The 1,072,928-nt window shown below is 43.2% G+C and overlaps 7 protein-coding genes, 5 long non-coding RNA genes, 2 other non-coding genes and 1 pseudogene across 45 annotated transcripts; 8 read left to right on the top strand and 7 right to left on the bottom strand.

The window, feature by feature from the left end:
- Nucleotides 1-66,290: 66,290 nt before the first annotated feature.
- XBP1 (X-box binding protein 1) lies at nt 66,291-71,162 on the top strand. Its single transcript, XM_019426550.2, is given in 6 exon segments — nt 66,291-66,584; nt 67,541-67,637; nt 68,416-68,550; nt 69,561-69,596; nt 69,599-69,706; nt 70,021-71,162. Coding segments are annotated over 6 exon segments (1,176 nt in total). The 5' UTR covers nt 66,291-66,342; the 3' UTR covers nt 70,579-71,162.
- A 2,619-nt stretch (nt 71,163-73,781) lies between these two features.
- CCDC117 (coiled-coil domain containing 117) lies at nt 73,782-86,608 on the bottom strand. Its single transcript, XM_019426551.2, has 5 exons — nt 86,283-86,608; nt 85,557-85,607; nt 80,629-80,853; nt 80,049-80,186; nt 73,782-76,764 (listed from the first exon to the last, which is right to left on the bottom strand). The coding sequence occupies exons 1-5, from the start codon at nt 86,462-86,464 to the stop codon at nt 76,527-76,529; spliced, it is 834 nt and encodes a 277-aa protein (XP_019282096.1). The 5' UTR covers nt 86,465-86,608; the 3' UTR covers nt 73,782-76,526.
- LOC128777132 (U6 spliceosomal RNA) lies at nt 82,043-82,146 on the bottom strand. The gene has a single exon (XR_008422331.1). It is a non-coding gene; the product is annotated as a U6 spliceosomal RNA (small nuclear RNA).
- A 2,421-nt stretch (nt 86,609-89,029) lies between the features above and the next one.
- HSCB (HscB mitochondrial iron-sulfur cluster cochaperone) lies at nt 89,030-117,276 on the bottom strand. 8 transcript variants are annotated; one of them, XM_053902213.1, is made up of 6 exons: nt 117,041-117,276; nt 115,228-115,324; nt 114,788-114,877; nt 114,016-114,160; nt 110,067-110,114; nt 89,030-89,092 (listed from the first exon to the last, which is right to left on the bottom strand). In XM_053902213.1, exons 1-6 carry the CDS (start codon nt 117,274-117,276, stop codon nt 89,082-89,084), a joined length of 627 nt encoding a protein of 208 aa, XP_053758188.1. In that variant the 3' UTR covers nt 89,030-89,081. The 8 variants fall into 8 exon arrangements, with proteins under 8 accessions (XP_053758188.1, XP_019282089.1, XP_019282087.1 ...); XM_019426544.2 differs by lacking the exon at nt 89,030-89,092 and adding an exon at nt 94,589-94,758; XM_019426542.2 differs by lacking the exon at nt 89,030-89,092 and adding an exon at nt 101,512-101,650.
- A 69-nt stretch (nt 117,277-117,345) lies between these two features.
- On the top strand, nt 117,346-164,405 carry CHEK2 (checkpoint kinase 2). Of its 20 annotated transcripts, none has more exons than XM_053902204.1 (17): nt 117,346-117,608; nt 117,923-118,036; nt 118,394-118,548; nt 119,757-120,087; nt 136,665-136,789; nt 136,909-137,056; nt 139,948-140,038; nt 144,787-144,895; nt 147,810-147,863; nt 152,427-152,488; nt 154,738-154,837; nt 156,146-156,232; nt 157,246-157,409; nt 157,610-157,725; nt 158,737-158,822; nt 163,275-163,355; nt 164,181-164,405. In XM_053902204.1, exons 4-17 carry the CDS (start codon nt 119,763-119,765, stop codon nt 164,268-164,270), a joined length of 1,638 nt encoding a protein of 545 aa, XP_053758179.1. In that variant the 5' UTR covers nt 117,346-117,608; nt 117,923-118,036; nt 118,394-118,548; nt 119,757-119,762; the 3' UTR covers nt 164,271-164,405. The 20 variants fall into 20 exon arrangements, with proteins under 20 accessions (XP_053758179.1, XP_053758181.1, XP_053758183.1 ...); XM_053902206.1 differs by having other exon boundaries at nt 117,965-118,036; XM_053902205.1 differs by lacking the exon at nt 117,346-117,608 and adding an exon at nt 117,615-117,831.
- Nucleotides 164,406-170,059: 5,654 nt separating this feature from the next.
- TTC28 (tetratricopeptide repeat domain 28) lies at nt 170,060-796,689 on the top strand. 4 transcript variants are annotated; one of them, XM_019426523.2, is made up of 23 exons: nt 170,060-170,271; nt 209,131-209,409; nt 488,805-488,952; nt 498,955-499,227; nt 500,190-500,320; nt 618,758-619,265; nt 681,854-683,195; nt 684,481-685,004; nt 688,554-688,663; nt 690,903-691,032; nt 693,446-693,664; nt 695,627-695,792; nt 752,771-752,911; nt 768,476-768,620; nt 778,454-778,633; nt 780,813-781,533; nt 783,640-783,764; nt 786,156-786,387; nt 786,968-787,044; nt 788,627-788,650; nt 789,372-789,501; nt 792,960-793,067; nt 794,242-796,689. In XM_019426523.2, exons 1-23 carry the CDS (start codon nt 170,170-170,172, stop codon nt 795,873-795,875), a joined length of 7,449 nt encoding a protein of 2,482 aa, XP_019282068.2. In that variant the 5' UTR covers nt 170,060-170,169; the 3' UTR covers nt 795,876-796,689. The 4 variants fall into 4 exon arrangements, with proteins under 4 accessions (XP_019282068.2, XP_053758189.1, XP_053758190.1 ...); XM_053902214.1 differs by lacking the exon at nt 788,627-788,650; XM_053902215.1 differs by lacking the exon at nt 209,131-209,409.
- LOC128777025 (40S ribosomal protein S18-like) lies at nt 181,093-184,918 on the top strand (annotated as a pseudogene).
- Nucleotides 259,896-259,968, top strand: TRNAQ-CUG (transfer RNA glutamine (anticodon CUG)). Its single transcript has one exon. It is a non-coding gene; the product is annotated as a tRNA-Gln (tRNA).
- On the bottom strand, nt 704,235-705,583 carry LOC109253542 (uncharacterized). Its single transcript, XR_002074457.2, has 2 exons — nt 705,401-705,583; nt 704,235-704,963 (listed from the first exon to the last, which is right to left on the bottom strand). It is a non-coding gene; the product is annotated as an uncharacterized LOC109253542 (long non-coding RNA).
- Nucleotides 716,677-718,814, bottom strand: LOC109253540 (uncharacterized). The gene is made up of 3 exons (XR_002074455.2): nt 718,621-718,814; nt 718,040-718,075; nt 716,677-717,345 (listed from the first exon to the last, which is right to left on the bottom strand). It is a non-coding gene; the product is annotated as an uncharacterized LOC109253540 (long non-coding RNA).
- An 11,522-nt stretch (nt 796,690-808,211) lies between the features above and the next one.
- Nucleotides 808,212-808,919, bottom strand: LOC128777026 (uncharacterized). The gene is made up of 2 exons (XR_008422174.1): nt 808,764-808,919; nt 808,212-808,729 (listed from the first exon to the last, which is right to left on the bottom strand). It is a non-coding gene; the product is annotated as an uncharacterized LOC128777026 (long non-coding RNA).
- A 51,862-nt stretch (nt 808,920-860,781) lies between these two features.
- PITPNB (phosphatidylinositol transfer protein beta) lies at nt 860,782-923,376 on the top strand. Of its 2 annotated transcripts, XM_053902218.1 has the most exons (11): nt 860,783-860,900; nt 865,630-865,660; nt 868,681-868,826; nt 879,782-879,879; nt 881,029-881,105; nt 882,711-882,794; nt 902,725-902,802; nt 916,498-916,608; nt 918,224-918,346; nt 921,657-921,742; nt 922,947-923,376. In XM_053902218.1, the coding sequence occupies exons 1-10, from the start codon at nt 860,881-860,883 to the stop codon at nt 921,702-921,704; spliced, it is 816 nt and encodes a 271-aa protein (XP_053758193.1). In that variant the 5' UTR covers nt 860,783-860,880; the 3' UTR covers nt 921,705-921,742; nt 922,947-923,376. The 2 variants fall into 2 exon arrangements, with proteins under 2 accessions (XP_053758192.1, XP_053758193.1); XM_053902217.1 differs by lacking the exon at nt 921,657-921,742 and having other exon boundaries at nt 860,782-860,900.
- Nucleotides 923,377-925,874: 2,498 nt separating this feature from the next.
- LOC128777028 (uncharacterized) lies at nt 925,875-933,576 on the top strand. Its single transcript, XR_008422175.1, has 3 exons — nt 925,875-929,228; nt 930,665-930,919; nt 932,267-933,576. It is a non-coding gene; the product is annotated as an uncharacterized LOC128777028 (long non-coding RNA).
- Nucleotides 933,577-969,426: 35,850 nt separating this feature from the next.
- MN1 (MN1 proto-oncogene, transcriptional regulator) lies at nt 969,427-1,014,388 on the top strand. 2 transcript variants are annotated; one of them, XM_053902219.1, is made up of 2 exons: nt 969,427-973,854; nt 1,014,159-1,014,388. In XM_053902219.1, exons 1-2 carry the CDS (start codon nt 970,053-970,055, stop codon nt 1,014,338-1,014,340), a joined length of 3,984 nt encoding a protein of 1,327 aa, XP_053758194.1. In that variant the 5' UTR covers nt 969,427-970,052; the 3' UTR covers nt 1,014,341-1,014,388. The 2 variants fall into 2 exon arrangements, with proteins under 2 accessions (XP_053758194.1, XP_053758195.1); XM_053902220.1 differs by lacking the exon at nt 1,014,159-1,014,388 and adding an exon at nt 976,978-977,088.
- A 39,818-nt stretch (nt 1,014,389-1,054,206) lies between these two features.
- Nucleotides 1,054,207-1,056,673, bottom strand: LOC109253533 (uncharacterized). Its single transcript, XR_002074450.2, has 3 exons — nt 1,056,202-1,056,673; nt 1,055,587-1,055,720; nt 1,054,207-1,055,025 (listed from the first exon to the last, which is right to left on the bottom strand). It is a non-coding gene; the product is annotated as an uncharacterized LOC109253533 (long non-coding RNA).
- Nucleotides 1,056,674-1,072,928: the final 16,255 nt, after the last annotated feature.

Genomic DNA, 1,072,928 nt, shown 5'->3' on the forward strand with positions numbered 1-1,072,928 from the left:
CTACAATATGTTCAGAAGTAGATATGTGACCAAAGCAAGGCCAATCAGAGTCTTCTCTGAACTTTGATCCATTGGAAACTGGGAGAGAGAAGGTCTGTCTTCTCCTATGGGATTTGAAACTGCAGGATTAGGTAAATTTAAGCTATCTGTGGGTATTTTCCCCCAACCATCTGGAAAACACTGCTGCTATAGAAGAGAAGTAGAGATAATCTGAGAGGAGACAAGCAAGAAGAGGGAAGATACTTGGTTTCATCATTGGAGCCCCTGGATCCACCCTTATAACAAAAGACTCCAGACAAATATAACAGCGAAGTCGACTAGTTCAATGACAGCTTCAGTGGCAATAGGGAATAAACAGACACATACACCATAAAACCAACTCTGAAATCTCTGAAACTCTGAAATCAAAGTAGGTCAAGAAACCCAAATTTTACTAAAAGCAATTGAGTCAAACATAATTTTATCTTGAGATCTTCAAACCTTCTCCTTCTGCCACAAATTTTGCTAATCAAGAAAAATGAGAAAGAATTCTAAAACCAAAGATTTCCAATAAAGACATGTTCAATATATTAAGTGAATGGATAGATGAATGAATGAATACTCAGACTAAAGTTCCTTATTTCAACTTGAGAACACTTAGAAGAAATAAACTCTTATTTAGAAAGCAACAAAAGTGTAATCTCCAAATATGATGTAGGATTCAGAGAGGCCTTGCATTTTATTGCCAGAAGACACCCTAGAGATTATATAACATAGTTGTTCACATGATGGCTGAGAAAATCAAGATCCCGAACCTTAGATCAATAAAAATTATCCAGCACAGCCTTCTCTAGCTTCTACGTTCTAATTTACAAGCAGGTGCTGTCTGGAACAATTAAACACTGGACACAGATGCAATGTGGAAGAAATACATCCCACAAGTTTGCTTTATTTGTTTGGGGGAAGGGGCACTGGCTTGTTGCAGTGCCACATTTTCCCACCTTAGTCAGCTAAAGCCTTGAGGCTTTTGGAAGCCACAGCCACCAGGTACCAAGAAGTTGACAATCCCTTCCCAAGAACAGCTGTGAGAGTGGCTTTACTGCTCTCCTTGTTCTGAGCATCTTCCCTGTTTCCACCTAAGAGAAAAGAGAAAAATCAAGAAACAGGAAGCAAAATGTGTACAGGGGAGTGGGAGATACACGCTTCCAGTTACAAAATGTATGGTTGTATACATGGTAGCAGATGGTCAGCTACCCTTGTGAGCATAGCATAGGATATAGAGTTGTTGAATCACTATATTGTACATCCAAAACTAATGTAACACCGTGTGTCAGCTATAGTTCAATGAAAGAAAAAGAAAAAAAGAAAGAAAGAGAGAGATGGAGGGAAGGGGGAGGAAGGAAGGAAGGGAAGAAGGAAAGGAGAAAGGAAGAAAGGGAAGAAAGAAAGAAAGAAAGAAAGAAAGAAAGAAAGAAAGAAAGAAAGAAAGGAAAGAAAGAGAGAGAGAAAGAAAGAGTAGCCCAAAATGAAGCAATTATGAGACTGAAATTTGAAAAATACCAAAGAATTGATGCAAAGTATGAACTGGGCAACTCTTTCGGAGGACAGCCAGGCAAATTCTGTCCGAATGTGGAATTCATCCATTCTTTGATTTCGGTTTTGTTTTTGTTTGTCTCTCTTTTTTTTTTTTTTCATCTGCCCTTTAGATCAAACAAGTTCACTAATATAAGCTTATTCTTCAGTTTCTTTTATACCTGCATGCAAAGATTTATTTATATGGGACCTTCATTTCATCACTGTTCACAGAAGCCACAGAGTGTTAACAACCTGCAACCCCAACAGAGGAGAAGTTATGGACAGTCATATAATAAGCCTAGATTTGCTTTAAAATAGACACAGTGGGGGGAGGGAGTATGGGTGTGTATAGAGACGAAACAGGATTAGCCAGATGTTGATAATTACTGAAGCTGGCTGTTGGATACATGGAACTCCGTCATACCACATGCCTTCTTTTGTATATGTTTGAAATTTTCCATGATAGAATGCTTAAACATTTAAATTATGATATGTTGTGGGGCACCTGGCGAGCTCAGTCAGTAGAGCACGTGACTCTCGATCTTGGGGTTGTGAGTTCAAGCCCTACGTTGGGTGTAGAGATTACTTAAAAGTAAAATCTTAAACATAAATAAATAAAGAGATGTCCATTAGCAGAATATTCTGCAACAGTTAAAAATGAAAGAGATCTCTATGTGCCAGTATAGTAAGAGGTCCAAGACCTGTTGCTATACACAAAATACAGGGTACATCACAGCATATACATAGTATTTTCCAGTTTCTCTCTGAACTCCACATGAATGGAATTAGGTTAGTCATGACACACACATCATTGGCCCACTTTCATTTAGTTGGTTAGTTAATTATTTTTAATAATATAATAACACCCATGATCCTATCATCCAAATTGAAAACTAGGACCTTGAAACTAACCCACAGGCTATTGTAAGTAAGACATGTACCGTATGTTAAGAGAAGCCCTATTCACAAGAGCAAAACTAGGAAAGAGCCCAAATGCCCATCCACAGAAGAATGAAATGAGTAACATCTGACATATCCATGCAATGAAATATTACATAAGAGTCCAAATGAGTGGACTTTAATGATTCACAACATATGGAATGTACAGAAGAAACTGTTACCAGAATTGTTTGACAATAAGAAAACTGGAAGTCTGGGCTGGGAGAGAGACTGATTGAATCTTTTCTCTCACAGCAACAGAAATTCAACTCAAACCTGCCCTAACCAAAGAAGGGGATTTAATGACTTATATAACTTCAAGGTCCAAGGATACCCAGGAGCTGGTCCAGGGGCTCCAAGGATGTTTGTTAGTGTCTCCTCTCTCCAGCTCTCCACTCCACTTGCCTCTGAGATGTCATTTTTCTTGGTTTCTACACCTTGGCCCCTCTCTTCCAGGCTCATATTATCCATCCTGCCAACACTCCCAGGGAAGAGAGCTTCTTTCCTCTCAGCTCCAACCCAAGTCATGCACTGACTCTCATTGGCCAGAATTGGTTGACACATCTCACTGAACCAATCACTTTAGCCAAGGCAATGGGATATGCTGATTAACTAGACCTGGCTCATTTGCCCTTCTCCCAAGCAGGACAGACCGGGGTCAGTCCCTCTTAACCACATGAAGAGAGATTGGCTGACTGTTTCCTTTTAGGAATGGTTGAATGGATGCTGGGCAGGCAGAACCCACCAAAGCAAAATCAGATGCAGCCGTTGCCTTCTCTTTGCCTGGCTCCCCACCCCTGGGTGGGCAGATGCTTCTCCCCCTGCTCCTGTGGCACCTTAAGCAGATCTCTTTTAGAATCTGGATCCTGTTGCCCAACATGCATCCATTTCTGTCTGTTTCCTCCTGTAAACCATTCAACTCCTTCAGGACAAGAACCATGCCTTTTGCTTTGGTAGGTAATCCCTGGCAAAACGCCTTACATACAGTTGGCACACGATAAATATTTGCTAAATGAATGAATGGCTCTTGAGTCTATGCCAAAATAAAGTCCTGACATTCAAGGTTTTTCCTGATGGGGCCCCACACCATCCTTCCTGCCCCTTCTGTACTTTCCATGGCCCATAGGTGAGCAGCCAACAGACCTTTTCCCACCTTTAAGCCTTCATCCTGCTCTTCCCCCAGCTTGACTGCCCTCCCCCTATACCCAAAGGGATCATGATGGAGGAAGCTGGAAAGTTGGCCAATCAGTTTTCTGATCACAAGACCTTGCAGTGGAGATTTCTATAACAGAAACCCTTTAGTCTGCTCAGCTTCTTGACTCCACTTTTCTTAAAACTAGCCCCCACACACCCAAGACTGTGCATGAACAAAAGGACCCTGCCACTCTCCCTTGCTGTGGTTGGTTCTCTGGCTGAAGAAGTCAGAGCCGGGTGCTAGTAACTTGATGGGTAGTGCTAAAGCCAAGAGGGCTGGGGAGGCTATTTCCTATCATGCAAAATGATAACAGCAACACCAATATTGAGCATTTATAATGCACCCAGCCTGTGCCTAGGCCTTTGTGCATGTTTTCTCCTTTGATCCCCACATGGGGACCATAGAATCCTCATTTTATAGGAGGGGAAGTGGGGAGGAAGCGGCTTGCCTGAGGTCACAGAGGTAATAAATAGTGAGGCCAGGACTGGATCCCACTCTGATGCCAGAACCCTTGCTCTTGTCCCCAAAAGAGAGGGAAGAACAAAATAAGTGGCAAGTAGAATTGGGAGACTCAGCAATCCCAGAAAGAGGAAGACAAGGGGACAGTGGCTACCTTACCCCATGATGGCTTTGCTGGTCCTGACCCCTGTTTTCTAGGAGGCCCAGCTCTACTTACTATCCTGAGGTTCCTAAACACACCCTGAATCCTAACAACTCATCCTCCTTTTTGCTGAAGCCAGCCCCCTTTGTCTTCCTCCACCACTGGTGAGCTGTGTGGCTGGACAGGTTCTCTCCCTCTCTGGGCTTGGGTTTCCTGGTCTATGAAATGTAGGCAATCCTCACACAACTCAGGGGATCAGCATGAGGATGATGAGAGATGATGCATGGGCCGTGGAGGGCACAGTGAGAGGCTGTGAGTTTTGATTACCTCCAGTTTGGAGCGGAGGGCCGATGCTGACTGTCTTTATGCATCTGTTCTCCTAGAGCCTGGCACCATGACTCACTCGTAGAAGTTTCTCAGGCCATACTTGGACTAGCCTAGGGGAACCACTCCTGATAAGCAGCACTTCTTAACTTCCATGAGGCTCCTGGTGCTGGCGATATGGCCTACACTCCTGTTTGTTTCTTCAGTGAGTTAATAATTTACCTCCGGTGTTTGATTTTGTTTAAACAGACATGACCCCATTGGTGCTCAAGGCTCTGTTCCTGCCAAAGTGGCCCAGGGATCAAAGAAGCCCAAAGACACAGAGAGCCCTCCCCCTGCCCTGTCCCAGAATTGTCCTTTAGCCTGCTGGCATCTACCCCTGCCTCGTTGCCCTCTTGACCTTCCCCACCCTGCTTTCAGCCATGCTCGGCTAGCCCTTAGCTTCTCTTTGAGATTATTCCACCTCTGTGGTCCACCGCAGCAGTCGACATGTCGACTTCCTCACTGCCCAGTGCTCCCTGAGCCTCTTTGGGGTCCCTACGGCCTCTCTCTACTGTAAATGAGGTATCTCAAGGTGTCTGGAGTGTATTCACTCATTCCACTGAGGATACTGGGAGCCCAGGGTCCCTCCAGTGTGGCCCTGTGATTTACATTTATGGCTGCTGTTTCCCCTCCTCAGCCTGGGGGAGCGAACTTGCCTCCTGGCTGGGGATTTGGACCTACCTCATCTTCTCCAGCCCTCTAGTCAAGGCTCCCTGTCCCCCAGCCTTTCCGGCTCCCTACTCCAGCTTATATTAGTGTCCTAGGGCTGCCATCACAAATCACCACAAACTCGGTGGCTTACAGTGACAGCAGTATATTCTCTCACAGTTCTGGGGACCAGAAGTCTGAAATCAGGGTGTCACCAGGACCATGCTCCCTCCAAAGACTCTAGGGGAGGATCCTTCCTTGACTCTCCCAGCTTCTGGTGGCTTCTAGGGTTCCCTGGCTTGAAGAGTTCCCTTGACTGCATCCCTCTAGTCTCTGTCTCCATCTTCGCATGGACTTCTCTTCTCTCTGTGTGTCTCTTCATCTTCAGTTTCTTATAAGGACACCTGCTATTGGATTCAAGTTCCCCTAGGTAATTCAGGATGATCTCATCTTGAGAATCTTATCTTAGTTACCTTTGCAGAGACCCTCTTCCCAATAAAAGCCCCAGAAAGAGCATAGGCAGTAATTTCTTTGACAGTGGCCATAACAACATTTTTCTAGATATGTCTCCTGAGGCCAGGGAAACTAAAGCAAAAATAAACTCTTGGGACTACATCAAAATAAAAAGCTTCTGCACAGCAAAGCTAAAAGGCAACCCACTGAATGGGAGAAGATATTTGCAAATGACATATCTGATAAAGGATTAGTATCCAAAATATATAAGAAACTTGTACAACTCAATGCCAAAAAACCCCAAATAATCCAACTAAAACGGGCAGACATTTTTCCAAAGAAGACATCCAGATGGCCAACAGACACATGGAAAGATGCTCAACATCATTCATCATCCAGAAAAGACAAATAAAACTACAACAAGATATCACCTCACACCTGTCAGAATGGCTAAAATAAAAAACACAAGAAACAACAAGTGTTGGCAAGGATGTGGAGAAAAAGGAACCCTCTTGAACTGTTGGTGGGAATACAAACTGGGCAGCCACTGTGGATAACAGTATGGAGTTTCCTCAAAAAGTTAAAAATAGAACTACCCTATGACCCAGTAATCACACTACTGGGTATTTACCCAAAGAATATGAAAACACTAATTCAAAAGGATACATGAAAAAAACAAAAGGATACCTGAACTCCTATGTTTATTGCAGCATTACTTATAATTGCCAAATTATGGAAGCAGCCCCAGTGTTCATTGATAGATAAATGGAAAAAAAAATGTGAAAGAATATATGTATATATATGGATATGGATATATATATATATATATATATATCCATATATATATGTAATTGAATATATATATATACATAATGGAACATATATATATAATGGAATATATATATAATGGAATATGAATGGAAATATATACATATATAATATGAATGGAAAAAGAAAATGTAAAAGAATATATATACATATATATAATGGAATATTACTCAGCCATTAAAAAGAGTGAAATCTTGCCATTTGCAACAACATGGATGAATCTAGAGGATATAATGCTAAGTGAAAGAAGTCAGTCAGAGAAAGATAAATACCACTGGTTTCACTCATGTGGAATCTAAGAAACAAAACAAATGAACAAAGGGAAAAAAAGAGACAAACAAAAACACAGACTCCTAACTACTGAAAAAAAACAGATGGGGTTACCAGAGAGGAGGTGGATGGGGGAGGGGTGAAATAGGTGGAGGGGATTAAGAGTACCCTTACCTTGATCTCATTGTTTTTTATGGCTGAGTAATATTCCAGTGTGTGGGTGTATCATGCCTTCTTTATCTATTCATCTATCGATGGGCAGTTCCACTGATGGATTCCATATCTTGGCTATTGTAAATAATGCTGCAATAAACAAAAGGATGCATGTAAAAAAAAAAAAAAGGGTACACTTACCTTGATGAGCACTGAGTTAAATATGGAATTGCTGAATCACTATATTACACACCTGAAACTAACATAACACTGTATGTAGGTCAACTGTACTGTAATTAAAATAAAATTTAAAAAAAACAGGTAAGATCAAATTTACAGATTCTGGGTGGATATATCTTTGGAGGAGCCACCATTCAACCCAATACAACTAGAACTGACACCAGAAGATTATGGACATGCCAAGTAGTATAGGAACAAAGCCAGTGGAGGTTGGAGGGAATAGTCTGGTTGGTTGGCGCACAGGAAGATGGTAGGAGGGAGTTTGTGCAATGCCCAGTAGAGTGAGGCAAGAAGACTCAAGCTTCCCCTTGCAGCACTGGAAAGCCACGGGAGAATTTTAAGTAGGAGAATGACATTAGTCAATGTCACTGATTGCTGAGCATCTGGTGAACAGACAACTTATTATCCAAATAGGAAAACGAGGGAGATCCCCTGCATCACCACATACCCACAAATCAATTCCAAGGAGGTCAAATTCCTGAACTTGAAAAGCAAAACTTCAAAAGTTTTTGAAGGAAATAGAGATGAATATTGTTTTGACTTTGGAGTAGGAAAAGATTTCTTAAACAAGTCATACCATAAAGGAAAAAAGAGACAAATCAAACTTTAAATCTTCTGTTTAAAAAAAAAAAAAAGACACTGGGGGCTGGGTTGGCTCATTTGGTAGAGCATGCAACTGTTGATCTCAGGGTTGTAAGTTTGAGCCCCACGTTAGATGTAGAAATTACTTAAAAATAAAATTAAAAAGGGATGCCTGGGTGGCTCAGTCAGTTAAGCATCCGACTGTACCTCAGGTCATGATCTCACAGTTTATGAGTTTGAGCCCCACATCGGACTCTGTGCTGACAGCGCGCAGAGTGCTTGGGATTCTCTCTCCCCCCTCTTTCTCTGCCCTCCCCCCTCTTCAAAACAAATAAATAAACATTAAAAAAAAAAACACATGATGAGATTCTACTTCCTACCCAATAGTCTGGCCATAACCAAAAACAACAAACCCAAAGACAGACCAACAAAAACAAAAAACATAAAATAACCAGTGCCAGTGAGGATGTAGATAAATTGGAACATTCTTGCACTGCTTGTGGTAATGTAAAATTGCAGCATGTGCACAAAAGTTTGGCAGGTACTCAAAAAGTTAAGCATAAAATCACTGTATGATCCAGCAATTCCACCTCTAGGTACATTCGCAAAAGAATTGAAAGCAGGAATTTGTACACCAACATTCACAGCAGCATTATTCACAATAAGCGAAAAGTGGATCAACCCAATGTTTATCAACAGATGAATGGAAAAACAAAATGTGGTATATCCACACAATGGAATATTGTGCAGCCTTAAAAAATTAAGTCTTGATACATGCTACAATGTGGATGAACTGTGAAAACATCATGCATAGTGAAACAAGCCAAACACAGAAAGACAAACGTTATGTTATTCCACTTGTGTGAAGTACCTAGAATAGGCACATACACAGACAGAAATTTGCAGAGACAGAAAAGTGAATGAATAGTGGTTTCCAGGGGCTGCGAAAGTCATTGCTTAACGGGGACAGGGTTTTTGGTTTGGGATGATGAAAATGTTCTGGAAGTGGATAGCGATGGTTGCTGTGCAACATTGTGAATGTACTTAATGGCACCAAATTAATTGTGTACTCAAAATGGCTAATATGGTAAATTTTATCATAAAAATTCATAAAAAAATAAAAGGATGGGAAAAAATATATACCAAGTAAATTCTAAGGAAAAAAACCTGTAGTGACTATATTAAAAAAAAAAAAAAGACACTATAGAGGGGCGCCTGGTGGCTCAGTTGGTTAAACATCCAAGTCTTTTTTTTTTTTTATGTTTATTTATTTTTGAGGGAGACAGAGCATGAGCAGGGGAAGGGCAGAGAGAGAGGGAGACACAGAATCCAAAGCAGATTCCAGGCTCTGAACTGTCAGCACAGAGCCCAATGTGGAGCTCAAATTCACAAACCGTGAGATCATGACCTGAGCTGAAGTCAGACACTTAACCGACTAAGCCACCCAGGTGACCCAAGCATCCAACTCTTGATCTCAGCTCAGGTCTTGATCTTAGGGTTAGGAGTTCAAGCCCCATGCTGGGAGTGAAGACTACTTAAAAAAAAAAAAAAAAGACACTATAACAAAGAGGCACACCTCTGAATCCAAGCTAGTTATCACCAATATTTGCTTAATAAATATTTTAGCTTAAAAAATTAACTCTTTTTTAAGATTTTTTTTTATTTTCAAGTGATCTCTACACCCAATGTGGGGCTCAAAATTAGAGCCCTGAGACCAAGAGTCACATGCCCTGCCACCTGAGCCAGTCTGGTGCCCCTGAAAAATTAAGTCTTGAAAATAAAGTTTCTGGGGGCGCCTGAGTGGCTCAGTCGGTTGAGCATCCTACTCTTGACTTCAGTTTAGGTCATGATCCCAGGGTGGTGGGATTGAGCTCTGTGTTGGGCTCTGCACTGAGTAGGGAGCCTGCTTAAGATTCTCTCTCTCTCCCTCTGCCCCTCTCCCCTACTTGCACTCACTCTAAAAAAAAAAAAAAAAAAAAAAAAAAAAAAGTTTTAATTAAAAAAAAAAAAAGAAAGTAGAGTTTCTGGTCAGGGCATGAACATTATTTACTAAACTTTTTATTGAAGGTTAATATACTTGCCAAGAGGTACAAAAATTCTAAGCGCACAGCTTGATAAAGTTTTATACAATGAACATATCTGTGGAACTAAATCAAGAAACAACATTATCCTGCCTCACCAGCAGCCCTCTTAATACTTACTCCTTGCCCTACCTTCCCTGTAGGTGTAACCAGCATCCTGACTTCGATACCCCAAAGGAGTTTTGCCTGTTTTTCAACTTTATATAAATGGAATTAGATGATATATAGTTTTTTGAGGTGGCACTTTTTTTTTTTTTTAAGTAATCTCTATATCCAATGTGGGGCTCAAACTCATGACCCGGAGATCAAGAGTCACATGCTCTACCGACTGAGCCAGCCAGGCGCCTGAGATGGTACTTTTGTGTATTTTCTAAACATTTTTTATAATTTTCAGAGAGAGAGAAGGGGGGGGAGTGGGGCAGGGGGAGAGAGAGAGAGAGAGAGAGAGAGAGAGGATAGTAAGCAGGCTCCAAGCTCAGCGCAGAGCCTGGTGTGGGGCTCCATCCCATGACCCGAGCCGAAATCAAGAGTCAGACTGAGTATGTGCTGTACCAACTGAGCCACCCAGATGCCCCTTGTGTGCCTTTTTTATCTGAGCCAATCTAGTGGGTATATGGCAGGCACGCACATTTTTAAGGCTTTTGATTCATATTGCCTCTGGAAAGTTGCCCTGATGTACATTCCTGCCAGCAATGCATAAGAGCTCCAAAATCTTTAGTTCCTTGACCGAGTGCAAGATGATAAAAACGTCCCCCATGGTCCCTATAAAATTCCATACCCTGTATCGTGCATTGCCCTTTGCAATATAATCTCATTTGACCCTCAGAACCTCAGATAGATAGAACAGGTACAATTACTCCCATTTTACAGGTGGGAGGACTGAGGTTCTGAGATGTTTAGTCACTCAGCTTGTAAAGGGTGATGCCAAGAACAGAACCCAGTTCTGATTTCTACTCCAGTAATACTATTAAGAGGACGCATTTTTCTTGCACCCATTTTTAAGTGGATAGTGGTAATATCATAGAATAGAGACATCTTCCAGGAATGGAGTCCAAGTTAATTCCAAATTTACTTGGAAGAGCCTGATCTTCATGCCTAAAGGTACCACATTCTGCACCTGGACCTGGAAATTTCAAGCTAAGATCTGAAGTTCAGGGCAAAGTTGAGTACATGCTCTCCTACCTCTTAATTGCTTTGGAACATGCCAACCAACCTCTCCACACAAGTAAAGACTTTTTGCTAAGCCAGTGGGCTACAGCATCACATTCTTCAACCCTTGCTAAGCATTATAATCACATAAAGCAAAAAAACTTTCCTGTCTCTACCCAATGTACAAAGTCATTGAAATATTGACCCAAACAACCCAGAACCAGCCTAAGTTGGTCAATGCAGAGAGGTCTCGGCTATTAAAACCCCATTACCATAAAATGCTGGCACTGGAAAGAGTTTGAGAAATATTTCAAGGTCAACAGAGAGGGAAAAAATGTTTCACCTCACAGGCCAACTCCCACCAGATGTAGTGCTGAAAAATATTCTGAGGCTGTGTCTAGACTCAGTAGGGAAAGTTTCTTAAGACTGGTGAGATACCTGCCAGATACAGGAGGTGGTGGGAAGGCATACAGGATATGCATTTGCTATGTATAGGTCTCTTTTTCTTATTTAATATGTAGAAACTGATATTTGGAGGGGAAGTCACTTATCCAAGGTCACACAAATGTGTCACTGGATGAGCATTTCAGGCTCTATGCAGTAGACCTTCCCACCACAAATGGGTCTCATCTGGACATCATAGCAAGACAGTATTACTAAACTATTCTCTCTTCCAAAGAAACATCTCCGTCCATATCTCAGTTTTCTTCCTTCTGGGTGTCTGTCATTCACAGGCAATTCATTATTCAGATGCCATCTTTCCAACCACATCCATGTTCCGTGACAGAAAAGTGATGGGTGCAAGATTTCGTGCGTGATCCAGCCCCGTTCCCTTTGATGGAAGTCTGATCTCTGACCAGCCATAGAAGGCTTGAATTTGTGGGCTTATGACCAAAGCGGAGAGCAATCATTTTTCTGCATCAACTCCTTTATCAAACAGCAGGAACTGTAATAGCAGAATGCGTGCCAATACTCTGGTTGTATTGCCCCCTGGTGGCAGAAACAAAAACAGCACTCTAGGAGACTTGTAACATTTTCCAGCTGCAAAGTGATCTCAGAGATCTTAATTCAATCAAAACCCTTTATTTCAAGTTCTTATAAGGACACTAATCCTAACAGATTAGTAAGGAAGTTCAGGAAGGAAAGGGAATCACCAGAACATATGGCAACGTAGTGATGAAGTAAAAAAAGTGGAACCAAGTCCTAAAGTTTAGCTCCTGTGCTCAGACCACTTAGCAGAATGATAAACTAAGAAATGATTTTCTTGGGGCACCTGGGTGGCTCATTCGGTTAAGTGGCCAACTTCGGCTCAGGTCACCATCTCACAGTTCATGGGTTCAAGCCCTGTGTCGGGATCTGTGCTGACAGCTCGGAGCCTAGAGTCTGCTTTGGATTCTGTGTCTCGCTCTCTCTCTGCCCCTCCCCTGTTCATGCTCTGTCTCTGTCTCTCAAAAATTAACAAAGGTTAAAAATTTTTTTAAAAAAGAAATAATTTGGGGCGCCTGGGTGGCGCAGTCGGTTAAGCGTCCGACTTCAGCCAGGTCACGATCTCGCGGTCCGTGAGTTCGAGCCCCGCGTCAGGCTGTGGGCTGATGGCTCGGAGCCTGGAGCCTGTTTCCGATTCTGTGTCTCCCTCTCTCTCTGCTCCTCCCCCGTTCATGCTCTGTCTCTCTCTGTCCCAAAAATAAATAAAAAAACGTTGAAAAAAAAAATTAAAAAAAAAAAAAAAGAAATAATTTTCTTAAAAGAAGTAATGACCCAACATAATACATGCTATAAAACACACAGCAAAATGAACATAAAAATCTTTCTTCTTCTAGAATGTAAATTCTTTGATGGCAGAAACTTTGGGTGATATACTGAATACCCTGAGGCTTAAGAAAGCACAAGGAGCAACGCACCTGGGTGGTTCAGTTAGTTAAGGGTCTGATTCTTGATTTTGGCTCAAGTCATGATCTCATGGTTGTGGGATTGAGCCCCACGTCCACATTGAGTGTGGAGTCTGGTTGTAATTCTCTGTCTCCCTCTCCCTCTGTACCTCCCCAGCTCACGTGCTCTATCTCTCAAAAAAACAAAAACAAAAAACAAACCCAAATAGTTTTATGAACATTGCTACCTGTCCTGTCTGGGAACAATAAATCTGCTGTTCTGAGATGACTTCCCTCCTACACTTTTGTTGTTAAGGTGACCTTCTTAGGAGGAGGTTGTATATGACAGCGGATTTGGTTTTTATCTGTTCATGGAAAATAAAAAGTTGGCAACTCTCAAAACCAAAACAAAACAAATACACCCTTACGGATTTAAAAAAGAAAAGAAAAAGAAAAAGAAGAAGAAGAAGAAGAAGAAGAAAAGGAAAAGGAAAAAGAAAAGGAAAAAGAAGAAGAAAAAGAAAGGGTGCCTCAGTGGCTAAGTTGGTTAAGCATCCTACTCTTGATCTCAGCTCTGGTTGTGATCTCACAGTTTATGAGTTTGAGCCCCACCACAGCCTCTGTGCTGATATCGCAGAGCCTGCTTGGGGTTCTCTCTCTTTCCCCCCTCTCTGCCTCTCTCTCTCTCTTTCTCAAAACAAATAAATAAACTTAAAAATTACTTTTAGAAAGAAAGAAAGAAAGAAAGAAAGAAAGAAAGAAAGAAAGAAAGAAAGAAAGAATAATGACCATGGTAGCCCTTATCACCTACTTCGTATTTCCATGTGCCAGACGCTGGGCTTAGTAGCACTTAGCTCATCCTTTTTTCATTTATTCAACAAACACTCATGGAGCTCCTTCTCCTTGCTGGGCACTGTCATTGGCATTGGGGTTGCCACAGTAGCCAGAACAGAACCTCTACCCTCAGGGAAACTACGTTTCAACTGGGGGAGATAAATGATAAATAAGTCAGTTGCCGAACATGTTGGTGTCACCGACTGGATATTCATGCCCCCCCCACCCCCCCAATCCATACAGTGAAGCCCTAAACCCCAGTGTGACTGTGTTCGGAGATAGAGCCTATAAGGTTAAATGAGCGAGGCCCTGATCCGATAGGATCAGTATCCTTATAAGGAGAGACACCAGAGAGCACTCACTTGATCTCTCTGCCCCCAAGTGCACAAAGAGATCATGTGAGTACACAGTCAGAAGGTGGCTGCATGAAAGCCACGGGAGAACTCTCACCAGAAATCAGATCAGCCAGAACATTGATCTTGGACTTCCCAGCCTCCAGAACTGTGAGAGAATAGATGCCTCTTGTTTAAACCTCTTATTGTGTTATGGCAGCCTGAGCTGACTGACAGCTGAGTAATAACCATAACTACTATGGAGAGAAATAAGGCAGGGCCGGGGCATCAGGACGATGGAGGGGATGTGGTCCTTCCACTTAAGTGTTGAGGAAAAGGTGCCAGTGTATAGCTCGAGGAATTTTACGTTTGTCACACCCATGTAATATCCACTCAGATCAAGATTTGAAACATTTCCAGCATGTTCTCTCATGCCCCACCCCCCCTCAGCTCTCACCTAAGGGTAGCCATTATTCTGACTTCCATCAGCATGGATTCAGTTTATCTGTTTCTAAACTTTATAGTAGTGGAATCTGATAGCATGTTGATGGACATTTGGGCTGTTTCCAGTTTGAAGCTATTATGAATGAAGCTGCAAAGAACATTCTTGAACATGTCCTTTGGTAGACGTAACATTCACTTCTGTTGGGTACATGCCAATGAGTGGAATTGCTGGGTCAGAGTATGCACATATTTCGACTTAGTAACTACTGCCAAATATTTTTTCAAAGTGGTTGTATCAATATGTGTTCCCATCAACAAATAAGAGAATTATGGTTCTTCTTCATCAACACTTTGGAAGTCAGTCTTTTTAGTTTTAGCCATTCTGGTAAGGATGCCATGGTATCCTTTTACGGTTTCTATTTACTTTTCTCTTGTGGAAAAAAAGATGTTGAGCAGCTTTTCATATTTTATTGCTCATTTCCTATAGTGTATTGGTCATCTTGATATTCTTTTCTGTGAAATATCTGTGCAGGTTCATTGCCCATGTTAAAACTGTGAATTGTCTACCCATTGAATGGGAAGAAATATGTGCAAATCATATGTAAGAGTCTAGTATCCAGAATATATAGAGAATTCCCACAACTCAATTACAAATGGGCAAAAACTTGAACGGACATTATTTCAAAGAAGATACACGCACAGCCAGCAAGCACATGAAAAGATGTTTGATGTCACTAGTGATTAGGGAAAGGCAAATCAAAACCACAGTGAGCTACCACTTCACACCCACTAGGATGGCCATTAAAACAAAGAAGGGAAAGTAGCAAGTATTGGCAAGAATGCAGAGAAGTCAGAACCCTCATACATTGTTGGTGGGAATGTATAACGGTATAGCCATTGTGGAAAACATCTTGGTGGTCCCACAATAAGTTAAATGTAGAATTAGCATGTAACCTAGCAATTCCACTCCTAGGTATTATCCTCAAAAGAACTGGGGTGGGGGGGGGGGTGGCAACTGGGTGGCCCAGTCAGTTAAGCGTCCAACCTTGGCTCAAGTCATGATCTCACAGTTTGTGAGTTCGAACCCCACGTCGGGCTCTGTGCTGACAGCTCAAAGCCTGGAGCCTGCTTTGGATTCTGTGTCTCCTTCTCTCTCTGTCCCTCCCTCACTTGTGCTCTGTCACTCTCTCTCTCTTTCTCTTAAAAATAAACATTAAAAAAAAATAACAAGAAAAGAATTGAAAACATACATCTACACTTGTATAAAAACTTGTATACAAATGTTCATAGTGACTCTATTAACAATAGTCAGAATACAGAAATAACTCAAATGTCCATCAACTGTTGAATGGAAAAACAAAATGTGGTACATCCATACGATGGAATATTATTTGGCCATAAAAAGAAATGAAGTACAACATGGATGAACCTTGAAAACATTATGTTAAATAAAAGAAGCCAGTTCCAAAAGGCCATGTATTATATGATTCCATTTATATGAAATGTCCAGAGTAGGCAAACCCATAGAGACAGCAAGTCAGTGGTTACCAGGGTGTGAGGGGAGGCGTGAACGGGGAGTGACTGCTTCATGGGTATAGAGTTTCTATTTTGGGTGATTAAAAAGTTCTGGAATTAGACAGAGGTGATGGTCGCACAACATTGTGGATGTATTTAATATCACTGAATGGCACATTTTTAAAAATTTAGAGTGGTGGTGGTGCCTGGCTGGCTCAGTTGATAGAGCATGCAAATCTTGATCTCAGGGTGGTGACTTTGAGTCCCACACTGGGGGTAGAGATTACTCTAAAAAACTAAAAAAATAAAAACTTAAAAAAACACAAAAATTTTACAATGGTAGATTTTATGTTATGTGTATTTTACCGTAATAAAAAAATGGATTGTCTTGTCATTTCTTATTGATTTGTAAGAGTGCTTTATATGGTCTGGATGTTTGGCTTTTTCCAGACACATTTCTTTCTCTCTGGGTCTTACCTTTTCACTCTCTTAATGTTCTATTTTGATGAGTGGAAGTTATTAATTTTAATGACCTCTTAATCACAAAACTTTTCTAGTTATGCTTTTCATGTCCTATTTAAGGAATCTTTGCCTACCCGGAGGTCATGAAATGTTCTCCTATTCTGGATGCTTGATTTGTTTCAGATTTAAGTCTATGATGTATTTCTAATTAATTTTTGTGTATTGGTGTGAAGTATGAGTCAAGGTTCATTTTCCTCCGTACAGAAATCAACTTTATCCAGATTGTTTACTGAAAAGACCATTGTTTCTCCCAGAGTACTGTAGTGTCACTTTTGTGATAAATCTGGTGACTGTCTATGTGGGGGTCTGTTTCTGGACCCCATGTTCCATGGGTTGGCCTATTTGCCCACCTTGTACCAGTACCACATTGTCTAATTTGCTGTAGCTTTTTAGAAAATTTCAAAATCCCGGGTGCCTGGGTGGCTCAGTCAGTTGAGCATCCAACTTCAGCTCAGGTCATGATCTCGCGGTTGACAAGTTCCAGCCCTGCGGTGGGCTCTGTGCTAACAGCTCAGAGCCTGGAGCCTGCTTCGGATTCTGTGTCTCCCTCTCTCTCTGCCCCTCCCCTGCTCATGCTCTGTCTCTCTCGGTCTCAAAAATAAATAAACATTAAAAAAAAATCTTTTAATAAAAATAAAAAATAAAAAAAAAGAACGTTGCAAAATCTGGTAGTTTCTGTCTCCCAGCTTTGTTCTTCTTTGATATTACCTTGGCTATCCTAGGTCTTTTGCATTTTCATATAAATTTTAGAGTCACTTTGCTGATACACACACACTCACACTCCCTGCCGGGATTTTGATTGGGATTATTTGGACCCTATAGATCAATTTGGGGAGAACTGACAGAGGTAATGGGCCATCTGCAATCTTTTTTTCCAGGGAAGCATGAAAATATCCTGCTTGCCATCAGGCTCAAATGCCTCCCTGCATGTCCCTCTCCATTTTCTTGTAATCTGCAAGGTTCCGTTAATGCTACTTTCTCCCAGGGATGCTTGCTTCCTCCTCTGAACTCCCACAGAAAGCTCTCCACATCTTGTGAATGTATCTCAACACAGTTCTACATAATATTAAAGTCTTTTGGGGGTGCCTAGGTGGCTCAGTCAGTTAGGCAACCAACTTTTCATTTCAGCCTAGGTCATGATCTCATGGTTCGTGAGTTCGAGCCCCACATGGAGCTTCACCCTAACAGCCTGGAGCCTGCTTGGAATTCTCTCTCCTCTCTGTCTTCCCCTCCTCCTGCTCCTGATTGTGCATGTGTGTGCTCTCTCTCTCAAAATAAATAAATAAACTTAAAAAAAATTTTTTTTAAGTCTTTTGGTTACCTGGTTGTGAGCTTCTAGAGAGCAGGGAACCATATTATTCATTTGAGACTGGGTAGGGGAACAGAATAATAAAATAGAAGAGGTATAGATCACCACATTCCAACAGAATTTCTATGATGATGGAAATGGGCTATATTTGCCCTGTCTAATACTATGGCTAGAAGCCAGGGATGGCAATTGAGTGCTTGAAATGTGATCAGTATGACAGAAGAATGGAATTTTCAATTTTCTTTCATTGTAGTTAATTGAATTTTAATAGCCATGTGTGGTTGTTGGCCACTCCACTGGACAGCACAAGAATAGACTTGGGAGGAAGGCAATTGACTCCCAGCTCTGCCACTCAGAAACCGCCATCAAGCCCTATCCATTCTACTTCCAGAAGGTGCTTCAGATACACTGCCCCCTCTCCATTCCACTGCCACTCTTGCCTAGATCACTCTGGGCCACACCTTGGCCCGGTGTGTTCTTCAGGTGCCAAACTCATGTTTGGGATCAAAAATCTGATCCTGTCCCTTCTCTACTGCCCCCCACTGGCCACAACTGCTTCTTAAACCTGGAGCTAATAACCTATTCTTGGGGCTCCCTGAGTTCTCTAGATTTCTTTAAAATTTCAAACTCACAGAAAAGTGGACAAAACAATGTATATAGCTGTCATTTAGAATCGCAACTTACCAACATTTTGCCCTATCTTTCTGTTTAATTTTTGCTGAGCTGTTTGAAAGTAAGTTGTTAATATGAAAACATTCTACTCCCATTTACTTAAAAATACATCTCTTAAGAATAAGGATGTTTTGGGGTGCCTGGGTGGTGCAGTCGGTTAAGCGACCGACTTCAGCCAGGTCACGATCTCACGGTCCGTGAGTTCAAGCCCCGCGTCAGGCTCTGGGCTTTGGCTCGGAGCCTGGAGCCTGTTTCCAATTCTGTGTCTCCCTCTCTCTCTCTGCCCCTCCCCTGTTCATGCTCTGTCTCTCTCTGTCCCAAAAATAAAAATAAAAAACGTTGAAAAAAAAAAAAATTAAAAAAAAAAAAAAAAGAATAAGGATGTTTTCTTACATAACTGCAGTATCATGTTTAAGAGCATTTTAATGCTTTGTTTTAATAATGTAAACAACTTAATATAAACACATTCTGGATCATCCAAATGACCTCTATATGTTACAGTATTGCCACTCAAATTCAGTGCCTGTATTAGTCAGGATAGGCTAGATTTTGCCGCCGTAACAAATAGTCCCCAAACTTCAATGTTTTGTAACAATCAGAGTTTACCAGTATCTCATGCTACATATCCTTTATATGCTGGCTGGTGCTTTGCTCCATGTCACTTGCCTCCAAATGCCAGGATGATACCAATGTAGCCCCTATTTGGAAAATTACTGGCTGCCATGACAGAGGGAAAGAACTCTGAAAGATCTCACACCAGCACTTAAATGCTCTGGCCCAGCTCACAACTCATTAGTCCATAGGTGCTCAGAAGACAGAGGCAGAAATATTTTTTTAAGTTTATTTATTTATTTTTGAGAGAGAGAGAGAGCATGTGCATGAGCAGGGGAGGGGCAGAGAGAGAGAGAGAGGGAGACAGAGAATCCCAAGCATGTCCACACTGTCAGCACAGAGCCCAAGGTGGGGCTTGAACTCACCAACCATGAGATCATGACCTGAGCTGAAATCGAGAGCCAAACACTTAACCAACTGGGCCACCAGGATGCCCCAGGAAATTTTTAATTGTTACTTTTTAATTTTGAGAGAGAGAGAGAGTGTGCACAAGCTGGGGAGGGGCAGAGAAAGAGGAAGAGAGAGAATCTCAAGCAGGCTCTGTGCCCAGCACAGAGCCAGACAAGGGGCTCAATCTCATGACCGGGAGATCATGACCCAGAAGCAGAAATTTTGATGAACAAAGTTAATATGCACCAAAACAGTTTTTGTTGGTGTTTGCTATCGTCGTGGAGAGGAAATAGCACTACTTTAATTGTCATGGGCTAATTAAAAAAGAACAGAGTTGCACTTAATGCTTAAAATTTGCATTTTATATAAATCAAATTTATATTCTCATCAAGTGAAATCTGGTGCCATCCCAGCATGGTATACAGTGGGGCGTTTTGGAGACCCCCTTCTCCTCTCTCTCTCCCTTCCTTCTAGAACTTATACTACCACGAATGAAAGCACACTGTCCTAAGCATTTTACACTAATTATTTCATTTCACTCTCCCTATGAGGTAGGTATTATCACCACCATTCTACTCTTGAGAAACTGAGGCTGTGCGATGTGAAGTCATCTGCCCAAAGCACACAGCTGGTAAGTGGGGGAGCCCCTGATCTACCACAGCAGGTGACTCCAGAGCCCACACTACGAAGAACAGATGTTGTAAATACTCAAATGGAGGAAAGCTGTGGGCAAACAGAGCCAGCCTGACCAAGGTCTCATAAGCAGAGCAAACTCAGAGAACTGGGCCATTGCAGTCAGCAGCATCTCCTCGCTGTGAGTGGTAATTCAGTTCCAGCAAAATAACATTGTCTGTCACATGAAATCGTGGACAACTGCACTTTTTACTTGTCAATGTGGTTCTATGGTTCTGTAAGGAGTTCATATCTAGTGTTAAGCTTCGACATTACAATAAAAGTACTTTCAGTGAATACTATGGTGGCGAGAGGGTCAGGAAGACGTTTTTCCCCTTTAGAACGGTCTACCTTCCGTTTCGAGGAAAAGCCTCCAGGATAAAGCCCAAGTTCCTAAGCAAGCCTTCAAAGACTCTTTGTGATCTGGTCCCTGTACATGCCTCCAGCCTCATCATCTCTATCTTTCCTTCTCTCCAGTCCTGTGAACCACTTGTCGCTCCCCACCTTTCTTTCTCAAGCTTTGTACAAGTTAGGAATTGGTTTGGCTCCATATAACAGAAAATCTTGGCTTAACCAAGTAGAGGTCTTATTCCTCTCATGTAACAAGAAGTCCGGAGGTGGGAAGCCTAGAGCTTGTAACGGTGGGTCCTCGATGCCAGCAGAGACCCCCACTCCATCTATTATTCCTCACCCTCAGTGTGTAGGCTGTCAACCTCGGGATCATCTCCTCCTGGTCACAAGACGGCTGTTCTGTCCCTACCACCTCCTCTACATTCCAGGCAAGAGCAAAAGACATGCCAGTTGAGTCGACCTCCTTAAAAAAATTTTATGAAAGCCCCTCTTGGGGTGCCTGAGTGGCTCAGTCGGTTAAGCGTCTGAGTTCGGCTCAGGTCATGATCTCAAGGTCCATGGGTTCGAGCCCCACATCGGGCTCTGTGCTGACAGTTCAGAGCCTGGAGCCTGCTTCAGAATCCGTGTCTCCCTCTCTCTCTCTGCCACACCCCTGCTTGCTCTCTCTCTCTCGCTCTCTCTCTCTCTCAAAAATAAACATTAAAAAATTAAAAGAAAAAAAAAAGCCCCTCTTAACATCTTCTGTTCACGTTGCATTGGCAAGATCTCTGTAATCTTTTTCCCTTGATGCCTGAAGGCTCACTTACCTGCTGGTGGTGACTATACTTCTCTCTGGTGAAGCTGAATAAATTAACAGGATTTCCATACCCTGGACAATGCCTGCTTGGCATTGGAACAAAAAGTTCCAAAAATACTAATATATCTGTTCATCTGCTCCAAGGAGCAGACACCGGGATGGGATTAGATGCGCAAGAGATTTATGGGAGAGACACCTGTGGACAATAAAGGGTCAGGGGCTAGAGAAGGCAGGGAGAGCCTTGATGCAGGTCTCACACCTGCAAAAGGGAGGGGAAGGAAAGAGAATTGGGTAAGAAGAGTCTCAGGTGCCTCTACAGTTCTAGTAGTTTCAGCTAGGCCAATCAGGGGTCCCTGAGCCAAAGTAAGCATCCCATATCTCCTAGGAATGGCACCAGTACCCACACTGTGCTCGCTCATTGGCTGGGAAGCCTCGACAAGCAAACACAGGGTGGATTCAGAGGGGCAGCACCTGGATCTGCCAGTCAAACATGCTCCCCCAGCAGAGGCTCTAAGTGGGACAGTTTAACGACTGCCATACAACATTGGATAGAAGAACCTCTAAAAACCCTCCCCCAACAATACCAACAGAAACAAGTCTGAAGATGGGCGCCTGGGTGGCTCAGTCGGTTAAGCGTCCGACTTCAGCTCAGGTCATGATCTCACAGTCCTTGGGTTCGAGCCCCACATCAGGCTCTGTGCCGACAGCTCAGAGCCTGGAGCCTGCTTCGGATTCTGTGTGTCCCTCTCTCTCTGCCCCTCCCCTGCTCACACTCTGTGTGTGTCTCTATCTCAAAAATAAACATTAAAAAATTAAAAAAAAAAAGAAGTCAGAAGTTCAAACACACATCCTGGATGTTCTGTGCTCCTCTCCCCTTCCACCATTCCCCAAGATAGAGAAAGGAGTCACAACTACTGAGGGTCAAGTATGTGTTGGAGCTGTTTTGTGTGCTTTTTGACCCCATGTAGTCATCAAAGTGATTCTGCAAAGCAAGTACTGCCTTGGTTGCAGTAGGGTGGCTAAGCCTAGACACTTAGGGGCAGGGGTAAGCTGGTATCTGGTGTTTGGGGGTTTCTGGGGTGGGAAGTGAGTGGGTTCTTCCAAAACTTACATAGTAAGAAACCGCATGAGCACAGAAAGGGATGGGGAGGTCCATATGCTGGGTCGTTGGGGGGTGGGGGAGGAGGAAAGAAAGAGAAATGCCCCCTCTACCTTTCCTGATTTGGACCCTCATCTAGGCAGGGCTGCGATCTCCCCTCCTGCCCCCCAGTGGAACTGGTCCACGTCCTTATTGTGGCCTTGGCCATATCTGTGATAATTGCTTAGGTTTATCTCCCCCCGTTTTAACTCCTTGGTCATATGCACAGGGTCCTGGTCATTATCCATTCAGCCCTGTGAGCCCTGGGGATTCGGTGGTAAAGGTGATGGACACTATCGCTGCCCTACACAAACTTCTGGTCTGGTGAGGAAGATGACAGACATGAAAGATGCAGAGATGGGTGTACAGAGTCCCATGGAGGGCATAGCAGATGAATGAAGCTGGGGTAGGGGGGAGAGGAATTATTTGAAAGCCAGTGCTAGCCGTATATCTATTACAGCATGCTCTCCCCTCTCAGCCTACCTTTTCCCAGCTCCTGTGGTCCAGGGAAGGCTCTCATTCACAAGGTTCTGTCCCTGCGCCACCACCACCCAGCTGAGCCTTGAGCATGTGGTCTAGGCTGGCCAATCAGAACACCCATCCCCATGTCCACAGGGACTGGTTTAGGCCTGGGTATGGAAGCCTAGTAGGGCCAATCAAAGTCTTCCCTGAGCTTTGATGTAAGGAAACATAGGGACTTCTCTTCCTTTAAGATCATAAGTGATAAGCTCAAGGTGAACTGGAGCTTCTTGCCATTTTCTCAGACCACATGGAAAAAGCCATCTGATTAGGCAAGAATGAGGCCGATGCACAAAGGGAAATAAATAAAGATGGGGTCAGGGGAGCCACGGTGATGTCTTTCAAGGGCCTGGAACCATTCATGCCTGAAGTCCATCTCTAGACTTTTTAGTTAATGTGAATCATTAATGGGTTGTGGGGTTTTTTTGCTTGTTTGTTTTTGTTTTGTTTTTGTTTGTTTGCTTTTGTTTACGCTAGCTTAAATGGAGTTCTGTCACTTGTTAACAAAATCATCCTGACTGATCCATTGAGCCTTTCATCCTGAATTTTTGGTGCTTAGCCCAGAGTAAGATAAATACTTGTAGATGGATAGGGGCTGTGGGCAGAGGTTGATATTGTTTTTTCTCCATCCTGTTTTCCACCTTTTGAAGACTAGTAATTGAAATGCTCTGTGAATAATTCCTAAATTCACTTTATTTTTATTTATTTTAATTTTTTTAAATGTTTATTTTTGAGAGAGAGCCACAGAGCACGAGCAGGGGAGGGGCAGAGAGAGAGAGAGGGAGACACAGAATCTGAAGCAGGACCCAGGTTCTGAGCTGTCAGCACAGAGCCTGATGCGGGGCTCAAACTCACAATCTGTGAGATCATGACCTGAGCTGACAGTCAGATGTTTAACCAACTGAGCCACCCAGGTGCCCCTCACTTTATTTTTTAAAAACATTTTATTATTTATTTCCTTACATCTCTAGTTTTACTGAAATATAATCGACAGGGGCGCCTGGGTGGCTCAGGCGGTTAAGTGTCCGACTTCAGCTCAGGTCACGATCTCGCGGTCCGTGAGTTCGAGCCCCACGTCGGGCTCTGGGCTGATGGCTCAGAGCCTGGAGCCTGCTTCCGATTCTGTGTCTCCCTCTCTCTCTGCCCCTCCCCTGTTCATGCTCTGTCTCTGTCTCAAAAATAAATAAACATTAAAAAAAATTAAAAAAAAAAAAAAAAAAAGAAATATAATCGACATATAACGTTGTGTAAGTTTAAGGTGTACAAAATGTTGATTTGATACACACTTCATTTTTGATCTTTGAAAAATGCAGCCACACAACTACGGCTTTGTGGCAGCTTGCAAGGACTTTTTCGTTAGGCACAGACGATCATCTTTAGTAACAAATGAATTGGTTTTGCTGTAAAAAAAATTTTAAAGATCCAAATGTAGCCCTAAGATCTGTAATAATAAAAAGGACCATGACTGAGCACATCTTGAGTCCAGATCTTGGTTTCTAATACCATTTTCCAAGTAAAGGAACAGGAACTCTTTGGAGAAATAGGGGATCCTAGGACTGGGGCAGGAAATATACAAGATGAGCCTGGATCATCTTGTAGTGACAGGATAAGGAAGAGCCCAGCAGCAATCATACGTTGATGGAGACATGTAAAAGGGACACAGATCAAAACGATCGAGGCTGGAACAATTTGAACAATAAAATAAATAAAGTCGTAGTGTTAGATCATAGCCCAAAGTGTAAAATATTTATTTACCCTTGAGTCAACACTGATATAGTGATTGAATAAAGAAACAAATAGGAAAGAAAAGACAAATCTCCCATGCAGTAGAGTTCTAAGTAATAGGTAGCAACTCTGTCCTCGAGGAGGGTGTAACTCCTTCTTTCTTAGGTGTGGGCTGTACATAGTGACACCCTTCCAAAGAGTAAAGTGGAAAAACAGGCAAAAAGAGAATCTTAACATTTGGGAAAGCTGACCTGTGCCACCTCAGCCAGGTAATCAAGGTCAACATCAACAGTGACATAAAAATGAATCATGTCCAGGGGCACCTGGGTGTCTCAGGTCAGTTAAGCATCCGACTTTGGCCCAGGTCATGATCCCACCCTTCCTGGGTTCAAGCCCCTTTTTGGGCTCTGTGCTGACAGCTCAGAGCCTGGAGCCTGCTTCAGACTCTCTGTCTCCCTCTCTCTCTCTGCCCCTCCCCCACTTGCACTCTGTATCTCTGTTTCTCAAAAATAAATAAATATTAAAAAAAAAAAAGATGAATCATGCCCAGGGGTACGTGGGTGGCTCAGTTGGTTGACTCCTGATCCAACATCGGATCAGGTCATGATCTAAATAAAATAAATGATTTAAAAATAAATAAAGATTTTTTTTTGCTGTTTATTTTTTTTTATTCATTTTATTTTTTAAATTTACATCCAAATTAGTTAGCATATAGTGTAACAATGATTTCAGGAGTAGATTCCTTAATATCCCTTATCCATTTAGCCCATCCCCCCCCACACCTCCTCCAGTAACCCTCTGTTTGTTCTCCATATTTATGAGTCTCTTATGCTTTGTCCCCCTCCCTGTTTTTATATTATTTTTGTTTCCCTTCCCTTATGTTCATCTGTTTTGTCTCTTAAAGTCCTCATATGAGTGAAGTCATATGATATTTGTCTTTCTCAGACTAATTTCACTTAGCATAATACCCTCCAGTTCTATCCATGTAGCTGCAAATGGCAAGATTTCATTCTTTTTGATTGCCGAGTAATACTCCATTGTGTGTGTGTGTGTGTGTGTGTGTGTGTGTGTGTGTGTGTGTATATATACCACATCTTCTTTATCCATTCATCCATTGATGGACATTTGAGCTCTTTCCATACTTTGGCTATTGTTGATAGTGCTGCTATAAACATTGCGGTGCATGTGTCCCTTCAAAACAGCACACCTGTATCCCTTGGATAAATACCTAGTATGCAATTGTTGGGTCGTAGGGTAGGTCTATTTTTAGTTTTTTGAGGAACCTCCATACTGTGTTCCAGAGTGGCTGTTCTAGCTTGCATTCCCAATAAGTAAAGATTTAAAAAAAAATTTTTTTTAAATGTTTATTCTTAAGAGAGAGAGACAGAGTGTGAGCAGGGGAGGGGCAGAGAGAGAGACACAGAATCTGAAGCAGGTTCCAGGCTCTGAGCTGTCAGCCCAGAGCCCAACGTGGGGCTCAAACACACAAACCATGAGATCATGATCTGAGCCAAAGTCAGACACCCAACCAACTGAGCCACCCAGGATCCCCTCTTTCTCTTTCTAAAACAAAAGCAAAAAACAGTCAAGGTCTTCAAAAACAAGGGGAGTCTGAGAAACTGTTCCTGTCAAGAGGGGCCCAGAGAGACTCAACAACTAACTGCACTACAGTATTGCATATGGAATCCCAGAACAGAAAAAGGACATTAGGTAGGGGTGCCTGGGTGGCTCATTCGGTTAAGCATCCGACTTGGCTTGGGTCATGATCTCACAGTTCATGAGTTCAAGCCCCATGTCGGGTTCTGTGCTGACAGCTCAGAGCCTGGAGTCTGCTTTGGATTCTGCATCTCCCTCTCTCTGCTCCTCCCCCACTCACACTCTGTCTCTCCCTTTCTCTGTTTCAAAAATAAACATTAAAAAAAATTTTTTTAATTAATTAAAAAAAAAAAAACCTATAGTCTGTGGCCACCCAGGCCAGCCCTGCTGCAGCTGAAACTTCAAGCAGGCTTTACAGGGCAGCGAGAAATAAGGCCCACATGTGACAGGTAACAAGGAGATTTGAATTTATAAGTCAGACAGACAGGCTCACATCACAATGGTTGACATACTCCCTCTTCCAGAATAAAAAGGGACACATGATCCCCAAGGTTCTAGATCCCTCTGCTGGGGAACATTCCTCATCCCCCTAGAAAAGCTGAGGCCACTGGGACTTCAGGGGCACCTCTGAGGACCGGGGCCAAGGGCACCTTCCATGTCAAATATTCCCTTCTCACTCACAGCTCTTTTGCAGCTTCTATAGAAAAGCCAAGTGAAAATGATTTCAACTGGGTCCCAGCCACCTGCTTCACCAGTTCTCAAACTTGGCCCAAACTTGGGGGGATCTGGTTCACAGTCTTGCCCATTATCGGTGGTCACGGACAATAGGGGAGGGGAAGGGTGACAATATGGCTTCAAGGGTAAGACCCACCCCCCCTCCAGGCAGAAGCCCTGTGAGTGAGACCCACAAAGTAAGTTGGAAGCTGCCATCTGATACTATCAAGACTTTTGCTTTTCATTTTATGATGCATCTGCCATACAGATACTTTTTTTTTAAGTTTATTTATTTATTTTGGGAGAGACAGAAACAGTATGAGCAGGGGAGGGGCAGAGAGGGTGGGGGAGAGAGAGAGAATCCCAAGCAGGCTCCACACTGTCAGCGCAGAGCCCGATGTGGGGCTCTCATAAACTGTGAGATCATGCCCTGAGCCCAAACCAAGAGTCAGATGCTCAACCAGCTGAGCCATCCAGGTGCCCTTAAATGTGCTTCTTACATTTTCTTCTAAAGTTCTTCTGAAGTCATCAGGTTTCATTTTTTTTTTTAAACGTTTTATTTATTTTTGAGACAGGGAGAGACAGAGCATGAACAGGGGAGGGTCAGAGAGAGGGAGACACAGAATCTGAAACAGGCTCCAGGCTCTGAGCTGTCAGCACAGAGCCCGACGCGGGGCTCGAACTCACAGACTGTGAGATCATGACCTGAGCTGAAGTCGGACGCTTAACCGACTGAGCCACCCAGGCGCCCCATCATTTTTTCATATTTAGAGGTTTGATACATCTAAAGTTCATTTATGGTCTCATGTGACATAGGGAACGACTTCCACTTTTTTTCAAAAGGTTTATGTATTTATTTTGAGAGAGAGAGTGAGAGAGGCAGAGAAAGAGGGAGAGAGAGGATCCCTGGCAGGCTCCATACACTCGGTGCAGAGACTGACACAGGGCTCAATCCCACAAACGGTGAAGTCGTGACCTGAGCCGAAACCGAGAGTCGGACACGTAACCGACTAAGCCACCCTATTTTTTTCCATACGAATAATCTGTTGTCCCAATGTCACCCCTTCACCCCTGACCTGCTGGTCTGGTGATGTCTGGGCTGAGTTGCAGTGAGCCAGGTAGAGTCAGTGGAGGCTAGAGGAGGCCACTCCCCTGGGTGTTAAATATTGGCCTTATAGCACCTTAGAAGCTGTGCCGATGAAGGAAGACACCTCTTACTTTTTTTCAGAGAGAGAGAGCATGTGCAAACAGGGGAGAGGGGCAGAGGGGGAGAGAGAGAATCTCAAGAGGCTCCACACTCAGCTTGGAGCCTGATGAGGGGCTGGATCCCACGACCCTGAGATCATGACCTGAGCCAAGATCAAGAGCCGGATGCTCAACCAGCTCAGCCACCCAGGCGCTCCATGTTTTTTTTGTTTGTTTGTTTGTTTTGAAGTTGATGTATTTATTTAAGTAATCCCGAGATCGCTCCTTCTTCCTGAGCCAGCCAGCCACCCCCTCATCTTCCGGCTTTTAGAAAAGTTGTGACTTGGGGGCGCCTGGGTGGCTCAGATGGTTATGCGTCCGACTTCATCTCAGGTCATGATCTCATGGTTTGTAGGTTTGAGCCCCGCGTCAGGCTCTGTGCGTCATGACAGTGCCTAGCCTGCTAGGGATTCTCTCTCCCTCTCTCTTTGCCCTTCCCCTTCTCTGTCCTTCTCTCTCTCTCTCTCCAAATAAATAAATAAACTTTTTTTTTTTAAGTTGCTACTTCAACCAGTGGAACGTTTCTAGGCCCTGCTCCAACCACCTCTGCCCCAGCTCTTCCCTGGCTGCCTAACAGGTATCCCCTCCCCAAATCACAGAAGGCACAGATGGGCCCTTGACAAAGGGAGACCACCCTCAGAGACTTAAATTCGGGCTCCCCAGAAGCAGAGACTGAGGCAGGTGGGGATTCTCTTGCAAGTGACTGACTGAGGGGGGCCCTCGGGAGAAACCTGTGCAGAAGTGAGGGGAAGCTGGACGGAGCCGGGGAAGGAGCCAAGCAAGTAAGAGCTTTCAGGAGAGGTCTAGCCGCAGCCTGACCCCACAGGGAGCTCTGGGGTATTTATTACACTGCGTGGTTTGTCCTGCCTTGAGGCCAGGGAACTGGGCTTTATACCCCACCCTGTTAGTCAGTCATTGGCCATGGGCCAAGCTGGCCGTCTGTGTAACCTCCCAGGCATCTCCTGGCAGGGCAGCTCCCATTAGCTAAGAGAATCTTCCAAAGAAGCCTGGAGCCCTGCGCTTTTAGCGGCCAACACCCACACCAGCTGGAAGGTAGGTGCACTGGCCTATGAAGAGGACTGGGCAGGACACCAAGAGGATCCGGCACAGAAGCCAAATCTTGCTATATGCTGCAATCCAGGGTGAATTAGAAAGAAAGAGTCTAAGCAGAGACTGAAAACACGATGACGAGAAAAAGTTAGCAAAAAAATATGTACTTGGACAGATCATCACATCAGCTCTGAGAATGATCTGTTTCACTGTTTGATGCTTGTTAACGTTTTATTGGCTTAATTATATTGTCCTTTGGCTTTATTTTTACTGATGACAAAAGAAATCTGTTTGCTGTCAATTATTCAGATGCTAAAGTGACTTATCTTCTAGAAAATAAAACTTTGCCAGGACACCTGGGTGGCTCAGTTGGTTAAGTGTCTGATCCTTGGTCTCAGCTCAGGTCTTGATCTCAGGGTCCTGAGTTCAAGCCCCATGTCAGGCCCTGTGCTAGGCGTGAAGCCGACTTAAAAAAAAAAAGCTCCCCATAATGTCATACAACTTCTTCCCACACTCCCGTCCTGATATAGCCGCTGTTTGGTTTTTTTTTTTTTCAAGATTTTATTTTGTTAAGTAATCTCTACACCCAGCATGGGGCTTGAATTTACAACCCTGAGATCAAGAGTCATAAGTTCGGGGCGCCTGGGTGGCTCAGTTGGTTGGGCGTCTGACTCTTGGTTTCACCTCAGGTCATGATCTCGTGTTTTGTGGGTTCAGGTCCCACATCAGGCTCTGTGCTGACAGCATGGAGCCTGCTTGGGATTCTGTCTCCCTCTCTCTGCCCCTCCCCCACTCACTCTCTGTCTCTCTCTCTCAAAAATAAATAAAACATTAAAAAAAAAAAAGTCACACGTTCTACCAACTGAGAACTGAGCCAGCCAGGTGCCCTTGATGACCACTGTCAAGAATTGGAAATATATTCCCTCCAGTATTATCTACAGAAATCATTGTTTGAAAAGGCCTAGAAAGCAGAGATCTCATTAAATATGATCTAAAAACTTTTAGCGAACATAGTTAATGGTAAATTTGAAAGATCTCTTTTTGGGATGGAGAACCAGACAAAGGTGTCTGCTTTCATCACAGATATTACCAATGTCCTAAAGGCCTTAGGCCATGCAAGATGGCAATAATTAAGAAAGGTTTGGAGGCACCTGGGTGGCTCAGTTGGTTGAGTGTCTGACTTCAGCTCAGGTCACGATCTCACAGTTCGTGAGTTGGAGCCCCACATCAGGCTCACTGCTGTTGGCGCTGAGGAGCCCGCTTTGGATCCTCTGTCCCCCTCTCTCTCTGACCTTCCCCTACGTGCCCTCTCTCAAAACTAAATAAAATATTTTTTTTAAAAAGGAAAGTTTGGAAAGAAAGAGGTAAAACTGCGACTGTTAATAGTGACATGATTGTGCACAGAGAAAGCCCAAATTAATCTAAAAATAAATTATGAGAATAAATTACTTTAACAAGTTTGCAAGATACAGATCAAAAACCTACTTCTATACACAGCACCAATTATAAAAAAAACACAATATACAATGGCATCAAAAATGAAAATATCTAGAAATCAATAAAAAAATTTGTGCATGGGGGCACTTGGCTGGCTCATTGTACAGCATGCAACTTTGACTTCAGGGTTGTGAGTTTGAGTCCTGCATTAGGTATAAAGATCACTTAAAAATAAAATCTTAAAGGGGCACCTGGGTGGCTCAGTCTGTTGAGCGACCGACTTTGGCTCAGATCATGGTCTCGTGGTTCAAGGGTTCGAGCCCCACATCAGACTCACTGCTATCAGTGCAGAGCCTGCTTCGGATCCTCTGTCTCCCTTCCCTCTGCCCCTCTCCTGCTTGTAATCTCTCTCTCAAAAAGAAACAAACCTTTAAAAAAAATTAAATGAAATAAAATATTTTTTAAAAATGTTGTGGGGCACCTAGGTAGCTTGGTTGGTTAAGCAAGCATTTTTGGCTTAGGTCATGATCTCGCAGTTCGTGAGTTCGAGCCCTGCATTGGGCTCTGTGCTGACAGCTCAGAGCCTGGAGCCTGCTTTAGATTCTGTGTCTCCCTCTGTCTCTGCCTCTCCCCCATTCATGCTCTGTCTCTCTCTCTCAAAAAAAAAAAAAAAAAGAATAAACATTAAAAAAATTTTTTTAGGGGTGCCTGGGTGGCTCAATCCGTTAAGTGACTGAGTTCGGCTCAGATCATGATCTCACGGCTCTTGAGTTCGAGCCCCATATCCATCTGGCTCTTTGTTGACAGCTTGGAGCTCAGAGCATGTTTCAGATTCTGTCTCCAACTCTCTCTGCTCTTCCCCCATCCACTCTCTCTCTCTCTCTGTGTGTGTCTCTCAAACATAAATAAACATTAAAACATTTTTTTATTGAAAATTTTTTTTCTAAGTCGCGTATGATCTCTATACCAAACAAAAACAAAAACAAACAAAACCCAATAAAACATTACTGAAAAGAAGTGAAGGATTTTTGAGATACTGCTCAGGCATCTCAAACCTTTTACTTAGGCCTGTTTCGGGGGTGATTTTCTGTCCCTTACCTGGACTACACCATCTTTCCATAAGCATTGAACAAATCAATAGCAATGCTCACCTATCAGGAACAGCCAAAAATACATGACATGCACACTTCCCTTTATCTTCAGAACAACTCTGTCCACTGTTACTGTCTCTGTTGTACAAGAGGAAATGGAGGGTCAGAGGGTTTAAATAAATTGCCCAAAGTCACCCAGACAGTAAATTCTAACCCAGGCCTGTCTAACTCAGGAAACACTGCTCAGAATCACCATTCAGTGGCTGGAAACTCACTCTTCAGATTTATGGTGAAGCAATCTTTTGAAGTCCGAGACTGTAGGAACATTTATAAAATGAATTTCAAAACTTCCATGAAGTAGCAAAGATTGATCTTCATGCCAGAAACCCAAGGTGTGAGTTCACCATTTGGGGGAACTATTGGCAGGAAAGGCATTCACTTGCATGTGCATTGAGGACAACTGGCCACTAGATGGCCTTGCAGCTCTTTTCAGCGCCATCACCAGGCGCCCTAGTTGGTTTGTTTCTGGAGGCCAAACCACAGGAGAGCAGAGAAATGAGAAAAATAAGCACAATGTAGGGCATTAAAAAAAAAAAAAAAAGCTTAATATACTAAATTTACAAGGTCAAGGGCGCCTGGGTGGCTCAGTTGGTTCAGTGTCTGAGTCTTGGTTTCAGCTCAGGTCATGATCCCAGGGTCAGGGGATTTGGCCCTGGAGCTCCTCACTGAGCATGGAGACTGCACGAGAGTCTCCCTCTCTCTCCCTCTGCCCCCTTCCCCGCTCTCTCTCTGTCTCTCAAATAAAAATAAAAATGAATAGGGGCGCCTGAGTGGCTTAGTCGGTTGAGCATCCAGTTTCAGCTCAGGTCATGGTTTCGAGGTTTGTGAGTTCAAGTCCCACATCGGGCTCCCTGCTGTCAGCTCAAAGCCCACGTCAGAGCCTCTGTCCCCCTCTCTCGTCCCTGCTCCTGCTTGCGCTCTCTCAAAAAGAAAAAAAAAAAAAACATTAAAAAATTAAGAATAAAAATAAAAGGCCATTCTATATTCTGAGAGTGTGTCCTTTTTATCTGAGTGGTAATAGATGGGTATTCCTATTGTGAGGGCCTCCCTGACCACCACCTTTAAAAAAAAAATCTTACTAGGGTGCCTGGGTGGCTTAGTCAGTTAAGCATCTGACTCTTGATTTCTGCTTAGGTCATGACCTCCCAGTTTGTGAGTTAAAGCCCCACATCAGACTCTGCACTAACAGTGCAGAGCCTGCTTGGGATTCTCTCTTTCTCCTTCTCTCTCTGCCATCCCCCCCCCAAATAAATAAATAAACTTTTTTTTTTTAACTTTTATTTATTTTTTTGAGACAGAGAGAGACAGAGCATGAATGGGGGAGGGTCAGAGAGAGAAGGAGACAGAATCCGAAACAGGTTCCAGGCTCTGAGCTGTCGGCACAGAGCCCGACGCGGGGCTTGAACTCACAGACCGTGAGATCATGACCTGAACCGAAGTTGGACGTTCAACTGACTGAGCCACCCAGGCGCCCCAAATAAATAAACTTTAAAAACCTCTTACTGAACTGTGAATTCTGGAAGTCTGGAATCAGTCAAGTACCAGCTTCCCATGAAAAATGGATCCAAGTCAAATATCTTAATGTGGTTTAAAGATTCCTAGCCCTCCAAGCAGCATTTCTTGAAATAAACAAGCTGCAAAAGTTAAATACAGTCATGCACATTATATTTAGAAGCTCTCTTATTTTTTATTGATAGTGACATGAAAAGATGTTGATGAAAGAGTCATGAAATTGAGGAAACTCAGAGTCAGTAGGAACTTCCCAAAGGAAATGCTGACATGAATTCTTAAATAGTTGGACCGTCAATGGGGAGTCAATTCTAGAGAAAGTAAAGCAAAAAGTCTTTTAGCCCATCGAAGGTCAAGGCACAATTGAGGGGTTGAGGAGAAGGCGCAGACCTGCTACAGGGGACTGGAGATGTTCTGAAATGGAAGGGAGGGCAAGGCGGAAGAGGAATCCTGGATGAATATAGCCTTGTTTTGCTCTTAAAGATGGTGACTCTCTGTGTCTCTGTCTGTGGCCAAAAGTGTCAGGGTCCCAAGGATGGGCATAGAAGACCATCCAGTTATAGACACAGCTCTGCTTTGTTTTGTTTTGTTCATTCAGAACTGTGAAATCTTAAACTTTCTGCTTGGATTTGCTTCTAGAAATTTCCATTTATTCCTGCTGCCGTCATGCACACCAAGCCAGCTATCTGTTGCTATTTCTCAGTGTTACTTGAAATTCTACTTCAGTGTTTCTCTTTCTTTCTTTCTTTCTTTCTTTCTTTCTAGACAGAGAGAGAGAGAGAGAGAGAGAGAGCATGCATGGGGGAAGGGCAGAGAGAGAGAGAGAGAGAGAAAGAGAGAGAGAGAGGCAGAGGATCCAAAGCAGGCTCCCCACTGAGAGCAGAAAGCCTGACATGGGGCTTGAACCTACAAACCATGAGATCATGACCTGAGCCCAAGTCAGATGCTCAACCAACTGAGCCACTCAGGCACCCCTTCAGTGTTTCTTTACCTGATAATTTCCTCAAGCCTACTATGTGCCAGTCACAGTTCTCACTGCTATACATTTTGAATCTTCACAATAGAAATCATTTCTCCCAAGTCACCGGTGAGGAGCCTGTGATTACAGACAGATGTGACAGTTCTCTCAGCATGACGTTTCTTCTTGGTCAGGCAGGTGGATCCTGGCTTCTACCCAGGCCAGGGCTCCAGGGACTGGTCTGAAGGTGGGGTTGCCTGTAGCTGTGGGGGGTGGAGTATCAGGGAATTTAGAGTCTGAGTACCAGTGAGGAAAACCAGGGGAAGTCCCAAGCGTCAAGTTCAGGAAAGTAGGTGTTGGGCAAGAGTCCTATAGGAAGCCAAGGCTGGGCACGTGAGAGCAAGCAAGATGGTCCAGCAAGTTTGGGAAGAGGTGCTGGAAAGATTCCCAGAGGTACAGGAGCTGAAGGGCAAGAGCGTTCTGGGTGTGCCACTGTGTGGCACCCAGAACCTGTAACTTCAGATGGTGAAGAAAAGAGCAAGGAAAGAGGCTAGCCCAGTGTCGGGTTTCCTGTAGGAGGCCCCAGGCATTAGACACAGCTGAGAAGGTGGAGGACAATGTCCTCTGCTGGGACAACTCTCTTCCAATTCTCCCATTGGTCTCCTCCCTCTAGGTGCTCTGAGCTCTAAAATTAACCCCATGTTTCCTGAATAGGAAATGGCCATGCAAAATAGGTTCTAGTTTCCATTTTTTAAAATACATTTAAAAACACGTGCATATAGCTTGTTTTGTTTTTAGTCGAGGCAGATTTAAAAGGCTTACAACAGGGACACCTGGGTGGCTCAGTCAGTTAAGTGTTCAACTCTTGATCTCAGCTAAGGTCTTGATCTCAGGGTCATGAGTTCAAGCCCTGCATTGGGCCCACAGTGGGCATGAAGTCTACTTAAAAAAAAATAAAGGCTTACAACAAAATCCAGGTTTGCCTATCCCATCCCTCTCCTCTTCCCAATCTTCCTCCTCAGAGGCAACTTCCTTGCTATTACATCCTGTTATATCATCTCCATTTCTTAAATAATAGCCTTACATTGCTCTATCTCAATTATCAATCTTTGACATCATTAATTGACTTGCACATGAGGAATTAATTCTCTTTTCACAACCTCTTCCACCTTCCTTCATTCTCCCAATGATTTTTATGTCATTATTTTTATTAATGGTGAGCAATGTTATGATGATGTAATTATTCACAGGTGAGATGCATAGTATATGGTAATTAAACATTTTCTTTTTTTTAAGTTTATTTATGTATTCTGAGAGAGAGAGAATGCGTGCATGTGTGTGAGTGGGAGAGGGGCAGAGAAAGAGGGAGAGAGAGAATCCCAAGCAGGCTCTCTGTTGTCAGTACAGAGCCTGATGACACAGGGCTCAATCTCATGAACCGTGACATCATGACCTGAGCTGTAATCAAGAGTCAGATGCTTAACTGACTGAGCAACCTAGTTGCCCCTAAACTTCTTCTTTTACAGCTTTTTGTTTTTCCTGTAATTAATAACTGCCTTGGTTTTTCATTGCCTTACTTTTCTATGTATCTATTGTTTTTTTGTGTTTTTCTTTTTTTAACCAAGCACTTAGTAGATTTTTTTCTTTTTCTTTTTTTTCTTTCTTTTTTTTTAGTAGATTTTTTTCTATTCCTATCCAGAGCCCTCCTGTTCCGATGCAGGCCACTTGCTCTCTTAGCCTGTGGTACCACCTTTCTCCTCAGATTCCCTTTATCCCAATCCCATCCTATGTGGGAGTCTCTGTCTCCTGGATCCCATGCCATTCTTTCTTGGGATAGTTCCTTATTCTCATAAAACACATCCAGTCTTTACTTTTCTAAACATATTCAACATACATTATTAACAGCTCAATTTAGATAAAAGTCACATTCCATAGCATTAACTGGCTTAAAGTATAAAATTATCCTCCTAACCCCTCTCACCATACCACCACCCCAGCCCCTGGCAACCACTTTTCTGTCTGTATAAATTTGCCTGTTATGGACATTTCATAATATGGAATCATAGAATATATGGCCCTTTGTGACTAACTTCTTTCACTCAGCATGAAGTTTTCAGGATTCATCCATGTTGTAGCCTGTATCAGTACTTCATTCATTAATTCATTCATTCATTTATTCATTCATTCATTTATATCATGGTAAAATACACATAGCATAAAACTTACCATATTAACCATTTTTAAGTGTATAGTTTAGTAATGTTGAGTACATTCACACTGTTGTACAAGCATCACCACTATCCATCTCTAGAATTCTTTTCATCTCATAAAACTGAAACTCTATACCCATCAAATGGCCCCCTATTCTCCCTTCCCCCAGGTCCTGGCAATCATCGTTTTACTTTCTGCCTCTATGAACTTGGCTACTCTGAGTACCTCATATCAGTGGAATAATACACTGGCTTGTGACTGGCTTATTTCACTTAGCATGATAACCTCAAGGTTCACTCTTGTTGTATCAGAATTTCTTTCATTTTAAAGACTGAAAAATATTCCATTGTATGTATACGGTACATTTTGTTTATTCATTCATCCATTGGGTTGCTTCCACCTTTTGGTTATTTGTGAATAATGTTGCTGTGAATATGGATGTACAAATATCTTGAGTCTCTGCTTTCAATTTTTATTGCCAAATAATATTCCATTGTATGGATACCATACATACATCTGGATATACCAAATTTTATACCTCCATCCATCATTTGATGGACATTGGGTTATCACAATTTTTGGCTATTATAAATAATGCAGCTATGAAAATTTGTGTACAGGGGCACCTGGCTGGCTCACTCAGGAGCATGCAACTCTTGATCCTGGAGTTGTGGGTTCAAGCCCTGTGTTGGGTGTAGAGATTACTTAAAGATAAAATCTTGAAAGAAAGAAAGAAAGAAAGAAAGAAAGAAAGAAAGAAAGAAAGAAAAGGAAAAGAAAAGGAAGGAAGGAAGGAAGGAAGGAAGAAAATTTGTGTACAAGTTTTTGTGCAGACATATTATGTTTCTTAGGTATATACCTAGGAGTGGAACTTCAAGGTCATATGGTAACTCTATGTTTCATGTTTTGAGAAACTGACAGGCTGTTTTCCAAAGCAGCTGCACTATTTTAAATACTGTACCTATTAGCAGTGGGTGAGGGTTGGTTCCAATTTCTATCCTCATCAATGCTTGTTATTATCTGTCTTTTTTATTATAGCCTCTGGGTATGAAGTGGGTACCTCATTGTGCTTTTAATTTGCATTTCCCTAATGACTAATGATGTTGAGCATCTTTTCATGTGCTTTTTGGCCATTTGTATGTCTTCTTTGGAGAAATGTTTTCCTCAGATCCTTTACTTATTTTTTATTGGGTTGTCTTTTTATTATTGAATCGTAATACTTTATGTATTCTAAATACAAGTCCATTATCAAATACAAATGTGCATTTTTCCCTCCCATTCTGTGGGAATGGCAAGACACACTTTTTTTAAAGTTTATTCATTTATTTTGAGAGAGAGAAAGATGGGGGAGGGGCAGAGAGAGCAGGCTCTGTCAGTACAGAGCCTGATATAAGGTTCCATCTCACAAACTGTGAGATTGTGACCTAAACTGAAATCAAGAGTCAGATGCTTAACTGACTGAGCCACCCCGGTGCCCTAAGATACACTTTTTGAGTCCTCAAATGTTTTTTTTTTTTTTTTTTTAAATTTTTTTTTTTCAACGTTTTTTATTTATTTTTGGGACAGAGAGAGACAGAGCATGAACGGGGAAGGGGCAGAGAGAGAGGGAGACACAGAATCGGAAACAGGCTCCAGGCTCTGAGCCATCAGCCCAGAGCCCGACGCGGGGCTCGAACTCACAGACCGCGAGATCGTGACTTGGCTGAAGTCAGACGCTTAACCGACTGCGCCACCCAGGCGCCCCAAGTCCTCAAATGTTTTAAGAAATTCTTTATTCTATCCTGACACTTGATTAGTCGGTTTGGCTGAGTCTCAAAGTTCTAGAGACTGAGAAGTCCAAGATCAAAATTTTGGCCAATTCTGTTTCTTTTCTTTTTTTTTTTTTTTAACGTTTATTTATTTTTGAGACAGAGAGAGACAGAGCATGAACAGGGGAGGGGCAGAGAGAGAGGGAGACACAGAATCTGAAACAGGCTCCAGGCTCTGAGCTGTCAGCACAGAGCCTGACGAGGGGCTCGAACTCACGGACCGTGAGATCATGACCTGAGCCGAAGTCGGATGCCCAACTGACCGAGCCACCCAGGCGCCCCGGGCCAATTCCGTTTCTGATGAGGGCTCCCTTCCTAGCTTGCATGTAGCTGCCCTCTCATTGTGTGCGCATATGACCTCTTTGTGCAGGGTGTTGGGGGCACAGAGAGAACAAGTGAGTACTCTCTGGTGCTTTTTTTTTTTTTTTTTTTTTTAGAGAGAGCACATGAGTGGGGGAGAGGGGCAGTGGGAGAGAGAGACAGAATGAGAGAGAGAGAGAGAGAGAGAGAGAGAGAGAGAATTTTAAGCAGGCTCCATGCTCAGCATGGATCTGGACTCGGGGCTCAATCCCATAACTCTGGGATCATGACCTGAACCGAAATCAAGAGTCAGATGCTCAACCAACTGAGTCACCCAGTGCCCCTGGTGTGTCTTCTTATGAAGACACTAATTCTATTGGATCAGGGCCTCACTCTTAGGTCTCACTTAATCCTTCCTCCAAATACAGCCACACTGGGGGTTAGGGCTTCAACATATAAATTTAGGGGTGGGGGTGGGGTATAAACATTCAACTCATAACAATCGTATGCCAAAAATTATTTGCTGTTTATTTGAAATTCAAATGTAACTAGACATCCTGCATTTTACCTGGCAATCCTACTCACCTGGCCATGCTTTCTGTGCACTTTCCCTGTGCCAGGCCCCGGGCATTGGTTCATTCAGTCCTCACAACAGCACTGCTAGGGAGATGCCGTCCCTGCTTTTACCTCAGGAGGAAGCCACGCCTTGAGAGGTTAGGCAACTTACCCAAAGTCACACAACCACCAAGTGGCCAAGGTGGATGGATGAGGCAAGAATCAAACCACTCCGGAAGCAAATCCAGAGCATCTGACTGCCAAGCCAAGGCTGGTAACTACTTTGTTAAAGTCTTTCTAAACACAATGTCATGCTTGAGACCAGGCTCTTTTAGCCCAAAGTGTCTGAAGTTATCAGAAATAAAACTATGGGGCCGCCTGTGTGGCTCAGTCAGTCGAGCACTGGACTTTTGATTTTGGCTCAGGTCATGATCCCAGGATCATGGGGTGGAGCCACCCATCGGGCTCTGCTCTGAGTGTGGAGCCTGCTTAAGATTCTTTCTCTCCCTCCCTCTGCCCCCTCCTCTGCCTGCGATCTCTTTCTCCCTAAATTAAAAAAAAAAATTAACTAAAAAATAAAGAAATAAAATTACGTACAAAAGCCAAAAGCCAGTGAGTGTCAGAAGACAGTTCTTCAGAGTAATACATTTTAAAAAAAATTTTTTAAGTTTATTTATTTATTTTAAGAGAGATGAGACTGCATGAGTGGGGCATGGAGAGGGAGAGAGAGAATCCCAAGCAGGCTCCACACAGCACAGAGCCGGATGTCGGGCTCAAACTCATGAATCGCGAGATCATGACCTGAGCTGAAACCAAGAGCAGGACATGTAACTGACTGAGCCACCCAGGCACCCTTGGAGCAATACATTTAAAAATGGATGAATCGGGGCGCCTGGGTGGCTCAGTCGGTTAAGTGGCCGACTTCGGCTCAGGTCATGATCTCACGGTCCATGAGTTCAAGCCTCGCGTCGGGCTCTGGGCTGACAGCTCAGAGCCTGGAGCCCGTTTCAGATTCTGTGTCTCCCTCTCTCTCTGACCCTCTCCTACTCATGCTCTGTCTCTCTCTGTCTCAAAAATAAATAAACGTTAAAAAAAAAAATTTAAAAATGAATGAATCGACTCCAGGGAAATTTGAGTCGGATATCACCGGGTCCTTGCCTTCTTTTTTTTTTTTTTTTTCTTTTCTCTAGGATATTCACCTTTCCTTTTCTTTTTCAACTTAAAATTTTTCCCATTTTATTTATTTATTTAGTTAGTTAGTTATTTATTTATTTTTAAGTTTATTTATTTATTTTGAGAGAGTGAGAGAGAGCTCGTGCACACACGCAAATAGGGGAGGAGCAGAGCAAGAGGGAGAGAGAGAGAATCCCAAGCAGGCTCTGTGTTCACAGCACCGAGCATCATGAGGAGCTCAGTCTCATGGTGGTGAGATCATGACCTGAGCTAAAATCCAGAGTCAGACACTAACTGAGCCACTCAGGTGCCCCTCCATTTTTATTTTTATTTATTTTTTTCCCATTTTTATTCTTTAAATGAGGTATAATTAACATCAACAATTCACAGATCTTTTTTTTTTTTTTAAATGTTTATTTATCTTGGAGAGAGAGACAGAGCACAAGCGGGGTAGGGGCAAAGACAGAGGGAGACACAGAAACAGAAGCAGGCTCCAGGCTCTGAGCTGTCAGCACAGAGCCTGATGCGGGGCTCAAACTCACGAACCACGAGATAATGACCTGAGCCGAAGTCGGACGCTCAACGGACTGAGCCACCCAGGTGCCCCAACAATTCACATATCTTAAAAACGATCAAATTCACAGATCTTTACATATGATTTGATACTTTGGGGCTCTGTAACCACTGCCCAAAACAAGATGTAGAGTATTTTCACCACTGCAGAAAGTCCCCTCCAACTTCTTTCCTCTCCCCTCATGGCAACCATTTTTCTGATTTCTATCACCATAGGTTAGGTTAGCCTGTTCTTGAACTTCATATAAACAGATTCATACAGGTTATACTCTTTTGTACCTGGCTCCTTTCATTTAACATAATGTTTTGTTCCTTTTTTTATTTAAATGAAATTCACATAACATAAAGTGTACAAGGCAGTGGCATTTAGTACATTCAGTGTTGTGAAACCACCACCTCTATCTAGTTCCAAAGTTCTATTTTCATTCACCCCTAGAGAAGACCCCGTTCCCCACTCAGCAGTCACCCTCTGGTTCTTCCCCACCCCCAGCACTTGGCAACCACTGATCTGCTTTCTGTCTAACCTTTACTGTCTACGGTTCATCAGTTCTCAACAGTCTGGTAAAATCCCACAGGCAGAGGGGAATTACTAACAAGGGCTCTAAAGAAAGGGAGGAAGACAGAAACAACACTAGGTAAAGTAAAATTAAGCCAGATGATCAAGCCATGATCCCTACTCTTCAGCCATGAAGCCTACTCTTCATCTTAAGCGGAAGGTCCCTGCTCAGATCAGTCTTGAAGGTTAGGCTGGCGCTATCTACGCGAGCGGTGTTTTATTTTCTGACCAATAAAGCACAATTCAGTGCCAATGTGGAAAGAGAAAAAAAGCTCCACAGCTGGCTCATTCTACAAATGGCATTGACATAAAGACCAAAGTAAATGTTAGCAACCCGCAAACAATAGCAGGTGTTTTAAATACAGGAATAGCAGCAGCACTGGGGAGAACTGTGGCCACCTGCTAAGTTGCATCTACTCAGAGTTCACTTGAAACAGTCATAATAGGGATGATTTCTGACTTGTAGGTGCATCCTATTATTGGTTTTGGGGGCGTTTGTTTACCACCATACCCTTAGGACCTACTACCTAAAGTTATGCTTGGCGCACAGTAGGTGAACAATAAGACATTTTGGAATAAATGAACGAATAAATGAATTGATTATGTGTCCTACCGACTGTAAAAATGGAATCATACAGTTGTTGCATTTTTTTTTTAACATTTATTTATTATTGAGAGACAGAGAGACACGGAGTGTGAGCAGGGTGGGAGGGTGGTAGAGAGAGGCGGAGACACAGAATCTGAAGTAGGCTCCAGACTCTGAGCTGTCAGCACAGAGCCTGATGCGGGGCTCGAACTCACAAACTGCGTGATCATGACCTGAGCCGAAGTCAGTCGCTTAACGAACTGAGCCACCCAGGCACCCCAGTTGTTGCATTGTAGACTCAGAGGAGAACTAGAGAGAAGGAAAACAAAATGAATAATCTCTCACAAGGGACTACGCAAGGTGGTTTTTATACATTATCCTATTTAATCCTGTTCTTAGCTGAAGGCACGATATAATGATCTTTGAAGCAAAATGCCCATTTGTGTCTAAAGCACAGAAAGTTTCAAAAGGCAGCGTATTTGTTTGTAAAAAAAAAAACAAAGCAAAGCAAAACAAAACAAAACAAAAACGATGGAGGGGCGCCTGGGTGGCTCAAAAGGTTAAACATCCGACTTTGGCTCATGTCATGATCTCGTGGTTTGTCAGCAGGAGCCCCACATCGGGCTCTGTGCTGACAGCTCAGAGCCTGGAGCCTGCTTTGGATCCTGTGTCTCCCTCTCTGTCTGCCCCTCCCCTGCTCGCTCGTTCTCTCTCTCTCTCTCTGAAAAATAAATAAACATTTTTAAAAAATGGAGTACAGCTTCCTGGGCAGGTTTTAGGCAAATAAGTCTTTACTGGTTACACAAGGTGGATTCATATTTTAGGAATCTCAGAGATGGTCATGAATAAGCAGCAGCAGGCAGGACACTTGGGAGGCCAACAGGCTTGGCTCTGGAGCATCAGGGATTTGCCAGTGGAGCCTGGCCAAGACAGCCTTTCTGTGCCTCAGATAAGCAACTGATTAGGGCTGTGCTCAGTGCCTGCCAAGCACTCCCCCACAAAGGGCAAATTCAATCAATAATAATGACTCAGTGTAACCAAGGGGCTCAAGGGTACACAAGCGCCTAAAATCCGGTCCCTGCTTCCTTCTCTGATAGGACAAACAACCATCCTGGTTTGCTGAGACTATCTCAGATTATCCCAAGAAACGTCCTATATCCTGGGAAACCCCTCAGTCCCGGGCACACCAGGACAGCTGGTCACCTATGAGAGGACTTGATGGGCAGAGGAAACCACATGCACAGTAATAAAGAATACTATGAGTAGCATGTGATGCTGTGTCTAATACAGTGTGTCCAACAGACATAGGCAACTGACCACATCAGTGCCTACAGCAAAAGGAAAATCCAACAATCATGATCCTTCTTTGTTTAAAAATGTGATACTTTGGGGTGCCTGGGTGGCTCAGTTGGTTGGGCATCCGATTGTTGATTTCAGCTCAGGTCATGATCGCAGGGTCGTGGGATCAAGCCCCATTGTCGGGCTCCATGCAGAGGGTGGAGCCTACTTGAGATTCTCTCTCTCTCTCTCTCTCTCTCTCTCTCCCCCCCCCACCTCGCCCCTCTCCCCAGCTTGTGCTCTATCTCTAAAAAAAAAAAAGTGATACTTTGTGGGGGTGCCTGGCTGACTCGGTAGAGCATGTGACTCTCAACTTCAGGGTCATGAGTTCAAGCCCCACATTGGGTATGAAGCCTACTTAAAGAGAAAATGTGATATTTTGTGCATTATAGTTTTTTGCATTAATTTAGATTTTTAAAAATATTGCAGCAAAATATTTTAAAATCTCAATTACTGAATTTGGGGGCACTCTCTGAAATTTTGCACCCAAGGCAAATTTTACTCTATGCCAACCTTGCAATGCAGCCCTAAATGTTAGCCCCATGTCTCCAGTATAGTCTTTGAGACCTGGGACAAATTGCTTGCATTCTCAATCTGAATGTCTTCATCTACACATAGAGGAGGGCGAACTACACAGCCACTAAGGGCCCTTCCAGGTCCAAGTTCTTTGCTTTCATGATGAGGTGTCAGGGAACTGAGAGGACCAAGGGCTAGATGAGGTTGGGGACAATCAGGGAAGTGAAAGAGAAGTAGCATTTCTGCTTGCCTACTCTCAGAGAAACAGAACTAGTAAGATATTTTTACATCTATCATAGATATGTGATATATATCATACAGCATGTGTGTGTATAGACACAATCGCATATGATATATAAATGATATATATATGATCTACATATACATGATTTTTTAACCTTTTAAAAAAATTTTAATGCTTAATTTTGAGAGAGAGAGAGAGAGAGAGAAAATGCAAGTGGGGGAGGGGCAGAGAGAGGAGGCAGAGGATCCAAAACGGGCTCTGCACTGACAGCCGGGAGCCTGATGTGGGGCTTAAACTCATGAACCATGAGATCATGACCTGAGCTGAAGTCGGATGTCCAGCCAACTGAGCCACCCAGGTGCCCCTACATACACATGATTTATCTTGAGGAATTGGCTTATACGATTGTGGGCTGACATGTTTGAAATTTTTAGGGCAGATTGGCAGGCTGGAGACTTGGTGCAGGAGCCAGCCAACACAGCAATCCATAGGTGAAATTTCTTCTTCTTCAGAGAAACCTTAGCTTTGCTCTTAAGGCCTTTCACTGATTGGATGAGACCCACTCAGGACAGTCTCCTTTACCTAAAGTCAACCGATTGAGATGTCGACCATGTCTACAAAATATTTCCACAGCAACGTCTAGATTACTCTCAATAGAATAACTGGGTCTTACAGTTTAGCCAGATCGACTCATAAGATTAACCATCACAAGAGGAGAAGATAGCTCAGAGAAGTTATGTAAATTGGGGGCACCTTGGTGGCTCAGTTGGTTGAGCGTCCACTTCAGCTCGGGTCATGATCTCGCAGTTCGTGGGTTCAAGCCCCGCGTCAGGCTCTGTGCTGACAGCTCAGAGCCTGGAGCCTGCTTCAGATTCTGTGTCTCCCTCTCTCTGCCCCTTCCCCGCTCATGCTCTGTCTCTATCTCTAAAAAATGAATAAACGTTAAAAAAACAAAAATTAAAAAAAAAAGAAGTGATGTAAATTGTCCAAGATTATCCAGCTGATTAGTGTCAAAGTTGGGACTGAAAAAGTGCTATGTGTGACCACAAAGGCCATGCCCTCCCAGGAGTCTTACTGCATCTGGGCCTCCGGAGAATTTCCTGAAGCATCAGGGCAGATTCCTAATCCCCTCATGACCCTGTTACTTCTCTGTCATAGGTATTTGTGTGTGTCTCCTCCTAGACTGGGGGTTGTTTGGGAAAAGGTCCATGTGTAAATATCTTTTTATAACCGCCAGAACTAGTAAAAAGCCCCACATCTGCCAAGCATTCTGTGAATATCCGCAGAATTAGAGAACCACTAATAGTTCCCAACATGCCGTGTTTCCTATGTGCCAGCGCTGAACTGAGACTTAACTATGAGACGTCAGCTGTAACTTCTAACTTCTCCTCCTCCTTCTAGTTTGTTCACTTTTGCTTTAATTGCATTTCTAACTCCCCACCAAAACAGAGTCTAAGGAAAGGACCCTTGTGGCCATGACAGTATATTCTAGAATTGTGCTGGGCATTCTTACATAACGTCTTGGCAACCCTATAGGGTGGGTTCTACTAGTATTCTTAGATGTATGATAGGAAGATAGGGTCCCTGAAAAGTTAAGGACTTGTCTAGAGTCACAGAGTTTGTAAGAGGTGAAGCTGATGCTTGAACCCGGGCAACTGGATTCTTCTACTCTCTACATGCCCAACCACTGTGCTGCACTGCTCCCGCCAAACTCCTGCAGCCACATTGGACCCGAGACCTCATCAGGCTGAGTTCCTCTACCTCGAGAGGAGGGACGGAGAGGCACGCGTGTTAATAATGGCAGCACCGGGGGCGCCTGGGTGGCGCAGTCGGTTAAGCGTCCGACTTCAGCCAGGTCACGATCTCGCGGTCCGTGAGTTCGAGCCCCGCGTCAGGCTCTGGGCTGATGGCTCGGAGCCTGGAGCCTGTTTCCGATTCTGTGTCTCCCTCTCTCTCTGCCCCTCCCCCGTTCATGCTCTGTCTCTCTCTGTCCCAAAAATAAAAAAACAAAAAACAAAAAAAACGTTGAAAAAAAAAAAAAATTAAAAAAAATAAATAAATAAAAAAAAATAATGGCAGCACCGGGACCAGAGCTCTGAGCTTCTGGCTTCTAGCCCAAGGGTACATTCTCTTGGTTGTCTCTCAAAGCAAGGCCGCGCTTTGGGACCTTGCAGGCCCTGCCTGGGCCTCCAGGTGCTATTTACTCAGCTAGGTGTGGGCTCTGCCTGGTTCCCAGTCTGTTTGCACAGTAAATGTCACCTAGGCCCCACCATCTACTCCCCAACCAAGGAAGGACAATGGCAAAAGAGACAGAAAGGTACATCCTTTTGCTGGTTTCAGACACCTTGGCTTCAGTTTTCAGTTTCTATCGAATAAAATGCAAATCACTGAAAGGGGAGGGGGTGGTCGCCTCAGAAGTCTCAGGGCCTATAAGCAATGAGCCTGGCCTGTGTGTAACCTCCAGGATTCCAGGCAATAGCTGAAGGCACAGGGATCTAGGCTCCAGTCCCCATTCTACCACTGACGAGTGGCATGACCTTGGGCTTGACCTCTCAACCTTCCTCCTCTGAGAAATGGAGGCAGTTCGTACCCCACAAGAATAAAAGTCAGAACGGATGCCAGGGCCTTGCACGGCATCTGGTACACACCCCGTGCTCGTCTGCTATTGTTTGCACTACTGACTTATTTCACACACCCTCGTGCCTGTTTCCTTGACAATAAAAAGGAGCTTTAGACTCAGGAGGACAAAAACAAGGCTTGATGTTCTTCGCTGCCCTGACTTCCTCCTACCAGGCTTCTTCCTGGAAAAAGGTTCCAAGAACTTTTCAAAGTAGAAAGTGAACAAACAAGGGAGATTTTAATCAGTAAAAACAGGTTCTGTCTTTCTCTGGGGAGGCGGCTGCCTGCAGCTCTAAGCAAATCCACTCAATCCCGAACGTTACCTCCCCGATCGATTTCCAACAGGAGGTTCCTGTTCTGGAACCAGGATATGCAAACAAGGGCACTTTCCAGAAGGGAGGTTTCAGGGCCTCTGGATTTCATCAGCTGCCCACTCTCCCAGGAGAGCCAGCGGGACCTGTCAAGCCAGTGGCTGAGCCCAGAAGGCAAGCAGAACGTTTCAAAGTCTATGGGGCCTCTGTCTTTTGAGTTTTTAACTGAAGTTCGATACATTTAAGAATTGCCAGGGAGGTTGGGGGCGCCTGGGTGGCTCAGTCTGTTGAGCCGTCCGACTCTTGATCTCAGCTCGGGTCACGATCTCACAGTTGTGAATTCAAGCCCATGTTGGATTCCATACCATGGAGACTACTTAAAATAAGTAAATAGGGGTGCCTGGGTGGCTCAGTCACTTGAACGACGGGCTCTTGATTTTGGCTCAGGTCATGGTCTCACAACTCCTGAGTTCAAGCCCCACATCAGGCTTGAGCTGACAGTGTGAGGCCTGCTTAGGATTCTCTCTCTCCCTCTCTCTGTTCCTCCCCACCATGTTCTCTCTCTCTCTCTCAAAATAAACAAATAAACTTAAAAAATATTTTTTAATAATAAAACTAATTAAATAATTAATTAAACCCAAGAAACGCCAAGGAAGAAATAGTGTTGATTTCTGATTGCCAAGCCACCACGTGGGATGTAGAGGAAAAAACAAAACAAAACAAAACAGGATGAAATAGAAAAGGTCAGAGCTACCTCACTGTGCAAAGTGAGGAGGCAGGATAGGTCCAGGGAGCACGGTCTTAGGAGCCCTGAGTTCCCATGCCAACTCCTGACCCCAAGAGATAGCCTCTCCCTGGGACTCCAAGGGAGAGGAACAGAAGGATGTGAGCTCAGACACCCGAAAGTCCCTTCTGGCTGCTTTAGAGAAAGAGAGCAGGAAACGGGAGAGGGAGTGACTGCAGAATTGAAAAGCCAAACAAGGGCAAAGTGGGGGTGGGGGTAAAGAAATCCTCCCCCACCTTTTCTCCCTTGTATCCTTGCTTCCAGTTTTTAGGAATAGTTGTTGGTTAAATGAGAAATATTAAGGACACCTTCAAGAGTGCTGAGGATGAGGAGAGAGGAGGAGCAAGGCGTGTCTCAGGAGGGTTAAAATAAGTACAAAGAAATTCAGAAGGATCTTCTTACCCACTTAGTTTTGAGAATATTCACAGATGTTAAAGGCTGAATATATTTTTTGTGTGTTAGTTTCAGGTCTTTTTTAGCACCAGATGAACTATCAGCGCTTCTCTATCTCAGGGGCCAGATGGCGTCTAAGCTTCTCTAGAAAAGAGAAGGGTCAAGGGTAAAAGAAAAGTTAAATCTTGTGCAAACTCCTACTCATCCTTCAAAGCCCATGAGAATATCTCCTTTATGAAGCCTTTCCTTATGGCCCTCTGCCTCAGTACCACCATAGGGCTGGGTGCAGTTATACTGCACTGGAAATTATTTATTTGTCTCTTTGCTCTTCTAGGCTCTTCTCCCTTGAGAGCAAGGGAGAGGTAGGACAGAGCCCAGGATGAATGAATGAGCTGAAATCAAGGTTTTCTGGCAGTGAATCCGATCACGATGCTGGAAATAACAGTGTACTGTGTGTGGACACCCAGTTCCTGGAAACCAAGTAAAAATCATCAAAAGCAAATGGTTGTACATTGGGTCAGGGTGGAGATGTTCAGGAGAACCTCAAGTCGATACAAAGGCAAATTGTTCTCTCTCTTCTTGCTGGTAACTGGGGGTGTGGGACACTTGGATGATCAAGATGAGAGAGTCCCTTTAGAAAACTTTGTTGTGAATCCCCCCACCCCAAAGTTTCAAGTAAAACTTAGACAATCCACTTCCTGAAAGCCCGAGATTTCTTTCTTTTTCTAATTTTTAAAAAATATTTATTTATTTATTTTTGAGAGAGAGAGAGAGAGAGAGAAAGAGAGAGAATACAAGAGGGGGAGGGGCAGAGAGAGAGGGAGACACAGAATCCAAAGCAGGCTCCAGGCTCTGAGCTGTCAGCACAGAACCCGACACAGGGCCTGAACTCAAAAACCATGAGATCATGACCTGAGCTGAAGTCAGACGCTTAACTGACTGAGCCACCCAGGCAACCCTAGCCTGAGAATTCTGAGTTTTCAAGACCCGGGTGAAACACGTCAATTGAGAAATGTTTATTCCCATCCGGAGCTGTAGCCAGGAAAGCTATCTCTGTCCTCCTTTATCTGTCCCAGAAGGTAGGAAAAAGTCAGACTCACAGACCCTTTGAGCTTTAAAGTCATCTGGTCACCTGGGAGGTGACTCTAAAAGACACCCTGCCCCCTAGTTTGCATCTGTGGGATGTCAGAGAATCTGAGTTCATTCCTTCAGCTGCTGCACCTGTCTCTGTACAGAGCTGCCCCCCTGGGTGGGCTCAGAGACCAAATCGGTGCGCCCTCCCGTCCCCTACACAGCATTGCCATGTGCCCAGGAGGCCATTTGTGGGTAGGGAGAGCTCAGGAGCAGGTGTTTGTTCCTGTTGCAACCACCTTCCTTTACATATCAAGGCAGAGCCTCCTGAAGTGAAGACAGAGTGGCTCAGGCTGGGTGAGCTGCACTTGCTCTGAAGCCTGGAACTAAACAAAAACAAGCTCCTTCCTGTGTTCCGGGCACTCTGTTGGGTTGCTTTCATGCACGCACGTTCCTGCCTCTTCAAACAACAACAAAGGAATCTTTTGAAGAGGTTCGCAGTGTACTCCAGGTCCTCCTGGAGTTAGAGCCAAGCTCTAACCTCCATTGTATCCATCACTCAGGTGCTAACCTCCATCGTACCCATAGCTCAGGTGCAGCGATGGGTCCTCTACCCCTCAGCTCCCCAAGAGGCTGCAGGTTGCCACAGGTACAGACAACGATAAGTGTTTTTGGAAAAACAGTGTAGGTCTTTTTTGCTTTTTAAGTTTATTTATTTATTTTGAGAGAGAGACAGAGACAGCATGAGTGGGGGAGGGGCAGAGAGAGAGGGAGACAGAGAATCCCAAGCAGGCTCTATGGTGCCAGCGCAGAGCCCAACCTGGGGCTTGAACTCACGAAACTGGAAGATCATGACCTGAGCTGAAACCAAGAGTCAGCCCGACGTTTTATGGACTGAGCCACCCAGGTGCCCGGAAAACATGGTAGGTCTTAAGGGCTATAATAAATTCTATAATTCCGAGAATATATGCTGGAAAATACAAGTCATTTGCAAACAGAAAATGATTGTGTCTTGTAAAACACAATGGGGTCCCACTTGAAAATCCCAACTTCTTCTTCCCCAGACCACACAGCTTTGCTTGCCTGTTCTGTGCAGAGCAGGCCCCACAAGCCACCAACCCTCAGCTATGGTGTAAGCCAAACTCAGCCCCCGGAATCTCACCATAGGTCACAGGTCCGTGTGCTCAGCAAATGTTTGCAGCCCTCTGCTGGGAATGTTATCCCAGGTCACACTAACAGGGTAGATCATTGGCAGCCTGTGGCCAGACCAGGGATCAATTGTTCTCAGGGTGGGGGAGGGAATAACTGGGGAACGCTCACCTGGTGTCCATTGCTATGACACTTTTCCTGCTTTGTAGACTCTGTCCCTGCTTACGACGGGTGACCAAATTTTATAGTTACTCATATGTTTTTAAAGACTAGACCCTCAATTGTTCTGCTTAGCCTTCTGGGACCTGTCAAACCTCTGGGCTACCAAATACCAAAAGATGGAAGAAAGGATGAGATTAATGGTAAGCTAGAGAAAATGTGAGAATGCCAGGAGGCATTAGGGTAGACGGCCCTTGATAACTATGACGCTTCACACCCATATTCATGCTTTCCCTGTGTCACCCACTGTGTTAAGTGCATTATCTTGTTCAATATTTGATTCTCAGGGGCACCTGGGCGGCTCAGTCGGTTAATCATCCGACTTCAGCTCAGGTCATGATCTCACAGTTTGTGAATTTGAGCCCCACATCGGGCTGTCTGCTATTGGCAGAGTCCACTTTGGATCCTCTGTCCCCCTCTCTCTCTCTCTCTCTCTGTCTCTCCCCAACTCGTGCTCACGCATGTGTGCTCTCTCTCTCAAAAGTAAACATTAAAAAAAATTACTTGAGTCTCATTTTACTGAGAAGGAAACTGAGGCTCAGAGAGGTTAAGTAACTTGTCCAAGGTTACCTAACTAGTATGTGTTAGAGCTGAAAACCTACACTGTGTCCATCCATGTCACAAGCCAAGGCCCACACTCCCCCCTTTCCATCCCCAGGCTGCAATGACCATTCTTACAGGGCTTAGAAATGGAAGATGGATGGCCTCTGTCTCGATGTTCTCTGAAGCAAACGTAATTCTTTTTCTTCCTCCTCTCTTAAAGCTTTTCTCTTCTCACATCCCCTTTATTCACCAAACCAGAGTTTGGTCTATATTTTACCCAACTGGCTCTTGGAACCACATAAATCTTGGCTGTTTTCATGAGAAAAAAAAAAAAGTTTATGACAGAATGAAATGGTATGGCTTGCTGTCTTTTCAATGGTACATGAATATCAAATGTACAAAGTCAGCTATAAATAAAAAAGAGGAATGGGACACCTGGGTGGCTCAGTCTGTTGAGCATCCGACTCTTGATTTCAGTTCAGGTCATGATCTCAGGGCCATGGGATCAAGCCCTGATTTAGGCTCCACACTGAATGTGGAGCCTGCTTAAAATTCTCTCTTTCTCCCTCTGCCCCTCTCCCCTACTCGTGCTCTCTCTCTAATTAATTAATTTTTAAAGATGATTTATGTATTTATGTATTTATATATTTATTTTTAGTGAATTCTGTCCCCAATGTGTGTCTCAGAATCACAACAGGAGATCAAGAGTTGTAAGCTCTACCAACTGAGCCAGCCAGGTGCCCCGGGATTATGTTGTTGTTGTTGAGAACCCCTAGGCCATTCTCCCTTTGGCTCATGTAAAAGCTCACAGCATCACCTGCAGACAAAGCCACCTGACCAAAGGGGGGTGGGGTGGGGGGAGATTCAGTCTATTATTTTGGAGTCAAAGCCTCGGGTTATGTATGTGTCTCAGAAGGTTGAACCTGAGTCAAGTCAGTTCCTCAAATAAATATCCTTTACTGAAGTTAGTCATGAAATATTTTGGAAAAACAGATATACCACACAGAAGCTAAGGAATCAAAAACAAGGCAGGATCCCGAAATGGAAAACAGATATTAAGGGAAAAACTGGTGAAGTCCAAATAAAGTCTCGAGTTTAGTTAATAGCAATGTGTGAGTGTTGGTTGCTTAACTTTGACCAATGTACCACTGGTAATGGCAGGTGATAACATTAGGGGGAACTGGTCCTGGGTGGGGAAGGGTGTATGGGAATACAGTAAAACCTTGGTTTGCGAACATAACTCGTTCTGGAAACATGCTTGTAAGCCAAAGCACTCGTATATCAAAGCAAATTTCCCCATAAGGAATGATGGAAACTCAGATGATTCGTTTCACAACCCAAAAATATTCATATAAACATGATTACAGGGACTCCTTGGTGGCTCAGTCGGTTAAGTGCCTGACTTCGGTTCAGGTCATGATCCCGAGGTTCATGAATTCGAGCCCCAGACAGGCTCTGTGCTGACAGTTCAGAGCCTGGAGCCTGCTTCAGATTCTGTGTCTCCCTCTCTCTCTCTCTCTCTCTCTGCCCCTCCCCTGCTCAAGCTTTGTCTCTCTGTCTGTCTCTCTCTCTCAAAAATAAATGAACATTAAAAAAATTATTTAAGAGGCGCCTGGGTGGCTCAGTCGCTTAAGCGTCCGACTTTGGCTCAGGTCATGATCTCGCGGTCCGTGAGTTTGAGCCCCGCGTCGGGCTCTGGGCTGATGGCTCAGAGCCCGGAGCCTGCTTCCTATTCTGTGTCTCCCTCTCTCTCTGCCCCTCCCCCATTCATGCTCTGTCTCTCTCTGTCTCAAAAATAAAACGCAAAAAAAAAAAAATTAAAAAAAATTATTTAAAAATTATTACAATACTGTAATATAATACAAAATAATAAAGAAAATACAAAAAAAAATAAAGAAAAATATATTAACCTGCACTTACCTTTGAAAACCTTCGTGGCTGGTGTGAGGGAGACAAGAGAGAGGAGGGTTATTATTGTGCAGGAAAACTTTCACTATCACTAACTGACGCTGACTACAGCACAGTATTAATAAACTCTTGTCATCTACTGCATTTAATGTACCCGGCAATAAGGCAGCAGAGGAAAGGGTCTGTACCTGCAGGCAGCCTGACCTAGAATGAAGCAAAGCATTCCTAAGCTTGCTCTTGTAGGAAAAGCAAAGGACTGTCCCTAGGTGCTTCGAAGGGACAAAAAACACACTAGTGCCAGTTGTGGGCCCCTTCCGACGTTCCGAAAAATCACTGATTTTTGCCAAACACCATGGCCTGAGACCGAGCATCTGAGCATGGAAGATGATCACCCACAATCCCCCAGAGAGAGAGAGAGAGAGAAAGAGAGAGAGAGAGAGAGAGAAGAACCATTGGCTCAGCTGTGATCATGTGATGTTCGTTATCAAGTACTACTCATATTGTAAGTCATCGCTCATTTATCAAGTTAAAAACTTATTAGAAATGTTTGCTCATTTGGTGGAGCACTCGCAGAACAAGTTACAATCCAAGGTTTTACTGTATTTTTTTTATCGTACACTGTACTGGCTTTGCAGCTTTTCTGTAAATCTAAAATGAAGCCAAAACAAAAAGTTGAATGTTTGAAACCAGGGGTGCCTGGGTGGCTCAGTCAGTTAAGTGTCTGACTTTGGCTCAGGTCATGATCTCACGGTTTGTGAGTTCAAGCCCCATGTCGGGCTCTGTGCTGACGGTTCAGAGCCTGGAGCCTGCTTCGGATTCTGTGTCTCCATCTCTCTCTGCCCCACCCCCGCTCACACTCGGTCTCTCTCTCAAAAATAAATAAACATTAAAAAAACTTAAAAATGTTTTTTTGAAACCAGTGAATTGATATTTATTCTCCCAGTACTAATGCAGGGAGCCTGCAGCACTTAAACTCCTTTCAAGTAAGATAAGACTTGCTTCTCTTGCCGCCTTTGAACCTTGGTGTCAATAGAGGTGTGGACAATGGAGTGTTTGCACTTTCTTTAAAGAGACAACACCCGATGCAGAGCCATTTACTGCTCTGGGTCAATGCCAGGTGAAAGAAGAGAGGCAAGTGATATCTTTCCACTTCTCAAACGAATCTTTTCCTTTTGTTGTTGTGTCCTTTAGCCCCTGTTTAGCTTACTGGGCAAATGAACTGCAGCGTTTTGCAGAAACCACAGGAGTATTGAATTTCTTAGAACCTTAATACACACAAATAAAAGTCAGGAAGTGTTGCAACCACTCTCCAGAAAGGGGCGGGCAGCCGCAGGATTGAAGGGAACATTCATCAACGTGACCAGGAGGATTTCCTGTCCACAGGCTCAGAGTCTCAACATGACTTAAATGGTTCACAAATGTCCTGCTTTAAAAACACACTAGTAAAATTAAAAGCACTTGGTTCACTAGTCCTACAAACCAAAAGACTTCATTCCTAGCAGGTAAGGAAGCCCTGTGCATTCAAGATTGGTTTCTTAGTTGTGACAGATGTACCACGGTCTTGTAAAATGACAACATTAGGGGAAACTGGAACTGGAGAGGGTGTACATAGCTCTTTCTGCAAGGCTAAGATGCAACTTTGATTTCATTAGGGAAACAAAAATATTATATAGGACTCTGCTCTTCAAGCTTCCCTGTATCATTAAGAGTTTTTCAGAGGCACCTGGGTGGCTCAGCTGGTTGAGTATCTGATTTTGGCTCAGGTCATGATCTCACAGTTCATGAGATCGAGCCCCACATCGATCTCTCGCTGATGTTTGCACAGAGTCCACTTCAGATCCTCTGTCCCCCTCTCTCTCTGCTCCTCCCTTGCTCATGCTGTCTCTCTCAAAAATGAATAAACATTCAAAAAAAAGTTTTCGGGGGCGCCTGGGTGGCTCAGTCAGTTAAGTGTCTGACTCTTGACTTCCATGCAGGTCATGATCTCACAGTTCATGAGATGGAGCCCCACATCGGGCTCTGCACTGGCACTGTGGAGCCTGCTTGGGATTCTCTCTCTCCATCTCTGCCCCTCCCTGCTTGTGCTTGTGCACTCTCTCTCTCAAAAATAAATAAATAAATAAATAAATAAATAAATAAATAAGTTTTTCATTTTTCCTTGTGAGAATATAAAGTTGTCTTAGAATATTTGCTTCCCTTTTCCAGTGTAGTTGGTGTTTCAAACAAGAGCAATTAGCACATTTTTGCTAGAATCTGCCTCTTGACTACAGTATGGGAGTCTATAAAACATGATGCCAAGCGAAGCAAGGGGACACATGAGTCTTTAACAATGAGTATCAAAATCATGGCATCAGAAAGCCAGAATTCCTGAATTTTATTCCCATTCTTCTCCTGAACCATTTTTTAAATGTGTATTTATTTATCTTTGAGAGAGAGAGAGAGGGAGAGAGCGTGTGAGCAGAGGAGAGGCAGAGAGAGACAGAGAATCTCAAGCAGGCTCTATGCTGACAGCGCAGAGCCCGACTCAGGGCTTGAACCCACGGAGCATGAGATCATGACCTGAGCCGAAATCAGGAGTCAGACACTTAACACCTGAGCCACCCAGGCGCCCCTGAACCATCTTTAAATCTATTGAGTCAACAAACAGGGGAATATTAAGATGAGTCAGATGCAATCCTCACCTTCAAGGAGCTTATGGCCCAATAGGGAGATCCAGGCAGGTAAATTTGAACCGTCAAGTGTCACAGGTGTTTTGCTGGGCATCTGTGGAGGACCACATGGGAACGAAGCAGGTGCAGAGTGGAGTGATTTTTGACACAAGTTTAAAGCAGTGGTTCTCGATGGGTGGGGGGCAGATCTTGGCTCTCAGTGGGCATTGGTAATGTTTGGAGACAATTTTGGTTGTCATAACTGGGTGGGGGGTGCCGCTGGCATCCAGCGGGTAGAGGTCTGAGATGCTGCTAAAATCCTATCATGCACAGGATAGTCCTCCCACCCCACCCCACAACAAAGAACTGTGTGGCCCCAAATGTCAATAATGTCGAGGTTGAGAAACTATGGTTTAAACAGGGAGAGAAACATGCGTTTGCCAAGCAAACTCAGGGGGAAAGGACATTCCAGGAAAAATGGTAGGACTGGTGTGTGGGACGGACAAATAAACTGGAAAAGTAATCTACAGCCTTAGGCTGATTATTTTGTCCTTTTGAACCCCAATTTTCCCAGCCACAAAACAGTGATGGTAAATGACTCATCTCTTTTCCTGGTATCAGAAGAAAGTGCCACTGATAAAAATTATGTCCCTGGGACCCATCTACTTCCAGTTGTCCTATTCAAGAATACTTGTTCCCCAGCAGGGCTAGTAACCCATTCACAAGAAAAATAAGGACAGTGTTTGGGAAATCTCACTTAGGGCAATGTGGTGGGAAAAGTGCCCGTATGAAGTGAGGACTGCGTTGTATGGTGTGTATCAACAACCTAGCCACCACTATTTCTCGCATGACTTGGGATTGGTAAGAGCTAGGTTCGGCTTGAGGGTCACTCCATGATGCCATCAGGAACCCAGACTCCTTCTGTCTTTCTTCTCTGTCATCCTTAGCAAGTGGCCTCCTTCCTCATATTGCAAGATGGCTGCTGACTTCTTAGTCGTTTGCCCTTTTATCGGCATTCCAGGCAAGAAGAAAGGGTTAGGAGGAAAAGGGCAACAGGCAAAATATGAAAGGAATCCCAGTTGAGTCTACATTTAACAACTTTTCTGGAATCCTCTCTGCCTAGAACTTCCACTTTCCATTAGCATAAATTGTATTATTACATGGCAATCCATAGTTTCAAGGGAATCTGGAAACTGAATGCTTTCAGCTGGACACTTTGAACAATTGTTTTTTTCTTAATAAGGAAGATTGCCTTAGTGTCTTAAAATGAGCACATTCCAGGCTTTTTGTAATGAGTCCAGTATAAACCAATCTTCTGTTGAATTCTGCGTTTAAGAAAATGGTATTATGTAGCAATCTTCCAGGGTAATATAAAAGATTTTCTATCTTTTAAAATATATTGCCAAAAAAAAAAAACCATATTGCAGACAACCTAATAGTTGAATAATCATTCAAAAAACATTTTTAAAATTTTATTTACTTGTTTATTTGAGAGAGAGAGAGCACATGAGCTAGTGAGAGGGGCAGAGGGAGTGAGAGAGAGAATCTCAAGTAGGCTCTACAATCAGTGTGGGTTTGATCCCACAAACCTGAGCTGAAATGAAGAGTTGAATGCTCAACTGACTGAGCCACCCAGGTGGCCCCCCCAAAATATTTATTGAATGCCTAGTACTCAAGACTATATTAAACATAGATGAGCAAAGGAGGTTAGCACATGGCTTCTACTTCTACTGAGCATATTGAAATCCAGTTGGAAAAAACATACAACATGATGAAAAGTTGAGTATTAATGAAAAGTTAAATAACTATCTACATTAATGACATAAGAAAATAAACAGTACATCGAGGGGTGCCTGAGTGGCTCAGTGGGTTAAGCATCTGACTTCCGCTCAGGTCATGATCTCAAGGTTTGGGAGTTTGAGCCCTGCATTGGGCTCTCCACTCTCAGTGTAGAGTCCGCTTTGGATCCTCTGTCTCCCTCTCTCTCTGCCCCTCCCCCACTCATTCCTTCCCTCCCTCCCTCCCTCCGTCTCTCTCTCTCTCTCTCTCTCTCTCTCTCAAAAATAAATAAACATTAGAAAAAAAGAAAAAGAAAACAGTACATCACTAGTGGGAATGTAAAATGGTAAAACCAGTGTGGAAAACTGGCAGTTTCTAAAAAAGTTAAACATACACCTACCACACCATCTCACAATTGCACTCCTAGGTATTTAGTCAAAAGAAATGAAAATACAAGGATTTCTTTCACACAAAGATTTGTACCCAGGGGCGCCTAGGTGGCTCAGTCAGTTAAGCGTCTGACTTCGGCTCAGGTCATGATCTCCAGGTTCGAGGGTTCCAGCCCTGCCTTGGGCTCTGTGCTGACAGCTCAGAGCCTGGATCCTGCTTCGGATTCTGTGTCTTCCTCTCTCTCTGTCCCTCCCTTGCTTATGCTCAGTCTCTCTCTCTCTCTCTCAAATAAATAAACACTAAAAAATTAAAAAAAAAAAAAGATTTGTACACAAATGCTCACCACAGCTTTATTCACAGAAGTCAAAACGTGAAAACAATTCCATTAAAAAAATTTTTTTTTAATGTTTATTCATTCTTTGAGAGAGAGAGAGCGAGCAAGCATGCCCAGGGGGAGGGGCACAGAGCCACACACAGAATCCAAAGCAGGCTCTGGGCTCTGAGCTGTCAACACAGAGCCCGACCTGAGGCTTGAACTCATGAACCATGAGATCAGGAACCACAAGTTAAACCAATGGAGCCACTCAGGCACCCCAGCAATTCCATTTCTAAACCTATAGCACAATGGTCAGTCTCATTCTTCAAGAGTAAAATGGGATCAGTCATGAGGAGGAAAGATTCAGCATAGGGAATATAGTCAATGATATTATAATAGTGATGTGTGTGACAGATGTCAGCTCTGCTTGTGGTGAGCACAGAATAACGAATGTATTGAGTTGTCAACCATTATGTTATACACCTATAACTAATGTAACATTGGGTGCCAACTACACTTTAATAATAATAAAAAGAGTAAAATGGGATCAAATTTTGGAAATGTTTCTCATTTGAATAAAAACATGTTTTTGGTTAGCGGCACCTGGGTAACTCAGTCGGTTAAGCATCTGACTCTTGATTTCAGCTGAGGTCATGGTCTCATAGTTTGTGAGATCCGACCTCATGTCGGGCTCTGAGCTGATAGTGCTGAGCTTGCTTGGGATTCTCTCTCTCCCTCTCTCTCTCTGTCCTTTCCCCACTTGTGCACGCACACTCTCTTTCTCAAAATAAATACATAAACTTAAAAAAACACAACTTGTTCTTGGTTGGGGGTGTTACATTAATTAAACAAGGGGCTATTAGACTGGGGTGGCTCTAATGCTTTAGTAGCTTATGTAAGCATGTAGGCAAACTAAAACCTAGGGCCGTAATGTCTTGATGTTAAGAAATCAAAACCTAACATTAAAAAAAAAAATTAACAAAAAGGGGGCACGCCTGGGTGGCTCAGTCAGTTAAGTGCCCGACTTCTGCTCGGGTCATGATCTTGTGGTTCAGTAGTTCAAGCTCCAGGTCAGGCTCTGTGCTGACAGCTCAGAGCCTGGAGCCTGCTTCAGATTCTGTGTCTCCCTCTCTCTCTGCCCCTCCCCTGCTTGCATTCTGTCTCTGTCCTCTCTCAAAAAAAAAAATAAATAAATAAACATTAAAAAAAATTAAAAACAAATCAAAACCTAAAGACAACAAATCACTAATAGCCTACTAAGCCTTCCCAAATAATGCAACGATTTTATTTATTTATTAAATGTTTATTTATTTTTGAGAAAAAGAGCATGAATGGAGGAGGGGCGGAGAGAGAGGAAGACCACAGAATCCAAAGCAAGCTCCAGGCTGTGCACTGTCAGCAGAGCCCGACATGGGGCTTGAATTCATGGGCTGTGAGATCACGACCTGAGCTGAAGTCGGATGCTTAACCGACTGAGCCACCCAGGCGCCCCATAATGCAACCATTTTAAACTCCGGCCAACCGAACAATTCTTGCTTTGCTTCTACCTCTTCTCCACCAAAGTCTTTCCCCAGCTCCTGTGGGTGGTATCCTCCTAACCACTTCCAGCTGGGCACTGCCCCATTCGATTTTTGCTCAAACTCTTAAAAATGTTTAATATGCCTCAGTTTATCTTTTAACGGGGAGAAAGTTCTCTGTTCGGTCAAGCTTGCTAATTGCGCTATTCCAACTTGTCTGTCTGCTCCATCCGTTGTTTCTGAGAGAGGTGTATTCGTCTCCCCTTGTGACTGCGGATCTGTCACTGTCACCATTTATTTTCAGTCTCTGTTTTGTTCATTTCAAAATGATGTTACTCTATAAAGATTTATGACTGATAACTTGTGCCTTTAATCATCATGAAATACCGTTTTTTGTCCTTTTTTAATGCCTTTGCCTTAAACTCTACTTTGTCTGATTGTTAATATTGCTACGTAGGCTTTCGTACTGTGAACATTTGTCCAATAAGCCATTTTCCATTCTTACCCTATTTGGTTTTATGTGTATCAATTGTAGACAGCATATGGTTAGATCTTGGATTTTTCACTCAAGAGAGGCTTTCTCTTTTACAAAGATAATATAATCCATTCCCATTTAATTTTTATTATTTATATACTTGGCCTTATTCCTTCCATATTATTTCCTGTTTTGTACTTACTATGTTTCTCATGTTTTCCTCTTTCCTTGTAATTTCTGGAATGATGCTTTCTTGTTCTTTGCCTCAGTTGCTCACCTGTCTTTGTCTTTCCTAATGTTTTGGTTCTGCAACAAGGGTCTTAAAACTTTTTTGTTCACCTGGTCCCTAAAATAATTTAGTAAAACTACATACCCCCCCCCCCCGTATATTTTAAATTTAACACCTAAAGTTCCTCAATCATAAGCTTAAATGTCATTTCTAACATAACTGGGAGTATTGACATTTTAAAATAAAACTTTTTCAAATCATTCTTTTAAATGTGTTCAATGAAATGTGAATACGCATTTTAAAATATGAGCCAAGGATTTGACCAAGAGTGGCTGGCTGTGGTGGAGGGTTGGTACGTTCCAGGTCTGAGGATTCAACTAACCATTGCTAATAGGGTGGTTACAAATATTCGCATACATGAGGATTTAGCAAATAAGTAACCATATTGAGATTAATGGGAGCCTGTGTCAATTAACTGAGTTAAAATTATGAAAAGAGGAAAGGCTAGAATAAACTCTTTGGTGCTGGACTGGATTGGAGTCATTGGTGTGCATTCATGAGCTTTTAATACAGATAGATGGATATAAAAATAAGTATAAATGTACATAAGTCTCTTTCTATATCTCTCTATATATGTGGATACGCATATGCATGCACAATAAATATATCTCCTAATTCTATCCACTGAGAGGACCTAGAAGCGATGATCCCCTAGAGCAGGGAGCACACCTAGTGCCCATATCTGTGTCACTAAACATCATTTTCCACTAAAAGGAGTCAGAGCTCATTGGAGAAATGGCCAATTCTAAGGTGGGGCCTGTGAAAGAATGAGTATGGAATATCTTATTTTACCAGAAAATAAAGACATGCTCAAACAGGGATTAGGACATGTCAGAGAGGACACATGTCAAAAAGAGACCCTGATACATGCTACAACACACATAGCCTTGAAGACATTATATTAAGTGAAATGAATCAGATACAAAGGGACAAATGTTGTATAATTCCACTTACACAAGGCACCTAGAAGAGGCAAATTAACAGAGACAGAAAATAGAATAGAGGGGCTAGTCTAAGAATAACTAGGGGCTGGAGGGCTGGAGAATTATTGTTTCATGGACACAGAGTTTCTGTTTGGGATGATGCAAGAGTTCTGGAGATGGATGGTGGTGGTGGTTTTACAACAATGTGAAAGTACTTAAGGCCACTGAATTGCATGCCTAAAAATGGTTACAACGGTAGATTTTATGTTATGTATATTTTACCACAACTTTAAAAGGCGGGTTCTCATTGGCTGAGCCTGAGGCAGTTTGAGAATAAAATAATGTAGTAATAGAGTCTTTTTAACCCACTGAGTAAAATAAGACTTTATGAGTGGATAATGATATAAGTAAATAAATAAGAAGAGAAAGTTCTACCTCATGGTAGAATTCCAGGTAAAAATGGAGAAGGAATGATGGAATTAGGAAATCGCTATTTGGTAATCCTTATAGTAACAATTTAGGCAAGAAGCATCAATGGATACTAAAACTGTGGGTGAAAGTCTAATAAAAAACAGGATAGGTCGATATCTTAAAATATCTTTCGATAAAATACTTATTAATAAGTGTAATACTTAATAATTAACTTCAGAGTGGAGAAACTTAACAGACATCTTAACCAATTTATAGTTATAGGTATAATCACTGGTTATGGGACAAGTCAACATCATGTACCTCCTGATATGATGCACTAAGAAGAACACAGCAACACTGTGATATTGCTGCCCTAAATGCATAAATCATGAACAAACCCAACCTGTGGCTTATCTGTACATTTCAAAAATGTCAAGGTCAGAAAAGACAAGAAAAGACCAAGGAACTGTTCCCAATGAAAGGACACTAAAGAGACATGGTCATCACGATATGCCATATTTGATCTTTGACTGGATATGGGACTTTAGAAGACATTATTGGAACAATCAGAGAAATCTGAATGGAGTGCGAGGACTAGATGGTGATGTTGCATCTATACATATGTTAATTTCCTGATTTTGATGGTTGTGCTGCAGTTATGAAGAGAATATGCCTTGGTTTTTAGGAAATATGTGCGAAGTAGTTAGGAGTAATGGGGCATCTTATCTGCAACTTATTCATAAATTGTTCAGGAAAAAAACGAATACACCCTTACATACATACATACATACAGAGAAGGGAGAGAGGGATTGATCAGGCAAACACAGTAAAAAGTCAATTGGGGAGTCTGAGTAAGGCATCTGAGTGAGAAGTATGTCAGAGCTCTTTGTTCCCTCTGTCTCTCTCTCTCTCTGCTCCTCTCCCACTTGTGCTCTCTTTCTCAAAATAAATAAATAAATATTTAAAAGAAGAAGAAAACAAAAAATCAGAACCAGTGCAGCTGGAAAGAGATTTGATACTCACTGATGACTGTCATTTCCTTTCTCAACACCATCACTAATAGTTAAACTGACCTATTTGTTTGGACCCTCAGAGACTTTTCTTTTTCTTTTCTTTTTTTTTTTTTTTTTTTTTTTTTAAGATTTTATTTTTAAGTAATCTCTGCACCCAACGTGGGGCTTGAATTATCAACCCCAACTCCGGAGATCAAGAGTCACATGTCCTACCAATGAGCCAGCCAGGTACCCCATAGACCCCCTGAGATTTTTCTACCTCAGGGAAAAGCACCGTAGGAAGATTAAACATGAGTGAGAAGAGGGTCTACCCTTCTGCAGGATGCAAGAATGGTAACTCAAAAAACAAGGTGAGGGGTGCCTGGTTGGCTCAGTAGTTACAGCATGTGACTCTTGATCTGGAGGTCACAAGTTTGACCCCCACATTGGGTGTAGAGCTTACTTAAAAAACAAAACAAAACAAGGGCGCCTGGATGGCTCAGTCGGTTGGGCGTCCAACTTTGGCTCAAGTCATGATCTCGAGGTTCACGAGTTGGAGCCCTGCATTGGGCTCTGTGCTGACAGCTCAGAGCCTGGGGCCTGTTTCAGATTCTGTGTCTCCCTCTCTCTCTGCCCCTCTCCCACTTGCACTCTGTCTCTCTCAAAAATAAACATTTAAAGACAAAACAAACCAAAAAAACAAGGTAGGAAAAAGAATCTGCTTCAGAGGTACCATTCTCAAGGATTTGGACCTTGGAAAAGAGATTTTATCCATGTACCCACATGTTGCTTGGAAAATCTTTGTATATCCTTAGGGGTACATGCACCCCAATTCTAAAATCAATATTAACACATCTACTTATTCTAATAGCATCTAGGATTAATCATTATGCATTGCTTTTCCCTGAATGAGGCAGGCAAGAACCTTAGCACACTTTCATTTCCCTTTCTTCTCTTTATCTGTGTCATCTCCCACATTGATATCATATAGACCAGTGCTATCCAACAGAAACAGTTGCAAGCCACTTGCATAATTTAAAATGTTCCAGGGGCGCCTGGGTGGCTCAGTCGGTTGAGTGTCCGACTTCAACCCAGGTCACGATCTCATGGTTCATGAGTTCGAGCCCCCTGTCGGACTCTGTGCTGACAGCTCAGAGCCTGGAGCCTGGTTTGGATTCTGTATCTCCCTCTCTTTCTGCTCCTCCCCTGCTCACACATTCTCTCTCTCCCAAAAATAAATAAAGATTAAAAAAATTTTTTTTTGATGTTCCAGTAGCCAATTTAAAAAAAGAAACAGGTGAAACCAATTTCTAAAAAGCAGTTTAACTCAAAATATCAAACATACTATCACTTCAACATATAATCAATATAAAAATTGATCAACCAGATATTTTACATTCTTTTTTTTTCATACTAAGTTTTCAAACTGAGGATGTATTTCACATTTGCAGCAAATTTTAATTCAGATTAGCAACATTTCAAGTGCTTAATAGCCACATGTGGTTAGTGGCTACCACATTAGAGCAGTTTTTGAGTTTTAGTTTCAAATTGCAACTGGGTTTTGTTTTGTTTTGTTTTGTTTTACACTGACATCTATTTAGACTTAATGACCTATGGCTTCTCATTACTGTTTCCTGCATTTCACAAAGACTAAGAACTTTGTGTTTTATATATCTCTTATCACAAGTGCCTAGTAAATGTTTTAAAATATTAATGGCACCTGATGCAAGAAACATCAGATTACTCTTACAAAGAGGATATGAAACTGTTCAAAGGTTTGGACTTCAGTGTTTGAGACTTCATGGATAGTAACCTGCATTGGGTCAAATTACTGTTTTTGAGCATGATTTTAAATGTTTATCAAAAAGATAAAAGCCTTGAAAAAGCCTTGAAAACAAAACTGGAGGAGCCAATTTCAACATTCCATTTCTACCCCATTAACCAAGACCAAAACGCACTCCATCCACCTCTTCTTCTCTGCCCTTCTCCACATGGTTACTCACGTACACCCTGCTGGACTAACAGGGGCTTCTCTGATCACCTCCCAACCCTCTTTTCCAGTTCTCTGAAGCAGTGTATGCTCAGGTCGCCCTGAGGTGCACAAGCTCAGTGTACTGTGGGAGACTCATGGCCCAGTTCTGGGAATAACAGAAATTGTGCCTCTTGAGAACGGATCTGTATATCAAAAGACTGATTTGATTTAGTTCCCTCTTCCTATCCTGTTTCCTCCCCACCAAAATATAATTGAAGAGCTAATCCGACTTAATGACACTGAAAAATTACCTAGACCCATTCTCTTTTCACTTTTTGAGTAGTGCCAGCCACCAGCTAGTTTCACTAATGTTTGCATCCCTGGAACCCATTACGGTGCTAAGCACAGGGGAAGCGGTAAGTACTTGCTAAAGTTAAGTATCACTTTGTAATTCCAGGGAAATTAACATTTTGTAATTTGCTTCAAAAGAAGTGAACAGGCCTGTGGGGAGTGATTCCACGGATTTCTCGAGTCTAATAAATTTATGTGCCTAAATTGCTCCTGAGCTGTCAGGGCAGGAGCCTCGATCCTCTCCGCGTGCCAGGGGGGATGAAGGTTGACCCCGGGACCCTCGTTTTAACACCTGAAATGAAAAAAGTATGCTCATAATAGAAAATTTAGAATTGCAAATTAAAATTGCATGTATTCCTTCCACTCGGAGATCACAAGCCTCAGTTTATGAAACCTCACCTAAGAGCCAAGCCTAGCTATAAAACGCGCTATCTCTTTCCCTAAACACTCTTTATTTCGCGGAATTCCTTGCAGGCTTTTCTCTAATCCAAGGCCCCGCTGGCGCGCTCTCCCGACTTTTCGCTCCACTTGGAGCCCGACGTGGCGCACGACATAAAATATGTTCGGGCAGAGGTGACAGCCTGCTGGTGACAAGCGGTCTTGGTATAAAATCATCAGTCTGGAAATCTCTTCGTTTGGAATTAAACACAGTTGTTCTAGGTGGAATTGCGTCAGCCTAGGGGGTAAAAACCCGTCCGACGAGGAAATTCCGCGGGGCTCCGGGCCCTTGCAGAAGAGACCTGGAATCTCCAGGCCCTCCAGGCCGCATCCCGGGGTCCTCCCGGTCCGCCCCCGCCCCCTCCTGCTTGGGCCTCGCAGCCGCCACGCTGGACGCTCAGGCCCCGCCTCCTAGGGGCCGGCCGGACCAATGGGTGCCGAGAGCGGCCACGCGTCACGCGGCGCTGGCCAATCGCGGAGGGCCACGACCGTAGAAAGTCTGGGTGCGGCAGGGCCGCCCCGAGGACGGCGGCGGCGGCGCGCACTGGCGTACACACTCTCGGGCCATGGTGGTGGTGGCATCCGCGCAGAGCCCGGCCGCCGGGGCCCCCAAAGTGCTGCTTCTGTCCGGCAAGCCCGCCGCCGCCGCTGCCGCCGCCGCCGCCGGAGCCCCGGCCGGCCGGGCTCTGCCACTTATGGTGCCGGACCAACGAGGGGCCAGCCCGGAGGCGGCGAGCGGAGGGCCACCCCAGGCGCGCAAGCGACAGCGCCTCACGCACCTGAGCCCCGAGGAGAAGGCGCTGCGGAGGTGGGCGAGGGTCGGAGCGCGGACGCTGAGGGCGAGGGGCCGGGGACTGGCCGCCTGCCGCGCTTGGGCGCCCTTGGCCTGACCGGTGCGGTGCCAGCGTGGCGTGGGGCGGGGCGGGGCAGGAAGTCGGGAGTGCGGGGCCGCCTAGGCCTTTTTTTTTTTTTTTTTTTTTTTAATCCCCCACTAGCCCAATTTTGTCTCTAATGTCAGAGATACATAGAGCTGGGTGTTCGGGCACATGGGTTCCGAGTCCTCATGCTCTGTGACCGCAGACCTGTCATTCAGTGTTTCTGAATTTGGGCAGTAGCAGGGAGTCGAGGAGCCTTTTCCTGGTTTACCTACTATTTTGGGAAGGCGCGGAGCCGAAATGACAATTGTTGGAAGGTCTGTGAGGCTCACTAGTCAAACTTAGTCTCCGCGTTCTTAAGATGGTATCTATTTCATGAGGTCTTTGGAAAGATCGGCCGAGAAATGCCACGTATTCACCTCTCCTCAAATGTTAGTTCTTCTGTGATCAGTGTGCCTTTTGTGACATAAGTGCCTCCTTGAGCAGACACGGGCCCAGGCGTCCCGGGACTGCCCAGAATATCGGCAAGGGCGAGAGGCATCTGCCTCTCCCTTATTTGAGTTCTACGAGGGAGTGAAAAAAGGGGAGGAGGAAATCTCTTATGATGCAAGATGAGTAGTATTGTGTCCAGCGTCCTTGCTGTGGCCGGGATGCGACGGGGGTGTGGATGACGCAATATGGGGGAGAATGAAGCAGTTTTTCAAGCTAGATCCATGAAAAATGCTGTATTTTTTGTTTCGTTTCATTGAGGGGAGGAGCCTGGAGTGTATTTTACCTTAGTCTACCGTATACTGTAAGCGAAAATGAAAGCAGCAGCTGGCCAAGTTTTCAAATAAAGATATAAATAAGGTTTGGGAATGACTCTGTGGTATGTCTCTTCTGTTCTCAGGAAACTGAAAAACAGAGTGGCAGCTCAGACTGCCAGAGACCGAAAGAAAGCTCGAATGAGTGAGCTGGAGCAGCAAGTGGTAGATTTGGAGGAAGAGGTAAAAATACTTAAGGTGGAACTCTTACCTTTTATTGCTCGTACATCCTTCCTTGGTGAATATTCTGATGTTTGCTGCCTATCCCAAGTTGTTTCCGTCTCTTTAGAATACAATTGGACAGTTAATTGGAAGTTAAACTAGTCTAAATTAGGGGAGCTAGGTAATTAAGTGGTTAAGTGGTGAAGCTTGAGGAGAGCAGACGTGATCACCCGCTTCGACCTGCTGGCATCCATCCATGTGAGATCTGTCTCAAAGTTGACCAGTTACAACATTACAACAACATTACGTTTATCAAGTTAGTACTAAGAAATTCCTAAAAGCAGATAGGAAATTGTTGCTTAAACCTGAGACCCTTCCTGGCTTGGCCAAAAGTCTGCTAACGTTTCCCTTCCCCTTCCATGGTCCACTGATTACCTAATCTTAAATTGTTGCCAGCAAACATATTTTGATTTTATGGTTCGCTGTTGTCACTTCTATTACTTGCTAGTTCAAGATAGGGTTTTTTTTTGCCATTATATTTAAAGTCACAAGTCACCCTTTACTGGGTCTATATTAGTAGTTAGAGGCATTGTGGTATTTGTGACCCCCACAAAATGGCACTTCTTAGATTATTTTTCATAACTATGACCTTTCCTTAGAGTACCTACTGTGAACAACTGTCTGTTTTCCAAAAGGTGAAGGAGAAGGAAAGGAAACGAGCTGTAGTGAAACTTCACCAGGTGGACCCTTAAGTGAAAGAACTGGATGTTTTAAAAGCTTCTTACAAACTTTTTCACAGAACCAGAAACTCTTGCTAGAAAATCAGCTTTTACGAGAGAAGACGCATGGCCTTGTAGTGGAGAACCAAGAGTTAAGACAGCGGTTGGGGATGGATGCCCTGGTTACTGAAGAGGAGGCAGAGACCCAGACCAAGGTGAGTTGTCTCCTATATCTGATGTCCTGTGTGAGAACTGGTTCTAAGTGACATGACCCCTTAATGACACTTAAACTCATTTTTCAACTGGGTAGTGAATAGTACTAGAGCCTAATAATTAAAATAAGTTACACAGCTCTCTAAAAGCAAGTACTAACAAATACTGATAGCCAACAGAATGTACCATGTCAGCATTAAGGAGAACTAGAGAAACAGAGCCAGTCAAATCTGACTGAACGCTACTAAAACTAGAGTGGTTTTTTGATGAATATGAATAAGTAGGGAAAGGATTCATTTTGATGGTGACACCCCTCTGATAGAAGGTGATGCATGGGTTTTAATGTATGGACCTGGCCCATTTATTGAGATCACTTAAGTGGTCTAAGATTGACAGTAGGGCCGTTCTAGTCTGTAAGAAATTGCTGTCCAGAAAGATTTGGGGCCTAAATGCACTGCAGTACTTTATTAAGGACATTATTATGGATGGGGGCCCTGGGTGGCTCAGTCGGTCAGAGTGAGTCAGAATCTTCAGCTCAGGTCAGAATCTCACAGTCTGTGGGTTCAAGCCCTGTGTGAGGCTCTGTGCTGACAGCTCAGAGCCTGGAGCCTGCTTGGGATTCTGTATCTCCCTCTGTCTGCCCCTCCCCCTGCTTGTGCTCTGTCTCGCTCTCAAAATAAAGACATAAAAAAAATAAAAAAAAAAAAAACATTATTATGGAGAACATCTCTGAAGATATTATTTAAGAATTTCAGTCCTTTGTGAATCTTTTCTTGGGGAGTGAAAATGTTTCATTGCATAGAAAATGACAATGAAGTTAGTCTTAACCTTTCCTCCTCTTCTTGTGGAGGACTCCATAAAATGGAAAGGTAACAAAGGTAAGGGAAAGGTTTCAGCTCTAAAGAATAGTTTTCTAGCTTTCTTGAAAGTAGAGAACCACAGTTGCCTGGTGAGTGTTTCCTTGAGGACTCAGCAGTTTGAGCTGTTCATCCACGGTGGTCTTTCCTCCTAGGGGAATGGAGCGAGGCCGGTGGCCGGGTCTGCTGAGTCCGCAGCACTCAGACTACGTGCACCTCTGCAGCAGGTGCAGGCCCAGTTGTCACCCCTCCAGAACATCTCCCCATGGATTCTGACGGTGTTGACTCTTCAGACTCTGAGGTAGGGGTTATTGGGATTTAGTGAAGAGGTCTATAACTTGTTAATTCCATCTGTTTGATGGCTGATATCCCTAACCAGGCAGAGGAGGGCAGGAGAAGTTGGTTTTGGTTGGGTTAGAAGTGAATATTGACGGTCTTCCCTATCTGCAGATGGTTTAGAGCACAGAGTGAAGCGTAGGTAAATGGGTCTGTGGGTCTCGGAGGTCGTCCTATTGCATGATAATTAACTTACATTGTGGGACCTAGTAGTGTTCTAAGGTAGATTCTTGGGTGCATTCTAATGATTGGATTCCATTGAATTTTTGCCTCTTGCAGTCTGATATCCTGTTGGGCATTCTGTTCAACTTGGATCCAGTCATGTTCTTCAGATGTCCTTCCCCAGAGTCTACCAGCCTGGAGGAACAACCAGAGGTCTACCCAGAAGGACCCAGTTCCTTACCGGCCTCCTCTTCTCCGTCACTGGGGACGTCATCAGCCAAGCTGGAAGCCATTAATGAACTGATTCGTTTTGACCACGTGTATACCAAGCCCCTCGTCTTAGAGATACCCTCTGAGACAGAGAGCCAAGCAAATGTGGTAGTGAAAATTGAGGAAGCACCTTTCAGCCCCTCAGAGAAAGATCACCCTGAATTCACTGTCTCAGTGAAGGAAGAACTTGTAGAAGATGACTTCATTCCAGAACTGGGCACCTCAGATCTACTTTCACCCAGCCACTGCCCGAAGCCATCTTCCTGTCTACTGGATGCTTATAGTGACTGTGGATATGAGGGCTCCCCTTCCCCCTTCAGCGACATGTCCTCTCTGCTTGGTGTAGACCATTCTTGGGAGGACACTTTTGCCAATGAACTCTTTCCCCAGCTGATTAGTGTCTAAGGAATGATCCAATGCTGTTGCCCTTTTCCTTGACTATTACACTGCCTGGAAGATAGCAGAGAAGCCTATGCTTCATTCAAAAAGCCGAAGTAGAGGGTGTACAGTCCTAGGGAATTCCTCTAAAGTATTTGTTCAAACTTTATAGGTCACCCCAAGTATTGTCTTTTGTCATCCAGCAGTCCAAGGTACTCAGATTTATTACTATAATCTAGAATCACAGCTTTTGAGGTTGTACCTTTATCTTAAGGGCAGAAGTTTGCCCTAAAATTCTCCTGTAAGGGTCACTGGACAAGTGTCTTAGACATGGAATTTATGAATGGCCCTTTATAATTTTTCTCCCTTCTTGGCATCCCAGGCTTGTCTCCGATTTTAGGTCCTTTAGTTTGCTTCTGCAAGCAGAACACCTACCTGAGGGGACTCCTTTCCCTCATGTACAGTTCAAGTAAAGATCAAGAATCTTTTGTAAAACTATGGAAATTTACTATGTAAATGCTTGATGAAATCTTTCCCTGCTAGTGTAACTTTTGGAAGGTGCTTTCTCCATTTATTTAAAACTACCTGTGCAATTAAAAAGTGCAATGCAATGTCTTTGTTCTTTGATTTCTTCTTGGGCTTTTTAAGTCTTACTGTTGTGTTTCACTGATTGCCACGATAGTAATTTATCCAACTTCAGGGAGCATAGCATGCCACTTTTTAAAGCGATGGAAAGTTTTACCCCCTTAATTACTGCCTGCTTTGATTCTTGGCTGCCATAAGTGATAGGAACCTATTCTTTGAGTAGTTACTGTATTTCTGAGCTTCTTTAGCTTTACTGGCCAATATTACAGACGTTAAGTGACCAAGCTAGAACACTTAACCATTATTTTGCTATATACCATCTTAAGAGAAAAACATGCCATTACATATCAAGATTCTCTTGGCATTTTTACAGGGATAAACGTTTTCTAGACTCAAGTTTAAGTCTGCCACTGGTTTGCCAGGTAATCCTGGACATGTAATATCACTTTCTCACCTGTAAAGGGGCATAATAGTCACTATCTAAAGGTTGCTAGAGGTGATACATTATAAGCTCTTGGTATATGTACACTTAGGCACCATCCCAAGCGCTCAAAAGTTAGCTGTTTTCCCCTAATCCACTTAGGGATTTTAATCTTACAGTATTTTATATACCCTGGAATTTGTTTCACAGAATGAACCTGTTCAAGGAAAAATCCGACACATCAACATTACCCCAAAGCTATAGAGATGATAACCTCATCCTTCATGTGCGTTTTTCCTTGGGAATCCTCTTAAAAGGTACTGAAGGGCTTCCCTCAGAAATCATTTCACCTATGCCAGCATCCTCTGCCAATATTAAGCCTACCACTGGAGAGGTCAAAGTAAAGGAGTGTAGACAAAAGGATTCAAAGAATCCCAAGCAGCAAGACAAAGCAGGCTATACTTTCAGCCAAGTATAAGGGAATATGTTTGGTGTGATTGGAGGCAAGTCCACACGACAGCCTAAAATCCCTGGTCACTAAGGCCAGAGCTCAATCCTATTATTAGCAATGCAAGCTTGCTTAGGCTCAGTTTCTGTATTATAAATGTACAACAGCCTCCAGCTGTCCCCATGATTAAAAATCTGATCACCTGATTTTCTATAACTGAAAACCTAAGTGCTGGGTGTCTATTTAGGGATTGTCTAGGCAAATGCAATTACAGATGCATTTTAGCCACTCTCCATCATAATTGCAGAAGCATCTGGAGATTGAGGCTCAAATAATTTACATTGAATGACATCACATGAAAGAGTCAGCTGTACGAACAGGGATAACACAGGACATACATAACCTGCGTTGATCTTCAGGGTTTTCATTTCCTGCACAGATGGGTGAAAATGACCCAACACTGCTCAGCCTTGACAAAACACCTGTTATTTAAGGATATCTTACTGAAACAAATTGGTCAGAAATAAAAATCAAGATCTCCTTCTGCAAAACCAAAGCAAGATTTCTATTAGATGCAGAGGGCTGTCCATAACTGAAAGTGAATCAGGCGACAAATGTCTGCACACCATTTTCCTGGGTCTTGTAACACCAATGTATATGTGCCCCCTTGCTTTTCTACTAGGTATGCTACTGGAGCAGACATAAGGTAGGAACAGAACTGTAGGCAAAAGGTAACCCTGCCTACTCCAGAAAGATTTTATCAGTTAAGTTCTAATATGCTAAGAATGAAATCTTTACCTGGGGACTTCTCAAGTTCATTAAAGGACAGGAAGACGGGCCTGTTTACCCACTAATCAGTTGTTGAAAGACAACATCCTTGTCTTGCTGGAGCTGTATGCATGCAACTGAGCTCTAAAATGCCACTGGCAGAGTATTTGGACCAGACAGATATACACAAAACTGTATTTTCTCAAGGAGTTTAGTATCACACTGACTGAACCACACTCTATCGTAGATTATTTCAATGAAATTTAAATGACATTTTAAGGTATTCTATGAGAAGACTGTAAAACCAATGGTCAAGTAGGAAGAACACTGAACCTGCTGAGTTTGATTCTAATACTAAAAGGTCATTCACTAATTAAGCTTTAGTTTCCAAATCTGTAAAATAACGAGGGTAGGTAACTTTTAGCTGTGATTTCCAAATTTTAGTGAAAAACAATATCCTGAATTTTCCACAATTGCACCCCAAACTTAACTCCGCCTGCCCACGATTCAGGGATTCAAGGTTATCAAGATTGTAAATATGCAGGCAACACTGCCACCCAGTGACCTGTCAACTCATAGGGAATGACCACTAACCAAATACCATGCAATTTTCTTATTCCCTATTTTTAAAGGTCCCCAACTTGTAAAAACAAAAATGCTGTGAAGTCCATATACTGTTTCCAACTCTATATTTAAACAGTTTTGAAGACTGTCACTACTGCCATCTGAATACTGGCAATCAGTCACGACTGCCAATCAATGCTAGTGACTGACAGCAGCAAATTGCTAAGTAGAGTGGAAAGCATTCTGTGGGTTTTAGAACGGCAAAACCTAGTTTATTTTGGAAATAGCTAATTCATTTATGAAGCTTACTTATAACCCAACACAGTCATCTCTTCAAAATAAACTTAAGCCCCTCACTAATATGAATGCTGCTTTAAATACAATTTAAAAGAAAGAGGTCGCTAATTTTGTTTACTTATGTGCAGGAATACAAATACCTCAAAATCAAAACACTTAAGAAGTTTTATTGAAAACAATAAAATACAGAAACACCAGATTCTCATTTTAAAGTTGACAGCATCTTCCAGAACCTTCCTAGTACTACACCATTCTTGTCACTATTAAATAATGAAACCAAATTTCAAATCCAAAATAATTAACGAACCTGCTTATAAATAAGCATTTCTTCTCATGGTTCTAGCCCCACACCCTAGTTTGTTTTTTTCTAAATTTTACATTTGCACCTTTTTTGAAAATGAGTTTGTTTTTTTTTTTTAACGACTGATTAATATTTTTGAGAACTGGACTTAACTTTATATTAAAAAAAAAAAACCCACACACACCTACTCAAACTCAGAGAAAATATACATTTGTTCATTAAAGCTCACCTGCTTTAGATAGTTTTTCTCTTCACACATTAGCATAATAAGCCAATGTTTGATCCATGCTTCAAAGCTGTACGAAATGAAAAGACCTGTTGATTCCCTAGGGAAACCTTAAGGCAAAAGCAAAAGCCTTACACTATAAAAGAAAAACAAAGAAAAACAAAGCAGAGGCATGGAGACTGTGGAAACGGCTCAGATGAATAAGCACCACAAGGATGAAGAAAATTTCTGTACAAACATATGCAAAAGGATAAAGTTTAAAAAGGAGCATTAAACATCCATTTTCCTGCAGAAATAATTAATCACGTCAGATAATCTGACTCCTGAAACAAGTTGTTTGGATTTTAATGAACAGATTCTTAATTCTCTCCTATAGTTACCAGTGGTATCAGAGCCTTGTTTTGGAGCTGTTCCTCCTTTTCCTCATACAGACCTTCGAGCAGAGGCTTGCCCCACAATTCCTATCGAAGACACTCTTAGTGTGTTTTGGGTCCTTCTCTGGAAAGTCGTCACCCCTTCCACCCTAACACTGGGACGAACTCCAAATTCTGGATGGTCACTTCACGTTTTTAAGTTACACCAGAACAAAATTTTTTAGCACGGCGATTTCTTTAAGGCTACAAACTTTGTAAGTTGGTCCCATTAAACAGTGACCTAAAGGCAGGAGTTTTTCAAACAGCATGAATCAAACACTTGCACATTTCAACAGAATACAGTTTACATTCATCTCTAAATCTGAGATTAAGAAACTATTAGCTGGTTTCCAACTGGTTTTAATACTGGTTTGAAGTTCGAATAATTTTACTGTGTAGACATTAAATATTGTTTAAATATTAAACATTAAATCTTTTCCTGACTGTCCAGACAGAAATAGAGAAAGCAGGAACAACAGGCAAAGGAAGAAACAGTCCAATGAACAGACTTGTTACTTCTACGCCATCTGTTACAAGGGGAGGGATTTCAGCATGGGTTTCAAAAATGCCTGGGAGCTGGTTTCTCAAAAGTCACCTCTACTTGGCATAAACCATTTTTTTTTTTTCTACATAAGATATCTGATTCCTACAAAGGAGGAAGAAACCCGGAAAACAAAACAGAACAAAAAGAACTGGGGTGGTCTCCCATTGTGTTTTAAGGGCCAGTATTACACTATTACACTCATTTAATAAGTTATAATGGAGATTCTGTAGCACTAAAGGAAGTGTTGTTTTAATCGGCACTACTGAGTCCTTGCCACACAGAAGAGCCCTTCCTGAGAAATAAAAAAACTTCAATCCTGGTTATCCCCAAAGGACACCTTGAGCCTGGTTTAGTTCCTCAAGATGAAGATGTCCTATTAGCAGGAAGCTGTTCTCTATTAACTCTGAGGTTTACTGCACCAACAGCTGAAGCACCGGGCAAAATGGCTAGTTCAGTACATCTCAATGTCACTCACCCATATGTTCTCAGTTCATTATTCTGTCACTGTTTTCTACGTTAACACTAAAATACTCGACTTGCTAACATAGGCATAACCTTTTAAAAATATCTATCAATGCTGGGCTTAGCTGACACGGCAGTTCCTTGGGATTACTTAAGGGAACTTTCTTCCGTAGCCAATTTACACATGGGTTACCTCACAATCACTTTTTAACTATCGTTCAAAGTTAATTACGTTGTAAACACTCCTGAAGTGTTGTGCAAGGGAAACCAAGGAGCAACAGTAGCACAAGGCAAAAAAGCCTTGAAGGAAAAACCTTTTCTATTTTCACTGCATTTGCAGAGGCTAAGAGGTGAGCCACAGTGCTACCAGCTATTAAATCAATATAGATACACAGAACGGACAACATCCAAGTTTCAGAGCCTCTGTTAAATCTCTTAGCAATAGGCTTAAGCTACTGCTTTTCTCCCTCCTCTTCCCAATCATACACAGTCACCATTGTAAACAGAGCTCCTATATCCATAGATGGAAGTTGTGACTCAACTGTCAGGGCACAGTCATAGTAGGAGCATCCTTCTTTCTTAATGCATCTTTTTCAGATTCAAGCATCTGCATTTTCTCTGATTATCTGAATGGTTTAGATAATGTAACAGATGACTGAAGTCACCCTTGGATACACAGCTTTTATACTTGCCTCTGCAGGCCGCAATTTCACATTCCCTTAATAAGCCCCCTGGAAAACTGCTTTTCCCTTGAGACAAGCTTCCTTGGCAAAAAGTTGGATTCAAGAAATGGCTACCCAAAATGAGAGTCCCACCCCAAATCACAGGTGGAGATATTATTACACCCGTTTTATAAAACTTTCAAGTCCCTATACTATACAAGTAGGCTCACGACTAAATACATGAGCCTTCTAAAATTTGACAACTTTAGCATAGAAACTGGTTTCTAGAGTTCCATCTCTTCTTCTGTGCAAGCGGCTGTCTCCAAACCACTGTAAACAGGCATCCCTGTTTGCCGAGGTTCCAAGAACAGTTCAGTTCTCCCAGGGAAGGCAGTGCCGGCAGCTGCATGCTTGGTTTGGCTCTCTCCTGTGTAGTTCTTAGCATTAGATGACGGCTTTGGCTTATCAGAAAGGAGTTCAGGGAGAGGTTTCCAGAGCACAAGCTCCATGGAAGGACGGCTCCTAAGACATAAAACACAGACTTTATCAAAACTTTTAGGATACGGAAATAAAGGATACATGTTGAAAAGCTAACGTTTGCTACCAAATATCTAGAGTTAAGAACTGATGGCATCAAACTAGGAGACTTATGGGGTAGGGTACCTGGATGGCTCAGTCAGTTGAGCATCCAACTTCAGCTCAGGTCATGATCTCATGGTTCTTGAGTTCGAGCCCTGCATCCGGCTCTCTGCTATCAGCACAAAGCCCACTTCAGATCCTCTCTCCCTCTCTTTGTCCCTCCCCTGCTCGTTCTCTCTTTCTCTCTCAAAAATAAGTAAGCAAACTTTATTTTTTTTCTTTTAAAATTTTATTTATTTTGAGAGAGAGTGTGAGTGAGAGGGGAAAGGGTGGGGGTGGCAGAGAGAGAGAGAGAATCCCAAGCAGGCTCTGCACTGTCAGCGCTAAGACCCATGCAGGGCTCAAACTCACAAATCGTGAGATCATGATCTGAACAGAAGTCAAGAGTCAGAGGCTTATCTGACTGAGCCACCCACGTGCCCCAAGTACATAAACTAAAAACAGAAAGAAAAAAAAAAAAAAAATAGACTTGTGATGATCCAAACAGATCTTTAGAAAGACACTCAAATACATATAATTTTACAGTTCTGCATGCATTTTTAACCAAACCAACCAGCTGTACTGATGCTGTGATTAAAACTAACACAGGGGTAACTGACTGGCTCAGTCAGGAGAGCATGTGACTCTTGATCTCAGGGTTAAGTTCAAGCCCCACACTGGGCATAGAGATTACTTAAAAAAAATTTTTTTTTTTAATGTTTGTTTATATTTGAGAGACAGAAAGAGACAGAGGGCAAGTGGGGGAAGGACAGAAAGAGAGGGAGACAATCTGAGGCAGGCTCCAGGCTCTGAGCCGTCAGCACAGAGCCCCACGTGGGGATCGAACTCACAAACCATGAGATCATGACCTGAGCCGAAGTCGGGCACTTAACCGACTGAGCCACCCAGGTGCCCCGAGATTACTTAAAATATTTAAAAATAAAAGCAATATAAACATGCAATGTGAAAAAGAGGCCCCTTATTATGCTAAGTGAAATTAGAGAAAGACAAATATATGACTTCACTCATGTGAGGACTTTAAGATACGCAACAGATGAACGTAAGGGAAGGGAAGCAAAAGCAATATAAAAACAGGGAGGGAGACAAAACATAAGAGACTCTTAAATATAGAGAATAAACAGAGGGTTGCTGGAGGGGTTGTGGGGGATGGGCTAAATGGGTAAGGGGCTTAAGGATTCTATTCCTGAAATGATTGTTGCACCATATGCTAACTTGGATGTAAACTATAAAAAATAAATTAGATTAAAAAAAGAAAAACAGAGGCCCTTGATTCAATGCCGTTATAAGTTTCCCAAATTGTGGTTAATATTAGTAGATATGAGCTACCATCTTCTACTAAACTATTATAAATTTGTTTATGTTTATTTATTTTTGAGAGAGAGAGAGAGAGAGAGAGCGAGCACAAGAGGGGGAGGGGCAGGAGAGAGGGAGACACAGAATCCGAAGCAGGCTCCAGGTTCTGAGCAGTCAGCACAGAGCCCGATGTGGGGCTCGAATCCACGATCCATGAGATCATAACCGGAGCCGAAGTCAGATAGATGCTCAACCGACTGAGCCACCCAGGTGCCCCTAAACTATAAATGAAACACTGACCAAACACATTAAAAGCATCTCTGTATACCTTTTGCTTAGTATAACTATGAAGTATAATGCTTTTTGCAATAAGTCTAAACGATTATGTTGCCAGGGCCTGCCTGCCCCTCAGTCCTCCTCCATCCAGTGATGGTTTGATGGTTTCTGGAACCTAAAGGCAAATAAAACTAAATAAACCACAATGAAGAATACTCCCAAAGGTTAGCTTCTGGAAAACTACTGAGAGCAGAAAGTGCTATTTTTTTTAGGTTGTAAGGCAAAATGACCTGTTTACTCTTGGCTATTTACCCACTCTCAGGGCTGGTTAGTTAATTATAAGCTCAAGCTAGGGGGCTAATGCAAAACCTCTGTGATCTAACATCAAGCAGCAGCTGAACCCACTGTGGCCAAAGGCAATAATGCCTCATCTGCTTGGCATCACTGGGGCTGGTGTCCTAAGAGGTTTTTTCAGATATCTGACACTTACCCTCACAAAGTATCAAATCTGTGTACGGTATTTTCCAGGCAACACCTAAATGGCACTTTGTGACTTGACTATTACTTTACACGTGGATAATGATGGCTTCAGATCTTGTAAGCTCAAGGACTATAGGAATTACAGACTAGCATTAGTTTTTACGTTAATGGCCCCAGGCTGCTTTGCTTTTTAGGTTATGTGTGCTTTCTAGTTTCCGCTCTAGTCCTCACACTGTATTGTCACTACTCACTACTATGAGTTTGTACTGCTCTCACTTGCTGTTTCTTCGTTTCTACTCTGATGCTCTAAGAATCCAGGTACCTGAGGTCAGTAAACTGGGTCTAACTTAAGAGCAAACTGGCTTAGAGCTAAAGCCCTGAGAGACTATCCACTGTGAGACAAGAACACGAGCTTTGGATTGTGGCCTTTGTGGTAACTGTTTTGGCTGATGGCAGATTTCTTCTGGTTTATTTTTAAGGTCTTTTTATTTTTATTAAAAAAATTTTTTCTTTAATGCTATTTATTTTTGAGAGAGAGAGAGAGACAGAGTGGGAAAGGGGCAGAGAGAGAGGGAGACACAGAATCCAAAACAGACTCCAGGCTCTGAGCTGTCAGCACAGAGCCTGATGCAGGGCTCATGAGTGGTGAAATCATGACCTAAGCCGAAGTCGGACACTTAACTGAGCCACCCAGGCACCTGTTTTCTAGGTCTTAATGGTGTTCCTGAACAACTGAGAGAGGCTGGTAAACAAGAGCTTTTGAAATGTGGTTCCATATCCTACGACAATACTTTAAGAGAATAGGCTATTGTCAATCCTCCCATCCTGAAGTATTAGATGGTCACCCACTTCAGAACTTCAAAAGAATCTGAGGTTAAGAAGGTATGTATACTTCAAACTTGTCCATGCACAGTATCTTGTTCACCCACAGTTAACTAAGAAAAAAGTCTGTATCCAGACTAAGCTAAATAGAAAACCTATTGTACTTTCATTGGGCTGGTGAGCAGGAGACATGGCGAGCAGGAGACAAGACTAGGATAGCACGGGCCTTGTCAGGAGACACCACCAGGTCTCCCTTCAAGATCACAATTAAAAGGAAACCAGGAACCAACACTTACATGGACTCAATCATTTTCTTTGTAAAGACTTCATCAAATTCCCTCTTCAAACCTGTTTTCATGGTGTCAGAAAGAACAAGACTGGGGAGATGGTTAATATTTCTGTCAGCTTCAACTTCTTCATCTTCATCAATTATCCTAAATAAAGGCAGCAGAAGCAGAGAAAGAAAAATTAGTCAAGCTGTTATGTACTGTGGCAATTGAACAAAATTTTAAAAATAATAATAAAAGCAACAGATGCTATAGGAAAAGATCAAGTAAAACATGAGGCTGAGTGAAGAAAGTACAGGCAGAAGAGTTACTCAGTATTTAACACAAGTTTTACATCAGATGCAATCAAATTTGAAGAACATGTCCCTGAAAACTCCCATAAACCAAAAATTAATATTCAGAAACACTAACATCCAGCAAAGTTCTATGAGAAGAACTTACTTTAACATTGAATGTGTAAACTTTGAGTTCATAGTCTGAGAGATTGAGAATCACCATTATGACCAAACTGACTAATTAGACTAGCTTAAGAGAGCAGAGATGGCACATGAGACCAACAAGAAGCCAGCAACATACACTACCCATTTACCTGTCCTCAATTTCCTGAAGCCTCCTTCGGGCAACTTCACACTGTGGTTCTCCCGTTGTCTGATCCATTTCTTCACAAATTACATCTAACATGCCAGGTGCAGAGAGGCCACTAGTACACGGATTTACTCCATGACTCTCTATATCCTGATGTGCACAAAGAATCCAGTCATTAGGACCAGCACACAGCCCTGCTTCAGTTAGCCTTTTCTTTCTTACTGGACAACTGAAAAAAAAAAAAAAAAAATCAATGAAAATTCAGAATCATATAAATAAAACATTTATCATCCCTATGTCTAATCCCTATGCCTAAACTCTTATACAAAAAACTCTAATTTTTGATAGTGTGATTGCAAGATGGAGAATTTTGCATTTTGCCATTTTGACAGCCTCCTTGAGATGTTTTCTTCTACTGCTCTCTACTGTATCAGACTGTACCTGCAAGATTTTGCTTTCTCAGATTAGAAGTAGTCAATGTGGGAACTTAAAATCATTCCTATTTGGCTCTGGGTAGGTCACGTGGAAAGTACAGAAACCAAAACCACAAGGCAGCAATTCAGCACCAGCCATATTTTGTCACAATTCTGCTTGCTCCACATGGGGAGATAGTCTACAGGTGTTCTATACTCCTGCAGGACGAAAATACATGCTTGATCAGGTATGTTCCAATAGGCTGTAGATGATTCTCTTGATCCTCTCCAGAATGTCAGAGACTATGATTTGGCTCTGAGTCTCTTTGTCATATAAGGTAGAGTTACACGTTGGGCACCAGACACCAAAGCTCCCAAGTCCTAGCTCTTATGCCATTCTCACTGGAACTTGCGGCCTCCTTACAGGAAGTTCAACAGTTCAAGCTTATGCCATGAACTAGTATTTGCATGTACTACAACATGCCCAATTTAGTTGAAAACACTCTGAAGCAGATAAAATAGACAACTGGTCCTATTCTATTTAAGTATTTAGACCAGAAGTACTTTATTGCTTGGGCATCAGCAAGTGCAGTGTCAGAAACAGAACACAGCTCTGCAACTAAAAAAAAAAAAAAAAAAAAAAAAAAAAAAATTTGTTAATGGTTACCACAGCTTCTGACTCTCTAAACTGAAGGTCAAAGGAAGTGGTATGTATTTTACAAGAAATTTCTGTTCACGGTACAACTACAAAAATCACCTTTAAAAAAAAGGATACAAAAAACAACATTAAAGTCTCTGGCAATATAAAATCTGACAATGCTCTCTTGAACCTAGACTTTTATTGGAATCAACTATTAAATGTTTTTAAAAAATGGTTTAGTTTTTTGAGGTCTTTTTTTCTTTTTAGCATAGTTGACATACAGTGTTACATTAGTTTACGGTGTACAACATAGTGATTCAACAACTCTAAATCTTATGCTATGCTCACAACTGTAGCTATAATCTGAATATATGTAACTCCACGAATCTGTGTATCATCCTTGCACAGGAGCCACGCTAATCTCTGTTATCATTCCAATTTTTAGTACACATGCTGCTGAAGTGAGCACAATAATATGTTTAGTTTATAGTTGGTTTTAACTGATAAGAAAGTATTAAAAATGTCTAGCTATACATCAAATATTTCTGTAATAGTGGATAGTTTTATGGTGTGGTGTTTTGGAAAGCAGGAGAAACTATACACACAAAACCAGCTAAGAAAAAGAATACATCTATCTGGAGAGAACAGATAATTTCCTAGCACATCCAATAATTCAACTACAAAATGCAACTGAGTGTAAGAGTTGCGTTCTGATCTCTAACCTCCAACACGATTTGGACTAAATTATCTCATGCCTTGTAGGTCCATTTGCAAGTAATTAGAGATCAATGATAATTAAGCTCCAAAGAAAATGTGATATAAAAGACTTCAAAGTACAGATAAGAGCTATGGAAGTGGCAGGTGGGCAGTACGCATTAGATATCCAAATGTCAAGTTCCTCATTCTCAGGGCCTCAATCTCTTCATCTGTAAATTAAAGATGGTTTTGTTTATTTTTTAAAGTAAGCTTTACACCCAATGTGGAGCTTGGACTGTCAACCCCATTGCATGCTCTACCAACTGAGCCAGACAGGCACCCCAAAGGTGGTTAACTTTTTAAGCCAACAGATTTTACGCTTCAAACTTTTAACACTGGGACTCTTTATTCAAGTATGTCTTATAGAGTACTCCAAAAGACAAGGGCAAAGAGGTCCCTATGTATGCGCAGCAATCCCAAGGCAATTAAGAACCTAAATCCTGTCTGGCCTGATGGTTTTTAAACTGACACAACTTTCAAATCTATTTAGCCTGTGCTTCAAAAAGTTAGAAAATCCAAAGTTTCTGCTGGCCAAAAAACAAACAAAACCTACACAAAGTTAAAAGGCAAATGACAAATTTTGGGGAAGCATAACACACATAAACAAACTACTGATTTCTTTCGTAAAGATTTCTTATGGATGAACAAGAAAAAGATCAATACGGCAATAGGAAATCTGCACAAACATGAACTGACACAATGAAACACGAATGCATTAAATGAAAAGATGTTCGACGTAACTTTAATTTACAAGATATAAGTTAAAACAGTGATCATATTTTAACTATGAAATCCTACACTTACACAATTCAATGAATAATTAGAAAATATGCATCCATAAAGATAACATTTGTAGGAGCGCCTGGGTGGTTCAGTCGGTTAAGCATCTGACTCTTGGTTTTGGCGCAGGTCATGATCTCAGTTTGTGAATTTGAGCCCCACATCAGGCTCTGTGCTGACAGTGCAGAGCCTGCTTGGGATTCTCCCTTCTCACTCTCTGCCCCTCCTCTGCTCTCTCTCAAAATAATAAGCATTAAAAAAATAATAACATGCAAGATACAGACCTCTGCAACATCCCAAAATGGTACTCTATATTCTCCATCCTACAGGTAAACACTGTATTACAGTATTTACTTCTTTTAAAAAGTACATTATCAAGCACGTAAATATGCATCCCTAAACAATGTTTAGGGCAAAACTATGCCTGGCTTTCAACCTTATACTTAGGAAATTGTACTGTATACATTCTTGGGATTTTTTTTTTTTTTGCTCATATTATGCTTATAAGACACATCCATGTTGATAAATGCAATACATTCTCTTTTGCCCCTTTGTACTGAATAGAATTCCTTTGTATGAATTTAATTTACCCATTTTACTGTTGAGGGACCTATGGGTCTTTTCCAGTTTAGAGCTATTATGAACAAGGATGCTATGAACCTTCTTGTACGTGCCTCCTGCTGCGAGTGTGTACCTACTCAAGAGTGGAACGTTTGGGTAACAGAGTAGGTATGCCTTCAACTTACTAGATAATGCCAAACTATTTCCCAAAGTGCTTGTACCAATTTACATTCTCATCTATAGTATTGCAGAGTTACCGGGTGCTCCAATATCTGGTGGTAAAGTAGATCACACTGCGGCTTTTACTAGGCATTTTCCTAAAGACTGATAAAGTTAAATGAACACCTTTCTTTTGGTTGGTCATTTCGATATCTTCTTTGAGAGATTCTTTCACTCATTTTTCTATTATACTGCCTGTCTAGGAGATGTAATTATTTACCCGGAAGTGAGGGTAAAAAAAAAAAAAGTTTGAAAACAAACAAACGGTTTGAAAATACAGTTCTGGTGACAAGATGGAGAAGCAACCATTTCCACTGTTAAAAGGAATATAAGTTGGCAACAACTCTTGTTCAAATTTAAAATGCATGCCATACCCCATCTAGAAATCCATTAACCTACTTGTACATATATACGAGGAACTTTTTTTTTTAATGTTTATTTTTTTTTTAATCTTGTTTTTATTTCTTTTTTTTTAATTTTTTTTTAACGTTTATTTATTTTTGAGACAGGGAGAGACAGAGCATGAACGGGGGAGGGGCAGAGAGAGAGGGAGACACAGAATCTGAAACAGGCTCCAGGCTCTGAGCTGTCAGCACAGAGCCCGACGCGGGGCTCGAACTCACGGACCGCGAGATCATGACCTGAGCTGAAGTCGGCCGCTTAACCGACTGAGCCACCTGGGTGCCCCTTTAATGTTTATTTTTGAGACAGAGAGAGAGAGAGACAGACAGACAGACAGAGCGAGCGCAAGCAGGGGAGGAGCAGAGAGAGAGGGAGACACAGAATCCGGCAGGCTCCAGGCTCTGAGCTGTCAGCACAGAGCCCGACGTGGGGCTTGAACTCAGCAACCGAGAGATCATGACCTGAGCCGAAGTCGGACGCTTAACCGACTGAGGCACCCAGGCGCCCCTACAAGGAACTTTAAAAAAGAAGGGCATGGTAGATTTAACCTACAGTAAAAGCAAAAGACTAGAAAGAATTTAGAAAGCCATGGACAGGAGACTGGTTAATGATCTATACCTACTTACAACAGAATTCTATTCAATGTTGCAGAAGAAATTAGGTAGAAGTCTACCTGCCCATATGCAACAAGCCACAGGATAGCAAAATGGAAAGATCCAAGTGTTACACAATGTGAAGTTACCTTCTTAGAAATGTAGAAAACCTGAGGTATATACAGTTATAAACTCGTTAAGTTTTTAGATTATCTTCCAAAGGAGAAATTGGAAACAGGTAACAGGGGTCGCATCTGTGGAGAAAAGGGGAGCATGCACTCTAACACTTCACAATTTTTACCCTTTTGCACACTTGAAATTCTTTTACTTTCTGCACGTAATAATATTTACATGGATGAAAACTCAAACATTGCTAAGGATTACGGAGAGAAGTCTCCCTCCCGCAGGCCAGCTACCCAGTTACTTTCCCTAAAAGGCGACCGACGTTAGCAGTTCCCTGTGCCTCCTTGCACAGCTACCTAATGTTTCACCTTTTCACTTTTAGGTAACTGGGAATATAAAATAGATGAAATGACCATAAAGTGAATAAATGGCACCTGAAACTTACTCATCATCCTCCTCCTCTCGCTTGTGTTTCTTTTTACAGCGAACTGAAACACTGTTGAAACAAACAAAATCAGTCAATTGAGAAATTTACTGAGCCCGGGCTTTCGGCATCCACTCTTCCTTTCCCCAGTAACCTTGCCGATGCCACAAGTACTGGCTTGTCCCCTTCCTTCCCGACTGGGATTGGATATCCAGATCACAAGGTCGGTCTGGTTGGGTGGTCCCGACCGAGTCAGAAGTTGAAATCTCAACTTCCCACTTTGTCGAGAGAGTGGGAAATGAATCCGGAGGGACCGACGTGGGGAAAACGTTTCTAGGGGCAGGCACTGTGCTAAGCACTTTGCTTCCACGGTCTCACTAGCAGGACCCATTTCTGTCCCTCTTTGCAGATGAGAGACCGAGTGTGTGTCTGAGAAGCCCTGAAAGTTAGCACCGGCGGCCGCGCCGAGGGGACGGCCGGGCTCCGGGCGGCCCGGGTTCCACCCCCGGCCCGAAGTGGACAAGCTCGGCAAAGTCGGCTCACTTTTCGGAAGCGCAGGCCTGCCGCGGTCCTCCCCGGACTCCCGGGCTGTGTGGCCCCAAGCGACTTACAGTTAACGTCCCTGGGGATCAGTTTCTCATCTGCTATGTGGGGGCTCAGGAGCCCCCCCCCCCCCCCCGCCCCGCGGAGGGTCGTGAGGATTAATGAGCCGGAGCTCCGCGCCCGCCCGCCCCGCCGGCTCCTCACCGTCCGCGCGCCGCGCTCCCGCCGGGGCTGCTCGGGGAGGCGCGGGGTCCCGGCCGCGGGGCCAGCTCGGCGCCGTCCACTCCCGGCGTGAAGGCCCGGCCGGGGAAGGCCGGCGGCGGCTGCAGGAAGTCCGGGCCGCCGCTCAGAGGGAGGCCGCTGAAGGGCCGGCCGAGCGCGGCCATGGCCGGGGAGACGAGGAGGCTGCGTCCGCGGCCCCGGCCGCCCGCGTCCCCAGGCCCGGCAGCTGCGGCCACAGCGACTGCCGAGAGGCGCCCGCCTCTGAGCCCGCTCTCGACCCCACGTCACGCCTTCTAGAACCCTCCACCCCGGGCCGCCGAGGGGCACGCCGGGATTTGTTGTGTGTGGAGAGCTGCCGTCGCGAAGGGTGCTGGGAGTTGCAGTCGAAGAGGACTACAAACAAGATGGCTGCCTCGGCTTAGCTGGCAGGGGCTGGAGGGTGGCTCTGAAGGGCCTTGAGTGGGAAACGGGTTCCAATTCTCACACCTTTGTACCTCAGTTTCCTCAATAGTAAAACCTGGTAATAATAGTACCTATCTTCTTAGCGTTGATGAGAGAATTAAGTGAATAAAAACATGTAGCCCTTGGGGTGGCTGACTGGCTCAGCGAGCTTGCAACGCTTGATCTCCAGGTCATGAGTTCGAGCCACACACTAGGCGTAAATCCTACTTTAAAAAACAAGCAAAGAATAGATCCCTTAGAACAATGCTTGGCACCAGAACAATTCTTGGCACATAGCACATATTCGTTAAATATCAGCTATTATTTCTTTCCACGTTTTAATGTAAATGAAGTTACTGTTTCCTTAGTGAGACCTGCTTGGCGGATCAGGAAAAACCTCAGGAGGCTTGTGAGAGGTACTGGCAAGTCTTCCAGCCTGTGACTGGATCCACAGACACTCTGGCCAGAGGGCCCATTAGAGTTAGTCCACCGCAACCACTGATCATACCATTTTTCCCATCTCAGAATGACAGTATCATCCAGTCTACTTGCTTAAATGCCCTTTAGCCAAAGACCACCAAGAACATACCTGTAATTGAACAAAGATAGATTTACTGATTGCTTACAGTGAGGGAGTGTCTCGGTAAGAAGGTGTTAGAAAAAGCTTCTTCTGGGGCGCCTGGGTGGCTCAGTTGGTTGAGCGGCCGACTTCAGCTCAGGTCATGATCTCACGGTCAGTGAGTTCGAGCCCCAGGTCGGGCTCTGTGCTGACAGCTCAGAGCCTGGAGCCCATTTCAGATTCTGTGTCTCCCTCTCTCTCTGCCCCTCCCCTGTTCATGCTCTGTCTCTCTCTGTCTCAAAAATAAATAAACGTTAAAAAAAAATTAAAGAAAAGAAAAAGCTTCTTCTAGGGCCACCTGGGTGGCTTGGTTGGTTTAGCGTCGACTTCCACTCAGGTCAAAGTCTCACGGTCTGCGGATTCCAGCCCGGCACTGGGCGCTTTGCTGACAGCGCAGAGCCCACATCGGAGTCTCTGTCCTCCCCCCTCTCTGTACTTCCCCTGCTTACTCGCTCTCTTTCTCTTTCTCTGAAAACATAAACATAAAAAAAAAAAAGAAAAAGAGAAGAAAAAGGAAAAGCTTCTTTTAGGATTTGGGACTGTCTTAGGTGATTTGGGGGGAAGGATCAAGGAAGCAGGGCTTTGTTCTAGAAATTATATTGTCAGAAAACAAGGATAATTCTATGATTGGGTAACTTAGTCTTTTCAAGAAGGTGGGAAGAATGAAGGCAAGCTAAACCTGGTGAGGAAGCAACAGTCCTTCATATTAGCTAGGGGGATGTTTGGCCAATTTTGTGGTTTGCATGATGTTCACATTTTTGTCTGTGTTCAGACACGATTACGAAGTGGTCTTGTTTCTATCTTGATCCGTCAAAGTCACGTCTCAGTCCTTGTTTGATGGTGATGTCCTGTGAAGTTGTTTAAAAGGAAGACACTGGGGCCCCTGGGTGGCTCAGTCAGTTGAGCGACCGACTTTGGCTCAGATCATGATCTCGGGGTTCGTGAGTTCCAACCCGGCATTGCGCTCTGTGCTGACAGCTCAGAGCCTGGAGGCTGCTTCAGATTCTGTGTCTCCCTCCCTCTGCTCCTCCCCCATTCATGCTCTGTCTCTCTCTCTCAAAAATAAACACTAAAAAAAAATTTTAAAGGAAGACACCAAAGCCTATGTGATAGATAGTACCAAGCCAGTTACAGCTGTCAGAAGATGCTTTTCTGTTTCTAACCCAAAACCTAAGCGTCATCATTGATGCCTCCTTCTTGTTCACCCCCATACTTAATCACTTAGAAATTCCTATGGGCTTTATTTGTGAAATGCTTCCAAATTCTCTTCATCTTTCTCCATTTCCCTTGCCCTCATTATAGTCTAAGGAAAAAAAAAAAGAAAAGAATGAACCTCTTTTGCCTAATGTAATATCCTAGATTAGGTTTAAGTTTTCTTTTTAAAAATTTTTTTTTTTTTAATGTTTATTTATTTTTGAGACAGAGAGAGACAGAGCATGAACGGGGGAGGGTCAGAGAGAGAGGGAGACACAGAATCCGAAACAGGCTCCAGGCTCTGAGCAGTCAGCACAGAGCCCGACGCGGGGCTTGAACTCACGGACTGCAAGATCATGACCTGAGCCGAAGTCGGCGGCTCAACCGACTGAGCCACCCAGGCGCCCCTAGGTTTAAGTTTTCTTAGTGGCATTTAGAATCCAGTTTTGCCTCCATAAGGTAACACCCTACTTACCTCAATTGGATATAAAAGATAGTCTCCTGGGTCATTTCTGCAAATGGCCACCTCATTCTTCCCCTGAAAAAATACCCTTTCAGATGATATTATATACACATGTAAATATAAATATATATTTATGAAAAGGGAGTGTTGGGGAGGAAGAATTTTCTCCTGCCCTTCAAGTCCCTCTAGCTGGACTGAATCAAATTGACATGGGACAGATTAACAAGAGAATATCAAACTTAATTTTGTGCTTAGGGGGAATCTGCATAGATAAGAAATTCCAAACATAGGCAACAAAAGGGGCTTATATGAGGTAAAGAGAGGGGTGGGGGTCAAGGACACAAAGGGGGGGGTCTCCTCAGTGGATCAGACAGTTAAGTGGTTGACTTCAGCTCATGTCATAAGCTTCCGGTGCCTGAGTTCGAGCCCCACATCAGGCTCTCTGCTGTCAGCACACAGCCTGCTTCAGATCGTCTAGCCGCCCCCCCTCTGCCCCTCCAACACTCCCCCCCTCAAAAATAAAAAAATAGGGGCACCTGGGTGGCTCAGTCAGTTAAGCATCTGACTTTGTCTCAGGTCATGAATTTGTGATTCCTAGGTTTGAGCCTGAGTGTCTGAGCTGACAGCTCAGAGCCTGGAGTCTGCTTCAGATTCTGTGTGCATCTCTCTCTCTCTGTACCTCCCCCACTCATGCGCAATCTGTCTCTCTCAAAAATAAATAAACATTTTTAAAAATTTAATAAAATAAAATAAAAATAAACAAACAAAACGAAACAAAAAGGATACAAAGTGAGAGGGAGACCATTAGCAAAAAGGTGTAGGGAGATGTTTCTGGAAAACAAAGGTTCCCTTATTATGTATGTAAGTTTCTTGGTAAAGAAGAATCTCTGTTAATGGCTCTCTTCCTGGTAAAGCAAGCAGTTTAGGGGGTGGTAAAGAGCTTTTCTTAAATCTGTTGGGTTTCACTCTCTTTTTTTAATTTTTTTTTTTTTTTAATGTTTATTTTTCACAGAGAGACAGAGCATGAGCGGGGAGGGCCAGAGAGAGAGGGAGACACAGAATCAGAAGTGGGCTCCAGGCTCTGAGCTCTGAGCTGTCAGCACAGAGCCTGACGTGGGGCTGGAACTCACAGACCGGGAGATCATGACCCGAGCCCATGTCGGACACTTAACCGACTGAGCCACCCAGACGCTCTATTTTAACTTAAAATAACGTTCACGCAAAAGTGGCTTGTTTTGTGGCATTGACCTCTACAATTGTCATACTCTAAATATCATTGTAAAACCACTGTCCACCTAATTGTATTTTTTTTTTTAACGTTTTATTTATTTTTGAGACAGAGACAGAGCACGAACGGGGGAGGGGCAGAGAGAGAGAGAGGGAGACACAGAATCGGAAGCAGGCTCCAGGCTCTGAGCCATCAGCCCAGAGCCCGACGCGGGGCTCGAACTCACGGACCGCGAGATCGTGACCTGAGCTGAAGTCGGCCACTTAACCGACTGAGCCACCCAGGCGCCCCCACCTAATTGTATTTCTTGAAAGCCCATCCAAATTCATTCTTTAGTTCACACTTCTATACTAAGTTGTATATCCCTTATCAAGCAATGTACTAGAATTAATAATTTATTAGGTTCTTCCAATTTGCAGGTCGAATATTAGGTCAAGTATTCTTCACAATAACGCCATGAGTTAGATGTTTTTATTACTCCCCATTTTACAGATAAGAACGTTGAGGCAAGTTACGGTTCCCAGTTTCCTTATGTATAAGTGAAGGAGTTCAACCCCACGTCAACCTTAGACACTGACGTAACATGCTAGGCTTTGCTCCATCTGTTTGAATTTCCCGGCAGAAAGCCCTGTGTCTCTGTGAGACACAGACTCCTTGGGACTTCAGACCCTAGAAGCAAAAGACTGAGGATTATTGTGCATCGTCTCCTACAGTAGACTGGGAAGAGCGGGTACAGAATTTGATGGTGGCTGCTGAGAGCATCTCTTCTTTTCAGTGACAATCCAGGCCTGCCTCTTTGAAGTGACTTCCAGTCAATCTCTTATGCAGTTGCTGGGTCAGACATACAGACATTTAGACAATACCCTCCTGACTCTTCTCCTGGTGACTCATCTTATCTGTCGTCTTTAAGAACAAAACCAGTATTTTCTTGTTATAAAACTAACACAGACTCTAGTAGAAAATGAGTGGAGGTGGTGATAAAAATATAGAGAGCCAAAAAATAAAAATAAAAAGCCTTAGTACCATCCCACAGGGAGCTCCATTATATGAATATCCTCCGAGTCTTTTTTTCTTTTTTAATTTTGTTGTTTTTAAATTTTATTTTAGAGAGAGAGAGATCGTGCAAGTAGGGAGAGGGGCAGAGGGAGAGAGAGAAAGAGAGAGAGAAAGAGGAGAGAGAATCCCAAGCAGACTTCACACTCAGTGCAGAGCCCAGCGTGGGGCTTGATCCCAAGACTCTGGGATCATGACCTGAGCCAAAATCAAGAGTCTGACTCTCGACTGATTCACCCAGGCCCACCTCTAGTCTTTTTTCTTATTTGCGTGCATGTGTACACAGAAGCTGTCTTGCTCATTTATAGACTCCAAACAGTTATTTCTTATTGCCCTTTCTTGAGGCATTCACAATTACCAGAACATTCCATTTACGAGACCAGTAAAACCCTGATAGCAGTGGAATGCCTAGAAGACCTCCACACCCCACACATCCCTTTCCCTGCCCTTGGTAGGCTGAACACTCCAAATCCCACCCACGATCACGTGCTCTCTGCTTGTTTTCTTACAGGTACCCCCCTGAAACTCTTTCTATAAAACTCTAGGTATCCATCTTGCAATTGGAAAGGTCAGGTGTTAAGGCTTGAGTCTTCTACCTCTGCCAAAATAAATTTCTCTCTCTTTTCCAGATCCTTGGCTTTTGAGTGATCAGCTTTCCTTGCAATGAGTTTATCAGAGTTTGTTTAGCAACAGTGTTGGCAAACCCAAGCAGCAGCTATGCTTTTGATTTGTCCAGCCCCCATGGGATATCCCGGGACAGAGCAGTTGTTTGAGCAGCTCGCCAGAGCTCACCTGTTCATTTCCTGAGTCAGTGGCTATGACAGATCATTCAGTAACATGTGCACACACATATCTGTGTGCTAGTGAATAACACACACACAAAAAGTCCACATTTTCTCATTTTACTCTCATAACAGGGCCACAGGTACACGTACGATTCTATATAAAGGTGATAAAACTAAAGCTTAGAGAGGATAAGTAATTTGTCTACCTAATTAATCACAGTAGTTAATAGAATTTAGCAAGAAACAACCTTCACAGGATATTAATACAAAAGTATTAAGCTTCATCCTTTCTGGAAGAAAAGATACCAAACCAAACTTGATGGCAATGACCCATGAGGGGTGGGGTTATCAGAACTTGCACTTTGTGGGTGTAAATTTTAAGCTTTTATTTTTTCCAAGGAATATGTGTTACTTTGTAGTCAGACAAAGGATACATGGTTTTGGTTTTTACTTAAGATTTTTTAAATGTTATTTAATTTTAAAATTTTTTTAATGTTTATTTATTTTTGAGACAGAGACAGAACACGAGCAGGGGAGGGGCAGAGAGAGAGGGAGGCACAGAATCCAAAGCAGGCTCCAGGCTCTGAGCTGTCCACACAGAGCCTGATGCAGGGCTCAAACTCATGAACTGTGAGATCATGGCTTGAGCCAAAGCCGGACACTTAACCAACTAGCCACCAAGTTGCCCCAAGGTTTTTTTTTTTCATTTTTAAGTAGTCTCTACCCAGTGTGGGGCTCAGACTCACAACCTTGAGATTAAGAGTTGCATGATTCACCCACCAAGCCAGCCAAGTACCCCAGATAAATGTTTTTGAAATAAATATGTTCAATATGACAAGTGCAATGGACTGAATGTTTGTGTTATTCCCTCCACCCCTACCCCCCCACCACCAAATTCATATGTTGAAATATGAACCCCTAATGTAGTGGCATTAGAAGTTGGGGCTTCTGGGAGGTGATTAGGTCATGAGGGTGGAGACTTCATGAATGGGATTAATACTCTTATGAAAAAAACTCCCTTGCCCCTCACATTAGGTGAGGACACAGCAAAAAGATGGCCATCTATGAACTAGGAAATGGGTCGTGTGAAAAATCAGTAATGGGAAACCACACCAAAAAATGAAGTCGGGGGGGTTTTGGCAGGGGGAGCTCTCATGCCCTACTACTTGTAGTCAGTTGCAAACCCAACAGGAAAAGCCAGACTTGATCTTGCAGGTGGATACTACTCTACTATTCCAGCCCAGGAAGAGATGCTTTCCTCATCAGGCAACAGCTCAGCCAATGAAAAGCCACCATACTTCGAACTCCCAGTTTACTCCAATGGACTTCTAGTTTGTAACAGCCTCCACGACATATCCCTTTTCTCCTTAAAAAGGGACTTTTTGTTCCCTGGACTTGCCTATGGTTTTGCTGCAGCTTTTTTCACCCAAATTGCAATTTTCTTTTATTTCTGAATAAACGCATCTTTTGGAGGTAAAATAACTGGAACTTTTTACTTTATCTTATTTTTAAAGTTTATTTATTTATTTTGAGAGAGAAAGTGTGTGTGTGAGCAGGGGAGGGGCAGAGAGAGAAGAAGAGAGACAATCCTAAGCAGGCTCTGTGCTGTCAGCATAGAGCCTGACGTGGGGCTTGAACTCACAAACCATAAGATCATGACCTGAGCTGAAACAAAGAGACACTTAACCAACTGAGCCACCCAGCCACCAAAGGGCGCCTTCTCAAAAGCAGCATTTGTTCATAAATGTTCAGATCATAAAAGTATTGATATATTTTGACTACAGGTATGAAAAAAATGTGTACAGGAGTGCTTGGGTGGCTCAGTCAGTTAAGCGTCTGACTCTTGATTTCAGCTTGGGTCATGGTCCCAGGGTCAGGGATTGAGCCCTGTGTCAGGCTCTCCTGCTTGGGATTGTCTCTCTCCCCCTCTGCCACTCTTCCTGACTTGTGTACGCTCTCTCTCTAAAGTTAAAAAATAAAAAAGTTCATATGAGGATAATAAAGGGGTATGATATGTAAATAGGAAATACTGTATTAGGTCATGGGAGTTTTTCATGATTATTTTAAATCAAATCCCAGAGTCATATTTTATCTGTGAATGTTTTAGTGTTTATCTCTAACAAATGCTTAAAAAAGAAAGAAAAGTAACCAAATGCTATTATCACACGTAACAAAAGTAATAATTCTTTAAAAACACCCATGGCACATGGGTGGCTCAGTTGGTTAAGTGTCCAACTCTTGATTTTGGTTCAGGTCATGATCTCGGAGTTGGTGAGTTCAGGCCCCACATTGGACTCTGTGATGACAGTGTGGAGCCTGCTTGAGATTCTCTCTTTCTCCCTCTCTCTCTGCCCCTCCCCTGCTCTCACTCTTTCTTTCAAAATAAATACATGAATTTTTAAAATATATATAAAAAATAAAATCACCTAATCTGTAATCACATTTTCCCAAGTGTCTCTAAATGTCTTTTTATAGATAGCATCATGATTCAACACTGCATTAGGTTTCCTTGTCTCTCGAGTCTCCTTTAGTCTAGGTCTCCTGTCCACTTTTTTCCTTGTTTATTATTAGTTGACTAACTGGGTCATCTTGACATTGGCATGGTCATGGTGAGCACTGATCGTGGTGATGAGGCATCTACACGTGGCTTCTCAGGTCAACATCAACAAGAGAGCCTGGGGCAGAAGAGAAGGGGCAAGACAGATAATATCACTTGCTTGGTAAGCACAGTCCCAGTGGGTGGCAGCTTCCTCCCATAAGCAAGTAGGACTTTGCAGAAAGCGGGATATTGGTACCACTATGACCCTGCAGGCTCCATGAACCTTGCTGGAACCGCCTAGCCAGTCTTCCTGCTCTACTCTAGCTCCTCCAGCCTGGTAGCCATAGCACAGACAGAGATACTTGTCCACTATGCAATCCTGATGTGTTCCTCCCCTGCCTTAAACCCTTCCATGACTCCCTATTACTCTCGGGTGAAGGTCTAGCTTCCTTACCAGACTCCTATTCCTTCAGGATCCCTCCCCTGCCTACCTCCCAGCTTCATCTCTTCCCACTCCTTACCTGATGTCTGCAGCCAGCAGTTTGGATTTTCCTCTGTTTTCCATTGAATTTCTCTGTTCCTCCCTCTCACCTCCAAATTTTTGCATACATTTGTCCTTTTCTCGAATAACAACTGCCATCTTTTGCATGCAAACAGACCTTTCCAGTATAGGAAGTGTTTGTGGTGTTTTTGGAGCCAGAAGGGGAGTTACTGTAGATTGCAGGCAATGACAAGCGCTCCCACTCTAAACTCTTGGAGCACCTTGTAGAATGGATTCTGGCAAGAGTAGGCTTGAAATTAGGGATTCTCACACGGCTCTTTGGAGTTAATGTCAATGAGAATACCCACGAAATTCCTTGGTTTCTTCGGTGTCCATTACCGGGGCAGAATAAATGGGCAATTAGTCTGAGAAATGAAATACCTTCCTTGTTTCCACATTGTTCCAAGAACAATGGAAGGGCTACTGTACAAATTCTTAGCTACTCATTAAACTTGGTTTTCACAGTCCTCGCGTGTGTTTTAAAAAACCCAAAACTTTATTAATGAAGTTTTACCCAGAGATGTTTTACCTGCATAATACGGTGATGTGGTCTATAATTTGTTTTTTTTTAGTTTATTTATTTTGAGAGAGAGACAGAGACAGCATGAGTGGGGAAGGGTCAGAGAAAGAGAGAGGGAGAGAGAAGAGAGAGAGAATCTCAAGCAGGCTCCATGCTGCCAGCACAGAGCCCGATGCCGGGCTCCAACCCACGAAGCCGTGAGATCACGACCTGAGCCGAAACTAAGAGTTGGATGCTTAACCAACTGAGCCATCTTGGTGCCCCTACAATTTTTTTTTAATGTTTATTTTATTTTTGAGACAGAGAGTATGAGCGGGGGAGGGGCAGAGAGAGAGACACACAGAATCTGAAGCAGGCTCCATGCTCCGAGCTATTAGCACAGAGCCTGACGCGGGGCTTGAACTCATGAACTGTGAGATCATGATCTGAGCCGAAGTTGGACATTAACCGATTGAGCCACCCAGGAGCCCCTGATGATTCATTTCTGATGATTCTTCTGCCTCCTGACTGTGACCCCGAGAAAGGACAAGATGGTGTGTTGTATTTTTTTTTTATCTGGCCACCTCTGATACATTCTACATGTGACATAACAAGTGACAGAACCAGAAGAATTCTTTGTCAAAGTAAAGCTTTACCTGCAAGTCAGGCACAGGCTCTGTCACCTGCTATTGAACACCCTAGGAGGCCTGACTGCTATCTTGACTCAGAGCAGCATCCTTCTCTTTGCTTGGTGGCAGCCACAGAGATGGGAAAAAGCCCTTCAGCAATGGAGGCGCCTTCCTCTCTGCTTTTGGATTATTTGTTATAGAATTCCCTCTGCTCTGATGCGAATGCCCTTGGCTTTTGCGCAGAAAAAAAGTTAACATAGCAGTCCTGAGATTGCGTATCCTTAGAAAGGCCTGCTGACAAGGTTGGCCCTTGGCTGGGAATTTGGATTTGGGGAGAGTGTAGTTATTCCCAGGATTGATAAGACTGGCCCACTGTACCTAAATTGTAGAAACAATGTAGTTTATGCTGACTACCTGTTTTTCCTTCTGGGAGTCTAGAATTCTGGCACATGCTAGGCAATCAGTGCTCATATGACCAGTGCTCAAGAAACAGTCCGGGTCCTGAGTCTCTAATGAGCTTCCCTTGCAGATGACATTTTCACAGAGGTTGTCATAGCTTGTTGCTGGCGGAATGAGCGTGCCCTGTGGGACTTCCTGGGAGAGGACCCCTAAAAGCCTGTGCCTGGTTGCCATTGGACTTCATCCCATGTGCCTTTTCCCTTTGTTGAGTTGGCTTTTGATCCTTTCATTGTAATACATCGTAGCCATGAGTAAGGACGATATACCAAGTCCTGTGAGATTTCCTAGAGAGTCATTCAACCAGGGGATGGGGCTTGGGGACACATGATACAGCTTCTCTCTGCCTGTCTGGACTCCACTCCCCCTCTTCCCTGAAACCTTCTTACCTGAGAGCGATCCCTCCCTATGCCCAGTGAAGCTGTATATGCAGGCCTTGGAAATAGGGACTTGGGTCAAGTCCTGCTTCTGTTTGGCATGATGTGGGCCCTGGTAAATGGCCCCTGGTGTACAAATTGTTTTATCTTCTTGGCTGGTACTTAATCTGGTGGGTTCAGCCTCCCTAAGAGCACAGGCTGAGGTAGACTTGGGTTTGAATCATGGCTCTTGACTCTTATATTCTGGGAGCTTGTTTCTTCATCTGTGAAATGAGCTGAATTGGGTGTAATTTGATGGATTCATGCAAAATATTACACATAGTAACTATGGAGCAAATAGGAACTTTTTTTTTTTTTTTTTTACTGATTTTTTAAAACTAATCTCTGAACCTAATATGGGGCTCAAACTCATGACCCCAAGATCAAGAGTCACATGCTCTACTGACTGAGCCAACCAGTCTCCCCAGCAAATGGGAACTTTTATTATTGTTTTGATTATTGGTATAATCCCCAAATAGACAAGAAGCATCTGTTTATGTATTTCTTCCAGGGCTGAACATTCTCTTGCACAAAATAGGTGCTTGAAACTCTGCTGAAGGGGTATTGTTTACTCTGATGCGAAAAGATATGACTTTGTTGCCAAATAATAAAAGTAGTCATTATAATTTTATTTTAATTAATTAATTAATTAATTGGGCGCCTGGGTGGCTCAGTCAGTTAAGCGGCCGACTTCAGCTCAGGTCACGATCTCGCGGTCCTTGAGTTCGAGCCCCCGCGTCGGGCTCTGGGCTGATGGCTCAGAGCCTGGAGCCTGCTTCCGATTCTGTGTCTCCCTCTCTCTCTGCCCCTCCCCCGTTCATGCTCTGTTTCTCTCTGTCTCAAAAATAAATAAAATGTTAAAGAACTTTTTTTTTAAATTAATTAATTAATTAATTTTTGTTTAATTTTGAGAGAAAGAGAGACAGAGTGAAAGCTGGGGAGGGCCAGAGAGAGAGGGAGACACAGAATCTAAAGCAAGCTCCAGGCTCTGAGCTGTCAGCACAGAGCCCAACATGGGGCTTGAACTCATGGACTGTGAGATCATGACCCTGAGCCAAAGTCAGTCACCTAACTGAGCCACTTAGGTGCCCCAGTAGTTATTATAATTTTAAAAGTCACATTTCAGTGCTTCCCATATGCGATGCACTGGGCTAAACAATTTGTTTAGATAATTTATTTCATTTGATCCTTACAACAATCCTGTGAAACAGGTATTATTATCACCATTTTAAAGATAGGAAATGAAGCTTAGCGTAATTGTGGACTCAAGCAAATGGGTGGCAGAGTTAGGATTCAAATCCAGGTGTATCAGACAGGTCAGATCCCATAACAAAATACCTCAGACTGGGTGACTTAAACAATAGAAGTTAATTTTCTCATGGTCTGGAGGCTGGAAATCCAAGATCAAGGTGCCAGCATGGTTAGTTTCTATTTCCGGTGAGGAGTCTGTTCCTGGCTGCCTTCTCTCTGGCTTTCTCACAAGATTTTTCCCTAGTGCATGAGTGTAGGGAGAAAGTATCTTTTCTCATAAGGACATGAATCCTGTCTGATGAGAGCCTTACCCTTATGACCTCATTTAACCTTAATGCCTTGGAGGTACCATCTCTGAGTATAGCCACACTGGGGGTTAGGGCTTCACCATGTAAATTTTTGGGGGGACCCATCCAATCCACAAGACTGGGCCTGTCTGAACAGCAGAGTTGGAGAAGAAATAATCACAAATTAATCAAAACCTCTTATTGTTCTGATAATTTTTTTCTGTATTGGGAATAATGTGGGGAGGGAGGTGAGTGCTTAATTTGTTTCACTTGGTACCTGGCTGGCTCAGTCTGAAGAGTATGTGACTCCTGATCTTGGGGTTGTGAGTTCCAGCTCCACATTGGGTGTAGAGATTACTTAAAAAAAAAAAGAGGGGTGCCTGGGTGGCTCAGTCAGTTAAGCGTCTGACTTTGGCTCAGGTCATTATCTCGTGGTCCGTGAGTTGGAGCCCCACTTCAGGCTCTGTGCTGACAGCTCAGAGCCTGGATGGAGCCTGCTTCAGGTTCTGTCTCCTTCTCTCAGCCCCTCCCCTGCTTGCACTCTGTCTCTCTCTTTCTCAAATATAAATAAACATTAAAAAAATAAAAAAATAAAAAAAACCTTTAATCCAAATAGGGCTACTAACCTTGCAGATGCCAGGAAGTATACTTCCCCAAAAGGGCTTTGTCAGGGAATACGTGCAAAGGTTCCTGGATTTAGAAGTCCCACTAAACTTAGACTTTACACTAACAGGGAAAGAATTTGAAAGAGTGAAGGAAAAACAAAAAAAAGTAATCCCAGACTCAGAAATAAATTTTTTTTTTTTTTTTTTTTTATCCCTTAAATCAGAAGTAGTTTGCCGGGAGGCATAGTGAGCTTCCTAGCTCATGGCAACAGGTAGGGGAAAAGTTTCTTTGAAATTCCTCCAAAGATGTTTATCTGATCTGCTTTTGTGGTCAGATTGTGCTGGTTCTGGTCATTGTTCTGAAGGAGGAATGAAGATTGTCTGCAGAAGTACTTCAAGCACTGCTGTCATCTCCTATTCCTTTGCAGAAGCACCCAATTTAATCAGGACATTTGCTTGCATTGTAATTGTTTACTTAAAGACTCCCTGTGTGTTTTTAGACAAATCACTCATTCTCCTCCTAAAATGTGAGAGAGTTGGTGATCGTGCTGATATTCCTAAATACCATTAAGCCAGACAGCTGCTGTGGTTAATTTGCCTTCAGAAGATCCATAAATCCTAAAATGTTAACAAACTCAGTATAACAGGATTAGGATTCATGAGATGTAAATTTCTTAGACAAGGATGAGGGAGGATGCAAAGGAGTCACAGTTTTTAAAAAAATTTTTTAAATTCTTTTAACGTTTATTTATCTTTGAGAGACAGAGCATGAGTGGGGGAGGAGCAGAGAGAGAGGGGGACACAGAATCGGAAGCAGGCTCCAGGCTCTGAGCTGTCAGCACAGAGCCTGATGCAGGGCTCCAACTCATGAATCCAAAGATCATGACCTGAGCTGAAGTCAGACATTCAACTGACTGAGCCACCCAGGTGCCCCAAAGAGCCGCAGCTTTAAGCTCTAGGAGTTAAACCTTGGTTCTCACTTTTCAATTATAAACAAGTAATTCTCTCCAAGAGTTGTCATTTCTTCAGATTCCTTCCTTCCTTCCTCCCCTCCCTTCCCCTCCTCTCCTTTCCTTTCTTTCAAGTTTATTGATTTTTTAGTAATCTCTACACCCAATGTGGGCCTCAAACTCACAACTCTTGAGATTGAGTCACATGTCCCTCCGACTGAGCCAGCCAGGCACCCATCTTGGAATTTGTTTCTATTTATTATTATTTTTATTTGAGAGAGAGAGAGAGAGAGAGAGCGCACGAGCACACCAGTGGGGGACAAGGGCAGAGGGAAAGAGAGAAAATCTTAAGCAGGCTCCAGACTTGGAGCAGAGCCCGATGTGGGGCTTGATCCCATGACCCTGGGATCACGACCTGAGCCAAAATCAAAAGTTGGATGCTTAAATGACTGACCCACCCATTCAGTTCTTGGAATTTTTTAAGCAGAATTTTCTATTTTAATCTTCCTTAATCCAGAGATTTAAAAAAAGGGGGGACATTTTTTTCCTTCTAGAAATGAATCAAGAACTTAATCTGAATTTCCAAGGATCCAAAAGAGTAAGCAGGAGTTGTTCTTTGGGTGGATTAGAGGAGTGGGGGAATAGAGAAGAGAGTGTCAACTGTCCAGAAAGAAATTAAAACTGCTCCAACCCCACCAAGGTGGAGCTGGAAATGGGGTTGGTGTTAAATACCAGACTAACTGGTAATAAATATTGTCTACATTCTGAAATGTAGGCCTGAGAGATTCTTAGGCAGCTCTGCATGGTTACCAAACTGAATGCAGTTTGTGGTAACAAGGGCACTACTAATTAGAAAGAAGATGTGGTTCTAGGGTGGACGTTGGGAAAGCCTGGACCAAATCTAGTCCCCTGCCTGTTTTGTAGGCCAAAAGCTGCAATGACAGAGTTGAGTAGTTACAACAGAGGCAGTATGGGCCACAGGGCCTGAAGTATTTGCTATCTGGCCCTTTGTAGTAAAAACTTGCCAACCCCTTCTCCAGGGCCTCGAGCTGGCCACATCCCCACTTCCTCACTTACTGGCCTAGAGGGGGAGCATGCTGTATTAAATAGCACACAAAGAATGGACCACCCAAGCTCTCGCCACAGTTTCCTCTCATGACAAACTTTGACATCCCGTGATGTTTGAGCCACGGGTTTAACTAAGATGCTATAAGCGGTCAAAGCATCTCTAGTCTCAATTAGCAGAAGCCAGAGAAGAAATATATAAGAACTTTATTTTTAAAACTTTTAAACTAGTAATCATTAGAGAGGTATCTTCTTTAACTTGATCTTTTCTTCTACATTTGAAAAGTATCTCATCTTTGTTAAAATTTCCTTGGCTTTTTCAAAATCATCTGAAATAAACAGAGACATTAATGTGAGGCTTCATTTCAAACAAGAATAAACCAACTCTGTTGACCAAGGTAGCCAGTCTGACTTACAGATAAAATTTAAAAATGAAAACTGAACTATCTGTATTTGTGTCTATGTATGTGTATATATATATATATATATACACACATATATATATACCCATATATATATACGTACATATATGTATATATATGAATGATATTTCTCTATCTCCAGATGGGATTACCAAATTAATTTATAAAATCCCTTAAAGGAGTTGTATCTTAATTGGCTTAGAAAGAAGTTCTTATGTAAACGAAGTCTTCTAAAACTTCCAGAATTATAGGAGCCAACTCAAATATTTTTCATTGCCACGTAATTTGTATAAATCTTTGGTAAATAAGACTAACTTGATATTGTTGGGTTTAATAAAATAGGCATGTTTATAGAGTTGCTAACATTAAATATAATGCAAACATACATTTTCATTCTATTTGGACTTACTGGTCAAATAACCTAATATTATACTTAACTAGATGTTTAAGATTCTAGAGATGGTAAATCTGATATTACTCAAATTAAAATCATTCTGACAAACGTTATTTATCCCAACAAAAAATATGTTTTATAATATGCTGCCTAAAAATCATGTCCAAAATCTTCCTGGCAACTTGAAATCTTAGTCTTGCTAAGTAAACTAAGTTAAATAATGGATATTCATGAAATATCTAAATAATTTCTAAATAAGATAAAGTGCTAAAACATTTACTATTTTTTAAACGTTTATTTATTGTTTAGAGAGAGAGAGAGAGAGAGAGAGCGGAGGAAGGGCAGAGAGAGGGGGACAGAAGATCCCAAGTGGACTCAGCGCTGACAGCAGAGAGCCTGATGTGTGGGGCTTGAACTCACCCTGCCTGATGGCATGGGGCTGAGATCGTGACCTGAGCTGAAGAATGATGCTTAACTGTATGAGCCACACAGGCACTACTAAAACATTTACTATTAAGCAAAAGTTTAAGTTTATATACTTTTTTTTTTTTTAAGTTAATTTATTTTAGAGAGAAAGAGGGGAGGGGCAGAATCTAAAGCAGGCTCCCTGCTGTCAGCACAGAGCCCATGCCGGGCTCAAACTCATGAAACCGAAACCGTGAGATCATGACCTGAGCTGAAATCAAGAGATGGACGCTTAACTGACTGAGCCACCCAGATACCCCGAAATTTATATATTTTTGTCTATTTATTTATTTACATATATATTTAAATGTTTATTTACTTTGAGAGAGAGAGAGAGAGTGTGTGTGAGCTGGGGTGGGGCAGAGAGAGAGAGCGGGAGAGAGAGAATTCCACGCAGGCTCCATGCTGCCAGTGCAGGGCCCAACTTGGGGCTCAATCCCATGACCTGAGTGGAAATCAAGAGTCGGATGCTTAACTGACTGAGCCACCTAGGTGTCCATTGGCTATTTATTTTTATATGGTCCAGAGAGGCCAAGGATTTTGAGTCTCTTAATAAACATGTTCTTGCCATATTAAAAAAAAAAAATGTATTACAGGAAGCATATACACCTCTGCAGTTTATGAGATGGTATAGTCATAAATTTGCTTACTACTACAGAATACTGGCATATTATAGTTCTCAATTGTCTACTTCCTAGTAAAATAAAGCTTACTAATGGTTAAAACTTATAATCAATATATAAAAAAATATGACTACAACTTCAGGGTACAAAGATTGGAAGAAACGTAGGATGTGTTTTTATATGAAAAGTACACGAAGAATGAAGAATATGTTTCTGCTAAGATAAAGGAGTAATTGTGTCCTAAAGTAGAATGTGAAGGAAGGAAGGAATACAACAAAATATGAATGGATATTGAAAGTTGTAGAGCATTTGTGGAAAAGGAATTTTATGTTGTGAGGTCAAAGCTGGTTAAGATTAAGTGGATTTATACATATTTTTGAAATGAATTTCAGTTTTTTAGTTTTATTTTTTTTTAAGATTTTATTTTTCTCAAGTAATCTCTACACCCAATGTGGGCTCAAACTCATACCCCTAAGATCAAGAGTCGCACACTCCACTGACTGAGCCAGCCAGGTGCCCCTTGAAATGAACTTCAATGTCAATAGTGCACTGATAGAAAACCAGAGTTTGGTTTTCGTTCTGTTAAAATGACAAATTTCCTTGGGTCATTGGTCTGCTCTTAATAAAAGACTGCAAAATATTTTTCTTAACCTTTTGAGTAATCTGCCTAGGAAACAAACATTGTGTGTCTTATCAAAGTAACTTCCTGTGCTTCATGTTGTCTTTATCATGTCCTTCATTGCTTCAGAGAAGAGTCTTCTCTCTATTTGGAGCTAAGGATCTTTATTTTTCATGTTACCGCTTGTATTTGCCTTTGAAATATTTTATCACCACATTGTTAAGTGGATAACTAAGTATTGTTTCACGATGACCTATGATCCTAAAATATTTAAAGCATTCGACACTTCAGACAACTTCCCAAAATCAAATTCTAAATAAAGTCTTCCTGACCTAAAACTAAGTTTGAATTTTCTGAGGGTCCCTGGAGAACCTCAAAGGATTTGTTCTCTCACCTTCTAAAAGGAGAGATGTTAAACTAATTAGGTTTATTCGATGAAATTATATTACATGGGAAGCATTGTCAAAGAAGAGATACTTAACTTTCTGGAGGTTATATTTGTATGGGTAGAATGCTATTATTTCAGAAATCTTATAAAGTTCCCAGAATTTGTCAATGCTCTATCTATAATAGGTTCTTGCATATTGTGATCAGCCTAGTTATTATTTCACAATGTGCTGACTTACAGAAACAACCACATTTCCCTGTCAACCGTAGTATTTTTACAATGATCTTTCATCAGGTCTTTAACTGTGGTCACTTTAAGTCTTCTGCTATCCACAGAGAGTTGTTGCTTTACGCTGATGCTTTCCTACAAGCTCTTGCAACCAGCTACATGGCATGGCAGACTACTGTAGTTAACAAAAAGGGCCTGTCTCAGAGACCCTCGAAAAAAGATTGTACCAGGTACTCCTGAGGTATAGCCTTCTGATGGCATTGCTTAAATAACCCTGAGACTAAAATGATAAACGAAGTTAGGATTTTCAAAACTCTAAAGAAAAAGCCATTGGGGTGGGGGTGGGGGCATTCCCGGGTGGCTCAGTTGGTTGAGTGTCTGACTCTTGATTTTGGCTCAGGTCGTGATCCCAGAGTCACGGGATCGAGCCCTGTGTTGGGCTCCATACTGATGGTGCAGCCTGCTTAAGATTCTCTCTCTCTGTCTCTCTCCCCACTTGTGCTCTCTCTCTTTAAAATAAAAGTACATACATACATACATACATACATACATACATACTAAAAAAAAAAACCCAAAAAAAGCCTATGGGTTTATGACTTAATGATCCAGGAAGTTTTAGTCTTGTTTTTAAAAAAATATTTAGGGGCTCAGTTGATTGAGCACAGATTCTTGATATTGGCTCAGGTCATGATCTCATGGTTCATGGGTTAGAACCCTGCAGTGAGCTCTGTGCTGGCAGCAAGCCTGGTTGGGATTCTCTGTGTCCCTTTCTGTCTGCTCCTTCCCTGCTTGTGTGTGTGCTCTCTCTCAAAAATAAATAAATAAATAAATAAACAAACATTTAAAAAATATTTATGTATTTATTTAAGTTTTTACTTAAATTCCAGTTAGCTAACATAACGTGTCATATTAGTCTCAGGTATACAATTTAGTGATTCAGCACTTAAATACAACACCCAATGCTCATCTCCTTAATCCCCATCACCTACTTAACCCATCCCCTCACCCGCCTTCCCTCTGGTAACCATCAGTTTGTTCTCTATAGTTAGAAGTGTGTTTCTTGGTTTGTCTTCCTCTTTTTTTCCCATATAATCATTTGTTTCATTTATTAAAAAAAAATCTTAACGTTTATTTATTTCTAAGAGAGTGCACATAACTGCCCCCTCTCCCACCACACACACACATGTGGGAGCGGTGGAGGGGCAGAGAAAGATTGGGACAGAGGATCCCAAGTGGGCTCTGCTCTTACAGCAGAGAGTCCAATGCAGGGTTCAGACTCATGAACCATGAGATCATGACCTGAGCTGAAGTCAGATGCTTAACTGACTGAGCCACCCAGGCACTTCTCATTTGTTTTGTTTCTTAAATGCAAACTGGTACAGCCACTCTGGAAAACAGGATGGAGATTCCTCAAAAAGTTAAAAATAGAACCACCTTATGACCCAGCAATTGCACACTACAAGGTATTAACCCAAAGAATACAAAAATACTAATTCGAAGGGAGACATGCGCCCTGATGTTTATAGCAGCATTGTCTACAATAGCCAAATTATGGAAACAGCCCGAGTGTCCACGACTGATGAATGGGTAAATAAGTGGTATATACATATACACAATGGGATATTTCTCAGCCATAAAAAAAGAATGAAATCTTCCCATATGCAACAACATGGATGGAACTAGAGAATATAATGCATAGCAAAATAAGTCCATCAGAGAAAGACACTATTATTTTCATGGCACTATATCTATTCGCTAGGCTCAGGAAAATAGTCAATAGAATAGAACATAATTTAAAACATTGGTTTTATGACCAAAGCTTTGATAGGAATGTCACATTTGAAAATGATGCATAAAATCAGACAGAATGGACAATTTTAAGGAGGTAAGGTTGACTTTATGGAGCCAAGCTTACAAAGCCCTCTAGGGAAAAACTGGGCTGGCACCTGGCTTATAGGGTTCCCAGCCTTACAGGTGAGTAAAGTAGGTCATTTCCCAATAGGCCCAGGAAATTTAGGATGTTTTGGGAAACCTCGAGAAAAGAGGAATTCACCCAAGTCCATAGGTAGTGCAGGTGATGTCTGACAGTGAATTCTTCACTTGAATTCCTAGCATTAAGAGGCTTTTTAAAGTCCAATCTGAGATTCCTTATAAAAGGTTCCATAAAGGAAACTTAATCTGTATGGGTGATTACCATTCTCATTTCACTCATGTTAATAATTAGGCCAACTTTAATGAAACTAAAATTATTTTGCAAACAAAACTATTCTTACTCTGATAACCTTTTTTTTTAAGTTTTTAAATTTATTTGGGGGGAGGGAGGGGCAGAGAAAGAGGGAGAGAGAGAATCCCAAGCAGTCTCCGAGCTGCCAGCACAGAGCCCAATGCGGGGGTTGAACTCACAAACCATGAGATCATGACCTGAGCTGAAATCAAGAGTCGGAGCCTTAACTGACTGAGCCACCCAGGCACCCCACTGATAACATTTGATTAAAAAGGGGGGTGACTGTAGAGAGAAATTTCATGACAGTGGAAAAGTATGTCACACCCGGAATCTATTTCTGCTCATTGTCTCTGAGGTTATTATCTTCCTGAAAACCGAACTGGATCCTTCCTGCCATCTTACACATTTTGTCAGCCCTTAGCAAATTCTTTTTTTTTTTTTTTTTTTTTTAGCCCTTAGCAAATTCTTAATCCTCCTAGTTTCCTTCAATATTTGCCTACAACTCTCCAAATTTCTGTTTCCCATTTTTCTCCTTCTCTCCTGACTTGGCATCACTGAGAACTAAAACCTGACTGCCCAGGTCCTTATTGGGACTCAGCTTGTCTTGTGGTTGCCCTTTCCTCCAGGATCTGAAAAAGCCCTGTAAGCTGATGCCAGACAACTTGATATAAACATCAAAGAACCTGTCACTACAAATCACGTGTGGGCAACCATTGCTGCCACTTGGGCTACCCAGAAAATCCACCAGAACTCCTGTGTCTTCCATGCTCTGCTCTGGGAAGTAGCCATGACTGTGACATTGATGTCTAGGCCATCACTACTGGCATTCAAACTATAAACTAAGATATCTATCAGATTGTCATTGCCATCCTCATACCACCATGTAAAGATGCTTAAGAGTTCAGAGTCTTAAGTGACTGCCCACCCTCTGGACTCAGAAACTGGCTTTATAGTCTGCTCCCACCATTAATCTTTGTTTTTCTTTTTGTTTCCATAGAGATGCTCCTCATTAAATGCCTGACTGCTCATGTCATCCAGTAAATATCTTCTCCTACCAAGTAGCAACAGATGGTTCAGCTAGACCTTAATAAACAAAGGGAGATCGAATGAGAAATGGACTTCCATTGTTCCGAGAAAGAAGAATGTCTCTTGCTGTCTCTTTCATACTGTTTGTTGCAGCCAACACTAGAAAATAGGGCCTGTCTTTTAGTGTCTGAGCCCCACTCTAATTAAGCCCCAGTTAGCAACCCAGGTCGGTTTCACATGGACCAACCCCCACTACCTTCCCATTTTTGTAATTTTCATTTCCCCAGACTCTACTGAGACAACACTCACCCCCCTCCCTACTCCCTCCTTCTCCCTTTAATTTAAAATGCTCAGTCATCTCTGTACAAATTGGAGTTCGGTTCACACCGCACTCTTTTCCCTATGGCGATAGTTATTACTGATTAAAACCTATCCTTACAACTTTAACTAGTATATGGCTTTATCTTTGACAGTATGCAAGTATCTCTTTGAGTCAATTCTTCAGGGGTAAACTCAAGAAGTGGAATTGCTGGGGGTGCCTGGGTGGCTCAGTCAGTTAAGCCTCTGACTCTCGATTTCGGCTCAGGTCGTGATCTCACAGTTGGTGAGTCTGACCCCCACATCGGGCTCTGCGCAGAGCCTTCTTTGGATTTCTCTCTCTCCCTCTCTCTCCTCCCACTCCAACAAATAAATAAACTTAAAAAAAGAAAAAAAAAGAAGTGGAATTACTGGATTGTATGGTAATTCTATTTTTAACTTTTTGAGGAAATACCGTACTGTTTTCCACGGTGGCTGCACTGTATTACATCCCCTTCACTAGTGCACAAGGGTTTCAATGTCTCTAGACCCTCACCAATACTTGTCATTTTCTGGGTTTTCTAATAGCCATCCTAATGAGTATGAGGTAGTATCTCACTGTGGTTTTGATTTCCATTTGCCTAATCATTAGTGATGCTGCACATCTTCCCATGTGCTTATTGGCCATTTGTATATCTTCTGTTCATGTTCTATTTCTTAAGCTGAGCGGTAGGGACATGGGTGTTTTTGTTTTTATTCCTTAAATTGTACTTATGTATTGTGTAGTCTTCTTAAAAATTATATTTCATAATCAAAAACATAAAAATCTGCCAACATGTGCTAGGAGATGGTGGAATACGTGAACATCTTAGCCAGTGGGCTGGGTTCATGGATTTCAGGCAGATGTATCAGGCTAGGTTCCAGACTCTTCTGCTGTTAATCTAGCTTTCTCTCACATCTTTTTAGAGACCTTCCCTCTGCCTATGCCTCAGAATGGGCTCCTACAGTCCCTGCAAACTGGGCGGCACACTGTATAAGCCTATGCCCTCAGCACTAGCTGGACAGCAATGGGCATCTGGCTCCATCAAATCCCCTCTCTCAGGAATCCAGAGATGGGTCTAGGGGACTCTAATCAGATGGTCAAAGTCTTTGTTCTTATAAGGTAATAGACCAAGGAGGACTAAAGAGTCATCCCATGGGGGAGGGCATTTTGGAGCACTGCACGCTAATGAGGAAGGTGATGGAGCTGGTTTACAGTGAGGAGAGGATGGAAAGGAATTGCCAGAGGCACCGAGTCCGTGACCACAGCTTTGGTTCCAGACTGTTTTCTGGTCCCCAGGCTTTGCCCCAGAAGAGCTCTTATCACACTATGTACTATAATCATCACAGGGACTTTCTCTTTGGATTCTGGGAGATAGTCCCAATTCATTATAATAATCTCCTTTTGATCTGGGCTAGCTTGAGTGGCCTTTTGCTTCCCACAATCAAATGATCTCTCAGGTAAAGGGTAAAAGGCCATTATTTTGTTATTTAAGGGGTGGCATAAGTCTGGGATGGAGAAAAAGACTGTTCTTGCTTCAAAATAGCTAGAAAAAGACCCAATCTCTTCAACCTGGGAACCAGGAGCAATGGGGACCAGGATGAATAGCCCATATTTGTAATTTGGGCACAGCTCTGCCACGGGCTTCTCCTCCTGGGCTTTGCAGAAGAAAGGGGTGTGCAGGCTTTGCCAAATGTTGATTGTGTAGCCTTGCCCTCAGGATCTGTCTCTGTTGGCTTCAGCCTACAACCCTCACCTTCACTTCTCCTACTTGCTAAAGGGGAATAGAAGCACTTTCATCTAATCTTTCTCTGGCATATCACTGTTTTTTGGCATACCACTTGGTTCTCTAGCAAGGCTGTGAATCCTTGAAGGGAGAAATGTAGGCTTGCCTATATTTTATAGCTCCTCATGTACCTATCCTAGGATGGATATATAATAGCTACTTATTGAATGGTTATACCTCAGTGCTTACAATCTATTTTCATATTTAAGAAAGTCAAGAAATGAAGAAAGTACCTTGTTCAAAAGCTTTGCTCACATTGTCACTCAATTCCTTCTGTTTAGCTGAAAGAGAAAATCAGTATCTTAATTTTTCTATTCAAATAGACTAATGATGTCAGGGTAACACTTTGTAGCTGGTTACAGCACAGCACAACACAACACAACACAACACAACAGGGAGCTTAGATTCCAGGGTAAGGCCTCATAAACTCTGTCTCCACATGTCCCATGAAGACAGCTCCTGTTTGGTGCAGCTGACCCTAGTTACATTATGTTTTTCTACTTACAAAAGGTCTGAGGGGTGGGGCGTCCGGGTGGCTCAGTTGGTTAAACAGCAGATTCTAGCTCAGGTCATGATCTCACGGTTTGTGAGTTCGAGCCCCACATCAGGGTCCTTGCTGTCAGCATGGAGCCCTCTTGGGATCCTCTGTCTCTCTTTCTCTGTCCCTCTCTCTCTCTCTCAAAAATAAATAAACATAAAAAAAAAAAAAAAAAAGGTCTGAAGGGCAATCACTAAGTCTTGTAAAATGGCTATAGAGTCATAAAAATAAATAAATAAAATAGACAGGACAAGGAAATGCTTTGATTATCTCCATCAAGTAGTATGAATCTTCCAGATTTCAAGCAGGAGAAAATTAGCAAGCTAGGATTGCCTAGGGCAGGGCATTACAGTGTTTCAAGCAATCTCTTGCGACTTCTACAGCCGCCCAGGAAAATGAAACATTTAGATTATGTTGTACCATAAGAGAGAAGATGCCAAAGGAGGTAGAGAAGCGGCCACCTGATGTTTCTGCTGGGTCTTCATTAGAAAATGAAGAATTTTATGTGTGTTTTCCAGATATAAATAGTATCAATCATTTATATGGTGCCTGCTTTCAAAGCATTTTCAAACATGTTATATCCGCATTGCAGGCAGTTACAGGTATTGGGAGATGGCCCTATGGTCACATGGTCGGTTGAGTGGAGGAGCTGGGAACAGACCCCAAGTATCCAGATTCTCATACAGTGGCGGGAAACTGGCAATGTGGTGTTGGCAAAAGAACACTGGCTTAGGAGTCTAGAGGCTCTGAAGTTCTGTCCCAGATCTAACTAGCCCTATGCCCTCGAATACGCACTCACTAACCTTGGGCCTTAGCAGGTGCCTATAGGGAAAGAAACTTAGGAATTAATCTAAACGAAGGTCAGTGACCTGCTCAAAACCAGACATTTACTCTAGGGCTAGAATAACCTCCACCAATGACTGAGCACCTGCTACAGGCCAGACACTGTGTTAAGCGTTTTACATGTTTTATTTCATTTACTTTAATCCTTGTAACAACCAGTACTGATGTTATCTCCATTTTACAGATAAGGAAACTGAGGCTCAGAGGGTGAAGTCACTTGCTCAAGGTCACACATAAATTCAGTGGCAGTGTTGACAGTGCACCCAAGACTCCCTTACCGTACAGCATCATAGTCCTCTGCCTTCCAAAGCTGTGCAGATGGGGCTTCTAATTGCAAGCACTGAATTCTTCTCCCAACACCACCCAGGTGTAAGGCTGTTGATACACTCCTGGCTGATAGACCTCCCCTCACCAATTGTCATTTTACTGCTTTTAAACAAGTAATTCTTTGATCATGATTCACTCAATATTTACTGAGCCCCTGTTACACGCCAATATACCCTGTGGAATAATATTCCATGGGCTGAGGATATGAGGGGACCAAAAAGCAGATACAATTTCTGCCTCTGCAGAACTTCCAGTCCAAGGAGGGAGGGAGGTTGAAATTGGTCAAATAATCTCATGTACAACAGTAAGGTTACAACTGTGATTGGTCCTACAAGGGGGGAGTGTCCACTGTCAAAAGGTATAGATAAAGAGGTTCGCTGAGGATTCTCTGAGGAAGGGATGATTGCCCCCAGATCTGGAGCAAGAAGAGTTAACTAGAAGTAGAAGAGGGTTTCAAGCAAAAGAACAGCCTGTGCAAAGGCCCTAGGGTAGAAAGGTGCTTGATACAGATGGAGAACTAGAAATAGCCTGTGTGCCTAAGGTGGAGAGGCAATTGGGAGGAAGAAGCCCCTGGAAGCCCATAAGACTTTGATCTTTAACTGGGAAGCCAGTTAAATTTTAAAGTAAGACCAAGGGTAATGTGATTAGACTTGGGTTTCAAAAGATCACACAAATCACAATGTAGGAATATATTTGATTGAGGGTACAGCTAGACCAGTCTAGAGCTACTGCAGTTGTCCCAGTGAGAATGAATGGTAGCTTGGAACAGGGTGCTGGCAGTGAAAACACAGATTTGGGTCACATTTAGAAGGTTGGCATTTCGAGATTTGGTGATGACTGTCTACGGGGGTAAGGGAGGATAAGTTGTTAAGAATGCCTCCTCAGTGTTTTGGACTTTGCAACTGGATGGTGTCATTTACTTAGGGAACATCAGCAGAGGAGTAGTTTTTTTTCAGGAGGGAGGGGAGAGGCTCATGAACTCCATTTTGGACACAATGAGTTGAAATATATAAACTCCATGAAGACACGGGCCAGCGGTGTGTTTCTTATTCACTGTGTCGTGCACAATGCTTGATACATAGTAGGCATGCCACAAACGTTTGTGAAAGTACATACGTGCATACAATCGGGAGAATTTGGAAACTTTTGTGCATGGCATGGTTAATTTTATGTGTCAACTTGGTTGGGCTATGGTCCAGTTGTCTTGTCAAATGCTAGTCTGGATGTTGCCGTGAAGGTATTTTGTAGATGTGATTAACATTTACAGCCAGTTGACTTTAAGTAAAGATTAGCTTTGATAATGTGGGCATAGAAGTCCTGCCTGAGTTTCCCAGCCTGCTGGTCTGCCCTCCATATTTTAGACTTGCTAGCTCTCACAATTATGTAAGCCAATTCCTTAAAATAGGTTTCTCTCTTTCTCTCCCTCTCTCTCTCTCTCCATGTATACATATATACTATTGGTTCTGTTTCTCTGGAGACCCCTGACTGATACACTATGCAATAAAATGGAAAGCGAAGCAATGAGATCAGAAGTCAGTTTTTCAGTCTTTGCTCTGCAAGGTGACCTTGGGCATTTCCATGAACTTTTAAGGCCTATTTATTCTTTTTTTTTTTTTTTTTTAATGTTTATTTCCTTATTTTTGAGACAACGAGAGAGAGAGCAAGTGAGCACAAGGGGGGAAGGGGCAGAGAGAGAGGGAGACACAGAATCTGAAGCAGGCTCCAGGCTTTGAGGTGTCAGTGTAGAGCCTGATGCAGGGCTCGAACCCATGAACCATGAGATTATGACCTGAGACCAAGTTGGATGTTCAACCAACTGAGCCACCCAGGCTTTTTTTTTTTTTTTTTTTTTTTTTTTTTAAGTTTTTATTCATTTATTTTACCAGGGGAAGGAGTAGAGAGAGAGGGAGAGAGAGAGAATCCCAAGCAGGTTCCACACTGTCAGTGCACAGAAAGCCCTATTTATCTTTGTCAGAGACAATAATAACATCTAAATGATGTCATGTGGGGGCGCCAGGGTGGCTCAGTCGGCTGGGCAACCAACTTCACTCAGGTCATGATCTCACAGATTGTGAGTTTGAGCCCCGCATTGGGATCTGTGCTGTCAGCTCAGAGCCTGGAGTCTGCTTGGGATTCTGTGTCTCCCTCTCTCTCTGCCCCACCCCCACTCATGTTCTATCTCTCTCCTTCAAGAGTAAATAAAAACATTTTTTTTAAATGATGTCATGGGTAGGAAGGAGGATTGCAATCTGCAAAATACTATTACATTCTTGGTTTAGGGCTGCCTTCCGGCAAGCTACGGATGTTGCAAGTCTAAACTTCAGACAAAATTGCTTTCAGTATAATCAAGAAAAAACATACTCCCTGAATCATTATGATGACCAATATGTAGTTTTCATATTCGTTCTCCACTTAACCTTGGGCATGTACTCACAACAGCAATAAAATGCATTCAGTGGTATTTTATCTTTTACCTCTGACAATAGATTCAATCTCTTTCATAGCAGCTTCACTTTGAGCTTCTGCAAGTTTTTCATTGATTTCCATTATTTCCATGAGGAATTGTTGGTCCATTGCATAATCTGTCCCTTCGGCAATCTCTACTCCATGGAGCTTTAGCTATTGGGACATGAAGCAGAGAAAGTAAGGTTAGTTGAAGAAACTGTGGCCAGAGTCATAAATCCTACTCACCCTTCAGAACAGAATACCATGCATAAAAACAAAACAAAACAAAACACGGAACTGTCTTAATAGTGAGAGTGTGAAGGTAGGGTATGAGAAAGTCACACTGACATAAGAGAGCTGGGACAGGATTCCTCTCTGCTCCCTGGAACTGTGTAACCCTGGAGGAGTCATTCCTCCACTCGGGAGACTGAACTAGGTATTTGTAAAGATTCTACTAAATCCTAAAATTCTAAGGTGCTAAACTCTTCCCTCTGCTCCTCCCCACCAAAAAACCAAACAAACAAAAACCCAAATTACTCTTCCCTAAATGCCATCACCATCCAACCCTTGAAATTTAGAGAAAATGGTAAAAAAAAAAAAAAAAAAATGCAATCAGGCAAGCAGATTTACAAGTATTCAGAGAAAACTATCTCCATTCAGTATCTTTGAGGCTAATTATTTTTGGATCCCTAGACTAACTCAGGTCTCAAGCACCCTTCTGCTGAATACAGGGGAGCAGCTGTCCCACAGCACAATGGATACCATGTAGGCAGGCATAGAAGGGTTGGGAAATCACCTTACAAGGTATAGTCCCCTGCTCAGCGGGGCCAGGAGGGTCTTATAGGCATCATTCACCAGGGTCGCATGCTTCTCTGAGAAGTCTTTTTCAGTCTGTTAGTGGAGATGAAGATAATCTTATTACCATCGGTATAGCCACATTACATTCACAAACTGTTTCATAAAATGCTGATGGGCCGGCACCTAAGGAAGTCATCAAAGTAGAACTGGTGTGGGATGAGCTGTCTTTATTTTCAACAGATGGGTTCTAACTCTTCTGGGAAGTCAGGTAAAAGCTGTGAGTGCAGGGTAGATCCAGGGCCTGGCAGTCTGGGGTCAAGCTGTCCCCGGGTGGAGCTGGCTGTTTAGCTCTGTCTCTGATAATCACATCACTGCAAAGCCACGGCTACCCACCCCACCACGCACTAGTGTTTGGGTATGATTAGGGGTGGCTAACAGGCTACCTGAGACCTCTGGCTGAAGAAATCAGGGTGGACAAGACGCTGTAGCTGCTGGTACCTATTCTGGAGCTTCGCTGTGTCCACTGCGAAGGCACGGTTGCTGTAAGGAAATTGGGAGATAAAATTCATGCCTCAAACATTTTTGTATTTTTATACTGTGGGCCTGGTTCCTGTTCTTATGGGGGAAGATGCAATAAACAAGTAGAGAGAGAGAGATAACCTTAAAAAGTGGTAGGTGCTGTGAAAGAGAAAAGGGTCGAAAAAATTAAAAAAAAAAAAAAAAAAAAAAGGAAAGAAAAGGGGTGCCTGGGTGGCTCGGTTGGTTAAGCAGCTGACTTCGGCTCAGGTCATGATCTTGCCGTCCGTGAGTTCGAGCCCCACATCGGGCTCTGTGCTGACAGCTCAGAGCCTGGAGCCTGCTTCCGATTCTGTGTGTCCCTCTCTCTCTGACCCTCCCCCGTTCATGCTCTGCCTCTCTCTGTCTCAAAAATAAATAAACGTTAAAAAAATTAAAAAAAAAAAAAAAAGAGAAAAAGGTCAGAGAAAGGGGTAGATGTGGTGGACAAAGAGATGACATTTGAGCTGAGACCTGAATAATGATGAAAAATAATCAGGGGTGCCTGGTTGGCACAGTTAGGCGACACACTCTTGGTCATTATCTCAGGCTTCATGAGTTTGAGCCCTGTGTTCTGGAAGCTGCCTGGGATCCTCTCTCTCTGCCCAGCCCAACCCCACCACATAAATAAATACACTTAAAAAAAAATAATCAAAGATGAGAGGAAAAAGTCATGCAGAGGCAGAGGGAACATGCAAAGGCCCTGAGGTGCGAACGAGATGGGCGTGTTCCAAGAACTTAAAGGATAGTGTTACTGCAGCCCATCATAAGTATGCAGTGACTGGCAGGGGCAGATCCCAGAGTTAAGGGGACCATTTCGAATCCCACCCGATCTTTTGAGAGGCCAGGTCCCTTCATCTTGGTCTCCCACTTTATTTTAACCCAGTCCCTTTCACTTTCTATTCGTGGAGTCTGCCCTGTCATAATAGTTTGGCTCGGTCCAAACTTCACCTCTCTCCAAGCTCCTCGACCATTGGAGGAAAACAGGAAAAAGTCATTTCTCAGTCTCTCTCCTTCCAAATCTCCCTTCTCTCTCAGACTCAGACCACAACGTTCAGTTTTTCGGTGCTTTTACACCCTATTTTGTTTGTTTTTCTTACTAGATTACCCATTTATTATAAAGGGATGTAACTCGGGAGCAGTCAGATGGAAGAGATGCGTAGGTGGAAAGTTCCGGGGAGCTCCCAAGCCCTCTAGGCGCACTATTCTCCCAACATCTCCATGTGTTCACAAACCTGGAAGCTCATTTACTCCCTTATTTTGCATAACACCTCAGTACCCCTTTCTGAAAATCCTCACTCCAACTTTAACCATTTTGACCCTGTCCTTCCAGTCTGCTTTCCCTGGCACTCCAGTTCATTTCCCTCAGGCCCCGCCCCTCAGCTTCTCTTCTCAGGTCCCAACCCTCCCTCCACTGAAGCCTCCTTCAGTTCCCCCAGAACTCCATCCCCGCCCTTTCAGTCCTCCCTCCATTCTGGTCTCTATCGATCAAAAGCCTATCCTTAGGCCCACCCCTCAATTTCCTCTCTCACCGGCCGCAATCCCACCCTCCCAGTCCCCGCCCCCAGTTTTCCAGGGCTCCGCCCATCGACCTAACAGGTCCCGCCTTCTCCTTCCCAAGCATGATCGGCCCTCCACGCTAGTTCGCCAGTCCCGGATGTGTCTCTCGCCCGGCGCATTTCCTGAAACCGCCTTTCGTACCAGTCCATGAGGCTGAAGTAATCTCGAGTGAGGTCAGGTGGCTGCAGCGCGCGGCACTGTGGGCAGAAGAACCCGTCTCCCCGCTTGGGGACCCCTGGGCCGCCGCAGTTCCAACACTGGGGGGAATTGTTTCCGGCCAGAGACGCAGCATTGCAGCCTAGAGGTCTCCGCCCGCGGACCCCTGCGGGCCACAGCCCCCACACCCGCAGCAAGGCGCCGGTCCTTCCGCCCCACATCTGGCCGCGGCCTGTCTCGCCACGGTCACCTGTGGAGGGAAACCGTGAGCGAGGGCCCAACCAGACTACTGCTGCTGATTGGCTGGGCAGCTAAGGGGGCGGGATAACCCGGGGGAACCTGGATTCTGGGAATCCCGCTCCTCATATTAAACTACAACTCCCAGAAAGCATTGAGGCTACGCGTAGACGACCACATCGGCTGCTCTTCATTGGTCTGGCGGCGGCGGAGGGCTGTTTTGATTGGCTGAGGGTGGAGTTCGTATGTGCTTGTTTAGCGCCACAGTGCTGGCTGCGGCTGCTGTGAGTCGTGTGGCTGCAGGTGGGCTCACGCGGTGAGTCGTAGCGGGGAACTTTCTCTTGGGTGTTTGGGGGGTTCGATTCCCGTTCTTGGGGTCTTGATGCGAGCTGAATCTCCCGAATTTTCACTTTGGTTTTTGAGCTTGGTTTGGGGGAGGAGAGGAACGCGTGGGCGACTGTCTTCCTTCGTAGATGAACTTCGAGGTGAAGTTCACTTCCCCTGTTGCTTACAAGCTGAAACTGGCCCAGACGTGCATGGTAAGAAAGAACAAAGTTGTGTTCTTCAAAATCAGAGGGAAGTTGCTTTGTAAAGATTATATAAATGTTAGTAATTATTACCATATTTTAGATTCAATTTCGAAAAAAAAACCTATTGAGAACTCACTCTTAGCTGCTAGGCGCTGCAGGAACTGGAAACACACTGACCTGTGTAAGAGGATGCCCTGCGAGTGTCCATAAGTAAGTGTGTGGGATGGCTTGGCGAGGAGAGGGTAGGAGGGCACCAGTCCACCATGGGATTCAGTTTCTCTATTTGGAAAAAAAAAAATGTGTTACACTTGTAAACCCTTTTCCGGTTGTCTGATTCTTTGGGACTGGAATTCTGTTCTCTCTCCCAATTATCAAGCATTGCTGGGGGAGGAACGTTCATGTGTCATCTCATTTAATCCTCAAGATCTATCTACTCCAGATTTGTTTGCCTCTAACCTTTCCATATACTTCCTCCTCATGGCTGAGAGTAATGTGTTTTCCGTTCGGTGGACCCTTACCAATAAGCAAGGATAGCAGCCACTACTTGACTCAGTCTTTTCCCAGTTTTCAGGGTGGAGAAGTCTCGCTCAAAAAGCTGAAAGAGGTTGCAACCTTGACCGAGGTAGTATTAGAGCTGGCGTACTCAGCTCTGGCATCACCTTACGGGTGTGGCTTAAGAAGAAGTCATCAGGATCTTTGTATTTGGAAAGCTATATAAATGTCAGTGTGAGTAATGTTTACTATGTTCTCCTGGAGGAATACCTGAGTATGGATATCTGGGGAGAAGAGAGAATGCCCCTCTCCCCTCTTTATAAAAATCACATTAGGGATTTAAAGTTAAGGATTGACTTTGTTATAATTTCTGTTATTAAGCTGTCCATCAAGTTAATTCTAAACAAGGGTGGGAACCTCTTATGGTTTCTGCAGAATTTTGTTGGGCTGGAAGGCCATTTAGGATGCTGAAAAGATGAGCATAGTAACTTAGCATCACAAAGTGCTAGGTGGAGTTGTTTAGAGCAGTCTTCTTTGTGTTCTGTCTCATTAAGTAGCCTGGCCCTTAGTTAGGAGTCAAGGAATCTAGATGAACAAACAGGATGTGGTCTGCACAGTCTTGGGGCAGGTTTGGGGGAGGAGGGGCATTAGTGACATTTTACATAAATGGTCACCTCTTGAGTGGTGCAGTGAGTTAGTATATAGTTTCTCTTTAATCATCTTCTACTCCAATCCTCACCAACATTCCCTTTCTTTCTTGTTCCAAAACATGAAATTTAAGTGTAGTGTTGATTGTATTAGTGAATACCTTTTAGGTTTCATTCCTAATTAAAAAAAAAAAAAAATTAAAAAATTGGATGAATGTAAGCTGTTATCAGTCTTCCCTCCCACCCCCAACTTAGTTAATTGCTTTTAGCTTATTTATAACCTTCAAATATTTTTTTTCTTTCTTTTCCCTGTGGTTTGTGGCTGCCCTACAAAACACTCATCTGGTGAAAGTGATCTGATGGCAACCTCAGCCCACAAGAACTATAGATCTATTTAGATCTATATTTTTGAAATATTTAATTTTTTTTTAAAGTTGATTGATTTTGAGAGAGAGAAAGAGAGTGTGAACTCATGTGTGGAGGGGGAGGGGTGGAGAGAGAGAGAGAGAGAGAGGGGGAGAGAAAGCAGAGCAGACTCTTCCATGTCAGCACAGAGCCCAATGTGGGGCTCCATCTCACAAACCGTGAGATCATGACCTAACCCGAAATCAGGGGTCGGATGCTCAACTGACTAAGCCACTCAGGCTTCCCATGGACTGTTAGAATTTTAACTCTTGCAGAACATGCATGCTCCGGATTTTTTTTTTTTCTGATGTAAATATGTCCGTCCTTCACTCTTGACCTTCAAGTCTTGTTCCTTGAAACTTATCTTATTATTGGCCACTTATTTTTGAGGTCGTAATGTCTCGGGAGACGGATGTGGAGGGTCAGCCGCCCCATGGCAGTGGTGCCTGTTCACAGTCCCAAGGCAGCTTCTCGCAGTCTCAAGGCATCTCCTCCCAGACACATGGCTCCTCCTCACATTCTCAGGGCACGTCCAGCTCTTCCACCAACACAGCACCCACATCCAGCCAGTCCTCTCATTCCAGCTCGGGGACTCTGAGCTCCTTAGACACGGTGTCCACCCAGGAACTCTGTTCGATTCCCGAGGACCAAGAACCGGAGGAGCCTGTCCCTGCCCCTTGGGCTCGACTGTGGGCTCTTCAGGATGGATTCACCAATCTTGGTAAGACCCTTGGTTATATTGTGTAATATTTTAATTGTAGAGAGTTGTAACAGAAAGCTTAAGACCATCTGGAATGATCCCGGAGTTGGAAGGTGATGAAAGTTGGAACCAAGAAAGCAGTTTTGGGGGAGTTTACTGACTCTCACTTGCTGTGGATCCCCCTTCATTCATTCTTTCAACAGGTATTATTGGGCGTCTGTAATGTTCTGTCTGAGGAGAGCAGTGGACCCTTTCCCAAGAAAAATGCTGATTCATTCAAACTTGCAGACAGTTTTGAACTCATCACAGAAACTTCACCACTTAACCCCTCCTGTGGCAGCTTTAGAACATCCCTCTTACAGTTTCAGAATATGTAAGGCTGTTTGTTGACTGTTACTTGATTTTATCTCAAAATAGTCAACCCTGCAGTTTAAATACATTCATCCTCTCTGACACTTCCTGATTCCAGTAGGAAGGCCTTGCTATGTGTGTGTTTGAAATAGCATTTTAATATTAAAAGTGAATGATTAATGTATTATTTGTACCTTATCACTCTTTATTTCATGTCCAACTTTGATGACCTGAAAAAGAAACAGTAGAAAATGGAGAAATAATATAGGAATGTTTATAGGTACAACTTTAAATTGAGAAGTAAGTATCTGAAGCTATTTTGTACTCATTTAAGCCATAGTTTTAAGATAGGGGTGGGGCTGATGTATGGTGGGTGGGAAACAGATAAGGGGAGAAAGGGTGAGTGGGCTGCATCACTTTTTTGATTTACTTATTATTTATTTATTTTTAATTAATTACTTAAATTTTTTTTTTGAATTTACACCCAAGTTAGTTAGCATATAGTGCAACAATGATTTCAGGAGTAGATTCCTTAATGCCCCTTATGCATTTAGCCCATTCCCCCCCTCCCCTACAACCCCTCCTGAAACCCTTTGTTTACTCTCTATATTTAAGAGTCCCTTATGTTTTGTCCCCCTCCCTGTTTTTATATTCTTTTTGCTTCCCTTCTGCATGTTCATCTGTTTTGTATCTTTAATTCCTCATATGAGTGAAGGCATATGATATTTGTCTTTTTTTGGCTAATTTCATTTAGCACAATACCCTCTAGTTCCATCCATGTAGTTTTAAAAGTGAGATTACATATATCTGAGGATCCTGATAGGGTGAACAGCATAAAGTATATGATGCTCCATTAGGAGCTATCATAATTAGTTATTGATTCACACCTGTTTTCTTCTAGATGTTTTATATTTTTAGACCTTACCCTGATCCATTTTGAGTTGCTTTTTGTTTATGGTATGAGGCAGAGGTCCACATTTATTCTTTTGCATGTGAGTATCCTAGTTGTTTGAGCACATCCTTTTTTCAAATTTTATTTTGTTTATTTATTTTGAGAGAGAGAGAGAGGGTGGGGTAGGGGTAGAGAGAACAGGGGAGAGAATTCCAAGCAGGTTCCACACTGTCAGCACAGAGCCTGATATGGGGCTCAAATTCATGAACCGTGAGATAATGACCTGAGCCAAGATCAAGAATCAGTTGCCCAACCGACTGAGCCACTCAGGCACCCCGTGTTTGAGCACTTTCTTGAAGAGACTATTCTTTTTCTGTTGAATGGTCTTGGCACCCTTGTCAAAAATTATTTGGCCATAAATCCGAGGGTCTATTCTGGACTTTTCAATAATATTTTATTGATCTATGTCTATTCTTTTTTTTTTTTTTTTAATTTTTTTAATGTTTACTTATTTTTGAGACAGACAGAGCATGAGCGGGGGGGGGGGGGGGCGGGGGGGGTGCAGAGAGAGAGAGACACAGAATCTGAAGCATGCTCCAGGCTCTGAGCTGTCAGCACAGAGCCTGACGTGGGGCTTGAACTCATGAACCATGAGATCATGACCTGAGCTGAAGTTAGATGCTTAACCGACTGAGCCACTCAGATGCCCCTGGTCTATGTCTATCCTTTTATGCAAGTACCACAAAAATCTTGATTACTGTTGCTTTGTAGTAAGTTGTGAAATCCAGAGTGTGAGCCCTGATTTGTTCCTCTTTTTCAAGATTGTTTTGACTATTCTGGGTCCCTTACATTTCCATATGAATTTTAGAACAAAGTTGACACTTCCTGCAAAGAAGGCAGCTTAGATTTTGATAGGGATTACACTGAATCTATAGATTAATTTGGGGATTATTGACATCTAATATTAAGTCTTCCAATCCATGAACATGGGATGTTTTTCCTTTTATTTAGGTATTCTTTAATTTCTTTCTGTGATGTTTTATAGTTTTCAGTATACAAATCTTGTACTAAAAAAGAAAGTATTCCTAAGTATTTTTAATGTTGCTTATTATATTATTATTATTATTATTATTATTATTATTATTACTAAAGTGAGCTCTGTGCCCAAAGTGGGGCTTGAACTCATGGCCCTGAGATCGAGAGTTGCATGCTCTACTGATTGAGCCAGTAGGCACCAGTGTTTACTTATTTTTATTGTGGGAAAATAGATACAACAAAAAGTTTGTCACTGTAACCATTAAGTATACAGTTTAATGGCATTAAGTACATTCACAAAATGTGCAACTATCACCATTATCTATTTATAAAATTGTTCCTCTAGGGGCGCCTGGGTGGCTCAGTCGGTTAAGCGTCTGACTTCAGCTCAGGTCATGATCTCAACATCTGTGATTTCAAGCCCTGTGCTGGGCTCTGTGCTGACAGCTCGGAGCCTGGAGCCTGCTTCAGATTCTGTGTTTCCCTCTCTCTGCCCCTCCCCCGCTCATGCTTTGTCTGTCTCACTCTCAAAAATGAATAAATGTTAAAAAAAATTTTTTTTAATTGTTCCTCTCGTAATTGTCCTCTTCCCCTCCCCTACCCAAACTTTACATATAATTGACATGTAACATTGTGTAAATTAAGGTGTACAATGTGTCAATTTGATGTAGTTACAAATTGGAAAATGATTACCACCATAGTGTTTACTAACATTTCCATCACATTCCATAATTACCATTTCTTTTTTGTGGTGAGAACATTTAAGATCTATGCTCTTAGCAGCTTTCAAGTATATAATGTAATATTATTAACTGTAATCACCATGCTGTACATTAGATCCCCAGAAGTTACTCATCTTATATTTGGAAGTGTGTACTCTGTAATGAATATCTCCCCATTTCCCCTACTCTCCAGTCCCTGGTGACCACCACTCTTGTTTATGTGAGTTTAGGTTTTTTATTTTTATTTATTTACTTAAAAATTTTTTTAGTGTTTATTTTTGAGAGGGAGAGACACATAGAGGGTGAGCAGGAGATAGGCAGAGAGAGAGGGAGACACAGAATCAGAAGCAGGTTCCAGGCTCTGAGCTGTCAGCACAGAACCCGATGTAGGGCTTGAACTCACGAGCCTTCAAGCTGTGAGATCATGACCTGAGCTGAAGTCAGCCGCTCAACCAACTGAGCCACCCAGGTGCCCCAAGATTAGGTGTTTTAGATTCTACATATAAGACACTTAAGTGAGATTATACAGTGTTTGTCTTTCTTTGACTTATTTCACTTACAATGCCTTCAAAGTCCATCCATGTTGTTGCAAATGGCAAGATTTCATACTTTTTTAATGGCTAAATAATGTTCCATTGTGTGTATTTGTGTGTGGGTATATACACTTAACCAACTGAGTCACCTGGGCGCCCCCCCCCCCCCTTTGACTGATTTTTATAGATATACAGTAAAACCTTGGTATGCGAGCCTAATTCATTCTGGAAACATGCTTGTAATCCAAAGCACTCGTATATCAAAGCAAATTTCAAGAGCCATTGGCTCAGTTGTTATCATGTGACATTTGGCGTTACATACTACTCATACACATACTACTCTTGCAAGACATCACTTGTTTATCAAGTTAAAATTTATTAGAAATGTTTGCTTGTCTTGTGGAACACTCACAGAACAAGTTACATGCAATCCAAGTTTTGCCGTACTTAATTTTACTGCTTTTGTGCTTTTTACTTTTCTTACTTTGTCTATGGTCTGCTTATGACCTTGCCTTTCTACTCAAAGTCCCTTTTAACATTTCTTGGGGGTGGTTTAATGGTCATGTATTCCTTTAACTTTTGTTTGAGAAACAATCTGTTCTATTCTGAATCCTAGACTTGTTAGAGAGAGTATTCTTTGCTGCAGGTTTTCTTGTTTCAGCACTTTGAATATGTCATATCATTCCCCTCTGGCCTGTTAGGTTTCTGGTGAAAAATCAGCTGTTAGCCATATGGGTTTCCCTTGTATGTAACTGTTTTCTTCTCTCTTACTGCTTTTAAAATTTTCTGGTTATCACTACTTCTTGTTCTTTTTTTTTTTTTTTTTAACGTTTATTTACTCATTTTGAGAGAGAAAGAGCTTGTGTGTGCAAGTGGGTGATGGGCAGAGAAAGAGGGAGAGAGAGAGAATCTCAAGTGGGTTTTGTAGTGTCAACTCACAGCTGACACGGGGCTCAATCTCATGAACCATGAGATCATGACCTGAGCTGAAATTAAGAGTCAAATTCTTAACCTACTGAGCCATCCATGTGCCCACTACTTTTTGTCCTTATAATTGCTGTGTCTTGGTGAGGAAGTCCTTGGGTTGATTTTGTTGGGGGCTCTTTGTGCCTTCTTCATCTGGGTGTCTGTTTCCTTCCCCAGATTAGGGAAGTTTTCAGCTATTAATTTTTCAAATAAATTTTCTCTCTCTTTTTCTCCCTTTTCTCTCTCTTGTCCTTCTGGGATCCCTATAATGTGAATGTTATTACACTTGACGGTCTTGCTGAGTTCCCTAAGTCTTCTTTCATTTATAATTATTATTTTTCTCTCTCCTGTGCAGCTTGATTGCTTTCCATTACACTGTCCTCCAAGTCGTTGATCCATTTTTTTTGCTTCCTCTAGTCTGCTCTTTATTCCCTCTAGTGTATTTTTAATTTCAGTTATTGAGTTCTTCATTTCTGATTGGATCTTTTCTATATTTTCCATATCTTTGTTAAGGTTCTCATGAGGTCCTCTACTCTTTGATCATTATTTTTATTATTATTTTAAGTTTATTTATTTTGAGAGAGTGTGCAAGCGGGGGAAGGACAGAGAGAGAGAGGAAGAGAGAGAATCCTAAGCAGGCTCCATGCTGTCAGCACAGAGCCCCGTGTGGGGCGCAAACTCATGAACTGTGAGATCTTGACCTGAGCTGAAATCAAGAGTCAGAGGCTTAACTGACTGAGCCACCCGAGTGCCCCAATCATTATTTTAAGTTCTCTATCAAGTATATTACTTATGTTTGTTGCAATTAGCTCTTCTGCTGTGATTTTGTCCTGTTCTTTCATTTGGAAAGTATTCATCTGTCTCCTCATTTTGTTCAACTCACTGTGTATGTTTCTATGTATTAGGAAAGTCAGCTACATCTTCTGCTCTTGAAAGTAATGGCTTTAGGAAGAAGAGGTCATGTAGTGCTCTGCAATGCAGTGTTCCTTGTTCACAGAACCTGAAGCTTCAGGGTGTCTCATATGTGTGTTTCCTGTACCCTACTGTTGTGGTTGAGCTAATTTTTCCTTCATTCCAGTCATCTGTGATGGCTGTCTTTGCCTGTTGTGGGCAGGGACCGGTCCCTGTGTTGTTAGTGGGCCAATTTGAGGCCGCCTAGGGATTCAGTTGAGTCAGACCAGGCGTTCGCCAGAAATGAGGTAGCATCAGGCTGCAGGTCACTTTCCATGTGTTGTCCCCTGAGAATCTTTCATTGGTGGGTGGGGCCTGTAGTCAGATCAGATGTTTGCTCCCAGCCCACTGCTGAGGCCCTAGTTGGACTGGTGTGTGTGGTTATTGTCTTTCCCTCCCCCTAGTGCAGGAGTCACTTTGGAGTGGCGCTGGCCCTTGTCAGGACTACTTGCACACTGCCAGGCTTGTGGCACCACTTTGAACGGGTTCCGGCCTAGGGCCTATTAGAGGGTGGCAGGTCTGCAGGGCGACATGGGTGCATGGTGTAAGCAAAGTGTGTGTAGGTCTGCTGTGGGAGGGGACCTAGAGCCTGGGCCTGGCTGGAGCAGGCGTGTCCACAGAAGAACTTGGGGCAATGTGGTGCTATTAATAACCTAGGTACCAAGTGTTGGTGCTACACAGGTTCCTGTAGCTGTAGGTGTTTTTGTGTGTAGGCCAAGGAGTCGGGGAGGGAAATGGTGCCTATCCCCTCCTCTGTTCCTGGAGAGAAGTCTCCCAAATATTCCTGCTTCTCCAGTATTTGTTCTGAGATTAGTAAAAGTCCTTCCTGTATAACCCACGTACTTTTCACATTGCTGCTTCTATGCTGTATCTCTGCCGTGGTCTTTGTTGTGCTGTTTCCTTAAGGGCAAGGACTCAGTTTCCTCTCACCCTCCCAGGGAGACTGCTGAATTTTTAAAGTTCCAGGTGCTAATCGCTGCTGATTGTAAGAACTCAAAGCAGTATGTTATAGGGATTCTTCTTCCTCATGCATGCTCCCCAGTGTGAGGGTCTGTTTCTTTCCTTTCTTTTTTTTTTTTTTTTTTTTTTGTTTCTTTCCTTTCTTTGTGTCCCTACCTCATGGACAGTCCTACAAGTTTGTTTGGCTCCCTTCTGCATCTCTGCCCTTCCTACTCTCATCGGTATGACTTCTTTTCTACATTTAGTTGCGGAGGGTCTGTTCTGCCAATCGTTGGGCTGCTTTCTGAGTTATTTACACTAATGTGGGTTATCTAGTTGTGTCTGACATGAGGTGAGCTTAGGGGACTCCCACTTCAACAGCTTCCCATGGAAGACTCTATGATTAATATTTTAAGGAACCACTAAACTGTTTTCCACAGCAGCTGCACCATTCTATATTCCTACCAGCGGTGTATGAAGGTTCCAACTTCTCTACATTTTGCCCCAACTTACTATGTGTCTTTTTAATTATAGTCATTCTAGTGTGAAATGATCTCATTGGGCTTTTTAAATTTTATTTTTGTGGGGCGCCTGGGTGGCTCAGTCAGTTAAGCGTCCGACTTCGGCTCAGGTCATGATCTCGCGGTCCGTGAGTTCGAGCCCCGCGTCGGGCTCTGTGCTGACTGCTCAGAGCCTGGAGCCTGTTTCAGATTCTGTGTCTCCCTCTCTCTCTGACCCTCCCCCGTTCATGTTCTGTCTCTCTCTGTCTCAAAAATAAATAAACGTTAAATTTTATTTTTGTTTCTAAATGTTTGTTTATCTATTTATTTTAGTTTAGCTTCTTTTTTTTTTAAAAACTTTTTTTTTTTTAAATTTACATCCAAATTAGTTAGCATATAGTGCAACAATGATTTCAGGAGTAGATTCCTTAGTGCCCCTTACCCATTTAGCCCATCCCCCCTCCCACAACCCCTCCTATAACCCTTAGTTTGTTCTCCATATTTATGAGGCTCTTCTGTTTCGTCCCCCTCCCTGTTTTTATATTATTTTTGTTTCCCTCCCTTATGTTCATGTTTTGTTTCTTAAAGTCCTCATATGAGTGAAGTCATATGATTTTTGTCTTTCTGTGACTAATTTCACTTAGCATAATACCCTCCAGTTCCATCCACATAGTTGCAAATGGCAAGATTTCATTCTTTTTGATTGCCGAGTAATACTCCATTGTATATATATACCACACTTTCTTTATCCATTCATCTATCTTTTGGGCTCTTTCCATACTTTGGCTATTGTTGCTAGTGCTGCTATAAACATGGGGGTGCACGTGTCCCTTCGAAACAGCACACCTGTATCCCTTGGATAAATGCCTAGTAGTGCAATTGCTGGGTCATAGGGTAGTTCTGTTTTTAGTTTTTTGAGGAGCCTCCATACTGTTTTCCAGAGTGACTGCACCAGCTTGCATTCCCAATGTTTGGTTATTTTTGAGAGAGAGAGAGAGGGAGAGAGAGTGTGTGTGTGCGCATGAGCGGGTGAGGGGCAGAGAGAGAGGGAGACAGAGGGTCTGAAGTGGGCTCTGCACTGCCATCACAGAGCCTAGTGCGGGGCTTGAACTCACGAACTGTGATCATGACCTGAGCTGAAGTCAGGTACTTAACCGACTGAGCTACCCAGGCACCCCTCATTGTGGTTTTGATTTGCATTTTCCTGATGACTAATGATAATTGAACATCTTTCTAGGTATTTATTGGTTATTTTATATCGTCTTTGGAGAAATTTCTATTCAGAGCCTTTGTTAATTTTTAATTGGATTTCTAATCTTTTTATAGCTGATTTAAAAAAAATTTTTTTTTAACGTTTATTTTTTTTTAATTTTTTTTTTTAACGTTTATTTTTTTTTGAGACAGAGAGAGAGAGAGCATGAACAGGGGAGGGTCAGAGAAAGAGGGAGACACAGAATCCGAAACAGGCTCCAGGCTCTGAGCTGTCAGCACAGAGCCCGACGCGGGGCTTGAAGTCACAGACCGTGAGATCATGACCTGAGCTGAAGTCGGACGCCCAACCGACTGAGCCACCCAGGCGCCCTGACGTTTATTTATTATTGAGAGACAGACACAGAGCATGAGCATGGGAAGGGTAGAGAGAGGAGGAGACATAGAATCCAAAACAGGCTCCAGTCTCTGAGCTGTCAGCACAGAGCCCGACGCAGGGCTTGAACTCACAAACTGAGATCATGACCTGAGCCAAAGTTGGTCACCCAACCAACTGAGCCACCCAGGCGCCCCTTTTTATAGCTGATTTGTAAGTGTTCTTTATATGTTCCAGATATAAATCCCTTATCAGATATATGTTTTGCAAATATTACTTCCATTCTTTGGGTTTCTTTTTTGTTATCTTTTTTTTTAAAGTTTATTTATTTATTTTGAGAGAGAGGGAGAGAGAAAACTTCAAGCAGACTCTGCACTGTCAATGCGGAGCCTTACATGGGGCTTGAACACACGAACTGAAATCATGACCTTAAACCAAGACCCGGGTGCTCAACTGACTGAGCCTCCCAGGTGCCCTTCTTTTTTGCTTTCTTGATGATGTTCTTTGATACACTAATTTCAAACTTGAATTGTGGCCAATTTCTCTCTTTTGTCACTTGTGCTTTTAGTGTCATATCTAAGAAGGCATTGCTTAACCCAAGATTACAAGGCTTCATTACTATTCTTTCTTCTTTGAGTTTTATAATTATGGTTCCTACTACAGTTAGCCTTTGATTTTGTGTAAGTTGATTTTTGTATATGGTGTGAGGTAAGGGTTCTAACTATTGTTTTGAATGTGGATATCTACTTGTCCTAGTACCATTTCTTGAACAGACTACTCTTTTCCCAGTGAACTGTTTTGGCACTCTTTTTCAAAGTTAGTTGACTATAAATGTGGTTTATTTTTGGTCCTTCATTTCTTCCCTATTCATCTGTATGTCTGTCCTTATGCTAGTACCATAACATCTTAATGATGGTAGCTTTGGAGTAAGTTTTGAAATTGCAAAACATTGGTAACTCTTTCAACTTTGTACTTCATTTTCAAGATTATTTTGGATAGTCTGTGTCTTCATATTAACATAAGAATTTTAGTTTCAGATTTGTAATTTCTGCAAAGAAGGCAGCTGGGATTTTGGCAGGGATTGTGTATGTCAGTAGTATGGGCATTTTGCTATCTTTGCAATAGTATGACTGATTTATTTATTTATTTATTTATTTAATTAAAACTTTTTTTTTTTTAATGTTTATTTTTGAGAGAGAGACAGAGTGCAAGCGAGAGAGGCAGAGAGAGAGGGAGACACAGAATCTGAAGCAGGATCCAGGCTCTGAGCTGTCAGCACAGAGTCCAACGTGGGGCTCAAGCTCATGAATCTCGAGATCATGACCTGAGGCAAAGTCAGTGCTTAACCGACTGAGCCACCTGGGTACCCCATCCATGAACATTTATAAAAGTCTTTCAAATTCTTTCTCAGCAATATTTTATAGTTTTTATAGTATTAGATTTGTACTTTTGTTAAATTCATTCCTAAGTATTTTATTCTTTTTATGCTATCATAAATGTACTTATTAGTATTTTTAAATATACATATGTTTTTTTAACTCTACATCCAACATGGAGTTTGAACTCATGATCCCAAATCTAAAGAGTCACATGCTGTACCAACTAAGCCAGTTAGGCACCCCAAAAGGAATTATTTTTAAATTTCATTTTAGGTTAGTTAGTTCATTGCTCGTGAACAAGTGGGGTTTTTGGGGTTTTTTTTTTTTTGTATATTAATCTTGTATTCTGTAATGTTGCTGAATTTGTTAATTAGATCCAATAGTTTTTAGTGGGTTCTTTAGTATTTTCTGCATAAGATTATGTTATCTGTGAATAGAGATAGATTTGCTCCTTCCCTCCTTCCTTCCTTCCTTCTTTCCTTCCTTCTTTCCTTCCTTCTTTCCTTCCTTCCTTCTTTCCTTCCTTCCTTCCTTCCTTCCTTCCTTCCTTCCTTCCTTCCTTCCTTCCTTCCCTCCAGTGCCCTGGTTTGAATCTCTAGTACGATGAATAAAAAGTAGGGGCACCCGGATTGCTCAGTTGGCTAAGTGTCTGACCCTTGATTTTAGCTCATGTCACGATCTCACAGTTCATGGGATTGAGCCCTGTGTTGGGCTCTGTGCTGACCGCGTAGATCCTGCTTGGGATTCTCTCCCTCTCTCTCTGTCTCTCCCCCAAGCTGTGTTTCAAAAATAAATAAATAGACATTTAAAAAAAACATTGTAAGAGCAGATATTCTTGTCTTATTTTGATGTTAAGGGGGAAGCTTTCACTATGCAGTTAGCCATAGGCGGTTCAATAAGTGCTTTTTCTCAGGGTGAAGAAGTTCCCTGCTATTCCTCATTTATTTTTATTGTTGTCACTATTGTTTTGAATCATGAAGGATATTGGATTTTGTCAAAGCCTTTTCTGTCTACTGAGATGGTCTTGTGGTTTTGTTCTGTATTGTATTGTGATTGCATGTTACATTAATTATTTTTCAGATGCTATCCCTAACCCAACCATGTTTTCCTGGGTTAATTCTCACTTGGTCATATCTAATCCCTTTTACATGTTGCTGGATTTGGTTTGCTGAGGCCTGTTGGTCTGTTGCTGTCTTCTGATGTCTTTGCTTTTGGCATAAGTGTATTAGTAGCCTCAGAATGAGTTGAGAAGTTTCCTTCCTCCTGTGTTTCTTGGAAGAGTTTGGGCATTGGTATTAGTTCTTTAAATGTTTGGTAGAATTTAAAATGAAGCTATCTTTTAGACTGCTTGGTTCAGTCGGTGGAACATGTTACACTTGATCTTAGGATTGTGGGTTCGAGCCCCACATTGGGTATAGAGATTGCTTAAAAATAAAATATTAAAAATAAAACCCAGCTTTTGGCTTCATTATTATTTTTTAAGATTTATTTATTTATTTTGACAGAGACAGAGATAGCATGAGTGGGGGAGGGGCAGAGAGAGAAGGAGAGAGAATCCCAGGCAGGCTCCACACTGTCCACACAGAGCCCAACGCTGGGCTTGGGCTTGAACCATGAACTGTGAGATCAGGACCTGAGCCAAAATCAAGAGTCAGACGCTCAACCAACTGAGCCACTTAGGCTCGCCTCCCCTGCCCCCCCCAACTTCTTTTCTTTTTTTTTTTTTTAATTAAAGTTTATTTATTTATTTTGAGAGAATGTGAGTGGGGAGAGGGGCAGAGAGAGAGGGAGAGAATCCAAGCAGGCTCTGCTCGGCGTGGAGCCCAACACAGGGCTCAATCTTCTGACTGTGAGATCATGACCTGAGCTGAAACCAAGAATTGGATGCTCAACTGACTGAGCCACCCAGGATCCGCAGTTTCATTGATTTTCTTAATTATCTTTGTATTTTCTATTTTTTTCTGCTCTGAATTTTTTTTTTTTTTTTTTGAGAGAGGAAGAGCATGCAAATGGGGAAAGGACAAATGGGGAAGGGGCAGAGGGAAAGAATCTTAAGCAGGTTCCAAGCTCAGCATAGAGCCTCTTGCAGGGCTCAGTCTCATGACTGTGAGATCATGACCTGAGCTGAAATGAGTTAGATGCTTAACCTACTGAGCCACCCAGGCGCCCCTCTGCTCTGATTTTTATTATTTTTTTCCCTCTGCTTGTTTTAGATTTTGCTTGCTTCTCTTTTTCAACATCTTAAGGAAGGTTAGGTTATTGACATAAAATCTTTATTTTGTAACTTAGACATTAACAACTGTAAATTTCCCTAAGAAATGTTTAAGCTGCATCCCATAAATTTTGGTATGTTGTTTTCTCATTTCATTAATTTCAAAGTATTTCTTAATTTTCCTTAATGATTGTTTTTCTTTGTCCCTTTGGTTTTTTTAGTTAATTCTGCTTAAATGGGAATTCACTAAATTTCTTTGTGTTTTTGAGCTCCAATTTCATTACATTGTTATTAGAGAACATACTTTGTGTGATTTCTGTTCTTTTATGTTCATGGAGTAGGTTTCTCGCTCTAGCTTATGTTCTATCTTGGAGAATATTTTTCATAAGCATTTGAGAAGAATGTACATTTTCTTTTTGTTGGGTGAAGTGTTGGGACTATTTTATTTAAATTTCAAAATAATCTAATGAGAGACTATTTTTATTCTTACCTCCATTTTACAGAAGAGCAAACTGAGGCTCTAAGCCTCAGTTGATTAACTTGTCTACAGTCATATAGCCCAGAGTTGGTAGAGGCAGGATTTGATCCTACAACTTTTCAACTTTAAACCTATGTCCTTAACCTGCCATTGAGAAAGAAGTGAGTATGCTGTAAGAAATGTGATGAAAGTTAGCAACCAAAGGGGAGTGTGGAGCCCAAGGGAGGCTTGTTCCTGTTTGAAATGAGCGTGAGAGAAACTGGTAGAGGAAGAGATTAAAAATGCTTGAGTAGGAAGAAAATAAGGGTGAGAGTGTAGCTTAAGGGCTGAAGCTGGGAAAGAGTGAGGGTGCTGTAGTCAGAAAGACATGGGTTCAAGTCCTAGCTCTGTCATCATCTAGCTGTGTGACCTCAGGCAAGTGATGCTACCCCTCTGAGCCTCACCATCCTCATCTGTAAAATGGGGCGGCGGGGGAGGGGATGTTAAAGCAAAGGTGAAGATGATAGGCCAAAGGTCAGAGCTGAATGGGGATCAAAGGGAGAGATGGGTTAACTTTTCCCAGATGGTTTTAATTTTTTTGTCTGTGATATAGGATCCTTTGAGAGGGAGGACAGTGAATTCGAACTTCAGAGAGGAGAGGTCTAGAATCCCTAAAAGAAAATAGCTTACCTAAATTTTCTTTTTCTTTCTTTCATTCTTTTTTTTTTTTTAACTTACCTAATTTTCAGTTCACTTGCCAAAACCAGTGTATCTGTTGCTCTCCCTACACACCTTCTCACCTGCACCCCTTCCCTACTGGGAAGATGGACCCATCCTTCCCTGGATTCATACCCCTCATTGCCTTTCTGAGAACTTCTGGTCCCCTTGCCTCCTCCCTTGTTCTCCCTGCCCTCCTCCACACTTCTGCCTGGGGGCTCTCCTGATCAGCAAAGGTCAGAACAGACCCTTTTGTAGGGGCCCACTTCTTACAGTCTCTGTCCACCATCCTTGTCCTGATGAATTCTCCATGCCCTTCCTTGTCCCAGCTGGTGCAGTAGTTCTGCATTTCTAGTAGAAATACCATGGTTCATTTATTCCTTCCCCTATTAACAGATACTTAGGTTGTTTCCAGTTTTCGTTCCTGTAAGCAAGACTCCTTGAACATCCTTGTGGTTGTCTCCTTGGTCAATTGGCAGATGTGTCTGTGGGGTAGAGACTGAGTTGAATTGCTGGGTCTTTGAGTCGGCATGGCTTTACTTTGTAATGGATGATGCCATATTGCTAAATGCCTGTATATTCTTATTTTCCTTTTATTTTTAGATTAATTATAATTCACAACACATTGCTTGCAACTGGCATTTAATACTCAGCATTGTATCTTAGATATCCTTATCTCAGAATGTAAAGATTCTCATTCCTTTTTATAGATGTAAGTTTTTTTGAAGTTATCCCTTACTAATGGAGATTTAAGATGTTTGTAATCTTTTGCTGTAAGAATAATGCTATAGTGAATAACTTTTTAGTTTTGTCCTTATATCCTTTCATAATACATATGCCTCTATCCGTAGGATAAATTCCTAGAAGTAGAATTTCTGGGCCAGTTATGTGTGTCTATGTAATTTTTAAAAATTGACGTGTGGGGTGCCTGGGTGGCTCGGTAGGGTAAGAGTCCGAGTCTTGATTTCAGCTCAGGTTATGATCTCACGGTTCGTAAGTATGTGTGCTCTCTCTCTCTCTCTCTCTCAAAATAAATAAACCTAAAAAATAAAAACCTCACAGTGAAATGCACATGACATAAAATTAACCACTTTATTGTTCTTTAATTTTTTTTGAGTCTCTTTATTTAATTAATCTTTACACCCAGTGTGGGGCTCAAACTCGTGGTCCTACAATCAAGAATTGCATGCTCTTCTGACTGAGCCAGCCAGGGGCCCCAGATTAACTATTTTAAAGTGAACAGTTCAGTGCCATCACAACCTTTGTCTAGTTCTGAAACACTTGTGTTACTCCAAAATAAAACCCTGCACCTGTTAAGCAGTCACTTCCCTTTCTTCTCTCCTCCTGCCCCTGGCAACCAGTAATCTGTATTTCATTTCTATGGATTTAAGTATTCTGGATATTTCATATAAATGTAATCATACAACTCATGGTTTTTTTGTGTCTGGCTTCTTCTAACGTTTTCAAGGTTTATACATGTCGTGGCATGTATGGGCTGTAGCATTTATTTTTTATGGCTGAATAATATTCCATGATAGGGGCACCTGGTTAACTCAGTTAGTAGAGCATGAGACTCTTGATCTCAGGGTCATGAGTTCAAGCTCCACATCAGGTGTGGAGCCTACTTAAAAAAAATGCATATATATATCTACATATATATATTCCATTATATGTAAGTACCACAATTGTTTAAAAACATTTTTTTTAATGTTTAATTTCTTTTGAGAGACAGAGACAGAGAGACAGAGGAGTGAGTGGGGGAGGGGCAGAGACACACACACACACACACACACACACACACACACACAGAATCCCAAGCAGGCTCCAAGCTGTTAGTGCAGAGCCTGACTCAGGGCCCAAACTCATGACCCGTGAGATCATGACCTGAGCCAAAATCAAGAGTCGGACACTTAACCAGTTGAGCTACCTAGGCACCCTGAAATATGAAATTGTAATGTATTATTGGTTTTTAAAATTTCTTTTTTTAAAATGTGTACATGTTTATGCATTTTTTAATTTCATTTTTAAAAAATATTTTATTTTTAAGTAATCTCTACACCTAACGTGGTGCTCGAACTCACAATCCCAAGATCAAAAGTTGCATGCTCTATGGGGTGCCTGGGTGGTTTAGTCAGTTAAGCATCCAACTTCAGCTCAGGTCATGATCTCACGGTTCATGAGTTTGAGCCCCTTGTCGGGCTCTGTGCTGACGGCTTGGAGCTTGGAGCCTGCTTCGGATCCTGTGTCTCCCTCTCTCTCTGCCCCTACTCTGCTTGCGCTCCGTCTCTTGCTCTCTCAAAAAGTAAGCATTAAAAAAGGAAAAAAAAGAGTTGCGTGCTCTACCAGGTTCCCCTGGTTTTTAAATTAAAAAAAATTTTTTTTTACCTTGGCCATTTTTTCGTATGTTTGAGCCATTTGTATTTCTGTCTCTTGTAAATTGTCTCTTCATATCTTTTACCCATTTTTTACTGGATTGTTTGTCTGTTTTTATTTGTAGGAACTTGACATACATTAGGGAAATTAGTACTTTGTGATATGAGGTGCTAACATTTTGCCTGGTCTGTCTTTATCAACATTTACTTGCCTACTACATTCATTGTCCTTGGTGCTGGAACTAAAACACAGGAGACCCAAGGCTGCCCTCCTGGAGTTTGTTCTAAAAGGGGTGTGTGGGAAGACAATATATAAATAATCAAGATAACTTCCAATTATGGTCCATACTTAGAGGGAGACAAAACGGGATGTCATTATGATAATGGATGACGAGGTAGGAGTCTGCTAATACAGAAAGCTGAGTGGAAGATGACAGTTTGAGTCCAGACACAAAGCAAGATGACTATGCAAGTAGCTGTGTTTGAACAGAGAATGCAAAGGCCACAAGGTGGGGGTTGAACCCGACATGGGGCAATGGAAGCCACCAGAGGGACTAAGTAGAGTGATCAAGGGGAGCGGTGCAAGGTGAGGCTGGGAGGGAAGCAGGGGCTGGATCCTGAGCATCTAGCCTGCTATGGGGAGGAGTGCACATTTTATAGTAAGTACGATGGGAAGCCTCAGGAGGGTCATGAGCAGGAAGTTATTTGATTTTAAGTGTTTTTTGAAATTATTAATAATTGCTTGAGAACTTTTAATGACGGCTTGTTATTTCATAGATATGTATAAGTCACGATTTATTGAACTCATTGGAAAATTGTTCTTTTCCTCCTCCCTCATTTTTATTCCTATATCATTTTGATAAAGGTATCTGTAAGCTTGATTGCTTTCTTAGGTTATTTTCCTCTAATTACATTTTACAAGCAGTTTTTAAAAGTGTTTGATGCATGAAATTCGACAGCACTCCGGTGTATACTTTTGTGTTACAGACTGTGTTAATGACAGCTACTGGTTTGGGAGAGATAGGAGCTGCGAATACTGCTTTGATGAGCCACTGCTGAAAAGAACGGATAAATACCGGACTTACAGCAAGAAACACTTTCGGATTTTCAGAGTAGGTGACAGAAATCCATATGTTTGGGAAAATTGGTAATCTAGTCCTTCACCGTGAGATATCTTAGCACTGTCACTCCCCACTGTTAAAACTTTGAAATAAAATGTTCTCTATTTTAGGAAATGGGTCCCAAAAACTCTTACATCGCATACATAGAAGATCACAGTGGGAATGGAACCTTTGTAAATAGAGAGCTTGTAGGGAAAGGAAGACGCCTTCCTTTGAGTAACAATTCTGAAATTGCACTTTCAGTGTGGAGTAATAAAGGTAACATTACTATCTTCTGGTTACTGAATCTTTGTTTTCCTCTCCTGTAAAGGGAAGATCGACATTATGCCCTTTGCCGAGTATGGTTTAGTTACGTAAAGTAAGACGGTTAGTATTCAGGATTCAACTCAGTCCTGGGTGCATCCTTAAATTAGGAAAGATTTCTATCAAGATTGAATTTCTAAAGTTTAACTGCTGTGATAAGTTTTATTTAAGGCTGTATGCTGTCAATGGGATGATATTGCTTAAGATGTTTCATTGTTCATTGATTGATCCAGTTTGTACCACATCAGTCTTAGATGTCAGTGAGTTGTTTTAGACCATTAATTCTTCTCCCTCCCTCCCTCTTTCCTTCTTCCCTTCCTTTCTCATTCTTCCCTTTCATTCCTTCCATTCATTAATTGCACATGTATTTATTGAAGTTTGTTTATATGCCAGGCATTAGGTTTTTTCTGTAAGAATCTCAGTTTAAACCTTCTTCCTTCTTGGGGCACCTGGGTGGCTCAGTCAGTTGAGTGTCAACTTTTCATTTTGTCTCAGATCATTGTCTCACAGTTCATGAGATTGAGCCCCATGAGATTCTCTCTCTCCCTTTCTCTCTGCCCCTCCCCTTTGTGCACACATGTGCTCTCTCTCTCTTTCTCTCAAAATAAATAAATAAACATTAAAAAAAAACCCCAAACTGTCTATTTTCTTAGTTACCATTTGGTGATTGTCTGAAAGTTTTGATGTTTATTGTCATCATCAGGCAGCATTTTATAAGCAGCCGTTCCTAAAACTACTAATATCACATCTAAAATGAACAGCTGTCATTCAGCACAGGAGGAATTAAAGCAACCTAAAGAGTTACATGTAATCTCACAGTGATTTTAAATCCTTGGACAAAAGGAATACTTTTGTTTCTTTGATTAAAAACAAACCCGCAGAATTTCACAAAACTATCTGAGGGTTGAATGAATGGGAAGGGAGTGTGTGTGGGTAATAACTTAAAAATAATAGATCTCCACGGGGTGCCTGGGTGGCTCAGTGGTTAAATGTCCTACTTTGACTCGGGTCATGATCTCCTGGTTTGTGCGTTCAAGCCCCACTCTGGGATCTGTGCTGACAGTGTGGAGAGCCTGCTTGGGATTCTCTCCCTCTCTCTCTGCCTCTCCCCCACTCGTGTGTGTGTGTTCTCTCCCTCTCTCAAAATAAATAAACTTAAAAAAAAAAAATAGATGCTCACAAACGCTGTCCCACAGATCCTGGTCTAGTAGGTCCAGGGATTTAAAAAATCTTGCTTAGGTGATTCTTAGGCAGTCAGTCTTCAGCCTGGCATCTGGGAACGATGGCCACGCTGGGCATCCTAAAATGCATTTTATGACAGTTTTCCCCATTTCTGACTATTTTGTTTTCAATCTGATAATTATAGTCAGGGCAGCTGCATAGGGTTTTGCTGTTTGAGAGCACCTGGTGCAGGCGACATCTGAATGCTGAAATTTGGCCTGTCTCACTTGACCAGCTGTGTGCCACCTTTTCGCAGTTGGTCCATCTACGGGGCAACTGTTCTGTTCTGAACAGATGTGTTATATGGGCTAAAGGTGGCCTTAATTGAAATAGATCAGACTGGCACTCTGCAGATGGCATTCAGTTTATTGACATTTTATTAGGCATTTGTTATTTGTACTTTAACGTCAAAATCTAGATTGCTTTGAAAAAGGTGCACTGCCTGGCCATACTGAGCCTATAATTCCATAACTGGAGGATTTGCCAGTGCTCAATAGAGCCTTCCTGGTTTAGATGGACGGCATGTTTTCCCCATTCAAGTCCTCATTGCTCCACGTTGTCCCACCCTCAACCCAGCCTTCCCTGTGTACATGACCTTGGCTTGTATGGACAACTGAATTTGTAGCCCTTGAAGTAGACCTTGACATCTGTGAGATGTAGCCCTCCAGAGCCCCTCAAATTCCCAGATTCTCAGATGCCACTGGAACATCTAGGTTCATAAATATCCATGAACACAGAGAAACTGTTGGTTTGCTGGAAGGTTTCCTTCACTATGCAAGTGTCTGTCTTGTGCAGACCAGCCTGGAATGAAGCACACTCAGGTGGCTCAGATTTGTGCCAGAGACTAGAGCTCTTGGTTACTCCAGGGAGGTCAAAACCTGTTGCCTGAAATCTGAGAAACTCAAGGGTCTTAACACATTTTACTGTTTCAAGATATTGCAGGCAGTTGCAAATTTACTATTGATTTTGTAGAATTGAAATGTCGATAATTGATTGCAGCCTTGGTTCACGTGGATGGTTAAATTTTTAAATGAGTGGGGTTATATTTTTTCTTTTTCTGGAATACAACCCAAATAATGGAGAAAAAGGGGATTTGGGGGGAAACGCTACTTATTTAACTTTACAATCAGGTTCAAGATGGTTTGCACTATAAAATGCCAGACATGTAAAGGTCTATGAATGGCAAAGAGAAATAATACTAGTGTGATGACCTATAGTCTAATTTTTTTGGGATGTTTATATGTCTAGAACATTTTTTTCTATGCTTGAACTGATTGCTTTTTGGTTCTGGGTTTCTGCTAATCTGCATGGGTGTTTTATATCAGTTGCAGTTGACTAATATTTTGAGACTGAGGAATAAGATTAGCATATATGTATGGATTTCCTGCACTAACGTGAGATGATGTTGTGTATTTCTATTGAAGAATGAGATTTGACTGTCATTGTCCATGGGTTTCTCTGGGTTTCATAACAGGGGTTAAACTGGCTAACCAATTCCTTTAGGGTTAGGTGCTAAATGTAATTGAAAACAGTTGTCTTATATTCCATATATTTACTAAATTTTAGGACCATTTTATCTTTATCGAATGAATTAATGAGACCTATTTCTGCCCTTTCCCCCTTAGTTTTTGTATTTTTTGACCTGACTGTAGATGATCAGTCAGTTTATCCTAAGGAATTAAGAGACGAATACATCATGTCAAAAACTCTCGGAAGGTAAATTGTTTTTTTTGTTGTTACAGAAATTGCAGTTCATTTTTTTTCTAAACATTTGTCATTGATTAGGTTCTTGTTCCTGGTTTATAACATTTATATTTGTAGGACACCTATTTGTGATAGGCATGTTATTCATTTACTTGACTATCATCAGTTGAAATGAAGAGTTTTCCTTATACATTTTACCTTTGATAGCTCAATAAAGTGGCTTTAAAAAAGTTGGTATTCACAGGGGCACCTGGCTTTTACTCAGAAGAGCAACTCTTAATCTCAGTTGGAAGAGCATGCGACTCTTGATCTCAGGGTTGTGAGTTCGAGCCCCATGATGGGTGTAGAGGTTACTTAAAAATGAATAAATAATAACATTTAAAAAAAAGTTGTTACTCACATACCATACAATTCACACATGGAAAGTGTACAATTTAGTGATTTTTAATTTTTTTAATGCTTATTATTTTTTATTAAAAATTTTCTTTTTAATGTTTATTTTTGAGAGAGAGAGACAGAACGTGAGTGGGTGAGGGGCAGAGAGAGAGGGAGACACAGAATCCGAAGCAGGTTCCAGGCTCTGAGCTGTCAGCACAGAGCCTGACGTGGGGCTTGAACCCACGAACAGTGAGATCATGATCTGAGCCGAAGTTGGACACTTAACTAACTGAGCAACCCAGGCACTCCTACAATTTAGTGATTTTTAACATTCACTGAGTTGTGAAACATTTTCATTACCTTCTAAAAAGAAACATTTACTGCATTTCTGCCTTCTTCAGAATTTGTGACATCTTGGGAACTGAAATGAAACTGACCACTGAATATGGCAAAGTTCTCAAAATTTTTGGTTTCAGGACCCCTTACATTCTTAAAAATTACTGAGGGCACCCAAGAGCTTTTGTGGCTGATATCTGTTGATATTTGCTATATTAGAAATTCAAATGGAGACATTTATAATATTTGTTAATGCATTAAAGAACCCAATTTAGGTTAAGATAACTGTGTTTTAAAATTTTTAAATGTTTATTTTTTTGAGAGAGAGGGAGAGAGCCAGAGACAGAGCACGAGTGGGGGAGGGGCAGAGAGCGGGAGACACAGAATCAGAAGCAGGCTGGCTGCAGGCTCTGGGCTGTCAGCACAGAGCCCGACGTGGGACTCGGATTCATGAACTGCGATATCACGACCTGAGCCAAAGTTGGAGGCTTCACTGACTAAGCCACCCAGGTGCCCCCAAATAATGTTTTTAATGCAGAATAATTGTTTAAATAAAGATCAGTGAGGGGGCGCCTGGGTGGCGCAGTCGGTTAAGCGTCCGACTTCAGCCAGGTCACGATCTCGCGGTCCGTGGGTTCGAGCCCCGCGTCGGGCTCTGGGCTGATGGCTCGGAGCCTGGAGCCTGTTTCCGATTCTGTGTCTCCCTCTCTCTGTGCCCCTCCCCCGTTCATGCTCTGTCTCTCTCTGTCCCAAAAATAAAAAAAAAAAAAAAAAAAAAAAGATCAGTGAGAAGAGAGGCGCTGTTTTCACATTTTTGCCTATCTCTTTGCTATCTGGCTTACTAGAAAATGGCTAGATCCTGGTATTTGCGTCCTTGTTCAGTCTGTTGTCACATGCCACGTAGCCTCTGGAAAACGCTGTATCCTCATGAGAGAATGAGGATGAAAAAGGCATATGATGTCTCAGTATTACTCTGCAAATAGTTTGACTTTGTGGACACCCTGAAAGCATCTTGGGGTTCCTTAGTGGTTGCCTAATCCTACTTTGAGAGCCACATCCTTAGGGACGCTTTTACCACATTGTACCATGTTCTTCACTCTCCCACCCTTCCCCCTCTCCCAAAAGCCTTTCTCTTTATTGACATTTTTGGAAACTCGGAAGTAGAAGTTAATAGAAGGAAATAATCACCCATATTCCTGCCACATAGAATCAAACAGTGTGTACTCTTTGCAGCCATCTGTGGGAGATATTTTAGTTTATGGATATTAAATTCAGTAACTCACTGTATTTTCACAATTGCATTGGTGCTTGGAAGTTTATAGCCAAATTTTGTGCGCACCCCTAAGAAATGCATGGGACTCTTATTTTTTCTAAGGGAGGATTCAACACAAATCTTCTATAAGGTGATGGAAACTTAACTCACCTGAGTCAGGTAAAAAAAGAAATTTATTGGCTCTTGTAAGCAGGAGATACATGGGCACAGCTGTTTTCAGGTATGACTGGACCAGGTGGCCTTTAGGGCTTTATGTCACTCTTTGAATTCTGATGCTCTATGTGGCTGTATGTGTGGCTGGATTTAAGGGCTCCTCCAGTGTTGCCAGGGCACTGGCTCCATGTATTGATTTAGCTACTACTGGTTGTCTTCCTATAGATTTGTTTTCTCTGTGTGGCAGGAAGAATGGCTTCCAGAAGCCCCACATTCATATCTTCTTCCTGGTAGAAACCACTGCAGAGAGAACTTTTCCCCAACATCAACATTTGATTCCAGGGGAAACGTTGATTGGCTTGATTTTGGTTACACGTCATCCCATAGTACTCTTACAGACTCTCCATTAGAGCTATATTGACTCAGGGAAGATTTCTCAGGCAAAAGGTGACTGTGATCAGAAGGGGAATTGGAAAGTGTTTTGAGCAGATTTTAAACAATAATAGTTAAACGGACCATTTTCTCACACCATATACAAAAATTAACTCAAAAGGAAAAAAACTAAATGTAAGAGATACAGCTATAAAACTGTAAAAAGAAAACAGAGGTAACTCTTCAGGACCTTAGGTTTGGCATTGGTTTCTTTTCTTTTCTTTCTTTTTTTTAATGTTTATTCATTTTTAAGAAAGAGAGAGAGAGAAAGGGAGATACAGACACCGAAGCAGGCTCCAGGTTCTGGGCTGTCCGCACAGAGCCCGATGCGGGGCCCGAACTCACCAATCGTGAGGTCATGACCTGAGTCGAAGTCGGACGCTTAACTGACTGAGCCACCCAGGTGCCCTGGCAGTAGTTTCTTAATTATGGCACCAGAAGCACGAGCAACAAAAGAAAGAAAAATAGATAATTTAGACTTCATCAAATTTAAAAACTTTAGTGCATCCAAACACTATCAAGGGAGTGAAACACAACCCATGGAATGAGAGAAAATATTTGCAGATCATTTATCTGATAAGGATCTAGTATTCAGCAAAAAGAACTCTTATAAGTCAACAACAAAAACAACCCACTTTACAAATGGGCAAAGGATTTAAATAGCCTTCTCCAAAGATCTACAAATGACCAAAAACCACATAAGAAGATGCTGGGCATCATTTATCATGAGGGAAATGCAAATCAAAACCACAAGGGTTACTGCTTCACAGCCGCTAGTATTACCATCATAAAGAAACAGAAAGTAGCAAGTGTTTGTGAGGATGTAGAGAAATGAAATCCCCTGTATACTACTGGTGGGAATGTAAAATGTTGTAGCCACTGTGGAAAATAGTTCCTTGGTTTCTCAACAAGTTAAGCATAGAATTATCCTATGACCCGTGATTCCCCTTGTAGGTATATAATTCCCGTCTCCCAGTTGACAATAGGTGTTTAAGTAAAAATTTATGCATGAATGTTCACAGCATGTATCCAAAAAGTGGAAACAACCCGAATCTCCATCCACAAATAAACAGGTAAACAAAATGTGATATATCCATACAATGGAATATTATTTAGCCACAAAAAGGAATGAAATATTGACCCATGCTACAGCATGGGCTAACCTTGAAAACATGAGTGAGAGAAGCCAGACACAAAGGGCCACATATTGTGTAATTTCATTGATACGAGATATTCAGAATAGGCAAATCTATTGAGAAAGCAGATTAGTGGTTCCCAGCAGCTGGGAGAAGGATAGAATGGGGGTGGAGTTTCCATTTGATCTCATGAAAAATTCTGGAGCTAGATGGGGGTGATGGTTACACAACATTGTGGATGTGCTTACTGCCACTGAATTGTAGATTTTAAAATGATAACAGTGGTAATTTTTATGTATACATATAATACACAATAAAAAGGGTGTCTTGACAAACCTACCTTCCCACCCCAAACTCACAATAGTTATAGTCTGCTTGGGGCATGTAATGAGTGATTGATATGTGAGTAGCCACTACCTTGGGCTGACCCAGGCTTTGGAGAACAGAGTCCATTGGGTTACCTGTATCCTGGGTATTATTCCTCTTCCATTATAGTATCCCAGTTAATTGCAAATCTTTAAGAGTTTGCTGCAATTAAGTTAATCGCATAATACTTTTGGTTGTTACTGTGATTTTATTTAGGGTGCAGTTTATGGCATCAACTATGGCACTTTGAATAAGAAAGAGCATATCAATGAAAATAATTCATTTACAGTTATCTGCTGTAACTTGGGTCAGGCACTCATTTTTGTTTAGGACTTTGTTCTCAGTGATGTTTCTCTGCCTCTAGGATAAGTAATTTCTGTCTTATTTGTTCTTAGTGTCTTTCTGAGGATTTCACATTCTGGGGTGCCATTAATACTTAAGTCTGTATCACTCAGCTCAAAAAGTAGAATTTGGAGCTGACTCAGCACTATTGGATGGTCCACATTCACTTATGCCCTTGACATTTTACATTGGTTATGTTTCATTGTGTTGTTTGAAAACAGGGACAATGGAAGTGTTGTATGTGGACAGCGGTTAACTTCTAAACTGATCTCGGCTAAAGTTAAGCCCAGATCAGGAATGATGAACCATTCTGACAATTGATCATTTTATGTTTCTCTCCGTAGTGGTGCCTGTGGTGAGGTGAAGCTAGCTTTTGAGAGGAAAACATGTAAGAAAGTAGCCATAAAAATCATCAGCAAAAGGAAGTTTGCTGTTGGCTCTGAGAGAGAGGCAGTAAGTACCTGTGTTTGTGCATGCTCAGCTATTTATTTTTATTTTTTTAATGTTTATTTTTGAGATAGAGAGAAACAGAGCTTGAGTTGGGATAGGGGCAGAGCAAGAGGGAGACACAGAATCCGAAGCAGCTCCAGGCTCCGAGCTGTCAGCACAGAGCCCGACGTGGGGCTCGAACCCACCAACTATGAGATCATGATCTGAGCCGAAGTTGGACGCTTAACCGACTGAGCCACCCAGGCTCCCTGCTCAGTTGTTTTTAACACTTCTTAACTTCCCCCAAATAATTTTAGAGTGGTGAGTTTTTTCTTTTTTTTAAGTTTTTATTTATTTATTTTGAGAAAGAGGGAGAGTGAGCAGGGGAGGGGCAGAGAGAGAGGGAAAGAGAGAGAATCCCAAGCAGGCTTTGCACGGTCTGTGCAGAGCCCAATGCCAGGCTCAAATGCACAAAACCGTGAGATCATGACATGAGCCAAAGTCAAATGCTTAACCGACTGAGCCACCTAGGTGCCCCTAGAGTGGTGATTTTCAGTGTTAGGAAGAATTCATTGTTCACATACGTGAATTTGTATTAAACAGCATTGAAATATTTTGAGTATATTCAACTAACCTAGAAAGTTACTTATCCATAATTTGGTTCCAGAAATATTTTGTTGTACATAATTTACCAGCAAGAAGTGCTTTCCCCCCCCCCCCCCCCCCAGTTGTTACAAGTTTTACAGTACATGAAAGGAAATTGGGGGGTGCCTGGGTGGCTTAGTTGTTTGAGTGTTCCTCTTGACATGATCTTACAGTTCGTGAGTTCGAGCCCCACGTGGGGCTCTGCACTGAGCACAGAACCTGCTTGGGATTCTCTCTTTCCTCTCTCTGCCCCTCCCCTGCTCATTCTCTTTCTCTCTTTCTTTCTCCCTCAGGCGCTCTCTCTCTCTCTCTCTCTCTCTCTCTCTCTCTCAAAAAAAAAATCAATAAACATTAAAAAAAAAAAAAAGGAAATTGAGGGGAAAAAACAACCTGGCTATATATCCCACCATTGTAACTCCACAGCTGTTTGCAGTTTTCTTTTTCCTTCTAGTCCTTGTTCATACAAATTTGCATTTTTAGATGGTTGAAGTCATACTGTATATACAATTTTGTGTTCTACTTTTCCACATAAGCATTAATGCATAAACTTTCCCCTAATTGATGCTTTTTGATGATGGAGCCTCTATTTCATGAACTTTATTGTAATTTATTCCCCCATTTCTCTGTTTGATCATTTAGGGTAATTTCCAATCCTTTGCTCTTCCCAATAATGGAGTTAATACCTTAGCATCTATAGATTTTTAAAAATCCTAATTATTTAACAGTCTCTATATAGTAGCCATTCATTTTATTGCATTCTGTAATATACATTTACTGTGTTGGTGAAATGGTCAAATGTATTGGTCTTTCAACACACGACCCAACAGAATAATGTAAAATGAGGTCTCTAGTCACATTTTCCTTTGTGGCCAGCTGTTTCTGGCCATTATACTTTAATGTTCTTTAAAGATCAATTCCTCCCCCCCCCCCCCCCCCCACCTCTGCCCCCAAGACAATGCCATTTTCACATGGCAAGAGGAATTTCCTTTCTGTGTTCACTTTGTTACAGATCTTTTTCCCCTGTGATTCTGGATTTGTTTCCTGTTGGGGGTGTGTGGTGGGGAAGAAAATACCTACCATTCTTGAAGACTTGGAGCAAAATTTTACCTCTTAATTTCATCTTTCAAATCAGATTGGACTCTTTTAGACCTCTCTATCATTAGAGTATGTCCTGCCATGGTAATGAGTTTAACAGCTTACAGGAAGAGGCAGACTTTTAAAATTAAACATCTGGGTTTCTTAGCCGAAGTCCATTTTACATAAATATGTAATTCTATATCCTCTTTGCTTTGGAGGGTGTAGCCCTTGAGGCTGAGTAACTCGATTCATCCTTTTGGAATTGGAACAGAGAGCAACTTCGGTCCCCTGATGCTTCCTCTCATTGGTGTCTCACTAAATATGTTAGCCTGCAGTAAATTGGAAACTGTGTCTGCTCTATTATTAGAAATGTGGCTTGACATTTTCCTTATGTAATTTAATTAAATACCTCTTGTCTGTGGTGTTTATTTGTTGTATCACTTTTATGAGTATAAACAATTGTACAGCCAGAGAGAGCTTACAACTAATATTACATTGTATGTTAGCTAACTGGAATTTCAATAAAAACTTAAAAAAAAGAGAGACAGAGACAGAGCTTACCAGGTAAGCATGAGAACAGTGGAAACACACTTGTTTCTGGCTGTGAGAACTGGAGCAAGTGGCTTCCTTTCTCTGAGCCTCAGTTACTCCATCTGTGAACTGGGGATAATTCTAGAACCCAGTTCACTTTGGGATTTTGAGACTTATTAAGTAAAATGATTCTTTTTCTTTTTTTAAATATTTTTTTAAGTTCACTTTTTTGTTTGTTTTTTTTGGGAGAGAGAGCATGAGAAGGGGAGGGGAGAGAGAAGGGGAGAGAGAAAGAGAGAGAGGGAGAGAGAAAATCCCAAGCAGGCTCTGCAGGGTCAGTGCAGAGCCCAATGTGAGGCTTAAACTCACAAACCATGAGATCATGACCTGAGCCAAAATCAAGAGTCTGATGCTTAACTGACTGAGCCACCCAGGCGACCCCCAAGATGACTCTTAAATAAAGAGGTTGGCATAGGGCCCGGTCGTTTACTGAATGCTTACTATTTGCCAAGCACTTTGCAGAGTGATTTTTAGGGGAGTTATTTAATTGATCGACCTCTAATCCTTGATGAGTAGGCGCTAAGTGTGGAACTCAGCTTTTACTCAACTAAGCTTTAACTAAGCATTTTCCAAGTGTTGACTATTATTATTATTAATAAACTTGAATGTTATTTTTTTATCAAAGGATCCGGCTCTCAATGTTGAAACAGAAATAGAAATTTTGAAAAAACTAAATCATGTAAGTATTGCTGTAAAATCTGACCCAGACTTACTTACATTCTTTCCTCTCAAAATATGGGAGTTGTATAAAGTATTTCAGTGTAATCAAGCTAGTATTAACTTGCATTCCTTAAATGTGTGTGTGTGTGTGCGTGTGTGTACGTGTATACATGTGTGGGTACACATGTATGGGTGTATGTGTTTAGCTATAATGTAGATGGGAAAAGCTTTGCCCTGAAATTTTGAGAGGACAATACTGTATAAAGATTTCATGATTAAATAACTGTGATATTTCCACTGAGTGAGTTTTTGACCAAAATGCATGGTAAATTTCCCTAATATTTTATCTCATATTGTTTATGGGAAGACAGTGCCAATTTGGTAAATTTGGCTTAATTATACCTGTTTTCAATACCTCTAAATACCTTTTGGTGGTACTGATTTCCATTTACCTCGGTGGGTGTGAATAGTTGCTATCGTTTTTGTGCCTTGTCTCACTGGAAAGTGAGTCTGTCTTTTTTTTTTTTTTTGAATGTTTATTTATTTTTGAGAGAGAGACAGAGCATGAGCATGAGCATAGTAGGGGCAGAGAGAGGGAGACACAGAATCCAAAGCAGGCTCCAGGCTCTGAGCTGTCAGCACAGAGCCGGATGCGGGGCTTGAAACCACGAACCATGAGATCGTGACCTGAGCCAAAGTCAGACATTTAACCGACTGAGCCACCCAGGTGCGCACCATTAAGTCTGTCTTTTAAGAAGTGAGAAAAGAAGCAGGCTCTGTGCTAACAGCAGAGAGCCCAATGTGGGACTGAACCCATGAACCATGAGATCATGACCTAAGCTGAAGTTGGACACTCATTGACTGAGACACCCAGGTGCCCCATGAATTAGCCTCCCCCCCACCCCAAGGGATCTGGAATCTCTTGTTAAAGAGAGGAGCCCTCTAATTTTCTGGGGTGGGGTTGCTTCAGACATACCCCTAAGATAAACAGAATCCTCAGAGTTTTTTCTGATGTCAGAGGATCCCCAAACATAACATTTATACAAATCCAATGTCCACTGCAGTCGAGAAGAATTGAGAACCCTCAAAAAAGATCTCTGGAGAGAATTTCTTGGCAATTTACAAGGGCATGTGGAAAGCTCTTGGAAATGAAACACAGGCTCATGAGTGCATTTGGGGGATAATGAGTAGAGCCTGGCGTTTGGAGCCAGGCATTGATTCAGTCTGTTGTTAAACACTTACTGTGCCAGCCTGCCTTCTAGGCCCGGGGGTGGTGAGCACAGATGGACTTGGCCATCCCTCCCCTCCTCTGGTTTCAGCCTAGTGGGGAGACAGACCAGGGTTCCCACTCCCATCTCTCTTACCTCCTGGCTCTGAGAAGGTCATTTCATTTTTCAACGCCCCTGTTTCCTTATCTCTGCAGTGGAGACAATATGGATACATACCTTAAAGGTCAGTGTAGGAATTCGATGAGATGTGCTTGCCAAGCTTTCCGCATGGAGAACACGCTTGGGGGAATGTTTTGTGGTGTGGAGAAATCACTGCCATTCCCTAAACTTTTCCCTGTGTGATCTAACTGGAAGGTTTAGGGTAGTAGCCTCCGGTTCATGAGAGACACCTTCAGCCGCGACACTCCAGCCAATGAATGACCCTAGAGACGGTGGTACCTTAGAGGATGCAGTCCTGCAGGCTCTGACTGTTGGGCACCTCCTCGTGCTCTGCCAGCTCCCAGACCAGTCCATTCCCAGGTGGGCGCTGGCCTGATGATGCCAGGCAGAACCAAGCAGCTCTCCTCTGTTCCTCTCAATTTCTGTTCCTTTTCCATGTGTGTCTTTTCTTCTTCTTCTGCTTTATTATATCGGGATATCACATGCATGTGATCTAGAGAGTCAAATATTGCTCAAAGGTTCACACATAGACTGTAGGTCTGTAGCCCCCACGGCCCCCCCCCCCACAAACATTTTAAAACTCTTGGATCTCTTTTTTGTTTGAATGAATTTATCTCCGTATTTCTACATAATATACATAAACTGTTATCTCTTGGTTTATCAATCTTATTTTTTTATGATCAAATTCTTCTTTTTAAGTTCATTAACTTATTTTGAGAGAGAGAGCGAGAGCGCATGCGTGTACAGGTAGGGGAGGGGTGGAGACGGAGGGAAAGAGAATCCCAAGCTGGCTTTGCACTGTCAGCGTGGAGCCTGACGCAGGGCTCAAACTCACGAACTGTGAGATCACGACCTGAGCTGATGTCGGACTCTTAACCGACTGAGCCACCCAGGTATCCCTATCGATTTTAGATAGCCTGTTGCCTTCCTGTGACAGCATATGAGAATCTTAGTTCCCCTTTCCATTCCTCTTAGTATAACCTTACAGTGCATATCCAGTGTCTTCATTTTTGTGGCAATACAGCTGGTCACGCAGAGCCAAATGTGCTGGGATCATAGGTAAGGAGTGGCAGAGCTGGTTTGCTCTCAGCCTCACATGGTGTGTGTGCCATGACCAACATGTGGTGGTAGAGTCTGCCTTCAGTGGTGTTTCTGTTACTGCCATTGTTCTCGTTAATCTGCGCAGCACATGAATGTCTCCTGTGTGCCAGCTGCTCTGCTGAGTGTTGGTTCTAGAAAGAGAAATAAGACTTGACTCAGCCTGTCAAGCGCCTGATGAAAGGAGACCCGTGGTGGGTGTTAGTTTCCCTTTTCTGCCCTCCTGGAGGTCGCAGTCTGATGGGGAGACAAATGTTGAAGATGCAGCATGAGGCCACATGGATGAGAACCAACGCAGGGGACTGCGGATGCATCCTGAGGGTGACATTCGAGCTGGGGCCTGATGCTTGAGACCAGGTGTGCCCAGAGGGCTGGATCACCAGGCAGGAGGGCAGCAAGCAGAGGTGTGACATTGGGAAAGAACACAGCAAGTCTGGGGCAGGCAGGGTGTTTTGTGGTCTGGAGAGGAGGATGCATGGGACCAGGAGCAGGAGATTTGGCCATGGTCGGGGGGTAGGGGCAGGACAAGGCTGGGTCTCCAGGGTTTGCTAATTCCTGCTGAAAAGTTAGGTTTCCGAAGGTTTGCTTTCCTCGTCTTACTTTCTGTCTTTCTTCTATTTCCTTCCATCTCTCCCTCCTGATTGGTCTCCTTTCCTTCCTTTAAATATGTTTAAATTATGTAACATTTGGCACATGTAAAACAATAAATTATGAAGCAAAGCAATGAAATGAACACCTAAGAACTAACCAACTTAAGAATGAAAACTTGAGGGGGTGCCTGGGTGGCTCAGTTGGTTAAGTGTCCAACTGTTCATTTTGGCTCAGGTCATGATCTCATTGTCATGGCTTCGAGCCCCACACTGGGCTCTTAGCTGGCAGTGCAGAGCCTGCTTGGGATTCTCTCCCTCTCTTTCTGCCCCCCCCCCCCCCCCGCCCCGCTTGCACTTCCTCTCTCTTTCAAAAATAATAATAATAATAAAAAAGGAATGAAAACCTGACCATGCAATTGAAGCTACTCCATACACTCTGAAGTCTTTTGTGACTTGCCTCTTCCACTCGGCATTATGTTTCCAGGATCCATTGTGCTGGGGAAGCAGTGGGGCATCTCTTCACTGCTGTTCAACAGTTCATTATGGGAAGCTATGACTTGAAAGATTTTAAAGTTTATTTATTTATTTTAAGAGAGAGTGAGCAAGCAGGGGAGGGGCAGAGAGAGAGGGAGAGAGAGAGAATCTTAAGCAGACTGCACGCTGTCAGCACAGAGCCAGATGCAGGGCTCAATCTCGTGAACCATGAGCTGAAATCAACAGTTGGATGCTTAATAGACTTAGCCACTCAGGTGCCCTGTACCACTAGGAGGACTTTAATCAGAGCATTGGGTGTGATGAAATTTGCTTTGTAGGACAGTCACTCTGGTGAGTTTTGCTACTCTTCTTACTCTAAAATCTAAAAATCATGTAACTCTCTTCCCTTTAATTTATTTTTTATTTTTTTTTAACGTTTGTTCATTTTTGATAGAACGTGAGCAGGGGAGGGGCGGAGAGAGGGGGAGACACAGAATCCAAAGCAGGCTCCAGGCTCTGAGCTGTGAGCACAGAGCCTGACGCAGGGCTCGAACTCACAAGCCGCGAGATCATGACCTGAGCTGAAGTCGGACCCTTAACCCACTGAGCCACTCAGGCGTCCCTTCCCTTTAATTTTGATAATAACTACAAGCCTCCTCTCTGCTTGGGGTGGGGTATGTCCCTGAGAGATACTTACCACATCTTTTACTTACCCAGACCACTCAACTCTACTGTCTATCTTCACATTGTAAAAACAATAGGTGTGCTTTCTAAGTATAAAATCATAATATTAGGGGTGCCTTGGTGGCTCATTTGATTAAGCGTCTGACTCTTGATTTCGGCTCAGGTCATAATCTCATGGATTTGTGAGTTTGAACCCTGCATCTGGCTCTGTGCTGACAGGCTGTTTTGCCTTTTCTGCTATATGAACTTTAGAGTGCCTTGAGGTAGGGGGGCAAATGCCTCCATTCTGCTTCTGTGGTTTTCCTCTTGGGAGTTTCTCACTACATTTCCTCTTTTTTCCCCTCTTAGCCTTGTATCATCAAGATTAAAGACTTTTTTGAGGCTGAAGATTATTATATTGTTTTGGAATTGTAAGTAATAAAGTTTTCTATTTGTTTCCATTCAAGTGCTTATAAACCACCAAAAAATCCAATGCTGGCTTGCATTTCTCATCCTGGGGACTCTCATCATATGTATGTGGTGGTGGGGCCCACAAAGTGTGCATGTGGGGTTAGTACTAAATCTAAAGTCCTCCCAATGTTTCCAAAGGCATGTGGCTTAGAGGTTCCAGGCCCTGGGTCTGAGGTCTGGGTTTGAATCCCGCTGTGCAGGTGACTGCTTGTGAGTTAGTTTACTTCATGTCCTTGACTCTTATTTATTTTCCTAGTGTTGGTGGGGGTGGGGTGCTAATAGTGATACTCCCCATATGTAGAGTCATAAGGATCAGATACTATGAAGAATGGAAAGTGCCCAGCAGAGTACCTGGCACACACAGTTGTTCAACCACAGGTGGATATTACTACTCTGAAATATCTGCCTGGGTGGATGTTTCTGCTTGGGATCACAGTGCTTAGGGGCATGGTGACACCTCGTTATCTTTTCAGTACTGGTTTACTTGCTGGGTTATTTCAGTAACCACAAAGTCCTGTCTTCTGTGGTGTGACCAGAATAATTCCCTGGCTCATTCATGGAAGGGGCCTGTCTTGATGTTCATTTCTATGTAAATATGTAGTGTTTCTGGGAGTGGCTGTTGGAGCAGACAGGCAAGGCTTTGCTCCTGAGTGGTATCCAGTGGCTAAGGAGGTTGGTTAGTAAAAGATTTTATAGTAAACATGGGAATGCAAGCTGGTGCAGCCCCTCTGGAAAACAGTATGGAGGCTCCTCAAAAAACTAAAAACAGAACTACCTTACGACCCAGCAGTTGCACTACTAGGCATTTATCCAAGGGATACAGGGGTGCTGTTTCGAAGGGACACATGCACCCCCATGTTTATAGCAGGACTATCAACAATAGCCAAAGTATGGAAAGAACCCATATGTCCCTCGATGGATGAACGGATAAAGAAGATGTGGTATATATATACAATGGAGTATTACTTGGAATCAAAAAGAATGAAATCTTGCCATTTGCAACTACGTGGATGGAAACTGGAGGTATTATGCTAAGTGAAATTAGTCAGTCAGAGAAAGACAAAAATCATGACTTCACTCACATGAGGACTTTAAGAGACAAAAACAGAGGAACATAAGAGAAGGGAAACAAAAATAATATAAAAACAGGGAGGGGGACAAAACAGAAGAGACTCATCGATATGGAGAACAAACTGAGGGTTATGGGAGGGGTTGTGGGGAAGGTGAATGGGCTAAATGGGTAAGGGGCACTAAGGAATCTACTCCTGAAATCATTGTTGCACTATATGCTAACTAATTTGGATGAAAATTAAAAAAAAAAAAAAAAAAAAGCATTCAGGGAAGGAGAAACCATAAACTTAAAAAAAAAAAGAAAAGATTTTATAGTAAACAGCCTTAATCATAGCACTGGGAGAGACTGGATGGCCCCTGTGGTGCTTGAAGGAATATCTGTTGCTGTCTGACTGGACCTAGTTAAAACAGAAGTAATACAGTAACAGTCACTGATGCTAATTACTTACTATGAGCCAATTACTGCTCCAAGCACTTTACATGGATTGACTCATGTACCCTTCATTAACAGTCATCCATGTTACTTATAGGTTACTGATGGGTTACGATCTTTAGTCCCACTTTACAGAAAAGGAAACTGAAGCTCAGAGGAATTGAATAACCCTGCCAAACAGCCACTTGTGCCAGGCGCCTTACCTCCATGAATTATCTCTTAATTTTTACCACAGCCATCAAGGTAGGGGGAGGATTGTCCCTATTTTTTTAAGAGGCAGAAACAAGCTCAGAGAGGGTGTGTAACTTGTCCAAAGCTCCAGAGCTAGGAATGGTGGGGCTAGGGTTCAGACACCCGTCTGATTGTGGGCTCCAGTTTGCCGCTCTGGCTCAGTCTCTGAATCAGCTGGGGTGCATGATGAAAACGCGGACTCTTGGGCTCCGCCTCCCGTCTGCTGAGTCAGATTCTTAAAAGCTCCTGAGTGTCTAGTGCCCACTGCCCACCCCTTCCATCTTTCCCCATTCCTTAGTTTCCAACAAGGACATCTTCATTGTGGAGAGGAGACTTCCTACCTCACTGTTTGTACACACGGGAGTCCTCGTGAGAATAAAAAGGGCAGCTCTTTGCCTGTCTGCATGAGTTTGTTTTGTTTGTGTTATTATCTTCCACCCAAGAACCACCCCCTGCTTTGCCTGTTTGTTTCAGGATGGAAGGAGGAGAGCTGTTTGACAGGGTGGTGGGGAATAAACGCCTGAAAGAAGCTACGTGCAAGCTCTATTTTTACCAGATGCTCCTGGCTGTACAGGTAAGAGAAGCCCTCAGTTCTTGGTTTTTGTTTTTTGTTTTTTTTTTTAAGTTTATTTATTTATTTTGAGAGAGAGAGGGAGCGTGAGCCAGCATACATGTGGGGGAGGGGCAGAGAGAGAGAGAAGGAGAGAGAATCCCAAGCAGGCCCCACTCTGTCAGCACAGAGCCTGACACAGGGCTGGCTGTCTCACAAAACGTGAGATCTGGGCGCCTCCGTGGCTCAGTCAGTTGAGCTTTTTCCACTTCCGCTCAGGTCATGATTTCACAGCTCATGAGTTCAAGCCCCCGTTTTGGGCTCTGTGCTGACAGCTCAGAACCTGGAGCCTGCTTTGGATTCTGGGTCTCCCTCTTTCTCTGCCCCTCCTGCACTCATGCTCTGTCTCTCTCCCTCTCTTAGAAATAAATTAGCATTAAAAATATTTTTAAAAAAATTCTCAGGAAGTGAATGACCAAGTACATAATTTTGGTGGAATTTTTATGCTTTAATAAATTCTCAAAATACTTTAATCACTCATTTACATTTTTATAAATGAAATTGACACCTTAGATTTCTGCCTATATGAAGGGATATTTACTATTTTGAAGAGTGAAATGAACGGTCTATTGTCATAAGTTGCATTTTTCATCTTTCCTACTTTTTAAATCTTTTTAAATTTACATCCAAATTAGCATATAGTGCAACAATGATTTCAGGAGTAGATTCCTTAGTGCCCCTTACCCATTTAACCCATCCCCCCCTCCCATACTCCCTCCTGTAACCCTCTGTTCTCCATATTTATGAGTCTCTTACGTTTTGGCCCTCTCCCTGTTTTTATATTATTTTTGTTTCCCTTTCCTTATGTTCATCTGTTTTGTCCCTTAAAGTCCTCATATGAGTGAAGTCATATGATATTTGTCTTTCTCTAATTTCGCTTAGCATAATACCCTCTGGTTCCATCCACATAGTTGCAAATATCATTTTTCCTACGTTTTAAAGATTTTCTTTCTTTCTTTTTTTTTTTTTTAAGATTTTCTTTTTAAGTAATCTCCACCCCTAATGTGGGGCTCAAACTGACAACCCTGAGATCAAGAGTTGCAAGATCTACTGCCTGAGCCAGCCAGGTGCCCCTAAAGATTTTCTTGAAAACAAATTTATAAACACTAAGCCCTTTACCCAGTAGTTTTCTATGATTTGGGGTAATGTGGTTGTGAGTAACCTGGCTTATGGTTTCATCCCAGCTGTAAGGGGGGTGTGTGTCTTGTATGTCTGTCTTTACTCACATATCTACTCCATAAACCTGAGGGTCATGCCTCCTTTTCTGTGTAGTACCTTCATGAAAACGGCATTATACATCGGGACTTAAAGCCAGAGAATGTTTTACTCTCATCCCCAAAAGAGGACTGTCTTATAAAGGTAAGAAAACTCTTTCTGTGGCCACCCCAAATTTCTATTCGTAAACTTTAAAGATTCATCAAGTAAAAAGTGGGAGCATAAAAAGGTAGAGAACTTGACCCTTCCACTATTAGCAATTATTTAAAAAAAATTTTTTTTTAACGTTTTATTTATTTTTGAGACAGAGAGAGACAGAGCATGAACGGGGGAGGGGCAGAGAGAGAGGGAGACACAGAATCGGAAACAGGCTCCAGGCTCCAAGCCATCAAGCCCAGAGCCTGACGCGGGGCTCGAACTCACGGACCGCGAGATCGTGACCTGAGCCGAAGTCGGACGCTCAACCGACTGAGCCACCCAGGCGCCCCAAAATTCACCTTCCTAGCAATTATTTTAGAGACCAGGTGGTATTGCTTTGATTCAGATTCTTATGGGCATTTACTGAGCTCCTCTTTATAGGAGCCACTTTTGTTCTGAGAATGGAAGGAGGGATCTAGATGGATGAGAATCACATTCCTTATCTTCTCCTGCTTTCTAAGGTGGTGCTTCCCAAGCCTGGCTTCCTATAGAATCTCCTATTAATTAAAAATAAATAAATAAATGAATGAATGAATGAATGAATAAATAAATAAATAAAAATCACGACACCCACACTGCATCTCACAATCACTGAAGGTGGCATCTGGGTGCCAAGTATTTTTTCCAAGCTCCTCAGTTATTCCAGTGTTGGGATATTGGTTGAGAAACCAGAGCCTAAAAGAAACCATGGATAACTGATTAGGACCCTAGAGTCTATGATAAGGGTCACAAACCTTTTGTAAGGTTACAGAGAACCACGGAAAAGTTGGAGAAAAAACCTTCAGCTTTCTTCGCTTGGAAATTTTAGTTTAAACAAAATTCCAGATTTTAACAGCAGGCATGGACTGTATAGGATAGGAACTGATCTAGCCTGCATAGCTTTTGGGACTGGCAGACTATGCTGATCGTTTAATTTTATTTTGCCATTAAAAATGATTCCCTTTTGTCCTTAATTTTAGATTACTGATTTTGGGCAGTCTAAGATTTTGGGGGAGACCTCTCTCATGAGAACCTTATGTGGTACCCCTACCTACCTGGCTCCTGAGGTTCTTAATTCCTTTGGGACTGCTGGATATAACCGAGCTGTGGATTGCTGGAGTTTAGGAGTTATTCTTTTTATTTGGTAAGAAAAGTTTTATTGCTTCAGAGTCTGGTTGGAAGTAGTTAGGTGAAAACAGAAACGTGCCCAGGTAGAGAGCTTGTGTTTAATTTGGGTGACTTATCTTGACCGTTGATTTAAAGAAAAATCTAATCTATAAATGTCCAAATGCCACTGAGAATGCTACTTGATTTCTTTTCCTTTCTTTCTCTACCGATGTTAAGCCTTAGTGGGTATCCACCTTTCTCTGAGCATAAGACTCAAGTGTCCTTGAAGGATCAGATCACCAGTGGAAAATTCAACTTCATTCCCGAAGTCTGGGCAGAGGTCTCAGAGAAGGGTATGGATATGAAAAGGTTAAGAATTTGTCGTTTGGTAAAATGTGTGTGCCGTGGTGGGAATTTCTTTTCAAGTTGTTATGTTTCTCCTGTTACTTCTTATTTTCTATTGTTTGTTTTGCACCTTTTGAGGGGCAGAGCAAGTTATTAAGAACATGGGCTCCTCAACCAGGCTAAGTGAGACTCATGTTTTGGGTTGGCTACTTCCTAGCTATGTGACCTTAGGCAAGATACCTAACCTCTCTGAGTCACCCTTTCCTTTATATGTAAAGCAGGTACAATAAACTTTACCTTAAGGGGTTTTTGTGAGGCTAAGTGGAACAGAAGCATGTGCCCTGTACCTATTTAAGGGTACAAAATAATAAGTAACTTTTCAGTTACAAAGTCTCCTGTGAATGAGCATGTAAGAGCTAAAGTAATTACTTTGTGTTTTAGGATGTAAAAGTGTAACTTTGTAATTCTCAAAAGGGCAAGTAGAAAACTAAAACTAAATGTGAAGTAACATAGGTGATTCTGTTAAATCTTAGAATGTGAAAGGAATAATACTGTTGCAGTAGAAAGGCAGTCTCAGCATGGTGATTGCTGTTAAGCTTTGTTTCTGCCAAGCCTCCAGTTCCAGGGAGCCTGTTGCTGGCCGAGAAACTCTCTCTGCCATTCCATGGGTCTCGGGAGAGTTGGCCGAGCATCCTGAGCGTCTTAGAACGAGGCAGAAGTTCAGATTTAATTAGTTTGAAGTTGAATCCAGCAACGAGCGAGGGAACAGGGGGCGAAGAGGTTGTGATGTGCAAGCAGGGAGAGATGGGGGGCATCGAGGTCATTCCTGGTTTTCTCAGAGAGCTCTAAATACAAAGAGGAGGACAGGGGACCCTATCCACCACACCTGTTGGCTGGCAATGACCTTAGCCCCCCTCTCTTTCTGGATGTTGGCCTGTGATTCTGGCATACTTTAATTTTGCGGATTTAATGTATCTACCATTTTTACTGTGATGTGATAAATTATCCTATTGCTTTAGCTCTGGACCTTGTCAAGAAGTTGCTAATAGTGGATCCAAAGGTGCGTTTTACGACAGAGGAGGCTTTAAGACACCCATGGCTTCAGGTGGGTATGGGGCAGTGCTCGCTAGCATGAACTATATGGGCAGCCCTCAGCTGTGCCTGAGGGATGAGGAAGAAGTTGCAAACACGTTTGCTTTGTTGAGTCTGTTTAGTGCACTTGCTTGAGATTGAGCTTTAAGTGTGTCGGGTATGTTTATGTGTGTATATGGGTCGTGAGTATAAGTGTATCTTTGGGTATAACCGTCCCAACTTAACTTGTGGTTCCTGGGGTAGACAAGCTCACTTTATGGCCTGTCCTAGGGCCACTCGGGTTCCCTGAGTGTGCAGTTTGGCTGTGGTACTTTGAGAGGTTGTTCCAGCTGTAAACCTCCACCCCCAGCTGTGTCATCCTCTTTCCTCAAACCTCTCACCCTGAACAGGTGGGGTTGGCTGCATTCCAGCTGCCTTCAACCTTAAGTCACGGGAGGAGGAGGGCAGATTCTCTGGGGGAGAATCTGGCCATTTGTTTAAGCCTAAGTAATTGGGCATACAGGGTCTTGCTTCTTTTTTTTGGGGGGGGGGGTGGAGGCCAGGACCAGAAGGAGCATCTTAAGCAGGCTCACGGGCACATGAGCCTGATGTGGGGCTCGATCTCATGACTGTGAGATCATGACCTGAGCCGAAATCAAGAGTCAGACGCTCAATAGACTGAGCCACCCAGGTGCCACTAAGGGTCCCACTTCTTATTCATGGCGAATAAACATGCCATTATTGCAAAGTTACCTGCACCTTTGAAGTCTGTATTACCTATGTGTCCCTCTAGGGGTTTGTGGCTGCTGTTAGATTATACCCTGACCTCATTCTAGCTGCCAGACTTGGAAGTCCTTTGTGGCTTTGCTGGACTAAACTTTGGTTTTAGAATTAGCTCCAGCATGGTTGGGCAGGCTTTCTGATGGATGTCAGACCTTCTGTTAAGTACGGTTCCATTCAAGCACAGACATACCCATTCTTGTTAACTTCTAGTTGGTCTGTTTCCTATTGGGATGGGGAACTTAACCAGCTAGCTTGAGCTAGAGGCTCAAGTACTGTGGGGATCACCTGGTCCAGGAACTCCTTGGGGCCATCCATTCTCAGAACTCTGCTTCTGGAACTCTGGGAAGACTGCCTCTATTCTTTTTCTGTTCCAGCCCTCCACACTTAACGTGTTGCTCCCGCTAGCTCAGGTGGAGAAAAACAAATCCTTAAAAGAAAAAAAAAAAAAAGTAGATACATTTGTTTGGGCTATTGCCCTGGAAACAGCAGTCTCCCTCCACCCCCAAGAAATCTGTCAGATAATTTAGCACTTAATAGACCACACAGATTTGAAACAGCAGGACCCTAGAGAAAAGGAATTTGGAAACAAAGGGTGCCTTTGCATGTGGGGATTTAATTTTGGTGAAAAAGAAAAACATGCCTCTTGGCTCTTTTTATGTGCCCTAATAGGGAAACTCTTGGGGCCAGATGTGGAGGTGGAGGAGCTGTGTTAATCTTGAAAAAAACAGAGCTTGCCAGTTAGGTCAGGGAACAGGGTCTGTAGCTGCCTGAAATTTACGAAGGAGCATAGCCTGTTTTTCTTGTTATGTTTGTCTCCAAAGAAAACTGTTACTAACAACTGAGGAAAAGGTGAAGTTCAGCCCTGCCATGGGGGTCTCACCTGAATATTCTTTTGTCCGCATTGTGTTTTTGCTGCAAACGGTGGAACTGGACACAGAGTGAGGACCAGAGTGCAGACGCTGCCCACATAAATCATCTGCTAGTGATAGTTTAGGTTTTATTTTGGGAAAATCCAGTATTTTTGAAGAAGCCAAATGGTTTTGTGGGTCTGGCCCTGGATGGAGTGTTTGGAATGTGAGTTCCAGTCTCTCCTGTTATTAACAGTTCAGTTTGGGGAACATCCTTTATGTCGACTTTTTGGCCTCATATTTACCTCTTGAAATAGAGAATTCCTTCCTACTTGTCTTTGAGGCATATTACAGTTTAATATTTTTGAATAGGTTGTAAAGCTCTGAAAGGAAGGCTATTTTCAGATACCCATTGCTACCTGCCGTATTTAATGAGCTCCTTTTCCATGTTATTGCTAACTGATGACTTGTTTAAACACAGGCCACAATAGGCGTGTGGTCAGTTCTGTTTGGCTGTACTGAAGAGTTGCCATTTGGGGCATGGGGTGTGGTTTCATTTCCTCATGCATTCATTCTTTCAGAGGACAGTTAATGAGTTCATGTGTCAACACTTACTGGGGATACAGAGAAGAGTAAGTTAAGTCCTGGACTTGCGGGGCTGATGGTCTGGGTGGGGGCCAACCCCGACCACAGTCACAGGCCAGCAGTGGGATACACGTGGTAACAAGGGTAGGTGCAGAGTATGGGGGATGCTCAGAATGAGACAGGGGCTTCAGGTGCTCACAGGTTCACACAATATGAAGAGCATCTAAAGGTTCAGTGGCCTGGGGATGACATGCGTGTATCAGTTTGCTGAGGCTGCTATAACAAAATAGCACAGGCTGGGTGGCTTACATGGCAGGAATTCATATCCTCACCGTTCAAGGGGCTAGAAGTCCCAGTTTCAAGATGTTGGCAGATTCGGATTCGGTTTCTCCTGAAGCCTCTCTCCTTGCCGTGCAGATGGCTGTCTTCTCTCTGTCCTCACGTGGTCTTTTCTCTGTGCTCACATCCCTGGTGTCTCTTTCTCTTCTAATGAGGACATCCTTTGTATTGGATTGCGGCCCCACCCTAACAGCCTTATTTTAACTTAATTACCTCTTTAAAGGCCCTGTCTCGGGGCGCCTGGGTGGCTCAGTCGGTTAAGCATCCAACTTCGGCTCAGGTCATGATCTCGCGGTCTGTGAGTTCAAGCCCCACATCAGGCTCTGTGCTGACCATTCAGAGCCTGGAGCCTGTTTCAGATTCTGTGTCTCCCTCTCTTTCTGACCCTCCCCCGTTCATGCTCTCTCTCTGTATCAAAAATAAATAAACGTTAAAAAAAATTAAAAAAAAAAAAAAAATAAAGGCCCTGTCTCCAAATAGTCACTGGGGGGTTAGGGCTTTCACATATGAACTAAGGGGGTGGAGGTGGACATATCTTAGTCCATAACAATGGGGAGCAGCATTTTCAGTGTTGGTTTTGTCCCTCTGACATGGAGGCACCTGTGACTTTTATGGTACCTGGCTCCTAAGGTTGCTCACAAAGTATTTGTTCACTGAGTAAATGAGAAGGTGGTTGAGGTGGATGGGCAGGAAGGCAAGGAGGGCATTGCCGGTGGAGGCTGTGAGCAGGTATAGGAGGAAATAAGGGAAGGAATTTTGAGAGTGGCATTACATAGGAGGTGAGATTCTAAGGGAGATTGTAGAGCAGAATCCGGATGAACCTGGTGCTCTCAAAATGGGCAGTGGGCGCTACATGGAGTGATGCAGAAAACAGTGTGATCGAAGCGGGTGATCCAGCTCCTCGATACACAACAGGTGTCTTAATCCCCGAGCACTGCAGTTATATACACCTCGAACGGCTGAATGTTGGAGGCCTTCACCCCTATGTCCTCTGCTCCCCGCTACCTCCACCCTGTGTTGCTCTTGGCTCAGTGTGGGGAGTGGGAATCATGGGACTTCGGAATCAGGCAGCTGTGGGTCCATATTGTGTGCACACTCCTCGTTAGTGGCTGAGCCGGGCTTCCAGCTGGCCCCATCCTAGTCCTGGATGTTCACCTTTCTGAAGGTGGGGAGAGCTGTGCCTGGTTACCTTTCAGGGTTCCCAGATGCAAATCCTTGAGCCTTGTGGAAGTGAACATTCCTGGAGGTGGGAATTACCCTCACAGACATGTGGGCAGGATTTCTGTGTGTGCACATGCACCCCTCTCCCTGCTTCTCTGTCTAGCAGCACAAAACCCCTGTAATGCTATGTATGACCTGTTCATCTGTCTTCCTTTCTCATTAGCTCTGGGATATTGTGGGCTTGAAGTCCTTCTGGTGACTTGTGTAGCCCTTGCTGGGAGAATTTTTCTGGGGTGCTGTGTTGCTTGGTTAGGGTGGCCCTAGTAAATGACCTTATTGTTGGCACAGGGAGTGGGCACCTCCTGGAAAGATTTGGGGAGCTGCAGGGAGTCAGCCCTCAGGGAACTGAGCTAGTCCCAGCCTCTGGCTTCTCGATTGCCATCTCTCAGGATCTGGGATGCTAGTCCTGAAAGTCTCTTGACTGCTAATGTCTGTGGTTGTCTCTGTACTCCTGACAGCTCTGAGGCCTGTGGGTTTGATTCAGCCAGTGTTGACTAAGCATTGACTGCTGATTAGATTCCTCTGGGAAGGCAGAGGAGAGGGGCGCGTGGTCCTTTCCCTGCTGGAGCCTTAGCAAGAGCATGCCTTTTGGTGGACTGACTGGGTGTCCTTACCCACTTTCCTCTTTCCAGGGGCATCCTAGACCTGTCTTCCTAGGAACTTTCGTTCTTTCAGACACAGCCCACTTAGGTTTTTTCATTTCTTCACAGGATGAGGACATGAAGAGAAAATTTCAGAATTTGCTTTTTGAAGAAAATAAGTCGACGACTGTACCCCAAGTCCCAGCCCAGGTATTTCGGATGATGGTCATTAAATGTAGTAGCCTCAGTTTTAAAGAACTAACGAGCAAGGGTGAGGAGCTTGAAAGGTCTCCTTAGTAGCAATTGCTTAATATTTTTTGGAATAACGTCGTAGATATTTTGTTTCCACTTGATTGGCCCTAGCACCCTTAGAAGATTTAATAATGAAGAGTGTTTAACGCATTAAACAAGCACAGCCAGGGATTGTCATTCAAGAGGTCTCCTGCAAGGCAGAATTGGAAGACTCTAGTAGGAGTTCAAATTTAAACTTGTTGAAAATTTAAAATCTGGGTGAGTGGTTGATTATTTATTGGTTACAATTTTATTTCCCCCAAAGTTGTTAGTATACTTCAATATCTATTCATTACTATCCTGCCTTCTTTTGGTGAATAACATTCCCCTTCCTAATGTCCCCTGGGTATTTTATCAATGGGAAAATAAAGACACACACAAAAAAGATGGTCTTCCCAAAAAAGAGCAAGATTTGGGGCTCCCAGCAAGAGGTTTTGTAGTCCCTTTAAACTTCATAATTTAGGAGAAGATGACAGAGAGGAGGGAGGGCGGTTATGCTGCTTAATGTCAGTATTATATCAAGTGCTCACAAGCCACAAGGGAGAGAGAAATGTCCATTTGATAAGCATGTCTGAGTCCAGGGAGGCATGGTGGGGACTCAGGTGTCCAGGGGGACGACTCCTAATTCTTGGTACTAGAAGTTGCACATGAAATGCTCCAAACTTACCAGAAGCATTAGTGGGACACTTTGATAATCTTAAAGCCGACAGTTCTCTTTGAACATTCTTCCCTTTTTATTTCCAGCCTTCCACGAGTCGAAAGCGACTTCTTGAAGGGGAAGCAGAGGACGCTGACACCACAAAGCGTCTGGCTGTGTGTGCTGCTGTGTCATGAACACTGGCTGAATGAAAGCAACCTGCCTTCTTGGACCCTGCTGCCACTTTTTTTGAAGTCTGTATTTTATAGTTTGTATCGTAATTATGGGGACGGTTCCTTTTCCACGATCATCAATACACAATTCTAAACCTAGCGGAACCTGGGCTTTGTGCTTCTGCTTGATGTTGAGCTCTTTACTTTCATTGCCTTTTTTGTGTATTTGAAGTTGCGTGCTTTTTTTCTGAAATGCTTATTTATTTTTGAGAGAGCATGAGCGAGTGTATGAGCGGGGGAGGGGCAGAGAGAGAGGAAAAGAGAGAATCCCAGGCAGGCTCCAGGCATGCTGTCAGCACAGAGCCTGACGCGGGGCCTGAACTCTCAAACCTGGGATTGTGAGCTGAGCTGAAATCAAGAGTTAGACGTTTACGGGGCGCCTGGGTAGCTCAGTCGGTTGAGCGTCTGACTTCGGCTCAGGTCATGATCTCACGGTCCGTGAGTTTGAGCCCCGCGTCGGGCTCTGTGCTGACAGCTCAGAGCCTGGAGCCTGCTTCAGATTCTGTGTCTCCCTCTCTCTCTGCCCCTCCCCTGCTCATGCTCTGTCTCTCTCTGTCTCAAAAATAAATGAAAACATTAAAAAAAAAAAATTAAAAAAAAAAAGAGTCAGACGTTTAACCGACTGAGCCACTCAGGCGCCCCTGAAATTGTGTGCTTTTTGTCTGGTGCTCTATGTTGGCTGGAACCTGTTGGGTTTCTCAGAACGTATCCCTGGTCTCAGCCTGGGTGAGCCGCATGCAAATTTGAAAAGCCCCTCAGAAAGTTGCAGGGAAAGCGGCACAGCAAGGCTGGGGTAGAGTTAGTAGAGACTGGCTGGCTGCCAGAGTCCTCATAAGATGGGAGGAACCTTGATACCATATACCGCGGGCCAGTTTTAGATTCTCATCTTGACCTTCGTGAAGATACAGGTCCATGGTCCCTGAAACTGTAGGACCAGAAAAGTTGTAAAATTTGAAATTTTTCTCATTTTAGGAAGAATACACTGACCATTATGTGTAACACTCAGCAGAGTCCTGTAACCAAACATTTAAATATTTTGCAGTTGGGGCGCCTGGGTGGCTCAGTCGGTTAAGCGGCCGACTTCGGCTCAGGTCATGATCTCATGGTCTGTGAGTTCGAGCCCCGCGTCGGGCTCTGTGCTGACAGCTCAGAGCCTGGAGCCTGTTTCAGATTCTGTGTCTCCCTCTCTCTGACCCTCCCCCGTTCATGCTCTGTCTCTCTCTGTCTCAAAAATAAATAAACGTTAAAAAATAAATAAATAAATAAATACATATTTTGCAGCAAATATGCAAAATAAAAGGGTTAGAGAAGACTTAAGTAGCTTCATGTCAATTCAGGTCAGTTTTTCCAGTGAAATGAGTTATGGATAACTCTCAGGTTTTAGAGCTGTTTGGGTTTTTTTGTTTTTGTTTTTTGTTTTTAAGTTTATTTTGAAAGAGAGCTTGTGCCAGCTGAGGAGGGGCAGAGAGAGAGGGAGACAGAGAATCCCAGGTAGGCTCCACACTGTCAGCATGGAGCCTGATGCAGGGCTTAAACCCATGAATAGCGAGATTGTGACGTGAGCGGAAACCAACAGTCATACGCTTAAGTGACTGAGCCACCCAGGTGTCTCTGAGCTGTTTGGATGTTGGAAATGTAAATAAGGCATGTGAGCATGTCTAAAGCCCCTCCCTTGGTTGGTCTATTCCAGTTCTCACAGTGATTTCTTTGGGCTAAGTCCTCTGACTGCCCTCATGTTGTAGGTGAAGAACCCAGGCTGAAGGAGGAAAGTGAATTGTCCACTGTCATACAGCAAATGGCAGAGGTGGGACTCAACCCAGATCTTTCTGATTCTAAAACTAGTATTCCTCATCTCCTCAGGCCCATATATAGTCAGACTCAGGGATATTGACTCACACTGACAAAACTCACAAGAGACTGATCTCTAAATCCTGAATGCCAGTGTATCCAATTATTATGAATGGGTACAGCCCCATGATCTGTGGAAGTTGGGACACCTTGGTGGCAAGGAACAGAAATCCATTCAAGTCACTTCATGAAAAAGGAGATTTATTTCAAAGTATAGGTGGCTGGGCCTGGGATCCATCAGGAGCCCAGGCAGTTGCAATGCCTGGCTCGTCTTGTCTCTTTCTGACTCACTGATTTTTGCTTCTGTTTTAACTTTGGCTGGTTGGTCACATTGTAGCTCACCTGCCATGCCAGGAGTTGCTTGTCTTATAACTTTGGCTAGTAGCTACATTGTAGCTCACTGGCCATGGCAAGAGTTGAATGCCTTGGTTCAGATGCCACTGATAAACCAGCCAGGGCATCAGGGGCACATAGCTGTTGCCCTGGGCAGTTGGGTAGTGGTTGGTGATTTCCATTAGAAGGGTGTACAAGCATTCTGAGGCTTGGCTGGCCTGGTGTGTGTGTGTGGGGTGGGGGTGGGGGTGGGGGTAGATGGGGATTTGAATGGTTTGCATATTTAAAGGAATGAGGCTGAGATTGCCAAGTTAGATGGGTTTTTAGCTCATTTGAATATTTAATGTGAAGGCTGTGGTTTTTTAGGGCATTTTTTCCCTCTTGGTGCAGAGTCAGCCAGCCCTTCTCCATTTCCAGAGCACTTTACATTAGCTCCCTCTGATTATACCTACCGTAGTAGCAGAATAATGTCTCCCAAAGATGACCTCATCCTAATCCCCAGAATGTACGAATCTGTTCCTTTATGTGGCAAAAGAGATTTTACAGATGTCAGTTGAGTTAAGGATCCTGAGATGGGAAGATTATCCTGTCTTTTCTGGAGGGGTCCAATGTCATCACAATGTTCTTTTACGAGGGACACAGGAGTCAGAAGAGATGAATGAGCCACTTAAAGAAGGAGGAAGGGGCCACAAGCCAAGGAATACAGGCAGCCACTAGAAGCTGGAAAAAGGCGATGAAATGGATCCTCCCTTCAGCCTCTCCTGAAGGAAACAGTCCTTTACACTTTGACTTTCACCAGTGGAAATGGTATCAGACTTCTGAACTACAGAACTAGAAGAGAATAAGTTTGTGTATGTGTGTGTGTTTAAATGTTTATTTTTGAGAGAGAGAGGGAGCGAGAGACAGACACACACAGCGTGTGAGTGGAGGGGCAGAGAGAGAGGGAGACACAGAATCTACAGCAGGCTCCAGACTCTGAGCTGTCAGCAGAGAGACCGACGCGGGGCTCGAACTCACCCACTGCAAGATCATGACCTGAGCCGAAGTTGGACGCTTAACTGACAGAGCCATCCGGTGCCCCAATTTGTGTTGTTTTAAGCTACCCAGTTTGTGGTAATTTGTTATAGAGACCACCGGAAGCTAACATTCATCAATAAGGAGATTTCTGCTGCTTTTTTGGGGCCACCACCTGGCATCCACTTCCTCTTTCTGACCTCACTCTAGTTTTCTGTGGAGGGAATTCTTTTTCCTTTTCCCATGAAGTATGGGGAGAAAGGGGGAGATGGTAAAGCTAAGGGTCTGCCTCTCTCCGTAATATGGAAGCTGATGGGGTGCCAAGGGTTTCCTTCCCTGGTGGAGCTCCTCCCACTGGCCTCCCACCTGGAGATGGGCCCAGGGCTTTGAAAGGAGCAAGTGGAGCTGGGGTGGCAACATAAATGGTAGCAGTATTGTGCGAATCTGAGCTCTCTGCGCTTCCTGACTTTGGCTTTGGAGTTGATGAGCTTTTCTTTCCTTATCTGTACAGTGAGTGCAAGAAAAGTACCAACCTCAAATGGTGTTTGTGAGGATTCGGGGGTGGGGGGTGGTCCATTTGAAGTGCCTGGCATGTGATTAGCAATCTATCCGTGTTGGCCTCCATCATTAAAGATGGGAGGGCCGCATAAGTGGCCGTGAGGGAGCCACAGAAAGTCCTTGAGCAGGGAAGTAACATAATCTGTTGGGCTTGTGGGGGGTGGGGGAGGGGGAGGGCACACAAGATGGGCAGATAATTGAGATGCCTTTGACCAAACATTTGGGAAATGTCAGGACTGGGTGGATGGTGGGAGCAGAGGTGCAGGGGCATTTCCCAGTGCCTGAAGTAACTGCCACTCCCTTGTAATGTTGCCCCACGGTGGCCCTGATGCATGCCTGGATAATGGTGCAGTAGACCGCTCTTTTTTGTGCCTGTCCTCACCTCATGTCTCTTGTGGTAACTGGCTTGCTATTTTTCTGGGAGAGGCATCCCTCCTCCCACTCATCCTCACCCCATGTCCTTCTGGAAGGGCTGACCCCATCCTCTTCCTAGAGGGGCTCAATCTAGCCAGGTTTGGCCAATCTTGGCTGTGATTGGCTCAGGTAAGGACTTGTAATCCAAATGAGTACAACGGAAGTCAGCCCTGAGACTGGCTGGGATTGTTGGCAAACAGCTCCTGCTTTCCTGGTCATGTGTGACCTTGGTGCTGCCCCGGACACTGGAGAGAGCTGTAAGAGAAAGAAATCAAGGAGGGAAGCAGAGCTGAAAGAGATTCAAGATTTAGGTCACTGCTTGATCACCTGGATCCAGCTATGCCTGAAGTGTGGTACGACCCCAGGGCTTTTAAATAGGTTTCCCTTTTTGTTCTAGTCCAGGTTGAATTATTGTTGTCACTTGTATCTGTAAAAGGTCAGACTAATAAATTCAACCATTTACAAACTCCCAAGAAACCCTTGGAGACTTTTTCTAGTAGGGAAGACATTCACTGCTGTTGTTTTTCTGCCAACTTCAGGGTTTTCAGAGAGGTTTGGGGCAGAGGATGGAAAGCGAAGATGTGGGAAGTAACAGTCCCTCCAGCCCCAAGGTTGAGTGAACCCCTCCCAGCTAATTATACCACAGAGTTTGGGAGCAGAGCCCCTTTCGTTAAACTTTTAGGAGTCTTGGAAGGATAGGGCCAGAATTGTACCAGAGAAGCCTGGAAAGCTTGGCATCATCTGAAAGGTCACGTCGACCCTGTGAGGCATTACTGCCCTTCTCCCTATTTGCTGATTTAGAAACCAAGGCCCTGTGGCTCAATCAAGTCACCTGGTAAAGGTTTCTTTTCGCGAGAGGTGGAGGCCAGACCTGAACTGAGACTTCCCTTCTCCAGAGTCCCTGGCTTTAACCAGTACACAAAAGTACTTAGGTCTTGTCACCCGACTACCAATTGGTAAGTACTAGGCTCGGTGCCGGCACCACCTGGATTGTCCCAAACATGCCTTCGTCGTTGGCCTTCCTGATTAAGGAGAAACAGGCCCCCAGAGACATTACCCGAATCACGCAAAGGATGGTGGAGACGTGGGACTCGAGCTCAGCTTCTGCCTTGAGTCTGGCTGTCCCGGGGACACGGGCATTCACTGTACCACCTAACTCTCGCGCACGTGCTTGCACACTTCCATGACCGGGATCTCATCACCTTAGTGGCGTTCTCCACCCACCTCCTCCCCCGGCATATAATAGGGCTAATTCCCTCCTGGCCCAGACCCTCGCCGCCAGCCCGGCGTGACGGGAGAGGCAGAAAGGGCAGTGCAGGGGCTGGGGGCCGGGCCGGGGGTCGTCCGCAGTGCGGCAGGCGGCGGCGCTCAGTACGGAACGGCGAGCGCTCCAGCCCGGCCGGACGGGTGCGGCGGGGGTGGGCTCGACGCCGGGAACAGCGGCCGGCTCCGGAGGGCGCAAGGCGGGGCGCGCGGGGAAGGGGCGCGGCGAGTGCGCGCTTGCGCGGTTGGGGGGACCCTCGGAGGCGCGCGGGGAGCTGGTGCGGCGCGTGCGCGCGTGCGCGGTTGTGGGGGGGGTGGTGTGGGTTGCCGCGGCGGCGCGCGGTACGGCGGGAACATGGCGCGCGGGGCCGGCGCGCGCGCCTAGCTGGCGGGACCGTTAGCTCGAGGCGGACGCGGCCCGGGCCCCGCGGGGATGGAGCAGTCGCCGCCGCCGGCTCCCGAGCCAACACCGGGGCCGACCCCGGCACGGAGCCGTAGGCGGCGGGAGCCGGAGTCGCCGCCGGCGCCGGCGCCGGTGAGTGCGTGAGGGGCGCGGGCCGGGAGACTTTCTTTGTGAAACTCCGTCGGTGCGAGCCGGGCCGGGCCTCGGCGACTGACGAGCGCCCGCGAGGCGGAACCCGTCCCGCCGTGCGGCTTCGAGTTGTCCCGCCTCGCGCCGTTCTGCGGCGGGATTCGGTCCGCCGCCTGCCCAGCTCGGTTTCGAAAGAGTGTGTATGTGCGCGCTCGCGCGCGCGGTGGGGGGGTGGGGGGGTGGGGGTGTATACAGTAGGCGCCTACTGCGCACCGCGTCTCCCCTGTTGCCTTCGCTCCCGCAGGGCGGCGGCTGCCCCCCGCCCAGGGCCCACGGGAGAGGGAGATGGCAGCCGCTCGGAGACAGGTGTCGGTGCAGCCCTGGGAGACTCAGGTGCCGACAGCCCCAGGTGGAATCACAGGGAGTAAGCGGTCCGTCCCTGGAAGCAACCAAGTCTGTCGGTGGCTCGGCGCAGCGTGATTTTGGAATGCTTGACATCCTTCCTGGCTTCATGGTGCCTTTGGGGGTATCGGTCGGGGTGAAGGATGCTGAGCAAAATGGGCTTTGGAGGTGTGGCTCTCAGAGGGCGGGACGGGATGGCCCTGAGGATTTGGCTTCCCAAACCGCCCAGGCGGAGGAAACAATCCGTAGCTTGGTAAAAATACTGGCGTCACAACTCTTCCCAGGGCCGTGGACTCAGACACTCCAAGGCAGAGGAGCAGAGTTTGAATTTTTAACACACTCCCAAGTTGTTAGGATCAGGCAGGTTCGACAGGCACTGTTTCAGAGTAAGCTTCCAGCAGCCAGGGACCTGTTGTTTGGAGCTCACCATGGCATCCTGGTACCGGCGCAGTGCTTGGCACACGGTAGATGGTCATTCATTATTTGTAGGAAGACTGAATAACTCAGAGATCTCTGTTTCCAAAATAGGAGTTCTTGAGACATTTTCAGGAGCTTTTGAGATTAATATCTCTGTCAGATTTACTGTAAAATGTGATTTTTCTCAGGTCCCAACTTCTGTGACTGTTTATGTTGTAGGCAAAATCAGAGTATACATTGCTTAGTGTAAACTATCAACTTTGTATACCCTAGCTGTGTTAAAATTAATTCTAAAACAACGCCTGAATAAAAAAAATGCGTGCTTCTTTCTCTTCATCATTTGGGAACACTAGGCTTAAAGGATTTTGTTCCTTTGAGGCAGGTAAATATTTACATTTCATCAAAGCAAATCTGAATTACTGTTTATTCAGAAAAGTTGGCTATTTGCTTAGACCTTCTGAGCATTTGTGGTTTTTATGCAACATTTTGAAAGTGAGATTAATGTTTAGTTCAGAGTTAATGCTAAAGTAGAATTGTTTGAAAGTGGTTTGATATTTCAGGGCTAGTTGTTTTTTTTTTTTTTTTTTTTGAATTTCAGTAGTTGATTTCATTTCACTCTCTTTTTTTGACTGGAAAAATATGAATATATAGGAAGACAGGACTTTAGGAGTTGAGATTGCATCTGAGGAAGGAAAATTAGGTTCTTTATTCTTTGAGTCATTTTTGCAGTTTATGTGGATTTAAAAAAATTTTTTTAATTGAGATACAATTGACATATAACATTAGTTTCAGGTGTATAACATAATGATTTAATTTTTGTATATATTGCAAAATGATCACAATAAGTCTAGTTAACATTCATCACCATACATAGTTACAATTTTTTTTCTTGTGATGAGAACTTTCAAGATCTGTCTTAGCACCTTTCAAATATATAATTCAGTATTATTAACCATAGTCACCACGCTGTACATCACATCCCCATCATTGCAATTTTTTAAGTGTGTTAAAAAGAAAAAACAAACTCAACTTTGTTGAGGTATAATTCACCTACCCTAAAATTAACATTTTCAGTGTAGATTCACTCTATGCCCAACATCACCATTATCTGCTTTTAGAGCATTTTCATCGTACTTCAAAGAAGTTTCGTGCACGTTACCATTCCTTATTCCCCTTTGACCAGCTGCTGGCATTGAGCTATTCTGGACATTTCACATGATGTGATCTTATAGTAGTCTGGCTTCTTTCACTCCGCATGGTCCTTTTGAGGTTCATCCATGTTGTAGCATGTATAAATATTTCATTCCATTTTATTACTGGATAATATTCCATTGGTGGATATACCACATTTTGTTTATCCATTTATCCATCAATAGACGTGTGGGTATTTTCCTTTTTTTTTTTTTTTTTTTTTTGGTTATTATGAATATTGCTGCTGTGAACATTTATGTATAAGTTTTAGTGTGGACATATGTTTTATTTTCTCTTGGGCATATTCTAATTGCTGGATCATATGGTAACTCTATTTTAACCTTTTGAGGAGCTGGCAGACTGTTCCTATGGCACTACTACATTGTTTTACATTCCCACCAGCAGAGTATGAGGGTTCATTTCTCTACATCCTTGCCAATACTTGTTACTGTCTCTCTCTGTATTTGTTTCTCTTTAGCCATCCTAGTAGATCTAAAATCGTAACTCCTTGGGGCGCCTGGGTGGCTTGGTCAGTTAAGCGTCCGACTTTGGCTCAGGTCATGATCTTACGGTCCGTGAGTTCGAGCCCCGTGTCGGGCTCTGTGCTGACAGCTCAGAGTCTGGAGCCTGTTTCAGATTCTGTGTCTCCCTCTCTCTCTGCCCCTCCCCTGTTCATGCTCTGTCTCTCTCTGTCTCAAAAAATAGATAAACGTTAAAAAAAAAATTTTATAAAATCGTAACTCCTTGCCATTTTGATTTACGTTTCCTTGCTGACTACTGATATTGGGGAGTTTGTGTGTGTGCTTACTGGCCATTTGTATATCTTCTTTGGAGAAATGACTATTCAGATCCTTGGTCCATTTTTTAATTGAGTTATTTGTATTGAGTTGTAGGAGTTATTTAAATATTCTGGATACTAAACCATAATCAGATATATGATTTACAAATACTTTTTCCCATTCTGTAGGTTGTCTTTTCACTTTTTTGATACTGTCTTTTGTTGAAAAACAAAGTTTTTAAGTGATGAAGTCCAATTTATTTATTTTTTCTTTTGCTGCTCATACTTCTGGTGTCATATCTAAGGATCCATTGCCAAATCCAAGGTCATGAAGATTTACCCCTGTGCTTTCTTCTAAGAGTTTATGTTTTTTTGAACCCTTATATTGAGGTTGTTGATCTATTTTGAGTTAATTTTTGTGTGTGGTGTAAGGTAATGGTCCACATTCGTTCTTTTGCATATAGTGATCCAGTTGTCCCAGGACTATATATTGAAAGGATTGCTTTTAAGCCCATTGAATGGTCTTTGTACCCTATTGAAACCCAGCTGATTATGTGTTAGGTTTTATTTTTATTATTTATTTGTTTTAAGTTTATTAATTTATTTGAGAGAGAGGGAGAGCACGAGAGAGTGGGGGAGGGGGAGAGAGAGAGAGAGAGAGAGAGAGAGAATGAATGAATATCCCAAATAGACTCCTTGTTGTCAGCAAGGAGCATGCTGCAGGACTCCATCTCGCAAACCATGAGATCGTGACCTGAGCTGAAATCCAGAGTTGATGCTTACCCGACTGAGCCACCCAGGTGTCCCTGCTAGGTTTTATTTTTGGACTCTGAATTCTATTCTATTGTCTACCCTCTACCAGTACTATACTATTTGATTATAGTAGCTCTGTAATAGGTTTTGAAATTAAATGTAAATCCTGTAACTTTGTTCTTTTTCAAGACTGTTTTGGTTTTTCTGGGTCCCTTACTTAATGGATTTTAGGATCAGTTTTTTAATTTTTGCCAAAAAATGAGCTTGGATTTTTATAGAGATTGTGTTTAATCTGTCCTTTCATTGGTGTTTTGTAGCTTTCAGGTCCAAGACTTGACCTTTTTTCAAAAATTTATTCCTTAGTATTTTATTTGATGCTACTATACATGGAACTGTTTTTAAAATTTCATATTGTTATTGTTTATCACTAGTTCATTGCTGGTATGTAGAAGAAATATAGTTGAATTTTGGATAAATCTTTTAATCTCATCATTTAGTAGTAGACTGCTCACATTTTCTAGATTTTGGCTCTGCTACTTACCAGTTGTATGTGTTTTGACAATTCTTACCTGTTACACATTTCAGTGTTCTCATTTGTGTAATGGAACAGTAATATCCATCCCAAAGAAGTGTTAAATAAGAGAAAATGTTGGTAGGTATTAAGAACAATGCCTCACATGTGGTGGGAATTTGATGTTTGTTATCTTATTCTGTTAAAATAACTCAATTTAAAATTAAGCCAAAAAACAAAAAGCAAGCAAAACACCAAACCCAAACAAACAAAACCAAAAAAGCTCCCCAAACAAACCCAAAACCGTAGACCAAAAAAAAAAAAAAAAAAAAAAAAAAAATCCCCTATAGACCCCAAAGCCACAAAGAAAAGCCACAGGCAAAAACCTCAAACCTCTTCCTGTCCCCATTACTTTTCTGTGATCTAAGACATCCCTGTGAGTACTTGAGGAGTAGTGAAAGATAGTCTCTAACACCTCACAATTGTATTGTAAAAGCAATTACCTAAATCTAGGCTACTATATAGGGTATTTGATAATGCATTATTTTGGTAAGTGTTATTAAAAATAATAAAATTGTAACTCAAAAATATTTCTTTTTACACTATAGTTCTTATTAATGTGCTGTTCTTTTATTACCTATTTCTCCTAAAAGCAGAAGTAATATATTTTTCATTGAATTTGATGGTTACAATTCTTGTTTATTTTGAGTGATTGCTGTTCTTAAAAAAAACCCTGTTAGAGCTGTGGCACCTAGGTGGTTCAGTAGGTTGAGTCCTGACTTGTGATCTTGGCTCAGGTTGTGATCTCACAGTTTCATGAGTTTGAGCCCACATCTGGCTCTGGCTCACTGACAGCGTGGAACCTGCTTGGGATTCTCTCTCTCTCTCTCTCTCTCTCTGTCTCTGCCCCTCCCCCACTGGGGCCGTGTGTGTGTGTGTGTGTGTGTGTGTGTGTGTGTGTGTCTCAAAAATAAATAAATACTTGAAAACAAAACAAAACTCTGTTAGAGCCAAACCTGATGCTTAAATTTAATATTACTTTTATTTTTGTGTTTTTTTCAGTAGCCAGAGTAGGTTGCTATTTGGGAAGAAAACAGAGACACAGTGTAATCCAAATATGATGCTGGAACATATCATATTCATTGAATGTGTATTCACTATGATCCAAAGAAAATAATTATTTACCTTGTAAATATTATTTGACAATAAAAACTTACCTCCAAATTCACAACTGTAATTAAATTTATAACCCACAAACCCACAAGGGTACCTGGGTGGCTCAGTCGGTTAAGCGGCCGACTTTGGCTCAGGTCATGATCTCGCGGTCCGTGAGTTCGAGCCCCGCGTTGGGCTCTGTGCTGACAGCTCAGAGCCTGGAGCCTGTTTCAGATTCTGTGTCTCCCTCTCTCTTACCCTCCCCCGTTCATGCTCTGTCTCTCTCTGTCTCAAAAATAGATAAACGTTAAAAAAAAAAAATTAAAAAAAAAAAAAAAGAAAATTTTAAATCAAAATTGATCTTTGTTTAAAAAAACCCTTTTATTATTATGACAGTTGTACATATACATTGCATAAAATTTAAAAAACAATTTAAAATAATTTAAAAGACAAGACAAAGAAAAAAAAATAAAGTTATAGTACTACCAATATGGGGATTACTACTATTAATACCTAAATAGGTATCTTTCTTGGGGTGCCTGGGTAGCTCTGTCAGTTAAGCCTTAGACTTTGGCTCAGGTCATGATCTGAGTTTGTGAGTTTGAGCCCCACATTGGGCTCCGTGCTGACAGCTCAGAGCCTGGAGCCTGCTTCGGATTCTGTGTCTCCCGCTCTCTCTGCCCCACCTCTGCTTGCACTCTGTCTCTCAAAAATGAGTAAATGTTAAAAAAATTTTTTAAATACATATCTTTCTCAACTTTTTTGTGCATCTTTTTATCCAACAATATTTGCATACATATACACAAATGTTTATAGGTATTTCAACTAAGACAAGATAAAAATACACAAAATAATCTTTAAAAATCAGCTTTATGGGGCCTCTGGGTGGCTCAGTCAGTTAAGCATCCGACTCTTGATTTCATGCTTAGTTCATGATCTCATGGTTCATGGGATTGAGTCCTGCCATGGGCTCCACGTTGACAGCATGGAGCCTGCTGGGATTGTCTCCCTCTTTCTCTGCCCTTCCCCTACTCACATACACACTCTCTCAAATAAGTAAACTTAAAATTTTTAATTAAATTTAAGTTAGATTAAAAATTTTAAATAAACTTTAAATATTGGCTTTATGTAGGTATAATTTGCATACAATAAAATTTACTAATTTTAAGTGTATACTTATGTGAGTTCTTTTTTTTCCCCCAAAGAATCATTCTTCATTTTTAATTCAAAATAGTAACAATGAGAATAATATAGGAGTTACACCTACACTGAGTGGACATTGAGGGACATTCATGATCAATTTGCAAATGACTTGAGTTTGTATATCCCAGATATGTTGAACTTTAATACCACCAAAGTCAGCAAACCCTTTCATTTTGCTAAGATCTAGTCCTCAGAGGTCCAAGGCAATATAGAAATTGTGACCACATATATATATATCAACATTTAGCCTTAGACCTTGCCCATACTTTTCTGTTGTAGTTGTGTGAATTCTGACAAATATATATAGTTTTGAAGTCACCACCACAGTCAGTAGAAGTAATAGACTGTTCCTTGTTATTACTGAGTACTACTCCATTTTATGTGTCCTGCAATTTGTTATCCATTCACTAGTTAATGGACATGTTTTTCCAGTTTTTGGTGATTGTGAAGAGAGCTATGAACATTCACATACAAGTCTTTGTGTGTTATATATATATATATATATATATATATATATATATATGTAAGTATTTAAGAATGGGATTGCTGGTTTGTGTGATAAACATATGTAGGTACTGTTTTGAAATGTTTTTTCTTCAGTTGATCCACCCCCCCACTTTCCATTTAAGTAGTTCCTCTTACTAAGTGCTTTCGCATTATTCAATTATTGTTTTCCCAATCTGTCCCAAAATATTCTTGAAAGATGTTGTGTCAAAATCAGTATCTAATCTAGGATCTAATCCAGAATCAGTATCTACTCATACCTTAGTTATTGTCACTTAAGTCTCTCTTAATCTCACATGGTCCCGTTTTTCATAACACTGACTCATCAAACAGACCAAAACAGTTGTCCTAAAGAATGTCCTATTTTCTGGCTTTTTCTGGTGGTTTACATGTGGTGTCATTTATCTTGTTCCTCTGTTTACTATGAACTAGGCACTATATAAAAAGACTTCATGGATACAAGTTAAATTTTTTGACTAGATCATACAATTTACCGTTGTAACATAAGGCTCGTTTTATCATTAGTATTTTCTTGCTGTTGAGAATGGGAAAGCAGTGGTGATATGGTAAAACCTTGGATTGTGAGTAATTTGTTCTGCGAGTGTTCCGCAAGATGAGCAAACATTTCTAATCAGTTTTAACTTCATAAAGAAGGGATGTCTTGCAATATGAGTAGTACGTGATGCCGAACGTCATATGACCACAACTGAGCCCAGTGGTTCTTCTCTCTTTCTGTCTCTCCCTGAGGGACTGTGGATCATCATCTTCCATGCTCAGATGCTCGGTCTCAGGCCATGGTGTTTAGCAGAAATCAGTAATTTTTCGGAACGTCGGAAGGGGCCCACAACTGGCACTAGTGTGTTTTTTGTCCCTTCGAAGCACCTAGGGACAGTCCTTTGCTTTTCCTACAAGAGCAAGCTTAGGAATGCTTTGCTTTATTCTAGGTCAGGCTGCCTGCAGGTACAGACCCTTTCCTCTGCTGCCTTATTGCCGGGTACATTAAATGCAGTAGATGACAAGAGTTTATTAATACTGTGCTGTAGTCAGCGTCAGTTAGTGATAGTGAAAGTTTTCCTGCACAATAATAACCCTCCTCTCTCTTGTCTCCCTCACACCAGCCACAAAGGTTTTCAAAGGTAAGTGCAGGTTAATTTATTTTTGTTCATATTTTCTTTATATTTTATATTATATTACAGTAGTGTAATCATTTTTATATGAATATTTTTGGGTTGTGGAACAAATCATCTTAGTTTCCATTATTTCTTATGGGGAGATTCGCTTTGATATACAAGTACTTTGGATTACAAGCATGTTTCTGGAACGGATTATGCTCGCAAACCAAGTTTTGCTGTAGTGTCTTTTTATTTTTTAACTAGTCCCTTTTACTAGAGATCAGAAGTGGTATTAGGAGGTTGATAAGGCAGTAACAGTAACTAGAGAGTAGGACAGAAAATGGGGGAGGGAAATAGATGTGACAGTGTGTCTCTAATTGCCTTATTTTTCATCTTGAGGCTATATTACCTCTAAGGGAGGATATTCCAGTCTGAAGAACGTGCATTATTTTAGTGGGTATTTATTTTTTAATTATTTTTTTTTTAGGATTTACTTATTTTTGAGAGACAGACCACGTGTGGGGGAGGGACAGAGAGAGAGGGAGACGCAGAATCCAAAGCAGGCTCCAGGCTCTGAGCTGTCAGCACAGAGCCTGGAGCAGGGCTTGAACCCACGGACCATGAGATCATGACCTGAGCCAAAGTCAGACGCTTAACTGACTGAGCCACCAAGGAGCCCGGGTATTTTCTTTTTTAATTAAGTAAGCTCTATGCCCAATGTGGGGCTTAAACTCATGACGCTGATATCAAGAGTCACATGCTCTACTGAGCTAGCCAGGTGCCCCTAACATGCATTATTTTAAATGATGAATAGAGAAAAGATAACTTCCAGCAATCTGGAATACGATTTGTTGAGATTCTGGTTGACAAATGATAATTTATAATGAGGATGTGGTACTATTTTGTGGATAAAGCGCAGAATTGCTAAGAAATAGCAGGTGTTTGGGGCGCCTGTGTGGCTCAGTGGATTAAGCGTCCGACTTCAGCTCAGGTCATGATCTCACAGCTTGTGTGTTTGAGCTCCACATTGGGCTCTGTGCTGACAGCTCAGAGCCTGTAGCCTGCTTTGGATTCTGTATCTTCCTCTTTGTACCTCCCCTGCTTACACACACTCTCTCTCTCTCAAAAAATAATAAACATTAAAAAAAAAAATAGGTGGTCTAAGTAACAGCAAACCTGGCTTTGTGTTGTAATTTTGCAAGGGTAAAAAATAGGTTAGCGTTTTTTATTTATTTATTTATTTATTTATTTATTTATTTATTTATTTATTTTAGGTTAGCGTTTTTTAATAGTAAGTAAGTTAAGGGAAGTAAGGGAAGTAAGGGAAGGCATATAATTGTATGTGGCTTCTCCTTCCATGATTATACATTTGGCATTTCTGTGCTATCATTGGGTAAGTTTACTATCGTGGAAGTTTAAAAATTGCCATGGTAATTAATGTTTTAACTTACTATAACTTAGTTCAGCAAAGGGTAGGAAAAGTTTGTCAATATTCATTGCATTTGTAGAATTGCATGAAGAATAGCACTTTGATGGTGAAAATTACTCAGATTATTGTCCTCTAATGTTAGTCATCGTAGGAATCATACGCTCCAGATGTATTCTTATTTTAAAACTACATTCCTTGGGGTGTCTTTCTCTCTGCCCCTCCCTGGCTTGCGCTCTCTCTTTCTCTCTCAAAAGTAAATAAACGTTAAAAAAAAGATAAAATAAGAATATGTCTAATCTTGACATTCCATGTCATGGAGACTTAACATTGTTAACTTAACATGGCAGTGTTTCCCCAAGTGATGTACAGAGTCAGTGCATTCCCTATCAAAATCCCATCTGCCTTTTTTTTGCAGAAATCTATAAGCTTATCCTAAAATCCAGATGGAAGTGTGGGCTACCCAGAATAGCCAAGACAATCTTGAAAAAGAACAAACTTAGAGAACTCACACTTCCCTGTTTTAAAATCTATAAAACTATAGTAATTAAGTCAGTGTGGTACTGGCATTAGAATAACATAGATCAATGTAATTGAGAGTCCATTGTGTAAATTGTGTAAATTTCCCACATTTATGGTTAGTTGATTCTCAACAATGGTGTAAAGACCATTCAGTGGGGGAAAGAAGGGTCTTTTCAACAAATGGTGTTGGACAACTAGATGTCCACATGCATGAATTTGAATCCTTGCCTCACACTATACACAAAAATAAACTCAAAATGCATCAAAGACCCACACATAAGGGCAAAAATAATGAAACTCTTACTAGAAACAAAGCAGTAGGGACTCCTGGGTGGCTCAGTTGTTTAAGCATTTGGCTTCTGCTGGGGTCATGATCTCACAGTTCCTGAGTTTGAGCCCTGCAATGGGCTCTCTGCTGTCAGCACAGAGCCTGCTTTGGATCCTCTCTCCCCGGCTTTCTCTGCCCCTCCCCCACTTGTGCTCGTGTTCTCTCTCTCGAAAATAAATAAACATTAAAAAAATTAAAAAAAGAAAACACAGGAGTAAATTTTTGTGACCTTGGGTTAGGCAGTGATTTTTACTTTATTTTTCTTGAGTAATTTCTATGCACAACATGGGGCTTGAACTCACAACCCAGAATAAACAATAGTTGCATGTTCTGCTGACTAAGCCAGCCAGGTGCCCCGTAGGCAGTGATTTCTTAAATACCAAAAAGACAAGTAACAAAAGAAAAAGTAGATAAATCGGACTTAATTAAAAATTGACACTTGTGTGTGTCAAAGGACAGCATCTAGAAAGTGAAAAGAGGCCTTCCATAGGAGGCCTACATGCTGCTGTTAGAGCCTCCATCATGTCTCTAGTGATCCCTGAGAGTTCCAGCACGTTTTGCAAGTAGTTGGTATTGATGAGCAGTGGAAAATAGACTTTGCTATCACTGCAGTTAAGGATGTGGGGTAAAGATATGTGCATGTGGTGTTGAGGAAAGCAGAGACATCCACCTTACCAAGAGGGCAAAAGACTCTTTGAGGATGAGGTGGAATGTGTGATCAGTATTATGCAGAATTCACACCAGTATAAGATCTCAGACTGGTTCTGGAACAGACAAAAGGATGTGAAGGATGGAAAATACAGCTAGGTCCTGACCAATGGTCTGGACAGAAAACTTCATGAAGACTTAGAATGAAGAAGATTTGAGCCCACAGAGGGCTGCATCATTTCTAGAGACTTCGTGTCCCAGGCCAGCATGCTAAGACCACTTAGCTAAGCATGCTAAGGCTGCTTGTGGCTGCACTGTGGGTGTGTCCAAGAAGAAGTATATCTACAGGCCTTGTCTGTTAATCTGTTAATAGTTTATGCACCGATGGCTTCCTTATTAAAAAAAAAAAAAAAGGAAAGTGAAGAAATCCCACATAATGGAAGAAAATACTTACAAATCTGTTTGTGGTAACGGACTTGTGTCAAGAATACATAAAGAACTCTGGGGCTCCTGGGTGGCTCAGTTCATTAAGCATCCACCCCTTGATTTTGGCTCAGGTCATGATCTCACGGTTCATGGGGTTGAGCCCTGTGTCCAGCTGGTGCTGACTGCACAGGGTCTGCTTGGGATTCTCTCTGTCTCTGTCCCTGTCCTGCTTGTGCGTGCCTGTGCATGCGTGTACTCTCTCAAATAACATTAAAATTAAAAATATATATATAAAGAACTCTTACAACTCATGATAAGACAATCCAATTTGAGGCGCCTGGGTGGCTCAGCTGGTTAAGCGTCCTACTTCGGCTCAGGTCATGATCTCACAGTTCATGAGTTCGAGTCTCATATCGGGCTCTGTGCTGACAGCTCAGAGCCTGGAGCCTGCTCTGGATTCTGTGTCTCCCTCTCTCTCTGCTCTTCCCCTGCTTATGCTCAGTTTCTCTCTTCTTCAAAACAAACAAACAAACAAAAACATTAAAAGACAATCCAATGAAAAAATGAACAAAGTCTTTGAATATATGTTTCTCAAAGAATATGTACAAGTGACCATAAACACACGAAAAGGTATTAGTCATCAGGGCAATAAGGTCAAAACCACAGTGAGATACCACTTCACACCTACTAGGATGCCTTAAAAGTAAAAATGATAATAAGAAGTGTTGGTGAGGATGTGGAGAAATTGGAGTCCCCTCATACATTGCTGGTGAGAATGTGAAGTGGCTCAGCCATTGAGGAAAACAGTTTGGCATTTCTTTAGAATGCTAAACATGGAGCTTGCATATGATACAGTAATTCTACTCCGATTATATATGTAGAGAGAAATGAAAAACTTTGTCTACACAAACACATGAATGTTCATGGCAGCATGGACATTTAGTTGATACAACCTGTAAGTATATCAATTAACGCTTGAGTGAATAAACAAAATGTGGTATGTTCATACAGTGGAATATTACTCAGCCATTCAAAAGGAAGAAGTATTAACACATGATATGATATAAACCTTGAAAATATTCTGAATGAAAGAAGCTAGTCACAAGAGATCACATATTGTTTGATTCCGTTTATGTGAAATATTCAGGATAGACAAATCCACAGATGCAGAAAGTGGATTAGTATTAGCCAGGGACTTGGGGAGAATGAGTGGGGAATGACTGTTAATGGGTATGGGGCTTCTTTTGTGGGTGATTGAAATATTAAAATTGTGGTAATGGTTACAAAACTCTGTGAATAAATAAAAAAACCACTGAGCTTCACAGTTTAGTAGGATAAATTTGGAGAGCCTGGGTGGCTTAGTTGGTTAAGTGTCTGACTCTTGGTTTTGGCTCAGGTCATGATCTCATGGTTTAGTGAGGTCGGGCTCTCTGCTGGCAGCGCAGAGCCTGCTTGGGATTCTCTCCCTCCCTCTCTCTCTCTCTCTCTGCCCCTCCCCTACTTGCGCTGTCTCTTTCTCTCTGAAAATAAATAAACTTTAATAGGATGAATTTTATGATATGTGAAATAGATCTTACTAGAGGTATAAAGAAAATCAACTAGAAAATGAAAAGAATGTCTGATCTTTTAAAATGCCATTAAAGATATTCTCCTAAAAAAAAAAAAAATCTTCTCCTACAGTCTTTATTTGCCCCTGTCTCATTTTTGTTTTCCCTAGTACATGATAAATGAGCAGGATTATACCTGTCATCTAAGATGATCCTGTCATCTAAAGCTGTCTTATGGAGTGACAAATGAAACCCAAAAGTAATAGTTTAAAAATAGAGTATATATGTATCAATAATTTCAAGCATATGGAAAAGTAGATTGACTCTAATAATAATGTCTATTTATTTTTGAGAGAGAGAGAGAGAGAGAGAGGGAGCGCACATGAGCAGGGGAGGGACAGAGAGAGAGGGAGTCACAGAATTCGAAGGAGGCTCCAGGCTCTGAGGTGTCAGCACAGAGCCCGACTTGGGGCTTGAACTCATGAGCTGTGAGATCATGACCTGAGACAAAATCGGACGCTTAACTGACTGAGCCACCCAGGTGCCCCAGATTGACTCTAATAATAAACCCTTACATTCTCTCATTAGTTTGATTTAGATTATTAATACTTTGTAATAGCTAGATATATTTTGGGAAATAGTTGAGATTTGTAGAATCTGTCTTTACATTATCTAAAATAAAATGTTCACTAAGCATTTATGTAGAGTACATCTGAAATAAATAGGAATGAGAGTTTCTGTGAATTAAATGTTGCATGGACATGTTACGGTGTGTGTCTGAACTTTGATATAGACAGGTCTGTAAGTGACAACATTTTTAATGGTAGTATATTGACCCTCATGTGCTTATAAGATTACTGTGCCAAGTTGTAGAACAGAGGACACTGTCAACTTCATAAGACTTTCCCTGTGACCTGTCCTCTGAGACTAGCAGCTTAGTTTCCTGATATTTTGTTAGTGCAATTTGATATTAAGGAGTACATATATTAAAAAAAGCTAAGCACTTGGGTTGGCATAGTACCTTTTATTTTGGAGTTAACTGGTTACACATCTGGGTATGTTCTCTCAGGAATTTGCATGTTTGTAACATGATTTTGGAATTCAGGCACCTTCGTAGGGCATTTGGCCTTGTGTATAGTTTCTTATCATTAGGAAAATTGTATTATAGCAGATTGCACAATTTCCTGAGAAAGTACTAAAAACACTGCCACAATTCCTTTTGTTCTGTATGTAATGTTTTTGTACTGAGTGCTGTCTTGGATCCTCATGGTTTTAGCTTATGTAGATACAGGAGTTTTGAAAGTTGTTCCACTGTCAAATAATGCTTTTGTTAAATTCAAGAGCTTCCCAATCTCCACAAAGATTTATGAAAACCATTTATAAAAATTGTTCAGGAAATTGGCCATAAATTCCAAATATATTAAAAAAATAAAATTTCCATCAGGTATATTTGGGAGAACCACGTAAATTGTAGAGTAGTTGTATGGAGGCAGTGTTCCTTTCATAAGTATAGAGTCTGTCCCTTTGTCCCTGGGAAATGGGATGCCACTGGTAAGGGGGCCGCCTCCTCGACACCCATCAAGCAATGCTTGCTCCTTGGGAACCTGGTGCTAACCCATTCAAAGATGACCTGCTTCTAGGTTGGGATTTCGTTGGTAGCAGAGCAGCTCCCTTGCTGCAATCTGTTGAAAGTCAGCCCTCCACACAGGGTTTGTTTAAAAAAAGAAAAAAAAAAGTAAAAAAAAAGTATAGAGTCTGTTGGGTTCAGATTATTGTAGCTAACATATTGTGCTCACTATGTGTCTGACACTGTTCTTAGTCCTTTTTGCATATTAACTCATTTAGTCCTCCTAACTACCTTATGAGGTAGGTACCGTTGTTATTACCATTTTACATATGAGGAAACTGAGGTACAGTGAGGTTATCAAGTAACTTGCTCAAGATCACATATTATCCTGGACTGTGATTTAGCACTGTAGCTCTAGAGTCTATATTCTTCTTTATTTTTATTTTTTACATTTATTTATTATTGAGAGAGAGAGAGAGCATGAGCACGGGAGGGGCAGGGAGGGGCAGAGAGAGAGGGAGACACAGAATCCGAAGCAGGTTCCATGCTCCGAGCTGTCAGCACAGAGCCTGATATGGGGCTCAGACTCACAAACTGTGAGATCATGACCTGAGCCGAAGTCAGACGCCCAACCGACTGAGCCACCCAGGCGCCCCTAGAGTCTATATTCTTAAACATTGTACTAGTTGGTCTTTGATTTGAATGGTCATTAAGCAAATAGGATCAATTATAACTATCTTTTGCTATTAAATGTTAGAGTTATTGCAAGACAGTAATATAGGCAATTCCTTGAATGTCTTGTTTAAAACTAGTTTTTTACTGTGAGGTTTAAGGTTATGTTGGCACAGTATTCTGGAATTCAAGTTTCTATAATGATAGAGCAAAGGGATGACTGTTTGATACTAAGTTTATTCTTGAATTTTATCATCTAGTAACTTTTTATCAGTCAAAAGTTAAAATTAACTACAATGTAAGTGGTTTAATTCTTTAAGTATTTGAGGTTACAAAACGGTTATTAAACTAATAATGTAGTACCTAAAATAAATGTTTCTTGAATGAAGCATGGGGATTAACCCAGACAAGGAAGAAAAGTATTAAATGAAATGAGGCTATAAATAAAAACGATTTTTAAGATAGTAAAGGAATGATTCTAATTTCATATATATCTCTGAAATAAAAAGAATTAGAAAATAAGACCACTGCTTTTTTTTTGTTTTTTTTGAGGTTGTCTTCATTTATTATTGGTGAGGAAAATCCTCATGAGTTAATATGCGTCCACTTTCCCCAGAGGTGTGTGCTGAGGGAGGGGGCCCTACAGCACTCCAGAGATAGCTTTTAGCAATAGTGCTTTGGCCAGGAGCTGCTGGACACATTCCCTGGGGAATAGGCAGTTGTCTCCATTGGCTTCTCCTCTCCCATTGCCAACTCAGTGGGGTGAGTGGTCATCAGTCTTTGAGGGGGGCAAGTTGGGAGAGAACAGACAGTAGTCGAGTGTGAGAGGACATGAGGGCAAGACTGGTGATGGCCACATACAGGGATGGGCCCACCATCCCCACCCCTGGGGTCCAAGTGAGGGGTCAGACTGTACAGTGTGTTAAGGAACCAGGGGAAAATGACTGCTTGTATCTTCCCTTCTTAATGTTGATGAGGAATCAGTGTTTATAGTGCAAATTAAAAATTGTTAACTAAAGACACAGCATATTAATACTGTAAATCATTTACTGATTCAGGATTTTAGCCCAAGGCTAGGTTTGAGAAATGGATGTATACAATTCTAATTTCCTGAAATAAGTTTTTATGTTATTAAAAAATAGATTCTAGAAATTCTTCACTGGAGTATTCTTCATTTGAATTTCCGGTGGCACGAAAATGTAGGTATTTACTTAATAAATATTAATCTTTGAGCTTATTATTCTTAAGATAAAGAGAGTTGAAATAGTTGAATGTCTGGAGGCAGTTTACGCTGCTACATTTTTTTATTAATTTTTTTTTAATGTTTATTTTTGAGAGAGAGAAAAGAGTGCGAGTGGGGGAGGGATAGAGAGGGGGACAGAGAATACCAGCCAGCTCTGCGTTGTCAGCGCAAAGCCAGATGTGAGGCTTGAACTCTCAAACTGTGAGACCATGACCTGAGCTGAAGTCACACACTCAACCAACTGAGCCACCCAGTTGACTCCTCCCCCCTCGCCTTTTTTTTAAGTTTATTTTATTTTGAGAGGGAGAGAGAGAGCGAGAGCGAATCTCAAGCAGGCTCCGTGCATCAGCAGTGCAGAGCCCAATGCAGGGCCCTTTATAAACAGGGCAGCAGATGTATAGACATATGATTACTCTTATACTTTGGAGTACATATTTATTTCTTATTGAGGTTGGAAGAGCTGGAATTAATTCATGTGTTTACATAGTTAAAATTTTTTAAAGTGTGCTTGTTTTCCTACCTTGTAGTAGTTTGATTGATTTTACAGAGGGAGTTGTGAAATTTGTATTGATTTGCCTGAAAAAAATTTTCTTTAAGTTTATTTATTTTGAGAGAAGAGAGAGAGAGAATGTATGCAAGTGCAAGTAGGGAAGGGGCAAAGAGAGAGAGAGGGAGAGAGAGAATCCCAAGCAGGCTCCACACTGTCAGCATGGAGCCCGATGCAGGGCTTGGTCTCACAAACTGTGAGATCATGACCTGAGCTGAAATGAAGAGTCGGTCGCAGGTGCCTCTAATTTTTTTTTTTTAATTTTGTTTCTTGTGTAGTGTTTTATTACTTTTTGTAAATAGTGGCTTAAGATGAAGCAGTATTTTAACATTGGCTTTTGTAATCCTGAATCCTCAGTCATGACACTAAAAACATATATAATTATGGTTAGCAGTACTGCAAGAAAGTAAAAAATATTTTATTAAACTTACACTTATGCAAAGTTTGTATGTAAGACATGTATTTAGTATTAAAGATCAGAGATTCTTTGTTTTATGTTCTCACCCCAGGATATTTGTGAGCTTCAGTCTATTTAAGTAACAATTTATAAAATAAATTGTATGCATCTACCATGAATTAACTTACTTCTGATTTCTGAGTGTGACAGTAGTGAAGGTGGTAGTTTTATTTCACAGTGTGGAAGATCATTTCATTGCTTAATTTTCTGTCCATTTTATCCTTTATTGCTCAGGGTACCAGGAGTTTGTTGCCAGGTTGGATGTTCTCAGCAGAGAGTCTTAAAAAATACTCCACATGTGAGAATATATCTATAGATAGATTTTCTGTCTAGCTACAAATCCAGATATGAACTTTAAAAAGCATGTAAGCAAGTTGTGTTCAACCAGTGTAACACTTCAAAGGCTGACTTCAATTTAGAGGAAGTTGTGTATCGTGGCCTTGTAGCATATATAGTGATCACAAGCATAGGATCTGAACCTTATTGTCCTGTGTATAAAGTGAGACTACTACCATTTCCTACTTCACAGTAAGGCTGTTGTAAGGATTAAATGAATTAATACATATATGCTATTTAAAACCGTTCCAGGAATGTAGTAAACGCTAAATAAATGTTTGGTGTGTTTTTTGCTGTTGCCGTTATTACTACCATCTTTCTTACTCCTCAGGGTAGTGGGAGGTCATTAAGTGTTGGATACAGATTGATATCATTGATTTTGATGCCCTGCACAAAGTTGTAGATTAAACAGTTTATGTGACCTTAGAGCAGAAAGTATTCTGCCAATTAAGTTATCTCTTAGCTCCAACTCTATCTTGTTTTTTCTGCTTTGTGAACCTGGGGCCTGGGACTCGCAAGCCACATTTCTGCATGGCCTGCCGCTCCCTGTGGCTGGCAGATTGGGGGCAGTAAAGGGCTGGAAGGGCAGGCAGGCAGGGACTGGTCTTTCTTCTTTGCTTCCTGTGGCCTTCCTCTCTGCTGTTTTTGTGAGTGACACCCTAACAACACTTCTTCATCCTGGCAGCAGCAGGACCTGCCTGTAGCTGTGACTGGATGCTGTTTGTAGTTTTTCCAACACTTGAGGACTGGTTTCATCAAGCTTTCTTCAGAGACCGCTTGCACCAGCAGCTAATGCTCCTCTTTAGAGGTCTGGGTGCCAGGCCCATGGTTTCTCTCCTTGGAATTCAGAGACACCTGCCCCAGCCGAGCAGCGCCTTCTCCTCAGAAGTCTGACTTTAAGTGCCCTGGACCCCTCCTCTAAGCTTTTGTTAGCAGAGCCCTGGGCATGATACCTGCTTTCTGCAGTTGCTACTTCTGTGATTCCTTAGAGTTCTCTTTTTGCCCCTTCAGCCATTTACCTAGAAACTTCCTACTCATTAACAAATCTTATATTAAGTTCTGTCTTAAAAAAAAAAATTTTTTTTAACGTTTATTTATTTTTGAGACAGAGAGAGACAGAGCATGAATGGGGGAGGGGCAGAGAGAGAGGGAGACACAGAATCTGAAGCAGGCTCCAGGCTCTGAGCCATCAGCCCAGAGCCCGACGCGGGGCTCGAACTCACGGACTGCGAGATCGTGACCTGAGCTGAAGTCGGACGCTTAACCGACTGAGCCACCCAGGCACCCCAAGTTCTGTCTTTTAAATAACAGGTATGATTCCTGTCTTCTGACTGATCCTGGCTGATACAGATAGAGGTGATAAGGACTAGTAGCCAACATGGGTTTGCTTAAGAACTTGTCATTACCTTTTTTTTTTTTTAAGGGTTCTAAGATGACATAGCATATCTTGATTTTCCTAAATAATTTTATAAAGTATCCCATGATAATCTTATGAACATGACTCTTGTAGATTTAAAGATAATAAACTTGTTGAATTAAGGAATCATAGAGGTGATAAAAACCTGCAGGAAGTCTGTACCAAAACACAGGACTCTATTTTTTAAATCTAGTCTCATACAATAATACTGTTTCTTAGATGAAGGCATGAGAGTTTCACAAATTTTAGATAGGTGTATACTACACTGAAAGAATTAGAATTCAAAGGGGTAGTGATACACTAGAACAGTAAAATGAAACCATGAAGGTATATATTCTGTAATCTTGAGGGCAGGGACCATGTCTGCTTTTCTTTTTTATGTCTAGTACTTAGTAAATGCCTGGCAAGAGTATGTGCTCCATAAGTGAATATGTTGATAAACCAAGGTAAAACTAATCAATTATAAGTGAGTTTTTCCATTTAGGTTCAAAAACACATGAGATGTGCCTGGGTGTTTCAGTTGGTTAAAATATCTGACTCTTTAAACAATTAAAAAACAATTTTATTTTTTAGAGAAAGAGCAGAGCATGCACACATGAGCAGGGGTGGGGCACAGGGGAGGACAGAAGATCCAAAGTGGGCTCCGTGCTGACAGCAGAGAGCCCGATGTGGGGCTCAAACTCACGAACCATGAGATCATGACCTGAGCTGAAGTTGGACACGCAACCGACTGAGCCACCCAGGCGTCCCACATCTGACTCTTGATTTCAGTTCATGAGATCAAGCCCTGAGTTGGGCTCAGAGCTGACAGCGTGGAGCCTGCTTGGGATTCTCTCTCTCCCTCTCTCTCTCTGCTCTTTCCTTGCTCACACTCTGTCTCAAATAAACATTGAAAACAATAAAAAAACAAACCTATGATAAAAACCTTACTTATCAGCATATATGGGAAGAAGTTTTGGGTTGTCTATAAGCTCCACATGAACTATCTTCAATCACTAAGTTAATGAATGCAGTCTTAGTATTCATTAATGACAATATTGTTACAGTCTTAGTATCATCATTTCCTGTTCTTCACCTAAAGATTTACTGGTCCACTGGGGATGATTGAAGTGACAAATTTGTGATAACTTGTTTTCTTGAGAAAACACTCCACAGTGAGGGAAGGGAAAGGAAATACTAGGGAGACTTTTTTTTTTTTTTTTTTTTAAAGCCACTGGGCAGTCATTCCTGTATAGTTCCGGACCATGCCTTTTAGCAGCCTCTCAGTTCTGGGAAGGCATAAGCTGGCTTAGGTGTACATAGTCCTTAATTAAGGATTTACTAGATTGCTACTTTTCAGCCCTTACAAATTACTGAGGGCACTTGGGCTTTTTTTTTTTTTTTTTTTTTTTTAATTTATATCCAAATTAGCATATAGTGCAACAGTGATTTCAGGAGTAGATTCCTTAGTGCCCCTTACGCATTTAGCCCACCCCCCCACACCCCCTCCAGTAACCCTCTGTTCTCCATATTTATGAGTCTCTTCTGTTTTGTCCCCCTCCCTGTTTTTATATTATTTTTGTTTCCCTTCCCTTATGTTCATCTGTTTTGTCTCTTAAAGCCCTCATATGAGTGAAGTCATATGATATTTGTCTTTCTCTGACTAATTTCGCTTAGCATAACACCCTCCAGTTCCATCCATGTAGTTGCAAAGAGGGCACTTGGGCTTTTAAATGGGGAAGTGGTGGGAGAGCTATACCTTATCAAATAGAAATGAACAGGCCCAACCAGCCCTTTTATAATGTACTCGTTCCTTTTCTTCTCCTCTCCCTTGCTCTTTCTCCCAAGTGAAAAGGAAATGTTGCAGGGACAGAAGTTCAGCACACAACTGTCTTAAACCACACATGCTATAAGAAGCATACAAAAGATGTGAGTTGGGTATACTGTCTGAAGGCAGAACACTTAATATGTTGTTGAGGGCAGAAAACTCAGACCAGTGTGTGGAAATTAATCAGGAGGCAGATTTAGGCTAATGAAAGTGTAACTGAACCAACATGGGTATCCTCCTTGGTGGGTCATAGAAACTATACCAGGTGAGTTGTTGCACAAAGTTTATTTGCAGCAAATAAGGAGATTACGGGAAATAGCTTCCAGAGCTGTGACTCCCAGAATGAGAGAGAAAGAGAGAGAAGGGGCTGGCAGGGGGGAGAGAGAATGGGTACCTTTTGTTTAGGATTAGGATGAATATTTAGAAGGGAAGCCTTGTCATCCTATGTAGAGGTGGGAATAAGGTCCCACATGCGCCTTAAGGAAACATGCCTATACTTACATTGTATGTTATGTAAATGAGGCTTGTACTCCTCTTTGGATGGGGATTTTAGTATAATGAGCTAAGGGTAATTGCCATTCATTCCAGGGGTCACTCGATGGCCCATCTCTGCAGGCGAACGTCAGGGGTTTAGTTCAAGCTGTCGAGGTCTGGAGGTCTAGGTGGTCTGAGCCGGTGGGAGGTCTTGTCAGGACAGTTGCTGTCACCTGAGGGGTGGTTTTGGGTTTCCTTCCCCTGAGTTAAGAGGTAAGCTGGAAAGAAGGAAAGAAGAGCTCAAGAAAAAACCGTAAGACAAAGGTTAGTGAGTACAAGCAGGTGGGCAGTAAAGATCAGGTCTTGGGATCTGGCTGGTGACAAAAGAAAAAAACCTTTCTAGACAGCAAAGAATAGGAGGTTGTATTTTCTGATGAGGGCTTGGGACAGGGTGTACCCTGAGGGCATATTCATACAATAGGGATCAAATGGGCAAATGGTAAAGATGCTGTCAATTTCCTTTTTGCAGTATTGTGATGTTTAACCTGGTGTCTCATCTGATTGAAGGACCATCCTATTGGCTGACAGCATTTTCTGAGGAAATATTTGTCTATTTCAGTTCTGGAACAAATGATAATCTCAAAGTTGTGCAATTAAATCATGGCTTAGAAGATTTTGATATGAAAAATTTCTAAGCAGACATCCACATAAACCATAGAACAAAATCTCAAGTGTTTCTATAAACTTTCAGTTCTGTGTAACATAACTCCCCTTTGAATTCTCCAGGTCAGATTACTACGAAATATTCCCTTAAGTAACTAACTAAATAAACCAAGATTACTGAGGTTTTTTTACATTTTAAATGACGTCTGGTAAAAACAATTGAATAGTTGATATCAATGGTGAGATTTTGCAGTGGTGGGGGTTCGAAGCTGACGGCCAATAAAGAATTCTTGAAGACGTCTTTGGTTGAAAAAGGTGATTTTATTAAAGCACAGGGACAGGACCTGTGGGCAGGAAGAGCTGCACTAGGGGTGTGAAGAGTGATTATATATGATGGATTTGGGGAAGTAGAGGCAAAAGGGAGGCCTCCAGGAGGACTTCCGTATGCTAAAGAGGACTCCTGAGTTACTGAGGGCTTGCTATTTATTGTCAAGCTATTTTTTCTCTAATGAGGGATTAACATTAGGACAGTAGGGGGTTCCTGGAGAAATGTTATACTCTGTATTTATCTCAAGTATTTGTCAACGGGCTGCAGGTTATAAAAAATTTAATTTTACCTGCCATTTCCTCCTTGCCTTTGTTCCCCACATCACTATGGAGGGAGGGTGATATTAAGGGCTTCTAAGAAACTGAGTCTATAGGTTTCTGGAAATGAAGCTATTGATAAGATTGCCTTTTTCTTGCAATTTACTAAGGTATTGGTAAACTGATGGAGACTCATGTTCTGTATGACTGTGATCTCTATCAGTTAACCATTTGTTTCCTTTCCTTTGTTCTTGGGCTGCTGGGAGTGCCTGAGGAATATCACACATATCCCACCTGGGGGTGGGGGGTGGGGGTTGTTAGCTTGTGCTTTGCCCTCAGCTTGCCTTATGTTCCTCATCATCAAGCTATTTCTGGTGACAATTAGCAGAATTGATTAGGCATCATAACCTTTTATTCTCCGTAGCCAGGAAACTCCCAGCAGTTCACTGTTTTGTGGACTCCAAGTGAAAGACGACTTAACTTCCGTTTTGACCTCAGACTTTCTAATTGATTAAGTTATTTGCAGCTGCATCTCTTAACTCAGGCAAAAGACCCTGAGCAAAGTATCCACTGGGGGAGGGGGGATGAAAATGATATGCCCCGATTCGAGAGACACCCCCCCCCCCCCCCCCCCCCCCCGAAAACAAACCGCCAGAGTCCAGAGCCAAAGCCAAGCGGCAAGGGTCGTTTATTGCAGGTTCGAACCCGGTCCTCCGCGCACATCGTTGCCGGTGAGGCAAGAGGCCCCGAGCAAGGATCTTACAGCTTCTTTTATAGACAGGCACAAACAAGTTAGGGATTTTTTTGAGGTTACAGAGTTGTTATAGGTTGACATTTAAATTTGAACGCTCAGCAGAACTTGATTGGTTCCCGCCTTTATTTCAAACCATTCAGCAGAACTTGATTGGTTCCCGCCTTTATGCGCCCTGGCTGGTTTCGGGAACGGCGGGGGAAGGGAAAGATCTTTTCTTTGCAGTTGTGAGTACACCTGGTAATTTTTCTCTTAGCCTCTCAAAAACTACCCCCTCAAGCAATAAGGACTGCTCTCAACCAGCAAGACCCCTCCTGATGGACATCCTTATAGTGGCCTGACCTTTACTGCCCACCTGCACACATCACCGACTTTTGTCCCACATTTTCCTTATATAAACCTGCAAGTATTTTTGGCACTTTGGAGACAGCCTTTGAGACTCTAGTCCTCCGTCTTCCCGGTGTTGGCCTCACTGGAATAAATTCCTCATTTGATTCACCACTGTTGTCTCTCCGGCTTTGGATTTTGGCAGCTGCGAGAGGCGAAACCTGGTCTGCGTGGGACACCTGGAGTCAGGTGTACTTTCATCCCAGCACCCCGGCTACACAAGGGAGGTCCATGGTTCAGTTCACAGGTACACCAAGAATTACCTGTAGACTGAGTAAACAAAATAACTTGTTTACGTGCATGCTTCTTTCCCCCCAAATTTGTATAGATACTGTTTGATTCATAAAATATACATTTATTTAAAGACAGTACTGAATTCAGAGTAGCCTTTGCTGTTTGTGTTTCTCAATTAGCTGTCTTAAAATGTACAGCTAAGAAATCAGAAAAAGGTTTTGATGTCTGAAAGGAGTCAAGAGAGGAGAAAGTATTGGCAATGATTGATCCAGATCAGATGGTGGCAAACTTTTAAAAAGGGCCTGACAGTAGATACTTAAGGTTTTATGGGCTGCAGTCTTTGTTGTGATAGTAAAGTCTGCCATTGTAACACAAAAGCAGACTTAAACAATGTATAAATAAATGGAGGTGGCTACGTTCCAAAAAAAATTTATTTCCAAGAACAGGCAGTTGAAGTTTTCTGAGCCCTGATCTAGATTTTGTGAAAGTGACTTCAAATTCTCAAAATTAACTTTAAAACAATGGAAGTGGGGGCCGCCTGGGTAGCTCAGTTGGTTAAGTGGCCGACTTCAGCTCAGGTCATGATCTTGCGGTTCGTGAGCTCAAGCCCCTCGTGGGGCTCTGTGCTGACAGCTTGGAGCCTGGATCCTGCTTCGGATTCTGTGTCTCCCTCTCTCTCTGCCTGCCGCACACCCTCTCACACTCTGTCGATCTCTCAAAATAAATAAATGTTAAAAAAAAAAAAGATGGAAGTGGACGAGGGGTTAGACTCTAATCATTTTTTATACCTTACACAACACTTGTTGATGAGGTGGACAAAGTCAAAAGAAATAGAAAAATTCAATTTCCTTATAATTTGCAGCCCATTGACAAATATCTGAAATGGGCAGAGTAGGACATTCCTCAAGGAATTCACAACTGCCTTAATGTTAATGCTTTGCTAGAGGCAAAAAACAACATTAGCTTGACAATAGCCAGACCTCCAGGATCCTACAAGTATTCTTTAACAGATGAAAATTCCTTTAGAAACTTCCTTTATGTCCTACCCCTCCCCCCATTAGAAGTATGTAATCCATCTCTCCTCACAGAGGAGCTTCTCCTGCCCATGGGTCCTGTCCCCATGCTTTAATAAAAATACCTTTTTGCACCAAATATGTCTCAAGAATTCTTTCTTGGCTGTTTACCCCTGGCTTACATCACATCAGGGTGATCAGGGACCTTTCCTGCCAACCATGACCCTTACATTGGATTAAAATATCCACTTTGTAAGTCTACTGGTAAGTGTCAAGTTTAGAATCCTGTATTTCTATCCTTTGACCTTCGTTTTATTCTCCTCTCGTTGATGTTGAATACACAGAGATTTATATTTTCATCAATTATGCATTCCTAGGTTCTGGATTGAGTCTGTTCATTTGCAGCATTCTTTCCTTCTAATTATCTCATGGTGGGCTTTTTTTGGTCATATTTATTTCAATAAAAGGTAGTTCCTTTTCCTTGATTCTAGTGCACTTCACTTTGGGACTTTCTGGTAAAATAGTGAAAGACTTGAAATGGATTTGGAAAAAGATTACTAGGTGCCTTCGGTTGAGTAGGTTGCCTGGAATGTGTGTACCTTTCTGGATTATCTGATTCTATGAAGTTTTCACCTTTCATGGTCTTTGAACTGCTTTATACTTCTGTTCATTGTCCAAACTGATAGCAATGCAAATTATTCTTGTCCATAGATATGCAAATGATTATTTCCAGGTGGAGGGGCAATTGATTTCACTTTCTTCCTCTGGAAAGGCCAGTTTGCATCTATTTGCAGAGAAATTTATTTCAGCATTTTTGATTGCCTATACATGGGGGGTACTTTGAACATTTTACTGGGTTACTCATTAATTAATGAGTTAAGTAAAGTCTTTGAAGTGTGTTCATTTCGTATTTGTATGAGAGTCGTAGTTTTACTTTTACAAGAATGGATATTATAACAGGAACAAAGGCTACTTAGTGGTTTTTATTCACTAGTTCACCTGTCATAAAATGCATTTCAAAAAAGAACATGAAAGTACTAGTAAGCTCAGAGATAAATAACACCCTCAGGAATTTTATTATTTGTCGTAATTGCTGAAAAATGGTGTGAAAATTGCTGAAAATTTAAGGGCATGATATAACGTAAATTATGCTTATATGTTAGTTTAAGTTGCATGTATTTGTAACTTGGTTGAATTTGACATTTTAATAACTAACTTTGACATGTGTGTTTTGAGTATCTGTTATTAGGATGGGCTGGAGCGGGCAAATGCTGACCCCCCAGGCATGGGATGGCTTTGCTATTTTCCACATTAGTCTTAAAAGAAGGGGCTTGGCTGTTTACCTAATAAAATGATATCAACTTATTTATAATCGTCTGAAGTTAATAGAACAGTGTAGAAACACAAAGTTATGAATATCAGATTTATGTTTGTTAAAAAACAAAATTCATCTGAGTAGATGTGAAGATCTAATGGCTTTATTCAGTGATTCTTGAATCAGGCAGATTCTGACTAGCAAGTAGAAAGGAGCTCTGGGGAGACACCGAATGGAGGGCTTTTATAGGCAGAAGGGGTCAGAAAAAGGAAGTTTCTAACAAAGAGTGGATTGTTTCAGGCAAGGTCACCTTCCTTTGGGGGAAGGGTGGGGGTGGAGGGCTGTCATGCAAATTATCTCACTAGTGCTGATCAGGTAATTCCAGACTGAGTTGTTACAGGTTACATCCCTGAGAGAGGTTGAAACTACAATTAGGTTAGATATTAGGTCTTGATTTGCTGTCATGGGGCAAGTGAACTCCATTTTGGGCCTGTTGTTCCTTTTTTGAGGGGGGAGGATGCAGGCAGGGAAGGGACAGAGAGGGAGGGAATCCCAAGCAGCCTCCTTGCTGCCAGTGCCAGCTTAGAGCCCGATGCTGAGCTGGAACTCATGAACTGCAAAATGATGACCTTGAGTTGAAATCAAGAGTCGACACTTAACCAGCTGAGCCACCCAGGCACGCCTAATCATCCCTTTTGATCAGACTCTCACATTAACTGAGAGACACGATAAAAATTTAAATCATTAATGTCACTCCCATCTATTGCTCTGAAGTTCTTGAAGTTTTTGTGGATCCTTTGTGTGGTGTTCATGACATTTGTTGCTTAATCTCATATTCACAGGGCACAACTTCAGGTTCACATTTTTTTAAAGTGGGTCATTCTCTTTGTTCCTTTTCTGATGTTCCAGTCTTAGGAAGATCATTTGCTTGGTGGTAAGTGTGAGCAAAGGCGTTTAAAGCCTTTGAGAGAATACAGCATGTTAGGGAGACTGCTATGACTATGATAAGCAGGATAATTCCCAACATCTGGAGTTCACTTACCGTGGTCCCTAAGACCCAAACAAATCAAAATCAGGTAGGTCATAGAAAGACCTCATTGGAGGGGTCACTTGAAATTTTTTTTTTTTTTTAGTATTTATTTTTGATAGAGAATGAGAGAGTGTGATCAGGAAAGGGGCAGAGAGAGAGACAGAGGGAGACACAGAATCCAAAGCAGGCTACAGGTTCCCAGCTGTTAGCACAGAGCCTGATGAGGGGCTCGAACTCACGTACCTCAAGATCATGACCTGAGCCAAAGTTGGATCTTAACCAACTGAGCCACCCAGGCGCCCTGAAGGAGTCACCTTTTTAAGCCAAGTGGCTTGCTCAGTAATCTTATGTACCTGAGTTTCAGCTTCCCCATGGGTGTTAATCCAGGTGCAGCAGGTGGTGTTGGCCAGGGAAGTAGGGCCCTGCCAAAGGAAGCAAATCTAGAATCATGAGTGCCTCCTGGTAATTCCCATTTCAGTCCGTGGTTCAGTACTGGAAAGGTGACAGCCGTGGAAGCCAGTGAAATTTTAAGGGTTTGTAGACCACACATGCCTTTTTATTCTGGTTATCCTTGCCTATGTTCCTTTCTTTGTATAGAGCTTGTACATAAAGTTCCCCAAGTTTGGGGTTGTTAACCAGAGACAGGGAAAAGACCAGAGTGGGGTGGGGGGGAGTGTCTCTAGCATCATGGATAGATCAGAGATCTTGATGAAAAATCCAGCAGTTGAAAGTTTGTTACTCTTAACAATGGTCTGGGATACATGAATGATGGCATTGTGTTTCCAGGCCAGTGCTGAGTAAAGGAAAGAAAGAAGAGGATTTCATGTTTAGTTAAAGTATGTAGTCTTTTTTTTTTTTTTTTAATTTTTTAAAAATGTTTTTATTTATTTTTGAAGGAGAGAGAGACAGAGCATGAGGGGGGAGGAGCAGAGTGAGAGGGAGACAGAATTTGAAGCAGGCTCCAGGCTCTAAGCTGTCAGCACAGAGCCTGATGCGGGGCTTGAACTCACGAACTGTGAGATCATGACCTGAGCTGAAGTCGGACACTTAACTGACTGAGCCACCCCGGCGCCCGAGAGAGTATGTAGTCTTGATGTGTGGCATTGGGAGCAGTTTATCTTGAGGTCAGCTCCTGCTCTTTTTAGTTAATTTGATTTTGAGGTGTCCAGCTGGTGTATAGGACCAGATGTCAGGTGGAAACTTACTCAGCTGTGAGGTATATACCCAAGATTCAAGGATATATCCCAGAGACCCGAGTCTCTGAGGTTTGGCTGCCGACTGGGTAGTGAGGAAACCCTGGTATAGTCCTTTCCAGGGAGATTTGTGGGAAGTCTTTGTTCTTAAGGAGACTAAATTAGAAGGTGGGAGAAAACTGGAAATGTTAATTTGGAGAGTTGTAGACAGATATTTGAGGAAACTTAGAATTCAGGATCTAATCCAGTCACATGTATATAACGAAACCTCAAAGGCAGTTGACAGGATTAGAGGCTAATATAGGCAAAGGTACACAAACATAATTTTTCTCTCTACAGTTACCCCCATTTTTTTCTTCTACAAAAGATGATTATAGTAAAACTAATTTGTTTGCATCTAACTTGGCTTGATTACTTACATAAATGTAGCAAGAATAGTGATGGACCATATAAGCTCTTTTTAAGGCTGTTTGGCTGAAACTTTTTATCTCGGGTGGGATTCTTAAAAGCCTCTGAGGCTAGGAAGCCAAGCCAAGCCAAGGACTGACCATCAGATTTTGCTTGCAGTACTTTTCCAGTCAAAGCCTTGGCAACGTTTCCAATTGTGTCCTGTTATATGGAGAACATATTCTTAATGAACTTATGTAAATAACTGGGGGCACCTGGGTGGCTTAGTCGGTTGAGCGCCTGACTTCAGCTCAGGTCATGATCTCACAGTTTGTGAGTTCTAGTCCCTTATCAAGCTCTGTGTTGGCAGCTCAGAGCCTGGAGCCTGCTTTTGATTCTGTGTCTCCCTCTCTGTCTCCTTCAAAAATAAATAAACATTAAAAGAAAAAAAAAAAAAAACAGCTAAAGTGCTATGAAGATAATACCTCAGGAGTTTCTGAATTCTGGATGGATCAAATGGGGAGAAAAAGTAAGTCTTTTATCTTTGTTTACAATGGGCTACATTACCAAATTGTAAGTCATAGGTAGCTTAAGAGAAAAAGTATATTTAAAGCTGGGAAAAACCCAAAACATTAAAAAGCCAGCAATGTTTCAGACAAAAAGTCATACAAATTTATAATATTCCTCCTTAGTTAATTCAGTCCCATATAATTAGTACTTTTTTTGCTTGAATCCAGTTTAGTTTATGATTTTAAAGCTTTCAGAACTCTGTACTTGTCAAAATCCTATCCATGAATCTTCTCCTTTTTTTTTTTAAGTTTATTTGAGACAGAGAGGAAGAGAGAGAGAGAGAGAGAGAGAGAGAGAGAGAGAGAGAATGCATGTGAGCAGGGGAGGGGCAGAGAGAGAAGGAGAGAGAAAGAATCACAAGCAGGCCCCATACTGTCAGTGCGGAGCCCCGATGCCTGGCTTGAACTTACAAACCATGAGGTCATAACCTGAACTGAAATCAAGAGTTGGACACCCAACGGACTGAGCCACCCAGGCACCCCTCCATTAATCTTCTTGACAATGAAACACTTTTGCAAAACATTTGAGTACAACAATAACTCTGTAAATGATAAAAGATTTTAAATCCCCATTGTTAAAGATCTGATGAGAGAGTTCATTACAGTGGAAACAACAAGGAAATTTGGTTATTTCTGTGATACACAACATTTAAAAATAACTGGAATTATGACTGATAACATTATATACCAGGGCATATCAGATTTCTAAGAACTTCATACAATTTCGAGCATACTTATAAGGTATACATATACAAAGATAACAGAAAGAAAGCTTAGTATTATTTTTTGATAATGCTTCCAATATAATGTAACATCAAATAGCCCTAATTATTTTAACATTTCCTTTTTTAGAAGGAGAGAGAGAATAAATCTTTTGAGATATTCCAGAGACCCTCTGAAAAATCCCAAAGTTAAAAGAACTCCATTTAGGATTTGGTTTGGGGAAGTTTGTCAAAAATATCAAAGGTTTTAAAATACTTGGTCAGGTAGGTTGTTGTGAAACAACAGTTACCCATCTAAGCATAGTGACATAAAAGACTTGCAGGCAAATACAGAAAGTTACCTCATTGTAAAGAAACCCAACTAACAAAACCCAAAAAACCATAGCTCTTTTAACAGAGAGGATTTAGGGGCACCTGAGTGGCTCAGTTGATTAAGTGTCTGGCTTTGGCTCAGGTCATGATCCCATGGTTTGTGGGTTCGAGCCCCGCATCGTGCTCTGTGCTGACAGCACAGAGCCTGGAGCCTGATTCAGATTGTGTGTCTCCCTCTCTCTCTATTGCTCCCCCACTCGTGCTCTTTGCCTCTCTCTCAAAAATAAACATTTTTAAAAAATTAAAAAAAAATAGAGAAGATTCAGCTTTCTTGAGTAATTAAACACCTGATAAAGTCAACACAGGAAATTATTTTGCCAGGACACACAATCTTTGTTTTCTCTGAAGATTACGTTAAGAGGTGAAGAAAAATCTTTCATACTCTCTTAGCAAGAACAGACCAAGAGTCCAAGAAAACTTTGTCCTTTTAACAGAGAGACAGCCAAATTCTAATTTTGCACCAACTTACTTTTTATATTAAAGCTTATTTGCTTGGGGTGCCTGAGTGGCTCAGTCAGTTGGACATCCAATGTTGATTTCTCCTCAGGTCATGGTCCCAGGGTTGTGGGATTGAGTGCTGTGTTGGGCTCCTCGCTGAGCGAGCATCTTGCTTAAGATTGTTACTCTCTCTCCCTCTGCCTCTCTCCCCCTCTTGTGCTCTGTCTCTGTCTCTGTCTCTCAAAGAAAAAAAATAAAAAATATATTAAAAAGTTCATTTGCTTAATTAAATTTATTCTAATCTTAGCCAGTCATAACCAGCTTAAAATTCTTCTCTGAAGATTCCTTTTCTGCAAAACTTAGTGGCTTTAATTGCATATGTTAAAATTTAAAGCCTTCAAAAAGCCTGAATTTTTACTGAAAATAGAGAAGTAAACAGTTATGAACTATTAGCATTTTGTGGGTTGAATGAAGTTCTTAACAGTTGGTTCAATATTCTGTGCGTTGTGTTTCAAATTATACTTTTTATAATTTCTAGAAAACATGCTTTCTCATAATGACTTTCTCGGTCTGACATAAAACATGTTTTGTTATTGATCTCCATTTATTAATTACCTCCTGTATTTTGTGTTATCTATCCATCTATCTTAAACTTCACAAGTAATTATAGTTAGAATAATAGTATTTATTTATATTTATTTATAACTATTATTATTTTTATTCCTTTCTTACTACATTTCTGTTTTCCTTCAATATTTCTTTTAGTGAAGGCCTATTGTTGATGCATTCCTTTGGTTTTGGTTTGTTTGTACAAATATTTATTTTACCTTTTGAAAAATTTTGATACATTAGCATACCATAAAATTCACCATTTAAAAGCATACAATTCAGTGTTTTTTTAGTATATTCACAACCATCACCACTAATTCCAGAACATTTCCATCACCTTCAAAAAAAGCCCTCATTGGGTCACCCATTTTCCCCTACCTCTAGCCCCCTGGCAACAAGTAATTTGCTTTCTGTCTCAATGGGCATGCCTTTCATGGACATTTGATATAAATGGAATCATACAAAGCGTGGCCTTGTGTCTGGCTTCTTTCCCTTAACATAGTGTTTTAAAGATTCATCCATGTGCTCATGTGTGTCAGTAGTTTATTGCTTTTCATTGTTCCATTGTATGGCTATGCCACATTTTGTTTATTCATTCATCAGTTGATGGACATTTGAGTTGTTGGCTTTTATAAATAATGCTTCTGTAAATATTTGTGTACAAGTCGTATGGAACACAACAATTCATTTGGGTAAATCCTTTGGAGTGGAATTGCTGGGTCATATGATAACTCCATGTTTAACTTTTTGAGGATGTGACAAACCGTTTTCCAGAGTAACTTTACCATTTAAAATTCTACCAGCATTGTATGATGGCTCCTGTTTCAACTTCATTTTTGAACAATATTTTCTCTGGGTATAGACTTTTAGATTAGCTATTTCATCTTCCCTCATTTCTGTTAAGCTTTGAAGATAATGTGTCTTTTCCTGTCCTCTATCTGTTTTAATATTTTCTCTTTGTTTTTGGTTTTTAGGAGTTTGACCATGATGTGTGTAGGTCTAGTTTTTTTGTTATTTTGGGGTTGAATGAAGTTCTTAACATTTGGTTCAGTATTCTATGCGTTGTGTTTCATCGGTTTTAGAAAATTCTTGGTCATGAGGTATTCAAATATTGCTTCTACTTCCTTCTCTTTCTTCTGAGATTTCACTGCAGGTGTGTTAGACTTCTTAGGCATGTTTCTTATTTATGTCTCTTGTGTACCTATTTTCTCCCCCACCCCTTTCTTTTTGGGTGTATTTCATTTTGGGTATTTTCTATGGACTTTTCTTCCAGTTTATTAATCCTGCCATTTGTTATGTCACATCTTGTAAACCCATCCACAAAGTTGCTAATTTGAGGTATTATATAGTTTAGTTTTGGGATGTACATTGAATTCTTTATTATAAGGTCACTTCTCCAGTGAGATCTTGTCTTAACCTATTTTGTTTTTGAAATATACAACTAATATGTGTTATCCATATGGGACTTCGGTGTAAATTCAAAAAAGGTCCTACTCCCTAGGCATAAGAATAACTTGGTGAGTGGAGAATAACTTTGTAAGACTTAAAAAGTGGTAGCCCCTTTCCTGTAGGCCATGCAGCTCTGGGCCAGGGGACAAAGGCTGGTTTTGTATCTCCCTTTTGTCTTCTCATCCAGACATACTTAGAAAGTGAACAGATTCTACAACTATATATATATATATATATATATATATATATATATATATATATGCCCTAATATATAATAGTAAGCTATGCTCTGTTTTCAGAGTTTTTTTTTTCATATTTTGAAAAAAGCTAATATATGCATATAGTAAAATATCAGATAGTATAAAGTGGAAATGTTGGGTACCTTCCTAATGCTTTCCAGTCCTGAAATAATTTTCTATTGAGGCAGTTACTCTACTGGTTTATGTATTGTTTCTGGCATAATTAGTCCATATATATTTAAGCATGTAACTGTGTGTATGTTTATGTATTATTTCCTCCCCCCACCCCTTTTTTCATGGGATATAACATATTCTGTATCGCTGTTCTGCAACTTGATTCTTTTCTGTTTTTCCATATCAGTATGTAAAACCTGCCTCATTCTTTTGGCTGGATTTGTAGTGTCAATTATTGATCTGATTATTTTGATGTAATGAAAACTGTTTTTCTGTTGTCTAACATTTAGGTTATTTCTAACCTCATGCTAATACAAATGATGCTGTTATGAATATCTTGCATATGTGACTTTGCTTACATAGGTAAATGTGTCTTCAGGATAAATGACCAGAAGTGGAAAAAATTTCTAGAATTCAAAGGATACGTACCTTTTGTAACTATTCCTTAGTTCTATAATGAAATCATATCATTTACCACTTCCATCAACAATGTATGAATGTAACTTTTTCTTTATTCCCCTTACTATGAAAATGTACTGATAATTTTTTTCCATTAGTATGAGAGAAGAAAAATAATATCTCAGGGTTTAATTTTCTTTTAAAATAACTGAAGTCATGGGGTGCCTGGCTGGCTCTGTTGGTTGAGCACATGACTCTTGATCTCAGGTTCGAGAGTTTAAGCTCCATGTTGGACCTGGAGCTTACTTTAAAAGAAAAAACAAAAAAACTGAAGTCACACATTAAAAAACATGTGCTTAAAAGCCATGTGGATCTCCTTTCTTACTGCCTGTGCATATTCTTTGTCCATTGGATTTTTTATTTGTAGATTTTTATATAGTAAGAAAATTAGCTTTTTATTATATGTTGCAAAGAGTTTTAAAATTGATTTGTTACTCATATTTTCACTTTTTTTAAATTTATTTTTTCTTAGATATTTAAAGCTTTTATGTTGTCAGATTTATGTCTTTTATGTCTTTAGGTTGTGTTATAATTAGAAAGGCCTTCCTTAGCTTAGATGATAAAAAATTCTTCTATATTTCATTTTAATAATTTAATAGTTTATTTTAAACATTTAATTCTTTGATTCATGTATCATTTTTTGATATAAAGGATGAGAAGTATTTTTCTGTATCATTTGAATGCTCAAAATTTATAACTGGTCTGGAACTATTACAGTTTAGTAATTGTATGTGGCTGAGTATTCTGAGCCTATTTCATTTATGTTATTGCCACTATCATTTCAAGATGAGTTTGTCAGAGGATCATTGAAAAATATCGACCATGTTAATATTTGTTGACATCCTTAAACTGTAAATACTGGAAATATATGAGAAAAGAAAGAATATTATAATCAGTTAATCTAACTAAATTAGTGATTCAGAAGTTTATTTTAGTTTAGTTTATTTTTTTGAGAGAGAAAGAGCACAAGTGAGTGAGGGGCAGAGAGACAGAATCCCAGAAGGGATAGAGAGAGAGAGAGAGAGAGAGAGAGAGAGAAATAAGTGGGGTTCACCCAAAGTGGGATCATGTTTTTACCTGAAGTGGGGCTTGAGCTCACCTGATGAGAGACTTGAACTCACGAACTGTGAGATCATGACCTGAGCCAAAGTCAGATGCTTAACGACTGAGCCACCTAGGAGCCCTGAAATTTCATTTTATTTTTTAAAATCTCCATGGTACTATCCACTCTGTTTCTGAATTTAATATGGCCAGTTTTTCCAAGTACTGTATATATAATCTGAAATACATGCAGGGGCCTTTTTTCCCCCCTCTCTGTCATGCCAAGGTTATTAATAGCAGAGAAGATAAAGAGGAACTAGGTAGATTATATTCCTTTCTTTAACCATACACAAAATGCTATTTATTAGCCTCCTAAGGATAACACCATAACTAGCTTATTAGAAACAGGCATAGTTTGACAGTTTAGAAGCTTCTGTGGACACTTATTAGAGTGCTTTTTTCTTTTAAATTTATGGACACGTGGTGGTGGTGATTTAGTATTTATTTATAATCTAGTATTTATAATCTGTCTGCACTAGCACTTTTCCATGGTGTTTTACTTTGCTCTCAGAGGCTTTATTTAGTAGTTTATACCAGAGGGTTTTTGTTTGTTTGTTTTTTAAGTAGGCTCTACACCCAACATGGGGCTTGAACTCATGACTCTGAGATCAAGGGTCACATACTCTACCAACTGGGCCAGCTAGGCACTCTAGTTTATAACAGAGTTTTAGCAACTTCCTGTCTGGGAACATACTCTACCAAAAAGATCCTTTGATCTCATATGTATGGTATCTCCTGTCTGAGATTCACAGTGTGTAAAATAAAAGCTCTGAGGTCTTCCACTAAAGCAGAAACTCGTTTTCCTTGTTCCTCCAAGTATCCTGAGGACCTAGGGTTCTTAGGGGTGCATAATTTGGGAAATGTTACTTTATATTACTGTATATGGAGGTAGTGGAATGCAGAACTTTTCTTAATTTGATTCTTATTTGTGTTGGCATTGAACCAAATTATTACTCTGAGAAGTAGGGAGGGGATGCTCTAATAGTAGGATCATGTCTTTTTCACTTTTAAGCTACATTTGAAGCTAACCATTTTACTGTTAAAGGCTGTTATTTATATTTTTATGTCATACCCTTGAGTTTTCAAATATAGAATTGGTTTTCATAACTTATGGCTAGTACTGCCCTTATTTTGGACTCCTGATGACTATATTTTCCAAAATGAAATCAGTTTTATACATTGTCAGTATCTCAATACATTGGTTTGATGATGTGGATAAAAAAATTAAGAATCAAGACTCTTTAAAGGAAAATCCTTGTTTGGTAAATGTTACGTAGTCCGTTAATTTTCAAACAGTATGTTTCATGATCATAATTTAAAACAGCAACAACAGACTAACCAGAATACAATCTTGGTTTGTCACTTCCAGTATGAGGAAGTTGAGAGATATAACTTGAACACTGATATTGGACATTTCTAGAATATATTTTATTATTCTTATTTTTTTAATTTTATTTTATTTTGAGAGAGAGAATGCACAGAGAGAGAGAGAGGGAGAGAGAATCACAAGCAGGCTCTGCATTGCCAGCACAGAGCCCAATGCAGAGCTCGAATTCTCGAACTGTGAGATCAGGACCTGAGCCGGAAACCAAGAGTCGGACACACAACTAAATGAGCCACCCAGGCGCCCCAAGAATATTTTTAATGTTTCAAATTGTCATGGAAATCTAGTTCATGATATTCCTGTAAACAGGAAAAATAGTAATTGTCTGTGTGAAGATTAGCTCTGCTTTTTTCCTCCTTTCTGTGGAATTTGTCCTTTGTCCTCTGTGAAGAGTCTGGTACTTTTTAAGTATTGGTTGTGTTACATCTCAGATCTGTCCTCTTTTTTTTTTTTTTTTTTTTTTAAGATTTATTTATTTAAGTAATCTCTATACCCAACATGGGACTCGAACTCATAACCCTGAGATTAAGAGTCACATGCTCTACCACTTGAGCCAGCCAGGCACCCCTGTGTTCTTTTGAATGGAGGGACTTAGTCTTAAAGAAAGACATGAGGAAGAAAATTATACTTTACACTTTTTGTTTTAATTGTACTCAGGGCAAGTCTGCTTAGAATTGCAAACTGTCTCTCTGGATACTGATGTCTTAAGTTTCTTCTCTTGACACTCTGATGCAGTTCCTAATTTTCCTATTTTAAAAATAAGTAACGTTTGACTCATTCACCACTCCCTTTGGTTTTAAGGTCAGTGTTATTAAGTCATAGGAAACTTAATGATTTGGAAGAAATCAACATAAAAAACGGGTCTTAAATTGCCAAGATACAGTTTACGGCAGGTATTTTGTTTTTCTTTTTGGTGATTTACAAAAACTGGTGTTTGTCTTTGAAATTCCATGGTAGAAGCCCAATTACCAAATTTGTCAGTCTAAAAGATTCATTGATACATTAAAATTTATGTTTTTAAATTTTTTAAATTTTTAAATTTTAGAACTCACATATACTTACTGTATAACATTTGGATAAAAAGGTAACTCTGGGGTGCCTGGGTGGCTCAGTTGGTTGAGTGCCTGACTTCGGCTCAGGTCATGATCTCGCGGTCTGTGAGTTCAAGCCCCGCGTCGGGCTCTGTGCTGACAGCTCAGAGCCTGGATCCTCTTTCAGATCCTGTGTCTCCTTCTCTGTCTGCCCCCACCCCTCCTCTCTCTCTCTCTCTCTCAAAAATAAATAAACATTAAAAAAATAAAAAAAAATAAAGATAACCCATAATTTTATATCCAGAGATAACTTAGCATAGTTATTATTTTGATCGTTTATTTCATTTTCTGAGTGCAACTATCTTAATATAGTTTAGATCATGTTTTCTGTATTGACTTGTATTTGTATTTTTTCCCTTAATATAAATAACTTTATGCACGTGTGTATGTAATCTCTATACCCAACATGTGGCTTTAACTCAGGTCCCAAGATCAAGAGTCTCATGCTCTACTGAGTGAGCCAGCCAGGCACCCTCACTTAGTAGAACTGTAAATTGCCAGGAAAAAGTCTAAGTATTCTTTTGCATTCACTCATTCATTCATTCATTCATTCATTCGTTTATTCAGTCATTCTGTCAATCCAAAAAGTATGAATATAAATATGCATGTTTTTTAAAGTTTGTTTTGAGAGAGAGAGGCAGAGAGAGAGGGAGAGAGAGAATTCCAAGCAAGTTCCTCCGTGAGTGCAGAGCCTGATGTAGGACTCCATTTCACGAACCACAAGAACACAACATGAGCAGAGATCAAGATTAGGATGCTTAACCAACAGAGCCACTCAAGTACCCCTAAATATGTATGTTTATAACTATATGTATATATATAAAACAGATACATATATATATATATATATGTATATATATATATATATATATATATATATATATATATATGCATTCAAAGTACTATGTTGGCTGCTTCTTTGAAAGGTTATTAACTTTCAGGCTACAAAAGTTTACTATATAAAGCAGACCATGAAGAATGTCTCTGTTCTTTTATTTATTTATTTTTACTTTTGAGAGAGCACAGGCAGGGAAGGGGCAGAGAGAGAGGGGGACAGAAGATCTGAAGAAGGCTCTGCGCTGACAGCAAGAGCCTGAGTAAGGGACTTGAACTCACGAACCGTGAGATCATGACCTGAGCCGACGTCAGACGCTCAACCAACTGGACACCCAGGCACCCCAGAATGTCCCTCTTCTCTTGAAATTCAGACAAAGAAACCCTCTGGATTATCTGACAAAGTTTCTTTGTTTGTAGATTCCTCTCTTTGGTGCTAAGACTATTGGTCGGAGAAGTCCTGATGGACCAGTGTTGAGCAAAGCTGAATTTGTTGAGAAAGTTCGTCAGAGTAACCAGGCCTGTCATGATGGAGATTTTCATACAGCTATTGTTCTGTACAATGAAGCCCTGGCTGTTGACCCTCAGAACTGCATCTTATACAGCAATAGATCTGCAGCCTATATGAAAATCCAGCAGTATGACAAGGCACTGGACGATGCAATCAAAGCTCGACTTCTCAATCCCAAATGGCCAAAGGTAGAAATTTCATTTACTTTCACAGAATCTTTTGTGCTGATTTCTTATTTTAATGTATCATTTCATTGAATTTGCAGTTGTTAATATTTTGATACTCTGTACTTCAGCAAAATGTTGAATGGCCTCATTGAGCTGGTATGCTAGTGAATGGCTTCCTTTTTTATGCTTTGTAATAGTGCTCTCCATGTTCAAGTTTAATTCTTTTCCTGTATGTTTGAAATTTGAAATTTTTTTCTACTCAGCTTCTTGATAGGATACATTTTAGTCATTTATATAGGTTTCCACGTCTCCTTTTTACACAGATGTTTTAGATGGAGATGGTTTTTTTCTTTGAATTTAAAAGAATTAATTTTATTCTGTCAATCGTTGCTTGTTTTCAGAATGGTATTTAACCAGAAAAACTTTTTTTCCTAATACATCATTTTAATTATCTATGTTCCCTTGGATAGTTTTAGGTTTGAATGATCTTTGTTTTGTATATACTTTATTTTCAGTGTGCCTGTTTGCTGTCTAACCCCCATTAAGATGTACTGAAGTGTTTGAGATCCTTTTTATTGAGCCACGAAACCATTTGATACCATTTTTGGCTTTCTGTTGCATTAACAAAGGTTCATGGATATTTGCTAGAGATTTAAAAAATATTCTTACTGTCTTATTAATGCTATAGTTACATTAATTTATACTTTAACTGTGGTAGGTACTTTTTGCCTCGTTCAGTGGAATTTCCAGTATTGCTGCTGCCTCATGAATTGTTTAGTATTGTGTAATTCCCTAACAGAGTTGTTTTGTAACTATAATTACTGCAAATTAAACAAAATCTATTTTAAAAAATTGTTATAGGACACCACTTGGGGGTTAGAATGTTGTTTTCAAAGGACAGACCCAGGTTCAAATTCCTTCTCTTTTGTTAATGGCTCTCTTTTGTCTGGCTTTTGGTAAATTTCTTAACTTCTCTAGGGTTAAGATAAATGGAATAATAATACCTATCTTGTGAGGCCATTTAAGAGTCAGAGATAATTTGTTACTTGTACATAGTATGCATTTGATAGATAATAGCTATGATTGTGACATTTTTATCGAAGGTACAAGTAAGTAGGTTATTCTAGCAAAGCTTGGCATGTGTCTTCTCTTTCTCTTTCCCTTTTTCTTTTAAACCTGTGGTTGATTGCAATGAGCCTGATAAATAGCTTAATTCTCAAATTAAGTATTTCCATTCTTTCCTTTTTTGGATCCACTTATTTTATGTCCTTCCTATATTTGTGAACATTTTAAAACTTTCATCTTTTTCCTTTTTTCTGTCATTCTACTTTCTTTTGTCACCCTCTTGCGATTTAGCACACACACACACAAAATAGCTGAAAAAGGTGCACTTTTATGATTATAGATAAAAAAAATCAACCTTTCAAGGTAATCTTACCAAGTTTTAGTCTCTGATGTTTTTCCCCTTATGATAAGTGAAGTTGTTCTATGTTTACCACTTGCATTAATATTTCAGCTCCATATTTGGCTTCAAGGAAAACTAATTTAGGAATATCTAGAATTATGTAACATGTAAATTAGTTTTTATTATTGAAATCATGAAAGGGTTTTCATATACAATGTGATTCATAATAAAATTAATTTATAAAGAAATTTCCACTACTGTATAAATTCTTTCCATTTCATAAAAACTTTATTTTATACTTAGTTTTCTAGGAATATACTTACAATATAAAAGAAGGTTAAGTTGTACTGTTTTGTTGTAAAGATATGTCTGTTGAAATTTTATCAATTTTTTTTTCCTTTGCTGAAAAGACTATCTTTTCCCCATTGAATTATCTTTAGTGCCTTTGTCACAAATCATTTGAGCATAAAAGTGTGGGGCTATTATTGGTCTTTCTATTTTGGCTTTTCTAACTTTCTCATTAAAATCTTTTTGCCTTTTGAAGTCTTTTTCTGAAATGTCATTATTGTCTAGTTTGATTAGGGAAAACATTAATTCTAATTTCTATTTATGGTAATTAAAAAAAGTGTTTTAAAAATGTTTATTTATTTTTGAGAGAGAGAGAGAGACAGAGTGCGAACAGGGGAGGGTCAGAGAGAGAGGGAGACACAGAATCTGAAGCAGGCTCCAGGCTCTGAGCTGTCAGCACAGAGCCTGATGCGGGGTTCAAACTCACGAACAGTGAGATCGTGACCTGAGCTGAAAGTCAGACACTTAACCAACTGAGGCACCCAGGCATCCCTCTATGGTAATTTTTTATGTAAATATCTCAGGGCTCCAGCGATTGGATAGAGTCTTTTATTTGTGTCTATTTTGTCTGAATGAGAAATGATTTTGGTGTGTTATGGGCTGCAAAAGAGGTTATGAAAGCCTCTAAAAAGAATAAGCTCAGTGTTATTACCAAATTATGATAGTTATCTCCAACTGCCTCTTAGCTATTGTCTGTTTATGTTCATTCTTTTGTGTCCTGTTTAAGAAATATTTATCTTACTCGGGGTTATAAAGTTTTTGTTAGGTTTTCTTCTAGAATTTTTATAGTTCTTACCTTTCGGTCTTTGATTCATTTCAAGTAAATTTTGCGGTATGTTGTGAGATAGGGGTCAAGATGTATTATTATTTTTTCAATATAGATAACCATGTTCCAGCAACATTTGTTGAAAAGACTATCCTTTCCCCATTGAATGATCTTTGGTGCCTTTGTCACAAATCATTTGACCCCATAAAGTATGGTGCTATTATTGGTCTTTATTTTGTTCCATTGACCTATCTATCCTATGCCCTAAATGCACTGTCTTGATTACTGTAGCTTTATTTATTTATTTATTTATTTTTAACGTTTTTATTTATTTTTGAGACAGAGAGAGACAGAGCATGAATGGGGGAGGGTCAGAGAGAGGGAGACACAGAATCTGAAGCAGGCTCCAGGCTCTGAGCTGTCAGCACAGAGCCTGACGCGGGGCTTGAACTCATGGACCGCGAGATCATGACCTGAGCTGAAGTCGGCCGCTTAACCGACTGAGCCACCCAGGCGCCCCTACTGTAGCTTTATTGTAAGTCTTGACATCAGATATTGTGAGTTTTCCATCTTTTTTTTTTTTTTTAATGTTTATTTATTTTGAGAGAGAGAGAGAGAGAGAATGCATGTTTGAGTTGGGGAGGGGTAGAGAGGGAGGAAGAATCCCAAGCAGGTTACTTGCTGTCAGCTTGGAGCCCAACGCGGGACTTGATCTCACGAACTGAGATCATGACTTGAGCCAAAATCAAGAGTTGGACATTTAACTGACTGAGCCATCCAGGCTCCCCTGAGTCTTTCATCTTTATTCTTCTTTTCCTAGGTTGTTTTTGATATTATCAGTCTTTGTATTTTTATATAAGCTATGAAACCATCTTATCAATTTTTTCAAAAAGGCTCCTGGGAAATTAATGGGGTTGCATTGAACTTTTAGAGCAGTTTGGAAAGAATTGCCACCTTAACTTTATTCAGTTTTCTAATCATGAACATGGTATCTGTCCCCATTTATTTAGTCCTTCTTTCATTTTCCTTTGTAACCTTTTGTAGTTTCTAGTGTTCAGTCTTGTACATATTTTATTAAATTTATTCCTAAGTATTTTGCTTTTTGATGCTATTATAAATCGATTTAAAAATTTTTATTTTCTATTTCTTCATTGCTAGTATATGGAAATGGAATGGATTTTTGTACTTGGTATCATGTGACCCAGTTAAATTCACTATCAAGTTCTAGTGGGGTTTTTTGCAGATGCCTTAGGATTTTTTCTGCACATGATCATATAACCTGTAAGTAATGACAGGTCTTTTTTTCTTTTGCATATGCTTTTTATTTCTTTCTCTTGATCCATTGTACCTGTTAGGATATCCAGTCTAATTCTGAATAGAAATGGTGACAGCAAACTTCCTTATTCATTCTTGATCTTAGTGGGAAGGCATTGAGCTTTTCTTTGTTGAGAATGATGTCCTTAATCTGGTGGAGGATGTTCCCTTCAATTTCTGTTATGACTGAGTGTTGAATTTTGTCATTTTTTCTTCATTAATTGAAATTATAATTTTTTTCTCATTTAGTCTGTTAATATCATAAATTAAATTGATTCTGTTTTGGAATGTTAGGCCAAGCTTACCTTCCATGGGATAAATACCACTTAGTTATTATGTCTTAATCCCTTTTATGTATTGTTGGATATGATTTGCTATAATTTTGTTAAGAGTTTTTGCATCTTAGTGAAAGATATTGATCTGTTTTCTTTTCTGATGATGTCTTTGATTTTGGTATCAGAGTGATACTGGCTTCATACAATGAAGTGTTCTCTCTTCTTGTATTTTTTGAAAGAGTTTTTGTTGGATTGGCATTGTTTGTTTCTTAAATATTTGGTAGAATTCACCAATTAAGCCATAATTGCATGTAGTTTTCTTTATGAGAAGTTTTTATTTTTTTTTATATTTTAAAGTTTATTTATTTATTTTGAAGGGGAGGGAGGGGTAGAGAAAGGAAGAGAAAGAATCCCGAGCAGGCTGCACGCTGCCAGCACAGAGCCTGATGCCAGTCTTGACCCCATGAACCTCAAGATAATACCTGAGCCGAGATCAAGAGTTAGACGCTGAACTGACTGAGCCACCCAGACGCTTCTGTGGGAAAGTTTTAATTATGAATTCAATTTCTCTGATTGATATAAGACCATTCAAGTTTTCTGTTTCTTCTTAGTTTGGTATTTTGTTTGTTTCACTTAATTTTTACATTTAATTTGGGTTGCAAATTTATTGCTGTAAATTTGTTGATAACATTCCCTTACTATCCTTTTAATTTCTGTAGGATCTTTAATGATGTCCTTTCTTTCATTCCTGTTATTAATTTGATATTAATTAATTTCTCTGTCTTATCTCATTAGTCTGCTTAGGGATTTATCAATATTATTCATCTTTCCAGACAATCAGGTATTAATTTCATTGATTTTGAATATTATTGTACATTTTCTCTTCCATCAATTTCTGTTCTTTATTTCCTTCTTTATAATTATTTTACATTTAATTTGCTCTCTCTTCCTTTTTCTTTTTTTTTTTTTTAATATTTATTTTTGAGAGAGACAGAGTGTGAGTGGGGGAGGGGCAGAGAGAGGGAGATACAGAATCTGAAACAGGCTCCAGGCTCTGAGCTGTCAGCACAGAGCCTGACATGGGGCTCAAACCCACAAACAGTGAGATCATGACCTGAGGTGAAGTTGGACACTTATGATTGAGCCACCCAGGCGCCCCTTCTTTTTTTTTCTTAAGATGAGAACTTAGGCCATTGATCTTAAATATTCTTTTTTTTTTTTTTTTTTAATTTATTTATTTACTTTGAGAGAGAGACAGAGTGAGTGGAGGAGGGGCAGGGAGAAAGAGAGAATCCCAAGCAGGCTCCGTGCTGCCAGTGCAGAGCCCGATGTGGGGCTCAACTCATGAACCATGAGATCATGACCTGAACTGGAACCAAGAATTGAAGACTTAACTGCCTGAGCCACCCAGGCAACCCTTAAATCTTTTTTTTTTTTTTAACTTTAATTTAATTTTTTTGTGGGGAGGGGCAAAGGGAGAGGGAGAGAGAGAATCTTCAGCAGGCTCTGCACCCAGCACAGATCCTGATGCAGGGTTTGATCTTACGACTGTGATATCTTGACCTGAGCGAGTTGGATGCTTAACCAACTGAGCTACCCAGGTGCCTTTTCTTCTTTTTTTAAGAAATATAAGCACTTAAAGCCAAAATTTTCTTTGCTAGTACTGCTTTTGCTGCATCCTACAAATTTTGATGTCATATTTTGTCATTCTGTTTAGAATAGTTTTGAATTTTCCTTGGCGGTACTTACTTGATCCATGGGTTATTTTAGAAGTATATTGTCAAATTTCCTAATATTTCTTATTTTTAAAGTTATCTTATTGTTGATATCTAACTTAATCCCATTGTGGATAAAGAACACAATTGACATGATATTAATTTTTTAAAATTTACTGGGGCTTGTTTTATGGCCCATCATGTTTTATCCTGGTGAAACCTGCTATGAGTGCCTGAAAGGAATATGTATTCTGTAGTTGTTAGGTGTAGTTCTATAGATATCAGTTAACTCAAGGTGATTGATACTGTTTATGTCTTCTAGGTCTTTGATGACTTATTATTTTTTGGTCTAATTATTCCATCAATTGTTAGAATAGAGAAGTTAAAATCCACGACTAAGATTTTGGAATTGGCTCTTTTTTTTTAATATTGTGAATTTTTGCTTCATGATTTTTAAAGCTCTGTTATTAACATATACCACTTTATTATTATTTTGTGTTCTTGATGAATTGATCCTTTTATCATTGTGCTAGGTCCCTTTTTATCTTTGGTAGTAATTATTGTCGTAAGGTATATCTGCTTGATTCTAATATAGCCACTTCAGTTTTTTTATTCTTACTCTTTGCATTATGTATCTTTTCTATCCATATATTTTCAGCTTCTCTGGGTCTTTACATTTCATATTCATCTTTTTTTGACAATATATATTATTTCTTTTTTTAAAAAAAGTTTATTTTTGAGAGAGAGAGACAGAAAGAGTGAGCGAGCTCAGAGAGGAGCAGACGTAGAGGGAGACAGAGAATCCCAAGCATTCTCCATGCTGTCAGCACAGGGCCTGATGCAGGACTCAATCTCATGAACAGAGAGTTCATATCATGAGTGGAAATCAAGAGTTGGATGCTCAACTGACTGAACCACCCAGGCACTCCTGTTTCTTGCTTTTTAAATCAATTTTTTCAGTCTCTGCCTTTTAATTGGAATCTGTGTTTATTAACATTTAATGTAATTATTGATGTTGATTTTTTTTTTTTTCTGTACCATTTTATTTGTATTCTCTGTTTTTTCCTGTTACTCTTTTCCTGATGTTTATTGGTTTATTTAACTACTTTTTGAGTTGATTTGTTCTTTTCTTTTGAGAGTTTTTCATTGTTTTTGATTGTTATTGATGTTGTTTGGCAGGTTGTTATTATTTTGATTGTTATTTTTTTAGAGACAGAGAGAGGGAGAGGGTACAGGGGCAGAGGAAGATAGAGAATCTTAAGTAGGCTCCACACTCAGATTGTGGGCTCAATCCCACAACCCTGGTATCATGATCCAAGCCAAAATCAAGAGTCAGACACTCAACTGACTGAGCCACCCAGGGGCCCCTGGCAGGTTATTATCTTGGTTAGAATAGAATTGCATACTTTGTTTCTTGAATTGCAGCTCTAGTTTCAGTACAGATATTTTGTCTTTATTTGAGCTACTCAAGGATTAGCCAAAGATGTGGGTAGACAGAATTTTAGTATCCCTTTTCTGGTTCTTGTCCTTCTGGGATTCTTTTCCTCTTTGGCCACAGGCAGTGGTTTCCTGTGCTTCAGTATTCTGATTTCCCCAGCCAGAATGACAGTGCTCCAGTCACCCTGGTCACCACTCTGATTGGGAACTCACTTAACAGCTCTCTTTCTCCAGAATCTTTTGGCTTCTATTCACTCTCCAGTGCTTTCAGGTAGGTTATTTTTGTGTTGTATCTAGATTTTGTAGTTGTTTTCTTTGTGGGAGTGGGTTCACTAGGATCTTGCTCAGTACTTAGTGGAAACAGAAGTGATGTCTTCTCAGTGATCTAAGGTTCCTCATTTTCAGTGGATCCCAACAAAGTCATCTTGCTTCCTTAGGCCCAGTAGCTTTCTTGATGTTTTGAGTTCTCTTTTTAGGGTCATTGTTCCTAGTTACTCATCTTATTCATTTACAATATTTATTTCTGTTTCCTTTTTCATTCATTCATTATATTGGTGAATAGCCCTTCTGCATTCTGTATTCCTTATATATCTTATGCAGTGTATTTCCACAGTCAGTATTATAGTCTAGGTTATTATAGTTTCATTCTTACTTTGTTGTGAGTTAAAAAAAAGTTTTTTTAAATGTTTTTATTTATTTATTTATTTATTTAATTTTTTTTTCAACGTTTTTTATTTATTTTTGGGACAGAGAGAGACAGAGCATGAACGGGGGAGGGGCAGAGAGAGAGGGAGACACAGAATCGGAAACAGGCTCCAGGCTCCGAGCCATCAGCCCAGAGCCTGACGCGGGGCTCGAACTCACAGACCGCGAGATCGTGACCTGGCTGAAGTCGGGCGCTTAACCGACTGCGCCACCCAGGCGCCCCTGTTTTTATTTATTTTTGAGACAGAGAGAGACAGAGCATGAGCAGGGGAGGGGCAGAGCGAGAGGGAGACACAGAATCCAAAGCAGACTCCAGGCTCTGAGCTGTCAGCACAGAGCCTGACGCGGGGCTCAAACTCACGGACTGTGAGATCATGACCTGAGCTTAATTCAGACGCTTAACCGACTGAGCCACCCAGGCGCCCCTGTCGTGAATTTTTTTATTGTAACAATATTCTAATGAAAAACTTTCTGTTGTTTCGTGTTTCCAAGTAACCTGATATTCAAGACTCTGCACAAATGGTTATATTTCCCCCTTTATTACCTGCTGCTGGGATGACAAACCTGCTCTTTTTATTGATTGTGTCTTTTCCTTTTTTTTCTTCCTTCCTGTTTATGCCAAACTGTGCCTGGAGTTTTGTTCCTTGCTTCCGCTCATTTTGCTAATTTCAATTAATTATTTATATTGTTATATATATATATATATATATATATATATATATACACACACACACACATATACACACACATACATAAAAATGTATGTTACTTAAGTGTATCTGAGTCTTTAGCTTGAAAGTGCCTGGAAAGCTTGTCTTCTACTATAGCCCAGACATTGCAGAGAGAGAGAGGGACAGAGGATCTGAAGCAGGCTCTGTGTTGAAAGCACAGACCCTGATGCAGGGCTTGAACTCGTGAACTGTGAGATCATGACTTGAGCCGAACTTGGACGCTTAACTGACTGAGCCACCCAGCCATCCATCCTTAAAATTTTCTTTTCACTTTAGTGTCTAAGTCAAAGAGAAAAGAGATATAATTGTGCATTTCCGTCTTGAAGACTTCTAAGGAAGTAGATGTCACAGACCATAAGCTTTGACAATATAAGTTTTCTTTTTTTTTAATTAGCTAATTTTCTCAATAGATTTAGTTCACTTTTTAATCAGTTGTGGAAGGGATCTAACATTTCTTTCAAATCTCCCACCTTAAAACCTTTCATGTATTTAGTGAGTTAGCATAGTATAATGTAAATAGGATGTACAGGCAGTCTTCCTACCTACTACTTTGCATGGTAGGACAGTACCATAGAGGCAACTGTACAAGCTGAAAAATCTTACATGAACTTTGCAATGATTTCAACTGTTCTGTGGCCTTTTTAAAATTTTTTAAATTTTTTACTTAAAAAATTTTTGATGTTTATTTATTTTTGAGAGAGAGAGAGAAAAATTGTGCCTGCACGCACACGCACACAAGCTCACACACACACATATGCACGTGCAAGGGGGAGGGGCAGAGAGAGAGGGAGACACAGAATTGAAAGTAGGCTTCAGGCTCTGGGTGGTCAGCACAGAGTCCAGTGTGGGGCTCGAACTCATGAATGACAAAATCATGACCCGAGCCAAAGTTGGACACTTAACTGAGAGCCATCCAGGTGCCCCAAGAATGGAAAAACTATTAAAACAGATATTTAGTACATTGTGCTTTAAAATGTTAGAAACATTGAGAATTTGTTTTATTTTTTTGTAAAAAACTTCTCTGTAGTTATTTGAATTGTTCTTGTTGCTTTCTTCTCATCGTATAAATTACAGTACAGAGTATCTTTTCTGTGCCTTGGTGAATTGTCATACTACTTTCTAGTTTGGGTCAGCTTATAAAATGTTAATCTTCAGTGTGAAATATCTCTGAGCATTCCTGCAGTTACAGTAATTTTGCCAGAATAATGTTCTCTGGAACATTTTAGCCTTTTGGTCACAACCACTTTCCTCATTTACGTTGACAAGTTCATTCTCAAAGTTCTTCTAACTGGACCTCTTCAACAGTGGCTCTGTCAACATTCCCATCGTCCACTATTTCTTCTATAACTCTCTTTGTGTTTGAGCTGAATTTTATCTTCAGCATTATCACTCTTTATTTCTTTGCTGCATTCATCTTTGTTCCTCAATTCTCCTTTTCCAAAACCCATTTTTATAAAATGTCCACACGGGTTTGTCACTGGAAGATAAAGGGGCAACACAACCACCTTTTTGCTGTTTCTGTGTGAGCTGAATAACAGATGTATGCAGTGACCAATCATCACAGAGTTTGAAACGAGTGATGTGATTGGTCATTAATCATGATGCATAACTCTTAATTATATAGCAATTGTGGACTGAAAAACCAGCAGTGGAATTTGTACTTTATGCATTTACTCACAGTTAATATACCATGGTAATTGAAATTTGAATTGTGGTATTAGGGAATTGGTGTAATTTAACTATGGTAACTGAAATCCTCGTATATTGAAACAACATACATGTGAAGCAAGAACTGCTGGGTTTTTGGAGTTGGATCTAAGTTATTTCGTCCTTACACGTTGCTTCACTTTCATATGCCTCAGTTTTCCCATTTGTACTTTGGGTTAATATCACAAACTTGAAAGGGTTGTATTGAGGATTAAATAAAATAATGGTAGGCACTTAGCAGAGCATTTTTCACATATAGTTTTTTTTAATATATTATGATTATTAATGGTGATCACCCTCATGGTGATATTTGTATTTAGACACACATAATTTTTTTCAAACTATCCAATAATTTTTTGACCATTTCTCTTCACTTTATAATAATCTCAGTAATTTTCTGAATCTTTCCAATTTCTACTGATCATTTTTCAAAAAGTGTGATGACAAAATGGGTAAAATATTCCATTAAGATATATCTGTTGCAGAGGGAAGGGGAGGAATTATTTTTTGCCACTTATAGAGGACATATACTCTTTTGAATAACTTATCAGATCCTACTGGTCTTTTTAAAGTATGCTATATTTCATTTATTTGATTTCAGTAAATATCTATTAGGCATTTACTATAAATGCAAGCATCGTTCTGCTTTTTCCTCTGATAATGGTATTCAGTTGATTTGTCTCCTTTTTTAAAATTTAGCATATTCATCTTTTTTCATTGTTTTGGTATTTTGCTTCTTTTCCATGATTAAAAAAAAATGCATCATTGAACTGTACTTGTATCCACTGGTTTTTGCTTTGTAACAAATCACTCCAAAACAGTGACTTAAAATAACAACCATTTATTTTGCTCAGGATTCTTTCTGTATGCCAGCTGAGTGACTTTTCTAGTCTGGGCTGACTCAGCTGATTTCTGCTGGACTTGCTCATGTGTTCAAGTTCAACTAGAGGTTTGCCTGATGGTTGGATCATTGAAGATAGTCTTACTCACATTTCTGACAATTGCTATGCTGTTGGCAACAGCAGCTGGAGAACAACAGTAACTGGGCCTTGTGCCTCTCATCATTTTCCCGAGCTTCTTCCCATGGCAATTGTAGGATTCCCCCAACTACAGGAGAGTGGAAGCAGCAATGTGCAAGCATTTTCTGACGACTCTCTTTCTACCAAATATGCTATTATCCTCTGGGGCAGAGTAGGTCACATGGCCAAGCCCAGAACCATGTAGGATGGGATTACCCAAGGGCATATATATAGAAAGGGAAGAATCTACAGCCATCCTTGTAAGTTTCCCCAGTATTCTTTGTCAGTCAGATTATACACTTAGTGTGGTACATATTCACGTACCCCCCTTCCTAGAACATAACCCTCTTTAGTTGTTTGTATTTTGTTTTAACTTTTTACCCTAGATCTTTCTGGTCTGGAATTTTCTTGAATCACATCTTTTCAGACAAGTCTATTGTGAAGTAGTTTATATCATTTCAGTGTGAATTATGAGTTATAAAAAATAGTTATATTCTTTAAGGGTACCGTAGGAAAAGAAAACCAAAGGAATGGTAGATTTTCATATGGTGTAACTATATAAAAACTATATAAGGGAAAGTTCCACAGCAGGACTTTCCCATTAATTGTAAAGCATACCACGAATACCTTGTCTTTCTGTATGAATTTAAAGCTCTTTCATATTTTCATTTTTTGATTATAATTGATGAGAGAATCCTATTATCAAGTATAATTCTTAATGAGAGAATATTATACATTGTCAGGTATTATACCTGATGACAGTTATATGTAAAAAAAAAATGTGAATATCTTGGCCCCATGTTTCCTTTTGGTTTACCTATATTATAATAGTAACAAAATATAATAGCTTTTGTTGAATGGTTATTTACCAAAAGATTGTCTGAATCTTTTTATTTGTGTATCAATTTTATACTCACAATCTTAGAAGTTAGATATAATTATTAGCCCAACTTTACAATAGTGAACATTTACAGTTAGTGAGAGATTAAATAACTTGTCTAGTACATCCAACTAGTAAAAGAGTTGGACTTTAACCCAGGTCTGTCCTATCTGAGTCTAAAGAATTTTTCCTTTATCCGTATACTGTACTACTTGCCTAAACAAAAGAGTTCATCAGTTAAGAGATTTTAAGAGTTCAGAATTCTCTTTTAAGTTTTAACACTGTTATGTTCATAAGATGTTGAGGATACTATTCAATTTCACTTTCCTATAATATAAACCAGACTCTGACAGTGCAGTTTTTTTTGCCTTTTACTTGTCATTACAAGTAAACAAAGTGTTTTAAATGCATTGAATTTTAAAAAGAAGTTTGTAAATGTATTGGAGCTTAATAACAGAAATGCATAAAATAATGTTTTTAAGCTATATATATATATATATATATTTTTTTTTTAAAAGTCCAGCATGGAACACATCCAGCATGGAACCCAACACAGGACTTGAACTCATGACCCTGAGATCAAGACCTGAGCTGAGATCAAGAACCACACTTAACTGACTGAGCCACCTAGGCACCCCTAAGTTAGATAATCTTAATAGTATGCATTCATTATATACTTTTGAGACCATATATGTTTTTTATAATTAACTTTTTTTTTTTTTTTTTAGCAAGAATTAAGTATATTTATTGAATAGTTCTGTGATGCTAGGCAGTGTTCTAAACCAAGAATACGGCAGAACAAAGTTACAACTAATGTTTCAGTGGAGAGAAGCAGAAAATAAAGTAATATATGAAAAGATTTTAAAACAATAAGCACTCTGAAGATAATTTCAAACAGAGTAAAAGAATTGAGAGTACTGAGAAAAGAGGATGACAGAGTTACGGAAGAGTTTGTGGGAAGAGATGATTCAGATGAGACCTGAGAGAACCAGATGTGGGCAAAGTGCATTGTAGGCATAATAAACAGCTAATGTGAACTTGGCTAATTGAAGAAAATAGCACAAAGGCCAGTGGAACATAGTGAGTGAAATGGAGGTGGTAGGATAAGGTTGTTGAGGTGGGCTGTGGCCAGGTCATGCGGGGCCTTTTAAGCTATTATAAGGAGGTAATGTTTTATTCAGATACTTGATGGATGTCACGTGTGTGTGTGTGTGTGTGTGTGTGTGTGTGTGTGTGTGTATTATATATGTTTATATATAATATATATAAAATACAATATATTATATAATATGTATTATGTATGTATTTATTTTGAGAGTGAGAGAGCAAGAAGAGGAGGAGCAAAGAGAGAAGGGAGAGAGAGAGAATCCCAGGCAGTCTCCACACTGTCAGCACAGAGCTGGATGTGGGGCTCAAACTCATGAACAGCCAGGTCATAACCTGAGTTGAAACCAAGAGTCAGAGGCTTAACTGACTGAGCCACCCAGGTGCCTCAGATCTAAGGTAGACAGATGACATACTTAATTTATGGTCATTCTAGTTAAAGATTAAACATATGTTTAATTTCCTCATATTTGTGACTTTCCAAATTTCCTTCTATTATTGATTCCAAATTTCATTCTATTATGTATGATTGGAGAACATACTTTGTATCATACCAATCTTTTAAAATTTATTTAGGATTGGTTATAGGTTTAGGTTATGGCCTTACATATTATCTGTATTCAAGAATATTTCATGTGCCCTTGAGAAAAATGTGTATTCTGCTGTTGTTGGGTAGGGTGGTCTGTAGATGTTCATTAGGTCTAGTTAGTTTATAGTGTTGTTCAAGTCTTCTGTTTCTTTGTTGATGGATGATCTTATTCATTATTGAAAGTGGGATATGAAGTCTCCAATTATGGTTGAATTTTCTATTTTTCCATTTAATTCTATCAGTTTTTGCTTCATGTATTTTGGGGGCTTTGTTGTTGGGTATTTGTCACAGACTTTGAGTCTGGAGTTCTCTCTTGTCCAGCAAGAGAGTGGATGCAGAATTGAATATGAGAGAGGCTAATGTCTGGGAGGAGACAAGAGCCCCAAGTAAGGGTCCTTGCTCTGTATTAGGATCAGAAGGCTTACAAACGTCATGGGCATGCAGAAAGAGACAATAAAACAGTGATCATTAACTCGTGTGTGAGAGAAAGGGGGTTTTGAAGATATGCAGTGTTAGGGGTAAGAGTCAATACAAATGAAAATCATTTGTAAGGGGTTAAGAGTCAATTTGTTAGGGGTAAGAGTCAATACAAATGAAAGTGCTGAGCAGAGGGCCGATTACTGCAGGCAGCAGGCACCGTGTCTGTTTATCTTAACTTTTCTAGGCTAAGACAGATAGAATATGCTACCACAGGGTTAACAAGGCATTTTTCTTGCTAATTAGCTCTGGGTGTTTTCACCCTGTTGCTGCAGCTTTCCAATTGTACCTGTTCTCGGATGCTTTCTTCCTGTGGAAGCAGCTTTCTGCTCTGCACTTTGTTCTATGCTGGGGGCACTCTCACCCTGTGGTGGCTTTCCACCCTAAACCTTGTTAACCGATTGGTGCAAGCTCAGAGAATTCTTAAACTTATTCCCCACAGATATTTATATTTTTATGATTATTATATCTTCCTGGGAGATTGATCCTTTTATCATTATAGAATATTCTTCCTTGTCTTTAGTAACAATTTTGGTTTTAAAATCTATTTTGTTGATATTGATATAGCCACTCCATCTCTCATTTGGTTACTGCTTGCATGATGTATCTTTTTCCATACTTTCCCTTTCAACCTATTTGTGTCTTTGAAACTAAAGTGAGTGTCTTCTAAAACTTTTTTTTAAGGTTTATTTATTTTTGAGAGAAAGAGACAGAGCATGAGCAGGGGAGGGGCAGAGAGAGAGGGAGACACAGAATCTGAAGCAGGCTCCAGGCTCTGAGCTGTCAGCACAGAGTCTGATGCAGGGCTTGTCAGCACAGAGTCTGATGCAGGGCTTGAACCCATGGATCATGAGATCATGACCTGAGCCAAATTCAGACATTTTAACCGACTGAGCCACCCAGACGCCCCATAAAGTGAGTGTCGTCTAGACAGCATATAGTTACATCATTTTTAAAATACTTTTTTAAAAAGCTTATTTACTTATTTTGAGAGAGTGTGAGCAGGGCAGGGGAAGAGAGAGAGAGGGAGAGAGAATCCCAAGCAGACCTTTCAGTGTCATTGTGGAGCCCAATGCAGGGCTTGAACCTACAGATTGTGAGATTATGACCTGAGCTGACCAGAAGTCAGAAGCTTAACTGACTCAGCCACCAGGCGCTCCCATTGTTTTTTAAATCCATTTTTCTAGTCTGCATCCTTTGATTGTAGTGTCTCAATATAACTCCATTTATATTTAATGCCTTTTTGTTACTTATTTTTTTATATGTCTTTTTTTCTATATGTCTTTGTTAATTTGTTTTCTATATACCTTTTTCTTATTCTTTTATGTTAAATATTTTGTAGTGTACCATTTACATTCCCTTGTTTCTTTTACTATATATTTTCTTGGTGGTTACCCTAGAGATTGTAATTAGCAGTAAAATATGTGTCAACTTAATTTTATTTTTGTATATTTATTATTTTATTAAAGTTTTATTTATTTAAGTAATCTTTACACCCCCTGTGGGGCTCAAACTCATGACCCTGATGTCAAGAGTGGCACATGCTTTTGAGTCCACCAGATGCTCCTCGACTTGATTTAACAGTGTACAAAAACTTTGGTCCAGTATATCTGTATTCCCTTTTCTTTTGTTGTGTTAGTGTCATACAAACTGTATCTTTCTATATTGCAAGGTAATCAGCATAGTCTTATATGCCACTGTCTTTTAAATCATAGTAGTTCTGTCTTTTTATTGATATTCTCTATTTGATGAGACATTGTCCTTTAGTTGTTTAGGCATGGTTTTCTTTACTACTTTGAACATGTTTATAATGGCTGATTTAAAGTCTTTGCCTAGTAAGTTCAATGTTAGTATTTCTTCAGGAACAGTTTCTATTGCCTGCTGTTTTTGCAGTGTTTGGGCCATGCTCATCTGTTTTTTTCTATGTCTCATCATTTTTTGTTGAAAACTGGACATTTTAAGTAATATGATGTGTCAGCTCTGAAAATCAGATTCTTCCCCTCCCATCCCCCCACTGGGTTTACTGTTGCTTTTGTTGTTGCCTTTTTGAGTTAGTTACCTCTCTGGACTAATTTTTTAAAGTCTATATTCTTTGTCATGTGCATCCACTGAAATCTGTGCTTGGATAACTTAGTGGTCAGCTTTGATGGGACAGAGATTCTATAAATGTCCCCCCCGCCCCCCCCCCCCAGCCAATGCCTCCCCCGCCCTCAATGAATGCCTTGAATGAATAAGTCTTCTAGCCTTTGTTAAAGAGTTCCCTGTGTATGTTGGGCATATCTTCAGTACTCTGGCAGTTTACAACCTTGTCTTAGCTTTTACTTCCTGTTGGTTTGAACCTCAAGTTCAGCCAGAGGTAAGAGATTAGGGTGTTCTTGAGTTTTTCTTGGGCAGGTGTATAGCCCTATACGTTCCTACATTCACAAGAATATTCTAGAGTGTTTCAAAGCCCTCTATGAACATCTAATTTCCCAGATTTTTCTTTTAATTTTTTCGTTTGCCTGTTTTTTTAAGTTTTGTTTGTTTGTTTATTTATTTACTTATTTAGAGAGAAAGAGAGAGGAAGGGAGGGGCAGAGAGAGGGGGCGACAGAGAGAATCCCAAGCAGGCTCGCAGTGTCAGCAAGGAGCCCGATTTGGGGCTCAAACCCATGAACCATGAGATCATGACCTGAGCTGAGATCAAGAGTTGGATGCTTAACTGACTGACACACCTAGGTACCCTAAAAAGGAATACTTTTTATATGTTAGATTTGCAGTGTGTTTATTTTTCTCTGTTAATTTATATACCTAATTATTATTTTTTAAAGTTTTTTAAATATTTATTTTGAGAGAGAATGTACTCGTGTGCAAGTGGGGGTGGGGAAGAGAGAGAGGGAGAGAGAGAATCCCAGGCTCTGTGCTCACAAACGGTGAGATTATGACCTGAGCCAAAATCAGGAGTTGGATGCTTAACTGACGGAGCCACCCAGGTGCCCTATACTGAATTATTTTTAACAGGTATATAATATTGCAATTTAATATTTTTGACTTTATTTAAGAAAAAAATGGTAATCTTTAACAAGAGATGAGGCAAAAGTAGTTTGCAAGGTTTTTTTCTTGGGTACATTTATGAAGGCAAAAGTAGTCTTTGTTTCTTTGTTATTCAAGAAAGATTTCAAACAGACTACAGAGAAAAGTACATTTTCTAGTTGCCACCATGTGACTGGTAGCTTTTTCCCCTTGGTGTTGAAGTGAGCCTTTCTTAAAGCTCACTCGTCATTGTTTACTTATTTATGCATTTATTTTTTATTTTACTATTGTTGATTGGAGATGAAAAACCAGTTTTTCACTGAGAGGCATTTTTCTCATAAATTTCAGCCTGAAGTAGTGCTGATCCACAGCATCTTATTGGGAACCAGGCTTTTGTGGGATAGAACCAACTACTTTAAGGTGCATGCTTTGTCCTTGGGAAATTATTCAGGAAGTCTGACAAGAAGGGAAGTCTTGCTGTAAAGGAAATTCAGGAAATAGGAGCTCAGTTATTTAAATTCTCAGATTTGTTTATCATAATTCATTTTTAAGAATGTTTTAATGACAAAGTTATAAACATGATAAGTATGATAAGTAACAAATTTCCTTCCAGCTCCCAGATGGTATGTATTTACCACTAAGGAATGTGAATGCATTGTTTTAAATGAAGTGAAAGTTTTCTTGTCATTTATACTTGACAGTTGATTAAACTGTAGATAAACACTTTGTGGGTGATATTATTTAAAATGTATTAGAACACCCAGCCTTTTAAAGGTTTCTATTTGTCTTGGTTCCTGTAATAAAAGCTTGGTAGCATTTTTCATGTTAACGAAGAGAGTAAACTATCCCAGGGATTTTCATAGTCATTTCATAAAAGCATGTTTCAGTAACTCTCAAAAAAAAAAAAAAAATTCAGATTAGAAGTTATGAAAGCAACTCCAGAAACAACGTCAAAGAAAGTTTTTCCAAAAAATATACATACTTTAAAAAATGTTTATTTATTTATTTTGAGAGAAAGAGAGTGTGTGCATGTGTGTGTGTGCAAGTGCAAGCAGGGGAGGGGCAGAGACAGAGGGGGAGAGAGAATCCCATGCAGGCTCTGCGCTGTCAGCATAGAGCCTGATGTGGGGATTGGTCCCACAAACTGTGAGATCATGACCTGAGCTGAAATCAAGAGTTGGTTTCTTGACCAACTGAGCTACCCAGGCACTCTCCCAAAATAGTTTTAAATGATAAGATTGGTAGATGACCCATATATGTAAATAAGATTTATCTTTTTTTGGAAATTGAAGTATTACTACTACCAAAATTAGAATGTTTTTTATATTTGTGTTACTATAGAAACACTGGAAGTCATTGAATAAATCTGGTTATTGATTAGATTTAGTAATTTTTTTCTTGAGATTAATTACATAGTTGCATTTTTAAAAAAGTTTATTTAGTTTGAGAGAGAGACAGCGTGAGTAGGGGTGGGGCAGAGAGAGAGGGAGAGAGAGAATCCCAAGCAGGCTCTGCACTGCCAACACAGAGCCCAAGAATGCAGGGTTCAAACTCACTGAACCCAGAACTGCGAGGTCATGACCTGAGCTGAAACCAAGAGTTGGACGCTCAACCGACTGAGACACCCGGGTGCCCCATACAGTTGCAGTTTTGGAGAGGGCTATGAAAAGCTTTATTTTTACAATATATTTTAAAAGGCACTTGTAGGTAACTTTATAGAATATTTCTGTTGTTGTGTTAATTTGCATTCTCTGGAAGGAGTATCTTGTAACTTAATTTAAGGGAAATATTTTTTCTTGCCAATTGAAGTCCAGTGAGGCTTTTAAGAACTGCAGTTATTATTGCCTCATGGGTTTATTAGTTTAGACAATTTTTGAGATATAATATATTGTCAAAACATTTATTTTAATTTTTAACTTTTAATTTTGAAATAATGTCATGTGTTTATTAGTTTAGATTCTTCTTTTTAAATATGCTACACTCCACTGTTAGAGCAACTATAAATTTTATTTACTTATGTTTTTATATTTTAATTTTGGAATAATGTGAAACATATAGAAAAGTTGTGACATGAGTTCGAAGTACTTTTTAAAAAAATGTTTATTTTGAGAGAGAGAGAGAGAGAGAGAGAGGGAGAAAAGAGAAAAGAATCCCAAGCAGGGTTTGTGCTGTCAGCAAAGAGCCTGACGTGGGGCTCTATCCCATGAGCTTTGAGATGATGACCTGAACCAAAACCAAGAGTCATACACTCCAGGTGCCCCTAGGTCAAAGTACTTTTGTATATATCCTTCCTCTGGATCCTCCAGTTATTAACATTTTATCATATTTGGCTTATATTTTCCCTTACCTATTATTGTTATTTTCTCAACCATTTGAGAGTAAGTTGTAGATATGATGTCCCATCATCCCTAAATCCTTAGGTATATATCGAGAGCACGCTGATATATAACAGTAATAAAACCATTAAAATCAAGACATTAACATTGATGCAACACTGCTATGCAATCCATAGACCCTATTAAAATTTCAGCGATTGCCCAGGATTATACTTTATAGATGCTCTTTCTTTTCTGGCTCTGGATGATGAACCTGGCAAGAAATATATTAGGAGTTTAGTTCAGATAAACTCTAGTATCAGGTCTGTACCACCTGCTCACGTTATGAGTAGTTTATTTGATTGACTAGATTTTGACCATTAGTGGGTTCCTGATTGTTATTTCCTTGGTTTGTGCCCTGACCTTTGATCACTAAAATAATATATTTTTAATCCTAAAAGCTGGACTGGCAGCTTTTACCTAGCCTGAGGCTCACTGCTACCGGTCTGGACTTTTTGCCTGACTCTTAATCCTGGCAGCCAGTTCATCTCTCATTTTTTTATCTTTAGCATAGTTATATAAAAATAAAATATTTTTGTGCCTGTTCAGTATCATGCCAGGCCCTCTGTTGGGTGCCTCTTCTCTTCTCTGTAGGAGTTAGGCACAATATAAAACTATTGGCATTTAGAATAATTCCATGTGTCACACACAGTCAATTATTATTACTGTATAAAGCTGAATAGAGCTACTTACCTGGAACTCTGTGTGTGGGTATTATATTCTCCTGTGAATCTTGGGGCAGGGAGAATGTGCTCTGGAATTACTTTGGATTATGCTCCTGCCTATAGGCTCCATCTGACTTCAGCTCAGGTAGTGATCTTACGTTGGGGAGTCCCAGTCCTGCATCTGGTGATCTCACCTGCTTCTGGTGAACAGGAGCCTTGCTTTAGGTGAGCCCAGCTTCCTCTCTCTCTCTCTCTCTCTCTCTCTCTCTCTCTCTCTCTCTCTGCCCCTCAGTCACTTGTGCCCTATTTCTCTCTCTCTCTCTCTTTCTCTAAAAACAAAACAAAACAAAAACAAAAACAAACAAAAACCTCCTCAGGTAGTTTGTTATTTCACGAGGGAATGAATTAATGAAATCATAGCCTACCGTTTGGGATTGGTCGGCGACTCTTGGAATAGTTATTGTAGACAGAATATTCAGTGCTTGAGAATTAAATAGTGAATATTAGTATGATACACATTTGCATCAATTTCTAAAAGTCAGAGGTCTATTTCCTATGGTAAGTTTATTATGGTTCTAATAATACAGTGAGTAATTTTCAGTGTAATTGGCCTCTTGTGCATGCATAAAGTCTTTTATACATCCATATGATCTTGCATTAAAAGCTGCACATTTTTGAGTAAAATTCAACTTGCCTTTGGTTTTATGAATCTTCTAGACTTGTGCGCCCTCTTGTGTCTAACTTACAGTTAACACTGTTCTATATTTTGTGGCTTTCAGGAGTTCGATGTATCGTGTTAATATATGTGCATTTTTTGAAGAGATTAAAGATTTACAAGTAAAATAAATATTCAATGCATTTTACCCAATCTTGTTATTGTAAGAGGAAAGAATGTTGTTTCCTGGTTTTGTTCCTTACATTAACTTTCACACACTTGACATCAAATTTTATTATATTTAATTAATGCATTTATTGAAGGATATGTCCTTGATCATAAATTATTTTGAAAAAGGCTTAGAAGGTTTCATTATACTATTATTTTTACATGAAGGTTTTGTGACTGTTGTCAGCTATGTTGGGTGGTCAAGCTAGTAATAGTAAGTGTTTGGCATATTGTAGACCTTCAGTAAATATTTGTTGAGAGGAAGAATGGAAGTATCATAACCAAAGACTTGTATTTTCTTATTGACTGGGAGAATTGAAATTAGTTGGATAATTGCTAAATTTTGCTATATTCTGAAGGATAATTTGTTACTCTGGTTACAAAGACACCTGGAAAACAAGTGACTTTTGATTTTTGGGACCATATTTAATTGAAGTAGCACCTTTATACCTCATGATATTTATGATCATATTAAAATCTCCATGTATATGGGCCACTGAGTGTGGGTGGCTCAGTCGGTTGAGTGTCCAACTTCGGCTGAGGCCATGATCTCACAGTTCTTGAGTTCAAGCCCCGCGTTGGGCTCTGTGCTGTCAGTGAGGAGCGTGCTTGGGATCCTCTGTCGGCCCCTAACCAGCCCCTCCTCAAAAATAAATAAACATTAAAATATTTAAAGTCTCAATGTATAGCCCTCTTCTGATCACCATGGAGCTAGAGCTCCCTTTATCTGGAGCCATCATGGACTGAATTGCTTTGATTTTGTGGATCCCTTTGGAATCAGATCAACTTTGGTGTGGGTTTATGAGCCATTGTATCAAGTGATAATAGAAGATTAGCAAATAGTGTCATAAACAAATCATTCCTGGGTAGGTGATGGGTATTGAAGAGAGCATCTTTTGGGATGAGCACTGGGTGTTGTATGGAAACCAATCTGACAATAAATTCATATACTAAAAAAAAAATACAGATGGAAAAAAAACCAAATCATTCCTTTTAAATGGGGGTGGAATTAAAAAGGTGATTATGAAGAGTTTGTTATCAAAGTTTCAGAATTTGAGATTGCCTTGCCTTCCTACTAGATAATAATAAAACCCTCTTACATTTGATTTGTGTAGGCAATTATAGGTTAAATTGGTACAATTTAGAGATGGAGATAAAAGACTTTGTATGGCTTTCTTGATTATATTCTTAAATTTAATATATTAAAATTTAAAGAGTGAGATGTAGGATTCTTCCTGTAAATCCCACATAGCTTTATAAATATATGGTGTCACAGAGAAATAGATATGTTCTTGATTTTAGTGTTAATTTGTCCTGTACAGAATCATGCCTGTGCTTGTGCCCTTGAAATTTTCATTCAACAAGGAATTCACTCATAGTTTTGCAATTTACCAAATCACTAAATCAAAAAGAAATTACTTTTGGAAAATTTACTTACATATAGTGTATTTTTCTAAAGATTTGCTGCTCTGTGTCGTGAATAACCACACCCATAATCCTGCCTCTTTTTGTTCGTATTATATGTAGTATGTAGATTGATATTTTGATCTTCTTTTAACTTTCATCTCACAATTAACAGATTTAAGAGAGCTCATTTTCTGTGCACCAAATTGAGGAAATTTTGCTCTCTCTATATATTTAGGGTACTGTATACATTATTTGACAAATTTTTAGTAAATAGTAATTGCATGCATAATACCATGTCAACCATTCCATGGTTATAAGCAATACATTTTTTGATTTACCTTTAGACAATTTGTATATATGTAGAAGTATTTACACCTTTCAAATTACATTTCCATTTATTATTACAGCTTTTTCCTTGTTTCAACCCTATCAGGTCAGCATGGCAGGCATTTTATTTTATTTTAATTTAAAAACATTTTTAATATAATTTTTCAATGTTTATTCATTTTTGAGCGAGAGAGACAGACAGAGTGTGAGTGGGGCAGGAGCATAGAGAGAGGCAGACACAGAATCTGAAGCAGACTCCAGGCTCTGAGCTGTCAGCAAAGAGCCTGACACAGGGCTCAAACTCACAGGCCGTGAGATCATGACCTGAGCCGAAGTTGGATGTCTAACCGACTGAGCCACCCAGGTGCCCCAGCATGGCTGGCTTTTTAATCCCAGTTTCACAGAGATTGTGACTTGACTCGATGAATTGGTGTATGTGGAATTTCCTTGTAACATATAAAAGGATTAAAAATGTAAGGGAATTTTATTATCTATTAGGCTATTCTCAAATTTTAGTCTTTTTTATTTTAAGTCCAATATTCATTTTCCCTCTGTATGTACTGTGTTTTTCCATACAGAGCACATCATATTGGCCTGTTGCCATACTGCTCGTGGCCAGTAATTCTGCTTCTCTTTAATAGTTTTGTTAATTGGAAATAGTGTCATGTACCTTGCAATATAATTCTCAGGCTCTTCTTTTGTGTTCCTGTCCACATAATGGAGGCAGTTTTAACCCTTCCACTATCCACATTTTGGTTTAAGAAACAGGGATAAAATTGTGTTTAAACAAAAACTAACTAAAATACCAATATCAAAAGCTTGTACACAGGGGCACCTGACTGGCTCAGTCAGGAGAGCATGCAACTCTTGATCTCAGGGTCATGAGTTCAAGCCCCATGTTGGGTATAGAGATTAGTTAAAAATAATATCTTAAAAAAAAGTTTGTACACATAGTTTCTTTTAGAGTGGCTTGGGTACTGTTACAACGTGATCTTAGCAGTGAGAGTGGCATAGAAACACAAAGTGGAAAGGTGGTTGCCAGTGACTAGAGGGAGGGGGAAAAGGAGTTGTTCAGTGGGTATGGAATTTTAGTTTTGCAAGATGAAAAACGTTCTGGGGATTCATTGTACAACAATGCAAATACACTCAATGCTACTGAGCTGTACACTTAAAAATAGCTAAAATGGTATTTTTATATGTTGTGGGTTTTTTTAACCACGTTTAAAAAACACATTAAAAAGGGTAAAAAGTACACAAAGTTTAATATATCACATGTTCAGGAACCTCCTAACTAGAAGGAGCTAATGATAATATACTCTGCAGGGATTTATTTGTGAAGTTAAATTTAACTGGATCTTGGTGGGATAGCCTGGTATTAGCCTTGAGGCTTCTGCAGCACCTCTGTCATTTCAGGTGAAATATAAACTAGCCCTTAATTTTTAAGCCTTTTCTGTATTTTGTTCAGTTCATATGGTGAGAACTGTTCTTCTAAGTGTATGTTACCTTTTCCATTCTGGTTTCTTGGGTAAGAGGAAGAGATTTATCATGTTTAATGACACTTCCATTCTTTCACTCAGGAACCTCCTCTCCAGATGTCTGTCTGGCACTCATCATGAGCTATTTGGAGCTATCTTAGGTTTTGCAAAATTAATAAGCAATTAGCATGGGATCCTACTATAGTCACATCTATAATGTACAGCGGTTTATGCAGGAGCTCTTCAGTTCCTTCCAATAATGACTGTCAAAATCTCATTATTCTAACTTCTATTAAAATATTAGTAGACACTGCTGTTTTATCCTTTAGTCTGAAGATTTAATTATAAAATAACTTTTCACTAAAAAGTAATTTATTAAAACAGAAAGGCTCCCTAACCAATAGCACAGTAATTTTCCTTTCTCAGCATTAATTTTCCTTTTAGTGGTACCTAATACTCAAGTGCAGCAATTCAAATGGGCAGATACATGTGATGGAGTCTTAAATAACTTCTCATCTCACTTAGAATACAATTCTTGTCATGGCCACAAAAAAACCTTTGTTTGGCTCCTACCACCTCTCTGATTCATCTTCTGTCCCTCACTCATTGGCCCACTTTAACCACAGTCTTTTAAAAAATTTTCCTGTCCTCGGGGTGCCTGGGTGACTTAGTTGGTTAAGTGTAGACTTCGGCTCAGGTCATGATCTCACAGTTTGTGCGTTTGAGCCCCACATTGGGCTCTGTGCTGACAGCTTGCTTCAGATTCTGTCTCCCTCTCTCTCTGTTCCTCCCTTGCTCACACTCTATCTCTCTCAAAAATAAAATAAAACATAAATTTTTTTTTCCGGTTCCTTGAATATTTGTGTTTTTTTGCCTTTTTGGACCTTTTGCATTTGCCACTTGAAATTGTCTTTTCCCCATATAGTTATGGCTGATTCTTTCTTTCTTTCTTTCTTTCTTTCTTTCTTTCTTTCTTTCTTTCTTTCTTTCTTTCTTTCAATATTATGTTGAGAGAAAGAGAGAGTGAGTAGGTGTGAGAGCTGGGGAGAGGGAGAGAGAGAATTCCAAGCAAGTTCCACACTGTCAGCGCAAAGCCCAGTGTGGGGCTTGATCCCACCAACCATGAGACCATGACCTGAGCTGAAATCAAGAGTCGGATGCTTAACCGACTGAGCCACCCAGGTGCCGCTGGTTGTTTCTTACATTCAAATATCAGCTTGAATATTACTACCTAATCTAATGTAACTACTTATCTGTCTGTGGTCACATTGCCCTCATTAATTTTCTCTATAGCTCTTACTACCTGATAGTTTTTTTTGTTTGTTTGTTTGTTTTGTCACCTGCCTTTGTCTCCTAGCCTGTATTCCCCATGAGAGTAGGGGGCTTGGCTCTCTCTCTTTAAAAAAAAAAAAAAAAAAAAATTATTGTTTAATTTAAATCCAAGTTAGTTAACATATAGTGTAATAATGATTTCAGGAATAGAATTCAGTGATTCATCACTAACATATAACACCCAGTGCTCATCCCAACAAGTGCCCTCCTTAATGCCCATTGCCCATTTAGCCCATCCTCCCACACAACATCCCACCAGCAACACTCAGTTTGTTCTCTGTATTTTTTTTTTTTTTACCACTGTACCCCCATGTCCAGAACAGCATCTGACTATAACAGCATTAACTATAGTTAATGCTTAATAGTTGGACAGATGGCTGAATGATTCATTGTTGTCCCTTGTTATATGATTGACACTAGGCAAAGTCTTGTGGAGGTACAGAGTTTAGTCACAAAGACTGGCAATTCAATATCTATAATGCAAAAGTATTAATCCTTATAATAGACGGATCTATAAAATGCTAAGGGACCACTGATAAAAGAGTAACTAATTTCTCCTAGAGGTAGGTCATGGGTTATTAGAGATGAGTTAATGTATTAGTGCTTCATATTTCACATTAGACTATTCTGTGGCACTTTGCTGATTACTTACTGATTAGTTCTTGAATTTCTAATACTTCACTTAACCTTGCTATTTACTTTTCTGTAAAAAAGATAGTGATGATATTGACCTCAAGAATGTTACAAAGATTAATCGTTTAATGTTGGTTAAGTGCTTTGAAAATGCAAAATGCTGTATAAGCCCTGATGTTCTTAATCATATTAACAACCACTTTCTATAATTAAGTTTTATTGTGTACTTTATTCCCACTTATTCAGATAGAAATAAATATGATACCGTACTTAAAAAAAAAGAGATTATTTAGGACAGGCCTGTTTGTTATTTGACGTATTTTTGCATTGTGTTTTTAGTAGAAAATAATATCTATATTTTCTGTTTACACCAGTGGTTTCTCAGAAGAGTAGTAATGTGCTGTAGCCCCCAGGAGGCAGTACTATACTAAGAAGATTTTGTGCTTAGGCAAGCTAAAGAGCAGTGTGAACTGTTAGTGATTAGTGACTTGATTTAACATGCAGAGACTCCCCTTCTTATTGATCAGATAGTGAAGGTTTTAACAGATATTTTAATATTCCTTTTCCCATAGTATTGTGTTATCTTGTGTTTAAGAGTTTTACCTTCCTCAGAGAGTGGATCCTGTCTATTACAGTACTTGGAGTATAAAGATATCTAGGGATTGTTATATTCATAGGGGTACCTCATTTTATACTATATTATACTATCCTATTCTATCTAGTTGAGTCTTGAACGACGACGCAGGGGTTAAAGTTGCTGACCACTGTGCAGTTGAAAATGGATGTATAACTTTTGACCCCCCAGAATTTAACTGCTAATAGCCTACTGTTGACTGGAAGCCTTACCAGTAACGTAAACAGTTGACTGACACATATTTTGTATATTATATATATTATATATTGTATTTTTACAATAAAGGAAGTTAGAGAAAAGAAAATGTTATTAAGAAAATCATCAGGAAGAGAAAATACATTTATAGTACTGTAAAAAATCCATGTAGTTCAAAACCACATTTTTGAAGGTTCAACTGTGTTATAGACTTTTTTCTAAAAGTTATGAATAGATTGGAATTTCAATACATTGAATCTTTAAATTTATTTTGGCATTGAGTTTCAACTTTTTTTTCTGCCATAAATTACTAAGGGATAAGATACACTTAATACTCTTAGTTAACAGTGGCTTATAGCTTGAGTGATTCTCAACTTATGGCATTTTTTTCCCCCACGTCGTAGAGGCCTTCATGTTTTAGTATCTCCTTAAAGAGTCCTACTTCAGAAAGTTAGCGTTAACCATCTTCAGAGAATTAGAGTTAGCGACTATCAAAAAGAATATTATTCTTAGGGGCACCTGGCTGGCTTAGTTGGTAGAGCATGAGACTTTTGATCTCAGGGTTGTAGTTTTGAGCCCCACACTAGGTGTAGAGATTACTTAAAAATAAAAAAAAAAGATTATTATTTTTAGTATTTTATTCTTGTATCCCACTTAAGGGTTTTTTGTATTATAACAGTGTTTTCTAAATGCAAACATTTTAAAGATTTTTTTTTCTTTTTTTTAACAGTGAAGCAGTTGGGCATTTACAGGTTCTTCTTGGGAGCCCTTCTGTGTGCTCTCATAATGTCCTACCCTTATCCCTACCCTAAGTACTGACTTATCACGCTGTATTATAATTTTTAGTTTTATCTGTATTCCTAGACTGTGAGCTTCTTGAGGGCTGGGACATTGTCTTCTTCATTTATATCCTCCAGGGACAGTTTGGTGCCTGACACATAGTAAAGTACTCAATAAATATAGTAAAGGAATACTGAGTTTGTTAGACTTGAGATATTTTAAATAAAGATAATTAGTGCAGAAACAAAAAGATGCCATTTACAAAGGTTTTCTGTTGTAGAGGGTGTTTGAGAGTTGTTTTTACACAATGCAATGTATCAGTAAAATTTTAGGAAATTCTCATTGGGAATACTGGTTTCAGAGCTTCCTTAAAGTACCAATGGACACTTAAAAACTGGTTTTATTCCTTTGTGACAAAGATCTGGATGCTGACAGGTTAGATAATATTTTTAGAAGGTGGTTTGGCACATTTTTTCTTTTCTTTTTCTTTTCTTTTCTTTTCTTTTCTTTTCTTTTCTTTTCTTTTCTTTTCTTTTCTTTTCTTTTCTTTTCTTTTCTTTTCTTTCTCATAACTGTGAGAGTGCAAGTGGGGAGGGACAGAGAAAGGAGAGAGAGAATCTTTTTTTTTTTTTTAATGTTTATTTATTTATTTTGAGACAGAGTTAGAAAGCAAGAAGTGGAGGGGCAGAGAGGGAGACAGAATCCCAGGCAGGCTCCACACTGTCAGTGTGGAACTCCACGCAGAGCTCAAACTCACAAACCGTGAGGTCATGACCGGAGCCAAAATCTAGAGTTGGACGCTTAACTGAGCCACCCAGGACCCCATATTGTTTAATTAATTACTGTTTTTTGGAAGTTATGTGTTGTTGATGAGAACTAGCATTTTAACTAATTTCAGAATAGGCGTTGAGACTTGATTTTGATGTTTTTGTATTAACCACCCCCCCCTTTTTTCCCCCCAAACACTCTGTGACATTATATACTTTATGGAGACGTGAAGGTATGAAACTCCTCATCTTCCTCCCTGTTATTCTACCCTTATACTTCCATGAGTATTTTCCTGATACTAATTTTAGAGTCAGCACATACATAGTTTAGGTCATGCTGTCAACCTAGGTAACTTAAGCAGATTGGCAGTGTAAGGTACCAGTTCAGAGATAGGGTCTTTGGCTAAAGCTTGATTGACTGCATTTTCACCTGCCTATGCATCCTCATTACTATAATCTGTACTAAAAACTGCATAGCTTTATGTTACATAGGCTGTTTTTTGTACTCTTTGTCTTCTGTCATCTAGAACACAAGGAAATGCTTTTAAAAATATTTGAGCTTCAGCATAAGACTTCCCATTACTATTATTTTAATTTGTTTGGGGCTCACTAACAGGTAAGTGCAAGGAATATATTTTCCTCCATTGTAATTTATAAGAATTGAGAAAGAACAATATCCTTTTTTGAAAATGTTTACTTATTTGAGAGAGAGCGAATGAATGGGGGAGAGGGCAGAGAGAATGGGGGAGAGAGAGAATCCCAGGCAGGCTCCATGCTCAGTGCAGAGCCTGTCTTGGGGCTTGATCCCACGACTGTGAGATCATGACCTGAGCTGAAATCAAGAGCCGGCCACTCAACCGGCTGAGCCACCCAGGCACCCCAAAACTATTCAGTTTTAATTTTTTTTAATGTTTATTCATTTTTGACAGACAGAGAGAGACAGAGCATGAGCGGGGGAGGGGCAGAGAGAGAGGCAGACACAGAATCCGAAACAGGCTCCAGGCTCTGAGCTGTCAGTACAGAGCCCAACACGGGGCTTGAACTCACAAGCCACGAGATCATGACCTGAGCTGGAGTCAGACGCTTAACTGACTGAGCCTCCCAGGTGCCCCTTGTCTTTGTATCATTTAAAAGTAGTTGTTAAATATAACAAGGAATGAATGAGAAAAATTCTTCCAAACTAGAGAAGGCTTGACCAATAGATCTTTTCTCTGGGAGTACAAAACCTCATTCCTGAGAAGTCATTCTTCCCTTCCTATACCACTTCTCCTTACAGTTCAGACGTTTGAGCAGGGACCATGGACAGAAAAAACTTCTGGGTCCATGGGGCCCATAGGGGCATAAAACAATAATTATGTGGGCATATAACTTTTAAGTAATTATTTCATATTTTAATAGGTGTATATGCTTATAGTATGAAATTCAAGAAGGTTCAAAAGGGTGTATAGTAAAAAATAAGTTTTCTTTCCATTCCTGTCCTCTGGCAATTCAGTTTCCCTCCCCAAAGGCAACTGCTGTTTATGAAGTTGTTTCTATCCTTCCCAGGGTATTTGACAAATGTATAAATCTCTACATCCACATAAGGTTAGATAGATCTATCTGTCTGTCTATCTATCTATCTATCTATCTATCTATATACCTAGTCTATATCCATGTCGTTGTTAAGTTTGCAATTGGTAAGGAAAATGGGCTATGTTAGGAATGATCTGAGAATTAGGGCTTACATGAATCTTGGAAGAGCTGGCAGAGTGAATGTCAGAGGAGTCACCTTGGGAAGTCAGGAAGGCTTCTTCTGCTGGAAGGTCAGGAAAGCAGACACTGAAGACCTCCAGAGTTCTCAAAAGCTGATTGGGAAACTGCTGCAATTATCAATCATCTTTGAGGATGCTTCTCTCGTGTGTCTTGGGCTGCAACAATAAAGCAAGTGATTCTCAAGCAAAAGCTGCCGTGCTCCAAAGCTGCTATGAATCTAACATCTGCCTCCATCCACCCACAGTGAGTAATGGCTTCTCCTCTTTCCAGATTTCACTTGCATTCCTTTCACCTGCAAAATCTGACCCAGATCTATATGGGGAAGGGGTTTCTGGGAAATATAGAGGTGTCTTAAAATAGTAGAGGGTTGTGCTAAGTAACCCAGACAGTGGTCAATAGATGCCGACCTGGAAAAACTGCTGTGTTCCAAATGGGATTGTGAGTCTTACCTGTACTTTAAGAAAGGATTCAGAGATTTTTGATAAAAGGTAATAGGTTATACACAACAGAAAAGACCACAAAAAAAGGAGAATTGAACGAGTGCAGTATCCTGAAAGCAAATGATGGAAAAAGTTTCCTTAAGAATCAAGCAGGTTGTAAAGACTGTCATGAAGCAAAAGGGAGGAGGAAAAAGAAATATACTGAGTTTGAAATTGACAAATGGTCATTAGTGAGACTCATTACTTTTTGTGAATTATCCAGAGCAAAGATGACTTTATAACTGGTCGATAGCATCATCATAACCAACCACATAAGTGAAGAAAAGTTTATCAAATCAACTTTGCCCACTTTATCATCTTCTAATCATAATTTCATATCTTCTAATCATATCTAATCATATCTTCCTTTTCTGCTATATTATTTATATTATTAAACATAAATACCCAAATGGAATGTAATATTCCTATAGTTGTCAGGGTAAAATAGTGTATACCTAGTAATTACCTGTTAGCTCATTTACATAAGTTATCTTCACTGGAGTTAAGAAAAATCTTTGAGTCATATTGTTTGTGGTTCATTATCATGAACCAGGCACCATAATAAAAAGTATACAGACCAATATGAATTCATGGTTTTTATATCATACTATATTTATATAAGATGTAACCATTGGAGGGAACATAGTAAAGGCTGCATGAGTCTGTATTATTTTTACAACTTTTCTGATTCTGTGATTATTTCAAAAATTTAAAAAAGTACATGGACTTGGAATTGAATCTAGGAATCTCTACTTACTAGCTGAGTCACCTTGGAAAGTTCACCTAACTTCTGTTAGCCTCAGTTACCACATCTACAAAATGGGGTTGATAATACACCTATATAAGATCAAATTAGAGTTTTTCTGAAAACAGTTTGTAGACAGCAGAACTCTATGTGAATCTTACTTAAAATTGTATACTTTTTGCAATTAATATTTTTACTTATTAGGGGCCATCTTGCTCTTTTTTTTTTTTTTTTATGGACCATTTCACAAATTTATTAAAATCACTTTGAAGCTTTAAATTTTAATTCCACTTTCTAAAATTATAATTCTTTTTAAAAAATTTATTTAAGTTTATTTTTTAGTTTGAGAGAGCAAGCAGGGGAGAGGCAGAGAGAAAGGGGGAGAGAGAGAATCACAAGCAGGTTTCACACTGTCAGCATAGGGCCTGCCTGACACAAGGCTAGAATTCATGAGCCATGAGATCATGACCGGAGCCAAAATGAAGAGTCACATACTTAACTGACTGAGCCATCTAGGTGCCCTGAAAATTATGATTCTTTTAAACTTGGTTTTACTTGCAAACAACGAGTGTACTCTCAATACTATGTGTATGCAAAATTTTGCAGTCAGGTATGGTCCCTTTTGGATTAAAATCATATTTTTATTTTCTTAAGAACAACAGCTTGAAACTGTCACATGCAAAGGTGTGCCATTAATTGCAGGGCCACAGTACTGGCCCTACAAATAATGTGAGGGTAGAATGAACAAAAAGAATCATGGCTCACGGCTCTTAGCAGTTGTGGTCTATTACATTCCTTAGCCACTGGCAGGCCATTGACTTAAGATTTTTGGGAATTTGATTCTGCAAGTGTTAATTGGGTATCTATTATATGCTGGATAATATAAGCACTTGGGATATATCTTTGAACCAAAAGAAAAAGTTGCCATCAGCTCAGACGTAGCTTTCTAATGGGACAGGAGAGAAATAAACAATAATCAAAGTAAATATATGGTACATTAGAAAGTGGTAAGTGCTGTGGAAAAAAAGGAACGTAACGGGTGGGAGTGAGGGTGGGTTTTATACAAAAGGTAGTATTTGAGCAATGAGTTGAAGGAAGTGAGGAAGTTAACCATGAAGGTATCTGGAGGAAAAGTAGAGGGAACAGCTAAAGCAAAAGCTCTTAGGAGGGTACTTGGCACACCTGAAAAAAAGAATTTCATGTCGCTAGAGTGAATGAGCGAAGGGGAAATTAACAGGACATTAGGGGGACCAGATCATGTAGGTCATTGTAAGCCATTGTAAGAACTTGAGCTTTTACTGGGGATATGTGGAGCCATTAGAGGGTTTTAAGCAGAGAAGTGATAATCTAACTTACCTTTTAAGAGGATTACTCTGGCTGCTGTATTAAGAATGGGTTTTGGGGCCTCAGAATAAGAGCACAGAGACCTGTTACGAGGCCACTGCGGTAATCCATGTGAGAGATGGTGGTGGTAGAGGAGGGGTAGTGAGAAGTGGTCAGGTTTTGGATATCTTTTGAAATAGTGCCAACCATATTTTGTGGCAGTTTGGAGGAAGTCCGAGAGGATTCCTAGGTGTTTTGCCTGAGCAAGTAGAAGGATTAGATTGCCATCACCTGCAATGGAGAAGTTTGTGGTTGGAGTTGGATTGGGAAAAAGATCAGGGGTTTAGTTTTGGACATACTGAATTTGAGATACCTAAAAGATATCCAAGTGAAGCGTTGAGTAGGCAGTTAAATATGTAAGTCCAGAGTTTGACAGAAGTGGGAGCCGGAGATATATATTTGTATTTAAAACGGTGATACCAGATGGAATTACTGAGGAGAGTTAAATGGAAAAGAGAAGTGGTCTAAGGACGGAGTCTGGAGGTGCTCTTCCATTCAGAGGTCAGGGAGAAGACAGACAACAAGCAAAAGAGAGTGCTGAGTGATGCAGAAAGAAATGAGAGAAAGTGGCATCTTGGAAGCATTGTTGGGCTGGTTATCATTGAACACGGGCATGATCAAGTTACATGAAAATGTGTATGATATCAAAAGATGCTGTGTGATTATCACTCCTAAAGATAGTGGGTTTAGTTTAAAGTGGGTGTGGAAGTTTATGATAGCATATAGAAAACATTCTAGAAAAAATTTTTTGAAAAAATTACAATTTCTGTAATTGTCTTGCAAAGGTTCATTGATCTTGCTAATTCATTGCATAAGCAAATATTTTGCATCATTGCTGGGAATTTTGAAAGTTCTTGCAGATTTATTCTAATTTTTCATGGGGAAGATTACTGAGACCCCATATAAGATTTAGAAATTGGAATATGCCCATGAGATCAAATAGGAAGTTATAGGAACCTTTTTGAGTTCATTGTTATTTTTATAATTCAGCTGGAGATAATTGAAGGAAGTTGCCAAAACCCCCATAGGCTCTATAAAACTGGACTTATATATAACAGTCCCTTTAGAAAAAGTGTTGTGAAGAATGTACAAGATTATTTAGATAAATTGGAGGTTGGAAAATAGGGGGCTGGTAGTTTTATCTTTTAGGAGTTAGGAATGCTTGAGGTAAGAATTGGAAGGTCTCAGTTAAGAATATCTCAGTGCTGCTTTATTTTTCTTAAGTGGTAAAAGAGAAATGAGCTAAGAAGGCTTGAGCATAATATGTATATAAGTGAAGGATGATGCTCAATGAAAGATGTGTAGTTTTTTTTCTCTAGGATCTGAAAATGTGAGATGATTTTTAGAAATACACCTCATAAGTTATTTTTACATTAGAGTCATTTACTTAAGGATTGTAGTCTTTAGAACAGAATAACCAATCAAAAGGCAGTTTCGTAATATAAATGAACAAGTTTTCAAGAGCTCCAGGAGCAGCATGCAGACCCTGGGTTTAGTTATTCATAGTCAGTTTAGAAAATTACAAGTAAAAGTGCAGAAGTCCACCCAAAATTGAAGCCCTGTCTGTGGTTCTGGGATTGAAGTTTGGCTTACTACTTTGTCTGCTAATGGCAGTTGAGGGTCTTCAAGTTCAAAAATGTATTTCATTTTTTGTACTGTTGTGCTAATGTCAGATCTGCTGGTTGTGCTAGATGCTAGGGAAGCAAAGAGAAATGAACTTGGATCCTGCTTTGAAGGAACTAAGAATCAAGTTGGGAAGATAGACCTAAAGCTATGCCTTTTCCATTTCAACTATTGTAATTTTTAGACAGGCTTTTCTGGGGATGCCTGGGTGGCTCAGTCAGTTTAGTGTCCAATTCTTGGTTTTGGCTCAGGTCATGATCCCAGGGTTGTGTGATGGAGCCCTGTGTTGGGCTCTGTGCTCAGCGTGGAGCCTGCTTGATATTCATTCTCTCTCTCTCTCTCTCTCTCTCTCTCTCTCTCTCTCTCTCTCTCTCCCCGCCCCCCCTCTGTCCTCCTCTGCCCCTCTTTCCTGCTCATGCGCTCTCTTTCTTTAAAAAAAAAAAAAAAAAAAAAGGATGCTTTAAGGAAAAAGGCTTTTCCCACTATTCTACCATGTTAATCTCAGTGATTTTAAATTCCCTATATGTTAGTTCCAATATCTGGGCTGATTCTATTGATTGCAGTGTCTCCTGACAGTATGTTATCTTTTCTTGCTTCTTTGTGTGTTTCATGTTTTGATTGAAAGCGGACATCTTTGTGTAGAAGTCACTATTATTTATGCCTGGAAATGGTCATTCTTCTTCTTTTGCTTGGCCTTTGTTGTAGGAATTGTGTTAGGTTGGACAGAAGCTGAGCTGAGTTTGGGTTTCCTTAGTCTTCCAAGGGCTTCAGATTCATCTAGTGTTTTATCTTGTGCCCAGGCGAGGGTTGGTTTACCAGAGACTTTTCCTCAAAATCTGATCCACCCTCAGCTTCCCTCTGAATCTGCACTTCAGAGAGGGCTTTTTTCCACATTCCTGCCTTTCCCCCAGCAGTGGATCTGCTATTATTTGTTACTCAGTGCCTCCTAACCTGGTACTGGGGGTGGGGGACGGGTGTTTTCTGTTGTCCTGGTTCAGCCTCAGCCTTAGGCAGTTCCTGGGTTGGGGTCCTATTAGTGTTCCTGACTCCAGTTCTCTCAGAGGTGGAGATTTCCCTGTCTCTTCCCCTGCCTTGTGTGTTTTTCTGATCCCTTCTCCCAGTCAGGTTTTGGCTTTTGTTCTGTGGGGTAGAACGATCCAGAAGGGGCTTGAGGCATTCCTTGGAACAGTTGCTGCTTCCCTTTCCTGGGCCTGCAGCTCAAAGGAGGCCTTCTTTGGTTTCTTACTTTGCCCCCTCACTTTCTCCCCAGCACCCGGTAAGGTCTCTAGAGAAGAATCTGTGAGTAGGTGCAGGCTCCTCTTGTTCTGTGGCTCCCAGGGGTTTTCCACTCTCATGCTAGCCCACATTTAGCTTTTAGCAGTTAAAAAATTCAGCTGAATTTTTTTCTACAGGTGTAGAGCACCTTGGTATGTGCCCAAGTAAGCGTTTGCCTCCTTTTTCTCTTTGGAGTCATCTGTCTTTCCTTAGATTTCAGGGTAGTTGGTTGTCCTACAACCTTAGCTCTCTAAGTTATAGTCTCCAGAAAAATTATATTTGTTTAGATTACCCACTTTTTTCTTATTGGACAAGTGGGAGCAACTCTGTTTCAAGCATTATACATCCTAAATGGAAGCCAGGACTTATTTATGATGTTTAAAAAATTTTAACTTTGTTTTTATCATAGCCAAGCTTAAATGATATATAAAGATAAATGGGTTATAGTTATTAATGCCAGAAAGCATAGTGCTTCATTACTGAAGTTTATAGCTTTATACATATTTTAACTTATATTATGCTCTTAGTAACATCATGTTTTTATAAGTATATATTTTTTCTGCTTTAAGGAAAATCATTGATACTTTAGAAATTAAAAAAATAATTAATGTTTATTTAATTTAGGAAGACCATTTTACAGTTCACAATTCAAGGTCTGAATAGGTCTGGGGGCATCTGGGTGTCTTGGTTAGGTGTCTGACTCTTGATTTTGGCTCAGGTCATGATCTCACCGTTGGTTGCTAGGTTTGAGCCCCATGTCAGGCTCTGCACTGATAGTGCCAAACCTGCTTCCAATTCTGTCTTCCTCTCTCTGCCCCTCCTCCACTCGCATCTCTCTCTCACCCTCTCCCTCCCTCCTTCCCTCCCTCTCTCTCTCTCTCAAAAATAAATAAACATTAAGACAAAATTTTGGGGGGGCACCTGGGTAGCTCAGTTGATTGGGCATTTGACTTCGACTCAGGTCATGTTCTCACAGTTTGTGGTTTCAAGCCCCGCGTCGGGCTCTGTGCTGACAGCTCAGAGCCTGGAGCCTGCTTCAGATTCTGTCTCTCTCTTTCTCTCTCTGCCCCTTCTCCACTTGTGCTCTGTCTCTGTAAAAAAATAAATAAACGTTAAAAACTTAAAAAAAAATTTTTTTTTTGGGGTCTCAGGCCCATTCCTCCCTTTCTCTCCATCATGGCTAGGTCAGACCATCCTCTTTAAACTTTTGCTCTCATCTTCTCACGCAAGGTCTTGCCTTCTGCTTCACAGGGAAAATAAAGATCATCAGGTTTTAATTTCAGCTGTTTCCTGTCATCCCGAAACCCCTTGTAGTATAAACATGCACACATTCACACTTACTGGATTTCTGTTTCCATCTCAGAGGAACGGATTTTCCTGTTCTCATCCGAGGTTAATATCTCTTGTCTAGACTCTATTTCTCCCTATCTTCTCCAGAGCCTTGCTCATTAATTACTCTATCACTCTTTCCTATCTTTAATCTTTCCACAGATCCGTCCTGCATTTCTGCTTGACCTTTAAGAGAATGAAGTTTGGCCTGAAAAAGACTCTAGTTTTATAATCCCAGACCTACCAGAGTGTCCCTGAGAAAGTCAGCCCCTCTGAGGCTTCATTTCTCAATTTCTGTAAGAGGAGGTTTATTGCAGGTTTGAAGATTAAGCAAAGGAAATGGAGTAACCAATGTGAAGCTCCTTCTTTAAAATTCTGGCACACGAGAGGTTCTTCATGATGTTTGTTCCCTACTTCCTCTTTCTTCCTTCAAAGCCAGACTCCTTGAAAGAGTGGTCTGAATTTGCAATCTCTGTTTCCACTGAAGTTTATAACCCTGCTTCTCCACTCTAAATTCTCATTCTGAGATTACCAGAGACCTTGTAATTGCCAAATCCGATGAGTACTTTACAGACCTTTAGCATTTTCTTTCCCTTCCCAGCCTCTAAAATCATACTCCCAAAAAGCAGCCAGAAAACACTTTCTAAAATGTTAAGTCCAACCTTAGAGTAACTCTCCCATCATCTACAGGATAAAATAAATGATTTCCGGTAGGAAAAGAAGCAGTCTTGCTCTAGATTTGTGCTGTCTCTGGTAGGTTACTAGTCCTATGCAGCTATTTAAATTTATATTTAGTTGCAGTTGAATAAAATATAAGAAGTCAGTTCCTCAGTCACACTAGCCACATTTCACGTGTTCAGTAGCCACATATGATTCATAGCTACCACAGGCAGCTCAGATACAGAATATTCTCATTATCACATAAAGTTCTTTTGGACAGTGCTCATCTAAATTCAGATTTTTTTTTTGAGAGAGGGAGACAGATTGGCATTATACCAGACCTGGTGAGGTTGGCCAAGAGGTGATGATGCTCGAGAGCTCATATTGTTAACCTGCAGAGTCAGGGTTCTCAGGGAGAAGCTGGAGCTGCCTTGAAATGAGGAGTACTTTATTTTTTTAAGAATGTTTTTATTCATTTACTTTGAGAGATAGAAACAGAGAGAGCATGTACATGACTGGAGGAGGGGGAAGGAGATAGAGAATCCCAAGCAGGCTCCGTGCCACCAATGCAGAGTCCAGTGCAGAGCTTGAACCAGCAAACCGTGAGATCATGACCTGAGCCGAAATCAAGTCAGACGCCCAACTGACTGAACCATGCAGGCGCCCCTGAGGACTACTTTCAAAGATTCGCAGGAGTGATGATGGTGTCGGGAGGGGCAGGAGCTTCTGTCATTATATTGATATCAATAACTTCTGTCATTATATTGAACTACGAGGAATAAAAAGAATCTCATTGATTAAATGATACTTTTTTGCATCAGGTTGAGCATTTATCTCAAAAAAAGTACTTTTATTATTATAAGAAAATAATAAGTTGATTGAGAAATAGTTTCTTGGGATTTTAACCTTTTGGTAAATGTTACCTTAGACCTGATATTAATCTGTCTCCTTTTTTGGCTTATAGGAAAATTTTGCAAGTATAAATGCTTTTGCCAAGCTGAAAGAGATAATTTTGCTCTTATATTCTGTAAATCGTCATCATTAGTCTTTAGATTTATTTTCTGTTCAGCTTATAGTTAAGAATGCTGTGACTGTTTTACTCCCATCTGTGTAAGTTATTAGTGCTGTGATGTTTTTAAGCTCCTGGATATTAATGTTTTAAGTTCCCAAACTTCTACAAGACAGGGTCCATACTGAAGGAGGCAGCTGTAAAATGCAGATGCTGACAAGCAGAAAAACAAAGAGATTTTCACAAGGAATTGTGGGTATTTAATGTAACTCTTTAGTTCACAGTTCAGTAAAACCATGTTGTTTCCATAGTACTACATTGTGTATTAACCTCCTGCCTTACTGCACAGCCAATTTTAAGAAAGAAAGATGTGTTACATTTGTCATCCGCTTCCTATCCTGCATTTGAACATTGGATCCTCAGAAAGCAGGCATTCTACTGTCCCAGCACAATGTAATCTACTTAAAGTAGTTTGTCCACATTTATATCTTTTACTCACGAGGAAACTTCAATTTGTATTTTGTCGTGCTTGTGAAAGTGAAAACGAATCACAGATTATAAGTGAAGCTGACTTTTTATTTACACTTGCTCCATTTCCTCATAAAGTTCTTTTAAAAAATGATGTTGTAAGATGAGAATACTGCAGTGCTTCAGAGGAAGAAAGGGAGAAGTGGTTGTACTGTGAGGGTGGATAAAGGGGCAGGCATTGAGATCACTAGGCAACAGGCTGTGAGAAATGTAGCATTTCTCATTTGTGTTGTCATGTAACTATGGAAGAACTACCATAGCGCCTAACCTGGTATTTCTTTTTAATCAAGTCCAGCTGTTGGTCATGTGACCACACTCCTTCCTTTGGGTATTTAGGGTGTGTTTTCTCCTTTCTTACGGTGTCTTACACGGCTACTTACGTATCACCTGGAATGTACTCATGTGCTCTAGGAGCCCCTGTTAAACTTGTCTTTACTTACACTGATTCTTTATGAATCACAAGCAAAATGCTCACCCCAAGTTACATATAAAAACTTCAGAACAAAGAATGTGACTTGACCACATAAGTATTCTTTTAAATTTTTTTTTTTTTTTTTTATGAATAGAGCTCTTGTTTTTAATTTGATGAGCAGGGAACTTTCCAACTCCAACCCTCTCTTTACAATCTGTCTTTAATTTGTAAAAAAGATGCATTCCAATTTTTTAGACATAAAACTTTAATGGACTTTTTTGGATTTGCTAGTTCTCTAGTCATGATGGGTTATCCTGAAATTCAACATATACCATTTCATGGATTTCAATCTCCTTTTCTCATTTGCACATTTACTACTCTGATATTAAAAAATAATTAGATGTCATCTCACCTTAGTCCTCCTTAAATAATGCACAGTTGCAACTGTTAGACTGTTTTTATAGAATGTTGTTACCAACCAGGTATTCCCTGAAAGAAATATGGAGCATTTTCAACATCTTGGATCATTTGGCTCATTTTATTTATCCTCTGTGAGACATAATCTGTGTGTATTTTTAAGGCTGCTTGGTGTTTAACCATGGAACTTTTTTATCATAGCTTCTTGGTGGCACTAAGAAGCATTTTCCCCTTTGTTTTCTGGGATCTTCTTCTCCCCATCACTCCTTAATGTTATAGCAAATATTTTTAAGACAGTCTAAGTCTCAATACTAGATGAGCTTGGTCATCAATCACCCATTCTTAGCTGAGAAAAATAGATGGTAATTATAGGCATGAATATTTGCTTATAATAATAATAATAATAATAATAATAATAATAATATTGCTTTGTTTAAAAAAAATGAAACAGATATTATTTTGAGATAAAAACATCGTGTTTGCCAAAACATTCTAAATAAGACACTCTTTCAAATACACTTGACTCTCTTTTAGGCCTTATCTCAGGTACTTGAGATGCCACATACATCAGTGTGTTGTTTGTGTTACATGATCTACTAATAAGATCATGCCAGGTAACATGGATACGTAGGAAAATAACTATGTGGCAAAGGAAGAAATGTTCTTGTGGTGATATCTATAGATAAAATCACTGAATTCTGTTTGTTAGTGGTATCTTGCTCTTACTTGTTGAAATTTCAGATTGTATGCATGTGTCTGATAATTACTCATGATTATTAGTTTCTTTAAATACTTTTTTTAGACCTATCTCCATGAAATCACAACATACTACATATTTATTGTTTGGAATTTCCTGATATTACTTAATTTGCTAGCAGATTGCTATTTTGTGACATTCTAAGGTATATCCGTTATCTCAAGGATGATGTAAAACTATTAAAGTAAAACTTACTATTTATTTAACATAAATATATTTTTAAGGAAGAGCGCTATTGCAAAATCAAACAATGATAGTATGAGAATATTTGGTCTAAACAAATACTAATTTTCACTAGTCCTAGAAGATACACAGTTGACCCTTGAACAACACAGAGGTTAGGGGCACCGACCCCCCCCCCCCCCCCCCCCCAGCGCAGTTGAAAATTCCATATAACTTTTCACTCCCCAAAGAGTTAACTACTAATAATCTACTGCCAACTGGAAGCTATACTGATAACATAAACAGTTAATTAACATATATTTTGTTTGCTATTTGTAGTATATACTGTATTCTTACAATAAAGTAAACTAGAGAAAAGAAAATGTTACTAAGAAAATGTAAGTATTTACAGTACTGTATTATATTTACTGGAAGAAATATGCGTATAAGTGGACTCATGCAGTTCAAAACCATGTTGTTCAGGAGTTAACTATAGTTTGAAACCCCTGGGATTTTAGCTTCCTGAGACAGCCTTTGTAAAACCCAACGAGCCAGTTCTTTTCTCCCAAAATATCATATTTTATAGATTACTTTAGGAATTAATACCAGATTTATCAAAGAAAAGCAGGTAAAAATAATTTTGATTCTGTATTCAGTGTGAAGAATATTTTATTCTACATCTTATATAGTGTTTAGCATTACTGGTGTTTGGTAAATATTTTTTTAGTAAATGCTTAAACATAGCCATGTTTGAAATTTGTGTAAAAATGGTATTAGTTCTAAGGAGATGGGTGAATTCAAGGGACTCCTGAATAAATTGAATATGTCATAAAGGGAATCTCTGTAGAGAGGTAAAGAGATAGAGTAGTCTCCCTTTATCCACAGGGATACATTCCAAGACTCCCAGTAGATGCCTAAAACTGTGGATAGTAACAAACTTTATACATATTTTTTTCCTGTACATACATACATACCTATGATAAAGTTTAACTTATAAAATTGGTGCAGTAAGAGATTACCAATAACTAATAATAAAATAGAACAATTATAATAATATACTGCAATAAAAGTCTTATGAATGTGGTCTCTCTCAAAATATCTTAGTGTACTCTTTTTTTTTGTGATGATATGAGATGATAAATGCCTATGTGATGAGATGAAACGAGGTGAATGATGTAGGCATTGTGACTTATCATTAGGCTGCTGTGGACCTTCTGATGATGTGTTGGAAGGAATATTATTTGCTTCTGGACCGCAGTTGACTGCGGACAACTGAAATAGTGGAAAGTGAAACCGATGATAAGGCTTTGTGGTGCAAGATGGCCACAGTTTGTTAAAGAACATATTGGTAGTTATTCGGTGGGGGTGAGGGACAGGGAAATGAATGAAGGTGGCCAAAAGGTACAAACTTCCAGTTATAAGAACTAAGTTCTGGAAATTTAATGCACAGCATGGTGACTGCTGTATGGTATATTTGAAGGTTGCCAAGAAAGTAGATCTTTAAAGTTCTATTTACGAGAAAAAGCAATGTTAACTGTGAGGTGATGGGTATTAACTTATTGTGATAATCATTTTGCAATATATGCATATCTCAAATCATTATATACCTTAAACCTATGTAATGTTATATGTCAACTATATCTCAATAAAGCTGGTGGAAAAAGTAGAAACATTTCACTGAGGAAAAAAATAAAAAGATGGTATGGTTCTTTAACAACATTTGGAGAAGAATCACATTAAAAGACATAGCACTGTAATGAGGAAATCAGGAAGGTACACTTACCCTTCCAACCTATATAATTACCTATTATTTGGTGGAGTAGGAGTATTAAGTAAAAAACTACCTACAGGCTGGACAGAGTATCTATTCCCTGTGTTTTCTTATTACCCTATGTGTAGCCTTATTGCTTTTTGTCATACAGTACATTGAAATTATCTGTTTGCCTGGATATATATTTTAAAGAAATAACATGAAATACAAAGATAATTCAAAAAAATAATGAAAAACCGAAGACAACCCGAAAGCCCTATATTAGGTAGATGGTCATATAAATTTCAGTTTATCTATTTGAGGCAATGTGCTATGTTGGCCTGTCATCAGGCTGGTAGCCAATTGGCCACAACAGTTCCCAGATATGAGAACCTCCAGAGAGTGAAGAAGAGCTCTCTCTTCCTGTTTCTCCTTTAGGAGTGTGCACATCTTTCCCAGAAGTTCCCAGCTGACTTCCCTTTCTTTCTCATAGCCTCGAATTGGGTTTCATGCCCAGGCATTGGCAAGGGTGATAGGATTTATGGTGACGAGGATTCAGTGACAATTACTAGTACAAGATGTTCAAAGTGGTTCTATTTTTGTAGTGGGAATAATAGAAGTATTTTATTACCTCATTTTTACTTTGAGTTTATAAGGTTTAAATACTGAAAGAATACTGCTTTAATCATCAGGATAAAATAGATATTAATTAAAATATTTTTCTGTTTGTGTATCTTTGTCCTCAGGCCATTCGAGGGCAGGGCTGTGGGCTATGACTTCTTTGTCATGGTATCCCCAGTGCTTAATCCATGCCTGGTGCATAATAAGTTCTCAGTAGTTGCTGAACTGAGTCAAGTATTTAATTAAAGTTAAAAAGAAACAAGCAATAAAGTAAAATTTTATTACTTTTAGGTACAGTTAACATTATGAACTACACTGTATTTAAATGCTAATATGTGAAATAATTAATGAAAAAGTTACTCACAATAGGCTGACATTAATGCAATGCATTTTTCTCAATTTTTAATGTTCCTCTTTTTTTATAGGATTAATTTTTCTTTACTTTTTATGAAATATTACATAACTATACATAAAATGTGTATGTGTACCTTTAAAAATAATTATAACGTGAACAGTTCTATAACTACCTTCAAAAAGAAATAGAACATTACCAGTAACTGGGGCGCCTGGGTGGCTCAGTCGGTTGGGCATCTGGCTTCAGCTTGGGTTGTGATCTCGTGGTTTGCCAAGTTCGAGCCATGCATTGGGCTCTGTGCTGGTGGCTCAGAGCTTGGGGCTGCTTCAGATTTTGTGTTTCCCTCTCTCTCTGTCCCTCCCCTGCTCATGCTCATGCTCTGTCTCTCTCTCAAAAATAAATAAACATTAAAAAAAAAAAACAAAACCAACATGACCAGTACCTTACATACTGCCTTACCTTACATGCTGCTTCCTGCGTATGTCACTCTCCCAATATGGTAAACAGTGTTCTGGTTTTTATGATAAATCATTCTCTTAATACAATACCTAGAGTTTTTTGTTCTTGAAATTTTTTATAAATAGAATGATCTTTTAAGTATTCTTCTGTGATCTATTTCTTTAGGTCATTGCCATGTTTTCATATTCATCAATTTTGATGAATATAGTCAATGCTTGTTCATTTTTACCTCTTTATAGAATTCCATTGGCATAAACACACTACAATTTATTTATGTATTTCACTATTCGTATTTGCAAGTTTTCCCTATTATGAACATTCTGAATATTGCTATGAACAATTCTTTGTAAGAGAGTTCCTCTTACAGTTAAATTGCTGGGTTGCAGAGCATACATATTTTCACCTTTAATACATAATACAAAATTGGTTTTCAAAGTTTTGTTCCAATGTACCCTGCCACCAGCAGGATAAATTTGAGAGTTCTTATTGCTCCATATTCTTGCCAATACTTGGCTAACACAGTTTAAATTGTTTGCCAATTGGATAAGTTGTAATGCACTTTTAACTACTTAAATAACTAAAACTTATGGCTGATTCTTGATTTGAAAGCATAGTAAATTAATCTCTAATTTCTAAACATGTTCTTAAAAAGAATGTATCTTTTCTGAATTATTGTAAATTCTGAATTCATGGTATCTAAATTGCTAAGGGAATGTAATAGAGAATTTGCATAGTTTCATGTTAAATTCATTTATCCAGATTATTTCCTTCAATTAGAACAGATATACAGGGCTCTAGTTATGATACAGAAATTTGAGTCAGGGAGAAGAGGTGGTGCCAGAGATTTATTCTGCATAGTTTTATTTTGCTTAATCTGGCTAATGTCCAAAATTGCATGTAGCCTCATATACTTTGCTTTGGGTAACAGGCATAAACATATATTTATGAGCATAGACCTATTCAGGACATACGCTTTCCTCAAATGTTCATGCATATCATAATTTTGTATGTTGAACTTTATTTTATTTTATTTATTTATTTATTTATTTATTTAAAAATTTTTTTTTAACGTTTATTTATTTTTGAGACAGAGAGAGACAGAGCACGAACGGGGGAGGGTCAGAGAGAGAGGGAGACACAGAATCTGAAACAGGTTCCAGGCTCTGAGCAGTCAGCACAGAGCCCGACGCGGGGCTCGAACTCACATACCGCGAGATCGTGACCTGAGCCGAAGTCGGACGCTTAACCGACTGAGCCACCCAGGCGCCCCAAACTTTATTTTATTTTAAAGTTTGTTATTTTCAGAAAGAGTGAGTGAGTAAGCGTGAGCAGGTGAGGGGCAGAGTGAAAAGTTGAGAGAATCCCAAACAGGCTCTGCGCTGACATTGGACACCACCCAGGCGCCCCATGTATGTTGTACTTGAAAGATCAAATTAAGAGTAGTCTAAATCTTACCTATATAGACAGGAAAAAAAGGGCCAGCTTTAAAATTTCCTGATTAGTTTCTTAAATTTAATTTTAATTTTTATCAAAGTTATATATCTTTTTTATTTATTTTACTTAGTTTTTAAAGTTTATTTATTTTTGAGAGAGAGTGAAAGAGTGTGCGAGCAGGAGAGGGGCAGAGGGAGAGAGAGAATTGTAAGCAGGCTCCATGCTGTCAGCACAGAACCCCACGTGGGGCTCAAATTCATGAACCATGAGATCATGATCTGAGCTGAAATCTAGAGTCTGACGCTTCACTGACTGAGCGACTCAGATGCCCCCATATAACTCTTTTAAAGGCCTGAGGAACTCCTACGCTCCCCTGCAATATCTTGCCGCTCCTTACCCTCCCTCAACCATCTAGCTTCCTTCTCTTTAAAGGCAACAAAGTTCAACTCTTAGCAGTTTGTTTTGTCATTTACCTCCTGTATGCTTTTGCTTTTACCTTTTGTTTTTTAAAGAGGAGGAGAGTGTACATGTAGGGGAGGGGCAGAGTGAGAGGGAGAGAGAGTATCTCAAGCAGGCTCTACACCCACTGTGGAGCCCTACATGGGGCTCCAAGAGTCTGACGCTTAACCGACTGAGCCACCCAGAGCCCCTACCTTTTCTTTTCTTTTTGGTTGCAGTTAATATATATAACATAAAATTTACTATTTTAACCATTTTTAAGTGTACAATTTAGTGGCATTAAGTACATTCTCATTGCCACACAGCCATCATCACTTCTGCTGTGAATTCTTAATTTTAAAGTATTATCTATTGTCCCACATGAAAGATGAGGATTCAACTCTTTTTCCCCCTCTCTCACTTATATACACACTTCCTGTACTCTCATTCTCCCAGTGTAATTATATCCAAAATTTGTGTGGATTAGAATTGATTATTTGTATTGGTATTACTCTGAACAGGTAATTCACAGCTGAATTATTTGCCTGCTCTTGAGTCATTGATAATTTTCCCCCAGTTTTTCCTATGTATGTATTACTTATCCATTACCAAACTACCCCCTAATTCTCTGAATGTCTTCTCATTGCATTTAGACACACTGAGTGTTCCATCAACCTCCTCTTCTGGAGGATGGCTCTGCTGACTGGTTTCGGTTAGGACCGGTTGCTCTTTCCCCAAATGTGCAGTTGTCATTTTTGGATCTCCCTTCTCCATCCGCCTGAAAATTCCCTTTGCTTGAGTTAAATATGGAATTGATTCCATATCTTCTTCACTTGTCATTCATTCCCTCCTTTTGGTGGTATACTTTGGTCAGTAGCTTCCTGAGAGTGAGCGGATGGGAGGTAAGTTGGCTGAGACACTGCAGGTTTGAAGAATACCTGTTTCTTTTGACTTACACTTGATATTTTGACTGCTTATAGAATTCTAGGTTAGAAGTTATTTTTCCTCAGGTTTTGCTTGTCGTTTGCCTTGTCGTTCCACCAGACTTTCTCAATCTGAAGACCTTCTGAATCCTTCTTTGTGTCAAACCTGTTTATTCCATATGGAAGTTTTAAAGCATTTTCTTTTTAATCATAGTATTATGAAATTTCTTTTTTTTTTTAATTTGAGAGAGAGAGAGAGAGAGAGAGAGTGTGCATGTGAACGAGGGAGAGGGGCAGAGAGGCAGAGAGAATCTTAAGCAGGCTCTCGACTCAGCATGGAGCCTGACATGGGGCTTGATCCCACAACCCTGGCATCATGACCTGAGCCAAAAACAAGAGTCAGCTGCCTAACCAACTGAGCCATGCAGGGGTCCCCATATTATGAAATTTTTTGGTGATATTTTTTATTTGAAGAATACTAGTTTGGGTGTATATTATTTGATAATCTCTTTTAATTTGGAAATTTATGTCATCAATTCTGTTTTCTTTATTATTGATTTACACCTTTAACATCTTGTTACATTTTCTTTCTGGCACTTCTCTTTTACAGATATTGTAATTCCTAGACTCTCTAGTTTTACTATCTTTTCTGTGATTTTTGTCTTTTTGTTCTGCTTTGTAGGATATTTTCTGTTTTATCTTTTAATTCTTATGCTGAGATTTTTGTTTCTGTTATCTTATTTCTAATTTCTAAGAACTTTTCCTTTGCTTTTTTTTTTTTTTAACTACCTTGTCTTGTTTCATGGAGTAGTGTCTTACCTGAGGATGTTTATGATAGTAATTTTGAATTTTGATTTGTTTTTACAAAATGGAAACAAAAGAAAAGGAAATGAAAAAAGGAAAATGAAATAAAAATTACTAAACATTGTTAGCAAGTTTGAAAATTTTGCATCTTACTCAAAGAAACTATAGCTTCTTTATTTTTTGTAATGATTCTATTCTTCCTTACAAGTCTCTCACCCAGTTGGGTAGTGTTAGGCAAGGGAACACAGCGTTACACAGCTTGAACTTGCTCATTAATGTCACTTCCATTAGCTAATTCAGCTTCTCTTAGGTATATGCTCAGTCTTTCAGATTATTCCCACTGCTTGCCCCTGCTGTACATCAAGATGCTGTTTAAGTGCTATGGGGGTGGGTTCAGGTGATTTTGTGAAGGTGGTAGAGAGTATCTTGAAATTCTGTACTGGTCATTGGTCTTCATTGGTATCCATTGTGGGTTGCTTCTCCAATCTTGTCTTGGACTTACTTGATTGCTTAGATCCTTTTGGATTGATACTTCCAGAGCTTATGAAGCTTCTGGATCCTCTTTATATATGTAGGTCATAGGAATCAGGAGTGTTGCCTCAAGCTCATTTATTTGCTTCTTTCCTCTGCTAAGATTCTCTTGTTCCTCCTTCCAGACCATATTGCCCCAGGAGCATCCTGCATGATGGTCTTTTCTCAGGGCTTCATGTGGGGAGCTAGGCAAAAGCCTTGTGCTATATTCGATTTTTCCCTTGTTTACATACTAGGCATAGAGGGGGTGGGCTTTCTCTTTCCTCCTAACATTTGGAAGGTCCTTTATTTCATTGCTGTTTCTTTTCTGAAGTGTAGTATGTGTCCTACCCCCTTGACTGGAGCTACAATGGCAGGTATAGGGAGAGAAATTTGCCAGTAAGGGAGAATCCAAAAATATCATCCCAATTATATTAATTAATCATTTCATTATATATCAGGAAAAATTTTGTCATCTCCTTTTAACATGATTTCAGCACTACTGAACTTTTTCCATCTGTAATAGTAAATATACTTTTCCAACTCTGAATCAGTCATTCTCAGTCATGATTTGTGAGATGTAGTCTCAAAACCGAATTTGAAATTAGTAAGCAGTTAGTAAGAGCTATTTTTATATTCTTATGGCATTTCCAGAAGTTGGCTGGGATGTGCAGATTCCATTTTAGCTGCTTTTCATTTGGAAACTCTTGGATCAGATCCAGTTCTTTGAAAGATGGATTATGTGAATATATGTGTTTTAAGAATATATCAAAATGTGTAATCAGGGAATTCCTTTTGATAGTGTTACTAGCCACTCCAGGCACCATATCTTATTAAATTCAACCAGGTATCCTAAAATGTCCTTTTTGGTACATTTGGAGCAATTTAATTTTTTGTGGATATTTTGGTAAATTAAAATTGTTCTTAATTCTCTTTTTCTAGAGACAGAGCATAGGCCTGTATTACCCAGATATATTGTTTCTCTTGTCTTCCCAGCTGAAGTGAGTGATAGTTGTTCTCTGCTGTGGATTGTTAAATTGTCAGCCTGGAGAACTGTACTATATATGGATGATCCTCGCAGAATGTAGCAGGGATTTTCACCTTTGGTGGAGATGGGTCATATTTCTCTTTTGAGAGCCTAATGAAGGCTATTGATCACTTCCCTTCCTGTACCTTCACCCCAAAATAGTACGTCAACACATTTGTTTCCACTTTAGTGTTTTGCATTGGAATAAATATAATTTGTAGACCAGTGAGTGGTTCTCAAGATTGATAGCAGAGGTGGGGCAAGGTGAGATGAGCACAGGGAGAGAGGGATCAGAATGATTTGAAATATTTTGAAGTTTATATATGTTCTCTTATTTTCTTTGAAGTATTCTCATATTCCTTGAAGTATGACTAGCTCTTTGAAAATTCACTGCTAGAGTGAGCCACTTTATGCATTGTGTAGTGTTGTTCAGATATTTAGAGTATTGGGTGGAAAACGTATGGAGAGACTATCTCAGACAAAAATGAAACAATTGTGTGTAAAGCATTATGGTAATATCATTTTAATGTAAAAACTAAAAACTTAGTGGTTACTTCCTTAAAAAATTAAAGTAAAACCAAATTTGGCAAATAAAAGAATTAAGTCTGAATAGACCATTAAATCTATTTTGTGGAGTACTCCTTGAAGTGGCATCTTGTAAGTTCTTTGACATTAATTTGGTTTCAGCTTTAGAGCGGTGCCTGGCTGGCTCAGTTGGTAGGGCATGTGACTCTGGATCACAGGGTTGTGAGTTCAAGCCCCACATTGGGCATGGAGCTTACTGAATAAATGAGTGAATGAATAAAAATAAAGATACTGCATCTGATTTCAACCTTAGAGTTTAAAAAAATTACTTCAAAAATTTTACACTTAAAGGAGGTGAAATTGACATTAAATAGAAGTAACCATTTTAAAGTAAACCATTCAGTGGGATTTAGTACATTTGAAATATTGTGCATCCACCACCTGTCTTTAGTTTTTCCAAAACATTTTCATCACCCCAAAAGGAAACTCCATACTTCGTAAGCAGTTGTTCCCCATATCTCCTTCCCCTTGCCCCCTGCCAGCCACCAATGTGCATCCTGATGGTGGATTTACCTATTATGTAAATTTCACATAGCTAGAATCATACAATATGTGATCTTTTGTGTGTGGTTTCTTTCACTTAGCATAATGTGTTTGAGATTCATCTACTTTGTAGTATTTATCAGTACCACATTCCTTTTTAGTCCTGGATACTATTTCATTGTGTATATACATTATAATTTGTTTATCCATTGACAGACTTTTGGGCTAGTTACACCTTTTGCTTATTGTGAATATTGGTGCTATGAACTTGTGTGTACATGCATTTGTTTGAGTGCTGTTTTCACTTTTTTTTTAAGTAAGCTCTGTGCCCAACGTGGGGCTTGAACTGACAACCCCGAGATCAAGATCGCATGCTCCACTGACTGAGCCAGTCAGGTGTCCCTGTTTTCACTTTTTTAAGAGTATATATCTAGACATGGAATTGCTGGGTAAAAGACGAAAACTATCATTTCCTTTTACACTTAACACTTTTATACTACCCCTGACACCAAATGTGTGGATTCTTCACCACAAGCAATTTTCTTATTCTCTGTGGACACCAACTGGATCTCTTACAGTTTAATTCAGTTCTGACCCTAACTACCTGGAGTTGACATAGATTCCACAGTTAAGGGTTCAGTCCCATGAGACTGCTCCCCCACTTCAGATATTAATTCCAAGTCCTAGGTTGTCACTTGAACTTCTGACCAAATGGCTATAAATTGGGGATTCTCACAAACCCCTCTTGGGTTTGTTAATTTGCTGGAACAGCTCACGGAACTCAGGAAAGTGCTTTACTTACTGGTACTCATTTATTATAAAGGATGCAACTCAGGAACAGCCAAATGGAAAAGCATAGGGCAAAATCTGTGGGAAGGGGCATGGAGCTTCCATGGCCTTTCTGAGCATGCCACTCTCCCAGCACCTCAATGTGTTTACCAACCCAGAAGCTCTCTGAACCCCTTCAGTTAAGGTTTTTTATGGAGGTTCAATTATGTAGACATGATTGATTAAGACATTGGCCATTGGTGATTGAAGTAAGTCTTCAGCCCTTCTAGTCTCAGAAGTTGGGGGTGGAGCTGAAAGTTCCAACCTTCTAATCACATGGTTGGTTCCTGTGGCAAGCGATCCCCATCCTCCAAGAGCTACCTCATTAGCACAAATTCAGATATAGATGAAAGGGGCTTATTATGAATAACAAAAGACTCTCCTCACTCCTGTCACTCAGGAAATTCCAAGAGTGCTAGGACCTCTGTGCCAGGCCCTGGGGATGAGGACCAAATATGTATTCCTTATATCACAACATCACATGGGTCACGTAGTAATCCTACATGTAACTTTTAGAGAAACTGCCAAACTGTTTTCCACAGCCATTCGACTATTTTACATTCCTACTAGCAGTTTATAAGGGCTCCAATTTCCCTACAACCTCACTTGTTATTTCTATTTTTTAAAATTATAGCTATCCTAGTGAATGTAAATTGGTACCTCCTTGTGGTTCTCATTTGGATTTCCCTAGTGACTCATGATGTTGCGCATCTTTTCATGTGCTTATTGGTCATTTGTATATCTTCTTTGCATCAATCTTTGGTTTTGATGGTAAGAATTGTTAAACACCTTGATTTACAAAGGTGTTTATAGTAGTCGCAAAGCACATCATTTCAACTCATAATTTCTTTGACAGGAATTACTTGCCTCATATCAAAGAATCCCAGAAATTTTCAAGACTTGATTTCTATATATGTTATATTGTTTGCTCTGCCCTTTAGCATGGTCACAGCATTATTGACAGTGTCATTAGTAAGAAATGGATAACAAATATACATATCCCATTTAAGGTCTTTGAGCAAAAGAATTCTTTTAAAATATTTCTATAGATTTCTATTATTTTTTTGATTGACTCTTTTTGTTCATTAATAGGTGTTTTTTTTTTTTTTAGAGGGAGCAAGTGGGGGAGAGGGGAAGCAGGAGGGGAGAGAGAGAGAGAGAGAGACAGAGACAGAGACAGAGAATGAATCTTAAGCAAGCTCCATGCTCAGTGTAGAGCCCGATGCAGGTCTCAATCCCATGCCCTGGGATCATGACCTGAGCTGAAATCAAGAGTCAGACATGCAACCAACTGAGCTACCCGGTACCCCAGTATGTATTCATTTTATTTTTATTATTGAAATCTAGTTGACATATAATGTTATATTAGTTTCTTTTCTTGAAACACCTTAACAGCCTTCCTCTGATGGAGTGATTGGCTTTAATGTCAGAGGACTTCTTTTGGGCTTTTGGTAATCTTTGACACTAAGCTTGGTGTGCTGGTTGGTCAACTATTGTTTCTCAAGCTCCAAACCTACCTTGTTATACACTGTGATCTTGGGGATGGGACTCTGCAAACTACTTTTTTTTTTTTTTTTCTTTTTTGCCAGCTGCTCTCTTCTTCTAGTGCAAAGTGCTAGAAGGAGACTGGAAGTCAGGAAGTAGGAGAATTTATATGCTTATTCTTGTTTGCTTGCATTTTTCAGTGTCACTCTAACAATGATATTTACCCTGGCAGTGGCAGTTGGTTTGAGTCTCTAGTTTTTACACCATCCTTGAAACCAACTTTATGTTGCCCTTTCAGAGATAAGTCTTCAAAATTAAATCTTCATGACAGTGTCCCTCAAGCTCATCTTTACATGTCATAAATGTAAAATAACTTATTTTGCTCAAACACATATATTTTACAATGTCTATAATGAAGATACAAATACAAAGTAGTTGTTCCTATGTCTGTCTTCTATGAAGTCATTTTTAATTAACTTCAATAAAGGTGGCTTATTCTCTTCTGCACATATTACATGATTCATTTTCCATTACAAGGTTTTTGCCTTTATTTATTTATTTATTTATTTATTTATTTATTTATTTATTTATGAATGAGAGAGTGAGCACACGAGCAGGGGAGAAGGCAGAGGGAGAGACAGAGAAGCTTAAGCAGATTCTATGCTCAGCACAGAGCCTGATGTGGGGCTTGATCCCACAACCGTGGGATTGAGACCTGAGCCGAAATCAAGAGTTAAAACACTCAAGTGACTGAGCCACCCAAGTGCCCTGCCTCATTATTTATTTTTACTAAAAGTACTTAATTACCATGCTTACTCAGTATTTTAAAGGTGGTCTAAGCATCTATTTCACCTTTTTGTGTGAGTGTACATTTTAATGATTCATTCTGGCATTCCATAAATACTTGAGCATCCCATATGTGCCAGATGTTCTGTTCGATATTAGAAATATAATGATACACAATTCAGACATGCTCTCAAAGAATACTTTATTTTGACAGGGCATATAACTATTGAGTAATTACAAAGCTAATACTTCCTGATAGGGAAAAAACAGGATAGTATAAGAGCACACGGCAGGGATTAAGCATGGTTCACCTAGTTGGGTGATTCAGGGACAGCATCTCTTAAGTGATATTAAGTCTCATTTAAGATGAGACTTAAACAATGATTAGAGGTTAGCTGGATGTGAGAGAGAGAGAGGATATGGAAGAGCATTCCAGGTTCAGCATTGAGAGAGTGGTTCCAGTTGAGACAGGAACTGTATCATAGTGGGTTTTATAATTTATGTTAAATAGATTGGAGTTTATCTAAAAGCCAATGGGAAACCATTGAGGGTTTTTTCCTAGCAGAGGAATAACATTATATTCATTAATTACATAGAGCATGTCAGATGCTCTTCTAAGCCTGGGGATACAAAGGTAACATGGCAAAGTTCCTGCCTCCTGGAATTTGCATTCTGTTGCAGGCAACAGATGGACACACAAATATACAGTATAATTTCAGTATAATTGATAAATGCTATAGAAGAAACGAAGTAAGGTAAGGAGATAGAAAATGAAGGAGAGGAAGTAATTTTAGGTGGAGTGATCAGGGAAGTTCACCCTGAGGAGATCATCCAAGAAGATTTCTCTGAGTAGACATTTGAGCAGAGACCAGAATGAAGTAAGAAAGTGAGTCCTATGAAGATCTGTGGAAAGACTTCCAGGAAGAGAAAACAGATTGTGAAAAGTATCTGGTTTGGAATGAGCTTCATATGTTGGAGGAATTACAAGAAGTTTATGAATGAGAAGACAGGTATGGAATGAGGTCAGAGAGATAGGTACAGCCCGAGTCCTTGCTTAATAGGACCCTGTAAGCCATAATAAGAAGTTGGATTATATTTTAAATGTGAATGAAAGCAATTGCAAAGTTTTGAGGGGAGCAATGTGACTTAAGTTTTGAAAAGATCACTCTGGCTTCTCATAGAGGATAGAGTATAAAGGGGTGAGGTTAGAAGCAGGAAGTTCAGTTAGGAGGCTTGTTGCCACCATCTAGGAAGAAAATAATGATGACTTGGACCAGGGTATTAGCTGTTGAAGTGGTGAGAATAGTTGAATTTAGGATATATTTGGCAGATACAGTCAATAGGATTTGCTGAAGAATTTGAATGTGGATTGTAAGAGAAAGAGAGGATGACTGTTAGATCCTTGACCTGTGAACTGAGTGAGTGCTGAAGCTACTTCTGAGATGGGAAAGATTGAAGGAAAAGTAGACGTTTTTTGGAAGGGAGTAGTATAAAACCCAGAGTATTTTTAAAAATTCTGTTTAAATTTGAGATTCCTCTTAGGTATCCAAGTGGCGATGACAAGTAGGTATTTTGGCCCATGGGAGAGAATCAGTGCTCAGGCTGTAAATTTGGTGTTCATTAGCACATAGATGGTAATTGAAGTTATAATAAAACTCGATGAGATCCTTAGAAAAAAATATAAATACACACACACACACACACACACACACACACACACACACACACACACATATACACATACATACACACATACAGAAGAGAGAAGACCCCTATGGCACTTTGACATTTAAGATTTGGGAAGAGGTGGACAGATGAGCAAAGGAGCCTGAGGAAGAGCAGCCAATGTAGTAAGAGAAAAAACTGGAGAATATGATATCCTGGAAGTTAAGTGAAAGAGGGACTGATCTATTATGTCAAATACTGAGATATGTTCTGAAGAAAGGCCACTTTGATATAGTATGGATGGTGGACTACAGAAAGGCAACATTAGAATTGGGGAAATAGAATGTTGTTGCAGCTACACAGAAGAGAATTGACAAATAGTGCCTTATGCTGGGACATTGGCAGTAGGGATGGAGAGTTGTAGGCAAATTCAGGAGGCAGAATAAACAGACTTGATAGTTGGGTATGGGGTGAGTGTTATGGGTTTTAGGTATAATATTTGAAAAGATTGAACTTTAAAAACTAAAGTATTTAGGGGCACCTGGCTGTCTCAGTTGGCAGAGCATGTGATCCTTGATCTTACAGGTTGTGATTTGAGCCCCATGTTGGGTGTAGAGATTACTTAAAAAAAAACTTGGGGTGCCTGGGTGGCTCAGTCAGTTAAGCGTCTGACTTGGGCTCAGGTCATGATCTCATGGTTTGTGGGTTCAAGCCCCACATCGTGCTCTGTGCTGACAGCTCAGAGCCTGGAGCCTGTTTCAGATTCTGTGTCTCCCCCTCTCTCTGTCCCTCCCCGACTTGTGTGTGTGTTCTCTCTCTCAAAAATAAATAAACATTTAAAAAATTAAAAAATAACCTTTAAAACACAAGTATTTAAGCAAGCAAACAAAAAGCTAAAGTTATTGCAGCTGGAGTATATTTTGATACATTAGAAGCTGAGGTTTTAGTATTATTTGAACTGGTCAATTACACAAGTTTGGCTAAATCAAACTACAGTTGGCCCTTGAACAGCATGGGTGCTGGGGCACTGACCTCCCCCCACCAACCCTGTGCAGTTGAAAATTCATGTATAATTTTTGACTCCCCCTCGCCCCCCAACTTAGCTCTAATAGTCTACTGTTGACTGGAAGTCTTACTGACAACATATGCAGTTGACTAACACATATTTTGTATGTTATATGTATTATATACTATATTCTTACAATAAGGTAAGTTAGAGAAAATGTTATTAAGAAAATTATAAGGTAGAGAAAATACATTTATAGTACTATACAGTAGTGAAAAAAATTATGTATTAAGTGGGCCCATGTGTTTCAAACTTGTGTTGTTCAAGGGCATCTGTATTTAATGACAATTTAGCCAATATTTTGGATTAGGGCATATCAGTTAACCTTTGCAGAAAAAGTATTCCTAAGCATGTTGATTAGGTAGAGATTGCTATAGGCATTATCAACTCATGTAAACCATTTTTTAAGCAATCAATTTTGAGCAGGCCCTCTACATAGCAACTCTTTTTAGGTTCACTATGCAGTTGGAAATAAACTGAAATTCCTCAGGGAATTCTGTTATTCAGACTTGGCAGTATTTCTGACATGCTGTGTCCTCGTTACATGTTAATGTCTACATTAATGACATCCACATTAATGAGGTGCTATATGATTAAAATACTGAAATATTTTTGGGTTTTGGTGATAATCTACATCTTACTATGCAAATGAACTCTAAATGATGAATTGTTTATGATCAATATTAAAATGAATCCATGGTAGTTTCTCTGGAATTGTTTGTCTGGTAAAAGGTGAATGGATAAGAAAAGGACTTGAGAACTTTCACTTCTGAAAGAATACTAGATAAGTTAGGTTAAAGGGACCTTTTGCTGCAAGCCATTGAATAATGCGTTGCTGGGCTTACAGAAATTAAGGGAAATGTGACATCTTTCAAATGGAAAGCAAAACAAAACAACAAAAACAACACCCCAACTAAAAACTGTGAACTGAAACAGGAACAGTAAATGATAAACATACTTGAAATGTTAACTCTGCAAGTAAATGCCTATATCAGCACAGTGGTTAAGAGTCCAAGCTTTAGGCTGATGACAAAGTAAGAAAGCTGAATGTGAGATTCTAGCTTTAAGCCAAGTATCATAGAAGGGAGCTAAAATGAGATTGGTAGAGCCCCATGGTTCCTGGCAGAAGCAAATATAAATTCTCTATGAAGGAAAAGATTCTTGAGTTGCCCCCGCCGCCCAGGATTCTCTCAGATTAAGATCAAGTACTATGAAGGTCATAATCAAAGATCACCAACCATGCAAGGAGACAAGGTATTGTTCAGGAGTTTGCTGAAAATACAACAGATTTAGACCTCCGAGGACTTCAGATATTGGAAGGATCAGGTGTAGAATATTAAATAACAATGCATAAAATATGTAAAGAAAAGCTTTATCAAATATGACTAGGAGAAAAACCAGTTAGAATATCTAGAAGTGAAAAATGTTGTTGGAATAAAAACTTCTTTGTGGCTTGGTTAAACAGCAAATTACACACAGCTAAAGAGAGAACTAATGAACTGGAAGATGGATTTGAAGAAATCACAGAATGCAGCACAGAGGCAGAAAAATGGATTATATGATAGGTTAAGAGAAATGGAATAAAAAGGTATAATGTAGGTCTAATATCAGAATTTCAGAAAGTGAGACTAGAAAATGCAGGAGAGACAATATTTGAAGAGTTATTGGGTGAGAATTTTCAAGAATTGTTGACTTGAATGTATAGTTATAGGACACACAATATATACAAAGCAGAATAAATAAAATAAATTCATACCTAAACACGTAGGAGGTAAAAACTATATCTCATAGGCAGCTTCCAAGATGGTCCACAATAATTCATTCTGTCTTTTATCATTCACACTCTTATGTAGTTCTCTCCCACACTTAACAGGGCTGACCTTCATAATAAATAGGATATTGTGCAAATGAAGAAGTATGACTTCTAAAGGCTAAGTCATGGAAGAAATTGTGGCTTCTACCTTGCCCATTCTTGGATCACTCATTCTGTATGAAGCCGGCCACCATATCATGAAGACATTCAAGCAGCCCAGGGAAAGGCTCAAATGTCAAAAAGTTGAGGCCTCCTGCCAACAATTAGCATCAGTTTTGGTCAAGCCTTCAGATGATTGTTTTTTAACTGGAAATTTCCAAGACTACTGTATATTGTATCAGATTTACATCGGTGAAGGGCAGGTTGTGAAATGTGAGTTAGAATGAATATTTTTACCATTTCCTTCCACTTAGGTAGCATAAATGTCCAGATATCCCTATATTTCACCAGTGGCTCAGGTAGCCATAACATTCTATATTAGCAGATTATGCTTCTAATTGGCCAATAAAAATGTAGAACATCTGATCTATTTTAAGCGAATGACTACTGAATACACCCAGGGTTGTCCTTTGAAATAACTCAAAATAACTTCATTGGGATTGTTCCACTAGTTTTTTATTTTTATTTTTTTAGTGCTGGGAGTGGTAGGTAAACTTCTGTCAAGATTCATCAAATGCTTTGCTGAAGTGCAAGTCCATTAAATCATTCCATTGATGTTATTCTACAATAAAATAGAACTTATGGAACATGAATACCTTTTAATGTTTCATTCTTCTCTTTTCATAGTTTTATATAGAGCAAAATAATTTTAGAGACCATTTTTTTTTTTTTTTTTAATTTTTTTTTTTCAACGTTTCTTATTTATTTTTGGGACAGAGAGAGACAGAGCGTGAACGGGGGAGGGGCAGAGAGAGAGGGAGACACAGAATCGGAAACAGGCTCCAGGCTCCGAGCCATCAGCCCAGAGCCTGACGCGGGGCTCGAACTCACGGACCGCGAGATCGTGACCTGGCTGAAGTCCGACGCTTAACCGACTGCGCCACCCAGGCGCCCCTTAGAGACCATTTTTTATGTTAGCTTTGCCACCATGCAAAGGGGAAAGGTGAACTCCTGATAGAAGCAGGGCATGGAAGCTTGATTAATCATTAGCAATGTTGGTTACAGCTGATTCCTGGACACTAGTTATTTGAATAGATGTGTAGAAATCATGTGATTGATGAAATGACTAAAACCATCTTGTCTTTAAAATATTATAGCTTGAATAAGGAATAATGAAACCATACTAATGTAGATAAACCTTACTGACATTTTACACTTTTGAGGGGAAATGAGGTTTTAAGCTGCTTTGACTAAAATTTCAAAATGAATTATAGTCACAATTCTGGCATTATGACTCTCTGGCCCTAAGAAATTCTTTAAAAGAATTTACTGTCTGCTCCTGCAAAATGTCAATAATATCATTTACCTCATTTTTTTTTTTCAGGAATATAGTGAAGAGTCACTCTTTATAAATGGAAAAATGTTATCTGTTAAATTGTTGTATCTCATCACTACAAAATATCATTTCACTGAACAACTATACAGAAGATGGTTATCCTTGATCTTAAGAATTTGTCACAATTCTCAATGCACTAAAATTTTTGGGAAATTAAAGTGCAGATCTTATTTGTGAGAAGAAGTAATTTTAAAACTTCAGCTTATGAAATATAGAAATGTGGAGATTTGGTGTATGATGTAATTATGTTGTGTTTTATAAAACTAGTGATCTCTGATATTTAGATTGAGGAAAAAGGTTAAAGGCCATGATTTCTACAGTTATTTTTCTCTTCCTGTTAGCAAATAAAGCACAGTTTTTGTTTTATAGATTTGTCAAATGTAATAGGCATATAACATAGCTCTTCATTTGAACAGGTATCTGAACTATAAGATACAGTTGTGTATTTTTAGATTTAGTGATGTTCTTGTTCATCACTAAACAGATATTTGGCAAATATTTGATGACTTATTAACATACTAGGCACTGTGATGAAGACAAAAGAATTAAGATACACTTGAAAATAAGAAGGGTAGACTCTAAATCCTTGGAGAATAGGGCTGTTTGTTTTTATTTTTGTCTTCCTGGTACCTAGCAGAGGGCCCAGCAACAGTAAACATTTACTGAAGGGTAGTTGAGTGAATGGGAAGGACTTGGTGGTTGCCCTCAGGAAATTTAGAGCCCTCAGGTATCATAAGATGCAGAAAACCAGACTGAACAATAGACAATAATCAATAATTATGTGCTAAATAATTAGAATATAGAGGCATTACCATTTGGAGGAAACATTAAAACAATTTTCAAGCATGATATTTGGAGTGCTAATTATCAGAATTTATAGTTGAAAGGTCAGTTGAAGTGTTCTTGAAGAAAGTGGGACTTAAATCTTAAAGGATTGTTAGGAATTGGATGTGAATATGGGCAGCATTATAGGTGAGGAGAACATCATGGCTGATAGGGAAATGAGAAAAGACGTTTATGGGCCTATAAAAAAATAACCTATTGGAAAACGTTAAACTGTAATAAGGTGGTATTGGTAAGTGGTGTTTTGAGCAAAGAATTTAGATTCCGAATTGTAGTTTTGCCATTTACAGTCAAAACTGATCTGCTCTTAGCTATATCCGTCTGCCAGTAGCCTGCCTCACCCACAGCCTCTCAGCTAGTTGGTTAGATGGTTCGATAGAGGTATAGGCGGCAAGATATGGTACCGTTAGTGTCAGTAAAGCTGCCCACTGTGAAAACTGGCAAACCAGCATCACTTCAAGATTTATGACTAATATTTCATGATGACTTAAAAAAATATAATTTTAAATGGTGTGGGATAGGCCGAGCTTGCCTGATTATTCAGAGGTTACCACTGTGGTATGATATCAGACTTTAAGGTCTCTTTGCTCACCACACGCCCTATTTCCTCAACACCTTGAGGTGCCAGAATCAATTGATTATTTTTTTTGCCCACCAATAAAACACATATCTTTGGAGAAGGGACCATGCTCAGCTTACAGTGAATTTATTTTTCAGTCTTTTCCTAGATTAGTATTTAATAGAAAGGTGGTAGAAAGAATATAAACTCTTTGAATGCTGGTGAAGTATGAAAAATGGTAAGGGAGCACCACAAGGTAAAGGACAAATGGCAGAAAAGAGGCTTGAAGAACCAATGACAGATTTTCTCCCCATTGCAGTTTTTTATTTTATATTTTAAAAGTTTATTTATTTATTTTTGGGAGTGAGAGAGACAGAGCATGTGAGCAGGGGAAGGGCAGAGAAGGAAAGAGAGAAAATCCCAGGCAGCCTTCATGCTGACGGTGCGCAGGTCTCAAACTCACGAGCCGCGAGATAATGGTCTGAGCTGAAACCAAGAGTTGGACACTTAACCGATTGAGCCATCCAGGTGCCCCATATCCACATTTCGTTTTTTAATTAATTAATTATTTATTAATGTCTACTTATTTTTGAGAGAGAGAGAGTGCAAGTGGGGAAGGGGCAGACAGAGAGGGAGACACAGAATCCAGAGCAGGCTCCAGGCTCTGAGCTGTCAGCACAGAGCCCAGTGTGGGGCTCACACCTACAACCCATGAGATCATGACCTGAGCTGAAGTCAGACGCTTAATCTACTGATGCTTAACCAGGTGCCCCCACGTTATGGTTTTTTAAAAAAATGTTTCTTTCTTTATTTTGAGAGAGAGCGAGTGTGCTCGTAAGTATGCACAAGTGAGCAGGGGAGGGGCAGAGAGAGAGAGAGAGAGAGAGAGAGAGAGAGAGAGAGAGAGAGAGAGGAAGAGAGAGAATCCCAAGCACAGTGCAGAGCCCAGTGCATGGCTCGATATCACAAACCATAAGATCTTGACCGGAATGGGGAGCAAGAGTCGGTGACTGAGCCGACTGAGCTGGTGACTGACTGAGCCACCTAGTCACCCCCCACATTGCAGTTTTGCTCAGAGCTTCACCTGGAGAGAATTATAGGTTGGTATAATGTTATCATGGGTCTTTGTAGTGTAACAGTCAGGATTGAATTTAGTTACTGGATGGAGCTGTACAATATAGACTGGTAATGAGAAGAACTGAGTTCTCTCTCTGCCCTTGCCTGTTAATTAGTTATACGCTTTTTGAATAAAATTGTTCATTTTCCTTATTGCAGAAACCAGATTATGAGAACCGAGTGAAGTAATCTTTGAGTTTTCTTTCAGTTCTAAAATTTATGAATCTCTGTGGGCAATAGAACAATATAGCTGGGAGTGAAATTCATAGATATATATACAATAAAATACCTAACAATTGCAATATGGTTAAAAATACTCAGTTGGGGGATATGTTTATGTTCCTAACAGAATGAAGCTAACAATTGTTCACAAGGTATATACTTTCACTTTTATGAGCCAGAAGTATCTTTTTGTCGTACTGCTCAGTTCTTGATTAGCTTTACTTATATTTATATTTTTATTATATATTATATTCAAAAGTAATACAATTTGTATGAGCTGTCCAAGTGCAAGCATTGTTGATTGATTTTAGCCTCTCAATATTTATTGATCTAGTACAAGAAGAGTTAGTCTGAACTATCTATCCAAATTCTGAACATTAGGATATAGTAACAGTTTAATACTAAATACACCTTCTAACAGATACCTACTTATCAGATTACTCTAGTTTGGTAGAGCCTCCAGAATGTTGGTCCATGGTAGAATAGATGTGGGATGCCCAGTCTAGCTTTAGATGCCTCTGGTCGAATCTCTAGGAAGATATTTTGGATGGAGATTGATAACTGAAAGCACAAAACCGAGTTTACTAATTCTTTGTATTGGAGTCTGCCTGTGCCCTGTCCCAGAACAGAGTTGAATCCTTAGGCTTGCTTTAGGGACTGTGTTATCCTTCCAAGATGATTGGGGACTAGGCTAGATCCCTTATGGTGACCATAAATTGTACTCCTCTCCCTTAGTATAAGTCAGTGTCAAAGACGTGGTTGTTGAGGTGGGGGAAGAAAATCAAATGTCACTTGATAGAGCTTTTGTCCTTTGTTAGACAACATTTAAGTAATAATAAAAAGACTGGTTCATTAGAATTATGTAACATAAAATAATTTAAAAGAGAGCAGCAGTGTTGGGTGATTAGAAAGAAATTAGAGAGCTACAGTTTTCATACATAGTATTCTATTTTTTTTTATTTTTTATGTTTTATTTATGTTTACATATGTTTTTTTATGTAATAAATTATGTTTTATTTATTTTTGAGACAGAGAGAGACAGAGCATGAGTAGGGGAGGGGCAGAGAGAGAGGGAGACACAGAATCGGAAGCAGGCGCCAGGTTCCGAGCTGTCAGCACAGAGCCCGATGCGGGGCTCGAACTCACAGATTGTAAGATCATGACCTGAGCCGAAGTCGGACGCTTAACTGACTGAGCCACCCAGGCGCCCCATACATAGTATTCTTGATGGAGTGATTGTAGTGGGTAAAAAAACTATAAAGATGTCTTCACTTTAAACACTGGCTAAAGATTAAGTAATTTTAACTATCCATTGTTAAAACACATATCTTTAGAGAATGGTCCTTGTTAAGCTAACTATGAATGATTTTTCTTAATCTTTCCCTAAGAACAGGATTTAGTAGGAGAGATGGGTAGAAAGAACATAAACTCTGGTTTTGCACAGTTTAATTTTTTTTTTTTTTTGGGCTATTGAGAATTAAGTGATACATGTCTCTAGAATTATCTTATTATACTCTTTTTACATTTATTTATTTTTGAGAAACAGAGTGAGACAAAGCGTGAGTGAGGGAGGGGCAGAGAGTGAAGGAGACACAGAATCTGAAGCAGGCTCCAGGCTCTAAGCAAGCTGTCAGCACAGAGCCTGATGCAGGGCTCCAACCTACAAACTGTGAGATCATGACCTGAGGCTGAAGTCAGACGCTCAACTGACTGAGCCACCCAGGTGCCCCAAGAATTATCTTATTATACTCTTTAAAAAAAGTAATCTTCACACCCAACATAGGGCTCGAACTCAAGACCCTGAGATCAAGAGTCACATGTTCTTCTGACTGAGACAGCTAGATGCCCCTTATTCTATTTTTCTTTAACATGCCTCAGCCTTAAAATGACCTTAAGAATATTGCATTATATCGTAAGAGTCTGACTGTGGAAGGAATCCAGCCATATTACAGTGAGTAAATTTTTCATGACTGCAGCCCATAGATGTTAAATAAAAAATGATAGCTTCTTGGATTTGATTGCAGTATAAAGTTGTGACTTAGAATACGAGATTCATAGACTAGAGGTGGAAAGACAACAGACAGGACACTTAGTATGAGAGGCAGGAAGTATTTTGCATACTTTATAAAACAGATGAGAATCTTGAGTGGAGTTTTACATCATTTATTAACGGTAGAACCACTTAGTTGAAATAAATTAAGTGTAGAGGCTTCTACTATTTCTCCTTCATTTATTCAGCTGGTATATAGGAGGATGATGGTGATTAAATGAATCTTTGGCTGCATTTGTGCTGGGAAAAATTTATTTGGCAGTCCCAGTCACCGGACAGCACAGCCATAGAAGGTTGTAGCATAACTGAAACACACACACACACACACACACACACACACACACACACACACACACACGGGGTGGGGGGGGAGGGGGAGAAAATGCCCGTCCCCAGATAAGTGCCAAAGTGTGTGTACCATTTTATATTCCCACTAGCAATGTAGAGTTCCAGTTACTTGACATACTTGTCAACACCTGGTGTGCTCAGTCTTTTTAATTTTAGCTATTTGGATGCGTGTATTATGATACTTCATTGTGGTTGTCCTGTGTTTTAGCCTGATTCCTAACATTTGGCACTTTTTCATGTGCTTACTGACCATTCAAATATCTTTTATAAAGTGTCTTTTCAGTTTGTGTGTTTTTAAAAAAAGTTTACATTTATTTTAGAAAGAGATTGGAAGAGAGAGAGTGTGTGCGTGTGTGGAGGGGAAAGGGCAGAGGGAGAGAGAGAGTGGATCTTAAGCAGGCCTCACGCTCAGCACAGAGCCCAATGCGGGGCTTGATCCCATGACCCTGGGATTATGACCTGAGCTGAAATCATGAATTGGACTCTCAACAGACTGAGCTACCTAGGTGCTCTAGTTTGTGTTTTTAATGGGTTGTTTATAGTTTATACTATTGGTTAGTAGGAATTCTCAATATTTTCTGGAATCTTTTCTTGGATGTATATTGTGAATATTTATTCCTGGTCTGAAACTTACTTTTTCATTTTTTTAATTGAGATATAATTGACATACATAACACTAATTATGTTAGTTGTTAGATGTACAATATAATGATCTGACATTTGTATAGACTGCAAAATGATCACCACAACACCTCTAGTTAACATCCATCACCACATATAGCTACAGACTCTTTTCCTTATGATGAGAGCTTTTAAGATTACTCTTATAGCAACTTTCAAATATACAGTTCAGTATTATTAGCTATAGTCACCACGCTGTGCATTATATCTCCATGACTTACTTATTTTATAACTGATGTTTGTGCCTTTTAACCACCTTCACTCATTTTGCCCCTGACCCCCTCCATTCTCTGCCTCTGGCAACCATCATTTTGTTCTCTGTATCTATGAGTTCTTTTTTTAGATTCCACACGTAAGTGAGATCATAAGTGTTTGTCTTTCTCTGTCTGAATTATTTCACTTAGCATAGTGCCCTCAAGGTCCATCCATGTTGTTGCAATGGTAAGATTTTATTCATTTTTGTAGCTGAATATTTTCCATTGTATATATATACTGCATTTTCTTTGTCCATTCATCCATTGATAGACACTTAGGTTGCTTCCATGTCTTGGCTATTGCATAATCCTGCAGTAAACATGGGTGTACATATATCTTTCAAGTTAATGTTTTCATTTCCTTCACTGAGGAACCTTCATACTGTTTTCCATATACCAATTTACATTTCCATCATCTGTGTACAAAGATTCCTCTTTTTCCACATCCTTGCCAAGTTTTCTCTTGTCTTTTTGATAATAGACATTCTAACAGGTGGTGAGGTGATATTTCATTGTGATTTTGAGTTGCATTTTCTGATGATTAGGGATGTTGACTACATTTTCATGTACCTGTTTGTCATCTGTATGGGGAAATGTCTATTTAGGTCCTCTGTCATTTTTTAATTGGATTTTTAAACATATTTTAGATATATTAACCCCTTGTCAGATACATAATTTGCAAATATTTTCTCCCATTTGGTGGGTTGCCTTTTAATTTTGTTGATTGTTTCCTTTGCTGTGTAGCTTTTTAGTTTGATACAATCCCACTTGTTTAATTTTTGCTTTTGTTGTCTTTGCTTTTGGTGTCAAATTCAAAAATTCCTCACCAAGACTAGTGTCAGGAAACTTATTTCCTGTGTTTTCTTTTAGGGGTCTTACGGTTTCAGGTCTTCTTTTCTTCTTCTTCTTCTTTTTTTAAAGTTTATTTATTTTTGAGAGACAGTGAGAGAGCACAGAAAGGGTAGAGAGAGAGAGAGAGAGGGAGGGAGTGAATCCCAACCAGGCTCTGCACTGTCAGCATAGAGCTCGATGCAGGGCTTGAACCCACGAACTGTGAGATCATGACCTGAGCTGAAATCAGGAGTCAGACACTCAACCGATTGAGACACCCAGGTGCCCCTCAGGCCTTATTTTCAAGCATTTATTTCGAGTTGATTTTTTTGTTTCATTCTTTTGCATGTGTGACTGTCCAGTTTTCCCAACATCATTTATTGACGAAACTGTTCTTTCCCCATCATATGGTCTTGGCTTCTTTGTTGTAAGTTGTATGTGGATATGACCATGTATGTGTGCGTTTATTTCTAGGCTCTTTATTCTGTTCCATTGACCTATGTGTCTGTTTTTATACCAACACCATACTGTTTTGATTACTTTAGCTTTTCAATATACTGTGAAATCAGGAAGCATGATACCTCTAGCTCTGTTCTTCTTTCTCAAGATTCCTTGGTTATTTGGGGTCTTTGGTGGTTCCATATCAATTTTAGGATTGTTTGTTCTATTCCTGTGAAAAATGCCATTGGAATTTCGATAGGAATTGCATTGAATCTGTAGATTGCTTTAACAGTATTCTTCCAATCCATGAATATGGAATATCTTTCCATTTGCTTGTGTTATCTTCAGTGTTACTTTTTAATTTTCTTAACAGTTTATAGAAGAAAAATTTTATCATTTTGGCAAGATCTAATATATCAACATTTTCTTTTATGGAGTATGCTTTATGTGTACTGTCCATAAAACCTTTTCCCACCCCAAAGATTTTCTCATACGTTTTCTTCTGTAAGTGTCATGTTTTTCACTTTTACATTTAAGTCTATACCTGCCTCAGGTTAATTTTTGTGTATGGCACAAGGTAATATTGACATTCATTTAATTCTCCATTGATCCTTTGACACCTTTGTCAGCAGTCAGTTGACCATATACATAAGGTCTATATCTGAATTTTCTACCATGTTCTACTGATACATCTATCCTTTTTAAAAAGGTATTTATTTTTGAGAGAGAGCTTGCAAAAGTGGGGGGAGGGGCAGAGAGAAAGAGGAGAGAGAGAATCCCAAGCTAAGAGCACAGAGCCTGACACAGTTTATTTCATAAACTGTGAGATCATGACCTGTGTTGAAATCAAGAGTCTGACGCTTAACCTATAGAGCCACCCAAGCGTCCCTATATTGTATCGATCCTTGCGCAAATACCACAGTTTGGATTACTGTAAGTTTATAATATGCCTTGAAATCAGGTAGAGTAAGCCCTCCAACTTTGTTGTCTTCCACAATTGCTCTAGCTAGCCTAGGGTCTTTGCATTTCCGTATAAAATTTAAAATCAGCTTACCACTTTTACAAAAAAAGTTTATTGTAGTTTTTATTGTGATTGCATTGAATCTATAATGTGGATACCAAATGACCTCTTAAGAATATTGAGTCTTTCAATCCAGAAATTTGGTATAGCTCTCTATTTCATTTTATTTAATTTCTCTCAGGAGTGTAATTTTTCTTATATATGTTTTGTTAAATTTATCTTTAACTGTTCAATGTTTTTGGATGACGTAAATGATATTGTCTAAAAGTATTTTTATTTGAAATTAGGAATTGAAATTTCAAATAACAATTGTCTGTTGCTAGTATAGGAAATACAGTTGACTTTTATTTATTGACCTTCTATCCTTTGACCTTTCTAAATTCACTTATTTAAGGTTTTTGTTTATTTGTAGATTCCTTAGGCTTTTTGTTGCCTTATTGCACTGGCCAGAATCTGCAGTTCATTGTTTAAGAGAGGTGGTGATAATGTATATCCCCATCTTAGGGAGAAAATACAGTCATTCATATCCAATATGATGTTAGCTGTAGATTTTCTTTTTTTTAAAAAAAGTTTATTTATTTTGAGAGGGAGAGAGAGAGACAGAGAGAGAGAAAGAGCGCATGCACAAGTGAGCACAGAAGGAGCAGAGAGAAAGGGAGAGAGAGAATCCCAAGCAGGCTCTGAACTGTCAGTACAGAAGCCCCAATGCAGGGCTCAAACTCACAAACCATGAGATCATGACCTGAGCTGAGACCAAGAGTCAGGTGCTTAACCGACTGAGCTACCCAGGCACCCCAGTTATAGATTTTCTTGTAGAAGCTCATATGGTATTGAGAAAGTTCCCTTCTAGTTATTTGTTGAAGGTTTTTAAAAAAAGTTATAAATGGATCTTGAATGCTGTCAATTGTTTTTTTACATCTATTGAATTGATCACATGGTTCTCTTTTTTAATCTCATATGGCAGAATTACATAATGAATTACATTAATTCATTTCCATATGTTAAACCGATCAGGTGGGATGTGTTCTAGGAATGCAAGATTTGTTTAACATTTGAAAATAAATCTCACTTGGTCATGGTGTATTACTGTTTTTTTAGATACTATTAAATTTGATTTCCTAAAATTTTGTTCAGAATTTTTCATCTTTGTTTATGAGAGATATTGGTTTGTAGTTTTCTTGTAATATTTTTGTCTGCTTCCAGTATCAGTGTAATGTTGGCTTTATCAGCAGTGTGAAAGTGTTTTATCTATCTTTCCTGAAAATGTTTGCACAGAATTGGCATTTCCCTATTTACGTATTGATAGAATTAACCAGTAAAGTTTTCTGGGCCTGGAGCTTTCTTCATGGGATGGCTTTTAGATTATAAATTCAACTGTCTTACTAGATATAGGGCTTTTCAGATTTTCTGTTTTTTGAACCAGTTCTGGTAATCATGTTTCTCAAAATGAAATTTGTCCTTTTCCTTTAAGATTTTTAACTTATTGGCGTAATACTGTTCATAGTATTCCTGTAATAGCCTTTTAATGTCTATAAAATCTATAGTAATATCCCCTTTGCCATTCCTGATATTGGTAATTTATGCCTTCTCTCTTTTTTTTCTTAATGACTAACTAGCATTTTAACACTTTTATTAATTTTTCAGAAAACAGCTTTTGGTGCAATTGATTGTCTTTATGTATTTAAAAAATTTTATTGATATTTGTTCTCTTTTAAGTTTATGTATTTATTTTGAGAGAGCATGAGTAGGGGAGGGAGAGAGAGAGAGAATCCTAAGCCGACTCCACACCATCAGCATAGAGCCTTACATGGAACTCGATCTCACCGATGTGGGGCTCCAACTCATGAATCGTGAGATTGTGAGTTGAGCCGAAATCAAGAGTTAGATGCTTTCTTTCTTTTTTTTTTTTAAGAGTTGGATGCTTACCCGACTGAGCCAACCAGGCACCATGATAGTTGTTCTTATTTTTATTATTCCTTCATTCTTATTTTGAGTTTACTTTGCTCTTACTCTTCTTTCATTGATTTTGGACTTGACTTCTCTACTGTAACCACTTGAAGATATATGTTTCCCTCCAAGCACTGCTCTAGGTATATTCTACAAATTTTTAAATGTTGTGTGATTATTTTCAACCACTTCAAAAATATTTCTGTCCTTTGACCCTGAAGAGTGTTTTAATTAAAATTGCGGGATTTCTGTGATAGCTTTTTGTTATTGATGTCTAATGTAATATTTTTAATAAATTTATTTATTTTTATGGGGAGCCTGGGTGGCTCAGTAGGTTGGGCATCTGACTTTAGCTCAGGTCATGATCTCATGGTTTGTGGGTTTGAGCCCTGCATTGAGCTGACAGTTTGGCCAGGAGCCTGCTTCGTTTCTCTGTCTCCCTCTGTCTCTCTGCCCCTCCCCATCCTGTGCTCGCTTGTGCTCTCTCTCAAAAATAAATAAATATTTAAAAATAAATAAATAAATAAGACATTTTATTGTTTTAATAAATTTTGTTTTGAGCATATAGTTTGGGGCATTTAGTACATTCACATTTCTGTGGAACCCTCACCACCATCAACTCCGCAAGTTTTTTCCATCTTACAAAATAGAAACTTTGTATCCATTAAATAATAATTCCCATTCCAGAATGTATATTCTGTTTATATATAATATTTAAAAATGTAGTTTTAAACACTTGAATGTAGTTATAGTATTGTTTTAAATTTCATTGTCTGCTAATTTTATAATTTCTGTCATTTTGGGTTATGTTTATTGATTGTTTTTTTCCTGGTTATGTTTCACATTCTCCTTACTTTTTAACATTTCTGACATTTTTTTTGTTTTTATTTTTCTTTATTTTATTATTTTTTTATTTGTCAGTATATGAAGTTTATTGTCAAATTGGTTTCCATTCAACACCCAGTGCTCATCCCAAAAGGTGCCCTCCTCAATACCCATCACCCACCCTCCTCTTCCTCCCACCCCCCATCAACCCTCAGTTTGTTCTCAGTTTTTAAGAGTCTCTTATGCTTTGGCTCTCTTCCACTCTAACCTCTTTTTTTTTTTTTTTTCCTTCCCCTCCCCCATGGGTTTCCGTTAAGTTTCTCAGGACCCACATAAGAGTGAAACCATATGGTATCTTTCTTTCTCTGTATGGCTTATTTCACTTAGCATCACACTCTCCAGTTCCATCCATGTTGCTACAAAGGGCCATCTTTCATTCTTTCTCATTGCCACGTAGTACTCCATTGTGTACATAAACCACCATTTCTTTATCCATTCATCAGTTGATGGACATTTAGGCTCTTTCCATAATTTGGCTATTGTTGAGAGTGCTGCTATAAACATTGGGGTACAAGTGCCCCTATGCATCAGTACTCCTGTATCCCTTGGGGAAATTCCTAGCAGTGCTATTGCTGGGTCACAGGGTAGGTCTATTTTTAATTTTTGAGGAACCTCCACACTGCTTTCCAGAGTGGCTGCACCAATTTGCATTCCCACCAACAGTGCAAGAGGGTTCCAGTTTCTCCACATCCTCTCCAGCATCTATAGTCTCCTGATTTGTTCATTTTCATTTCTGACATTTTTGATTGAATTATGGGCATTGGTAATGTTTTCCTGTGTGTGTTTGGATTTTGTTGTCTTCCTTTAAAAAGTGTTTGGCTGTGTTCTAGTAGGTAGTTATTTACAGATCTGTGTAGCTTCCTCCTCTTTGGGAGTCCGCTTTTCACCTTCAACTGCTTTAGTCTTGAACCTTGACCTCTGACTCCTACTCAGCCAGACCTTTGTGCCTTGTTTTGGATTTCTCTCTGTGCTCCAGAATATTCCTAAGAGGCAGAAGGTCCTAGAAGGCAGAAAGTAGGGCCCACCATAGGGCTTGTCTCGGTTGTTCCCCTTCTTTCAGGCATCACAGTTTTGTGTTGCCTGTTGTTCAGTGCCTAAAAACAGTTGGTTCACATATTTTGTTCAGTTTTCTAGTTGTGGCAGAGCATAAATGTGGTCTCTATTACCTTATTGTGGCTGGAAGTCACCACTGGTTTTAATGTAGTTCATAACACTTTTGAGAATGTGGTAAAGAACATACAAGTCTGTCAGAGATTCATTTTGAATGAAAGTCTGTGAAGGTAGTCTGATCTTTTCTTATTGCCTTTTAACTAGTCTCCCCTTGTTTTATGGTAATGTTAGGAGAGTGGAATGATACAACCTGACATATGGAATGGAGATTGGATTTGGAAAGATTCATTCTCATTTTGCCATTGATTTGTGGTATATGTCTTTAGACATACTGAAACTAGTAAAATTTCCATTTTTTTCCTGTATAAAATGAAGGAAGCCTATTAGACTGACCTAAGATCTTAAGTTTTTCAGTTGCAAAATTCTGTCATTTTATATTATATCTATAAATGTCACTGCAGGTTGAATTCCAAGTTTTGAAGCCAGTTAAACTGTTTAAAAATGAAGGATCTGGCTTCTGGCTCTGGCAAAGTTTGTTCCTTATTTGATCTAGTTAAATAACAAATCAAGGATGAATATGGTTTTAGAGTATCGGATATCATAGTACAAAGGGCATTCATTCATAAATGTTGCACATTCTAACTATCTGGTAAAATGCTATTTTGATATCTGTGAGTTTGCATAGTATCTCGTTTAGAAACAGCCTCCTGCACAGAGAGGCACAACTGCATAAATGGATATTAGTTCTTAATTTCTGTTAAAGTTTATCACCCAAATCCTTTAAAAATTAACTATTTTAATTATGTAAAACGTGCACATAGTTCTAAGTATGAAATGAGCTAAAGATTATCTATAGAAATATGTCTATCACCTTATTACCCCACCCCAAATTTGATGAATCTAGTTTCTGTCTCCAGAGCCCCTTTCTAGAAGTAATACTCCTTACCAGTTTCTTGTTTGTACTAGCACAAATAGCCTATGCATATAAAAGTATACCTCTATATGTATTAAAATTATATGCATATGCACATGCTATTACCTACATTGTTGTGTCCCATGTTTTTATTCTTTCTGTATTTAAAAATTTTTTCTATATCTGTTTATAGAGAACTACTTTTCAGCTGCTTTTTTTAAATGTTTGTTTATTTTTGAGGGAAAGAGAGAGAGAGAGAGAGTGTAAGCTCCGGGGAGGGGAGAGAGAGGGAGGGAGAGAATCCCAAGCAGGCTCCACACTGTCAGCATGAGCCCGACTTAGGGCTGGAACTCACAAACCATGAGATCATGACCTGAGTTGAAATCAAGAGTTAATGTTTAACCCTAAGCCACCCAGGCTCCCCTCAGTGGCTTTATATTGAACACCTGGATGTATTATAATTTAACAATCCTCCATTAATGGATTATTTTCAAGCTCTTGCTATTATATACAGGGCTATAATGGATAATTTACTTGTAACTTTTATATTTATCTTAGATTATTATTTGCCTTTTGACTTTATTTATGCTGGGTTTTTGTTTGTTATTTATTTTTTACCACATAAAAATTTCAATTTTTATGTATTTTTATCTTTTAATATTTTATGTTTCTGGGTCTTTTAACCATTCCTTAAAAGACCTTCCTTACTGTAAGATTTCTAAAATGCTCATTTTAATATTTAAATCTCTAATTAATCCACAATTCATTTTGGTATGAGAGTATTCTTTTTTTTTTCAAGGTGACTACCCATCTATCTTTTTCCCACTGATACACAATTTCATCGTTATCATGTTCTAAATTTTTATGTATATTTGACTTGTCTCTGGATTCTCTTTTCTTTTTTGTGTGTCTGTATGTTCATATAACAATGCTTTTAATTATCGTAGCATTATAATATAAAATGAAAGTGTAATGTCTGAGTTGGATTGGTATTCCTTATTACTTATTGTTTTGAATATCTTCCCAGTTTTACTCACATTTTTTTTGTTCTCTTTAGAATCAAGTTGCCTAATTAAAAATTCTGTTGGTATTTTTTGAGATTGCATTACATTTATAAAACAATAAAATTATAGATAAAAAATTGATACCTTTGGGGCGCCTGGGTGGCTTGGTCGGTTAAGCGTCCGACTTCGGCTCAGGTCATGATCTCACGGTCCGTGGGTTTGAACCCCACATTGGGCTCTGTGCTGACAGCTCAGAGCCTGGAGCCTGTTTCAGATTCTGTGTCTCCCTCTCTCTGTGACCTCCCCCGTTCATGCTCTGTCTCGGTCTCAAAAATAAATAAACGTTAAAAAAAAAAATTAAAAAAAAAAATTGATACCTTTATGTCGTTGAGTCTTTCTGTCCATTATAGACCATCATGTTTATTTTGTCCTTAGTAGTTTTAAAAGATTTTATCATGTAGATCTTGTCCTTTTCTTGTTAACTTGATTCTTAGGTCATTCATCTTTCTTTGTTACTCCTGTAAATGGAATAATTTCACTCCTTATATCTTTAATTTAGATTACTGCTTATATATTTGAAAACCATTAATTTTTATATTAATTTTATTGGTTTTTTAAAAAATAGTTTTTCTAGTTAATTTCTTTGCATTTTCCAGTAATTTAACCTTATTATTTGCAATATAGCTTTACTTTCTTCTTCCCAAGTTTAAACTTTTATTCTCTTACCTAATTACATGAACTGTTACTTTTAGAACAGTGTTGACTTTGTAGTTCTGAGGTTTCCTCATTAAATAAGATGCTGGTTTTTATGTTGGGCTATCTATATATACATATATCTCTATGATGGTGAGGAAGTAGCTCTGTCCTTTTAATTTATTGAAATTAAAAAAATATAAGCTTCCATCCTTTTTTATTGATTACATGTTATTGGTATTTTTAAACTTATGTGTCTCCTTGCTTATTTATGTGTTTCACTTTGATTTCTATGTATACTTCAGATGTATTCAAGCTATTCTCTTTAAAGTAGTCTGTTTGAAAATGAAACCAAAAAAATCAAAGCATAAAGTGTATTTCAGAAATTGAAAAGCAAATAAAATTTACAATATCACCAGTAAAGTGTAAATCAAAATATTTTTGCATGTTAAAATATTACAGAATTATGACATGTGAACTTTATTCCATTTTAAGTCCTACATTGACTTTTTTGGGGGGGAAAGAGAGAAAGAGGGAGGGAGGGAGATAGCACGCACAGTCTTGCTGGGGCAGGGCAGAGGGAGAGAGAGAATCTTAAGCAGGCTTTATGCCCAGTGCGGAACCCAATGTGGGGCTTGATCTCACAACTGAGATCATGACCTGAGCCGAAACTAAGAGCTGGACACCTAACCAACTGAGCCACCCAATCGCCTCACCTATATTGACTTTTTAAGCAAACTTCCTTACAATGCTTAATATGCTACTCTAGGGATTATAATATTTATCCTTAATAATCTACTGAGAGGTAATATGGTACCAACTCACATAAAAAGTGAGAACTTTATCACAGTATAATTCTGTTTATTATGTCCCTGTTTTTTGTGATATTTGTGATATTGCACCATACAGTATAAACCCTACAATATAATGTTTTGACTTTTGCTTTAAACAGCCATGTGTCCTTTAGAAATTAAGAGAAGAAAAGATATGTTTATTTATTTATTTATTTATTTATTTATTTATTTATTTATTTTGAGAGAGAGAGAGAGAGAGAGAGGGCATAAGTGAGCAAGGGGCAGAGAAAGGGAGGGAGGGAAAAGATATGTTTTTTCTTTTCTTTTCTTTTTTTTTTTGAGAGAGAGAGGGCATAAGTGAGCAAGGGGCAGAGAAAGGGAGGGAGGGAAAGAGCGAGAGAGAGAGGGAGGGAGGGAGGGAATCCCATGAAGGGCAGAGAGAGAGAAGCCGGGGTCACTCAAAGCAGGGCTCATGTTCACCCAAAGTGGGACTTGAGCTCTCCCATTGAGGGGCTTGTATTCATCCAAAGCGGGGCTCATGTTTACCTGAAGTGGGGCTCGAGCTCACCCAAACTGGGGCTTGAGCTCACAAACCATGAGATCATGACCTGAGCTGAAGTCAGATGCTTAACCAGTTGAGCCACCCAGGTGCCCAAAAAAAGGTATGTTTTTCATATTGACTCACACATTTACCATATTTTCTGCTTTTCATTCTTTCCAAAAAATCTGAGTTTTCTTGTGGTATCAATTCAGCTTGAAAATTTTTCTTTAGAATTTTCATAGGGATGGCTTGTAGACCTCAGTTTTTACTTTTCCAGAAATTATTTTGCCTTAATTTTTGAAGAATTCTAGATGGACAGTTTTTCTTTCAACATTTAAAGATATTGTCTTCTAGTCTCATTTCTTTATTTTTTAAAAATGTTTTATTTATTTTGAGAGAGAGAGTGCACGTGTACAAGCGTGTGCACTCATGAGCAGGGAAGTGGCAGAGAGAAGGAGAGAGAGAATTCCAAGTAGGCCCTGCGCTCTCAGCACAGAGCCTGATGTGGAGCTAGATCCCAGTTATCATGAGATCATGGCCTGAGCCTAAATCAACAATCGAATGCCCAACTGACTGAGCCACCCAGGTGCCCCTGGCCTCATTTCTTTAAAAAAAATTTTTTTAACTGAAGTGTAGTTGGCATGGAATATTACATTAGTTTCAGGTATGAAACAATGATTTGACAATAGCCTTATTATTTCTTATATGTAATCTTCCTATTTCAAGTTTCAATATCCCATTCTTTCCCAATCACTGTCCTAAATTTCAGATGAAACACTCGTTGAGACTATGAATTTAACTGTTGTTGTCATTCAGCAACCCGAACAATTAAATTGGGTGTTTGATTTTAGCAAGATCTGCCCTGTGTCTATAAGAAATAAAATATTTTTTTAGGGCTGTCATGGAAGCTCAGACCATGACTTGAGCTGAGAGTCAACAGACTTGAGTTTGTCATTTTTCTCTCTGTAAGCACTGAAGTGCACTTAACAAGAATTCATCCCACATCACAGTCCTTACAGTCACCAAAATTGTGGAATACACCAAGGCAGCTGCTTCAGTTGTTACTTTATTATAAACAACTACAGGTGATATTTTGATCAACTGTGATGTTACTGCATGCCATGGGTTATTAGCATCTCATTTCCCATTGGCAAGGAGCTCATTCTTCCTTTAAACCCAAGGACCCAAACAGAGCAATCCCAGAATCCCATAGTTGGAAGTCTCTTTCGACCACATCCTGTAATAATCCGGTATCAGTCTGGGTCCAAGGAGGAGACAGTGATTTAAACATGGGAAGTTTAGTGTAAAGAATTATTAAGCTGTGATAATAGTGTGTCTATAAGAGTTAGGAGGATTCTCTAGAGTACCCTAATGTTTAGGGAGAGTACCCAAGAAAGGACAAACCTGGAAGGGTGTCCCTTCCTCAGGACTGGGGACCTTGTTGGACAAGGTGTAGTTGTAGCCTATTGGATGGTAGAGGTTTCTGGTTTGCCTGGCCCAAAGCTGGTCTGCAACTTAGAAACAAGCACTAAGCAACTCTTGGGCATAGATAAGCCTTACACTGGTCACCTGAGTCTGGTGACCAGTCCCATGGGAATGCAGATGAACTGTGGTACCAGTCATGCAAGAAGCCTGGAGTACATGGTGTCCACATTGGTTGGGATATGGCATTGGGAGGGTTGTAGGAACCTCCAGGGGAAGGAGCAAGCAGCAGTTGAGGCATCATTGTGGGCAGGAGGCCTAGAGTGTGCAGCATCTATGTGGAGAGGGCTGCAGAAAAGTAATCACCAGGATGAGTCAGGAGCTATGAATTTGCTAAGGGACTGTATGTTCTTAACACTTGGCTGGGTCAGAGCACCACCAGATGTCCTGAGACCACTGATCCCCAATGCAGCAGTAAACAAACCAATCAGGAGAACTCCTTCTTCTACATTGGTCCTCTGGTGCCCTCTACCAAGAAAGCTCAATATCAGGTTGACTGTAAGGGAGACTTCCATCCATTATTGCAGAGCAGGCATTGAAGGGTGAGTTTGAGGCTGAGAGACAATAAGTTAATAACAGACAGATTCATTGTCTAATTCTCAGGTCAGTAAGACACTTTGTGTTTGAGTCTGAGCTGACCCGCACTGTGTGGTTGGGAGTGTTCTTAGACAGAAAGCCATATATATATACATACATATATATATACATACATATATATATATACGTATATATATATATATATATATATATATACACGTATGTATATATACACACACACATATATATACATACATATATATATACACACATATATATATGTGTATATATATATGTATGTATATATATGTGTATATATATGTATGTATATATATGTGTATATATATATGTATGTGTATATATATATGTATGTATATACACATGTACAATTCTTGCCAACTGCAGTCCTCTTCTTTCAAGGGTTGACTCCTTTCCACCTTCTGCCTGATCCTGGTGGTTATTTTCCTTTAATAGTTATTTTTTACAATTTGTTCATCATTTGTGACATTTATTTGGGAGGGACTCTATTAACCCCTCTGCCATTATTGGAGGTGGAACCTGCATATTTTTACAGAAAGAAAAATTTAAAAAAAAAAAAAAAATTTTTTTTTTCAACATTTTTTATTTATTTTTGGGACAGAGAGAGACAGAGCATGAATGGGGGAGGGGCAGAGAGAGAGGCAGACACAGAATCAGAAACAGGCTCCAGGCTCCGAGCCATCAGCCCAGAGCCTGACGCGGGGCTCGAACTCACGGACCGCGAGATCGTGACCTGGCTGAAGTCGGACGCTTAACCGACTGCGCCACCCAGGCGCCCCTACAGAAAGAAAAATTTAAAGCTGTGAAAGATAATTTGGTAGCGTAATTATATCCAGCATATATTGAACATTTACCGTGAATGAAATGAAATATGTTATTTTATTTCAACCACAATATTAGGTAGTTGTTATCTCTAGTAGTTAAAAAAAATTTTTTTTTCATGTTTTATTTTTGACAGAGAGAGACACAGGGCATGAGCGAGGGAGGGGCAGAGAGGGGGGGTACCCAGAATCCAAAACAGGCTCCAGGCTCTGAGCTGTCAGTACAGAGCCTGACGCGGGGCTTGAATCCACAGACCGCGAGATCATGACCTGAGCTGAATTCAGATACTTCCAGCCAGTCAGACTGAAGTTGGACTGAGCCACCCGGACACCCCTCTAGTAGTTTTTCAGATCAAGGATAGTGAAGCTCAGAGAGGTCCTTATTTTACTAAGATCATACGGCACAGCTAGTATTTGAGTGCAGATATTTCACAGTGCATGTCCCATACTTACAGATGTATGAATAAGCACAAATTTGTTCATAGTGTTGGTATAAGAAGTCAAAAAAGTGTCCTGTAGTGTCTGGCTTGTTCATTAGAATGGCAGCCTCTTAAGTGCAAAAATGGTGTGCCCTCTCTTCTTGTTCGATGAATTCTTATGTTACAGGGAGCATAGCAGATTCTCAGTAGGTGTTTGCTAAATTGGATTTCAATCTAGAAAGCCATGCAAATATTTCTAAGTATTGTACTATGTACTTATAAGTAAAAAATACTGTTAGGTTTATAATAGGTCAGTTAATTCTTCTTAAAAATGTATTTTGTTGGTTTACAGATTTATTTTCATGTTCCTGTGTGTTTTTTTTTTTTTTTTTTTTTTTAAATTTTTTTTCAACGTTTTTTATTTATTTGTGGGACAGAGAGAGACAGAGCATGAACGGGGGAGGGGCAGAGAGAGAGGGAGACACAGAATCGGAAACAGGCTCCAGGCTCCGAGCCATCAGCCCAGAGCCTGACGCGGGGCTCGAACTCACGGACCGGACCGCGAGATCGTGACCTGGCTGAAGTCGGACGCTTAACCGACTGCGCCACCCAGGCGCCCCATGTTCCTGTGTTTTTAAATTAATATTTAGGATATAAGAATGAATTTGTTACATTCATGACACCTGCACAGACTTCATTTGTAGTATTTATGTCCTTCTTGTTGGAAACCTCATGGAATATAGATAATCAGAATTTAAATAAAATTATTTATAAAAGGAGAAATGTTGTCTCAGTTTAAAAATTTTTTCCTTTCCCCAGAGTGATCCTACTTTTAATCTAAGTTCACCTGAAAAATATGTGAATGAATTTCTGCCTGAACGATTTGTGTTAGAGAGTAACTAAATAAAAACAAAATTTTGGATGAAAAGATTTTTTTAAAGGCCAGAAGGTTTAGCTGTGACCATTTTAAAGATATATTAAGTATAAAGAAAAGTTACAAGTAATTTAAGTGCTCACCAGTAAGTCCAATAAACATTTTTTCCATCTGATATGCCCTGAACAACTTTTCATTGTTATAGAAAGTTTTGAGAAATGTGACTTGGAATAATTAAATACTGTTTTATTATATGCAGATATTATAATTTTGTTATGATTTATTTAACTATTTTTCTATCTGGGGTCCTGCAGATAGCTTCTAATTTTCAACATTAAAATAATACATGCCCATGATTATTCCTTAGTATAAATTCCCTCAATTATAATTACAATTAGAACGTGCTCTGATTTTTGTGGCCAATGATATATAATTCCAAATTGCCTTCCAAAAAGGTTTTATTAATTTATATATTCATCAGAGGCATATGAGAGTGCTTATTTTCATTGTGCCTTTGCCAGTGCTGCAAGTTATAATTAAAAAAAAAAAAACTTTGTATTTTTTGTAGGTAAAGAATGGTTTCTTTGTCAATTTACATTTCTTTGATTCCTAGTAAGGGTAACATTTTGCATATATTTACTGGCTACTGTTAATTTTTTGAGGGTAAATTACTTATTCATGTTCATTCATCACCCCTCAAAAATGACTTTTTAAAATTTCAAACAGACTGTGTTAAAAATAGTTTTAATAAGGGGGAATTTTGATAAAACTGTGAATTATTCAGGATCTGTTTTTTCACACTATTCCTCCTCCAGGTTTTCTTACTAACTATTATTTTGCCTTCATGTAGATTTGAAGACAGCAAAGGAAAAGTAGGGGAAAAGGTAAAAGAAGGAGGGAACACATATGAGATAATCAATGTAAAGTTCTTGGCATTTATTAAGTACCTCATAAAAATCCTTAGTATTGCCACTGCTATTGTTATTATCATTAAAATATACTTGTTTTCTATTGAATTTATTTAGGTTCCTACTTTTTAAGATTTTAGCTATTTGGGTTCTGGCAGATCAGGCTTCAGTTCACTGTTTTACTACTTACAGATGTGACTCTGAACAAATTACCTAATCTATCTGAGCCTCAGTTTCTGCCTCTGTAAAATGGAAATAAAATGTTTATCTCATAGGTTTCCTGTGAGGGTTAAATGTGGAAATGAATGTAATGTTTAGCTCAGTGCCAGCACATAGTAAGTGATCAGTCATTGCTCGTATTTGAAGATATATTCCTTTTTGTTTTTAAAGTTTATTTATTTTGAGAAGAGAGAGAGTGAGAGAGGGAGAGGGAGAGAGAGAGAGAGAGAGAGAGAGAGAGAATATGAACCCACGCTGAGCGGGAGAGAGAGAGAGAGAGAATCCCAAGCACGTGCTGCAGAGCCCCATGTGGGGCTCGACTTGGGGCTTGATCTAAAAAAACTGAGATCATGACCTGAGCTGAGATCAAGAGTGGGACATTTAACTGGCTGAGTCACCCAGGCACACCTAAAAAGATACCCTTGACTTGACAGGTTAAATCTCACCAATTATATATTTTCTTATTAAAAGGGTCTTTGTGAAAATTATGCTTCCACCAAAGAAGTAACTTTAGTAGAGGGGATTTTGGACAGTATGGCAGGTGGTAGGGGAAAGCTTTTTGAGTAAGAAGCATCTTTTGGGAGCATAAGCAAGCCTAAGGGAAGTAATTATATTTTTGAAAAGGAAGGAAAATTCACTAATACAGAGAAAAATTTTGTATGAACAATCAGCTGTTCCCAAGCTTGAAGCTCTCACCTTCATAGCTGCCCTGTTGTGATGTATTTTGAAGGTGCAAACAAGTACTCAGCAATGACTGCATAGATTGATAGGAGAGGACAAAAAACTATTAAATAATGGCATCATTAGCTTTTTATTTTCCTAAAGCAGGTCCTTTAGGGAAGTGACTTACTAATGAAGCTAGAATGGCTGATTTATCTTAATCTAGGTTCCGATATAATAGGTTATGATTAGTCTCCATAGTTCCCTGCCACATAGTATTGCAGGCTTGAAAGTTTTTATTGATAGAGGTTTCCAAAAGGCATAGGGAGACTGCCATATAAATAATATTTGGCTGGTTAATTCCACTTCTCCTGAGACTCAACAGACTTCAGGCCTTGGTAAATTATAAGGAACGGAAACAAATGAAAAATGGAGGGGCAAAATCATCATTATCTCATTCCTTGTTAAATAATTATTAATATGGTCTTCTGAGTAATTTGCATTTTATGGCTTTCAGTTAAAGGCAACTTGTCCAATTTTGTGATTTTGTTTGGCTTAAAAACTTACACTTTATCTTGTTCCTTAGATTTCCAATTTGCTTATCTTCATCACCAGCCTTTTTAATTCTCTACTTTTCTGATGAGAAAATTATAAAAATTTAAAAACCATTGTTCTCTTTTCCCTCATGTTACCTAAATTATTACTTAACCGAGGATAATTTGCTTAAGTGCTTCTTAAAGTTTTCTATCAGTGTATCCCTAAAGACAGAGTTTATTACTGCTTCTTGTGAAGTTTGTCCAGAGCTGGCTGATGAGAGTGGGTGAACTCTTTTTTAAACTTAGTGATTCGTATGAATTTTGCATTTTACTTCATAACATGTTGTATTTAATAATAGATGATTCAGGTTACTTTCCAGTGAGCAACATTGATACTGCAAGAAGATGCGCCATGTTTTTCTGTGGTTTGGTTTTCTTCTCCACCACTGCCTCTTTGCCAAGTGGTTTTCATAATAGTTTGTGAAGCACAGAGTGTTGTTTCTGTCTTCTGGGTAAAACATAAATTAGATGGAGGGCCTACTGGAAGGTTATGGAGTATACTTTTTGCAAGGGCTTCAACTAGGACTCGCCTTAGATCATATTCAGGCTAGTTAACCTTTTTTTGTGCCTCCCTTAGGTTTCTGAAAAGAGTAGTCATTTCAACAATAGGCTTGGCATTGAACCGTGGGTCTGCTATTTTCTTTGCTCGCTGAGTGACCATGAGTAAATCATCTAATCTTTCTGAGGGTCTGTGTCCTTGCTTATAAAATAGGAGTAATGATGCAGCAGACTCATTGGGCTATTTCGAGGCCCGATGAGACAGTACATGGAAAGTGCCGAGCACGTAGAAGACTTGCGGATACTGCCTTTCCTGCCTTGTCCCCACTGTCCTGCCTTCCCTTTGAGAGCCTGAGAGAGCAGGGCTCATTGAAGGGCCTGAAGGGCGGATCTCTGTGGCTTCCTCGGCCGAGTGTTGTTGATCTGTGCTGTCTGGAAGAGTGTCTTAAGGGATCAGCCTAGCCCCATCCCGGTGATGGTGGCAGTGATGATTCAGGTTGTGTAATGTTTCCTTTGGAATGGGCTCACACCTTTTTTGGGGGCTCACACCCTTTTAACTGAAAAATTTCTGTTAGTAATAGGGAACGCTTGGATAACCTGGCTTCCAATAGCATGGAGCCAACCAAAGGGTGGATAAAAACACACCAAGATTCAACTACGAGGTCTCTTGGTAAACGCAGTGGGAAGGCCTCAGTGTTTCCAAATTGTCTCCTCTTTGGATTTCAGAATTGCCAATCCTCATTAGGGTTATAGTGTAAATCTGTTACGAGGTTAACTGAATTATTTATTTTAAAATTAATACCCTGGGGGCGCCTGGGTGGCGCAGTCGGTTAAGCGTCCAACTTCAGCCAGGTCACGATCTCGCGGTCCGTGAGTTCGAGCCCCGCGTCAGGCTCTGGGCTGATGGCTCGGAGCCTGGAGCCTGTTTCCGATTCTGTGTCTCCCTCTCTCTCTGCCCCTCCCCCGTTCATGCTCTGTCTCTCTCTGTCCCAAAAATAAATAAAAAACGTTGAAAAAAAATTTAATAAAATTAATACCCTGAATACGTGAGAACAGGGATCTTTGGGCTCCTTTTAATGACACTTAGCAGCTTCATATGCTTTTGAAATTTTACCTGCTTTGCCTTTTTAGGCACTGGTGATATAGCAGTGAAAAAATAGACTTAGAATCTGTGATTACAGAATTTTCATATTTATATACTAGCTGAGAAGACAGACAATAAGTAAAATAATATATGTTGTGATAAATACTAAGAGGTAAATGCACAGTATTAGGGAATAATAGGAGAGAGCTGATTTAGATAGGGAAACATTCCTAAGAAGATGACTTTTAATATGAGACCTGGAAACTAAGAAGCATTTAGCTTTGTGAGGAGTCTGGAGCGTGAATTCTTTGAGGTAAGAGAGATACTTTGTGTTCTGTGTGTGTGCTGACAGAGGGGCTCCAGGATGCAGTACAGTGCTTGAGGTACAGAGTGGTTGGAGATGAGATTGGGCAGGTGGGCAGGGGCCAGAACATGTAGAAGCTTTATTTTTAGAGCTGTAAGAAGCCATTTGATGGGTTTAATTAGAGAAGTGGCATGAGCTGAATTGCATTTTAAGAAGGTCACTCTGGGAGCTGGGAGGAGAATAGATTATAGGGGGGACAAAAGTGAAAATGGGGAGATAGGAGTCTACTCTGGTGTCTAGGTGAAATGTGGTGATATCTTGGACTTTGGTAGTAGCATTTGGAAAGAAGTGAGCATATAGGAGATAAATTTTGGAGATAGCACTGATGGGACTTGCTAATGAAATGTGGTACAGGGCAAAGAAAGAGTCAAAGATGACACCTGTCGGGATGGCTAAAACCAGAAACGCAAGAAACAGCAAGTGTTGGCAAGGATGTTGAGGAAAAGGAACCTTTGTGCACTGTTGGTGGGAATGCACACTGTGCAGCCACTGTGGAAAACAATATAGAGGTTCCTCAAAAAATTAAAAATAGAACTCCCTGACTAGCAATTGCACTATTGGGTATTAACCCAAAGAATACAAAAACGCTAATTTGAAGGGATACATGCACCCCTATGTTTATAGCAGTGTTATTTATAACATCCAAGATATAGAAGCAGCCCGTTATATATGTATGTATCTGTGTGTGTGTGTGTGTGTGTGTGTGTGTGTGTGTGTGTGTAGTATATATACATGCAATGGAATATTATGCAGCCATAAAAAGGAATGAAATCTTGCCATTTGCAACAACATGGGTAGAGCTAGAGACTATAATGCTAAGCGAAATAAACTGGTCAGAGAAAGACAAATACTGTATGATTTCACTAATATGTAGAGTTTAAGAAAGAAAACAAATGAACAAAGGGGAAAAAAGGAGATCTTAAGTATAGAGAACAAACTGATGGTTACCAGGGGGGAAGTGGTTGGGGGATGGGTGAAATAGGTGATGGGGATTAAGGAGGGCACTTATCATGATGAGCACTGAGTAATGTATAAGAATATAGAACTGTTGGGTCCCTATATTGTACACCTGAAACTGATTTAACACTGCATGTTAACTTGGCTGGAGTTAAAAAACAAAACTTGATAATATTAAAAAAAATACATATATGCTGAAAGAAATTCACAGATCGAAGGAAAAGTAGTCAATACCACATGGCAATAATAATAAAAAAAAGAAGGCAAAGATGTCTTTGAGGTTTCTGTTTTTTTTTGTTTTGTTTTGTTTTGTTTTTTAACTGTATGGAGGGACAGACTAGTGCAGGAGAGGAATGAAATCAAGAGTTCTGTTTAGGACATGTTAAATTTGAGACACCTTGGATAAACTTAAGGGGAGATACCAAATAGGCAGTTCGATATTAGAATCTGCAGCTCAGAGCGGAGGTCAGGGCTAGAGATAAAAATTAGGGATCACTGGCACGTAAATGGCATTTAAAGCCATGGAATAGTATGGGCTCACTATGGATCATGTGTAGTTTAAGTAAGAGAAGAGGGCTTTGTACTGAATCCTGTGAATCTCTTGCATTTAGAGCTTGAGCTGGACAGTCAGTAAAGGAGACTGAAAGGGAAATGCCAGGGCAAGAGAAGCAACAGTGGAAGAGCACAGTGTCATTGAAGCTGAGAAAGACTGCTGTTTCAGTGAAGAGTCACAGTCAAATGTGCCAAAGGCAAGTGAGAGGTTGAGTGAGATGAGTTCAGAGAAGTGACCATTGCATTTGCCAATGTGAAGATATTGTTGGCTTTGGTAGGTGGTGTCAGTGGAGTGGTCCTGCCAGACACTATATTCTTATGAGAGGAAGAGTGAGGGGGGTTTTGAGAACGTTGGGGGTTAGCCAGATTGGGGGGCAGTATCTTGGAGGAAGCATAGCTGTGAATGGAAGCAGAGAAATGGGGTGACATCTAGTAGTTTACATGCCTAAGTGTTGTACGTGACTTTATCCCAAACCTGTGAAGCAGGCATTGAAGGGCACATTTTCTAAAGCTAAAGCTAAACCTCAAGCTAAGAGTGAGCTATATGTAGGACTTGAACTTCAGTTTTACCCTTGTTTGTGAGAACATGACAAATCTTTTCTGCAATCTTTTCTGCAATCTTTTCTGTTGAGGTTACTCAAATTTTATTATTAACCAAGGAGATATAATGCTTTGTTATTTTAAACCCAAATGGATATTCAGTTCCTCAGTTCTCTTGTGGATTTTCTGTCTGCTCTCTCTGTCAGCAATTAAAAGAAGTATTTGAAGTTTTCACAGTAAGTGTGGGTTTGTCTGACTTGCCTCTGTTTTGTATATATTTCGATATATTTTTGGATTGTATTAGCTAGCTTTTGCAGCATGAAACAAAAGCCTTAGAAATCTGTGCAGCATATAAAAGTAAGCATATATATTTTTTTTTGCTCATGGGCCTGGGGGTGACTTTGAAGCTCTGCTTTGGACTGCAGGTTGAGTTTGGTTCCACTCCTGGTGTCATTGTTTTGTAGCTCCTGCTGATGGAGTAAGACTATTTGGGACATTCTCTTCTTGTGGTAGATCAACAGGCACAAGATTCAATCTAAACTGCGTAGCACATTTAAGACCTCTCGTGTCATGCTCACTGAGAATCTATTGGCTAATGGAAGTAACATGGCCAAGCCCAACATTAGAAAGAGGAGGGGAGAATACCTTTAGTGAGATGCAGAAAGAAGTGTATGTTTATAATAACCCAGTGTATCATGTGAAAGTATATAGTTTTTTTTAGTTTTTTTTTTTTAATGTTTATTTATTTTTGAGAGAGACAGAGACAGAGCATAAGCAGGGGAGGAGCAGAGAGAGAGGGAGACACAGAATCTGAAGCAGGCTTTAGGCTCCAAGCTGTCAGCACAGAGCCCAGGGTGGGGCTCGAACCCACAAACGGTGAGATCATGACCTGAGCCGAAGTTGGACACCCAACATACTGAGCCACCCAGGTGCCCTCAAAGTATATGGATTTAAAATTGTGATATCGTATTGCTGGATTAACTTTTAATATTATTGCTATCAAATGTCTCTATCTGTGGTAATGTTACTTTTGTTAAAGTCTGATATTCATGTTGCTAAACCAGCCTTCTTATGATACTGTTTATGTGTTGTATCTTTTTCTATCCTTATACTTTTGATCTTTCTGTATCTTTATATTTAAAGTGTGTCTCTTGTAGGTCACATATTGGGTTTTGTTCCATTTATTTCCAGCAACAGGTTTATTGAGATATAATCCACATACCATTATGTATATTTTTTTAAAGTATATAATTCAGTAGCTTTTAGTATATTCACATAGTTATGCATGCATCACTACTGTCTAATTTCAAGGACATTTTTAGCATTGCAAAAATAAATCTTATACCCATTAGCAATCACTACCCACTTTCCCTATCCCCCTCAACCTCCCAGCCTCTGGCAATTACTAATCTACTTTCTTTGTGGATTTTCCTATTATGGACATTTCTTATAAATAGAATCCTCCAGGAGTGTTTAGTTGTCTCAGTTGGTAGAGCATGTGACTCTTGGTCTTGGGGTTGTGAGTTAGAGCCCCATATTGGGTGTAGAGATTACTTAAATCTTTTTTGAAAAATGTTAATTTATTTTGAGGGGAAGGATGGGCAGAGAGAGGGAGAGAATCCCAAGAAGGCTGTATGCTTAGCAAGGAGCCCAACACAGGCTCAATCCCATGACCATGAAATCATGATCTGATATGAAGAGTCAGATGCTTAATTGACTGAGCCACTCAGACAACCCCAAATAAAATCTAAAAAAAAAAAAAAAAAAAAAAAAAAAAAGAATTATACAATATCTGGTCTTTTGTGCCTGGTTTCACTCATTTAGATAGTTTACTAGGCTCACGTATATGATAGCATGTATTAATACTTCGTTCTTTTAAAAATTTTTTTCTCCTGCTTGGCCTCAATTCATTATTTTCTATTGGCCATCTTCTAGTTTAACAGTAATCTGCTGTTAAATTCATCTACTGAATAGGGGCACCTGGGTGGCTCAGTCGGATAAGCGTCCGACTTCAGCTCAGGTCACGATCTTGCGGCCAGTGAGTTCGAGCCCTGCGTCGGGCTCTGTGCTGACAGCTCAGAGTCTGGAGCCTGTTTCAGATTCTGTGTCTCCCTCTCTCTCTGACCCACCCTGTTCATGCTCTATCTCTCTCTGTCTCAAAAATAAATAAACGTTAAAAAATTTTTTTTTTTAAAATTCATCTACTGAATCCAAATTTCAGATGTTTTCTGTTTGATTAATTTTATATTTTTGGTATATTTTAATTCTCAGCTGAAACTCTCAGTCTTTTTTCAGTATTTTCCATTTGTTTCTCCATTTTCTTAAACATATTAATCATGGTACTTTAAAAGTTTTTGATTACTAACTCTATTTTCTGAATTATCTGTGATTTTATTATTTTTTAATTTTTGATTTTTTTTTTTAATTTTTATGTTTTGAGAGAGAGCCCAAGTTGTGGAGGGGCAGGGGGAGAAAGAATCTTAAGCAGGCTCCATGCTCAGCACACAGAGCCCGACAGGACCATGAGATCATGACCTGAACTGAAATTAAGAGTCGGTTGCTTAACCAAATGAGCTGCCCAGGTGCCTCTATTTTCTGAATCACCTGTGATTTTCTTGTTTGTGTTTTCTCTTGGTTGTCTGCCTTGTCTTTCCTGGCATATCTGGTGAATTTTGATAGAAAGGTAGACACTGTGTGTAGAGATGATGTTTTCTTCTGGAGAGGTTCTATTTCCTCTGCTAGGCAGATAGAGTGGGATTGCTTACTTTAGTCCAATCAGATTGAGCTAAAACTAGCCTTCTGGAACTTCCAACTGAGAGCTCTTTGTGTTCACCAGAGCTTCTTGGTCTGATAGGTGCTGAACTCTAATTCTTGTCTTTTTTCCTGCTTTTTGAAAGTTTTCTGCTTAGCCTTTTGTCCTGCGCTATTTGGCATGTGTCTTAAGGAGAAAGCTGGCTGTATGTCAGGTTTAGTTCTCTACCTCGTTCTCCTCTCTGAGATCTTGGCCCTTCAAGTTTCTAATTTTGTTTTACTAGCCCTAGGAGACAAGCAAACGCTTTGCTTGTTTCTGTTTTCCAGAAGCAACCTTCTGTCTGGAGGGAAGCCTAAATGGATTCTCAGTCTCTTGACCTTTGCCCAGAATTAGTGATGCCTCTGGGGAAAGAGGGGCAGCAGATTATCTGCTCACCTTTCTATTCTTGTCTCCTCTCTGGAATCTTGGATTCTCTAGTCCTAGTTGCTTTATCAGCTCTCCGATGTCAAACACTTTTAAAAATGTATATTATTTGGGGATGGCTGGCTGGCTTAGTTGGAGGAGCATGTGACTCTTGATCTCAGGGTCTTGAGTTTGAGCCTCATGTTGGATGTAGAGATTACTTAAATAAATAAACTTAAAGCAATATTTAAGGGGCGCCTGGGCGGCTGAGTTGGTTAAGTGTCTGACTTGGACTCAGGTCACGATCTCATGGTTCATGAGTTCGAGCCCTGCATTGGGCTCTGTGCTGACAGCTCAGAGCCTAGAGCCTGCTTCAGATTCTGTGTTTCCCCTCTCTCTCTGCCCTCCCCTGTTTGCTCTCTCTCTCTCTCTCTCAAATATAAATAAACATGAAAAAAAAAATTTAAAAATATTTGAGGGGTGCTGGGTGGCTCAGTCAGTGAAGTGTCTGACTGACTCTCGGTTTTGGCTCAGGTCATGACCTTGGGGTTTGTGAGTTCAAGCCTCTCACTGGGCTCTGCACTGGCAGTGTGGAGCCTGCTTGGGTTTCTTTATCTCTCCCTCTCTCTCTGCCCCTCCTCTGCTCATGCTCTCTCTCTCTCTCAAAATAAATAGGTAAACTTGAAAATATTTTTAAAAATTGGATTTTTGGGAATACTTTTGATGGAAGAGTTGGTCTGTAACAAACTACTTCATTGTACCTGAAATCAGTGTTTTGACCTAGCTGAGTAATCTTGCTGCTTTTGTTAATGAGTGCGTTGAGCAGTGTTGCTTAGAGAAACGTACTAACTTTTATAGTTTATTCATATCTATTCATATCTATGCATATCTATACCAGTTATTCATTGTAAGTAGGTAAAATTTTGATATGAATTACTTCACACCTTGGAGTTAGAGATTTATAAGATGTGCATATGAGACACTAGTTTGTGAAAAGTTTTTTTTGTTTTTTTTTTTTTAATTTTTTTTTAACATTTATTCATTTTTGAGACAGAGAGAGACAGAGCATGAATGGGGGAGGGTCAGAGAGAGGGAGACACAGAATCTGAAACAGGCTCCAGGCTCGGAGCCGTCAGCCCAGAGCCCGACGCGGGGCTCGAACCCACGGACCGCGAGATCATGACCTGAGCTGAAGTCGGACGTCCAACCGACTGAGCCACCCAGGTGCCCCGTGAAAAGTTTTTATATAATTATAAAACACTTTGAAAGATTTACATTCATTTGGTCCTTTCAACTTTGTGAAGATAAACGTTACTGTCTTTAATTTTCCAATTAAGAGCTGAACTTGAAAAGACTATGACTTGCCTTCTGTCTTCTATTTGTTGCTTTTGAGTAGAATTGGGTCTCAAACCCAGGTCTGCAAGCCAATATATTTTTCCTACCTTCCCCCATTTGGAACTCTAGAAATTGGTTCTCGTGTAAATCAATTTGTCTCATTGCCTAATAAAGTATTGTAACTATCAAGTAGTGTATAGCTTACAGGCATACTCACAGGATACACTTTCTCTTTTTCTCTTTAATCTGTCCTAAGGAGAACATAGGCTCACAAATAGTTTTGGGTTTTGCTTTACCTGTCAACACTCGAAGGTGATAAATTTTACTTCTGTCTTGTCTGTTTTTCTTCATCCTCTAGTTTGGTAAAATGACCAAAGCAAAACTGAAGTGACAGAAGAGAAATTAGGCCTATTAAATACTCCATTGAGAGAAGAGTTGTTTTCTTCTATTCCTAACAGACCCAGATCACTGTAAGGATCCCTGGTTGTTAAAATATTTTGGTCAGCTTCTACCTCTGCCGTTACCAATGGTTTGCTTCTGTTGCACTTTCCTCTTCCCTCTCTGGTTCACTATCTTTGATTTGCTACTTCTCAGGAGACTAGATTACCAGGGGTGTTCAAATTCTCCTAAAAAATAAGAATATCATTTTAGGACATTAGAGGGTAGGTAGCTGGGCTGGCTTTTTAAAATTTAATGGGTAATGAAGTTGAGGTCCAGAGAAATTAAGTGCTTTGCCTAAATACATAGCCAGTTAGTTAACAGGACAAGAAGAACTGAATCTTCTTTTCTACAGACTATAGCCCGGTCTGTAATTTTTCCATCGTTTTTATTTTTTAGGCCCCGAGGCTAGCAGCCTCTAGTGGGTTAAATCACATCATTCCTGAATGTTTAGAGACCTTTTACTTGTTTCCTAATTGATAGATGAAGTCTGTCAGACATTTTACTTCAGCATCAGTTCGGTTTGTTTCTGTGTTAAGTGTTTAGACTTGTTTAATCTTACATACTAATATGTCTGTCATCTGCGATCGTAGAACAGTTATCTGTTAATATAAACCAACCACTTAACATCTCAATTCACTGAAATCTATGCTGAAGCTCCATAGCAGTCTTCATTTTCATGAATCTGAAATTTCCATGCTGAAGCCAGAAAAAGCCAATGATTGGAATATTTGAAGATTTCTGCTAAAAATTGCTGAGCATAATATATCTACTGTTTATTGTCAACTTCTTGATCTTTGCCCGGCTTTAGCAATGCCCACAGAGAAAGAGAGACAGCAGAATATTTGTTATTTATAGTAGATACATTATAGATGCTTAATAAATGTTTGAAAATCCTCTGTCTAAAAACTTCAGAGAAGTTGCTCAGTAGTCATTTTGAATGAGTTCACATTTGATATATTGTGAAGCATTGAAGCAGTGTTGGGGAAGTAGAGTTGCAAGAATTTTCTTCCCAGTTTTAATTAGAATAGTCAGACTGTTGCTTTAATATGTACTTAACAAGTATTTTTAAGAAATTTAAATGACCTTATGAAGTTTTTTCAGTTGGATGAACTGTGGGACTCTAAGTTAACCTGGCTATTGGGAAAGGAAGATCTTGAATTCTTGAAGTCTGATGGTTGAGACCTTATATAGTTTAGGGGTACACAAGAGTTTTCTTACCACAAAGATAGCCTTGCCATTGGCTTGCATGCTGGACCTGAGTGGAAGTTCACTAGCTATGATTCTGTCTCCACTAGCTCTACCTAGAGTTCTCTGTCTGTATTCCTTTTTGGGCTGGAGGAAAGTGGTTCGGGGGAAGTGAGAGGGTAGGTACTTGACTATCTTTGGTGGAAATTTTTCTTTTTCTCTTTAGATTGGTAATTTTGTTGGGTATGCCATGTCATTACTGAAGCTCTACTTTGGGCAAAAGCTGATTGGAAGATATTCTTTAGCCACTTCTTTACACTTGATTGTTTTAATTAGGGCTCATTAATTTTTACCTTTGGGGAGGCAGTTTTATCTCTTGGTTTTAGGGGACTGTTGTCCTCAACACTGGACAACAAATAGAATGACAGAACTTTAGAAATGAACTATGTCTGGGCATCCAGTACATACTGGGAGTTGGGGAGTAGTTTGAGTTACATATATTTTGACTGAACAGTTAGTATTTATTTGATCTTAGTTAATAGATTTATCTTTACCTGGCTGTCAAAGAATGCTGGAAGATTTCTGCTTTTATTTTTTTACTTCCATATTACAGAAACTGTAGTTCTTGTCTCAATCTTTTCTACTAACTAGTCCTTAGAGAATTGGACCTTTATACTTTTATAGTCAGTCTCTTTAAATTTGGTCAGTTTGGTGTAGAGGAAAGCTTTAGAGTCAGAAACACTTGGTTTGAAAACCTAGCTCTACCACTTACTAACTGCAACCCTGGGCAAGGTATCGTTTCGGAACCCAAGTTCCTCAGCTACAAAATGGGTTGTAGTGAGTATTATCTACTTGTTACAGAGCAGTGAGTTGTACTGAATATTATTGATGACATATGAAAACTATTGTTATCCTGGAGAATGGCATGTATTTTACATTTTAATCATTGATTTTTCAGAGCCACTGTTGTCTTACATTTCTAAATAGATTTTGGTTTTGAAATGCTTAAATAATTCTTAAGAAGCATCACGATGTCTAGTAGACATGATCATGCTTCAGAAAATTCATAGCATTGTCATATTTGCTTACTATTTACGTAAAAACGTGGATAAAATAATCTCTTTTCCAAGTCACATGAATTCACTGAAAATTTTCTTATAAATAGAAATATGTTACCATCCATTTTTATAAAAAATATATAATAAGTTTGTTATATAATACCTGACTTGGGGCGCCTGAGTGGCTCAGTTGGTTAAGCATCCGACTCGATTTCGGCTCAGGTCATGATCTCACAGTTTGTGAGATTGAGCCCGATATCGGGTTCTGTGCCGACAGCGCCGAGCCTGCTTGGGATTTTCTCTCTCCCTCTACCCTGGTCTCTCTCTCTCTCCCTCTCTCTCTCAAAATAAATAAATAAACATTAAAAAAAAACAACCCGGACATATTTTGTAATTTGCAAGATTTGATGCCCCACTGCATGTACACATGGATAGTGACTAACCTGTGTCCCAGCCTCCTGTGAAGAGGGCTCAGTGAAGAGGTGCTGAGGCCCTTCAACAAAGAGTGCTCTCCTCTAAACTCTATTGCATTGCTCAAAGCTTAGGTTTCTTGACATTTGCCTTAAAACCCTGAAAAGTTTGTGCTAAGGGCTCTGCTATTTACTAAACTATCTTAGTAACCAGCATGCTATGAAGCAAGACCCCACCTGAAATCTTTCAGCAATATCTTTTGACTTTACTTTTCCTGCACTTACATGTATAGCTGATTATTACAGAACAATGGAAAACAAAAATTTTATGTGAGTACTGTTGCTTTTTCCTCCAATTCTTTTACTGGCTTCAGAATAATTAAGGGCCTTTAATACCTCTTTGAAAATAATTACCAAGGTTTCTAAGTATCTTGAAAGATCATATAATCCATTATACAATCATTTAAAAATCTTTTAAGTGGATGTTTAAATTAGAAAATCAGAATGTTATTGAAAGCTTTTCTCTGATAGAAAAGCTGCTTTGATTTTCATTTCATCATCATTAATTAAAAATTTCAGTTACACGGATTATGATTTACAACTCGCCTAGTAATTTTCATCTGTCTTCGTAATAAAAATTCACTCTGTAATCTCTTGCATAAAAAGACAGTAAACAGCACCTGCTAGAGCACTGTAGCACCAAGAGCCATCGAGTCTGCATTCGCTTCACTATGCAAAACAACAGTGAAAGAGTTAATAAAAGCTGAATACATTACAAGATTACAAAGGTTTTTATTTATTAGGGGACAGGGAGGGTATGGAGTATATGGGATGAAACATTAATAACCTCTTCATTCTGCCGGACTGACCTGTTGCTTTGGAACTACTCTTTTAGCCCCACAGGGACTGTGAAACTGTGTTTTGGTGGTCTATAGGAGAGGTTCGACTTGGCAAACGTAGTGGTGAATGATGTCATTGAATGCATACCATATGTATTGAGAGTCAGTGAATGCTATTCTCACTGCCGTGCACAGGCATATGTAAGTGTTGGAATGGAAAAATCATTTTTATGAAAATACAGAGAAGTAAAACAAGAATGTTCTGTCCTGAGCCTGATCAAATCACCAGTAGCTGCCAAGTACGAATACTCCATGTAAGGTTTTCTCTTCTTAATTCTCCAGCTTCCGGCCTTTTGTTGGCTCTCAAAGTAGTCCATTCTGAAGGCCTTATTCAGCATGTTCTTTCTATTGATATGATATGAACACCAAATGAAAGTTCCATTTTCTCCATTAAAGTAGAGCTGGGAGAGTATTTTAGCGTGCGTGGTCTACAGCAGATGGAAATGATTAATTGATTCAGCTAACTTGCCAAATTGTTCTCCTTTTCCCAGTAGAGCTGGGTTATCTGAGAGATTCGTGGTGCTAATCATTGTTCCACTCATTAATATATCAGAAAGGATATAATTGTTGTGTTTTAATTATTCTCATTACTATTATTTAAGACGTTATGCACTAATGGTACATAATGGATATGTCAAATAAATAAAGCAATTGATTCCTGTTAGGAATTTATAGCCCATAAGATCGAAGAATACGTGGAAATGCAAAAATGTGAATACCCAGTTATTTCATTCTTAATTTTTTATTAGCGAGTCACGGTGTCCTTAGTAAAAGTCCAATGTGATTTTCCTTAAGCCTGAATATACGTGATCTTAAAATCTTCAACTCTTGTTTTATACCTAAAGACCATTTCATGTAACAAACGGTGTGATTTTAATTTTATGAAAACAAAAGCCATATTTGCACATTTGGGCATTAGATCTTATAGTAAATACAGAAAACATAAAAAAGTATATAATAGAATTTTAATAAAATAATAAAATATGTAACAAAACTTTAACATTTTGATCTATTTCCTTCTAGATTTCTTTTTGTATATGTACACATGCTTGTATACATGAACACATATGTGCGTGTATATACACATAAGTGTATATTTTAATTTTTATAAAATTCAGAAACCCTTTGAAATTAATATTTTCTTGACTATTTTTGCTTAATAGTATATCATGAGATTTTCTCATGCCATTAAAATGTTTTTAGAAATCTTGTTTTTAGAAAGAAATCAGTTTCTGTTTTAAAAAGGAAATGCTGCCTTTTGGACTAGAGTCAATGCGCCCTTCCATTTCAGCTCCCAAAATTTGAACCAAGGGAGCAGTGGGTGGGATTAAATAGTGAGGTGGCTGAAGCTATTACTTTACACATTAACTCTCACACTGAATCTTTTCATTTTGTATCAGGGCATGACTACTATAGATAAAATACAGAAGCTAATATCTTCCTGACTTTGCATCAGAAATTCAAAGTATGGACTGGTTAATAATCACCACTTAGTGTGTAGTTCAAAGCATGAGTACTAAAGAAAAAAATTCCAGGTGAAAATATTGAAAAAAGCAGCATAGTATGCAAAATTTATATGGAAAATTACTCTTTTTCAGGTAAAAAGTTCTATTATGGAAAATTTCAAACATATGCAGATATAGGGAGCAAAGTATAATGAATCTGTATAAAAATTTAAAAATTATCAGCTAATAGACAATCTTATTTCACCTTTATTTTTTTTTTTAAATTTTTTTTTTTAACGTTTATTTTATTTTTGAGACAGAGAGAGACAGAGCATGAACAGGGGAGGGGCAGAGAGAGAGGGAGACACAGAATCGGAAGCAGGCTCCAGGCTCTGAGCCATCAGCCCAGAGCCCGACGCGGGGCTCGAACTCACGGACCGCGAGATCGTGACCTGAGCTGAAGTCAGACGCTTAACCGACTGAGCCACCCAGGCGCCCCTCTTATTTCAGCTTTATATCACCCTAGCCTTCTCACTGGATTTTCTTTTTCTTTTTTTAAAAATGTATTTATTTTGAGAGAGAGGGAGAGAGAGAGAGCACACATGCAAGCAAGCGTGAGAGCACACACACACACAATCAGGGGGAGGCAGAGAGAGAGGGAGAGAATCCCAAACAGGTTCTGTGCTCTGAGCACACAGCCCCACGTGGGCTTGATCTCATGAACTGTGAGATCATGACCTGAGCCGAAATCAAGAGTTGGAGGCTTAACTGACTGAGACACCCAGGCACACCCCCATATGTGTGTAATGTCTGTCTGTATGCTAGGAAAGCATTTTTTGTTAAGAGCATGTCTCCCTTCAGAGTTGGGAGTGGACAACCCTAGAGGGTGACTGTTATAAAGTATGAGTCAGGTGTCAGAAACAATGTTATGATGGAGAGAAACTTTAAAATCCATTAACAAATATTCACTGAATGCTTACTATACTGAAACACTGCTCTAGGTGCTGAGAGTACAGATTTTTTTTTTTTTTTTTTTTTTAAAGTAAGCTCTATATCCAGTGTGGGGTTTGAACTCATGACCCTGAGATCAAGAGTTGCATACTCTACCAACTGAGTCAGCCAGGCACTCCTGAAGATACAGATTTAAAAGATATCGACTATGACATCAAAGAACTCACTTTCTAGGAGAAGATACAGATAAACACCACATAATTATAATATAGTGTAGCAAGTATTGAATTTATACACACACATACGTGTGTGTGTGTGTGTATAGGTATGTATAGTATCCTGTATATGTGTGTGTGAGAGACACATGTGCATACATATATATACATGTATACGTACATACAGGCATATATACACATTCATATATGTATAGGATACTATAGGAATATCTAGAAGTATATAACCAAAGATATAAAATTACATATGATTAATGATTACCCTTTGTGCATCTAGCTTTTAGTTGTTTACATACAATTTTTTAAATCCTTTCATGAAGACAGTTACCAGAAAAAAGATACCAAAAGGGGTTAATGAACAGTTGGTTTTTATTTACTGCACAGGTGACAGGGAAAATGGTTTTTTTCCTTTGCCATATTCATGATGAGATTACTGTAGAACACAGGAAAAGAAATGTATGTTGTTTTAATGCCAGGTTTATATTAAAGATCAAAATCCATAAATGTAACAAATATAACAAATTATTGATTTACATGAATCTATTGACTCAAGTATAGTTGTGAGTGAATTGGAGAAGCTCATCTTTCCACTATTGATCCACACTTTAACTGGTGTATTTGCTCATAAGGCTGGCTCCACAGAAAATTCTTCTTTCTGAAGCATGAATTACAGTGGGCCTGCCAGGCTTTCATGTGAGATGGACAGTTATTATGAAACTGGCAATTGTTACACAGTGCTTGGACTCTGTCACAAGCTGCTACTGACTGGAACTGATGACTGCTTATTAATTTTTGTCAGACAGTTCCATTTTGTATTAGCATCTTGATAATCTATGAGATGTTTTAAAAGACTTTAGCTAATACTATTAAGATATAGCCAAAGACAACATTAGCTATAGTCCAGTATGAAGTATCATTGTTGAGAATAATAATAGATTAACATTCTGACACAACATTTTAAGGTTTGGTTTTCCATAAATCCCAACAATTCAGGAAGATAGCCTTTTCGTTATCATCACTTCATAGATATGGAAACTGAAGCCCAGTGATATTAAGTGGCCTTTTCAAATTTACTTAGTAATTTGTAAAGCTAGGGTTCAAACTCATTTATTTATCAACAGATACTCATTTTGAGTCTGCTTGTAAAAGGCACTGGGAATAAAGTTGTGAAAACTCGTGGCACTTACATCCTAAGGGAGAGCCAGATATTAAAGCAATCAATCATGGAATTAATTATTTAATTGCAATTGTGATTAATGGTGTGAAGGAGTACAATGCAAAATGAGAGTGTACAATGCAAAATGAGAGCATACAACCAGGAAGACCTGACCTACTCTGGAATTCCCTGGGGAAATACTTCATCTGAATTCTGAAGAAAGGGGAGGAGGTGGGGGGAGTGTTCCAGGTAGAGGGAGCAGCATGGACGGGAGAGGAAGAATGTTGTTATATTTAGAAACTGAAATTAGGCAAGTGTGTTTGGAGCACAAAGAATGAGAGAAAAGATGTCTAAAGAGGTAGCTGGGATTAGGGTCCAAATCTAATGCTTTTTAGCAAAAACTTCAACACAGCTTTGTGTCTACTATCCATGAGGCAATGTGTGATGCAGTATGAAGGAATACAAACTTCTGGTCTAAATACAAACTTCTGGTCTAAATTTAAAAATGCAAAAAAAAAAAAAAAAAAAAAAAAAGAAGCTGCCAGAAGCCAGCCCTGGACTTTTATGGGTACATTTATGGTGTTATCATAGGGTATTATATGGTCAATTTTTATTAATAACATATATAACCCAAACTAGGATACATTTGCTTTTATGCTTACTTTAAAGGATTACTCCCTTTCCTCTGGCTTTTGAAGAATTGAGGATGATCTGTGTTATCCACAACTTCTGCCACGGCAGCCTTAGTGACACAATCTTGTAGGGAGCTCTTTAGAAGGAACTCTGGGTGCTGCCTTTACATTTTCCTTTGTAATTTCTTTAGAAAGGAGCCTGCATTGATTCTCATTGTGGTGCCAGTAAGTAAGTGATACTTAGGGATACTGAAATCAGTTGACAAACATTTTCCGGGCTGCACCTCTCTCAGGTGCAGGAATAATGGGGGTTAGGCTACAGTTGACAGATGCTGGTGCTACAGTGCAGAAACAGCAGCTCTTCTCTGACTGATTGTTACAGACCATCGCCAAAAATAGTAATTCTGTTCTGTTACATTTGGGAAATATGTATGAGAGTACTATATTAACTATGTAAGCCTTAAAAAGATTTGGTGAAAAAACATAATGCTTTTATAGATACTAAAGAAAGCTTTTAGTAACAATCAGTCCTTTAACTTAAAACATCAGAACATACTATGAATTTCAAAACTTAATGGCATTTAAAAAATTCATTGCGTGAAAAGAGAATAGATATAAAAAAGTGAACAGGTAAGTGATGATTTTAAAAAAGGATATTTTTTAACATTGCATAGATTATGTAAAAAAGCCAAAAGATAGCATATTGAAAACTGTTAACTCGTCTTACCTATTTGCATTATCATGAAAATAAGTTTTGAAATTTACTTGGGAAAGAACTCAGTAAGATTCTAATTCTTGATTGATTGCTTGCTTGATTGATTGGTTGTAGGCTCCATACCCAGCATGGACCCCAAAAGGGGGCTTGAACTTATGACCCTGAGATCAAGACCTGAGCTGATATCAAAAAGTTGGACGCTTAACTGAGTGAGCCACCCAGGCACCCCTGTAATTCATTAAAAAAAAAAATCTGGATCAATAGATAGATTTATTAAAAATAGTCAAAAGATTTATTCAGACTTATATAAAAGTTGTTCTTGAAGGAGATCTTGTTAAGTAGAATAGGAGGGGTTCTTGGCTGGCTTAGTCAAGCCAGAGCATGTGACTCTTGACTTCAGGGTCATGAGTTTGAGCCCCGTGTTGGGTGTGGAACCTACTTAAAAAAAAAGTAGAATAGGAATAAATATCATATATTTCAAACTGACTTTATCAGATCTGTAGTATAGCTGTTCTGAGATTCAAAATGTGAAGTGTTGGGGCACCTGGGTGGCTCAGTCAGTTAAGCATCCAACTTTGGTTCAGGTCATGATCTCACAGTTCATAGGTTCAAGCTCCACATTGGGCTCTGTGCTGACAGCTCAGATTCTGTGTCTCCCTGTCTCTCTGCCCCTCCTCCACTTGCTCTCTGTCTCTCTCTTTCTTTAAAACATAAATAAACATTTATTTATTTATATATGAAGTGTCTATATAGGAATGTACAACATAAGGTATATGTGTTTTGAAGTAATGTTCTAATCATATTTATTTTGTATCCCTTATTACATCAAATAGAGCATCCTGCAATTAAAAAAATTTCATGTTCTCCTCTCTATTCCCACTGCCGTGGTTGTAGTTATGACCCACATTAACTTAAAACTCCATTTTGTTTATATATAATATAGACAGAGAAAAGTGCAAAATCATGAATGTACAAGAGTGAACATACCCATATAACCACCACTCAAATTGAAGAAATGGAATATTACCAATGTTATAGAAGCATTTATTTTGCCCCCTCCCAATCATTACTTCGTCACCCAACTCTGAAGATAACTACTGTTCTGATACCTTACATGATAGATTTAGACCTTTCTTTATTATTATTTTTATTTTTAAAAGATTTTTGATTTATTTATTTTTTTAAGTAATCTCTCTGCCCAGTGTGGGGTTGGAACTTACAACCCAAGATCAACAGTCACATAGTCCACAGCCCATAGAGCCAGCCAGGCACCTGACCCTCCTTTAAATGGAATCCAGCAATACATGTTCTTTGGTGGCTTCTGTGTGTTTGCCTCCTTTAGCTTCACAGAATGTTTATGAGGTTAACTTATACTACATAGGTCAGTTTGTTACATATGAACAAACTGTAGTCACTTTTAATGCTGTATATACAAAAGTGTACTTTTCCATTCTATTGTTGTTGGATATTTGGATTGTTTCTAGGTTTCGGTTATTATGAATAATGATGCTGTGATCATTTTTGGGTATATCTTTGAATGCATATGTGTACGCATTTCCACTGGCTGTACCTGGGAATGTAATTAGTGGGTCATAGGGTAAGTGTGTGTTCAACTTCATAGGTAATGCCACACAGTTGTGCGAATTTGAACTCCCACAAGCAGTTTATGAGACTTCAAGATTTTCCACATCCTTGCTGACATTTGTTATTTTCAGTCTATTTAATTTTAGTCATTCTTGTGATTGTGTAGTGATATCTCATTATGGCTTTCATTTATGTTTCTTTCATGATTAGTGAAGTCGAACATGTTTTGTTTACTGGCCATTTGGGTGTCCTAATTTGTGAAGTGCCTATTGAAGTCTCCTGTTGATTTTTTTTTTTTTTTGTCTTTTTCGTACTGATTTGTGGTAAAAGCTCTTTATATAATCTGGATACAAACTCTTGGTTAAGATATGCATTGCACATATTTTCTTCTACTCTGATTTGCCATTCTATTTTTCTAATGATAGCTTTTGATAAACAAAAGTTCTTAATTTTGATGTAGTCTGATGTACCATTCTTTTTCCTTATGACAGTGTTTTTATATCTTTGTTTACCTTCATCAGGGTCATGAAGATGTACTCTTATGTTATATTCTAGAAGATTTATTATTTTACATTTAGATTTATAATTCACCTGAGTTGAATTTATGTAAATGGTTAGAGGTGGGGATAAAGTTTTATGTTCTTCCCAGGGTGGATAGTATGCACATTTAAACAATATGAAGTTTTTCAATCCATGAATGTGGGATGGCTTTAATATATATTTGTATCATCTTCAATTTCTTTCAGCAATATTTTAGTTTTCATTGTGTAAGTCTTTTGCCTCCTTATTTAAATTACTCCTAAATATATATTTTCTGATGCTAAATGGGATGTATATGGGATTCTTTTTTTTTTAAATGCTTATTTATTTTGAGAGAGAGAGAGCATGTGTGAGTGTGCGTGGGGGAAGGTAGAGAGGAAGAGAGAGAATCCCAAATAGGCTCTGTGCTGTCAGTGCAGAGCCCAATGTGCAGCTCAACCCCATGAACCATGAGATCACAACCCTGAGTGGAAACCAAGAGCCGGATGGATGCTCAATTGACTGAGCCACCCAGGTGCCCCTCTTTTTTTTTTCTTTTTATTTTTACTTGGATTGTTCATTGTTAGTGTATAGAAACACATTGATTTTTGTGTGTTGATTTTGTATCCTGCAACTTTGCCGAATTCATTTATTCTAACATTTTTTTTTGTAGGAGGAATCTGTAGGGTTTTCTATATTTAAGAAATATCATGTTATTGTAATTTTACATCTTCCTTCCCAATTTGAATCCATTTTATTCCTTTTTCTTGCCTTATTGCTCTGGCAAGGACTTCAAGGACCATGTTGAGTAGAGGTGGCAAGAGTGGGGAACTTTGCCTTGTTCCTGATCTTAGCAGGAAAGCTTTCAATTTTTATCATTGAGTGTGATGTTAATTGTGGGCTTTTCAGATATAGCTTTTATATTGTTGAGGTAGTTTCCTTCTACTCCTAGTTTGTTGAGTGTTTTTTATCATGAAAGGGTGTTGAATTTTGTCAAATGTTTTTTCTTTAAAAAAATTTTAAAATGTTTATTTATTTTTGAGAGAGAGAGGGAGAGACAGAACATGAGCTGGGGAGGGGCAGAGAGAGAGAGGGAGACATAGAATTGGAGCTGGCTCCAGGCTCTGAGCTGTCAGCACAGAGCCGATGCGGGGCACAAACCCATGAACTGCGAGATCATGACCTGAGCCAAATTCAGATGCTTAACTGACTGAGCCACCCAGGTGCCCCTATTGGGAAGTTTTTATTGCCAGTTCAATCTCCTTACTAGTTATAGTTTTGTTCATACTTTTTCTTTGTAATTCAGTCTTAATACGTTGTATGTTTCTAGGAATTTATTCATTCTTTTAGGTTATCCAATTTGTTAGCATATAACTATTCATAGTAGTTTATTATAATCCTTTTATTCTGCAGCATCCATTGTAATGTCTTCTCTTTCATTTCTGGTTGTAGTTATTTGAATCTTCTCTCTTTTTTTTCTTATCTAAGAAAAAAGGGTTTGTCAATTTTGTTGATCTTTTGACTCATTGAATTGACTCATTGACTCATTGAATTTTGCTATTATTTTTATCTATTTCATTTCTTTTCCCTTTAATCTTTACATCTTTTTTATTTCCTTCTGCGAACATTGGGTTTAGTTTGTCCTTTTTTTTTCCCCCTCTAATTCCTTGAGCTGTAAAGTTAGGTTATTTATTTGAGAACTTTCTTACTTTTATTTTTAAAAAATATTTATTTGTTTATTTATTTATTTAGAGAGAGAACATGGGGGAGGGCCAGAAGGAGAGGGAGAGAGAGAATACCAAGCAAGCTCCATGATATCAGTGCACAGTCTCATGTGGGCATGATCTCACTAACCATGAGATTGTGACCTGAGCTGAAATCAAGAGTTGGATGCTCTACTGACTGAGTCACCCAGGTGCTGAAGAGACTTTACTTATTTTTAAATTTAAATATTTATGGCAGTAAACCTCCCTCTTAGTACTACTTTCGCTACATCCCATAAGTTTTGGTAGGTTGTATTTTCACTTTTATTTTTCTAATTTGGGCACCTGGGTGGCTCAGTCATTAAGCATCTGACTTTGGCTCAGGTCATGATCTCATGATTTGTGAGTTGGAGTCCACATTGGATGAGCTTGAGCACTGCCTTGGGTGAAGACGATTCCCGCTTTAGTTAGCTTGAACCCCTCCTGGGATTCTTTGTCTCTCTCTCTGCCTCTTGCTCACTTGTGCTCCCGAAAAGATATTTTCTAATTTCCCTGATGATTTCTCCTTTGACCTCTTGCTATTGTTTTTAATTTTAGCCATTCTTTTGGATGTCTAATGGTGTTTTATTGTGGTTTTAAATTTCCATTTCTTTGATGAATTATGCATCTTTTTCTGTGCTTATTGGTTATTAGTATATCTACTCTTATTATTTTTTTTAATGTTTATTCTCTTTTGAGAGAGAGAGAGAGAGAGAGAGAGAGAGAGAGAGAGAGATACAGAGAACAAGTGGGAGAGGGGCAGAGAGAGGAGGAGATAACAGAATCCAAAGCAGGCTCCAGACTCTGAGCTGTCAGCACAGAGCCTTATGCAGGGCTCAAACCCATGAACTGTGAGATCATGATCTGAGCTGAAGTTGGATGCTTAACCAACTAAGCCACCCAGGTGCCCTGGTATATCTACTCTTGTAAAGTATCTGTTCAAATTTCTTGGCCAACTTTTAATTGGGTTGTTTTCTTCTTGTTATTGAGTTAAATATATATTCTGGATCAAATCCTTCTTCAGTCATATGCATTGAGAATATTTTCTCCTAGTCTAATTTGCATTTTGATTTTCTTAATGGCATCTTTCAAAGATCAGAAGTTTAAAATTTTGGTGAAGTCAAATTTATCACATATTTCTTTTAATGATTTCATGCTTTTTGTGTCATGTCTAGGAAATCTTTGTATACTTAAAGATGGTGAATATCTTCTAGAGTTTTATAGTTTTAGCTCTTACATCTGGTCTGTGGTCAACTTTGAGTTAATTTTTGTGTATGGTGTGAGTTAAGGTTTTGAGATGCACTTTTTTTTTCTATATAGATACCAAGTTGTTAAAGTACCATTAACTGAAAAACCATCTTTTTCACAATTGACTTAACTTGCTAATTTTGTTGAAAATGGGTTGGCTTTATATACACTTGAGTCTGTTTCAGAATTCTTTATTCTGTTCCTTTGATTTATACATGTATCATGACAATATCATCACACTGTCTTGATTACGGTCTCTTTACAGTTAGTTTGGAAGTGAGGTAGTGAGTCCTCCAATGTTGTTCTTTTTAAAAACTATTTGGCTATTCTAGGTCCTTTGCATTTCTACATAAATTTTTGAATCAGCCTATCAGGTTCTACCAAAACTAGCTAGCATTTTGATTATATTACATTGACTCTATAGATAAATTTGGTAAGGACTGACATCTTAATAGTGAATCTTCCAATCCATGAACATGATACAGGTCTTCCTTAATTTTTCATCAGCATGGCATTCCAGACCCTTCATGACCTGACTGCTACTAAAATTTTCAGCCCCAATTCTTGCACTCCTTGTCTCTAATTTGTTTTTCCATGTACTCTGAACTATTCACAGTTTCCTTCACATACTATATCATTTCCTGCTTTGAGATTCAGGTGATTTCCTCACCTGAAACATCTTACATATCTACATTTTCATATGATTAACAACAGGCCCAGAGTCAGAGAGCCTGGGTTTGAATCCATCTAAAGATTTTAATATAGTTCCTATCTCATGTTAGTTGCTCAATAAATGTTAGCTTTTATGATGCTTATATTTCATGTATTCACTAGACTGTGAACTCCTTGAGAAAAATGGTCATTTTTATTTCTTTATTGGTACATCTAGTGCCTAATATGCTTGGCATGTAGTATTCTGTAAGTTTTATTTTTTACCAGTTTTTGCAGAAGTCTAGAAATAGACACCGAGAAATATTTTCTGAAATGTGCAAATTTCACACCAGGAAGAAATATTCCTCTGGCCTCTGAAATTTTATCAGATAAGATACCTTGGTTTTCAGTATGGTACTGGCAGAAAAACAGACACATAGATCAACGGAACAGAATAGAGAGCCCAGAAATAAATCTATGCTTATATGGTCAATTAATCTATGACAGGGGAGGCAAGAATATGCAATGGAGGAAAGATTTTTCAACAAGTGGTTCTCGGAAAACTGGACAGCTACATGCAAAAGAATGAAACTGGACCACTTTCTTATATCATACACAAAAATAGGCTCACTTTGGATTAAAGACCTAAATGTGAGATCTGAAACCATAAAACTCCTAGAGGGAAACATAGGCAGTAATTTCTTTGACATTGGCCATAGAAACTATTCTTTAGATATGTCTTCTAAGGCAAGGGAAACAAAGGCAAAATTAAACTATTGGGATACACCAAGAACCTTTTGCACAGTGAAAGAAATTATCAACAAAATGACAAGGCAACCTACTGAATGGGAGAAAATATTTGCAAATAATATATTTAATAGGGGATTAGTGTCTAAAATTTGTAAAGAATTTATACAACTCAACACAAAACCCCCCAAATAATCCAATTGAAAATGAGCAGAGGACCCTAATAGACATTTTTTGAAAGAAGATACAGAAAAGGGCCAACAAACACACGAAAAGATGCTCCACATCACTAAATGTCAGGGAAATGCAAATTGAAACCACAATGAGATAACACCTTACGCTTGTCAGAATGTCTAGAATTAAAAAGATGAGAAATAACAAGTGTTGATGAGGATGTAGAGGCACAGGAACCTTGGTGCAGCTTTGGTGGGAATGTGAACTGGTGCAGCCACGGTGGAAACCAGTGTGGAGTTACCTCAAAAAATTAAAAATAGCATTACCATATGATGCAGTGATTCCACTACTAGGTATCTAACCAAAGAACATAAAAACACCAAGTCAACAAGATATATTCACCTGTATGTTTATTGTAGCATTATTTACAGTAGCTAAGATATGGAAGCAACCCTAGTGTTCATCAATAGATGAATGGATAAAAAAGATGTGATATCTATATCTATATATCTGTATCTGTATCTATATCTGTATCTGTATCTGTATCTATATCTATATCTATATCTATCTATATCTATATCATCTATATCTATAAAATGTGATATTAGTCAGCCATAAAAAGAATGACAATGAGATCTTGCTGTCTGCAACAACATGGGGATCTAAGAGGGTATAATGCTGAGTGAAATAAGTCAGAGAAAGACAAATACCGTATGATTTCATTCATATGTGGAATTTAAGAAACAAAACAACAAACAAAAAACAAGAGGCAATACAGAGAACAAACTTATGGCTGCCAGAGAGGATGTCGGTGGGAGGGTGGGTGAAATAGATAAAAAGGGGGCGCCTGGGTGGCTCAGTCAGTTGAGCGGCCAACTTCGGCTCAGGTCATGATCTCACAGTCTGTGAGTTCGAGCCCCGCGTCGGGCTCTGGGCTGATGGCTCAGAGCCTGGAGCCTGTTTCCGATTCTGTGTCTCCCTCTCTCTCTGCCCCTCCCCCATTCATGCTCTGTCTCTCTCTGTCTCAAAAATAAATAAACATTTAAAAAAAAAATTTTTAAAGATAAAAAGAGGGGCGCCTGGGTGGCTCAGTCGGTTAAGCGTCCGACTTCAGCTTAGGTCACGATCTCACAGTCTGTGGGTTCGAGCCCCGCGTCGGGCTCTGGGCTGATGGCTCAGAGCCTGGAGCCTGCTTCCAATTCTGTGTCTCCCTCTCTCTGCCCCTCCCCCGTTCATGCTCTGTCTCTCTCTGTCTCAAAAATAAATAAATGTTAAAAAAAAATTTAAGAAATAGATAAAAGGGATTAAGAGTACACTTACTGTGATGTAATGTATAGAATTGTTGAATCATATATTGTACACCGGAAACTAATATAACACTGTATGTTATTTATACTTAAAAAAAAGGGGGCACCCTGTTTTTCAAGCTTGTAACCAAAATAAAGGCAAGTATAGTGGAGTGGTGGATGTGATTTTTATTCCAGCCACAAAGTGCAGTACCTCAAGTGATCTGTTTCTAGTTTTTCTTCTTCTTGTCTCATTTTGTGAAATTGTTATCTAAATCTTTATTTTATTCTTTGTACAGCTTTATGAAACTCAAGTTGTCAGGAATCATGTGGAAGATTGTTACTGCTAACAAATAGAAATTATTACGGCTAATGAAAATTATGGGATTATTGTGATAAGAAATTGTCTATTATAAATGTTGAGGTTTCTGCATATTGTAGACTTTAATGTAATTAACTGTGTCCTAGCAAGATTATATATTAATCAAAGGATAAAACTAATCTGAATATTAAGGGCCAATTGGACCTACATTAGAGTACTTCTGCTATGGCCATTTTGTAATCATCTTCTGTTTGTAATGATGGATCCTTCTGTAAGAAAAATATTTTTGAAAGATTAGTACATGTCTCTGACATTACCTCTGAATTCTTAACTTCCTGTTTTATGAGCGAGCTTGAGAAAGCCATATAGACATAATGATTAAAATAAATTATCTGAGCCACACTGACCGTGGAATTCTAACAGCAAAACATGTGCATGGATGATTCCAGACAAGTGCGGGAGCTGTCAGCTCATGGAAGTCTTTTAGGTTAAGGCAGTGATGATTCCTTCTTGGAGGCTTCCCTCACTTTTGCAGGCTCTCCAAAGGATTTAACATTAGCACATCAATTGAACAAATATTTATTCAGTACTTTATATTGTTTGGAAGGATGTTAGAATTAAAGTACAGTATTATTTTTTATTAGCTTCATTGAGATATAATTAACAAAATTATAAGATATTTGAAGATACATCATAGTGATTTGATATACATTGTGAATGGGTTCCCTCCATTTAGTTAATATATTTATCACTTCATGTATTTGTTTGTTTTTGGTGTGAATGTTTACATTTTACTCTCAGCTAATTTTAGTTATATAATACGATGGTATCAACCAAGGTCTTTTTCATCTTATAGCTGGGAGTTTGCACCCTTTTACCATCTCTCCCTATTTTACCATCCCCTAGCCTCGGCAACCACTGTTTTACTCTCTGTTTCTTTGAGTTTGACTTTTTTTTTTTTTTTTCAATTTTATATATGTAAGTGATACTATGCAGTATTTGTCTTTCTTTGGCTTATTTTGTTTAGCATGATGCTCTCAGGGTTTATCCATTATGTCACAAATGGCAGGATATTCCATTGTATGTATGTGTGTGTGTGTGTATATATATATATATATATATATATATATATATATATATATATATATCATATCATTGTTTATCCACTCATCCCTTGATGGAAATTTAGTTTTGTTTTCATATTTTGGCTGTTGTGAATAATGCTCCAGTGAACATGGGAACGGAGATGTCTCTTCAATATCCTGTGTTCATTCCTTTGGATATCTACCCAGAAATGGGATTGCTGGAGCATATGGTAGTTGAATTTTTAATTAAAAAAAATTTTTTTTAAATATTAAAAATTTTTTTTTAATCTTTACTCACTTTTGAGAGACAGAGAGAGACAGAGCATGAGCGGGGGACGGGCAGAGAGAGAGGGGGACACAGAATCTAAAGCAGGCTTCTGGCTCTGAGCTGTCAGCAGGGTGGGGCTTGAACCCACAAACTGTGAGATCATGACCTGAGCCGAAGTCGGACGCTCAACCGACTGAGCCACCCAGGTGCCCCGGAGTTTTAATTTTTTGAGGACCCTCCATACTGTTTTCCATTGTGGCTGCACCAATTTACATTTCCACCAGTAGCACACAAGGGTTCCCTATTTCACATCCTCATCAATACTAGATGTTATCTGTTGTCTTTTTGATGATAACCATTCGAACAGGTATGAGGTGATATCTCATGGTTTAGATTTTTATTTTCCTCTTTAGTGATTTTCAACACCTTTTCATGTACCTGTTGGCCCTCTATATGTCATTTTTGGAAAAATGTTTAGTTAGTCTGAAGATGTCATTTTTGGAAAAATGTCTATTAGTCTGAAGATTTAAATTGGATTGTTCTTTGCTTGTTCTTTGAGTTGTAGGAGTTCTTTATATATTTTGGATATTAACCCATGATTTGCAAATAAAGTCTCCTATTCTGTAGGTTGCCTTCTCATTTTGTTGATGGTTTTCTTTTCTTTGAAGAAGAATTTTAGTTTGATGCAGTCCCTAAGGGGTGTGTGTGTGTGTGTGTGTATTTCCAGTTCCAACAATATGTGTACCTCATTTTTTCCAGCTTTATACATATAACGTTGTGTAACTTTAAAGAGCACAATGTGATGATTTGATATACACATATATTGTGAAATGATAAGATGTATTTTCAAAAATTATAGTGTTGGGCCCACTGGGATGGCTAAAATGAAAAACAAAAGGCAGTGACAAATATTCATGAGAATGTGGATAAACTAGAACCCTCATACACTGCTGGTGGGTGTATAAAATGGTACCACTTTGGAAAATTGGCAGCTTCTCAAAACATTAGAGAGTTACCATATGACTCAGTGATTCTACTCCTAGTGATACATCAAGGGAATTGAAAACATGTTCACACAAAAACTTTTACAAGAATGTTTGTAGCAGCATGATTCATAATATTCAAAAATTAGAAACAACCCAAATGTACATCAACTATTGATTGGGTGGAGAAAATGTGATATAGCCATACAATAGAATATTATTCAACCATAAAAAGGAATAAAGTATTGATACATGCTACAACGTGAATGAACCTTGAAAATGTAAGTTGTAAGTGAAAGAAACAAGATCATATATTGTATAATTTCAGTTATATGAAATTATCACAGTAGGCAAATCAGTAGAGACAGACAGTAAATTACTGGTTTCCAGGACCTAGGAGGAAGCAGAAATGGGGAGTGACTGCTAATGGATATGAAGTTTCTTTTTGGAATGATGAAAATGTTCTAAAGTTGACCGTGGTGATGGATTATACTGAAACCACTGAATTGTATACTTTAATGAATTTTATGGCATGTGAATTATATCTCAATAAAGTTGTTATTTAAAAAATCATGATGCTGCTATTAGATATTTATCCAAAGGGTACAGTTGTGCTATTTCCAAGGGGCACGTACACCCCAATATTTATAGCAGCAGTATCAATAATAGCCAAAGTGTGGAAAGAGTCCAAATGTCCATTGACAGATGAATGGATAAAGAAGATGTATATGTGTGTGTGTGTGTGTGTATACATTTATATATATACATATATACACACACATATATATACACACACACGCACATACATACATACATACATACATACATACAAACAATGCAGTATTACTTGGCAATCAAAATGAATGAAATCTTGCTGTTTGAAACAGCCTGGATGGAACTAGAGTGTATTCTGTTAAGTGAAAGTAGTCAGAGAAAGACAGATATCATATGACTTCACTTATATGTGGAATTTAAGATACAAATGATATGAACATAAGGGAAGGGAAGCAAAAATAATATAACAACAGGGAGGGGACAAACCATAAGAGACTATTAAATACAGAGAACAAACTGAGGGTTGCTGGAGGGGTTGTGTGTGGGGGGATGGGCTAAATGGGCAAGGGACATTAAGGAAGACACTTGTTGGGATGACCACTGGGTGTTATATGTAGGGGATGAATCACTGGATTCTACTCCTGAAATCATTACTGCACTATATACTAACTAACTTGGATGTAAATTAAAAAAAATAAAATAAAGTTAAAAAAACTAAAAGATTTCTATAAAAAACAAATCATGGTGCTGGAGTTTACCTAATAGGCTAATTTAGAATTGAAATCTTATGTTGTCTTAACCCGTGTATGCTGTCTCCTTAACTATAGTTTAAGTTTTTTCAGGACAGGAGCCATGAATTTGTGCATCTTTATTTTTAAGGGCCTAGCAATTTCTCTCTGTGTTATATTCTCTCTCTCTCTCTCTCTCTCTCTCTCTCTCTCTCTGTGTATACACACAAACACACACATATATACACACATATACATCATATCTATGTGTGATTTTATTTGAGTCTTCTCTGAGTTTTTCTCAGAGTTTTTTCTCTTGAGTTTTTCTTAGTCTAGCTAAGGTTTGTCAGTTGTGTTGATTTTTTCAAAAAACAACTCTTAGCTTTGTCTTTCTGTTGCTTTTCTGTTCTGTTTCATTTATTCATGCTCTGACCTTTATTTGTTTCCTTCTGCTAACTTTGGACTTAGTTTTTCTTTTTTAAGTTTGCTGACCTGTAAAATTAAGTTATTCATTTGAGGTCCCTTCCCTTAATGTAAGTATTTATTAAACTTTCCTCTTAGAACTGTTTTTAGCAGCATCCCATAGATTTTTGTATGTTGTATTTCCATTTTCTTTTCATTCAAAACATTTTCAACTGTTGGATCTGGCAGCATGGAACTTAATGGCTGTGACACAAGGAGATTGGGGGTGGTGAATATATATTATGAATTAAGTCCCCTAAATCTTCCTGGGTGTGTGAAATTTATATTAATATGTTCAGACACATGAGACATTCTAACAATTTTCTATTGTTGAAGAAATCTCTCTGGAGCCTTCCAAACTGTTTCAGTTGGTACTAGTTCCTCTACAGCTGTTGTTACACTCATCATTTACTATAACTGAGGGATACCTCTTATCCCTCTCTTATGTTTGATTCATTATTTTTTGGATCCCATGTCATCTTCCCATCGTTATTGTTTTAGAGGTACACATTCTTTAGCTGTTGTGTGAGAAATGAAACCAGTGAAGACAAATGTTGAAACCTTGCATGTGTTGCTAGCCATGTCTTTATTTTACTCTCACAAGAGATGAATAGTTTGGCTGGTTATAGTAATGTAGATTAGGAATTATTTCCCCTCTGAGTTTTGAAGTAATTGATTACTCAGCCATTGTTCTCTTTTTGCTGCTGAAAATTCTGATGCAATTTAAAATCTTAATTTTTTATATGAAAACTTTTTTAGCTCTGGAAGCTTATAGAATCTTCTTTGTATTTAGTGTGTTCTTTTTTTTTTAAGTTTATTTATTTTGAGAGAGAGAGAGAGAGAGCGCGAGCGAGCACAAGCAGGGGTGGGGCAGAGAGAGGGGGGGAGAGAGTATCCTAAGCAGACTTCGCACTGTCGGGGCAGAGCCCGACTTGGGGCTTGAACTCACGAACTGTGAGATCATGACCCTAGCTGAAATCAAGAGTCAGATGCTTAACGGGCTGAACCACCCCAGGCACACCCTGTCTTTTATGTGTTCTAAGCAGTTTGTTTTCTTAAATTGTGCAGGACACTTAATGGCCAGCTCCCAATACTAAAAACTCATGTACTTTAATTCTGGGAAATTTCTTTAATTTCTTTAATTTCATTTTCATAGTTTTCTGTCTCATTTCTTAAACTACTTCTATTCTGATATCTAATCTCTTAGCCAGTCTTTTTTTTTTTGTTACTTAATGTTTATTTTAGAGACAGAGGGAGAAAGAGTGTGAGTGGGGGAGGGGCAGAGAGAGAGAGGGAGACACAGAATCTGAAACAGGCTCCAGGCTCTGAGCCTTCAGCACAGAGCCCGACGCAGGGCTTGAACCCGTGAACTGTGAGATCATGACCTGAGCCGAAGTTGGACGCCAAACCGACTGAGCCTCCCAGGCACCCCTAATCTCTTAGCTAATCTAATATTTCCTTTTCCCTCTTGTTTTCCATCTCTCTTGTTCCTAAATCTGTTTTCTGCAATATTTCTTCAGCTCTATAATCTTAACTCTTCTGTTTAGTTTTTAAATTTCTCTTATTTATTTCTAAGAACTTTGTTTTCTGATTTTTCCTTTTTTCTAGCTTTCCATTCTTGTTTTATATATGCAATGTTTTCTCATTTCTCAAAGGGTATAATAGTTGTCTTGAAATTTTCTTCTTTAGGCTATTTCTTCCAAGTTTCCCCTCCCTCCCTTTCCCCCTCTTCCTTCGGTATTTTAAATTTTTATCTTTTATATTCAAATGCTTTTCTCAAATGTTAGATGGTCTTTGAATTTTGTGCACTATTTAAGAGTACATGCTGGTATTGGTTGACTGGCTGGGCTGTGTCTTTGGGAGGAACTCCTGATGTCAGTCTTTTTATGCCTTTTCTCTTAGGATTGTGAGATTCTGTAATGAAGACTGTTTCAGTTTCTGGCCTGAAGTGTAGTCGTCTTACTGCCAATGCTCTTGAGGTCAACTTGAAGGAGGTTAGAGGAGAATCTCAACATTCATTAAATAAACTTTAATTTTTCCTTTTTTTAAGTTTAATTATTTTTTTTAATCTCTACACCCGCTGTGGGACTGGACCTCACAACCCTGAGATTGAGAGTTGCACACTTTTCCACCTGAGCCAGCCAGGTACCTCAAATTAATTCTCATTTCATGCAGTATCCTACACTTGATTGTGCCTGGTGCCCCTTATACCAGAGACCCAATGTTTTAACCTCTCTAGAGGACAAATCTATGCCATCTTCTGCTGGGATGGGGGAAACAGCTCTTACATAGTTTGAAAATAGATATCTGGGTGACTGGGGAGGTCTAACTGCTTTATAAACTTTTTATTATGAAAACTTTAGGTATATACAAGTAGAGAGAGAGCAGTTCCTATGTACAATTACTAAATCCTGGCCAATCCTTTTTTATCTGTTATTTTGAAGCAGTCTTGGACATTATTATTTCATTTAAAAATATTTCAATATGTATTTCTAAAGGCAAAAGATATTTTTAAAAAATGAGGAACATAACCACACAGTCATTACACATAAATATAATTAACAGTAATTTCTCATTATCTTCAGATAGTTTAATCAGTGTTCAGATTTCCCTCATTGTTTCATTAATGGTTCCCATTTTCATCCCATAGCATATTTGACTCATGATCTAAATTAAGATCTACATATTGCTTGCTATGTCTTGTAAATTTCTTAATCTCTCCGCCCCTCCCCCCCCTTCAAATGTTCTTACTCTCTCACTCGCTGGCTTTCTTGCTCTCTTGCTTTCTCTATCCTCTTGAAAATTACTTGAAGAAACAGAGTCAATCATCATATTGTTTTTCAATCTGGACTTTGCTGATTATATCCTTGTGTTATCTTTAACATGTTATGGTGTCTCTTCCGTTTCCTAAAAACTATAACCTAATAGTTTGATTTAGATGCTTTGTTAGACTCACTTGCAGTTTTGTGTGCGTGTGTGTGTGTGTGCACGTGTAGGGGGGCAAGACCACTTCGGAAGTGTTGTTGCATACCTCTGTCATGAGGCACTAATGTCTTGTTTTCTCATTTGTGCTGTTAGCAGCCACTGATGATCATTGCCTGGACCCTTACATTAATTTGGGGTTGCAAAATGAAGATATTCTAGTTTTGTTCCATCTGCATTTATTAGGTAGAAACTTCTATAAACCTATCCCCTGCACCTCCCCAGTCAGCTGTTTGGTTACCTGTGTTGTGGTTCCTGTAGAGAAGAAGGATGAGCGCTTCTTTCCCTCATTTTCCTATTTTCACAGTAATGAATCGGTTCCTTTACATTCTCCAAAGACTAGTGAATTGTTGTTGTTATTATTATTTCTTCTCCTCCTTCTTTCTCCTCCTCCTACTGTTCTTCCCCTTACTCTTCCTTCTCCTTTTCCTCTTGTTTTATAAGGTAGAAAATCTTGCGGCTTTTATCCCTGAGTGAGAACTGTGAAGAGCAGAGTAGTGGACATAGAGGGAGAGCCATGAAAGCAACCTTGTTCTTTAAAGCCACAGTGATTTAGTTACTCAGAAAAACAAGGTACTGTTTCCCCTATTTAGGCAGTTAAGAGCAAAAAGTTATAGATGACTGATTAAAAAAAATCATGGCTATTTTAAAATCAAGCTTCAGTTCATGAAGGGTGAAATTTTAAAGTACTCTCAGGGTGAGATTTTGGAGGAATATGTTCCTCACATGCTTGACAGATACAGTGGTATCATAGGAAACAGAAATCTTTGACTTCTGACCTTCTGGAAGTGTAAATATCTTTTAATGTAGAGATAAAATATAGTTTTTTTTTAAAAAAGCAATATGCTTTATTTCTGTTTCCTATGATACCACTGTATCTGTCATTTTATTCTAGTTGTTGTTCTTATGATTTTATATAGTTAATAAAAGACATTCAAAGCCTATTTGAAGCGTGTTAATCTCCTAGTTTTTATTAAAATCTATGTATACATTTGCACAGAGAAAGAAGTCTAAGATGGAGGGGTGTGTGTTTATGTTTATTTATAGATCAAAGCCTTAACCATTATTATCTCTGGGTGGTAGGATTTCAAGTGATTAAAAAAATGCTTCTTTATAATATTTTTATAATATCCAGCTTAAAAAAATAAGAAAAATTTATTAATTTTATAATTATAAACATGATAAGGTATTTTAATTTTGGAAAATAATGTCTTATGTGTTATAAAAGCTAGGGTTTGCTTTAAAATTTTACCTTTTACTGGGGCTGAGGAAAAAAAGTTTATGTCCAGAGGAAAAGGAAATTTATAACAAATCTTTCCTAAAGTCTTACCTCTGTGGTGAAAGTACATAAAAATTGAAGACTAAATTTCTCAACTAAATGTTGAGCGAGAGTCATTTGGCTACAGAAGATCACATAGTAAACTCAAAGTTTTGAACATTTAACAGTAAATATGAAACATTTAAATGAATATTTGCCTGACGTGTGTACTTTATTAGGGGAATTGACATTTACAAAGGTAAGAGTCAGGTAATTTATATATATGATGTTGTCATGATCTTCTCACCATGGCCCCACAGTGCTGGTGTATCCTTCATCTTGTATGTTTGTGAAAATGGAGACTTGAGGTAGTAAATAAATGGGGCAAAGGCATTTAACTGGGAAGTGGAAGACTGAGAATTTAAACCCAGTTCTGAAGGATTTGGCTTTGCCGTGTCCACTGTGGCCTCCCACCATGAGTGGGACCTTCCTGCTGTTGGTCTTATTTGATTTTGCTCTGTATTTCTGCCATTTTCATTTGGCACTTGGTTGTTTCACCAAAGGAAGATATTGGAAAACACACATAAAAGTTGATTAGTTGTAATTCTCCTAAGATTTGAGAGATCCTTTCCCCTCCTTTTTTTGGCAGACTGCAAATGGTTAAACTTGATGAAATACTAATGAAGAATTACAGAGTTATTTGTTTGACTTTGCCACTTGGGACACTTGGCAAATGAGACAATTCATCTCAGTGTGCAGCTAGTCTCATTTCTTAAAGAAAATTAATTAATGCACTTTGTCTTCCTCCCATATCTCTGATTATAGTCCTTTTATTATACCTTCACTTTCCTGCTTTACTTTTCTTCCCTGGAAATACCTGTTTTTCAAGGCTTTCTTGTTTCTTTCCACCTGATAAGTAAAAGCAATTTTCCTCAGTATGAGTCTGTATTTGTAATTTTACTATACTTAAGACAAAGACATTTGTGCAATATCCATAGGAAGAAAATGGCATGCTAAAGAACTTCAAAGGTGTCCACCTCTCTTTTAAAGTGATTTAACCAATTTTAGGGGCGCCTGGGTGGCGCAGTCGGTTAAGCGTCCGACTTCAGCCAGGTCACGATCTCGCGGTCCGTGGGTTCGAGCCCCGCGTCAGGCTCTGGGCTGATGGCTCGGAGCCTGGAGCCTGTTTCCGATTCTGTGTCTCCCTCTCTCTCTGCCCCTCCCCCGTTCATGCTCTGTCTCTCTCTGTCCCAAAAATAAATAAAAAACGTTGAAAAAAATTTAAAAAAAAAAAAAAAAAAAAAAAAAAAAAAAAAAAAAAAAAAAAAAAAAAAAAAAATAAAGTGATTTAACCAATTTTAGAATTGTCTTTATTACTCTTTGTCTTTTTTTGGCAAGATGGGTTAGTGTTGTGTATATTTTACCACAGTTGTCATCCAGCACAACAGCTCATTACTCACATTTATTAACAATGTAATTTTGCTCTTAATACCTTTACATTTTCAAAATAATAATACCTATGATATGGGGGACATAATTTAGTGGTTTTTGAAGAACAGGGAGTTGTTTTCTATAATTTTAACAGTTACAACCAGAAATGCAATTTCTTTTCAGAAAATGGCTTGAGCAGTTTATCACTCAGTCTCTTTGAATATATCTTTTCTCTATTTTCACAGTGGACTTCTCATTTTAAAGGTAGAATGACTACATGCTCATTTTCTTTCTCTTTTGATACTCATCTGAAAAACTGGGATTTCAGAAAATCTAGCATTTAAATCACTTTTAACATTTTTTTTCACCCCACAGACCCAGCAAGGAAACAATTTGAAAAAAAATCGGATTGTTATCAATCATCTCCCATACCAGTGCTGTATAAAAAATTTTTAATCATGCTGGTGAGAACATGGAGAATTGGCATGAATATATTTAAAGTCGACCAAATGAGAAAAGATATAGGAAAGAAAAGGTGGAAGTGAAGTCAATTAGGAATTAAGCAAGGACTTTGAGTTAAGATAGCAGTTTATATTTTTATATTAAAATTAAATAAAGGCTGTAGAAAAGCCACTGTTACAGATTATTCTGGTTTTCAGATTATTTTATAATATATATAGGATATTGACTTACATATAACTAAAAATGAAATGGAATCGAATGGCTTGATTCAGTTATGATATGATACCATTTAACAGTGGAAGGACTTTAGTTTTCCTAAGATTTGGAAGTCTTTCTAATTTTCTCATCAGACTAGGTTTTAGAATTATTGAATCATCTCATTCACTCACAACCTTTTAAAAAAATGTTGACTCTATGTAGATTACAGAAATGCTGTTCCATTATTTGCCTCTATGATCACTGATATCTGGCAGTTGAAGGAATGGTAACCTTTAAAATGAAATAACCCTGTCATAATATCATGGCAGAAAACTGACAGCATAGTAAAAATATACTGGACTTTGAGGGGTATTCTAGGGGGAGCAATTTACAGATATTTTTATTAGGGAGATTTACAGATGCTATGCTATTCAGTGTACTTAGTGTCAAGCCAAGGAGACAGATCAGACACATAAATCATGTTTGAGGATTCTAAGATAGCCCAGAAGAGTGTGGATTTCAGAGAATAGTTGAAAGGTTGGTCTGCTATTCTTTTCTCTTAACCTTTTGCTTACTTACTCCTCTTGTTGTATATACTTTCATTGGATTATTTCAGTGAAAATGTACATCGTCTTGTCATTCAAGGTTCTTTTGGGGATGGCGTTATGGAGGGTTTTCCTTTCTGGCCCAGGCTATCGTGAGTTAGGATCCATGCAGTGATCTTTGGTAGAGGACCTGGAGAAGCAGAGGAAGAGAATAATTATAGACTTAAATTTAAGGCATGACTATAGGGAACATTTTTGAGGTTGTCCACTCCTGAAGCTTCCAGGGAGGGATCAGAGGAGTTCCAGATATTAAGCATGGCAAACCATGGGTTTTGCCTCTTTTTACAAGTAGGTTTGGCATTCTGAAGTGCTGGAATCTTAAAACTTTAAATAGAACAGTTGGGTGATGACTGTACCAGAGCTTTTGAAGAGCAAGGACAAAAGGCTATTGCTTATCAGTCTTTATAGAGTTGAATGATATGTTATGAAAAAATAGAACCTCTTATTAACTTTTCACCAACCCTGTTGTGAAGTGGTATATTTCATATCACTTTTCGTATGTGTAGCCAAACATTTCAGAATTTTTTCCACTTCTGCAGTACCCTGTTAAATTTCACAATGGATCATATACTTAATAGTAAGCTATAAACCCAATTTCTCCCTCCAGTGATTATGAGTTAAGTTTATGCTATACAGTTCTTTCACTGCTCACAGATTCTTCTGGCATTGCCTGGGACCTCATAGCAGAGAAAACTATTCTATAAGGTTACCTGTTCTGACATAAAGTAACAATTAGGTGAGACTATCTCAAAACTGTGAGCTAAATAAACTTTTGTCTTACTTAAATTTGGAAGAACCACACGTTCTCTGAAAAGACCTAAGGCCTAAGTTTCTTAGAATATTCATGTAGCTGATACCAGTACTTATGAGGAGAAATGTCTAGGTTCAAATTTTAGCTCTGCTACTTACCAGTTGTGTTATGTTGGGCAAGTTATTTCAGCTCTTTATTTAAAAATTGTTTTTATTTATTTTTATCTTATTTTTATTTACTTATTAAAAATTTTTTAATGTTTATTTATTTTTGAGAGAGAGAGAGAACGTGAGCGGGGTAAGAGCAGAGAGGGGGAGACACAGAATCTGAAGCAGGCTCCAGGCTCCAGGCTCCGAGCTGTCAGCACAGCTGACACCAGGGCTGGAACTCCTGAACCGTGAGATCATACTCTGAGCCGAAGTTGGATGCTCAAGCAACTGAGCCACCCTGGTACCCCCCAGCTCTTTTTGTTTAGACCCTACATCTGGAAAATGTGGATAATGATATTGCTTACCTCATAGAGTTGTTAAGAGTATCAAATGAGATAATACATAAAGCATTTGGAGCAGAGCCTGGTGTATACTACTCAATAAATGTTAATATAAATGTATATAATTAAGAATATTGTAAGTATATAGTTAAGGATATTCTAAACACTTTAGAACATAATTTCCTTCATTGTTTCAATCATTATTTTTTGAACATGTCCAGTGTACAAGGTACTGACTGTAGAAATTCTTTGGAAATGGAAAGGTGAGTTAGACACACATTCTGCATTAGTTGGTAGAGGATAGTTTAATAATTTTTAACTATATATTGGGGTGCCTCAGTGGCTCAGTCACTTAAACGTCTGACTTCGGCGCAGGTCATGATCTCGCAGTTTGTGGGTTCGAGCCCTGCATCAGGCTCTGTGCTTGTCAGCATGGAGCCTGCTTTGAATCCTCTGTCCCACTCTCTCTGCCCCTCCCCTGCTTGCTTGCGTGCTTTCTCTCTCAAAAATAAATAAATGTTAAAAATACAATAATTTTAACTTTTAAAAATACTTTTTAGGTTTATTTGTTCATTTATTCATTTAAAATTTATCAAGTGTCTTCTATGTGGCAGGGATTTTTTTTTTTTTTTGTATTTGGGATACAACAATAAACAAAAACCAGATTTCTGCTATCAAATAACTTACATGTTTGTGAGAGGAATCTAGTGATAAATACACTAGAAAAATCATTCCAGATAATGATAATGCTTTAAGAAAATAAAATGTTTGATGAGATAGAGAGTGATATGGTCTCAGTGAGGAGATAACATTTTCAACTGAGGCACGAATGACAAGATGGAGCTAGCTACATACAGATTTGGGGACAAAGTTTCCTGATAGAGAAGACAACAAATGCAAAGACTGTGAGAGAAATGAACTTGGTATCCTTGAGGTCCAGGAAGATCAGCGTGCAGGAACAAGGAGAGTGAAGAGTTGTGATAGGCAACTGTGTCAGGGAGTTTGGCAGAGACCTGGTTATGAGGCTTTGCAGTAGGCTTTGGTAAGACGTATGGATTTCATGTTAGTGCAGCGGTAAGCCACTAAAGAGTTTTAAGCCTCAAAGTGCCGTCATCTGATCAGTGATTTAAAAAGATCACTGTGGTCGCTGTGCAGATTATGGGAGGTCAGGAAAGGAGATCAGTTAGGAGGCAAGTCTTAGGGCAGTAGTTTGAGTGTGTGCCAGTGCTGACTTGAACTAGGCAAGGAGCAGAAGAGAAGGAGAGACAAGGACGTTGGTTGTAGAGCTGACAGGACTAGGTGGTAGGATGGATATAGGGAGGAGAGAAAGGTAAGAATCAAGGATGAATTATAAGTTTTAACCTGGAGTGATCAATTGGATAGAGGTACTGTTTATAGTAAAGGAAGACTGGAAGAGGTATAGATATGGCAAGGAAACTACAAAATTATGTCTTGTCCTTGTTAAAGTTGAGATGCTCTGAAACATGTAGCTGGAAATGTTTGAGAGGTAGTTGGACATAGGAGTCTGTACCTTAGTAGGGAGGTTAAGGCTCAGGATTAATGTGGGAGTCATAAGCACTCTAATGACAGTAGTCAGTGAAATCACCCGGTGGGGGACAGAGTGTGGGTGGAAAATATGTTAAGAACTAGCATTCTACAATGGAGAATTTTATTCTAAAAGATATGTTGTCTGTGAAAAAAGGAAAGTCAAATAAGTAGTTAATAAGGGAGTTTGAGTTTAGATTGAAGAAATAGAAGAGGCAAATTTTAGATGAAAAAACTTAAGAAAGTTGATTTGATTTTAGCCAGGATATTGGATTTTGTTTACAACCTGAGTTCATTTATATAAATGAAATATTGTGAACTTAAGTGAAAACTTAAGTTTTATCTATCTTTTGTTAAGGTCTTTCACTATAATAGTGTACTTGGAATCATTCAATCCTATCTGAGTTAGAATCCCACTTTTACTGTGTATATCTTTAACATATACTTTATCAGTCTTAGTTTCTCATGTGTAAAATGGGATTTCTCTCTCTATATATTCATATGCATGTATATGTTATATGTAATGTATGTATGTATATTTGCTTAACTATACCAGACATGTATTAGGCACTCAGAAGACAGTTTTATGATATTCTGTGCTGAGCTAAAATTCTTTCTGTACATTACTACCCTTCAATATATGTTACGTTGATCCTAGAATTCCTTGGCAGTGTAGATGGTGATCCTGATTTGGGGTATAACCTTCTGATTTCTCACTTCATCTGTATAAACGGGGGCTATTTTGTAAAGTAGGATTATGGATAGCCATCTTTTCACTCAACTAAATTGACTTAAAGATAGCCAAGGCACTATGTTATTATAGTGTTATGTTTGGGTTTCTTTACCTACCTCTTAGTGACTTCTAGATGTACTATTCAAAACCTATCTCTTCAAATTTAGACCAGAAGGAAACTTGGACATTATTTCTGCCCTCTCCCCACCACACTTTCTGAAAATTGAAATCCGGAAAAGGTAACTGACTTTCCCAAGGTAGTGGAGCAGGAAGTGGGGTTTCTAACCCTTAGCCAAGTGTATTTGCCCCACATTTGGGGTTTAATATTTTATCTGAGTTCATAATTTGCTAGTTACCTTCTTTTGGGAAATGGATGGTTTGAGATTATAGAGTCTTGACATTACATAACATTTTATTTGGTGATTACCTCTAAACTGTAACCATATCAGAAATGTAGGTTTGTTGCCACAGGGCATACAGAATTCACCAGGTGGGTTTTATTTTGTGTTGAACAAAATAAGTAGTAAGAATCTTTATATAGAGTTACCAGTCTGAATTAACATTCAGAAAAAAGTCACAAAGGGAAGATTATTCTAGCCAAAAAGATGAAGGTACTTTGAAAAAATGTCATATAAGCAATCACATTTCATAAAAAATAATGTTTCACTGACTATTGAGGTGTCTAAAAGTATTTAATGATCTTGTTTCATGTCGTTTGTGTATCAGAGAGGTCTTTCTTGATCACTCTGCATGAAATAGTACCCTTTCATAACTCTCTGTATCCTACTCTGCTTAATTTTTTTCGTATCACTTACCACCAGCTGATATGATCTTTTACACACACACACACACACATATATACACACTATATATGTGTATATATATATATATATATATATACACACACACATACACACATGCATATATTTACATATATAATTAGTAATTAACTAGTTTATGGTGTTTTTTTCACACTAGACTGTAAATGTCATGAGAACAGGGACTTTAGCATATGGTTGATGCTTAGAAATGCTTGTTGAGGGGCTCCTGGGTAGCTCAGTGGGTTGAGCGTCTGACTCTTGGTGTCGGCTCAGGTCATGATCTCGTGGTTGGTAAGATCAAGCCCCACATTGGGCTCTGTGCTGAAGGCATGGAGCCTGCTTGAGATTCTCACTATCCCTCTCTCCCTGCCCCTCCCCCACTTGCACGTGTGCTCACTCTTTCTTTCAAAATAAATAAACATTTTAAAAAGAGAAATGCTTGTTGGGCTGTGGAAACCAGTTTGACAGTTTCTCAAAAAGTTAAATGTAGAATTACCCCGTGACCCTGAAATTTCACTCCTAGGTATACACCCAAAAGAATTGAAAACAAGTACTCAAATAAATGCATATACATCCATGTTTATAACAGCACTGTTACAGAAGCCAGCACATCCATCAATGAATAAATGGATAAACAAATTGTGGTATATGCATACAATAAAATATTATTTAGCTATAAAAAGAATGGCAATCTGATAAATACTACCACATGAATGCGCCTTAACAACATTCTGCTAAGTGAGAAAAGCTAGACACAGAAGGTCACATATTATATGATATTTATATGAAATGTCCAGAATAGACAAATTCATGGAGACAATACAGAATGATGGTTTTTAGGGGCCAACAGACAGGGGCCAATTGGGGAGAAAATGCTTAATGGATGTGGGGTTTTACTTTGGAGTGATGGAAGTGTTTTGGACCCAGATAGAGGTGGTGGTTGTACAGCATTCTAAATGTACTAGATGCCACTGAATTGTTCACTTTAAAATGGTTAATTTTGGGGCTCCTGGGTGACTCAGTCAGTTAAGCGTGCATCTCTTGGTTTCGGCTCAGGTCATGACTTCAGTGGTTTGTGAGTTTGAGCCCTGAGTCAGGCGCTGTGCTATGTATGGAGCCTGCTTGAGATTCTCTCTCTGTCTCTCTCTGTCTCTCTCAAAATAAATAAACATAAAATGGTTGATTTTGTGTTATATGAATTTTACTTCAATAAATTATTTTTTAAAATGCTTGCTTGCTGAACAATGAGTGTGGTCTGTTTTGAGTGTTTGCTGTGTATAGGATACTGTGTAAGACTTCCAATTACTAGCTCTGGGATCTGAGCAAAATGGGAGAGTGGGAACAAGCAATGATGAAACTAAAATTCTACTGAAGTTTTGATTCATATGGGAGAAGGAAAAGACTTGAGTGACATGGAGCACATACAGAAATAGTTCCTAAAACCCATGTAATATGAGGGACAGAGCAGCATAAGTAAGATTGCTGGTGCATACAGAATCTCCGTGACTGTGCTGCTCACTTGTCAAGTTCAGAGATGCTCATTCTTTGGCTCTTTCCTTCCCAGGAGACTGACTGCCTGTGTGACAGAGCTCATTTTACCTACCCTTCCTTACTTTATCCTTACTGTGGATCTTATATTACAGCTGAAATATTTCCAGCTTGGAGGTGAATGGAAGCATTGCAGCCCAAAACCATCCTTTAATTGGCTAGAAGTATCACTGTTGAGTGACATGATCTTTCTTCCAAGGGGAATGAAGGAGAAATTAAAATTCTGTCTCAACATTTGAATCCAGTCATTTTACCCCAGCAGCTAGGGAAGCTTGCTCTTCTTCAAAATAGAACAAATTCCCTATACCCATACTTTCACTAAGTTTCATTCTGTAGCTTTGTTGGGCTCCACAGTGATTGTCACATGCAGACTTTCTGCATTTTGCTAATCAGAATCCAGATAAATTTGGATTATTGTAAGTTATAACCAAGTGTCCAGACTTGGTGTTTTCAGAACTAAAGTACAGCCTTGTAGGTATGTTCTTTAGTTGGAAAGTACTTTTTCCCCTCACTTTACCCATGTTTCCTTTCCTGTTTGTATTCCCATGTGTTTAATTATTGGCAATGGTTGCCCTATTATAGGCATCTCTCAAAATGGGGGAACATATAAGCAGTAAGCGCAGAGTTATTCTAAAATGTAGATTGTAACTGCTTTTCTATGGAAATTAATAATGAGCAACTAAAATTTCTGTGGTATGTCACCTGTCATATAAATGACAGAAATAGAAGTTAAAAAGAAACATTTCATTCTTTTAAAAGCACCTATCTTGAAATAGTTAGATTCTTATGTTGGGTAAATTTTATAGATGTAATATAATATATAACAAAGAATAGAATAACAGAGTAGCACAGTGGTTAAGGGCACAGGCTTTTGGAAACAGACCTGAACTTGCATGCCTTCTCTGCTATCTGCTGGCTGTGTGACCTTGACCTTGGAGAAACTATCTAACCTCAGTAATCCTCAGCTGATCCATTTACGGAATGAGGATGATCAACCTATCTGGTATGTACAGCCATGAAAAAATGGGGTCTGCCCTGTAATAAGGGGTGATTATTCTTTTAAATTAATGAATTTGAAAATACAGTAAGAAAATCAGCAAGGTAACTTCTCTTTTTTTGTAGCTGTGAACACTTGACTCTATTTTCTCTTTCTTGGTTCGTTTTCTTCCCTAGCTATTCTTGCCATTGTTTCATTTGATAGGGAATGGGCTTAAAAGCATTGAAAAACATTAAAAGTAGGCTAAGTGACAAATGCAATGCCCCTTCTTCCTCCAGAACCTCAGATTTTGACTTGGTTCTTATGTATGTATGCAAATGAAACACTGAAGAACTGTAGAAAGGACCTAAATAAAACATCGGTTTACCAGTCATCAGATTGTTAGTATGCTGGAGAAATGTGCCAGACTGCTTTTGACAGAACCAGAATGAAAGGCTTTTTAAACGGCATGCCAAATACTAATTAATTTTCTGAGCATTTCAAGATTCCTACTGAGCTTATATTCCTAAGTCTTTCTGTGGAGTCTGTGACCTGGTATTATTGCCAGAAAGTTGATGGTGAGGTCACAAGTGTAAGATTTTAATTTTATAGCAAGATAGTTGGCGTAAAACCTTAGGCTCTATGCAGAGTTTAGTTACATGAGAAACAAGTGTCTGAAAAACAAGAGAAAGAAAATTGTTGGATATGTTTGCAAGAATTTTCCCAACTCATTAAACAAATGCTTTTAGAATGAATGCTTGTGGCAGCACTCTTGTTTCTCATATATAGCCTTTGTGAGATTGCTGTGGTAATCATTGTGACTGACAGTTCACATCTGGAGACTTGTAAAATCTGCATATTGATAACCCCCATTTGGCTTTGCCTCGTCTTCTGTAATACGAGCTTGCTGTTTGCCTTTTTCTCTCCCTCAGGAGGGAGATGCTCAATGTGATAGGTAAAAACCATATCTTTTTATAGTTTTATTTTTCATTTCTTATATTATTCAGTAAATATTTAAAAAAACAAAAGAGTTCCTTTTAACAGAAGCTTGGAGGGGAAGGGAAGAAAGGATAAGATGAGGGACTGGAATGGATATGGCAGAAAAGGAGAAAGGGAAGAGATAAGTTGAGAATGGATGGCAGAATAGTAAGGATGAAGAGGCTAGGGGCACTGGATATACGAGTGGGGGGAGATGATTATTTTGAGGTTAGTGTCAGAATTTACACACTTGTCATTTTAAGCTTTGAGATTTATGATTATCACCTGTTACCTACTGTCCTTTGAAAAAGTTTATTAAGTAATTTTGATTCACTGACTTGAATACTTAATTCATTAGAGGTTTAATTCTGAAAGGGGAAATCAGAGCAGCCTACTAGAATAGAAATTCTCTTCAATTCAACAAGGAGTCAGTGGTGTAAAATCATATTAAGGTCAGATTTGTCATCCTCCTGTGATTAGATAGGTCTTTATAGTCCCGAAGCAAAAAATATTTACTACCTTTAGCAGGAAAGTTTATGGTGAGGATATCTGTGCGTTAGCACTCAACGTCCCCCTAATGGGGTTGTACTCCCCCCTGATATAAACCCTGGAAATGCAGTGGTTATTATGGAAAAACCATCCTGCTTGTAGTTCATAACCTAAGCTAATATGACTCTCCTCATTCCGTCTACTGCTTGTATATTATCAAGAGAGACCATTGATTCGATCAGCTTGCTACTCTGCATTTACTACCCCATGTGGTTTTAGCTCTATAAAGACATCTCGGAAGTATTTCTTCTCCCTTGTAGTTAGCCCACGTACACTGCCTCAACTTAAGCATTTGAAAGTCAGTTCAGGCAGCTGTGGTTTGATTTCTTTCCTTTTTTTTTTTTTTTTTTTAATTTTTGAGCACCTATGAGTCAAACGTGTGCTAGATGCTGGAAAATCAGAAGTGAACAAGATAGGAAGTTACCTGCCTCCTAGAGTTTACATTTGGGAGTGTGGAGGTGGTGAAACAGAAAATAACAAATAAATGAACAAGATGATTTTAGACGATCAAAGTACAGAGAAGACAGTCATCAGGTGTGCTACAGAGTGACTTGGAGAGGGTCTACTTTAGACAGGGTAGTTAAAGAAGCCCTCTCTGGGACCGTAACGTTTTAACTGAGACCTCGGTGAGCTGTGGCAGAAGTACTAGCAAGTGCAAAGACCCTGGGATTGGTTAGCTTAGATTGGAAAAAAAAAAGCGCCACTTTTTATAATGGAAAGATTCAAACATACAAAAAAGTACAGTGTAATGATGTACTCATCATCAGTTTCAGTGATGAACCTTCTCACCCCACCTTATTATTTGACATCATATTATTTTCTAGACCTCATGTTGTTCTTTCTAAGAATATTTCAGTGTGTATCTAAAAGATAAGGGCTCTTTTTAAAAAATGACCAGAATATGATTATAACTAGAAAAAAATTAACAGTGTTTTAAAAAATATCATCAAATATCTGGTCAGCATTTAACTTGCATTTGTCTCATAAATGCTTCACCAGTTATCTGTTGTCACAGTTATGCAGTATAACAACCATAAGACCTCAGAGGTTTACTAGAGAGTAAACAAGAGTCTGTGGATCAGCTGGATGGTTCTGTTGCTCCAGGCTGGGCTGGAAGGACTTACTCGTGTATCTGTGGCCAGCTTTGGGTGGACTAGGTGATTTTGTTGATCTTGGTCGGGATTTTCAAATATTGAGGGTCTTGACTGGGCACCTTGATTCTGCCCCACGTATCTTTTCTTCCATTTGGCAGTCTTGGGCGTGTTTTCATGATGAAAACACAGGAGCAAGAGCAAAGCTCAGTTGTTCAAGAGAGAAGGTACAAGTGAATGAATGTTTTTCAAGCCTCTGCTTGCCTCACCTTTGCTAATGTGCCACTGAGCAGAAACCAAGTCAGAGTGGGAGGGGGCGATAAGGATGCAGGAGCAAGGGGGTGAATTCACGAAAGCCTTTCATTGAGTTTATTAATGCCATCAGTGTAGCATAAATGCTGTAAATAATTTTCTTTTACATTTTGTATCAGTCAGAATCCAAGTCAAGTTCATACATTGTGATTACTGCTTTTTCTTGGTTCTTCTCCCTTCTCTTTTTCACCTTGTATTTTATTTTTTAAAAGAGAATTTGGAATTTTTAATAAACATTGGGAAGGCCAATATTATTGGAATGTAGTAACAAGGGATAGAAAAATAGGCAAGGTTTAGAGGAAATAGGCTAATTCATTCATTGCCCTGTAGATTATGGGAAGGAGCTTGAGTTTTAATCTAAGAGCAGTTGGGAAACTATGCTGGATTTGGAGCTGGGGGATGACATCGTCTGATTCATGTTTTGTTTTTGATAAATCCAAGGTACATTTAAGTTTTTTTAAATGTTTCTTTATTTTTGAGAGGGAGAGAGAGAGACAGAGTGTGAGCAGGTGAGGGGAGACAGAGAGGGAGACACAGAATCCAAAGCCGGGTCCAGGCTCTGAGTTGTCAGCACAGAGATTATGACCTGAGCCAAAGTCGGAAGCTCAACTGACTGAGCCACCCAAGTACCCCAATCCAAGCTACATTTAAACGTAGTAAAATTTGGTGATGAGTTTTGACAAATGTGTGCACTCATGCACCCACTATACCAATCAAGATATTGAACATCTACCATCTACATTAGAAGTCACAGATTGGTTGTACATGTTACAGAACTTCCTATCAGTGGAGCTGTTCTGACAGAATATTTTGTATCTGGCTCCTTTCACTCAACATAATGTCTGTAACATTCACCCTTATTGTCTCAGGCATTAGCAATTCATTTATTTTCGCTGCTAGGTAACGTATACTGGTTTGGCTGTACTAAAATTTCTTTATTCATCTGTTGATGGACATCTGAGTGGTTTCCAGCTTTTTGACTATTATGAATAAAATTGCTATGAATATTTTTATGTAAACAAGTCTTTTGTGAATTTTTTTCCATTTTTCTTGAGCAAATACTGAGAGTGGAATTGTTGAATCATATGGTTTAGTGTATTTCAATTTTATTGAAATTGCTTTTTAAAATTGTACCATTACAACTAGTAATCAAGGAAATGCAAATTAAGACGAAGTGAAATACTACGTTCTCCTAATAGATTTATAGAAGTGCCATTATAGGGGCACCTGACTAGCTCAGTTCGTAGAGCTTGTGACTCTTGATCTCAGAGTTATGAGTTCAAATCCCATGTTGGGTGTAGAGATTACTTGAAAATAAAAATCTTAAAAAAAAAAAAAAAAAGAAGTGCCATTATAGAAGTGCCATAGTGGGAATGATAACTGGTATAATTGATTTTGAAACAATTTGGCAATATTTTGAAAGTTGAGTTTTAAACTTTATACTCTACAGCCTAGCAGGTTTCACTCCTAGATAGACAAACTCTTGTACAAGCATGCCATGAGTACAAGTACTACCCATGTCCATGGACGGGACAAAGGATAAATTGTGCATATTCATGCATTATAGTATTACATATTAGGGAAAATGAGTGAACTACAATTGTATGCATCATTGATAAAGTTAATAAGCAAACAAAACTGAATAATATTTTGTTCAGGCATAATGTGATAAAACTATGTCAAAAAAGGCAAGAAGGTGATAAACACTACATTAAGAGTATTTCCTCAGGCAGGAGGCAGGTGGAAAGAGTGGCAGAGGTAGATGCAAGTTGTTGGTAATGTTCTGGTCTTGGATTGGTTTATAACTTAAATGTAATCTTTAATATATCTCTTGTTATATCAAATATTATATTTGAAGAGATCATACAAATTAAATAATTACTCTGGCTTTTATGTAGAACTATGGATTATAATGAGGCAAAATAGGGACTGATTTCATTGACAGCAGATTTTGTTGCAACTATTATAGGAAAAAACTAGTTCATGCCTTCTCCTTGGAAGGGAGGACTGTTTTTGACAGAAGCAGACAGACTTGGCGGACCCATCCCATACACTATGGTTCTTGGGTTAGTGATTCCCCATTCATATGTCTTCAGTATGTGGGTCCAAATTCCCGTTAAGTGGGCATTTAGAAACTTGGGTAACAACTTACTTCAGGTACATTTATAGCATTAATTCCTCATTTATTAATTCATTCGGGGTCTGAGTGGCATCTTCTTCATTACAACATTTATGTTATCACTTGGAATATAAATAAGAATAAACCTTTATTGATGGATTGATGAGTGAAACCTGAATCTTCACATATACAAAAGCCAACCAAAAAAGGTAGTGCATATTTTGCTTTGTAATTTGAGCCTCCCTTTCTCCTTTTCCTTCTCTCTTGTTTTATCTCTGCAGTATAGCTGTTGTCCAAGGATTTCCCTTTATCATCATTGGGGGAATCTATCTGCTGCTCACCTTTTGGATCTTCTTTTCCATGAATGTTGATTCTCTCATTTTGGTAGAGCATGCTCTCCAGTTCTTTCCTAAGAAAAGAAGCATAAGAGATATATTTTATTCTCACAATTAATTCTAGCTTAGAAATTATTTTCAGAATTCTTAAGGCACTGATTCATCATTTTCTAGTTTTCATTGTGGCAACTGAGGAGTCCAGTACTATTCTGATTCCTGATTCTTGGTAGGAAAGCTGTTTTTCTGCTCCTCTCTCTTTACAAGCTTCTAAGATCTTTTCTTTATCCCTAGTGTTCTGTAGTTTCACAACAATGTACCTTAACATGGATGTTTTGATTCTCTGTTTTCAGGTAAATGTTTTACAGAACTTATAGGCATAGAATTTTATAGTTTACTCCTTTTGTCTACTCTCTCTTCCTAGAATTTTTATTACTGGGATTTTCAACCTTATGGACCCGTCATTTAATTTTCTTACAGTTTTTGTCTCCTAATTTCATTGCTTTGCCATTTTGCTCTACTTTCTGGGACATCTCCTCTACCCTGTGTTTCAAATCTTCTTTTGAGTAATTTCTTTAATTTCAAAAATTTCTTTTTGGGGTGCCTGGTTGGCTCAGTCGTTCAAGCCCCCTGTTGGGTATGGAGCCTTTTTAAAAAATCTGTTAAAAATTCCTTTTTAGGGGCACCTCAGTGGCTCAGTCGGTTAAGCATCCAACTTCAGCTCAGGTTGTGGTCTCATTGTTCGTGAGTTTGAGCCCCATATCAGGCTCTTTGCTGTCTGCGCAGAGCCTAATTTGGATCCTCTGTCCCTCTTTCTATCCCCCCCCTACTCGCGCTCTGTCTCTCTGTCTCTCTCTGTCTCAAAAATAAATAAACATTTTTTAAAAAATTCTTTAAAAAATTGAGATATAATCCACATACCATAAAGTCCACCATTAAAAAAATATATCCAATGCATTGGTTTTCAGTTTACTCATAAGGCTGTGCTACCATCACCATAATATAATTCCAGAACATTTTCATCATTCCAAAAATCCCTACTTATTAATTATTCTCTTTTCTCCTTATTCTCCAACCCCTGGCAAAACCAAATCTACTTTCTGCTTCTTTGGATTTGCCTATCTGGACATTTCATATAAATGGAATCATATAACACATTGCCTTTTATTTCTGGCTTCATTTAGCATAGTGCTTTCCAGGTCAGTTTGTGTTGTAGTATGTATGTCCCCTTTGCCCCCTCCCCAATTTTTTAAATTTTTTTTTAATAATTTTTTTTAATGTTTATTTTTGAGAGAGAGAAAGAGACAGAACATGAGCGGGGGAGGGGCAGAGAGAGAGGGAGACATAGAATCTGAAGCAGGTTCCAGACTCTGAGCTGTCAGCACAGAACCCAATGCGGAGTTTGAACTCATGAACTGTGAGATCATGACCTGGGTCGAAGTTGGCCGCTTAACCGACTGAGCCACCCAGGCACCCGCCAATGTTCTTTTTTAGTACACTCTGTTCTTGTTTCATTCAGGCAGTATTTTCTCTTACTATCGTTGAGGTTATTGATAAATTTTTGAAATTTTTACCTGTGTACATATTCTCTATTTTTTCCCACCTTATTTTTTTCTGTTGGTTTTGGTGTCTGCTTTTTATATTAGATGTTTTCTAGAATATGTCTACCATCCTATTTTCTGCTTAGATTTAAGAGTGAGGTATGGTAAAACTTAATGGACTCTCTAAGCAAAGGGTAAGACTTATTTTCTGTGCTTTTCATCAGATGGTGATCTGGCTGAGCTATAGAATTCCTTTGGGTCTTTTTTAACCCCTTTTGGGTATAGATAGATTCTCCAGCAACAACTCTTCCGTTTTCCTGCCTGAAGATTTATGTTTGGCTGCCTGTCAGTGTTCTGAGAGCCAAATATGTCAGTCTTTAATTCATCCACCTGTTTTCACCCTGGAACCCTGCAACCATGACTATTACCTGTCAGCCCAGAGACCCTTGCTTTCTTTTCTCCAGGCTTCTGCCAGAAGAGGGAGGAGCAAGTGTAACTGCTTCTTAAACAGATTTTCAACTCATCTTCCTGTTGCTAGCCTGCCTTCTCAGCTTCCAGAGGTAGGGGGTGCTGCCACTTCCTGAGCCTGATGGGCTCCCTGCAGTCTAAATTGGGTCGCTTCACAGTGTTCCTCACTGGCTTAAGTTTTGGTTCTGCTAAGTCAGTTCCACTTGTCCATGTGCTTTCTAGCTTTAAAACTTTACTGGTTTTGCTTCTTCTCCTGATATTTTTTTCATTGAGTTTATGCCATTTATAAAAACCTTGTATTGTCATTTTAGTGGCATTTTGGAAGACAAGAGACCTAAATGCATGTGTTTAATTCACCATGTTCAGCCACTAGCAATTATCTTAACAGGGTATTAACAAAATTGTATTAACTTGCCAGGGCTGCCAGAACAAAGTACCACAGACTGGATGGCATACACAATGGAAATTTATTTTCTCACGGTTCTAGAGTCTGGAAGTCTGAGATCAAGGTGTCAGCAGGGTTGATTTCTTCTGAGATTTCTCTCCTTGGCGTGTAGATGGCTGCCTTCTTCTTCTGCCTGCGCATGGTCTTTCCTGTGTGCGTATCTGTGTCCTAATCTCTTGTTCTTAAAAGAACACTAGCATGTTGGATCAAGGCCCACCCATATGACCTTATTTTACCTTAATTACCCTTTAAACATACTGTCTCCAAATACAGTCACATTCTGAGATACTAGGGCTTGGGATTCAACTTATGAATTCAGCCCATGACAAGAATATTTTTGACACGTATCAAATGAATTGATTTTATTATTTTTAGCCATATACCATTTTATTTTCATTTCATTATAAAGATATCTTTTCTGTTTATAGGAAAAATTATGGGTCACTTTTTATTTTTTGAGTTATACTATCCTCAAATACAATGAGATGGGTAATATTTTAGTTAAGGTTCTTTTGCCATTCTTTTGCAAGACTTAGAAACTCACCCAAAGCTTAAGTAGAGTGTTGCTGTTGAGAGGTCTAAAGCCATTCTGATTCCAAATACTTTCTTCATGATACTTTAGTATCTTCCTTTCTCTAGAAGCTCATAAGATTTTCAGTGTTCTCAAATTTCTTGATATGATGCCTTGATGTGAGTGTATTTTTCTTCATTGTATTGGGCACTTTGTGGGATTTTTCAATCTGGAAATTAATATCCTTTGAAATTTTCCTTTTTTAAATTATAGTTGACATACAACATTACATTAGTTTCAGGTATACAACATAGTGTTTCAACAAGTTTGCATTTTCTGTTATGCTCACCACCTTTGGAATTTTCTTGAATCATTTCTTTGATGATTTTCTCCCTGTGTTTTTCTTTATTGGCTTTTGCCAGAATATTTGTTATGCATATGTTGGCTCTTCTGGGTTGATCTTTGAATTTTTTTCCCTGTCTTTTCTCTCTTGATTTCAAATCCTTTTCCTTCTTTCTTTTTATCTTTCTGTCTTCCTAGTGCATCCTTAATTTTCATCATATATTTAATTTCCAAGAGTTCTTTTTGATACTCTGAAGTGTTGTGTTGATGTTGTTTTTGTTTTAAAGTAACCTGTTCTTATTGCATGCTTGCAGTTTCCCTGTTTATGTATTTGAGGATACACACACAAGTATACATTTACAAATGTATAATGGTCAAAGTGTAATTTACAAGTGCAAAAGTATACAAAACAAGATGTGTAATTTATCACTGAGCAAACACTTGGGAAACTACCACCCAGGACATATAATAGATTGCAGTTCTCCTATTTTACTTCCCATCTCCCACAAGAATTGTTTCTTCACTGCTAGAGGCTCATAATCTTCACTGGTTAAAGAATAACTATACGACAGTCTTTACTACTATTCTTTGTAAAGAGAATAGCAGCTATTTAACCAAAGAAATGTCATTGTATTAAAAAGAGAGTGATAGGGACATCAGGAAGAAAATCATCCAGGATCAAGCATTGGAATGTGAGAGGTAGATATGATATTTGATATAAATTAGTAAAGAAATGATAGATATAAGTAGATGCTCTTTTGTGTTTCTTAGTTGGTTAGAGTATGATTTTATATTTGGGGCTTTAATTTAGCTGTACAAGAAAAACAGAATCTTTGAAGAAAGGTTTTTGATGTTAACTTGTGTCATTTATCAACCAATCATACATCATTTATTAAGCACTGAAGATTCAAAGATACATTGAGCACAGTCACTGCCCTCCAGAAGCTCAAAGATGCTTTCTGACTTCAAATGGACCTTTCTTTAACAGGTAGATCCTGGTAAAGGTCAGAACATGAAGCATTAAGTTTTTGTCTGAGCAAAAGAGATGTATCTGAGACTGGCCTGGCAAGAGATTGGAATATTATGTTAATGATCTCAGTGTTCTTTCTCATCTCATACAGAATTGCACTTCACTGATTCCAAGGTTCAGTGGATTAGAGTAAAATCTTAAACCCAGGAAGATTAATTCAAATCCTGTATTAACCTATTTGATCATTTCACAGTATTAGTGGATAATTTGTAATTAGTGACAAGCATTTAGAGTTCACGAATAATCCTGTTTGGGTGATTGCTCCCTTGCTCTGACCTTCCATACTCTCTGTTGTTTCCAAGTGATAAATGGACACTTTAGCTCTTGATTGTTCATGACATTCTGCTTTTTCTTCACCAAATGATACAATATCTTTCCAATTTATGTTAAGGATGCATCCCCATCCGTGCACCGCCCCCTTCCCCCCCCCCCCCATCATTTTGTTTTGTCACAGATTCCTTTCTACGTTAGTATATCTTTATTTCCCATGATTTTAGCCTTAGTATTTAAAACTGGATTAGGTTTGTGCTATGTTAGGATTTTGTTTTTCTGCATCACCAATCAAACAGTTCCTAATGACATCTTGCCTTTTAATGTGAATTGAAGATTGAGGTACTAGGAATTCCAGCACTATAATGGTCTGCCCCATTAAGGTACTACAAGAAAGGAGAATACTCTTTGGAAAGAGAGCTGTGCATACATTCCATTAAAAAGATAAATAACAGACGGACAAACTAATAATTATTCATTAAAAAAGTACAACTTCTAAGCTTTGAAACATGAAAAGATTTAGTGAACCTATTTGTTTCTCCTTGTTGAAAATGGAAAACTGCTTCTCTTATTTTGAGATCTAGTGATTCATATTGGGAGGATATGATTTCTGTAATAAGCTTTTAAAATAGGTGTGATTTGTATAGCACATTATGGTTTCTCTGTTGATCCTTAAATCTGTAGTCCTTAGGCTGATATGTGGGCAAAGTCTGCTCATTTCACCTCTGGGTTTTGTATCTAATTTTGTTTGGGTACCTACTTCTCATCGACTGTACTCTGACTGTACTCTTCCTGCTAAAACGTCCTCCTTTTTCTTTGCAAGCATGTGGGGTTTTGCTGCACTAGCAACTGGTTCTCTGATTCTACAGACCCCATGTGGGGGTCCTACAATTCATTTCCGTTATGACACTAAGTAACTAGAGTTAGCACAAACTACTGGTTAAATAAGAGCTACATCCCACAAAACTGCCCCACTTTAGACACCAGTTACAAGTCCCAGTTTGCCACCTGTACATCTGACCAACTGACTATAAATCAGGGGTTACTATGACTCCTCCTTAGGTTCAATAATTTGCTGTAACAGCTGACACGACTCAGGGAAACATTTTATGGAAGCGATGAATAGGCCAAAGTATGGGGGCAGGGGCACAGAGCTTCCATATCCTCTTTGGGTGCACCACACTCTCAGCACCTTGAGGTGTTCACCAACTCAGAAGCCTCTTAGAACCTCATCACTTGGGGCTTATAGGGAGGTTTCATTATGTAGGTGTAATTGATTAAATCATTGGTCCTTGATGATTAACTCAGCTTCCAGTTCCTTTCCCCTCTCCAGAGGTCAGAGGGTGGGGCTGAAATTTCCAAATCTCTAAGCATGTCTTAATCTTTCTGGATACTAGCCCTCATCAACCAGTCATCTCATTAGCATACCAAAGACAAATACCGCTCCAGAGATGCCAAGGATCTTAGGAGCTGTGTGCCAAGACCCCAGGACAAAGACCAAATATGTTTTTCTTACTGTATCACAACCACCTTACTGAATTTTCCTTTTTTAGTTGCTATTTTAGGTTCCAGTCTCTTCCAATGTCCTTCTTGCAAATATACCTTTTCTTTGTCCTATTTTTAGGGCCAAATATAATAATACTTTGTTACATTATTTTGTTGACAAATCCATAGTGATGTGTTCGGTTGATGCATTTATATTGGGAAATTCCACTTTCAGGTAGAAATAGAGTTTCATTTTAAGGCAAGACATTCTAGAGATAATATTTATTAACTACAGAGTGACTACTGTGGTAGAAATTTGGGGCACTGTTTTTGACCTTGTGGCAAGTACATTTTTATCTAGAGACCATGCATTATGGTTCTTTTCCAATTATACGACATAGCTTCTTTTTAAAAATTTATTTATTTAAATTCAAGTTAGTTAACATACAATGTAGTGTTGATTTCAGGAGTAGAACCCAGTGATTCATTACTTACATATGACACCCAGTATTCATCCCAACAAGTGACCTCCATTTTTTCTTTCTTAAATGTTTATTTATTTTTGAGAGACAGAGTGAGAGCAGGGGAGGGGCAGAGAGAGAGGGAGACACAGAATTTGAAGCAGGCTGCAGGCTCTGGGCTGTCAGCGCAGAGCCTGACATGGGGCTCAAACCCACGAACTGTGAGATCATGACCTGAGCCGAAGTCGGCCACTTAACCGACTGAGCCACCCAGGCGCCCCCCCAATAAGTGCCCTCCTTAATGCCCATCACCCATTTAGCCCATCCTCCCACCCACCTCCTCTCAGCAACCCTCAGTTTGTTCTCTGTATTTAAGAGTTTCTTAGGTTTGCCTCCCTCTCTGTTGTTATCTTATTTTTCCTTCCCTTCCCCTATGTTCATATGTTGTGTTTCTTAAATTCCACGTAAGAGTAAAATCAAAGATATTTGTCTTTCTCTGACTGACTTATTTAGCTTAGCATAATGCATTCTAGTTCCATCCACGTTGTAGCAAATGGCAAAATTTCAGTCTTTTTGATCGCTGAGTAAGTTTTCCATTGTATATATATATATCATATATATATATATATATATATGTCTCATATATATATATATGATATATATATACATACACCAGTCAATGGACATTTGGGCCTTTTCCATACTTTGGCTATTGGTTGATAGCACCACTCACTATAAACATTGGGGTGCCTATGCCCCTTTGAATCAGCATTTTTGTATCCTTTGGATAACTACCTAGTAGTGCAGTTGCTGAGTCGTAAGGTAGTTCTATTTTTAATTTTTTGAGGAAACTCCATACTATTTTCCAGAGTGGCTGCACCAGTTTGCACTCCCAGCAACAGTGCAAAAGGGTTCCCCTTTTTTCGCATCCTTGTCAACAACTGTTGTTTCCTGAGTTGTTAAATTTAGCCATTCTCACAGGTGTGAAATAGTATCTCATTGTCATTTTGATTTGTATTTCTCTCATGATGAGTGATGTTGAGCATCTTTTCATGTGTCTACTAGCCATCTGGATGTCTTCTTTGGAAAAGTGTCTATTCATGTCTTTTGTCCATTTATTCACTGGAGTATTTGTTTTTTGGGTGTTGAGTTTGATAAGTTCTTTATAGATTTTGGATACTAACCCTTTATCTGATATGTCATTTGCAAATATCTTCTCCCATTCCATTAGTTGCCTTTTAATTTTGTTGATTGTTTCCTTCACCGTGCAGAAGCTTTTTATCTTTTTTTTTTTTAATTTTTTTTAATGTTTATTTATTTTTGAGACAGAGAGAGACAGAGCATGAACGGGGGAGGGTCAGAGAGAGGGAGACACAGAATCCGAAACAGGCTCCAGGCTGTGAGCTGTCGGCACAGAGCCCGACGTGGGGCTCGAACTCACCGACCACGAGATTATGACCTGAGCTGAAGTCGGCCGCTTAACCGACTGAGCCACCCAGGCGCCCCCAGAAGCTTTTTATCTTAATGAGGTTCCAGTAATTCATTTTTGCTTTTTATTTCCCTTGCCTCTGCAGACATGTCTAGTAAGAAGTTGCTGTGGCTGAGGTTAAAGAAGTTACTGCCTGTTTTCTCCTGTAGGAATTTGATCATTTCCTGTCTCATATTTAGGTCTTTCATCCATTTTGAATTTATTTTTGTATATAGTGTAAGAAAGTGGTCCAGTTTCACTCTTCTGAATGTCGGTGTCCAGTTTTCCCAGCACCATTTGCTGAAGAGACTGCCTTTTTTTCCATTGGATACTCTTTCCTGTGTTGTTGAAGATTAGTTGGCCATACATTTGTGAGTCCATTTCTGTGTTTTCTATTCTGTTCTGTTGACCTGAGTGTCTGTTTTTGTGCCAGTACCATACTGTCCTGATGATTACAGCTTTGTAATACATCTTGAAGTCTGGAATTGTAATGCCTCTAGCTTTGGTTTTCTTTTTCAACATTACTTTGGATATTTGGGGTCTTTTCTGATTCTACATAAATTTTAGGATTGTTTGTTCTAGCTCTGCAAATAATACTGGTGTTATTTTGATAGGGATTGTGTTGAATGTGTAGATTGCTTTGGGTAGTATTGACATTTTAACAATATTTGTTCTTTCAATCCATGGGCAATAGTTTTCCCATTTCTTTGTGTCATCTTCAGTTTCTTTCATAAGCTTTCTATAGTTTTCAGTGTAAAGATCTTTGACCTCTTTGGTTAGGTTTATTCCTAGGTATCTTATGGTTTTTGGTGCAGTTATAAACGGGATTGATTCCTTGTTTCTCTTTCTGCTGCTTCATTATTGGTGTATAGGAATGCACTGCCTATCTTCTTATACTTCATTTTATTGGACTTGCTTTACATTTTACCTGATACTCTGGTTGGTGTGAGTAAAATGTTGATATGATATAACAAAATACTGGTATCTTGTGGAACCTAATGGCAAGATGTGCAAGCCAGCACTTGAAGGAATGGAAAAAAAAAAGCAGTTAGGAACTCAGGCAACCACTTTCTCAATGTCTCTCTGTAGGGCCACCTGGTCTCTGTATTAGTTTCCTGTTACCACTGGAAACAAATTACCATGCAGTTAGTGGCTTAAATAATAAATTTATTCTCTTTAAGTTATGGAGGCTCAGAAGTCAGAAATCAGTTTCAGGGGGCCCAAATCAAGGTGTTGTCAGGGCCATGTTTTCCCAGAAGCTGTAGGAGAGAATCTGTGTTCTTTGTCTTTTCCATCTTCTAGAGCTACATTTCTCACATCCCTTAGCTCATGTCCCCTCTTCCATCTTGTTTCATCATTACATTGCCTTCTTCTGTAGTAACGTCTCCCTGTGCCTCTTTCTCTCTCTGTTTTTTTATTACATTTTTTTTATTAGAGATAGAGAGAGAGGGAGGGAGGAGAATACATGTGAGTGGGGGAGAGGGGTAGTGGGAAAGAGAGAGAGAATCTTAAGCAGGCTCCATGCTCAGTGTGGAGCCTGATGAGGGGCTCCATCCCATGACCCTGGGATCATGACCTGAGCTGAAATCAAAAGCTGGACGCTCAACTGATTGAGCCACCCAGGCGCCCCATGCCTGTGCCTTTCTCTTATGAGGACACTTGTAATTATATTTAGGGCTTACCTTGATAATCCCCATCTCAAGATCCTTCACTAGATTACATCTGCAAACTATTTTTTGCTATATAAGGTAACATTCACTAGTTCTAGGGATTAGGACCTGGATATATTTGGGAGCAATTATTCAGTTTACCAGTCTCTTATTGCTGTACCTCTGTCTGCAGCTCTTCATGCTTCTTTTTCTGAAGACCAGCTTTCTCTGTTTTGCAATATAGGTACCAAGCATACCTAACCCACAAAGGCAGCTTTACGTCCTGGGTTCACAAGAGAATAGTCCAAGCTAATGGGATTGTAGATAATAGAATTGAGTGTCAGTTCCAGATTCCTATTTGAAGCCCTAACTTGGCAAGACGTCCAACCCTAGTCCATCTTCCTGGGGCGGGAAGCAGATTCACGTGGAACAAACATGGTTTCAAACTCTCAGTCATATTGAGGAGGTGCAGTTCTCAGAGAAAGAAGGGTAAGTAGGAGACCTAAACTGAGGTTGTTAATTTAGTCATAACCAGAGACAGAATAAATACATGTTCTTAAAAATCATAATTGGAATGCTTTGGTTGTAATGAGAAGGATGGCTCTACCACGAAATCATTGAAACTGAATGATAATTATCCCTTTGCTCTCAAAGCCAAATGAGAGCCAGTTCTACAATTGGGGCCCTCAACACAGCAGCATAAGAGGCAAACTCTTACATGTGTGATAGAAGGAGAGGAAGAAAGAAATGACAGTCCAAGTTTAGAGGAGGGATAGGACACATAGACTGAGAATTAGATAGTTCCCCTGAGATTGTTGATTTAAATAGCTTTTTCCAGTCAAATAAATAGATTTTGTGGATCTTGGGGTTGCAACCTGGGCAATAGGTGCAGCTCTGATTTACATCGTGAACCTGAAGATCCCCTCCCTTAACTGCTCCCACCATTTGTAGACTGGCTGTGGATTTGCCATGGGGGTCCATTCAGCTTCTTCTCAGAGAGAATTGTGTCTGTGGCTCCAAAATCATGCCTGCATTCTTTGGGGATGTTTTCCTTTTGGACACACAATTATATTTGCATAGCATCCTTACTTTGTATTTTATTTCTTTAAAATAAAACAGATCTTTTCTGGGATCTTACAGATTTCTTTTATTGTCAGAGACAAAAAAAATTCTAAGCTTGTGAATGCTTGAGGCATGCCTTTCTTTGATATATGCTTGTCATGTATAATTCCTAATATGACAATTCCATATGGAAGACTAGTTGATGATCCATTAATTGATGGCACTTGAGATAGAAGAAAATGACCATATTCAACAGTATATTGTTAGTCTAGAAACAAATTGCCACCACAGCTGCCTTACTGAATAGGCTCACATGATGTGTCTGGTTGGAGCTAGATGCCAACAGATCAATAAGTACAGAGTTATTATAATAATTGAAAATCAGTATTAAAATTTAACAAATAAAAGTCTTGGCTTTGTAATTTTTATTGAATTTTCAAGAATTCTAGTTATTAGGATGGATTATTCTTTAAAAGATGGAATAGGATTTATAACTAGTAAAACATAACAATTCCTATTTCTTGGTAAGGATGCTAATTTTTCACAAATAGAATAAAGTACCCATTTTCAAAATTGTCTGATGAATACGTTCTAAGTTAAAGTAATAGTTGTCTCTTCACATCCCTCTACTATATTACTTAGAAAGTTCAGTAGATACTGGCCTAGGTATAGTGGATGTGAGAATGCTGATTATGGGACATGGGGAAATAAGAATAAAGGGGTTATGCTAGGAAACTAATGAAGAGTGAGGGGTGGTTGCTGCCAAAGCCTGGGCACCCAGGCTTCTTAAAGTGCAGAAGATTTGGGTGCTGACCCACGAGTACATGCAGAGTGCTGGTCTCTAAAACCATCTGGCTTAATGCATTTATATGAGCAAATTAGAGATGTAAATGTGGCCATGCAGGATTAATCACGCACTGTGCTGCTCTTTGATAGTCTTAGTGCCAAGTCACATTTCACATTCTTGGTACGCTATGATTTCTTTAGATTTATTACTTTTGTTTGGTATACCATCTTTTATACAGCATTCATGCTGTATAGTGGAATTTTTGATGTCTGTACCTGTAACACAGAAGAGGGAATCTCAAGGGGAAAGAAGAAACAGCATCAAATCATCGTGGTTTTTTTTTTTTTTTTTTTCATTGCTCAAAGGCTACCCAAAATCCTTAGTAAATTTACTGTTGCCTCTAGGTTATGAATCTCTTGGTATTCTCAGTATAACCTTATAATTTCTGCCATTTTTTCATCCACCCCCCCAGCTTTATTGAGATATAGTTGACATAGAACATTGGGTAAGACACTTATAGATTGCAAATGATTACCACCATAGTGTTAGCAAACATCTCTATCATGTCACATAATAACCATCTCTCTCTCTCTTTCTCTCTCTCTCTCTCTGTTTTTGTAGTGAGAACATTCAAGATCTACTCTCTCAGCAACTTTCAAGTGTACAATGCACTATTATTAACTGTAATCCCCATACTGTACATTAGATCTCAAGAACTTACTCATATTATGACTGGAATTTTGTACTCTACGTATTTCTAGTTGATGTTCTTCATGCTAAGAACTGAGAGACTTTGAGTGAGAAATTGTAAATTGACTTGCCTGAGGTCACAATCTTAAGTTCTGGTGCTCAAAAACAGTGAAATGTGATCATCACTGTGGCAGAAATTGCTCACTGTTCCCCAGTATTCACTTCCTTTTCTTCTGTTAGCAATAAACTCTGCAATGATTAACTGGACTTTTGGCCACCCAGAATAGAGATCTCCATAGAGATTTCCCACCTTCACAGCTAGGGTGTACTCATAAAATGAAATTCTGGCAGGTGGGATATAATGAGAAGTGTCATGTACAATTTCTAGGACATATCTTTATAGGGAGGGATATGCTTTTCTTTGTGTTTCTCCTTCCTGTTGGCTGAAATGTGGATATGATGGCTGGTGCTTAAGGAGCTAGCTGGACTGTAGTGGAAAGCTGTGTGTTGAAGATGGGGATAGACAAGAGAAGGGAGTGGACCCTTGATGGTATATCAGCGTTAGGCTTCTGATCACTGAACTTTGTTTATATCAGAGAAAATTAAACTTGCCTCTTAGTTAACCCACTGTTATTTTGAGCTATCTGGTACCTACAGCTAAATCTAACCTTGAGTAAAATAATCATCCCAAGATAGGACTTATTTTGTGTCTGTAATAAAGTTGGGGAATTGACCATCTCTAGAATTTAGATATATATTAAAAAAAAAAATTAAAATCTGGGTACCTGGATGGCTCAGTCTTTTAAGTGTCCGACTCCTGATTTTGGCTCAGATCATGATCTCACGGTTTGTGAGATCAAACCCTACTCTGTCAGCATGGAGCCTACCTGGGATTCTCTCCATCTCTCTATCCCCCCAGCCCCCCCTGCTCATGCGAGCCCTCTCTCAAAATAAATAAATAAACTTAAAAAAATATTTAAGGAAAATTAAAATCTGGCTTCTGGTTTTTATCTCAATATCTGTGTCCAACCTATTATATTCCTGCAACTTTTCTACACGTAGAGTTTACCTTAATAATTGTGTTTAAGGAAGACAACTAAAGAAAATAGTTTTCTTCCAAATGAGAGAAATTACCTAACTCCATAACCAGTTTTATAGTTCTGCTGATTGTATATGATCACTGGACACAGAGGTGCAGAAATGCAGTAAGAAACTGAAGTTTTGGGGGAGTCTATAAAATGGAAAGCATCTGGTGTTAAGTCTATAAAAGACCACAGTATCAGGTCAGGTTCTTTTGTGAGTTGAAATGTGGCTTAATATAAATGGCTTCCAAGTGGTATTGCTTCCTCCTTTTCTGGAAGAGGATATTAAAGCAGTGAAGACTGCTGTAGTTCAGTTAGGTGGATATAAAAATCCTGGGAGGGTCAATACTGGCAAGTATCATCTTTTCTCGTGTTGAAAATGAAGTGATAACAGGGGAGATAGTAGAAAAAGCGGAGATATCCTACAAGTCCTGATACTGAGAGAGAAAGAGGAGATTTCATTTTAAATTTTGTTCTAAAGAAGATACAAGTCTGAGACATTTTTCTCTTCTGAAATGAGCAAATGAAGACCAAAGGAATCTTATCACATTATAATTTAGTCTTTTTCATAGATAGGAAAAGCCTTTCGTAAAGAAAATTGAAAAGTAAGCATCATCGAGAGATTATAAAAGATATGCGTGTAATCAGGAAAACGAAGGTGCCGATATGGTAAATTAACATCTGGCTTCTTCACCAATTCTATGGAGTGCAAACATGACATGTTTTTCCTTTTTTCTACAATCACTTCTTTCAACCACGCTCTGCCAAATCCCTCTTTCTTGGCAGTTTCCAGATTCCATAACTTTCTGTGTGCTTTTGGGTATTAAAAAATTCATTCTGGTCCATTTTAAAACTCCAGTATTACATACGGTTTAAAGTTCTTCCCTTCTCCTTTCTCTGAGGCCAGTGGCCCAGGCTTCATCTGGAAAACTTCTTCCCCATGTCTTCTGGGTCTCTAGGATTTCCATTGTATTAGAAGGAACAAGTTGGAAAGGGTTAAATGTTTCTCTCACTTTATTGGTCAGTTGTAGCTCACTCACTGTTGATGGTTGCAGTTTCTCTGGTCAACATTGGTAGGTGTCCAGAATGCTGGTTCTCTTACGGAGTCACATGTATGAATATTTTGGAGGACCCTTCAGGAACTTCTCCAATGCAGTTTCTTAATATGAGAGACTAAGTTCCACTTCTGTGTCTTCCAGCCTGTCAGCCTCCACCTCTAGTGGTACGCTCAGAAGCTTCCTGCTGCTGGAATGTCCTTGCCACTAGGCAGTCCGCTGGGGTGGGATACCAGTAAGATGTCCCAAGCTATCTTGAGTGGTGTCTATATTTTGGAAATTCTTGCATCTTTGCCATGCCAGTCATGGGAGTTTAAGGTATTCCACTGTTGCCCCCTCTCTGCTAGTTCTTTCAGATTATCAGGCCTGATCAATTATTCGTTGCCCAAGCCAGTTGTTCTTCTTTGTTTTTTTATTTTGTTTTTTAAAATTTACATCCAAATTAGTTAGCATGTAGTGCAACAATGATTTCAGGAGTAGATTCCTTAGTGCCCCTTGCCCGTTTAGCCCATCCCCCCTCCCACAACCCCTCCAGCAACCCTCAGTTTGTTCTCCATATTTATGAGTCTCTTCTGTTTTTTCCTCCTCCCTGTTTTTATATTATTTTTGTTTCCCTTCCCTTATGTTCATCTGTTTTGTCTCTTAAAGTCCTCATATGAGTAAAGTCATATGATTTTTGTCTTTCTGTGACTGACTAATTTCACTTAGCATAATACCCTCTAGTTCCATTCACATAGTTGCAAATGGCAAGATTCATTCTTTTTGATTGCCGACTAATACTCCATTGTATATATATATATATATATACAATTTTATATATACAAATATTGTATATATATATATATATACACACACCACATTTTCTTTATCCATTCATCCATTGAGGGACATTTGGGATCTTTCCATACTTTGGCTATTGTTGATAGTCTAAGCCAGTTGTTCTTAAAAAGTGGTACCTAAACCAGCAACATCAGCATCACCTGGAAATTTATTAGTCATGTAAATTCTTGGGTCTGATGGGGCCCACAAATATGTGTTCTAAAATGCCTGAGCAGCTGGTCTAACTGATCTTCCAAATGGGGAATGAGATGCCAGTCTTCTCTTACCACAGGTACTCTCAATCTTTATGATTAATTTTCTTGGAAGCCCCCAGCTCTACTTGGACTAGGTTTAGGGGGAATGCCATGTGACTCCCCAAGTATTCTCTTGGAATTTCTAATGTTGTTGTATAGACTGGAAAGCTAGGGGCGAGGAAAGCAACAGTGTGAGGAGTATTATTTGGGAGTATTCGCTTATGCTATATTATGCTGGGGTAACAACGCCCAAATCTCAGTGGCTTACAAGTACAAAGGTTTAGTTCTCACTCACGTTGCATATTCTACATTGGCTACAGGTCAATTGCCTGCTCCACAACTTTTTTCTTCCAGGACCCAGACTGGGCTCAGCCCTATATGAGACATGCCGGTCTCATAGCAGAAGAAAAAGAGATGTGATGGAACTATGTGATAGATCTTAAAATTCTGTTCTGATGTGGTATATGCCATTTCTCTCATTCTGTTGGCCAAAGCTAGTGATATGGCCAAGCCTGACATCACTAAAGCAGGGATTTTACTCATCTCAAAGGGAGGGATTCTGGATGTGAGGGTGATCTGGCTGTGACATCTGTCACCCCATTGATTGCTGGGGTTGATTTGGCTGATCTGGCTGGCTGGGCAGTGTCCCCTTCTTCCCTCAGTACTCCATGTATGTCCCTCCTGAAGCTGCAAGCTCAGTTGAAGAAGACAACCTTCTCCCAAAGAGGAGGACCATTCTTTGATTCAAGGGTATATGTCAGGGTGTGCTCCCCTACTAGAATCTCCAAACCATCTCTCAGAAGGAAGGATTCTTTTAATTTTTTTATGGTTTATTTATTTTTGAGGGAGAGAGAGAGAGAGAGAGCGAGAGAGAGAGAGAGAGCACATGCATGCATGAGTGGAGGAGAGGCAGAGAGAGGGAGATACAGAATCCAAAGCAGGCTTCTGGTTCTGAGCTGTCAGCACAGAGCCCGACGCAGGGGTCAAACTCACGAACCATCAGATCATGACCTGAGCTGAAATCGGACACTTAACTGACTGAGCTACCCAGGTGCCCCTAAGTACAACTATAATATGGGTTTAGAGAAGAGAAGATACGAGATAAGTTAGCTGGCAAATGATGGCTGTGATGGGGGTGGCAGGACACGAGAAGGGAGAGAATTCCAGGTTATGCCATGGTCTGGATCAGTGTGAGCATAACTGGTAGAAAGGGCAGAGAAGAGACCACTGTTTATAGACTAAGGTAGCCTGATTTAGAGTTAGGGAGGTTAGGGTTGGCAAGAGAGAATAAGCCCAGATTATAGATGACCTTATTAAAAACCAAGGGAAAAATTGGATTTGATATTGTAGGTAGCAGGGTATTTTTAAGATAGACTCAATAGAACCATAAGGTCCAATGGAAAGAGGGGGCTAGATTGAGAATTTATAGTGCTATTTCTGCCACTCATTAGCCATTTATCTTTGGATAGGTCAATGATCATTCATTTATTCAACAAAGTAAGCAATTAAGTATCATTGTTTACTAGGCACTATTGCAGGTACTAGAGATATAAAGATGAAATGACAGAAATTCTGCTTGTAACCAAGTTTTAGGCAATTGGAAGATAACTATAGAAATGCAGTAATGACAGTAGGCAAGGAGGCACAACGGGGAACAAGCATGGAGTGTGCCAGATGTTCTTTAAGAGGCAGACCGTAGGTAATCAGATCCTATGGTTAAGTTACTGTGTTTTGAATATAATGTAGCCATTTAAAATTAGAGGAGGTACCTCAGGAAATGTCCTAGATATTCTTTTTTTTAAGTTTATTTTATGTATTTTGAGAGAAAGAGAGAGAGAATGTGTGTGTGCGCACGCATGTGTGAGTGGGGGAGGGGCAGAGAGAGAGGGAGAGAGAGAGAATGCCAAGCAGGCACCACACTGTCAGCCTAGAGGCTGACTCAGGGCTCAGACTCACAAACTGTGAGATGATGACCTGAACTGAAATCAAGAGTCGGTCACTTAACCGACTGAGCCACCCAGGTGCCCCTGTCCTAGATATTCTTTTGGGTGGAAAAGCAAGTTGCAAATCCATACGTGAAGTATTCTGTCATGTGAGTTGGAAAAAATGTTTCTATATGCATACAAGAATTTAGCAGTGATAGAAAGGGTGAGTTTAAATTTTTATTTTATACCTTTCTGTTTGCAATTTTATCACAATACATTTTTAACTTTTTTTTTAAAAGTAGGCTCCACGCCCAGCATGGAGCCCAATGTGGGGCTGGAACTCACGACCCTGAGATCCAGACCTGAGCTGAGATCAAGAGTCAGATGCTTAACTGACTGAGCCACCCAGGTGCCCTGAATTTTAACTTTTAAATTAAAATTAGTTAAATAAAAAAATATTTCACTGTAACTAACCTTTATCTTACCCATGACTTTATCTCTGTATTCAAACATCCTGTTACTAATGCCAACATGTTAATATACTTCAACTCTGACCTGGCTTTTTTCATTTGTTCTTTCATCCCGATAACAGTAGTTGGCTTTACAGTCTCATCAAATAGTTATTCTCTTCCTATAGATTCTGAGGTTCACTTCTATTATTTGTATTTATTTTCAATTTTTTTATGGTGGCAAAATGTACATGTCATCACAGCATCTTAAGCATTTAAAAATGTATATTTGTTTGTATTGAACCCTTTTTCTCAATGAACATGTTCCTCCACCTCCTCATTTTTCCTCCCAGCACAAGCAACATTTCCCAAAATGACTGCCATAGTGATAGTTACAGCCACACCTGGAGTATTTGAGAATAGAGGAGAATCTAAAAGTTTTTTTTTAATGTTTATTTATTTTTGAGAGAGAGAAAGGGGGGGCAGAGAGAGAGGGAGACATAGTATCTGAAGCAGCAGGGAGACATGGTATTTAAGGTGTCAGCATAGAGTCTGACATGGGGCTCGAACCCACAAATGGTGAGATCATGACCTGAGCTGAAGTCAGATGCTTAACTGACTGAGCCACCCAGGTGCCCTGAGTGAGAATAGAGGACAATCTAGATAAGAAGGTGCATACCAAATATCAGAGCCAGATAGTAGGTCAGGTGTCAAGGTCTTCTTGAGGGCAAGAGCCAGGCATTGGTTCAGATTTATGGGTATTCAGAGATAAAGAAGAAAACCATTTGGGTAAGGGCACCAAGGAGTCAAGCCTCAGGTTTGGAGACTTAGGACAAGGGCAAGGCAATTGCATAATATGGAGCAGTAGCAGTAAAAAAAAAAAAAAAAAAAAAAAAAAAAGAAGGGAGACTGCTAATACATACTTCCAGCAAAACGCTGGATCTGGTCTTGGAGCATGGATGGGCCTGACCTGGATGAAGGAAGCAAGTGGCGCTTTGACCCTGTTTTGAGAGAAAGGTTATAGAACAGGGCAGTTTCTGTCAGGTTCTATCCACCTTCTTTAGGCTGTTGGGAAAAAAATAGTATCTTGGAGTAGGAATATAAAACTCCCAAATGAAACTATTCACCACTCCCATCCCCTCTGTCAGAACACACGTAGACACCCATACACACACACACCTGCAGGTAGGAGACCTTCTGGGCTTTGGATGTTGTGTTCAGTATCTTTTACTGGGGTACATGAGACATTAATGATCTGATAAAACCAGAGTACGTTGTTACTATGCTGGTAAACATTTTAATGCTATCTTTCAGAAACTGACTTTAAAAAAAGATTAAGCCTCTTATTCAGGAACATATCTTTTGATGTTTTTGTCTTTACCAAAATCCTGGTTTGTATTAGAACTATTTCGGGGGAGATTATCACGAAAGTTATTGAAAACCAGGCTTAGATACATCTGGAATTTTTCAAACTGTCTCACCCATTTAAGAGTGGTTTTTAGAATTAAATTTGAAATAAAGTCCATACTACCTTCAAGCTAAAATCTACTTTCATAGGTGTGGTATTTCTGTTTGGATGAATTTGTTACTTTGTTTAATTTATTTAGTTTTCTATCTCTAGAAATCCTTAGACACTGCTTTCTTATTCATTTAAATGTGCTTTATTATTGTTTTGAATTATACTCTAAGTTTTTTGAGGTAAAATGTTAAAACATATTTTTGTATAAAATTAAAACAAATAGTTGCTGCAAATATATTTTATACTAGAAAAATCCAAGTAAGTTGACTAAGATACTAGAAAAAATAACAGTTCAAGATAATAAGTAGGATTCCACCTAAATTAGAAAGTTTAGTGGGGAAAAAAGGCACATTTATCAGAGAAAAAATTATTTAGGAACAATATGAATAAGAACTATGTATGATTTTATATAACAAAAATGGTTAAAAATATCAACTAAATTTTTCCTGAAATTTGACATGGTTAATTTGAAATTTGTGTGGAAGAATGAATAGGTTAGAATATCAAAGATTATTTTAATTATTTTTTCAAAAATAAAGCTAATAAAAGGGGATTAATCCTATAATATAATAAATCATATTTTTAAAAAAGCAATAGTAAGGGGTATCTGGGTGGCTCAGTTGGTTAAGCACCTGACTCTTGATTTCTGCTCAGATCATGATCTTATGGTTAGTGAGATCAAGTCCCACATTGGGCCCTGGGCTCACAGAAGGGAGCCTGTTTAGGATTCTTTTTCTTCCTGTTTCTGTCCCTCCCCTACGCTTGTTCTCTCTTTCTCTCAAAATAAGTAAATAAATATTAAAAAAAAAAGCAGTAATGAAAACAGTATGATACTATTTGATTTGACTATTACAACAATTTAAAATTTATATACAGAAGAATAGCTCTAAGAAGCTAGAAATTTCTATGTACAACATGAGTTTTGGATTTTCAGACATGCAAATTGTGACTTATTTGTCATTAAGATCCGACCATGCTTCAGGAAGCAGATTTTTTGTTTTGTCTTTAGGTTTAAAGTTGGAACAGATTTTGACACTTACAATAGGCACTGTGTTTTAGGATTGGAATCTTAAAATTTTATCTTTGAAGTGGTGGGGATTATAAGAAACAACCTTTCCACCTACTTTTTTGTGGGGTTGAGAAAAGGTTTGTGCAAAGGTTGTTTTTTGTAAGAGTTTGTAGTCATGGATGAGATATGTTAGGCTAGTATATGTTGTTATAAAGACAAAGATTAGTTTCAACTTTATTTGGTCTTAGTAGCTTTGTTGTGTTTCAGTGGCTCTAACGTGTCTAAACAAGACACCATATACAGCCATGGCATTCTTGGCAGAATGCTGTGGAATAGTGACATATTTTATTACATCTTTCAAACGCACTATAGACAGTGATAATTACAAAATGATTCTGTGAGGGACGCCTGGGTGGCTCAGTCGGTTGAGCGTCTGACTTCGGCTCAGGTCATGATCTCGTGGCTCGTGAATTCGAGCCCCGCGTCAGGCTCTGTGTTGACAGCTCAGAGCCTGGGGTCTGCTTCGGATTCTGTGTCCCTTTCTCTCTCTGCTCCTCCCTCGCTCATGCTCGCTCTCTCTCTCTCTCTTTCTCTCTCAAGAATGAATAAAACATTGAAAAAAATAAAAAAAACATAAAACAATGATTCTGTGATACATACTTATAACAGATTTCTATCATCAGCACATATCTGTGAATAAAGTAGCCCATTCAACTAAGAATGTTGATTTGTTTTCTCAAGTTTTCATGCTAACAGTCATTTGCTAATTGTTTATTTTTGTTGTCTCGTGCTAGAAGACAAATTGATAGCTCATGCCAAAGACTTAAAATATTTGTGAGAGAAGTTTTAAGTACAGAGAATTATGTATTAACTTCCTTGTGAATTGGAGAAAGCTGACCACATTTATAACAGCTTTTTTTAAATAACAGCTTTATTGCAATATAATTCACCTACCATAAAATTCACCCTTTTAAGAAAGTGTACAATTCAGCGTGTTTTTCCCCCCATATATTCACAAAGTTGTGCAACTCCTATCCAATTCCAGAACATTTTGGTCTCACCTAAAAGAAACCCTGTACCTGTTAGCAGCCACCCCTCATTTCTTCCAGCCCTAAGACCCTAGCAGTTACTAATCTGCTTTCTGTCTCTGTAGATTTTCCTGTTCTGGACATTTCACATAAATGTAATCATATAATCAAATGTAATCGTACAAATGTGGTCACTCTTATTTTTAGCGGCAGAATATCTGAATCCAAGTCTAGAAACATCAGCATTCTTACCAAAGTGTATTTGAGCAAAACTTCAGTTTTATTGCTAGACTGGATTCCACATCCCAGGAAGTGGGGTGACTCATGAAAGTGTGCATTTGATGGTGAGTGCATCAACCCAATGGAGGGAACATTTCAAGGAGATGCTCTTTTGTTTAGAATTATTGGTGTTACAAGAGGGAGGAATGCTTAGAAGAAATGTGAACAAGGCAACCATTTAAAATATTAAATGAAAAAAAAAAAAAAAAACAATTGGGGCACCTGGGTGGCTCTGTTGGTTAAGCGTCTGACTCTTGTTTCGCCTCAGGTCATGATCTCCCCGGTTTCTGAGATTGACCACCCTTCGGGCTGTGCCCTGACAGGGCAGAGCCTGTTCGGGATTTTCTCTCTCTGCCCCTCTCCTGCTTGCATTCCCCCTCTCTCTCAAAAATAAATAAACTTTAAAAAAGGAAAATAATTACAAATAATATTTGTACATTTTATTTACATCTTTAGCCCTATTTTTGTAGTGTTTTGCTATTCGATTTTTGCCATTTATAGTATAGACCAAACTCCAGCTGCTAACATGGGAAGTTATCTTTTGCATTGTGTTCTATACGCAGATGACTGCCAGGGATTATGTTCCATGGTGTAATTGATAAGAGTTTTTGTAGGGATTGGATCTTCGGAATTACTTACCATGCAGGTCAGTTAGTAGTTGTCTTACATGTACATTCAGAAGAATGGAAAATTCTTTAGGACCTTAATTCCTGTTGCTTAATTTGGCAGAGTGTCCACTGTCTGACCCATTCATATACTTTTGAAATCAGAAGAAAAAGCCCTCTCATGTTTTTATGGGTGGCCAGATAGACAGCACTTAAAAAAATTAGCATATGAATGTTTTGACTATCTTACTTAAGACAGCCTGTCAGTTTGGCAGCTCTGAGCCTGTTATTTCTGTGTCTTCTCTTTTTTCATTTTCATGTTTTGACAAATGAGATTGTACTTTTGACAAGTGATTTGTACTTCATCTAAGGATTTCAGAGTGTTTTTAATTTATTTATTAAACTATCTAAAGATCGTTTTATCCATCCATTTTGGGTAATGTAAGATTTTCCCTAATACAAATGAAAATAGAAAGTGATAGTACTGGAATTCCTTGAATACAAAACATTATTGGACAAAAATTATTTTTAAGAATAATTATTGCTTATTTTCAGAAGCTTGTATTTCTTTTCATTGAACATCTTTAAATTTAGGCCAGATGTTTTACAAATATCCCTTGATAAATGAATAAATTCCTTGCTGAAAATTTTACTGGAAAGAAAACTCTATGTGTTTAATCTTATCCTGTAACTGACATTAAATTCACTCATTCATTCAACAGTTATTTAATGAGTACCTAGCATGTGCTGGGAACTGTTCTAAATATTGGACTCAGTAGTGCTGAACAACCACTCCATAGACCTTATGATCTGTTGGGTGACACACAGATCAAATGAATAAAGAATACAATTACAAATTATAACGTGTGCTTTGAAGAGAACAAAGTAATAAACTAATGAACGTGAGAAGGAGAATTAAATTTGGTGAGGAGACTTGAGGACTTGCTATTTGAAAAGAGACTTGCCTATTGTGAAGGAAATACCTATTCTGGAGGAAGAGAATTCCAGGCAGATATAGCTACAACCATCAAGGTCATGAAAGAAGCATATGAAGGCAGGTCTGGCTACAGCACAGTGAAGGGAAAGCATGCTAAGGGATGATGGTAAAAGGTAGAAGTTAGATCATGTAGGGCCTTGTAGGCCATGGTAAAGTCTTCATATTTTATTCTTTGTGCAAAGGGAGGCCTTGAGTGTTTTTTTCTTTTTTAAAGATTTTATATTTAAGTAATCTCTGCATCCAACGTGGGACTCAAACTCAAAACCCCCAAATCAAGAGTTGCATGCTCAGCCACGCACCCCCTTAAGTGAATTTTAAACAGGAGAAATGCATAATCTAGTTTACATTGTAGAAAGATCATTCTGGCTACATGGAGAGACTAAATCACAGGAAGCAAAGTGGAATCTATTGTAGTGGTCCAGTTGATATTAATGGCATAAAGAAGAAGGCGTAGAGGTGATGAGAAGTGGTAGAATATGGATTAGATTTTCTAGGTAGAGATTTGAGGACTTGCTAGTTAGATGTTGAGGGCAAGGCAAGGAGAGCAATCCAAGCAACTGTAAAGTTATCTGGATGATTAGAGATGCTGTTAGTTGAAATAAAATAAGACCAAAGAAGGACCAGATTTGTGGTGGAAAGTCGAGAGTTTGGTTTTGGCTACGCAAGTCTGAGATTTCTGCTAGACTTCTTAGTGAAGATGCTGCGTGGGCAGTTATTTATACAAGTCTGGAGCTCAGGAAAGAGGTAGTAGGTATTTGAGGCATCAGTGTGGGTGCCATCAATTCAGAGATGGTATTTAGAGGCTTGGGAGTGGCTGAGATATCTGAGGGAGTAATTACAGGCAGAAAAGAGGGCAGAAGACTGGGCCTTAAGGCTTTCCAACATATATACATGTCTCTTCATGCAAGAAGAATTTGTGTTTCAATATAAGCAAAATCAAATGTCTCTGTGTGAGTCAGCTGGGGTTCTTAGTTGCAAGTAACAGAAAACAGTTGGGACTGCTTCAATCAAAGGGTACCTAGGTCTCAGTCATAATGGTGCCACAGCAACCTTGGGTGCCAGAGCTGGAACCACCACTGCCTGAGCTGGAAGATAGAGACCGTGATGAGCTCTGCTTGGCACTGAAGATCGTAGTAACTGGATGTTGCTGTGGCTGCTGCCAGAGTAAATTCTCTCCATCACTGTTCTTTGTGAAACTTGCTTCACATTCAAAGTTCTGGCAAAGAATTGAGCCTAGGTGTGTGTCTTCATCCTAGCTATCAGATGGTGGCGTAATTACCCCCAGTTGGTTTCCAGGATGAGAAATACTCCCTGTGTTCATCAAGACTTAGCTAATGAGGAAATTCCCCCCAGACCAGATGGGAGTTCAGATTTGGGGCAGTTCAACAACCACCATAAAAAAAGTGTCAGTTTTGTGAATGTAATCTGTTTGGTTGCTTATAAATTTATAATATAGAGTTAAACAAGTCATTAGAGGGCCTCCAAATGGACCTCAAGAATAATATTTCTACTCAATTTCTTTTCTCATAGTCTATTTCCTGCCCTAGGATTGAAAAGAGATTCACTTCCCTATTTTTTTTTAACCATAGCCAGAGAAGTATAGCTTCTTTTAGCTAAAAACACTCAAGTAAATAAGGCGCAAGTTCAAGCATCTTTTTAAAGTAAAATTTGACATATTAACACACACACACACACACACACACACACACACAAAATTACTACTGTGGCACACTCAGGATTTCTTTAGGAAGGTTAATAAATTCAAAGGTGCATATTCTGACCCAAATATCTGACCACTGAATCTACTTCAGATAAATTCTATATATTCTATTCTATTTTGTTTTAAAGTTTATTTATTTTGAGAGAGAGAGCAGGACAGGGGCAGAGAGAGGGAGAGAAAGAGAATCCCAAGCAGGCTCCACACAGTCAGTGCAGAGCCCGATGCAGGGCTCACAAACTGTGAGATCGTGACCTCAGCTGAAGTTGGACGCTGAACCTACTGAGCCACCCAGGTGCCCCAAATTCTGTAAATTTTAGCTGAAGATAACATATGCTGAAATTTCTCCCAGACTGATACATTATATAACAGCAAAATTACACATGCTCTGAGGCTATGGCTCTCTGGTACAGAGAAAGAACACGACTAAAGTCCCAATAAGTTCATTGATCTTATTTATATGAGAAAATTTATAATACAGTCATAGCATTCTTAGCATAGAAGACTAATTGTTTGCCAAAGAGATATCAGAGCATTTCCAGATTAGCACCATGTTCGTTGGTAAGTGTTATGGGAAAATGAATGCTGGGCTTTCTCAGTGAGTGCTCGATTTTGTTGTCTTCCTTCAAAGAGTGTCAGACTTTGTTCTGGCAGATAGTTAAGTTACTTGTAGATTGAATTTGCCTCTTTCAAGATTTGTTTTGAAGTGTTGTTGAGGTGAATTTAGAGTATACAATTGACTCTTGAACAATGTGGGGGTTGGGGTGTCAACCCCCCTCTTCCTTGCAAGGTCAAAAATCCACATATAACTTTTGACTCCCCAAAAACTTAACTGCTTATAGCCTCTGTTGACCAGAAGCCATAGTGAGAAGATAAATAGTTAATTAACTCATATTTTGTTTGCTATATGTATTGTATACTGTGTTCTTATAATTAAGCTGGAGGAAAGGACATGTTGTTAAAGAAATCATAAGGAAGATGGGGCACCTGGTTAGCTCAGTCGGTTGAGTGTCCAACTCTTGATTTTGGCTCAGTTCACGATCTCACGATTCATGAGACTGAGCACCGAGTCTGGCTCTGTGCTAACAGTGCGGAGCCAGCTTGGGATTCTCTCTCCCTCTCGCTCTGCCTTCCACGCTCATGCGTGCTCTCTCTCTCTCAAAATAAATAAATAAACTTAACAACAAAAGAAAATCATAAGGAAGAGAAAGTAAGTTTACAGTACTGTACTGTATTTATTGAAAAAAATCTTTGTGTAAGTGAACCCATGCAGTTCAAATCTGTATAGATCAAGGGTCCACTGTACTTTAGGCTAGTTTACCCTTCTGTAAAGACATGACTTTTCTGAGATCTTTCCTGAATGTCCTGGGTGTTCCCCCTATTCTGGCTGTTGGAACATAAAAGTCTTGCAGCCCTGGTGAGCTCTGGCAGTTGTTCAGCTTATGGCTTCCCTTTGCCTAGCCTGTGGTGTTTCACCCTATACTGGGCACCTTTGTATTCAGGCAAAACTTAAGGAGCCCCTGAGTGTTGATTTCTGGAACACCTTGTCCCTGTAACCTCCTTAGAGTTCATCTTCTCCATTTTGCTACCCTGAATGTTCCAGATATTTTGTTCTCAAATTATGATCTCCTCAACTCAGCAAGCCCATTGTGCTCTGCTTGTGATCCCCTTCCTGCTCTGTGGTCCAGAAAGTGCCTCTAGGCAGAAAGCCAGGGTGATCTGATCATAGGGCTCACATCATTTGTTTTGCTTCTCTCAATGTTCATAGTACTGTGCTGCCTGCTGTCTGAAACGGTATGGAAACAGTATTTTTCCTATATTGTATCCAATATTCTACTTATGTCAGGAGAGTAAACTTGGTCCCAGTTGCTCTCTTGTGAACAGAAGCAGAAGTCCTGTTAGAAAAACGATTATAGGGGCACCTGGGTGGCTCAGCTGGTTAAGCATCTGACTCTTGATTTCGACTCAGGTCATGATCTCATGGTTTGTGAGGTCGAGCCCCATGTTGGGCTCCGTGCTGACAGTGTGGAGCCTGCTTGGGATTCTCTCTCCCTCTCTCTCTCTCTGCCCCTCCCCCTCTCGTGTGCGTGTGTGTGTGCACTCTACCTCTCAGGATAAATAAAACATTAAAAAAATAATTATACCACTGAAACACATGAACATTAGTTCTGGCAGTTTGTTGGTCTTAAAATAACACCAGGGCAAAATCCATGGTGTGATGAAGAAAGAAAAAAAAAATCAGATTAGCACAGTAAAACAACTACAACAATATTAAACATATAGCATTATGTATGGAACGTATTATATATGTTAAATATATGTAACTTAATCCTCCCAACAACCACGTTTATGTAAGGGCTATTATTACCTACATTTTATAGAATTGGAGATTAAGGTATGGAAAAAAGAAGTAATCAAAGTCATACAGCTAGTATATGGTGGATCTAAGGTTTGAATCAGGCAGTATTGGCCAATAAAAATTACTGTCTCAGATCTCCCACCTGTCTCCACTGGACAGTCTGGTATTTAAGACTATAGCATTGCTCCAAATTCAATTCTGTGTTCTCTCTCTCTCTCTCTCTCTCTCTCATCTTCTTGCTTCGAACTCCAACCCTGAGGGGATCTTTTAACTGAAAACTTTTTAATACCATCATTATGTGAATGACCCCCAAATCTATAGCTATAGATATGTTTCCTTGAGAAAGAGAACACCTCTTTCTACCTACCTACTCCACATTCCTGTGTATCTCTTATCAGTACTCTGACTTGGTCTCGAATTGAATTTAGTACCTACTTGTTCTTTCTGTGATCCCTACCTCAGTTAGTGGGCTGTGTCTTTTCTTAAAGGATGATGAAATATTTTGAGATCCTGTTCTATCAGGTATATAGGACCTGTTTTACTTATGAAATGTCTCTTAAGATCCTTTTTCTGTTTCTGCTGTCTTAATTCAAGGCCTCTTCCTCTGTTATTGAGCAATTGCGACAGAAACTTACTTGGTCTTCCTGTTTTTATTCTCCTGTTCTTTCTGTCACTCACAGTACTTCCTTTCAGAGTTAGCATAAAAATCAAGTGAATTTGCCAATACCTTGATTAAAACCCTCTGCTGCTCATCATTGTGTTCTAAGTCAGGAGTTAGGAACAAGGCTTTAGAATGTGAGTTAAATTTCCTTTTGACACTTTCTAGCCGTAATACTTTGGGAATTTACTTAACCCATTAATCTTAATTTCCTCTTCTGTAAAATGGGCAAGATAATAGTTCCTCCTCATGAAAGTGTTAGGAAGAATCAATGAAATAAAAAATATATGAAATACTTCAATACTTTGTACATACTCAATAAATAAAAGTTATTACTGTGAAGATAATATCATTGACAGCCTTCTCACCTTGACTCCACCACACCTTGCCTTGTGTTACAGGTTTCAGATCTAGTGGATGCTTTGCTAATGTGGCCCACACTTTCCACACTTCCATGTTTTGGCTCATGTTTGGCTCCATTTCTTCAGTCTGGAACAGTCCTCCCCGAGCCTCTTCTCTGCTTGTTGAAAGGATATTGTCCCACCTTACCTGCAAAACCTTTCTCATTTGCCACTGTCAGAATTAATTACCCTTTAGGGCTTCCCTAGTCTTAATGAGAGAATATACCATTATAGTTAGTTCATTCTTCTAGCTCTTAGCTTGTGCCAAGAGTTGGGGTCTAAAGAGTCAGAAAAATAGCAAGATGCGTAAGTGTTAGTTGCTATTGTTATTTTTATTAGTCGTCTGCTTGTCCTGTTCTTCAGACTGCTGTCTTCTCAAGGGCAAAAATCACGTGATGCATTTTTGTCTCCTCCCACACTGTAGTACAGTCCCTTGTTTATAATGAGTTCTTGAGTCGGTGTGTGTTGGAATTAAAGGATTGGACTTTTTTCCTCTGACGCTGCCTGAGAGTGGAAGGAAGTGAGATGGCTAAGGTTAGAGGTGATCCTTTCTGGATCAGTTTCCCTCCTGAGGAACGGGAACAGAGTCCTGCATCAGCTTGGCTGTGGTAGCAGAATTCTTACTGTAACAACTTATTTTAGTTTTCTTTTTTTTTAGCAAAGCAAGGCCTTTACATTCTGAAAGCAAACAAATGTGTGAAATATCACTAATGAGGCAAAATTTTTTTTGATCTCAAATACACTTCTCCCTTTGTTCCTTTACTTTCCTACCACCTCTTTAGTTACTTGATACTTGAAAATAATTTGATCTTTAGGAAAATTAGTATATTTTCTAAATACTGTTTTACATTGAGTTGAATATTCTACTTATAAACACAATAAATGTAAATAAATATGAGGCTGGCTTTTTCAGGCATTTACCCTGTGATCAAAGATAGACATCTCATTCCTTAGGAAATCTCAAGAAAATTTACAACAATGAAAAAAGGTATGTTTTCTTCATTCATTTCCTCTTTCTTGCTTTTGTTCAGATTTGAATAGACAAGTAGTTATTGAGGAAAATACAATTTAAAAAGCTGTTTTACAATATCTGCTTTTAGAGAAATGATTTACGAAGTGCTATGTTAAAAAATAAGGCAGTTGTAAAAATGCCTTTTAGTAGCTGTGGATCTGAGAAACTGTGTTCTTGCTGTTTGATATTGGATCTTTGAAACAAGAAGCTAAATTACAACATTTTGAACTGTGTTAGCTTGGTGGTTTTCTATAAATAGTTACTGATGGAGAAAGTGTATTGGTATAATAGTAATTTTATAAATATTTCAGATATAATTACTGATTCAATTTGGATTAAGCAAAATAAAGACATAAAATAAATAAGGTGATTTAAGATTGTATTGGTATTTAAAGGCTTCTAGGTAATGGTCCTCTATCGTGTGGTACCTGTTAAATGAAACCTGAAATACTCCCCAGACAGCAGGGGAAGAAATGCCATACAAATAAGTGATCCAAAGGACATACACCTAAATGATTGAAAATGAGTTTAAAACCTTGTATCACTTGGGAGTTTTATTTATTTTTTTTTACTTTTTAAAAGTTTATTTACACTGGAGAGAGAGAGAATGCAAGTGGGGAGGGTAGAGAGAGAAGAGAGAGAATCCCAAGCAGGTTCTGTGCTGCCAGAGCAGAGCCTTGATAAAGGACTCGAACTCACAAACTGCGAGATCATGACCTGAGCTGAAATCAAGAGTTGGATGCTTAGCTAACTGAGCCACCCAGGTACCCTTCACTTTAGAGTTTTGGATTGAGTCTGACTTTTCATAGAAACATACATATATTTTCTCTTTTTTTTTTCTGATAACAGTCCACTGTTTTCAGAGCCCCCTTCCCCATTTTAAATAACTTTGTCTTTTTTTAACCCCAACATGGTCTGAGTATGGGAGATTACTCTTCAGCCCACAGACCATGCATGGTGTGCATATGGCTTCACAGACGACTTTCAGAACAGCCCCTGGGTTTAGGAACCATGTAGGTCCCTTAATTTACATATGGGAAAGTGAAGCCTTGAGTGGCTTAAGTCAGCAGTCACAAATTATGACATGCAGATGGAATTTAGACCTACAGGCATGTTTTGTTTGGCCTCTTAGGATGCTTTAAAATTTTTGAGCAAACGGTTAAAAATCAGGAAATTTTTAGCTTCTCATGAAAATTTGGAGTATCTGGCACTGTTAGACTGATATTCCTGCATGATATCAATTGATGAAAGTTATGTCTCAGCTTCGTCTTTTACATTATTTATGTATCCTCAAGGTTTACCATATTCACAATTCTCTTTTGTCTTATCCCTGACTATGTTTTACTTAGTCATGTCACCTGCCTTGCCCTTTTGAAAATTTTTGTTATATCAGTAAGTCAGAGGCAGAGTAGAAAATAGAAACTTTTTCCTTGACCCCCTAAGCAATTGTAGGTTCCCACTTTCATCACTGAGGCATTGATTTATAAGCCTTGGGTTCTAGCCCTTCCATTGCCATCGGCTTGCTGTGTGGCATTGAACAAGTTTCTTAACCCCTCTGAAATTTAGTTTTGATATCTGTCAAATGGTCAGAGTAATAAGCATTTAAATAGTTTACATAGTTTTAAAAAATCTAAAGGTTTATATAAAAAACAGCCTTATAATTAATATTTTGGTTTAATATTTTGTTCTGTATTACATTGCTTAAAAATGCTGCTTTACCCAAAAAATACAAAAGCACTAATTCAAAGGGATACATGCACCCCTATGTTGACAGCAGCATTATGTGCAATCGCCAAATTATGGAAGCAAAGTGTCCATGGATAGATGAATGGATAAAGGAGATGTGGTATACATACCATAATGGAATATTATTCAGTCATAAAAAGAATGAAATCTTGCCATTTGCAATGATGTGGATGGAGCTAGAGAGTATAATGCTAACCAAAATGAGTTAGTCAGAGAAAGACAAATGCAATATGATTTCACTCATCTGTGGAATTTAAGAAACAAAACAAATGAACAAAGGGGAAATAAAAAGAGACTTAATTGTAGAGAACAAACTGATGGTTACCAGAGGGGAGGCGGATGGGGGAAAATAGGTGATGGTTAGGGAGTGCCCTTGTTGTGATGAGCACTGGGTGATGTATGGAAGTGTTGAATCACTGTATTATGCGCCTGAAGTTAATGGGACACTGTGTGCTAACTGTACTGGAATTAAAAAAAGTAGAACTAGGTGACTGGGAAATTAATAGCAATGTCCTGTAGACAATTTAAATATATGTACTAAAAATGTAAAAATAAAAGAGTGCTGCTTCAATTAATGCCCTTTTCCTACTGTGAACACCTTCAGTGCATTCTATAGGATAAAGTCCAAATTTCTCTGCCTTACAACATCCCCTACCATTTGGTTGCAGAATACCTTACCAAAGTACCTTTTACTTTGTATAGAACGGAACTGACTTTCACTCATTCACCGTTTAACACCTACCCCCACACCCACCTGTCCCCACTCGTTCTTTTTTCCATTAAATATTGAGCACTTCTGCTGTGCCAGGTACAACTTGGGGCACAGAAGACTACAAAAACTGAACAAGACAAAGACTCTGCTTCTAACGTTCTCATACTTAAGCCTTATATTTTAGGCAGGTCAGTATTGTGTATCTTGAATACATCTTATATATGCTTGTCTCTTTTGTTCATACTCTTCTCCTTTTCTCTTTCTTTCATTCAACAAATATTTAATGATCGCTTATTGTGTCAGGTATTTTTCACTGGGTGTTGGTATTATAGCAGAGCATAGTCCCCGCTCCCTTGGAATTTATGTTCTTGTGAGATGAATAAGACATTAAGCAAACAAATAAAATATATGTCATAAGGGCTATGAAGTAAATTGTAGCAGAATAAGGAAGATAGAACGTAGTGGCGTGTGGGCCATGGTGCTATTATTTTGGAAGGAATGGTGAGAGACAGCCTTTCTAATATGGTAATTTGAACAAAGTCCTGAAGGAACCAAGGGAGAGAAACAAGAGGCTATCTGGAGGAAGAGTGATTCAGACAGAGGGTGCAACAAGTATATGTCCCAAGGGTGCGCCCTTGGGACAGTGAGGTGGTCAATAGAGCAGGAGAGCGGTAAGAGATGAGTTCTGAAAGGTAGAAGGGTCCAGATCCTGAAGATCAATTACTGACCACGGTAAGCACCTTGGCTTTGGCTCTAGAATGAGTTGTATCTCCTCTGAATGTTTACTTCACATTCCTTTGTGAAACCTTCCTTGACCATCCCTGTTGACAGTGATTTCTGCCTCTAACTCCTGGCACAACTGCTGACCATGTCCTTTGTTGTTTAACCGACTAAGGCAATGCCTGGTTGTCTTCTTATGTGTCCTCTGTTTTGTCCTAACTTCTTTGTAACTTCCTCTAGCATAGGGACTCGTCATTACACCTTTCTGTCCTAAATTTTGCTTTGTATCTAGTGTATGTTTGTACCTAGTGTATGTTTGTTTGGTGAGGCTCTTGCTTCAGAGATCAGCAATAGGAGTTTGAAAGTGATGTCTAAGAAAGAAGGGAAAAGACTTGGTGGTTAAATATAAGGAATGATGTCAAGGTTTTGTTATCCTGGGATGATAACAGTGCTATGGACAGATGAAGGAAAGCTAGGAAGAGAAACTGATTTTGGGGTAGATAGATGAATTTGGTTTGCAATTTACTGACCTTTGCATGCTAGCAGGATAACCACATTAAGCTGTGTGGAATGATTTGGGTATGTCAGAACATATACAGAGTATTGGTGTTATTTGCTGGTATTATTTGACTGCTGACTACTGTATGTAGTTTCAAGAGCAGGGACAGCCTCCTACTCATATTTCTAGTGCCTGGAACAAGGGCTGGCAAATAATAGGTGCTTAGGTCATAGGCACTTAATATAGTTCTACTGAGATGAGAGGTAGCTGTGATGCACATTGTCAATAGCTCATGGGCCCTGGAATCACATTATTGTGGGTCTGAATACCAGCCCCACCACCTTTCGTGCGTTGTGGTCTTGGTTGAGCACGTGACCCCTCTGAATCTCAGTGTCCTCATTTGGAAAATGGAACGATAAGACCTTCCCTGCAGGGCTTCAGGTAATGAATGTAGGCATAGATCCTGGCACGGAGTAGTGGTTTAAGATACAATACCTATTCATTCAGCTGTAATTGTTAATATTATTATTATAAAAAAGGTAATGCTTTCACTATTGAATTTCAGACTCTTAGGCTTAGAAAAGATCTCAAAAGTAACCTGTTTCTGGTAACTGTTTTGTGTATTTTAGTAACATTTATAATCAGATATGGTTAGTGTCCAATCTGCATAGAATCACCTACATCAGCCAATCCTGCCAATGCATATAGAACTCGGAGACTAATAAGTTAAACGTTGCTGGAACTTGGACTCATAGTACATCAGTTACTGTTATTATGTACATTAGTATTCTAGAAGCTTACACCAGCCATTATATTCCCATCTATCAGAATAGCCTCATGGTGGGATAGGACTTGATAGACATGTTGGATGACAAATAATAGTGGAATTACATAGTATCTTGCGTTTGGAGATGTATCTCCTTAAATAGGATGGAATCATTTTACAGAAGATGAATGAAATCAGTGCTAGATTTAGAGAAGCAGAGTTTTTTCTTGATTAATTTTTTTTATTTTTTAACATACCTGAAATCTTTTTTCTTCAGATCACACATTGAGATTTTGTAGCTTTTTGGACTAGAGTCCTTTTCTATTCCTTTTTTGTTTTCTCTTGATGTAACTCACAAATTGAAATACATCTTTTGAAATGGTTTCCTGATTTTGTAGGTCTCTTCTGGCTCTGATTCCTTGGGAGCTGCTGGGTGCCTCTCAAACTGTATGCTTACTTTTTGCTTTGGAGCAGATGTCGTGGCACTAAGACCCAGAAACCGTTTGCTCTGTGTGGCTGGAGCTGGGCAGGCTGTGCTCACACTGAAGGGAAGGAAGTCATTAGTGCAGACTGAGCTGTGGAGTTGGGTTCTTGCAGGATTTCCTTCCAGCCTTTCCCCACTAAGGTTCTTGGGAATTAAAAAAAAAAATCTAAACACACAAACCAAGTTTTCCTATTTACAGTGTTCAGGGAAGGTAGGCATTTCGGGAAAGGCAGATCCTTTCCCCAAGTTAGCCAAGAAGGAAGAAAAAGCAGCGTAAAGAAGCTCTGATTACAGATCTTTGGAATTTTCTTTGCTAAATTTTACAAACGAGAAATACACCCAGAATTTTGGGAGTTGCTCCAGGCTGCGCGTGAGGGTTTGATTGCTTGTCTAATCTTTTTTTTTGAGAAGAGGAGAATTCGCCAAAAGGGGTTTGGATGGCAGGAGCCCGGCTCCGTTTCTGCAGCAGCTCTCGTCCTGAGTCTGTTCTCTGAGGGAGGGTCTCTGCAGCCGGCTTGGAGACCCCCTGCCGCAGGCTCCTTTTGCAGGCGCTTGGCTGGGGGGGGGGAAAAATGCCCCGCTCTGGCAGGAGTACGCTGGTTGCTGCTGGGACTTCCTAGCCCGGTGGGAAGTGTGTTCGTGGTGTGGGGATACTTTTCATTGAACTGAAGGCGAAAAGACTGGACTCTCCTGGGCTTTTTCCCTTCGCAGTGAATATGGGGAAGAATTAGGGGGTGGGAGGGAGGCAGCATGACTTGCAGTCGCGGCTGCCCTGCATCTGCCCCCAGCCCCCAGCCAGCATCTTGATGTTCCACGTATCGGCTGTACAAATATGATGAAATGGCAGCCCCGGAAGAAGGTAAGTGTCCTGGAGCGGGGACGGGGCCCTGATGCCCGACCCAGGGAAGGGTGACTGGGGGCGGTTGCCCTCGGGTCCCTCCATCCCTTCTGTAGTTTGCTGGGCTGGCCGGTCCAAGCATCTCAGTCCCTTTAGGGACTCGGCGCCAGTCCCCCAGGGACGAGTTACTAAGTCTAGCCTGCGTCCACTGCCCTCTTAAGTTTTTCCTTCTTGGTGTGCCTGGAGTCTCAGGGGTGACAGCTCAGAAACACCCGGTTGCTTTAGAAGCCCCGTGAAGCCAGCGACACGATTACCTTTGCGAGGACCCAGCCAAGAGCTGCCAGAGTCCAAGGACTCGGTGGCGCCCTGTCTCTGGGGGTGCCATTTGGGGCCGCACCCTCCCCCCACCCCATACATTCCAGCGTCCCTGCAGGTGGGTGTTGCAGCACCTACTTCCCCAAGGGGTTAATAGGTTGCGAGCCTCTGGCAGCTGCTTCCCAAGGGCCCCGCTGGGGGGCGAACATCCCCAGCACAACCGCCCAGCAGCTGGTTCCCGGGCAGCCCGGCCGCGGGGCCTCCTGCCCCGGCGCCTGGGGCCGGCCCGGGCCTTCTGCCTGCGGGGCTCCCGGGCTGCCGCGTGGGCCCGCGCGAGTGCGCGCGCCGGCCATTGTGCACGGGTGTGTGTCTGTGCGTGTCAGCGTGCACGGGCGTGTGTGCATCGATCGTGGGGAAGAGGGGGAGGGGGCACTTTGCTTTTTGCGAGATTATTTCCTAATATGGCTCCTTTGTTGAGAACTCAAGAAAAAAAAAATCCAGTGGTTCTATCAAAATAAATTGCTATTGGTCCCAGAAATAACGTTTCTAAATGTGGGACTGGTCCCTACCCCAGGACGCTCAGGGAGAAAGACAGCTTTCTTTAAGTTGTTGGCGGCTGTAGGTTTGGCTAGGGTTCCCTTTTGCTAACTTGTCTGGCGCTGTTAGGTGAACCCAGTGGTTCACTGCATAGCAGGACCTCCCCCCCAAATACCTCGTTTGGCCATGGTTTTTATTGACATTCTTCTAAAGGAAAGCACAGCGAACTGAATGTGCTGTGCCCCTCCCCAGCCTTGACCTGTCTCGGTTAGCAGCTGGATGGTGTTTTACTTGAACTAGCCAAACTGACTCCTTCTTTGTGGCATGATGTGCGATACCGTGTTTTATACCAGAGTTGAGATAGAAATCATGTGGGAGATGATTCTCTGATATTGTGCGTTTGCTATATTGCTAGAGAATGTAACAAACCATGCTTTAGTATAGCCTGGTAAATTGAAAGGTTTTCTTTGATATGTAATTAATGCAATTTTGATCTCTGACACTAAGTCATTTCTACCTCCTCCTGAAGTCAGAATCTCTCATATATTAGTTCTCTCGTAGAGCCTCTTTCAGTGAGATTGGTTTCATTTACTTTAGTTAAAAGAGATCCACGTTATCACCTCCTTCTAATCCCCAATCAAATTCAGAGTCAGGTTGAGGAAAACCATAGAAGAAACCATATAATTAAGCAATTTAAACAGACACTGTGTATTCCGAAAGTGCTCCCCCATTTCTTCTATATTTGTAAATTGCATATTTATGAGTACTTTTAAGACGTCTGCAAACTATACATTCATAAATGTCTGTTTTTTCTATTTTACCCAATATGCAGTAACTCATGCAGTTATGTCTGTGGAAACCCCTCTGGGTACTGGTATTGCTTGAACCACGGAAGTATTATTCTTGGCAGTCAGGTGGATTTCTGGACTCTGGAAGATTCTGTTTCAAGTGTTAGGATTCACTCTGCAGTATTTACTCACTCTATGATGCTTAAATGGCTATAACAGAAGGTTGTGTTTATCCACTGTATTCATAATCCCAAACCATCATGTTATAAAGATCCAGATATAATTCTGCAGAGTTCATAGAAGATTAAAAAATAAGCTGAGCCATCAAATACTGTGTGATTTTTTGGTGGTGGCTTGAGAACAATTCTTGATGTTTCTGCATTGGAAATGGAAGCTTCTTTGGACAATACTCAGTATTCAAAACCGGTAGGGCAACAGTAAGTCTTTATAAAAATTAGGTTTATTTTCTTATTCTTTCAAGAATACTCTCATGATCAGATCATTGCCATGGTTTCTGGCTGGGTCTGCTAACACATTTGTAGTAGAATAGTCACATGCCATGTGTTTTGCCAAACTGTTTCATAAAAATCCTTTACGCTACAGATGAAAAGTGATACTGCATTGATGTGATTTTAACAAAGCTGGGAAGATCATCTATAGAATGCTGGCTGCCCCAAATGGCATTTGTCTATAGCTGGGCTTTATGACTAGGATTGGTTGGTAACTTGCTGTCCTGGTGTCCTGTCAGCTACCAGTCCTGGCTTTTATCAATTCTGGGATAACTCTAAGAGAATGACCATAGCTTCTAGGCTGCTTTGTCTCTGAGAATACAGCTGGGATACCTGATGGAGGGGAGCTCCTTAGTCCTCTTTCTTTACTTGCTGAGTTAAACTGAATACTAAAATTCAAGATGTGTGCTCCAATATTCAATTAGGGTCTCCTAAACTTTTCACAAAGAAACCACCAAAATGTGATTAATCACGTTGCACCCTCACAACCAGTGAGGAACTTAGGACCCAGTCTTCCAGAGCATAGGGGACCTCCTACCAAGAGCCCTGTAATTCTCCCTAAAAAGTAAGATTCTGTGCAACTGTGATTGCATCATGGTAAGAATGACATTTAATATCATGCTGCCATTTTTTTCATGCCAGTAGGCATCTCTACTTGTTCTCATATCCATTCATTTAATTCTTTTTCAGTGAGGTGGCAGGTGTTCTATGTTGCATTTTACAGAGAAGGAAACAGGTTTAGAGAGATGCAATGACTTAGCCAGAGTCACATAGCATGGCAGGATTGGACCAGCCCTGTTTACTTCAAGATGTGTGTTCTTCACCACTGTACTTGGGAGTTTATCCAGGAAAGATAAAGGCTGATTGCTGAGGTGATCTCAGTATATAAGAAGGTTAGCCATAGCTCTCCTCCCTCATTTCTGGATACTGGCACCAAGATGCTCTTCTTCCCTCTCCTTCTTGAAGAGACACAGTGATTTTATCTACCTCTGAATTCTTGGAGCATTTAGAATCTATGCTCTTCTAGGCTGTCTTTTATTGATACCAATCTTTTTTTTTAATTAAAATTTTAAAGTTTATTTATTTATTTTGAGAGAGACAGAGACAGCATGAGTGAGGAAGGAGCAGAAAGAGAGAGAGGGGAGAGAGAGAATCTGAAGCAGTTTCCGTGATGCCAGTACAGAATCCATCTTGGGGCTCGAACTCATGAAACCATGAGATAGCAATCTTTTTAAAAAAATCTCTTTTCGTATCCAGCCTCTCAATTACACTTCAAATTCCTTGAGTTTGGGAACCATATCTCATACCTCTTTTTTTGGTGTCAAGGATAATATAGTTGCTCAATAAATATTGATGTAAAAGTGAAAAAGAACTATTACTTTGTAAAACTTGCATCTTTAGACTTTCTTATTCTAAGAGGTAGTAGTAAGTTTACATGTAAGAAAAGATATAAAATATTTCAATTGATTCATAGATACTAGACTGTAGTGGATTATTAAAGAGCACCAGAATATTTTGACACTTGATTCTGGTCTTTTGTAGAGAATGTTAGGAAGGGAGGGGACAGCCACACTTCCCACAGAATATCCATGGCATTCATTGTTAAAATGACATACTACCAGGAGCCATGGACCAGACTCCTGATTCAGTGTCATGATCCTTTTATTAATGTAACCTTATTGGCCTGGCAAAATATACTTTCCCCTGTGAGGCTATCGTACCACACATTATTTTTATCTTGTACTTGCAGAAATGATAGTAATTAAAATGCTCATTGCATAGAAACATGTTTGTTTACAATTCTGAAGTGATTCCTGCTCTTTAAAATCCAAGGATTAGTATCAGATAACACTGTGTAAATAAGACTGCAGTCAAAACCTGCAGGAAAGCTGCTGCTGATTGGATTTTTTCATTGCTTATCTAATGTTATTTTACTGTTCACACATAATAAAAGATCATTAATAGGAATATGTCACATAAGTGACATTAATTATGTCATTTGAGAATCATATGATGTATTTATCTTGTTATACTTGTCACATTAATACAATGTGAATCTGGCTTCTTAAATGACTTCTCTCATAGCACTTCATTTAAAAAGCTTGTTTGGAAGCTCACTTGTAAGGATTCCATCCTGTAAATCTGTGTCTTGGAATAGCTTATTCCTTTTACAGAAGGGTGTATTTCAAATCCCTGTACTTTCTCTATGATAAAGTATTTTGTTTCTGGATTTGAAAGTGAAAAGTCTCATATTAAAAAAAAATTCTTTTTAATGTTTATTTATATTAGAGACAGAAAGAGAGAGAATGAGGCAATGCATGAACGAGGGAGGGGCAGAGAGAGAGGGAGACACAGAATCCGAAGCAGGCTCCAGGCTCCGAGCTGTTAGCACGGAGCCCGATGCCGGGCTCGAACTCAGGAGCTGTGAGATCCTGGCCTGAGCCAAAGGCAGACGCTTAATCGACTGAGCCACCCAGGTGCCCCCCCCCCCCCCCTTAATGTAACAGTATGAAATTAGACTTAAAAATAATCAAACATTGTGGACAAAAGTACGTGTAAAGAGAAGTCTCACAAATCTCATGATAAAGGTCTTTCTGCAAATCCATTGTATACACCATTCCCAGGTCAGTGCAACCTAGAGACCGAGGTTTTTGTTCTGGCACTTCCCATGACTTGTGTCCTTGGGCATGTCATTTAATCTTTCACATGTGACCCCCCACTGTTATAGGTTAGCACCTCATTATCACTTGCTGGATGTCTTGCAAATGGCATCCTAATGATTTTTCTTTTCCTGGTCTCTTTTTTTTGCCTCTGGTTTTTCCTTCTTACTCCTCTTAGAGTTATTGTTAGCCCCCACACATGTGCACATTATTCACCTCCTTAAAACCCTGCTGTGTCTCTCCATTGTTTAGTAGAGGTCTTCCAAGTGGGTAAACACACCTTGGGTTAGGGGATGTGGAAGAAAATAACTGGGTTATGAGGAAAATACGAAAACTTCTGTTTTTATGGGTTTTTTTAATTTAAAAGAATAAGAAACAAATCAAGTTTTGCTGATCTTCCAGTATGGCTTGCCACTTGTGTGCTCACTGGTTCAGAGGCCGCCAGGGATCCTTAGTGGTGCCCCCTCACTGTTCCTGTCAGTCGTTTGTTGACCTTCAGTGTGCTGTGGTCGACTAGTTTCCATCATGAAAGATTGTGCCTTAAGTGACTAATTTTATTAGAAGAAGAAGAAGAAGAAGAAGAAAGGAAATTGTAGTGTGGACTGTATAGAGATGAAGAGGATGGGCTCTGCAGCTAGACGGCGTGGCTTTGAATTGACTGCCTCGCTCAGCCGCTTTGTAGCTGTGTAGCCATTCCTTAACCTCTCTAGACCTCAGATGTCTCATCTACTGAAGGCGAATGGCACTTAGCTCCTAGTATGACTATGAGGATATGGTGTAAAATGCGTACGAGGAGCGCCTCGCACCTAAAATGTGCTTACTGCATTTTTGCCTGTTGGTGTGACTGTATCCTACAATGCAGCTGGCCGTGGCTCATCAGGGCATGGCTGCCGTGCATTTGCGTTTACTCCTTCTTTGCCTCCAATCTCTTCTCCTTGTAGTACTCTCCTTAATTTACCTTCCTTTCGTCACTGGTCATGACTCTGAGAGCTAACTCAGTCTTCTTCTCCTTCGTGAATTCTTCTGTCATTGCTGGGCATAGCTGGCAACACTCTCCTTTGACTGTACTTGTATGGGCTACAGTCATAGCCCTGCACTGTAGCTGTCAGTGTGTCCGTCTCTACCAGTGGAATGTTACAGGGTCATAACTGAATGAGTGAATGTTTGAAAAAATGTAATGCATCTATCGAACGAGGTGGTCAGTGATCTTCAACCAGTTGGTTGACTTTGCCAGTTATTGAAGATGCCTAACATGCAAGTTTATATCTGCCCATTTCTCACCCTCTTAGAACACCATATTGACTCCGAGGGAGGGTGATTCATTGAAGGGGTGATCTTAACTATGCACCCATTAAAAATGAAGTCACAGGGGTGCCTGGGTGGCTCAGTTGGTTAAGTAAGCGTCTGACTCTTGATTTCTGCTCAGGTCCTGATCTCATGTTTTGTGAGATGGAGCCCTGCAGCGGCCTCTGCACTGACAGCATGGAGCCTCCTTGGGATTGTCTCTCTCCCTCTTTCTTTCTGCCCCTCCCCCACTCATTCTCTCTCTCAAAATAAATAAACATTAAAAGAAAAAGAAAAAGAAAGTCACGGTTATGAGGTAGTGGCTGCACAATATTGTGAATGTACTGTGTGCAACTGCATTGTACTCTTTAAAATGGCTAATTTTGTGGGGCGCCTGGGTGGCTCAGTTGGTTGAGCATCTGACTCTTTTTTTTTTAATGTTCATTTATTTCGAGAGAGAGAGAGAGAGGGAGAATGAGTGAGCATGAGTAGGGGAGGGGCAGAGACAGAGGGAGACACAGAATCTGAAGCAGGCTCCAGGCTCTGAGCTGTCAGCACAGAGCCCAACACAGGGCTCGAACTCACGAACCTGAGATCATGACCTGAGCCGAAGTCAGGTGCTTAACCGACTGAACCACCCAGGCCCCCCCCACCACCTTTTTTTTTTAGTGTTTATTTGACAGTCTAACTCTTGATTTCAGCTCAGGTCATGATTCCAGGGTTGTGGGATAGAGCCCTGCATCAGGCTCAACACTGAGCATGGAACCTGTTTGAGATTCTCTCTCTCTCTCCCTCTGCCACTCTCCCCTGCTCATGCTCATGCTCATGCTCTGTCTCTGTCTCTGTCTTTGTCTCTCTCTAAAATAAAAAAAAAACCTCTTTAAAATGGTTAATTTTGTATTATATACATTTCGCCCCAATTGAAAAAAAGGGGAGAGAAAGTTAACAGTTATTTGTGACACATCACCTGACATCAGTACAGCAACACCGTGGTTGTAAACCCCCAGAGTAAATCTTTGTTCCCTTTAGCCTTAAATATTTTTGATTCTGTAAGATTGGTAAGGAATGGTCATCTATAGAAAGCTACTTCCGGGAACATTCGCGAAGCTGGGAACGGTGGATAGACTTGATAAGAAGTGAAGGAAGTCAGTGAGGAGAAAATCTGATTTGGCACCTTTAGTGTTCAGGAGCTAGCCAGTAAACATTGCCAGTGTGAGAGGCTACAGAGTTTAATTGGCCCAACCTCAAAAAGGCGCCAGCAGCCACCTTCACTTTGCTAGTCAGTTACAGTGATGACACACTGCGCAAAACACAGCGGGAGCAAGAGAAAACCTGAAGTCCTGGCTGGCCCCGCCAGCTTTAGCTTCCACGGTGAATTCATTGAATCATTAATAACAATGTATGTCTCTGCTTTAGGAGTTTGCTTTTATTGATGTGTTAAAACCATGTAGTTTTATGGAAAGCTATAAAAATTACATCATTTAACAGACATTTTCAGGATTTATATGAATCTTTTGTCCTGAACTTTTTTGTTGTCTCTCCGCCCCCCGCAGTCCCCCAACCCGCCTTTTAGGTTTTTGTAGCTAAGAGGAGTATTCTCATATGATTGAGCCCTTTGTTATTTATTGTGTTAGGGTATTCTGTCTTTGTGATTTTGAGTATTCTATGCTTTTAGCATATATTTTAAGAAAAAAACAAAATTGTGTCATTTGGCTTATACCTTCTGTGTAATAAATTTAGCATTTTTAGAAAAGATACATGAAATAAGCTTGATGACAGTTATCAAAGCTGCACATAAGCTTTTGCTGGTAGATGTCCCTCAGTTTGGATTCTTAAAGGACTGAAATTTCTCAGGGTTCTGTCTGATTATGTAAGCAACTGTCCATTCTTGAATGCACCCATATTGCTAGCATTATTTAATTTGTGGGAGATAATATTTTGTATTTATATCATGTCAGGGGATTCATACTTGTAGAGGCACACATATGGAGGCAATTCTGAGTTAGAGAGCAGTTGACATTTGGAATAGGGTCAACGTGGAGATGGGAGCCAGGAGGTCATTGTGGGAACTCCTTGTGTTTGGACACATACTCTCCCAAAATGCAGTACGTGTAGACTTGAACCTAGAAAGATGCTAGCTGGGCACAGGGAAGGAAGAAACTCATAAGGAAACTTTTTTGCACATCCTAGGATAACTTTGTTATATCCTATATTGGCATAACAACACTGGCAAGATTAGAAATAGCTTTTTTCCCCCCATTGATAAATTATTCCTTATTCTAGTTTGTCCAATATAGGTGTTCCTTGTTTTGAGGAAAATCAAAATACAATATTTTGAATCTGAAAGCAGACTGAATCCCAACTTACTTTATATAACTAAAAACCTTGAGTGTCCATGGGGCGCCTGGGTGGCTCAGTTGGTTGTGCGTCTGACTCTTGATTTCAACTCAGGTCATGATCTCACGGTTTATGGGATTGAGCCCCACGTTGGGCTCTGCACTGACAGTATGGAGCCTGCTTGGGATTCTCTCTGCCCAACCCCCCCCCCCCCCCCGACCCTCCTCTCCTCGTGCTCTCTCTCTCTCTGTCTCTTAAAATAAATAAACATTAAAACACACACACACACACACACACACACACACACACACACACACAAACACACACCCTTAAGTGTTCATTATATTTATTTGGATCATACTTAACTGCTCTGACAATTAGTTGTGAAGCATATTTTATTTTTTAAATATTTATAAATGAACATAACAGGTATGCATGCACACATTTCAGTATTATGTTCAACTGTGGTGTCTATGAAAAACTATAGTGCTTAAGCCCAGACCTATCGGATATTTTTGGAGCTGTGTGTGTTTGTGGAGTTGAGATTTTCAGGCATAAATAAGATTGTTGTTTTTGAGGAGTAGAAAGAAAATGTCATAGGGGGTGACTGTGGACTCATTTTCATTTTGGTTGGATTTTGGGTCTTTATTACTTAATAATTAGCTTTTTCTGATAGAGGGTAGGCTTGAGATAGAAAAGATAAAATGCAAACCACTTTGTTTTATTATTAATAATTTTGGAAAAGATTTTAGGTTGAACTGTGAAATTGTTGATGTTTGACCATCTTTTACCTACAAAAATAGAAATTTATTATGGTTTAATTAATATTTGGGGGGTTAGGGATGGTGGTGATAAATATTGAAATTAAGACTAAAATGTGTTTGGGGGATTAATTATGAATTAATTTCAAAGTCACTATGGTTTCTTTGGAAAATCACTACACTAATATTTAATTTATCCATGGTGTTCTTGTGAATTTCTTGTTAATTCAAACTTAATTCATCAACTGCCAACCCTTGTTAAATTTCAAACATTTTTTTTGATGTGAAATTTTCTAAAATGTATTACACATTTCCTGCCTTCTTAAAGAGAAGGTACTAAACGTGAATCAAACTTCTGATTGATGGGGCACCTGGGTGGTTCATTCAGTCAAGCATCTGACTCTTGATTTCAGCTTGGGTCATTATCTCATGGTTTGTGGGTTCGGGCCCCACATCGGGCTCTGTGCTGACAGTGTGGAGCCTACTTGGGATCCTCTCTCTCTTGCTCTCTCTCTGTTCCTCCCCCACTTGGGCATACTCTCTCTCTCTCTCTCTCTCTCTCTCTCTCTCAAAATAAATAAATAAACTTAAAAAAATTATAAACTTCTGATTGCTTAGGATATTATCACAAACATGAGTTATCCTACTTTGCTATAGTATAGCAATACTATAGGAGTTTTTAAGGAATGTAGAGTTATTTGTTCTTATACCGAATGACCCTAGATTGTTCCTTGATTCTTTAAAAATACTTTTATGTCTTCTTTGTAGAGTTTTTTTCTTTCTCTCCATGTTGCCCACAGTAATGCTGCTGTCATGTGCCTACCTTCTGCGGTTTGTTGTGTGTATCTGTTTCCTGTCTGTGGTGGGTAGGAAACCCAGCTAACTGAGTCTTAGCTTGTGATTAAGACGAAAGTAAGTACTCAGAACGAGGGTTTCTCTTACAAGTATGTGAACTTTAGAGTGTGAACTGTGGCTTTCTATTTTGACAGCATAGAGGTTTTTTGTTTTTTGCTTTTTTAATACTTTCTGGTTTTAGGCTAGGTTTTAGGTTGTTGAGGTGGTTAAATAAGTGACCTTTTGATAAGTGAGATATTTATTATGCTGTTGATTACCAAGAGTTAGATATATATGAGGAGGCATGATCACAGGGTTTAAAAATGAAAACATTTGAATTGATTTGATAAATACCACTGTCGTTTTTCTTTTCTTTGTCTTTGCTTTGGTGTGTCTGGCTTGGCATTTTTAAAAATAACTTGTTCATATATATACACAGAAGGAACCAACAGCAGTAGTTTATGTGAAGGGGAGAATTGCATATCCTAGGGAATGTATGTGATTGCCTTTGAGAAGAAATGACCAAAGGATGTGGGATTTATTTAAATAGTAATTAGTTACACATTAATTAACTAAAACATTATTTTTTTATTGACACAAGTATTACTTATTTTAAACAACATTTTTGGTTTTAGCCTAGGCTCTTGCTAGACAGTATTTATGATACTGAGACTAAAACATTTTTCGGAATGAAAGGACCTTAAGGAGCGCTTCGTGTTCCAGATGAGGAAGCAGAGTCCCAACAGTAGGGTAAACTGGCACCTTTGTTTTCTTTTTTTTAATTTTTTTAAATGTTTATTCATTTTTGAGAGACAGAGTGTAAACAGGGGAGGGGCAGAGAGAGAAGAATCTGAAGCAGGCTCCAGGCCCTGAGCTGTCAGCCCAGAGCCACCAGCACAGAGCCAGATGCAGGGCTCGAAGCCACAAACGACAAGATCATGACCTGAGCTGAAGTCAGATGCCTAACCGGCTGAGTGCCCCAGGTGCCCCAACTGGCACCTTTAGAATCACATAGCTTTTCAGGCCCCAGCTCTGAGTATTCCAAGTGGAGGCCATATCCACTGGGCTGTACTCCTTGTACTTCCCTAGGAATTTGGGCTTCCCTAGGGTTGGGCTTGTTTATAAAAAAAGACACGAGAAATTTGCTTTGCTTTCAGCTACATCTTCTGTGACTTATTTTCCTAAAATTCCTTTGTGCTCACCCTTTAAAAATCCATAGTAAAATGAATATATGAAAACAAATAGTAGCATTTGTTTGCTCTTAGTTTTGCCGTTACTTAGCAAGACATTCAGATACGGAATCTGTATAACCTCTTATCATAGCTGGTAGGGAGGCATTCATGAACCATCAGGACCTTAGTCACTGAGAGGCCTCACTTGAGGTGGAGGATGGGGTTACTTTGATGGGGACCACGAGTAGCCGAGAAGCAGCAATCAGGGGTGTGGGAGTGCAGAAACACTGACTCCATCTCTGGCGCTGCAGCTTGTCCCTGCCCATGCAACGACCTGCCTCTGTGGTACGCGTTCCAGGCCCCTGGAGGGTAACGGGTGCCTTGACCAGAATGCAGGAAGTCTTGTTCAGATCCTACCTTAAAGGATCCACTTTAGATAACTAGTAGTGAGCCTCTGGTGCACAGATGGTGCCCCTTTGGAGAACTACCCCAGGACCTCACCACTGTCTCCCTACCTTTATAAAAGCTGTGGCTTGAGCTCCAAACAGGGCAGAGAATAGAGGTGGAGGATGGGGCAGAGAATGGTTGCCTACAACCTGGATCATCCATCTGCCAGATACCCCTGTCAGGAAGTTACCCTGAATAAAACTCTTTGTAAACATATGGGGTGTAAACATATTGCTCTGTTTTTTGGTCTTAAAGTGCCTTCTCGGTCTGGGGAATACTTTATCAGTATCCTCCACCTTCTAAGAAGGGGTCTGTGATATGGGGAGAGAGGAAAAACAGTTGAGAGTGGAAATAGAGGATGTGGGTGACAAACTTCACATACTTCATATGGGAGGATGAGTTCTGGGTCAAAGTAGTTGATGCAAAAGAACCAAGAGTCAGGGAAGAAAAAATCATGACTATTAGCAATAAAGATGAAATAACCTATCTGAAAAGTAAATGGTTTATGTAGGTTTACACAAATGTGAAATAGACCTCACTGGTAAGTAAATCATACCAGGATGTCCTTGTCTCTGTTCTAATTATTTCTCATTATAGCTATGGTTCTTGAGAAATTTTAATGAACCATATAAATGCTATCCCATTTATAGTGGTCACGAAACAAACAATTTAGAAGAACTGGGTTATTATGAAAACCAGTATTTTCAGTAAATAATTGTAACTGTGGGTAAATCGTCTGTGTTAATTTGAACAGAACTCTCTTTTATTTTTTAAAGTGAATATATACTGTATCTTTGAATTGCACCATACTGGATTAAGAGTGAATGAGAATGTCAAATTTCTAAAGCCAATTTTTAACTTATAAATTTATATAATTTAAATTTAAATTATAAATCTATAGGCTATTCTGCTGACATTTAGAAGCTGATTAAAAGAGGATAAAAATGTGGAGAAAGTGTATAGGTTTATCTCTTAAAAATTTAAACAGAAAAATTCTAACTTTAAGAGATACCAGTTAAAGGAAAGATCTTCAACTATAGGTCACTGACTGTGTTACTACATATGCAAGTATAATTAACACTTATATTGACCAAATAAACCAGGGAAGTTAATAGGCACAGAGGTTATAATCTCATCATGGGTGAGTTTTAAACACTAATATAAAATTGTACAGTTTTTGGATAAATAGAACCAGATATTTGTTGAGAGTTTAAAATGTGTATAATTTCTTAATGGATTCTGTAGCCATTTTAGAGACTGTTTCCATGAAACATGCTCTTATAAGTTTTTATTTTGAGTTTATTTATTTTTGAGAGAGAGAGAGAGAAAGTGCCCATCTGCACAAATGGGGGAAGGGCAGGCAGAGAGAGGGAGAGAGACAGAATCTCAAGCAGGCTCCACACTGACAGTTCGAGACCTGCGATGTGGGGCTCAAACTCAGGAACTATGAGAACATGACCTGAGCTGAAGTCGGATGCTTAACCAACTAAGCCACCAGACATCCCAACAATACATCCTTTTAAATGGGAATAATTTTAAAAATCAATTTTCTTTTAAATGATCAAATTACTGAACATTTACTAAAGCTGTTGAGGATGCAAATATGAAGAAGACACATTTTCTCTAGAAGGGAGGATGAGGCCAGTGCTCAAATAACTGAAATGGGAGGTGGCATATGTTAAGTATCACTGGAAAGAGTCCATAAAAGGAGAAGTCACAGCTGACTTGGTAGAAGAAAGGGAAGAGTTTGGAGTTTGCAACAAGAATTCATAGACCAAGAGAGTCCACGTGGTGGAGAGGCATTTCAACTAGACTTGGTGGGCTGATTTTTACCAGACGGAGATGAGGAAGGCCATTCCAGGCAGTGAGAACAGCGTAGGGAAAGGCAAGCTTTGAGCATGTTTTTACAACATGGTAAGGAATCCCACTTTGGCTGGAGGATAAGCTTCAAATGCCAGCTGAAATCCGGACAGTAATTGGCCCCAAAGATGGTGAAATTAGGTTTTCCCATGCTTATTCTCCTCTTAATGCTTGATGAGTAACTGGTTTTTCTCACACTTTCTTATTAAAGGAAAATGAAAAACTGAGTAGGTTGCAAATGATGGGATTTTATTTGGCTCTGCAAGGATTTTTATAAATACTACAGCAGCTGTTTATATGTTTTTCATGATTGCCTTATGCATATCAGAATGAGTCTCTTCATTGTTTCTGTGTAAGTCCACATTTGACTCAAGTTTATCTTTGAATGTTTGCCATTCTCATTTTGTTTGTACTCTCTTGGGTAGTATTAGTTACCTGATGATAGGAATATCATAAATTTGGAATTCCAAGGCCTTCCAACTTCAGAATGTCATCTCTTTACTACACATACTATGTAGTACTGTTAAACAATCAGTTTGAGGTCTGTAGCACAATTCACAAAGCAACAATCTCTCCTGTATTTCCAAATAAAGTACTTGAAGGGAATGATATTTGCAGAATGTGCTATAGTGGTAAATTTAGAGAGTACAAGATAATTACTTGTAATTATGGCAATTTCTGTAAGGGAAATCATCTTAATTTGTTCCTACTAAGAAATAGAATTGCTCTTCTCATAGCATTTGAATCTTTTTAGGAGATTAATGCTGTGTGCCTTCATTACTTTGAATGGACATTACAGCTTTTCACTACATCTGAAATTACCCTTTTAGTTCATGCTTCTGTTTGAATTTCTGTTAAATGCAGTCTTCACTTAAAAAAAAAATCATATTCCAGAGCTCTTGTTGGAGAGAAGTTACATGTCCATCCTAAGCAAATTGTAAAAGAATTGTATGTCTCTACTAGGAGAATAAACTCCCCAAGAAGCCATAGTCTGGGTAGTGAAAAGAGTCTTTAACTAGAACTTGGAGCATTCACCTGTCATGTTATTCCCTGGAGATTTTAAAATTTAGGTGGATGGCCTTTAGGCTGATGGGTAATTATGATGACTTAAAAGGAGTGCTGTGTCTTTGGGCATTTTTATGAAGACAACATTCTGACTACTTTTTTATTTTTAAGTAGTTAATTATACCATCTGGGAAAGGTAACTTGTATGTAGTTAAGACAGAAAATTGGATTGGGAAGAATGGATTTATACTAGACTATAATTAATTGGAATGTTGAAAAAGAAATGATGGACATATGTCTCCATAGGTGACAAAGGTGCTAAGTATGGAAAACTAACTCATTGTTAGGCATAGACTGTCTACAAAAATAAGTGATTTCAGTCTTCAGAGCTGCTGGGGTGGCTTAGACAATTCTGAGTTTTCAATTAGCACCCGTTTCTTCACATTATACATGAATTTCTTTTGGCTGCAGTGAGTTGAGAATGGTGCATTGGTGCTGAAATTTCTTTTTCCCCTGATGCCAGGTACAATACTTAGCAGCAGTCAGAAGCCATGCTTGAGTATAGTATAGCAGGTTTTAGGTAGGATCAGGTGGAGCTAGTGAGTGGCCAAAGCCACAAGTGATTCAAGAGCTCTTTGATTTTGGAATGTCCTGCCCTTTCTACTAAGACCTAAGCTTGTCGTCAAACTAGGGTTAATTGATTGAATAATTACTTCAATATGCACTTATTGAGGGCCCATTATGTGCCAGAGGCTGGCTGTTTATTTCATAATGAGGAGGAAAAATGAGTAATGCTCAATGGTAACTCCATTATCTCAAACTTTGGGATAGTTCAGTTTAATCTTATGAATGTTTGCTAAGTAAGTTAGTAATTACTGAATTTGAGAGAACCAACTAATTTACTAAGTATAAGCACACTAATAATTTATGAAGTGTTAGATGTTGGGAGTACAGAATCAGATATAATATGATCCCCATTCTCAAGAAGCTTACAGTCTAGACAGGAAGTCAGAGGAGAAAATAAATTATTACAATACAATATGATAACAACGGTACCACATATGGGGTGCTATGGGAACATTGAAAAGCAGTAGAAAAGAGGAGGAGGAGGTGATGTGAGCTAAGCATTGAATTATGTGTAGAAGTTGTCTAAGTTAATAACCAGTGTGTATATCTAGAATAAAGACTTTCTCAACACTTATTCTTTCATTTTTATTACAGTGATTTTCAAAAGTAAACTAATTTTAAAGGGTTCACCACATTCTGAGTTCATTTATTATTTCCATGTTATATCATAGTTTGATTTCCTTTTAATACTTTGAAGATAAACGTGCATTTCCTACATATCCACCTCCAATCATACTAGTTTTCGCAGTTGGATTCTTAATCAAATGAGTGCTACCTTGAGCTTGCTTCCTTGCTTCCTTGCTTCCTTCCTCCTTGTGACATAATGTCTTCCTTAAAAAAATACTTTAATATACAGACCTTTTGAAATGTGTTATATGTATATTAATTTTTTCCCTTAATTTCTAATTTAAGAAAGCAGTTCTCAAAGTGTATTCCATTAGAGTCACTGAGGAGGAAAAAATTCTATGGTTGAATAAATTTGGAAGAGGTGTATACACGGTCTTCCTTTTGGAGATTTGATTTGGCATAGTGTGAGGGTTGTGTGAAGTCCTACAATTAAGAAAGAAAGAAAAGAAAGGAAGAAAGAAAGAAGAGACTTCTTCATCTTTATTCAACGAAATATTTCCTAAATAAGGCCGCTTTAAAAAAAATTTTTTTTAATGTTTATTTATTTTTGAGAGAGACAGAGACATGATGTGAGTGGGTTAGGGGCGGAGAGAGAGGGAGACACAGAATCCGAAGTAGGCTCCAGGCTCTGAGCTGTCAGCACAGAGCCCCACATGGGGCTCGAACTCACGAGCTGTGAGATCATGACCTGAGCTGAAGTCGGTCGCTCAATCGACTAAGCCACCCAGGCACCCCTTATTTTAACTTTTTAAAAATTTATTAAAAAAAATTTTTTTAGTAGATACATAATGTTGCATTAGTTTCAGGTGTAGAGCATAGTGGTTTGACAGATTTATGCATTACACTGTGCTCACCACAAGTGTAGCTGTCATCTGTCATGCTATTATAATTTCATTGACTATATTCCTTATGCTGTAACGTTAATTCTGTGGCTTATTTATTCCATAGCTAGAAGCCTATATCTCCCACTTCTCTTCACCCATTTTGCCCATCTCCCATCCTCTCCCTTCTGGCAACCATCAGTTTGTTCTCTGTATTTATAGGTCTGATTCTGCTTTTTGTTGTATTCACATGTTTTGTTTTTTAGATTCTACATATGAATGAATTCATATGGTCTTTGTCTTTCTTTGTTTGACTTAGTTCACTTAGCATAATACCTTCTAGGTCCATCCATGTTTTTGCAAATGGCATAATCTCAATCTTTTTTATGGCTGTGTGATATTCCACTGTGTATATACACCACATCTTCGTTACTCATTTTTCTACTGATGGACAGTTAAGTTGCTTCTATATCTTGGCTGTTGTAAATAATGCAATAAATGTAGGGGTACATATATCTTTTTGAATTCGTGTTTTCATTTTCTTTGGGTAAATATCCAGTAGTGGAATTATTCGGTCATATAGTAATTCTATTTTTAATTTTTTTTAAAATATATTTTTTTAATATTTATTTTTGAGAGCAAGAGAGAGACAGAGTGTGAGTGGGGCAGGGGCAGAAAGAGGGAGACACAGAATCCAAAGCAGGCTCCAGGCTCTGAGCTGTCCACACAGAGCCCGATGCAGGGCTCGAACTCACGAACTGTGAGATCATGACCTGAGCCGAAGTCAGTTACCCACCTGACTGAGCCACCCAGGTGCCCCTCTATTTTTAATTTTTTGAGGAACCTCCATACTGGTTTCTATAGTGGCTGTACCAATTTTCATCCTAACATTGTATGAGGGTTCCTTTTTCTCTACATTCTTGCCAACACTTGTTATTTCTTGTCTTTTTTATTTTAGCCATTATGACAGGTGTAAGGTGATATCATGTTTTTGATTTGCATTTTCCTGATGATTAGTGATGTTTAGCATCTTTTCATGTGTTGGCCATCTGTGTGTCTTCTTTGCAAAAATGTCTCTTCAGGTCCTCTGCCCATTTTTTTTTTTTTTTTTTTTTTTTTATTTATTTTTGGGACAGAGAGAGACAGAGCATGAACGGGGGAGGGGCAGAGAGAGAAGGAGACACAGAGTCGGAAAGAGGCTCCAGTCTCCGAGCTGTCAGCCCAGAGCCTGACGCGGGGCTCGAACTCACGGACCGCGAGATCGTGACCTGGCTGAAGTCGGACGCTTAACCGACTGCGCCACCCAGGCGCCCCTCTGCCCATTTTTTAATTGGATTGTTTGTTTGTTTGTTTTGGTGTTGAATTGTGTAAGTTCTTTATATTTTTTTGGATATTAACCCCCTGTCAGATATATATTTGCAAATATCTTCTTCAGTTCTATAAGTTGTCTTTTTGTTTTGTTGGCAGTTTCTTCTGCTGTGCAAAGGCTTTTTATTTTGACGTAGTCCCAATAGTTTAATTTTGCTTTTGTTTCCTTTGCCTTAGAAGACATGTCTAGAAATGTGTTGCAATGGCCAGTGCAGAGAAATTACTGCCTGTGATCTCTTCTAGGATTTTTATGGTTTTAGATCTCATATATAGGTCTTTAATCCACTTTGAGTTAATTTTTGTTTATGGTGTTAGAAAGTGGTCCAGTTTCATTCTTTTGCATGTAGCTGTCTAGTTGTCCAAGCATTATTTATTAAAGGGACTGTTTTGGGAATTGCTTCCTTTCTTAATCTGTCTTTGTTTTTGGATTAGATGAAAGAATTCATATACATTATCAATATGGAAATATTCTTTTCTTAAGGACTGAAATTAATTACAAGGAAATAACAAGAAAGAAGGTAAGAGAAGGAAATAAAACGAGAAGACTATAGGAGTAGAGAGATGTGATAGAAGAATAATGGTAACAGCATAAAGGTTAAAAAAATTCTTGTAAAGGCTACAAAATGTTATTAAAATGTGACATAGTGAAATCCATTTATCAGGTTCCTGGATTTAACATTTCCCTAGAGATATGAAAATATTGCTAAGTGCCAAAGTATTTTTCTCACATTTAATTTTTACAGTGCTTAAGACATTTCCCTACTGTTTTTCCTGAAAAATATTATGAAGGTTTCACTTTGTTATTAAAGGACTAAAATTTTTAACAATATCAAGTTAGATAAGAGAGCTGAATTACTTTGGTGAATTTCACAATTGGGAAAACATGTCCCTTCCTGACTTTTTTTTTAAATTAAAAAAAAATTTTTTTAAGTTTATTTTTATTTTGAGCGGGACAGACACAGTGTGAGTGGGGAAGGGGCAGAGAGAAGGGGGGAGACAGAATCCCAACAGGCTCTGGGCTGCCAGTGCAGAGGCCGATGAGGGGCTTGAACTCACAAAACCGTGAGATCATGACCTGAGCTGAAACCGAGTTGGATGCTTAACTGACTGAGCCACCCAGGCACCCTTTCTTTTCCTTCCTGACTCTTTAAGGACAGGTAAGTTTGAGGTGGTATGGAAAGAATCTCTGAGTGTGATGCTGCCTATGATGGTATGAACTGTAGTAGTTAAATCTCTGATACTGTATGAATTGTTTGGTTGTCTGGTTACTTCTTCTTGTTTTTTTTTTCAATGGGGTGCTATTATTCTTTTGGAGCTTTACTGCATTATCTGAACTTGATTAGCAGAAGGTCAGAGAGGGCCATTGAGTTTGTCTACTCTTGCCAGATAGCTTAGATGAGAACAGGAATTGAGTGGGTGGAGCATGTTTTAAGTCTTGTCAAAATATTCCGGTTAGCTCTTGCACGATGCATAACCAAATGGTCCCCTTCCATCAAAGTAGCCTTAGGAAGTACAAAATAAGAAACCTGAGAAATTGTAGAGGCTGTTTGGGGTTAAAATGTGACTATTTTTTTTCACTTAAATTTTAGATAACATACAGTGGTTTCAGGAGTAGAATTGACTGATTCATCACTTACATACTACACCCAGTGCTCATCGTAACAAGTGCCCTCCTTAATACCCATCACCCATCTGGCCCACCCCTTATCCACTTCCTTATCCCCTTATCCACTTCCTCCATAAACCCTCCATTTGTTCTCTATTGTTAAGAGTCTCTTGTGGTTTGTTTCCCTCTCTTATATTTTCCCCTCCCTTCCCATATGTTCATCCGTTTTGTTTCTTAAATTCCACAAGTGTGTGAAATCATATGGTATTTGTTTCTCTCTCTGACTGACTTATTTCAGTGAACGTAGTACATTTTAGCTCCATCCATGTCATTGCAAATGGCAAGATTTTTTTCTTTTTGATGGCTAAGTAATATTCCAATGTATGTATGTCTGTATACACACACACACACACACACACACACACACACACCACATCTTTATACAGAATGTAACTATTTTAGAAATGAGAGAGACCTCATGCAATTCCTGGGGCAACCCAACTAACTTTATGCAGATGGATTCAGAAAACCAAAGGAAGGTTTTGTCGTTGTTTTTCTCCACTCCCACTAGGTTGGGTCATTCACTGAACAGATATTGAGCAAGTGCTTATGAATTCTGATGAGGCAAACAACACACCTCTTGGTTCCAGTGAGATGGTGACAACAACATCTAAGTGGTGGACCCCAGGGAAAGTGAGACTGAGGAGATACTGTTGGGCTTTGTTAGTGAGGAAGATTTTCCCTTACTCTGCCTCCAAAGTCCCACATTCCATCTCAACTTGATCAAACTGAACTCCTCCTTCAGGGCCTCTCAAGACCTCTTTCTGTGAGGCTCTCTGAGATTCACCAGTTGGAATTGATCCATTCTTTCACTGCACTATTTTCCCTTATTATTAGAATAATATTCGCAGTTTGGTCAATTGATCAATGAATTGATTGATTAATTCATTCATTCAACATGTGTTTGTTAAACACAATATATCGGCCATTCAACATATCAGGGAAGGGGATGATGAGTAAGACTCTATCCCTGTCTTCAGTGAACTAATTGTGCATTGCCGTTGCTTGTCTATATCGCTTTCTCCCACTAGATCTTAAGCCCCTAAGAGTAATGATGGCTCTTGCTCATCTTCCATGTGCCCAGCATAGTGCCTGACTATGCAAGGCCTCCAGCAAGTGCCTTTGAATATATTGAATTTGTTTTTGTTTCTGTTACACAGAACTGAAAATTCATGGATATTACTCCCTTATAGTTGAAATTTGTATAATAGGCTTATATTGGAGGAAACCAGAGTTCTGACAGCTTATATTAAGTGACACATCCAGCTGTATTTAGTAAGTCTATAATAGATGAATTCATATTTGATACTTTTTATGTTAGTTTACAAGCCACTGAACTATTGTGCCTTACTTTAGCTTATTTTAAATAAATCAAATAACTGAAGAACTAATGTTTTTGAAATATAATTTGTAGTAGAAACAAAGGGTCGGATCTTTGTTTATATGCACAATGATTTAGTAAGCAATAGAGTCAGATGTCAAAAGGCTTTTAGGTCACTGGTTGAGTAGCATTGTGGTTTATTATTTACCTTTTGCCTACCACAAATGTTCTTCTAATCCAAGAACCCAGAGTAAATGTTTGCTGAGAGTCTCTGCAATGCCTAAACAATGAAATATTCACATGCTTTAGTGGTAGCAAAATTGAATGGCAAACAGCTGCCAAGCAGCCATTCCTTACTGATCTAATCCAGGAGGTTTGTGAAAGGGGAACATATGGATAGGGGCTAACTGGAAATTAGCAAAGATCTAAATGTTTGACTAAATGTGGTTATAGTTTGGTATGGTAAAGCCCAGAGGTGAGAAATGACCTCATATCAAAGCCAAGTGGTGAGAAAGAACTTTACTGGAAACAGCTATGGCACAAACACAGAATCAGATATGAGATGCTCTTTCCTGGGGCTATATTCAAAGGAAGTTGTTATCAGACTTATACTATGGCCTGAATAAGGAAATAAGACTTTAAAATGACCTAAAGAGGCACGATTTCTGCCAGGGTGGAGTTGGGAAGCATCTATTAGTGTTTAAGTATAATGCAGTGTTCCTATGAAAGTATATACTACAAATATGGGACCACTGAGAAAGGAGCACTGTGGGAAATACAGATGGTTTCCCAACACTTGGCAGAAGGTTTTTGTTTCAGGCAGAAACACCTATACGTCACCATAGGCAAAGGCAGGATGATGTGAAACATTACAACACATTTGTTTATTTACTTATTTGTTTATTGTGGGAGTGTAAAGTGTGATGGGCAAGTAATTTGTAAGAGCCTGATTTTCTGTATTCCTTGATATAAATAGCATGAAAAAATGATAACTAAGCAGGAAAATACATTTCTTAGTCATATTTTCTAATGTTTAATGCAGATCTGTTAAGTCAATGCAAGGACAACCTTTTATTGCATGTTTTCACTTGCAGTTATATTATTAGGTATCTTCCCAAGTTATTTCATAAAGGTTAATTTTACACGAGTTAAATAGACCAAACAACTTGGCATTTCCAGATGGAATATTCAACATCCAAATTTAAATTGCTCTAGTGATCCCAAAGAGTGATCTAGAAATTTGTGACCTTGATGAAGCCCACAGTGGCCCCTGTGTCACCTGTGAGTTGCTTAGCTAATGAGTGAGCATGGCTGGCTACCCAGCAACCTCATGTTGAACCTTGTTATGAATACACCCACATTTGGATTACTGCTAGTGTCCTCTGCCTCCTCCCTGCTGTGCGGTGTCCTCCACCCTCCTCTTCATCACGATGGCCTCTGTTGTCTGCAGGGGCCGTCATCAGCACTTGGAAGCATTGCTCTGGTTTTGTGCAGACAGGTAAGGTTAATGTAGCTATTGTAATGATGTAACTTAATGGACTTTAGAGTTTATTTGCACGGCAGGATTTATTTTAATGGCCTCATAAATTATTGAAGTCCGATATTTATAGAACCATTGAGGGTCTGAAAAGTGTTGTCTGAAATTTTCAGTCATATCTTAGTGACTTGTGTGGGGGAGTTGGAATGATCCAGAGATCTTTAGGAATATCAAGGATCTGTAGCAGTCTTCAGGTTTTTGAGTGTTCATCTGGAATCTTTCTCATGTCAGATACATGGTCTGGAAGGGCTGGATTTCCTTCATGAAAAAAACTGACCTGTGCTTTCAGTATTTTGAGTGAAGAAGTAGGTGGCTGGAAACAGTAAACTGCAGTTTATTATTCATTGTTAGGAGTCGTTAATGTTAAAAACACATTTAAAAATATATACAATTGATTTTTAAAATAAAAATTGGACTTTTAGTGGTTATGAAATAAGGGCTTTCTGAGTTTTAAAATGCTTTTAAGCTTCTTCTAGAGGCACAGATAAAACTTATTTAATGTTATTGAATGGCAAAAGGTGCAGACTAGTAGAATTTAGAGATATATGAGGTTTTAGAACACAAATGAAAAAATGTGAGTGTTTGTAGTGTTGAGTTACATGGTTCCAAAAAGGCTTTTGACCATTGACCTCTGAAGCCCGTCCATATGTTTGCCTATTTGTGTATAGAACCCCTCTCTGACTGCTCATCAAAGCCGTTTAGCAGGGAGGCCATTCAGGTATAAAGTGAGAGGAAGGCCTCTTTCTTTTCATGTTTTTGAGCTTTATATTATTATTATTGTGTTGAGTATAACATTCTGTGCTTTGTGGACTTACCAGAGATACATCTATTCATTTATTCCTTTCCTCTTTAAAAATTCCAGTGATCATTTTTAAGAGAAATAGAACTGAAGATCATGACCTCCCCACTGAATCTGTTTAAAGTGTATATATTAGACCACATTTCTTGCTGTTTTTTCTTGACTATGAACTTATTATTATTTTTTAAAAATAAAATTATTTTAATAATAATTAATAATTATTAATAATAATCAAGAGAGTGAGTGATCTGGGGAGAGGCAGAGGGAAGTGGGAGACACAGAATCCAAAGCAGGCTCCAGGCTCCAGGCTGTCAGCACAAAGCTAGACACAGGGCTTGAACCCACAAACCATGAGATCATGACCTGAGCCTAAGTCAGACGCTTAACTGACTGAGCCACCCAGGTGCCCCGACTATGAACTTATTATAGCTCTTCTTGATTTGAGATAGCACTATAGGCATTTTGGTAAATGCCTTAAACAATTATATAATTTCATCAGTTCTTGTGTAAATGATATTCTTCTTCAAGTAGATAATCATCCATAAAATGGTAATTATTGCTAATGTATATGGAAAAAACATTCCAACTTCATTAGTCATCAGAGAAGTATGAGGCACCTCTCTTGGACTCCTATTTTTTTCGATGATGTGCTTATTTGTAGTTTTCTTCAAAAAATGCCAGTAAATTACTATGTAAAATGGAATCAAAATTCTTTTTAAAGGTCTCGCTCTATTATTTGTATTTTCCTAGATTGAGATGAACCAATTTTCCAGGGTTGAAGCTTTGTTTAATTTTGAAAGTTAAGGTATCTTTTATTTTTATTTATTTATTTATTTTTACATTTATTTATTTTTGAGAAAGAGAGTGAGACAAAGCGTGAGTGGGGGAGGGGCAGAGAGAGAAGGAGACACAGAATCTGAAGCAGGCTCCAGGCTCTGAGCAAGAGGTCAGCACAGAGCCTGACGTGGGGCTCGAACCCACGAATTGTGAGATCACGACCTGAGTCGAAGTCAGATGGACGCTCAACCGACTGAGCCACCCAGGCGCCCCTCAGGGTATCTTTTAGGCATACTTTTGGATATGTGTGTATAAGGAAGGAACAGAATAGGATATGCCAAGCTCCTTTTCTGTAGTTAGGTGATAAGGAACAAAAGCAAGGAAGAAAGTGGAAAGAAATAGCTAAAAATACATGGGAGCACAATAGATGTATAGCATCTTTACAGACTGCTTGTCAGGTACACCAGATACGTTATGGCTCTTTCTTGAACACTTGGTCGTTGGTTAATAACAGCACTAGCCTCTGCAGGTTGCAGCTCTGTAGCAGAGTAAAGTCTTTCTTGTGCCATTTTAATGGTATAGAACTTTTTATTTGGTCAGTCATAAATATGGTGTATAGTTGTGGGATGAAATATGGCGTTATGCATTTGAACATACATCAATTAATAAAAAATATAGCAAAAAGAATGAAGACCTCGCTGTCTTCTCCAGGTGTGTCTCAGCTAACCTTATGTCTGAATGTTGTATTTCTTGGTTTTTTTGACTATGAAAACAGAATTAGAGTTGCTTTCTGTCAACTGCTTGGGGAGAAAAAAGAGATAGCCAGAAGGTCAAAGATTCAAGGCATGTGCTCTCTCTCTCTCTCAGTCTCTGTACTTTTAAGTGTGGTTTTGAGAATTACTACAGCTGCAGAGACAAGAAACTACCAGGAAAGTACTTAACTTTCACCTAGGTTTGTATTTAGTAATTTCTAATTGGTATCAAATTTAGAAAAATAAAATTAGTTTTTCAAATACATACACTTGAGCTTTTGTATTATACTCATGCCATTTTTAAAAATTGCAATCCTGGGGCACCTGGGTGGCTCAGTTGGTAAATTGGCTGACTTCGGCTCAGGTCATGATCTCACGGTCCGTGAGTTCGAGCCCCGCGTCGGGCTCTGTGCTGACAGCTCAGAGCCTGGAGCCTGTTTCAGATTCTGTGTCTCCCTCTCTCTGACCCTCCCTCATTCATGCTCTGTCTCTCTCTGTCTCAAAAATAAATAAACGTTAAAAAAAATTGCAATCCTACTTATTAATAGTGAATTAAAAATAGATTTTTAATATGGGGGGAGAGAAATCAGCATGTTTATTACTCAACATGAGCAGTTAGTCATCCAGCCAAAACCTTTCATCTGTCTTCTTTTACAATTAAAACAAAATCTATTAGTTCTGTCAATCAGCAGTCATCTGGGGTGATGACAAGGGCTGTACAAACACCAGTAGCAGCTGCCAAAGAATCAAAGATGAAACTTTTCAAAATCAAGCTTACCTTATATGAAATAAATCAGCCTTTCATGATAAGCTGGGTAACTCAATTGCTTAACTTCTGATAAATATATAAATGAGTATCTTGTAATATGGATTTGGGAACATTTTCCTTTTACTTATAATTATCTGTAGTTCTTTTCCTTAGAAATGCACTGAATCTCAGACTCATTTTAGAGCTGCTACTGGGAAAATGGCATTCTAAGCTATCTGTATATGTATAATACTTGGAAGAAGCGAAACAGAGAAACTGCAATTTTATACTTAATGGACTGAGATTTTATTTAAAGTGAGAGAAACAGGTGTTGTGTTTTGTCATGGTCAGTTTGCTTATGATTGAGGGCTCTAGTTTAACCAGAATGCTGACATTCCATTGTTTTCTTATTCAGTTGGTTGCTTGGTATTTAACATCCATGTTTTCAGCAAGGGTCCTAAGTCAGCTGTGTTTCTTAATAATGCTCTGAGAAGAAAAGACTAAAGTTCTCTTCTGGTTTGTGAGTTTTAGTTCAATTAATAAAGTATGTGTGGAATATCTGCTTTGAGCAAAGAATTATATGCTCGAGTAGGTATAGAGGTTCTCAGTAGGTGTATCTCAATAGGTGAGGTTGCATCTGTTAAAGCAGTTAACTTCTTGTCAGGGTGACTAATGCAAACAAGCTAGTGTGATATAAGAAAGATTATAAGAAACCTGTTATCAGGTAGTGTGGAACATGGGGAGGGAACAAGTTCTGCCAGGGATCACAGAGAAGGCTTCTTGGAAGAAATAGCATTTTCATTTGTCATGAAAGATGGATGGAATTTCCACAAGTGAATATGGGGGATGAAGGTACTTTAAGAAACGATGTTCGTTTTTCCAAGTAATGAGTTTGAAAGGGGGAAATGTTGATACAATGAGTAATTGTGGCTTTGTAGTTATATAGAATTCTTAGTTATGATTCCATGTTTATTTAATAAGGGTTATTTAGCTTTTTGGTTCTTTAAGAGAGACCAAATATCCAGTGGAAGGGTGATTCTTAAATCTGGCTGGTCATTATAATTATCTAGGCCTAAGAGTCTTAAAAGGTGCATGTTTTTGGACTCTGCTCTTAGTTTGTCTCAGTACATCTTGGGTAGGGTTCAAGTTCAAGATTTTAAGTTCTCTGTGATTCTGTCCAGCCAGCTTTGGAAGATAGATTTCCTCACGAGCTTTTTTTTTTAATTGCTCACTAAGAATATAACTTTCCTCCTGTCATTCCTAAGTTCTCAAATCAAAAGAAAACAAATAGACATGTTTTATTTCAGTCTATGCTTACTTATTTGATGCTTGAAATTTCACCGTTCAAGTGGAATGGGAATTTGTTCTTAGCTATAGGCACATAAGTGCTCAATAAATATTTGTTGAATCAGTAAAATGTACTAAAAATAAAAAGTTTTAAGGTCGTATTGGAGAGTACCCCACAGTAAATTCCTCTAAGGGACTCAATTTTTTTTTTTTTTTTTTTTTTTTGTCTATTCTCTCTGTTTTTGACCACAGTATGTAATGCACTTAGATTTTTGGAAAAACCCTACAGGTTCCTTGTGGCTCATGCTTTGAGCATCACTGATAGCTAAGTTCCTATAACATTATGAGGGGCGGCTAAATAAAGAAAGTCCTATTGCTGAAAATTTCTGTGATGTTCAGGCTCTTTTGTAGCCTGTATTTTTGCTTGCTTCTTCACTCAACCAAAAATCTGTTTTCTCTAGATTCTGAAAAGGGAATGTGTGCTGATGAGTATTTTGAAGTTCTAAGCAGTTCAACTGCTGTCATTGAGGGTTGAACTGTGCAGTATTATTTGATTTGTTATAGCTTCTTTATTCTACTCGCTCAGCATTTTCCTGGCAGTTAATTACACAGTGGCTTTAGGGTGCATTCCATAAGATGCTGAAGACACAGCTTCGCTGAAGTCTGACACACTTTCCTCCTTGGTTACATAGCTAATGGCCACTCTGGGATAATTAGTGAGAAGAAACTCCAATGGCCCAATTACTGTCTTCTCAAGGTTTTCCTTCTTAATTCTTCTTTACTCAAATCTTAAGAGATAGCCTCGATTGTGGATTATACCTGCGTGCTGTTTAAAACTGGATTTTCTTAGCTGCAGTCAGACAAAAGGGAAAAGATCTGTATTTTAGTGTGTTGGGAGTACTGTTAGAAGTTGCTTATATTTTAAAGAAACGATAGAGTACTATCATTTGGAGCGCAAATAGCTAATATTTTCAAAGCCACAGTAATTCCTGGCTTAAGAATCATACCAACTGTCCTCATGCATGCAGTGAGAGATCTTGAGGTTTCAGACTCAGAGCTGTTGGGTTTCCATAGCTTTGCCTGATATGTAGATTAGTAATCAAACGTTGTGCCATTTTTCTGTCAGGCAGCTTGACTTGGGGTATTGTAACTTACTAATGTAATGAAAATGCATGTGCATATGCCTTGGTAATAAAACTATGTGAACATGTCTACCACAGTGTTTGGTAGGTAGATAGAATCTAAATCTTGTAAATTCCTGAGTCATCTAAGTCAGCCATATGTCGTCTGCCTTTTTAGAATTTCTTTCCAACATAGAACACAGTGAGTTCTTTCTTTTTCCTAGGGTTCATGTCAACATAAGGTACTTCTTCTTGCAATTGTGAAGCAAATGTGTTTCTGAACTTTGTGCACACTGGGGAAAAACTGACTATGTTAAAAGAAATTCGCTTTGAAAAATTGCTTTTTGGAAAGTTATTAATATTATGGCTATGCTATGGATGTGCCATTTTCTATGAATGTGTTCTTTATATAGGGAGAGGGTGCTCAGCGAATATTGGTTGATCGAATTGATGTAATGACATTTTATCATAGGGGTTCTAAATCTTTCCTTTCACTGCAGTCTTCCTGTTTGGTTCGAATGTTCCCAGCTATCTTTGTGGAGCATGTTACCATCTCAGCCAGCCTTTTGTTTCGATGTTGTGCACTGTGCTTTCCCAAATGGCTCATAAGGATTGGTACTAGTAACTTAAAGCCTCGGAGCAAGGAAACTGAGCCAGGCCATGTTGCTGGAGCTCACCTAACTTGTGTTTTATCAAAAAGCAGTAAGATTGATGAATGTAAGAAAAGAATATTCTAGGAGTGTAACAACAACAGCAGCAGCAGCAAATTCCATTTTGTAGCTTGGCAAATCTTCCTCTGGTTTGTCTCCAGCAAAGTAAAAGTTGTTTGGGTGTAGAGGTTTGGGACCTTGTATTCAGTAAGAAATGGCCACAGGATGTCTAAATACTTTCTCTTACTTCAAATTGATACACGGAGGGGCACTGCCTGCTGCGACTGTTTGGAATTCTGTAGGAAACTGTGACTCTGTCAGTATATTTTCCTCTAATATCCTCTCAACTGATAAATGTCTTTGCTAAGAGGAAGTCTTTCAAAGGGTAGAGTTAAAACAACTGATCCATAGAATATTAGGATCTAGTAGGCTGAAATTAATGGAACTAGAGTTGGAGAATAAGACTGCTGAGTGTACTCCTTAGAACCACTGAGAGTGTTGGGGGTACCTGGGGGGCTCAGTCAGTTAAGCTTCCAACTTTTGCTCAGGTCATGGTCTCATGGTTTGTGGGTTCAAAGCCCCACGTTGGGCTCTGTGCTAACAGCTTGGAGCATGGAGTCTGCTTCAGATTCTCTCTCTCTCTCTCTCTCTCTCTCTCTCTCTCTCTCTCTCTGCCCCTTCCCCATTGCTCTCTCTCCCTCTCAAAATAAATAAATCAACATAAAGGAAAAAAAAAAGCCCCGCCGAGAATGGCTTCTCCAATGTGGTTTCTCAAGTTCTGTATACTTGCGCAAATTAAAATCAGGCAATTTATGTAGAGTCTTCTTTCATACAGAAATATTCAGGAAAACTCAAATTTTCATCTTGAAATGTTGGAACTTCTTTATGTTTTTTTAATGTTTATTTATTTTTGAGAGAGAGAGCCGTGCGCATGTGCGCACACCACACACACACACACACACACACACACACACACACAGGAGAAGGGCAGAGAGGGACAGGGACAGAGGATCCAAAGTGGTGCTGACAGTATAGAGCCCATATGGGGCTCGAATTCACAAACTGAGATCCTGACCTGAGCCGAAGTCAGATGCTTAACTGACTGAGCCACACAGGTACCCTGAAATGTTGGAACTTCTTTAAAAGAAAGCTTTTATGTCCTTACTCAAAGACTTTTCCAGAAAATTTGTGCCCTTTGTAAATATATACATTCTTAAACTTTTTATTGAAGTTTGCAAAGTGTGGGAAATGTATGCGTTTGGCATTTTAAAGATTTTTTTGGAAATTATTTTGGCTCTTTTAATAAGTTGCATCATTATTTGGATTTTGCCCCGTTTAGAGGCTGAACTGCCTGGTAAAGCACTGAAGGAAGATTTACAACTGTAGGAGCCTAAGCTTTTTCTTCCAGTGATGTTATCCCTTTCCTTTCATTGAGATGTAAGTCAGAAAATTGAGGTTTGCTGGCATTTCGTCTGTGTCCTAGCTGTGTAATCACAGGCACATTATGTACCAATGCAGAGCCTCAGGCTTCATATCTGTAAAACTGGATAAGGAACCTCGCCTGCCTCAGAGACTGTTATGAGGGTCTCAAGGGATAATATATGTGAAAGCAATTGGGAAACTGTAAAGCAATACATTATTATAATTTCTGTGAAAGGGAGTTTCAAATCATATTTACCTTGTGGTCACTATGGTCTATTATAAGTAAATCTCTGTTTAAACTACTCTCTATTAATTTCTAAATGGGATTTCCCCGTAGTTCTCGACTCACATTGAACATATGTTTCATTCTGATTCAATAAAATGATAAATTTTTTCCTTAAATCCGTACCATGTATATTATTTTTTTCTAGTAACAATGATAATGCTTATCTGTATGACTCCAAAAGATAAGCTCCACTTTTCTGTAATTATTTCTTTGCTTAAAAATTTTCTTATTTATCTCAAGGGAATTTCATCTATCCGATATTATCCTATTTTTCTCTTGTCATTTAAGGAATGTGTTAATTACACTCAGACCCGATACCAACCCTGGCAAGTGCAGCAGGCCCTCCTCCCATTTGACATATTTTCCTTTATCATTTTCCTATGTGATCTCAGAGCCACTTTTCAATCCATCTGGCAGTGTTCATATTAGGCCAATTTTAATTAAGCTTGTGAATTATACTCTGAGACCCCGTCTAAGTTACTTTACTGGAATACAGTTTTCGATCATTGGTTTTGCCATAATTCAACATATTATGCCATTAAAATATTAAAAGTAAATCGATCAAGTCTGTCCAGTCTGATTACATGTTTTTAAAAGTTGTAAATATTGTACTGATTATTGCCTGTTACACCATTTATTTTTTTATTAAAAACATTTTTTTTAACCTTCATTTATTATTGAGAGACAGAGAGACACAGAGCATGAGCAAGGGAGGGGCAGAGAAAGAGGGAGAGACAGAATCCGAAGCAGGCTCCAGGCTCTGAGCTGTCCACACAGAGCCTGACATGTCCGCACAGAGCCTGACACGGGGCTCGAACTCACAGACTGCGAGATTATGACCTGAGCCGAAGTCAGATGCTTCACCAACTGAGCCATCCACGCGCCCCTTACTCCATTTATTTCAAAGGAAGGTATTTCTTGAAGTTTCTGTACAAAATGGGAAATTGGGGGCACCTGGGTGGCTTGGTCAGTTAAGCCTCCGACTTGGGCTCAGGTCATGATCTCACAGTCCAAGAGTTTGAGCCCCGCGTCGGGCTCTGTGCCGACAGCTCAGAGCCTGAAGCCTGCTTTGGATTCTGTGTCTCCCTCTTTCTCTCTCTGCCCCTCCCCCACTCATGTTCTGTCTCTCTGTCTCTCTGTCTCAAAAATAAATAAACACTAAAAAAAAAAACCAGCAAAATAGGAAATTGAACGATACAGAGTGGGAATTTATTGGACAATTAGCAGGATTTTACTCCACTTTTGGTGCTTAGGTCCTTGCATGTTCACTTCTCCTCCCTCAGGGGACAGGCTTACGTCCTCGTCCTGTCCTCTCTTCAGTTCTTCCCCCTTTCCCCACTAATGTGAATATTTGGACAGATAACCTTGGCTCTTGAGACACTTGTTCCTTTTCCATCCTGTTTGTCTACACTGCCCCTGCCTCTCCGAAGCACTTGCCTCTGGGTGGTTTGTCTCCATCAAGAATGCTTTTCCCACCATAGGCTAGCTCTGCTGCAGTTTTCAACTCGGAACTAACTTCTCAGTCCTGAGACAGTTTAGTCTGACAAGACCTATCTTCTCAGAACATAACACATTGGGCTCTCCCCACACTCTCCATCACCTTACATTATTTTAGAGGGGTGCTGTTAGCATTGCACATGTTTCAGATACTGCTTCCTGCAGGCACTCCCCAGTTCCTGTCTGATCAGCTTCAGATTTAATGTTGATCGCTAGAGAACTATGCCGTGTCTGTGCAGGGTGCTTGTTTCTGAAAGGTCATTTCCTGGTGTGAATTCTAACCAAAGGAGTTCAAGCCAGAGGACAGTCGTCTTTCTTTTGTGCACTTGTTTTACTTAGGAGAGGAATGAAGTCTCCATTCAGATGTGTTGCACAGAACAAAAATATTAGACGATGAGGTGACATGTTACTAATAGAAATAGGTAAATCAAAATATTTAAGCTCATCTAAGCTTTGACATGTGTCTAGGTTTCATGGTGAATTAAATAGAGAATTGTTTCTGAGTTTGATTTAGTAGTTTATTCTTCTCATTATTTATAGTATCCCCTTCACAACCTAAGGTGACACAGCTTTTTAAAAAATGTTCATTTATTTATTTTGAGAGAGAGGGAGAGAGAGGGAGAATCCCAAGCAGGCTCCGTGCTATTAGCACAGAGCCTACTGTGGGGCTCGATCCCATGAACTGCGAGATCACGACCTGAGCTGAAATCAAGAGTCAGACACTTAACTGAGTGAGCCACAGGTTCCCCAAGATGACACAAGCTTTGCACCTCTCTGCTGCTTTTTTATGTCATTTGGCTATTCTTGGACTTTGCTTTTGAGCAACCCAAAGCAAATAGTTTTCCCCATTTGTTCTGCTGTTCATATCATCATAAGTGATAGGGACCACATATCATGGGAATGGTAGGGGAAGCTACCCAGTTTTTTTTTGAACCCTCACTTTGAAATTTCTGAAAACATAGATTTGTTTCTTTACCATCCTAAATGATGTTGACAAGGCATTTTGAAGTATAAGGCATTCCTTCTGCATTATACATTTAAAGTAAGTTTTCCTATAACAAAATTGAGTGTAACCCCTGCGGCTGCCTTCTAGGCTGCTTCCAGTATCAGTGTAAGTACTGGAGTTCATTAATAGCATTTAAGCTTTTATCTCCCACTATTTCATGAAAATAAAATGCAGCTCACATTGTTTTTCAATAATACATCAGATGCTTAAAAATAGTCTGATCTTAAAGCAGTCAATTAAGCATGTTGGTGCCTGGATTCTTCCTAGAAGCTCACCTGAATGCGCTCCTAGACATTAGAGATCTAAATAATGCAGCAAGTGAGATGATTTTTTAAAAAGCTGACAACCAAGGGTTTAGATAAAATATTTTAAATGGAGAACGTTTGCCTACAACTGTTTTGCATTCCTGTCTACTCGCAGCCCACCTGCCCCAGTCCCTGCCCATTCTGTCACCAAGCATCAACCTTCCTAAACACAGAAAGAGAAAAGATTATAAGAAAACACAGTATGTGTGAAAACTATGAAGTCAACAAGCTGAGTGACAAACTTGAACCCCGAGAGCAGAGCAGGCATTAAAGGAGTAAATTTTGTCAGGTGGAGGATGGATCCGGGAAGGGTGGATCTGGTGTAGAATTGTGAAACACATGGCCTGCCTGGTAGGTGGAGGTCACTGTGGTGGGATCTTAATGAGTTTGGTGGCAGATCGGAGGGAGGGAGGGCAGGGGAAGATAGATGGGGTCATGTTGTGAAGTCTGTATGCTAAGATTAGGAGCTTTAGTTTTGGTAGGAGGCAGCGAAATCCAAGATACGTTTTCCAAACTTGGGAAAGAACCATGGTCATCTTTTCTGTGTCTGTCACGGTCTGCCTCAGACTGCATGGTGCAAGATGAACTGGAAAGGAGTAGCTGTGGAGAAGGGGTAGCAAGAAGACAGGCTAACTCCCGAGGTATCTTGCAGTAGTTCTTGGCCAAGGAGTAACAGAGCTGGACTACCATGTTGGTTCTGACCATCCGGCACAGCCTTCACTCATCTCCTATGTGACAAATCTTCCGATGCCTGAAGGCAGTCTTTGGTCTTATTAAGACATATTGTTGTCGGAACTTATGAAATCCCAGCTTCCCTCTCCAACTAGAACAGGGTGAAGGGGCCAGTAGTGACTTGTCAACCTACTTGTGAACTTGCCTTCTCTCTTCTCATAACTTTTATGTCACTGTACTGTTCTTATTACTTTGAAATTCCACTGCTTTAAAATATTTGATTTTGAAACAACATTGATGTGGGGGTGGTCTTGATTTTAGAAAACTCTGGCAAGGTCTAGAACTTTTAGAGAACAGGATCCGGAAGACTCGTGTGTTTGGATTCTGTTTGCCAGATCTCAGATTGGCAACAAAGGACTTTGAGTTTGGTTGTTTCTCATATCTCTTATAAAGAACATGTAAATGATTTGAGCATTACATTTGTTTCTGCTTGTGTACTGCTCGCCAACAGTAGACGTTGTAGCTGTAGTTCTTACAGTGATTAGGACTGTTCTTTTTTTAAGGTACCACTTTTCACCACCTTTATGACTATGGAGAGCAGGACTATGGAGTGAAGGCCACTAAACTGACATTATAACCGTTGCCGTGAAACTGGTACTTTCCTGCTGGCATCATTTAATCTGGTGCCTTTTTGGAAAGGTTGTAGTTCTCATTTAGTTGTCAAGGAACACGGTTCTATCTTGTAAGTGCTGCTTTCTGATGACTTCTTACAGCAGGGACCCTGTCCTTTGGAGAACCTCTTTTTGAGGTTCTGAGGATGGACAAAGATGACCTTCTGAACCCATTTTCCTTTCAACACTGTGTTTGGGGAATGGACTATTAGAAAAGGCTCGCTTTTAGATTACTAAATATGATAAACATGGCTGAACTGTGAGTGGTAATGCCTTCCCTTAAGAGTTGAATAACTCTGCAGTTGCTGTCCTGGCTCTGGATAGCTAGGGTCTGCACGTGTGGCTGTCACTGACTCTGCAGCTGGACTTGAGAGAAATTGTAAGGGTGACCAAGCATCATAAAAATATAATGCTGCTTTTATCTGAAACCTGTTGGAAGAATTTGATCAGGAGTTTTGCTGAATATGTTTAAAAAATTAACACCTTCTGAACAGATTTTCATTAGAATATTTAAAAATTTACCTGTAGGGGCTCCTGGGTGGCTTAGTTGGTGAAGCGTCCGACTTAGGGTAATGATCTCATGGTCTGCAGGTTTGCGCCTTGTTGGGCTCTGTGCTGACAGCTTGGAGCCTGGAACCTGCTTCGCATTCTGTGTCTCCCTCTTTCTCTGCCCCTCCCTCACTTGCACTCTGTCTCTCTCACACAAAAATAAATAAACGTTAAAAAAAAAATTAAAACAAAATTTACCTGTAAAGCAAGAGAATCTAGTTCATCACTTTTTTTCTTACAAACATGAAAATAATTGAGCAAAAATCAAGTCTTAGCCATAGCGTACCCAAATCATTGTTTTAGAGAGAGCTTATCTAGAGAGGTTATCTTTGTGTTTTGTTTTATCTGTGTCCAAGGTGAAGAGAGTTTTTAATGAAAAAGATTGTATATTGAAGTTTGTATCATTAAAGATGGAATTCTTTTCTTTGAAAAGATTGAGAAAGGATTCTACCCTCTATATTCACTGTATTTGCTGCTTCACCAAATTACTACTTTTCTCTATTTCTAGACATTTTATCTTTTTATCCTCCTAAGTGTACCTAAGCTCTTCATTCAAACACTTGACTGATTTTATCTCACTACATACCAGTTTTGTTATCATATTGCTTTCGCCTTTCTCAGGCTCCTCACAGCCTCCTTGGCTTTCTCTCTCTTTGATCTCGTTCTTTCTGAATCCCAGACATCATCTGGTGATTACGAAGGTCTGTGCTTACAAGTCATAATTTCCTCTTTTCTCTCACATTAATACAATCTATGTTACTTCTCACTCTAAAATGTTTATTAGGGTTCCATAATTTATTTTTATTCATTATTTACCATGTTTATGATGAAGCATAAGTAACTTTGAGATGAGTATAGATTAGCTGGGTATACTCAGAATCAGCACCACAGCCAAAATAGTGGACGACAGGGGTGGCTTTTAGACTATTTCAAATGAGAAGTGACAGAAGGAAGTGGGTTTATTTAGTAGCAGGAAGGGGCCTATTGTACTACCGTCAAGTATTTGAAGGATTATCACATGGAAGAAGAATGAGCTATGTTCCACATTGTCTTAAAAAGTGTGCTAGGGGTACATTTTATGGTATATTAATTACATCTTTAAAAAAATAGTGCAAAGACCAGTTGGTGGAAATGACAGGAACATGTCTTGGCTTATTTGTTTCATATAAAGGATAACTTTCGGAAGTTAAAATGCTCTCGAGGTATGAAATTCTCTCCCTCTGAAAGCAGTGAGTTTTCTGTTACTGGAGATGCTCAGTTATGTGCTATAGGGCTGCTGTTGGTGGGATTTAGGCATTAGGTAGGAGACTGAGCTGGATGACCTCTACACTGTTTCTTTGATTCTGAAAGATGTACTTTCTCAGCTCTTTAATAATATAGGAGTCAGTAAACAATAGACATGATTATGAGAGTGACCTCTCTTTTAGTTTTAAGGTTAGAGCCATATTATTTAACAATTGTTATTTTTCTTCCCATGATTATCACCAATTTTTCACAGCAGGAGAAGGGTGGAGTGAAACTCCCACATCTTGAAGGCGGATATTGTATAACGTTGCAAGGAGGATAGGGAAGCAATGATAAGAGTCATAAATTGCAGCTGGAAGCTTGGAACTGATTCCTTCACCCTGCGGTAGCTCAGAAAGGATTCGGCTCCAAGTTTAATGAATAATGAAACATGATCTGAAGAAATTCTGTGCAAGAAATACTTTGTTGCCTGGTTCTTAAGTGACTTGTAGTGACTGTATCTTCTGTTAATGAGAAGCAGTTCTCCTTCACCATCTCTCTCAGAGTTTGAGGTGATCAGGATTTGCTTGAAGAGTTCATTTTAATTACAGGTTAATTTCATACATGTTGGTGGTTGCAGAGCAGATGCAGAAAAGCCCTGGCTTTAAGACTGAGCTTTTAAAATAAAAGTTGGGGGGCGCCTGGTTGGCTCAGGTGGTGAAGCGTCTGACTTTGGCTCAGGTCATGATCTTGTGGTTCATGAGTTCGAGCCCTGCATTGGGTTCTCTGCTGTCTGCACAGAGCCCCCTTCAGATCCTCCGTTCCCTTCTCTCTCTGCCCCTCTCCTGCGCGTGAGTATGTGCTCTCACTCCCTCTCAAAAAGAAGTAAACACTAAAAAAATAAAAGCTGGGACATTTTTCTCAAAGTATTTGCTAATTGTATTATGAAATGAAACATTACCTTGAGAATCATGGAATCTTTTTTTAAAAAAATTTTAATGTTTATTTATTTTTGAGAGAGAGAGAGAGAGAGAGAGAGAGCAAGTGAGCATGAGTAGGGGAGGGGCAGAGAGAGAGGGAGACACAGAATCTGAAGCAGGCTCCAGGCTCTGAGCTGTCAGCACAGAGCCCGACATGAGGCTCGAATTCATGGACTGTGAGATCATGACCTGAGCAGAAGTTGGATGCTTAACCGACTGAGCCACCCAGGCACCCCAGAATCTTCTTGGTAGAAAGTACCTTAGATGACACTTGATCCAATCACCTTGTTCTTTCTAAAGAACTCAGGCAACTCATTGGTAAATGGGACTGGCAAGTTGTGTGTTTGCCACATTCAGTAGTGATATTTTAGAAACTTTATTGTTTTTTTCAATCCTTTGCAACTTTTAGGAAGCCTGCTTGCTTTTTTTTTTTTTTAAGTTTATTTATTTTTGAGAGAGAGAGAGAGAGGGAGCACAAGTCAGGGAGGGGCAGAGAGAGAGAGGGAGACACAGAATCCCAAGCAGGTTCCATGCTCTGAGCTGTCAGCTCAGAACCCAACGTAGGGTGGGAACTCACGAACCACAAGATCATGACCTGAGCCAAAGTCAGATGCTTAACTGACTGAGCCACCCAGGTGCCCTCCGCTTACTTGCATCTTATTAATTAAGTCTACTTTGAAAAATGTGTTTACAAAACAGGAGAAACTATAGCTGAGTTTATAGTAATTCTTCCCATGCAACCAGAATATAAGACATTACTAAAAATTCACAAACATCTTTTCTGGAGTATTATCATTGAACAGAACCAGCCTCTACTTGTCATCCTGATAGTTAATTGAAACCCCGTGGCCTTAACTTCTGTATCAAACTCACTTCCCTTAGTCAAAATGTTGACTCTGTGACGTTCAGTTCCGTTTCTTGGGTTGTATACTTGGCATTGTGCCAGATCCAATAGAATGAGTGTTTGGTCATTAAGCACCAATGGAAGAGATTGGCTGTGTGAGAACTAGAAAAATGGAGGAGATAAGAGATTTGTCACTAGGGTAATTCAGTCCTTGTTGTATTTACTATATGTGCAAATAGCAGTGTATATTATACTGCAGAAATACCCAGAGTAAAGACGTTATTATACCTTGTAACAGCTGTAAATTTTTTTTCTTTCTTGTAAAAGAAGATTGGAGCTCAAAAATTTAATCAGTGAAGCAGGTAAACGGATTACTAGGCTCTACTTCCCTTGACCCTCAGCCTTATGGAGAATCAAAAGACATTCTGTTTTATCCAAACACCAAAACCTTATATAAAATGCTGAGAGAAAGAGAGAGAGAGAGAGAGAGAGGACTTGTATGTACATAACTTTTTTCATATTTCCAAACCTTAGAGCCCGGGGAGCCTGGGGCAGGCTAGATAGGCATACCAGGAAAAGACCTTTGTTGTTCATCACACACTTGGAGAACTACTAGGCCCCAGCATACCATAAACCTTGGAAATGAGCATTGCTGTACTTGTGTTTGCTTTTCTCCCTCCTATTTTCTCCAGAAGTATTTTTATCCTAGGTCTAGGAAAAGACAAGACACGTTAGAAGAGAACTCTATTACTTTTCTTCTGAATTAGGCTAGAAAATAAGTGCAAATGAATGGATTTTTAATAGTGTGCCATTTTTGATGGATTTATTCTCAATAGGTGGGCCGATACTCACCTATGAAGTGTCAAAAGGATAGTACTTACCCAGTTGATAAAACATAGAATATGTTAAAAACAACTAAAAGAACGTATCTCCAACTTGCTTCAGGCAGACCACATACATACCTCAGCACAGGTTAGAATTTCTAGGGCATGTGCCTCCCCAGAGGGTCAAAATTGACCCTGTAAATATTTCTGTAAATATATTAACGGCCTTTTCAAAGATTTAAAGCATTTCCATGAATTAGTAGGCTGAAAACAACCTCCTTTCCTACAGGAAGTGAAACATTAGAATGGAACTCTATTATGAGTCCTGTTTCTTGTCTAAGGGAAGCGTCCAGTAGAGGCAGAGCACAAATTCACCCAGGTTAAGCAGAGGACTAGGGTTAGACCTCGGACTCCTGATGTTCTCAGTAGATGTTATATGAGTTTGAAATTTAGAGATTTGCTTCTGAGCTAAAGCATTTCTTCCCATAACTGGATGTTTACTGGTGCCAGGTTTTGAACTTTTAATGTAGCAGATGTTGCCAAAGTTTCTGATTGTCTTTCTGGGTGTCTTTAGGATTGTTTTGCTGGATCCCAGTGGAAAATGCATTTCTAGGCCCACAAGGCTGTTCCTCTGTTACACAGCAGGGCCAGGCTCTTCCCCATCTGTCTCAATCATAGATTTCCCCCTGAAATTCAGGAAAACGTTTGCCGTGTGAAGTCATTAACAACTGTTTCAAAACAGTCTGATTTCTAACAGTTGGTGCATGTGGAGATACCTAATTGAAATAATTCCAGTCTCGTTAATAAGATAAGTGTGTTTTCTAGTTGCTGCGGGATTATTGCTATCAAATACAAATGGATGAATGAATTATGCTTGTATTCCAGTCCCTTTACCAATTTAATTGTGATTTAATAGTTTAAGGAGGGCACTTGTTGGCATGAGCACTGGGTGTTATAGGTAAGTGATGAGTCACTAAATTCTACTCCTGAAATCATTATTACACTATATGTTAACTAACTTGGATTTAAATAAAACTAAAAAATTAAGAAAATAGTTGGAGTCCTTTTTTTGTTTTCTTATATTTTCATTTCAATGAATAGAAGAGGAAACTGAGAAGTGTTATGACCAGGAACACTAACAACAAATGGAGTACCTGTAAATTCCAGAGGGTAAGATTTAGTTAGCCAGAGAAGTTCACAAATATTTAAATGCTAGTACATGGTGAAATAGCCTCTTGTCTGAACTATCTACTGTCTTTTCTACAAGTCCCTCAACTGAAATTGATTTCTTCCTTCTCTGAATTCCCAGAGTGCTTCCTCTGTATCCTCCTTCTACTTTGTGCTATAGCTATTTGTATAAACATGTATATAAATACTTTTCCTTAAAGGCAGGCTCTATGACTGACAACTCTCTGGTCTCCCGTAGAGCCTAGTGCAATGGCTTGCACATTGTGGTTCTCAGTAATGTTTGTTGACTGAATGGACAATAGAAAGAAATGACGTCTTACCATAGACTTTAATCTATTTTATATCATCATATTCCCTGTCTTGGGAAGGGATTGAAAACCTGTTTTTAGGTATATAGTGATGTTTTTATTTTAAAATCTCAAAAACACTAAGTCAAGATCATTTAAAAATTTTTAATGTTTTATTATTTTATTATTTTTGAGCAAGAGAGACAGAGTGTGAGCAGGGGAGGGGCAGAGAGAGGGGAGACACAGAATCCAAAGCAGCTTCAGGCTCTGAGCTGTCAGCACAGAGCCTGATGTGGGGCCCGAACCCACAAGCCGCGAGATCATGACCGGAGCCAAAGTCAGACGCTCAACCAGCTGAGCTAGCCAGGTGCCCCAGTCAAGATCATTTTAAAAAGCACTTTTGCATGCTGAATTTTAGAGGAGAAGAAACTGACATGATCCTCTTAGCAGAATCAACAAAACCTTGCAGACTGAATACCAAGTCTATCAAGCCTTCTTTTTTTTTTTAATTTTTTTTTTTTAACGTTTATTTATTTTTGAGACAGAGAGAGACAGAGTATGAACAGGGGAGAGGCAGAGAGAGAGGGAGACACAGAATCTGAAACAGGCTCCAGGCTCTGAGCTGTCAGCACAGAGCCCGATGCGGGGCTTGAACTATCAAGCCTTCTTTAAGAAAACTCAGTTTGAAGATAGAATTCTTCATTCATCAGTGATAACTCTGAGCTCCTGTTCTGGCAACACACACTATTAAAAGGTAAACTCACTGGCAAACAGAAAAAACCTGCCATGCATTTGAGGAAGAATTAGAAAGTAAAATATTCGATCGAGCCCTGCTTTGATCAGTCACTGCTCATTCCAGCACTTTATGAATCTGAAAATAAATGCTACAGCTGCTCTCCTACTCTTTTCTGACCCTTGGTGTGGTGATCATTCTCATTCTCATTCTCATTTCCCCAGACCCCATCTTCCTTAGAGCTCTGTCCTCCCTCGATAATTCTCATAAAACAAACATTAGGATTTTGGCAGCTAATGATAATGCCACTGTTAATGCTGCTAGTAGTAAGTCCTATAGGGACACTTGAGAAGATAGGAGAAAGGAAATCAGGGGTGAGAGGAGAGAGGTAGTAGAAAGAATGACTGGAGAGAAGGAGGAAACCAGAGGTGAGGCACTGGGGTGTGGGCTGAGTGAGAAGCTGTAGAGAGAACAGGCTGGGATGATGGGGAGGCCAGCGCCTTGGAGAGGATATCAAGCGTCTGTAGAATAGTGGTCCACATTTGCCAACAACATCATTTCCTTTTTGTGTGTTTGTGTTAAAAAAGCAATGCATATATTCTGGTTTTTTCCCCCATCTTATTTGTATTCAGGTTGTCTTTTTATTAGTGGTTGTGTGCCTTTTGCTTCTAGAGCCTGTCATTTTAGAAGCAGAGGGATCAAAAGCTAAGCCAGTCACATGAGGATGGAAGCTTGTTACTTCAGCTTTTTGGGCAGATGTTTCTTTACTTAAAAAAAATCTGTCTTTCCGATTGCCTTTCCAGCTCTGACTGACCTCCTCAGACCTGTGGTGTGAATGGCTGCAGAGATGGTTTTTATGACAAAATGAGACCCATCAGTGCTTTGAAACACACAAAACTGTTCCCCACTTTTGGCAAGAAGCCAAGTAAAACCTGTCTCGTGCTCTCCTGTAGCCTCTTACACTCTTGTTGTATGTAAAACTGAAGAAATAGGGCATTTGTGAGAGAGGATGCTATTTACGGTCAAGAGACAGCTTTGATCAGCTGCCAGGTATGTTGGGAGTCAAGGAGGCCCCTGTTTAGTGCTTTTCCTGAAGCACTTGAGGAAGGTAGGTGGAGGCAGGGCAAAATGGGCTTTCATGGAGACAGCTGACTTAGGATAGTATCTGTACAAAGGGCCTACAACAGGAGAGAACATGGACAAATGTTAGCCAAGCTTTGACTTGAGAACCTGGTGTCATGTTTAACAAGGGATCACGGTAATTGTCCACCTAATAAGTTGAACAGTCACGTGGAACCCATCTGTCCATTCATTGCCATACCCCTTTTGGACTTTAGTATCACTAATCTTATAAGGGGGTAGCAGCTTTGTTAATAACTGAATAGTCTGTGAATAAAACAAAATGTTTTGGGGCCAGTTGTTTTTCCATGTGTCAGCCTTGTAGTAGTCATGCTGGGGATTTGGCCAGTAACCATAGACAATCAGCCAGTAGCAAAGAGCAAAGATTGTAATCTGTGTTCCTTCTGGTAAGTTTGGCAGGAGTCTGTCAGTAAACTTTTGTGTATATCTCTTGGTTTGCTTAATGAACAGATTGATGCACAGTTGAGAGATATGAAATCATGGTATCTATAACCTTTGAAACTGACTACTTCCATAGGTTAAATTACCTTCCAGAGATTGGGAGATTGTATAGAAGCTGTGCAGACCTCTTACTAGTCTGTGACCTGACTAGTCCTAAATAATTAGAACATCTGAAATCTTGGTTGTAAGAGCACGAGTGGAGATAAAACTTTTGAAGTTCATTTCCAGTTTCGCAAATGGGGCTGAAACAGAAGCACAGACGAAGTGGAGGAAAATTGTCAATGCTAATGATAATAATAGGTGCCATTTACTGCGTTCCTCCTGCGTTCTGGGCACTGTGTTGACATCATTACCTACTTCACATCCTAACAATACTGCAAGAGGATTTTAGAATGGCTGCTTTACAGGGGAGGAAACTGAGTCTAAGACTGGGTCAATAACTTGCCGACAATCTTGGAATTCATAGTTAGTGATCTGGGACTTGAACCTGGATCCATCTGACACAGGTGTGCTGCATGATTTCTAGAGTCGTGTGCTTTAAGAGGAAGAAAAAAATTAGAGACAGGCTGACAAAGAAGTACTGCCAAGAGTTCTAAGTCATAGAAGCCCAGGAAGGAGAGCTTTCAACACATTATCAAAGATCACAAACCAATAACATGTGATGATCAGAATGAATTATGGAGTGAGTTACTTAACTAACACTCCAGGGTACTTTCAGGTAAAGGAGAGTATTAATAGCTCTTTTTTTTTGCATTTGCCACCACAGGATTTTTAATAATCTTCTATGCTTTACAAATGACAGTGCTTGTAGGCCCGGTGTCTCCTGTCACCACGTTAGGCATTATTCAGTGTGGACACCAGGAACTTATTTTTTCCTCCTTCATCCATCTACCACTGCTACTGAAAACAGATGTTCTCCTAAGCCTACCATCCCAACGCTTCTTGTGACAAGTTCATGTAAAGTGGTGGTATTGTGTATGCACTTCCTACTCTACCATTTCAGGGGTTAAGCTGAAGGCTTCAGTCTCCAGTGCATTAGTGTTTATAGAGAGATGTACTGTTGGGAAGCCCCCGTTTAAGAGTAACTAGTATTGAAATCAGACTTTAAATTTGGGACTGAGGGTAGAGGAACTCAACCGGTAAGCAGATGAGTGGGACATCTTGACTTTTATGTAAGAAAGGGGTCAGTTAGAAAACCCTGTGTCTGAAACATGGCAGCTGTGAATTAAATGCACAGATCTTTTCCAATAAGTTGATAAGTAGGCTTGGCATCATAGATCAGTACATTAGTTGATTTTTGTCTATGCTTTGCTGTGAGTCTAACGGTTTAGTTTGTTTAGTGGATGATTGATCTTCCTTAGGAGACTTGAGCCAATTAAGGATATTATTTGAACTGGATAAAATGATAAGTTGTCAGTGGTGGCTCTTCTTCTTGTCTTAAGGATATTTTATGATTTAAATATTCTACTTCTATGCTGATAAAGAGACTGTTAATTTGCTAATAATTATCTCGACATCAGGGATGTGTGATATGCATGTTTATTGGTCAGCACTGAGCTTGGCACATTGGGGATTTTGACAAATACTTTGGAATGAATGAAGGAGTACAAATAGATTTCTGAATTTGAATTCTCTCGGTTTCCTTTAGGAGCATTTCAAAGCTTTGGATTTTATGTTATTGTGGACATATTGCTTGAATAACCCTGTTGCTGCTAATGTAAGGCAGTGCCTTTAGTGGAAGGGTCATTTTAGCCATTAAATATTTGCTTCTCTCTTACTGGTTCCTCGACTGGCTATAATATGCTTTTGAATTTTACTTTTGTTTACCTTTCTCTCTGGCTCTCTACCAACCTAACTTTTTGTTTTCTTTTTAGACTGTAAACTATTCTGTGTTATCTTTCTTATCAGACCTCCCTGACCCCCATTTCTCCTGCCCTCACTACTTCTATCTTCTTTCTCAACTCAAATATAAACAAGAATTAAAGAAGCTGAAACATTAAAGTTTTTTTTTTAATTTTATTTTATTTTTGAGAAGAGAGAGAACATGAGCAGGGGAGGGGCAGAGAGAGAGACAGAGAGAGAGAGAGAGAGAGAGAGAGAGAGAGAGAGAGAGAATATCCCAAGCAGGCTCCGTGTTGTCAGTGTGGAGCCCTACACAGGGCTCGATCTCATGAACTGCAAGATCATGATCCGAGCCGAAATCATGAGTTGGACGTTTAACCAACTGAGCTACCCAGGTGTCCCTGGGGCATTTATTTAAAATAAGAATAAGGGGCGCCTGGTTGGCTCAGTCAGTAGAGCATGCCACCCTTGATCTCGGGGTTGTAGGTTCTAGCCCCATGTTGGGTGTAGAGATTACTTAAAAATAAAATCTTTAAAAATAAAATAAGAATAACATGTCTGCCTTTTCAGTGTTTGAATATGTATGTGTATTTTTAAAAATGTTTCAGAGTCTAGGAGTTGAAGAAATTAGATTGGATCTCAATGGATTTCTTGTGTACACACACTTATTTAAAATATAGGGACCTGAAACAGTAATACGAGAAATATATTAATATTCACTACTAATGTCACTGCTGCTTTTACCATCTGGGCTGTCCTAAATATTTTAGACAATATTTACATATTGAGTCACAAATTCATTTAGATCTTCTCCATCATTCTGGATGATAGAGCCTCTAACTTGAAAGTTCTGTTTTTTCTAGACTGAGGATGAGTTGCTTACTAACTCAGAAGTTTTTGCTTTGCATTAAGCTCTGTATGTGTATGATGATGAGATGTTTCCAAGTGTAAGGTGGTGTTGTTGTTGCTGCTGCTGCTGCTATTACTACTATATGTAACTATACGTATATTGGGGCTCAGGGGAGGAGTCCTGGCAGAAAGACTTCCCTTGGCAAAGGGAATAAGGCAGGTCATACCTGGCTTGGGAGAGATAGTTTCAAGTAAAAATTGGCTGCTGCTGATTGTAGATTTGATACTAATTTGGACAAATCAGCCGGGGTCCATGGGAGAGAACTGAATTTGGGCTGGGCATTAGATAAGATGGAAACTTACTGAGATAGAAAGGCGAAGCCTTTAAAAATCAGGCTGCAGAAGAGTATGTGGCATATAATGCTTTTTCCATGAAAATAAGCATGTAAGTATGTGTACATGGGCCAAAGGGAAAGACCTAATAAGATATACATGAAGATGTTAACAGTGCTATCTCTGGATGTTGGGAATGTGAAATGTTTATTTAAAAAAAAAAAACTTTTTTTTTTTTTTGGCTCATTGGCATTTTCTAATTTCCTACAGTGCACATCTTCTATTATTATTATAGAAGGCTGTTTGGAAAATTGGCTGTTGAAGAGAAATATCTGGTAGAATCTCCTTTCGGGTGTTGAGGAGGATGGCTGTTGGTGTGGGGCCAGGTGAGGCACGACAAGGGATCAAGTGCCTTGACGGCTTAAGTACAGCGACTTTGATAATACAAAACATCAAGAATAAAAAAAACTTCTTATCTTCTAAGTGATAGCATTTAAGATAAATTTATTAACTTTTGTGATTATGAGAAATTTGCCTTCCTAATTATGTTTCAGAATGATAATAAAATCAGTTTCTCTTATTATACACAGATTATAGTGGAAAGAGCTCACAAATGAGCTGGGTGGCTAGGGAAGCCAGCCTGAGATTTAAATTTTATAGAGATAATGCCGAGTTCATGGTATTAAGAGTTTGGCAGAAATCCCCAGGAGTTAAGAATTTTCAAACAAAGGCTGACAGGAGACAGTTGGCTGGAAAATGAAAAAGTCTGGTAGAGTTGAAGTGCATCATATATTAGGATCATCAGCAATGCAATGAATTTTCATTGCCAAATCCCTAAAGTTAGAAAATAAAAAATAAAAACAACCATTGGTTTCTTCAGTCCACGTTGACGCTTAAAAACTCACATTTAACAAAAAGTGTTTTTTTTAACATTTATTTGTTTTTGAGAGACAGAGAGAGAGAACAACTGGGCAGAGAGAGGGGAGACACAGAATCCGAAGCAGGCTCCGGGCTTGAACCCACAAACCACAAGATCATGACCTGACCCGAAGTCGGACACTCAACTGACTGTCACCCAGGCGCCCCAAAACCTCACATTATTTTTGAACCAGCTATTTATTGCAGTCCTGTTTTCTAAATTGAAATAGGAAGAGGGATATGGAAAGGATAAACTGTAAATTAGGAGAAGGAATGATGGCAAAAGGCTGGAGATACTCAGGTGGCAGGGGAGTCACATGTACCCTGAGAAAAATGTTATGAAGCTGCACCTTACTTGGGAAGTAGGTTCCAAAGTCAGTACCTAAAGTGAAAACTGGAATAGTCAAAGTGACCTTGAAAAGTCCCTCTAAAAATTCCATGTTAGAGATCAGTAAACTCAACACAGCAGATTTTTCCCCCCAGTGTTAGAGCAAAGCAACATTTCTTTTGTTGAGCCCCAGATATACTTGGCTTGCATTTATGGACATGATGTTTAGGGAAAAGTAATGCTTTATACACTAGAACCACTCTCAGCATGGCAGTGTCACACCAGGGGAGGCTCATAGAAACTGAGGCTGACTGAAGGGGGAGCATATTTACAACTTTCATCCCTTAATTTACGTCCACATTTACATTTCTTGTTCCCAGAGTTCCCTCCCCTCACCCCCCATAATCATTCTCTCTCTTTCTGTCTCCCTTCCCCCCTCTCCTTTCTTCCACATCTCCCTCCTCTGTTGTCTTTCTCTCCTGGCCCCCTCTTTCCATCTCTCCAGAGCACACATGTGGGGCAACTATAACCACTTGGGCTTCCTGGTTCTTAGGATGACCATTTTAGGCACTTACCAAATCCTCTGTGGTTTGAAATGGGATGGGGACTGGTGTTCTAGCCTCACAAGGTTTATACTGTACCTTACATAACACCTTTGTTTCTGGAGCCATTTTAGCCCTGGGGTCATCTTGTAGATGGGGTTTGAACTGGACTTTCAGAGCTTCCAGTCTGGTCTAGACACCTTTAAGATATTTAGGCTAGGATGCCTGGGTGGCTCAGTTGGTTAAACGTTTGATCTCTGCTCAGGACACGTTCTCAACACAGGTCCATGGGTTTGAGCCCTGCATCAGGCTCTGTGCTGACAGCTCAGAGTCTGGAGCCTGCTTTGGATTCTGTGTCTCCCTCTCTCTCTGCCCCCCTCCCCCCCCAATAAACATTAAAAAACAAAAGATATTAGGGCTGTGTTCACAAATTCTGAGGATGTGTGAGAGTCTAGGGATTAATTTTGAGGCTACCTGAGACTTGGGACATACCCAGGGATCTTGGACTGAAAGTGCTCTGGAGTATTAAAGGAGTCTTTTCCAAAAGGAAATTCATGTGACCTGAATTTCCTTTGTACAGTGTGAGAGACTGTGTTTTATAATACAAAGAGCCCTGAATGAAAGATGGGAAACTTGGTTCTCTAGCACGACTTACTTGCTGTGTTCTTAGGTCATCATTTCTCAGCTTTTTATGTTTGTGGCGTATTTTCTAATAGAGTTTTGGTGACATAATTGAAGGGAATAAAACAGAATAGCACTAAACAAATCAGCAACAATTCAGTAGAGTTACAATCAGGGTATCACAGACTTTTGGAGCCTGTAAAAGCATCCTTGGTTGGTATATATTTTTTGGTCACTTTTTCGGTGCTGTTTTTCTGTTAGAGCTGTTCACTGCCTGGCTGAGCTTTCTCATATAATTATGATGCAACGGTATTTGTGGTTTCATTAAATGCACTCTTTGGCATTAGCTTTGTGGTGTGGTACTTGTCTTGCCTCTTACTCATAGCACGTCTGGACTCCAAATTTGTGTTTTCATCTGTTAAGAAGGGATAATAGGAACTGTCTTACCTACCTCAGGACTGTTGTGAGGATCAATGAGCTATAAAGGGATGCACAAGTTTTATAAGACTTTTATAAGGTTATGAAGGGCTACAGAACCGTAGGTGTTTTTGGTAGATTTTTGTTTGTTCGCTTGCCTCTTTGCCTTACTAGACAGTAAGATTATTGGAACCAGGGACTAGACTTTTTTTCTTTACTTTGTTCCCAGTGTGTGGCTCGGTGTTTGGCATATAAATACTCGCCAATAAATATTCATTAAATTGAAATCTCAGATTATTTTTATTCCTAATATTGGGTTGGTTTGCCGCCCAGCCAAGCTCCTCCGTGCCAAGTGGAATGAGGAGCGCAGAGACCCAGCTGCGGATGGGTAGATCTCATCCTGTGCACAGAGGAGCAAGGTGAGTCAGTGGCGCTTTGGGTGGGTTTGGATGTGGAGCAGGGACAAAAAGACCGTCAGAGATTTAGGTGCCGTCTTTTGAGAAGCATTCTTCCTGAACAGAGTCAGCTGGATTCTCGCATGGCCGCTGTGCACAAGCAAGTGGAGAACAGCATTTTGTTTAGTCTGGTTTGAAATGTTCTGAGTGGTTTTTATTATTATAGTATGTCTATCTGAGGCTTTTGCACAGCCTTATAGATTTCATTTTCTTTAATTGGGATGGGGAGGGAGAGAGAACAGCATTTACTTGGCATTCTTGCCTTTTAGAGCTGTGGGTTATTGATTCAGGGGCCTAGAATAGTAATGCTTGGAAGTAAAGGTTCCCTTGGGAGCACCAGTGTTAAAGGGCAAAGGGAAAATGATTAGAATTTAAATCTCCAGACTCCACTGAATTTGTGGCTTCATTAAAAAAGGGGGGGAGGAGGAAATGATCTGGGCTGCTGCTGTAGGCTTTGTTTAACACTTGCATCCACAAACTGATAACTCAGAATTATGGCCTTTACAAGTTGAGCCATGTGGCCAGGTGTGAACAGCCGGACAGTGGACACAGTGCTTTTACTGCCAGACATCATTTTGGACCATGCTCAGTTAGGGCCAATCAATTCCAGAAAAATATCTCTTATTTTCTAAGGGAGAATGTAACCTTTGGCTTTGACTTTCTTTGAGCTAGTGAAATCTTTTCTGCCCATTTGTGGAACATGTAATCACCAAATTACACACATACTTTGTTCTTTGATGTGTCACTCTTTAGAAATTCTACTTCCCCCAAGTCAGGTTTTCTTTTTATTTATCCGATACCTAGTATTGCTACTTCAAATAGTACATTCGCTAGCTTGTCTGTTAGCAGAGGGGAGCAATGAGGAATAATGGGAAGAACATTAGCCTATAATGACAAATAGGTTCTGTCACCAAACAGCTGTGTGACCTTGGACATATCACTTAACTTCTCTGAGCATCAATTCCTTTGTGTTTGAAGTGGAGGACTTGGATTAATGACTTCTGGGTTTCCTTGAACTTAGAAATTTTGTCATTCAATGAAACGTAGTCTAGTTAATCTTTCAAATTTCAGCTAGTCTGAAAAATAGAAAAATTATGTCCATTATAGGAAAAATAATGTCTATTCTTTTGGGGGGGAATCTATGCTTTTCTTATAGAGAGACCCTGTAGTATTAGTGGTTAAGAGCATGGGCTCTGGAGCTAGAAGGTCTGGGATAGAATCCTTGCTCTGCAATTTCCTAGGTGATATTTGATCCTGGCTAATTATTTAATCTCTTTCTTTCAGTTTCCTCATCTATCAAATGGTGATATCAGTAATACTCACTTCCTAAGATTGGTAAGGGTTAAATTAGGCAATACTCTTATTACAGTGCCTGGTACTTAGTAAGTGTGACTATTAATTGGTTGTTTTCCTAATGAATTTGCTTCCTAATGATTCTATTTCAACAAATATTTAATGTAGCGTATATTTTCTTAGCACATCCCAATAGATGGAAAAGGCTGCCAAAATTGTTTGGAGTTTCAAGGGAATGTCATCTTGGTGCTAGGAATACAGACCACTTTATAAGAAGAAAACATTGTTAACTAAGTACAGATACTAAATTAGCATATACGGTTCAGAAATCTGCAAAAAATTCCTATGGAGGATATTTTACATCTCAAAATCTGATTTAAAATCATTTTTTTCAAGCTGTAAAGAAAAGAACTGTGGTACTCAAGAACTAGCAGACCTGTTAATTCCAGCATTGTGACCTTAGACCAGTCACTTCCACACTGTAGGATTAGATTTTCTTGTGTGAAAATGAGGTGGTTGGAATATCTGATCTTGAGGCTACTTTAAAGTTGATATTTTAGAATTCTAGAACTTAGGGCCTAAGAGTATAACTCGAAGGTGGAGGGCTCCTGAGTGACTCAGTCATTTGAGCATCCAACTCTTGATTTTGGCTCAGGTCATGAACCCAGTGTCAAGGGATCAAACCGTGTGTTGGCCTCTGTGATGAGCACGGATGGAGCCTGTTTAAGACTCTCCCTCTCCCTTGGCCCCTCTCCCCTGCTTGCACACTTTCTCTTTAAAAACAAACAAACAAACAAACAAACAAATAAATAAATAAAATTCAAAGGTGAATTTTTTTGTATGAGTTACAGTTGTATTTTTCAGACTCTAAGAAATATGAAATTTATCAGTGCCTTTCTTGATTTTGCCTGCTTTAATGAAAGATGAGCCACAGTTCATATCCAAATGGTGATTAGGCCTTGGGTACATGGTGTTTAAAAATGTTGCTTTTGTTTGAATATATTTTGTAATGTAAATAATTTGGTTGAGCAGCGTATGCCAGTGATGACATAGCCCTACAAGGACATGGGGGTTGTTTACACAAGGTTTATATAAATACACAATAACAATGAATATTGGGATTGTTGCTGTTTTATGAAGGAAAATGTTTTCTGGCACTGCAACTGCCTCCCTGAAGAATAAAGGAAAAAGGGGGGTTGATTTGCTTTATAAAAAAAAAAATGTATGGTAGATATTTGTGTGTGTTCAAAACAAATCCTGTTGCTATATCCTTGAAAATATGCGCATGCATTGTACCCATCTCTAAATTGGGTTAAAGCAGCATTGTCAGACCTGATTGGGGATATGGTACTTCTAATCTCCAAATTTTTCATCTGAAATTCAAGTCCCTGCCTGGGGACTTGAAATTCGGAATTAAAGCATGGAGACTTTTGCCTAAAATGGTATGCTGGTTATTCATCTTGTTGACAAGAAGTAGATCATTTAAGCTGGTTCACAAGGAGTCATAGTGACTGTTACAGCTCCAATGTGTTTCTGACTATCCTGAGGAGGAGAGAGACAAAATATCAAGCAACCGGGGACAATATAATATCCTGAAGGCTGCACTATTGAAATGCTGTGCGTTCTACATGCTCTAGGTTTCATGAAAACAAAGCAAGAGACCACCCTCATTAAGGAGATTGGGCAGTAGCCCAAGCAGCTGTGAAAGTGAATAGAACACAGTCCCTGTTTGTCTCGGCTTTTCCATTCATTTTGTCCAGAAGTTTAGCATCACCAAGCAGAGAGGTCACATTGATTATTGGGGTGTGCGAGTCATCCTGATACTGTTGCAGATTAGGTTTTGTTTATAACAGTAAGTTGAATCTTGCATCAGCTGAAACTGTCTAGGTAGTGATTTTGGTATGAGGAACAAAAACCTTAGCAGTGAAGGACTCCTTATGTGAGGCTGAGGGATTTTAGGAACCCCACAGTTTGGATCTGAGATTTGAGATCATGGGAGCAGCGGTAAAATACAACGTCTTTAGTTGTTTTCCAAATTAAATGCAATAAACTTGTAAGTGTTGTATCCAAGGCACTGTGCTAGTAACTTTGGATAAAAAGGCTTTTGCTATGATATGATATGATATGATATGTATACATTCTACAAAATTATACACTAAAAGTAATAAGGTTTATGGGAAAAAATAAAGGTAGGTGTAGACTACTTAAAAAAATCTATGCAACTCTGAACCACGGAACCAAAAAAACCCAATAGCCTTACAGCCCAGGCAGGCAGCTCAGCCTGAGGGGTGGTGGTGGGGGGCAGTGGGAAGTTGCCATAGATATTAAAAATGTACTAAAAAAAAAAAAGAATAAAAAATGTTGACCTGCAGAAGTGTGAGATAATGCATTTGAAAGTGGAGCCCGGAGCCCTGAGCCACTGGTGGGCATAGAAGGAGGTAAGACTAGCCGTGAGATGAGAACCAGAAATTATACCTCTCTTAGCCTTGTGTATAAGCATTCACTTTTCATTTTTCTTAAATGGAGCAAAAGGCCATGTCTGCGTAGCAGCCTAGCTGAAGCCATTTTACTTTTCCCTCTGAAGGTTACAATTCTAGTCTGCTCTTCCAGCTCCTCTTGTGTAAGAGAAAAAAAATCACATATGAACCAATACGACTTCAATATGCTATTGACATGAGCTAAGTGGTGCTATAGAAACAGGGGTTGTTGCAGAACAGACTGTAAAAGAACGAGATATAGACTCTACCTACAGGGAATTGATCATCTAGTTGAGAATATGAGAAGTAAAGTTACATGATGAAAGGTTTAAAAAGGGCTCAAGACAGTACTGCAAGAAATAACAAAGTGGCATGATTATCAAATGACTAACGTTATGGGTTGTCAGAGGGGAGGGGGCTGGAGGGTAGGTAAAATAGGTGAAGGGGATTAAAGCGTATACTCACCATGATGAGCACTGATTAATGTACAGAATTGTTGAATCACGATATTGTTGAATATAACAATGTCTGTGAACTTTACTGGAATTTAAAAAACTTAATAAAAAACATTAATGCTTCTGAGGAGTTCTACAATATTTAAGATTCTATAGCTATGAGATTGTCAGTGTTTTTTCTCCCTCATACTTCCTCTCTTTCACCCCAAGGCATATTTTAAAAAAACTCTCAGTGAAGAGTCTTTCATAGAGTCATAGAGCAGAGAGAATACTTATATCTGACTCAGTACCCATTCAAAGATAAATATTTTAGGGATGGATCTCTAGCTCTCTTTAGTAACTTGTGATTGATTGTATAGGTCAGTGAATTCAAGTCAGCAGTTTTTCTGAACACCAAGTATTGCATAGCACTGTGCTAATTGCTGAGTAAGATGTGGTCCCTGCCCATCAAGAGGGAGTGGGAACAGAGGCATAAACAAAGTAACATGAAAGTGTAGGAGAAAGAGAGATAAATGCCAACTGATAAAACTGTGGACATCTTCTAGTAAAAAATGGAATTTGAGTGGGGCTTAGAAGGGGAGCAAGATTTTGGCAGACCTACTGGAAGAGAAAAGTACTTTTGAAGCAAAGAATACACACAGGAAAATGCTGAATGTGATCAGAAATAGTGAGTAGAGTTGTGGGTGGAGTAAAGTTTGTGTGTTGGTTCATTGATGGGGGGTGTTTAGTAAAAGATAAAGTTGGAAAAGCAGAGTAGAGTCAAATTGTGGAAGCCTTTGGATACCAGACTCAAGATTTGGTTTGATTTATTCTGGAGCATCTGGGTGGCTCAGTTGGCTGAGCATCCGGCTCTTGATTTTGGCTCAGGTCATGGTACCAGGGTCGTGGAATCGAGCCCCTCTGAGAGAGATTCTCTCTCCCTCACCTCTGCTCACGTGCTCGCTCTTAAAAAAAGTTTGTTTTTTTTTTAAATTTAATTTATTCTATATATAGTTGTAAGCCAGTTAAAATTTTGAGCCAGGGAATATATGATCAGAGTTCAGAAAGGAAAGCAAACGCATGATAGTTAAGTGCCTACCATGTACACTGCTACTAACCTTATATGCTTTATATTCTTATTTATTCCTCATAATAGTCCTGAAAAGTAGGTATTCTGTGTATGGTGGTCTTACAAGGGAACTTTTCAAGACCGACCTTTTGTTCGGTCTTGAACCTAAAACTGTTTTTAAAAATAAGGTTTATAAAATTTGTAAGACTAGGTGTTATTCATGGCCTATTTAGAATGGTGATCCTAATATGTTAGAAAGAAAAAGGGTTAGGTGTGTCCATGAACGTCAGCGAACAGAAAAGCCTGGAAAGGCATGGTCGGTGGCTACCAGAGGTTCCCTCTGTGGAGGGAAGTGGGGTTGGAGGTGGTGTTACTGGGGAACTGTCACTTGTTACTTATATACTTACCTGTTATTTGAATTTTTACTACAGTGTACTCATGTGCTTAACTTTTTTAAACAATAAAGTTGAAAAAAAGAGCAGGTTTAATCTTCTCTATTTACAAGTAAGCAAACTGAAACCCTGAAATGATTTGTTGAAGTTCATATAGCTGGTAATCGACTGCTCAAGGAAAGTCCATACTTGTCTTATTTTTGAAGTCTATCATCTTTCCACTTGGCAAGTGTATTAGACAAGAGGTTGAATGCAGAAATGTAAGCCTGTTGCAGAAGACAGACAATGGGAAGCCGGTGGTAGTATAAATGGAGTGATATAAAGAAGGATTATGGATGTAGACTTGAAAGAACTTCACAGGAATGAAGGTGATAAGGGAGGGGAAGTATTGAAGATACCCATTTAACCGAGAGACAGTGTCTTCATTTGGTCACCAGATATACAATGCGTATTTATCACAAATCCAAAACTGACTTAGGCAATAGGGGGTTTAGCATTGAACAAAACAAAGTCCCTGCTTTCAAGGAGTTTATATTCTAGTATGGAGGGGGGAGAGAGAGAATATGTAAATACGTTGGGATGGGATGCAATTTTATCTTGGGTAGGATAGAGAGGCATTTCTTAAGAAGTGGTGTATGAGCAGACGCCTGGAGGAAAACCATGTGGCTCCTGGGGGGAGATAGAGTAGTTCGGGCAGAGGGCATCAAAGGTAAAGGCCCACAAGAGGAAATATGCTTGTTGCACTCAGACTAGGGAGGGGAACAGTTTGGCTGGACTGGAGAAAATGAAGGGCATAATGATAGAAGATGAGGTCAAAGAGGTTGTTGTGGAGAGGGCAGATCAGGCCAGGTTTGAAGGCCATGGTAGGGACTTTGGACTTTACTGTAATGGGAAGACATAAGAGGGCTTTGAGCAAAGTAGTGACATGGTCAGACTGTTGCTCAACAGAATGATTCTAGCTGCGGTGTGGACTGTAGGTTATATGACACAAGTGTCCGATCCATGAGATCAATTGGGAGGCTCTTGTTTTAATATAGACAAGAGAAAATGATGGCTTGGACCAAAGTGGTAGCAGTAGAGTGGTGGGAATTAGTTGGATTCTGGATATTTTTTAAAAAGTAGGATTAATTAGATTTGCTGAAGGATTTCATATGGGGTATGAGAGACATCATAGAACCAAGGTATTTGTCCTGAGCCACTGGTAGAGTGGAGTTGCTATTTATTGAGCAATGGGAAGAATGTACATAAAAGAGGTTTTAGAGGAAGGGAGTTGGAATGAAGACTTCAGTTTTTGATGCCTATTAGGTATCTAAGTGGAGATTTGACTATACATTTGGAATTGAATGGAGTTATAAATTTGAGAGTTGCAGATCACAACTGGTCAGTTACCCTGAAATCACAAACTGTAAATAGAGATAGGTGAGGAAATGTGGACAATACGAGATTCACATGTCACTACTGCAGGCAAAGGTTAAGTGTCTCAGTGTCTTTGATTTTCATCAAAGAAAGTGCATAAATAAAGCAATAAACATGATAGAAAAGATGTCTGAAAGCCAAGTATTGGGGACTGGATATTCAGAAGAGAAGATCAGAAACCAGGAAAGGAAACCAAGAAGGAATGGCCAGTGAATGAATGACTTCAACTGTTCTTTCTGCATCCATCTCTTGTCTAATGCACTTCTTAACTGGAAAGATGTTAGACTTTAGAAGAATGGAGAGAGAATGGAGTCCTTGAGTCCACATTTCAAGAGTGAGGAACTGAGTGGTCAGTTAAGATGAGACTGAGAATTTACCAATGGATTTGACAGCACAGAGATTATTGGTGATCTTGCTTAGAGAAGTTTTTGGTGGGGAAGGTTTCCAGAAAATGTGAGATGAGTTAGTGACAAAGAATAGATAACTTCCTACATTTTGAAGTTCTTTTATGAGGTATGTACACATTTGTGATGATACTGTCTTTTTAAAAATGTTTATTTATTTGGGGGGTGGGACAGAGAGAAAGAGAGGGAGAGAGAATCCCACGCGGGGCTTGATCCCACGAACCGTGAGTCAAGACGCTTAACCGACTGAGCCACCCCTGTGATCATAATGTCTTTCTGATGAATTCACCTTTTTGTAATTATGAAGTGTCCCTCTTTATCTCTGTCTCTATTCTTTGTTTTGAGGTCTACTTTTTATCTGATATTAATATGACCATTGGCTGTAGCCACTTGAAGATTGATTTGATCTAGTTTGGCTCTCATATTCACTGATAATTAAGATTTTCAGATGAGGTATTTATTTGCTCAGATATGTGGGTTTGGTCCAGTGTTGTGCATTCCAGCTGTCTTGTTCATTTCTTCATTTACTTGTGTTGGATAGCTGATGAACTTAGAAGCACTTGCCAAAGGTCGGGTCCATAGGTCATCCTGTCAAAAAATAAAATCTGATCTGTTATCTATGCTCTGAAGATGACACAGGTGAATATCATATTTTCTGTGCCTTGTTTATGTCAGAAACAGCTTTGGGGTTGAGGGACTACTCAAGTGATGATGTGGAGAAGCAGCTCAGAGCTCTTGCCAAGTCTAATAGGAAGTAATAAAATGCCTTGGTATAGTTGTCATAATTGCTACTATGATACTATAGATTAGTATATTCACTTTTGTATCTTGAGGGAGAATGCAGATGATTTACTTTAATTTGACATTTGGTTGGTTTGGATGATGGTTTGGTTTATTTCTTTTGATAGCTTGGATCATCTTAACAGTCACGTTCCTTCATGACTACTGCACCCATCCCTTAATAAAGCTCATGTTGCTAGTTACAATAGAGTAATTAAGTTCTATTGGGTCTGGGCTGCTTCCATAATGCTTATCTTTTAGTAAATTTGAATGTGGGTCTGGCTGTCTACTGTGGTCCATTTTGTTCTTTAGCCAAATAACGAGTAGGTACTTTCTCTTCCAGTGCCTCCTGCTAGTGCACGTCAGATAGGTCTTAGAGCAGTGTGGAGATTGAAGGGATACTTAGTTTTTAACCTAATCTGCTGAGGTATCAGAGGAATATGTTTTGAAATATAAATAGAACATAATTTTTAAGGAAAAAATAGTCTTTAAATCTTGCAGTTTTCTTTGGCAGAGGAACAGTATTAACATCTGGTTACCAAACTGTGGTACCCTTAAGAGAATTGGAGGTGGTCCAATTTCCAATAAAATATTGGATTAAGTGACTTCACTTGAGTTTTTATTATTTTTAAGTACATTTTTAAACCTCTGTTCTCCCTATAATTTGCAGTTTGCATTTACTTGCAAGCCGTGATTTTAGTTTACATGATGAATCACTCTCTATACCAACATTTGTAGGATACCACAAAAAGTATCGTCAGAGTGAAAATGCCAGGTTCCTAAAATGCTGCAGACAGGAAGGCACCATTTACTAATAAGGCAGCTCTGTCTTTGAATCTTTGTGTTGGAAGGGAAGGAACTGATATCATTGGGCACTGATCTTGTACCAGGAGCTTTATATATTTTATCTCTTTTAGGTTTGCAATAAGCCTTTAAAGTAGACTCATTTATTCCTCACAACAATCTGCTGAATCAAGAAGGACAGATATTATAATTTCTATGGCACTGGTTTGAAATCTTAGAGAGGTTTGTGAGTTGCCTAAGACCACATAGCTAGTCAGTGGTGGAGCTGGGACCAGACCCCAAATTCCTCATCCTTAGTCTATTCCTTCCACTGGGTCTCCTGATTTTTTTTTTTTTTTTTTTATGGTAAGAGCTGTGAGAAACTTGAGTGGTTCGTTTTTCTAGTTAGTTCAGCTTTCTCACCCAACAATCTCTCTTTAAACACTGAAAACCTAGCGCATGTGTGTGCCTAATACCAAGGTAAATAGTGTCCCACCCTGTAGTAGTTCAGAATAGGATAGGTAAGGCAGGCGTGAAACAAATGCTGGCAGTGACATTTAACAGGTGTTGGTTTCTGAGGGCCCAGAGAAGTTGTAATTCATGTCAACTTTCCCTGTGACATAGTGGAAAAGTTAGGACTAGGGCACTCATCTATAAAAATGGGTATAATAGCACATTCTCTTTAGGCTTGTTGTGAGGATTAAATGGATTATCAGATAACCCATGTATAAAGTATGTAGACCAGTACCTGGCACAGTGTAGCTGATCAATAAATTTAGCGTCAGTTTCATGCTTTTTCTACTCCATAAAACTGCCTCTCAGGAGTGGAGTGGATAAGAAGGTTGAGAATTAAATACATGTATCCCATGGACAAAAACAGTAGAGGAAAAAACGTGCTTTTTCTTATGGAAATTTAACCAACAGATTATTACTCTTTAGCAGGAGGGACTGATTATAAGTAATTGGATTTCCTACAGCATACAGAATTACACAAACCACTCCTTTTAAGCATGTTCCTTATTCTTAGCTCCTCCTGCATTTCTTATGTGCCTGGATCCCCACATTGGTTGGGTTAGTTTTGTGTCACATGTGTCACAACCTTGGGAAGGAGGCATTTTTTATTTTGATAAATGTATACCATGATTTTTGTGTTGTTCCAGCAGCATTTGATGACTTTATTCTCCTGTATACTCCTGTTTAAAACAGACAAAACAAAATTGCTTCTCTTTCCTCTAAGACCTAAAATATGCTCACTTTGGACTTTATTCATGTATATTAACAGTGGAACTTTTAACTCTTCTCAGAAGTGGTATGGTAACAATGCTTTCTTCTTTAAAAAAAAAAAAACTTTATTTTGGGATAATTTTAGACTTCATAGAAAATTTGCAGAAACAGAACAGAGAGTTCCTATATAGTCTTCACATAGCTTCCTTTAATGTGCACATTTTGATTAACCATAGTATACTTATCAAAACTAATAAATTAACATAGGTACAGTATTATTAACAAAATTACAGCCCATACAAAATTTCACCAGTTTTTCCACTAATGTCCTTCTGCTCTAGGATACAGTCAAGGATCCCACATTGCACTTAACTGTCCTGCCTCTCCTTAAGTTGCCTCTAATATGTGGCTTGCCTTCCTTGTCTTTGTCAGTCTTTCCTTTAACATTTTTTTTTTGTAGTGCAGTTCTGCTAATGATGAATTTTTTCACCTTTAAAAAATCTTTTTATTTGTTTATTTATTTATTTATTTGAGGGAGAGAGAGTGAGAGAGCCTGAGTGGGGGAGAGGGGCAGAGGGAGAGAAAGAATCTTAAGCAGGCTCGATGCTCAGCATGGAAACAGATGTGGAGCTTGATCCCATGACTCTGGGATCATGACATGAGCCAAAATCAAGAGTCAGGTGCCCAACCGACCAAGCCACCCAGACATACCTATTTCATTCATTCATTCATTCATTCATTCATTCATTCATTCATTCATCCAGTTATTCAATCATTCATTCACTCATTCAATTTATTTTCAAGTTAGTTAACATACAGTGTAGTCTTGGCTCCAGGAGTAGAATGCAGTGATTCATCTCTTACATCTGACACCCAGTGCTCATCTCGAAAAGTGCCCTCCTCAATGCCTGTCACCCATGTAACACACCCCCATCAACCCTCAGTTTGTTCTCTGTATTTAACAGTCTCTTGTGGTTTGACTCCCTCTCTGTTTTTATCTATTTTTCCTTCTCTTCCCCTATGTACATATGTTGAATTTCTCAAATTCCACGCATGAGATAAAATACGCATAAAATTTACCATCATAACCATTTTTCAGTGTATAGTTCTGTAATGTTCAGTGCATTCACATTGTTGGGCAACCAATCCCCAGAACTCTTTTCATCTTGCAAACCTGAAACTGTGTGCCTATTAACACAATAGCTCCCCATTCCTGCCTCCCCCCATTCCTTGCCAATCACCATTCTATATTGTCTCTATGAATACGACTGACTACTCTAGGTATCTATATAAGTGGAATCATACCTTATTTTTCTTTTTGTGACAGGTTTATGTCACTTAGTAAAATGTCCTCAAGGTTCATGTTTGTTATAGCAGGAACCTGTGTATGTGTGTATCAGAATTTCCTTTCTAAAGCAGAATAGTATTCCATCGTACATATGGATTTACCACATTTTGTTTATTGGTTCATCTGTCAATAGAAACTTGGGTTGCCTCCACCTTTTGGCTATCGTGGATGATGCTGGTGTACAGATACCTGTTTGAGTCCCTGCTTTCAGATTTTGGGGGTTACATACCCAGAAGTGAAATTGCTGGATCGTATGGTAATTCTTTTTTTTTTTTTTAAATTTTTTTTGAGGAACTACTATACTGTTTTCTGTGTCAGCTTTTGTATGTCTGAACATGTCTTCTTTTATTTTTTGCTGTGATGTTTGAAAGATATTTTCATGAAGTCTAGAAATTTCTTTCAGAGATTTAAAGGTGTTGCTTCACTTGTCTTTGTTGCATTGTGTACAAAAAGAAGTGTGTTGCCATTCTTCTTGTGTTAAATCTTTATTTTTTCTGGCTGCTTTTAAGATTTTTCCCTTTATTAATGCATTTAAGAAAATTGATCATGATGTGCCTTGTTTTTTTTAACGTCTATTTATTTTTGTATTTTCCTACTTATTTGCTTGCCTGATAGTTAAAAAAACCTTTTTTAATGTTTATTTATTTTTGAGAGAGAGAGAGAGAGAGAGAGAGAGAGCGAGCATGAGTGGGGGAGGGGCAGAGAGGAGGGAGACACAGAATCCAAAGCAGGCTTCAAGCTCCTAGCTGTCAGCACAGAGCCTGATGCAGGGTTAGAACCAATGAACCATGAGATCATGACCTGAGCTGAAGTTGGACACCCAACCGACTGAGCCACCCAGGCGCCCCCTGATAATTTTTGATTGGATGTCAGATATGGTGGATTTTACTTTTTCAGATTCTAGGTACTCTTGTATTTACACAATATTTTAAATTTTTGTTGTGGGGGCGCCTGGGTAGCTCAGTCAGTTAAGCGTCCAACTTCAGCTCAGGTCATGATCTCACAGTTTGTGAGTTCGAGCCCTGCATCGGGCTCTCTGCTGACAGCTCAGAGCCTGGAGCCTGCTTGGGCTTCCTCTCTCCCTCTCTCTCTGCCCCTCCCCGACTTATGCTCTGTCTCTCTGTCTCTCAAAAATAAATAAAAATGTAAAAATAAAAAATAAATTGTTGTTGTGAAGTTTTGTTGTTGTAAATTACTTGGAAATTGTTTGATCCTTTTGAGGCTTGCTTTTTAACATTTGTTAGGTAGGACAGAGCAGCCTTTAGTCCAGACTAATTTTGCCCCACTATTGGGGCAGTACCCTTTAGAATACTTCATGTCCCACAAATTGTGAGGTTTTTTTGTTTTGTTTTGTTTTTTCATTCTGGCTGGTGAGAAGAATATTCCTGGCCTTCTCTGAGGTCCAGAGAGTTGGTTCCACCGGCTTCTTTCTGGTGGTTCTTTCCCCAGCCTTGGATAATTTTCTCAAACTGATGTGCAGATCAATTTTCAGATGAAGATTGGGGTGGGAGGACCCTCTGAAGATCTCCGCAGTTTTCTCTCAGTGCAGCTCTCTCCTCTCCAGTATTCTGCACGTGAATTCTACCCACCATAGCCTTTTGAGCTCCCCATGCAGTCTTCTCAGCTAAGGGGACTGCTGGATTCTTCCATAGCCGAAAACTCGCCGTGCCGTGAGCCTGGCCAGTCATATGGCTTACATCTTCCTTCGTCCTCTCTCAGGGCTCGTTGCCCTTTGCTGCCTCTTGTCCAGTGTCTGGAAACTGTCATTTCTTGTGTATTTCCTCCCAGTTTTTCAGTTAAGTAATTAGGTAGATAAGTCTTGTCCCTATTATTCCATCTTTCCTAGAGACAGAATTTGAGCAAGTTATTTAATCTCCTATGTTCTAGTGTACTCATCTATAAAATGAAGATGATATTTATGGATTTGTGAGGATTGAATAAGATGAATCACATAAAGCACTTACTGCGGTTCCTGACCCAAACTAAGTACTCAGTGAATGTCAGTTATTACTACTGGCACCAGAGGGGTAGAGAATGGTTTGAACTAGTCTGGGGAACTAGGATCATGAGCCAGTCTTTTTTATTCAGATTCACTTTGAACTGACTTATAAGTATTAAAAAAACAAGAACTATTAGTGAAAGTGTTTTTCTCCCTCCCCACCCCCCCCCGTTTGTTTGTTTGTGTATGTATGTATGTATGTATGTATGTATTTATTTATTATCATGCCTAAAACATTATTCTTAATACCCTAATCAATGTAGAACGTAGTAACTTTCTTTGAAACCTTTTTCTGCCCTCAAAGTCAGAACAGTATCGCAATTAGGAACACAGTCTATAGAGTCAGACTTGGACTGAAATCCTTGCTTCCCCTTTTCCTAAGGTGCAACGTAGTTCTTCTGCTTGCCTATTCCTCAGTTGCCTTATTTGTAAAATGGGGCAACACCACATACGTTATATGGTTGTTGGGAGAATCAAATTAATGTACATAAAACCCTTTAGCACAATGGCTGTCACACAGCTAGGACTTAGTAAACGGTAGGTAAATGGTGGCTATTAGCTTTCCTGGTAGTAAAGTTACTGCCAGAGATCTAAAATTGAAATTATCATGTCTAACTCCAACTTTCTAGGTAGTGGTTTTCTGTTAGTGGTCTTTTCTTTCTAATATATAACTCACTTACCAGTATTTGAGTATCACTTTATAGTTTACAGAATATATTCACATACATTATCTTATTTGATGCTTATATCTATATCTCTGTTTCTCAGTGAGGAACCTGAGGCTCAGAAAAGAAGAGTGATGAACTTAGGGCCAAAAAGCTAGTAGATGACAGAGCCACAGGTAGACCAGTGACTATGCAACTCCTGTTTAAGGGTTGTTTGCACTACCCGTGCTGTTTCCTAGTGACACATTTTACTTGTGTCTAGATTTGCATACTGTATCATCTGCAGTGGACATTATCTTGTTCCAGGGAAAGGATCATGGAAAGTCTTACTGTTTTGATTTTGCTTAGTGGCCAGCATTCAATGTATAGATATTATTTGTATGATATCTATGAAAAGAACATAATTTTTCTTTCACTTTTACTTCTCCAAAATGAGTGATTATTGAGAAATTAATACATATTTGTGTAGCACACTGTTAAATGATAGTTCTGTCTTCAAAATGTAGATGTGTAACTATACTCTTGAGAGATTTTCATTTTGAAAGCGATTACCTTCTATGTAGGTACATTTATTGCATTGTCTTTTCAGGATAAAGGTCTTCTTTTTAAAAAAATTTTTTAATGTTTATTTATTTTTGAGAGAGAGAAACAGAGCATGAGGGGGGTGGAGGGTAGAGAGAGAGAGGGAGACACAGAATCTGAAACAGGCTCCAGGTTCTGAGCTGTCAGCACAGAGCCCCACACGGGGCTCCAATCCACGAGCAGTGAGATCATGACCTGAGCCGAAGTCGGACGCTGAAACGACTGAGCCACCCAGGCGCCCCAGGATAAAGCTTTTCTAGAATCACCTCATAGAGCTGTTATTTGCCAATTTCATGGAAGTTACAGTAATTCCTTTAGTAGATTCCATTTATAGATCAAATGTCTATGACTAAATATAATTACTTACAGCTAAATCTGATCAAAGCAATAAGCTCGAAATAACTTTTGTGGAATTTAAAGCAAAGAAGGGAGACAGGATGTTTCAAATGATGGACGTTTCCAATTGTTCCCTTTGAAAAATAGTCCTTATTTTGAAAATGTCTGTGTTTCTCTATGTTTGCTCTTAGAAACAAAAACAAAACAAAAAGCACTTCAACATTTATTTCACGTTTTTTGCCTGCACTATAATGTTCTTACAGGGAGAGAATTTCCTTTGGGGCAGTTAATTATATGTTAATTATTATGTCCTATTTGTGGTATTTTATCTTCTTCCCTTTACTTTCCCTAGTATTGGAATAGTTGTATTCTTTTAAAGAGCCTATTTGACCAATTTTTGTTATTTTACCTACACTGTTTATAGATTTAGGCAGAAGATTGCTGTCAATTTCAGAAGCTATTTTTGGTCCAGTTCCATAAACTTAGCATAGCTATTTGGTGGTTACTTATCTCCTTCGCTACTGGTTATATCTTTCATAATTATCTTTAAAACTAACTTTTAAAAATATTAAACAGATTACTCTAGATGATAAATCTGCAGTCAGTGGTCCCTGTTCTCGTAATTAAAATGTCTAGTAAGTGCAGATGTTAAACAGTGGTAGTTTTGAAGATGTGGTTGGAATCTCTGGACTTGAATGTTCTTCATGTTCTTCATGAATGTTCCTCTTCTGCAATGGAAGAATTCTGTCAATAGACCTACAATGCCCTAGGATGCTAAGTGTCACTATGTGAACAAAGCAGCCTGGGCATTTGGGATCCTCTTGATTTTCTCATCTTTCACAAAACATTGGATGCTTGCAAGCAATTAAACCTTTGCCTACCATATTAAGGAGGGGCTTCATAAAGTATCTGAAGGAGTTAAAATGAAAGTCAAACTCCAAGGTGGGGTGTGTGTGTGTGTGTGTGTGTGTGTGTGTGTGTAGAAATAGGAATGAACTTGCCTTATATTTTCATGTTTATGTTGAATATCTGGCACAATACCTGGCATTTAGTAGGCACTTGATCTATTTGAATAAATAAATAAGTGAAAGAATCCAGTGAATTATGTAAAGGTACTGCCCTATATGAAGTTATCAGTAGGGGTGAGCTCCCCGATATCCAGTGCCCCCCTACTCTCTTTTAACTTGCTCTCCATGCTCATCTACCCTGCTTTTGTGGTATTCTTCACCCCTTTGCTGTATATTAGAAGAAAAGGGAGAGTCAGCTAAATGCAAACTCCAGTCAGAAGCATAGACTGTTTTGGAAGGTATTAATTAGCTCACCCAAGTTTTACTGATGGGAATATTCCTACCTTAAGAAAGGCCTCAGTTCTTCTGACTGCAGTGTTTGCTCCCATATAGCACAAGTCTTGCTGCTTTTCCCACTTAGACATTTGCTAGCTAGGTCATACTGGCAGGGGCAAGGGGTCATGGCTCATTGAGAGGGTGAAGGGAAAAGGAAGGAGGAGAAGGAGAAGCTGACCATCAGCATCCCAGAGTCCCCACCCTGGCCCCTCTGTGAGGAATAGTTATTGTTTCTACCGAGTGCATAGCACGAAGAGCATAATCTTGGAAAAATAGATATCAGTGTCTTATACCTACTTTCTTCCTTTGGGAAAAAAATGATAAATAAGACAAAGCATGAACAATAGGGAGGTGGAGGAGAGGAAGTGGCAACTGGCAGAGGGTTCAGGGAATATGGCTGGGACTGTGGGGAGAGAAAAACATTGCCATGTGGGTGAGTGAAATGCTGGAGTTTCAAAGCGGGAGTAATTTTACACTGAAAATCCTATAATTATGTGCTTGGCTGTTTAATAAAAACATCCCGTAGTGAAATTACTATATGTTTACTCTGTATCTGAGATGCAGAATATCTTAAATGCATGTGTCATCATGGGATGGGTGCTACATCTTAAATTTTTTAAAAAAAGAAATTATATCTTTTTTAATAGCAGCTGCCCAGAAGTTTTCCCACTATGAACAATCAATTCAGAGTTACCTGATTAAATCTGTCATTTGTCAGTCTTGAAGGTTTCCTGTTTTCTGAACTCTTGAAACAAAATTTCTAGGGCAACAAATGGCTATTATTATTAAGTTCTCAGATGTGAACCTACCGTGGGAACAAGGGTGGTTAGGTTGGATCTGTATGTCTGCATGCAGGCTACCTGGCCAGAGATGAACGTTTATACTGGGTTTCCAAGTGATGGAACCCTGTGACTCTGCATATGGAAACAGTCATTTCACCGCTTTAATAACAGTCAAAATGACCTTGAGTAAACAGAGTTAATGGGAGTAGTGCCTGAATCACCTGGGAGATCTTCTTAAAAACACAGATTCTGATTTGGTGGATCTGGGACAAGACCTCAGTTTCTGCCTTCTAACTAATTCTCAGGTGGTGCTAATGCTTCTGGGCCAAGGACAGCGTCGAATAGCAAGAGTTCATCGTGTTGTTTCACTGTTATTCTCCGCCTTTTTTGTACTTCTGCCTTCTGATCTGTGTGTCTCGCCACCTGTGTCTTTCTCTGCTTTTGTTTTTACACATTTTCTGTCTTACCTTCTCCATGTGTTTCTGCCTTGTCTTCCTCTGCTTCTCTCTGCTTGCCCCTCCTCTGCCTTCCCCCTTTATCTCCTCTCTCTGACAACCTGCCTCTCTCTGCTTATCTCCTCCTTCAGCCCATTCCTTCTCTTTCTTTCTCTCTCATGCGTGCACACACCACACTCACAGAATTACATTGTAGGGCACAGTCATGTTCAATGAAGAATGTTGACCAGTATTTAATGATGTTGATGGCGTATTTCCCATTTTGAGCCTAAGCCAAAGCCTTCTGTCTCCCTGTTCTCAGAGATAAGAAGTAATGCCAGGGATGGGTTGTGGGGGTGCTGAATTTTTATTCACCATAGGGATGCTAGACATTAAGACATCCTAGAGGTGATCGTGGTTCCCTCAAAAGTATTAGAAAAGCACATAAATCCCCCAGGCTGGTTTGGTCATTACAGAAGCCTACGGTGGTCATTCAGAATCCAGTAATCCTAGCTGATAGCTGACTTCCTCCCGTAGTCTAATTACTACCTTTCAAGAAGTCATACTTTTTGCAGCCATATATCCATTGGCTCCCAAGATTTAGTCCAGAACAGCTATTTAGCTACTAATTTTAAACCAACTTAGTCTATAACTAGCTAGCTAGCTAGTAATTTTAGACCAATTAAACTTAAATCTTGAGCATTGAGTTCCTCATCTGTAAAATATGAGTTCAACTAGATGGTCTCCAAGGCTCCTTTCAGCTATGACATTCTGTGATTTTTAAAGTCGTTAGGTAAAGGACATTTCAAATATTGGCGGTTAGTTTGTTCAAATTCTTGTTTGGATCATTTCTTCATGAAAATGTAAATTTCTTTTTCTGTAAAAATAGGGCTTGTTATGTTCTGGGTTTAATTAAGATTAATCAATATATTTCATTCATCTCTTTATTATCTCTACTAGTGTTGGTAAGGGGTAATGTAAGCAAAAAATCATTTTTGTATACTTCATTTTTTATTTATAGAGAGAGTGCAAGTGGGGTAGAGGGATGGAGACAGAGAGAGAGAGAGAGAGAGAGAGAGAGAGAGAGAGAGAGAGACACTTAAGCAGTCTCCATGCTGAGTGCAGAGTCCAGTGCGGGGCTCAATCCCAGGAACCTGGGATCATGACCTGACCTGAAATCGGGAGTCAGACATTCAACAGACAGCCACCCAGGCACCTCCATTTTTACTTACTTTAGAATACACTGTCTAATTACAACAGAATTTTCTTCTCAAACAGTTTGCTTGGGCTGGCATTGGACATAGTTCATATTTGTGAAACTACCTGGAGCTATCACTATTGGGACATAACATCTAATACTTGATAATTTGAAGCCTAAAAGGCCCAGCTGAGTGCTTTTTACTTTTTAGTGCTGTGGACACTCTATACTTATTATCACTAACAGAAGGATAATTAGTAACTATTTTAGAAGATACTGTTGTTTTTGGAAACATATGTTGCATTTTAGTTTTGTTGAAAAAGAAATGCGGATGCAAGGTAGAATGAGTAGGGTCTTGAAAAGCTGAGCTCTTGGGGCACCTGGGTGGCTCAGTCCGTTAAGCGTCTGACTCTGGGTTTCGGCTCAGGTCAGGATCTCGCAGTTTGTGAGATCGAGCCCTGCTGCGGGTTCCATGCTCACAGCATGGAGCCTGCCTGGGATTCTCTTGCTGCCCCTCCCCCACTTTCTCAAAAACAAATAAATAAATAACTTTAAAAAAAAGCTGAGTTCTTTATGAATTTGAGTCTTTTTTTCTATAAATGGTTTGTTAGATGCAGTGGTCTGCATCTGGTTTGAATGTTCCTTGGATTCAGTATTTCAAAGTTTTATGTACTATGTATTTTCTACGAAATTACTGAATTATCAAGAAACTATAGGTGATTATTTATATTCTGCCATAAGACTTGATTTTTTTTATCATTTATAATTATAAATTCAGTGGTATTGCAGATTGGTATGTGCCATCATTGGTATCACAGGTTTGGATAGATGGGGAATATGAGATTGGACAAAATGTAGAATATTCTTTATATAAAATGTCCATTTATCCCTCAAAACAGGTGTATCTTGCTTTAAAGAAGTGCAGTATATAGAAAGCCAGAGTTTACATATGTTAACTAACTTGAATGTAAATTTAAAAAAAAGACTCTTAACTATAGAGAACAAACTGAGGGTTGATGGCGGGAGGTGGGTGGAAGATGAGCTAGATGGGAGGTGGGTACTATTTATTGTGATGAGCAATGGGTGTTGTATGTATGTGAGGAATCACTGAAAGCGATACTGCAGTGTATGTTAACTAACAAATTTAAAATTTAAAAATCTTAATAATCCCCCCTCCCCCCCCCCCCCCCAAATAAAGAGTTTAGCCGAAGAGAATTTAATGAAGGCACCATTTACAGAGGTTTGTGGACGGTTAAAGTAACTGAAAAAGGATAGTAAGGTATCAGGCACTGGTTTTCTGATGAAGCCTGAGCGCTGGCATTGAAGAAATCTATGTGCTAGAAGTTGTAATTGTGGAGGAATGAAGTCACTGAAACAGTATGTTGAAGCAGAGAGAGAGCTGAGGAGTTGTGGGAGAGGGATCAGGAATACTTTGGTACCTCTCTCCTCTTGCATTATGATCTCCCATTGGCTGAGCCCAACCTGAGGCTGGGGGTAAGAGAGCCATGGTTGTCCATAGAGGTTGGCCTCCTGGTGCATAGAGGGAGCCAACAAGGCAGGGTATGGATAAGGGAGTAGGGGACAGCAAACAATTATTAGCACAGAAAAGGTACATTTTGATTTACACATAGAATTCAGCCTTAATGTAAAATGAAGCACATCTGTGATTTCATCTCATGCTTACTGTTACATTCCTGTTAATCTTATTTATATGTATTTTTAACATCTATCATTTAAACTTTTTACAAATAATTTTTACTGTGCCTTGTGAATACTTTAAGAAGAAGGAGTTCTATATAAATGCCAAAAGCCAAAATCCACTTGTTCTGTAGATTTTATTTACTTTTGTAAATCTTTATTATACTCAAGAAAAAGAGACATGCTAGTTGGTCAAATTGACATTTTCTTCTCAAGCTGATGAAAGATACTTTAAATTAAGCATGAACGTTTGAAGAACCTGCCAGTTCATTTTTAAAACATGACCAGTTCTCTGATGTACATGGATTATATTAAGAAAGGATTCTTTCTATTTTAGCACCTGATCTTTTCATTTGAGTGATGTGTTATTAATCTAATTATAGTACTTGTTACAACTGATCACACAGAATGTAACCTTTTTCAAATATGCCTGTAGCCAACGTACCTTCACGATACAACTTGGATTGCCCTCCAGCCCCCCCCCCCCCCCCCACTTACTACCTTTCTAGAGGTTTATAAGCCTAGGTTTATTTGTAAGTCACATGTAGTACTGTGAGACCCTACCCTTTGAATGAGAAAGTTCTTTCTTAAAAACAACAAACAAAACAACAATGAAATCCTAACAACTTTTAGTAATTCACAAACAAATAAGTGCTTCAGGCTGCCCTTAAATGTAACCCTTTTGTGTTCAAGATATGAGAGTTCTCTAGCCTTGCTAGTCCCCCTTGCACTGTCTACTTAGAGGGAGCTACACACGATAAGTAATACTCCTGGCCCTGATAATGGGGCCAGTATCTTCCTGACACCCTGGTTCATTTGTAGTCCCTGATCATCATACTCTTTAGAGTATACTACTACTCTAGTATTAACTTTTCAAATCTAAACTTTTAAGAAAAGGGCTGGGTGGTTTTCTTTTGCTGTCGTTTTGGTTTTGGGGTTCGTACGTGTGTGTGTGTGTGTGTGTGTGTGTGTGTGTGTGTGTGTGTGTGTGTGTGTATTTCATGAAAGTGGTTTAGGATAGACAAAAAAGCAGTTGATACTCCTAAGTGGTGACTCCTTGAAAAGCCAGACACTCTCGTAAGTCTTTGTTTCAGATCTAACGTACACTGTCTTACCAATGTAGTTTGAGAGAGTAACTTCAAGTGTATGCACTCTTGGTGAGACATGATCTCATTCTGGACTATTGGAACTACTTCCTTCTAATATGGTTTAATTTGTTACCCTTTTTAGAGCATTTATTTTTTTAGGGCACATATGTAGGAAAGCTGAAGTATTAAAGGGTATTATTTTGTTGGTATGTTTTTATAAACTTTAAAAAAATTTTATATATTTATTTTGAGAGAGAGTAAGAACATGAGTGGGAGATGGTCAGAGAGAGAGAGAGAGAGAGAGAGAGAGAGAGAATACCAAGCCGACTCTGCTCGGTCAGCACACAGCCCAATGTGGGGTTTGATCCCATGAACCCTGAACCAAGATCAAGATCAAGAGATGGATGCTTAACCAATTGAGCCACCCAGATGCCCCTATTTTTATAAATTCTTGAAATGGGTGTTGTTAAAAATTTTAAAGTCTTCTCACTCTCTTAAATGTTTTTGCACATTCTTTCAGCACTTTTCACTGTTGTATCAGTTTAAACACGCATCTTACTAGACAGAGCATTTATATGTTGTAGTGTTCACATTCAAATGGGATTTCACAGTAGTATTACAGCATCCTGTTACCATGATGGGATGGAAACAGTCTTTGTAGTTTTTCGTCATTGTAGTAAAATTAAAAATAAGACTATTACGTATCACTAATCTTTTTTTTTTTTTCAACGTTTTTTATTTATTTTTGGGACAGAGAGAGACAGAGCATGAACGGGGGAGGGGCAGAGAGAGAGGGAGACACAGAATCGGAAACAGGCTCCAGGCTCCGAGCCATCAGCCCAGAGCCTGACGCGTGGCTCGAACTCACGGACCGCGAGATCGTGACCTGGCTGAAGTCGGACGCTTAACCGACTGCGCCACCCAGGGGCCCCTGGTATCACTAATCTTTTGCAGTCATGGAATAAATAGGTTCCAAATAAATTGTTTGGGTAGTTAGAAAACAAAAAACAAAAAACAAAAAAAAAAAAACAAGGAAAAGCAGCTGCTTTATAGATAGCAAATTGCTTCTGGAGGTACCTGAAAAGTTTAAGCTCTTCCAACTTGCATATTCCATCCTTGTGTACTTTATTCACCTTATCATATGTAACCTTGTCACAAATATGGAAAACTGTCTGAAAATGCAAAACTCAGATAGTGCCTTTTTGTATTGTCTCCCATAAGTCAGTTCTCTTGCAAAGAAGAATGAAAGCAGGGTAGAAGTGAAATGATTGTTAATACTCGAATACGACCCTTTAATGCTTTTTAAAAAAATAACTTTATTGAGATATAAGTGACACACAATAAATGGAACATACTTAAAGTGTAGTGTTGGATGAGTGTTGACGTCTGTGCATGCCCATGAAACCATCCTCAAAAGTTTCTGTGGCTGTGCCCTTGTAGTTCCTATGGGCAATGCCCTCCCCACGTGGCAACCAGTATCCTTTTTATAAATTCATCTGCATTTTCTAGATTTTTATAGAAATGGAATCATAGAGTATATATTCTTGTGTCTGCTTTCTCTCACCCGGAATAATTATCTTGAGATGGTAATTCTGTTGTTGCATAGGTCAATAGTTCATTCCTTTTTACTGAGGAGTAGTTCCCATGTATGGATATACCACAATGTTTTTATCCATTCACCTGTTAATGGACACTTGGGTGGTTTCCAGTTTTGTTTTTTTTGTTTTGTTTTGTTTTGTTTTTTTTAATATATCAGGCTTCGATAAGAATATGTGTACAAGTCTTTGGATATATATTTCATCTCCTCTTACGTACCTAGGAGTGGAATGGCTGAATCATATAGCAGGCGTATGTTCAACTGTTTAAGAAACTGCCAAGCTGTTTTCAAAGCTGGTTGCATCATTGTACATTCCCACTGTGAGTTTATGAGAGTTTTAGTTTCTCCTCATCCTCACCAACACTTGGCATGTATGGTCAGTGTTTTAATTTTGGTCACTTTAATAGGTGCATAGGAGTAGTATCTCATTATGGCTTTAATTTTCATTTCGGGAGTGCCTAATGATGTTGAACATTTTTTTTCTTGTGGTTATTTGCCATCCATACATCTTTGGTCAGCTAATTTTTAAAAATTGGGTTTTTGGTCTTCTGCTCATTGAATTTTGAGAGTTCTTTTTACCCTGAATATAAGACCTTTTTGGATATATGCTTTGGAAGTTTTCTTTCCATCACTGGTTTATCTTTTTATTCTCCTAATTGTCCTTTGAGGAGCAGCAGCTTTTAATTTTGTTGAAGTCCATTTTTTCAATTTGTCATTTTATGAATTGTGTTTTTGGTGGGTGTCATATCCAAGAAATCTGTGCTTACTCCAGAGTCACAAAGATTTTCTCCTGTTTTCTTCTAGGCATAACTATAGTTTTATGTTTTATGTTTTGGTCTAAGGTTGATTTTAATTGATTTTTGGTCTGAATTATGGATCCACATTTGAGAGGGCATGTGGATATTCAGTTGTTTCAGCATCCTTTGTTGAAAAGTCTATCCTTTCTTCACTGCCTTGCCTTTGTCCTTTGTCTAAAAACAATGAATTTTAGAAAATAAACAGGACCTTTAATAATCTGGCCCCATTTCAACTCTCCTTGTTCATCTCCTACCGTGACTAGATTCTTCCCATCTCTCCCTGTTTTACTGTGTGGAATTGCTTTCAGTTCCCCTGACTGTGTCATTGGCTTTCATGCCTCTGTGCTTTCCCACAACTTCTTCCCTCTGCCTGAGATATCCTTTTCCCAGTGAATCATCAACTCCTTTGTGAAGTCCATCCAAATGCTTCCACGAAACCTCCCATTGTCTAAGTTAACTGCTCCCTTTGTGCCACGAAAGCACTGTAGACCTCTACAGAGTACTTGCTAGTTTCTATCGTGATTGCCTGCATTACCGGTCTTTCTTAACAGACTAGACGGTACCACCATCATGACTAATTCATCTTTGTATCTCAATGGCTAGAACTTGCTAAGTAAGAAAATGTTAGAAGAATCGGTGCTTGAGAGAAGGGACAGGAAATTAGAAGTGAGTATTTTAAGAGAAAAACTCATTGAGAAGAAAATACATTGTGTTTACATTTGGTTCACCTTTGTGATCAGAACGTCAAATGGGCTATAGGAAATCTTTGATAGGACTACATATATGTCCATGGGTTTCTTTATCAACTTCAACAGGCTTCTTGGTTCAAATCTGGTATTGTGTCTTTACATAGTTAAATGCAGTTAGTAAATTATCGAGGAAAATAACAAAAGACAGTAACCAAGAAATGTATGTGGAGAATGGTATTTTCAACATATATACCTGTAAAGGAAGAGGAAAGAAATTGTTGAGTTAACAGCTGCTGAATTGTGACACATGCTTATTTATGGGGGGGGGGGAGGGGGCAGATTTACATAGTATTTAGCGCTTAACCATGTGCAAATTGGTGTTTACTGAATATACAGTTGATATGTGCCATATTTTGTCGTACTGCTTTTAAGCTACTTGTGGTGAATGACATTCAGTGCCATTGCCTTTTTGCACATAGTTTTTTTTTTTTTAACGTTTTTTTTTTTTTTTTTTTAATTTATTTTTGAGACAGGGAGAGACAGAGCATGAACAGGGGAGGGTCAGAGAGAGGGAGACACAGAATCTGAAACAGGCCCCAGGCTCTGAGCTGTCAGCACAGAGCCTGACGCGGGGCTCGAACTCACGGACCGTGAGATCATGACCTGGGCCAAAGTCGGCTGCTTAACCGACTGAGCCACCCAGGCGCCCCTTTTTGCACATAGTCTTAAAAAATTCTTTATCCTGATGAAAGAGATTTAATTAGAAATGTCCATGGGATCTAATTTTGGTACTCATTTTACACTGTGTTACTCAGTAATGTTTGGCAAGATTTCTAAAGACTAACAAATTCAAATTAAAGGAAGTGATTAGAAGCAATACACAGACAAATATGCATGTGTACATGTGTTAATGTCAACACACTGATTTCATTTTTTTCTTGTTTATGGCAATGGTCTTCACCAAACAGAACAAGATTTGTGTTCTTCTAGCATTTGCAGAAACAGTCTCCAAACAGAGGCCCCGAGCCCATTAGCACTAATGAAAAGAGTCACCCAAGGGAATAAGATGGATGTCTGGTGTTTGCATGTGGTAATTCCATGTATGTTTTCTGCTACAAATAGTGTCCCAAAGCTTGCTTCTGTGTTTTCAGGTTCCTGTGCCTTTTTTTCTGGTAGCTAAGCTGTTAGGAATGATACTTATTCTTCATTATTGTCGATCATTTCATGACCTTATTTCCTAATTTTGAGTGTCACCTAAATAAATTATCACATTAGAGTTGTTTGTGTATGCTGATGGTATTGAAAGAAAATTAGTGTTTGTCAGTTTCAGATTTGGTTTTGATGTCTTGGCAAGGATACCCTTGTACCCAACTCTGAGAATGTTGGACTTTGTTTTAAAACAAAAAATTAGGTGTGGCTCAGAGGATGTTTAGGGCAGGGACACTCCTCTGCATGATGTTATAATGGTGGATACATATTGTAATACATTGTCTAAACCCACAGAAGGTATAACACTAAGAGTGAACTTTAATGTAAACTATGTGTTTTGGGTGATAATGATGTGTTAATGTAGGTTTATCAACGGGAACAAATGTACCATTCTGGTGGGGGATATTGATAATGGAGGAAGCTATGTATGTGGGGGGGGAGGGCGGTGCATATAGGAAAGTTCTGTATCTTTCTCTCAATTTTGCTATGAAACTGAAACTGCCCCCCAAAAATAAAGTCTTGAAATAAAATACACAAGAAAATAACATTTTTAAAAGCACCTGCCTTCCCAATGTATACTTTGCCAGTGTTTCAGAAAATAATACTTTTATATAAAAATATGATCCTAATTAGTATTTGTAGCTAGCTTTATTGCAAGCTATCAAGGAAGAGGTTCCCATGATCACAATGTTCTGCCTAGGATCCCAGAGGAGTTTGCAGACTCAGTTAAGCAGGTAGGATTCTGGCACATACACTGTCTCCCTTCTGTGTTTGCATTTAGGCAGGCCCTAAAAAGTCTATTTTATATCGTGGATTTCTAGCTAAAATTTTGTTTCAAGAAAGACATTGGCTGCTTCAAGATGCTGCTGCTGCTGGCGTGGGATGGGGGGTGAGGAGGGAAGATGGAAGAAGGGAGGGAGAGGAAGAAAGGAGAGAAGGAGGAGAAGTAAATGTGTTGGATTAGGGATTAGATGTTTTAGAACAGACCTGACTTGACTAGTTCCATGTCTTCTTGGGCAAATGACTTCTGGGCTTTGATTTTCTCTTCTGTAAATGGAGGCAGAGAGGTTTAGGTAGTGATCTCAAGGTATACACTATCTCTGTAATATCCTATGCCCTGCTCAGAATAGGGGCAACCTGAGCATATGTAGATCAGAACTCTGCTCTGGCTCTGCCAGTCTCACTCTCCCAGGCCAAACGATCTCATGAAGAGCCATCAAAGCCTGACATTGGTAAGAGCCCACTCCAGTGTCTTCAGAATTTCCCCCTGTAGGCTAGCCTATTGTGATCCATAGGCATGGCTTCTCTGGTTACCAGTGAGTGTCTGCTCAACAGTTGCCTGGTGGCATGTGGGCTTACCATGAGCCATGTTCTGTTTCTTGGGATCTGCCCATACACTATCTGTTAGTTGATAGGCAGGTGAGTGCCATCAGATCCAGAAAGGATTCCACCCCTCTACATGCCCTCCTCCAGCAACATCTTAGGCACAAAGAAAAACCCTGAAGCATATTCAGAAGCATTATTCTGTAACTCCAGTAAAATGTGTCTCATATGAGAAAAAATAGATTATTGGATTCTGGCTGGCAGCTCTTTTCCTTCAATCACTAAACCAAATTTGCTTGATCAATTCAAAATCTGATTTGAGAGGCTATCACAGACAAAGGTTATTGCCTAAGTGGGTGAGGTCCATGACTACAGGCAAACAAACCATTTTTTTTTTTTTCCCAATATGATCCTGTTAGGACACCTGAGATAAGCACTGGAGATAATGGAAGACATTTCCTTTAAAAGTCTTTTAGACTCCTTTCCTTTACTTAGTGTTTAATTTTAGTCATTCTAATATGTATTCTAAAATCCAGACCATAGGCTCAAATCTGGTAGTAGTTAAGACTATGCCAAAGTGCTTCTATGCCTGGACTGGGTATTCTTACTAATACAACAATCTGATTATTAGCATTATCATTATTACTGCTTTAGGAATGGATCTCGGTGTATAGTTTCAGTCATTTTCTAGAAGGTTAGAGGAACCAGGGTACTTCTCAGGTAAGATCCCATCTCATTTTACTTGGAGAGCTGAAGACAGGAGATATGAAGACCGCATAGAAAAGGGGGCAGCAGAAGAGTAAACAGGGACAGGGCCAAGAATAAGAACCCACTGGAGGGGCGACTGAGCGGCTTAGTCAGTTGAGCATCTGACTTTGGCTTAGGGCATAATCTCACAGTCTGTGGGTTCGAGCCCTGCACCAGGCTCAGTGCTGACAGCTCAGAGATCCCTGGAGCCTGCTTCAGATTCTGTTCCCTCGCTCTCTGCCCCTCCCCCACTCGTGCGAGAGCGCGTGCGCACGTGCTCTCTCTTGCTCTCTCTCAAAAATAAATGAACATGAAAAAAAAATAAACATGAAAAAATTTTTGAGGAAGAAAAAAAAAGAGGAACCCACTGGGAACTGAATAGAAGCCACGGTGGGGAGGGTCAGGAATCACGGTGGTCCTCACTCACTCACTCACTGCCCGCGGCTTCTCCATGATAGGCCAGTGGGAACATGGGTATGTCAGGCTGGAGACAGACAATTACTTCAAAATAATAAGTTCCTTGGCATAAAATGTTTCATCTATTGAGTAGTAGGATAAATTTTGTGATATATGGGGATATTATTGGCTTAGGACAAGGCTTTCTGTCCTAATTGGAGGTGCTTTGTGGGCTCACTATTAGCATACCAGCTGATTCCTCTTGTGTTGCACTGCAAATTGCTGATTAACTGCTTTTATGTATGCAGAGCTGACAAGTTGCCTCATTTAGAAACAAACAGTAGTGCTCCAAGGAACTAGTCAGAAGTTCAAACTGACATTTAGAAATTGTAAACCTACAGACTTCATGACAAGTAATGCTGTCAGTTTAAATTATAGCTTTTCCACCTAGAGATAGGATAAAAAGAGCTAGTAATATAGCCTGTGACCAATGTATTAGAGAGAGATTCTGCTCTAGTGAGCTGAGAGATTGTGCTATTTGGATCTAACATTCAGTTGTACTTCTTTTTCCTTGGATATTTTCTGGGTGATCAGCCAGTGTGAAGGGTCACCAGTGCGAATGGTTGTAACAAATGCATATTAGTTCAACCAAAAATGCTCTCTTTGTGCTTTCAGGGGAAGTTTTTGAGTAACTGAATTAGGAAACGAATGAGTTGAGAGTTGAGTTCTCAAAATAAAGTACTTTATGTTAACATGAAGAAGATTAGCAACAATTTCACCATCTAGATAAACTGAGCTCTCTAAAGTAGCTGGAATCATGGTAAGGAAGAGTCAGGTTGAAGAAGATAACTCCCTCCTTGCTTTTCATATCTCCTAGCTAAGTACTTCCTGTCATCCCTCATGTTACTACCTATCTAGCATTTAGATGCACTTTCTCCCAACCATATCAAGGAATCAGCTCTCCTGTAGTGAAAGTATATTGTAGAACGGTTTCATCCGCTGGCTCTCTAGTCCTTTGTGGCTGGCTACTGGTGATTGATGTGTGTTTAGGGGGTCCAAGATTGGTGAGGCAAGGTGCGCATACTGGATGGAGTACATTGGGGAAAAAACTACCTTTGCAGCTGATACTGTTGTTGTTTTTTTTATAGACTACATGTTTATGTAAAGCCACTGTATTCTAGAATGTTAAAATACATCAGTTGGGTTTTCAAATCTGACTGGAATTGGCAGAAATTTGACAGAAATAATTTCCAACTAATGATGAAACCAGTGGCTCATGTAGAGAAATGGTCACTGTTCTCATCCCCTCCCATCTGCCCTTTGGTTAGGAAGCACATTACACTGGAAAGAACTTGGAGTCAGAAGGTGTGGGTTTAATACCTGCTTTTCCATGCCTCGGGCAATGCATTTCACCTTCCGAGTCAGTGTTTTATCTGTAAAGTGAGGATATCTATGCATCTCTATTTATAGGTTTATTGTGAGCCTACAATGAAATTGGAACTATTTTGTGGACTATGATGTTTTTTGCAGATGTTAGGTGGGATTATGATTATCATGTAGCATAGCGAGGGCCGGCTTCGTGGGAATGCAACCAGTGCGGTTACCTAAGATCTCATGCTCAGAAGTGGGTCCTGTGCTTGGAATTTAATGTCCTGTGATCGTTGTCTGAAATTCTGAATAATTGTATTTTGGGGGTGCCTGGGTGGCTTCCGGTCGAGCGTCTGATCAATTGGGTTTTCAAATCTCGCAATGTGAGTTCGAGCCCCACATTGGGCTCTGGGCTGACAGCTCAAAGCCTGGATCCTGCTTCAGATTCTGTGTCTCCCTCCTCTGCCCCTCCCCCACTCATGCTCTGTCTCTCTCTCAAAAATAAATAAACATGAGAAGAAATTGTATTTTGAAGTGGAAGTCCGATGGGATGATAGAGCATGCACTGTGGGCATGGAGCCTGTAGGATCCAGTGTTTGGCTACTTCTCAGCTCCCTGGGATGAATTCTTGGCTGCCCACTCTTGCTCCTGTCCAGAGACTGCTGCCACCCACCATTCCTGGCAGGAACTTGGGTATGGGCATAGGAGTGGATCCAGCGTGTACCCTGTGCACCAAGTCATTGGTGGTTCCCATCGACCTGTGAGAATCTGCATCAACCCATGAACATCCTCGTGCCCCAATGTGCAGTAGGAAATTTAAAAAATACCATAACTTGTTTAGAGAAAGACAATAGAAAAAAAGGGAAAAGCTCTTTCTCCTTCTTTTAAACAGGCCCCCGATTTTTATTTTGCGCTGGCCTCCACAAATTATGCAGTTGCCCCACAAAATATGTAACCAAGGCCCAAGTATAGTCGTTTTCAAACTCTGCCCTACAGGGCCCTAGGGATTTCTCTGAGCCCCTTCAAGGCCCCAGTGAGGATAGGTAATAGAGACTTTGACAAGAGCAGTTTGGTAAGGGTGGAGTAGGAAGTAGCCAGTTAGGAGTGTATGTAGGAGTGAGTGCAAGGTGAGCGTGTAGACAGCAATTGAAACAAACTTGTTCAAAAGACTGGCCTGGAAGAGTAGGGAAGAGAGGTAGCCTGAGGAGGAGATAAAATGGAGGGAAGGGTTCTTTGTTTTTTGTTTGTTGGTTTGTTTGTTTTAAGAGAAATGAACATGTTTGCATGTTAATAAGATGATCGAGAGGTAGAAGTTAAATATATTCATTTCCAAATATTTACTGAAAATGTATTGCATGGTTTTTGCTGTACATTCTTGAACTGAGATTTGAAAGCTTTCATTTTCCAAAGCACCGGAAGATGCTTTAGAATCTAGTCTTTATATGCAAATATGGGAGGACAGTGTGAACCCCCTTAACATGGCTCAGGGCCATCCGTATTTGGCTGTCTTTTCAGCTGTCATGGGCTAGTGCTGGAGCAGAAGGCCACACAATCCGTTCTTCTTGACTCAATAGTACAGCAGGATGATCTTCTGCCCTTGCACACTGTGTTTGGGTGTGAGATCTGTTGGGCTTTTTAATACTCAGCCATGCGACATGCTGGGGGCAGCTGTCATATTGGCTCCTTCAGGTATCTGGGATAGTTTTTGGCAGTGACTACTATTCTTTGATTCCCTAGGCAATTGGAATTAATTGGCTCCTACTTGAATGGAATATTTATCAGATTTTGAAAGTAGTGAATAGGAGTATTGTGGGTTACTATATTTTTGTTTCTTTATCTGTAAAGTGTAAATAATTCTACCTCCCCAATTGACAGGACTAAATGAGATAAAATACTTAAAATGCTTGGTACAGTGTTTGGCACATGATCTGATGCTTGACAAATATTACTTTCCTTTCTCATTCCTCTTTTTTTTTTTTTAATTAAATGTTGTGTGCATATGCCTTTCTTGGTGCAGTAGAGATGATAACAAAAATTCCAGCGTGTGCAAAATCAGTTTAAAATTTTAAATTATGTTGGATGAAATTTCTAATGAGAAAAAGCTTTCCGTGATAATTCACTTTCCAAACAGGAAAAAATACTTTTATAAATAAAAATATCTCCAATTTATTTTTTGAAAATATTTTCCCTTATAGCATGTATATAAATAAAGGCAAGTAGATTATAACCTCTGTGAATCTCCCTTACTTGTAAAGTTGGGATGATACTAATGTGTAACATGGTGTGGCTGGCCTATTGTGCTCAACAGATAATAGCAGTAATTATTATTTTGAGATTATGTGAAGAGTCTGTGTATTTATTTATGTGTATTTTAGAGAGAGAATGAGCAGGAGAGAGGGGCAGAGGGAGAGAGAGAATCTTAAGCAGGCTCCATGCTCAGCATGGAGCCCAGTGGAGGGCTCGATCCCATGACTCTGGGATCATGACCTGAGCTGAAATCAAGAGTTGGATGCCACACCATTTTACATTTCCACCTGTAATTCACCAGATCCCACTTTGTTTACATCTTCACCAACACTTTTTTTGCTCCATTTTTTGGTGCTAGCCACACTAATGATTGGGAAATGGTATCTTATTGTGGTTTTGATTTTCCTAATAACTAATGACATTGAGTATCTTCTCATGTGCTTGTTGGCCATTTTTGTATCTTTGTTGGAGAAATAACTATTCAAGTTTTTGGCCCACTTTTATATTGGGTTGATAGCTTTTTGTTATCGATGATTGTAAGAGTTCTTTACAGGGGCACCTGGGTGGCTCAGTTGGTTAAGCACTGACTTCAGCTCAGGTCATGATCTCATGGTTCAAGCCCTGTGTTGGGCTCTGTGCTAACAGCTTGGAGCCTGGAGCCAGTTTCGGATTCTGTGTTTCCCTCTCTCTCTCTCTGCTCCTCCCCGACTCGTGCTATGTCTCTCTCTCTCTCTCTCTTTCTAAAATGCAATGAACCTTAAAAAAAAATTAAAAAGAGTTTTTTACATATTCTGGGATATTAATCCCTTATCAAATATTTGATTTGTAAATATTTTCTCCCATTTTGTAGGGTGTCTTTTCACTTTTGATAGCATCCTTTGTTATATGAGAGTTTTGATAATGTTCAATTTGTCTATTTTTTTTTTCTTTTGTTGCCTGTCCTTTTGGTGTTAATAACCACAAGCACATTACCAAACACAATGTCATGAATTCTTTTAAGAGTTGTATACTTTTTAGCTCTTATGTTTAGGTCTTTGATCCATTTGAGTTAATTTTTGTATGTGGTATAAGATAAGGGTCCAGTTTTATTCTTTTGCATATGGATATACATTTTGCCTGGCATCATTTGTTGAAAAGACTGTCCTTTCCGCATTGAATGGACTTGGCACCTGTATTGAAAATCAACTGAATATATATATGAATGTTTATTTTGGGGCTCTGTATTCTATTCCATTAGCCTATGTCTGTGTTTATGCCAGTATAACACTGTTTTGATTAGTGTAGCTTTGTAATAAGTTTTGAAATCGAAATATGAGTCCTCCAAATTTGTTGTTCTTTTTCAGGATTATTTTGGCTATTTGGGAAACCTTGAGAGTACATACAAATTTTAGGATAGGTTTCTGTTCTGTCTGCCTTTTTTTTTTTTTTTTTTAATTTTTTTTTTTAACGTTTATTTATTTTTGAGACAGAGAGAGGCAGAGCATGAACAGGGGAGGGGCAGAGAGAGAGGGAGACACAGAATCTGAAGCAGGCTCCAGGCTCTGAGCTGTCAGCACAGAGCCCGACGCGGGGCTCGAACTCATGGACCGCGAGATCGTGACCTGAGCCGAAGTCGGCCGCTTAACCGACTGAGCCACCCAGGCGCCCCTGTTCTGTCTGCCTTTAATACACTCATTCATTTAAGGAATTTATTTCATTTTATTTTTTTCGAGAGAGAGCACATGTTGGAGTGGGGGAGGAGCAAAGGAGAGGTTGAGAGAGAATCTTAAGCAGGTTCCACACCCAGCTTGGCGCCCAATCTGGGACTTAGTCTCAGGACGGTGAGATTCATGACCAAAATCGAGAGTCAGTCACTTAACTGACTGAGCCGCCCAAGCACCCCTACCTTCATTCATTTAAATTTTAAAAGTAGCAGATTGAAAAAATTTTTGAGTGCTGCAAAAATTTGAGTACTTTAGAAGTTTCCTATAGTTGCCAACATGTAAGGCAATACAAAATATACTAAACTGATCAATAATTCTTTTTAAAAGATTTTTTAAAATGTTTATTTATTTTTGAGAGACAGAGAGACAGAATGCTAAGAGGGGAAGGGCAGAGGGAGAGGGAGAGGGAGACACAGAATTGAAAGCAGGATCCAGGCTCTGAGCTGTCAGTACAGAGCCCAACGGAGGGCTCATACTCTCAAACCATGAGATCATGACCTTAGCTGAAGTTAGACGCTCAACCAACTGAGCCACCCAGGCAACCCACTGGTGTATAATTCTTAAAATAAAAATCATGCTCCAAGTATGCAGTGAGACTGTTGTGTAATAAATTTGATCTTTGTAACTTTTAGAGATGCCTTATTATTTTAAAGCTGTATCACTATAGAGGCATTGTTATATAGTGAGTAAGAGTATGGTTTTTGGGATCAGACATACCTTTGTCTGAATTCAGGCTCTGGCATTCGCTACTTGTAGGACTGGGCAAGTGATTTCTGTTTGAGCCTCAGTTATCTCAACTGTAAAATGAAAATAAAAATAGGGTTGTTATGAAAATTAAATGTAATAACATATAAGGATTTCTAGTGCAAAGTCAGACACACTTTAATACTCAGTAAGATAGCTAAAAATATTTAGGCTTATGTGGTTTCTTTTTAATGGGATTATCCTTTGGGTTTATGTTCCATAATGGAAGAGTGGGCAGCTGATGATCTGTTCTGCCGGCTTCACCTCTAACAAGCTTGTATGATTGAAGATGATTCTGGGCTGGAGTTTTGTCATTTGTAAAATAAGGTCTCTCCCAGTTATAACTCCTCACTGATGTCTTTCTCTTATTTTTCTCTGTATTCTCTTCCGGAACCCTTGTTAGATGTGTTTTGAACTATCGTATTCTGTCTTCCTTGCTTCACCTTCTTTTTCCTGTATTTATCTCCTCATCTGTCGTGCATTTTGGGTGATTTCCTTGTGTTAATCTTCCTGGTCGCTAATTATCTGCTTTGTATTGTTCAGGCTACCTATTGAGGTCCTCTCTACCAAATAAGGTCCCTTCCTCCTTTTATTTCTAGAGTTTCTATTTGATTCTTTTTCAAACATGCCTTGTCATTTTTCATACTGCCCATTTTTACCCTATTACTTCTCTTACGTTGTTGGTCTTCTTCAACATTTTAAACATAGTTGTCTTAAAGTTTCTTTTAGTCTGTTGGATGATGCCTAACTCTTGTGGTGCAAATTCTGCCATCTACATCACCACTCTGGGTGGTAGGTGAGGTTTCCCCAGTCTTCATGGGCAGACCTTGGTGATTCTTGGTTTTACTCAGGTAGTTCATGTCCACTGAGCAGCATGCATGAAAAGTGCCACCCGGGCACCTCTCCCCAAGGTGGCATCACTGTGCTCTTGTAGTGGCTAAAGCCTATGACTAATTCCAGTACTCACTCTTCCTGGGAGCTATTGGCTTTAGCTCCTGCTCACCACTCTGTCTTCGTATTCTTTGTTTCTAGCACTTGGGGAGTTCCCTTCCTTAGATACAAGCTTGGACATGTAGCCTAGAATTATTTTCATAGAATCTACCCATTTTGTGTTTTCACGTTGCCTGCTGTCTTTCCAAAGGAGCCCAGTATACCATTTTTGCCATATTGGAAGCCTCTGCAGATATCTGGACATGTACATGTACATTTCTCCAATAAGTCTTTAGAATCTTTGATGAAACATTTCCTCTTTTTTCAGCTCTAGTGTAATACTTTGTATAGAGTTGGTACTCAGTAACTAGTACCAACTAGTTGAATGACTGAATGAATGTATGAGATCTAAGGCATTGGTTTCCAGTTCTGAAGTGTAGTAGACCATTGGTGAGACTTTAAAGTTTATTGTTGCTTATTGGTTTTTTGTTTTTGTTTTCTTTTTTTTAACTGCCTTTCTCTCTTTTTAGATGAACTACATACCGTATTTTAATTAAAGTGAACTGAATTAGAGGGTGGGTTGTAGAAAGAATACCCAGAAACCAAACACAGTAGAGAGTTCAAAACTGCATCAGGAATTAGTGATCCAAAGAGGGAGGTACATATCAATAAGCCACTAAAAGATATTCTTAGACAGAATCAGTGAAAAGCCCCCAGGGACTCTTCTGAAAGGAAAGAGCAGTGTTATCAGCTCCCCCTGTACCAACCATTTGTGTTTTTTCATGAAATTCACCTCCTTATCTTTATAAGCAGACTTTGATAAAAGATTGCCGACTAAGTAGTGTGTTTTTTCTTGATTTCCAAAGCTGCTTTAATTTTCTCATAAATACCAAGATAATCTCACTTAAACTAAGTGCCTCTTTGCATCTCAGGCAGAGCCTATTTTTCTGCTCTTCAGCTTGAGGAGGGTTAATATTGGCTTTGAATGAACATCTGCTGGCCCCATATTGACACAGGAATAAATTATTCAGCATGTAGTATTTGGGAATTTAAAAGCTCCATGATGAATTCTACAAAACTATATTATGTCTCTGACATTCTAGGGTTTCATTATTTTGTCTTCAATTATTCACAAAGGCTTTTCACCTCTCAGAGCATATATGGAATTCTTCAGATCAAGTGAGCCCAAGGCTGAAACGATGGAAGACTATATTAAGACATGATGTTCTCCTTTTTATTTAGGTGGTATTTTTCCTTTTAGGTGGACTAAACAACCCTTTTTCTACACATATAAAATTGAGATCTGTTTGTTATGAGAGTGAGTTCTTTTGTTTGCAGAGCACAGGTTGTTAGGATGCACTCTGTGTGCTGTGTTACCAGTCCTTTCTTAACAGCTTTGAAGAAATGTTTCTTGAAGATTATAACGGTGATTCTCAAACTTTATTTACTATAAAAATTATCTGTTCCTCTATGTTCATAGAGTGGTGCTTTAAAATCTAAAGTTGGGTAAGGGTGGGGGGTCTCCTAAATAGCTCTTGAACCATTTTTTGTTTCTCCACTATCGGTGCATTAACTCCAGCCGTCTTTGTTTCTGATGCAATTGTTGTGATGGCTTCCCACGAACTCAGGGATTCTTAAGTGTATGTGTGTGTATGTGTGTGTATGTTGGGGTGGGGGTGGGGTGGGATGGACCCCTTTAGCAGTCTGGTGGAGCCTCCTGTTACAAAAAAGACAGATTATAAAAATACAGCTTCATCCATGGAGTCCTGTACAGCTCAAAGTGTGAAATATATTCTAGTTTAACCTAATCCAGACCTCAAAAAATATTTCATCGAAGCTAAAACTTTCCATTCTTGTGATTAACCCCAAAGCAAATTTTTGGAGCCTAAGCAAAACACATTAAACCATGAAAAAAACAACTTTTTTTTTTTTTTTTTTTTTTGATGAACAGATAACTAATACTATTAGTACTTCAAAAAGCCTAGAAACTAAGAATAAAGATCCAGGTTTTCTTACAGTATAAATTCATGTACACAGTCCCTTCAGTTCTTAAGTTGCTAGTAAATCTGCTAGGTGCACAGAATGCATAATAGAAAAACAAGTTGAAATACCTATGAGACAACTGTACTTTATCTGGAATGTGCTTCATGTTTAAACTTGCCACTTAAGTACCACTCTTACAGCCTTCTTTAGTTGCTGTTTTATATACTGTGTGTGTAGGAAGGGACAAAGAAAGGTGAGAGATAATGGATCTGATTCTCTCCAGTGCTTATGTTGCTCTCTGCTAATGAGTTAGACATGAAAAAAAGTACATTTACTTACTCTTTCAACCTTCTGGGTGCATACTGGACAGGTATGCTTGTTTTGTACCTGAAGATAACATTACTGTCTCCTGTTCACTGTAACACATGCTGGGTTAGTTTTTAAAGTGTCAGGGATTCTGGGGGATTAAGGGAAGTACACTGGGATCATGTCATTCATCCACTTTCTTTTTTAAAACAACTTATTAGTGGAAAGATAATTCAGATCTTTTCTGGGTTACAGTACAAAATGATTTGTTTTCCTATTTTGCCCCCAATACATAATGGCATGAATCATCATAACTGCATATATTTGTGTCTAACTGTTTACAGAACATTTTTACTTATTTGATCTCATTTTGTCCTCATAGTAACTTGTGACACAGGTATGTCAGGGGTTATTGATCTCTGTTTCACAGAGGAGGAAACTGAGGCCCAGAGAGGTTGTGACTTGCTTGAGGTCACAGAGTAACTGGTAGCATTGCGATGGGAACTCAGGCCCCTTGGCTCCTTTCCAGTGCTCTTTTCTGTAACTCCAGGCAGAGAGCGTTTGCTCTTCACTTTCTCTGCAGTATCTTTTTGTACTGCTCAGGCAGATGGATGGGCGTTTGTTCAGTCTTGGTAATGGACATGGATTATGTCCCCATCTGCTTGGTAGAAAATCAGTCACTATGCTGAGCAATGTCCATTTAAAATATTAAATTGCATCAAAACTTATGACATTTAAAGTGCATTTACAATTTAGTTAAGATAACAATTTCATCTGTTTCTATGTAATTACAGAGGTTTTCAGTCACTTTAATTTAGCAGACTGGAAAAATATGACCTCTGGCTACATGGCCTTTTCATTTCACGAGTGTGTGTGTGTGTGTGTGTGTAACTCATGAACTTGGGGAGGTTTCATTACTTTCTGCTCTGCTTTTCCAAGGGCTCTAATTGTCTCTACTGCAACCCCCAAGCCTCTTCCTCCTGTCTGCTGACAGCAGTCAGGATTTCCATGTGACATAGAGCAGCAGATTATTGATTTTGTTTTTTGTGTCAGGGCACTGTGTGTGTCACTTGAGGTGGTCTTGTGGGCATTTAGTTCATCAGTGATTATGCACAGGGCCCACTTTAGCTTGAGCTGGGAAGGAAATGTCAAACAGGAAAGGGCCGGGATGATTCTTTTAAGAGGGAACATCAGGGAATTTATACCAGAGAGAAACACTGAGCTGTCACTTCTCCTTCAGCATTTCACTTTGATTTCCATTTGGCATGTTTAAAGAGCCTGACATTTCGTTTCTCCATGTTCACTTGAGCAGGGAGTATGGGATCAGAAGCCATCGATTGGTTGGCAGTAGTCTATAACTCTTAAATAGCATTCGATCATGAATGAAAGCTCCACATGTTTGAAAGTCAGCCCCCAAATAATTGGGTATATCTTCAGCCTGTGGACATCTGCCCTGTTTTGATTCAGACATGGGGAAGTTGGTCTAGTTCCACTGAGCTTCAGTGAAACCTCACCTCCTCTAAGGTGAGAGCAAATCCAAGGACTTTAGGAAATCTGTGTGTTTTATCTTGGGCTCAGATAACCTCAGGAGGTCTGTTGGGCTAGGCTTATACCTAGTATCTTCTTGGAGCCTCAGCGAGCCTGAGCCCCTCAGCTATAGTCCACCTTTCAAGGATAGGAGGCACATGAGAGGACTTGAGGGCCACCATGCGTGTGGACAGGGCCTGAGGGTGCAGCTACTTCTTTCATATTTTCTTTTGACAAACTGAGACCTCTCTGAGTTTTGCAGTTCTTGGTGGCTGGGAGAGTAATGGTTGTTTTCTTCTATAACTTTTATGGGGGATTTTTCTCCTACCACAGCCCTCCAGCACCAGGTGGCCTGTCTGAAGCCAAGGCACAGGTTCTAGACTAACTTGGAACACTGGAAAGGCGTGTGCCTGGCTCCTTCCTGTTTGCTTCATATTTGAGTGGCAGGCCTGTCTTTCGTTTTGATTGGTTGATACCAATCTAATAGTTCTGAAGGGAGATGTCAAAACCCCATTGCGTTAAGACCCTTTCTCAAAACGTGTGAGTTGGCATGGGTACTGTTCTTCCTGCCATCCTTCTTGGTAGGCTCACCTGCCCTGAATTGGTTAGGAGTAAATGTGTTGATCTGGGGCAGTTAGGTGCTTTATGCATGCACATTAGTGCTGAGTAATATATTGATCATTGTATCTCAAGCTACCTGTGGTGAAACTCTATTAACGAAACCCTGGGGATGAAATATGAAATTGAATATGGAATGTGCTGTAAATGGAGAACAGTGGTAAGTAAAAGGAACCGGAGGAGCATGTACAGAAGAGAAAAGGGCGGGGACTTTGAAGAGCTTTTCCTTTAAAATCTTCAGTTTGTTTCTGCCCTGAGTACCTCACTGAATATTTTTGGGTTTGGCTTTTTTTTTTTTTTGCTTGCTTGTTTCTTGATTTTCACGAGGTTTTTTTGTTTCTATTTATTTATTTATTTATTGTTGTTGTTTCCTTTTAAGTTGGTTGCTCACTTTGTTGCTGTGCTATGCAGTGTGCTTGTCCAACTCTCAGCCCCTACCCCATCTCCTTGGAACAGTGGATCAGACATTGTGTGTTTGTTTGTTTTTAATGTTTTATTTATTTTTTGAGAGCAAGAGCATGAGCGGGCGGGGGGGGGGGGGCAGAGAGAGAGGTGGGCAGAGGATCCAAAGTGGACTCTGAGCTGACCGCAGCGAGCCCAATGTGGGGCTTGAACTCAGGAACCATGAGATCATGACCCGAGCTGAAGTCGGATGCTTAACCCACTGGAGCCACCCAGGTGCCCCTGGATTGGGTGTCTTTATTTCACTGTATTCTCTCCCTACTCCCCTTCCTCTAAAATACCTGCGTTGTCTATATGTGAGAAATCTTGCACGTTTCGGAGACTGGCCATCTGTGGAGTATGTACCAAGCCCCGCTGTTAGGCCATTTTCATGGTTACTCGAGGAGGTTATATCAGCAAGTCCCACTCCTTGTCACTTGCAGGGGCTTTTGTCAGCCACCTGCCCTGACGGGTAGTAGCTTTTGGATATTTCCCTGATATTCTGTGGCCCATTGCCAACCAGTTTAAATACCATTCTCAGACTCTGGTGAGAATTTGGAGCTGGTGTTGCCCCTCCGGGCTTTTAGATCTTTCTCCAGGGAGCATGAAGTAGAGCCAGTGTTGCGAATAAGAACTGTTGTCCAACACACAGCTTCAGCCCCAGCTTTTCAAGTTGCTGTCCCTAATCCAGCATGACACATTAGAATGAAAGCAGTGTAAAACTTTTGTGCCCCATTTTGACAAGGTTGGTCATATCTGGTATAAACAGTGATAGACTGTGAACCGACATGTGAAGAGGTAGACAGACCTGGGTTCCTGTCCCAGATCTGCCACCTATTACCTCATGGCCTTGGGCAATTTATTTACCTTTCTGAACCTTAACTTCTGCTCAGGAAGTTGGGCTAATCATACCTATCTCACAGATTGTTACAGAGGTTAACTGATAACATATATATAAAAAACATCCAGGGTAGTTCGTGCCTGACATTTAATGTTTGTTTTCCTTTCTTCCACACAAACCACCCCTGCCACCAACTCCTACCCTGAAGATTTAATAAGAACGTACAGGTTTGTAAGACAGAATGAATGATTCAGTTTAGTTATATATGAAATAATTTCTTGCTGTGAATGCTGACTTTTTTTCTGAGAAAAGGTTTTAACATTGAATGAATTCTCAATTATTTTAAATACTTTAATATAATTTTGTTTGAAGTGAAATGATGGACTATGTAACTATTTAAGATCCCTTCAAGCCCTGTAGTTTTATGGCTCTTTGTAGTTTTTGAAAAACCAATATAATATGCCTTTCTGGGTTTTAGGTTCTGATTTCTATGCAGTAAAAGTCTTTGGGAAAAAAAAAAGAAGAGTGAGCTTCATAAGAAATTTTTCTTGTTTATGTAACCGGAGCATTAATGTTTTTGTGATGATGTTTTCTTTTAAAAATAAAAACAACTAAAACTGAGTTTCTTTGCCAAATGCTCAAAGTTGCTTTGCCTTGGGCTCTGTGAGCAAGCTCAGGCAGATCCATAAAAGGTCATTGCAGGCACCTCAGCTGACTCTGTGTCCTGAGCTAAGGGGAGTGGGGCTTGAGGGAAACAGGAGAGCAGGAGGGCTGGCTGGCGAAGGAGATGGTTCTGGACTCGAGGAGTCAATAGTCCCGTGTACTGTATAAGGAATTTTAGGGGGTGATTATTAGCATTTTGGCAGCAGTTATTATTTTTTTTTTTCTTTCCTGTGAGCTTTTATTTTGGGGGTCTAGCTTTGGAAGTTCTGTTAACTAGCCCTTTATTGGCTGTAGTATGACATATTCCTTTGTGGTTCCAAATATTTGTGGCTGTTGTGGGTTTTTCTTTTTAATTTCAGTTCCTGTAATATTAAGACCAGCTGGTTAAAGCTATTTATTTTGATACAGAAAGGTATTATGACTAAACCGTGCTAAATAAAACTTCAGTCGGGGAGGCGGCATACTACAATGGGAAAGAACAGAGGCTTTGAAAGTTAGATCTGAGTTTGAATCCCAGCTCATTTGGTAATAGAGTGTGTGTGACATAGGGCAATGTGCCCAGCTTCGCAGAGGCTCCTATCCCTCACTTGAAAAAATAAATGACTAATTCTTATGTTTCAGGGTGGTTGAGAGCATTAATTTATATAACATGTCCTATATGTAAGGGTCTACCCGTGTTAGTACTTTTCTTTCTTATCCTTCCTCTTCCACTCCTTATTCGTAAAAGAATTCAGCCTCTGATTTTCATAGAGCTAGAGCCTTACCAGTTCCTCTGGAGATGAAAGAAGAGAAAATCCCCCTTCCTCCTCCTAATTAAGGTTGGGGAGACTCATTTTCTCATCCCTTTGGGAAACTTCCTTATCCCAATGGTGAGCTATATCTTATTTCATGCAGATTATAGAATTAGGATGATTATAAAATAACTTTGAGATTGGCGCATAAATGGAGCGCCTGTGTGGTTGTTAATTATAATAATTCTCATTGCTAATAATTCCAGTCAGAAGAATGGATTTATTACTCTCAGTTATGTTTCTTTTAAACATTCCCTGTTTTTCAGCATGTTAGAGGCTCAGCCCTACAGTTTCCTTCATGCTTTCAGACTCTTGGGTTTGGCAGGTAGGATCATGGTTCAGTACTAGCGGCAAGGTATTTGTCATGTGTTGAGTCTTAGCCATGTTTCAAAAATATCTTGAGATCAGATTCTTTGTATCAGGAAGGAAAGCTGAAGAAATTTTGAGTTAGGTTAAGAGAACACAGTTGAATTGGCTGTTATTTTCTTGGGAATATTGCTTCGGGGGATATGTGTTTCACTCTCTCTGGTTAGTGGTTCTTCTTCAAAATGCAGCTTAAATGCACTTGTTTTGAACATGGGCTAATTTCTGAGTTATAAGACAGTGCTCTAGATTGTTAGACCAGTAATCACAGGATGGCTGTGAGTGTGGTTAGCACATTCTTTCATGGGCATAGACCAGACACCAAATGACTAGTAGAATGACTAAGGCTGTTTAAAATAACAAGTGTTATTTGTTTCTGTTGAATTCTATAATATTACTGAAAAGCAATAGTGATATATGTATATAGTGATATGTAATGATTATGTTTATGTCTGTCTATATCTATATCTGTGTCTGTGTCTCTATATCTATATCTATATCTATATCTATATCTATATCTATATCTGTATCTATCTATATCTATCTATGTCATCTGTATCTATATCTGTATATATCTATATCTATATATTTCTATCTTTGGTTGTGTTCACATATAAACAACAGCATATACTTAATGTTGAAGTAAAGAATCCTTCCCTTCATCCTTTCTATAAGCTCCCAAGGAAATTAAAAATACCAGAACACTGGATTAATCCAAGTTTTTACTGTTCATGTAATTTTTTAAATAGGTAGAAACTAGTTTTATACCAGCATTTGAAAGCTGTTGAGCAGCTGTACTGGTGCGCAGAATACAGAACTCAGTGAAAATGTCGCTGCAAACAGAATGGGCTTCAATAGATGTTTATAGACGTTTGCACATGTTCCAAATGAAATTATATTCATCTCCAGTGCCACATTCTACAAATCTCACAAAAAGGACTTACCTGTGCTCCATAAAAGTAATCCTTTGGAATTCTTGAATTAAACTGAGGACATTGTTACTCCTTTGTATAGGAAACTTCTAAAAACACACATGAGTTTCCCATCTGGGTTTTTCTATCTAATCTCTACTGCATTTTATTCTAAATTTAAACAACTTTTTGGATTCTGTATTTTGGAGATAGTTGACTATTAGGTAAGTTTATAAGTTTTGTATACATCATTTATAAGGTGTTGTATTTTTTCACTCTGTGTACATGTGTACATGTATTCCCTTCTGCCACCAACCAGAAGTTGTCAGAGTGAAAAATATTCTTTTCATTTAACTTTTTTTGTAAGAATAGCCTGGTTCTCTACTAGCAGAGGCTGATGTGAATTAAAAGGTGTTTGGAATTTCCTCTTGTGGGTCTAATAAAAATTTTAGTGTAGGTCTGAATGTGTATGTTAATTTCTCACATTTGTTTGAAAAATACTTTATAGTTTAAGCTATCCTAGTTTCTCTTATCTGTTAGTCTCCATTCTGTAATTATAATATGATCAACAATTTGCTTTACAAATTAGACATGCTGCATGGATACATTTATTTGACAAAATTATGGTGTGATTTCAGCTCTGAAATATAAATTTGATTGGATCTGTATGAAAGATGAGTTTCTAACATATGATTTTACATACATGCAGGTGTGCATATTTTTAATTTTATACACACTTTTGTGTGTATCATACATACATACATACGTACATAAAATCATGGGTCTTGTAAGTTAACTTCATCTTGCTTTGTCTACTTTTGTCTGTGAAGATTATATAACCAAATGACTATTTTAAACCAATTTAAGCCCAAAGAAAAGGTTAGAGTAATTCCAAGTTTTATAAGATAATATATGTCTTAGGTCTGAATAGAAAAATATTGACAGTATAAAAGCTAAAATCAAAGTGATCTCTGTGTGGTAGGATTAAACGATGGGCTTACTTTTTTGTGCTTTTATATTTTTCTTAAATTTTCTAGAATGAACACATATTCTTTAATGAGAATACTACAAATACTTTAAAGTAAATGTAGTTTAAATCCCTTTGAAAGAAAAACCTTAAACTTATTCTACCTTTTTGTTGAGAAATACATGATTTTACTTGATTAATAATATGAAAAATGTTTTAGTGTAACGAACTTGAGTCCAAATTGCAAACTTAACTGTAAAATAGGTAATATTACCTTTTCACGTCACCATCACATTAACATGTTAATTATGCTCTGAGAACACATTTTTTTTAACCTAGACCATATGTAGCAATTAGGAAATTTAACACAAAATAACAGTTTTTAAAAGTATGTCCTGAGTACAAATACATACCAAAATTTGCTAACATGAACATGTTTTTATGATATAGGCTGAGCTAGTTCAAAATTGAAAAAAACAAAAACAAAAACCCATAAGAATCAGGAAGTCTGACAGATTTCAAAAGAAACATGAAATGTACCCATGTTTTTATGACTTTGCAATTAATTGAGCAGCTTTTTCCCTTGCTCTACTGCTTTAATATATTGGTCTCCAAATGCCCACAATTCTTGTTTTCATTTATCTTCAATTCATCTTAATTAGCCAGTTAAACTAAGACAGTACTCTTTTGACCTTGAAGATGGATGCACCTTCGGATCGTCAGCGCGTTAGTTCTCATTGTGATCCTTGTAGGCTTTTGGAGATGCTGGATGTTGTACTCTTTGGAGACCTTAAAGTATTTTCTCTTTCTGGTCGTCTAGTTTAATTCAATATTTCAGGGTATGTTTAGTACTGGAAAAAGGCCTCTGAGCCATGAAAAATGTGGTTATTTTCAAGGGATTCATTAACCTGTAAAATGTTATTTTCTTTACTCTGGTCATTTTAGAGAGGACCTTGGATGCAGACCCTATTTATTAGAGACTCCTGAGTGCATAAATCAATTTTGACGTTTTCTTTGGTCTGATGATAATGTGACTTGTTAATAATTACTGTAGTAACTTCCAATTAATGAGAATTGTGACTTCAGATTAGGTTCCTTCTAATTAGTACTTTGTCATTTTACTTCATCAGAAAATGGTGTTTGCTGGTCTGGAATTAAGGAAAGAGTTCCATTTGGCAATAGGTGGTTCATTAACACATGGAAAAGAAATAGACTGGCTCACACCCTTCTTTGCCAATTGCAAATGTTTTGTTAAAAGGAAAAGCTTGCTTTGCTTTGTGGGGGATGGGTGTGGCAGATTTCTTACACAAAACTCTTACATTAGGTTTTCTCTTTAGGAAGAAGGTGTTTGAAAAGGAGACATTGAAATGAAACCAAGTGTGGTAATCACAAGGCTCTAAATGGTTGTGAATGTGGAAGTATTAAGGAGATATTTGGAATGCCTCAGTAGTTAGCCACTCTATAAATAAAGATCTCATTTCATAGAAGAGGTAGGGTTTTAGAATGTTACAGTTTTAAGGAACCTTAAGAGATTACTTAACCCAACCCCTCACTTTAGAAATGGTGGAATGGAGGCCCAGAGAGGGAAAGTAATTGACATTAACATAGCAGGTCAGTAACAAGGGTTGGACCAACCCAAGGTTTCTTTACTTCCTGTACAGTGTTCCAGTTTGCTACCATATATCGTTACTGTTTTAATTGCTGTGCTATCAGGAAGATTAATCTAGTCTAAATGTTTTACGGGAAATGCGATTATGATTGAACTAGAGACTAGAAAATACAGCAATTTATTTTCTTTAGGTTTGTAAAAAATTTGGTAACAGAGAACGTTAATTTCTTTCACCACAGTTAACAAAGTAAGTGATGAATAAGTATAAGGATTTTGAATTTTGGCAGGTAAATGCTTTTTAAATTAAATGTCATTTGGAATAAAGGAGACCAAATATGTAACTTAAGAGATTTTCCTAGAGGTAGGTGTAGCTACTACTAAAGGCTGGATGGAAGCAGCGAACACTCAGGTCTGAATTGAACGTTGGCAGAACGATGAACATAACCTCGTTCATTTTCACCTAGAAGTCACCCCTTGGCATCATGGGGCAAAGGGACATTCTGACCTCATCGCTTCAAGGGCTCTTTCTGCCGTTGCAACGTGAGACAAAACTAAAAGGATCAGGTTTTGAGCGGATGCTGATGTCTCCAGACTATTTTGATTTCCAGTACACTGATATCCGTATACTAAGTTCTATCTATTTATGTTGAAATCTAGAGGCCTTCACTCTCAGGGGAGGATGAGTGAGACAGCAGGAAGAGATCAACTTTCGAAGCCTCCCTTTTTGTTTTGATTACAAGGTGTTTTTACAGTTGTTACTTTTGTCCAGTCTTAAAGCAAACTATTCACATTGTTTGAAATAACCATAAGAAATTTTGAATGATTTTCAAATAGACTAAATTGAGCTCTTGTAATTTAAAATCGTTTTATTTTTGTTTGCGTTGGCTCGGCTTATTGCGCTGAAATATTTCTTCAGGAAGGACCTCTTCTGATCTGTGGTCTCACTGGCCAGTGAAATCAGTGTAAGCGCTTGAATTTCAAATGCATGTTTTTTACATTTAAATTGCTGTCCTCTGCTATAGGAAGAGCTCACGAAAACCATCTATAGTTCATAAGGCTGGACTCTTGCAGTGAAATTAGAGGCCATTAGAACTATTGGTCTTATTTCCAACTGAATTAGTTAACTGCCTGTTAAGGTTCAGAGCTTATTGACCAATAGGCATTTATTACCCTGGCCATAATGACACAATGATTTCCATTAAATTCCAGAGTTTATGGAAATAAAAAAGAGATCTTGTGAAGAAAGTGGTTAGTGGTTGCATTTAATTATTAGGATTAATTAGGCATTTAAATGTAGATATAAAGTATGTTTTAAAAACAAGTATTTCTCTTTCTTGGCTCTGAGCCAACTGTGCTGAAGGGGATGAAGATTTTGTTGTTGTTCTTGAAGTACTGCTGGTTCTCTTGTGTCACCAAGTGTATACACTGAAATTGCTGAGCCCTGTCTTTCGAGAGTACTTATCAATATTACAGGATATTTGGTCGCTTAACATTTGCCATTGATAATACTCAGGATGATTTTGAAAATGATCAACATGGTTGGTATAAGGATATTAACTGCGTTCATCTGGGAGCTTGAGAAAATGATTTGTCTTTTTTTCGAAGACTTCTAGTATGAGAGTTTCAGAACCTGTGTTTCCATCACATCTATATTTTTATTTAATTATGGTCACAATTTTATAATTAATAAGGATCCTTTACATTGGATATCAACTAAATTAGGGGCTTTGCATATCGTTTTTGAACTTGTAGTGGTTAAAAATGTATCTTAGGAGCTACTTAAAAGAACTTATTAAAAAATTAATGTATCCTGCAAGAAGGTAGAGAGAATGACAGATTATGAAGTAGAACCTAGTTTTTAAGCTTTGGGGATTCTATCCATTACATTAAAAATTGATGTAGGATCTGAATATTCATCTGTAAGATCATTTGAAATGATAAGCTGCAGAATTAGAGCTGCTTCTCTGTAGAAGACTAATTTGCAAGTGTCAGCCAACATTCCTTTCAAACAACTTGAAATGGGTTTCTTAATTTGCTTTAGAAGTGTACTTTCAGAAAGTTGATGCAACCAAGTACATTTGCATTTCCTCTGGACAGGATAAATCCACTTCATTGATATTAGTTTGGATAATTTCTCCCCAAGGGGCAGTGCATCTTTTTCAAACTCAGAGATCCAAGAGCGTTATGGGTAAAGCTTGCTAGGTTAAATTCATATCTGTCCTGGCTGGGGAGCATGCTGAGCCATATAAAAGATGTAAATATGGATTTAGTCTTTCTGGATTTCAACGTCTGAGCAAAGGAAGGAGAGAGCTGAGATTGTGAAAGACATGGAGTTCAAGGCATGAATGCGGAAGCAGCTAGGATTGCAAATTTAGGAAAAGCAGAATGAGAGAAGGCGTGCTAGTGCAATGGAATTATTAGGTTAATAAATATTTATTGATGGATAGATTATATCTCTGTGGTAGGCTGTATGTATACAGATATGAATAAAAACCCCTGCTTTGAAAGAACTCACTTTCCATTAATTCGTTCGTTCATTTGTTCGTTCATTCAGTGTCAAATAACCACCTTGGAAACGCAAAGATGAAAAGGCATTGTCTCTGTACTTCAAGAGCATTCAGTCTGTGGAACATATTCTTGACATTCCTATTTGGAGCACAGAAAAAGTGTTTCCTTGTAAATGTTTTAGCGGGAAGCTGCACGCTATAGGAATGGAGACCTGGCTTCAGAGTTAGACAGTTCTGGGTTTGAATCTGTGTTCTGTCGCTTACAAGCTATTACCTTGGACAAGTGACTTAACCTGTATTAGCCTCAGGACTCTTATCTTTATGTTTTTAAATAATTTTAAAAATTTTTTATTTATTTGAGAGAGAGCATGAGTGGGGGATGGACAGAGAAGGGGAAGAGTCAGAGAGAGAGAGAGACAGAGAGAATCCCAAGCAGGCTCTGTACTGTCAGCGTGGAGCCTGACGTGGGGCTCAAACTCATGAACTGTGAGATCATGACCTGAGCCAAAGTCAGACGCTTAACCAACTGAGCCACCCAGGACCCTTATCTTTAAAGAAAGACATAGTCTGCCTTACAGGATTATTAAGACTCAATAACATTACTTATGTGAAGGAGCTTGCCACATACTAACAAATACCAATTTCATTTTTGATCCTTACCTTAATATTGCTAGTCCTGTGGTCCAGTGACATTTTGTTTGAAGTAGATCATTGTGAACTGGCTGGGTAATATACTTTAGAGGATAATTTCTTTTTATGGTAAAAATGCTTAAAACATGCTGAGTAACTGACTCAAAAGTTAAGTTTTAGAAGACAATTCCTTTGTAAGTTGGGGAAGACCCCTATTCAGTCTTTCCATGCACTTGTTTATATGTTGCTTTGAAATAATTCCTTAATTATTTAATGTGCAGTTTTTATGTATCTCCCCAGGTTGATTATTTGCTTTCTGAAAGCTGAGATTAATGATCTCTTCTTATATACCCCTGTAGCACTGAATTCATTTATACACAGTAGGTGGAGAACACATTTTTGATAAAAGGTGATAGAGTTACAGAAAAAACCCATGAACGATTAAATTAATAAAAAATGTGAAATCATTTTGATTCTGCAGTTTGAAACTTGTCAGTGAATGATGCTAGAAAATGTTTCAGTCTAAAAGTTTCAGAGAGAGCTTAAATGATAGAGGGAACCTCCAGTGTTAGCAACTTGTAACGTTCGGGAGAGATGCAGAATCCATCGTTGTTCCAACAAAAGCTACGCGTCCGATGGCGTACCAGAGTTATGTGGTGCAAGTGACCCTACCAGGTCAAAGAAGAGCATTAATCTGGAACTGTTTAGCCAGTCCAGGCACCAGTTGACTGTGAATGTTACTGTTGGTGCACGATTACCAAGACCTAGGTTTATTAATAGAGTTATGTAGTTGTTTTGGTGGTTGTGCTTGTTTTCAGATGATTTTGTAAAATATAGATAATCCCATTGAATAGGTATTTGATATTATGTTGATCATATTTGATATGTATATTACATTTAAATGATAACCTGAATGAAATTTCTGAACATTTCTCAATCAAAATAATGTTTTAAGTTTCTAGTTATGTAGGAAGTGCTATGCTTTTCTGATGGCTCTTTTTGAAAGGGAATTCATTTGCCCCATCTCTGATGTTTCTTTTTTGGAATTGCTGCCATAATTTCAATAGGAATGCATCACCGAAAGGACTATTATGCTGATGAATGAGAGCTTCCTGTGCCTGTTGGCAGGCACTAAGTAGGCTCTAAGCAAACTGAAATTCATTGAATCTTAGCAAGGCTATTAAGAAAATAAGTGCAAATTGTCAGGAGAAGAGAGGTTTGTTCCTTAACATCATCACTTGACTCTTGGGTAAGAAATGTTAGGCAAGAAAGAGACTGTTTCAATTTGTCATCCTCCTGAGACTTCAAGATGTTATCTGTAGTGCTGAAATAAACCATTCCTTTCTATAAGCAGAGAAAATGAGAAAATGGTTTATGCCCAGATTGGTCCATTTAGTTAGGAGGACAGTCACATAAATAACTACCTAAGAAAACAAAAACAAAGAAAGAAAATGGGAAACCTGAATCCCTGGCATAAACCCTTTCAGGATTAAAGTCTCTGTAAATAGTATGTGCAAAAAAGAACTGCCTGTTCACAGGGGTAATGTGCTCAGAGGACAGCACTGTGAACTTGAACCTTTTTACCTTAGTTTTTCCAACCATAAAATAAAAGCCATTTTCTTTTCTAAGGGGAAAGCTAGATTAGCTCATGGAGTTTTTTGTTGTTTTGTTTTAATAAACAATTGACAGTTGGTTAGGTTTAGGGTATAAGCCCTGAGCCACGTTTTATGGACTTTGGTTCCAATGTCAAGTTAAGTTTTCAGAACCTTTCAAGTTCTACTAGGACCTTTCTTTTTGTATGTATCTATCACCTGTTGGCCAGTCTGAGAACTAGGTGGTAGTTTATATCCTAGAGTTTTGTTCTCAAAGCGTTTGGTATGATATTTAGGGTCGGATCCATAACACCTCTCAAAAGCTCCCTCCTATCATCTGATCTCCTTGACACTTCCCAGCTCTCTGGCTGTCCACCTCCCTTCCCATCCTCGAGCCCAAACTGGGACTTTCCCTGCTTTGCCAGGCATATCCCATCATTACTTCTATATGAGGCATCAAATAGTAAGAGGGCAGAGAGAGAGAGAGAGAGAGAGAGAGAGAGAGAACACACTGGGACTCATCCTGTACTCTTGGGACCATAGCTCTTGTGACCAGAGGAAAGGGTCCCCTTCATCAAAATTTGGGCTGCCTGTCCAGCAACTATTGCTATCCCTTGTTACTTGCCTGGAGTGTTAGACTGGGAAAGAATGGAAAGAGGATTTAAAACACAGGATTTTCTCCACTCTTACCCTCAGGAGTCCTCTTTTTTGCTTCTTTGACCAGATGGAAGAGACTTTTTTTGGAGTGTTTTCTGTTTGAATCCAATGAGTACTTCCTTATTTTGAGCTGCTTTTGAATCCAAGCCAGGTAATACCAGATGGGAAGGATAAACAAAACAAAATGGAAAACCCATTGCTGGTTTGGTACTACTTTGAATTCTGGACTCTTTCCTTAATTCATCAGCTACCGTTGACCGTTCAGAGTCCTCAGCTGTTCCATAAAGTCTTTCTAGGTTGTAGTTGTATTCAGTGGGAAATACTGGATGCCTACTCCATGTTGCCTAGAAATGGAACCCCCTTCTCTTTTGAAAAGATATAAAGTGTACAGTCACATTTTTGTGCTAGTAAGTATCAAAAGGCAGACATTTTCCTTTTTTTTTTGTTTTTCATTGTGCTATGTGCTGCCTGAACACACATGCACCAATGTGGAAAGATTATATAACGTAGGAAGGGGAAAGATAGAGGCAGCGAAGTTTGTCATTTAGAAAAACACGAGTGAAATCCTTGTGCAAGCCTTTTGAGGGCATGTATTCTTACTTTCAGCTCTGCTCTCACCCCTTGCTCATGTCACCTTCTTTATGTCCCTTTCCCGAATACCTACTCTTTCCTGGAGACTCCTCCTGTGAACTAGCAGCCGAAGCCATTGACAAAGGTTAGGTTGCCCGTAGTGTTTGCAGTGCTTCTCAAATTTCGCTTTGCCAAACATCTCAAGTCAGAAGAGAGGGGTTCTTCCAGGGATTAGGACTGTCGGCAGAGTAGAGATGGGCATTTCTTTATGTTTTCCTTTTTAAGAAATTATGTGAGTTCTTCATTTTCTTCTAGAATTTCTCATATAAAAATAATTCCCCATTGATTGTTTAAAAAAAAAAAAAGTACCACTATGTTGCAGGATGCTGATAGTGGGGGAAGTCCTGAGTGTGTCAGAACAATGCTTATATGGGAATTCTTTGTAATTTTCATTCAGTTTTGCAGTGAATCTACAACTGCTCTAAAAATAAAGGTCATTAATTTAAAAAATTCTCTCCCAGAAACTTCAAATAAATGTGACGTCTCAGGAGATGTGTTATGGCATTGTATAGCTTTGCCTTTCTCCATGGTAGAATGCTATGGACTCCCATTTAAGTTATAATTTTATGAGAAAAACAAGGGTTGATAGAAAAATTATGGAGTGAGTTACTGATGGTGGAGTTTCATGTGCTTCCAGAAACCTGAGGTAGAACTCCTGTATCCCAATACACAGCACTTATGGCAGTCATTTCTGTTAGGCTGCTTTCTGGAAGGAACGCATTCCCATTAATCTGGCATGGTTTACGTATAGCTACATTATGGTAGGTGACATGCCAACTGTTTTTTGTTTTTTTTTTTTCAATAAGTAGGTGAGAATTCAGTCTTTTTTAATTCCCACATCGTTGGCTTCACTGTTTTTCCACATCCACCATTCTCTCTGTCCACCACTATTTTCTTTCCGTTTTGCTTCTGGTCTTAGCACATTCCCCAGGAGCAGGCTGTGTGTGTGAAGGCACACAAACTCTGTGTTCCAGGATTAATTGAGAATTGGTAGGGTAGGGGCATAGAACTCATGTGAAAGCCAGATGATTTCTTGGAGAATGTTCAGGAAATTCTCTGGTTTTCTTCTTGGCATGATTTTACACCCCTCCTATGCCACACCCATAGAGTGAAGGCACAAGATATGGAAAGTTCAGAACCATTGCTCTAAGGGACCTCAGACTTCTTTCACTGTTTGTTTTTAAAGCTTAGAAGAGAAACTCCAGATGATGGTACACACGTTTTATAATCTGACATAAACATTAACATTGGGAGTCCCTCCAACACTAGAAAATGACACCTACTTAGTTATTTAACTCCTGGTTGTCATTTCATCTTTTCTTTAACTTCTTATCAGATTTCTAACTTCTTATTAAAATAGGATTTCCTCGTAATTTTTTTACCTAAACACTTGATACAATTAGTTAAAAATTAATTTTGGGAAATAGCTGATACAATATGAAACAATCAGGACTGAGAGACGATTTCCTTTAGAAATTGATATTAAATGAACCCAGAGCCGATGTTGGGGAGAAAAACAATTCACAGCTGCAGATTTGGTTAGAACATTATGTTTAGGCCATTTGGGCCTCTGACTCTGGGTTGCAAACTCAATAATGGTGTTTGCTAAAATAGCTTCCAATCTCTTGCATGTGCTTTCAGCATATAATCAGGCAGACTAGTAAAAAATAGAAGTGTAGTTTTCTGGAGAGATAGGAATGATTACTCCCAGCTGAGCAGGTAAAACATATTGCTACATGAAGAATGTGTTCTTTGCTGATTCTCAGGGTTTTCTTTATTTTTATTTTTACTTTTAATATAAAGTGTCAGCAGACAGAAGCAAGAGAAAATTCACTTGAAAATGTCAGAAAATAAAAGAAGCCTAGCAAATTGTATTGCAGGTAAAAATCCATTTCAGCCAGCAAACAAACAAGCATTGGCTGAGAAGCTTGCTGATGGCTCCTTTTGTTTCTTGATGATTTAAAGCCTCATGCTTGTAATCTAATTAACATCGAACTGAGTTGCAAGTACAGTGGCCTGTTTGGTTCAATAATAATACATTTATATGAAAGGTTAATGAAATGAATTTTTCCTCCATTCAATTCATTAAAAATTGTTCTACAATCAACGGTTGCTAATGGAATAGAGATTAAATATTCATGTTCATAAATTTTCTGTGTCATTTCTGATTTTCCTTCATTTCTGCCTCCATAGAGTGAATTTTGTGAGCATAAGAGTTCCCAGACAAAAACCTTGATTTAGAGGTTAATTGCACACCATTAATTCTTTTATCAAAGAGGTAGTGTGGAATACTGGAAAGAGAAATAGTTTGGCAGTGGGTCTGTCTCACTTTGTAACTGTGTGATTTGGGGCAAGTTTCATAACCACCAAAAGATTTGGGCAAAAGGTATTATAGGAACTTCTTGCAAGATAGCATGAGGGTTAGTGATAAACTATGGAAAGCACCTAGCCCTGTGCAGGGTACAGGATTAGCAGTTCGACAAATAACCAGAAAAACTGGGGGGAAATAAAACACCTACTTATATGCCGTAGAACTTAATGATGATTTACAGTGGTGGGACTGCTTATAGCAAGGCGGGGCTCTCATTAATTCTAAAATAGGTGTCAGGCTTGGGCCTTACACCTTGTAATTCTCATCAGTGTTATCAGTATAAAGTCTCTGGAAGACTGTTTCATGTTTCTATAGATAGATTTTTTGGTCATCTATTTTCTGCCACCTCTTTCTTCTTTTTCACCTGAGTCGATGGACCTTATTTAAACTGCATATGATGTTTTCCCAAATAATGAATCTACTAGAAAATTGAAGCTTATGCAATCAACTGCCAAAGTGTAGACGTTTTATTTTTTTGTGTGAGAGAGAATGAAAGTGAGCGAGAGGGAGTGGGAATGTACGAGGGGCAGAGGAGAGGGAGAGAGACAATCTTAAGCAGGCTGCCCATGCGGGGCTCCATCTCATGGTCTTGAGGTCATGAGATCGAGATCTGAGCCAAAATCAAGAGTTGGATGCTTAACCAACTGAGCCACCCAGGCACCCCAAAGTGTGAACATTTTTAAAAACACTTATGATTATGAAATTTCCTTCAAATGCATTTCCTACTTTACAGGCTTCTTAAACAGAAGATGCCAAGCATAACTATTTTCCTAGTGACTCAAGGTGATCATTATGATCATTTATTTTTGTTTTATGCCTAATTTTTATCAGTCCCTCACCCACTTCACCAAAGGTGATTTCTGATCAAAAGCTGGTGAATCAGGGGCGCCTGGGTGGCTCAGTTGGTTAAGCGTCTGACTTGGGCTCAGGTCATGATGTCACGGTTTGTGGGTTCTAGCCCCGTGTCAGGCTCTGTGCTGACAAAGCCTGGAGCCTCCCTTCAGATTCTGTGTCTCCCTTTCTCTCTGCCCCTCCCCTGCTCATGCTCCCTCTCTGTCTCTCAAAAATAAGTAATAAAAAAAAAGTTAAAAAAAAAAAGGTGGTGAAGCAGATGAGCCACTTGATTAAACAGCAAATACCAAATAAGAGGAAGGTTAGTGAGAAATTCAGTTCAACTTTTTAAAAAGTAGCTACTTGTGTTTTATATTTCATGTGATATCAGTCAACAGTCATTGTTACAACACTTTGAGGCCATCGTTATTATCTTCTCTGTAAGTGGAAATGAAACATGAAGTTTGGTGAAGTTAAATTAAGTGCCCTGGCTAAAGGCACACAGCTTAAAAAGTAATCAGGATAGGATTCCAGAGAGCCTAATGAGTCCTTTCTCTTCCACCACAGGTGCCTTGGGAGTAAGGCACAGAGCTCTCGTTCAGAGCTTTAGTTCAGTAGTTATTTGTCTTGTTTAATATCTCCCCTTTCTTTTTTCTTTTTATTTTAGGTAGAGCACGAGTGGGGAAAGGGACAGAGGGGGAGAGAGAGAGAATCTTAAGCAGGCAGAGCCCAATGTGAGGCTTGATTCCATGACCCAGACATGGTGATCTGAGCTGAAATCAAGAGTCGGACGCTCAACCAATAGGCGACCCAGGTGCCCCTAATAGCTCCCCTTTCAACTTTCAGTGTAGATTTGTCTCTGGAGGTCTGTTGCTAGAGGAGGACCTAATTTTAGAACTGCGTTGTCCAATGCAGTAGCTACTAGCCACTTGTAGCTATTTAAATTTAAAGTAATTGAAATGAAATAAAATTTAAACTTTAATTTCTTAGTCACTTTAGGCACGTTCCAAGTGCTCACTGGCCAAGTGTGGCTGGCTAGTGGTACCATTATTAGATAGTACAGAGAACAGTTATATTACTGCAAGAAGTTCTAGTATTCTCTCCCTTTGTCTAAGGGAAACTTACACAACAATATACATAACAAAATTAATGTGCATGTATGTATCCATATGGGTATCTATGATGTAAGATGGTGAAAACTAAGTAAGGATATGGGTCCTGTGCCTTCATTTTTATATATCACAGTTTTATGTGATATCATGTGTAATTTATATTATATAATTTTATGGTCGGTGATGTGTGCATATTTACATTTTGCTCATATGCATATCTTTTAAGTAATAGTCTTTTATTTTCCCATACAAAGCATTCCTGGAGAAGTATATGAAAGTCAAATATATAAAATATTAAGTAGGACAATACTAAACTAGAGATTGACAGGTTCAGTGAGCGGGAAGTGTTCATTCCTAGATAACTAAAAAATAAAATATCAAATCAGGCCTTTCCTTTTAAGAGTCATTTTTACATAGTCTCTGGTTTTATTCTTTGCCATCACAACAAAACCGTACTTAGTTGTACCGTGTACATCCAGGGATGTGAAAGTTTTTCTGCTTTTGGCACCCTGTAATCATTTTCATTTTTCAACCAGTTGTGTTAAATTATAGATTAATACAGCTGCCTTTTAAAAAGCTAGAATTGGCATTTCTATTTTCCTTATTTCTACTCATTTTTAAATAAAATAGTAAAGGAAAGCTCAGTAAAATAATTACACAATTTATAAACATCGTTGAAAAGGGTGGTGATGATGTAGCAGGTGGTATGATTGGCTAGAAAGTATATCACCATGTTATAGACTTATTTAATCTTGAGAAAATGTAAAAATGTTCAAATTCAAACAGTGAAAGACAGATTAGGAATATTAGAGTATATAACATGAGAAAGTACAGATTAAACTGAAGCAGAATATTTGTGAATGATTGAACTAAGTAATAGATTGTACATGTAAGCAAACACACTTAATTTTGTGTAGCATTATATATTACATGTATTTGTTCTATATTTTATGTCCTGAATATACACATGAACCTACGTGCATAGTAATTTACCTTATCACTCATTTGAGCTGTGGGAGAGTAGGATGTTATGTTATTACTGAGTTCAGTGATGCTTTAGAATTGGAAACTAGGGGTGCCTGGGTGGCTCAGTCGGTTAAGCATCTGACTTCGGCTCAGGTTGTGATCTCACAGCTCATGAGTTTGAGCCCCACGTCAGGTTCTGTGCTGACAGCTTAGAGCCTGGAGCCTGCTTTGGCTTCTCTGTCTCCCTGTCTCTCTGCCCCTCCCCTGCTCACACTCTGTCTCTCTCGCTCTCTCTCTTTCAAAAATAAATAAACATTAAAGAAAAGAAAATAAAAGAAAAAAATAGAATTGGAAACCAGAAATGGAATGTTGGAAGTAAAGGCTTACGGTCAAACTCCAGGGGTGCTTGAGGGGTGAATAACTTATTGTTTCCCATGTTTAGTTTTTGAGTATTTGTACTTTAACCCTGTTTTAGTCCATCTGGACTGCTATAACAAAATACCATAGGCTGGGTGGCTTAAACAACAAACGTTTATTGCTTGCTTGGAAGTCCAAGATCAAGGTGACGGCAGGTGTCCAGTAAGGGCCTACTTCCTGGTTAATAGCTTGCCGTTTCCTTGCTGTGTTCTTAAATGGCAGAAGGGGGTACCGAGCTCTGGGATCTCTTTTATAAGGATGCTTGCTAATCACGTTCATGGGGGGCTCCACTCACATGACCTAATCACTTCCCTAAAACTCCACCTCCAAATATCATCACCATGGGGATTAGGTTTCAACATAGCAATATGGAGGGACACAAACATTCAGTCCATTGCAAACTCTCTGAGATGAGAGGAATGGCCACATAATAAAAAAGCAAGTATCAACAGTTTTAAAAACAGGGCATAAAGACTGGTCATTAGTTACATTTTTTTCATTATTGCTAAAATATTACAAGCCCTTACTATTAGTAAGTGGTTACTGAAGGTAGTGGTCAAGATATTTAGAGCTTTTCATATTCTTCCTCTCTAGACTGTGCATCGCTTGAAGGTAGGAGCCCTGACTGCTTCTTTGTATTTGTGGTACACATCACAGTGCCTAATGCTATATATTTTTAGGGAATTTAATGGAAGGAAGGAAGCATGGAAACTTATTCTGGTAACCCAACTGTATTTTTATTATTTGTGAGATCATTTAGTGGCATGTGTGGACTGATCATTGAGGGTTCTTTGTGATGAACAACAAGAAATGAATGAGTGCCAGCACTTGAAACTCTAGGCATCCCACTTTTAGTCCCGTGTGTTCACCAACTCCCTCCAAATTTCTCTTCTTAGCTAAAGCTTCAGGTTAAAACCATTGTTCTCAGGTATAGGTGCTCTCGGTAGTGAATCCACATTGCCCTTCCTTTTCCATCTGCTGCATTGCCCTTCCTTTTCCATCTGCTGGCCAGAATGTGGTGTATGTGAGGGGGTTGTTGAGACATCAAGTGTTCGACCTGGCTTCCTGGGCCTCACCTTCCCTCGCTGCTGCCCATATACTGTCTCTACTCAATCTCAAATGATAAAAATTTGCCCCTTTCCCAGATGAAGCAGCTTCCTGTGAAATCTGTGATGGTAAGAGAAAAAGCAGTAGCAGGGACCAGTAGGGAAGAAGCAGATGGGCTACAGCAGATCACATGAGTTTTCTTGAAGCTGTGGGAAATCCTGTGGATCTCAGCACATCTTGACCTTTGCTTTGAAAAAGACTGGCATAGGATCCTGTGGGTGGCTGCTACATCTCCCAAGACCTGATAATACTAATTTGTTTTAGTCAGGTGGTTCAAATTTTGTCTGGGAGCAGTGGGTTCCCAGTTGCAGACAGTCTTTTAGGGAACAAGGAGAGAAGTGAATGAAGCATTGATAGGAATTGAATGATATTGAACAATAAAATATTTAAAATATTTACTGGACTCCCCTTATATTCTGTTGGTCTGTATATGTGTTCTTTTTGTCGTTCTTTTCTCATTAGCTAATAATCAGAATAGCTAGTTTTATTGTGTACTTACTCTGTGTCAGGCACACTGCGAAATTCTTTTTATTCAATCACAGTAACCCACAGTCTATCTTATCATCATCAAGTGAACTCCATAGTAGCATTTCTCTCACAAAAGTACAGAGAACTAATTTTTATTCAGCAGCGATTTGTACATACAATGAATATATGAACATATGTACATGCAATGAATATCTTATAGAAAAAAGTTGGGGGAGTCCAAATCTATGAGTTTGGACTAATTGTGCTTATGTCTTGACAGGGATACAACTTTTAAGCTTTTCACTGAGGAAATCTTATAAAGTTGAGTTGGGGATTCTGGAGGGGCATAAGAGAGACCTTTAAGTCTTCTCTCTTACATCTCTTTTCGAAACCTTCTAAAGAAAAGAAGCCAGGTTGTGGGCAGTATGGCCAAGTCATACTTTTTCTCATCTTATTTTTGAGTGCCCTAAGAAAACAAAACATGCATACTCTTCTTTTTTGTAACTACTGTGTAAAACTTGAGACCATAACTTACATTTAACACTGGACTTTGCTTACCTACACAGAATAGATAAATGATTTCATTGTCTGACAGGGAAATCGGCTGTTCTTTCGGTGAAGTAATGAATGATAATGTTTTGTTTTAAATATACAAGAAGTTATCAGAATTCATCAAGACTACTATAGGATTTTTGTGTGTTTTTCTCCCCCCAACTTCACTGAAATAACAGCACTATGAGTTTAAGGTATACAAAGCATGATTTGATTTACATGTATTGTAACTGTAATTGAAATGATTACCATAATAGATTTTTGTTTCTTAAACTATATACCTGAAATCAATAACCACAGAGATTTTTATCTCTTTCCATGAATAATTATAATTTACAGGTATTTGGCATATATACATGTATATATATTATATAAATAAGTATACTTATTTTAGTTTACATTTTCTACAAATGCTGCATTAAAGCTAAAACTAGCTGTTTTTATTTGGAATACTCATTGCATGTACATATATTCATATATTCATTGCATGTACAAATAGCTGCTGAATAAAAATTAGTTCTCTACACTTTTGTGACAGAAATGCCACTATGGAGTTCACTTGATGATGATAAGACATAGACTGTGGGTTACTGTGATTGAATAAAAAGAATTTCACACAGTGTACCTAACACAGAGAAAGTACACAATAAAATTAACTATTCTGATTATTAGTTAATGAGAAAAGAACGACAAAAAGAATACATAATTACAGACCAACAATGTAAGGGGAGTCCAATAAATATTTTAAATATTTTATTATTCAATATAATATTATTCAATTCCTATATGTTATATATTGCCTCTTGGATTCTAGAAATCACCTAAAATGTGACGTGCAAAGTGTAGTGAAAAATATCTATAAACACATTAAAGATTAAAACAGTGGCTGAGTCCATTGAAAGGAAATGATCTTATGAATTAGTAATGAAGGTGCATTTACAGGTTATTGTCGTACTAGGGTCTGAGTTTTAACAGCTGCTGGTAGTTTAAACTAATAGGACTCTGAATAGCCCATAATTGAGGATTCATTCTGTTTATGGATTGTTTCTTAATAGAAACACTTAATAGTATTACCTGTCTTAAATTACTTCAAAGAGTAGTTATAAAAATGAAATAAGGTAAGTACATATGTTTTATAAACATGATAAGTGCGAGAGATCTCAGTGTGTATGTAATATACAAAATTATAAAATTATTAAGTTTATTGAGTGATAGTTTTAGGAGTTGTTTGAAGCTTCATTTAGATCCCATGAATATAATTAGTGACAATTTCAAAGTGTATTGGACTGAAAGAGTTAAATTTGTGTTACAAACATCTAATATTAGAAGACTATTTAAGTTAAATAGGAGGCCAGGTATTTTAGAAACAGATGCCATATAGGCCATGAATATATTAATGTCATTTAGAACATGTTTTTAAGTTTATTTATTTTGAGAGAGAAAAAGAGAAAATGCAAGTTGGGGAGGGGCAGAGAAAGAGGGAGAGAAAAAGAATCCCGAGCGGGCTCCACACTGTCAGCACAGAGCCCAATACGAGGTTTGAACTCACGAACTGTGAGATTGTGACCTGAGCCGAAGTTGGATACTTAACTGACTGAGCCACCGAGGTGCCCTAATTTTTTTTTTAAATGTTTTTATTAATTTTTGAGTGAGAGCGTGAGTAGGGGAGGGGCCAAGAGAGAGGAGGACAGAGGATCTGAAGCAGGCTCTGTGACCTGAGCAGAAATCAGACACTCAACTGACTGAGTCCCCTAGGTGAGCCATTAATGTCATTTTTATGTATCATTTAATCAGGTACAAGGTCCTTACCTGGTTATATACTAGTAACATTTTGCTCCTTTCTTCTTTTGACTCTGTGTGCTTGAAAACAAACTGCATGTTCTTAAGACTATTCTAATATTTAAATATTTTATTAATTTTCTGGCCCTTTTTGCAATTAGCTGGAAGGAAGGATGTTTTCTTCTAATCAGAACTGATAATACTAGTTTTTCAAACTAATCCAATTAAAGAACACAAAGGCCAGTAATCTTATTTTGTTTCTAAGCAAAGCATACATAGATAACAGCTTTTAAATACTATGTCTGAAACACCACATGAAATGTAGCTATATTATAGCACTCATTATTAAAATTATCTTAATAACCATCACACATTGATTTTTCCCTTTAATTATAGAAAAGAGGAAAATTTGAAATAATCAGAATTTGAGTGTCTCTCATTTATCTTGCTCTGTACCAGACACTTTGGTGAGATATAAAAAAATTTCCAAATACCTTGACTTTGAGGAGCTTAAAGGCGGGCTAAAATATATTTTAAAAATTATCAAAAAAACATTAAAAGGGATTTGTAAATAAATGCCAAAGAATGTGATAAAATTAATAAATGTTCTAGAAGTGACAAGAGTGAAAGTTAAAAAAATTTTTTAAGTTTTCAAAATTTATTTCAGTGATCTCTACACCCCACGTGGGGCTTGAACTTATGACCCCAAGATCAAGAGTTGCATGCTGTGGGTGCCTGAGTGGCTCAGTCGGCTAAGTGTCCGACTTTGGCTCAGGTCATGATCTCACGGTTTGTGGGTTCGAGCCTTCAGATTCTGTTTCCCTCTCTGTCTGGTCCTTTCCCATTCAGCCTTGCTCAAGTGCATGTGTGCACTCTATTTCTCTCTCTCTCTCAAAAAGAAATAAACATAAAAAAAAACTTTGTTAAAAAAAAAAGAGTTGCATGCTCTTCCACCTGAGCCAGCCAGAAGCCCCAAAGAGTGAAAGTTTTAATATCATTTCCTTGAAAGAAGTATGCTAACATTTTATTATGCTGGAAGAAATCAGAATTGATTTCAAACTATTTACTAGGTTTTGAACCAAGATGATGTCAGTTTTAGGTCTGCTGACCGGTTTTTCTAATAATCACCATCAGCCTTCTTGGAGCATAGTATATAAGTAAAACGCGCATTATCTTTTCTTTCTTCCCAGGCATACTTCCGACAGGGTGTTGCCCTCCAGTACCTCGGACGTCATGCCGATGCCCTGGCAGCCTTTGCATCTGGACTGGCTCAGGACCCCAAGAGTCTCCAGCTTCTGGTGGGGATGGTAGAAGCGGCCATGAAATCTCCCATGAGAGGTAAATATGATGAAAGTGTTTGGTCTGACACTAATTTAACTGATTTAAGGACATTCCTAGCCTTTGAAGACTTTGGACATTGAGAATTGGTAGGTTATTGCTGTGGCCAAGATTGGACATTTTACACAAAGGAAGATCAGGAATCACTGTCCATGGCTGGTGTTAATGAGGCAGAACAGGATGGTGGTAAGAACACTGGTGCAGAAGCTTATGGACCTGGATTATAGTTTCAAATTTTTCATAAACTAACTTTATGACTAGGGTGAATGAATGAACTTTTCTGGATTTCAGGGTTATCCAAAGAATACTTTTTTAAAAATAGTTCTGAGATTCCGTACCTCTAAATCACAACACCTCTAGTAGTAAATTGATTTGCTCAGTTGGACCAATATGCCATCTAGAAATAAATGAGAGAAGATATTAGATATTCTAACATTGTGTAAAAGGAAATAATGGATCTAACTGTAGGCTATGTCTAACGTTTTTCAGAGGAACATGAAAAAACCATGTTGAATTAAAAGGAAAGAGAAGAGACAGACACTAGTTTACATGGTTTTCTCCTGTTGTTACTTCTGTTTTATACCAATTGGTATTCTGGAAAAACAGTGGATTGGAACTAGTATCAAAGGTTGGAGGAGTTCTGAGGCCCCAAACTGATTGACTTCACTCTGAGAAACATGGATTTTTGCTGAATGAGCTCTTGGACAGATTAGGCTGAAAGGGTACACCAATAGTCATCTTTGCAGTGATGGATACACTGAGGCAGATTGGTGGCAAATAGTAGACAGCGAATAATATTCCATATTAGATTATGTCAAACAGAACTTTATTTTGTCTCTGAAATGGTACGTTTCTGAATGAACCTAAAATTTTTGATGGCAGTATCATTAGACATCTAGTTTCGAAAATGTTTGTGGCATTATGTAGTTTTAATATACTGGCTCATACACTATTTGGCTCAAAATAAAAGCTAAGTAAAAGTTTGATGAACTAAATGGTACTCCGTCTCTGAGCAATTCATAGCTATAAAAAATGTTTTCCTGAAAGTTGAATATTTCATGTTTTAGAAAAAAAGTGATAAGGAAATCTCTCCTCATGTGATTTTATAACCCCATACAAAGCTGAGTCTTAGCTTGTAGGAACCTAATGGCTTCTCCCACTGGGGGACCTGCTGTTAATAAACTCTGACTTAGAACAGATGCGCTTTGGAGCTCCAGGGCTTGGGGCGGGTGGGGGAAGTGGACAACAACAACAAAAATCAATCTGTCTCTCCTTGCCATTTTCTGGCATTTTCTCATTCTCTCCCTACATCCTTCTGCAAGTAATTTACATGGAATATATATATATATATATATTTACATGGGATATATATACATATATATATATATTTACATGGAATATATATATATGTATATATATAGTTCTTGAAGATATCACTTCTTTATTCTGAGGTGTTTCTGCTGCTGCCTTAGAATATTGGAGTGAATGTGTTGAGATCAGCAGAATCATACTTACCATTTTGCCTTTGAAGCAATTTGTTTAGATAAATGTAAGAAAACCTTCCTGCACTTCGAGAAAGAGTTCAGTGCTGCTGTCCTGTCCCCCTTAGGGTTTTCTGTGCTGCATTCTCTCCTATCTTATACCGAATGACCTAAGGCTGACCCTGGAGAAAGCCGCATCTTACAGGTGCCTGGAGCGCTTCAGTATTTTCTTCTCTTTCCTTAAGGCGATTTGATTTATCTCATTTATTTTTAGCATTGCCTTTACCCCTGTACCTATTCCAGGTGGGCTTCTCTTATCAACATTTTATAGAGGCTGTTCCTTGGCACGGTGTTGTTCTGTGCATCATTTCACATCTTAATGACCTCTCTTTTTGTCATATGGTTGCAATTCACAAAATCTGTCATCATTTGCTGCCCATTTTTTACCCACTGTTTATTTTAGCCTCCTGCAGCTTTCTGAGTTCCTGCCATTGTTGTGTATCTGTGCAGTTTGGGTCACTTTACATAGAGGTCTGATCTGTTACATCGTTTTTCTGGTTTTGGTTTTCTTCTTTTACAATTCTTAAGTGCAAAAGAGAAAGCTCCCTAGTCCAGGTGCTTCTATAAGGAAACAAAGCTCTAGTGGTGTGCATAGCATCCCTGTGGTTTGGTCTTTTGGGGAAGTTTCAAGATTTCTTTTTTTTTTTTAAGTTTATTTTTATTTTGAAAGAGAGAGAGAGGGAGAGAGAGCACGTGCAGGGGAGGGGCAGGGAGAGAGGGAGAGAGTGAGCATCTCAAGCAGGGGCTCCAACCCAGGAACTGTGAGATCATGACCTGAGCTGAAACCAAGAGTCGGACACTCAATCAACTGAACCACCCAGGTGCCCTAAGATTTCATTATTTTTAAAGGTAGGGCCAATCTACGTTAATATGCCCTCTTCCCACATAAATATGTTCTATTTATCCATATTGAAACTTACTTGATTTTTTTATAGTGTTGCTGATACTGCTAACTGAATTCATAAGTCTATTTTACTTTATTTTTATGATTTCACTCATGTTCACCAACCAAGAGATCAGTTAAACTACTTCTCCTGTGGATATATTTACGTCCTTATATATAATGTATTTCCTTAAATCATTAATGAAAATGTAAAAATAAGCATAAATATAAAATGATACTTTTTCATGACTTCTCAAGTTATCCTTTCACTATTTTCTCTTTCTCCTTTTGAGATAGTCTGTCAGCAATCTCAGCACATTGTATCTTATAAATGCTTATGCAAATTTGGATGGGATAGGACAGAGCTATTGCCACCCAAATTCAATAATATAATTACAAAGTGAGATTGAGTTTACCTTTATTTGTTCCTCTAAAGACGCCAGGGCTGCTTCTTGCTGAGGGTTCTCTTGTGTATATTTTCTCTCCTCCCGTTAATTTGATAATCTAAAGACTATTACATTTATGGGCTATCACCTGTCGTGGTGTTTCTACCAGCTCCAGAGGATCCAGGGAAGCTAATTTAAGGAGTGCTGGTGGAAAATGGCTGTTGAATGTATAAGCTTTTCTCTGAGGGTCAAGTTGGGGCTCACCTTTTATTTGCCTAATTGCCACCCCCCCTCGGTGAGCTCTTTCCCTCTGATTTTCTTTTAGGTGGCAGTCACTTCACAGGAGGCCTGTTTTCTGAAATGTTATGTTAAGAAAAAAAAGACTGGAACCGAATCCCAGTGCTGCCCTTTGCTATTTCATTGACTGAGCAAGGTTGCTTCCTTTCCCTACACCTCAGTCCTTACCCGTAAGAGGGAAATGACAATATACACCTCCTGATGTTGTTTTGAGAATCCAGCACCAGAAAGCGTAAGTTGGTCCTTGCAGGCCACCTTCCCCTCTTCAGTGTGATGTGCTCCTCGCTGAGGAGTGCACGTAGCAGCAGTAGCAAGCCTGCTCTTGGATTTTTGACAAGCCTGCTCTTGGATTTTTGACAGGCACGGCGTTGTGTGGAATGAACACTGTGCTACTGTATGTGGTCCTCTTGCTGAGCACTCACTGGAAAATTTGGTCTCAGGCCTCAGTGTCAGGAAGAGTGTATTTCTCCCGAGTAGGTATATTTTTATTTAAAAGATCTGGGAATTTATGTAAAAGATCCGGGTGGCTTAGTGGGTTCAGCTCAGGTCATTCATGATCTCGCGGTCCGTGAGTTCAGGCCCCATGTAGGGGCTCTGTGCTGACAGCTCGGAGCCCGGAGCCTGCTTTGGATCCTGTGTCTCCCTCTCTCTCTGCCACTCCCTCACTCACGCAGGTGTTCCCTCTCTCTCTAAAAAATAAGTGAACATTAAAAAAAATTTTTTTGAAGGTCTAGGAATTTTATTTTATTTTTATTTTTTATCCCAAAATTATTCCTTTTGTAATTTTTTTTTATTTTTTAAATTTACATCCAAGTTAGTTAGCATGTAGTGCAACAATGATTTCAGGAGTGGATTCCTTGGTGCCCCTTACCCATTTAGCCCATCCCCCCTCCCACAACCCCTCCAGGAACCCTGTTTGTTCTCCTTATTTAAGAGTCTCTTATGTTTTGTCCCCCTCCCTGTTTTTATATTCTTTTTGCTTCCCTTCCCTTGTGTTCTGTCTTAAAGTCCTCATGAGTGAAGTCATATGATATTTGTCTTTCTCTGACTAATTTCGCTTAGTATAATACTCTCTAGTTCCATCCACGTAGTTGCAAATGGCAAGATTTCATTCTTTTTGATTGCTGAGTAATACTCCATTGTATGTATGTATATATATATATATATATATATATACATATACAGGTCTGTATATATACATATATATATATACAGGTCTAGGAATTTTAAAAGTGATCCCTGCTCCTTTTGCTTTGTCCTCTACGAAGCATAGAGCCCAGTGTCCTGGCCACCTTAAGGAACTGGGCCAGGTCTTACAGTCGGCCTGTCTGTATGCTGAGTTTTATTGCCTTTTCCTGACTTTCTACCCATTCTGACTTCTGTGTTCTCTACCTTTATTTCTGTGGAAGGCCTCTGAATCCTTTGAGAAACCTTATACAGACAAACTTGGGAAAGTGTGACAAAGCGCTTAGACAAAGTACTGAACATGTCAGTTGTTTTTCTTTTCTTTCCTTTTGTTTTCTTGAGGAGGGTTAAGTTTGACTCTTTGTATAAACCAAAAGTTTTCTAATTGTGGTACAATATATATAACATAAAATTGTCCAATTTTAACCATTTTTAATGATACAATTCAGTGGCATTATGTCCTTTATAGGGTTATGCCATCATCACCACCATCCAGAACTTCTTCATCTTCCCACGTTGATACTCTGTCCCCATTAAATAGTAACTCCCTGCTCCCCCTCTTCTCGGCTTGGGGCAACTACCATGCTGTTTTTAGTCCTGCATTTAACTACTCTGGATTCCTCCTGTAAGTGGAATCATACAATAGCTGTCCTTTTGTGACAAGCCCAGCAGTCTTTAGTTTCCTTCTTAAGGAATTACCCTAAGGAAAGATGAAAATTAAAATTAAGTGCATGTTATGAGCCTTACCTCTAAATTTTGTTTTTTGGGAATACTTTACCCTTATCATACTTTGCTTACTTTCTTACCTTTCGATAGTTGCTGTTCTCTCTTTGGGTCACTGTTTTGGAGTGAAATTTATCCCTTGTTCTCCATTTCTTTTGTCGTTGAAAATTCAGGACTTTGCTTCTAACTGGTTTTTTTGGCTTTTATCTCTTCTAAACCAGTCCATGCTTTGTTTTTCTCCCAGAATGAACTTTCTAAAATGTAAGTCTGATCGGTCGTTCTTTTATTCATAATTCTGTTTTCTCCATTGCTTACAGGATAGAGGCCACAGCCTCCTTAGTATCAGAGATCTTTCCTCTCTTTCATTCTCATCTCCAAGACATCCTCAACTAAAATAACCTGCAGTTCCTGAAAAAGTTTCTTATATCTTCAATTTCTTTTTTTTAAATTCTTTTAAATGTTTGTTTATTTTTGAGAAAGAGAGAGAGAGAGCAGGGGAGGGGCAGAGAGAGAGGGAGACACAGATCTGAAGCAGGCTCCAGGCTCTGAGCTGTCAGCACAGAGCCCGAGCGGGGCTCGAACTCCCGAACCTTGAGATCATGACCTGAGCCGAAGTTGGACACTTAACTGACTGAGCCACCCAGGCACCCCCTTATATCTTCAATTTCTAATAAGAGGTCCCTTCCTGTGGAAAGAATTCCCAGACCTACGTGGGTAGGGTTAGCACTTTTCTCCTTTGGGAAAGGAGAATGCCAAGAATTCTGGCTCAAGAGTTGTATCATTATTTTATGTTACTAAGAAAATGTTGATGTTTAAATGATGACACAATTCTTGTCATTTAACTTTTTATTTTATATAAACTGAAAGAGCTCTGTTGGAACCCTTTAGACACAGAAGTGGCATACCACTGTGAGGCACTATCATGTTCAGAGACATTAAATCCCAAATCCAGAGATGTTGATATGTGAATAAATGTGTATCTCAGAACTGATGAAATATAGTATATCTCTTAGCCAAATGTGATTGTTATTAATGGTCTCTACTACATTCCTAAAAGCTCTTCACATTTCAGGAAATGTGACTGTGTTCATCTTAAATTCTTAAAGGCTGTGCATTTAGAAAGCACATAACTGGTGTTCAATGAATGTTGTAGAGGACCTCTACATTCTTATGGAGTTGGCTTAATATTGGCTATTTCATATATCATGCATAGTTTCTAGAAGGAAAAACATCATAACAGCTGCCAAATCTCTGTTTAACCTAGCCTGATAAAATCACAAAATTAGTCCCTTTACTAAGAGTCTGCGTTTACTCTAGAATAGGAATTAGAATAATAGAATAGTAGAGTTGGAAAGAATCTCAGAGACAACTAATCTAGCCTGTACTTTTTATACATCAGGAAAACTTGTCCTACCACTTTTATTTATCAAAAGCATGCACGTTTGTTAATTAGAACTTCTGACTAGTGAGTGTGGGCCAAGGGGACATAATTACCTCCAAAAGCAGAGAAATTTGACATTAAAAATGTTAAATTTACATAAAGTGAAATGGACTTTTGTGTATATATCTGTGCACATGCATAGATGTACACACATGTATATATTTATGCATACAGGTACATAATATGTATAGACATATACATATCTATCACATGTATAGATTTATGTAACTGTCACCAGAATCGCAATCTATACATTTGACACAGTGAGACCGAGGCTGTGTGGCTTTGAAATCCAGGTCTCTTTATTCTTCACTAAGTGTTTCCTCCATTATTTCATATTTGCTTCCTTCCTCGTAAAATAGTCTCTGGTCCATTCAAGCTGGACTCTTCATCATTCTCTATCATTCCATGTACCTATCTTCTTCTGGGACCTTTCTTTAGGATAAAACTTCTACTTAAAATACCCTCTACTCTCAGAAAAAAAACAGACTTGTTTAAGTCCTACCTACTCTTTCTTCACTTAATCAAGTTATACTTCCATGAAGCTTTCTGATTACCCTTAATAGTCGCTCCCTTTTCTAAACTCTTGTAACATATACTGTATATGAGCTTGCATTTAATTTATCTTTTAATGTATTTACATTCTCCTTCCTATATACTGCAAATGGAGATTTTATCTTTTACCTCTTGTACCTCCAACTTCATTTTTATTTACTGAACATTTGTAGAATTGAAGATTTCTTTTTTTTTTTTGGCGGGGGTAATCTTCCAGGTATTTCCCTCAGTCCTCCAACTGTGGCAATGTTCTGTCTTCTTTATACCGTTCTGTAGTTTTAGCGGCTCAATTAGAAGGCTCCTCTTTTGACCTTGGCCATGGCTGCCATGTTTAAAAGAAAAATCACCAGCTGAAGCATGGTGTCTTTGCAGGCCATTAGTCATTTTGGGCTCTCTGTGTCTGAACCCTCTTGCTGTGTTTTGGCAATTCCCTATGTTATACTTCTGCCTACCGCCTTCCTTCCACAGTAAAAGCTGAGAATATCAGATCCTAATTTTCCCATCCTCCTGTGAAGCTAGGACCCACCTGTGAATCAGGAGCTAAAGGTTCAAAGAAGAAAGGGTAGCACAGAATTTGTTCTGGTCGTGTTGGTTGGCAGTCGTGACATCTGTTTTCTAAGGGTGGCATGGAGTAGTGATGGAGGCAGCCGTGGAACCTGTGGTCTCCTGTGTTGAGTTGCAACATTCATGTTGTTTTCACTGTGGAGCTTTTGTGGCATGATTTTGACTGTGGGTCTGGAGGCCTGATTTTTCACATTTGGCAATAGCTCCTCTGTGCATTTCTTTTCTACTTATAACCAGCCAAGACTGGTTTCTTTTGTCAACAACTAAGAATTTTGCCTGGTATGGTGTCATACAGCCTGGACGTAGAGGCCTACAATGGGTTCTTGTCTTGGCTCTGTCCCAAACTGTCTGACCTTGGATGAATCACTTAAATATTTAGATTCATCATTTTTAAAATGGGTATTTTCAAGGTCTTTTCATCTCTAAGTTCTTTTATTTTTGCTTCTGCTAATTGACTGGTGGGACGCTAATGTGATCATCATTGGCTGCCAAACCCATCAGCGGGTACCACCAAATTCTGTTCACATTTATTTCAGTATGGTACTGGTCTTTTCTATTCCAGTAATTCCTGGGTTCTTGTGCCTGTATTTAACCCTATTGGTTAGCTAGTGTTTACTGGTACTGTGCACGCTTGCATCTTGACAGGTGTAAAAATGTTCTTTGTTCTCTGTTTAGTGATCTGATTGAAGGGGAAAAATGCTTTAGGCACCAGTAGGTTTCGAGGTTTCTGTGGTAATGTTGATTCAGACGAGAGCTCCTTAGTGTAGAGCTGAAATTCAAAGTCATAAATTGTAAAAATTACATTTTAATGCAGTACTGTTGGCTGAGAGATTCAAGATTTAAAGAGACCAGCCTTTTAATAGTTTTTTACATGTGCACACTGGAACAACTAATGTGAAATAGTTTTTCAGGAAAGCTAACAAATGCGTTCTAAGTGCCACATCAGTGTAGGGTTATAGCCATTGGCTCTGCAATTGTCTTTTGAAAAAATGGGAGAAGAGGGAGAAGGCACTTAGAGGTCATCCACATTCAAACCTAGCTTCAGAAGGAAAGAATCTTTTCGTGGCTTTCTGACCCCTAGTCTCTGTCCTTTCCAGACACCACATGAAAATAAAACGCGATTAACATTAATTTTGTCTTCTGTCTTATCTTAGCAAATGCACATGATTTTATGGTTTCATTTGTCACCACGGCAAAAACTGATAATACTTTAAAATTTGTTTTCTTTTATGTTTTATTTATTTTTGAGAGAGAGGGAGAGAGAGAGGCAGAATACAAGCAGGGGAGGGGCAGAGAGAAAGAGGGAGACATAGGATCCGAAGCAGGCTCCAGGCTCTGAGCTGTTAGCTTAGAGACCAACATGGGCCTTGAAGTCATGAACTGTGAAGATCATGACCTGAACTGAAGTCAGATGCTCAGCCGACTGGGCCACCCAGGAGCCCTAATACTTTTTTATTTGGTCATACTCGTCTTAGAAGCAGCAGTGGACACTGGGCTGCAGTGAGGATGATGGAGATTTTGTTGGGAGAGCGTCTTTTATTGCATCATCTAGGGAAAAGGTGGATGGAGTTTTATTAATCAGACATTCAGATTCAGATTGCACAAACATTTATTGAATGCCAGATGGGTTAGGGACTATCACCTATGCGGCAATGGTGTGGCAATGGTAAGTTTTCAAGTTAGTGCCCACATTGTGCCAATTGCTGTGGAATTACTATAAACCTTTAAACACTCCTACAGCGGTCTTCAGATTTAGCCAGGGAAATGTCTTAAAAATTAACACACATGGAACAAGTCTAAAATAGTTAGGGGTCAAACTCTGCAATACTAACTCTAAAAATGCGGCAGAAGTTTAGATACAGAGTAATGTGGGCTGGAGGGCCTGAGAATACCACGTGGTAGAGTCAGAACTTGAGGGGTGTGCTTGTAAGATTTTTTTTAAGTTTATTTATTTATTTAAAGACAGAGCATGTGTGACTAGGGGAGGGGCAGAGAGAGAGGGAGACAGAGAATCCTGATGGAGGGCTCAGACTCATGAACCGTGAGATCATGACCTGAGCTGAAGCAGACCCTTAATTGACTGAGCCACCCAGGTGCCCCGTGCTTATAAGATTTTGAGAGGACAGCAGGACAGAGGAGGGAGAACTGTTCAGGGAAAGTGGCACATCATATTCAAAGAAAGAGTGGAAGGGAAGGTGAGTGTGGTATATGCATGTGCAGTGGAGAGAAGGAAATTACCGGACTAAGATTGGGGTTACCGAGTCCTATGTATAAGCAGACACTGAGGGTAGTGCTAGAGTAAAGGTTGAAGAGTTTGTACTCGAAATAGCCCATAAAAAGGTATGACAAACAAATGTTTTAAAGCATATTACAAAAGATTGTTTTGTATATCATCCTACATTCTCCTTTCCATTTTTTTTTCCCCAGACTCCCTCGAGCCCACTTATCAGCAGCTTCAGAAAATGAAACTGGACAAGAGCCCCTTTGTGGTCGTATCTGTGGTTGGGCAGGAACTCCTGACAGCTGGCCATCATGGCGCCTCTGTGGTTGTCTTAGAAGCTGCTCTCAAGATTGGCACCTGCAGCCTCAAACTGAGAGGTTCGGTTTTCTCTGCCCTGAGCAGTGCTTACTGGTCTCTTGGAAACACAGAGAAGAGTACTGGATACATGCAGCAGGACTTGGATGTAGCCAAGACCTTAGGTAGGGTATGCTTCTGTCTTTTATTTCAGTACAGAAAGGAAATAAAGAAAACTGATTAGCCTGACATGGATAGGGATACCACATGCAATGAAAAGTGAGTGTGTCTCTAGAATATTCTGTGTTTTAGAGTGCTTAGGTCTCCAGCGCTTTTCTTATAACAAGATACCAAGGCTCCCCAAAGGCCAAGATATGTGGATTAACATATTCATTGCCCTCTTCAGAGATTTGGGCTCACAGATTTAATATCCCAAATGATAGTATTGATGGGTGAATCTTTCATCTTAATTTTAATTTTTGCCTCCCTTAGGAGGCGTCAGCATTTTGTCAGAGGCAGTAGTACAGTGCACTGGTTAGGAGTGGGGCCTCTGGAGCCAGACTGCTGAGTTTAGCACCTTGGCTCTGCCGCTTACTAGCCATATGACCTTCTGCAAGTTGCCTCAGCTGTCTGTGCTACCATTTCCTCATTTGTAAAATGCATGTGGCTTATGATTACGGTTGTTGTCACAGCGATTATTCAGTGACTTGCAGGGTTGCAGTAAGAGCAGAGACACGGTAATTCTGCCATCAGCATACTTGCAAAGAAGCAACACATTGTAGTAGGTTTGTAGTTAAATCACTGAATCAACAAGCTGATGGTTGTTCAGATCCAGAGGTCATTAGCAGAGCATTGAGCTGACTCCTAACAGCTGGTTTGTGTCAAGTTCTTTATCCTCTCATTTCTAGGACCCCTACATCCCTGACTGTAGTTGTATGTTATAACAACAGTTACTGTCCAGAGATTCGAGTTCTAGGACCATAACTTACTACATAGAGTCTTGGAGAAGAAGCAAGTACTTTTCTAAAAGAAGGGAAGTGAAATCTTAGCTAGTAAATCTATGGTTCTTAAATTAATATGGGCATTACAAATTATAATTAACACTATAACTTAGAGAAATTTTATCTTTTTTTAAAATCCAACCCAGGTGACCAGACAGGAGAATGCCGAGCTCATGGGAATCTGGGCTCTGCATTCTTCTCCAAAGGAAATTATCGGGAGGCTCTCACTAACCACAGGCACCAGTTGGTGCTCGCCATGAAACTCAAGGATCGAGAGGTAGGAAGTTTACCTGCAGACCTTATACATTTTTTTGGAAACATGGAGTCTTTTTTTGCCGTTCAAAATGTTTTAGGCACCCTAAAATGTTGCTTTTAGAAGTTGATGATCATTGACTCTTTCATCACCAATCAGGTATTGAATGTCTACCACATATAGACCTTAAGGGTACAGAGATGGATAAGACTTGGCCCCTGACTTCAGGATCTAACAGCCTGCATTGTCAGATACATTGCTCTTATTCAATTCAGATATGAAAGGAAGAGACCTATGTAAAATTAACAAAAAATGTATCTTCATGATATATCCGTTAAGTTAAAGAAACACACATTTGCTTTATTTGAGATGGGGTATTTTTACTGCAAGCTCTTCATGTTGTGTCTTTGATGGACTTTTAACTCAGGTGGTAGAAGCATAGTAAGTCTGATTGAGAGACATGAATTATAATGATAAAGAATACTGTCTATCTTTATTAGAGAAACGGAATGTAATCTTCTCAGAGAGTTGGTATCCAGTAGATGCAGCATGATGAGAAAGTGCCTGCCAAGTGGAGAGAGGGTAGGGTTTGGAGCAAACTGTTCTGGTACTTCCTGGCTCAGAGATCTTGGGGAAATTATTCCTTAATTCCTCTTTGCCTCTGTTTTCTTATTTAGAAAATAATGATTGTATTTATCCCATACGCAACTGTGATAGGATTATAAATAATATATATATGTAAAGTGCCTAACATGGTACTTGGAATTCCATAAATGGTAGCTTCTATACTATAATATTATTAACAAGAGGAGGGTAATAGGAGAGGTAATAACAAATTTATGAATCAATCTATGTGTTGGGAAGTATATTTAGTTATTATATTTAGTTATCTTAGAATTTCACTGTGGGACATTATAGAGATTAATTATATTATTTAAATGACTCAGCATCTTCAAGTCTCTAGAACACGGTCAGTCACTAGGAGCGAACTGGGGAAGAAAAAAAACCTTTGTTTCAGTGGTGTGCTGGAATCTCCCCTTGGGAATGGGAGAGACTTCCATAAAGTCTCTCTCATCCATGGATGTCAGAAAAAAGCCTTTGAAAGCTGCCAAAATATATCATTCAAGGGAGATGGACTTCAGGTGATTTTATTCTCAAAATAATACTAAAGACTTTTCTCTTTGTTTATTTACTCTTAGTTTACAAACAGTTCTTAAAAGCCAGATAATCTGACTTCTCCATGTTAAGGGAATGAAAAGAGGGATCGGACTTCTAGATGCAGATATACTGGTGGCATTAAGTGAGAGCCAGGTTTAAGAACTAAACCAGCATAGCTGTCTAAATAGGGCCATTTAGTGAAGGCTCGCATGTCTATAAATATGTCAAAAGCTGCATTTGTACTCTATTGTCCTGACCTTTGGGATGCATATATATTAGACCAATTACTGAATTGGGTCCAAAGACTTGTAATTAGGGCATAGGATTATCATAGGTATTAAAAAGGAGAAGTGAAAATTTTCTGGCTTCCCTCTTCTTAATAGTGTAATTTTCTATAGCCTGTGTTATCTGGGTTTTATAAACCTTTGCTGTATAATAATAAGAAATCATTAAATTATAAGCATGGAAGGGACCTTGAGATAATACTAGAACCAGTTGCCTCCCCAAATCTTCCCATCTTCAAATTTCTGCCTGCCACAGCCACTCCATCTCCCCCTCTTTTGGCCTCTACTTCACCACCACACTAGTTCACAAACCTGCCTTTTGGGAAACCATTCTTATGTATAAGTAAGACTGATTTTATCCCCTCTGGGACTAGACAGAGAATGTTCAGCCATAATTAATGGCCTGTGGCCTCTCCTTTTCCAAGCTGAAAATCCCATTAATTTTATTTTTTTCCCATTAATTTTCTCTTCAAAGTTTCTCATTATCAAAACTGGAATAATTTTTACACCCCCCTCCTGACTATTTCATTTTCACTGTTGCCCATTCTGGTTGCCGGTTAGCATCGGCCACAGGGGAAGCCTTGTTTTGGGATGTTCTATCTAGCCCATGCCCCTGCTCTGTATTGCCAAAGCGTATTTATCTGATTTCTAGACTCACCTGTAGAATTCCTCTTTTCTCTCACGGTGTCTCTTCTGTTGTGTTTGCCCCTGGAATCCTAGGGTACCATTCATTTTCTTGAAAATTTAATGCTTTTTTCTTACCTTGTCCCTTAATTTTTAAGGTTGCAGTTGAGTGCTGCTGCTTCTCTGCCTGCATTAAACTGGGAATCTTCATTCCCACATCCCTGAAACCAGCCAATGGTTTTTAAGACTGGAGTTACTAGAACTTAAAGGAACATACAAAGAAATTATTGCAGTAATGCGTATTTCATTCAGTTTCAAAGTTTTAGTTGGCCAGTCTTCTGTGATGTAATTCAGTGAAGTGTGATGCCTGCTCGCAAAGCACCTAACATGCGTAGAGCACTGTGCTGAGGGTTCTGGGTCTAGACAATGGGTGTGGGGGTCTCTCCTCTTGAAGGGCTGATGTTTTCTTTGAGACAGAACTTGAATATAACAAAAGTATTATTAATACAGTGCTTGAGCAATAAATAATGAGCATTCTCTTTAATCGCTGCCAAGGTTCTCGAATTCCAGAGGAGACAGAGACTCCCAGGTATAGACCTGGGCGAGCTTTGTGAAACAGGTGGAACTCAAGTTGGCCCCTGAGTGAGATGTAGAAATTGGCGTGCGGGGTTCTAAAACCTGGTCACCATATCAGTCATGAGGGATAAGATAGTTCATACCATTAACAAAGGTCTGATACTATTTTGTACCATCCTGTTTGTTTTAGTCACAGACTCCTAGTTTTTTAAAAAAAATAATAGTTATTAATTTCACCCAGTTATATAAAAAATTCATGAAAATAACCAGCCATAAACCTACCATCCTTTCAATATTTTGGGTATAATCTTTTAGCAAATATGCACATGTAATTGTTTATTCAGAGAAAAATTGAAATCCTACTATGATACTTTTATAACTTGTTTTTTTGTTAATTTTTTCCACTTAATTTTTTACCTTTCTGCATTGTTTATTTATTTTTAATTAAAAAAAATGTTCATCTCATTTATTTTTGAGAGAGAGAGAGAGAGAGAGCAAGCAGGGGAGGGGCAGTGAGAGAGGGAGACAGAGGATCCAAAGCAGGCTCTGAGCTGCCATTGCAGAGCCTGATGCAGGACTTGAACTTACAAACTGTGAGATCATGACCTGAGCCAAAGTCGGACGCTTAACCAACTGAACCACCCAGAAGCCCCCATTTCTGCATTTTATGAAATTTCTACTGAAGTCGTATGGTTTTATCACAAATTATTTCATCTCTACCCCTGTTGTTATATATTTAGTTTCAAAATTTTTGGTATTATAAAATCTGGAAAAACATCTTTGTAGATAAATCTTTGAACATATTTCTCATCATTTCCTTTGGCTAAATTATTAAAAGTGGGCTTGCTTGGAAAAATCGTATTAAGGCTTCTGATACTTAATGTTAAATAGCTCTCAGAAAGGCTATATCTGTTTTCCGTCCTACCAGCAATGTATCAGAGGTTCTATTTCCCTGCACTGGCCAACACTTGGAATTACTAACTAATAAATAACTTAAACTAAAATGTCAGCTTGATAAGTAAAACCAAAAAGTGGTATATTGATTGCTGTTTTACTTTGCATTTCTTTAATTGCTATTGGGGCTATTTTTTTTTTAACGTTTATTTATTATTATTGAGAGACAGAGAGACACAGAGTGTGAGCCGTGGGAGGGGTAGAGAGAGGGGGAGAACAGAATCTGAAGTAGGCTCCAGACTCTGAGCTGTCCACACAGAGCCCGATGTGGGGCTTGAACTCACAAACTGCGAGATCATGACCTGAGCTGAAGTTGGTCGCCTAACCAACTGAGCCACCCAGGTGCCCCTGGGGCTGACTATTTTTAAAAATTTCTTTTACAAAAAGCTTGAATACTCATCCTTTTTTTTCTGTTGTGATATTTGATGATTTTATTTTTTATGTATTTTTTTTTGATGTTGGTTATTTAATATTGATCTGATACTAGGCCTTGCAGTATCAGCCCAGTGAGCTGTTGGACAATTTGTGTTCTAATGCACAGTTTTAATTATTGTTGCTTTATTGCACATTTTATATCTGCTATAAGCTTCATGACATTATTCTTTTAAAAAAAAATCTAGAATATTCTTATCTTCCCTCAGTACCCCCAAATGAACTTTAAAATCACTTTGTTGAATTTTGGAGACTCTTCCATTGGTATTTTTGTTGGAATTGTATGAAATTTACATATTAATCATGGATAAATTGATGTCCTTTCAACAGTTGGTCTTCTGTTCAGGAGCCTGGTCTGCTCTTGCATTTCACCTTGTATGCCCTTCAGCGATCGATACTTTTAGGGAGAGTTTTTCCATATTTATTTATTTTTATTTGAATATAGTTGACACACAATGTTACATTAATTTCAGGTGTACAACATAGTGATTTTACAAGTTTATGTATTATGTTCTGCTCACCACAAGTGTAGCTACCATCTGTCACTACACAACACTATTACAATATCATTGACTATATTCCCTATGGCTGTGAAGTTTATTCCTGCAACTTCTCATTCCGTAACCGGAAGCCTGTATCTCCCACTCCTTTGACTCATTTTCCCTATCCATCCCCTCCCTTCTGGCATCCATCAGTTTGTTCTTTGTATTTTTAGTTCTGATTCTGCTTTTTGTTTGTTTACTCATTTGTTTTTTTAGATTCCACATATGAGTGAAATCATATGGTAATTGTCTTTCTCAGTCTGACTTATTTCACTTAGCATAATACATTCTAGCTCCATCCATGTTGTTGCAGATGGCATGGTCTCATCTTTTTTTTTAGGGCTACATAAAAACAAAGCTGGAGATATCGCAATTCCAGATTATAAGATATACTACAAAGCTGTAGTAATCAAAATAGTATGGTACTGGCACACAACAGACACATAGATCAGTGGAACAGAATATAGAACCCAGAAATAACCCCACATTTATATGGTCAATTAAAGTATGACAAAGGAGGCAAGAATATGAAATGGGGAAAAGACAGTCTCTTCAGTAAATGATGTTGGGAAAACTGTACATGTGGAATGAAATTAGACCACTTCTGGGACACTTGTGGGGCTCAGTCACCTAAATGTCTGACTCTGGCTCAGGTCATGATCTCTTGGTTTGTGAGTTGGAGCCCTGCATTGGGCTCTGTGCTGACAGTGCAGAGCCTGCTTGGGATTCTCTCTCCCTTTCTCTCTGTCCCTCCCACATCTTTCTATCTTCCAAACTATATAAATAAACTTAAAAAAAAAAAAAAAAAGAAATTAGACCACTTCTAACACCATATACAAAAATAAACTCAAAATGGATTTAAGACCTAAATGAGTCCTAGAAGAGTGCACAAGTAATAATTTCTCTGACATTGGCTACAACATTTTTTCTAGATAGGTTTCTTAAGGCAAGGGAAACAAAAGCAAAACCAAAAAAAACAAAAAAAAACAAAAACAAACCCACAAACCATTGGGATTACATCAAAAAAGGAAAAAAAGCTTTTGCACAGCAAAGAAAAGCAAACAAAACAAAAAGGCAACCTACTGAATGGGAGAAAATATTTGCAAATGATATATTCAATAAGGGATTAAGATCTAAAATATATAAAGAATTTACACAATTCAATGCAATTTTTTCCTAGATATTTAATGTATCTCATTGGAAATAGGATATTTCTTTCCATTGTGTGTAGGTTTCTAAAATTAGGTACTGATGGGGGCATGTGGGTGGCTCAGTTTTTGATTCATGCAATTCTTGATCTTGGGGTTGTTTGAGCCCCACGGTGGGTGTGGAGATTGCTTAAAAATAAAATCTTAAGGAAACACAACAAAGCAAAACAAACTAGGTACTGATGATATATAGGAAAGGTGTTTGTTTTACATGTTTTGCATGTTTTGGCGCATGTGAAAATTCTCTCATAGCTCATAATTTTTTGTTGATTCTTGTGAATTTTCTTGTAATGGAAATTTTTTGCAAATAATGATAGTTTTGTGCATTTCTTTCCTTATGTTATATCTCTACCTTTTTTTTCTCTTAACTTTTGCACCGGTGGAACTCTGAGAACTCTCCCCAAAAGAATCACTCTTCCTCTTGAGTACAAAAAGCTAGAGAATGTACTTTTTTTTTTTTTTTTAATTTTTAGAGAGAGAGAATCTTTTTTTTTTTTTTTTTTTTAACATTTATTTATTTTTGAGACAGAGAGAGACAGAGCATGAACGGGGGAGGGTCAGAGAGAGAGGGAGACACAGAATCTGAAACAGGCTCCAGGCTCTGAGCAGTCAGCACAGAGCCCGACGCGGGGCTCGAACTCACATACCGCGAGATTGTGACCTGAGCCGAAGTCGGACGCTTAACCGACTGAGCCACCCAGGCGCCCCTAGAGAGAAAGAATCTTAAGCAGGCTCCATGCTCAGCGTGGAGCCCAATGCAGGACTTGATCCCATGTCCCTGGGATCATAACCTGAGCCAAAATCAAGAGATGGACATTCAGACAACTGAGCCACCCACGTGCCCCATCAGAGAATGTGCTTTCTATGATTATCCTACTCTTACATTGTATCTGTGACCTCAAAATGTACCTTGGTTTCCCTTTTGCATTATTTTGATATTGAAATAAAATATAGGACACTGACTTTTGAAGCAAAAGCTAACCACTGTGAATGGTGTGGTTATGAGGATACCAAGCTACATCTTTCTGCATTTTATATCTTTGGCTCTAGTATATTTTAATATTTTCTCAAATAGTGAGGTAACAGCCTGAAACCACTCTGTCCACGTACTTAAAAAGCAGTAGGTTTTTCTTTTATACAATTACTCTCAGAAACTTAATAGGGGAGATGATACCTTCTCCACAGGAATTTTTCATTCTAACTAACCTTCTATCTGCTCTAATGGTTTGAAAATTAATTTCAGGTGCCCATAGAGACCTTCCTATGAGCTAATATTAATTGCCAGATCAGTGCATAAATTATACTGTATTAGAGATGTTGTTCTCTATTTAGGAATCTGATATGCAAATATGCTGATGACTCTGAAGCTTTTTTCATCAGTCTGATTTCTCTCCTGGGTGTCATATTTCTTTATCCAACTGCTTCCTGGACACCCACCTTCAATTCCTAACTTAGCCCTCAGTCGGTGCCTATTTCTGCATTCGCTGTTTGTCCTCCTGTTGCCAAGCCACCTAACTCTCACCTTTGGCTTGTTCCCGGGTTCTCTTCTTTCTGGCAACCTCTTTTCTGGGTCCTCCCTTCCACCATGCCATCTTTTGCCTGGACTGTTGTAGAACTTCCCACTCTTCCTACCACGTACTCTCCTACAAGTAAAGGAGAGGTTTCAACTGCTTGGACCTATGAGCATAGCCTGAAGTTGCCGCTGTTACCTAGGTAGTTTCTTTCAAGTGTAGTGCAGTGCCTGAGAATGTGAACTTCAGTATTAGACAAACTTGAACTTTGGCTCTGACACTTATTACCATGTGATTCTGAACATTATTTAACTCTTCTAGGTGTGATGGACATGTGAGTTATTTCTAATGTTTGGCTTTTATGAAAAAGCTGCTAGTAAGCATTTTTGTAGATGTCTTTCGGGAAACATCAGCAATGTTTCTTCATACATATGTTTAGACTTATTAATTTTTATCAGCTTTCCAAAGTAGTTATACCAAGTTACATCATCAGCAATATAAAGGATGTGAAGCCTTAATAGCAGATAAATAAAAAGTAAAAAGGGACACCTGGGTGGCTCAGTTGATTAAGTGTCCAACTCTTGATTTAGGCTCAGGCCATGATCCCAGGGTTGTGAGATCGAGCCCCACGTCGGGCTTTGCTCTGACAGCATGGAGCCTGCTTGGGATACACTCTCTCCCTCTCTCTCTGCCCCTCCCCCCTCTCAAAATAAAATAAATAAAACTAAAAAAAAATAAAAAGAACAAGGTATATGGAAACACAAATATCTGAGTAGATAACTCTGTGTGTGTAGTTAACATTTTTATTTTATTTTTTGAGAGACAGAGACAGAGCGCTGGTTGGGGAGGGGCAGAGAGAGAAGGATACACAGAATCCGAAGCAGGCTCCAGGCTCTGAGCTGTCAACACAGAGCCTGATGCGGGGCTTGAACCCACAAACTGTGAGATCATGACCTGAGCTGAAGTCAGGCGCTTAACTGACTGAGCCACCCAGGCGTCCCTGTGTGTGTAGTTACATAGAGGAAGCGATTCTAGTAGTAACTACTTTGTTTATTGTTGTGAGAATCAAATGAGTTCGTGTAAAGTGTTTTCTTAGCACAGTGCCTAAGACACAATAAGAATTCAAAAATGGTGCTACTGTTATTATTGGCATTATCTTTGGCACCATCATTTAAATGAGTCACGTGCAGTTGCACATGCCTATGTAATATTAGAGTTTAATTCAGTGTAAAATTGTTTTCCCCCAGATAGTCAAGTAAACTCAACACTCTTGGAAAAAGTGCTATTTATTTGCTAGGTAGCTTTGCGTACTTCTTGTCATACTGGAAAATGTAAATACTGTAATTTGTGAAATCTGTTTTACCTCTGCCCTGATGCTAGTTTCTTCTCGATTTGATCCATCACCTACAGAGATCTATGAGTTACCCCCCAAAAATTTAGTTCTGATCACACAATTTTCCTGCCTAAAATCCTTTGACAGCTTTCTCTTGCCTTCAGGATAAAGTCCAACCCCCTTCATAACCTTTTCCCATTGCTTCAGCCACTCAGTATGTCACACGCCTTAGCGTCTGTTCATACTAGCCTGCTTGTCATACTTTGTTAAATGTGCCTTATACTTTCCCCTCCGTATCTTTACTCTTTCGGGTCTGCATAGAAGACCCCATCTTTGACCCCTCAGCAATGTTTTCCGTATTCGGGTTTCATTAAATTGCCTCTGCACCATGAAAGCTCTTTTAAAAAGTTTTACCTTTTTACTCATTATCATACAAATGTTGGTGAAGCCCACTTTACCAATCCTTTTTTTTTTTTTTTTTTAATGGTTAATCCCTTTTGTGTTCTGTTTAAGAGAATGTTTGTGTATCCCAAGGTCATCAAAATATTTTTCTGTGAGGCTTTACTGTTCTACCTTTTGCATTTAGGTCTCCTGCCACTTGGAATTTACATTTGTGTTTGGTTTGGGGTAGGGATCAAAGTTCAGCTTTTTCCCTCATATACATATCCAATTAACACAGAACCATATATTCACAAGACCACACTGTATGCTCCTTTTGTCGTAAGTCAGGTGTAAGGTATATAAGGACTCTCTTTTCTGTGTTGTTGATTTCTTTGCCTACTCCAGTGGCGTAGCTGCTTTACTGCAGCTTTTTTTTTTTTTAAGTATTTTTTTAACGTTTATTTATTTATTTATTTATTTATATTTATTTATTTATTTATTTTAATATATGAAATTTACTGTCAAATTGGTTTCCATACAACACCCAGTGCAATGAGAAAAAAATGAAATATGGCCTTTTGTAGCAACGTGGATGGAACTGGAGAGTGTGATGCTAAGTGAAATAAGCCATACAGAGAAAGACAGATACCATATGGTTTCACTCTTATGTGGATCCTGAGAAACGTAACAGAAACCCATGGGGGAGGGGAAGGAAAAAAAAAAAAAAAGAGGTTAGAGTGGGAGAGAGCCAAAGCATAAGAGACTATTAAATACTGCAGCTTTTTAATGAGTCTGGAATTCTAGTAGCTTTGTTTTTCTTTAGGATTGCTTTGGCTATTCCAGGTTATTTACATTTATATACATGTAAGTAAATATATGTATTTTAAAATAAGCTTATTGTTCCCCTTTCCTTCACTCAAATATCCTGCTGGGATTTTGATTAGGATAGCATTGAATCTATAAGTATATTTGAATCTAATAGTCCATGAACATGGTATATTTCTGCATTTATTTAAGCCTTGTAAAATCTATTACAGCAATGTTTTATAGTTTTCAGTGTAGAACTATTGCATAATTTCCTTTAGTTTTATCCTTAGGTGTTAGGTGTGTGTGCGTGTGCACATGTGCCTTTTATTGTAAATGATATTTTATTATTTTCCTTTAATTCAGCAGTATTTTATTTATATTTAAACTCTAGTGTAATTAACATACAATGTTATATTAGCTTCAAGTGTACAATATAATGATTTAACAATTCTATACATTGCTTAGTGCTCATCATGATAAGCGTACTCCTAATCCCCTTCACCAATTTCACCCACCCCCATCCACCTTCCCTGTGGTAACCATTAGTTCTCTATTGTAAATGGTATTTTAAATTTTTATTTTTCCCAGGTTTTCCTCCTTGACCCCAGATATTCAACAACCCTTGGAACAGGTCAATTTGCTCATACATTTATATTCCCATACCACTTTGTTTTTCATTCTTATGTTTTTACCATTTTGTAAGTAATATATGAATTAATTATTGATGTAAAAGATTCAAACGTTATCCTTTCCAGAAGTGACCCCTGTTGCCAGTTTGAAGAATTTCCCTTCTACGGGGTGCCTGGGTGGCTCGGTCGGTTAAGCGGCCGACTTCGGCTCAGGTCACTGTCTAGCGGTCCGTGAGTTCGAGCCCCGTGTCGGGCTCTGTGCTGACAGCTCAGAGCCTGGAGCCTGTTTCAGATTCTGTGTCTCCCTCTCTCTGTGACCCTCCCCCGTTCATGCTCTGTCTCTCTCTGTCTCAAAAATAAATAAACGTTAAAAAAAAAAAAACTAAAAAAAAAAAAAAAAAGAATTTCCCTTCTAGAGTCAAACGTTATCCTTTCCAGAAGTGACCCCTGTTGCCAGTTTGAAGAATTTCCCTTCTAGATCTACACTGCCCACTATGGTAGCCGCTACCACATGTAGCTGTTCGCATTTAAAATGTGAATAGTTTGAATTGAGATGTGCTGTAAATGTAAAATACACACTAAACTTTGAGGACTTACAATGAAAACAAAGAACGCAAAGTATCTCATTACTAAGTTTTTACATTGACTGCAGTATAATAATATTTTGGATACATTGGATTAAATAAAATATGTTATTAATTCCACTTTTCTTGTTTTACATTTTTATGTGGTTACTAGAAAGTTTAAATTATTATATTTGTATTAGGCAGCATGGCTGTAGCCCATTTTCTGTTAGGGTTCTGTTTTTCATATGTGAAAATATGATATTGTTTTACAAATAGTTTTTTCACTTAATAGTCTTAAACCTCTTTTCATGTTAGCACATGTAGATCAACCACGTTCTTTTGAACTTCTGTGTAGTGCTATGTATTATGGATATACCACTCATCTGCTGATGGAATGTTCAGGGAGATTTGTTTTCTTTTTACAAACATGGTCGCAACAAAAAAGACCTTGTACAAGTCACTTTATATACATTTAGGTGTAGTGTCTAGTAAGTGGGACTCCTGGGTGCACAGCTATTATACACATTTTAAATTAAAAGATTTTCCCAAATTGTACACACAAAAGGTTGTTCTAAGCCTGTAAGCACTTGATATCAGTCTTTTAGTTTGGGTTTTGTTTTGTTTTTTTTTTTTTCAAATTGACTGGCAAAGTGTAGCCTCTAGTGATATCTCAGTTATAGCACTTATCATTTGTTTGTAATGGTGCTCTTCTCCCCATTGTGTAATTGGCAGCTTCTGGAGGGAGAGGAGAATAGCTTATTTATATCTATAATCTCATTCATTCACTCATTCAACACATGTTTACTATGCCCCAGATGCTATAATGCCTTTGGGTATAAAGGTGAATGTGCCATTGTTCTTGCCCTCAAGGGGCCCAAATATTCTGGTAAGCCATCTGCCGTGTTCCAGTCCAGTGTCCATAAATGCCTATCAGCCTGGAGGAAAAACATTGAGGGTTATAGGAGGTAAAGAGTGCTTTCATCATCTTGGTTCTTAGGAATGGTGGTCTTCATTTTATTCAGAGCTGGAGAGGAAGACTTATGGAAGCCCAGTTGTAAATACCAACTAAGTTTACTCTCCTTTTCTGCAGCTACTTTGTGTCAGTAACTAAAATCTAGAGTTTACATTCAGAAGACTATATTTTGATAACATCTATCACATAAAAGATGAAAAAAGATTTTTTTAATCTTCATTTACTTTTGAGAGAGAAAGAGGCAGAGTGCAAGTGGGGGAGGAACAGAGAGAGAGGGAGACAGAATCCGAAGCAGGCTCCAGGCTCCGAGCTGTCAGCACAGAGCCCGATGCTGGGCTCGAACCCACAAACCGTGAGATCATGACCTGAGCCGAAGTCGGACGCTTAACCGACTGAGCCACCCAGGTGCCCCATTAAATTTTTTTTTTTTAACGTTTATTTATTTTTGAGAGAGAGAGACAGAGCATGAACGGGGGAGATGGAAGAGAGAGAGGGAGACTCGGAAGCAGGCTCCAGGCTCTGAGCCATCAGCCCAGAGCCCAACGCGGGGCTCGAACTCACGGACCGTGAGATCATGACCTGAGCCGAAGTCGGATGCTCAACCGACTGAGCCACCCAGGCGCCCCGACATAGAAGATTTTTAAAATGAAATTTCATTCTTTGTGATTTTGAAAAGTAAAGACAAATAATAATCATTGTCAATTTATGAACGTGTGGGTTTACAGAAACTGTTACTGCCCCTGTCCTTCTCCCTGCCAAAGGACTACTTGACTTTTTGAGAAAATTGATCCTTCTAGATTTCCTTTAGGATGTAGCTACAGGAAATTAATTAGACAATTTTTGATGACATCATCGTGACCACAGCTTGTTCTCTGAAAACAATGCTATTTTTCTTGGACCTTTTTGCAGTATTTTCTATACTGTGCATATTAGTATATTAGTATGAAATCCACACAAAAATTTGTGGGGGGGAGTGGGTGAGAGAGAGACAGAGGCAAAGAATGTAGTGAAATAATTATTTTACTTCCAGTAGTACAGGAGTGTAGGTTAAAAGGTAAAAAGCATTCCAGTTTAGCAGAGAACCATGTCCTCATAGGGAGTATTAAGTTCAGGAGGGGAATGCTTGGCAATCTTTTCAGTGGTGTGTATCTTACAGGCTTTTAAGAAACAAATAAGATTCTTAAGCTTGTAACTCTTCAAATCACTGAAGAGTTGGAAAGTAGACACTTGTGAGGAATGGAGATAGGACATCAATTTCTTGATTGTGCTCTTTGTACTTTGTATTACAAATTAGCTGAGCCAGAGCTTTTGAGCCTGTAATGACTTATAAAAAGCTCTTTTTCTCATACTGATAAAATAGCTCTTGCCTCAAAAGAAATTGCAAACCCAGTGAATACATGAGTATGTATGTGTAATGTCTGATATATTTGCAAATCATTCTGCCCCTAGCTGTTCCATTCTCCAGCTAATTTTTTCAAGTTCTGCTTTATCATCGCTTCACCCATTACCCATTTTGGGTATCCTCTTCCAGGCCTGGTGTTTTGTAGTCTCTTCTACAGAGTAGAAGAAACTTCAGACTAGGAATAAGGAGAGCTGAATTCGAATCCTGGTTTTGCAACTAGTGGCCATATATAGACCTCTTCTGGGAGCCCTGATTGCTGGTTCACCATCTGTAAACAGGAAGACCAGATCAGATAATGTTTTATTGTTCAGTGTCATAGCCATTAGCCAAGAGTAGTTACATTAAATTAATTAGAATTAAGGTAAACAATTCAATTCCCCAGTCACAACAACTACATTTTAAGTGCTCAATAGCCCATGTGGTTAGTGGCTGCCATATCAGATATCACAGAAAAAAAAAAATCTATTATCTCAAAGTTTTATCAAGTACTACTATTGAAGTTTTTTGTAGTTTTAATCTTTAATCAGAGGGAAAAACGTGCATCAGTGTGAATCACAGACCACCTTCATTTTTCCATAGTACCTGACATTTATACTAGACTCATCTGTATTTTCTGTTGATACACAGGAAAAGAGGGAAGATTCTGCTTCGGATAATGGCAATGTAGCTAGCCACATATAACAACTATGAACTTTGGGAAAAATATAAAACAAACAGTTACATGGAGGTGCTGGAGAGTGACCAAAAGCCAGCAGAAATTGAAGGAGAATTAACACTTGGAAGAAGGGAATAACACTAGATGAATTTCCATTTTTTTAAAAATTGCATTTTAATACCAGTATAGTTAACTTACACTGTTATATTAGTTTCAAGTGTACAATATAGTGATTCAGTAATTCTGTATATTACCCAGTGCTCATCAAAATAAGTGTACTCTTAATCCCCTTCACCTATTTTACTCATCCGCCCCATCCACCTCCCCTCTATAACCATCTATTTGTTCTCTGTGGTTAAGAGTCTGTTTTTTTGGTTTGTCTCTCTATTACTTTTGTTCATTTGTTTCTTAAGTTCCACGTATGAGTGAAATCAAATGGTATTTGTCTTTCTCTGGCTTATTTCATTTATTAGCATTGTGCCCTCTAGATCCATCCATGTTGTTGCAATGGCAACATTGCATTTTATGGATGAATCATATCCCACTGCATATATATACCACATCTTCTTTATCCATTCATCTACTGATGGGCACTTGGGCTGTTTCCATAATTTGGCCATTCTAAATAATAATTCCCTATTTTTAATGTTTTTATTGCCAGAGTGTCAGCACCATACACCACAATGCTACTGAAATGTATACAGAAACCTGCAGCATTACTGGTTGTAGAATCAGAGGACCGAGTTGGCCTCAACAACAGTAACCAGAAAGTAAGGAGGGTATCCTGGAAAGGAGAGATCTACAAAGAGAAGACCCAGATTCTGTGTATAAATTATTTTTTCCCCTAACATTTATTTACTTATTTTTGGAGAGAGACAGAGATAGCACAAAACGGGGAGGGGTAGAGAGAGAGGGAGAGGGAGAGAGAACCCCAAACAGGCTCTGTGCTGCCAGCACAGAGTCCAATGTGGGGCTCAAACCCATGAAGCTGTGAGATCATGACCTGAGCCACCACCAAGAGCTGGACGCTTAACTGAGTGAGCCACCCAGATGCCCCTCTACGTATAAATTCTGATCAAATTTCTGAGTAATCTTTGAAGTAAGCATATGAGGGCAGATTCCAAGCAATTTGGCTAAGGCTGAAGGAACTGAAGAGATTTCAGCTGCTGCTCACTTTAGGGCAGTTTGGTGTTTGAGTTTGTTGGGGTTAACTGCCTGCAAAAACAAAAAAGTTGATACTCTGTAGGGGTAATATAACAAAGTCCTGGGTGTCTACAGTGTATCATTCACAATGTTCAGGATATATTCTAAAATTATTAGTCATAGGAAGAAACCGGGAAATGATTTATACTGAAGAGAAAAGGCATTCAATGAGACCAACCCCAAATGACCCAAAGTTTGGAATTAATAGATAAGAGTTTTTAAAGTTATAGCTATATTCAAATATGGAAAGTAAAATACGCTCATAATAAATGGAAAGAAAATATCAGTAGAGGAATAGAAACTATAAGAAAGTAGGGGTGCCTGGGTGGCTCAGTTGGTTAAGTGTCTGACATTGGGTCAGGTCATGATGTCACAGTCTGTGAGTTTGAGCCCCGCCTCAGGCTCTGTGCTGACAGCTCAGAGCCTGGAACCTGCTTCGGATTCTGTGTCTCCCTCTCTCTCTGCCCCTCCCCCACTCACACTCTGTCTCTCAAAAATAAATAAACATTTAAAAAATTCGTTAAAAATATACTAAAAAAAATTAAAGAAAGTAAAATGAAAATCTTAGCCCTGAAAAGTACAATATCTGAAATAAAAACATTCACTGAGTGGGTTGAATATTGGAGATGACAGAGAAGGAAATATGAACTTGAAGTTGGGTCAATTGAAATGATCTAATCTGAAAATGAGAGAAAATAGATTGAAAAGAATTAACAGAGCCTCATTGTCTTGTGGGACAGAGGATGATACACACACACACACACACACACACACACACACACACAATGTTGTGTGGAGGATCAAATAAACAAAATAATGAAAAAATGTTGGTAGAAATATGACTAAAATTTCCCTAAACTTTTTAAAAATAAATTTACAGTTTCTAAAAATCTAGCTAAACTCCAGCAGAATAAATACAAAGGAAACCACACCTACGCAATTTATAGGGAAATGACTATAAACCAATTATAAAGAAAAAACTCTTGAAAGTAACCAGGGAAAAATTACCCATTACATAGAGAGGGACCAACTGTACTAATGATGGCTGATTTCTTATGAGAAATATTAGAGTCCTGAAGACAGAACACAAGTTTTAAAATGCTGAAAGGAAAACAAACAAAACCCTGTTAGCCCAGAATTCAAGAATGAGCAAAAAGAATTTTCAAGAATGATATTTCAAGAAGATATATAAAGATAAGTGAAAACCAAGAAAACTCAACAGACCTGCACTATAGGAAAGATTGAGGGAGGATTTCCAGGCTTATGGGAAATGGTATCAGATGGAAACTCAAGAAAATGGATCTTCGAGAAAGAGGAACAGCACCATAAATAATAAATAGGTTGGTAAATATAAAGTACTGCTTTTACTTTTTTCCTTATAATTTAGAAAATATGCATATGGCTGCTTAAAGCCAAAATTATAGCATCAAATTGTAGGATTCTAAGGCATACGTGGATGTCACATATTGGATTTTCCTTGTTAGAAATGTGAATGGTAAAAGCACTTTAGGAAAAGGTCTTGCAGTTTCTTTAAAATCTAAACATACGTTCACCCTTTGGCTTACCAAGTCCTCGCCTAGGTATTCACCCCAGAGAATTGAAAACATAAGTCCACAAAATGACCTGCACAAGAATGTTCATAGCAGTTTTATTCATAATAGCAAAATCTGAGAATAGCCCAAATATTTCTCAATGGAAGAATGGATGGATAAACTGCTATATAGTTGTAAAATACATGCAGCAACATGAATGAATCTCAGAAACATGAGATTGTGTGAAAGAAGTAAAAAACAAAAGAATGTATTTTACGATTGCTTTAGCAACAAGTTCTAGAACAAACAAAACTAATCTGTGGTGAAAACAGATCAGTGTTTGCCTTTGGGAGCCAAAATGGGGGCCAGGATTGACTGAGAAGGGATATAAATGAACCTTCTGGGTAAAGCACATTTTCTAGATCAAGCACATTTAGTAAATCGTTAGTAATTGCAGAATCTTTATACATGCATATATGATATATATATGTATATAATGTACATATATATGATATGTATACATATATATATATATTTTATACTTCAGGTTTTAATCCAATACTATTTTTTTAATATATGAAATTTATTGTCAAATTGGTTTCCATACAACACCCAGTGCTCATCCCAAAAGATGCCCTCTTCAATACCCATCACCTACCCTACCCTCCCTCCCACCCCCCATCAACCCTCAGTTTGTTCTCAGTTTTTAAGAGTCTCTTATGCTTTGGCTCTCTCCCACTCTAACCTCTTTTTTTTTTTTTTTTTCCTTCCCCTCCCCAATGGGTTTCTGTTAAGTTTCTCAGGATCCACCTACCCTATGACCCAGCAGTAGCACTGCTAGGAATTTACCCAAGGGATACAGGAGTACTGATGCATAGGGGCACTTGTACCCCAGTGTTTATAGCAGCACTCTCAACAATAGCCAAATTGTGGAAAGAGCCTAAATGTCCATCAACTGATGAATGGATAAAGAAATTGTGGTTTATATACACAATGGAGTACTACGTGGCAATAAGAAAGAATGAAATATACATATATCTTTTAGTTCACACGTACGAATTTTAGTTCACTATCAAAAAGTCATGTTTTCAAAGCACTAATCAGAATGTTTTATACTCCCTGAATAAAATACTTTAATATACCCCTGTATTATATATATATATATACACACACATATATATTCACTGTATAATTCTTAAAACTTTACTTTGTCTTTGTGATTTTTCACCACAAAATGTTGGAAAAATTGAAGAATAAAGGATTAGGTGGTAAAAGAGGAATAAGCAGTATTTCTAACGATCAGTCTCTTGGTGGGAGCTGACCCATGTGGAATGAATTTCACTAGATGCTGCTATCTCTGCCCCCCATGCTACGAAAACAAGACCTTACCACAACTCCCCACTCCTTTCTGTCTCTTCTGTCTCTCCAGCATATCCTGGAGTAGCACTGCAACAAACTATTCATGTATTGGCAAAACCAGGTTTAACTAAATGTCAGAAATCTATGAATTACACAATAGCCTTGTAAAGTACTTTGGGTGTGTGAGTGGTAGGAGGGAGTGCAGTCTGATCTCTGCTTTAGTGAAGGTGGGGGCACTCACCTTGATTGCATGGCCAATGACCTTTTCTTGTAGTATTGGCTGTGGGGATTCACCTCTTCTTTACCATAAGGTGATGGGATGTGGTAGGGAGTAAGATACAGGTCTCATGGAAAAAAGTATTTTATGCAGCTTATTAGAAATCACCAGAGCTAACCCTTTCATTTTATCCTAAGGAATAGGGAATCTATAGAAATGAAGTGACTTGCCCAAGATCAACAGTGAATTGCTTCAATTTGCTATATTTAAGAATGGTTTTCTTTTGTGATCACATGTGGCACTTCTAAAGATCCTAAAGTAGTCAAATGTGTTCTCTATAATGATGCTATCTGTAGAATGTTGTGTGTCCTAGTCCTCTAAAATGACAATCAGTGATAATGAATTATGTGTATGTGATTAAAATATTTACTATTTACAAAAAAATTCTTATTTTTTTCATGTTATTCCCACACATCCTACAATAAGGAGTAGATTTTTATATAATGTGATGTTCTTCAGTAGTTTCCCAAAGAGACAGGCTCCCTGGGCTAACATACCAAAAGCCTTCTGCTTGATAATGCATATGGTACCATTATTAGGGACAGTGAGCTGAAGCAAGAGTGAAGAAATTTGAGCACAAAGAGTTGAAATTAAAGGATTTAGACTCTGACCTATGGGAGGCAGAAACATTATTGCCGGACTGAGAGGAGTTTGAGGGCTATTGTCCCTAAAGTCACTAAGGACCATCTGTAATGGTAAGACACTGCCATTCTGGTCTGATGGGGGGCCCAGATGGGGCCTCTGCTCCAACAGAACAGCTGCTGGACTCACTGGCACTCCGTCGATTTTTAACCTTGGACTTCTCTTTTCCTGGGGACCATGGAAACTTGGAGAAACTGAAGCGAATTAGTGGTATTATTCCTACTATCTGGTTGAGAAGACGAAGGCTACAGAAGGATGGGTGATTTTTCTTTAGATCACACGGCTAGCTAATAAGGACTAGAATCATGGTTTTGGAAAACAATATGAAACACATTCTGCTAGCTACTTGGAATAAAAATTTTTTGGTACAAATCATTAATCCTTGTTGAAATGAAATCTATCCTGGGTGTCCAGCTTTTAAAAAAGATAATTTCCAAAACAAAAACAACAACAAAAGCCATAATTTCCGACAGTCCATTTTAATTTTGTAAGGACATCACTGAGGTTTGTTTAATTTTATGTCATTGTGGGTTAGAACAATTAAAATCTGATGAGAATAGATTGTAAAAACAATGTCCTTCCCATCCACTGCTACAGATGATCCAAATTAGGAATCCTTTCTTATTTTGAATTTTAGTTCACTATCAAAAAGTCTGTTTTCAAAGCACTAATCAGAATCTTTTATTCTCCCTGAATAAAAACACTTTACTCTAATTACCATAAAACACGTATGAATCTCAAAGTTCTTCTTTTCTACAGAGAAATCACATCCCAAAGAAATCACCATTGAATTGTTTATTGCTTTTCTTTCTTAATCCACATTATTCTGCAGACTCACTAACCAGGTGTCCCCTGGTTTCTAGAGGTATATCAGAGTATGTCTGTGGGCCTTTCTGCAAGATCGAGGTTAAGAGTGCCAAGAATTTTCTCCCTCTCTCCCTCCCTCCCTCTCTCTCTCTCTCTCTCTCTCTCTCTCTCTCTCTCTTTTATTACCATTTGAGTCTCTGATAATACTTTACTAATTAGTTAATTAAACTGATTCTATTTAGAATTTGTGATCATTGGTTAAGCCTAAATTTTTACCTTTTAACTCTTTCAGGAGGTTTTACTAGGCAAACCAAGAGGCTAAAATGATTACAAGATGGATAAAATTCTCAAGACAATAGGATTCCCAAGTTCTCCAGAAATATGAGGTATATAAGGAATTAATTATGCTCGTCAGAATTTATAAGCAGAGTATGATTAGCATCACACAGACTTTGGCTGGGTCCTCACTCTGACACTTATCTAGTTGTGTGACTTTGAGTAAGTTACTTAAGCTTGTTTTAGCCCCAGTCTCCTAATCCATAAAGTAGGGATAATATGCAATAAAGTATTCAGCATAATGTTCAGCACAAAGCATGTGGTCAGTTGGTAAGTGTTAGCTGCCGTGGGAGTCCCTGCCAGTATTCTTCTTTAGCCGTGAAAGCTATTAGGGCAGTTCTGGTTACTGTCTATATTTGACAGTCTCATACCTCTATCTTGTCTAATCAAATCTTACCAACTCAGATTCATCTCTCCTGAGTCGAAATTGGTGAGGTGTTTATTTTTCCTTTGATATATAATTTTACAGTTTCTTGGTCCCAGCAGTTTAGGCTAGCCAAGATTTGAGTATCAACACATTTGAAGTACCCCTATAAAAACGGTGGTGAGGCTCAGTCGGTTAAGCGTCCGACTTCGGCTCAGGTCACGATCTCGCGGTATGTGAGTTCGAGCCCCGCGTCGGGCTCTGTGCTGACAGCTCAGAGCCTGGAGCCTGTTTCAGATTCTGTGTCTCCCTCTCTCTCTGACCCTCCCCCGTTCATGCTCTTTCTCTCTCTGTCTCAAAAATAAATAAACGTTAAAAAAAAAAATTAAAAACGGTGGTGACAGTCCCCATTTTGTTGATCTCTTAGCCATCTATAAAGCTGTCTCCAAAGCCTGTCGCTTTTTGTATGTCATGTAATTTGTTGTCCTGTGCTGCTTCAGCTGGAGGATCAGAACCACTTGGCTAGCCTTTCTAAACCAAACATGCCAGGTTCCTTCTGGCACCACAGCTACTGGTTCAGTCTTCTCGCCGTGTCAGTATAATGGAGCGTAGCGGTCAAAAGCATAGTTTGAAAACAATTCTTTTCAAAGAAACTTCCTCTTTTCCAACCATAGGTTAACACCTATCACTTTTCTTTAGTGCAGAATACCTTCACTCTCTCCAGAAAAACAACCGGAGTGCCTTCTTTCAGAAGGGAGAGGTTGGAGGGGCCGTTTTGATGTAAGAAACATTTTAAGTTCAAGTAGGAATAGTTCTATCAGTGACTGTCTTTCCCAAGGCTCAGCAGAATCTGGTAAGAGCTTCCTTTACTAAATGACTGGAATGGAAGAACCGTCAGTACCTGTAAAGCCTGTGCTGGGTTTCTGGTTCCTAACATTGTCCAGTTTTAAAGCCATTTCATTTACAATGAAATGACTGGAATGGAAGAACCGTCAGTACCTGTAAAGCCTGTGCTGGGTTTCTGGTTCCTAACATTGTCCAGTTTTAAAGCCACCTTCACTGCATATGAGAGCCCGGAAGAATGGCTAGGAAAGAACAACTGCCAGATTGAAAGACAGCTTTGTTAACAGTCTTTATCGCAAAACATGTCCTGATTTTGTCTTAGACAAACTCATGATGGTGGTGGGAATTTATTAAGGGTGCTCTTTTTGCTTCAAGTGAAATATACGTGAGGTGAGAAAGGGCTTTGCTAAGGCTTTTACAGCAGACTGATGGATTTTCTGAAAGTTGCCTTAGGAATGTAGAATTTCATAGAAGGCTTAGGTAATGCAGCCTAATAGTCCATCCTATTTTAAAGTTCTTGGTCGTCCAGTGATTGCTGAATTTTTGGTCTATCACGAACGGACCCCTTCCTGTGAGGTTCAAGGTATTGTATTTATTTTCTTGATCCATCCTATCCAATTACTCATCTCCTAATACATCCTTACGAGCATCTTTCCTACAATCCATATTCTTTTCTTTGGGGGGCAGGGGGCATTGCTCTTAGTAAATAATTATTTTCCTCTTGTTTTAGAGTCTTTTTGTTTTGCTTACATTTGTTTTTTAAAATTAAAAAAAAATTTTTTTTTGGTTTTGATTTATTTTTGAGAGAGAGACACAGAGTGTGAGTGGGGGAGGAGCAAAGAGAGAGAGGGAGACACAGAATGTGAAGCAGGCTCCAGGCTCTGAGGTATCAGCACAGAGCCCAATGTGGGGCTAGAGTTCCAGTGAGATCATGACCTAGGCCGAAGTCAGATGCTTAAATGACTGAGCCACCCAGGTGCCCCTTGTTTTGCTTACATTTGAAATTGTTTCCTTTTAGATGGGGCCCCTGGGTGGCTCAATTGGTTAAGTGTCCCACTTCGGCTCAGGTAATGTTCTTGCAGTCTGTGAGTTCGAGCCCCGCATCAGGCTCTGTGCTGACAGTTCAGAGCCTGGAGCCTGCTTCGGATTCTGTCTTCCTCTCTCTCTGTCCCTGCCCCTTCCCCCACCGACAACCCACCCCCCCCCCTCAAAAATAAACATTAAAGAAATTGTTTCCTTATAGAAACAAACATCTTATGTGATCAAGTTTCCAGTTTGGCCCTCAGTACCTTGGTCACTTTATAATCTGTAGATGAACTTAAAGCTTTATCTTCTTTTTCTGAGATTATCTCATTCTTGAACCCAAGGAATGGGTAGTTCAAAGATAGGTTATTAAACAGTAGGTAGAAAGGAATCAAATTGTGTATGGATCATTTGTGAAATCATTTGCAATTTAAGGACTACAGTTAATGTGTGCATATGTTTAAGGAAACTTAAAAATTTTTATTTATGTTTATTTATTTTTAAGAGAGAGAGACAGAGTGTGAGTGGGGGAGGGGCAGAGAGAGAGGGAGACACAGAATCCAAAGCAGGCCCCAGGCTCTAAGCTGTCAGCACAGAGCCTGATGTGGGGCTTGAACTCATGAACTGTGAGATCATGACCTGAACTGAAGTTGGATGCTTAACCAACTGAGCCACCCAGGTGCCCCTTAAGTAAACTTTTATTGAAATACAGTATATACACAGAAAAGTGCACACATCATTTTTTAAAATGATTTGTCACATAGTGAACATACCTGTTTAACCTCACTCAGATCAGGAGCTAGAATGTTACCAGCAACCTGGTAGTTTTGTTATCTCCTTCCAATGTTAACTACCCTCAAAGGATAACCACTATTCTGACTTATAATAGTGTAGGTTAGGAGTTAAAAGTTAGGTTAAAAGTCCTTTTTTGAACTTTATACAAAAGGATTTATATAGTATGTCGATACTCTTTTGTGCTTGCCTGCTTTTTTGCTCAGCATTATATTTGTTAGATTCATTAAGATTGATGCCTGTAGCAATATTCATATATTCTCACTTCTATGTAGTTTTCTATTATATGGATATATATTATTTATTTATTTATTCATTTTGATCATTTCTATTTTTTCTTTTGAAAACTTTTTCAGTGTTTTGTGGATCCTTTGAAGATGTTTTTTGCCCCCTCTTCTTGCTTTTTCTTGTCTTTAGTTTTCAGCACTTTTACTATGATATTTGCTAGCCGCGGTTTGCTTTGTATTTATTCTGTGTGACATTCACTGAGCTTCTTAAATTGTGGCTAGATGTTTTCATCAGTACTGCAGCATTGTCAGCTATCACCTCTTCAGATATTGCGTCTATACTGTTTTTTCTGTCTTCCTGTTCTGGGCCTCCACTTGCATGTGAGTTATACCTTTTCACCATGTTCCATTTGTATCTTATGCTTTCCATTGTATTTTCCATCCTTTTTATCTGTGTGTTTCTGCCTAGATGTTTTTACTGTCCTGTATTCTAGATCACAATATAGATCTTTTTTTTTTAAGTTTATTTATTTACTTTGAGAGACGGGGAGAGCATGTTTGGGGGAAGGGCCGAGAGGGAGAGGGAGAATCCCAAGCAGGCTCTGTGCTGTCAGTGCAGAGACCGATGCGGGGCCAGAACTCACGAACCATGAGATCATGACCTAAGCCAAAAAATGAAGAATCAGACACTTAAATGACTGAGCCACCCAGGTGCCCCACAAATATTCTCTCTTTAGCTGTGTCTACCTTTATATGAAGCCTGTCTACCACATTCTTAATTTAGGTAATTTTATTTTTCTAGAATATCAGTTTGATTACTGTTTCATATATTCTAGTTCTCTGTTGAAATTCTCCATATTATCATTTTTTCAAGAACATGTTAATCACAATTAGTTTAAATTTCATGTCTGATAATTCATGGGCTTGTTGCTATTTTCTTTTTCTTCTATTTTCTCTTTGTCCTTTTTTGTTGTGCCTGGTTCATTTTTTTTTTTTTTTATTGAGTACTTGCCTTTTTGTGTGAAAATATTAAGAGATCTCAATGATATTATCTTCTCCCAGGTAGAATTTTCTTTAATATCTGATAGGCATTTAGGGGAGGAGAAGATCATCTTAATGCAGATAAGAATGAGTTATTTCAGAGCTGGGTTTCAATCAGATCAATTTCTGGTTCAACTTTACTTGGAGGCTTTACTCCTTCAGCAGTCCCAACTGTAAACCTGAGGGTCCTTTCCGGGCCCACCACCATGGCAGAATGAGCATTAATTTTTATCTTACCAGTACCATGGGAATGCCAGTAACGTGGTTTATTGCAGTTACTTTCTACTGGTCTTCTCCTGTAGGTGCGTGCTAGTTCTAAAATAGTGAGTGACTGTCTTGAGGGTAAAGATGGCTCAGGCTCTTGGACTCTCTTTTCTATACTATTGGTCAAATCCCAACTTCGTTAGTAGTCCTGAACACCAGGTTTTATTTCTTTAGTCCCATGTGATTGCTGAAAGATCTACTCAATTTCTGTGCTTCATAGTAGCCCCTTTTTGCTTGAACTCTCAACTTTTTTTCCATGACCCTTTCAAATTGGAAAATTTCTCCAGAGAACATCATACTCACCTAAGTGAGTTTTCATTTGTCCAAGTTCTTGGTCACTTAAGTCTTGAATGCCTTGATACCACAACAGTACCTTCAAATGGTTTTTTTTTTTTTTAATCCATTTTTTTTCCAGTTGTGTTTAGCAAATTAACTCTTTTGCTACAGATCGGTCTGTCATAGCTGGAAAAAGTTTATTATATACTTTTTACCAATGAATAATTTGATTCCTGATGTTTATTTATTTAGAATCACAGCTTTGGGGTCATATAAAGATCTTAGAGATACCTTGACTTCATTTTGTAGCAGAGACAGTGAGGACCCTATGACAGAAAGACCTACCATCCAGCCCATTAATGACTGTTCTCATATCAGAGGCTCTCAGCTTCTAGTCCATTGGCTTTTACACTGCATCGCTGATAATGTAGTATTTGTGACTTCTACTCACTTAACTGAGGTCATAAACCATGTCTAACCAGCATTCTATAAAATCAACTCAACCTTGACCCAGTTGAGTGATGATAGTGCTCTGATGGACTTTATATTATATAAAAAAAGAGCTTACATTTTGAAGTTGTTATAACATTGTAAAGTCACAAGCACATCTAGGAAGCCCTACCTATACTCTTTAACATACCCACATTTAAGATGAAATGTTCCCCCTTTTGTTAGATTCTATATATAAAATGAGTTTTTTTCAATTTAGAGAGGAGAATTCACAAAGAATATTACCAGATTATGCCCATCTCTAGCCCTATAGAAAAGTATTTATTAACTATAATAGCTTAGCTCTGTGGGTGTGTCAGAGAAGAGTAAGATATGTATGACTTATCTATAGAATCACGTGCATTGGTGCTAAACCAAAGAATATTGTCTGGGACTTTCGCAGTTTACTTGCAGAATGTTTGGATAATCTTTTTAAATTTTTTATAATTTTTTTTAATGTTTATTTTTGAGAGAGAGACAGAGCACGAGCAGGAGAGGGGCAGAGAGAGAGGGAGACACAGAATCCAAAGCAGGCTCCAGGCTCTGAGCTGTCAGCACAGAGCCCAACTTGGGGCTCAAACCCACGAACCATGAGATCATGACCGAAGCTGAAGTTGGATACTTAACCGACTGAGCCACCCAGGCGTCACAGAATGTTTGGATAATCTTAATCTTATTTATCAGTCATGTTGATACCCTCTCTTACAAAGGATAAAGTTATTTGTAAGTTCAGAGGATACACCATAGAGTGAACAGAGCTGACTCTGCCCAGAGAGTTTGATCTGGTTTATGGATCCATAGATCCATAGAGGAGCCATTGTCAGTTGCTTTACAGCAGCATAGCTTGATTACCTGGTTTCTCGTGCTGTACAAGGAAGTACAAAGTAGCATCTGGGTTGCATTCAATTTACCTTTTAGTTTTTATGTTAGGAAAAGTAAAACACAGGTAATGGAAATATGTAAATAGAAGAAGACATTTATGGAGAATAAATACTGCTTCGTGTTTGACCCCTGTATGTAGAAGCTACTTTAAAGTGTTTGTTTGTTTGTTTGTTTTATTTTTAAAATGGCAGAGTGTAATCTGTACTTGATGACAGTCTGGGGAAGAATTCTCGTGTTGCTTTGGGCTCACAGCTTTTCCAGACAAAGTACATTTGTTAGGCAATGTCTGATCCAGGGATTATTGCTATTTAATAGTATTGCCAGAGCCATAATTTTATGTGCTTGTGACTTTTCTCATCTCTCTGTTTTTTTTTTTTCCTTTTTTTTGTTTTTTTTTTTTTAGAATGAATGTAATCCTGAAGACTAACATTCCTAATATTTGCTCCTTTTTTTTTTTTTAATGCCATTTTAGGATTCAAATGTTTCCCTAGTGTGTCTCTTTTTTGTCTTTTGCCTTTTACTTTCTTCATAAGAATTGAGACAATAAGAAATGAAAATAGCTAAGGTAAGCAACAGGAAATAAATTAGTAATTCCATTAAGGTAAGCAACAGGAAATAACTTGGTGATTCCTTTGTATCCAGGCCTGGAGACACATAAAAATTCCAGAAATAGAATTTTAGAGATGGAAAGGACTTAGGGAGATCATCTCTGGCACTTTTCTCATTTTATAGGTGAAGAAACCAAGTTGCGTGGGTTGTCTATGTAGCTAGCTGATTCGGGATAGATTTGGAACTAATCTGCAGGCTTTCTGATTCCCATCTCAGTTCTCACTTTTTCACATATGTTTTATTCTAACTTAAAGTAAGGGTGCTTCTTTGGTATTTATCATTGTGCAGCTTGGGCTTTATCCTGGGCTTCTCCCCACTTTTCTGACTATAGAGATTGATTGGTGTAGTACAGGATGGGTCCAGGACGTTCAGTTATCACTTACTTATGTGAGAGCTCTGCTTATCTCAGTTATTAAAAGTAAGCTTTTAAGAAAAGCACACAGTTCTTCCCCTCACCATTTCATAAATGTTTTTCTTTATCCCGACAAATGATCCTTGAAGAATCAGTCTACTCTCAACTTTTTTTCTGATTAGCATATATTAAGCTAATTCAGAGCCAATCTTTCTGAAAGCTTGCATCCCAAAGTTTCATGTAGCATGACATCTAGTAACTTTGGCATTCCTTCTTGCAAAGTCTCGTTCACATCACAAGCCGCCTTATTGTTTTACAGCTGTCAGTATTGGTACATGATGCAAGAAGTCAAAAACTCATCCCCCAAGACAATGTTGTTAAATGTAGCTAAATAGGTCTGGCTAGGATGGGCAATGTACAAAAATAACTTTAAAGAACAAAACTGGGAAGAGTGTTGAGAGACCACAACGACTTGAAAGCAGAAATTAAAAGGAAAACGAAGAGAGCAAAGCAATGTGTTTCTCGTTGGGCAGAGTTCCCCTGAGGGACCCTGTATTCAAATACTCTTTGACATTGCATTTGAATTCTTAGCTTCCAAAGGCCACCGATACCACAGAGACCCAACAGTGTGCAACGGTTCCTTCATCTCTTGGGCCTCTAGACGCCTCCTATTACAGCCCCACATTTAAAAATAGCAGGGAAATGAGAGAAAATCATAAACTCGCTGTAATAAAATTAGTGCTTGCGTGAAAGACTATTGCCAGAGAACAGCTTTTAGAAGGCCCACGGCTGCCAGAAGGCCGCTGGGTATTGGCAGTATTCAAGTATTCACTGGCCAGCACGTTAAGACCTGAATTAGGCATTTTATTAAAGATAGGGTGTCTTTTCTTTATGATCCTAAGTGTAAGGAGATTTTTTTTAAGTAATAGAAAATGGATCAGAAAAAATAGATTGCCATTGTAAATAAACGTGTTACTCTTCCTTGCCAAAATAGAGAAGTAGAAATTAAACAATTTTGACGAAAGAAGAAATGTTACTGCTTTTCTCAAAAAGACTGATGAAGTGAAGGGCGTCTAGGAGCTAATAAGTAAGAAACTAGATGTCTAGATAAGGAACACCACCACCATTAACAAAAAACTAATTCTTCATTAATCTGTAAAAGGGGGGAAAAGTAGGACTTAGACATGAAGGTATGGTGAGGATCATTGCATTTCCCATTAAATGCATACTTGTAGAAGATCTGGAATTCTCATTACAGCTTGAAAGGAAAACTGATTCTCTCTTAGAATCAGATATTTTCAAACTACAATGTCACAGAGCCTGCTCTGGTTCAATGGTTCTTGCTACTAAGTATGCATTACCGTGGCAACTGGCTTTCATTCCCACATATATCATTAACATAGATGAGTCTTGAAGTCAGTCTGCTTTCAAGGATGTGTTTCAGTGACCTGGATGAAAAGATTTTTACCCAACCTTATGAATCAGTCTTTTAAAAGGATTTTTCTTGGCATACACCCCACCCTGTCCCTGCTGTTGAACTTGTAGTATTCCTTTCCTGCGCCCACTGCAGGCAGTAGTCTGGATCACATTTCTCTGCAATATTCTTGTTTCTAGTGGCCTTGGAAAGAATGAGCTGGAGGATTTCAGTGCTAATACTGTTACAAGGGCCGTTCGAGTGAGAACCTTGGTTAAATCTAAAAAGTTGGATCAGCATCCAAAGCTTTCATTTTAAGTAAACTCTCTGCTAGGGCTGCAGGGACCAGACCATTAATCTGGTTCATATACTCTATTTGCTTTTAATCTCTTGAGTGTACAGAGTATGCATCTCTATTCTAAATGGACAAGAAAGAGCCTGCTCTTTTTTTTTTTTTTTTTTAATTTTTTTTTAATGTTTATTTTTGTGAGAGTGACAGAGCACGAGTCGGGGAGGGGCAGAGACAGAGGAAGACACAGAATCTGAAGCAGGCTCCAAGCTGTCAGCACAGAGCCTGATGTGGGGCTTGAACCCACATACTGTGAGATCATTACCTGAGCCAAAGTCAGACGGTCAGCTGACTGAGCTGCCCATGCACCCCAGAAAGAGCCTGTTCTTGATGGCAGCTAGACTTTGACATGCCCTTTAGGTTTAAATAAGACAAAATACCTGATATTAAACTTGGAAAATGTCAGTAAAAGGATTTCACTGAGGCTGACCAGCCCTAGTCCCAAAGGACTTGATCTCTGTCCTGTACTGTTACATAGGAATGTGGGATATAAATCATTTTAGAGAGATTGCAGAAGCAATTACTGAAACCTTGACAAAAACATTTGACTTTAGAGACATTCTAATTGATGTTATTGGCTTTAATATGTCCAGAAAATGCCCACGTCTGATTATGTACTGCCCGGTTTAATTCATGTGTGGTGATTGGACAATAGGATCAATAGTGCTAGGTTAATTTATATGATGATCCTCTGAAGAACTCCAGATATTTTATATCCTTAGCACATTCGGTATTATGACTCTCAGACATCCATGTTTTCTTCTTCTATTTTATTTCTCCTGGTTACATAAAGAGCTGGACATAGGTAAAGGATCGCAAGAAAGCAATGACTTGGGCCTTCCTCCCACCCAATTTCAGAAACAGATATTTGGCTTGCCTTATTCCAGTTTGCTAAGTGTGATTTGCCCTGGCACCTAGCTGTTTTAGTGTCCTGCATGGCTATTAAAAGGAATGAATTTCCCAGCTTATAAAGTTTCTTCTAGATTGATATGCCAAGATTAGACTCTCGAATACTGGAGAAGTCTTTCCAGGAAATAGGACTAGAAATCCAGCTGCTTTTCCTTCTCACTAGAAACTAATGTTTCTGTATAGTTAGGTAACTGGCTTCTTTCAAGGTGTAGAATAAACAATCACAGAAATTGAAAATAGGAAAGATACTGCAGATGATTTAGCCTGTGTTTAGTATGATACCTTACTACTCCCCCACATGCATCTAGGAAATCAACTACTTGCATCTAGGAAATGCAAGATAATTTTCTCAAACGGACAGAATCTTGGCAACTCAATGTCATTGATGCCTTCTGATTTTGAGTTTAAAAGTAGCATAATAGGAAAGGTCCCTTACTTGATACAACTCTATGTTAAAATCTAACTATTTACAAACACCTGAAGAACAATGATTTCCCAAATCCTTGTTCACACACACATAACTTATATCACTGTTGGGATGCTGTCATATAGTCATTCTGGTGGAGCCTCGGCTTTTATAGGGTTAGGGAGTAAACAATTTTCACATGCTTAATAATCATGTATATCATTTTCCTATTGCTACAGTAATACCCTGTGACAAAACAACCAGAAAAGCTCAGTGGCATAAAACAATATGCGCTTATTTTTGCTTGCAAATCTCTGGTCAGAGCTGGGCTCAGCAGCACTTACTTCCATGCCTGCAGTCAGCTGAAGTCAGCTAGGTAGTGGCTAAGTAGCCTTTCTCTTATGTCTGAGACTTTCCCTGGGACATGTGGATCAAACAGGCTCTGTTCCATGTGTCTCATCCTCCAGTGGATCATCCTGGGCTTGCTTTTAAGGTGAAGGCAGAGGCACAAGTGCGTGCCAAGCTTCTGCTTCTGTCACATTTGCTAACATCTTATTGGCCTAAGCAAATGGCCTTGACTTACATCCTCAATGGGAGGCGTGAAGAATTGGGGCTATCAGTGCAGTCACTGTACCACAGTGCGGTGGTGGCTTCATCATCTCATAAATGAGCATGACTGAAAATGATACCTCCAGGTTACAAATACCTTAATATGTATTGTTTTCAATATGATTCCTTTTGAGGAAGTAATATAACTTACTGTTCGTGTCCTCAGAAGGAAGAGCAGAACAACAGTTGACTAGAATTAGCTTGCTTGGCACTTTCGTATCTTTTTCCATTTAATGCCCACAAAAATCTACAAGAACTCTGAATTACCCTAATCACTATTGCTATCCCTGAAATGTTTGGGCTTCTTCACCTCTCTCTGGGTGTGTTTGAAGGAATGTTGATAAGTTTTTAAGGCTATTTTGTATGGTGAGATTTTTATGATTCGGTGGCTACTGCATAGTTTTTCTGAGTATATGTCTCATTTACTGTGTTGTCTTGGCCAAATGACTTTGACTTTTTGTTGCAACATTACGCTTTCTAATATTAGTCTTGTCAGAATTCTAAGTGTATAAATAAGTTGGTAGAGGTCAGTCTTTAGCAACCTGGCATAGGAGATGGTTTTTGAGTAGTGCAGCTGGTCGTTTGGCAAAACTGTGACATCATAACATTAGCTACCGTTTACCAAGCCTCTTGGGTCCCATGGGGTACATGCAGTACCTTCTCAGAAGTAGGCTTTGCACGTGTGGAGACTGGGGTGCCTTCTTTGAGGAAATATTTCAGCAGCTGATCTGGTGCTCACCTCTTCTCATTGCTTCCCTTCACAAAGGCTGACTGGGAGGGAGTGAATTAATGAGCACTGATAAGCCATTTGGAAAGCTGGAGCTACCAGTTCCTCACAGAGGCAGAAAAATCATAGGATGGATGCATTGTATGCATGACCCCACAAAAGACATTTGCTTGAAATTACAATTGAGCAATCCATCAGTCTTTACAGTTCCATTAATTGTGTAATTTGTGTAAGTTGCTAATAAGAATAATTTTTCAAAACCACATTAAAAAAACAATGGGCACAGGAAACACACGTATATGTTAATCACTTTATTTTTTTCAGACTCTTTGTGAAATATCTGTTGCAGAGTCCATTTTACAAATACTGTATATTCACGTATTGTACTCATGGATCAAGTAGATCATTTTGTTAAAATTGTCATTTTTGTAGGTCAGAAAAATAGAACATTGGTAGTTTCTTGTGGCTTACCCTAATATCGAGTACTGTTATCTGTGAGGGAAGATGAGGAATCATTAAGAAATCACCAGATTTATATCTTCATCCAAGACCTTGCTCCTAAATTTCAAACCCTTGTTGTAGACTTCCTGCGCTGCAGCTCTGCCTGTGTGTGTCATGATCCTCAGTTCATCAGGTCCAAACCTGAGCTCTTCATTTCCTCTCCCTCCCACGTGGTCTCTCTGATTTCCTGGATCCCCTGATGCCCAGTGCTGAGACCTGGCAGCCACACTCCCCTCTCACGTTCTCCACAGCCAAGGCAGGCATTGGGCCCTGTCCAAGCTCTCATCGTCTTCTGCTGAACACATTTAAAATTGTTTTTAGCTTCTGTGTTGTTCCACAAATGACGGAAGAGGCAATCTGAGGTGGCAGTCTCTGAGTTGGTCTTTCTGTCTGTGCTGTCAGCACGGAGCCCAATGTGGGGGCTTGAACTCATAAACCGTGAGATCATGACCTGAGACGAAATCAAGAGTCAGACACTTAACCAACTGAGCCACCGAGGCACCCCAAGATTCATTCATTCTTTCTTAGAGCTGAATAATATTTCAGTGTGTGTGTGAATGTGTGTGTGTGTGTGTGTGTCTGTGTGTGCATATATGTGTATAATTTTTATTCACCCACTGATGGACACTTAGGCTGTTTTTATACATTGTCTATTATAAATAATGCTGCAGTGAACGTGGGAGTGTATACATCTTTTTGAATTAGTGTTTTCATTTTCTTCAGATAAATACCCAGAGGTGAGATTGCTGGATCATAAGGTTGTTCTATTTTTAATTTTTTTGAGGAACCTCCATACTGTTTTCCATAGTGGCTGCACCAATTTACATTCACACCAACAGTGCACAAAAGTTCCTTTTCCTCTACATCCTTGCCAACCTTTGTTATTTGTGTGTTTTTTTTATTTTAGCCATTCTGACAGGGTAGGTGATATCTTGTTGTGGTTTTGATTTGCATCTCTCTGATGATCAGTGATGCTGAACATCTTTTCACGTACCTGTTAACCATCTGGATGTCTTCTTTGGGAAAGTGTCTATTCAGATCTTCTGCCCATTTTTTAATTGGGTTGTTTATATTTTGTTATTGAGTTGTATGAGTTTTACTTTTTTTAAGAACTTGAGTTAACTTTTCAGCATCTTTAAACCTTTGTTTACTTACCTGTAAAATGGGGACAAAAATAGAAAATACTGCACAGGGCTATTAAAGAGATTAAATGCATGTAACACATTAGCCTCATGCATAGTCCCTTGTAAGCATGTAATAGATGTTTGTTATTATTACTGTTTATTTCTTGATGCCAGAAACTATCTCATTTGCTCTTACTTATCTCACTCAACACCTAACATAAAGCTTCACCATGAAAGACTATCCCGTGGCTTCCTTAAAATTTACTTTGTCCATCATAACCTTTATTCTGGAATTCTTCCAGACCACCTTCTCTGCTTACCCGCCCTCCTCTTCCTATTATTTTCCAGTCCTAATTCTTGATCTACCCCTGCCTGCCATCCTAATTTAGGCTCTGTAACTTGGCTCCCACCTTGTACCTACTAAGTTCATTTGTCAACCATATTAGACCTCTCATGGTCTCATGATGGACTGACCTCTGGTAGTCCTTCTCCAGACTCATGAACCACCTCTCTCCTTGAGGAAGGCCCTGGTTCGTCACTGTCAGTTGGGGTTTGTGGGATGACAGATTGTTTATATTTACCTGCCCTTAGGACAGAAAAGTCAGACCCTTTAGGCTAATGTTCGGTGGCCAATCTCCGCCTGAGGGCTTCACTGAGTGATTTCTGTATCATGACTTGTTGGCATTCTTAACAAAGAGTCCTATGCTAGATCTGTCAGTCTAGATCTCTTCATTAAGACTGATTTTACTTCATACATATTTTTTAACTTTAAAAGAAAAATCTCGTAGTTAATTGTATCACAGATGAAGCTATAGAAATAGGCCGTTCGTTTTTATTAAGTTTCAGTGGCTAAGAGATACTGTGGACATGTGAGACTTATTTGGGATACTTTGATGTGAATAAGAGAAGATCAAAGAAACCAATTGGATAATGAATATATTGCTTTGAAAAATGTAATTCCAATTTAGCCTTGCTGCCGTGTGGAAAACTCTGTTTTTCTAGTTTAGTGACTTAGAACTATTGTTTGCATAAATTCTAATTTACAGAGTCAGTAGCTGAGATCAACATTTGTGTCAGATACAAATGGCTGTGGGGTTGTGTCAAATGCAAGTGGCCGCAGGGTTGTGTTAGTTGTAATAGTTCAAGCTGTACAACTACTAGGTGACAAACAAGAGCCCGTGAGGAGTCTTTGCTCGAACTGATGACCTTCACTTTGAATTTTGCATGTGGAGGAATTTTGCTGATTTTGCTGACCTCTCTTCCAAGTGTTCCTGATTCCCTTCTCTTTGTCATTGTTTCACTGTAGCAAGAGAGGGAAAGGATAGATATCTGAAGCCTGAAGTTGTTTCATCTGTTTTTCATAATTCATTTTGTTGACCCTGTGTAATAGCGGTTTAGTTAGGAATCTTCTATTAAAATATTTCTGATACAGAAACTTAGGATGTTAGATCTCAAACGACCTTAAAAGATCATCTAGCCCCGTGTTTCCTGGACTGGGTTCTAAACTGGTTGTGTAAGATGTGAAAAGGTGTTCTAATAATAAAAGGGTTCTATGGACATAGTGGGTATGTGATGCCTAAGGTTTAAAAGTAAGCTTAGTAGGCTTTTTTCCAGCAGAGTTCTCAGAGCTTTAAGTGTGTTAAGGCGCTTTGTTAATCATAAAGGGATTATTTGGAGAGGGTTAATAAATTCAAAATTTATTTGAATTCTTTTTATGTGGAACACCTGTTAACATCTACCAGGAAGATCCAGTTAAAATAGTAAACTCAGGAGTGCCTGGATGATTCCGTCGGTTAAGCGTCCGACTCCTGATTTCAGCTCAGGTAATGACATCATCATGGTTCATGAGTTCCAGCCCCGCGTTGGGCTCTGCGCTAACGGTGTGGAGCCTGCTTGGGATTCTCTCTCTCTCCCTCTCTCTCTCTCTGCTCTCCCCCATTCATGCTTGCTCTTTCTCTCTCTCTCTTAAAAATAAATAAATTTGCTTAAAAAAAAGTAGTAACTCAGACAGAGTGTGCCTCTTTGCTGCTCAAAACCACTAAAACAGGGGCGCCTGGGTGGCTTCGTCGGTTGAGCATCTGACTTTGGCTCAGGTCATGATATCATGGTTCGTGAGTTCAAGCCCCACGTCGGGCTCTGTGCTGACAACTCAGAGCCTGGAGCCTGCTTCAGATTCTGTGTCCCCCTCTCTCTCCGCCAAACTCCTGCTTGTGCTCTCTCTCTGTCTTTCAAAAATGACTAAATATAAAAAAAAACAAAAAACACTAAAACAGGTTCACATCAGACAGTGGCCTCCAAGACCCTTCAAGGTCACATCTTTTGTTTCTCTCTAACCTCTCTTGCTACTCCCTCCCCTGGTTTAGGCACACTGGTCCTTCTCGGTGCGGCCTGCTCAGATCACCCTGTTGCCAGTATTCCCTATCCCTCTTCCTGCTCTGTTTTTCTCCAGGGCAGGTGACGTCTTCTACTCTACTAACTATATCCTTACCTCATTTAATTTTTTTATTGTCTGTTTATTCCTACTAGAATGTTGTTGCATGACAACAGAATTTTTTGTAGTATTTTGTTCCCTGTTGCATCCACAGCATCTAAAATAATGCATCACACATAGTAGATCCTCAGTAAGTATTTGTTAGGTGAGCTAATTGTCCTTGGGAGAACTCAAGAATCTAAATAAGGGTGATCTCAGGCTAAGAGAAAGGTACAGATTTTTACCATCTGCATTTCCAGCGGGCCAGGAGGGGGATCAGAGTCACAAACAGAATGGAAGGATCCCCTCCAGGAAGTTCCTGGATGAGGAGACAGTAGGCATATTATGATCTTGTACAGTGAATGCAGTGACAGTTTCTTTCTCAGGACCAAGGGTAATAAGGAGAAGTAGGAGGAAATTAGGAATGATGCTTTGGAAATAGGAGTAGGTGATGTAGAGTACTGTGCTATTCTCTCCTGTAATTACGACTGGTGTCACATGAAAGGACAGGGCAGCCCTCTGGCATGGCCTGAGAGTGACCCCCTAGTCCAGAGACAGATTGGTCCCGAGTCCAGGAGACACCAGCCCATCTTTCTTTACACAACATATTTACAGGATGCCCAGTCATGCCAAACAAGTTATACAAAGACCAGATTAATTCAGAAGATGCTGTTATTCCATTGATAGATTTGGTTGTTGCTATTGTTGTTTTGTTCTGCTTTGTTTTTGCAAAGCCTGTTCATTTGGTTTCTGGATTTTGACAATTTCACCTTTTATTTTCCAAATCTGTCATGTTAAAATGAGTTCCTTTTTTTGTCTTTATTTAAAAAAAATTTTTTTTTTAATGTTTATTTATTTTTGAGACAGGGAGAGACAGCATGAACGGGGGAGGGTCAGAGAGAGAGGGAGACACAGAATCCGAAACAGGCTCCAGGCTCTGAGCCGTCAGCGCAGAGCCTGACGCGGGGCTCGAACTCACAGACGGTGAGATCATGACCTGAGCCAAAGTCGGCCGCTTAACCGACTGAGCCGCCCAGGCGCCCCCCTTTTTTTGTCTTTAAAAAAAAAACAGTCATAGGCTACGTTGGAAACTTACTTCGTACTATGATGTTAATTCTAGTTCTTGCCACAAAGAAATAGAGGCTTTATTTTTTAGCTGTCTGACTTGTTGGGATTTCTTTCTATCATATATTTATCAAAAGGAAATAAGAAGGAAACTTCCAGCCCCATTCTTTTCCAGATGGATAAAACACACCCCTTCTGTTCCATTAGCTAAAAAGAATGGACACAGTAGTGTCCTCGAGAGTTAGTCCAAAATTTGTCTTCTTTAATACAGAATTTTATAGTTCAAAATCACAACTACCAGTTTTTCACTTCTTCCACTGCTGCTTCATAAAAAGAGAATTGTTCAGACGTACATTTGTGTCCCACGAGATTATGCTTTAGGACATGTGCGTGCCCTAAACAAAGCACAAACTCTGCTAGTTCCTAATAAATTATTACGTCTTCCACATCTGTTACCGTCTTTTCTCTGAAGCATTCATCTAAGAGAACACGGCATGAACCAAAAAGACCAGAATTGTGGCAAGACATCTTTCTGATAAATGCATTGACAGCTGATTTGTTGTGATTAGAGGAAAACCTCAGGAGTCAGGGTTTGGGGCTAAAGACTGACTTTCTGCCTCGACTGCCAGACGCTGTCTCCTACTGTCCTTTTCCCCTTTCCTTGCAATTTCCTCCGAGAGAAATCATGTGACCCTGTCACCACAGTTTTTAATGCCAAATATCTAAGTGTCTTTAAAATGCAGCACAACACTTTTAAAGGCAAATAGTGAAGTAGTTTCATCTGACATTTCCATTATAGCTGCTCTTAGTGGATTCTAGACATCATACATAAAGGTGGCTGGCTGGTTCTTTTTAAAAAAAAAAAATCATGATGCAAACCCATTGAGCTGTCTTTTCACATTTGATGCTCCATCCATTGAACATGAAACACATTTTTTCCTTAGAAATGTGATTTGATCTGAGGATATCTACAATAGTCTGGACTAAATTTTTCTAGCATTTGTCTTACATTTTAGAGATACAGCCATTTCTCATAGCTTTGTGACATACCTAAGCATTTCTGAACCAACATCAATTACTTTGTTATCTCTAGCACTCTGAGTACAAACGGAAAAAAACAAAATGTGAAATTGCCACCGTTCTTGCTGTTACTGTCAAATTGTTGTTTTATGTAGAAGTGAAAATTGTATTCTCAGACTTTGTATGGTTTGTTTTTGCATCTTAAAAGTTTTATTAAATTCATTTTTATTCATTCATTGAATATTTAATGAGCATCTCTTATGGGTTAGGAATAATGTATGATGACTGTGATACAAAGATGAGCAAGATCCAGTCCCCGCCTTTGAAGAGCTCACAATCCAGAATGAAAGGCAGATGAGTAAACAGGGAGGTTACAACAATTATAGCAATAATAAATTGCTTCTGAAGAGCTATGGCTTGTCCATGATATGTCCACATCTGCCACATTTTACCAGTTGACTCCCCCGCCCCCCACAGTGATGCAAAACCAGATATTGTCTTCAGTTTCCCATCACCACAGGCAGTGCTTTTCACCATTGTGTTTGTTCCTTTCTGGACCTGTGTGTCTGGACCTGTATGGGAATTTCTTTGAAACGTACACTCAGAGGTGGAAGTGTGAGGTCACAGGATATATATATACTTGATTAACCCCAAACTGCCACATTCTTCCCTGTGGTAGGTGTATTCGTCTGTACATCTACAAATATGTTCCTGTGTCCCACATTTCCATCAACACCTGGCATTCCTCAACATTCTAATTTTTGGTGCTGTAACAAGAATAAAAATGCTTCCTCAGCATTTTAATATGCGTTTCTTTCATTACTAAAGAATTTGAGCAGCATCTACTGATAGTCTTTGTTAGCCTTTGAGTTTCCTCCTTTATAACATTTTAACTTTTTTTTAAGTTCATTTTTTTTTTTTTCGAGAGATACAGAGACAGCGTGAATAGGGGAGGGGCAGAGAGAGGGGGAGAGAGAGAGAGAAAAAATCCCAAACAGGCTCCGCACTGTCAAGCGCAGAGCCCGATGTAGGGCTCGAACGCGTGAAACTGCAAGATCGTGACCTGAGCTGAAACTGAGAGTCAGATGCTTAACTGACTGAGCCACCCAGGCACCCCAACTCCTTTATAAATTGTTAGCCATTTTTGTTACTGTCGGGGTTACTGTCCAGTGAATTTGCAAGCATTTTTCATATGCTCAACGAAAGAGTTCAGGTCACTCTCCAGTTTTAGACATTGCAGATGTCTTGTTGGCATCTGTGTTGCAAGTGAGGTTATGTAATTATTTATATATTTTGCATTTTGCCCTTACTTTATACAAATAAATGGGAAATTTAAATATAAAAGTGCTAATACTAGCAAAAAACATATGTAGGTCTCATAAACTAATACAGTTGAGATAAAGGTGAAAAATTACTGGCCCTGCCCAAAATAGTACATCTTTGTCCTCAATTTGACTGTTTCTTTGACTTCTCCTGGTAAATGAAGGAAAAGAATAAGGCTGAAGAACATATGTAAAATGTTGAAAATGCGTCCTTGAAGATCCCAGCTTGGATGTAATTGTAGAACAGGAACTTCCCTTGTAACATGAAATTCCAGTCTGACCTGTGAACATTAAGCCTTTGTTCACAGTTTCAAGAACAAATTACCCATCGTAGGGCACAGCTCTCAGAGACCAGTTACAAGAGCATTGCTAAGTAGTGTCCACTACTATAGGGCTCCAACTAATTCCAATTACAGTATGTTTATAAAATTATATTTGGCTTCAGCTAACGAATGTGGAAGATAGGAGGACTAAAAAAGTGTATAGAGAGCAAGTATTTTATTCTTTGGGGAAAATTCTGGGGGTCTTTTACCAGTGGCTGTTAATTAGTGTAAAGAAAAGAAGTAAGATTTCTCTGAGGACAGTGGTGGTAAGAATCAGCTAAGACTTTTTTTCTATTTAAAAACAATTCTTTTTAAGTTTATTTATTTTGAGAGAGAGAGAGAGAGAGAGAGAGAGAGAGAGAGTAGGGGAGGGGCAGAGAGCGAAGGAAGAGAGAATCCCAAGCAGGCTCCAAGCCGTCAATGCAGAGCCTGATGTGGGGCTCCATTCCACAAACTCTGAGACCATGACCTGAGCAGAAATCTAGAGTCAGACGCTTAACTGACTGAACCACCCAGGTGTCCCAGAATCCACTAAGACTTTCTATAAGATTTGCTTAAAAAGCTTAATAAATTGAGTAAGTGATACGTAGTTTTTCTTTTGTCTTTAACACTTAATGTTAACCTCTTTCTCCTCACCACCATCCTTATGAATATCTTCAAGTCTCTTCTATGTTAAAAAATTCCCATGACCTTCTGTCCCTTTTTAGTTCCTGTGCTATTTCTTTACCACCAATGTGGGCTACATTTCTCCATAACATAATCTATAGGTCTACAGTTAGTGCTGACACTTTCTGACTTTGTAATCACTCTTTTTTTAAAAAAATCTCGTTGATCATGTTGAAATTTTTATGTTATAAGCTTTTGTAAACCAAACTCCTTTCACACAGGACAGGCTAGGGTATCCCACAATAGCAGCCAACCCTAAAATCTTAATGGTTTGGAACAACAAAGGTGCATGTATTTTTTTATGCCGTATGTTCTTTGTTGGTCACCAGAGAGTCTCTGCTCATTGTAGTCACTTGGAGACCCAGACTGAGAGATCAGCCACCATCTTGAAATCACCATCTTGATCAGCCATCACTGGTTGCTGCTCAAGGAGAGTGAAAAGAAGGGTCTTAAAGTGGAACGAACACATGTTGCTCACCTACAAGTGGGCTAAAAGGTGCAATATTATGTGCCTCGAAGGCAAAAGGCTGGAAATATTTGGTATTAGCACTAATGACATCCACACTTATATACTGTCACATTTCAGGGGTTCAAATTCTCTATTTGTTGTGTCTTGTGGCTCCCTCATGGTGAACGACTTTCTTATGTGGTCTATGCCTTTTTCAAATTGTGCACCCATCTGTATTGGGAGTGATTGTGGAAGAGTTCCTGCAGATTGACTTTGCATTGGCTTCTGCTGAAGAAACTAGGGTTTTTCCCTGGCCTAGAACTGGTTCTTCATATTGGTTTCTTGGTTCAAGATTCCATACAATTTGGGAGGTTTAAATTCAGACTCAACAGCTGTGCATCACTCAGACCTGGGGTTTTCATTTTCCCCTGGATGTGGTGTTTGTATGCAGAAGACAGATGACAAGGTTTCTTGTGTCTTCCAGGGATAGGTTTTCTCATCCCATTTCCGTGGAGTTGGTCGTGGGGAGTACAAAGGGGAGGCCTCTCCAGGGTCCTTGCTTTATAATAAGAGTATCAGTTCTGGTTGTCTGCCTCCTTTGAACCTCAGGCCAGCTTTCCCCCTCTCCATTCAAGTATTATTCCTCATCAGGGCCCTGGACCACCACTCTACCGGCTCCCATATTTAATATTTTGGTTTTGGGTTCCCTCTGCTTGTAGCACCTGGGAGATTTTAGCATATTATTATATCTGACATTTCTATGTATTTTAATGGGAGGTGGTCCACATCCAGGCTTTAGTCACTCTCTGTAGTGTGTCTTTTCTTTCCTTACTAGACTACATCTTTTTTTCAGTGACTGATTTCCATTTTATCAAGTCCCAGGGATACTTTTCAGCCTCTTATCCTACCATACGTTTCCTGCTCGTTCAGAAGTACTGAATTTCTTTTTGAGATGTTCTTCTTCCTTGGCTTTTTCTCTTCTGATTCTTTCAGCACTTTGAATTTTTTTACTTTCATTCTTGGGCTTTCCCAAAGATACCCACTCACCAAATGTTGATGTTCTTCAAGTTTATCGTTCACTGTGTTTTTCTCTACATTCTCTCTTTGTATGTTCCCCTGTATTTTCAGTATTGTAACTATTAACAAAAATGTGTTTTCAGACTTACCCTTCCTTTCCTCGTATATCCATTGGCCCACCAGACATACACATTTAGGTGCCCCAATCTAAGCTTATCTAAACCTGGGCTCATTACTTTCCTCTCAAAACTCATTTCTCTGCATGAATTCCTGATACCCCTTAATGATGACACTGTTTTCCTGGTCATTCAAAGGAAACCTGGCCTCTTACCATAGATTTGTCCTCTCTTTCTCCCTCAACTCCTCATCTAGCCAGATACCAGGAAATGCTATTCTAGTTCTTAGATATCTCCTCTCTATTCCTACTACCTTACATAGTTACGATCCTCATTATTCATTCATATTATACTCATATAGGTATAGATAGGATACCTACTATGTGCCAGGTATTGTGTGCTGAGTGCTGAGGTCACAGTAGTGACTAAGACAGCAAAGTCCCTGCCCCATGGAGCTTCCATTCATATGCAAGAGATACTGAAGAAATAAATGTATAATGTATAATATGTATAATGTATAATATGTTAGGGAGCAATAAATCATTAAATCAATAAATCATTGCATTGCAGGGACATTGTATTGTTACCTAGTGGTGATTTAGGTAACTTGCAGTTTTGGTGTTTTGGAATGTGAATAAAATCTGACTTGATGATTCAATCTGTTATTAAAATAAGTTCAAGAAAATGCCATGCTATGACTATTTCTCTAAGTTTTAGATATGTAAAACTTAAATTTGCTTAAAATTTGAAAGTCAAAACAGTTGTTTCCATTACATTATTAAAATGTGTTCCTCTAAAAAAAACATTAAACTATACAGATATTTTATATGGTGGATTTTTCCTCAAGTTATATTTAGAAAATTTCCCAGAAGTAGAAATATATACTCCTCAGGAGTATTTAATTTTCTTTTAAAAAAAATTATTTTTTGAGACAGAGCATGAGCAGGAGAAGGGCAGAGAGAGGGGAGACACAGAATCTGAAGCAGGCTCCAGGCTCTGAGCTGTCAGCACAGAGCCTGACGCGGGGCTCGAACTCACGGAGTGTGAGATCATGACCTGAGCTGAAGTCGGACACTCAACCAACTGAGCCACCCAGGTGCCCCAGGAGTATTTAATTTTCATTTAATATTTTGTTTTCTAGTCAATTCTCTGAAATATCTATGTAAGCTTTTTGCAAGTGTCTTTAAAATGATGTGACTTTTTCAGAAAACACTAGAGACAGCAAACAGTATTTATAGAACGAGTGAGCCCTGGAGTACCTAAATCCTGTCTTGTCATCTAATGGGAAGGTGTATATTTGGGTATCTTTACATCCACGTTATGCTGTTCTTTGGCTTCCTACTGTTGGTGCTGAAATCAGTCATGTTTCTAAAACAAGTATGTAACTAATAACTCCTATTGGGGGAGGAGCAGAGGGGCAGAACATTGATCTGGGCTTGCCAGGTGAGTTAACTACCATCATATCTGCCCCCATAGTCTGCTTCTGCCAAAGAATGGTGCCAGGTCTTTTGTGGCCTTTGAACATGAACCTGAGTCTTTCCGCTAATGCCCTCATCTTTCAAAGACTCCAGCAGTGCTAAATAGAGATGAACCTGGCATTCTGAAATGAGGGGAAAAAAAGATTCCAGCATCCAGCTTACTGCAGATGAACAGCTTCTCTCTGGTTTCAGCTGTTTCATTTAGATAAATGCTTCTCAAAGATGAGACACCACCATTTGCATTTATGGGTTTAATCATGGCAGTTAGAGCTTAATTATCTGGCTTCAGTTTTATAGAAATACATGCCATCATCCACCTCCTCCCCTCCTTTCTTGATCTTGCGGCCATTCTCAACTCGGACCATTTCAAGAGCGGGTGTGGCAGGTTAAAAATGGTGACTGGAGACCTTATCATCTTATTTCTCAGTGCCATACTGGAGTTCTGTTTTTGTTAGGGAGTTGTCAGTGATGTTAACCAGTGGTGTCGCTACTCTTGGATAGCGGGACGGAAGTTGTTGACCCTGTTGGAATTGCCTTATTTGAGTTGGAGAAAAAGGTAGCAGTGAAATCACTCTATATCGGATCGGCCCTTGGCTGTTCTGGAAAGAGAGTCGTAGCATGTTACTCATATGCACAAGTTACGATGCTGAATAATTTTGTAGCAATTTCTGACTTGTGTCCTTACTGGGTATAATACAGTTTGATTTCCTCTCCTAAAACAAGTTAGTAACTGAGTGGAGAATGTCTTACAGCTAGCTGACATGGATAATAACCAGTTGTCTTGGGGGTCTAGGATAAATGTTCATGGTCTTGGTATGTGTGTGTTTTGCCTTTAATCACACGGAATATGGAATACTGAGAGACAGGCAGGGAGGGAGGGAAGAGTTTTTTGATCCAGGATATTTTTTATGGATAATGGAATGGAGGTAACCTATTTCATAGCCCTTTAAATGTTTCAGAGTAAGCATTTTCTCATGTTTTCATATCATTCGTTAGGATAGATATTACTGTTCTATACATTAGACTGTGAAACACAGCTCAAAATAGGTTGAATAAATTGGTTAAGATTGTTCAATTAATTACTAATCATAAGCCACCATATATTTGTGAATCACTTTACCTTTTAGTTAGTGATTCATACATACTATATTTTTGTTTCTTCTAGCAGTATCAGAGTCCAGTTCTCATTTCCAGTTCTGCGGCTGTTCCTCTAACCCTGGTGTTGGCAAACTTTTTCAGTAAAAGACCAGGTGGCAAATACTTTAGGTTTTTTGGGCCAGTTGCAATTATGAAATTGTGCCGTTGTAGCATAAAAACAGCCATAGACAAACAAATGGGTGTGGCTGTGTTCCAATTAAACTTTATTTATAAAAATAAGTGGTGGGTGGGATTTGGCCAATTCTTTGTCTAAACCAGTAGCTTCCAAACTTCTTACTAAAAGGCCTTTTATGGTTCCCATCTGTGTATCTCTTCAGCCTCTCATTTTTTTTTTTTTTTAAGTTGGGCTTTCAAACAAACTCAGTATTGAATAATAATAAGCTCACTCTCTCATTTTTAAAGTAATGCCAATCAAAACCCATCATGGCCATGTTTCTTAAAAGCTCCGGCTATTGAATCAAATATTGCCTTATGACACTCAGATGCCACTTTCCTATCAAGGGCACAGCCACCGAAATGATGATTTGAAAATGAGAGAATCATATAACTCAAGCCCTGGGCTAGTTGTCTACCTCCTTCTTTAGCTTCTGTTGTCTGCTACATGCCAACCACAGAAATGGGCCTACCCTGCCATCAGGTTGTGAGAATGAGCTCCTGATGTCTGCATCTGGAGGCTCACATCCCAGCCAGCCTCCCAGTCACTATGCAGCCTCAAGCCGCTAACTTAACCCCTAAAATTTCTTCCCAAGAGAAGCCTCAATATTGTTCGGGATGGCATAAGCCTATCCTCAGTGGGCAAGCATCATTTTAGAATTATATATTAAAATAAAGAAGTTATTCAAATTCAAATATTGATATTTTTGCATTAGAAAATATGTACTTTGAAAATTTAAGAGAATTTGGCCTAATAGACTAATGGGTCAGCCTTGTGATTCTTAATACATGTAATTGAGTAATTGATTAGACTTAGGATTTTGAGTTAGAACACCTAAGTTCATACAAATTTTGGAATATTTTAGAGAGCCCAAGAATTATCATATTTGAACATTTAGTTATAAGAATTACCCATACTCTCTGTCAGACAACTAGAGAACTTCTAAAGGGAACTGAATATATTAAATTTATAAATGTAGTTTAAAGCATTTTTAAAGTTTATTTATTTATTTTTGAGAGAGAGAACATGTGCAAGAAGGGGAGGGACGGAGAGAGAGAGACAGAATCCCAAGCAGGCTCAGCAGTGTCAGTATGGAGCCCAGTGTGGGGCTCATTCTCAGGAGCCATGAGATCATGACCTGAGCTGAAATCAAGAATCAGAGGCTCAACTGACTGAGCCACCCAGGTGCCCCTGTAGTTTAAAGCATTTAAGTGAGTTTTAAGTTAAAATTAAAGTAGCCTTTCTTTAAAAGTGATGCTATAAAGAGAATAGTCAGAAAACTCAACTTGAAATCTGAAGAGTGTAGTGGAGTTCTGAATTTTGAAATATGATAAGTGAATAAATAAATAAACCAAAGAATGCCTGTATGGTCTTCTCTGTTTATGTCCTCTAAGGACATTAAAAAAGAAAACATCACACTGAAACGATCAGTATGAATATCATCATGACTGTACTATGCTGATGCAATTCCAGACACAGTAGAGAAATGTGACATTTTAGTTACACTGCACCGTTTACAGTTTCCTAGAGGCCTTTGAAATATTGAAACTGGTTTATGAATCTCACAACTGTCTTCCAGGACCATGATTTGCCAGTTACTTACATCCGACACCTCTCTGATGTGTAGAATTAACTTCTTAGTTGAATGTTAATTGAAATGTTATATTTAAGTGGCTGAGAGTCCTCATTTTAATCACTACGAGAGGAGCGAAATCTCAAAGATGCTGCTCTGAGGAACAGTGAATTGGTCTCAACATGAAATAGCGAGTGAGTGGCTGGTCTTCAGGCCTGACCTCTGAGGTAATGTCTCAGAACTGAGTTTTCAATAAAATAGATAAAGAATTTTTATTAAGTTTCCTGAGCTGGAAACACATCCATCCTCTCATTTTGTTGGACAATGTGTTTACCATTAAGGGCCTGCCCGTCTCAGTGAGAGCTCAAGGCGGCCATGGAGGGCATACAAGGTGAAGTGAAGCTTGGCTGAATCCCAGTTGCATTACAAGTCCTGGTGGAGGTGCTGCCCTTTTGCCCTTGTCCTTGGGAAATTCATCAGTTCTTAGAGCTCCAAGAGATTATAAGACATTATCTCATTCAGCCCTCTGACTCCCAAGTAGGAATTCACTTAAATTATCTCTGGCAAAGGAGAATGTCTTCATGTACTACTTGCATAATTCAAAATTAATTTTAAAGATATATTTTTTAAAAAAAATTACCTGTGGGAGATTTTGTTCTACCTACTCCTAAGATCTGCAGGGGTGGAGAGTCACCTCACTACCCTTTGAGAAGTAATGATGGTAAAGATAATTAGAGCTTATATATATTGAGCGTTTTCAATGTGCCAGATACTGAAGCAAAAACTTTCTATGCACGCACTTAGTTAATCCTCACAGCCACCCAGTGGAGCAGATACTGTTCTTGTCCTCATTTTACAGATGAGCAGGCTCAGGGTTAAAGCTCCCGAGCGGTGGAGTTGGGGTCTGAAACCTGGTTTGTCTCATTTCAAGAGCTGTGATGTCAAACTTTTATGTTATTCTCACTTCCCCAGTTATGGTACTTCGTTTGTCTTCTTGTGGTTTTCTTCTGGGAATAGATTATTAGGCTCTATAAAGAATTAAGTTATACAATACAAATGGAAGAATTGGGGGCATTAAGGAATTAATATTATTCCTGCGAGTCCTACCTATTATTAATGAACATGAGTAGTATTTATGTTTGGTAAGGTTGGTATAAAAGGAAACAACTTTCATGGTTCTGCATTTCCTCCCTGTGTTAAATACACCATAGGGCTTTAAGTTTCTCGTTTGTTCTTACCATGTGGAAAAGTGGAGAAGCTAGGCTAATGAATTAGGAGAACTATGATGTGAGATGAGAGTGTGGATCTTTATTCTTAACCTTATGGATCAGAAGCCATATAGGTTTACAAGGCACTTTGGGTAGGATCCTTTCTCTCTCCCTAAGTAAACATGAGTGGAGAGCTCACTCTAGTGTGGCTTCAGCGGGTGTATATTATGAAGGACAGAGCTACAACCAGAAAATGGGATCATATTCCAAGTCTTTCTTCTTTACTGATTATTGAGCTGGAAATTTAAAAAAAAAACCTACCTATTTATTTGGGTAGTGTATATGGTAGGGTATATATTGGCTACCTTCACAATATTTTCATAGTTGGCAGTGTTGAGAATTGTGCTTTGTTTTAAATTCTAATGTCCTCCTTAATTAAAGAGCACCTCTGGAATCAACTCTCATTTTTTCCATGGCGAATGAGACCCCAAGAAAGAAGTCGAGATTAAAGTAAATTCAACCCCCAGCCTGGCCCCTGGTTTCTAAGCTGGCTACAGTGAGAACTGTCAGGGAGATAGATGGGGGCTCTAAGGTTTCCTGGAGTTTTCAGCCATGTGTGGGCACCACATGTGGTGTGTTCAGTGAATACAAATACAAGAACACATGCTGTTTCCATTAGGGACACTTCAGACCCCTCTCTGTCCCTAGCCTTACTACAGAGTTGAATGGGTCATTTATCATAGGCCACTTACTGATACTGACTGGCGCTCGGGCCCTGTTACAAGGAAGCAGCAAACAGTGTGACTTAGTTCTTTTAGAATGTTTATTATACAAGGATATCATTTCTTAAGAATATCCAAACTCATTTGCAAAGAACACGCATTTTGTTAGGTGCTTCTGGAGGGAAATGTATTTAAAATGCAAATCTGACCATGTATCTACCTTGCTGAAACCTTTCAATGACTCATGATAGTCAACATCATTCAAGACCACGTTCTGCCTTCTCTGTGGCCCCATCCCTTTTGTTACCTCTAGAAGGCTGAACTGCTATTAGCTAGCCACATATATCAGACCATTTTTGGCCTTCCCTTGACCTCTGCTTATTTCTGCCTCTTGTTGACAAGGCCTTTCTCCTATTAGTGAAGGTAAAGTATTCTCATTTTGTAAGACTTAGATCAGCCTTCCCTATTTCTCTTCCCTCAGCCTGAGTTTGGCATCCTCCTCCTCTGCGTGCTGGGAAAACGGTGAGATGTCATCTGTCATAGGCAGGCCCCTCTCTTACCCTACTGATATTGAAGCAGTGTTCCTGTCTCTGTCTCCTGAAGGCTGGCCTACATGTGTTTCCCCATGCACCCTTAGGTGCCCAGCCCAGTGCCTCGAATAATGCACAGGCAGTCACTGGTGATTCTTGAACTGAGGTGAACTGCCTTGTAAGCAACTCTGAGCCTCACTCAGACACCGTCACATATGATTCTCATTATATCCCTTATCCCAGTGCCTCGCACACCCACATCATGAGAAAGTTCCTACTAAAGAACTGGCCAGCAGTGTGACTCTTTCAATTTTCCTTGATTGAAGAGCCCAGTTATACAAACCGTACAATCTGTTTTCCTTCGTAAAGGTTGTCACTAGAGACACTCTTTATTGAGTGTTGTCTCTCGTGGGCCTCGGAGGCACCCAGCAGCCACATCTTCTGTTGTTTACAGTTAGCCGAAAAGTCGTATCTTAGGAGGAGTGCCTCACATCTCGATCTTAATCATTGTTCTGTTTTATTTGGCATGGCTGTCCAGAGTCGGACAGATCTTGTTCTGAGCCTGGGCTCTGGTAGTTTCTTACGGCTTCAGCGTGTGCTTGCGTGCTGTTTACCCTCAAGAAATGCATTTTCCTAACCATGTGCTGGGATGTGTACACAATGGTTTAAAAACTTTTAAGATGGAAGTATAGCATACCCTCGCCTTTTATTCTATCTTACTGTTTTTACTGGTTTGCCATACTTGGCCTTCCCTCTCCTTACTATTCCCCCAGGAGGCCATATAGCGAAACAGGAATGAGAGGAGCTTTCAAGTCTGGGACCTGGGGGGAAAGCTGAACTCACCACTTACTAGACTATGATTGGCATGCAGCTTGGCCCTTTTGAGCCTTAGCTTCTTGTTTGAAAATGGGGATAGGGTCACCTGGGTGGCTCAGTTGGTTAAGCATCCAACTCAGTTTCAGCTCAGATCATGATCTCATGGTTCGTGAGTTTGAGCCCAGCATCGGACTCTGCTGTCATAGCACAGAGCCTGCTTGGGATTCTCTGTTTCCCTCTTCCTCTCCACTCCTCCCCACTTATGCTCTCTCTCTCTTACTCTCAAAATAAGTAAAGTTGAAAAAAAAATTTTTTTAAAGAAAATGGGGATAGTTCCTGTGTCTTTGGCGTGAGGATTCAGTGAGTTTATTTATACATACGAAGTTGCCACATACTTGGTCACTGCGATCATTACCACATACAAGTCTGCTAGGGTCTATGGGGGATTTAAAATACTGACACATGAAACAAGTAAGTAGTAATGTAGGGTATTGTATGCAAAGTGACAAAATTAGCTCCTCTAAGAATCACAGAGTGTTAAACATCGGAAAAGGGCCCCAGAGACTATCTAGTCTAATCCCCCACTGAAAAACACGGTTTAAGTTCTGACTATATCATTTATTAACTATATCACCTCAGATTCAGTTCCTTTCCCTGTAAAATAGGGAAATCATTAATATATACCCCTTTACTTTACAGAAATGGCCTAAGGGTGAAATGGCATCATTATTGTGTGCTAACAAATGATAGTATTGGTATTATGGTAATTGTTAATACTAGGAGGTATGTAATTTTCCTACTGCATTTTGGTTTTATATTAAAAATAGTTGCAAGTCTATGATTTTTTCCCCATCATGAAGCCTGGAAAACTGTTAAAATAGTTATTCAGTTTTCATGTATCTGTTAAAGGAAATTTCTGCTTCTAAATGTTATCATAACCCCAAAGGGAAGCTACTGTTCCCTGCCATTTGTGAATGTAAGCATGACTTCTGAAAAACAACTTTCCACAATATAAAAATGAAGGCCTGGCCTGCTTTCTCTTTCTGCATTCTGTTCTAGCAAGCTGTAAGGGCATCTGAATGATAACTGCTCTCGCTCTTAATACATAATGTCTCCACTTGAACTTATCTTGCTTGTAGGCATGACACAGGGAACATCAAGGCTGGGCACTCTCAGTAGACCTCCTCCTAGGTGTGTGTGGATGGCCAGCTAGATCACTTTCACTTCACTGAGCTGTGAAATTGACACCAAATTGTGCCATTAGCTTGTTTCTGAAGGGTATGTTGTGCTGGATGTTCTCTTCTTGCTTGCACGGTACATGAAAAAAGATGACAAGATAAAAATGTCCCATAAATGAACATGAGTGAGGAAATTTGGATGTAATTTGTCGTGAATTAAAAACATTGAATAATGAATGTATCAAGAGGCCTGGAAGCAGAGGTGCTGAGAATTCAGAGCATGCATTTAGTACTTGGGGAAAAGAAAATGTAGAGCTTCAGGTTTCTCTTTAGAAGCTTTTTTCAGATTTTTATTTCCCTTCTTTATACCCTGCTGGCAAGAGAATAATCTTGTGATCAGTTAAGGCATTTGATAGCACGTATCTGTTCTCTGACTTAGGTGTAGCGGTGTGTTTATGTGAGTCTTTTCCTCTCCATAGTTAAAGCGTTCTTGGCCTGCCTTTTGATTTAAAAAACTGAGGTAAATTATTTCTCAGTGAAATATTTCTCCTAGAGTTGAAAGGAGATAAAGGCGAACTGTAAATGTGGTAGGAAGAGATTTCTCAGAGCGGATCCACATCATCCTGTGAAAGCATTCTGCACGGTAAAGCAGTGGCTCATCTCCGTTTAGACTTTGTGCTTTTGCTGTGTTTTCTCCCAGCTCTCTGCTTAGCTCACTCGCTCGCTCGCTCGCTCTCCTCCTCCAGGCCTTTATTCAAACCTGCCCCAACCCTGCCTGGCCTCCCTCCCTGCTTTATTTTCTCCTCTGAACTTAGTACCGTCTAACTTATTGCCATGTTGTTTGCTTCTTGGCATATATGTATTTCATGCTTTGACATCTCTGACATTCTAATGCATCTAACACTCAGTGACATCTTAGATCTGAAAAATAAATTTGTATAGTAATTGATTTTTCTTACTGTCTCTTTCTTACCTTCAGAATATGAACTCCAAAGGGGCACCTGGGTGGTATAGTCAATTAAGCATCTACCTCTTGATTTCAGCTCAGGTCATGATCTCAGGGTCATGAGATCCACACCCAGTGTGGAGCCGACTTAAGATTCTCTCTCTCCCTCTGCCCCTCCCCCCCACACTCTCACCTTTCTCTCTCTCTCTCTCTCTCTCTCAAAAAAAAAGAAAGAAAGAAAAATGTATATAATCTCCACAAAGGCAGAGATTTCTCTGTGTTGTGCCTGTAACAGTGCATGTCACATGATAGGAGCTCAATAAATATTTGTTGAATGAATTGATGAACTGTCTAGGTTCAAGGGAATTGGGGAAAAAGCTATTCTATGTTTACTCTGCTTTCCTTGTCTTATCTTCCCCTATCCCCTCTCCTATTCACTTTTATCTTAGCCTGCTTGTCTTCTCTATACCAGAGGATACTCTCACTTGGCCTGGTTCCCATCCCCCTCCACATAGCTTGTGAGGTCACTAAAGCAGTGAGCTGGGTGTACAGAAGATATCTGTTCCCTATTCCCTGTAATTCAAGCCTAAAACTCCAAGAATTTCCCTGCCAGCTCAGATCTTACTTTGCCTAGCTCTGTAGTTGTCTATAGTCTGTAGTCATGATAGGAGCATCAAAGCTTACACTGTACTAGGGCAAGGCTTTTCACATTCTGTGGCCAAGGATCAGTCTTTTTATTTTTACTTTTTTTAATGTTTATTTTTGAGAGAGAGAGAGAGAGAGAGAGAGAGAGCGTGAGCCAGGGAGGGGCACACAGAGAGGGAGACAGAATCTGAAGCAGGCTCCAGACTCTGAGCCGTTAGCACAGAGCCCAACACAGGGCTCGAACTCACAGATTACGAGATCATGACCTCAGCTGAAGAGGGATGCTTAACTGACTGAGCCACCCAGGCGCCCCCGGGATCAGTCTTAAATTAACAACCCAACGCAGGGTGCCTGGCTGGCTCAGTCAGTGGTGTGAGACTCTTGATCTTGAGGTTGTGGGCTTGAGCCCCGTGTTGGGTACAGAGATTACTGAAGATAAAATCTTGAAAAAACAGAAAACAAAAAACAATCCATCCCAAATGTACACATTTGTAAAATACAACAAAAGCAAAATCAAAACAAAGATGAGATAAAATTTTTAAAAGATAGATATATAAGCCAGAATTTTTAAATTAGGTTAAATAGATAAATGACTATGCCGATTCGATAAAAATGTTTCTATACTTACTCTCAATTTCTGTACGTATCTTATTGCACACCAGTAACAAGTAGTTTGCAGATCAGGGCCAGTATAGGAAGCATAGCTTGAGAAGCACTGTCTCAGGGCGTGGTGGCCCAACTTTATGTCAGTTCAATTTTAACATGCCATCTGAAATGAATCTGTTATTATTACCTCTGTCTTTACAGGTTATTGGTCTTAGACCTTACGTAAAGTTGAAACTTCTCTAAACCAGTCAACACCAGTAATTGGTTAATGGGAAAAGTCGTTTAGAATAGAAATCATAACAAGGATACGTACATATCAAGGCATATTGTTTCAACTAAAACAAACTAGAAAAAACACTCACCCAACAACCCAAGACCTTTTCTTTTAATTTAGTCCCTAGATTTCAGTAGACTTGCTCTTACATAAACCGTACCCGCTTACAATTTCAGTTTCTTCAAAGAGAAGGAAGAGTTGAGTATATCATTTGCAAAGAAATCTGGGTACAGAACCTCTCTAGATTTTTATGATTTAAAAGATTTTTGATAATTATTTGACGTATATTGAATTCACCTTGAATTCATTATCTTTCTAAAGAATTTAGTGTTGTTTTCCAAGAAATAAGAGCTTTGTTTTTGAGCTCATGGTTCATGAGTTTACCTTATATAATTACTGTAACAAATAAATGTGACATGAACTTGTTTGGGAGCAGTCATGGCAGAGTTCTGGTAAGTGTACTGCTCCATTAGTTAAAGGTGCCAGGGAATACTGGAGAGTAGACAGCAGTCATAAGTGACCAGTATGCTGTGGCACTGGGCATTGTGTCCTATGGAGGGAACAGGTTAACTGGGGATAATCTGCGTCTTGGTAGGAAGATCCCTAAAAATAGTTTCTGCTGTGCCATTTTATTTATTTATCTGTTTGTTTATTTATTGGGTTAAATTTAAAAAAATAATGTTTATTTATTTTGAGAGAGAGAAACAGAGAGACAGAGCATGAGCTGGGGAGGGGCAGAGAGAGAGGAAGACAGAGGATCTGAAGCGGGCTCAGTGCTGACAGCAGAAAGCCCGAGATGGGGCTCAAACTCACAAACTGTGAGATCAGGACCTGAGCCAATGTCTGATGGTTAACTGACTGAGCCACCCAGCCGCCCCTGCTGTGCCATTTTATTAATGAATCCTTCCTTTCTTCAAAGTACTCCTTTTAAGCTTCTGGTACTTCTGGTGTTCAGCCATCCTGTTTGTGATTATAAATGCTTCATTCATATCCTCGCTTAGTGGTTTTTTTTGTTGTTTGTTTTGTTTAGCTTCCAAAAGAGTGTGGTCTTTTTAGTATATAACCATGTGATACCTCCCAATCCTTTGATTGTTTTATTTACCTTTCTCTGCTTTCATGATCACTTTCTTACATTGTTATAACTGAATTACTTTAAGTCCCGTATTGGAATTATGAGAAGAGAGGAGGCACATTTTTTGGTGACTTGTTGTTTCTAAATAATCCCAAACTTACAAAAAAGTTGTAAGAGTAGTACAAAGAGTACACTTACCATGACGAGCAGTGAGTAATGTATAGAATTGTTGAATCACTATATTTTGTACCTGAAACTAATAATAACACTGCATGTTAATTATTCTGGAAATTAAAAAAAAAAACTTTTAAAAAAAAGAGAGAGTAGTATAAGAACTCTTGTGTGCCCTTTACCCAGGTTCAATCATTATTTTGACTATATTTTGTTCTCTCTCTCTATATATATTTTTTTTATTATGAAATTTATTGTCAAATTGGTTTCCATACAACACCCAGTGCTCATCCCAATAGGTGCCCTCCTCAATGCCCATCACCCATTTTCCCCTCCCTCTCACCCTCCATCAACCCTGTGGAGGTTCCTCAAAAAATTAAAAATAGATCTCTGTATATTTTTTTATCTTGAAGCTTTTGAGAGCATATTATCAACATTTACCTTTTACCCTTAAATTCTTTGATTTGTATTACTGGGAATAAGGAATATATATATATATATATATATATATATATATATATATATATATCACAGTTAACCAAATTCAGGAAATTTACATTGATTCAATACTATTATTAATTCCACAGCTCATACTTAAATGTTGTCAATTGTCCCAATAACATTCAGTCTGGCTGTTTTCTTCCTGGTCTAGAATCCAATCCAGGATTATTCATTGCATTTAGTTTTCATTTCTTCTTAATCCTCCTTTTATCTGAATAATTTCTCAGTCTTTCTTTGTCTTTCATGACCTTGACACTTTGGAAGAATACAGACTCTTTCTTTTGTAGAATTTCCCTCAGTTTGGGTTTGTCTGATGTGTACTGATGATTAGATTCCAGTTATGCATTCTGGGGACAGGAATCCTACAGAAGTGATGCTGACTTTTCTCAATGCATCCTCTCAGGAGCCACAGGGTTTTGGAATGCCTCATTCCTGGGCAGGTGAATTTTGATCACTTATTTCAGGTGGGGGTCTGCCAGGTTTCTTTACTTTGAAGTTACTTTTTATTTGTAATTTTTAAGTAACTTGTGGGGATACATTTTGAGAGTAGACTACATGTATTTCCTGTTTATCCCTTCTACTTTTGTTAGTTGACATTTACCAGAGAAAACAGAGCTTTCCCTTTTCTACCCTTTGTTTATTCATTTATATTGGCACGGTCTCATGGATTCTTAATTTATTTTTTATTTTGCTAAATGGATTAAAAGTCTGTTTCTATTTTTGTTTAATTTGATTTGATTCTCAAGTTGTCCCAGACTTGGGAACCCTTTTAAGCTGATTCGTATGTCCTTTGACATTTTCTATTATTTTTTGAGCATTTCTTTACTTTCTGGTGTAACAGAATATTCCAGGCTCATAAGCTACATTCCCTGCCCAAGTATCAGAACCCACCATTTCTCCAACTATCCTGGGTTCCTTTTAGAGGAGAAAAGGATTTAGAAATCAAGATTTTAACTATAGGTGTCCTCATTGCTAATGTGTTATCAGCATTCCTCTCTGTAAACTAAGGTGGGGAAAAATAGATGTATACATAATATCTTTCTCTTTTCTTTCTATATATCTTTGTGTATATGCAGATGTATATACAGATACATATGTTACACATGCACATACATGTGTGTATATACATACACATACACATCTATAGCTATTTCTACATTTAACTGTTTAAAAAATCATGTGTTAAAAATCATTACTCCCTGCAGATACCTCCAATGCCAGTCTAAACCATAACAAGTATTCATTCTAGGCTTCCTTCTTTCTGTGTTTGTAACGCCTTTCTTCAGTAGTGAGAAACCAGACTTCTGTTATCCTCAATGCATTTTCTCAGTCCTTTTGAGTACAAAAATTTGTTGCAGAAGTACCAGTTCACACTACTGTGAAAAACAAACTCCCTAATTGGATTCAGTATTTGTTTAGGGCTGTTTTTGTCTTTGTCTGAGGGTGCATAATCAAAAGTTCAAAAGTTTGATTCACAAGTTCCTTGGGTTCGCATTCTTTGATATAATTATATTATTCATTTGAAATACAGTTACATTCATTTGTTTCTGTCATATAATGAATAGAGTTCAAGGATGTTGCTAAAAATAAATATCCTACAATACACAGGACGCCCCCATAATAATTATGTATCTCCCAATATCAATAGTGCCAATGATGAGCAACCCTGATTTATAAGCAGTGAGATGTGGTGGGGGCATGGGGATTGGGGTAGGTCTCAGGAAGATTCGCCTCTCCTTCAAGGCAATTACTTCAGGAAAGGCAACTATGGGCTCTCAGACAAGGGAAAGCTAACCCTTGGGGGCTTAAAGTCTTCTACAGCGTCATGAGAATACGCCTGTTATCTCCATTCCTTTTTTCTTGATCTCTCCTGTGAGAACCTGGTAGTTTCTGGAGGAGAAGGAGGGTGCAAGAGGGTGATAACCCCTCTGTGTAGACCACACTAAGCCTTTAGCAGTTGATTAAAAAGTTTTAGTTTAATCTTCTTATTGACTTTATGGTGTTTGACAGCTTATGTCTCAGGTAGCAAATGCTTAGGTCCTGTTTCTAAAGTTGCTTGTCTTTCTCTAGATTTCAGGTTAGTTGTCTGCCCTGTGACCTCCATTGTCCGATCAGTTCATGAAAACACAGTGATTTATATTTTGTCCAGTTTTAGGATGGAGTGATGCTCTTTCCAGTGTTCTACATTTTTAAGCTAAAACCAGAAGTTACTAACCACTTTTAACTTCTCAATGGCCACATGTGGCTGTTGGCTACCATGTTGAACAGAGAAGATTATAGAATATTTCTCTCATTGTAGAAAGTTCTATTGAACAGACTCTGTTAGATAGAAGGGAAGTGGGGGGACAAAAAGGAAAGAAAAAGAATGAAAATTCTGATTTGATCATAATGAAATAACGAGGAATAAATTAGTCCTTGCACTGTAAACAACTAGAACATTGCCCAATACCCATGAAAAAAAACTGTTTCAAACATTAAACAAATAGTACAGGACTCTGATCCCTGAGAGAGAGGAAATAAGATAATTGAATCTTAAATTACCCTGGTTCTACCTAGAGGCACTTAATAGGTCATGGTGCAGGGAATGGAACCCAAACAGTACACAATGGTCTCACTGAGTAGAGGAAAAATAGATCATAGTTTGAGGAGTCTGAAGTATTTGGAATTTGTGGAACAGCAACAGGAAGGGGTGAAAAAAGAAAGACTTCTGGAAATCAAGAGGACATGTGGATCTTCTGGGTCTTGGATGTGCACTTTGGATGTGCAAAGCTGTGTTTGCATAAGGTTGGTTTCCGTGAAGCCAGACAAAACAACTACTTGGGAGCTGTATTGATCAACAACTAAAACTACCATGGGGACAGACTGGAAAGACCTGGTTAAATGCCCACAGCATTGAGGAGAGACTTGAAAAACGCCAGGAGGAGGACTAAATATCCCTGGTAAAGGCTATGCTGGGCCCATCCTAACAAACTTCAAAGGAAGTCTTGAAATGAATTGATCTGCAAATAAGTGATACACATGTTGGAATTAACAGGTAGGTACTTTAAAACAGGTATTATAAATATGTTCAAGGATTTCAAATTGGTGATTACTACAGGGGAAGGGGATGGAGGAAATGGGCAGAGTAAGTCAAGGGGGTTACAAGATCCATACAAACTTCTGGTAACAAAATACACAAGTTACGGTGATGAAAAGTATAGTGTAGGGAATATGGTCGATAATATTGTCATGACTTTGTTTGATGACAGAGGGTAACTTCACTTATCATGGTGAACATTTCCTAATGTTATTGTCAATTCTCTATGTTACACACCTGAAACTAGTATGTCAACTATGCTTTAAAAATAAAAAATAAAAAAAATAATATGTTCAAGGATTTAAAAGAAAACACTTGCTATAATGAAGAGAGAGGTGGAAGCTATCAAAAAGAACCAAAGGAAACTTCTAGATTGGGAAAACACAACATTGAAGATGAAAGATTACCAGGTGGGCTTACTAACAGATTAGACACAGCTTGAAGAAAAGATCAAAGACCCTAAAGGTCGAACAGTAGAATCCATCCAAATTGAAGAAAAGGGAAGATGGCCAAGGAAAATTAATAGAGCCTCAGTGGTCCATTGGAAATTTTAAGTGTTCTCTCACATGTGTAATTGAATTCCCCAAATAAGGCATACAAATACTGAAGAAATAATGACCCAGGAATTTCCTAATAATATGAAAATTATATAACCAAGAAGCTCAGTAGACACCATCTATGCAGGATAAACATAAAGTAGACCCACATTGAGGCATACGACAATCAAACTGTTGAAAATACAAGATAAGGAGAATGTCTGAAGAGCAACCAGAGAAAAAAAGGTATTACATACTGGGGAACGAAGATAAAATGCTGACTTCTCCTCAGAAGCAATACAAGCGGGAAAACAATAGAATGGCATCTTTGAAATGCTAAAAGAAAAAAACAGTCACCCTAGACTTCTATACGTGGCAATATATACTTGAGAAGTGAAGATGAAGTAAAGACCTTTTCAGACAAACGAAAGCTGAAAAAAAATTGTTGCCAGCAGACTTCACTAGGTGACTATTAAAAGAAGCTTTTCAGGTGAAAGGAAAATGATACCAAAGAGAAACTCGGGTCCACACAAAGGAAAGAGCTTAAAATGCAAATATGTGGATAAATGTAACTGACATGTTCCCTTGTATTTTCCATTTATTTAAAGATAATTTACTGTGTAAAGCAGAAATAATAGTAATGTGTTGTGGGGCTTATACATGCTGAAGTATGTATTACAATACTAGCTCAAAGGACAAGAGGCTGTCGTAAAGTTCTTACCTTCTATAGGAAGCAGTGTAATATTATTTAAAGGTAGACTGTAATAAGTTCAAGATGTATACTGGAAACCCTAGCAGCCTTTTTCCAGGGGAGTTCCTTACTGCAACTGCAAAACCCAGAAAATTATTTGAGTGACTGTTGTCTCAATTCTCCTAAGGGTGGAATGTAATTAGTACCATTCTACAATGCAGAGAAGAAGAGTTAAAGCATTACATACAGTGCCTACCTTAGGGCATTAGGGCTTCATTCTGTCCTAGAATCCCAGTTGAAGAGGCTGTGAGAACATCCACTGAGAGAAAGAGAGAGAGAGAAAGAGGTGGGGGGGGGGGGCTGTGTCAATGGGGGCAGGGATGGGACAGAGAATAAGAGAGAGAACTAGTAAGCCAATAGAAGAGAGAAAACGAAATCCTAAAAATTGCTCATTGATCCAGAAGAAGCTGGGATAAAAGTGGGGGAAAAGGAACAGGAGGAGATGGAAGTACCAGATTTTAGTCAGATATCCAAATTGTTGAGCCTGCTGCCAGTTGCTTGGGCTCACTGAATTTCCACGAATCAATTTGTCCTTCATTATATTCCTTTCACCGTGGCACCATTAAGATCAGTTCTCAAATACGGTCCTCAGGTTTCTGGTGGTATGAACTACAAAATCTTTTAATTCTGCTGCTGTTTGGTTCCTCCTCACATGTCACCCCTGCAGCGGCCAGTACTGAGACTAGTTATTGGCCTAGAACACTTGTTCTCAAGTGGAGGCAATTTTGCCCCCCAAGGGGATATTTGGAGGTGTTTTTATTGGTCACACCTATGGGTGGGGTGCTACTGGAATCTAGTGGATAGAAGCCAGGGATGCTGCTCAGCATCCCACAGCGCATAGGACATTCCCATATGACAGTTATTCATCCCAAAATGTCAGGAGTGCCAGGATGGAGAAGCCCTAGTCTAGAGGCTATGGGAGGTGAGAGGGGTGGGGTCAGGGCTCAAGGAAGATTAGCATCTTCTTCAAGCCAACTGCTTCAGGGGAGGCTATTCATTATAGGTTATCAGGCAAGAGAAGACTAACCCTTGGGGTTTGAGGTCCTCAGTTTCATTAGAATATGCCCATATGTCTTTATCCTTTTTTTCAGTGGCCCCATTTCTACCTACTAATGCCAACATTACTTTTCAAAAATCTTAAACCTGGCTTCCGAAAATAAGAGCTTCTTTCAGGATACTCATAGAAGCTTTCTGGTTTCCTAATCTGACCTTGGGCTGGGAATTTAAAGTGCTGAGCTCATAATTTTCTGTCTTCAGGTTCTCCAACTATGCTTAGAAGCAATCAATCAAGCCCTCAGTGTTTATACTCTATTTCCACTAATGCATGCCTTGCCAGCAGCTTCTTGCCCTGGTTACTACAGGTAATACTTTTATAATCCATCTCCCCACTACATGCCATGCATTGTCAGTATCCCATTTGACACTGGCTACAGGGTTGCTAACCCCTTTAAGTTCAGTCAGAAAAAAGAACCAGGGGCGCCTGGGTGGCTCAGTCGGTTAAGCGTCTGACTCTTGATTTCGGCTCAGGTCATGATCTTAGTTTCTTGAGTTTGAGCCCCACGTCTGCATGCTGGCTGCATGGAGCCTGCTTGGGATTCTCTGTCTCCCTCTCTCTCTGTCCCTTCCCTGCTCATGCTTTCTCTCTCTCTCTCAAAAGAGAGAGAGAGAGAGAGAGAGAGAGAGAGAGAGAAGCAATTCTAGATTCTCTGTCATTCTGTTACCTTAGAACTCCATTTCCAAGACCAATGGTTGCAAGAGCCGTGCAAACAAATCCACTCTGAGTGTTAGGGTATAAAGGGTTTAATAAAGGAGTTAGACCTTACACAAATGTGGGAGTCGCTAAGGAAATGAAAGTCCAGATAGGAGGGCTTGGCGGATCAGTGGAAAAGTCACTAATCTTTCCTCCTAAAACACTGGCACAGCAGACACGTTGGAGCTTGGAAAGGAATCTCAGAAGCTGAGCACGTTCAGCTGCTGAGGTGGGATTGTGAAGGGGAAGTTCATGGAGGGGTCTGTGGGGAAGCTGTTGCCTTGGTGTAAGTACTGCCTGGCATCTGAGGGTGGGGGGAGGAGTGCTGGGCCTGCTATTGGTCAGCAGTGAGAATGAAAACCTGGATGGGGAGCAGTGGAGAAAGATACATTCTGGAACATACCAGGCGGTTCTCCATCTGCTCACCACCATACTAGACCATGACGCCTCTCTGAGAATAGTGGCTGCTGCTTCAGTTCTGCCTCCCGAATTTTTCACAAGTTTCTTTTGTGGCCCTACTCGAACTTGAAACCCTGTGGGGAAGAGGGCTCTGGGAAATGTAGTTCCAAGCTTAATCAAGTGAACAGTGGAACAATCCTGTGATGTCAGTTTTTACATTTTTATCTAGGATCCCTTTTGAGTTTATTCTTGTGTATGGTCTGAAGTATGGAACCTATTTTATCTTTTTCCAAAAGCTCTTCAGTTTTCCCCATCAACATTTATTGAAAAGTCCATCACTGCCTCAGCGCCTTGAGATGCTATGATCATCATATTCTAAATTTCCTTATGTACTTTGTATTCTGTTCTGTTGTTCACTTTGTCTGTTCAGTTGCTGCTACCACACTGTTTCATCCTAGAGACTTTTGGTGTGTTTTCATAATTGATAGGGCTAGTCTTCCTTTATACCCTGAAAGCCCATATTTAAATGCCACTCTTACCCATTTTAGTTAGAACCTCACTTAAATCAGTGTTTCACCTTAAATATACGAAATTGTTAAAGGCAAGGAGAACATTGAGTTTTCGACATCGTTAACTTTGCCACTGATTCCTGTGGAGATTCTGTGGGGGAGAAGCATCTTTCCTACATGCAGCTGAGAAAGGCAGTAGATGAGAGATCAAGTGCTAGTACAAATGTTACTTCCTCCTCTGGTCTCTGGTCTTGCCTATTTTAGAATGGAAAAAATAAAAAATAAATAAACCAATGAGATATTATGAGAATAACTAGAGGAATAGTAAAGTCTGGCCTAAGAGAAAGGGATTCTGGAGACTTGCCGTGGCTTTGACATGACATCCTTTGTGACTCTGGAAAAGTTGTTTCACCTCTCTGGAGTTTGATTTCCCATCTGCCTTATGAGTGGGCCAGGTTAATCACCTCAGTCTTTCCTTTTCTAATATTATTTGACTCAAACCTCATCATACTGTGTATCCAAAAAGACTCCAAGAAAAAGCACTCGTAATACATATTCGCCCTTCCCTTGAAGGTAATGTAAAAGATCACAACTTAAGTTGGAGGTAATCATTGGCTGATTGCCTATCAGTGAATATATTTTAAGAGCTTATTATGTGTAAGTTCTCAACTCCACTGGAACAGTTCAGCATTGTAGGTCTAATTTAGACGTAAATTATTTACCCCTTTGTTTCACTAGGTATGGATAAATACTTCAGGGGATCTCTGCCTCTCCCTAATTCTGTAAGGTCTTTAAGTTAGAAGATGAGGCTAGTATAATAGAAAGTGGAGTTTGGGGTCCTGGTGAATTCCCTTTTCCCTAACAATTTTAGCAAATTCTTCCATTGTCATTTAGCCAATGATGTATTAGGCTGTAGAATGCACATTAGTTATGGGTCCTTGTGCTCTTGTAACAAATACAGCACATGGCTTTGAGTAGTGTAATGCATTGCTGGTAAATTTTTAATGTCTGAACAATACTCAGAATGTATATGTGCAACTAGAGAATCAACGGCCTGGGTTGGTTTTTTATTATCATTTTATTTTTCACTAGTTCACTAGTTATATAATGGACAAATATTCACATGGTAAATAACATGGCAGTATTCTAGAAGAGTGTATAAATAGTGCAATAATAAAAATGTGTGCATGGCATGAGGTGTAGAGACATCTTCTTGTAATGAAGGGAAATTAAAATAATTAAAATATGAACATAATTATGTGATCTATATGGTACTATCTAAAAGCAGTAAGGTATGAAGAAATATCCAAAACTCAAATATAGATTTATTGAGAGCACTTTACATTACTCTTTCTACCAATATACTTGATTTTCTCCCAAATTATCACTGAAAAAATCCAGAATTTTAATGCTCAAATATTATGGTATTATCAATAATCATACCACAGTAAAGGAAATCTAAATTAAATTTAAATGCAAGCTTTAAAAAACTACAGGGGCGCCTGGGTGGCTCAGTCGGTGAAGTGGCCGACTTCGGCTCAGGTCATGATCTCGCGGTCTGTGAGTTCGAGCCCCACGTCGGGCTCTGTGCTGATAGCTCAGAGCCTGGAGCCTGTTTCTGTTTCTGTGTCTCCCTCTCTCTCTGCCCCTCCCCCGTTCATGCTCTCTCTCTGCCTTTCAAAAATGAATAAATGTTAAAAAAAAAAATACATTCTCATCTTTAAAAAAAAAAAACACTACATAAACAATGTAATGTCATCAAAGGAACCCCAAATAGAAGAAAAAGCATTTAGTCATAAATCTGCAAGATACATTAGTCAAACTATTTTATCTGTTCATGCTATTTTCTGTCTTGAGCCACATACAGGAATCAATCTTAGCCCTACCACTAAACTGATTATATAATTACACTAAGTCTTAGTTTCTTCCTTTATAAAATGAAGATTGTACTTGAGTTCTTTTGGTTTCAGGAAACAGAAATTTGTAAGGGGCACCTGGGTAGCTCAGTCGGTTAAGCTTCCTACTTTGGCTCGGGATATGATCCCGCAGTTCGTGAGTTTGAGCCCCGTGTCGGGCTCTGTGCTGACAGCTCAGAACCTAACCTACCTCGGATTCTGTGTCTCCCTCTCTCTCGGCCCCTCCCTGACCCACGTGCACGCTCTCTCTCTCTCTCTCAAAAATAAACGTTAATTTTTTTTTAAAAAGAAACAAATTTGTGAAAAATGCATGAAGAGAACAGAAGTTTAGTATGAGAATACATGGACCCTGGAATAGAAACTCCATTAAGGACCACCAGCTTTGGCTGCTCCATCCCATGAGCCAATCAGTGTCTCTCTCTTGAGGACTCTGCTGCTCTCTGAGAGTCATCCTGTCATCACGTGGCTCTGCTGTGAGTGCCCATGGCGCCAAAGCTGCCCCGTGAGGCCTCTCTTTTCATGTATCCTTTCAGCTTTAGCTTCACTCTTAACTTCCTCATTCTCTTAATATTTATTAGTTTAATTAATTTATTAGTTTAAATTCCTGAAAGTAGATTAATCTGATTGGAGCTCTCTTTTTTTTTTTTTTTTTTTTTTCCTTCATTCCGGACCACGAACCAGGTCATTTTTTGGTCAGATGCTGATGCCGATTCAACCAGCTCTGATGGGTGGTTGAAATACTGTGGTACTCAAGATGGCCAGCTGTGGCTCTCATCAGGGGCTGGGATAAAGAAGCAGTTTCCCTTAACAAGGACTTGGAGGCTGGCATTCCCCATCAGTAGCTTGTCTGATGTAAGAAAATCTATACTTGACTTACATGGCTATAGGTTCACACTTTAAACAATTATCCGTGGCTCCCAGTTCTCTGCTAGATACTTTCTCAGCACTGCTGAGAACTACCGTGGCCTGTAAGTGCCTAAGTCTAGAATAAATATTTAAGCCTTGTAGCAAATCAGAAAGAAAACTTCCCTTAAAATTTCAAGCCATTGATTGCTACTTTAAGTTTCCTTGAAATAAACCATTTTTCATTGTTTCTTTGCTATTATCAAAGCTGGAATTAATATATGGTTAGAGGGAAATGACCTGATGGTAGACTTCTTTTATTCCTTGGAACAACAAATACCTTCCTTCCAGACATTTATTTTCATGGACTTTCCTAATGGCCATGCCTGGTCAGAGCTGAGCTCCTGACGGCCCTTGTATAGCCTCTCCCCATCAGCCATGTGTAAACTGCTAACATTCCACGACCCCCCATAGGACTTGTAAACCAAACAGAATTCGGAGCTGTTCCCAGCTGTGATCTACAGACACCAGCCCCTCTTGTATCGGGTTTATCTTGTGACTCTAGGAGGAGTTAGAAGAGTTATTAGATACAAGCTGTGCATTTTGACCTCTGCAGGGATTTGGAATTAAAAATTAGGAATAAGACTCTGGGCCCATTCTCTTGCCTTGTGTTCAAAACCCAGACTCGGATGCTATGATTTTCTCTTTGGATTTCCATAGCGCCTGTATTAAAGCACTTATCATCTTATATGGGCATTCGTTTTATGTATCTGTCTCCTCCTGTGGACATTTGGTTCCTCATGTGCAGAGACAATGCTTAATCCATCTGTGCGTGCTCCCCCCAACCCAATCTCTAGCCCACTAATACACATGCTGGATTCTGTAGTCCACATCTGAGGCATGAAGAGGTTTCAAAGAAAAGCTAGAGATACTAACGTTAGAACATACCTAAGTAAGGTCAGATAGAGGGATCAGCAATGTTATATACTATTATTTATTATCATTCATACCTGGAAAATACTTGAAACATGTTTTACCAGTACAAGCTTCCCTTGTAGTCATACACATCTCCCTTACTTATGTATATTTTTTGTCTAAAACTCACACAAAGAATTGAGTAATGTGGTTAGACTTCCTATTAGGTCACTGCTCTCAGCTGAGAAGGATTAGAATCCTAGGACTAGAATGAACAAGAGCTCAAGGGTTTACAGGTCTGGGAAACTTTTCCTGCCAATAAAGAAAAAAAATGGGATTCAGCTCACTCTTGACTTAGTGTTCAGACCCTTCCCAGCTGGCATTACAAGGATATACTTCCAAGGGAAAATAATCCTGTTTCTGCTAAACCCCTCCCAGCCTCTCTCTATGTCCCCAATTATTAGTGTAATACAAGAAAAGCCCATGGATGATTCTGTCGTGTCATGTGAAGGAAATGCTCTTGAGGAATCTCCTTTGAAGGATCTCCTGTGATGTTCCAGGCATCACTTGAGAATGAGAAGGGGGTTTTCTTTTCTAGGCAATGAAGAGACAAAGAACTTGCCCCTGGTGTGAAGGTGCAGTCTTCTGTTGCATTCACCTGTGAGTGGATTGTAATAAGTCTTGTCTGGATCTCTTGAGTTAGATTTAATAACCTGCAGAAAGCTTCAGCAGGATCAATAAGCCTTTTACAGCCAGCAGAGCTCCATATGAACTGCTGCCCGTCCACTAGAAATTCTGCCTCAGCTTAGTTGGAACGGGCCTTTCCGTGGCCAGGGATATTTGCCTTCAGTGCTTCACTGTCTCTCTTGTACGTCATACTGCCACTTGGGCTGATGTGACCATTGCAAGTAGAACAAGAGCCTGCATTTTTCTTTGTCAGGATCTGTTCCTTTTCACAGAAGTGACGCCAATCAGAATCTGCCGTTGCAGCATGCAGGCTACCGCCACAATGGCTTTTTCCATTCTTTAATTTCCAACTGGCGTCTGTCAGCTGGTGACCAGGCTGGAGAGCAGGTTCCCACTCTTTGAATATTCCGTCTGGAACCCAGACACACTGTGTGTGTGTGTGTGTGTGTGTGTGTGTGTGTGTGTGTGTGTCCTATTTATTACCACATCATGAGGTAGTCATTAGCAATAGAATTTTTCCCTTTTTAAGATTTTTTTTTTAATTTAAACATCTCAAAATGTTTCCTAGACCCGTAATTCTCAAAGTCCTCTCATTGAGAATGGAAAACATCCTTTATAACTGGAAGAAGAGATTTTTGAGAAGTTATGCTGTGTCTAACCCAGAGAGCTCAGAATGAGGCTTTAGAGTTCTTGCTATCCACCCTGGGTGATCATTCTTCACTCCTAATTCTTATGCTTATAGAATGGAAGGGGCTGGTGGGGAACAAGCTTTCATGACTAGCAGCTCTTAGAAAGCCCTGCTTTTTTGCCTTCTACTAACCTGGAACATTGTTTTGAGGATCCCTTGACTTTAATTAGACAATCTCAAATAAATGGTTAGGAGAATAAGAAAATGAAATTAATTGAATCTAGAGTATTCAAATGAGCTAGTCCGTTCCATATCTTATTAGTTTGCATTAGTATAGGGCTACCAAGTTGAACTGAAAAGTTTTAGAGTTGGCCTTTGCTGGAAACATTGATAGCAGTTCATTAATACAGCTCTTAAAAGTTCATTATCTTCTTGAGCCACTCGTCTCCCCTTATTTTAGCTATCTTAATTTTTTAGCTTGTATTTTAAAGAAAAGTGGAAGGCTTATGTGTTTTTTTGTGTGTGATTTTTTTTTAATGTTTATTTTTGAGAGAGAGAGAGACAGAGTGTGAGCAGGGGAGGGGCAGAGAGAGAGGGAGACACAGAATCTGAAGCAGGCTCCAGCTGTCAGCACAGAGAATCTGAAGCAGGCTCCTGGCTCCCAGCTGTCAGCACAGAGCTCGACTGGGGGCTCAAACTCATTGACGGTGAGATCATGGCCTGAGCCGAAGTCAGACGCTCAAGCAGCTGAGCCACTGCGTGCCCCTTTTTGTGTCGTTTTTAAAGGTAGTAGATAATCTATTCAAGAGATCCAAGATGAGCTATTTTTCCTTTGAAACTAATTCGATTATCTTATTGCAGGGTGTTTTTTATTTTTAAATAATCTGGAATATATTTTTATTCCATTTGTTGATTTAAGTAAAATTTAAAAAATAATTTCTACCCATAAAGGGGTCTTCATTATCTTAGAGTGACTCTTCTCAGATCCGGGTTATAGTCTGAGCATGTGTCCTTTTTTTAGTCTACTTTTTATTTTGGTAAAACATAACAGAGCTTACCATTTTAACCATTTTTAGGGATACAGTTCAGTGGCATTAAGTGCATTGACATTGTGCAGCCATCACCACCATCCACCTTCAGACCTTTTTCATCTTGCCACCTTAAACTATGTACCTATTAAACCCTAACTTCTCATTCTCCTCCCCGTCCCCTCCCAGCACCTGGTGACCACCATTCTGCTTTCTTTTTCTACCCTGTGTATCTCTTACAAAGAAATATGACTACCCTAGATATCTCTTATAAAGGAATTGTATCTTTGTTCTTTTGTGTCTTCCTTATTTCACATAGCAGAATGCCTTCAAGATTCATCTGTGTAATAGCATGCATCAGAATTACCTTCGTTTTTTAGTCTGAATAATATTTTATTTTATGTATATACTGCATTTTGTGTATCTATTCATGTGTGATGGACACTTGGGTTGCTTCTACCTGCTGGCTCTTGTAGAGAATGCTGCTGTGAACATGGTTATACAACTGTCTTTTTGGGTCCCTGCTTTCAATTCTTTTGGGTATTTTCCCAGTAGTGAGATTGCTGAGTCATATGGGAATCCTGTGTTTAATTTTTTGAGGAGTCATCATACTGTTTTCCACAGCTGCTGCATTGTTTACATTCCCACCAGCAGAGCACAAGGCTTTTAATTTCTCCAGGTCCTCATCAAAACTTGTTCTGTCCTTCCCTTCCCTTCCCTTCTCAACATAATAGCATCCTAATGGGTGTTAAGTGGTATTTCATTGGGATTTTTTTAAAGATTTATTTTAGTAATCTCTATACCAACATGGGGCTCAAACTCATGACCCTGAGATCAAGAGTCACATGTTCCTCCCACCCAGGCAGCCAGGCACCCTCATTGTGCTTTTGATTTGCATTTTACTAATGACTAGTGATATCAAATGGCTTTTCATATACGTCTTGGCCATTTGTATAGCTTCTTTGGGGAAATGTCTATTCAAATCCTTTGCCTGTTTTTGAACTGGGTTGTTTGTTTTTTTGTTGTTGAGTTGCAATTCTTTATATATTCTGAAAATTAATCCTTTATCAAGTGTATCACTTGCAAATATTCTCTCCCATTGTTTGCATTGTCTTTTCACTCCTTTAATAGTGTTTTTTGCATAAAATTTTTAATTTTAATGAATTTCAGTTTTTCTATTTTTTCTTTTGTTGCTTTGCTTTTGGCATCATATTTCAGAAACCACTGCCAAATCCAAGGCCACAAAGATTTTCCTATATATTTTCTTCTAGGAGTTTCATAGTTTTAGCTCTTTGATTTAGGTGTTTGATCAGTTATGATTGAATTTTGAATATGGTGTAATCTGAGGGTCTAACCTCATTCCTTTGCATTTGGATATCCAGTTTTGCAGCACTATTTGTTAAAAAGACTGTTATCTGCCCCACTGAATGGTTTTGGCACTCTGATGGAAAAACTATTGATCATGTATGTGAGAGTTTATTATTAGGCTCTCAATTCCATTCCATTGGCCTATAAATCTGTCTTTATGTTAGTACCACACTGTTTTTGATTGCTCTTTCTAGATTTGTAATTAGGAAGTGGGAGTCTTCCAACTTTTTCTTTTTTTGAGATTATTTAGGCTATATCGGGTCCCTTGAGATTCCATATGAATTTTAGGATGGGTTGATTTTTTTTTATTTCTGTAAAAGATGCCATAGAAATTTTGTAGGAATTGTATTGCATCTGCAGATCATTTTGAGTAGTATTGTAATCTTAACAATACTAGGTCTTCTAATCCACGAACATGGAATATGTTTCCATTATGTGTGTCTTCTTTAATTTCTTTTAGCTTCTTTTAATTTCTTTTGTGGTTTTCAGTGTATAAGTCCTTTGTTTTCTTAGTTAAATTTGTTTATTTACTTATTCAATTTATGTCTATTTTTATTTTTTACGCTATCACAAATGGAATTGTTTTCTTGATTTCTTTTTCAGATTGTTCATTGCTAGTGTATAGTAAAGCAATTGGTTTGAGCATGTACATTTTTGAAAGCTTTTTAGGAAGTTGTGATGCCTGTCTTTGGTTAGGCACCCTGCTCCTTGACCTTCTCAAACTCCCCAGTAGGATTTGGAGCTAGAAAATGGTTTAAATCTCACATCTGCCTGGCTTATAACTTTGGACATTTCCTTACTATTAAAATGGGAATGATACTATTGATCATACAGCATTGCTCTAAGGATTAAATGAGATAGCTGTGTGTATTTCTAGGAATTTAGTAACCCCTCAACAATGAACAGCATTCATTCTGTTTATTTATTTATTTTAAAAATGTTTATTTCACTGTTGTTCCTAAAAGAAAGCGCAATTGCTGGGTCATAGGGTAGTTCTATTTTTAGTTTTTTTTTGAGGAACCTCTGTACTGTTTTCCAGAGTGGCTGCACCAGCTTGCATTCCCAGTTTCCTAAAAATTTAAACACCTACCATACTATCCAGCATTGTCACTCATAGGTATTTACCCTAGAGAAAAGAAAGCATTTGCGTACACAAAGACTTGTACATGAACATTCATAGCAGCTTTGTTTGTAATAGCCAAAAAACTGGGAAGAAAATCTCAAATGTCCCTCAACAGGCAAATGGATAAACAAATTGTGGTTTTATCCAAACAATGGAATGCTTCTCACTAATAAAAAGGAACAAACTATTGATACATGTAACAGCATGGATGAATCTCAAAACAATTAAGTTGAGTAAAGAAACCTACCCCCACCCCATAGAGTACATACTATGTGATTCCATTTATATAAAACTCTAGAAAATGCAAACTAATCTTTAGGCACAGAAAACAAATCAGTAGTTGCCCGGGGGTGGGGACAAGTGGGGAGGGTCAAAGAGTAGGGATTAACAAGGGGCATGAGGAAGCTTTGGGGGGTAATGGGATATGTTCACCATGTTGCCTATCATGATGTATGCATAGGTCAAAGCTTATCAAATTGTACACTTATTTCAAATATATGCTGTTTATTTTATGTCATTTACCTTAGTAAATAATTTGCGTGCTGTTTTGAATTATCCATGCCGTTCTACACTTCTTCAGATCCCTATACTTTCTTTTAATATATGTGTTATTGTTCACCCATGGCAGGAAAGTTAATCTCAATTTGAGGAGTTGACTGGGGACTTCCCCCCCACCCCCCACCCCCAGTGGAAGCAAGAATGAGTAACTTGGGCTCATGGAATGAAAATTTGAGGAACTCTTGTCTTTCTCTGAGATATGGCATAATTGTAAGGTTTGTTATGGGATCATTGATAGGCAGACTGTGTAGTTTAATAAGCATGGGGTTTGGAGGTAAAGAATTTGTGCTTTGCCACTTACTGATTCTTGCTAATGTTGGGTATGTTTGTTAACCTCTGAGCCTTAGTTACACATTGCAACGTTGAAGAGGGTCATTGTGAACACATTTTTGTCAGGAATCAATAATCTTAAGCAAAGAAACCTTCTTAAACTAGTTTAAGCAAAAAAAAGGAATGTAATCACAGGATATAGAAGTAGCTAATGAATTCTGGGGCAGAAAATTCAGCCGGAGCCTCAGGAGGGACTGGAACCAAGGTGAGATCACTCTCTCATATTTGTCTCTCATCAGGCATTCCCTCCCTTCCTCCTTCCTTCCTTCTCACTCTCTCCTTTCCTCCCTAGTTTAGAACCTTATGTTTGCCTTTGCATATTGGCCAGGTACACAGCCATCCTGAACTGTGTGTTCTTAAACTAGCTCTACATAAGTTTCTAGTTTCTAGAATTGATTGCTAGCTCCTAGTCTTCAGCAAAAACTCTTGAGTCCCTGAGGCCTGATATCAGATTCTCACAAGAGGTCATCCGACTGCCTCAGCTGGGATCTGGGATTCATCGAGGTATAACGAACCATGGCTGGAAGGATGGAGTCATGTAGCCCACTCACCTGGGGCTCTGGAAACAGATTCTTGAGAAGGGCTGCATAAGACAGGCACGCTGAATACTACATGTGGTGGTATAGAAACTTGGTACTTTATGGATCAGCAACGTCAGTATCACCTGGGAGCTGGTGAGAAATGCAGAATCCCTGGCCCTGCCCCAAACATTGCATTTTAACCTCATGTGATGAATATTCACACTAAGGAAGCACCGTTTAATGCAGGACTTCTCCACCTCAGCATTGATCTATGGGGCTGGATCATCCTTTGTGGTGGGGGCTTTCCTGTGCTTTATAGGATGTTTAGCAGCACTCTTGACCTCTACCAACTAGTTGCCAGTAGCAACTCCCACCCCCACCCCAGCTGACAACCAAACATGTTTTCAGACATTGCCAGATGTGCTCTGTAGGAACATCACTTTTGTTGAGAACCACTGCTATAGAGGATTGAAAGAAATAACATGGAAAGTGTTCTATGAATTATTAATATCTGTATGAATATTAGTCTGCTGGGATTTGGCCACAAAAGCCAAAGGTCATGTGAAAGGATAGGTTTAATATCAGGATTTTGGTGAAATTTTATGTCTTCCTAATATTAGTTTATGTAACATTCTTGTATACTGCATTAATTTAGAAAGCTATTCCTTTTTATTTTCCGTTTTTCTGATATAGTAGCAAATGTTTATTCACATAGATATCATGTGCACATTAAATCTTGAAATTAGCCACTTGTTTGGTTGTTGTTTGTTTGCTATAAAATACTTCTACCGTTTGCCAGTGAGACCTTTTCAAATAAACCTCTTTAGGAAGTTCAAGCTCTAATCATTCAGGAAGTTCCACTACTGTGGCCAACTGTAGAGATGTAAAAACAGATCAAATCCAGTTCACATAATTAAGTTCTAATCCACAGATGTTTGAAGCTCATGGAAATGGATTATAAAAGCCAAAATCATTATAATAGCTTTCCTTAAACTTTTAACAATGAACAGTGGAAATAAATATTTTCTCAATTTCAATTTTCTTTTGGAGACGTAAGCCAAGTATGCTTTCCAAAGGGACTTTGTTGGCTTCACCTACTGTGATTTAAAACTTCCTTTTTCACATCCTTAATTTCTTACTTATGCTACTATGTAAATTCTGTTTTTGGAGGCAAGAGTCTATTGTAGTGATAGCACGGAGTAAGCTCTCAATGAATATCTGTGGAATGGAAAGAAGGAAGGACTGAAAAGCAAGCAGACAGCCATGATGGTACAGGAGATGCTGGCTCTCGCCAACTCTCCCCATGGAATGCACCTGCTATGTTCAGGGTTGTGCTGAGAGCGTCTTGACAGAAGGGCCTTCCAGTTCCTGGACATGTTCTCTCCACCAGATCGACTCTAAGGACATATTAAGCAAATTAGTTCTCTCTCTTTTTTTTTTTTTTTTTTTTTTTTTGGTCAGCATATCTAATGCTTATTCCTCATTATGAATGGAGTTTTTATTGTCATAGGCCAAAGGGCCATTTTAAAACCTGGATCTATGCATATTTTAAAATAAAATGAAAAGATGTGTGCATAATTTGTTCCCATTTCCAGGGTTTAATATCCATATTAAGAGACCAAAAAGGTATCATGCAGATTAGCTGAGACCTTGTTTCCAGCCACTCCCCGTAGGGGTCATCTTGTACATTAACAATCAGATTTGAAGGATTCATTTCAACTTAAAATCTTTTGCCATAGAGAAGAATTGACTGATACTGTTGTGTATGTCTGAGGATGATGAATGACCCTTTCCTCTCTTGCCCCAGTGAAGGTACAGAGCTTCAGAGCATTTTTTAGCACTGAACTCAGTAGCCAGCCTCAGAAATAGTCATTGCCGTGTCTGCGATCCAACTTTGTGCTTGTACGTTAGGTTTAGTCATTAAAATCTCACATGCAAGGGCAGAAGGAAGCCATTCTCACATGCAGAATGAATTTTGAAGAGGAAATACTTTTACTGTAGCTTCATACGCTAAAGATACCAAGTGCCAAGGCTTATGTTTTTCTTGTCAGCAAAGGGAGAGGGACTTAAAATCACCTTCAGGTCATGTGGATTTTCTGGGTTACCCACAGTGGCAGTTGTGAACTACACTTGGGATTTTCTGCCTTTTGAAAACATGTGGGTGTTGTGTTCTGCTTTACTTCTCACATCTGGTGATCAGAGCTCAGGGTCAACAGGGGAAATGTCTGACTGTGCACGCAGATTTGCAGTTTGTCCATAAAAGATTTAGTGCTGTTTTTTCAGCCCACTGTGTCAGGCTTCAACTGCATTAATGCCCATTAAAGAGCAGCAGTTATGTGAACCCAGGCATATACATAGAGCTGCCGTCAATATCTCAAGAAGTGGGTGTGTAGCAACAGGATGAGGGGTGTTGGCGAGGGTAGGGGAACAGAATTAGGCTCCTAATGCAAGATCAGTAAAGCATGATTTAATTGTTTCCTGGGTCTGTTGTTTCAGTAACTTTTACTGAGTAACCATGAGATGCCAGCCACTATGCCAGGTGTAAAGGATACAAAGTCGAGTGGGCAGATAAAGCCTTTTCCTTCTCATCCCCCTAGACTACTAAGATAAAGACACACAAAGCAAACAATCGTTAAGTGCTGCAGCAGCAGTCTGAATAGTGGGCACATTTTACAGAGAAAGTACCATTTGAACTAGGTCCTGAAAGGCAAGTAAGGGTTCCCCAGATGTAGATGGAGGAGATAGGGGGCACTCCAGGCTGAGTAAACAAAGATAAGACTCAGAGGCATTCAAGTTCAAGCTATGTTTGGGACACGGCAGGCTGTTCCAGTGGTTTCAATCTAGGGAGTGTCAACACAGAGGGAAATAAGACTAAATGGGCCAACTGAGGCTGGATTTGGGGGGCATTTATATCATACTGTGGATTTAGACTGTAATGTGCTATGGACTCCTGTGTCCTATGAAATGACAGACTATCAGGGACCAGTTCTGTCTCCTCTTGTCTTCTCTTGCTTCGCTCTCAATATCAATATCTTAAAGTTCAGCCTCACCTTAGTCCCTGGGCCAAGTCAGTGTTCTGGAGCAAAAGTGGTTCTGGGTTATTAACCAATGGAATCTAGAATTCGTTTTGCTGCCCTGGACTGTAGTATGCCCAGACACTCACAAGCTTCCTGAGCTCTGTAATTGGACACTTGCTGTATGCTTATTCACCTGGTCCTATGTGGCTGGGCTTTTGCTTGGTTTCCTAATTAGCTTTACAATTCCCAGAACTAGAACTTGCTGTAGGCTTCTGCCTCCTCAGCTAGAGCCCAGACAAGGAGTGTATGTCTTATCAGCCCTCCTCCTAGAGCTTAGGTTCTTCTTTCCATATTCCCACGGCTCACCAGAGTCCTTCCACCGGACAGCTTTTCTGGAGCTACACCACATCATCACCTACTTATTGTGAGTGCCTCTTAATTCTTCCAGTTGTATCCAACCCACCAAATCAGACTTTCTTATACAGCAATACGATCTCACTTCTCACCTAGATCTATTGATCTCTATGGATATAAACTTATATTGATAATAAGCCTATAATCTTCTTCCCCATAACTGTCAAATTCATGAATTATTATCACCCTAACCTTGGCGTTTTTCAACGTCTTTCTATTCCCACTGGCCACGTTGCATGCTCCAATGTATCTGGTACACACACTCTTAACATGGTCCCCATGAACACTGCTTCCTGGTGTTCATGCCCTTGTATGATCCCTTCCCCTTGAATGTGGGAAGGACCTGTGACCTGCTTGTAGCCAATAGGATGTGTGGCAAAAGTGACAGGATATACATGACTCTATGTACGTGATTATGTTATATAAGACCATGACGCCCATCTTGCTGGAGTCTCTCCCGTACTGGCCATGAGGAACTAAGCAGCCATGTTGGGGATCTCTGTGTGGCAAACATTGCAGGTGGCCTTGAGGAGCTGAGGGCAGTCTCTACTGACAGCCAACAACAACAAACAGAATGAAGCTCTCTGTCTTACAATGGCAAGGAACTGAATACTGCCAATTACTACAGGAACATGAGAGCAGGTCCTTCCCCATCTGAACCTCCCAATGAGAATCCTGGCGGACACCCTGATTATAACCTTTCAGGGGACCCAGCTAAGCTGTGCCTGGACTCCTGAGTCAAAGAACTGTGTGAAATAAATGTGTGTTATTTTAAGTTACTAAGCCTGTGCTAATTTTGTTATGCAGCAATAGATAACTAATACAGTGTCTCAGTGGAGCAAAACAAGACAGAACAATTAGAGTATCTGTTCTGGTTAAATACTTGACATCTGGTAATTAGATGTGTAGTTGTGCTTTATTAAACATTTTCTTTTCTCTCTCCTACTAACATTCCTAAAGAAATGGGAAATTTTTATTTTCTACAAGGAGCTGGCTCATCACCTTAATTGTCTCATTCCTGAAACAGGTGTCCTAGATAAGGGACACCAGATGGGATCCAGCAGCTGGAGTAGGGAAAACTAAAAAATCGCAGAGATTATGTTGAGTTCAACCTTGTGTGTGGCAGAGAACAAAGAAAAAACAAATGAATTCTTAAAGGTATTCTTGAAAGTGTTGGGGAAGGTGCCAGTAATGTCTGAAATACAGTAATAAATGCTTCAGGATGAGTATTTACTGTCCCATTTGAAGTGAGACAGTTTACAAATGTTTGCTGGCAGAAAATGTAAACATTTGTCCAAAGCATTTTAAAATCTTTAGGTTTCAGAACAGATTAGATCTATTATTTAGGCATCATTCTTTTTTTAATGTTTATTTATTTTGAGAGGGAGAGAGCATGAGCACAAGCAAGGGAGGGGCAGAGAGAGAGGGAGGGAGAGAGAGAAGGAGAGAATCCCAAGCAGGCTCTGCACTGCCAACATGGAACCCCACCCAGGGCTTGATCCCACGACCCTCAGATCATGACCTAAACTGAAATTAAGAGTTGGTTAAGCAACCGACTGAGCCACCCAGGTGCCCTTATGCATCATTCATATAGTGATTTTCCTGTTTATTCTTAGTGCTTCTGATCTTCATTCATTTAACCTCGTTAACATATATGTAAAAATGGGATAATCTGTATTTTTTTGAGGTTTATTTATTTATTTTGAGAGGGGTAGAGAGCAAGCACATGTGAGCAGAGGAAGGACAGAGACAAGGAGAGACAGAATCCCAAGCAGGCTCCATACTGCCATCACAGAGCCCAACATGGGGCTCGAACTCACTAACTATGAGATCATGACCTGAGCCGAGATCAAGAGTCGGACACTAAACTGCCTGAGCCACCCAGGAGCCCCTGGGATAATCTGTATTTTATGTAGGGGAAAGAGAGTTAAAAATAACATTTTATGGACACCTACTGAGTACTTTGCTACTTGTTTAACATCTCATATGATCTTCACAGCAGGTGTAGGAAATGGAGTTATTTTTAAATCTTCATTTTGTTAAGTGAGCAAACTAAGGCCAGAGGGGTTAAGTAATGTGCCCAAGAGCGCACAGCTAGTAAGTCTCAGAGACAGAATTTAAATCCTAATGACTTCAGTACTTTTTCCTATGCACCAGCAATTCTCAAATTCTGATCTGTGTACCCCTTGGGGTCCCTGAGATCCTTGTAGGGAATGTACGATGTCAAAATTACTTTCATAATGGTTCTAAGGTGTTATTCATGTTGTTGGGGGGGGGGGTTGTTTCGTTTTGTCTTTACTGCATTGATGTTTGCACTCCTGGTACAAAAGCAATGGTAGGGAAAACCACTGGTTCCTTAGCATAAATCTGGGCAGCAGCACCAAACTGTACTAGAAGTCATTATATTTTTCACTGCTATAAACTTGCAGTTAAAAGGGGGGGAAAAGGCCAGTTTCACTTAAGAATGTCCTCAATGAAGCAGTAAAAAACATTAGTTTTGTTGAAACTCAGTCCTTGAGTACATGATTTTTTAATATTCCGTGTGACCAAATGGGTGGTATATATAAATCACCTCTCCTGCATGCCAACCAAAGTACTATGGTTGTCTAGAAGAAAAGCACTTGGGCAGTTGTTTGGGTTGTGAGCTGAGTGGCTGTTTCCCTCCCCACCCATGTAACACATTTATTTTATTTTATTTTTTTACTTGAAAGAATGACTGACAGAAAAACTGGTTATCCAGACTTCAGTGTATGGAGAAATTTTATCCAGAATGAATGAGTGACAGGCAAAGGCAACAAAAGCTAAAATAAACAAATGGGATTACATCAAGCTAAAAAGCTTTTGCATAGCAAAGGAAACCATCACCAAAACGAAAAGGCAGCCTACTGAATGGGAGAAGATAATTGCAAATCATTCTCCCAATAAGGGGTTAATATCCAAAATATATAAAGAACCCACACAACTTAGTATCAAAAACAAAACAACCTGATTAAAAAATGGGCAAAGGACTTGAGTAGACATTTTTTCTGAAGAAGATACACAGATGGCCAACAGCCACATCACTAATCATCAGGAAAATGCAAATCAAAACCACAATGAGATATCACCTCACATCTGTCAGATTGGCTATGTATACATATATAAAGCTAAAATAAACAAATGGGATTACATCAAACTGAAAAGTTTTTGCCCAGTGAAGGAAGCCATCAATAAAATAAAAAGACAATCTACTGAATGGGAAAATATACTTGAAAATCATACATATCTCTCTCTCCCTCTCTCTCTCTCTCTCTCTCTCTCTCTCTCTCTCTCTCTCTCTCTCTCTCTCCACACACACACACACACACACACACACACACACACACAGGAATATTACTCAGCCATAAAAAAGAATGAAATCTTACCATTTATGGCAACATGAACAGACCTGGGGTGTATTATGCTAAGTGAACTCAGTCAGACAAAGATAAATACTGTGTGATTTCACTTACATATGGAATCTAAAAAACAAAATAAACAAGATAAAACAGAAAGAGACTCATAGACAGAGGAAACAAACTGTTGGTAACCAGAGGGGGAGGGGTTGGAGGGCAGGCAGAATAGGTGAGGGGGATTAGGAGGTCTGAACTTCCAGTTATAAATAAGTCATGGAGGTGTAATTTGCAGCATAGGGAATATCATCAATAAAATTATAAAAACTTCATATGGTGACAGATGAGGTAACTAGACCTACCATGGGGATCATTTTGTAATGTATAAAAATATTGAATCACCATGATACATACCTGAGGTGAATAGGATAGCGTATATCAATTATACTTCAGTTAAAACATGAATGAGCCTATCATTTCAAGAAAAGTAGTATTTGTTACCAATTCAAGGTTTTAAGGAAAACTTAGAATTTTGGAAAACTTGTATTCATCAGTGTGATTCTGAGCTTGACTCCCAATACTTTTTTTTTCTGATGAGATTGGTGGTGGGATATTCATATTGTATCATGAAATGTGTCAACATTTGAAAGATTTGTACACTCAGTGAATGTATTTTCCAAGTAACCAGTGGGTGATATTCCAAATGAATAGGTAAAAGATCCATTCAAAGTGTAGGATAGACCAGTGTATTTTACTCTGAGTAAAGAAAGTTTGATACAGTCCCAAATTCCACACTGTAACTAACCTTTAAAAAATTATCACTTGTCAAATTTTTGTATAGTATTGCAGAATAATATCCACAGTTACCCCTTTTCTACTTCCATATATGTGTGAGGCTGGATTTTATATATTTCAAGCCAAACACCAGTTGCAACAGATTGATTACAGAAACAGATAGCAAAATCCAGCTGTCTTCTATTAATCAAACATTAAAGGTTTTAAAAAAATGTAAAATTATGCCACTCTTTTCATTATTCTTTTTTTTCCAGAGAATCGAGTTACTTATATTGTGTATGATGGGTTATTATTTATATTCACCTATAATGGGTTTATTATTAATAGTTAATATTTAAATCTTCTTGCAATTTTAGCTTCTCATATATTGAATATTGGTGTGTAAAAGGGGTTCTGAGATCAAAAAGTGTTTTTGGAACTGATGCTTTTATACTGTGTTCTTTGCTATACCTACATGTTTATTCTGAAACAAAAATGGAATGTTATAAGCAGACTAACGTGATAAGGCACTTTATCTTATTTATGTACTTATATTTTTATTCTCTAGTTAGCTAACATACAGTGTAGTCTTGGCTTCAGGGGTAGAATCCAGGGATTCTACTCACGTATAACACCCAGTGTTCATACCAACAAGTGCCCTCCTTAATGCCCACTTTAAAGATACATAGTCCCATCACTAAAGATGATGAGCCTATTTCACCTTTATTCTATATTAGCCTTGATTTTGCTTTTGAGAGAGAAGTCTGATGATATTTGGAGATTATATACAATTACCACTTTCCTCCATCACAACAATTTCTTTCTCCTAAATAGAATCCATAAATTAGACATGACTTGGCTGAATAAATAAGTATGTAGTGAAACTTGTTGTATATTCATGTCTGAATTTATTGTTAGGTTGTTTGTAGATTTTTCTAGCAAGTTACAGTCCATTTTAATGGTGCAAAACTGTAGACTGTTCTACTGACCAGTTTATGTAGGTTGTAGCCCAACTTGCCATTGAAATAATTCTTAGCCTTGCAGTCTAGAAGCAATATAAATTGGGGTTGTTAATTATTTCCCTTCCATCTTTCTTGTGTAGTAGAGTGATTCTTGGGACCACAGCTTTAGGACGATGTGTATCTTGGGTAGTCATTAACACTCAGCTTTTAGGAGCAGTGAGTCCTCTGACTTGGACCACTTAATGACACCTAATGAATATGCTAGAACTGACTACAGCAAACCTCTTGCCTATATCTGTGGGTATTTAATGTTTTCTCCACATTTGAGCCAAATGTTTTCGTCACATGAAATTTATTATTGACACTAATATTTATTGTCATCAACAGCTTTAGTGGACATCAGGATCATTAGTGAGTGTGATGTTGCTAGGCCTTTGTGGAAACTGCCAATATCCCCTCTTCCTCAGTGACTACCTTTTGCTTTGTTCTTTTAACCTTTCCCCCATATATAAATGAGGCCATGTAAGGCCTACAAATTCAGCACAGTAGGAGTATGCAGAGCAAAGATGACATAAACACCCCACTCTACAATGCGTAACTACCCTCCATTCTGCAACACGTAACTGCCCCCCACTCTACAACACGTACTACTCCCCACTCCACAACATGTAACTACCCCCCACTCTACAACACGTAACTACCCCCATTCTGCAACACATAACTACTCCCCAATCTATACCACGTAATGACACCCTACTTTGCAACATGTAACTACACCCCACTCTGCAACACGTAACTACACCCCACTCTGCAACACGTAACTATACCCCACTCTCCAACACATAAGTACACGCACCACCACATATCTCGCTCTGATACCTTATGGCTAAAGGAGAGTTGGACTCTAATGATTTTATGCAGTGAAGGCTCAGTCCAAGTTCACCTCTTCTCCAAATGTTTTTCTGACTTTCTGCACTTGATCTTAGCCAAAAGGCCGAGAAGCGATTGGTTTTTCTGACTTTCTGTCCGTACCCAGTCCAAATTGAATTGATCACTCCCTCATTCATGCCCTGAACATATGAACTTTTTTCCAAATAAGCAGTGATAATTACTGTGCTTGTCACGTGCCAAGTCTCCATACTGTAAACAATTCAGTGATAGGAACGTCTCATTCATCCATTCTGCAAATGGTCAGTGCCCCCTGCCCCTCTCAGTTGTTATGCTGGGTGCTGAGGATGCAGCAGTGACCCAAAGTGCCTGTCCTCTCAGAACTTAGGCATGTGTATACACCTAAGCACCTAGCCCAATAAGCTCTGCTATAGGGTAAGGGCTTACCAAAAAATGTCTATTGAATGGTATGGTGCTTTTCATTCACAGTCTTTTCTAGTATGTAAGTTTTTCATGAGTCAGAATTTAGTGGGCCTGTAGTCTGTGTAAGTCTGGATTTTTTCTGTCTGATTTTAAGGGACCCTTCGTATATAAGAGTAAGAAAAGTTAATAAATACATGCCTTATATATGCACTATGCCTAATAATTAACAGAGTTCTTTCCATACTTCTTTATTTGATTCTTACAGTATCCCTAATAGAAGTAGAGAAGATGGGTTTATTCCCATTTTGTACATGGTCGCTAGGATCCTGGTCTTCTGATTCAACCGCAGTATACCTATGCTCACAAACATATCGTCACATACATATGTGTGCATGCTTTAAAATCATTTTAGAGATTTGCCAACTTGAGATGGCCTTGCTTTAATTTCCTTAGAGGTAAATTCCACAGTAAGGCCACTATTGTAGGGAAGAAAATTGCCAAATAAGGAGACAAGGAGCAAAGAGGGCACGGGAGACATTTTCCACAATAAAAGGCAGTTAATGTGATCTATCATTAGAACTTCTGCCTTCTTGGGGCGCCAGTGTGGCTCAGTCAGTTAAGCATCCACCTTCAGCTCAGGTCATGATCTCACAGTTTGTGGGTTCGAGCCCTGCATTGGGCTCTGTGCTGACAGCTCAGAGCCTGGAGACTGCTTCAGACTGTGTCTCCCTCTCTCTTTGCCCTTCCTGCCCCTGCCTCTCTGTCTCTGTCTCTTTCTCAGAAATAAACATTAAAAAAAAAAAAAAAACTGCCTTCCTTTGGTAGTGTATGAAATGGTAGCACTATAGTAGCAGCTATGAGTGAACATGGTATTTCAGCATTAAAAGCTACCACGTAGAGCATCTGATCCCGTTTCCCTTTTTACAGCTAAGGAGACTGAAGTGTAGAGAAGTGAAATGATTTCCCTAAAGTTTCTCAGCTAGTTTGGTGGTAGCCTGTCTATAGATCTCTATGAAGCAATGAGAGCAGTGATCTCTTGGTGTATGCTAAGTCTGATTAACAAGAGTGTGTTTCTGAGAAACCTTTGAATTCAACGGACCTGTTTTGAGTCAGTGGCTATAATTTTCCTTGGCGGGTCCCAGATGATTCTAATGAGCGATTGCTCTTCTGAATGATTGGCGATTGACCCTCTAGTAGGTAGAGGGATCAGCACCTGTAGTCTAAAATCTGAGCACACAATTATCTGACATTTCAGGTCTATCAATCTTAGCGTCAGTTTCAGGTTGTTGAGGATAGCTTTTTCCCATCTTTGAGGTTGGAAAATATGTTTTTTACATTTTGGTTAGAGGTCAAAATACTGTATTTTAGAAGACGATTGGGTTGTTATAACCTGAATTCATAGGTTGTTAATTTCTGTAGAAAAAGACAAGTGAGTGTTGTGCAAGTGTAGACTCTAGCCATGACCTGTGAATCAGGGGAGGTCATATGTAAGTGTGTGGCCGGTTGTATTCCTAGATGTCCAGAATCTTTGAACTTTATGGTTTTCTGGCTGTGGCACAAGGAAGTTAGAAATTGTTCAGACTGAGAGCTGGGACTTGACCCTTGTTCTGCCGATGCCTCTAGTGTGGTGCCCTTTATACCAACCCACCCTGTAAGTGTGCAGCAACTCCAGCAACCTCTGCCATTCCTTTGTTTTAGTCACATATCATAGGGCTGAAGAGCCTAATGTAGGGTGGAGTGTTCATGAGGGCTGGTGAAGGAGAACAAGAAGCATAGTAAACACTATTAGATTTGACTAATACTAAGTTACTTTGTCTTTAGTCATTAAGAAATTGGATTGGTAGATGTCAGTGCTTCTTGGGAAATCTGTGTGTCCCTTATTTATTAAATCCTAAGCACCTTGCAGTATTTTAGGCAAGTTGTGGAATGGGGGGAAGAGACTACACATACAACCACGCCCCTCCTGCAAGCTCTAGATTTACTGTATCATGTACATAGGGCTCGTAGAACCGAGGTGGCTAATGCAGAGTGGTCAGGGGTGCAGCCTAGTGTTTTTCTTGCCCCTTGGTTGCCTACAGGGTACACAGCCTCCTGAGACCATCCTGGAAGTCAAGTTCTACCATGTTGAGTACCTCCTACTTTATAACCCTTTTAAAAACTATTATACTTTATCTGTTATTTATTTTAAACCACTTTATTGATGTATGATGGATATCCACAAAGCTGTATGTATTTAATGAATACAAGTTGATGAGTCACACACATCCTTTTATTTTCAAGATGAAACCACGGCTCCAGAAGCTTACGCTTACAGCATATGTGCTTCTTTTAAGTATGTTTACAAACTAAGGGTGCTCCTGGGTCCTCCACCAGGCTTAGTGGGAGCAATGTCAACCCCTTGCACGAGAGAAAATAGAGAGCATTCCTGTGTGTCCCTGAACCATGTCTCTGCCTCTAGCTTCCCAGTGTCTCTGAAACCCACGCTTTGGTGTTGATCTTGACAGCTCTAATGCTGAGTTTAGAAACATCTTTTTCTTCTGTACACCTGCTGTGTTCTAGGTGCTCTGCTGTGGGTTTCCATAGTTAAAAGTCTACAAGGGTAGGTGTTTTTGGCCTCATTTTGTAGCCTGAATAAACTGAGACCCAGAGGGATAAGTAACTTGCCCAAGGTCATGCATGTTAAGTAGTCTAGTAGAGCCAAGATTCATTTCCACATCTTTCTGATTCCAAAGGTGGACCCTTGCCCTTTTCACTATGCCATACATTCAAGGATAGTGTTTGCAGGTCAGTGTTTTCGGAGTTTTTTTTGTATTTTTCTACTGGAATGCTACAGTGATTTTTAGGATGAATGAACTCACAGTGATTGAAGTTTTATTGAAGGCCTATTTTTTGTGCCTCTTTTTACAGCTACTCAGCCCCATGAAATCAAGTGGCATCTACTTCAAAGCGCTTAGTGGTTTGTTGGTTATTTGCACTCAGAATTTTCTTCTTAAGGGTACTATATTCAACTCATAGATAGCCTCGGTAATGGATAATCCCCAACTGGAACAGTCTAAATATCACTTATATTCGGAGGATTGTCCCAAATTTACCTAATAACAATTTATATTATCCAGTGTTGAAATGTTAGAATGAATTACTTGTCCTGACTAGCCCTTTCTCTCTTTGTCCTTCAAGTTGTATTGCCTTGGCCCCTCCCCCTCTTCTGCCCGGAGTACAGACTTCTGGCCATTATCTATAACAATATGAGTCAATTGCACTTAAATTACTTTTGAGTGGCTGTTTCTTGCAATAGTGCTGAGTAAAGTACTAATGAGGATGGCAACTAGAATCCAGTGTGGCTCCCAGGATAGAAATGTGTCACTTTTCTTTTTTTGGCCTCCCCATAGCCAAAATTCAGTGACTTTTCAAAGCCCTGATGAGAAGACCCATCTCTTTTGTTTATGCAGCCCTAGTGCTATTTAAGGCAAAATGCAGCTCCCAGGTCTTAAATGATTTAACAGAGAAAATACTAATCAGAGCTCATCTATTGCAAGGGACATATTAACCAGATTTGTACATCAGCAAAGTAGGCTAAATTTTCCTTTATGGCCTAATGTCTGAGCTATATGACAAACTATGTTCTCTTGCATTGGCTCTAGACACTTAACTGCTGCTTGGGTTAGCACAAATACTGTAATTAGCATCTAATGTTATTAAAGTTGAGAGATGATTAGAAAGTGGACACATTTTGCTACTTCTCCATAGAATTAAACAGCAAAAGATCTGGAGGTGCTATATGATCATAACTTGTGCCAGGGCCCATAGTAAACATAGATTTTATACAAAGAAATCTGAGGAGACTAGAGCATTTGTTAACCAAAACCTTAGGATTTTCCCATCCTTCTATAAATGCATATATTTATCATCACTTACCAGTGTGCGGTCATAGACTTTTGTATTTTAATTAGCAATTACTGCAGAGTATCTCACAGCTGACCCAATTCATAATTAGAATAATCATGGGAGTAGATTTTGCAAGCTGGTTTCCAAGGGACTTAGGTGGAATTTTAAAGCAATGATGTTTTGCTTTAGACCCTAGGACTCTATCTCTCCCTTTCTCAATTTCTAGTAACGTTCCCCTCTTTTTTGACATTTCATGAGTATTTAGGGGTTTGTGCAGACAGAGTCTGCAGTAACCCTCTCGTACTCATCATATACTTAAACCTTAGCGTGAATCAGTGGGGGAGGAGGGGAATCAATGTTTTTCATGAAAATCAATGTGCTACTTCTTCAAAGAGGTTATTTCCATTTCAGCTGGATCTCTAATGGTGAAATAAATGATTCTGTGCCCTGTTAAAGGAATTCACGCATGAGCAAGGGAAGACGATTTGGGGTTATTGGGCTCCTTCCCTGATCTAGGAAATCATACCTTAATTTCAGAGTTGGCTCTGCCCTGTTTAACTTGTATATATCCTATCAAATGTTTTATTCTTTTGTTCATTTAACATCTTCATTGTTGAAAATTCTCATTTAATTCGTACCCGTCAAATAGGTCAATCACTCACCTCTCTGATATTTTCCTATGTTAATCGCAATTCCTTCAGTCCTTTGGAAGCCGCTAGATGGAAGTGTCATTTTATGAAAATTTAATATCAACTTGACCCTGGAGTACGGGCAGCCAGGCAGAATTATCATCAGGTGTAAATTCTCATCTGGGCTTCAGGTGCACATGATCTTTTGTGGTCTTGTCACACGTATTAATTATTTTGTCGCAGCACCTTGAACAGAGGTTCTGAGAAAAATGAGTCTTAAAAATTTGAGGATATTTGTAAGAAAAAAACCCCCAGATCTATGGAGAAGTGAATGAGGTTCAACAGAGTTATGCGTGTGTGTATGTATGTGTTTCTGGCATTTAAGTAAAAGAGCATCCCTTCATCTTCACTGTATTCATCTAAAAGGCTTAAGCCCTTTTTATTCCATTTCAGTCCAAGAAGGAGCCAAGAAATGTGAAAAAACTATAGATAATATTTCACAAGGACCCTTATGATAGGAATAGGGCCAATAGTGAGTTGGTTGTATGCTCTCCACTAAGATCCTGTTTTGCCTGAAACGTATTAGTTTTTGGCATTTGGTCTAAAATCCAAGAGACTAAATAAACATTACACAGGTTTTGTTTTGTTTACTGTTTATTTATTTAATTTTTGAGAGAGAGAGAGAGAGAGAGAGAGAGAGAGAGAGAACAGCAGGGGAAGGGCAGAGAGAGAGAGAGAGACACAGAATTGGAAGCAGGCTCCAGGCTCTGGGCTATCAGTGTAGAGCCTGATGCGGGACTCAAACCCCTGAACCATGAGATCATGACCTGAGCTGAAGTCAGATGCTCCACTGACTGAGCCACCCCGGTGCCCAATAATACACAGTTTTAAAGAGAGGGTCGGGGAATTGCAAATGATAAAGTAGTATTTACTGCTACCTGGAGTCCTCATCATTTAGACACTTCATTTTCTTTGAAAAGAGCATAGGTACACAGCAGTGTTTTTCTTGCATTCCCCGTAGTGTTTAGCACTTACAAGTATTTAATAAGTTTTTATCATAATTAATATCCTAGATGGATTGGGATTTTTTCTGGGGGTTGGCAGTACTAGGGGCTTAGGAATCTTGGGAAAGATTATGGGTGTTTTATGACTTAATGTTTGGCTGTGTCTGAGGATGTACTGATTTACTTACTCACTCTACCCCTTGCCTCAGTCCCAGTTCTGTATGGCAGGTAGTTGTTCCACGATGAGAAGTGAGTGTTTATTATGTTGGACACATGGAGTGGGAGGAGAATGGGCTTCACAGGTAGACAAACCTGGATGTGAATTATAGTTTTATCACAGTCTGGAAAATGGGGACAATTCCACTTCTCTTGCAGGGTTAATATGAGAATAGAACTAACACGGATAAAGGACCAGGCATGGTAGAGGTTCCTGCTGGTTGTTATTATTAACGCCCCTCAGACAAAGATCTTTAATCCTAGTGGATACCAGAATAAGCAGATTGGCCTTCTCTACATGGTAGCTGCGGTTTGCGTATGAGCTAACGTCCCATCGTAGTGTCCCAAGTCTTAGTAGTTACTGAGTTCAACTTGGCACATTCATAATGAGCACCTCTGAATCCTGCGAGAAGTGAGGAGGATGTCTTTCCTCAGAGGAGCTTGCAGAGAATCAGGGCTATGCAGAGCTAACTCCTTGCCGAGCTCTGTGCAACAGGCATGTGGTCGGGTGTTGAGAAGAGAGAGAAGTCATTACCCCTGTCAGGGAGGGGAAAGTCAGGATGGATTTTATCAAAGAGTTGGTAGTTGAGAGGAATCATGAAGAATGGATGACGTTTTGACAGGCAGAGGTAGGTCTGAGAAGTGGAATCAAGGCCTTAAAAAAAGGCAACGAATCAACATTTTTCTTTTCTTTATGGAACAGTAACATAATCAGGAGAGCTTTTGAAGGCACAGTGTCGGTCTTCTTGTGAGGGTGAGGCAGAGATGACGTCAACAGCAATGCTGGTGTTAGTACTGGGCTGAGTTGAGCATCTTTATTGAAAACACAGATGGATGCTCATCAGATATATGGATGACACAGAATTGTAGTGGGATGGGTTAGTCCACAGGGGAGGTGGGCAGGAGAAGGGGCTAGGGGACAGGATTAGGCTTTTAGTATGGTATTCAGCAGAGATCAAAGATATAGCGGTTTAATTTGGCCATTAAAGTAAACAAGCCAAACCCCGCTGGATAGGGGAATATATAAAAATTCACAGAGACTTGACCTGGAAATTATCACTCCTCCTGTTACATGAGTACAGTCAGACATTGGGGATCTTGGTGCTATTCTAAAATGTAGGATTCCTGAACAAATGGGAAGAGCTTACAAATTACAATGAAAATAGGTACCATTTATTGAGTATACACTATTCTATTGTGACAAATAATGGTTAACATCCATTGAAATATTTGCTTTGTGCCAGGCCTAAAGATAGGAACTATCTTCCACCCTCATAGCCTTGCTTAGCTCTTTATCCCCATTTTACAAATCACAAGCTCTGGACTTGCCTGAGGGCCTCAGTGAAAAAGCCAAGATGCCTACCTGGCCATCCCAAAGTCCATGCTTGCCTCTCTTCACCATGTTGTGTTCCACTAAAAAATACAAGTATGTACAAATAAGCAGGGGGAAGCAAAGCTGCAGAATGATATGTACAGTGTTACCATTTATATAAAATTTGAAAACATACAAAAACACTAATAATTTTTAGGAATTCATAATAACAGTAATAGTATCAAATGTGCATGGAGATTCAGGATAATGGTTACTCTGGAAAGGGGAGAAGGAGGTAAACTGTATCTGTAATGTTTCTTTTCCTTAGAAAAGAAAAATCTGAGGCAAATATGGGAGAATGTTAAGATTAGTGAAAGCTGGGTCATAGGTATTCATTGTATTATTTCTTTTTTCATGCTTTTCTTTGTCAAAAAATTAGGGGCTCCTGGGTGGCTCAGTTGGTTACCCGTCTGACTTCGGCTCAGGTCATGATTGCACAGTTCGTGGGTTTAAGCCCCTCACTGGGCTCTGTGCTGACAGAGACTGGAAGCTGCTTCGGATTTTTTGTCTCCCTCTCTCTCTGCCCCTCCCCCACTTGCACTCTGTCTCTGTCTCTGTCTTTCAAAAATAAATACACATTAAAAAGTTTTTTTTTTTATGTCAAAAAATTAAAAACAAAAGGAAAACCAGCCCTAAATTACCACATAGAAAGCTTTGGTGGCAGACTCAACACTCGAAAAACAAATAATCCAGTGAAGAAATGGGCAGAAGACATGAATAGACACTTTACAAAGAAGACATCCAGATGGCCCACAGACATATGAAAAGATGCTCAACATCGCTCATCATCAGGGAAATACAAATCAAAACCACACTGAGATACCACCTCACACTGGTCAGAGTGGCTAAAATTAACGACTCAGAAAACAACAGATGTTGGTGAGGATGTGGAGAAATGGGAACCCTCTTGCACTGTTGGTGGGAATGCAAACTGGCACAGCCACTCTGGAAAACAGTGTGGAGTTGCCTCAAAAAACTAAAAATAGAACTACCCTATGATCCAGCAATAGCACTACTAGGAATTTACCCAAGGGATACAGGAGTGCTGATGCCTAGGGGCACATTGTACCCCAATGTTTATAGCAGCCCTTTCAACAATAGCCAAATTATGGAAGGAGCCTAAATGTCCATCAACTGACTAATGGATAAAGAAGATGTGGTTTATATATACAATGGAATAATACTTGGCAATGAGAAAGAATGAAATCATGCCGTTTGCAGCAACATGGATGGAACCAGAAGGTATTATGCTGAGTGAAATAAGTCAGTCAGAGAAAGACAGGTGTCATATGTTTTCACTCATATGAGGAATTTGAGAAACTTAACAGAAGACCATGAGGGAAGGGAAGGGGAAAACAATAGTTACAAATAGAGAGGGAGGGAAGCAAATCATAAGAGACTCTTAAATACAGAGAACAAACTGAAGGTTGGTGGGGGGTGGGGGTTTGGGGAGAGGGGGAAATGGGTGATGGGCATTGAGGAGGGCACTTGTTGGGATGAGCTCTGGGTGTTGTATGTAAGCGATGAACCACGGGAATCTACCCCCAAAACCCAGAGCCCACTGTACATGCTGTATGTTAGCCAATTTGACAATAAATTATATTTTAAAACAAATAAAGCTATACTCAGGGTAGAAAAAAGAGAGCTTTGGTGGCATTGGCATTAGGAGGAAAGAGACTGTGCGTACCCTTCAGAAGTCCCTCTAGGATAGCTATAAAACTCAATGGTTCTTGGATGACCAAGGTCCCGGCTAGTGTGACATCTTTATAGCTTTATAAATCTAAGGTACAGAATGATGAGGCAAGGAAAACTCTACCTATCCTTGTTTCTCTCTTTTTCTAAACTCTTGAGTGAAAGGAGGATTTCAGACTTTTGGAATCTGTTTGTATGTTTATGTATTTGTTTGTTTATTTATTTTGAGAGGGAGAGGCAGAGAGAGAAGAAGAGAATCCCAAGCAGGCTCTGCACCATCAGCACAGACAGAGCCCAATGCAGAGCTCGAACCCACGAACTGTGAGATCATGACCAAAGCCTAAATGAAGAGACGTTGAACTGACTGAGCCACCCAGGTGCCCTAGGAATCTGTTGAGATGCGGGGTGGTATTTTGAAAAGAGCCAGGGCTCTGTGAAGTCAGACCGACCAAGGTGACCAAGGTCTGAATCCCAGCCGTGCCACTTGACAGCTGTGAGACCGAGGCGGAGTGACAAAAGCTATCTGAGCCTCTGCTTCCTCTGTGAAATGAGATTAAACACTATCTCACAGGATTGTCATGGGATGAGACATTACAGGATCTCTAACATGACATATGACAGGCAACATGTAAAGATTGAGCACAGAATTCGTCCTCATAGTAGGTTATTTCATTTGGCCACTGAAGCTCTACTCAAATGCTAATTTCATTTAATTTTGTATCCTAAATTTTTCTCAAATCTGCTCACTTCTCTCTAATCCCAGGGCCATCACCTCCGTTCCAGCTACATTCATCTTTCACTTGGACTTGATACACCCAGCCTCTTACCTGATCATTCTGTGTCCGCACTAGCTCCCCTCCAAGTTTTTTGCTTCCAACCCAGAACACACCCTTTCCTTGCTCATTTCCTCCTTTCATCCTCTCTGCTGGGCACTCTGCGGGCTGTCCCTGTCATCCTGTCTCATCTTCTTCCTCACAATTCTCTGTGCCATCCAATGGCTCACCTATACTGAGTTTTTTCCACTAACTCGGAAGTTCCATGCTCTCCCTTGCCTCTTGCTTTTTGTCCACCTACCCTGTCTCACTTCACCTTTCTTTTTCTTTTCCTTTTTTATTTTTGAGAGAGGACACAAGTGAGTAAGGGGCAGAGAGAGAAAGACAGTGGGGTGGGGGGAGGAGGGAGGAAGAGAGAGAGCAAAGTGGGGCTTACCTGTAGCAGGGCTCGACCTCATCTGATGCAGGCCTTGAACTCAGGAACCGTGAGATCATGACCTGAGCTGGTCATATGTTTAATCAACTGAGCCACCCAGGTGCCCTCACCTCACCTATCTAATTTGACTCACTCTTCAAGCTTTATTCCACACCCTCTTTTTAAAATTGAGGTATAATTGAGGTATAAATTAGTTTCAGGTGTACAACATAATAATTTGATATCTGTATATACTGCAAAATGCCCACCTAATAATAAGTCTAGTTAACATCCGTCCTCACAGTTACAAAATTTTTTTTCTTTTGATGAAGACTTTTACGATCTACTCTCCTAGCAACTTTCAGATGTGCAGTACAGTGTTATTAACCACAGTCACCACACTGGACATCACATCCCCATGACTTACTTATTTTATAACTGAAAGTTCATGCCTTTTGACCTTCTCACCCATTTCACCTCCCCACCCCTCTCCCTGCTTCTGGCAACCACCAGTCTATTTGTTCTCTGTATCTACAAGCTCCTTTTTGTCTTTCTCTTTCTGACTTATTTCACTTAGCACGAATACCCTCAGGGTCCATTCATTTGTTACAAATGACAGATTTCCTTCTTTTTTAGGGCTGAATAGTCTTCCATTGTGAGTTTATGTGTGTGTGTGTGTGTATACAGCAAGATTTTTTTATCCGTGCATCCCTTCAGGGACACGGAGGTTGTTTCCACATTAGCTATTGGAAATAACGCTGTGATGAGGGGCACCTGGGTGGCTCAGTTGGGTAAGCATCTGACTCCTGGTTTCTGCTCACGGTTCCTGAGTTGGAGCCCTGCATCAGGCTCTGCACTGACAGTGCCGCAGCCTGCTTGGGATTCTCTCTCTCCCTCCCTCTCTGCCCCTTCCTTCCCTCTCCTTCTGTCTCTCTCTCTCAAAATAAACAAACATTTAAAAAAGAGAGAACACACCACTGTAATGAAAATAGAATTCCCTGTATCTTTTTCGAGATCGTGTTTTCATTTTTTTCAGATAAAACCCAGAGGCAGAAACTGGATGGTAAGGTCGTTCTACTTGTTAATTGTTTGAGGAACCACTGTCCTGCCTCCCATATTGGCTGCACCAATTTACATTCCCATAAACAGTGCACCAGCCTTCCCTTTTCTCCACATCCTGGCCCACGCTTGTTATTGCTTTCTTCTCTCTCTCTCTCTCTCTTGATAATAGCCATTCTAACAGGTATAAGGTGATAGCTCATTGAGGTTTTGAGTTTCATTTCCCTGATGATTGGTGATGTTGAGCATCTTCTCATGTACCTGTTGGTCCAGGCTTCATTTTAAATTTCAGTTTCTCTAGGCCTTCTCTGATCCCTACCCAGAGTTAAGTATTGCTGTTTTCCCCTCATCTCTGGCACTTCCCCAGGCTTCATCAAACACTGTACAGTAACTTCTTGTTCGAAGTCTGTGCTCTCTGCCAGCCTTTCGCTGTTACGGAAAGCAGAGTGTATCATGGTCCTTGTTCTATTCCCAGCCTAGCTGACAGGTAATGGGCACTCAGAAAATTTGGTTTGGTTGTTGGAATGAATTTCGAGAGCCATTAAATGCTGCTCCTCCACGTTCCTCGCTGTGTGCGCCTTGTTGGAGGACCTGAGTGGCCCTCAGTTTCCCAGCCTTTGAAGTGAGACACCACCATCCAACTCCAGCATGTTGTCAGCGAGCCAGTGTACGTATACTGCCTGTCACACAGTGTGTGCTGAATGAAGTACTGTTTTTCCTTCACAAGTGGATTGGCCAGAAGACAGAGGTTTCCCAAAGAAATAAAACTGTGCTTTTTAAAAATAAAAACTAGGGTGCCTCAGTGGCTCAGTCTGTTGAGCGTCTGACTTTGGCTCAGGTCAACATCTCACGGTCCGTGAGTTCGAGCCCCGCGTCGGGCTCTGTGCTGACAGCTCAGAGCCTGGAGCCCGTTTCAGATTCTGTGTCTCCCTCTCTCTCTGACCCTCCCCCGCTCATGCTCGCTCTCTCTCTCTCTCTCTCTCTCTCTGTGTCAAAAATAAAGAAACATTAAAAAAAAATTAAAAATAAAAACTAAAATTATTACTCATTTATAGAGTAATGTACAACCTAACTTTCCGACTTGTAAATCAAGTAGAGCAAGTCTCTGAGAACCTATTATGAACTGCTTATCGCAGCGGAGTTTTTAATCTGTCTCCTACCTAGTGGCGTCCCCAGGCCATTTCCAGCCTTCTAACCAACCACTCTGTTTATATTGCTCCTTAATTGCTAGCTGGAGATGGGAGCCTTCAAGACTGTATTACTGGTTTGTTTGTTCCCCATTCTGGGCCCTAACTGCCCTCCTGTGGCTCTTAAGTTCTCAGAGGAGCTGTCTTCCTAGCCCTGCAATTCTAGACCCAGTTCTAAGCTGTTCATTCCCAACCCTGGGAGTGGCTAGGATTTTGAACTGCCTTGTAAAGAGGAGCCAGGTAACAACAACTCTCTGACCCCATTTAAAGGTCCTAATTTATTCTTTTGGAACTGTTCTTTTTAATTCAGAGTTAAGAAGACTACGATTTCTAAAAAGCAAAACTTGTTTGAATTGTAAATTAGTGCATACTGCTATAGAAAATATAGATCAAATATTGATCAAAAAGACAAAAATGACATGTCAACTCATTTTCCATCTGCAAGCATTGTTAACATTTTGTATTTTTTTCAGTCTTTGTCATTTTCTTCAAAAATAAGGTTTATTTAAAAATTTTCTGGATCAGTATATGTAAATAAGTTCTACAGAAACAACAAATGTCAACCATTGTTTTATGACTCAAAAATAATTATTGTTAATATTACTTTACATACTTTAAAAGGTATGTAGATATACATGGATAGATTTTCATGGTAAATTTTTAAAACATCACACGTAAAATGAATGTACCTTTTGTTCCTATTCCATCTCTTCCCCTCGTCCTCCCAGAATAACACTTTTGTCCATTTAGTGTGTATTTTCTGGGTGGGGGGGAGGCAGGGGGGGATGTGGGCGGAGTTGTTATTGGCATCTGGTGGCTAAACATCCTCCAAGGCAAAGGACAAGTGCTCCCTATCCAACAGAGAACTATTTTGTCCTAAATGTTAGTAGTGCCACTGTTGAGAAACCCTCTTCCAGACCTTGTTCTATGAACACATGTATGCTCACACATACACAATTTAGTGTTATGCTTTTTATTTTTTAGTTTTATTTAAAAATTTTTAATGTTTATTTATTTTTGAGAGAGAGAAAGGGGGGATGGGGGAGGGGCAGAGAGAGAGGGAGACACAGAATCAGAAGCAGGCTCCAGGCTCTGAGCTGTCAGCACAGAGCCCAACGCAGGGCTCAAACCCACGGACCTCCACATCATGGCCTGAGCCAAAGTCGGACGCTTAATTGACTGAGCCACCCAGGTGCCCCTAGTTTTATGCTTTTTAAATGTGACACCATACTTTATTGTTCTACCTCTTACTTTTTTGCCTTTAACAGTATGCCTTAGAGATATCTCCAACATGGTTCATAAAGTTCTACCTTTTTTCTTTTATGGGTAGTATTCCAGAATATGGGTTTGCCATAGTTTGATCTGTCTCCCATATGATCATTTAGACTGTGATTTTTTTTTATTATCTTTATACCTATTTCTTTGTGTGTATCTCTCTAGAGAATATATTTAGAAGCAGAATTTCTGGGTTGCAAGGTATTACTCTCGTTTCTGGGAACGTGTAAAAAGAAATAGATTGTGATTGCATTATATACACAGTGTATCATCCCACTCTGCTTACTTAACATTATATCATGACTTGGACAGAGACTGAGCTATTGGTTTACCAAATCTATTTTCTCTTTTTTCTGGACCCATGAGTAGGTTACATATACCACCCCCCTATGCCGTTAGTAGTGGCCTGTGACCCAGTTCTGGATAATAGAATGTGAATGTCTAGGTCTAGGTCTGACCCATAAAAAACTCCCAGCCGCGATCATTCAAGCTCTTTTTCCAGCTGCTAGCTTGACATTGACACTACAGAGTGAAGATGGCAGAACTGCTGGAAGCCAGTGTTTCTGAAAGCCTGTGTGGGACTGAGCCCTGCCTCCTCCCCGCTCTGTGTCTGCCAGTCTGGCACCACCTTGGACTGTACAAGAAATAAACTTTTTTGGTGCTAAATTAGTAAAAATTTGGCGTTCATTACAGCAGCTGGTGTTATTCTCACTGGTAGAATTTTTTTTGTTTTATTGTTTTGAAAACACCATTTGAAATAACTATATGGGGATGCCTGCGTGGCTCAGTCAGTTAAGTGTCCAACTTCAGCTCAGTCGTGATCTTGCGGTTTGTGAGTTCGAGCCCCGTGTTGGGTTCTGTGCTGACAGCTTGGAGCCTGGATCCTGCTTTGGATTCTGTGTCTCCTTTTCTCGCTGCCCCTCCCCCTCATGCTCTGTGTGTCTCAAAAATAAATAAACATTTTAAAAAATTAATAAAAAAAGAAGTAACTGTATTGTACCTCATAATATGGTCATGCCATAATTTATTTAACCATTCTGTTATTATTGAGCATCTAACATGTTTATAATTTTGTCTTACAGTATTGTGACAACTTACCTGCAAAAATCTTCATCTAATTTTCTCATTATTTTGTTTATATAGAACAGTGGTTCTCAAATGGGAAAGATTTGTTTACTGCTGCCCCCCCCCCCACCCCCACCCCTAGGGGACAATGTCTGGAGACGTGTTTGGTTGTCACAACTTGGTGCAGCACTGGAGAAGGGAGGCTTGGAGGAGAAACTGCTGGCATGCTGGCATCTAGTGGGTGGAGGTCAGGGATGCTTCTAAACAGCCTACAAGGCCCAAGACAGCCCCCCAACAGTGGAGAACTATCCAGCCCAAAATATCACCTGTGCCACAGCCGAAAATTCCTGGTCTTGAGACTAGAAGTAAAAATACTGCATCAAAGGACATTTTTAGGACTTTTGATTTGTTCTGTCAAGTTGCTTTTCAGAAAGGCTTCACCAGTTTGTCTTCTTATCAGCAGCCCATGAGAGTAACTGCCTCACTTGTTGTCACGGATACAATGAGTTTTGTTTTAATAAATTTTTTTTTATACTTTGCTACTTGAAAGTTGAAATAGGATCTCATTTTCTTTTGTGCTCCCTTGATTACTAATGAAAAAGAATTTTTCCGTGTTTGGTTTTTTACTTTCTGTTGGTGAATTGTATGTTTTTTTCATCCTTTATTTATGGCACCTGTTTTTTTCTTGCCGTTTAATTTCCTTTGTGATGTTTGCCAGGTTTTAGACATAGCGAAATCAAAATTTTTTGTACAGTCATATCTTTTGATTTTATTCTCTGGGACTTTTATTGTTTTTAGACTTAGCAATTCCTTCCCCGTTCAGAGATTAAGTAATCACCTATAATTTCTTCTAGGTTTTTGTGTTCTTTTTTTCATGTTTAACCTTTTTTTATTTGTCTTATTTATTTTGAAGAACTGTATATTTTTAACCAATTGTTCCATTTCCATTTTCTTGATAATCCTTTATTTCTCCATTGATCTTATAACCAGGATTTTTAAAGAAGCCTTTAGCATGATTTGAAAAGATAAACTTGCATTTAAATATGTTTCTTATGATTAAAAATTTAACACAAATATGAACCATGGCCTTGAAGCAGGAAATTTTGTGGATGTTTAGAGAACAACAAATATGCCAGGAGGTCTGGGTTGTAAGGAGGGAGATAATAGCAAAAAGGAGGTTGGCATCACATTGTGAAAATCATTACTTGCCAAGCCTAGGGGTTGGATTAGTATGCATTGGGAAGTCATCAAAGGTTTTTAAGCAAAGGGATGGCATAATCAGAGCTATGCTTTAGGGAAATTAAGTGAGTAGTGTGGAGGAGGTAGAGGCTGTAGGACCCATTAGGAGGCTGTGAAAGCAAATGCACTTGAGAGGCAAAGGCCCAGAGTAGGAAGGGTCCGAGGTAAGAACAGGGGTCTCAAAAAGCGGATGCCCAAAAGCAGCCAGGCTGGGTCGCATCTAGTGGGTAGATGAATGAACGAAGTATGCTTAGACGTGGGGACTGGTGGAAATGCATATATACACTGTCTGACCAGAACAGCGACTCTTCAGTTAGATGGGTTTTCCTATGTGAGAGTGTCGGTTGGTGTTGTCCTATCTCGATTTTTATGTTGTTCATAGGGAAGTTGTAAACCTGGACTTTTATGTGAGGTTTCCTGATTAAAAAAAAAAAAAAAAAAGTAACTGTGTGCAAACCAAATAAAACATGTTTGCTGGCCAGCATGTGCTACATTAGGCATACCTCAGAGGTAGATTCAGTAGGATTTGCCAGTCATTGGATATAGGGAAAGAAAAAGATTGAGAGGAATCAAGACAACTTCGGAGAAGGTGATATGGTATAGTGATAGGGGCAGCCCCACACTGTAGCACAGCTCATTCTGGAGCTGGAATGGCTGGGCTTGAATCCTGGCACTATGACTTACTAGTTGGGTGGCCTTGGCAAGTGACTTTATCTCTTACCTGTGAAATGACGATGATAATAGTATTTATCTCATAGGATTGTTCTGAAGATTACGTGTGTAAATATACGTAAAATGTATAGGCCAGTGTCTGGCACAGAGTCCTCTGATACTAGGTGATAATTATTATTTTTCAGTTTTTAACTTTATTTACTTGGGGGAGGGGAAGAGCAGGGAAAGGGGGAGAGAGAATCCGAAGCAGGCTCCCATGCTTAAGCGCAGAACCCAATGCAGGACTCGAACCCACAAACTGTGAGATCATGACCTGGGCTGAAATCAAGAGTCAGACGCTTAACTGACTGAGCTACCCAGACACCCCTAGGTGATAATTATTATGTTAAGTAGTTATTAGAGTAAGCACTGCAGTTAAGAGAATAGGTTGTAGACCCAGCTGGCTTGGGTTTGAATCTCTTAACACTCTTCAGCTGTGTGACCATGGGTACATTACTTCACCTCTCTATGCCTGGCCTATAAAATGGGGAATAACAATACTTTCCTAATTCTGTTGTCTAGTAAAGGAGCCAATAGAGTGGTCTAGTAGTAACTAGATTTGTTGAGTTCTTTTGAAACTACTTAGGCTTGTTAATGAGAAAAGCAAAATTGAGTGCTCTACCCAGTTAATTAACTGTGATTGTGATGACTTTATTTTCTTTAAAAATTCTCCCTTTGCCTTAGCTTCTTATCAGCAACACTCTGTGATTAAGGTTACAGATTGAGGGCACCTGGGTGGCTCAGTCAGTTATGCAGCTGACTCTTGATTTCAGCTCAGGTCATGACCTTGCAGTTCATGGGATGGAGCCCCGCATTGGGCTCTACGCTGTCATTGCAGAGCCTGCTTGGGTTTCTCTCTCTCTTTTTCTCCCTCTTCCCCCGCTCGCATGCATGTTCGTTCTCTCTCTCTCTCTCTCTCTCTCTCTCTCTCTCTCAAAACAAATAAATAAACATTAAAAAAAAAAAAAAAGGTTCCAGATTGAGCTTGAAGTTACCTTCCAAACTCTCCATTCCCTTAAGTTGGCCCCACCTCCGTCCCCTCTACTGTTGCTCTGGTTCAGGCCTTACAACTTCCTCCCACCTTTGTCACTCAACTCCTATGTTCCTTGTCTCCAGTCCTGTCCCTGCCACAGTTCATCCTCCTCACTGCCCGGGTAATCTTTCTGTATTGCAAAACTAGAATTAATTATTACTTTCGTTTTTGTTGCTGTGGTTTGCTTACATGCCAATCACTAACATAAGAATTTTTAACTGAATTATAAAACTCTTTTCTAGAGCCAGACATATCAGGTAATCCATACCTTTTATTTTTTCTAGAGAAATCCTCCTTGCAGGCTTTTGTGTCCTGCTCCAAGCTTGACTAGTTGTCCTGTAGGGCCCTTCACAGCTCCCCTTCTTCCCTTCCCGACTTCCCTCCCCCTGATCCTGAGAATTCCTTTGCCTCTTTCCTGTCTTGTAGCCTCTGTTTCCTAAATTGCATTTTCTTTTTTGGTTTACACACATATGTTGCTAGAGCACATTCTCATTAGTTCCTTGAGAAAAGGTGCATGACAGGGAAAGTTTTTGAGACTTTAAATATCTGGAAATTCTTTAATCTTGCTTTCAACTTTGATTTCTAGTTTGGCTAGGAGTAGAATTCTAGATTAGAATGTTTTCCTCCCGAAGTTTTGACTGTATTTGAGCCATTGTCTTTTTTTTTTAATGTTTATTTTTGAGAGAGAGGGAAAGTCAGGGGTGGGGCAGAGAGAGAGGGAGAGAAAGAATCCAAAGCGGGCTTTGCACTGTCAGCACGGAGCCTGATTTGGGGCTGGAACTCATGAGCCATGAGATCCTGACCTGAGCTGAAGTTGGACGCTCAACCGCGCAGCTGACTGAGCCACCCAGGCTCCCCGACCCATTGTCTTTTAGCTTTCAATTGCCTTTGAGAAGTCAAATGCTACTGATTTCTAGTTATTTGTGTATCGGCAGATCTTTGTCTCTGGAATATTTTGGGATCTTTTCTTTACTTCTATCGTCCTGAAATTTCATAGTGATTCTTTTTTATTCTTCTTCATTGTCTAGAACCTCATGTGCTTAATTTATGGGAAATTTTCTTTAAACATTTTTTTTATAATTTATTCCTCTCCATTTTCTTTGTTCTCTACAGCTAGAACTTTTTATTAGTCAGATATGAATTTTCTTGGGTTGATGCTCTAATTGTGTTATTTGTTGTTCTCTCTCCCTTTTCTGTTTGTTTTTAAAAATCCTACTTCAATTTGCTCTACTTTGGCTATTTTCTGCTGTCATGTAAAACATTGAATGCTTCTCTCTTGTCCTCTGAAAGTTCTTTTGTGTGGCATTCAGAAGTTCATGGCTACACTCTTATTTGATTTCCCTGAAGACTTTATAATTTTTTGGAAGTTTTTTCTCCATCCTTTCATTACATCTGTTCCCTCTTGAGCTCTTTGTTTGTTTGGTCATTTTGGTCACTGTCTTTCAGTGACCGTGTCTTTCTTTGAGGAAATATCCCTCAAATGTCTAGTAATCTTTGGCTGACTGCTCATATGAGTGAGGCACTAAAAACTGATAGGAGACTCTGTATGCTTGGGTGGGTCTTGTGCACAGAAAGATTTCAAGGCAGGTTGAAAAGACTGTGAGGGGTTTTGTTTTGTTTTGTTTTGTTTATTTTTTAATTTGGGGAATCCCCTCATGTTTATTTTTAATTTTTTTTTAATTTTTTTTAAACGTTTATTTATTTTTGAGACAGAGAGAGACAGAGCATGAATGGGGGAGGGTCAGAGAGAGAGGGAGACACAGAACCCGAAACAGGCTCCAGGCTCCGAGCTGTCAGCACAGAGCCCGACGCAGGGCTCGAACTCACGGACCACGAGATCATGACCTGAGCCAACGTCAGCCGCTTAACCGACTGAGCCACCCAGGCGCCCCTCCCCTCATGTTTATATGTGCACCATATTCTTTGAACCAATTTCCCCAGAAACTTCTAGTCTGCTGCCAGAATATATACATGTAGCCGCCAGCATAGTAGAAACTGAGCAGAGGAGCGCCTAGGTGGCTTCTGACTTCAGCTCAGGTCATGATCTCATGGTTCATGAGTTCGAGCCCTGCTTTGGGCTCTCTGCTGTCAGTACAGAGCCTGCTTCGGATCCTCTGTGCCCCCTCTCTCTGCCCCTCCTCTTCTCATTCTCTCTCTCAAAAATAAAGAAGTAAGCAACAACAACAACAAAAGTCTTTAAAAGAAGAAACTGAGCAAAGGGGCTTGTGATATGGAGAGGGGTGTCCAGTGAAAAGAATCTCACCATTCAGAATGCAGATTTTCACAATCTCCCTGTGGTTTAGTGTAGCATTTCATTTCTTTTTCTTTTTAATTTTTTTAATCTTTATTTTTGAGAGAGAGAGAGAGAGAGAGAGATACAGAGCATGAGCAGGGGAGGGGCAGAGAGAGGGAGACACAGAATCTGAAGCAGCCTCTAGGCTCTAAGCTGTCAACGCAGTGGGGCTTGAACCCACAGACTGCGAGATCATGACCTGAGCCGAGGTCGGACGCTTAACTGACTGAGCCACCCAGGTGGCCCTGTAGCCTTTCATTTCTATCTTCACCTCTAAATGTCTGCAGAAAGTAGGTTTCCATCTTCTGCCAGGTTGGGGAAGCAGATCTAGGCTCTAATTGCTTCTTGCTTCTTACATAAGCTTATATTCCATCCTGTGTTTCAGCTCTGAATCCCTTCCCCTGAGCTTCAGAAGCCTCAGTGCCTCAATTCCCTCTCATTCCAGCGTTCTGCAGCTGCACTTGGCACCCCTCCCTGTAGGCAGTTTGGTTTCCGTTCTTCCTGTCCTAGTGAATCAGTTACCATCCATCCATCTGCTTTCCATCTTCCAAATTTTTGAGGATCTCTCTCCTCTGCTGTCATCTTTCTCAATCTTCTTGTTTTTATGGGCTTATAGCTTAAAGAAAAATTCTTTCACTGTTGTTTTACTGGGGTTTCTGACCAGAAGTTGAGAAACTTGGGGGTTTCCATTTGCCCAAGTCACCCAGAGGTCTAGTGCACTGACTTTTTGCCTGTCTGTCTCCTAAGCTGGGCAGATGCCTTATCTCATTTTACTCTCTATCCCTAGGGCCCAGGACATGGTGAGCACTCCAAAGTTTGTTGAATGAACAAGTGAATCAATCAATGGTAGCTATTCTTTGGTAGTTTTGCAAAGCATTTGTTTTCTTGATGTTTCTGGAAGCAGAGTGCCTGCAATGCCAGGCTAGATTCTGCCATTGTGGTGAGGCCCGGCTCCTTTGAATGCAGCTGTTATTCACAGTATGCTCGAGTTACTTAGAATTCCCAGTGGGCATTGTTATGCAGAGGATTTTATTAAGTATCCAATGATGAATATATCTCCCCTCTTCTTATTACCAGCCCCCTGAAGCACATCCTTGATGCCCCCAGCTGACTTAATCACCACACAGCTCTCAAGTACCCAACGCATGTTTAATGCACTGCTCTGGTTTTGCCTCTGATGGCACCCATGAGAAGTCTGAGGGCCACTGTTTATCTTGTTAGAGAGAAGAGGTAGCAGGAAGCATCCCAGGGGGGAATGTAACTCGCGCTTGGGCACATCTGCATTCTGCTGGGAAAGACGCAGATCCCTGAATGGAGCCCAGAGTGAGGTTGTGTGGATAGTGGCCTCTGCCTCTTATCACCGGTTCAGCAAGTTTAATTTTGTTACACTAAAAATGAGGCTAAAAAAAAAAAAAAATCAAAAGTTCTGTCTTTTGGGCAACTCCTTGAATGCAAAGCAAGTTTCTCTGTTTCTTTTAAATTAAATTCCGGGTGTCACACTTTCACATTAGTGAAATTTGTGATAGATTAATGTTTTAGTATTAGTTGTTTTTTTTTTTTTTTTTTTTTTTACTTTCCATTTTAAAAAATTTTCATTCCTTCTATATGTTCATCTTAATCCTTACTGTCACTTAATGCCTCCTTTTTGGCATTTCTACCTGTTTTTCATAAGTTACAAGTACATAAGCAAGTACCTGGAGAGTCACTACCAGTAGAGTAATCTTAGATCTTGGAAGCAAAACTTTATTTATCCTCTGGTTTTCTCCTTATTTCTTCCCTCTCTCTTCCTCTTCTGAGCCATAAAAGTAAGTAAAATAAACTTTCCTTGTAATCGGATATGATACAACATGTGTGTATTCTGGGGAAAATGTGCTGCTACTTTCTTGGGGAGAAGCCAGAACAGGAAGAGTCTGTATCCCCCCCTCCCCGTGTGGAAGGGGGCGTCATTCCAGGTGTCATCACTCACTGCTCCACCTTCTCCCTCCTGGTGCTTTCTCTCTGTAGCGGTGACCCAATCATTACCTCCCCTTTCAGCATTCACTAGGAGCCAGGTAAACCAATCCACTCCTAATCCCAGGTTTTTTCTTAGAAGCTTCTGTGGTTTCCATAAAATGATACACTTTCCAGTAGTCTCTCTTTAATGCCATAAGACTTTGAATAGAACCTTCTGGAGATGGATGCTGCCATTCTAGGAGTTGGGCTAATTCTTCTTTCCTGTTCTGCTCCCAGCATACATACATTGCTAAGGGACATTTAAATGGTCCTGCCTGAACTCACAGCCCAATACCACTGTGGAAAATCATCTCTGTCCCTACATAGAGTAAACTTAAACCTGAATCAGAACCTATCCTCTGAATGTCTGTAATTATAGACGTTTGGGAGCTACCTTCTGGAATGTTTCAGGCACGCCAGACACATTAACCAGTCCTAGACTTGGCACACTGTCTAAACTTTTCACATTATATGTCAACATTTACATATAATCCTGAGGATAGTATTAATCAAATAAAATACATCTCTTTTTAGACTCATGGTAGGCTGGCAAACTGGAAGATGTCTACAGGTCATTTTTCTATCTAGGGTAGAGGGAATAAAAAATTGTAAGGTGCTACTACAGTGTAGGAGAATTGTTGCAGGTGTTTTCTCCCTCAGTCTTAATAAAATTCCAAGTCTGTATCCAGTTTGTGATACAGTTGGACAATAGCCATTTTTTATTAAATATGGCAAATTAGAAACACCTGCCCGCTAAGCTCTTCTAAGCACCTGATTGTAAACAGCAATAGTAATGAGTCCTCTTCAGAACCGGTGCCTTTGCCTTCTTCTTCAGTTTTTGCTCTGAGATTTCTGGAAGAATTGCAACCTGATAGAAATACTCAGATTTACAGTCAGGTAGGCCTAGGTATAAATCCAAACCATGCTGTCTATTTGACTTTGAACCAGTTGCTTAATGCTGTTTCCTCATCTGCAAAATGAAGGTAAAATTTCCTACCATATAGGTCCTGGTGGGGATTAGGGATAATGTAAGTAAAGCACCCGATACATCATAATTCACTGACTCACAGATGTACATTTTTTTTTCACATTTTAGTATCTCCGAAACCCGGATGATCTTAAATTCAATGAGTAAGCATGCCGTCATTGTTGAATTGCAACACTGTTGTCCCTTTATTTGTGGTACCTATTGTAAAGTGCTTCTTAAATTGATGACAACTTTGAATTGACAAAATGTGGCGTGCCTCGCTCTCACTGAATAGTAGTCATACTTATGACATACTTTTTTTCTAAGAAAGATTTTAATGGCACCCAGAAAGAACCTGAATTTTTCTAATTTTCCTAGACTTTAATCTGGAGTACCATAATACTTATTCTTAGGAAGAATAGTAATATATATAATAGTAATATGACAAAAAATAATAGTGGCTCCTGTTTAATCCCTTTATGTCTCATGTGAACAATGCGAAGGTAAAAGGGAGATTTCCTACGATTTAGCAAGAATATGACTGACTGAGGGGCGCCTGGGTGGCTTGGTCAGTTGAATGTCTGACTTTAGCTTAGGTCATAATCTCGTGGTTGGTGAGTTTGAGCCCCACATCTGGCTTGCTGCTGTCAGCCTGTCAGTGCAGCACCCACTTCGGACCCTCTGCCCCTCTCTCTCTACCCCTCCCCCACTGGCACTCTCTCAAAAATAAATAAATATTTTAAAAAAAGAAAAGAATATGACTGATAGGATGAGGAGTAGCAAGTAGAAGAAGGGCACGGATGAATACGGGGGCGGGGGGGATTCATGACTTCTGCATAGACAAACACCAAGGTGGCACCTGAGTAGGAAAGTTTTAGTGAACCACAATTTTGCTTACAGAGAGGTGCTGGTACCACATACTCTTTCTGGCATTCTTACTTTGGAGGATAGAATTTTCTTCCTTTATATCCTTGGGCAGACCGCAAGTCCAGTGACCATCAGTTTTGTTCTTCAAGTGTTTGTTGAGTGCCAGGCAGTGTGCTAGAGGCTGGAGTTACAGAGATGAATAAGACAACTCTTGGCTTCCAGAAGCCCCCATCTAAACCTGTCTCCTGCTATGCTCCTTTCCCCTTCACTCCTTCCTACATCCTTCCTTATTGCTTTAAATAGAAAATATATGAATCATCTCTTTTTGCTTTAGAACATATTTCCTTCAAAACTTTAATACGTTTTCTGGTGTTCACTTTCATCCAAAACAAGCATACCACTGAAAAACAAACATAAAAACTAACATGGTGAAAATTTTGATCATACTTGTAATTAGAAATTCTATCTATCGGTGTAACCTATGTTTAATGTCAATTTGGATATTTGTATAGTAAGCTAATATTTAAAAAATAAGCTAGGATATTAATTAAAATTTTGGTTTTCTTCAGTGACTGTGTTATGTTCCTTTTTTAGATCTTGGTGTAATGTCTCCTTTCTTTGGGGATTCCCAAAAAGAATGTTATGTGCTTGCATGCCCAAATAAATTTTGTGCCAAAGGAACAGTGACAAATGCAACACAAGGGAAATGACATTTTCAGGTTTTTTTAATTAATATAATGAGAGAGATGAAGGAAGGCACTAATTTAGTGCATTTAAATTTTAAATAAATGTACAAAACAGATTAAGTGAATATAAATATATGACTTTAAAATTACCTAATTTACTCAATTTTATTAGTATTTAGCATCTGTAATAACAGCTAGCAGTAACTGAATACTTGTTACATGCCAGGCACAATTCTAAGCTCTTTAAATGACTGCTTATAACAATCCCCTGAGACAGATATCATTACCCCCACTTTATAGATAAGGAAACAAGGACAGAGACAATAACTTCCTTAAGGGAACATAGCCAGCAGAGAGAGTATTCAAACCTAGATAGTTCTAATCACTGTATTACCTTGGCGTTGCTAAGTCCATTATTATTCAGGAGACAGAATCTGTAGCTGTTAGAAAAGTTACTAAAGTTTAATTAAAGTTTGCCATTGAATTTGTCACTGAATAGCCAGCTGGGATTTTAGAGAGAAAAGCAGCATGTATTTAAAATGTATCACCAACCTTTTCTGTTAACACTGCCACATAATTTTGAAGAATAATATTTATTATTTAAAATAAAACTGTCAGAAATTCATTCTAAGTGGATCTCGTATATAAACCATTGGCATTAGAGTAAAGATTATTAAATAAAAACTAGTGTAATAATAATTTCAGAAATCTAATAAAGCTGGTCTTGGGTGGTCACTGAATGTGAGGGCCATAAGACAGGGAAAAGTGAATGACAGATAATGCTGAACTTTTGACTGGTTGGAAGAAATAGTGATAGCATTCACTTCTTTTGTTTATCATGGAAGTCACAAGAGTGAAGGAGACTTGGGAAAGGCAGTGGGGGCTTGAGGTTGAGGTGACTGTGAGATGGCGTGGTGGGATTTTGCAAAGCAGAGTGAGGAGGTACCAGTGGGGGGACCTGAAGACCTAGGTTCTAGACTTGCCCTTGCTGGTCATTTAGTGGGTTGATCCTTGGACAAGGTACTTGACATCACTTGGACTTAATTTCTACATCAAAAGACATTGGAGTTTTATTGGTAAGTGGTTTTCAAACTCTGCTGTACAGAATCCTTCAGGGTGCCATCGATTCTCTTAATGCTTGGGGAGAAGAGTAAACCCTAGTCCAAGTTAACCTAAACAAGTATACTTTAATCACACAAATCACACATATTTGTAATTTGTTTTAAGCAAAGTTTGAAAACTGGTGGATTCGGTGATCTCTTCCAGCTCTAAAATTTTCCGTCTCTTGTTCAGAAATCTGAGTTTGGAATCATCCAACAGCAATAGAATGGATTTTCTGGAGTGAGCAAATGTACAGAGAGCTGAGATTGTGGGCCATTTATTCTTGAACAGTCAGAAGCCATGCATTTCAGGTCTAAGTCTGCATTAGGACCTATCCTTTACAGTGAGCGGGCTGTATTGATAATTCCTTCCTGAGTGGTAGCAGAAGTTCTCAGTTGTTTCTTGATTTCCTAACATATTTCCAGGACCCCTGGGGTCTCCTTTCCATCCAGTTTAAAAATTTCTTGCTTAAACCATTATCTGCTGGCCCCTGCAAATAAGCTGTCCTTTCTTGGGCTTTCATCCCTCTAAGAAATGTCTCTTCTGCCCCTTGTATATGCGCTCGAACGCATACATGCTTTCTGTCTGTCTCTCTCTCCAAATTTCTCCGTTATATCCTGCCCAGCCAAAGCCAAGATTTTACGATTCAGTGTAAGTACCGTCTTCAAAGGGTGACTGAGTACACTCCAACCCCCTACAGAACAATGTTTTATAGCCTACTCAAAGTCAGGTTGGCCGGCAAGTGTAGAACGGAACAGTTTTGATTGGACTGAGACAGCATTTTGGCAGAATATGTCTCCTAACCCAGGTCAAATTATTGCATAAGAAACTTGAGTGGATTATGTCATTTAAAAACTTATTTGGGACTAGGTTATCTGCCTATCACTCCCCCAAATAAAACTGAAGATGTAGGTGAAACTGAGAATGGGAAATAAGTTTCCAAAAATGATCTTAACTATTTCAAGGAAGTAAGGTAAAGTCAACTCCCTAAAAGGACTACTAAGACTCTAGGATTTTTATGGGGTCATCATTTCGTGGCCCAAGAGCTATGTAGAATGGAGACAGTTGTTTGGAAAAAGCATCCTAGGTGGATAGCATGGGGCTGTAGTGGGAGGTGTTAGGAAGTTGAAGGAGGGAGAGGAATCCTTAAGTTACCTGGAGGAGATGTTAGGAAGTAGCATTTCTTTCCTCTGGTGTTCAGCATCGACCTTACTGCTTGAGGACCTTCGTGAGAAGTAGCACACACTCTTCCGTAGGCTGCAACTTGGCAGTTACAGCACATAGTACAGATGCCTGTTGTATTGCATCAAGTTTACATGGAACATCAAGTTTTTTAAAAAATGAAACCATTATAAATTCTGGCAGTTTTTATGGTATAATTAAAATGTCTAACAGGATACCTCTGGGAAACTAAATGCACTTTTACTATTTATAGAGCCAGCCGAGGTGGTGTTTCTTGCCAACTTTCATATCTTATGACCTATAAATTGCTCTTAATAGCTAATCTGTCATCTCAGCTTCTCATACAAGAAAGCTTGTTTCCTTATTAATCTGTTAATTTGCATCTGCAAAGGACATTTACAAATCCTTGGTTCGAAAACATTGCTGTATTAATGCTGGGCATTATAAATAATTTATCACCTGTGATAGCAACTCTTAGGTCTAGGTAATAGATCTTTCTGACACTGTGTTATTCTTCCAACCCTAATATAATTTTGATAAAAATAATTATTATGAAAGCTCCTCTGGCCCCACACTATTAGAAAAGGCTGACAGGTTACTATGGAGAAGCTGTAACGACCGCTAACCACTCTCTAAGCTCAGAGTCATAGATTCAAACCAACTGTTCCCACTATGGCATAGTACGTGGTGGAAAGAATGCAGATGTGCACAAACCACCCTCTTTTCTTTTCAGTAACAAGTGCACGACAGTCCTCCAACCCTAGCTTTAGGTATTGGGACAAACTAGTTAGATTGAGTATAATAAAGCTGGCACCAATTATTGAGCACGCACGCACAAAAATGATTGAAGAATCCCAAAGACCATATAATTAAAACTTGCCGGTTTGGGTGGTATTTAAGTCTCTTCCTCAGGCTGTTGGCTGTTCACAAATCTTAGAGATCCCCTTTCAGGAAGCATTCTTCTTACCAACAGCTTCAGTATTTAATTATTTTGTTTGTGTTTTGTTGATTTATTTTATTCTCTATTTAAATCCAAAAAGGATTTGTGGGAGCAGGGCATAAAACATATATGGGAGGAAATCAGAGTAATGAGAGCATTAGGATTATGTCATAAGGCTGAAGCCAGGACAGAGTCCACACATATTATGGGATTCTGTCTGGGGAAACTCTGCATCGAGCCATAAGCTTCCTGGTAATCCAAACAAAAAGGTAAATTTGACCACTTATAATATTCACAATTTTTTAAAAAGATAAAACCATAGCATCTCCTTGGTAGAAGCATTGAAATCTGAAAGAAATGTTTCCATTGGTCTTTACAAAGATGACATTGGGTGACATCGTGGACAATGTCCTCAATAATACAGATAATAATTTCTTTTGATTATTTTTGTCCAGTTGGTTTTGTGTGACTGTTGAGTAGGTCACTCTGAGTGTTCATGACCATTAACCTTTTACACAGACTTACTTTATCAGCTCAGTTGCTGATAACGGTAACTTTTCAAGCTACAGTACACTTATTAAATAGAGTGTGTGTCATTTCAGACTGTAGGAAGTGCACAGACCCCATAGAACCTAATTCAGTCTTCTGTTTCTGTAGTTTTCTATTGGGGTGGCTATTGATTCCCTCTAAAGAGGCCTGCAGTTTGGCTAAAGTATTACCAAGTAGACACTTGTCTCTGGGTTGAGACCCCTCCCCTGCTCATGCTCTGTGTCTCTTTCTCAAAAAATAAATAAACATTAAAAAAAAATTTTTAAAGAAAGCTTTTTTTTTTTTATTTTTTTTAACATTTTATTTATTTTTGAGACAGGGAGAGACAGAGCATGAACAGGGGAGGGTCAGAGAGAGGGAGACACAGAATCTGAAACAGGCTTCAGGCTCTGAGCTGTCAGCACAGAGCCCGACGCGGGGCTCGAACTCACGGACCGTGAGATCATGACCCGAGCCGAAGTCGGCCGCTTAACCGACTGAGCCACCCAGGCGCCCCTAAAGAAAGCTTTTAAGAAGATAAGCTAAGTTCTGATTTTAGTACTTAAATCTTCTCAGATTTAGTTTTTCTATAAAAATATCTAAAATGTCCACATCCATAGCCTATGGTAATTGGTAAATGCCTAAACTCTCATCATCCAGAAACATGATAATTCAAATAATTGAATGACTAGGTAGTGCTAACTTTAACTATGATGACTAGAGCATGAAAATTACTGATTTATGCTAAGTATCATATTGATAAGGCCTAGGCCAGCTTATGCTATAATAACAATAAATCCCCAAATCTCAGTGGCTTAAAACAACAAAGAGTCCTCTCTTGTGCCCAGTGCATAGTCATTATGGGTCAGCCAGGGCTCTGTGCCATATTGCTCTGCTTGTCACTTGAAGTTCAATCCTGGTGAAGCAGTGTGTGGCAAAAGGAAGAGAGGACGCAGTGAAGCACCCACTGTTCCTAAAGTTTCACCTGGATGCGATTACATGTATTGGCCAAAGAAGGTCATGTAGCCACTCACACCCGACTTCATGTAGGCAGCGATGTGAATCTCACCTGCTTGGAAGGAGAGAAGCCAGAATATTTGTGAACAGCTCGAAAGACTGCGTTAAATATCAACGGTGCTTAAAATACATCTTATTATGTTCTAACTGGTTGTTATTTCAGCGAAGCATTGTGTTGTTGGGACTACTGATCTCCCCTCTTTTTACCTGTTTCATGGAAATACATGAAAGTATGGATCTGATCGTGTCAGCACCCTGCTTATACTGGTGGCCATTATTGCCTCACTGGGTGGATTGTAAATTCCTCAGTGGAGGCTCAACTGTAATGTAGTCAAACGAGCATGAGAACTAGGGTCTGAAGTGTGTGGGTCCGAACCCTGGTTTTGCTATTAACTGTATACTTTTAGGCATGTCACGTTAACACTTTGAATCTAGTGTTGTCTCACAAATGTATATAATAATAACAACACACTTCAAAGAGTTGTCATAATGATCAAATGAAGCAACATACACGGAAATGGAAAATGCTTTAGATTTTGCAAATTGACGGGCAGATAGAACTTCTCCATACCTGCTCCCCTGTAGCTACTGTCCCTACTCCCAGGTCTGAGTGGCTTCTTGCTCTCCAATAATTACACACGCTGTCAGACGTCATGCCTTTGTTCATACTGTTACCATTTCCCAGAATTATCCACTCCTCAAAGGAGCAAAACTCCCAATTTATTTATTTTTAAATTAATAGACTTCATTTTGTAGAGCACTTTATAGAGATTTATAGAGAATTGAGTAGATAGTACAGAGAGATCCCACTTGCTTGCTCTCCTCCACTCAGTTTCCCCTATTCTTAACATTTTGTGTCAGTGTGATACAGTTGTTACAAATGACAAATCAGGGGTGCCTGGGTGGCTCGGTTGGTTGAGCGTCCGACTTCGGCTCAGGTCATGATCTCACGGTCTGTGAGTTCGAGCCCCGCGTCGGGCTCTGTGCTGACAGCTCAGAGCCTGGAGCCTGTTTCAGATTCTGTGTCTCCCTCTTTCTCTGCCCCTCCCCTGTTCACGCTCTGTCTCTCTCTCTCTCTCAAAAATAAATAAACGTTAAAAAAAATTAAAAAAAAAAAACAAATGACAAATCAATATTGGTATATTATTGCCAGCTGAAGTTCACAGTTTACATCGTTTACATTAGGGTTCACTGTTGGTATTGTACAGCCTACGGGTTTTGACAATGCATTATGTCCTGTGGCCACCATTTAGGTATCATGCAGAAGTGTTTCACTGTCCTAAAAATTCTCTGTACTCCACTTATTTATTCATTCTTTCCCTGCAACCACTGATTTCCTGTTTTCTTTTTTCTTTTTCTGTAGTTTTGCCTTTTACAGAATGTCAATAGTTGGGATCATACAGTATGCAACCTTTTCAGACTGGCTTCTTTCATTAAGCAATGTATATTTAAGGGTTCCTGGATGTCTCTTTGTGGCACCATCCTTTCTTTTCAGCACTGAGTAATATTCCATTGTAAGGATATCCCAGGGTTTATGCATTCACCTTTTGGAGGACGTCTTGGTTGCTTCCAGTTTTTAGTAATTATAAATTCATATGCAGGCTTTTGTGTGAACATAAGTTTTTATTTCATTAGGGTCAGTACATGGGAGCAGGATTGCTGGATCATATGGTAAGAATATGCTTAGTTTGTAGGAGACTGCCCAACTGTCTTCCAAAGTGCCTGTCCCATTTTGCATTCCTACCAACAATGAAATGAGAGTTCCTGTTGTTCCACATCTCACCAGCATTCTGCGTTGTTAGTTTTTTGGATTTTAGTTATTCTAATAGGTGTGTAGTGCTATCTCATTGTTTGAATTTTCAATTCCCTGGTAGCATATGATGTGAAGCATCTTTTCTTATGCTTATTTGCCATCATTATATCTTCTTTGGTGAGGGTGTCTATTCAGATCTTTTGCCCATTTAAAAATTTTTTTTTAAAATTTTTTATTGTTAAGCTTTTAAGGTTTTGTTTATTTGTTTGTTTGCATATTTTGGATACAAGCCTTTTGTCAGATATGTGTTTTGCAAATATTTTCTCCCAGCCTATGGCTTATCTTTTTATTTTCTTAACAGTATCTTTTGCAGAGCAGTTTTTTTTTTTTTTACGTTTATTTATTTATTTGAGAGATACACTGCATGAGTAGGGGAGGGGCAGAGAGGGGGAGAGAGAGAGGATATCAAGCAGGTTCCACACCGTAAGTGCAGAGCCCAGTGTGGGGCTTGAACTCATGAAACCGTGAGATCATGACCTGAACCAAAACCGAGAGTTGGATGCTGAACCGACTGAGCCACCCGGGCGCCCCTACATAGCACTTTTAAATAAAGTTCAACTTATCACTTTTTTCCCCCATGGGTCATGCCTTTGGTCTTATATCTGAAAATTTAATTGCCAAACCCCAGGTCCCCTAGATTTTCTCTCATGCTATCTTCTAGGAGTTTTATGGTTCTGCATTTTACATTTTGATCTATGAGCCATTTCAAGTCAGCTTGTGTTAAAGATGTAAGGTCTGCGTCTAGGTTGACCTTTTTGCATATGTGCATGTCTGGTTGCTCTAGTACCCTTTGTTGAAAAGACTATCCTTTATCCATTGAATTACCTTTCCTCCTTTGTCAAAAATTAGTTGGCTATGTTTATGTAAGCCTAGAGACTTTTCATGAATGGACGAAAAGATGAACAAATCAACCGACAGACCCTAAATATGCCAATGTCTGTGTCAGCTTTGACCACTTGAAGTAAAGTGCTTTTAGCAATATTAAGTGTTGGATGTGCCAATGATTCTAGAATACCCCTGGGTAAAGGGCGAATTTTCTCATGCCTACATTTGAAGAAGAATATGAGTAATGCACTTCAGTATATGAAAATGATTATACATCTTACCATCAGTGGGGCAAGCATCTTGTGTTGTCTTTTTAGTTCTGGTGACATAACTTCATGTTCTATTTTCTGGTCATTTTCTACCACATCTTTAAACTTTTTATTTAGTACTCACCACAGCACTGGAAGGTATTGTCCCATTTTACAGACAAGGAAACTGGGGCTCAAAGACGTCACATAACTTGTGCAGCATCACACAGTTTGTCATTGAACCTGTGTGTGCCTCATCTGAGAGTCTGTCTGTCCCTTTTCTTCTACATCGCTCTCCCTCTTGGTTCTAGTGGGTTAACCTAGGACCTTGGGATTGTGGATGCTGAACTCGCAGGCATGGAATACAAGGTGCATGTGGATTTAGTCAGTAAAGAAGAAAAACCACATTTCTGGTACTAGCTAGTGTATTCCTCCCCCTCCCCCCCTTTTTTTTAATGTTTATTTTTGAGAGAGAGAGCCCGCAAGAGCAAGCAGGGGAGGGGCAGAGAGAGGGAGACAGAGCATCCAAAGCAGGCTCTGCATTGATAGCTCGATGCGGGGCTCGAACTCACAAACCCTGAGATCATGACCTGAGCCCAAGTCGGTCGCTTAACTGATTGAGTCACCCCGGTGCCCCTTTATTTACCCCTTTAAGAAACTACCTGCAGTATTCTTTGTATGTGCAGTTAATCTCCCCACAAAATATAACCCATATGAAAAATACATACAGTAAGAGTTGGGGGGGATTGCTGGATGTGAAGGAAAACAATCATAGGCTTTAAAATAATCTTTAATGGAAAATAAAGTAAAATAAAATAATCTTTAATGGTCATGTTATCAATGTGGTTATAGTTTGGGTAGTTTAAACTTTCTCTATTTTATGCTCAAGCTAAAAGTTTAAAGGTGGTTTGAAAATGTATGAGCAAATTTCCTTCTTTAGTCTCATGAAACAGACTTGTCAGATGTGGTTCTTCTGCAAATATTCAGGTCACAGAGCAAAGGGTGAGGACTCCTGTGTGCTATGTCTACAGCTGATATCATGCTTTGGCAGGAACATGAGTAATTTATATCCTGTAGAAAGAGAAAAGTATTGTCTTATCCCAACCAGATAGTTTGTTAGCATAACTGTTTGTGTGCATTTTAGTATTCAAATACAGATGTTCCAAAATGTTTCCACTGTGGGAAGCAGCTGCTGCTATTCTAGCACAAAAATCTCAAAGAGATTAATCTACAAAGGCAGCGTGAACCTTAGTGGCAAATGTAGCATCTGCTTGAGGTGGGGCCTGTGATTCCCCATAGAGGGTGGATCTTCAGATTCTCGTTAACAGCCCGAAACCATGTTTCAGATCTAAGCTTATTCTACAGGAACAGGAACAAAGACAAGTGATTAATTTGTAATTCACTTAGCTGATAAATATCACCCCATGTTATTTGCCCAAGGGCTGTAAAACACTGGACTTTATTTCCTGTGGCAACTGATAGGAATATAGTTGTTTGGTCATAATGACTGATGTTTTCAGTTGCCATTACTGGCTTCTGCTAGGTGACAGAGCTTCGCCCAGCCAGCTTGCAGTCATAAACCATCCATCCACACCTTAGTGAGGCACTCACAGAGAACTTTATGGTTTCTGCAGGACACTCACATGCACTGCTTCATCTGTCCCCATCCTTGCCTTGGAAAGTATGTACACTGTCCTTATCAGTCCAATTTACATATAAAGGAAATCTGGTTGAAGGAGTGAAGTGACTTCTCAGGGTTACACAGCCAGGGCTTCTGACTAAATCCTGTTCCATCCTTATATTGCATCAAGACTGCCTCTCTAATTTGTGTGCTTCATAAATTATATTATCCTTTCTAGAGATGCTGGTTTTGGGACACCTGCCATGGAGAGCCGCAGCCTGATGGCGCTGCCTAGTAACTGGAGGGTGCCCCAGGAAGAGCGAATATAGTAGTCCTTCCCTCATTTTCCCACACCCCAGAGGGGAAATGCCCCAATACTCCCTTTCCTTATGTTCAGAGAACTTCAGCCATGGAGCTCCTGTGTCTCCGTAGCATTTAGAGAAATGAAAATCCGAAGCAGGAGGTCCCGTGGCTATCATTTGCCATAAGCTGGAAGTTCCTAGGATCAGAGATGCCTGGGGTGTTGTGCCTGCCCCAGGCCTTATAAAGTCCATCCCCTGCAGTGTTTGAGGGCTCGTTGCCTCCAACCAGATCTACGATTTGGAATTATCTAGTGAATTATTTATGCTTTCTACATTTGACGGAGGCTCATGGCTGAGTTTGAAAACACTCAATTCCTGGTGCACTGCTGGGACCTAGAACTGTCTGGAAAACTGAGGCTCAGAGCAGTTAAGTTTCTAAAGGTCCCAGAGCTAGTAATGGGCAGTACAGTTTTAAATCAAATGTGTCTGATTCTCTTTTTTTTTCTTTTTTGAAGTTTCTTTATTTTGAGAGACAGATAATGTGAAAGGGAGTGGGGCAGAGACAGAAGGAGAGAAAGAGAATTCTAAGCAGGCTCCATACTGCCAATGCAGAGCCTGTCGTGGGGCTTGATCCCATGAACCATGAGATCATGACCTGAGCTGAAATCAAAAGTTGGGCGCTTAACCATCTGAGCCACCCAAGCACCCCAAGTGTGTCTGATTCTAAGTTACACTAGCTCTTTAGTGAAAAATCTGTGTGCAACAAAGATTTCTAGGTAGGAGGGTTAGTGGACTGTGTTCTGCTCCTTAACCAGGCTTGGGTGGAGAACCCCAGAGAGTGAGGTGGGAGGACCCATTACAGAAGAAGAGGAAAGAGGCTCTGAGTCCCTGGGCCTGCAGCAAAGGAGGAAAAGGAGACTGTTGGGTGGGGGGAGGGGAGTTGTGGGCAGCAGAAAGGCCCGTGTGCAATGTGCTGATGTGCATTTCTAACCTTGTCCCCAAGAGACTCCTCAAGTGGGAAGCTGAGTGGTGTGCTCTTTGGTGACATCATTGCTGCTCCTGCTAGAAACACACTACTGCAGCATTGTGACCTCTCTGGAATCATTTGTGCTCTTCTCTACTCAGAGAAAAACCCAAAAAAGTAAATTTCTAAGTATTTATTTCCCCTCTGTATTCCCAAATCTCTTTGTTGGAACATCTGTGAAATGATAAAAGCAACTTAAAATGACATGGAACCCTTTGCAAATACACAATTTGCAAACACCATAAAGACGGTCAGTGCTTGAGTTATTTTGATCAAGAACTGCTATTTCGCAGGCAAAGAAATAGAGTGGCAAATCACTCACTTGTATAAAATATTAATAAAAGTGTTCTGAAGTGTACGAAGAACACATCTCATAAAGAAATACCCTTACTCCAGGTGGGACAGCCTTGCTTCCTTGTTATTCCCTAGCCTTGGGGCCCTAGTGGAAACCATTTGCCTACCTGTGACTGAGCACACCCTTGGTTCTGCCGGGATCACAGGCTCCTGTCGAGAAGAGGGTTCATTATGAAGAAAGGAGGATACGTGGGTTTAGCTGTAGGCACAGTATGAAGGAAGGGAAGGGTAGGCAAGTCTCCAACTTGTAGAATCAAAGGTGGGTGGGGGATGGGTTAAACAGGTGATGGGATTAAGAAGGGCACTTGTGAAGAGCATATAACCGGGTGTCGTATGAAAGTGTCGAATCACGAAATTCTACACCCGAAACTAATATTACACTGTATGTTCGTTAACTGGAATTTAAATAAAAACTTAATTATTAGCAATTAAAAAAATAAGGAGGTTAGAAAAAGCCCAGTGTAACTTCCCTTTCATGTCTCTGCAAAGGAGTTAGAAACCAAAGACCTAGAATCCAAGACTATATACACTTGGGGAAGATTCCAGAACCCTTGTAGCTCTTTTGTTGTTTTTGTTGTCCCTATTGGGTTCACTCTATCAACATACAGTCCTTTTCTGAAACCTTTAAGACAAAAAAGGCTCATGTACTTTTCTTTACACAAGAACCACAGGTGAGGCCAGCATTGTGAGGAGACGAGGAATATAGCATCTTTGTGCACAGAGGCCAGGGTCAGAAGAGCCTCTAGGCATGAGGAACAAAGCTGGAAGAGTCAGTGTGGGCCTGAAAAGAGGTGGTGAGGCCAGATGGTCCTCCCCCCCCCAGTTAGAGGCCTGGGTTGAACCACCCATTTTTTCCTCTGGGGTTTGTCCAAATCTAAGCCCTCCGTGGTAATCAGCACTGCTAGAGTCCCACTGAGGGAACAAAAAGATAAGAGAACAGGATCCTCCAGTGGGTCCTGAGTCACAAAATTATCAATCATCATCCTAAACATCTCCCTTACCACTAATCTATCCATTTGCTTTGGGAGAAAGCATTAGAGAAATGCCCAGGAATGCAAAGACCCAAGCATGGATTTTTCATGAATTTCCTCGGCTATATTATATGTCATAATTAATTCTGGTTTTCCTCAACATTTTCTTACACTACAGAGGTTAGTGGCCATTAACAGAGTTATAGCAGAATACTAGAAATGTCAATAAGTCTTTAAACTAAAATGAAGGTTATATGGAACACAGCCTTTTTCTATGTTTCTATGAGATTAGGTATTAAAAGTTACTGATTAAGCTACAGTTGTCTTTTATTAGGAACTTGCTGTTTGAATGGGCTCTTTTTCAGTTGTGCACAGGTCTGCAGCCCACTGATAGAAACACCATTAGGAGTTGAGTTGGATGGTCACAGGCAAACCCTGAACGTTTTATCTGCTAAAACAAGCCAAAGCCACTTTCTGATGTGCTTTTCATTCTCTGCTTTATCCTTTCCCCATCCAGGCAGCTTCATCAGCCCTGAGCAGTCTGGGCCACGTGTACACAGCCATTGGTGACTACCCCAATGCACTGGCCAGTCACAAACAGTGTGTTCTTCTTGCCAAGCAATCCAAAGATGAGCTTTCGGAGGCCCGAGAACTTGGCAACATGGGAGCTGTGTATATTGCCATGGGTGACTTTGAGAACGCTGTGCAGTGCCATGAGCAGCATCTGAAGATAGCCAAGGACCTGGGGAACAAGCGAGAAGAGGCCCGGGCCTACAGCAACCTGGGCAGTGCCTATCACTACAGGAGAAACTTTGACAAGGCCATGTCTTATCACAACTATGTGCTGGAGCTGGCACAGGAGTTGATGGAGAAGGCCATTGAGATGCGGGCCTATGCCGGCCTGGGCCATGCTGCCAGGTGCATGCAGGATTTGGAGAGAGCTAAACAGTACCATGAGCAGCAGCTGGGCATTGCTGAAGATCTCAAGGACCGGGCTGCAGAGGGGCGAGCATCCTCCAATCTGGGTAAGGACAGGATTGCTTGCAGGATTTCAGGGTCAATGCCACGGGGCTGGAAATAGCTGAGGTAGCCCACTATCTCTTACAGGAATCTGTGTGTTTGTAGTCAAAAGAATCTCCACATTGTGTGTGTTGTGTATTTCTTTTAGATATATTTCCTTAGAGCCTGCCTGGTCTAAATCACACGGTCCTTCCTGCCATCACAGTGCTGCAAGGATTAGAATTCTGAATACTGGAAAAACAAAACACCCCAACCTTGTAATCTGTTTAGAGAGAAGAGCAACCAGATTTATCTAATTAGAGAGAAAGAGAATGAAATCAGGATATAAAAGCTATGTTTGCTTTAAATGAAAGAGAAGCTGCTAGGAAGTCATCAATGGAAGGGAATTTGAGAAGAATTTTGTTTAAAGGGATTTCTTTACTTGGTGACTTTAATGCCACAGGAAACCGTATTTTTTCCTCAAAAGTGTGTGTATTCACAAATGACGCTGCTAGTTTTAGTATAAATGCAAAATTATTTTTGAAAGATCTATTTAAATAAGTTAGATTTGCAGTCACTGTTTGATAGTACTTGGTTATAATTAAGATAAATTTGGTGGGATTTATATGTCATGGTGAGAGACAGTAAGTATTGGTAACTGGCTGCTTTTTAGAAGACACTGTTACCTTGTTTCTACTCAAACAGATGTGGGTACACGTACACGATGAATGGAGGGAACAGATGCATTTGCAAGTATGAGCTGAACTCATCCCTGAGTCCCATTGTTTGTTCTGTGTCCACATGGACTCAGGGCAGGGAGAGGACAAGGAGAAGGTCACCTTATTGCTATTAGTGTATGTTTATCAGGTATTAGTAGCAGCGGAAGGTAAAACTCAGCCCCCTTTTCTTATGACCTACAAAACCAAGGCACCCCCTTGTCTATTTATATAATTTTAGCACTCCCCCGTCACCTCTACCTCTGCTTATTGTAACCATATGTTTCCTGAATATAGTTGTTACAAAATGTCTGGCAGATCCCCGGAGATTACTCTGAAGATAGTATCGAGATCCGAATGAGAGTCTAGAGAGTCTGATAAGAACCGTAGAAATAAGCTCTTGGCATTATATATTCATTCAATAGATTACAAGTATTTATTGAATCATTACTCAGTGTTGAATCCTGGAATAGTTGCCCTAGGGATAGAAATGTTAAAAAAAAAAACAAAAACAAAAACAAAAAACTTTGCCCTCAAAGAGCTTACAATTTAGTAGGGAAAATAAGACAAATACATAGGGCAACAGTGGCTTCTCTACAAGACAGTATTAGTGATGCTGGTGTTTCCGTGAAATTGCAAGAAGGAAGACCCCGAGGGCTGGGAATAGCCTGGAAACTTCTTGGAGGAGATTATAGACCTCTTTACACCTTGAATAATAGGGGAGATTTGGCCAGGAATGAGATGGCGTTGATGGGAAGGCATATGTAAAAGAATGGATTGGCATGTCTGAAGGACGGTGGCATAGTACCCTTCAGGAATACACTAGAGGATGGCAGATTAGTATGAAAACTAGGCAAGAGATACGCTAGCAGAAACTCCTGAGGGTTTTGAAACGTAGGAGTAAGAAGATAGACTAGATATTTAAGGAAGGCAAGTGAGCGGCACGTAGGATAGATTGGAGGGCTTGGAACCTGGAGTTTAGAAGGCTGTGCGTATTGACCATTCAGATTTTCTTTATCATCTTGTGTCAGGTTTGATAAGTTGTATTTTCCAGAGACTTTGCTCGTTTCATCTAAGTGTTGAATTTAGTGACATTAAGTTGTTCATAATATTTTCTTATTTTCCTTTTAGTGCTTGTAGGCTATCTAGTGAGGTGCCCTCTTTCAGTTTTGTTATTGATAGTTTGTATTTTGTACCTGAAAACCACCTCACCACCGCCCCCCCCCCCCCCCCCCCCCCGTTTCTGGATCATTCTACTTAGAGATTTATCAGTTTTCTTGATCTTTTTGAAGAACTGAGTTTTGCTTTTGTTAATTTTTTTATTGCTTGTTGTCTCTTTTCTATTTCACTTATTTCTGGTTTCTTTTTTATCATTCTCTTCTTGCTACTTACTTTGCTAGCTTCTTAAAGTCAAACCTCAGGTGATTGACCTTGACCTTTCTTCTTTTTAATACAAGCATTTAAAAATATAAAATTTCTTTAAACACTGCTTTACCTGCATCTAATAATTTTTACCAGATTATGTTTTTATCTTCACTGAACTTAAAATATTTTCTAAGATCATTTGTGATTTCTCTTTACCTCCTAGATGGCTTATTTAATTTTAAATATTTTGGATTTTCCTAGACACATTATTATCATAAAATTTAGTTTATTTATTTTTAAATTTAGCTTAATTTCATTGTGGTCAGAAAACATACTTCTTAGGATTTCAACGGATGTAATGTCATAGATGTCAGTCATGGTGGTGATGGTGCTGCTCAGGTCATCTTTGTTTTGATTTTCTTTCTTTCTTTTTTTTTTGTCTATATGTTTTGTCAATTGCTAAGAAGGAGATTGTTAAATCTCCAATTATTATTGTGATCTTGTCTGTTTCTCCATTTGCTTCTGTGAAACATGGCTTCATAGACTTTGAAATTCTGTCATTGGACAAATGTTCATTTGTGTGTTTGTCTTCCTGACAGATTGACCCTTTTATCATTATGAAATATTTCTTTTTTTGTCAATGGTCATACCTTTTTGTCTTGAAGTCTACTTTATCTGCTACAAATATACTCACTCCTACTTTCTTATACCTGTTGTTTGTATGGTCCATCTTTTTCCATCTCTTTACTTTCTATTTAATCTGTGTCTTTAGTTTGTTAACAGCAGATAACATCTAGTTTGATTTTGCTTTTTTATTGATTTTGACAATTATGGCCTCTTAATTAGAGAATTTCACTCATTTAACATTTAATGTCATTATTGATGTTATATTCAGGTCTGTCATTTTACTGTTGGTTTTCTGTTTGTCCCATTTATATTTTGTTTTCTGTTCTTCCTTTCCTACAATCTGTGGTTAATTTAATCAGATAGGTTTTATTTTAACTTGTCTATTGCTCTTTAGCTCTACCCCTTTGCATTTATTTTAGTGGTTGCTCTAAGATCGCGTTATATTATCCTTAAATTTTCACAATCTACTTTGAGCTAATACCATACCACTTCCCTTAAAATGTAAGCACCTCACAACTTTATAAACCCATTGATTCCTTACTCCCTGTTCTTTATGCTGTAGTTGTCACAGATATTACTATGTCTACATTCTTTTTAAACTTCACAATACAGTGTGTTTTTTTGTTCTATACAGTTATATTAAAGAATTAAGAGGAAATATCTTTTCTGTTTACGCACTTATTTATCATTTATGGTACTTGCGGTCATTCGTAGAGATCCGAGTTTCCATCTGGTACCATTTATCTTCAGTCTAAAGAACTTCATGTAGCATTTCTTGTGTGCAGTGCAGTGCTAGTGATGAGTTCTTTTCATTTTTACTTACTTTAAAATGTCTTTATTCACCTTTGTTCTTGAAGGATATTTTTGGCGGATACAGAATTCTACGTTGATGGATTTTTTAAAAAAAGCAGTTTAAAGTAGTCTTTCCATTGTTTTCTGGTCACTATTATTTTGATGATATGTCAGTAGAATTGAAAGTATGTAGAGCATGTGCTAATTCTTTCTTGATTGCTTTCAAGATTTTCTCTACTTTGGTTTTTAGCAGTTTAACTGCAATATGCCTAAATGTGGATTTCATTATATTTTTCCTTCCTCTGCTACTTTGAGCTTTAGAATCTACAGATACAGATGTTTCCCCAAACTTAGGAATTTTTTACCTATTATTTTTTCAAATGTTTCTTCTTGCCCATTCCCTCTTTCCTCTGTTCATGAGACTCTGCATTACTCTTAAGTCTTTCAATATTGTGCTATGTATTACTGAGGGTCTGTTCACATTTTAAATCTTTTTTTCTCTATATTCTTCAGATTTGAAAATTTCTGTTAATCTGCCTTTAAGTTCAAGAACTCTTTATTCTGTCATCTCCAGTCTGCTTTTAAACTCATCCAGTGATACCAAGTTTGAGATTCCCGAAGACTATTCTCACTTCAGACATCAACCATGAGCATGGGTCTCCAAGACCACCCTCGGGTTCAGTAATTCACTAGAAAGACTCCCAGAATTCACTGACAGCTGGTATACTCATGGTTATGGTTTACTACAACGAAAGGATTCAAAGTCAGCCAAGGGAAGAGACACATGGCAGGAGAGTTCTAAGCAGGAGGCTTTCCGTTGTCTTCTCCCAGTAGAGTCACAGACAGTGCCAGTGCCTGAAAAGCAACAATATCTGACAATATGCACAGACTATTATCAACCAGAGAGGCTCACTTGAGCCTCGCTGTCCAGTTTTTATTGGATCTTGGTCTCATAGATAGGTTGACCACCTGCTTGGGCGATCTTCATTTCCAGCCCGCCAAAGGTTGAGCTGAAAAGCCCCCCTGTAAATCACACGGTTAGCATCAACTATTTGGCAATGGTCAACACCCTCACGTAAACAAAGACACTCTTAGAGCATTCTAAGGGCTTAGAGATTGCTTCCCAGAGCTGAGGGTAAAGTCCAGACCTCTCTTTGGGCAAGGTTAATTCTTTACTGCGTAAGTGAATTTTTTATCAGACATATATTGTATTTTTAGCTTTAGAATTTCCATTTGTTTCTATTAATAAACATTTCAGTTTTTCTGCTAAGATTTATGTTTGTTCACTACATCTATTTTTCATGTACATAGCCAAGCCTATTTATTACAAAAGCTTTTAAAACCTTGTTTGCTAATCCTATGTGAGTCACCTCAGAGTTAGACCCCGTTATTTTTTAGATCCAGTATAGTTAACATACAGTGTTGTGTTAGTTTCATGTGTACAATATAGTGATTCAACCATTCTATACATTACTGCGTGCTCCTCATGGTGAATATACTCTTAATCCCCTTCACCTGTTTCACCTACCTCCCCACCTGCCTTCCCTCTGGTAACCATCAGTTTGTTGTCTGTAGTTAAGAGTCTATTTCAGAGGTAGACCCTATTGATTGCCTGTTGTTAATGTTGTTTTATAACAGCTTTATTGAGATATAATTCACATACTGTGCAGTTTACCCAATTAAAGTGTATAATTCAGTGGTTTTTAGTATAGTCACAGAAGTGTGCATTGATTGCCTTTTGTTTTGAATATGAGTCACATTTAATGTTTCTTTGTATATTTAATAACATGGGATTATATCCAATATTGTGAATGTTACTTTAGAGAGACTATGGATTCTGATATATTTCTCTTAACAGTATTTTGTTGTTGTTGATCTTTTACCCGTTAACTTGGCTTAATTCAAGCTCCAAATTCAGTCTTTGTGGTGGGCTGCAGCTTAAATCTGTGTTCTGATCTTTTAGCTTTAACTGGGCTGCTTAGATTCAGCCTTGCACATGCATATTTCAGGAGATAGAGATTGGGGTAGAATTTATACTCAGAATTGAAGGCTTCCCACTGTGGCTCATTCTTCTAGTTCTTCAAGCCAGTAACATTGTGTTTCTACCTGTGTTGTAGCCTGACCACATGTCACTAATTGGGACTTTACCTCTGGCCACGACACTCCCCCCCCCCCCAAAAAAAAAAAAAGGTTCCCTGGCATTTCAAAAATAGGAGACTTAACCAATGCTATTCCTTTCTTCAAAGGGTCAACTCCAACCCTCCTACAGTTCCTCACTGATTTTGGTTACATGGTGTCTCTTTGTGGATTCCTCCCCTTGCATCCCTCCCGGCCACTCCCCACCCCCTGAGACCTTATAACTATAAAGTTGGGCTTTATATAGACGTGGGCTGGTCTGAAAGGCCCTTCTCCTCCATTACTGGAGTTTGTCCCCTGGAAAGATCAACAGTGATCTCCTCATGGCTGAGTTGAGAGATCTTTTGACAGTTCTGAATTTCCCTAGTCATATGCAGCATCTGTATGCTCAAACTTTTCCTTGAAATTCTCTCCTCTTGTATTGTCTGTGAAGCACTGCCCTCCTGATTTTCTTCTTGACTGCTCTTTCTGGACCTTTTACATTGGCTTTTATTGTCCCTCTTTTTTAAAAAAAAAAATAAGCAATTAAAAAAAGTTACAAAAGTGATACTCACTTCTGTTAAAAAAAAAAAAATCTTATGATACCAAAGTGTATAAAGTAGAGAAAGGTCCACCTTCTTACATTATTTACCTTCCCTGTTCCACTTCTCACAGTTAACCACTGTTAACAATTTGGTTAGAATCTTTCCAGACCTTTTTAGTATGTACATAAACATGTGGCAATACAATCCTATGTATAAATATACACATGTCTACAGATTATTCCTTTTTTTCCAAAACTTCCATCATAGTACATAGACTTTCCTACAGCCTGCTTTTTTTATTCTACCTTCTAAGGCCTTTCTCTGTGTCATTCAGATAACCTACCTTATTTTTAACGGTTCCTTTCCATTGTATTGCCATTTGTTAAATATGGGAGTTCTTGTCTTTTGTTCCTTGATTGTTTTCTGTTCTTTCTTTGTATATCTCCCTTTACTATTTTTACCAGCCGTACCTTCAACTACAGCTTTAGTGTACATTGTTTCTCAATCCATATGCACCAGCGCTGACCTCCTGCCTGAGCATCATTTTCAAATTTCCATTGGCCTGGCGGATACTCCTTCCGATTTTCATGCTGATCTGTCAGAGTTAGTGAGTCCAGATGTGAAGTATCTTTGTCCTAAATTGAATTCTTCTAGCTTCTCTAAGTTTGGTGATGACAGCCTTACTCCTCTGGCTTTCTGTACTAATTTTCTATCGCTGCTGTAACAGCCACAAACTTAGTGGCTTAACACAAATTTATTTTATCAACAAGGCTGGTTTCTTCTGCAGGCTCTAGGGGACCGTCAGCTTCCAGTGGCTGCCTGGATTCCTTGGCTTGTGCCTCTTACTCCACGTACAGCGTGCAGCATTCCTTTCTGCTTCTGTCACTGCACTGCCCTCTCTGCCGCCCCGACTCCTTTCGCATCCCTCTTACAAAGAATGTCATGATTACATCAGACTCACCTGCACAATCTAGGACAGTCTCCTCACCTCAAAACCCTTAATTTAATCACACCTGCAAAGGCCCTTTTGTCATATAAAGTGACATTCACAGGCTCTAGGAACTAGGACGCGGACATATGGGGGCGGGGGTGGCATTATTCAGCCTGTCTTAGAAATCTAAAATCATCTCTGATTTCTTCCCTTTTTTTCTCAGTTGACTGACAGTCTAACAGTTGTCAAACAAATATTCTCATAAGGGTTCTTTTCTTTCATTGTCCCTTCCTGGTTGCCCAGGTGGCTGCATTAGCCTACTAGTTGGGTTTTCCTTACCACCATGCCCTCCCTTCCATGTTTCCTCCACCCCACACATCAGTATGAGACCGATTCTCCCAAAACTGCTCTGCGGGTAGTAGTTACTACACATTGCACACAACATTGTGGTCAGGGTCCTTACCTTAAAGTGGGGTTTGTCACGATTTCTAGTATTTAATTGCACTGTTCCTCTGTACATACTATTTACTTTCCCTGAAATTGGGCTTTTCCACCTTCCCTTATCTCACCACACTGGCTGTGCTCTTATCCTTTACTATATTTCCTCAAGCTGTTTTTTCCACTTAGGCCTTTTGCATCCCTATCTTGCTTGTCTAACGTTTACCCATCTTTTTTTTTAGGATCATTCTAAATACTGTTCACTACTTGAAGTCTCTTGATAAAAAGTAAATCTTTCTCTCATCTCAGCCCTAGGAATACTTTCAAAATTTCTCTTATTTATATTCAATCACAAATTTTGGTTATTTGTGTACTTGTATAGGTACCTCTACTGGATTAGAACTCAATGGAAGTATGAAGAGCATTCTATCTACAGTCTCTGTATCACTGAGTAGAACCCCTATAACTATATCTACATAGTGGATACTCAGTAAATGCTTATATAGTTAGATTGAATGAGTGAAAGCTTACCCCCAGATGTTGTGCCCAGATGATTAGAGGAAGAGTGGTGCCTTTGAAAGAAACAGGAAGGCTGAGAGGAAGAACTAGTTTGGGGAAGCAGATGATGTTTGGTTTTGTGCATGTCCCATATGCATTTCTCTCATTTAATGTAACATGATTAAATGCTACTGGAAAGAGGTATTAAGAGGGCATCATCTCAATGGCATTATAAGATAAAGACAGAAAGCCAGCCAGTGAGACTGAGTTAGGATCACAGAGGGTAGAGGGGATCCAGGTTGAGGTTAGGGAGAAGAGAGCTTCAGGACGTGGAGGACATATCACTTTGATATCACAGAAGCCAAGGACAATGAGATTTGAGCCATTAAGAAGGTTTTCTGACAATAGAAACTTCCTGTGCACATCTGAGGGGGAAGTGGCTAGAACTTGCGGAGATGGAGAGGAGAAGGTAGAGAAGACAAGAAATCTTTGTCCTTGGTGTTCAGCATGTACTGATATTTGTTATCCACCTTTATTTATTTTAAGATAAAAGAAGTAGAAATGAACTTAGACTCTTCAAATTTCTTATGAACAATAACAAATAGCTTAGCTGTTTTCTAAGCATGTGTCTTTGTGAAAATAATGTTAATGCTAATTTTGGCTTAGAAAATGTCCATCTTTTCTTTTATACTCAAAACAACTGTAGTCCTAATTTAGGCACTTTGGAGTCAGATCTCAGGCAGTAGAGTAGGTCACTGGAACATAGCCTCAGTTAAAGTCCTCAGTCATCATCCTAGGTCTTCTCATTCACTGGGGACAATTGCCTCTCATCTTACTTAGGGTGAGCTACAGTCAGGAAAGTGAGAAGGGAGACCACTAAAAGGATGGCTAGTTTTCTTTCCTTCCTCCCTCCCTTCCTTCCTCTTTCCTTCCTTTTTTTCCTTTTCTTTGTTTTTTTTCTCTCTTCCTTCCCTTCCCTTCCCTTCCTTCCGTTCCCTTCCCTCCCCTCCCCTCCCCTCCCCTCTCCTCCCTCTTTTCCCCTCTCTCTCTCCCTCCATTATAGCCTTCCTTCCAGATGAGGGTGACCTCTTAGTTTGCCACTATGCCCCTGGAATATGTATAAAGGTGAACACATTTCAGAAGCTACTTCCCACATACAACAGTGTCCAGGCTGGTTTTTTTTCTAGTATTGGGTCAAATATGAGAGAGAGAGATCCCATCAAATCCTGGGGTCAAATATCTAATAATCCATCTATGGAAAATAATTGAAATTTAAAAAATAACTGTCCCTTTTTAGTCGAAAAGACAGATCTAGAAGGTAGCTTCTTTGGGAGAGAAAAGGAAATGGTTCATGAATTCATTTGTTCATTTAATCATTCATTCTTTTGTTCAACAAACATTTATTGAACATTAGTTATGAGATAGGCACATTAGTGCCTACATTTTAATGAGAAAAACCAATGTAGTTCCGGCCCCTATGGAGCTTATGGTTTTCCATCTAACAAGCATGTACTGAGACCTGCTCTATGCCACATTTGCATTCACTCTCATATTTAATCCTCTCCACAAACCTATGAGGTCAGGAGTATTAATTAATTTTACATCTGAGAAAATCACAGCCCAGGTAGGTTAAAAAAACTCGATCCATTTAGTCTCAGGAGATCCATAGTGTGAAAGACTCATTAAGATCTCATAAAATAATGCTTGGCCTTTTTGTACCATGTTTTCAAACCATCCTGGGAGTCACGTGTCAGAGTAAAAGTTTGGTAGCACTTCTGGCGGGTATACGTCAGGCCTCTCATTTGCAGTGCAGCAAATGATAAATGATAATCGCCAGAAGCGCTGACTTTCAGCTGTTCTAATTCTAAGATTTAAGAAATGTCACCTAAATAACTATATTTAAAAATTAAATTTTGGCAACGTGAATCAGAAAGTTCTGAATCCCCAAGGAAAGGGGAACAACACCATCTTATAGGTCTACATAATAGATGCACATATTGTACCTTAATTATATATTATTCCTGAATAAATTTTATGAATTAAATCATGACTATGAAGATATGTAGAACTCAGTATTCTAAAAAATCTTATGATAAATTTACTTCGTATATGAAAAAATATTCTATAACCTGGCACTCACTCTATTTCATCTGTTTTTCACATTTCAATTTTTATGTGTTGGAGAGAGGGAGAGAGACCTGGCTTTATAAGTAAAATGTTTATAATAATTGTGGGTAGTAATTAATTTACACTAATTGAGTGTTTTCTTTGGAAATCCACAGTGTGATTTATGGGGCCATCTTCATTTTTTTTTAACTTCTTTTTAATGTTTGTTTATTTTTTGAGACAGAGAAAGAGAGAGAGAGCATGAGCAGAGAAGGTGCAGAGAGAGAGGGAGACACAGAACCCGAAGCAGGCTCCAGGCTCTGAGCTGTCAGCCCAGAGCCTGATGCGGGTCTCGAACCCACAAACCCATGAGATCATGATCCAGCCAAAGCTGGACACTTAACTGACTGAGCCACCCCGGTGCCCCATATGGGGCCATTTTCAAAATAACTGCTCAAGATGCCAAAGGGTCTTTGAGACATCCCTTAGAAGTTCTTGGCATGGCAATGTGATTTCACCATATTTGTGTTTTACAGCACTTGTTGGTCTTTCTAATAGCCCTGTGAAGTAAACTATTGTTATTCAGAGATTACCGAATGTTTGTGCCTCACCCAAGATTATAGAGTAAGAGGCAGACTTGAGGCTGGACTTCAGGTCTCTGATTTCCATGTCCAGACCCTTCTGTGAGAGAACATACCCACTAGAAGGGTGGACTCCAGTAAGGAGCTATGCTAGGATTACCCCGCCTAGGGCTCAAAGCCAATGATGCTTCCTCTTCTGCACACCGTCCCCCCCACCCAACCCGTCATAGTAGAAGATGGAAAAGAAGAAGCACCACTAGAAGGGTTATAGGTCACCTTGAAGCAGTGGTCCCTGCTTGTGCCCAGGGACAAAATAGCAAGTGCTCCTAGAGAAGTATAGGCACCATCAGAACGGAAGAGCCCTTTCTTCTCTTTTCCCAGAGAAGCTGTTGTCTATTGAGTACTTGCACTGAGATAGACACTTTGCATACATTATTTCATTCTCACTACAAAGCTGTGTGGTAGGCATAGAAGGAAAGATGCTGGCTCAAATTCAGTGGCAAGATCCAAACTCAGGTCCGTACGCTGTCCTTTAATACAGCTCACAGGCCCCCTCTGGGACCCACACATTCACTGAGCAGTTAGTTCTGCTTGAGAAGTGTAGCTGAGACTACACAGATCGTCAGAATCTAATAATGTCCATGATATAGGAAGCCAAAGTACGCACCTCTGCTTTCCATTCAAAGCAGTTCCTGTTAAGTGTCGTGAAAAGGGGAAATGTAAATAGCAAAAAAAAAAAAAAAAAAAAAAAAAAAAGTCACCCAGAGATGGAAAAAGATATTTCTAGACATCTCAAAGAAAGTAACAGGAATGTGCTTTCCCTGCCTGAAAGGAAAAATGAGAAATGGGGAGCATCAACCAAGACAGGAGTTTTTCTGATCAAGCACCAGAGGATTCACGGAAGATGATTCAGACCCTCATTAAGGTTGTGACATGCACATCCTGTGCTGTGCCCCACACCTATCAGTGCCTAATAAATATTAATAATATTTACTCTCTACTTTAGGTCAAGATTTGTCACCCTGCTTGTCTAGACATTGCTATTTAAAAGGAGCTGTGATTTGCTTACAGATACAGTGCATCTGTAAACATGTGAGCAGAGGCAGACGGGGCGGTAAATCTTGGTCAGAGCCGCACTTTGGACCGTTGCAGGAGAGGCTGCAAAACTGTTGTTGGAATAATGAAGTGGATGCTTGCTGCCAGATCCCAGAGTTCTGTCTCCAGCAGGCAGAGTCTCGCAGTAAATTAGCTTATGTTTCAGCTTGGCAGTTGGCACTTGGTTCATTTGTAGATGCTAATTGTAATCTGATGTTATCAGCAGCAGGTAATTGAAATGGGCTTGATGAATTACTTAATTTCTTTTAATAGCTGAGTCTTCAAGAACTGAATAAAGAAGATAAGGTGATCCGGAGGAAAATACAACAGCTCTATCTTTCTAATTAGTGCTTGGAGCTTTTTTCTTCTTTACACAAATGATTATGAACATGTGAGGCTGAATAGGTTTATGAGTCAAAAGCCCCCATGGGGGCATTTCCCATTAGGCAGCCCGGTCCTGAGCATTGATAACACTTCTGTTAGGACTTCAGAGAGGAACCCTTGAGTGATCACTTTGAAGAACATTGATTTCTGAACACAGTTGTGTTTTCGCAGACTTAGGTGGGCACCGCCTGCCAGGAGCACTGCCACTTTGGCACACGTCCTACTTTCGGTTCCTCTTCTGTGGCTGTTTCCTGTGAATGGTGCTGCCTGGCACCACACGGTGAGCAGGGAAGCCTCACAATGATGTTAGTCATGGGCTCCTGCCACCCACACCTGGTGCTGGCACCTCCCACACCTGCCTGTCCCTGAGTCTTTCCATCTGTAGCCGTTCCTTTGTTACCCCTTGCTTTGCCAGCAGCGATGGGTGCAGATGTGACCCTGGGTCCTGCCATCTGTGCCGGGCGCTGCACGCTGGACCCTGTTACGTGACGGCGATGAGCTTTGGGGTCTTTCTTCCAGAATCACTTGGCTCTGCTCTTAGTTTCATGTTGGTTCCTTAAGGAAGCCATCTGTTTGGGGTGACTTTGGAGGAATTTACGTTTGACCAATTTTTTCTTCAGAAAATTGAAAGAACAGCAGAAAAGGTAGAGTATTAGAATCGGGCCTCTTAGACATGAGATGGCATGGCATGTGATTGTTCAGACCGTCTCTGTGGTTCTCCGGCCCGGTGGGTTCTGTTTACAGACATCTTTGCGTTAGAGGTGCAGACTCCAGGTCTCTAAGCCTCTGCCAGGATTGTGGCCGTGAGTGCCTTTGCTGGGAAGTGCATTGCAGGGATCCTGGTAGTGTGCTGCTTCCTGATCTGAATGGTAGTTATGTGGCTCTGCTCACCTTGGGAAAATGTGCTGAATTGTATGCCTGCAATCTCATACCTTTCTGACAAAATGTTATACTTTAAAGGTTTACTTTTAAAAACACATTGCATTCAGGGGTAGAGTGCACCTGGAAATGTACGTTTTTCTTGATTCCACCCAGGCCCGTGGCTTTCACTACCATGCACCACCTTCCCAAACCCAGACCTCACCGCCTTTTTTTTTAAATGTTTATTTATTTATTTTGAGAGAGAGATGGAATGAGAATGAGTGGGGGAGGGGCAGAGAGCCATCAGACCTCCTTCTGAGATACCCGTCTATTCCTGCTTCCCACACACCCTCATCCAGAGGCCCCAAAGAGGTCTCTCTGCAAGTCTGTGACCTCATGTTGTGTGTTCCCTTTTTCTGAACATGGCAATGCAATCTCAGTGCCCAACCCAGAAATCTCAGAGTTCTTCTGGGATCCCTGCCTCCTTCCCTCATGGCCCAGACCTGCTTGATCAAAAGTCCTGAGGATTCTGCCTCTCCATACAACTTGCATCTGCAAGACTGTGTTTTCAGACTCTTGTCATCTCTTGCCTGGGTCATTACAGCATTTTCCTCCATGTTGGTCTCCTAGTTTCTCCAGATTATTTTCCGCATTTCTTCCATGGTAACCCTCTCAAAACCCCAACTGCTCAAGGCTCAATCTTATCAAATCATTTCTCTACTTACAACCCTGCAGTGGATCCCCATTAACTTCAGGATGAAGTCCAAAATCCTATGCCTGGTGTGAGATTATATATATATATACACTATATATATATATATATATATATATATATATATATATATATATAGTATATATGTATTACATACATACACATATTGTGTATATGATATACATATCTGCCCCCAGTTCCTGGCACAGACCACCTAAAACTCATTTAATTCCATACATGATAAGAACACTATGAGCACCTTTGTTCTAATGAGGTGACTGAGTGAACTGGATGGCTCCTGGATGGGGGCCTCATGACCAGAAAGACCAGGCCAAGAAGAGAAGGTTGTAGTTTTCAGCGCCACCTAGAGAGTAGGGAGGGGCTGGAAATGAAGTTAATAATTGATCATGCTGACCAGAGGGAGCCTCCATAAAATCCCCGTGGTAGGGGGTTTCGGAGAGCTTCTGGGTCAGTGAACACGTCCATACCAGGAGAGTGATGCACCCCAACTCCAGGGGGACAGAAGCTCCTGGGCTTGGGACCCTCCCAGACCTGCCCTGTGTATCCCTTCATCTGATTGTTCATCTGTGTTCTTTATTGTATCTTTTAATACGCTGGTAAATGTAAGTAAGCGTTTCCCTGAGTTCTTGCTCTAGCAAGTTAATCAAACCTGAGGAGGAGCTCATGGGGAACCGCCAGCCCGTAACCGGCTGGTCAGCAGCACAGGTGGTAACCTGAGCTTGCAGCTGGCGTCTGATGTGGGCCTGGGGGGCAATCCTGTGAGACTGAGCCCTTCCTTACCTGTGAGGGCTGACGCTGTCTCTGGGTGGATCGTGTCAGAGTGACATTATAGGACATCCAGCTGGTGTCAACGACTTGCTTATCGTTTTGGGGAAAACCCCCTACACGTTTGGTGACCAGAAGTGTCTGAAGTCTGTTCTGTGTGAGTAGTAAATAAAGGAGGCTCCGAGGACAGAAACACAAAAATGAACGACTGGATTTTTCCTTGTGTAGGAAGGATAAAACCGAGTTTCTCTGTTTATACCTGGCATGTGTATTTTTCGACAGCCCTCAGCATTTGAAGGAATGGTATTGAGCACCTACTGTGTACCAGAACCAGCCAGTGGCTGTTTGGTAGACAAACCAGGCAATTCGAGTGCTCACAGGGAAAGTACTTTGTGATTTCAGAAAGGATTACGGGGGTGTAAACTTAATAGGGAGGAGGGTTGTCAGAATACTCTTCTGTGAGGAACTGGCCCCCGTTCATCTCACTGATGCCATTTTCTGCCATTATCACCCCTCACACTCATTGCTCTCCAAACCTCTGAGCACTTTTATACCTCCATGGCTTTTCTCATGTCATTTCTTCCACCCTGAATATCTTTCTCTTTCTGTCAAGCTTTTGAAGTCTTATTTATTTGTTCATACTTCAGACAGATGTCCTATACTCTTAATCAAGCCCCCCAGGCTCTTCTAGGAAATTTGGTGTTCCCCTTATGTTTTGTGCTTGGCACTTATTATCATTATTTACCAACTAGATCATAAATGCCAAGAATAGGTAAGGTATGTATCTTAAATTTTTTGTGTCCTTATTACCTAGTGTCCAATGTTTGGTCCACAGTAGGCATAGCACATGTTGTAATTTGGATGGGTGAAAGATGATAAGAGCCAAGCACTATGGAAAATGCCTGGAGTTACTAACTGGAGTCTGAAGTCCAAATAATTTCTCACCTCTTTCGTATTTACTGTGTTCATCCATTTGTGCCTTACTGCTCCCTTTAAGTTCCGATATCGTTCCGGCTGCCCCTGATCCCGTTGCCAAGAAGGCTAATTCTGGGAAACAATGGCAGTTTCTGTATATTTTATATTGGACCTTCACATTCTCATCGGTGTAAATGATCACTAAAATTCTTTATTGCTCTAAAAAGTTGAAACTCTACGATCTTTTCATGGAAAGACAATGTATATGGAAGCTGGAACTTGATTCCTAAAGCCTTTTAAATGAACCAAAAATATAATCAGCTTGAGAAATAGTGAAACCAGCAGGCAGTGATTAGGTTTTATGATGCCATTTTAATTTTACTCCCCGCAGTTAGGAGGAATACTGAATCGAGCAGATTTTTCTCTTTCTTTTACACAGTCCTTCTCCCGATAGCTAAATGAGACAGTCTGATTAGCCGGCTAACTAAATAATATATTAACCGTTTTGGATCTTCAGCCAAGAAGTTTACAAAGCAAGGCCCTTTGTGCAGGTTTGAAGAACCCTAATATTTGTTACTTTTGGACAAGAAGATCACTAGAGTATCACACTGTTTCTTCTTTTAAGTACATGAACTTAATGGTCTATTCTCTGCATTTAACACTTAGCCTTAGGAAACTGATACTAGCTGTACTTTTTAGGTATTCAAATAACAGGTTTCATAGAGAATGTATGAAAAGGCCTTTGTGGTCTCTCCAACACACCCTTGAAGTAGCACAGAAGTCATGATAATGATGAAAGCAGTGACACTCCTGGAACTCCTCCAGTGTGCTAGCGCTGTACTTGATGTAGCTTCTTCGGCAGTGTTTTATTAGCTCACTTAAAAATTCACAAAACCTAAAGAACAGAGAGGTTAGTTGTCAAAGGTCCCCCGGAAAGTGTGTGGCAGAGCTGGGCTTTGAGCCCAGAGCCGTCTGAACCTGGATTCCGCGCTCTTTACATCATGCCCCACTGCCTCTCTAAAGCGAATGCCGAAAATTATTTAGGAAAGAGCTAAAGCTCTAGCACTTTTGAGTGACTAGGACCATTTGACATTGTAACTGGGAAAAATGGAAACTGAGCATTTCCCTTCATCCACGGCTTCTTTTCAGTCTCACTCATCCCGCTTTCTACGGGACACGCATACCACACCTACAGACTGAACGCAGGGCAGAAGTGTGGCTGCTCACATACCTCAACCTGAACTCTCCTCTCTTTTCCAGCATGAAATCCACAAGAGGCTCAAGTGTTTAAGACTCTCTTCAGCATAATTAGTAATTTCTTGGTGCTGTCAAAACGTAGCTTTCACCAAGAGCCATTTTCAGCATGTTGTTCCGCAAATTCTTCTTAAGGCTGTCTCTGACACAGCAGAAATTGCATTTGTTGAATTGGATTAAAGCTGGAATGCAACTTCTAGTGGGTATTGCTGACTCAGCGTGTCCCCACTTGACTCTGAAACAGCTTTGTTAGCTCCTGAATACAGGCACTCAGTTTTCAATGAATTTTATAAAGTGGTCCTTTCTGCCCTCCTTTGAAGAGTTAAGTTACTTGGGGAAGTGAACGCTTTCATTTTCTAGTAAAGATTACATCGGTGCCATTTAAAATGTTTCCAAGAGCAATTAAAAAGTGAAGTAAATGCTTTGTTGTTATGTGTCCAATGTGCTTGTAAAGCAAGCCCTCATCAGAACAACCCCACTGGCAAAAAAGTAACGGATCTGCGTGCTTGAGCCAGAATGTCAGAGTTGGCCACTTATTGGAAACAACCGCAATTCTGTAATTGCATTTCCTTGATTCAGATGGAAGGTCCCATCAAATCCATTATCTAATACCGAATAAGACAAAGACAGCTTATAACATGGCCCAGCTGTTGGAGTGCTCTGGAGGGAGATATAATATGCTCTGTGACTCAGTAAGCAGAAGGTAATGGACTAAAAGTTATCAAGCCCTTCACAACAAGGAGATCTGGAGTTTAACCAGAAATTTCAGACTGTCAACCTGAACAAAACAGATGGTGTTCTCCAGTTCACAGCACCATCCGGCGAGCTGGCATGTCTGCCTTGACAACTCCTGGTGCTTCTTAAATGCCTGATGGAGAAAGACACCCTCTTTGTCATCAGTGAAGAACCTGCCCTACTTTGTGTGTGACAAAGGGAGTCAGAAGTACCTATGTGCTAAATCCTTCGGTGAATATGCCTTTATGACCTTTCTCCCCTACTCCCTTTCTGCCCTCTGATGCGGTGATGTTCTGTGTAAGAATCCTTTCGGACTGTTCTTTTTCCTTCCTGGTACCATAGAAACCACTGAGGTTGTATGCTGGTTTCTCCATTTTGATCACTGAGATGTGCCATTCACAGGTGGCTCGTCTTCACTGCTAACACTACAGGCTTTTACAGTATAGTACAGCAAGGATGACTGTGTAATTTGTCAGCGGGACAGTCCCAGGCACCCCCGGGATACAGGATATAGAGTCACCCTGCATCTAGCATGCTTATGAAACACCTGACTGTTGGAGTCAGATGGCCTGACTTTGGATCCCAACTATGCCACTTACGGGCTTTGTGATATTGGACAATGTGCTCAGTTGTTCTCTGCCTTGGTTTCTTCATCTGTGAAATCAGCATAATTATAGCACCGTGAGTTAATGTGCATAAAGCCCTTAGAACAATGCCTGGCACATAATAAATGCTCAAAAATATAATCATTATCATCATCATAGTTTTCTATTATGTGTGGGAGGAGTATACCATTTGTTAATCCAAAACTAAGATGCTAAGAGAAAGGTGAAAATACTACTAAATCCATAGCATTTCTTACCCTTCAGACAATTCTGACCCATTGAAAGTTGAAGGTGGTTATCAAGGACCAGCAGCACATTTTATTTCTTCATCTCTTTTTTCCCCCCTCCAGCTTTCTTGAGACAGAATCGTCGACACGTCAACTGTTGTATAGGTTTAAGGTGTACGATGTGATTGTTTGATACGTGTATATATTGTGAAATGTTTTACCACGATGAGGTTAGTAAACACACCCTTCACCCCAAACAGCCACCGTTTTGTTGTTATGCTGAGCTCATTAAAGCCCTACACTCACCGCAGGTTTCAAGTGTACAGGATAGTGTGGATGACAATAGTCATTGTGCTGTACATTAGATACTCACACTTATTCTTATAACTGACCAAAGTCTCTCCACTTCCCCCACCCCTCAGCCCCTGGCAACCACTATTATCCTCTGTTTCTGTGAGTCTGATATTTCTAGACTCCACATATAAGTGAGATTATACAGTATTTGTCTTGCTCTGTCATTTCACTTAGCATAATGTTCTCAAGGTCCATTATGTTGTTGCAAGTGGCAGGATTTCCTTCTTTTTTATGATTAACATTCCATTACGTATGTACATGTAATATATATAAATACAAAATTAATAATATATATTGTATATAATTCATATGTCAATGTAAAACATATTTTTAAATATATATTTTGTATATATTTTTATATATTACATGTGTTATGCATTTATTATATATTTTACATATATAATACATTTTCTTTATCCATTCACCCATCAGTGGATGCTTAACTATTTTCTTTGTCTTGACTATTAAGAATAATGCTGTAATGAACCTGGGAATGCAGATTACCTTTTTGAGATAGTGTTTTCATCCTCAGATATGTACCCAGAAGTGGGATTGCTGGATCATAAGGTAGTTCTATTTTTAATTTTTTGAGAAACCTCCATACTGTTTTCCATAGTGGCTGCACCAGTTTACATAACCAACAGTGTGCCAGGGTTCCCCTTTCCTCTGCATCCTTCAGCATTTATCTCTCTCTTTTTTTTTTTAATTTTTTTTAATGTTTGTTTATTTTTGAGACAGAGAGAGACAAAGCATGAACGGGGGAGGGTCAGAGAGAGGGAGACACAGAATCTGAAGGAGGCTCCAGGGTCTGAGTCTCTGAGCTGTCAGCACAGAGCCCAACGCGGGGCTCAAACTCACAAACCATGAGATCATGGCCTGAGCCGAAGTCGGACACTTAACCGACTGAGCCACCCAGGCGCCCCGGCATTAACTCTTGTCTTTTTGATAACAGCCATTCTAACAGGTGTGAGATGATATCTCATTGTGGTTTTGATTTGCACTTCCCTGATGATTAGAGATATTAAGCATCTTTTCGTGTGCTTGTTAGCCATTTGTATGTCTTTGGAAAAACATCTATTCACATCTTCTGCCCATTTTAAAATTAGATTGTTTCTCTGCTGTTGAGTTGTGTGAGTTCCTATGTACTTTGGATATTAACCTCTTATCAGATATGGTTTGCAAATATTTTCTCCCTTTCCATAGGCTGCCTTTTCATTTTGTTGATTGTTTCTTTTGCTGTGTGGAAACTTACTAGGTTGATTTACTACCACTTGTTGATTCTTCTGGTATCGTATCCAAAATAATCCTTGCTAAGACTGATGTCAAAGAGCTTTTCCCCTGTGTTTTCTTCTATGAGTTTTCTTCTGTGAGTTTTCTTCATGTTTTATATTTAAGTCCTTAATCTATTTTCACTTAATTTTTGTGAGTAGTGTAAGATAGGGGTCCAGTTTCATTCTCTTGCATGTGGATCTTCGGTTTTCCCAGCACCATTTATTGAAGAAGCTATCCTTTCCCCACTGAGTATTCTTGGTTTCCTTGTCAAATATTAGTTGACCGTGTATGCATGGGTTTATTTCTGGTGTCTCAATTCTGTTCCATTGGTCTGTGTGTCCATTTTTATGCCAAATACCATAGTGTTATGATTATTATAGTTCTGTAATATAGTTTGGAATCAGAAAGTGTGATACTTTTGGCTGTGTTCCTTCTGGAGATTGCTTTGGCTATTCAGGGGTTTGTTTTGTGGTTCCATGTGAATTTTAGGGTCGCTTTTTATATTTCTGTGCAAAATGCCATTTGAATTTTGATAGGGATTGCAGTGACTCTGTAGATGTCTTTGAGTAGTATGGACACTTTAAAAATATCAACTCTTCTAATCTATGAACACATGATACCTTTCCATTTATTTGTGTCTTCAGTTTCTTTCACCGATGTCTTACAGCTTTCAGCGTATAGATCTTTCATGCCCTTGGTTAAATTTATTCCTAAGTATTTCATTGTTTCTGATACTATTATAAGTGGGAGTGTTTTCTTTCCTTTTTTGATAGTTTATTGTTAGTATGTAGAAATGCAACTGATTTTTAAAAATTTTATTTATTTAAATTCGACTTAGTTAACATACAGTGTAGCACTGGTTTCAGGAATAGAACCCAGTGATTCATCACTTACATATAACACCCAGTGCTTATCCCAACAGGTGCCCTCCTTAATGCCCATCGCCCATTTAGCCTATCTCCCCACCCACTGCCCCTCCAGCAACCCTCAGTTTGTTCTCGGTATTTAAGAGTCTCTTATGGTTTGCCTCCCTCCCTGTTATGTTATTTTTCCTTCCCTTCCCCGTGTTCATCTGTTTTGTTTCTTAAATTCCACATATGAGTGAAATCATACGATAGTTGTCTTTCTCTGACTGACTTATTTTGCTTAGCATGATACACTCTAGTTTCATCCACATTGTTGCAAATGGCAAGATTTCATTCTTTTTGATCACCAGGTAGTATTTCATTGTGTATGTATGTGTGTGTGTAAATATCACATCTTCTTGATCCATTCACCAGTCAGTGGACATTTAGGCTCCTTCCGTAATTTGGCTATTGTTGACAGTGCTGCTATGAAGATTGGGGTGCACGTGCCCCTTTGAATCAGGAAACCAAATCAACATATAAAAATCAGTGCTGACCCTGCAGGTGCCAGCAAATGATTTTTTTTAATGTTTTTAGTTTTGAGAGAGAGAGAGAGAGAGAGAGAGAGAGAGAGAGAGAGAGCATGTGCAGGGGAGGGGCAGAGAGAGAGGAAGACACAGAATCCAAAGCAGGCTCCAGGCTCTGAACTGTCAGCATAGAGCCCGAAGCGGGGTCGAACTCACGAGCTGTGAGATCATGACCTGAGCCAAAGTCGGATGCTTAACCGACTGAGCCACACAGGCATCCCCACTCAACATATAAATCAACATTTATATGTTGATTTTGTATCCTGAAATTTTACTGAATTAATTCATTAAGCCTAACAGCTTTGGGTAGAGTCTTTAGGGTTTTCCATATGTTGATCCTGTCATCAGCAAACAGAGGCAGTTTTACTTCTTCCTTTCTGATTTGGATGCCTTTTGTTTGTTTGTTTGCCTAACTGCTCTGGCTAGGATTTCCAGTACTGTATTGAGTAAGAGTAGTGAAAGTGGGCATTCTCATCTTGTTCCCGATCTCAGAGGGAAAGCTTTCAACCTTTCATCACGGAGTATGGTGTTAGCTGTGGGCTTGTCATTTATGACCTTTATTATGCTGAAGTGCATTCTTTCTATACCCAATTAGTTGGGAAGTTGAATGTTGAAGGATGTTGAATTTTGTCAAATGCTCTTTCTTCATCTACTGAGATGATCATATGATTTTTGTCTTTTCGTTCTGTTAATGGGGTGTATTATATTTTTGATTTGCATATGTTAAATCATCTTTGAGATGATTCATCCCAGAAGTACATCCCACTTGATCATGGTGTATGATTCTTTTCCTGTGCTGTTGGATTCAGTTTGCTAGTATTTCATTGAGAGAATTTTTGCTTGTGTGTTCCTCAGGGGTATTGGCCTATAGTTTTGTTTTCTTGTAATATCCTTATTCAGCTTTGGTATCAGGGTAATGCTGACTGTGTAAAATGAGTTCAGAAGTGTTCCCTCATTTTTAATTTGTTGCAAGAGTTTAGGAAGAATTAGCATTAATTCTTCAAATGTTTGCTAGAATTTACCTGTGAAGCCACCTGGTCTTGGACTTTTCTTTATTGGGAGGTTTTTGATTACTGATACAATCTCTTGTTATTGTTCTGTTCAGATTTTGTATTACTTCATGATTCAGACTTGGTAGGTTATATGTTTCTAGGCATTTATCTGTTTCTTCCAGATTGTCAAATTTGTTGGCATCTAATTGTTCATGATAGCCTCTTTTGTATTTCTGTGATATCAGTTGTGATGTCTCCTTTGTATTTAAAATTTTATTGATCTTGGGTCCTCTCCCCTTTTTTCTTGATAAGTCTAGCTAAAAATTTGTCAATTTTCTTTATATGAAAAGAAAACCAGCTCTTAGTTCTGCTGATCTTTTCTATGACTTTTCTATTACTGATTTCTCCTCAGGTCTTTATTATCCTCTTCCTTCTGCCAACTTTGGACTTAGTTTGTTCTTGTTTTTCTAGTTTGTTGAGGTGTAAAGTTAGGTTATTTATTTGAGATCTTTCTTCTTTCTTATATAGGCACTTACCACCATCAACTCACCTCTTAGTACTGCCCTTGCAAATTTCTGTAAGTTATAGCATGTTGTGTTCACATTTTCATTGTTTCAAGATATTTTTTAATGTCTCCTCTGACCAGTGGTTGTTTAGGGGTGTGTTAATTTTCACATATTTGTAAAATTTCCAAGTTTCTGCCTGTGATTAATTTCTTAGTTTCATACCATTGTGGTCAGAAAAGATATTTGGTATAATTTCAATCTTAAAATTTGCTGAGACTTGTTTTCTGACCCAACATATGATCTGTCCTGGAGAATGTTCCGTGTGTGTGAGAAGAATATGTTATATTCTGCTGCTGTCGGATGGAATGTTCTGTAGATGTCTCTGAAGCCCATTTGGTCTGAAATGTTATGTAAATCCAGGATTCCCTTATTGATTTCTGGTCTGGATGATCTATCTATTGTTGAAAGTGAGGTATTGAAGTCCCTACTTTTATCTTATTGTTGTCTGTTACTCCCTTCAGATGTTAATGTTTGTTTGTTTAATATGTGTAGGTGCTCCTATGTTGGATACATATCTATGTACAATTGTTACATCCTTTTGACAGATAGACCTTTTTATCATTATATAATGAACCTCTTTATCTTTTATTACAGTTTTTTACTTAGAAGTCTATTTTGTGTGATATGAATGTACCTACCCCTTCTGTTTTGGTTTCCATTTGCTTGTAGTATCTCTTTCTATCCCTTCACTTGGAGCCTCTATGTGTCCTTGAGGCTGAAGTGAGTTTGTTATTGGCAGCATATAGTTGGGTCTTTTTTTTTTTTTTCATCCATTCAACCAATCTATGCCTTTTGATTGGAGACTTTAATCCGTTTACATTTCATTGTGTTCTCTCATGACTGCACAGTCTTTCTCTGATTGTGTGCGTGGCACTGGAGGCCAGTGATGGGAGTTTGGCCAGGGGCATGCAGGTGGACAGCTGGTGGGGCTAGCCCTGAGCATGCATATAGTGGTGGGGGTCAGTTGCAGGGGAGTAGGCTGGTGTTTTGCACTTGCACAGCAGCATGGGCCTAGGCTTCCTTCTTGTGCAGTTCCTGGGCTCCAGTGAGGGAAAAGAGAGGGGGGAGGCATTCAGGTGGCTGGCATCGGCAAACTTGAATGGATACGGGTTGAAAACCGGTGAAATCTGTAGATAGTTTGCAGCGGCTATGCTTGCTCTTGGTCTCTTCAGTGTTCATAAAAGCAATGCAGTCTTCTACAGAGCAATTCACTGTGAATCACAGACATTCCTACTGTGTGGCTGCTACTGGTAGGCCCTACTTTTCTTCCTTGTTCCTTCTCAGTATGTCTCCAGCTTTGCTGGCCTCTAGGTGGGGTTAAACTGAAGCAGGGACATCATGTGGTACACCAAAAGACTAGGAAGCTAGTTGTTTATCCTGCTCTTTTTTTCTCAGCGAAGGGAGAAAGTTCCAGTGGGAAAGTTCCCTTCTGGCACTGAGCAGTGCTGGCTTGGGGGATGGGATGATGCAGGCAAACTGAAGCTGTTATTCCTTTCCTTTGTATGTGATTATTCTCAAGTTTTTTTGTCTCACTGTGTTGCTGAAGTTTTGTAAGTTGACTCCACAGCTCTCCCAGAGCTGTTTTGTTCATGGACAGCTGCCTGTTGATCTTTGTTGGGGGACAGAGGCTGGGGTCTCCTACTCTGCCATCTTGGTGACATCACTCCTACTTCTGATCTCTTTATCTCTGACTGAAAAACTCTGTTGTCACTGGCTTGCATCCTTCTGACCAGAAACATTTCAAATGAAAGAGACCCATGGAAAAAAATCCAAATCAAAACATTGACTAAGAGAGAACATACCCCAGATTCTAACATGGCTGCCACCTTTCACTGATCTTTAGGGTAAGGCAGTCAGTTTTGGATACCAAGAAAGGAAAAAGTTAAGCAGGTGTGATAAGTTAATGTTCTGTGACTCAGAGGTGGCTGGACTGGGAGTTAGCCATTCGAGGGCCCAAACCAGAGCTCTGAACCCTACCTTTCATGAATCACTTCTCCTTCTGGGCCTCAGTTTTCTGACATAGAGAAGGCCATCTAATGTGTTCTTTTTAAGATGGTGATTAAGCTCAAAATGAAAATGTGAACGTGACAATGCTTTGATGACTGTTAGATAGTAAACAAGTAAGAGTCACATTGATGTGACCCTACTGAGAACTTTGAAGTCGACGTGTTCTGTTAGTTCAGCCTCTCCCTTGTAAGATAGAAAACCTGTGGGAGAAGCTTTAAGGGGGACATTTCCCTGCGAAGCTGCAGCAAGTGATGGGCGGAGCGTGGTTTTGAAGTGAGGTAAACCTGGGTCAGCCCATTTCATAGCTATGCACCTTTCACATTACTTCATCTTTTTGGCTCTCAGGTTCCATCCTGCGGTGTTATGAAGCTTTCACAAACCCACATCGGCGCTCTTCTGCACCCTCGCAGTGCTCTGTGCCTGAGAGGCAGGGAGCATGCTCGCTGCCCTGCCTGCTCCGCCTCCTGGTCTGTCTCTCCCTTCAGGCTGCAGGCCCTTGGAGAAACTGCGGGCTCCCCATCTGATGCATTTGTATTCCCCGTGCTTAGCTCTCTGCTTGTTAATCTTTGATGCCTCATGAATTGATGAGTAGTGCTTAGCACATAGCAAGCACTCAGTAAGTGGTACTGCTGTTGTTATGCTACGAGAGATTTGTCTCTTTTAAAATAAGCTTACAGATGTCTCCACTCATCTCAATTAGCTGGATGTTAAAATGCAGACGTGGGTAAGGAATGACCATAGCACAGCAATTTTGGCTTCCCAGAAGGCTTTTACCAAAGAAAGACAAAAACTGCCAGTTGTTTCATAATGATGAACCCAGATTTTTAAAACTCTGACCAGTGATCTCAAATCATAGTCTTGACAGAACTTGAAGGCATACCTGGTAGATTTCTAAACCATCTTCTACTATGAAGCCTGGTAAAGCCACAGCTTCCTGGGATTCTCAGAGGGCAGGGAGGCTGTGTCAGAGAGGACAGGCCTGGGTTTACATCCTAGCTCTGCCATTTAGGAACATGTGGCCTTGGGAAAATTCTAGAAGCTCTTCATTTTTAAACCTTTGTTTAGTGTTTGTTTATTTATTTATTTTGAGAGACAGCAAGAGAGAGTGGGGGAGGGGAGAGAGAGAGGCGGAGAGAGAGAATTCCAAGCAGGCTTCGTGCTGTCAGTGCAAAGCCCAACGTGGGGCTTGAACTCTTGAACCGTGAGATCATGACCTGAGCTGAAATCAAGAGTCAGACGGTCAACTAAATGAGCCACCCACACCCCCCTAGAAGCTCTTCAGACTTCAGTTGCCTCGTCTGTAAAATGAAGTTAAGAATAGAACCTTCTGGGTGAGGGTCCAGTCTGCAGCTCCTGCAAGGATTAAATGAGACAGCGTATGCCAAGTGCTTTGCCCGATGCCAGGCACACAGAGCAGCCTCAGAAAATCATGGCTGGTCTTGAACTGAGACCTCCCTCTGTGCGACATCACTAGGACCTTTTCCTTCTTCTGCCCTCCCTTTCCCTCCTCCTGAGTGATGTCAAGGCTCTGGAGAAATTTAAAGTAGTACCTCTTTGTGGAAGATTTGAAGATTGCCGACCTAGACAGATGATTGGAGCTAGTTCCTTTTGAACTGTGGGATTTGCTAGAAGAAGAGCTTCCTCCCATGTTGGAGAAAAAAATAACTCTTCCCTTATATGGTTTTAACTTGTACTGGGCCCCCCTTTTTTCTGTTTTCACATTTCAGACCTTCTATGTGATCTTGAAAAGCATTTTGTTTTGTTCTAAATATGATTGTAATAATTCCAGAAGCAGTAGTGTGCTTATGAAGTATGTGCCTGACCCTTAGTCTGTCTCTGTACTAGGGCCTTTGCCCACTTCGCCTTCTTTGCTCTCCCTTGTTCATGGTGCATCTCCAAGAATGGAGTCATACTCAGTGTTGTCAGGTAATATTAGTCCCATTTAAGAAACATATTGACCTATACTCGTTCTCATACTCATTCTTTTGGGGACACACGCACACACACACGTACACTAGTGCTCTCCAACACAAAGTTAGACTTGAAAAAAAAAAGAATTCTTGGAGTCAGATTAGCAGTGGTTGCTAAATATGATCTGTCTGGCTTTTCAGTTCTTTATTTCTAAAGTATTCGAACGGTGTGTTCTCTTTGGCCTTTTCTGACTACGAACCACACAGAGGTTGGCTTTGTTTTTTTTCATTTATTTGTCCGTTTATCCATTTACCCAAACATCGACTTACTCTTCCACCCATCTGCCCACCAAATAACTTTGGACACCTACCATGCTTGAGGCATCACTTAGGCAAGAGAAAACTCAGTGGGTTGGGTGTGAAGAGATGAGGGTTTTAGTTCCAGCTCCACCATTCACCCAGTTTCCACAGAGAGGAGAAAGGACTTGTTCCAGATTACATAGTGACATAGAGCTTCTCCTCTTCTGCCATTTTATAATACATCCCAACAGAAAATGTGGCCACTGCCCAGGTGCCGTGGTTGAAGGGCATGTCCCCTTCTTTGAGACTCATGAAAAATGTACGGATGGCTCTGTTGTACATTTAAGGACTTTAATTTATGTCAACATTCACACTTTCTTCAAAAAGCTCACTTTATTCTGGGGAATCTCGTGGTGGTGTTTATGAATGACAGTATGCCCATCTTATCCTTTTTGGCTTGTCTGATGGCTTCCCAAATGTGACATTTTCATTTTGTCAAACCACTAACAATGGTGGACAAGGACTGTCAGAGAAGTCCAACCCTGATTTTCCTTCTTTGCCTTTCCTTTGTTCTGTTTTTATGGCTCCAGTAACAGGAATTTTATTATAGCAGTCTGTGTCCTCAGCTCTTTTGCTGAGGCTCTGCATAATTTATGATCTAGATTCCAAAATGTTAGTGACTTGCTCCACCAGAAATAATGGAATGTGACAGCAATGGATTCCACATTCTTGGCCCAAATATTTGTGTCTGTGGTTTACAAGTCATTTCAGAGCATGATTGCTACATTGCTCAAGCTGTTACTGAGAATGAATTCTGACAAAGGAAGAGAATTTGGGCAATTATAAAAACACACAATGGGTCTGTGCAACAGCACTCTGCTTATGGGTCTCGGGGAGAAGAGCATATCCCCTTCCCCCAACATCTCCCCACCACAGACACGGTTCACCCCTCTGTTGCAGGCCACACTGCTGAATATTAGGTATGTGATTCACAGCAGAGTGTCTGTTAACGTTAAAGCTATACATGTTTAGCGAATCGACATTTATTGGATGCTCGTCCTATCTGAACAAAGTAAGTGTGTGCCCTGATGATGTACCCTTGGAGTCATCACTTTCTTTTTAAAGTTTTATCTTCCTGGGGTAAGTGCCTGATGAGATAGTGAATGATAACTCCCACATAATCCCAGATGACCCAAAAGCTCCATAATCTGTTTAATTCCTCTTTGTTGAAATGCATTTTTACTACGTATATCTTCCAACTATTTCAGAAAGACCTGGAAACAGAGCCTCCTTTAAATGCAAAATTATTTAAATGGGCCAAAAATTGCAGTTACTTCATAAGCACTGAAGAGACTGTTTTGTTGTAATAAATGAAGCCCTTGTTCCCATGTTGATGTGGCTCGTGTTGGTGAGTCAGAAGAGGTTTAGTGGTTGTGGAATCAACTATATGAAGAATTTGGGAGGTTTGTATGGTCTTAAATGGTCCTTGTGTGGTGGAAATAAGATAAAAGTCATCCCACCAAGTTCTTGGACCCTTCATGAAAAGGGTCCTGTGTATCAATTACTGTTACAGAGCTGATAGAAAGGACATAAGAAGATAAGAGCTACATTCATCTGTTAGTACAAATACTGATGTGTTGTCTCTACAAGGTTCAGTTTGAACCTTCACTCTATGATCAAACCATCCAGAATATGGACAGAACTATGAAGTAAGACATGTATATGAATGTACATATCTGCTTTCTTAACCATACCCTCCAGTAAGATGTGATGAAAAATGCATGCACTTGGGATTTTGTATTCATTTGTTTATTTACTGTTTAGTGAGCACCCTGTCTCAGGCATGATTATAGGCACTGGAGATAAAGCAATGAATGAAACAGAACCTCTGCTTACGCTCCAGTATAGGAGATCTGGATTTTAAACAAATAAATAAGTGCCATGTAGGAAAATGAAGGCAGGTTAGGGGATAGAAAAGAACAGCAAGAGGATGGATAGAAAGGAGGGAATTGGAGTACGGATGGGATATTTTACATGGTGAGGTCAAAGAAGGCTTCTGTGGGGACGTAAAGCTTGCGCCAAGACCCGAAGGAAGCAAGAGTGCATTTTGGAGTGAGCCAAACTTGGGTTCAAATTCCACCCTTGTGACTTACTTGCTATTGGACCTCTCTAAACCAGTTTCATCATCTGTGAAAATGCAGCGAATAAAGCCTCGCTTGCATGAATATATTTAGTGTTTTGTCGATATTCTTCCTCCTCTTCTTCCTACTCCTCTTCTTTTTCTTTTGCATTTAAAGATTAAATATGGGGAACCTGGGTGGCTCAGTTGGGTAAGCATCCAACTCTTTATTTTGGCTGAGATCATGATCTCAGGGTCATGGGATGAAGCCCCGCATTGGGCTCCACACTGAGAGTGGAGCCTGCTTGGGATTCTCTCCCTCCCTCTCCCTCTGTGCCTCCCACCCTGCTTGTGTGCTAAATAAATAAATAAATAAATAAATAAATAAATAAATAAATCAGATTTATACTCTATGACCATGCTGGTTAACTCAGAGTTTATAATATTTATAGTACCCATATTTTCCAAGTAAAAAGTCGAGACTCAAGAATCTGATCTGAAAAAAAAATACTAATTTCTGATTATGAATTTATTTATATGCATAAATATTCAAGGGAGTTATAAAAATTAACTGTATTTAATTATGCAGTTAATCTTTTCCTTTATTGAGAGGAAGAATACGTGAAATTGGCCATTTCAGGAAAGTTCCAGCCTGTGGATGGATGGCTTAGTGACCCTAAATGCCCATTGTCCCATGAAAGTCTTTTGGGGAGTCCAAAAGTCAATTTTAACAAATAGAGATCTTAACTCCTTGGAACTTCACATGGGACAGTGGGTGGTATGAATGTTGACCCAAGTGGGAAGTGACAGAAAAGTTCTACAGTTAGAATTTCTAACATGGTGTGTGCTAGAGACTGTGATCTGAGTCGGGCTGATGTGGACAGTGTTGCTGTCAGTTCACGGTAACATTAAAAGCTTCTTCAGAGAAAGAGTCCACTGGGACCTTATTACTTCTAGAGCCACTAGCTGCTCTGGGGAGTGATTCAGCAGCACATCAGTCATGAGGCTGTGTCTGTTTCACGTCAAGTTTCCTCTCAGGGAGCAATACAGCACACAGCTCTGTCCCAGCAAGACTTCTGGCCAAAGGAGCCCCCGAATCTAGAGCACTCAGCCGTCATGGTCATCATTGTAATATTCTGTATTTGTGCAGTGCTTTATGAACCACTTCATTTTATCCCCATTAACAACCCTGTAGAGAGTCAGGGCAGACTCACTTGACCTGATGGGCAGGGAATGCACATATCCAGGATCACCCAAGAAGCCAAGACTATACCCAGATCCAAGCCCATGAGCAACTTTCCCCCAGGGCCACCATGCTGGAGGACCACCCTCCTTAGCACAGGAGATATTGACCTGTGGCAGATGGTTCCACAGAAATCATCTGGGTCGGTGCTATGATCCTGGTTACTGGCATGGGGTAAGCCGGGAGGGAAGAGAAAAGAGGTTTGGCTTGGGTCTGAAGCCAAAGAGAACCATGTCGGGGAGAGGTGGCACCTAAGAGGGAAAGAGACTTACCTTGAGCACTAGGATCACAAATTTTAGAGCAAGAGGAGGACTGTGGTGATTGCATAATCCAATCCCTCTAATGTTTAGGAAAACAGAACAGATCAAAACTAAATGGCAGCTCAGAGAAGTTGAGGGATTGAAATCACAGATCTGGTTTGTGGCCAAGCAGTATGAAAGCGTGGCATTTCTAATGCCCAGGCAAATGGGTTTCTGTTTTATTTTCCTTCCTTGTATTGGGCTTACTCTCCTTAATCTCCCTCCTGCCGTGGATAGCCTTTGAATTTCTGACAGTTTCCTATTTCTCAAAACTGTCCTGATTAAAATGTCTTAATTGAAATAACAACAGTGATTAAGGCCATCCTATCCTGGTTACTGGATGGTAAGGGTTTGTCCTCCTTACCATCCTCTCCTTGATTCAGGAATGTACCACAGAAGTGGCACTCACTGGGTATTAGAGGCATTTGCTCATTTCATAGAAGCGTGTCTTCTTTTTCTGTTGCTTCACGTATCATGACATGGTGTTCTTATTTCCTTCATGCCTCTCCTCCCATCTAGGCTGTGAGCTCCCTGAAGGCCTGGCGTCAGGCCCTTTGAGCTTGGATTGTGCCCCCTCGTGCAACACATGACCCTCAGAAGGCTTTCATTAAATGTTTCTGTTTTGGTAACATGCATCTCCCTCAATCCCCTCAACTCCACCCTGTCCTCTTTCCCACAACACTCTACCCTTCCCCCCACCCCCCACCAAACTCAGGATGAAAGCAGTTGTTCTGTAATCCTGATAGTTAGCCGGAAAACTTGGAGCCTCGTGATTCATGCCCGTGTTTGTCTTTTTAAGTATCTGTGTTTTGAGAACTAGTGGTCATTGTTATTCTTTGTTCATTTGAAGTGTCCTCTATTTTTGTTCGTATCTTTGAGTTCAGTTCAACGATATTGATTTCCTTTTAATGGAACAGAAGCCACCTCCGATCTTTTCCTGCATATTGAGTTATGTTTTGGTGCTTAGGAGAGGCACCGCCACCTAGTGATTAGGAGCTCAGGCTGTGGAGTCGGAGGGGCACAGGGCCTCTCCTGTCCTCCCTGTGGGGTTATCTCTGGGCCAGTTGTTTGGCCTTGATAAGCCTCGGGATTTTCCCAAGCTATTAAAGCCAGAGCTGCATTGACCAAATCATTACGATTCTAAACAGCAATGTGTTCCTGGATTGTTTCCTTCTTCCGTCATCCATGCAGGTGGAGAGATGGGCTTCTGCTGGAGTGGGCATGGGTCCTGGGTAGGAGGAAAGATGCAGAATCTCACACTTTCAACTCGCTTACTTTAGTAGTTACTAAAGCTTTCCCTTGTGCAAATACTTGTAAACATTTGCTCCGTGTTTTTTAAAAATTTGTGGCAGAAAGAGATTTATTGGAACATTTGAAGATTTTTGGATCTCATTTCCCAAGAGTCTAGCAGTTCATCCTGTTACCCGTTATTAAACATTTATAAAAGCAGAGTTCTGACAGCTTTTTACAGTATCTTGAGATTATAATGATTTCTGTGTCAGACATTTGTTTGCTTCCGAGTCTGGCTGGTTGATACGAGTTCATTCCCACAGACTGAATTAGAAAGGGTTTAGGAGTGTGGTGATTTTAAAATACATCCACATATTCCCTGATCCTCCTTCTTTCAAAAAGGGGAGTCTCATTCTCCTTCCCTTGAAGGTGGGTCATTAGGGACAACCTTCTAACTGATAGAATATGGCAGAAGTGATGCTGTGTGACTTTGGAGGCAAAGTCATAAAACGGATACAGCTTCTGCTTGGCTCTCTCCCACTTGGGCCACTCACTTTGGGGGAAGTCAGCCCCATGCTGTGAGAAATGTTCCAACTTCATCTCCTGGTAGAGGAACATAGTGGTATTCCCCCCTTCAAGCCAAGAAGGAGCCGCTAAGAGAAGTATTCATCACATCTGAGGTACCTGAGGGAATGGGAGTCATATTCTTCAGACAGATGTCTGATTCTGTAGTGAATTTGTTGTCCTGCTGTTTGTACCTTCCTGAGAGGGAGAGGAGCAAAGTGGAGATGGGCCAGCAGCAGAGAACAGGCACTCGCTTACTTGGCAAACCAAATACACACAGATTTCCTATGACCCAAAGGGTGTATAAGTTGGCTTGAGACAACTCTCCAGAACCCCTCCCACAAGAGCTTCCTTTGGCTGAGGAAACCCCAGCAGCATGAAACTGTGGGGTGTAACTCTACAGGTGGGATCTGTAAGAGGGTTCCCATATCAGGGATCGCATAATGGGTAGGTCTCTGCCCAGAGGCTCTCAACAGTTTATACAAGACTCCCACGGGGGTGCCAGGGTGGCTCCGTCGGTTGAACATCTGACTTTTGATTTAGGCTCAGCTCATGATCCCATCCAGGGTCATGGGATCGAACGCTACTCGTTGGGCTCCACACTGAGCGTGGAGCCCACTTGGGATTCTCTCTCTCCCTCTCTGCCCCTCTCCCCTGCTTGCATTCTCTCTCTCTCTCTCTCTCTCTGTCTCTCTCTCTCTAAAAAAATAAACGACTCCCACAAATGGTAGTCAGCATTTGAATGCCTACGCAAAGGGCAGCATTGCCAAGAAAATACTGGTTAAGTAAGAGTCACCTGTCCTTTTCTGTGCCCCCTCGCCCAGCACACTGGAGTGAGGGAAGAGAGAAGTAGTTCTACACTAGTTGTTTTCCAGTCGAACTTGGACAGACCTTTCTCTTTGTTGTTTATGGTTAAAGTGGCACGTCTGTTCCCCAGCTTCCCTGGGAAGGATGGGTTACTACGTCTAGCCAATAAAAGGGGAAGCCATGGAAAATGCACAGTGTCTGTGTTCCTGCCACAGCCACTGAGGGGGGGAGGGGTGTAGAACAGAACCTCCTGCCAACTCACCTTGGACGTGCGGGGTGAGCAAGAATCAGACATGTGGTAAACCTCTGAGCCTGGAGTGTTCTTTGTGACAGCGTAACCTAGCCTACCCTGATTAGTACAAGCAGGGGCACGGAAACAGAATGCCCTCACGTTAGACATTTCCCGGCACATCTGGAGCTCAATTGAGAAGTCAGGCTTTGAATTGGAGATCTGTGCAGCCCCAAGTCCAGCTTCAGGGAACAGCGGTACTCTAGGCGCAGGCTGGAGCCAGTCTGGGGACTATCTGTTCCTGCCCCTGAGAAGATAAGGAGAGAAAAGCAAGAGTAAGCAGTACAGCAACTGGACGTTGCTGTGATATTTTCTTGCATTTTACTATAGTGGTAACCTGCAACAGGCTGTGGGATGTAAAGAGCCCCCAAACTAGCCCTTCACAAGATAGTTTGAGGAGCACGACTCTAGTATATAAGGTTCAAAGACTAATCAATTTTGGAGTTATTTCTTCGCTGTATTTATTCCATATATCTCTTCTGTTTGTGAGGCTTTTTGATCTTTCTTCAGAAATGGCTAACAGAATGACAAGTACCTAGTACTCTCAGCAGCTCTCAGGTGTAAATGCCTGTATTTCCTCCCCTCCCCTTTCAAACCTGGCTTCGCCTCTCTGTTCCCCTTCCTGTCGTGTTCTCCTTTCTCGAATCCCATTTATGTTTCAAGTGCCCTACAGCTGCCTTCCATCCCCCCAACCCTCCCCCACCTCTCTTTTCTGTTTCTTTTGCTAAAGTATCCAGTGTTCTGATCTGACGCTTCCTTTACCTGAACTCTTCCCCCTGTCTGCCACCCATGACACCCTTCCTGGGATTCCTCCTTCTCTTGGCTTCTAGAGCTCCTCTTAGTGCTGGGGTTTTACTTTTCAACAACTCTGCTTAACAAAAACTGGGAATACATCGTCCAGAGGGTAAAATTTTTTAAATTCAGCTCATTAATGGAGTTAATAAACCATTGGGCTTATTTTGTAAAGACTGCTTTTATAATGTGAATAAGCACGTTTTCAGTTGTAAAAGGTAAAGTTGTTTTGTTTTGTTTTAAAGAAAGTAATACTGGAAATCAAACACAGAGTAACATGAACTGATTCACTCTTAATTTCTCTTCATCCCAAATCAGGATGAAACTGTCATCCTTTTAAAAAAAAAAAAAATTAATGTTTATTTTTGAGAGCGAGAGAGATAGATAGACAGAGCATGAGCAGGGGAGGGGCAGAGAGAGAGAGAGACACAGAATCGGGAGCAGGCTCTAGGCTCTGAACTGTCAGCACAGAGCCTGACCTGGGGCTCGAACTCACAAACCTCGAGATCATGACCTGAGCTGAAGTTGGATGTTTAATCGACTGAGCCACCTAGGCGTCCTAGAACTGCCATCATTTTAAGACATTTCAATTTCATTTGATTTACCTTAGTTATCATTTATTTACCTTTCCCTTTGTTAAGCACTGGGCACATTAATTCTTTATTAGGGAGGTGAAATGACTTGCTCAAGATTATGCCACCAACTTCCATTTCTAAGAAAATGGAACAGACATACTTTTCTTATTTCTTCCACTAAGACCAACTAAAAACTCTATACATTATATATAACACAAACATAAGAAGACTCAGAAAGGTAGAGAGAAGAAGGCAGATGACTTAGGGACCTTAGGACCCAAGAAATGACATGATGGTGAGTTCCCTGGTCTCTTTTTTGCTTCATATATCCCAGACTGGACTTTGGAGAAAGTAGCAACCTGGAGAGCCAATGGGTGCAGACAACCCCTCCCCTCCCCCAAAAGCCCCAAGTAAAGCTTACTCTCCAGCCAGAAACTCAGCCTACCAAGACAGAAAATTGTTAGCCTTCTGTACTCCAGCCAACACCACTGAAGGAACTGAGGCCCCACCCGCACACATCAGCAAAAGCTGAGTGGAGAGCTGAAACTTTTTACCTTTGCCAGACTGTGACAAGGCCCCCCAACTCACCTGCTGGGGTACTACCAGAGAAGACAACTGAGAAGCCAGAAATTTTATCCTATCAGGTGCAACTTTCATCTCCCACCATGTGAGGAGCTTAGATTTCCACTGTCACCTGCTGGTAACCATGTATTTTCTTCCCTCCCCTTCCTGGGGCGGGGTCCAAGGAGACATAGTAGAGAGTCAAGACTTTCATCACTAATCAGTGGTAATGAGGCCAATACCCCCTTGCTGTTCCAAGTCGGTGGGTAACACATGCTGAGCCTATACTTACACCCTTACCCACCAAGAACAAGGTACCCCTCCTATCTCTTCTCTGAAGGCCTACTGGAGAGTCAGGACTTTTGCCACCTCTCAGTAGAGTGTAGTAACAAGGCCACCCCCTTCTCATGGTATCAGTAGAGGCCATGTGAGACATAGTAATGAGGTGACCCTACCCTTCCCCACCAGGCTAATATCAGTGGTGGCCTAAACTTCCATGCCCACCCAGCAAACAAAAATGCCTCTTCCATCCTCTCAAGTAAAACTAAAAATCCTGGATACATAAAGCAAACAACACTCAGAAAGGTAGAAAGAAGAGGGTAGACCAGCTAGGGATCTCAGGGCCCAAAGAACAACATGGTGATGAACTCCATAGTAGAGAGTTCCCTCAACAGAGGCTAAGTGCACAGACCTGGGCTTCTACCCCAACCTCGCAGTGACAAGGTGGTTTTCTCCTCTTTACCTGCCAAAACACAAGATTTAAATAAGATTCAGAATGTTTTCCAAAAAGGTCAGGTTTCAATTGAATCTCACTCATCATACTAAGAACCAGGAAGATCTCAAACTTGATGAGAAAAGATAGCTAATGGATGCTAACACCAAGACAACACAGATGTTGGAATTATCTAACAGAGTTTAAAGCAAACATCACAAAAATGCTGTAATGAGCAATTAGGAACATGCTTGAAACAAATGGAAAAAATGAAGAGCCTCAGCAAATAAATAGAAGGTATGAAGAAGGACCAAATGGAGATTTTAGAGCTAAAAAATTACAGTTAACAAATAAAAGCACAGCAGATGGGCTCTACAGCAGAATGGAGAGGACAAAAGAAAGAATCAACAAACTTGAAGATGGAGCAATGGGAATTATCCAATCTGAGAAACAAAGAGAAAACAGACTGAGAAAAAATGAGTAGAGCCTCAGGGACACGTGGGACTACTTTGTGTTTTTTCAGTTATTTGAGTTATTTGTGTTATTTGAGTCCCAAAAAGGGGCTAAAAGAGAATAGGAAGAAATAGTGGCTGAAAATTTCCTCAAACCAGCAGGAAACATGAACCTCCAGATTCAAGAAGCTGAACAGACTTCAGTAGGACAAACCCTAGGAAATTTACACCAAGACACATCCTAGTCAAACTTCAGAAAACTAAACCCAAAGGAAAAAAACCCTGAAAGCAACCAGAGGGAAAAAACACATTACCTATAGGGGAAAAACAATTCAAATGGCAGTCGAATTATTGGAAACCATGGAGGTCAGAGGATGTGGCATAACATTTTTCAAATCCTGAAAGAAGAATTGTTTCAACCCAACATTCTATAACCAGTAAAAATGGAAATGAATACATTCTCAGTTGAAGGAAAACTAAGAGAATATTACTCTAAAATGGCCAGAGGAAGTGCTTTTAACAGGAAGAAAACGCTGAAGGAAAGCGTTTTGTAACATTAGGAAGGAAGAACACAAGAGCAAAAATACAGGTAAAAACAGAGGACTCTTCGATCAGCAAGAATTCATACGGAAGGACCCAACAACGCCATCAGCCGACAGGATCTGACATTTACAGAACACTCCACTCAGCAACAGAAGAATGCATTCTTTCCACACACCTATAGAACATGACAGGGTAAACCGTATCCTGAGCCATAAAACAAACTTCCACAAATGTGCAGTAATTGAAATCCGAGTATGTTCTCTGGCCACAATGGAATCACGCTAGAAGTCAATAACAAAGATAGGTAGAAAATCTCCAAACACTTGGAAACTGAACACACTCTTAAATGACAAATGGGTTAAAGAGAAAGTCTTAAGAAAAATGAAAAACATACATTGAACTGAATGAAAATGAAAATACAACATGTCAGAATTTGTGGGAATCAACTAAAGTAGTGCTGAGAGGGAAATTTATAGCACTGAATGATTACATTAGACAAGAGGCAAAGTCTCAAATCAATAATCTAAGCTTCCATGTGAAGAAACTAGAAAAAAGAAAAGCAAAATAAACCCAAAACAAGACAGAGGAAGGAAATATAAAGGCAAGAGCAGAAATCAAATGAAATTGAAAACAGAAAAACAATAGAGAAAAATCAATAACACCAAGAGCTGGTTCTTTGAAAACATCAATAAAATTGGCAAACATGTAGTGACACTGACAAAGGTAAATAGAAGACACAAATTACTAATATTGGGAATGAATCAGGGAATATCACTATAGACCTTGTGAACAGCAAAATGCTATGAACAACTCTACACCCATAAATTTGACAACTTACATGAAATGGACTAATTCCTTGAAAAGTACAAGCTATGACAGCTTGCCCAATGTGTACTAGAGAATTTGAAGAGTCTTTTAACTGCTGAGCAAATTGGATTCTTCATTAAAAACTTCTTCAAAAAGAAATCTTTAAGTTTAGATTGTTTCACTGCAGAACTCTGCCAAACATTTAAAGAAGAATTAACACCAATGCTGCAATCTCTTCCAGAAAATAGAAGAGGAGGGAACACTTCCCAACTGAATTCTGTGAAGCCAATATTACCCTGATGCCAAAACCAAGCAAAAACATTTTAAAAAATCATATGCATATATATGCACGTATATACAATGAACATAGATCCAAAATTCTTAACAAAATATCAGCCAATAGAATTCAGCGACATATAAAAAGAATTATAAACCACGACTAGAGGGGTTCATACTAGGAATGCAAGACTGGTTCAATATTTGAAAATAAGTCAACCCATGGGGGAGGGGAAGGAAGAAAAAAAAAAAAGAGGTTAGAGAGGGAGGGAGCCAAAACATAAGAGACTCTTAAAAACTGAGAACAAACTGAGGGTTGATGGGGGGTGGGAGGGAGGGAGGGAGGGTGGGTTATGGGTATTGAGGAGGGGACCTGTTAGAATGAGCACTGGGTGTTGTATGGAAACCAATTTGACAATAAATTTCACATTTAAAAAAAAAAATAAGTCAACGTAAACCACCATATTAACAGGCTCAAGAAGAAAACTCCCATGATCATATTAATTAATGAAGAATGGAAAAGTGAAAACAAAAATCTGATAATTCCAAATACAGTGAGGGAGCAGAGCAGTAGGAACTCTGCTACTTTGCTGGTGGGAATGCAAAATGGTAAAGCCACCTTGAAGGATGTTTACTTACCATATGACCCAGAAATTCCCTCCTAGGTATTGATTCCAGAGAATAAAGTCTCCATACTGTCTTTCCAACTTTCTGTGGAAGTGTAATTATTTCAAAGTAAAAGATTTAAAAAGAAAAAGAAAAAAAAAAAGATCACTGAGCCAGCCAGAGTCAGGGCTGGGGTTGAGAACAGTGCTTTTTTGCTCTTGTCAAAATCCTGGTTACCATTCTGAACCCTCATGAAACAACTGATTTTGCTCATATGGTCTCAGAATGCCAAATCTGGATGCCCAAACTGGTGAACTCTTCTAATTCTTCAACCTACTTGACTTCCAGAAGCACTTGGAGGCATTTGCAAAAGCCACTGGCATATTCTATAGTTTACTGCATTTTTTTTAAATGTTTATTTATTTTTGAGACAGAGAGAGACAGAGCATGAACGGGGGAGGGTCAGAGAGAGAGGGAGACACAGAATCGGAAGTAGGCTCCAGGCTCTGAGCTGTCAGCACAGAGCCCGACGCGGGGCTCGAACTCACGGACCGTGAGATCATGACCTGAGCTGAAGTCGGACGCTTAACTGACTGAGCCACCCAGGCGCCCCTAGGTTACTGCATTTGTATTTGCTGAAGAATTTGAGGTGGCTTCTGCCCTTTGGTACAGTTCACTCATCACCTGAATCAAGCTGTTAGTGGGGTGCTTCCAGACACTGTCAGAGACCTGTGAGAAAATCAGAATATTAGCATGTTTTAGTATTAAAAGGATCTCAGCACCATGAAATGTCAGAATTGAGAAAGCTTTTAATAAAATATTATTTAGTCTAACTCCTCCATGTTGCTGATACGAAAACTTATTTTGGGGGAGACCTGTGGCTAGTCTGAGCTCACACACCAGATTCATGGTGAAGCCAAGAGAAAAACACATGTCCCCCGGCTGTATGTTCAGTGCTATATTGCAGATCCTATTGAAGTCACCAGGCTGAGAGTTTTGTTTATGATGGATATGGAGATGACTGGATGAGTGGCCACCAATGCCTCTCTCTCTATTCCGTCTCAAAAGGGCCGCCTTATTAAAATATGTAATTTTAAGGAGGAACAAACGTGATAGCACCTGATGGATTCTACCTCCCCACCCTCAAAGGATATACATTGGAAGCATTCACACATTGATACCCAAGGACTTTTGCAGTTGATTTTTAATATCTCCTCATTCTCTTCTTTTCTATTTTTTTTTTTTTTTAGTTGCATATAGATGAACATTTTTCCTTTTCCCTAGAGTGTGACCTTGGAGACGGTGGTCACGGAGATATCATAGCATTAGTGGTCTGTCTGTAGCTTACTTTGCATAATGGCCACAATTTTCTGAAATCCAGATTTCTCAATCTTTCTAATGAATGGTGTCTTCCCCCAGTGCTGTTTTAGGGATTAGTCCAGGGACAGAAGAAAATAATCATAACAACCAATTGAATATTCAGTGCCATATAATAAAAATTATAATAGCTACCATTTATTGAGCATTGATTCCATACCAGACACTGTGCTAAGCCCTTAATGTGCATCTCACTTAATCCTTAGAATAAGCCTTTGTAGTAGGTGTTATGACCATTTTATGGATATGGAAACTGAGGCTTGGAGAGGTGTTACTCAAGGTCTTACTGAGGCTTACTCAAGGTCAGAGAGTTGGTACATGGTAGATATACAAATCTCATAAAATTGATCAAGGAACTGGTCTTTAGCCAAAAGATATTTACCTTGAAGAAGCTTTTTTTTTTTTTAACCTTAGAAACAGAACGAAGCCTCTCAACATAATACCCAATTATCTGATAAATCTTTTTTTAAATTTTTTAACCTTTATTATTTTTGAGAAACAGGGGCAGGGCATGCATGGGGAAGGGGCAGAGAGAGAGAGGGAGACACAGAATCCGAAGCAGGCTCCAGGCTCTGAGCCCCAAAGTGGGGCTTGAACTCACAGACTGTGAATCATGACCTGAGCCGAAGTTGGACGCTTGCCTGAACACCTCCAGCACCTGGCACTGAGTTATATACTTACATAGCAGGCATCACCAGTGCATGTTTGTTGGGCATCCTGGCCATTGTTATCCCAAACCACCAAATGCCTACTCCTCTGTGGTGACAGATAAAGTTGTATTCCCCCCAAAAAGCAAGAAAACAGAATCGATAGGGCTGGGGGAACCTCTGTAGAAGTGATCACTGGTGGAGGTGAGTCGCTCCACTTGTGTAGCAAAACGGAAATCCAGATTTTCCAAAAGCCAGAGTAGATTTTCAAGAGTGGTTTTCAAAATTATTTTACATGGAGACCTTAACTAGCCAGCTGTTTTTCTGCATCTAAAATAGTGTTTGATTTACCCAGAAGTTTATTATGCACAATTTTTTGAGGACATTTCTATGTAAAGCTGGGTCCATATGTATAAAACAAAAATTCCACTATCATTGTGATAGGGAGCACACAGATTATTTTAATGCAAGATTATTATGCTAGAACAGAACTATGGGTGTTGGGAAACACCATTGTCATTATGAAGACAAAATGAGGGAGGTTTCTGAAGCATCAAAGAGGCAGCTTATTGTTTTCCACAAGGCGTGGGAGAATCCCAAAGCTCCTTGGAGTTACTACTGTATCTTCTGCTTTTCCTCAGAAGCAAACAAAGGGAGGAATATCTTTAATTCTTGGGGAAAAGAAGGGCAAGGGTGTTTTCCACACTCTTGTGATCCAGATATGTGTGCCTTAAGTTGAATCAGATGTTGACTAATAGCAAAAAGGAAAAGACTATTAAAGAGAAAACCAACGAGCTTAAACCTTTAAAGTTTTCGTATAAGATCTCTGATTTAGACTAGTTTCTTTATAGGTGTTAAACTTGCTATAAAGCCTCTCAAAGAAACATTTTGAAGATTCAAGAGAGTAGGTATATGATGATATTTCCCAAAGGTACGTTAAGGAAATAGTGGTGATGTTTCACTTCTGTAAAGAGCTGTCCCATTTACAGGCTTGGTACTCAAAGTGTGGCCCACGGATCAGTAGCATCTCATCTCCTGGGAACTTATTAGAAATGCAGCCCCTCAGCCCCACCTCAGACTTAGGAAATCAGCTTCTGTATGTTAACAAGGTCCCCTGTGATTCTCATGCACATTAGGGTTTGAGAAGCCTTGGTCTGCAAAGTACTTTTATGTGTATCACTCCCCTGCCAGCATAGCATGAACATAGGAGAAAGTGATAGTGACCTCACCACATGCAGGAATCACTTCCCCTGAGGTGAGGGAAATAATAATGATGGCAACAGCCATTCCTTAAGCCCCCGCTATACACCATTCACTCTGCATAGGTGATGAGACCCATTTACCCTCACCACACCTCATGAGGAAGGGATTATTAGCCTCATGTTACAGTTGAGGAAGACGAAGCTCAAGAGGGTAAGTGAGCCACCCAAGATCACACAGCCAAGAAACGCTAGAGCCTGAGCCTGCGTAGTTCCCTGATCTCAGAGCCCCTGCTCTTTGCAAGTGTTCGAGAACATGCTAGAATAAGAAGGAAATACTACAGCAGACTTCAGCCTTGGCTGCATTTTGGACTGCCTGGGGGACATTACAGAACACGGATGCCCACTCCACTGTCTTCGTGCGTTCGAGCTGCTAGAACAAAATACCACAGATGCGGTAGCTTAAAAACAGAAATTTACTGCTCTGGAGGATGGAACTGGGAGTTGAGGGGTGGGGCGCCTGGCTGGCTCAGTTGGTGGATCATGCGACTCTTGATCTCAGGGTTGTAAATTTGAGCCCCACATTGGGTGTAGAGATTACTTAAAAATAAAATCTTAAAAAAAAAAAGTCTGAGATGAGGGTGCCGGCACGGTTGGGTGTGGTTGGGTGATTTTCTCCCGGGTCATGGCAGAAGGGGCTGGGGATATCTCTGGAGCCTCTCTTATAAGGCACACCTCCCGTTCATGAGGGCTCCACCCTCATGACCTAATCATCTCCCAAAGGCCCACCTACTAATACCATCACCTTTGGAGGTTAGGGTTTCAATATATAAATATCACAGGAATATAAGCACTCAGACCATAGCACTCACCCTCAGAGGTTCTGATTTAATTGGTCTGCAGTCTGAGATTTTTAAAAGCTCCCCATATGACTCTACTGTGTCCTTCAAGGTTGAGACCCACTGATTTACAGACAGACTAAATGTCTGTTTGGCACTGTTGACAGTTCCTCCATCAGGAACAGCTCACCTGCCTCGGTTTACTTGTTGTATGAGTAGACTTTGAGGTGGCTGACAGAGCAGTGGCATAAATACCTAAAGCATTTCATGCATTGTTAAACACAACAATCGCATTGTGTCCAGGGAAAGAAAAATTGACTGCGTCCATCGAGATACAGCTAAATGTCTAAAGGCAGATAGATACCTTCTGTTATTTTTATGATGAGCACAGTTCTCTTATCTTACTCCTTACACAGCCTGGCCCTCAGCTCCAATCACCCTTACTTAAAATCTGGTAAGTCTGCAAGTGGGTCTCAAGTATTAGGCACGGAAATGTTTAAAAGGGCAAAATTCTAATCCTCCATCATTTGGTGATGGGATCTGGCTATGTGCTTTATATAAGTATTTCATTTAGTCCCCACCTTACCCCGCTTCTCAGGTGAGCAAACCGAGGTTCAGAGAAAGTAAACAATTTGCTGGAGCTTCGATTCAACTCAAAATAATGTCAAACAGCCCATGTGGTATTCTCTCTGCCACACTTTTTAATAAGAAGGAGAGTCTAATGCTACAGAGTCTATCCCTGGGAATTCAGGTTAGTTCAACAAAGACTTTTGGTGGCTCTGATGTGAGCCAGACACTGAACTCTAAGAATGAAGAAGGTAAGGTCATCTGACTCACAGAGCTCACAGTCTCGAAGGGTAGGCAAACGGCTAGAGCAGCAAAGCCCAATAGATAATGGGAGCCACATTTGTAATTTAAATGTGAGTCACATTTTTAAAAGGTAAAAAAAAAAAGTGAGATTCATTTTAATAATACATTTTACTTAACAATATATTAGGGGCGCCTGGGTGGCTCAATGAGTTAAGCATCCAACTCTTGATCTTGCTACCATTTTCTACTTTAAAAGGTATTTAAAATCCCCACATTGGGAAAGGTGTAATGCTGTGTTCCTTAGGCTGTTCTCTCTACACTCAGCGAAATAATACAGTTATGCTTCTTAGAGACCCTCAGCTGTAGATGCTCTCATATATCAAAATTTCAGCAAAATGACTGATTCCAACTTCGACAGACTGTTTGTCAGCCCAGCCTAGAGAAAAGTTACCTGTGTCTCCCAGGCCTGGTGACCCCTTGGTTCCTCGTGTCAGTAACATGTGTTTTTAATAGGGCTTAACTTTGTAATGATTATAGTCATATCAAACTTTTTAAGAATCTATCTGAACAATAGATGTTTTACTTCATTAGAATATTTTTAAAAACTGGCTAGATCACAAACTGTTCTATAGAATCCCTCTTCTGGGAGATGTGGGTAAAAGCTATCGTTCTGTGATGAAATAATTTGGGATAGTAGATCCCCCTCCAGGAAATTCATCCTGCAGATATTAGCGTCTGAAAGGCGCTGAGAAGTCCTACATTAACTTCATTTAATCCAGTGCTTCGTATACAGTCGACCACAGAAGACACATGTTTCTCAGGACATCTGTTGGCCTCTCATGGGACACAGCTGCTCTGTGGAGCAAGGTATGGAAAACACAAAACTAGATGATTACTTTGCTATGACCCTGTATTTACATAATGGCAGCCCTTCCCACTAGAAGGGTAAGGCATAGACCTTTCCATTTTCGATCTACATTTATATAGTACAGACTAGAGAGTGACTCTAAAGGCCAACAGATCTCAAGAACTACCATTATTTTTGTGGAGATATTGTCTTTGCACCTGCTTAGATTGGAGTCACTCTGTATTTGAATGAACTGTTGTAGAAATCAGGACATGAAGAGGAATAGGGAACATGGATTAACCTCACATACCAGGAGAGGCTGGAACTCCTGCCCAACGTTGGGTTACAAGACACTGGAAGCCCATAGTACCCTATCATCCAGCCAACTATAGTTACATTTGTGATTTTGATCAACTTGCATGATATGTCCAGCCTAATAATTAGATTAAATAATTTCACAATTAGATTACATTAAGGAAAGACCATGCTTATTCCTTGGGGAAACGATGCTTGTCCTTCACTGGCAACACCTGGCAGCTTGTCGTTTAGGAACTGTTATCAGGATGGGTTGTTCATTACTTCAGAAACTGGGAGACTCTGGTCAGTGTAGAAACCACTCAATGGTACCGTGAATCATTTCACATCTGCCTGTCCGGAGAGCCAGATTCACTCTCTCCTTTCCTCTCCAGTCCGCTCTAGGACAAAGTATTCTCTCTTGCTTTGTGTGTTGCTTTCTGCCTCAGGGATGCAGTGTCTTTCAGTAACAGACAATGTAGTGACTTTGCTGCTTTTTAATTTCCATTTCCCCAGACCCTTTAAGAATTGTAGATGGGTACGTGTAGTCTCTAAGCCCCAAGTGTGGTATTTTTTTTTCACCTAATTTATGCAGATGCCTCATAAGAGAAAACTCATCCTTTTGTTTCTTACCCAGTTTTTTGTAATGAGCTATGCAACATTTAAAAAAAATTTAATGGATTGGTATGTTTAAAGTATTTGTGTATTACTTATGAATTCATTTTTATGCCAAATAAATTTCATTAATGATTGTTTTAAAAAATCACCATTAAGCCAATTAACATGTCTTAATGATTGGTGATAATCATTTATTCAAACAGACCTTTTTGAACTATTGCAGATAAGCCCATATTAAAAATATTTTTTTAATGTTTTTATTTATTTTTGAGACAGAGAAAGAGCATGAGCAGGGGAGGGGCAGAGAGAGAGGGAGACACAGAATTGGAAGCAGGCTCCAGGCTCTGAGCTGTCAGCACAGAGCCTGACATGGGGCTTGAACTCACCGTGAGATCATGACCTGAGCTGAAGTCGGACGCTTAACTGACTGAGCCACCCGGGCACCCCCAGATAAGCCCATATTAAAAGGAAATACAAATCCTCCCCATAGGCTAACACAGTATTGATCTGTACTATTTTGCATTACCAAAGTTCAAGGTGTGAAAGCACTTTTTTAAATATCTATTTATTTTGAGAGAGAGAGAGACAGAGACAGAGAGAGAGAGAGACAGAGAGAGAGAAAGTGGGGGAGGGACAGGGAAAGAGGGAGAGAGAAAGAATCCCAAGCAAGCTCCATATTGTCAGCACAGAGCTGGACACAGAGCTGGCTCGAATCTACAAACCACAAGAGTATGTACCTGAGCCAAAATCAAGAGTCTGATGCTTAACTGACTGAGCCACCCAGGTGCCCTATGAAAGCATTTTTTATTCTTTTGTCCCCCACTTTAGAAGAGACTTGAGCAGGAGATCAGGTCATGATCTTGGAGTCCGTGGGTTCGAGCCCATGTCGGGCTCTGTGCTGACAGCTCAGAGCCTGGAGCCTGCTTCAGAATCTGTGTCTCCCTCTCTCTGTCCATCCCCCCCACACTCTGTCTCTCTCAAAAATAAATAAACATAAAAAATTTTTTTTAAATTAAAAAAAAAGAGAGAGAGAGACTTGGGCAGCATCAGTGTGCATCAGGACGGGCACCTGGCAGTGCTTGGAGGCTCTGTGTTTTGTTTGCAGGCATCTTCATTCCCATACTACCCTGTGTTGTGATCGTGCTTCCCCATCCAGGTTGTGAGCAGGCATCTCGTGTTCATCATCTCTTATCCCTGAGACCCACTGTGGCACTACGGTAAATGTTTGCCGAAAGAACGATAAAGGCAGTTTAGCGAATTATGTCCAGGCCAACAGAGATTAATAAATCAAGTTATTTTGCACTCTGGAGGGCTCTCAGGACCCGAGCCTAAAGAGATGAGATAGGAAACAGGTACATACTAACCGTCACCAGCTGTCTGACTTTGAGTAGGTTGCTCCCCTTCTTTGTACTTCAATTTCTCCATCTGGAAAATGAATGATTAATAACCTTGCATCCCTCCGAGTAATACTATAAAGATAAAGGGAAGACAGAGATGAGAGCATAGTGAGCTCTTTGGAGGCAAGATCTATGTAACACTCAGTCATCATAATTGCCACTGTTATTATTTCTCTAGGGTGTGCAATGTATTCAGTTCACTCCTTTGAAGAACACAGAGGAGAGCTAGCTGGGGTGGAGGGTTCACACTGTGAGACGTGGAAGGTGAGGCTGGATATGCATTTTAGAATCCATCCAGTTTCGGATCTGTCTTCTCAGTATTAGAGAACCTGCAGGACTTTGTCCTAAAGGATCACCTTCCCCCACCCCCATGGCAAGTTGATGAAATGAAAACCTGACACAACTGAAGACCCATGACTTTATCTCAGGTGAGCAATCTAGAGATGATTTAGAAGCCACTAAGCATAGGTAGTGCTTTCCCCCCAATTTCCCATTTTCTACCTGCATATCCTGCCCACAGAAGCATTGGTTTATTGCCCTGGTACCATTAAATGCTATCAAACATAATGGTTAAGAGCTTGAACTTTAGGGATGCCTGGATGGCTCAGTTTGTTAAGCAGCCAGCTCTTGATTTCGGCTCAGGTCATGCTCTCACGGTTCAGGCTCCTTGCTGACAGTGTGGAGCCTGCTTGGGATTCTCTCTCCCTCTCTCGCTGCCCTCCCCCCACTCAAAACAAATAAATAAACTTAAAAGAAAAAAGAGCTTGGACTTTAGAATCAGACTGCCCGAGTTCAAATCCCAGCTTGTTACTTTCTCATTGTATGACCTTGAGCAGAAATTCCTTAACCTCTCTGACTCATCTGGAATGTGAGGATAATTATAGTACTCAACTCATATGCTCTTGTGAAAATTACATCAACACATATAAAATACTTAGAATGGTGCCTGGCACATAGTAAGTTCTCAGTAATTTTAGCTCTTTAAGTGGCTATTACTGTATACCAGGATTGCTCCAGACACTGTATTTATCATCCTTCTGTCATCTAACTATAGATCCGAGACCAGGATTTGGCCAGCGCCCAAGCACATGGAGAATGGGGCCAAATCCCATTGGAGCACAAACCACGTACTTTATTTACGAGTAAATATTAGATACAGCTTGCCTTATTTGAAGGTCAGACAGAAAAAAAAATAGAGATAAATGAAAAATTTCTAAAGAATAAGACAGAGGCAACCTTGATTTTCAGAAGGTAAGTAGAGCTTTAAAAATTGTCTACTGTAGGAACTAAGAGAAAAGTTTATACCAGTTTGGTATCCTTGGTAGATGCAAAAAGACACAAAACAGGATAGGAAATCATAAGGAGAACACAGGTTGATATGGGGGACAAGGAGCAGCTGGAAAAGAAGACGGGTTATAGAAGGAAGAATTGCAGGGGTTCCTGGGTAGCTCAGTCAGTTACACCTCTGACTTGGTTTCCGCTCTGGTCATGATCTCATAACTTGTGGGATCGAGCCCCTGCATCAGGCTCTGTGCTGACAGTGTGGAGCCTGCTTGGGATTCTCTACCTACCTCTTTCCCTGCCCTTCCTCCCTCAAAATAAATAAATAAACGTTTTTTAAAAAAAGAAGGAAGAATTGCAAGGAACCTAGCCATATAAAACCCATAATAAAGGTGGAACTGGGCATAACGGATATAGTGGGAAACCTAATCAGTGAAGTGGAATATTCTAGCTCTGCTAGAATACAGAGACAAAGACAAGAATTAGGAGATATTAGCATAGGACTTGAGGGTCTTCTTTTTCCCATCTTGCTCCCACATTGTAGTTGGTTGATGTCTACCAAGAGAAGTTTGAACCTGCCACGTTCCTGTCAACTGCCCTTCTTTGGCTCCTTGACCGATACCAGAAAATGTGTTTCTTTTGCCACATCCTTCACCCCAGGTCTCGAATGGAGTCTCTTGTACAGTATGATATCCCTGAAAGCCATAATTGATATACTTCTGGCCCAGCACCTGGTTGAGCATCCAACTCTTGATTTTGGCTCAGGTCATGACCACATGGTTCATGAGATCAAGCTCTGCACTGAGCATGAAGCCTGTTTGGGATTCTCTCTTGCTCTCTCTCTCTCTCTCTCTCTCTCCCCCTCCCTCCCTCCCTCCCTCCCTCTCTCCCTCTCCCCCTCCCTCCCTCCCTCCCTCTCTCCCTCTCCTTATCTCTCTCCCCCCTGCCATGCCCCTCTCCCCTGCTCATGCTCACTCAATTCTAAGTAAAAAAAAAAAAAAAAAAAAAAAAAATCATAGTTACTTTTACATTGTCAAAACACTGTCAGAAGGGTTACTGAACTGAAAGCATTCTTTTATTCTACAAAGCAGAGCTTAGAGAAATGGTCATTTTCATTACCAAGAAATGAGAAATGATGATTGTCTACATCCTTTAAATTCATATCAAATGACCTAATTTTATTTTTTTTTTAATTTTTTTTAACGTTTATTTGTTTTTGAGACAGAGAGAGACAGAGCATGAACGGGGGAGGGCCAGAGAGAGAGGGAGACACAGAATCTGAAGCAGCCTCCAGGCTCTAAGCTGTCAGCACAGAGCCCGACACGGGGCTGGAACTCACAGAGCGGGAGATCATGACCTGAGCCAAAGTTGGACACTTAACCAACTGAGCCACCCAGGCGCCCCGTCAAATGACCTAATTTTAGACAAAGACCTGTTGGCAGATACCTGTCATCAAAATTCTTTTTATTACTATCTTCCTTTAAGGAAGGACCTGGCTTTGTTTTCATTATCTTTAAAAATCAGCACATGTAATATGATCTTGATAATATAACCAAAACAATGGAAACCAACACCAAAACAGATTGTCAGGAACCATACTAGAATGTTAGCAATGATTATTTCAGACAGTCACCAAGTAGGAGAGAGCTCTTCTGTATTTCATATTTCTGACATTGAATATGGTAACAGTAATCCCTTGGCTAAGAAATAGGAAATCTTATTTAAATGCCTGAAGCCAACAGGGGCTTATTTTTCTCACAACACAGTGTGAGGTATCTGACATTGGTTCAGAGGGTAAGAATAACAGGGACTATTACTCTGCAACTAATTCTTTTGGCCTTTTACTCAGGCTAGTACCTTATGCTTCATGGTCACATGGTGGCTGCTGAAGTTCCAGGCATCATGACTTGTTCAAGTCAGCAGAAGCAAGAGATGCTGAGCCAATTGCTTCAGTATCCTTTTATTTATTTCAGAGAAGCGATTGCTTTTCTAAAATGCCAGGACACTCCTGATTTTGTCTACTGACCATGATAGTGTCTCCCTAACTGCAAGGGAGACTGGGAAAGCTTTCCAGCCCCACAGCCAGGGACAGCTAGGGGAAGCAGGAAGATGAAAATGAGTGTTGGCTGAGCCAAACTTTGCTGTCTTCTGGAAGCCTTTTTTTGACATGTATTATTTGTATAATTGAAAAAAAATACTTGAGATTATTATGTTCAATTTTGATCATTATGGAATCCCAGTAATGTAAAAATATTCACACCAAAAGGACAAAAAGAAAGCCACAGAAGCTTTAAAATTGTCTGCTCTGGCTCTTGACACTAATTGTATTCTGCATTAATGTTCCTGTATATAATCAGAGGAGAAGAGGTTAGGTGGTTCTTTTATTTATATGTAGGTGGAAGAAGTGGTTGGCCAGAGGTAAGAGTGTAGATGGACAGCTGACTGATCTGGCCAGATGGACAGACAGGGACCCACCCCTTCCTAACGTAGCAAGGTTGAGATATGTTAAGAACTAACAAATGTTCTGGGAAGCCCGAGTTCCGGTGGTTTCTACAGGTTCCCCTTATCTCGTGAGTCTACAACTTGAATAAAAGAGGTAAATGGGACTTCAGATTTAAAGCGGTTCACAAGAGCTTTCTAGTACATGTTTAAATATCATCTCTGTGCTATGCATGAATGAGCCAGCCTCAGGAGCCTCTAATTTCCTAAGTAAATCCCTCTCAATTAAGCAGAAAGAGAAGGAAAACTGAAAGCAGTAAATGGATTCACAGTTTTAATCCCATCTTGCTCTTTTCCATGTTTTTGAAATTGCCCTCACCAAAAGCCCATGTACTAATAGAAAAATGAGCAGAATATATGAATCACTTGTTTTGATAGCATTATGCTTAATCTAGCTAGAACACTTCACACAATCATAGAGTTTGAGTTTTCTACCCAGTGTGAATTTTTAAAATGAAGCCTTTCAGACCCGATTGCCTTGGGAAAGCAGATTTTATAATTTGCTCTCCAGCCTGGCTGGAAAATCCATCTGTCTTTGCAATTGAATTTGCAAAGTGAAATCATTTTTGAAGGGCTGTTCTTTTGGCCAGCTCTTCTGCTGCTCCTCCCTTTCCCTGTCTGTTTCCAGGGCTCCCTGTTGGTCTGGGCACACTGTGCCATCTTCTTGTCCTCTCTGGGCTGAGGGAATGGCGCATTCCTGGGGGATGGGCTTTGTCCTCACCCCAGATTGCACAGCTGAATTCTGCAGCACTTGCTGCCTCAGACTCTCAGAGGGGCAAAATAATTCAGGGGGAAGGTGCTGGGCGGGGGTAGGGGGAGGCATTGAGCCTGGGTTCAGGTCCTAGCTCTGTAACTTAGCGGCCCTGTGGCTTTTGTGAGTGTCTTCGAAAGCAGAACCCCTCCCCCCCCCAACCCTGCCTTTGTTCTAGAGTCAAAGAAGTTAATGGAGGCCCAAGGACTTTGAAAACTGACAAGTGCCATGAAGTGTTTCATTGGATTCTGCTCAACAATTCAACAAACAGCTTTGGAAACATTGAGTTTTAGGTTACTTGAGGTCCATCCAGTAGACAGATTTAGGAGACTAACATTTCAGAGAGAAGTCCGAGCTGGAAATGCATCTTTGGGAGCCCACACAGTTGGTTCTTGGTGTCAGGAATTGAATCAGATCACAAAGGAGAGTTTTGTGTATTATTGTCACTATTATTAGTGCTACTACTATTTTTATGATTTAGGAAGGTTCCCCTCTCCCTTATTAGTTATCATAATGAAATTGGAAAGAAGCCCCGTTATAGGTGTCTTTTTTTTTTAATTTTTAATGTTTTTATTTAAATATCTCTACACCCAATGTGGGGCTTGAACTCATGACTCTGAGATCAGGAGTCAACACACTCTTCCAACTCAGGCAGCCAGGCACCCCTGTAGGTATCTTTTAATTTATCTTCCTAGTGAATTATATTTCATGGGTAAGAAACTGGTGAAGGCAGTCAGTCAGTAAGCCGGATTTTGACATTAAGATTCATCCAGTAAGCCAGATTTTAGAATTAAGGTTCCTAGTTTCTCAGTGTTTTGCTTAAATTATTGGATGCCAGCCAAAATACTTCCCAAATAATTAATTTTGATGATTTATTTTAACAACTTCAGCTGGATGACAGGACAGAAGTTGTCTTTTTTTGTTTTTTGTTTTTCTTTCAGATTATTAATTAGTGCCAGGGTATAAAATCACCTCAGAGTATCCAGTGTTGCTCACTGTGGTGTATTGACATTTGAGGGTGTGATGTTCTTTATTGTGCAGGACTTCTCCCACGTGGTGCAGGCTGTCTGGTCCCTCTGGCCCCACCCCCAACCCGACAGTGTGGGCTCCCAGATATTGTGACAACCGAAAATGCCCCATCTCATTTTCAAATGTCCTTGGGGGTGGGAGGAGTCTCCTCTCCTATATGCACAGACTGAGACTCTTAAGGAAATGGGCCCCATTCTCATGTCACATGCAGAGCTTGGCTATAATATTCTCAAGAGCCCATAACTTTGTGTTCTTCTTGGTTGAGAGAAGCTGTTATCAACTTCCCTTTGGTGTGCTTGCTTTGAAAATAAGATGGCATCTAAGACTTAGAGCGAATTACACTCTACAGTAAAATAATGGTGTAGGGAGTGGCATATTTTGATTTTGTTATTTGTAATATCGAGGACGGGGGTAACTGAAGCTGTTTGAAATAATATCAGCCCCTGGAAAATGGAGTATTACACCTTGGCACTTCACTGTTTTATTTGATCTTCATAATCATCATCTGAGAGAGGTGAAAACAGGAGGCCAGGAAAAGTAGTTACTTTCCTAAGGGCACGAGACAGTGTTAGCCTCTACAGGCTAACATGGTTGTTATTATTAGAATTTCATATCTAAGTGAGAACTTCCTTGTGGCCAAAGCCAAAAGAGAAACACATGATTCTTATGAACCCAAAAGATGGGAGCATAGAATTCCTCAGGAAAGCTGAATTCTAAAAGAAATTTCTGGAGACATTTTTATATATGGGATTATGGTAACAAAGTTTATAGTATAGCTAAAATTTTAGCAGCAAAGATTATAATAGATTTCAGTGTGCTTTTTCTAATAACAAATTTGAAGAAAAAATCAACTAAGCCTAGGGTGTTAAGATTAAACCTCAATTCGCTGAAGCCTGTTCAGTGTGGGTTCACAGTCATTTGTTCAAGTTATAGATGTCAGTGGTCTCGCTTGATTCAGGGCTAGAGTTCAGGACATCCAGAGGAATGGATGACTCAGAATCCCTTCAGGAAACTTCTGTTAGTAGGTGTCTTTCCCCTGACACGGACAGTTTGAAACTGTAGGTTATGACAAGGGCTTGGAGGGTTGATATCGGATGGTACGTCCATGAGGATGTGCTAGGGTCTGGTGCAGTAACAACAGCCCACAGATCTCAGTGGTCCAAAACAACAGAGTATTCTGTTCACACCCAGGCTACCACAGGTTCATGTAACGCTCGGATACTCCTCACGACTCCGGGCCTGGCCACGGCTCCATCTTCCAATAGCAGCAGCGCCATCTGGAACGCGCAGCTTCGGCAGGCAGGCAGGCAGGGGAAGAGAGAGCACGGAATATCGTACTCCAGCTCTTAAGTGCTTCTGTCTGGAAGGAACACATCGCTTCCACTCACATCCCATTGGGCAAAACAAGTCCCTTGGCCATGCCTGAGTTCTTCTGAGTAGGAAATACACATCTGCGTATAGAAGAGAACCAGAGGAGGGAACATTATAGAGTCAACCCCAGATGAGGGGAGAAAGGCAGTTCAAACCAAGCAAATGCGATGGGAAAGTCAGGCATACCAGGTAGGGTGGGACTGAGCCACAGGGCCAGTGGGGCTGCTGCTTTGGCTGGTGTACCATACTTAAGGAGCACGGGGCGGGAACGGCTGGGTTGGTACCGGGTCCGCGCAAAGTCTGTAAATGCCATTGTCACTGGTGTGCCCTCTACTCTGCAGGCCAGAGGGACTCTGCAGGTGCTCCCGGGAGGTGGGACTGGCCCAGTTTTCTATGGCTCAGCTCAAGGGAGAAGCAGAACCAGTTATCTCTGCATTTCAGTGATTGAACCCCAGACCTTGAAACAAAAGAAATGTTTGTTTCGTATTGAAACGAACTCCCTGTAACATTCTCTGCATTGTTAACTTATGAGGGTGCTTCCCTCCTCTTATTGTGATTCAGAATGAAAACCAGGCACACTTTGCCTTCTCCAAACAGTGACTAATGGCGGGGCTGCGCCAGGCAGGCCCAGCGTATTTTTCACTCTGCTCCGGGCTTCCTACCAAGTTCTCTCACAGTGGCCGGGCCACAGCCGTTAGGGATGACTGTGCCTAGCACTTCCTACCTCATCATCCATCTCCGGAGCACCCCTCTCCAGCCACCTCCTTTTTAATAGGTTTAATTATTACTTCCCCTACTTCATGGTACAATTAATCTTCCCCACTGCCTCAGGATTTACAGCCGTACAGGCCCCGGGAATTTCCGAGCTGTTCACCTGCAGTCTTGGTTTTAACTCTCTGAGGGAAGTAGGAAGTGGGGCCATGTATGAAGGCAGTGAAATAAGTGTGGGCTCCAGTGGACTCCGGGCTGGCTTCTTGTCACTGTCATTCAGCACACGCCCTTGGGATGGTGGCAAGAGGGGGTGACAGAGGAACTAAACTGTGCCTCTGTTCAGCCTAAGGAGAGCCTTGGGGGCCAGGGGTTGAGCAAATAGGGCCTCTCTGTTTCTCTTTCAGCAGCATTGTATTTCCTGCAAGTTTGGTTGTCAGATGAATGAATTCTGAGGATCTAACGCACAAGGCGGTGGCTGTAGTTAGTCATATCTATTGTAGCTAAGAGAATAATAGATCTTTAGGTATTCACACCGCAAAAAAAGGTGATGGATGTGTTAATTAACTTGATTGTGGTAATCATTTCACAGTGAATACGCATATCAAATCATCACATTCTATCCTTTAAATATATACAGTTTTGTCAATTATACCTCAGGAAAGCGGGGTTAGAAAAAGACAGTTTTCAGTGGAGTCTGTCTGTGGGAGGGAGAGGTGGCGTATGAGGGATTTCCTCAACCTTATTATAGTGGGCTCCTCAGAACTGAAACAGAAGGGGAGGGCAGTTGGCACCTGGGACAGAAGTGCCACTGAACTCAGTGTCACAGAAGACATCCCCAATTGCTGCTGAAGCAAAAGAAGATAACAGGCCCTTAACTTCACTTACCCTTTGGAGGAACAGGAAGAGCCTGGTGGGTTGCATAGAAAAGGTAGACAGATGTAATTAAGATAAATGATGGCAGAAGAGACTCGTGGTGGCCCAAGAGTTCTCCAGAGGTGACGCCCCCACGAATGATTACATCTGCCTACTCCTCCTGCATTCCTACACCTCTTAGGATTTCCTGTTCTCTGATGTACACCTCTCTGCTTTAGATACGGATTTAGCCAGACCAGCAATTTGTTCTTTTATAGCTGCCACAAGATTGGTTTGCCACAACAGAATCCTAACATTAATGTAGAACGAGTGGGTCCAAAATCATGACCGCCTTTCACTGGAAGGCATTCCAGCTTCATTCCAGAAGGGCAACGGGTGAGAGAACACAGACTCCTGAGTCAGAAGAACCTAAGTCCCAGTATCAGGCCTGTCACTTGGAGCTCTACAGGCCCAAGTGAGTTCTTGAAACTTCTCTGAGACCACAATAGTGACCTCACAGGTTTGTTTTGAAGCATGAAGGAGATTGTCAAGTAGAGGGCCAGGCACTGGTTTTCAGAAGAGCTTACCTACCAGGAACATGCTTGTGGCTAAAATCACCTGAGAAGTTAATTTCGAAATTAAGTGCATGTAAAGATTTCTGTACCTTTGCTGTCCTCCAATGGCAAAAATAATGGGCTGGTCTCCAGGCTCATAAATAGTAACCTGAAAATGAGATAAAACATCCAGTTGGTTGCATTTCCAACACAGAGCACTTTGCTCTCGTGCCTTCGGTTCCAGCCATCTGTTTACTAGGCAGCTCTGTCCCCTCCTCCCCACTCCAAGCCTGGGGACATTTTAGGTACACTGTGGGTAAACTCTGTGTGGAGGCTTGAGAGGGAGAGGATTCAGGGAGCCAAATGAGCTGGAATAATGGGTGCCGATCTTTTGAAATTCAAGGTAAAACTCAATATTGTGAGCATAAATAAATCACAGCGGCAAGACAAGGCACTGTGTTTTCTCAGTCCTCTCAGCCCAGAGAAGGGATATGGAGGCTGGTATACCCATACACGCTGGTGACCAGCTGATTTCTTTCTCGCGAGGTCCCAAAGACAGAAAAAATGAACTTGAATATCCACATCAGGACTTAGCTATGGGGAAGTTTCCTGACCCAAAAGGAACTACAGAAGGATGTGCCAGCACGGATCTCTCTGAACGTCTTGATTACTTGGCTTATCTTTCTGTTATGGAACTTGTCACACCCCCACACACACTCCCACACATGGTAGAGGGGATGGTATAATGAACCCCCACGTACCCATAGCCCAGTTATCACCATTTTGCTAATCTGCTTTCATCTATTTTCATAAATGCACCCACACCCACCCACCCACACGTGCTCACTTCTCTCCCCTCCTGGAGTGTTTTTAAAGCATACCACAGCCACTATGTCGTCTCATCTGTGAATACTTCTAGATGTATTTCTAACAGAGGAGAACTTCTTAGCACAGCTGCTGTCCCATGTACCCCCCCTCCCACCCAGGAGACTGATAACAGTTCCTTTATGCCTCCTGTTTGGAAGCAGATGGGCTGGTACAGCTGAGGGCCCGTGCACCTAGAGTCCCTCCCTCCACTCTGCCATGGCCTCACTTCCTCTCACTGGGCCTGGGTCACGTCACTCATAACGTCAGCCTGAGGGAGAGCCTCTTCCGGCTCCCCCAGCTCACCATTTCCCTTGAGAATAGCTGGGGCTTTAGCTAGGCTGCGACAGATCCCACCCCGCTGGAAAGCAGTGGGAGAGAACAGATGAGCTCTTAAAGCCCCACTTGGATCACATACTATTCATAAGTAGAGCAATCATATTTTCAGTAAGTGAGAGGAGCACCTCCATTGTTTGTGGAGGCAGGCTGAGGCCCTGCTTCCAGAGAATTCACAAGAGAAAAGGCAGCCAGATGGAAGTCACTGCTGAAATGCTAAATGTTCTAACCGCAGTAGAAATTCTGCTTAGCTCATCCCATACCCCTTGGTCTTAGCTGGTCATGGCTAATCATACAAAGCAGACTGTATTGAGCATTTACTATGTCCCAGGCCCTTGTGCTGGCTTGTCTTAAGTATCATCTCCTGGGGCCTCCCAACAGCTTTTGAAGTAAGTATTCTTAATCCCAGGCAGTGACCATTCCTGATGCCAAGGCAGAGGCCTACCGTGGTGATGTATAAATCCATACGCATGTGTCCTTTCTCCACGTGCCCTTGTAGGAACGCGGCTTTGTGAGGATCTTCTGCCCCACTAATCTTCATTTAATCCCCCTCCCCTGCAGCACGTTGTCACCTAGCACACCCCTGCTGACAGGCTCTCTGTAAGTCTTCATCTGAGTGACGGCCCTGGAAAATCAAGCTGTGGTCTCGAAAGGGAAGGAGGATCTGCAGATTATCTCCTCAGCATGTGCAGTCACTCTGCTGGCAGTTCTCAGGGCCGCTTTTATGTTGCCTCAACAAAGAGAACGGCTGCCAAGAGTGTGTAATGTTCTGTTCAGAATTCTCCAGGCTGGCAGAGGCTGCGACAGTAGAGACACAGGGCAAGATGAAAAAGTTCCCATTTCAGCCAGGCCCATCGCCTCTTACCCTCACCCATGTCCAGAAGTCTGTTTTTGAGAATCTTCCGATGATTCTCTATAGAGCCTTGGAAGTGGCAGACGAGGAAGAAGGGGAGGAGGAAGGGGAGTGCGCAGGCGAGCTGGCTGGGGGTCAGATCATTTTGCCATCACCAGCAGGCAGTTTCTTTCACAACTCATTGAACCCTGGGTAGCCATTATCATCCCAACTGCTCCCTATTAACTAGGCCAGACTCTTGAGGCCATGCGAGGAAACAGAGAATTCCTTTCCTTTCTGTCTCTGTCTAAATACCGCCGGTACTGCGTTCAGACAGCACGCTGCAGGTCACAAAGCTTATTGATACACACTCTTATGATTCTCATACCATTTCTCTGAGATGGTGTAACCTGACCTAAATAAGAAAACAAAAATACCAAAAAGTTTTTAGTTAGGAAAGAAAGGGAAAGGAAGGGAGGGAGGGAGGGAGGGAGGGAGGAAGGAAGGAAGGAAGGAAGGAAGGAAGGAAGGAAGGAGGAAGGAGGAAGGAAGGTTGGTTCAGAGATATCAGTTGACTATTTCAAAGGTACCCAGCCAAATAAGATGGGAGCCATTCCCATTGTGCTTTAAAACACAACTGCTGACTTCAAGTTCTGTGCCTTTTCCATGGTCATGTGCCTTCCAGACACTTAGCCAATTTCCTGGAGGATGGTGTATGGGGGGACTAGCAAGGGAGACCTGTGTCCTTGGTGGCAGGGAGCATGCAAAACACTCAAGCTTCCTCCACTGCCTCCATTGCCTTCTCTGAAGGGCTCACATGGCTTAACATCTTAACATCATCTTGGAAACCTACTAATGATCATATTGGCTTTAAAAACCATTGCAAAGAAATCTAAAAGCTGTGGGGGAGGGGAGGGATCAATGCAAAGGCTTTGCTGTGGGAGCAAGTGCTCAGGGAAATGTGGGCACCCCTGCTGCCCTCCCCAGCTCTGACTCTGTTCCCACCCACGGACTCTTGTCTGGGCAGATATTTTCACTCTCATTTCAGAAACGCAGAAGCTGGGGACAGAGGGAGCAAATGATTCATATCCTTGAAGAATTCCCGGCAATTTGAAATCTAAAAAATTTTCTTTTTATGTAAAGGCAGTTTAGGGATACAGGCCAAAATCAGGTCTTTAGAACTGAAATGTTTGTCACTAAGAATTTTTCACCACTAATGGGGTTCTAGGTGATGCTAAGGTATTGCCTCTTGGTTAGCTTAGAGTTTCTAACCTTGAGACAGGTTCTGAAAAACTTGATCCTTCCAGCAAGGATACCGGTGACATCTCCAACCCAGGGAATGACCTGACCCAATCCCCAGGAGTATTACTTTGCTCGATGGATCAGAGCTTTAAAAATACTTTCAGTAATTTTTAAGCCAAGTGTTATGCATTCATCATAGGAAAAAAAAAAAACACTTAAAATACAGGTAAGCAAAATGAAAAAATACCTGCAATTTCACCACCCAGATTATTACTGTTAACATTTAAATAAATTCTATGCTGTATGTGTACATACAAATGTAAGCATGCATGTACACATTAATGTTTTTATTAAAATGTACTGTTTTGTGGCCATATATTCCATTAACATTGTAATTTTTCCATGTCGTTATATAATCTTCTACTTCACCATTTTCTTTTAAATTTTATTTTGGAGAGAGTGAATGGGGGAGAGGGGCAGAGAGAGAGAGAATGAGAATCTTAAGCAGGCTCCGCGCTCAGGGAAGAGCCCACCATGGGGCTTGATCCCACAACCCTGGGATCATGACCTGAGCCAAAATCAAGAGTCAGACAGACAAGGAGAGCCACCCAGGTGCCCCACCATTTTTTTTTTTAATTAAGTTTCATTTGTTCTAGGGCAAACTCAAAAGGGTTTTTTCCTACTTCACCATTAAAAAAAATTTTTTTAATGTTTATTTTTGAGAGAGAGAGAGAGAGAGAGAGAGAGAGAGAGAGAACGAATGGGGGAGGGGCAGAGAGAGAGGGAAACACAGAATCCAACGCAGGGTCCAGGCTCTGAGCTGTCAGTATGGAGCCCAACGCAGGGCTCAAACCCACAAACTTCAAGATCATGACCTGAGCTGAAGTCGGACACTTAACTGATAAGCCACCCAGGCACCCCCCCCACCTCCGTCACCATCTTTAATGGAACTATGTTATTCCATTATATAGAAGACCATGATTTACTGAGTTTTTTTTTTCCTAATAAAATTTATTGTCAAGTTAGCTAACATACATTATATACAATGTGCTCTTGGTTTGGGGGATAGATTGGGTTATTTTTAAATTGTGAAATATTTTACACTCATAAGAAAATGCACAGACTAATTAACCATAGTTTGTTTAATCTCTACCACCTTGAGGATTTCCTTTCCAGGAAGCCTATTTTCAGCCTAATTTCAGTTACTAATATTTGAATTTCAGTCTGCAGTTTATAGTGCCCTTGCACATACATTATTTCATTTGATCCTTACCACTGGCCTCTAAGATTGGCATCGAGATTATTATTTTCCTCACTTTATAGATGAACTATGAAAAGTCCAGAGAGGCTAAATGATTTATCCAGTATCCTGAGTCTAGTTAACATCAAAGAGCTGGCTGGGCCCAGGGGTACACGCAACTCCTATGGAGGGACAGACCTCTACCCCAGGCAGGAGAGGACGTTGGCCAGAAGGGCAGCCCTCATGCGCTCCTCTCTCCCCATCTCGCCTCAGCGTTTCTGATGTGTGCTGACATTATTTGTTTCCTGACTGTCCCCCTTATACACCCTGTGTGCTCTCTGAGGGCAGCCTTGTGTCTGGTTTCACTGTCTGCCCCCTCTGCCTACCACAAGGCTTAGCACGCAGTAAATCCCGGCCCAGCGCATGAGCGAGTGAATGAAATGTGTCACAGAGATAAGCAAATTGTGGGGGCTGCATTTTGACAACTTTCTTTCTCGGCGTGTCTATTTTCAGTTCAGATGTTTAACAAGAACCCAGCTTGGTGTTTTTGTGTTTTTGTACTTCTGCAGGTTTAGGTCGTCACTGAAAAAGTCACACACTAAGTCGTGGAAGAGTGTGTTCAAAGCCAAGGGCAAGGAGAAACCTGTTTGTGTACTAGATTCTCTCCATCTTTTCCAGTGCCCCCCCCCCCCCCACCACCACCTCACCCCAGGCCCCACTGGGATGAACCAGGCTCTGCTTAAAGGGGCCTGCCAAGTTACTTTGATGATATCCCTCCTTTGGAACTACTTTATATTTTTTGTATTGATGATCTATCCCATTTTGAACTGCTTGTAGAAACAATAGCTTAGCAGCTATAGCATAGTTTATGAGGGTTGTTTAAAGTGCTGTTATTATCGACTGTAAAAGCTATAGACAGAATTACAAGAAATTTTGGAACAAAAAAATCATTCAAATGCCATCACCTCACAAGGCGACAGTTTCCATTTTTGCATAATCCCCTCAAGGTCCTGTCCATGTGCGCACATTTATTTTCCTAGATGTTGTCACAGGGAGCGTGCGGCATTGTTTTCTGCTTTTTCCACTTATTAGCGGAAGAACCTTTTCCCCCCATTTTTCTACATAGACTTCATAATTATCTTTTAATGACTGCATAATCCTCTGTCGAGTTGATATACCAAAATGTACTTCCACAGCCCCCCAGTGTTGGCTGTTTCAGATGTTTCTGATTTCCCACTAATCTATAAATGCTGTAGTGAAGATTGTTATGTGAATAGCTTTTGCATTTGTCAAGTGATTTCCTGTGAATATATTCCCCAGAGTAGGATTGCGGGGTCTGAGCAGGACCGTGTTTGTGGCTCTTGTCATCGCGCTCCTGTACGGTCTTTTCTCCTTGATGTCCAGCCAGTGATGTGTTTACCAATTTCGGGGCAACCTCCTCAGTATAGGGTGGTTCCTAAGTTTTTTGTTTGCTAATTAAGTTGAAGGAAAATGGTATTGCAGGATGGCTTTATTTTGCATTTCTTTGATTATTAAAAGAAATTAGCATTTTCCCCTGTGGTTACTCTTTGTATTTCTTGGATGTGAGTTGTCTGCTCACACTTACTGTTCTTTTCCTGTTTCAGTAAATTGGGGTTTTGATTTTTTTTTTAATCAAACCAAGTGAAATCTTTATACACAATAGCTACTGGGTTTTGTCATGTACGTTTCACATATATTCCAGCATTGTGTTTGCCTTTAAATTTTAGATATTTATTTCGGTACAAAACTTCTTAATTTTGCAATCAAATGTGTCCTTTTTGTTTGTTATTTTGGTTTTCGGTTTTGTTTTCCTGTTGCTTCAAAGCTTAGAAAGCTATCTCCCCTCTGGAGAGCTGATAAATATTTAATGCTACCTTCTGTTACTTTAAATTCTCTAATTCATCTGCATTGTATTTGAGTATAAATTGAGTTGCGAATGACATTTTTTCCCCCAAATTGCTCATCAGTTATTCTAACCTCTTTCTATTCCTTTATTCTCTTTCTCAGGAATCATACACCAGATGAAAGGCGATTATGATACTGCACTGAAACTCCACAAGACCCACCTGTGCATCGCCCAGGAGCTGAGTGACTATGCTGCCCAGGGCCGTGCCTATGGGAACATGGGTAATGCCTACAGTGCTCTGGGCATGTACGACCAGGCTGTCAAGTACCACCGGCAGGAGCTGCAGATCTCCATGGAAGTGAATGACCGTGCCTCCCAGGCATCCACACATGGGAACCTGGCTGTGGCTTACCAGGCCCTGGGTGCCCATGACCGGGCCCTGCAACATTATCAGAACCACCTGAACATTGCTCGGGAGCTTCGTGACATCCAGAGCGAGGCCCGGGCCCTCAGCAACCTGGGCAACTTCCACTGCTCTCGGGGGGAGTATGTCCAGGCCGCCCCCTATTATGAACAGTACCTGCGTCTCACTCCTGACCTTCAAGACATGGAAGGAGAAGGGAAGGTCTGCCACAATCTCGGCTATGCCCATTACTGCCTTGGAAATTACCAGGAGGCGGTAAAGTACTATGAGCAGGATCTGGCGCTGGCCAAAGACCTTCACGACAAATTGAGCCAGGCGAAAGCTTACTGCAACTTGGGCCTAGCCTTCAAGGCTCTGCTGAACTTCAGCAAAGCTGAAGAGTGTCAAAAGTACCTACTGTCCCTTGCCCAGTCCCTGAATAATTCCCAGGCTAAATTTCGAGCCCTAGGGAACCTGGGTGATATATTCATCTGTAAAAAAGATATAAACGGTGCAATAAAATTCTATGAGCAGCAGCTGGGCTTAGCTCACCACGTAAAGGACAGAAGACTGGAAGCCAGTGCGTATGCAGCACTGGGCACGGCGTACCGCATGATCCAGAAATACGACAAGGCCTTGGGTTATCACACGCAAGAACTAGAGGTCTATCAGGAGCTGAGCGATTTGCCGGGGGAGTGCAGAGCTCACGGGCACCTGGCTGCTGTCTACATGGCCCTGGGGAAATACACAATGGCGTTCAAGTGTTACGAAGAGCAGCTGGATCTAGGGCAGAAGCTGAAGGACCCCAGTCTGGAAGCCCAGGTCTATGGCAACATGGGCATCACAAAGATGAACATGAATGTGATGGAAGAAGCCATCGGCTACTTCGAGCAGCAGCTGGCCATGCTGCAGCAGCTAAGTGGAAATGAGTCTGTGCTCGACAGGGGCCGGGCCTACGGCAACCTGGGAGATTGCTACGAGGCCCTGGGTGACTATGAGGAAGCTATCAAGTACTACGAGCAGTATCTGTCTGTTGCCCAGAGTCTTAATCGCATGCAAGACCAAGCCAAGGCTTACCGGGGGCTAGGAAATGGACACAGGTAAAAATGACAGGGGACGAATGTGGTCGATGACACACACAAAGAGCATCTGTGGCAGTAATGGCAACTTAAGTCTGCATGACAGCTTGTTAACTACAAAGCATTTTCATACGTGTCTTATTTGGCTCCTCCGATAATTTTGTGAATGTAGCAGGGATGTTATTACCCTGATGTTACGGAGGAAGAAACTAAGGCCCAGAGAGGTTGAGTCAACGTCCAAGATTGCACAGCTTAGAAAGGACGACCCGGAGTCGAACCCAGGGCTGTCTGACCCAAAATGCAGTGCTTTTTTGACTGCATTCATAGTGAGCGGGATAAAAGGGATAATGGGAACAGGAAAGGTGAATGCATCCATTCAACTGACGTTTACCGAAGGCCTCTCACATTATACGAATTTGTGTTTATTAACATAACATCTATCCCCACCAATTACTAGGACTCCCACTTTATTGCTTTTAGGGAAAGCCATCTGAGGATGGCAGGAGTGAGTAAACATATGCTATCATCATCATGCCAGGCACCTTGCAGTGATATCTTGCTTAATATTTATGGCAGTCCTGTATTACTCTACACTTACTATGATCTGCTTTGGGATGTGGGATTTACTATCATCCAGAAACGGAGGCTCGGGGAAAGGAATTCATGTGCCCCACACAACTGGCTTGGTCTGCCGCCAACATCCATGCTCTTCCCAGCCTTATCATGTCATCTCTTAGCAGCACAAAAAAGACACACTGTTGGCCAAGGTGATGCTTTCCTTCTGAATGTGGGGAACCCAAGAAGGTGTCTGTGTCTGCAGAATTTACGGCCCTTCCAGATCAGCAGGGGATTAGGGCTCCTGGAGTGGAGGAAGGGCAAGGGTCAAACTAAATCATCACCCACAGAGTGCTCTGAGGAGCTCAGGGTGAAAGATTTATAGCCATTGTAAAGTGATTTCAAAAACATAGTCTAAGCGGTAGTGGAAATTGGGAGGCCCAAAGAACCAAACAGTTCACTTGCTATCATTGTGCCTATTAATATATTTTATGTTTCCTCTGGGGTGTATATCCCATTGAATCTCAAGCTCTTGGGAAGGTCACTAAGAGATGACTTTTGAATTGCTTTCCAGATTATGAAATTCCCCTGTATCTCACTCTAAGGGCACATGATAGATTCTAGCTAGAAGAGGAGTTAAGAGCTTCTATAGTAAGTGACAGTGACAAATGCTTTTCATTTTCTCAGGGGCTTTAGCATGTCTGCACCTGCACAAAATAATATCATTGCTTTTCTGTCTACATCCCCACAGGGCAATGGGGAGCTTGCAGCAGGCCCTCGTGTGCTTTGAAAAGAGGCTCGTGGTCGCCCATGAGCTCGGGGAGGCCTTTAATAAAGCCCAGGCCTATGGAGAGCTGGGAAGTCTGCACAGCCAATTAGGGAATTACGAACAAGCCATTTCCTGCCTGGAACGCCAACTGAACATTGCTAGAGAGATGAAAGATCGAGCGCTGGAAAGTGATGCGGCCTGTGGCCTCGGTGGCGTTTACCAGCAGATGGGGGAGTATGATACAGCCCTGCAGTACCACCAGCTTGACCTGCAGATAGCAGAGGAAACCAATAACCCCACGTGCCAGGGGCGAGCCTACGGGAACCTGGGCCTGACATACGAATCCCTGGGCACCTTCGAGAGGGCTGTGGTCTATCAAGAACAGCACTTGAGCATCGCGGCACAGATGAACGACCTGGTGGCCAAGACGGTGTCCTATAGCAGCCTTGGAAGGACCCATCATGCCTTGCAGAACTATTCCCAGGCAGTAATGTACTTACAGGAAGGTGAGTGAAAAGGTCTGCGGTGGCCTCTCGGTGTACTCTGAGATCGAGTTCAGAGTCTACTCGGAAGGAAGGGTACACAGTTTGAGTGACCGCCTCTGCTTGGAGTGAGGAGCTCAGAGGCCGTATCATTAGTTCAACCCCAAACCGCGGTGCCCCCCCCCCCCCCCGGTGTTCCTTAACAGCACAAAGGCGTTCCATTGCCCAGAACATGTTACCCGGGTTGTGTAACACTGGTAGCCAGCTGCCCAAGGAGCTGATGCCCTCTCTGCTCTTCAGAGCCCTTGCCCTTGAGAGCAAACAACACTTTCCCATATAAGAGGAATCGTGTAAGATTTAGTCATGTGAAATTTAAGGGCCTGAATCCTAGGAAAACACCCACCTGTTGCAAGCCCTGTTGTCCTTCTAGAAAAGACGTAAACTGTAACAAAACTGTATAGAAGTCAATTTTGATGTGGCAGCTGAGATCTAATCCAGTCTGAGGGTCACTCCAGCAGTTGGCCAGGCTTCCTTCCCAGTGTATATTGTCCACAGTGCTTGAGCTGGTGCTGTGGCAGCCTTGTGCCTGGCACACGTGACAGAAAGTGATTGCCCCTGCCACGACCTTCTCTTCCTCCTCCTTCCCTTCCCCCTCCACCACTCCCAACCCCCACCCCCGCCTCTGCTGCTGTCAGTTTCCACGAGGCTACTACTCGGGAAAGCACTTCCCCTCACACGGGCACATAACATCTTCCCATCCTGGGCGGGAAAAATGGCAGATACGATGTTCTTGGCTCACTAGTCAAAGGAAATAGTTGCCGACTTGAAGTAAAAACTCTCATTTATAGTTTCTAGGGCTCTTCGCATATATAGTCTCTTTAATCGGATTTAATTCTCACAGTAGCCTTGGGAGGTGTGTCTTTATTCCCATTCACAGCCAAATGACCTGAGGCTCAGAGAGTCCAGTGGCTTGGTCCTGACCATACGGTCAGTCTGGGGTATAATGGGGCCCAGCCCAAGGTTTCTAAGCCCAGGAACTACACAAGACCCTGTGTGGAGTTGTTTCTAACCTCCCAAGCCTCCTTGGGGAGGCTGGAGCAGTCAGATATTCCCCCTTACTCCTGAGCCCCAGCTGGGAAGCCAGGAGCGAGGGAAGCAGGAAGCAAAGTGGAGAATGGGCCAGGAGCTGACGGTTTGCTGTCATCCTCTGCGCAGACCAGGGATTGCTCTGGCCTGCAGGCTGAGAGGTTACCGAGAGGCTGGGAGCCACTTCCCAGACCTTCTCTGGCTCCCACTCAATGGCAGCTCTGCCTCAATGCATTAAATATGAGAGTTGGCTTTTGGTTTCCCGAAACTTGACTGTGGTAAAATTCCAACAGACTGGGGGCGATTTTCAGTTGAATTTGGGAAACCTATTAAATTCAGACCCAGCGTATGACAACCTCTCAGCTGTGTTCTTTTGTACTTCCTGAAATATTGTTTCCATAAAGCAGCTGCTTTTGCCCAAGACCTTGTAACATAATTCTATATTTATGGAAAACTCTCAATTTCATTTTTATTGTTTCTTGTAATTTTAAGTCTTGCAGAGATCTAAATTCTTATTGTGGCATCTCCCTGATGTCTGTTCCTTGGCTGTGCTCCACCAGAGAGCCTGGTGTGTCCCCTGAGCCAAGTTAGATGCCTCTTCTCATGAGCTGTTACAGGTGCGGACACCTGGGAGGCCCTTTCTGAGAGCTGAGTCACGTCTGCAGCATCTTGCACTGGGGGAACGGTTCAGTCGGAGACCACCTTGGCACTGCCTCCCTCTCTGGCTTTCGGAGAGGGCTGTGAGTCAGCGTCACCTTGCCCAGTGCACCAGAACCTCCCGGGTGGGGCCTGCTCTGAGATTTCTGTATAAGTGCTCCAGGTGATTTGTATAGACATCCCCAGTTAAAGCCACTGGTCTTGTCCAGCTTTCTCTCTTTTTGCAAATGAAGAAAGAAGCCTAGAGCAATTCAGTGACCTGCACAGAGTTACATGCAGCTAGTTCCTAGCAAACCAGACTTCAGGGATGCTGGACGGGTGGGTTAGATTCCTAAGAGGCAGAGGCAGATAGGAACAGGCAGGACAGGTGCTATGTCTGCCTAGTAGTGGCTTTTAGTTCTTCATTGTTGAACCTGACTTTGGGCTGGAGTGTGTCCGACATGAGGAGATCCAGTGGGGAAAAAAGTCCTTGCTCACACAGAACTTTCTAGGGAGGCTAGCTACCTCAATGAATTTTACTTCCGACTCATAGACCCAGATCTAGCAGGGATAGTCATATTGAAGAATGAATATGGTCAGCATGTTGAAGATTAAAACAACCAGTGTTCCCCTGGTTGTCACCAAGAACCATCTTCTTCCATCTGTGTTCCTATTCTAGGAAGTATTTTAAAATGTGAATAATTTCCAAGTATTATTTTTGTTACCCAGTGACATGATTTAAACGTAATGTGGTGTTTCTAAGTTTTCTGAGCTATGTGCATTTTGAAATGCATACATTTTATGAGCGGGAACCTGAATATCACTTCTGTTATCATCTCAGCTGACTCCGTTCCTTTTCAAAAGTCAGAAATTGCATGGGCCCAGCATGCTCAGAGGTAGGCTCCCATGCACTCTAAATTAGATTCAAAAAAGGAAGTCCTTCCTTTGTGTGTATAGCTATAGTGTGGGAGCCTTCATGGTGTCTTCTGCACAAGGGAACTCCTGCGTACAGAGGGCCAAATCATGAGGACAAAGCCATCCTGAGAACCACTGAGTGGCCAGTACAATAAATGGTTGCCCTCAGATTTGGCTCCCACAAAGCCCTGGAGGTGGCTGGTGTCCTAGAAGCCAGAAGCTTGCTGTAGGTAAGTGACCCAAGCTGCAGGTGTCCCTCTGAAGGCCATTAGAATGAGGACAGTCTCATTTAAGGCTTTCAACTCATAATAGCACTTGTTCTACAACCCTGCTGGGGCACATCAAAGTCTCAGCCTTAAAGGAAAAACAGATTGGACATGAAATGCATCAGCGGCATCAGTAACAGAAGGCAGGGTCAGACTGTGTGAGCATTCTGCTTTGGGGAGAACATCAGATGTGTCTCCCATAAACACTGACTGGATGCTATGTATGTGAGATAGGAAGAAGTATTAGCTTGGCTTCTGCACTTGACTCTGGAACTGTCAGGAAAAAGCCTTTGCCTGCCAAAGAATTAAGTTAGATAAATTTATAGGCCAGGAGTTTTCATTTGCAAAGCTGGGGATTTCACATCTGGGAGGGGGCCAGGTTAGGTTCATTCATTTCACTGTTTCTGCCTGCCCTGCAAATCTGTTTCCTGCTGAGACCCATCACCTGAGCTCTTGCCGGGGCATCTTGGAGTGTCCTGGAAAGGTCGCTACCAACACAGAATCTGAAGAGAATGCTTACTCTGCCTTGGCTGATTGTACTTTTGTCCTGCCATTTATTTAGCTGTGTTGTTAGCATTCTTTATATCCACCTGAGGCAGAATGCCCTGCCAGGACTCCTTGGCAGGGTGGAATTGTCTTTTATGTGTCCTTAAAATTTCTCTGATTTCAGGTTTAAGGTTAGCTGAGCAACTGGGCCGAAGAGAAGATGAAGCCAAAATTCGCCACGGTCTTGGTCTGTCCCTTTGGGCTAGTGGGAATCTGGAGGAAGCCCAACACCAGGTGAGCGGAGGAACACCTGTCCCAGGTGGATTTTGTTTCCAGAAGCACGGAAGACCTTGGGATTACTGTCCTGGTAGTGATGACATTTGCTGGAAGGTGCTATAACCTCTACCCTTGGGTCAGTGTACAGGATCTCCGGCCCAGAAGTGTTGAACCATAGTGAAGATTCTTACTCACTTGTATGATAGATTTCTCAATGATTTCTTTGGAATTCCTATATTATGTGCTACTGTTCCTCATTAAACCGTAATATGAAATTACATGCATTTTATGACAGAAGTAATTCAGGAATTCGTGCCTTGGCATCCTAGAATGTTATGGTATTTTACTTTACTTTTTAAACTATTTTTTTAATTTTTTTATGTTTATTTATTTATGACAGAGAGAGACAGAGCATGAGAGGGGGAGGGGCAGAGAGAGAGGGAGACACAGAATCCGAAGCAGGCTCCAGGCTCCGAGCTATCAGCACAGAGCCCGATGTGGGGCTTGAACTCACAGACCGTGAGATCACGACCTGAGCCGAAGTCGGACGCTCAACCGACTGAGCCACCCAGGCGCCCCTTTACTTTTTAAACTATTAAAGGCAGTTTAAAGAATTAACTATTTCCTTGTTTTAAAAATTAAAACTTATATTGCTATAGCGATTTTCAATTTTTCAAGTACAGTCACTCACTGAATTTATTCTTCACATAACCCTGTGAGGTAAAATGACGACCATCCCGTTTATAGAAAAGAATCTGAGGCTCCAGATCTTGCCCAAAGTCACATAATTAATTAGTGGTAGAGTTGGGGATACTAAGTCTAAGTCTCTTAGTCTTGGAATTCTTTCCATTAAAAAAAATTGTTTTAATGTTTATTTTTTAGAAGGGGGGGAACCACGAGTGGGGGAGGGGCAAAGAGAGTGGGGGAGACACAGAATCCAAAGCAGGCTCGAGGCTCTGAGCTCCCAGCACAGAGCCTGACGTAGGGCTCGAACTCTAGCCGCGAGATCATGACCTGAGCCAAATTCTTTCCATTTTTTAAATTTGCATGAACTTAAAATTCTATGCTGTTTCCAGCATATAAATATTAGAGAAAAGTCTTGAGGCACCTGGGTGGCTCAGTCACTTGAGTGTCTGACTTTGGCTCAGGTCATGATCTCACAGTTAATGAGTTCCAGTCCTGCATCAGGCTCTGTGCTGACAGCTCAGAGCCTGGAGCCTGCTTCGGATTCTGTGTCTTCCTCTCTCTCTGCTCCTCCCCCACTTGCACTCTGTCTCTCTCTCTCTCTCTCTCTCTCTCTCTCTCTCTCTCTCAAAGAAATAAACATTAAAAAGAGAGAAAAGTCTTGTAGTCTCATTGGTGGAGAAACCACTTAAAGCAGCAGGACGGTGTCTTTTTTTTTTTTTAAGTTTTTTATTTATTGAGAGAGAGAGAGTGAGCGAGCACGTGCATGCAGAGGGGCAGAGAGAAAGAGGGAGACGCAGAATCCCAGGCAGGCTCCATGCTGACAGCACAGAGCCTGATGTGGGGCTTGATTTCATGAACCATGAGATTGTGACCTGAGCGGAAATCAAGAGCCAGCTGCTTAACCGACTGAACCACCCAGGCGCCCCAGCAGGATGGTGTCTTTTTAGGAGCGTCAAGCATCTGGTCCTGCGGGTGTCCCTGTGATCGGGTGTGGCTCCGGAGGTGTTTGTCCAGGGAGGACCTGACCCTGGTCACTGTTGTGGAGGGTGGTGTTTGATTCGGCTGAACTGCCAGCAAAAAGCTGCCCTCTTCCTGAAAGTGTGGCTGCCTAAGCTCATTTCCCCCAGCCTCGGCCATTTCCAGCCTGCCTGCTCCCCACTTGTTCTCATTCCAGTCCTTGGGCTCCCTGAGGCCTTGGTGGTAAATTACAGCCGCTTGATGACAAGGAGAGAGGCCTTTTGTTTGTTTTAATCCAAATCAGCACTTGACTAGATTCATAGCTGGGTTTTTTCCTCCCCCACAACTTTCACACTGTAAGTCCATAACCTTTGTGTTTTAGATCCCCTATTCTAATTGAGCACATAAACTATAATTTATGTGGTGTGATCTGATTGATGCCTTTTCAGGCTCACGAGGACCTAACTGGAAATAAAGATTCATCCTTTGAAACCTTCTAAAAAATCGTTTTTACGTTGTGCACCAAGTCGTGTGCAGAAGTTGTCTCTGGTCAGTGGACAGCTGGACGGTGGTTTCCAGGGAGTGAATAACGTTCTCTGTGTCCTGCTTGCAGCTCTACAGGGCATCGGCCTTGTTTGAAACAATCCGACATGAGGCGCAGCTGAGCACGGACTACAAACTGTCCCTCTTTGACCTGCAGACTTCCTCCTACCAGGCCTTGCAGCGGGTGCTCGTCAGCCTCGGTGAGAGCGGCTGGGGTTCCCGCTTCGTGCATGTGCACCTGTGTGTCTGAGTCGTTCAGCGATGGCTGTGACCAAATACGATCTGTTGTTACGACAGACAGTGAAGCCACGACTGCAACCCAGTCATTGAACCTTTGTTCGTTTCATTCAACAAATATCTGTGGGGCGCCTACTATGTGTGGGCTGTGTGCCAGCCCTGGGGGCCTGGTTCCTGACCTGAAGAAGCAGTCACCCCGTTGAAAGGCAGAAGTCAGTGAGTCCGTATGGTGTGACTAGAGCGAGGGTAAAAGAAACTCGGGTGCTGTGAGAACAAAGCGTTTTGGCGGACAGACCCAGGAGCTAGAGAAAGTGTCCTGGGGATAGAGATGCTTGAGCCAGGCGTTACCCCCTCAGGTTCCCTCTCACCGTTAATACCTGGGGGGAGTACCTGAGGAGATGCCTGGCCTCTTCCCTGTCTCCTCTGCCACACAGCTTTTACTTTGCTGTCAAGTGAATGTCTTTACCGTCTGGGTCTGCCCTCCGGGCTGGGGCGTGGTCAGGGGTAATTCTCCCGGGCCTGGGCGCTGCATCGCACTGGGGCAGCATGTATCTCCCTCACCGGTGCCTAAACAGTCGCCTCTTCCCGCTCCTCTGCCCTCTGCCTCTTCTCAGGCCTGTCCAGCTCTGCAGACCGTTTCCCCAAACCCAGAACTCGGGTGGAGGAGGTATTCGGCAGAACTGACAAGGTCTTGGAAGTTGGATGTCGAGGCCTCGTCAGTAACCTGGCCTCTGCTGCGTGTCTGTGAATGCTCAGAACTTCCCCTTGAAAAACGTATCTATTAAATGTGCTCATTGCCTGGGATTACAATTTATTATCTATTATAATCACAGTGTTAAGTCTGCCTAACACTTTGGGGCTGATTTTCCAATGTGCACAGAAATCATCCCTGCTGTTCCAGTTAATAACTTAATAGGGTAAAAGAACACATTTGCATACACACATATAAATCCCCCCTTTCTACTGATGCTGGAACTGCAGGAAGCTAGGCATCCTTGACGTGTCTGGGAGTGGCAGCATCTGGTCTCCTGCCTCTGCCTGCTCTCGCTTTGGACCCTCATTCCGGCAAATCTTCTATATCTCTGTTTATGATGCAAGCAAAGCTTCTGCATTATTTTCCTTCTAAACACTCTAAACAGCCCTTGCTTGAAAGCATGTTGCTTTCTATTTTTTTGTGCCCTCATGTTTGTGCATTAACTTCTAAAGTAGATAACAGACTAGTGTCTTAGGGAAAGCGAGCTCAGAAATTGGATTGAAAGACTAAGAAGAAGCTCTGAAAGAGAGAAGCGGTTTCAAAGAACTAAAGGCTTCAGAGGTTTAAACCCTTTCCCCCTGGGGACAACAAAAGCAGAGAAGAAGAAGCGAGTGTGTGGGAGCCTGGAATGGAATGAAGGATCAGCTCTCACCATAATAATATCACCTTTCTCTATGTGGTACTTTGAATAAGCTATCCAGGCATCCTCGCACACAGCACCGCAGTTAATCTTTACAGTAGCCCTTCGAAATAGGCAGGGTGACTGTTAGGACCCTCCTTTTGAGACCAGGTCAGTGAACGGGGAAGGGACACACTGAGCAGAGGGCCTGGCTTGTGTAAAGGCAGAGAGGTATAACTTGGGAGTGGGGGGCCGGTGTGCAAGTGGGGCTGGACAATGCGATGCATAGAGGGGCCACAGCTAAGGGAGATAGAAAGATGGTCAGGACTTGGCACATCCTGGAGGGTTTGTCTGCCAAGGCCAAATCAGAATCGAAGTTGAGCAGCAAAGCGAGAGGGGTAACCGAGTGCAAAGCATTAGGTCCAAATAGCTAAAGTGAAGGGGGTCAGATGCCAGGAGGCCAGGGAGCAGCTCAGGCTGTGGGTTGGAGAACGAGCGGGGCTGAGGACCATCCTCTGAACAAAGTTGACTCTCTTGGGGTGTGGCTGGGGATGGGGGGAAAGTGGCTTAGGGTGGTGTGGAATCTGAAACTGTGGGGTTTTATTTTTTTCTTCTTAATGTTTATTTATTTTTGAGAGAGAGAGAGCATGCATAAGCAGGGGAGAGGCAGAGAAAGAGGGGGACAGGGGATATGAAATGGGCTTGGGGTGTCAGTAGAGAGCCCGATGCAGGGCTTGGACTCATGAACCAGGAGATCATGACCTGAGCCGAAGTCAGACGCTCAACAGACTGAGCCACCCAGGTGCCCCTGAAACTGGGGTTTTAGAAGAGTAGGCACTGTCCTTAGCATCTGAGGCAGGGGGTTGGGTTTGAAACTGAGACTCGGCCCCACATAGGGATGCAGAGACCGTGAGGTTTCTGCCCAGGGCCTCTGTGGCCGATGGCCCTCGGTGGACAAACACACTCCCCAGGGATTCCTCACCTTATGACTTTTGTGTCCTAGGCCATCATGATGAAGCCCTGGCTGTGGCAGAAAGAGGACGGACGAGGGCATTTGCCGATCTTCTGGTAGAACGACAGACAGGACAGCAGGACTCCGACCCGTACTCCCCAGTCACCATTGATCAGATCTTAGAGATGGTTAATGGCCAGAGGGCACTAGTGCTTTACTATTCCCTGGCCGCTGGCTACCTGTATAGCTGGCTGCTTGCTCCTGGGGCAGGTAAGACCTCTTTCTGTGGGAACCGGCAATTAAGACGCTAGACTGCGAAAGTCTGAGGAATAGAGGTGGAAGAGGTGCATTACCATAGATCAGACTAAGGAGCTGACGTCGGCTTTCAGCAAAACCTCAGCCACGGCGGATATTCCATGGCGGGGTGGTCAATTAATAAGACAGCCCAGCTTTCCCATTCGCCCAAGAAATCGCTGCTCCTCGCTGGTGAATGTGGAAGCATTTATCAAGGAACACGAAGAGCAGGAGGAGTAATTTCACCAGCAGCCCTATTTTTAGGCAGCTGTTGTTCATTAGCTAATAAAGCGCTGACTGTAAGTCCTAACGAGTTCTTTCTAGATATGATTTAATAATTGTGACCCTTTGTCATGGTAAACAGACTAAAATGAGAATGGCAACTCTTGTCACAGTATATAAATGAAGTCTTATGCTTGGAATTTCTGAGTTTAGCAGAACCCATTTTAACCAGTTCTGTTGTAAATCTATTTTAGAAGTAAAAACCCCCTTTGATTAAATCGGCATTAAATGTTCAGGCTGAAACAGTTTCACTAAATACAGAACCACTAATTAGCTGTTAGGGCCATATTTTTTGCATAATAAAATGCTGATGGCTTTACCACGTTGGAGACACCAGATCCAATTAGAGTTTATTGACTGGGGAAGTGGATCTTATAATTGGGAACCTTGAAGAATGGGCTTCTTGACTATCTGTAAGCCAGTTTCAAAAAGTTCAACTGCCAGAGAGAATTGACAAGATTTTCTTGATTGTGTTTCTATCCCTTTGATTAAAAAAAAAAAAAAAAAAGATACGATGGCTAAATGACAACTCTCAGATGCCTCTTGGCTTCTGAGCACTCCTGCCCATACATTCTGTGCCTCAGCCTTATTTTTTATAATCTTTTCCCCTTAATCCCATGTTTTTTTATGGGCTTTCCATAAAGAACATTCTGACCTTTCTATGCTGAAGGTTTTAGTTGTGATGTTCATGGTGACTTGGTGAGTGTCAGCTACAATGGAATGGATCCCTGTGTATCCCAGCCCCCCCAGAAGGACACCGATACCTCGGAAGACACGGCTGGTGATGGAGGCATCAAGCTCTTTCTCTCTGTCATTGTTATGTTTTGGGGACATGATTTGACAGGTGGTATATCCAAATCTCTGTAATAATGAGCCATGTATAATGAGGCTCCTATTGTTTCTCTTTCCCTTCCTCTTTGCTCTTAATGAGACTCTGAAGCTTTCACTGGGGCTCTAATCCAATCAGAGAGGACCAGCATTTTCCGGGGCTGACACACCTCATTACCATTTGAGAATATGTCCTGTGTTTATTGCCAGAAAACCACTATGGATTGCTTCAGTTTCATGCAGCCATAATTTTTTGCTCCTTTAATCCATTAATGATGGTTGACCAGTTAGTCTTATTTAAAAATGGCTGAAAACATTTTTTATCTGGCCTTTGTACTACACATTTATTTTGCCTTGCTTTTGTGAAATGAAAGGTCTTTGAGTAACACAGTTTCCACTTGGCTAGTTGTATTTGTGTTCAGGATTTCAGCTTCTGGGGAGAATATACCTTGGCATGTTCATGCACTATTCGAGAAAGAAAACCTTCCCTATTTGGTGCTTCTGAGAAGCCACTATTTCAAAATACATATGAAGTCACCATTCCATGAACTTCTGAGTATATCTACAAAAGCAGAAGCCTTATGTTGAATTCCCTGGTTTCAAGCACCAAATTTGATGGTGGAAGCTGTAGAAAGGGGTACTGACCAAATTTGGGAAAGCCCTCTCGTGACCTTGGATTTCAGGATTTCTTCACATTTCTTTGTGAAGGATTTCTTTCTTGATTGCTTTGGATGGCACGCTTGCCAGAGAAGGCTGTGCCCCACCCTCCACCTCTCCCTCCTGAGACCCCAATCTTGCATAATGTTGGCTGTGCCTGTCTTGTTTCAGGAATTCTGAAGTTTCACGAACACTACCTGGGTGATAACACAGCGGAAAACTCCGGCGACTTCCAGACTGCCAGTAGTGCGGCCCTTCCAACAGCCACGAGCTCGGCCCTGGAGCAGCACATCGCCAGTGTGCGGGAGGCCCTGGGGGTGGAGTCTTACTACTCAAGGCAAGTGGTACAGCGTCCCTAGCCCCTTCTTCAGATACAATCCTAGCGTCGTTGGTTTTTTTCTTTCTTTCTTTTGTAAACAGCCTGTTCCAGCTAAATGGAAGAAATCTTTGGGAATTTGCACTTTTGTGCTTAGTCTATTCACAGTTGCTGCAGGAGAAACAAATATGTGTCTCTGGAGTGCAAACCCCTTTGTGGGCTGTCTTTATTCTTTCTGGTAATTTCCTTTCAGACAGGGAAAGGCCTCATCGGAGATGCCCATTTTCTAAGGAGGGTTTGTAGAATGTTTAAACATAACACAGGACTTCGAATTTAACATCCCAGCTAATTAAAACTGAGATGATTTGGGGGTTATAAACCGATTAATAATGAGTTTGTTTGTTGTAGCTGAACGCCTGTCTGGGAAAGTAATTTGACACTAGTGACAGGATCTGTGCACAAATCTGTGTGCTGTGGGGATGAGGTGAAGGAAGTTGAACTCCTAGTATGGAGAACAGAGAAGGCAAGTGCTTTTTTGCAGAGATTATAAAAGCTGTATGCTTATGGAAACATTTTATCATGATTGACTATTTTACATACGGAAAATCACTTCTACAAGCACCCTGCTTCTGGGGAAAATCAAAAGAAGGGGGTACCATAGAGCTGGGTGGTAGCAGAATTTCCTGGCGTCCCAGTCTATCCTGTGCTTAACAAGTGTCGAGAAGGTCCATATGTCAGAGAATCTGCTGTGTTAGCTGGTGTCAGGTCCCCAGGACATCTGCTTGTCTCTTGAGTGATTTCAGTTGCAAAATCATGGAAATCCTAAGATATCCCCATAATTCTTTAGAGACGCTTATCCCAGACTCCCGAGTGTGTGTTGGTCAATGCCAGCAGCTGGATTGATCTTTGAGATATTTATGAAGTTGGAGACGAGTTCTTAGATGCACTTGGATAATGTCATGTCAAGTGTGGAAGGTGCTGGAGGGTCTTCTAGCTGAACTCCTTTATTTAACAGAAGCCAGCATGGAATAAGACTGCTGACAGCCAAGTTAGTGTCAAAGCCAGGATCGCAACAACAGAGATCTCACCCAGACTCCCAGGCCACTGCTTGTTCTGTTTTTAATTATCAAAATTAATATCATATTTTGAGAAAATAGCCGAAGCATGTAAGAATGTCATCTCCAGCTTCTGTGTGCATAAAGTATGAACAGGCTTCAGCCACATGCACACAGTGTTGTCTTATTTCTTCTAAGGCTGTGGTGCATCCTGGGGCATCCCCTTCCTTAACCCTGGGTAGAAGTGTGGTGATTACAGGGGCTTGACAGTGTGGTAATCCCAAGAACTTGGAAGTAAGGCTGTTCTCTGAAATTTAATGATACATGACCATAAAATAGGTTAATCTAGGGCTGTGCAAAGCTGCTTCAGCAGACAGAAAGGCACATCAGCCAGTCTGATTCCACTGTAACCTGACCTAAGGTATTGCATATCCCAAGCGAGTGTTAAAGAGGATGGTTGGCCAGTGGTGGAAACACAAAATTGAGGGAGAGAAAGGAGAGCAGATTTCGGCAGTGCCCATTTCTTTCACTGTCAAAAAGAGAATCGTGGCTAAGGGACTTGAAGTTCCATTGGAAGTCTGTTCCCATAGTAGACCTGCAGTCTTTATGCTCTCTTATCCTCCTGCCACCTCCCACCCCCTTCCACAACTATTGGAATACCTGCTTTGTACCATGTGGCACCATTGTGGCCACACCTGGGTCAGCTCAGTCCAAACCAACCCTGATGGGGCTGAGCCTGTGTGAAAATATAGATTTTACTTGATCCCAGTCTAGATTAATATTCATCATAAGGAGGAAGGGGACTACCCTTGGACTCTTCCCAATGCCTACTCCCACCTCCCATTGGGTACCATGTTTAACTCCAAACACTTGTGTCCAAGCTGTTCTTTTATATGATACTAGAGGTTGAGTAATTTTGCTTCCAGGTGACTTTTGAATTGAAAAAAATGGCTTTTGGGTTATAGTTCAATTCTTCATCAATGGGAGAGTGGAGGGACCGTAACTGGCTTATATTCCCCATGTTAATCTTTTCCTCTGCTCTATACAGACAAGTTAGGATGAGTCTTTGGGGATCTCTAGGTCAGGTGGCTTGATGCTTAGCATGACTTTGTTGGGCTGCCCTTGGTAGCTTCGATACCCAGTTTAGACTGCCAGAAGTGAGGTCTTTTCTGCTGCTTTGGACTAGTCTTACTAGAAATGTGTTCATATTTTGTGAGCTCAAACTCAAAATTGAACAGTTCAGTAGCATGATTTGAGTTTACTAGAATGGAGTTTTGTGAGACTCTGGTTTCTGCCTCACAGTTTCATGAAAACAGTATGAAAATTTCAATGACAGATAGATTATTTTTCATCTATTGAATTGTTAAATATTTTTAAAGTAGTAATGCTTAATAGTAACAAAGATGCAGTGAATGAGCAGTCTATACAGTAGGGATATAAAGTGTTCTAGCCTTTCTAAAAATAATTTGCCAGTAGTATCAAAAATCTTTAAAATGTTAATGCTGTGACCCCATAATTCTCATTTTGGAAATGGAGTAAAGAAGTGTACATAGGAATATTTGTAATAGGTCTATATGTTATAGAAAAATTTAAAAACCTGAATGTCCACAATAATTGAAGGTCAAATTATTTTACATACATTAATATAATATTACACTGTAATTAAATTATGTTCACAGCGAACTTTTAATGACATAGCCAAATGTTTGTGACAAAATATTGTATGAAAAAATAGGATATAGATTTATTATATATAATATAACTTAAATTTTGTAATATATGTAAAATATGGGTATGAAAAGTAAGAAAAAAATCCTTGGAGGGAAACAGACTATAGTGTTAGTGGTAATTATAGGTGGATGGTAGAATTACAGATGCTTGGTATTTTATTCTTTATACTTTTCCTTATTTTCAGTTTTTTCACAATGGGCATATATTACTTTTTATATTAGGAATAAATAGCCACGAATAAGCAATTCTATCACTCAAAGAGGGGGAAAAAGGAAACCTTTCTGTAATAGGTTTACAGAGAATAAAATCCAAGTTTTGAAGCCTGGCACCATGATCTAGCTCTAAGAAGGCATTCTGGGTTTATTTTCCATCTTGTCTCTTGGTGAACACCATGTTCCAGCCACGATACCTTTTTCTCTGTCCTCTGAATGTACCCTGTGCCTTCTCCCCCTTCACTCTAACTCAGGCATCTTTAACCACTGAATCTGTAAGTGCAGCTGCTCACTAAACATCCCTGCATGGGTATCTTCTGGGTATCTTTCATCTAAAATATCCAAATCCCAACTCTTGAGTTTCTCCATTTCTCTCCTAACTCAGTCATTGTAATACATACCACATCAACAGAATTAAGAACAAAAACCACATGACCATCTCAATAGTTGCAGAAAAGACATTTGACACAATTTAATGTCTTTCCATAATGGGGGGGGGGGGGGGGAGGGAACACTCAACAAACTAGAAAAAGAAGGAAATTACCTCAACATAATAGAGTCCACGTATGAAAAGCTTGCAGCTAGTATCATACTCAGTGGTAAAAACTAAAAGCTTTCCCTGTAAGATCAGGAACAAGGCGAGAGTGCCCTCTCTTGCCAGTTCTATTCAACATAGTACTGGAAGTCCAAACCACAGTAATTAGGCAAGAAAAAGAAATAAAGTCCTCCAAATTGCAAAGGAAGAAGTAAAATGATGCGTGGTCAAAGATGACATGATATTATATGTAGAAAACCCTAAAGATTATACCAAAAAAACCCCATTAGAACAAATAAACAGGGGCGCCTGGGTGGGTCACTCAGTTGAGCATCCAGATTTTGATTTCAGCTCAGGTCATGATCTCACTGTTCATGGGATCGAGCTCCACATCGGGCTCTGCACTGACAGCATGGAGCCTGCTTCTCTCTGCTCCTCCCCTGCTTGCAAATGTGCGCGCTCTCGCTCTCTCTCTCTCTCTCAAAAATAAATAAATAAACTTATAAGAAAAAGAACTAATAAACATATTCAGCAGAGTTGTAAGATACAAAATCAACACTCAAAAATCAGTTGCATTCTATATACTAACAATGAATAATTTTAGAAGGAAATTAAGAAAACAATCCCATGTATGATAGCATCAAAAGGAATGAAATACTTAGGAATAAATTTAACTCAAGAGGTGAAAGATTTATATACTGAAAACTGCAAAATATTGCTGAAAGAAATTAAAGAAGACACAAGTGAATGGAAAGACATGCCATATTCATGGGTTGGAAGAACTGATGTTATTAAAATGTCCATACTACCCAAAGCAATCTACAGATTCATTGTAATCCCTATCAAAATTCTGATGGCATTTTTTTGCAAAAATAGAAAAAAAAAAAAAACCCTAAATTCATTTGGAATCTCAAAGGACCAAAAAAAGCCGAAGCGATGTTGAAGAAGCAAAACAAAGCCAAAGGCCACAAACTTCCTGATTTCAGAACATCACAAAGTTGCAGTAATCAAAACGGTGAGGTACTGGCATAAAGACAAAGACACACAGGCTAATGGAATAACATAGCCCGGAATGAAACCCCGACATACAGATCAAGTGATCTTTGACAAGAGTGCCAACGCTACACATTAGGGAGAAGGATAGTCTCTTTGACAAATGGTGCTGGGAAGACTAGATAGCCACATGCCAAAGAATGAAGTCGGACCCTTGTCGTACACCATATATGAAAGTTAACTCAAAATGAGTTAAAAACCTAAAACATAAGACATGACAGCGTAAAACTCCTAGGAAAAGCTTCGTGGCATTGGACTGGGCAACAGTTGCCTGGCTATGACACCCGAAGTACAGGTAACAAAAGCAAAATTACACAAGTGGAGCGACATGAAATTTAGACTTCTGCACAACAAAGGAAGCAATCGACAGAGTGCAAAGGCAACCTGTGGAATGGGAGAAAATATTTTCAAACCATGTCTGATAAGAGGTTAATATTTAGAGTATATAAAGAACTCTTACAACCTAACAACAAAAACAAGCAATCTGACTCAAAAATGGGCAAAGGACTTGCATAGACATTCTCCAGAGAAGATTAACAGATGGCCAACAAGCACAGGAGAAGATGCTCAACATCACTAATCATCAGGAAAATGCAAATCAAAACCACAATGAGAGGGGCGCCTGGGTGGCTTAGTGGGTTGAGCATCCAACTCTTGATTTCAGCTCAGGTCATGATCCCAGGGTTGTGAGATTCAGCCCTGCAATTGGGCTCTGTGCTGAGCGTGGAGCCTACTTAAGAAGATTCTCTCTTTTTCAAAATTAAAAAAAAAAAAAAAAATCACGATGAGATGTCCCCTCACACTCGTTAAGATGGCCACTATCAAAAAATCAGAAAATAACAAGTGTTGGCAAAGATGTGAAGACATCAGAACTCTTGTGTTCTGTTGGTAGGAATGTAAAATGCTGCGGCCACTGTGGAAAAATAGTATGGAAGCAAAGGCGTGAAAGATGCATGTGAATCTGTCTACTCTGTCCCCACCATGATAAGTATAGTGCAGCTCCCCATTGTCTCTATCCTGAACCACCGCTGCTGTCCCCGCTCTCTGCCTCCCAGTCCCCTTCAGCCAGAGTGACCCTTCATAGATGGATTTGGGACTGTGCTTCCTTGTCCTCCCCATCACAAAGTACCCCAAACACAATTATCCCCTTCAAAGGTTCTGAGGGTTTTTAGACTTCACATTCCTTGTTGGCGGCCTGCAAGCCAAGGTGACCTGGCCTCTGCCCTTTGAATGGCATCTCTACTCCTTCAGCTTGACATGTCCCTGTGTGCCCCCCTTTATGCCCCTCCCCTTTCAAGCTCTTCCAAGGGCTTTCCTACCTTAAGGTTATGCTCATGCCCTTCCTTCTCTGTAAATTTCTTCCTACTGCTGTTGGCATGGCTGGTTCCCTCTCAGCCTTCCAACTCCTGCTTCAGTGGTAACTTTAGAAGTTTCCATGTTGATTTCATTCACCTCTGCATACCCAGGGCCTGGGGCAGTCCTGTGACATCGTATATGCTTATTAAGTGAGCAACCAGCTGACTCTGTGAATGAATTGAGTCCTTCTCCCTGCTGCCAGAATTGCCTTACCTTTCCTACAGATAATTCTGATCACCCATTAGAGCCCTGTTCAATCACACCGTTTCCACCAGGACAACCCAGAGCCCCAGGTCCAAATCTGGTTTTTGCTCCCCCTCAATGGTGCCTAATAATAGCACTTACTTCGTTCTTCCTTGCTTCCTAATCACCTGACTCATGTGTCTTCCCCGGGAAGACAGTGCTACCATGGAAAGCAGGTGCTGTGTCCTCTCTGAACACGCACTGCTAACACACTGCCTGGCCCATAGTGAGATGTCCATAAATTTGAGTTCCGGTCACCAGAAGATGTGCTGTGAGCAGATTCTCTGTCCCTGCTGGGCTGATTTACTGATTCTCTCTTTCTAGTGGATGTAAAATACACTGTGCCCCTAGAAATTGAGTCTCCGTGCCTTGGGGAACACCTTCATTCAATTACCCACAGCCTGGCTGTGGTGTCCTTGTTATTCTGCAGACCGTTTTTGCTTTCCTTAATGGCATCTTGCTGCTGAAAGGAAGTACAGTGCTACAAAGGAGTTTCTGAAAATGGATTTAAAATAAAAGAACCGCTTTTATTAAGTGTTTAATAAGAATTCCAGTCCCTTCCTTCCTCCCAGATCAAAAGAGGCAGAGATTGAAGCCACTGTACAGAATATGAACCTCCCATAAGGGAGATGTTATGAATTTCAAAACACATCTTCAGTTTTTAATTCTGATATTTAGCCAGAGTCTTGCTGTTTGCCTGGCACCTGGGACAGGGCAGTGGCACTTTGGCGACGCTAAGCTGACTGGCGAGAAGACTAGTAGGTCTGGAAGGAGTGCTCCCAAGGGATTTTAAATAAATTGTGATTATAGACTGCACTCATAATAGGGGAAATATTCCTTCCTGGTAATGAATATTAAACCTTGATAAATTATAGCTGTTATTTTTGTTCCTTTCAGTGCTTTTCTGTATTTCTAAATTTTTTACAGCAAGTTACTTTTATAATCCAGTACATTTTCTGACTTCATGGATTAATTTAGGTTGTGCCAATTTGTAAATGCTGATGCCTTCAGTTAGTTCTAGACTGGTAACAAGTGGCAGCGGTTAGGTCTGACAAGTGTTGATGTGGGTCCACGCGATACCTCATATGCGGCTGGTGGAGAATAAACAGGAACAACTGCATCAGAACACAGCTTGGCATTACCTTTGAGCGCTGAGCATTTACATAGCCTTTGACCCAGGTATACACCGTAGGCATAATATCCAAGAGACACTGTTGTACATGAGTAAGAATTTTTAGAACTGCGCTGTAAACAACAGCAAAATACTGGCAACTCACATGCCAATAGTGAGAGAGTGGATGAATAATAGTCCCAAAATGGAATATTAAGTAGCAAAGAGATGAGCATCGGTCAACCCAAACTTGCAGCTACATCTTAGAATAATAGGTGAAAAAAGGCAGATCCCCAAATATGACCTATGGCTTGCTGTCCTCTTAATAGAGTTAAAACAACTAAAATAAAAACATGCTTTTAGGAATACAGTTAGATGCAATAAAACTTGTATAGAAAGGACAGGCAGGGGACCATGACCATGGGATTTGTGATGGAATTTTCCTCGGGCTGGGCAGGCAGGGGATGGGCTCCATGGGAGGTAACAGATAAGATATGTGTTATTCTCTGGCTTTTGTTTTGCATAGTGGTTTTGTGAGCACTTATTAAGTTATTAAAAATTACTAAGTAAGTCAATGAAAGCAGGCCGTGCATGGATCAATCAAAGATTATGATGAATCCAATCCCAAAGAGATTCTCCCAACCCCCAGAAAAGAAAAAGAAAAAAAAAAAAGGCAGGTTTCTTAAACAAATTGCAAAAGCCAGATTGCAACTAGGACATATTTAATCCATGTAAATGGACAATTGACGGACTGATTTAAATTATTTGTATCTGTTCTTTTAAGCAAGTACCCAAGACTGCCAATGTTATACTGTTGGCTTATTTTAAGTTACGGTTGGTATTTGAAAGTTTAAAATTATTTTTATAATATTTTCTAACTCTGGCTTTTTGCTAATCAAGGCTGACCTTCCAGTTAATCCAACCTAGTAAGTTTTTCTTTTAAAAATCAAATATTGGGGCGCCTGGGTGGCTCAGTCGGTAGAGCATCCGACTTCGGCTCAGGCCATGATCTCACAGTTCGTGAGTTCGAGCCCCGTGTCGGGCTCTGTGCCGACAGCTCAGAGCCTGGAGCCTGCTTCCGATTCTGTGTCTCCCTCTCTCTCTGCCCCTCCCCTGCTCATGCTCTGTCTCAAAAATAAATAAAACATTAAAAAAAAATTTAAAAACTCAAATATTTTTTTTCTTATCCCAAATCGTTTCCAGAATTAAGTGAGGTTAGAGTGGATATAATAATTGGGGGGCATTTATTTTGTTTCTTAAAACAAAGAGTTTCCAATTTCATTCTAAATTAGGGTAGTACCATTTTGAAAATGTTTTATGAGCATGTAGTCAATCTGTGCCAGAGCTGGTTCTGAGCCTGGAGATACATGCATGAATAATAGCTGGAATTCTTGGCCTTGCAGTAGCTCGCAGTGTGAAACATGCAACAAATGTGTAAATTATTAATCCACCACGTGCAAAATGTTATGGTAAAGGTCTAAACAAAGAAGGCTGCACCTCACTCTGGCTATTTGGAGGTAAGGCAGTGGTTCAAGAGGCCTCCAGAGAGGTGCCATCTGAGCTGGGCCCTGAGGAGTGAGGGGAGAATAGTCGCTGTGAGCAAGGGAATGCCTCCCCAGGTGAGGGCACAGAGGAAGAAAAGGCCCAAGGCCTCCTGATGATGAATGGCGATTTGCAAGAGGAGGTCCACCTGTCCTGTGCTGCAGAATTGTCTCCCACATCACAGTCACTCAGCTGCTGCCTCCTGAGGCTCACCTCTTTGTTGCAGGATCTGAAGTTGGGCTCCTTTTCTGTTGGGTGGGTCTACCTGTCTGGGTCTCTTGTGTCCTGTCTTCTTGGGACATGGCTGGGTTCCAGAAGGCAGGCTTCATCCATCAGGTGACTCACTCGGGCTCACTATATGTGTTTGAGGGGGGGAAAAAAAAAAAGATGATGCCAGGTTAGGGATTACATCACTGAAGAGACACAGCTGCAGAAATGAGTGGAACACACTATAGACTCTGGTCTTGGGCCCCTGATTTCCCGAATTTAGCTTCTTCCCGAAAGGCTGAATACAAAATAAGCTCAGAAACTTCGTTCGAGGGGCACCTACGTGCACGTCTGCCTTTGGCTCAGGTCATGATCTCACGGTCTGTGGCTTCAAGCCCCGTGTCGGGCTCTTTGCTGACAGCTCAGAGCCTGGAGCCTGCTTCCGATTCTGTGTCTCCCTCTCTCTCTGCCCCTCCCCCGCTCATGTTCTGTCTCTCTTTCAAAAATAAATGAGTATTTTTTTAAAAAATTTTTTAAAAAGAAACTTTCATTCGGTAAAGCTTCTTAGTGTGTCAGCAGCTTACCAAGGAGGGTAAGTGTAGTTGGTCTTCTCGTCTGACCTCTGACATAGCTAAATTGAATCCCCTTTCACATTTTTCATGAACTTTTTTAAAAAGCAAAATTCTTGAAATTGCCGAGTTTCCCATTATCCGTGGCGGGGATGATCTGGCAAATGGTAGAATCAGCCTAAAGACAAAAAGCAGACAGCAGTGATGCAGGGGAAAGTGTTACATGCCTGTCATTCAGCCCATGCGGGGCCTGGAATTATGAACAGCCTGGGTTTTCCTGGGCCAGGACCTGACATTTCTGTACCCAGGCCACAGTTGGGGGTGGGGGGGCATTTGGTAGATGCCATGAAGAACTTGCAGGGACACTATTAAACCCCAGACATTTTTTTTTAAGTTTATTTAGTTATTTTGGGGGAGAGAGAAGCAGAGAAGGGGAGAGAAAGAGAATCCCAAGCAGGCTCTGTGTTGTCAGTGCTCAGCCCAATAAGGGGCTCGAACTCATGAACTGGGAGATCATGACCTGAGCCAAAATCAAGAGCTGGATGCCCAACCGACCAAGCCACCCAGGCAACCCCATACATTTCTTCTTTTGTCTCTTGTCTCGGATCCTTTGTTCATGGCCCCAAAGCTTTGTTCATTGGCCCCAAAGGGTGGGGCAAATCTATTGACCAATCAAGACATTCAGTTCTTCCTTCTCAGTTTCACTTCAACTGTTGGCTGGCTGTTGCCATGACCAATTTTGTAAAAATTCTTTGAACTAATCAAATCTCAATATCCCTGACTCTGTGTATCCTGCCCTTTGCCCCAGTGAAATTCCCTGGCCTTTTCTTTCTGATTGATTCTGTGCAGCTTTATCTAACAATCGATATTTAAGACATTTAATATATAACTCTTGACTTATCTTGCTTTGGGAAAATGACCCCAGTATAGCCACCAAGTTTCGTCTTTGAACTGGCTAAAATAGGCATTGTTTTTCATCCTGTTTGTACTTTTATGATTTGAGCACAGTGGTAAGGAGGCCCTGGAGGGGGGCCATCCTTAAAAGAGCGCATTTTACTGTGTCAGGCCCACAGCTCACATTGTGCGAGTGAGGTTTGCCTCCAGTAGTGTCATGAACACTTGAAGATTTTAGAGACTTCTAACCACAAACATGTATTTCTTGCTCTGGGGCTGCAGATCACCTGGGCTGGTTCTCCTTAGGCTGCCTGTTGGGCTTAGGTCCTTGTGTCTCATCTTTCTGTGACCAGTGGTGACTAGATAAGACTCTCCTCATAGCAGAAATCAGGATTGTAAAGGACCAAGGAAAACAGACACTTTTAAAGCCCTGCTCACCTCTCATCCACTCATGTTCCATTGGCTAAAGCAAGTCACATATTAAGCCGGACATCAGTGAGGCAGGAAGTATCTCTCTCCCACAGAGTGAATATGAGCTCAACAGTAACACGGTCTCCCACTGTCCCCGACCCATGGAGACCTGGAGAGAGATAAGGATGATCCTTGCTGGGGCGCCTGGATGGCTCGGTCAGTTGAGCGTCCGACTTCGGCTCTGGTCACGATCTCATGGTTTGTGAGTTCGAGCCCCACATCGGGCTCTGTGCTGATGGTGCGGAAACTGCTTCGGATTCTCTCTCTCTCTCTTTCTGCCCCTCCCCCGCTCGTTCTCTCTCTCCTTCCCTCTCTGCCCCTCCCCCACTTGTGCTTTCTCTCAAAATAAATAAATAAACTTAAAAAAAAAAAAGGATGATCCTTGTTCAGGCCTCATGCTTTGGGTCCCTTCGGCATCTGATTGTTGACCCTTTTTCTGCTTGTATCTCTCCCCTCAACACAGCACACACACAGGCGGGTGAGGTTTTGCAAGCACATCTTCATCTCCTTCGACGGTTTTCCATCTTCTTCTCACTCGCCTTTGGGCTTGCCCTTGGAAACATAATCTTCTGCAAGGGCACACATCTACATCCCTGGCCCCGTGTTTCCTGTGGTTTCTAGGCTTGACCTTCCCCCTGGAATTCACCTGTATCTCAGCACATGCAAAATCATACCTTTTCTCAGGCAGCTCCCCCATCTGTCACTGTTAGTCCCAATTTTTCCCATTTGTTTTAAAGGCTCCATCTTTCCTCCCCAAGTTCTTTAGTTTTGAGGACTTTGAATCATTTGTCCTGAAGTTTCCCTTTCCTCTGTTGCTGTTTCTGTAATCAGTCACTAAACTCCATTTGATCCTGCCCATTTGCTCTCTTCTCTCCTGCTCTGGGCCAGGCTCTTACTTCGGCATGCATGCCCCCCATGACCAGCCTGGCCTTTCTGTCCCCTTCTCCTCCTTCAGTGCTCCTGGCCCTTTGCTATCTGAGCACTTCTGTGAAAGCCCCTCTGTCATCCGAGCACTTCTGCATACAGCACAGCCCACAGAGCATGGTGGTGGCCAGGGAATACCTTCAGATAAAGCTGGTCCTCGGGCTCCATTGTCCTGTACAGCCTATCCCCCTCTATCTCCTGGTGTGAACTCTCTGTTCGAATAGGGGCCAGTTCTTCCCCCAACCACCTCCACACCGTGCATGTAGTCCCCGTGACTACACATTTGCTTTCTGATTCTGCCAGCTTAGGATCCCCTGGGGTTTTCTCCCAGGGCGTTGCTTTTTCTGAAGGTGGGAATTACATACACAGGTGGATAGAAGCCAAAATGCGGGGAGGTACCAAGGAGATGAGACAAAATAGGGGGTGCTGCTGTGGAGCTCACCCACCCTGCCCCTCCCCTCTTTCTACCTCCCATCCAGGATTTAGAAAAGTCTGGGTACACAGTGCATAGAACTCTGATGTATCCCTGTTGTTTAACTGGAATTCAATTGTATAAATCAGCTCAGTCTGCCAACGAGGAGGGTCCGTGAATGCCATGTGCTCACGTCTTATCTCTACATTGCTAGCTCTTAGCAGTGCCTATTACCTAAGAGGCCTCCAGGAAGGTTCACCGGATGAGTGGGTAATAGAAAGAGGGCAAGAACGAACTGCGGGGGGCACCTCCAAAGTGGGAAGACACCTGCTCCTGACACGTGGTCGATAGAGCATCATTAATGTATGCTTGGTGTGTCATCATCCGTGTAGCAAAGCATGACACAAGTGCTAACGCGTGTTTCAGAGTTAGCATCTGGCCTTTTCTTTCCCACTCCCACCCCTGCACAGTAGCGTGAAAGCAGGGTATTATCCCAGACACTCGAAGAGGTGGACTTCCCCAGATCTGGTAGTTAAGGCAGACCTCAAACTAACATCCACATTACACAACTCGATCCGTAGGCCAGCACATGAAACTCTTCGGATTCACTGGAACCCATTAAACTTGTTAAGGCTTCAGAAGTAATGAGATTTTCTTTCCTGGCTTTTGATAGAGTTATGCTAATGCAGTGAGGAGTCAGTGCTAATAAGCAGGGAGAGGCAGAATTGATTTAAGGATCTGTCACTTCCAAAAACATACCGTCTGATGGAGACAAAGTTATCATCATAAACTTGTCTTTTTCTTTATTCCTGCGCATGCCGCTCATCTCACTGCTAATTAGAAACATCAGGAGAGAACACTTCATTTTTCTGGCAGCCCTCACAAAAGCTTCCTGCTTTCAGGAAGGACTCGAGTACCTTCCCATCTCAGGACTTGGCTCAAAGCTGTCCCACACTCATTGCCCTCCCCTGCCTCATCACGCAGGTCCCCCTCGAGCATGTTGCTAATATGGGCTGCAGACCGTTTTCTGTGTCCTCACCCTTAATGTCACAGGTCAGCCAAGCAACAGTGGATGCCTCCATCTAAAACCAGAAGTCGGATTAACATATCCTGTCCATGAAAGGATATAGGCATGGGATAACTTTCAGATCTTACTGTAAGTTAACATATACATTTATTTTATTTTTTTAATGTTTATTTATTTTGAAGAGAGAGAGAGAGAGAGAGAACATGAGCGGGGGAGGGTCAGAGAGAAAGGGAGATACAGAATCTGAGGCAGGCTCCAGGTTCTGAGCTGTCAGCACAGAGCCCAATGTGGGGCTTGAACTCACGAACTCTGAGATCATGAGCTGAAGTTGGATGCTCAACCGACTGAGCCACCCAGGTGCCCCCATATACATTTATTAATTAGAACCGACCAGGTTGAAACAGTATACATCACATATCGATTATCACCTCAAGGTTGCAAACAGCCTTTCTTGTGAAGATGAAATGGAAAAACTAAGTGGTACCTGACATTGATTTCCTTTCCTGTAGGTATCCACTGCAAACCATCTCTTCTTTTGGGCTTGTTCCTTAATGATGCTTTGGGTGCCACATGCATCCCTTGTGTTCTGTTGAGAACGTAGAACGTCTCTGTGGGGTTGTTTCAGGAAAAGCTATTTGTCAGGTCCGGGTAGTTCTGCTGCTGTGGGTTTTTGGGTTTCCCTGTTTCCTTCTTGGCTGCCGCTCATCACAGTATTATTTATTATGTAGGGTTCATTTTCTAATGTCTCCCCCACCCCTTCTGGACTAGAGATCCATTGAGGGTGGGGATTGGGTCTAATTTATTGTCAGTACAGTACCTGGAACGTAGCTGGCTCTCAGGGAATTAGTCACTGAATGACTAAATGAAATGGGCCTCCCTTTTCATTTTTCCATATAAACATGGCTTATTCATAATTACATGAAAGCTGAAGCTAGGAAGGTTTCTTTTTTTAATTTTTAAATTTTATTTAAATCCAAGTTAGTTAAGATACAGTGTAATAATTATTTCAGGAGTAGAATTTAGTGATTCATCACTTTCATACAGCACCCAGTGCTCATCCCAACAAGTACCCTCTTTAATGCCCCATCATCCATTTAGCCTATCCCCCTGTCCAACACCTCTCCAGCAACCCTCCATTTTTCTCTGTATTTAGGAGTCTCTTATGGTTTGCATCCCTCTCTCTTATTTTTCCTTCCCTTCCCCTATATTCATCTGTTTTGTTTCTTAAATTCCACATATGTATGAAATCATATGATATTTATCTTTCTCTGACTTATTTCACTTAACATAATATATTCTAGTTCCATTCACATTGTTGGAAATGACAAGATTTCATTCTTTTTGGTCACCGAGTAATATTCCAGTGTGTGTGTGTGTGTGTGTGTGTGTGTGTGTGTGTGTATGTGTGTATGCTACATCTTCTTTATCTATTTGTCAATCGATGGACATTTGGACTCCTTCCATAATTTGGCTATTTTTTTTTTTTTAATTTTTTTTTCAACGTTTTTTATTTATTTTTGGGACAGAGAGAGACAGAGCATGAACGGGGGAGGGGCAGAGAGAGAGGGAGACACAGAATCGGAAACAGGCTCCAGGCTCCGAGCCATCAGCCCAGAGCCTGACGTGGGGCTCGAACTCACAGACCGCGAGATCGTGACCTGGCTGAAGTCGGACGCTTAACCGACTGCGCCACCCAGGCGCCCCTGGCTATTATTGATAGTGCTGCTGTTATAAACATTGGGATGCATGTGCCCCTTTGAATCAGCATTTTTGTATCCTTTGGATAAATAAAGTTAGGACCATTTCTGATCAATGCTAGAATTGGTCTGGCAATGTATGAGAAAAACCATTTCCAAAGAAGGGTACAGAATGAGCAAACTGGGTTAACACCACAGTAAAATGAAAAAGTATAAGAAGAGTGTATGCGTATGTGTGTGTGTGTGTCTGTCTGTACAAACTTTCTTTCAATCAAGCATAAACTAAAGTTTTGTTGTATTTCTCTTGTCTCCTTCCTCCTACTTTGGTTCAGTGTTGAGTTTTAAGCCCCAGAGATAAAAACTCAGCATAGTTTATAGTGGGTAAGGGCTTTGGATTACAGCATTTTTGAATGTTGGAAATGGCTAAATTTAAAAGAGATAGAGTTATAGTTGGAAGAAAGTTGCAAGGAGGAAAAAAAACTATTTGTCTAACTTGTCTTCGAAAATGAGTCAAACAGGCAAAAGAATCTGGAGTCTGTAAAATACGAGTCATTTTCCCATGGTAGATAGGATTTTCCACTAGATGGATACAGCTTTCATTTCATCTTACACTATTAAATAATGTTAATAAACCAAGATGCATAACATGCCTTGGTGGGTGCTCTGTCATGCCAAGTTAATGGTCCTCCCTATGAGGACCTCTCAGGTTGCAAAGAAGAGGGAAATGGCCTCAGGTGGCCATTTTCCACATGTCAGACACAGGTGTACAAACTCATAGATGTTTTTAATATCCTCTAAGGCTGTGATTGTGGTCCCCATGTTACGTAGCTGAAACTTGGAGCCAACTCAATGAATTGTCAAGGGTTCATAGCTAGTTAAATGCCAGACCTGGAATTCAAGGGTGGGCTTTAGAAAGGGCTTCTCATAAACAAAGAGTGCCAGCATGCCTCCTGGGACTCTAGAATTCCGTCTTCAAATGATTTTGTTTGAGGATGAGAAAAAGACCTACAGAAAATGACTCATTCACTGCCTTTGCAGACTTTTGCTGTCCCTGTGGAGATTTTGGTCGACTTTTCTCCTCCCCTTCTGAAAACTTCCATTGAGTCTCCAATACTGGGTATTCTCTAGTCTCACTGGCCTCAGCAGTAAAATGGAAGGAAGAAAAATGTGGAAAAATATACAAGATGAAAAAGTAGAAAAACATTCTGTTCCAGTGCAGTCAAACACATCATTTAAATAATCTTACTATGGTGAATTTGAGAGCAAGGAGACTGGTTTCTCATTGAGAAATAAAAGTCCTTTGACTTGAAGAATACTTTCAAAAAAGAAATCCTTCATTACCCTAGATACTTCTTGAAATGAAAATAGTCCGTATCAAGACATATCATGAAAGAAATAATTCAACAGTCCTTGAGAAGTTACGTATTTTCTGTTCAAACATTAAAGTGATCGTTTAATCTTACATACAATTCCCTGAACTCTCCCTAAATAATTGCCTTGGTGATTTTAGCTCAACCTTGAAACAGACTTGGATCTGTTGTATATTTGACTTTATTTGAAAGAGAGACGCAATTTTAAAGAAGTAGAGACTTCAGAGGCTTAAGCCCTTTGCCCGTGGGGACTAGAAGAGAGGAGAGAAGCAAGCATCTGGGAGCTCAGAGTGGAGTGAGGTATCAGCTCTAACAATAACAGCACCACCTGTTGTGTACGTGGTACTTTCTAGAATGTCTGCCAGGCATCTTCATATATAGTGCCTTGGTTTATCTTTACAGTAGCCCTTTGAGATTGGTAGGATGCCTCCTTTCGAGACAAGGACACATCCGGGGTCACACAGCTAAAGAATAAAGTCAGAACTTGAACTCAGGCCCCCAGCCTCCAGTCTGCAGCTCTTTCCATCAAGCCATTTGTCTCTCTCAGGAGGCAAGTATTTATTGTGGATAAGCTCTTGTTAGATTTGCCAAGGCCTGTGCAAAATCTTTGACTATAATAGAGCTTTTCCTATGTTTGAGACATGGGAGTTTGCCTGGAGTTTGTAACAGTATTTATAGAAATGGAATTTGAGCTGAGATAATGAAGTTCTGAATTGTTTCCTGTGTAACACTACGCTTTAAGATGAGCTCAATTTAAGTCAATAGTGTATGAGTAGACTGGTCTCCTTCTACATAGCTTGGGCATATGGGTTCCAAGATGCATCTGAAGCTGGATAAGAAAAAGATAGAAAAGAAGAAGTAAATAAGGAGTCGCTTAGTGTGATGCAACTCTGGGGGCAAGAACAGCTGGGAAGTGTTTGGAATAAAGATATCGTGGACAATTTTAGAAGCATCTTTCCAAGTAAGTTAGCCTTGCGTCCAAATAAAGCTTGAAATCTTTTACCCGTTTATTCATCCAGCAGCTATTTGCTGACTATCCCCATAATGCCACTCACTGTGCTGGGGCTCAAGAGTTCAAAGGAAAAGACTTATTCCCTGTCCTTGGGGAGACAGACCAGCAGGTTTGTGGGTGTCATGAATAGAGACATCCAGAAGCACAGGTATAAGTTTCACAAAGGGCCAGCATTCATCTTACGGTGGGCACCAAGTTTACCTGCTCCCTAAATTTCCAAATCTTTTCTAGAAGCTGGAATTTTTAGTATTTCATATTAGAAGACATATTGCCATCAGTTTTATTTGTGAGAAACCTAATTTGTGAGACATCCATTCAGCAAACATTTGTCAAATGCATACAGTCCTCTGCTGGATATTGGGATTACAGGGATGAAATCAATAGATTTCCTGCTGCAAGGTGCTATCCACCTTTTTTTAAAAATTTGTTTATTTATTTATTTTGAGAGAGACAGAGTGCAAGTAGGGGAGGGGCAGAGAGAGAGAATCCCAAGCAGGCTCCATGCTGCCACTGCAGAGCCTGACATGGGGCTCGAACTCACAAAACTGCAAGATTTTTGCAGTTTCAAAACCAATAGTTCTGGCTTAACCAACTGAGCCACCCAGGTGCCCGGTGCTCTCCATCTAATAGGAGAGAAACAATACACAAACATACCCAACCCTGACTCTGCTGCTTACTAGCTGCATGACCTTTGGCAAGCATTCAATCTCGTGGAGTTTTTGTAACTATAAAACAATAATGCCAAAAAGCAGTACAGTAGAGCTGGGCACATAAGCCTACATGTAATTGCCAATTACTGTGGTTGTCAATAATTATGAGAAAATTGGGAGAGACACACAGAGGTCAGAGAAGCCACTTGTGCCTCAGGGAGAGCTCAGTCAGAAGAGGCTTCCTGGAGGAGGTGCTGCTTGAGCTGAATGCGAGACGCAGCAGGTTTTTGCTTGCCAACAAAGCAGCATGAAATCCAGGTAGAGGGCACAGCATGAGCTGAGGCAAGGGACGGAGAGCTGCCACACTTAAGGAGATGTGGGGACGGCAACACAGTTGAAATACAAAGTATCGGAAGAACGTTGACCCAAATACCCTGTTATTACAGGTGCAAAGGAGCCAGATGTTATGTGGCCGTGGACGCAGGCAGAGGGAGGTGGGGGTCGGGGTGGCTCTCCCTGTAGCCAGGGGCCAGATGTTTGCATCTGAGAAAAACCTGTGGTCCAAATTGTCCAGTGAGATCTCAAGATCATTTTGCCCTTTCTGTCTGAGGCTCTTGGGTTAAATATTTTACATTGTCTATTATTTTAAGGAAAAGAAGAGAACCATTTTAAAAACCTGCTGGACAGTTAAAAGTCATGTTGAGCCTTCAAGCAAGAAATACTGTGCATGCCAGTGGGGGAAGGTTCACTTTCTAGTTTTAGAGGAAACCAGGAAATAATATTCTAAGTTGGTCTAGCAAATGCTCTGAGAGTAAGTCACGCATAAAATATATACCTTTCCTAAGTAATGTCTTTGTGTTGATGGAAAATTACCTATCCAGGATAAATATTCAGGGGACCAGCAAGGTTTTAGCCATGCATAGTGCAAACCAAAACCCCTTTGCTTTATTTTTTTTCCCCAATCTTTTTTTAATATTTATTTATTTTTGAGACAGAGCATGAGAGGGGGAGGGGCAAAGAGAGAGAGGGAGACAGAGAACCCAAAGCAGGCTCTGTGAGCCCAACACAAGGCTCGAACCCACGAACCATGAGATCATGACCTGAGCTGAAGTTAGACATTCAACCTACTGAGCCACCCAGGCGCCCTCAAAACCTCTTCTCTTTCAAACTACCAGCCACAACCAGGGCCTGACTCAGAGACAGCCTACCATCTGAAATGGTACCAAAGTCTCTTTCTAGCCTATTTACACAAAAAATCAAAAATAGATCTACCCCATGACCCAGCAATAGCACTGCTAGGAATACAGGAGTGCTGATGCATAGGGACACTTGTACCCCAAAGTTTATATCAGCACATTCAACAATAGCCAAATTATGGAAAGAGCCTACATGTCCATCAACTGATGAATGGATAAAGAAATTGTGGTTTATATTCACAATGGAATACTACTTGGCAATGAGTAAGAATGAAATATGGCCTTTTGTAGCAACGTGGATGGAACTGGAGAGTGTTCTGCTAAGTGAAATAAGTCATACAGAGAAAGACAGATACCATATGTTTTCACTCTTATGTGGATCCTGAGAAACTTAACAGAAGACCATGGGGGAGGGGAAGGAAAAAACCAAAAACGTTAGAGAGGGAGGGAGCCAAACCATAAGAGACTCTTAAAAACTGAGAATAAACTAAGCGTTGATGGGGGATGGGAGGGAGGGGAGGGTGGGTGATGGGCATTGAAGAGGGCACCTGTTGGGATGAGCACTGGGTATTGTATGGAAACCAATTTGACAATAAATTTCATATTAAAAAAAGAGAATTAAAATTGAATACTTTCGTCATGGTGTCAGTAGAAAATAAAAAAGAAAACAGTAGGAAGAAATGGTCTCCTTTTTCTGCAGGGCAGAGGAGGAGTAATATGTGAGCTGTCCTAAAATATTACAGCCGCAGAGCTGTCAAAGAAGCTCATGGGCCCTCAGTTTAGCCATAGAAAACATGTTTTCTTAAATTATTATGGCCTTATAGGGTGTTTTCTTAAATGAAAAATGATCACAGCATGCCTGACGCTTGTTGGCCCGATCATTTTATGAAGAATAATGATGTCATTATGGCAGCGCAGTCTGGAAAGAATGTCCGCTAACTTAGGTTAAAGGTTCTCAGTGACCTCAGAGCACACACCAAGTCAGTGGAGAAAGAACCGAGGGCTAAGTATGTAGATCATGAACTGTGGCAGAATAACCAGTACTTTCTTCTGCATCCATGGGTTTCCACTTCCTTCTTTGGAAGAATCTCATCTTGGTGGGAAGCATAATGACCCTTGCATGTGCCACTCTGGGAAGAGAATGTGTGTCCATAATCACTGAAAGGAAATACCCTTGCGTGGTAAGAGTTCAGCCTGGCTGGCCTCGTGAGGTTTAGTGGCTGCTGCCAAGACTCTGTGCAAGGGGGTGGCCTGGCCAGAATTCTGGAGGCACCGTTGGTTTCTGGATGTGATAAGGAAGGCCACACATTCCTGACTATAATGTATCAAAATGATGCATTGATGCCTGATAGCTCTCGTAACATTCATCTTCTATTCACTCATTATTTACATTTTTATTTTCGGTTTTGAAGAAGTTGTATGCACACATGGTACAAAATTCAAGCGTTCCAAAGAGAAAATGGTGAACGACCTCCCTCTCATCTCTTTTTCTTACCACCTAATTCTCCTTCTTGGAGTTGCCAATGTTGCAGTTTCCTCGGTACCTTTCCAGACAAGAAATCTCAGCCATTCACTCTTTTTTTTTTTTTTTTTTTTCAGTGCTTATTTATTTTTGAGAGAGAGACAGAGACAGAGACAGAGTGTGAGCGGGAGAGGTGCAGAAGGAAAGGGAGACACAGAATCCGAAGCAGGCTCCGGGCTCTGAGCCATCAGCACAGAGCCTGAAGCAGGGCTTGAACTCACGGAGTGTGAGATCATGACCTGAGCCAAAGTCAGACACTTAACCGACTCAGTCACCCAGGTGTCCCACCCATTCACTCTTGATTCATCTGTCTCCTTGCTTCTGGATGGCAGCCATAGTATTTGACAATACGTGCAGTAAACCCATTTTGCAACCTTACTTCTCAACTCGGAGCTGATGTTAAAAGTCTGAAGTTATTTGGGGGAGGGGAATCAGGCCTGTTTAACAATAAAACATGGATTTTACCTGATATTTTATAGCCATAACATATTTATTCCATGTCTCGTTCTACCCTTATTACAATCTAGAAAATAGGTAAGAGCAGGTATTATTATCTTCATTTTACAGCTCATAAAACTGAGGTGAAGAGAAAGTAAGTGCCTTTCATTATGTCTTACGGCTAATCAGTGGCAGCATGAGACCAGAGACGCTCAATTGTTCCCCCTTGAGTTCATACTTCTGTCCAGTGATGCAGGTCTGATGTGAGGGGGATTCTTCTCCATGACCACACACTTAGAGTTGTAAATGGACTCTGTTCTGATTTTAGAAATCCTTTTGTTTCTCACCTGCAAGAAAATATTGGAAGAAGCAGTACTGTGAGGGGTCGTTAACGACCCACCCCAAGAAAAATATCTCATTATAACCAACCTCAGCCCTTCTCTGTTCTAGGCATTGTGCCAGGTGCTTTACAAATGTCATTTGATGCCGCACAGCCTTGTCAGCTGGATGGTATTAACCCATTTTACAGTTGAGGAAACTAAGGCACGGAGAGATGAAGTAAACTGCCAGTGGTTATACAACTTGAAAGTGGTAGAGCTGGAATTCAAATCCAGATCTATGCCTATTTCTGCCACGCAGTGTTGCCTCCTAGATTGGGTGGCCAGAGCAGAAATGGTTATTATCCCTGTGACAGAGATACTTTATTTATTTAAAGATCCAACAGAGAGCTGCAAGTCTTGATTATTAGTAGTTATTAAAAAGATGATAAAAACTCCAGTGTTGAACTCTGTTAAAATTATCATAGAACATAGGGGCACCTGGGTGGCTCAGGTCATGATCTCACGACTTGTGAGCTCGAGTCCCACGGCGGGTTCTGTGCTGACAGCTCAGAGCCTGGAGCCTGCTTCGGAATCTGTGTCTCTGTCTCTGCCCCTCCCCCGCTCGTGCTCTGTCTCTCTCTCTCTCTCTCAAAAACAAATAAACATTAAAAAATAAATACCAAAAAAAATACCATCGAATATTAAAGAAGTAAAAGCTTACTTCCTGGTTTCAGGCTGTTACCATCAAGATGAAGGCCTAGAAGTAACACAAATAAGCTTGAGAACATAAATACCGGGATCATAAAACCACACTCGGAAACATGGAATCAGAGAGGTTTGAAGTTAGGCCCGGGAGGTTGTTTGGAGACTCCTTCCCAGCCTGAAGTCATTCTCTCTCCCCCATCTGTGGTGTCAGTGATACCATCAGCCTCCCAAGATACCAAACCACAGACACGGAGCTCTAGTACATTCCTTCCACTCCCTCATCTTCACGCTTCTGAGGGGCAGCCTCGCAAACTAAATTTCGAGCGCCCATCGGTAGTGCACCCGTCCCTCTTCCACAGAAACAGCAGTCCGCCCCTGTCGGTTCTACATCTACCCCTGGCCCTGCCGAGCACGCTTCTCCTGGTTTATACCCCATCACAGCCGAGCTCAAAAACGACACCAGACAGATTCGTGGGCCCCAGTCTCTGTGCTGTCCAGGACAACAACCCCCCCTGCAGGGACAAGGATTCGCCTAAACCGCAGCCCTCCTGCCGCTCCCCTGATGACAAGGCTGTGGTGACTCATTTCAGCACTTACTCTGCCTCCTCGCGTGCCGGCTCTTTGCTTTTGTTTGGGGTGGAATCTTCACTCAGATGCCTTGCTGCCACAGACACGCGTGGTGGAAAGGCACCGGAATGTGTTGTTTATGTCACCGGGGACTTGAAATCAAGCTGGGCCTCCGTGCCCGGCAGGGCAGCTAGGTCAAGTGCGGAAGTGCACCACTGCACATTGTGCGGGGACGCGTCGTAATGGTTCCACTTCCGGTATTTCCAGGACGAAAGAAGTTCCTTCCAGGACAGTCCTCCCACAGGTGACCACTAAAATCTCAGGCGGGGAGGCGAAACCACCTACCTAAAGATACTAGAGAGTGAACACATGCAAGCAGATTCCGGAGGGGCGTCAAAACACGGAAGAAAGAAATGGCACGGAGGGTGTTTGCCATTTTTATGGCTTTTAGCCTAAGATCAGACCACACTCAGCAGCCACATGTGGCATTTAAAGCTTGGACAGAACACTGCAGCCGTTCTGCTCTGAAGAGTAAGATGACAGTATTCAGGGCCACTACAGCCTGTGTAGAAACTCTGCCCACATGTCTGGCTGACCCCTGAACTGCAAATGCTTGGGACAGATTCTGGCTAAAGATAGAACAAAACTGAGATTTGAATTGGTACTCAAGAGACAGATTTTTCCATCTGAATCCCATCAAGTCAAGTGCCTACTTAACAACAACAACAACAACAAGATCAATACTCTTTAGAGGAAAGTAACAGAATTCACATCTTAACTTTCACAGTGTCCTGGATACATTGAACAATTAGTTGACATTTAAAGAAGCAGGAAAAGGGGACTCAATTCTAAGAGAAAAGACAGTCAACTGATAACCAACCTTGAGATGATGCAACTGTTGGAATTAGGGATTTCAAAGCATTTATAACTCACAACGAATGAAAATATAAGAGAGAATAACATATAAATATATAAAATACATAAAAATATGTTATCAGGTATATTTCAAATATAAAGTAATGAAACATATAAAATATAATTCAACAGACAACTAGAAACTTTGAAAAAGAACACTGTGGAAATTCTAAAACTGAAAAATAATAATATCTAAAATTAAAAATTCACTGGATGAGCTTAACAATAGAATGGGACTGGCACAGGAAAGAGTAAACTTGAAGATAGACCAATGGGAAATACCTAATTTTAGGAGAGATAAAAAGATTAGAGGGAAAGAAAAGAAAAGAGCCTTATAAATCTGTGGGACAATATCAAAAGATCTCACATGCATGTAATCAGAGTTCAAGAAAAAAAAGGACAATGAGAGTATGAAGTAGGGAAAATATTTGAAGATGATCAAAACATTCCCAAATCTGGTGAAAGGCATACATTTAAAAATTCAAGAATCTCAGAGAACCCCAAGCAAAATAAATTTTAAAAAGCCATGCTTTGGTACATCGTAAGCCAAACTTCTGTGAATAAGATAGAGAAAATTCTGAAAGCAGCCAGAGCAAATCAACATTACTCAGAAGGGAACAGTGATTCAAGTGACATGAATTTCTAATTAGAAAGAATGGAGGGCAGAAGGCTTTGGAATGATATCTTTAAAGTGCTGAAGGAAGAAACTGTCAATCAAAAATTCTATAAAGAGCAGGGGTGACTGTGTGGCTCAGTCAGTTAAGCATCCAACTCCTGATTTCGGTTCAGGTCACTATCTAATTTGGTGAGTTGGAGCCCTGAGTCAGGCTCTGCGCTGACAGCATGGAGCCTGCTTGGGATTCTCCCCCTCCCTCTCTCTGCCTCACGTGCACACGCTCTCTCTTCTCTCTTCCAAAAATAAATAAGTAAACTTAAAAAAAAAAATTCCATAAAGAGCAAAAGAATGTTTCAAAAATGAAGGCAAAATAAAGATATTTTCAGATTAAAACCAAAAAAAGCTGAGGGTATTTATATCACAAGATCTAAGTTACAAGGAGTACTCAAAGAAGTTCACCAGTTGAAGGGAAATACTGGGTGGAAACTTGTATCTTCAAGAAGAAATAAAGACCATCAGAAATGGAAAATAAATGGGTAAAAACAAAAGACCAGTTTCCTGTTTTTTGTTTTTTTTTTTTTTAAGTACATAAGACGATATATAACAGGGGCGCTGGGGTGGCTCAGTCAGTTAAGCGTCTGAGTTTGGTTCAGGTCACAATCTCACAGTTTATGAGTTTAAGCCCCGTGTCAGGCTCTGTGCTGTCATCTCGGAGCCTAGAGCCTGCTTCGGATTCTGTGTCTCCCTTTCTCTCTGCCCCTCCCCTGCTCGTGCTCTGTCTCTCTCTGTCTCTCAAAAAAAAATAATAAAAAAAAATTTTTTAACAGATGTTATAAAACAAATTTAAAAATCAGAGCATTCCATGATGTTTATACTATAGCTGCATGACATATCCCAGGTATATGATGAAAACTGGAGGTGGTGTGAAATGGACCAATCATTTGCAAGGTTTCTACTTTTTTACTTGAAATGATGCTTTGAAAAGGATGTATGTTGTAATCCCTAGAACCACCACTTTAGAAAACAAAATGATGTATAGCTAAAAAGCCAATGTAGATTAAAACAGAATTTTAGAAAACATTCAGATAATCCAAAAGAAGGTAGGAGAGGGGGAAGAGGGGTAAAGAGCCCATAGGGAACAAACAGAAAGTAATAAAATGGTAGGACTTACATCCAACATATTAGCACTTTCATTAAGTATTAAAGTGAGAGATGTTAAAATGATTTTTTAAAGCAGAACCAAAATATCTGCTATTTACAAGTAGATTGAAAGTAAATTCATGGTAAAAGACACACCATACTAGCAGGAGGTGTAAAGAAAACTGGAGTGCCTTCAGTCAGATAAAATAGATCTCAGGACAGAGTATTACCAAAGATAAAGAGGGACATTTCTTTCTTTCTTTTTCTTTCTTTCTTTCTTTCTCTCTTTCTCTTTCTTTCTTCTTTCTTTCTTTCTTTCTTTCTTTCTTCCTTTCATTTTTGAGAGACAGAGACAGAGCACGAGCAGGGGATGGGCAGAGAGGGGAGAGACACAGAATCAGAAGCAGCCTCCAGGCTCTGTCTGAGCTGTCAGTACAGAGCCCAACATGGGGCTTGAACCTGTGAACCATGAGATCATGACCTGAGCCAAAGTCAGATGCTTAACCGACTGAGCCACCCAGGCACCCCAAGAGGGACATTTCTTAATGATAAAAGGATTAATTCACCCAAAATACATAAAGACCATAAATGTATTTTTGCCTAGTGACAGAGTTTCAAATTACATGAAGCAAAATGTGATAGAATTAAAGGGAGCAGTAGATATTTCTGCAATTCTATTTGGTGATTTAAACACTACTCTTTATTGAGAGAACAATTAGAATTTGATAAAACAATTAGAAAAAACTAAAAACCAGTAAAACATAGATGATAGAAAAACACCATCAAACACCTTGACCTAATTATATTTATGGACCACTACATCCCCAAATCAAAGAATACACATTCTTTTCAAGCACCCTATAGTACCTCTAACAAGATAGATCATAAAACCAATCTCAATAAATTAATTATTGAAATACTATAGAGCATGTGTTCTGACTTCAGATATTTGGAAATTAAACACACTTCTAAATAATCCATAGGTCAAAGAGGAAACAAAAAGGAAATTTAAAAAATATTTCTAATAAATGGTCATGAAAATCAACATATCAAAATTTGTGACCTGTAGCTAAACCCACATAGAGGGACATTTATAGCTTTAAATATTTATATTACAAATAGGGAAAGATGGAAAATCAATGACCTACGTTTACACCTAGAAAAGTTAGAAGAACACAGCAAACCCAAAGTGAATTAGAAAGAAGGAAATGATAAGGATAAAAGCAGAATCAATGAAAGAGAAAACAGAAAAGCATTATAGAAAAAAATCACCAAGCCAGAAATTGCTTCTTTGAAAAGAGAAAACAATTGATAAACCCCTAGTGAGACTGGCTAAGAAGAGACAGAGCATGAATTATGAATGTAAGAGCTGAAAGAAACATAATTGCTTCAGATCTTATGGACACTGAAAGGATAGGAGAATATTATGGACAACTTTATACCAATTAATATGGCAACTAAAATGAAATGGAAAAATTCCTTGAAAAGCGCATTGTACCAAAACCAATACCAGATGAAACAAAATATGAATAGCCCCATATCTATTAGAGAAATTTTAACTCATTAAAAAACCTTTTAACAACAAGCTCGCTTAAAGCCTGGATGGTTTCACTGATTAATTCTATCAAAGAGTTAAGAAAAACCCCACCATTTTATACAAATCCTTTCAGAAAGTAGAAGGGGAAATGCTCTTTCATTTCTACTATGAGACAAAAATCTGACAATGATATCAGGAAAAAAAATCACAGAAGAATATCCCTCATGAACACAGGTGCAAAAATATTTAGCAAAATATTAGCAAACTGAATGTAGCATGACCAAGTAGGGTTTATCCCAGGAATTCAAGGGTGGTTTAACATTAAAAAATCAGTCAATATACTTGACTGTATTAACATATTGGGAGACTCAATACTGTTAAGATGATAATTTCCCCTAAGTCATTTATTGGTTCAACATTATACCAATCATAATCCCCAAATTGATAAGCCGTCCTAAAATTTACATGGAAATGCAAAGGACCTAGTACAGAGAGGTTCATAAACTATGGTCTGTGGACCTGCCACAGTTTTGTAAATAAACTTTTATTGGAACAGCCACACTCATTTGTTTACATATCATCTGTAGCTACTTTTATGCTGTAATGGCAGTGTTGGGTAGTTATGACACACACCATCTGGCCATCTGGCTCTAGATAAAAGTTTGCTGACCCTTGACCTAGAATACCCAAAGCAATATTGAAAAAAAATAAAGTAGAAGGATTTATCCCACCTGACTCCAAGATTCACTATAGACCTATAGTAATCAAGACAGTGTGGTACATGAGAATTAACAAGAAGATCAGTAGAGCAGAATAGAGAGCCCAGATACAGACCTGCACTTAAATGGTCATTTGATTTTTGACAAAGATGCCAAAGCAATCCAATGGGGGAAAGAAAAGTCTTTTCAACAAATGATGCTAGAACAAATGGGTATCCCCATGAGAAAAAAAAATGAATCTCAACCCTTACCTCGTACCAAACACAGAAGTCAATTCAAGATAGATCATACACTTTAACATAATAGCCGAAAATATCAGAGGAAAGTACATTCTTGATTTAGGGGTAGACAGGTCATAAAAAATAATAGGTATAAAAGAAAAAAGTATACATTAGGTTTCATCAAAGTTTAATACTCAATGGCCCTAAAAAGACATCATGAATAAAATGAATAATCAAGCTACAAATCATATATCTGACAAAAGACTGGTACCCCAGAATATGTGAAGAGTTCCTACAACTCAATAATAAGATGGCAAACAATCCAATTTAAAAATGGAGAAAGTTTCAAACATACAACTCATAAAGTTATGTGACAATGGCAATGTGCCCATCCAAAAAATATTTACCATCACATGTCATCAAGGAAATGTAGGTTAAACCACAAGAGAATACCACATTCACACCAGAATGGATCAGATTTAAAAGACTGACAACACAAACACTGGTGAGGTGTCAGGAACATTCATGTATTATTGGAGTGGCTATAAATACATATTCACCCTGGAAAAAGTTCCAGCAGCTTTTATGAAACTAAACATATATCTACCCTATGTGCTGGCAGTTTCACTCCTAGGTATTTACGCAAGGAAAATGAAAATCTGCGTTCACAAAAAGGATTCTATGTGAATGTTATTAGCAGCGCTATTCATAACATCCCAAAACCAGAAACAGGTCAGATGTCTATCAACAGGAGTCATATAGTATAGTCATACTCAACAATCAAAAGCAACAACCTGCGGATACAGACAATGGCATGGATGAATCTCAAAAATACTTTACTGCCTGAAAGCCTTCTACAGAAGACTATGTACTGTACGATTCCATTTATCAGAAGTTATAGAACATGCTTAATGGATCTATGGTGGAAAAAAATCAGAACAGTGTTTGCCTCTGGGGTGGTAAGGGCAAAGATTAACTAGGAAGAAAGCTGAAGGAACTTTCTAGGGGGAGACTAATACTCTATATCTTGATAGGTTTATGGACACAGTGCATACTTTTGTCAGAAATCTTTGAATGTACGTTGAGATTTGTGCAGTCCTTTTTATGTAATTGTTTTTACTTTTTTACTGTATATAAATTTTAAATTAAAAACTATAAACAAATATTGTACTCCAGTAACATACCTTCTGAAGTATTTAGGGGAACTTTAATTGAAGCCTGTAAATTTATTTTGAGTTGCATCCAAAATACAAAGTGAGTTTATGAATGGAAAGAGAAAAATAGTTGGATAGATATGCAATAAAGCGATTTTACTAAAATGTTAATGTTAGAATCTAGGCAATAAGTATTTGGGTATTTATTATAAAATTCTTTCAGGTTTCCTTTATGTTTAATTTTCTCATAATAGAGTTTTTGGGAAAACGTAGAACTGCAGCATGGACATGTGTATCTTAAAAACATCATGGAAAAATAAAGGATAAAAGTATCACTTTTCACTTACATGATTAAGTATCACAGTATCACTTACATGATTAAAATGCCTGTGTCTAGATTTAGGGGTAGAAGTTCAGACAAAATTATATACAGTAAACACATTAGAATAGTTGCCAATGGGGAAAGAACCAGGAGTGGGATCTAGGGATGACGGGATGGGTGCCAGGTGGGTGTTGGATAGAGAAGCCTTGTGTGGACAGTGATGGTAATGGGGAGAGAGGGAGGGGAGGTGGAGGGTAGATGGAAAACCATTAAACTTTGCCAAATCTTGGCCTCACCAGTTACTAACTATGCCATTTTAGGCAAATTGTTTAACATTTTTTAGACTCACTTTTTACCTCTGTAACATGGGCATTCTGATCTCTACTTCACAGAGTTGTGAGCCTTAACACTAGAGAATGTCCAGGAAGTTCCCAGCACAGCCCTTAATCTCTGCCAGACATTCAGCAAAGGTCTATTCCTCTTCTTTTCTTTCCATTCATCTAAATCCTTGGTGTCCTTCAGGGGGCTTACCTTCTCTAACTCCACAAATAGCATGCCTCTTCTTTTTTTCCAAAGACCACCCATACTTGCAGCCCATTCCATTCTGTCCCACTTTGTCCCACACATATGGAGTTGCTTTGTGACTGTGTCCTTTATGTCTTTCAGTAACCATTCCATAGCTTCTTGAGGGCTCCGAGTGTAGCTTGAGTGTCCGTCTGCCCACCGGTCACCCAGCACTATTTTGTGTAGTTCCTTGTGTCCCTCTGTCTTGAGCGGCAGCTCTAGGAGGGCAGAGATGGTGTCTGGGTAACTCCCTCTCTTGTCTCCGCATGGACAGGGCTTAGCAGATATTTGGTGCATGAATGAATAGAAATCACCTGTTTTTCACTGTGCTTTTCATTCAGCACTGTCTACTAAATATATTGATTTATCATGGCTTTTACCCACTTGCCAGACTTGCTGAACTTGTCCAAACACACAGAAGCAGTAGAATGGACCCAGCCCAGATTTGTTGCAGGATGGCACTCCAGAAACACAGTGACCTCAAAGACAAGGACCCTCTCTTTGCTGTCGGTGCTCTTTCAGCCTTTCTGTGAAACTAATGATAACATTTTAGAGCAGAAAGTCGGTCTTATATTTCACATAATTAAACCGTCAAATGCTAACGTTAGATGAAAGGATCTGGGTGTTCAAAGGCAATCGGGAGTAGTCAGAGAGATTGCCTTCATACAGGAGGTAAGTGTTAAGCAGAGTTTATTGGTGGGGGTGATGTGGGACATCTAATGAGAGGGTGGAACATTCCGAGGGTCTAGAGTGACATGAGCTGGGGATTGATGATAGCAGCAGATATGTGCTGGAGGGGAACCCACAGTGGGGTGTTGGCTGCTTATCAGGCTTATCACATGACATAGAGGAACAAGATGGCGGGTTCATGAGTTGGGAGCCATCACCATCCTCTCTCTGCTCTGTTTCTTTGCAACACCCTTATCTCATCTTTGATTTGGTCCCCACCTCCTTTTCTTTTTATCTGGGCCAAAGACAGGCTCAAACCCTGGTTGTAAAATGAAATCCAAATGACACACTTGGAACCCTGTATTTCAGCCCGGAAATGTTGGTTTTGCGTTGTGTTTGGCGCAGAAAACAGCCAGCTGAGATGGTCTGACACCCAGGAGGGTCCTTTGGCAACAGCCTCAGCCTGATATTTCCATGTCTTCAAATCAATCCAAACTACTCATTAGGAGGCCTCGTTTCGGCAAGCGCTCTTCTGCGCGCGGGACCGTCGTGGGATTACCACTGCCTTCCCTTTGGTCCATCTCATCATTCCTGCCTTCGCCACATTTCTGGACCCCGGGAGACAGCTGAGAAAAGCAGCTTCCTTACATTCTCTTCAGGAGGGCCAGATATGCATATATGCCATTTCTTCTGCTAAAGGGGTCCCTATGCTATTTTCCTGACCCAAATCATCCCTTTTGACTGACTGGGTAAATGTTCCAGGGATTTAAGCCTTCATTTGGCTAACAAGCACTAGATTACATTTACATTTAAAAGAATTGTTTAATGTATTCTGAAAACCTTAAAAGCAAAAGTGTCCATCAGCAGGCATTACTCTTTGCTCCAAATGATACCAGGGAGCACTTTCTTTGGGTAAAAACAGTCTTTCCAAAGGAGCATGCTTCTTTTTTTTGCCTAGGAGTTCTTGACCTGCCTTCCTTTTCTTCTCTCTAATCATTAAAAAGGAAAAAATAAATGTAGCTGCCTTAGTTACTACTTTCTAGGATCCTGAGCCCCTGGAATATGTGCAGTCAAGGGCAGGCAATCTGTGAAACCCTTCAGGGTTAAGCAGGGAGAGACCACAGTCTAGGGTTTTAGGGATTCTGTTTAATGGGCAGCAGCATTTCTCCATTTAACATTGCTTCACAATTCATGCCATAAAAATAGCTCTGGGGTGATCTAAGCTGTTATTACCCTTGCTCTTTGAATTTGGATTTTGCCAATATTCTATCCTGAGCCTTAATGATGCAGGATATTGCAATTTGTTGCTTCTCGTGATACATGCAGTAAATCCTAGATTCAGAGGTAGTAATTCTCAACTCTATCCTATCTTGAATGGAAACTACTTCCCTTATTTGGTTTCTCAGCAGCCACTACCGAGTTATGCTTCCTTAAGGTTTAAAAAAAAAAAAGAAAAGAAAAAGCAGACCACTGGCAGAATAATTTGGATCCAAGTAGATTCTGTGCAGATGCCCAGTGGGAGAAGATAGGCCATCCTGATCCAGAGGGACGATGGATAAAGCCTCTGCCTCACGTGGCTCACTAAGGCCTGGTTCTGAAGGCTGACACAGCAGGAGCCATTTCATTCTTTGCCTTTCTTTGTGACCAACATGCCGATACAGCCACCGAGCTATGTAGGCAGTCTCTCGAGCACTGCTCCTACCCTGTTGTAAACCTAGAAACAAATATTTAGCTGGCTGTGGAGTGCCATCTACATGAGTGCTCTCCCTCTGGGGGTCTGCTGCACACACAGCGCCTGGCTGGTCCTTTCACGTCGCACAGGACATATAATATATTTACGTCTCGCGTAACCATAGAAACCTGTTGTGTCGGAGAAGACTTTATGATTTTGCTGCTCTCCGGAAAGAGATGAATAAAGCCACAGGGCAACCTGCCACCTCTTGTTTAGTTACTTTGTAATCGTTTAGCAATTAAGACTGCAGAACATATTTACTATAATTTTCACATCTGTAGACATTTTATAGAGTATTGAATATACATAAGGAAATAAAAGCACTTGAGACATTATTTTAGAAGCCCTATAGCCAACTCAATTTTTCTTTTTTTGGTATTACTTACACAATTTGTACTTAATTAATTATTCTTGAAAATGGCTGATCTTTTTTTTTTTCTTTTCTGTGGTAGGATTTATTTTAGGGAATCCTTGGAATAAGGAATTCATACATTTCGGTATGCTGGCTATACAAAAGGGGTGTAGAAAGAACACCATTTGGGAAGGGTTGGATGGAACGCCCAGTTTAAACCTGAGCTCTTCCACTGACTGACTGGGCTTCCTGGGGCAAAAGTGACTGAATCTTGTAGAGCTTTTAACAAAATGCTCTATGAATTGGGAATAATAGTAACGTCTACCTTGATGGATCATTGTGATGAAAATAATAGAAGGAAAATACCAGACACGTGACAGAGGGTCACTATGTGGCACTATCATCAGTTCTCTTATTCTTACTTTTCATCTCTTTAATCTAATGTGGAATGTACTACAAGTATATTCTGATGCTCACAAAAGCTTGTTTTGTTTAGCACATATATGGTACTTCATACTTATCAAAGGCTTTACAAATATTTATTAATTATAAAACCCCCAAGGGAGCTGAGGAATACAAATTCCATCTCTTTTCCAATTAATTCTGCACCTTTCCATTTGGCAAATACATGTGTTTCAGCGCTTTTAATAGAGCAAGGAACCCCCTTGGCTCTTTTGTCTATGCCTTGGATTGTTTAAAGGAATTATCCAGGATGTCATGGAAAGCTCCGGTTTGGCTGCCGGATGACTCGGGCGACCCCTGCTGGCCAGCTGCAAAATCAGGCTTGCGCACCAAGCCAAAGGCTGCACCCTCACCCCCTGGCCCCGAGTAAATTAGCTGTGGACCGAGCAGGCTATGGGTAGTGGGGTATAATCATGGCTGCGAAGGCATGGAGTTTACTCTTATTGTTATTATTTGCTCTATTATTGTTATTTAAATGGAGGTATTAGAATGCAGGGGACGTTTCCCACCAGCTAATAACCATTTAAGTTGCATTTGGGGGCTTTCACGACTTGACAACAGCTTTTCAAAATCTCGAGCTGTTAAACCCCCTACCGGGTTAATGTGGCAGAAAAAGACAAGAACGACACCAGCCAGCGGCTTTTTGTACAGTGCTGTACCGCAAGCATCTGGAATAGGGAAGAGGAAACGGATCCTTTTAGAAAATCCAATTAGAGAGAGGGAAATATGCTTTGCTGAGAGAGTGGGTTGGGGTGCAGGGAAAGGTTCTCCCCCAGAGGTAAAAGCCTTCGATATTCACAAAGGCAAAGCCCGTATTACTTGGACTTGTTTCCGAAAACTAGGGTTCCTGGAGATCTTCTCAGGAAAACACTGCTCGTGAACAGACAGCTGTTTCCGCCCAAAGTTCAATCTAAACAATAGCAGAAATGACTATTCAAAACCAGCACAGAGATGGGGAGATCAAAGACTCACCGTGATTCCTTCGGGAAGCATGGGAGTCACTTTCCCCCTGGCTTCTTGTTTTTCCATTTTCATTAAAAGGTCTCACAAGAGATCTAGGGAATCGGGATTTTCCAAGTCACCCTAGCTTTTAGGGACTACACCTCATGTGAAAAATAACTTCTCCCCACACCTTTTTTTGAGCCTCTAGTCATACCTTGACTTGCTCTGCCAAGAGGTCTCATTATCCACACCGAACAGACTCCATTGGGTAGCTCTGGTGACATTATTTGTATAAGAAATTTCAAAGTTGTGCAATTCACCTAGGTTTGGAGGACTGTAGGTAAAACTACCACACAGCCCTTCCAGTTTTCCTCATTAAGGAGATCACATAGCATCGGAATATGCATTTTCATTACGCTATATTAGGGCTGATTGCATTTGTAACAACTCTGAGGGGCATTCTCACAGCTTTCCGTGGAAGGTTAGCTGCAGGACTCACATTACAAGCAGACACAAAAGGAGCTTTGCTATAATATTCTCATTTTCCTAAACCCGTCATCTCTTTTTCATTTGTTAAAGGAGCCCTTTGGCTTTTTAACATAACCTGTATTAATGCCGTTGTAGGAAACCAAAATCTTTAAACACTGACCCCAAATCTTTAAACGCTGTCTCTTGTTAACGGCCAGTAAAAGGTGTGCCCAGACTACACTCTACCTTTGTGCTGCTCAAACCCCTCTCCATATAAATGCCTCTGAACAGTATGTAGTGTGTATGTCACATATGCAAATGTTCCTCCCAGCGACCTTCCTGGGTCTTAGTGTTCAAGGGAAATGGACCTCATGGTGATCTTTGAAGACCATTTTCTGTTCTAATAGCCTGTTTTCCACAAGAACATAGAATCAAGTGGAATTTAAAAGCATGCATAGCATATAGGAGCTCCTGCTGCTCGGAGGGCTGAGCTAATGGAACCACCCCTGTAGACTTTGGGCCTCAGAGTCCCCGATTGCCTTTAGAAAATGTGACCATGGATCAGGCAGCTTCTGAGCCCTTGGGGGCTGGGTTGGTGTGTGGGAAGACACAGGCCTGGACTCGAGCTCCCCTAGCTCCAGAGCCCAGTTCTGCTGCTTATTGGCAGTAGAGCCTTGGGCAAGTGCCTGAAATTCTGAGTCTCCCTCAAAACACCTTTAAGAGAGGTAAGATGTACCTCCCAGCTTTGCTAGAAAGACTAAGGCTGGCAGGGCCCTGGTGCTCAGCTATTTGCTTCAGCTGTTATTAATAACATGAGTCAACGCTATTGCCCTCTGGGTCTGGAATTGAGGGGCCCTACAGATGAGAACGGGTACCTGATTTCAGATGCCCAGGGGAAGGGCCCAGAGCCTCTCACCTGATAGGATACTCTGTCTGCACCCACCCTCACTCCCCCCCATGTGACACGCCCTCACAAGACACACCTCTCCCACACACAGCGCTCATTCTTCACACCGTGAAGACGCTCTCACTTCACACTGTGACTTGTTCACACACACCCCTCACGCGACATCTACGTGACACACACGCTCATCTCATGTCCTCACTGCCACACACTTGCAGAAACCCCCAGCCTGACAAATGCACACCCTCCCCATTTCACCCGTGCCCACACGCGGGCACCCGCAATGAGGAGAGGCGGGGCCCCAGTGAGCCCCTAGACAGTCCCCGACTGGGGTGGGGAAAGGAATAGCCGAGGCCTGTTTTAGAAAGTGCCGCAGACCAGCCTCCAAGGGCACAGTGGCCTCCAGCACTCCAGAAGTTTTGCCCAAGATCCAACTCTAGTTTTCAAAAAATCCTTCTGTAACAATTGCCCCTTTCTCTGGTCGCCCTATAGAAGGAAAGTTCAAGATTCCAGGAAGGAAATGGAAGAAAGTCATTTTACAATTACCTGACCCGCTATTTATGTAAAGGTGCCCGTTTCCTTGTTCCAGTGACTGATTTGGTTCCCTGGGAGGGGCTGAGGCTAAACTTATGGTGGGGTTTTTGGCATTGGTACCATTTCGCAGTTATTGCTGTCTTTTAATTTTTTTTTTACATTTATTTATTTTTGAGAGAGAGAGAGAAACAGAGCGCAAGCCGGGGAGGGGCAGAGAGAGAGGGAGACACAGAATCTGAAGCGGGCTCCAGGCTCCGAGCTGTCAGCACAGAGCCGGACACGGGGCTCGAACTCGCGAACCGCGAGATCGTGACCTGAGCAGAAGTCGGACGCTTAACCGACTGAGCCACCAGGTGCCCCAACCATTTCACAGTTGTATCAATGGCACAGTGCTGGTGCTGAGACACATCTCCCAGGCCCTCTGATGCGTCCAGAGAGGCCCTCGGTAGTCCCTATGCAGCTACCCAGCCTGTGCGGAGCTTGCCCTGTGCTAGGCCTTGTGAGGACCAGGGACATGTGAGAAAGGGTTCCTGCCTCCACACCTGTCTATCCAGAGAGGGGGTAACCAGCTCTATGTCTGGAGCTTAGGAGTTGTTGCCCTGAAGGTATGAGGAGCTCACTTTTGGACAGAGGTGCCCAGGGGAAACTTCTAGAGGAGAAGGCATCTGAGCTGGTTTTGAGAGAGAGACATAATTCCCACTTGCGTGGGAGGGTCAGGAGTGATCTAGAGGGGGAGTCCAGGTTGAGGGCACGGTCAAAGCAAACCAGACACCTGCAGTGTGGGTTTGTGAGATGGAGAGTAGGCTGGTCCGGATGGAGCAGGCCTGGAGAGGATGACAGTGGTCTCCAGCACCATGCTTCTGCACCCTGTCTTCTAGGCCAGCATGTGTGGTGTTCGTGCAGCTAATGCCTAATTGGGCTGCTGGCTTTAGGATGATTCCTCTGACAATATTTTATCTTAATGCCACCTCTGTCCTTTTGCTTTAGCTGTTTCCTCCCCCAAAATACCCTACTCTGTCCCTCCCACCTGCCCCAACCCTCATTCCTTGAGTCGTCCTAAAGTCCACCACCTCTGAGAGGCCATACAAGGTCACCCCTCCTGCCACTGGCCCCTGTGTCCTTCTGCATCGGACCTTTGCAGCTCCTGGCTTGTGGTGTGGTCACATCCATCCGTATTTCAGCTCTGCTTTTCATCTGGGAGCTCCTGAGGCCACAGACTCTTAACACTTTGTGGGATCTCCCAGAGCAGCTTGTGCCTTGCAGGCCCTCCAGTCCAGGAGGACCCGGGACTATGTGTTCTTGACACTTCGGCTCCCTCGCCTTCCCTTCTCAGAGACCAGGAGCCCAGTCAGTTGTGGGTTTCCCAGGCAGAAAACATCTCCCATGTAGACAAGTGTGGCCTCTTGCTCAAGAGCTCAGGAAGCTGGTTCTGAGTGCAGAACCCCATTTTGGGGAGTGGGAGGAACAGAGCAGTTCTGCCTTCAATTTTGGCCAAAAGCTCGACTCTAGGACATCATCCAGGAGGAGGATATGGATGCCTCCCTTCCTCCACACCGAAAGGCAGTGGTTTCCTGGATCCAGGAAGGGGAGACAGCCAGAGTGTATTCTTCTTATCAAATAAATTACAAGGCCACGTTAGTCTTTCTCCCACTCACCTGAATGTGGTCGGACACAGCAGCGAGGGTCTGTCCCAGGATGGCCCAGGAAAGCATCACACCTGGCCTGGTCTGGGCCAGAGATTTGCTGAGGGTGAGGGGCAGGCCTACTCACTCACTGCTATCACAAGGGGTGGAGGGAGGGCAGATAAGGAGACAGGACCCTTGTTGTGTGGTTAGGCGGCTTCGGTTAGGTGTAGGCGGCTTCGGTTAGGTGTGTGGTTAGGTGGCAGATGGTTAAAGTGGAATCTTGCTTCATATGGGTGCTTTGTAGGCTCTTCAGAGTTGTCCTGCAGCTTGCTGGACTTGGGGAGATGTGCCTCTAGTCCTGTCTTCTTCTTCTTTTTTTTTTTTTAAGTTTATTTATTTATTTTTGAGAGAGAGACAGAGCAGGAGCAGGGGAGGGGCAGAGAGAGGGGGAGACAGAGAATCCCAAGCAGGCTCTGCACGGTCAGCACAGAGCCCATTGTGGGGCTCGAACCTGCAAACCATGAGATCATGACCTGAGCCGAAATTAAGAGTCAGACACATAACCGATTGAGCCACCCAGGAGCCCCTTCTGTCTTTCTTCTGCAGAGACCCTGAGACATCTTCTCAGCCGTTGGCATCCTACGGTCCACCTCGTCTGGCCTCTCCAGGTGGCCTTGTTGGGCGGAGCCTGAGATGAGACGTGCCAGCTCCCCGCCTCCACCGTGGACCACATCTGGTTGCACGAAACACTCTTGTATCCCAGAGCCCCACAAACTCTAGCAGTGCCGGCCAGTCCCCTGCTCCCAGCTGAGCAGTGAGACTCCACTTAGCAACAGTCGGTCTCTCTCCTGCCTTCAGGGTGCGCATTTCCAAGCTCTCTGAGTGGTACCCCCCACGAGAACATGCCCTCCAGGCTTAAAGTAGGAGAGGTGCCCTTCACTCCTTGCCCCAAAGGGATTCGCTGTATGGGGGTAGCTCTCTCCAAAGAACTCTCTTCTCCAGCCTCCTCATTCCTTTTTCTTGGGGTCCTCTCTGACCCCTGATATGGCTGGGGACCCAAGATCCGGGGGCACAGTCTCAGAGCCACCTCCTGTGTGCATCTGTACGTGGAGCTGAGGCCGAGCGCCCGTCCTCCAGTGGCTGGTATTTGCTGTATGGGCATCTCAGAAAGGTCTCGTTCTGAAACTCTGCTCCCTATACACGTGTCCAACACACCCACCGCCCATATGTGCACATTTGCACACATAATAGCTGTCCTACGGGCCGCTCGAGTCACACACAAAGGGAGCGGTGTCCACTTGGTGGGAGCACAGAGCAGCTTTTACGTTTTCACTTGGTTACCTTTTGAACCAATTTAAATATTTGCCGCAAGTATATTTTACTTCTACTTTTGCTGTTTTCACCAAGGAAAGCGCACATTGCTGCCAAATATTAGTATGGCTAACATTTCCATTAAGTGCTTGTCACAACGACACAATGACGGCTTCCGTCTGTACAAAGGGCTTCACCTGTGCTCTCATCATCTGGTGCTCAGAGCAACCCTGTGCAGCTGGGATGGCTCTCTTTCCTGGACGTATCTGGGCGCGTACACAATACACATGTGTGTTCACAGAAGTTCACACCCGGGTCTCCCAGATTGCAGGGCTGCGGCCATCTCTACTGCAACAACTGTGTCCTTATGTGTCGACTTGGGCATTACTGATGTGACAAGGCCAAATTGATGGCAATGAGTTCCAGGTCATCAGGGGAGGAGGACCCCATGGCCAACACTTCGTCAGCAAAGATTTCAAAACTCAAGAGCCCAAGTAATGGGGCCCTCCAATTGATTACACTCTTTCCACTTCTTGCACACAGGCTATTGAACAGGTGGAAGTAAGACCTTCTCATTTGTTGGATCGCTGTGTTTACCAAGAGAAGAAAAGCTGGGAAAAAAATCCCGTGTTCTTCCTCACAACACTTAAGTACAGACTAGATAATTCCAGGTCATAAAATGAGCAGAGTATTTACAAAGGGCTTTCGAGTTAAAATCACACATCTGTTTTGGAGCCCAGACACCAGGGCTTTTTGGTTTTTGATTCAAATGATCATCTGAACAAGGCACTTCAGAAGAAGAATTTTTATTTATTTCGCTATCTACATATTAATTAACATGTTAATTAATTAACTAATTAATATTTTTTGAGAGAGCGAGAGCAAGCATGGGAGAAGGGGAGAGGGAGAGAGGGAGAGAGAGAATCCTAAGCAGGCTCCATGCTCAGCGTAGAGCCCAACACAGGGCTTGATCCTACTTCCCTGAGATCATAACCTGAGCCGAAATCAAGAGTCGGATGCTCAACCGACTGAGCCACTCAGATGCCCCAGAAGAGACATTGTATTATAATCTTAACAACCATAGCACATATCAGAATTTACTGCTTCTGTGTGTGTGTGTGTGTGTGTGTGTGTGTGTGTGTGTGTGTGTGTGTGTGTTTTATGTGTGTATAGATTCCTGGCAGGTAAACAATCATTTGTCTTCAGATCAACAGAAGATTTGTTCTCTGGTAACTGTTAGATAATAGTGTGGATTACCAATCTTGAGATGATACAGGGAAAAGCAATTTCTAGAGTAATAGACAAGAGAAGCATTTCCAGAGAGAGGAGTGTATGACAGTGACTTTGGCTTTCTGATGAGAAATGCTAATACCCGCAGGGCAGTGTCAACACGGAATGCTGGAGGGGCCACTCCCTAGTGTGGATTTGATCTAGTGGGTTTGACTTCACAGTGTGTGCTTGCTGGACCACATACCCTGTGGTTGTAAAGTCTGGAAAATGATATGAGTGCACTCACAGGGAGGGATTTTCTGAGAATAGCCTTCACATTGTCCTTGTCCTCATGGGTGATTCTAGCACCTTCCTCCAGCATGCAGCTCACATTCTTCCCGCCCATTGACTCTTGCTGGCCTACTCCCCACGTGCCCCACAGGGTTGAAGGATGCCAGAGCAGCTTCTAGCTCTGCAGGAAGGCCACATAGTCCCTGAGGTCACCTTCCAGTCCCCCGCCCCCCACAGCAGGCCTCTCAGAAGTTTGCTTAAACCAAAGAGGGGGGCTTAATAAGGTTATGGGGATGAGGAGTCCCATGAAATCCAAGGCAAGCCTGGAACAGAAAAGGAAAGCAGTGGGGAGTCCCGGGGCTGCATGGGGCAGGCTCGTTCTCACCGCCACTCGGCCATCTGCTTCATGAACACTTCCTACTGCAGATGTCCAGTTTGCAGTTGAAAGTACAACACACTCCTTGCTGCCTGCTCTCAGTCCCAGAGTGGGAGAATGGCCCCTGGGCTCACATACAGCTTACTGAACTAGCCACAGGAAGTCATGCTCAGATCTCCCTGAACTCCAATGCACAAATGTTGGGGAAAGGAACCTGATTGGCCTAGCTCAGGACAGATGTCCACCTCTGGCCCAGTCAGCACTGGGGGTCCTCGGGTATGAACTTGGCACTGGGAACTCACGCCCGTGACCCTGTGGATCAGGGAGGCAGTTTCTAGAATAGAATCTTTACGATCAGGGCAGATGCCCCAGTGCTGCCTAGTACGCCACCACCTTCTCTCCTCCTGAAGGAATAGCCTGCTTTCCTGCTTTAAAGCCTCACATCTCTGCTTCTGGATTTTTCTCTTATGTCAGACAATGCATGGAATAGGATGCTTTTTCTCCAGCTTCGCCTTTCCTTGTTCTCCCTAAAAGTAAGCCCAAGGCTCCTTTTATCTTAAAGGTTCACTTCTAGTCTCTATTAAAAAAACAAACAAACAAACAAACAAACCAGACAGTGTCTAGCAAATAATTTGCATGGGAAAATTTCAGAGGTCTCAGAAATCTTGAGTTCCCGAAGTCCCAGAGTTTCTGGGATTCTTGCTAAGTGGCTTCTGGGATAAATGGGTCTTTTTCAGCTATTGGCAGAGTGGCCGTGTAAAGCCTGGTGGGCATCCACATTACTTATCATAGGCACTTCTGTTCGTATCTTTAAGACATGCCCTGCTGTGCAGTCCTGCGGTTCTCTAACCTGGGTGCACCGGTCAGACATGGCCTCTTGCAATCAGGAAGCCCCACATGATCATACGCAGTGGCGGCAAATCGAGTAACTCTTGCTTCCTCAAGTTTTGTCAATTACACAGAGGTCTTTGCTTTGCAAGAAGGGGCATTTTCCTGCCCCGATGTGATCCCACAGGGCTACTGGCATACGAGCTGCCTCACCGCCCTGTGCACCAGAAACCGAAGATGGGTCGGTCTCTCATGCACCATTTCTAGCTTCAGGGTTGCAAGCGGCTCGTCTTTGGCAAGGAATTGGTTATCAGCACAAAAGAAGCCAGGAGATGCTTTCGGGGGGAGGAAGAAAGAATGAGTTAGCAAGGGGTCTCGAGACATAAATAAAAGTGTGGAGCTTCAGTCACAACTGTCAGAGTGATGACGGAGAGTGTGTACTTGGAGAGATCAGGAGGCCATACTTACAAATGAAAATCCTCTCCCGAGCCTCTTGCCAAGCCCTGTCCCTGAGAAGAGAATGGGCTCTGGCACAGCTCTGTGGTGCTTGATTCATGGGCCGTTTCCATCTCTTGGGGGAGAGCTGCATGTGAACAGCATTCTGGAGCCTGCCTGTGGCGATGGCATGATTTATATTCCCTGGAGTAGGCGGGGGCTGGGTTTCTCCTGGGGTCCCGGGAGCAGATGTTGGCAGGGCAGGTGGGCACCACAGAGAAGCTGCGGCCCACCTGCTGGACCGTCCCCTCTCAGCCCCGCTCCAGGTCCCGTGCTGTCGTCCTCTACTGACTTTAACCTTTCGCCTTCATTGTTCTCTGTGACTGAGATGATCTAAACCTCAGCCATCCACCCAACTCCATGCAGGGGCTGGGGCGGGATCCAGCCTGGACTCCGGCCAGTAGGGAAATGCCAGGTCAGGGGCCTGGAGCAAGAACAGAGACCTCTGCCTCTCTCGGAGGTCCAGGAGTAGAAAGGGCCAAGTCCGATCCAGAAACCTTAGGCCTCAAGAGCCGCAGGAAAGAGGAGATAGTGTGGTGATCAGGCCCAGAGGGCAGGACAGATAGGCCAGCCAAGAGTCCTAAGCTGGGTCAATAGGACTGGAATGTGAGCAGAACGGGGAGAAGAGAGGTTTGGTGCATCCCCAGCTTGCCATTGCTGGGCAGCTGACTGGGTCAGGAGTGCCCCCCTCCACTCCTCCTGCCTTGCCACCTGGCTCCCATCCTCTCCCCCGAGGCCTTCTGGTCTCCCGTTTGCTGAACCGTGACTACTGGTTTTATCTGCAGAGCCAACACTTCTCCACTGTTCCTTCTATTTCACAACACAGCCCTTGGAAGAGTGGCCAAAGCCAGGCCATGAGTCGAAGTGCTCCAGGGACTCTTTCTACACGACCCCTGGCTGTTTACTTATTCATACTCTCACCTTTATCCTCTCTCTCCCATCGCCTGCCGATTGTTCATTTAGCCTCTCTCTGTGTACACACATACACACACATCTACATACATACACCACCGTGTCAATTTATTTTTTTGTGTTGCAGGGATTAGTGTGCCCATCTAGCACCTTCTCAGAGCTTTTCAGGGGCAGAGGCTTGTTTTCATTTGGAATAATCCCAGCCAAGAGCTGGGCACACACTGGTCACACAATGAATGTTTTTGAGGTTGGTTGACCTGATGACCAGATGGATGAATGTGTGGCACCAAAGTGTATCTTACCTTTCTAAATCCCTCTCAGGATTTGGTGCTAGCAGGATTTATTTTATTTTATTTAAGTTTAACTTGCAGTATGTACCAGCCAGGACCAAAGCAGGAACAAGGAACCACACTAATTCGAACAGGGATAATTTAAGATAAAGAATTGTTAAGTGTGGGGCACCTGGGTGGCTCAGTCAGTTAAGCGTCCGATTCTTGATCTCAGCTCAGGTTATGGTATCACAGTTGATGGGATCGAGCCCCGTGTCAGGCTCTGTGCTGACAGTGCAGAGCCTGCTTGGGATTCTCTCTCTCCCTCTCTCTGCCTCTCTGCCTCTAAATAAATGAACTTAAAAATCCTTGTAAACTGTAACAGATTAGATTAGAGGGATTCGCTAGTGAAAGTATTCTAAAAAACACAGGAATCACAGATACAAGGAGCAGTCACTGCCCTTGAGGACTGAGACCAAGGAAGAGGGTCCCCACTCCAACTGAGGGCTGAAATGTGGACCTGTTTGGAGAAGTTGCTGTGGTCTCACACTAGTGGAACTTGCTGGAAATCCACCCTCAGAATTTGCAAACATATGCTCTCCAGGGTGCTGTGGAAAGGGAGATACCTTCATCTACTACAGAACCACCCAAGGAGTGGTTACCACGGGAGGCTGATGACCCCTGGGGCTGCCGCTGCTGTGTTTTGTAGAAGTGGTGCTGTGGAGAAAGCCCCCCGCCCCCGCCGCTGCAGGAACGAGGTCCTGGAGAAACCTCTGGTGGGGCAAAAGCCAGATGCCAGAGAAACTGCTTGCACCCCATGAGCTGCACACTGGAGAAGCTGCCCATGCAGAAGGAGCCAGACCCCAGGGAAGCTGCGCCTGCTTCAGGAGCCTGCTGAACCAGCACGCTGCAACCAGGAAGGCAAAACCTCTTCCTCCTCTATGTCTCTCCAGCGCCCTCTGCTGACAAAGCTCAAAACTGTGCCAGCTGGCCCTTAAATGGCCATGATCCATTATTTTGGAGCAGGCAATGAGGGATGAATTTGGAGCACAGAGGCAATAAATGGGTAACTGGCACACAGTAAAAGTTACTCTTTTGGTGTACGGTTCCATGAATTTTAATCCATATGTGGGTTTGTGTAACTGCCACCACAATCAGGATACAGAACACTTCCATCATCCTAAATAACTATTATCTTTTTCTTTAATGTTTATTTATTTTTGAGAGAGAGAGAGACAGTCTGAGCGGAGGAGGTGCAGAGAGAGTGCTCTGTTCAGACAGAAGAGAGCCTGATGTAGGGCTTGAACCCATGAACTGCAAGATCATGACCTGAGCCAAAGTCGGACACTCAACCAACTGAACCGCCCAGGTGCCCCAAATAACTATATCTTTTATAGCTCTACTGTATAACTCCCTCTACCCCTAATCCCTGGCAACCACTGATCAGTTCTTTGTCACTATGGTCTTTTCCTTTGGAGAATGTCCTATAAATAGAATCATACTATTTATATAACCTTTCAACACAGGCTTCTTTCACTCAACCTCAAGTTTTTGAGTCTTCTGTATTGTTGACTGTATCAGCAGCTCGTTCCTCTTTATTACTGAGTATTCCATTGTATGGATATACTTGTTTGCTTACACTCATAGAAGAACCTTTGGGTTGGTTCCAGTTTGGGGCAATTACGACTAGAACTGCTTGAAACATTCACTGATTACTACCTGAGGGTTTGCAGGGTAAATAAGTTCATTTCCTCAGGAGTAGAATCTCTGGGTCATACAGTAAATATATCGTTCACTGTGTAAGAAACTTCAGAGCACGTTCCAGAATGACTATACCCTTCTGCTTCCCCCACTTGCAGTAGATGAGCGTTCCAGTTCCTCCATCTTGTCAGCACCTGGTATTGTCAGCATTGTCAGTATCTTGTCGTGGTTTAAATTTGCATTTCTCTTATGGCCAAGATACCGAACACCTCTTCATGTGCTTATTTCTTACATTGTGCCATTCTTATATTCTCTTTGGTGAAGTGATCATTCAAATCTTTTGCCCACTTTTCAAAATTGAGTTGTATGTTTTCATCTTGTTGAGTTTGAAAGGTCTTTATATATTCGGGATACATGTCCTTTGACAGATATGGGGTTTGCAAATATTTTCTTTTGGTCTGTAGCTTGTCATCTTCTTCTCTCGACAGTGTCTTTCACAGAGCATAAGTTTAATTTTTATGACATCAGTTCTATCAATTATTTCCTTATGCATCATGTTCTTGTAAAATGTTGAAGAAGTCTGTCATTAACCGCAGGTCACATAGTTTTCTCCTATATTTTCTTCTAAAAGTTCTAGAGTTTTACATTTTTATATTTAGATTTGTGATTCATTTTGAATTACTTTTTGTGTAAGGTGTAAAGTTTAGTCTGAGGTTCATTTTACAGGGCTCTCTCTCTCGTGTTTTTTTTTTTTTTTTTTTTTTTTTTTTTTGGTATGTGGATACCCAGTTGTCCCCAAGCCATTTATTGAATACTCTCCTTCCTCTACTAAATTGTCTCTGCATTTTGTCAAAAGTTAATTGGCTGTATTCAGGTGTCTATTTTGGGGCTCTGTACTGTTCCATTGATCTACATGTCCATACTTTTACTAATACCACACTCTCTTTGTGACTGTAACTTTATAGTAAGTCTTAGAATCTGCCAGTCATTCTTCCAGCTAAGTTATACTTCTTGAAAAAATTATTTTTTTAAGAGAGAGCACAAGTAGGGGAGGGGTAGAGAGAGAGGGAGAGGGAGAAGGAGAATCTCAAGCTCCATGCTCAGCACAGAGTCCAATGTGGGCGCTTGATCTCATGACCACAAGTTCATGACCTGAGCCAAAATCAAGACACTTAACCAACTGAGCCACCCAGGTGCCCCTCCTTCAGAATTATTTTACCTGCTTTAGCTCATTTGTCTTTTTATATAAATTTTAGAATCACCTTCTCTGTAGCTACAAAAATGTCTTGAGATTTTGACTGGAATCATGTTAAACTTGTAGATCAGTTTGGGGAAAATTGCTGTCTTTATTATATTGAATTAAAACCCATGAACATGATATGCCTCTCTGCTTATTTACATCTTTGATTTCCTTCATCAGCATTTTGTAGTTTTCAGCCTACAAATCTTATGTATTTATTTTTAAATTTTTTTAATGTTTACTTATTTATTTTGAGAGAGAGAGAGACAGAGCACAAGCAGGGGAGGGGCATAGGGAGAGGGAGAGAGAGAATCCCAAATGGGCTCCATGCTGACAGCACGGAGCCTGATCTGGAGCTCGATCTCATGAACCATGAGATCATGACTTGAGCCAAAACCAAGAGTTGAATGTTTAACCGACTGAGCCACCCAGGTGCCCCTCTTGTATATATTTTGTTAGATTTATACCTACGTATTTCATTTTGGGAGCTATTATAAGTGAGATCATTTTTAAAATTTCAGTTTGGAATTGTTTGTTGCTAGTATGTAGAAATACTGACTTTTTGTGCATTGTTTTTCTTTTTAACATTTATTTGTTTATTCTTGAGAGAGAGAGAGAGAGAGAGCACAAGCCAGGGAAGGGCAGAGAGAGAGAGAGAGACAGACAGACAGACAGAGAATCCCAAGCAGGCTCTGCACTGTCAGCATAGAGCCTGGTGTGGGGCTCGAACCCATGAACTATGAGATCATGACCTGAGCCAAAGTTGGATGCTTAACCAACTGAGCCACCCAGGCACCCCTTGTACATTGCTTTTATATCCTCCAACTTCATGAAACTCAATGGCTTTAGTAGTCTTTTTGTATATTCCTTAGCATTTTCTACATAGACAATCATGTCTTCTTTGAATAGATACTTTCTTTTCTTCCTTTCCAATCCATAGGACTTTCGTTTCTCTTGCCTTTTTGCACTGATAAGGACTTCCAGCTCTGTGTTGAATATGAATGGTGTGAACTGACATACTTACCTTGTCCCCAAGGTAAGTGTGATATTAGCTGCAGGCTTGTTGTAGTTGCTCTTTATCAGGTTGATGACATGTTCTTTTATATTGCTCATTTGCAAATTTTTATCATAAGTTGGTGTCAGATTTTGTCATATGCTTTTCTGTATCAATTGATATAAACATGTATCTTTTTCTTTAGTCTGTTAATATGGTGGATTATATTGACTGATTTTTCAAATATTGAATAAGCCTTACGTTCCAGGATTAGCCCTACTCCCCTCTGACTGTAGTGTATAATTCTTTGTATATGTTGCCAAATTCTATTTGATGATGCTTTGTTGATTGTTTTTATGTCTGTTTTCACTTGATCTATGGAATATTCGTTTGTAGAGGTTTTTTTTCCTCATGTTATCTCTGTCCACTTTTGGTATCAGGGTAATACAGGCTGCATAAAATGAGCTGGAAAATGTTCTTTCCTCTAGTTGCCAGAAGTGATTGTGTAGAGTTAGTATTATTTCTTCTTTAAATGTTTGATAGAATTTACCATTGAAACCATCTGGACCTGGATGTCATTTTGGATAGTTTTCAACAATGAATATAATTCTTTGGTAGTTGTAAGACTATTCAGGTTATCTGTTTTATTTTGGATGAGTTTTAGTGGTTTGCGGTTTTTGAGTAATTAGTCCATTTCATCTAAGTTGTTGAATTCATATGTGTAGAGTTGTTTGTAGTATTCTCTTATTATCCTTTTAATTTCCTTGAGCTCACTAGTTAGGTTTCCTCTTTCATCTCTGACATTGATAATTTTTGCATTCCCTCTCATATACTTGGTCTATCTGGACAGAGGCTTATCAATTTTATTGATTTCTTTTAAAGAGAACCAACTTTTTGTTTCATTAATTTTTTTTTTTTTTAAAGATTTGTTTTAGGGGCACCTGGGTGGCTCAGTCAGTTGAGTGTCCGACTTCAGGTCAGGTCATCATCTTGCAGTTTGTGAGTTTGAGCCCTGTGTTGGATTCCGTGTCTCCCTCTCTCTTTGCTCCTCTCCCACTCGCACTCTGTTTCTGTCTCTTTCTCAAAAATAAATAAAACATTAACAAAAAAATTTTTAAGGTTTGCTTTCCTCTTTCAGTTTCATTGATTTCTGCTCTGTTATTTTTTCCCTCTTGTTTGGTTTGTTTTGCTTTTTTTTCCCCCTAGTTTCTAGAAAGCTCAAGTTTAGATTATTAATATCAGATCTTTTTTCTTTTTTTGTTTTACATTTTTAATTTTAAGTAGGCTCCATGTCCAATGTGGGGCTTGAGTTCATGACCCTGAGATCAAGAGTCACATGTTATACCAACTGAGCTAACCAAGCACCCCCAGATCTTTTTTTCTAATATAAACACTTAATGCTATAAAGGTAACTCTAAGGCTTTATATATAGCCCACAGATTTTATGTTGTATTTTCAGTTTTGTTCAGCTAAAAATATTTTTTAATTTCCCTTAAGTCTTCTTTGACAGTTATTTAGAAGTGTTGCTTAGTTTCCAAGTGTTTGGAGATTTCCCTGTTATCTTTCTTTTCTCACTTTCAAATCTAATTGCATGGTGGGCAGAAGCCATGTTTTGCAAATTTTCAATTATTTTAAATTTGTTAAGGTTTGTTTTACCACCCAGGGTATGGCCTATCTTGGGGAATGTTCTGTATGCATTTGACAAGAATTTATATTCTGCTGTTATTGGGTGTAGTGTTCTCTAAATGTCAGTTTTATTCAGTCAGTTGATGATGTTGTTCAATTCTTCTATAATTTTGTTGATTTTCTGTTTACCAATTCTGTCAGCTAGTGAGAAAAGTATGTGGAAAGCCTCTGCCAATTCAGCCACTTCTTTCAGTTCTGTCAGTTTTTGCATCATGTATTTTGAAACTCTGTTGATAGGTAAATACACACTTAAAATAATTTTATGTTCTTGGTGAGTTGGATCTTTTGTCATTGTGTAATACTCCTCTCTATTCCTGGTAATTTTCTTTGCTCTGAAGTCTAATTTGATCTTCATATACATAACCATTCCAGCTTTGTTGTTTTTTAATTTTTTTAACATTTAGTAATTTTTGGGAGACAGAGAAGGAGTGTGAGCAGGGGAGGGGCAGAGAGAGAGGGAGACACAAATCTGAAGCAGGCTCCAGGCTCTGAGCTGTCAGCACAGAGCCCAACTTGGGGCTCAAACCCACAAACTGTGAGATTATGATCTGAGCTGAAGTTGGATGCTTAACTGACAGAGCCACCCAGGCACCCCAGCTTTGTATTGAATAGTGTTTGCATGGTATATCTTTTTATATCTTTTTACTTTTAACTTACCTATATCATTTTATCCAAAGTGAATTTCTTGTAGAAGCATTTAATTTTTTAATTAAAAAATTATATTTTTTAATTCCATTCTGTTGATGTCATGTTTAGACCATTTATATTTAATATAATTATTGATACCTGTTGATTTATGTATGTCATATTAATATTTGTTTTGTTTTTCAATTTACATTACTCTGTTTTCATTCCTCCTTTTGGGTTACTTGAACTTTTTTTAAAAACCTATTGTAATGTATCTCTTATATCTTTGACTAGATCTCTTTTTATAGCTCTTTAATGGTTGCTCCAGAGATTATAATATACATACTTTTCACAGTCTGCAAGCTCTATACTATTGATATTTTATTAATTCAAGTGAAATGTAGAAATCTTACCACCATGGAGTGACCTTTCCCTCCACCCTCATCTTGCATTTGTCCTGTATACTGCATCTACATACATTAAGATTCCATCGAACAGTGTTAGGAGAAGAATAGTCTATTATATTTACTCAGACATTTAATATTTGTTACTCTCCCTTCTTCCCTGATGTTCCTTGTTTCCTTCTGGTATCATTTCCCTTCTGTCTGAATAAGTTTCTTTAACAATTATTTTAGTGTAGGTCAGCTATTAATGAATTCTCTTACTTTTTGTATTAGTTATATATTGCTGAATAACAAATTCCCAAAAATTTAGTGGCTTAAACAATAAAAATTTATTATCCCACCATTTCTATGGGTCAGGACCCTGGCATGGCTTAGTTTGGTCCTCTGTTTCAGAGTCTGTCTTGAGGCTGTAATCAAAGTATCAGTTACAGTTGAGGTTTTGTCTAAATGCTTGACTGGAGAAGAATCCATTTCCAAGCTTACCTGATCATTGGCAGCATTTATTTCTTTTTAGCCTGTTGGACTGAGAGTCTCAGCTCCTTCCTGGCTGTTGCCAAACACTGTGCTGGATTACTTGCCATGTAGTCCTTCCCAACATGGCTGCTTACCTCAGCCGTGTACAAACCAAGAGGCAGTAGAAGTTAGAGTCTTACATAACATAATCACAGAAGTGACACCTATCACTGTGCCATATTCTGTTGGTTAGAGGAAAGTCATAGGTCCTTCCCACCCTCAGGGAGGGGATAGATTGCATAGGCATGAACAAGAGAGTATGTCTGTAACCTCCAGGTGCCAGTTTTCCTTCATCTGAGAATGTTTTTATTTCACTATCGTTTATGAAGGATATTTTCACTGGACATGGAATTCTAGGTTGGTCATTCTTTTTTTTTTCAACATTTAAAAAATAAATTTCCATTTCCTTCTGAGTATGCACGGTCTCTGATGAGAAATCCTCAGTTGTTTGAATTATTATTTTCCCTATGCATAATGCATATTTTATCTCTGGTTGCTTTCAAGATTTTTTTTCTTTGTCTTTAGTTGTCTGCCATTTAATATGATGCATCTGGTCATGCATTTCCCTCGGTTTATTCTGTTTGTGGTTCACTCAGCTTCTTGATCTGTAGATTTATGTCTGACACCAAATTTGGGGAATTTTCATTCATTATTCCCTCCATGTTTTTCTGCCCTACACTTTCTCCTCTCATTCGTGGGCTCTGAATACATAAACGTTAGGTCTTTTGGTATAGAACCACAGGTCCCTTGGGTTTGTCCATTTTACAGAAAACAAAACAAAACAAACACAACTCTTTTTTTTCTATTGATCAGATTGGATCATCTCTATTGCTTTTCTATCTTTAGGTCCATCGATTTTCTTCTCCTATCTCCATTCTGCTATTGAGCCCCTACTATGAGGTTTCATTTCAGCTATTTGTTTTTAGTTCCAAATTTTTCATTTGCTCCTTCTTTTTTTAAAAAAAAATTATTATTATTATTTTTAAGTAGGTGCCATGCCCAAGATGGGGCCTGAACTCACAGCCCTGAGATCAAGAGTCGTGTGTTCTACCAACTGAGCCAGCCAGGTGCCCTTCATTTGCTCCTTCCTAATAGCTCATGTGCTTTGTTGAGATCTTCTTTCTTGCCATCTTTGCAAGAGTCTTGCCCTTATGTGTAGCACTTTTAAATAGTTGCTTTAAGGTCTTTGGCAAACAGTTCCAACATTTGTGTTATCTTAGCACAATTCCAAAAGGCATCTGGTGATTGCTTTTTCCCCTGCAAGTTGAGATTTTCCTAGTTATCCAGATGCTGAGTAATTTGGGATTATATCCTGGACATTTTGAATTATGTTATTGAATTGTGTTAAACTCTGGGTCTTGTTTGACTCCTATGGAGGATATTGGTGTTTTTGTTTAGGTAGGCAGTTGGGATTCAGGTCATAAGCTCTGACCAGCTTTCATTGTAAATTCCATTTTCAAAGTTTTTACCATGCTCCTCAAGTCTGCCCCACAGGTGCACTGTTCAGTGGCCTGTTCAGGAACTGGGCAGCGGCCCATCTTGTGTTTAAGTTCTCATAATCTTTAGGGTCAGATCTATACATGTGCAACTTGGGGTGAATCCAGGAATTCATAAACAACTATATGTGTTCCCTTTCCTCAATTCCTCCCTGTGTTGTCACCAGTGGTTTTCAATTCCCCAGGGCTCTTCTTTTTAGCCCACTCATCAAAAAGCTGGAGCTTTATTTACACTGTCACCCCACCCCTTCGCTATACCTTTCCTGCAGGGCCTTTCACATCATGGACCGAGGGTCAGTGGGGGAAAGGAAGAGAAAAAGCAGAGGGGTTACCCTGCCCTTATGGGGCCACATTTCCTCTGGTTACACCCAAAGTTTTCCTTTCCCTTAGAGTTGGACTCCTTCCCGCCCCCGCTGCTGCTCTCACTGCCACTACTAACTCAGGAACGTTTGTGGCCTAGAACATGAGAACAGAGATGAGAGAATAAGAAAAAGGGGTGGCTTTTTTCTGTTCTCTCTGAGTAAGAAATATAGGGCTCCTCCCAGAGCTTTGTCTGTTCCCACTGATGCCCACTTCTGTGTTTGGGGCTGCATGGAGACCTGTCTGAGGGATTCCAGAGACAGAACAATGTGAAGCTCCCTATTGATTTGGTGGCACTTTAGTTTCTGGCCTTCTTCCCCAATCTGCCTGATATTATTTACTTTTCACATTCCTCAGATAGCTGTTTCATGCAGTCTATCCATGGTTTAGAGTTGTATCCAGCAGGAAGGATGGGGTGGAATGTGCTTACTCTGTTTTACCTGGAGCCAGAACCCAGTATAGCAGGATATTTATAAAAAATACTTAGTAACATTTGTTGAGTGAACAAATGAATGAGACATCAGAGAGTTGATCTTGACCTCTCCCCTGAGCACCAGACCTGGATTTCCATAGCCTACAGGCATTCTGGAAGGAAGTGTCTAAATAACTGAGTCAACATCTGTCTACTTGGCGTCACCAACTACCCTTCTTGTCTGCATGTTCAGCATGTCCAAACTGAACCCACTCCTCTTCCCCCTAAGACCAACTTCAACTTTCAGTTTCTCCATTTGCCACCAGTTGCCCATCCGCCATATTGTAACTGCTACTTGTCCCTTCCGTGAGTTGCCCAGGCAAATAAGTTCTCTTTCTGGTAACATTTCTCCTGTCAGTTTAGCCTTGCCACCCTAGTTCATATGTCTGGACTAACGGGGCTGGCCCAACCACAGGGCAAGCCAGAACCATGTTGGTGACAATATAGAGAAACAAAAGTGGGGGGAGCCAGCCCAGACAGTCTGTTTCTACAGGGAACAGAGGCTTAGAGCAGAGGAAGGAGCTCCTATCAAGATTTCAGAGCCCAGAGCTCTATGGAAAACTCGCCTCACCTGGCTTGTTGAAGCCCAGGCACCTTAATGTATTAGCACAGTAGCTCCCAAGAATGGGGCTTCTGGTGGGTTCCCGGGGCTGATCAGGCTTCAGTGAGCTTAACCCTGGGCCTTCAGGGCTGCTTCTGAGTGGGTGCTGGTAATAGCCACCCAACTATCCCACATTCTCCTCTCTGGGCCTGTTGACTGTCTCCCAAAAAAGCAGCCCTGAGCCCATCACCCCATGTTCAGAGGCCTGGGCTGACAGTTCTCAACTGCCTTCCAAGTTCCAAGCCCTCCACCATTTATTCCTCCTCCTCTCCCACTCGTACCCTCTGCTCCAGCTCAGCTGGACTATCTCCTTGGCCCCAAAGAGCCCCCACACTACCTTGTCTCCACACCTTTGCTCATCCCACTTTCTGTGCCAGGAAGCACTCCCCCCAAGTCTTTACCTACCAAAGTTGTATTCTTCAAGATGCCTCTCAGCTGCAGCAGATTCTTTTATGCCCTCCCTGTCTTGGTCGTAGGCTGGTACCCTCCATGTGCTCCTTCATAGTCCACCTTAGCCGGTAGCCACTAGTCATATGAGCTTGTAAGTGCCTTGAAGACAGGTGTGGTGTGACCCTCCTCTGTTTAGCCTCTGCAGTCCTTGCACATGGGTCCTGCCCAGTAATCTGTGGAGTCAGAGTGAATGGAATCAGACTAGGTGACGTGCCATCTCTAGAAGGTCTCTCAGAGAGATGGGGGGTGGCGGCGGTGACCGTGACTTGAAGGCACTCTTGGGATCCCTGCTGTAGAGACGAGGCTTGTTTTGTAAATGGAAGAGTCCTTTGTCTGTGACATCGCCTGTTTGTTTTTCCCTTCGGTGTTAATACTCTGAAGGGTCAGAAAATAGGAAACAACCCCATTAAGCATGAGATTCTGAGGGCTCTGTCTGCGGCTGACAGCAAGAGTGGAACTGCAAGATAATGGAGGCTGATACTGGTTCCGGCCAATTCTTCTCCCTTTTGCAAAGCACCGAATGACAAGCAGATTTCTCAGCTCCAAGCAGGCAGTCGCATTCAGATGATGAATGTGTCCCTGGACAGAGGAGCTTGTTGAGTGATATTTACCAGGGTCTGTGCGAAGGGCCCTTGGCCCCCAAGGGAGCATTTCAAACCTTCAGCTGCTCGCCTGTTCAGCTGCTGCCCGTGGGCGGAGAGAGGAATGAAACCTCACTCCCTGCTCTCCAGCAGGGTGGAAGCCAGGGTGATTTGTTTAGGTGCTCAGATGGTTCCTGCTTTCTCTTGCTTCCCATATTCACCCCTGCCCCCACCTAGCCAAACGCCAGCTGGGAGGGACAGGCCTGGAGCCTTAGAGGGGAGAGGATGAGTGGGGAAGGCGACACCTAAGACCTGGGTTCACGCCTGGCTCTACCACTTGGGGCTCTTTGGCCAAGTTCCTTGGCTTCTCTGAACTCAGTCATCTCAGAAGTAAGTTGGGGACAACAAGAGCCATGTCACAGACAATAAAATGGAAACTACTTTGCATATTAAAAAGTGCTCTCTGGCTTACCCCATTCATTCATTCACCAGTTTCTTGTTGCATACTCATTGCATGCCAGGCCCTGTGCTGGCTTTGAAGTGCTGTCCAGATAGTGTGCACCCGGAAGGAAAGCGGGCTAATGGCCGTACCAGCTGTTGGCATGGTTCTGGGGCGAAGCCAAGTAGCTGGCCCGCAAAGCATACCTCTGTGCTGTCTTTGAAGACTGTTCCACTTTTGACACCTTTAGGGCTTCAGTCCTTGGGAACCTTTCCCAGGGACCAGGCCTTTGCACGACCTTCCGTAAGGAACATGGCTGAATCGGGGCTCTGGTGCCTAATTACCGGCTGTTAGTGTGGGTTCTCCAGAGAAATAGAACGAATAGGGCAACACACACACACACATGCACACACACACACACACTCAAGAAATTGGCTCACATGGTAAGGAAGGCCGAGAAGTCCCAAGATCTGCCATCAGCAAGCTAGGGACTCAGGAGAGCCAATGGAGTAAGTTCCAGTCTGAGTCCAGGTCTGAAGGCAGGAGAAGACTAATGGCCCAGCTTGAAGACAGTCAGGGAGAGATGGAATTCTCTCTTACTCAGCCTCTGTGTTCTGTTCAGGCCCTCAGTGGATTGGACGGGGCTCCCACACGGTGGCCAGGGCAGTTTGCTTTCCTCAGTCTTCAGATTCAGATGTCAACCTCATCCAGAAACACCCCCACAGATACACCCAGAGTCATCCCGGAGGGACCCAGTCAAGTTGGCCCATCACACCAGGCTTAACATTCACACAGAGCATTCAGGCTCTTCGGGCAGCTTCTCACACTGTGTGACTCCATAACGACCCAGTGAGGGGCTCATTGCCCTTCCTGTCATGACATTCTGATGTCACAGGTTCACCAGCCTGTTTTAAGCAGGTCAAGTTCACCTTAAACCCACATGTTGATGTGCAGAGCCTGTTCCCTCTGGGTGCCGGGATGCCCATCCCTCTCTAGGCCCCACTTCTGCAGCATTGAGAGGTTTGTGCCTGCCGGCTGTCTTCTTCCTCCAGGGCCCTGATGTTCTCCTCTCTTCCACCCTGGTTCTTAGTCAGCAGGAGACCTCAAACAGAGTCATTGTCTGGGCAGCACAAAGTCTGAGTGTGACTCTTATGCTAAGGCGGGCAGGCAGGGCTGCTGTATCAGCCTCAAGGCCCTGTGAGGTGTGGCGACACCTGTGAGGTGTGAGGGGGACAGGCCCCAGATGGGCAGCGCTGCCTCAGATGCACTCGCTCCTTCGCCCACTTTCTGGGTCACGTTGGGCCACAAGTACTCAGCGTTTACAGTTCATAAGCCTTTTGTCATTTTAATCGTGCTGATGAATCGAGGCACTCCTGGGTATTTCTGTTTATTTAAAACCCATTGTAGATGTTCTATTGCAGTCTGTCATAGGGGAAATATGAATTTATTAATTTGAAAATTGCAGTCTCCTCATGGTGAGCTTGCAAAATGGGCCCCAATCAGCAACGCTTCTCAAGCCTCCATTTCAAACAGTGCCCGCTCTGCCTGGCATTATAGCCACTTGTACGTGTATCCGTCTTCTTGCGGGGAAATCGCCTTTTCAGGCCACGTGTCCCGTAGGCCCGGCATGGTGCCTGGCGCACGTGAGGCTCTCAGTTACCATTTCTGGAATGGGCTAGACCGGAACGTGGGTTGGGGAGTTTGCACACCGCCACACCCACCCGGGCTGTGCTCCGGCTGTTGAGCACTTTCGGGTGTCTGTTGGATGCCGGGAGCGCGACACTGGTTCAGGCACAGCACCTACTGTCGATAGAGCTCACAGCCAAGTTAGGGTGACAGCCAGCAACGACCAACCACAGTGCATCTTGAGAAGCCCTAGATGGAGGTGGGAAGAGGGCCACAGGGACACCGAGGGGGCACTGGGCAATGCCGCCTCAGGGAGGCCCTGGGTACCAGGCCTGCGCGGGGCAGGGAAGTGGCACGGGCCCTCGACTTCCACAGCTGAGCGCGTCTTTCTCCGATTGGCTGACCCCGCGATTTCCCTTGCAGGCCCTGTGCCAGCAGTGAGACAGAGAGCGAAGCCGGAGACCTCACGGACCAGCAGTTTGAAGAGATGAACAACAAGCTCAACTCGGTTACCGACCCCACTGGCTTTCTGCGGATGGTTCGCCGCAATAACCTCTTTAACAGGTGCGTGCGGGCTCTGTCCTCCAGCCCGGTTGCAGGATCACACTGATGCTCCTTCCAGCCGGTTGGGCTTCTGGCCCGTGTCATGAGTTTCCAGTGAGTTTCCACAGCCCCGCGCTCGTCAGGGCCTCAGGGCCACAGCAGCACCTCTGGGTCGAGTGAGGAAACAGTGACAGGCTAGATGTGAGAATCTGCGTTTGTGTGGGATGGGAGGCCCCTCTTCACATAGCAGAGAACCACCCGGCCGCCCGAACAGCAGGCAGAAGCCACACAGAGCAGAGCCACCTACTTCTGGGCCACTTTTGTCGGTAACCTGTGGGCCAGACGCCGGAGATCGAGGGGAGCCACGGAGAGCAGGGATGCCAGCCTTCCTGGGGGAGAACTTGTCCAGACCCCAGCCCACCCTTCCACCCTGACACCCAGTCTCTCCAGTACTTGACCAAATAGGGCTTGAAACTGCCAACCCGCACACCCCTATCTTTTCATCATGGGTAATAACCGAGCTACATCCAGATAAACGGGGGCAGGCAGTTGGGCGGTGAGGGGCAACTGTCCTGTTTTCATTTGGTTGCCCAGCCACAGTCAGATAAACTTTTCCAGAAAGACATCCCAGACACTTGGGTCCCTGCCACAGCCTTGACTTTAAAGGGCAGCAGGTCGAGCCTGGAACGCAGGAGGGAAGTGACTGTACCCTGCCTGGAGGCCCTGCTCTGTGGGCTGTGGTGTGCCCTGTCCGCTCCTGCTGCAGGCCCTGGTTTCCTCCCGTTATTGTGCTGTCGGGGTGACAAATGTGTGTTTACTTTCCCAGGGGCTTGCTGAATGGGATGGAAGCCAAGGGCCAGGGATGTAGGAATTGGCAGCTTGGTTGAAGGAGACTACAACTTTAAGCTGGTTCATTGCCCCGTCCTTTTAGTTTCGTGTAGGGACATGGCCAGGTGGGAGGAGGCAGAGGACCGGGCCTGGGCTCATGTCACCTTCTGCCAGGGTCTCCGCCTGGGAAGCAGGTGACTCTTGACTGCCAGGCGTGGCCATCGTGGTTGGGGACCACGGCGTGAAGGGCTCAGGTTCTGCTTTTGCCGCTCGCCAGCTGTGTGAACACTGTCAGGCCGTTTCCTCATCACCGGAACGGGGACAGGCTTTCTACCTTGAAGGGTTCCCTTAACATGGGTACTAAAGGAGCTAACGTATAAATAACATACTGACAGACTTCCTAATGCATAGGAGGTGCCATACACCTGCTGGCTGTACTGTTTTGAGTAAAGTGGGAAGGACAGTGCTAAGCTTGAATTCCTAAGATAAGGTGGGGGGACAAACTTGGGAAGGGATGAGATTTGCGTGCAGCAGGTGGGGGCCACCTAGGGCTGTGGCCTCACCTCCTCTTCCTCTTCCTCTTCTGATGGCACCTCGTGTCTTTCACATGAGAGAATGCCAAAGGCAGGCCATCAGGCATCCGTGGCCGGCCTGATCACAGGCCCGCCAGCGGTCGGGAGCCCCTCGTCCGGGGCTTTAGGCGTATGTTAAGAAAGGGGTCGGACCAGGTATACCTGAGATCCTAGTTCATCATCCCTGGGTGTGAAGTGGTGTGAATTGTGGATCATGGAGCTGATCGTTTGGGAAAATGGTTTTTGTCCTTCAGATCTGTTCTGACATGGGTCCTATGAGCACAATCAATACTGTGGATTAATTTGTGGGTTCATTTAAACAATGCAATCTCAGCCTCGGGCTGGGTGGGGAGCCTGGACCTCACTGCCCACTGCTCTACGCTTAGTTCCGTCAGCAGCATCCACAGATACTTCCGATTCTCACCTTCTAGAGGTTTCTGAGGGCAGATTGCATGAGGGAGACAGCCTGTGTTTGTTCAGCTTCCACGCAGCAAGCCCATGAGGCCTAGGACAGTTTGCCATGCCAGGTCCCCTCTGCCGCCCCCCCGCCCCCCGATGCACCCGGGAAGGAGGCTCTGGCTTCCATCGAAGGGGAGCAGAGCTAAGGGAGGGACCACAGAGGCCAAGGTGTCCTTGTCAGCTAGAGCAGCGCAGGCCCTTGCGTGCATCCAGTCCAGCCTTGCATTTCACAGCTGAGGGGCACACGTGGGCCAGGAGCTGGAGACCTGCGCAGGAGCAGTGCCAAAGCTGGATTTCAGGTCACTCCTCCCAGCTGCTCTGCCAGCCCGCAGCCCCCACACATTCCTTGCACCTCAACGGCTGCCGTGTGCCCTGCCCTGGGGTCCCGGGCCTTCCTCTCTGCCCCTTCCATGTCCAGCAATGTTATTGAGGAGGTGAGCTGGTTTGTCTCTGAACAGAAACGGCTAAGAAGTGGCTTTTCTGCAGATGCCTGATCCTGACTAAGGGCTTGCAGAGTGCTCCCTTCCCCACTCTCCCCGCCCCCCCCACCCCAGGAGCCCGCAGAGATGAAGTGGAGGCAGCCATGTGTGTGGGGCCTTGTGCACTGGGGCAGCACCAGCTCCCCTCGCCGGGGCTCTCCGGCTTGGTGATTCGTGGGCTCTTTGGCCTTTTTGTTCCGGGATGGCTTGCTGGCCTGGTTTGGCAACGAGGCTGCCACGGCTGGTGCAAGTCACGTGAGACCTGCCATCAGAGTCTTCTCTCTTGCCTCCCCAGGACTGGCTCTTTGTTCTGTCTTTGAGTTTGAGGTCTCCATACCCACTGTTTTTCTCGTTGCCTGTGCACTTTGGTAGAAAACACTGCTTGAGCGCAGGGCAGGGACCACTAATGAGAAAAAAGGAGGACTCTTCTCTTGTTTAGCACCCTGACCCTGGTGCAGGCCCACACGACGAGCTGCAGGCCTCAGAGAGGCTGCCCCTTATCCTGCAGAGTGTTCTGGAACTTATGCTGAAGACTGGAAGGCCAGTGCCCGTGTGCGTGTGGCGGGGGGTATGTGTGTATGAGGAGTGTGTGTGCATGCGCGTGTATACACGTGTGTGTGCACATACACACACACACATATGTGGGGCCGAACCTGGGAGCAGTCGGATCACAATTGCTACAGGAAAGCGGAGGAAGAATTGGACAGCTTTCGACTGCATTATGGATTCAAGGCCCAAGGGCAGTGCCTTGGCATTGAAGGTGCACCCATCCAGGATCAATGAGGACAGGTCTCCCAGAGAGGAATGTCCTCCTTTCTGTTGCTACCATTGGTATAGTGTGCACCATATGTCTTTACTTTTCCACATGTATGGCTGTGTGTGACACGGTGTGCCAAGGGGCTTCCCTGTTGTCCAGAGATGAGTGGCTAGAGCCTAAACAGTGGACAAAGAAGTGTTAAGTGTCCTCATTCTAGAGATAGGTGCCACAAGGCGCCAGGGCCCTCCCTCAGGTCTCTGCAACCTCTAGCCAGCACCCTAGCCACACACCCACTGCCTCTAAAAGAAGACGGGTAGGGGAATTGGCAAGTGAGGGTCCTGGGCCTGGTCAGAGTGCCCCAAGAGAGTCCCTCACAAAGGCTGGGTTCCTGTAAAGAAGAGGAGAGGTGTCACCATCCCATAGAAACCAGCCCCCTGTGACTGTCGGGGCAGGAAGAGGAGAGCCTAAAGGAGGGCCCTGGCAAGAGTGGGCAGGCCATGGTGTGGTCTGCACGGCCATATCTAGTGTGGCTCTGGCACAGGCCTTTTCCGATGGGTATATCACGTGGACTCGGCCACTGAGGGGCTGCCTGCTGGGCAGAGGACCTCAACAGTGAGAGTCACGGGCTGTGCAGCCTGGGGCAGCACTGGGGGACTGCCCCCCCCCCCCCAGATCTGACTGCCCCATGTTGGGGACAGGGAGTCACCTGGAGGGGCATCAGCAGCACTTGATTCCTCCCCCACCCCCGCCCTCAACCCCAGAGAGTCAGACCTTGGCAGTGGGGAGGGAGGAGGGCTCCAGAGCCTGCCCTGCCCTTCAACTTCATGAGCAAAAGCCTGGTCTGTGGGGGAGATGAGATGGGATGAGATGTGCACTGGACAAGAGGCTGGGGACGACTTCTGCCCCAGATTCCTAGAGGCCTGGGGAAGAGCAGGGACCGGAGAGGAAGAAAGCTGACTCTGCAAGGTCAGCCCAGTCAGTACACCGGAGAGTGCACAAACCCATGTTTCTCTGCATCTGTGTCATGCATGGGTCTGCATGGACATGTGCTTACAGTTCTTTATAAGCATCCATATCACACCTGCCTCCGGCACCGCCCCGAAGCAGGCCGCAGCAATGCCACAAAGGTCTGCAGCAGACTGGGAGGCCCCGTACAGACGGCGTTCTGGTTATGCCTGTGTTCCCTACGCCTGGGCATTTTTCTGTGGTGCAGCAGAGTGGGGGGTGGGGGAGGGGACTTAGGGCTCTGGGGCTAGGCAGACCTGGATTTGGGAGCTTTTATTGGTGGGTGACCTTGAGCCTTTTATTTTTCCATCTGGAAAATGGCGATGACAGTGGGAGTTGTCAGGAGGATGCCATCGGTGTGGTGATAGACAGATCTGCTGTGTAGTAAGCAGTTTCTTTCTCTCCCCACCTGGGTCTGAGGTTCCTATGGCACCAAAGGCCCATTTTGTGTGTGTGTGCGTGGTGGTTGGGGTGGGGGGTGGTGAATTGAGTCTCCACCCTAGAACCTGACTGGATAGCTTGATGCTTCCTTCCCTTACAGCCTCTCTCTGGCCCCCAAATACCAGAAAGACTGAATAAATGATGCAGACCCAATGAAATGTCTATTATAGCCACAGCCCTGACCTTGAGCCTCGAGGTTCCAAACTCGCAGCTTCTGGCTGGTGTCCCGCCAGCCCTGCCCTCTGCTCTTTGGTGGTGGCCCCGTGACTCTGGGCCAGGACTCTATTCTGCTCTCTTGCTGGCACCAACAAGGGGGCTGAGCATTCTCCCCAACTCTGAGCTGGGCCAGCCCCTCTGTATCTCCCCCTGCCCAGAGGCCTTCCTGCCAACAGCTGTTGCAGAGGTGGGTCTCGTCAGCAGGCCTCAAGCAGGAGCCCCTGTCCTGGCATCCAACTGAGTGGTAGGCACAGCTAGCCAGCCCTCCTCGAGGCCCCTGCCTGTCCAATTCCACTGCCGCGAAGCATCTGCCAGGTTAACACATGGGCCCCCCACGCCCTAGTCTGTGCTTCTCCGCAGGCGGCACAAATACAAGTGAGGTGCCACTGTGACATCTGGAATGCTCTACCAGAAGTCACTGTACAGTGATGCCTACCGGGTAGTGACAAGTTTATTCAAAAATGCAAAAGGATTCCCCGCAGGTTGCCCCTAACCATCAAGCTTACCAATATATAAGGCACAATTTAATTTATAAATGTTTTGTCACTCGTTTATTCACTTTCTTATTCCAGGACTTACTTAAGACAGTTTTACCAAAATATACAAATGCCACCAGATCATAGAGAAATAAATGGAGGAGAACAGCACGAGAGAGGGAAATTAAAGGTAGAGGAAGGGGAATAAAAATTATATATGGAACGTGTGCCAAAGCAGAGAGGCCAGCCCAGCCAGTGTTGGCCCGGCCCCGGCCCGACCCCGACCCAGACTGACCGACTCACGGTCTGGTGTTAGCAGAGTCCTCAGGTGCTTCATACGGAAGTGCTGCCTCAACTTTGCCTGAAGCCCATGCCCAGTGCGGTGCTGAGGCTGAGCCTTCCTAGGGGCTCCTTCTACGTTCCCAGTAACCGCTAGGCCACCCCCCTGCCCGCACACCCCCTGGGGAACTCTCTTCCCAAATGCAAGTCACTGCCAAGACCTGCCGGGTCAACCCTGTAACATTTATGGTCTCCATCCCTCTGTCTGTTCCCACTGTCATGACCCTTCCTGGGGGCTCCCTGTCCCCCTGAGATGGCCCTTTAATGCAGTCCTAGGGGCATGCTTGCAAGGTTGCCGTCACTCAGCAGTTAGTGGCCCAAGTCTCCCACCCTGTCAGCGCAGAGCTGGGCTTGGCCCTCTCGCCGTCTGAGCCCCCATTGCCCATGCTACTGCCCTCACCACCCACCCAGCCTGCGGGCCGCTGGTCTTCGCTGTCCTGCTCTGGCTGGAGCTCATGTTCTGAATAATCACCTTCTCTCTTGGGGTCCCAGGGGACTGAAGTGGCAGGGTTTGGTCTTTGAGTCCTCATGGCCCGGCCTTGCCATCATTCCCACCTCCCACTCCATTATCCAGTACCCTCTGTCCTAACCTGAAGGGACCCTGGCCCTGCCCCTTCTCACCTCAGGACCTTAGCTTGGGCATGGGACATGGCCAGGGAAGGCTTTCCCCTGAGGTGCTGTCTCCAGCAGCCCTATTCACAAATCCATCTTGGGTTGCCCTAACTAGAATACTTTTCTCCTTCTCTGAAATTCCCTGGCACTCTATCTGTCGAGAAAGGAGCCACCGCCTTTTGCCTTGTGTTTTAGTTACGAATATCCGTGTCCTGTCACGACCCAGGCCCCATGCTCCTCCAAGGCTGGATCACATCTGATTTCTCTCTTTATCCCCTGGGGCACCTCACCACCTGCCTTATGTTCAGTGGGTGCAGGTACTTGTTTATTTGTGGAAGGAAGGGAGGGAGGAAGGAAGGAAGGAGGGTGGGAGGGAGGAAGGAAGAATGGGTAGAAGAAGGAGAGAAGGAAGGGAGGGAGGGAGGGAGGAAGGAAGGAAGGAAGGAAGGAAGGAAGGAAGGAAGGAAGGAAGGAAGGAAGGAAGACAGACCAGCCAGGATTGAGACAGACATTAACTGCTAACAATAGTGATGATGATGATGATAGTGACGAATGCCTGTTGATTACTTCCCAACACTGTGCTTAGTGCTTTACATGTATTATCTTAGTCAATCTCTACAACAGCCATGAGGGGTACAATTGCAACCCCTTTTTACAGATGAGGGCCCTGAGGCTCAGAGAAGCTAAATTAGTTGCTCAAGGTCACGCAGCTAGTAAGTAACAGAGGCAGCATTAGGATCCACATCTGTCAGTCTCCAGAGACAATGCTCATGTCCCCAGATCACCACCCATCTAACACCCCTACCACATGATCACTGCCTTTGCTTAAACTCCTCCAGTGACAGGGAGCTCACTACCTACGGAGGTAGTACTTTCTGTCTTTGGACGATACTAATATGGCCCTGGAGGTTTTTTATGAGCTAGTAGGTGAGACTTCATAGGCTTGTTAGGTGCAGGGGAGGCAGACAGGTTTGACTCACAAACTGTATGAGGGCAAGGTCCTCTGGAGAAGAGTTTTCCTGTGTTGCGGGACACGCATCAGCTGGACAGGCCAGCACACACAGGATCATCTTTTCTTCTCTCCATCCCAGAGTACACGATAAAGCTGCCCCCCACTGACTGCCTGGCTTGGGCCATCTGTCCCGAGCGCTGTCTGTAGTCAGCGGGTAAAGCCCGTGCAAGCCTGGCCTGGGCATAAAGTTTTCCCAAGGCGACCATCTGCAGGTTTGGCCATGGAGCCTCATGCACGTTATGGCAAAGGACAGATGGCCACAGCAAAGCACCCCAAGTGGGCAGAGGCCGTGTCTCCCATGGGAGGGTGGGCCCAAGCCCTCTTGGTAGAGCTTTGTGCCACAGCCATTCACCTAGGCCGTGAACCTGCCCGCAAACCCAACATTCCAAGAGCAAGAGAAGAGAAGCCACGTGGAATCCCAGGCTGGTCCTTGAGCTAAAGAGGAGCCAGCATTGCTGGGAAGCCGGGGTCCCTGCCTGGGCCCACCCAGCTTCGTGGCTCTTCTGAGGAGGGAGCCAGACCTGGTGAGCCAGCCACTTGGTAATTAAGGAGGTGAGTAGGCAGAAAGTGCCGACAGCTTATTGAATAAGTACTTAAAATGCATTTGACAGCCTTCATCTCCCAGAGGAGACAACCCTTCATGGGAAGATGTTCAGCAGGAGTCACTGAATGGTATCAGAGTCCTTTTTAAATTGAATTGAGGCATCTCTGGCTACTTGAATATAATGGATTTGCCAATTAATTTTTTCCACTAGTACCTTAAACCCCAGGTACTTATTCAAATCTCGGGCCGGCTCCCATCCCTCAGAAGACTCAGTTCAGCATTCAGAGTCCTGGAGGGGATTTTGAAGCATCCTGGGCAGGGCTGAGGGCAGGGAGGACGGAGCCACATGGCTCCGCTCACTGTCTGGTGGGGGCCTCTCCCAAGAGCAGTGCTCGGCTGTGAGGAATTCCCCGCTGACCAAGGTGGAGGGGCTCTCAAGGCCTGAGAGGAGCAGAGGCAGGACTCCCCCGGGGCCCAGGACAGGCCGCCTGACTTACCCTGCGGCTGTGAGCACAGAGAGTGAGCTGCCCAAAGTGGCCATTAGAAAGTGAAAATGTGCGATGAAGACATCCCGAGAGGGTAAGGAGCCCTTAACCGAGCCGAAGAGGAAATACAGCTGAGAAAATGCAGCCACACTTGCAGCAGGCTCCCCACTACGGGGAGCAGTCTCCTCCTCCTCCCTGCTCCCTGCACAGCCCTGACCAGGAGGCCAGGTCCGCTCACGAGGGTCCCTGGAAACTGGTGCTCCATGCAGGGTCTGCCATGTGGGGGGAGAGGGCACACTCCAGACGGAAGTTCAGGGCCTGAGATCAACACAGCTCTAGGCCTTGGGCTCCCCAGAGAACACAGGCCACCCCCCAGGCTGCAGGCTTCCTGTTGCCCGACCGCACTGAGGAGGGGCACCCACCCCAGAGGATGCCCCCCATCAGTTACTTCCCTTCCTGCTCCTCCCCTCCTCTCCCTCCTGCTGGTCCTGAAGATGCCAGGGCTGGGTGTGCCCTGTGGTGAGTGTTCCTGGTTCAGCTTACTCCACAGCCCTACATCCGGATAGACAGACAGGTGGGAAGGCCCCGAGTGTCTGGTGGGAAACATGGATGGGGCCCAGGAAGGAGGTGGGGAAGGAGAATGTGCTCCATGGTGGCCTCAGCCCTCCTGCCTGCGGCCAGGCTGTAAGGCCACATATGCACACGCACACACTCTGGCCATCTCAGGCCTCGCTCGGTCTTCAGGAGATTGACGCTTCCTCCCTTCACTGATGCCCGTTCGCAGTCACCCTGGGTGACCAGGAAGCACGCGCTGCTTGAGAGACTGAGCAGTGGATTTTCTTGGCACTTGAGGGCCAGAGCCCCAGCAGTGCTAGTTTGCCCTGGTTTGTCCCCCTCTGCGTTTTCATGAAATGGCAGCTTTCCTAGCGGCTCCCCTGTGCTCTGCCGGGGCCTCTTGCCTCCCCGCCAGAGGGAGTCCTGTTCACAGTCCCCCAGGGTCTGCCCTCGAAGGCCTGCCTGCCTCAGGGTCCAGGTGCACGTAGGGGAAAGCCAAAGCCCGTCTGTTCATACGCAGTGAAGGCTTCTGGTTGCACTCAGCTCTGGGTCGCTGGTTCCTGTCTCCATGCCGCAGGGACAGTGGGATGGAATCTCCAGGCCCGGTGGCTCTGGCCGTTCCTGGAGTTGTCAAGCTTGAGCAGGAACCCATTTTAGTCTCTCTCTCGAGCGAGAGTCAGGCCCCCGCTCCCTTGTTTCCACCTGCTTGTTCTGCTCTGCATGTTTGGATATGAAAGTGCGAGAAACCGATGTGTGTGGTGCGGTGGGGGTGCCTAGCCCACTCAGCCGTGTGCACAGTGACCTAGCTCCCCTCCTCAAATGGAGCCCTGACGGGAGGGGCGACTGGCATGGTGCCCACGCGGCGCCGTGGTTTGGATGGGGACTTCCTCCCCCCAATGCCTCCCCTCGTGCTGGGCTTGTTCACACCGGGCAGGCACACGTCTAGCCCAGACACGGCCACAGCCTGGGCTGCGTCAGTGTGTGTGAGCCCGAGCGCGTCCGAGCTCGCGGGGTCTTCTGCAGGCCCATCCCAGTTATAAATCGCCCTGCATGGGGAATAGATCTCTTCATCCCCGAAGGGAGATTCATGAGCGGCGAGTGCCGCCCAGGCCGCCTGGTGTTTGTCATCATTCCCGAGACATAAACTACACCCCAATGCCTCTGCCCTCCCCGCTAGTGCTTCACACATCATCTCCAGCTCTGCATCCTGTGCGTGCAGAGACCTGGCAGCTTCTGCCTTGCCTGCCGGCCTCCCTTCTCCCTGGATCTGGGCTCGCTCCCTCTCCTTTTCCCACCACCACGCAGACAGCCATGCGGTGGAGAAAACGAATATTTCTCCAGAAGTAAATTAATAAAAATCATCTGAGGAATGAGCTAATAAAGACGGTGTGGTGTGAGAAAATCTCTCTGCCGAGAGTTAGGCTGTCAATTAGCCCCACGGGGTCCCTGGCAATAAACGGACAGGCCTTGAGGAAAGGGGGCCAGTGCCACCTGCTGGAGCTGCGCGGTGGTGCCGCCGTGAATCCCGGCAGCCTGGCCCTTCCTTGCAGATCCCAAAAAGCCCCAAGAAGCAGAGCAGCCCCCAGGAGAGGCTCCCAACTGTCAGCTGCCCAGCACAGACCCAGCAGCGGGGAAGGCGGGGGGGGGGGGGGGGGGCCAGAGGCAGGTGCAGGTTGGCAGGTCACTCAGTGTGAAAACCCCTCCCCCACCAGGTGGGAGGCCCAACTGGCCCCTGGCCTGCTCTGTGCCCTTGTACAGGTCTCTTACCTTCTGGGAGCCTTGGTTCCTCGTCTGTAAAGGAGGAACAACCATGCCTCCTAGGACCCTGAGAGAGGCATGTGGACGTGGCCAGTCTGGCAGGTGCCTGGATGCACCCCTCCTATGGCTCACACTCCTGCCACGTGGGAATCATCTGCATCTCAGTCAGCCCTCCCATTCTGATAAGTGGAAAGCATTTTTCTGTCTTAGAGTCAGATTTCTGAGGCACAGAGAAGTCAGCCAGCCTGAAAGGCCCCACAGAAGGCAAAGCAGTTCAGTAACCAAGGTCCCACCCCAGAGGACCCCCAGCCCACTCCACGGCCTCTCCTCTACCATGGTGGCCGCACCAGGGAAGAGGCGGGTGTGCCTGCAAGGAGGACGACAGGGGGCGTACCGTCCCACACGCCCCTTCACACCCACCACCCACTGCCATCAGGGGCTCAGAGCCTGGGCACCCGCTGCCATTTGGCCGTGACTCTGAACCTCTCCCCGGGACAGGTGCCACACCGGGCGAGCACAGAGAGGGCTGCTGGGCTCTGGGCCCTGTCGGTCAGAAAAGCCACCATCGCCTCAGCAGTTTCCTAGACTGAGTTGATTTTTAATTTATTATCAAGACTAGAAGAGACCCACAAGGACATTAGTCCAACCCCTTCGTTTTACAAGCAAGGAAAAGAGGGAGGTAGGAGAGTGACGTGCTTGCCAGAGTCCCATGGCCAGTAGGGGACAGAGGCCGCCGGGAGGTCTGCTGCTGTGGGTAAGCGTTCCCAGGCTCAGGGCTAAGGAGCCGCCTGCTTGGCTGTTTTGAATTATCGAATAGGCCTTTATGCAGATGTCTGGGCAAACGTACCCCGGTAAATAGCTGTGGGAGGTCACTGTACATGTTGTGGGGAAAACAGAAGCAGCACATGAAGGGGGGCTCGTTGGTCGCAGTCTACACAGGGTGGCAGGGGCACCACCACTGCCCCCAAGGTCCTGGCCTGCGACCCTCCCCGGGCCTGCACCTCCGGAGGGCCCTGGGGTCCACGGGGTGCTCAGTCGCTTTTGGCCTTGGTGTGCCGCCTTCCGATTCCCTCCCCCGGGCCAGCTGTCCGGCGGGGACCAGCGCACACTGCTGCTGTCCAGGCACAGCCCGGTGTGGCGGGGGGGACGGGGGGGTGCCAGAGCAGGAAAGCAGCCGGCGGTCCTGCCTGCAGAAGACACGTGAGCCCCCCACAGTGGCTGGCTCAAGCATGAGCAACAGTATGCCTCTCGTTCAGGGAAAGAAGGTCGAGAGGATTTACTTTGACCTCAAATTGTGGTTTCAGGTTGGTCAATTTCTTTTTAAACACAAACTATTTTCTCGGCTTTTGGTTTTACTTTGAAAATGGTGTCTCTAGGGATAGGTGCCTTCCACTGAATAGAAGCGCAGGTCAGAGGCTTGATCTCTGGGGCTTCCTGCCTGACCTGTGTAAGAAGCCATGTGTTCAGGTGCAGGTGTGCCCGCCCAGGCTGGGCTGGCTGGGGTCAGTGCCCAGGAGCTGTTGCTCCAGAGGTGGCTCATCTGTGACCCAGCAGGCCTCGCTAGGGACCAGGGTAAGAGGCTGAGAGACGGCACTCCCGTGGCATCCAGGGGCAGCAGTCAGCAAGTACAGATGATGTGTGGGTGGGCTCGACAGCCTGGGAGAGAACAGGACATAGTCAGGTGCCCCAGGCAGGGTGGCTCAGCTGAGGCTCAAACATGGGGCATCCACTGCGGGTTTGTGTGACCTGGGGTGCCCAGGTCCTGGTTCTTGAAGAATCTGCACTCCCTAGAAACAGATGCCCCAAGAGTGTGTCCCAGGAAACCTCCTCAGAGTAAACAGGCACCTTGATCGTCCATGTGTCTACCAGCCCCAGCCAGAGACATCTGACTGGTTGTCCACTGAAGCCGGCCAGGGGCGAGGTGGGCTGTACACAGGCTGATCGCAGGGGCTCTGCCAAGCCCAGCCCCGGACACTAGTGGGGAAGTTCTGAGGGAAGGATGTAGATTGCAGACGGGCCTCCTCGGATCACCCCAGGGAAGGAATTAGCCTGGGTGGAGGAGCTTCCTGTTCGGGCAAGCCTGATGCTTAAGGAGGTTCACGGCCTCCCCACAGCACAATCTCAGAGCCACAGGCCCACCTGGCATGCTTGTCCCCCCACACTCACTGCCCCAGGCACCCCGGTCTCTGTCCCTGACATCGGTGCCTTCCCCCACGTTGTTCCCTCAGCTTGGAATGGCCTTCTCCACCTTGTCCACAGGCAGCTGACTCCAGATGATGGTGCCCACATCAAACGGCCCTCTCCCAGAAAGCCCTCTCTTGGCTCTGATTGACCAGCAGTTGGTCAGCGTCTTGTGATTTGGTGCCCCCAGACCCCTGCTGGAACCGTCCCCTTTCCTTGCAGCCCGGTGCAGGGACCCCGCAGGCCTGTCCCATCGAGGGCAGCACACGTGTGGAATAGGTCAGCGTTGTTGGTCCCTTTAGATGCCTCTGGCACTCTGTGGGTTTCAATAAGAAGACGCCACGGCCATCTGTGCTTGCGATCTGGAATCCCAGCCCACGTCCCACCCTCCTGCCCAGGCCTTGGCCTCACTCGCTGTCCCGTCAGCTGAGACTCCCAGTGACTTTCAGTGCTGCGTGCTTTGCAGCCCTTTCTCCCATCCTGCCACTCCGTGCCCGTGGGCAGCATTTCCCGGTTGTGCAGGTGCAGAAAGCGAGGCCTAGAGCCCCAGGCTGGGATTCGCACCTAGCAGGTCTGTTCCCCGCGTACCTCCCCATCTCCCTAACTCCCTCCAGACATCTTCCTTCCCAGGCACTTCCTTGGCCACTTCCAGAATCCATATTTCAGCACCTCACACTGCCAGCAGCGGGGGAATCAGCACGTGGTTCTAAGTTTGGGGAGTAAGTGGAATGCTTGGGGCTCCCCCATGCAGCTTGGATTGTGCTGGTCTCCTGTTACCCCAGAGGGCAGCTCATGGGGGTCTCTTTCTCCAGAAGAAACTTGTTAGTTCAGAGCCTTGGGATTTGTGGGATGCCCTGTCAGTCGATGTGAAGACCTGTGGCCACAGCCTCGTCTGGGGACCTAGCACTCTCCCTGGACACCTGCAGCTGGACTGATCAGACTCAGAGGCCTCCCGTGGGGTCACAGGCCCACCATCCGGGCGGACGCCTGTCTAGGGAGCGCAGAGGGCACCCAGCGGTCTGTTGCCGCCCTGTCCTGCTGACCCGACGGCAGGGCCGTGATCTCCGTCTGCCAATAACACGCGTGTGCACACAGGCCCGTGACAGACTGCGTTCCACCAGAGCGGCTCCTCTGGACAGCAATTTGGCGCTCTCCTTCGGGGGAGCACTGCTCTTTGCGGTGTATCCTGTGGAATTAAGAGAGCCTGCGAGTGTCACTCCAGGGTTATCTCTGCTTCACTGGCTCTGATGGCAAAGATGCACCTCCGCCCAGTCGCTTGTAATGACACGTTTCCTGAGCAGGCGAGACAGAGGGGCGGACGTGAGCAGGCTCTCAGGCCTCCGAGTCCTCTGCCCTCCCTCCTCTTGCAGGGGGTAGGGGGTGCCGGGGGCGCTCACAGCTCGGCTTGGCACAGCCCTAGAATTTAGGTCAAGTGGGACGTTGCCAAGAACACTGAGCGGGGGGGGGGGGGGGGAAGGCCAGGGGGTAGAAACTCTACCTGGAAAACGCAAATTGGATCTTCTTTCGATAGTTGTGGATCCCAGCCAGGCCCAGGAGGGAAAGCTGCCTTTTGGTCTTTTCTCAGGAAACGACCCAGCTGCCACCACCGCCAGCAGCCCAGAGTATTTACCAAAGCTCGGAGGTGTATCTCGTGTTAGAACTGGTCTTTCCCCTTAAGCGTCCTTGAGTACGAAGCGGCAACTCCAAAGATGAGCAGAGTGTCTGAAACAAGGTTGAGAGACTCCTGACTGTCCAGCTGTTGTGCAGAGAGTGTCCCCAGAGGCTGTGCTGAGGCCACACTGGCTGAGTGACGGGGCAGGTTCAGAGGGAAGAGTGGGGGCAGCCCGGTCCCTCCATTGTAAATAGGCGTGTTTCCCTGCCTGCTGTCTCTTCTGCTCACCTTTGCTGTGTGTCCTCTGTAGGTCCCCAGGGCCGACACCAGTGCCTAGCAGATTACTGGTGCTCAGGAAACACTTTCTTTTCTTTCTTTTTTTAATGTTTATTTATTTATTTTGAGAGAGAGAGAGGGAGAGAGCAGGGGAAGGGCAGAGAGCAACAGGGGGTGAGAGAATCCCATGCAGGCTCCGTGCTGACAGCTCACAGAACCATGAGATCATGACCTGAGCCGAAATCAAGAGTCGGACATTTAACCGACTGAGCCACCCAGGTGCCCCAGGAAATGAATGTTCTCGTCCTGTGTTGGGAGTGTGAAACTCGGGGTCCTTGGATCAAGAATGCCACCTGTACCAATAAAACTGCCTGGCAACACCGGAGCACAAGCTAAAAAGCAAACAGAAGCCTGCAGCCGCACTACAGACCCACTTGAGCAGACCCGCTGTGCAGGGAATGCCCGGCCAGGGGGTCTGCAGGGCCTTGTGCCTCGAGGGGCTCAGGCGGGTACCCGGCGGCTGACCTGAGCCCTGGGTTGGGGCCAGCACGTCCCTTGTCTTGTCCGCAGCTCCGGCCCAGAGATTAGTTGGCACGGTCCTCCCCATCAGCCTGGGGGCTGCCGCTGATTCCAATGGTCCTCACGTTCGTTTGCCTGCACACGGTCGCTCCACACAAGGATGTAATTAAATCCTTTGAACAGCACTTTGGGACGTTTGAGGATGCAGGAAAACTCTATGGAAATGTAAGCTGTTGTGTGCAGCTGGTTTGCCCTGCGGTTTCTGTCAGTGCTCACTGCTCTGTGAAAATCACCTGAAAGGAAGGTGAGGAAGGCGAAGCTGGGAGGGAGGCCCGGCCGGCCCCCGCTGTGCAGCCTCCAGCCTGCCCTTTCCGGGACCCGGAGCACTGTGGAGCAAGTGGCGAATCCCTGCCCGCCCCGCGTGTGCCCTGCCTAATCCCCTGGCCCTTCTCTCCCCAGGAGCTGCCAGAGCATGACGAGCTTGGTCAGCAACACCATGTCGCCGATCAAGGACGGGACCTCCTCTCTCCCCCGGAGGCAGAGCTCGTTCGCCAGGCCCCCGCTCCGCGCTCTGTACGACCTGCTCATAGCGCCCATGGAAGGGGTAAGTGCCTCCCGGGGCCGAGAGGCTTCTAGGCGTCAGGACGCATCATTTACCGCTCAACGCCCATGTGTGCCCCTCAGATACAACATGGGCTCCTGAGACAACCGGGGTGGGGGGTGGTTTCCAGAACACAAATCTTCTCTGTCCAGCTTCTCAGTCGGTGTTTGGAAGCGCTTTCTGGGTTGGCTGCTGGTTAGTGCGTGACGCCCCGGGTTCCAGCTGCCAGGCTAAAGTCGGAGCTCTGCTCCTTTCCAGCCAGGAACATCTGGCCTCAGCTGCGTCAGGTACACGGTGAAGTGCTGCCCTCCTCCCTCCTCTCATCAGACCAGACTCCGGGAGGCCCAGGGAGGCGCGGGGCTGTGCACACGCCCACGGTGGTCAGCAGCGAGCGCGCCATCGGGGTGGGCCCCGAGCAGATCCAAGAGGGCTGTGCCCATGGCTCGGTCTCACCCTGCGGGACTGCTTCCCCACCTCCCACCTGTCGTCCGAGGGTCTTGCCAGAGCAGCTCATGCCAGGGCCGTGCTGTCTGCCGAGAACAGATCCGTCGGCCCCTGCCACCGTCAGGGGCCACTGACTCCACCCCAGAGTCCAGCATCAAAGACACCCTTTCACTTTGGATGTCTTGAAAAGGTTGAGAACGGCCCCTGATGGGTTTCTGTGGCTCTGGTCTTCACACATCATCCTTCCATCTGGACACGGTTCTCCGCCTGGGTTGGGGAACCCAAAGGGCTCGGGGATCTTTTGAATCTGAACGGTGAGCCTATCAGATGCGTTTGTATGTGACTGTGTGTTAGTCTGCTCTGGCTGCTTTAACAAAACGGTGTGGACCGGGTGGTTTAGAAAGCACACATCTATTTCTCATGGCTCCAGAGGCTTCAGGTCCCAGGTGAGGGTGCCAGCATATTCAGTTTCTTGGCGAAGCCCCTCTTCCCGGGTACAGACAACCCTCTTCCCACTGTGTCCTCACACGGAGGCTCTGGTGCCTTCCTCTTCTTGTAAGGGCACCGGCCCCATCATGGGGGTTCCGTTCGCATGACCTCATCTAAACCGAATTATGTCCCAACCCCCCCCCCGCCCCCCCGCCCAGTACCATTCCACAGGGGGCTAGGTCTTCAATGTGTCCCTGACAGGCAGTCCTTAACAGACCCCACGGAGAGCCCAGAGTGCCTGCATCTGGGGCCTGGCTCTCAGACAGGGAGGACGTGCTTGACGGGCCCTTGGACAGCAGGCTGCCAGCCTTCCCAGCCCGCAGGTCCTGGCCGCTGTGTGCAGCCAGGTGGGAGGTTTGTCTTGCAGACGTTGGGGTGGCCCCTCGGCAGCACCCTCGCCCACTGCAGCCCGCTGGCAGAGGTGATGTGCCTCCTCAGGAAACCCCGCATTGACAGTGATTCCTCATCCCCAGGAAATGCAGAAGCATTTGGCCAAGGACACGTGGCACTCGCCCGGTATTTTTCAGGAGGCCGTGCCCCCTGCCTGGGCCCTCCAGACTTCCCTCGCTCAGGGAGCCGGGGGCGGCTGGCCGTCTGGACTCCTGTCTGACGCTGCCCTCCCCTGGCTGGGTGACCTTGGCCAAGCTGTTTCTCCTCCTCGAGTACCTGTGTCCTCATTAGAAAATGAGGACGACCCCACAGAGTGTGTCAGGTCAGAGCAGGGCTGGGCTTAGCGGGATCTGAGGGGCATGCAGGGCAGCAGAAGCAGAGAGAGTCCCTGGTGAGAGGTGGCTGCTGTGACCCGGTCACTGCCCCTCCCAGCGCCCCAGGCCTCTGGGCCCATCAGCACAGAGGCCCAGTCCTGTCTCCTCCTTTCCTGCAATGCGCTGGGCTGTCCTGTTCTTCTTAGGACCATTGTCCCCTTGGCGTCCTCTTTTTAAGGAAGGGCCAGGACTGCAGAGAGCGCCCCAGCTCAGAGCACCTCTGACAGCATGCTATCAGAGTGTGATTTGTGTGCCACATCTCAGGGAAGCAATATACACCTGTACCCTTAGGCTGATTTTTCAGGTTTTCTTTACTGCCATCAGTCGTCACAAAGACCGTTTTGGTGACTTACTACCACTCCCTGCCGCCCTGAGCTCTGCATCGTGCACTGATGCCCCAGCCCCTCTGAAGGCTATTGGGACCCTCCATTCTTTCACTCACTCGGGCCTTCTGAGTGAGTGCATTTCTCCTTTTGCACCTGGGTCCCAGATTACTTAGTCCCTGAACGTGCAAGGGGCCGGTGGGAGCGGTGAAGAGGGGCAGGGAGAGGAAAGGACTGGTGGGAGCTGTGAGGAGGGGCAAGAAGGGGCTGGTGGGAGCGGTGAGGAGGGGCAGGGGGCGGAGGGCAGAGGGGGAGACTGGCTGTGACCAAGCGCATACTTGGAAACTCAGGTCATCTGGAGTTGACGAGCTCCTCGCCTCTCTCTGGGCCAGCTCAAGTGCACCCTCCTCCTTGAAACCTTCCTTGCCCTCTTTTCCCACCACCCTGCAGGCTTCATCCCCCTCCCCATTCGCCACTGGGGTTCCATGTATGCCCCGTGTCTTTCATGGCACCCCATACCTCACCGGACTCAGAACTTAGCTCTTGGCAAGCCTCACCTTCCCTCTCTTGCTGCCCACCCCACACTCCCTGAAGGCGAGGATGGTCCCTCATCTGTGTCCTCAGCAGCTGGCACAGGGCCTGGGACACGTTGACACTCAGTGATGTTTGTGGAATGCTGCACTTGCTGTTTGGGACTAGTCTGTCATACAAAGCAGAGGACCCAAGGCACAAATCAGCCCTTGGGTTTTCTGTGGCCACTTTGCGGCACTTGAGAGCTTTCCCGGAGGTCGGGAAGCAGGAGGAAGGGGCTGGGCCTGCTCTTACACACCTTGGAATCCAGTGAGACCCTGACCCCGCCAACCCGCAAGGTGCCAGGATTCTAGCTTACTTCAGGGTAGGATCATGCATGCCCGCAGGGGACCCACACCCACCCCACCGAGCCAGGGGAAGGTGGTGACTGGGGAGGGGAAGACTTACGGCCCTCAACAAGTTATAACAGCGAATGAAATCAGCCTTTGTGGCATTACCCAAGGAAGGGAAAAGCCCCGCCACCAGACCCACTGGCCAGCATGCAGTTCAGGAACTACACCGTACGAACACATGTGACAGAGCCCCACGCGCCCACCTTCAGGGTGCAGTCTGACCTTGACATGGGGCATTAAGTTCGAAAGCGTATCCTTAGTCCCTGATAGTTAAACTCTTCTCTTTTGTGGCCGAGGTGTTCAAATACGGTGAAGGAGTGTGGGCAGCCTCAAAGGAGCCAGAGTGAAACCTGTCAAAGGCCATTAAAGTAAATGGTCAGAGCAAGAGCTTTTCCTAGGCTCTCTGAAGGGATCCGTGGTGTTTCAGTAAAAACACTTGACTGAGAAGTTTCATCCATTCATTCACCAGGTACTTGTTGACATGTGTTGGGGACACACCGTCCCGGACACGGAGGAGGAGGTGCGAAGCGGGTGGCTATCCCGTGTGGGAATGTCAGGTGGGATGGGCTGCAGCGACGCCTCCTCAGTGGGCCGCCTACGTGGAGGAGGGGGCCTGGAGCTTCCTCTCACTTCCTAAGGCCAGCACACCCGCCTGCTCTGGCGGCCACTAGAGGGCGATAGGACACCACCCGCCCGCTCCCGGCCCCGTCAGCTCCCAGGCAGGGTCAGACCCTCTTCCACATTTTCAATGAAAAGACAAATCAAAGCCTAAGGTCCAAGCTTATGAATCACTGACACTTCAAGACTAAAACGATTAGCCTCTTCACATGGGGCTTATAATTATTTGAACAACTGCCTTTGTTTAGCCCCAGTCCTATGGCTGAGGGACTAGGTCAGACAGTATGAAAAGTGGAACAAAATAATATTTTACCCTAGGCTTCTACCAGTATTTGATTTAATCTGGCTTAAGGGAAACCCTGCCGTGGCTCTTTCCTGGAACCACGCCGTCCTTTGCTGTCAGGGACGAGCACGTCCAGCTGTCTTCCAGGAGGGCCCGGCCGCGTCTGCACGTGACCCATCATCAGACATTAAGTGAAGTCCTGTCTGACACCCACGAGAGGAAATGTCACGAAGAGAAGTTGTAAGTGCTTAGTGTGAAAGGGACTGGACCCTGTTTGTGTCCCTGGCATTTATTTTTAGTCAAACTAGAGTAAAAGACAGTAAGCCATGCTTCTGGGCCTGGACTTAAGAGGCTCCCCTGGGCTGCTCAGGGGAAGCCCTTGTTCACTCAGGTCCCAATTCACCCCCTCAGTTTGCACACAGGGCTTCACCCAAAGCCAGAGGCTGCTTGATCAAGGTGCCAGACGTAGAACAGGGAACTGCCCAGGATTTGCTCAAATCATTGTCCACAGGTCCAGATTTGGGGCCCTTTCAGGATCACTGGAGTTTGGACTCCTTCTAGTTATAGTCCCCTGTCATCCTTATCATTACTTCCATTTACCGAAATTCCCCGTTTCCTATATTTACAGTCGTAAAACCAAGGTTGTAGGACAGACTGAAAGAGTGAATGACCAGGATAAGAAGGAAAAGTATTCCTGGCCTGCCTGTTGACGTGGGCTTACCTGTTTCAGGATCCCCAGAAACGTGCTTAAAACTTGCAGTTCAGGTCTGTTAGGTTGGGAAACAGCCTTCCTGAGCACCAGATCTCTGGGAAGCATCTGAGACCTCTCATCAATGTCTGCAAGGTGCGGTTGGGGCGAGGGGGGGGTGGGTGGTGTGCAACTCAGCTCTGCCTGGGTTGTGCCTTGAATTATTGCTCTGGGGAAGAGGACTCTTGCAAAATCCAGTAGCCTGATAAACCAATTTACCCCAGAGCAATGCCCCAGGAGACAACCACCTGGGTGCCTGTTTTGTACATAGATTGAGGGTTTGGAGATGGCCAGGGAGTATTTGTCCCTAGAAACAATCAGACCTACACTCCAGACTGCGGAGTGGAAGATGAGGTCCTTGAGACTGGCATGCTCAGGGCTGCCCGCCCCACCACCAGCCTGTCTAACGGATTTCTGAGTGAGACATCTGCAGTAATACTCAAAACGAGGACAGCAAACATTTCTACAACTGATTAGGAGAAGGAAAAATGGAGGCAATAAGCTAGCTCCATTTGGTTTCTGGGGCACCAAAACCGGTGGGGAGAGCAGGCTCCCACGAGGTGAGTGCTGTTCCCACCTGGGCCAATGCTGGGTTCTGGCTCTGTTCGAGTGGATGTTCCACAGCGGCTGTCTCAGCCTCTCCTGGCAGGTTCCTGCCCCTGAGGGCACGAGGGCTCATTGTTACCAGGTCTGTCGAGAAAGAGAAGGCCAATTTTGTCCAAGGCCCCTGCGGCTTGCGCAGCCCCTCTGGCTGATTTAGCTGGAGCTGAACACTCCTGGCCGGCAGACCCTTCCGGCTCTGGCTGGAGGATGGTCACTTTTCCCCAGGACCTAAATTCCGAACCCCTCCCTTAATTTGGTTCTTCAGGCAAACCAGTGGTTTGTTGTCTGGCCAAAGAATATAGTCGAAGGGGTTGACCCGTACTCCTGCTTTTCTTGTTGGATTGCAGTGTGTACAGTCTATAGATTTTAGTCATGGTCTGAGCATTACTTCCAACAGGTTTGTGATATTTGCTGAGACCGTGTGCAGCCTTCCCTGATGCCGGGATCTCCCAGAAACATCACGGAAGAGGTTTCCCTACCTTAAAAAGGTCTGATCAATTCACTTGAGCAAAAAGATGAGTCAGGAAGAAAATCCCAAGCCTGTAACACAGCTCTGTAGTGGCCAGATTCCAAGCAGTTCTTGCTTCTGGAATCCTTGTAAACAGTAAAGTCCATTTTATCCCAAATCGAATCTGCCCGAAAACTCACGGACCCAGGATCAGGGGTGTTTATTCCTCTGGCCTGTGATGCTGTGGCACTCTGAGGGGCTTCCTGTATCCTCTAGTGACAACGAAGCTGCCTGTACATGGAGGGTGCAGGCAGATCCTCCGAACCCTGGTGACCTGCGTGCAGCACATAGCTCTTAAGCCAGAAGCCAGGACACAGACATCATGGAGTTTACCCAAGAAAAGGTGGACACCAGGGAAGGTGTGGTTCAGCCCACTGGGTAACAGACCGCTGGTTTGGCCAGGCTGGAGCACGTCTTGAGCTGCCGGCAAGCAAAGGCCATCTCTGCGTGGGAGCAGGCGGGCAGACAGTCGGCTTCCAGTTGGCAAGGGTATGCAGTGAGAGTCCAGGCGCCTGCCGGGGCAGGGGGCCTGCTGAGTGCACAGGGTCCCCGGGACCTGGTTTTCATGTGGAAAGGGCTGTGGGAAGGTTATCGCCAGACCAAGACTGCAGGGTCCTTAACAGACACGTCCTGGGCTCCACTACACGTCCCTGCACCTACTGCTGACCTAGGCCTTCCCTTGGCATTGGCCCTCCGTGCCTTCCCCTGAGAAAGCTCGGCAGCGAGCTTCCTCCACAGGAGACCTGGCTGCAGGAACCCAGTCACAGGGCAGGTGTTGACAAGGTGCCAGGAGCTGAGAATCTAACAGCCGCCCACACCCACCTCCAGGGTGCCCACTGCCTGCCCTGTCTAAAGGAATAGTCCCCCCCCCCCCCCCCCCCCCCCCCCGTGCAAAGACTGAGCTTAGCCTGAGTCCACTCATTGCCAAGCCTGCCTTTTGGGGCACTCGGTCTCTCCCTTTTCCATCCTGGGCCTGGCACACACTGGGATGGGCAACGTCACTGGGGGAGTAGACAGGTTTTAGCACCCCTGGCCTTCTTATCTTATGCTATTTCAAAAGATCCACTTCTAGACACTTCAGAAGTCAGAAAGTCTGAGTCTTTGCTGGAATTTGTTGGAATGTATTAGTTGCTGGTGTGGGGCTGATGCTGATCCCGTTATCTTACAAGCCCAGGACTCTTAAGAAGCCAGCAAATACCCTTTCTAGACTGACATTCGGAGGCACAGAGGAGCCTTTCTTTGAATTGTCTTTCCTTTTTCCATCTAATAGATGATATGTAATTTGGATAGAGACATCACTTTATTTTCCATTTTCAAGTTCACATTGGATTATAGCTAATCTTTTGGTAAAAAGGCAGTGCACGTGTATCCTTGGAGGCAGAAAATTCAGAAGACAGTTTCCAGGGCATCTTTTCCAACACGTTCAGTCCGTTCCCCGTATCTTTTAACTGGAGCTGTCAGTCTGCTGTGGGGCCTGTCTGCCCGCAAGCCGGTGCTGCTGTCGCCTGCCTCCTTCCACACTGTCTGGACAGGGGTCCCATTCAGGGCCCCCACCCAGGACTGTGCGCATGTGCAGCTCAGTACCAGCCACGAGGCACCATTCCAGGAGAACCCAGACCTCTGTATCAGACCCAGACGCAGTCCATTCAGAGAAAACTGTCCCCATCTCCAGGCTACAATTCCAGAGACTTCCCTCTCCTCACGACCGAGGTCACTCTTCACCAAGTCCCGGCAAGTCTTCTGTCCCGTTCTCTCCGTGCTGTCTCCTCATCTGCATTAGCATGCACAGCCCCATCCCCTGTGACGCAGGCCTACCTCTGCACATTCATCGGAGGCTCCTCAGCAGAGAATGTATGGCAGGTGCTTATAGCCGACATGAGCCGTGCTTTCCTGTCTGACCTCGGGTGGGGCCCTCCCCAGCCTGCCTTCCGCGTCTCTCCCCAGCCTTGTTCTCTGCTGACCTCACGGGCCTCCTCTGCCCGGGCCAGGCCCTCCCCAGCCCTCACCAGCCAGGGCGGCCTCCTGGCAGGGCCCTCGTCATGTCCTGGGTGGGTACCGCCACCCTCTGGGGCTGACATTTTAGGCTTCTGTGGTGATGTCATATTTAATACCACCTCGTTCAGTAAGGGATTCTTAGGTACATTTTCTGAGTACACCGTTGTAAGCTTGCGAGCAGGCCCGGACTCCTAACTTCTCTGGCTTCCCCCCAGTCCACAGTCTTCCTGGCTGATGGAGAAGCTGTCACCTGGTGAGGGAGAATGACTCCCAATAGCAGGGCCACATGACGCTGACTGCCCCTCGTGGAGATCAGAATTTATTGTCAGAGAAGACACCCATGCTGCCTTCGGGGACATGACATCACCCACGTTTGGGCTGGGGCCCCCGATAAGGTCTTGCAGGGAGAGTTCACAGAGTCCGTACAAAGACCCTTCCAGTGACGCCTCTCTGAATGGCCTCCAGCCTCGGCATTACAGCTCTCACTGGCCCAGGACCCCTCTGTTCATTCTGATTCCCGCGTGTGCGTGCTGTCGTGACCGGGGGCTTGTCCAAGAGTGGTGTGGATCCCGGGGAAGCCCGGGACCTATGGGGTGACAGCCAGCAGAGACTTATCGGGGGCTTGGGCCCCCGGCAGCTAGAGTCCCAAGAGTGCCTCTGAGGGTGGGGTCTGTATCTCATCCACCAAATGCCTGGTGACCCTGGACCAGCCGAGAGTGGGCCCGGTTTTGCACATGGCAGCAGCCCGAGCCCCCACATTGCCCACGTGTCGGGCAGGGAGGCCCCCGCTGAGCAGTGAGTGGTTGTCTCTGGTAAGGCTGCTGACCCATCAGCAAGGTCGGGGCACTGCCATCCAGGGCAGCTTCCCGGGGCCGCCTCCACCTGCAGGGCCAGGGGGGTCCCTCAGCATGGCCACAGTGGGTGGGGACTCCCACCAGGCCCAGGGGACTCCCAAGCCCTCAGGCACCCGGCCCTCCTCGCCTCCCTGGGCCCACCCAGAAATTCATCACACAGTGTGACGCAGCCCACTTCCTCCTCCCTGGGTTATACAGTGATTCCTTACCCCTTCTTGGGCAATAGCTCTTAAAGTGAACAGCAAGCAAATTGGCCTAATAGTTTTTATCTCTGCTTTCTTTCGATGCATCTAGAATTTTTAAAAAGTGAAAGAGCCACAGGGGGTTTGTACGGACTGAATGTCCCGCCGGGCACATGTCACTTTGGGTTAGCTGAGTGCCTTCTGCAGCCTCGGTCGAGCGCCCTCAGCAGCATGTCAGACGGATTAGGCGCGCACATTCACTCCTGCGGAGCACAGGCCAGCGGGGGTGGGGGTGACGGGCGTCTGGCTGTGACTGTCCCAGAGCCAGGGCCAGGGCCAGGCCGGCAGCCAGACGCCCCGTGCTCTCGCTCAGTCTTCTCCCCGGGTAGGCTCCGGGTGGCGTCCCCTTGTGTGGCAGCGGCCTTGGCTTCATCTCTGTTCACACTCAGCCTGGGCCCAGTAACGGTGTCACAGAGGAATCATGCCTACACTGCTCTTAGGGTTTCCGGATCAACGTGGCATCCTCTGGCCTGGCCCTCGGTGGTAAATGACTCACAGGGCTCTTTCTGGAACAATTCCCCTGCCTCCCATAGACCTACTGGGGCCAGTCCTGGTCTTCGTGGGACACTCCCCTCCTTGACAGGTGACCTGGTCTCTCACCCTGCCCTGCTGACTTAAAAAGACCGGCCCCCTGGGGCGCCTGGGTGGCTCAGTCAGTTGAGTGTCCGCCTCTTAATTTCGGCTCAGGTCATGATCCCAGGGTCATGGGATTGAGCCCCGCGTTGGGCTCTGCGTTCAGTTTGAGATTCTCTCTCTCCCCCTCTGCCCTTCCCCCACTCGCATACACTCTCTAAAAATAAAATAAAACACAGGACTGGCTCCCAACCTCCCCCTTGGGTGGGGCCCGTGAGGCGGACAGAAGCCCCCACTGGGTGGTGCTCCCGTGGGCAGCGCCCCAAGCCACCACCCACGCTCCCCACATGGACGCTTTGGGCCTGCCCGGTGCTTCCTGGGTGCATCCGTGTACGTGGCTTGGCAACGCCCGGTGCAGGCAGGTCCCCACCTGCCGGGCCCCGGCTCAGGTGTCCACGCTTCCCGACAGGGCCTGATGCACTCCAGCGGCCCCGTGGGCCGGCACCGGCAGCTGGTCCTGGTCCTGGAGGGGGAGCTCTACCTCATCCCCTTCGCCCTCCTGAAGGGAAGCTCCTCCAACGAGTACCTGTACGAGCGCTTCGCCCTCATCGCCGTGCCGTCCATCCGTTCCCTCAGCCCGCAGGCCAAGGTAAGCCTCGCGCCCGCCGCGGTGCCTCGCGGTGGGGTGGGCGCCCGGAGGACGGTCTTCCTGGCCAGCCTGGGCTCCTGGGGGTTAGGGTGTGATACCTTCACAATGTTAATTTTGTCGTTTGCGGCCCGGTAGGTTGGCCTGGGAGTAGATCCGTCCGGAGGTCGGGGGGCAGCCCTCCTGACCCCTGACCGTCCTTTGCTGTCCCAGGAAGCCGTGATGTGTGTCATTTCTCTCCAGATGTCTTTGCCGTGACATCAAGGTTGGGAGCTACTCGGAGGCACCGGGTCAGGCCCGAGGCCAGGCTGAGTATCTGAGGAACGTGGTTTCCCCCGGCGCCCCCGACCTCATGCTGACCGGGCGCTGAGTCTGCCCACGGCCGAGGGGCCGCAGACAGGGCTGGCGGACACATGAGATTACCGTCAAGTGGAAATGGGTCTCACAGGCCAACGAAAGAACTGAGCACAAACGAGGTGGCTTTCAGGGGACAGACAGGGATTTGGGTCTCATTCCGCACAAGAGTCAGCGTGAGAAGCGATGTCCACAAAAATCAAGAGGGCGACAGTAGGCCATCCACAGAGTCATGGGTCTCACCCCACAGCCACCCTCGGCCCGTCCGCCTGATTGGAGAGCCTTCCAGCCAACCCCGATCCTCTTCCCCTTCCCCAAACCCGCAGACCCTCACGGCCCCCGACCCGCCGGGCACGCACTCTGGCGGCCCAGCTGCCCTGCCCAGTCTTCAAACTTGAAAATGGCCTTAAGTGCCGGCACTCTCGGAGCCCCACAGAGCCGGCTCAGACGGGGCCCCTCCTAGTGGGAGAAGGTGGCTCGTTTAGGAACCCAAACCCCACACCCTGGGTGTGGACAGCCCCCTTGGGATCTGCCTTCGCCCCTGTTGACCTTGGTCATTGACATGGTTCAAACCAGGTCAGCTTCTGCCTCGCGGGGCTTGGGAAACCTTAGTTGTTTGACTGTTTTCGGTGGCTGGATTGTAACCTTCTCATGGAACAGAATTTGTTCGAAGTGAAAGAAATTATTTCCTCTGAGTATTTTGTGTGGCCGTGGCTGACTCTGAACCCCAGATGCGAAGGGAGCTGGCCCCGTTGGACACTGTCCCTCACGGAGGGCCTCTCGCTGCACCTGCTGCCAGAGGCACCCTGAGGGGCAGAGGCGGCCCGTGTTGAGAGAGCTTCGTGCTGATGACACAGTGAGCTGGCTGTTTGCCACCGTAGCCAGGAAGAGGGAGAGGCCCGTCTCCTGCCCGACGCCCGGCAGGCGCTTCTCCTGCCGAGTCCGAGGTATCCACGTAGTGGAGCCACCAGCAAGTTATTCTGAAATAACTTGATACTTGATGTTTCCCCCCACAGCATCGAAAGGCACCTCTGGGGGGCAACCAGAACTTCACTGGACTTTGTGCGATTTTATTTTATTTTTTTTAATTTTTTTTAACGTTTATTTATTTTTGAGACAGAGAGAGACAAAGCATGAACAGGGGAGGGGCAGAGAGAGGGAGACACAGAATCCGAAACAGGCTCCAGGCTCCGAGCTGTCAGCACAGCTCCCGACGCGGGGCTCGAACTCACAGACAGTGAGATCATGACCTGAGCCGAAGTCAGACGCCCAACCGACCGAGCCACCCAGGCGCCCCTGTGCGATTTTATAATTCAGTGATGTTTCTATTTTGCAGCACAGGGAGCAGAGGCCAGCCGTGATCTCTCCAGTACAGAGTGTGTTAAGTTAGCTCTGGCTCCGCCGAGACTGACTTGCCTTTGGTCACTCCCAGAGCCCTGACTCCTCGGGAATGAGTGTCCCCCTTATTTCAGGGCCCGCAGGGAGGTCTGGGGGAGTGAGACGCGTGACGCAGGCGGGTACCACATGCCCTCACCTCCTGCCCCTGGGCCCCCAGGGCTTCACAAACGGGAGAGGCCCTTTCTCCCGTTCGGTCCCAACTGTCGAGAGCTTGTCACATGGAGAATCGCCGTGTGATTCTCCGTGAGATGAGCACCCGGGTCTAAAAGGTGTGGAACGTTTGAGCGAACGAGGTCAGTGGGAGAACAGGTGCAGCCGAGCTGGGCCCAGCCCTGCACTGCCTGGAAGCCTGCGGCCGAGCCGGCTGCCGCCGCTGGGGCAGCGGGCCACCGTCTGACGGGTGGCCCGCTGGTCTGTCTTCCCTCCCTAGTCTCACCTGAGGAAGAACCCGCCCACGTCCTCCAGCTCCACGTCTATGGCGGCCGTGGTCGGTAACCCCAAGCTCCCGCCGGCGGTGATGGACAGGTGGCTGTGGGGGCCGATGCCGTCGGCTGAGGAGGAAGCCTACATGGTGTCAGAGCTGCTGGGCTGCCAGCCCCTGGTGGGCAGCGTGGCCACCAAGGAGAGGGTCATGAGCGCCCTGACCCAGGCCGAGTGCGTCCACTTCGCCACCCACATCTCTTGGAAACTGTCGGCCTTGGTCCTCACCCCCGGCGCTGACGGCAACCCGGCCGGCGGCAAGAGCTCCTTCGGCCACCCTTACACGATCCCCGAGTCCCTGCGGGTGCAGGACGACACCAGCGACGGGGACAGCATCTCAGACTGCCCGCCCCTGCAGGAGCTGCTGCTCACGGCCGCCGATGTCCTGGACCTGCGGCTTCCCGTGAAGCTGGTGGTCCTCGGCTCCTCTCAGGAGTCCCACAGCAAGGTCACGGCGGACGGGGTCGTCGCGCTGACGCGGGCCTTCCTGGCTGCCGGCGCGCAGTGTGTCCTCGTGTCCCTGTGGCCCGTGCCTGTGGCCGCTTCCAAGATGTTTCTCCACGCCCTCTACTCGTCCCTGCTGAACGGCCTGAAAGCCAGCGCTGCCCTGGGGGAGGCCATGAAGGCGGTGCAGAGCAGCAAGGCCTTCTCGCACCCATCCAACTGGGCAGGTAGGAGCACGGGCCGCTGGTGGACCCCGGGGCTCGGTCCTCACGGCCAGCCCCCCGCTGGGGGTGAGGAGGGCAGCACGGGGCCCCGAGGAGGCGCAGGGAGAGGGCAGTGTTTGCGGAGACTCTGGCCTTCTGCCAAGTCGGTCATTTACCCCCATGGTGTTAAGGTGGTCTTTTTGACGAGGGAGCCGCAGAATAGTTTGCCATTGGAGCATGAGGGTCGACCTTTCCTGAGATGTACGTGTATGCTGGACGACCCATTTTATGGCACCTTCGCGTGAAGTCCCTTGAGGGACTGTAGGAAAGAGCCGTGTGGTAGAAGGACCCTGGGTTTGGTCATTGGGAGACCTGGGCTTGACCTAGCCCCACGCCTGGGCTCTGTGACCGGAGCCTCACCCTTCCTGGAGCTCAGCGCCCTCACTGGTCACAAGAGGGTGAGAACTGCTCGTCCGTGTGTGGACCGTCTGGGGAGGGGGCGGGTTCAGTGTCTGTGACACGTGTGCTACGACAGCACGTGCTCTGGGCGGACCTGCCATGGGCTCGGAGGTCTGGGAGCGAGGGGACAGTGTCGTCTGTGACGTGTGGTCACAGGTGGGACAGGGGCTGACCTGGGGACCCTCCTGTGCGGGAAGCCCTCCCTGGCAGACTGCCAGCACCAAGAGTCCGCCCCGCCCCCCAGCCTCACCCAGCAAGGGCCACGTCGCTGACGCACCCCACGATGTGTCAGCCTGTGGCTGTCTCTCAGGGGCGGCCCCTGCACCTCCCAGGATGCTCCAGAGCAAAGGCCAAGTTCCCATCAGTGCCGTAGCAATGGGACCGACCCGTAAACAGAGTGTCTTAGTCTCGAGAAACAGAAATGGCAAACACACCCCTTTCAAACATTTATATTTCGTTTTAATCCACGTATACGTTTAAAAACCGGGAACAAGATGGCTTTCGCCTCACCCTTCCTCTCCAAATAAGTCGGGTTTGCGTCTGCCGACAGGGGTGGCGCCATCTTGCAAAGGAGGGGAGGCCCGAGGCGGACCGGCAGCGGCGAGGGCCAGCGGTGGTGCCCAGCCACCAAGCCGTGTTGTTCAGAAATGGAAACGTTTGCTTGCTTCACGCAGCGGCACAGCCGTAGCGTTTTCCTAAAAGGTGTCCGGAAGGAACAGGACAGAAGCTACCGTTTCCTCATGCAGCTGAAGACAAACCTCCTGGCAGCGGCTGTTCCGCGGGGGGAGGGCCGGGGGCCGGGCTGTGCTGTTCAACTGCTTCCCCACCGGGAGCCGCGGCAAGCAGGGCCGATGGCGGCAGCCCCATGACGGCTGGTGGCACTGACGTCTGCTTCTGTGTGCTCCCCACAGTCAGAGGGGCTTGGGTCCCCGTGCTTGGCGCTTCTTCCTGACGGCACCCTGCGCCTCTCTGGGGGATCCCTCCCCCCCCATCTTCCCAACGTGTTTATGGATGTGGCGTCTTTGTCCTTGTTTTAGCGACGGACAACACACAAGTCACTGCTCAGTGCTGGGGACAGCGGTGTCTGAATGGTGCTGCCCTGCTCACCTTAAAAACAGCCCTGCCTCCTTCGTGCCCTTGGAAATCCCCTTTTCTCCATTATCTGGGGGCAGCTTGGCCCTCAGCTTGCTTGGTGGCTCGAGGAGACCCCTCCCTCCCTCCCCCAGGCACTGCGTGGGTCCCCCCGCCCCGGCTGCCTGCTCGTTCCTTCGGCTAGAGAAGGGTGCCTCCTGCCCCGCGGCTGGTGGCCCCGTCCCCGGACATGTTCCAGACAGACACAGGGGTGTCTCCGGTGTTCCTGGGGATGGTGGCCAAGCCAGGGAAGGGGCCCCGGCCCGTCAGCCCAGGGACCCCCACGGCCTCTTCCTGCCCTCACTTCCTGTGCAGCAGGAGGACGGAGGTACTTCCCCGAGTGCCCACCGCTCCCCGAGCAGCGAAACAGTATCAGTTCCTAAAAGGGAGGGGCCAGAAAGGCACCTTAGGGTCCCCCGGTGAGTTAGACATCCCCGCCGTCCGTCCTTTCGCTTTGCCGCGCAGGCCCCTCTTGGCCCGGCGGCTGTGAGGTACCGAGGTGAGGGCGGGCTCAGAGACGCCCTCCTTGGTTCTCCGCAGGGTTTCTGCTCATCGGGAGCGACGTTAAGCTCAACAGCCCCTCGTCGCTCATCGGCCAGGCCCTCACGGAGATCCTCCAGCACCCGGAGCGCGCACGGGACGCCCTGCGAGTGCTGCTGCACCTGGTAAGCGCCTCACCCAGGCTCCCGGGGGCGGACGCCCTCGAGAGGAGGGGAGACTGTGGCGTTTCCCTGGCACCGGGGGACACGAGCAGGTGGAGGGGGCACCGTCCCCAGACGTCCACGGGTTGAGCCAATTGGTCGAGCGGCAGGCACGACACGTGTCCCGGGCACGGCTGTGGCAGTCTTTGCCGAGGTCCTGGGGCCCACGTCGCGGCTGCTTCGGGGCCATGTGGCCTTGGGCAACTCGCCTGGCTCGCTGAGCCTCAGTTTCCTCATCCAGAAGGGGGGATAAAACTTTGAATTTTTCAAGGTCATCGGGAGGATTAGAGAACAGGTGAGTAGCTGGAACACAGTAGGGTCCTAGTGGCTGAGAGGTGGTATTTTAGAGTCAAACGGCACGGGCCTTCCCTGAAATTGGGTTGGAGGAAGAGTCCAGCGCTGACCCTGCATTTGGCCAATCCCAGCCTCTGTGGGGCCGGCGCAAGGGTATAGACAGAGGCTCCACATCAGCGTCCACACATTTAAAAGTTACACATCGGGCCAAGAAGCAGTGACACAACATCCCTTCCGCTCTCCCACTTGGTAACCTGGAAGGCGGCTTCTAACAATTTAGAACCGTCAGCCTCCATGGAGCTCTGCGCAGGGAAGACCGGCCCCGCCCCAGCCCGGGGGGTCCACGTGGGTGGACAGTCCATGCCACATCCACACTCTTTCCAGACCCGATGCAAACAGCTGCCCGCTGCCACCCCAGAGGACAGAGGTGCACACGCCATGGCTCTGTCCGAGCTCGAGAGACAGAGGACGTGGGGCCCTGGGATCCACACAGGCCCTGGGAGCAGGCTGGGGGCTTTGAGCAGGGAGCTTACTTTGGGGGCCGGGTTCCGGTGGGCACGTCCACTCAGCTGGGCACGCTTATTGCCCCCATGGGCCCGGGGCCCGGGTGGGGGCGCTCAGTGCGATCCTGGTGGTAGGTCGGTCCTGTACGTTTCCTGAGCTCAGGGTCTGCCTGACATCAGTGTGTGGCCAGGTAGGAAGGAGGTCACCTGCAAACCCCAGGCGGCCCACGGGCCAGACTTGAGGCAGCCCACACCGCCTGCTCCAGGGTAGCTGAGTTCACTGCTCTGAGAATTTGGGGAGACTCTCCCGGCTGATTCGGACCTGTGCCTGGAAACCGCACAGAGTGATTCGGCTGCTCGGCTTAGGACCCTCTCCGGCCCCGTCGCCCCCCCACCCCCACCCCCCGAGTCCCCTCCTTCCTTGCTGCGGCCCCCAAGCTGCTTTTCTGAGAGAACCGAAGTGCTCTCTCTACCCCTTTGGCTTTCTTCTCCCAGACCAGGCTTGGAGCCAGAGCCAGGTCTCTCCACTCCCCACTCAGCCCTGCGGCCCCTCAGGCACATTTAAGGGCTGTCTCTTCTTTCTTGGCTTCGTTTCCCAGGGTGAGTACAGGGGCCATGGGTCAAGTTCACCAGCCCTTGCCTCCTAACTACCCTGGGTGCCCCCCGGGCCCCAGTGGGCAGCATGTCTCCAAGGCGTGCCAGCCAGCCAGCTGGTTGTCCTGCCCAGGAACACTCCTGTCCTGCCTGTGAGGTCAGTTCCCAGCATCCCAGGGTCGTACTGTGAGAAAATTCTCAGGTGACATCCTGGACGGCTCTTCTGCCCCTCCAGTGATGTCACACATGCCCCAGGGCACACGGGATCTCCGGAGGGACGGAGCTTTCCCCTAAGGAGAGAAACCTGCAGGGAGGCCGGAGGCTGTGGGAGGTGCTCACGGGGAGAGCGGACTCAGTAGTGACTGGACACACTGAGCCCAGCGTGTGCCAGGCATGGCTTTGGCCCTGGCAGGTGGGAGGGGGACCTGAGGTAGAAGGGGAGGCATAGGTTCTAGAGGTCACTGCCGAGGGATGAAGGGGGAGTCGGGCACGGGGAAGAAGGGCGCCGCCAGCCAGAGCCCCGCGATGGGGACCGCTTGCTGTGTGTGAGGTGTGTGGGCCAGCGAAGAGGGTTCGGGGGCCTAAAGGTTTGTCCTAGTGATGGGGCACCGCTACACGGTTTGAGGCAGCCCTGAGAGCAGGTTTTAGATGAGTCATTTGAGTGTCTGTGGGGGAGAGCCGGGAGCAGAAGAGTGGGCTCGGGAGGGGCCAGAATTCTTCCGAGTCTCCTGGCCCTCGCTGGCATGGACCGGAACCTTCTTTCCCTTCGTGCCCTCCCCTGCGAGAAGCCGGGCCGCTGCTGCAGTGTCAAGATCCCCAGGCCTGGGCACCCAGGGGGCAGCAGGCAGCCGCGTACTGGCTTCACACCTTAGGCTTTGTGTGTCCCCAGAGCCACCGGGAGAGAAACCGGGGCTGGCCCCTGCCCCTGCCCGGAGTGGCCCTTCACTCCCCCTCGCCCTTGCAGGTGGAGAAGTCCCTGCAGCGCATCCAGAACGGGCAGCGCAACGCCATGTACACGTCCCAGCAGAGCGTGGAGAACAAAGTGGGCGGCATCCCCGGCTGGCAGGCCCTCCTCACCGCCGTGGGCTTCCGGCTGGACCCCCCTGCCAGCGGCCTGCCCGCAGCGGTCTTCTTCCCGACCTCCGACCCAGGCGACCGGCTCCAGCATTGCAGCAGCACGATCCAGTCCCTGCTGGGTGAGCCTCACGGTCCCTGCATTCATAGGGATGCTGGCTCTCACAGCTGGAAAGGAGCGAGTGTCCCAAAACATGGCAGGGTCGCAGACACAGACCTCTCCTCACGTGGAGGAGATCTGAAATAGCAAAGCATTCTCTGCCCCAGCAGGGCACGGCCCTGGCTCTGCCTCTTCCTGGAGTCACACGGAGGAAGGCTGGGCAGACAGTAGCTGCCTTAATATTTCATTGGCAGCTTCGGATCACAGCCAGATTCATTGGCTGTGTGGCCAAACCCCAGCATCAAGCAGGCTGCAGGCGCTCAGAGCTGACTTTTGTGTATCACTCAGAGGAGGTGATGCTGCCTGAGCCAGGGCTGGGATCCCAGGAACGTGACCACACACCTGGAGGATTGCAGCAGGGGCAGGACTGGCCTTTCTCTGAGCCCCTTCTCTCCTTTCTCAAGTCAGACATAGACCCACATGCCTGGCTGTCCCACACTTTTGAAAATGCCACCGACGCAGAGCGTCTCAGGCTCTTAGCCTGGGGAGGGCTATGAGTGCAGAGGCTCTTCTGGGTAACACGCACCTTCTTCTTGGTTTAGGTCTGCCCAACCCTGCCCTCCAAGCCCTCTGCAAGCTCATCACTGCCTCGGAGACTGGCGAGCAGCTCATCAGCCGGGTGAGTTGAGCTAGCTAGGGCGGCTGAGCCCAGGCCTGAGGGCTGTGCCAAGCTGGAAAGACGGGGTGATTTGGCCCTAAATAGGAATCTGCAAGTAACACTGTCTTTTGCTTTTTTCAGCCTTTGGGATTAGAAAGAAAAGGCGAGGGCTGGGGGTGAAACGGCCCCCCAGGCATGTGCATGCACAGGGGGCAGATGCTTGTGCTGTCCTCTCTGGGCACTGGGTTCCGAGAGCAGTAAGGCATCAGAGGATGCCTAAGGGGCCCCTGTCCCCTGCAGTCTCAGGCCATTTCCTGAACTATTCAGTGGCCTCCTGCACCTTGTCATCCCCAACCGCCAGCTTTTTCTGCTGACAAGTGTTAGAGCCACATTCCCTCAGCCAGCAGGTGTAGGGCTAGCCTGCCAGGTCCACTACAGGTGTCCAGATCAGAGTACGAACCCTGCCTGAAACAAAGTAGCCACAGCTGTGAACACAAAGTCAGCTCTAATGCAAGATATTGGTTAGCAGGTTTTTAAAAATGTGCTTTCTTTGAAGGGAACGTAGATCTAATTCAGCAATCAGGAAGAGTCTAACTCTCAGTATCATGTAGGCCCTTCCCAACTTGGCCTCAGAGCTCCTGACCTTCCTACTGCCAGTGAGGGTCTGGAACAAGGGGAAGAAGTGACATGGTGAACCCCAGGGTGACCGCTGTGTGTGGGAGGGCTTCCAGATGGTATAGTGACCATGAATTACACAGGACAGTTGTCTCTGGTCATCTTGTAGTGTAATAATTTGAAAAAACAATATATATTATTTATCAGCTTTCATGTTAAATGTTAATGTTTCTGTGCAGAAATAAAGCTGTTCTGTCTAGGATTAACCTCTGAAAATCTGAGTGCCTGGAGCCCCCCACCTACCTGGGGTTGTTTCCAGCCCAGATCTGGAACACCGTAGCTCAATGACATGGCCCCTTCTTTAGTTCCTGCTCGCTCTGCAGTAAGCGTGTTACATCTCCTTGTCGGAGAGAATCAGGAAGGCACTTCTAGAACGTCCTGAACCCAGGAGGGCTGGAAGCCTGTGCTCTACAAGAAAGAGAATTCTAGAATTACATCTGCAGGGCAAGGCTGAGTCCCAAAACCCAGCTGCTTGATTTCTTGCTTTGGGTGGCATCACAGGGACTTTCTGCCTCCTATCCCGCTGGGCCCCAGGCACCATGTCCGGGGCTGCCCCCCCATGGCCGGCAGACGGTGGATATTTCTTGAGTCACTCTGGAACCACGGACGTTTCTAGAGTGGCCTATACATGGCCTGTGCACCCCCTCCCCCCGCCTCCCACCCGAGTCCTGCCTGCCCTGCTCCTCTCCTGGCAAGGAAGGGCAGGGCCTGGCTACCCCTGACCGCGTCTGGCCTGGTGTGGCTGTTTGTTTTCCTGTGTGTCCCTGCTGACTCTCGCTCCTCTCCCCTCCCGGTCAGAGCCGCGGGCCTGGTGTGGCGCTTCCTAAAGCAGTAAGCAGCTCGTGTTGCATAACAACCTGTGCTTGAGTCTAAACTCTCTTCTTTCTCTCTCTTTTTCTTTCTTTTTCTTATAATCTGCTGGCCGAAGGCTGTTAAAAATATGGTTGGAATGGTGAGTAACTACTTTAAGTAGCAACTGTTGTCAGGTGAGCCCCTGCACCCGCCACCCCCGCGTCCCCTGGGCCCGCTGTGAGCTCAGGCGCACGTGCTGTGGGAGCCCCGTGCACCTGCCCACGCGCGCCCCGGGCTGGGCTGACCCCGGCCGCTGGCCACCACCTCGCGCGACTGCCCTCTTCCTCTGCTCTGGCTCCCCCTTTCCTGCTCCACCCTTCTTGTGTTCTTGATTTGACCTCTCAAGCTCCACCAGAACAGCAGGGGAGGAAGTGACTTTAAGTGAGTGACCCTGACCCGAGTCGCCACGGGCACTCGAATGGGTCGTGTGGGTTCTTCTGTGAGCGCTAAGGCTCTAGAACATACCTTCACCATGTAACTCGAGATCATCAAGAGGGTTCTAATAAAGACTAACGAGGGGGCCGGCCAGTCCTACAACCCACCCCTCTTCTAGCCCCCGAACCCCAGCACCAGTGCACGGAGGGAAGAGGTGCGTCTGCCCTGACCTGTGACCCCCCCCACCTCCCCTGAGCCTCCCCAGAGGAGCCAAGACGGTAGGCGTGAGGTGCCATACAAGGAACTTCCAGTGCTGGGCACGTGTGAGGTCATTAGGGATGACAGCACCAGGTGACGCAGAAGTGATACAGGGGACAAATCGTAGGCGGGCTGGAGGGGACAGAGGCGCTGGGAAGGCGCAGGGCTCACCTGTTCTTGTCCCTCAGCTCCACCAGGTGCTGGTTCAGCTGCAGGCGGGCGAGAAGGAGCAGGACTTCGCCTCGGCCCCCATCCAGGTGTCCATCAGCGTCCAGCTGTGGCGGCTCCCGGGCTGTCATGAGTTCCTGGCGGCTCTAGGTAGGACGGGGCACCCTTCGCCCACGTCTTCACTCCCGTTTTTCAAAACCCTGTTTCTCCCGGTTTCTATTGGGGAAGGCTGGTAGATTCTTAGGGGTCTTTGTGTTTTCTTAGCTGTTTTGTTATGTAAAGATGGTTCAAAGATTCCAGCACTTTAGCCCAGTTTCCAAACGGCCCTCCAGCCTGGTTCCATCTCCCCTACCTACCTTTTGGTCTCATCTCTCATTTCTAGGCGTCATCTTAATCTAAACGCGCTAGCTTTCAGCACCATTGGGGATCAAGCCATGATTAAAAGCTAAAGAAAACAAAGTCACAAAATAAGGGTTTTAGGGTCGGTCTCTATCCTACTGTTGAAACTCCGTTAGATTTGTTAGATTTGGTGCTGGGGACCTAGAACTGCACGCACCAGGATTCCTGTGCACCCAGATGCTTTCTGTTCCTTTTGTGACACTGAAACATGGCTGAGGCAGCTTGACATCATTGCTCCTTTACTAGATGTGTTTCTGGATACGAAAACCACAAGAGGCTGTAGGCTGCTCTCCTGTCCCACTTAAGTGCCTGTGTGATTTGCCCGGGAGCCATTCCCTCCACCAGCTTCTCTGCGAACGCCTGGGTCCTGTGAGGCAAGGTGCTAGGCTCTGGGGGTGCAGCACTGAGCAGAGGACCGTGCGCTCCTAGAGTTGTCAGCCTGGTGGGCAGATATGGTAGACACTTGGCCTAAGGGGAGCACCTTAGGTCACAGGCAGAAGCATTAGGGTCCTAGCGATGGCTGCAGGGGTAGGAGGCAGGGAGGCAGGGGGGTGTCTTCAGGGGGAAAGACCCAGGCAGAGGGAAGAGCCGTCGGTGAGCATATGTGTGAGGCATCCATGCTGGTGCAGGAGGCACAGGGACAGATGAGGCCACGAGGCCACGGGAAGGCCTTTGTCTGAACCTGAGGGAGCGGGGGTTCCGGAGGATGACACAGCTTCAAGTCACTGTCACGGAGACCAGGCCATCCGACATGGCAGAGCAGCCAGTCCTTAGGCAGTTTTCTTCTGCTTGTGAAACCTGGATATTCAGCATAAGGCCTCATTTATAACCCATTTTGCAGGTGACCTTTCCCGGCCCTCCTCAACTTAGGGCTGGCTCCATTTGCTTTTTTGTTTTTTAATTATTATTTTTTTAATGTTTATTTATTTTGAGAGAGAGAGAGAGGGAGAGACAGAATCCCAAGCAGGCTCCATGCTCTCAGCACAGAGCCCGACGCAGGGCTCGATCTCACGAAGGGTGAGATCATGACCTGAGCCAAAATCAAGAGTCGGACACTTAACCGACTGAGCCACCCAGACGCCCCCGGCTCCGTTTGCTTTTAATGGGGGAACCCCCAAAGCCCCATAGGGACTCTGAATCTCTATAAGTCAATGCTCTGACATCCTTTATGATTTGTACTCTTTCTGTGGACTTAAAGCACAGTCTTCTTGGTATAAACATAGCAAATCAATATCTAAGTAAATATAGTCAGTAGCAGTTAGCCAGGTCCACACTCAGGAGGAATCTCGTTTGACCTCTAGGACAGGCCTGTCCCTGGAGCAGTGACACAGGACCCAGGTGAGGGAAGACGGAGCCAAGACCTTTCTTTGTAAAGGAAAAACTGTCTTCCTCATGCAGGGCCCACACCTCCTCCCTTCAGTGTGGGTCTGACAGCCAGCCCTCCTCACTGGTGAACTGGATATTTCCAAGTGGATTGTTAGCTCTTCTCGGTATTGGGAATTGTGGGTAATTTCCTACTTCCTGGCACTTTCCAAATCCACTGATATTCAAGGGGCGACCCAGTGTGCCTGGACTGGGACCGGAGGAGGAAAAGTCTCTCCAGGCTGGGCATCTGGACAAGTGACTCCCTCACTCTTGAGGGCTCTGAGGCACCGGGTGCCCTCTTTCCAGCCCTCAGCACCCAGCAGGAGCCATCACAACCCATCACAGGGCTGTTGGCTATTTACTTCAGTGCTGTCGGAGGAACCAAGTCACATCGTTCTGCTAAAAGTAGAGGTTTCTAAGCAAAATCTTACATTTAATACGAATTGGTTATTCGCCCTGAAATGCTGAGTTCTCGGAGACCTTCCTACTGCTTCCAGGGACTGTTTATTTCTGAGTCCAGAGGGGAAAATGTCTCAGAGCAACCGGAAGGCCGAGGTAGCTCCTCAAGTGAACCGAATTCCCAGAGGAATTAGCGCCAGACCCGTATCAGAACCCTGGAGTAAGAATGAAAACGTAGGGGCGCCTGGGTGGCGCAGTCGGTTAAGCGTCCGACTTCAGCCAGGTCACGATCTCGCGGTCCGTGAGTTCGAGCCCCGCGTCGGGCTCTGGGCTGATGGCTCGGAGCCTGGAGCCTGTTTCCGAATCTGTGTCTCCCTCTCTCTCTGCCCCTCCCCCGTTCATGCTCTGTCTCTCTCTGTCCCAAAAATAAATAAAAAACGTTGAAAAAATTAAAAAAAAAAAAGAATGAAAACGTAGACACCCTTCTGCTTTGCCGAACACAGCATGCAGGCTACGGCAGATTGTACGTCAGAGGAGGGAAGGGCCCGGGATCACAGGTGCCTGCCCCCTGGGCCGTCCGCACCAAGTGCTTCCGCGGTTGCAGGCGGCGCTCAGTGATCCGCTGCGGGAGGCCGGACGCGGACGCTGGGTGCTGAGGGCTCCGCGGGCCCTACATCCTGTCTGTGCACACAGCCTTTGGCCACGGCGTCTGCGTTTGGCTCCTTCTTCCCGTGCGCCTCCCAGGGAGAAGTGCGCCGGGTGCCTTTGCGAGGTCTCTAATAAGTCTCCGTGCGCTGGTGGCAGCTCGGTAGCTCGCCTCCTGCTCGGGCGGCTCCTGCCCTTTGCTGTGCCCGCTCCACGTCTCAGTAGAGCCGTTGGTGTCAGGGAGCGGTCCCCCTGGACTTCAGCAGAACAAACAGCACAGTCCCAGTGGGGTGGCTCGGCCCAGAAAGCAGACGCTCCGTCGTCAGGCGCCACTCGTTTCCACGCCCTTGGTGGCAGACGCTGAGCACGTGTGAAGACACCGTCCCTGCCCTTAAGAAGCCTCCACCTTCCCGGGCACCAGCTTTAAGTGTTGGACCCCGGGCCGAATGGAGTGGCCGGTTTTTGTCCCTCTTCAAGTCTTTTTTAAGTGCATCTGTTCTTGGAAGGAATGAGCCCGACTGATTGGGACCAGGGGCTCTCGGGAACACAGCTGAGGGCGGGAAAGCTGCCAGTGCTCCAGGACGGGCAGGAGGGAGGGAGCCAGGCCTCCAGGTGCACACTCTGCACTCGGGAGGGGGGGGACCCGCACCTGCACCCGGGGCCGCCCCAGGCTGGGCGCTTGCTGAGGGGCCCGCGGGGCTTCCCGTGAGACCGTCCAAGGAGCCCCAACGGCTCTCAGCCTTTTCCAGACGTGGACTCTTCCCTACGGAAGCAGATGTTTACATTCTTTGCTCCCCTAGGGTTCGATCTCTGTGAAGTGGGTCAGGAGGAAGTAATCCTGAAAACCGGGAAACAAGCCAACCGGCGAACCGTGCACTTTGCCCTGCAGTCTCTGCTCGCGCTCTTCGGTAAGCGCCTCTCCCCCGCCGCCCCCTCCATGCCGCCCCCCGCGCGCCCGGGGTGCAGACGCCCGTGCCAGCCTGGCTGCATCTTGGGAAGGGAAGGAAAAGTGAACATGTAGTTTTGGCATAAGTGTTCGGAACTGTCCAAAGGCGGTCAACACACCAACTCATGATCACAACGCGTGGTAGAGACAAGGTGTCGCCTAGCACAGTGAAGATGACACGCAGAGGATGGGATGAGACGGGGTGGCAGCCACTGACTTAGGGAGGGGCGGGTCCCGGTCATTCATGCTGGAGGCAGCTTTCAGTCCCCTGGGGGCACTCTGCCTGCCTGCCGCGCTCAGAGGGTGGTGCTGGCTGCCACTCAAAGACCGGATGCTGGCAAGGATGCTGGCCCTGGTCTGAAGGCAGAATCAACGGGATCTGCTGAAGGGTGTACGTCACAGGAAGGGAGGGTCGCAGGCAATACCTTGTTTGGGGGAACAAACGCCACCTTTTGCTGAGACCTTGGAAGTGGCAGGAGGAACGGGCCTGAGTTCCGTCTTGGACACGTTCAGTTCTGAAATGGCCGTTAGACACCTGTGCCGACAGCTGGTTACAGGAGTCTGAAGTTCAGGGAGAGGCCGGCAGGGAGAGGACTGTGTCCTGTGATCACTCTGGGGTTCACATTTTGCAAAGACGAGGAGGTCCCAGGAAGGAGTGGTCAGTGAGGGCAGGGAGCGACCAACTGTGAACCTGGGCAGTGAACAGTGGGTTTGGCAGCATGGATGCTGCCGGTGACGTTTACAGGAACGAGGGAGGGCAGAGGTTAGAGTGGAGGGGGCTGGGGGCGGGGGGAAGAAGGGGCTAGGGGAAGGGGGAGGAGGAAAGGCAACGCAGAGAGAGAGTGTAAATGACCCTGAGGGGACTGCTGGAATCCAGAAGGTAGTGGCTGTGGGTTCAGGACAGGGGGCAGCACAGACGGCCCACAGGCCCCGCTCAGAGCACGAGCCACGACACTTACCCTTCCCGGCGGGACCTCGTTCCCCAGGATTCCGGGGTAAATTCAGATTGTGTACACGCAGCACATACACAGCCCCCAGCTAGCTCCTGCGCGTAAGGGGATGCTTGTGACCTTGAAAAAAACATCGAAGCCACAGAGAATTCTAACTGCCCTATGGGCACTTATGTCTTGTCTCAGATTCTACCGAGCTGCCCAAGCGCCTCAGCCTCGACAGCTCGTCCTCCCTGGAGTCTCTGGCCTCGGCCCAGTCCGTCTCCAATGCCCTGCCCCTGAGCTACCAGCACCCGCCCTTCTCCCCCACCGGTGCAGACAGCATCGCCTCGGACGCCATCTCCGTGTACAGCCTGAGCTCCATCGCCTCCTCCATGAGCTTCGTCTCCAAGCCCGAGGCGGGGTCGGAAGGCGGGGGCCCCCGCGGCCGGCAGGACTACGACCGGTCCAAGAACGCCTACCCGCAGCGGTCCACCCTGCCTCGGGGCCAGCTGTCCCCCCAGACCCGCCCTGCGGGCGGCAAAGATGAGGAAGAATACGAGGGCTTCTCCATCATCAGCACCGAGCCGTTGGCGGCCTACCCGGAAAACCGGAAGCTGCGCTTCTCGCCCGATCACAAGCAGTCGCGAGTGGGGACGGCCGGGGGCGTGAAGGTTTCGGTAAGCTCCAAGGGCAGCGTGAGCACACCCAACTCTCCGGTTAAAATGACTCTGATTCCCAGCCCCAACTCTCCCTTCCAAAAGGTTGGAAAACTAGCAAGTTCAGACACGGGAGAATCGGACCAGTCGAGCACAGAAACCGACAGCACCGTGAAATCCCAAGAAGAGAGCAACCCAAAGCTCGATCCACAAGAGTTGGCCCAGAAAATTCTAGAGGAGACGCAAAGTCATCTCATCGCGGTAGAGCGGCTGCAGAGGGGCGGCGGCCAGGGCAGCAAGAACAGTCACCCGGAGGACGGCAGCGGCCCCGGGCCCAACGGCGGGGCCGTCTTCAGGGCGTCAGAGACCAGCGCGTTCAGCAGGCCTCCCCTCTCGCACCCCAAGGGTCAGCCGTCACCGGTCGCTGCTAAACCAAAGCCCCCAGCCAGAAGCTCGTCCCTCCCCAAGGTGAGCTCAGGGTACAGCAGCCCCACCAGCTCGGAGGCGTCCGTCAAAGACAGCCCGAGCCAGCACGGGGGTCGGCCGTCGCCCGGCGCGGACTCCCACACCTCCCTCCCCGACCAGCCTCTCTTTAAACTCAAGTACCCCAGCTCTCCTTACAGTGCTCACATTTCCAAGTCGCCGAGGAACGTGTCCCCCAGCTCCGGCCATCAGTCTCCTGCCGGGAGCGCGCCGTCCCCGGCCCTCTCCTACTCGTCGGCCGGTTCTGCCCGCTCCAGTCCCGCCGACGCCCCCGACATAGACAAACTGAAGATGGCAGCCATCGACGAGAAGGTGCAGGCCGTGCACAACCTGAAGATGTTCTGGCAGAGCGCACCCCAGCATTCCGCGGGACCAGTGAAAATATTCCGGGGCCCCCCTGGGACGATGACTTCCAAAAGAGACGTCCTCAGTCTCCTAAATTTGTCTCCTCGGCACAACAAGAAGGAGGAAGGAGTGGACAAGCTGGAGCTTAAGGAACTGTCCATGCAGCAGCCTGGAGAAACGCCACAAAAGGCGCCTCCCAACGGCCACTGGCGCACGGAGACCACGGCACTGGGCACGCTGCCCCTGCCCGCCGGCCCACCCGCACCGGCTCCCGCCCGCCCTTTCAGACTTCCCTCTGGCAACGGCTACAAGTTTCTGTCCCCGGGGAGATTCTTCCCCTCCTCCAAATGCTAGAGCGCGTCTCACAGCCGCGGGCTCGGGCTGCAGCAGCCGCGGAGACAGGCGCACGCTCACGGGCCCACGCCCGCACTCTGAGCGCGGGGGCCCCACCAGCCACGTCTCGTTGGGTGCTCCCTCGGGGCGTGGGCCGCCGCCGCACCCCCCGCGCCCCCATCCACGCGGCCGGCGGCCACCCTGGGCCAGAGCCACCACAAGCCAGAACTTCCGTGGTGTCGGTACCGGAGGCTCGTGGAATCTTCTACATGCTTCACCCAATGTTTACCTTGAACTCCCTGCTTCTCATCTCTGATGTGACTCTTCAACAGGATTTTTTTTTACAAAACGGTCATGGTTCCGGGTGGGGAGAGGAAAGGGAGCACATATTTTGCTAAGAGGCATATATGCAGTACCTTTTATACACAAATACAAATAGAGCTTTTTTTTAAGGCTTTCAGGTGCTGGTTGGGGGAGGGATATATAAAATCTAAGTTGAATTCTACATGAAAGTGTGGTATTAGCCAAAAACAGAATGGTTTTTAAAATGCCAATGATTTGTAATTAAACTGTAGCAATTCTGGTCAAGTGATCGCGTAACATCACAGTAGCAATGCAATAAACTCACTGTCCAACAGCACTTCCGTCCTGAACTCCACAAACGTCCTTGGGGCCCCACTGTCAACCAAACTTGAATTTTCTAAAAAATTTTATGTAACTCTCTTCTCCAGGCATTTTAGAACTATGCAATTGTGATTTAAAATGCAACTTTGTGCTTTGAAACATTATTGACCTTTTTTGTACGTGGATAAACAACTTGGTTTTATTACCGATAGTACTTTGCATTTATAGCTGTTATTTTTAAAAAGCTCAAATTTTTTAAAATGTCAAATTTTGAATAGTCATCAGTGAGTAATTATCAAGTTTGCGGGGGAGGGGGGAGGTTGAAATTATTCAGTTTCCTTGTAAGCAAAAAAAAAAAAAAAAAAAAAAATACACAGCTAACTAGATTTAACCAGAATGGAACTTCCAGCTCCTATTCCCTTTGGCAGCTGCTTTAATTTTATTCTCTTTTCCCAACTCCAGGCCTCTGCCACCTCTCCCATCTAGAGCTGTTCCCGGGCTCCCGCAGCCCCAGCACCCCATGTCTGTGAGCGGCACCCTCGTCATAGCGGGGACCACGCTGGACTATGTCCACGGCCTAAGAAGCCGGGGCGGGTGGGGGGGGGGGCGGCTTTTGCTGGGATTTACATCCAAACGGTTGCTGAGCAGGAACATAGATATTCCTGAAAGTGTTGTCCTGAACAAACAGGGTAGGCATCTCCTACAGCCGTGACCGTGAGCCCAGGTTCTCGTCAGCAAGGCTGTGACAAAAGACAGTCTAGGTGGGGGTAAGCATTCGGACTTCTAAAGAAAGAGATGAAATGCTAAAAATCACACTAGGACTAACTTTAGTTGGAGAATTTGAATACACCTCTTTTACAGAATTCTAAAATTAAAATCCTCCCGCCCTCCCCGTGGGCAGTGTCACACTGAGGTGGGCGGCCGCTGGGCCCGCGACACCTGGAGTGCACGTGAGAGGCGTGGCGGGAGGGGCGCCAACATTAAGACCCCCAAGTAGAGTCTTTAGCCTCAGGTAGGATCTCACTTTCTCAGCACACACTGACCGCTTGCCCTGTCACTCGGTGGACCCTGAAGAGAGGGAAGGAGACTGTTTCCTCGGCGCGTTACTCCCCCCCGAGCCCCACCATCGGGCCTCTTTCGCCTTCACCCCGACAGACAGCGAGGGTGTTCCGTTCGCGCCCTGACCCCGACACTGGAAGACAGACACTTCACGAAGAAGCAATCACGAGGTTCTCGGTGTCAGGAGGGAAAAACCAAACGGTAATAGAAGTCCCAGAGTAGCCAACGAAAGCAAGTTCATAGCACTGTGCATTTAGATAGTGAAATCAGGTCCCCACAACAAACACAACACCTCAGAGTAAATTTCTGAATCCCGATGTAGATAGTCAGGCGTTCCTTTCTTAGCCATCTCCGCCCTTTCCCAAGTGCCGAGCGGCCCTGGAGGACCAGCCTGGGGTGTGTGCTCCCTGTGTGAGCCCACGCACCCCCGTCCACCTCCAGGGCACGCCCCTACCACCCAGACCGCTTCCCGTGGTGATCGAGCCGGCTAGGAGGTCTCGTGGACCCTGACCTGGCGTTAGTCGTAACCACACTATTGTTTTAGGTTTCGTGTTGAAAAACCAAATGGTGTACGTGACCTTTTTTTTTTTTTTTCCCTGTCCTAGAGATAAGCTTCAATGAAGGAAAGCTTAACATGATGAAACAATAAGGACCAATCTAAAAATCACTGTAGAATCGTCACTTGCTTATGTTTACTGTCTTGGTGTTTTCTTTATGAGTGAAATGGATGTCAAGTCACAGGAGATTTTTCAGGCTCCTCCACGGAAAAAAAAAAAAATATGCACTTAAAAGTTATGTGAGACTGTATAATTCAGATTTCTTTGTACAGATCAGGGGTTCGCAGACCGTGACCCACAGGCCGAATCTGGTCGGAGGCCTCGTTGTTTATAGCCATGAGATAGCAATGGATTTCACATGTTTAAATAGTTATAGAAGTACCTCCATAATATTCTCGATTTTGCCTCTTGGCCCACAAAGCCTACCATACCGGATGCCTGACCTTTTAAGAAAAAGTTTGCTGACTCCTGGTGCAGGAGACAGAAAACACAATTAGAATGTTTTGTTTCTACAGTGTAGGGAACGTGAGTGTCGAGTCGTGGATAAAGTTGGCATGCTTGGGAACCCTGAGCCATGGGGTAGAAGCAAAGGACTCCCGCACAGTCCGTGGCTCTTTGCCCCGCTTGGAATGATTCAACGGATGTGGGTAAAATGAACAAAACCATCTTTTCCTTACCGTGTGCAGAAAGCATTGGATACGTTTCGTTTTCAGCTCAGGAAACTGGAATGTCCTGCCCCCATCCTCCTCCATCAGATGCAGATACACTGAGCACAAGCAATAAAATCTCCCTCCTCGGCATGACCACAAAGCAAGGGGTAGATCCCATCTGAATTCTCACCGGTTGGCGAACTTGTTAATAACCAAGTCGAAACACCAGGACAAAATGAGCTACTGAAACTTACGTTTTGATCCGCCTTAGCGTGTGGTGAAACGAAAATGTTGGCACTTCATCCTGTTTGAAAAACACCGTGGCCCGCTCTGATCCTCGCTGGGTCTCAGCAGGAGACAGGGTGCTGCACACACTGTCCTTGTCCCGCTCTGGCGTCCCAGTGAATCTGGGTAAGTGGTCATTGCAGCAAGTCCCCAGCACACGCCCGACCCTCCCCCCCACCCCACCCCCACCCCCGACCCCCCTGCCGCCTCCCACCGCCACTTGGTTAGTTACTGCTCAGTGTGGAAGAAATAGGGCGCGGTACTCTGGTTGCTTTCAGTAAGGAGGCAGAGGGTGAAAACTGTGTCAGTTTCATCCCATATTTTGTTGTTTCACCTGAAAGGATTGTTCACGTGGTTTGTGAGCTGGGCCCTTGCTTGTCACGGTTCTTTCAAAGATGTGAGGACGCATGCGGTCACCTCTCCCCGCCTCAGACGCCTTCCCCACTTGGCACTCGCCCCCCACCCCCTTGTATGCCGTGTTAGCCATCCTTGGCCTAGATGGACTTTTTTTTTGTAAATTACAGTTTCCAGATGGCATTAAACTTTTTATATTACGAAATTTACCATGTAAAAAGAACTTCATATTTTTATTGAGATTGTTAAGGCACTTGGCCTTCCTTTGTGATTTCAGTGTCTATTAAAGCATGAGTTCCACGGTTTTAAGTGCTGTGTCTGAGTCACTTTCTGCACACATTCTGTGCTTTCCAGGTTTCCTTGTGGGACACAGAATGGCCCTGGGTCGTTAACGAGCAGTCTGTCATTCTGGAGTCCTTATAAATACACTGTAGCCTCACGTTTGCCAGGAGGAGAGCCCAAGCAGGTGCACAGGACCTGCCGGTGGGTGGTGAATTAGAAGACTGAACGCCTCTGATCTGTGATCCCAGTCCGAGGACCAGAAAATTCCACAGTCGTGGACGTGTGCTGACAAACGGAGTTCACTACCACCAGACCCCTGTAACTAAAGAAACTTCCAAAGGAGGTATTCCAGAAAGAAGAAAAACAGTCCTACCTGTAAACGTCTGAGAAGCAGGAAGGAAGTGTGAGCAGCGAAGTGAGTGTGAATAAATTAAAGACAAATACTGATTGTATAAACATTAACATCTTATGCGAATAGCAACAAAAAAAATACCGGGCAATACTATGTAACACACGGATGTTAAAGTGCTATAGGTTGTTTGGAACAGAAGAAAGCATAGACTATTTTTAGAGTAAGTTAAACACATGCTAGACACACAAATAGAAACAGAGGATTGTACCAAACTAGTTAATGGAGGAAGAAAATATTTTTGTTACACGTGCTGCCAGAGGGAGCACAGAAAAAAATATTTTTAAAACTTGCTTGATCTAAAGGAATAGAAAAAAGAGAACAACAGAAACCATTTTTTAAAAGCAGCACAAATATAAAGTAAGATGAAAGAAAACTACTAGCAACAAATCTAATCGAATGAACAGAATTTAACAATTAAAAAGGAGAATGGGGGTGTCTGGGTGGCTCAGTCAGTTAAGCATCCAACTTTTTTTTTCTTTTTTCTTTTAATTTTTTTTTAATGTTTATTTATTTTTGAGAGAGAGAGAGAGAACACCAGCTGGGTAGGAGCAGAGAGAGAGGGAGACACAGAATCAGAAGCAGGCTCCAGGCTCTGAGCGGTCAGCACAGAGCCCGATGCGAGGCTCAATGAACTGTGAGATCACGACCCGAGCCGAAGCCGGACGCTCAACCGACTGAGCCACCCAGGCACCCCAAGCATCCAACTTTTGATCTCAGCTCACCATATCACGATCTCACGGTTTGTGGGATCGAGCCCCACATTGGGCTCTGCACTGACAGCATGAAGCGTCTTTGGGATTCTCTCTCCCCCTCGCACACTCTTTCTCTCGAAATAAATAAACTTAAAGGGGAATAATGATGGCAATATGCCACATGCTCTTTAAAAAAAACGATATGACACTGGAAGCCTGGGTGGCTCAGTCAGTTAAGTGTCCGACTTCAGCTCAGGTCATGATCTCACAGTTCGTGAGTTCGAGCCCCATGTCGGGCTCTGCGCCCCTCCCCCACTCGTGCTCTTTCAAAAATAAATAAATGTTCAAACAAACAAACAAACAAAAACCCGATATGCCTCTTTTGGGGGAAAAAAAAAACCCTACCAAAGCACAAGGCCCAACAGTTGACGATAAAAGATCAACAAAATAGAAAGTAAAAGGCACTAATAAAAACAAAGAAGATCCATTCTCTAATGTTAAAAAACCTTAGCAGAAAGGCAAAATTCTAATTTGTATGCAGCAAATCATATCATTTCAAAATTGATCAAGTAAAACTGGGCAGAACTACGTGTGTGGAGGACAGCACTGTTATCATGGGATCTCACCTTCTGCTCTCAATAATGGATGGATCAGGAGTACAAGCCAGCAAGCCTACGGCAGGTTTAAATAACTCGGCAAACAGGCTCGTGAAACGTCAGAGAACCTGGTCTCTGCCAGGGGATCCGCGTTCTTCACGAGAGCACATGGGACACACTACGGAAACAGATCCTGGACAGGCCATGCAGCAAGTCTCAGCAAAGACTGAGGAGTCTGTATCCCGGCCTCCATGTGATGAGAACACAGCACCACGTCAGCACCAATAAGAAGGCGAGGAGGTTCCAAACACTTGGGTATTTTAAAACGCACTAACAGAGCATATGAACCATAGAAGTGAAGGGAGAAATGAGAAAATACTACACATCTAAGCCGATAGATGCCTCCAAAGCCACCCTGGGTGTTCGGGGGCTTTACTTTTATTGACAGAAATGTTTCTTACTTGTTTTATTCAAGACTGGAAGTTCTCACAGCAGACTACAAAGAATGTCATTTCCCCCCCAGTAAAAGTAAAATATATAATTTGATTTCTGTTTCCATGATTTCAGGAATATGTAAATTATAGAATAACTTAAGAATAAAATTAGGGGCGCCTGAGAGGCTCAGTCGGTTGAGCATCCGACTTCAGCTCGGGTCGTGGTCTCCCAGTTCATGAGTTCAAGCCCCACATCAGGCTCACTGCCATCAGCTCAGAGCCTGCCTCGGATCCTCGGCCCCCTCTTTCTGCCCCTCCCCCCGCTCGCACTCTCAAAAATAAATAAGATATTAAAAAAAATAAAATTAATTTAAAACCCCATAAAAATGAGTGGGATGCAGTTGAAGTGGCATTTCAAAGAAAAATGCGTAGCCCCTAATGGTTCATATTCACAGCTAGTGTTCAAAATATGTACCTGCATGAGCCCCAACCAGTAAGAAGGGGTGAGTATGACCCTACTCGCGTGTACAGACATGTGTTAGGAGAGAACCCCACCACTGAGCTAGCCGACCGATCCGAGAGGTTAGCAAAAGAATGAACCCAGAGGGAACAGAAGAGAGGGGAAAAGAACAGAAAGAAATTAAAATGCAATATAGAAGATTGAGAAGGGTGAAGTTTGCCAAAAAGATAAAGTACACTAACTGTTAGGAAGACTGGTTGTGTGTGTGAAGACCGAAGAAGAAAAAGAGAGTGGATGTAGCTCAAAGTGCTGCAGAGATGAAAACCTGAAATACTATGGGGCCCCTGGGTGGCTCAGTCGGGGAAGCGTCCGATGCTTAGTTTCGGCTCAGGTCATGATCTCCGGTTCATGGGTTCCAGCCCCGAGTCAGACTCTGCACGGACAGTGTGGATAGAGTCTGCTTGGGATTCTCTCATTCTCTCCCCCCACCCGTCTCTCTGTCCCCTTCTCTCTGACCACCCCCCCCCCACACACCCCGCTCTCTCCCTCTCACACACACACACACAAAGAATAAACATTAAAATACTACGAATTTGTGCCAATATATGCGAAAATGCAAAGTAGCGCCTCATATGGTTTAGGCCCACACACGGGGCTCAGGTTTCTAGAGCCGCGGAGAACGACGGACTTCGACTGCAGGACGACGGCGACTTCACTGGGGAGGGAAACGGCGGATTCCGCTCCAAAGCAGTGACCACGAGGGACTCCACACGGCACGGTGCCACACAGCTCTGCTCACTCGTACGTGTGCACGCTTCCATAAGGAATTCAAGAACGGGTGCAGTGTTTGCAACTGCACAACAATAAATTAGATTCTCTCGACTTTTAGGAAAAAACATGAGAAGGTCTGGCGCAAGAAGGGAAAAATAAAGAAACCAAAGCCCATGAAGCTACAACGGCAATCGTGCCTCCTCGCCTTTTACCCGACTCTTCAGGTATCATTAGAGACTTCAAAACCATGCAGGCCCAGATGGTTTCACGTGTATCCCAGCAAACTTCCAGGGCCAGAAAAATCTCTTTTCAAATTGCTTCAGAAAACATAAAAATAATAAAAGATATTCACATCATTTCATGATGGTATTCTTTTTTTCTTAACTTTTTAAAGTTTATTTAGTTATTTTGAGAGAGAGAGAGAGAGAGCAGGAGAGGGGCAGAGAGAAAGAGAATCCCAAGCAGGCTGCGCACTGTCAGCACAGAGCCCGATGCGGGGCTCGAACTCACAAAGTGTGAGATGATAACCTGAGCTGAGAGGAAGAGTCAGATAACCGACTGAGCCACCCAGGCGTCCCTTCATGATGGTATTCTTAATTCCAAGATCAACAGTCTAAAAAAAGAAAGCAATAGGCCCATTTCATTTATGAATCTAGACATAAATATCCTACATAAAATACTGGCCATTAAATCTCTGTGTCTTTAAAAGTAAGAAAACAGATTCAAAGTAGATGTACGGATTAGTTACTGGGGCATTATCAGTCTTGCTGACGGACACACACATGGCATTGCTGAGGGGCCAGAGTCCTGACCCAAAGGCATCTGTATACACCCTCACGTATGGAAAACCAGTCACCATCTGACTACGGAGAACAGGATTACCCTGAGAACTTGGACCGGCTGAACTCTATGGTTTACGTTGTAATTAGGCAGGAAGCAACTCTCTTAGACTCCTATTATAAGAACCATAAAATACCTGTCAGTGTAAAGGAAACTCTAAGCCTTTCTACATCTCTTAAGAACTCTACCCTATTACTGTCGAAGCAGGAATTGGCTTTAGTATAATCATCTACGGGGCAAATCTCGGGACGAAGGTTACCATGGCGCCATGCAAGGATTTACGAGCATGGCAGCGTGGTCCCTATTACCGTAGGAGACACGGTCTGTGGTCTCTGGTACTGTTAAAAAATGCTGCATATCCAATTGCGGAATATATGTCTTGTTAGATGTCTTCCTGGAAGGACAGAATGGGCCTCAAGGAAGATTTGGTTATGCGCTTGAGGACCTCAACTGAGAGCTAATACAATACAAAAGACAGGTGCAGGACTGTTTTCACTACTGCAACTGCTTTAAAAAAAATTTTTTTAGGGGCGCCTGGGTGGCTCAGTCGGTTAAACGTCCGACTTCGGCTCAGGTCATGATCTCGCGGTCCGTGAGTTCGAGCCCCGCGTCGGGCTCTGTGCTGACAGCTCAGAACCTGGAGCCTGTTTCAGATTCTGTGTCTCCCTCTCTCTCTGACCCTCCCCCGTTCACGCTCTCTCTCTGTCTCAAAAATAAATAAACGTTAAAAAAAAAAATTTTTTTTTTTTTAAAGTAAAAAAAAAAAAAAAAATTTTTTTAACGTTTATTCAGTTTTAGACAGAGTGTGAGCGGCGGGGAGAGGCAGAGAGAGAGGGAGACACAGAATCCGAAGCAGGCTCCAGGCTCGGAGCCGTCAGCACAGAGCCCGATGTGGGACTCGAACCCACAAACCATGAGATAATGACCTGAGCCAAAGTCAGACGCTTAACCGACTGGGCCACCCAGGTGCTCCTGCAACTGCTTTTTAGTATTGGTATTCCAATTCTTTATTTAGTCGCTTTATTTTGTTGTTTTTAACCTCAGAATTTCTGGGCATGGACCCCAGCTTGATACCTTTCTCAGTTTAAAGCCTTTTTTACACACACACTCACAGTCTCTAATGATACTAAATAACGGTAAACAGCAGGGAACTGACAGGCTAAGGCTGAATCCACCCCAGCAAATGAGGTTGAAACATCTGGATCTGAATACATTAAAGGGACAAGTTAACACTGAGGAAGCCCTTTGCCTCTCAAATGAATTTGTATCCAATCTCAAGATATTTATGAAATTTGTAGCAACTGTGCATTTGGGCTTTAGAGAATAATATTCTTAAATATATAAATATTCTCAATATATTTATATTAAATAAAACGTTTTAAAATTCTACAATAACTTTATTTTTTTAAGTTTATTTTGAGAGAGAGAGAGAGAGAGAGAGAGAGCGAGCGCGAGTGCATGAGCCAGGGAGGGGCACAGAAAGAGTGAGGATCCCAAGCAGGCTCCATGCTGTCAGGGAAGAGCCCAACGTGGGGCTCCATCTCAAGATCATGACTTGAGCTGAAGTCTGACTGAGCCGCCCAGGCACCCCTAAAATTCTACAATAACTTTACAAAATCCCAGTAGCAGAACTCCAAAGTCTACTTGGAGTCTAGTTGGCTGATTGGAACAGGTACATGAATTTGACTTCTGATTTGCCTGGCAACATTTTGCCAAAAGCCTAATTTTTTTCTCTCTCGCCTACAGAGCTTTCTTAAATATGTAGCCATTTTCTCTTTGAACCAAAAATGCAGAAAATAAAATTGATATGTGATTAAGGGGGGGGGGGGAGGCAGTTCTTATCTATCATTTCAAATCATTCTATCATTCTACAAATATTTGCTGAGGGTTTGTAGTGATAAATAGAACGTAGCCATTAAAAAGTAAATAAACAGAGGGGCACCTGGGTGGCTCAGTCAGTTGAGCGTCCGACTTTGGCTCAGGTCATGATCTCACGGCTCGTGAGTTCGAGCCCTGTGTTGGGCTCTGTGCAGACAGCTCAAAGCCTGGAGCCTGATTCGGATTGTGCCTCCCTCTCTCTCTGCCCCTAACCCACTTGCATTCTGTCTCTGTCTCTCTCAAAAATAAATAAACATTAAAAAAAAATTTTTAAGTAAATAACAAAGTAAATAGAAAGTTAAAAGAGATGTTTAAAAGCCTATAAAATAGGGGCGCCTGAGTGGCTCAGTCAGTTGGGCATCCGACTCTTGATTTCGGCTCAGGTCACAATCTCACGGTTCATGAGTTTGAGCCCCACGTCGGGCTCTGTGCTGACAGCGCGGAGCCTGCTTGGGATTCTCTCCCTCTCTTTGCCCCTCCCCCCTCATGATCTCTCTCTCTTTCTCTGTCTCAAAAGTAAATAAATAAACATTTAATTTGAAAAGTCCATAAAATAAAGCTTGTGCACTTCACTTAATTAGACACTGTTCTCTCCTGGATTATACACAGTTCAAATACCTCACTGAATAAACATGCCCCCCCCTGCCCCGGCCCAGCCCTGGGGGATGAGGCCGAGCACCACAGAGGACTCTATCCTCCTGCCTGTAGCTGACTGGGCTAGAACAGGGCGATCCCAGAGGAGGTCAGAACCTCAGAAGTCCCTGCAATCAGATTCCTTTTCTCACTAATTCAGTCCAGGTCTAGATCAGGTCTTTGCAGCCGAAGCCAAAGCCAGAAGCTGATGATGTCAACTGTGGTCAGTGGGGCCGGGATGGCCACGTGCAGCCAGAGTCACCGAGGTGCAAAAACTAGACGTGAGCAGAAGCCGGTGGGAGAGTAAGGAGAAAAGACCAGAAGCAAAGACCCCTTGAGAGGCAAAGAAAGTCCCTGAAGGAACCACGTTCCAGGCTCCACTGCGGTTCCACGTCTTGTGACTTCCCAGTTGGGGAGACTTAAATGGGACTCTTTTCTTTTTCTTCTAATGACCATAACTGTGGATGTTTGAACCTGTGGCATCATAAAAAAAATTCTTTTTAATGGTTTTATTTATTTTTGAGACAAAGAGAGACAGAGCACGAGCAGGGGAGGGGCAAAGAGAGAGGGGGTACAGAGGATCTGAACTGGGCTCTGCGCTGACAGCAGGGAGCCTGATGTGATGTGGGGCTCGAACTCATGAACCACGAGATCATGACCTGAGCCCAAGTCGGATGTTCAACCAACTGAGCCCCCCAGGTGACCCTCCCGAGTGCCTTCTTATGTATGACTCATGCTCACCTGCCCCGTGATTGTGGGGGGACCCACTGGGCCCCTCGCCCTGGCCAACCCCTCCACTTGCCAGACCCGCTCTCACTCGCCTACTAAGCGCCAGCGTGTCAGGAAGTCTCCCTTTCTGGCCTTGGCAGATTTTTCCTCGCGGGTGCCTCGTGCCTACCAGCGCGTTAACATGCTGTAATCCCTCCAACTGAGCCCCAGATTCCCATCCAGCGAACACACCATTTCTCCCCTCCTCTTTCTGTCACTGTTGGTGTCACCAATTCCATCCTCCTCTTCACTCCTGACCCCCCCCCCCCGGAATCAAGATTTTGCCCCCAGTACAGGACCAATAACTGTATCCATGTAGCAAAATCCTTGACCAATTCTTAGTTCTTTGTGATTCAGTACAAAGGATACAGCATCACTTGTGAGGTAGTCTTCAAATAAAAGCTCAATCTGGGGGCACCTGGGTGGCTCAGTTGGTTAAGTGCCCGACTTTGGCTCAGGTCATGATGTCATGGTTTGTGAGCTTAAGCCCCACATTGGGCTCTGCACCGACAGTGTGGAGCCTCCTTGGGATTCTCTTTCCCTCTCTCTGCCCCTCCCCCACTGCTCTCTTCCTCTCAAAATAAACTTTAAAAACAAAAGTTTAAGCTGCATTTGATTAAGCTTTTAAATGTATGTATATCACTTTCAATTCACTGTAAACACAGAGATTATTAGAACAAGTTACACAACATCATGAGACAACAATAAGGCAAATCCAGAAGTGGGGGGGGGGGGCACCCAACCACTCCACACAGTGCTTTTCTTTTCTTTTCTTTAACGTTTATTTATTTTTGAGAGGCACAGAGTGTGAGTGGGGGAGGGGCAGAGACAGACAGTGACAGAATCCGAAGCAGGCTCAAGGCTCTGAGCTGTCAGCACAGAGCCCGATGCGGGGCTCAAACTCGTGGACCGCGAGATCATGACCTGAGCTGAAGTCAGACGCTTAACTGACTGAGCCACCGGGTGCCCCCACACAGTGCTTTTCAATACAACTTCCTGCAATAATGACAATCTGTGCTATGTAACACAGTAGCCATTAGACACATGAAGCAACTGAAATACAGTGTGACTGAGGATCTGAATTTTTAATATAATTTTAATTTATTCATATGTATAAACAAGCCAGTGTCATAAAGAAGAAATAGAGGCTATGTACTCTTGAAGAATAAAAGAATTTTAAGAGACATCACAACCAGATGTTTCTATTTCTATAAACTAGCATCAAACATTGGAAAATAAAACCAGTCCTGTTTACCATTACATCAATAAACATAATCAACTAAAACATATTAAACTGTAGAGTTAAAATGGGCACAATTTATAATATGTAAATTATACCTCAGTAAAGTTGATGAAAAAAAAACACTTAGGGATAAAGTTAACGAAAGAGAAGACTTCTACGTTGAAAACTACAAAACACTGCTGAGAAAAATTAAGACATAAATTGAGAGTGATACTATGTTCATGGATGGGATACTTAAGATCGTTAAGACATCACTTCTCCCCAAACTTATCTATAAAGTCAACACAGTTGCAAACGAAGTACTGGCAGGAAAAAAAAAAAAATCTTGGCAGACTGACTAATCAAAAACTGACTAATTAAATCAGTTTAACTAATCAGAAACTGACTAATTAAATCCAAAACTTATTTGGAAATGCAAAGAATCTAGAATAGTCAAAACAAACTTGAAGTTGACTTCAAAATTTACTTTAAAGTTACAGCAACTAAGACTATGTGGTTTTGGCATACAAACAAGCAGATAAGTGGACAGGGTCGGGAATATACGGAAAGAAAAGAGTACAGACATACATGGTCAACTGATTATCAATAATGGGTGGCAAGGTAATTCAACAGGGGAAAGAACAGTATTTTCAATATATAGTACTAAAACAACTACATATCATTTAGAAGAACAAAACCTCAACGATTACCTCAAACCATACTCAAAAATTAATTCAAGATGGATCATAAACCTAGACATAAAGCTGAAGTCATAAAACTACATACATACGAGAATATCTTTGATCCTGAGTCAGGCAAAGATTTCTTGAGAGCACAAAAAGCACTGAACATAAAAGGAAAAGTGAATAGGGGCGTCTGGGTGGCTCAGTCTGTTAAATGTCCGACTTGGGCTCAGGTCATGATCTCAAGGTTCATGAGTTTGAGTCCCGTGTCGGGCTCTGGGCTGACAGCTCGGAGCCCGGAGCCTGCTTCGGATCCTGTGTCTCCCTCTCTCTCTCTGCCCCATCCCTGCTTGCCCTCTCTCTCTCTCTCTCAAAAATAAACAAGCCTTAAAAAATTAAAAAAAAATAAATTGCAATCTATCAAAATTAAAGCCTTCTGCTCTTCAGAAGATATCACTGACATTTATGAAAAGGCAAGTGCAGCCTAGAACATGATATTCCTGGTAATTTTTCACGGTGGTACCTTTGCCTGAGAAAAGACCTTCATCTGGGAAATATATATATTCACATATCAAACAATAAAGGCAAAAGATTTGAACAGACGCTTCACAAAGGAAGATATATAGATGATCAAAAAGCACATGAAAATGTGCTCAGAATCATTAGCCATCTGGGCATGAAAACTGAAATTGAAATAAAGACGCACTTCTCACCTTTAGAGTGGCTGAATTAAAAAGATGGGTCACACCAAATGCCGGCAAGTATGCAGGCAACCAGACCTCTCACCCTTGTTCACGGGAGTGTGGAATGATACAACCGCTTTGGAAAATGGTTCAGCAACGTCTCGTGCAACTTCACACACACACGCCCGATTCTATGCCCAAGTATCTGCCATGAGGAATGAAAAGAGATGGCCACAAAGAGACTTGTACAAGAATGGTCACAGCTGCTTTCTCAGCATAGCCCCTAGATGGAAGACAGCCAAGTGCTATCTGCATCTGAACGGATGAACGAGTTGGGACCAGTCCTGCAGCGGAACATTCTCGAACAGTAAGAAGGGCTGAACTGATGTATACCACATGTGAATAGCAGAAACCTTATGGGGGGCCAGATCAGTCAAGCACAAAGGAGCTCATATTTTGATTCCACTTATACGAAGTCCTAGGAGAGTCAGAACCAACTTCCAGTGATACAGATCAAAAGTGTGGTGGTCTCTGGCAGGAAAAAGGGATGGACTGCAAGGGGGTGGGACAGAGCTTTCGAGGGCAATGGAACTGCTCTAGATCTTGACTGCAGTGTTGATTTACATGAGTGTGTACACAGTGGTCAAAACTCATCAAGCTGTGCCCTTAAAATGTATACATTTTATTGTGTGTAAATTATATAAAAAGCCCCAGGAGGGGCTTGGGGAGGGTGAGTGGGTGGAAATTAACGGGGTTGATTCTAAATTTTATCTGGCAACCCAAAGGGGCTGAGAATATCCAAGGCATTCTGGAAAAAGAACAAAGCTGGGCAGGTTCTGCAGCCAGAAATTAAGCTCTATTAAAAAGCAGTAAGAATTAAGACCGTCGGTGATTGGTACAAGGACAGACAGATGAATGAAACACATCAGGAAGCCCAGAAACAGATCCACACACTTGCCTTATGACAAAAATAACACTGTAGTACCATGGAGAAAGAATGGACTTTTCAATAAATAGAGCTGGGTCAATTGGGTATATTTTTCAAAAATCAGTTGTGACCTCTACATACAAGACACAAAAATCAACTTTTTTCTTTTTTAATTTTTTTGAGAGAGAGAGAGAGAGAGAGAGAGAGAGAGAGAGAGAGAGAGAATCCCAAGCAGGCTCCATACTCAGTGTGGCCCCAACACAGGGCTCGATCCCATGACTCTGGGATCATGACCTGAGCTGAAGTCGAGAGTCTGAAGCTCAACCAACTGAGCCACCCAGGTGCCCCCCCCCAAATCAGTTCTTGGTGGGTTGCACATCTAATTGTAAAAGGTAAAACTAAAAGGCAGAAAATCTGGGGAAAATATTTCGAAGAGAACACAAGAGACTGTCTCCGTGATCTGAAGGCAGGCAAATGTTTCTTAAACAGGATGTAAAAAGTAATAACTATAAAGGAAATATTTGATCAATTGGACTATCCACTGAAGCACAAACAGCGGTGTATTCATCCAGTGGAATGCCATATGGCGACCATGTGGAAAACATGGATGAGTATCTCAAATAAAACATTGATCTGAGGAAACTTGACAAAATACATATCATATATTTCCACTTACATAAAGTTCTAAAACTAGCAAAACAAATTTATGGTGTAAGAGTTAGGATATCGTTTACTCCTGTGGAGGGAGACTTAGACTTGTTTACCTGGATGGGTTCATTTGGAAAAAAAATTCATCACGTGGTACAATTATGATTTGTGTACTTTCCTATATGTGTGTTATAAGTCAACATGTATAAAGTTAAAAAAAAAAAAAAAAACAAAACCCTGATTTTTCTCCCCAGTCTTCTTCCCTCTGAAATCTTCTACATCTCAGTAAAATGGTAACTCTGTCCAGTTGTTCAGGACTAGATCGATGAGGACATGCTCAACTTTTTCCTCGCTCTCACCCACTGCAAACAGTCCCCTGCAGGCTGCTGGCTCTGCGCCCCACATCATTGCTCTCCTGGACTAGCGTAGCTGTTTCCCCACTGGTCTCTCCTGTTCCCGCCAGACTTTGTCCCTGGGGGGCTGTTCCGCCCATGGTGGCCACAGCAGCCACTGTAAAGCATGTCCGCTCACCTCATCTGTATGCTCCGAAGCACTCCTTTTAGCCTTCTAGAATGCCTGTGAACTGCTAGGGGATCTGGCCCCAGCACTCACCTCGCAGCCCACTCCGCTCCAGCCAGAGGCCTTCTTGCTGATTCTTGGACGTGGTAAGCACGCTCCTGCCCAGACATCTTGACCAGTTCTCCTTCTCTATTGTCCGCATGGCTGGCTCACCGCCCCCTGCAGCTTTCTGTTCTAATGCCCCTCCTCAGAGGACTTCCCTGACAATTTTTCTTCAGTTTTTATTTCCCGGTAGTTAATATACAGTGTTCCTTTTTATAGATTAACACTATTGTATTATATAGAGAGACCACATCTTCTTTATCCATTCATCAATCAATGGACACATGGGCTGCCTCTGTATCTTGGCTATTGTCAATGATGCTGCAAGAAACAACAGATGTGGAGAAAAAGGAACCCTCATGCACTGTCGGTGGGAGTGCAAACTGGTGCAGCCACTGTGGAAAACCATGTGGAGGCTCCTCAAAAATTTAAAAGTAGGGGCTCAATCAGCTAAACGTCCAACTCTTAGTTTAGGCTCAGGTCATGATCTCATGGCTCGTGGGTTCGAGCCCTGCATCAGGCTCTGTGCTGATGATGTGAAGCTTGCTTGAGATTCTCTCTCTCTTTCTCTCTCTGCCCCTCCCCAGCTCTCTCAAAAATAAACAAACGTTAAAAAAATCATTCCCTACGTCCCAGCAATTGCACTACTAGGTATTTATCCAAGGGATACAGATAAGCTGTTTTGAAGGGACACATGCACCCCAATGTTTATAGCAGCACTATCAACAATAGCCAAAGTATGGAAAGAGCCCAAATGTCCATCGATGGATGAATGGATAAAGAAGATGTGGCATATATATATGATGGAGTATTACTCGGCAATCAAAAAGAATGAAATCTTGCCATTTGCAACTACGTGGATGGAATTGGAGGGTATGATGCTAAGCGAAATTAGTCAGAGAAAGACAAGTATCATATGGCTTCACTCATATGAGGACTTTAAGAGACACAACAGATGAACGTAAGGGAAGGGAAACAAAAATAACATAAAAACAGGGAGGGGGACAAAACATAAGAGACTCACAAATACGGAGAAAAAACTGAGGGTTACGGGAGGGGTTGTGGGAGGGGGGATGGGGTAAATGGGTAAGGGGCACTAAGGAGTCTACTCCTGAAATCATCGTTGCACTAGATGCTGATTAACTTGGATGTAAATTATACAAGATAAATTATTAGATAAAATAAATAAATACATATTTTTTAAAAAGTTGGAACTACTACTCTATGATCCAGCAATCACACTTTGAGTATTTACCCAAAGGATACAACAACGCTAAATCAAAGGGATCCATGCACCCTGTTTACAGCAGCATTACTTGCAAATTCCCAGATGATTTATAAAAGCTTCTTTGCCATGATGTTCAACCCCCTTTGCGCCAGTTTACTTTTCCTTGTAGTTCTTACTATTACATGGTCACGTATTAAATCACAATTAGTTCATTGTCTGTAAGGCCCATTAAGAGGTATTTTGGGTCCACAACTATATCCCCAGTATCTAGAATAGGGCCTAGCACATATTTTTTACTGAGTGTTGTTGAATTACAGCGGGCCCTCATGCAGAAAGTCCTAAAGCTTTACTAACAAGACCTTAGAAAGAAAGATGGATTATTCTCATGACTAGGAAGCCCGAATATCATAAAGGGTTAATTCTCCTGGGGCACCTGGGTGGCTCCGTCGGTTGGGCGTCCGACTTCGGCTCAGGTCATGATCTCGCGGTCCATGAGTTCAAGCCCCGCGTCGGGCTCTGTGCTGACCGCTCAGAGCCTGGAGCCTGTTTCAGATTCTGTGTCTCCCTCTCTCTCTGCCTCTCCCATTCTCATGCTCTGTCTCTCTCTGTCTCAAAATGAATAAACGTTAAAAAAAAAAAAAGGGTTAATTCTCCCAAAAATCTGTCTAAAAATTAGATAGAAGTCCAGTGAAAATCCTGAGCTTTTCAGAAAATGTAACACGACCACCTTACAGCTCACACGGCAGGTACGAAGCCCACACGATGGCCCTGCCGGCCTGACAAAGGTGTCAGTGTGGAGAGAGGACGGCCGCTTCACCACGCCAGGGTCCAAGCAACATAGATCGATGCCAGAATGTCTGCAGAAGACCCATCCTGTCATGCCCCTTCTCTGCTCTCCTCTGACGCACAGGACCGGACATCTGTAGGAGCTACATTTGCCTGGACTCTGCCAGCAGATTTCTGGTCGGCTTCTCAATGCGAGGAGCCCCTCTGAAATGTGGGGGCACACGCATGACGGGCATTAGCAGATGTGAGACTGGACCATCATCAAGGGGGCATTTTTGCAAATCGCCAGCCTAAGTTTTGTTGACAACTGATCACTTCTAGAGATGTCCTGTGGTTTCGGCACCTTCTCGACACCCTGAAAGTTAGGGGCAAACCTTGACAGGTAGAGGTCGGTCGCTTCCCACATTTCTTCTTCCAGGTCCTGTCACTGGGCTTGTAAGCACCCAGTTCTCCATACTACCTCTGCTCAAAAGCACTTGAGGGCCGTTTGCTTTCCTGACTGGACCCTGTCTGAATGAGAAGTCCTGGTAAACAAGACAGAAACCACCAGACTAATACAACACAAAGCTCAGAGTTAGACCCGCATAGATATGGAAACTTGATACTTACAGAACTGAGACTGCAGAGCAGTGGGGAAAACATGAACCATTCAATAAACATTGCTGGGACCCACTTCACAAGAAAAAATAGGGGCACCTGGCTGGCTCAGTTGGTAGAGTGTGTGACTCTTGATCTCGGGGTTGTGAATTCGAGGAGATTGGGTGAGGAGATTACTTAAAATCTTTTATTTTATTTATTTTGAGAGAGAGAGAGAGAGAGAGCAAGTAGGGGAGGGGCAGAGAGAGAGGGAGAGGGAGAGAATTCCAAGCAGTCTCCACACTGTCAGCACAGAGCCTGATGCGGGGCTTGAGTTCAACAAACCATGAGATCATGACCTGAGCCAAAGTCGGACACTCAACCGACTGAGCCACCCAGATGCCCCAAGATTACTTAAAATCTTTAAAAGAGAAAAGAAAAAACACTGGATCCCTACTTGTTACCACACATAAAAAAAATAACGCAGCTGAATTAAAGTCTTAAATGTGAAAAATAACTTCTGTACGCGCTATAGGCTGTTCTTAGGATTGCAAAGTAAGAAGAGACTTCACAAGACACGCGCAATAAAACATAAACCATAAAGGAAACCAACTTCTGTGCTTCAAAAAGGCATCTTAAGCATGCTCTCTCTCCTCTTTCCCCTCCCCAAACATTCAGAACAAAAGCCTGAGGTGGTTCTGAGTAAGGTAGGCGTCCCCATGGGAAGGCGAAGAGTCTGAGCAGGCTGAGGAGGGCATCATGAGGGGTGGGAAGGTGGTGCAGGGTGTTGGAGAACAGGCTGGGTGAGAAGGATTTCCACACGGAAGGTGGTGCGGATGGCCCCACGTGGGAGACTGGGGGCCGAGTGTGTGAGGGGAGCATCCATCCAGGGAAGCAGACGTGGAGGCAATAGTGGCCATGGGACACGTCATACACAGCAGGACTGATCAAATACGCAAATATATTAAGGATAAGAGGAGTTGGGTTTCTCACTTGTTGGAGGAGACTTGCCAAATACAGAAAACTAGAATGAACCCTATACGGTGCTGGATTGAAATGGGAGCCATTGATGTAAACTCATGGTTTGTATTACTGACTGATGTATCTATCAGTTGAAGAATCAATCAATTGAAAGGCATAGATACATGCCCTGGTTCTGACTCGGAAGGCCTGGCAGCAGCCACAGCCTCATAAGAATGAAAACACCTAATGTTCAGATCTTGGCTTCTAAATACCGTTCTCTGCTAAAAGAAACCAGAGGTCCTTGGAAAATGGATGATTTCAGGCTGATTTTCAGAATGTGTGGCGCATGTCAAAAGTGCACAGATGACAACTTTTGGGGCGTCCACTGGCCAAATGAAGTATAATTTGAATATCAAAATAAATAATGGTAGTAACAAATCACAATCCATTAAATGGAAAACGGAGTCCATAGAAAAAGTGCAAAAAAAATTGAACATATTGAAAGTAAATGAGGAATAATATAGTTTCTATCAGTAGAAATATTTGCGGTGGGTTTTTTTGTCTGTTTTTGTGTTTGCTTATTTGTTTTTTAAAGATTTTTCCATGTGACTCTTTACCACGCTCATTTTGTCCTCAACCTTCTGGAACATGAAGTATACTTAGAATTGCTCTTTCGATGTCTTTGTTTCTTTAATTCTATCATCTGTGCCATTTCTTGTCAGTTTTGAAGGAGCTTTCTTCCCCTTAAGGGTCACGTTTTTCTACTTTGCATGTTTGATGATTATTGGTTAGATGCTAGACAGTGTAATTTTTACATTGTAGGGAGCTAGGGTTTAGGGAGAAGGGCTGTTCTGTAAATACTTGTGCACTTCGCTCTGAGACATCATTAAGGTACATGGAAACAGTCTGATCTTTTGGGGGGCTTGCTTTCAATCTTTGTTAGGTTAGGAGCAGAGCAGCCTATAGTCCGAGGCTAATTCAGCTCCACCACCAAGGGGATCATCTGAGAGCTCTATCCAAAGCCATGTATCATGAAGTTTCTCCACTCTGGCTGTTGGGAACATAAACTATTTCTAGTCTGGTCCTTGTGAGCTCTACAGATTGTTCTGTCTGTTCATTATGGTGGTTCTATTCCCAGCCTTGGGTAGTTTCCTCACAAACTTGCTGCAGGCTTTTTGCCTATCTCCAGAACTCTGTTTTTGCTCTCTCTTCTCCTCTTAGCGACTCTGCTCTATGAACTCTAGCCACACTGACTTCCCCAAATCTTCAACCTCAACTCACAGACACCACTGGGCTTGTGCAAATGCCCCTTCCCTGTGTTGAGGTCTGGAAACTCTCTCTAGGCAGTGAGCTGGGGTAATCATGGGGCTCACTTTATTTGAAGGTTCAATACCCAACACTGCCTGGCACCCAGTGTCTCAAATCTACTGTTTCCCACATTCTGTTAGATTTCTGTTACTGTTTAAGACTGCAGGGTAAGTCTGGACCCTGTTATTCTATGACGGCTGGGAAGTGGATATGGAGAATGGGATATTTACATTGTTTCAAAGTATCTCGCCACAAAATATTTACCAATTACAAAAAGAGTAACTTTACACAGGGAAGCCTGGCAGACAACATTTTAATAAAGGGATCAAAACAAACTTCATCAGAAATGGGACAAATTGGAATCATGTGCCATTTTATAACAAAAGTCCTCAATGGGATGCACTGAGAAGATCACAGCTTTACTTCTGGGATATTCTTGCCAAACCTGAATCTAATCACGAGGGAACATCAGACAAACTCAAATTGAAAGACATTCTATGATACTATTGACCTGTGAACTGTGTAAACATTTTGGAAAGTAATTTGATATTGAGTATGAAAGATGTTTATAGCCTATGACTCAGCAATTTAACTCCTAAGTACATAGTCTATAGAAACTGACATGTACCCAAGAAGAGACCTACTGGAATGGCCATTTGTTATATATTATTATAACAAAATGTTAAAATCAACTTAAATACCCACCAAGAAGAGAATGACGAAATGCATAGCAGTGGAAAAGAATGAACCAGAGCAGCACATACAGCATGGGTAAATCCCATCAACAGAGATGAGTAAAAATAATCTATTACGGTCATGCATGAGAATTGTAAGAGCAGATTTACAGGGAGGGTATGGAGGTAAAGATACAATCTGGAATATGCCAACATTAAACAAATTTTTTTAATGTATATTTATTTTTGAGAGACAGAGATAGAGCACAAGTAGGGGAGGGGCAGAGAGAGAGGGACACATGGAATCCACACAGACCCCATTCAGGCTCTGAGCTGACAGGCTGACAGCAGTGAGCCCGGCGTGGGGCTCGAACCCACAAACTGTGAGATCATGACCTGAGCTGAAGTTGGACGCTCAACGTCCTGAGCCGCCCAGGCACCCAGCCAACAGTTTCGATCCTACTTACGGTGTTTTATTTCCTAGGGTGGAGGGTACACGTGGCTTTTCATTATGTTATTCTCTCTACCTTTCTTTACGAGTGAAACTTTTTTATTGAAAATTGTTGCTGGGGCGCCTGGGTGGCGCAGTCGGTTAAGCGTCCGACTTCAGCCAGGTCACGATCTCGCGGTCCGTGAGTTCGAGCCCCGTGTCAGGCTCTGGGCTGATGGCTCGGAGCCTGGAGCCTGTTTCCGATTCTGTGTCTCCCTCTCTCTCTGCCCCTCCCCCGTTCGTGCTCTGTCTCTCTCTGTCCCAAAAATAAATTAAAAAATGTTGAAAAAAAAAATTAAAAAAAAAATAAAAAAAAAATAAAAAAAAAGAAAATTGTTGCTAATTTAAGTGGAAACATTTCCGTTCAAAGAGGTTAAAATAAAAACCTTGCTTCATTTATCACGGACTTTCTGGAAAACGTACCTCTCAGGAAGTTTGATGCAGGCCGTATCCAATAACCTTCGTTGTATTGACAAATAACTTCCAAAACACCTGGCTAGTTTTGACATTGTGTCAAGGTTATCAGTTTACTTTGGAGCCTGTCCAAGTAACTGTCCAGATTTGAATAACTGATAAAGCTTTATTATATCTTGAAAGGCTGAGTGGGATGGCCATTATCAAACAGGACTTACGAGTAATAGTATATAGGCTATTTGCCATGTGGCTACAGACAGCTATATACATTCAGCTTCGTCAACAGACACGAACTTACGAACCAAAATTTATATTTTTAATCAGGTATTGTGGACACACACCAGATGAGTGTACAGGAGGACATTCTGGTCTAAAGTTTCCCGTCAGAGGTAACGGGGTGGGGTTGTTTCTTTCCTAGTCTTTGGGCAAAAACAACTGAGTGAGAAATGAAAAATTCCTTTGGGCTGGCTATGTAGGCTTAAAAATGGTTCCTTTCATTGTAATCTTTAAACAAAAGAACACAGTAAACGTGGTTTTATGGGTATAGGTTCTAAAGATACCAGTGATCTCACAACCGAGTAGATACCAGATTGCTTTCTGAGATCATCCCAGTCCCTAAACCACTATACCCCATTCCTACCCTGATCCTAACACACAGAGAACTTCTCTGGGACTGTTCAAACTTTTGGAATTCACAGAAGGACGCTGCCATATTGCTATAGAAGGATATGTTTTGGATACATCTTACTGGCCACAAAACAACATCTGGCATTTAGCATATTCTTTTTGGAAAAATAAGTTGTAAACAATGGCTTTTTTTTTTTTTTTTTTGAAACTCTGTAATCAAAGGATTCTTTTGAAAGAAAACCCACATGCAGTAAGATTTACATAATGCCTTCCACAAATCATGAAAAACCTGTTTTTATAAGTGTATCAATTTGGATATTCTTGTTAAATAACACATGGAGAGACATATATATTCTTCAACTTCCAAAGGGCTTTGAGCGCTGTAGGCGAACGTACAGAATAAAATCCGTTGACACAAAAGTTAAGAGTCAAGTAATGGCAAGGCACCTGGGTGGCTTAGTCAGTTGAGCCTCCAACTTCGGCTCAGGTCATGATCTCGCGGTCCGTGAGTTCGAGCCCCGCGTCGGGCTCTGTGCTGATAGATCTGAGCCCGGAGCCTGCTTCGGATTCTGTGTCTCCCTCTCTCTCTGCCCCTCCCCTTCTCATGCTCTTTCTCTCTCAAAAATAAATAAACATCAAAAAAGAGAGAGTCAAGTAAAGGAGAGGGTGAAGGGAGAAAATGAGTTACAGACAGGCTTTTATTAAATCGTGGTCTGTGATCATTCACATAAGGCTTCTTCCCAAGAGTCCCTCTGAGTAGGGATGGTTTAGAGCAACAAGGACAGCAAGGTGCTCTTCTCACTGAGAAACTCAGGGTTGACATTGGCAGAAAGGGGCAGTACTCTCCATGCTCAGAGACTTGGCTTGTGGCCCACAACCTGCTCCTTCTGGAGGCTTCCACCAGCAGCCCCAACAACTAGGAATGACCAAGTGACTCCTCAAAGGCCAGAGCCCTCAACGTTGCTCTTACCTTTTTTTCTTCTTCTCCTTCTCCTCCGCCTCTTCCTCCTCCTTCTCCTTTTTTTTTTTTTTTTTTTAATGACTAAGGTAGCTTTGGGAAGACTTCCAGAAAACGTATTTGGGAGTCTCTGAATCCTTGAGACCACAGACAAGTTACCAAGTCACTGGGAGGAAGTGTCACCCCAGCCAAGAAGCACTGGACATCTGTCATGAGCTTGAGGATCAAAAGGTTACCGAACACTTCCCGCTTATTACTTTCTGGAGTTTCTGTTCTGGCTTTTTCCTCTCTCCCTTGCTGTGCTCTGAACTCCAGGCAGAGGATTTTATGATTATTGTAGAATGAACCGATAAAGGGAAATGGTGGAGAGGACTTTCTGTTAACGTGACTCATAAACTTTAATGGTTTATTACCCTGAAAGACATCCAATTACCACAGCTCTAATATCTTGCTAATCTTGTATTAAGTTTTTTTAAAGGGCAAAATGCCAATGAAGAGTAACTCTACTTTCCATTTTCTGAAAATTAAGCTGAACCTTAAAATGATATCATGAAAGTAAAGTTTTTAACTCAGATTAGATTAGAATATGGTTAACACACAAACATTTCCCTACTATTATTTTCCAGATGAGTTTAGAATTCTTCTTTCAACACATCATATCATAGGATAATTTGCCGAAAAGAAAATTCGGCGTGACTTAAGGAAACATCAAGACATTCTAAATTTCTTTTTTTTTAAATTTTGTATGTTTATTTATTTTTTGAAAGAGAGAGCAAGCTGAGGAGGGGGAAAGAGAGAGGGAGAGAGAAATACCAAGCAGGCTCCGCAATTTCAATGTAGAGCCCAATGCAGGACTCAAACCCACAAACTGCGACATCGTGACCTGAGCTCAAACCAAGAGTCAGTTGCTTAACCAACTGAGCCACCCAGGTACCCTCATTCTAAATTTCTAATTTGAGAAGCACTCTGGATTCACTGGCCCACAGTTGCCATAAAGCAGAAACGTTACTTAAATTGAGGATTTTTTTCCTCAATTGATCATGAAAAAGAGGTAACACTGTCCTTCAAAATAATGATCTGTTCCTTTTTGTCAATTAAACGATGTTTACAAATGCATATGTACAAAGATAAACTATAACCAAATCGACATGTTACTTTAAGTCTGGCCTTTGTCAACTAATTCAAATTCTGAAATTATGCCTAAAAATAGAACGGATAAGTGTTTTTCCATAAAGCTGCACACTAGCACAATCAAGCACAAAGTAGCAGTTCCAGAGGTTGGATTTATCATAACTAAACGAAATCATTTGGCATTTCCAATACTTCCTAAGGGTAAAGAATGAAAATCTAAATTTGGACTTACTTCTAGGTTACATTTTTAAAACAGAATTGGCATGCTCTACTAACACTTAACAGAAAATTATGTCTCATTCTGAAGAAGATATGATCTTCGAACATCTGAATTACAAACATCCAGGCCCCTTAAAGAAGAAAAACAAGAATAAACATTTTAGGGTGGGAAAAGTTTCACTAAGCTTCTTCTGTCTTATCAAACTGGATGTCGTGAAACTAGGTTTCATTTTCCACTAAAGATGGAACTTTGAATGGAGAGAAATCTACTTTTATATACGCTCTTCCTAAGATTAACTGTAAAAAAAAATATTTTTATTTGAAAATAACATACAACTACCGAAGAGAAAGGGAATATCACCCACATCCCACTATCACTTAGAGAAAACTACATGTAACATTTGCTGAGTGTCCTTCCAAGCATTTTTTAAAAATTGTTTTAAGGTTGATTCGTTATTTGAGAGAGAGAGACAGAACACGAATGGGGGAGGGGCGGAGAGGGAGGGAGACACAGAATCCGGAGAAGGCTCCAGGCTCCGAGCTGTCAGCCCAGAGCCCGACGCGGGGCTGGAACTCACGAACCGTGAGATCACAACCTGAGCTGAAGCTGGAGGCTTAACTGACTGAACCACCCAGGCGCCCCATCCTTCCAAGCATTTTTAATTGTCATGAAATATACATAACATAAAATTTACCATCTTAATCATATTAAGTACGCGACTCGGAGGCATGAAGACCATGCACAATGTTGTGCAACTGTCACCACTGCACGTTTGCAGAATTATTTCTTCATCCTAAAGAGAAGCTCTGTATCCACTTGTTACGGGTCATGTCCCTCAAAAAGAGACGCTGAGGTGCTAACCCCAGAATGTGACCCTACTTGGAAATATCGTCTATACAGAGGTAATAAGATGAGGTCATCAGAGTGGGCCTCATCCAATGTGACTGGTGTCCTTAAAAGGGAAATCTGGAAAACATGGAACGATGACATGAAGACACAGAGAAAATGCCACGCGAAGATGAAGGATGGGAGTTATGCATCCACAAGAGACACCAAAGGATGCCAGCAAACTACCAGAAGCCAGAGAGGCAAGGAAGGACTCACCTACAGGTTTTAGAGGGAGCAGGGATTTGCTGACACCTTGATCTTGGACTTCTAGCCTCCAAAATGGAGACAATAAATGTTTTCTTTTAAATTTCCTTAACACTTATTTGAGACAGAGAGAGACAGCGTGTGAATGGGAGAGGGGCAGAGACAGAGGGAGACACAGAATCCGAAGCAGGTTCCAGGCTCCGGGCTGTCAGCACAGAGCCCGACGCGGGGCTCATGAACTCACGAACTGCGAGATCACGACCTGAGCCGCAGTCGGACACGCAACTGACTGAGCCACACAGGCACCCCATAAATGTCTGTTTTTTAAGCCAGTGCAAGTTTGTGGTAGACTCTTATGGTAGCTCTTGGAAAGGAATACATCATTAAGCAGGAACTCCTTCCCCACTCTCCCAGCCTTTATTCTCTCTGTCACTATGAATTTGCTCTTCTAGGTACTTCATGTTAAGTACAATTTGTCCTTTTGTGCCCGGCTCTTTCACTTAGCATAATGTTTTTGATGTTCGTTCATCTATGTTGTAGAAGGCATCAGAATTTCATTCCTTTTTATGGACGAGTGACATTCCATCGCGCGTGTGGACCACATTTTGTTGACCCATTCACCTGCTGACAGACACTTGGGCTATTTCTCCCTTTTAGCTACTGTGAATAATGCTGCTGTGAACACCAGCATACAGCTATCTGTGTGAGCCCCTTCTTTCGATCCTTTTGGTATATACCTAGGAATTGCTAGGTATAAAGTCCAATTTATTACCCTTCTATGAGTTGTATTCTGGGGCCACACGTAAAAATCACTGCCTCACTGAAAGTCATTTTCTTCTAGATGCTTTATAGTTTTAGCTTTCACATTTAGGCCTATGAATGACTCATTTAGGATTAATTGTAGTGAATGGTGCTAAGGGTCTAAGTCCTCTCCCTTCCCCTGTGCCTCCTTTTTGCACCTGAACAGCCAACTGGTCCACCACCATATGTTGCAAAGACCAGCTTTTCCCCAGCAAATTGCCTTGTCAACTTTGTTTAATATGCCACATGCTCCTGGCTAACATGGAGTAATAGTGACCACATTTACCCCCTGGCCTGAAACCAGGGAACAGGCAAAATATATGAAACCATAGTTTTCAAGACGCTACACGTTAGGCAACAGAGACCCGTGACCCTGAGAGACAGGAAACAAATGAAGAGAGCTCTCCAGTTGTCCTAGCTTACTGCCTTGGTAGTTTCCAGAACATGATACCAGTAGTGCAAACCTCGTGGAGTCTGGTGGACTCCTCACAGGTGCAGAAAGAGAACAAGGTGACTACTTTGCAGACCAGAACACCAGAGAGGAGAGAGCTGTATTGAGAGACCTCTGGAGATCTGGGGACAACCGACCTTGAGTACTCGGCTGGGTAATGCTCAGCACGTGCATGTGAAGAAGATGCCCAAGGCCTGGGAGCGCACCATCTGACAGGATTAGATGTAACTGTGTCCACACAGGATTAAGAAACGCGCCTGCTCTCTCCAGCCAGCCAGATTCATGATTCAGGAAGCCCTGGGTCTTGCCCAGGAGCGGGCAGTAATTAGCCCGAAGCTGACCACTGCTCTGGTCATGTGTGACAAGTCTCTAAAGCAATACCCAAAAGGTGGGGCACCTGGGTGGCTCAGTCGGTTAAGCGTCCACCTTGGGCTCAGGTCATGATCTCACGGTCTGTGAGTTCGAGCGCCGCGTCGGGCTCTGTGCTGTCAGTTCGGAGCGTGAAGCCTGCTTCAGATTCTGCGTCTCCCTCTCTCTCTGTCCCTTGCCCACTCACACTCTCTCAAAAATAAACATTGAAAAAAAAAAAAAGAATCAAATGGTTTCCAAGTACTTTAACTACTTTCACTGTATCCCACAACAAAGCTCAAAATATGTCCCAATACAAAAATATTCAGCACCCCAAAAAGGTAAAATTCATTATGTCTGGCATCCAAAAAAATGACCAGGCATGTGAAGAAACATGCAATTATGACCAACAATGAGGTGAAAATCATCCTTGTCTTTTTTCCATTCTGTCTTTCATCATTAAGTATGATGTTATCTGGTTTTTTTAAAGATGCCTTTATAATATTGAAGAAATTCCCTCCCATTCCTAATTTGTTGAGTTTTTAATCAAACATGAGCGTTAGATTTTGTTAAATGATTTTCCTGTATCGAAGATGATCCTTTTTTCCCCTACTTCTATCAACATGGTGAGACATTTTTTTATAACAGCCTTGAGATATAATTCACACACCACGTGATTCATCCACATAAACATTCAATAGTTGCCAGTATATTCAGAGTTGTGCAATCATTACCACAATTTTAGGATATTTTTATCACCCCCAAGAAAACCCCTATATTCACTCCCCATTTTCCACAAGCCACCAATCTATTTTATGTTTCTGTGGATTTGCCTGTTCTGGACCTTTCGTATAAATGAAAACGTAACAATATGTGGTCTTCATGACTGGATTCTTTTATTTAGCATAATTTTTTTCAAGGCTTATCCGTGTTATATCCATATAGGAGTATCTCTTTTTATTGCTAAATAATATTCCATTGTATGGATATACCACATTTTACTTAACCACTCTGGTTGACAGACATTTGAGTTATTTCCACTATTTGACTGTTATGAATCATGATGGCTTGAGCATTTATGAAGTGCTTTCATGTGGATGTAGGTTTTCATTTACTCTTGGAAATTACGCCTAGGAGCGAAACTGCTGGATCACACAGCCACACTATGGGTAACATTTCAAAGAAACGTGGGCTGTTTCTGAAAGTGGATACACCATGTTACATCCCACTGGCAGTGGATGCGGTTTCTGATTCCTCCCCATCCTCACCACCACCTGTTAATTATCTGTCATTTTTCACTAGTGCCATTCTAGTGGGAGTGAAGGCACTGTGGTTTTTATTTTTTTTTTATTAATGTTTATTTATTTTTGAGAGACAGAGCACAAGATGGGGAGGGGCAGAGAGAGAGAGAGAGAGAGAGAGAGAGAGAGAGAGAGAGAGAGAGACACAGAATCCAAAGCAGGCTCCAGGCTCTGAGCTGTCAGCACAGAGCCCAACGTGAGGCTCTAACTCACTGAAGCTCCCAGGTGCCCCATACTGTGGTTTTAATTTGCATTTCTCTGATGGCTCATGACTTGGAACATATTTTCACAGGCTTCTTACCCATTTGTATATACCTTGGAGAAATGTCTATTGAGATCCTTTGCTCATTTTTAAATTTGGATTGGCTTTGTATTACCGAATTGTAGGAGTGCTTTATTCTAGATGCAAAACTCCTTATCAAATAAATATATGGTTTACAAACAGTTTCTCCAGGTGCATAGGTCATCTTTCACTCTCTTCATGGTGCTTTTTGAAGCACAGAAGTTTCGATTTAGATGAAGTTCAATGCATTTTTCTTTTATTGTTCATTTTTGATATCACAGCTAAGCAAACCATTGCTGAATCCAAAGTCGTAATGATTTTATGCCTGTGTTTTCTTCTAAGAGATTTATAGTTGTAGCTAACATTTAGGTCTTTAATCCATTTTCAGTTCGCTTTTGTATAAACAGGGGGTTCAAATTCATTCTTTCTCATCCTGTCTTCATACCCTTGTCAAAAATCAACTGACCAGAGACATGTGGGTTTATTTCTGAAGTCTCGGTTATTTTCCATTGGTCTATCTGCCTATATTTTTGGCAGTAACACATTGCTTTGATTATTGTAGCTTTGTAGTAAGTTTTAAAATCAGGATACTTGAATCCACCAACACTGTTCTTTTTCAGGATTGCTTTGACTATTCTGGGTCCCTTGAATTTCCACATGAACTTTTGATCAGCTTGTCAATTTCTGTAAAGAAGGAATTGAATTGAACCTGTCAATCAATTTATAGAGTACTACTAATCTTGTAAGTCTTCTGATAGCCATGACTGTGTTTCATTAGAGGGCAGAGGAGGGTCAGCAACGTAGCATCCAGAGTGAGAAGGCACTTTAATGCTGAGATATGAAGCAAGCCACTCCATGCCATTTACACATTTTATTCAAGGTCACTTCCTGGCGGACGATCAGGCAGGTGTATGGACGATCCAGGCCGTCCACAGCCATTCTCCACCCAGTCTGGACCTTAATCCCCAGCTTTTATGGAGTAAGGGGCACAGAGTAATTACCTAAATGGTAGTTGCCACTGGGTAGGTAACTACCATTTAGGTAACTACTCTGTGCACCAGAGAACCTCTACTAGTTATCCAAAGTGGTGTCTTCTGTATCACTTTAGGGAAGATCAGAAGAAGCCTCCTTGCATTCTGGTCAGGCATACATTAACCTCCATGGGGCCAGGAACACGTAGCCACTAGGGAGGTCATCGCGCAGGCAGAAACAAGATGGAGGGCCGAAGATGGATTCCATGTTGTCAGCACTCCTGCAATCTCGCCACAGATTTAAGTCTTCTTTAACTTTGATGTTTTGTACTTTTGGAGTACAAGTGTTATGGGGTTAAACTGTGTCCCCTCAAAAGATATTGAAGACTTAATCCCCGGGACCTGTAAATGTCATCTTATTCAGAAATAGGGTCTTTATAGATCCGAGTTAAGATGAAGTCATTAGGGTAGGCCCTAATTCATCACGACTGGTGCCTTTATTAAAAGGGGAGACTTGGAGGCACATGGGTCGCTCAGTTGGTTAAGCATCCAACTCTTGATTTTGGTTCGGGTCATGATCTCATGTTTGTCAGCATGGAGCCTGCTTAGGATTCTCTTTCCCTCTCTCTCAAAATAAATATTTTTTTAAGGGGGGAAATTTGGACACAGAAAGAGACAAACACACTGAGTATTGGGGCAATACAGCAGAAGCCAAGGAATGTGAAAGCAAACCACCAGAAGCAAACCACCAGAAGCTATGAGAGAGAAATAGAACACATTCTCCCTCACAGTCCTCAGAAAGAACCCACCCTTGATGACACCTTGATTTTGGATTTGTAGCCAACAGAACTGTGACCAAATAAATTTCTGTTGTTTAATCCAACCAGTTTGTGGTGCTTTATTATGGTATACCCGGCAAGCTGATAAGTTTTGCACTTTGCGGGGCTAAATTTATTCCTAAGTATTTTATTCTTTTTGATGCTACCATACATGTAATGAATTAGGTTCTTTTTGTTTTTTAAATATTTAAGTTTACTTATTTTGAGAGATACAGAGATAACGCAAGTGGACGGGGGAGGGAGAGAGAGAGAGAGAGAGAATGAATCCCAACAGGCTCCACACCATCAGTGCAGATCCTGATGCGGGACTTGAACCCATGAACTGTGAGATCATGACCTGCGCAGAAACCAAGAGTTAGACACTTAACGGACTGAGCCATCCAGGTGCCCCTTTTTAAAAATATTTTTTAAAGTTTATTTTCTGGGGGTGAGAGAGAAAGAGAGAGAGGGAGGGTGGGAGAGAGAGGAAGAGGAAAAGAGTGGGGGAGGGGAAGAGAGAGAGAGAGAGAGAGAGAGAGAGAGAGAGAGAGAGAAATAATGAATCTGTTAGTGTGGAACCCAATTTGGAGCTGGAACCCACAACTGTGAGATCATGACCTGAGCTGAAATCAAGAGTTGTGCCCTCAACTGACTGAGCCACCCAGGTCTCCCCTGAATTCTTAATTTCATTTTTGGTTTGTTCATTCAAAGCAAATAGCAATACAACTGATTTTTGTATACTGATCTTGTATCCCACCATCTTGTTGAACCTGGTTATTTTTTCAGTGTATTCCTTAGGATTTTTAATGTACAAGATCACAATATCTGCAGAGATCTTAACTTCTTCCTTTCTAATAAGGATGGCTTTTATTTTTATTGCTTAATTGTCCTGGCCAGAAGTTCTAACACAACGTTGAACAGAAGTGGGGAGAATAGATGTTCTTGCTTTGTTCATGATCTTAGGGAGAAATCAGTCTCTCACATTAAGTACAACCCTAGCTGTGGGTTTTTATTCGATGCCCTTTACCATGTTGAGGAAGTTCCCTTCTATTCCTAGTATGCTGAGTGATTTTTATCAAGGACTGTTGAACTTTTTCAAATGTCTTTTCTGCATCTACTGAAATGATGTTATTTAGCCTTTATTCTATTAATATGGGATAGTACATTAATTGATTGGGGGATATTAAAACAACCTTGCATTTCCACAATAAGTCTCACTTGGTATTGGTGTAAACACTTTTATACATTGCTGGATTTGGTTTGCTAGCATTTTGTTGAGGATCTTTGTATCTATATTTGAGATACTGGTCTGTAGTTTTCTTTCCCTGTGATGTCTGTAGTATCAGAGTAAAAATGGCCATACAGAATAAGTTGGGAAGTGTTCCCTTCTATTTTTTTTGGACAAGTTTGTGAAGAACTGATTTTTTAAGTGGTAGGATTCATCAGCAAAACAATCTGAGCTGAGGCTCTTCTTTGTTAGATGATATTTAAATACTAATTCAATTTCTTAATGATACATGTATATTCAGAATACCTATTTCTCTTTTATTCAGTTTTGGTCATTTGTGTCTAAGAACTTGTCTATTTCATTTTAATTGTCTACTTTCTGACTTCTAAGTTGCCCAATGGCCATTATGAATTTTGAGAAGTTCATAATATCTTCTTACAGTTCTTTATAGGGTTTATAATCATGTCCCTTCATTCAGTCCTCATTTTGGTAATTTGTGTCTTCTTTTTCCTTGGTTAGTAAAGCAAAAGGCAATATTTAAAAATATTTTCAGAGAACTAATTTTTGGTTTCATTGATTTTTTTATGTTTATCAACTTCTGTTATCAATTTTATTATTTCCTTCCTTCTAGTTACAGGAGATTGATTTGGTCTTCTGTTTCTTTTTTTTTTTATATATGTTTTATTTAGTTTTGAGAGGGGGTGTGGGGGCAGAGGGAAAGGAGACATGGAATCTGAAGGAGGCTCCAGGCTCTGAGCTGTCAGCACAGAGCCTGACGCGGGGCTCGAACTCACGGACCACAAGATCATGACCTGAGCCGAAGATGGACGTTCAACCGAAAGAACCATCCAGGTGCTCCTGGTCTTCTAACTGCAGGTGGAAATTTAGATTATTAATTTTGGATCTTCCTAATGTGTTTTAAGTTATAACCTTCTAAGCACGGCCTCTGCTGCATCTCATAAACGTTCACGTGTATTCATCTTAATTTGGTTCAATGTATTTTACATTCATTGTGATTTTTTGACTCATAGATTTAAGTGTATGTTTAATATCCAAGTATTCAAGGATTTCCCAAATTTCTATTGTTAATTTCTAATTTAATTATGTGTGGTTGAAGAATATAACTTGTTGATTCCTAACTTAATTCTCTTGCATTTCAATACATGATTTGAATAACTTCAATCCTTTAAGCTTGTACATGATGCCCCATATGCACCTGGAAAGCATATACTGCCACTCCTGGGTGAAGAGTTCTCTGTGTTTCAATTAGACAAAGTTTGGATAATACTACTCAAGTTTTCCCTATCCCTACTGACTTCTGTCTAGGTTTTATATTAATTACTAAGACTATTGAAATATCCAACTATAGCTGTTGAATGTGTCTCTTCTTCCTTTGAATTTTGTGTTTTTGCTTCATATATTTCATGCTTTGTCATTCAGGTGCATTCATGATATTTAAAATCTGAATTTTTGGCCCTTCCATCGTTATGAAACATTGCTCTCCTTTGTTTCCAGGAGTATGTTTAAGTCTACGTCACTTGAGGTTAATGCAGTTCCTCCAGCTCTTTTGTGGTTACGGCCCACATGGTGCACATCTCTCTATCCTTGTATATTCAACCTATTTGTGTCTTTGAATTTCAGGTCTTTTGAATACAGCATAGATTTTGGATCTTGCAGTTTGGCCTACTTCATCTTTGATTGGAATACTTACTTCGTTCATATTTAATGTAATTATTGATATGGCTAGCTTTACACGTGCCAATTTATTTGTTTTCAATGACTCATCATCATTAATAGATCCACAGACCCAACAGTATAAATGGCCATAATTTACTTTGTCAATTCCCTATTTTGAGTTTTCAATTTTTCATTTTTTAATTAAAAATTTTTTTAATCTCTAGTTTTGAGAGAGAGAGAGAGAGAGAGAGAGAGAGCGAGCATGAGCTGGGGAAGAAGAGAGAGATAGGGAGACACAGAATCTGAAGTAGCCTCCAGGTTCTGAGCTGTCAGCACAAAGCCCAACGTGGGGCTTCAAGTCGTGAACCACCAGAGCATGGCCTGAGCTGAAGTTGGATGCTTAACCAACTAAGCCATCTAGGTGCCCCCAATTTTTCACTCTTATAAATGATGTTATTAAATAACCTAATATGTATTTTTCCTCGAAACAAATTTAAATGGAATTACTAGGTCAAAGGTTTTGCACAATTTACACACGGACATATATTAGCAAACTACATTCCAAAGAAGCTGAATTAATACTCTTATAAACAACCATTGAGGGTGCTTGGCTCCTCAACTTCTTGACCAAACTGGGTTTTCCCTATGTTTAAAATCGCAATCTTTGGGGTAATCTGGTGGTATTTTATTAATTTTCACTTATTTACTAAGGTACCTGATGTTTCCCTTTAAAATTTCATTTTATGATATGCTTAGAAAGGTCTACCTTGTTCCAAAATTGTAAACATAAAAGCCCCCATTAAGAAAAGAACATTCCAGTTAATAATACACATGCTCAAGGATTTAAAAAGGGGAAGAACACTGATACCTGGTTTACTTTGAAACGAAAAGAAGGTTAGACTGAAGGAGGACTACATGGATAGATAGAAGACACAGCAAGAACACTAAAAGGTTAATGGTAGAATCTAGGTGCCGGGCATGTGAGTGTTTGCTGTAAAATCCAACTCTTCTGCACGTTTGAAGATTTTCATGATAAAATGGTGGGGAAAAGCTGACACATGCTCCGGGTATGTTATGGCTGCTGCTGCTTCTCCTTCTCCTCCTTTTCCTTCTCCTCCTCCTTTTTTAATCCAATGCTCCTGACAAATATCCACACTGTTTTACATACCGTAGCTTTACAGTACATTCTAATATCTTACAGGGAAAGTCTTTTGCATGCTCTTCAAAATTTTCCAGGTTCTTCTCTTCTTGATAAACTTTAAAATAAACCTATTAAGCTAAAAATGTCCTGTTTTGTTCTTAAAATAAACTCTTAAACTTCCAAATGATACTTTTGTGATTTTTGTTGGAATTGCATTACATACAGATATTATTTTAGGCAAGTTTTATAATACTGTTTTCCAATTTCTTGTTCTATTTATTCAAACATTTCTCATTTATTAAAATTTTATAATTTTCTTCAAATGTATATTTGTATGTGTTCTGGTTAAATTTATTTTTCATAGGTAATTATAGTTCCATTGCTATTGTAAACGGGGTCTTTTCTTATATGATATTTTCCAAACTATTAGTTCTGGTATATAGAATAACTGGCAAGTTTTTTTTAAATGTTGCTTCTACCTGGTAGTGTTCCTGCTTTTTGAGTTGATTCTTACAGATTTTCAAAATATTCATATAATATTTGTGTCTTAATGATGCAATTTGATCTAAACAAGTGGTAAAGATAAGGGATAGAGGGAGACAATAGGAATAGGTGAAAAGTTTTATCATAATATCAAGCTAATACCTAAGAGCATTTATGACAAGAAACTGCTTCCTAGGACATATGGAGACTAGTCAGAGAAGTAAATAGTTACACACAAAAAGGGACACACTGCTAAAAGCATCTTAGTGAATGTAATTGTGATGCTTTCATAGACATTGTGAGACGCTATTACATTAGTGGTAACTGTATTGTAGCTATTGCTATTGTACTATCTAATGTTATTTTGAGTATTTTAATCATTCAAACGTAAAGCCAAAAATTCTAGTATTTGAAGCATGAAGTATGCTATGTGCTCGCTTAGGAAGAAAATGTAACTTCTCTCGTTGCTAATTTATACATTTAAGACAATTTTAATTTAAAAAATAAGTTTCTCATATAAACTACCAAAACTGAAACAGGAAGAAATAGAAAATTTGAACAGACTCATAACCAGTAAGGAAATCGAATTAGTAATCAAAAATCTGCCAAAAAACAAGAGTCCAGGGCCAGATGGCTTTCCAGGGGAATTCTACCAAACATTTAAGGAAGAGTTAACACCTATTCTCTTGAAGCTGTTCCAAAAAATAGAAATGGAAGGAAAACTTCCAAACTCATTCTATGAAGCCAGCATTACCTTGTCCAAAACCAGACAAAGACCCCACTAAAAAGGAGAACTATAGACCAATTTCTCTGATGAACATGGATGCAAAAATCCTCAACAAGATATTAGCCAACCAGATCCGACAATACATTAAAAAAATTATTCACCATGACCAAGTGGGATTTATACCTGGGATGCAGGGCTGGTTCAATATCTGCAAAACAATCAATGTGATTCATCACATCAATAAAAGAAAGGACAAGAACTACATGATCCTCTCCATAGATGCAGAGAAAGCATTTGACAAAATACAGCATCCTTTCTTGATAAAAACCCTCAAGAAAGTAGGGATAGAAGGAGCATACCTCGAGATCATAAAAGCCATATATGAACGACCCAACGCTAATATCATCCTCAATGGGGAAAAACTGAGAGCTTTCCCCCTAAGGTCACGAACAAGACAGGGATGTCCACTCTTACCACTGTTATTCAACATAGTACTGGAAATCTTAGCCTCAGCAATCAGACCACACAAAGAAATAAAAGGCATCCAAATTGGCCAGGAGGAGGTCAAACTTTCACTCTTGGCAGGTGACATGATACACTAAAGTTGCAGGATATAAAATCAATGCACAGAAATCGGTTGCATTCCTATACACCAACAATGAAGCAACAGAAAGAGAAATCAAGGAATTGATCCCATTTACAATTGCACCAAAAACCATAAAATACCTAGGAATAAATCTAACCAAAGGGGTGAAAAATCTATGCACTGAAAACTATAGAAAGCATATGAAAGAAATTGAAGACACCAAAAAAACGAAAAAAGATTCCAATGTCCTGGATAGAAGAGCAAATATTGTTAAAATGTTGATACTACCCAAAGCAATCTACATATTCAATGCAACCCCTATCAAAATAATACCAGCATTCTTCACAAAGCTAGAAAAAAACATCCTAAAATTTGTATGGAACTAGAAAGGCCCCGAATAGCCAAAGCAATCTTGAAAAAGAAAACCAAAGCAGGAGGCATCACAATCCCAGAATTTAAGCTATACTACTAAGCTGTAATCATCAAGACAGTATGGTACTGGCATAAAAACAGATACTAAGATCAGTGGAACAGAATAGAGAACCCAGAAATGGACCCACAAATGTATGGCCAACTAATCTTTGACAAAGCAGGAAAGAATATCCAATGGAATAAGGACAGTCTCTTCAGCAAGTGGTGCTAGGAAAACTGGACAGTGGCATGCAGAAGAATGAACCTGGACCACTTTCTTACACCATACACAAAAATAAACTCAAAATGGATGAAAGATCTAAATGTAAGACAGGAAGCCATCAAAATCCTCGAGGAGAAAGCAGGCAAAAACCTCTTGACCTTGGCTGCAGCAACCTCTTACTCAACATGTCCCCGGAGGCAAGGGAAACAAAAGCAAAAATGAACTATTGGGACCTCATCAAAATAAAAAGCTTCTGCACAGTGAAGGAAACAATCAGCAAAACTAAAAGGCAACCGATGGAATGGGAGAAGAGATCTGCAAACGATGTATCAGATAAAGGGTTAGTATCCAAAAATCTATAAAGAACTTCTCAAACTCAACAAGAAATGGGCAAAAAACATGAATAGACACTTCTCCAAAGAAGACATCAAGATGGCCAACCGACACATGAAAAAATGCTCAACATTACTCATCATCAGGAAAATACAAATCAAAACCACAATGATACAACCTCAAAACTGTCAGAATGGCTAACATTAACAACTCAGGCAACAACAGATGTTGGCGAGGATGTGGAAAGAGAGGATCTCTTTTGCACTGCTGGTGGGAGCGTAAACTGGTGCAGCCACTCTGGAAAACAGTACGGAGATTCCTCCAAAAATTAAAAATAGAACTACCCTATACCCAGCAATTTCACTACTAGGTATTTATCCAAGAGATGCAGGTATTCTGTTTCGAAGGGGCACATGCACCCCCATGTTTTACAGAAGTACTATCAACAGTAGACAAAGTATGGAAAGAGCCCAAATGTCCATCAAAGGATGAATGGATAAAGAAGATGTGGTATATATACACACAATGGAGTATTACTCGGCAATCAAAAAGAATGAAATCTTGCCATTTGCAACTACGTGGCTAGAACTAGAGGGTATTACGCTAAGTGAAATTAGTCAGAGAGGGACAAATACCATATGACTTCACTCATATGAGGACGTTAAGACACAGAACAGATGAACACAAGGGAAAGGAAGCAAAAATATAAAAACAGAGGGGGACAAAACATAGAGACTTAAAAAAAATTTTTTTTAATGTTCATTTATTTTGAGAGAGAGAGAGACAGAGTGTGAGCAGGGGGGGGTAGAGAGAGAGGGAGACACAGAATCTGAAGCAGGCTCCAGGCTCTGAACTGTCAGCACAGAGCCTGATGCAGGGCTCGAACTCACGGACCATGAGATCATGACCTGAGCTGAAGTCAGATGCTTAACTGACTGAGCCACCCAGGTGTCCCAAGAGACTTTTAAATACAGAGAATAAACAGAGGGTTACTGGAGGGGTTGTGGCAGGGGGGATGGGCTAAATGGGTAAGGGGCATTAAGGAATCTATTCCTGAAATCATTGTTGCACTAGATGCTAACTAACTTGGAAGTAAATTAAATAAATAAATAAATAAATAAATAATTAAAAAAAAAAAGTTTCTGGTTAGTACCAAACACTATTTTTGGAGGGTTTTGTCATTCAACTAGATAGGACAACTCAAAAGTTCATTTAGAAATAAAAAAGGTAGAGATATCTAAAAAAAATCTCTGATGAGGGAGGAAAGGAAGGAAGGAAAGAGAAGAATGGAATGAAAGAATGAAGGAACGGGACACTAACCTTACTGAACAGTAAAAGCCTCAACCTAAAAAGTGTGGTTCTGGCATGTAATAGGCAAACAAATGAAACAAAACTGAAAGAACAGAATTGGAATCTAACGCATGGAAAGTTAATACACGGTGGAGGCAGTATCACAAGTCACTGGAGGGAAATAGGTTATTCAATAAACGGTGTTAGGATAACTAAAAAACCAGCAATAGAATTGAATATCTCACACTATATACCAGGACACCATATGAAATCAAAGAGTTAAGTGTAAAAAATGGAAAATCACTTTGATAAAGACGCTAGAAAAAAATACGGCAAAGTTCTGTAGTAACTTTAGATGGGGAAAGGCCTTTTTAACTAGGCTCAAAACACATAAACTATGAAAGGAAAGATATTTAACCTCGTAAAAATAGAAGACTTGTTTACAGGAAAAAAAAAATCCCTAAAGGCAAACTCAAAACATAATGGACAAAGTGGAAAAAATATTTATAAGTCACAGTGCAAAGGGCTAATGTAATATAGGAGACCAACAGCTTACTAGAAAACCAAAGGGTAAAGCTAAAATAAGGTAATTTTGGTAAAAATCCAAATACTTGATAACACAGTTTGTTGGCAAGGCTGAGGGGAAATAGTTCTACGATAGTGGTCAGAGTGTAAATCGGTACCATCTACACTGGTGGCAATTTGCTAACACTACTCTTCAAAATTAAACACGCACCTTTCATTTTACCTAGCAATTCTATTTCCCAGAATTTTCCCTACCGATATACTGCATATGTGTGAGATGGTTTTGCCTTGCAGCATTATTTGTAATAGAAATAAAGTTAAAAGGAAAGTTAAAAATCTTAATGTCCACCAGAAGGGGACCGGTTACATAATAAATTATTTACTCAATGGCATATACGCTGAGGCTGTCATTACAACTTCTAGGTCAATGGATAAAATAAATGCATATATAATTTCCAAATCCCCCTACAAAAGGGTCGTGCCATTATGCACTACCAGTTACTTGTGAGAGTGCCTGTTTCTCCACAGCATCTCCAAAAGTCTTACAAAATGCTTAGGTTTTTGCTAAGCCCGTAAGAAAGAAATGCTATCACAGTGTGGTTTTGATTGTTTTCAAATTCAGGGTTTTTTGAGGTATAATTTACATACAGGAACATTCACCTTTTTTGGCTCACAGTTGGATGGGTTTTGATAAACATGTTCGTGTAACCACAACCAAACTATAGAATATTTGCATCACCCCATACATTTCTCTTGTGTCCCATCCCCCCACCCCTGGTCTCTGACAACCACGGGTCTGATGTCTGTCCCTAAGGTTTTGCCTTTTCCAGGACGTCGTATAAATGGAATCATAGTATGTGGATCTTGTGTTAGGGCATCTCTCACATAGCATAATATTGGTACCTATAGTTTGTTCCTCTTTATTGCTGAGTAGTTTTCTATTGTATCACAGACTGTGGTTTTAATTTGAACTTCAGTTATTATGAGTGGGTTTGAGCATCTTTAAATGTGTTCAAATGCCATTTGACTCTCTTCCCTGTGAACTGAATGTTCAAGTTTCTGCCCAGTCTTCTGTTGGGTTTCTGAACTCATTTTTTGAGAGCTCCTCGTAGAAATAAGATTAGCCCCTGTAACATAGGTTGCAAATACTATTTCCCAGTTTGCTATTGACTTTTAGTATTTTTGGTATGCAAATGCTCTTTGATTTTTATAGAGTCACAATCATCAATCTTTTCTTGGATAGTTAGAATGAGTCAGAGTTAGAAAGGCTTTTGACACTACTAGGTTATAAAGGAAATTCATCCATGTTTTTCTTCCAGCTCTTGAATGGTTTCACTTTTTACATTAAATCTCTGATCTATTTGAACTTATTTTGGTATACAGTGTGAGGTTTAGATCCAATATCCACCTCCACCCCCCCAACTGCTATCCGGTGATCTTTTCTCCAATGATTTGAGATGGCAATATCTATATACCAAATCTCCATGTTTATGGGCCTATTTTTGGAGTTTCTATTCTGTCCCATTGATATGTAATGTTACCACATCTCTCTTTTTGAATTGTAAATGCTTTATAGCATGCTTCAATATTTGGTAGGGCTACCCAGACTCCAATCATTCATTACCTTTCTTTTTCGAGGATTTCCTATTTTTGCTTATTTATTTTTCCATGTGAATTTTATATATAATCTGTTTCCTTGAAAAAAAACTTGTTGGTATTTTTTACTAGGATGTGCTTATTTAAAAAAATTTCTTTTAATATTTGAGAGCGAGAGAGAGAGAGAGAGAAAGAGAGAGAGAGAGAACGCACAGGGGAGGGGCTAGGGGAGAGGCAGAGAGAGAGGGAGACACAGAATACAAAGCAGGCTCCAGGCTCTGAGCTGTCAGCACAGAGCCCGATGCGGGACTCAAACTCATGAACTGTGAGACCATGACCTGAGCTGAAGTCAGATGCTGACTGAGCCACCCAGGCACCCCAGTGCTTATTTTTTAATATGGAGAGAAACTGACATCTTTGCAATACTAAAACATCCTTTTTAAGAACACAGAATGTCTATTTGTTCAAGTCTGCATTTGTTTATTTCAGGAATGTCATAAAGTTATCTTCATATAACTTTTAAACATTTCACTAACTTCATTCCCAAGTACTTGATTGTTTTGGAAAATGATAATTTCTCTTCCACCGGTCTGAATAGTCATTGTATATATGAGAAGGTTATAGATTTTTATGTATTGATTTGAAGAAAACACACTCTGAGGTATATAACTTAGAGTAATTTGATTTTGAATTAGAGTAAAAATTGTTGAATTCAAAAGCATCTTACCCTTGAGTTCAGCAAATTTAGAGTTTTGGCCTCATTCTTTATAGAAAAGCATTCACATCAGAAAATCATCAATAACTGCACATTCTATTAATAATCCTAAGCAGCTAATGACAAAAAAAAACCTAAAAGAAAACTAGACATTTTTTTAAATGTTTTTTTATTTATTTTTGAGACAGAGACAGAGCATGAGTGGGGGAGGGGCAGAGAGAGAGAGGGAGACACAGAATCTGAATCAGGCTCCAGGCTCTGAGCTGTCAGCACAGAGCCCGACGCGGGGCTCGAACTCATGGAGTGGGAGATCATGACCCGAGCTGAAGTCAGATGCTTAACCAACTGAGCCACCCAGGCGCCCCAAAACTAGACATTTTTTAAGATAGTCTTTTGAGATTAAAATTAATACAAATAGAAAAGAATGCTTATATCATCTATGTGCAGAAAGGGCTTTAGAAATAAGCATGTTAATATTGTCACTTTTTAAAAATATGAAATGGACTTCAATTAGTGGAGAGAAAAAAAAGCACTTCGTGTTTCTTTTATATGACGTACTAATAAAAGTATTTGAATTAAGATCTGTCTTAAGCTGATATAGGGTGTTTAAGGGTTATACTAATATTTAATCTAAAAACATTTTCATCTTGAATACTAGACTTACCATCAACCAGCCACAGAAATGAAGACTTAATTCTAATGGAAAAATCATAACACTTGAAGTAGTAAAGACATGTCATAACAAATTCACTATTGATGCACACAACAGCAATAATTTTACTATGTATCCGTTTTTATAAGGTAGAACATGGTTTCATTGGCTATGATTTTTGTATTATTATCGGCAGTAAAAAATTGTATGTTTTTTTCCTTTCTTTTTCCCCCACCCTGTTTTGTTTTTCACTTTAATTTTTATTATTTTTTAAATGTTTATTTTTCAGAGAGAAAGAGAGAGAGAGAACACAAGTGAAGGAGGGGAAGAAAGAGAGGAAGACAGAGAATTTGAAGCAGGCTCCAGGCTCTGAGCTGTCAGCACGGAGCCCGATGTGGGACTCGAACCCACGAGCCACGAGATCATGACCTGAGCCAAAGTCGGATGCTCAACCGACTGACCCACCCAGACACCCCTTGTTTTTCACTATATAGGTATGCCATCAGGTCCTCTAGTGTTGCCATGCAGGCTCAAGGATTATTTATTGATTGCTTCCTAACCAGTTTAATAACTTTTTAAAAAATTAGACACTTTCAAATTTAAATTTTTAAAATTTGACACTTAAAATACTATGTATTCTGGAATCTCTCTCCTGCCACTACTTAACCTGATGAGAAGTGAACTGTAAGAAAAATTAGAGAAACCATGAAACTTTATTTATTATAAATGGCAGGGAAAGGAGAGCTCAGAAGTCACTGTACTCCTCCAGTTTAGCAGAATATTCCCTCCAGCACCGAGTCCTCTCTCTAATAGATAATATGTGAGAAGATTCTACACCAGTGAAAACAGAAAATGCAATTACATTTTATTGCAAGAAATTTGGAAAACGTATTTTTAACAAAGTTAGCTATTCAAAAGTGTTACCTTAGGCTGTCTCTTAACAGCTCCTTTTCACAAGTGTGAAATTTAATGAAGGCAACTGCACTTACAAGCAAGACCAAAATGGTATCTTAATTACTAGCTGCATTTTCTTAGGCAACAAGAGATTAAATGGAAACAGAAATTAGTTTTACAAATGGCATCATACATCTTTATGTTACACCCCCCTCCATCAAGTCACAGATGGTTATGTATCTGCAACTTCCTCATATTGTGGGCAATTTTCTTTTCCTTGGGCACACCCAAACCCATCACTGCTCTAAATTATATAGTATTTTGAATCATTTATAAGACTGAAGCAGTCTCTCATAATGATTTAACATTTACTGACCACATGAAATGGACTTTTCCTTACTTGACTCCACAGGACTATGAAATGTAAGACTTGTTGACTGGCCCTAGAAGGCTGCAGTGTACTCATGACCTGTGGGTCAGAGAAATAACTTGATCTAATGTTAATGGAAGGTCCCTGGCCCAGTTACTACTGCCAAATGCAACAGTCAAAGCTCAGGGTAAAGTCACGTCTAATATTTTTGGCTGTCACAGAATTCATGTCTTAAAATAGGGCCCAAAAGGCCCATGTGAATCTGCTCTCCTCAAATGTCTATAAAACTAAGGCATTAAAAAGAGTCCAGAGATTTTTGCCTCTAATAATAGCCAAGTAACACCTACAGAAAATAATGATTCCACAGATAACAATTATAAACTCTGGACAAAATATATTTTTAAAAGTTACCTAAAAGCACTGGAGAGCAATCAAGAGAAGGAAGGAAGAAGATTCCATAGTGGAGCATTGAGCAGTGGGGTGAATCTTCCACTTTCAACTTTGGGCAGGCCCCAATCCATGCCATGTCAAGAGGCAAAAATTCAGATTTTAAAAAATCTATAGACTTTCTTGTCTAATAGGAAAAAAGTCAGGGCAAATACCGCAGCTGGTGAGAAAGAAAATGCTTCAAAGGAGAGAACAAGAGAGGAGTATCCTCAAATTGTGTCATAAACACTGCCCAAATATCTGGCTAACCACCAAAGCACCCACATGAAGGGCAGACTCCAAGTAGCCAATAATGGTAAAAGGACCAAACACAATTTTCAGCTGCTACCTATTGCAGAGAAGTTTCCAGTACCAGTTCAGCCAACCGAATGGACTGATTTAAAAAAAAAAAAAAAGAACAAAAAAAACCCCGATACTCTTAGGAGGAATATAACAGAATCCAAAGTCTTCATATCATTCACAATGTCTGGGATAAAATCCAAACGTACTTCACAGAAAGAGGAAAGTACAAACCATACTCAGAGGCATTCAAGTGAAGGCTGATCCTGAGAGGACCCCACATGTTGAAATTTATAAACAGGGAATTTAAAGTAGCTATTACAATTATGTTCAAGGACACAAGGAGAATATATTTGTAAGGAATGAATAAATTAAACAGTCAGCAGAGAAATGGAAACTATATAAAAGGACTATTGAAATGACAATATCTAACAGAGAAAAAATTTTCTGGATGGGTTAACATCAGTTTGAAGATAATAGAAGGATATATGAACTTGAAGAGACATCAGTAGAAATTAGACAATATTTATAGAGAAAAATATATTTAAAAAATTTTTAACATTTATTTATTTTTGAGAGAGACAGAGTGTGAGCAGGGGAGGGGGCAGAGAGAGACCAGAGACACAGAATCTGAAGCAGGCTCTGAACTGTCAGCACAGAGCCCAACACAGGGCTCAAACTCACGAGCTGTGAGATCATGACCTGAGCTGAAGTCAGATGATTAACTGAGCCACTCAGGTTGAGAAAAAAATATTTTATTTTATTTATTTTTTTTAAACATTTATTTATTATTGAGAGACAGAGACAGACAGAGCGTGAGCATGGTAGGGGCAGAGAGAGGGGAGACACAGAATCTGAAGCAGGCCCCAGGCTCTGAGCTGTCAGCACAGAGCCCGACGTGGGGCTTGAACTCACAAACCAGGAGATCATGGCCTGAGCGGAAGTCGGACGCTTTACCGACTGAGCCACCCAGGCGCCCCGAGAAAAAAATATTTTAAAAAATGAACAGAGGCCTGGGGACTTGGGACAAAATGAAAAGGTAAAATTGGACTCCTAGAAGAGAGAAAATTAAAAAAAAAAAAATCTAAATGAATAATGGCCAAAAGCTCACTCAACAGGGTAAAAGACATTAACTTATAAGAAATTCAGAGACCCCCAACAAAGATAAATACGAAGAAAAATATGCCTAGTCACAAATGATGAACACCAAAATTAAATAGAAAAATCTTGAAAGCAGCCAGAGGAAAACACATTATACATAAGGGAATAATGAATGATTCAAAATGCTGATTTCTTATCAGAAACAATAAAGGTGGGGAGAGGATCAAGAGAGAAGGATAAGAGAATCCTGAGCTCACCTCCTTCCACAGACACACCAAGACTACAACTATATAGAGAGCAACTCTCTCTGAGGTCAGCCTAAAGACTGGCAGAACAGCTCTCCCACAGCTAGAGATATAAAGTAAATGACACATCGAAAGAGGTAGGAAGGGCAGAGACATGGTCCGCTCAGAACCTACAACCCAAGTGGGAGGGATACCCCAGGTACAAAAGCCTTCCCTGCAGAGTGAAGGGTTCAAGCCCCACACTAGGCACCCCTGTCTGGCTTTGAAAATCAGTGGGTCTTAACGGTGGGAGAGCTGGACGGCTACAGGAAACAGAGACTCTGCTCTTAAAGTATCCCACACAAATTCACTAGCTCCGAGACCTAGCACAGAGGCAGCAGTTTGAAAAGCACCTGAGCCTATGTGATGATCTAGTAAGTTTAGGGCATGTGCAGGTGGGACAGGGGTCTGTAGGATACCTTCTCTGGGAACAAAAGTGCTGGTGAGAACCATTTTCATCACCCTCCTTCTACCTAGCTGGTGTAGCAATGGTAGGTGCTATTTCTACCACTTTCCATCTACCTGGCTAGAACTGCTCTCCTGCCCTGGTGTTCCCCTGTGGACCCGTGCAGCCAACCCATGCACCCCAGCAGGTGCCCCTCCAATGTGGTTCCCATGCCGCTGCACAGTAGGGAGCCTTGGCTGAGACTGCTTCACCCCCCAAGTGGCTCTCACCCACCAGCACACCTGCAGTAATTGTGGCGGGCCCTGCGGTCAGCCACACCAGGGGCTAGCCCTGCACACCAGTATACCCACAGTCACTGAGGCTGGGCCCCTCAGCCAGCTGTGCCAAGAGCACCCACCCCCCATTGCCCCCCACCCCCCGCCGCAGTGTGCTTGCGGCAGTTGTTGCTGGGTGCTGCAGCCAGCAGGACGGTGCACACAGCCCGCACAAGGGCCACTCCTGGAGTACCTGGTTCCGGTGGCCAAAGGGAATTGTCCTTTCGGGCTCCACGGGACACCTTCTATATAGGACCACTCCTTCAAGACCTGGAGTTGTAACTGATCTACCTAACAGATATAATAACAGTAATGGACCAGCCACTTAAAGGGCTAGCATGAAAATTAAAAACTGCAGTAGTAAAAACAACTATAATAATGTATATTCACAAATAAAAAAGATGTAAAATGATATCAAAAACATAAGATGGAAGATTAAAATGTAGCACTTTCAGAATGTGTTTGAACTTAAGTGACCATCAAAAAATAGACTGCTGGGGCGCCTGGGTGGCTCAGTCGGTTGAGTGTCTGACTTCTGCTCAGGTCATGATCTCCCGGTTCGTGAGTTCGAGCCCCACATCGGGCTCTGTGCTGACAGCTCAGAGCCTGGAGCCTGCTTCGGATTCTGTGACTCCCTTTCTCTCTCTGCCCCTCCCCTGCTCATGCTCATGCTCTGTCTCTCTCTCTCTCTCTCTGTCAAAAACAAACGAACATTAAAAAAATTAAAAAAAAATAGACTGCTATATAGGAGGGTATCATAGATGAACCTTACGGTAACCACAAACCAAAAACCTATAACTGCATGCATGTGCACACACACACAAAGGAATCCAAACATAACACAAAGTCATCAAATCACAAGGAAGAGAGAAAGAAAGGAACAGAGAAGAGGTACAAAAACAACCAGAAAACAACACAATGGGGAAAGAACAGTCTCTTCAATAAATGGTGCTGGGAAAATTGGATAGCCAAAGCACAAAAGAATGAAACTGGACCACTGCCTTATACCAAACACAAAAAATTAACTCAAAATGGATCAAAGCTTTGAAAACAACATCTGAAACCATAAAATTCCTAGAAAAAAACATGGCAAGCTCCTTGACTTTGGTCTTGGCAATGATTTTTTGGGTTTGACACCAAAAGCAAAGGCAACAAAAGTGAGACTAAATCAAACGAAAAAGCTTCTGGAGAGCAAAGGAAACCAACAGTGAAATAAAAAGGCAACATACCAAATAGGAGAAATTATTTGTAAATCATATATCTGACAAAGGGTTAATATCCAAAATAAAGAACTCATGGGGCACTTGGGTAGCTCATTCGGTCAAGCATCTGACTCTGGATTTCGGCTCAGATCATGATCTTCCGGTTTGTGAATTCTAGCCGCACATTGGGCTCTGCGCTGACAACCCAGAGCCAGCTTGGGATTCTCTCTCTCCCTCTCTCTCTACCCCTCCCCAGCTCACATTCTCTAGCTCTCTTTCTCTCAAAATAAGTAAATAAATGGTAAAAAAAAAAAAAAAATAATGATCTATCCCCATTAACCTCTAAAAAACAAAGAACTCATGCAAAAAACCAAAAAACTTTATTGAAAAATGGGCAGAGGATTTGGGGCGCCTGGTTGGCTCAAATAGACATTTTTATAAAGACAACACAGAGATGGCTAACAAGTATATGAAAACATGCTCAACATCACTAATCACCAGGGAGATGCAAATCAAAACCACAATGAGATATCTCCTCACATGTTAGAAAGGCTATTATATTAAAAAGACAAGAAATAACAAGTATTGGCAAAGATGTGGAGAAGAGGGAGCCCTTGTACAGTTAGTAGCAAAGTAAACTGGTGCAGTCCCTATGGAGGACAATATGGCAGTTCCTCAAAAAATTAAAAATAGAACTATCACATGACCCAATAACTCTACTTCTGGGCATTTACCACAGAAAATGAAAACAAGGACTCAAAAACACATATGTACCCCCAGGTTTACTGCCAGCATTGTTTACAATAGCCAAGGTTACAATGGAAGCAAACTAAGGGTCTATCGACAAAGAAAATATGGTGTATATATACACAAAGAACTATTACTTGGCTATAAAAATAATGACATCCTGCCATTTGCAACAACATGGATGGATGGATCCTGAGGGCACTATGTTAAGTGAAGGAAGCAAGAGAAAGACAAACATCATATGATCTCTCTTATATGTGGAATCTTAAAAAAATAACAAACAAAAAAACCTAGTTCATGGATACAGAGGACAGACTGCTGGTTGCCAGAGGCAGGGGAAAGAGGGGGAGTCAAACTGGCAAAGGGGATTGAAAAGTACAAACTTCCAGAGGCACCTGGGTGGCTCAGATGATTAAGCATCCAACTCTTGATTTTAGTTCATGGGTTGGAGCCCCACATTGGGCTCTATGGTGACATTGAGGGCTTGCTTGGGATTCTCTCTCCCTCCCTCTCTCTCTCTCTCTACCCCGTCCCTGCTCACATATGCTCTTTCTCTCAAAATAAACTTTAAAAAAAGTACAAACTTCCAGTTATAAAATAAATAAGTCATGGAGATATACAGCATGGTAACCACAGCTAATAGCACTGTATAGCATATTCAAAAGGTGCTAAGACCATAGATCTTAAAAGTTCTCATCACAAGAAAAAAAAGTTGTTACTGTATATATGGTGACAGATGTTAACTAGAATTACTGTGGTGATCATTTTGCAATCTATACAAATGTCAAATTATTATGTTGTATACCTCAAATTACTATGTTATATGTTGCTATACCTCAATAAAAAATGGGTAAGAAATTTGAACAGATGCTTCACGAATGAAGATATATGAATGGCCAACAAGCACATTAGTCATCAGAGAAATTCAAATTAAAGCCACAGGGAGATAACATTATCCATCCACCACAATAACTAAGATTAAAAAGATTGAGAACACCAATGCTGATGAGTTTATGGAGCAAGCAGAACTTTCATATATTTCTGTTAGGAGCATAAAATGACACAACCACTTTTGAAAATAATTTGGCAGTTTCTTACTACAGTAAGCAATTCTCCATCTATGTATATATACAATAGAATTAGTACAAATGTCACTAAAGAATAGTGTCACTATTTGTAATAGTCAAAAATTGAAAACAACTCAAATGACTATTAACAGTTAAATGGCTAAATGGTATATATTCCTGTAATGGAATATTTTACAGCAATGGGAATGAACAGTTGTAGAGGAATCTCACACAGTGCTAAGCCAGACAGACACAAAAGAAAGCTTCTTTTATTATTCCATCTATGTAAAAGTTCAAAATAAGGAAAAACTAATCTATCATGATAAAAGATGAGAGTGATTACCTCTGGATGGTAAATCCTGAGAAGGACTGCAGGAGGGACTTTGGGGCTCTGTTTGATCTAGCTGTGTTTATGTGAGTGGTTGTTAATTATTAAAAACTCACCAAGAGATATATTTATGATTTTTTGTACTTTTTGGATGCAAGTTACATTTTAATAAAACTTTCCTTAAAAAACTAGAGGGGAAAGAGGCAGCTGGGTGGCTCAGTTGGTTGAGCATCTGACTTCAGCTCAGGTCATGATCTCACGGTTGTGAGTTCAAGCCTCACATCGGACTCGTTTCTGTCAACATGTAGCCTGCTTCGGATCCTCTGTCCTCCTCTCCCTCAGCCCCTTCCCTGCTTGGGCTCTCTCTCTCAAATAAATAAACATTTCAAAAAATTGAAAAAAAAAAAAACTAGAGAGGAAAGATGAACCACCTACAAACGATCAGGAGTTAGATGACTAACATCTTTTACCTCAATAATGAGAGCTAGAGACAGGGCCATGGTATCTGAAACAAGCCAAAAAAAAGGAAAACCAAACCTCCCTCCCAAAACAACAACAAAACCCTGAAATCTCAACCTAGAATTCTACATCAAAGTATTAAGAATGAAGATAGACTATTTTCATTTCAAATACTGTCATTTTCAAGCCAAAAATATGTAATTTACCACCAAGAGATCCTTTAGAACATGACCTTCAGGGAAAAGTAAAATCATCCAAGATTGGGGCACCTGGGTGGCTCAGTGGGTTAAGCATCCAACTTCAGCTCAGGCCATGATCTCGCGGTCTGTGGGTTCGAGCCCTGCATCGGGCTCTGTGCTGACAGCTCAGAGCCTGAAGCTTGCTTCAGATTCTGTGTCTCCGTCTCTCTGCCCCTCTCCCACTCATGCTCTGTCTCTCAAAAATAAATAAATGTTAAAGAAAAAAAATTTTAAATTATCCAAGATAGTAGGGCTGTGATGCAAAAGGAATGACGAGCAGACATACCAATAAATATGTAAGCAAATCCTAATAAATGTTGATTGTATGACATGGGTACAAAAATGTTTGATTTGTAAGAGAAAAGAAGGATGGGACCAATATAAAGTCCAGTATAATTGTTCAAACTCTTGTTCAAAGTTAAACTATTCTAAGGTCCTTGTATTATTCATGAGGAGAGTAAAAATACTGCTTAATTTTACTGCTCTCGCTCTCCCTCTCGCTCTCTCCTCTCTCTTTCCCTCGCTTCAAACATTCATGTCATAAAAGCTAGGATAAAAATTGAAATAGACAAAAACATATAAATTCCAAAAAAGTTGGCTGAACAAAACTGAGTAAGAAAAAGGGGATAAAACTCCTTCAATCCAAAAGATGACAGGGAATACAAAGAGAGAGTGAAATGGAAAAATCCACCATTTGAAAGAGTATTAGAATGTATTAAAAAAAAAAATCACAGGGGCGCCTGGGTGGCGCAGATGGTTAAGCGTCCGACTTCAGCTCAGGTCACGATCTCACGGTCCGTGAGTTCGAGCCCCGCGTCGGGCTCTGGGCTGATGGCTCAGAGCCTGGAGCCTGCTTCCGATTCTGTGTCTCCCTCTCTCTCTGCCCCTCCCCCGTTCATGCTCTGTCTCTCTCTGTCTCAAAAATAAATAAACGTTAAAAAAAAAAAATTAAAAAAAAAATCACAAAATAAAGGCTAACCCAATAAAGGCTAACCCAATAATCTGGCTATAATCTGTCAACAAGAGCCACATAGAAGGTAAGGATGAACAGTCAGGAAATGGAAAACAATAACACTTGTAGGAAAAGTACACGATAGCTTGGGTTTGCTTTAAAATATCACCGAAGTGTGGGGTGCCTGGGTGGCTCAGTTGGTTAAGCGTCCGACTTCAGCTCAGGTCATGATCTTGCGGTCCTTGAGTTTGAGCCCTGCGTCGGGCTGTGTGCTGACAGCTCAGAGTCTGGAGCCTGTTTCGGATTCTCCGTCTCTCTCTCTCTCTCTCTCTCTCTCTCTGACCCTCCCCCGTTCATGCTCTGTCTCTCTCTGTCTCAAAAATAAATAAATGTTAAAAATTAAAAATAAAAAAAAATCACCAAAATGAACTGGGGAGGGAGAGTAGATGAAACAAGAATGCCAAATTGATAATTGTTGAAGGTAGGTGATGCACACATGAGAATTCGTTCCAATCTTCCAACTTGGATATTACAAAATTGCTTTTGTAATAACAAACAAGTTTAAAAAGGCACAGAGAAAGATATTCCAAAAGAATACTAACCCAAAGTAACTTGGCATAGCTACATAAGCATCAGATGAAAGGTAAAAGCATTGCTAGAGGGGTATTACAGATCGTAAGAATATCAATTCACCTAAAAGATGTAAACGTTCTACTTTTTATGCACCTAATCATATGGGCTCAAAAATATATGGGAAAAATTGAAAGAACTACAAGGAAAGAAAAATACATCAATCACTATATTGGGGAAATTTTAACACATCTCTGTCAGCAGTTGTATCTCTCTCTCACACACACACACACACGAGTTAGAAAATATGAACAACACAATGAATAAGTTTAGCCTAATATAGTCCAAAAACTGGAGAAAACCGATTTTTCAAGAATAGTCACACATTTTACAAAAATGTCACACATAAAGAGATCTTGGGAAAAGTTTGATATACATCGGAGTTAGCATATATATCGGAGGAAAGACTATAAATTATGGTAAGATTGTTATCCATGTGGGGAAAGAAAATATTGGATCCTTATACCTCACACCATACACAAAAAATAAGTCCAGGTAGGGCCACCTGGGGGGCTCAGTCAGTTAAATGTCTGATTCTTGGTTTTGGCTCAGGTCGTGATCTCACGGTTTGTGGGTTTGAGCCCCGCATCGGGCTCTGTGCTGACTGCAGATCCTGCTTGGGATTCTGTTTTTCCCTCTCTCTACACCTCCCCTGCTTGCTCGCTCATTCTCTCGCTCTGAAAATAAATAAGTAAACATTAAAAAAAAATAAGTCCCAGGTAGATTAATGACCCAAATACAAAATGTGAAGCTTTAAAACTTTGAGAATATCTTTATCATCTCTGGATAGAGAAATGTGGTATTTTTGAATCTATAATAAGTCAGGATGGTGACTCTTTGGGTAGAAGGCAAGAAATAAGAGAGGGAGACACAATCATACAGGTATACATGAGGGCTTCAACTTTACTGGAAATGATTGCTTCAGTAGCTGGTAGGCATATAGATATTCATTGTATTAGTCTTTTATCTTCATGTCAGAAGTATTTTACAAAGAATTCTTTAAAAAATTTTTTTAATGTTTATTTTTGAGAGAGACAGAGCATGAGCAGGGAAGGGGCAGAGAGAGAGGGAGACACAGAATCCAAAGCAGGCTCCAGGCTCTGAGCTGTCAGCACAGAGCCTGACACGGGGTTCAAACTCATGAACCACGAGATCATGACCTGAGGTGAAGTCGGATGCTTAAGCAACTGAGCCATCCAGGCACCCAAACGAGGAATTGTTAAATGTAAAACAAACACCCTTGTACACCAAGCAAAAGATACTAACCAGTTCAATCATGAGACTAAGGTGAAATAGATTAGATAGTATCCATGTAAATGGAAAAGAAAATAACGTGAAAAACTTAAAGGAAATCCTAGTTAGAAGGTAGAGGAAATGGGAGTAATTAAGAACATCTCTTCAGATATGGAGACCAAGAGAATGAGTGGAAATTCAGTCTTTGAATAGTGTCCACTCTATTTACTTAAAAAAAAAAAATCTTCCATTTAACATTTCAAATTATGTATTATTACTATATTACAGATAGGACTAAGATACTATAAATGATGCAGAGTTTTCTTGGCTCCAAAGCCAATATTCCCTTCCATGATAACACACTGGCATTAACAGAAATGGTCCAGAGGGGAAGCTAGCACACATGCACATATATGCACAATTATTAAACAGTCTTTAAAAGACATTTGCATAGAACAAAAATTGTATGGTCTTTGAGTACGGTAGTGTTAGTTGCCTCACTGGGATCTAGTTATAGAACCAGCCTCAACCAAACATTCACAAGATTCTGGAGGCTATTCAACCTAGCATAGTTCTAAATGGAAAAAAATAAAACTTCTCAAGCTACACTTTTAGGTATCGTTTTCCCCTCTTTCTAAAGTACTGTCTGAATATCCTAATACTACTAGTTGTCTTAAACCACATTCTGCCATAAAATATGAAATTGGGAAAATTCAGCATGTTTCAATAGTTACGAATATTTCCTTCAATAGAATATTGAGGCATCTGAATCCTTTTTCATGGATATTTGACTACGTCAATAAGTACCATCAGCTACATGAGGGCCTTAATAAGTGTTAACTCAATGAAAGAATAAAACAGAGCCTGGGTGGCTCAGTCAGTTGAGTGTCTGACTCCTGATTTTGGCTCAGGCCGTGATCCCAGGGCTGTGGGATGGAACGCCACGTTGGGCTCTGTGCTGAGTGTAGAGACTGCTTCAGATTCTCTCCCTCTCTCCCCCTCTCCCCTGCTTGCATGTTCGTTCTTGCTCTCTAAAATAAAAAAGTAAATAAATAAAACAGAAAATGAACGAATGCACATAAAACATCAAAACTGGCCTTCCCACCTTCATTCTAGTTCGCCAAGGTTCCCAGGTAATTCTCAGTGGTACCACTCTTCTACACTGGGAAAACCTGAGGCAGGTATGCCCAAGGCCCGCTAAAGCTTTTTAAATTCTATGGTTTCTTTTTAAGTCAGTATACCTCAAAATATACACTTAAATCAAATAATCTAGTGACAAAAATTCTGAATCCTTTAAATCATAAAAGTAATAAAACTGAAAGCTAGTAGAATTTGGTGGAAGAGAACTGTAAGCAGAATGGGAATGGAGAAATAGAAGATAGTAAGTTCTTCAGTGGGAACCAGGATTTTCGGTGTTGAGGAGATAAAGATACAAAAGAGGTTAAGTAAAAACTCTATAGTCCTGGATTTTAATTAGTATCAAATCATAGGGTACTTTATCTTCAAAAAGCTATTTTCATATTTATATAATTTATAGTTTGTACGCTTGGAAATTCTATCACTTATACATAATACCTATTCATAACAAAATATGTTAAATTATATTTAGATGATATACAAATCTTATTTACATAATTGCACTAACAAGAATTCATGTTCTATTTTTCTGATTCATACATTTATGTTATCTATGCTTTCAAATGTACAAAGTCTTTTAGCTATACCTATCAAAAAGACCAAAAAACAATTACTAGCCCATTAGCCATGACTTACCCAAACACAAAGATTACATTCTGGAAATACTATTTGCCATCAAAAGAAACCAAAGTTTCTTGGCAAAATGGGAGATTCCAGTCTGGGGCAGCAGAAAATGTACAAGATCGGTCTTTTCATGTCAGATCCTTCCATACGAGATACAGAGAAAGTTATCAAGGACTACCCGGAACACTCAAAAGGACTCAGAGACGACTTGAAGAGGCTCAGCTGGCCCAAGATAGGACAGTGTGGGCAACAATAAAAACAGTATAGAAAGCAGTACTTCAAATGTGTTTAAATCTACACTAAAAAATAGTAATTGATCACTTTTAGGGGTAGAAAACAAATTCTCATTTTGAAAAGTGGTTAAAAAAAAAAATGGGCAAAAATCAAAGGTTTTTTTCCTGCCTTTCCTACATAAATTGTACCTACCACTAGATGGCCAGTTTCTCGTTATAGAAGCATTCCAGCCAACACATCAAGAATAAAAATCACCATTTTGCAATCCCCGATAAATTAGTGGATCTAAGCATTTAGCAATAATGGAAATGGCTACTATCACTGCAAAAAGAGAAAATATCCATGTTCTTTTAATGGAAGAACACACTACCACCTATGAAGTAAGTTTGCCAAAAATATCGCAGCTGAACCTGGTCAGCTCTCAGTTTGCTGAGAGCAGCAAAATCCAGAGTGGGGGAAATTCTACAGATCAAACACGATTTCCTGAACACACTGCATGGGGGGAAACAGGATAGGATTATATGCAGATTAAAAGAAGCAATTATTAGACAACAGAATTTGAGGGATGCATACTAAGGTGAGCAAAACTATAAACAAAGGCAAAGAAGTGATTCCTGTAAAAGTCAAGGAGGGAGAAGGGAGTTGTAGCTGGAACAGGTACATGGAGAACTTATGAAGAGACTGGCAAAGTTCTATTTCTTGGTCTGGCAGACATAACCAAGTGTTGTTCTCCTTACAATTAATTTGCAATTAATCTGTTTTGTGTAAAATTTTTGTATCTGTACTCTATTTTACAATTAAAAGTTTTTAAAAAATGTTTAAAAATACATTGGGATAATTTGAGGAAATGGGTACTCTCATACACTCCTGGTAGGAGCATAAATTGGTAGTCTTTATGGAGAACTTTTTGGCAGAGTCTGTAAAAATTACAAAAGTACATACTCTTGACTTAATTCCACTTTCAGGAATATACCTTACAGTTACTATTCTACATGTGTGATGTTAAAGGCAATTTATTACAGGACTCTTGTAAAGGGAGACTACTGGATACAACCCAATGAGGCCAGGTAAGAAACTATAGTACACTATACAATGGAATTATCATGTATCCACCCATAAAATGAAGCAACCCAAGGTCACCTACACACCCAGTGCAATCTCTATCAAAATGCCAATGCAGAAAGGGAAAAACCTATCCTAAAATTCATACAGAGGGATCCCAAATAGCCAATACTACAAAGCTACAGTAATCAAAACAGTGTATTACTGGCATAAAGACAGATAGATGGATGAACAGAAAAGAGCCCAGAAATAAGCCCCTGCATATATGGTCAAATGACTTTTGACAAGGGTACATGACCATCCCACGGAAAAAGGAGATTTTACAACAAATGTTGCTGGGAAAATTGGATGCCCACATGGAAAAGAATGAAGTGAGAACTTAACATATAGCAATTAACTCAAAATGAATCAAATATCTAAATATAAGAGTTAAAACTTAAAAACTCTTAGAAGAAAACACAGGGCAAAAGCCTCGTTACCTTGTATTTAGCAATGATTTCTCAGATATGACACCAAAGATACAGGCAATTAAAGAAAAAAAAAGATAAACTGGACATCATGAAAATTACAAAAATTTGGGCACGTGCAGACAATATCAACAAAGTAAAAACGCAGCCCACAGATTGGGAGAAAATACTTGTAAGTCTTCTATCTGATACGGAATTAATATCCAGAGTATATAAGGAACTCCTAAAACTTAACAGTAATGACAAAAAAACCCAATTTGAAAATAAAGGACGTGAGTAGACATTTCTCAAAAGAGATTCAAATGGCCAACACGTACATGGAAAGATGCTCAACATCACTGATCACTAGGGAAATGCAAACCAAAATTACAATGAGATAGCACCTCATACCCATTATAATGGCTACTGTCTAAAAACCTGAAAATAACAAGAGTTGGAGAGGATGTGAAGAAACTGGAATCTTAACACACTAGTGTTGGAAACACACACTAGCACAACAGCTATGAAAACCAGGATGGTGGTTCCTCAAAAAATTAAAAACAGAATTACCATATGATCCAGTAATTTCACTTCTGGGTATACACCCAACAGAATCGAAAACAGGGTCTCTAAGAGGTACTTGTACACCCGTGTTCATACTAGCATTATCTACAATAGCCAGAATGTGAAAGTGACTCAAGTGCCCATCAACAGAAGGACGAATAACCAAAACATGGTCTATACATACAAACATGGAATGTTATTCAGCCTTAGGAAGGAAATTCTGATACATGTTACAATATGAACCTTTTTTCTGTGAAATAACCCAGTCACAAAAGGACAAATACTGAATGATTCCATTTATATGCTATTTACAGTAGTCAAAATCATAGAGACAGCAGAATGACAGTTGCCAGGGACTAGGGAGAGGGAAGAATGGAGTTATTTAATGGGAATAGAATTTCAGTTTTACAGGATGAAAAGAGCTAAGGGGATGAATGTGTAACATTATGAATGTATTTAATATTACTGAACTGTACCCTTAAAAGTGGTTAAGATGGGGCGCCTGGGTGGCGCAGTCGGTTAAGCGTCCGACTTCAGCCAGGTCACGATCTCGCAGTCCGTGAGTTCGAGCCCCACGTCAGGCTCTGGGCTGATGGCTCGGAGCCTGGAGCCTGTTTCCGATTCTGTGTCTCCCTCTCTCTCTGCCCCTCCCCCGTTCATGCTCTGTCTCTCTCTGTCTGTCCCAAAAATAAATAAAAAAGTTGAAAAAAAAAAAAAAAAAAGTGGTTAAGATGGTAAATTTTATGTGTATTTTACAATAAAAAAATTGAGAAAAAACTTATGTGAAATGTATCACAGACCTAAATGTAAAAGACTTTAAACCTTCTAGAAGAAAAAATACTAACACAAAGCCTTTGGGACTTTGGGGGTAGGATAAACAATGATTTCTTCGGCAGGATACAGAAAGCATAGATAATAAAATAAAAAACTTGATTGGGGTACCTGGGTGACTCGGTTGGTTAAGTGCCAGAGTTGGGCTCAGGTCACGATCTCATGATTTGTGAGTTCAAGCCCTGCGTCAGACTCTGCTGTCAGCGCCAGTCTGCTTTGGAACCTTTGTCCCCACTCTCTCTGCCCCTCCCCCCAAAAAATAAACATTAAAAAATGCTTAAAAGATAAAACAACAAAAAAACTTGATAACCTAGACTTCCTCAAAATTTAAAACTTCTGCTGTTTGAAATATGCCGACAAGAAAATGAAAAGGCAAGCTACGGACTGGGAGAAACTTTGCAACACCTACGTCTGAGAAAGTACTTCTATCTAGAATATGTTAAGAACTATTATGACTCAACAATAAAAAGAAAAACCAATTTAAAAATGGGCAGGGGCGCCTGGGTGGCTCAGTCAGTTGAGTGTCCAACTCTTGGTTTTGGCTTAGGTCATGATCTCACGGTGTCATGAGTTCAAGCCCCTCTTCGGGCTCTGAGCTGACCACACAGAGCCTGCTTGGGGTTCTCTCTTCCCGGTCTCTCTGCCCCTCCCCCACTTGTGCTGTCTCTGTCTCTCTCAAAATAAACTTAAAAAAAAATGGGCAAAAGATCTGAACAGATGCTTCACACAGAAGCTACACAAATGACCAATAAGCACACAAAAAAGTGCTCAATGTCATTAGTCTTCAGGGGGATGCAAATTAAACTACAATGAGATACCACAACACATCCACTAGAATGCCTAACATGTGTTGGTGGGGATGTGGAGGAATCAGACTCATACATTGCTTGTGGGAATGTAAAATAGCACCACCACTTTGCAAATCAATTTGGCGTTTCTGCTAGAATTAAACATATACTTCCCTTATGATCCAAGAAAAACTTTCCCAACAGAAATGAAAACATATCTACAGAAAGACTTCTGCACAAATATTCATAGCAACTTTATTTATAATGGCCAAACACTGGGAAGAACTCTAAAGTCCAACAACAAGTAAATGGATAAACAAAATCTGATATAACTATACAGAGGAGTATCACTCAGCTGTGCTAAGTAGTGAACTACACACTATGTGATTCAATGATAGGATATGCTAAAAAATGTCTAGTTTACAGCAACTGAAAGCAGTTCTATGCATGCCTGGGGCTGCAATTGTGGGGTGACTGACAGGAAAAAGACAAGAGGAAACCTTTTATACAGACTCAAATGTCTTGCACCTTGATTGCCTTAAGGATTATGAAAGCATTTGGCATAACTCTTAAAACTGTGTATTCAAAATGGATGCGTCTTATTGTATGTAAATTACAGCCTAGTATAGTTGGTTAACATTTTCTGCACATTAGAAGACATAAACAAGGTTTCTCCTTTTTAACATAGGGGTAATAAGAGTACCTATTTTATATATGTGCTACGATGAGTAAACGGGTTAGGGTTAGGTCATGTGAAACATGTAGGGCCTGGCATATAAAAACTGAAAAAAATGTTAGTGAGATAAACTTTTGCTAAAGATAAATAACTGCACAAGAGTCACTATAAACCAGTGGTTTTCAACTCGGGCAATTTTGCCCCCTCCCCCCCAGATACCGGGCAATGTCTGGAGAAATATTTAATTGTCATGACTGGAGAGGTGCTACCAGCATCTAGTGGATAGAGGCCAGGGATGCTGCTAAACATCCTACAAGGCACAGAACAGTCTCCACAGCAAGGTATAATCTGACCCAAAATGTCAATACTGCAGAGGTTGAGAAGCCCTGCTGTAAACAAAGTGATACAACAAACCCCAGATAGAAAAAATATATATAAAATGCACCTGATCAACACAAAATTCAAATGCAAAATGACTGTGTATATGAGTATACACACACACACACAAATATATATATCCTTTACAAATCAAGAAGAAAAAAAATAGGAAAACAAAAAAAACCATGAACATGGATAGTAAACAGCAAGATCCACACCCTGCAGGGAATTGCCAAGTGAATAGGTGAGATGGCATTCTAAAACCAACAAAGTGGCAAAAATGAAAAATTCTGACAATGCCAAATGTCTGTGATGATACAGAACAGAAATCTGTAGTATGCACTGCAGGTGAAAAGGTTAGAACGACATATGAATATGCAGTGAAAGGGTTATAGCCATATATGAATGTATAAGAATGCATGTATACATACATGCATTTTTATTCATGCATTAGGATCAATAGTGATTAATGATAGTAGCTACCTCCAGGGATGAAAGGAGATGGTTGGGAGGAACTCACAACAAATTATTCCCACAACAAACCTATGTTGTAGATTTTCCTTTTATAGTATCTCCAAACAATTGAATAATACGCTCAAGGTACAGACCCAGCAGCAGAGCCTGGATTCAGGTCAAGGGTTTTCTACTGCAAAGCTCAATCCTGTCACCAACAGTGGTAAAATATTATAACCAATGCCCTAAGGTTTGACAAAATTAAGGCATTCTTGGAAATATTTCTAGTTTTCATAGAGAGTCTCAATCAAGAGAAATCTAAAATGGGAGTGCGGCAAAATGGGACAGACCCAATGCAGAGTAGGCAAGGCAAATGTAAGCTACAGACCTCTCCCCCAGAAAAAAGACGTGAAATAACATATATATTATCAGTGGTTCACAAATTCCCTGAGCACCCGCTAAAAAGCCTTTGGTGAAGAACATCTGGTTTAGGAAGAAAAAAAAAAAAGAGGGGAAATTCAATTACAATATTTGAAAGACCAAATGTCTTTGACCAGAATTGTACTTTATCAACTACTGCAGAAGTGTTCCAAACATTGCTCATGGTCAGAAATCTCTTGATTTGCCTCAATAAAATCTACCATTATTCTTACTATAATGAGCTCTTTGCTCCAGAACAATACAAGAAATGAGACTGGTGATTATAGGAGGCTTGTACAATTGAATTTAACTAATTCTACATCTTGTGTGTAAAGGTTACCTTTGTTGAGGGCTGAAAGAACAAAGAACAAGAGACATTAGGCTTAAGTTGGATTTTTTTTTCTACATCCAATTAGAAGTTATATCCCGTATTACGCCCATATTTGCAAAATGCATAAGATCTAACATCTTTAGTTTTAAAATAAGACTATGCCACGCAATCTGTTAGTTGTTTATTTGTAACATCCTTTTTATTTGTAATTTCTCTGTATGTCCTTTTTCATTTTGGGGTAATGGTTCATGTCTTTGCTGCTTTCTAGTTCTCTTCACTATTCCCTCATTCTCCCACTTTTATCTCTAAAGCAGATATAAAGCACAATATCTTGATTTCATGTATTGTCAACCTAATTTTAATTAGTATGTTTCTTTCCCTCAATAAATACATCTAAACTGGTTACTTTCTTAATTTATCCTTGTGGTCTGTAACTGAATGTTTTAATACGAATCTGAAACAATATGCATAGGATATACTGGTTCAAAGTTATGCTCCATCCAGCACACTTTTACAAACATTTGAGTGCCAACTATGAGCAGCAATTGTGCTAAGCAGACAATGGAATTAGCATACACTTGTGGGAAGACTCCAAGAGTTACGCAACATCCTAATTTTCTTAATGATTGATAAAAGCAGGTCAACCACAAATTCATCCACAATTTTTCAAATATTTATTTTTGAGAGAGAGCGCACAAGTGGGGGAACAGAGAGGGAGGGGGACCGAGAATCCCAAGGTCACACAGACAGCAGTGAGCCTGATGCAGGGCTGGAACCCACAAACTGTGAGATCGAGACCTGAGTCAAAACTAAGAGTTGGATGCTTAACTGACTGAGCCACCCAGGTGCCCCTCATCCAAATATTTTAAAGCTGTTATGCATATTTTCAGCATGCATGACATTTGGGGAGAAATTACTACATAAAATGACTACTTACAAGTTTGGCAATTAATATTTATCTCCTTGGACATTTTCTAACTAACATATTTCTGTGTGTGTAACTCTAATACATATATGTATATATATATGTACAGGAGCATACTATTCAAATTTGTACTTTATTATCATCTCTAAGTATCTTCTAGATTTGGTAACTTTCTTTTTTCCATAACTGAGAACAATGATTTGTTATAAAGATTGTCTGCATGCCCCAACCTCTTACTCACTTTTTTCTAAAAAAAAAAAAAAAAAAAAAAAAGAAAAGGAAAAGAAAAGAAAAAGTGCAGTGGAAAGACCAGACTTTGAAGGTTTTAACACCTGGATTTGAAAACTAGTTCTGTAAACAAGCTGGCTGAGTGATTTTTGCACAGTTCACTTAATTTGGCGCTCTGTACCTCATTTTCTTTCCTTTCTTAAGCATGCTAAAATACCTATCCTATAACGTTGCTCTAAGGAGGAAATGAGATAAAGCATCTCCATCATCTCGCACAATACTTAGCATATAATAGGTGCGGAATCGATGGAAGCTACTCCCAACTTCTAAACTCCCTGAAAAGGGCAGGTTTCCGTGAACGTTCGCAATCATAGTAACTAGCAAAGGGCTTCATACATCACGAAAATGATCCCCAGATACTGCTTTAGGAGGAAATCTCTAGCTTTTTGGTAAATATTTCACTTCTATTACTTTTAAGGCAGCCCTAACTGCATTGAGTGTATTCCAGTATCAGATACTGTACCATCTGGTATCTATCATATAGATAGTAGAACAGTTTTAACGTTCATGTAATTCTTTTGATAACCTTTTAACAGCTTCCCGTGGTTCTTAGAATACAATTAAAATTCTTTACTATGGTCCAGTGACCTATTTAGTCCCAGCTTATTTCTGCCCCCTCATTTAAAATGTTCTAGCCACACCTACCCTCCACCTGCCCTGAAATACTCCAAGCTTATTCCAGCCTCGGGGACTATCCTCCTCCAACTGGAGTGTCTCCTCCACTATCTTCACAGGCTAGGCTATTTATACCACTAGGCTCAACCATAGCCTCCCCAGAGTCCTTCCCTTGATGAGTCTGCCTCCTCCATTACCCTATTTTAGCTTATTTATAGGAAGCCAAATTCTCTCATTTGTTTCCAAGGGAGGTCAGGGGGCGTGTCCCCTGATTTTGTTTCCAGGTGTATCCCCAGCGCCTAGAACAGTGCCTGGCGTTAATGACTCCTGGGGCCACCACTGCTCCTAGGCTTTCGGGCAGAAGGGCGCCTGGGGGGTAGGGGTCGCGTGGGCGTTCCCTATGGCCGCGCGACTGTCCTCCCAGCCCAGGTCCCTTTCCTGGGTCTTAAGGGCGAGCACCTCTATTCCCCGCGGGGGCCCTCACTGCGAGTGGTGGGGCACTCCTCCCATCGGGTCACTGGATTCTGGGGTGGCTTCGGGCGTTGGGGAGCCCTGTGACCACACCTACTGGCCCTGGCTGCACTCACGAAGCTGCTGGTACATGCACGTGAGCAGTGAGCCAGGTGAGCCTCCGTGTGTCCCGCGCAATCCGACGGGGCCCGCGACGGGAACAGAACGCGGTGGCGTCGGCCTCCCCACCGCGTCAGCAAGACTTTCCTGTAGACGTCGGAACGACAGGCCAGTCAAGGACAGGGCCTCTTCTCAAAAGCAGCGAGAGAAAGCTTAGCGCTGGTCACCAGAACACGACTTCCAGGGAACTGACTAGAAAACTCACCAGAAACCGTAGGCTGCACACACGACCCGAGGAAACTAGACTGGAGGGAGGAGTGGCACCTAAGGGACGTGCGAGCGCGAGCCCAGTTTGCGCAACCGCAGAAGCCGCACGCTTGCCTACTAGCCGCGCAGCCGCAGTGGAGGCTCCGTGAGCCTAGGGTGGGGCTCGGGACTGGGGCGGAGCTAGCCCCTCGCGCGCGCTGACGCGATGAGTCGCGGCGGAAGGGTGTGGACGCGCAGGCGCCGCAGTGGTTCGGGTGGGGGCAAGGAGGCGGGGCCGCGCAGGCGCCGTGAGGGGCGGTAGCGGCGGCGGCGGCGGTAGCGGCGGCAGCGGCGGCAGCTGTGAGGGGGTTCCGGGAAGATGGTGCTGATCAAGGAATTGTGAGTGGGTCGGTGGGCGCGTGCGGGGCTACGGGACCTCGGTGGTGGGAGACTCATTGACTGAGGAGTGGCGGAAGCGGAATATTCCTAGAAAGGAACGAACCTCCAGGTGGCCGCTCCCTCCCCCCGGCCCGCGCCCCCGGCCCCACTGAAGGCCTTTCCACTGCGCGCCCCCAGACCCGCTCCCTTGACGTTGCCGTGATAACACCGCCGCCTTCTCCCCTGGGGCGGAGGCGCCTGGGTTCCCGGCCGGAGCGCGTGGCTCGGGAAGGCGAGGCCGGGAGTTTCCGCTGGGACCCGCCTCCTTCCCACCCCCCACCCCAGTCTCAGTCTGGGCCCACCCGCAGGCCCGCCAGTGGGATCGAGCCGGACCCCGAGGATGGGGAGTCGCGGTGGGTCTGACAGTGATTTGTCGTCTGGGGTGGAGCCTACCTGTAACCCGCGGAAGACAGGTCTGCCAGGTGAAGACAGCCCTGGTGCCCCGACTCGAGGTGGGACGTAGGCACCCTGAAGTTCAAGCAGGAGCTGGGAGTTGGCAAAAGTGCGCTCCCCAGGGCAGCTGTGTTGACTTACCAGGAGAGCCATCTCTCTGCTCTGAGTCTCAGTTTTCACATCTTTAAGATGGGGTGATACTCTGGGTTCCACCTACTTCACGGGGTTTAGACGAAGAGTTAACACGTGGTCTGTCAAATGGAATGATTTTCAGGTGCATCAGGACGGGCAAAGTGATTTTGCTGAAAAGTTAACAGCATTTCCCACCGGCAAGGGCTGTGACTATCACAGGAAATCTGGTTAGGCATGATTGTTGAGCTGTCACAGCTGGTTCGTATCGTCAGCATCCTGTGGGCAAGTAGGGATTTCGAGTGTGGCCCGTTCCTTGGCTTTTCAGTTGCTCTTCTCTTTATAAATTCTTAAACAAATTTCAGCTTAATTTAGCCATCTCCAGACACTTTATTTTTAATGTTCTCAAACTTCTTTTAAAAGTCACTCCTGTCATTTCTCTACTTGCCTTCCACCCCGCCCCCCCCTTATTTCACGGTGTATAAAAAAGCGCTGACAATAGCCCACAGAAGTCTTCCGCTATTTTCTTTTCTGCTCTGATCACATTTACTACCCTTCCCGTGCCCATTCCAAGCTCGCAAGCTTCCTTATAATTTTCATTAGTTCAGGGAAAACGCTTGGTTCAGGGCCTTTCTGCTTGCTGTTCTCCCTGCCTGAAGTGCTCTTCCCTCATCTCATTAACTAACTTGCCTCCTTCAGGTCTTTGCTTAAGTATCACCTTCTTAGGGAGTCCCTCTCTGAGAACCTAATTGCAGTCCCCACCATTTGGTATTTGCCTTTCCTGTGTAATTGTTGTCAGTAGCAATTCTCACTGTCTAACGTGCAACATACTTTTCTAAAATCTATTTTACTACACGTGTTCTTTTACCATATGTAAGCTCCATGAAGCTCCTTTTTGCTCACTTTTTGCTCACTTCCACATCCCCAGCTCTTAGAATAGTCCTTGGAACATAGTAAGGGCTCAATAGCACTTGTTAAATTAATGAAAAGTTACAACTTTAATCAGTGACGGGGTCCTGAGAAAAGACACATTTTCACTTAAAGTTTATAGTATTGAATTTTGGATTTATATAAACCTTTTCTTCCAAGTCATTTATACACTGTATCGTGAAAGTTTTATTTATTACTCTGACATCTTTGCAATGTAGGTAGGTGGCAGAAATAAAGACAAATGGAGGGAACAAGACAGAAGGAAATTGACTTGGCCCAAGTCACATAGCAAGTGGGTTGCCGAACTGATCTTAGATCACCGATCTCGTCATTTTTATTAGAGTTATTTCCTCTTTCCTAAAATATGAATTAAGTGTTCAGTAGATCCCTTTGACAGTTATGTGAGGAGTATCCACCTAACTCATGGAAAGCAGTTCCCACTGGGAATCTGCACAATACGCTTTTTGTGAACCATTACTTTCATTATAAAAGTTTAAATGCACCGAGGTAATGAATGCTGTAATGTGCCCAAGTGTAATTTTTTTCCTGCGGAGTTATAAATTACATTTGGTGTTCACTCTTCATGTGTGTCTCCCTAGACTTTTTTTCCTCTTAAACTTTTTGAGAGCAGAGAGTGTTCTAAGTATTCCTGGTATCCAGCATAGCATCTAGGCTAGCATACTGTAAGTGCTCAGTGCTGTTAGACGAAGAGAAAATGATTCTTCCTGCTTGCAAGTCAACTTTCTAAAATTGTTTTTGGTCAGGAGCAATGAATAGGTCATTCCTATGTGAAGATGTTGGTAAACCGTAAAATACTTTGGCGAATGTTTGTTTTCTTAAAAAAAATGTCATCTATTTTTGACATGGATTAAAAGTTTAAAAATGACTTCTCAGGGTGGGGAGTTCCCTTCAAGTTGTTACTAGAGCAATGGATGAAGTTGCCGTTCGCAGAAAGGCCTGATTTTAAAGAACTAGTTGTTAGTTTTATTTGGAGTATTATTTTCCTGATGATTTTCAGAGAATTTGGAAATTTTCAAATCACTCTAAGTTGAATACTACTTTGAGAAGAAGAGAAAATCAGAGCCTATCTATTCCTTTCACTTTTCATTAAGCAAATGTTGAAGAATTTATTTGACTCATCATTCATCCAGAATGTCTCGATCAGTCAACTTAGATTTTGTGAAATAAGTCCCTGAAAGTGCTGTTGTATGAAAATAGGGATCTTCCTACCAGTGAGTAGTTGTTAAAATTACTCAGCAGTGATTTTTGGTTTTGTGGAAGTTCAGGGAAGTCTTTAACTCTTTCCTCTCTATTCCTTTCATTTCCTCTGCAGCCCATCTTCTTGGTTCAGGCCTTTGTACACCCTTGCCCAGCTTTCCCAAAGATGGCTTTTCCCCCACATCCTGCTTCTTAATGGTTTTTAATTACCTACAGATGGCTTCTTCAGATTAACTGTAGTCATGTCACTTCTCTTTTGGAGCAACCTTCCTGGATTCCTTGTTGCCTAATAAACGTAATAGATTTCTTACCATTGTATTCCAGGTCCTGAAAATATGCTCCCAACCTGTATCTTTGTATTTTTCTCTATCTTTCGAAATATACTTTCCATCTGTATCTTATTTCCCCTATGACCACTGCACCCGCTTGGCCCTAGTTTATTTTGCGTGACTGAGATAGCAAGTTAGTGTGTACTCCGAGGAGACAGTTGAAAGGATTAGGTATGGAAGGAGTTTTTGTATAACAAGTTTATCCTTGATGAGAATCGGAATTAGTAGTCTTGGTGACTTGTCTTTAGGTGACCATTCTCAGAAAGACAAAGAATGCTGAGTGATCCCCTAGTGAAGGAGGGGAGAATAACAGGAGGCATGTTTTATGCTGTTGGAAATCAAGGTGATTTGAGCACTCCAGCATAGCTGTTTGAGGAGGATAGGGAGAGGGGTGGGTGGGCAGTGCAGCCAAAGAGAAGTTGGAATGAGGAAGAAGTTGTGAATTTTCTATAAAATGAAAATCGAGGTGACCGCTGTGAGATTTTTCTCTCCTTTTAATAGAGTTAAAACAAAATTTTACATGACGTTGCTGTGTCATTTAACGATTAGTAGGGAAAAGTCTGAAAAGGATCAGGCCAAAAAAAAAAAAAAAAGTTGCTATCTTGGACACCAGCTATTCTCATGAGACAGTTGATACTCAGGGATTTTCAGAGTTTATGCTGGAAACAAGTGAAGATACTTCCATATAAAAATCTGGTGATAAAATGCAATATTCTGACATAAAATAATTCACCCCGGTATTCTTTTTTGGAATATATTTTCAGGAGCATTAGCCTCCTTTTAGGTCCTTTTGTATGTCCAGTAACAAACTCTTGGACAGGATCAAACATCTGTCAACCTTAAAGTGAATCTACCCTGGAAAGGTTTTATTTATAAAGTTTAAAGTGTTTTCCTTGGTAAAGTTTATTCTTGTTAAGTCTAAAGGACCTTTTTACTTGTTTTTCTCTTAGCAAAACTGAGGAATAGTTGGGGAACGATTTTTTGGAAGTGTTCGTTCAAGTGGTTCAAGACCTATGTCCAATGAGAGATATCATGAAAACAAAATTCGTAGTGTAGAGATGGAGAATGAAACCATACCAAAAATTTCCTGAGGGCAACCTGACCACACAGTCCAAAGATAATATATTCGGCACCCTGCAATTTTCAGTGATGAGTTTTCACTTGTTCCTTTTCTCCTCACCAGAATCTCTGCAACTGCATTTGGGGTCCTGGTACAATGAGGACACTAAATGGGAATCATCATCGAGACCCAGAAACAGTAATCTTATTTCCCCAGTTTAAAAATTCTTATTTAAAAAAAAAATTTTTTTTTAATGTTTATTTATTTTTGAGAGAGACAGTGAGACAGAGAGCGAGCCCGGGAGGGCCAGAGAGGGAGACACAGAATCGGAAGCAGGCTCCAGGTTGTGAGCAGCTGTCAGCACAGAACCTGACTTGGGGCTCGAACCATGAACTGTCAGATCATGACCTGAGCTGAAGTCGGGCGCTCAACCGACTGAGCCACCCAGGCGCCCCACCGGTTTAAAAATTCTTATTTAGAGCTGTAAACATCGTGAAGACCCTCTTCTGTAAATGACGTTCTTGTATTGGATGATCTGCTATCATTGGATTCAAGTAAAAGTTATTGTAAACCTAGAGACCTGTGTTCTCATACATGATAAATATTTTTTTTTTTTCTTTTGTCGTTTTAGCCGTGTGGTTTTGCCATGTTCTGTTCAGGAGGTAAGTCTCGCTTGTTTTCTGTTTGTTTTGTTGATACATTGTGTTTTGGTACATTAATCTCAAATCATATTTTTGTTGTGTTCGCTTACCTTTACATTCGTACAAGTGAATTATGGTGTATCACAGATGCTTAATTATAAATGAATTCTGTTACACTGCCTTGTTTCAGAAGGCTCTTAAAGAATGTAAGTTTAATCTCCTGCCCAGTTCAGGAATTCTGGCTACAGTATATCCCAGAGAAAGGAGGTTCCGACCTCAGTGTGAGCACTGTAAGGCTAAGAAACTTGCTGCTTAGAGAAACAGTCTGTTTTACTGTCGGATATTTCAAGCCTTTGACTTTATGCCCAAATCTGCTTTCCTGTAAGGCTTGTTGTCTCCAGTCCCTTCCACTCGTGCAGTGGGAAATAAGCCTGTTCTGACTGGCATATGGTAGCCCTTTAGGTTTTCTTTTGGCCATTCTGGCTCCTCCCCTTGAGTTCTTTTGTTCCTTCTCCTCCACACGAGGTCACAGGGTTAACCATTCCCAGTGCGTTCATTTGGCCTGGTCTAACATGACCTCTAGACTTCCTCACCAGCTGCTCTCACCACATGCGTCGTAGTTGGTGCTCCGCTGAAACCACTATTCCAAACACAGCCTGACCGGCACGTAACTGTGAGAGCTTATCGTCTCCCTTGATCTGCACATGGTACGGAAGTACACATCCAATCCAGAACTCGTACATCCTTCGGTGGTAGGCGTCTGTGGCATAGCCGGGAATGAGGATAAAAGCAGAGAGACATCTGTGTAGCAAACCCCACAAAGCCCGCTGGGTCCTTCTAGAACTCGCATACAGTTTGCACTGGCTCAGTTTTCTTGTTTTCCTAGAGCTGACAGTAGATTAGAAGCAGTGAATTGGAAGTGGGACAAAACAAACTGATAACCTAAGAAGTGACAGCTGACAGAAGACAGAAAGGAAAAAAAAGCGCAGAAACAAAAAATGAGTAGCTGCTGGCATAGTTGAGAGCAGTCTTGAACACAGCTGTATACATCTCAGTAGTGCTTCAGGTTTCCCTGTATAAAAAGACTCAAGCCAGACACCCCTGTGCTTTACTTGTGCAATTGATTGTTTGAACTTGAATGTGGAAATTGACGTTTGTTTTGGTTAAATTTTTTCTTTTGGTTTCAGTTGGTCAGATCAATTTGTTGAAATCTTTTTGAGTCTTGATGTTGTCATCCAAAATAATCTTGGCTTTTTCCTCTATTCAGATTTACTAAACACCTCTCTTGTCTGTCTTTAAGTTACTCTTAAAAATGAGAATGAAAGCCTAGTAGCATGCCACAGAATATCAGTTCATTAATATATATTTTTTTGGATACTGTTTAGTTGTTTCCGTGTGAAGTTTTGTTACTCTGTTCCTGCCTGAGATTAAATTTATCTTCTGATTTGGAGACATTTTAATCCTTCTTTAAAAATATGACAGTGTTGAAAAGTACGTTTTGAAGGACTTAATTAAGGATTGTAGCTTACTGGACCAACCCTGGTGGTGTTATTACAAAAACCAGAGAAGAAACATCTCCTCCTGCAGTCTAAAACCCCTACAGAAATTATTTTTGTTGCTCTTAAGAAACGTGTTTGGTTCTAGCTTCCTAAACCCAAATTGAGTGATTGAGTTAGTGTATATTTAAATTAACCTTTAAGACAGTATCATAACTCCCATGGGCTTTTTAGATAATGAGTGTTTACTGAGCATACCACTACCCCTATTTTTGTCTCAAATAAAATGTTCATTTTGAATGATTTCATTTTTAGAGATAGCTTTGCTTTGAAAACATGCCTAAAAAGAAAAGAAAAACGTTTCTTTAGGCCTTCCTCACCAGGAGGAAGAAATTTAGCCAAATTTGAAGAGATTGGAGATAGCGCCATGGTCTAGTCACTAGAACAAATTAGAACATGAGAACTTTGTTCTTTATTATTTGTTGGAACTGTTAGCAGCTCCAAATTGACACAGAACAATACTCCCCACTCACAGGTATTGGTTCAGGCCATTGAGAATTCTGGTTCACTTTAAAATGCAGTAGGGGCGCCTGGGTGGCTCAGTTGGTTAAGGGTCTGACTTCGGCTCAGGTCATGATCTCACAGCTCATGAGGTCGAGACCTGCGTTGGGCTCTGTGCTAATAGCTCAGAGCCTGGAGCTGCTTCAGATTCTGTGTCTCCCTCTCTCTCTCTGTTCTTCCCCTGCTCTCACTCTGTTTCTCTTTCTCTCAAAAATAAATAAACATTAAAATTTTTTTTAATGAAATAGAAACTACTGTCAGCAGTTCCTTGCCTTTTATAGTAATTCTTGTATATGTGTAATCCTTAAAAAGTATTTCTGTTTACTGGAGAACTTTACAATAAGCAGTTTTGATCCTGAGTACCCACCATCGCCTCTGTTTTGGTGGACAAGGGCCAAATTGGGCATGTCAGGCAGAAGGTATGGGAAAAAAACACCCCAGAGGTCTACCAGAATTTGGGCTGTAATGGTTCTCTGCGTTTTCAGGGTTTATTTTTATACTTCGTGCATCTCCTCTTTATCATTAAGAATAGTATTTTGGTTGCTCAGCTTTCTTAATTGGCAGAGTAACAATTATATTCCTGTCATTTTCAGAATTTTGTGAAATTAAATGAGATAAAATGGATGTGAAAGTGCTTTGGAAAACACAAATGTATATCATACAAAAAGTTGGGCCAAGCATCAAGGTGTTTTTTTTGATAAGTGAAACGGTACATATTAAAGCGCCCCAGAGTGTTTGTAACTAGCAGTTTTCTCAAATAATGGAAATCCTGTAAAATATTACAGAGTTTCTTAAAGCTGTATGATCATCTAGTGTTTGTCTTCCTCAACATACTGATTTCTAATTTGAGTCCTGTTGTCACATGGAACAAATGCGCTGAGTGCTTTAGATATGCTTTTCAGTATCATATATGGTACTATTTTAGCACAGGAAGTTCCCACAGTTACTTCTAGCTTACTGAAATTCTGTGCTCTGAAATTCCAGTATCAGGTTGGACAGCTTTACTCTGTTGCCGAAGCTAGTAAGAATGAAACTGGCGGTGGAGAAGGAATCGAAGTCTTAAAAAATGAACCTTACGAGAAAGATGGAGAAAAGGGACAGTATACACACAAAATCTATCACCTAAAAAGGTAAGCTGATTGTTCACATTTGATGCTTACTCATTCTATTGAAAATGATGCCTTAACTATCCAGTTTATTGTTGATCATGTAACCCCTTAACTTCCTGGCAGGTGTGCCGAGGTATTTCTTAAAATTTCACTCCGACAATGCGTTGCATTTTAATTTTTTGAGAGAACCTCCCCATTTTATTGGTTATTTTTAAATTATAAAAGTAATGACTGCTTATTAAAAAATTCAGACAACGGAGAAGGTTATAAAATAAAAACTTAGTCCCCACCTCTTGCCATCACATATCCGTAACCCCAGGGAGAAACACTAGAAGCAGTTTCTCCTTCCCAGTCATTTTCTATACATATGCAAATAAGCCTTTAAAAACAAATATACTGAGAGCTCTGTTACTTGTGTTCTTGTTTTCTACGACAAATGGGATCATACTATACATACACTTCTGCAGTTGCCTTTATCTTTTGTGCAGTGACACATCGTGAACGTCCTTAATGTCTGTGGCATTTTTTTTTTAAGGCTGAGTGAGATTTCCTAGGGTGAACAAAGCATAGTTGACTTACCCATCCTGTAAATGATGAGTCAACATAGGTGCTTTAGGTATTTTCCTTTCTGTGTGTTACATACAAGATTTCTGGGAAAGGTGGTTGTACATGCCTTCATGCCTTCGGTAACTGTTTCTCTAGGAGAAATGTATAAAAGTGGGATTGCTGCAAGGACATGTTCATTTAAAATTTTGATATTACTGCCAGATTGCCCCCAAAGAATTTGATAGTGTTCATTTTCCATAATTATCTCTGTTTAGTTTTTTGCCAGTTAGATATACAAAAATTGTTTCTTGTTTCAATTTGCATTTATTAGCGAAGTTGAATGTTTATATCAGTGGACCATTTGAATTTCTTATGTGACTTGACTGTTCAGATCTTTTTTGTTCATTGTTTTTATCTGTTTGGTTGATAGAAGTTGTTTTCTGCATTCTCCTAAGTTTGGCCATCTGATCTCTATCTTTGGCATAAATATTTTAAAACCGAAAAAGCATACCAGTATTTGTCCAAGGAAGGCAAAAGATCATCAATGGTTTTTAAGAGTCCATTTTTTCAGTAGTTCCCCCCTAATTTATTAAAGGTAGGAGAGATCTTTGATCTTTTCTTGCCTTTATTCTTTTCATACTGGAATGAATAACACCCATGTTTTTTGTAGAGCTCCTCAAAGTTGTAGATGAGCTATGATGATCAGTATTTTTCCTGTTGTTTCAGTTTAAGACCGCTGCTTGATTTATACTGACACGTGACTATAAAGAAGGTTATGACTTTATCGAATCTTAAATTTTATTTATTTATTTATTTATTTATTTATTTTCTCCTAGAACACAACATTTCTTTGTTTCTGATGCAGGTTTGAACAATGGCAATAATTCTGATCAATCAGTTGTCCATAGAGACTGCCTTATTCATGGTTCCTGTTAATTTGTTAGTGCCCTAAGTATACCTAAAAAAATAGTTGAGAGAAAAATGTGGCATTCTAGATGTTATGATCTACATAACATTTGTAATATTGAATTTGCTTGTGTACAGTCCTATTTTTAGAGTATTGTACGCTTCCTCATTAATTGAATTTTAGCAACATGTAAAACTTTTTTTTATTGTAAACATTTAACTCTCTGGGGATTCTAAAATTAACCAGAATGTTTGATACATAAAACTTTCTGTTGCTGTATGATATCCATATGTGAATAGTCTTGAAACATTCAAAATACCCTTCATTTGAAAACAGAGTGGGCAATTGGGGAAATGTTTGATATATCATTACATGGAAAAGATTAGTTGCTAGATATGTATGTAAATATAAATATGCAGTGCATATATTTTTAAAAAACTAATCAGAAAGCAGTCTATAAAGAGATTCATTAAAATGTTAAGAATGTTTTTCTCTTGGTGGTGGGATTATGGGTGATTTAAAAAAAATTTGTTTTGCTCTTCTGTATTGTTTAATTAGGGAAAAAAATAACTGTTTTGAAACATCTGATTCAGATGACATTCCAGCCATAAATAGGAAATCTTTTGAGTTGAAGAGGGCCATATAAATACGGGTAGTGCAAGAGTTGTTAATATTCTGAAGAGCTTATTTGGGGGTGACTATTTCTCTCAGGCTTTTAATAGATTAAATAAAGGAAAACCGGCTCTCCGGAGGCCAGCCTCCCAGTGAACTTATGGCTTCTTCATTCCTAAAAAGAGCTAATATCATTCCACAGTGCCCTTTGGTTTTACCCTGTCACGTATTCATTTACTTCTCACGGCAGTCCTGAAAAATAAGCAATATACATGTTGTACATCAGAGGACACTGAAGTGCGTGTTTACCCAAAGTCACACAGCTAGTAGATGGCAGAATGGTGACTGAGACCTGGATTTTCTAGATTCTGATCCCATGGTCTTTTGGTCACAAGTAGGCAGTCCCAAGTCCTGGACAACAAGCGCTCAGGACCTCAAGAGCACAGGTGTCCTGTGAGAAGGGAGGAAGGGGGTCTGATTGGATGGTAAGGGCTATCTGATGCCCATAGAAGGCTGGTTTTGTCACACAAACATAGCAGCTGTGGACAGCAGCATGGAGAGGCCTGAAACAGGAAAGGAAAAGGAAAGAGGGTGGCACTAATGGGTCCCGGTCAGCGTGGCAGGTAATAGCCTCTCTGGCAGTGGTGAAGAACCACTGAAAACCTGTCTGGGAATAAAGACAAAACCAGAACCGATTCTGCTGTAGTCCAGGGGAGAGAATGGTCCAGGGCGAGGCAGTCAGATGTCCACACTCAGAGTCATCAGTGTCATGCCGATGGCACAGTAGCCACAGGATAATTATTTTATGGAAGGGCAAAGAATCATTTAGCAGTAAGTGCTGGGGCTTCGCTGGGCCATAAGAAAGAAGGCAGTCACGACACAGGGCTGGCAGCATAGCCTGTCAGACTTGTGTATCCTGTGCGGGCATCCTGCAGGTTTAACATGCTGAAGACCTACCCACGGTTCCTAGAGAGTTTTAGGGTTCCTTCCCTGAGGAAGTTGTGTCCAGTAATCCCTGTTCCCCTTTTAGGCATTTGCTCCATTGGGTAATCTCTAGTGCTGTGTGCACTCTCACTTTATAGCATCGCTAGAATTGCAAACCTGGCTGGCGAAATTTGTTGCCCAGGGCTGCCAACACCTTATTTTACGTTTGAGATACTTGAAATTTGAGGTTTGCTTTACCCAGTGGAATCATCGTCTCTGGATTCCCTGGCCAGTATGCTTTCCCATTTCAGCAAGACACTTCTTGGTAAGATATGTACACTTCATCTTATACAACTCATCATGTGTTGAGAAACAGTCTTGGCAAGGTATTAAAAAACCCATAATTTAGTGACCACTGCAGGGGACTTTTCTTTCCTTGAATCTCAAATAATAATCTTTTTACAGGATAATGAGATATCCTTTGACATCCTTTTCCATGTCCTTTGATAACTTACAGTAAATAGTTGCCCATGGTAATTGTAAGCAGAAGATCTAGTATTCTTACTAGATCTTCTTATTTACTGTATTCTTACTGTGTGCTGGTCACTGTAAGTATTCTAGGTGGGACTTCAGTGATTCCCTGTAGCAGCCTTTTCTAGTGAGGAAACGAAAGTCCAGAAAAGTGTAAGTAACTGGCCCCTGTGTCACTACTGTTGGTAGCAGAGACAGGCCATGACCCCAGGCAGGCATTGTGATTCCAGAACTTACCCTTTTAACCACTTTGCTCTACTGCTGGGCTCTGTGGGAGGGTTAGAATATTTTCCATTTTCTGAAGTGAACACCAAAGGAGTTGACTGAGAAATTCTTCCAAGACGATGGGTTTCACCATATCCCATGTTCTTGTAACTCTTTAAAGTCTCAAGCCTTCTTTCAGAATAAAGTTAAGCTTAACAAGGTGTACTTCTCCATGCCTCTTAACCGTTACAACTGTCCAGAGTGCAGACTATTGGATCTAAGTAAGCCCGTCTCTTCATTGTCCTTCAGAAGTGCCATGTTCAGCTGGTTAGGTTCTTTTCTTGTGATACGGGCTTGCCCATAACCTCAGTTTCCCACGCATAGTCAGCGCTGTCCTTTGCAGAGACATCCCTTGACTACTTTTATTCTTCGCATTACTTTGTGTCACATCTACTCATTTTGACACCCGACCATGTGTTTCATGTATACGTATTTGTCTTGTATCCCATTTACCATAAAAGTTTTGAGTATGTTTCCTTATGATGTTTAATATACACTTAACAGTGGACGGTGGGGAGGGAGAAAAGACTTTATTGGGCAAAGAATTTTGAAGCAAGGCAAGGAAGTGTGTTGCAACTTTTGAGATGGTTATTTCAGAGAAAAACTTGCAGCTCTCCTGAGACTTTGTAGGAAGGAACACACTGACCAGTCCTTTTGTTTTTTGTTTTCTCTCCCTTCTTGGGGAAGATCAGCTTTACTCTTTTATTCTTCATAGTAAGCATTATGTCTTCACCATCTCCAGTCAGTCCTGGATGATGCAGAATTCTTAAAGTTGTGCCAACTTCTGAATGATCTTATTCCCCAAAGATTGGAACAGCAGAGGTTTAATTGAACATCATTTTAAAATTTCATGTGGTTCCAGTAAAGACCTCATTTTTGTAGGCAAAAGAGTCATTTGCCAGGAACTAAAGTTAGTTCATGTTTAAAAATGAGAAGTTTAAAGTCACCTGAGAATACAAAGATCGATTATATGAGATGATTCACATCAGAGAGCATCTTTGAATAAGTATGAGATTGATGAATATCAGGCAAATATAGTAATTCATTCTTGAGTCCAGAATTAGACATCAACACAAAATTTTTTCTTTGTATGTAGTTCTGAGTCATAAATTTTGCACAGCTTGCACTTAAAAAAATATTTTTTTTAATGTTTACTTTTAAGAATGAAAGAGAGAGAGAGAGAGAGAGTGTGCACGCATGATTGGGGGAGGTGTAGAGAGAGAGGGAGACAGGCTCTGAAGCATGCTCCAGGCTCTGAGCTGTCAGCACAGAGGCCAGTGCGGGGCTTGAACCAGTGAACTAACTGTGAGATCATGACTTGAGCTAAAATTGGACGCTTAACTGACTGAGCCACCCAGGCGCTCCTGCACAGTTTTCACACTTCTGAATCAAGAATGATCCTGTTCCAGAAGATTATCAGAAATAACTTCTGTTGTGTATTGTTTCCTCATTGTATGTTAACGTTTCTTATGGCTGTTGTCTTTTGTTATGTGAAAAACACTTCCTTCCCTCTCTCTTTTTGATATTTCTTCAAAACTTTATTTTATTTATTACTTAAAAAAAATTTTTTTAATGTTTATTTATTTCTGAGACAGAGACAGAGCATGAGTGGGGGAGGGGCAGAGAGAGGGAGACACAGAATCCAAAGCAGGCTCCAGGCTCTGAGCTGTCAGCACAGAGCCCAACACGCGGGGCTCGAACTCACAAACTGTGAGATCATGACCTGAACCAAAGTTGGTTGCTCAACCGACTGAGCCACCCAGGTGCCCCTATATTTCTTCAAAACTTTAAAGCCTTGTCTTACCTCCTGAAAGTTAGCCAGTTTGTGTCTGGTGATTTTACTCCTTCCCACAAATCAGGATTTTAACTCATTTTGTAAATTTTCCCCGTTAAATCTACCCATTTTTTCCATCTCCATCCCCACCACGTTAATGCAAGTTATCATTGTCTGTTTTCTCTTGAACTTTTCCAGTTGCTTCCAGACTGATCTCTTGCTACCCATTCTTTTGGCTCTTATAAATAATGCTGTTGTGAACACTTGGGTACAAGTTTCTGTGTAGCCATATGTTTTTAGGGTGTGTATATACATGCATGCGTGCACTCTCCTACAGTTGAAATTGTTGGGTCATATGTTCACGCCTCACTTTTTGAAAAACTACCAGACTGTTTCCAAAGCCACCGCACCATTTTACATTCCCACCAACAGTGAATGAAGGTTCCCTTGTCTCCGTATCTTTGATGATATTTGTTATTTTCAGGTTTTGTTTTGGTAATAGCCATCTTAATGGGTGTGGGGTGGTGTTTCAGGGTCTTGATTTGCATATCTCTGCTGATTAATGATGTTGAGCATCTTTTCTGTGCTTACTAGTAATTTGTAGATTTTCTTTGGAGAAATATCTGTTAAAATATTTTACCTGTTTTCTAATTGTCTATTTTGTTGTAAGTTTCTTTATATATTATAGAAACTAGCTCCATCAGATATATGATGTGCAGTTTTTTCTCCCCCATTCTGTGAGTTTTCTTCCCACTTTCTTGATAGTATCCTTTGAAGCATAAAAAGTTGATAATTTTGAAAAAGCCCAGTTTACTTATTTTTTCTTTTGTTGTTACTTGGTGTCATACTTAAGACACCATCGTCCAACCCAAGGTCCCAAAGATTTCCCATCTACGTTTTCTAATAAGAGTTTTATAGCTTTAGCTCTTATGTGTAGATCTTTAATCCGTTTTGAGTTAATTTTTGCCACTCTTGCCCACTCCAGTTAATTTTCATTTACTAACGTGACTACTAAAGTGACAAAGTTTTAAGTTCTGAAAATTTAAATCTGGTTTTGTCATTCTCCTTCTTTAAGCCTTCAGTAGCTTCTCATCATACAAAGAATAAAACCCAATGCTTTTAGTCTATAAAATGGGCCTCAGTGTGATCTGTCTGCCCTCTGCTCACCTCACCATCATCATTTTGTGTCCGTCCCTCTCCTCCTATACTGTAGGCTAGCCATGCCAGAGACCTCAGAGGGACCCAAGCAGGCCACGGCTTTTGCTGTTTGATGGGACTCTGGGGCCTGTCTCTTCATGTGCTGGCCCTCCTCACCCTCAGATCACCGTTGTAGTGTCACTTCCTCAGGGAGGCCTTGAGCACCCTTACCCCAGTATGTACTTGTCCAGTTCTCTGTTCCTTCACTGCACTTCGGGAGAGGTATTTCACTGCCTTTGGTTATATACTGCTCTGTTTCCTGCTCCTTTCCCTGGAAGGTGAGCTCAGGGTAGGAATTGTTTGCGTACTGTTATTTACATAGCCCCTGATACAATGGACAGTAAATACTTGAATGAATGAATGAATGAATGAGTGAGGTGCCCAATGTATTTAAGGTATGTTTCAGTTGATTATAAAATGAAAGATTATTTTATTTGTGACAGATTAATCTGGTCTTCAGATTTTTTCATAAGGTTTTTTCTACATTTTGGTGTTTATCCACAGTAGGATGTAGGATGGAAAAATAGAAATGAACAGTTTTGCTCATTTTGTTTATAAGTAGGTATAAAACTTTGATGGGAAAAGTGCAGTTTGAAATGATTTGCCAAGGTATTACATATCTCAGGAACAAGATTTTTAAAAAAAACTATGCTCCTAGATCAGGAGTTCAGTATACATTATGGTCATTTATTACACATCTTTTAAACCACATAAGCCCTTTGTTTTCCCGTACCACTATGACAGAATTGTCTTACCCACTTAATAGGTTCGCAGCCATTCTTATAGTGACGTCAGATCTTAGTATTGTCTCCACAGTTGTCTCCACAATTGTCTCTTAGTGTTGTCAACACAATTGATGACACATTTTGGTTGAATTTTTCCCTGAAGTTGGATATCCTTCGTGTGCATTTAGAATTGGGGTGGGGAAAGGGCTATGTATGGCAACCTTTTGTGCTTTTGGACATTATTTTTTGCCTTAATTTTTTTTTAATGTTTATTTTAGAGAGAGAACGTGTGTGTGCACGTGCAGGAGGGGCAGAGAGAGAGGGAGGCAGAGAATCTGAAGTAGGCTCTGCACTGTCAGCACAAAGCCTGATGTGGGGCTCAAACCCACGAGCCTTGAGATCGTGACCTGAGCCGAAGTCAGATGCTCAACTGACTGAGCTACCCAGGCACCTCTATTCCTGACTCTTAAACAGCTGAATCCAGAGGTGTCTATCTTGAGTTAAGCACTGTCATGAATGTTGGTTTATCACAAGAGTACATTTCATGATAGTTGGGAAAACAAGAGGAGGAATGTCCTTGTTAATTTGTTTAAGGCCTACCTGCATCTTGGTAATTCAGTAAATATATGTCCCTTTTGTGAGACCCTGAGCTTCCAAAACAAATTACTTGCTAGGTAGGTTGATAAGTGAGGTAGAAAAGCCAATTACATATAAATGGTACGCTTGAACCACCTTGTTAGGAAAATTTTAAAGTTGCCACCAGTGAAGATTTTTCTCCCTTAAAGCAGAATTGAAATTTACTTACCCTGTTTATGTGTTTTCTCTGTTTAGTCCATAAGTTCGATTCACTGAGGAAAGATGTTTGTTAGTATTAAATGTAAAAAGCCAGCCAGTTTGAAACAACTGGCTCAAAGGTTTGGTCATTCTTAACCAAGTCGGAACAAAATCTGTTGTTAGAATTGGTATCGTGGAAAAGTATCCTGGAAATAAGGTAATAGGCATTCGGGAGGAAAATGAAGAAATGTCAAAACTTTCTTGTAGATTTGGTTCTTGCTGGCCTTTAGTGACTACCGATTTTCTTCTGTTTGGGTCAGCAAGTTTTAGAACTGTGGATGAATGTTTCAAGTTTTTAGATTTTTGGGCACTATAGGGATAAATAGGATAGTTAAAATATGTTTCTGAGCAAGTTGACCAAATGAATCCGTGATAGATCTTTTTGTCATACTCTCAGATGGATAGGTAATCTGGTAGCTGTGTGTAGAAAATCACCCATACGTGTTACATTATACCCCGAATAGACCTCTCCCACGGTTGAAGGGATTTTGGTTCCAGTTCTTCAGCAATGAAAGAAGTAATATGGACTCGTTGACTTTTAAGGTGAAAGTATTTTCGGTTTCTTAGCTTTATTTTTATGACGCCATGCCCCTTTACATGAATCTTCCCAAGATTTGGAAAGAATGAGTGCTCAAAGAATTAGTTCCTCTTTATTACTATGTTTTCGGGATGTAAAGGCACAGGTAAATCTCTTTATGCCTTTGGAATCTTGCTCTAATGTTGTATGTAATGGTGCTTCAGCTTTTCTTTTCCAGTGGTTTAATGGGCCACAGGAGGGGAAGCTCCAAGACATATGCACATTCTTATGTACTGAGGAGACAGTGGAAGGGCTGTCCGCCTCTTCTGTCACTGCATGGCTCTCTGGCTGGTGGGGTTCCTTTCATTTACCTTGCTTAGCTTCCAAAATTCAACAGGTGTGTGTGTGTGGGGGGGGGGGGGTCCTCTGGTCAACTGCTGATTCTTAGGAGACAGAAGTCCTCTCTGGGGCCCAAGTTTCCCTATTTTTTTCTTTCTCTTTAGGAAATCAAGTTGTTTTTGAAAGTTCTCAGAGAAGCAACTTGGATACAGAAGAGAGTGTATGGGACTTCAAGTTGGAGGATATAGTTTTGACCTGCAATTAGCCACTTAAATGCTGGTTATATGAAATAATAAATTAACGTGTACCTCACAGCGCTATTGGATATAAGAGAAGAAAGGCACGTTGAAAGTACTCAGCTCCAGGTCAACTGATAATTAAAAAGCAGTACGTCCCGTTAATTGGGCTCTCACTGTACTATGCAGTGTGCTGAACACATTACAGGTGTTATCTGATTGGATCCTCCCAATAACCCTGTAGAGTTAGGTAATAGGGACTCTGTTCAACTCATGAGCAAGTTCAGAGAGCCAAGTAATGTGTCCAGTGTCCCACGGCTTCTAAGTGGTGATGTTGGGATTTGAATCCGGTCTGGATAAAAAGCCTGTGCCTATAAAACTGCCTTCTTTACAGTAGGCTTGAGCCATTAAGAGTGGTCATTTCAAGGGTGTCTGGATGGCTCAGTCTTGGTTAAGTGTCTGGACTCTTGATTTCAGCTCAGGTCATGATCTCATGGTTTGTGAGTTCAAGCCCCGCATCAGGCTCTATGCTGACAGTGCAGAGCCTGCTTGGGATTCTCTCTCTCCCTCTCTTTCTGCCCCTCCCCTGCTTGTGCTCTCCCCACCCCCTATCTCTCAAAATAAATAAAATAAAAAATAAAAAAAGTGGTCATTTGGACTGGAAAGACTGATTTTCCCATTTGTTGGTTAGCCAGTTGTGTTTTTTATTTGTAATGTGTCCCTGCGTGTCTTTTGCCCACTTATTGTTGGGATCTTTGCTGACTGTCCTATGAATTGGCACAAACTCCTGTGTTATGTACTTAACCTTCCTCCAGCTATACTTGAGGCAGCAAATAACATTCATCTTCCAGACATATAAAATTTTTATTTGATATGCTTTAGATGTTTTTCATTTTGTTTTTGGGAGAGGGAGGGTATGAGCAGGGGAGGGGCAGAGGTCAGAAGCAGACTGCACTGACAGCAGCGAGCCCAGTGCGAGGCTCAGACCCACCAACTGTGAGATCATGACCTGAACTGAAGTTGGACGCCTACCTGACTCAGCCATCTAAGAGCCCCTGTACTTGACATGTTTTACTATCACATTTCTACATGGGTCCTTCACATCGTCATTTTTCTTTAGGTTTATTCTGTACAATGTACTTGAAAGCTTTCATTCAGAGACACTCCAATATTCTGGGGGCTGTTTTGTGTTCCACAGTGAGTGTGGTCTATCTAAACCACGTAAGAGAACTTCTGTGCTGTATTATCTACAGGTTGAATAGCCTCAGTTAACTTTTGGATTTCATATCAGGGAGTAGAGCAGAAGCCCAACACAAACTTGTTTCTTTTCTCCCCCCTTAAATCCTGCGTACGGTTAAATGTTCCTAATCATTTTGTTGTTTTTACATTAATTTTCCACTTAGTTACTTTGGGATTGAAAATAAAACTGTTGATAACAGTCTTGAACGTGGATTATGAAACTCAGAACGTAATCACTGTTGACGATGGTACTCCTTGAACTAGCCCTGTGGATGCCAACAAGGAAGGAATGGTAGTACTGAAAATACATTCACTATTTCTCTCCTCACAGCAAAGTTCCTGCGTTCGTGAGGATGATTGCTCCAGAGGGCTCCTTGGTATTTCACGAGAAAGCCTGGAACGCATACCCCTACTGTAGAACAAGTAAGCCTGGTCCATGGCAGCCGTTTTACCCCTCCGCCCCACTGATGAGGGGGAGAGGGACTCCCAGTATCGAGACCTGTGAGAAGGGTGACACCTGAGAAAGCCCTCTGTGGGGTTCTTGGGGAGTCACGGCAGGTGCTGTGGCAGAGGAGAGATTGCACTGGGTTCCTCTCCTGAGACCTTTGTGAGGGGCATTGATTCATTCCCTGCTGACAGCCACCTGGAGGTCCTTGCTGATGGCACTGGCTCCAGGGGTGAGACCTTAAAGGTCATCCGCACTCAAAAATGTCTTTCGGTGTAGTTTCAATAGTATTGTACTCATCTTGCCACATACTAGGGGAGGAATATGGCAGACTTCTGAAACAGTTTCCTGTTGTTTGCTAAATTAGCCTTAAAGTGATGTATTGCTTTTGTGACCTCATTCCTTTTACCATTGTTTTAAAATTACGTTATTAATTTCATAACCTAAGGTATCCTGTAGTGTCACTCGTGTAGAAACTTTGCAGACATGAACTACTAATTGTTCTGTGTTTTCAGGTAGTTTAATCTGCGTGATATTAAGTAATATGACAGATTGTTTTGACTTTGATTAATATTCTGAAATTTTTCCCCTTTTATTGCCTACCTGCCCATTATGACTCAGTTGTAACGGTGAGTAAAACTATTTTCGTGTCACATACTCTGCATCTTTAAATTTTGCTTTACATAGTTTATTTTCAGTCATTGCTTACTTTTTAAATTAAAAGTGTCCAATGCTGCATGGCTCCTCTGTGCTCTTTCCACCAGCCCACACTCTCCCGCATGTTCCCAGTTAATGGGGTTTTTTTCCAGCCTTGTCTCAAACTCTCCCTGTTGACTTTATTTTGCTTCTGCTACTTCCTTCGAATGCCGTATTTGCTCACCAAACCTCTCAGCTTCTTTAATATTAGCCCCGTATGCTGCATGACAAGTAGAGTTGTTTAAATTATTTAAAAGCATGCAGCATTTGGTTTGCCTGGTGAGTCTATAAAAATAGGTAGCTAGTGATTCTTTGTCACTTGAGGATCAGTCTTAGAGAGTCAAAGCGCAGATGCTTACGCTGGGGAAGGCTCCCGCAGACAAAAGCCCCAAAGAACCGGTGAAAGATCACTGTTATTTTGCTGTTGTGTTTTCTACAGAATGAATATATGAAAGATGATTTCTTCATTAAAATTGAAACATGGCACAAACCAGACTTGGGAACATTAGAAAATGTAAGTTTCAACTCTGGGCTTTCAGTGCAGAAGCCTGGAAATGGGAATACCGTAGTTCATTTTGTCATGGACAGACCATTTGTCACCAGGGTGATCTACCTTAGACCTACCTGGACCTACCAGGGTGCGTTCGATTGCGGTGAGGCAGGCAAGCAGCCAGCAACAGACGGGCTTTCCCTGTCAGCCCCCTTGCTTTGGTGCGAGAGTGGACTGGTGAGGTTGCCGTTTTTTATCTGGGTCAGGGAGAGCAGAGATAAAATTCACAGATCATCCCCAAACCGATTTTAGCCATTAATTTCAGGTTTTTTTCACCTTTTCATCTCTGTGTTTGCCAGAGCTACTCTACAAAGCAAACTTGACTGCTTTAATTTTCACCTCTGCTCCACTTGGCTGGGGCTGGGTTGATGTCAGAGAAATGGCCAAAAGGCGAGAGGGAAGAGCAGCTTTCAATATTTTATAAAAATGTTGACAAGCTTCTGGTTTTTACAAGTTGGTGCACATTGATCCCTAAAATAAATTTCAAGAAAATCATTATTTAGGACTCAATGTAATCATTAACTTTTGATGAGGCTTGTCAAAGAATTTGGGGAGGCGTCTGGTATAGATTGATGCCCTCGGCCCAGTGGCTGTCCAAAGTGTGGCCTCTGGACCAGGAGCAGCATCTGGGAGCTTGTTAGAAGTGCACCTTCTCAGCCTCCATCCCATACCTATTGAACTAAAATCCCCAGTTGGGGGGGTCCAGCATCCTCTGTGTTGTGGTGCACGCTCCAGTTTGAGAACTACTGTCCAGCCTTGTGCTGCGCTGTTATAGGAGAGAAAGTTCATGTTATGGTAGATTCTGCTTTTATGTGATTGGTGCCAATTAATAGAACTTTTGAATTATGACTTGTATTTGATATGACTTCTTCTTCCTGAAGATCATTTGACATTTCCTGTTGTTTTTTTCATAGTGATTCTAAAATTTCGAGTCTAAATGAGAAGATTTGGTATGCTGCAGTCAGTGTATGAGTTCATGTACCTTTTCCAGCTCTCAAATGGGCGTATTTGTGGCAGTTTTTAAACCGTTCTTAATTGGTTCATAGAGGGAGTTTCAGAAATAAATGATTAATCAACACAAGGAATGGAGGAATTGATGATCCTACTGAAACTGGAAAGCTTTAGGATAATCAGATTCAGGATAGGTTTTAAACCACACAGTGCAGCTTCTTGCAGTCTAATATGTCACCTTATGTTTGTCTAGGACTCAAGGCTTGCAAGAACATTGTTGTGTATCGTTGGGCTAAACATAGGTTCGGTACATTTGGTTATATGGCTCATGTCTAAGGACTACCAGGAAGTAATGGTGATGGGTTTCTGTTAATCGGCAGCATCCTCACACCTCCCCCTTCCCCACACTTATTTTTTAGGGCTACAGGGGGGAAAAGATTTGTAGATCCCTTAAGACTTCAGACAACTAATTTAGTGAGGTAGGAATTTGGGTTTCTTTTATTCTTCATAATGTGCTCCAAAAGGCTCAGATAAAGATTATATACATAACTGTAGTAGTTTTGTCTGGTAAGAATAGTCTACAGTTTGTTGTGTTTCATTTATCTTTGTCATTTTTAGGTACACGGTTTAGATCCGAACACGTGGAAAACTGTTGAAATTGTTCACATAGATATTGCAGATCGAAGTCAAGTTGAACCAGCAGTAAGTACTGCACAGTCCTCCGTGACATTTTAACCTGCTGCCTCTTAAAGCTAAAAATGATCTTCACTCTTTCTTTTACGGCCTGCATTTCTACACTGAAATGAGTCTGGAGGTCAGGTGTCGGTCCGTACAACAAAGAGACCAGCGAGTAGGAGAGAAGGTTGTCTTTTGTGTGGATTTCACCTTTACACAAATGATCCCTTTGAGAAATGCTGGTATACCTGAGATATATAGAGGTTTGTTTTCATTGGGGGGGAAAGGGACTAACATTATTTTACAAAAGAATTCTCCCTCGAACTTCTGTAAATAATGCAGGTCCCTTATACTTTTAAAGAGTGGTTAAGAAAGCTTAACAGTTGTACAGCTTCCTAATCTTGATTTTTACTAGATGTAAATATTTGTACTTTAGGCTTTTGACTTAATAAAAACACCCCCCGCCCCCAAAGGTGAAGACCTGCATTCTCCCAAAGTAAGACCCTTGTATTACTCTGCTGCAGCTTGTGAAAATTAACTCAGTTCTTATCTTGGAGTGTGGTGGGTGCTGCTTGGTTTTGCAGGGCACGTTGTGGACTTTTTATACGTTAAGATAACCAGTGTCCCTTTTCCTGCTAGTCCAGAAAGCAGAAGCTTTGAAACAAGAGTGGCAGGCATCCCTTCTTTCTGTCACAGAAAAGCCCAGTGTATTCAGTTAGATTTTTATTTCATGGCCTTTACGTTTCATTTTCAGTGCTTATTGTCTGAACCTGAGCAGTGTTGTAAGTTGAACAGAAATAACCTCAACAAGTGCCTGGGTGGCTCAGTCGGTTAAGTGTCTGACTCTTGGTTTCGGCTCAGGTCGTGATCTCACTGTTGGTGGCATTGAGCCCTGCGTCGGGCTCTGTGCTGACAGCGTGGAGCCTGCTTGGGATTCTCTCCCTCTGCCTCTCCCTCTGCGCTTCCCTGCTCATGCTCTATCAAAATAAATAAGCTTAACAAACAAACAAACAAACAAACCCCAACACTAAATGTCTGGTTTTGCTGTTGCAACTTAAAAGTAACCCTTCTAAAACAGAGGTCTCCCACCTTTTCTCTGCAATCACTGGGGTCGAGACTGCCAGCAGTGACCTGCTAGACTGGATCCTGTTTTGTTAGGATATCCTCCCTTAATAGAAATGTAAGCACTCATGAGGGACCCTTGTCATAGAACTTCTTAAATTTTAGTTGTGCTATGATTTGAAGTTATTTTCAGTTCTAAGGAGAATTCCACCTTTGAAGTTATATAGGATTTTTTTTTTTAAATCCTCAGAAGTGAATGTATTTTCTGTTTTAAAAACAATATTCAAGTGTCTGTTTTGCCTTTTTTTACCTCTGTGTCTTTCGCAGCCACGATTCACTGAGTGTGAAAGAATGGTGGTAGGAGGACAATGTTTGGGAGTGAGCAGTGCGTGAGTCAGTTAGTGGGCGGGGGCAGGCTGACCTACATGCCTGCACCGACAGATCACCAGATCATGCCGAGCAGCCGTACGGGTGCCCCAGGGAAGGCATTCAGTTGGTGTTGTTGGTGTTTGGAACAGTTGTGCTGGCCAGACAAAATGATCGGATCTTGTGGTTCATGGGTTTGCATTCCAGGTTGTTCTGCAGAATACAAGACACCTTTGGTCTTGCTGGCGTCATAAGAGCGGTTCTTTGTTCTTGTTCTCAGGCTAAAATGGGTGCTCAGTGTTTGCAGGCATGAATGCAAGTGGGAAGAGCAGTGAAGGCTGATTGTGCAAGAACCCTGGAGGCCCTTGGTCTCATGCCTTCGACCCCAGGCTAGCCTTCAGCGAGGAGAGAAAAGGCACTGTTGGCCCCGAGGACACATGACAACAGCACTTGAGATAGCTGCTACGCTAAGGCTGAGCGGGTGCTTCCCTGTGTGGAATGTTGTTTGGGATGGATCCGTAGGGAAAGAGCTGGATTGGGCCCAAATGAGAAGAGTCTGTATCGTGAGTCCATGGAGCTGTGTCTAAAAACATACATTCTGAAACTAGATTGGCTTCAGATTCAAATTTTGAGGTTCTGCCACCTGCTGGCTATTCAGTCTCGGATGGGTTGCTTTCTCTCTCTCTCTCTGCCTAATTATCTCACAGCGTTAAATGTGAGCACTTAGAGCACCACCTAGTTTAATAAATGTTCGCCATTATTGTCTACAGTTGTGCAGGAGTTCTGAGACCTGTGTTCAAACCAAGCATTGTTGGGGAGTAAATAAATATGTATATGTGGTTTTATTACTCAGTGTTCGTAGCTCCTGTTTTCCAAGTTACATTTTAGAGATTAGTGAGATAGAAATTTATTTTAAAGTTTACTGAATTCACAGTACTTTTGAGTTGAAGCACACATAACATTTACCATTTTAACCACTTTAAAATGGACAGTTCGGTGGCATTTTGTACAAGTATATTCTCACCATCGCCATCACCCAGTTTCAGAACGTCTTCATGACTCCGAAAGGACGCCCTGCACCCATTGACTGTCACTCCCTTCTCTGCCTTCTCCCCAGCCGTTGGCTACCACTAATCTGTTTTCTGTTTTCATGGATTTACCTCTGCTGGATAATTCATAGAAGTGGACTTCATAACAGTACATGACCTTCTGTGTCTGGCTTCTGTTACTTCGGCGTGTTTTCATCCTCGTTGTAGGATGTGCCATCACTTCATTTCTTTTTATGGCTGATAACAGTCCAGTCTGTTTATGTGCTCATCTGTGCATGGACATTGGGTTGTTTCCACCTTGTGGCTCTTGTAACTAGTGCTGCTGTGGACATTGTGTCACAGTAGTTGTTTATGTGTTTTGTCAGTTGTGAATACTAAAAATACAGCTGATACCATGTAGGGATGCTCAGACCTTTTGACGTCCAAAAGGAACCCTGACATACACATTTACCGCTGTGAAAGGGGAGAACGGAACTCTGTGCTGGGAGGTGAGGATACTCTGAGCAGTTGTAAACCCAGGGGTGTGTGAAGCCCTGGTGGGTGGGGGGTGAATTGTGGGGCCGGTGCCCATCCCAGCAAGGAGGTAGGGAAGAGACGTAGTGGGGCAGGGGCTCTGGGTCTGCCCTTTTCTTCCACTCATCTTCTTCTTTCCACACTTCAGGCACAGACATTCACCCTCACACCCTCCCTTCAGCTTCCACCCCATCTATTTGGCCATGAATAGTTAATGTTTGTCTTAGGATTAGCGTCTCATGCAAACATCTGGACCACCTGGCCATCTTTACTTCTTAACCAGATCCACTTTGGTTTTCTGTTTTGATTGGTTCATTTGATTCTGCTCTTTCATGTTCCTTGAAAATTCTGGTCCATGGTGTTGGGAAAAGTACACATTTGCAGTTCTCAAATGACAGCGTTGTCTTAGCAGTCCACAGGTACTGAGTGCCTGCTCTGTGCTGCTGGACTAGCCCTGCAGTAGCTGTCCAGGGTGGTACAGAACCTCCCAGAGGCTTGCAATCTGACTGAGACCAGCCCAGTGCAGTGAAACGGTGAACAAACGGCAGAGCCTTATGCATGGTCCAAAGTGCTGCAGGATTTCAGAGAGAAGAACAGAGTGTGAGGACGAAAATCTGGGAAGACCGAATGGAGGAGGCGTAACATGAGGAAAAGTACGATTTGATGGGTGGAATAGTCTACTCCCACCCTCGTTACATTTTTCTCTCTTACCCTCATTACTCTGACATTGTAAGTTTGTTTTTCTCTTCTCCCTAAGTAGAGATTGCACCATGGAGGGAAGCGTCTTTTTTACTCCTAACTGTTGTCTTCCCAGCTCCTTGAACAGTGCCTGAGCTATGTTAGGTAGTCAGTGAATGAAGGCATTGTAGGCAAGTGGAGGTGCAGGTGCGTTATCCGACACTGAGGGGAAAGTTGGAATAGTTTTTAGAGTCGAAGGGGACCTGAGCTACCTCGGCCTCATTGCTTTCAGACCGTGTTTTGTGTAATCCTAAGAATTTCTTGGAGCTCACCAGTTTCTCCGGCTGTCAGGATGGAGTGACTAGAACATGGGGCTGAGGAGTTCCCTCTGTCCCCCTCTCCCAGCATAGTCCTGCCTGTCTGACATTAGTCTTCACCATAAAATGGACTTTGAACACACAGTTCTGCAGCCACAGAAAGTTTGATTTCGGGGCTAACCACCCTGTTTTACAAGTCAGGAAACTGAAGCCCAGGTAAACGAGTCTTTTCCCAAGATCGTTTAGCCAGTGCCAGCAATGGAAATTCTGACTCTCAATCCAGAGTTCTTTCCGCCGATTTTCCAGTCTTCCATTTCAGAGCTAAGGCCCTGCTTTGTCACTCGTCAAGCTGCTGGCTTCGTTTCCCTGCTATTTGTTCTGTCCTGCCTTCCGGTACTCCTTCCTCTCTGTCTGAGGCCTGTGTGTCCTGAGGGTCAGACAGCATTTCTTCCAGGGGATTTCATTCACGTTGGAATCCTCTACCCTTCTGCTCTTACTCGTTTCATTGATGTATCTTGGTCTCCATGTTCTCAAACTCATCCCCTTTTCAGAGTGAGGACTTCATCAGCATTTGTTGAGTGAACCCGATGAGCTTGAGAATGATGAGGAAACTAACCTTTGTGAGTCAAGACATTTTATAAAATCAGTTTGATGTTAACTTGACACCTGGGTTGGCAAGGAGGGAGAAGAAACAGGCACCCACTTACATTGCCCCTGGGTGTGTAAATCGGCACAACCTGTTTTGCGGAATTACAAATGTACAGCAGAATTCCATTTCTAGGAATTGATCTTACTCAGTATGAAGTGACAAAGGTATAAACATGACTGGAAACAGTCTGACGTCTAAATGTTTCTCCATCAACAGGGACTAAGCACCTTATGGGTCACCTGTATAGTGGAGTTCAGTTTGATCATTAAGAGGGAGTGAGCTCTATTTGTACTGATCAGGAATCCTTCACAAGGTAATGTGGGAGAAAGATAAAAAAGAGTACATATAGGATGCTTCCATTTGTAAGAGCATAAAAGGGAGAAAAATAGATCTGTATGCATGTACTTGCTCATGTATGAGACAGTCGGGAAGAAAGTGAAAGGCGGTAGTGATTCCTTCATGAACGCTGGTGAGGGAGCCAGATGGCTGGGGAACGGGGTGGAAGAGTCGAGGTCTGTCGGACGTGTGTGCAGCGAACTGTTGGGGGACGTCTTCTTCTTGCTTAGCGTATCGGTTTTCTGTTGCTGCACGACGCCTCACAAATTTGGTGGCCAGGGAAGGCAACCTCATCGAAGGAGTGCCAGCCCTGTGCCGCACATACGTAGCCTGCTGGTGAGAAGCGTGTCGTGGGTTCCACCAGTGCTCGGGGGAGGAGCTTGTACAGGAGTGTGACTCGTTGTGGGAGTCCCCTTGGGACACGTCTGCCATGCCATCGGTCAATTTTTAGTACCTAAACCTCGCTCTTCAAGGATTAAAGTGAACACTAGAATCAAGAGTTTAGTAACTATGACTGGACCGACGATGTGGATTTTTAGTAGGGAGACCTTGAGGGTGTGGTGATCTCTCAGGAGTTCAGGCTGTGGCACCTTAACCCCTGGAGGTTTTGGTCTCGGTCTGACTGAATCCATGATTTTCATCTGGTGGGTAATGAACTCTGGTTTTTCTTGAATGAGCTAGTTTTTCTAAAAACTTCTTGAATGACTGAATTTCTTTCCTGCCTATTAACATGCTTTAAAAGAAATAAAAGCAGTTAATTAGTAATTTTGAGAGGATTAATAGCCAGGTCTCCTCCCCAATCAGGAGTAATGTGAAATAGTTGGGAGTTCAGGAAACCCAAGAATTTGGGGGGTGCCTGGGTGGCTCAGTCGGTTAAGCGTTTCACTGGATTTCTGCTCAGGTCATGATCTCAGTTTGTGGGATTGAGCTCCATGTTAGGCTCTGTGCTGCTGGTGTGGAGCCTGCTGAGGATTCTCTCTCTTCTCTCTGCCCGTCCTCACTCACGCATGCATGCTTCTGCACGCTCTCTCAAAAGTAAATAAAATCAGCTTTAAAAAAAAAAAAAAAAAAAAAACGTTGAAAAAAAAGGGCGCCTGGGTGGCGCAGTCGGTTAAGCGTCCGACTTCAGCCAGGTCACGATCTCACGGTCCGTGAGTTCGAGCCCCGCGTCAGGCTCTGGGCTGATGGCTCGGAGCCTGGAGCCTGCTTCCGATTCTGTGTCTCCCTCTCTCTCTGCCCCTCCCCCGTTCATGCTCTGTCTCTCTCTGTCCCAAAAATAAATTTAAAAAAAAAAAAAAAAAAGTTGAAAAAAAACCCAAAAAACAAAACCCAACCCAAGAATTTGCAAGTGAATCTTGACTGTTAACTCCACCTGGTGGGGGGTTTCTGTCACTGCAGGGGCATTTAACACAAATACAGCCCTGGACAGTTTAATTCAGAGTGACTGTTGATTACTTTAAGGATCAACTCTCTGCTGGGTTGCTGGTGTCAGACAGCTCATATATCACTCTTGTTGTAGACTTTGCTGTTTTTTGGTTGTGCTTATGAACTGTACCTCACTGTACACAGAAAGGATGTGAGAAGACCCACAGAGTAACTAAATATTTGAGTGGATCCTTTGACATATTTACATAATTGAAGGGTGACATTGTCACAATAACTCTAGGAACAAGAATTTGACCCAAGGTCACAGTAATTTGCATATATATACACACACACACACATATATGTTTAAATATATGGTTTATCCACTTTTTTTTTGTTGATTACTTATGGAAAGTCTGTATAGGACTGTTACTATAGCCACCATTCTCTGTAGTTTCCTAGAAGATACATGATTGCCTAATGAAACAAGCTAAGGATTCTGGGATGTCTGCATAAATGTCTCCTCTCCCCCCTCCCCGTTTCCTTTGGCCACTATACAAAACTGGTTTCCTGTTTTGGGGGAAAGAGGCATTGTAGTGAAGTATTAAGGTGTTCCATCCCTTAAGAACGAAGCCGCCTTCTGCTTGGCAAGCCATTCCAGCAGAACACATCCCTGAGCCCCCTCCCCTCCTCCATCCCCACACCGTCCCAGCCCCTCTTCCATTTCAGATCTAACCTTGGCATGACTCCTGAAAAGCCTTCCTCTTTTCCACGGTAAATTGGGTACCCTTTGGGGGCCCAGTCTCTGTTGTACCTCATCGTCTCTGTGTTTCCAGGAGATGATGAGGTACGACATCATCTCTTTCTTTCCAGCAAGATGCTCAGTGCATGATACCGAGTGAACTTTTAATAAAGGCTTGGTGAATCAAAAAGAATTTGCAGATTATTTTCCTTTGTGTTGTCTAAAAAAAAGAAGGGGGAGAAGACAGTTTGGAGGAATTGATGTTTTTATCATTCAAATATTAAATGAACAAAATGCTGCTTTCGTTCCTTCTTTACTAATCCTAGGTGATGAAATAGATGATACGCTCTCGGTTCTAAAAATTCATTTCTGAATGAGCAAATACCTTTCTGTCAGATTGAAAAATGTTTTAGTTAGAGCACATTGTAATGAATCAAGGTTTTCTCTAGCATACGGAGGATACCAGAATATATATATGTTTTTTTTAAATTTTTACAGTTGTTGTTGATACAGAACCACAATAAAAAAAAGTTGAGATTTCTTTAAACGTCCTGATGAAATGCACATGCATATCTTCAACTCATTTCCAAAATATATACAAATGAGTCAGTTGACATCTGCTTCTGCTTTTTTTTTTTTTTTTTTTTTAAGGTATAAATGTGAATCTGGCCCCTTTTAATCATCTCCAGCACTTTGTCTAAGTAGCTTTTCATGATTTGTATACAAAAGTCACTTCCCAGGAGAGGAAGACCCTTTAAAGTGTAAGCCGAAGTGTACACACGATTAACATCAGAGAGACCTTCGTTTTTGGAAGTAATTTGAAAGAAAATGAGCACGGTTTAAAAAACAGAAAGAAATTGGAACCACATTTTTAGGTATTTATGTGTAACCAGAAAGGACTGTATCAGCCTTCCTCTGTAGTATATGCTTCCTCTGTAGTATATGCTGTGACTTTATTGTTATTTCCAAGAATTGATTTAAGTAGAAGTAGTGTTTAAATCAGGATTTTAAGGCTCACAGGTCTAAAAATGACTTAGTTGAACATCTGTTTTTTAAGTGTCAGTAATAAGCGAATACTTGTAGGAAAGCATTGTTTGGAAGACATAGTATAAAAGTACAGATCTATTCCCTGTTAAAATGCAGCTCATATGAAGAGGGAATGAGGTTTTTTTCCCTCCTATTTCAGCATGTTGGAGTGTATCCACTTGTGGTGAAAGATTTTTCCCAGGTGAGGCATTTCAAAACCAAGACATGCCCAGTTTTGTGACTGTAGTGGTGTTTCACCACACCGGGTTGTGTCTGGGTCACAGAAAGGATGTGGAGGGTGTGCTCCGACTGGTGGGGTTCTTCTCGGGGACTTCCCTAGAGAGCTTGAAGGAGCCCCTTTGAATGTGAGCGACCCAGTAGGCTTGTGCTCCTAAACTAAAGCTCAGATTTCATGCCTCTTCTTTCTTTTGTTCTTTCTGACCTGCCTTTTAACCTCTTGTTACTCATTGCCCTCAGTCCCTTCATCCCGACCTGCCTGTGAGTGTAATTGCCCTGTCGGATTTACCCCAACTCTCGGCCTTTTCTCCCAGTCCCTGTCATTTGCAGATGCCCCCCTGGGGGGCGGTGGGGAGGGCGTGACTTGCAGCTGCTCTGCAGCCCTGACGCCTGCCCGACCGAGCTGGACATCCTGAGCTCTGGGCCTTGGGTCCCCACACACTGCTCGAGTCTGGACTGCCCTCTGGGCCACCTCTTGCAGTAGAACCCTTCTCCCCGGCAGCTTTTCCAGCGTAGCACCTGGAGTAACACGTGGCTCCACTCCCTTGTCACAGTGGGGTCCTCCACACGCCAGGGGACCCTGACACTCCCAGGTGAGGGCGTGGGCTGCCAGTCCAGCTCACCCTTCCTGCAAGTTCCTGGAATCCAGCCCATTCGGCCCCACCCCCCTTGTTTGTTTTCCTTTGGAGAAGACCCCCCCCCCCACCGTGGCGAGGGGGGCAGGTCTGTACTTGTGGGAGTCCCAGTTGTGGGCTGGATCTGCTCACGGGTCCAGTTCTCTGACCATTGGAAGCGAAGAGGTTCTTTTCAGGGCTTCTGAGGCCTTCTGGGGAGCCTTGTAACTAACTCCCAAGCCTGCCTCTCAGTGCCTTAGCTAGGACTCCAGCCAAAACGCTTAAGTCCCTTTCCTTTCAAGCTTGGTCTGTCCAGGGACAGCTTGTTAGAAATGCACATTTTTAGCTTCCTCCCCAGTCAGTGTCCAGGTAGCACTCTGGGCTCCACGTAGCTCTCCAGGAGATTTCTGTACATGCTCACACTTGGGACATGCTCAAGTATACACGATACAGGGTGAAGATTGCACAGTGGGCACTCTTTGAGGGTCATGGTCCAAAACATTCACCCCAGCCTTTATTTTCACTGTTAAGGAGTTTGAGCCCAGAAGGAAGTGCTGTAACTTCCCTGAGCCACATAAGTACTGGAAAGAGGAATCAGGACTTAAAAGTGGGGCTGCTGACTTATTTTTGTCTTTCTAGAGCATCTTCTCACCATATGATGTTCCTTCCTTTGCAATATGTTAAGAGCATGCTTAATTTATTTAAAACAAACAATCAGCCACCTGTTCTTTCCATCTCCCCTGGTTCCCCAAAATAGCAGTTTCATTAGTGGCCTTGGTCACCTCCTCCCGCAACTGCTAGATGCTGGGATATTTGGAAATTTGCATCTGTGCAAGAGAACAGAAAAGGATTGGAGCCCCTAAGATGTCTTTTGGTGTGGGCGCTTACAGAGAGCACCATACGTTTTCTCTTATGTGCACTTAGCTAACATCTTTTGGAACTCACTGTTTGCTCTGTGTTGGTATGGTAAATATTTTTCCAGATAAAGAGAAATTGTATCTGTCTGAAGGGAGTGCAAGATTCTTAATGTGCAAACACATTAAAGTGTTCCTAAGTGACTTGGAGTTGGTTGCTTGTGTAGTGAGTGTGGTGGCGCTAAGTGCCCCTGTGCCAAAGGACGCCCCCCTACCCCCTCCCCACCCCCACCCACACAACTGATACAGACCAGTGCTGGGCTCCAGGCTGTAGCCAAAGTCCGAGTTCGAAGGCTGACTAGAGCCTAGAGGTTTGGGGTTTTGTACTTTACTAAAAGAAGAGTTCTGGCCCATTTTAGTTGTACACCAAAAGATGATAATGGAATCGTTGGGCTCTTCTAAACTGCTCCCTTAAGCCGTTTGTGGAAATTCCATGGTAAGCCCTTTAAGGATTGTGATGTTCAAAGAAACAAGTTTGGGCTTTTTGCTTGTTCTCTCTGGCGTTGGCCATTTGTTCTTTGTTTATGATCCATTTGTTTGGTATGTTTTGGTAGGCATTTTAGTTGAGAGTAGAAATGTGCTAAGCAGTACCTGATTTTCTGAATCCCGTTTGCCTTTGAAAAATGAATATTTAAGACTTGCTTTTCCATGCATTTAGCTCGTTTTACTTTGAATGCACCGTTCCCTTGAGTGTGTGACATTCTGACACTTCTAAGTTTATTTTTTTAGAGAGCGGAGGGGGGAGGCCAGAGAGCAGGACAGATAGAATCCCGAGCAGGCTCCATGCTGCCAGCGCAGAGCCCAGTGTGGGGCTCAGTGCCACAAACCGTGAGACCATGACCTGAGCCAAAATCAAGAGTCAGATGCTTAACCAACTGAGCCACCCAGGCACCCTGAACAATGACCCTTTTTAATTGTTTTAAACCACGAGTGTATATTGTGTTTAGTTACTGCCCTTTTTTTGTTTTTGTTTTTTCTTTTTTAAAGATACTTTTTCCTGAATGTCAGCCTTGGAAAGCTGATGAAACTTGGTTTGTTTATTTAGGCATGTAAGTTTTGGTCACACCTTAAGCAATGCTTGTTTCTCGTGCTCTAGGAAGGATTTGGGCCTATCTTTTTCTTTGATCAGGCATTCTGTGAGACAGTGACCAGATGTTACACATTTGAGTGCATAGTCTTGGCAACATATGCTTTACTGTACTGCCTTTAGAAAAAAACTTCATTAATTTTAAGGAAATGCAAGAATCATAAATTATGCTTTCTATGTAATCTTTAAAAGATGAAAGTTTTTTTTAAAAACAGGAAATCTGGCTAGAAAAAGTTAAATATTAGCTCCAACTTTGTGAAATTGTTCGTATTTGTCAGCTTTGAGCCACACAAATGACATTTTTGGGGTCAACCTAATAGACCTTCCAAATTAATCTTTGATGGATAATAACCCATAGCAGTCAGCACCGACCATTACTTCACTTCACCGTCTCTCCCGGCTTTTCAAAAAGGTCTGCATTCTAGATGTTGCTTTTGTTCCAGCTGTAGCTGCTTGCTTCCTAAGAAGGGCTTTCTGCTTGTCGGAGCTGTGCAGGGGCTACCTAATTCTTCAGTCCTGAAAAGAGCTTTTGTTTATTAGAAGTTTGTGACTGAGAGCCAGCGAGTCCAAGGAGAGCCTGTGGTTGCCAAATGCGGCTTCAGTTCTCTTTGGTGTGAGCAGACACTCGATCTAGTAGAGTACCTCTTCCTTTTGCTGTTAAAATGAACGTAGACTAAGCGTTAGAAACTTCTCTCTGGTGTATGTGCGAGAGCTCCAAGAGCTCCTTATTAAAGCGTGTGCAGAGTAAGGAGGGGAGACGTGTGACCCAGCTCCTAACTGTAATCGTAGCCCCCTTGAACTCGGGGGAAAGAAAAAACCAAAACAACTCAAGTATAGCTTTTAAGGTAGCGGTGATTTTGCATTTGCTTAAGAAATTTCCCCTTGTCAAATAAATGCTCGTCTTGTCCCAACTTTTCTATGCTGGGAAGCAAGCCACTGTCGAAATCCTTTTTGTAGTAAGTTATAGAGGTTTACCCCCCATCCTTAAAGGAGATACAAATAAACATAGGCATGGTTTTTATTAAAAAGAAATGTAAAAACGTTCCCCACTTTATTCTGCTCCCTTACATGGTCAACTTTTGGAACTCTTAGAAGATTTACATCCAGCCGGGGATTTGGAGAATGTCCTAGTGTATTTGAAGGCATAGTTGCATGGCAGTGCCCCCTTGTGGGAAAATAACATATTGCTTCGTTCATAGCTTGGTTAAATCTTAGCAAGGACTTTTAAATTTCCCTTAAAAATCTGCATGTACAAGTCTATTTTGCACAAAATGCTTTTTCACTAAAACCTGTTAACTTAATGTTTACTTCTGATCTCTTCCATATTTTAAAAATAAAAAAGTAGGGGGGCGGTGGAGGTGGTGAGGTGTGAGGTCGAGTTGCTCCAGTTTCTGGATTGGGGGAAAACGCCATTTTGAGCAGCTGAAAGAAATTCGCATAAATGGCTTCAAATCGAGTTTTTTTTTAAGTGTATTCCTTATAAAAGCCTCCCACCCCCCTTTTTTTTATTAAAAGCAGTGCAACTCTTTTTTTTTTTTTTTTTAATTTTTTTAATGTTTATTTTTGAGAGAGAGGGAGAGAGCGAGAGCACGTGCACACATGAGCTGTGGAGGGGCAAAGAGCGAGGGAAACAGAATCTGAAGCAGACTCCAGACTCTGGGCTGTTAGCACAGAGCCTGACTTGTGCCTGGCTTGGGGCTCAAACTCATGAGCCCTGAGATCATGACCTGAACCAAAGTCAGATGCTCAACCGACTGAGGCACCCAGGCACCCCAGCAGTGTAACTCTTTCTTAGGGAGAGGGGGAGCAAAGATCCCTTCATTACTTGAGTACTCTCAGATGATAAAGCGTAAATCACATCACATGTTTGCATTCAAAAGTGTGGTGGTTGGCCAGGTTGTTGACAGAGCTGCCTTGAGTCTTGGCCCGTCTGCTCTGCAAGGGCAAGGGATTTCACTTCTCCACCCCCAGAAATGGTGGGATCACCTGTGTTCCAGCATTGTGACGGTTAGCTGGGAGAATGCATGTGCCTGGCATATAACAAGTTCTCCAAACATAGTAGCAAGAATAGTGCTGGTTATTGGATTTTGCTCTTGCTGTAAAAAAAAAAAAAAAATGTTTCCCTGCAATTATTTCCTACTTAATGTTTGTGAAATTAGGGCTAATGGGTTAACTGGGGTCCTGGGGCTTAGGAGCAGCTGTGTCTGAGGTCAGCTCATAAACCAACATGGACGTTTTGCTGGAAAGGGCTCACCTGAATATTCATTAGGGCTTTCCCCTGGTTTTAGTTTAAGGAATTTGATATGATAGGTTTTATGATCTGTTGTCATTTAAGAAATAAATACATTTTGTGTTAAGTAAGACTTTTCCTGAACATATTACATACATTTCAGGCATTTGTAATTTAATCTTTAAAAATGTAATGTTCAACATTCGTATCAAGAGTATTAAGAGTTATTCATTTTAAAATGCTCTAATAAGTATTTAACTGTAAATAGGTGGTAGTAACAAATATTTTGTATATTTGTGCATGAAACATAGGGTTACCCAAACCAGTAGCCCACTTATCTGAGGGCAGGGCTCAGGAGTAGCCCACCAGCCCTGGGCTATCCAGGAACCCCTTTTCCCGCCCGCCAAGGGCTTACTCCTCCCCCCCCCCCCCCCGCCCCCCATCTTTCCGAGTCTCATCTAGAACACAACTATCTGGTTCCCCTGCAGGTGTGCAGGAGGAGACGGAGTCTGTCACTTTAGGGTTGTTTTTTTTTGTTTTTTTACTTTCATTTTATTTTTATTTATTTTTTTTAGTAGCATGGGGCTCAAATTTAACGGCCGCTAGATCAAGAGTCGCTTGCTCTAACAACTGAGCCAGCCAGGTGTCCCTGTCACATCAGGCTTTTGGTTGCAACTTCTTTTCAGGGCTGAAATTGATTTCTTTCTGTTTCTCTATTAATTTGTAGCCTTCCAAAGGCTTTGGGGGTCTGCCTTCGTAAGCGTGACAGTGTTGGCGGTCTCTGAAAGAATGGAAGAGGCACCCAGCCCACTGTGCCCCTAGCCTGGCTGTGCCCTAGCCTGACTATTCTAAGCTATGGCCACCTTTTAGCATAGAGCTCTGTTGACAGCCTCTGCCCCCTTCCCATGCTCAGCCCCACCGCTACTCCCACCCCAGATCTCTATGCAGGGTCTCCAGGAGATTAAAAAGATCACAAAAAAAGTGTTCTCTTCAGCCCTGTAGGTTTGACTGCATTTCTCTGTTCTGAGTGCAGTTGTTTAAAAATTAGCCTTTTAGGATTCATTGGTGGGAAGCCGGTAAGGATTAATGAGAAGGCTGAATTAGAGAATATTTTTTAATGCAGTTTTGTTCCTCAGAGGTACATTCAGTAACAGAAACTAGGCCAACAAGTTATTGACAATTAGTGGTCCTTTGGGAATCTGCTTTAATGAATAGATAAGAATGATTTGTAATTAGCATAATAATTATATGCAAATGAATGCTTCTGAATTGCTCTAAAACACTTCTGAACTGTTTAAACAGCCCTCCTGAGATCTTGTTACTCTATTAATTTGTGTAGCAAATCTTTTTTTCATAGATCACGCAAAGATAAACTTCAGTCCAGCCCCTGTCCGAATTATTATAAATTCCAAGGTGGTAGGACCTGAATTAATGAGATTTACTTATACTATATTAATGGTGCTCTGTGGGAACCTGAAAGGGTGAGGGGTCCTTGGGGAGCTGTAATTAAAAATAGGAAAGAAAGCTGCTTATTTGAAAATAACCGTTGAAATGAGTTTCTTAAACAAGTTCGTAAATGTTATTTGTCTTTACACCTCTGTTACTTGGCTGTTGCAAAATTTAATGCAAACATTTTTTTTTTCATGGGCTTCCCCTCTGGAGTCTGGCTTGGATTTTGTCAGCTCCAATTAGTTATGCGCTGGGGTCAGCGGTGATAGGATCCAGGAACGCCTTGTTTTCCAAGTGCCACAATACGTACTGAGAAATGAAGCGCAGTGCTAATAGATGATGTTTGTTATTTATCTTCATAGTTAATTTGGTTTTCTCCCCCTCATCCTGGGCTTTACTTTTAGGATGTGATTAGAGGAAATAAGCTTTGCTAGGTTGAGCGGCGATACCCGTGCAGTCTCAACTTCGTGATTATCTCTGAGCTATTTGAATAGACACCTAATTAATCATCTTGTGCTCAAGGAAAGCATTTTACAGCAGGCTGCGGGATCCTAATATCTCTCTCAAGTTTTTATTTTTGACCCCATAGAATGGTTTCTTTGTGCTGGGGGCGGGGCGGGGCGGGGGGCGCGGTGGTTCGCGCAGGGTGCCCTTTTAGGAGCAGGTGCGGAGGCTGCCAATGCTGTGGCTTAGGCCCTCTTCTTAGCCTCCATTTCGCCTCACCTGTGGCAACCCATGCCTGGTTCTCCGAGCAGTTTCTGGTGTGTGGCGCTCATTTCGATGTTTCCACAAGCTGTCAAGAATCTCCTGCCGGTCCCCCCCCTCCTACTCACTTCCCATTCATAATCATGAGTTAAATCTGGGCTCAAGGACATTTAGGTTGGCTCAGCACAGATTTTGTACTTGCATTTGGGGGGACAGCCACTATGCTAAGAGATTCATAAAACTAATATTCTTTGTCTTCAGAATGAATCTGGTTTCTGTTGAGAGTTTCTGTTGAGAGCTGTAGAGACTAACAGATGTACACCCAAGAGGTAGCACAACTTTTGTATTCCAGTGACAGAAAACAGCTATTTATAAGAATTTAATGAACGTACTCTGTGGCTCCAGCATGGAGACTCAGTAAGCCATTTATTTCCCATATTATATTTTATTTGTTCTCCAAAGGGTGTCTTGACTTTCACTTGCCTCCTTTTTTACTTAAGTGAGAGTTTTCAATTAAATAGAGTTGTATTACCACTAATCCGAATCTACCTTATGCTGATACCATTGTGTTTTTCTGTCGTCGAGGCCCTGGTATTGGTGGAGCGAACGGGTGTCCGGGGACGTTACACCTAACTTGATAATGATGGTTTTACCGAGCCCTTATCCTGGCCAGGCCTCTGGGCATCATACAGATAATTAAAATTTGATCGTAAAATTTTTAAACACAGTGCACCTTAGCAATAAGATTTTTCTACTTTTAAACGCGATTTTAAACCTCGTTTTAAAAATACACTTCCTTGGCCTGGTGAATTTGCTTGCTTTTTTTTTTTCCCAAGGATTACAGAAAGTGCATAGCAAATTCAGCCTTCAGAATACCCAGGAGCTGAAGACTCAAGTAGGCTACAGCTGTCTTCACCCACAGTATTCTAAAAGAACTAATGAGATGAGAAGTCTGCAGCTGGTGGCAAGCACAATAAACCATGAGCCAAGGGCTTCTCTTCATCAGAGCCTCCCCTTTCCCCATGGGATCCCGAAGGAGACAGAATACTAACAAAGCCAGCAGGCTGTCTCATTCCACACTATTGCTCATTTGCAGCTATAATTGGTAGCTGAGGTTGCATTCTGTATGCCGAAACTGTCATACATGAAGGAATATATTTGTTCATTGTGATACGGATATGAATCGGCCAGTTTTCAAATGCAGAAAGACCAAACCAGCAATCCAACAATAAAATTGTAGCGAAGAAGGTAACTGTTCAGAAAAATTAAGTGTTTTGTTATAAAGGTACAAAACCGACGTTGTTAAAACCACACCTGCCTCCTGCTTTGTAATACCTTGGCACTTAATTCAACTGATTAAACATTTACGTATGCAAACTAACAGTAAAACACAAAAAATTCCTGGGTTTTGACAAGATGCATTATCCTCATCTGTCAGGGTTAAGGTGCTATTGTTAATAATTGGGTCTTGTGACACTTTCAGTGTTACACCTTTAATGTTTGCTGCTTTTTAGTCAAGAGAAAACAGCTGGGAAGACTTACCTTGGGAGATACATGAGTGCGTGTGTGTGTGCGTGTGTGCGTGTGTGTGATATTTTATACGCACACACTCCTGCCTTACAGGCAAACCCACTTTGATGCCTCTGCTGCTGCTGCTTCTTGGTGTTTTTGAAATGGGTTTTGCTTATCTGGCAGTTGTGGACACCCTTCTGCTGCCTCCCGTGTGGTCCACTAGAATGAGCCGGGGACAGAGGCCAGGAAGGCTGGAGTTAAGTCCTGGGCTAGGAGAGCCATACCACTTGGTCGTTGGGACCGTGGCTTCCTCATCTGTCAAATGAGGCGGCTGGGATGGTCTTCATGGGCGGGTTTCCCTCCGTAATTCTGTGGATCCTTTAGTTCCGAAAGGTGTCGCAGGGTATGTACCTGGTAGTCACGACGAAGGCTCGGAAACAGGCTTTTTCTGCCACGGTGTGACAGGTACAGAGCGGAGAAGCTCTGAGGCGTTACTCTGCCTTCTTCAGTTAGTATGTCAGACAGGCATTGAAAGGCCCGGAGGTGGGCACCCTGGTACGGAGCTGGGCTCGGGAAGGACCTGAAGGGGTGTCGTCAGCAAAGCCCACCCGATCCATCTGTTCGTTTTGACCTCCACCGGTGCCATGATCGTACAGAAGTTCGTTCTGCGGGCTCCGTTTCATCAGTTCTGAGGTTCCCCTGCCCGCTTTTCCTCCCGTTCTAATACACTGAGAATTAGGGCTTGTCTGCCAGGTATGGCATGTTTCATTGGCTGAGTGTGTTCCTTCTTCTTGTCACGTAAAATGGCGGAGCGTGCTCTGACAGTCCCTCGGATTTAGGAAATGTGCGATTTACCATTCAGCCCATGCCAGGCTCCATCATATGTCACATTTTGCATTAAGAAAAAATTTTGAACGGCATGCCCACAATGAGGTCACATCTGAGATGGTATTTAAAAAAAAAAAAAAGTATTCCCCCCCCCCCCCCCGCCCCCCGACTTAAGTGGGTTGAAACACTGGCCAGGCCTCTGGACGTTATGCAGGTAGTTAAAAATTGAATCCCAAGAATTTTTAACATCTACCTTTGCAGTTAAGGTTTTTCTGCCTTTTAAACACGATGTTAAAACTGATTTTAAAAATGCCTTTCCTTGGCTTGTGTCCGTTGATTTCGGTTCTGACTCTCATTCTCTCCATTCTCTGTTGGCGGTTAACTCCTACTCTCTGGGGTTTCGGTTCTTTTCTTTGTTTGCCTCTTCTTTCTCCCAGCTCCACTGCGACTTCCTAGGAGCTGGCACGAGGTAGGTGCTGCTTCTCCTTGTGTCCTCAGACCCCTCGGGCTCCCCTCTTAGCATCCTGCACGCTACCTTCTACGTGGTGGCTACCGAATAAATAGATTCGATTGAGGGACATGGTGTCAGAAGTGATTATTTGATAGGATGTTAAACACTTTCAATTTTGGGGAGAAGTAAGCTTGTCTCTAGATTTTAATTCCAAGCCTCAGACTTAGAGAAAACATTTGATGGCGTTACATGACGGTTTGTATCGGCAGGATGGCCGATTGCGCACTGTGAACCTTGGTGTTGAGACTGCCTGCACGATGGATACTTTCCTCAGCAGTGAAGTTGTTAATTTTGAGGGTGCGGCTCTAAATTGGAATTTAAGAATTCGCGTTAGTTGACAGAAATTGAACTTTCTGTGATGTGCCCAGACACATGGAACTCCAGAAGTCCTCCGGCCCCTTGCAGGCGGCTTGTTCTGGTCTGTCGTAACTGGATAGCGCTGCCTGACCTAATGCCTACTACCACATTGCAGATCTTAAAGCAGTAAGACTCAGTGTAGCCAGCTAAATGTTTGTGTAATAATTTTAGCCACTGTTGGGCCCTTTTTGAATTTTTGTTTTCTACTTGAACCTCACATTTTCCCTTCTTCACACAATTTACGTCTAACTTTCTCTTTAGGAATTACTGACACGTCATGTGCATCTACTGAGTAAGTGTTGAATCTCAAAGCGGCTGCCTCTCAACATGCTTTCTTTGATTTGTGAAAGTTTGTATTATACTTAGAGATGTTCAGTGCTTGCCTTTATCTCTAGAACAGTGATGTTTCACATACGACTTGCCTGGGTGTTTTCCTTAAAGTACATGGTCTTTCTGTGAATGTTGGGAAGGACCCCAGGCTCAGGGGCTCAGGAATTCTGCGTGACAAGGCAAAGGCTCTCCCTTTGTAGTATTTTCAGCTCACCAGCTGACCTCTGCTCACTGTGACCGTTGAAACTCATTTCTTTTTTTAAATCTGAACTTTACTCTTTAAGGTAGTTTTTTTCCTATCTGTAGGTTGTGTGTATGTGTAGAGCAGGCAGGTTGAAAAAGATTACGTCTTTCATTTCCTCCATTCTATAAGGAAGAGGATGTTAGGGAAATAGAATTTACACACACTAGAACTTTGCATAAAAGCAGTCTTAAGGCCGTTCCGCTGTGACGTGATACAACTGAGGTAGTTCTATGATGGAGGCATAAACCCCTCGCTCACCTCCTGTGACGAGGGGCTTCCATTAGCAAGCCGAGGGATTTGCACCCTACCGGTCTCTGAACAAGGGTGTGGACAGGCTGGCCTTGTCATTGAGGCACCCAGCACAGACCCAGCCATGGAAGAGATCAGGGCGGGGCTGGGGGGTGGGGGTTGCTGCCGCAGGATTGATAGTTCCGATCTGCGTTCCCGGCCACAGTGGTAGCTCTCAGTCATCACCGAGGGATATTGTCAAGACCGGGATGGTTTTATTTCTTGAATGTGCCTGTATGTGTATCGACATGTTGAAACTGTTAAAAGACGTGGGAAGGTTTGTGGAGCTCTTCAGTAACCAGTGGCTTGCTCGTCAAGACTTTTGTTACTAAATATTGTGTAGTCGTCTTGCCTTAAAGTGTAAAACAGAACCAAACCCAAAACTTACTATCATAACGAAGCGTTTTTCCTACTTTTCTGCAAAGGCACAGTAATAAGCCTAATCAGTTTCTGTCCTGTGTTTTAGTAGCTGCAAAGAGCTGTTCTGGCAAGGTTAAAGAAATTTCTCTGGGTTCCTTCTCTGCCTCTGACTTTGTTTTGCTTTGCAGGACTACAAAGCTGATGAAGACCCAGCGTTATTCCAGTCAGTCAAGACCAAGAGAGGCCCTTTGGGACCCAACTGGAAGGTACTGGATGCTGACCTTTCTGACAGGCAGAGTCTTGGCAACAGACCACTTGACAGGTCCCGGGTCTGGGAGAGCTGGTGACGTTTAAGTGAAAAATAGAAATGGCACAGAAATAGTTGTATTTGCGATGCAGTTGGCCAGCATGTCTGTGCTGCATTAACAAACAGAACATAGCCAGACTGTCACTTTCAGCATCATGCTATTCTGATAACTCTTAAAAAGAGACAAGTGATTTAGTCTTTGGGGATTGTAGTGTTCTCTTTTGAGACTTGAAGCAGTACAAAAATCCATGTTAAATGAAGGTTTATAGTTTAAATTTAGTCTTAGTGGAAACCGAACAAGTTCCCTTCACCTGAGCTCGTGTTCCTGGCCTCTTAATAGTTACGTCTTGGAAACCGGAACACCAGAGAACAATTTTGATGGCAAGTAGTCACTTTCTAATAAAGAACACGCCCTTACTTTATTCACGGGAGTGAGAAAAGCAATGTCAAGGTAATAATTTAAATTGCTATAGAAATAGAAGGCATTTTAAAGACATCCACTAAACTAAATGAGAGACCCTTAAAGAGGGCTTACTGTGGTGATGGCAAGTGATTACAGGTAATTTGACAGGAGCAGGGGAACATTAAAACCTAAACGTGCCGAGAGCACATTTCCACCAACACGTTTTATTTGGTAACCAGTCTGTTTATGCCGAAGCCGGTCACCAGTCATCGGTAGAAGACCTCTAGGTGTTAGTTGTTGTTTGCAGATAGGGGATTACTGTGACAGATAGCCCCACAAGTAACCCGTGGAGTGGTTCTTGGTGGGTGTCAGACTGTTGTGTGGACTGTCGTGCACGTCAGCTAAAATGAAGGATGGATCTGACTGTTCTACAAGAAATGATTCAGAATTCTCTTATTTTTACATTTGTTCTCTGGGTGGAGTTCAGTTCAAGATTCTCCCAGTTGAATGGCCATGACCGTAGACTTTTACCTTGAATTCACAGGAAGTGATCTATGTCACTTACAAATCAAGGAACAAATTCAGTATGTGTGATCTAAACTTAGTTCAGTGGATTTAAGAATTTCCCCGATCCTTGTGCAGATTTCTATATGTGGACCTTAGAACTTACACTGAGTCAGAGAAGAGGTCTTTCCCCTTTGAGATTTAACCTGGCCTTCCAAAAAGGAGTGCCGTGTTGGAGCAGCAGATGGGTGGCTGCCTCTAAGGCAGCCATATCTTCTCAAAGGCCGTCTTGCTCCAGTAAGTACTAACTCTAGCTAATGATGCTTTTACAAGGGAAGAGAGGGGCCCGAAGTTGAGACTCAGGTGAATTAGACATTAAATTTTTTTGAAATTGTCAGCTTTTCAAGTGCACACTTGAAAAGGCGATGCTCCATTTTATGCTGGGCTGTCATGCTTGAGCTCCAGTCTCTTCTGTCGGAGCTCCCACCCAGTTTGAGAACAGGCAGCACATGTAGTTGGACACTGTGAGTTTTACCTAATTTCCAACGTTTTAGGAACCTAGAAGATGATTTTTATTCCTTTTTTATTTATGATTTTTGACTGCCATTGCTTTGTCTTTTATTATCAATTAATGATTAAAATTCTAGAATAGGTTTACTTTCTAGAAATAATGTGAATTTTACATTTTTTTCAGGTTGCATTTTAGCAGTCTTTTCCCCCAGTGTGTGTGTGTGTGTGTGTGTGTGTGTGTGTGTGTGTGTGTGTGTGTGTGCGCGCAGCTGCGCGCGCGTGTGCGCGCGCGGGGGAGGGGGGAAACAATAGCTTATTATTTCTCTGGGAGAATGCTCACTGATAGTGATCCCTTTTTACCTATTTAACTCTTGGTTATTAACCTTACCCAAATGATGGTGAGTGTAGCTACCCTTAAAAGTTCAGTTATGCTTAACTAAGTTACCACGATCCCAGAAATAACTAGTAGTTCCCCCCTGTCTCTGCGGTTTTTCTTTCCACGGTTTCATTTATCCGTGGTCAACTGCATTCTGGAAGCACATGATCCTTCTGATGTCAGAAGGTCAGTAACCTGACGCTGCATCACAGTGCCTGTGTCATCCCCTCCCTTCATCTCAATGGTCATTTTATCATCTCACATCATACAAGAAGGGTGAGTTCAGCACAAGAAGATATTTTGAGAGAGAGAGAAAGACCACATTCATGTAACTTTTATTACAGTTTTTGTTATAATTGTTCTGTTTCGTGATTAGTTGTTGATCTCTCACTGTGCCTAATTTATAGATTACACTTCATCAAAGGTACACATATAGGAAAAAACAGTATATACAGAGTTCGGTACTGTCCATGGTCTCAGGCATCCATTTGGGGGTCTTGGAACATATTCCCCGTGGATAAGGGGAGACTACTGTAATCATGCCATCCATGTATTCCTGTGAAGGAAAGAAAAGTAAAAAGGATGACGGTGGCTGGTAATACAACATATAGAAAAATAGGAACCTGTGGATTGACTTGATCTTATCAGCATCTCCTGTAATTGTGTTCAGCAGGCCCTGGGGCGCCTGGGTGGCTCAGTGGGTTGGGCGTCCGACTCCGGCTCAGGTCATGATCTCGCGGTTGGTGAATTCGAGCCCCGCGTCGGGCTCTGTGCTGACGGCTCAGAGCCTGGAGCCTGCTTCCGATTCTGTGTCTCCCTCTCTCTCTGCTCCTCCCCTGCTCATGCTCTTTCTTTCTCTCTCTCTCTCCTTCAAAAATAAATAAAAACGTTAAAAAAAAAAATTTAAGTTGTGTTTGGCAGGCCCTGTTTGCCAGTGACGATACCCACCATGGCACTGATGGTAGGGCTGGGTGGTGGTTGGGGATTTCTGTACGTCTGAACTAGGAGAGAAGGGAGGAATGCGTGGTAATTAGGCAAAAAGGAAAAAGAAGTCCTGTTCTGGACCCACTTGCCCGAGAGTGTCTGTCAGAATGCTCCTGTGCAAGAGCGCAAGGGCTGCCCGCTCCCTCCGCAGCGGCTCCGGGCCTTCCTTCCGTGTGCCGTCCCATCCTCTCCCTTCAGTCTTCTTTCCCATCGCCCCTCAGGAGAAACTCCCTTTCACGAGTACAAATTCAAAAGTGCATTCGGCACCAGGTTCAGACTCTGTGATCTCTTGGAAACTCTTCCTTACTTACCCCACGCTGGCGTGTTCCTTCTGAACTCTCACAGTATTTACTGGCTGTCTACGCCGGACTGGAGAGTGGAAAAGACACTTTTCCTTGGTGCCAGGCGCTACGCGAGGTCGTGTTTCATCTTCACGACCTTCCTGTGGGGTAAGTACAACTGCTTCATTATATAGATGAGAAACTTGGCCAGAGAGACACAGGTAATAGTTGTAGGAGAAACAGCAGGATGTCTGACATCTCTATGGCACCTGATTCAGCGCCAGTCACAGAGATGCGTAGTGGGTGGAGACGTGACGCTTTCTGACCCCCACATCACCAGTAGGCATCTCTTACACCCTGTTGCATCAGGCCACGTGTGTGTCTCTCTGTACTCATGGTATTTGCTAGAATTTGATAATTCCTGTTAACATTTGTACGTTTCCACTGGTCAGGGAATCTGTAGGTGACAGTGGCACTGAGGGAAATCCATTTCCTTATCGCTTGTGGTATAGGCTGTGACTTCGTTAACTTAATCCTAGTTCTGGGCCTGGGTTTCCACATCTCTAGAATGGGAAGGACATTGTCACTGCCTTAAAAGGTCGTTGCCAGGACTGAATGAAGTAGTGAGTGTTACGTTCCCAATGCGGAGGAAGCTTTGGTCTTTGGAAATGAAAAGCCACATCATCTCTGGGGGTTGGTGAGATCTATACACAAGCTGCCCTATTAATGACACAGTTATCCCTTTTCTGTGTCTGGTATCCAGGGGTTCTCTTGTCTTAATAGCTGGGAGTCGTCAAGCCCATCTTGACTCACTTGTCTGTCTGTACCCCTTGTCTTTAACGTGTGTGTGTTACGAGTGCTTGATGTGGGTCAGCTGAAGAGCAGAGGCCATATGAATGCTAGAGAACCTTTACTAGCAAGTGGTCCTGAGGGTGCCAGGGGAGCACCAGTGAGTAGATTTTCATATTTTCCAACTGGGTTAGAGTACGGACTTTTTTTTTTTTTTTTTTTTGCCTATGGTATGATACATACCTTTTATTTTTTAAAAACTACAAACCCAGGGATGCAGGCTTTAGTTATGGATTCATCTTCCTTCTGAAAAGAGAATTTTTTAAATCTGAGCACATGAGTTATATTTTGTTATTTAGGGTTCAACACTTAAGTGCTTTTGTACATACTGATAGGGGAGGGATTTATAACCTGGTAAAGATTTTTGCTTCAAGGTAGATTAGTGCATTTCTTACGGATGTAAATGTTTATTTCTTTATAGCACTGCATGCACATGTGTGTGTGCACATGTTTTGGTTTCTTCCATGTTTTGAGGGCTTTGTGTGTTCTATGACATTGGTATGGCTGCCTGTTCTAATGGTTTATCACAAACCGTGTACGTGTGGATGTCTTTAGCTTTCAAGTTTACCTCTTCCGATCTGAAGGGTTGTCATCTTAACAAATTGAACCACCATCTTTGAAGATTATGGTGTCGTTTGCATCCTATGGCAAGGCCGAATTTCTTTCTTCATTTAATGCTGACGCTTCCTGAAGACTTAAAGTTCTGTGTCTCTATAAGATAGTTAAGAATTAGGCCTATAAAGGTCTTTTGTAGGAGACTTTGCCAGAGTATCTGGCCCTTAGAGTGCTTGACGGGTCTCGGAACCATCCAGTGTCTGAACATTGTGGTATAAGGTGATCAGGTCAAATAAAGAAGTTGATCTAGAAATTGGGATTCTTTTTTTTTTTTTTTTTTTTTAATTTTTTTTTAACGTTTATTTATTTTTGAGACAGAGAGAGACAGAGCATGAACGGGGGAGGGGCAGAGAGAGAGGGAGACACAGAATCAGAAGCAGGCTCCAGGCTCTGAGCTGTCAGCCCAGAGCCCGACGCGGGGCTCGAACTCACGGACTGCGAGATTGTGACCTGAGCTGAAGTCGGATGCTTAACCGACTGAGCCACCCAGGCGCCCCTAGAAATTGGGATTCTTTAATGTTATCTTTGTGTGCGTACATTTGCTTTTTCTAGCCATAAAGGCACGTCCTATTGATGTTCGAACTCCAGTCTGGAGCGAAAGTTCTGGCAGCTGGAGCTTTCACAACAGTATGTCGTGCTGTTTACCTGCTCAGTCCTGCTTTAGACTCATTTTAGAATTACCCGTGAAGCCGATCTGGATCCTTCAAGCTAGTGGAGGGCAGCCATCTGTGGATTGTAGGGATGCTGATTTGTTCCCTGCCACACTACCAAGACTCCTTTCTCCTCCCGCCTCTCATCTGTGGAAAGAAGGTGGGAGCCTTGTCAGTGGCCCGAAGTGAAGAACCACAAGGTTCTGTTGGCCAGGGATGGGAGGAAGGGAAGCGGGGGTGAGGGAGAGCTCAGAGCCCAGCTGTGGAAATCTCTTTGAGATAGAGCCTTGCGAGAAGGCAGCCCAGAGCCCTCAAGAGGCTAATGAGCACCTGATAGCCTCTCGAGGAGAGAGACCGGGGGTCCTTTCCTGTCTTCATCTAGACATGGCTCTGAGTCCTGGGAAAGATGTGAAGACATTAAAACATGTTCCCTCCCGGGGCGCCTGGGTGGCTCAGTCGGTTGAGCGTCCGACTTCGGCTCAGGTCATGATCTCACAGTTCGTGAGTTCGAGCCCCGCGTCGGGCTCTGTGCTGACAGCCCAGAGCCTGGAGCCTGCTTCTGCTTCTGTGTCTCCCTCTCTCTCTGCCCCTAACCCACTCACATTCTGTCTCTGTCTCTCTCAAAAATAAATAAACATTAAAAAAAAAAAAAAAAAAAAAAAAAAAAGTTCCCTCCCTATCATCTCATTTTCAAAAACCTATAGTGGGTGGCATACAGAGACTTAATAATTAGTGTCTGGTTAGACCTCATTGTAGCTTATGTATAATAAAGCCGACCTGAAAACATGGCTAGGTTTTTTTGGTTTTGTTTTTGTTTTCTTGAGCACCTGGTTTGCAAATGAGGTTTTTAATTCAGTATAAAAATAAGTAGCGCTTGGTCTGTGTGAATTACCCAATTCCTACAGAGGACAGCAAGAAATCTGTCCCATGTCTTCAAGAAGCTAAGTGCCCGGGAGTGATACACTATTAGTTCTAACCTTATCGTGGATACTGAATGCCTCTGTTCTCAGGCAGCACCAATGGACGCAGGCAGGGAGACAGATGGAGTGTCTTACTTGGGTTCGAGAGGTGATCCGACAGGATGGGCCCCTTGCAGGGTTCTTACTGACACTGTCAGGGACAGTGTTTTCTTCACGAGCATTATCTGAAGAGTGAACCTGTGGTTTCACTTGCACGTGGTGTCACTCCTAGAGTAATTGGACACAAGCACGAAGCACATGTCATAGTTCTGATTAGGAAAATGGGTGTGAGCTCCACAAACACTAAGTTTGGAGACATGGAAAATGTGACTGATTATCCTGTCACAGGCAGTAAGCTTTCCTGTCTTCACTTCATTTTGCCTGTTTTCATGAAATTAGTTTAGCCTGTGATTAGTTTAGTCTTTTGAACTTCTTTTTCGCATTTGCTTACTCTCTTTAACATTTCCCATTTGCCGAGTCAGATAAGAATCTTCCAGCCCTGGACTCTGCTGAAGTCCTCTGTTGATGACCTTCTCATGGTACTTGGTGTGTCCCCTGTCAGAGTGGGGGTCTGTGTGCTCACTGGGCCTCCTTCCCCACCCCCTTTGTCCCTGTTACAACACTGAGTTTTCGGCCATAGGCTCTGTATCTGACCTACTTAACGTGGGGCACTGCCCAGCACCGAGGTTTGTGCCTGGGAGAGGCTTAGTATTTGCTGGATTCAAGTTAACTGCCTTGAACCAAATAAAAAGCAACCAGACGTTGGACTTGCTGTGTACTTACAGAGAATGTGATGTCCACCGTAGGTCTGTGTAAATGGCTGCCAAAAAAAAAAAAAAAAAAAAATCCGGTCAAAACTGAGGGTGTGGTGAGGCTGAGTTGGGGAATTGGGTTTTGCTTGAGAGTTAAGTACACATACTTCACATATATTCTGTAATCTTCTGTTGATATTTACTGATGCGTGCACTGGCAGCAGCCCCAGCAGTGCATTTATTTTTAACTTTCTTAGTGAAATCTGGGTTGGAAACTTACATTATGAAATCAACAGCTGAAATTGAGCATTCAGATTGCCTAAAATTGAAAAATTAAAATATGAAGGCAGTATGAGCCTTCCAGAACCTGCCACGTACTTCCAGAGTATCAATCTGGTAATCTGTAGCACATACCAGTTCCTTCTCCATCCCCACGCATTTTGACTATAGGAAGGAGAGTGTGTGGAGTTGACGTGTAGCGTGGCATTGTGAGAGGACTACGTTTTTAGGAAATGAGTTTCCATAATGCCTTTGGGCCTGTTTCATTTGTTTTTCCTAATTGTCTTTTACGTTTGTTTATATTTGTTTGTCACAGATACAAGAAACTAGTTCTTGTGGATAACTCGGGCTGATTGCTCGCCATTCCGGTTAAACACGCTGCGTTTTGTTTAGTTATGCTGCGTGGCTCCAGTATACATTACTCTCCCTTAGGCCTCGTCCACATACCTCAGAGTAACCTAATATGCGTTGTTAAATTAAAAACATGATTTGCGTTTGGGGGTTTCATTTATGGTTAGAAACATGAAATGTAAGGAATTCAGTGAACACACAAATGAAATACAATTTTAGAAACCTTTTCTCCACTAGCTTGTGCTTGCTGCATTACAGATGAAATTTAAATTATGTAAAGATGAGTCATAATTTAGGGTTCTTCTGTTAGCCTGTTGTTTTCATTTTATAGAACTCCTGACTGTTCTTGTCTTTTGGTAACCAGCTAGTCTTTACCTTTTATTTTCAATTGTTCTTTTAAATTTTCGTGCTTTCATCTATATAAAACTCATATTTATCAGCAAAGTAATTTTATTTACAACTCGATTTAGGAAAGAGTTAATCCTGTTTTGCTTTAGGTTAGCAAATGTGAAGTTTGAGCCGAGTCGGAATTAATGTGTGAATGATCTGAATTTTGATTTTGGCTTTATTTGCCTTGGGCTTATTTTTCTACCTGATCAAGAGGAAAACGTTTGTATTGTTCAAGGCGAGAGAGGAAGCTTTGCTTTGCCCCAGTGAACATCCTGAGAACTGGACAGACAAGCTGAAACTCCTTTGGGTTCTGTGGATCCTAGAACAGTCCTCTGAATGTGGAATGCCAAATATTTGCCCCATTGAGATTTTTCACGTTTTGAAAGTCACACATTTTTTCACAAGAATATTTCTGATGACTCTGAAGAATATGTCATATTTTACTTTGCATGTGTACCTCATTTTTACTTTAGAAGTTTAAGATTAGGAAAAATGTAATATGGACTGGACTAAGATTATCTGTTTAAGATCTTAATTCAGCTTTTAGCTTGATTTTGTTTAGCTTTTATGTATTAAATCTCAAAACCAAAGGCAGGAAAACATTTAGATTATTTATAGTCAAAAGAAGAGTGAAGATTTGAAATAGTACCCAGATAATTTAGGGCAAAGGAATTCATTGTCCTAAAATAGTCACCTTCGGGCAAAAACTCTTGTATTGTCGAAGCGTATTGGGTTTTTTTCTGATTACGAAAGATGTATACTTCTTAAGTTTCAGAAATAAAGAATTGTACACAGAAGAAAGTAAAAATCCATTACATTCTCACGATTTAATTCTTGTTATCTGTTACATATCCTGATTTATGTACTGTATTTTGTTAATAAATGTTTATACCATGGATAGATACCTGTTTATGTTCATATCGTGCCTTTAAAAAATGTTTACATTATTAAGCATTCTCTGAAAAGATGGTTTTTAATGTCTATGTGTGTAGCAGCCCATTGTTTGGAAGGCTTGTAAAATACTTCACCATTAAGTCCAGGTTGTTGCTGTTATAAGTAAATATGTAGTGTTTTCTGATGAATCGGGATACGTTTCTGGAAGTGGAATTACATGGTTAAAGGGTTATACATAGGATATGGACAGCTTTAAGGCTTTTTAATGACAGAGGGTCAGATTCCCTTCCGAGAAGATGGTGCCACAAGGATTGTTTCAGCTTTTACTTAACTATGTCTAGGCAGTCTCCCTATTTTCTGTTTCATTACATGTGGAGACTTTTTCTAAGTGTTTATTTATTTTCATTGTGTATGGAGACTTTTTTTTTTTTTTTTTTTTTTTTTAATGTTTGCTTATTTATTTTGAGACAGAGCAGAGGAGGGGCAGAGAGAGAATCCCGTGCAGGCTCCGCACTGTTGGTGCAGAGCCTGACCTGGGCGATAGATCTCACAAACTGTGAGGTCACGACCTGAGCCGAAATCAAGTGTCAGATGCTTAACTGACTGAGCCACCCAAGGCTCCCCTGGAGACTCGTTTGTTTGTTTAATCTCCACACCCAACACATGGGACTTGAACTCAGTACCCGGAGATCAAGAGTCACATGCTTTTCCGACTGAGTCGGCCAGATGCCCCTAGGTATAGACACTTTGTAAGCCATTTCTTAACCACTAGTCTTAAGGTCATACATAGCTGAAATTAAGAGGCAAATCGCACAAGTCATCGTAAGAACTGAATGAAACCTTAAATATTGCATATATTTAAAAAAAAATTTTTTTTGAGAGATGGAGGGGCAGAGAGAGAATCTTAAGCAGGCTCTATGCCCAGTGTGAGCCTGACGCGGGGCTGCATCTCACAACCGTGAGATAATGACCTGAACCAAAATCAAGAGTTGGACACCTAACCAACTGAGCCACCCAAGCGCCCCAGATTTCACATATATATTAATAATATATAATATATATTAAAAATAGGTAGCTTCCATGTTCTCCGTTTTTTCCTGTGGTTGACATTACGTTTCTGTAGGTCCCCTCACCTCATACTGTGAGGTGTTGACACTGTAAAGAATTACGCTAAGAAATAAAGGCAGCAGGCTCTTCGTTGACTTGTTTCTTAACTTGTACATATTCTGTGAATTTTTTTTTTAATCACTTGTAAGTTGTATGGAAAAACAAAAAAAGCAGATGAGACTGGAATGTATATTTAAGGTCCGAGGAAGATAGTTTGGAGAACGGGTTCATTTTGTCCCATGACTTAAACTAAATATTATAGATCACTGTTTGTAAATTACCACTATTCCTTTAATTGATTTGAGCAGACTGCCAGAGTCACTAGAAAGCGTGTGAGAAACAAACTTAGGTAATTGTTGGAGTCATGTGTGTATGCTCTGCTCTTGGAGCCCAAGTGTGGTATAAGCATATTTGTGTTAAATTCAGCTTACCCTTTAATTAGAACCATGCTTCATCCTGCCGTTTTTATAAAATGGTAGAATTCTGAGGAGTCGGTGTTCTCCTGGAAACAACCAAGGTTTTCATTTAGCACACTAAGGTGTCCAGTGATTTGGAGTTTCAGAACGAAGCTATCAGCGGCCCATAATTAATAGGGCCTTGGAATGTTCCGTCTGGAAGGTATCTTAGGGCTAATCAGTGGTGCATCAGAGGTTCTTAGCTGCAGAGGCGATTCAGCCCAAGTGCATAGGCAGGAGGATATTTTGCTAATAAGCCCATTATGGAATAAAATGCAAAATTATAGGAAGTCTTAAGCCACTGAATGCCAAGGACATGTGCCGTCCCTGACCCTGGAGGAACTAAGTTCACTGACCCTTTTAGCGTCGCATCAGTGGAAGACGAAAAGTTGAGCCCAGTGTTTCCTTTTATTGGCAGAAGCAAGGCCCAGAGAGGTTAAGGATCCTACCCACCTAACATAGGAAGTTACTTTGCATAATGGGAGCTGCAACCCACATCCCCTTACTCCTAGTCTAAGGCTACTGTTTAGCAGGTGTATTTCATAATTTTAAATACTATATTCTTCATATTTTCTTCAAATTGTGTTTCATCATGAAGGCTTTCATTGATACTTGTTGAACGAGAGAGTACCTCAATACTGGCTCATTGCTTACTGAAAAAAAAGAACGATCTGTGAAAGACCAGCCGTGTGATAGTCTCGGTGAGGCTGGGCACTCAGAAGCTAGTTATGTCTTGTGGAAGGCTGCTGGGCTAGTTCCACACACAGGAGCCCAGCTGAAGTGCGTGGGGTCTGCAGGCTAGGGAGGGGGAACTGCAAATATGTTTCAGGCCGGGGCCACAGCGACAGAAGGGTGTCCCTTCTGGCAGAGATCCTTAGCACCAAGGATAGTGGTTTTGTCGTTATTTGTGCACATGTAATTACTCTCCTCTCTCCCGGCCGCTTTTGTGTCCTCTTACAACACCTAGCACAGATGGGGTTGTAAGTGGCACCCTCTTAATACTTGCCGAATTAAACCTGTTCATAAAGTGTATGGGATTGGATACGCGTGGGTGTGTACATACGCATCCCTGCTGAATTATGATGTTAGTACTCTGTTTTATGGGAGGGAAGTCATGGGGAAGTAGAGCTCAGCCAGCCAAGTTCTTCTGTTGAACTAGAATTCACCCACACCAGGACAGTTTGCTGTATATCGTGTTTTTATTTAAACGCTTGTGGTGGTACCTCACCGATTTAACCCCTGTGCCAGCTCATTAATAAGATGAAATGTTACAACCGAAGAGATTTTCTGAGAGAAGTTGATCAATCACGCAGGACTCTGTAGAACTTTGGAGTCATATTAATAAGACCAAGATAGAATTTTTCCATCTATCCTGTCTTTAGAATGCATTTGAGACTGGAACGTTAACTGAGGATTTGGGGGGAAATGTGGTCTGGTGCTGTGATTGCTTAAATGAAGAATCATTTTGAGGTTTTAGAATATGACCTAGGAATTCATCATTTTTCGAATTTGTGTACATGATGGCTGCATGGAACGAATACTGGCTACACACAGTGGACGTACTGAAAGTGAGATGTACGAATGGGTTGCAGCTGACAAGAAGGGACCGTGGCACACGGTGTGACCGATGCTGGCGTCGTGATGTCCTGAATGTGGCGTGGAGCTGAGAGCAGTGGTGAATGAGGGGGAAGAACCCCTAAAAGACTGCTTCATCTCTTCACCTGGCCATCCCGTTTTTATAAAAAGGGGATGTATGTTATAAAAAGTACATGACCTTGTACTCTTTGGAGAAACATTATCTAAAGTTGTTTTGCAAATTGAAACCGGTAATCCCTACTCTATGAAAGAATAAGAGAGTGAAGTAATATGTGGTAAGCCCTTGAGTTCCCCCAGCTAAGCACGGGGCTCGCACCACCTGGTTGAGTCCCCACAGGGGTCCTGAGACGTAGCGTTTGTCTTGCAGGTGCACCAGCCCTGGCCCGAGAGTTTACAGAATGGCCCTTTCCCCTGTCGGTACCTGCAGTCTGTGATTCTTTGATACCTGCCTGCTTTCCATACAGACTGGGAGCCCCAGAGCTGGGACCGTGTCTGCTTTTGCTCGCTTCCGTGAGCCCGTCCCAGGCGCTCTTCTGGGTGGGCCCAGGACTGTCTCGGGCTCCTGCACACACACCTTGGGAGACCCACGTGAGCTCCTGGCTCACCCACTACTTAACCCTTCCCCCCGAATAAACACGCTAGCATCCTGAACTTGCTAATAAGGCAGAAGCCTGTACTAAGTTTCACAGAAACGGGCAGTAGTAACCATAGATTGCAATCCCCTGCCTTATTTTTACAATGAAAATTTCAAAATTAGCCGAAAAACCGAAAGCATCTAACAGTGAGCACCTCTGCCTAGGTTCAGCCATTGTTGATGCTTCACCATCTTTGTTTTCCCTCTCTTCCCCTCCTTCCCTCTCCCCCTCTCTCGACACAAGTACGTATTTAAAAGTTTTTTTGGCTCAACCTAGGGTGACATAATCTAAGGTTCCAAATTCTAATTGCTTTTTAACGTTGTTTTCTGAAAGTAAATTGTAGACATTATATACTTCTTTAGTCTCTTTCCATCCAGATAGCCCCTCATTTCTTTCCCTTGCTTCTTAAAAAAAAAAAAATACACCCCCCCCCCCCAACCACCTTTTTACCCTAACAACTCTTGATTTGATTCCCTGACTGTGCCATTTCAACTGTGAGGTGTGACCGTTTGTACAAATTCAAGCCGGGATGTCAAACACTTGGTAATTGTAGACCGTTTTTCCTGCTTGCCGCGTCCCTTTTCGGATCCCCCTTGTAGTGAGAATACCTCAGTTAATAAACAGTGCCACTCCACATGCCAGCGTTAGAAAGACACAGAAGACGGCTAAACTTCCTGATCGTTCTTTATTGTGCCTCACCACATCCATGGGGACGGTGCAGTAATGGCGTTAGGTGAACCCTTATGTATTAAAGCTCACTACTGATACGACGTGGATAGAATTTGGTATTTAATAGAAAATCCGAACAGTGTAATTTGAGGCAGAACAGTGCACCTATTAAACTGTAGAGCCAAGAAGTAACTTCATCTGTGGAAGGAGGGTTTGCAGCAGGGGAATACTGCTGCTTTTGCTAAAATGATTTCGAATTTCCAAATACCTAAACTAAACCCATGTGAGATTGTACTTTTCTTCACCTGTGTCTGTGATGTCACTACACAACGGTCACTTTTCATCAAAACAAATATTGAAGTCACAATTTCTCCTTTTCAATTTTCGTCATCTAGAAGGAGCTGGCAAACAACTCTGACTGCCCTCAGATGTGTGCCTATAAGCTGGTGACCATCAAATTCAAGTGGTGGGGACTGCAAAGCAAAGTAGAAAACTTCATTCAGAAGGTAACGTCTGTTCAAAATGCGGAGACTTAAATTTAGGTAGCTATTAGTGGGATATTTTCTGTTACCATGTCTTTTTCTCGCTTTTTAGGTAACAGTTATTGTCTCTGTATAATTCCTTTCTACCCTTTTCTGCCTAGAAACAGCAGACAGATACCAGCAGGTTTTAAGGAGCTTTCTTTGGGGAGGAGCGTAGCCGTGTTTTGTTCAACATGCTTTCCCGATGGTTTGCCCAGCTGTTTTCACAGAGAGCCCTCTCCGTGTACAGCATGTCCCCAAGGGTTCCTGGGGTCTTGGCACTGGCTGGAGGGAGAGGCCAGGCCTTGCCTGCTGAGGGGCTCCTCTGTCCGACCTCGGTTGGCTCCCGGCTCATATCCTCCACAACATCTCTCTCTCTCTCTCGACACACACTTTCTTACGTACTTGGCACTTTCTCGTGGGAGGTCTTCTTAGAGGTCCTTACTGAGAATAGTTACACTCTGAACCTAGGGTGGCAGAATCTGAGGACCCGAATCCTAATTACCTCTTTCGGACGTTGTCTTTATTAAAGTGAAAGTAACATGGACACTTTGATCTAGAAGGAGGAGAAAATTGCAGCTGTATAAAGAAACACACATGTTGTAAACACGTAAGAAATATGGAAAGTTTCTTTGGTGTTTACTTTTCCTGTAGTGTGACTATTTCTTCTATTATCGTTATAAAGAAACCCTGTTATACCTTTGAATCCACAAATGGTTGTATCTGTCCTACCATAATTTTCCTACTTTTTAGCTGTAACCACTCTGACATTTTTTTTAAAAAAAGGGTCCTAATGTGCTGGACACTGAGATTACTGTTGGGCCTGCTTGCAGCTGGCCCATGGTAGGCACTCTGTAAATACTGGCTTCCTTCCTTCCTCTTGGATCATAGTAATAGATTAACAATCTAGTTCGTCACACATGTAATTGATGAAGTCCCTTCTGTTCATGGAAAGAAATTTTAAAGTTGAAGATGGTCCAAAAGTATTAAAGTACTGTTTTTGTTCAGTGAGCTTTTCTCTCTTCTTGGGAAATTTTGGTAACATTTAAATAACGTAGCAATTAAAACCACTCATTAAATGTATGGTTTTTTATAGAGAGTGAGAGTAACGTTAGAGTAGAAAAATTGATGGAGAGTATGTAATAATCCTTAATTTAAATAAACGTCTTATTCCAAAGAACCCAAGATTCTTTTGTCTCCGTACACATTATATTCAACCTCACAATATTCTTTGAATCGCAGAGAAGTTAAGAATGACCATGTATTGTTTTATAGCGGAAGAAATCGAGTTGACCCTTGGTCACCAGATTTAGAAAAAGGTACAAATAGACCACGTCTAGCGGGAGTTTATGTTGGATCACAACGTGCACATCACATTTTTTTCAGTTCCTGACATGTTGTGCTGCCTTTGCAGGGAGAGATTTCACATTTCACAGGGAGATTTTTCTTTTTCTTTTGTTTTACAAAATGATACAAAAGACACAGTGGTCTTTTCCAAGTATATGTAGATTGCATGGGTTAATTGGGATGTAGAAAGTTAATATGTTACTAATCTTCTATTTTTGCCATCTTATACTACTTTTCTTCTTTGTTTTAAAAGCAAGAGAAAAGGATATTTACGAACTTTCATCGCCAACTTTTTTGTTGGATTGACAAGTGGATTGATCTGACAATGGAAGACATTAGGAGAATGGAGGATGAAACTCAGAAAGAACTAGAAACAGTAAGACTTCCCACTCTGTGGAAACTCTCATTTCCCCTTTCTAACTATGTATGTGCTTATTAGTAAGTGTAGACTTAGAATTAAGAAGAGTGTCGTTACAGGCCATGTTTAAATATATACCTCCATCAGAATTGGGTTTCTTAGACACTAACATCCTTTTGCATGTTCTGATTTCTCTTTATTTGAGCATCTTCCATGAAAGTAGACTAGAGCTTTATGGACTTGGAGTCTGTACCTGTAAAATGCCCAGGGGTTTCATACTTTGTCATGCAGCAGCTCTCTGTGCTGGGACCTGGTTCATAGTCCTTTTAGACACTCACTTTATCAGACCAAGTTGCCTTTGGCTCATTTTGTTATCACTGTCAGTTAGATAAGGCTAGCCATATTGTCACACGTTCCAGAGATTCCCTCCCACAGCTAGCACTTAATCCTTAGCTCTTTAGCAAGCTTTAGGCAGAAATTCGGGTGATGCTTGGGCTGGAGGTCAGCCAGCCCTGCTTGGCAGTTAAAGCCTGCCCCAGCTCCTGCCCAGCCCCAGCGGGCAGGGCAGACCCTGCAGCGCGTGAGCGCCCCCTTTCTGCCCGGGATGGGTTCTTCCCACTTCCTCTTAGAAGTGTCTGCTTCTGCTTTTGCTCTGGGCCACGCTGCTTTTCAGTTGAAAGTAAGGCCCTCTTGGGGGACGTGAGCCCAAGGAATGTCGGGGATGGGCTGGTGGTTTCTATGCAGCCGTCCAGAGTCCCGCCAGCGGTCCTAGTTTTGGAAGCCCTGAAGGCGGGAGCGTTTGACGGACGCTTGTGTGTGAGGCAGGACCTCCACTTAATCACAGGAGAGTGGCAGCAAATCAGGTTCTTTGGCACAGAAGGAAATCTATTTGGCACACAGCATCATAAAGAATCTGTGTTGAAAATTGCTTACTTTTGGTGATTACGGCAGATCTGCTTCTAATTAGCTTTATACAAACCTTCTGAGAGGACTAGGACATATTTTCTTTATAAGGCAATAAAATGTTTTAACCTTATCTTATACAGAAAGTAAACTTTCAGCAGTCTCCAGTTTATGAATGGATTTTGTTCCAAAAGTTTTTAAGTTGATTTTTTGGAATTTGGAACCTGTTTTGCCACGGAGACAACATTGTAAATTGGAGTTCGGTTTCTAGGCCAGACAATAGAAACCTCTTTAGCCTCCGTTTCTCACACTGAGAGTATGACTTTCAGTTCTGGGTCTTGGAAGTAGGGTGGTAGAATGGCAAGTGTGGAGGACTCTCCCTCACCCCCTTATTTTTAGGCTGGCCCCTAAATATTTAAACAGCCAAGAGTAAACCATGGTTTACTTGCCCCCTTTTTTTCCCCCATGCCCTTCTCCCACTTCTGTCTTCCCGTTTTCAAGAGTCCAATGCCCTTCTCTAAGAAGCACTCCTACCAGCACCCAGTTTTGGTCCCTCCTCCCCTGCCTTGGCTGGCTCTGCTCCCTCCACGTGCTCCAGAGACACCTGCCAGCCCTGTCTCCAGCCCCTCTGGGCAGCTAGACTCAGCTGAATGTTAAAAAAGAAAGCAGCATGATTACATTCATTCTCACTAAGCTCATGGCACAGCCTTGGTATCTTCAAAAAGGATTTACCAGCGCTCAGATAAAACCTGTTTTTCTTAGTTTGAGCCCGTAAGACGGAGGTTGGCTTTTGGTTCTCATTTTTATGTTGCAAGGACTGTCCAGAACATGAGGAGAAGAGGTCACGGTTGAAGGGTGAGGGATGAAGCCCTCTGTGGTCTGAGCTCTGAACCCCAAGACAGAACTTGGCTGGGACCTCTTCCCTTCCCTGCCAAGTTCAGTGTCAGGACAACAGGAATCAGAGCAGTCCCAGTGTACTCACAGTGAGTGCCCTGACCAGGAGGTAGAGGTGCCCGCTCCCACCTCTTGCCATGGGCCTTGCAGGCTCAGCTTCTTGCTTCTCCAAGCGGGTCCATAAGGTAGATGCGTAGTTACACAGAAGCCCCATTTATCCGAAGATACCATTGTCGTGCCTGTACGGCTCAGACTGACGGATTCCCACATGACGTCGGTAGAAGTCTCTTGCTGGTTCAGGGCTTGGGGGGGACGTGGCAGTTTCTTTGTTAAATATTGCAAAAACGTTTTAAGGCAATTTCAGCATTATATGCTGATCATCGTCACGTAAAATCCCATTTAAGTTATTTTGCTGTGGGTCATCGGGGAATGCTTTATTCCGCGTCAGGTTGCTGTTGCTTTGAGCCCTAACGGTTGGTTTGTGAGCGTCTTCAGGCTCTGGGCGGCATCGTGCCTGCAGGCCAAAGCGCCTACCCAGAAAGCACCTGCCTCACGGTGGGGCTTGAGGTTGCCGAGTCCTCATCACCACAGAGGGATTTCCCCTTTTCTTGCCGTCCTGTTTCCCTGACACCTGACGATGGAGTTTGATACATTATAATTCTCTTCTTAATTCACAAATATTTTAAGACCTGGATTTCTTTCAAATGGGTTTTGGCCCGGGAGAAAAGGAACTGCATCTTGAGAGCTTAGGCATGACAGGAATGCCCTGCCTGGAATCCTGAAGAGAAGTGCGGGGTTAGGCTTAGCTGCTGAAGAAGTGCTGGGGGTGAACTTAGTGCTTGTATGTCACAACTGGCACTTCTGGGGGTCGGGGAGAAGTGTGGAGTTGCAGAAGTGTGTTTATTACATCTGTTCCTTTTCTGTCCGCTCTTTTCTGATTCTCTCATTGAGTTTTTTAAAAATCGTCCGTAGGCTACTGTAATGAATGCCTGTCCTTTCTGATGCGTCCTTATGTCCTTCTTTGTTTCTCATACATTGTGCCTGTGCTCACTTGTTCTTCCTCTTGTCCTCCCTCTTATAAATAAACTTCCCATAAAGAACTCCTGTCAGGGACTCTGGTCTCAGAAGCAGCAGAGGTGGCCACCCCTCATGGCTTCCTGTCTGGTCTAGGGACTATGAACATATGACTCAGACCGTCGGGGCATTTTCTCACATTGTATTGGTGAACAGTTCATTTACCCTTGGCCGTCTTTGATAATTCCACATCATCAGTCTGCAGGCTTCCGTTTCCTAGATTCAAGAATAGATACACATTTTTTGTGTGTGTGCTGTTACAAGAAAAGCCTTTTGCAGGATTTTCCTTAGATCAGTGTTACTGGAGGGGCCTCAGAACTTCATTCTCAATGTGGATGTGGTTATAAATAGGCAGTGGTCATTCACAATCTTTCCTAGATCTTTTTTTCTCCCCCTGCTTACTAACCCAATTTAGAGTCTGTGATTTTGGCAGCTCATGATTTTATTTTACGTTTAGATGCGTAAGAAGGGTACCGTCCGAGGCACGTCGGCTGCTGATGTCTAGATGAGTCCCCTGTAGGGTCAGAGACAATATCAAACTGTGTAAGTGAAGACCCGGGTAAAAAGAATGTTTAAAAACCAATACCTTTTTGGTAATGGGTAGTTAACTTGCTGAGCAGAGACTAAGTGTTCAATGTGGTTTAATTTTTAGAATTGAAAGAGATACATATGTTCGAGATTGACACGGAACACTTGAGTTATTATTCTGTAAGAGTTTTATCTGTGGGAGCAGGTTGAATGTAGTCATCTCCAGTTCTTAGTGTTAGGGTCAGACACACACCAGCTGCCCGGCATACCGTAGTGTTATCCTAGAAGCCAGCTGATTTTTCATTGATGGCCACTTAATCGACCTGTTTCTCAATAGGATCATATGTCATTAGTAAGGAAATATGTAAAAACATTTTAAACCAGAGCTCCTTCGTCCCATACCATAAAGGCCAACCTCGGTGATTCCTTGTAGCTGAAATTTTTTCTGAACATCTGGATGTCTTCCATCATGTTGAATCTTTAGTTAACCTTTATAGTTAGCTTTAATATGTATAAATACACTTTGGTTTTCACTGTAATATAAAATATTTCTACGGCCTTATTTCCCTAACACAAATCTATACACCCAGAGAAGAGATTTTCCTCAAAGGGGAGAAAAGAGCCTCAAAATCTCCCCCACGTACTGAAACTAGTGTGAGTAAACACAAACCATCAGTTGTTACTATTGAACTATAATGTTTATTGAGGAAAAGAACAAGATTAAAACACTCTCCTCACTCACTGTGGCTCTTTGCTGCCCCCTCACATGGGCTCCCTGCTCTCGAATTATCGAGTTATTGAACACGGGAGAAATGAAGTATTCAGTCATGAACAGAAGTAGTCGTACGAATAAGAATGAATGAACTCTGCCAGGATTCCTCCAGAGCCCTTTGTTTAAATTCAGTGTTCATTTAAAAAAAAAAAAAAAAAAAATTAAGGTACGGTTACTTTTGTTAAGTTCTAAGTTCTGTGACTTATTTCCACTTGCAATTTATTTTCCCTCTGATGAAACAAGATGTTATACCATTAGTAAGACCAAATCTTCAAGAGATTAAAGTTTTAAAATGTAGTATATGGGGTACATTTTCTGCCAGAAGTTTTACCATGTTGAGGATCCCCCCCCCCCCCCCCACCCTGGAGAATGTGTGACAAGATGATAACATTTTTTGGTGTGTCTCTGTATTTTAACACATGGCACTGTCTTTCGCTTTTCTTACAGTTACGTAATCAAGGTCAAGTGAGGGGAACAAGTGCAGCCAGTGATGAGTGAAGAAGAATCTGACCAGTATCTTGCAGTGTTGACGTTTCCCAGACGTGTGCTTGTGATTATGTACTCACGTGCACAGATTCCCAACCACGTGTGTGTATATGTTTGTGTGTGTATGTCTGTAGCTGTATATAAGACGCATGTAGAGCTACAGATCAAAACACACACACGTGTATATTTGTACATACAAACATACTGAAGGGATTAGTACAATTTCTCCAAAGTACTGTACCTATCTTCAGCAAGAATGCAAAAGAAAATATTTTCAATATATATACCTGGAACAGATTTTAATAATTATCAGAGTAATACCATTAATGGACAAATTGACTGCAATGTAATACTAGCTGGTATGTTTCATAAATGTCGAATTGTGGACCAATATATGTGTGTGTGTGTGTGTGTGTGTGTGTGTGTGTGTGTGTATACACACACAACATAGCCTTTTATTACTTTTCTGTTCTTTTAAATCCGTCTCTTATAAAATTTTATTTTAGTCTCATAAGCAACAGACTCCCACAGAAAAATTTATTCAACATCTTTTGGTATTCCAATGAATCTGGAATGTAAACTCTGAATGTATTTATACCGATTTATTTCCGGATGGTTATTATCTTAAATTCAAATTGGACAATGTCTATTAGTAAGGAGTGTAGTTACCTGCCAATTTTTAACTTGTTTGCCCTGAGGGAAAAATCGTTTTAAAAAAAAAAGTTCCGGTTTTTATTGGATTTTTGTATTTTAAATTTCAAGTATTTTTCTACATCAAACCTAGCAAAAATGGAGATGACGGCTTGTGATTTATAATAAACACTATACAATTTTCAGGCTCCTGTTAGGCAAGCAAAGGAATTGATGAAGAAATTAATAGCATTGTAGGCTGCAGGAAAACTTGGAAGTAGAGCATTTCCGCAGAGTCTTGTTTCTGGAATGACTGTTTTCTGAAATTAGAGCTTGGAAACTATGCAAATGATCTCGATTCCTCACAGCTTACGAGGTAGAACAACGCAGATAGTGATGACGTGATGACGGTTTGCTCTTTTCATATTGAAATACACCCTAAGAGAGAAGGCGCCTTTGAGACAGCAGGGAGGGAGGGAGGAACTGGGGGGGCAGCACTGGCCTGTCCGCACACCTTCCTGGGCCGAGGCCCTGCTGAGGGCCTAGCCCTCACTAGAGGTGCTGTCTAGTAGGGCGCCACCGGAACCCGTCACGAGTAAGCGTCACGGACATGCTGGTTAGCAGCCGCGGCCACCTTGTCTTCTTCCTTCTTCTTCTTCCTTCTTTAAAAAAGGAAACGAAGCTAGGTAAGATTTTTATCAGCTTTCTCTGTCCAAACCCGTTTTCTCCTGTCAGTCCTGGAAGCTTGACTAGAATGATATTGTTGAAGCCTTCCGGTCACAAACCGTCTTCTTTAACCTCTCGTCCCTCCTACAGCACACCGGCCCCTGTGGTCATATCAGTTTGTAATCTGATTTGCTGACAGTCCTGCCCACCCCGCTTCTCGTTTGCCCACACGCCCCGTGTCCCCACCGAGGCGGTGGCAGTGACTCGGACCAGGGTGTTTAGGATCACTGCCGCACCCACGATGCCCTGTTAGCCTTGGCTACGGACCCCACGTTGCATATGTCCTCCGTGTACTCAGGATCAAGACTGATGTTTACTCTCTGGGCACTGTTGTAAGATAGGTGTTGTCAAAGCATAATCATTTTTGTCTGCAGAGTGTTTGGTGCAAGGGAGATTATTGCTAATTTTGTGAAATAAAGAGTCTCGCCCTCTCCTTTTAACGGACTTAACTCTCTGTAGCATCACCGGGAGCTGGGGCGCACATGGAAATGAGAGCCCAGCGCATGGATCTAATGTTTTTCTAACAACTGTGGAGATTGGAGGGAATGCGTGGTGAATGTAAAATATCTAGTTTACTTGGCAGTCTCTTGTGTAAATTACAGTAAAACAAAGTAAATGAAATTTAAACAAAAAATAAATTTGATCACAAAATGCCACTTGTGTGCTTGAGTGGTTGTTTCCCTGATGCCCCGTCTGGTTCAGACCACCGTGGACCACTTCTCTGCCGTTTTCTCAACAGTTCTCTAATTTGCGGCACTACCACTCTGGGAAAAATAAAGAAAAGATGTGGGTTTTTTTTTTTTAATTTTTCACTGCAAACTCTCGTTCTTGAAATGTGCCTGTGCCACGTTGAACTGTTAGGTTTGGTTTCTTAATTTTCTGCCTTTAAAAGCTAAGCAGTAAACTAAAGAAGGGTTATTATTGGTCTCCGAGGTTCTTTAAAAATTACATTTCAAGGGGATAAATACGGAGAACGCGTAGTGTTTCCAAAAGCACTCAGTGAAGATTTTGTCGTCAGAGTCTGATGGTTTCAAGATGGCGGCTTTTCGGTTCAGGGCAGTGCTTCACAAACTCTCGGGACTTCGCCGTTTCCACTCTCCTGTTTCTGGACGCCTCGCAGCTCTTTTCTCATGGTCTCGCCTTACACTCGAGAGCCGCTCAGCGTCAGCAGAGGTGGCCGGCCACACGCATGGATGCGTGTAGAGTGTTCTGTTTCCGAATGTTCTTTTCCGAGGTGATCTTCTTAGTGTGCTATCTCAGACTTCGTGTCTGCACGGGTGGGGCCGGTCTGCCGTTCAGGATGCTGAGCGGCAGGGCTCAGCGAAGGCCCCCAGGGGAGTAAACGCCACAGCCCGGCGTGGGAGACAGGCGCGTGCACAGCTGATTACAGCTCGGTGCAATAACGGAGAGAGCGCTTAGACCTCGCCCGCTTCATACAGACGACAAAGCAAACGTTCGGGTTCAAGGCAGCTGGGCGGGCACTCGGGGCCCGAGGAGCCCAGAGTGCCGCTCCCGGGCCGGTGCTGCCAACAGCGGGCCTGGGGTCAGGCGCACCCCTCCCGGCCGCTCGCTGAGCCCTGGAGCGCCCAGCTGCAGAGTGCTGAGGGTCAGCTGAGGCGTCGCATCCCCGAGCGTGTGGTGCGCCCTCTTCGGTGTGATCGCTTCCTCCTTCTTCCGTTCATTTCCCTCCTGGTTGATCTGAAATCACTGTGGACCCAACACCTGGCTTTTCCAAAGCTCACCTCTCTCTCCCCTCGCCAACTTGCTAAGCTGGGTGGTTTCGCAGCCCAGCCTCCTCCTGACATCTTGTCTCTGAGGAAGGAAGAGACACTTCACTGACGGTTGCTCTGTTCATCTCTCAGCAGCTGCACCGACGGGGTCAGTGTGGGATTCCCTGTTCTTGACCGTTTGGAAGGAGAAAGTTCTGCCTGTTCTTAGACCCTGAGATCTGATATCATGAGAGCCACCGAATGTTACAGTGTGTTAGGACTTCTGAGTTTTTTCAGGTTGTGCACACTGGCAAGTGTAGATTTGGAGACTACCGCGGTCGGGGGAGGGAGGGAAGGTGCTAGGGGACAGGTTGAAGATTGTCCCTCCGAGCTCGGGGCATCTATTGCCGACAGAGTGCTTCCCGGGAACCCCGCCAGTGTCACTTGAGGTTATGTCCTCTGACTTGGAAACGTTAAGCAACAGCCGGTCTCTTCAAAACCAGTTCTTCAACCAGATTGGATGGGGAAAAAGTAGAAATTGCAGTTATTCCAGAGCTGCCTCTCACAAGGCCGTGTCATCTGAGGCCACGCTGAGCATTTGAAGCCGTGCTCGGCAGCTGGAGGCCCCTGGTGCTCTGATGCCCGGCCCTTTCTTCCTTCTGGAAGTGCCATGTCGTCAGCCTGTTGTTTAAGGAATTCAGAACTGCTTGCCTCCACTGCTTCCTGGCTTCCTCGTGTATGTAAACCAGGGGTTCCCAGCCCTGGCGGCCCGAGAGTCACGGAAGCCTTGAAAAGCGCCGGCTGCCCACCGGTCGCCTTTCTCTGGCTTGGCTCCGGTGTGTCCCGTGTTCAAGGGACAGGGAACAAGAGCTGAGAAGATGCCCACTCTCTTCCTGGGGGATCACTGAGAAAAGCCCTTGGTCTCCGTGCAGCCAGCCTTCCCCCTGGCGTGGTCTCCGCAGCAGTCCTCACCCCTCGCTTGGCACCTGCAGGCTCCACGCTGCCCTAATCGGGGAATTGACGCTTCATCTTCTGTGCCTGGATGGTTTGCATCCCAGGTTAGCTCGGGACCTCAGCACGGGCAGGGGCCGCAGCCGTCCCCCGCCCCACCCTGTCCCTTGTTGCCTCCTTCCCTGTGAGAACTGGGACTCTGAGACTGCCCAGTCTGCCCACAGCAGATGCCTGCCCGCCCTGTGCAAGGGTCCCTTTGGAGCCCTTGGGGGGAGGGGAGCGCAGCCCCCAAATCCATACGCTCCGGTTCCTGCCCTCGGAGAACGAAAGTGTGGCAGCTAGCTGCCACAGGAGGTGGTAGTTCTGGAAGCTGACGGTAGTGAGTGTGGCAAGAGGACAGAGGAGGGAGCTCCAGGCCCACGTTTCCTCGTCTCTTCGGACCTCTAAACCGGAGTTTTGGTCGACTCTTGCACCTCCAGGAGTCTTCGGCCAAATCCGCGTCTGTCCTCCTCTTCCCAGATGTATGCTCTTCTGTCCGTGACCTGCATCACCGACGGCGCTGCCCGAGCCAGGGACCCTAGTTGGTCACCGAGTCTCAAAAGTGCTCACAAACGCCTGTGAAATCCTGCTCCTCTCGTACGGCCTAGTCCAGGCTGTGCTCTGATGAGCCACCCTCTTATCTAGCGCAGGGGTCCGTCAGCTTTCTGCAAAAGGCTGGGTGGTGACCATTTTAGGCGTTACAGGCTCATGCGGCGTGTCACAGCCATTCTCCTCTGCCCTGGCAACGCAGAAACGGCCACGAGCAGTCTGTAAACAAATCTGTGTGTCTGTTCTGACAAAACTTTACTTACACAAATAGGCAGCCGGCTGGATTTGGCCGCTGACACCGTAGTTTGCCAAGCTCTGGTCTAGAGCGCGGACGCATACCCTTAATCAGGCTGTGCTGGACGTGACTTTTCTAGAAGACCCTGGACGGTGCCGCACCCCTGCTCCGACACCTGCGTAGCTCCCAGAGGCCCAGGAGACCAGTGCAGCCAAAGCCCATGACCAGCGAGAGGCTCATTCTGCTGTTGGTAAAGTGGGGCCCACGATACTCCTCTGCCTCGTGGCCGTTGGATGGTCAGGCGCGGGTGGAAGGGACTGAGCTGCTGTCTGCTCTGCGTAGTGTGGATGTCGTCCACAGAAAGAGCTCAGCCTGGGAAGACAGTTGCTGTTGTTTGCCGTCAGACTCCCAACCAGTACCAACTGAAAGCTGAAGGGCAGAGCTATGACGGGCTAACAAAAGCTGTTGGTGTTCGGGATACAGCGAAGATAATGCTGCTTAGCTAAACTTCTCAACTGGCATGTTTTAACGTCACTGTCTGTCGTCTGTCGTCCAGGAAATACCATCTGTGGCCGCTAAGCTAAATGCTACACCCCTGGAGAAGCTCATAGATGCCCTCCACGTTTTCCGTGATTGAGATTTGGCTCTCTGGATACCACTGCGGACAGGTTAACCAGAGCTTGGCTTCGTGACCCCCTAATGGGGCGCAGTAAAGCCGGGCCCTTGACCAGAAAATCAGCCCTGTTTCCCAGAGTCCGTGATACTCGACCTTGGGTCGACTCTGTTTACTCCTGGAATTTCTGAGAAGCAGTAAAGCACCGTGACATGCCTCTGCCTCGTTGATCCCTTATATATTCTGACACCACCTGCTAATCAGTCGATGGCAGAATTGCCTCGCGCTGCAGACTGAGGGAGGTTCATGAAGTGGAACGGAGGAGTGGCTTACAGTGTTTATTAATGTATGTGCTAAACAAAAGCTTCGCCTCTGGGCATCCCGTTGCACGCTGGCTCCCTGCAGCCTGGAATACTGATGGCATGTTGTCGCAACGCTGACTCCCTTTTCCCATGGCCTGGGAAGCCCTGAAACAACTCAGCCTTACCAAGAGGTTCTGTGAGTGTTTTGTAGCCGTCGCTCCAAAATGTCATTCCCAGAGAGGCACCGTGTAGGACAAGAGACTTCTCCCAAGCAAGGCCGGAGGGAGGCTTAGAATCGGGCCCCGAACAGCCGCGCACAGACCACGCACAGGCCCCCTCGTTCCTTTCTTTAGATGAGGCGTTGGCAAACCTTCTCCCTAAAGGGCCGTATGGTAAATACGTTGGACTTTTGGGGCCACGCAGACTCTGTCGCAGCTACTCAAGTCTGCCTTTGTAGCACGGAGGTAGCCTTAGACGTGATGTAAACGGGTGAGTGTGGTGGGGTTCCAATAAAACTTTATTTACACAAACAGGTGGGGGGCTGGAGGTGGCCGGCGGAGCCGGGGTTCTAACCCAGGGGGCTGCACCGGAGTCACTCCTAACCGCTGCCCATCCCGCCCCCTGTCTTTCAGGACCCGCCGAGTCCCATGCCTGTGGCATTTACCAAAGGTCGAGGGAGGGAGCCGCCATAATGATAGAAATTCTGCTGAGGACCCTTTGTTCTTAAACACCACTTAGGAGCACCCTTCCATAACTGATTCTTCCCAGAGCCCAGAGCCGAGAAAACGTTTTTTCCTAGACCATGTCCGGTTTCCCCCTGGGTCTGGGGTGTCAGGCAGCTCCCATGTTGCACCTTATGTCCAAAGGAGGCAGCCTCTTTAGGCAGGGCTTCCTGGTTTTAAGTCCTTCACCCCCATCCCCCCCCTCCCGACACCCCCCCCCCCCCCCCCCCCCCGCTCTCAGCCCTCCCGCTTGGTTTCTGTGACGGTGCTGTGAAAATTGAGGGTTTGTGGTTCTCCATACCCATGCCACCGCCGAGTGCTCGGAGGGTGCGGGGGGGTGGGTGGTGGAAGAGATTTAGTGATAATTCTGAAATGCGTGTGGAAACACAAACAATGTCTGCAACGTGGAGGTGAGAAATCAGAGCTGCAATCACTCCTCAGCTGCAGGAAATCTCTCGGCCTGTGAACATCTGGAAGGGAGCCACCGGGGTTGTTTTGTTAACGTGGTGGGATTGTGGGTAGCTCTCCCCCGCCCCGACCCCCTGAGCCGTCTTCAGTGTTTCACTTCACGGGAGAACCTTACTGAAAACTCTTTCTGTAACGCGCGAGGCCTCGAGAACCCTTCCCCGTCCGCGAATGCCCAGCAGTGCCTTCTATCACTGGGGATAAGATCATCTGGTGGTCCATGAGGTCATTGCTCTTCCGAGGCGCGTGCCAGAAAGCCGTCTGGGGGGGTGGGGGAGGATTTCAGGATTCCTCCCGGCCCCTTCCGAGCCCGACAGGCTCAGATTTTCCACTTGTGCGATTGAGGTCAGCGCCTGCATTCCGGCTGGCGGGCTCCCCGCACATGCGAGCCCCAGGCTTCCAGCGGGGGCTTCTCCCCCTCGCCCTGGAATTCACCCCCCCCCCCCCACCTCCCCCACCCCGGTCGGTCCTCTCGATCCCCAGGCTGTGTGTGTGTGTGTGTGTGTGTGTGTGTGTGTGTGTGTGTCTGGGGGTGCTCTACCAGTGACTGAGGACAGCCTGGCCCAGCCCTGGCTCTGGGCCACCAGGATGCAGTGCTGGTTTGCTCAGGCCTTTTGGCCAGGATGCAGCCCCTGTGTTTGCTCAGGCCTTTGTGTGAGTCGGCAAGAGTCGTCTGGCCAGGCGAGGAACAGGGGGATTACTGTTGCTTGCGAAGAACTTTGTTCCCTTCCTTGTCAGCCTCCCCAGAGAACGTGGAGCTTGGCAACCGCGACCGCTGCCATTGGGTTTTACTAATGGTCGCTGCTGCTGTCTCTCCGAGAGGCCACGCCGGACAGGGGGTTTCGGCGTCCGACGCCTGTGTTCCGAGTCGGCCACGTCCGCTTACCGCAACGGGCCAGTGAGGAGTCTCGGCCCCCCTGAGCCTCTGCGTCCTGCCCGTGAAGGTTGGGGTACTAACACCAGCATGGAGTGTGGCCATGAGACAGGAAATGTGTAAGTAATGGGTGAAAGTCTCTGCAGCATCGGATTTACCCCTTCATTGGTCTCCTACCAGCTCATCCCCGTTCACCCAGGAGAGAGGAGTTTCCTGGGAGGCTGGACTGGGACAGTCCTGGGCTTAGTTTGCCCAGGACTTCGTTTGCCCTGCGCTTTAGTTAGGACAGTTGGTCACCTTATTTTCAGCCCCAAATGTCCACATTCTTTAAGCCAGCAGCACTCATTTAAAAGCAAGTACAAAAGCTGAACTAACATTTTTTAGGAGACAAGCAACTTCCTTTTGTAGCCTGATGTGCCCCCAAACCAGCCGCCTAATCCTTTCTCCAGCCTTCATTAGGGCACAAAAGTTTCCCATGTTAGGGGTGCTGATTGGGTGGAGGTTGGTCTCTGATCAGGTGCCGGCCCCGGCAGCATTTTGCCCAGGCAGGGCCATTCATGGGGGGAGAGAGCGGGCCTCTCCTCCACCTGCACATCCCCTGCCACGGCCCACACTTGCACCCTGACACCGCCCCTGGGGAGAGTGGGGCGTTCTCACATTTCCCGATCCTTGAGGACACTAGGGCACACACAGGTCAAGAAGCTGCCCTCAGCTGAAAAGAGTCGGCACTTCCTGCAGGAAGGGCTCGCTCCAAAAGGAAGGTTGATTGCGTCATCCCATCTTTGCTTTGAGGACAGAGCCAAACCCCCTCCCTGTGCCCGAGAGGCCCTGCGTGTCGGGCCTGGCCACCCCATCCATCCTGGCCCCTCGCCTCCGTGATCCGGCATCTCGTGAGCAAAGCCCACGGTGTCCTCTAGGCCTGGAGTCCCTTCCCCTCCCCCCTTCCGTCTTCCACCTCAGCCCGGGGTCCAGGTCCTCAAAGACGCTTCCCCTGACCGCCCGACGAGGCCAGCATCCCTAAGGGCAGGTGCCAGGGGCACCTGCCACTGTTGTGGTCTCCGGGCCTGCGCACCGCGCAGTCCCATGCTCCACAGATCTGTTTGGAGTGAAAGGAGCCGAGGAGCCTCGATTCAACCCCTCTCCTCCCGTGCCTTTTGTGTGGAGCAGCCACACAGTCTCCCTTCACCACTGACTTCACCGTTCCCCTGCCCCTGCCCGCAGCACGGCTGAGGCCCCTTCCACCCCGATCCCCTCCCATCCTTGGCGAGGAAATATTTCTGTTTTATGACTAACTCTGCTCCTCATTTCTCTCGCGTTATCTTAATGAATTAACTGGGTCCCCATCGTTCCCCCGGCCCCCCGTGGTTTATGTGCTGTACGACGATATCTGCGATCTTAGTCAACCCCACGCAGTTGTTGTGCTGGTTCCTATTACAGTAATTGGCATAAACTTTATTCTTTTGCAGAGAGATTTTTTGGCCCGCTGAGACTGCATAACCATCTGCCATAAATTGAGACTAGTACGGCTTATTTTGGTGAATGCAAAATTGGAGCCCATTCTTTACTCTGTGGCTTGATTCAACTTCCAGATGGTTAATCCACATGAAGTAATAGGAATGCACCACAACTCTGCTTAGCTGAAGATGGAGACGTAATATTTATTTGCCGATGTGGAGGCCTCCGAACGCTGCCCTGTCGGGATGTCGATACATAACACAGCAGCACAGAAATGTCAGCTTGTTTCATAGGAGCGACAGTCTTCCTCCGAGTTGCCATGGGGGGACCCCCGGATGTCTTTTTTTTTTTTCTTTTTTTTTGGGGGGTCTGCCCTTGACCTAATCTCAAGAGGTTTTGTTCTCTCCCGGGCTGTTTCTTATCAGCTATGTCTGCCTGTGTAGCCGGCTTCGCATCTGCTTTGACTTTAGTGCCTGTGACATTTTCATTAATACTTCTCCAAGGTTGAGCCTTTACTTCAAATATCCTGCAGCTCACGGAAGCCGTAGCTCAGCTGTGCCCAGCTAGGGGCCGCCGGGAAATTTGGCTCAGCTTCATCGACAAGCTCGGTCTTCTCCACCCAGTTGGGCTCGTCAATTCATTTTCGTTTTTGCTTCTCCCCAACATTAGCCTGCCACGCTGGGAATGCCTGAAGGGGATCGAGGTCAGCAGATTCGGGGTGCTTAGACCCCACTGGCACTTTTACACCCAAGACTGGCTCCTGTGCCTGGATTACCTGCCCCCGGGCCAGCCAACCTTGCCCGTGCAAACTCCCCACCTACCTCAGGGATGACTGGGGCTCAGGGCCTCCGGTCAGCTGCCACGATACCCTGTGGACCGCCAACATCTCAATCACCTGGGGTTGCGTTTTAAAAATGCAGACTCCTGGGGCGCCTGGGTGGCTCAGTTGGTTGGGCGACTGACTTCGGCTCGGGTCATGATCTCGTGTGGGTTGGAGCCCCGCGTCGGGCTCTGTGCTGACAGCTCAGAGCCTGGAGCCTGCTTCCGATTCTGTGTCTCCCTCTCTCTGCACCTCCCCTGCTCGTGCTCTGTCTCTCTCTGACTCTCAGAAAATAAATAAATGTTAATAACAAAAATTAAAAACAAAAATAAAATAAGAATGCAGACTCCTGGGGGCACCTGGGTGGCTCAGTCGGTTGAGCGTCTGACTTCAGCTCAGGTCACGATCTCACGGTCTGTGGGTTCAAGCCCCGCGTCGGCTCTGTGCTGTCAGCTCAGAGCCTGGAGCCTGTTTTGGATTCTGTGTCTCCTCCTCTCTCTGCCCCTCCCCCACTTGCACTCTGTCTCTCTCTGTCTCTCAAAAATAAAAACTTCAAAAAAAAAAAAAAAAAGATTTAAAAATGCAGACTCCTGGGCCGAGGGAGACCAACCGTGCCAGTTTGCTCAGAATTATGCTGGTTTAGTGCTGGAGTCCTGCGTCCCGGGGAAAACCCTCAACTCTGGGCAAATGGGGACAGTCAGTCACCTTACGTGGGCCGTACCCCGGCCCTGCGGAATGAGAACCTTTGAGGTCTCAGGCCCAGGGTCCTGCATTTGCATCAGTTTCCAGCAGTGATGCTGGTGCGCACCTGAACTTGGGGACCAGAGCAGGGAGCCCCAAGTGCCCGCAGAGCCCATGTTTTCTCGCTTGTGTGCCTCGCACAGAGTGGATTATAGGACATTTTGCATGAATTTAGCACCAGATACCATCATCGTTTACTTCTGTGGAGTGTTTGCCTCCCTGCCGGCCGTGAGACCCGCAGGAGAAGAGGTTCTGCCCCGTTCACTTGTGCATTCTTAATTCCCAGCTCTGTGCCTGGCCTACAGTCGACACTCCAAACAAACTGGAGGAATAATTAGATACAAGCAAATAGCCATGGTAGGGAAAGTGACCCAGACCTGTTTCCCACGTACTTTTCCAAAGTTCTGGGATGGACTTGATTAGAAATGAGATCAAGGACATTCTAGTTAGGGCAGGAATTAGATCTAGGATTTTTTTTTGTTTTAAGGGAATGAAAACCTTAGAAGTCCCAAGATGGAACAAATAAGGAATTAGATCTAAGAAATTCTAAAATGGAATGGAGTGGAACTGTGAACGTTCTAAGACGGGATTGCGCTTTCTTCCTTGATCGTCCTGGGAGCTTCTGTAGGCAGAATGAACAAGAGGCCGGATGCCTTGTACCTGATTGTCACCACTCGACATCCCTGAGTGCCTTCAAATGTTTTAAGTCTGCGTCTCCCCAGATAATCACAGCTGTGCACGAAGACTTACTCATGTGTGAGATCTCCAGGCTGGGGAGCCAGGTGGGGGTTGTGGGGAGCAGGGGCCAGGGGGCCCAGAAAATAAGCTGAGCCAAGGGGAAAGGCGTGGGAACTAGTATCTGGCCCCAGCAGGATCTCAGCACCAGGATCCTTCACTCCTCCACGGGCAGAGCCCAGCCACGTGACCTCCTGAGCGCCCCCCCCCCCCCCCCCCCCCCCCCGCCGGTGTTACTCCAAGTTGCCCGGGTGCCTCAGGGTAACAGACCTGCCACCTCCTCTGTCCGATAAAGATGGAAAGGCTCTCCTCTTCTCTGGATTGTGGTGCAAACACAAAGGGTTGTTTGCATGGGGTTTTGTCTGTGAGCACGCCGCCCTAGCCTCAGGATCCTGGTCCCACAGCCTGCTCGGGATCAAGCTGGCAAGAGGGAGCCGATGCAAAGAGTAGAGTCTGCGACTCTAGGAGCCAGGCGATCACCTTCCGGGATTGAACCCGCCTGTGCAAACCCGTGAGCGTGCTTGTTCAAGTGCATCAAGGCCCCAGCGACAGGCTGCAGTGGAAAGAAGCTGGAACAGCCAAAGAGGAGACCTGGCTCAACGCCCCACTCCCTGACTGGGTCAAGTGCGCCTCTCCCTCTCCACTTCAGATTGTGTGGGCTCCACCTTCAAAATAGGTCCAGAATCCCGACCCTTCTGAACCTCGTCCGTCACGACGACGCTGACCTGGCCCAGCCACCATCCTTTCTTCCTGGGAGGTTGCTCCAGACCTTCCTATCTGGCCCCTTCCCCTCCCACAGAGGAGCCAGAGGGCTTCTTTAAGTATCAAACAGGTCACATCCCTCCTCTGCTCAAAGCCCTGCCATGTAACTCAGACGGAAGTACAGATTCCCTCTACTCTGACCCTCTTTCTGCCCTCACCCCTCCTAGGCCTCTCCCTCGCTCCACTCCAGCCACACTGGCCTCCTGCTGGCTGCTTCTCCAACACTCCAGGCAACTCGCCTCAGGGCCTTTGCACTGGCTGCTTCTGCTGTCTGGAACACTCTTTCACTCTCACAGCTCATGTTCCCTTTTCAAGGGGGCTTTCCCAGGCTAACTCATATAAAACCAGGCCCTGTGCCTATGTGTCATAGTTCTTTATCCTTCACAGCCCTTATGCGTGTGTGTGTATACTGCTCGTCTCTCCCAGCTGGACTAGAGGTTCCACGAGCGTCCATTTTTCCCTATCCTCAGTTCCCGGAGCCAGGTGTGGTTTGTATAAGGTTCTCAGGACGCATTTGCAAATGCAAACGTTTCTCCCATGTTACACTAGGCTGGCGACTCTCAGTGAACCACACGGTGGTTGCAAAGATCACAATATAACCGAACGGGGCTGTCCAAATGTAATGATGGCCATTAGCATCTCTCTACCCCAGAGCAGCAATTCTGGAGCATTCTGTGTAATTGGAGCACAATTAAGCATATGGCACTGCTTTCACCAGGCCGTACATCCGATTCTGAGCTTCCTCGACCTGGGCTCTGGTTTCTTTCTTTTTCCCCTGTAACAACAAACCTGGATCCACCATCGGGCGGGCCCCGTGGTCTGGATCCCAGGGGAGTGCTGGGGAATGAGATTCATACTAACAGGATTTAATCCTGAGACATTGGGCTATATATCCAGTGGCGATTTCCTGGATTTTGCAGCCAACATAAATAACAAGGAGAGGACTCCCGCTGCGTGATGTGAGATGCGTCCTGCTAGTCTGGGGCAGGAAGTTGCCCAGCCCGGGCTGTTATTGATGGACCAGGCAGGGCCTCCCTCCGAAATCAGCGGAGCTGCACCCCACCCCGCCCCACCCCCACCCAGTGCCAGACCACTCACTGGCCTTGTTCGTTCTTCCAGGAGGGCTGGGCACCGTGGAAAGCTTTCTCAGGGTGGGAAGAAGTTTAGAGACCGACGGCAGAGATGAGAATTAAGACACGTGTTTGGCACCCCGTTCCGCTGTGCAGTGAAGTTCCTTTTTCGCATGTTGGACCGTGAACTTTCGAGAGGTGAGGTCTGTGCTGCAGGCGGCCAGGTCATGGAAAGTTGGAAGTCATCTGTGGTACCTCATTTTTATAGAACAGATAACTAAAGAAAGAAACGGAAGTGTCTAGCAAGGCAGGCTTAGAAACAACCTACATGTCCATCCGTGGGGAAATGGACAGATAACGTAGGGGGTGGTCACGCGATGGAATGTTATACGGTAGTTAAAAGGAGGAGTTATAAAAAAAAGGAGTTAAAAGGGAGCTGCCTCTATACTTTCCACCAAGGATGAATCTTGAAAACTAGTATTGATGGAGAAAAAAAATGCAACAATGATGAGAAGATGATGTCTCTTACGTTCATTTAAAAACTACCTACTCGGGGCGCCTGGGTGGCGCAGTCGGTTAAGCGTCCGACTTCAGCCGGGTCACGATCTCGCGGTCCGTGAGTTCGAGCCCCGCGTCGGGCTCTGGGCTGATGGCTCGGAGCCTAGAGCCTATTTCCGATTCTGTGTCTCCCTCTCTCTCTGCCCCTCCCCCGTTCATGCTCTGTCTCTCTCTGTCCCAAAAATAAAATAAAAAAGGTTGAAAAAAAAAATTTTTTTTAAAAACTACCTACTCGGGGCGCCTGGGTGGCTCAGTCGGTTGAGCAGCCGACTTCGGCTCGGGTCATGATCTCGCGGTCCGTGAGTTCAAGCCCCGCGTCAGGCTCTGGGCTGACAGCTCAGAGCCTGGAGCCTGTTTCGGATTCTGTGTCTCCCTCTCTCTGCCCCTCCCCTGTTCGTGCTCTGTCTCTCTCTGTCTCAAAAATAAATAAACGTTAAAAAAAAAATTTTTTTTTAAAAACTACCTACTCAAGGCATCCTTCTTTGTTCTTGGATACATAAACGTGTACATAAACGGGTGACAGGTGTCCTGGAAGGAGGCAACTACATTAAAAATGTGATGGCCCATTTCTATGGTAGCAGGAAGGGGAATGGATTGGTGGGGAGGTTCTGTCCAGACTGATGATAATGTCGAGTACTCCTGGATGAGTGTCCTTGAGGGAATCCATTAATTCCTGTGCACCTGTCAGTCAAAAATAAGTCACTGAGGTGAGCCCCGCATTGGGTATAGAGATTACCTAAAGAAAAATGTTCAAAAGGGGCGCCCGGGTGGCTCAGTCGGTTAAGCACCCAACTCTTGATATCGGCTCGGGCTCTGTGATGACAGCATGGAGCCTGCTTGGGATTCTCTCTCCCTCCCTCTCTCTCTGCCCCTCCCCGCCTCTCAAAATAAATCAACAGACATTTAAAAAAATATATTCAAAAATAAGTCAGCCTCCCAATGTCCCCCAGCCTATGGTGGCACACTCCGGGCCTGGCTTCCATGAGCCTCACTCAATCTGCCTCCTCTGTGGGAATTGAATACCTGTTCAAGTCCCAAGACTTGTGCATTCACAAAACCAACGTAGGGGAGTTTTCTTGGCCAAAAAAAAAAAAAAAAAAAAAAAAGATGCTTTACGGAATCCTGAATATAAAAACCCACCTCCTAGTGGGTCCTCCTCCTGTCTCCCTGTGAGATTCTGCTGATCCCTTAATTTGCATGGAACACTGCTGCGTCGGCCTGTTCTGGCTGTTGTGTCTGTTGCTTTTGCTGTTCGGTCTGCTACAGGAATCTGGTCAGCTGTAGCACCCCATTCCTTGGAGGTCTCCTTTTCCCTGGCCATGACTCAAGTTTCCCTTTGGTTCTTGGTTGGGTTTTTGCTTTTTTTTTTTTTTTCCTTCTCTTTATCCGACCCGCGTGTCTCAAAAATAGCTTCTCTGTGCCACTAGCTCTGCTGGGTGGGATCCAAACGTCAATGCAAGATCATCCCTCCCCTCAAGGGGGATTCAAATCGAACGGTCCCCCTTCCTTAGGTCACCAAACGTAAGGCAAGGGTCAGGGGTGGAGAAGCGGGGATGCCCGAAGGGAGAGGTCCTCTGTTCCAAGAAGGAACTCTCATAAAGGCCCCTGACACCCAGGCACGCATGCAGAGGGGTGGGTGGACGGAAGGCGGAGGGAAGCGAAAACCGACTGGGTTTGTAAGAACGCTGGAAGGGCCTGGAAGTCCACATTCCATTTCAGAGACGGCAGATCTTTCCTCCTGTCTGCAGCCCTCAAGGACTGGCTCTGTGCGTTTGGGGGAAGGAGGGCCCCAGCTGGGAGTCCACACAGGTTGAGACAATTAGGAGGATAATTCGGGCTGAGTCATCTTGGCAGAGGCCGGGAGGAGAGTGTCGGGTGGGTGGGGTCCCCAATCAGCGTAATTGCTCCAGACTCCTGCTTCTCTTTGACACAGCAGTAAAATAAGTTAATCCACGGCTTGCAAAGGGTTGAGTCGGCTCATGCAACGTGGCATTAACGGCGAAATCTGCCTGAACCTGACACCCGGGTGGCCTGGCGGGGACCCCGTCCTGGGCCAGGAAGCGGGGAACGTAGCGGGGGGAAAACAGGCGTATTCTATCCCTGCCCCGAGTCTCCGTGCCTGGATAGGGAAAACGGGAATAAGGCTGTCTTCTGTCAGTTCTAAGAAATCCTCCCCCCGACCCCCCACCCCCCACCTCCCCGCCAACTCTGCATTTTAATAGCTGTAAAATTGGGATGTGGTTTACAACCGATCATGTCCCAGATTTGGTGAAATACGGTGCTAAGAAGAAACAAAAAAGAAAGAGAAGCATCACCACAGGTGACGGCGTGCTGCCTCTGTGCCTCCAGGAACTCTCCAGTTTAATCGTCTCCACAGCCCTATGAAACGAACGCTGATTTCATGCCCGTTTTATGGATGGAAGAACTGAGGCTCCGAGGTGACTCTCACACCCGAGTTTCCAAGGCCAGCCAGCAAGGGATGTAAAATCTGGCGAAGTGGGTTTTTTGGATGCTTACGCGCGCACCCGTTAATTTGAAGACAGCGCGTTTGAATTTTCAGCTTGGTGCGTGATGCATGGTGGGCACTTGATGGTTTCTACCGTACCAGGCTGGCGAGCATAGCACCGCCAGGCACATGGAGGTCCGAGAAACGTTTGCTGCCTGCCGGACTAGATGGCCGTAATCGATGACTCAGGTTTCCGGAAGTTTACAGAAGTTTCAAGTTTACAGAAACTTACGATTCCTGTAATCGATGCCCTGCCAACGTGTCCTGGCCCACCCGGGAGGTCACCTGCACACGGCGGCTGCACTCTCTGGCCAGGTGAGCGAGCAGGCTGGCTGGACACGCCGTGCAGTTAACCACCCGCCCCAGCCCCACCCCAGGAGCAGCTTTCCTCAGAGCAGGATGGGCCTTGGGGGATAAATACCCCAGCTCCCTCGTCTCTCAGGCGGGGCACAGCGAGTCTCATCTGTACAACATCCCAGAGGGCCCCCCCCACAGTGGCACCCCACGCCTTAACGCATCGTTCATCGGCGTTCCTCTTCTCTCACGTCCCCGCTCCCCGCTCCTGTTCTGCTTCCTGGACCACCTGCCAGACAAGGTGCTGACCCCCAAATCCCTGCCTCGGGGTCTGCTTTTGGAGGAAGCCAGACTGAGAATGTCTAGCGGCTGGCCAGCGTTGGGGGTGTCAAAGGAATCGAATGAAAATCCAGGAGACCCACCGGGAGGACGAGAGGGGGGCCAGGCCCTGAGACAACCATCGGCAGACCACTGCACAGGATGGTCGGTTCTGGAGCGGGGGGTGCCGCTCAGCCCAAGGATCTGCCGAGGGTGCAGACACAGCCACAGTGGCAAAAAGACGAGGAATCCTGTGTGCTTCTGTGTGCAGGGGTGGGGCTGACGTCGGGGTGAGGCCTGTGCTGGCCCTCACAGACACTTAGAAGTTACTGCAACTCTACTCGGGGCTCAGCTCACCTGGGTTTGGATCCCAGCTCTGTGGCTTTCCCGCTCTGTGACCTTGGACGGGTCCCATGCCCTGTCTGAGCCTCACTTGTCTCATCTGCGCGATGGGGGTGATAAAGGTCTCTGTGTCACGGGTTGCTGAAAGGAGGCATCGAAATAATGTATAATAAATAAAATATCTCACACAGAGCCGAGTACAGAATAACCCCCCCCCCCCAAACTGTGCGGGCTGAGGAGGCAGGTGGGGTCGAAGGCCAGCTTTGGGGACTCTCGGTGTCTGAGTTTCCATTTCCCTTTATCTGAAAGATAGGAGGGAAATACCCTCCCCATGGAAGTGTTGTAAAGATTTAAAGGGATCAGGTACAGGAAGCTCAGGGTCAGTGTGCAGCGGCCACACGGCAAACGTTAGCTGGAACCACTGGTGTTAGGAGCTAATCAAAACTTACTCATTAATTAATTAAGTACTTAATTAAATGTTCATTATTTTGAGAGAGACAGGGAGTGAGAGATTCCCAAGTAGGCTTCGTGCTATCCGCGCAGGGCTCCAACTCATGAACTGCAAGATCATGACCTGAGCCAAAATCAAGAGTCAGATGCTTAACCGACTGAGCCACCCAGGCGCCCTTAGTCAAAATTAATTTTATTTCCTTGACATTTTCTAGGCTCCTATCACACTGACCTTTTGGGTCCTACCACAGGGCCTTTGCACATACTGTTTCTACTGCCTACAGTACTGTTTCCTCCTTTCTTTATCACCTCCCAGGACCTTCAGCTCTTAGCCCATGTGGCACTTCCTCAGGGAAGCCCTCTGTGGCCCCACATTCTCATGGCGTCATGTACCCTCCTTGCCATGTGCTTGGCTGACTGCCAGCTCCTTGTGCTTGTTGAATGTTGCCTCTCCATTTAGTCTATGAACCCCATGAAGGCAGAGGCTGTCTCTTTTATTCACACCGCCTTCCTTACCTCCGTGCAGATTCTGGCAGTACAGTCATCATTCCACGGATGTACGTTGAGTGAGTATCTGAGGAGGGGGCTTATGTCTAAAGAAAGATCCTGAAAGAGTGACTCAAAAGCAAAGAACTTGGGGCTGGGAGGGGTGAGAGAAGTGAGTTGTGTTCGTTTCTGCCGTGCAGCTCAGAGCTGGAGGGAAGGGTCATGTTTGGGGCTGGTGCGGGAGGAAGGGGGGGGGGCGGGGCGCTCATTCAAAGCCCAGCTCTGACTCTTACCGGTCTGGTGACGCTGCCCACACGCTGTTTTTCAGTTTCCTCCTGTGTGAAACGGAGACAACCACGTATCGCGATGAGCTGTCAGGGAGGGTAAATAGGATTATCTGAGTGCATAGCCTGGCAAAGCCAGCCCTGTCTGCAGACAGAAGTTACTTCTTCCCCTTAGAAGGAGGGTCTCTTTGCCTAGCTGGCGGGTGACACCCTAGAACTCCCCGCTGAGCCTGGTGCCCGGGGACGCACCACGGTTCTGAGGCCGTCGCCGCCCTCAAAGTCATAATTGCCGGGTCAGATTTAATTCTGTACTAGAGAGCAGATGGCCACCCCGGGCGGCTCTGACACTTTGCTCTGTCTGCTCGCCTGGCGCTGCGGCCCAAGTGGGCACAGGGGCCTTTGTTCTCGAGATTCATGCAGAAGTCAGGCTGCGGCGGTGTGGACATTTTCCAGGCCAGTCTTGCCTGTTGCAGAGCCTTCTCCGGCCGTGCTCTGTGTGGTCTGCCATGGGAGACTTGGGACCGAGTCTCGGGGCAGGGGGGTGAAGGGCGGAGGGTGGGGGGGTGGAGCGAGGGTGCAGGAATGGTCAGCAAGGAGAAGAGAAGGCCCCAGAGGCAAGAGTTTTGTCTTCAGCTCTCAGGAGGGCTGCAGAAGGGGCTGGCCCGGGCCCCGGGGATGGCTCAAGGTACCCACTCAGGGTCAGCTGCTCAGTCCGTCCCTGCAGCACCACGTGCAGAATGGCTTCTCCTCCCTGGCCTCAGTCTCCTCATCTCTGAAATGGGAATAACAGTACCTATGGGATGAGGGAATGTAAACGTAAAGAAACTTCATTTTTTTTTTTAAACGTTTGTTTATTTTTGAGAGAGACAGAGACAGAATGCGAGTGGGTTAGGGGCAGAGAGAGAGAGGGAGACACAGAATCCGAAGCAGGCTCCAGGCTCCAAGCTGTCAGCACAGAGCCCGACACAGGTCTCGAACTCATGAACCATGAGATCATGACCTGAGCCAAAGTCAGACGCTTAACCACTCAGCCACCCAGGTGCCTGGGTTTGAGGTGATTTTTATGTTTTTCCCACTTTTTAGTACATTAAATTTTTTTAACGTTTATTCAATTTTTGAAGGACAGAGAGAGCATGAGTAGGGAAGGGGCAGAGAGAGAGGGAGACACAGAATCCGAAGCAGGCTCCAGGGCTCCGAGCTGTCAGCACAGAGCCGGACGCAGGGCTCGAACTCCCGAGCTGTGAGATCGTGACCTGAGCTGAAATCAGGAGCCAGACGCTTAACCAGCGGAGCCGCCCAGGCGCCCCTCGTGGCTCACGTTTTTTCATGGTTACTAGCGGGTCCGTTCGGTGGTGTTTCAGGAGTAACTAAAGCACACACACACACACTCACCCACACATGCTCATCCATATACGCACACTCACACATATACACCCGCGTACTCTCTCACACACACGCACACACACACACTCATGCATGCACACAATCTTTGTCACCAGTGAGGTGTTCGTAGACTCCTGCCATGACGCCACCACTGGAACGAGTATCTTCGTGTGGATCATTTGACTTTGCTACTTTCGAATTCTCTCCTGAGGAGCAAATCCAAAGTGGGAGATCCCTGAATCTTGCTGTCATTTTGCCATTTTGCGGGGGGTTGAGGGTGGCGTTTCTAGCAGGGCTGTTCAACCAAGGGACAGACTGTCTCGCGTGGCAGTGAGCCTCCCGTGCCCGAGGTGTGCAAGACCATTAGGGCAGCCGCCCGTTGATCTGACAACTATTCTTTGGGCCTCACGGTGCGCCGGGCGCGTGCTGAGGACACAGGCGACACGGTCCCTGCCTTCCTGGAGCTCACGGCCCAAGGGAGGGGGCCCAGGGGTCAGGGGCAACGACCTCGCAGTGCATGTCATGCTGTGCTGGGCCGTGAGGGGGCGCCCAGCGCTGTTTTGCTCCCCTGCTCCTGTCGCGAGGACCCCACGCGAGCTCTGCGTGTCGAGGTGCATCTGTGCCTGGGCCGCCAGTCCCTCGGGTATCACATGCTTCCCAGCACCTCAGCTCCACCGACCTGTGGCCCTTTCCTTCATGTCTCCCACACGAAGCCATTTGTTCTGGGGCCTTCCAGGCTCTGTTCAAACCCGGCTCTAGGCCAGAGGTGGCTTGAGGCTTTACCTCTCTGTTTCCACTTGAGGGAAATGGGGATGGTAATCCAGTGGGATCCATTTCTAGCCCCTCATAGGTCATGATCAAGGTTCCTGGAAAACAGAATCCAGGTTTTCCTTTGGGGACCAGTCTCCCTCCCATCCCAGACTGTGGATTTGGGGTGGGGCCGATCCCACTCCCTCACTCCAAGTGTGGGCCTTTGTGTAGACCTGGCCAATGAGAGACCACTGTGATTGGTTGAAAAATGGGCCTATGAGAGCCAGCAAGTGGTACCACTATGACTTAGGCTGAAAGTACTATGGGACAGACACACTCTTTCTGGTGGGGTGGCTAAGCCACAGGAGGCAAGCCTTGAGCTTCTGGGGGATCTCCTATTGTCAAAGAGAGAGGGTCTATCTGGAAAGACACCAGAATGGAGGCAAGACAGGGAGAGAGACTGGTTTCTAAATTGAGCACCTGGATGCAGCCATGCCTGAAGCTAATGCAATTATGTAAGTCAATGCATTTCCAAGCCAGTTTGAGCACGGTTTCTTTACTTCCTTCCTAACTGTTCTCTTGACCCCAGTCACAACCCCTTCCAGTGTAACTCCTGCATAGGAGCTGGAATCATCTTGCCAAAGTACAAATTTGACCTTGTTACTACTCTTTAAACCCTCTCGTGGCTCCCAGTGCCTTCAGGATAAAGTCCAGATTCCTTAGCCTGGTGCTCAAGGACCTGGGTCTGTCAACAGCAGTCTCCTCTCCTGCTCTGTCCCTCAAGGGCCTTATATTCTGATACACACTCATCAGTCCCCACAACTTTATGTTCTTCCTCATGCTGTTCCCCTGGCTTGAATACTTGTCCCTATTGGACTTACCTTTCTGTGTTCAGTTCCAAGGCCATTCCCAGGGGAGCTTCGTCGAGCTTTGCACATTGAAATTACTTGCTTGTAAAATCATTAGGAGGGTGTGTTATAAATGTAGATTCCCCCAACCACTGAGCTGGATTCTCTAGGGATGGGGCCCAGGGATCTCTGATTTTAATAAAAGCTCCTGAGGATCTTCCACTCTCTTGCTGTTTGACTTCCCCCTCAGAGTCTCAGTTGCCTGGTCTGTAAAATGGGCATAATCTACCTGAAGAGGTAGCTGAGGGAATGAAGTACAACAATGTTTTTATAAAGCCTTAGCATGACAAGGGCACTTAGAAGATACTCTATGCTGGTCATCGTTATTACTCCCTCTTGTAGGGTGACCACCGGCCCCCGGCTACCCCGGATTGAGGGGTTTCCTTAAAGGTGAGCCTTTCAGTATTTTTTTAAAAAAATTTTAAAGTTTATTTCCTTTTGGGGGAAAGAGACAGAGTGTGAGCGGAGGAGGGACGGGGGGGGGGGGGGGGGACACAGAATCCGAGCAGGCTCCAGGCTCCAAGCTGTCAGCACCGAGCCCAGCGTGGGGCTCGAACTCACGAACCGCGAGGTCATGACCTGAGCCGAAGTCGGACGCTTCACCGGCTGAGCCAGCCAGGCGCCCAAGCCTTTCAGTTTTGAAACAGGGCAGGTCTCAGGCAAATCAAGATGAGTCGGGCACCCCACATCTCTTGCTTTCCCCCGACCGGATGAAAGATCTTGCTTACTTGCCTTGGTGTCACCGGCCAGTAGGAATCACTACATCTGGGGCCCCGACAGAAGGGATGTAAACTTAGTGAACAAAGGCACAGTTTTTGAAAATACTAAGGATTGGTGTTTGCCTTCCAGGAGTACTGGGGTCCCACTGAAGGGGTCACATTATGACCCCACCCCACCCTGCACTCCCTGGCCCCTTACTGTCAGGCATGCGCATGATGGGGCAGAGAAAGCCACGTTGGCCAAACTCTGGCCCGAGTTTTCGGAGTTCTTGACACTCCAAACTATACATCTGAATATTCCCTCGATTAGAGTCTTGAGGACTTTTTTTTTTTTCCCCCTGCATTGAGTTCCTGGATTTATTTTGAGCCAAATGGCTCTTCACCCAAACTCCTCTGCCTCCTTTTAAAACCCAAGGCCACGTCCAACCTCGCAGGCCCAAACCACGCTTACATAACCTGCAGTGACACTAAGTGTTTGTGAGGCCAGCCGGAGCGGGGCTGGGGCCGCCCGCTCTGGAGCACAGGGGACATTTTGTCCTGCAAAACGATGCTGTTTCGTGTGTGTATGTGTGCGCGTGTGTTTTTCCCCTCCCGAAATTCAAAAACAGCTCCTTTTGCTCAAGCTGTCAAAAAAGGAGGAGGAGGAGAAGAAAAAAGTCTGCAGTAATTTCAGTGTTGGGCCCGGATCAAGAATTGCAAATGCTAAGAGAATATTTTCCAAAGTTGTGAGGTGAGTAGGAGTCGCCAAGCTACGGGAAATCAGAGGCTGACCTTGTGTAATTTCCAGGGGCCCTGTCTCCTGGCTCGCCCCTCAGCGGCGATGGGGGTTTTTCTCTGCTCATCATCGCTCACAAGGATCTGGTCCTTTCCAGACCAGACCACGTGCCTGGCGCTTCTCCCTTATCTCATTTCTCCCTCGCAGGCAGGTCCTCTTGTCCCCGAATCAAGTTCGGAGAAGTCGATGGGACTTGCCCAAGGTCAGCAAATCATTGATTACGGGAGAGCGGCGATCTGAATCTGGTTCTACGTGACTCCCAAGTCCAGACTCTCCGCTGAACACATGATGTGGATGTAAGCACCCACTGTGTGCAGATAGTAGGGTTTCATCTTTCATGCGTCTTTCCTTACATTTATTTATGTTTGAGAAACAGAGTGAGACGAAGTGTGAGCGGGGGAGGGGCAGAGGGAGAAGGAGACACAGAATCGGAAGCAGGCTCCAGGGGTCGAGCCGTCAGCACAGAGCCCCACGCGGGGCTCGAACCCACAAACTGTGAGATCATGACCCGAGCCGAAGTCGGACGCTCAACCGACTGAGCCACCCAGGCGCCCCTCATGCGTCTTGCTTGCTGCATATCCAGCGAAGACGTGGCCTTCAAGCTTGCAACCGGTCTTCTGAAAGTGGGCATTTGGTGCTTCTTTTGGGGGAGTTATGGTCAGGGGGGTGGCACCTGCAACCACCTAGCTGAGGCCGTGATGAATGCCCCTGTGACCTGCTTCTTTGATGGAGAAATCTGAGGCCTGGGATCCATCCCAAACGGTCACCTAACTCAGAATCCGCCTCCGTGGCACAAGACAAAGACACAAAGAAACTGTTAAACACCTACTGTGTGCAGGATGAACCTCGCCTGGTTTAATTCTTGCAACAACGCCTGAAGCCTGGTGCTGCTGTGTATAGCCACTTTAGAAATGGCAAAACTGGGCTGAGAGAGGCAAAGGGATTGTCCAAGATCACACAGCCAGGAAGCAGTGAAGCCGGGATGAAGCCCAGGTTCCCCCATTCAACTCATGTGTCCTCAGGGCCCGCTCTGCGCCAGACGGGGGCCCTGGCACTACGGAAGTGAATGAGACACACTCCCTGACCTTAAGGAATCCAGTTGAAGAGATGGGCTGTTGACTTTACAAGATGATGGCACTGGGCTAGGGGGAGCACAGAGGCCTAGGAGCCCCTCGGATAGTCAGGGAGGGCTTCCTGGAGGCAGTGATCGTCTATACTGAGACCCACCAGTCTGGGAGGTCCATTTGGCAGAGGCTGCGTTTGTCCTGGTCGCCGCTGTGTTCCCCAGTACGGTGGCACCCCAATGTACTCAATAAATCACCGAATGAGTGGGAGAGGTCAAGGTAAGAGGAAGCAGTCATCATAGACAGAATAACGGCTCCCCAAGATGTCCAAGTTCTAAGCCCCAAAACCTGTGACTACGTTTCCTCGCGTGGCACAAGGGACTTTGCAGATGCGATTAAGGTTAAGAATCTCTAGACGGGGGATTATCCCCGTTTATCTGGGGGTAGTCGGTAAGGACGCTGTAATCACATGAGCCCCTCAAAGCAGAGCATCTTTCTGGCCGTTCAGAGGGAGATGTGACTACGGAAAGAGGGCCAGAGAGATGCAGCGTTCCTGGCTCCGAAGGTGAGGGAAGAAGGCCTCTAGAAGCTGAAAGAGCCCAGAACCCAGATCTCGCCTCCAGCCTCCGGAAAGAAATGCCTTAACTTTAGCCTAGTGAGACCCTGACCTCCGGAACCGGAAAGTAATAAATGTGTGTCATTTTAAGTCATGAGGCCTGTAGCAGTTTGTTACAGCAGTGACAGGAAGCTAACACAGTGGAAGAGGGTTGCAGGCACGGGGAACAGTATGTGCAAAGTCTGCAGGTGGGAAGGGACACGCTGAGCCAGCAGGTGCCCCGGGCCTGCCACCCCTCACCTTACTTACCAAGACACGTTGTCAGTGAGACGGGGGGCATTTACAGGCACGGGCAGGCTCCAGAAGGCTCCCCTCGTGCCTCCCTGTGTGCACCCACAGGGCACGTTCTCGAAAGCAGACCCCCCCGGCAGGTCACACACAGAGAACACCCCTCACCTCTGGCCTCCCTTCTTTCCAGGGATTTTGTGGGCACAAGGTGAAATAGGGCCCTTCGGAAAAAGGAAGAAGGCTTGACCAACCTAAGGGGGGTCAACTGTCTTCACGGAGCTCTGTTTTGCTCTCGTGGTCACAATACAATGACCACAATGTGAAACATGCGGTCTCCTGCCTGAGCTTCCCCTGAGCCCTGTGAGGTCTGCGGGGCCGAGAGCACCATGAAGGAGGACAAAGATGCTCAGAGAGGTTCGCCGGCCTGCCCAAGGGCGCCCAGCGTGTTGGGCAAGAGCTCAGCTCCGATCTGTGTCCTCTGATGCTCTTTTCCATCCCCCACGCCACCTCTTGCCTGAAAGGGGAGTGATATGCAAGTGTTTTCTTTTCTTTTTTTTAAGTTTATTTGTTTATTTTGAGAGCGAGTGAGAACAAGCGGGCGAGTGAGTGCACAGCGGGGGTAGAACAGAGAGAAGGAGAGACAGGATCCCGAGCAGTTTCCGCACCATCAGCGCAGAGCCGGATGCGGGACTTGAACTCACGGACTGTGAGCTCATGACCTGAGCTGAGATCACGAGCCGGACGCTGAACCAACTGTACCACCCAGGCGCCCCCAAGTGTTTTTTTCTTTTTTAATTGTGGCAAAGTACATATAAAATGATAATTTGGCCCATTAAAAATTTTTTTTTTATTTATTCATTTTTGAGAGACAGACAACGAGTGGGGGAGGGACACAGAGAGAAAGGGAGACACAAAATCTGAAGCAGGCTCTAGGCTGTCAGCCCAGAGCCTGATGCGAGGCTCGAACTCACAAACCAGGAGATCATGACTTGAGCCGACAGAGCCACACAAGCGCCCCTCGACCACTTTAAAGGGAATGATTCAGTGGCGTTGAGTACATTTACAAAGCTGTGCAATCCTCGCTTCTTTTTTTTTTTTTTAATTTTTTAATGTTTATTCTCGAGAAAAGGAGAGAGACAGAGTGTGAGTGGGGGAGGGGCAGAGAGCAGGGAGACACAGAATCCCAAGCAGGCTCCAGGCTCCGAGCTGTCAGCACAGAGCCCAACGTGAGGCTCGAACTCACGAGCTGCGAGATCATGACCGGAGCCGAAGTCAGACACGCAACCGACTGAGCCACCCCCCGGGCACCCCTATGCAACCCTCACTTCTAACTAGTTCTGGAACATTTTCACATCCAAAGGAAACCTTGAATCCCTTATACCAGTCACTCCTTCCTCCCTTCCTCCCCGAGCTCCCGGCAACCACTAATCTATACTCTCTGTTTCTATAGATTTGCCTGCTCTGGACCACCCCACACAAGCGGAATCGCACAACACGCGGTCTTTTGTGACTGGCTCCTTTCACGGATGCGTAATGATGTCAGGCTTCATCCATGCGGTAACATGTGTCTCTACTTCATTCCTTTTTAAGGCTGAGTAATATTCCGCTGGGCGGATAGACCACGCTCTGTCCGTTCATCTGTCGAGGGACATTGTGTTCCTTCCACTGAGCACTTGGGTACGAGTTTTTGCTGGAGCACCTGTTTTCAGTTCTTTGGGGCCTATACGTAGGCGCGCGCTCGCTGGGTCGTAGGCACGACTCTATGTTTAACTTAACCGAGGAGGCTACAGGTTGAACTTGGGGCAGCACAGATTCTGGGGCACCAGTGAAGGTCGATAAACGAATGCGGACACTTACGCCTCCTCGTTAACTTGCACGCTGTTTGGGCACTTCCGTCGGGGCTGCGACAGCTACCAAGGCAGACGTGTCCTTCAGCCACATGGACAATGGGGACTGTGATGTGTCCCCTGAGGGAGCACGGAGACATGTAACATCAGGGCTTCCACCGGGAGGTGAGGTTCAGGTGATGTGTAACAGGTGAGGCAGAGCCATCGGCTGGCGAACAGGGATGAGGAGAGAATTTTGGGCAGAAGGGACAGCACCGCAAAGACAGGTAAGCTGGGTGTCGCCCAAACTCACCTTTTGTAAAGAGGGGGAGACTGACGTCAGCCCCAGAGAGGGGAAGGGACTGGCTCAAAGCTTGTTATGGCTAAAATCCAAATGATAACCAGTGTCCACACCTGAGACTGATCCCAGCTTGGGACAGAGGATGCTGGCCAGTTTTAAGAGAGCAGGGAGCAGGGTGCTGGGTGGCTCAGTCAAGCCTCCGACTCTTGATTTCGGCTCAGGTCATGATCTCATGGTCTGTGAGTTCGAGCCCCATGTGGGGCTCTGTGCTGACAGCTCAGAGCCTGTAGCCTGCTTTGGATTCTGTGTCTCCCTCTCTCTCTGCCCCTCCCCCACTCGTGCTCTGTCTCCTTCTCAAAAATAAATAACCATTTTTTAAAAATTAAAAAAAAAAAAAATAAGCTGAGGTCCAGACCGAGCTGGATTAGAGTCCTGCTGCAGCCCCTGCCTAATTGTGTGACTTCTGCCAAGCCCCTTCCCCTCCGAATCTCGGCACAGGGGCGGAAGAGTGGTGTTTGGGGACTAAAATAAAATAAAAAGAGTGGCCGCTCTTGTTTATGGGGTATGAAGCTCCTTAAATGCCCCATTTGGCTGTGTTCTCAAAAGAGCCGTGTGAAGGGAGGGGACGCGGAGGCACAGAGAGATGACATCAATTTTTTTTTTTTTTATTGTGGTGACATTCCCGTAACATAAAACCCACCGTTTTAACCATGTTAAAATGTCTCATTCATTGGCGTTTAGTACATATACACTGTTGTATAACCACCACCTCCGGGGTAGTTCCAAAATGTTTACGTCACCCCAAAAGAAGACCCTGGACCCATTAGCGGGAACTGCCCCCCTCCCCTCTCCTCTGAGCACCTGGCAAACCACTAATCTGCTCGCTGTGTCCATGGATCCGCCTATTCTGGATGTTTCGCGGCAACGGAATTGTAACAATATGTGACCTTTTGTGTCTGGCTTTTCATTTAGCGGAATGTTTTCAGGGCTCCTCCATATTGTAGTGTGTGTCTGTCGTTCGCCCTCTTTTCACTGCTGAATGATACTCGATCACACGAATTCACCACATTTTGTTTATGCATTTGTCCGTTGGCGGACGCTGGGTTTCCCCCCCCCACATTTCAGCTGTTAGGAATAGCGTTGTTATGTACATTCGTGTCTTAAGTTTTTGTTGGAACAGACATCTGTGTTTTTTAAAGTTTATTTCTTTATTCGGGGGGCGGGGCAGAGAGAGGAAGAGAGAGAATCCCAAGCAGGCTCCCCATGGTCGGCACAGAGCCCGATTCGGGGCTCGATCCCGCAAACCGCGAGATCACGACCTGAGCCAAAATCCAGAGTCGGGCGCTTAACCGACTGAGCCACCCAGGCGCCCCCAAATGTCTGTTTTTTCATTTCCTCGGGTATCTACCGAGGAGTGGGCTTGCTGGGTCATCTGGTAATTCTAAAGTTGAACTTAGGAGCAGGAATCTATTTTTAACCTCTCCTCAGCCACGCAGCCTGTGAAGCTCAAGGTAGAGCTGGTGTTTCCGATTCGAATCCAAGCGGTCCTCCACAGCGCTCTCCTGGTGCTGAGGAGTCCTGAGGTGTCTGTCTGTGTTAGGGCACGACACAGCCTTGGAGAACTGTCACGGTCCTCGATTAAGAGCTCAGAGGAGGCATGGTCTGGAGCCAGTGGAATTGCCTCGGAGGAGGTGAGACGGTCGTCAGGAGAGGTGCTCACGTGTGATCTTGGAGGAATAAGGTGTGTGAGGGGCCGAGCGGGTGTCAGATGTCCTCGCGGATGACCGGTGGGGTTTAAAGCTCAGAGGGGGGGATGTATTCCACATCTGTGACCGTCAACAGGATGTGGAGGGGGCTGGAAATAGTTTAGAAGGTCCCAGAGACCCCGTTCAAGCCCGGCTGTGTCGCGCGGGCCAACACGTGCCTCCACCTTGGTTTTCCCATCCACAGAATGGTACTGCCAGTCGAACTCTCTCTAAGAGCTGAGGGATGGAAGTAACAATGCGTAGGCGGCTGGCACCTGTTAAAGGTTCCGTGAATCACGGCTGGCACCGCTGTGCTGATGGCTGTTAGGATTATTTCACCTTAGAGACTTCCCAGCCCGGGTCCAAGGCCCACATCTGCCCTGAGCTAATCTTGTTCCCAAAAAAGCACGGGGCAGATTCCATTCGAATGAACACCCTCGCATTCGAAATACATTCCTTACACAATTTCTGCAGCGTTTTCGCAGTGTGATCTCCCCTTCTAACATCTTTAGGGATTTAAAAAGTATATTTGCAACAAAGAGGCCTTTGTCTGCTGGCCTGGGCAGTCTGGTGGGGATATTACTCGAAATCTGATCGGCGGTCGCCGGCCACAAACCTGCCGTATTGTGCTCCCGCCGTGGTAGTGGTGACTGCCGCTGGGTTAAATCGGGCCTTTTGTCAGGGCAGGAAGGGCCAGCAGACATGTGATACAGCAGGGCTTTACCCTTGCAGGGGCCAACAATCCCTTCCCTGAAGTGGCTCGGCCGTGGTGATCCGTCACAGCAGCCTCAGGAGGGGCAAGAGCTCCAGCCCAGCTTTCCGGATGAGGAGTAGGCAAAGGACTTGGTCAAGGCCACCCGACATGTGAATGGCACAGCTGGGATTTGAACTACGATCTGAACGTAAGCCCCATGTTTCTCTGTGGGACCAGACACTGGGTTTTGGGTCCAATCACTTAGCAAACATACGTGGAATACTTACTACGTGTGGCCCCTGTTCCAGGCACTGGGGATCCAGTAATGGGTTAGACAAAAACATTGGTTCATTCACTCAACTAATAGTTATTGAGCTCCTACTATGTGCCAGGAGCTGCAGAACCAAAAGAGGAACTGTCCAGCAGGAGATCCGCTTTATAATTTCACACACCTCGTCATCTCATGCTGTGTGGCACAGACCCAGAGCTCAAGGGAACAGCCATGTTCCTAGCTTTTTCCCTGTCGCTTTCCCGATGCCCGTTACCACGGCTGGCACCCAGTCGTTTGCTTCGACAAGAAGCAACTTGACGAGCACAGCTGTCTGCCCGAAGTACCATCCACAACAACCAAAAGGTAGAAATAACCCAAGTGTCCGTCAATGGACGAATGAACACACAACACGTGGTCTATCCGTGCAATGGAATATTCTTCAGTCATGAAAAGGGATGAGGTACGGACCCCTGAATGAACCTCAAAGACCTTACGCTGCGTGAAGCAAGCCTCGCGCAGAGCTCATATGTTGTACGGTCCCGTCGACATGAAATATCCAGAACAGGCAAGTCGGGAGAGACAGAACACACAGCCTGGCGGTTACCAGAGGCCGGGGGAAGACGGTACAGGGAATGACTGCTTCATGGGAATGAGATTTCCTTTAGAGGGGTTGAAAAAGGGGTTGAAAAAGTGTCCAGCCCCTCTGGGTGGTTTCCCAAATGGCCGGAGGTCAGGGTGAGTGTGGGGTTCTGTCCAGAACTCGTCTTAGAAATGCAGCCCCCAGAGAGGTCTGGGGGTAGGGGGCTTGTCAAACCAAGTTGAAGGGTCTGTTGTTACTGAAACGTATTTCCGTGAAGCAGTGTGAGCAGGGCTCACCTTCACTCGCTCCTCGAACTGCCAGGAGGCACCCAAATATCTGCGCCTGGGGGGCTGAGGCTTCCCTGGGCCTCTGAGGTGTGGTGGAGACGCGTCAGCTTTGAGATGAGTGGAGCCCTTTCTTGGGCTCCAGCCTGGGTTCTCCCGGGAGACTGGAATTCACCTCCGTGCTCTGGGTGCCTCCAGGGCGAAATTCAACTCCGCAGAGCTACAAGGCCTTCTCAAGTAGCTGTCTTTGGTTGGAGGAGTTGTGCAGACGTTAGTCCTTCTGGGGGTTGAGGGAGGGGTTCTGATTTCCTGGGTCTAAGGAATTTCACAAGCAGAGGGTCAGGAAAGCTGGTTCTAGCCCGGGGTGGAGACTGGTTTTGAACTTGCTGGCTGATCCCCGGAGGGCCTCTCGACTCTAAACTGGATCTTCCTCACTGTGCCACGTCTTGGCAGGAACAGAAAAGTCCAGAAACATGACCAGGATCTCAGTGGGTTAGCCCATGAAATATTACTGTAGAAATATTACTGTCACCACCCAGACTCAGTCCTCACCGTTGTCTCCAGGCCAAACTATTACACACAGATTATTTAGTTATTATTTTTATTTATTCATTTTTTATTTGAGAGAGAGAGAGAGAGAGAGAGAGAGGGAGAGAGCACAAGTGGGGGAGGGGGCAGAGAGAGGGAGAGAGAGAATCCTAAGCAGGCTCCCAGCTGTCAGCACAGAGCCTAATGAGGGCCTGAACCCACACACCATGAGATATGACCTGAGCCAAAATTGAGAGTTGGACGCTTACCGATTGAGCCACCCAGACGCCCCTGCACACAGGTTATCTATTTGTTTATTTGTTTATTTTTATTTGAATTTATTTATTGTTTTTGAGAGAAAAGGGAGAAAGAAAGCACGAGTGGGGGAGGGGCAGAGAGCGGGAGAGAGAATCCCAAGCAGGTTCCAGGTTCAGTGCAGAGCCCAACTCAGGGCTTGATCCCATGACCTTGGGATCATGACAGGAGCCGATATCAGTAGTTGGATGCTCAACCCACTGAGCCACCCAGGTGCCCCTGCACGCAGATTTTTAACATTTCAAAATATTTGTCTCATTTTCTGTTGACTATGAAGCTCTAAGGGTTAAAGTATTTTGTTTTTTCTGTTTTCTGATTTTGAATTATCATTACAGTTATCAGTGGCATACAGTTGACCAAAGTAACAGAAATAGATTATACGTTTTTAATAAAATTATTATAAAATCATTATTATAATGATATAATTGTTATAAAATACTTGTCATAATAACATAATTATAAAAACAATTCCATTTTAGGAAATAATTATTAACTGTTTGGGGGAACCTGTCCCGTAATTAAAGACTACGAGGAGAATCACTATCAAACTCTTCTTCTGCCTAGAAGACAAGCTAATGTGTATGTTGCTCAAACCCAACGGGTCGGCAGCTAGCTTCTTTTAAAAAATTTTGTTGTTGTTAATTACTGGCTGAACCTATTAAATGTCACATGAGATGAAATGTGGATTGACTGTAATAGAATGAAATGCTATTATTTATGTGTTTGTTCATTTAGAGAAAGAACAGGGGAGGGTAAGAGAGAGAGGATCCCAAGCAGGCTCTGCATTGTCAGCAGAGCCCGACGCAGGGCTTGAACTCATGAACCGCAAGATCATGACCTGAGCTGAAGTTGGACGCTTAACCGACTGAGCCACCCAGATGCACCCCCCCCCCAAATGCTTTCTGATATATCTAATAAAATATATTTTAGCACCTAATTGGATAACACACGCTGAGTCTGGACAATTCTTATCCATGGGTTTTACCCAGTGTATCTTGGAAAAGTCCCTGGAAAGCATTCTAGTTGATTTAAAAGACCTAGAATGTACTGAGTTGAATAGTGTACCCCCAAAATTCAGGTCCACCCAGAGCTTGTGGGTGTGACCTTATTTGGAGGTAGGGTCTTACTTGCAGACGTCATCAAGTTAGAACGTGGCAGGCACTGGATTAGGGTGGGCCCTACCTTCAGTATGACCGGTGTCCTTGTAGGACAAGGAAAGGGAAATTTGGATACAGAGACACAGGAGGAGGAGGCCACGTGGGGATGGAGGCAGAGACTAGAGGGAAGGCTAAGCATGGTTGGTGGCCACAGAAGCTGGAAGGGGCAAAGAAGGACCCTCCCCTAGAGCCTTTGGAGGGGGCACGGCCCTCCAACACCTTGATTTTGGACTTTTATCCTCCAGGACTCTGAGAGAATACATTCCTGTTGTTTGAAGTCACCCAGTTTGCGGTGCTTTGTTATGGGAGCCCTATGACGTTACTGCACGGGGTCACTACCCATCTAGCAGCTGCTGGAAGATGGTTTTCCTCCAGCTGGTGACATGACACAAGGGTGAGCAGTGAGGCCCTTGGGGAGGGAGGGAAGAAGGAAGCAGGAACGGAGGAAGGAAGGAAGGAAGGAAGGAAGGAAGGAAGGAAGGAAGGGAAGGAAGGAAGGAAGGAAGGAAGGAAGGAAGAGAGGAAGGGAGGGAGAGAGGGAGGGAGGCAGGAAAGAAAGAAGGAAAGGAGGGAGGGAGGGAGTGAGAGAGGGAGGGACAAAGGAAGGAAGGAAGGGAAGAAGGAAGGAAGGGACAGAAGGAGGAAGAAAGGGAGGGAGGGAGAGAGGGAGGGAAGGAGGGAGGAAGGAAGGAAGGAGGGAGGGAAGGACAAAGGAAGGAAGGAAGGAAGAAAGAAGGAAGAGAGAGAAGTGGGAAGGAAGGGAGGGAGGGAGAAAGGGAGGGAGGTAAGAAGAAGGAAGAAAGGGAGGGAGGAAAGGAAGGAAGGGTGGGAGGAAGGAAGGAAAGAAGGAAGGAAGGAAGGAAGGAAAGAAAAAGATGGTTTATGAAATATCACAAATCTGGTCTCGAAGGGGTCAGCTCTGCGAGGGGTGGGATCTTGTCAGTCTTATTCAGTATTGTTTCTCCGGGGCCTAGAACAGAGCCATACAAAAGGCAGGCCCACAGTAGATGCTAAATGCCCAGAGAGGCGGTGACTCACCCAAGCTCACACAGCGTAACAGTGGTGGGGCTGGGACCTGAAGTCAGGGTGAATCCCGACTTGGGACTGTTGGCCTCACCTACATCTCGGTCACGTGTCGGCACCTAGCCTGGCGTCTTGAGGGCATGAAGATAACTGTGACACAGGCCTGGGCCCTCATGAGCTTGTGCTCCAGTTCTGGTGGCCGACAGAGACACGTGAGGCTAGACCACAGGGATGCTTGCTGAGCGCTGAGACTCGGTGCAAAAGGGCCTGAGAACAGACAGCGGGGAGCTGGTCACTGTCCCCAAGGTCAGGGCAGGCTTCTGAGGATCCGTGCCCCATCTGCCCCAAAGGCAGTGTTTTTCAAAATTACTTGATCTTGACCCAAAGTAAGAAACATATTTTATACAAATACACTAATAAACACACAAATGAAACAAAAGTTTCACCAGATAAATCTTACTTGGGTACTTACCTGGGTAGTTTAAGGCTTTTATGATTGTTTATTATTAACATACATAATGTACAGTTACCATGTTAACCGTTAATAAGTGTAAGTTTCAGCGACGTTAAGTATATTCACAATGTTGTGCGACTATCACCACTGCTCATTTCTAGAACCTTTTCATCACTCCGAACAGAAACTTTGTACCCATAAAATGGTGACTCCCCACTGCCCCCTACCCCAGCTCCTGGTGACCTCCAGCCCACTTTCTTTTTTCTAATTTTTAATTTTTTAGAAAGAGAGAGTGAGTGCACAAGGGGGAGAGAGGGGTGGGGGGGGGAGAGAGAGAGAGAGAGAGAGAGAGAGAGAGAGAGAGAGAATCTTAAGCAGGCTCCATACTCAGTGTGGAGGCCAACACAGGGCTCAATCCCACGACCCTGGGATCTTGACCTAAGCTGAAATCAAGAGTCAGATGCTTAAGTGACTGAGCCACCCAGGCACACCCACACCCCCAGATGGATTTTTAACGTATCAATCGGTCACAACCCTCCCATGAAGTGGGGTCTTGCAGGATGAATAGGAGTTTGCCGGGCCCAGAAAGACAAGTAACAATGAGACCAGGGGAAGGCCCCAGAGCCGGAGGGACTGAACAAGGAAGACTGAACTGCAAGGGCCCTTGCTGGTTGGCAAAACTGTTGGGCTTAATCTATTGCGTTTTAGAAATGTTCTGGACCCCCAACCTTGCCACTTTCTCTGGATGGCACAACGTCTTCATTCATTCATTCATTCATTCAGCAAATGTATGTTGAGCAGTCCCTACCTGGGGCCAGCAAACAGTAGGGACCCAGAACCAGGGAGAGTCCCTCCCTGCCCGGCACTCACTATTGAGTGGGGTGGACAGAGATTCGTCGAACGATCCCACGAGCTAAAGCTGCATGGATGTCCACCGTCACGGATGTCACGCTACCCAGGCCTGGGATGAAGAGGACATTCTGAAGTCAGCTTTTGGGGAAGACTTCCCTAAGGATGTGGTAGCTGAGCTGAGGGAGACTATGCCTCACCTGGGGAAAGGGGGCAGGGGCGGGAAAGAGCCCCCCAGCTGTGGGCATTGCACCTGCAAATTCTGCGAAACACAAAAACAAGGTGTGGCTGGCAGACCGTGGCGAGGAACTTGATCGTCATTGCCCAACACTGGGATCCACTGTGCACGTTAAGGGTGTGGGGAGGGTGGGGGCGGGGCAGGGGAGGGGTGTGTGTGATCTGATCTGATCAGATTTAGGTCCTGATTGCGGTCCAGGTGTTGGGCGGGGTGGGGGGGGGGTGGCCAGAACTGGGGAAGGGAAGGAGCCAGGAGACGTGTCGACAGGGCCTGGGGATGTGGATGTGAGAGAGTGCGTGCGTGTGAGTGCGTGTGCGCGTGTGCATGGTCACGGCTGGGCGAGCCCCTCCAGGCCTCGCTTCCTCCACCTGACATCCCTCCAAAGGAGGCGTAGGCAGGACATCGGTGGCAGGAGGAGGAGGTCCGGTGTCTGGAGAGAGTCCCTCCCTCGTGGCCCCACACCCGGGGTGTCACGAGGTCCTTGCTCTCGCCCGAATCCCTGTGATTTAAGAGGCGTTCTCCTTTTGGGTGATACAGATTCCAAAACGCGGCGTTCATCTCCTCGGCCTGGAGAAGCCAGCCTGTCTGAGTTATAGCAGCTTGCTTTCCGCATGCACAAGCGGGGCCGGGGGCCCCGTTCTGCTCTTTCTGCTCCCCGGGCCTGGAACATTTGAGCAAACATTCCTGGAGGCCTTGGAAGTTACCAAACCCAGATGAGCTCATCCGAGCCAGAGGTGGGGGCAGCTGGCGCCCGGGAGCCTGCCCGGAGCTCACCAGGTGGCCTGGTGGCAAATGTCAGAGATGGCTGGGCCCCAGCTGGGGGGGAGCCAGGGGAGGGTGGGCCCTGTGCAGCTGGGGCCTGGCCCAGAGGACCCGGGGTGGGGACGCCCAGCCTGCTGTCCCTCCTCGGAGCTGGCGGTGTGCTGGTCTCCGGTCTGGATGCAAGCTTGGAGCCTCGAACCGCACAGCCAGGGTCTGAGAGGGAGCAAAAGTGTGACACAGGCACCTCATCAATCCTTCTCAGGGCCGCCCTGTGGGAGCCGGGCCCGCCCTGCAGGGGCCTCGCTCCATGCGGTAGCACTGCCGTTTATTGAGTGTTAACTACGTGCTAAGTACTCCGTGCAGGGTTCGCCCCCCCTGACAACCCAACCAACTGCTATTCTCCCCATTTGACGGATGGGGAAACCGAGGCTCAGAGAGGTAAAGCGACTGTGAGCGGCCGTGCCCGAGGCTGATCCCGCGCACCTCTAGACTGTCCGGGCCTCCCTCTCAGAGGGAGAGCTGTTCGAACTGTCACGGGCCAGACAGCGATAATTTGTGAACTTTTCCAAGGATCTGACTCCAATAAGCACATTACTGACTCTCTCTGGGCTCTATTGCCTCACTAGAGCGGGAAGGGCATTCAAAACCCACCAGCCCCTGGTCCACTCCACAGCCTGAGGGGTCGGGTGGGCTGGGGGGAGTCTGAGCCTTCCCCAGGGAGTTCTGTTTATTTCCTGCCTGGGTCTTTTGCCTGAGCAGGCGAAGGCGCCTGTTTCAAAGCAATTCTCCCCAGGCTCCTTCCCAAAGCGCCGCACCTTCCTCTAAGGTCCCTCTATAAAATGGGCACATACACAACCCTGTGTCCTCTTGCCTTAGGAATTAGAAATAACCTATGGAGGGGACTCAGTGTGGAGGCCGGCACAAGTGAGCACTCAGAACTGGAGACCGTGTTCCTCCTGTTGTGAGTTGCCAGGGCCCCCCCCCCCCCCCCCCCGCCTCCGGTTTTCTGCACTGGCTCCCACTTACCTCCTAGGGGAAGTTCGAGACATCATTTCATCTTTTTCACACAAACACCATTTGGTGTAGGGATGCTGGGACCTGCTTTTACAGATGAGGAAACTGAGGCACAGGGGGCGAATGACCTGTCCAAGGTCACAGATCTCACATCTGTGGGATGCTCTGAGCCACACCAGCCCGCCCCTTCCCTTCGCAGTGGAAAGCTAAGGGGATCCAGCTGGCAAACCCCAGCGGCTGTCGCTGCCACTGACCCACGGGACAAGGCTGCAGACTCCAGGTCCTTGCAGGAATCGTCCCCGGAAGGAGTCCTCGGCTCCAGGCGCTGCAGGACCAAGTCTGGGTGACCTTCTCCCTGCCTTGGAGTGGCTTCCCCAGTGCCCCAACTCCCAACCCCAATGGAGACCCCACCATGTTGCAATCTTCCCCAGCGGGGGTGAGGGAACAGACAAAGTAATGTGAAAGGCTTTGGCTAACGACTGGTCCAAAGTTTTCCCATCGTATGTATATGCTTGTTTGACTCCGTTTACGAAGCTGGTTTGCCAGCTAGATTCTCAGTGGTAATGAGCTCGCCCTGCTGACTGCTGCAGGGAGGGAATGAAGGCGGTGGGGGCTGGAGCGGGGGGGATCATGCTAAACAGGTTTGTTGCATAATTATGAACGCTGCCGACCTTTCGCATTTTCTGACTCACCGTGTGGTGCGTGACGCTTCGTGCGTGGTCTCTGTTGTTTTGCTGCGGGAGAGAGAACTTTTTCGGAGGGAGGCTGGACCAGGCGATGGCGTTGCCGGGACTTCGGTTCCAGCCCATGGAGCTGGTTTGAGTTATTTTGGGACTGGGGCCTGGGTTCAGCACACTCCGCTTAGAGAATGGAAAATAGAAGCTCAGAGCTGGATGCTGTCTGGGGGAAGAGAAAACCTCGGAGATGGAGAGATTGGCCGGATAGCTTGGGGATCCTATGGACCGCGGTTTGAGACCAGGCCCCAGCCGTGTGGGCTCCAGCGAGTTCCCAGGGAATGGTGGAGGGACCCGGCTCCTAGGATCTCTTTCAAGATAAAATGAAGCCTAGGTGGGTTTCTGTGCTCAGAAGAGAGGCATCTCTTATCAGTGTTCATACCTTCAAGCAGTGGGCCCGCTTCTGGTCTGCCAGGTCACAGCTAAGCCTGCGCGGACTGGCTCTGAGCTAGACTCATGAGAAGGGAGCATGTGCCAGGGATGGCTGGGCTTCAAGGACGGCCCAGTGCTGGAAGCAGGTCACAGACTCGGCCCCCGGGTGCCTGGGTCCCCGGGAAGCTGCAACGCTTTCTGGCGGCAAGAGCTCTTTTCCCATATAGGTGGCCCTGCCCAGCCCTGTGAGCAGCAAAGCGGCCAGTTCTCCAGGTCTGGTTCAAGGGGAAGGTCACTGCCTCTGTCATACTGACGTGCTGTGATCGGGCCCTACAGGCCTCTGGGAGCAGGGGCTGGGCAGGAAGGAGAAGAGAAGGAGGGGGCCCTCAACCCAGGCTGGGGGTCCTCAAGGGCAGTGGAAGGAGGAGTTTCTCTGGCTGGGCCAATTCTCCCTCCTGCCTCTGGGGGGCTCAGACCTGGGGGCGGGGGCCGAGGCTGCATAGATTGCGGACAGGTATAGAGGCCGATGGGGGGGTCAAGCCAGGTCTGGTGTGAGTCCTGCTGTGCCTCTTACTTGCTGGGTGACCCGGGGCAAATCCCTTCCCCTCTCTGTGCCTCAGTTTCCTCCTTTATAAAATAGGAAAAATCATAGAACTCACCTCACAGGTTAGCTACTTAATATAATATAATGTAATATAATATAATATAATGTAATGTAATGTAATATAATATAATATAATATAATATAATATAATATAATATATATAATATAATATATAGCTACATAATATATGAGGCACTATAATGAAATATAATAATTATATATAATATATATTCCATTGTGTGACCTGGGTGCTTTCAGCCTCCCTGACACCCTTGGAGACAGGTATGATTCCAGATTTGGAAATTGGAGCTCCAGTCCAGGTCTTGCCCATGGTCGTGCGGTCAGGGGTGGGGGGACTGGGCTTCGAACCTAGGACACCTTGTAAATGTCCCTAGGCCTCCTCCTGCTGAGGGCCAGGTGGGAAGTCCTAATCAACAGGTGACAGCATCTGTAGTCACTGAAGTGAGGGGCCCCTGTCCGTGCAAACAACCCCGACATGGGGAAGCCGGCTTGTACTGCCTGGGTCTGTGCTGGCTGCCTGGGGACAAGCACGTCACTCTCCCCATCCCAGGCTCTGTTTTCCAGGGAAAGCAGTGAGGATGGCTTTTGGGTCCACCTTGGAAAGCCAAGAAAGGGGAGACCCTCAGGGTCTCCAAGGATCTTTTATTTAAAAACAAATTTTTTTTTTAAGTTTATTTATTGGGGCACCTGGCTGGCTCAGTCGGTTAAGCATCCAACTCTTGATTTTGGCTCAGGTCACGATCTCACGGATCCGTGAGTTCGAGCCCCGCATCAGGCTCTGCACTGACAGTGTGGAACCTGCTTGGGATTTTCTCTCTGTCTCAAAATAAATAAATAAACAGTTTGTTTTGAAAGAGAGAGAGAGAGAGAGAGAACGAGAGAGAAAGCGTGGGGAAGGGGCAGAGAGAGAGGGAGAGAGAGAAACCCAAGCGGGTTCCATACTGTCAGTGCAGAGCCTGATGTGGGGCTTGAAGTCATGAACTATGAGATTGTGACCTGAGCCGATAACCAACTGAGCCACCCAGGCACCTTCCAAAGATCTTTTAAAACTCACCTCTGACTATGTCACTTGGCTTTGCTTAAAACCCTTTCATCATTCCTCAGAACGATGTGCAAACTTTCCTAGATGCCTTTGTGGTCCTCTCAACCCAGACCCTCCTGATCTCTTGACCTCTAGACAAGCCTCTCCCTCAGCCAGCCCTGAACAAAGTGCTGCCCAAACCTCCCCCGCGTACCGTAATCAGATGTCTCTGCTTCGAAAGTCCCTTGACTCTGTGCTGGTCATTGAAGTTTTATTCTACCTTCCAAGCCCACCTCTGGGAATCCCTCTCTATCGTCCCTCCCTTCCACCACAGTTATTTTACCCCTTCTAGCGTGTAATGTAGTCCCTTTTGCTTATACTACGAGGCGGTTTCTTTGATCTGACTTGAGAGCTGGGGCTGCAACTTCCACTTTTTCCTGAGCCCTGGCACATAGTAGGCACTTGATATACATTTATTCAATGGACAGATGGAGGAGAGACCCCCCCCCCCTCCAAATATCGGGCATCGTGCATAGAGAGAGGGAGGAGATGTGGTTGCTTAGCAACCGGCAGCCTGTGGCTCCTTGAGGGTCTCATCCCTTCCAGCCTCTAGCGAGCTACTGGGCCCTCCTGGAGGCCTCAGCCCTGGGTCCTCCCTGGACAGGTGCTGGGCCTGCCCCCAGTTACACCAGCACAGTGTGTGAAGTCAGGGACGTTGAGGCGACCACCTAACAGAGTCATCCTTTCCCTCAAAGACTGGCTGGTGAGGCAAGACTGATTTGTCAGATAAATCCGATTTCTCTGGGATCACTGTTTCGCCTTCCGCCTCCCCGGATCCAAACACAGAAGAAATAATAACGACAATAATGGTAATAAGAGAGGTCATCTGTCAGGCTCTGGGCCACTTTTTAAACGTTGCCTCCAAACCTTACGATCCGCCTGCACTGGCCGTCATTCATTCCCCTTTTCACCAGGGGAAACTGAGGCCAGGAAGAGGGAAGTATGTGGTCCAAGGTTGCCCAGCTCAAAAGTGGGGAAGACAAGATTTGAATCTGGGTATGGAATGCCAAAACTCATGCCCTTTCCACCGCTGACTCAGGAGAGGGAGTCATTCCGTGGACGCTCTACCCTTGGCCTCGGGGGAAGTAGGTTCCCGTCCGGGGCTCCTGGGAGACTAACTGCAAGAGGGACTCGGGCCCCCTGGGAGTCCTGTGCGCTCCCAGGCTCTAAAGGGCAAGGCTGTTAGGGCAGAAAAGGCTGAGGATGTATGTGGGCGTGGGCGCTGTTTTCTCATGTTGTGTGGGAGAGAGGGACCCACAGAGACTGCTAATACTCGTCACGGCCACAATAATTCGGATAGTGATAGTAGTGGAGTTGTGATAAAGGTAGCCAACATTTCTTGGCGCTCACCCGTGTTCCTGACACGTGCTAAGTGCTGTACCTGAACGTTGAGGCAGCGGTTAAGCGCCGGGACTCAGGGGCAGGTGGACTGGCGCAGAATCCCAGCTTTGCCACTGGTTGACTTTGGGAGACTCACCTGGCTGGTGTGAGGCTCCATGTCCTCATCTGTAAAATGGGTCCAGAGCCCCCGTCTTGTGGGCCCCTTCTGAGGAGGAAATGGTACCCTGGACGTAAAGCAATTAGCACTGAGCCTTCTGTCCCCAGTAGCCATTATGGTGTACAGACACGTCCACTACAGAGGTGTGTGTGAATGCACGCGTGTGAGCGTGTACAGACACGTCCACTACGGAGGTGTGTGTGAATGCACGCGTGTGAGCGTGTACAGACACGTCCACTATGGGTGTGTGTGAATGCACGCGTGTGAGCGTGTACAGACACGTCCACTACGAAGGTGTGTGTGAATGCACGCGTGTGAGCGTGTACAGACACGTCCACTATGGGTGTGTGTGAATGCACGCGTGTGAGCGTGTACAGACATGTCCACTATGGGTGTGTGTGAATGCACGTGTGATTGTATACAGACATGGCCACTATGGGTATGTATGTGAATGCACGCATGTGAGTGTGTACAGACACGTCCACTATGGAGGTGTGTGTGAATGCACGCGTGTGAGCGTGTACAGACACGTCCACTACGGAGGTGTGTGTGAATGCACGCGTGTGAGCGTGTACAGACACGTCCACTACGGAGGTGTGTGTGAATGCACGCGTGTGAGCGTGTACAGACACGTCCACTACAGAGGTGTGTGTGAATGCACGCGTGTGATTGTGTACAGACACGTCCACTATGGGTGTGTGTGAATGCACGTGTGATTGTATACAGACATGGCCACTATGGGTATGTATGTGAATGCACGCATGTGAGTGTGTACAGACACGTCCACTATGGAGGTGTGTGTGAATGCACGTGAGTGTGTACAGATATGTCCACTATGGAGGTGTGTGAATGCACACATGTGTGTACACACACGTCTACTATGGATGTGTATGTGAAGGCACACGTGTGAGCGTGTACAGGGGCGTTTGTGTGCTTGTGTTGGTGTTGGGGACCCGATGGGCAGGCGTGAGAGCAGGGTGTGTACCGGGTGAAGGGTGTTGAGTATCGGTCGTTTTGCGTTTTTGTTGAATGGGGTGTTGGCTGGTGGGGGCCCCCTCGTAGACTGGGGCTCCTGGGCTCTTTTGAACATGCCAGGTTCTCAGCCCCAGTAGGGAGGGTTCCAGTAGCTGACTGGGGGCCATTCCAGGCAGCCCCCTGCTTGTCACGAGCTGGGAGCGGCTCTCTTCAGCTCTGGGGCCCCAGTTCAGCTGTCCCCTTTCTCCATCCAGGGGGCCCCCCTGCCTGGATGCGGGCCCATGCAGCCCCCCTCGGAAAGCAGGGCTGGAGGAAGGGGAGTAGGAAGGAGGAGGGTCCGGGGGTGGACCCTGCTGCTCCCGGCTCTGCGCCGTGGGGACTTTGAGTCGTCTGAGCGCTAGGGGGCAATGTGTCTGTTCCAAAGAAACTGCAGGCCCTTGCAGGCCGAGCGCGCACACAGGCACACGCAGGGGCGCCCACCCCGTGGAGGCACACACACCGGCACGTCCACGGGCACCGATGTCCACTTTCACACTCACAGAGAAAACAGACATGCTCGAGCAGAGACAGAGCCGCGGGTACAAACGCAAGCGTTACACACACGCAGAGGCATAGGGTTGGGGGACAGACAGCACCTCTCCTGGGGACACTCAGGGAGACATCCGGAGACCCGAGAAGGCCTGTACCCAGATACACGCAGGTGCCCTGCCGCGCTCGCCCAGGCGAAGACATGGACGCAGCCGCACGTCGCCCTCCCGCACATTACGGAAAGGTGACCCAGACACATCCTGGAGAGAAACCCAGCCAGGCCCCAACACACCCTCCTTTCAGACGCTCACACACCTTGTAGACTGAACTCTTGGAAACAGCCCCAGAAAAATAGTCCCACACCCCCTCCCTGGAGCACACAGTTATTCCACAGGAAACCTGCCCAGGTGTTCAGGGGACCCCCACCCCCGTGTGAAGTCATGCCTTGGCCTAGGACACACCCCAACGGGGGGCTCCCCGGACTGCAGGTCTGTGGGCCATTCTTCCCACTGCCCTGGCCCACCCAGGTCTCCAGACAGGTCCGACTGCCACTATTTCCTCCAGACACGCACGGAGACATAATGCTCCTCACAGAGGGCCTCCTGAGACGCACAGCACCCGGCACCGATGGCTCTGGATGAGGTATGTGACCAGGTGTCATGAGCTTTGCACGGGCCTTTGCCCAAACTGGGTCTTCCCCTTGGCTACCATCCCCTCTAGCTGTCCCCTTCTTGACCAGGAAGCTCAGGGTCTCCCCTGCTCTGGCCTGGGGCCCTGGGTGGGTGGGTGGGTGGGGTCACTGGAGGCCCACCCAGTACCTCTATTTCTTTGTGCCTAAATCAGCCAAGCCTCAGTCTTTTCCGGCTTCCACTTCCCTGTCACTTTGCTAAGTAATAATTTCCATGTCCGATTCCATTTCTTTCTAGTTCTGAAACCTCTAAGCTATCAGCAAGAGGATAGTTCACATGAAAACTAATTACACAAAATCAATATTTAATCACAGACCAACAACCTGATCCTGCAGAAAAATCCTTTTAAAACTCCACCGCCCTGTACAAATACTTCTTCCCGATGCTTATTTATGGACCCCATTTTTGGTGGGGGTCATTTTCATTTTTAATTTCGAAAAGAAAAAAAAAATCTGGGTAGACATCCACAACAGGAAGGTCCCAGGAAGGGCCCTAGATCTGAGCTGGCTTCGGCTCTCTGAGTTTCAAAGTTGCAAGTTTTTATTGCTTGTTTTCATGTTTATTCTTTTTGGGAGGGGTGTTATTTTCTCCTGGAGTCCCTCAAGAGACCCCGGTCGCTGTCCTCCCCTCACCCGAAGTTGAGCGGTGTCCCTGGCATTTTGGCTCTGGAACACCCAGAGTCTGCCTTCCCAGCAGTGACTCCAGGGAGCAATGAATCCGTGTGCACACAACGTGGTAACTTTTTAACTCCCGCCCGCGACGGTGGAGTGCTTAATCTGAGGTTTTTAAATAAAAAGGGCTCAGGGGTTGGTTTTATTATAACGTTTATTTCATTTCAGATTTCATGCGCAATTTAGCAAACGCTAGACAGACTTGGGCGATAAACACTTTCTTTTGTGGGGGGAAAGGCATTTTTATACACCATGCTTAATTTTATTTAGATTTAATAGCGATATCAGGGGCACTTCAAAGAAAGTTCTTTTTTTTTTTTTTTTTTTTTCCTCCCCTTCTCCTAAGAATGCTGGTCTGCTAGCGAAATCGCCTGGCGCTATTTTATGGCAAGGGAAATTACAGGCCTTCTCCCCCTTCCTCCCTGACGCGCACTTTAGGGAGGAAAACACACACACACACACACACACACAGGCACACAGAATAAACACCTTCCCTACCCTCCATCCCCTCTAACTCCCAACTTCTAATTGCAAGATAGATTTCAGCCTCAGTGGGGATCAGGAAGATCTAAACATTTTAACTAAGATTATTGGGATAAATATTTCATAAAGAGCAGGGCAGATATTAAATTACTCTTATTGATTTTAGTATCACAACCCAATTCCGTTCTTTGGCCTCTTCAGTTTAATTGATCTCTTAAGGAGGCCAACCTCGCGCCCGCAGAGGGCCTGGGCCTTGGCCCGGGTGTCCGGGGTAGGATGCTCCAGCGGGTCGGTGCACCTTTTGCGCGCGGGTCTTCTTTCTGGCTCTGCGATCATCCGAGGTGCACCCCCCCCCCCCCCCCCCGCTCCACACTCCCCCCACAAGTGGCCAAGCGGTTAAGGCTCCCCTGGGCGGAAGCCGGCGACCGAGAACGGGGAACCCCGGGCAGGGAACAATTGTGCGCGCCCTAGTGAGGAGGAGTGAGCAAGCGCCCGGGTCTTTCGAGGAGAGCCCTAACTTCGGGATCCCCCGTCTGCTTTCACCTCCAGGAAAATCCGAGGGCCGGCTAACTTGGGTGCCACTAGTAGGCAGACAGCGGTGGAGAACCGAGGGTTCGCCCCGGGGCTGAAGCGCAGCTGACTCTTAGCGACTTTCCGTGCTCAGTCCGAGAGCTTTGCTTGGCGACCCCATTGTCTAAGCGCCCCGCACCGCTTACCGCCCACCTCCCCGCCCCCTGCCCAACCCGCAGGTCTCGCTTCAGTTAGGGGTGGGGAGTTGGGAACTGTGTGAGTGGGCAGGGGGGCGAACAAAGCCAAGCTCCCGCCATTCTCCGCCGGCGCCCTCTCCACCCCGATGCGCCAGGAGGCCAGGGCGCGCCCCCCAGCGCACTGGCGCCGGACCCCGAGGCAAAACCCGAGCGGGGTACTCCGGAGCTGGCGAAGTGCGGGTTCATGGCGGGGGCCTCAGCAGCCAGCAACCAGGACCACCTTAAGAGCGAGCCCCGCCCCGGGACCGGAGCTCGGGCTGCGCTGATTGGTGCAAATGTAATGGCTGAAATTGATTGCTGAAATGCAAAACTTGTTGCTGCTTCTCCCGGCGCTGGGCGAGAGGCAGACACCGAGAGGGGAGCCGAGACCCTCGGAACGCCCCACGCAGAGCCCCCCCCGCCAGCCAGGAGAGGGGTGCACGGACCCCCCCAGGATTGCCCCCGCCCCCCCATTCCGGGCTCGTAGAGCGTAGCCGGAACGCCTCAGCCCGCTCGCCCAGCGTGGCCCCCCAACCCGCGTACGCCCCCCTCCTCGGGTCCGAGGGGGACTCGCGAAGCACCTCGGAGCGGAGGCACGGAACCCGAGACTCGGAGCGACCCAACCTCTCGTCTCGCTGCCCGCCCGCGCCTGGAACCGGGCGCGGAGACCCCTTCGAACTCAGAGACCGAATAGAAGAGGACAAGAAGCGGCAGGCGGCGGACGTGGCCGCGAAGCGGCGCGCCGGGGTGCAGAGCACCCGCCGCGGAGCAGGGGGAACCGCGCCTTCCCTCAAACCTCGGCTCGGACCCCGGGCGCCCTCCGCCTCCCCAGCCCCGCTTCGCCCTCGGCTCAGGGCCCGCACCCGTGATGCCGAGCCGAGCGTCCGGCCCTCCGACCCGCTGAAGAAACAGTAGCAGCTTGCTCGGGGCCGACGGAGACTGTGCGAGCGGATCGTGCTCGGCGGAGGCTTGGGCTGCGGAGCGCGGGGACTCCGGGGGGCGGGGGGGCGGGGAGGGACTGCTCTGTCCATGCCCGGGCGCCAGCCACGGCTTTGAAGGGTCTCCTCGCTCGGCCCCTTAGCAGCTCCGCCACGGACTCCAGGAGGCTTCGGGAGACGTCCTGGGGCTTCCCACCCGACCCCGATCGGACTTAAGAAGGTGATCGCTCCGCTCTCCCTTCCTCCTTCCCGCCTCCTTCCCCCCCACTTAACTTTTTGTCTCCACTCGCCCGCAGCTCCGTCCCCTCCGCGCAAACCCACCCGCGTCTGTGCCAACTGCCGGGGCATGGGTCCCCCAGCACGGCTCCTGGAGGCCTCGCGGCACTGCAAGATGTGAGAGGCCCGGGTCCGGCAGAGCCAGAGCTTCGGGAGAGGAGCTGATAGCCCCCAGCCTCCACACGCAAGCGAGGTGGCCGTGCGCCCTGCGCCCCCGCGGTGCTGAGCGTCCCGGAGCGCCCAACCCTGGGCCGGAACGTTTAGCTGGCCGGAGGCGCGCCGCGGAGAGCAGGCTGTCATGCCCTATTGATCCCCCCGCCCCCCGCCAAGTATGTTTGGGCTGGACCAATTCGAGCCCCAGATCAACAGCAGGAACGCTGGCCAGGGCGAAAGGAACTTTAACGAGGCCGGACTAAGCATGAATGCCCACTTCAAGGCCCCGGCTTTCCACGCGGGGGGACCCCCTGGCCCCGTGGACCCTGCCATGAGCGCGCTGGGCGAGCCCCCGATCTTGAGCATGAACATGGAGCCTTACGGCTTCCACGCGCGTGGTCACTCGGAGTTGCACGCGGGGGGGCTGCAGGCACAGCCGGTGCACGGATTCTTTGGAGGCCAGCAGCCGCACCACGGCCACCCGGGAGGCCACCACCCCCATCAACATCACCCCCACTTTGGGGGCAACTTCGGCGGTCCGGACCCAGGGGCCTCATGCCTGCACGGGGGTCGCCTACTTGGCTACGGGGGCGCCGCCGCCGGCCTGGGCAGCCAGCCGCCCTTCGCTGAGGGTTATGACCACATGGCGGAGAGCCAGGGGCCCGAGAGCTTCGGCCCGCAGAGACCCGGGAACCTCCCGGACTTCCACAGTTCGGGCGCCTCGGGCCATGCGGTGCCTGCCCCATGCTTGCCGCTGGACCAGAGCCCTAACCGAGCCGCCTCCTTTCACGGCCTGCCCGCCTCCAGCGGCTCCGATTCCCACAGTCTGGAGCCCCGAAGGGTGGCGAACCAAGGAGCCGTCGACTCGCTGGAATACAATTACCCTGGCGAGGCGCCCTCGGGACATTTCGACATGTTTTCGCCCTCCGATTCCGAAGGGCAGCTGCCTCATTATGCGGCGGGTCGCCAGGTTCCCGGGGGCTCCTTCCCCGGTGCCTCGGCCATGCCCAGAGCTGCAGGCATGGTGGGCTTGTCCAAAATGCACGCCCAGCAGCAGCAGCAGCAGCAGCAGCAACAGCAGCAGCAGCAGCAGCAACAGCAGCAGCAGCAGCAGCAGCAGCAACAACAGCAGCAGCAGCAGCAGCAACAGCAGCAGCACGGCGTGTTCTTCGAGAGATTCGGCGGGGCCCGCAAGATGCCGGTGGGTTTGGAGCCGGGAGTAGGCTCCAGGCACCCGTTAATGCAGCCTCCCCAGCAGGCCCCGCCACCCCCTCAGCAGCAGCCCCCGCAGCAGCCGCAGCAGCCTCCGCCGCCGCCGCCGCAGCAGCCGCCGCCACCCGGGCTTCTGGTCCGACAAAATTCGTGCCCGCCGGCGCTCCCGCGGCCCCAGCAGGGCGAGGCGGGCACGCCCAGCGGCGGCCTGCAGGACGGGGGCCCCATGCTGCCCAGTCAGCACGCACAGTTCGAGTATCCCATCCACCGGCTGGAGAACCGGAGCATGCACCCTTATTCGGAGCCTGTGTTCAACATGCAGCACCCCCCTCCCCAGCAGGCGCCCAACCAGCGGCTGCAGCATTTCGACGCGCCCCCCTACATGAACGTGGCCAAGAGGCCGCGCTTTGACTTCCCGGGCAGCGCGGGAGTGGACCGCTGTGCTTCGTGGAACGGCAGCATGCCCAACGGCGCTTTGGACAACCACCTCTCGCCCTCCGCCTATTCGGGCCTCCCTGGCGAGTTCACGCCGCCCGTGCCCGACAGCTTTCCCTCAGGGCCACCCCTGCAGCATCCGGCCCCGGACCACCAGTCCCTGCAGCAGCAGCAACAGCAGCAGCAACAGCAGCAGCAGCAGCAACAGCAGCAGCGCCAAAACGCGGCCCTCATGATTAAGCAGATGGCGTCGCGGAATCAGCAGCAGCGGCTGCGCCAGCCGAACCTGGCTCAGCTAGGCCACCCCGGGGACGTGGGCCAGGGCGGCCTGGTACACAGTGGCCCGGTGGGCGGCTTGGCCCAGCCGAACTTTGAGCGCGAAAGCGCGGGCGCGGCGCGCCTGGGCACTTTCGAGCAGCAGGCGCCTCACTTGGCGCAGGAGAGCGCGTGGTTCCCAGGTCCGCACCCGCCGCCGGGTGACCTGCTGCCCCGCAGGCTGGGCGGCTCTGGCCTGCCGGCTGACTGCGGCCCGCACGACCCCGGCCTGGCGCCGCCCCCTCCCCCCGGCGGCTCCGGAGTGCTGTTCCGTGGCCCTCTGCAGGAGCCGCTGAGGATGCCCGGAGAGGGCCACGTGCCCGCGCTGCCCTCCCCCGGCCTGCAGTTCGGGGGCAGCCTGGCCGGCCTGGGCCAACTGCAGTCGCCCGGGGCTGGGGTGGGACTGCCCAGCGCTCCCTCCGAGCGCAGGCCCCCGCCGCCGGATTTCACAGCACCGGCGCTCGGGGGCCAGCCTGGCTTCCCGTTCAGCGCGGCGAACCGGCAGGCCACGCCGCACAGCGGCCCGGGCGTGAACTCGCCCCCGAGCGCGGGCGGGGGCGGGGGAGGCACGGGCGGCGGCAGCGGAGGGGGCGCCTACCCGCCGCAGCCCGATTTCCAGCCCAGCCAGCGCACCTCGGCCAGTAAGCTGGGCGCGCTGTCGCTGGGCTCCTTCAACAAGCCCAGCTCCAAGGACAACCTGTTCGGCCAGAGCTGCCTGGCCGCACTCTCCACCGCCTGCCAGAACATGATCGCCAGCCTCGGGGCCCCCAACCTCAACGTGACCTTCAACAAGAAGAACCCGCCCGAGGGCAAGAGGAAACTGAGCCAGAACGAGACCGACGGCGCGGCTGTGGCCGGCAACCCGGGCTCGGATTACTTCCCGGGGGGGACCACCCCTGGGGCCCCAGGGCCTGGAGGCCCGTCGGGGACTAGTAACGGTGGCTCCAAAGCCTCGGGGCCGCCCAACCCGCCCGCCCAGGGGGACGGCACGAGCCTCTCCCCGAACTACACCCTGGAATCAACATCCGGGAACGACGGCAAGCCGGTCCCCGGGGGCGGCGGCCGGGGACGGGGTCGAAGAAAAAGGGACAGTGGTCACGTGAGCCCGGGGACCTTCTTCGACAAGTACTCGGCCGCGCCAGACAGCGGGGGCGCGCCTGGGGTGAGCCCAGGGCAGCAGCAGGCGCCAGGCGCAGCCGTCGGGGGAAGCTCCACGAGCGAGGCTCGCGGGGCTCCTACGCCTCACGAGAAAGCGCTCACGTCGCCGTCGTGGGGGAAGGGGGCCGAGTTGCTCCTGGGGGACCAGTCGGACCTCATGGCTTCCCTGGACGGCGGGGCCAAGTCGGACGGGAGTTCCCCGCACGTGGGCGAGTTTGCCTCGGACGAGGTGAGCACGAGCTACGCCAACGAGGACGAGGTGTCGTCCAGCTCCGACAACCCCCCAGCCCTGGCCAAAGCGAGTAGGAGCCCCCTGGTGACAGGCTCGCCCAAACTCCCTCCCCGTGGGGTGGGCGCTGGGGAACACGGACCTAAGGCGCCCCCGCCCCCGCTCGGCCTGGGCATCATGTCTACCTCTACCTCCACCCCTGACAGCTACGGCGGGGGCGCGGGCCATCCCGGCACGCCGGGCCTGGAGCAGGTCCGGACCCCCACGAGCAGCAGCGGTGCGCCACCCCCCGACGAGATCCACCCCCTGGAGATCCTCCAGGCGCAGATCCAGCTACAGAGGCAGCAGTTCAGCATCTCTGAGGACCAGCCCCTGGGGCTCAAGGGTGGCAAGAAGGGGGAGTGCGCCGTTGGGTCCTCGGGCGCGCAGAATGGCGACAGCGAGCTGGGCAGCTGCTGCTCCGAGGCGGTCAAGAGCGCCATGAGCACCATCGACCTGGACTCCCTGATGGCAGAGCACAGCGCCACCTGGTACATGCCCGCTGACAAGGCCTTGGCGGACGGCGCGGACGACGACAAGACGCTGGCACCTTGGGAGAAGGCCAAACCCCAGAACCCCAACAGCAAAGAAGGTATATGCGCTTGTTCCCTCCTCGGCTCCCCCAGACCCGTCCCCACCCCCCACTGCAGGCCTCAGCCTCCGCCTTGAATGCTCCATCGAAGGGGACCATCCCTTGGGGCTGAGGAGGGCACAGGGCCCTCTTGGTGCCCAGCCTGGGGCTGGATACCCTTCCTTTGGGTACAGCAAGGGCTCTGTGGGCAGATACCCCACTTGCCCCTCCCCCCAACCTCCAGGCACTGCTGGGTAGATTCGAGGTACACACTCACATGGGGACTTAGATGGCAGCCCTTTGGGGATTATCTTAGAGTCCCTTCACCAACTTTTAGCTGAGCTGCTCGGTGGTGCTCAGGCCACTAGGCAGGCCCCTTTCCTTTCACACCAAGACCCCTCCTCACCCTCCTCATTTGGGCCGCTTCTACTTTGTAGGAATTGCGTGCCTCTCCCCTGCCCCTCCCCCCCCCCTTTCCTGGTAGGATACCTGGGAAGTTGTGTTAATAACTTCCCACCTTTTCCTAGTCACCCAGAGCCTCCAGCTTGAGGCTGTGTGTGCCAGCATCTTTAGGGGGGAAAAAAAGTTACCAGAGCTGGCATCAGCAGCATCACTCAGAGGCAACGCCTAATTTGACATTTGTTCCTAATGAATAGCTGTTTTGTCTCTTCTTAACTATTAGAGTTGCATTAGAAACCTGGAGACCTGTTTGGTGGTGGGAGGCAGGCCCGCTTTCCCTGGGCATCTCCTTGACATTTGGTTGGGGGGGGGTGCTGGGGCCGGGGTGGGGTCTGCTTGGCTCAGCCAGGGCATCATTTGTGTAGGGGGGATGTGGGTATATATTCTTAAGACACAAAGGACCCGCGTTTGTCAATATCTCTCCAGGCTTTGGTGACAGATGTCTGGTCCCAGCTCGTGTTTGCAATCTGAGCGCAGCCTCCCCACCAGGCACGGGGTTGGGGGGTGGGGTGGGGACTTTAAGGTGGGTGGGGTGGGGGTTAGTAAATGGACCTCCACTGCAGTTAAAGTACTAACAGGTTTGTTTTGTTTTGTTTTGTTTTGTTTTGAACCAAAAGAGGACCGGACTGCAGTAGATAACCATTTTGTTTTAATGAGGCCTCCCCCCACCCCCACAGATAATTGCTTCTTAAAATTAGGTAACATCCTCATTCCCTCTCCCCCCCATCTGCACTTTTTCTTTTAAGCCCCAGTTGCCTCTCCTGGGTTTCACCAGGCCCAATATTACTGTGGAGGCTGGGCCAGCCGCTGCCGATAGAACCCTCTGCCTTTAAAACCCGCGGCCCCAGATTCTTGCTCTCTCTTAGAGTTCTCTTCCTCGGTGTTGGTGTGCCTGGTCCTCCCGACCCTGGGTTTAAGGTGGCCGGCAGGTTTTAGGAGGGACAGGGGGAGGGGAAGCGCGTGCAGAGTTGGGTGGCTCGGGGAACCCGGGGCTTTCACCGCGCCGTCCCGGGGAGCTTTCCCGCTTAGGTTTTTCTAATTCATGAATGCGGCCTCGCGGCTTTTCTCTTTGTTCGCCTCCTGCCCAGCCCGGGACGCCGCTCTCTCATTTGAAGCTGGGTGTTTAGCATGCACAGCAGACGCTGAGGCTAGCATCAGCATTCTCCAGGCTTCTCCTAGGCAAGGCCATAAATTGGTTAGTTTGGGACCCTCCGCTTCTGCTCCTTGTTTCTTCCCCCCCTTCCTTTTTAAAATGGAGTTGGACACCGCACCCTGCATGCCCAGGGCCGCCTCCCCCACCCACCCCGTCTCTTTTATTTTCTTGTACACAACATCTCGATCCTACCTCCCGATGGATGGATCGATAGCTGGTTAGCACAAATCCCAGCCCCTGTCACTTCTACCTGGCTGGGCCTGGCTGCCCCTCCCCCTCCCCGTCCTCCCCTCCCCCCTCTCCCAGTAATTAAGAACATATTGGCCAAAATAGGGGTGAGAAAAGTTTTTTAAAAAACCCTGATTCTGAGAATTAAGTGAAGAAAAACCAGTAGCTGGTGGCCTTCGAGTCTTCTGAAGGGCCTCCAGTAGACCAGGAGAGAGGAATTGAGTGGTTTTAAGATTTTTTTTTTTAAGGTGTCACAGAGCCCTCTCTTCCCAGCCCAACTAATCTTCCTTTCCAGGAAAAAAAAAAAAAAAAGAAAAAAAAAAGAATGCGGGCTGTGCACGAAGAAATGTCACTAAAGATACGTTTTGTTTTGTTTGTTTCATTATCACAGTCAGAGGAGCGAAAATATTTTTTTGGAAACAGATGCTAGGCACTTTAGGGTTGATTTCCCCTGTAAGCTAACCGCAGCCCTCCCCTGCACGCAGAGGGGGACTTCCTTCAGGGACCGGCTGCGGGGCTGGCCTCCTTAGCAGCATAGGCAGGGACAGCCACTTGACCTCCTTTGTTTTCCACTCTGTGATGTGGGAAGGACAGTTTCCTAGATAAAGCCCCGAATTGAGGTCACTCGCAGCTTCTGCAGCCTTGGGGCTGCTAGTTAAGGCTTTATAAGGTATCTGCATCTGATTCCTGCTCCCTTACTGGTAGTAAATAAGGATGATTAAACTTTTCATTATGATAACACCCTGTAGCTCACAGAGCCTTCAACAGGCCCCCGAGTCCCCTGGCTGGAAATCAGAGTGAAGTGTGCCACTTCAAAATAGAGTCGAAGAAGAATTTTTAAAGTAAAACGTTCTGCTTCCCCTTAAACACATGCCTGTGGGCCCGTCAGCCGTGAGGCAGGGTGTCCGGCAGCTTTGAATGTACCTTCTGGAGGTTCCGGCCCCCAGCAAAGACCTTCCCTGCCACCCCCTCTCGGGCAAAACCCGTTTTGGTAATGATATTTTATTTTGTCACGCCGTAAAACACGCCAGTACTAATGTGATTAAATATTAACACCGTTTCTGAAATTCTTCGCTCCGATGACAAAATGCTCGTCGGTATTTAACGGAATGATCTGTGCTGGGATTGGAGAGAACGAATAAGTCTTCAGAACTGCACAAGCCGTGGAGTCAGTGGGACGTGCCCAGATTGTCTTATGGGGTCTAGATGTCCTTCAGAGGGGAGGGAACCCAAGTGGCCAGTTGTAGTTCTGGCAAAGTCCAGGCCAGGATCACGTGTGATTAGGATTTTTTTTTTTCTACCAGGTAAGCGAGCTTCTCCAAATGACGCTTCTCCCGACTTCTTCACCCGCCAAACAACTTTTATAATAATGAAACTCTGCATCTCATCTTGAGGTTCTGTTTGCACAAAGTTGGGGTGGGGGAAGGGTGAGGTTGTGCAGAGGGGCGGGGGGTGGGGGGAAGAGAAAAAAAGCCAGCTTGAGTTCGGGACCTATTCAGACATCTGTTATATCAGTGAGGATTACATGAATTTGAGACTAGTTTGCAACATCGTCTACCTATCCTTGTAATAGGTGTGTGGCTATTGGAGGAATTCCAAAACAGAGGAGGAGGAAAAAAAAAGCCCCGAGAGATTGCAGATAAAGGGAATTAAGTCTGAAAAAAGTACGTTCACCCCCTCCGGGCCCTGAAACGATTTTCAAAACTTGAATTAACCGTATTCTGTGATAAGTGTATCCCTGCCAAACTTCCACTCCGTGGCTTGCTCTCTGTCCTGAAATCCGGAGTCGTCTCGAAACGTTCCTTCACACACACTGAAATAGGAGAGGGCTCCATGTATGCTTGTGCATGCAATCCTGCCCTTTTTGGAAGTATGATCTTTTTACAGTGATGCGGGAGAAATTTTTGGAATTTCATGCTTCTCTCAGCGTGCCGGTCGGACAGCAGTAAGCAGGGCTGAGAAATAGTAGGCAGGCAGGATCTGGACACTGAGTTTTCTTAGACATGGAGCAGGCTGGGGCGGGGGGGAGGAGGGAGGTCCTAGGGCTGTTTCCTGAGTCGTTTCCCCCACTGCCCACAGCGTGGAGAGAATTTTTTAGGCTCACTCAGACTTGTTTTGGGAAGGCAAGGCTCCTTGCCTTCCCATTTCCCTGCGAAATCACCCAGCACGGGTTGCATGCCTTCATGTGACTTTTGCGCCTCCGGAAGATGTAACCCAAAACTTCGCAGGTGTTAATCAGGGGTAATGTAAACAGATAGGAGCCCCCTTTGTGCAGCTGACTTTCCAGCCAGCTTGCTCCCCGGCTAGTCCGGGACATTCTACTACTGTTCTTTGGTGCTTGTTTAATATTTCATGGCTGTAATAAACCTGTCTTCTTTGCCCGCCTCCCGACATAAAACCCCAACATAGCACACACATCTGCAATTATACATTTCTACTAAATATTAATAAAGGACAAGGATTTTTTTAAGGGTTTCAAGCTTATCGGTGTTGAACTTGTTGTGGTTTCCACCGCTGGGTTTTTCTGGCTGTTTTGATTTTAAATAGCCGCTGCCTTCTGATCTATACCAAAGACCTCTGTTCTTGTTCCATGTGTGTATCTGTACCTGTAAGTATATAAATGTATACGATTTTTGTAGATTGAAGGGTTTTCCTCAAGGATGGCTTTCTTTAATATAAATTCATTTAGATTTCTTGTGAGGCCCTTCAGACCGGAAGTAAGGGACTGTTGAAATGTACTTCTATTTTATTGAAGTTTCTAGGAAGGGAGCGAGGGCTGGTTAATCTAATATCTCTTTCTAGCAATGAAATTCTATGATTCCTGATACGATTTTGTTTGCCTGACAGAGGTATTTAAATTTCCACACAGAGTCTTAATAGGCCCTGAAAATCTTAATAGGTCCTGAAAAATAGATCCTGCCCTTGCCAAGAAGTTACTTGATACTCTCTGCTGATATAAAATATACATCTTTAATAAACAGTCCGGGAGGACCAGGTGAAATTAGAGGAGGGGAAATTCTTCCTACTCTGGCAGGACAAACTTGAGTGTGTCCTTGGGATTTTTCACAGGCTCTCCTGAACCCACTCCACGCTGGAAGATTTAGCAAAATCACCTTTTTCTCCGCTTGGCCGGCGATCACATAGGGTCGTGTTCTTTGCCCCGGGAGTGATCTGCTTTGCCAAAGGCATTCAGGAGATAAATACTCCTAGTAAGGAACACTGTATTTACCTCTGTTTGGTTATTTTTAGAGAATAAAAAGCTATAGCTTTTATGCCACAGGATCAAATGTCCGGGGACGGGGAGTGTGCGGGGGGCCAGTAGGCCTCGCAGCAAATTGCAGCATAAAACCCCAAACCTTCTGATGTCGGAGGGGACCTGGGTCTGTCCGGCGGGGATGGAGGGAGGGCAGGCCCTGTAACCAGTGGGTGTACCTATGTCCTTCCGTCTCTGTCCCCCTGTTTGTTCCAGCCAAATATTCAGTCTGGAGGGTCTGGAATAACGGGCTTCATCATTTTGATTCAAGTCGGGATTGTGACTTGCCGAGCGGTGTGTTTGTTTTAGGATGGTGTCTATTTTTAGGCCCGACTTGGGTGGACAGATTTGAGTGTGGGTTTTGATTGCTGGTGGTGGAGATGTTGGTATATACATGAGAGTGCGTGATTGAGAAGAGAGACATTTGGTGGAAAATTTTCAAGTTTCCTCACCTTCTCGGACACACGGAAGCCAAATGAAGTGGTCTGGGGGCCGGCTCGAAAGAGCGTGGCGAGGTGGGTGTCGGGTCTGGGCCTGCCTGTGGCCCATGAGAGGAAAGCAAGGCCCCGTGCAATTCAACATGTAAAGGAGCCCCCCCCCTTCCCCCACGCGCCCCCCCCCCCAGCACACGCACATATACATATGCATGGCCAAGTGTGTCTCCATCAAATCATCCAGCCACTCCAGTTTTCCCTTAATCTGCTTTCCCAAGGCAAGTGGACAAAGTTGCTAAACCTTCAGTCTCAATGGCGTCAGCTGACAGGTTCTGATTCTGTAAAGGACTGAATGAGCACAAGTCCTAAAAATAGACAGAGGATTTTGAAGATCCTAATTATGAAATCTCGGCCTCCCAGGCCTCCTGGGCTGTGGGTGACTTTGATCTGGAGTATTTCGGTAGCAGACGCACATCGCCCCTTGCTGGGTTGTGTGCGTGAGTGTGTGTGTGTGGAGGTGTCTGTCGGGCTGAGTTCAGCTAACCCCACTCTCCAGCCGGGAGACGAATCTTTGAATCAGTGCCCACCACCCACCCCCCTCCCCCTCCCAGTTGTGGGAAGCGGACGCTGCTTCTCATTTATGGAAATTCCTCTCCTTTATTGTAATCTTTTGGTACCAACGTGGAGGAGACGACGCCGGGCTTTCGAATTAGTCACGGCCTTGCCTTCGGGGACCCTCTGTGTCTTGATGCACGACGGCTCAGCTGACCGTCCCCAACTCCACGCCACGCGGGCCCTGAGGAACTGCAGGGGACCCAAAGGAAGAGATGATTTGGGGACCCCGGCACATTTTGCCCGATTGGGTTGCCCAGCGAGGAGGTGGCCCTGATCGTGTTCTGCCGCCTTGCCACGGCGTGACAGCAGGCAGGGACACACGGCCTCAACAGGGCAACCGGTTACCTCAGGGTGTGAGTGAGGAGGGACGGTTGAGGGACGGCATTCTCACAGGGTACAATCCTTACAGGACGCCGAGGCCCGCTTTGTCTGCTGGCCTGCATTTTAATCAGCGGCCTCCAAGGTTTGGGAAGCAGATGAAGGGTCTGCTCCCAACATGGTGTTTGCCGAGAAAGGACACGGGAGAGGAAGCAGGGAAGGAACTGCTACGGGTCCCCCCTCCCCCGTACCTTGAAATCTGAGGGGCTCTTTTGGGTTCTTGATGGCTTTGAGCTTTGGTCCGACGAGGCCACATTGGACTGGCAGCGCCCCCTCCCCCCCCCGGCTCCCGTACCTACTGAGTGGGGGTCCGTCCTAGCTATGGCGTCCCAAATTCTCATTCTCCCTCTTGGCTGAGAAAACAGGTAGGTTTTCATAATCACCGCTTCCTTGCAAAGCTGGATCCGAGGGAGAACTTTATAGCGATCATGTGCGTAATCCTTTCACGATTTATCCATCATCGTACGGACCCAAATGCCCTTTTAAACATAAAAGCAATTGAGTTTAACAGTTTGGAGGTCTGAGTGTATTCGCAGTAACCGATTGGCTCTCTCTGAAGGCGCACCTGATGTGGAATAGATTTGTCCCCCAAAAGGGGAAGACCCTCAACGAACACCCTAACACAGGCTCACCTTGTGACCAAGCAGGTTGGTGGTGTTCTGCCCTTTAAAGCTCAGCGGTCCAGAGACCTCAGCCTAATGGCTGGTGGGATCCACTGGCCGACCCTGAAGCCTCGGTCTCTGTCTCCTTTCCCACCTTCTCCCTCTCTGTGCAAGATCTTGGGCTCCTCGTGAAATGTTTGGCCCTGGGATCCCCAACCTTTCAGCGGCCCCTGGCTTTCGGGGTTGCAGGCTGACTTATCTGTGCCAGGGTTTGGTTTTGCCTTAGGAAATGTGCCAGAGAGTGGTTCAGGGAGACAGGGAGACCCTTTGGCAGAGACCTATTTGGGGCCCATTGCTGTGGACTTCTTTGGGAAGTCGAGTGCTTTAAAGACCGCCCCCCTCCTCCTCACCGCCACCGCCCCGGGAGGGAGGGAACCAGGTCTTGCTTTTATCCTGCATGTCTCACAAAAACAAAAAACAAAAACCAAAAAAACCCCCAAATGATCTCCACGGTTAGTCAGAAATAGACGGTGATTGTCAGACTTTGGAGGAAGCGTGGACTAACTTTGGTACTGAGGCACTCGGTGGCCCCTGTCTCCCCCATTTCCCCCTGCCGGCAGCCGGTCTGGTGAGAACCGAGTGGCTCGTAGATTGTAGATCGATTCTGAGGATTTAAAATTAGGTTTCCCTTTTTCTCGCTGGTAATAATTTAACAAGTGTCGGGGCACCAAGATTTAATTTGATCATAAAGGTTGGGTCCAAAGGGTCTCTGGGCCAACACGGGCTCGGGCCTTTCTGACGCAGCTGGCTTTGCATGGCGTGCCCCGGAGTTGAGCGAGGGCCCCAGTGTGGTGTCCCTGCTTGTATTTGGGAGCTCCTGGAACGTGAGGTGACAGTTAATGAGTGAACCCCTCCACACACACTTGCACACACATGCGCACGGGCACACACACACACACACATGCACACACACATATCCATTGCTCCCTGTGCTTCCAGTCATCCAGGGCAGGGTAGGGTGTCAAAAAGATAGGACCCTTTTCAGTTACCGTGGAGCAGTGTTTTCAAACGCCCTTGGATCTTGGAACACAAGCATTGTCGAATGATTGGCAACGACCACCAGGAGTAAAATACTTCTGAGGGACCATCTTATGATCAGAGAGGGGGCGGGGAGTCCGAAGAATACATAGCCTGCTTTGAAATCTCCTAAGCTCAGCCTTCCTGCGAAAGCGAGGGTTGGTTGGGAACTCACAGAGAAGTAAGTGGGTGCTGCCCTGTCTGCGTGGGCTGTCGGAAGGGTCCTTTTGCAAATGTTAGGACCCGAGAGGCCTGATATGTATATCCTTGCTCTCTTTGCCTAGGAGTTGGAAGGCGAGAGAAAAACATCCCTCGGTGGGAAGCCTGGATGGAGGTTGGGGTGCGGTTGATTTTCTCAGAGAGGGTAGTTAGACGGGTGGGTGGAGCGGGGAGAAGTGGGTCCGTATGAGTCGAAATGTTATTTACCGATACTTGGGATTCAGGAGTGGAGAATAATTTGTCAGTGTGGAAGTCATTCCCAGAACACTTCCTGGGTGAGTCTGGGGGTGACTGAATTGCTTGGGGGCTGTCGTTGGCCATCACGAAAGCACACAAAGTTCCTGCTTTGAGCCTCCACATGGACCCAGATTTTGGGGGAGAATCTAGATGTGGAGGGATCCAGCACGGGACTGGTGACCGAAATGGTGGGTCTCTTAGCAATCAGAGCCCGGTTTTGGTTAGGGAGTGGCTGAGGCAGGCGCATGGGGGTGGGGGGCAGAGGACGAAGACCCAGACGGACACTGGGTGGGTCAAGCCCTTGTAAAGTGCCTGTGGCCACCTTCTGCAGAGGAGTTGACCCCATGTGGCCCCCTACAGATGCACGGAGTTTCGCAGAGGGGCCTGGACCTTTCCATTAAAGAGGGACGATGGGGGTGGGGAAAAAGGAGTGACCTCTCCCCTGGTGACCCCATAAGGTGACCACTGAGGCTTTCGTCCCAGCACCCAACCCCTTTGGGGATAACCTTGCCTTTCACAGACCTCGCAGGCAGGCCCCAACTGCCTGGAAACGCAGGCAGTGTCCTCCTACACAATGTATATTTTTTTCCTTTTTCTGAATGGTAGGCAAAAAGGGAAGGCAAGTCAGTTGATGAATTCAGCAAGAGGAAGATTTCCCTGACTCCAGATAAGCCAAGTGGGGAAAGGAGCCGCGGAGATTCGGGTCTCCTTTTTCTTCCTCTTCCGGAGGGAGACCCACGGTCCAGCCATCAGCAGCCTTTAATGCTTTTGTAGCAAGGCCTAATAGGCTCAAAACAAATTGACCATTTTCATCCCCTGCAATGTAACTTTTGGTGGTTGTTTAGTATTTGAGGGAACGGAGGCTGTAGACCAAAATTTGGCTTTTTTAAACACGAGCAATTTCACGATCCTTATGCCGTGACTATTTCTAAATTGTCTGGGCATAAAGCTTTGGATGCCTTTTGCCGGTTTCTGCTTGTGCACACACACACACACACACACGCACACACACAGGCCTGAGAAGTCTTAATAAGAAATGAACAAATACATGGTTTTTTTCCCCCCAAGAAGAAGCTCATACAAAGTTTTGGCTCCTTTCAGTTTTAAGTAGAGGCTTACTGATCTCCGTGTGGTCAATTTTTGCCGAATTTGTAATCCTGTCAGGCCTCCGGGAGAGGCATGATTAATTTACTTGTATGTTTCACTATTTTGGGTCGGTTTAGTTAATAAGCATTTATTTTGTGCTCAGTGTGGAAAGCATTTTGCTGGGATTATAATTGTGGGTGCGCGTGCGCGGGGGCCCTGCTCCCCAAGACGGAGCAGAGACCCCCGGTTGCAATTCCCATCACCTCCCCAGGATAGGAAGAGAGGGCGAGTGGCCCCTTCAGCCATCACTTGTGGGGTGGTGGGGAGCGGAGGGAGAAAAAGCCCAGTTGTCCAGCAAACCCAGCCTCCCAGAGCCTTGGAGACACGGGTTTCTTCCTGGTGCCTTGGTCCCTGGAAAGTTTTCGAGCATTACTTCTGTTAATTGCCTGGGAGCTGAGTCCTGCCATGGAGAAGACTGACGAATCGTAAACCTTTTTGGAGCGCCCTCCATGCTGCTTCCTTGACAAATGGAGCTGCTGGGGGTGTGCGCGCGCGTAACTTTTCGAGAAATGCATGGCTTGACTTCCAAAGAAGGAAGAAAAAGTATGCATGAGTCTCAAAAGCTGGGACAAGGCAAAACAGAGCCAAACAGCCCTCAGCTTTGACCTTTCTGATCACTTGAGTCTCAGAACGGGAGCGTGTGTCCTCTTGATGGTGAGGGCTCTTCGGCAGGGCGGCTCGGGGTACCCCCCCCCCCCCCCCTTCCTCCCTGGGCTCCCCACAGCCTTCCCGGCTCTCTGCTTCCAGATGATGGGTTAAAATTCCACTTCCATTGTTATTTGTTTTTTAAAAGACGGGTTTCGGCCATCACAGTTTTAGAGCGAATGATTTCCTGCCCCCCCCCGCCCGCCCCCCCCAAGACCCCATTTGCTTAATTCCTTGTACATCGGTTTCCACCGAGGGCCTTGTCTTTGTGGAACGAGGGCAGGACAGGAGTATTTTCGGCGTGGAGCCAGCCCGAAATGAACCTGAGTCACCGAGGAAACAGGCATTTGGAGAGATGAGGATACAATTTCTTTTTTTATGTGGGCCCGTTAAAGTCTAATGGACATTGGTGTCTGGCCTTAAATTTGGAGAGGGTCTTTATCTAACCCTTAAAACTAGAGTCGTTTCCTGTAGTTACGACACCCCAGGCTAGACCACTAAATCTTCCAGAAGCTCATCTGGAAGATGGTGGTGGGAGGGGGTGGGAGGGATGGAGGGGCACACCTGTTACCTGTATCAGCTATAATTATGCCATTTCTGGACTCCTGGTTTGAAAGGAAGAATTTATGGACCCAGCAAAGCCGGAAGAGAGCGGCCCGAGGCGTTCTGGCTCCTGGCAGTGAAATCACAGCCACCGCCCTGCCACCCCCCAGCTCCGTGCCCATCACAGTCCCTACATCTCTTTAATGAATTAATTTAGCTCCCCGACATTTGGTATTAAGTAAGTAGCTATTTTGGGAATCCAAGAAAGAAAGAACTGGAAGACTTTTTTTTTTTTTTAACTGTTTGGAAAAAAGAAAAAGTATTGCATTTTGAAGTTGGAGACGCCTGAACATCCAGGCACGCTGGTGTGGAGCAGGACACGTTTGGTGGGACGTGGCAGGACGTGGCAAAGAGGACTGGCCCCGTCCCTGCTCTGTTTTGCTTTGCTACGGAGGGTTTTTTTTTCCGTTGTTAAGAACGAAGGAGGCCACAACCCCCAAACTCCATGCATTTTGTTTGGAAGCATTGTTTAGATTACTCTCGCTTTTCAAATTGAGAGGAACTTAGTTTAATGGGAAAATAGCAGTATTACTCTCTTGGCGTGTTTGCTTTAGCGTTTAAAAATAGTTTGTTTTCATATCCTGAATTTCATCCTTTCCTTGTTTGCTCGTCTGATGGAAACCCGTGAGAGTGTGTGCGTGTGTGTGCGTGTGCGTGTGTGTGCGTGTGTGTGCGTGACACCAGCACACACATCTCTACACACGCAGCCACGCAAATGGTTGCAATCGTGCAGCCAAAGACCCGTTGCGATTTTACAGCTGCCTAAAGGGACCCGGAGCATTTGCTTTTAACTTAAACCATCTTGTCCCCTCTCTCCCCCACCGGTACCCCACTCCTAACCACCGCCCCCCGCCCTCAGTCTCCCTCAGCAATATTTATTTCTTCCTTAAAAAGGGACTGCCAGGCCTGTTTGCTAAGGTCCCTGTTGGAATAGATTTTCAGGGGTTATGTATCAAATGTGTTTGAGGGGGATTTCAGCCCTCAGCCTGGTCGTCCCAGTACTAATGGTAGCAGGGACCTATTAGAGAGAGGCAAAGAATATTGTAAATGGCTTATGCAGAAAAACCATTTAGATAAAAATGCAATTTTCCCTTCTGCATAGAGTGCAAAGAATTAATAGCACATTCTTTCTAAATGGGTATTTTTATATTATATTTTCCTCCTAATGAAATTCTTTTCCCAAACAGGGGTATGTTTCATTTTAAACTTTAGAGTAAAATTGATCTGTTTTTAAGCCTGCAAAGAAACTGGTGTCCCGGATTTCAGGAGGCCCCTTCCCTGCTCCCCCTGCACCCAGGATTTTTTGAAGTTAGGTCATGCAGGAGGATGGAGAGAAATGGTGATTCTGTCACAAGGAGAAGGGCTGGGTTTGCTCACATTTTTTTTTTTTCCTTCCTTCTTCCTGGGGTGGGTTTTGGGGGGCGGTGTTTGGTGGTTTCCACAAGTACGGAAACTGGTCTTGAAATTCGAGCTGTTCGTGCCGGGCACCCCTCGCCCCCTTAGTGCCCTCCCCCCCTCCTCCCCTCCCCTGGGGAAGTTCCCCAGCATCCTGTCTCCCTGACTGGCAGGTGCCCACTCTCTGCTCCCCAGTATGTGGGGGCTGTGCGAGGGGATGCTCTTAGCCCCTGAGCACACGCTGAGGAGGGGTCCTGTGGGCCAGCTCTCTGCCAGGGCCTGTGTGGCCGTTTTGGGGGTGGAGTGAAAATTCAGACCTTCTTAGAAGGCCTGCTTCATGCATTCCAGCAGAAGCTTGCGGCGGCCTCGTTGCGGAAAGTCTTTGAGAGCTTATGGTTCTGGCTGCCATCGGCTGGTGTCTGCTGACCCAGTTTTTCCTGCCCGGGTGTGCATATGTGGAGATACTGTGTGGACTTGTGTTGGCAACTTAGACGTGCGGTGTCACCATAGGTGAACATCTTAAAACACACGCGTGTAGTTTTCACTGTTGAAACAGCGCTGAGGGGGCGCCTGGGTGGCTCGGTCGGTTGAGCATCCGACACTCGATTTGGGCGCACGGTTCCGTGGGTTCGAGCCCCGCATCGTGCCCTGCGTGGACAGTGCGGAGCCTGCATGGGGTTCTGCCTCTCCCTGGCTCTCTCTCTCTCTCTCTCTCTCTCTCAAAATAAATAAGCTTAACAAAATAATAAAAAAAGAAACAGCGCTAAGGGAAACATTGAGGTAAAATTTTAGACCGGGGAAAGGACTTCTTCCAGTTTTGGGCCCCTTCTCCCAGCCTTTGCCAGCTGAGATAGCCAAGGCCCAGAGAGGGCAAGCAACCTGGCCATGGTCACACAGCACAGCTGCAGAATAAGGATTGGACTACAGCTAACCCTTGGCCTTGGCCTTGCCTTACTAGCTCTTGACCTCCTGATTTTGCCTGGCTAGGCCTTGTGTCGACTAGGGCTGGGGACCTCTGAAACCGGAAGTCTCTAGAACTTCTGTAGACAGCACTGTGACACATATTCCCGATGACAGCCACGCTTACTCCCTTTCCTCTTACGGAGGTAGGTGTCGTTTAGGAGACAATTCCTGACCTTGGGGAAGCCGCAGGAGCACTGGATCCCGCCAGACGAGCGGTCTGGGTCTCGGGCCTGGGGCTTTGACCCTTCTGAGCTGTGTGACCGTAGCCACCTTTCGCTGCTTTTAGCTTGGTTTCCTCCGAACATTGAGCAAAGCGAAAAAAGTAGTCCCTACCTTCTAGAAGTGTTGTGTGAGCTAAATCAGACGATTTTAGCTGAATAAGGCAAAATAGGGTGATGATAATGATGTGGTTAGGAACACAGGCTCTGGAGCCCGACTCCCTGGGTTCAAACTCCAGCAGCTCCCATTTCCTGGCTGTGTGACCTTGGTAGGCTGCTTAACCTCTCTGTGCCTCTGTTTCCTAATGGGCGAAAGGGGACACCAATCATTCCTATCTCACGGGGCTGGGAGATTCGGCGAGTTAATATATACACGAGCAGATACGCAGAAGACTGCCTGTCACAAAGGAGGCACTGTGCCAGCACACGGCTTTTATGGACCGCCTACTGTATGCCAGATGTTTCATATGCACGATGCTTGGATGTCCAGCTTGGTGTTGCCGCTGTGGTTTTTGTCCCATCTTGGGGACGAGACGACGAAGTCACAGAGAGGCCGTGTGTGTGACTTGCCCTCTGCCATCAAGTGGTGCAGGCTGGAGGGCACCCAGCCCCGGCTGTGCATCTGGCGCTTAGCACGGGGCCGGCCCCTGGGAACGTGCTCAGTAAATGTTGCGGGGTCCTCGGGCACGGCTGGGCTGGGACTCCCTGCTCCCGCAGCCACGATCTCGGGCCTCGTTGCCGGACCCTCTCCTTGTGTGGGGCGGTCAGACCCCCGTGGACCGCGGTGGGCTGGTCCCCGCCTGGTGCGGTCAGCCGCGGTCAGGCACGGGCTGCTGGCGGTAGGAGAGCAGCGCTGTGGTATTTTTCTTCCTCCTGACGGCTCTCCCCGGGCGCTGAAGGAACAGTTCCCTGATATGCGTGAGTAATGGTCAGCCTTCTCATTGAAGGAATTCATGAGATGAGCCGGTCCCCGGCCTCCGAGCACTTTGCCAGGAGCCTGCGCCAGCCATAAACAATTTGAGAGCCGGCGATAAAATATTAAACCCTTGTGTCTGGCACCTCAGGTGGGGACTCGGGAGCCTGGCAGACTTGGGCTGAATAGAGAGAGAGATAGAGAGAGAGAGAGAGAGCGAGTGAAAGCGAGGGTGCGAGAGCTGGCTGTCGAGGCCTGAGTTCGAATCCCAGACCCGCTGCTGGTGCGCGGCGTGACCTCGGGCAGGCGGTTTGCCTCTGTGAGCCTCAGTTTCCTCACCTGGCACACGTGTGTAATCCCTTTGCCCCTCTATTAAGATGGTTGCTGTGGGGGTCAATGAGCCCTGTGCCCTGCGGGGACGGTGAGCAGCGGGGGCGGGGGGTACGTTGGTGAGACCAAAGGCTTTGGAATCAACTGGAGGGGAGTCACTCTCTGTTCCCACATTGGTCAGGTCACGGCGCCTCCCCCAGCCTCAGTGGCCTCGGCTATATGCTGGGGAGAGGAAGACACCTCCCTCAGGAGTCTGGCCGTGCTCCTCACCTGGGGATGATGTGACACCCGCTCCCCTACCCCCCATTGCTTGGCAATGTCTGGAGATGTTTCTGGTTGTCACAACTGCAGAGAGGGAAGCCGTTACTGGCATTTAGTGGGTAGAAGTCGGGGCTGTTGCTAAATATCCTACGATGTGCAGGTCCCTGCCCCAGTCCTCTCCGGAGAAGAATTACCAAGCCCCAAATGTCAAATGTGCCGGTGCGGAGAAACCCTGAACCATGCTGAGTGAGGGATTGGGAGGGTGGAGGGCTGGGGTTCAAAATAATCAACACATGATAGCCAGGTCTGGATTCCTTTTTTTTTTTTTTTAATGTTTATTTATTTATTTTGAGAGAGAGAGAGCAGGGGAGGGGCAGAGAGAGAGAGGGAGAGGATCCCAATCAGGCTCCATGCCGTCAGCACAGAGCTGGACGCGGGGCTTGACCTCACAAAGTGTGAGATCATGACCTGAGCCGAAGTCAGGAGTCAGAGGCTTTACCGACTGGGCCACCCAGGCGCCCCTGGCCTAGTCTGAATTCAAAAGCCCCTGGCATGTGTATTTATTCAACACACGTGAATGAAACACTTAGCCTGTGGTAACACTGTCCTAGGTGCTGGGATGCAGCCAGGGGCCAGGCGGACCATTCTAGGAGAGTGGACAGACGGACGGACACACAGCGAAACAGGCAGAATGATACAGCGGGCAGGACTGGGTATGGAGACTTAAGAGAAGGGGGCGTGCACGAGAGTTTCTAGGCTGGGCCACCAGGGATGCCTCTGTGGGGTGGTGACAGGTAAGGGAGACGCTTGAATAATGAGAAGGGACCCGCCAGTGTTGTGCTGGTAACTGCCCAACACCCGGCTCTCTGGGGGAGGAGGGAGGAAGTTCTGCTTAGTAGCGTTCGCCGATTCCCTAGACGGAAATACTCCCAACCGTGGCCGACTTCAGCCCTCGGCCGGCGTGCAGAATTCCTGAATATTGAACAGTTTCCACATCCTGGAGCGAGCCCCGTCAGGGTGTGCACGGATGGGCTTCCAGCTGGGGGCACGGCAAGTGCGGGGGCCTGGCCTGAGGCAGGACGGAGCGGGCAGTGTCCTGGGGCAGGGGAGGGGCTGGTGAGCGGGGAGAGATGGTCCAGGCAGGCAGGGGCTGGGCCACTCTGGGCTTATCATCACGATCAGGTCAGGAGTGTGGATGACAGGGAGCCTGGGGAGGGCGTTGGGCACCAGAGGGATGGGATCTGATGGCACATTGTAGATGTGCAATTAACAGGGGTTGCATCTGAGCCCAGAGTCTCTGAGACAATGTCGGGTTCCCTTCTCTTTCTTCACTCCCGGCCCCTTCTGAGGAGGCAGAAACTCTCTTCCCCTGGTTTGGCAGCACTGGGGCCACAGGTTAGGGCAGAGGGGGCGTGTTCCCCCTCCCTCCCCCCCCCCCCCCAGGACAAGGCACTCGAAGCCCAAGGGGAGTGCTCAGCCTGCCACAGGTGGGGGGCGTGGGGGATGTCCGTCCGCTCCCTGATCTGGGCAGGCCACGATTTATGTCCCGGCCCAGGGAGACTCTGTTTCCTTCTCTTCCCAGGCATTGTTCTCCATGCCTGACAGAGGTCACCCGGGCAGGAAAGGCACGGGCCCTGCTGAGGCTGGCCCGAGGAGGCGCAGAGGGCTGAGCCTCTGGGTGACCCGGGCCTGGCGTCCACCTTCTGCAAGCTTTTCTTTTGCTTTCCTCCCTGACTCTCTGAGCTGCAAAGCAATTGTAACAGGCCACAGTCACCGGGCACCAATCATACCAAGCCCCATTTTATAGATGAGGAAACTGAGGCTCAGAGAGGCAGAGTGACCTGCCCAAGGTCACCTGGCTAGGAGTGGGGGCAGAGTGCAGGTTCACCCCTGGGCCCATCTGACTTGGGATCCCATGCTCAGGACCGCTAAGGACAAGACAGGAAGCTGATTTCTTACCAACAGGTGCCCGAAATAGAACGGGCTCCTGGTCTCGCCCTCTATTGGCAAATGTCAGCCACACCATTGACTATTGAGATCTTCACCGTTGGTTCCCCGCAAGGTTGAAGGGGCAGTGACCTGGGGGCGGGCAGGTGACTTGGTGTGACTGGGGCAAGGCCGTGCAACCTGGCTGAGCCTCAGTCTGCCTGTCTGTCAAATGGGTCAATACTGGTATCTTCTGGGAACCCCATAGGCAGGGACTATCTGCCTGTGTATCTGTCACCTACTTTCTCTGTGCCCTGCACCATGCCAGAACCATAGCTGTGAACAAAGCAGGCACCATGCTTGTTGGGGGAGGGAATTACCCAGGAAACACAGGTAAAACGAACAATCGTTAATGTTCTCTAGGAAACCGGCCAGTGTAAGGAAAGAGGGTCTGGGGTGGGCCTGCTGGGGTGCCCAGGATGGCTGGGCAACTCTGACGTATGTATCGAGACCAGAATGAACACCATGTGATAGCTCTCCCAGCCGCTTGGTGGCCAGTAGGTGCCCAGTGACTGAATGAACAAAGGCTGGGGCTCTGTCAGATGCAGGGGTGCCTCCTGCCTGGTCCCAGGGCTGGGGGCTGAGTGCCACCCCAACAGCCCTGAGACCTGGGAGGGCTGTGAGGGTTTTCCTCCAGAGGGACTGGGGTGAGTAGGGAAGGGAGGGCGCCCTGGACACTGGAATTCTTCGTCCCCACCCCGCTGGCCCCGTCACCATCCCCAACACTGGTCCTCACCAGCCCCTCCTTTCCATGGGTCATGCTTGCCTGAGACCCAGGGGTCCGGGACACAGCCCCTGTCTCACCTGAGGCTTGTTACCGATGCCAGCGCCCCCCCACCCCCGACCTGGGTGGGCCGTCACAGGGTGCCCGAATCTCTTCCATTAGTCCCCTGACTGCTGGCCTTCAGCGCTGGCTTTTACGCCCCAGAGATCAGGGAGGAGGACAGCACACGAAGTCTGGGCCAGCACTGCCTCCCTCTGGACCCGTCCCTTCACCGCCCTGGGCCTCCGTGTCCTCATCTGTTTTTTTGGGTTAAACAGGGTCTTAGTGAGGATTACAGGAGTTAATGAATTTACCCAGCATTCGGCACATCCTAGAGGTCACTAAATTCTGACATAAAGATGGGCCTTGCACCTGCCCACCCCCCCCCCCCAACCGGCAGGAGGAATCGGGAGCCTTCAAGGGGAAAGGGCAACGCGCTGCAGAAAGTAGGTGGGGGGGGGGGGGTGTCCCTTTACCAGGCGACTCAGTTTCCAGCAGGCAGAGAGCAGTTTGCAGGGTCTGGGAAGGTGATCCTAGGTGCCGTGGCGGGTGGAGATGGTGGCCGCTGTGTTGGGCAAGGATTCCCCAGACGGCTGGGGGTTTTAGAACACAAGGCAGTGAGAAAACGGATCCGTGATAGGAATCGTGCACTTTCCCGGAGCCCCTTGGAGTTTGCAAGTACCCTGGTCCCACGCACCCACTTCGTAGGTTCCCTGTTAGCGCAGGGCTTAGAAAACCAGTCCCTTGCTAACCTTAGAAACTTTTCTAGCAATTACGGCAGCAACGCTAACAAAGAATGTAAAGAGTATTAATCACATTTTGACTCTGTAGGCGGACAGTGACGTGTTTCCATGGGCTGTTAGGAGACATACCGTGAGTAGCCCTTACAGACCGTGCCTGGCCGCCAGGAACCTGCTACGTTGTCGTCGGCCTGGGTCGCCGACTAGGGACAGAAAAACCGGACTTTTCATCTTGCTGGGGTTTCCTCTCCACGTGATGCTGAGCAAGCTCGTCTGCTGGAGTTTTCGGCCTCAAGCATTAATTTACGGTTCAATCAAACAAAAGTGGGGTGGAGAAGAGTGTGGGTAGGAAGTAAACTCCTATCTGCCCAGGGTGGGGTGGGGGAGGGACAGAGAGAGAGGGAGACAGAGGACGGGAAGCCAGCTCTGGGCCGACAGCAGCGAGCCGGACCAGGGGCTCGAACCCTGAGATCCCCTGAGATCGTGACCTGAGCCAACTGAGCCACCCAGGCGCCCCCCTTCCTTGCATTTTAAAAACCGGCACAAAGACTCTTTGCCCTCCAGTCCCTGGGGGACAGAAAAATATCCCCAGCTGTGGTTCCCCAGGTGTTTGCTCTGTCTCCCAACCCCCACCACCCCTTTTTTCAACCCTCTCCCTTTCATTCCTGGAACAATGTCCCGGCCAGTTCCTTTGGGTTCCTCCACATTCCCTGCCAAAAACAAAAACCATTCTTAACCCCAGATGACCAGGCCTGCAGTCGTTTTTGTCTGGTATGTAGCATCCACCTGGGGTTGGGGGGGGGGGGGGCATGCATGCTTCCAATTTATATTCCAGCGTGCCAGCCTCAAGGGGGGCAGGGGCCGGAGGAGAAAAGGCCTCGAGGGCCAAGAGTCCAGAATCACCAGATCTCAAAAGAGGAGTGGGTGAGGCAATGCCGGCCAGCTCAGGGGTCTGAGGCCAGCCCCGGGGATGTGAGCGTGAGGGGATTCTGGGTCAGGCCAGGCCCCCGGCCCTTCCCACCCCCCCTGCCCCCCGAGCCCCACTCCCCTACTTGTTAGCCACGTTGTGGACTTGGGATTCTGCTCTGTATTCTATTTGGTTATTATTATATTTTAATGAGGTCAGACTGAAAATCCATCTGTCTGGGCTTGCCTGCCTAGGTTTGAAGGCAATTAAACTGGAGACTAACCTCTTAATTAGGGTTTCCCTGTGTAAATCTCGTTTGATAAATTCCTTATCATCTTTGGCTTTAACTACAGCGAGGCCTCGAGAGGGGATTGAGCACCCCACCCCCCGGGACCCCTGAGTGAATCCCCCCCACCCCCCAAAGAGGCTTGCTTGCTCCGCAAACAGGGCTCCGCCAGCCAGAACCTCCCCCAGGAAGGACTGGGAGAGAGGCCCCTTTCAGGGTTAATTAATCAGAAAATTTAGTGGTGCCCTGTGATTCCGGAGAATTTGTCTGCCACCTTTTTTATTCTGTTCTCCCCCTTCTGCCTCCCTTCTAGGTCTTTCTTTAAAAAAAAAAAAATTTTTTTTGGCGGGGGCGGGGGGCTGGTGAACTGGACTCTACAAAAGGAAATCTGCAGCCCCCCCCCACCCCCGTCTTTCCTTGCCACCCCCCACCCCTACCACCACCCAACCTGTTTGTCTGTGTGGATGGTTAAATTTTCTTCCTTCCCTTTTTTTAAATGCAAGTGCGGCTGGGAGTGGAAATGTCAGGGGTCAGGCTTCAGGCAGCAGGGAGCAGGGCAGCGGTTTTTAGCTTCTGTCTTTGCCATTTGGGAGAAATCGGAGCCGAGCTTAACCCTTTGGAGCCCAGCCCCTGCCTGTGGGTATGGGTGCTTCTTCCTGCTGTCTTCGCTAGAGTCGGGGGGCTCCAGTTTTTAGAGTGTTGGGGGGGGGGAACCGAGGCCCTGGAGGCCGTGGTGACGTGCTGAGTCTCCCATTTGGTACCAGGCAGGGATGGGACTAGGGCCCTTCTTCTGAACCCTGATCCCTAGAGCTCTCTGGGGCCCAGTAGGAGGACGGGACTGACTCAGAGGTGGCATTTGGATTCCTTGAGAGGCCAGCCTGTGCCAGAGCCTTCTCTGAGTCACCCACGGCATCCTCACGCCCCTGTGAAGCAGCTGCTTCTGTGAACCCATTTTACAGATGAGGTGAGTGAGGTGCAGGGGTGGGTGTGGCTGGCAGGTGGTAAAGCTGGAGCAGCACCCCCATCTTTCTGCCCACCAGGCCAAGCTGCGCCGCACCCCCCCCCCCCCCCCGCCCCACCAATCCATGGAAATAGTACAGAGTTCATGCCTGGTGACCAAAGGTCTCCATCGTCTGTGGAGTTATCCGAGGGCAAGGGTCACATAGATGGTCTGTAAAATGGGGCTCAGGAGAATGCGCGTGTGGCTGAGGCGGTGTCAGGGTGACACGGGGTCAGGTCAGCGGCTTAGGTCAGCACCTGGCAGAGCTGCTCCCAGCACATGAGGTCCATATGGTAATGGCCACAAATACTCTCTTCGAGCCTCGGTTTTGTCATCTGTGAAGAGGGCACGATGGCAGCATCCACCTCGGGGTTCTGTGGCGACTACATTCACTCATGCCCGTAACCCGACCGCTCACAGCTGACAAGACTCGGTGCATATTAACTTGTTATTGATTTGTAATCCCCTAATTACCCCGAATGCGGGGGGCGGAAAAACTATAGGCAACCATAAACTCCCAAAGAAACCCCTTGGCACCTGTGTGGATAGCCAGGAGTGTGAGGGTTTCCGGTGGGAGCCGGTGAGAGCTGGGAGCAGGGTCAGGGGGTACGCAAGGGGCTGACTTCAGAGCCTAGGCCGTGTGGCCCTGGGGAAGTCACCCCACCTCTCTGTGCTCCGGAGGTGGGAGGGCATGCCAGCTTCCTCCGTCCGCGGGGGGAAGGGGTCCGGACCTTGAATCTGCAGGGGGAGCAGAGGGGGATTTGCGTCATGCCTTTGCCCTTAACTGGGCAGTGGCTCTGGGATCCACTCTGCTGGCCAGGCCTCAGTTTCCCTGCCTGGAATGGGTAAATCGCAGCGAAGCTTAGAGGAAACGACATGCCCAGACGTTTCTGTAGCCTCCAACAAAGCTGTTCAGACGTCAGAGATTATTATTAGAATGATAGAAAGTGGGATCATGTCTCTGTCGAGTGGAGGGAAATGTGAACACACGGGACACTTGGAAGCTTCGGGTCTGCCCCGAGACCGTTTGCTCGGCGTCTGTTTCCAAGAGGGTGCCGTGGGGGTGGGGAGAGATCAGAGGACCAAGGTGATGTTTGAATCTCAGCGCAGCCGTTTTGCTGTGTGGCCTTGAGTGAGTCAGGTTGCTACTCTGTGCCTCGGTTTTCTCCTCTATAAAATGGGCATAGCACATTTCTCGCCTCGTGGCGGGGGCTGTGAGGACTAGGTGACGTGAGGTATTCGGGGGTGCCAGCCTGGGCTCCCACTGATGCCATGCATTTGGTCCCTGGTCACCGGTCACCGTGGCAACGGCTCAGGCTGAACCGAGCCTAGAAAGGTCTTTGGAGCTGCCTGAAGGGGAACTTGAATTCTCCCCTTGCCGGCCTGTGGCCTCCCATCCTCCCTCCCTCTGAAACCGAAGCCCAGCATCTGTTTCCCCAGGAGCTGTTTAATATTCTGCTGGGGTAAAATGAACTCATCGGAGCCACCCGAAAACAGCTAAATGAACCCCCGGCGCCCGCGGCCTTTCAGAGCGGCTCCAGACCGCCACCCCCCCACCCCCAGACCTCTGGGAGGCTGGCAACCACAGCAGCTGTGAGAGAGGGGCCCCCTTTTCTTCTTGGTGCCCCGGGGGAGCCTGTGCCCCCAAATGGGGCTCCTGGAGGGCCGGGTGGAGAGCTAGAGCCTGGGGAGGAGCAGCCTGGGTTTCTCGGCCTGTTTGGGGGCCTCATCTGTACTTCTTGGCTCGGAGGTTCTGTGTGTGGGGTCTCCTCGGGGAGGCTGAGAAAGCCAGGCCTTCCCCAAATTCTTCTTCCGATCCTCCCCCACCCCTGGCTCAGACGGGGTTCCGTGGAGACAGGAGGCCCCAGCTCGGAAGCAGCATTTCTTGATGACGATGATGGTAGTCGCGGTTGCCTCCGTGGAGCGCTTGCTGTCGTCTGGGCTACTTCATCGACTCCTGGAAACCACTGTGGCAGTTCACCCATCTGACAGATGAGGAAACTTGGGCCCAAGAGGCGAGCTGGCCTGTGCAGGGTCATGCCCCCAGGAAGCGGCCGAGCAGGAATGCAGGCGATTCCAAGCAGGAATCTCTCCCCGATGGCGCGCAGATCTCTGCCCGGGATCCTTTGGGACCCCGTGGCGTCTTCTGCAAAGCAGTGGCGGTTGGGGGGTGGGCCCGTCATGCCCGCCTGCAGGGTTGTCCTGGGGTTGCGTGACTGCCGTGCCGCGGAGCGTTTCCCACGTGCATACAGTTGGCGCTCACTTACGTCATCGCCTGATTACCTTGCCCGTTGCCTGCTCCGCGCGTATGTCGGGGCCCTGTCTCTCCCTCATCCTGCCTGCCTGCCTGCCTCCTTTTTCTCACCCCAGCTACTTGGGAAAGCGAACGGTAACAAAGTGCTTCCAGGTAGAAGCTGAATTAATTTCATGTAATTATCCCTGATAAAATTAAATATTACTTGCAATTAGTCTTGGGCGATTTCTCTACTGAGAGGCGACGAGGCAGTGGGATAAAACAGGCCGAGCTGGTGCCCACCGGGCCAGGCGCCGGGCCTGTTGGCGGCTGGGCGTGAGCTGCCCGTGGAGTGGTGAGCTCTCCCCGAGGCCAAGGCTGAGAGGGCGTGGGGCGGTGGGCGGCCCTGGCTGAGAGGCTGCGTGTGCCCCCTCTCCCCCGCCCTTCCTTTATGTCTGAGGAGCCTCAGCGAGTACCGCTGGGCTTGGTGCTTCCAGCAGGTGGCCTGGCACGTGTCTCGACCCGCTTTTCCTGGAAGATCCCTGCGGGTTGACCTCCAGAAACGGAATCCAGACTTCCGCAGTTTCTGCCCAGCCGTGGGACTTCGGACAAATCACCTCCCTTCGTCGCGAGCCTCGGTGTTTCATTTGTAAAACGGGGGTAGTTTTGCCCCCTCGATGAGTTGGCGCAGGGGTCAGCAAACTTTCTGTGAGGGGTCGGATGTGAAGGGCTCGTGGCTGTGCCGGCTGCTCGGTCTCTCATTTCTACCTAACCTTGCTCTTGTCACGCGAAAGCAGTCATGGCGTGTGGCACAGAGAAGCTGCTCAAGAAATGGAACCGGTTGGTCTTACCGTTTTCGGGACTCGAAATCCCTTTGACGGTAGATTTAAGCGTAAGTTAAAAACAGGTTTGGACTGTAAAGTCTGGCTGATAATCATTCCTTTTTACTGTGGATACAACATCTGCACGTATTTTTGAGTTCTTTGACCGAGGCAAGACCTATTACCCCCGTGGCAGGGAGACTAGACCCAGAGAGTGAAAGTGCCTTGTCCAAGGTCACAAAGCCGGGGAAAAGCAGGGGGGTGGGGGGGCTGAGCGCATCCCTCGTTCTCCGCTTGGCCCAGGGCCTGCCTGGGAGGGCTCCCCGTTAGCGAATGTGTGACCTTGGGTGGGTCCCCTTGGATCTCTCCATCTCCCTTCACTCATCATCTGGAAAATGGAGAGATCATAATGCATACGTTATAGGTTGTCATGACAATACAGGATTGCACCAGTGTAAATGGAGGCTCGGGGCTGGCCGCGGAGCAGGTGATCAGCCCAGAGGCATCACTGTCATTATTGCTACCTTTTTTTTGTTTTCCGTCACTGCACATCCAGGCACTTTTTGAGGGTGTGAACTTCAGCCGTCCAGAGCTGTATTTCCCTGGGCCTCAGTGTCTCCCTTCCTGGGACTGCACAAGGTCAGTCAGATTTCTAGACTGAATATCGCCTGCTAATCCGGATCGATTCGTTCTGGCTGCCTCGAACGCTGCGTTGAGAAAGACTCGGAGGCTGTGTCTGGGCTCCACGGAAGGGAGTAGCTGTGGGCGGTCAGCGGGCCGTGCTCTGCTTTGGGCTCAAGAGGAAATATGTTTTGGTGGGAGTCCCTAGTGGTTGATAATCCGGGAAAAGGATTATCCCAGCCCCCCCGTTTACCTCCGTCTATACAAACTTCTATTGGAAAAACGATGGAGCTTGCCTTTTGTAAGAAAACCAGTTGACAGAGACTGGGACCTCGTAGATGATAATTCTAGACCGGTGCCGTCCAATAGAACTTTCCACGATGATGGAGAGGTCCTCTGCCTGTGCTGTCAGGGACAGTGACCACCGGCCACAGATGGTTGTTGAATACTAGCAGCGTGGTTAGTTATGAATCAGGAATAGATTTTTATTTTATGTTTTTAATTTTTTTCATGTTTATTTATTTGAGAGAGAGAGAGAGAGAGAGAGACAATGAGTTGGGGAGGGGCAGAGAGAGGGAAACACAGAATCTGAAGCAGGCTCCAGGCTCTGAGCTGTCAGCACAGAGCCTGACGCGGGGCTCGAACTCACGGACCGTGAGATCATGACCTGAGCCAAAGTCGGATGCTTAACCGACTGAGTCACCTAGGCACCCCGAGGAATTGATTTTTAAATTTAAAAGGCCACATGAGACTAGTGGCTGCCGTGTTGGACAGCCCAGTTTTATTATTTTATTTTATTTTATTTTATTTTATTTTATTTATTTATTTATTTTAAAAATATAATTTATTGTCAAATTGGCTAACATACAGCATGTACAGTGGGCTCTGGGTTTTGGGGGTAGATTCCCGTGGTTCATCGCTTACATACAACACCCAGAGCTCATCCCAACAAGTGCCCTCCTCAATGCCCATCACCCATTTTCCCCTCTCCCCCATAACCCCCACCAACCCCCCGTTTGTTCTCTGTATTTAAGAGTCTCTTATGGTTTGCCTCCCTCCCTCTCTGTTTGTAACTATTTTTTCCCCTTCCCTTCCCTCATGGTCTTCTGTTAAGTTTCTCAAGATCCACATAAGAGTGAAAACGTATGATACCTGTCTTTCTCTGCCTGACTTATTTCACTCAGCGTAATACCTTCCAGTTCCATCCACATTGCTGCAAATGGCCAGATTTCATTCTTTCTCATTGCCAAGTAGTATTCCATTGTGTATCTAAACCACAATTTCTTTATCCATTCATCAGTTGATGGACATTTAGGCTCTTTCCATAATTTGGCCATTGTTGAAAGTGCTGCTATAAACATTGGGGTACAAGTGCCCCTAGGCATCAGCACTCCTGTATCCCTTGGGTAAATTCCTAGCAGTGCTATTGCTGGGTCATAGGGTAGATCGATTTTTCATTTTTTGAGAATCATCCACATGGTTTTCCAGAGCGTGGACAGCCCAGTTTCAGATGCACAGAGCTCCTGAGCTATGTCATAGGGGCCCCCAAGATCAGGGACTTGTTATAACCCAAGCATGTCGTGATCTCTGGGTAGGTTGTTGGTGCAAGCCTGTTGCTTAGCAACAGATGCCCTGCCCCCTGCACCTCCCCCCCCCCCCCCCCCCCCCCCGCCATGGCAACTGGAAACCTCCCTCTGCAAGAGTTTCGCTCAGGTGGGTGACCCACGCACCTGAGGGCAGAGGCTTTTCCCTATTGTCCCGCTTCCCTCCCTAGAGGCCTGGTTCCCCAGGGCTCAGACCCTGCAGTGGGCGGGGCCTGGCCTGGATCAGATGCCCTCATCAGATGGCATGCTAGCTTCTTCTCACTCCCGAGAAAGTGGCAGGTGCTTCCAGACTTACAGTGGGCGGACCGGGAGGGAAGGGAGGGTGACAGCCCTTTAGGAGAGAGGGAATCTTCTTTTTTTTCTTTCCTTCTCCTCTCTCCCTTCTTTTCGCTCCCTCTTCTCCTCTGTCTTTCTGGCTTACTGTGCAAGTACCCGAGCCTTGGGGAAAGGACTTGACTTCATCCTGTCTCAGTTGCTCCCTCGCTGTGTGGCGTTGGGCGGGTCATCTCGCTTCTGTGCACCTGTTTCCGCCTCCTTTACGAAGGAGTAGCAGGCCCTCCTTCTGTAGGTTGGTGGGAGGTCCCGATGCAGGGATGGACATGGAACTTCTAGAACGAGTGTCTGGAATCTGGTCTCCTTCCCTGAGGAAGAAGGGAACACAGAGATGGTGGGAATGTTGGAGGTTATTCAACGGATTCCCTTGCCCGGTGTCCGCGTGAATACTCATCTCAGAGGTTGTCTGACTGGGTTCAGGGGCTCAGGGCCAGCAGGCAGGAGGGGTGCCTAAGATCACGGTGGGCTGGGTGGGGGTGTTGGTTGGGAAAGGGGTCTTCCTGGGTAGTGGTTCTAAGGTGGAGGGAATTTCTGGCATTTGTCAGCGGACCCCTGTCTCTCCCCACCGAGTTTTTCTTTCCGTTCAAAAGGCATTTGCATTTTGTGGCTTCCCCATGCACGAGCAGGGTCTAAAATAAATTGGGCGAATTGTAGCCTCCAGACTTGGAAGGAAGTGGATGTAATTCCCCCATTGCTGGATAATGAGTCTGTGAGGGGATGTGGCCCCTCTCAGTAAATTTTGGGGTGGGGGTCAGTGGGAAAGTCTCCTAATGAAGGCTTGCTTCATTGGCACCAGGAAGCCTTGAAAAGTTCTTATGCAGGTCTGTCTGGAGGCCCAGGCGATGTAGTTTCAGCTTCCTTATTTCACTGATCCTTTAGGGTTTATGCCTGCTCCTAGGAATTGATGGGTCAGCACAAACTGGTTGAGGGTCTCCCATGGGCCACAGTGGTGATTAAGGGAGACCAGGCTCTGATTTCATGGAACTCGTGTTCTAGGGGTTGAGGTAGAGGGTAGGACAATTATGAGAGGTCAGGGTTAGCACCGGGTGTTATAATACAGTGCACTTGGGAGTCCCCTGAGGGTCTTGGAAAGACCTACCTGAGGAAGGAGGAGACAGAAGGGTTGACTTAGATGAAGGTAGTGGTCCAGAAAGAGGGGAGAGCAGGCATGCGTAGTGTTGCCACCACTTGGTGACGGCATACTGCAAACTCCACTGTCAGACCTTCCGGATGAAGAGAGGACTGAGTGCTGGCTTGGGCAAGCAGGCAGGAGTCCTCTGATCTATTCACACTTCTGCTCCTCTCCGGCCTCAGTTTCTCCAGTTTACAGCACGGCTAGCCCAGTCTTTTCAGAAAACCACAGGGACAAGGGGTTATGACCTCTGCCATGGAAGGAATGTGGTGGCCTCCGCCTTCCCCGCAGAATCCATACCCTACCTTCCTCCCAGGTCAACCCCAGAGACTCACTCTGGGCATTGCAGGCCCCAATGCGCACACAAAGGGCGGAGCCGTCCCCTCTCCGTCCTCGAGGTACAGCTTAGCCAGCCTTTCCCGTCAGTCCACAGCAGAATTTGGGGTGGCAGTACCTACTTGGATGGCCTCTTTAGGTCACAGAATCACAGGCCTGGCCGTAGGGACTCCTGCCACTTACAAAAGGGAACGGCGGCCCAGAGAGGGTGAGTGATGCATTTGAAGTCACACAGCCAGCTTCTGGCAGAGCTGGGCCCCGGTTTCCTGCAGCAGGGGGAGGAGGGAACGCAAGCTGGGGTGGCAGACACACCTCCCCTCTAAAGTGTAGGCCCGACCTGCCAGATCCCCCGGAACACGGGAGCTCAGGATGTCTGTGCCTGCCACCGGCGATCCAGAGGCTCTGTTCCCTCTTGTTTTGCTGGGAGTGACCGACCGGCTCCCCCCAAGCCCAGACCAGCTTCCCTGGTTCCGCCCGTCTCTCTCCCCCAGGCCAGGCAGATGCCACGGGTGGGTAAGACAATACGGTCCTGGGTTTGGATTCCGACGCTTCGCTTTCTCGCTGTGTGACCTTGGCTCCGATAGGATCGCTGAGGGAATAAACGAGATGAGCCAGTGAGAAGACCCCGGAGCCTGCCATAGGGCCTGTGCTCTGTCCACCGGTGTCCCCTCGGCCCCGCTTGTGCCCAGCCCGTCCCTGTCCTTCCACGAGGGGAGACTGAGCTGTGACAACCTCCTTCTGGGGGGTGGCCACCCATCTCCCCTGGCCTGATGTGGCTGACTCACTCTGCCTTGGAGGGCCCACGTTTCTCTTTGGCTGCGTCGTAGACACATTCTGGAATGATTTTTTTTAATGTTTATTTAATTTTGAGAGAAGGAGAGCGAGCAGGGGAGATGCAGAGAGAGAGAGAGGGGTCAGAGGGATCCAAAGCGGGCTCCGTGCTGACAGCACAGAACCTGATGCAGGGCTCGAACTCACGAAGAATGAGATCGTGACCTGACCTAAAGTTGGACGCTCAACCGATTGAGCCACCCAGGTGCCCCTGGAACGATTTTTTAAAAATAACAACCCCGACCCTCCAGTACCCCTGGCCAATATTTGAATGATTTACTGACTTTTATTTATTTTTTAATTAATTATTATTTTTTTAACATTTATTTATTTTTGAGACAGAGAGAGACAGAGCATGAACGGGGGAGGGTCAGAGAGAGGGAGACACAGAATCTGAAGCAGGCTCCAGGCTCTGAGCTGTCAGCACAGAGCCCAACGCGGGGCTCAAACCCACGAACCGTGAGATCGTGACCTGAGCCGAAGTCGGACTCTGAAACGACTGAGCCACCCAGGTGCCCCTACTGACTTTTAAATAAGAAGGCAGGGAGGAGGGAGGTGGCCCGAGAAGGAATACCAGGGACACAGTGAATAAGGAGGACATTTCTGATTCCTTAAGGGTCTTCACAGATTAGCAGCATTGTTCACATATAAACATGTTTCTAGGAAGCATGTATTGAGTGCCTACTGGGTGCCTGGTTGCTCCTTCCTACTTGTGTGAACTTACATAGACAAGTAACGTCATCTCTATAAGCCTCAGGTTCAGGGTCAGCCAACTTTCACTGTAGAGGGCCTGAGAGTGAATACTTTAGGTTGATGGGTTATAGAGTCTCTGTCACAACTACTCAAATCTGCCCTCGTAGCATGAAACAGCCATGGACTAAATGTAAGTGTTTGAGCGTGACCGTGTACCAATAAAACTTTATTGATAAAGTCAGACAGTGGGCCGGACTTGATCCATGGGCTGTAGGTTGCTGACCCTGGCAGGTCCTTCACCTGTGAAAAAGGGGTTGGGAGAATAGAAGCCATCCTCCAGGGTTATGGTGAGGGATGAAGTTGTGACAGGTATTAACTGTAATTCTTGTCTGTTATTGTTAATGTTATTGTATTCATTCTCCCAGCTGCTCTGCCCGGTACGTGTGTGGTCTCATTTCACACATGGGGAAACTCAGATGCAGAGAGATCAAGGGATTTCCCCTCGATGCTTCTGCTTACCATTGGATAACCCGGGATGTGTGTCTTTTGTGCCTCGGTTTCCCCACCAGTGTCCTCAGAGAGAATTCGTTTATGTAAATGCACAGGGCACGATGTTCACATCCATCGTGTGGAAGGGAGGTAGAGACACAGAGAGGTGGAGCGGAGTCCCTTGCAGAGGTCATCAGCTGAGACATGGCAAGACTGAAGTGGCGTTCTTGGGGACCCGGGTTATAGGCGTCTGACTCAGAAGCTGCTGGGGAGGAATGGCCCGTGCAGTTAGACCAGAGCTCTCCCAGAGTACCATTCTCTCGGGGTTGGGATCGGACCCCCCTCTTGTTGAGAGTGGTGGAACACAAAGGACCCTGTCCCCAGTGGAATGTGTTTCTAAGTCAGGTGTCCCATGCTAAGGCTGGAATGGATGAGGTGGAAGCTTCTTACTCGTTTTGACAGATTCCCAACGCCCCTCTCCGGCTCACAAGCCTACTTTGGCTCCCTTCTGCTCTCAGGAACAGAGCTACTTCCTGGGGCGTCCAGGGTCCCCTGTGACTGACTTCATTTCAACTTTGCAGATTTCTCCTCCTCCCTGTCCCCCACGCCTTGAATCGGGGCCCCTGAGCTGGCCTCTTGTTCTTTCCAGTGACGGCGCTGGCCTGGGGCGTACCTCTTGCTTCTCTCGCTGCGAAGCTTTATGTTCATTCGTAAGCCCCCTGTATGCCCTTTCCTCTGTGAATTCTTCCCGGATACCCCCACCTGTGCCCTGCGTCGATGACACAGGCCAGCCTTTTGCTGTGGGAGCGACAACGCTCTGTTTTACGCTTACGTGTCTGTGGAGTAACTCTCCATCAGTCTGAGAACTCTGGGTGGGGGTGCTGGGAGCTCTGTGCTGGGATCACTTCTCCGAGTCCCGTGCCCCGCATACAGCTGGGCACAACTGCTCAGTAGTGATGCTTTGGCCCATCGCCCTCCTGTTATTGCTGTCTCGAGGGCCCCCTCTTCCAGGCTGCCCGAGGAAGCCTCAGGTTTGGAGAATGATGATGGGAACGGGACATTGAGGGTCCTGTGGGTACCAGGCACCTGGGTACCAGCCCGTTGGCCCTGTCGGCAAGGCAGGAATGACCGGACACATTTTTTCAGGTGAGGAAGTGGAGACTCAGGTCGAGGAGCTGATGCAGGGTCCCCCAGCCTGACGGTTGGCAGGGGTGGGATTTGAACCCAAGCCCCTGTCTGCAAAGCGTGTGACTCTTCCACAACTGACCCCCGTGCAGAGCCCTTCCTCGGGGACGCAGAAGCACTACGGGACACACAGCCCCCCCCCCCCCCCCCCCGTGGGAGGACCACAGAGCTCCCGCAGGCCCCGGGTGGGTGGGCGGGGCAGGTGTCCCCGAGAGCCTCCACCCAAAGCATCAGCACTTTGAAAACTGTTTTAAATTCCGAGGTGTCGCTAAATCTGGCCTCTCCTTCCGGGGGCTGAAAGCGACAAGGCTCTACCTCAACAGGAACGTGTGTGTGTATTTGTTTTAGTTTAGTTTAGTGTATTTGTTGAATGGCCCGCCGCACGCCAGGCAGGGTGCTGGGGGCTCCGGGGAGGTGTCTACCCAGGCGCTGGGTCGCTCCCAGGGCGCAGGTGCACAGGCGGGAGCCCGGAGAGGGGCGGCATCCTGTCCAGGGCCACCCAGCACTAGGTTGTCCAGGGGTGGCCAGGGGTGGCTCCGGTGCCAAGGGGAACGAATTGCCAGTGAGAGGGCGAGAGAAAACAGAGGGTTGGGAGCGCTCTGCCAGAGACGGGGCTGGAGAGTGTCTCAAACCTAACAATCCTACTAGAGACGCAGATAGCAGCATCTGTCTGTCCCGGCGTCCTTGGTGCCTGGCAGGGTGCTAACTGCTCTGCTTGAGATCCCGCCGGACCTTTCCGGTGGTTCTCTCAGAATAATACTGCCTCCGTCCCCATTTCACGGATGAGAACACAGGCTGGGGGGGGCAGCTTGCGTCCCCAAGGCCGAGGCTGAAACCTGGCGCTTTGGACTCTGCGGGCCGTGAGTGGTCTTCCTGCTCTGGCCCCCTTGCTGGGCCACTGTGGGCACTGTCAGAAGGAAGGGGCAGGCTCAGGGGTCGGCCTGCAGCGCCCCTCCCCCCCCAGCCTGTCACGTCTCTGCAGCACACAGGCCGGGAGTGGCCCGGGGGGTGCACGGGGCTGCATCTGTCACAGGTCACTGGCTGTGTGTCCAGAGGCACCAGGAGAGGGAGCCCGATCGGAGGCTCGGGCTGGGGTGAGGGGCCTGCCCCGTCCATCCAGGGGAGTCTGGGCCTCCGATGCCACCCCGTCTCCTCCTCCAGGGCTGGAGAAGGTCTCCCGCATTCAGCCCCCGCCCCCCATTCCCAGCGCTCAGCAGCCTGGTCCCCACGATGCCCTTGCTGCTTCGCCTCAGTGGAGCCCTCAGCCAGTTCTCAATCTAAATGACAGCTGCCCTCAGCCAAGTCAACTCCAATTAATTTCCGAAGCCTTCTAGGGGCCTGGCCGAGCCTCGCACCAGACTCCGTTGCCCTGGCGGGCCAGCGTGAGCCCCTTCTTCACCCTCGTGGGGCCGGGGAAGGTGGGGCCTCACAGGGTCCCTCCTGATCGTTGGTGGGGGGACGCTTTCTACCTCTCAGGAGCCCCCGTGCAAGCTCCGTGTCGCCCCCATCAGAGGGGGCTGATGTGGAAACTCAGGCAGCGTCCGTGGAGAAAGCATCGGATGGGGCCTCGGGTTTTGTCCTTGGCTACTCTGTCACCCCGGGTCATTCTCATCCCATCTGTGAGCCTTAGGATCCTTCCCCAAAAAGCGAGCGTTGGTTTCGGGGAAAGACGGGGAAGAGGGGAGGGAGGGAGAGAGAGCACCAGAGACTCAGAGAGAGACAGAGAACAAGGGAGACTGAGAAAGAATAGTTCGCGGGTGTTGAGAGGGAGACGGAAAGAGGAGGGACGGGGGTTGGGGAGGAGGTAACACCTGCCACCTTGGCTGGGACATTTTACTTTTTCATGTGACTTTGATGCACCCACACACATTGGCATCAGACAGACCTGGGAGTGACCCAGGCTCGGCCACTGGCTAGCTGTGTGACCGTGGGTCAGCGATGTCCCCTCTCTGAATGTCCGTTTCCTCCCCTGTGAAATGAGCTGGGGTGTCGGGCCCTCTCTCCCCAGGTGTTGGCGTCATCTGATGAGATACGAGCCGAGGCCCGGCCCGCAGGGAGCCTGAGGTCAGTGCTCCCTCTTAACATCCCTGGAGCTGATGGGACTGGAGACATGGGACATGGTCATCTTTTTCCTTTCCTCATTTGTCACAGTGACACAGAAGCCGTCCTTGAAGGGCGGGCAGAGAAAGGGTAGGGGGTGCCGGCAGATGCCCGGATGGAGAGTCAGTCAGGCCTCCAGCCACCAGCCCCCCGTTCCTGATCCCTGAGGTTGCGGGTGCCGTTTCCTGGGGCTTATTCAGGCTGAGTATCTTAGTGCCCCTCACGTGGGGATACTTCCTGCCCATGTCGAATGTAAAATCTCATTTCCCCAAAGGAATAAAAAGAGTCAAGTAGGTTGTATATCTGTTTACTATCAGTCATCTTAGAGAGGCCCAAATAGGCCCAGAGGAGGAGAGTGACCTGCCCAAGGTCACACAGCCAAGCATAAAATATGTAACAAATCCTTATCAGGTGCCTACTGTGCGCCAGGGACCAGAGGGACAGCTGGGATCCTCATGGGTGTGTCTGCCTTCAGGGCCCCTAGGCCAGGCACAGGAGGGATTGTCATCCCCTTCTACAGATGGGGAAACTGAGGCTCAGCAAGTTGATCTGGCCCAAGGTCACGGAGCTGGTGAGATTCAGATGGAAGGTGGGATGTGAATCTAGGCTTCAGCGCACACAGAGCCTCGACTCCCCCAAAGCTGCCGAGTGTGGGGGAGGATTGGTGTGGGGCTTTGGGTTTGCCACTTTCCGGCTTGGTTCGTGGCTCTGTGGATGGACTCTCTTTGTGCAGCCCAGCATCCGGTTTAGATTTGCTGTTCCTGCTCTGAGCCCAAAGTGGGTGAGTCTCCTGGAGCCTGTGTACCTCCCCGGAGGAAGGGACACGGCCCGGGGACGCACTGTGGACGGGCAGCCGAGGAGGGGTCCGCTTTGGGGTTGTGGGGCTCCGCGGAAGGGTTCCAGCTGGGTGGTAAGGGTCCCCCACATCCCCAGGGGCGGGTTCTTGGAGATAGGCCTTAGTGCTGCCTTAGAAAGGGGACTTTGGCCACCCCGGGCAAGACTCCCTTGCATGGCTTTTGTCTGCTGTGATAGCTGGTGGCCGTTACCTGAGCACCTGCCGCGTGCCGGGCACCGGAGAGCCTGGTGTGACTGGGCAGCGAGTGGGGTGCTGTCCTTGTCCCATTTCACGGGGAAGGAAGCCGAGGCTCAGAGAGGGACAGTGATTTGCCCGAGGTCAGCCAACCACCCCCACCCCCACCCCCCCATGATGTTTTCCATCTTTGGCTGCGTGTTACAGAGGGGCCCTGAACCCAGGACTCCCCCTCTGCCAGGGTGAGATGTATCAGTGCTAGGGGGTCACTGGTGCTATCCTTGCCACTGGGGGACCTGGGGACAGAGGTGCCATCTGTGAGCAGGGAGAGGGGTCACATGCCTCAGAGTAGGGACGTCAGAGAAACGTTGCCAAAAGGCTGACAGCCAGGTGGATGGTGGGAGTCAGCAGGGGTGAGGAGGAGAGGGTGTTCTAGGCAGAAGGAACGTCAGGAGCAGGGTTGTGGAGGTGGGAAGGATCAGGGCTTTGTTGAGACTCTGAGGCTGGAGGCCCAAGAGGGGAGCAGGCCAGGTTATGCGGAGCTGGGAGCTTTATTTTGGGGGCCCTGGGGAGCCATGGAAGGTTTAAGCAGGAGAGGGGCCTGCTCTGGTTGACGCTTTAGGAAAGTCACCTGACTCACAGCGGGGGAAATGGGCTTGGGGGCCAGCACAAGGCCACCGTAGGCGGGAGACAGTGGGGGCCTGGACCGGGGTGGAGGCAGGGGGGCAGGAGAGAAGCAGGTGGATTTTGGAGGCAGCCTCTTCCCTCCCTGGTGCCTGGACTCTGGGGCCTGGGCAAGAGTGAAAGGCGATGTTCGATGTCCAGAGCTAGCCGGGCCTCTCTTGGAGATGGGGAACAGGAGCCAGGAGGATCACAGATGTGTCTGGGGGCCCACGGGACTCCCAGGCTGCAGGACAGAAGGGCCGATGGGACGTGGCCCAACCCCGTGGCTCCCCGGCCTGCTTCTGCTTCCAGGCCCAGGGGCCCAGCTCCCCCCCCCCCCCCCCCCAGCTGAGTGGCAGCTGTCAGACGCCAGTGTCTCCCCCTGCCAGGTCCAAATAAAGGAAAAACCAAAATACATTTCCCTTTGTCGGAATCCGGCGAGGGTGAGTCGGGCGAGAGTCATTCGCTATTGTGTGCTGGGGCCCACACTGCTCCTTACATAAGCTTTGAGTTAAAAATACGCACGGAATTCTAATTTGCCTGCTCCGCCTGGGATCGCACCCCGGTCCCCCCACCCGTTGGTGGGCAGGGGTGGGGCAGACACCCCCCCCCCCCCCCGCCGCCCCTGCGCCCACGGAGATGAAGAGACGGTCCCGTGGCCAGTATCCCCTGCTGGCGTATGGGCAGTATTAGGTCTGATGCCTGCAAGGCCCTGGGCTGTTGAAGAACAGTGAGGGTAATAATCCTGAGAGCAGCTAACCTTTTGGGGAGGCTCCTCATGTGCTCAAGTCTTCACCCGTGTTATCTCCATTAATCCTCCCAGAAGCCCGTGAACTTGGTTCCCATTTTACAGCACAGATTACCACCTTGCTCAGGCCACACCCTGGATCAGCACCCGGGGGGCCCTTGATCTGGGCGCTAGTTGGGAGGCCACCCTGACCTCCACAGCCCCCTCCCCCATACCTCCGGCCTTCCGTATGGAGGGCGGCAACGGGGGGGGGGGCAGGAGGTGGCCAGGCAGAAGTCCCCTTTCTGAGGGATCGAGGACAGAGGGGTAGGTGGTACTGTGTCACCAAGCCCTGCCTCGGGGCGGGGAGGCGGGGGCGGGCAGCTGCCCCCACCAAGCTCATGACCCCTGGGCCACGTGCCTCGTGCGAATTGGAACCCAGCCCTGGGGATACTGAGTGCAGGGCAAGGCGGTGGCAAGGTCTGTTTTGCGGACTCCGAAAAAGAAAGCTCAGTCAGTCCCCTCCGTGGGTGTGGGCGGCCTCCCCAGAAGTGAAATCAACAACGAGGTGTCCCCAGGGAAACAAATGTCTTTTCCCCTCCTCCCTCCAACCCAGGCCAAAGGGTCCCCGGGCCGTCCTGGCAGGCCCCGCGGGTCTCCCCGCTCAGGCAGGGAGTGTGCTTGCTGTGTGCTAGGCCGCGTGCTAAGCCTTTTACATGGATCATTTCCTTTAATCCTCGTAACTGCCTCCGTGGCGGCCAGTCCTATTATTTCCCCCATTTTCTGGGGCTGAGGTTCTGGGGGCTCAAGTGAAGTTTGCAGAAGTCCTGTGCTCCACAGACGGCAGGCGCGGTCATTGTCGAACCCGGTAAGGGAATATGGCATCACTTGGGTTACTCGTGTGCTCGCTGCTTTCGCACCGGCTCGGGGTCCTGCCTTTCCCCTCGTGGAATTTACTGACCCCTGTCGTGGCTGGAGAAGCACAGAAGGCAAAACCCGACGCGGTCTCATGTTCACAGTGGGGTGAGCCGGAGGCAGCCGGTACCCCGATACCGTGATTCCAAGTTGGTGGCAAAAAAGACCAAGTCAAGTGCTGTGTTTGTTAAGGGAGGGGGAGCTGAGGAAGGGCGGGATAGCTCAGCCAGGATTTGTTCTGTGGGTGAAGGAAGACCGGCGGGTGGGGGTGTGGGGGTGGCCAGCTCCAGGCCCTGCCCCTGGATTGGGGACTGAAGTGCTCTGTTCTGGCCAAGAGGGGAATGTCCTTAAAAACTGCCCCGCAGCCCTTTCTTGCTGGGCAGGCGTGACCTCGGGTCCCGTGACCCCAAAGCTCCTCCCCTTGGCCCCTGTGCTGCCTGCACAGGGGGGAGGCACATTCAGGGTGACACATTTTGAGTTGATGCCTCAAGGACTGACCCCCACATGCACACTGTTATCCCCTCTTTTTCTTGTATGGTCTCCCCAAGCCGCTCTGAGATGGGCCTGCCAGGGATCACCATCCCCAAGTTACAGATGGAGACACTGAGACTCTGCAGATGGGGCCAGCTGCCCAGGTATGGGGGATCTGGGATTCCACCTCAGCCCAGCCCTTGGGGAATCCTGGACTAAAAGGAGAGGGCTGGTCCAAGCTGGTGGCCTGGCCCCCGGCGACCCCGGGGCAGTTCCATGCCCTCCGGGGCCTCAGTCTTCCCATCTGTCAAATAGGGATGAGGCTCACATCACGGCCTACAGGTCCCAACAGAGCACCTCCTGTGCATGGGGCGCTGTGGCAAACAGACAGACCTTGTCCCCTCTGCAGCCACAGTCCGACAGGGGAGGCCGAGAGCTAACAAGTGGAAAATTTGACACTCCACGTCAGTTTCCGCGGTGCGCTGAGTAGCTGCAGGGTCTCCCCTGACCCTGTGAGCTCAGCGAGGGGTGGTTGTATCTCTGGGTCCTGGCCTGGGGGGCCGCATGCCTGCCCCCCGGGGGAGCGGGGAGTGAGGGCCTCTCTCGAGTAGGGGCAGGCCCTGACTTGAGGCCGCTTCCATGGGACTGATTTATCCGCAGCCGGAGGGGGGGTGGTGGGGGGGGGGGGTGGGTGGGTGGGGGTAGCGGCAGACCCAGGGCGTGTTGGGTCCCCCCGGCTGGAATGAATCCGGAGGGAGGATGAGTTTGGTCATGCTTTGGGGTTGTCAGGAGCTGAAGAATAATATTCTCTCTTAAAAATATTCCCCGTGGATATCAGACTCTCTGGCTCGTCCCAGGCAGAGGCTGGGGAATCGTGGGCCCATGCTCTGTGACATTGGGCGAGGGCCTCCCCCACTCTGAGCCCCCAGGTGGGGAGAAGGGGCACCCAGCTGCTGGGCTTGCGGGGAGGCGGGGGACGGGATGAGATCACACACGGACAGGTTCAGCTGTATGCCTGACACTCCCTCCTTAAATCCTCCCCAAGTAAGAGGAGCAGCTATTTCTAGAATCGGCACACGGCGTGTTTAGGAGTCATCCATAACTTGGCAATAAAGCGTCTTTAGGAAATGTGGCCGTTTGGGTCAGTCTGGAAGCGTCGCTCAGCAAAGCCCGCTTCCAGAAGGGCCCCCAGGCCTCCTGTGTCTGAGCACAGAACTTGGAGAACGTTCCTTCATCTCGCGCCCTTCATCCTGCAGCCTCAGGGCAAGGGAGCCCGGCGGCAGGGCTTGGGCCTGGGTCTCGTCTTTCTCTGGCTGTGCAAACTTTGGCAGGGGGCCTCGGTTTCCCGTCTGTAAAATGGGCCCAAGCAACTGCTCTGTTGGCTCCTTGAGACGATGTGTGCGAAATGAAGTGAGGAAGCCCCTTCAGAATTTTCTCTCTCTCTGTCTCTCTGGCAGATGCTCCCCTCCCCCAGTCCAGATCTCACAGTGCTTGGAGAAAATCCCTTTTGCGGAGACCAGGGAGCAGGGCATCACTGGGAGCAAGGCAAGCTTGGGCTCAAGAGCAGAGGTGTAGGGGCTGGAATCCGGGGCCCACTGTGTGCTAGGGGACCCTGAATCTGATGCCTCTAGCTTCGTGGGGAACCTTGTCCCCAGGAGGCCCTGGGTGTGGCATCAGCAGTGACACTACCACTAACAAGCTTTGAAACCTCTGGCTCAGCTCCCCCTTCTGTGAAAGGGGAGCAAAGACTCCAGTCTCGTGGGCAGGAGCAGGCCCACGTGGCTAGTCCTAAGGTGGGGACGAGGCTTGGGGGCCTCTGGAAGGCTGCAAGGACCCCTCACCTCCTGGCCACCCCAGAAACGGATGGCAGTCCCAACAGCCCCGTCTGGGGAGTGCTCTGTGCGCCAGGCCTTTATAAGGCCCGAGGGAGGTGACATTGCCCCCACCTGGGGGGCGATGAGGAACTGAGGCTCGGAGAGAGCCGGGGAATGTGGCAGGGATTAGGGGTTCAAGCCCCAGCCTGTGACTCCACCGAGGCTGTCTCCTGATCTCGCTGTCCACCCCAGGAGGGGGAGGAAGACGGTGTCTGCCTTATCCGAATCCTCCCTGATCCGCAAGGCTAGTGCCGTGCCTGCCACATAGTAGGGACTCCGTAAAGGCTTGTTAACTGGATGAATGAGCCAGGGAGAGAGTCCTTCTCCCCAGTCCCAGCTCCTCCCAGCATGCCGGTCCTAAGCTGGGTGTCTCTGGGGCTCCAGGGTGGGAGCTCACTTAGTCACAGCCTGGCCCATTCTCTGGGAGGATTTTCTCTGCAGGCCGTGGCTCGGCTCCCAGGGGAGGCCTCCCCCCCTTAATCCCGGAGGGCGGGCTGGGCGGGGTAACTCCTGCCTGGCACAGGGCCCTGGCCGGGCCTGCGCAACAGCACGCCGAGGAGGGCGGGCCGGTCACGGAGTTCAGTATCTGGGTGTGCTCCCTCGGCCGGAGCTGGGCCCCCACCCCCAATTCCAGCGTGTTAGCAGCCCCCGAAACGACTGTTCCATTCCTTCCTTGCCTTAGAACTCCCAGCTCATGCTCTGAGTGTCATTCATACTAAGTGATGAGTGGTTGTCAGACTCTCTTGCCCCTCAAGTCTGTCGAACCCAGACATCACTATGATCGGTGGTGTTTCTGGTGCTGTGCGACTGAGAAGGAAATTGAAGGGATTTTCGCTGAGGGTGTAGGGGAGGAACCGACTCCCTCACCTGCACCACTGCAAGTCCCTTCGTGAAGCAGCTGGGGTGGGCAAAGGACACCGGTCTCAGCAGTTTGCTGCTGTTTCAGGAAGTCCCCAGCACGTAGTAGGCCCTTAGCGAGTGTCTGTCCAGAGGATGACAAGAGAATGAGCCGTGTTCTGGACCCTGACAGTCCTCCCCTCCACCCTTTGACTGTATAGCCGGGGAACTCCTACATATGCTTCAATGCCCAGTTTAGATACCCCTCCTCCAGGAAGCCTTCCCAACTTATTCCACATCCATTTAATCTTTTGGGAACTCTAGTCTGTCAGAGATGGGCAAACCCTGCCCCATTCTCCCATTTCCTGAAGGGAAACACCCGACCCCCAGCCAGGGGCCTACCCTTAGCGGAGGTCTCCCAGCCACGTCAGAGGCAACCTCAGGGGGATTTGAACCAGACATCTCTAGATCTCCTCGGACGGTCTTCAGGCATGAAAAGAGGGTGTGGGCGGTGTCTCTCTTCCCACGCACGTCTCTCCGACTCCACCCCTCCCCCCCTCCTTAGGGCCTCCTGCAGAGCAGAGCAAGCTCCTAACCTTTCTTCCTTTTTTCTCTGCAGCCCATGACCTCCCTGCAAATAAGGCCTCAGCCACCCAGCCGGGCAACCACTTGCAGTGCCTGTCTGTCCACTGCACAGACGACGTGGGTGACACCAAGGCCCGAGCCTCCGTGCCCACCTGGCGGTCTCTGCACTCCGACATTTCCAACAGATTCGGGACGTTCGTGGCCGCCCTGACTTGAATTGACAAGAAATGCCCCTCCCCGAACCCCCCCCACCCCGCCCTTTCCTCCCCCCACCCCCCACTCTACCCACCCCCCCCCCCGCCCCCCTCCGCCCACCCCCACCCTCCTGGTAATTTGAAAGGGCCACTATTGCTGAGTGGATGATTTTTTTTTTCTAGGTTGGTACCTGCTTAGTGGCATATGGACCGGAAAGGGTTAATTTAAAGGGGAAAAAAAAAAAGCCTCAAAAAATTTTTTTAAAAAAGAAACTTGTCTGCCACAGTATGTTACCAGTGTTAACCCTTCTGCAGTTAGCAAACTTTTGCTTCAGCCTTTTTCCTGCTAGATATAATTCCCGTTTTTCTGTAATCTTGGCATACGTTTTTTAGATGACCTCTTTCCTTGTTTTATTTTCATGCTGCTGTATGTCCAAAGCATTGTTATTTCATAATAAGACAAGAGTTACTTTCTTTTTTTATTCTCTTTTAGTCTTGTCCCTCTCCCCCTCCCTCCCACCCCACTGCCTTTTCTTTCTTTCTTTTTTTTTTTTTTTCTTTTTGCTTTGTTCACTGCTTATTAAAATGGAAATCCTGGAGAATAGTAGTTCTGGAAGATTGCCGGGTGAAAGTCAAATTGTCATCACGATATTATATATTGACACCCAACTGTCATCAGTCAGGCAGGAGCCAAACAATTAATGCCCCCCTTAGGTCTTCCGCCTGGGATTTTGTTTTGTCTGTTCCCTAAGAAAATAGAGAGAGATATATTTTTCGTTCCTACAAACACACGCTCAGCCTTCAGCTCCGTTCTGTCTTCTGCTGGAAGCTGTCCTCTCTGCAACGGAGGTGATGATGTGTCCAGCCCGCTCAGTGGGAAGGAGTCGGAATGTTCAACAGTGGTGTTTTTTCTCTCCTTTTCTGGGCCTCTGTGCAAACGCCCAGGCTCTGAATTTTCATGCTATGCTAACCAGCCTTAGTGTGCATGGGGGATGGTGCCTTTCCAGCTTGCAGAGCCTCTGGGGGCTCCTGGCTCCCGCCCTGCTGCAGCCGGGCCCGGCTGGGGTGGTGGGTGCCCAAGTTAGGGGAGGATCAGTTCTTAGCCCTTGACCTTTGCCGACAGCTGTTCCCATGCAGGCATTGTGGGAGGAAGGAGGTGGGATGCGTGTATCTCCCTCACCTCTCCCATTCTGTCCCCACCTCCCCATATGTGTTTTTCCCCCTCCAACCTGGGCAACCAACCTCCCATCCCTGGGAGGAATGGGGCATTTGCCAGGGCAGGGAAAGAGCCCTCAGGCTGAGCCTGCCAAACCCCCCCATCTCCGAACATGGGTGTATTTCTCTGCAGGGGTTTGCGGGCTCCTGCGGGTTATAGGAAGGAAACAATGAATAGAACCAATGACTTTGATTCCTGGGCCTTTTTATGTAAGCCCTGAATACCCCCCACCCATCTTTTGATTTAATCTTACCTTGTTGCAAAACTAGAGGCAAGTCCTATGCGCCTCACCAAGAAATAATCTCTCAGAGCCGAGGGGGGGGTGGCTAGGTGAGTGGCATCAGAGAGAGGGGCTCCTGGACCCAGTGGGGGCCCCAGAACGGCAGTCATTGGAAGCCCAGAGTTGGTAGGGCAGGCACCTTTGGGTGCTGTGGACGCCTACGAAAGGCTTGTATGGCTCGGCGGGGTGGGGGGGCTGTGGGGAGCACACAGATCCCAGGTGGGCCAGACAAGAAGCCGCGGATAGCCTCTCACCCACGTCAGTATCTCCCCTATTTTACTTCAGTTTTTGTTCAAGAGCAAGTCTTACTGAACGCCCCGTTTTGAGCCTTGCGTCCCCTCCCCTCTGCCCCCAGGTCCCCAAGAGTTCACAGACCTGGCTTTTTTGTTGTTGTATTTTAGCAAGTGACCTGAAGGCTTGGGGCTCACCATACAACACCCACATTTTATTTCAAAGAACTTTTCAGCGAAGGGAGAAGAGGGTCATCTCACTCTTTCCCCTCCCCCTCATCTTTCCGGCCAAGGCGGGGGCGGGATCCTTTTGGCTCGGGTCTTGAGACTAGAAGGTCCTTGCATGGACTGTCTGACCAGAGCCCCGGCCCCGGGCCCCGTAGAAGGCAGGCAGAAGCAAGGGGTTGTGAACTGATCAGCCTCCAGAAGGTGTGAACCGTTTTCTGCCTCCAGAGGAAAGAAAGAGAGAATGTCCCCCTTCCCCGGGCTGCAGGAGGGTCAGTCACAGTCTGAGCAGAACTCCACACCCCCTCTGATTCCTCCATGTACAACAGGTTGAAAGCTGCATCGTTTTATTTTATTTTTTAAACAGGAATGATTTCTCCTTAATTGCTTAAGGCCGGGGAGCCAAGCGTCTTGACTTTCCCTGTGTTGAGTTCATTAGCACCTGGCCATCAGCTCAAGGTCCCCGCAACGTCGGAAACCCCTGAAGTTTTAAACTTCCTCGCTCCCCACGACCCCAGAATGGAACAGCTTTAAAAATAGCCTTAAGCAAAAGGATGTTATTTCATTAAATTTGGTTTAATGGAAAGAATCAAAGCAAATTAAAAACACGCCCAACCCACGAGACTCCAAACACTGGTAATCGGTACTGCATAGCAAACTTTTTTTTGGGAAAGAAAACGAAAACGTTATTGCACATGTAAAATATGAAATCTTAACTCTGCTGTGTGTTAGGCAATCCTGTAATCTTTTTTGACTCTTAAAAGAAATTCATTTCTGAAATGCTTGGTTGGAAGACTGTGACAATAGCTCATGAAATTGAGTGTTATTTTTTTCTTTCTTTTTTAAAAAAATATGTAAAGTGCAGTCTTCTGTATTCATGCATATTGTATATACCTGTATATGTTTTCCTGAGCAGCTAAATAACAATAAATATGACGTTAATGGTGACTGTGGTACCTTTGTGGGCGGGGCTTTGCTTGCTTTTCCTCCTGCCCCCTCCTTTTTCCGTAGGTCTGTCCCAGGTTCCGTGGGGGACGGGAGTGCAGGTCTGGATGCTGCAGGGCGTGCTCATGTGCATGCGTGTGATGATGCTGTTCTAAGTTGGGTCATCTCCGAGTTTTGGAACCTGGGCACTGTTGATGCCTGGGCTGGATAATTCTTTACGGTGGGGCTGTCCTGTGCACTGTAGGGTGTTCAGCAGTATCCCTGGGCACTACCCACTGGGTGCCACCTGGGACTGAGAACCTCTGGTATCTGATGGGTGCCGGAGGGAAGGGGCAAGGAGAGACCACCCAAGTGGCCTTGCTGTGGCTATTCTTTGGGGTCCCAGCACTGAGTTCAGATCCCAGGGAGCTTTGCGACCTCCCGCAAGCGACATTTGGAGACTCCCGCTTCCCCTTTTTCCTTATCTGTGAAATGGGTCAGATTTGTGGAGTTACAGGAGACGACGCATGTGGACCCAGCAGGTGGGAGGGCTCCATGTAGATAAATTGCTAACGCTGTATCCTTTCAGAGCGGGGCACAGCTGACAGCCTGTTGGGTTCGGGCTCTCCTGGGCTGGATGCTGCTTCCTCCGCGAACAACCATGGGCTGTGGGCAGGTGGTTTAAGCCTGGTCTCCATTTTCTTGTCTCAGAAATGGAGCAAATGCCATCTAGCTCGAAGGTTACCATGAGCGCCAACCCTGTTCCAGGTCCCGTAAAAGCTCTGCCACCTTATGGGCAGCGGCTTCATTCTGGTACCTGCAGCCTCAGACTCAAGGTCATTGCAAAACAGTAGTTTGCAAAAGGGGGTTTGGGGGTGGAGAGACAAAGTAAATTGCAGTTAAAAGTGAGAATATGCCCCATAGCCCATGGCAATATGAGGGGTGAATGTCACTCTGTGAGATTCATGAGTCCCATGTAGGGGGTTCAGGGAGGGTTTCCTTTAGCAAGTTATGTCCAGGTGGGGTTTTGAAGGATGAATAGGAGTTCGTCTTACTCATCCCAGCATATAAATTGACCCTAATTGGGCAGACATTTTGTTGTATTTCTTCCCTTTATCAGTTCAGAGTCTCTTTATATACGCAAAGGCATATTTGTCAGAATATAGAGTTTTAAGGACAAGGCTCGTATATCCACTTTAATTTGGAGACGCTTAAAAATCTCTCTAACCTTTAAAGGTCTTCTGCTCAAAATGACAGTGGTATATGATCACGTTCAGTACCCAAGGAAGGGAAGCGATATGACAGAATGATGAGCATTGGGTGTGGGCATTTGGGAGACTTCAGGTCGGTGTGAAATGACTGAGGGGCTGAGTCCCCTTGCTGTCGCAGAGGGCCCAAGGACCAGAGAACCACGGACTGGCACATCACTGGGGGGGGGGGGGTGGGAACATGTGATGTGGGGGCTGCCACGTGGGGGTGCATGTTGGCCTCGGGGGGGCTCCAGGGGAGGGTACAGGTTGCAGGTTGACTTTTCCATCTGGACAGAGGAACACTGTCTTAGCCAGATGTCCGGCCACATAGCTTCTCCACCCAGCACTGACCTTCCGGAGGGTTGAGGCGCCATCTCAAGACAGGGGATGAAGGACGGCCTAGGTGGCTCAGTCGGTTAAGCATCCGACCCTTGATTTCGGCTTAGGTCATGACGTCACGGTTTGTGGGCTGGGGGCGCAGAGCCTGCTTGGGATTCTCTCTCCCTCTGCCCCTCCCCTACTCGCACTCATGCTCTCTTTGACTCTCTCTCTCTCAAAATAACTATCAGATGCGGGGCTCGATCTCACAACCATATCAGGACCCGAGCCATGATCGAGAGTCAGACGCTTAACTGACTGAGCCACCCAGATGCCCCCGAAATGACTTTAAAGTGTATAGTCCAGGGATTTTGGTAAAAACTTACAGTGTTGTGCGTCCATCCCTGCTATCCATTTCTAGAACATTCCTATCACCCCAAAATGAAATCCTGTACTCATGATCACTAAATGCCCGTGATCTCCTCCTTCTAGCCCCCGGCAACCACTAATGTATTTCCTGCTTCTATGGCTTTGCCAGTTCTAGACATTTCAGATAAACAGAATCGTACAATATGTGGTCCTTTGTGACTGGCTGCTTTCACTCAGCCTGAAGTTCTCAGGTGTGTACCTTTTTTTTTTTTTAATGTTTTTGGAACGTTTATTTATTTTTCAGAGAGAGAGAGAGAGACAGAGCATGAGCGGGGAGGGGCAGAGAGAGAGGGAGACACAGAATCCGAAGCAGGCTCCAGGCTCTGAGCTGTCAGCACAGAGCCCCATGTGGGGCTTGAACCCACGAGCCATGAGATCATGACCTGAGCTGAAGTGGGACGCTCAACTGACTGAGCCACCCAGGCACCCAGGTTTGAACCTTTTTAATGGCTAAATACTATTCTGCTCTATGACTATAGCACATTTTTATTTAGCCACCAGCATGGACATTAGGGTTGCTCACATTTTTTGGCTATTGTACATGATATTTCTGTGAACATTCAGGTAGAAGTTTCTCTAGGAACATATGTTTTCAATTCTCTGGGTGTATACCTTGGTGTGGAATCACCCGGTCCTTTGGCAACACATGGTTAACTTTTTGAGGGACCACCAGCCTGCTTTCTAAGTAGCTGCACAATTTTACATCTTGGAAGGGGATTTTTGCTGGTTTACTTAACCCATCGTTCCTCACTCTCCTTTATCATGTTTAAAAAATTGAGGTATAATATACAATATATACAATGAAACGCACAGATCTCAAGTGTATAATTTGATGCATTTTCACAAATGTCTGCACCTGTGTAATCCAAACCAAGATCATAGGACAGGACAGACTCCCCCAGAAGGTTCCCTCCTGCCCCTTCCAGTCAATAGCCCACCCCTCAAGCAACAACGGGTCGGACTTCCTTTTTTTTTTATTAAAAAATTTTTAATGTTTATTCTTGAGAGAGAGAGAGAGGGAGACAGAGCTTGAGAGGGGAGGGGCCGGAGAGAGAGAGGGAGACACAGAATCTGAAACAGGCTCCAGGCTCTGAGCTGTCAGCACAGAGCCCGACGCGGGGCTCGAACCCACGAACCGTGAGATCATAACCTGAGCCGAGGTCGGACGCCCAACCACCTGAGCCACCCAGGAGCCCCTTATGGGTGTTGATTAGCTTTTCCTGTTCTTGCATCTTGATGGCCTATAAAAGGAAGCACGAGCCAGGAGCCCCTCCCTCTTCATTGCTGAGTAGCATTTCCTCCTGTGGACATAAGCAGTCTGTGTATTCATTTACCTGTTGATACATATTTGTTTCCAGTTTTGGGGGAGCTGGAATAAAAGTACCACTGAACATGTGTATACGAACTTCTGTATGGACTTAGGCTTTTATTTTTCTGGAATGCCTGGGTCATATCACAGGTACATGTTTCCCTTCTTAAAATACCAAACTGGGGCCCCTGGGTGGCTCAGTCGGTTAAGTGTCTGACTCTTGATTTCGCCGCAGGTCATGACTTCACGCTTTGTGAGATCAAGCCCCCCCCCCACCGCCCCCCATTGGGCTCTGCACTGACAGTGTGGAGCCTGCTTGAGATTCTTTCTCTCCTCTCTCTCGGTCCCTCCCCTGCTCACACACAATCTCTTTCTCTCTTTCTCTCCCTCTCAAAAGAAATAAACTTAAAAAAAAGAACCACCATTTTTCAAAATTGTACCACTTTGCAGTCCCAGCATGGGAGTTCCAGTTCCTCCTAATACCCTTGCCAACTCTCGATATTGTCTGTCTTTTTAACCTTCAGCCATGCTAATATGGGTGTAGTGACATCTCAGCGTGGTTGTAATGTGTATTTCCCTAATGACGTTGAGGATATTTTCATGTACTTATTTGCTATCAGTATATCTTCTCTCATGAAGTATCTCTTAAAACCTTTTGCCCAAGTTTTTCTTTCTTTCTTTCTTTCTTTCTTTCTTTCTTTCTTTCTTTCTTTCTTTCTTCTTTCTTTTTTCTTCTTTCTTTCTTTCTTTCTTTCTTTCTTTCTTTCTTTCTTTCTTTTTTAAATTTGGCCGAGTGTCTTTTTATCATCGCCTAATCCAAGCTCCTTCTCTGTGTGTTGCAAATATTTTTTCCCAGTCTGCGGCTTTTTGTCATGATCTTTTGAAGGGCGAAGGTTTTAAAATTTCACCATACGGTCCATTTTATCAAGTTTTTTTTATGGCAAGAGCTGTGTCCTCCCTAGGGTCGTGCCTGACGGTCTTGCGTTTAGCTTTCGATGGTACACTTTGGTTTAGGTTTGAGACAAAGGTAAGGGCTCTTTGTTTCCAGAATGTGCAGGTGTCCTGTGGCATTGCTGGGAGAGCTTTTCCGTTCCTCTGTAGACTCCTCAGCCATCTTGGGTGGGGGTCATTTGACTGTGCGTGTTGGGCTATATTTTTGCACCCTCTGTGCTGCTTGTCTACCTTTTGGACATATTTTCAGCTGGGGTCACATGGAAATTTGGGCGTGCCTCCTCTGAAGAATGGAACAGAATAGAGGGAGTCTAGGGGAAAGGTCCCAGGTTGTCCTACCATAATCCTAAAATAAACGCCTTGAAAACACGGCCATGTCGCCGTTGGCTGATGAAAGCTCTCGGCCTGAGGACTTCTGTCTGTTGGAAAAGTGTTAAAGACCCAGTAGCACGAGCAGAGACCGTTCCCTTGCAGCCACAGAAAGGTTTGCAGAGTTGAAAAAAAGGGTGACTGCGTTGCTGGGAGGTTGGGAGTCGCTCGGGGCTGCGTTTGCGCACCTCTCGTGCCACCGTGCCTCAGACTTCCCAGAAATGTCGCTCCGTGTCTGCATTTACATGGGAAGAAACAGACGCTCAGAATGTCCGGTGTCTTGCTCAAGGTCACGCAGCAGTCAGCCATGGGGTCAGAACCAAATGCCCTGCCTCCCTGCCGTCTCCCGTCGTCCCTCGTCCGGAGATCTGGCTGCAGGGTAGCTGGGAGGGAGGGTAGCTCCTCTCGGGGGGAGGTTTGTTTTGTACCCACAGCAGCCGGCACAGGGCCCGGCACACAGTAGGACCTCACGAGATACGGGTTGAAGAAAAGGAGCCGATCCCGGTTCTCTTTTCTTGCTTGAGGACCTCTTCACCTTTGGCTGCTGTTGAGGTTAAGGGGTGAAGAATGACGCTTGTGTCTGGGGATGAGAGCCGATTGCTCAGACTCTGCCTCTGGCTGATGTACACTCCCGGGGCTGCTTATGGCTGTGCTCACAAAATATACAACAGGTCCTGAGTGAGCCCTGGTATGAAGACAAGTAGGAATAGATGGTGACATTAGACTGCTGAGGGAAGCTTCCTCATAGAGGGCCAGCAGTAGAAGCTGAGAAAGTAGGGGAGCAAGCCAAGGAGATATATGGACAGCAGGAACAGCATGTGCAAAGGCCCTGTGGTAGGAGCCTCTTCGGCACGTTGGAGGAATAGTGAGGTGGCTGTGGTGATAACGATTGCACTGGGCCCGGGCTTTGTAGGGAAACACAACAGCAAGGGGTTCCAGAATCCAGTCCCTACCCTCTGGCCCTCTTACTCTGGGGCATTTCAAGACTGAAACTGAAGTAAGCTCCCAGCATCCTCTTTGCCTTATGACTCTCTCCTGAGATCCCACAGTGTTCCCTTGAGTTTCTCTGTCCTGATCCCGACCCACCTGCTACCTCATTCCCTGGGCCTGGCCTGTCTGTCGGGTTTGTGCATCTCCGGCTCCCATCAAAGCTCCCTGGGTGTCAGCTGTTCATCTCACTTTATTTTGGCGAGGGAGGTGATACAATCACCTCTGTGTGCAGAGGCTGCCAGGCCAGAGGCGACAGCTTCGGGTCCTGTGGCTGCAGGCAGACCTGGGGGCACCAGGGAATGGCCGTGAATGCTCCCGCACTCGAGCTAGAAGCTCTCCTTTTATCCTGGGATGGTTTGGGGTTCCCGGTCCCATTTCTGATTTTCCGGGGTGGGAAGGAGGGCGGGAATAATGCTGTCACTGCGGGTACTGCCTGCCTCTCACTGCGCACGTGCACAGGGACTTCCGATGCTCCAGCTGTAAGCTCAGGCTTCTTGTCCCCATTTTCTGGGATTTGAACCCAGGCCTGCCCGAATCCCCATCCCAAACTTTGCCTGTGCTCTGTGGCCACCAGGAAGCCCCAGCCCAGCCGGGTCAGGGCCCACGGTGGGGTCTGAACACGTGGTGCGAGGAAGCCAGTGCCAAATTCCCCACTGACCAGCCAAGAGTCGCCTCTCTGGGCTTTACTTTCCCCATCTGAAAAATGGGCTTCAACCAGTATCAGCCTTGGATGCCTCCCAAGGCAAGCTTTCTCCGAGGGAAAGATAGAAGGCAGACATTGAAAATGGTGAACTCCTGGGGGCATTGAGGGAACACCCTAGCCTGTTAGCAGAACCTGTCCAGCCAACGGTTATTGATTGCCTGCTGTACCCCAAGTGCCGGCTAGGCACCCATCCTGTACAGTTAGTGCTTCGCCAGCCGTGGGAAGTGAGGGCCTCAGAACCCTTCCTCGGTTATAGATGAGGAAAGGAGGCTCAGGCAAACATCTGTGGGCCAAGTTCGCCCAGGAGCTGTGTGGCTGGCCGATGCCCGGAAGATCTGAGCTCCCAGCTTGTGGGCTGGCAAGGGGTCATTTTCTTCTACTTGTGCTTTTTACAGAGGTTTGAGCAAACAGAGGACAAACTCATCCCTCCTAGCAAAGGCCCTGTGGTCACCTTGTTTTCCTAGCGATGGTGGGGACTCAGGAGGAACCAGAACAGAGGCACAGAGAGGTGAAGCCGCTTGGCTCAGGTCACCTGGGCAGCTGGCGGCACCTCCCCCTTCCAGGGCCATGAAGATTCAATCGTGCTCGGCCCAGGGCCAGGCCTGGCCAGCTCCCACTGGGTGAGAGACAAGTGAAGCTCAGAGAGGCATAGCCACTTACTTGAAGACACACAGCCCGCCAGGCTTTCAGGTTCACGGGGCCAGGTTCGTTTTGTTTTTCCTGCCCCACTTGGTGCCCTCCGTGCAGTAATCCCTGGATAAATGCTCTGATGCCTGCTCAGGGCAGGACCTGGCCAAATCTTCTCTCTTCCTTTTGGCTGTGGTCACCAGCGAGGTGGGGAAGAGAGGCTGGGCAGAGAGGCTGGGTGGAGAGGCTGGGAGGAAGGGGCCCCGGACTTTGGTGCCCCCTCCTCCTGGCAGGGCAGGGTGTGGTACGGGCTAAGGGCTCCTGGCGGCCACCCCTCTGGCCCTCCGCCTCCAGTGGGAGGTAGAAACTTCTGCCTCTCTGACTCCTCCTCTTGCTTGAGCTAGAGCCCTGCAGGTCTGGCCGGATGTATGAGGCCTGGAGTGGGGGCTTGTGGGGGCTGCGGGGACCGCCCGGACCGTGTGCGCTTTGGCTGGAACCTTTGTCCCCACCATTACAGCCCTTCCCCAAGGGTGGGAGGAGCCTGACCCCAGGGGAATCTCACCGCAGGAACACATTCTTCCTGGCCCTGCCTTGGAGGCCCCCCCACCACCCCAAGCAGCCTCTACTCCTCCAGCCTTTGTCCCAAGGAGGAACCCTCAGGAGTTCTGAGCCCCTCGGAGGACAAAGGGCTCATTGAGGCACCAAGGCCAGGCAGAGGGGGAGGGGAAGCATATAGGGAGGAGCAGAGGACAAGAGCTGGGAAGGGCTGCTTCTGCCGCACAAACCCCGTGCGACCCTGAGGACTCGCCTCTGGGGTCCTCCATTTACCCATCTGTGAGATGGGGTGACTGGGGGATATGAGGGTTCGCGGTGGCTGGTCATTGCCTATATGTATATCGTGCGGAGTTGACTATTGCTGACGTAGAAGCCAAGGCGACCCTCTTGCATGGAACCTGTGGGGCCACCTGTATTTCCAGATCCAGAATTTGGGACAACTTAAAAAGGTGAGCAAGGTAGGATGTATCCCATGTGCTCAGTGACCCTTCCGGGGGCTGCCATCAAATATAAGAAAGCACTGGAATAGTCTCATTAGGGTGCAAAATAAAGAAAGGCTTCCGGGCACACGAATCTAAGAACTTGCTGATTTTAGAACCTTTCTGGATTTCAGGATTGCGCGTGACAGAGTGTGATCCTTTACTGCTAGAATTCATTCATTCACTCATTCGTTCATTCAGCAAATATTTATTGAGAATCTGCTAGATGCCGGATACCGCGTCAGCCTCGGAGGACCCAGGAGCAAAGCCCCTGCCTTGCGGAGTGCACCCTGGACTGCGCGGCCTAAGGTCTACACCCGTGTCTACACGTAGCCGGGTTTGTGGAGTCACCAGACCTCATTTAAGGATGAGGAAGCCAATGAGGAACCCTAACCCCTAACCCTAACCCCTAACCCCTAACCCTACGCTGAGCACTCAGGTTTTCTCAGAAACTTTCCCTGGTATTGTATTAAAGGTGGGTGTGGGCATAGGATAGTGAATGGCTTGTGAAATGGACACCGTGGTCACGACCAGCTTGAAGATAAGAGAACAAGCCTGGGCCATAAGCGACTGGTGCCCACGGCGGGCAAGGCGGTGCCGGAATGAATCGTCAACGGTCCCCAGAGCCCGGCTCCACTGGGGGCTGGAGGCATGTGTGTGGGACGCTGGAAGGTTGTCGGCTAGGCCTGAGTTCAAATCCTGTCGGAGCTCCTGCTGGCCCTGTGACCTAAGGCAAGCCCGGCTGTCCCTGCCCTCAATCTCTTCACCCCTCAAATGGGCTCAAGGAGCCCTTTGGAGGACTTCCAGGACTGAATGACAGCTACTGGATGTGGAAGGCATTTATAGCCGCTCAAGCTCGGAAACAAAGTAGCTTTTCTCTCTGGGGTCTGCAGGGGGGTGTCTCCCTTGTGGTCAGAAGCTGTGCCACTTAGGGCAGGGGCCGGGGGATGGTTAAAAGGCCACAGAGGGGTGCCTGGGTGGCTCAGTCCATTGAGCGCCTGGCTTCGGCTCAGATCATGATCTTGCAGTTTGTGGGTTTGAGCCCCGCATCGGGCTCTGTGCTGACAGCTCAGAGCCTGGAGCCTGCTTCGGATTCTGTGTCTCCTTCTCTCTCTGCCCCTCCCTCTGTCTCTCTCAAAAATAAATAATGTAAGAAATTTGAAAAGAAAAAAAAGGGCACAGAAGGGCAGGTCCCCCATCCAGACTCTCTGACTTGATCGTTGGGATGTGGGGTGTAGACTTCTTGACATCTGGGCCAGATGGTAAAGCTCAGGTTGAGAGCAAACCCCAGTCATCCAGCTGTCCTGTCCTGGTGACTGCCAACCCCTTGTCGTGGGGAGGCCAGGCCAGCTCCTTCTGGGACTGGAGGACCAAGGGCTGTGGGCCGTGCGCTGGGCTGGCCTTCTTGCCAGTTAAGGGCAGGTCGGCTACATAATTGACAGGGCCTGGTGGAAGATAAAAATACGGTCCCCTGGTTCAAAAAGCAGGAAAAAAGCGTACTAAAATATAAAGTTTTCTGTTTCCTCTGGAGCCTCTCCCTCGACTCGCCATGATGGTTTTTACTGGCTGTTCAATGCGGTTCTAAGCCAAGAAAAATTAAGCTTTTATTGTTTTCATTTTTTAAAAAAGTTTGTTTCTTTGTTTGTTTATTCAGAGAGCCCGAGCGAGGGAGGGTCAGAGAGAGAGGGAGAGAATCCTGAGCAGGATCCACACCGTCACTGCAGAGCCTGATACGGGGCTTGAACTCACACACCGTGAGGTTTTGCCCTGAGCGGAAAGCAAAAGTCAGATGCTTAACCCACTGAGCCACCCAGGCGCCCAAGGAAAATGAAAGCTTTTAAGTTATCAGCATGAATGTGGCCGCTCAACCTTATACTGCGCACAGCCACCTTGAAGCAGAAGTCGAAGAGCGTTTAGTCCCTCCGCCGAATCGCCAAAACCACACGCTTTCGCATTCGGAGTGCGCATGCCCGCATGTATTTTGTTTTAATGAGAGCGTGGCGATGTTGCTCCAACCGAGCTCGGCTGTTTTTATTTCACTTCTTGAGACACGCGCATTCTGCCAACACTCTGCCTCCCGCTCCCCGATGAGAGGGGGAAGACTGGAAGGAAGAAGAATTAGAGGTTACTCTATGTTCTAGCTTCCTTTTCAGCATCTGGGAACGCGAATCAGAAGGGAGACCAGGAAGTTCTCTGGCTGTGCGTCCGTGGGTGTTTCTCCTGCTGCCGTCGCGTGCAAAGTGGGGCCCCTCGGGGCTGCCACAGTCTTAGGTGCAGACTGCTTGCCTTCTTCTGGATTTGCTTTTCACCCGACACCCGTGCACAGTGGGAATCTAGAAAGCCACACATGGGAACCGGGCAGCGGGAGGCAGCAGCGGACGTGTGAATTACGTGTATCTCCTCGGCTCACCTGGTCTCCGGGAACTTCACTTACAAAACCCAAGTTCAGGGGCGCCTCGGCGGCTCAGTCAGTTAAGCGTGGGACTCTTGATTTCAGCTCAGGTCACGATCGCCCGGTTTGTGAGTTTGAGCCCCGCATGGGGTTCTGTCCGTGTGGAGCCTGCTTGGGATTTGCTCTCTCTCCCTCCTTCTCTCCCTTCCCCCGTGCTCTCTCTCTCTCTGTCTCTCAAAATAAATACACTTAAAACAACAACAAGAAGAAAACCCAAGTTCAAAGATAAAACTAGTATGAACTTTAAGACGGGGACAGCAGAACCTGAAACGAAACATGGGCCCCTGTGAGCGCGAGAGGTCCTGTGGACCCTGTAGGTCATCTGCTCGGGAAGCTGGTGGCCCTGTTCGCGGGCACCGTTCCCTTACGGATGGGGAAGCTGAGGCCCAAAGAGGCCCAGATGAGGTTGTAGACTGCCAAACTAGGACTCCCCCCTCCCCCCGCCGGGACCTCAGCTTCTGGTGTTTGGATTGAAAATCAGGCTTGCCTCCCAGGGAGGGGTGCTGGTGCTGGGAAGGGACAGAAGTGAAAATGAGTCTACAGAAGCCATTCATTTCCCTGCCTCCCGTAGTTCAAACATTTGCTTATTTACTCGGCTAACAAATGTTAGCTGACTCTCTACTATGTGCCGGGCAAGACTGACCCTATCCCCGTCCTTGAGACACTCCCTCTCTGGTGGACGAGGCCCTCTCCTCCAAGCCTAGAGACGCTGCCTAGAAGCTCCCAGACCCCGAGACCGGAGGCCACGACTCGGATCACCCCTTGATTCAGTGGCCAGAGGGTGGGACATTAGTGACAACGTCTGACCGAGGTGTCGTTGCTGAGGGTTCCGGTAGCTGGAGAAAGGGCACTTCCGGAGGAGGCCGCAGCCTCGGCAGAGGGTTTCGGGGCAAAACTGCCAAAGCCTAGGACCTTGAGGACGGGAGGTGAAGGCATGGATAGAGGCTAGAGCTGGAGGCCCCAGAGGGGAGACGCAGGGGTCATGTGACCCCAAACCCCATCCCCAACCTGGTCAATTCTTGGACCACGTCCCTAGCCCAGATTTTTCCTTGGAACCCGGCTCTCCGGCACAGCTGAAGGCCGAGATGTGTCAGGTTTTCCCTCCCTCTCTCCCTCCCTCCCTCCTGCCGCCTTCCCCCTCCCCCCTCCCTCCCTCTCTTCTTCCCTCTCCAGTTCTCTCCCTCCCTTCCTTCCTCAGCTGAGTCTCTGCATGAAAATCTCAGCTGCTTTGTTTATGCAGCTGACTGCGAGCCCAGCACCATGCCAAGCCTGCGAATCTTCTCACCAAACCCTCGCCCTATCAACCTGGAGATGAGAAAACTGAGCTCAGGGAACTGAGCGACTCCCCCAAAGTCACTGCGAATGGGGGAACTGGCTTTAAGCCCAGGCCACTTGAATCTCACCCGTGGGCCCCGAACAACAGGGCCACACTGCTATAGGCCTGTTTGCTCACATCCCTCTGCTCTTTCTGCCTCCACTACCTCTCCCCCCGCCCTGCTGACCTGGTGAACTCTTACTCATCCTTCAAAACCCTTCTCAGATGGCCTATTCTTTGTTTCTTCAAGCTGCCAGGCAAGGAACATCCCATTTCTCCACCTCACAAATATTCGAGTACCTCTGCGTTCCTGGCATGGCGCGAGGTCCTGGGGAAACACTGGTGAACAAATAAACTTAGCTCTACCAGTTAACGAGCAAACACAATCCGGTGCACTGTTACTAGTTGTGAAAACAGCCATGAAGCACATGAGCTGGGTACTTCAGTAAAGAATCGGTTGGGATTATTGTGTATTGGGGGATCAGAGAAGTTCTTCTGAAGAGGTGAGATTTAAAGTTGCCTTCAGCCAGGGAACTGGCAAGTGCAAAGGCCCTGAGGCAGGAAGAACTTGATGGGGGCAGAGAACAGCAAGGAGGCCTGAGGGGCCGGAGTGGAAGGAGAGCAGGAAGGGTGGTAAGGAGATGGGCCAGTGAGGTAGACAAGCCTCACTTGGAGTTGTCCTTTAGGGCATCGAAGTTTTAGAGCCTCAGCCTCTCTCCTGGGGCAGAGAGGGACCAGATCAAACCCTCATGGCATCCCCGGAGCAGGGCCTGACCCCTAGGAGTGAGCAGCTGAGGTGGTTTGAGGCAGTCACGGGTCAGCAGGCAGATGACAGGCAGGTCTGGCCCCTCCCTCCTTTCCTCACTCAGGAAGGCGACTGCTGCGCCCTCCCCGCGCCCCCTACTCAGCTGGCTACTCTGAAACTCCCTCCTAGGGGGCACAGTGGGTCAGCTGGGTGGGGAGGGGGAAGGGTGAGGGGTGCTGACGTAGGGCCCAGTAGCTCATTTTCATGGGTCGTTTGCATTTTCTCTGAAATTATTATTATTATTTTTTTTTTTTATGGTTCCAGCCAAACCCTCTGTCACACAGGCTACTGCTTTAAAGGCATATCCCCGGAGCGGACGGGCATTGGGTTTGGCCACTCCGGGCTCGTGGCCTCCCCGGGGTCCCTCCGCAGCCCGCTCTCCTGCCCCCGGCCTCCCGGAGCGGAATGGATGCGAGCCAGGAGGCAGGCACAGCCAGTGTCTTCGGCGCTTTCCCGGGTGCGGCCCCACAAGAGCCCCGTGCAAGGAGGAGGGCATTCCCCTCTCCAAGTCTGCTCACCTGGAGCGGAGGCACAGTGGAAGCTTCCAGCCAACCTGCTGGGTAGGTCGGTCCTGTTCTCACAGTCAGGGTGGGCGGCCTGCCAGATCCCCCCCCCCCCCCCGCCGTGTCTCCCTGCCTGGGACGGGAAGGGCTCCCCAGGGCCCTCTCGTACCACCACGGTATGGTTGGGGAAACTAAGTCCAAAGAGACGAGAAAGGGTGAGGTCGAGACGTGAGCCAGGGATGTCTGCTTGAGAGAAGGATAAATGACATAACCTCAGTCGTGAAAAGGCGAACCCCCTAAAAATATAAGGCTGGCTCTGCCCAGAGAGGACGGCAGGGGAGGCTGAGTCCTGCGTGAAACATCCACAGGATGCGTGACACGTCCTTCCTGTCCTGAAGGGTGGGGTGACAATCCCCTCCATGGGACGTGGGATAAATGATCAAATTCCCTAGTGAGACAGCCTCGTCCTACCGGCTGCTCCCATGACACCCGGGAGAGACGCCTGTTGGTGCTAATGTGTCTTTAGCAATCCCCCCCACCCTGCCTCTTGCTCAGCTCCCTTTGTGACAAAGAAGCCCAGAATCTTCCGCAGGCAATGCTGTGTAGCTAGACTTTAGTGGCAGTTGTATCAAGAAGGAGCCATTTGAGCCGAGCTCAGGGGAGTCACTGGGAGTCTGACAGGGAACTGGGAGGAACGTTCTGCTCTGTGCGTGGAAGGAGCTGTCGGTGCATGGCCCGGAGCCACGGGGAAGCAAAGCCTCTACCTGGGAGAGAGGAAAACCATTTGATGTGCCTGAGACTGCAGGGTGTGGGTGACAAAGTGGGGCGGGGTCTCGCGAGGGAAGGACCCTTGTGCTGTGTGAAAGGGCTTGGGATTTATTCTGTGGGCGGTGGGAGTCATGGCAGAGCTTTGAGCAGGAGCAGGGGTTTTGGAGGTAGTGAGACTGCAAACAGATTCCACGGGTGCTCTGGACTCCACGCCTCCTGCTTTCAGGCTGCTGGTGGGAGAGGCTGTGTCCCCGCCTTCCTCCCAGGCGGGGGGCACTGAGGTGGCAGGGTTCCTCTTGTCCCGGGCTTTGTCCTGCTCTGATCCTATGGGTTCAGACTTTGAAGGCACCGGCTGCCCCTTTGGCTGGGGGCTGGTCATCCCCTCGGCATTGGAGGCTGTGCTCTGGTCCCCGGGGAAGGTGGAGAAGCCTTTCCACAGCCCTCGGCCCTTTCGTGCCAAACCCTGGCCCGTGTGAGACGAGTGTGGAGGAATTTGGTGCATATGGATCCAATTTCTTTTGGAATATACAGCGAATGACTCTGGACAAAGGCAGGCTGCCTTGGCCGGACCTAAAATATGTGGGCAATTGCTTCTGAGATGTTTGACAACTCAGACGCAGCGGAATGGGACCGGCAGCACTGGGGCTGTGGCGGCTCGTCCAGGTGCCAGCAACCAAATACCACGGCTCATCCCGCGAGCATGCCAGGGACACGTGGACAGGGACCAAGATTCAGGGGAATTTGGCCAGGCTGGGCGAGGTGCTGAGCAGGGCTGCCTGGGCGCGAGAGGCTCTTCCCTGTGGGAGACACAGGATCACACGGTGTTGGGAATGAGGTTTTATCTTCCTGCTGTGTGACCTGGGTGAGTCTCTTTCCCTTGCTCGGACTTAGGGGATTCTATCCGCTCAACGGCACAAGCAGACCCTGGAGAGTAGGGCTGAGCAGAGCCAAAGCAGACCTTTTGGGTTTATCCAGACTCCCTTCCCTTCCAGACACCTGTTCTTGCTTTTCTCAACATGTGTTTCTGAATGGGGCTGCCAATCATAATATCCCACCCCCGGACTGCAGTGATTGGTTTGAAGATGGGCATGTGACTCACACTGGGCCAATCAGATCCCTTCCCTGGGATTTCTGCTCTTGGGCAGGATGGAGACAGCTCCTTTTCCTCCATAGAGAAGAGCCCTGAGCTGTCGGGGGTGGGGGTGGGGGGGGGGGATGTCCGCGGCTCTGAAGAGAGGCTGGTCTGAGAGAAAGAAGGTGTCCGGTAAAGAGAGAAGCAGGTGAAGACAAAGGAAATGTCCAGGTGAGGTTGGCGTCCTCGCACCTACCCGCCTCACAGAAGTTTTGGTGACGAGAGCCGAGAACTTCTTCTGTTTTGCTTAAGCTAATTAGACTTCCATTTCTGTCTCATACGACTAAAGCGGTTTTGATAAATGCAAGCCTTTCCTGGCTTCCAAGGCACCTCCATGGTTCATTAACCTCATTGTTTCTTAGAGTTGCTCTCTAGATGGGTATTAATATTCCTATTTACAGATATTAATAATCATAATCACCCCCACTTCTGAAGAGCTCAGTGCCGTGCCAGCCACCGTGCTAAGCCTGTCGTAGGAATTATTTTATTGTATCCTACAGTGCCCTCGGAGGCGGTGTTTAGTGTGATCCCCATTTTACAGATAAGGAAATGGAGATGCAGAGCGGCCAGGGGGCTCCCTCCAGGTCCCACAGCTGGCAACTGGTGGAGCCAGAATGTCTATGCTATTCTGCTGGTGCACACAAATCCAATACTGTGGGGTGGGTGGTGCGAGGTTGAAGGAAAAGGCCTCAGTTCCTCTCCAACCCTTCTCTTATCTATGCCTATTTTTATTATTATTTTTTTCGTGTTTTATTTGTTTTTGAGAGAGACAGAGAGAGAGCAGAGAGAGAGGAAGACACAGACTCCGAAGCAGCTCCAGGCTCCGAGCTGTCAGCACAGAGCCCGACGCGGGGCTCGAACCCACGAACCGTGAGATCATGACCTGAGCCGAAGTCGGACGCTTAGCCGACTGAGCCCCCCCAGGCGCCCCTCCTATCTATGCCGCTTAATAATGTGGCTTTGCCGCTCCTTCCATGGAGAGTTGAGTCTCTCTCCCAGGCCCTGAAGCCGGGCTCTGCCCTGTGACTTGCGTTAGCCAATAGAACGTGGCACAAAAGGGCACCATGGCGGGTCCGCCCTGGGCTTTCAAGGGGGGGTTGCTGTCTCCACTCTGTCCTGAACCCTTGCCCAGCTGCCACAGGGAAGAAGCCTGGGCTAGCCTGCTGGAGGATGGGGGGGGGGGGCACACGGAACGGAGTGGAGTCGCTGAGACCGGCCTAGATCAGCCAACGGCAGTCGAGCCCCGGATACAAGAGTGAACCCAGCCAAGAGGAGCCGAGCTACCTGACCAACCACTCCGGATGTGGGAGCACTCAATCAGGGCTTGGCACTGGATGCCTCTGAGGTTATGTCATTATTTCGCCGTGCAGGTTCACTGCGACAGAGAACAGGCAACGCCAGTGGGGGGAGAAGGGGAGAGTGTCTTCCCTGAGCCATGTCTGGCTGCTCCCCCTTTGCTGGTGCACGAGACACCGTCTTCGTCCACCGCCCCCCCAACGGCCACGCTTTCCGCGGCTGAGGTGTGACCCAGGCTTCCAGAACTGCTTAAGTGCCTGCAATTCATCGCAGGGCTGACTCGGAAGGCTGGTCCTGCCTGCTCACCCCGCCTGCCCACCCCACTCGGAGTGGGGTTTGTAAGGGTTGAGTAATTGTATTGTTTATCGCACTAAATGGAACATTAATCAAGCAGCTCGAAGGCACCCAGGCTGTCCCCGCGGGCCATGCTCTCTGCCGAGAGCCGAGGTGGGAAGTGGACCTGTGTGGACGACGTGGGGGATCCGGCTCCAGCCTCCCAGACGCTGCCCCCCCCCCCCCCAGTGCCTCCCTGGTCTCCCTGGTCGTGGGCCCCATTTTACAGATGTGGAAACCGAGGCCCAGAGAGGTTGTGAAATCAATTGCTCAGGGTCACCCAGCAAGGAGGGGAGAGGGAGAAGGCTTGAATCTAGGCGCACCGGTGTGGCGAGCCAGGCTTTGAGCGATGGCTCTTCAGCCTCCCCTGGATCACTGCTGCCCCCCCTCCCCACGATGATGGCTGCAGGAACTTCTTTCCCCACACTCGCTGAGCCCCAAGAGGAGAGAAGCGAAGCTGGCAGATGTCCCTGAACGCCGAGATGATTTGCATAAGGCACAGCAGAGGACTCCTGAGCGCAGGACGCCAGGAAATCTGCACGAGGGTGCCCCGATCTGGCTCAGGGTGACGAGGAGGGGGTGGCCCCCCGCCGGCGCAGCTCTGTGAGGTGCCGGTGACTTTCCACCTCTCTCCTGTGGGTGGGTGGGTGGGTGAGTGGGGACGTCTCTCTTCCCTGCACCTCGTGACAAGGCGGCTATTTTTAAACTCCTCTTTTTAAAGTTAAAACATGTTCCTGTCAAAGCCACCACGTGATGCTCAAGCAGTCGGGGCCAGGGAGAAGCCTCCGGCTGACGTCAGAGCACCCAGGCTGGCAGTTTGGGGGGGGGGCTCCGGTGAGTCACCCCTCTTCCGAACATCTATCTCATGCTGTGTCCCTGGGAGCTGTCATGTTGGGAGTTTCGTAGACACAGGGACAGTGGCCCCGGCTAGAAATGACCAGCCACCCTGTCCCCCAACCAGAGAGAGCCCCAGGCATTCTTTCCCCACCTGCTCTGAGCACCAAGGGCCGGTGGTCCCAGAATGACCGAATCCCCTCCAGTCCAGCCACCTCCGCCCCCTCCAACCCCACCCCTGCCAATCCACGGCCATAATACCATGGCCGGAGTGCTCCTTCTGAAGATGGGATGTGATCCCAGCTCTCTCCACTGCTCGAAACCCTTCCATGGTTCTGCTCCCCATTGTCTGTAAAATAAAGTCCCTCCCACCTCCCACCCGCCCCCCCCTTCCTGCCATCCTGCCAGCTTCAGCTTATGCCACTTCCTGCTCACGCTCCGTGCCCAAGCTACTCTGTACTCTGGGCTTTCGTGCATGCTGGTCCCTCCACCTAGACCACCCTTCCCCCACCCTCCTTCACCTGACCCTCCTTTACCTGTTTTAAACATCACCTCCAACGAGGGGCACCCGGGTGGTTCGGTCAGTTACGTGTCCGACTCTTGGTTTCAGCTCAGGTCATGATCTCATGGTTTGTGGCATCGAGCCCTGCGTTAGGCTCCACGCTGACAGCATGGAGCCTGCTTGGGATTCTCTCACTCTCTCTGTCTCTCTGCCCCTCCCCCACTTGCATGCACGCACGCTCTCTCTCTCTCTCTCTCTCTCTCTCAAAATAAGTAAATGAACATTAGAAAAAACCCACAAACCCACATCACCTCCAATGAGAACCAGGAGATGGGATGGGGGGATGGGGCTAGGAGAAGCAACCTGGGTCGTGAGGATTATCGTGGAGGAGAATCAGAGACTCAGGAGGCCCATAAAACAAGACGATGGGCCCAGGGATGAGGAACGGGTGGACCAGCTAGATGATGGATGAGGTTTCCTCGTTGCCTAGATGGGACTTGGGGAGAAGCTTACCTGGGGGTTTTCAGACAGTTTCTTGGGAATTTGGGTTCCTGAGAACATGGAGGCCACAGCAGGGCCCTCGCTCACTTTGTCCCCTCCACTTCTGCCTTTCAAAGATCTTCCCTAGAAGATTTTATCAGAAAAAAATGCTTTGTAGCTAAAAAAGAGAAAAAGAAAAGAGTACAAAAGCCCTAAGTTTTGAAGTCAGACTGCCCGTGTCCAAATCTCTGCTCAGCCACTTGGCCGTGTGACTTTGGGCAGATTGTTTAACTTCTTCTGAACCTCATTTTCCTAATCTGTGAAATGGGGATAGTGATATCCGTACCTACCTCGCGGTTGTTTTGAAGAACGCGACAGACCGTATTTTCCAAAGATGGTCGTGACAATGTTTTTCGTCCGTTGTGCCCTGGTAGGAGCTCACCACTCCCTCATCAAAAGGTAGAGTCTAAATCCTCTCACCTTGAACCTGGGTGGGCATGTGCGACTGCCTGGACCGACAGGGAACAGTGCGGGTGACGTTGTGACTTCCAAGGCTAGGTCGTAAAAATGCCACGCACTTGCGACTGGTTCTCTTGGGACGCTCCTTCCTGGAACCCCGGCCACTGCGTTCCGAGGAACCTCGGGCAGCCCGTGGCTAGGAACGTGGTTAGGGTTAGGGTTAGGCTAGGAGTAGATCTAGGGTTAGGCTGGGAGACCCCAGCCGAGCTCCCAACCAGGACCGATCTGTCAGCGGAGCGAATGAACCAAGTTGACCCTCTACTCCGTTGTGGTTCTGCCTCAGCTGATGCTGGGAGGCGCAGAGGTGAGCCATCTCTGCTGAGTGCCTACCCCAAATTTTGGGGTGATCTGTTACATGGTAGGAGATTGCCAGAACAAGGCCTGGGTGCGATTTTGCGCCCGGGCGGCTTGGCCCAGGACCGCGTGCATTGTAAGCTCCTTTTACACAAGAGGAACCCGAGCACAGAGACAGTGGTGGGTTGGCTCAAGGTCACACAGCTACTGGGCGTGATTTCCATCTATTCTTTCTGCTTCTTCTCCGCATGGGGCTGGTGAGAACACAAGTGTTGGTTTGAGCCCAACCTGGGGCTGGGCTCTCATGTCTCTTGCCTAAGACTTACACCCATAGCTCAGAACAGGGTTTATCCATCAGCCTTGGTTACCTGCACACAGGTTTGCCGCAAGCCGCTTCTGAATCCCTCCCGCCTTCGTTGGCTGCCCTGGGGGGTGGGGGGAGGTGGGGCGGAGCGGCCCAGCTGGGCATTGGCAAGTGAAGCGCCCCAGAGGTGGGGAGGGGGCATCTCCTGGCACCGGCCCCTGCTTCCTGTCTGCCTGCGGCTCGTACTCCCAAGCGAGAGTTGCTATGAGAAAGGCTCTAGGCGATCTTTCCTCTGAGCATTAATAATACTGTTAATTAAGCGGCCAAGAGAAGACCACGGCTGGCGCCAAAGAGACGACAATGGTCTGAAAAGGGAACAGAGAGCCACATCAACAGCTTCCCATGCGGGGCTTTCAAAAGAGCAGCTGTAGGGAGCAGGCGGGCGGAGAAGAGAGCGATCACGGCGCGGATGGGCCGGGAAGCACTGGGGTGAGCCCGTGCCAGCTGCCCAGCTGTGCTCCTCCCTGGCACCCCCCGCCCTGCCCAGCTGGATGAGGGCTGCTCTGGAGCTTCTGGAGCGGCTGGGTAAAGCAGGCAGCCAGAGGGTACCAGCTGGCCCAGAGACTCCTCCCGCGAGCCCCTGTTCCCATTTCTTCATCCACAGCATAGGCAGGTTGAACTTCAATCCCATTTCTTCTCAGTTGTCGACCTCGATTGGAGGTGGCTGCCTGGGAGGCTGACTTGAGAATCTGGAAGCCAACTCGCTGCTCTCTGGAAAAGCGTGCTGGGATTGATTAGTGATGTCTGCCACGGGTGTGGGATTAGCAACTGGGGGTATGGGTGCTATCCATGGATTGGATCTCCAAGGTCCGTTCATTTACCTCATAAACGGTTAATAAAACACCCTTAAGTGCCAGTTAAGTGCAAGTTCCCCTTCTTCCCCTTTTCATCTATAAAATGGGTCCCCAGGGAACAGGATGTTCTTTGCCTCCGGGCTATGGAGATGAGAAAGTAGGAAGAGCTTTCTTTACGTAGGAAGAGCTCAGACAGAGGATATGTCAAGGGTGAAAAGGAAGGCTTGGTATCTGCATATCAGTTTATTTTTTAAATGTTTATTTATTTTGAGAGAGGGAGGGAAGGAGAGAGAGAGAGAGCGCGGGAGCATAAGCAGGGGAAGGGGGAGAGAAAGAGGATAGACAGAATCCCAAGCAGGCTCCGTGATGTCAGTGCAGAGCCCGGTGTGGGGCTCGAACCCACGAACTGTGAGATCATGACCTGAGCGGAAATCCAGAGTTGGACTCTTAACGACTGGGCCACCCAGGCACCCCACTGCGTATCACTTTAAACCAGGAGTTGGCCAGCTCCAACCCGCGGGCCAAGAAATAAAGTTTTATTGGAACACAGCCATGCCCATTCATTTGTGTATCGATCTGTGGCTGCTTTTGTGCTACAAGCAACAGAGACCTTACAGCCGGCAAAGTATTTATTCCCTTTACGAGGAATATTGCTTTCTGCTGCTTTACCCTTTTCCAGGCACTGTCCCAGTCACCCCTGCACATAGTTTTCATGCCAACCCTCTGAGTCTGGCAGGGCACATACTATTCAGCCCCGCTTTCCAGAGGAAGAACTTTACGGCCTGGTCGTTAGAGGCAAGGCCTTGAGCTTGAGATCTTTTCCCTGGGCCTCCTTTCCTACTCTGCCTCGGATCTCCCCCCCCCCCCCCCCCGCCCCCCCCCCTCCCGCCACCCAGGCTGCTGCTTCTGCCCCTGGAATCTGTTGTGTCATTCTGACCCCAAGATCACTCACTTGAAGGGCTCTAACGGCCTCCAGGGTTTCTCCTTCTACATTACCCTACAGAGCCAGAGAGATTTCTCTTGAACCCCAATCCAGTCAGGCCAGCCCTTGCTCCTAGCCCTTCCATGGCTCCCTAGTGCCCCAGTTAAAACCTGCACTCCTTAGCGAGGTCTGTTAGGCCCTGATGTACTTGGAGTGTCCCCATTTCTCTGCCTTCCCTCCTTTCCTCCTCCTGCCTGGAGCAGAAGCCTCTCTCCACCCCTCTTCCCCTCATCTGTTAAGGCTCAACTCAGCTCACAAACAACCTCTGTTCCCTCCCCATGTGGAGCCAGGTCGGCCCCTCCCCTCACCCCGGCTCCCCCACACTTCTTCCTGGGACTGCTTGCTAACCTGCCCGTCTTTTCCTTTAGACTCAGCCCTGAGTGAAGGCAGGGCTCTGCTACTCACCACGGTACCCCCAGCATCCGAGCATCCAGCAGGCATACACTAAATGCACTCATAGCCCGACTACCCCCGCAGATTGGGGCGTGCCCTCAGCTCTCGGTCCCTAGCACCCACTGTTGGCGCGATGGAGACGTGTCAGCACCCGAATACCTCTGAGGTTCCCTATCCCCCTCTCCCCACCCCGTGGCTGTCCCAGGGCCTGAATGTCTGGAAGCTGTGAATTTGCCAGGCAGAGATCATGGCAGCTCTGGGCCTCATTATTTTCAGCATCTGTCTTGTCCCCTGAGTGTCTTCAGTGGGGGAAGAAGAACAGCTTGATGGGAAAATGCTCTGACAGACGTTCCGTCATTAGCACATTTTGCTCATGCCCTGAACGGGGCCCCACGATGCACTGTGAAGCATTTGTAATCGGCAGAAAGAGGGATGGCAGTAATTCTACAATGTTTTCAGGGGCATGGGAGTGAAAGGAGAAAGGAACTAACATTGCCAAGCACCTACTGTCTACCAGACTCTATGCTGCTAACAGCAGCCACCATTTGTATCATACTTACTATGTGCTAGGCACCAAAAAGCTCAAGGCCGCCTTCAGGCATAGCTGGATCCAGGTGCTCAAATAATGTCATTAGGACTTGGCTTCTCCTGACTCTGCTTTCGTCTTCAAGCAGGCTCTATTTACAGGACTCTGAGCAGTTCCAGAGCTATCTTATTCTCTCAGAACTGTAGCAGAAACTCCCTCACTCCCACCCCCAAACACACAAACACAAATAACCCCATGAACAGACCAAAATAACTCTTTCCCAACAGCTCAAGCACAAGTTCCAGAGCTCATTATCACTGATTGCACTTGGGTTACATGCACGTTCCTGAATCAATCATAAGACCAGGGGGTGGCGTTCTTTGATTGGCCACGCCTGGGTCCTGTGCCCTTGAGACAGCTGGGGGAAGGGTTCTCTCTCAAACTTCACCGACTGCAGGAGGCGGGAGGATGGTCCCCGAGGAAGAATCAGTGTGCAGATCCCGGGAGAGAGGATGGGTGGTGGGCAGGCAGGTGTCCATCCCAGCGGCCTGTGAACCTCGTATTCACGTTACCGATGAGTCACAGAGAGGTAAGTGACCTGCCCTGGCTCACAAGGCTGATAAATGACAGAACCACGGTCCGAGCTCAGCGCTTGAGGACTGACTTAGAAAAGCCTTGCGGAGCAATAAACTTCTCTCTCCCCTCCCCCACAGTTTTAGAGCACCTGCTACGGTGCTAGGCTCTGGGGATGACAAAGGTGGATGGTACCCATACGACCTCTGCACTGGTAGAGCTGGGATTCGAGCAGATCAGTTTCTTGGCTCCCAGATCTCGCTCATGCTCTGCCCCTACCTGGAACACGTACCCCTCCGCCCCTCCCCGCTTTTGTCCTGTGTGATAATCCTTTTCCTGTCCTTCCGGGTCTAGTAGAAGGGACCCCATCCTCTGCAAGCCTGCCCTGCCGGCTGAGGCCGGACCTCCCCACTCCTTGCTTGGACCCTTCACCCTCTCTCCCCCGTGAGAGCACATGAGGTCTGTCCCTTCGGGGATGGGGCTGGGGTGCTCCAGCCTTTGGCTCCTGGTGCTCCACACGGAGCCTGGCCGCTTGTAGGAACCTGGGAAAGGCTGGCTAAGTCGAACCCACCCCGGAGAGCGACCTATGTGTCCTGCTCTGCTATGCGAAGCTGCCTCATGACGAGTTCAGGCTGGACACCTGCCCTCACGAGGGAGAATAACACAGATCGTATCTCCGTTCCGTGTTGAATGGAGGGGCTCAGTCGTTGCTAGTTGCCCCCAGAGGCCCGAGCGCCCTGCCTGCCAGAGAAGATGGAGAGGCTGCCCCATTCACTAATTCCTGCACTCATTCACAAACATTTATCAAGTGCCTACTGTGTGCCAGGCAGTGGCGGTGGCAGTGGCCAAGCGGGGCAGGCCCTGGCCCAACCAGGAGCCCACAGACTCCCGGGAGAGACAAAGTTCATGACGTGAGCATACGGTGCTTCAAAAGCGAGACATGTGGAGGGACGAGAGTCTGTATCAGGGAGGGCTTCCCTGAGGAGGCGGCGGCTGAGAGCTGAACTAGGGAAGGAGCATAAGGGACAAGCATTCTGGGAGGAGGGAACAGCATGTGCAAAGGGCCCAAGAGGAGAGGAGGTGTAAGCCTCATGACAGGTTGAATGGGACATAGGCTGAGGGTGCTAGCCATGGGAAGGAGGGGGTAATGGGGCCACAGGGAACCACTGAAGGCTTTGAAACAAAGGAGTGACAGGGTCCAATTTGGGTTTGGAAAGATGGCTGCATGGAGAAAAGCCTTGGGGGGGGGGGGGCAGCCAGACAGGGAGGCAGCTGTACCCTCCAGATGGAGACGAGGGTGGCTGGAGGGAGGGACGAGGCAGCAGGACAGGGAGGAGCTGAGAGATTCAAGACAAGTTTCCGAGGTAAAGAGGAAGGAGCGCAGGTGCGGCTAGTCCCCGTGTGGCAGGGTGCCGATCTTGACCCCTGCCTGACCTGGGGCCCCGGGGACAGAGCAGGCACACGGCGGTGGGGGGCGGGGGGGGGGGAGGTGTCCCTCACAGTGGCTTCACTTCCTCCCTCCCAACGTCGCCCTCTCTCGGGCATCCTCACACACACTCTCACGCGCGCCTTAATTCTCCCCCGTCCCTGCAGCCGCGAGGACACTCGGTCCCTGCATCAGCCGGCGTGCGCTGGGTCAGGCGGCTGTAACAAACACCCCCAACACCCCGACCGCCGGGGCAACAGACGTTTCACGCACACGCACACTGTCTCGCCTGCTCACCCCTACATCCCCTCGCGCACATGGACACGGTCAGCGGGGGCTGGATTATACCGCAGCCCCAGCAGCCCTGCGCCCCAGCACCGCAGCGCAACAGCAACGGCCGATTCATGCCCCCCCCCCCCCGTGGGCGTGGCCTCTGCTCCCCCTCCCCCTCCCCCCTGGCTGGCAGCGAGGACTGTCTCTTCCCTCGGTGGTGGCAGAGGATAAGGGAGCACCATAGCCTGGCTCTTCGAGCTCCGCCCCAAGGGAACACAGGGCATCTTCACAGTCTCTTGTCCGCAGCAAGGCACGCGGTCACCAGGATTGCGAGGAAGTGTCATCCTTGTGGGGGGGGGGGGGAGGAGAGTGGGGAGCGGAGGTCTACACCTAATAGTGCGGTGGTGCGTGTGCACATGCGCACCGAGAGCCCCCTGCGAGCGCGCGTGTTCCCACCGATTCCTGCTCTCAGCACCTGCTCACCTTCCACCCCGTGCCCATCCCTCACACCTCCTTTTTTTTTTTTTAAATAATAATTTCATTGTTTTAAGTTTATTTATCTTGTGAGAAACAGAGACAGCATGAGTGGGGGAGGGGCAGAGAGAGAGAGAGAGAGAGAGAGAGAATCCCAAGCAGGCTCCCCACTGTCAGTGCAGAGCCTGACCCGGGGCTCCAACAGGAAACCGTGAGATCCTGACCTGAGCAGAAACCGAGTCCGAGGCTTAACTGCCTGACCCTCTGGGCGCCCTCCGCTCGCACCTCCTCACCCTCTTCCAGCCGTGTGCACCTGCGCTCAGCGCTGTCCCTCCCTCCCGTGAACAAGACCCCTCCTGCGGCTGGCATCTGCACGCTCGCTTTCTCACCGCCCCCTCATGCTCACACACACACACACACACACACACACACACACACACACTCTTCCTTTCACACATATGCTCACACTCAGCCCGGCCCCCACCCATGTCCACCACTCACCACATCGCGCTCTCAGACGCGAGTGTTCACACCCACAGCTTCCGGACTGCACGCGCTGGCACACGTGTACCCACAGCCACGTCTGCACACGCCCGTGCCTGCACACACACCTCTCACACTCTGCTGCTCGCATACAACAGCACGCAGGGAAATCGGGTTGTTTGAGCGGCGCCTGAGCGGCTCAGTCGGGTAAATGTCAGATTCTTGGTGACGACTCAGGTCATGATCTCGCGGTCATGAGATTGAGCCCCGCATGGGGCCCCACGCTCAGCAGGGAGCCGGCTTGGGATTCTCTCTCTCCCTCTTCCTCTCTGCCCCTCCCCTGCTCGTGCTCTCTCTCTCTCTCAACATAAATAAGTAAACTTAAAAAAAAAAAAAAAAGAAATCAGGTCACTTTCTTCCTCCCAAGTGAAGCGGCCTCATGGCACCGTGCCCTCTGGGTCTTGGTGTCCCTACTCTGTCCGCTTGAGCCAGCCAGCCACCCCTCAAAGATGACCAGGTGGGTCTGTGTGAAGCCTCGCTCCGGGACAAGTCCCCAGAGGCTCACCCCCAGCCCCCACCGGCACCCAAGCCTTGTCACCTCCCCGCGCACCCCTCCCCGGGAGCCTGGATGCTGTGATGCCTCCGTAATTGGCAGCCCGGGGCCGATCGATCGGCCTCTGTGTACACGGGCCACGGGAAACATAATTAACAGTGTTTGGGATCTGTTAATTGCACCGGTTAGGAATTCCAAACAACCTAATTTGGAACTTCACTTCTGAGTGCATCTTTGCCTGGATTGAGCTCCAGGAGACTGAACAGAGCGGCAGAGGGCAACTTATGCAAAGCAGGAGCCCGCAAACCCAGGCCCAGGCTGCAGCCTGGCGGACAGAAGGCCTGTGCGTCACCACAGGAAGGGTAGAGGGCGCCGAGGCCAGGGGAAGAGAGACTCCTCTCCTCCAGGGAGTCTTCCTGGATTGCACCAGCCCCCTCTAGCAGCTTCTGCAATCTTCCCTCGCCCCAGCTTGGCTTGTATGGCCTCCTGGCTCCGTGGTTGGAGGTTATTCGGCGTGGGTTTGCACGCCTTCTCTTGTGGTCAGAGGCCTTATTCTCCAACACCCCCTCAAGGATGGGATCCTGCTGTCCATTATTATCATTATTGTCATTGCTTTCATTTACCTCTGTCTTCAATCTAGTCAAGGCTCCAGGACAGGGGGGTTTGTGTGTTGACCTCTGCAAAATAGGGTTTCCTTGGTCCTAAACGTTTTAAAAGCTCAGCTCGGAGGAAATAAAAAAATCGGATCCGTCTGGCTGTCTTAACGGCACTAGGAAACCTTATCACTGAAAGTGTCTGGAGCTTCTTAACCTCTGACACTGGCAGCTCTAATTTAAGAAAAAAAAGTGGGGGGAGGGGCGCTCGGTTGAACGTCGGACTTCTGCTCAGGTCGGGATCTGGCAGTTGTGAGCTCCAGCCCTCGTCAGGCTTTGGATTCTGTGTCTCCCTCACTCTCTGCCCCTCTCCGGCTGGCAGTCTGTCTCTCTCTCTCAAAAATAAGAAAACGTGAAAACAATTAAAAAGATAAAAAAAAAACATTGAAAAATTAAAAAGACAAAAAAAAAAAACCATTAAAAAACATCCCCCAAATAAAAAAGACATTAAAAATTAAAGGAAGGAAAGTCTGCAAGAGGTTTGGGGCCACCTCACAGGTGCACGGGGCTTGCACGGGCTGTGCTGCGACCCGCGCTTTCCGCCAGCGCTTCTCAGACGTGACTGTGCTCACACATCCCTCGGTGGGGGCGGCTGCTGACATGCGGGTCTGCGTGCAGTGCGGGGCCCCGGGTCCCTGCGCCAGTGCTACTGCTCCACGCACGACACGTGCCAGGCTGCTGGCACCCAGAATGGGCACACGACCCGCCACAGTTTAACCAGCCATGGAACCCTTGGGCGGGGACCCGGGCCTCTGTGCCCAGTTCCGGAAGCAGCTGCGGTCCCGGGCCTCCCGCGGGGCTCCCACGGGGGCCCCCGTTCTCTGCCACCCCCTGTTTTACGGGCTCTCCGAGGGCGGCTCCGGCGTGGAGGGGCGTCAGCGGGTGGGTTTAATGTGCCCGGGCGAGTCTCACAGCACGGGTGCCGGCAGCCGTAATTCACCCACTAAATTATGGCCATAAATTTCCTCAAAGAGATGGGTCCCCAGGCAGGTGGGTGGGTTGAGGCTGGTATCATTGAGCAGAGTTCAGTCTTCTGTCCTAATTAAACAGGGGCCTGAAGGTGGCGGGACCGGCAACAGAGGTGGGCTCCTGTGTGTGTGTGTGTGTGTGTGTGTGCGTGCGTGTGCGTGCGTGCTCATCTAGAGTAGGGAGATCCAGAACCCTCTGCTCAGAGTATCAATCCTCACCCCGCTTGTAGTGGGTGCAATGGTGGTGCCCCCGAAAGAAGTCCCTAGATCCTGTGAATGTAACTGTTTGGAAAAAGAGTCTTTGCAGATGTAATTAAGGATCCTGAGATGAGATCCACTTGGGTTAAGATGGCCCTTAAAACCGATGGCAGGTGTCCTCAGAAACAGAAGGAGAGATGCCACAGAGGAGGAGGTCATGTGAAGGCAGAGGCAGAGGCTGGAGGGACAGAGTCACACGCGGAGGAAGGCCTGGGGACCTCCAGAAGCTGGAGGAGGCCAGGAAGGCCCCTCCCCACCCCGCTAAGCCTTTGGCCCCGTAGACACCTTAATTTTAGACTTCTGGCTTCTAGAACTGTAAAAGAAGACATGTCTGCTGTTTTCAGCCTCCAAGTTGGTGGTCATTCGTTACAGCAGCCACAGGAAACAAGTCTGCTGCCCCGTGGCTTTGGGAATGTCCCTCAGCCTCTCTGAGCCTCAGTCTCCTTCTCTGGCCGCTTGGGCTCATGTCGCGCCCTCCTCTTAGGCTACGGAGGAGGCGCAGTTTGGCAGAGCCTGTTAAATGCCCGCCCCGGCCTGTGACTGACGTGGTCTGGGCGAGGCCTGCGGAGAGGGGTCACTAGCCGTGGGACGCGTCAGCTGAGACTGAGCTTAGGAAGGGCCCTTGTAAACTGTGGAGTGAGGGGCTGTTGTTCAGGGACGAGCGGACCGTGCAGCTGGCGGCAACCACGCGCCCCAAGAGAGCCCTTCGGCCAGGGCCGCCCCCACATCTACCGTTCACCTTGCAACTCACGACTTTCCTCGGCTTCACGGCCACCCGTGCTCACATGTATTTGGCCCTTTTCTTTATATCGACCCGTCCTTTTAACTTAAAGGTGCGCATTTTAAAAGGACACGTTATATTGCTATCGTAAACGAGAAGTGCGTTTCACTTGCCCTAAATAGTCGGTGCCCTTAAACCAAAATGCAGGGAAAACAGAACGGAGCAGTTTTGCGAGAACCCGGCCAGGTGCTGCAGTCCCGGAGGGCTCCGAGCCCGGGGTCTGCTTGTCGTCTGTCACAAAGGGACAGAGCCAAAGGGGAGGCACCAGACAGAGACTTTGTTTTCTCTTCCTCCTTCTCCTCTTTCTTTTTCTCCTCCTCCTTCTTCTTTTCCCTCTCCTTCTTTATACCCAGAGACTTTCTTCTTGTTAAGTAATCAGAAAGTGATCAGGAAGGAGGTAATGCCTTCATTAAGTATTCCATTTTTCAAAAGTTTATTTATTTTGAGAGAGAGAGCACACGGGAGGGGCAGAGAGAGAGAGGGAGAGAGAGAATCCCAAGCAGGCTCGGGACTGTGAGCCCAGAGAATCGGACGCCTAACCGGATCTCGGTGAAGGTCCACGTGATGCTCTGGTACTCCTCCGGCCTGCTCCCCACAAACCACACCCTGGGGTGCTTACTCTCTCATACGAACAGTGGCTGTTCTCCCAACTTTCCCTACAACGTGAAGGACGGTGTCTCGTGTGAAGGTGATGGCAAATACACCTGCTGCTTCCAGATAGCGTCTCTAGCCAGCACCCTCTCCCCGGCCCCACTGGGTACCAATCTGGCTGCAAAACGGATCCCTCTAGGGACATGGCGTTCAACCACAGAGACTCTTCCAGGGGGAAGAAGGTTCTTGCAATCCTTTTTCAGACCGTCCAGCTACACCGAGGAGAAAGTCTCAACTCTATGCTGATGCATCGTTTACGCCTTTCTAGTCCCGGCTGGCCCCCCTGCCCCCCTTTCCGACAGAGACAAGGCGGGCTGCAGGCTCAGAGCTAGGCAATCGGTAGTTCTGGCTGTCTGGGATTTGGTGACAAGCTTTTGTTTTGTTTCATCGTGTTTGTTTTTATTTCCTTTTCAGGGCTGGTTCCACTGCTTTTCCAGTTTTCTGTAATGATGATATAAAATATCCTTGCAAAGTGAATTTTTCAAAGCACGTCAGTTTGAAGACAACGTAACGTAGAGACGCTGTTCGTTCCGATGCCACGGGGATAAAGCAGGACTCAGGAAGATGAGCCCTGAGTTTAGGAGCCGCTGTCCCGGGCAGTGGGAGCCAGTGCAGGTCTGTGAGCAGGGGAGGGACGGCCCATGACTGTCTCCTCGGAGGTGCCGGGCACCCGGAGTCAGGCCCAGGCCTCTCCTGAGTCCATGAGGCCCCAGGCCCTGAACTTCCATGGTGATGGAAAAATATAGAGAGACAATAAGGCAGTGAACCATGGCGGAGGGTTTATGAGGCGGCCATGCTCGAATGGTTGAAAGTTAGGGAAAATGTATTTATTACAACACTTTTCATGGGCAAGTTATCATTTTGTCAAACTTTATTAGAGGGACTAATTAATGGGTTGTAAAAAGTACTAGTGCGTGGCCAGAGAAAGAGCTGGTCCCGGGGACATTGGCAGCCCCAGGATTTATGACCCCTTGGTTCCCCATTTATTAATGCAGAGAAGGCACGTGGAGTGGGTTATATATGGGCTGGTGCAGAGCTGTCTCCCCTCTGGGGAGGCTGGTGGGCCTGGGAGGGGATGCAGGCAGGGGTCCCTCAGCCACTGCCTACTGGGGAAAATGGCGAGGCAGGTGGAGAAGGGCAGGGGCCCGGGTGAGGAAGGGGACACCGGCTGTGTGACCTTGGATGCCATTTTCCCCTCCGAGCTTTAGTTTCCTCGTCTATGCATCTTACGGCGGATGTGAGGAGCCTGGAGGCTCTCGAGGAGGAGCCTGTCTTACAAACTGTCGAGTGCTTTGCAATGGGAGACCAGCCGCTGAAGGGTGGTGTGGTCAGATGGTGAAGGTCAGGTGGCAGACGCGGAGAATGACCTTGATGGAGCCTCACTGCGGGGCAGGGGCTGCGCAAATCCTTCTCACTCCTCTCCCCCAATCCAGGATCCTCCCTCGGCCCTTTGCATGGCGGCGTCTTCTCCTCTAAGCTCTCAGCTCAGGGACCTCTTCCTCCAGGCAGTCCCCTCTGACTGTACACTTAACCATACTCTCTGCACGGTGCTCAGCTCATTTCCCCTCCCCCCCCCCACCCCGGCCCCGGGCAATCTTGACTTACTTAGTGATTGGCTGTCTCCCCCACATGGTAATAGAGAAGGGACTGTGCCCATCTTGGGTACCGCCCTGTCCCTGAGGATCAGTGGGTGTTTGCTGAGAGGATGGGGGGGGGATCCGACCAGCGGGCATAAAGCCTGGGAGGTGGGACCATGAAGGCACATGCGAAGAGGTGCCAGAGAGCCACTCTCTGGGCAGCAAACACAGTAGGCACTCAATAATTGCAGGTCACTGGGTGACAGCGTGGATTTGCACCTCGTCCTGACCCACCCCAGGCAGAAGGAGGGGCCAACTAGGGCTCAGCCTCCTGGCACAAACCTCCTCTGTCAGGCCGCGAGTTATGGGGGCGGCTCAGCTGGACTCCCCAGGGGAGGAGCCCTCGGACCCTTGGTGGAGGGACCAAGGGGCCTTGATGAGAACCCACGTCTTTATTTGCTATTTCCTAGAGGCCTCCTCGCTGCACCCAGAGAACAAGCGGTCCCAACGCGGGGGTATAGAAGGGTGTCCCTGGGCTACCAACGCTGACCGCAAAAACTTTCACTGAGTTGTAGAAGCAAGGAGGATCAGAGTGTCTGACAGAGGTGGGTTCAAGTCCTGTGAAACCTTGGGCCCATCACGCAGCACTCAGCCTCAGTTTCCCCATCTGTAGAGTGGGGATGCCAGAGGTGCATACTTCACTGGGCTAGGGTGGGGATTTAAGGTGATGCGTGGGAGGCTCCTGGTACCAGGAGGCCCCCTCCCCAGGACCCGGGGGTGCCCTGCCTTGTTCTGTGTCAGCCTTGCCGAGGGCAGGAGGCGAGAGCCTCGGCTACCCTTGGGTTCAGCTTTCTGTGCCGAGCCTCGTGACTCCTGTGAGGACAGCTGGCCCTTGGCTGGGCGCAAAGTTCTCCTTTTGGTCTCTTGACCGGTGTGGTATGAGGTCAGCGAGTGTTAGCCTGGCAGGGACTGCTCCGTAGGGTCGGGGGAGGACAAAGGAGGAAGGTGGCTCTGAGCAGACCATGATCCGTGGTCTGTGCTTCTAATCGTTGCTTTCTTCCCCCACCCTAGGCCGAGGTCCGCGTTGCTCTGGCCTCCCAGGCTGCTGTGAGGGGCAGCCACTTGCTCCTCTTGACCTGTGCGCCTTCCGTGTGGAGCTCCACACGCCTAGCTCCCCACAAGGCTGGGAGGCTGAAACGATGATCCCATTCTCCAGCTGAGGAAACTGAGGCCCAGGAGTTTAAAGCGCATGGGCCAAAGGGACTGCCGGTACTGGGTGCTGGCGGACTGTGAGGGCATGAGACCCCAGGGTCCACCCCGGAGGATCTCCCTGTCCGATGGGGGGGTGTCATCCCCAGAATGACAGATGAGGATCAGAGTCAGGCTCAACACTGACGAGCTTCCCAGAGAAGGGGACATTTTAGCTGGGTATGGAGCATGAATTTGCCAGGGACAGAAAGAGGGGAATGGTGTTCCACATGGCCAGGCCAGCAGGTGCAAAGGTACAGAGGATGAAGAGGAACCGTGGGCTGCTTTGGTGAGGCTGGAATTAGGAAGCAAAGGTGGAATGTGGAAGGAGGGGAGGCTGGCCAGATCAGCAGGCGCCAAGCCACGAGAAGCCCTGGGGGGCAGGCCCAGGTGTGCGGCAGATACAAGTCTGATGGAGGAATCGACAGCCACGCCACTGACTCACTGCTGGGTGAGATCATTCCAGAATGAGTGCGCCGACCTTCACCGGCTCGGACAGCTTCAACTCCTTCCCAGCTCTGTGGGTGAATCTAATTCCCAGCGAGGAGGAAGCCCAGACAACTCACGCCATCGACCCCGGGGGCACCCAGCTGGGGGAAGAACAGGGGCCCCTGCGATTCCCAAGTCATTACTCACCAGCAGATGGCTGGGGATCCTTCCCCAGAAGGCCTTTAAAGTGGGATCGCCCTCTCCTTCTGGCCAACCAAGCTTCATCGTGGCACATACTGAGAAGGTTTGGTCAATGGCAAGGAGCACCATTGTTAGGAGGTGAAGTCCAAGGTCAAACTGACCCAAAGAAAGATGAGGTGTTTGCTGGAATGAGCCAGAACTCCCCCTGGAAGTATGTAAGAGAACTGGGACAGGGCGGGGCGCAGTCCACGCAAATGGTGACCAGATACGAGGAGAGACGGCCATGGATTCTTTGTTATGCCGTGTTGTGGTTCTCGCCGTCATCCCCGACTTGTTTAGTGTCGTGTCTAGTGATTTAATCGTTTTGACAGGGTGGCCAAGGATTCTAATTTTTGAGAATGTGCCAGGAACATTCAAGAGTTGGGAGCAGCTGCCCACAGGAAGGGGAGGCAGGGGTTTTTTTTGGGGGGAAAGCCCAGATGTCTGCGAATGCCAAGGTGAGGAAACCCCTGTTTCGAGCTTCTCTAAGGGTGGGTTCCGATTTTGCTCAAAACTTTCCCTGGGCTTCTTTTGGTCTTTATTTACTATTATTTTGTTTAATGTTTCTTTATTTATTTTGAGAGAGAGAGAGAGAGAGCGCGTGAGTGGATGAAGGACAGAGAGGGAGACACAGAATCTGAAGCCGGCTCCAGGCTCTGAGCTGCCAGCATAGAGCCTGACGCAGGGCTCAAACTCACGAACTGCGAGATCATGACCTGAGCCGAAGTGAGATGCTCAACGGACTGAACCACCCAGGGGTCCCGACACCCTCCTTACTCTTTCTGCCCATTTCGTTTTATGCCGGATCCTCAGAGCCTAGCACGGTGCCTGGCACGCAGTAGGTGTTCATCCAACGTATACCGAGGGGATGAGTGCATTTTTGCAGGTCCCAGGGAGTGCTTTAACCACACGTCTTGACCTGTCGCAGCCGCCCTGCCGGAGGGCCGAGACAAGTCGGGCCAGGCCCTGCCCAGGATGCATGGCTGGGGGTGTGTGTGTGTGTGTGCACTGTGTTCGTTCATTTCTTCCAGTCGAACCACTCTGGTTGTCTGCATGGACCTTCTGGGGCAAGTCTGGCCCTGGATCCAGAACTCAGTGTCCCTGTCTTCATCTATTTGTTCAGCAATTTGGAGAAGGGTGTCTTCATAACCCCCCTCCCCTGGAGCCCTCCAAACACCACCCAGGCGGAGCTTGTGAGCAGGATGGAGAAGCTTCTTTCCAGGACCATCCATGCCGATGGGGCACAGAGCGAGGGTGCGTCATTCTGACTTAGGGCCTGGGATATGGGGTTGGGGGAGGAAGGGGTTGCCCTGTCCCGCTGCGCCAGTCCCTTGGCTCCGCCTCCCCATCTCTTTTGCTCTCCTTCTAGAGGCTTCTTGGAATCTTCTTAGCATGTTCAGATTCCAGCTGTGGCCAGCTGCTGGGCCTGGGACCCATCATGGGACAGGGGTGTGGGAGGAGCTCCCAGGCCTCTCAGGCTTGCAGCCAAGGAGGGGAGGCTGTACAAGTGAGCAAGCATTGGGCGCTTACTGTGTGCCAGACATTAGGGAATGGAGAGGAACCGGCAGGGTTCCTGCCAAGGAACCCGTTTGAGAGCCAAGGCACCCAAATTAGTAAGTGTCAGAGGAAGTGGGCCAAGGGGCTCAAATGCGTTGTCTACGAAAAGGCAAGAAAGGAAGACCTAAAGAGGTCCTGCTTGAGATGTGTCTGGAAAAGATAAACTGCTTTTTTCTTTTTAATTGTTTTAACGTTTATTTATTTTTGAGAGAGACAGACCGCGAGCCGGGGAGGGGCTGAGAGAGGGGGAGACGCAGAACCCGAAGCAGGCTCCGGGCTCTGAGCCGTCAGCACAGAGCCCGACGCGGGGCTCGAACTCACGAACCGCGAGATCATGATCTGAGCTGAAGTTGGACGCCTAACCGACTGGGCCACCCAGGCGCCCCATGAGTCCCTCCCCCTTTCTTTTTTTTTTTTAAATTTTTTTAACGTTTATTTATTTTTGAGACAGAGAGAGACAGAGTATGAGCAGGGGAGGGGCAGAGAGAGGGGGAGACACAGAATCGGAAGCAGGCTCCAGGCTCTGAGCTGTCAGCACAGAGCCGGACGTGGGGCTCGAACTCACAAACCGCGAGATCATGACCTGAGCCGAAGTCGGCCGCTTAACCGACTGAGCCACCCAGGCGCCCCCCCTCCCCCTTTCTTAACGAGGACCTTCACGATGGCATCGGACCCACGCTGATAATCCAAGATAATCTTCCCATCTCAAGATCCTTAGCTGAATCATGCCTGCAAACTCTCTATTGCCAGGTAAGGTCACATATTCACAGGGTCTGGAGTGAGGGTATGGGCATCCTTGTGGGGGGGGCGCAGATCATTACCACAGATACCCACAGCGTCTGCTCTAGGCGGGCGCAGGGAGACTTCCTGAAGGCAAAGGTGTTTAGCCTGAATCTGAAGACTGGAAAGAGGTTTCCCTGCGCGGGGACATGTGACCAGGCAATGGGTTGTGCCCCTGTGCAGGCGGCCTGGGCTGTGTGGTCATAGGCCTGGCACGAGGCCAGTGTGAGTGGAACAGGGTGAGTAGAAGAAGGCGGACAGGAGGGACACAGTGGGTGATCGCAGGGGCCGGGCCAGTGGGGACCGGGTCACCCAGGAACTTGTAGTTTATTCTGAGCGACAGGGAACCCACTGGGACGTTTCAAGAGGGCGAGGAATCCGATTTGCATGCTGGGAAGAAGACTCTGGCTGCTGGCTGGTGGATGGGCTGGAGGATGGTGGGCAGAAGAGCTGAGAAAATATGCTCTCAGAGCAAGGCATGAGGTGTGTTGGGGACGGAGGAGGGGCTGGGGAAGGAGGAAGGGGGTGGGGCTTGAGGGATCTTTGAGGGGTAGAGACAAGGAGATTGGTAATCGACTGATGCCAGGAGCAAAATTAAAGGGATTCTGGGGGAGGCAATTTAGGGCCACAGACCCCAGTGATGGATTTTACATGAAGTAGCCGATCACTACATATGAAAACATCCTTGGAAAATGGGAAGGATCCCAACTCGGTCCTAGGAAGCATCACCAAGGCCAGGAACCGTGACCAGAGCTGGGGGGGAGGGGTGGGGTGGGGGAACAATCTTGGAGGTGGGGGGAGTGGGGGCACAAAAGCTTTTTCCCTCTCTTTTTTCCCATCTCTCTCCTGTCTTCCTTCTTGTGTTTCTGTGCAGCTTAAATATCTTGTATTTTATTTATTTATTTAAAAATGTTTCTTTATTTTGAGAGAGAGAGAGAGAGAGAGAGCGAGCAGGGGAGAGGCCGGGAGAGAGAGAGAGAATTCCAAGCAGGTTCCTTGCTGTCTGCGCAGAGCCTGACGCGGGGCTCGATCTCACGAACCGTGAGATCAGGACCTGAGCCAGAATCAAGAGTCGGACAGTCAACCGACCGAGCCACCCAGACGCCCCAAATATCTCATATTTTAAAGCCGAAGAAGAAAGCAGTATGAGCTCCTTCTAAGAAATTCAACCTGCCTCCGATGTGTATGAAGTAAAAAGCCACAGTCTTGCCCCACACTATCCCTTCACGGCTAACTCTTCAAGGGAAATCTGTTCCTCTGGTGTCTTGCCAGACATTTGTGTCGTGGTTTGTTAATCTGGGGTTGCAAACTCATCTTTGGCGTGACCAGAATTTACGGGAATCCTGGATGCTGTGCTTGCGGGTGTGTGTGGTACCTTCCAGAAAGATTTAGCATTTGCTTCTGCCTGGTTCGCCACGACGCCATCCTTCCTGGTCTCAGTTTGGAGCTTCCTTTCCATGTGGGGGATACAGCTTTAAATTCCAAAGTGGTGTCATTGTAGGTCCACGGTGACAAATTCTTAAGGGAAACTTTTTGTCCTCACCGAGTCTAAGCCAAGCCAGACAAAACTCTGTGTTTCTTTTCTTTAAAAAATTAAAAAAAAATTGTTTATTTATTTAGAGAGAGACAGAGAGCGAGTGGGGGAGGAACAGAGAGAGAGGGAGACCCAGAATCCAAAGCAGGCTCCAGGCTCTGAGCTGTCAGCACAGAGCCCGGCGTGGGGCTCAAACTCACAAACTGCGAGATCCTGACCTGAGCAGAAGTCAGACGCTTAACTGACTGAGCCCCCCCAGGCACCCCAAAAATCCATGTTTCTGCCCTTCACTTGTGTGTGCTGTTTTTTTCCCCCTACTTCCATTATTTCTTCAAGTCTCTTGCCCTTTGGGGGTCCTGGTTTTAGGTAGGAGGTCTTGCTCCCAATAGTTTATGTTTTGAAAGCTATAGGCTTTGCTTCCTGCCTCTATATGGTTGTTAACACTCGATCCCCTTGATTTCCAGCAACCTCCCGCACGCCCTGCACCTCCCACTCTCCCCATTTCGAAGAAATGGAAATGTCCTGTCAGCCACGATGCTCGTTTGTGTCTGGGGAGGCTGTGTACCTTCATGGTTAGCCGTGGCTTTCAGACTTCCTGGGTGTGAATCCCAGCCCCGCCCCTCACTAAGGACGTGACCCTGGGCCACGCATTACTGAACTTCTCTGAGCTTCTGTTTCCTCCTCTATAAGGTAACAGCTCTTACATCATAGGATTCTGGCAGGGGTTGAGTGAGGCCATGAATGGGATCCCCCGAAATAGAGTATTTTACGCTCTCAAAATATGCTGGCTGTGACGGTAACCGTCCTTTTGTTTTGGAATGGGAGAACAGGAGGCGCATTGTCCCGCAGGCAGCTTTTTCTTTTGGATTGTTCTGTGGCGGCCCAAATGGCTCCAGGGCGTTCTTTTTAACGACTGCATAGTACTCCCTTACACCTATGCACCTGTTTATTTAACACAGGCCCTGACGCTGAGCATTTTAGATGTTTCCAATATTTCCCTTTGGCAACACTGAGCCGAATCACGAGTAGTATTCTCGCCCGTCCGTCTTCACCATTCGCTTGTTCCCGTTGACCTCCAGATCAAGTCCATGGAGCGGGAAAGCTGGGTGAAAGTTAAAGCCTCTTTCAGAGACGGTTTCCCTCCCTCCTCATTTCTCTGCCCCCCCTTCGCTGACCGAGACTCAGGGGATGCCATGGCTGGGAGGCGATGCCCAACGCTGGCCGTGAAAGTTGCGCGCACGGAACCCTTCCCCCTCTCTCCTGTCTGATTTTTTTCTGCGGTGAAAGATATCTTGATTAGACAGTAATTAAGAGTGTTTTGGACAGCGTGAGGCACTCACAGCCTCCCAGGTGCTTAATAAGCGCCAAGGCCGCCAAGAGAAAAATTTATTTAGCATCGTAACAGGCTCTATGGATGCCAGGGTCGCCGTTAGCCATGGCACCGTAACACCGGTGGATGGAAACAGGGCCAGGGCTTTAACGCCTATGGAAGAGGCAGCAGCTGAGGCGGCCGTGTGGATGAGGCAAACACACTAGGAGGGGAGCTGGACAGCTCTGGGTTCTAAGCCAGCCTCTGCCACTTAGTTCTGTGACTGTGGCCAAGTTAGGGGCCTCCCGTGAACCTCTGTGTCCTCGCTGGTAAATCTGGGCTTGTCACACCCACCTGCGTGGGTTCTGGAAGGCCAGGGAGCACAGCGGTTTAGGATGTGGACTCCGGCTTCTCACCTGGCTACTTGCACTTCCCCGCTGATGACTCTGGGCAGCTCTTTGAACGTTTTTGAGTCTCAGTTCCCTCGTCTATAATGTGGGAATACCAATAATCCTATGAGCCTAGCTTATAACTTAATAGAATTGTGGTTAAGATAAAGGAGAAAATAGTGCTTGGCCCCAACTAAATGCTCAAAAAAATTAGTGGCTTGAGGGGAGCCTGGCTGGCTCTGTCGGTAGAACACCCGACTCTTGGTGACTGGGCCGTGGGTTCGAGCCGCACACTGGGTGCAGAGATGACCCCCCTCCCCCCAAAATGAGCGGCTTGCGTTATTGGTTCTAGAAGTTTGCTGAGTGTTAAAGCAGATGATGCACATACGACCTTTGTATATATGTAGTCATTAAGGAGATGCTGGCTGCATTGACATTGAAAATGGGTGCTTCTGTGGTCTGGCACAATAAAACTTTATTTCTCATTACATCACACCACTGCTGGCATTCCCGGTTGGGTGGCCCCCCTCTATGCAGTGATTCTGGCACCCAGGCTCCTTCCTTCCGTCTGTGGTCCTACCTTCTTCAGCATGTGGCTGGGCGTCCCGTCCGTTCGGCTGGCAGATGGGGAAACAAGGGATGAGTAAATACAGGCACTTGTTAACCATGCGGGTCCTGAAGTGATGCACACCACTTCCTCCCATAGTGCATGGGCCAGAGCGAGTCACGTGACCCGACCCGGATGCCAGGGGTGCTGGGAAATGTAGTCTTTGCCTGATCAACCTCCTCCCGGCGACAATTCTGTGGTAACGGGAAGAAAGGAAGAATCTAGGGTAGTCACCTCTACTTAGCTCAGAACTCTCATTTCCGGAGAATGGCCTGGAAATGGCCCCGGAGTAGGAAAATCCTGTCCCAAATCATCCAATGGTGAGCCCAGGCTCATACTGGTGCTGGAATCATCATCATCCTCCAGACGGACACAGATCATCTGTGTGCTAACACCCCGCGAAAGAGCCCTGATGGAGCCTTGTCATTGTTACCATCACCCGTGTCATAGATGAGGACACTAAGGCACAGCAGGGCAACGTACTTGCCCAGCGGGGCAGGGGCAGGCCCAGGACTTGAACTCAGATCTTGAGCTAAGTACAGTCATCTTGGAGGCCAAGGTCAAGGCAGAGGGTCCCACATTCGGGGGGCAGAGATCAGGTCCCCCCACCTCCTGCCCAGCAGATTTCAGACACCAAGGCATGCTGGACAAGGCCTGGGGCCCTGCAGAGCTGAATAAACAAGCCAGTGGAAGAATAAAGAGGCTAGTTTGTTCTTTGAGCCGGTTAAACATGCCCCGGCCACCTCAGTGACCCTCTTCATTGGCCCTGTAAGCCCTTGGGTGGCCGTCATGGGCATTTTTGTGTACCTAGCACTTAACACAGAGCCAGACACATCAAGGGGCTCTGCATCTATTTGCTGAAGAAAAGAAAAGAAAGCCTCCGGGAACATCTGCCTACATTACAACTAATTTCACATTTACGCGTGTCCTTGTAGACTGGGGAGGTGGAACAGGGCCCCGCCTAAGTACCAGGCCCTTCTCTGAATCCTCACAGAGCCCCAGGGAGCAAGTTGCATGGGTATTTCCCCTCAGCAGATGGGGAGAACGAGGCGCATGGGGAGAACAAGGCTCATGGGGAGAACGAGGCGCCCCCCTGCCGCTCCTCATCGGTCAGGCCAGCCCGAGTCCCTGTCCCTTGCCCCCTGTGCTGCCTGCTGCACGGTCTGGCTCGGCCAGGTGCCGCAGGGCCAGCGGCAGAGGGGGAGTGGGCCAGCCAGCTGGCAGAGACCACATGACCGCAGGGAGAACCTTCCTCGCTTGGGCAGCCCGAGCTTCCTTGGCCCTTGTCCCGAGTCACAGGAGCTGAAAAGAGACCTTTTGGGCGTCTATAATTAGGCCTTGTCTGGCGTCAGGGGTGATGGATTTTCTGTCTTGGCTTAATGTTGGCCGAGTACTCACCATGAGGCGGGCATCGCGCTAAGCCCTTTACACCCCTGCTTTGACCCTCACTGTAAGCCCCCGGCAGGTGTGTGAGCCTCTCCAGTTTTCAGTGAGGAAACTGAGGCCCAGGAGGGGCCTTGCCTGAGATCACTCCACTGAGAACGGATTGAAACAGGATTTGAACCCAGACCCTCGCACCAGGCGCTGTCATTGAATGACAGAGCGGGCAGGAGACAGGCACGCAGAGGGCTGTGGGGCACTGACTGTTCTCGCGGGCTTTTCCCTCTGCCTGGAATGCCCCTTGCCCAGACCTGCATTGCGTCTGGCTCTTTCCTCTCCGTAGAGTTTCTGGGTGCTTGCCACCTCCTCCAGGGAGCCCTCCCTGACAACACCTCCTCCCAATCTGTCCAGTTATTTTTTCCTTAACTGATCGCCAAGTGAAATGGTCTTTACTTAGTTATTGAGCGTCTAACCAGACATGAAGTCCATAAGAGTGGACCGCGTTTCTCTTCCCCCCTCTGCCTTCAGCAACCCAGACTGTCACGTAGTAGGTCCTATAAATAGTTGTCAAGTGAGTGACTGGGACTGAGGGCTCCTCTGGGAAAGAGGCCACCGGGATGGATGATGGGCAGGTGCATCGGGCTACCCGTGGGCCCAGAGTGGAGCCTCCTTCAGCTGTGGGGTGACAGGGGGCAGGATCCCGTGGGTGGGAGTCTGGACCATTGGGATGGGATGCCGAGGGCAGCCAGGGCCAGCTCTGGGACAGCCTCTCTCTGCCCAGCTCACTCCGGGGACATCGGACAGTGATAGCTCCTCAAGACTGAGCCCTGGGTATCCTAACGAGGGGGCAGGCTGCGGGGACCTGGAGGTGGGGCGGCTGGAATATAAGCAATGGGGTAGGACCTGGGGGGTAAGGAAAGAGAGGTGCCTTAGCCAGTCTGCCCCCTTTCCCAAAGCCTGGTGTCGCCATCTGTGAAGACCGTTGGAGGAGTGAATGAAGGGGCGGTCATAGGCCGACTCCAAAGTCCTTGTTCTTTAACCAACACCAGATGCTGAGCACTCGTTGCTTTAAAGTGCTTTTCAAGCACGACTGGATGTTATTTTCCCAACAACCTGCAAATGGGGTCCCATCCTTCACCCCATTTTTAACCAAGAGGGAAACTGAGGCACAGGGCGGGGAAGCGACTTCCCCAGAGTCACACAGCTAACACGAGGATCTGCACCTCGCCTTCTGGCCCTAGAGCATGTGCTTTTGCCTCTCCGCTCTGCCGCTCGCTTTGGGCTAAAACACTCCAGCGCCAAGAGGCAGCGGTTTGAGCTGGAGTATTTCCACAGGTGAGTTCTTACTCTGAAACCCAACGTGCAAACTATAGAAGATGGGAGGAGCCCCGGCCACATTAGAGCCTCAGAAATTTCCAGGCTCAGCCCCAGTCTCATCCCACCCCCCCGCACCCCACCCCCACGCCCGCCAGAGTTCCGTTCCAAGTCCTGCCCTGTATCAGCTTCTCTCAAGGATTCTCACATCCTTGAAAGCCACAAACACACAGATTGGACCTTTCAGACGCTCTCGTTGTTAAATTTTTTTCTCAGCCCCCAGAACCCTTCCGAATACTACGGGTCTGGTGAAGGGGGTTGCGCACAGGAGGCCCCCAGGCATCTTCCCCAGTTGGGAGGCCTCCGAAACCCCAGTGGGGTCCCATGCGATAAGACTGCTCAGGAATCTTAAAGGATTCTGACATTCCAAGATAGTCTATCTCCCTAGGACAGTCTCACATTCTAAAGATTTTTTGAAAATTGAGAGACAATTTGTAGACACTAAAATGCACAAATATCACGTTACCCCATAGAACCATCCCCTGAACCAAGATACGAAATGTTTCCAGCCCTTACACCTGTACGTGCCCTTTCTAGAGTTCTACCACGAATATTTCTTCTTTGTTTTTTAATATTTATTTATTTTTGAGAAAGAGACAGGCTGCGAGCCAAGGAGCGGCAGAGAGAGAGAGAGAATCCGAAGCAGCCTCCAGGCTCCGAGCTGTCAGCACAGAGCCCGACGCGGGGCTCGAACCCACGAACCACGAGATCACGACCTGAGTCGAAGTCGGAAGCTTCACTGACTGAGCCACCCAGGTGCCCCCAACACTGATATTTCCAACCTTCTGAGACCCTTATGTTTTCTGATGAAGCCACTCAAGCAAGAGTTGGATTATGGCCTGTGGGCCAAATTCGACCCGATGCCTGTTTCTGTAAATCAGGTTTTAGTGGAACACACATTTGTTTACATACTGTCCCTGGCTGCTGCTTCCTTTTTTCTAAAGCAGAACTTTCTTTGCTGACAGAGTGCGCTAGGCCTCCGCTATCCAATATGGTGGCCATGGGCCACACGTGGCTTATTGAGCGCGTGGAGTGTGGCTCGTTTGACAGAGGAACCCAATTTTTAATTTTAGCTAATGACAATTACTTTACATTTAAATAGCCTCGTGCGGTCCCAGTGCTACAGGGTTCGTTCCAACACAGGGATACTGGAGATTCCGGAGAGAGACTAACGCTCTGAGAAGGGACACAAATGTGTCCCCAGGTTGAGGCTCCCAGAAACGGCCCCACAAACTCAGGCCAGCAGCTTCGGGGTTAATTAAGAAGCAGCTTGGTGTTTTCTCCAAAGATGTTGTTTGTATTGATAGATTTTTGGATGATGCTCTAGCATTAAAAAAAAGAGAGAGAGAGAGAGAGAGAAAGAAAAAAAAAAGAAAAAGAGAAAAATCAATGCTTGGCTGATTGTACCAGGAAGGGCAGTCGATTGGTGAAAAAGCTGGAGCCACGTATTGGGAAATAGATTTTTCTGCCCTCCAGACATTAGCTTGAAATTCTTTGAAATGAGGGACCACAATCTGTGTCAGAAATGAAAGATTAAAGAAGTTAATATGCTGGGCCTCCCCTCCTCCTTTTTAATTTCCACGTCCCGGGTGCCCTTGGCCTCCTGAGGAAGGCGCAACGGGCCCCTGCCACTCTCCCCCCCCTTCTTCCTGCCCTCCCCCTGCAGCCCCCTTCCCCCATCCCTCGGCTCCTGGGGCTGGGTGCAGACAGGAGGGAGAGGTTGGCTGGCTTTTGTTCCTATTGCTGGTGGCGATAGGGGGCTCGGGACCTCCAGATCTGGCGACCTTTTCCCTGGGGGTGCTTTTCCTGGGGCTGGTGGCCAGGCCCTTGCCCCAACGCCGGCTCGTCCCAGACCTGCGGGGTCTCTGGGGCAAGCTGTGGGGGCGGCCCGTGTTGAGGACACCGCTCCCTCCAGCCCCCCAGATTCACGCCTTACTTGCGTGCGTGATATGAAATCCCAATGTGTGACTATCAAGCAGTAAGCTCTCATGATATAAAGAGGTGAGGATGTTATCCCCAGAAAGCTAAACTGTATTATTAAATCCTCGAGTAGGCTGTGTTTACACCAAGTCATTGATAGCCTTTTTTCCAGAATTTTGTACCCGTCCACTTAGCTGACTCTTTGCCTTCACAGCTGAACATACGGCCGGCTTTCAATCCAATAACGGCTGATCGGGGTGAAAGATCTGGGGGAGGGCGGCCGTTGGACATTTCCTCCGGTGGACAATTCTACCTTGGGATCCAGAGACGGGAAGCGTGGAGGCCGGCTGTCACCCGCAGCCACTGACCCTCCTCCGCGTTGGGCTCTCCCCATTCGGGGGGTCCCCCGTCTCAGGGAGGCTGCTGCAGCATCGGGTTGGTGGGGAACGACAGGGCCGTGGGCGCTGGCATGGTCTGGGCACCCGCCAGGAGAAGGGCCTGTCCGGGGGAATGTCCCCACTGCAGGTGCCCCCAGCGCAAACTGAGGGTGCGCGCAGCTGTGCGGGGTCAGAGAGGGTGAGCCAGACCCGACCTCTCGGCTCCACGGGGCTGGGCCAAGTCTCTCGGGGCGCTCTGGTAGTCCTGACACCTTCCTCCAGGCGGTTTTCCTTCCGTTGGTGCCATTCCTGAGTGATGTCGGGGGGCCAATTGATGTCTATTGTAATTCTCCAGCTCCATCCTTCTTGTTCACTGCCAGTTTCCAAGAGCTCAGCGAAGGGCAGGGACGGGCACCGGATATTGGGTGAATGCATGGAGTCCCTGGGAAGGATGAAAAGGGTAATGCTAGCGAGCACTTACTTAGGGCTTACGGTATGCTAGGCCGCCCTGAGCACTTCCCAGTTACTAACCCCGGGAGAAAGGAAGCAGCCCCAGAAAGGCACTCAGCGAGTATTTCCTGATGCCTATGGAGGTAAGCTAAACTCCCTGGAGAGCTGCCCTCCTATCCCCCCCCCCCCCCCCCCCCCCCCCCCCCCCCCGAGGCGAGGCGGGCTGTATCCCAGGCGGAGCCAGACTCAAGTCTCCCTTGCCCTGCAGGGGCGAGGGTTGCTCCGTGCAGGCACCTCTCAGCAAAGCCCAGATCTCTGGGTTGCTGAAGCCTGGATCCAGCACCCTCGCTGCTCTGGCTGTCTGTTCCTTGGGCTACGCATTTGGGCCCCGGCATGAATTTCCATCATTCCAGCCGTGCGGTTATAACAGGACAGGTAGCAACTGGCATTGGATTTCCTGGATCAGCAGGACTCGGACTTTTATAAGGGATCTTGAATTGCGAGATACGTAAAAGATCGTTTTATTCTTTCTTTTTTTTTAATGTTTATTTTTGAGAAACAGAGAGAGAGAGAGAGAGAGACAGAGCACAAGTGGGGGAGGGGCAGAAAGTGCGAGAGGGAGACACAGAATCCGAAGCAGGCTCCAGGCTCTGAGCCGTCAGCACAGAGCCCGACGCGGGGCTCAAACTCACGAACCGTGAGATCATGACCTGAGCTGAAGACGAGCTGACTGAGCCGCGCAGTTGCCCCAAAAGTCATTGTTTTCATTCATTCATTCATTCATTCATTCACCCCTGTGGCTGAGACCGCCACCTGCTCATCCAACCCATTTCCCTTCCTTCCAAGGCAAATAGACCGTATTTCCAGCCTCCTTGGCTCTTCAGTGCGCCCATGTGACTGAATTCTGACTAACAGAATGTGGGCAGCAGCCACATAAGCCACATTTAGGCCTGGCTCACAACCCCTCCCCCCAACCCCCAAATCCCTTGCTCTCTCCCCTTTTCCATCTACCAGCTGAATGTGAGAGTCTCTGGGATCCTAGGGGAGGAGAGAGCCAGAAAATGGAAGGAGCCTGGGTCCTTGGAGGGCTGTCTACCGACTGAGAACACCATCATTGTGTCAAGCCACTGAACTGGGGGCTTGCCTGTTCTAGCATCTAATGTTATCCTAAAACACACACCTCAGTCTGCAAATACTTACTGAGTATCTACGGTGCGCCAGGCCCCGGGCCAAGCTCTGAGATGTAGCAGGGAACAAGCTTGCATTCGACTTGGAGAGACAGGGGACAAAACAATAGGATTATTACAGACGGTGGCAAGCACAACAGATAAAAATAGAACAGGAAAATGGTGCAGAGAGGCGCGGGGAGAGGAGAGCAGTTCCTTAACGAGGTAGTTAGGGCAAGCTTCCTTGGGAAGGGACTATAGCATCTGTCCTGAGATCTGGAGGCTGGCCATGCCAAGATCTGCAGGAAGGGCATTCTGGGCAGCGAGAGCAGCATGAGGAAAGCCCTGTGCGGGGAGAGAAAGGAAGCCGGTTGGAGGGAAGTGAGAATGGGGAGGAGACAGTTTGGAGGGGAAGGTGGGAGCCAGATCGGCAGAAGCCAGAGAGCACAGAAAGAAATTCAGATGCCACCTGGGAGTATTTTAAATTCTCTTACAAGGAGCGCCTGGGTGGCTCAGTCAGTTAAGCGCTGACTTTGGCTTGGGTCATGATCTCATGGTTCTTGAGCTTGAGCCCCGCATCGGGCTCTCTCTGTTCCCTCTCTCTCTGCCCCTTCCCTGCTCATGCTCTCTCTCTCTCTCTCTCTCTCTCTCTCTCAAAAATAAATAAGCATTAAGGATTTTGTTAATTAAAAGAGTTAAAAAAATAAAAAATAAATAAAAATTCCCTTACAAGCCAAGCGTTGCGTCAAACCCCGACCATAAAATGATGAGCAAAAAACAGACGCCGCCCAATTCTCCTGGTGCCCAGATTCTAGGTCACCGACTGCCTGTCTGCTGCTTGAATCCTCTCGCAAGGGTCTCCCTGCCAAGCTGCCTTTGCTTGTCTGCCTCCAGTGACAGGGAGCTCACCATCTAACAAGGCAGGCCTTTGCATCTCTCTATAGTTCTGATGGTTCAGTGCCCTTCCTGAAAGTGCCTTCTGGGGGCTTTCGCTTCCACTCAGTGCCTCTGGGAGTAAATAGAGGCGTCACCCCCTTCTGTCTTATGGGAGCGGGGCAGCTGCTATGTGCCAGGCATCGGGGACACACAGGAGAATAAAATAGGCCTTCGCTGGCCAACAACTCATGGTCTTTTAGGAGAAGAGATCTTATATGCCGTACTATTAATTTGCAAAGCCAGGTTGCCTAAAGCATGGAGAAGGAAGGAAAAATGGGAACCATTCTCATTTGGATGAACCAAGGAGGGCACTATGGAGGAAGGTTATTTCAGCCGATTGGAGGGCAGGAAGACCCAGATGAGGAGGGGTGGGGTGGGGTCTTCTCGCTGGGGGGACTTGGTGGGATACGGATTTGGCTCAGGGGGAGTCCCAACTATGTGGGGGAGGTCCCAACTGTGTGCTGAGCCCCTGGATCCAGCCATACCTGAAGCGAACTTTTCAGGTCTGTGAGAAAACAAATGGCTGTGGCTTGAGCTACTGTGAGTTGGGCTGCTGTCACTCATGACCAGGAGCTCTGATCACACCAGAGAGCGGAAGGGAGCAAGAGGAGAAATTAGCGTGTGTTGAGTCGGGCAGGATGTTTTCTCACTCAAGTTTCCCTTCGGCCCTGCGCACCGGGGAGCTCTCTAATTTTACAGACAAGGCAGTTGAAACTCAGAGACAGACAGCGTGGAGTGAGCCCAGGCACAGCAGTGGCTCAGCCCAGGTTTGAACCCGGCTCTGTTCTGTAGTGCAGACCCCCTCCGTTCCCTGAGCGCGCCCCTCCCGTAGACGGCCCTGCCGGCCGATGCTGCAGCAAGAAGATGGGAGAAGGGGGGTGTCGGGGGTGTGCGCCGAGTCGCAGAAGTGAGCCACGAGGTGGGAGAGAGCCGCTGAGCGCATCTGGATGGGGGAGAGCAGCAGATGGCCCAGAGACGCCACCATGTTCTGGAAGTTTACGGCGGCAGGTTCTCCTCCCTGCTGCGTTTACAGGGATGTCTTCAAGATTTCCTTTTTGATATACGAGAGAGGCTTGTTGGCTGGGGCCCCCTCCGCCGGAGTAAATCACGGCAAACCGGCGGCCAGTGCTTGCGCAGGGCCTGTGCCCCGTGCGTGCTTTGGGATAAATCTTCTGAGCAACGTGCTTCCCCGTGTGACCCCGGGGACCAAACAGCATGAAGAGGTCAAGTACCAAGGGCAAAGAGGAGCTTGTCCTTGGCTCCTGCTCTGGACCACGACACAGAGCAGGGAGATGGTAAGAGGGCATACTGGTTTCTCTGGGCTGCTGTAACAGACAGGTCCCACAAACTAGGTGGCATAAAACAACCAAGATTTATTCTCTCACGGTTCCGGAAGCCAGAAGTCTGGAATCGAGTGTCCACAGGGCTCTGCTCCTTCTGAGGGCTCTAGGGGAGAATCCTTCCTTGCTCCTCCCGGCTTCTGGTGGTTGCCAGAAATTCTTGGGGGTCTTTGGTTCGTGGATACATCCCTCCAAACTTGCCCCTGTTGTTACGAGGCAGGCCTTCCCCTGGCATGTCTCTGCCTCTGCACCTAAATCTCCCCTCCATTCTCTGCTAAAGACACGGGCCACTAAATAAGGGCTTACTCTAACCCGTATGAGCTCATCGTAACTTGGGGGCATCTGCGGGGACCCTGTTTCCAGAGGCTCACATGCCTAGGTTCTCAGTGGATATGAATTTTGAGGGGGGGGGGACACTCTGTTTTTTAAAGTTTACTTATTTTTATTTATTTATTTTTTAAAGAGAGAGATAGAGAGCAAGCAGGGGAGAGGCCGAGAGAGAGGGAGACAGAATCCCAAGCGGGCTCTAAGCTATCAGTGCAGAGCCCGATGCGGGGCTTGAACTCACGAACCGTGGGCCGAGGTCAGGAGTCCAATGCTTAACCGACTGAGGCACGCAGGCGTTTCTGGGGAAGGGGGGGGCACGCTTTAATCAACCACAGAGGGTGACTGGGCAGTTCCTGCATGAAGGAGGAGCTTGTCTGGAGGTGGGCGGGGCTTCAGAATGTGCACATTCCCCCTTTGGGGGATTTCCTTAAGATAACAAATCTCCTAGAAGCTTCTGCTTAGCCTGACAAACAGTTCGGCCCCTATGGGGTCTATGTAGGCTGAATGAAGGTATTCTTTATAACCCAGCGACTCCACTCCTGGGAACATCCCCAGCAGAAACGAGTCCTGTGATCATCGGAAGACATGCACTAGAATGTTCACAGCAGAATTATTCATCTGGGCTGTAACTGGAAACTACCAAATGCCTGTCTCGGTAAATTGCAAAACCAGCCACAATCCTTTGCAGGCCATCCCATGAAGAAGCAGAGTCAATTTCTTTTCCCCTGGAACCTGGCCTGGTCTTGCAACTTGCTGTGGCTAATAGGACACGGCAGAAGTGATGCGTGCTGGTTCCAAGACTTCGAGAGGTGTTGCACGCTCCCCTTTGCTCTCTGGGAACTCCGCAGTCACCGTGTGAGAAGTCCCGGCTGCCCGGCTGGAGGATGGGTGAGCTTCCCCAGCTGACGTCTTCCTCGACCAGCCAGCCCCAGCCACACGGATGCAGACACGCGAGCGAGCCCAGCCGACATCAGCCCAGCTCAGCCCGGCCCAGAAGAACCTCCTAGATGACGCCCGTCCAAATCTACCAGCCGACGCACGTGCTGAGTCAATGGCTGTTGTTCGAAGGCACTAAGCTTTGGGGAGCTTTGTTACCCAGCAATAGCTAATTGATACATCACCAAGAGTAAAACGGTTACATTGTGGGATGTCATGTTCCCGGAAAGCAGCTCATTACAGCAGAGGGCATACTAGGTGATTCCTTTTATACACAAAGTACAGAAGTAGGTGAACCGGATCTATGGTGAGGTAAGTCAAGATATCCGTTCTCCCCAGCTCCGGGGGGGGGGGGCAGTGATTAGGAGGGGGTAGGAGGGGGGACTTCTGGGGGCCGGTTATACAGGTACGTCTACTCGGTGAACCTTTGTTGAGCTGTAGACCTACCTTCTTTGTACGTGTAGGTTATACTATGGTAGAGATGGGAAAAAAGTGCCACGTCTCTTGTTTTTTAATTGCCAGAGAGCCCATGGGATTGCATCTCACTCAGAGGACGGTGTGTAAGGGGAACATCACAAACAGCCAACACACCCTGGAAAATTCCTTGGGAAGCTGTCATGTGGGGGCCAACTGCTATCTCTCCATAAATCCGGTACGGCCAGTTTTTCCACCCGCGTTGGGACAGATCACTATTTCTCCTGTCAGACTCCAGACGAAGCAGAGGTTTGTGTTTAGGGGTCACACAGCGAGCCGCAGTAGGTAGGTATTCACACCCAGGCAGACGTATGGGACCAGAAGTGAGGGCTCGGCTTGGGGCAGGCACCCTTCAAATCCTGGGGGCCGGGGGATTTGCTCATCCTACGTAGCCTCCCGTTGGGGCGGGGGAGGGATGTGTTTAGTTAAGTTGACCTTGACTCATTGTAACTAAGTTCTGATGGAGGCCAGTGTGTTAAGGACTTAACTCTTGATCGACTGGTTGTTCTTCACCTATAACCCCAACATCTCCTGCTGCAGCTGGGACATCGGTGTTGTGTCACGAAGCCTGAACTGTGGTCCTAACGCGGTCCCAGGCAGGTCACCTAACCTTTCGGGGCCTCGGCGTCCTCATCTGCAAATGGTGGGGCGGTAGACTGGGACAAAACGGGTGCCCTCTGCCAGTCTGGGGTTCTAAGTGGCCCTTTGGGAGATAAAAACACCCCAAACTCCAGATCCTAGGGGCTGCCATCGACTTTCTGGGTGACCCTGGGTAGTCCTGGCTTCCCTGCTTTATTTTCTCCATCTGTGCCTTGAGTAGTTTGTCCCATGGTTTCTTTTTGCAGGCGTTGGACAGAGGCAGGGGCTGGGGCTGTGGAGGAGGGCTGACGGGCGACCATGCTCTGCAAGGTGGAACCCCGGGGTGCCGGCAAGGTGCTTATGGCTTGAGGGTGGGGTAAGGATGCAGCTTCTCCAGCAGGCTGGCCCTCTCCTTAGCCTCGACATTCCTTCCTGAACTTGTAGAGTGTCCCGAACCTGGCTGGAGAGTGATGGTTCCAGGTACTGCGGGTGGGCCGGGGCGGGGGGTGGGGTGGGGTGGGGTGGGGGAGCTGAGAAAGAGCGTCGCACAGACTTGCATTCAGTGAATATTCACTGAACGACTACTAGAGGCTGTGCTTGAGGCAGAGAGTGAGGTAGAGAGAGAGGGGAACAGAGACAGAGAAGAGATTGAAAGACAGAAGAAGAAGAGCAAAACCGAGGCACGTTTCGTCCACTCATTTCACAAGCGTTAACTGAGCACCTACTTTGTGTTAGAGGCAGGCTCGGAGTCGGGGCAGAGAGAAGCCGGCGCACTGAGTTTGTAGCTGGGCAAACTCTGCCCCCTCGGTTAGAGTCGGCTATCGTAGAAACACGCACAGACTGAGGTCTTCTGACTGCAAAGCGCCCCCCGCCCCATCCCTCCCTGGATGGCTCCTGCCTTTGCCCGCTAACCTCCCACCCCTCACATTCTACCCTGAGGACCTCGCCTGGGGCTGGGTGGGCAGCGCGGGGGTCCCCGGGCCTGGTTGCTCACCAGAAGTGTCTGGGGGACCCTCGAGAAACCATAGCGTCCCGGGACCCCAGCGTTCGCCATCGGGCTGCGGGGTTGTGGCCCAGGGCCTGGGAATCTGCATGTTAGCAGCTGTTCCCGCTGGGGCTCAGCGGGCGTGGGAGCCCAGGTGGTGGACACGTGTCCCCGGGGGCCTCCCCTGGGGCTCCCGCTGCTGTCACAGCCACACACGTCCTTCTGCAAACACACACGGCCCATGATTGATTCTCTGCCGTTCCCCCTCCCAGCCCAGCGGGTCTGATTGAATGGCCGACGTGCTGCCCAAACACCCTCCTGGAACCACTTCCCTGCCCTCTTGCCCCGGAAGTCGTTTGTTTGTTTTTAGACGCAGCCTTTATGTCCAGCTGAATGGCCACCGGCCTCCTGGGGGCCGCCCATCCAAGCTGATCCAGGCTGGAGACTGTCTGGGGCTGGGGCTGGGGTGGGAAGTGACCGTGTGCGGTCACTCCGTGAGCCTGGGGAGGACCCCCGTGCTTCCTGCACTTACCTGGGCATCTGTCCCATGTGGACACACACGGGGGTGGCCCTTGAGTAGCTATTTCTCCCTTCCCTTAACCAGGAAGGTGTTTATTAAGCACCTGAGCCAGGCTCTTGCTGTTCCGGTACTTTCTGGTCTCTAGGAAAGAATCCACAGGCCACTTTTGTTGTTAAAAGACCAGCCTCTGCAACTCAACAGACTGGGGCTTGAATCTCAGTCTCACCCCTTCCTCCTGTGCCTCAGTTTCCTTATCTGCCCCATGGCAGGGAAAGGAGGCTGGGAGGGTTCCTGACATCCTGGATGAGAGAGAAATGCCCCGCCCCGGCCTGGCACACACTGGGCGCTCAGAACCTCTTCCTTTCTCCCTCTCCCCCAATCTCCACGTCTCTTGGTCTCTGCCACATGGCCTCCCGTCCCACCCGGACCTGCACTGGAAAAGAAGGGAGTGTCTTGGGCCAGGAGTCTAGAACCTCAGGTCCTGATTCTCACTTTGCTGTACTCTGCTGTGTGATCTTTGGCAAATATCTGCCCCTCTCTGGTCTGGCCAGATCATCTCAACGTTGCTCTCAGACTATGGGTCCAGGTTGTGAGTTCCTGGGGACAGTGGAACTTTCTGTCTTGTCTGGTACATAGCAGGTGCTCTGGGAGTGAACATGGCAATGGGGTAAGTGCCTCATTAGCAATATCTGGGCACTAAATTGTACAGATTTGGTTGGAGGGCTTTGGCTTTCAGAAGGGGGCTCTTTCTCTTGGGAGAGCTGTGCGGGGGCGGGGCAGGAGAGGAGGAGGTTCCTGTATTTCTTCTTTTCACGGAAACCCTGTAGCCTGGCCTCCTCACTTTTGGGAGGCAAAAATGGGGATGGAATGGGGTTAGGGGGCCAGTTCTAGCTGTTGGGCTGGAGGCATGCCTGACTCTGCCCTCCCCTCCCCTCCTAGGGATCTCCTGGGCCTTTTCCCTCCTCCCTTTCTGGGTTTAGCAGGTCTGGGAAGCAGGGCCTTGCACTCATCTGTTACTTCATCCATCCATCCATCCCATCCATCCATCCCCCTTTCTCCACAAGCACAGCTGTGGATTTGCCCTTAAGAGACTCAGCCTGGTGGAGGGAACAGAGGCAGTGATGATTCAGGCTGTTGGGAGCTGTGATGGGGACTCACAGGGCATGTGGGAGCCCACGCGAGGCTCCTAAATCAGCCTGGGGTGTTGGCTATCAGGGCGGGCTGCCTGGAGGAGGGGGTGTTTAATAAAAACCCTGCAGGAATTAATGAGGAGGAGATGAGGGGTGGAAGCATTTTGGGTCAAGGGAATGAACAGCATGTGTAAAGTTCTGAGAATGGCACTCTAAGGAACTGGCAGCAACTTGAAATGGCTGGAACGGGGAGCCAGGAAGAGTAAGGGCAGCAGCAAGGATCATCTTTCCCCAGATGTGTTAGCTCACTGAGCCCTCCCAGCCATCCATCCCCATTTTACAGACAGGGAAACTGAGGCCGGGAGAGGTGGAGACTTGCCTGAGGCCTCAAGCTGCCTGAGCCCCGCCTCCTCACCAGGCGAAGGAGCTCAGCTGCAAAGGGGCAAGAGAGGCAGGGTTGACAAGCCTCCTCCCAGAGCTCCCCTGGGCTGGGCTGGAGGCCCCGGGGAGGCCCCCGCGGGTGGGGGCAGAGCGTGGGAAGGCAGTAAACTGGTTTGGAGCGGCAGGGCTTTCCTGTCACTGCCGGTGGCCCCCTGCCTTTGTCCTCATGTGTCACTGAGGAATGTGGCTAAGGTCTGGATAAAGGCATCTTTGTTTGGAGGCCTCAGGAGGGGGAGGGGAGGGACGGAGAGAGGGAGGAGCATGGCCAGGAAAGGGTTACAGTTCCTCCCTTCTGGCGGCCCCATGTCAGGTCTGGGCAGGCAGCACCCGTGCCCTGTGGACACCCACATCCTCTGCTATGCTCTTAATGCACTTTCTGACTTAGATGGGTAGCTTCCTTTTCTCTGAGACTCAGTTTCCCACATCTGGGTAATGGGACTCCGCTTCCAACCTCTATGTATGGTTTCGAGGCTCAGCCAAACAAGCTGCGTGGTTGACTCGTGGGGCCAGGTCTACTGATGAGTGAGAAAAAGGCAGTCCGGAGAGGTAAAAAGACTTCCCCAAGGTCATGCAGCTTGACCTTGCCGGGGGGGGGTGGTGGTGGTGGGGGGACGGGTGGTGGGGATGAAGTCAAATGCCTGCTGACGTTGGTTGAGCAGGGAGACGGGCACCTGTCGCCGGCTGGGCTCTGGGAGGGGTCTTATGCCTCGGTGAGGGTGAGGAGTGACAGGGGTCACTTACATGCGTGTACTTGCTCACGGCAGCCTCTTGAGGGCGGGCACTGGATTTACCCTTGGCCGCCAGTGCCCCCCAGTGCCGGCCCAAGGTGGGCGGCAAAGCCCAGTGCTTCAAGCCAGCCTCTGTGTGATCCCCAGCTGGTCTCGACCTTCTCGGTGTGTTGGTTTCCGTCTCCGTGAAATGGATCTAACGGGAGGGACACAAGTCACGGGGTTGCGGGGAAAGTTCAAGGAGAAATAGGCACCGAGTCGGCCCAGAGCCTGGCACCCGTTAGCAGGATTAGTGGGACAATGGATATCTGCTTGATGGCTGCACAAAGGATTTTCTCAAGGTCACAGCACGGGGAGCTTGGATCAGCCCTGGGCTCCTCCTGGCTCTTCCTGCCCAGGAAGGAAGGGCGTGGACCCTGGAGGGGCTGTGATCCTGGGAAGGGGGGGGGGGGGGGGGGGGGGGGGGGGGGGGAGGGGGGAGGGACAGTGGAATGCCGAAGTATGGTAGCCCCAGCCCAGGCCGCCAGCCTCTCCCCTTTTGGGAGGAGGTGTTAGTGGGCTGGAGCTCGGAGACATGGCTCCACACCCTCCCCACGGTGACAGGACTTGGACGGACCAGATGGGACAGGGCTCAGCATGCTAGTCATGGCCCAGATATATCTTGGCCCCAGGGGGCAGGCTACCTCTGTCTTGCTCCCTCCCAGCCGCTTCAGCCAATCCCGGTAAATCCGAGCCTGTCTTTGCTCAGTGGGCAAAGGGAGTGGGGCTGAGCTTACTCCCTTTGGATGCAAGAGGAAATGGAAGCCCAGAGAGGGGGAGTGATTTACCCAAAGCCGCACAGCCAGCAATGAGCAAAATTATGCACTCGCTCATCGACTTGGCGAATATTTTTGGAGTGCTAAGGGCAGATGAAGTCCTTCAAGAAGGGCGTTCCTGGAGGAAGCGTTGGCTTGTGCAAGAGAATGGAGAAGTCCTGGGATGGTTAAGGGTGCGGGTGCCGGAGCTGGTCTGTGAGGCTCAAATCTAAGCTCTGCCACTTACTCTGTAACTCTGAGCAGGGTGAACGGACGGCTCTGTGCCTCTGTTTCTTCACCTGTGAGCTGAAGAGACTCAGAGCGCTTATGACATGGGACGCCTGGGAAGATGGCAGGGAGATGACCCACAGAGCGGGCTCCGCACGGGGGCCTGGCGCACAGTAGGTGCTCAATAAACGGGAGCTGTTAAGAGGCAATCGACAATATAGAACGTCTGGAACTTAAGCACCATTAGTCGGAGGTGGCAGAGGGAACATCTGGGGCCCAGAGTGGGGTGTCCTGGCTCAGTGTGGGGGCTGGGGCAAACCATGGAAGGGGTCCCGCGGTTTGACTGGCTGCTGTGAGGGGCATGGGGGGGCAGGGAAGAGGAGGGGGCAGGAGGAGGAGAGGGGAGGGCGTCATCTGGGCAACACCCCCGGGGTTCTGATGGAAGGGGAAGAGTGGAGGGAAAGGGGAGACGACGGAGCCCTTGCCCGGAGCAGGGAGGCCCTCTAGGTGCCAAGCTAGGGGCTCAGTACACAATAAAGCCACGGGGCTCCGTGTTCAAAACAGCAGAAATAGTGCCCATAAAGGTACTAAGATAAAAGCTTGTTCTTTCCTTCT

The sequence above is a fragment of the Panthera pardus genome, unplaced genomic scaffold (assembly GCF_024362965.1).
Source record: "Panthera pardus isolate Hobbes unplaced genomic scaffold, ASM2436296v1 HiC_scaffold_15, whole genome shotgun sequence".
Lineage (NCBI taxonomy): Eukaryota > Metazoa > Chordata > Mammalia > Carnivora > Felidae > Panthera > Panthera pardus.

Bases quoted from the DNA above. Each gene is read 5' to 3' on its own strand.
- CCDC117 (XM_019426551.2), bottom strand. From the start codon at position 86,464: ATGGCCGCGCTCGGCCGGCCCTTCAGCGGCCTCCCTCTGAGCGGCGGC. The intron at 80,854-85,556 runs GTAAGTTTCAGG...TTTTTTTTTCAG, and splicing joins CGAGAGGAGGAGGATGATGA to TTGTCCAGTAAGAAAGAAAA. The intron at 76,765-80,048 runs GTAAGTGTTGGT...TTTATGTCTTAG, and splicing joins AAGAAAATGATTGAGTCCAT to GAGCCGTCCTTCCATGGAGC.
- MN1 (XM_053902219.1), top strand. From the start codon at position 970,053: ATGTTTGGGCTGGACCAATTCGAGCCCCAGATCAACAGCAGGAACGCT. The intron at 973,855-1,014,158 runs GTATATGCGCTT...TTTTCTCTGCAG, and splicing joins GAACCCCAACAGCAAAGAAG to CCCATGACCTCCCTGCAAAT.
- TTC28 (XM_019426523.2), top strand. From the start codon at position 170,170: ATGGAGCAGTCGCCGCCGCCGGCTCCCGAGCCAACACCGGGGCCGACC. The intron at 499,228-500,189 runs GTAGGGTATGCT...AATCCAACCCAG, and splicing joins GGATGTAGCCAAGACCTTAG to GTGACCAGACAGGAGAATGC. The intron at 752,912-768,475 runs GTGCGTGCGGGC...TTCTCTCCCCAG, and splicing joins CGCAATAACCTCTTTAACAG to GAGCTGCCAGAGCATGACGA.
- PITPNB (XM_053902217.1), top strand. From the start codon at position 860,881: ATGGTGCTGATCAAGGAATT. The intron at 881,106-882,710 runs GTAAGTTTCAAC...TGTCATTTTTAG, and splicing joins ACTTGGGAACATTAGAAAAT to GTACACGGTTTAGATCCGAA. The intron at 918,347-922,946 runs GTAAGACTTCCC...CTTTTCTTACAG, and splicing joins CTCAGAAAGAACTAGAAACA to TTACGTAATCAAGGTCAAGT.
- HSCB (XM_019426542.2), bottom strand. From the start codon at position 117,276: ATGTGGGGCGGAAGGACCGGCGCCTTGCTGCGGGTGTGGGGGCTGTGG. The intron at 114,878-115,227 runs GTAGCCTGTTAG...CTCCACTAACAG, and splicing joins TCTTCAGCCAGAGGTCTCAG to ACTGAAAAAGACTTCTCAGA. The intron at 101,651-110,066 runs GTACTTTCTTCA...TGTTTATTTCAG, and splicing joins GAGCAAAGCTTTTGAACAAG to ATGATTTTGAAAAAGCCAAG.
- CHEK2 (XM_019426524.2), top strand. From the start codon at position 117,766: ATGAACTTCGAGGTGAAGTTCACTTCCCCTGTTGCTTACAAGCTGAAA. The intron at 120,088-136,664 runs GTAAGACCCTTG...TTTGTGTTACAG, and splicing joins GGATGGATTCACCAATCTTG to ACTGTGTTAATGACAGCTAC. The intron at 147,864-152,426 runs GTAAGTATTGCT...TTCCCCTCTTAG, and splicing joins TTTTGAAAAAACTAAATCAT to CCTTGTATCATCAAGATTAA.